The sequence below is a fragment of the Lissotriton vulgaris genome, chromosome 6 (genome assembly GCF_964263255.1).
Source record: "Lissotriton vulgaris chromosome 6, aLisVul1.2, whole genome shotgun sequence".
Lineage (NCBI taxonomy): Eukaryota > Metazoa > Chordata > Amphibia > Caudata > Salamandridae > Lissotriton > Lissotriton vulgaris.
This window is the reverse complement of record NC_141694.1, coordinates 1,059,149,949-1,060,303,381: the sequence shown is the minus strand read 5'-3', so window position 1 is coordinate 1,060,303,381 and position 1,153,433 is coordinate 1,059,149,949. Positions and strand designations below refer to the sequence as shown.

General features: G+C 45.8%; 2 protein-coding genes across 2 annotated transcripts in view; one reads left to right on the top strand and one right to left on the bottom strand.

Moving 5' to 3' along the window:
* Positions 1-303,346, top strand: part of GALNT2 (polypeptide N-acetylgalactosaminyltransferase 2) — an 810,495-nt gene extending 507,149 nt beyond the window's left edge. Inside the window, exons 10-16 of the mRNA XM_086927129.1 lie at positions 29,842-29,945; positions 66,842-66,968; positions 119,354-119,446; positions 149,630-149,713; positions 211,614-211,740; positions 300,938-301,057; positions 302,904-303,346. Coding sequence (XP_086783255.1) covers positions 29,842-29,945; positions 66,842-66,968; positions 119,354-119,446; positions 149,630-149,713; positions 211,614-211,740; positions 300,938-301,057; positions 302,904-303,059 — 811 coding nt within the window. The 3' untranslated portion in view covers positions 303,060-303,346. The remainder of the gene's footprint in view (positions 1-29,841; positions 29,946-66,841; positions 66,969-119,353; positions 119,447-149,629; positions 149,714-211,613; positions 211,741-300,937; positions 301,058-302,903) is intronic.
* A 285,578-nt stretch (positions 303,347-588,924) lies between these two features.
* PGBD5 (piggyBac transposable element derived 5) lies at positions 588,925-1,108,473 on the bottom strand. Its single transcript, XM_086927128.1, has 7 exons — positions 1,108,064-1,108,473; positions 932,730-933,157; positions 866,988-867,122; positions 717,963-718,143; positions 682,630-682,827; positions 600,525-600,630; positions 588,925-590,626 (listed from the first exon to the last, which is right to left on the bottom strand). Exons 1-7 carry the CDS (start codon positions 1,108,425-1,108,427, stop codon positions 590,431-590,433), a joined length of 1,608 nt encoding a protein of 535 aa, XP_086783254.1. The 5' UTR covers positions 1,108,428-1,108,473; the 3' UTR covers positions 588,925-590,430.
* Positions 1,108,474-1,153,433: the final 44,960 nt, after the last annotated feature.

Sequence of the window (1,153,433 nt, the reverse complement as noted above, 5' to 3'; positions counted from 1 at the left end):
TGCTCACTGCTGATTCCTCTTTTGTCTCTTGCACTATATCAGAGTGTGCAGAATATCTCTATGGATAAACTGACATCAGCCGTAGGAATGACGCTTATATGCAGGTCTGTATTGTCATATCTGGATGCTGGAAGGATACGTGAACCAAAAATGAGGATGCCTTCAGCTTGCTTACAGAGTGATTGTAGAGTTCCTGATCTAGTGTGGTGCCAGTGGAGATTGAATAAGTGAGGAATCAAGAGGTGAGGAATATGCAGTTAGTGAATGTCCATTTGAAAGAGCGTTACTGAAGGGAAGTAAGTAACTTTTTCTTCTCCTGGTCTCAAAGGGATCAAACAAAATGTTAGGCCCATTGCAATAAACATTCGATGAATAATTCTAAACACACATTCTCCTCCTCTATGAGCCAGACTGGATCTGGTGATTTTTTTTTTCTTCGCAGTTCCCCTGCACCCCTATAATTGAAGTTGTGCAATTCCACGTCTGGTCCATCCTTCCTGAAGTGACTTCAGTGGCACAATGTAACTGCCAACTCCATAGATCAGCATCAGTTACTTCCTTCCACGCTTTCTGACACTGGTCTGGAGATCTCTCCCTCACTTGTCATCTGACAGAAACATTTCCAAAATGTTTCTGCTGTACAAAGGGCGTCTTCCCCCAAAACAACATATTTTAAACATTGTAAGGATTGGCATAGACAGATGTCAGTGACGGGCACTGACCATGTCTGTCTCTGGTGTTTGTGCTCCTCGCATAACTCAGCATTGTGTTACAAATGCACTTAAATGAATCCGAAGGCCATCAAGGACCGAGAGGCCAATCTCTGGGTCACTGAGCACCACAGGAAGGGTCTGAAGACCAATTCCCAACCAAAGTCGAGGACCCAGATAAGTTCCTGATCCTGAGGCCATTCAAGAAAGAGGTTGTCGTCTCACTTTAAATCCTCCTGTAAGTCCAAATATGAGAAAAGAAATAAAAAGGCTAAACTTGACTTCCCTTCCTCCTTTAACTCTTGTCAAGAGAAGTCTCATGGATGTCAAGGTACCTCTCAGTATTAGTTCCTCTCGCCCACCTCTGAACTGATCCCCACTCTGGTCCTGGTTCTGCCAGAGTTTCTTGGCTCATCGGTGACCCCACAACAGATACAGACCTTCAAAGAAGCCATGTTGTGCATCTTCGGTACCCTTCTGGAGCATTCTGATGCACCTTCGGGCCCCAAGGATCTGAGGCGGCTACCAATTGGGTTCCATCCTTCATTCAGACTGTGCCGCTCCACCCCATCCTGGGAGCCAACTCAAACTCGGGTGGTGCCCGCTTTGATTTAGTCTCTGGCGCAGGGAGATCTGTGCTGGGCCACATGCTTTGACACCGGCAATGCCAGAGGACAAACCCATAGTCCCTATAGACACTAAAGCGAAGCAGCTGCAACCTAGTTAGAAGTCGCACCCACCTTGACCTCAACTACAGCCTCTTCCTATGCTGATAGACTTCCACTACCGCAAATGTTTTCAGACCCCTGAACACCACTGAAATGACAATGAGATTGGTATTACAGTGAGGAAAACATATTTTTGTATCTCCAGAATGCCAATATCCTGGACATATTCCTGGACACTGACCTTCATTTTCACTTGGTCCCCTCTACAGAGGAAGCTACATCCTTTGCCATGGTCTTAGGAGGGCTGTGGAAATCTTTGACGTTACGCTATCCTCCATACAATTGAAAACTACCATTCTCATTGAAGTCCTGCAGCCAGGATAGACTCCATCAGGGCCACTCCTTTCCATCATTACCATTTCCTTTCGATAGACAGGTAGCAAGACAGCATAGACCTACATTGAGGGATCCATCTTTCCTCTTCCAACACCCCACACTCAAATGTCTTTTGGTTCAGGCCTCTACATGCCTGCAAAACCCAAGTTATTTTCCAAGACCACCTCCAGATAGAGAATCGAAATGCACGGAGGCCTTCGGAAAACGTGTCAGCCTTACTTGTGCCCCTCTGATGTTCACGAAAGTGGTGGTGGTGATAGCTGCCCATCTTCGTAGGTTGGGAATAGTTTTCCCATATCTTGACGACTGGATTCTGAATGCAGGCTTGATTCAGTCAGTTGTCAACCATCTCCAAACGACAGCTGACCTGTTCACATCTCTGGGACTTTCTGTCAACGTGCCAAAGTCACACCTGCCTCCTTCAAAGGAGCTCCCTTTCTTTCTAGCCATTCTGGAGACGGTGCTGTTAAGAGTCTTCCTTCTACCTTTTATTTAGTACATTTGGACTGTGATCATGGTGTTTCAACCTTTGATTTGGGTTTCAGTGAGATCAGCTCTGAGGCTTCTTGGCTACTTGGCGTCCTGCATCTTTCTGGTGGACCATGCTAGGTGGCACATGCAGGCTGTGCACTGGGATCTGAATTCTCGGTGGCCTCAGCACCAAGGGAACCTCATAGATCCGCTGTGTTGGTTGCTGGACCGCAATTGGACTGGTGGCAGATTACTCTCACTACTCCACCCAAAGCTAATGGTGGCCATGAAGGCATCTCTAATGGGTTGAGGAGGGGATCTGGGAGAGTTAGAGATCAGAGGACTGGTCTCCGGCAGAGACCATCCTCCTCATCAACTTGTTGGAGTGACAAGCGGCTCGCTTGGTCCTGAAAACTTTCCTCTCGTCCATCAAGGGAGAACTGGTATAGGTTCTCACGAATAACACTACTGCCACATAGTACTTCGAGTCATCAGGGCATCTCCTTGGTTGTACACCACCTGGCAGGAACTTTAAACGCCAGGGCTGTCATTGCCTAGCAGATCACAAATGGCAGCAACACTTGAAGGTGACGCAGAGCATCTTACAGCAATGGGCAGAACCCTGGCTCAATCTTTTCGCCACTGCCAAGAACACGGTGTCCTAGCTTTTGCATGTTGGTAATCTGGATTGGGGCTTAGAACTCCTGTACGCCTTCCTGCCTCTACCTTTTCTGCCCAAACTTCTGCAGAAGATCAAGAACGACTGGGCCAAAGTCATCCTAGTGGTTCTACATTGCTTTAGCAGAGTGTGGTACCCAGACCTTCTGGCCTTGTGCATCTGTCCTCTAATTTGGCTGCCTCTGTGGAAGGACTGTCTGCCGTCAAAGCAAGATAAAGTTCTGTATCCGAATAAAAGCTACATCGATACACTGGCCCCCTCTCTGAAAGCACTGTATGAAAAAGCGGTCCAAACCAGGACGCTTCCGCCCACCATGTGGGAAGCATTATTGGTCTCCCTTCTGAAACCAGGAAAATCCCCAGACTCATATCGCCCCTGTGTCCCTAATTAATTGCGATGTTAAGATGCTGGCTAATAGGCTTGCGCGGTTGATGGACAACCTCATTAGGCCAGGCCATGCAGGCTTCATACCTGGACGACCAACCTCTTATAATTTGTGGACCCTTTTCGCTGTAATGCGAGGTATTGACCATGATGAACCTGCGGCCACCAAAGCTTTCGACTCCCTGGAATGGGGATACTTATTCGCAGTCTTAACACATATGGGGTTCCCACCTGGGTTTCTGCAATGTATTAAACTATTGTATCATCTCCCAAGCGCTTCGCTGCTCCTGAATGGAGAACGCTTCCCAGCATTCACTATTTCCAGGGGCACACGACAGGGGTGTCCTCTTTCACCCATACTGTTCGCTATAACAATGGAGCCGCTGGCGGCCGTGCTACGGCAACACCATAAACAGTATGCGCAAGACTACCCCACTCGGCCCATCTTGATTTTGCTGTATGCAGACAATGTCACACTGTATGTGCACCACCCGGCAGAAGGGTTGAATGCGATGTTTTGCGAACTAATACAATTTGGGGCATACTCTGGTATTACCATTACCGGAGGCAAATCTCAAGTCCTGCCGCTCTCTGCGGGTACCTCCCCTTTCCCAATGGACTATCCCTTGCAGTGGTGCGAGGACGAGGTCCGGTACCTGGGCATCCACATAACCAAAGACAAAGGTGCACTTCTGAAAGCCAATTATGGTGTGGTCCTTGATAAGGTGGAAGATCTGATTACCAGATGGCTAGCACTACTGCTTTCCCTTGCTGGCCGGGTGGCCTTAATGAAAATCGTCAAAATGCCCAAATTCCTCTACCTATTCACGAATATCCCCTTCTCTCCGGGTCGCCATTTTTTCCTTTGGCTAAAAAGCCAGCTCATACGTCTGTCATGGGGCGGGAACCGAGCTAGGATAAAGTGGAGCACCCTCACACTGCTGTTTACACAAGGGGGTTTCGAGGCACCCGTTCCTGAACTTCACTACCTCAGTTCTTAGGCGCACTACGCGGCATATTGGCTGGCTCCCCCCCTCCCTTCATGACACACTTTGAGGTGGGACAGGGGCATATGACGCCTGTACCCCTCACAGGGTTCCTTGGCATGGAGAACACGACTGCTGGAGGAAAATCAACCACTATTGCTTGCACTAATAATGCATGGCGTGCCATAGCTAGGCTATCACAAGCACCCATGCTATACTCCCCATTATTTCCCCTTAGGGACCAACATAACTTGCCAGTTACTAAAGAAGGCATTTGAAAGCACATGTTACAAAAACTGGGAATTAACACCTGGGGGACATGTAACAGCAAGGGTGAAATTCAAAAGCGCAGAAGAATTATTTGGTGCTATCTCCCCCATCGCTATGGACCTTTCCTATACGTTCACCTCCGACAGGGCGTTAGGGCCGCCACACCGGCATTCCCAGAGGAACCACCCACGCTGCTCCCACTACACCAAATGATACACGCTGGGGTATCACATGATGTATCTCGCATATAGAGAGCTACCGTTGGGACGGGGATGCACAGCGATCAAAAAGCAAAGCAGGGGTGGGAAGTGGAACTAGACCACCAAATTACTGACGAAACCTGGGCGTACTGTTGTCAACAAACTGAACGCATCACTGCCACCAGCAGATTTCAGATAATTAATTTCAAATTCCTCCATAGGGTGTACTATACTCCTGCGAAACTGCATAGACTCCAAATACGAGATAATGACCAATGTGATCACTGTGGGCGGGAGGGAGCGGGCTTCTTACACATTGCATGGGAATGCAAGCCCATAGCTCAATTCTGGCTTAAGGTGGGGGTTGCCTTGGGAGACATGGTTGGAGGACAACCTGACCTCACCCCTGAGATGGGACTCCTGGGCTACCTACCTGGGTACAAGGACAATACCAAACGCTTCCTGGCGATTGCATGCCAATGGGGGAGGGCCCCCAAATTTAAGGACTGGCTGGCGGATCTCATTTACTGCTAGGAGAAAAATAATATCTATGCTGAGTTACTCTCACCACGATCACGTCCCCGGGATATCTGGGACCCCTCACCAACTTCTTGCTGCCAGCTCCTACAGGCAACAATGAGGAGGGAGCTGACTGGCCCTAGACTAAACAACGACTGGGGACTGCTGGACTCCGAACTCTAAGATCACCCCTACATAACGAATACTGTGGCGCTATGTATGCTTCTCCCTCGCCTACATTAGAAGAAACACACTGTTTGCCAATTCCTATGCCTTTTCTACTCATGATGTATCTGTTTTTTCTTTTATTCTTGCCTGTGCACTGTTCTGAAGTATCCATATATTGCCATTGTACTGCCTGCCATGTACTGCAACTGTTATCTTAACGCACCAAAAAATGCCAATAAATAAAGTTTAAAAAAATATATATATGTTATGTATCCAAGTCTGCACATCTTACTCCTCCATGTGTGGAGATTGAATGGCTACAGTTGACAGCCTTTGATCTTTCCCTCGAAGTAATGTCATTATGGCAGCAAAGCATCCATTGATCAAAACGGTCTATGTGTGATGCTGAGAGTAGTTTGTTGTTTTCCCTGTTAGACCTGGGGGTGTCTAGTTGGCTGAGGTAGGTACCTTAGTCCAAATAGGGACCGTTGCTTCTAGTGAGGGTAAGGAGGGACACACTCTTAGATAACCCCTGCTCACACCCTGGTAGCATGGTACGAGCAGCCAGGCTTATCTCCAAAACAATGTGTAAAGTATTTGCAACCACACTCCTAGTAACACAGTGATAACACCACAAATGGACACCACACTGGTTTAATAAAAATAGTGGTATCTTTATAAAAAGGAATACGATGAGACCAAACGATAGAAATCCAACATATGCGTATTCTTAATATTTCACTTGGCCGGTTATTAGGCCAGCAATCACTTGTAGGTTCTTGTGGTGTTAATTAGCAATTCACGATTTCTAATGCAGTCCTAATGCAATGCTATGCAGTTCGTAATGTAGTAATAAGACAGTCCTTAAAGCAAGAATCAGGCAGTTCGTAATGCAAGAATAATGCGGTTCCAAATGCAAGAATCAGGCAGTTCGTAATGCACTAATAATGCGGTTCGCAATGCAAGAATCAGCAGTTTGTAATACAATAATAATGCGGTAAGCCAATCTGCGCTGTCAACTCGGGCACCACTAGGCCCCAACAGCAGAAACAACAGTTGTAAGCTTAAAGGGGCAGTCTCTGTACTGCTGGGCAGGTATGGGCCGCTGGGGGCTCAGCACGTCTAATGCAGTGCAGCAGGAGAGAGATCGGCGCTCTCCTGTACTCCTCCTGAGGCCACACACGCTTGCGGCTCCCGACCGGGGTCCAAGCCTTACCTGGTGGGGTGCGCTGCCTCGCTCTCTCTCTGCTTTTCGGACGTCCTGCTGGGCGAACCAGATCAAGTTGAGGCTCCGTTGCTAGGCGATGCTGTAGCCGGCGGGTTACGGCGCTGCCTTCTCCTTCGTTGTCGATCTTGGGCAGATTCCTTTTGACAAACAACAATGACGATCCCTTTCTCCTTGTAGCTTCCTTAGCTTCAAGAAATGCTTTAGCACGTTGCGGCTCGGGCCGGCAGCAGCGGCAATCTTTACTCACAGCCTCAGTTACGATGACTGCTCGGGCCACAAACAGCAATGCGGCAGCCTGGACAATGTTTCACGCTGCGAGGGCAATGTGGTCACGGTGCACCTCGTAAACAGCACCACGGACCACACAGCAGTCTCAGGCGTGCAAAAGGCACACGCACACAGCGTCACTGAGGCATGGTTCTTAGTTTCAACTAAGTCTTTAGCACGTTGCGGCTCAGGTCGGCGGCGACTATCTTTACTCACAGCCTCAGTTAAGATGCAGGCTCGGGCCACAAGCAGCAATGCAGCAGCATGGACGATTTTTCACGCTGCGGGGTCAATGCAGTCACGGGGCACCTCATAAACAGCACCACAGACCACACAGCAGTCTCAGGCGTGCAAAAATCACACACACACAGCGTCGCTGAGACACACTTGGAAACCTTTATGTTCCTGAGTTTCCACAACAGGGGACCAGCTCTCTTCTGGCCCTTGGGACAAGTTACTTCAGGACACAGCACACAGAAAAGTCCTCTCAAGCAGGGGGACACAGCACACAGCAAAGTCCCTTGTCCTCTCCTTAGTCAAATCTGCAAACTGCAGGCCAGCCCCAGAACACACAGCAAGGGCAGTTCTTCTCTTCAGTCTCTTCAGCTGTTCTTCTTTGGCAAAGGTTACTCTTGAACACAAAGAAGTTTCAACCTTTTTCAGTAAGGATTTCAGTCTTGAGTTCCGGGATTTCCACTCCTACATTTATACCCCTAAATGCCTTTGAAGTCTTTGTGTTCAAGGGGCTCTGACCCCAGTCCAAAGCAGACCTGGGTGTCTTCCCGCCAGTGCGCACCCTCCTATTTTGATAGTCGGGTCTGGGGCCCAGATGCTCAGCAGGAGGTGGAGCCATCTTTTGGTGGCCGCAACACAGCACTCTTCACATCCAGGAGGCTACTCCTCCCCCCACATCGAACGCAGGCCAGCCTGTTGCTGTCTCACCTACTCCTCCCTGGGGTCAGGACACTTCCCAGACCCTGTCCCATCCAAACCCAGGCAGGCAATATACAACCAGGCAGAGGCACACAGTATGGTTTAAGACAAGAAACCAGCACCTCCTAAAAGTGTGGTTTCTCAACACACAATTCAAAAAAAGTCTTCAAAATGTGATGTGTTATTAAATTCTGAGTTCAGGCACACTAAACTCCTTCTCTCTATCTTATGCCGATGTGAAAATATGCTGGGAAAATGGGCCATAGCATTCCCCATTCTGTCCTATGGGCAAGATGGTTGCAACAGTGAAAAACGAATTTGGCAGTATTTCACTGTCAGGACATGGTACACACCATAGTACATGTCCTACCTTTCACACATGTCTGATGTGCATAAAAAGGGAAGGTAAAGCCTGGCAAGTGAGTGCGTTTGCCAGGACAACAAGGCAGTTAACAAACTGTGCGCAGGCACTACAGTGGCATGCCTGAGGCCTCTTCTTAGGGCTACTTGTGTGGGTGGCACAATTAGTGCTGCAGGCCCACTAGTAGCATTTGCATTACCAGCCCTTGTACACAGAGTGCACTTTATAGGGACTTTACTAGTAAGGCAAACATACCAATTATGGACAACCAATTACCATAACACTTTATACTGGGAGCACTTGCACTTTGATACTGATCAGCAGTGGCAAAGTGCCCAAAGCATCTAAGTCGGCAACATAATGTCAGAAAAAGGTCTAGGAGGAAGGCAAAACGTTTAAGGAACTTTAGCCAAAAAGGGCCATGTCCAACATTCCGAATATATCCAAGCCTTTCAAGCCAGTTGTTTAATGTCCTATGTTTCTTATCACTAGCTAAGCAAGGCCATGCTTTGGGTAAAGTTAAAGGTTATTTGTCGCATTTAGTTACTATTTTGAAATTTCTTTTTTATTATTTTTTCACGATTTTCTGATCAGCCATCTTTGTGTTAATCACCTGTCATGGTACTTTGTTTTAACCCCTTCGCTGCGGCAGCAATTCCGCCGCAGCGCTAGGGGGGCCACGCGGCGCTCCCATGCTCGAGACGGAACCGCTCCGTCACGATCCTCGGGCGCGCTGTGTTTGTAACGGAGCGGTTCCGTCACGGCCCTACCCGCTCAATGGAACGTCCAGCACAGGTTCGAAATCTGCGCCGCGCGACGGCTCGCCGAGCGGGCCGTAACGGAACCACTCCGTCACCAGCACAGCATGACCGAGGCTGGTTACGGAGCGGTTCCGTCACTAGCATGGGAGGGGTTAAACGAGCTGACTCATAAGTTAACTTTAAAACTTTTCTAATGCCTCATAGGAACTCAGTCTGGTTCTCACATTGTTGATGCCTACCCGATTTGAGCCAATGCATAGTTGCCCTTTCATGTTGCTCACTTAGAAGACATTGTTCCTCATTGCGATCAGATCACCTTTTCTTATGAGTGAGCTGCAAACACTCTCTGGGCAACAGCCTTACACCACTTTCTTCCTAGACAGACTAGTGTTAAGGACTCAGGGTGCTTTCCTTCTGAAGGTTGGTGTCTATCCCCCTGCCAGCATTCTTTGCTCCACCACATCCATCCAAGGGATGAACGAGACTACATTACCTAGATTGTAAGATAGCTCTGACCTTTTACATCAGTCACACTTAAGAACATTGGGTGGGCAATCAGCTCCTTGTGGAGTTCTCAGGAACCAAGAAGGGAAAATATGTGCAGAACTAGACCATCTCTAGATGAATTGATGAATTGTCCTTTGTATGAAGATCTGCTAGGGACTGGCTACAAAACTGCCTCTGGAAGTTGTATAGGCTAATTCCACCAGGGCCAAAGCTGTTTCCACTGCATAGGCACATAGAGGGGCTGTACTGGACATCAGCCAGGCTGCAACATGGGTGTCAAGCCACACATTTGTGAAACACTGCAATTTGGATAGCCAGGTCCAGAGGGAGAGGCACTTTGCCTATTTGGTCCTCCTGGATTTCCTGCTCTGAACCATTCACAGACCCACCACCAGGAGGAGTGCTGTTCTGGTATCTATTCACAAGGTGATGAATCAGTAGTTAGAAGTATACATCAGAAGAACAAGCTACTTAGCTTTGGTAATGCTGTTTCTGGTGGATACATTATCTAACCGCAGCTTCAACACCCACCCGTCTACCAGTTCTGTGGATGGACTCTTTGTATGTATCAAAAAGCTTCCAAATTAAATATCTGCTCACTATCACAGTCTGATTACTAAGAGCACCCTGTCAAACAGCTCGTACAGATATTGGAACAAAAAATTAATATTGACATGTGGAGGTGGTGGATATGCCATGGCCCCTGCGTTACTGCCGGGGTAGATAGACACGATATAAAGCCACATGATGCCACCTACTGGCATGCCAGGGATTTGCTGAGAATGAATCCAAGTCCATTCTGCGGTCATGGTGAGGAATCTGCAGTTAGAGTACCCACCAGAAACCATGTTGCCAAAGGTAATAACGTTGTTCGGCCCTTCCATGAAGATGTGCCCAGTGTTCATATGTACCTGAGCCACAGATATACATTGATAAGGGAAGCCATAACATTACATTGATATTATCCAGCTTTGACCACATGATGGCTGTAGTCAGTTGGAAAAAGATATTGAAAGTTAAAATACAGAAATGCTTGTAGTTTGCATTTGCTATCTAGTGCAATAATTGTCACCTCTGAATAAAACACTGGAATGTTTTCTCTCGATTTTACAGAGAGACTGATCTTGACATTGGAACTACTGAATAGAAAAAGACAAACCCTGCCAGAGCAAATAGGTAGGTCCCTTAGCGGGATCCTTTCAATGAGGTTGCGAGCGACTGAGAACACCTGGCTGAGTGAACAATGAATAAACTAATAATTCAGCCGTTATTGAAAAATGTACAAAAGTTTTATTTACAGTACATAAAAAGAATTCATTCTGTGTAAATGCATAATCCAAAAAATATATCAAAGAAGGAAGGTAAACACATAAGTCATAATCACAGGTCCCACATATTCCCTCAGTCACTCAGAAACATTCATTCTCTTTCAGCGCTTCAAGCATTCAATTCATTCGTACTTGCTAACATGCACACATGATATTCAGTGAAGATACAGTTTTAAACTAAAGCTACAACGAACTGTGATGTAAAGCAATTGAGGAGGCAACAAGCAGTAAATGGTTTTTTGAGCTGATACTGCATGGGTGCCATCCAGGTGGAAATGCGCCGACGCGCGTTTCGATGCTTGGCCTAGTGGGGCTGCATCTTCATCAGGGCGAGGGAGACCAGAGGGAACATGGGCATAACATAGTAGGGCACACTGTGATTCGGCTGGGGCTGGAGAGAGTTACGTCAAATAAAGAATAAAAAATGGTGAAGACACTAGTCAATCATGCATAGTCCCAGGAGGATCTGATGTGTGTAGGGATTCACTCCACTACGCAATCTCAGGGAGAGGGGGGATGAACACAGTATGGTCCTGCAGGGTCCTTGGGTAGGACAAGGGGACGTCAACCGGCAAGGGGATTTCACTGTACTGTCCACTAGTTCAGGAGAATCCTGGAGGGTAGGGCAACAATCAGAGTCGCAATGCGTAGTGATATATGAATAAAAGGTGAAAGGATCGAGTTTCAGGAACTGGTTGAAATCGGGGACCTGTACAGGACTGGTTAATAGATTCCAGGTCTATCTGGTTTAAAGGGGTTGCTGTGCAGACAGATCCACGGGAGAGTTCTTAATATAAGTTAAGGTCAATTCATTGAAAAAGACCTGTCAAGAACTGGTTAGACAACTCCAGGTCCAGTTAATTAAAAGGGGTTGCTGAGTGGAGGGATCCAAGGGTAGGTTCCTAGTTAGACAACTCCAGGTCCAGTTGGTTGAAAGGGAATGTAGAGTGGAGGGATCCCAGGGTGGGTTCCTCAAATGGGAACGGGCATCGTGGACCGCAAGGCGGCGTCTTCAGGGATTCACGGAGGGACCCTCCGTGAATCCCTGAAGACGCCGCCTTGCGGTCCACGATGCCCGTTCCCATTTGAGGAACCCACCCTGGGATCCCTCCACTCTACATTCCCTTTCAACCAACTGGACCTGGAGTTGTCTAACTAGGAACCTACCCTTGGATCCCTCCACTCAGCAACCCCTTTTAATTAACTGGACCTGGAGTTGTCTAACCAGTTCTTGACAGGTCTTTTTCAATGAATTGACCTTAACTTATATTAAGAACTCTCCCGTGGATCTGTCTGCACAGCAACCCCTTTAAACCAGATAGACCTGGAATCTATTAACCAGTCCTGTACAGGTCCCCGCTTTCAACCAGTTCCTGAAACTCGATCCTTTCACCTTTTATTCATACATCACTACGCATTGCGACTCTGATTGTTGCCCTACCCTCCAGGATTCTCCTGAACTAGTGGACAGTACAGTGAAATCCCCTTGCCGGTTGACGTCCCCTTGTCCTACCCAAGGACCCTGCAGGACCATACTGTGTTCATCCCCCCTCTCCCTGAGATTGCGTAGTGGAGTGAATCCCTACACACATCAGATCCTCCTGGGACTATGCATGATTGACTAGTGTCTTCACCATTTTTTATTCTTTATTTGACGTAACTCTCTCCAGCCCCAGCCGAATCACAGTGTGCCCTACTATGTTATGCCCATGTTCCCTCTGGTCTCCCTCGCCCTGATGAAGATGCAGCCCCACTAGGCCAAGCATCGAAACGCGCGTCGGCGCATTTCCACCTGGATGGCACCCATGCAGTATCAGCTCAAAAAACCATTTACTGCTTGTTGCCTCCTCAATTGCTTTACATCACAGTTCGTTGTAGCTTTAGTTTAAAACTGTATCTTCACTGAATATCATGTGTGCATGTTAGCAAGTACGAATGAATTGAATGCTTGAAGCGCTGAAAGAGAATGAATGTTTCTGAGTGACTGAGGGAATATGTGGGACCTGTGATTATGACTTATGTGTTTACCTTCCTTCTTTGATATATTTTTTGGATTATGCATTTACACAGAATGAATTCTTTTTATGTACTGTAAATAGAACTTTTGTACATTTTTCAATAACGGCTGAATTATTAGTTTATTCATTGTTCACTCAGACAGGTGTTCTCAGTCGCTCGCAACCTCATTGAAAGGATCCCGCTAAGGGACCTACCTATTTGCTCTGGCAGGGTTTGTCTTTTTCTATTCAGTTGTTACTTCCCCTTATTTCCTGCCAGTATCATTAAGTCCCCCCGGGGAACCCCCTTCTATTTGAGTGATCTTGACATTGGAAACTGACTTTTTGATTCTGGTTTGCCAACCCAATCCCGAACACAAATGAAAGTTAATATATTCTCCATTAATGCTAAAACGATTGTGAATGATTTTTTTATTGAATGCCAGTGCAGTAAAAATCCATGATTCATAAAACCATGATTTAAAGGACAATGTAGATAAAATATACACGTCCTTTTCCATGTCTAGCACTCTATCCATTAGGGTAATTGTTTTAAAGTGGATGGAAGAGGTGTTGCGCTGGTTGCAAAAAAAAAATGATGAAAGTAGAATACCTAAATCTCGCCACTTCAGCATTTTTGAAGTTTTAACCCTAGCACTCCCTTGCTTAGGAAAGGATAGTCCCCATAAAACCTCATGTTCTGTTTATAGTCTGGTGCGGAGGAGTGGTCAGTTCTGAGACTAAAGTTTCAATGTGTGCCCTTTCGGAGTCACTTAAAATCTATGACTGAAACAGTGGATTAATACCAACTGCTAATGGCTAGGGCCACACATTTGATATGGCACTAACATCCTGTTTATTAGAGGTTTAAGAGAGAATACTTCTGCCAGTACTCTGGTCAGGCAATCTGTCATTAATGATCTAATTGAATGTGAGGCCGAAAACCCCAAAACCACTATAACTTGTCGAGTGTAATCAGCAAACATAACCTCAAAGTTTAAAAAAATATATAAATGTTGAGCCAGCACTTAAGAGCATATCAATTTTGACCTGTGGAACTCAGTGGAGAAGCAAATCTAACTAAGTTAAAACTGTTTGTTAAAGCCTGTAGCGCAAGAGCTTCAGAATCAAATTTTAGCTGCATTTCGCCATGGTGAGATGGCAGAAATCAAGTGTCAACCCAAAAAGGTGGCTGCCATCTTGTCAGTTGTAATTGCAGATGGGACCTGAAACCATAAAGAAGACCTGCTATTGTAGGCATTCACTTGAATAACGAATACCATCAAAAGCCTCAAATGTCAATACATTTAATTATGCTGGAGATGCACCCAATATCATACAAAATAAGTTTGGAACTCAAATAAGTACTTTGAGACATCCTATCAATATAGATAGACTCCTGCCTTGTTCATTGGCCGAATAGCTAGCTCACAGAGGTCCAGCAAACCGTAAACATGTCCATATAAATATTATTTCTGAATCCATCTACTCCAGCCGAAATAGTCTCATCATGAAGGAACGTAGGACTTGAACATGACAGAGTGAACTGAGGTGCCTGCTCTACATTGTAGGTCAAATACTGTGTAAACCTTTCATCACCAATATAAATTAGTCAGTGCAGCTGTTACTGATAACACGCTTCCAGATTGCTTGAGGCAGATGTGGCGTTACATTTAATTATTAAGTCTTGAAGTAGGGTCAAACCAATCATATCTTGATTAGTTTCTACATTCCACGCAATCACTGACCGCTGAAGAGATCCTTGCACTTACTCCTGGTTAGGAAAAGGTGCATTGTTAAGTTTTTGTTTTTCTTATAAGGCCCTGTATGGTGCTGGCCCATTGTACCTTAGTTCCAGAATTGTCTTTCACTACTCCACCGGGGCTTTGAAATCATCTGTCAAGTCAAGATACGCTTTATTCAATTTGAAAATCAGATCATAAAAGCACGCAACACGTCAATTAATACAAACAGAATATTACAAGCAGATAAATAAATCATAAAAACGTAAAACATGTAGCAACAAATACAGTTTATACACAGACAAAATCAATCGATTAAAAAGAAAAAAACACATTCTCAGTTCAATGCACCACCAAAACATGATTGATAACCATTCTCGTTTAGTCAAGGGTAGGGCCTTGCATCATTTTTCTAGTTTTGACTATCCCTTTCAGAAACTTAGCAATATGCTCACTAACAATTTCATCATCCAAGAATTGCAGTTTGATAAAAGCGGGTCGGCAAGATCTCAAGCCTAGTGTTTTCAGAAGAGACAGAATCCATATTTTCCTGAGAGGTGTAAAACTTACAGAAAGACATGATGTGGATTGTTGTCCTTATATCGTCACAAGGACAAGGGCATAGAGAACGTGACCAATCATTAATCTGGGAAAAAAGTAACCAGGGTGTGAAAGCTGCCTAAACGTAGGCGCGTCAGTAAAAACAGGTCATATTTATTAGAAGTACGTAATAAATATGGTTGTATCCCGGTCTGGATCAGGAGCAATTGATTGGCTCTCACTGAAGGTTTCATGATATTAGAAGACAGCCTAATCATCTCCAGGTGTTTTATACATATTGATTTTAATTCACTCCTCGTAATAAGGGTCAGGCTAACCGGATTAGCGAAAAACTCAGGGTGGCCTAAGTCGCACATAAAGTTTTTAATATAGGCGAGCCATAGGATACTTTTTACAAGTTCAGACAATCTAAAATAACATCCCGGTTAAAACCTGTGATCACGCCGGCCCAGACCTTATGCCACAACAAGATCGGCTGTATTTTAATAAGATTGGACAGGTACAGCAATCCCAATTCAGAATGACAAACATACGTAGCTGTGCTATCAGGAACGGCTAATAGGTACCTCAAAAACTGATTCTCACGTCGTTGAAGGGACTCCACGTTTACATATCCCCGGATGCCGACTCCATGCAGAGCAACAGAGATGCATTTGGCTTTGTAAATTGTCAATAGATCGTTGATAGGACGCTAGCCCAGTCTCCTAGCGAAATTAATCAAGGCGCCTACAGCTTTTGCGAAAAATAGTTTTCTATGGTTTACGGCTTTCACCCACATGCCCCGTTTATCAAAAATAATGCCCAGGTATGAAAAATTATCAACAAGTTCAAGTTTTCCTTTACTTATAAAAATCTCTCGTCACTTAACACTAGGCTTACTACATTTCCTAATAAAAGTTTTAGAAATATTGACATGAAGATTTAGGCTTGACATGTAGGAAGCAAAGCTTGTAACAATTTTTTGTAGGGCAATTGGGGTGCATGCTAACAAGACTGCGTCGTCGGCATATAACAATGCACCAAATTTCTTTTTACCAACACCGGGTATGTCGTAACATTCCTGTGATAAAGTATCACCAAGGCTATTTATGTAGAGGGTGAAGAGGAGTGCAGCTAGCAGACAATTCTTCCTCACCCCCTTTTTAACGGGAAAGATATGGCTGAGCTCACCATTTCTGCCATAACGAACCCTGGCCTCTAAGTAGAACTGTTTTAAGAAGTTGACTATTTGGGTTTCCACCCCCATGTCCTCTAAGATGCACCAAAGCTTCTGATGATTAACGCAGTCAAGCGCCGAGCTCCGGTCGGCAAAGCACATAAAAAGACTCCCGCTTTTCGCCTTGGTGTATTTTTCCATTATAAGGTTTAGGTTCAAGCCCTGTTCCACGGTGCCTATGCCTTTACGAAATCCATACTGGAGTTCCAAGATGATACCAGAGTCCTCAACCCATACCTGCAGTCTGTTTAGGACCACACGCCCGGCCACTTTCACTAGGGAATCCAAAAGAGAAATAGGTCTATAACAGGCCGGGTCATTACGGTCACCTTTCTTAAAGATGGGAACCAAAATAGATTCCGTCCAGGTCGAGGTAAAGCCTTGTGTACAACAAGCCCTCAGGACCCTGGTTAAAAGTGGGCCCCAAAGCAGAGGACAAGATTTGAAAAGGTCCACTGGTATGCTATCTGGGCCCGGGGCTTTACCTCCTACACAGGCATTGATGGCCAAAATCACTTCACCCACCTCAGTCGAGGCAGATAGGGAGGTAACTACAGGAGCCCACACTGGGGTCCTCATTCGTAACAGGGATGGCATTATTGCAGTAGAGGATAGAGAAGTGGGACACCCATTTATCCTCCTCGATCGTATTTGGGAAGGTTGGTTCATTTTTGGCGGCCAGGAACGGAGCATTTACAGCCTTCCAGAAATCATCTGATATTGCACTGGTTGCCCCATGTTGCATTCAAACTTCTTGAAGTGGAGGGCACTCCTTTCTCTATATTTCCCCATATTTCTTGAACAAGTTACCTGTTCATATTTGTTCATGTCATACTTTTGCAGCTTTTAAAAGCTTATTAAAACCTGGCTTTTTAATCTCGTCTCTCTTTGAGGTTTTGTTGTATCTCCCTCCTGTTTACATGGCCTTAGCGCAGGATATTCCGTAAAGAGTAAGTCATTTTTGCGGTATTTCAAGTGTCTATAACATAACACCTGGTATCACCTGTGCATTGAGAAGCTAAGTGAATGCTCTTGGCCTTCTGTTCGATCAGCAGTTAATCATGGAAGAATAGCGTAATCAGTTGGCAGTTTCTTTAGTAGGGTTCTCTTGCTGAACATTATTCATATGTGCAAGAACAGGATTTGGTAACTATTACAAGGGCGATTGTCCCTCATCAATTATTGACAATTATTAGTAGCATATTTATGAGGGGCACCAAAAGGATTCAAAGCCATGCAACAAGTGTGTCTACAAAGACCAGATTTGATCAAATTTCACCTAAGTTACAATGACTGCAGTGGCTTCCAGCTGAAAACGTAATGAAATCCAAAGAATTAGTGATTTTTTGGTCAGAACATTTGTGACTTAGTTCAGATAATTTGTGATCTATTTGGATCACCCTCAAAATGCCTGTAAAAAACATGTAATAGTTTATACCGAAAGGGGACTTTGAAGTCTGCTTACCTGAGGAAGGTAATTGCTCTGTGGTATCCTAGGAGCACACTGGAAGGCAAGGTACGGTTTTGCTGATGTCTAAAGCATTTGCGCAGCAGCAACATTTAAATCTGTATGTTCAGCAGCCCACATCAGTAACTTGTATCATAGCCTCTTATTACGCCTCACTGCATGGCAGGCTCATTAAAGGAGGCACAAAGGCATTCAGCATGTACACCCCTAGATAGTTGAAGGGCCAGTCATTGTGACGGCTCCAAAGTAAACAGTAGTGGAAGGACACAAGTAATGCATCCATGCTCCAGGAGTGGGACAAATGCACAAAGAGGATGAAAGCCTACAGAAGATGAGGAACATGAAAGAAGCAAATGAGAGTGACAATGCAGCCAATCAATAGACCTAGCTATATGAATTTCTTTACACCTACTGAGCTACCTTGTATCTCTAGGGTAGCCTTTACTTGTTATGGTATTTTAATCTGTCAGGAGAATCATGACAGTACAAATACTACAGTATCTCCTAGACCGTTTTAGATCACTCATTTTCACACTCGAGGTCACCCTAAACTCCTGAGATCCCCTCACACTTACATCCTTCAACATACGGTGTTGAACCATAAAAAGATCTCCACTAAAGTGACCCTTCGGGGGACCCTTAGGGGATTGTAGTGCTGGTCCGACGAGGAGCAAAACACCCAATGATAAAGCATGGCAACTCTAGAGGTGTTTGAGAGAAACTAAACTTAGGGGTTGCCTCTTGCTCTTTTGACCTCAAACTGTTTTTTTTGTCTCTACTTTGAGGAAATCTGGCATCCTCTTTTTTGTTAATTTTGAATATCTCTGAATAGACACCTTGTATTAAAAAGAAATAAAGCACTATGACGCAGCCAACGTTGACTGCGTCATAGCACTTTTTAAAGCCATTTTGCATTTTGCACAGCAGCCTGCACTGCCATGCAATATGTAAAAAAAATAAATGAAAACATTTGGTGGAAGCAACACGAGAGAAGTGTTGGTGAGGAAGTAGGGAGTACTCAACATGGGCTTCAACATAGTTAAGGGATGGGTGAGAAGAAAAAGAAGAAATCGTACCTCATTCACAAGCGAACAGCAGTCTGGTACTAATTAGAATAAATCAATCTGTGCTTGGTCCATGCTCCACACAAAGGACTGGAAGTGTCACTTGGCCTGCACTGGCCAATTAGAAGGCAGCAAGGAAGAGCTGCACTTAAGCCAACAAATGGTAGGCAATGGGTGGGCCTATCCCATTATTTTAAACAATAATGTCTTACAAGCAAGAGTGCGTTTAGTGCGCGGTTGTCACAGTCTCGACCTAAAAAGAAAAAGTATGTGTAGGAAAGTGCCCTTATTGTATGGTCATCTCTCACTCTCTCTCTCCTCTCTCTCCTCTCTCTCCTCTCTCTCTCTCTCTCTCCCCTCTCTTTCTCCTCTCTCTCTCTCCTCTCTCTCTCTCTCTCCCCCCTCTCTCTCTCCCCTCTTTCTCTCCCCTCTTTCTTTCTTCCCTCCCCCGACCCCCAGTGCCAGTGCCACTGCTCTCACCATAAAACTGTTATGTGTAAATAGGCATCCCCAATTGACAAGAACTTTCCCGCCTTTCCCCCTCTTTATAAGTCCCCAGTGTATGATACCAGGGGTACCCAGGGCATGGTTGGTAAAGAGGTCAGCACATTTCGTGGCACCCTGAGTGACCCGGGTAGACATACTGACAGCAAGCTTGTCATGTAGAATGCAGGAGCAGTGCAAACTGCTTGAACTCATCTCTGCCTCACCATGTGTGGCAGAGTCAATGCACTTCCTTTAATATATGCCAGTCACCTCTAAGGGAGGCCTCCTAAAGCCAGGTGGGCAGGGTACAATATATTATAGGTGTGGACACAAAAGCGTATATGTCCCTATAGTGTCCCTTACCATTAAAGGACACTGTAAATTATAGACTATCAATAGAATAACATGGGTGGGAACCCGAGCAAACTAGAGGTTGGTAGCTCCATTATGGTACCGCCTAGATATGTCATGTTTGGTATCAAACAATGTGCCTGCTCACCCCTGACACAAATCTTCTGTAGAGTGCAATGTGGCATGCACTCAGGTGACTACCTGAGAGATTACCTACCTAGTTCCTCTTGCTACTCTGTGCTCTGGCTGGTAGCCCATGCTTGATGCTGCCAAGACATTATTATGATCTCTTACCAGGCAGTGTGATCACTCCCAGGAGTCCGGAACAAAGATCTGGTCAGGAAGGAGTCCACACCTCCTCCTTCCCAGGAAGGCTAGTGAAGTTGAACATCAAAGCACTGAGCTTCAAATGCTGCACCGCCTCTGATTTGTATCAGGGCAGGATTCCATAGGAGGAAACAGCCCTTCTTCGGCCACAGGCACATTTGCACCCTGGCTGGTGGTAAATTTGATAGTGAAGGCGGTATGCACCCCAGAAGGCTAGCTACACCTCCAGGGTGTTACAGCAAACAAATGATGGACGGAATCAAAAGATCTGGGTTAAATCCATTGTTCTTTTGCTCACTACGCAAACCCAGTTTGGACCCGGCCATATGCAAATCATTCTTGACCCTGGGCCTCATGGGAACAGTCCAGACCGAACTGCCAGGCCAGGCCCTCCCTGTTCCGGAAAAAAGCATCCTGGGACCTGTTTCAGGGTATGTCCCCCTTCCTCAGTCAGGCTAGCTTGAATCCAGTGGCACAGTGAGCAGGGGACCCAGGTCTGGGTGCAGGGTCAAGACTGATTTGCATATGGCTGGGTCCAAACTGGAATGGCATAGTGAGCAAAAAAACGATGGATTTAGGCCCAAATCTCTGTACTGGGGTGAATGTATGACATTGTTCTGATTTCTGTCTATCAATTTTTATTTTTTCATTTAACACCTCCAGGGTGGGCATCCCGGTCTGCACACTGAAAGAAGGGCTCTGCCATTTTTAGAAGAGGCAGAATAGAGGGTTCGGGTAGAAAAGGTTACCTACACCCCCAGGTGTGGTCACCTCAAGGGTTGATTAGCAGCTGGGGCAAGCAGCCCATTGGCTACTTGCACCCACACCTCTAACACCTCTAAATCTAGGATGTAAGGGCTACCTTTAAAACTAGAACCTCAATTTTGAAAACCCTGCATCGAAGAGGACAAAAGAAGAGATGCATGCCTGTGACTGCAGGACTTACACAAAGCAAAATAGGGATATTCTGCACCTGTGGCACCGCTCCTGGAACTACCTGATTGAGACTAGTCCTAGGCTATCTCAGGTTTCCGAAGACCGAGAGACCCCTGTGGATGCCTGAAGCCTGAACTGGAGCCACTAGTCCCCTGCAAACTACAGGTAAAATAATGCTCCAGATCTGAAGAATCGCTCTCCATCGGACCTTCCAGGGATCGCCCAAATCCACATGGTCTAGTGCATCATGGGAATTGTAGTCCTGCTTCCCCCAAAGTCAGAGGCAATTATCACGTTCCCCAGCATCACCGGACGTCAAAGTAAGTTTCTGCTCCACTTACTGCTGCCAAAGCTTGTGGGCTGCCAGTCCAGCAATCGACCCCTACACTCTACGCTGTTCTTACAGTGAACTCCATCCGATGCTCAGAAGCAACCACGTTGTTGTGTTTGTGCATCTTTTTCCCTCACAGCACCATTTCAGCAATAAAAGCAGCTCTCATGTGGCTCTCGTTAAGCTCCAGGGACAGCCAGGACAATTCTGCACCTAGGCTTCACGGGAAAGGTAAAATTGAACTGACTGTTGTGGCTTGGTCATAGGGCCTGCAACACCTTTATCCTGCAAGTGTTCCACACAACTCGACCTGCAAGTGACCAGTTTTCACCAGTGGTTTTTCCCATTTAACGCAATAATAGTTTCGTTATTTTGCTCTGATTTTATATTTCTTGAAAAATCTATAACTTTGGTTATATGTATGCTATTCCGTTGGCTTTGGTGTCTAAGTTATGATCAAAATCTGCTTTATTTTTACAAATTGGTGTTGGATTTCTTTTGAATCGTGTCAATTACTTAACATCCATGGTTTTACTTTGAAATGCTTAACACATGTTCCTCTGGTAAAGCCTGACTGGTCTTTGCCACACTACTAGCGCTGAGCTAACGATTTATTAGTGTGAATACAAGGACCTTTTATGGGGTAATACCATTGCATGGTGAAGCCTAACCAGCATCAGTATATAATACTCCACCTTCCTACAGTTTGCAAACTGTAAAATGCGACGATGTGATTCATGGAAGCCCCATGAGGCCAAATAAAAAGGAAGAGCTTTGTCATCAGGAATAAGGTCATTCTTATGCCACCAAGTGGGCTATGATGGAGTGTTGGCACAACCCGGCATATCTTTTGCTTCTGTATTAAAGGAACAGTTACCTGAAAATTGCTAGTGATGTAATGAACTTTCCTCGTATACGATTCGTCCTGAAGGTTCAAAGCACTGACTACGAGTGTACTGTATTTTTTTACTGTATTGTATGACATACGTAAAGCAAAGAAATCTAAATCTATCTTTATACACCATCACCTTCCTCTCTCCGTTAATGTGTGACATCTTACATTCCGTACGAATGCTAATGTCTAATAAAAGCTCAGAATTTAAAATATGTACTCGCATCACCTTGTTCCACGTTTCCATTTGCTGAGACTTACAGAGGTGTCTGTCTTTCGATAGACGCGATCCCTCCCGTCCCTCCCTCGCCTTCCTTCAGCACAATTGAGGCCCCGCCTCCCACCCAGACCCACCCTCAGCATAAAAACTCTTCCCGCCCCCACCAGTTTTTTTTCTGTCTCCCTAGTGAGACTTACCTCTTCAGCTCCTCTCTGTGGCGGTGCCAGGGAGTCTTCGGTCTGGTTCTCTGCTACGACGGTGCCCTCTGCAGCGTTCTCCTGGCTATGCCTCCTCTCCTCGTCTCCCTCGTGGTATGGGGGCGGAGCGGTGGCTCAGGACTCCTCAGCGGTGTCCGGCGGTCCTCCTGTGGCTGGGGCTGCGTTTCCGGGTCGAGATGTGTGGCTGCCTCCTCCCGGTATGCTGTCTTCCCGGAGGCCAGGTAGGGCGGGTTTCGGCCCGTTTTTTCTATTTTATTCCTGCTTGGGCGGTTCTCTTGCCCTGCGGTGCGGCCCTTGGTGCTGTGGCTTGGCGGCTGTTCTCGTGCCTTTGGTGGCTCGGGCTCTCGCTGCCTGGGGTGCGAAAGCTCCGGCCTCTGCTCCATGTTTCCTTGGGTGGCGCTTGTCTGCCACTGGGTCGCTGGTGGTTGTTGGGGCCTGCTGCCTCTTCCCTACTGCTGGTTCTCCGGTCCCCCTGGGGTGCCCTGGCCGCATGGGCTCCGTGGGGGGTGTTCTGCCTCTCGTGTCTGCTTCTGTTGCTTGACTTGGGTGTGGCTGCTCTGTCCGGTGTTCTGGGGTTCAGCGGGTGGCTTCTGTGCCCTTCCATCTTCATCCTGCGGCTCCTGTTTGGGGCTGGTTCCTGGGATTTGGGGGGTCCTTCTGTTGCCTTTGGCGATGCGTAGGGCTCTGGGTTCTTGTCATGGATTTTTCGCTGGGCTCCTGCGCTGGTCGGGGGATGGGGGGGGCTTTGCTCTTTTCCTGCCAGGCTGGTACTGTGGGATTCTTTCTTTGCTGTTCCCGGCCCTTCTGGTTGGGCTTGCCCTTCGTGCCCGGTGTAGTGTGTGGTGCTGTGGGTGTGGCGTGCGTTGCCCGTGCGTGGTGTTTTTCCATGCTGTTCCCACTGTTGTGCGCCTTGTCCTTGCTGCTCTGTCCACGGTGGCCTGCCCGGCTGGCGGTTGCTTGTCGGTTGCCTGTGAGACGTGCCGTGGCGGTCTCTCCTCTGCCCTCCGTGTTCCTTCTGCTCTGTGTTGGTCCAGGAGGGTTTTCAGGTTTCTTTACACGCTCGGTTTTTGTCTGGGGTTTCGCTTCTGTGCTACTCATTCCTCTCTTCCACCTGTGGCTTTGCTTCTAGGTGGGGGTTGCCCCTTTCCTCCCGTTGTGCTGCTGGACTCTGTCCTGGCCGTGCTGCTTGGTGGGTCTGACGTTCTGCTTGGCTGCTGCTGTTGCGCTGGTTGGCCTGTTCTCTGCTTCTTCTGTGCCCTCCTTGTTGTGGGGTGTCATGGAGTTGGCGTCAGCGGTTCATGGTGGCTGGGTGTCGCCGCCTTGGGCCCTCTGTTTGCCTTGCCTGGGATGGGGCATCCTGCCTTTCCCGCGTGCCTTGCTCTGGGGCCTCTCTGTTCTCCCCGCTGTGGGTGTCCCCTCTGGCTTTCGGGTGTTCGTGGTTTTGGCCATTTGTTCAGCCTGGCTTACTGCCTCCTTTTCTGAGTGCCGTGCCCTGTTGGGTTCCTGTCACTGCTGTCTGGTCGGTTCCCTGTCGGTGGGTGGTCGTCTTTGGCATTTCCTCCTCTGTGACTGTGGGACGTTTCTGTTGGTGGGGTCCTGTGTGCGGTGGTTCATGGGTGCTGAGTCGGCTTGGTGCCGGTTCCTCCGGTTCTTTGAGGGTTCCTCTACCGGTGCCCGTCTCCGGTTCCTGCTGGGTGGCTCTCCTGGGCTGCGTGTCCTGTTTGCTTGCCTTTTGTTCCCTCTGCTGGGTTCCTGTCGGTGGGGCTCTGGTTTGGGATCCACACCGTTTTGTTGCTGGGGCTGGGGTGTCCGGCGGCTTTGTGTCTGTTCCGGTTCTCCTTGGGGTCTGCTCCTGGCTTCGGCCGGTTCCCTTCCGTGTGTTGGCCTTTCGGGCGGCTTTTCCACAGACTCTGCCTGATGGTTTTTTGGCGTGCCCTGGGTTTTTTGGGGAGGCGCTTCTCTCCGCTTCCCTGACGCTGCTTCTTTTCTGCGTTTCCTGTGGTTCTCTGTGTGGTACGCATGTTTTCTGGGTTGCGTCCTTCCCCTTCGTCCTCAGGTCTTCGCCCTGGGTCTTCCGGCATGTCCGGTTGCTCTCGTGGCTCATCTTCATACGGCGGGGTGTTCCCTCTTCCTTCTCTGGTCGGCCTCTTGCGGCATGCGGCAGGAGTGTCTTTTTGCTCGGTCTGTTCAGGAGGTCCTTTGTGGTTCTTCTGGTGATCGGATTTTTGGTGTCCCGGGGTGTGTCTTCACTGGTCCCCTCTATGGGCCTGGGATTTTCGGGGTGCCGTCTTTGGACTGCGCTCAGCCCCGTTCCCTTGTCCGGGTGCCTGGTCTCTCTTCCTTCGTGGGTTTGGGCCTTTTTGGCCCAGGGCTCCTCGGGCAGTACTGTGGCTGTGGGTGCTGGGGCACCTGGCTTCTGTGGTGTTTCTGGTTCCCTGGGCTCGCTTTCTTCTTCTCTGCCTGTCCGTCTGGCTCCTGTTGGGTTGGTCTCCGGGGTCTGTTGTCCCTGCTGTCCTTGTCGGTCCGTCCCCGGGGGTGCTCTCCTGGTGGCTCGGCCTCTGTTGCCTTCTGGATGGGTGTTCGCTGGCTCTTCCGGCTCCGCTTGTGGTGGCTTCGGTCGCCGGCCTGTTCTGGGGTCAGTTTGGGTTCCGGTTCTGGTTCCTGCTGCTCTCCCGGGGGTCCTCTTGCTGGCGTCTGTTGTGTCATTGGGGCTTGCCCTGGTGCCCTCTCGGGGGTCTCTGCGGTTCTGAGGGTGTTGGCTCCGTGGTCGTTCCAGTGGCTTGGTCCTCTGCCTCGATCGGATGGGTCCTGTTTCTGGTCCTTGTCCTTGGTTGCCTGGGTCCTGTTTCTGTGGGCTGGGGTCTGGGTGCTGGGTCTGTCAGCTCTCTGCCTTGGTGGGTGACCTGTGTGCTGGCTATTCGGCTTTGCTGGTTTCTTTCTTTGTCCTGGGTTTTCTCTCGACTTCCCCTTCCCGGCTTTTCCGCTGCTCTGGCCTTTCCTGTGCGGGCTCCCTGGGTCTGTGCTCGGGGGTTGCTGCTGCTCCCCGTTGGCCTTGGGCTCCTTGTTTTCCTCTCCTGTCCGGGCTGTGTTGCGCTCGGTGGAGGTTCCTTCCGGTGGCTCCGTGCCCTTTGGGGTTTCGGGCTCTTCCCCTGGGTTCTGTGCGGGGTTTGTGCCTGCTGCCTGGTGGTTGTGCGCCTGGCTTCAACTGTGTTGGGGGTTCCAGTCTGGTTGGTGGTGGCTTGCGGGCTTCCCGTCGGTCCTCCTCTTGGCTGCCCTGTGCTTGGTGTTTGTGGGCTTTTTGGGCCTGGTGTTCTGCTCTGGGTGTTGTTCCCGTGGTGCTGGCCTCCTTTTGGTGGGGAGGTTCCCTCCAGTTGGGGCTCTTTTGGGGTTGTCGGTGGCCCCTCTGCGAGTGCGGTGGGCGTCTTTCCGGCTTCTTGGTGCTCCTGACTTCCTTGCATGTTGCCTGGGGTCTGTTGCCTGGTTGTTTTTCCGGGTCTGCTGTGTTTGTTTCCCCACCTTGTCCGGTCCATCCCTTCAGGGTCTTTGCTGCTGGGGTTGGTTGTCCTTTCCGGTCCTCCCTCTGGGTCCCTTGCGGGTCTTGGGTTTCGGCTCTTGCCTTTTGGGTTTGCCCCCCGCGTGGGCCTGGTCGGGTGGCTGCCTGACCTGCTGCGCGCACTGTGGCGGCCTGTGGGTAAGGTAGCAAAGGTCCAAAAATTCCAAGGCTTGAACAACGCTTAAACAAGCTGTGTTTGTAGGTGAATGGAGACACACTTGAGGCTCTGGACCTCTTGGGCTTCATGTAGAAAAACAGGTTTGAGGAGTGGTAAGTGTGTGCTCCATAGGAAATCACAAGAGTTTTTCCAGGATTAATATCCGTTCTTTCAAATTGTAGTACAGAGGACAGAACTATTTTTGATTGCAGTAAGGTGTCTTTATTATTTTTCATAGAACATGGACAGCCGACACGTGTTTCGCCCCCTCTTGGCGATTTGCGCCGGGGCTTTCTCAAGGCTAATTTGACTTTTATGGCGTAAATTATTTTGGTTTCCAAATTATTTCAATGTCTGGGATTCAACCCGAGAACTACCATGACGATGGAGGACTAGGAGCAGGGACCGAAGAGGGCATTAGCCTAACAAAAGAATCTTTGCTCCTGAAGAATTGTACTTACTATATTTTGGACATTGAAATAATTTGGAAACCAAAATAATTTACGCCATAAAAGTAAAATTAGCCTTGAGAAAGCCCCGGCGCAAATCGCCAAGAGGGGGCAAAACACGTGTCGGCTGTCCATGTTCTATGAAAAATAATAAAGACACCTTACTGCAATCAAAAATAGTTCTGTCCTCTGTACTACAATTTGAAAGAACGGATATTAATCCTGGAAAAACTCTTGTGATTTCCTATGGAGCACACACTTACCACTCCTCAAAACTGTGGCGGCCTGTGTTCGGGTTCTTGGTCCTGGGTTCGTGTCCTCTTAGCCTTTCCTCCTTGGGGTGTCGGCGTGGTCGTCGCCCCTGCTTTGGCCTGTCGTCGCCCCTGCTTTTACCTGTTGTCACCCCTGTGGGGCGCTTGGGGGTCTTGTGGGCCCTGCCTGGGGCGTTTCCCTTCTGTCTGGGCTGTTCGGCTCTGTTGGTTTTGGGTCTGGTTTCGTCCTTTGTCCCTCCGGTGACTCGACGTTTTGGCTCGGTCACAGGTTGGTTTTGCCTGTGTTCGGTCCTGCTCCTTCCTTGGCTGTGGCTCCTTTGGTCGGGTTGTCTGTCCGGCCTCTTTTGCTGTGGTGCCTGCTGGTTGTGGTGTCCTTCCGGGTGGTGGACTCTGTTTGTTCGCTTTGGTCCGGCTCAGGTGTTTGCCTTCCCCCGCTCCGTGGGGTTGTTCGTTTCGGTCCCCTGTCGAGGTGGCTTTTCCTCTGGTGGGGGTTCAGGCTTCGGAGTCTTGTCCTCTTTGCGAGGCCGGGGATGTTGATCTGCTGTGTTTGGGGCACTGTTTTGTGTTCCTTGTCCCTCAGTTGTCCGTCTCTTTTTTCTTCTGCTTGCTATGTCCTCAATTGTGCTGAAGGAAGGCGAGGGAGGGACGGGAGGTAATGCATCCATTTCTAACGATAATGGCATTACTCCTAGTCCTACTCCCTCGCCTTCCTTCAAGGACCCTCCCTCCCGGTGCGGTACAACTGAGTGCTAGCTCGGCTTGTCTGTGTACAGGTGGAGGTGGGGGCGGGCAGAGTTTTTATGCTGGGGGTGGATCTGGGTGGGAGGCGGGGCCTCAATTGTGCTGAAGGAAGGCGAGGGAGTAGGACTAGGAGTAATGCCATTATCGTTAGAAATGGATGCATTACTATTTCTTTCGTCGGTTGGGCAGATTGCTTATGTTTGAATTGTGAGTGCCCCCTATTCAAACACCTGACACCAACATTTAGATACTACAGCCTAAAATTGGCAACTGGTATTGATACGTTGTTCACTTACCTAATAACAAGCATGCTTGTTTTTTACAAAGATTTTAAATGGGTTACCATGTTATTATTATGAAGCAACTCATTTAACGTCTCACCCCTCAGACTTTTTTCTGATCTAAATGTCCTTCTCATTTGCCCGACTGGATCTTGTTTTTACTGAAAGTGCTCTGCCTGAAATACTTCTATTTGATATGTTCGATAAGGGCAACCTCCAATCAGATGAAGCACGTAAATTAAAAGCAAGAGTGGTATGAAGCTGCCGTTTTAGCACAAGTAGAATCATATTGCAGCTGCTCTGCTTTCTCATGTTCACCTCTTATACCTCCAGCAAAAAAACACTTGCCACACACTGTTTTCTTGCGTACTGTTGCAGCTATTGTCGTTTTTATTATCTTGTTCATTATCTATTCTTTTGACGGTTTTCAGTACTGCACATTGACTGAAATTCCAATTGTAAAACTTTTCAAAGTATGATAGATTTTCTAATGGCCCTCTTTATGCTCCACCTGCATTTGGTTTCAAAAAGTGTGTTACTTGCCCCTTTTTACTGCACACGCCATTGCTCGGGGAGTAAGAATTCTGACCCTCTAGGTAAAGGCTTGGTATGCTGTATGGATTGTAGTGATCTCTTCCCCATGAGCCTTTTAGAGTTTGAAAGAGGCAACTGACCATAGCATTATGGTAAATCGGTCCCTTTCCTGTAAAAAGCCGATGTGTGTTGTCAGTTTGCAGTACCTGGACTCAGCAGTCAGGACACAGTAAGTCTGAGCACCTCGTATAGTGTGATCAGGCATAGGCTCCATGGTATACTTCACTGAGAGGCACAATTTGATAGAGTATATTCAATAGGGTTGGCCATACTTTGTCCCTGTCCAGTGAAGGGTTCACCTGTCATAAGGCCACAAAGCCATGCTGTTGGTAAGTGGCTGCACCAAGCCAAAGGACCTAATGACAACCTGATGGCACAAAGGCGATCGTTTCACGAATTATGTGGTAATGGTGTTTGAACCCTCAGTCGTGTGTGTCCCTGTAATGAATATAGCCTCACACTTATCCTGCTGTTCAATCCCACGTCGTTTCGGAGCCATATCTGATGATGTCCTGTGTTGCAGCTTGAAACTCTGCTGTTAGACATCCTATCACAAGTTTGATCGTGCCTGGTTGAGCCTTCCTCCGGCATGGTAGGGTTCAACTCAACATTACTGTTCATAAGTATAAATGCAGATGTATATAACATAGTTTGCCATCTACAAACAGATCCGTCAACACAGAAACTGCAAGTATCTATGGACTTACAGGGCAATTACATTGCAAATTAAAGTTGTTCACATTTGTAAAATTAGTTAATAGAAGGGAAAATACTTTTCAATGCATTTTGGTTGAGGTACACAAAGGGAACGACTTCCATTTAGAATGAATCTTGAACCAAATATTATGAAGTGCCAACTTGTTTAAATTCAGTGTTGTAATTTGGATGTACCTATATTATCATAACATATTTTAAAGGAGTTAGGCTATAACCTCCGAATAAATGGACACAAAATGTTGCTAATAATTGTGAAAAGTTTTGTTTCTGTGAATGTGGTGATGTAAGGTCCTCTGCATAGGCCTGAAAAGCTAGTTTGCCGTGTTATCTACTGGGGATAGTCAAGCAACAGTTAATTGTGACCGGTTTAATTATTTTGTTTTTCTTTTGTATTATTTCTGTTTGATCTATCAGCTGTTCTTGTCTTCCCAGAACACCAATGATAGCAGGCGGCCTGTTTGTGATGGACCAATCGTATTTTGAAGAACTGGGAAAATATGACATGATGATGGATGTATGGGGAGGTGAGAATTTAGGTAGGTATACTGTGCATCAAGTATAGTTACATTGCTTTTTAAACATTTGTAATAAGCACACTTGTCGGAATATGATGGATGCAGCTGAGTGCCTACTTACAGCTTAATATATTAACAAACGCCTCCTTTTTGGATGGAAGTTGACACTGTGTGCCGAGCACCAAAGGCAAATCTAGTATGAATAGGAAGAGTAAACAACATTGCAGTGTTTCCAGGTGCCGGATCCCCAGCTTTAAATAGTTCACGCAAATTTCTTTAAGACCCAGTCAAGGAAGATTTTGACATTTAACACAGACACTGGTGCGAACTCACCTCTTTCTCTGTCCCATCCATTACCAGTGATCTGCCTAGCATGAAATAACATAATATCATGGCATCTTACCTCTGTTATCAATGGGCGCGGTTTTCCAATCATAAGTTCAAGTTCAAGTTTGAAATTTGTATAGCGCACTACTCACCCAGAGGGTCTCAAGGTGCTTGAGGAAGGGGGGGTACTTTACTTATCGAATATCCAAGTTTTTAGTAGTTTTCTGAAGGAGAGGTGGTTCTGTGTAAGGCGGAGGTGGGGGGGGAGAGAATTCCAGGTCTTGGCAGCTAAGTAGGAGAAGTATCTTCCCCCCCTGTGTGGATCTTTGGATGCGTGGAACTGTGGCGAGGGCTTGATTGGACGATCGAAGTTGGCGGGTGGGGGTGTAAAAGGACAGGCGTGTGTTGAGGTATTCGGGTCCTAGGTCGTAGAGGGCTTTATGTGCGTGGGTGAGGAGACGGAACGTTATTCTCTTGTTGACGGGGAGCCAGTGGAGGTCTTTCAGGTGACCGGAAATGTGAGCTTGGCGGGGTACGTCTAGGATGAGTCTTGCTGAGGCGTTTTGGATGCGTTGGAGTTTTTTCTGTAGTTTGGCTGTGGTTCCGGCGTAAAGGGTGTTTCCGTAGTCCAGTCGGCTTGTGACCAGTGCATGGGTGACCATCTTTCTTGTTTCGGTGGGGATCCAACGGAAGATTTTTTTGAGCATACGTAGGATGTTGAAGCATGATGATGATACGGCGTTGACTTGTCTGGTCATAGAGAGGGAGGAGTCCAGGATGAAGCCCAGGTTACGTGTGTGATCCGTTGGTATGGGTGCGGTTCCCAGGGCCGTTGGCCACCATGAGTCGTCCCATGCGGAGGGGGATGATCCTAAGATGAGGACTTCCGTTTTGTCCGAGTTCAGTTTTAAACGGCTGTTCTTCATCCACTCGGCTACTTCTTTCATCCCTTCGTGTAGGTTGGTTTTGGCGGTGTTTTGGGTCTTTGGTGAGGGAGAGGATCAGCTGGGTGTCGTCTGCGTAGGAGATGATGTTGAGGTTGTCTTGGCGCGCGATGGATGCGAGGGGACTCATGTATACGTTGAAGAGGGTGGGACTGAGTGATGATCCTTGTGGTACGCCGCAGATGACTTCGGTGGCCTCTGATCTAAAAGGGGGGAGGCGGACTCTCTGGGTTCTTCCGGCTAGGAACGAGATGATCCAGTCCAGTGCTTTTCCTTGTATTCCGATGTTGCTGAGGCGTTGTATAAGGGTACTATGACAGACTGTGTCGAAAGCTGCGGAGAGGTCAAGAAGGATGAGGGCAGCTGTTTTTCCGTTGTCCAGTAGAGTTCGAATGTCGTCTGTTGCTGCGATGAGGGCGGTCTCAGTGCTGTGTTTAGCTCGGGAGCCGGACTGTGAAGGGTTGAGGGATTTGTTGGATTCGAGGAAGGCGGCGAGCTGACTGTTGACGGCTTTCTCAATTACTTTGGCAGGGAATGGGAGGAGCGAAATGGGGCGGTAGTTCTTAAGTTCAGTGGGGTCTGCTGTGGGTTTCCTCAGGAGGGCGCTGAGTTCGGCATTCAAGTTTCAAGTTTTCAAGTTTAATGTTTATTGCTTGATTATTTAAAATCATCACAACCCCCCCCCCCTACATAAAATAAATGAATTGCATCTACACGGGCAGCTAGGATTGTCATTATGCGAGTGATCGTATTATGTCCGTGCTCTGTCTGCCATACAATTCGAGTGTATAAAATGCTATTATTATAAAATCATACTATAACTGTATTAAGATCAAGTTACAGCAAAGAAATGAAATTTCATGAGCCTCCATGTGAGAGTGTGGAAAGGTGTTACATACATTTAAGTTTAGACATCGTCCGCTTGCGATAGGCAGCTGTTTACCAATTTCATGTACTTGACTCCTCGGCAAGCCAGAATGCATGACGAACCCTCCAGCCAGCTTATCACTGCTTGTCTGCTAGAGCGAATGTTCAGGTTGATTAAAATCGCCTTTAGGTACTGTCTCCTTTGGCTTAACATGGCTGGACAGGCACACAACAAATGGGTCAGGGTTTCCTTTTGGTATCCGCATAAGCGACAACCTTCTGACTCAAAACGTGTCACCCAAGAGGGGGATAAATCCTTAGAGACATGCACCCCCATCCTGTACTTTAAGAAGCACATCTTTAAGTGGGAACTAAAGTGGGCGGATAAGTAGGCTTGTGGCTTTGTAGTCCTATATGATTTTGTAACTGTCCATCCGTGCCGCCTCTTTGTGAGCACCGATTTATCTTCCAATAAAGATTTCTTTTTGCTCGCGACATTCACAGTTTTATTAAAAGACAATCGATCCATCTTTTTCTCCCATGCTGGTTGAAGTTCCAAAGTGGCCAGAGATGTACTCAGGAAACTCCCCCAAGAGTTTGGAATTTCTTGCTCGTACTGTGACCTAACTTCGTCCCAGCAAAGTCTGTTTAGAGTGTCTACTTCGGATTGCCGGAGAGTGTGGCAGAATTTAATGAAGTTACTCATTGCCCTGTATTTAAGATCCTGGAGCCCAAATTCCAGTCTTACCTGGGCAGGCGAGGCGCATTTTGGCAAATCAAAAACCGATTTGTAGATTTTTGACTGCAGTTCGTTCTGAAAATGTGAATCTTTTCCACACCAGGGGACGAGGCCGTAGGACACACTTGGCTGGATTTGGGCAGCCATAACTTTTAACAGATACGAATAGTTTGGGCAGTCCAGTTTTCTGCACAAGGATCTGTAAGCATAGATCAAGGACTGAGTCTTTGCTCTAAGGGCCAGTTTGTGCTCTTTGTGACTTGTGCCCTGCCCAATTATTACGCCCAGATATTTGTATGAGTTTTTTTCTTCCACGTGAGCCCCGTTAACCCTCCATTTAAACTTTAATTTCCTACTGTCCACCAAGCGGACGTCTTTTGTTTTATCTTTGTTTACCTCTAGCTGTTCCGAGTCCAAGTAGGATGCCAGGTTATTTATAGATCTTTGTAGCCCCACTGGGGTTTGGCTTAGCAAGACTATATCGTCTGCATATTGGAGGATTGGGACGGGCTCGTTTGCCAGTTTCGGGGGGTGGCAGTCTGGGTTTTCAAAGTGTCGGCCAATATCCGATAAATACAGATTAAAAAGGCTTGGGGCCAAGACACAGCCTTGCTTAAGACCACTTTGTGTAAGAATGCTTCCAGTGGTGCTCAACCCATTTCCCAACTTGACTCTTGTCCAGGCAAAGAGGCGAACTTTCCTTCTTTGCGCCTGTTCTGTCAGGAGGGCTAGGGTTGCAAGATTCGATTGAGTACCCATGCCTTGCCTGAATCCTGTTTGAAATTTGGGGATAATGTTTTTTTCCTCCATCCAGCCTTGCAGATGGTTCAATAGACATGAGGCATATAATTTTGCTTCCACGTCAATCAACGAGATTAGTCTATAGTTCCCTGGCTTGGCGTGGTCTCCCTTTTTGTGTATGGGGTGGATGACAGTCCCCCTCCAGGAAACTGGGATGTTAGAATATACATAAATCTCATTGAAGACTGGGGTTAGGATTTCAGACCACAACTCTGGGTTGCTCCTGAAAATTGCATTTGGTATGCCATTTGGCCCAGCCGCTCCCTCAGACTTTAGTTTCTTTATGAGGCTTTTCAATTCTTTCACATTTGTCAGAGGAGTTTGCTCTTTAAATGTAAAGTTTGAATGGGCTGAGTTGTCTGTTGATGTTACATGACTCGATACGTCTTGAGCCTCCTTCTGGTCATGGTGTTGCACCTGGGCTTGTTGTTCTAGGTCCATCGTGGGTTGGTTGAACAAGGTGTTTATGTGGTCTGTCCAGATTTCTGCATCGATTCCTGCCTGTTGCTGAAGTGTTGGACCAGCTGTTAAAGTATTAATGATCCCCCAGAAATCGCTGCTGTTGGATTGTTTGCTAGCTGTTAATAGTTGCTGCCAGATTGAATCTTTATATACTGATTTTGCTTTCCCCAACTTCTTTCTATAAGCGCTCCTTAGCGCCTGCAACTTTATTTTTTCTTGTGTTAAGCCCTTTTCTCCTTCTCGGGATAGGCGTCGCACTTCTCTTGCGATCTCTCTTTTGCACATTTTGAGATCTTGAGTGAACCAGGGCTCCTTCTGGCTGTTTTTGAAGACCTCTGTTGCTTGGAAACCGGGAAGGTATGGAGCAAGAACTCGACTATTTGCTCCCAATGGTTTACATGCGCCCGTTCTTGAACTGCACCTTGGGTTTCAATAAAGGCCTTTACTTTGTCCTCCATAACTTCTGAGGCTAGTCCTCGCCACTTTACTTTGCGCAAATTGAAAGTTTCTGGGTGCTGGATAATGGCGTTTCTCTGTTGAGCAATTTTTATTCTATTCTTCAGAATCAATGTTAGCGGGAGATGGTCACTTTCTCCTCGTGGGATTATTCTAAAACTGTTTATTTCTGAAGACAGTTTTGTGCTAGTAATGATAAAATCTATTGTCGAGGTGACATTTCCACTCAGATATGTTGCCGCTGGGGGTGAGTCCCACGGGGATTTACCATTCATGATTATTAGGTCAAGTGCTGCTAATTTGCAGACGAAGTCGGACGCACCGTTCGGGACTTTACAGTTTATTCCCCGTTTAGTCGCTAAGAGATTGGTGTTAAAGTCACCGGCGATCAGCATATGAGCATTTGTGTGGCTTTTCTGCAATGCTTTTAGTAGTTTTATGAGGGTTATGTATTTTCCATTTTGATTCTTTCTCTCCGGGTGGATGTAAACCTTTATTAGGAGGAGTTTTCTGGTTTTTTCCTTGCTGGTTACCTTGGTCACTTGGATCCAGTTTACCCCTGTGTCTACTTCTTCCGTTACCCAGCTCAAATTTTGGGTTATGAAGGTTGATAAGCCCCCTCTTGGATGGCCATAATTTTAGTATCATTCTGCCAGGCAATGATGTTCGATGAAACCCGGTATTGAGGTTACCCCCATGTTCCATGTTTCCTGAAGCAGGATAATTTGTTGTTGCATTAGAAAGGTTACTGTCTCTTGATCTTGGCCCATGTCCCTAAAACCATGCACATTCCATGAACAGAGCGAGATATTAATTAATTCATTGTTCCTCCTTACCGGTCCCGGTGATTGTGTTCCTTGGTTAGGAATGCTTATCATTCAGCGTTTTTGCAATCCAGGCCCAATCCTTGAGTTCCTGAGGGCTTCCCCCTGTGTTTCCCAAGCATTCGCTTTTGGGGTGCCTATTGCTTTGCAGGGACTTTGTTGGTGAGTTGGAACGTGCTCCACGTAAGCATGTGTGCTGGTGTGTTCGGGGGTTTTGCTCTTCATTTGAATTGTTTAGAAAGGGATACGGGTACCTTGGGCGTTGCACGGCCTGGAGCCTGATTCCCCATGTCTCGAATCTTCCGCTCATTGCTACAATGTTGTCCACCAGGCCCTTGGACGCCCACGTTGTCAGGGACTCCTCTACCCCCCTTCGGGGTGTTTCCCTGAATTCCACCGAGATTAGATCTCGTGAACAGATTCCTTTTAGTTCGGGGATTTCATGGAAAAGTCTCAAGAGGTTTCCCCTGTTGAGCGTGTCCTGGATGCCTTTTGATGAGTATTCCGGGATAAAAGACAGCTTCAATTCACACGAGTCAATTTCAACTTGCTTTTCGAATGACTGTGGTGTGCTTTCATTTGTTCTGCATGGTCCTTTAAGGATTAGCGGGGGTTCTTCACTACTTCCTTGTTCGTACTCTGCACGGTTTTTAATTCTTACCTCTTGCCTGGCATTAGTAGAGCCCGAGTTTTTTTGGGACGACGTCTTTATTTGTGGGTCCACTTGCTCCTGGCCTGAGAGCTTACAGTGGCGATCCTTTCCCCTTAGTATTACAGCAATTGTTTTCAGAGGGATTTGAGGGCTGGTTGGCACTGAGCCCTCCGACCTAGTTTCTGGGGGCTGCTGAAGTTCTGCTAATTTGGGCCCCTCATGTGTCTCTGCTTGTTGCCATGCACAGTGTTGACCTTTTTTCATTTTGCCACCCCTCGGGCTGCTGTGTCCCGGCAGTTGCTGATTTTCCGTGTGTACTGCTTCGTCCTGTTCATTTTCATGTGATTTGGTCTTCTTCAACTGCTGCATCGCCTGGGTTGTTTTACCGATTGCTTTGTCCTCACGCACTGGGCTTCTAACTCCTTGCTTGTTTTGAGGCACAAAAAAAGGTTTTGCCGTGTGCCTAGGACCTTGACTGTTCGCAAGGGATGACTGTGAGGATTGCGTTAGATTTCTTTCGGCGCTTCCAGCCTCGGTTAGGGAGCAATACGTTGGTTTTGTTTCCGTGGTTGATTTTACTGTGAAAAGTGGAAATAGTTTTGCCGGGGCAGGGCTTAGTTGTTTGTTATATTTTATCCTGGCCTTCCTAGCGCGCTTTCTTTCCCGTTTTGTGATTTTAGCTCCCGCCTTTGTTATTGGCTGTGGTGCCACTATTTGATCTACGCGTTGACTTTGGTTTATCTCAAGATCTGAAATTATTTGAGGGTCGTTTTTATTTTTGGCTTCCTCATTGTTGGCTTTGAATAGGTGGGAGTTTTGCTCTTGCGCGATCGATTTTTGAAATGTTCCTTGATAGGTAGTTTTTAAAGACTGTTTTGCTGCCCCTAGAACATCTTTTAAAAGTTCCGGTAGAGTTGCCAGTTTCTCTATGATCGGGCTACAGTGGCATATGGCTAGTTGGTTATTCAAGTCAGTTTGCCTGTCTGGAGTTTCTTTTTTTGTTAATAGCGCAGTTATTACATCCAGTTTTTTATTTACTCCAGCGATGTGGCTGGCCATCAGATTGATTAGGTCTATTTGGACATCCATTTTGTCAGATTGGAAATTTAGTACTTTTATAGATTGTTCCAAAGTGTGAATCAGAGTTTCAGCCCATTTCGTGTTCGGCATGTTTCCAGCTTTCCGGGAAGGTAGCGGAGTTGAGGGAGCAGTTGATGACTTCTCGGAGATGGGGTGCGATAATGGAGTTTGCTTTGTTGAAAATGTGGTGGGGACATGGGTCGGTTGGCGATCCTGAGTGGATGGTGTTCATCAGGCGGATGGTGTCTTCAGTGGTGATTGGGTTCCAGGCGTAAAGGTTGTTGGAGGGGGGTTTTAGTTCGGAGGTGGGTGGGGTGGACTTGTCTCCAAAGCTGTTATGTATGTCTGCGATTTTGTTGTGGAAGAACGAGGCTAGAGAGTCGCTGAGGGAGTGATGTCGTTGGTGCCGGCGGTAGGGTTGGTAAACTCTTTGACGATGTTGAATAGTTCCTTGCTGTTGTGGGCGTTGTTGTCGAGTCGATCCTTGAATGCTGATTTCTTGGTGGATCGGATCAGTTGGTGGTGTTTGCGGGTGGCGTTCTTGAAGGTGGCCAGGTTGTCAGTGGTTGGGTTTTTACGCCAGGCTTTTTCGAGGGTGCGACAGATCTTCTTGGATTTCTTAAGGTCATCATTGAACCAGGGGGCTTTTTTGCTGCCTTGCTTCATTTGATGGTTTTTCAAGGGTGCTAATTCGTCCGCGCTGTGGGTGATCCATTGTGTGAGGTTGGTGGCTGCTTGGTTTGGGTCCGATGATTTGGCAGGAGGATTTTGGTGGAGCGATGTGAAGAGCTGGTCGGTGGTAATTTTGTTCCAGTTTCTGCAGGGAATTGGTTGTGGGTGGTTGTGGGACGTAGTCTTTTTGTTGTTGAAGTGAACGCAGCTGTGGTCCGTCCAATGGAGAGCTGCGGTGTGATTGAAGGAGATGTGCTTGCTGGAGGTGAAGATTGGGTCGAGCGTGTGTCCAGCATAGTGGGTGGGGTTGTCAACAAGTTGTTTGAGTCTGAGATTGGCGAGGTTGTCCAGAAAGGTGGTGGTGTTGCTGTCGTTGTTCTTTTCCAGGTGGAAGTTGAGGTCTCCCAGTAGAATGTAGTCCTCGGAGGGGAGGGCGTGTGGGCTGATGAATTCAGTGATGTCTTCGCTGAATTGTGTGCGGGGTCCTGGTGGCCTGTAGATGAGGGTGCCTCTGAGTGTGGTCTTGGGGTCGATGTGGATCTGGAAGTGAAGGCGTTCGGCGGCTGCGAGGTTATCGTCGGAACTGGTTATGATGCGGATGGTGCTCTTATGGACGATGGCGATGCCTCCTCCTGTTTGGTTGATGCGGTCCTTTCGGATGATCTTGTAATCGTCCGGGATGGCTATGGCGATGTCGGGTGCTGATGAGGCGTTCATCCAGGTTTCTGTAAGAAAGGCGACACCCGGCGAAGTGGTGTCGAGTAGGTTCCAAAGTTCATACTAGTCGCTGACTTTTACTTTCACGGTCTAATTGATGACAGCTGACAAAATCACACCAATAAAAGGTGCTTTCCTCAACAAGATTGTTATCACTTCTTTTCCCCAAAACCATTCTATAACCCTTTTGTAACTTGAGAGTCAGTATCAGATCACTGGGCTTTCAAAAACGTGTACCTTAGTAGCTCATCATCTGTCAAATCTGCTTCATGTATTTTATGCCTGGGCGGAGTTCTGCTACGCAAAACTTCACAAAGTGCCCAAAAAATGCAGCCGCACTCCAAGAAGTTCTGCAAGCTGCGGAGTGAGGTAAGTCGTGCTGATTATTAGCACCGAATGTTTGTCCCACGCTGCAAAACCAGTGCTAACGGCACCATGCACAGCGCAAGACGGTGCAGCTTCTTTCTGCCACTCGCGTAAATGTTCTACTTGAGTGGCAGCTTCCTCAGTGTGAGCAACAGGTTTCTCAATGCAAGCAATAGTGACCTGCCACGACCACCCGTGTTTAGAAATCTCTCTGGGAGGTAGTCTAGCGTACGATGTTCCTCACTCACGCTTGCCAACTTAGTTAGCGAGCCGCAAGAGAGGAAAAATTCCGCTAGGTGGAGTTATTCGGAACTCCGTGCTGAGCATGGAGTGGGGAAAACTCCACGAGCAGAGCGAAATTTTATGCCCATACCTAATATATTTTGCATTCAAACATTTAAATTCACATTCATACTTTTGGCCATTAGTATAGCACTGAAATGCTTTAGGTGCTCCAGTTTCCATAAATTAGCCACCCATTCCAGATATATTGTTCATGTTCTGTTAACTCTGGTAAGTGTCAGTAGCCCTGGAATAAGTGAATTTCCAAAACACCTTTCCTTTGCTACACATGAAATAAATGGTTAAGCATGATAAATGCTCACAAAGTAGCAAGAGTCATTTGATGAATCATTTAGTTTATTGTAAGCATATGCCCTCCAAACCAGAAGCTCCCAACAGACACCCCTCTTCTGGGCGTGCCCCTTTCGTCATTGAATGGAAAAAAACAGGGCTTATAACAATTTGCAGAGGAATTCTATTTTTAGGTCTCGCCTATGCAGCGCGCCGACAAAAGGAAAATCGAGATGCCCTTTTGGGGTGTGGTCACCTCTACAGAGGTCACAGGCCACCAACGCAACTCTTCACTTAGAGAATAAGGAACAAAGATATGAGATGACGAAGACTCATGTTGAAGTGGCACTTTTATTATTAAATCACAAGTATTTCAGTAAATGCATATCATTTCATGTAACTAAGCAAAACCATTACAAAAATCTGACTTCACTCTGTCAGGTATAAATGCTAGATGACGAATGCTCAAACTTTTATAAGGCAAGCTGGAATAAGGATCTATTAAAATACATGTTTAAATCAATTAGAGATTCAAAAAGGCACAGAATACATTTTATAAAAATATAGCGCCTAGAAACAAGCTTTTCTGAAGAAAACTATCCATGCAGATATTTTAACGTTATAAATTATAAAGAGACCCAAGATGCAAGGTACTAAGATCTTTCAAAGGCACAGTTGAAATTAGTTAGAGAATACAGAACACATTCTATAACAATCCAGTGCCTGGAGACAACCTAACTAGGGAGACTAGCCATACAGGATCTAATGGTTTAAAGAGACCTTAAATGCAAGGAATTGGGTGTGGATGAAATATTCTGAGTATAGTTAGAGATTTCAAAAAGGCAAAAAGGTTTTATCTAGATTGAGAGTTACCACCTGAGAGTAGAGCCTTTGAGGTCCCAAATCAGATAAACGGCCGTCCGGAGAACCCACGCTCGTGCCAAGCTCTTGCAAGAGAGTTCTGGCTTCTAATTGCAGTGTTGGATCTAATATACCTGAAAAATGCAGAACTGACACTGTTCTGATGCACTTTCTGGTGCAGGTGGCTTGACCGCATGTCCTAGGACTCGGAAATGGTCAGGTGGCTCAATGGTTGGTTGGCCATGTTTGACCGTAAAGTATAAACAATAAACATCTTGTCACGTATATATCTCTAAAAATATATGTGAGAGTGGAACTTAAGTATACAGGTGAGGACACAGATGCACAGCCTGTACAATCCTAAGAGTGCGTTATAAAGTTGATAGTGATACTGTATCAGGTGCTCGAAGGGTGGCGTCTTCCGTCTCAGACGTCAAATATCAATGAAACGTGCTCCCAATAGGTCATCGGTTGCATCCCGTTTGGCACTCAAACAAAGGTTCCTTCACATAAGGACTCCACAGTTCAGCGAAGTTTTCAAAATAATGTTTTGTTTTTATTCTTCAATATTCATTCGTGAAATTTTTCAATCATTTCATGTTTATAGGGTGATTCATTACATGATAACCCAACATTTATGCCAGCTCCAATGCATTTTGGGCATTACATAGCCCTTCCTCAGGGAGCATCACTGCAAACATAAGATTTAACCATAATAGATAACAAATACTGAAATGTCATCATATCAAACATAATATCCCATAGATCCATGAATACTGAATAGTGAAATAACACTGCGTGGTACCAAAGTGACGTGTGTTTGTGAAAAGTGCACAAGTTACCGGCGCATATTTAGAGTTAGTGGGCACTTAAGTTGCATTAATAACAAAGAAGTCTCGGGTACCTAAGGATACGAAGGGATAAAAAACGAATCAAAAATTGTTCAACCGCTACTTGAGCTTAAGGTTAGATACCGATGTGCCGGGAAACCTCTTACCGGGTTTGTAAATCCACTCGGTTTCAAGTCTGTAATCAGGTACTACAAGACGCCGAGATGGCGTTCACGTATATAAAAGGCAGACGGATGCTCCATATTAAAGTCTTCCGCATCACGTGGTGTCAACAGCATCAGGTGGTACGGAGCTAGAACAAAAATCGACAACAGACTATGCGGGAGTTAAACGCAAATGGAGCTCCAGAGTGCAAGATTGTAATAAAGATAATAACAACTGAAATAAGAAGAATATAAAAATAAAAATATTTACACAAGCGTATGTGTGCTAGGAAAAAAACGAAAACGGAACCCGATGAGCGTGGGCAAAGAAACTGAAGTGTATGTGATGGCAGATCAGGGATATTATATGTGGATAGACAAAATAAATATGCAGAATTTAATATGCAGTCAATTGGTGATGCGCTCGACCCGCAGAGTCAAGCCGCTATTTAGGACTAGGTGCGTGGGCCCATGGGGCTAACATTACTTAATGAATGTGTACATCAACACATTAGTAAATCATAAATAACAGGCAAGTTCAATCCGGTCATTGAGACCGTGTGGTTTGGTAGAGTTCAATTTTTGTATCCAAAAAGAAAACTTTTGAAGTATAAGTTTGTTATTGTCTCTTCCCTCCAGTCTTTCAATATGTTCCAGTATGATGAACTAAAGTTGAGAGATGTTATGGTGTACTTCAGTGAAGTGTAACGCCACTGAAGATTTAATGTTATGAGTTCTGATGTTTGATTTGTGCTCCGTGATTCTGGTTTTTCTTTTTCTTTCAGTCTTGCCCACAAGACTTTACCGCAAGGACATTTTAGTGCGTAGATCACATTAGACGTGTCACATGTGGCTGTGGCTTTTAATTTTATGTTGAAGCCCTTCATAGGATGTGATATGACAGTACCACTAATGAAGTTATTGCAATTGCCACAATTGTGCCATGGTCTGGTACCTTGGTATTTTTTTATTTCCACGGTTTTTTGATTCAGGATTTCGCCCAAATGTTTCCCCCTTGTATGAGCGAACAGTGGCGGTGATGTAAAGATCCCTTTGAAATCTGGTTCTAAATTAAGAACTGTCCAGTGTTTCCTGATAGTCTTTTTGAAACATGTGCTCATGGTAGAAAATTTGGATACAGCTACAACTCTAATGATGCTGCTTTTTGTTGGCTTCTCAACAAATCAGTTCTCCTTTTATTGAGTGCTCGGTCCTTTGCTTCGTTCACAATTTTCTCAGGATACCTTCTATCCAGAAATCTGTGACCCATTTCTTTCAATCTTTGTTCTACTTTCGAGCAGTCAGATGTTATTTTTTTTACTCTAATCATCTGGAAAAATTTAAGGTGTTTCTTGAGAGACATTTGGTGAAAGCTAGAGTAGTGTAACATAGTGTTGCGATCCATGGGTTTGCGATATACGTCTGTTGACAAGCCTTTATCTGTGAGTGTGACTTCCACGTCCAAGAATGTTACTCTTTCGGCTGAGATTTCCCAAGTAAGTTGAATGCGATCTTCCTTCTCATTAAGAGCAATGAGTGCCATCTTTAATGAGTCTGCCAAATTTTTCCAAATAATGAAAATGTCATCAATATATCGGACAAAAAGTTTAATGTTGTCCTGCCACTCCTTTTGTGAAAAGATGTACCGTTCTTCATACTCATTCATGAAAATGTTGGTGTACGCCGGCGCTGCGCAATTGCCCATGGATGTACCCACAAGCTGTTGGTAACAATCTTCCTTGTGCTTGAAGTAACTTTGATACAGGGTAAATATCATAAGTTCCATGAGAAATGTTTGCATTGCTAGATCTTGGTTGGAGTTAACGAGTGCTTGCTCCACTGCTTCAATTCCAGAAGAATGCGGGATTGATGTGTATAATGATTTTATATAAACATGAAATAATTGAAAAAGTTCACGAATGAATATTGAAGAATAAAAACAAAACATTATTTTGAAAACATCATTGAACTGTGGAGTCCTTATGTGAAGGAACTTTCGTTTGAGTGCCAAAGGGAATGCAACCGATAACCTATTGGGAGCACATGTTTCATAGAGCGGAACTTAAGAAAGGTGCCACTATTGCAAAGCTACGGCTGCGGTTTCACTTGAGCAAGCTATCTTTCAAAATAATGTAGCAATGGTACCAACTTGTACCAGCTGGTCCTGTGTACGTGCGTGTATGGGTGTCTTGCAATTGTTCTGTGGAAAGCTACTGTACTTTTGTGTTCGCTCAAGCTACCTCGTCATGTCCAGCACAACAGAAATGCATGTTTGAATTAATCAGGGCCTAGTGGATTTTAATATCAAAACTGGTAACATGAGGTGGTGGCCTTTGGCTTAGGCCTATATGCAGGAGGCTCGAGGGATATATGTGGACTGTTACTTACTGACTGTGTAGGGTGAAAAAGTGGTCAATTTAGCATATTTTCAGATTTCCTCTCTAGCAGGGCCATATGAGACCTTCAGTCTATCAAGGTCGATCAAGATTGCATATTTTGGGGAAATCAGATCCTCCATCAGCGCATGCGCTGCTTAGGAGGCCTTTAGGCGTCGTACAGCTCTTTTTCCAAGCACATACTCGTGCTTGTGGCAGCATACAGCTTGCGGGAGTGCGCAGCGGCTTGCTACAAGCACGAGTATGTGCTTCAAAAAAGAGCTGTAGAACGGCATTATTTCCTTTTTGCGGGCGCGTGCACACAACTCCTGGGCTTGTTTTTGCTAGTTACGTGATGCTCCTTCCTTGTTTTATTTCCTTTTTGCGCGCGCACACAACTCCCGGGCTTGTTTATACAATGCTGTTTACAACTTCTGACTTGCAAGTTGCTGAAGTACTTTAAGGACATTTATTTAAAACTCAGAGCAGGGAAACACCACCAGAAGAAACCACCCTTTCTCTGCACGAGCCAGAATACACAGGTTTTGAGTGTTCACTTCAAGAAATCAGGAACGGGGGTGTGGTTACGAGCGACAGCTTGATGGCCGCTTTTTGAGGCAGCTCCATTCCCTCTGACCGAAAACCTCTCCATCCGCCATACAGATCCGAATCCTGAAGTGGGGAAAGGCTCCCCTGAGTGCCTGCGACCCAGCCGATCTGCTTCCCAACCCCATTGAACGTGGGTGGACGGGGAGCTGCCTGCAGCAGTATGAGGCCTCCCCGCGGATAGCAGCCGCCTACTGAGGTGGTTCCTGGTGCCGCTGTGATTGCACCGAGGGGCGGGCGCACGCCTAATTGACGTTGTGGCTTGCGGCCAGGTCCGCGAGTCCGCAGATTCCATGTGGTGCCTTTGGAGGTGATCTTGCCACGGACTGAGGAGCGGAGGTCCTCATCAGATGTGTGGTTAGTCAAGCAGCCCCGGGGGAAGGATTATTGTGGCCCCGAACCCTGCAGCCACATACTTAGGGGCACCCTGAGTACTGACAGTGTGGACAAGTAGTGAGAGTTGGTTCTAAAATACAAACCGCGCATAACAGCCAGCGGAGGTGTGACCGGTTCCTAGGGAGGCATGGGGGAGAGATCCTTCTTTCGACCTGTGGCTCCCATGGGCTCTCTTGGGAAGGAACAGCGTGCAGCTGGTGAGGGGCCTGGCTCTCACCTACTTGCAAATAACCCTCCAGATAACACTCCAGTGGCAGACTTGTTGGGGGCTCCACAGCTGGGCGACAAACTGCGCCCCTGAGATCCCCTGTAACGGACGCAATGGCGAGTGGTAAGGTTCTAAAGGCAACGCAATAAAGCAAGCTGGACAAATATACCTGCCCCAAGGACCCCGTCCCAGGGTGCCCAGCCTGGACTGAACCTACTGGCCGATTGGAGAGCGAAATCCCCGAACTATCCCTAAAAGATGCAATGGAGGCCATTGCGGGGATGCGCGCCTCCATGGAACCGCGCACTGATGCCATCACAGTGGAGGTGACTCTGATTAGGGCAGACATTGCCAAAACACACGAGAAAGTCAAGCAACTGGAAATCACTGCCCGGAGTCTTGTGGACGACGTCTTGCAACTCCAGACCGAAGTCCAGGCTCTCCACACTTTTAAAAAGATCTCTGAAGACAAGCTGGATTAATATGAGGGGCGCTCACAGAGGAGCAATGTCCGCATCATAGTTATTCCTGAAAAATCGTAAGGGCAAACGTCTGACCTGTTTGTTGAAGAGCTTGTACTCCATTATCTCAAGCCGAATGGCCTCTCGTAGTTCTTCGTAGTGGAAAGGGCACACCAGGTCCCGGGAGGAGGCCCAAAGCCGGGTGCTTCACCTCGGCACATTTTGGCGAGACTCCTGAACTTCAGAGACCGCAACGTGATACTGCAAAATGCCAGGAACTTGCCGCCTCTCAAGTATGAAAATTCAACTGTAACCTTCTTCCCGGATTTCACGCAGGCTGTGCAGAGGCAACGCAGGTCGTTCTTAGCTGTCAAAAAGACTTTGAGAGACAAAGGGGTGAAATACGTTATGCTCTTCCCTGCCAAACTAAGAATAGAGACGAATGGAAAGACTTGATTCTTCGACCATCTAGAGGCGGTGGCGGACTGGCTAGAGGGCTGGAGAGATGCCAGGGAGCACAACCCACGCTGAGCCTTGTGACGATTGCCACCTCTTGTTATGTCGGACCAAAGGTTGTCTAAACCTATTCTGGGGCCCCTGTGTGTTCGAGGCATGTGGGCTGCTGAATTCATATCTGTGCATAGATCGCCGCCTAGTGTTGGGTCCGGATGATTGCACATTGTTGTCCTGGAAGAGTCTTCGAAGTATCACGAGATAGGTGGCTCCTTCCCTGGACTACAGTGCGCATGGGCATCGCCTCCATCCCCAGATTGTTTTTTTCCGCCATTGGGTTCGGATGTGTTTCGGTTCCCTCTGTCGGAATCGATAGTTGTTTAACTTTCCTAACTTGAGACCAAAAGGTCTTTAGGCTTGGCGCCGGTATTGTTTTCGTTCTGGTTTGTCTGTTCTTCAGCTCCGAACTCTTGCTGCCCTTCCGCGTGCTGTCGGCGCGGACGGGCCTACACGACGCTCCAGACATGGAAAGAACTCCGTTTAAGAGGTGCCCGGTGTGCACCTCAAAGTATTCACACCTCGACGTGCACCCAGTGTGCAACAAATGTTTGTCGCCGGACCATGATGAGGCCAGGTGTATGGCCTGCTCAAAGTTCCGGTGTAAGAAGACGCTCAAGCTTCGTCGGGCCGCTAGACTCCAGGCCCAGTTATCGGCGCCCCCGCCAGACAACATCTTCGAAGAAGACGTTGGAGACGACAATGTCTTTCAAGTTTCGGACTCTAGCCCGGCGTCGGAGGAAGAAAACTACGACGCAGGAGACGAAGAGTTTGATGAAGTCGTCGGTGAGGTAGGGGACGACGATGGGGCCATTGCCACCGTGGAGGATAGCTCAGAGGAGGAGCATCCTCAAACTGACTCAGGGGTCAACCCCCACTATACGGCCCAGGTCGAGGGATCGCCTTCGGGCCTTACCCAAGACCTCATTAATCGTCCCACGGCCTCGCCTCCGGGCCCGGCCAAGGACATTTCAGATGCGCCACTCCCGTTGAAGAAAACGAAAGTGAAGCCATCGGGGTCCACACCAACGGTTACGAAACCGAAAGTGAAAGTCGCACTGGTGGGACAGAAAGCTCCAGAGGCCTCAACGTCTAAAAAATTCAAAATGGCCGACACCAAGAGCCACGCCAAGATGGCCGACCCGAAGACCCCGGTGTCGAAGCCGAAGACGACCGACGCGGCCACGTCGGCGCCGAAGGTGGTCGAGGTCGATGACCCGAAGAAGGCTCCGAAGCAGCGTCAGGACGACTCCAAAGCTCTGGCTGCGCCGACTCCGGCCGTCAAGGCCAAGGAGGGTGATGTGTCGGCTCCGAAGACCGTGCCTATCGCCGACCCGGCTCCGGACTCGGGGAAATCGCTCGAGCCGGTCCAGGCCTCCCCGGCCTTAACAAAAAAGGTCGTGGAGTCCCTGCAGCGGATTCGGAAGGACGCTGTGGCTCCCGAACCGAAGAATGTGGTGCCGAAGCCTACACCAAAGCCGGCAAAGGCGCAGACGCCTATCCACTTCACGCTGCCGCCGAAGACGACGCCGAAGGCTTTCGCTCCAAAGCATGGGGCCGGGGTGCCCTTGAAGGTGGTGTCAACGCCCAAGGCGTCATTGGTAGCGCCGAAGCCTCGGCTCCAGCCTCTCGCAGATGAGGAGCGTCGAGAGGTTCTCATCGACGCCAACACCGGGAAGCTCTCTCTCCTTAAGAGGAAGATCACCAAGGAGCCGGTGTTGGAACATTTTCGTATTCCACTCAAGAACAAGAAGGACTCTGCGGGTACTTCTGCCCCATTAGAGCCTGCATCTCCACATAATTTGGAACTTTCACCGACGCATTCTAACGCTGGGGAAGGTGACGGAGATGAGGAGGACGAGTACAATTATCCAGCGTACTCGGATCCAGAGGAGGTACATGAACCTTGGTCTGCCGGAGGCGACCCTGAGGACCCTCAGTCGGGTCATGAACCGCAGCTTTTTGCAGCGAAGACTTCTCCAACAGAGGACTCTGCAGCCTTCAACGCTCTGATTGAAAGGGCTGCAGCTAATCATGATGTCGACCTACATACAGATCCTGTGGATGTCGATTTTCTGTTTGACACTTTCTCAGTGGCTGAAAAGTCAGTCAAGACATTGCCTATGCTCAAGGGAGTGCTGAAGCACGCGCCAGAGGTTTTCAGGGAGCCCACTCGGGCGCGAGTCATCAATCCTCGTATTGACAAAAAATACAAGGCAGCGCCCTCGGATCCAACGTACATCAAGGGACACTTACCACTGGATTCTTTGGTTGTATCCAATGCACGTAAGCGGGCGAATTCGCAGACCACGGGTGACGCTCCTCCCCCAGACAAAGAGTCAAAAATATTTGAAGCCTCAGGGAAACGAATTGCTGCGCAGGCAGCTAATATTTGGCGCATTTCAAACACGCAGGCCCTACTTGCACGCTACGATAGGGCGCACTACGACACCCTAGAAACACTTCTGCAGCACCTACCTGATCAGTACAAGGAGGCAGGTGAAATGTTGATTCAGGAGGGGAAGCTGATCACCAACGCTTCCATCAAATGTGCGCTGGACGTGGCTGATACCGCCTCGAGGGCGATAAACACTAGCGTGTTGCTGCGGAGACATGCATGGCTTAGGATATCAGGCTTCAAACCAGATATACAGACAACCATCTTGAACCAAACAGTTAATCCAGACCACCTGTTTGGCCCCGAGGTGGATGCGACCCTTGAAAAAATGAAGAAAGACACGAACACTGCTAAGTCTATGGGGGCCCTCCAGTCTCAGCAGTTTCGGGGTGGTTCCTTTCGCCGCTCCAATAACAGAGGCACCTCAAGGGGTCAGGCATCACAATCCACGCAGTACTATAAGAGCAACACCCAAACCTCATACACCAACAAAGGTAGAGGTGGTTACAGAGGCAACAACGTCAAAGGCAGGGGACGTGGGAACAGCTCCAGGTCCTCCTCCACCAACAAACAGTGACTCCTTGTCACTGCCCCCCGACCACACAACACCGGTCGGGGGGAGACTCCAGCAGTTCCTGCCCGCGTGGAAATCCATCACCACGGACAGGTGGGTCAAATCTCTTATCCAGTACGGTTACTGTCTGGAACTTACTTCCACTCCACCAAACATACCTCCAAGAAACCGTCCTATGTCCGGCGAGCACTTGCACTTGTTGCAGCAGGAAGTTCAAGTCATGCTGCAAAAAGGGGCAATAGAGCTCGTTCCACTGCAAGAAAGGGGAACAGGAGTTTACTCTCTGTACTTTCTAATCCCCAAAAAGACAGGATCCCTCAGGCCCATCCTGGACCTCAGGCCCCTCAACTGGTACATTCTATCGGAGCACTTCCATATGCTCACGTTGCAGCAGGTCCTCCCTCTGCTTCAACAGGGGGACTTCCTGGCTACGCTGGATCTCAAGGATGCATACTTTCATATCCCCCTGCATCCTTCCCACAGGAAGTACCTCAGATTCACGATTCAAGACCAACACTACCAGTTCAGGGTTCTGCCGTTCGGGGTCACCACAGCGCCAAGAGTCTTTACAAAGTGCCTGGCGACTGTGGCGGCGCATCTGCGACGCCAGAGCGTCCACGTCTATCCCTATCTGGACGACTGGCTCATTCAGGCAAAGTCAGAACAGCAGTGCGCCGACCACGTGTCCCGCACCATTCCTCTCCTGCACGATCTGGGATTCTCGCTGAACTATCCAAAATCCCATCTCCAACCCGCCCATATACGGCAGTATCTGGGCGCGACAATAGACACTCTGGCAGCCACTGCGCAGCCAAATTCAGTGCGAATCGCCAGTATCCAGACGCTGATCCAACGATTCAGACCTCAGCACTCGCTTCCAGCGAAGGTGTTCATGCAGTTGATAGGCATGATGGCCTCCTGCATCTCCATCGTCCCGCACGCGAGACTACATATGCGTCCGCTTCAGGAGTGCCTAGCACGTCAGTGGACTCAGGCTCATGGGCAACTGACAGACCTAGTGTTGGTGAGCGGTCTGGCATACAACTCTCTGCATGGGTGGAATCCACAAAACCTTTGCAAGGGCCGACCGTTCCAAGAGCCTGTGCCACAGATTATCCTGACAACGGACGCTTCTCTCCAGGGATGGGGAGCGCATGTACTCCACTACACAGTGCAGGGACTATGGACACTACAGCAAAGGAAGATGCACATCAACGTTTTGGAACTGATGGCAATCTTCATGGCCTTGAAGGCATTCAAAGTACATCTGTGCAACAAGGTCGTGTTGATCCGGACGGACAACATGACGGCCATGTACTACATTCAGAAGCAGGGGGGCACACACTCTCCGCAGCTGTCTCATCTGGCTCAGAGCATGTGGAAGTGGGCCATTCAGAGGAACATCTTCCTCATGGCGGAGCATCTCCCGGGCAAGGACAACCAGATGGCGGACCTGCTCAGCAGGCACAGCCACCAAATGCACGAGTGGGAGATACATCCATCAGTACTCCAACCGTACTTCCAAAGGTGGGGTCATCCAGGCATAGACCTGTTCGCCACAAAGGAGAACGCAAAATGCCAAAGCTTCGCCGCCAGGTTCCCACACCCGCAATCGCAGGGCAATGCGATGTGGATGAACTGGTCAGGCAGATTTGCGTACGCTTTTCCCCCAGCACCTCTGATACCGCTGGTGGCACGCAAACTCAGGCAGCACTCGATGACTCTCATCCTGGTTGCTCCAACGTGGGCTCGCCAACCATGGTACACCACGTTTCTGGAACTCTCCGTGGTACCGCATCAAAGGCTTCATCTCACACCCAGCCTTCTGACGCAGAGCCATGGCGACATTCAGCACCCAGATCCGCAACAGCTCAACCTGGCGATCTGGCTCCTGAAGTCCTAGAGTTTGGCTACCTCAATCTTCCCCCCGATTGCATGGACATCATTCAGGAGGCAAGGAAGCCCACTACTAGAGCTTGTTATGCGGCTAAATGGAAGCGGTTTGTCATTTACTGTGTAAACCACGATATTGACCCGCTAGATGCTTCCATTCAGAACATCATTTGTTACCTGTTCCACCTGTACCAATGCAATTTGGTGTATTCTTCCATCCGCATTCACTTGTCTGCAATAGCAGCATACCTCCAGAATAGGCAACACCTATCACTTTTTAAGGTCCCTGCTATCAAGGCTTTTCTTGAAGGACTCAAAAGGGTCATTCCACCACGGACACCACCAGCTCCGGAATGGAACCTCAATGTGGTTCTTACAAGGCTGATGGGTCCTCCCTTTGAGCCACTGCACTCTTGTGAGCTTCAGTTTCTGACTTGGAAGGTGGCTTTCTTAGTAGCAATTACATCGCTACGGAGGGTTAGTGAGTTGCAGGCGCTCACCATCCAAGAACCTTTCTTCCAAGTACACGCTAACAGGGTGGTGCTACGCACTAACCCTAAATTCTTACCCAAGGTTGTATCTCAATTCCACATGAACCAGACAATTGAGTTGCCAGTGTTTTTTCAAAACCCAGAGTCGCAGGCGGAGCGGATGCTCCACACCCTTGACGTTAAGAGAGCCCTAATGTACTACATTGACAGGACAAAGGATTTTCGTAAGACCAAGCAACTTTTCGTTGCATTTGCCTCACACCACAAGGGAAACGCTATCTCCAAAGCTGGTATCGCTAGGTGGATCGTGAAATGCATTCAGATCTGTTACGCTAAGGCTAAACGCACTCTCACAATTCCACCAAGAGCCCACTCCACCAGAAAGTTGGGGGCCTCTATTTCTTTCCTAGGTAACATTCCCTTAGAAGATATTTGTAGAGCAGCCACATGGTCTACCACACATACTTTCACTAAACATTACTGTGTAGACGTGCACTCCAAACAGCAGGCAGCTGTTGGTCAGGCTGTTCTCAAAACACTTTTTCAGACTGCTGCAGCTGGCACGGGCGGCCGCCAATAATGGGAGGACTGCTATGTATTCTATGCACAGATATGAATTCAGCAGCCCACATGCCTCGAACTGCAAATGCTACTTACCAGTATGCATCTGTTCTTGGCATGTAGGGCTGCTGACATTCATATCGCCCACCCTCCTCCCCGGCGCCTGTAGCAGCTGCAGTATTCATATATATATATATGCTCATAGCATGGTCATCACTCACATACTTCACTCCATCTCTGCCAATGGCTAAAAACAATCTGGGGATGGAGGCGATGCCCATGCGCACTGTAGTCCAGGGGAGGAGCCACCTATCTCGTGATACTTCGAAGACTTTTCCAGGACAACAATGTGCAATCATCCGGACCCAACACTAGGCAGCGATCTATGCACAGATATGAATGTCAGCAGCCCTACATGCCAAGAACAGATGCATACTGGTAAGTAGCATTTGCAATCCTGACTATCCTGGTCCCGGGCCCTGCAGGTGATGCTTCAACGTGGAACTGTACATGCTGATTCTGATGACTTTATATCCTTGATTGTTGAACTTTGGCGGCCTCCTACTAAAGGACTAGTAAAATGTTTTCCTTTTTCCCTTTCTTTTTGGGGGGAGGGATGGAGTCGGGGGTGTGGGGGCCTTCATCCCAGCATTTAACTTGTTTGTATTTTTGGGGCGACAGGCACTCAGCGCAGTTAGTTTAGTGGTCTGGTTCTTGCCCGAGGTGCAGGGAGGCAGGGAGGGGGGCGTTGGACGCAGGTTGGGGGAATGGGATTGTTCTTTGTTGTTACATCGGCTCCAATGATGCACATGACTTTGGGTGTGGTATCACCTATTAATATGGCTTTGGGATACGATTCCACCTTTAGCACTCCACTATGGGATCGCACTGGGACACCTTAATTAGTTGGAACGTGAATGGCCTGGGGGACAACATAAAACACACTATTTTCCTGCAGTATATTAAACTGCATTCCCTGCAGGTGGTCCTCCTTCAGGAATCGCATCTGGTTGGAAATATGTGTAAAGCCCTAAATAGATGGGGATACAGACTCCTTGCACACTCGGGCTTCACCAGTGGGTCTAGGGGAGTGGGCATTATGACTAATAACTTCTTCCCCTTTTCTGTTCAGTCTCCGCACGCTGATGAACGTGGGAGGTATATCGCACTCACTGGGCAATGGGAGGGTAGAGCATTAACCCTGGTGTTGGTATATGTCCCGCCGGGACTGCAGACTCAAACGTTTACAGATCTGGGCACTCTGCTCCTCACCCTCCCGGAGGCCTACTGCTAGTGGGGAGTGATTTAATGCTGTGTCATCTGGTATATTGGACCGCCGGCCCCGTGTTACAGGACCCTCTAATAGTTGGCTCCCCGACTTCCTTGGGGCGTTTGGCCTGTCAGACGCCTGGAGGGCATTCCACCCCGGGGCCGTTGCAATACACCTTTTTCTCTGGTGCCCATCACAGCTCCTCCGGCATGGATTATTTACTCTTGCCGGCCTCTCACCTACTCCACTCCCACGAGGTCCGTCACCTAGCATGCAGCATATCCGACCACTCCACTTTGTGGACTATGTTGGTGCTGGGAGACCAACGGATTGGCATGGTGGCGCCAATTAACCCCTGGTACCTGCGAAACCCCTTGGTTCTCAAGGACCTGCAAAAGGCGATTGACTGCAACTCCAGGAGAATCTCGGCTCAGTGGACTCCCCTCAGACGCTCTGGGAGGCATTCAATTCTGTTGTTCGAGGGGCAGCCTTTTCTCTCATAGCGGGAGTTAGAACGGAGAACTCCAAAGAGATTGAGGCATTCGAAAGGAACGAACTATGACTAGAGGCAGACATTGGGAGGGGGGACACCCCAGAAGCAGCTTAATCCTTGCGATTGAAGACAGACAAGCATAAAGCCATTGCCAGTCATCGGTCCTCCTGGATAACCTCGGAGTCTGAGTCTGCATCAGGGCAGGCGCACTACAACTCTGACAATTCTGGACAAGCATTGTATGTCTTATCTATTACAACAAGTGATTGCTTGTAGCATACTGTACCAATGTGATAATGCATCCATGGCCGACGCGCCTCTGCCACTGAGCTTATACAATGCTGTTTGTAATGTGAAGTGCAACTTTCAACCGCAACTGCGTTATAACGAGACCAGTATTGCTTTTCACTGTCTCTGTACTGTATATGGAAAATGTTTCTAATAAAATCTTTTGAAATAAAAAAATAAATAAATAAAAATAAAAATTACTAATAAAAACAGATTTGACAAAAAAAAAATACAGTTATTGCCACTGATCGTGCCTAGTCCAGGGGGAGGGAGAGAGACGGTAGGGTTTATGAATGGGGGGACAAAGCTGGGAAACTCATTGCTTGGCTGGACAAGAAGGAAAGGGCCAACCACCGCCTTGTGCCTGAGCTCACGACGGACTCTGGTGCAAAGATCACAGACCCAGTTCACATTGCCAATGAGTTTGCCGTGCACAACAACACTGTATATCAGACACAGTCATCCCTACTTGAGGCGGACCTCCTCAGAGACATCAAACTCCCGGTCCTCTCTGAAGACGACCGGAGCTACTTGGATAGCGACATAACCAATGACGAGATCGCACAGGCGATCAGGACTCTCAAGCCGGGTAAAGCGATGGGGCCTAATGGATTGCCCATTGAGCTCTATATATTGCGTCCAGACAAACTGGCCCCACACCTGCGGGCCATGTTCGAGAAGAGTAGGAAAACGAGGGAGCTACCACCCGACCAGCGGCTGGCATCGATAGTGGTCATCCCCAAGGAAGGAAGACCGAGAGACAGATGTGCCTCTTATCTGCCCATCTCCCTGATTAATGCAGAACCAAAAATTCTCGCCAAACTTCTGGCCATCTGCCAATCGTGAGTGATTGGTGCCCTAGTACACCCAGATCAATCAGGCTTCATGCCCCATCACAACACTGCTCTAAATCTGAGACGAGTTCATGGGGTGATAGAGCGGACCAAAACGGTTCACGAAGATGCTGTAATCCTGTCTTTGGATGCCTCGATGGCATTTCATACTATTGAATGGTCCTCCCTCTTTGCAGTACTCTTCAAATTGGGATTTGGCCCACAGTTTATATCATGGGTCCGAGCCCTGTGCTCTCAGTCGAGGTACTAGGCATGGGGTGCCCGCTGTCACCCCTGCTCTTCACCCTGTCCTTGGCTGCCTGGATCCGGTGCGACCTGGCCGTACATGGTCGGCAGAATGAGAGGACCGCATCTCGCTCTACACAGATGACATTTTCCTCTACACAGCTGACATTTTCCTCTACTTGGCCTCCCCCAAGAAGTCCCTCAGATGTGTTTTGGACATCTTCACATCCTTCGCTTCGGTAGATACTTGGGCTACTCTAACAACCGACTCTTGCAACCCCCCCTCCCCCCCCCCCCCCCCCCCCCTCCCTGTGGGATTCAGATCAACTGGGTTGTCTCCACTCCTCCAAAGGGTTCGATAAGTGGGACCTCATTGGTGTCTCTCGGGTGAGCGACCTCTGGGTGAAGGGTAACATGCTCAGTTTTAGTCAGCTGAAACAACAGTACAAACTTGCAGACTCTAAATTCTTTCGCTACCTACAGATCCAACATGCACTAACCACCGCCATTAATAGGGACTCCCCCACCCCCACCCCCACCCCCCCACCCCCGTCTCATTAACCTACAAAAAACTTGTCACCAGCACACCTGATCCCCTGGTTAAATTATGTGAGGCGTGGAAGGCGGTTGGCCTCTTACTAGACGGCGAGGAATGGAGAGAAGTGGTGACCTCCCCCAGGGAGGTGGCAATCTCTGCACATCTCCATCTGATACAATTGAACATTCTCCACAGGATCACTGGACCACAGCTGGTCCGTATGGGGCCTGGGGAAAACATGGACTGTAGGCGTCAATGTGGACAGGTTGCCACCTTTATGCACATCCTTTGTGAATTTGAGCAAATTCAGAGATATTGGAGGGGGATACATATGGTCATGAGTGAGGTCCTTCATAAATCTGTCCACCCAGAGGCTAAGAGATGTTTACTCAATGTGTGGGAGCCCACTGACTTGGTAGGCGCGGAAAGGTTGTGGGTCACACTGGGTGCCGCCGTTGCTTAAAGAGACATAGCTCAATCATGGGGAGGGCTAACAGGCCCTACTGTTACAGCGTGGAAGCGAAATCTTGATTGGTGCATGTTTCGAGAAAAAACTCTATGTAGCAAGAGGATGCCCCCAAAAATGGTCCAGAGTATGTGCCAAGTGGAACGCATACAGGGGAGATATCTGTGTTACACCTACTGCCCTCCCTGACAATGAATCCTTCTCTTCCTGAGTAATCTTTCCGAAATAGGTGCTGTTTCCCGCAATCGCTTTGTATCCTAAATGAAATGTCGTATTCAATCATGCCTTATTTCCCATTACATGTGAATTGCCGATTGTGTGTTCCTGTTAATAAAATCACTAAAAAGATATTTAAGAAAAAAAGAAATCGGGAACGTTGCATAAGAGTGTGGTGCGATTGAAGATTTTAATCTTTTTCATAATTTTTGTTGTAGGGATTTAATCATGGTACGAAGTACCACTAGTGAGAAACTAGATACCAGTGCGTTTTTTATTAGAAAATCATTTGCAAAGTAATTCTTCTGAAAGCTGAAAAGTAAACTTTTAAAAGAAGAAAAATAACTGGCAGGTAGATTATTGTGCAAGTGATTCATAAAACCAAAACCCTGTGACAATGTTTAATTAACCACGTTTTCGAACCCTGTTAGTAACGCGCTTGTCGTGGTGGTACTTTTTTTTTTGCAATACTTAAAACATTTTGGGGGCCTGTCATTGCTTTTATTAGCCAAGAACCCATTGTCTATCGACAACTACATGAGCACCTTTATTCAGTGGCCGCTCCATAAAATTGTTTTCTCACTGCCAGGCACATTTCTGACTGGTGTCAGTAGCGACCATAGATGCACTTGTTATGTGCACTATTTCGTTTCGGAGTGGCGCTCTGGTTTTAAAAGGAATGCATGCAGTGTAGTGTTCTCCAACCTCTATGCTTTCATGCTCTGCTTGTTCTTGCAAGGACTCGTCTCCTTGGAGGGTGTGCTTTCTATCAACAAGCAACAAGGTAACCGTAAACCTTGGAGACGGTTGCTCATGACCTCAGCTTTGTGATGCAGACATACTTCTAAGTAATTAACGTGTCTTTGGTCTGTTCCATAAGAGGGGGTGTGCACCCTGCATCAAGACATACGATTACTGCACCGTCATTCTGTATTGTGTGCTAATGAATGGAGGCAGTGTTTAGACTATAGCATCAGTGGGGTAGAGAAAGCCCTACTGATGAGGTTTGTCTTTCCTGAATCATTGTGCTTTGTCTGCAGCTTTGTAAAATGTGCGTCATTGCCCTTCCAGAAGTCAGAGCATGTAGGAAAATGAAGGACAAAACGCTGCCAGCTTAACATTATTTCAAACGTACATACTCATTTGAAGCATTCATCATTTGGTTACTGATGATGATTATGAAATAATCTGAGTTGCCGACCACTCGGGAGCAATAAAAAAATGTCAGAGCCCTAAGATACATCCATTTATTCCTACAACCACATCACTACAACGATCTCTATCAGGATCACACTAATGTTACTTTACCATTAAGCAATAGAAACCAGTACAGAGCTAACACAGAACTAACTATACCCAACCGATCAATTGGATTTTCAGAACTGCGTGGAAAGAGTCCTATCAATAAAGTACTGGTTTGCCATACTGATGGCAGAAGGAATTATACAAATGCTCATGACAAAAGTTACTGCCACAGTGTCTTATTGCAAACTTGACGATTATGTATTTTTCTATATGTGCGTATTTATGTAGTTTTTTTTTAGTTTAATGATAACTTTATTCGGTTAAAATAGCCATCAAAGTATACACAACCAAATAACAAGCATTGGCATAGCCAATAGGCCTTTGGGACCTTATAAATATTTAGTTATGCAGCACAATATCCTTGGTGCAACAACATCAACTGTTGCACGGCTAAACACTTATAAGGTGACCTATTGGCTATGCCAATGCTTGTTCAGGAAGATGTTGACGTGAGATTTGTCTTTAAAACTACCCCTAATGTCGGGAGAAATAAACTAAGTGGCATAGTTATTTTTAACTTATTACACTGCCCAAGATGTTTGTAAGAACTTTTTGCCACTCAAATCAAGGTGAAACATGTACCTCCGTTTGTTAGTGGGTGTTCGAGGCATGTGGGCTGCTGAATTCATATCTGTGCATAGATCGCCGCCTAGTGTTGGGTCCGGATGATTGCACATTGTTGTCCTGGAAGAGTCTTCGAAGTATCACGAGATAGGTGGCTCCTCCCCTGGACTACAGTGCGCATGGGCATCCTCTCCATCCTCAGATTGTTTTTTTCCGCCATTGGGTTCGGATGTTCAAATCTTAGCTCAAGTTAGGAAACTTTTTCTCAAAGCCAAAAGGCTTTCGCAAGCGTCGGTATCGTTTCGATCGGTATCGATAACATTTTATCTACAGGACATCGACTATCGGACGGCTTCCTTCACCTCTCGCATCGAGTTTCATCGACGATGGAGAGTCGAGGCCTTTTCAAAAGGTGTCCGCTTTGTAACGCCAAATATGCACACAACAACGTCCACCCTGTGTGCAACAAATGCTTGTCACCGGACCACAATGAAGACCAATGTATGGCCTGTGCCCGGTTTAGATCAAAGAAGACTCTTCGGACTCGACGCGCGGCTCGATTGGAATCGAAGAGGCCAGCGCCGGAACCAGATAATATCTCCGGGACCGGAGACGAAGAAGTCGTCGAGATCCCGGACCAAGATGAACCATCAGAGCAGGGATCCGCGCATGGATCCGACTATGAGGCCGATGAGGAGGAATATCTGGAAGAAGAGGCGAATTATGAAGTCGTCGACGAGGTAGGACACAACGACGTTCAGGCCCTTGGGGCCGAGGAAGATAGCTCAGAGGAGCTAGGCCCAACCGTCGATATGGGGGTCAATGGACATAATATCAATACGGCTCAGGTCGAGGGATCGCCACGAGGCCTTACCCAAGATCTACCTTCAAGTTCAACAGCCCCGCAAAAAGGCCCGGCTTCGAACATTTTAATTGAGCCATCGGTTTCAAAACCAACTTTGGTTGATCTCAGCAAAACGAAACCGAAGCCAGCACAGTCGAAATCGAAACCGAAAGTGCAACTGGCTCTAGTCGGCGCCAAGGCCTCAAAGCCCTCGGGGCCGACGAAACAGATGAGGGACTTCGATGCGGGGAGCTTCCAGAAGGCCCTCAACTCGAGTAGCGGGGCGCCGAAGGCCAAGGTGAAGGTCGTCGAGTCGAAGACGTCGGCACCGAAGGGAGCCGCTACACAGCTCGAATCGAGACGGGGCACCAATCCTCCATCTATGACGGGAACGGAGACGAACGTCGGTTCCACGTCAGTTGCCGATGCGGCGCATAAGGCCCAAGTCATGGCCCTACACGTCGCAGAGTCGATTCACAGAATCCGAGACAAGGCTTCGACGGCTGGACCGAAGAAAGCCACGACTACCAAGTTGGTCACCGCGCTCGCAACGTCGGCGCCAATAAAATACGCTTTACCACCGGCAGTGCGGCCGAAGATGTTCGAGCCGAAACAGTGCATCGGCATCATAAAAAGACCTGCATTGACCCAAAGGCCTACAAATGAGACCGAGGAACGGGAACCGAGACAGTTCATAGACTCGGAAACGGGGAGACTGTCTATCTACAAAAGGAAAATAGTCCCTGAAAAGCCCATGGAGTCTTTCAGAATTCCTCTAAAGAAAAAGAGGGGATCACCTCCGTCACCAGCGATGGTCGAACACTTGCAGACATATGAGCAGGAGCCTCAATCCTTTTCCCCTACATACTCAGATGCAGGGGCAGGTAACAATGATAATCAAGGTGATGGCGATGTGATGGACACTGATCGTGATGATCTGAACCAGACCTGGGCAGACCCTGCTGACCCAGGAGACCCGCAACATGACCCTGATACTACGGTCTACAATGTCAAAACATCTCCGACTGAAGACACTACAGCTTTCAACGCTCTGATTGAAAGAGCTGCGTTAAATCATGACGTTGAACTTCATAGTGATACTGTGGAAGTGGACTTCCTTGTGTACACATTCTCAAATTCCGAAAAAAAGTGTAAAGACACTACCAATGCTCATGGGTGTTCTTACACACGCCAAGGACATTTTCAAAGAAAATACTAGAGCAAGGGTAGTTAACCCAAGGATAGAAAAGAAGTATAGGCCGGCACCCGTGGATCCTGCCTATATTAAAGGACAATTGCCTTTAGACTCTATGGTAGTTGCCAATGCAAGAAAGAGGGCAAACTCGCAAACAGGAGATAAGCCTCCGCCTGATAAGGAATCAAAAATACTGGAAACATCTGGCAAAAGAGTGGCAGCACAGGCTGCAAACATCTGGCGTATTGCTAATACTCAGGCGCTTCTGGCCAGATATGATAGGTCCCACTACGATACTCTAGAGACAGTATTGCAGCACCTCCCAGAACAATTCAAGGAAGGAGCAGAACTGTTGGTTCAGGAAGGGAAGCTGATCTCCAACGCTTCCATCAAGTGTGCACTAGACACAGCTGACACTGCAGCTAGGGCTATAAACACTAGCGTCATGCTAAGGCGACATGCTTGGTTGAGAATATCTGGTTTCAAACCAGAAATACAGACCACCATTCTTAATCAGCCAGTTAACACTGACTTCTTGTTTGGCCCAGAAGTTGATGCCACCCTAAAAAAGATAAAAAAGGACACGGAAATTGCAAAATCCATGGGGGCTCTGCAGTCGCAGCAGTTTCGGGGTGGTTCCTTTCGTCGATCCAATAACAGAGGACCGTCAAGGGGCCAAAACACCCAACAAACGCAGTATAACAAGGGAGGTACACAATCCACCTACAATAAAAATCCCAGAGGTGGATATAGAGGAAATAACATCAAGGGCAGAGGAAGAGGAAACAACAACTCCAGATCCTCTGCCAATACCAAACAGTGACGCCTTGTCACTGCCCCCGACCATCTAACACCTGTCGGGGGGGAGACTACAACAGTTCCTGTCTGTATGGAAAACCATCACCACAGACAGGTGGGTAAGAGATATTGTACAGTACGGGTATTGTCTAGAGCTTACAGCCACTCCACCCAACATACCTCCAAGACACCGTCCTATGTCCGCAGAGCACTTCCACTTATTGCAGCAAGAGGTCGTCAGTATGCTGCAAAAAGGAGTCATAGAGCTCGTGCCTCTAGCGGAACAAGGGTCAGGGGTGTACTCTCTGTACTTCTTAATTCCAAAAAATGACGGGTCTCTCAGGCCCATACTCGACCTAAGACCTCTGAACCAATACATTCTGTCGGAGCATTTTCACATGCTCACCTTACAGCAAGTCCTACCGCTTTTAAGTCAGGGAGATTTCCTCGCAACACTGGATCTCAAAGATGCGTACTTCCACATACCCATACACCCTTCACACAGAAAGTATCTCAGGTTCACCATTCAGGATCAACACTACCAGGTCAAAGTCCTCCCCTTCGGAGTGACGACGGCACCCAGAGTATTCACCAAGTGTCTGGCGACAGTGACGGCGCACCTCAGGAGACAGCACATACATGTCTACTCTTATCTGGACGACTGGCTTATTCAAGCAAAGTCAGCCCAGCTGTGTGCCAGCCACATGTCCCACACCATTGACCTCCTTCACGATCTGGGATTCTCACTGAATTACCCAAAGTCTCATCTTCAACCCGCCCACGTACGGCAGTACCTGGGTGCGACAATAGACACTCTGGCAGCCACAGCTCAGCCAAATTCAGTGAGGATAAACAGCATGCAATTGCTAATACAAAAATTCAGACCTCAACGCTCGCTTCAGGCGCGAGTGTTCATGCAGTTGATAGGCATGATGGCCTCCTGCATCTTCATAGTCCCGCACGCGAGACTACATATTCGCCCGCTTCAGGAGTGCTTGGCACGTCAGTGGAACCAGGCTCAAGGGCAGTTGAAAGACCTAGTGTTGGTGAGCGGTCGGGCATACAACTCTCTGCATTGGTGGAATCCACAAAACCTTTGCAAGGGCCGACCGTTCCAAGAGCCTGTACCACAGATAATACTGACAACGGACGCGTCTCTCCAGGGATGGGACTATGGACGACACAGCAGAAGAAGATGCACATCAACCTTCTAGAGCTGATGGCAATCTTCATGGCGATGAAAGCTTTCAAGGTACATCTGTGCAACAAAGTCGTGTTGATCCGGACGGACAACATGACTGCCATGTACTACATACAGAAGCAGGGAGGAACACACTCTCTACAGTTGTCTCACCTGGCTCAGAGCATGTGGAAGTGGGCCATTCAGAGGAACATGTTCCTCATGGCGGAACACCTCCCGGGCAAGGACAACCAGATGGCGGACCTGCTCAGCAGGCACAGCCACCAGATGCACGAGTGGGAGATACATCCATCAGTACTTCAACCGTACTTCCAGCAATGGGGTCATCCACAGATAGACCTGTTCGCCACAAGGGAAAACGCAAAATGCCAAAGCTTCGCAAGCAGGTTCCCACACCCACAGTCGCAAAGCAATGCGATATGGATGAACTGGTCAGGCAAATTTGCGTACGCTTTTCCCACAGCACCTTTGATACCGCTGGTGGCACGCAAACTACGGCAACACTCGATGACCCTCATCCTGGTTGCTCCAATGTGGGCACGCCAACCATGGTACACCACGTTTCTGGAACTATCTGTGGTACCGCATCAACGGCTACGCCTCACACCAAGGCTTTTGACGCAGAGACATGGAGACATTCAGCATCCAGATCCGCAACAGCTCAACCTGGCGATCTGGCTCCTGAAGTCCTAGAATTTGGCTACCTCAACTTGCCGCCGGAATGTATGAATATCATCAAGGAGGCAAGACGGCCCACAACCAGAGCATGCTATGCGGCTAAATGGAAAAGGTTTGTCATATATTGTACCAACAATGACATTAACCCACTGGATGCATCTATTCAAAACATCATCTGTTATTTGTTGCATTTATACAGATGTAATCTAGCGTACAGTTCCATTCGCATACATTTATCCGCCATATCAGCCTATCTTCAGAACAGGCAGCCCCTCTCCTTATTCAGAGTGCCTGCCATTAAAGCTTTTCTGGAGGGACTTAAAAGAGTGATCCCTCCCAGACACCCACGGTCACCAGTCTGGAACCTGAATGTAGTCCTCACCAGGCTAATGGGACCACCTTTTGAACCTCTACACTCTTGTGAGCTTCAATTTCTGACTTGGAAAGTTGCTTTTCTAGTGGCCATTACCTCACTGAGGAGAGTTAGTGAACTCCAGGCACTCACCATCCAAGAGCCATTCATCCAGGTCCACGCAAATAGGGTGGTATTACGCACCAACCCTACATTTATGCCTAAAGTGATTTCGCAGTTCCACATGAACCAGACCATAGAACTGCCAGTTTTCTTTCCCAATCCGGAAAATGTCGCAGAGAGATCCCTACACACGTTGGATGTCAAAAGGGCTCTAATGTACTATATAGACAGAACGAAGGATTTCAGAAAAACAAAACAGCTTTTCGTTGCCTTTTCTCCACAACACAAAGGCAACCCCATTTCCAAAGCAGGGATAGCCAGGTGGATCGTTAAATGTATACAGATTTGCTATGCCAAGGCTAAACGCACACTAACCATTCCACCACGAGCACACTCCACACGTAAGTTAGGAGCGTCCATGGATTTCCTGGGGAATATTCCTTTAGAAGAGATATGTAAGGCAGCCACTTGGTCCACCACACATACATTTACGAACCACTACTGCGTAGATGTGCATTCTAAACAGCAGGCAGCTGTAGGACAGGCTGTTCTCAAAACTCTTTTTCAGACTGCTGCAGCTGGCACGGGCAGCTGCCGCTAACAGGGGGGACTGCTATGTAATCTATGCACAGATATGAATTCAGCAGCCCACATGCCTCGAACCGAATATGCTACTTACCAGTATGCATCTGTTCTTGGCATGTGGGGCTGCTGACATTCATATCGCCCACCCTCCTCCCTGGCGCCTGTAGCAGCTGTAGCATTCAGAATTACTATCTAGCATGGACATTGCTCACTGTATTGCACTCCATCTCTGCCACAATGGCGAAAAACAATCTGAGGATGGAGAGGATGCCCATGCGCACTGTAGTCCAGGGGAGGAGCCACCTATCTCGTGATACTTCGAAGACTCTTCCAGGACAACAATGTGCAATCATCCGGACCCAACACTAGGCGGCAATCTATGCACAGATATGAATGTCGGCAGCCCCACATGCCAAGAACAGATGCATACTGGTAAGTAGCATATTCGCTCTTTGCCTCACAGTCTCGATCATCAAGCTTGTAGAGATTTTAAAAAAAAATGCTTTTGTTGGGGAAAGTTGTGTAAAATCTGTATCACAGTGACCCAGCTCTCATAGAGTTATTGTCATTGCTATTACAAAATATGGAAAAGTATCACTGTGTAGTGAATGTCTTGAATAGCAACACAATCAAGTTCTCCCAGCCACGATGGTCTGGGGCAGCTGAGTGTGTATTACTGCTACATGACCTCACTTCAGGGTCCTCACTTTTAAACGAAACTGTTCATTCGCTCTCTATGCACCCTTGGTGATTGACAGGAGGTAGGCGATAGTCCGTTTTTTAACCACAACATGAGGTTGGAGTCTATGCTTTGTTAGGCCAAAGTAACACCATGTGCTGTTTGCCTAATACTTCTAACAAAGCTCAATCAAGGTACCATCTGAAGTGATGTTTACTTTTCACACTTTAACTAGTGGTGTTTAAATATATGATATATTTGGTGGAACTTCTCTTGGGCGCACTCATCCTTGCAGTGCTGATAGCTTCCATTACTAATAACTACATGACTTGCTTTCTTGAGCAGTCTCTCTCTCTAATTGGATTTTTTTCCCCAGGTGGTTCTTCTCTACACAGTAGTCTTCACAGGTCAACATTAAGTGACACTCCATCTTTTTTCTCCCATTGCTCTGTACTCTTTAGTGATTACCACTTTTGTGTCATCAGTTTATTTTATGATGCTATTATTATGGTGCTTTGTATCATCATTTATGTACAATTCACAGCCTTGAAAAATGTGTCTTCTACGAAATACATATTGGCTGTTGTGATCAATGCACAAGAAGTGTTTAACTTTACATCTTCATGAATTTAAGCTTCTGACCAACTCAACAACGATGTTCTTACTGTTGGTTCTGATTATATTCTTACATCCTGTGTACATGAATTTACTAAGCCTGTGCACTAAGGTTACATATTATATATGCTTTCTAACTCAATATATTGATCATTTTGGTAAGTCATCCTAGGACTTCACTTGAAGGTGTGCTCCGAGTCCTTCATAAGTCTCAATTGAATGTGTGTTTTTACTCAGTCTCTGTGCATCTAGTCGGTACCACTCGTGCTTTCTTTGTAGCATCCTTTACCATACAAATTGAGCTACTGGGTAAAACTTGTACGGTTGTACTGAGCCTATATGTCTAGGATGTGCATTTAGTCTAACCACTGCTATCAAGTGTAAAGTTGTAAAATGCAGAGACGACCTTGGTTGCACTGTTTAGAGGTCAATGCTAAAAAAGTAAAACAGAGATGGCCAGAGGTGTTTGAAACATTGACAGTTGCAGCCGTCATTCAGGACTATTTTGGTCACTTCTGATGAGGACTAAGACTTGAACTCATTAGTGGGGGAATGTCGCCTCATATAAATGGGGAATAGGTCCTTAGATCGAGAAGTGAGTCAAGAGCTGACCATTGTAACACTAGTGTGCCGAAGGCTGTGTGTATTATTTGTGATGTGCCGTATTGTACTTTGCGTTTGTAGATAAATACTCCTTTTGATATAAAAGCAAGTATTTGACTGGACAATCATTTGTGGAGGGTTGCCGGGTGTGTTTTGAGTTATGAGCTTGTGTTCACCCCACACCTACATCCTCCTTCAGAAGTCTTGGACTGCATGACTCGCATTACCATTGAGAGTCAAGGTCCGAGCCCATAGTATGCCTAGTCTCAGGACATCAAGAGTAAAATGCCTCAACAACCACAGTTGGTCCTAGTAGCTCTTGCTTGCCCCGTAGTCCTCTGGAAAGAGCTGTTACAACCCAACTCACTGAAACGTAACATGCCACAATTAACCCTTCAGAGCAACGAAGACTAAGCCCTCACAATTGAAATGGCACTACCAATATCTCTGAAAAATACTAGAAGTTTCCTTCACCTGTCAGGGGCTTTGTTTTCCCCATATTTGGAGGATTTTATCCGAGTCCCAGGGATTTAGCTATTGGTTGCTAACCAATGAAGCCTTTTGACTGTCATTTTGTGTGAACAGCTTATTTTGTTTACATTTATTTTCATAAAATGATTAATTGCATAGCTTTTCCTCTGCAGTAATATGATATGCTTGAATGGCTACATGTTTTTTGTGTGTAATCTGATGTATGGTACACTTCTATTTCCTGAAGGCAGACTCCTACTCTAACAAATTGCTGCTAAAGGGATCACCAACTACTTGATTTCCACCTAGAAATAACCACAAGGCTGAAGTGTTAAAACCCTTGAAGCTCTTCTGTGATATGAGACACCTAACTTAATAAAAAAAAATCAACGTTTCCAACCAAAGGAAAATAGGTGTTTTTGTGTTTTCTTCCCTTGTGTTTTAGTTAATTGTGTGGGGTGATATATTTTGTTTTCCTATAGGAGGGCAGCAGGGATTGTAAAACTGTCTAGGACATATGATGTGCCTTGGACAGGCTAAGAATGGGAAAAAGAATATATACTTTGTGTGTGTTTTTTTATCACCCCACCTCCCTGTTATTCCCCCACTGAAAGACTCCTCACTATACTTTCACTCATCGGATTGGGAAATTTAGAGCTCATCTCATGAGCCAAAATTGAGCTGGCTACACCAAGTTTAGTTTAACGCAGTTCGCACACTCACCCATGCATGTGGTTTCCTTACAGAAATCTCATTCCGTGTATGGCAATGTGGCGGAAGCCTGGAAATCATCCCGTGCAGCAGGGTCGGCCACGTCTTCCGCAAGCAGCATCCTTACACATTCCCAGGAGGCAGCGGGACAGTATTTGCTAGGTAAGCCTCTCTTTTGGAAGTAATTCGCAGCTTAGAAAAAACAACATGGCAGAACTTCCTGTGAATGCATTTTTTACAACAGTGTAAATGTAGAATACTATTAATCTGCTTTTGCTAACAATCCCTTTGCGTTTATTAGTGGCCATTGGAGTACAGTGCGGTACTGTTAAAATGAATACATTTGTTAAGAGGAAGGCTTCCCTGATCTCCCTTGACCTGTGCATTTTGTATAGCAGACAGAGAACGTTTTGTTAAAAAGGGCATCATTATTGAATGTCTGCTTCAGACCAGTATGTGTGCGTGTTTTTGCTTCCTTTTCAGGATCCGTGGAAAGATTTGCGAAGGTTTGAGCTGTGCCATTTTGCTAGAAATGTGACATTTGCGACCGTTTGTCATATATGTCATTTAGCCCTAACATTCACCTAGCACTAACAGGTTTATTTTCCTGCGCACTGCCATTTGGCGTAGAAAAGCGCAGCAAAATGTAATCTTACATGGATTCAAATCTGCATACATGTTTCTGTTGGTCTGGGTTCGACTAGAGGTACAATGATCTCTCTATTTGTGAAAATGATGTCATGCAAAAAAAAATTTGATAAACTAGGAAACTTTCCACCATTTCAAAGAGCAAAAATCAGGAACTTAAAAAAAATGTAAACTTTAAAAATGTCAATGGCTAAAACTTTGCACATTGTTTTTATATACAGTCGAATAAGCGAAACAAGGTTGTGGTGCAATCTAGTGTGCCTGGACATTGTTACTAAAATCTTAGGCCTACACAAGAATAATTTTCGTTGCTCAGTCTGGCATCAACATTAAGGCCTTCCGAATGTTCCTTTGTTAGCTTCCCATTGGGGTTTGAGACCAGTTTTCACGTAATTCCCGTCTATGTTCACTTCTTGTGGCTCCTTATTGACTGAAGTAGATGCTCTGTGGTTTTATTTAATATTTTATTCCTCTTTAATCATGCTCTTCCTCCCTTCTTTCAAACACGTTAGGGACTCCTGCTATTCAGCAGTTACACCAAGCGCTGCTCATGAAGGATTTTGTAGTTATGCAAAGAGGAGCTCTTGGTATTGCACACTCTTCCAATCATGTGCCACGCATACATCCTTGAAAGTGGCTATGATGTCCCAGCCTAAACTTTCCATGCAAATACCTTTGTTAGATCAATGGCGTTTTTCACTTTGTCAGACTGATTTTAGTAACTAAATTATTGGGTCTTGAATGAAAACTAGTCTTCCATAGCTACAAGAGAACGTGTTGAGGGCTTTGAATCATGGTCAGTATGTAACAATAATACAGCGTGTGGAAGCAGCAACCCTAACTGGATAACGAAGACATGGGCAAAGTGGGCAATTGTCCAGAGACCCCACAGTCTGAAGAATTTGTTAACTAATTTTTCTATCTTTCTCTGTTTACCTTTAAAACGTTCTCTCTAGCTACCCCCAGCTCTCTAGCCTCTTCCTTTGTTTACCTTTTCACCTCCTCTCCTGACTCTCCCTCTGTACCTGACTACATTCCTCTTACCGCTATTTACTTTTTAGTCGACTGTCTTCTAATTAACTTGTCATCTCCGCTGCCTCTGTCTACCTTGCATTTCTTTCAAGTAAACGTTGCTACCTTTCTCTCCCGTCCCTACCTTTCTCTGTCACCCTGTTACTACTTCTGCATCTCTAACCCCTCTCTCTCTCTCTCTCTCTCACCTTTCTCTCTTCACTCAACCACTTGCTTTCGAACTCAAGTCCCTGACTCTGTTCAGTCATTTCATCTCTCTACCTCAGATCTCGATTTACCCATTCCCCTCTCCATCTCGCCTCCCTCTATCTGTGTTTCGCCCCTGTCTACCTCACCTTTGTTTTTTATTTCTCTACCTTATATCTTACTTGCTTCTCACTACATTACCTCTTTTTCACTACATAACTACTGTTTACCTTAGTTCATTTGCTCACCTCTCATTTTTTCTATCTCTGTCCCGCTTAATTCACCTCTTACTTCTTTACTCTTTTCTTGCTGTCTTTCTCAGCCTCATTTTCAGTCCATCATTACCTCCTCAATTTCTCGATTTACTTATTGCTTTCTCTCACTGTACCTCCATTACAACTTTACAATTTCTTTAACTCCCTCTCAACCACTCTTTACACATCTCTTTACCTCCTTCTTTTCCATCGCAACACTGTCTACCTTATTCTCTACTTGTGTATGACCCTCATCTCTTTCTCTACCTCATCCATCTCTCTAATTCACACCCTTTTTCTAAGCTTCACCCTTCTCACACAAACTTGTGTCACTACCTCACTACTCTCTCTACCTAAGTTCTCTCTGTAACCCATTTTTTGTTTCCCATCTGTTGCTTAGAAAGCAGAAGCAAAAACGATTTTGCTAGAGGGAGAGCGATCTGCATCATAGCTTTCCTAAGTTTCCTGCAACTCACATGGTCAGCAGTCTTTAGACGCCAAGGTTGGCTAAAGGCGACATGTTGTTCAGCAGTCCAAACAAAAATCTTAGACGTGCTCTATAATGATGACGCCTTGTTTGGCAAGCACATCAACGTCTTACAAACAATCAAGGCGGGCATGGACACCGCAAATTCATTGGGTACCTTACAGTACTAAAAAACACCTTTCAGAGGGGCTTGCGGAAAAGGTAAATATTCCTATTGTAGGTGATATCAGCGATACCAGCTGTACCAACCCTATCAGCTGCCCTTTCGCCTGCTTATCAACAGCACCAGCCATACCGTGCACCACCAGTAGCCACCTACTCCAAGCAACAGCTGTGGAGAAACGAAACTATACCAGGAAGAGACAATAGCAGGAAACAGTGACAACATCTTAGTGCTGGTTACACCCTCATAACTCCCCATTCTGTGGGAGCACAAATATCGCAGTATTACCATCAATGGTAGAAGATCAAAATGAACGTATAGGTACTCGATCTTATTACATATGGCCATACCCTGGAGTTTATGCAAATTCCACTCACCAACTCCACCAAAACAAGCACCAACATTCCATATTCTCAGGAAATAGACCCTAGCCCTGCTGAACACGATTGTCATAGAGAAAATCCCTCATTCTCAGAAAGGAATGGTTCTCTATTCTCACTTTTTTCTGATCAAGGAGAAATCGGGAGAATGGCATCCCATTCTAGATTTTCAGAAAGCTCAATGTGTACCTGAAAAAGAAATCCTTTCTGTTGGTCACTCTCCCAAGAGTTTCTGCAGCGACTCAATCAGGGATTTCATGGTGTGTCTGGATTTGCAGAATGCCTATTTACATACCATTCTCCATCCCAAGCATCGCAGGTTTCACAGATTCACAGTAGCTGGCACCCACTATCAATTTAAAGTGCTTCCCTTTGGTTTCAGGCCAGCCCCTCAAATATTCACAAAATGTCCCACCTTAGTGGCAGCCCATCTAAGACAGAACGGTCTTCAGGTAGTCCCATACCTCTACTACTTGCTCATAAAACCACCATCTGTCCAACAAGCGTCAAAAGCTACAACAGCGTGTTTACGGATGTTACAATCCCTGGGGCTCACAGTAGATTACCAAAAGTCTATCCTCTCTCCCTCAAAAACTTAAATTTCCTAAGAGCAACCTTAGATACATTACATTACAAAGCATTCTTGTCCACAGACAGAAAAATTAAACTCATAACACCGGCTTAAACCCTCACAAAAAGAAAGTTTGTTTCTTTTCGTCTTTTCAGATCTTTTCTCAGCATGATGTCATTGGTCATTCTCCTAGTACCTTGTGCTTGCCTAAGAATAAGACCTTTCCAGGAAGAACTGGACAAGCAATGGGTTCAGGTGGAAGGCTCATTCGCCTGTCATCCAAATCACACCGGCTATAAAAAATGTGCTTCCTTGGTGGCAAAACTCCAACAACTTCTCATCAGGGCTAATATTCCTAACTCCAGTTCCAGAGTACATAATGACAGATGCTTCTGTGGAGGGCTGGCGAGCCCATCTACAGGATTTCAAATAAGTAGCAAATACAATCTCTTTCAGTCCAAAATGCACATAAACTTCCTAGAACTCAGGGCGATTTCTCTTGCCCTTTAGCCTTTTTAACAAGAATGCAGGAATCATCAGTGTTGATAAATGAGGCTGGCAGGCACCATTGATACATATTGGGGGCACTGTTAACGGAGCCCCTAAACTGTCATATTACACTTTGCATTATTACTGCTAACGAACTATCCAACTGTCGTAGGACGCCTGACCTAATTTGTGCCTGACGAACTACATGCTTGGTGCACTACGCGCTGCACTTTTTTTCCCTTGCAGGAAGACCTGGCCTGGTAATAAGGGTTAGACTGTCTTGATTGGGATTTGCATATGGTTGGGTCCAAACCTAAATGGCGTGGCGAGCAAACAAACGATTGATTAAACCCAGATCTGTGACTAGGTGTGAATGTTTGATTTGTTCAGCATTCAGTCAATCATTTGTTCTTTTTGCTGTTGTCACCCTGAAGTGGGAAGGGTATGCCCAGATGTTGGTCCCGTGCTCACTGTGCCACTGGATTCAAGCTAGCCTGGCTGCTGATGATACTCCAAAACCAGTCCCAGGATGCTAATTTCCGGTCCAGGGTGGGCCTGGCAGTTCGGGCTGGACTATGCTCATTGGGAACAGGTTCAAGACTGATTTGCATATGGCTGGGTCCAAACTGGGGTGGCATGGTGAGCAAAAAACGATGGATTAAACCCAGATCTGTGACTGCGGGTGAATATTTGATTTGTTCAGCAGTCCGTCCATGTAGGACTTAGCCTTTTTGGCTAAAGTTCCCTAAACTTTTTGCTTCCCCCCTGGACCGTTTTCAAGACATAGAGTTGCCAATTTAGATACTTTGGGTACTATGCCACTGCTGATCAGTGTCAACGTACAAGTGTTCCCAATGTAAAATGTAATGGTAATTGGTTGGCCGTGATTGGTATGTTTGCCTTACTAGTAAAGTCCCTAGTGATGTGCACAGTGTGTGCCAGGGCTAGTAATGCAAAGGTGCGCTGAGAAGAGAACTCAGGCTTGCAGTGTAGGACCTGCGTGCAGTTTGCTAAGTTAGCATGTTGTCCTGACAATTGCAACCACTTGTCAGGCCTTACTTTCCCTTTTACATACACATTGGGCAACCCTGTGGTAGGTCCCGGGTAATCCCTGGGCAGAGTGCTGTGTAGGTAAAAGGCAAGACATATACTAAGGTGTGTGTTTTGTCCTGACAGTGAAAAACACTCCATTTCGTTGTTCTCTGCTGAAAGGCCATCCTGCCCATAGGACAGAACGGGGAGGCTGGGTGTTGTTTGTTAGCCTAGTCTCCTCTAGGTTTATAATGGAGAGGTGAAGTTTAGTATGTATGAACTCAGTGTCATAACACATCTTTCTGTGAAGGTGGTTTTGCCATTTTGTATTCAGAAACCACTCTATTAGAAAGTGGCTGCGTTTTGTGCTCTAGGCATTTCTGTGTGTCTCTGCTGAAATGTGGGTTGTTTGCCTGGATCTGAAAGGTGAGAGGAGCTGGGAGAGGTCTTGACCCAGGGAGGAGTTGAGATGGCACCAGGCTGCCCTGCATCTGGAGAGTAGGGGGAGGAGAAGCCCAGGAGGTGAAAAGGCCTGGGCTGTTGCTATAAACCAATTGACCCATCTCCTGCTGAGTGATTAAGGATCCAGACACCCAGTATCAAAGATAGAGAGTGACACTGGGAGGGAGACACCCAGAACTGATTTAGGGAGGGGTTCAGGGACTTCTGAGCACAAACGAACTTCAAAGACATTAAGGGGTACCCCTCTGTCCAGGGCCATCCTGTCCCCATCCTTCTGTATGCAGACGACGCTGCTATTATGTCTCAAACCAGGCTGGGTTTACAAAGGGCAGTTTCCAAATTTACACTTTTTATGAGCGAAAAGGGACTTAAGGTTAATATATCTAAAACCTTTTCCATGTCTTGCCGAAAAGGTATAAAGAAAATACCTTGCCCTATTTTTATTGAGGGTAGAAAGATAGAGACTATAGATCAATTTCCCTATCTTGGGATCTCTTTTCACAGGAAGTGTTCTTGGCACACAGCAATTAAAGCCAGAAAACGTGCTTTTTCTAGGGCAATCGGAGCCTTACAAAACTTTGCGGTTAAAATCGGGGGTAGACCTGTAAAGGAGTTGATCATAATATACAAGGCGAAATGTGTATCTACGGCCACCTATGGTTCTGGTATCTGGGGAATTGATACTTCAACCTCAATTCAGCAAATCGAAAACTGTTTTCTCAGATACCTCCTGGAGGTCCCCAAATCTACAGCTAGCTATTTAGTACACATAGAACTTGGCCTCCCTTACATCTCTGATATAATAATGACTGAGCCCATTTTGCTATGGCATAAGCTGTGGCTAACTCCAGAGACAGTCTTTAATCGTAATATAATATCTGATTGCCTAAACCTTGACGGTGTAAAACAAATCAAATGGTTATCTTTTGTGGAAAAAATGCTGACTGAGATTGGCCACCCTGAGTTTTTTAAGAATCCATCTAGTATGGAAACGATGCCAAGAAAAATGCTACGCAAATTGGCTATGGACCATCTAGCAAACAAAAGATGGTCCACGGAAAAACTTAAAAAATCAGTGTTGGCCTATCAACAAATTACAACGAACAAGGCTTACAAATGTATCTTGCTAGCGATATTAATTGCTATTCTAGAATGCGTCTTTAAAGATTTAGATTGGGATCCTTTTTTCGTTTAATTACCTTCCCATCTTGCAATGACTGGTCGAGAGAAATGCCGCCCTGTCCCCGCGCTGATCTCGCTCTTCAAACTAACTTGCACTGTATTTTATTCTGTAAATTTTATCAGGTCCCAAGAAAGATCCTACTTAAACCAATTCTTAAGGAGTGGGGCCTCCTGTCTTGTAGAAATGCTTTCATCAGACTACAACAGTTGGAAAATATGGAAGTGGTACACTCCTTAGTTAGATTTTTGAAATTGTTGGTAAAGTTTAGGAATTTGATGTACTATATAAAATGTACTTATCCATTTAAAACATTTTTTTTTTTTAATGTCCAAAATTTTAAAGATGGTTTTATTGTTAAATCTTGTTTGTATAAAACTGCACTAGTCACTTTTTTGATAAATACCCCTGTTTTTCTAAATCGCCTGATCCTTCTAAAAAGGAATCGCACTGGCACTTTGTGACTTATATCTGTTTTTAACAATGTATTTTTCTAAACAATGTATGCTTTTATGATATCGCTGTGAATATCGAAATAAAGCTTTCTGAATTGAATTGAATTGACATTAAGGGCTATAACTCCGCGTCCATTGCAGCTCCCATAACAGACCTTATGAACGCTTCTTTCGCTCAGGGTGTGGTGCCACCCACCTGGAAAATGGCCGTTGTTAAGGCTCTTTTAAAAAAGGCCAATTTGGACCCCAAAGATCTGGCGAATTTTAGACCGATCTCGCTCTTGCCGGGCCTCGGCAAAGTTGCGGAACGACTGGTCAACAGGCAGTTGTCAGCCTTTCTGGAGTCGAATGGACTCCTTCGACCATCACAAACTGGATTCCGCCCAGGGCAGGGCACAGACACGGCCCTCTTGGCAGTAGTCGAAGAGACAAGATGCATCCTTGACTCAGGAGGGTCAGTGGCGGTGATCCTCCTGGACCTAAGCGCGGCGTTCGACACTGTGAACCATCAGGTGTTGATCCGACGGCTGGCTGAGGTAGGGGTCTCCGGGGCAGCCTTGCAGTGGCTGAGATCTTTTCTTTCGAATCGTTCCTACCAGGTGTGGGATGGCCCCGAGAGATCCAAATCCATTCCCCTCCAGTGTGGAGTGCCACAGGGCTCGTCATTGAGCCCTACATTATTTAATGTATATATGGCCCCCCTGGAGGACGTAGTATCCCCATATGACATCAAAATCGTCAGCTACGCTGACGATACGCAGCTAGTGGTTTCCTTATCACATCTGGCCGACAATCCTGACATCTTGAACTCCTGCCTGGCAGATGTTCATACTTGGATGGGAGATTCCTCCCTTAAGTTAAACGGCTCAAAAACGGAAATACTGCTGATGGGGAGTAAAACTACCCTTCTCCCGCCGCTCAGCTGGCCGGGATGTATGGGCGATCCCCCGGCTCCCAAGGATGCGATCAAAAGCCTTGGAGTCTGGCTGGAACCAGACCTGTCTTTCCGCACTCAAGCCAAGAAAACAGCAGGAGTATGTTATGCCCTGCTCAAGTCGGCTCGGAAAATCTTCCCCCTACTTCCGGTAACATCGAGGAAGTTGTTGATTCAGGGCCTCATAACATCTAGACTCGATTATTGCAACGCCATCTTCTTAGGCGCCCCTGAATCAACCTTTAAGACTCTTCAACAGGTCCAAAATGCAGCGGCAAGGCTGCTCACGGACATTCCGAGGAAACAATCTGCGAAACCAGCACTGAAGGCACTGCATTGGCTCCCCGTGCGGGAGAGAGTGACTTTTAAAGCACTCTGTACCGCTCATAAAATTCTTGCAGGCAAAGGTCCCCTTATTCTAAAAAATCTAGTGACTCCCTACAAAGCTGGCAGAACGTTGCGGTCAGACACAAAACATCTCTTGATGGTGCCCAGAGTCAAAAAGGCCCGCACTGGTGGGAGAAGATTTTCATTTAACACGGCAAAGCTCTGGAACTCGCTTCCTCTAAAACTCCGAGCTGAGCCCTGCACACTGCGTTTCCGCAAGGGTCTTAAAACCTTCCTGTTCCCAGCATAACGCCTTGATGCTGTTTCCTTACCATCCGATGTTGTCTTAAAGCGCCGGGACGCCCGAGGGTAGCTGCGCGCTATATAAGATTTAAAATAATAAATAATAATAACTATGAGAGCTGAAACCCCTGAACGGGGCAATGAAACAGAAATGGATTGAGACTGAAAAGGCTTGGACCCATTCTGTAGTCAAGAGGAACCTCTGCTAAAGAAGGAGCAACTGAAGAGACTGCTGTGGAAAGACCAATCCCTGCTTCGTGATCTTGGGCTGGTGTGCAGTTTGCTGTTCTAACCAAGAGAGAGGCTGTAGGGACTGTGCTTGGAGGCGCTGGGTCCCCCTGCTTGAAGAAGACTGTGCTGTGTCTTGTAACCCCAAAGGCCCAAGGTGAACTGGCTCCCTGTTTGGAAACACAGGAAAATAAAAGTTTCCGGGAAAGTCCCAAGCAGCGCAGTGTGCGCGTGCTTTTGCAGTTCGAGACCCTCAGAAGTTGTGCCTTGTGATAGGGGCACATAGGAGTAAGCTGTGTCTCGGACGTGTAGGGTGCATGTCGTGGTGCAGGCTAGGGCATTGTTGAGGAGCACCTGGTTGTCGTGTGCACCGAAAGAAGTGAGACTCGGACATGCAGAGTGCGTGTCGTGGTGCAGCCAGGGGGTTGAGGAGGAGTGCCTGGACATCGTGTGCACCGGAAGAAGAGGAGAGACTCGGACGCACAGGGTGCGTGTCGTGGTGCAAGCAGAGGAGTTGGTGAAGATCACGGGTCATCGTGAGCACCAGAGAAGCGGCAAGTCTCAGACGAGCAGAGTGCATGTCGAGGTGCTGGTGAGGAGTGCCTGGGTTGTGTGTGCTCCGAATTCGAAGTAAGTCTCCACAGTGCTGAGGGCCGGTTTTGGTGTTCCCTGAGACCGGAGGAAGGAGGGCCAGGTCATTGGGGCCTCGGAGTATAACAAGCCCGCAGGGGCAGAGCTGCCGGCTCGAGTTCGCCGCACCCATTGATGGAGTTCTGGATTAAGACCCAAGTCACTGAAGGAGGAGAGTGGGGTCGCGCCCCCCACCCCCCCCAGGTAACGGGGATCACCACCTGGGGTGGGGAGTGGGCCCGGAGTGACACTCTCTCGGCCTCTTGCTTCAGTCAGCTGCGCGAGCCTGTTGCTTCAGCTCGGATCTCGGCCTGTGCTGGCCCAAGGAGGGGCAGTACTGGGGCCAGAGTTGGAAGCAGTACTTTTGTGTCATCATTGATCCATATTGGGGGCACTGTTAACGGAGCATCTAAACTGTCGTATTACACTTTGCATTATTGCTGCTAACGAACTATTGAACTGTCGTATGACGCCTGACCTCATTTGACCCTGATGAACTATATTCTTGGTGCGCTACGCACTGCGTTATTTTTTCCTTGCAGAGTCCATGATAGTAACGTGGCGCATTGCATTATTTCTTCATCGCACACTATCTGATTATAACGGGTGCAGCGCATTATTTATTTCTTGCACAGTACATGATTGGAGCATGACGCATTGGTTTGTTTCTTCCAGGTACAGGGCATGCTGGTTGTGATACGCATTGCGTTATTCCTTCTATTGCAAAGTACATGAATGTGGCGCTACATGTGGCATTGTTTCTCTGTTGCACAGTACAAAAGAGAATATCGTTACTCATTGCAGTATTTCTTTTCTTTTGCAACATGTGATCCTAGCAATATGACTTGCCTAACCTTTTGGAAACTGTTAAAAGTGAGCTTAACTTTTGGTTAGAAGCGGTGGTTGGGATTAGAACCTACCAACCCACCGCAGGGAATACTACCCATTCTTATATGTTGATTTTGTATCGTGTTGTCATATTGAATAACTTCTTATATAAAGATTATACTCATTTTAGAAAAACTCGTGTGGAGTCTATTAGTGGTGACATCATGGGGTTGCTGTGAGTGTGGTTGCACATATTGAACACTCGTGCCTTGGAGATAAGCCTGGCTGCTCGTGCCAAGCTACTAATGGGGTCAGCAGGGCTATCTCAGATGGTATACTTACTTACCTAACATTGAAACAAGGGGTCAGGGGACTCCCGCCTCCAGCATTTGGTGGCGGCGCTGAGGGATAAGGACCCCCACTTCCAACAGTCCATCATTCGTCCTTTCTACTTCTGGCACAGGCACCTTCTCGATAGCCCCATTGGACAAAAGGGCTTGCACTTCCTGCTGCCAAATTGAAAGATGGTCCTCTGTCAGTCGTTGCGGAGACGGTGTAAGCTGCTGCAATGCAGAAAAGAAGGGGAAGGCATAGCTCTCCCGAACAATTTGCAGGGGCCACATGTCTGATATTACGGCCTGCCAACCCCGCAAGAATAATCAGATTCTGCCTACATTAGGGGCATGCTAAAGGGGTGTTGAGGTGGGGCTAGAGAGAGCTTAGTGGACTGGGTGGCCTTTTACAGAGGCCACGTATGTGGTGGGCATCATGGCTGTGAAACTGTTGGGCACCATGCTGGAATTGTATTGACTGGCAGCATTGGGCACCTGTTCTGAAACTCTAAAAGGAGCAGCACAGTTGATGCGGCTGACGAGGTTGGGCAGGTAAGCCAAGGAGTATGCAATGGCAATGCTCTCTTTGAATCACTCAAGGCAAGTACCATCGAACTGGATGTCCATGAGGGATGACTGTACATTGCCAGATATCCCAGTGGGCTGCAGCTGGGCATGTGCCAAATGGCAACACTGCTGCTGATGGTCCGTCCACTGGAATCAGTCGAGGTCAGACGCAAAACATCTCAGAGTCAGACAGGACCATGGGAAGCTCCTCGTCCGGTGTTGATAGCTTCGGTACTGGCGTAGAAGTTCCAGGAACTGGCGTATGCTGTGGCACTAGAGGCGGGGTCCTGAATGGCACTATAAGTGTTATATCAGTCTCGGACTGTCACCAAGTGCAAACCCGTGGGTGGTACTCCAGATGGAGAGCCTCTCGGCTCCTGGGGCCCAAAGAAGCACAGTTTGAAACCATTTATTTTAAGTAGGGCTATCATTACCTAGCACACTTAAATTCTGTTTAGAAGTTGACGGAAGACCAACAAAATTGGGAGCAGAACTCCATACCCATGTCAGAAGGTGAGGAAAGAAAGAAACTGACATCAACACTCCAGGGTGGCGCATATTAGTCGCTCTGCTCCATCAACTCCACAGGATACAGAGCAGCACCATGCTCCACAACTCGCGGAAACAAGTGTTCGGCTTTGACTGGGAGGAGGCGCTCGTAAAATCGCGATCGAGCACACATATAAAATAACGTGCAGCATCCGCTGCTGAAGGTGATGGCTGCAGCAAACAAAACAGATATACTGCTGCCTTCCCTGATAGGACATAAGAAAACTGTGGAGACTGATACACTAGAGTTGAGTCACGCAAGAGGTTCATTGATCCTGAAGACTAAAGAGTCTGTTGGTCCTGAGGAGAACCCTATTAATTCAAGGGTTCGATATGCGTGGACCTGACCTGGTCCCAGGTCACCTAGACACATTTTATAAATAGGAGGGCAAATTTTTGATTTGGATCATGTTACAAAATACCCAAACTTAAAGAAATTGTTGTATTTGAAAATCTGTTTTACTCTCTTGTTTTGTTGACATTGGGACCTGTATGTAGGATGGATGTTGGATGTTGGATGTTTGATTGAAGATTGTATGTTTTGACCAATTTTGTGAAAAGGGAATAGTGTCTGAGTGTGTTGAGTGAGGGTAGTTTGGATTGAATTGTATATATATCTGTATATTATCTGTTTCAAGTGTTTTCTATGTTTTTTCATGCACAAAAATCAAGTTCTTTGCAAAAATAATGAAGGCAAAGAAAGTTGAATAAACCATTTGATGGTGCAATTTAAAAAGCAGACTATTATGTTTTATTCATAAAGTTGTGTAAAAAGTTTTCCAGGAGTTGAGCTCAGTATTGGCATTTGTGTTGTTCTACAGTGCCACTTAGTGGCATGAGGAAGCACATCTTAAGAAAAGCTTCAGGATCCAGTCTGGCACATGGGGAGTAGACTAAGGACAAGAAGCTGCAGTTAGAAGTAACCAAAGCATAATTTTTGCAGATATCTTTCTCCCGTCTCAGAGCCTGAGTCTTATAACCCTGAGGTTATGCAAATGGTAACAGTGTGTGAAGGGGTTTCGAGCTTACAGATCAGATATTGAATATCCCCATACTGCAGAAGCAAGCACAAGCTTTGGCACTATTTCAATGGGCACACTATTTTATTGCCTATTGGGGGCCAGTCAGGCAGACATTATTATTGATGAGGGCAGGGGTGGTATTGTGCGAATTGGCCCTCATTGAAGTCTCAAGCAGCGTCCTACTTACCCAGTGCTAGACTCAAATTATCTCATTGATCAGTGACTTTAATGTAAAAAAACATGAATGCATCTCCATTTTTGTACTATCTGATACAGTTTCTTTCAGTGCATATTCCAGTTGGTGAACTCAAACCTCTGCAACAGTGCCTTTTTAGGTTTAGATGGGTGAGTGGGGTGGCTAGAATTAACAAGGCTGTTGTTAAGGCTCGGAATGAATGTGGGCGAAGGAGGTCTATCCTAACCTAACCTCTTTGGATATCATCACACCACCCTCCTGTACGTAATAATGGAATAGTAAAGTCAGGGAAACAGAGAAGAGGTGATTCCTAATGGAGCAAATGCTAAAGGGAGGGGAGGGGTGCTCTCGGAATATTACATGGCTTTGATTAATGCCCCTACAACTTTTATCAGACATACATAAGACCACACTAGATCCCGCGCACCTCTTAGGAAGCTCTCAAGCCATTACCAACTCTGTATATGCATATTCACTGCAAAACTAATTGTACCATAGAAATGGTAAATTCCAGAAAGGGCGATAGCTAGGAATTGCCCGGGGGGGGTGTCATCCTCCACCATTAATCAGTTGTATGGCCGTAATTGTCCGTCTTGAAATAAGGATTCCATCTCAGTTAACGCATGATCTGTCCATACCTGTAGGGTCCGGGCTGTGTAGTATGTCTTCTTCCTAGGCAGTCCCATTAACGGGAGTAGTGGTGAGTAGAGGGGTCTCCCTACAGACATACGGTGTATCCTGTGCATACATGTTTGGGCTATTGTTACCTGTAGTGGGTATGTTCGTGTGGGTTTAGTGCCAGGCAACAAGAGGTGACTGATTGCTGGTAGCGGTACTTGCCCTGTCTCTGACATAGTTTCTCCTTGGTAACGCTCCGCTGTCCAGTATGAGAGCCACTGCAGCTGTGCTGCTAAATAATATGCCTCGAAGGATGGAGCCCCTAATCCTCTGCGATCAATGTGATAATGTCACCCTGCGACAAACCGTGCCTCAAATCAAAGAGATAAGTAATTATTCTAATTCCCTAAAGAATGAACGAGGGAGAATGACCGGAAGGTTTGTGAAGTGATATAATCTGGGTACCATGATAATTTTGATCAAGGCCACTCGTCCAATAGGGGCCAAGGGGAGTGTTTTCCAAGAACTCACCGCTGTGCGTGTCGAGGTGCAAAAACAGTCAGTGAGCCCGGCTCAGAATGTGATGTACTGTTCAGAATCCAGGTTCCACTCAAAAATCACTTTGTTGGAATACTGTGGACCTCTTGGTTGGTTGGGAGCATCACTCCTCAATCTTAACATCTATGGGTACTAATATTGTTTTGGACCCCAAAGTCTCATAGATTATGTTCTTGATGCAGTGGTATTAATTTGATTGAGATTGATTAAGCTTCACAACCAGTAATTCATGTTTCTCCAGTATTGTATGTTACATAGATTCACATGCTTGAATCTTCCCCGTCGTCATAGTGGGAGTCCCACCATGACGGGGAAGATTCAAGCATGTGAATCTATAAAGGATATCAATACTGGAGAACCACAGTGTACAGGAAAGAAACTTATTTTATATTTCTCCTGCAAATTTCTTTTTTTTAATTTTTTTTTATTTGTAATAGTCAAATAGCTCATATTGCACATATTCTTATACACAAAATTACAGTGTTATTGCATACGTCAATCATTATACACGAATATACATCACATTGCCACCTCAGGGACTGTGAATTGTAGGCCAAGCCGCTCACACATCTCATTAACAGCATCCCATCCGTGCCATCATGAAACAAATCATTAGGGAGCTTTGGACCCTCATTTTGTTCATACATGTGTATATGGTTCATGCCATCGCCCAACCATAGGGTTCGAAGGGTCATTCGGCCCTCACCTCACACCACAGTCACAGGCCAGTCCCCTACTATAAACCGTCTTCTGTTTGCATGGAGAGAAGATATTGCACCAGTGGATCCCAGAAATCTCACAGCCTTGAGGATTGAGGTATATCTTCCGGATACGTGTCTAATTGTGTTTTGCAATAAAACATGTCCCTGATCCAGTCCGATTGCTTCAGTATCAGTTTATTGCCCCATCTCATTGCTACTCTCCTCTTAGCCAGCAGGAGTGCCACCGCCAAGAACTTTCTTCTACGCGCCAGTTTGATCTTATAGATACCCAAGAAGCACACAAGGGGAGTATTCGGAAAACGCTCCCCCAGGATGTGTGTCAGTGTGTCAGTGATCTCTTGCCAAATGATTGGAGTTTTATGCATACCCAGGTCATGTGTAAGAAATCAGCGTTGGGGGTTTGGCATCTGTGGCATTAGTCGTCCGTCTTTAGCCCGTATGCATGCAATTGTTTGGGCGTATAGTATACCTGGTGTAGGAACTTGAAGTGTATGATTGTCTAATTGCAGTTGGATGTAAGCAGCTGTAGTTGCATACACCCGTAATCCCAGTCCTCTTTAGGAGGTTTGTGCCCAATGTTGCCTTCCATCTAGCTAGGGGTCTGTCCAGTATTCGGAACTGTTCAGTTTGTGACATGGTATATAGTTTAGTCACAAGGCATTGCCTCGTGGTGGATGTCAGGAGTGTCTGCAGCGCATTATGTGTTCATGGTTCAGCCGGGAAGGAGGGATATGAGGCTCTGACCGCCATAAGCAGATGCAGATATGTGAAAACCTTTAAAGGAGTGCGGTGCGCACTCAGGGCCACGTCATCCCGTGATATGTATTCCTTGTTTGGGACCATCCCCCATTGTGCAAAGTCCCATCTCGTGTAATTCCCGTGTCATTTTCTGTTCCTGCTTCACCGTAAGTTGCGGATGATGTCTGAGGGGTAGTGCTGATGCGTATGTCGGACGTTTGTGCGTCCGTTTCGCCAGTGTGTGCCAGGCCCTGGAGGTGCAGATCGCTGGGTGTATCTCTGAATTATAGGCATATTGTCTGGGGGAGGATATAAGTGAGAGAAGAGGGGTGGGGTGCATACTTTCATGTTCCACCGTAATGTGCAGTATGCAGCCATGTGGCTGTAGCCAATAGTGTGGGTGTTGTGCCTGTGCGCAATAATAGTAAATGTTTCTGAGTCCCGGTGTATCGAGATACCCAGATATTTAACCGGATCGGTCTGCCACTGTAATGGATAGTCGAGGGACGGTTTAGATGTCGCGGGAGTAAGTGTGATTACCACCAATTTATCCCAGTTAATACAGAGGCCCGACAAATATGCAACCCTAATATATTCTCGAATAAGCGTATTCAAATTAACATCCGGGTATCTCGTGTATTGGACCATGTCGTCTGCATAAAGCGTTATGCTGACTGGGCGGAGCTGGAACTGTAATGCCGTAGCGGCATGCCTCTGGCGTACCTTGCAGGCCAGCGGGTCCAGTGCCACCGTGAAAAGCAGAGCCGATAGAGGGGAGCCCTGTCTTGTCCCTCTTTAAATGCTAAAGGGGTCAGGTATAATGCCATTAATTCTCAGCCTAGCGGAGGGTGCTGTGTACAATAATGTGATCCATTTCAGAAAGGGTTCGGGGAAACCCATTCGCCGTACGACGTAGAACATATAAGGCCACTCCACAGAATCGAACCCTTTGCAGCGTCCAGTAGGGCCACTGCAGCCGGCAGTTTCTGATTGAGGTGATGGAATATGGTGAATATAGTTCTCAAGTTTTGTGTAGTGGAGCGGGTCGGGATAAATCCTGACTGATCTGGCAGGACCAGTTTCTGCATCAGTGGTTTTAATCTAAAGTCTATGACTTTGGCTAGTATCTTCGCATCCATTGTGATGAGCGATAAGGGGCGATAGGATTCACAGTGGGTTGGATCCTTATCAGGTTTAAGGAGAGTGATCAATAACGCCTCACGTACAGATGGGGGTAGCTTGGCATCTTCATCTAACTCCTCATACATGGCTGCTAAATGCGGTATCAGCAAATATTTGTATGTCTTATAAAACTCACCGGGCTGTCCATCTATGCCTGGAGCCTTATTATTTGGGAGGGAGTTGATGGCTTCACAAAGCTCATCTTCGGTTATGTGATGGCTGAAATATTCACAATGTGTGTCGGAGAGCCATGCCAGCACTATGTAATCAAATTGCTGATTCAATTCAGTGGGGTCGGACGTAGGCCCTGCCGTATACAACCGAGCATAATAGTCCAAGAAGCGCTGCAAAATTGAGGGGTTGTCATATCTAGGTGTAGCCTGAGGGTCCACGATCTCAGTAATGCATGACGCGGCGGGTGTAGGGCGTATCTTGCTAGAAAGCATCCGTCCGGGCCTGCCTCCCTCACGATAAACCTGCGCCGTGTATTTCTGTGATTTGTATTTAAGTTCGCTATCGGCGAATTCATGGTATGTGTCTATTTTCTCCCTAATGTCAGCCAGTCTCTTAGGGTCCAGTGTGGTAGCGTATCTGGACTCTAGTCGTGTGATGTCCGCCTCTACCATGGATAGCTGTCTACAGATCTCTTTAAGGATACCTGCATGTTTACCAATACAGAATCCGCGGATTGTCACCTTGAACGCCTCCCATACTACCATGGCGCTATCCACTGAGCCCACATTAGGTTCAAAGTATTCTGTGATGGTGTGTCTTAGGTCAGAATTAAATACCTGGTCTTGTAATGCACTGGGCCGTAGGCACCAGGCGCATTGTCATGGTGTATGGGAGGGTATTGTGAGTTCCAATCGGACTGGTGCATGATCAGAGAGGGTTTTAGGTAAGTGCGTTATATCTGTAGTCCAGGCGCTTGCATCAGCCGTGGCTATCCAAAAATCAATCCGAGACCATGTATTATGAGTGGAAGATCTGCACGTGCCTTTCCTGCGGTGTGGGTGTCTTGTTCTTCATATATCCAGCATGGCAAAATCCTCCATCCCTTCCCTGAGGGTCTTAGCAGAGTTCCTCCAATTTCTGTCATTTCCAGTGGACCTATCTGCCAATGGATCTAAGCAGGTGTTAAAATCGCCTCCCCAGATTTTTGAAGAGGGGGAAGCGTGCATAACCTGTTCATATGTCTGTAAAAAGGAGGCTGTAAGAATGGTCATGATTGTACACCCAAAGTCTCCCTGTACAAAAAGAAACTGTCCCAGAGCATCCGAGTGAGAGTGAAGCAGTTTGAACGGTATGCCGCGCTTGACTAGAAGCATCACTCCCCTAGCATAAGATGGGTAGGAAGATGCCAATCTGTATATGGCCCACCTGCCTCCTATTCGGCCCTCAGTGTCACGGGTGAGGTGAGTTTCTTGAAGGCAAGCCACATCTACAGTGTGTCTGTCTAAGTATACAAAAACTTTCCTGATCTTCAGAGGATTATTCAACCCTCGCACATTCCAGGTCAAGAGTGTTAACTTTCTCACGTCGTTTGCGCCATGAGCAATTTACAATACGTATGGTAATATTTGCATGGCAGCATATTATGCATGTGTGGGTTATATGGTGTGCAACATTTGGCTTATCTGAGCTGACTGTTCTACTGGATTTTCCCTTTGTACCACACCCTCCCACATCACCATCCTAAACATGGCAAAGACAGACCCCATTAACATAGAACAGTGTCCCCCACCCCCCTCTTCCCAATCCCAGAACTAAGTAAAAGAAAGTGTGGTATACACTCGGAGGCTAGAGCTGCCAGCTGGTACCTCGGGGGTCTAGCCACCCGAGTGACCATCTAGTCCATCCTGTCCAATGCATAAAAACAAAATAGCATGTCTGTCATGACCTTTAAGAACAATCTGGGCGTGAAGCCCAACAGTAGCATTTAAGTCCCAGCCTTGAATCAGAGGTCTTTGTTCCGTGACCATGCATCAATGTCTCTGGTGTTCACATTAGTGTCGGACCCCAGCTTACCGCTCACAATATTTATCTGAGTCCTGGAATACCATCTCTGAAGTCGTCAACCAGCGCTGTAATTTTGTGTAGCAAGTGTTGCAGATGTGAATCCCAGTTATTCAACATCTGAGGTGCCTCCCTGTTCATCCTGTGTACCTCTAGGAGATTTCCGGCGTGGAAGTTGAGTTGTTTTAGTTTGGAGAAACTTCAACACCTCTTTACGCTCGCTGAAAATCCTACTCTTTCCCCCATCTATTATTCGCAGCCGAGCCGGATAGAGCAGGTGTAGGGGATGTTATGCTCACGTAGTTTCTTTTTTACGTCCAGATATTTCTTCCGTGCCTCCTGCACTTGTGAGGTGAAGTCCAGATAGATGGAGATGTCCATCCCTTCGTGATTAAGGGGGGACTTCTTGGGCCTTACGAAGTGCCGCGTCTCAATCCCTATAGTTTAGGAGCTTCGCTATTATGGGGCGGGACCTTGCTCCTGGTGCAGGCTGTGGTGAAAGCGATCTGTGTGCTCTCTTCACTATGAACACTTCCGAGAAAGGGTCTCTGCCGAGGAGTGTGGCCAGCAGGTTCTCAATGTAGCTCTCCCTGTTGACCGTATTTGTGGATTCCGCCACCCCCAAAAAGCGTAGATTGTTACGACATGAGCGTGCTTCCAGGTCCTCAGTCTTAGTCGTCAGCGGCGCCATAGTCTTGTCCATTTTTCCCTGTATCGTTTCCATTTGGCGCTGGGCGTCCTCAGAGTCAGATATGTGGCGCTCTGCCATGTATATTCTCTCTGTGTGCCTGTCAAGCCGCTCAGACATATGATGAACCCAGTAGGTTAGGGAGTCAATTTTCCCATCGATGTTGGACAATGTCAATTGTATCGTTGCAAACTTGGTGTGAAAGAGTACAGGTGTTTCAACGTTCATCGTCGGAGTGTTCGCCTGATTGCCAGGCTGGCTCTCTGGGGTTTGTTCCGTGGTCTTTTCGACTGTTCGAAGTGTAATTTAGGTTGGTTACGGTCTGGTTTTCCCAATGTTAGGGCCGCAGGGAGGGTTCAAGAACGGTGCCCAGAGCTCACCGCCCGGGTCCCAATGAGCGCCCGCCCTGGGTCGTCCGTGGCAGTGAAGGAGTCGACAGAGCACGTGCGCACCAGTGTGTTTCAGAGCGAGATACATGCCAATGCCTTCTACCCGGGCTTCGCCAATAAGGAGCCTCCCCACCAATCTTTGGTAGATACTGAGTGTGAGTCCAGGTTAGCCTCAAACCCGGGGTCCCAATGATATCACCATCTTGGGGCGACCCACTCTGTCAAGGGGTCTTCCAGCACTTCCCTTAAAAGGTGCACATTCACATTGACTGGATATAGAGAGCTTCACAATGTCCAGGAGCAGGAGTACTCAGGATGTAGGCCCCATGCATAACTCAGTGACACCGCAGCTGCAAACCTGTGGTCCAGGGGCAGTGCAGTGCATCATTCAGGCTGCTAATGGGCAGATGACTTCACCAGATCGCCAATTATGCAGGGCCTCACGAGCATGTAAATTTGCAGCAAGGAGGAGACAGTCTCCCCGTCACACCGTGTAAGAGAAAGGATCGGCGGCTCTTCTTCCCGGCGAAATGGAGTGCCGCACATGCAGGAGACTCGGGGTAATAGGAAGGGGGCATCGGCAGTGCGACGCCTCCAGCCTCTCTCTCCTCGCCGGCTCAGTGCGGCCCGCCGACACCCCAACAGACAGGCACACAGCGTCTGTACCGCCCTCTGGCCCCACTCACCACGGTCGCCACAACCTCGTGGCCCGGGCGCTCCTCTGTGGAATGCTTTGTCTGCAGACCGGCAGCGGGTGGTTTTGGGAGTATATACTCTAGGCGCCGAGTGCATCCTGTGGCGGCCCCAGTTCAGCGTGGACAGGCCCAACGCACCATTATTGCGGCCTCGGCGCTTGTGTAGGCGTTACGCCGGAGCGCGTTCACCCTGCAGCTCGGCTCGGGATGCATCCCGATCTTTCTCTGCCCGTCTTGGATGTTGCCTGCCGTCAGCGGGTCCACAGTTCACCACCGTCGTCCGGAGTGGTTTACGGCTAAAGTTGGGAGAATTTATGCAGTCAGCAGACCAGGATATTTACAGGATAGGCCACAGCCGGAGGAGCTCGCTTCCAGCGCGGCCATCTCCTGGCGTGGCTAACTCCTCCCCATTTCTCCTGCAAATTACCTAAAACTTATTTGTCCTCTTTCTATGCAAGAATTTGTTCAGAATTAAAAACAAAATCGGTGGCGCTTTGATCCTGCTTCATGGTGGGAGGGCTACAGCCTAGGCATATTTTTCATTTTAATTCAAATCATTAGTAAATCCTGATGGCGTCTTCCAATCCTCCTCAAGGCACTCCGCCCCCTGTAAGAGTGAATGTTTAAATCCTAGGGCATACTTAATTGTGTGCTCTAGCCAAGTAGCTTCATATTTTATTGCTATCTCTTTGACTGCTCATGTGGTTTCAGTTAAGGTAACACACATTTGTTTGCCTTTTTTGAGGAAGGTTACTTTGGACCAGGCAGTGGCTTTCAGTTTTAGCCCCTTCTTCTTGCTCTTTACTCTGGTCAATTTGCTTGAAGTGTAGTCATAGAAAAGGTCAAGATCATTGCCTACATCTTAGTCAATTTGTTAGCAGCATTTGGCACTGTTTCTTTTAACTTGCTCGATGGCTGTATAAAGGAGTTAAGAATCCCTGCCTCTGTGCTGACCTAGTGGTTCTTCTGAGAAGCAGATATCTAACGGCGTTCCTGGTGCCCGTAACCTCATTTGAAACTAGTGATTCCATGTGCCCTGTTCCTTATTTTAACTATCATGGCAGTGTCTACATTACCTCTTGCAAAGTTAATCTGATCTTATTTATTCCATTTTACCTGTGATTTAGTAATGCAGTCAAGATCCTGAAAAGGGATGATGATGACCTTGTTTTTGTAGTAGCAACATTGCCAGCAGTCTAGTACTGGATGGGAATCAACTTGCTTAACATTAACTATTGAGTCATGGTGGGCAGAGGTGGCATGTTTCTAGTGTCTCAGCATTTATTCTAGTCAGCAGAGGTCTATTTCAGATTCTTGTGTCATTTCAGAATTTCTTCTCAACCACAGGAATTCTGGACTTTTTCCAGCCAGGGACTGGTGAATTATGTTGTGTGCAGTATGTACAGCCATTTTACATTGAACCCATGAATGAGTTTGGAAGCACACATGGTAGAGATGCAACTAGCAGAAAAGGTGTCACAGCCCCAATTGTCATTGTGTTGTATACTAAATATCCAAGTAATAATGCTGTGCACTGAACGCACTAAACAAAACAATGAGCTAACTCAACCGGAGTCCAGCATTACCTTTTCAGCGTGTGCCTTTCTGCTTTCCTGCTTTCCTTTTGCCGTCTCTTCCCCGTCTTTTTCGAGGCGGTTTTACTTTCCGCGGCGTGGACGTTGTCAGCTTGGCCGACCGTTGCATAGCCTGAGATGTGCAGAGGTGAGGCGGGTCGAAGCCGGCTTTTTTCGACCAGCTGAACAGAGGACCCAGCGGGAAAGTTGCAGTAGATTTTGGAGGACTCTGTAGTTACACCGCATTAGGTGCTGGGGCAGAGGCAGTGACTGGGGGTTCAGCTCATCAATTACCGCAGCATTTTCAGCAGCATTTGCAGGAGGTTTTGGCACCCGAGGGTCACACCCTACAGTCCCTTAAATCCACGCAGGAGGTTTCTCTTCCCATCAAGATAACATCACAATTAGCCTCAGCTGCTAGAAGGGGCCACAAGAAGCAGAGGAAAGGTGCTACGGCAAGCTGCGGATGGGCTAAGGCAACTACAAAAAAGAATTCCATCAGTACAGATATCTCCAGGAAGAATTCTGAAATGTCCCAAGATTGGAGTACTGACAAGGTCCCCCCGGGGGGCAAGAATCCCCTTCTGTCGTCGTCTCATCCGCTTCAGGCAGCAACTCTGCCTTCCAGATATACCAGGTCAAGGGAAGATCGATAAAACCCAAGAGGCAAAAAAGTAATTCCGCAAATATCTTAGTAAGAGTTACTCCATCGCTGCGTTCCTATTTTAGGGTCCAACCAGAGGTTCTAGACATCGCTGCACAAGCTGGCTCCCTCAGGCAGAGCTCAGCAAGCCTAAATACCTCCATAACATCAGCATCACCATTCACAACGGTATTTGGCAGCAACATGAGTCAGAATTAGATCTGGTCTCCCACCAGGGTGATTCAGGGGTACCTTTGGACCCCCAGGAGCCCATGAGCAGCATGATCATTGTCTCCCTAGCTTGCTTACAGACCATGACTCAGTTACAGCCACAGCAACCGCTACAGCCACTAGCAGTTTCTAACGGCGAATCTAGGGGGGAACAAGATAAGGGCTCTACATCTTTACCATCTTTATCATTATCTTCACCCTCAGGCTTAGTAACTCTTTTTACCACGTTATCTGAAGATATAAAAAAGGGCTTTGCAGTATCTGCAGTTAATCAAGGAGAATTCAGAAATGTCTGTGAATCCTTGGAAAAGAAAGAGGATCTATTAAACTCCAGGACTGTAACTCTCGAGAATAGTGTTGGAGAATTAAAAGAAGACCTTGGGCGAGCGAAGTCGGACATTCAGTTGCTAAAGACAGAACGTGTAGATCTTAGCGACAGATTGGAAAGGTTGGAGAACAACACACGTAGGAATAACTTACGCTTACTGAATGTTCCGGTAGGCAGTGAAGGATCCGACATTAGACCCTATATTGTTTCTTTACTTAAGGCCTCCCTACAGTTTGAGGATTCAGAAGAAGCACGAAGTTAGGATATACAGAGGGTGCACAGGGATCCCTTTTGAAGGAACCTCAAAAGATCGAAACCCAAGAAAATTCTTATTAATTTTCTCACCTTTGCTCTAAAAGAGAAAATCCTTAACGCAGCATTGAAATTGAAAACAGTTAGGGCAAAGGAGTTCTCGTTTGAGATCCGGTCCGACCTCTCGAGGTCCACCTTGGATAGGCAGTGGAAGCTGGGTAGGAGGTTGGAGGATTTTAAAAACTAGGCGTAGTAGCCCAACTAAAATTTCTGGCCTTCCTAAAAGTGATGCACAATAATAAAATGCACAACTTAAGAACAGTTCAGGAGGCGGAAGAGCTGCTAGACTGTATCAGCAAGGGGGATCATAAAGGAGAGTTTCAGCTGGGGGTAGTGTTTGGCTGGGATAGAAGCGGTATTAAGTGAGGGTTCAGCCTGCTCTTTCTCCTTGTGTGCTGAAGAGTTACTGTAACAAGTGATTATAGGTGGGAGGGGCCCATATTAAAAGTAAACAATTAAACAATAAGATTAAAATGAAGAGAAGAAATTGGGAATAAAAGTGTATACCTATTCGTTTTTCTTACCTTCTAAATTGATCCTGACTGCCTCGTAGGGTTGAGAAGGTCATTTCGTAAATTTGTTCCTGTTTTTGCTGTTTTTGCTGAATTTTTGTCTTTCTTTTTTTTATTCACTTTATTATAAGTGGTTGGGGGGGGTATCTCCAGGGTGCAATTGCTCTATTTGTCCAGATAATTGGGGTAAGGGTTTTCCAGGGGTGGGGGAGGGTTGAGGGGGGAAACAGGGGTAGGGGTAGGGGGCAGGTGCAGCAGGATATAAAAAAAATCCTCATACTTTAGTTTTTGATTGCACCGATCTCATTCTCAAAGTAATGGCTTCGGAACTGTGTTGCTTTAAGTGCTGGTATTGGTCGTTTCAAGTTCCTTTCTAATGTTCGGTTTCTGGGTTGATCTACCATGAGTATTATACAGATCTTGTCTAGGAACGTCAATGTCCTGCGCACTAGACCGAGAAGAGATAAGATCATACAGTATCTTCAGGATTCACCAGCTCAGGTTATCATTCTTCGGAAACGCACCTCCTCAAAAAATAGACAGTCTCTTTCTATGAAAATAAAAGTTGGGTGGGCTCGTACGTATGCACTAGTCAGTCAGTAAATATCAGAGGGGTTCTAATTCTATTTAAGAAGTCAGCTAAGGTGCATATTTTACTGCAGCTAGTTGACCCAGGTGGGTTATTGTTAAAGTTACAATAATGGGGGCTTTGTTTACCTTGGTTGGATATCATGGACCCAATCAAGATGACCCCTTTTGTTTTAAGACTATTTTCTCATTTGTTGGACTTTCCAGAACCGATAATCCTTGCTGGGGACTTTAATATCGTCTTGAACCCCGTTTTGGATATGACTCGATTGGGGAAGGGTTTCTTGTTAAAATTCGGGGACCCAAAGTTTTTTTAAAAGGTCAAGTTGAAGGTGCTTTATGGGCCTAGCTAAAACTTGGGCCAAATTGAGGGGCTCAGTGGCGCTTGGTTATTTTTCCAGCTTGGCTCCCCTCTGGGACTCCTCGGGGGCCCCAGAGTGTTTGAAGGACAAGCTGGCAATACCTTTGAGAGATGCTGGGTTGGAGGTCTGGGGGGACCTGTTCCCTGGCGGTACCTTTGCTTCATGGGAACAACTTGAGGACAAGCTTGGAGCAGATCTCTCCAGATTTAAGTCTCACCCACAACTAAATTGTAAGAATGCAGGTTGTGGTAGCTTCTTAGAATGCCAACTTGTGACCAAGCCCCCCCCAGGAAGAAGGAAGTTTCTTTCTGGTATCAGGCCATGCTTGAAGCTGTGGATGGCGAATTCAATCTTGGTGAAGAATTGTGGGGTGGCTCCTTACCTACACGGGACTGCGCTCAATTGTGACAGAATTCTTGTAAAACCTTAAATGAAGTAGTAAAACCGGCCTGGTTAAAAAGGAACCACCTTTTTACTATTCATAGGGCCAATTTTTCTCCTCACAAACTGTCAAAAATCACTAAAGGGCCACCTGTGAGTTGCAGGAAATGTGGGCAGGGCTCTGCCTCTGACATCCATATGTTCAAAGCATGCTCAGCCCTTGCCTCCTTTTGGTATAGTGTTGGAAACTTCTTGGCAAAAATCCTACCGGCCCTGCTGGAGCACTGCTGTTCTATGCTATCCTCCTAGCCAGGAGGCAAATCTGCAGAAGATGGACAGAATCAACCTCCCCCTCCTTCTTAGATTGTCAGTCTTCAGTTTTGGCGGTTTCTAAGCTAGATCTTGCCAGATCAGGCAGTAAGAAGAAGAGAGCATTTTGGAACCTCTTGCAACTCATATGGGGCTCAGAGGCGATTGACGGAGTTTTTTTTCCCTTTCTCTTTGAGTCCTATGAATATGCCGCCTTAACAGTCTTCGGTCTAAGTCGGTTACTTCCAGTTCTCCTGGCAGTTTTACGAGGAGAGCCATCTAGCTCTTGGAGCTGGGCGGAAGAGTTATCTCTGTTGGTTCTTCAAGGATCCCCAAGTAAGTCTGGTACCTGTAGGCGGGTCTCCACTTCCGATTGCCTACGTTCCTCAGTCAGGTGAGTGTGGGTACAGACATCTAGGTTGTGAATTGAAGTGAGGTTGGTGACGAATGAGGAAAAAAGAAAAAAATATATAATAATGCTGTGAATTTTTGATTGATAGGATAACTTCGCATTCCCTGAGGGCCAAGTCCTTATTCAGAGGACTGGAAAACAGTAAGAGAAGTCAAACTTAGATGATCCTGATAGTGAGATTAGGGAGATACGTTGCAAGGTGGCTTTTAAAAGACTGTTACCAAAAAAGCGTAGAGAGTGGCTGCTACCTTTTACTGAATTTATTTATTTAAAGTTTTATATAGCGCGACCAAGATCTTTGCAGATATCAGAGCGCTTTACAGAAAAGTAGCAAAATAGGGTAGGTACATGAAGGAGCATAGTCAATCAGATAAACCAATAGAACAAATAGACAATCAGATAAACAAATAGTTCAAATAGGTGCAGAGTCTCAGATAGATCCTAAGTAAAAATTCAGGTGAATTTAGCCATTCTTAAAAAATGCAGTGGAGAAGATAAGTCTGGTTTCTGGAGGGAGTGTATTCCAGATCCTGGGTGCCATTCCTGAAAAGGAGCGTTTATATGTTTTTTCCTTCTGGACTCTCCGAGGTTTCAGAAGAAGATTTTTTGTGCTTCTAGTGGTTCTTGAGCCACCAGATATTGTCAGCTTCTGAGTGAGGTAGCCGGGTGAGTTGTGGTGTACAGCCCTGTTTGTCATGCAGGCAATTTTCAGATGTATTCTGACTTCAAAAGGCAGCCAGTTCAGGGATTTTAAGTCAGGGCAAATATGCGAGTGTTTTTTTGATCCAGTAATGAGTCTCGCTGCAGCGTTCAGAGAGGCTCTTAGGGGTGCAGTTGTAGATAGGGGGAGTCCGCAGAGGGCGATGCTTCCGTAGTCTATGCGAGGAATGAGCTGAAACTTTTCAAGCTCACATGCGGTGGTCCTTCTTCTGTAACTTTGATCACATTAGTGCCAGTATTTAATTTACCCATGGTAATGTACTGGGCAGTAGCCTGTTGCTGGTGTGGTTAATCATTTCGAACTCTATTGGAGATATAGCTAGAAAAAAGCTATTTGCATTTGTTAAAATGTTTAGGTTTGAATTAGGTTAGTTGAGTGTGACAGAATGAAATAAGCTGTTCAAACTGCCTTGGGATATTGATTTGGTGTACCTCAAATGCAGCCCAATTTCAGGTGCTATTGCACTACCTGATCAGACAGAAAGAAATTTGTGTTTTCCCCAGCCAGGGTGATCAAAGATTATGTTAAAATAAGAGATGAAGGAAAAAAATACCAGTCTGCTTTTGTTGACGTTGCGTTCCTTTAGTCTAGGGGTTATGCAGGATAGTTAATTAATTTCCTGAAGGTATCACTGTTGGAGTGAATCCTGCTCCAGCGATATATCTTTGATTCTACCACCACACCAAAATCGCTGCTCCTCGACCTCATGAGAAAAGAGATTAGTTGTGAAGCAGGGGCTTAAGATGGAGTTGAGATTGATAATATTGCAAAAAAAACTACAAGAGTTGGATGAGCTTAAAAAAAAGGCCAGGCACAGGTATAGGAGCACACCCAAAAACAAATTAGTTAGAAAAACAAGTGAACTGCACTATGTATAATGGCCGCAGATAAAACCGTTCTTTTTCAGGTCGCACCCCACCTCCATTACTCTGCATCCAGCCTACATTTGCCCTGTTGCTCTACTATTTTTTTTAAAAAGGGTATGGGGAAGGGCAGAAAAGCAGTCAAATGCAGGCAGCACTGCCCCTAAATTGTAAAGGTGTGATCAACTTAAACAGAAACAATTGTCTAGTTTATCCTGTTTCATTTTAATGAAGTCTTGTATGCATTTGCGCTTTAACTTTATTGGGGCGGGTGGAGAGTTGAAGGCACTCTTACCCAGATCCGACACCTGGACCCACCGCCAATGATTTTGTACCTTGGATCTATTCTTATTTGTAGTATTGCTACATCTGCTTGTCCATTTTCTTCACTCAATTACCAGCACCTTCTACCATCTTGGCAAAGAGAACATATTGGTTCTTTTAGGCATCTTCCTGCATTGAGAACTGAGGGCTGGAGTGTTAAAGGGTGCGGCCAAGGCATCAGGGTGTGTAACACTATGGAATCTCATAGCGAACACAACTGAATACTGTTAAGATACTGCTTTTTTCCCCTTTAGGTGATGCAAGTTTCACAATGGGTGATATTGAAAAAATGGGAGTTCATGGTCAAAAGATTACCCAACAAATACTACACATAAGTATTGTTTAACTTTTGGAGACTTTAATTGGTTTTTTCAAGCCTTAGTTGACATGAGGCCACTGTATGTGTTAACCTAAAAGCCATTACTTTTCAAAAGCCATCCTGTTCTTGGGCAGACACCCACCTTGAAAAACAAAACTTTTAGTAAAGGATGCTCTGATGGCTACTGCTCACCCCCGTAGTGCTCCTATTTTAGAACCATACCTGAATTTTGACACCACCTAGAATAGATTAAGTCCCCATCACCAATTCAAATCAGACTACAGCTTGCTATTAGTGAAATCAAGATGTAACAACATTTTTATAGAAATTACATACAGCTATTACTACCCACCACACTAGTGGAAGTCTAGTGAAAAACAATATACAAATTGAAATAAAAGCGAAGTCTAGTGATCAGTTAAATTGTTTGTGTTCATGAAATACAGGCTCTAAAACAGTACTTTAAGATTCCAGTGTCTGCTTGGATGGGAAAGATATGGCATGTCCCCATGGTGTTTTTAACATTGAAGCATATACTACTAAGGGGCACCAGTGATTACCCTTGTTTGAAGGAAGTTGCTGTGGGGACTTTGGCAGAACGAAACCTGTCCTGCAGTTCATTTGTTTGGGGATAATTTTGGTATTACCGATGTTGGTTAGCTTAAACCTGTAGTACTTAAATCTTTGACTTTTCTATCTGACTCATCCTGCTATGAATCTAAATAAGCCTTTCACAGTAAGCATGCACTGATTCTCTCGGTTCTTGTGTGTCCTGCATTTTTTTCCCCAGTGTACTTCTTTTCTGACACTTTATTTTTCAAGTTCTCTATCGCTGCTTTGTATTTTACCATAACTACTTACGCAGGAGCATTGGTAGGTGGAACTCTAGCTGGTTCTTCAGTCAGCCAAGTAAAAAAAGCCTTACATTCTGGCCATAAATTTCTATGACCAACAACTTCAAATAAGATATCCAAATCAACCGAAAGCATCTTAGAATTTTTCACCACTCTTTGAACTTCCTTACACCTTATGGAAGGTTCCTCTCCCAGTTTGGAAAATTTGCCATAAAGGCATAAAGAGCACCCTTGTTCCGTGGCACGTGTACAGATTTCCCTCCATGTATTTCCTTAACGGAAATTCTGCCACTGCGTTGGGTCCTGAATCACTCATGACCACATTTGCTTTCTTCCCTGTCTTAATATTTTTCTTTTTAGTTCCAATTTTCTTCCTTCATCTTTCTCTATATTTACTCAAATCCATTCAGTCTTTTATGCTGTCATCCAAATCGTTGTTTGTGAGCTCACACAGGCACAAGGCTCATATCTGCTATACCTGCTTCACCTAAATCAACTCTGAAATTCCTCTATTTTTTTACCTTGATTATATTAAAACCATGTTCTTAAACAAAATCCTCAATGTTATTAAGTGCTTTAGTAGCACACCTTGCTGCTTCTCTGATTGTGATTCATGTAAACCACATTGTTACATGATTCTGTTTAAATCAATAGTTCCTTGCACAATTTCTCCAAATTCAATTTTGAGTGCAATATTAATCTCTATCTCTAGCAAGTGTAGTAGGCACAGCAGTAGAGACTGCAGTAGACATAGCAGCATCTCAACTAGTACTAGGTAGAGCTGTCAATGCACTCTCAGGCAAACACTTACAGTTGTGCTTTCACTTGCTATTGTAAGCACCGTCATTCCCTGTGCTCCTCTCACACCCATATCTGGTACCAGTGGTCTTTGTGTTTGAGCATGTTTCCGTAGGAAGAGTACAGTTCAAAAGATCTTCTAAGAAATTATCCTCCTCATCTGAATCCTTTTCTTTGTCCTGATTCTCCCTTTCATTTTCAGATTCATCAGCTTTCTTTTCATTTGTCTCATATTGGGGAGAAACTCGCACATATTCCCCTTTAACTTCTCTCTAAGACTTCTCATGAATACCCCACTTGGTTTCCAACCATTGGCTCAATTAACTTTCAAAATGTATCCTCATTTTCTTTCTGTCTTTCTCCATGGTAATTCGATCCCATTCATTCAGTGATTCAAATTGTGTGTCTAGGCTGTGGCTTCCTCTTATTCATTGTATGTCTCAGGAAATCTACCTTTCTAATATTAAAGGTACCCTTATAAAGGAAATTGCAGGTTCACCAGAAGTATACTCATGCCAGCCTCTTATCCATGCACGCTAGTAGAGCCCGACTGTCATCTTTCTGTACGCAGGCAATCCGTTTGGAGGAATCTTCACTCCCTCCATTGCAGGTACACTAGGAGCTTTACTCTTTGTCAACACAGCATGCATGATTCTTACCCAAAATAATTCTCACAGAAAAAATAAACGAACAACAACCAATTCCATTGCGACTATGTCAAAAGTCAAGTAGTCACAGTACTGCTGTGGCAAAACTCAACATATCACAACGCTGCTGTAGCCACAATCAACCAATATTAGTATGAACTCTTTGGTGACTTCTCACCAATCCAAGTATGACTCGTCAGTTTGTGAACCAATTGCAGCACAACGTGTCCAGGAATACAGAAATCAGTGCAAAAACTGTCAAGAAGGTTGTGCCACAATCACACAAGCAATAAAAAAATGCAATCTTGTCTTCTCAACCTAAACAAGAGAAAAAACGCAAGTTAGATAAATAAAAGTTCACAATCAATAGAAGGAAAACCAATACCTTCGGGCCACTTGTCAACACAAATTCACACTAAAGCAGACCTCTGTCCAGCGGCAATCCACCTACCATTAGTGTACTTGCTCCCTTGCACCATAGTGTATTTGATCCTGTGCACCATAGAGCAATTTAACACCAACCCAACCTAAACATCTAATATCTAGAAGAAAACTGGTAAATTCAGACAAAAATCCCTATTCGGTTAAATGCTCCGCCCTGCAGATCACGCTACCCCTTTACAGACAGATTCAACAATAATATCTCAAGAGCTTAGATTACGACAATTCTGATTACCTTAATCAACAAATAACAAAACCTTTTTTACACAAATATGACAAATACATCACAATTAAAGTAAACAATCCACAAATTGAACCAAAAATCAATAGCACAAAACCAAAAAACTCATATGCAGTATAACTAGTTATGGCTCAGTACAAACCCCACATTCATCTGCAAATTCCACTGTGCATTCCACTGTGCATCATTATCCCCCCAAGCACTCTGTCTCAAAATAATTCCGCCCTACTAATACTCATAATTCTTTAGCTCAGAAACAACACTACAGCCTCAGGAACTTTGTACATAATCCTAAAGTGGACTTAGGAATATAGACAGAAGGCCAGTCTAGGGACCGGGCAAAACGAAGTCTCTAAAACCATCTCTTATCTCAAAACCATCCTCTGCTACCAAACGTTTGTGGGCATGCTGTACCCCTAAAATCCCACTCCTCAAAAGCACGCCCACTTATTGGGTTTATCAGGGCTGGTATGCACCTCAATTTCAGTATCAATATACAGTTAAAGGAAAGACTACTCAATAAGTGAGTTCTAGAGCGGAATGTAAAAAAATACCATGAAGGTTTATTACAAAAATTTAAAAGGGTACAATACAGAAATAGTAAAGTGCAGGTGCAGCAATTCTCATTTAAATGAAGAATGTCTTCGCCGTGAAGTCCATTAGTAATAGAAAAGTGCAAAATAATAAGCTAAATCAAAAATAGGCTAAGTGTTAAATGTGCTGCAAAATCTGTTAAAAATCAGCAGCATTTCTAGTAGCATAGGATAGGTCTCTCTGGCTTACCCCCAACTTTATTATTTATTTATTTTTAAACTCTTTTTTATTAACAAGTGGTCAATCAACAGTACAGTACTATATTAGCAAATTATTATATAAAAAATTAATTTGACCACAAAAGTAGACTATTTACATAAAGAAATGTATTAACATAGTCTGTCATAGCACAACAGTCAATCGGCAATTCGCCCCCAAGAGACCTAACTGAATCGCTAGAAAGGTACACCTGTAGTTTACTTCACTCCTTTGCAGGTTATAGACCCTGATACTCCTGCCATCCCTCCCAAACCTTCTCCCATTTGTGAAGACATTCTCTGCTGAGATACACTGTGTGCTCTGCCCTCTGACACCAATCAAGGTCTTCTTCCCAATCATTCACACTGGAGGGTGGAAACAGCACCCCACCATCATGCAATATTGCGCATACCACCATTGATGCCAGAGAAAGCCATATTTTATGATGGCAAAGCCAGTCCACCTCTCCCGGGTTGTCAAGACGATGCCATTAGGCTCCAAAGGGACCGCCTCTCCCTTATCCTTGGCATTATTCATGTAATTTCTGCCCAGTTACTCTGTATCATAGGACAGTCCCACAGCAGATGAAAAAAGATTCCCTCCTGTCCCCATTCCTGTTGACAGAGAGAGGTGACCTTATGCGCCATTCAATGTGGCAATATTCTAGAGTAATATGTCATATGAAGGATCTTCAGTTGGACTAAAGGAAAACGAGATGTTATTGCCACATTTCTGGGGTCCTATATGGCCTCCACCCAGTCATCATCATCATCCAGCATGCCTGGATCTCTCTTCATGTTGCTCTCAATGTCACCAGGGGTCTGGTGAATTATTCACAAGTTTCCCCTAAATAGTTGAAATTGCTTTGTCTGCCAGGGGATCCGTTAACAGGCGATATTCAAGTGGGCAGCTTTGGGCAGTTGTTCCCCTTTCTGGATGGGACTACGCAAAGTGTCCATTCAGCAAATATTGGTACCATTCTGAATCACCTAATTCATACTCCTGTTGGAGAATCTCAAACACACAAATGCCTGCCCCTTCACACATCACCCTGCCGTTCCAACCCAATCAACCCCTATTTTTGTGAAGCCCTGCATTCCCCACACTTCAGATAAGAGATCACTGTCCCAAAGCGGAGTCTGTTCCGCCACCCTACCCTCTTAGCCTAAATACTTGTTGGTATCTCGCCATACCCTTCCCACCGACTGAATATGGACAGGTAGTTTACGCTCAAGCTTTCCTTGAACAAAATGGGGGTGTAGCCCAGTGATCCATGGCCTTTCTGTCTACCCATTAGGCTGTTTCCTCCTGGCCTGCAAACACCTGGACATTCACATATACTAACTGGGCAGCCCAATAATATTTGAGGATGTTTGGTACCGTTAAACACCCCTCATACACCCCCCTTTGCAACTTTTGAAAGAAATGTGATGGGATCCTAAAGGGCGTACTCTGCAGAATTTATAGGAGGCGAGGGAAGAGTCATCATTTCGAATAAAGCCGCCCTGCCCATCCGGGAAAGCAAGAGTGTTCGCCAGTGTAGGGTGTCCCTGCGGAACCAGTCTAGTTGTGTGAGAAGGTTCCTATCAAAGAAGATCAAAGCCTCTCTTGTAACATAAACACCCAGATATCCAAAGCCATGCAACTCCACTGGGACCTTGCATCTCGAGAACAGCCATGGAGTCCCTCCCACCAGTAGGAGTAGTAAAGACATCTCTCATTTGATCCGGTATCCAGAGTGATCCCCAAATATGTGAAAGATTTTTAGGATTCTACTGATAGAGAACGGCGGCCTTGTGATATATACAAATGTCGTCTGCATACAAGGAGATTCTTTCATCCTAATCCTGATTAACTGGAATACCCCATATAAGTGGGTCCTGAAGAACCCAGGATGCCAGAGGCTCGAGTGCCAGCGTGAAAAGCATAGGGTACAAAGGACAGCTCTGCCTTGTGCCCTTTTGGAGGGCAAAGACTTGGGACACCAAATTATTGACTCATGCCAAAAGACCCGCATATAGGAGCCTTACCCCTCCAGTAAATTGGGGATCAAAAACAAGCTGTTCTAGCATGGTAAATTGGTAAATAAATAGTTCCATTCCATGCTATCGAACGCCGTCTTAGCATCCAGGGACAGCAGCACCGCCAGCTCGGTAAAGGAGGTTGCAGTCACATGCAAAACTCTGTACAATCGTCATAAATTTAGACACGTCTCCCTGTGTGGCATGAACCAGCTTGATCCAGGTGTATGAAAGATGTAATTACCATTCACAGTCTAAGCTTTAAGGCCTTGACCAAGACCTTAGCCTCAAAACTGAGCAGCAAGATGGGTCTTTACAACCTATATTGAGTTGCCGGTTTGCCCTCCTTAGGAATAACCACTATGACCTCAGTGCTTTGGTCTTCTGGCAGAGAGCCAACATTATTTGTAGTTTAAAACCTATTCAAGAGAGGTTTCCTAATTTTTTCAGTCATGCATTTATATAATTCCACAGGGAGACCATTTGGCCTTGTCACCTTCCCTGACTGCAAAGTCTGTATTAGTGGGTTTAATTCTTCTTCTGTCAAATCCTCGTCTAACATGTTTTGATCCTCCTCTGAAAGCCTAGGAAGGGCCAAGTCTTTCAGAAAATTTGCACAGTAGTATAAATGGTTTCATAATAGATGGCAAAATCGATAGCACTTTACGCCGTTTGCAGTGTCCTATCGCTATCCAGGATCTCAAGGACCCAATTCCATCCCGGTCACGTCTCTCTAGCCATGCTAGTACTTTATTGGCCTTGTCCCCGATTTCATACAATTGATAATTGGTGACCAGTGCTTACGCTCGAACATAGTCTTCCTTCATCGCCCTCAGCCAATGCTGCTTCAGATGCAGCTAACGCTGTAGTGGAGTAGAAGCTGACTTTTTTTAACCAAAGGTGTCTCTAAGAGAACGCATTCACGCTCCAAAGCTGTACATTTCAGCTTTTTATTTATTTATTTTGAAGGTTTTATGTGGCGCTAGCTCCACCCGAGGGTATCGGAGCGCTTTACATTTGCATGGTTATAAACAAGAAAGCAACAGTTGTTATGAGCGAAACAAATTATACAAGGTGGTCTGACAGAGTAAAAAGAAAAATTTAGAGTACGTAGTGAGATGAGGGAGTAGAAAATAAATAAAAACCAATTAAAAGAACAAGAATGTCGTTATTGATAACAATTTTACAGTATGCCAAGGGGGGCTCAGCAGACATAGTAGGGTGTGGGGGAATATAGGAAGGCAAAGAGTGGAAGGATTGAGAAAAGAATAGGCTGGTAATGGAGGGGTGTTGGGAGGGGGTGTGTGAGTGCGAGAGGTAGCCGCTGTTGCCTAAGGAAGGAGGAAGGAAAGTAGTCAGAACAGAGTGCAAGGAATTAAATTCCCCAATATTTAGTGGGAAAGTGCATTTTAAGGTCTCTTTTGAAGCTGGCATAGGAGGGGTTACTTCAAAGGTCTTTCGCGAGGGCGTTCCAGATGATTGGGGCCTTGCAAGACAGCGGGATTGGGAGGTGTTTTTTTTTAGTAGTGGGGGATTAGAAGAGAGATGGTGCTTCTTAACGTTCGGGCGAAGCCAGCTTGGTTGAGAGGTAGATTGGAGTCTTTTGATAGAGGGCTTTGTGTGTAATACAGGCAATTTTATAGGCTGATCTGCACTCGATGGGGAGCCATTTGAGGTCCTTGAGGGCAGTTGAGATGTGAACAAAAACGTTTACAGTTTGGTGTTAGTCTGGCTGTAAGGTTGAGGACGGATTTGATGGATGGGGGCAAGGTGGATTTTAGGAGTACCAGAGAGAAGGGCATTTCCGTAGTCGATTTTTGATACGACAAGAGATAGGATAACTAATTTGAAGTTTTCAGCTGGGATAAAAGGTGATTCCGAGTGATTTGACAGATTCGGTGAGGGAGAGAGAGCAGTTAAGGGCATTAAGGTCAGCGATCCAAGTTTGAATGGGGAGAGGGTTGTTTTGGGGAGAGAAGAGGGTGATCTCAGTTTTGTTAGGGTTGAGTTTGAGATGGTTGTTGTGGACCCAGGTTTGGATCTTGGTTAGTTCAGTGTTAAGGTGCAGGATATCAGAATGGGATTTTATTTTATAGTACACTTGGGTGTCGTCAGCGTACATGTGATAGTTGATTCTGGCTTGTTTAAGTATGAGGGTAAGGGGTTCCATAAAGAGGTTGAAAAGAGCGGGTGAAATGAAATGAAATGAAAAATTATATTTATATAGCGCATACATACCCGGAGGCCTCGCAGCGCTTGAGCTGAATAATGTGGTGAGCAGGATAGCAGGGTATTTAGCACATTTTAGCGAACAGGTAAGTTTTTAATGTTTTCCTGAAGACCATCAGGTTGCTAATCTCCCGTATGTTCGGCGGGAGCGAGTTCCACATCTTTGCCGCCATGTGTGAGAAAGCCCGGCCTCTCCAACGAGCCTTATTGACTTTGGTTGTGGTGGCAAGATGCTGGAACGAAGGGTTCTCGATGGAATGTAGGGTACAACCAAAGAACGCAGGATAGCTGGACCTGTTAGGTGAAATGCTTTGTGCACAATGCACATAGCTTTGAAGTGTGTTCTGGCAGCAATTGGGAGCCAGTGGAGCTCTTTTAAGGCCTTCCTTGCTGATTGCCAGCGGGGGATACCGAACAAAAGTCGGGCAGCACAATTTTGTGTGACTTGGAGTCTGTTGGTCACTGCTGCCGGAGCTCCCAGATATAACGCATTTCCATAATCCAGGCGGGAGAGTATCAAGGCCTGAACCATGATTCTCCTCGCCTGGAAAGGAAGCAGTGGGAGGATCTTCCGGAGCATTCTCAACAGTCCAATACAGATAGAAGCAGTTTTGGTGGCCTGCACAGAAAAATCTAATGCTTTATCAAGCCAGACTCCAAGGCTCTTGATGTGGGGTTTCGGTGAGGGAGGAGAACCAAGACATGTGGGCCAGATGGAAACCAGAGTGGTCGGTGCAGGATTGCCCAATAACATGATCTCTGTCTTTTCCCCGTTAAGTCTAAGACATGAGGAATGCATCCACTTGGCTACTGCCTCTAGACAGGGCCCCAAGGTGTTGGATGAACCCTCTGTGTGATCCAAAGAGACCACCAGTTGGGTATCATCCGCGTAGGTGATGATACGCACACCGAAGGGCTGAACAATTCCTGCTAGAGGACTCATGTAGACATTAAAGAGCGTGGGGCTCAGGGCCGAGCCCTGAGGAACCCCACAGCTCAGTGGATCTTTCAAGGATACTGCCTCGCCCTCAAACACCTGGAAGAAGGGCTCATCCAGGAAGGAGGTCAGCCATTCCAGGGCCGCGCCCGACACGCCCATGCCACTCAAACGATGTAATAGTGTGGCATGGTTAACCGTGTCGAACGCGGCACTGAGATCTAACAGTATAATGGCCGCCTTCCCTCCCCGGTCCAGCACAGATCTTGTTTCTTCCGTTACCGCGAGTAAGGCGGTTTCGGTACCATGTTGAGGGCGGAATCCAGTCTGGGAGGCACACAGCAGACCATTGGACTCCAAATAGTCTATCAAGATGTTATTGATGTGTCTCTCCAGCAACTTACTCATCCAAGGGAGGAGGGAGATAGGGCGAAAATTTGCCAAGTTGTTCTGATCTAATGTGGGCTTTTTAAGAAGGGCCCTTACCATCGCACATTTCCACTGGGCAGGGACCAAGCTGGAGATGATAGACGAATTTAAGACATCTAGGATGACAGGACATATGGCCTCGCTGACTTTAAGGAGGGTCTGAGGAGGTGCGGGATCATTGGGAGATCCTGAGGTGACTTTGGAGAATATTTTCTTCAATGAGATGGAGTCAAGAAGAGGGAACTCATCAAGCGAACTGTGAGCTGGAGCGTCCATTTTAGAGCCAGCAGTAGTGTCCAGCTCCTCTACATCAGTGGGAAAGGAGGAGTAGATGGCCTGAATTTTCTGAGAGAAAAAGGTTGCCAGATTATTGCATCGAGCGAGCGCACCAACAGGGGATAGGCACTCAGGAGGGGGGTAGATTAATGACTTTGCTATTTTGAATATTTCTTTGAGCGAGTTTGCGGCTGAGTTAATTTTAGAGTCATAAAATTGGATTTGTGCATTTTTCAATTCACTCTTATATGATTTAATAGCAGCTCTATACTCGGTTTTCTTGGATTGCGAATATTTTCGCCTCCAAGCTCTCTCCAATTTACGACACGACTGTTTCATGGTTCTGAGGGCAGGGGAGTACCATGGGGCTACTTTAGATCGCTTTGTGGAGTGTAGAAATTCTTTTGGGAGGACCTGGTCCAAAGTATTAGTGATCCAATTATCATAGTTAGAAGTGGCTATACTGGGGTTCATTGATTTGGAAGGTGGATGGTCGTCGAGGGCCAACTTCCATTCAGAAAGGGGCAACGAAGCCCATTTCCTACCCCAGTGCTTGTTCTTATTTTGTGACATAGAGGGGATGTTAGTAGGCCACGTAAAAGGTACTAGATAGTGGTCGGTCCAAGGCAGAGGTATAGGGATTTTCACTGTTAGACTGTCAATATTACTAAAAATGTGGTCCAGGAGGTGGCCTTTAATGTGCGTTGGGTGAAAACCTTTTTGCAACAAATCAATGGCTTGGAGATTAAGTCGGAGACCAGTAACTGTTGCATCCTGGGAATCATCCAAATGCAGATTCAGGTCGCCCAGCAGCGTAAAATTTGCTGCCAGGAGCATCTGATTAGCGGCCACTCTCTGGTGAGAGAATAGATCCTTGGGGGACACCTAGGGAGACAGATGTTGGGCTAGAGAGGCAGTTTTGAATTTTTTTTTGTTGGGTTCTATGTTGGAAGTAGGAGGTGAACCAGTTTAGGACAGTGCCATTACGGCTGTAGCGATCCTTGAGTGCATTGAGTAAGGTTGGGTGGTTAACTGCGTCAAATGCAGCGGTGAGGTTAAGAAGGATGAGTAGGTAGGTCTCGCCCTGGTCCAGGGCAAGGTGGATGTCATCGACTATGTTGAGCAGTGCAGTTTCAGTGCTGCAACCTTTGCGGAAGCCAGATTGAAGGGAGTCTAGTAGGTTGAACATGTCAATGTGTTTGTCCAGTTGAAGTAGGGCACATTTTTCAAGGGCTTTGGAGAGGAGGGGGGGGGGGGTTGAAGATAGGGCGGAGGTTGTTAGGGTCATTAGGGTCAGCCTTGGGGTTTTTCGGAATAGGAGTGATTTGCCCCAGTTGAAGGGAGATGGGAACACTCCCTGTTGAGAGGGAGGTGTTAATGATGTTGGTCCAGTAGGGGACAATGACGTGTTTGAGATCTTGGACGAGTGCGGATGGGAGAGGGTCTTTAGTGTGAGAGGATGGTTTGAGTTTGGATAGGATGTTGAAGACTTCCAGTTCAGAAACAGAGTGGAAATTATGACATGAGGCATTGTTTTTAAGCAGTGGGATAGTGAGATAGGGTTCAGGAGGGGTATGCAATGGGTGGAGGAGTGAGGGGGTCAGGGGTGGTTTCAAGGGGAGGGGTGGTAAAGGTGTAGTATCCATGAGATATTGAGGGGTGAGCGCGGGTTGAGTTCCAAGGAAATCACTATCAATTTTGGCAATTTTTACAGTGAAAAAGTTCACAATTTCTTCACAGTTGTTAGTGGAGGCCACCGGGTTGAGGGGTGCAGGAGAGGTTTGATTTCTAATAATGTTGAATAGTTCTCTAGGTCTGTTTTTTGGCACGGAAGCGTTGTAGACGAAAGAAAGGAGCTTTTCCCGAAAAGATGTGTTTTTTGTATGAGGATCTTGCGATTCTAAAGAGAGCAAGATGGGAGGGGGAAGGGTTTTGTCTCCATGTTTTGTCAGCCAGTCTAAGTGAGCATCTGTATTTGTTAAGGTCTAAGGTAAACCATGATTTAGAGGGGACATATTTTAGAGTTTTAATTTTCGAAGGGGCAAGTTGATCTAAAACCTCAGACACAGTTGTGTTAAAGTGCTCAGTGAGTTCATTCGCATATGAAGAGGGGGGTGAGACAGATTTGGATTTGGAGTTTATGTTCCAGTGCGCCGCGGGGGATTTGCTTAAGATTTCTGTTCACAATCGTGGTTTTATTGTTTTTCCCAGAGGCGGGTGGGGCTGGAGGGGAGATCGTGTACAGAATGAGGGATGAAGTTGGAAAAGTATGTCAAATCAGGGATGGAGATGATGGTGTCTAGAATAGCTCTTTTGGCCTGAGTAGGGGAGTGGCAAAGTTGCTTGAGGTAGCTAATCTCAAGAAGATCATTGAGAAGGTTGATTGTAGGATCATCTGGTTCATTCCAGTGCAGGTTAAGATCTCCTAGGAAGAGAGTTTTGGAGTTGGAAAGTAATGATTTAGGTAAAAGGCATGATAGTTCTTCGGCAAAGGGAAGGGGTTCACCAGGAGGATGGTAGATGTTATGAAGTCGTATTGAGGGAGAGCTTTTCATTTTAAGTTTGGCTCCTAAGTATTCGAAGGTTGTATAGTTAGTGTTACTGATTGGGGAGAGTTGTAGTTCTTCTTTTTTTAAAATGATTGCTAGACCATCCCCTATTTTTTCAGGTCTGTCTTTACTGAGAATAGAATAGCCGGGGGGGGGGGGGCGGGGGGGGCAAGAAGGTCAAGGATGGGTGTCGAGTGGTCTTTGAGCTAGGTTTCGGTGAGAAAGGCGATGTCAGTATCTCCGTTAAGGATGGTTTCTGAAATTTCGGTTGCATGCCGGACAGCGAGTGGCAGTTGTTCCCGAGCATGCAGGTAAGGGGTTTAGGGTTGGAATTAGGGGCGGGGCATAGTTGAATGGCGGTGAGTTGAGGGGGGTCTAGGGGAGCTAGGAGAGCAGGGGATTCTGCTAGTCCTCATGATAACAGGGATGTTGGAGTGAGGGGACGAAAGATCTTTAAGTGGCGGTTTGTTAAGGTAGAAGTTGCAGAGGTCAGAGAGGTCGGGCGGAGTAGATACTCTGGGTTCAAAGGGGTCTGTGAGAACGGGTGAGGAGAAGTTGTTAACCAAAGCTTGGGTTGCAAGCATTTTCTAGGGCTAGCACATGGGGCAGCGGGCCAAGAGGGTCGGGTTCTGGGTTTGTAGGATTTGAACTGATTGAAATCAGTAGGGTAAGTTCAGTAACCAAGGTGGAAAAATTGTAGTCCAAGTTACGAAGTGTCTGGTTGAGGCTAGTGGTTGTGGCTGGGATGGAGGAGGAGTCAGAGACATAGTGGCTAGGGTGAGAAGATGTATAGCTTGTAAAGGGCGAGACGCCAGGAGGGGCAGACGTGGGTAGTTCTGGGATTGTAGGAGTGGGGGAGGACAGGGGAGATTAGGGAGGTGTGGGCTGGTGTTGGGAGGGAGGGATGGACGTGATTCAGGATGGCCTGGTGGTGGTTGAGGGAGAGAGGTGAGGGGAGAGGGTGAGGGGTAAGAGGTAAGAGGAGATGTGGTAACAACGTAATGGGTGAAAGTGTAGTTTGTGGAGGGAGGAGGAAGGACATGAGGGGTTATGATCATTGTGGAACAATTGATAGGGGGTGGAAGGGGGCTATCTAGGTGATAGGGTGTTGGAGGGGGACAGGTATTAGGGGACATGGTCTAATTGGGGGAGTGCATTAGAGGAGTTGGGGGTGGGTTCCAGAGAGGGTGGTACAATAGAAGGCAATGAGAGGGATGTGTTTTTAAGGGTAGGTGTGTCATGGGGGTGTGAAGTTTGTCTCTGGGAGGCTGGGGAGAGCTAGGAGGGGGACGGGGAGGGGGAAAGGATTGAGACAGGGGAGAGTTCAAGAGAGGGTGATGGAGTGGAGGTTGTTGTACGGGGAGTGTCATTTGGAGTCGAGCATTTGTGGGGAACCAGGAGGGGTTTTGGGATTATGTAGGTGTTGGGGGAGGAGTAGGTAGGGACAGCTCGTCGGATAGAGTGCTGAAAAGGAGTTCGAAAAATGTAAGATTCTGCTCTGAGGCTTGAATCAGGATGTTTCCAGTTTTGTGGATGGAAATGACTGTTTCACCAGGGAAAGATGAGGTTGAAGTAGTGGAAAGTTTGAAACCGTAGGGTATTTTGATTGCGCTAGATACTGGGAGGTGGTGTAAAAAGGTGCTCTTCCATTTGGAGAGCCTTTTCTCCTTCTTAATTCCCCCAATCAGGGCTTGTGTCTGGACTCAAATCAATGTCTTAAATGCCTCCTGCTTCACACACGCTGAGTTTACCGACCCCGTATTCTCCCTGAAATATGTCAGCTCAGTCTCTTGTATGCATTTTCAAAGTTTTATCTTTCAAATACCATGGATCAAGGCTGGGGGACAGGCCATAGTCTTTAAACTGACCATCTAGCCTCACTTCTACTGATCTAATATAACATGTGTTATGTGAGCGGCAGCCCTAAACTCACACAGATGATTAGTCTGGGTTATGAGATAATCAAGGCGTGCTAGGCTACCAAACGCTGCCAACAAGTATGTGAAGTGTCTAGTTTCGGTATGATGTTCAAGCCAGATATCAGCCAGTTCCATAGTCGACATAGAGTTTAGTAACAGGCAAGGGGTCCTTCCTGATGAGCCCCTCCCACCAGTGTCCAGTTCTGGGTCCACACATCATTCATGTCTCTCCCCAAAACCAATGTCCCGGATGGAACCTCTAGAAGTAGGGGACCCAAAAGAGTGAATGTAGGCACGTGCAATCTGGGGGGTATGTACACATCAGACATGTAAGGTGTGTCCCTCCCAGCTCCCACTCACTGCTATCTATCTGCCCAGAGGGTCAGTCCATTTCCTAACAGAGGTAAAGTATAGAGTTTTCCTGCATAAAATACTCACCCCTCTGGAGCCTTCATAGTAGCCCCTGTGCGCCACCAGTACATATCCAAACCTGTTCTAAGCTGAACAATGATTTCCCCTAAGGTGCGTCTCCTGTAAAAGAATCATACCTGGGGCATGTCTGCATATATATTGGAGTACCACTGTATGTTTTATCCTGCCGCAGAGGCCATTCACATTCCGTGTCCAGATTTTCGTGTTTTGCGTTGCGGTACTGCCATTTTTGTTGGGGAGGGAACCAGTGGGACTTCATGAGCCCCACACGTAGGAACCGGCCCATCAGCCCCCAGTCTCCCCTCTGGGGAATTATCATCTGTCAGCCAATACTGTAATTGAGCACACTGAACCAAAAGAAATGCAGAAACAATGCAACTGTATGTTCCCCAACTTTTAAACAAACCTCTCCACCATGCAACCCTGCTAGATAGGGACCTAATGACCTACCACCCCAACCTGCAGAGTGCATGTCGCCCAAAAAGTGCCACCTAAGAACAACCAGGAGGTAAGTTTGACCAACGGATCCTATATATAACGACTTTACCATACCCCTTTCCTCACAGTATTATATGTCCAAATCCTGAGGTATAGAAATAGAACTATTATCCTGATCTTATTGACTGTGGTAGACAGACCCCCCTCAGTCCACCTCCTGTTTTTATAACACGTTGGCCCCAAAAGCCTGATCATCTTACTACACTGAAAACCCATATAACCTTTTGCATTGTATTTCCATAAGTATGTGGGTATTGAGAAAACCCAATTGATCCCAGTTAGGATTCCTTTGAGGCTGGTTTGTCTCTCTTGAAGATAATCAGTCACCTAGTCCGAATTCATCCCCCCTCTCGATCTCGCCTGCCCTGCCCATTCTTCTAACCAGCTGTGCGCCAGCCCTCAAGACCTTCCCAAGTCCCCTCAGGCGACCCAAACTGCCATGTTTTACCCTCCGCAATCATCGATAGGCTGGAGGGCTAGAGTATTATGTACTTGAGTTCTCTCTCGCTAAGTTCCCTCTTCACCATCTCAAAACTGCTCCATTGTCACTGAACCTTTAGAGTGAAGTCTGGGAAGAAGCAAACAATGGCATTTTCATAGTGAAGGTTTTCACGTGCCCTCGCCACTTGAAGAATCACATCCAGATTTCGATTGTTAACGATCCAGGTGATGATTGTCCATAGGGAGGCAACTGGCTTGAGCGGGGCAGGGGGCACCCTGTAGGCCCTTTCAACTGAGAAGAACTTAGACAGACGCTCGGGTTTAGTGTATTTGCAATAAAATCTTCTAGAAAGAGATCCACACTAGGACCCACGGCCCCCTCCGGCACCCCCACCAACCTGATGTAATTCCTCTTTGGCCTATCTTCCTGATCCTCAAGCTTTGCCACAGTTGCAGAGATATGCTGCGTAAGAAACTGCACCTGGGTCTCTAATCTTTTTTTTATGGTGGACGGGAGCAAAGCAATAAGATTGACATCAATTGTCACAGAATCTTCAGCTCTAATGTGGCCTTTAAGTCCTGAATCACCCTCATTACGGCCCCCAGGGAGGACTCTCCAGTCACTGACTACTCCACACCTCCCTCAGCAGCCAATGTCTTTGGGACTGCATAGTTGTCCATTTTATTTGTTTGGGGTATCTCAGGCCCCTTAGGCTTCACCATTGGGACCTCCTGGGAGTGGGGGTCAGGGAGGTGGGGGCGCAAGCAGGCATCGGATCCAAGGCTGATTGTACCCAGTCTCCCAAGCATCACCCACTCCGACCTGAGGTGGCTCAATAGGGCAAACACTGTCCACCACCAGGCCCAGAGCCACATAGGTGCATTGACAAAGCCTGCAGTATGGTCAGGGGACCTAACTGTCCCAAAAAGTTCTCCTGTTCATGAGGGGACCCGCTCACCTCTGTGTCGATTGGTACAGCCTGCGGCCCTATGAGTCAGAGCAGGCCCCACCTCCACCGGCCCCATCAGGCTTCACAGCACAGGCCACAGCTGATGTAGATGGTGGCGAGGGGGCAAAGATGCAGTCAGCCCTCCACTCTGGCGCTGTAGTCTTGCTCTGTCAGTCTCTGCCCCCAGACGTGGTGCTACCCTGCAGCTGGTGTCCGCTGCAGACCTCAGCCACTTCGGCAACGATCCAGACCCTCCTCAGTACAAGACGTCTTCGCACTGCGCTCGCTGCACTCCTGAGCACTGCTGGAGGCAGACTCCCATCCACCCCAGGGGCCTAGTACATAGAAGTCCTATAAACGGCACCAGCCAATCTCTGGGCCTATGTCACCACCAGCTCCTCACCATGCGATCCTCCGGGGACCAAGACCTGATGTCGGGTCATCAAACAGCAAATTCAGGACCTCCAACTCCCTGATTCACCTTGCAGGCCACTGATTGCCTCAGGATTGTGGAGATTGGTCGGATATAGGGGTATTTCACCAGCTGGTGACGCAGAGCTTTGCTAGTGTGCGGCCATTTTGGCTGGTGCCAAGCCACGTCATCCTACCCCCAACTTTATAACAAATTTCCCATTGAAAAGTATGAAAATGCAAAATCACTGAGGTGTGAGCAAAGAAATATATTTTCAACAAATCAGAATATAGATTTTAAAAATAGTCCTACAGCCCTACCACCTAAGCACTAATCAACTATATCAATATTGATTCAAACAGGCTGAAATAATATCTTCCAGAGGTGTCAGAACAAACTAGTTACATAAACAAACATGAAACATTATGAATGAATGCAAGTCTGAGTGCAAGCGGATGATCCTTGATACATGTTACAATAGTGATCCCATGCTGAAGAGCCTTTCAAGAGCATTGTCATTTAGAAATCAAACAAGGCTTGCTTGATTGCGTGCATCAGAATAATAATAAACTAAACATAACCATGATGAAACATCCATTTTGAATTAGATGGTGTTTAGACGGAATTGCGGCCTAGTTAACGTAATCTAAAAGAAGGGTACTTTAACACGTCGTAGCAAAACCGTTTTTACAGCAATGGTATCGTATTACTACTTATAAGTGGAATCAAGTGCAAAATATATTCTGCACATTGTTAATAATGTAAGTTCTTTTTTTTATTTTTTTTTATTTATATCTTTTTAATAAACATCGTCAACAAAATTCACAATTGTAAATCACAAGCAAGGGCGTTACCAATTCCGCACAGTTACTCCGTCACCCAATTAATCAAATCGCATTCCACAGTACAAAACAATTTATGGGGTATCAAGAGTCTCCGATATATGCAGGGGAGTCGGGGAGCACAGATATCTCCTCTGTAGTGATTCCACGGCCCCCACACATTACTCCATTTCCCAGGGCACCCTCTTGCAAAATAGACCGCTTTCTCACGAAACATACACCAGCCTAGGTCCTCCTCCCACTTTCCCCTTGTGTGCGGCTGACGGGCCTCCCAGAGCTGTGCGATATTCTTTTTTGCAATCATTAAGGCTAATGTCGCCCACTGCTTGGTGTAAGCGGTGAGATCCGAAGGTTCCCAAACGTTCAGCAGGCACCTACGGGCCTCAGGCCGGACATCAATATTGAGTACCTCCCGTAAAGCGCAATATATTGTTTGCCAATAATTCTGTATGTGCTCACAAAACCACAGGATATGGATAAATGTGCAGAGCTCCCCGCATCCACGTCTGCACTCCCCATTGTCTGCCCTTCCCATCCGCACCAGGCCCGGCCCAGTGATATAGACCCTGTGTAGAATTTTGAGTTGTAGCAAGCGTAACCTTGCCTGAACTGCAACTACTCACGGGGAGGAGACCACCTCTCGTCAGTCTTCCTCATCCAGTTCTAAACCATCCCCAACCCACTTCTCCCTCAATGGCAGCAGTGAATCCTCCATGTTATTAATCTACTTTCTGTAGACCAGGGAGATGGCCCTCTCGGGGAGATGGCCATCTAGTAATCTGACCTCTAAGGGAGAGGTCTCCTGTAGTGTGGAGTTGCTGGAGACATTTGTGAGCAAGGCGTGCCGAATTTGTAGATACCGATAATATTCAGTGTCCGCCAGGCTGTTCTGCTGTTGTAGGAACCCCCCCGCAGGCAGCCACCTGTCCATGTAATATCCGGGGTCATCTGGTCTGCCATAGATTCCCTGATTAATAGCTGCCAGATGGGATGCCCAATAATATTTCCTGATGTCAGGGAGGCTGATTCCCCCATCGTACCAATTAAGGGTTAATTTGGTAAGAGCAATTTGGGGCTTGCCGTCCCATAGGAGTTCTCTCTGGAGGGTCTCTATATCTTTGAAATAAGATGAGGGAACTGGGTCCATTGAGTTCTGAAGGACGTTGAGGAAGTGGGGCAACGTCATCATCCCGAACAGGATCGCCCTACCCAACAACGAAAGGGGCAGAGACTTCAAACGCTTAACGTCGCTTTTCAGTCTCTGCAGTGGTGGTCTCAGGTTACAAAGGAAACGGCCCTCCGGGTTCAACGTGATGAAGATGCCACGGTACCGGAAGCCCTCTGATGCTATCTGTATCTGGCAGCCCCTTGGGAGAGTCGGTGGTTCTCCCTGCAGGACATAAATCACTGACTTTGACCAATTGATGGTAAACTCGGAATATCTCCCGAACACCACGAGAATGTCCAGGAGGCTGATCAAGGAGGCCCTCTAGGAGGTGAAGTACAACAGGATGTCATCCGCATAGAGCAAAACCGTATCTTCCCAGCCCGGGGTCCACTGCATCCCACGAATCACTTGATCCCCACGGATTCACGCCGCCAGTGGCTCCAGTGCCAACGCAAAGATGAGCGGGGATAAAGGGCGCCCCTGACGCCTACCTCGGCTCAGTTGGAAAGTTGGAGACTTATGGTTGTTTACAACTTGAGCCATTGGAGTGGAGTATAACAGGCGAATCCAGCTCTTAAAGCTTGGGCCAAGTCCTAACTTATCCAGCACGGCAAAGAGATATGGCCGCTCAACCATGTCGAATGCCATGGTGGCGTCCAGGGATACCAATATGGCGGGCTCTAGGATGGTAGATACTCTACCCAGAACCCCATGCAATCGGCATAAATTGAGGGCGGTGTTACGATGTGGCATAAAGCCTGACTGGTCGGGGTGCACTAGTGAGTCAATAACTTTAATAAAACACGTGGCTAATAATTTGGCACAGACCTCAGGTTCTGCATTCAGTAACAATATTGATCTATAGGACGCACAGCTGGTCTTGGGTTTCACTTCCTTATGTATGACTGCAATGTTTGCGACTCTTTGATCAAAGGGGAGTGTCCTCTTTCCCTTGCTTTCAATGAACATCGTGCGGAGATACGGGGCAATCCTGTCCGGTCTCAATTTGTACAGTTCATACCATTAGGGCCAAAGGCCTTTCCCGAATTCACCACCGAATTGCCTGTGCCACCTCATCGTTTGTGAGAGTGGACTCGAGATATTCACGATTTTCATCAGACAAGGTAGTGAGTCTTGATATCTCTAAGCAGCTTAATACTGTCATCCTCAGTATAGTCACCAGATGTGCAGTACACCGTTTGATAATAGTGAGCAAACCGGTCAGCAATGTCCTGTGGGTCAGTTATGGTGACCTCATCCTTACCACGAAGCTCGGGCACAAGACGGGACGTCCACTCCTTCTTATCTAACCACGTGATAAGCTTCCCTGCCCTGGCTCTATCTTCCACAATACTTTTGGAGTGGTCTTGTTTCAGCTTAAGGAGATGTAAGTTTTCGGGTGTCAACTCCTGAGCTAGCACCTCTTCTACTCTTTGTACATCTTCTTCTGCACGCACTAAAGCTATTTGTTTTTCTTTTTTCCTCCCAGCAATCGGGGACAGAGTTTTTCCACGAGTAACTGTCTTGTAGGCTTCCCATAATGTCCGCGCTGACTCAACCGTCCCCTCATTACATTGAAAATAGCTGTCTGTGGCTTGACCTACTTTCTTCTGAATTTCAGGGTCGCGTAGGTACCAGGCATTAATCGGGACTATTTTCCCGGCACTCTCTCGACCCAGAACTACCTTCATCCAGACCGTGGAATGGTCCGAGTTGCCTCTGCCCAGGTGACAAACCTCTCGAATACTTAAGGCCTGTGCTGCCGAGACTAGGATGTAGTCTATTCGAGATAGACTGTGATGGGCTCCCGAAAGGAACGTGTGTTGGATCCTGTCTGGGTTAAGTATCCTCCACCCATCTACCAACCACATAGTGTCAAGAAAATCCAGCAGCCACTTTTGTGCGGGTCGGAGTTCTTGCGGTGGATAGCGGTCAAGTGTCCCGGAAAGCACTACATTAAAATCTCCTCCTATCACAAAAATGCCTACAGGGAGTGAGTATAGTACCCAGGTCTTAGAGTGTGTCTTTCTGAAGTCCGGCGGGAACATAAATTGAGATAAACGTCGCCGTCCTACCATCCCACCTACCGGAGGTCCCTATGTACCTACCCCTTGCATCTGACCATGTGGATTGCACTGTGAAGGGGAACGAGTTCTTAATTAATATGCCCATCCCTCTCGACCCGGAGGTAAAGCCTGCATGTGCTGCCAACCTGTACCCTCCTTTGTTAAGAGCTTGGCAAGAGTTCCCAATGAGGTGTGTTTCCTGCAGGAGGATGACGTCTGGGGTCTGTCGCCTGAGGTAATGGTGGACCATGCCCCGCTTAACCTTGTCCCCCAGTCCATTTACATTCCAGCTGAGTACTCTAACCCCTATGTCCCTCTGTGTACCCATCTGTCTGACTGCTGAGTTGTCCCTGTGCTTGGTAACCTCTTTGGCGATATCGGAAAATGAAACACTACATGCCTTCCACACTGTGCACATACTACATTATGTTTATGTTGACAAATTAAAAACTAACCACAAACAATAATACTCAAAACAGATCAACGCTTCCCAACTGCCCCCCTCCCTACACCCCTGCCCTCTGGGCTCAAAACTGCCCAAGATCAAACTTGCAGAGTGCCTGTCGCCCATACACACTAACTAAAATTAGTTAAATGGGATACGTGGTGCTCCCCCTCCCCCCACCTACTAATGCCACAGCTACTGTCCCAACATTCGGACTCACGAACGGCCAGTATTACGTTGAATTCTGTTCACCAATTAAAGATGCATTATGACCATGGACAAGTCCCCAGCTCCCACCCGCTGCCCAACATTTTACGAGAAAAACCCTGGAGGCCATCACTTCGGCTGACTCGGATATACCCCTTGCCTCCATATATTACCCCCCAGTCATGTGGCCCTAGTCCATCAACGAGCCTCCAACCAATCCGCAGCCATCTCAGGTTGCTCGAAGAACCATGCTCTGCCGTCTGCTTCCACACAGAGACTGGCTGGGAACAGCATCGCGTATTTGTAGCTCTTCTCTCGTAGTGTCTTTTTGATCCCAAGGAAGGAACGCCTCTGTCTCGGAACCATCTGAGTGAAGTCTGGAAAAAAGGTGATTTCTGAGTTGTCATACGGAAACGGAGGCCCCGCTCTGGCATATTGGAGGATAACATCCCGATCTCTGAAGTTCAGTACCCTGGCGAGGATTGGCCGCAGAGGGGCTCCCGGCCTCGGGGGGGCCCCCGCATACTCTTTGAGCTCTCAATAACAAAGAACTTTCCGAGTTCCTCAGGCTGTAGATGTTTGAGAATGAGATTCTCCACAAAAAGGTCAGTCGCCTTTCCTTCTGATTTTTTGGGAACTCCTAGGATGCTAACGTTGTTGCGCCGCAGTCTTCCTTCATAGTCCACCATTTTTGCTTCTGCGTGTTTCCAAAAGGCTTGTAGTTCTTTGATATCCGCTTGCACTTGCAATGTATCTTCCACTAGGCTCGCAGTTGTGAGTTACAATTGCTTGATTTTCTCACCGTGTTCGTTCTGATCCACCCTCAGCAGGTTCATTTCTACTGAAAGTGCATCCATTTTTTGTTCCAGCGATGTCTTGATACCCGCAATTGCTGCCAGCACATCCTTACGGGTGGGCTCCAGGCCTGGTTCAGAATGTGTTCCGCCGCTCTTACCCAAGGGGGAAGGATCAGGCAGGAACGTCTTAGGGAGCGTGTAACGATCAAGTCTATTCTGCTGCATCGGTTTCTTCCCCTTGACGATGCCATGGCGTCACTTATGCCTATTTCACCGCCGCTAACCAGTCCGACCGGTCGGCCGTCAAGTCAACCAGGGACCCCCGAAGGCGACAAGCACCCGGTGCCAAGGACAGCACGGCTAACTCGATATCACCTGCCAGACTAGGTTGCATCAGGGGGGCTGGGATGCCCTCAGGGTGGAGTAGTCTGCGTTATGGCGCTAGGTGTTAAGGTCAGCTCTGAATCAAACTGCTGAATCTCTTCGTTAGGACCCCAACCTCGCTGCACCCCTTTATGATATGCAATCAGTAGATCCCTGGCAATGCGTGAAATGCAGCTGCCCCGCGCCCTCTCCGGCACGTGCGTTGCCCGTTGCGTTCAGCCTTACTTGTGAGGAGCCCACTTCACCCTGCCTCTGTGGTCCACTGAGTGCATCCGCTGTTTTGTTTGCTTTAGCTTGATATCAGGGTGCCACCAAGCCGTTACTCGAACCGCCGGCGTCCCCCACCCGTGACCACTGAATGCGAGGCGCCCGATCCACCACTCGCTCTCCCGGCCTCGCTATCCACTTCAGGCCTTGGCTTCACCACTCCAGGTCGGCCCAATATGGAGATGTCGCCTACTCCGAACCGGCGAAGCTCCAGCAGTCTCTGCCGACACCTAACCAGGTGCCTGGGATATTCCGCTGCACAGGACAATGCTCTGGTACACGGATGAGTGTCGCGGATAGACGGGGGTTGAGGAAGACACGGAGCTCTACGAGATCGCGACCTTGCGACTCGCAGCTTGGCCACGCCCCGTACGTTCTCGATTAATGCACAAACGGGCCCCTCAAATACGTTTAGTAGTTGGTTTGGATAAACCACAACACACAAAATGGAACAATGTTTGAACAGCTGCAGAGTGAAAACTTAGACTTGAAAGAAATATTCATTCAATAGGAAAAGCTGTTTTCATTGTTTATAAGTTTGCTGTTCGTAGCAGCAGAAGTTGTTCTGTGATGAGTGTATAATGAGATACGTACAGCAAAGTAAGAAGAAACGTTTTTTCCTATAGTTGCATACGAAACTGCTGTAGGTGAGAACATTTCTGTGTGATTGGTTACAGTGTAACACTAGTAAGGCACTCAAGAATGCACATGAAATAATATCTGTGTATGTTGATGTAAATGTCATGAATATATTTCTGTTTTCAGAAATACTCGCCGCGCAGCTGAAGTTTGGATGGATGAGTATAAGAACTTTTACTACGCTGCTGTGCCTTCAGCCAGGAATGTACCTTATGGCAAGTAAGTTAATAACCTTTTACCATTTCATTTTTTTGTAACACAATTCAAATTAATTGCTGTTACTTTGATATCTCGGAATGTCCTTTGCTGTTGACATGCTTGGTCACAAATCAGTTTTTTTCTGTTACTATTTTAGTGATGATGAGTACTGCACGAGTGCAGGGAGCCGCTGGTGTTTCAGTTTCCAGGGACGCCCTGTTTTATGATAGCCACTCTAGCACACATTTCTATTCTACAAACCACTAACAGCTCAGAGGAGCACAAAGCCTAATTTTTTCGATGTACTGACAAACCATTTACTGCATCCTGCTATGCAATACCCTGCTAACCGCTGATTGGGCATAAATTAATATAAATGTCAAATGCCAAAAGGAATATGCAGTATCAAAAAGAGTGTTGTATCTTTAGGGAATCGCCATTGCCAGACGCTATTTTACTTAAGACTGCCACTGAACAGCTGACCACTTATTTTCTAAGGGCAATATGCATAGCGCCCATTGAAACAAAGTTGCTCTAGCAAGTGGGTAAAATTGCTACCACTTTACTTCCCTGCTACTAATAGAAGTGCAGTATGCCCATCCCATTTATAAAGGTAGCTACCATGATTGGATATCTCAGAAAGAATTGCAAATCATTTAGAGAAAAACTAACACCATCATGCTGTCCAGATACCAAGATCTTTGGCTAACAAAATATGTAGCAATGCCCCCCACACAAGACTGTCATAACTTACATCACCCTATGAATTTATTTATTTAATTTAGCTACATTTTTGTTGAGCAGTACTAGCCACCCAATAGGAACTTTGGGGCGCCTTAGCAACATACAAGAGTGGAGAGTAAAAAGTATGGTCCAGATTGCTAGAGCTGGTGGTGGGGAAGCGGTCAGTGATCTGGCAGCTGGAGCTCACATGCCATCGAAGTTGACCCAAAAGTTCTTGACAGAGCAATCGTTCAGAGTCCTGGGTGCCTGCATTGAGAGGCTGACCCAGCCTTAGATGTCTGACTGTGGAGGACATAGTTACATGAGAGAGAAGTTGATGTGAAGATGCCAAAGTGAAGAAGTGAATCTTAAAAGATCTTCTGAATTTGAGGTAATCATTTCCAGTGTCCGAGAGGTAGTGAATTCTAAATGAACTAGCCCTGAACATGGAGAGATCAACCAATGAAGCTCTTTGACCAGAGCGGTTGGTTTGTCGGTTATCCTGAGGTTCTGTTTGATTCGTAAGAGACAAAACAAATTGTGGGAGGTAGTTTGGAAGGTGGCCATAGTGAACCTGGTTTATGCGGCAGAGTGTGTTAAAGTATGTTCTTTTAGTGGGAGCCAGTGGAGAGATTTGAGGGCTTGTGTGGTCCAGTAGTTTCAGGCCAAACAGTAGGTGGGCTGACTAGTTTTTCACTCAATGAATTTTTGAAAGGGTGATGGAGAGGCCAGCATTTAGGCTGTTTAAATAATATATGTGTGACATTACTACAGTAAGGATTAGGGTGCTATCATCAGAGTAGGGTGGCAGAGGCACAACCTGTTTAAGCAGGCGAAGATGGTGGAAGGCAGTTATTTGGTCAAGTTTATCTTGGGGGTGAAAAACAGTTCACCATCTAAGATCCCTCTAAAAATTGCAAGCGTTATATATTATAATTAAATTGCAAGCTATATATATATATATATATATATATATTGTATTTACATATATATATCAGTTAACTCAATGAGTCAAAAATTAAAGCTCCATACGTCTTAGGAAGATATTATAAACTTCATTTCTTTTTTTGTTCTAGCTTCACGAAATGCAGCCAATGCATTTCACTCATGCCACACTAGCTCCAGTAAGAAGGATTGGGAAGGTTCTCGAGATTATTTTCTGCCTTAAAGTGGAATCCTTCATCTGCATATTAGTGATATCCTATCTTGTGAGGCTAAGATGTCAGCGAGGGGGGAATCCTGCACCTACTTAATAATATTGGTAGTGGGACAGAGCCCTGGTTACTTCACAATTAATGTTGAGCATTCTGTTGAAGCAGGAGCCCTATCCTATTTGACTCTGTGTATGCAGAAAGGCAGTGAATCATGACAGCTCTTTACCTTTGATGCCAGTGGAACTGAACAGTTTTTCAGTAAGCACTTGGCATTCACTGCTGTCCAGTAGTATCGGTGTTGAAGGCTAGCCCTGGGAGTGGAGTTGTTCTTCCCTAACTAGTTCAAGTAGTCTGCATTCCTAAGGAATATGAAGCCTCACTGACAGTCACTTCAAAGACATTGAGCTCTAGGTGTCCCGGATTTGGCATCTGATGCGAGATCTGCCATGCTGGTGGCAGAGTTGGGAGACAGCTTCTCATTATTGTTTTGGAACTGTCCTTTTGTAGAGTTAAACGATTCAGGAGTGTCGGGTTGGATGTATTCTTTCTTAGTTCAGGCAGAGGCTGATTTATAACTTCTGGAGTGAGCACATCATGCTGTGCGACTAAAAGAAATTAGTTTTGTACAGACATCTTTTGAGCGTTTGGTCTTGATGCTTAATTTGATGTGGAGTATTGTTGTACCATTTATTAGTCGTCTTAGAAAACCTTTCCTAATAGGGTTAGGAATCAGAATATCCAGCCCTTGTTTATTTTGAGTTCCAGGTGTGCTGATAATACATTTTGGACCTGCAATGGTGGACACTAGAACAGGACTACTTTGGTGAGAAATGGATACTTTCACACCCTGCCAATCTGCTCGTCCATGAGCCTCCTCCTTCCACTAGACATAAGACCTTCTATCTTCCTTTGCCCTTCTGTTAATGGGAAACATATTGATGCATGAATAAAATAATGCATCATCCTCTATGGTACATGTGACTTTGAAAGGGATAAGTTTGCACTTCATAATGTTTGACTCCCTAGACCAGATGGCAATTATAGTAAAATACTTGCCTCAAGTATTAAGATCCCCCTGCTGCCCTTCTATCTATTTCCAGGACCCTGTAGTGTTATTTAAGCCCATGTTTAGTACAAACAGTGGTGGAGAAAGAACTGCAACATCATGGGGCTAGACCTTCAAAAACTTAACACCAGTAACTGCATGTTTTACTTTGTTCTTGGTATTGCCTGCTGCATATTGTAAAGTGCTCCATATTTAGGAGACCTACATAATAGCTTGAAGCTCCAGAACTGAGAGGCCTCCAGTCCCTATTTCTCTTGACGTATAAGATCTGCCGATGGATCATGACTCCTGCCCCTCAACTAATGCTACAAACAACCATCATGTAAAGGGTGCAACAGCACATGGCTTGTGAAGCAAGCTCCGAACCTCCAATGTACCGCCGGTGGTATGTCTTCTTCTAGCAATGATTGACGTGGTAGTAGCTAAGACTAAGTATTTAGCGTAATTGTTATAAAGCACGCTTACAACTGTCTTTTTCTCGTTCCTGGCCTTTTCCTCCGTTCGCTAACAGTTCACTGTTTATGCCATTACCACTTCTCTTCTGCCAGGGTTCGTTCCTTCCCTACTTATTCCCACTCGCTACTCTCCCCTCCTAGCACTCCTCCCTCTCCTCATTATTCACCCATCTGACCAGTCCTCTTACTTTTTTCTGCTACCATCCACGCCATTTCTTGTATTCTTTTGCCACCCCTTCATCATTTACAAAGGTTCAATCCATATTTAATGCTCAGTGTAGTCTTTAATGGACTAATGTAGGTTCATATTATACTAGTACTCTGTGGGTTTCATGATTAAATTAACCTTTGAGTGCCTTTGGGTTAACACCTTTTTTATCTTAGGAACAGTTAAGGTTTTGACCCCTATTCCGATGTGCAGTACTCTTTACAAACAGGCTCACGTGCTTTGGAGAGTTTGGCTCCACATTTTCAGCACCTTGGCCAATAATGAGCTGTATCCTGCAGCACAAGAAAAGCTTTCCAGTTAGTTTTCTAGTAGTCATTTCAAAGCATTTTATGGTTAAGCTTTCCACCTTCGTAGGCCTCATTTGTTGTTTGTTGTGCAACATCTTAGGTCTACTTTTCGGACAACTCAAGTATATTTTTTGACACATTTTCTGGCAACAGTTTGCTCAATATTCGGACTTTTTGGGGCTTTTTGAGCCATACTTGCAGCATTGGTCTAAATGATGGGCATAATGCACACATTACTGCCATGCCAGAATGCTGGGTCCAACAGCAGCCATATTTGGATAAAAAAAAGGATTCACTGGGGATGAATAGCTGTTTTTTTGTGGTGAAATATGGATCTGTATTCTGTGTAATCACATTTACTTGGGGTTAGAATTGTGAGACTTTGGGGATTACATTAGAGGCAGCATGCTTCTGCTGGAGCAGAAATCAGTTCACATATTTAAAACATCACAGTTTACCATAGAACAGGCTAATCCCCGCTCTGTTTATATCTCAGCCTCCTGGTTGATTGGGTCTTTGCTGTCGTTTTAGAGAAGAAGAAAGCAATGCATCATATAAATTATCAACACACTCATTAGTCAAATTTTGGTCAATAAAGAAAGTTGGATAGCGTTTTAAGGGTTTTAGTAATCAAACTCTCTAAATTACAAATCACAAGTTAAATTCAGATTACTCCTAATAATCAGTATAAGACCAGTATAAAATCAATATTGGTTTGCCATGTAGTTTCCATCTATCAGTAGGAACTGTGCGTTTGCGGATGACATAAACGTAGAATGGTGCCAGACTGATTCTATGCACCCCGTGGAATAAGGTGTCCCTTGGACCGGCTGGTTCGCAGTGCCACCGTTAGCCCCCCTAACCTAAAAAGGGAGCAAACCTTTCTAGCAACCACTGAACATGACAACTCTGTTCCCTCGGGAACCGTGATGACAAACTTTTCGCTCAGTCACTCGTGCTTTCTTTTGCTCAGAGTAATATACAAAGAACACACAGAAAGGAGTTTCTAATATTTATTGAACCAGAGTGATTCTTGAATAAAATATGTGGAATGCAAGGATTACAAAACGGAAGCAGATAAAAGTTACGAAAAGTGTCAACACAGAAAATAAACAAAGAGCTCTACCATTTTTATTGAGACAGGTTATATATGCATACATGTAAAAGATTGTAATAATCAAGCATACCCCTACAATGCTAACCCTAACTTATATGTCTAGGATGGGAATATATGGTTTGCCAAGAAAACCCCCGCCTGGATCATCTATCTTCTTTACCTGATGGGTAAGAGTGTATGACCCTGTATTAGTCATGAACTGGACACCCCTCGCAGAGATGTCAGTCAGTTGCAAGACAAAAGCTTTAGCATGTAGGGGCCCTTTGACGTCAGCAAACGTGTCTCCTCTTATTATGTTAGAAACCAAAAGGCTAGATATAGAAAATAGCATCTTTGTCTCAGGTCGAGATTGTAATCAGGTAGTCCTTGTTTGTGTTCTACAGATAGCTGTGCCACCAAATGGATGTAATAATAAAATACATTTGTATTACGCATGTGAGAGGCCTTGCACCAAAAGTCAAGGTAGTATGATAGGATTTTTATTACGTGTTCTGTGTCAGTCATGAATGCAAGCTCTGTGTCAAACATTAATGTGGCCAAGAGAAGGCACATTTTAGGAAGAAGGATTCATGTATGTGCAAGAATGATACTAATTGCTACTGGGACTAACTGGGTCACATGACAGGTTAAGCATTCATAAAGTAGAAGCATTAAAGCGCATTCCAGAAAGGAAAGAATCTGCATTCTAAAAATCGAGTGAAAATGGAGTTAATCAGAACCCATAAAGAGTTCTAGTCCAAGAGAGAGAGCAAAAAGCATAAATCTTCAGCATTTAAATCAGCTCAAATAAATCAAAAATATTTAAGCAAAGAACTTCCCATAAAGAGAGGGTCAAGAAACTCAGTAGAGTCTCAGAGTAAATGGCACAAGGTCTGGGTAACATGGACAAAATAAGTGGTATCCTACTCTAGGAACACGCACTATTATAGACTACACATTTCACAAAGCGTTGCAACTTGTTAAACTTCTTTTCTCCCACCAGTCAATCAGCCACCAATGCTTTCCTGGGAACATGATCACTCCTCATCATCTCACATGAATACAATAGTCTTCACATAGCAATTTGACATTTGCAGCTAAATTATAACAACTATGAGCTCATGTGCAGTTTGCCTCATTCAGGCTCACTTTCCCACATATACACTATATCTTTAAACTTCTAATATCTAGTTTCTAAATAGTACTCCTTGTAGAAGTGAAACATCAATACTAATGAAAAGGAAAACATTTTGCAGAATCGCCATTAATGGAGGAAAATGAACTAGGTTTGACAGTCAAGTTCACTTTTTAAACAGCATTTGAATGGATGAACTCTTCATTGACCATCCGAAATTAGTCATGTGTGAACAGTGGTCTTTGTGTAAGAAGAAAAATTCTGTGGAAATACTTGAAACTATGTAAGCAATTAATTAATTATCATAAAAACCTTGTTTATAGAGAGGTCAAGAATCAAATTTTTTATGTGTTTTCAGCATTTTCTATTGAAGCCTGTTTTTCAAGCAGTGTTGCTGTAGTCATTTGAGGCCTAGTATGGGTAAATAGGATAACCTACAGTTTTGTGCTTTCTAAACACATTTTTTCCATCAAAGCTTGAATGTTAATTCTGCATATTTAGTTATAAACAGCGTTTTTTCTTGTTAATTTAAAATGTCTTAATCACTTCTCAGCTTCTGAGTATTTTAGAGACGTTTTGAGTCCAAAAGGGCGAATGTTTGTTTTTTAAGAAGAATGCCCCTCCTCAATGCCACTATATTTCTATCCCTCCTCTGTTTATCCCTTCCTGCTTACAGCTGCCATGGAGTGTAATACTTGTATGGTGCTAAAGGGAAATGGCTTGGGTCGTCACGAAGCTTGCATACCAACATGCATAATATGATATCATGTAGGAAAGATTGCAAATTAATCATCCGTGGTGTACCAACTGCGTGAAATTGCCATTAGCAGTAGGAGTCCCTAAAAAATGCTGAATCTTTTTAGCCTTGGACAAAGAACCTCATTTAGTTTTTAATTTGCCTAAACCATGGATGCTTCCAGGCTAAGAAATGCCCTGAGCAGCTCTGACATTCTGTTAATTTCAAAACAAATCTCAGATCTTTCTTATGTATTTTTTTTAGACAAAGTCTCAATAGACTCAGTTAATACTTTATATGCCGCAGTTCTTGTTTTAGCCACTGTTGACAGATTTTAGTATTTTGATGTCAAACTGTCATTAGCATGTTTTGACAGCGACAACCAAATTACCTTGTTGTTTCCCTGCTCTCATCATCTCTCAGGTAGTTGATTTCCACAATTAATGGTTCTACAAATCCTGAAAAAATAATAGTGCTGCTCTGTGCTTTTGCTTTCTTTCACTGTATTTCTTTGGTAATCTTTATCTGCACAACCTCTTATAATAGTAGCTTAGGGTTAATTATTTTGACACCCATTATTACTATGCCTAGATATCAGTAGTTTACAAGTCTAGCAGCTTTTTATTGTTGTATAATCGTACTGTTATCCTATCCACTATAGCAGCACAGTTCTGAATATAAAATAGTATTTTTTAGGTTTCACATACATGGTGCTTGCGAAATCCCTTGTAATAAAAAAAATAATCTTAAAATGGGCTTAGAGCCCGCCTATAACCTACCATTGGAATATAAACTGCATATTATGTGGAAAATAACCATTTATCTTGTTTGTACGTGCATAGCTTAAAGTAAAAAAAGAAAAAAATACTATAACGCGGTCTGGTCGTGTCATATCGCTTTTGTTTTTACTTAAAGCTTTGCTGCTCAGCAGCACGCACCACTGTGCAACATTAAAAAAAAACATTGATAAAGCCAACAGATCTCGCATAGGCGAAACCCATTGGCTTTGCCAATACTTGTTTTGAATGCACAACTGTTCTAGTTAACTGGGATTTCAATTTCATGATCACTTAAGAGAGTTTTTAAACTTCAGTACATACTTTTTTACTCAGTTCCATTTAACATTGTTACACCATCCTTTTTATGCTTAAAATTGTTGCATGAAGACTATTTGTGTACTGCTTATATCTTTCTATTTTTGTTTGCGTATTACCTACATGGTAGATTGGTAGGTCCGCCTTAAGGTTTCCCCTTCACTTTTAGCGTGCCTACCTCAGCTTTCATGTTCTTGGACGAATGTTTTATTTCTGTTCTGCTGTTCAGCTTCTCCCACTTACTGCTGATCATTCTACAAGACGTGCAAAGAAGTGCTACATGTTGAAAAGTTCATATTCTTAAAATTTGGGGATATGCAAAGATCTTTTCCCTTGTCAATAATGCCTGTTTTCTTTCACTGTGCAGAGTTTTTTTCTCCATATAACACATTAATTTTACCGATTTATTTTTTATTTATTTATTTTTCTATGTCTTCATTCACCATCAGATGTAAATACCATAACCTTGCGCTATTTTCATCTGATTGCACTTCTGCTGGATGCAACCTATCAGGTCATTTCTTGCCATAGCTGTACCAGTCTATCTAGCTTAATCATCTTACCTTTCTCATTTGGGCGACTCGCTCTATCCAGCTTCCAGATTTTGTCCAACAAGGTTAGCCATTCATGGGCCATGGGAGGTGTACATGATAGCCACTTAACCACATGCGTGCAGGGGTTATTTTTGCGCTGTGCGGCTTTTTTCCAAAAGCCGCGTTAGATGACGAGCTCAGCTCGTCATCCGCACACAACCACCGTGGCTGATGACGAGCTGAGCTCGTCATCGGCAGCGAAGGGGTTAATACAGATCTGTCTTCTGGCCATAAGCATTAAATAAAACAGTTTTAAGTTGGCCGGTGTACGCTTATTTAATTGTCCGTCAGTGCCATACAGAACCAATAAAAGCTTACCTTCACTCTCCGCACCAAGTTGTGCAATATTACATCACTCACTGCCTTTCAGTAGTTTTGAAACACTGGGCAGATTACAAACATATGGATATCGTTAGCATTGACTTTCCCATACCTTCAACACCCTGAAACGTTCTCTCAGGCTATTCGCGACAGCTTGTCCAGTGTCCAGCTTTTTTCTTTAGAGCGGCAGATTGTATGCTTGTATGAAAAAGATTCAAGGATACTTGCCCTACGTTTCTTTGCTCCTGTGTTGATAATTATTCACCCCCATGCATGTTCCGCAATCAGTCTACTCAGACCATCTGCGTTCACCAGATCTCAATACCATAGTGCAACTTCTTTAAAATGCGTGGTGGGGTCCTGCGTTCTCTACTCATACTCCCACAAGTTTTCCCTGACCACTGTAGAATGTCCCACCATGTTTTTAGGTGATAGAACCACTACCAGTCTGTGCACTTATGGCTTTCCAAGAAACTAAGACCGGTCGGTCTCTCAACTGATCCCACTGTTTTATTCCAGCTGTCAGAATCAGCAAACTGAGTTTATCATCTAAAAGGTTGGTGGGGGAGGGTCACTGGTGACCTCCAAATGGGAGCAAACTCTGAATAGTAGTTGATGCCTACTAGGTTCCTTAGCTTACATTACACTTCTGGGAAGAACTTCAAACCTTTAAACCGCACTTTAAAAAAAAACTTGGTTTCCCAAACACATATAGAAAGCCCTCCCATCATAATTCACCAACCATACTCCTTTATAACTTCCTCCTCCAGGTGTTGTTACTCACAGCCAAAACAATCTGCTGTTTTTTAAAATGTAATGCATAACAATACATTTAAATATCTGGGAAAGCTAACCCGCCCTTCTCAAATTCCTTCCAAGCAATCTTGGCTCTTTTGAGGCCCAAATAAAGGATACTAATCGCCCTTGGATCTTATCTAGCAAGTCCTTTACAACCAATAATGGAATATTATCGATTAGACCAGAAAACTCTCCCTCGCGACCTCTTAATTTGCTTGTACCTATATTAATTAGATACCAAAGTGTGTGCACCAAAAAAGGTTCAAAAACTCATGTCATTGTCTCTGTAGCCACCGAATCGACCATAGCTTATTTAAGACTCTGCAATTTGCAGTTGTTGGACTTGGCCATTGAAACTACAATGTTATTCTGTAGCTGAGCGTACCAGATATATGTGATGTGTGTGAAGAGAGGTTTGGTTTGGAGAGAGTGTGGTGTGAATGGTTGTTTTTGAATTTGGTTTTATCTCTCTACCTGGGGATAATAGTAACAAAAACTTTTTTTCCAATATGTTTGGCACTTTGCCTCTTTTTCCCTTCTCTCCAAGCTTTTTAAACTGAAAGAAGGTAGAACATGTTTATTTTTCGTCTAAAAAAAAAAGGAAGATTTTTGCACTTAACCCTCATTTACTTTCCCTTTCTAGCGTAAGCATATCATGCGAATAGAGGGCATAGTAATGTTTACATCAAATCCAAAAAGAAAAGTGTCTTCAAGCAGCACGTTACAACAGTTGTACTTTAGCACTAATCTTACCAAGTGAGGGCCTTTGTTTCTTTTTTCCGTCTCAAACTATTTTACTGCTGTTATTATATTATAATGTACATCTGTGTAATGTTTATCTTATTGTGGTATGTCCCACCCTTTTATGATTTTAACAAATGAAATAAAAGTATTATATCCCTCCGCCTGTGCAGTAGCATGTTAATCTCACTAAGAACTCTGCTCATATTGACTTTTGGGATCTTCTCCAATCATGGGAACACCTTTATTCCCAAATTACTTAGAACGAAGCTGTAGTGCTTGCAGATTACCCTCTTGTATGTTCCATGTCATAATCCCAGTCTTGGATTTGTTTATTATGTAACCGAAGAGGGTTTCAAAAGTTTCTGTTAATTGCTCCACTTGCTGCAGTATTCTATTCCGATCGCTGGTATTCAAAGTAATATCATCAGAGTAGAGGGCTATTTTATTTACGAACCCACAACTCAAGAATGGGACAGTACATTTGTCCTCCCTAAAAGGCTGTGTGAGAGGCTCAATACACATGTCACACAAAAGAAGTGACAAAGGATAACCTTGTTGAGGTCCCCTAGAGTTAGTTATTTTTCAAGATAGACTGCCATTCACCAGAATCCAAGGCCTCATGGCTTTGTTTAGCTCTTTTATTCCCTCTATGGAAATTCAAGGAATGCCAACTACATCCATCACTTCCCATAGGACTCCAGCTAACTCTATCAAAAGCCTTGGCTGCATCGATCATAATTACAGCAAGAGGGTTCACTTTCGCTAGTGCCAAATCTATTGATGATATTAACAGGTGGGTTAAGGCAGGCAGTTCCCTATCTGGAATAAAGCTCTTTTGGTCCATGTGTATTACCTGTTTGATTACTTTAGCCAGTCTGGTTGCTAATGATCATGCATAAACTTTGTAATAACTATTGAAAAGGGAATAGTCCTATATGGCTGCACTGCCCTACAATCCTTGTTCAGCTTTAGAATTAGGGAGCTAGTGGCCTCATTCTATGACTTGGATGCTGCCCTCATGTTCATGAAGATCTTATTAAATAAATGCTTACCATAACAGCATAGTAACCAGGTAGAATTTCACATCCTGCTGCAGGTCCACAATGACATTTAGCTGTAACATAATCTCTTTTGATGTAATCTCCTCCCCCCAACCACCTTTATCAGTATCCACTAAACTTGGGAGTTTCTTGTCTGCCAACCACTTTATCTTTCCGGAATCCTTTAAAGTCTCCTATGTTTATAAGGATTGAAATAAGTTACAAACTTGAGTTTCTATCAACTCGATTTTGGGCCTTATTCCCCTTGTCATGAGTGACCTGCTCTACAATTTAATTCCTCTCCCTGTCTGTCTTACCTTTCCACGCCAACAATTTGCTGCATTACTCCCCCTATTCAAAATGTCTTAGACGACTTGTCAGCAACTTCTCCTTGCATTTCTTTTCTATTCTCTGCTTAATAGCCTTTTGCTTTTCCATCAATTTCTGTGTTCGCTTTTGTTTTCTATCCTGCATGGGTTCAATCAACTGCCTCATGGATAATCCACGTGCGCAGAATCCCCTTGTTTGCCCCAGTATTGGAACTTTCATAGATTCCCATAGCTTGTATCATTCCCCGTCGTCGGAATGGGAGGCTCGGTAAATAAAATAACATAGCAGTAGGTACAAAAGAGAAAGAAAAAGGCCTAGGCCTCATTCCCTTTTGTAGCATATCCACCTCTTTTTGTAAAAGAGACCAAAGTAAAGCAACAACCAATCAGATTAGCCTCACCCCATAGAACCCTCCTGAGAGAACCTCCGAGCCTCAGATTTTCTACCGCACGTTGTGCTAAGGGAGTCTCCTTTGAGCTCTGCTCACTTCAATTTCAGGATTTTTCCAGCATTTTTTCTTCAAGATTGTTAGGTGTTTCATCCAGAAATGTCTGACAAGAAGAAGAAAGCCCTCTTTAAGGCTTGTTCCACCTGTGGCAAGAAGAGGAGCCGAAGTCCTAGCAAATCTCCTCACCATGATATAAAGGAGAGGGAAGGACTATCTACAGCTACTGCAGAGGTGGAGTCTGCTAAGGTATTTAAGAGGCCCTCTTCTCTGTCATCTGAGAAGTCTGAGAAAGGCTCCAAATCGTCGTCGACGACGCAGCAGAAGATTCCGTTGACGAAAGCCTCAAAATCTCATGTGAAAAAAGTTATAACTTCAACGGGCTCGTCAACGGTGCAGTCAGCGTCGACGGGAGCGTCAACGACGGTTACAGCGACGTTGACGAAATTACCGACGAGGACAGCAAGGACGACAAAGGTGTCCTCGACGGCAGTGGTGACGACAGTGTCGTCGACAAGAGCTACTACAATGACGACTGACGACGACGGCAGGAGTGTCGACGGTGTTGACGACGCCCATCTCGTCGTCAACGATTCACCCTACGACCATGGATTTCCGTCGACGACTTCGACGAGTTTTCCTCTAGCAGCACCATCACCGACGGTACCATCGACGACGTCTATGTCAACGGAAAGAATTACCATTTCCTTAAAAGAATAACACCAGACATGACCTCTCCAAGGAGGGTTGCCCCCTTGCCTCCCGTGCTGTTGCTTGAGGAGGATGATGATTCTGATGGGGATGATCAGGATTCTTATAGCTACGCACATAGTCCTTCTCAGTTGTTGGTAAAGTGCCAAGAGGCGGATTCTGAGGGCGAGTATCTTCATGAATGCTCTTAGCAGCAGTCTTATCGACGTCAAGCGAGCGCAAACCAGGAGATGGTGTCAGTTCCTTCTTCCCTCTTGGCGAATCTTTATGGCATGTTACAGGATTACAGGGACAGGTGTTCTCAGGCTCCTCCTCCAGTTGCCTCTGTCCCGGCAATACAGGCTGTACCTGCACCCACGACTTCAACAGTGGTTTCTCCCGAATTAGCATCACAGGTGGTTTCTCAGCCACAGACACCTATTCCAAGTATACCTCCAGCGATCCAGGAGATTCACGATGATTCCTCGGATGAGGATCAGGATGATAACAGGCCTAATCAAGGCTTGGAATGGGATGATTACGTGATCCCGGACCCAACGTCACCTAGTCCGGATCTGGTGGACTCTCCCTCTGTGGAAATTGGGGGATTTCACAAGTTAATGGGGAGAGCCTCCGGTACATTCAAGCTACCTATGCCTTCTGTACAGAGTGCTTCCTCTATGACTTTAAAGAACCCTATAGGAAGGTGATCCGGTCAATACCCATTGTCAGCAATGTCTGGGGGGAGGGTTTAAAGGCGATGAAAAACCCCGCTACGGTAATTCCAGTTTTACCATGCCTGGAAAAGAAGTACAAGGCGCCTGAGGATGGTCTGGCATCTTTGACTGGGCAACCGAAACCGGATTCAGTAGTGGTACAGAGGAAGTCACGTAGTCCTTCGGCGCCAGTGACAACTCCCCCTGATAAAGAGGGCAGGCGCCTTGATAATGTGGGGAAGAGATTTTCCTCAATGGCAAGTCTTCTGGTGCAAGCGGCGAATGCATTGGCGATCCTTGGCAGATATGATCGCCAAATGTGGTGCGATCTGTCACCATATTTCGACCAACTTCCCCAGGAGTCCAAGGTGGAAGCCAAAAAGATATTGCAGGAAGGGGAAGCAACATCGGCAGAGGTGATAGACTGCGCCATGGATATTGCCACTACGGCTTTCCGTTCGCTGGCTGGCGCAGCGGTTCTTCGTCGCCAAGGATGGCTCAGGGCGACATGGTTCAGGCCGGAGGTCCAAAACAAAATCCTGGACCTCCCTTTTGATGGTGAGGCATTGTTCGGCAAGCACATTGATGATGCCCTCCAGGATATAAAAAAGGATACAGAGACGACTAGGTCTCTCGGTACTCTTCAGTATCGGAAGGCTTCTTTCCGGGGGGCCAGGGGGAAGAGTACTACTTCATACAGAGGATCATATCAACAACAACGATACTCTTCTTATGGATCAACGTCTCAATCGTATCGGCAACCTTACCAGCAAAGACAAGGCCAAACCTAGTCTTTCTCTAGATCCAATGCTAGAGGAAAGCAGAATCGCCAGGGACGTGATACTTCCAAGAGACAATAGCGACATTCTGGCTCTGACTGCTGTACCCACCTCTCCAACAACATTTGTGGGAGGCAGGGTGTCTCAATACCTCCACAACTGGAAACGGATAACATCAGACCGTTGAGTGCTCAACATCTTTCAAGAGGGCCATACATTGGAGTTTACTCAAATGCCACCTTCCAAGCCCCCTGCTGCCATGCCTTCGAAATATCTGCGTCTCTTGCAGCTCGAGGGGAAGGATTCTATTCCAGGTTTTTTCTGGTAAAGAAGACTCTGGAGAAGTGGTGCCCCATTTTAGATCTCAGGGAGGTAAACATCTATCTCATTTCTCAATCCTTTCGGATGGTTTTGCTCCAGGATATCTTAAGTCTCCTCAATCTGGGAGATTTCATTGCCACTCTATCTCGAAGATGCGTATTTTCAGATACCCATTCACCCGGCTCACAGGAGGTTTCTTCGAGTCACAGTAGACAAGAGCCACTTCCGGGTTTTACCCTTCGGACTGCGCTGTGCCCCGAGAATCTTTATCAAGGTGCTGGCACCGATGGCAGCTTTCCTAAGAAAACAGCATTTTCAAGTCTTCCCATACCTGGACGACTGGTTGCTGAAGGCCCCGTCCAGGGGTGCGAAGGAGGAAACAGTCAAGGCATGTATGAACCTTTTCAAGAACCTGGGTCTCACTCTCAACAGGGAGAAGTCGTCTCTCCTCCCTTCCAGGACCGCACATTTCCTGGGAGCTATTTTGGACATGACTCTCGGCAAGGCCTTTCCATCCCTCGAAAGGCAGGAAAAGCTGAAATCCATGGCTCATTTGTTGAGAAAAAGAAAGTGTCTTTCAGTACGCCGTTACAAATCCCTGCTAGGAATCATTTCTTTATGCCTTCCTCTGATACTTCACTGCAGATTGCGGTTGCGATCTCTTCAGGAACAATTAGACAAGTAATGGCGGCAAGTTCACGACTCATTCGATGACAAGGTGGTGATTACTGCGGCAATGAAATGGGCAGCCTTGTGGTGGACGAAGGAAGAAAACCTATCCCAAGGGCTATCCTTCGTAAGCAATCCAGCTCCTCAAGTGGTAACGACAGATGGCTCGCTGGAGGGCTGGGGTGCGGTGCTTCAGGATCTACATGTCAGCAGGCATTGGTTGCCCCAGCACCGTCATTTTCACATCAATTTCCTAGAACTCCGAGCAATCCAGCTGGCACTGCAAGCATTTCTTCCACAATTGCAAGGGTCAGCGGTTCTCGTCAGCACGGACAACACCACGGCCATGCACTACATAAACAAAGAAGGGGGTACCAAATCTCCTCCATTATCTCAGGAGGCCTAGGAAATTTGGGAGTGGGCGATCCTAAACAGAATATAGCGACAAGCAGAACACCTGCCAGGAGTGCTAAACAAAAAGGCGGACAGACTCAGCAGGCTGTCGTCTGTCAGCCACAAATGGGAACTGAACCAGACAGTCTTGGAGGAGATTTTTCATCGATTGGGCGAACCCTCAATAGATCTCTTTGCCACTCCGATGAACAGATAGCTTTCGATAGCTTGGTCAAGAGCATTTGTGTACGCCTTTCCCCCCATTCCAGTGATCCCAAGGCTACTCAAGAAGATAAAGACGGAACAGTGTAAGATGATCCTAATAGCTCCTGCTTGGCGAGGCAGTTTTGGCTCACGGAGCTGCACCTCCTTTCTCTGGCTCCTCCACTTCCTTTGCGGGGGATTCCGGATCTTGTCCCAAGGTCAGATTTGGCATCCGGATCCTCGTTCTTTACACCTGACAGCATGGCTCCTGAGCAGCGAGAGTTCCTAAACCTTCACCTCTCGGATGAGATAAGAGAGGTTCTGTCTCAAGCTAGAGCCCCTTCCACTAACAAAACTTACCATTTGAAATGGAAAATATTTTGCATTTGGTGCCAGAAGAAGGGTGTTGACCCTTTCTCTTCTCAGCCTCATCAGGTTCTTCCTTATCGCCTGTCCTTGGCTAAGGCGGGATTGGTAAGAACAAATTGAGAGAGAGGGTAAAGGGCACTCTTGGTCCCACTGGTCAATATTATTAAACAACTAAAGAGTGTCGTAAAGAATATGTGTATGAGCACTAGACACAGAGAAGGCAGGATTGGCTCATTCATCCATAAAAGTTCACTTGGCAGCAATTTCACTCTACAGTCGTATTGCATCTGGACCTTCTCTCTGGTCGTCCAGAATTGTCAAGCAGTTTCTCGAAGGCCTGTTTCGGGTCTTTCCTCCGGTGAGGCCTCCGCCTCCCACATGGCATTTGAATTTGGTTCTCACCCAGCTGATGAAGCATCCCTTTGAACCGATACATCGGGCAGACATGAAATTTCTTTCGTGGAAACTGGCACTTCTTCTTGCTCTCACATCGGCAAGACTCATTGGGGAATTGCAGGCTCTCACAATACAGGAACCTTTTCTCCAGTTCAAAAGAAATACTGTGATTCTAAGGACTAATCCGAGGTTCATACCTAAAGTATTTTCAGACTTTCATCTCAATGAACCGGTGATTCTCAAGTCTTTCTTTCCTCATCCTTCCACGCCAGCGGAAAGGTCACTCCATTCACTGGATATACAGCGGTGCTTGAAATTTTATCTGGATTGCACCAAAGGATTTCGTAAATCTTCCCAATTATTTATCGCATTTAGTGCTCCTCGCAAGGGCCTTCCCCTGTCAAAGCAGGGTATTGCTAGATGGATTTACAGTGCCATTCAGTACTGTCATTCTGCAGCGGGAAAGCCTCTGGAAGGCAGAATTAGAGCACACTCCACAAGATCCACGGCTTCCTCTACGGCTCTCTTTGTGGTAGTGCAAACCAAAGACATTTGCAGAGCTGCGACTTGGAGCAGCACGCACACCTTCACAAAGCATTACTGCCTGGAGTCCTTGGCACAGAAAGACACAGCTGTAGGCTTGGCAATCCTGAGGAACCTTTTCCATTGAGCGGTGAGCTTTCCCTACTATCCCTCCTCCCTGTAATTGCACATTTTGCATCTAATGATAATACTGATTACTGTTTCTATATGTATTTCTTTCTTTCTTATGCAAGTATGAATACTGAGGTATTTGTATATTTTTGTCACAAAATTTGCTTTATTGCTTACTGCTAGCTACTCTGATACAAGCTATGGGAATCAATGAAGTTCCAATACTGGGGCAAGAAAACAAGTTACTTACCTGTAACTTTGATTCCCCAGTATTGGAAACTTTCATAGATTCCCATGCGCCCACCCTCCTCCCCTGGGAAAGCTCAGTCTTCAGCAGATGTGGTTACTGTTACACAATGGTTACAAAAATCTGAGGCTCTGAGGTTCTCTCAGGAGGGTTCTATGGGGTGAGGCTAATCTGATTGGTTGTTACTTTACTTTGGTCTCTTTTACAAAACGAGGTGGATATGCTACGAAAGGGAATGAGGCCTAGGCCTTTTTCTTTCTTTTTTGCACCTACTGCTATGTTATTTTGTTTAACGAGACTCCCACACCGACGACGGGGAATGATACAAGCTATGGGAATCTATGAAAGTTACCAGTACTGGGGAACCAAAGTTAAAGGTAAGTAACTTGTTTTCATATGGCTTAGAAGCATCTCAGACTACACCTGCTCTTGTAGTTCTGTTGTTTAGCTTGAAGAACTCCTCAGACTCATCCCTCACCTCGTACAAAATTCCTTCATCTAATAATAACTATCGTAGACAGTTGATCTCTCATTCGATCGACTGTTGGGAAATTCCAAAACTAAAGAAATAGCAGCATGGCCGTGCAGTACTCTATGTGTCTGACTTCCATCACTTCATCTACCAGGGTACCATCCATCAGAAAAAAATAAATCATGGATTCATGCTTGTACTTCTTACTATTTAAGGTATTACAGCTCTTCGTACATGCCCATTTCCGTCAAATATTACATAGCCCGAAGTCCTGCCTTATACTCCTGAGTGCCCACCACACTCTACGATTATTTGTTGCTCGACCTTTGACAGATCTATCTAAATCCTAATTAAGCAGAACATTAAAGTCTCCCCCATCACTATTGGGGAAAGATAGTCAGAAAAGATTAGCTGACATTTCATATAATAATGAAACATAATTGCAGTTTCGGCCATAAAAACCTACATTTGTAAAAGGCTGCTGTGACCCCAAGAACTTCCCAACCATTCACCTACCGGAGGAGTCATTCTGTGCTGAAGAGCCCTATCACCCCACATTGTGCTTTACCACTACTTCCACCCACCCCCTTAAATTAATTCACTGATCTGAATATAATACTTGGTGTATTCAATCCTGTTTACAAAAGAGGGCTTTATACTCAGGTGCTGGAATGTGAGTCTCTTGCAGAATTATTACCTGGGCCAGACAATCCTGCAGATACTGACAAATCCATCTCTGCCTCCTAGCAATACAGAGACATTCCAAGTAAAAAAGTTTACTTTTACCATTTTCTTTTTTGGGTACAGGGTGGTGTCTTCGCTTACCCCACTAACCTGTCTTATGGGGTCACCATGACTACTAGAATGAGGATTTTTTTAAATACTTTAAATTTGTTTTTCTCCATTCCCTCTCCATCCAGTGCTTCTCCTGTGGGAACCCACCAACTTTGCCATATCGGTCTCTGTATATATGGGCTTTTGCCCCAAAAATATTACCTCTGTAATGCAAAAGACTTAAATTCCATTAACCAGACCTCACTAACACCCTTTTGTAATCACTTCCACAATACTCTGTTTCCTCTAAGCTACCCTATGCATAGTTTTGAGGAGCTCATCTACCTGCTCTAACTTCTTTAGATTATACATCCCTTTCCTCCATATTATTCTTAACACGGCAGGGAATTTTAACTGTACTGTGGCCCCAAAGTAATGCAATTTGTCCATCCTTTTCCCAAGCTCCCACTGCGTGGTGCTACCCCTTCCTTGCTACCGGAGGTCCGCCTCTGATATTGGGCTCCTCCGAGCCTCGCACTGGCCCCCTTAGCAGCAGGGCCCAGCTCATTGAAGTGTATGTATTCCTATTTTGCACTCCGAGAATCCTCCATTTACAGGCATCAACTTTAGCTACAGGCACAGATCCTCTGACGTCTAGGAAAAAGGCTGGGACACATACCTGTTGCTCGAGATTCGAACTTCTAAAACGAGTCTCCACTCGACCTGTACAAAGTCAAACTAAGGCCTGCCACATCCTGTAGACGGCTGTGCTAACCCCGCTAGGCTGGCTAGCCCCTGAAAAGCCTCAGGATTTCTCCAGGTCCTGCAGAAATTCGTATTGCGTGCTATCTCTGCCCGCTGCGACTCCAATGGTGAACTACGTAAGAACTCTTCTCCCTTGCCTGACCAAGGGGGCGGCATCCCTCCACAAGAAACACCAGACTTGGGGAGCAGGTAGGTGTATATGTGCCCCGCAACGCCTCACGTCGGGCAGAGACAATTTTAACTAATTTCCACCAGAATGGGCTTTGGGTTAAGTTTCAGGGGGGCTGGATAAAAAACCTTAAGTGCACCATTCTTCTGGGACAGCGGCCCCCGACGGTCTACTCTAAGGCGGCCGCCATGTTTCCACTGCATGCTAGACCACAGATTTATTTTAGCTCCAAACAAAATGAATGCTACATGATTTGTCACACAAGTCCAGATTTTCACACTGATTCGCCAAAGTGAAAGCGTCACAAATTGCACGTAGTTGCAAATTATACTCTAGACCTTTCTTAAGGTTAAAAAAAACTTCAAACATCACTAACTAAATTATGCAAGTAGCACTGGTTGCATTTGTCATCCTGTTCACTGATCCTTTCCGTCTCACAGAATGGACATGCGTCACTCTAAACGTCAAAAAACCTTATTGGAGAATGGAGTGTTCACTGACTATGTCTCAGTCACATGTGCCATGCAGAAAGTTGAAGCTGAAACATCCATTTGGGGTTAAAAAAAATACAAGCATTAATCCTGGCTACAACCATCCTGGTTCAGCCATATAAACATGTAATCTATTCCAAAATTAGCTGCACCCTTTAATTTTATTTTTGGAACACAATAGGATTTTCACCAGCATACATCAAATTACAGCGATTATCAGTATCTGCCTCAAGCTAGTGCCTGCGTACCATTCCATTCACCTGAGCAACTAAAAGCAAATCAATACTTCTTTACTAATTTCCCCAATTTCTTGGCTTTGTAGATCTCACCAGGGTCTTGTGATAGGGGAATTTTTACTAGTTGAGCTGTTTTGAAAAATGTTAATGTATTCTGAGGACTTTCGACAGATGGGTGCACTCCTATTTTGTAGTGGTGTCCACGTTGTTGAAAAAAGCATGTGGTGCAATAGGGTGAATCCTCCTGAGAATGAGGATAATGTTCAATTCAAGTTAGCGGTGACCTGGGACAGAGGCGCATCTCCCATGTGCACTCGAGGAAAAAAGGTACAATTTGAGTTCTTCTTAAATCATTTGAAATAACTTTATTAAACTTGACATTCGTTTTTATATTTTTGATTTTATCATCCGTTCTTTCTTGTTAATGGTTGTTATTCCTTCATAACAATGTATTGCAAGTAACAAGCGTTCATTTGTGCCCAATGCATTTCGGGCGGATAGCCCTTCTTCAGGGGCTGTAAAACTGAAATGTAGTACAAACTCAGGTTCAATGCAAGGGTGGCCAATGGGCCAGAATCATCCACAAGGGGCTGAAACAAGGTAAAACATGCTTGTGATTGCATTACCCAATTGAGGTGGGTGTGTAGTATTTTAAACATACATCGTAATCCCAATATGGTGAAGGTATGATGGAGGCCAGTGATGTTAAAAGTGAAACTGAGGATAAAGATTGTTAGGGCGATGCTCAGGACAGGACCCCGTTGACCGGGGATCATTTTGGTGCTAGGTAAGATCAATAACTAATGCGGTAATCGAAGAGGGTTTGTGCAAAGGAAACCGCGTCATCCAGATCTGTGACCGAATAAACCAGTGAAGTGTAAGCTGTGATGCGGTACGTGAATAGGTATACCGGTAGTGAGTGAAATCTCCCCTTGATACTTTTGAAAGAAAGCTTTTCTAAAAAAAAAGAGGATAACACTGGTGAAACAAGAAAAATGGTTGCAATAACGCAGTGAGCGGGTAGCGTGTGTAAAACTTACATGGAGAACTTCGATCAGTTTTCCATAGTAGAACGCTGTGATACTGAATAGAAAACACATGTATACAGTGAATTAATTGCGTGTAGTCAAAAGCTGTGAAAATAAAGAAAAACATTATCGATAGGTAAAGAAAGATGATAATCCCTGAACTTACCCGTGTTAAAATGATGTTGGGCATGTGTGGTCGTTCTTTCGGAGCATAAACGTGAGTGACTGGTTCAACAAGTGATATTAGTACGCGTTTGATACCGAAGTGTGGACATGTCCAAAACTACTTGGATAATAGAGGTGAACAACAGACTTGTAGTCTATTAGTGAAATCAAAACACATAGTGCAACAGTGGATATCATTTCAAGAGTAAACGCCAGCAAACTCTGGAATTTTTTTATTTTTTTATGCGATCTTATCATGGTGTAACATTCGAGTGTGAAATTCTAACATGATTAACAAATGTAAACGTGTCGAAGACTACTCGGATAATGAGAGTAAACAACAGAATCGTAGTTTGTTAGCACAATCAAAGCGCACAGTGCAACTGTGAATTACTTTCAAAAGTAAAAAACCCCAAATTCTAGACAATTGCTGTTTTAAAAAAAGAAAAACAAAATCAACATGATGTTTCATTCAAGCGTGAGATTCTAACGTAATATCCAAGTACAACTGTTGTTGAAAACATATATTGAGGAAATTGTTTGTTCTAAGATTTCATCTTGATCATATTATTAAACACACATATGTGCAGCACAGTTGCCTAAACCCTCTATGGTGTATTAAGTCCACATGAAAAAACTGTAAAAAATTAACCTAGACTCCTATTTACAACCATTGTACAAACAGCGAGCGTGATAAAAAAGAAATTCCTTCGTGATACTCTCCCTACCACTGGTATGTCATTGTTATTGATAGATAAATGCAGTTCAAAGAAAGCAATGAAAGTCAAACCGTTCATTTAACCCCTTGGGGTTAATAGTGTCCATAAAGCTGATCCAATGAATTTCTCTCTGTGATAGAAATTGTGTATTATTGCGTCCCTGTTGAATGGGAACTTAGTCTAGAATTAGAAAACCTGAATTTCCTCTACATTTCAGTTGTACATTCCCTGAAGAAGGGCAATCCGCCCGAAATGCATTGGGCACAAATGAACGCTTGATACTTGCAATCCATTGTTATGAAGGAATAACAACCATTATCAAGAAGGATCGGATGATAAAATCAAAAATATAAAAACAAACATCAAGTTTAATAAAGTTATTTCAAATGATTTCAGAAGAACTCAAATTGTAAACGTTTTCCTCGAGTACACATGGGAGACGCCCCTCTGTTGCAGAGGTTAGCGCTAGCTTGAAATGTATTCTTATGGCCATTCAAGTGCACTTTTGAAAAAAATAAAAGGCAAACATATGTTAAAAAAAAAACTGTTATTTTACCTATTTTTCTGTAGCCTGTTCAAAATTGCTGTAAGTGAAGTTGTTTTTAACGGGGGAAGATTTGTTTCTACCTGGATAATTTCTTCTCTTAGACAATTGTAAGGCGGGTCCTCACTTGATACCAGCAGTTAGGTTGGGTGGAAAGCTTGCAAAACGTGTTAAATTTTCCCTTTTTTCAATACCCCTAATGGGTGTATAAAAACGAGAAATGGGTGTATTTTGTGCAGTTTGCCGTTCATATGCTTTTCCCTTATCAACTGAATGTGGTTCAGATAGAACACCACAAGCCACAAACTGCTGGAGTTCACATATTTCATCTGCAGTTCATTGTCCGCCTCCCACTTTTTATTATTTTAATCCCTAGTAGGATGAAGTGGATCCAAGTCTTTCACAGATTTGCTCTTAGATTCGCTTCCCTCTCGATTGAAAACGTATTTTCCCCAAACCCTAAGAATGAGCTGTCATCTTCCATTTTGCTGCAGACGTAATCCAGTGGAAGATACTATAGTATGTGGCTTATGAATGGTGCTGTTCCATTGGGTTAGGGAGGTCCCATAACATAATGAGAACAAGCATTGGCATAGCCAATAGGTCTCGCCTTTGGGACCGTATAAGTGTTTAGCCATGCAACAGTTGATGTTGTTGCACCAAGGATATTATGCTGCATAACTAAATACTTATAAGGTCCCAAAGACGAGACCTATTGGCTATGTCAATGCTTGTTTCACTCGTCACATCTTCTGCTTTTTCCTGGTTCACAGCACAAACTTCCAACTCTCCTCTCGTCTAGTCACTGAAAACCAATGTGACCCCACTCGGTGGATATTTTCACTTTTACTAATAACATCATCCAAAAAAGGATCTCCCTTTTTCCACAATTCATTACAGATGGACATACTTGTAAAATGTACCATCATTTCATCCTGTGAACCCTCCTTGCCTAAACGTTTAAAATTACTAGTGGAGGCCTGACTTTTTCAAAGCACCCACAAACTCATCTACCCCAACCCATCATTTTCATCCGGAGCAGCTCTAAAAACTGATTAAAGCCTGAATATTTTTGCCCTTCAGATCTTCAAAAATGTATTAATAATGTTATGTTTCTGTGTGGTTTCATCTCCACAGCATCTGTCACCAACAAGTATTAAATGCATCCTCCCGTTTCATCAGTGGAAACTTAAACTTGGGTGACTTTCAGTTTGGTAGTTCCATCTTCTGCATGGGTGAAACATGCTTGATTTAAGTTTAAATGAAATTAAACAGATTCTCTGAAATGTCAGAAGCACCACATTGACAAATCTGATGAATTACGATAAAATGATGTCAACATGTCACATAATTGTCACAATGGCCTGTGCTCGAGTGCTGCACTAGTGTTTGTTGCCTTAATATGGGCATTACTGATTCTCCTCATGGTATTAATGTGACTAATCTGTGGGAATTAATTAACTGGAACTTAAGTGGATGCCTTACTTGATACTATTCAGATATTGAGAACCATAATTCATAAAATAAAAGATTTTCAAATAGAGCATAGATAAAGCAGGGTTTGACCTGCGAAACATATGTCGACTCCTCAATTATGGAATACATGACTATCGAATTCTAGTCTGAAAATTATCTGAAAGGTCTGAAATCTGAATGCATAGATTGATAATGTATGTGAAGAATATCTTTTTTAACAGTGTGGCACACAAATATTTTTGATATACTAAATGGATGTTCTGTAAATAGACTGGACTAATTAAGTGTGATATGTTGTCATAATAACTGTTTAATTACTCCGCTATTTCAATGCGGTACTTCTGAGATTTTAGAGAACTTGTTACATTTTGACACCAGTGGGTACTTGGTGTCATTAGTTGTGCACCCTTACATCGAGCCGGATCACCTTCCTCCCCAGTTTGTGATATCAAATTTAAGCAATGCTTTGTATACCAGTTGCTAGCAGACTTTACTGCAATGCTCAGAAATAGAGTTCATAAAGCAGTAGCTTCCAGCACTGGCATAGAATATCCTCAACTTAGACTTTTCTCAGTCCTGCCTAGTTCTATTGGTGTAGAACTTTGCTTCCTGCCTAGAGCAGGAACACAAACCTATGTCTATGTAAAGCCCTTGCAACATAACCACCAATGTCTTCCACACCAGAAATCAGAGGGTAGGTCAGTCCTGCTGCTGAACATGATAAACAATAAGCAAGTGGGTAACATGACATTCTGTGCACAGATTGGTTACTCCTAGTGTCTCGGTTGTTGTCAACGTAGGAAACCCAGAATTGAGGGAACAAAGTGTATTTACAAGAACAAGAGTTAGCCCCTGGGACACCACCTGACCGAGAGAGGAGATCAGAAACTGGCAAAGAGAACACCCCCACCCCCACCCTTCCCCCAACCCCCTGTTCTATGGTACATAGAACTCAACACAGCATTCCACAACAACACAGTAAAGAGCATGTGACAAGAGTGGCCCGGGGGAAGGGATGGAGCGGTATGGAAAGATAGAATCAGAGAATGAAAAAGAAGCAACCTTCTCAAATAATTGCAATGTTGTGAAGGTCGAAGAAAAAAAGCTATAATGTGCTGTTTTTGCATGCATCATTTTTAAACTGGGTCTCATCAACAGTCAGTGTATGCCATGTCTCTTGCATGCATGTGTACAATAAATGTGACAAATTAGACACTCAGCTGCAGCATACACACTTTGTACCATGTTGTCTTAGGACAAACCACTGAGTGCAATAAAGTCACTGCTAGAAGTAGGTACTGCAGACGGACACAGCAGCTGCTTTAAATGTAAAGTGTTAGTGATCTGACGCCTGCAACATCAGCCCTGTTCCTCCATGGTGAGCGATTTAAAAAAAAAAAAATAAGGGCTCATGACGTCCTCAGACGGACGTGACACTCATGGAGAAAAGTATTGATAAATTACAATAACGCACGGTATATTTGTCTAAAGTACTACGACAAACACCTAAGAAGTTAAACTTGGAAATGGGAAATGACGCAGATTTTTAAATAAATGAATACTTAAGATAAGTTTCTTACAATCATGCCCTCGGCAGAGCTCGGTGTAGGTTGAGTACTGAACATATATAATCCAACTGCTGATAAATACAGCCAGCCACGAGAAGAAGAGATACTTCACCTGCATGTACGACCAACGAGCCTGTGTGAGAGCAAAATAAAATGACTGAGTACCAGGGAGGTCGGGCAGCATGGCGTCTATTAAAATGTTAATATTACCACAACATCTCATTCACTAAAATAAAAAATTGCGGAAACAAAAAGACATCCAAAAATTAACCATCAGTCATCGCAGTGCGCAATACTCCTTTAACCCTGAAACTAAATGATGTGTCTACAACAGACATTACAAATCCATAGAGCCATCGTAGCAACGTCATTTTCAATGAGGTTTCTGTCAGCAGACTAACGACCACTAACAGTGTACGGCAATGAATCCTCTCCCCGGCACCTCCGTCACTGGTACATTGATTTTGCGGATTTAACTGAATATAAGTCGTAATGCAAGTTCAGTCATAAACTAGAAGCGCGAGAGCTGCCCCCGGGCCACAGCAGGCCTGGCCACAGAGTAGAAACAAAGCGTGCGCCATCAGGGGCCGCAATTAAGAACAACTGATGCAAAGCACACTTTTAAAGACCTGCTTGGCATTAACTCACACAGATGCTGCAGTTGGTAACCGGTTTAAAAATTGTGAAAAATAAGGTTTAATCTTTTAGGAATAAAATAGTTAACAGTTATGCCAGACGACCTTCTCGTGCATATTTAAAAAAAGTCTTGAGAAACCACTCTGCCAGGGCAAGAGGTGAGACCCGGATACAGAAAGACAGATAAGAAAGGCAGGTTGTGAGAGCTGTCCCCGGGCCACAGCAGACCTGGCCACAAAGTAGAAACAAAGCGTGCGCCCTCAGGGGCCGCTATTAAGAACAACTGATGCAAAGCACGTTTTTAAAGACAAGCTTGGCATTAACTCACACGGATGCCGCAGTTGGTAACCGGTTTAAAAATTGAGAAAAATAAGGTTTCATCTTTTAGGAATAAAGAAGTTAACAGTTATGTCAGACGACCTTCTCGTGCATATATTAGAAAACGTCTTGAGAAACCACTCTCTGCCAGGGCAAAAGGTGAGACCCAGATACAGGGAGAGAGATAAGAAAGGCAGGTGGAGGCTGTGCGCGTGCACGTGAGCGTGCATGCAAGCTTGAGGCCAGGAGGGTAGTACTTTGAAAACCCCCTTACTAAAAGTTGAGCAGCATGCAGCGCATCTGCTGCTTTAGGCTCGACCTAAAAAGGGCAGTAAACTCTATAATTTGTATGTGTGCTCAACTGGGGATGAATACACAATACATTTCAATGTGGGCTACCCTAAAACATCACCGCTCATACATTAAAAATATCCAAGTAACGTTTGTTCTTCAGTTTCGTAATGATGGTTAACTCAATGTCTTAACTCGTAGAATCTGTAGGATGCATGTAGATGTCAGTAGTCCATTCATTAGCAACGAACACAAACATTTCGAATTCATATAATTGCTAAATGGAGGCATGGTTTATGGCATAGAAGAAACCATATTCTCATCCCCTAGATGTACTATATAAAATCCGCTATTTTTATTATGCAACTCTTGTCACACTGTTGATAAGTTTCAGCCTAATAAAAATTCTTTGGCCTCTTCTGACAATTCTGCCCGAACCTTGTTTTAAGAATGCAAATATTCATATGGCTTAGACATAAATAGGTAAGAGGAGTACAAAAATACATCAGATTCATTCTCCTTGTATAACAAGACCAAGTTCTGCTTTATTCGAATAGGTGACTTTGCCTTGTGAGACCTTCTCCCTGCAGGGCCAATCGCCTTGCCAGCAGTAAGTGCTGCCTCTGTGGACAGAACCAAGACACTTTATCCCATCTGCTGTGTATCTGCCTTACACTCATAGACGACCGGGGATTTCTCCATCATCAACTGGTTAAACAAGATATTCGAACAATGCAGGCGGCAGCTGTGAACTTTATTCTGAATGACGCACACCCTCAAGCAATAGCTAAAGCAATACCATTTTTAGACAAAGTGGATAAAATGTTAACAAATTTAGATCAACTTCCATTCATTTCAGGACTATAGGGCGATGCACCAGGGTGCAAGATTCCTGCTTTTGTTAGTGAACGATAGCATAGGCTACTAGGTGAGCTCAGCCAGCAAGTCCGGTTCACAAACTGCACCCGCCCATCACTTCCTGTTGACCCTGAGCTGAATCTCACCTATCCTACATCTTTGACACCTCCCCTTACCCAGGCGGCCGATGTGAGATACGTCCCTTTTATCCCGCACCTTTGCTACACCAATCGCACTGCTTTTTTAAACCCTAGCGCAAGGCCTTTCCCCTTACTCCAGCATTTTAAGCCCAACCCCTGGTTTTTAACCACTCCTCTTTTACTCTTGTGTTATTTGTAAGAATTTTTACCAGTAACCGGCTGCAGACTAAGATCACGCTCACCCCGGCTATTAACAAATACCCCCTCAGGTAACTTATGCCACCTTACAAAATGGCCTTGCTCTGCCACCCGGAGAAAAACAATAACAAATCCCCACGCACCAACAGGTGTGACAACTTGTGTATGCCCCAACCAGGCTGGTTCTGCAGACTGTTGCACTCGCAGTGTCACAACAGCTGGATACTCTCTTAGACACTCTTTTGTACTGTTAAGTTACATCCCAATGTGTCCTTAGGTTTTATCCTAATCACAGCTTACATCCATATGTGAACAGTCTGTGTTAGTCATTAAATATTTTCTATCCCTTCTTTGCCTGCTGTCAAAACAGTTGAGAATTCTTTTATATATTTGTCTACAATTATCAATTTCATCCTCCACTTCAGGCATACATTTCATTTACATATTGTGCTACCTAATGAGTTTTTATTTCTTTTATTCATTATATTAATTTTAAACACTGTTGCACTTCACTGTTCCCACTTTGATGGACTTGATCGTCTAAATAAAGTATTATTAAACTCGAAAACCAAACATATTATGGCTTATACCTTTTAATATTCCTTCAGTATCCAACCCAGAAGCTTGCACAGTATTCACATTGAACACTGGTTTGTAGTCCCAATCAAAGGTAAAGCTCATTCTTAATGTTGAGTGCTCTAACAGTTTTCCAGTCTTCGAAGTCACTCCAGTCTAATTGAAGATAGGGATTTCAGCAAGCAATGAAGATGGGATTAAATAAATTGAGTATATAAATTATAGGCTGAAGCATGCTGTAGCAGTTTTCACTGTTGCTAGTTCAAAATTAGACTCATTACCAATGTGATGACCTTCAAGAAAAAGCGTTGCTTGACTTTGAGTGGGCCTCATATGTCCTTCCAGTCAATATTTGTATTATTTTTATTTACAGCAGACCATTCTGTTAAATATTCTTATAAAGAATTGTACGTGGGTTTGCATGATATCTCCATTCTGAGGAGTGCTTAATTTGAGCCTGTGGTACTTGTGACAGTCTGCCACAAAGTGGGCTTCCTGGCTAATTTAGAGATGACCACAATCACAGGAAACTAGGAATTCAATATGCATTAAAAATCACTATTAAATGCCGCTCAAGCCATTCTTACAGCTGTGGAGGCCTGATGGTCCGAATTGTCACACTTGTAGGAGTGTATTGATCTATAGTTGTGTTGTTACGATCATTGGCAGCATGGCAATGGTGCAATGTGTGGTGCAAGGCGCAGTGTCCTCCCGACGAGAACTCTGGCACTTAATGTTTTTACAAATGCAAGTGCTGGTCCTGAGGCTAACCACAATTATTGTTCGATTCTCCAGAAGTATTAGATTTTTTTCGTGAAAATAGGGCCTTAAATTGAATTGAAGGTAACTTCAAGGTTTATTGCCAAATACTAATGACTTTGCCTTAAAGGCCATTGACGAACCATAAGCAAGTAACTGCCCCAATTGTCAGCTGTTTGCATTTTGTGAACCTTGTGCTAATGCTACTGTTGTAGCAAGTGAGAAACACCTAAGTGCGGAGGAAGAAAAAGGGTACCACGGAAATACATTTTTGAAGTATTTGAACATGAAAGTGAATGTCCTCGTCTGGAATATAATTTTGTCCATCTTCATACAGTATACAGAGCCGTCTGGATCTGAAAAAGAAACTAAGTTGCAAGCCTTTCAAATGGTACCTGGAAAATGTCTATCCAGAGTTAAGGTAAGGAAGAAAATGCACCTTTTTTGACTAATCACATTGAGTTCATGTTGACAACTTCCAGTGCATAACGTAGAAGTGGCGTGTTGGTGCTTGATAGGGCACCAGTAAGGGATAGAGTTCATCAGTGCATTTTATAGTAGTTTGTTGCATATTTATGTGGCTTTTTCCATAACACGTCATGCACAGGTGAAAAATTTGCTTTGTATGGATGGATGTCGGTTCACTGTATTTTAAATGAATTCAAAAACAGCTCTCTATAATGCAACCAACAATTTGTATTGGAAAGTAAACCATTTTACGGTCTGGTACTATTTTTGTATGTAATTTAACATTACTCCCTGACTCGATTCTGTGGTAATGTGTTCTACATTCTGTCATGGAATTTGATGGTTTGATTTGACTGGCAGATAGTTCCTGGTGCTGCTCTGAGCTGGAAGTGCTCCATGCTATTATGGTGTGTAGACTTCCACAATTTGGCAACGACTTAACACCCGCCACACCAGCCTTTCTTTTAACAACCCACTTGTGCGATAACCTATTCAAGCAGGAATTCTGTCGTTGTTTTATTTCTTTATTGGCATCAACAACACGGCAAGGAGCATTTGATAAGTTAATGACCAGGATCGCGCAAGTCTTTATTGTGGCCCATGAGTCGGCGGTACTTTCTATTGAATTCTAACCATCCAAGAGTTGCATGGAGGTTACGCCATGTGCAACTCGCTGCATTCTACTCACTGCTCGTGGTTCCAACCTCTGCATCATTTTTCAGCTCAACTCCATTTCAACAGAGCCCTCGGGCTGTTTCTGAATGGCCATACTGTTAGGTGGGCGCTAGCACGGTTGCATCATCATGCAACATGTTTTTTGTCACTGCGGAGCCACAATTTTGGTTTGGGAAATCTACTTCAGCTGTCATTCATTTTTGACATCACTACGCCTGTTGAGTGACCTACACGCTTTTTGTACTTACAACAAATCAACATGCATACATGTCATTGGAATTTTGTTTGCGTGTATACACACTATCTGTTTGGGTTAGCAGATTGTCAGTGACAATAGCAACACGCACATTTACTTTGGTTGAGATCCTCTATGCATTTTCAGTGACAAGCACAATGTTTGCCACTACTGCGTGTAAAAAAAAGGGGTCTAACAACACAGGGTCTGGCTCTAATATGCAAGACTGAGCCTCTAATCAAAATCCAACATCAACATTGCCTGTACTGATCCTTATTCTGAGAAACAAATCATTAAGGGGACAACAACCAAATGTCAACCTCCTCGAAAATTATTTAAACAAATATTTTTTTTTAAATTCAAGAATCATTTTGTTTTTCAGGTGTATCATATATCATAGTTCCACAATTTTTAACATTATTCTTTCATAATCTTTTATTTGGTTACCACTTGTATTGCAACCATAAAAAGTACATAAAAATGACAATGAGTTAATAAAAAGAAAATTCAAAACAAAAAGTAAAATTTCCACAATACATAAAGAATCAAACGATATTACTGACGGAATCAGAATCAAAAAATAAATTAAGATTGATTAAATAAAATATACTACGAGAACAAATATAAAACTTGAAGATAACAGTTGCATACGTAAGAATAAAATATGTGAGCATGTAAAAAGATTAACCAAGAGCACGACGGTTCGTAATACAAGCTTTTAAAAAAGTAACTATGCACTTTGCAAAGCATTCTGAGTCCAGGAGCTGTAGAGACATAAATGCTGGGTGACACGACCTTAGTCCAATTAAACGGAGGAGTGGTAGAATCCAGGACTTTCGTGGTAACTTATAGAATTTGCAAAAGAAGATAGTGTGGATTGTTGACTGGGGGGGGATACACCGTCACAAGGGCAGTTCGTGATGGCATTCGACCAGCTCTGTGTTTGTGGAAAAGAAACCAAACGAAAGAAAGAGTTGAAGCGAAACCTTGTCAAAAGATATTTCTCGTGGTTGGACAGGTGAAACGATGGGTACGGTTGCATGCCTATATCAGTCTGGACTGCGCGGATTTGGGAATTGGAGGATTTTAAGATCTCAATTGAGCCACGAAGTTCTCTTAGGTGTCCCAAACACATCCTCTTTAGCGCCTTTCTCGAGATATCCTCCATACTAGGTGGGTCCTCGAAGAAGGAGCTGCGACCGAGGTCTCTAAAGAAGTTCCCCACATAAACTAGCCATGGAATTTTTTGCCAGTTTGTTAAGTCCATACAGTCCATGATCAAAGAGCGCGTTAGATGGCACTTGACTTTTGTCCATATACGGTGCCATAAAAGAATAGGTTGGCAACGAATAGTGTCAATAACATAGTCCATACCTAGCTCATTATGGGATGCATATGTTGGCGCCAACAAATACTTGACAAACCCGTTCTCTATCATCTGGATTGGATCTATTGGACCATATCCCCAAACTCCCGCGCCATAGGTGGCTACGCTGTGACACTTTGCGTAGTAAATCTTAAGCAGTTCCGTGGGAGCTGGTTTACCGAGTTTCCTGGAAAAGGAGACCAGGGCCGTTGTTGCTCGCTGGAAGAGAAGTTTTCTGCTGGCCATGGCCTGTCTCCAACTTAGAGTGTCGTCCACCAGTATACCTAGATACGGGTAGACGGATGTTTTTTCCAGCCTTGTTTTCTCAACAAAAATTGGTTTGGGATTCTTGACCTTGGGGCCAATGTGCATAACAAAAGTGTTTTTTATGTTGACTTTAAGGCCAAGAGAGCGCATAAAAGAACAATATTTATTAAGTTGTTTTTGCAGTTGGATCAATGTTATGGCAAAAATGACCGAGTCATCTGCGTATAGCAGTGTTGGAAATGGGCGGTGATTAATCTGAGGTAGATCCTGGCTCCCTTCTAGCATGGCCACCTCAAGGCCGTTGGTGTAAAGATTAAACAAGAAGGGAGCCAGTACGCAGCCCTCCCTGACCCCTTTTGTGATGGAAAAAGATGGGGACAGGTCGCCGTTAACCCCAAATCTGACACACGCCGTTGCATCGGAGTAGAGTTCTCGGAGGAAAACAATGAGGGCTGGGTCCACCCCAAGGTCCCTAAGGATTGCCCATAGTTTGGAAAGCAGGACGCAGTCGAAAGCTGCACTGAGGTCTACATACACGAGAAAGATGTTACTCCTTTTGGCTCCCACATACTTCCCAATCAGGAGGGCAAGGTTCAAGGCCTGCTCTACGGTCCCAAGACCCTCCTGGAATCCGTATTGCAGGTCGGTCATGATGTTATTGGTTTGGGCCCAGGCTTGAAGTCGTGCCAAAACCACCCGACCCGCAACTTTACCCATGGAGTCCAGGAGGGAGATAGGCCTGTAGCAGGCGGGATCGTTACGGTTGCCCTTCTTGAAAATAGGGAGCAAAATGGATGTCGATCATGATTCTATCAGCCCGGTTGTTGTTGCTGCCGCCAAGACCTGGGTAAGGAGTGGAGACCACAGGTCAAAGTTATGTAGAAAAAAGTCCAGCGGGACACCGTCAGGCCCAGGTGCCTTGCCGGATTTTGACGCTTTAAGGGCTTTGGCGACCTCTGCATGGTCGAAGTAGATGTTAATCGGGAAGCTACTACTCCCCGGCTTACTTCCTCCACGCCGGTCCTCCCCGAGAGGCTCAGGTTGACAGTCCCCAAAAATTTTTGAGAAGTGGGTGACCCATTCAGCTGCTGACACTGCGACATCTAAATGCTGCCCCGTCGATGAGTCAGCCAGAAAGGAAGATCTAATAACACGACAAAAAAGGACACTGTCTTTATTATGACAGCTGTCGTGTAGTTGTGACCAGAGGTTTTGCTTAATTTCCCTCCTGTGTTCCACGCTGGCTACGTTGTAACGTTTCCTTAGGTTGGAAATTTCCAAAGTGTCCCTCGTAGTTCGGCGGAGGGCTGCCTTTAGATTGGAGAGTGCCTTACGGCACTGCAGGTTAAACCATCTTTCAATTGTACACTTTGTATTTTTGTGTTTGCCTATGAGCTCCTCTCTGATTACCGCCAAGATCTTCTGGAAACTAGCCATGATTGTTTGGGGGGTAGAATCTGGTGCTAAGCAGTCAAGAACCCAGGGTCTGGCGTTTGCAAGAACCCTCCCGGTGATTACGGCTGGATCTATCTCTGCCCATTTAACGGAGTAGCCATTCACCTTATTCAAAGTTAATGAATTTTGTGTTAACAAACTGGTGATGTTAGATTGTAAGGAAACTTTTTTTGGCACAACTACGACGCTAATGGGGAAAATGGTCACTACTGACATCAGACCTGGTTCGAAAATTTGCCACTTGACCCTTCATACTCTGGGAGGACATGATGTAATCGATGGTACTTGACAGCCCCCTACCATTAAAAAAGTTGGTGAAAAGTCAATTGAAGGATCTACAAGATCATTGGCGAAATCAAGCTCTAATGAAAAGAGGCACTCATTTAGACTATTTCCGCAGATAGTGTATGCAAAGTGAGACAATGGACTGCCATGCTCATCCAGTAGGCCACAGTTTCCATTTTTATAATTAGTGCACAGTGGGAGATTAAAATCGCCACCCCAGACCACATATACTGGGGTTGTCGAAAGCTTATTGCGCTGAGTTATTAAAAAAGTGGTAATTTCATTGAGGATATTTATACAATCCATTGTTTCAAGATTATTATAAAAGTTAACCAAGAAGTAGGTACTATTATTATTAAAAGTTAATTGTAAAATTTGATAGCTCGGCACTTCTTTAGACCTACATATCGTTGTGGGAGACAGAGTATTAGCAACATAAACTACCAGTCCACCCTTTGGTCTACCCGAGACACCCTGACTAGCTGATATGTGGAATGTTTTGTAACCCACTAGATGATAGGGAGTAGTTAACCACGTTTCTTGAAGGCAGACTATCTGATGCTCATTTACCGTGTCTAACCACGGCTGCAGAGTCATTTTTGTACGTAAACCTGCAACATTCCAATACAAGATTGAAAAGCTCAGGTTAGTAGTAAGCAGAAGTTCATTTGGCTGAGGAGGTAAGGTTTCAACTGACGAGAGGTCGGGTGCACGCATGAGCGTACACACCGAAGAGACCACAGTCTCTATCCTGTGGTCAGAGTCCTTGATCTGGTGGAAGTTAAGGGCGTTTGTACAGATAGAGACCACCGGGGATCTATCCACCATTGTATTGGAATAGGCAGGAGAAGTATCTAACGCAGTTCTGACCTCGTTAGCATTTAGTGTAGTCTGGATTAATTGTAAAATAGTATGGCCTTCAGTCGGGTCTAATTGTGTTCCAGGACTGGATAGAACGCCAGAAACTCTAGGGACCTGGTTTATGCTATCTGGGTTTGCTAACGGTCAATCAACCATTTCCAGACAATCATAGCGATTTCTGGTTGGAAAACCCTGCCATCCCTCCTTAGGAAAGTGAACTCTGCTTGGATGCCAAGACTGAGCCTGCCACTCCCTGCTCCTGTTTCTATATCTATTACCCACATGATTCCAGGTCCCTTCTGGGGCTTGTTGCCAATTTGAAGTAGGGAAATATTGATAGCTATTCACTGGGGGGTAAAAGAAGGAGAGACGTTGAGCATCAATTCCCCCCTTTTTTTCCAGTGATGGCCAGGAACAAATATAGTCAACTGTAGTTGGATCGTCACAGTTTACTATAATACAGTCACCTTGTATTGTTTTACGTTTGTCCCCGATCCATGTTACTCTGCGGACTGTAGAGATTCTACTTGAGTAACGGGGCTGTAGGGGCCTGTTTAGGCAAAGCCACTGCAAAACCTTGTTTTGAAGAGACCAAGATGGTTCATCTGTACCATCGGATAGCTCTGGGACCCCAGTGAGAATAACCGTATAGGGGGACGCCTCCGGTGGAAGATGAATGGGGCGCCTAGGCCGCGCTCCCTTTTTTACCTCCCCCGAGGGATTTAATCCCGGCGTTTTAGGTGTAAAAGGTGTCTGATTTTTATTGGCTACTTGGGCAGGACCTTTCACCAGTCCTGAGGGGGCCTGGGACGGGACAGTGGCCGTACTAAGCAAAGCCAAGCCCACGCCAGGAATTGACTGGGAAGAAGCAGATGGTGTATTGGGCTTAGGCTGCGTGGTAGAAGCCTTAGCAGCTTTGGTCGGCATACCTCGGGGACCTGGTTGTGCCGATTGAGGAGCTATATTTGGAGGTTTAGGTTCCCCCCCGCCCCCCTGTTTTGTTTGAACTAGACTGGACTGACTGGGTGGCGTAGCAGAAAGTATCGCTATCTGTTTTTCGAGGTGCATTAAACTGCGTTCCAGAGGTTTTAAGTGGTGCATAAGAAGCTCCCTGATGCTGACTAATAGGTATGGGGTGGTGTTGCAAGTCCTACAAGAACCCCCCGCCTGGCCCATGATGGAAGGATTATCTGGCAAGTCAACTAAATTAATAACAGGACAGTTGATAACCTTTGGATCACTCAGGCTAGAATGGACAGGCTTCCCCCCCCCCCCCCCGGTCTCTGAAGGGGCACCAGATTTGGCTAGACTAGCGTTTTTCTTGCCTTTCCCCCGTTTTGGAACAGCGCCCTCCCTAGCCCCATGAGACTGGTTGACTGATGCTGTCTCTTGCGATTGGCATAACTGTAAGTCTGGGGTGATTTCAAGGTCCTCTGACACATGGGAATCTAACGAAGGCTGGGTGGCTGAGAGATCCACCGTACAAGGGACGGTATGGATTTCTACTTCAGTTTTAGATGGTATCAACAAAGGGATATTGGGACCTTGCTGGATAGGTGATACCGCTGAAGCCAGGAGGCCCATGGAAGAGCGTCTCGCGTTCGCAAGGTCTTGGGATACCCTTCGCTCCAGCAGAGAGATACTCTGATCGATTGCCTCGTTAGTTCGAGAGATGAATTGGTCGATCGGACCTGTAATCTGGGCGACGCTCATTGCAGTTTTACTCCTGCTCTCTCTGGTCATGGTGGCCTAGCCTAAGGTTTACACTATATTCCGTAGAGACCTAGGAGATAGTTCTTAATATAGGTCCAGCTGTGATTTATACAGTACTTGTTGGCTGGAGGGAGGATGTTCCTAGGATAAATAGAACAATTTACCTTGTGATGAACTAAAGGGAGGTTGCCCGGTCCGGTCTTACCGGTCACTAACGGGCAACAACGGGCCCGCCCTTGGCCCGGGCTTCGCCCGGCGTCCCGCGAGACGGGGCTAGTGACGCTTTTATGCGCCTCCTGGCGCTGGGTGATGCTGCTCGGGACCTCAAGGGCTGCCGGGAGTTGTAGGCAGCCCCTCGCCACACTCCACACGGCGGCCCGGCTCGAGATGGTAACAGAGCAGCTGGGCGGCGGGAGACAGGCGGGAGGACCGGAGGGTCTCTGGAGCAGGTCAGTTTTCAACAGCGTTTTCACAGGGTCAACTGGTTGGAGTGCCAAAAAGGGAAGCCCTTTTTAACATTATACCACAAGACCAAAAAACATTTGACCAAACAACACTACTTTCAGGCACATGCATCAATATTGCATTTTGAGATTCCTTAATTGCGAAAAATAAGGAATCGCAATTAAGGAATTGCAAACTGCAATGCATCAAGAAATCGCTATAAAAATAGCGATTTCTTAAAATTCCTTAATTGCGATTCTCTAATTCAGAATCGCAATTAAGGAATACTTTCCCATCCATTCCTATAGGCATAGAGGCCCATAGGAATGAATGGAAAGACATTCTTAATTTGCAATTCACCATTGAAAATTCGCAAATTAAGAATGCAATTTCAAGGGTGCAGGGGTGTCCAAAGGACACCCTGTTGCACCCCTGAAATCTGCTTAGGAGTACATTTTGCACACCCACATGCCCCAAGGGCATGTGTGTGTGTAAAATGGAACTTTGAAAAATGCACTTTAGTGCATTTTTCAAAGTTTTCGCAAATTACCATGAAGGTCAACTTCATGGTAATTTACTCTCCTTATTTGCGAATTCGCAAATTTTTAAAGTTTGATGCATTGCATTTAAGGAAGCTCAATTTGAGTTTCCTTAAATGCAATCGCAATTTAAGAAATAGCAATTTTGCGATTTCCTAAATTGTGTAAATTACTAAAATGAATTTTGCGATTTGCACCGTTTGCGAATGCAATTTCCTTTGATGCCTCGTGTCCGGACCAATTTCCTTTATTTTGGAACTGGTTTCTCCAAATCTCTTTAACACGTCCGGGCTTAGTCGTGGTCGAGATGCGTTCCCTGATCTTCTGCTTTGGTTATTTTTGAAATTCCGGAATTGGTCCAGCCACGAGGCCGTCCAGATCCTACATTGCAAAGAATTCAGCACAAAGATCAAAGGATGCTCCAGATCATGGAATAAAGATACTCCATACCCATCCCTTCCCCTGGACATGCGACCCACACCACAGCTCCCCCCATTGGACCACATGTCCATACTCCATGGAGAAGTTCAGAGTCTCTTAGACAAGGGATTAATGGAACGGGTCACAGCTTTGGAGATCAGGACTGGTTCCTACTCCTGTTATTTTCGGGTGGTGAAGAAGCATGGGGACCTTATCCCTATCCTAGAACTTTGCCTTCTAATCTTTTTCTGCCAGAAGGGCAAGTTCAACATGTTCACCCAGGCCAATGTTCTGTCTTGATCCAGCACACTGGATGGTAGCTCTGTACCGGTAGGACATGTACTTTTGCATCCCCATCCTGCAGTCCAGCAGGCATTACCTGCAGTTTCAGGTAGGCCAGGAGCATTTTCAGTTCTCTGTGCTCCCCTTTGGTCTTACCAGTTCAATCACGGGTGCTCACAAAGGGGATGATAGTGGTTGAGAATAGCATTCTACCCTTACCTCAACAGTTGGTTACTGAAGGCAGAGTCTCCTCAAACAGTTGTAAGCCTCCTCCATGTGATCATTTGACATCACTAGGATTTTCCATGAACATGCCAACGTCAGACCTGACTCCTTCACAATGAGCCCCCTTCAATTTGGCCCAGCCATTCCTTCACCCCAACGAGTTCAGGACGTTTGGGCCATGATCCCAATGTTTGCCCTGGGTCTTAGTGCAAAGGGCTCTGAGGCTTTTGGACTTCCTGTCCTCTTGCAAACCTCTTGTGGACCACACCTACTGACACATACAGACTGCAGTGATATTTGAAGTCTCAACGGGCTCAGCACATAGGGGCCTATCAGAGTTCATCCAGGTGTTGAAAGAGACTGCAAAAGATCTGCGTTGGTTGCTGCTCGTCCATGGTTGGATGGTGGCAGATCCCCCTCCCTGCCCCACCTAGAGCTAACAATCATAATTATGCATCCTTGCAGGGCTAGGGAGGTCACCTGGAGAGGTCGGGAACAGAGGACTCTCCTCCAACGGAGACTCGCCTCCAAATCAGCTTGTTGGAGTTGTGTCCAATTCACTTGGCACAAAAGTATTCCTTCCAACTATCAAGGTTTAACGGGTACAAGTATTTACTAACAATGCAACAACATGTGTTTTTTCTACCAAACTAAGCAACATGCAGTTGTGGGTTCTGTGCTAGGAGGATGTGCGTCTGTGGAAGTGACAGAAAGCTCAGGGCATCTCTGTGGTTGCCCAACACCTGGTGGGATCTTTAAGCACCAGGGCAGACAAACATAGCCACCATTGCCTAATGGATACTGAATGGCAGTTGCACCTGGAAGTGGCACAGGGCATATTTCACCAATGGGGAGAACCCTGGCTTGATATATTCACCACCCCAGGAAATGCTCTGTGTCCACACTTTTAGGTGTTGAGGTTTGCAGGGCAGTCTTTCCGCTGAAATGCCTTTTGCTAGGGTTGGGACTCCTGCATGCCTTTCTACCACTTCCACTTCTGCCCAGAGTGCTGGGAAGGATCAGGAAAGATTGGGCCCAACTCATCCAAGTGATCTTGGAGTGGGTAAATAGAGTTTGATACTGGGAACTTCTGGCCTGGAGCACATCCTCCATTTGGTTGCTACTTGTCGCAGCAGAAAGGTAAAGTCCTCCACCCGAGCCTGCACAGCCTACTCCTTCATTTGAGGAGATAACAAGGTGAAAGTTGACAACCTTTCTCCGAAGTGATTGGCGTCATCTTGGCAGCCAGCTGTCCATATACCAAGTATTTTATTTTGTTTGTGTTTATCCCAGCAAAGGCTTGTTTAGGCAACATCGTTGACCACCATTTGGTGGTATGCCCATCCCCTGTGTGATGTTAACGGCACCCTGGATGTTCATGTGCGCAGACGCCATTTTCAGATGTTTTTTTTCCACCATTGGGTCTGGAAGCAACAAAGGAGCTCCAAAAGGTTTTTTTTTAAATGTGAGTTTTTTGGGGGGAAGAATATAGAGTGATTTGAAGACTGCGAAAGAGACAACGACAAGAGAGATGGGGACTCATCTCTCTACCTTCCGATGGGAGACTTTACGGGTACCAGTCAAGTGGTTGAAGAATGAGGGCAGGTAGGGGACATGCAAAATACCTCCTTTAAATTCAGTCCCAGCTGCCACCCCAAATTTGCACAGAGACCCCCACGAGCTATGCAACCTCTGTCTCCCGAAGGAACATCCAGGTGAGGACTGCAAGCCCTGTGTTGCGTTTTTACCAAAGACCCTTAAGGTTTCTGAAGACAGAGGCTGGAACACTGCACCAACATGTCCAGCACTCGGAGAACGCAGGTTCTACCCAAAGGTATCGCCCTGTCTAACGACAACATTCAGAAAGCCGAGACAGCTCATGGTGAAGGATCAGACATCAAAACATGCGCAACTGATGCTGAGAAGAAACAGGGGTGAAGAAAGGGACGAAGGATGCCCAAAACAAAGAATACGAGGTAATAAAGCCTCCAAAAGGCCCTGAACCTGACCACTCGGACAGTAAGCCCCTCAAGCTAGCCTCGGAGCCCAAACAATAGTTGACGAAGTTTAGCAGAAAACAAAGGAGCCGCACGGATCCCAAGCGAGGGATACTGATGAATCAGTCAAAGCCCTCAATGATTTCTTCTACTTAAGAGGGAGGGCGAAAAAAGATCAATGCTTCGGAGACAATCGAACCAGACGAGGAGAAGCCCGAAAGAAAGAAAAGAAGGCTTGAGGATGAAATGGCAGCACTTCTGCAAAGAAAGAAAGAGTTCAATTCCTTAAAGGATTTTCAGATCCCACTCAAGCCGTCGACATCCTTTGACAAAGAGGACACTCAGTCTGCTTTGGAGGCTCCAGCAGCACCAGATCCCCATGAAGAAGAACCAGAGGAGTTCTACGAACTCGAGGAGGCCGAAGAGGCAACAGGGTTTGACGAAGAGTTGTGGCACGATCTTGATGCTGAATCCCCCAAAGGAGGAGTGGACAACTACCCTTCGAGGGCATCACCACCAGACAACCTCTCCATGTACAACAACCTCATCAAAGGGCTGTTGAAGCATATGGAGTCTAGCTGAAGGAAGAGAAGGGAAACTCATGTTTTCTCCCTGAGACCTTAGGGAATGAGGCATTTCAGGAATCTGCCACTGCAAAGCCGGTAACTCCTAGATTAGAAAAAAAGTACAATTCATCTACTCAAGACCCGAAATACATTCAGGGAAACGCTCCTGCTAACTCTATCATTGTAAACAAATGATGGATAGAAAGCAGAACAATGTCATATATTCACCCCAGAACAGAGATCTAGGCCCAAATCCATCGTTTTTTTGCTCGCCATGCCATTCCAGTTTGGACCAAGCCATATGCAAATCAGTCTTGACCCTGTGCCCAATAGGAACAGTCCAGCCCAAACTGCTAGGCCAGGTCCTCCCCAGGCTAGACAGTTCCCACACAGAACAGGGTCAAGACTGATTTGCATATGGCTGGGTCCAAACTGGGGTGGTGTGGTGACCAAAAGAATGATGAATTTAACTGGGGGTGAATGTTTGCATTGTCGGGCATTCCCTCCATCAATTGTTTCTTTTGCATAACTCTATCATTGTAACAACTGCAAGATAGCAGAACAATGCACACACCTCCACAGGCCCACCAGCTGAAAAGGAGAGCTGGAGGCGTGACATGGTGGGGATAAAGATGGAGAGGGAGGTTGCAACCCAGTGGCGGATTGCCAACTCCAATGTACTGTTAAACAGGTGCTGCCACCAACAACGGGACGAGGTGGAGTACAAAAAAGGGGCAATGCAGTTATGCAAGCAGAGCAAAACATAGCCAACAGATGCCTGAAATCAGCCTTGGACGCTGCAGACACTGCCAGCAGTCAGATGTACACAGGCACAATGCTAAGACGACATACTTGGCTCAGGGTGCCAGGGTTCAAGCTAGAGGTACAGGAGATGCCCTGTGCGGCCAGGCGGTTAGCGAGTCTAAAGACAACTAATAAAGGACAACGAAACTGCTAAAACAATGGGGGCTCTACAATACAGAAGCTCAATTAGAAGGAGAGAAAATAAAGCTTGAAAGCCCCCTGGCAGACTTTGCCTTTCACATCGGGGCAGCAACCATAGACTGCTCACACCAAGCCTCACAGCAGACCATGTACCAACAGTGGCAACATCATCTACACAGCTCTTTTATGCATGAGAAAGAGGAAGTGGAGAAACTCCCCGAGGGGGAGGAGCAACAGGCAATTGACTTGCCCAACATTCCCTGCCCCCACATAACACCAATGGGAGGCAAAATAGGAAATTACGCACAGGAGTGGAAAAAAGGACCTCAGAAACATGGATTTTGAACGTGATACATCACAGATACTCCATTACTATCAATTAACCTTCTCAAATTCCCCCAAAAAAATAAAATATTTCAAGGAGAAGAGATCACACAACTAAGGAAAGAGGTGAAAGAACTCTTACATCAGAAAGTCATTGATAAGGTACCAACAAGGGAAACAAACAAATGAAACTATTCTTATTTTCTAGTCCCAAAACAGGATCTAACTCCGAGACCAATCCTAGACCTCAGATTCTTAAAGAAGTTCATTTGTACCTAACACTTCAGTACGACAACACTCCCAGGAGTTATGCCACTTCTAAGGAAAGGTGATTATATGGCAACCTTAGATCTAAAGAATGCTTATCTACACATCCCAATGAATCAAAAACACAAAAAGTACCCCATATTTGTATTAGACAAGGGGCACTACCAGTTCACAGTGCTGCCATTCAGCATAAAATAAGCACCATTGACCTTCACATAGTGCCTCCTGCAGTTGCAGCATACTTAAGAAGAAGGGTTATCCATGCATACCCATACTTGGACAACTGGCTAGTAAAGGCGAAATCAAAACAGAAATGCCATAAGGACATTCAAGCAGTCCTCTCCACATTGGAACATCTGGGTTTCTCTATAAACTACAACAATTTGTCACCACAACTAGAACAGGAAAATGAGTTTCTGGGAGTGATCCTAAACTCAAGGGCAACCCAAGCATACCCTGTCCCAAGGATGGTAAAGGTGTTCACAGAGCAATTTCACCTATACCAGAAGGGGCCATCTATGACACGATAGTCATGAAACTAATGGGCATGATGAATACTGCTTATAACACATGTGAGACTGCACATTCTACCTTTTCAAAAATGATTCTGCAACCAACAAATGGTCACATGCCATCTGGAATGGGGAAGATCTAGTGTTTGTCACAACAAAAGTACAAAAGGAAGCACAATGGTGGAAATCCAAAATTTTGACAATCGGGAGACCATTTAAGATACCAACTCCAACGGGGACCATCAAAACAGAGGCATCCCACAAGGTTTGTTGAGCACACACAGGCAACCTGAAGGTAGGGGGACAATAGACCAACACAGATACTATTTGGAGATGAATACTTTTTTCCTAGCCCTGAAAGCTAGGAAAAACATACCAAACACACATCACAGGTCAAACTGTACTAATACAAACAGATAACACAACAACGATGTTGTATCTCAACAAACAGGGAGGAATAAAATAATTCACCTTGAGCAAGCTAGCCCAAAATATGTAGCAATGGGGAGTACCAAGGAGGATCACACTGCAAAAAGTCCACCTACCAGGAAAAGATAACACAGAGGTGGACATACTAAGTAGACAAGTTAGCAGCTCCCACAATTGGAAACTAAAACTACTAGAGAAAGACCTGTTCGCAACCGCAAAATGCCAACACTTCGCTTCCAGGATTTAACACCACCAAACGGATGAGAACGTCCTATCAATTAATTGGTCAGGGAAATTTGCTTACGCCTTTCCTCAAATTCCCCTAATACTAAAGGTACTGTAGAAAGCCAGATAACCAGAGATGCACCACTTTGGGCCACAAAAACCTGGTACTCTGACCTACTAGAGATGTCCAGGGGACAAATGATAACAACCAGAGCAGAACAGGATCTTTTAACAATGCAGGAGGGGAGAGTGTACCACCTGAAGTCAGCAATACTCTGCCTTGCTCCTGAATATTTAGAATTTGGACACCTCTAACTGCTTTCCGGAACAATGGAAATCCTCAAGGAAGCAAGAAAGGCTTCTACACGAAAATGCTATGCAGCAAAATGGAAAAGATACATTCACTGGTGCACAAATACCAGATATATGGAGACAAAGACAAAAAAGGAAACACTGTTAACGTAGCTCACTGATCTGCTAGATACTGGTTTAACCTTTTCATCCTTAAAGGTATACTTGACACCAATAGTAGCCTATACCAGGGGCACTACATGTAACAGTTTCTTCACATACCCAGTGGTTAAAAGATTCCTTGAAGGAACTAAAAGAATTGCTCCACCAAGATCAGTTCCTGCACCATTGTGTAACTGAAATACCGTGCCTAAGCAGTTAATGAAAAATCCCTTTGAACGTATGCACAAAACCGATCTGAAATCACTAATGCTCAAGACAGTGTTTCTAATCGCAGTTATATCGCTACACAGAGTAAGCGAACTACAGGCACTAACAGTACAGGAACCATACCTACAAATTCAGAGGGAGAAGATGGTTCTCAGAACCAACCCACAGTTTCTGCCAAAGGCGGTAGCCCACTTTCATGTTAACCAAAGGATACATCTACCGTCTTTCTTCGAAGACAGCAAGAGTTCTACACACTTCAAATGGAAGGAAGGTTTAGTGTACTATCTTGAAGAAACTAAAAGGTTTCATTAAGGAAACTAGCTGTTTATCTCCTTCGCCAAGGACACCAAGGGTTCCAGAGTGACCAAGGGGGCAATCTCGAGATTGATTGTAGAAACAATACAGAATTGCTATTCTAGGGCAGGGATGACACTGCCCGCATGCCCAGGAGCCCACTCAAAACTGAAAAAGGGCTCAACACGGTCGTTCCTAGCAAACTTAGCAATGGATGCAATCTGCGCAGCAGCAACATGGACATCACACACCTTCGCAAAACATTGTGTGGTCATCCAAATGAACAAGGACTCACAGTTTGGATAAAAAGTACTACAACACCTGTTTGCGAAAACTTCCTCATCTCATCCCAGCCAAACCATGGAAAGAGATGCTGCTAAATAATCGAATGAACAGCATGTGAACCCAGAAATGGGTTTATGCTGCAGAACTCAATGGTTACTTATCAGTTGGAGTAGTTTTGCAGCTTGAAGAGTTTTCTGGATTCACATGCGATCCATCCACCTCGGTGGAAATTGGAGATAATGCAAATAGGTGGGGCAAGGTAGAGGAACCAAGATGTAGCATACAAGAAAAAAAGGAAATAAAGAATCCTAAGATGGTGATTACGAACATCTAGGGCGCCGTCTGATGTTTCACATGGGACGGGCATACCACCAAATGGTGGTCAACGATTTCCAAAAAGAAAGAAAAAAAAAGTGGGCAATTTAGGACCCAGTCAATAGATGGCGGAATAATGCACAGCTCTGAATCCAGAAAACTCTTCAAGCTGCAAAGTGAATCCTAAAGGTTTGTAACCATTTTGTTATTCTATTTGCCTGCTTAGCATCTAGACAGCATTCCTCATTGCCATACTATCGTCCAAACGAGTGAGTTAACTCCAGATATTGTCCATAGTTCCACAATACAAGTCCTACTTCCTGGATATATTGGTTCTCAGGACAACACGACATTCCTGCCAATGGTAGTCATACCTTCCCACAGAGCGATCCATCATATTGCTGGCTTTCTATGCTAAGTATCATCCCTCTAAATTTGAAGATTGGCTTCATCGCCTCGACCTTGCGAGGGTAGGTAGCTTCTATGTGGACCGAACAAGAAACTACTGACAAGATTAACAACTTTTTTTTGTCGGTTACTGTGGGTTTAAGAAAGGCAAAGCAGTGCAAAAGAGGACATCTCCAGATGGATTGTTACATGTATTAAGATCTGTTCTGGGCTACCCACGAAGCAGCCCCCAGAAGGCTTGCATGTTCATTCCACCAGGGTGAAGGCTGCTACCACTACACTGGTGCTCGCATACCAGTTTTGGACATTTGCCAGGCAGTGACATGGCCATCTCTCTACATGTATTTTGTTATGGAAGATGCACAGCTTAATTTAATGTTAGGGTAATCTTGAGTTTGAATGTTATTGATATTTAGTGGTGCTCAGCCTGGAGACGTCGAGGGTCCGACGACGCCGGAGAAATGATGCAAAACCGTGTGGCTAGAGGATCTCTAGTTACATCCCATGGTTGGCACTCATCAATGTTTGTCATTCCCTATTGAAAGGAAACGACTTTCATACATCGTTATGAAGTTAGTTTCTTTATTTTGTAGTTTTGGTTCAAAGTTCGTAAATGTAGAAATTAAATTCGATACATCATTTTGGATTTCATTTGCAAATCATAGCATAAATTTTCTCATTCAGGCACTGTCTTTTTTATGGGTCCAATGCATTTCGGGCATTTGCTTATATGCCCTTCGTCAGGGAATTGACACTAGAAAATGATAATAATGGCATAAATTAATCTAGGATCAAAATGTGCATATGTTTTCAAACATTAAAAAAACTTACAACATATCAACAACGTTGGTAATTAACCTAAACTACAAAATAAAGAAACTAACTTCATAACGATGTATGAAAGTCGTTTCCTTTCAATAGGGAATGACAAACATTGATGAGTGCCAACCATGGGATGTAACTAGACATCTCTCTACATGTTCACAAAACATTACTGCCTGGATATCCAAGTCTGGCGGGACGAGCACTTCGCCCGGTCAGTCGTACTGGATTTCCTGGCGTGATGCATTCCACAGACCCACCACTGGTGAAGATGAACTGCCTTGGTATCTGGTCACAAGGTAAGGAATCTGTGGTTAGAAGTCTCTATCAGAAGAACAAGTTACTTACCTTTGGTAGCATATTTTCTTATAGAGACATCTGAAAGAAACACGTTAGTGATATATTCCTTACTTTAGGATTACCCCCAGACTGGATCCAGAAAGTTTTCGCCAGCAGTACCCCTGCGCGTCGGTAGGCATCGTTGTGTGGTTCCGCGTACGTCGTTGGCGTCGTAGTCACCGAGATGACGTCGTAGTCGCCGAGATGACGTCGTCGGAGCTACTCAGATGCGCCCACGTACGCTGACGTCAGTTATTTCTTTTTCTGCGCCAGCAACCGCAGATCGGAGAGAGCGGTACCCCCGGTCAATTTTTGACTGATTTATTTTTGGGACTTTTGTCTCTGCCTTTTGGGTCTTTGACTCCTGGTGTATAGGGATGCCCGGTTTTAAGTCTTGCGCGGCCTGTCCCCGCACGATGTCGGTGATGGACCAGCACCGTGAGTGTCTCTACTGCCTGGGGCGCGACTCCGATTCGTGCCCTAATTCGGGCTCCAAAAACTTTGCAGACGCTGTCCCGAAAGTTGCTGGAGGCCCGAGAGTTCGCTCCGCGCCGTTCAAGGTCCCGGTCCCGTGTGAGGTCGAGGGACCGGTCGCGGAGCCACCACCACCACCATTGTTCGAAGTCTTCACACTCAGTCAGGTAAGGTGAAGTTGTCGCTCTTCGCCTAACCTTTTGCGCGACATGGCTAAGGGTGCAGGTGGTGCCACCCCCGCGGCTCCGGAGGAGCCTGCGCAGTTGCCGACGGCCTACCCGGTTCCGTCGGCGACTCCGGCCCAGCTACAGGACTTCCGGTCAACCATGGCCCTCCTTTTTGGCCCATCGGGCCCCGCAGGTCCGACTAGGGGTCCTCGCTCCTCTTAGTCGCTGGCTCCAGCCCGGCGCCGTTGACGACTTCGGTCTCGATGCCACGACACCCCCGTGGATTACAGCCGATGTCAGTGGGCCACGTACGACCTTGACCAACATCCACGTCTACAGCACCGGCATCAGCCGGCCCCGTGGCCAACGCCATCCCTTCCACCCTGACGTGGAGACGGCGCCAGACCTGTGTCGATCGACGCCGATACCGACTGTCAATTTCTATCCCTTTCTCCATCCGCCTCCCTCTTTTCCACCTGCCCAGCAGGTTGGGGAGCAAGGGGAGGACTGGGAGGGTCTGAGGCCTCTCTTGCAGCCCAGTCTGAGTTAGACCCGGACTGGGAAGAGGATTTGGAGGATGCAGGTGACAGGGATTTTACTCCAGAACCTGGCTCACTGTCTCCTTCTACCGTGGAGGAAGGTGGTACATATTTTGTTGTGTTGTGTTGTGTAGAGCAGCCAATGCTCTCCACCTCGAGCTCCCTATGGTGGCTGTCAGGAATAACCTCCTGACAGAAGTGCTCTTGCCAGCGTCTTCCTCTACTGAGCTGCTGCTGCCCTTTAATGACGCACTTTCGGACGTTATGTTATGTTATGTTAATTTATTTCTTCTATAGCGCTCGGCTACTCCAAGGAGCATCCCGGCGCTTTGGCAAAGAGTATCAGCAAGTAAGACAACAACATAACAACTAAAATGCAGACAGAGGAGAGGGGAAAAAATTATTTGGTAAAAAGCCACGTTTTAAGATCTTTTCTAAAAGCTATTGTATTGGGCACCTGGTCCAGGCCCAACACAGGGGCTCCTGTGTATAAGAACGTGGCCCAACACCATCGCCGGGCCCTTGGCGACCCCATTTTCCTCTCCTAACACCCAACCCCTGAGAGCTGGGTCGTCCAAGCCTCTGCGTACCCAAGCGCATTCCCTTCCGCACCTCCTGACAGGGAATCCAAGAAACTGGAACAGTTTGGGAAGAAAACGTTTACTTCCGTCAGTTCAGGGCTGCTGTCTGTGAACACTGCTTGCCTCTTGGGCCTTTATTCCCATTCTGTGTGGGACACTGTTGCACAGGTGCTGCCTCAGTGTCTGGAGGAGGCCCGGACGGTGCTTTCCCAAGTTATTGTTGAGGTGAGAAAGTTCACAATTCGTTGTGGCCTTGACACCGCTGACTTGCTAGGCAGGGGGATTTCCATGACAGTGGAGCTACGCCGCCACGCCTGCCTGAAGACAACTGGCTTTTCCGTGGATGTCCAGAACACTCTTATGGGGTATTCCCTTTAAAGGCACTCGTCTTTTTGGCGACAAGGCAGACAGTGCGTTGGAGCTTTTTAAGGACTCACGGGCTACGGCCAAGTCCTTAGGCATTTCGGCCAAGTGCAGTCCTTCCGCTTCTGCTTTTCGCTCCTTTTGTGGCCGAGGAAGGGGCGCCCAAACACATTTGTTTCAGAGCCACAGGCCTGCGCAGTAACAGTCTCAGCGCAGCCGCAGACGTGGGACCCGAGGTGGGTCACGGGGCCAGCGGGTGGGTCAGTCCACCACCTCCCCTGCCCCCCCTTCCCCCAAACCTTCCTAGTCCGGTGTTTCAGGCCCACCAAACGCCAGTGGGCGGCAGGATTCGCCATCACCTCCCCCACAGGCGCACCATCACTTCGGACAGATGGGTTTTACAAATAGTCCAAAGGGGCTACTCCCTCCCCTTCGAGACTACCCCTCCCGCCATACCACCTCAGTACCACCCCATGTCGGGGATCACTTGGTACTTCTCCAACAGGAGGTTGCGGCCCTCTTGGCCAAGGGGACCATCGAGCGCGTTCCGACGACAGAAGTAGGTCGTGGTTGTTACTCCCACTACTTCCTGGTTCCAAAGAAGGACAAGGGCCTGCGTCCTATCTTAGACCTTCAGAACGTCAATCGCTTCCTCCGGAAGGAGAAGTTCAAGATGCTCACACTTGCTCAGGTCTTGTCTGCCCTAGACCCGCAAGACTGGATGGTAGCGTTGGACTTGCAGGACGCTTACTTTCATAACCCCTTCCTGCTGGCCCACTGGCATTACTTGCGGTTCACAGGAGGGGCCTCATGGCCTCTAGCATCCTGCTGCCCATTCATGCCAGATGGGTTATGCAGGCTCTGTAGTGGGACCTGAAGTTCCAGTGGGCACAGCATCAAGGGGATCTGTCCGAGCACCAGAGATCTCGGAGGGCATTGCACAGCAGTTGCAGTGGTGGCTCACGAACCAACATTGGGTCAGCATCAGATCGCTCTCCCTTCCCCAACCGGAGCGCACAGTCATGACGGATGCGTCCCTTCTGGGATGGGGAGGCCATATGGGATAGGCGGAGATCAGAGGCCTCTGGTCTCCGGCTCCATATCAACTTTCTGGAGCTCCGGGCGATCCTACTTGATCTGAAGGCATTCCTTCCCTTTTGTTCCTTCGATCTCTAGCACCAGCAGGGCTCTGCTCTGGGCACTATTAAGGGCTACCTTTCTGTGATTTCAGCCTTTCTCAGGCTCCCTGATCAGCCCTCTCTTTTCAAGTCCCCTGTTGTAAATAGATTTCTCAAAGGCAGTACACATCTTTACCCTCCTATTCCGTTTGTTATGCCGCAGTGGGATTTGAATCTAGTTCTTACTTATTTGATGTGCACTCCTTTTGAGCCACTAAACATTTATTGACTTCGTAGACTGCTTTCCTGGTTGCCATCACCTCCGCTAGGGGAGTGGGTAAGCTCCAGGCTCTATCCTGTAAGCCTCCCTTTCTGTTGGTTCATCCAGATAAGGTTGTGCTTCGCACTCGTCCTTCCATCTTGCCAAAGGTTGTCGCTGCCTTCCCCATCAGGCAAACTATCACCTTGCCCACCTTCTTTCTGCCTTCGCACCCTTCCAGAGAGGGAGAGGCTCCACCGTCTGGACCCAAAACGTGCGCTCTCATTCTACCTGGATCGCACACAACAGTTCAGGGTGGATGACCAGCTCTTTGTTGGCTACGTAGGCGCCAGGAAAGGCTGGGCTGTACACAAGAGGACTATCTCCCGCTGTCATCTTGTGTATCAAGGCTTGTTATTCTCTGGCTAAAAAGGGACCTCCAGTGGGGTTACTCGCCCATTCTACCAGGGCGACCGCAGCTACTACTGCATTGGGCCGTGGTGTCCCCCTGCAAGACATCTGTCATGCAGCCACATGGGCCTCACTGCACACTTTTACTAAGCATTATTGCCTTGGCAGTCAAGTCCGAAGGGACGGCTTCTTTGGCCGTTCTGTTCTCCCTGACTTTCTGGTGTGATCTTTTTTCCAGACCCACCAACGGGGTTGGTATTGCATGGGTGTCTATTCTAAGGTAAGGAATCTATCACTAACCTGTTTCTTTCAGATGAACAAGTTACTTACCTTTGGTAACGATATATCTAGAAGAAACATTAGTTAGTGATAGATTTCTTACCGCCCCACCCATCCTCCCCTCTGCTGCAAACTGATTTCTAGGGTTATGGTTATCCCTTTCAGGGCCCTAGTTTCAATGCAGCAGTGGTCAGTATATTGCGCGGAAAGTCGTGTCCAAAACTGATGTCCGCGCGCGTGGGCGTGCCTAAGTAGCTCCGACTAAGTTATCTCGGTGACTACGACGCCAACGACGTACACGGAGCCGCACAACAACGCCTACCGTCGCACAGCGGTACTGCTGACAAAAACTTGCCAGATCCAGTCTGACGCCTAGGGGTAATTCTAAGGTAAGGAATCTATCACTTACTAATGTTTCTTACAGATATATTATTACCGAAGGTAAGTAACTTGTTCGTTAACCAAAGTTTCCTCACCGACCCAACCACCTTCTCGTTCTGTAGAATGGACTCATATAGTCCATTAACAAGATCCCAGTATGAAAGTCTGCACACTGACCGATTCCGATTTCAGTTGCTCCAAGTCCATTGGCACAAACTGAGAGCCGAAGAAACTTATGACAGGTGGCACAACTATTTTGACCCGGACGCCCTATCCAGGGAGGGCAGGACCTGACTCAGGCATGCATGATTCCACCGGTCAACGCATGATGAAATTGCTACAAACGTTTTCAGACACAGTGTGGCGCAGGGGAAATTTACAGGCTTAGGAATCTATAGTTAGATATAGTTTCTACCGGAACTGACATAACCATAGGTAAGTAACTTGTTCATTAAGGATATGTCACTACACTATCATATATTGTAGAGGGCAATTGTTCCCCTTCTGAACTTCCAAAAAATGTGCAAACATACAAGCAACACTGAAAGAACATTACCCAGTTAAAAAGGACATCTTGTGGGAAGTTCCCCCAACCCAAATTCTGTGATACAAGTAAGTGAAGAGTGTTTCTGCACAGAGACAAACCATGGAAGCCAAAACCCTACTAGATATACAGGATCTCCAAATGACTCAAAAACATAGATCTATCTTTGTCATTTACATTGTGCTTGGTCATCCTGAAAATCGGTCCGTGCACCACCTTTTTTATACCAACGTTAAACACTCATACTTTATATTCAGAGGAGAGGGGTGAGGGTCAAAAAGAATATTTAACGGCATGTTCCTTAAATGCAAAATATTCTATTTCGATGAAGATGTGTACTGGGAGAATGGAAGCGCTTCTTGATTGGTCGGTTCTTCCTCTTTATGCAGCAGGCTACATGTTTGACACACAGGGTTGTCTTTCTTGTTCAACAATCCATATCCTTCCATAGCATGGATAATATTTCGGCTGAAGGTCATAGATGTCTTTCCAAGGCTGTCAATGCACAAATTTGCCAAATAAAAATCTAACAAATAAATTTGAACTCTGTCTTTATGCTTCTATGAGGTGCTGCATCACTGAGTCACTATGACTAGGCCATCAGAATACGGTCCTTAGAAGGTGTGTTATTTCAGTGTGGTATTCATTCTCCTTTAAAGATATATAGTTTTCTAGTATACTCCTATTCCAGAATCCCTTTCCCATGAGCATAATACGCTTACCTCCAGCAAAGAATTGCATTTGTTGTGACATCTACTTACCAGTACCTGATTCAATGTTTTGTCCATGTAGGTAGTTATAAATATATTGTAAATAAACCCTCAAATTCTAATATAGTTGTCATTTTTAACGGTTGCACAAGTGCTGCCACTGGTCCCTGAGGAGGCCCGGGTCATTCTCTCCCAAGCAAGACACATCAAATTTCGCCATCCGTTGTGGTCTCAACACAACCGACTCGCTGGGCCATCTGATTTCATCGATGGGGACTGTTCCATGCTAATCCTGGTTGAAGACTTCTGTCTTTCCGGGGGATGTCCAGGCCTGTCTCATGGGCATGCCCTTTGATGGCACCCGTCTTTTCGGAGACAAGGCAGACATGTCGCTGGAGCGCTTTTTAGGACTCTGGGTTATGACCACGTCCTTGGGCCTCTAAGTGGCCACTTTCCCCCAGTCTGCCTTTTGCGGCTACAGAAGGGGCTTTCAGCCGCACCAGCCCTATCCCAGCCACAAGACTGCGCAGGTTCAGCAACCTCAGTGCAGCTAAGGGGCGCAGCTCATCCAGTGGGTCAGGCGCCCTGAGGTCTGGTTAGTCCCTCAGCCTCCAAATCTTCCTACTCCGGCCCTTCCAGATTATAGGCAGCCAGTTGGTGGCAGGATCAGCCATCACCTCTGGCATAACAGCACTTCGGACAGGTGGGTTCTCTAGATAGTCGAAAGAGCTACTCAGTCTCAGGTCTTCTCTGCCCTGAACCCAGGATACTGGATGGCAGTGTTGAACTTGCAGGACGCCTATTTTCACATTCCCGTCCTGCTTACTCGTCGGCGTCGAAAGGGGTCGGGGACCCGAAGACGGTTCCGAAGAAGCGTCAGGGCGACGACGCGCATAGGCATGGGGCGTCGGCCCCGAAGAAGAAGCCTACCGGCGATCAGGCTCTCGAAGATGAGGGGTCGCTCGAGCCGGTTCAGCCCTCGGCAGCCTTTACGCAGAAAGTGGGGGAATCCTTACAGCGGATCCGAAAGTCCACTGTGGTTCCCGCTCAGGACACTGTAGTGCCTACGCTCACGCCTAAGCCTACTAAAGAGCAAACGCCCATTCGTTTCACCCTTCCACCCAAGTCGGCGCCGAAGGCCTTCGCGCCGAAACAGGGCGGACACTCAAAGGAGGTATTGACGCCGAAAGCTGCCTTGGTGGTCTCGAAGCTTCGGCTCCAGCCGCTTGCGGTGGAGGAACGTCGTGAGGTAATCATCGACGCCAACACCGGGAAACTGTCGCTCCTCAAACGAAAAATTACGTCGGAGCCGGCGTTGGAACCTTTTAAGATCCCGCTCAAAAACAAGAAGTACTCTGCGGACTCTTCGGCTCTGGTGGAACCTGTGTCCCCGCAGGCCTTGGAACACTCGCCGACGCATTCCCCCGAGGCTGATGTGGACGAGGAAGATGCCGAGTACAACTATCCTGCGTACTCGGATCCGGAGGAGGAGCATGTGCCTTGGGCCGCAGGAGGCGACACAGAAGACCCGCAGTCGGGTCAGGACACTCAACTTTTCGCCGCCAAGACGTCCCCGACAGAGGACTCGGCGGCCTTCAATGCTTTAATAGAGAGAGCTGCGGCGAACCATGACGTCAAGCTACACTCTGACCCCGTGGATGCGGACTTCTTATTCGACACCTTCTCGGTAGCCGAAAAGCAAGTCAAAACGCTACCGATGCTTAAAGGGGTGCTGAAACATGCACCGGAGGTTTTCAAAGAGCCCAGCCGGGCGCGGGTGGTCAACCCTCGCATCGACAGGAAATATAAGGCGGCGCCCACGGATCCCACTTATATCAAGGGACACTTGCCATTGGACTCCTTGGTTGTTTCCAACGCTCGGAAGAGGGCGAATTCTCAGTCTACTGGTGACGCTCCTCCCCCAGACAAAGAGTCCAAGATCTTTGAGGCCTCAGGCAAACGCATTGCTGCGCAGGCAGCTAACATCTGGAGAATATTGAACACCCAAGCCCTGCTTGCACGTTATGATAGGGCCCATTATGACACATTAGAGGCCATTCTGCAACACTTGCCTGACCAATACAAGGAGGCAGGAGAGATGCTCATTCAGGAGGGTAAACTCATTGCAAATGCATCCATCAAATGTGCCCTAGACGTGGCAGACACAGCCTCCAGAGCTATCAATACAAGTGTGTTACTTAGACGCCATGCCTGGCTTAGAATTTCGGGGTTCAAACCCGACATCCAAACCACGATATTGAGTCAAACAGTGAATCCTGACCATCTGTTTGGGCCTGAGGTGGATGCCTCCCTAGAAAAAATGAAAAAGGATAACGAAACTGCCAAGTCAATGGGGGCTTTACAAAGTCAGCAGTTTCGGGGTGGTTCCTTTCGCCGCTCAAATTCAAGAGGCACCTCACCGGGGCAGGCATCCCAGTCCACACAATATTACAAGGGTAACACCCAGCCCTCGTATAACAACAAGGGTAGAGGTGGTTACAGAGGCAATAATATCAAAGGCAGAGGACGTGGAAACAATGGCTCCAGGTCCACCACCACCAACAAGCAGTGACGTCTTGTCACTGCCCCCCGACCACACAACACCGGTCGGGGGGAGACTCCAGCAGTTCCTGCCAGTGTGGAAGTCCATCACCACGGACAGGTGGGTGAGGTCTCTTATCCAGTACGGGTACTGTCTAGAGCTTACGTCCATTCCACCGGACATACCGCCAAGAAGCCGTCCTATGTCCGGCGAGCACTTGACCTTGTTGCAGCAAGAAGTTCTAGTTATGCTGCAAAAAGGGGCGATAGAGCTCGTTCCATTGCAAGAGCGGGGAACAGGGGTTTACTCCCTGTATTTTTTGATCCCCAAAAAGGACGGATCACTCAGGCCGATCCTGGACCTCAGGCCTCTGAACTGGCATATCCTCTCGGAGCACTTCCATATGCTCACGTTGCAGCAGGTGCTTCCCCTGCTTCAACAGGGGGACTTTCTGGCTACGCTGGATCTGAAGGATGCTTATTTTCATATTCCCCTGCATCCTTCCCACAGGAAGTATCTCAGATTCACAATCTTAGACCAGCATTACCAGTTCAGAGTCCTGCCGTTCGGGGTCACCACAGCGCCAAGAGTCTTTACAAAGTGCCTGGCGACTGTGGTGGCGCATCTACGACGCCAAAACGTCCACGTCTATCCTTATCTGGACGACTGGCTCATTCAGGCAAAAACAGAACAGCAGTGCGCCGACCACGTGTCCCGCACCATTCATCTCCTGCACGATCTGGGATTCTCTCTGAACTACCCAAAATCCCATCTCCAGCCCGCCCATGTACGGCAGTATCTGGGCGCGACGATAAACACTCTGGCAGCCACTGCGCAGCCAAATTCAGTGAGATCGCCAGTATCCAAACGCTGATCCAACGATTCAGGCCTCAACACTCGCTTCCAGCGAAAGTGTTCATGCAGTTGATAGGCATGATGGCCTCCTGCATCTCCATTGTCCCGCACGCGAGACTACATATGCGTCCGCTTCAGGAGTGCCTAGCACGTCAGTGGACTCAGGCTCATGGGCAACTGACAGACCTAGTGTTGGTGAGCGGTCGGGCATACAACTCTCTGCATTGGTGGAATCCACAAAACCTTTGCAAGGGCCGACCATTCCAAGAGCCTGTGCCACAGATTATCCTGACAACGGACGCCTCTCTCCAAGGATGGGGAGCGCATGTACTCCAATACACAGTGCAGGGACTATGGACGCTACAGCAAAGGAAGATGCACATCAATGTGTTGGAACTGATGGCAATCTTCATGGCCTTAAAGGCGTTCAAAGTACATCTGTGCAACAAAGTCGTGTTGATCCGGACGGACAACATGACGGCCATGTACTACATTCAGAAGCAGGGAGGCACACACTCTCCACAGCTGTCTCACCTGGCTCAGAGCATGTGGAAGTGGGCCATTCAGAGGAACATCTTCCTCATGGCAGAGCATCTCCCGGGCAAGGACAATCAGATGGCGGATCTGCTCAGCAGACACAGCCATCAAATGCACAAGTGGGAGATACATCCATCAGTACTCCAACCGTACTTCCAAAAGTGGGGTCATCCAGAGATAGACCTGTTCGCCACAAAGGAGAACGCAAAATGCCAAAGCTTCGCCGCCAGGTTCCCACACCCCCAATCACAGGGCAATGCGATGTGGATGAACTGGTCAGGCAGATTTGCGTACGCTTTTCCCCCAGCACCTCTGATACCGCTGGTGGCACGCAAGCTCAGGCAGCACTCGATGACTCTCATCCTGGTTGCTCCAACGTGGGCTCGCCAACCATGGTACACCACGTTTCTAGAACTGTCCGTGGTACCGCATCAAAGGCTTCATCTCACTCCCAGCCTTCTGACGCAGAGCCATGGCGACATTCAGCACCCAGATCCGCAACAGCTCAACCTGGCGATCTGGCTCCTGAAGTCATAGAGTTCGGCTACCTTAATCTTCCTCCCGATTGCATGGACATCATTCGGGAGGCAAGGAAGCCCACTACTAGAGCTTGTTATGCGGCTAAATGGAAGAGGTTTGTCATCTACTGTGTGAACCACGACATTGACCCGCTAGATGCTTCCATTCAAAACATCATATGTTACCTTTTTCACCTGTATCGATGTAATCTAGCGTACTCTTCCATCCGCATTCACCTATCTGCTATGGCAGCATACCTCCAGAATAGGCAGCACCTGTCACTCTTTAAGGTCCCTGCTATCAAGGCCTTTCTGGAAGGACTCAAAAGGGTCATTCCACCAAGGACTCCACCAGCTCCGGAATGGAACCTCAATGTGGTTCTTACAAGGCTGATGGGTCCTCCCTTTGAGCCACTGCACTCTTGTGAGCTCCAGTTTTTAACTTGGAAGGTTGCGTTCTTAGTAGCAATTACATCGCTACGGAGGGTTAGCGAACTGCAGGCGCTCACCATCCAAGAACCTTTCTTCCAGGTACATGCTAACAGGGTGGTGCTCCGCACTAACCCTAAATTCTTACCCAAAGTGGTCTCACAATTCCACATAAACCAAACAATTGAGTTGCCGGTGTTTTTCCAGAACCCAGAGACGCTGGCGGAGCGCATGCTCCACACCCTTGATGTGAAAAGGGCCTTGATGTACTATGTGGACAGGACGAAAGATTTCCGCAAAACCAAACAGCTTTTTGTTGCTTTTGCCACACAACACAAGGGAAACGCTATCTCCAAAGCGGGGATTGCTAGATGGATAGTAAAGTGCATTCAGATCTGCTACGCTAAAGCTAAGCGCACTCTCACTATCCCACCGAGGGCCCACTCCACTAGGAAGTTAGGGGCCTCTATGGCTTTCCTAGGTAACATTCCCTTAGAAGATATCTGTAGAGCAGCCACATGGTCTACCACACATACTTTCACTAAGCACTACTGTGTAGGCGTGCATTCCAAACAGCAGGCAGCTGTTGGTCAGGCTGTTCTAAAAACGCTTTTTCAGACTGCTGCAGCTGGCACGGGCGGCCGCCGTTAATGGAGGGACTGCTATGTATTCTATGCACAGATATGAATTCAGCAGCCCACATGCCTCGAACTGCAAATGCTACTTACCAGTATGCATCTGTTCTTGGCATGTAGGGCTGCTGACATTCATATCGCCCGCCCTCCTCCCCGGCGCCTGTAGCAGCTGCAGTATTCATTCATACAAAACACATATGCTCATAGCATGGTCATCACTCACATTCTTCACTCCATCTCTGCCAATGGCTAAAAACAATCTGGGGATGGAGGCGATGCCCATGCGCACTGTAGTCCAGGGGAGGAGCCACCTATCTCGTGATACTTCGAAGACTCTTCCAGGACAACAATGTGCAATCATCCGGACCCAACACTAGGTGGCGGTCTATGCACAGATATGAATGTCAGCAGCCCTACATGCCAAGAACAGATGCATACTGGTAAGTAGCATTTGCATTCGTCACCGCTGAGAAGTGCAATGTCTGCGGTTTTGCGCATTGGAGACGCTTTTCTCAAGTGGAGCTCAGGCCTCCTATATGCCTTTCCGCCCACATCACTCCTATCCAGAGTGCTCAAGAAGATCAAGAGCTAGCGGGCCTAAGTCATGTTGTTGCTCCTAACTGGGCACGGAGAGTCTGGTATCCTGAGCTTCTCCAATTGAGCACCGATCCTCCAATTGGGCTGCCCCTTCGGGAGGATCTTCTGTCGCAGCAGCCTTCTTGCATGGATATTGAGTGGCAGCAGTTGATAGCATTCCACCTTCCTCCTGAAGTTTGCAATGTTATTTTGACAACCAGGCGGCCCTCCAAGACCATGTATGTCTGCTGGTGGAACAGATGTGTAAAATATTGTACAGAAGGGTCCATTGATCCCCTTTCTGCTTCCCTCTCTCAAGTTTTGCTTTTTATTTGGCACTTGCCTGGCAGGGCACTGCACTGGGAACTCTCAAAGGGTACCCCTCAGCCCTGTCTGCCTTCCTGGGGCTGCCAGTCCAACCCTCCTTATTTAAATCTCCTATTGTAAATAGATTCTTCAAAGTACTTGCACATATGTTCCCACCTTCCCCTTTCATTATGCCTCAGTGGGGCCGTAATTTGGTTCTTACCTTCCTGATGTGTGCTCCATTCGAACCTCTGTAGAACTGCCCCCTCCGGCTGCTTACTATCAAAACCGACTTTTTAGTGGCAATAATTTTTGCCAGGGGGGTGAGTGAATTGCAGGTTTTGTCATTCAATTCTTCTTACCTGATAATATTCCCTGATAAAATGGTGCTTTGCACTAGGGCCTCTTTCCTCTCCAAAGAGGTAACACTATTCCATGTGGGGCAATCTGTCACCTTGCCCACTTTCTATGCTCCTCTGCACCCCTCTAAAGGAAGTAAAAACAAATGTCCTACCTGAGGTCCTTAATTCAGCACAGACCATCCAAGAACCATTGCTACCTTTTTAGGAGGGCATTGCATGCTTTTGGCACCTACTTGAAACCAGCAGATTGCCCTCTAGTAAATAGGTTAGTAGCGAGACGGCATAGTCCTGCCCCGAGAGACCCTGACTTTCTGCTTCAGCACCCTACCACAGAAATCTTGGTGGTATCCCTCAGTCTTCTGAACCCCATTTGATTCTCCACTATTCCGACGGACAGGGAATCCAGACGAATGGAAACATTTGTACAATGAATTTTCTATAGTGCTAGTTATTGCCCTAAGATCTATAAACATCTCATGCCTCCTGGCTGAGGTCCACCAACTTTTCAGGGTATGTCTAGACCATCTGCAGAAGTTTGGAATAACAGTATTCTCATTCCTTGACAACTGGCTACTGACAGCTGGCTTGCCTCAAACAATCGTAAGCCACCTCCAGATTATGGCTGCTCTGTTGACATTGTTGAGCTACTCCATCAACATGCCAAAGCCACACCTGACTACTTCACAGCGGTTCCCTTTCATTGGAGCCATCTTGGATGTGGTGTTTTTCTGAGCCGTCTTGACAATTAAACTATTCCAGGACATTTAGAATAGGATTATGATGTTTCAACCTCTGACTAGGCTCTCAATGAGGGAGGCTCTGTGACTTTTGGGCCGCTTGCATTGTGCTTGTGTACCACGCCAGGTGACGCATGCTGGGTCTGCAGTGGGATCTGAAGACTCAGTGGGTTCAGCACTAGAGAGACTTTTTAGAGCCTATTTAGGTATTGAAGGAAATCTGCAGTGCATACTGCTCAACCGCAACTGGACCAATGGCAGCCCTCTCTCTCTACCCCACCCAGAGCTGATGATTGTGCCAGATGCATCATTACTTGGCTGTCGAGTTCATCTGGGAGAGGTGGAGATCACAGGAGGCGTGCCTCCACATCAGTCTACTGGAGTTGCAAGCAATTTGCTTGGCATTGAAAGTGTTATTCCCCACCATCAATGGGGAACAGGTGCAGATTCTCATGGACAACACAATCGCCATGTAGTACTGCAGTCAACAGGATGTAGTGGGGCCATGAGTTGTGTGCCTGAAGGCCTTGTGCCTCGGGACATGGCTGAACTCTCAGGGCTTCTCCCTCATTGTCCAGCACCTGGCACCTGGCAGGAATTTTAATAGAAGAATAACTCAACAATGTTGCCTAGCGGATCATAAATGGCAGTTGCACTTGTGGCTTCATGAGATGACCACAATTTTCTGACTGGAGCATAGCGATGTACTCTGATTTCCAAATATTGCTTCCAGATCAAAAAAGAGCTCTGAGTAAATAATAGAGATTTATAAAGAACCTGCATCTTTACCAGCAGCCAGTGAAGAGAGCTCTAGTAAGAAGATACCAATGTTCTAAAGGGAAATTTAAAAATAAGCTGAGCTGCCACATTTTGCACAATCATAAGCTTCTTAATCTGAAAGAAACACGTCAGTGTTAGATTCCTTACCTTAGAATATACCCAGGCGTCAGACTGGATCCGGAAAGTTTTAGTAAGCAGTACCCCTGCTCGTAGGTAGGCATCGTCCTCCGGCTCCGCGTCCGTCGTCGGCAACGTGATCGCCGTAATGAAGTCGCTGGAGTACTTTGAGGCCGCCCTCGCTCGCTGACGTCAGTCCTTCTTTTTTCCGCGTCAGCAAGCGCAGATCCGGGTTTTAAGCCGTGTGACGCCTGTCACTGACTGATGTTGGTTACGACCCCCAACGCCGGTCTACTGTTTGGCGGCCGACCGCGATCATAAGTCGTGCCCCGACTGCCGGGCCTTGACGTCGAAGGCTAGGTGGGAGCGCTCCCGTAAGCTCCTTGAGCTCCGGCAGTCGGCTCTGCGCCGCTCGCGGTCCCGGTCGAAGGGGAAGTAGAGGGGCCGGTCGCGAAGCCGCAGTCATCATCGATCGTCTTGATCCAAGTCCTCGCACTGAAGTAAGTCGAGGCATGGCAAAAAGAAGTCGAGAAGCATCATCTTTCTTCGATTTCCCCTCACCGGTCACGCAACTCGGCCACGGGTTCGGGTGGCGTTGCCCACGCGGGCTCTGCGGTACAAAAGGGGGTGGTAATGGACGGAGTATCTGAACCAATCAAACACTCACACCCAGTCAAAAGTGGCCTGGCGGGGTTCACGCAGTCACATCCAGCCCCACACCCTCCGGTCCCTGGACTGGATGCGACTCCGGAGCAGATTAGAGACTTCCTCGTGGCCCTGAGGACTCTCTTCCTGCAGTGGAGACCCACCGGCACGCCTTCGGGCCCCATGGGTCTGACTGGGGGTCCTAGCCCTGTGTTGACGGCGGCTTCGGCCTCTGTGCCGCTGGCGACTTCGGTCCCGGCGCCGCAGGACCCCATGGGATCCAGGCCTGGATCCCGGTCGACGCCAGTTGACCTTACGACTCCTCCGCTGGCGCTGACCCCCTCGGTGCCACCTCCCGTGCCGTCCTCGGACGACGCCGTCCGTGGGCTCAGCATCGGAGCGGCGCCGCTTGGCGCAGTCTCCTACGCCGACTGGTGAGCTTTTCACCTATGCCCCGGCTCAGTCATTTTTGCCTGTTTATCAGGACACAAATGAAGGGGGGGACTGGGAGAGGTCTGAGGACCCTCTGGCACAGCAGTCAGGACTGGGCAGATGAGCTAGGGAGGCCAGTAGTCTAGACACTTCGCCTGACACTGGTTTTCTCTCTCCTCCTTCCGTGGCTACGGAGGAGGGAGCAACTTATGCTGTGGTGCTGCGCAAGGCGGCCAAGGCCTTGAGCTCCCTGCAGCGGCCATGAGGACTAACCTCCACACCGAGGTGCTTCAACCGCCAGTAAACTCTTCGGAGCCTCTGCTGCAGTTTAATGAGGCCCTCACTGACTTTCTGCTGGGCACTTTGTCCAAGCCCACCACAGTCCCTCCTGTGGATCGGAATGTGGCCCGGTGCCACCGCCCAGCTCTGGGCGACCCCTGCTTTCTGTCCACCGACCCCACCCCTGAGAGTCTGGTTATCCAGGCCTCCACATCCCAAACCGCATTCCCTACCGCCCCCCGGACCAGGAATCCAAAAGGCTGGAACAGTTTGGCAAGAAACTGTTTTCCTCTGTCAGTCTAGGGTTGCGGTCCATTAATACTGCATGCCTTTTGGGCCGTTACACCCACTCTCTGTGGGATACGGTGGCGGACGTGCTGCCACAGTGTCCGGAGGCGGCCAAGACACGGCTCGCCCAGGCTCTTGCTGAGGGGCGGGATGCAGCAGGTACTCCATTCGATGTGGACTCGCTGGGCAGAGCGATTGCAACGACGGTGGTGATTCGTCGTCACGCCTGGCTGAGGTCCACCAACTTTTCAGTGTATGTCCAGAGCACTCTCATGGACATGCCTTTTGATGGTCATCTCCTCTTTGGCGACAAGGCAGATAGCGCGCTGGAGCGCTTTAAGGACTCATGGGCTACGGCCAAGTCCTTGGGCCTGTCGGCCCAGCGCCAGCAAATTTCTGCTTTACGCTCCTTTCATCGCCACGGAAGGGACACCCCCGCACGTTCGTCCAGCCGCAGGCCGCAGAACCAGCTTCAACGCGGTCGCAGACGTGCATTCCGCCGTGGCGGAGCAGGGGGTTAGAGAGCCGGTCAGTCCACATCTGCTCCCGCAGCATCTGCCTCAAAGCCTTCCTAGTCCGAGCTTTCATGCACATTCCACGCCAGTGGGAGGCAGAGTTCGCCATCACCTCCTCCACTGGCGTACCATCACTTCGGACTGGAGGGTGCTGCAAATCATCCGAAGGGGCTACTCCCTCCCCTTCGAAACGACCCCTCCAGCCATGCCACCGCAGTACCACCGCATGTCGGGGGATCACTTGCAACTTCTGCAGGAGGAAGTTACGGCCCTTTTGGCCAAGGGGACCATCAAGCGCGTTCCTGGCCCAGTAGTAGGATGTGGTTGTTACTCCCACTACTTTCTGGTTCCCAAGATGGGCAAAGGGGGCCAGTGCCCTATCTTGGACCTCAGGAGTCTCAACGTCTTCCTCCGGAAGGAGAAGTTCAAGATACTGACGTTAGCTCAGGTTCTGGCTGCCCTAGACCCTGGAGACTGGATGGTAGCGTTGGACTTGCAGCACGCTTATTTCCATATTCCCGTCCTGCCGGCCCATCGGTGTTACCTGCGGTTCACGGTAGGCCACAAGCACTTTACCGTGCCTTACCAGTGCCCCTCGGGTGTTCATGAAAGTGATGGCTTTGGTCGCAGCTCATCTGCGCAGATCAGGGGTTGCAGTCTTCCCCTATCTCGACGACTGGTTGTTGAAGGTGGGCTCGCCCCAAACAGTCGTCTCCCACCTCCAGACTACGGCCGACCTCCTACATTCGCTGGGGTTCTCCTACGTACCGAATTCGCACCTGAGCCCCTCCCAGAAGCTCCTCTTCATTGGAGCAGTTCTGGACTCTGCGCAGTTTCGGGTTTATCCTCCCTAGCAGCGGGTTCGGGATATTCAGGCTCTGATTCCGATCTTTCAGCCTTTATCCCGAGTTTGTCAAATGACCCTACGGCTTCTGGGACCGATGGCCTCCTGCATCCTGCTGGTACATCAAGCCAGGTGGCGGATGTGGGCTCTGCAGTGGGACCTGAAGTTCCAGTGGGCACAGCATCAGGGCAACCTGTCCGACCACGTCCTGATCTTGGAGGGCACTGCGAGACAGTTGCAGTGGTGGTTCACAAACCGCGATTGGATCAGTGGCAGATCCCTCTCCTTTCCCCAACCGGAGCACACAGTGGTGATGGATGCGTCCCTCCTGGGAGGGGGGGCCACATGGGAGAGGCGGAGATCAGAGGCCTCTGGTCTCCGGCGGAGTCCGGGCTCCATATCAACCTTCTGGAGCTGCGGGCGATCCGGCTTGCACTGAAGGCATTCCTTTCCTCTGTCCGGGGAAGTGTAGTGCAGGTGTTCACAGACAATACCACCGCCATGTGGTATTACAACAAACTGGGCGGGGTGGGGTCGTGGACCCTATGTCAGGAGGCTCTGCGACTCTGGACATGGCTGGAACATCAGGGCATCACCCTGGTGGTTCAACACCGGGCAGGTTCCCTGAACACCAGGGCGGACAAACTCAGCCGTCGGTGCATGATGGATCACGAGTGGCGTCTGAACTCAGACTTGACGCAAGGTCTCTTCCAGCAGTGGGGAGAGCCTTGGTTAGATCTATTCACCACCAAAGACAACATGCAATGTCATCAGTTCTGCGCGTTGGAATTTCCAAGGCGGCACTCACTCAGAGACTCTTTTCGTCGTGAGTGGAGTTGCGGCCTGTTGTACGTCTTTCCGCCTATACCACTTCTGCCCAGAGTGCTGAAGAAGATCAGGCGTGACCGGGCCCAAGTAATCCTTGTGGCTCCGGATTGGGCACGAAGATACTGGTATCCCGAGCTACTCAGTATGTCAATCGATCCCCCGATTCGACTGCCTCTTCAGGTGGACCTTCTGTCGCAGCAACAGGGGACGGTCCTCCACCCGAACCTGTCCAGCCTCCACCTACATGCGTGGAGATTGAGCGGCGACAGTTGATGCCATTTGACTTGCCTCCTGAAGTCTGTGATGTCATTCTGGCAGCCAGGCGTCCCTCCACGAAAACGGTATACGCCTGCAGGTGGAACAAATTTGTGGCATGGTGCACAGCAAAGGCTGTGGATCCACTCTCTGTCCCTCTTTCAGAGGTTCTCCTCTTTCTTCTTTCCCTGGCCCAGAAGGACTCTGCTCTGGGCACTATCAAGGGATATCTTTCGGCCATTTCAGCCTTCTTGAGGCTTCCTAATCAGCCTTCTCTTTTCAAGTCCCCTGTTGTAAATAGATTCTTGAAAGGCATTACTCACATGTTTCCTCCTGTTCCCTTTGTAATGCCCCAGTGCGACTTGAATCTGGTGTTAACCTATCTGATGTGTACTCCTTTTGAGCCGCTCCACAACTGTCCCTTACCTCCTCTGACTCTAAAGACTGCTTTGTTGCCATCACCTCTGCCAGGAGAGTGAGTGAGCTCCAGGCTCTTTCCTCTAAGCCTTTTTTCCTTTCTGTCCATCCGAAGAAATTTGTTCTGAGGAGTCGTCCTTCTTTTCTACCCAAGGGGGTTACTGCCTTTCACATCGGCCAGACCATTACCTTGCCCACCTTATTTCCGCCTCCACATCCTTCAAAAGAGGAAGAGAGGCTCCACCGTCTGGACCCAAAATGTGCGCTCTCTTTTTACCTGAACCGCACACAACAGTTCCGGGTGGACGACCAACTCTTTGTTGGTTACATGGGCGCTAAGAAGGGACGGGCGGTGCACAAGCGGACCATCTCTCGGTGGGTCGTTTTGTGCATCAAAATCTGTTATTCATTGGCTAAAAAGGAATCTCCTGTGGGACTGCGCGCCCATTCCACTCGGGCCACAGCGGCTTCTACTGCCTTGGGACAGGGAGTCCCTTTGCTGGACATTTGTCAGGCGGCTATGTGGGCCTTGCTGCACACGTTTGCCAAGCATTACTGCCTGAACAGCCAAGTCTGGAGAGACGGCTTCTTTGGCCGTTCAGTTCTCCAGGACTTTCTGGTGTGATTTTGGTTTGCAGACCCACCACCGGGGTTGGTATTGCTGGGGTATCTATTCTAAGGTAAGGAATCTAACACTAACGTGTTTCTTTCAGATGCACAAGTTACTTACCTTCGATAACAATATTTTTTTGGGTGTTTTTTTTAATGCCGAAACTAGTGCCCACCATAGTAGACACTTGTTGCCGAAAAGATATCTGATTGGCAAATTTGACCCCAAGATTTTTAACCACTGCCAGAAGAGAAGGCTCTTCATGGGCTCTTTCAGGTTAAAGTCAGACCTCCTGTCAGGAGGAAATGGCCTGAATAGCAAAATATTTGCCTTGTACATGTTGCACATCAGGTGATAGTGGCTCGTCCATTCAAAATCCACAGAGAGGCAATACTTCAGTACACCCGAATCCACATCCTTGTCCTTGTTGAAAGAGTATAGATGCTATGTGTCGTCCGCATAGGAAATAACCTAGGCTCCAAAAGAATCCACCCGCTTCACTAGATAAACATTGAAAAGGGTGGGGCTCGGCTTGTTGCCGAGCAAGATGGCCGCAGCCTAAACGAGCTCCGAGGGTTAGAATGACTCCCCTAACGATCCGCATAATAATCCGCACTTAACTTGTAACCAAAAGACACTCGCTTGCAGCGGAAAGTAAGTGGAACAGATTGATCAGACTCCGACATCTCTCCGACGTCTGGGACGCTGGGGTGAGCACAGACACAGGGGCGGCCTACTAAGACGGCTCGCGCCCGGGACTGAATTGAGGCACGAGCCTGTCTACCGGAAATAGCGATCAGCGCATCGCAGCCGCTGTTGGGGGCGGTTCGGTGGTTGTGCTGGCGGCAGCGCGGGGGTGCTTGTGCTGCCCTAAGGCACCCGCCACCTGCTCCTGCCCTGGGGACATCGGGGAAGTGCAGGCCCCCTGGAGATAGCGGATCGCGGTCTGCAGGCCGGAGTCAAGGCCGGACGCGCACCAATGGCGGCAGGCGCTGGACTGATCTGGCGCCGCAGCCGTAACTCACCTGGAGACATCTGAGGCTGCACACCGGGCCACATGTACTATCTCCGGTGCCTGCTGGACCCCTGCTAGGAACTGGGCCGGAGAGCCCCATTACAGCTGAGGTTCCTGTGGTGGGCCCGCCCGGGCATTGATCACTGGCAGCGAAGAGCATTGAATGCAACACAGGTACGCACACTGGAGAATGACGCAGAGATTTAGTTGATGACCGGAGGGGCAAGGGACGTCTACTACAGCACACTGGCTTCGTCACGATGTTGGGGTTGCGGGCTTGTGACTTTTTAAAGCCCACATATTGCACTGCGGGCGCTGAGACATCCAGGCCCCGGCTACTGCTGATACAGGCTGCAACAAGAAAGCCCCAACTAACCCACGGACTAATGCCCCAGTGAAAGGATTAGCAGGGATTGTGGGGCGCACAACTGCGTTGCATACCAGAGACATCCTTCCTGTTACTGCCTCGGAAATCAGAAGGCCCACCGAGATGGGTAGTGGTGCAGAGGGAGGACCGACAGACGGCGTGAGATTGGCGGCCTCACGGCAGGCGGCGACGATTCCTGACGGACGCAGCACTGACCAGTCGAAGATGGGAGGTAGGGGCCCACGCGCAACCTCTCAGGCTAAACTAGACAAATTTGCATATGGCAAAGACTTCCCCCCGCTACCAGAACACAAAGGTTTCTCTGACAAAGCCTCAGAGGAAACGGGAGCACCTAAAGTAACGTTGGAAGATATTATGTCAGCCCTCACTAATGTGCAGTTGACGGTGGTGTCTATTTCTGCAGATGTCACTTTCCTCAGGGCAGACTTTCAGAAGGGGACCACCAGAGTCACTGAAGTCGAACAAGTGACTAAATCCCTGACGAAGGACACGACCACTTTAATCAAAAAGGTGACGCAACTAGAGGCGGAAAACAAACGTATGGCGGCAAAACTGGACGACCAGGAAGGGCGTTCCCATCATACCAACATCAGAACCACAGGCATTCCGGAAAGGGAAGGGGGCCCTGCCATGGATCCAACGTGGAGGACCTTATAAAAACTAGATTACAACCCAGAGGAGTTTCCACTTTCTTCTCTGTAGAACGTGCACACAGGGTGCCAGGAGGAAAGCCCAAACCTGGGGCCCCCTGTTGACCAGTTCTTGCTCGCATTTTTAATTTCCGAGACAGGGATGGTACGCTACAGACGGCGCGGGTGGCGCCACCATTACGTATTCAAAACTCTGCAGTATCCTTCTTCCCGGACTACACAGTGGCCGTCTCGGCACGTCGCAGGAGCTTCCTGGAGGTTAAAAAAGAACTGAGAGCCCGTGAATTGCACTATTCGATGTTATTCCCAGCAAAGCTAGGTGTTGTGGTGGATGAACAAACGTGGTTTTTTGAGACACCAGAGGAGGCCCACGACTGGCTCGAGGGATGGCCACCATTGGAAGGTTCTAGGCGGTCTGACAAACGACGGCGCACATCCCAGGGCGGAAGAGGACCTTAGAGATCGAGAGCAGGAGGTAGAGGGGGACCACCAGCTGCAAGAGGAGGCCGGGGAGTGAGACACTGTATGGCAGTTTCAAACCATATTATGACAACATGGAGAGGCGCCCGAACGGACTCACCACCACTGAGAGATGGAACTGGACCTTTAAGTAAATATTGTCTTTGGGGAAGGGGACGAATACGGTCTTCTTCTGACTTCTCGCTCCCTACACGCAGGTAACGTTCTTGGGGTTAAGGACTAAGCACTTTGCTGAGTTGCGGTGGCGGACAGTTTTGAGTCCGTCTGGCAGGGAGGGGGGTGTGGGAGATAGGATTATTTGATTGTTCCAACGTTCTTGTCCAGTCCTATGTTTTAGTTTTAGGTACAGCACTTGGATATGCAGCACTTATGCACAGTACACAGCACATGCATTGCACTTACGAATCCGCAGTATGTCCTACACGCCTCACCAGATATGGCGTTGAATGACCCACCGTACCCTACACCGGGAGCGTGCCCCTTGACTCAGGTGGCACCTCTTTCCCTGCTCACATGGAACGTACGAGGCCTGGGAGACAAAATAAAGAGGGGCCTGGTTCTGCAGTGTATCAAACGGGGCTCTCCGGCGGTATTCCTGCTGCAAGAAACACACCTCACTGGCACCACAAGCAAAGCGATGGACAGATGGGGGTACAAGATGATAGCGCACTATGAATTCTCTTCAGGGTCCCGGAGGGTGGGCCTACTGGTTAAAAAACAGTCCCCACTGATAGTACACAAAACCAAATGGTCAAGGGCGTTTTGCAGCCATAATTGGTCCATGGGAGGGACGGGCTATTAATATAGTTTCAGTTTATATTCCCCCTGCACTACATGCGACGACACTCCCGGATCTTAGTGAGTTTCTGCTTGACCTCCCGGAAGGGGACCTACAAATTGGCAGGGGACTTCAACACCATTATGGACGGGACCATGGACCGATACACTGCGAGAGCGGGTGACTCGGGCGTGTCTCGCCTTGGGGGCTTTCAGGATGCACTTGGGCTCACTGATGTTTGGAGGCGGCACAACAATTCACATTCCTCTCTGGGGTACACAATAGCCTGTCAACAATAGATTACTTCCTGGTGTCGGCAGGTAGCCTTCAAAATATTGAAAGAATAGAGATTAGACCCAGAGGTATCTCCGATCATTCCCCATTGTTACTAAAATACACATACTACCACAAGACACAGCAACGTGTCTACCCGATATATCCGGGCTACTTACAAGTCCCCAAGATTAAGAAGGCCGTCATTAAGGCGACAGACCTCTATTTCCAAGAGAGCGCCACGTCGGTTAGCTCCCCGACCACCCTATGGGAGGCGTATAAAACTGTTCTTAGAGGGCAGGCCATTGCTTCAATTACGGCGCGCAAGCGGGAGAAGCAGCTAGAGCTGCAGAACCTAGAGCTAGAGTTACATGACGCGGAGACCCAACACACCAACGACCCTACACCTGATATGTCCCTACAACGGATACGTCACAGAACCTGCGTCTTAACCAGCGACAGCACAGTGAGTACCTTAGGTAACTGACCAAACAGCAGCTAACGGCCACACAACACAAGATACATGAAACCGGCGATAAAGCCAGAAAAGTCTTGGCGTGGCTAGACAAGAGGGACCGGGGTACTAGATGGATAGCGCAGATTTATACGGAGGAGGGACGGGTAACAACTGACCCACGGACAATAGTACACACACTCACGCGACATTTTCAAAGGGTGTATACTTCAGCCTCGGAGAGGACACTGGAAGAGGCACTGACTTCTATAAAAGAAATTGATATGCCCAGGCTCACCCCTGAGGTGGCACTTGAGCTCCAGGCGGATCTCTCGGTGGAGGAGTTACAGGTGGCAATCGGGTCACTGCAGTCTGGCAAAGCGGTAGGAACGAACGGGATACCTATTGAACTCTACAAAAAAACTGCAGGGGCCATCGCCCCACACTTGCAGCGCGTGTTCTCCGTCAGCTTAAAGAGAGGCGAACTCCCACTGGATCAGCACATGGCCACCATAGTAGCTATTCCGAAACCAGGAAAGCCTGCTGATGAGTGCGCCTGATATCGCTGATTAACGCAGAGGCCTAAAATCCTTGCTAAACTATTGGCGATTAGACGAACACCACACCTTGCTGCATTGATACATCAGACCAGTCGGGTTTCATGCCAGGCAGAAATACGGCCCTCAACCTGAGACACTTACATAGGGTGATGGCCTGTACTGCATATCTTCATGAACCGGCTGTTATACTATCACTAGATGTGCAAATGGCATTTGATATGGTCGAGTGGCCCTTCCTGTTTGCTGTACTACGTCACCTGGGCTTCGGAGCTAACCTTTGTGCATGGGTTCCTCTTCTCTATACTAAACCAATGGCTCATGTTACGGCTAATGGACGCATCCCTGACGACTTCCCCCTGGCACGGGGCACGCGCCAGGGTTGTCCCCTGTCACCGCTGCTTTTTGCCTTGGTGCTGGAGCCACTGGCGGCGTGGATAAGGTGGGAGCCAATGATACGGGGAATCAAATGGACAGAAGATTGGGAAGATCGCATCTCCCTATATGCAGACGATCTTCTGTTATACATGGGCTCCCCCAGGCGTTCCATATTGACTCTTCTTAATATCTTCACAATTTTCGTGAGGGCGTCTGGTTATACCATAAACTGGTCCAAATCTGTTCTGTATGTGCTGCACGCCCCCCCCCCCGCAACTCCCCACATACTGCCCGCTCGAGATTTCAGAAGACACATTTAAATATTTAAGTATATATATAACTGTCGACTCTGTGGATTTCCTTAAAAGAAATCTACAAACCCCACTAGATTGTCTTAAAAGAGATGCACAACACTGGGGACCTTGCCGTTAACACTGTTGGGAAAAGCAGCACTTTTTAAAATGATGGCCCTCCCTCGCTTCTTGTATGTGCTGGAAAATACGCCGTTCCCAGTGCAGCCGAGTTACTTCACGGCGATAGCAGCCCAGGTCTCCAGCTTATTGTGGGACAACAAACCGGCTCGCATTGTGCAGTTCAAGTTGGTCCGCAGATGGTATGACGGTGGAATAGCACTCCCAAACATTCAGTTATATTATTGGGCTGCGCAATTGAAGGTCATTAAACAATGGTTGCATGCCCCGCAGTCAGACCCAGCATTTAAAGCAGATAGATCAATACTGGGTACGAAAGGTATGCTGTCTTCCCTCTACAACCGGAAACTAACCCCAGCAGTAATAGGACCAGTGAGGCTCACTGTTACCATATGGCCACACACTGTTACCATATGGCATGCAGCTCAGGCTAAACTGGGATGGCAAGGGGTCATAACCCAACTAACTCCACTCTGGGACACAAAACGGCTGGTTAGGCTTTGAAACAGTAAGGGCTTTGATCAGTGGGACGCTGTAGGCATATCCACTGTGAATGACATGTGGCACAAAGGGGAAATTATCACATTTAAACGTCTTCAGCAACAATATGAACGGGCACCCTCAGAACTTTGTAGGTACACGCAAATAAAGCACGCACTAACAACAGCATTGCCACCTGGTACTGAAGTCCTGGAGCCATCACCTCTGGAAGACAGACTATTGACAGACTGCATGCATAAGAAGGTGACATCACTCACCTACCGCAAATTGGTAAACAACCTTCCAGATCCCACAGGGCCCCTAAGGAACAAATGGTCCATGACGTAGGTGACTTCGATGATTCGGAATGGCAGGAGGCATTAGCCTCTCCACGGCAGGTGAGTATACCCTCATGACTTAGGCTAGAACAGCTAAAAATTCTACACCGATCATACTACACCAGGCACACCCTAAATAGGATAGGTAACACATCACACCCTTATTGCCTGCGCAGCTGCAAGGATGAAGGTACCTTTTTCCACACCATATGGCAATGTCCCAAAAGTATGGAATACTGGACACAAGTGAGGACAATATCACAATTGGAGGGAGTGTCACTGGTACCGGAGCCCAGGAGGTGTTTGATAAATGTGTTGGAGCCCAATGACCTTACTCCTCAGGCTCAGAACTGGGCCACGCTAGGGATCATGGTCGCGAAGTGAAACATTGCACAAAAGTGGGGATCGGCGGAGATACCCTCTCTTGCCTCATGGTGCAGGGACATGGATGCGGCCATGATAGCCAAGAGAATGGTGTTCATCAATCGTGGGTGTCCCCGAAAGTGGAGTAAAATCTGGGGGGTTTGGACCAAATTTAGGGGAGCCATATGTGAGCCACCACAAGACCGGGACGATGAGGGCTCTGAAGTGGAATAATAGGAAAGGCTGTGTGGATACTAAGTGGGGTTTCGACAACGGATGTGTTGTACTGCAGATTAGCTGACAAAAAGTGCTGACTATGTTTGACTGTATATTGCAGATTTACAATGTAATGCTAGCTCATATTGAAGTTCTGTACTGTGCTATCAATGAAAACAATAACATTTCTTTTTAAAAAAAAGGTGGGGCTCAACGCAGAGCTGTCTGCACACCACCTGAAAGAGTCTTTGAGTTTGAAGAAAAAGAGGCCAACAATACCAATTTACCTCAGTTGTCAAGAAAAGGTTTGAGCCAATCCAACGCTAGTCCCTCCAGACCAAAAGACTGCTGGTGTTGAAAAAGCAAAGTGTTCGACACTGTATCAAATGCTGCAGAAAGATCCAATAAAATTAGCGCAACCTTTCCCCCCATGCCCAGTGAGCATTTTATATATTCCGACAACTACAGTAGAGCGGTTTCAGTGCTTATCTTAGGATGGAAAGCTAAGACACTGCAATCAGCAGATTTGTTCTTAGAAGAGGATGTAGTTTAGTCTGCTTCCAATTTAGGGGCACTGAGGCAGTGGATAGTGGGACATTTAACAATGTATTCACAATGGGAAACCAGACTTGTGTACGCCTTTCCACCCCTACCTTTCCTGCCCAGATTACTGAAAAAGACCAGGACCAAGTCTGCCTTTTCCTGTTTGTTGAGCTGAGTTAGAGCTGAGGATCTTGCAACTGGGGACTGGGATCGTTTTTGCACCACATGCCTTTTGCTTGCTGTGCATGCCATACTCGCCCAATCAGAAGCGAAGGGAATCGGGTGGAGGGAAACGGGGCGGCGATCTTGGGTTAGCGTGCTAGTTGTTTTTACCATACGTTAATAAATGGGCGCGTTGTCGCAACTGCATAGCACTGCCCTTTTCTGGTTGTTGAGCTGAGTTAGAGCTCGCCAGGGGTTTCTTCTATTTTAAAAAGCTGCTTTTTACCATTTTTACTGTTTTAATATTACTATAAGGATCTTGCACTGGGGACTGTGATCGTTTTTGCACCACGTACCTTTTGCTCGCTGTGCACGCCATATTCGCCCAATCAGAAGCGAAGGGAATCGGGTGGAGGGAAACGGGGCGGCCACCTTGGGTTAGCGTGCTAGTTGTTTTTACCATGCGCTAATAAATGGGCGCGTTGTCGCAACTGCATAGCACTGCCCTTTTCTGGTTGTTGAGGAGAGTTAGAGCTCGCCAGGGGTTTCTTCTATTTTAAAAAGCTGCTTTTTACCATTTTTACTGTTTTAATATTACTATAAGAATCTTGCACTGGAGACCGAGATAGTATTTGCACCACGTACCTTTTGCTTGCTGTGCATGCCATACTCGCCCAATCAGAAGGGAAGGGAAGGGAATCAGGTGGAGGGAAACGGGGCTGCCATCTTGGGTTAGCGTGCTAGTTGTTTTTCCCACACCCTAATAAATGGGTGCACTGACGCGACCGCGCAGCGGATGCGCTGCTGGCAAGCTCGTCTGCGCCCTTCCGAGCTCAGAACGGGTCAGGGCCAGTCCCCCTGGCTCTTTAAAGCCAGAAATACTGGTCTACTAAAATGATGACTTTCTGGCCATGGAAGAACTCAAACTGTCCTTGCCTAACACTCAAGCCAACCTCTAGTGAACAGGAAGTGCACTGCAACAATTGCCACCTAACTCTTCGCCACATTATGTATCGTTCCATCAGTTTATTTGAACGTAGAAAAAGCCTGATTAAAAAAAGAACGGAATCAGCCCCCTTGCGCTTTCTACTGCTGAACGCTAGATCACTGGTTAAACATAGCACGGAGTGTGTACTGTTCATTAAAGAACATAATATAAAATTGGCATTTATTACAGAATCATGGTCGGATAAAGCCTCAGGGTCGGACCTGGCCAAAGCCACACCTCTGGGGTTCTAGTGTTTCACTCAAGACAGATTGCTCAGGAGAGGGGGGGGGTCTGATGGTTATATATCATAATTCCCTTCAGCCCTCCATCCAAACAGCATCCAACACAGCCAGTGAAGCGCACTCGTTCAGCTTTCCCACTTTGCATCACAATGTCTTCAAGGGTATTCTTCTATATCGACCCCCTGGCCCTAGAGGTGGCTTTCTAGAGTCCGTCAGTTCTATGTTAGAGGATGGGCTCTGCTCCAACTCCTTCACGATTCTTGGGGACTTTAATTCCATTGTGATGCACTCACCAATCCCAAAACAATTAACTTGGGAGAGTTGATGAATAGCGGGGAACTAAGGCAACTCGTAGAAGGCCCGACTTGAGTAGCAGGGCACACCCTAGATGGGAACTTTACTAACAACACTAATCTTACTTGCACAGAGATGTTACCCTTGGCTTGGACAGACCATGCCGCCATTCAGTTTGAATTGAAATCTCCTAACCCCCATCTATACAAAGCAGAACCCAAAAAAGAGATACTTACAAGGGCATGGAATAATATCAAAGTCCCTGAGTTAGGAGACTTACTCAAGAAAACAGCCTGCTCGTTTCCATCAGAAATAAAGGAGGCCTCCACCGCTTATACAAAGTGGATAGATACAGCGTGCATCAAACTAGCCCCAGTGAAACTATGGACCCCCAAGCGCTCTAAGCCATCAGCCCGCTGGTTTTGAGAAGAAATGAGGAAGCAAAAACATGCCTGCAAACGCTTAGAGTGCGCTTGGAGAAGAGGCTACAGTAACACTGACAAAGTGGCCTATAGGCAGAGCCTTAACCTCTATAAAAAAAACTATTATCTAACACTAAAAGGACGTTTTTTTTCAGAGCAAATCACTCAGGCAAAATCTTCTTCCAAAGAATTAATTAAAACAGTAACCAAACTGACCACCCCTGATACACCTAAAAATCAGAGTAGTCCTGAACTATGTGAGAATATTGACACTTTCTTCCAGCAGAAGGTGGAAGTCATCTTTTCCTCATTTAAGCTCTCCCAGACAGGGAAGACACATGTTGCGGGTGTGCAGGCTCATAGTACAACCAAGACACAACCTACTTTAGACTGTTTTTCACCTTTGGAGGAGCGGGACTCTATCAGTATCCTGGCCTCAATTCGATCGGGATCACCATACGACCCATGCCCAGTGTCTGTGATCAAACTAGTCCTAGAACTTATTGGTGCAACACTTACCCCACTGTTTAACGCTATGCCTGAGTCTGGCCATTTTCTCAAAAAATGGAAAACTGCATCCATTCTTCCGCTGCTTAAAAAACTAAATCTTGATCCTAAGGATCCAAATAACTACAGACCAATCTCTTGTCTCCCCCTACCGGTGAAAATAGTCGAAAAAGTAATGAATACCCAACTCAGCAAGTTCCTCCAAACAAATAATATATTAGATCCAACGCAATATGGATTCAGAGCACAGCACAGAGGTGGTCTTGGTAAAATCCACAGAGGAAGTGAGAGAAGCCTTAGATCAGGGGGTTACGCAGCCATGATTATGTTGGATCTCTTGGTGGCCTTCAATATGGTCCATCATCACGTTTTGATGAACCGTTTATCAGAAGGCAGGGTACAAGGTAACGCCTGGAATCTCCTTAAATCTTTCCTCACAGAAAGAATCCAAACTGTGGACTTAGATAAAGTCCGCTCCAAACCCTTTTCCCTTCCGTGTGGAGTACCACAGGGCTCATCCCTTAGCCCCACACTTTTTAATGTCTAAGTGACACCTCTGGCAGCCTTGATAAGATCCTTTGGGGTCCAGCTGGCATAATACGCAGATGATACCCAGAAGGTGATGTCACTTCGGCCGGTGCAGGAGGCTGAGACAGGAAAAAGATTTTCCGATTGCATGAAAGCGGTCCGGTTGTGGATGAATACAAACTGTTTGAAGCTGAACTCAAGCAAAACTTTGGTAATTATTTTTATGAACAATGCCAATTTCTGGGCACCAGACTGGTGGCCTGAAGAATTAGGGACCCTTCCTGAACCAACTAAGAAAGCAAAGAATCTGCGGGTCATAGTTAACAACAAGCGTACCTTTGGGGATCAGATGAATGCGGTCATCTCAGCTAGCTTTCTTCTTCTCAGAATGATAAGGAAGATACTGTCATTCTTGCCAGCGAATAGCCACAGGACAGTGGTTACGTCTCTTATCCTGTCGAGGCTGGACTACTGCAATAGTCTATACGTCAATAGCCAAAGGAAGCATCTAAATAGGCTCCAACTCGTGCAAAATGCGACAGCAAGATTACTGACTGGGACACCCAAGTTTGTCTCAGTTAAAATAGAAATAAAACAGTTACACTGGCTCCCAGTTAAACAACAGATTCAATTCAAAGCCCTGTGCACGGTTTTTAAGGCCCTCCACGGAGCTGGTCCTGACCATCTGAAACAGCATGTTCAATGGTCCTTTCCATGAAGGGCCCTACGCTCAATTGGTGCAAAAAGAGTGATTATAACCCCAGCTAAAAATACTAGCTGGAGTGCCAGAAGCTTCATTACAGGGGCTGCAAGCCCTGGAACGAACTTCCATTTCATCTCAGGAACTCTACTGAGCTCAATAATTTTTCACCCATTAGGGCACTACACATCTCAACAATCGATAGGCAGTGACCAGCACCAGTACACCCCAGGGCAACCGCTGCGCTTAAGAAATTAAATTAACATAACATAACATTCTGGACTGGGCAAGGAGAGTGTGGTACCTGGAACGTTTGGCTATGAGCTCATGTCCTCTGACTGGTTATCCTTATGGGAGGACCTCCAGTTACAGCTGAGTCTTACACCCGAGGCTGCCCAACCAACTCCTCCATTTGTGGAGATTGAGCGGCAACTGTCGTTATCTTCGTAGCAGCCAGATGTCCAAACTGTTTTGTGCAGGACTCTTAAGTTTGTTGTTTCAAGTTCTTCCCCTAATCACCAACCCAATAACACTCAGTAATCCGATGTTCTTTTGTTTGACATTAGCCCAGCATGGTCTTGCTGTGGTAACAGTTAAGGGTTATCTTTCGGCTGCCTTACGTTTAGCAGATTAGCCTTCTCTCTTCACATCACCTGTTGTGATGTATTTTCTGAAGGGGCAAACACACATGATTCCTTCAGCACCTTTTGTGATGTCTCAGTGAGCTCTTAGCTTAGTTGTCACCTGCCTCAGGTGTTCTCTCTTTGAGCCTATGCACAGTTTCCTACACGCCATTAAGACTGCATTCCTCATTGCCATAACTTTGGCCAGGCAAGGGTGTGAACTTGAGGCTTTGTCTATGATGCCACCCTATGCATCATTGTTTCTGGACAAAGCAGTACTTTGGATGAAGGCAGCATTTCTGCCTAAGGAAGTCACATAGGGCAGGCCATCACTTTGCCAACTCTCTATGCACTGCTTCATCCCTCCAAAGAGAGAGAGAACAGCTCCACCGTGTCAACCCAAAGTAGGAGCTTAGCCTCTTCATAAACCAAACCAGCAATTACCAGCAGGATGACCAACTTTTTGTGTTTCTCTGAAGCTAAGAAAGACAAAGCGGTACAAAAGAGAACCATCTCTAAATGGATTGTATTATGCGTTGACTGCTGTGGGCGTCTGAAAAGCAAACCCTAGAAGGCATACACTCTCATTCTACCAAATCAAAGGCTACTACCACTGCATTGGCACATGGTGTGCTAATTCTGGACCGTTGCCAGGCTGCTGTGTCTGCTTCCCTTCATATGTTCATGAAGCATTACTGACCGGCTAGCCAGGTGCAGTGGGATGGGCACTTTGCCCTATCTGTCCTGCAGGATATCCTGGTCCAAGTCATTACACATACCCACTAACCTGGGGAGGTACTGCTTTGGTATCTATTGACAAGATGAGGAATCTCTGGTAAAGTCTCTTCTGATAGAGCTTGGACTTACAGTTCATTATAAGATGCCAATGAAACATCAAAGAGTCTGGAGTCTGGTCGGAACCTATGTTCACCCGGTTTCTCGGACATCCCTAATGGTAATTTGCGTCTTAAGACAAGAGAAGTACCCACCATCTCTCCCCGGGTAGGGCCAGCGACAATATCCTCAAGGAGAGTGATCATCTGCGTTCGTCGATAGTGTCTCTAAATAGGTGTCCCAGTTTCCTGATAGGTCCCCTCCTCCTCTTGAGTGCAATCGTCTGTGGACCGTCAGCTCGGCCAGCACCCATTTACGCATGTCTGCCTGCCATCATTTCAGTGGGGGTACCACGGTGGATTTCCAGGCCATGATGATGCAACGTTTAGCCAAAAACCAGCACCAAATTCTGGGATTGCAGCAACCCCTTAATTTGTTTGGTGATGTACCTCACATCGAGTAGGCATTGGACAAGGTCCAGCAGGAACAAACAAATCATAACCTCCGGCAGCATGCCTGACCAATACTCAAAAGGAGCGTATCACCACCCATGCCCACACCATATGGGGAAAATCCACTTCCACCGCAGACATGTATTAGGTGCACCTGGGAACATCCTACCAGTTCTCTGGGGGGTGAGATATGCATGATACAAATAATGAACCTGAATAAGATGAAGCCGCGCATTGTGCATCACCGCCTAACCAATTGGAGGCATCAGTCCCACTGCTTGTCTGGGATGTCAATTCTGAGTGCCAGTGTTTACCAGTCTTGTAGCTCTACAGTCTCTCTCCAACAGGCCATAAGGCGGAGTATAAGGTTGTGAGGGCCTTGGCGGAGTTCTCCCCCCCCCCCCCCCCCATCAGAACCACTGCTAATGCTACCCCTAGAGGGGGCCGTTCCCGAACAGACCTCCCACGCCCTCTGCATCACATCTCTAAGGGCAGAGGACAGAAGGGATTGTTCCTGTCCCAGTCCATAGTCAAGTGCCAGGGCCTCAGAAGTATGGAATCACTCCTCTGTCACTACATCCACTCAGGACTAGATCCCCATTTCCTACGAGTACCTTGTGCAGTACATATACTTTTGACCTGCACATTCAGGCGTTGCCCAGATCAGTAGACTGGGTACATAGGCTGTTGGCCATGAGCCTTCGATGGCATACCATCTTCAGACATTTAAGGGCGTTCGCAGTGTCAACTGCCTGAGTTTCCAGAGGGAGCATCTTCTAATAGCCTGTTCAAAAGGGAACGTCCCGCATGCTCATCCGGAATTCATGTACATTCAAGCGGTGGTGCGCCCACTAATCATCTCATTGGCCACTGCAGTTGGACCTTTGAATAGTAGAGTTCATAGTCAGGGGCACTGAGCCCTCCCTCCTCCAAGGGGGCAAATAGTTTACTAACTGCCACCTGCCATTGACCGGTATCCCATATCAAGCTCATTAAAACTCCCTGAAAGTCCATAAAGAACGCCTTCCGTTTAATTAGTGGGATGGTCGCAAAGAAATATAATCTGGGCAGTACCAATATTTTGGCTATAGCTGTTTTGCCGATAGGTGACAAGAGCAGCGCAGTCCAGAAGGAAAGTGAGCGGCAGACAAAGGACAATTCTTTCCCTAGATTTCCCTCCACAAGGGCATGTGTCTCATAGTATATTTGCGCCCCCAAATATTTGATGGAATCAAACTGCCAGGTCAACTCCGTGCAAGAGAGCGCCTCTCTCTGGTCATCGGGTGTTGGCGTCAAAGGGAACAGACAGGACTTATACCAGTTAATATGGTGCCCGGACTTCCTCCCAAAATTGTTCAACACTGCCATAGCTCCCGGTAACACAGTGTGGTTTGCCTTCAAATAAATCAATGCTGGTCTGCATATAGAGATATAATCTGAGTGTGTCCCAATATCACAAGGCCCCAATGTGGCATATGGTCTTGCATCATGAATGCTAAGGGTTCAGTAGCGAGTGCGAACAGTAATAGAGACAGGGGGCAGCCCTTGCTAGTGCTTCTAGCCACTGGGGGTGGATCTGAGATCACATCCCCTGTGCATACCCAGACAACTGTCCCAGTGTACAGCCTTGCCACCCATCTAAGGAAGGGCTGTCCGAACCCCATATCGGTCAAGACTGCCATAAGGTAAGGCCATCTAAAGGTGTCCAGCGCTTTGCCGTCCCTGTGCCGCTCACCCAGTCCATAATGTGGAACAGCCACTGCAGATTGATGAATGTGTTTTGCTCCCGCGTATAAAACCATTTTGATCTGAGTTTACTAAAAAGGAGACCCCGCCCGCCGTCATGCGATTGGCTAGAATTTTGCCAAGAACCTTTTCAGGGTTCAAGAGGTGCTGAGGGCAGTAGGACATACCATTCATAGGGTCTCGCCCAGGTTTAGGACTGACAATTACTGCTTCCCTCATGGAGTTCTGTAAGGTCTCATTGATTGCTGCTGCCTCATACACCCCCAGCAACCTGTGGGCCATCTGGGTGTTGTAATGTGCATAAAATTCAAACAGAAACCCGTCGGTGGCTGGCACCTTCCCGTGGGCTATATGTGGCAATGCCCCTTTTACTTCCTCCAAAGTACTTAGACTAACTAACTTGTGGCATTGCAGGGGTGTGAATGGATGCTAAGTATGCGGAGATCTCACCTGCTTCTACCTCTGTAGATCAATCATACAGACCCCTGTAGTATTCCTTTGTCACAATATTGATCTCCACCTGATTGTTCACCACCTGCCCCATCTGGAGTCGGAGTGCACCAATCAGGCTTCAGGGAGTTCTCGGAGTGCAACAACCATGCTAATAATTGTCCGGCTTCATCAACGTGTTCAGTTTTTCACTGGAAGTGAACCTTATAGTCAAAGTGGGATAACCTGTCTACTAACGCCCTGCACTCCTTTTATGTAGCCAGCAGGGTCGAATGCCTACTGTGATCAGTCGAACAAAAACAATGTTGTCCCCCAGAATAATTTTCTCTCACAACTTTTGAGAATACAAACAAGGGAAAGAAGCCTATTGTTTGTATGGGTTATTTTATTTAAACCCTTTTAACAGTTAATTGTTGAGTAATTTTGAAAGACATTTTAAGGTAGAGAAAAGACACTACTTATACACATTTACACTATTTACACTATCATACAGACAATTCTATACACAAGACAATATATACAAATGAATTCACAATTATAGGCAAGCTTCTTTTACAATAAGAAAAACAACAATTCTGTTCGCACAAGAAAATAATCTTTGTGACAAATTCAACTTATTAGAAAGCCCAACCAGGGTCAAAACAACAGGAAAAGGCAACAGAAAAATCACTTTTTACTCAGCAATCAGTCACCGTTAACAAATTACTGTTAGTTTTGTTTAGTCAAAAAATGCCTATTCGCCGTTATGCCGACGCGTTTCAAATCTGGAAGTGATCACAGATTCTCTTCAGGGCTCTGTCAGTGTGGAATTCTTTTCTTGAGGGTAACGCGATCCCGCGTTCCAATAATTCAAATAAAGAGGGGCCTTTTGTTATGCAGGGATTCTTAGAATGTAAAAACGGGGACACCACTATTTGTTATCTTCAGAAGTGGTTCATCCGCTGTATGCCTATTTGCACAGCCGCCTGAGTATCTTTGTTGAGGAAAGTGTAGGTTTTCTTCACAATTAAATCTGACTCTCGCAGGTGGGCCGGAGTGCCTCCGCGGTATCTCGCTGCGTGCTTCAATCTCGCTTGGATCTCTCTGTTCAACCACGTACCAGGAAATGCGAACTCATTTCCTGGTACGTGGTTGAACAGAGAGATCCAAGCGAGATTGAAGCACGCAGCGAGATACCGCGGAGGCACTCCGGCCCACCTGCGAGAGTCAGATTTAATTGTGAAGAAAACCTACACTTTCCTCAACAAAGATACTCAGGCGGCTGTGCAAATAGGCATACAGCGGATGAACCACTTCTGAAGATAACAAATAGTGGTGTCCCCGTTTTTACATTCTAAGAATCCCTGCATAACAAAAGGCCCCTCTTTATTTGAATTATTGGAACGCGGGATCGCGTTACCCTCAAGAAAAGAATTCCACACTGACAGAGCCCTGAAGAGAATCTGTGATCACTTCCAGATTTGAAACGCGTCGGCATAACGGCGAATAGGCATTTTTTGAATAAACAAAACTAACAGTAATTTGTTAACTGTGACTGATTGCTGAGTAAAAAGTGATTTTTCTGTTGCCTTTTCCTGTTGTTTTGACCCTGGTTGGGCTTTCTAATAAGTTGAATTTGTCACAAAGATTATTTTCTTGTGCGAACAGAATTGTTGTTTTTCTTATTGTAAAAGAAGCTTGCCTATAATTGTGAATTCATTTGTATATATTGTCTTGTGTATAGAATTGTCTGTATGATAGTGTAAATAGTGTAAATGTGTATAAGTAGTGTCTTTTCTCTACCTTAAAATGTCTTTCAAAATTACTCAACAATTAACTGTTAAAAGGGTTTAAATAAAATAACCCATACAAACAATAGGCTTCTTTCCCTTGTTTGTATTCTCAAAAGTTGTGAGAGAAAATTATTCTGGGGGACAACATTGTTTTTGTTCTACTATATTACGGTCCAGTTGAACCCCTGTCCCAGGACCAAACTCCGTTTTTTTGCAAATACTGTGATCAGTCGGCATTCCCTCTCAAGCCTTCCAATACGCTCCTGTACCACAAACCCCTCCGCATTCAAAACCATTTGCATGCCATAAACAGTCTTTAGACGTAACCGCCGCAAGACCACTTTGTATGGATCCTATTTAACCATGGCGTCCAAGGCCATCCATTCATTATCTTGGAAGTATTTGTCTATGGTTTCATTGATCTGGACACTAAATCCTGCGTCATCTAAAGCAGTTGTGGCCAAACACCAGGTAAAAATCTTCTACCTGGAAGAGACTGTAGTTATCGATTCCTTTCCTTTAGAATTGCCCCCAGGCGTTAGAATCCAGAGGTTTTTTCTTTAGCAGTACCCATGCGGGTCGGTAGGTGGCATCGGTCGACTCTGCGTCCGTCGTCGGCGCAGTGTTCACCGGGATGATGTTGCAGTGTCTATTTAGACGCCGCCCCTGCGCGCTGACGTCAGTTCCTTCTTTTTCCGCGCCAACCTAGCGCAGATCCACAGAGAGCCTGCCCCGTAGTCACTTTTTGACTTACTTTTTTTCTCAACTTTTGTCGACATATTTTTGAGGCTTCGGCTCCTGGTCCATGAGGGGTGTCACATCGCTGAACCGGATTCAAGCCGTGCGATGCCTCGAACCGCCTGATGTCAGTTACGGACCCCCACCTCATGTGTCTCTCTAAAGCGCGACCACGACCCGAAGTCATGCTCCAACTGCGGGGCCATGAAGCCGAAGTCTTTGTGGGAGCGGTCCCGAAAGCTCTTGGAGGCCTGGCAGGCAGTTCCACGTCATTAGAGGTCTCCGTCGAGAGGAAGGTCTCGGGACCGGTGATGAGCCACCATCACCATTCGTCATCAAAGTCTTTGCATTCCTCAGGTAAGTTGAAGCATAAGAGGAAGGTGAAGAAGCACCGCCGCTCTTCGCCTTCTCCCAACGCTAAGCGGGACCCTGAGTGTCGTCGCTCTCCAGCTCCGTCTGCGTAGACTGCTTCTGGAACGGCACCGGACTTCCATCGTTTTCCTGGAGCCAGAGCATCCCCTGCCCAGCTTTGAGCATTTTACAAAGCGCTTCATGGCATCTTTGGGCAGCCCGACTCCACAAGCGCTCATGCTGGCCCCGCGGACTCGGCTTGGGGCCATGCGCCTTTGATGCCGGTGGCTCCGGCCCTGGCACCAGAGAGCCCCTGAGAATCCAGGCCTGGATCTGGATCGATGCCGGTCGACCTCACGGTACCTTTCCCGGTGCCGATTCCAGTGAGGATGCCCCTGGCGCCGATTATACCCCCAAACGGTGTTGACCCCAGCCTCACCCCCAGACTTGTACACAGCGCCGAACAAACGTCAGTATCGGCGCCCAAAGGTACTTTTGTGCCTCAGTTCATTCCTGGTGTTCCCTTCGGGCCTGAATGGCAACCAGAGGAGGGTGAAGAGGACTGGGAGGGGACTTTGGACCCTTTGGCTGACCAGCTTGACGAGTTGGACTTGCAAGAGGAACTGGATGATACTAGTGGTTTGGATACCTCCCCAGGACTTGGCATATTCTCACCCCCCCTACCGTGGCTACAGAGGAGGGAGCTTCATAAGCTGTGGTGTTGCGTAGTGCAGCTGAGGCCTTGGGCCTGGAGCTTCCTACGGTAGTATTCAGGCCTGACTTCCTGACGGAGGTGCGTCAACTGGCAGTGACATCTTCAGAGTCCCTTCTGCCTTTTAATGCAGCCCTGACTGACGTCCTTCTGGGCACTTGGTCCAAGCCCAGCACAGGGGCTCTTGTGGACAGGATGATTGCCAGACGCCACCGCCCAACCCCAGGTGACCCAGTTTTCCTCTTCCAACACCAGACCCCCGAGAGCTTGGTGGCCCAAGCTGCGTCCTCTAAGGACACATTCCCTACTGCTCCCTCAGACAGGGAATCCAAGAAGCTTGACCACCTTGGGAAGAAAATGTTTTCTACCACCATCTTAGCGCTGTGGTAAGTGAACACCGCAAGCCTCTTGGGCCGTTATACCCATAAAGTGTGGGATACAGTTGGGCAAGTGCTTCCACAGTGCCCAGAGGGGGCCCGGGCTGTTATCACTTGCGTAGTGGCAAAGGGTCGAGATGCAGCTAAGTTCACAATAAGATGTGGGCTGGATACCGCCAACTCTCTGGGCAGACCGGTTTCCACGTCAGTAGGCTGGAGGCGCTACACCTGGTTGAGGACGTCTGGTATCTCTGGGGATGTCCAATCCACCCTTTGACAGCCGTCGCCTGTTCGGCGACAAGGCGGACTCCGCGTTTGAGTGCTTCAAGGATGCTACAGCCAGGGCCTTGGGCCTCATGGCAAGTACTCGCCCCACGCAGTCTGCCTTTGGCCCCTTTCATGGCTACGCTAGGGAAGGGGTGCCCCACCACGTTCAACCCAGTCTAACCACTGAGTCATGCAAGCTGCCCAGCCTTCGCGTGGCCGCGGACATGGGACCCAGCGACATATGTCTGGGGGCCAGCGGCTGGGCCAGTCCACCCATAACCCCCCTGAAGCAGCCTCCAAACCCTCCTAGTCCGACCTTTCAGGACCATCAGAAGCCAATGGACAGCAGGGTTCGCCATCACCTCCACCACTGGCAGAACATGAGACAGACAGGTGGATTTTGCAGGTAGCCGAAGGGGTTACTCCCTCTCCTTCGAGACTACCCCTCTCTCCATGCCACCATCCTTCCATTGCATGTCGGAGGATCACTTGGCCCTACTCCACCAGAAAGTTGAAGCTCTCTTCGCCAAGGGAGCTATTGAAAGGGTCCCTGAGCCAGAAGTAGGTTGTGGTTGCTACTCCCACTATTTTCTGGTACACATGAAGACAAAGGCCTGTGTCCTATCTTAGAACTCTGGGCCCTCAACTGCTTCCTTCCGAAGGAGAAGTTCAAAATGCTCACGTTGGCTCAGATCCTGTCTGCCCTCAACCCCCGGAGACTGGATGGTAGTGTTGGACTTACAGGACGTATATTTTCATATCCCCGCCCTGCCAGCCTACAAACGTTCGCTGTGGTTCATGGTAGGCCACAAGCATTTTCAGTTTACTATGCTCCCCTTTGGCCTTACCAGCACCCCTCGGGTGTTCCTGAAAGTTATTGCGGTGGTCGCAGCTCATCTGCACAGATCAGGGGTTCCAGTCTTCCCCTATCTCGACGACTGGCTGTTGAAGGCAGGCTTACCCCAGGCTGTTGTCTCCCACCTCCAGACTATGGCAAACCTCCTGCATTCGCTGGGGTTCACTATGAACGTGCCAAATTCACACCTGACTTACTCTCAGAAGCTCCTTTTCATCAGAGCAGTTCTGGATACAGCACAGTTTCAGGCTTATCCTCTCAAGCAGCAAGTCTGGGATACTCGGGCTATGATACCAATGTTTCAGCCTCTAACCCGGATTTCGGTGAGATTGACCCTGAGGCTGCTGGGCCTCATGGCCTGCTGCATCCTGCTGGTAGATCATGCCAAGTGCCATATGTGGGCTCTGCAGTGGGACCTGAAGTTCCAGTGGGCGCAGCATCAGGGGAATCTTCCACTGGAACTTTCCGGGGTTGGCATTGCTGGGGTATCCATTCTAAAGGTAAGGAATCTATAACTACAGTCTCTTTCAGATGAACAAGTTACTTACCTTTGGTAACATATGTAGTTGGTAACATATAGATTCCTTACTGCCCCACCCATCCTCCCCGTTCTGCGAATTGACTTCTAGAGATAGGGACTTCCTTCCAAGGCCATAGTTATGTGCACCAGTTGTCAGTGTTTTGCATGGCTCTGCGCTTCTGGCGTGGAAAGTAGGGTCACAACTGACGTCAGCGCGCAGGGTTGGCATCTAAATAGACACCGCAATGTCATCCCGGTGAACATGATGCCAACGACTGACGTGACCGACACCACCTACCGACATGCAACGGTACTGCTAAAGAAAAAATCTCCAGAATCAGTCTGACGCCTAGGGGTAATTCTAAAGGTAAGGAATCTATAACTACATATGTCTCTTACCGAAGGTAAGTAAATTGTATGTTTAAACCCGCCTAATCCAGACTAGATTAACAAAGGGTTGTGGTCCAATAGAGTGCGTCCCAGGTAGTCTGCACACAAGCTCTGTGTGACTGACGATGGGAGGCCAACAATCATGTCCAGTCTTGAGTGCGGCACATGCACCGCTAAGCAGTGGGAGTACTCCCTATCGACTGGGTGTAAAAGTCGCCAAAGCTCCCAACTTGCATGTCAAGGGCCCAGCTATTCAAATGTTGTCAAAGTGGTGCAGGATTCTGCCCCCAGTAGGTCTGCCATCAGATATAGTATCCCATTATAATCCCCACACCAGAATGTTGAGTCCTGGGTCTGCTAACAAGGCAGGTGTCAAGGTCATAAACAAAGCAGCCTGTCCTGTGGCCCTCCATGTCTATTTTCGTGTGAGTTACCGCAAAGGGCGCTCCCGGGCCACCCATACCAGCACTCCTCGCATAGCTCTAATATGTCATGCCGTACACCCCGCCCCTCTATCGTCTAGTCAGTCTGGCAACTTTTAGTTTAGTGAAGTGCATTTCCTGAAAGCACACTAAGTGTACTTGGCGCCTCCTTAAATAGCCATAGATTCTGTGTCGCTGTGCCCATGCCTCTCATATTCCACGTGAGTAGCCTATATTCCTGCAGTACCACAAATGAGTAAATCTGTATCCTTGGGCGACCCCAAGTGTAAAATTCATGGGGTTATCATCAACTCATGCCGCTATACACGATAAAACCCAAACACAAACAGTACTACAAACTCCCCTCCCTAGGCCGTCATGCAACAGTGCAATGTCCGCCCACAATATAGTAATACGTGGCAACCATAAGGTGTCTTAGAACCTACAGTGTCCCATGGCTCCTTGGTTGGTGTGAGACCTGCTCCACCCCACTGCTGTGGTGTATGAAAGGCACTACGTTGTAATCTGAGGCAATCACACCACCAACAATATCAATGTCCGTCGTCGTCCCCCCCCACACACACACACACAAAAACCAAAAAAAAGATATGTGAGGCACAACATTTTCATAGATCGGCCATCATTGGGGTAATATCCGCCCCCCACCCCCATGTCTCCAGGATCTTGGCCAGCTGGGAGCCACTCATGGAAAATTTCTTAAAGGTGTCCAAGGTACCAGTGCCAGAGCCGGGGGATCCCACTCGCACCAGTGCAGCCACCACTTGCGCCCTTTCCTGTGCTGCTTGTTTTCGTGAACAGATTGTGGGTCTCGCGGGTCGACCTATGTAAGTTTCTACCTTGTTCCCAACACTCCTTGTGTCTGGATGATCCGATGGGGGATGCTCCCCCTTAAATTCCAGCCAGTCCCATGTTTCTTGGACTGTTTGGAAAATTAGTGTCCTGTCCCCTTCCATTACTTTAAGTTTAGCTGGGAAAATCAGTGCATATTTTAGCCCCATCTGCCTGAGCTTTTGCTTTTTCGTGTATAACGCCCTTTATTTCTGCACATCTGTAGTGTTGTCTGGGAAGATTGTAAGTACTTGATTCCCTACCTGTCAAGGGCCTTTGGTGTGGGCGATCTGTGGGATATTATCCCTGTTCTGGTACTGAAACAGGTGCTCCACCACTGGGCATGGGGGGCACCAGGTGAGGGTGGGAGAGCTGGTACCTGATGCGCCCATTCCACTGGGAAGAAGTTGGAGGTTTTGCCTCTGAGGACTGTCTGCACCAGCCAGCGTTTCAAATATGAATCCATACTCGGGCCCCTAATCTTCTCGAGTAGCCCCACTACTCTAATGTTCAGCATGATCGCCCTTCTGCATTGTCAGACCTGCTTTTTAAGAGGTTTACTTCCCATTGTATGGCCACCATCTGGGCGTGCGGATATGACACATTAGGCTGCATCTTTGCTATGATTTGATTGTCTCATTGTTGGCCACTTTCAATTTGTTATTCTCCTCACGCATGTAGCCCATGTCGATTATCAGAGTGTCAAGTTTTGGTTCCAAAGTCCTCTTTAGGCCGTGCACGGCAGCTAGGAGCTCTGTAAATTTAGCATTCGTATTTTGCAGCACAAAGTCAGTGTTTAAGGTTGCCCGAGCTAAAGCAGTCTCTGTATCAGTTGGAGAGGGATTTTGAAGGATGTCTCCCGCACCAACATGCCTCCTACAGGGGCCACTATAAATTTTGTATAGGAAGTCCACAGGGCTCTATAGGTTATAGTCTATTGTGCCTTCCCCTTACCTCATGGTGGGGGGATGTTGGGTTTACTGGTCTGTGCTGGCCATCTCTGCAGTCAGGTTATTCACAAGGAGGCCTATCCACACTGCCGACGTGGACCTTCTATGGGTAAGGATTTTAAAGATCCGGCAAGCTCGATCGATCAAGGCTGGTGGGGGGGAGGGGGGCGCTGGGACGGTTGAAAAGAAGAAAAATCTAGAAGTGTCTCCTCACGGGAGCGGTCGGACCCCTGTCGGGCCAGTGGTTTAGGCCTGAAGCGCCCACAAGTCACTGCATAGGGGTCCCTGTGCCAGAGTCAGGTGGTCACTCTCCCCAACAGCAAGAGTATTTTCAAACTCCCAGATGGCAGTAGTGCATGTTTAGAGAAGGAGTCTCGCTACCTTCGTAAAGGGGGTTCGCCCGTGGCTGTCCGAGTACTACTTCAGAATGCACCCCCCCCCCCTAATATCAACAGAGCCCCACAGGTGGCAGTCAAAAATGGGAGCCTCTGGTCGCCACCTTTAGGTGTAGCCTCTACTAATGCGGCCCTCAGAGTTGCTTAATCAGTCCCGATTGTAAGCATTTTGATAGACACGGAGGGTCGGGGAAGCCAGACTCAGTCACAGCTCACAACTGTCTTTTAGCAGTACAGCGGTGCGGGCACCTTCCCCGACCGAGCGGGTCATTGTAATGAGCCATGCGAAAGGGCTCCAGTCCCCTGCTGCGGGTGTGAGGGCAGAAGGGCCAGGAAAAGAGTAGGCCACCGGGCAATGGGGAGAGGGGCGACTCTCACAGTGTTGTCCTGTGGCCTCCCGGGTAAGCTTGGGGCACAGGTCCTCCTATTGCAGATGCAAGGATTTCGTGCCTGGAGGGGATCCCCACTGTCGTTCGACCAAGACTGTGGGGCTCCATTGGTTGTGAAGGCAGACTCAGGCTGCACCCAGCCTCCAGGACTTCGGTGATCGCAGTGAGGGGGGAAGGGCCGACTCGTTGCTCTGGTCCATGTCCTCCTCCCGGCTGCTACTAAGTTCAAGTGCTTGCCCCCCTGCCTCGGCTCACGTATGCCTTCCAGGTCGGTCTGCCCTTGTCGATTGTGGTGAAGGACCTCTGGCTGGTTCGCAGGCTGCATGCTGGGCAGTGCTTGTCACGATATGTGGCGCAGCCTTGTTGAGCTCCTCACTGCTGTCATCCCGCTCACGCTGGACGCTAAAAGGAAGCAGTGGCTCTGGAGTTGCACCTTTTTGTATTAGCAGCGGAGACAAGGTTCTCAAATCCCACAAAAAAACACGATTATTGTGGCACCAGGACAGAGCTCGCTTCTATGCAACTGCTCCCTCCGCCATCTTGGCTAAGCCCCTATCTTGGCCACGCCTCCCCTTACTTCTATTTGATCTTATGAAGTTTAGTCTCTGGGAGATGTGGCGCCAGGATGCCATTCCAGGCAAAAGCACACTGTACAAATATATAAGTAAATAAAGAAATGCATAAATTACACATGTATGAGTTAGACATGTTTATGAATTAGTCCAACACTCATAATATATGTGCATAGAAGAAAACTATACATTTGACATTTTTTACTATTTGGGCCATTGTTTTTTTACTTTTTTTTTTTTTTTAAATAAAGCTGTTACGGTTCTGTCTGTAATCAAGCATATTCAGCTAGTCCTCCGCAATAATTAATTATGCTGCTAAGTAGTACAGGACTCTGGTCTGGAAACCTTATGGTAGGGAGTTTCTCGTGATCTTCTGTTCTATGTCTTATTCCAGTTGGGTCACACTTCGAAGAGCAAGAACAGCCATTGTTTTGTTTTCCTAAATAAAGATCTAAAACACTCAAAATAATGTCTTCTTTGTTTTTGTCCCAGGGTTCCTGATCATCAAGACATCGCCTTTGGGGCCTTGCAGCAAGGTGCTAACTGCCTGGATACACTGGGTCATTTTGCTGATGGAGTTATTGGCGTATATGAATGTCACAACGCTGGCGGAAACCAGGTATTGTAAAGTCGACATTCAATGTTGTTTTCTGCTATATTCAATATACATAAATCCTGAAATTTCATTTTAGCTACTAAAACATTGGACTGGATTTTATTGAATCTAACCAGTCCTCTCTTCTTTGTGGAGAATCCTGCCTTACTTTTTACTAAACGCCGACTGTCATTTAAGCTAACTTGATATGGAACTACCTTCCTTCAGCTTTCTCCTTCCAGAACCCTGCCTCTTTCCCCTTTTGATCTAGACTGTAAATCTTCTCCTCCTAGTAAAACCCATCCTGCTTTCATTAAGATTTTTTTGCCATGTTTTCTGTACAATAGTGTTTTCTGTCTGTATTTTGTCTTGTAATTGCTCCTTCCAGTAATTATGTTTCTCCTACATCCCTGCACTGTCAGCATGTTGTCAGTCCCTTCCAGTTGGGCCATTCTTTTTTTTTATTTTAGTCCTCATTTATCTTCATTATGCTTTAAGTTGAATGAAAGGTGTCTTCGACCATCACAAGTGGCCAAAATGGTTTTTGGGGGGTCCCTGTCGCTCCACAAAGAAGATGGATACCAAAGATCTCTGGAACCACCCCTTTGGCTTCACTGTTATGGGTCCAACCCCAATCTTGATTCTTTTATTGCAACGAAGGCAGCCCCACCAGTGGGGTCCGTCTATAGCATTATCTTAATCATTGGACCAAGAAAACAAAAAATAGACAATAGAAAAACTCCACAGGAAGACCAAAATATATATATAGAGAGACAGTAAATCTACAGATCGACAAAGTCGGGGACACTGATTTGTATATAATTCTAGACAGAAGGACTCCTCTCCACCCACTTATCCCACATTTCCCAGAATTTAGGGGGTCATTATGATGGCGGACGGACCTGCGTCCGTCCGCCACCCCAGAGGTGGAGGGACCGTCCGCAGGGGCGAATTAGGATGTGACCGCCACCCTGGCGGTCACATCCTGTATTTTTAACATTGCGGCGGGTGCTGCTTGAAGCAGCACGCGCCGCAATGCTAAAAATGCATGCAGTGCATTTGCATGCACAAAGCGGCAGCCACCGCGCGGTGCCTGCTGCTATGTGCAAGCAAATGCAGGGGGGTACCATAGGTACCCCCCATGTGCACCCCTGACACCCTGGGGGCCCGCAACGGGCCCCCAAACAGAAAAGACCACAGTGGAAAAGTTTGTTTCCCCATGCATCCTGATATGGCTGGCGGTGTCTGATAGACACCGCCACCATATTAGAGCTTTTCCGCCGCGGGACCGCGGCGGAAAAGCTGCGGACGGTCTTCCCGACCCCCCTGCCATCCTAATCTGGCGGGGGGTCTTTTCTATCACCGCAGCGGTGAATCTGCATCCTCCGGGCCGGCGGTGGCTTCCGCCGGCCCGGAGGATGCGGATTCACCGCAATCCTAATCGGCCCCTTAGTTTTTTTTATCTTTGTACCAGATTGGTCCAAATTTGATACCCTCTGAATGGAATGTATCCACTCTTCTTCTGTAGGAGGGAAGTTAAAATCCATTTAATACACAGCTCTCTTCGAGCCGGAAGTATCAGGGTGAAAAACAGTGCTGTGTTTTTTTTGTTAAAAAAACACCATCTAAGTCCTTCTGGAGTGTCCCAAAAATTATAGACACAGTTGTTAATTTTATTTCACGCCCCAAAATATCTGAAATTGTCTTACACACTTTTTGCCAATGAGGGTGTGTTACCGGGCAGCTCCAGAACATATGCACCTCATTTGCCTTATCTGCTCCACATTTTGGACACTTCTTAATCTCTTGACTTCACATTTTCGATAATTTCTGGGGTGTCCAATAGGCTTTATGTACTGTGAAGAGGTGGTTCTTTTTTAAAGGTTCAGCATTTACGTAAGACCATAAAAAAGACATAGATACTTGCCCAGTATTTTCGAGGTCTTCATCCAGCAGGTCCTTCTTCCAAATCTTGTTAAATGGGACCTGCGTATCTTCTCCATTCTGGACTAAAAGCCAGTACCACTCTGACACTTCTTTTGACTTTGTTTGGTGCGAGCATATCTTTAAAGCCAGTTCCAAGTTCCCTTTTAGCTCTTTACCTACAGATCTTGCCCAACTGTTCAGCTGATAATATCTAAACTTTGAAACTGAATTCTCGCATACAGCCGAGAAATGAGGCCAGGAAATCAATTCAGTTTCGACAATCAATTGTCCCCACGTAGTGATGCCACGAGCGCGAAGAGGAGCTACAAGGGCATCTTCAATGCACAGAGGTGTTCCTGGGGAATCCCAGACTGGTGCTACCTCGTTGTAATATGGTATTTTTTAGAAGGTGTCTAACCTGGGACCAAAGCTTCATAGCTGATAACAGCATCTTCAATTTAACCATCTTAAAATGTTTTGGGTGCCCGAATTTTAAAAGAAAACACCCCACGTTTTGGGTGAACTCTGTTGTAAGGGCTTTATAAAGTGGGGAAAAAACGCACTTTCCAATAATAATTGTCAAAAATGTTTTAAATGGAAAGCACAAAAATATAGGTAAAAATCAGGGGTTGCTATACCTCCATAAGCTTTTTTCTTTCTAAGTTTCTTTAAAGCAATTCTAGGGCTTTTGTTTCCCCAGATAAAACTTGAAAAAAGCTTTTAAACCAAATTTTTGGGAAATCTAGAGGGATAGTATTGAATAAAAGCGTGTATTTTGGCAGAATTTACATTTTCAGTAAGTTTGACTTACCTAATAATGATAGTGTAAACCCATGTTTGTAGTTGTGATCTATCGAAGATTTGAACTATTTGGATACCAAGGTATCTAATTTCCTTCTTTGTGTAGGTACTCCTAAAATTGGTATTCCATTTCATTAGTTTGGGTTTTTTGTCGGTTAAAAAGTACCCTGAAACCTTTCCAAAGCTCTCTAATTCGGACCATATATCTGGGAACGGACTTTCTAGATTACCAGTGTATATTACAAGGTCATCTGCTTATAAACCAATTTTTTTTTCTCCCATCCGTTGCAACTAAAAGGAATAATATTCTGGCAAGCTTTCAATTTACACGCTAAGGGTTCGATATAAATGTTAAAAAGTAAAGGGGACAGGGGACACTCCTGCCTAGTACCCCTTCCTATTTGTATTGACCTAGTTAATTTCCCATTAATGAGGATTTTTGCGGTGGGATTTTTATAAATAGCTTTGATTGCTGTCGAAAAAATTTCACCTAGCTTGAGATGTTGAATTACTTTAAATAAAAAAGACCAATTGACCCGATCGAAAGCTTTAGCAGCATCGAATGTCATCGCTGCCAAAGGAATCTTATAGGTCTGAGCCATATCTATCGCCCAATTAGGTCGTGTGTCAGTTCACTAAGCTGCCTCCCTTTCATGAACCCTTTCTGATCTGGGTGTATTATCTTATGATCACAATTCAAGAGTGAGATAGGTCTATGGGACTCACAAAGTCTAGGGTTTTTATTTGGTTTTAGTAAGATTGTTATCGTAGCTTCTTCCGACGACACGGGGGGCTATAGCCTTCTATAAAACATGAATTAAACAACTGAAGGAGAAAAGAGGCGAGTACTTCTTTTTGGATGATATAAATTTCATTAGGAATAGAAACAGGGCCAGCGGCTTTCCCCTTTTTTAGAGAGCTGATTGTTTGAATGATATCCTCCCTAGCTAGGGGACAATTTAGTTGTTCGTTTTTCGTTTCGCTGAAGTGAAGTGAGATCTAGATCTGAGAGACATTCGTCCATGCTGTCTTAGTCTAGTAATGTCTCATCAGTATATAAGTTCTGGAAAAATTGGACAAAGGCCTCCTCAATTTCGGAATCTTCAGAGATCATATTACCAGTGTTCAAACAACGGAGGTTCCTTATCCAATTTCTTGTCTGGTCGACTTTGGTTTTCAACACCAGAAGCTTGCTACACCCCTCTCCATATTCATGGTGAGCTAATCTGCTGGCATCCCACTTTTTTTTTTTTAAACTATGATTTCTAGAATGTCAGCGAGCTTATGTTTCGCAATGTTTAATCTTCTTAGAATATTAGGGTTCTCCTAATCTTGCTCTAAGTGTTCCTGAAGCTTATATGTATCTGCTTCCAGTTTTTAGGTCTCCTCTTGCACCCTCTTAGACTGGGAAATACAATTGGCTGTCAAAGAGCCTCTCAAGTAGGCCTTATATGTGTCCCATATTACTTGAGGTGAAGCTGAATTAAGATTAAAATCAAAGAATTCTTTAGTTTCCACCTTCAGTTTATCCATTACTTCATTTTCTAGTAATAATGCTCGATTAATAGTCCACCTCCGGGGAGGGGGCTCACTTCCATAGCTAGTTCTAAAGTAACTGCAGAGTGGTCAGACATGTTCCGGGACATGGCTAACTGAGATAACGTTCCTACTTGTGGCAATGTCAACTAGTAAGAAGTCAATTCTGGAGCTATGTCCACACTTTTTATTGTAAAAAGTGAATTTCCCACCGGATGTCTTAGATTTATGAACCATCTCTCTCCAAATATCCACAAGCCCAGTATCGGACATTAATTGTCTCAGGGCAATTCTGTGTGTTAACCACTACACTGGGTGAGGTAGAGTCTTGACTTGGGTCAAGGACCAAATTAAAATCACCCCCTAATATAATGCGATTGTTTGTTTTAGATAAGTGAAAGAGTAGAGTATACAGGGTGGCAGGATCGTCTAGGTTTGGCCCATAGTAACCTGCGAAAATTAGCCATATGCCATTAATCTTAACTCTAGCGATTGACCACCTGCCCAGAGGGTCAACCGTACAGTCCCCTAGCATAGCATGGGCAGATTTTTTAATTAAAATAGCAACCCCTTTTACTGTACAGGATTGAGTTTTACAAATACAGTGTTCAATCCACTTTTGATGTTTTAAAACCGCTTCCCACTCCTCTTTAAGTAAGTGTGATTCTTGAACAAAAAAAACATTGCAATCAGACAATCCTAAATACTCTAATATTCTCTTTCTTCTGGAGGGAACCCTTAACCCATTAACGTTCCATGACATAATTCTCATAATTTTCACTTTCTCATTTTTAGTTGTGTCTGGCCCGGAGCGCATTGGATTCCCTGCCATCATTTGTCCTTTAAGAAAGGATGCCAGAGATTACATACACCCCTTTGACTTAAATTAATAAATGAGGACATTTTTTTGCTCATCTCCCACGTGCTCCCCCACCCTGTGTGTAAAAAGTTTGGCCATTCTGCTAGGGTGTCTCAGAATAGTGTTTCTTCTCCTTTGATTAGAAACTGGTGCTCTTTCCAATTCTGGCGCTACAAGTCAACCCGTGCTTTCATTTGTTATGCATCAGCACAACTCCCCACATGGTTCTCTCTTTAAGTGTTTTATGAGAAAGTCTTGTGTACGTATCTATTGCTGCGAATCACAATAATATTGACAGCTATCAATCTGTTGACTGCTTCAAGGTAAAACCTTTAATAAACACAGACTCGTCACACTCTCCGACTATACTACTAAGAAAGAGAAGTTTGTTCTACTACTGAAATGTGGACTTTCTGGTGCTATGTAGCCGTTCTTCTTGTCACCACTTGCATCTTTAGTGCTATCATGTAAAATGTTTAACCTCAATGTGTATGATTCCCATAACAAGATAAAGCAAGCAAAAAAAGCATTTGTAAAAAAAACATAACTTCATAGCAAAGAAATGTAAAGTTTTGTGCACATTTGCTGCGGTGTTGGTTACTGGTAGCACGGCATCACGCACAGTTATTCAGTTGACATCATACCATTGTATACTTACGTCTTTCTTTTTTTCAACCAAGTTGTTCCATTCCTTGATACTGTCTGCACTCTTCGAACGCAACACAGAAGTTGCGTTCTCTAAACAGATTGTCTCTTAAAATCCTGATTGTGAACAACTTGTGACACATATTCAAAGGATGCTTTCCTTCCTTAAGTCCCTGTTGCTGCTACACCTTTACCTTGCCAAAACCAACACGTTCCTTGCCACAAAGAATCCTGACCGAAGTAAACAGTTTTGAGGAGGATTCAGGCCGGGCTTCCTTGAGGAAAGAATAGTTTATCCTGCAAGAGCTGATGTGGATTGGCACTACATTTGAAATTCAGTACCCTCTGATCAGTCTTTTTAGTGTGCATACAAACAACTAAGAGGAATGCAAACTCACACCCACAACAATAAAATAACCGCGGTGGGAGAGCAGCAACACAGTATTAGCAGGTACAAACTTGTCATGTAACAACAGTGGGTAGGCTAGGTTAATAATGAAGCAACACAGACATTAATTAGGCTTGGGTAGGCACTCACATTCTCATCATCAGCCAGGTGAAGGGCATCATTCTTTATCCAGTATCCCCAGATCCTATAGAACTTGCCCGGGCACCCTCTGCTCTTGTAAGTGACCTTTTCTGCGGCCATATATACTCTCCACTCCTGGAGAGTCGAGATCTCTGGGGCACCCCATTGCTTGGCGCCTTCCCCCCTCTGATCAGTCTTAATCATGCTCAACGTTCTTGAATACGAATGGGAATGTCTCTTTTTTTATTTAGAAACATATCGCACTCGGTTCACAATAAAAAATGTATACAGTTGGACTAGTTATTTTTTTTACGGGCAAAGTCTACCCCGATTTCCAATTCTCAAAGTACTGCTGCTTTTGATTGTTTGTAAATCATTGAAGTGCGTACTAGGAAGCAATTTATGAGGTAATTTCGCAATTGCATATTTTTAGCGCCTAGTTTTACCCTGAAATTTCTTCTCAGGAGCACAAACTAATTGATCTGTTTTGGAGCGCCACCTCAAAGCAGTAATGATGCCTAATTATAAAGTTAGCATATTTGAAAGAGGTCAAGGTCAGTTACCAGTTGCCTCCTCTTGCCTAATGATATAATGTGGATGATTCATACAAATATTTGATAAAAAAACTATAATAATGACAAAGGGACCGTTTTGTAGCAAGCACTGCATTAACGTGCCTGAGATGGGTGCTCTTCAGCAATCCACATAACAATAGCATCTTCCTCAGGCACACAGGTCGAAGTCATGAAATTACATTGCCTTCGAAGATCAGAAGTACTTGGTCTTGGTATGGTTCCATGTCCCCCTCTTCCCAGGTTTAGGAAAGCAGCAGCAAGAGAATAGGGTATTCAGGTAGAGACTTCTGGCTGCAGATTCTTCACTGTTTGAATATTCCCCAAGGGTCAGACTACATCTGGACACTTTTCTTGTAGTACCTCTGAGCTCCGGAAGGTTGCAACATGTGGCTCCGCACCGACACCGTTCTGGTCTGAAAATGACATGCAGGGCCCATAAAGGTGCTACTCCCTCGTGCTGACGTCAGTTCCTTTCTTTATGCACCAACACACGCAGATCTGGAGCTACTTCTCATCTCTGAGGCCTTTACAAAATGTCTTTAGTGTGCAAGGGATGTCACCCATAAGACAGATCCCCCACCATGTAAGCCTGTGGTTTCTTGGGTCGGCCAAGAAAAATGCCTTACAGCATATTGAGTGGCTCAATGATTAGAGCGGCAGACCCTGACGCAGAGGTCTAGCCCGGGACCGGGGTTCAATTCCCCGCCTCGGCGGGTCTTGGGCTCAAAAATTCCTCGGACCTGATAATTCTCGCCTCGGTGCCTATTCCAATCATGGAGTCCCACTCTGCAACTCTGGGCAATAGCTTGCTTAATCTCCACAACGGCCCCCACAACGCTAAGGATGCCTGGCCTCCACCTTGGGGGTGCCTAGGAGTGGACGCCTCACAGGGAAAGCCAGGATGGGTTCCACAGCGGTATTCGTACAAGCGCCTTGAGACCCTTGCGGGTGAGTAGTGCGCTATACAAGTATCAATTTACATTCAATTTTTTACATTTATTGTCACAAAATTAGAAAAAATATCATTAAAACAACTGTATTCAATTATAAATGCAATTCTCTCATAGGGGATTTCCATGTATAGTCATAAGCACTTGAATAGTTCCACCCACGTGTGGGGACCCAGTAGCACTTCTGTAGATATATCTTCTTAAGTGGATATTTTTCACCTTTTTTCAGGAAGGCCTGCAGAGACACTTACGAGCTAGAAAGACAATAATGCAGCCTAAATACATAGGCTACACTGGCCGCATCCTCATCAGGAATTAAAAAAAGTTAGCCAGTATACTAAATTTGTGTAGTTTTGGCAGTATTAAACACAGAATAATCTCCTTCACAAAATCCCTTTTTTCATGATCGAGTTGAAAGGAAAGGACAGAGTAGCCCCATAGGCTGCCGTTATATATGTCTTTTTAAATAGAAGCTGTGCCTTTAAGATCCCAGAGACCACCAGTATCCCATCATGCACAGCCAGTGGCAGTTACTTCAGTTCTTTTTTCCGGCTCCTGCTTTCAGGACCCTGGAGCATTGAGCTCTACCAATTTGGTGTTTATCTTCTAAATTCACTTCTGAATTTAGCAATTAACTGCTTCACTCAACATCTATGGTCTTCCTCTTCGTGTTTCTCTCTATTTTCTGACAGAAACTTTGCAGTTTTTCACTTTAAAATGCCATTTCTTTTTGATAATTGCCCAGACTGTGGTAAGAAGAAGGCCAAGACTGATCCTTGTGAGTGTGCACAATTTGTTTTCCTGCTTTCCATGTTCCTTCTGCAAAACCTTCTCTAAATGTACTTGGCGTGACAGAGAGAAAATCCGGCTTCAGGGAGCAGAAGAGAGAAAAAAAACAGCAGGCCAAGTCTTAAGTTGGGACTCCAGAGCGAGAAGAGGGTCATTCCTCTACCAGGGCTCTGTCTTCAGCATCTAGGGAGGGCTCCCCAGTAGAAGAAGGGCTGAAAAACTGCAGCGGTCCCAGTCGAGGACAATGACGTCAAGAGGAGGTACAGCGCTGATCTGTTCCCCGTCGACCAAGGGCTCTGGGTCCAAACGACAATGACGTTCACCGTCAAGAAAAGGATCATCGACGATGATTTCAAAGTAGACGACGATGCCACCTCGGTCGGCGTCTGAAACTCCGCCGGCGATGGTGACACCATGTAGGTCGCCAGTGAGAACCTTGTCTCACCGGCAAAGTCGCTCGATATTGAGACGGCCCCGGTGATCGACATCGAATCATCATCGTCGATCGATGTCGAGCCATCACTGTGGATCACCGGCACACTCCCACCGTCGGTTGATGCAGAGAGAGCGGCGCTCGACGTCGAAGCGAGATCCTCCGTCGAGGTGACGTCTAAGGTCACAGTCGACGAGTAGATCAACGTTGAGACGAAGTCAAAGAACCTCCTTAGGAACTTTGTCACCATCTTTAAAACTACAGGAGGCACCTAAGAAGAAAAGACGTATTTACCCATCAGATTCTGATTATTCACAAACCTATTCTCTGTCTTAACCTCTCTTCTTCCCCAGCATCTCATCATCAGTCTCCAAATGTGGAACTACAATCTCCGACTCCTCCACTGCCTCCTCCACCACCATTTTCACCACGAAGACCGAGGTCTAGATCCCACACAAGGCATCAGTCTCGTAGTCACAGATCCTCTACTCATTCATGTCCTCCTCATCGATGAAGGTCTCATTCTAAAAATACAAGACACTTCCTCGTCAAGCACTGGCTGATATTCACCTACACTGACTGATTCGCCTAACCCACGGATCTCTCCAGTTGATGATATCTTAACATTCCAAGAGGTTTTAGTGAGGGGTGCTTCCAAGTTGAACATTCCAGTCTCCACTCCTATACCTACTACTTCTGTCATATTTGATACTTTGCAACATAAACAGGTGTTGCGTCCTTTGCTTCCTCTTGTGCCAGGACTGTTAAAACCAGTGATGGAGCTTTTCTGGACACCCTCAACGATTAAGTCCGCTCCTTCCAGACTGCAGAAAAAATACCAGCCTCCGGAGCAGGATCCTGCTTTCCTTAGAATAGACCCAACTCAGACTCTGTAATTGTGGTGGCTTCCAAGAAGCAACATGCCACTGCTCCAACTTCAACACTACCACCAGATAAAGACAGCTGCAAAATGGATTCGGTGGGAGGAAAGTTTGCAACACAGCAGCGACTGTCATGAAAGCCGCAAGTGCCACAGCCTTGTTGGGGAGATATGACAGGGCACTGTGGAAATCGCGCCAACAGTTTGCAGACTACCTCCCTAGAGACAAGAGAGAGGATTTTAATGAGATACTTGCAGAGGGATTTATGGTTTCTAATCAAATTATAAGTGCAGCAGCAGACACATCCCTCCTTGCTGCACATGAGTATTGCCATGGCATAGCATTACGGCGGCGGTCATGGTTACGCCTTACATCACTTAAGCCTGAATCGCAACAATGCATTCTGAATCGCTCGTTTTCAGGTACAACTCTTTTCTGCACCCAATGCGACAAGGAGATGGCCAGAATGAAAGCTGAAATGGAGACGCTGAAAGCAGTAGCCCTGAAGAGTCCTAAGGAGCAGTGCAAATCTTTCTGTCCTTTTCAACAACGATACTCTACACCTAAGGTTCAAAACCCTTGAGGGTATCCGGACCGCCAGCCAGGTTCGCTATCCAAATACCAACATTTCTACCAGCCGTACCAGAGAAAACAAACAAGAGGAAGTTCAGGCCAGCAGCCTCTCAAGGAGGTAATGTAGTAGAGTAGGCTCTGCTTAATAATAATAATACAGACATTTCTAAAAGCGCGAACAGTTACCTCGCCAGGATGTGTCCCGGCGCTATGTGAGCAGCTCAGTGAGACAATAAGTAATGCCAGTGGATCAGATCTTTTGAGTGAAGAGCCAGGTTTTTAATTGCTTCCTAAACCCAGGTTCTGATGTTTCCGACTCAATGGCAGATGGTAGGGCATTCCACAGCTTCGCCGTGCCTGCCGAGAAAGTCCTGCCACCCAGACGCGCCTTTCTAACTCGCGGGACGTGTAGATGGAGTAGGGAATTTGAGCGCAAGAATCTCGCCTGTTCATACCTAGGAAGTCTGACTTTAAGATAGTTGGGGCAGGTGCCATGAAGAGCTCTAAAAGCCAGGGTTAGAGCCATGAATTTAATTATACTTGCTACCGGGAGCCAGTGCAGCTCGCGCAGATGCGGAGAGACATGCTGTTTAAAAGGGATATGTTTTATCAGCCTCGCAGCCGCATTCTGCACGGTCTGCAAACATTGAATTAAATATTTAGGTAGACCCAGATAGAGGCCGTTTGCATAGTCCAGCCTTGAGGTAACGGTCGCATGCACCACCATTTTCTGACAATCTTCCGGTAGAAGCAAGAGGAACTTTCTCAGATTCCTCAGTTTACTTAGGCACCCTGCTGTGACCTGTTGGATGTGGGCGGAAAAGAACAGGCTCTCATCCCACCTCACTCCCAAGTTTTTTGCCTTTGTACTGGGGAGGGGCTCAGGGCACATCTCAGATGGCCACCACAGATCCGGGGAGGGGCGAAAGCCTTTCCCAAAAAAGATCACCTCCGTCTTGCCAGCGTTTAGTTTTAGTTTGTTGGTATTCATCCAGCTGGCTACATCGCAGAGGCACCCCTTAAGTTTAACAAAAGCTGCCCCCGACACTTCTTGGTAAGGGAAGACGAGCTGGGTGTCATCTGCATATGAAATTGCCGTGACCCCCCATTTGGCAATCAGAGTGAAAAGTGGCGCCAAATAAATATTAAAGAGCAGCGGACTGAGTGCCGATCCCTGAGGGACCCCACACCCAAGCCGCTTTGGTTTAGAGGAGAAGGAGCCCCGCGCCACTTTCTGTGACCGATTGGTCAGATAGAAGTGAAGCCACCCAAGTGCTTTATCCCGAAGACCAATGTCCTCTAAGCGCTGCAGAAGTCTGCCGTGGTCGACCGTATCAAATGCGGCCGATAGATCCAGGAGCACCGGCATTGCGGATGCCCCTGAATCTAAAGACCACCTAACCGACTCAGCTACCTCAATCAGGGCAGTCTCAGTGCTAAAACCCGACCTGAAACCCGATTGAGTCTCGTGCAAGACCTTATTCTCTTCAATAAAACTATTCAGTTGGCGTTGTATCAATTTTTCCAACATTTTGCCTGGGGCAGCCAATAGGGAAATCGGTCGCAGATTGCTCAGATCCTCCGGATCCCCATTTGGTTTTTTTGTTCAAGGGGAGGAGTGTAGCGTGTTTCCAGCAATCCGGCGACACCCCAGATTTGATGGACGTATTCCAAATATGCAGGAGGGTGGTCACAATTGACTCAGCCATCATGTTCCATAGTTTCGGAGGGCAGGGATCATCCGGGGCCCCCGATTTACATCTCTTTATTTCCTGCAGAGCCTCCTTAAATGAAATGAGGTGAAATTGACTTAGGGACAGGGGGTGCCCTATTTTCAGCATGTCTGCCATTACAGTAGGACTAGGGAGGGAGAAAGTACCATACACTTTCTTAATTTTGTCATCGAAAAAATTCGAGATATCTTCACAGAGGATTGATCCGCTTGTCGGATAGAGGTGGCAATAAAAAGTTTTTTTGCTTTTTTTATTGATTTATGCAGCTTGTGGAGGGCTGATCTATAGCAGACTCTAGCTGCTTCACAATAGTTCGCCCGCCACACACGCTCCAGCCTCTTGCAGGCACACTTTTCTGCCCTCAACTCTGTTGAAAACCATGGGGCCGAAGGGGATTCCCTGCGAGATAAGGCGAGTTTAGCAGGGGCAATAGTCTCCACCACATCGCCTATCCATTGATTCATTGCGGCCGCATCTGTATTTGGATCTGTGGTAAGTGCTGGGGGATTAGCTGCCAGGGCCGGGCCCACGATGTCAGGTCGAAGGTTTTTCCATTGCCTATGCACAAAGGAGCGTCTGCCAGAAGCCTGACAGCAGAAAGGCAGTGTGATAGCAAAGGCGATCAAGAAGTGATCCGACCAAAACAGAGGCTGCGGCGTCTCTGCTTTCGTGTCCTGAATATTGGAAAAAATCAAGTCAAGCGTGTGACCTGCTCTGTGCGTAGGGCCGGTAACAACTTGTAATAAATTGACTGCTCTCAAGGTAGATAATAGCTGAGCCTCCAAGGGGCAGCTAGGACTATCTACATGTACATTAAAATCACCCACTACTATAAAGTAGGGGTGTGTAAGAGAGCTTTGGACAATAATGTCCATCAGATCACCTGAGCTAACCCCGATACAATCAGGGGGTCTATAGATAACTATCCCAGCCAATGAAAGTTGGGGGTTGACTTGCAGGCAAAAATGTAACCCCTCCATACCTATGATGGTAGTAGGTAGAGAGGATGTAAGCGTAAATTTATCTTTGAAAATGAGAGCCCCCCCCCACTTCTACTTCTTATAGTTACCCCCACTTTTTGCTGATGTTTCACTGTTTTCGACTTAGTGTGCCCCTAAAAGACCCCCAGCAGGGAAGGGGACTTCAATCCCCATCCAAGAGCGCGCCAGGGAGCGGGTTTGTAGAGTGGTGGATAAAGGGGGCGTGGCCTGCTACAAGTAATTACTATTGCTGCTGTGTGGGATTTACTGGAGGTAATAGGGTGGGTAGTTGCCACCAAGAATGTCCTTGGGGGCCAACTACCCCTCTTATCTGAAAGAGACACGTTAGTGATAGATTCCTTACCTTAGAATATCCCCAGGCGTCAGACTGGATCCGGAAATTTTTGCATAGCAATACCCCTGCGCGTCGGTAGGCGTCGTCCGCGTCTGTCGTCCGCGTCGTTAGTGTCGGAATGACGTCTGAGTACTTAGACGCCGCCCATGCGCGCTGACGTCAGTTCTTCTTTTTTCCGCGCCAGCTAGCGCAGATCCGGAGAAGCTCTACCCCTAGTCATTTTTTGACTAAACTTTTTGATCTTTTTGATCATTTCTTTACTCGAGTCTTCAACTCTATCGGTGCCGGTAGGGATGCCGGGGTTCAAACCCTGCTCGAAGTGCGACCGACTGATGTCGGTTACCGACCCCCATCGCCGGTGCCTGAAGTGTTTAGGCCTCGACCACGACGACCGCACCTGCTCCGACTGCCGGGCCCTGACGTCTAAAGCTAGGCGGGAGCGGTCCCGCAAGCGCCTCGAGCTCCGGCAGTCGGCCCGCGCCGTTCCAGGTCCCGGTCCCACGGGAGGTCGAGGGACCGGTCGCGGGGTCTGAGTCATCGCAGCTCCGGGAGTGGACACCGGTCGTCGGGATCCAAGTCCTCGGGTAAGAGGCATGAGAGGTCGGAGAGACGTCATTGTTCCTCCGACCCACCCGGACGCTCGCATGATGCGGCCGGGGGTTCGGGTGGCACCACCCATACGGCTCCGACGGAGTCGCAAGGGTTGCCGCCTGCCCCACACCTTCGGGTCCCTGCGAGACGCCGGAGGAGATCGAGCGGTACCTCATGGCCATGAGGTCCCTCCCTCCTCGGCAGGGTTCAGTGGCGCCTCCGGGCGCAACGGTCCCGGCTGGAGGCCCTAGCGGGTCGGGTGCTGCGGCCCCGACGCCGTTGGGTGCTTCAGCCCCGGTGACTTCGGTCCCGACGCCGCAGGGCCTCACCGGATCCGCTTCCCGATCCGGGTTGTCGCCGGTCGACCTCAAAACCTCACCGGCGTCGGCCCCGCGGGTGTCGCCCCCGGCGCCCGCTGTGGACGCCGTCCCCAATCTTCCCATTGGTCCGACTCTGGCGCCGGAACTGCGCCGCTGGGCGCCGCTTCTGACGTCCTTTGGAGATTTTTATTTCCATGAGGAGGCCCCGTCTGTTGCCCCTGTTTTACAGGAGACGGGTGACGAGGGTGACTGGGAGGGGTCTGAAGACCCTCTGGCATTGGAGTGCCAGTCTCAAGAGGACTGGACATATGTGCTTGGGGAGGCCAGTGGTATTGACACTTCGCCAAACACTGGATTTGTCTCCCCTCCCACCGTGGCTTTGGAGGAGGGGTCTACTTAGTGTAGTGTTGACGAGGGCGGCCAAGGCCTTAAACCTTGAGCTCCCCGTCGCGGCCGTGAGGACTAACCTCCTCATTGAGGTCCTCAAACCGCAGACAAGCTCCAGTGAGCCCCTGCTGCCATTCAATGAGGCCTTGTGTGACGTTCTTGTGGGCACTTGGTCCAAGCCCGCCACAGGTCCGCCTGTGGATAGGAACGGGGCCAGACGCTACCGCCCGGCTCCAGGCGACCCTTGCTTTTTGTCCACCCATCCCACACAGCGGGTTCGGGATATTCAGGCTCTGATTCCGATCTTTCAGCCTTTATCCCGAGTCTCGGTCAGGTTGACGCTGCGGCTTCTGGGGCTGATGGCCTCCTGCATCCTTCTGGTGCATCACGCCCGGTGGCGGATGCGGGCTCTGCAGTGGGACCTGAAGTTTCAGTGGGCCCAGCATCAGGGCAACTTGTCCGATCATGTCTTGATCTCGGAGGGCACTGCAAAACAGTTGCAGTGGTGGCTCACAGACCGCGATTGGGTCAGTGGCAGATCCCTCTCCCTACCCCACCCGGAGCACGTGGTTGTGACGGACGCGTCCCTCCAGGGCTGGGGAGGCCACATGGGAGAGGCGGAGATCAGAGGCCTCAGGTCTCCGGCGGAGTCCCGGCTCCATATCAACATTTTGGAGCTGCGGGCGATCCGACTAGCACTGAAGGCATTCCTCCCCTCTGTCCGGGGGAGTGTAGTGCAGGTGTTCACGGACAACACCACTGCCATGTGGTACTGCAACAAACAGGGCGGGGTGGGGTCGTGGACCCTATGCCAGGAGGCTCTGCGCCTCCGGCAGTGGCTGGAACATCAGGGCGTGACCCTGGTGGTTCAACACCTGGCAGGTTCTATGAATGCCAGGGCGGACTAACTCAGCTGTCGGTGCATGATGGATCACGAATGGCGTCTGAACTCGGACGTGGCGCAAGGCCTCTTTCAGCAATAGGGAGAGCCTTGGTTAGATCTATTCGCCACAGAAGAGAACGCGCAATGTCATCAGTTTTGCGCGTTGGAATTTCCAAGGCGGCACTCGCTCGGAGACGCTTTTCGTCGCGAGTGGAGTTGCGGTCTATTGTATGCCTTTCCGCCGATACCACTTCTGCCCAGAGTGCTGAAGAAGATCAGGCACGACCGGGCCCAGGTTATTCTTGTGGCTCCGGACTGGGCATGAAGATACTGGTATCCCGAGCTACTCAGCATGTCAGTCAATCCCACGATTCGTCTGCCTCTTCAGGAGGACCTTCTGTTGCAGCAGCAGGGGACAGTTCTGCACCCGAACCTGTCCAGTCTCCACCTACAAGCTTGGAGATTGAGCGGCGGCAGTTGAGGCCATTTGACTTGCCTCCCGAAGTCTGTGATGTCATTCTGGCAGCCAGGCGTCCCTCCACAAAGTCGGTATACGCCTGCAGGTGGAACAGATTTGTGGCATGGTGCACAGCAAAGGCTGTGGACCCACTCTCTGCACCCCTTTCTGAGGTTCTCCTCTTTCTTCTTTCTCTTGCCCAGCAGGGCTCTGCGCGCTCTCAAGGGGTACCTTTCTGCCCTTTCCGCCTTCTTACGGCTACCTGATCAGCCTTCCTTGTTCAAGTCCCCCATTGTAAATAGGTTTTTGAAGGGCATCACACACATGTTCCCTCCTGTTCCCTTCGTGATGCCCCAGTGGGACTTGACTCTTGTACTTACTTACCTAATGTGTGCTCCCTTTGAGCCGCTCCATAACTGTCCTCTCCGTCTTCTTACTTTGAAGACTGCGTTCCTGGTGGCCATCACCTCTGCCAGGAGAGGGAGTGAGCTCCAGGCTTTATTCTACACCTCTTTTCCTCTGTCCATCCGGACAAGGTTGTGTTGTGGACGAGACCCTCTTTCCTGCCCATGGTTGTCACGGCCTTCCACATCGGGCAGTCCATTACCTTGCCCACCTTCTTTCCGCATCCATCGAAAGAGGAAGAGAGGCTCCACCGTCTGGACCCAAAACGTGCGCTCTCTTATTATCTGGATCGCACACGCCAGTTCCGGGTGGATGACCAACTCTTTGTTGGTTACGTGGGCGCTAAGAAGGGAAAGGCGGTGCACAAGCGGACTATCTCGCGGTGGATCATCTTGTGTATCCAGGCATGTTACTCCTTGGCCAAAAAGGAGCCTCCTGTTGGATTGCGGGCTCATTCTACTTTGGCCACGGCGACTACAACTGCCCTGGGCCGAGGACTGCCCTTGCAGGACATTTGCCAGGCAGCTACGTGGGCCTCGCTGCACACGTTTGCAAGACACTACTGCCTGGACCGCCAAGTCCGGAGGGATGGCTTCTTTGGCTGTTCCGTCCTCCAGGACTTTCTGGTGTGATTATTGGTTCGCAGACCCACCCCTGGGGTTGGTATTGCTGGGGTATCTATTCTAAGGTAAGGAATCTATCAGTAACGTGTCTCTTTCAGATGCACAAGTTACTGCTTGTGTAACGATATATCTGTAAGAGACATTAGTTAGTGATAGATTCCTTACCGACCCACCCATCCTCCCCGTTCTGCGAACCGATATCTAGGGTTAAGGTCATCCCCTTTCAGGGCCCTAGTTTCATGGCACCAGTGTTGGTCCTATCATGGCTCTGCGTATCTTGCGCGGAAAAGCTGTGTATCAGAACTGACGTCACCGCGCATGGGCGGCGTCTAAGTACTTCGACGACGTCATTCCGGCGCCGACGATGGACGCGGAGCCACGGACGACGCCTACCGACGCGCAGGGGTATTGCTACGCAAAAATTTCCGGATCCTGTCTGACGCCTGGGGATATTGTACGGTAAGGAATCTATCACTAACTCATGTCTCTTACAGATATATTGTTACACAAGTAGTAACTTGTGCGTTACCTCCAGTAAATCCCACACAGTGGGATTGCTAAGACTTCTTTGGAGGCCATGCCCCCTCTTTCTCCACCACTCTGCAAACGCCCCTCCTGGCAGACTACTGGATGGGGGATGAAGTCCAATTTACTCCTGAGGGAGTTTGGGGCCCAAGAAGCCCTCCTGGTACCTCCTGTAAGTTCTACTCAGCGGAATTCCTGAGCGCCGGTCAGAGGCCCAGCACCCTTTCTCCACCACTGCAAACGTGACTACTACTTAAAGAAGCATCTTTCTGCCCCTCCGACTTAAGGGGTAGTTTTAATCCCCTTGCCCTATTATATACTAGGGCCTTACAGAGGAGGTCATATCAATCACAGGGGTACCCTAACCCATAGTGTACCCTAGTGTATGTAGGTGATTTCACTGTACTCTAAGTGTCTTTTAGCATAGCACTGGCTCCGGGCCTGGTTAGTCAGTCAGTTACCACCGGTACCAGTCAGCAAAAAGTTGGGGGCACTTTGTTTCTGCACTTCCTACCTCTGTAGGCATAGTTAGAAATTAGCATTTAAAAAACCTATGAAATTCACAGATTAAACCATAGGTGTCAGGGACGTTGTAGTTAGAAATCAGAATTTAAAAAACTTTAGAAATTCACTGAAAAAAAATCACAGGTTTCGGGGACGTTATAGTTAGTTGGACATTTCACTTGTACAAAACCAGAGAAATTTGGCCGTTCTAGTTAGGTCAGATAACTATAACTGGCGTGCCATGCACTGCTGATGACATCACATATTACATAATTCACAACATGGTCAGTGACATCACTCTCAAATGACATCACTGATGACATCATCCACGTGATAATCTGATGCAACTCCTCACACCCTAATATAACCTTTGATACACCCACTCTTAAATACAAACTACCATTTTCAAAACCATAGACACACCAATACCAGTTACTACATACCCACTCACTGTTTCCTAGGTCTAGACATTCATCCACTCATTCACCCATACAGTCACTCATCAATAAAACACTGTCATATGCACTCATACACTTATACAGACACTCACTCCCCGCCACTCATCTAGACTTACTCACACACCTAGTCAGTCAATCACACTTCCATTTACTCACCTATACAGTTATACAAACACCACCTCACTTATTCATACAGATACTAACAAACAGATACTAACTGATACAAGTACACACTCATCCATATACTCTCACAATCACTCACTCTAACGGATAGTCATTTATATACTCCAACTCTCACATACACTGCCTTTTACATATGTAGTTACTGGGACATTTACCACTCAGACATCCATTCACTCACCAGCACACCCATACACACACTCACTCACCCACACAGCTGTTTCCACATGCACTATTGAACCCATACACCCAGTGAATCAACCACTCACATATCTATGCATAGAGTCAAACACCTCCCACCCATCTACACAGACACTCAGGCACCCATACAGATACTCAGATAACCAATCAATAACCCATATACATACTCATGTAGCTACTCACCAACCAATGCAGCCCCTTACACACCAACTGACAGACTGATACCGACATTTAGGCACTAACCCATGCATTCAGTAAGACACGTTTAATCACTCACTTATACAGTTAGTCACGCACCTGGTAAATCATCTATTCAAGCACTTATACACCCACTCATTCTTCAATACACCTTTGTATATATATATATATATATATATATATATATATATATATATATATATATATATATATATATATATATAAAACATATTTAAACTTTACAGAAACACACAGTCACTGGATGATGTCATCAGTGATGTCATTTGAGATGTAATCAGTGATGTCACTGACCATGTCATGAATGATGTAATATGTGATGTCATCAGCAGTGCATTGCGGGGGCGCGGGTTATAGTTAGCTCAGCTAACTATAACGGCCGAATTTCTCTGGTTTTGTACGAATGAAATGTCCAACTAACTATAACGTCCCTGAAACCTGTGGTTTTTTCAGTGAATATATATATATATATATATATATATATATATATATATATATATATATATATATATATATATTCACTGAAAAAACCATGGGTTATAGACCATATATAGTTAGGAATTAGCATTTACAAAACCTTATTTTACTCACACAAAATCATTGAAATTTCATATATAGTTAGTTGCACTAACTATATATCGCGCACCCGCTATCCAGCTGAGTTGCGCCCGCACTTGCGGCTACAGTAGGTCGAAGGCAGCACAACGCGCCGAGATCCGGATGGCACCGAGGTGGTGTCCAGCAAGAGTAGCCAAGGGGCGCCCCACTGCAGCTGAGGTGCCTCCACCTGGGGAGGCGGGAGAGGCCCGTTCGCGCCGCCTCCCCCCCCATCCCGGGCACCCCACGCCGTCTTTCGGCGCAGCATTGTAGGATGGCCACACCAGTGCGGCGACTTGCTGGACACCACCTCGGTGCCATCCGGATCTCGGCGCGTTGTGCTGCCTTCGGCCTATTCGCACATCGGTCCGCTACGGACGCCGCCTCACAGGCCAACGGATTTTGTAGGCTTTTTATAGCCCAAAGCCGCATAACAGGTCATGTGACTTGTTTATAAAACTTTTCATTGGTTCATTTTACTTTTGGTTTCCTAATGATGGAAGGCTTGATCATATGACCTAAAAATAACACTTTTCATTGGATTGGAAAAAAAAAATGTCCCAAATGATGAAAGCCCCACCTTTTTTTTTCTCACTCGGCAGTCCAAAAAGGTTCCGTTAGATGACAACAGAGGGGACAGGCAACAAGAACCATCAGTCAAAAGAAGGGAGGGCAAGTTCTTCCCTACCGGGTCCTGTTGGGGCTCCACCGGAAGTCATCGAATTGGTAGTCTACAGTGCTTCTGGATGTTTCAGACTGAAGCTGGCGTCAGCATGAGAGCACCACCATCTCGTGGCTCCGTTGTGGCCATTCCGCAAGCAATCATGGCAGCCGCTCCCCACCGGAAGCCTGCGGGAGTCGGGGGCCCCGATGACTTTTGTTGAATCTTCAAGGCTGAGGGGACGCTTTCGGGAATGGGGCCCATGCCCTAGCAGGCAAATGTCCGAGTTCAAATGTGTCCCAGGGCCATTTTAGTGGACCAGGCCCAAATCCGAAGAGCCGGCCGCCATTTTGAGAGTCCTGTGGCAGCCGCCTATTGCTGCACCGCAAGAGTGGACGCAATTCAACTGGATGGTGGGCGAGACGCTGTAGCCGCAAGAGCGGGCGCAATTCAGCTGGATGCCGACTGAAACGCCAAGGGGCGCCCCACTGCAGCTGAGGAGCCTCCACCTGGGGAGGCGGGGGAGGCCCGTTCGCGCCGCCTCCCCCCCCTGGGGCGCCCCACGCCGTTTTTCGGCGCAGCATTGTAGGATGGCCAGACCAGTGCGGCAACTTGCTGGACACCACCTGGGTGCCGTCCGGATCTCGGCACGTTGTGCTGCCTTCGGCCTATTCGCACAACGGTCCGCTACTGACGCCACCTCACAGGCCGACGGATTTTGTAGGCTTTTTATAACCCAAAGCCGACTAAAAGACAGACCAAAGCAGCCCATTGTTGCTACTCCGGGGAAGGAGGGGCAAGGACAGTATCAAGCGGACGGTGAATGCTTTGAGATGGATGTTGCAGCAGGCTGCCATGTAAATAGTTGTTTAAAATGTTTTTTTTAACGTGTTTACTTTGTTGGAGCGTTGTATATATTTATAAGTTATTAAAGTGTTATAATCCTACTACTTTGTTGGAGTGCTATATATTTTTAATGTGACACATAATTGTGAAGACTTTGATGTACAAAAAGGCATCCCTGGAATCTTCCGCTTCAGGCTCGGTCCCACACACCCTTACAGTGAGAATCCCCTCCCCAATCACAATACAGGATCGTTATCAGATAGTAGGAACGCGTGTGGTGTGACGGATCTCATGGGGTGGGGGCCTTGATCTACTGTAACTCCTTTGAAGAGGGGTGATTCTTTACAGTTGGGGCCATAAACTACATCCGCAGGGCTAGGTGATAGCCTGGGACCGGCCTGGACAATCGGACACAGAGGAAGAGGAGTGTCAGAGGGTGCGGTAGTGAATAGGGTGAAAGGGAGGTGTCGGGCGGGCACAGGGTGTGATTCTCAGGGAAGAGCAGCGCAGATGGGGGGAGGTTTTTGGCCCATGCATGAGAGAGAGAGCGGGGGTGACCAGTGCGTGGGGGAAATGCTTGCGAGGGTGGGGAGCCATGCTGAGGATCGGCGGCATGCAGAGAGTTGGTCTGGTCAAGGCATCTAAAATGGCTGCCGTGCACGACAAAAGTGTGGCATTGGAAAAAAGGCAAGATGGCGCAGACAATGTTTATCAATACGGATTAATTTATAACAATTATTTTTAACAATATATTTACTCGCAGTGATAAAATGGCGGTCAACACTTCCTGATTTCCTTCGAATCGAACGTTAACAGACGTCACGCAGCAAAAAAAAAAAAATCCGCTCACGCGCAGCCGCTGGAAGACATGTATCAACATATATGAGCATCCTCAGCCACCCTCAGAAAACATAGGGGGTCAGGATACGTCTCCCGTACCCCCTTATACCCATTTCCCACATTGTTTTTCCTCCATCTTGTAATTTAATTAAAACGAAACACAAAATGACGAATTCCCGGTTCGCGAACCGGGAAGCACTTCTACCGCGAAAAATCAAATTTTTTTTATTTGCCCCACGGGACCCTTTAATAACCCCAACATCATTCCTAGGGGGTCAAGAGGGGTCTACCTTGCCCCCTTTCATTAAATTCCCCCTTCGTTTTTCTCCTCCTCTTGTCTCTCGATCCTACCGAGAGACAAGATGGCGGCCGTTCCGGACTGTTTAGAATGTTGACAGACACCGTAGAGCCAATCAGCTTCGCTTCGCAAAGTTCCGTTACGCGAAAAGTACGCGAACCGGAGCGCTACCCGGGACGCTGTCACAGATATATCTGATTTTTAAAACGTTAATTTCTCAAAATCCACTGGAGCACATATATTGAGACCTAGCAAAGGCACATCGGGCTAACAGTCCCTACAATTTTGCCAAGTTTCGTGCAAATCCATTCAGCCGTTCGAGCTAAAAGTGAGGCCAACCGCCCTATGGAAAAATGAATGGGAAAAACTCGTTTTGGGACCCCCCTTTTTTCTCGGCCCCCCCTTGACGAACCCCCCCCAAATTTTCAGGGGCTGCTCAGAGACAAAATGTGCCATTTTCCTGAAAATTTCAGCCGATTCCGTCCACAAACGCCAAAGTTATTAGACATTGAATTTTCAAAAGTCCCATAGAGAAAAAATCCTAACTATATACACCTACTGGCGACCGCCAGTAGGTAATATATATATATATATATATATATATATATATATATATATATATATATATATATATATATATATATATATATATATATATATATATATATATATACAGGAAAGTTGACACCTTGAGGAATTGGAAGGACGACAGCGGACCCAAATTTTGAAGGTGCAAATATTTTATTCGTGCAAGTAACCCCGCACCTTAGCCATGACGCGTTTCGGGCCCCCTTGGCCCTTGATCACATGACACGCTATGGAGTGATGTTCATGAATTTAAAGTGACCGTGCAAGTTGCAATCGACAATGTCATCATGGACATAGACAAAATATAATGTCAAGCAGCTCGTCATTTGCTTTAAAAACATCAATAAATAATGCTTTAAAAGTACAACAACCTATTTACACAAATCAATGGTAAAATCAAGAAAGGTAAGAGTCAACATAGTTACTGCTAAAATAGCAATTTAAAACCGTATTTGACACTAGCTCATGTGTAAATAACATGCCTTCTGTGGTTGTTTCTAGGAATAATATATATATATATATATTTTTTTTTTTTTTATTATTTCTTTTTTTTTTTTTCAAGCCCCCGTGTGTGGTCTGTTTTCCTTCTTCACCGGCGTATCGTAGCTGGAAGTGGTTTGGGAAGTGTTTTTTGGATATATATATATATATATATATATATATATATTTATATATATATATATAATATATATGTTTTTTTCTCACCAACAAGCGTAAAACGCCACAAAGTGCGCTCTCCCTCCACGGCATATTTCCAAGTCAGATTCAAGAGTGATTTATTTTCGGCTATGAAAATAAATCACTCTTGAATCTGAATATGATTTGGCTTGGAATATTGCAGTGGAGAGAGTTGGGGGGAACGCTTGTTGGTGAGATTATAAATATACAGGGTGTCCTTGTACCCAGGAGCGCACCATGGCAGCTGGATCCCAGCATTTATGAGGACTGGGCGCTTATATATATATATATATATATATCAGAAATAACACTCATTTGAGCAACGAGAAACTAAGTAGATATTGAAACTGCTGGAAAGCACCAGAAATGGTAGGGCACTAATGCCCTTGTGACCTGATCGTACTCTTAAACAAATGTTACATAGGTTGACCCACCTCCGTGCATCTGCTAGAAAGCTGTGATTTTATTATTAAGCGTGAAAAGCAGACACACTTTTGACTCCTGCTTTGTAATGTGCAGCTGCCAGGGTCCTACTGAGCTGAATGGGATTTAGCACGATTTATGCACTATTTGTGTATTGAAATGGCTGCATTGGAATTTAAGCTGTGTACTTTTGATTGTGTAGATGTCACCCTTGAGTACAGCGGCCGGGAATTTCTTGTGCTTGTGCTCCTTGGTGAACAGGATGTTTTCTTACGCTCTGTAAAAAAAAAAAAAATGTATCTCAAATTTCCTATGCACTAGATCTTTCTGCATGGTTTGTGAAGCTTGGCCTCTCGCATACTATCTACAGATTCATGCACACCTTAGCGGAAATAAATATGAAATCATCAATTAATGGTATGGGTTTAGACTCAGAAGTGCATTTAAATCCAGATCCGTGACCTGAGGGACATGCTGGTTGGAACCACAGAAAGTCTGTTATTGTAACCAAAATCCCAGCAAATAGCTTAGCTGGGCCAAGGCCAGTTTCCATAGCAACAGGTCACCTCTTAATGACCTGGCCCCAGCTCAAGGTTCAATATGAAAGCGCTCTCATGTGCCGAATGGGAAGCAAATTACTATCCACACAATAAAATGACAATACAATAAAATAGTCCGTAAAGCAGTTAAATATTTACCGACTTGCAAACCATTATTTTACTATCATGTAATCACTATTTGAGGAACCAAAAACTTGTATTTGAGCACTCACTTAACACTGTGCTCGAAACTTAACTCTGGTGCCAGGCAGCTCATGATGACTTGCCTTGAGAGTTTGGGGGCTTTGGCCCGACGGCGCCACCCAGAGACGAGAAAGAAACAGCTAGTGAAAACTTGATCCTGGGGCCTGGTGCAGCAGCCGGTGGGTCCCCAGAGTGCTCAGGAACTATTAAGTGGCAGCATCATGGGCATTGATATCCTTGTGTGCAGTGCCCCGTGCACAGAGACCTACTTAATCACCGTGGCTCGCACGGAGTGGCAGGGTGGGGGATAAAAGCCTTGACCAGCTGTGGCTTGAGCTTTCAAGTGTGACGTACACACCCTATTGCTTAGAAAGTAAAAGAAGGCAAGTGCGTGCTGAACCGAGTCCCATTAGATCCTTATGATGCTAACAGCAAGTGGTTCACAAAACAGTGAGCGGGCGGCTTTGGGTCCAAAACTTTATGAAAACTGCTGACGCCCGCCCAAACTGCAAGAGACAGCAGGGGCGGAAGGCCTTCTTATTGGTCTGTGCCATTGGGCACTTACTCCGACGATCCTGATGGGATTGGTATTGCCGCGCCGGTGTCGGGTGCCTAGTGTTACATTGTAGCACTGTGCAGGCTGAGCTCAGCCAGAGCCCCCAAGCCTGCCAGCAGCAGCACCCAGTGCGCGCTGCCACTGCAGCTTGTATAGTGCATTACTAATATCGCAGTGCTCCAGGTAATGCTCAGGAGGCGCTAATATAATATGTGACATTGCATTTCAGTGCGGTGAAGTCGATCACCTCTCTGAAATGCTTTAGTCTAACGCCTAATGTGTGGTACTTGGGAGGGCTGCACTATTTCTGCCTTCACTGAAGGGGAAATCAACGAAATGTGCACAGGTTGCAGTGCTGGCTGCATCACACCCTCTGGGATGCTACACCGTCACGTGTCCTGTTGTGCGGTACAGCAATACCCGTTTACCCGGCCTGTGTTTTTGTCCTACCCCTCGGGCTGAAATGCAAAGTTAATCGGTGCTGCTGGCACATCCTCGGGGAGAGGTAATGAATTACTAAAGTGCGCATGTTTTTCTTTACCACCGCTGCACAAATCTAAGAGGTGCCAAAGCTGCACACTGTAGCCCCTCCAAATTAGGTTGAGGTTGCGTAGAGTGGTCAAACAACAAACATATTATCATTCAGTAAAAAAGAGTTGCATATCATAAACTCTAAAACCTTATATCTGCACCACGGTTCAAACTCATAAACCTTCAAGTAATCAACAATGGAAAGGCACTTATCTTGCTGCTGAGCAGCAAAGAAAGAGCAGTAGTTTTCTTTTGATGACTGTTTTGAAGGTCATGGAGAAATGCTATTCACTGTGAGAAACTGGTGTGGGAGCACACTGCTTCACCTCCCATCAGAGTCGCCCCTGGGCATCATGGTAGATGCAGTTCAGATCGACAAGCGAGTACACTTGGAAAGTCTTGAGTGTTTCACCAGGTGGGTGCAGATTAGTGCTGGCCATCTCTGCCAGGTATAGTACCACTCCGGCGCGTAGGTATATTGGCAGCCATCGGCGACCCCAGAACACTGCCTATCCCTGCTGACGAGGGTTGAAAACCCGAAACACGTGTCCAGGGATGGCGAAGATAGCAAGATCGAAAGATGATGCATCGCGAACACTCTACTACAATGACCAGAGTCCTTAGGGGCAACTTCCGCCGGTGTGTGAGTAGTGTGCGACCCCAACCCCTTTTTGCTATTCACTGTGGTTTGGTTTTAAGTATGACTCATGTTAGTGTTTATCATGTCGGGATATAATGGTTGTGTTGAGCAGCTGAGCAATAAAGTTCAGAGAGAATATTCATCATCTGAGCCTTCAGTCCTGACATAGAATCATAGTTTTCATCATAATGTCTGAAGAACATAACACTTTCTTCATGACACTCAAAAATAGTTTTCTAAAATAGAGATCCCTATTGTCCCATATCAGAATAAGTGTTTATAATAAACAAAATAATTCAATTATTTCATTCAATCCCATAGGATGTAGTCTGTCTAATTAATGTAGCCAGGGAGCATCTGTTTGTAGGAGTGCCTTCCTGACATCCATATTTGGTTTGACTTTCTTAGTTTCCAATACAGGGTTCTTGTTTTAACTAACATCATGCTTGTGTTCATTGAAATGTGCAGCTAGAGTCTTTTTCAGGTTCTTTGCACATATATTGCTTTTATATTCATTAGCTTGCATATTTGTTTTGCGTTCTTTTTCCTCACTTACACTTGGCTGCACGTATATTTCAATATATTTACACAATTCTGGGTGTCACACGTTGTATGGGCCTTTACTTGAAAGGATTTTGTCACTACATGGATGTAACATTTAAATGTTCCCTTTTAATCAGATTCAAGCTCATGTTCTCCCTTTTTCCCCTTCCTCTGAATGTCTTTTATTGGATTTTTGCTAAGAAAACTAGGTCACTCATTTAATAAGCCTTTAAAATTAGTTTCTGCATGTAATATACTCATTTCTAAACAATTATTCATTTGATTTGCCCTATCTTCATTTAGATACAAACTCCATTCTCTTCGTATTTGGATATTTTTTCTTGGTTAATAGCCCTTAACGTGTCCTCGTTGTTGCTTTGTATTTGTTTTTTTTCCTAAAAAGTCATCATTCCAACCGGATTCTCTAAAACATTTAAACCCAATTTCTTCCTTCTCTTTGTGTCTTGAAATGTTTTCAGTCCCTCTTACCTTGAGTAATGGTGAGTATAGAATATTTATTTTAGGAGATGGTTAGTGAAAGCTGTTGTGATGAAGTTGATTGTTTCTCTCAGTTGGATTCCTGAAGATGTCTATTTGTATGCCCTTTTCGCTCATGCTGACCACCAGACCTTAAAATGTGAGCTTCTTGATTGTATGTCATGTAAAGTGAAGGCACTCATTATTCAGACTGAGCGTTTTCTTTTGGTTAAACCAAAACTATTTTCTTTTACTCCAGATAATAAAGGTGTCATCTATAAATCTGATATATATTACTAGAACGTGCATTATGCTGGAATATGTGGTCCTCTTCAAACTGAGCTGTCGGTAGAATTCAATTTCTCAGGAAAATAACTTAAAGAACTAGTAGAAGAAATGTGTTTGTTCCAGTTGCATTTTGTCAGTAGTACCCACTCCGTAACCTGTATTCCCTTTTTATATGGGAGTAACGTGTATGCTTGACAACAGACTGGGGCTATCATGGACTGCATATCCCATGCAGCGCTTGACCTATATTAAAGGAGAAGTGAACTCTTTAACCATGCTGCATAAAGCACATTCCTCTCCGGCAGTGCATGACCCTTGACAGCAGGCAGGGGCTACCACAAACTACATAGCCTGCACTGTAATTGGCCTTGATTGAAGGAGAATCATGGGCAGTCTTCACCTGCACTATATAGAGCGCGTTTGAGCCATGCTGGGCAGACGTGTATTACGCCCGGACAAGAGTGGGCCTGTCTGTGCCCATCAGCAGGGTGAAGAGGCGGCTTAGGCCTCCTCACTTCGTTCTTTAATACGGCAATGTTGGGTAGGCATAATTTGTAAAGTAATCAACCAAATTCAACAATAAAGGGTTCTCTTGAACGTGCGGTAGAAAATCGAGCAGGCAGAAAGGTGGCATTCACTCCCAACTGAGACACATGAGTGGACTTCTGCTTCATTAGTGCAAAGAATGATTGTTTTGGAAGCTCAAGTTCATTGAATGGCAATAATTTTAGTAGAGGGATGTGCAAAACTTTACATCTGAAAGAAACAGGTTAGTATTAGATTCCTTACCTTAGAATATCCCCAGGCGTCAGTCTGGATCAGGAAATGTTTGCGTAGCAGTACCCCTGCACGTCGGTAGGCATAGTCTGCGGCTCCACGTCCGGCGTCGTTGGTGTCGGGATGACTTCGCCTGAGTACTTAGACGCCGCCCTCGCGCGCTGGCGTCAGTTCTTTTTTCTGCACCAGCAAGCGCAGGTCCGGAGAAAGTGGTACCCTTTAGTAATTTTTTTACTAAACTTTTTCGATCCCTTTTGATCTGTTTTTCGAGTCGAACGACTCAATCGGTGCCGGTATTGTGTTTTTATCTAGGAACCTAAATCGATATTCCTATTTTATGCCTTTGTACGGTTATAATCAATAATATCCCTATAACGGCATGAGAATTATATCCATATCTAGTTGTAGCCCAGGCAGTCACATTAAGGAAGGCTACTTCCCCGGACTCCTAGAAAGAACAACAAGTTCTCTAAACACTCCAAACCTCCAGCAACCTGGGAAATCCCCATTTGCTTGTGTTTTGATTTGTCATAGAACTCCTGCGAGCACTGTAAGAACGGCCAGTTCTTAGTGACATCTTTATTGATTTCTTATGTCCAACCTTACGTCAAACCCGGCACCTTTCAGGTATAAATATACCAACGTTGCCTTAAGCAAACACACAGTGGTGGTTTTGGAGCATACTTGCCCGAGAGCCCAGCTGATGCGAGAGCCCACGGACGCTGCCCCTCCTCTTTGACGCCCTGAGAAAGACGCTGTCTTTTTCTCCAGCCGAGAAAATCCAGCTCCGGCGTTTCCAGCCTACCCTTGCGGGTTGCTGGAATATCGAGTCCTGAGGAAAGAGATACCAGACCTCCCACATTCTATTACCAAGGTACGGAGCTGACTAAACCCTTAAAGAGAATTCTTGAGTCAGATTCTTGGCACAACCAACTTAACTTAAACTGCTACTTACTTACTCCTTCTCACGTATTAGGCTTAGGTCAGGTACACCGGGGTAGGCGTATTTAGAAGCACCAGTTGAGTACGTTAGTCAATGTATATATGTATGTATATCTTTTATCCATTTTAAAGTATCTGATGGCTAAGAAACCATATCAATGCTTTTACAGTATTATTTCATAATAATCCTTTTACTGTACGCACTTTACTTTACATTAAGTATTGCAATTGTGGCAATTCATTTCTCTTGCATGAGAAGGAAGACTGCTCAATAAATTATACCTTTTATTGAAAACGCCTGTCTCTCTTTTCTCTGCATTCTGGTGAAACTAAGTACGCACAATTGACTGAGTGAAATAGCTGTCTATTGTTTTCACACGACTCTAGAGATACACTCTTATTCTGAGGGAGCAAATATGTCATGTTATATGGTTGTCAGAAGCTAATCCCTTGTCTATCCAGGGAGGCTAAACTCCTCCTCGTTTATTCGAGAAAGTTTCTAGTGACCTCTGAGCTAGCTGGCAAAACTTAAGTCTAATATAGTCAGTAGAGACCCAGTCGACCTCAGTCCTACGTCTACACTGCTTAATATATTATTCCAATACGCAAAGCCCATTGGGAATAAAGGAACTACACTACATGGTGACCAACGTTTGGTAAGGCGATAAAACTAACGCAAGACGTTAGAGTAACTCAGTCGTGCTTTTTCACACAGACCCTTTTTCCCGTAAATACTCCAATAGACGTCTGGAGTGGGTAAAAGGTTAAAATCCGCCGGAACTTAGTAGGAAGAGATTCCTATGTATAGTTTTTGGTTTATTCAACGTTGAAGGATACAGTGTTCCAAAATATAATAGCGCCTTGAGACCCTACGGGTATGTAGCGCGCTTTATAAGTGTCAATGATTGAATATTGTGCACCTAATCTTTGTTTCCTTGAAACTTGATCTGCAACAAAAAAACTTTCTGTCAGTAAAATGGTGGAAAGTGACAATGAAGCGGAGAGAGCTAGAATAGCAGCTCAACTCACAGCAGATGGCACAACTCTCCAACAGAATGACCCGAATGTTATACTCATTCCGGCAAATATGGGAAGAACTATAACTATAAAACTTATAGAAAACGGACTGACATCACAAGGTGGTACAGTCATATTCGTGGTAGAGGCCCATGAATATCGGCAGACAGAGGTGTTCTACTCATGGATAAACTTTCCAGCTGCAAACGCTGTAACACACGAGTTCCACTATTACAAAATAGAGGAACCTCCGGAGGAATACACTCCTTTCGAGGATGTTGAAATCCATTAAATTACCAAGAGCACCTGCTCTGGTTTAAAGGCGCCCTAAAACATAATAATCACATCACCAGGCTCGGTCCACTAGGTAGACCGGGAGCAACGTGGCCGGTTCTAGCCAGCTACACACCACATCCGGACATCGAAAAAATGTCAGACCGGGAACTTTTAGCCCAGCTAAAAGTACTAATTAAAATACATAGACAATTAGTCCTATATGTAATGCGGACTTCAACAGTCCAACCAGCTATTAACATTCCACAGCTGACCCCTCACCAGGGGAACACAAACAAAATTACACCACAGAACATGCAATCATGTCTTGGTAAAACACCAGCAAAACGGGAACAAATTCCATTCTGGCTAGCACAAAAAATAACTCAAATAGAGGCAGTGTTTCCGGATACTACTCCTACTGAGAAACACAGAATTCTGACTATCTGTCTCCCAATGGGGATCGCACCACATGTGGAAGACTGTGACACTTGGGGCACAGTCTTTGCTTCCATTTACACAAAAACACATGGTGTTCGTCCATGGCGGTAATACCAGATGTACTAAGACAGATTCAAAATGAATACGGTCCCGAAACTGCTTTAACTCTGGGTATGAAATTACTGAAAGACTTCAAGCAGGTCTCGGCTATATTATTAGCCAACATAAAAGGAGAAGCAGCAACTGTGGCAATCCGCCAGAAATTGAAAGATACAGATATAGCAGGCCAACCGATTGAACTTGCCAGAATCATAGAAAAATCCTATGAAGAACTAGGTAGAGATAGTTTGGGTGGGAAACCGGTAAAACCCCAACTAACTGAAAATCCTGAAAAGATATTTATTAAAAATAATCTAAACACTCCAAAAAAGAACTGGGATGGAAACAAACAATCCACTCCCAAAGAAAAAAGATTCCAGTCCAGAGGAAGGTCTCCTCGGCGGAGAGAAAGATCTCCGGATCAAGGACACAAGTCTCCCCAGAGGGAGCCCTCTGAGAAAAGATACAACCTTAGAAATAGGGATAATTTGAAAAACCTGATAGATATCAAGATATTGATACACGTCCTTCTCGATCTTTTCAGACTTCCTAGCAGAAATCGGAAAGAAGAGGATGGTCAGAACACAGGGAAGAGCACGTCAAGTCCAAAGACAAGGAATCTGCTCAAAGTAAAAAATTACAATTTCCAAAAAAGAAGGTAGCCAGTATTAAAATAATCAAACATGCCGAGGATACTGAGGACACAGCTGAAAAACGGAGAGTGGGCCCAGACAATGCTAGACAGCGCAGCAGAAGTGACAATAGCTCGCAAGATCCTGATGAATCATCTGGAGACAGTGGACATGAATGAATACATTCTAGTGGAAACTGCAGATACCAGAGTTAGCAAACCTCCTAAAATATACGAAATAACATTGCGTATAGAAGGGAATAAGACTAGGAAAGTAAGGGGTCTGTTTTGGGATAACCTTTCAAAAGGCTATGACATCCTACTAGCTGAGAAAGACTGGCCACCAGAGTTTGTCAGGGAGTGCCCACATGGCGAAGAAATGATTATGCCCGGCTTCTCAAATCAGATTCCAATTCATAGAAAATACACATATGCAAGAAAATGGGCAGTGGTCCAAGCTCCTGCATTATATAAAAATCATGTAGGATGGGATGAGGACTCTCCACCTCACAAAATCCAGTTAAAATGTCAACCCACTGCACAAAGGCAGTACCCGATTAAGCAAGAAGCTAAAAAACAAGTCAGGGAGATCTTAGATCAACTTGAATACCAAGGGGTGATTGAAACATGCACCTCTCAAATGAACAATCCTTTGTTTCCTGTCTCCAAACTAGACGATTCATATCGTCTAGTCTTGGACTACAGACAATTTAACTCATGTTGCAAGACATTTGCAGTACAAAACTCGCACAGTGCGACACTAATGAATAACATTGTTCGCAAAAAATACAAAACAACATTAGACATCTCTAATGGATTCTTTTGTCAAAACATTGCACCCGAAAGCAGGTATTTAACCGCTTTCTCAATAATGGGGTCACAGAAAAATTTCTGTCGACTCCCACAGGGATTCAAGAATAGCCCAGGATTATTCTCAGCTAGGGTAACAGAGTTACTACAAATATATGAGGATGAGGCATTATCTTATGTCGATGACATCTATCTCACAGACGATGACCTGGATACTCACTTGAAAAGAGTGAACACCATAATACTTGGGTTTGCAGCAGAGGGTTACCAATTCAACTTTAAAAAGTCACGAATTGCCCATCTAACTGTCCTGTTTTTAGGATATGAATTATCAAGTGAAGGCAAAAGCCTAACAGACAACTTCTTAGAGAAGTGCGCTGTACTCCAAGCACCAAAAACGCTGAAGAACTTACAATCAATACTAGGTTTTCTGAATTTCGGAAGAACTTACATTCTAAATTATGCAGAGAGGGTTAAACCTCTCTATGAATTAATAAAACCTGATTTTAAACCAATCAATTGGACTCAGAAACACACAGAAATTCTGAGGTCATTGCAAACAGACATGTTAGCTAAAACAAAATTAGAAACTCGCGACAATACACGCAACCTTGTAATCCGAGTCATCCCAGGAAGATGCGGATTCACGTACCTGACCTCTAATGAGGGAGAAACGGTACCAATAACATACAAATCACATTTGTACACACAAGCTGAAAAAACATTCAGTCTTACAGAAAATATTGTAAATGCGGTTCAAACTGCTGTAGCAAAAGAAAGAGCCGAAGCCCAAGGCAAAAGAATAACTGTTTATACAGCAGAATAAGCCTTTGAGGCGTTATTCAGCCCAGTTAATCTAAAAACTGTGGCATTAGATCCAAAATGGATACAGTGGAAAAATTCTCTTGCTGCAGAAGACGTGAAATACTATTTTGACCCGAACATGAAAAAACTAAAAGATCTTAAATATGAAGAAGAATATCCTCTGCCAATCGAAATTCTGCCTCTCCAACAGTACTCTTGTATGATCTATACGGACAGATTTATACAACATTACGATTTGGATAATAAATCCTACAATGCAGCGTGCGCGATTGTTAAAGGTCGCTGGCTCTGTGGTAAATTCAGACCAAAAATAACAAAAACTGAACCACTGAGAAACTGTTCGGCTCAGCGAGCTGAAATCAGATCTTTAAAGATGGCGCTTGAAAATGCCGATCGTGAATTCCCGACACTAATAGTGTGCGATTCGCATTTTTGCGTCAAATCTTACAATAATGACTTGCAGAACTGGGTTCAAAACGATTACAAAGATGACACAGGTGCCACAATAAAGCATAAGAAGCTTTGGGAACGGGTAGTTCTTTTGCAGAAAGAACTACGAAAGACTCACGTGATACATACACTGAGTCATCAACGTGATGGCGTTCACGTTGCAGGGAATTCATTGGCTAATACAGCCACAACGGAAGCAGCTCAACCGGCTTCCGTAGCCACAAAAAAGCGTTCAGGAAAATACATAGACGGGGAATCCATGCTGGTGGTAAAAACATCTTCAAAAGGCGACTGTGCAGCACTACCCGTGAACTATCCACTCAATTATACATACATAATTGATGCAAAATCCGTTCCTTTTGCTCGAATCCCTGGAGTGGGAGATAGAGTAATTCCAAACACGAACAGGAGAATCTTCTTAATAGCGGACGCACACATGGGATTGGGTCTAAGGCACCAAGAGATGAAGGAATCTCTGAAAGAATTACAATCAGAATACTGGTGGCCGGGGATGAGCGTGCAACATTACAAATTTGCAAAGAGCTGTCCAAACTGCAACAGAGATCGCAGTAGCGAACCGACCGGAGTATTGCCATGGCCCCTCTTGTAGTTTGCATAAGGCTATCTATACGTAAAATCCAGCGTCCCATTAAATTCTTTTTAAGACCAGATTCACTTAAAAATACAGACCCCAGCGCTCGGCTGACGCCAGAACTGGTATAAAAGATTTGCGAGTCTTTATCGGCACATACGCAATTGGCATGCTGCATTCTGACCAGGTTCCTGCTTTTAGCTCTCAAGCTTATAAGGAGGTCATGACCAGCATGGGCATTGCATTGCGGTACTCTTGTCCCTTCCATCCTGAGGGAAATGGGATTGTGGAAAGAAAAAACCGGGACATAAAGCAATCTATAACGGCTAGGGTATTAGGTTCGGGTGATGGGTGGGTCCAACATTTAATAAGTGTCCAGCGTAGTCTTAATAACCTGCCAAGAAATTCTCTAAAAGGTTTCAGCCGGTACGAGCTATTGTTCGGTACTAGAATGCATATTCAGGACTTAGATAGTCAAACTTCAGTGGTAAAAGAAAAATGCTTTGATATCAAAGACCGTTTGGCTGTTTTACAGGACTTAAATGAAACAAGAAGAGCCCTAAGCAACATAAAGTTAAAGCAACAGCCAGAAGCCACTGAAGATAAACCACCTGTCCCAGAAAGGCCTGTCTGGATTCCAAAGATTAGGGATCTAGTCAGAGAGAAGATCGAGGTGAAGAAGGAATTTGGGCCTTCTTACAGAAAAGCTGTACCTGTCTTAGCTATCAGCGGAACAAGATCAGTTGTACTACCGTCCCTTGCTGGTAAGAAGGAGGACCGAGTTGTATCCATCGACATGGTAAAACCACAAACATGTGGCCAATAATAAGTATTAGGCCCAGTGGACATCCAAGAAATAGTAGCTTACCAAAATTTGCTACAATCCAAGAGGTCCAAACTGAGAGACTAATCACATTTGATAAACCTGCAGTGAATAAAAAAGGACTATGCAACAATGCCATGGAACTTGTGCCTCTTGAAACCCAAATCACAACAGTTCGTCAAGAAACACCTATCTACAACGATGTAGCCTCAGACTATGCTAATGAAAGAAAAGATGATAAAGCAAATGAAAATTCGGAAGCAATTCCAACAATTGACAGAACTGCATCTGGCTACTTCATCAATTTTGATAACTTTTATGAAAATCCAAGCGAACCTGAAAAAACGCCAGCGACAAAAACTTTTAAAGACAAAATAACTGAACTCTTTCATCAACTCAAAGATACCTATCTGATTTCTCCATGGATTGAATTTTGGGTTGTGTTAGGCGTACTTTTCCTCCTGCTTTGGCTCATCATGGTTCTTTGTTTGGGAAAATTCATTGAGGGAAAATACAGTTCAATGGTCACAGCAAGCCAGAACATCAACTTGGTCCTAAAGCCACACAAGTCATCTCACATCGAGAAAAGAGAACTGTCATCAGTGAATGTCACAGCCATTCCAATATCCGGTGGGGTAGTTTGGGACAAAACGGATTACGAAATCTATGGCCCGGTTGAACTCTTGAAATATCCACATCAGTTCAAGGTTTCATTACGTGACTTTGTAAAACCAAGCACATTCTCTGATGATTGGGACTTTGAGAGTATAAATAATATGATGTCAGATTTAGTAATGTCAGCAAAATTTACAGAACATGATTACTTAGAGGGTTCGTCGAATTATGAACAAATGTATTGTTACAATCACTATGCAGATCAATATTTACATAAATCTGCTCAACCTAGAAATGTTTTTAGTTATAATCAATGGGAACATTGTGCAACTCCACCTAAAAGCAGCTCGAAGACATTTTATGAGAAATTCCCATACTTCTCAGGGTTTAACAAAAGTGATGCAGATAAAAACAATGTTGACAAATACTAAATTGATTTATTCTGAAACATTTTATGAAAAAATAATTACTTTTGGTTTTGAATTCTGGAAAAACATTGAAACGAAAACCATCTGGGGTTCAAAAGAATGGCAGGTCCAAGGTCTAGAAGCATTATTTAGAGCCTGCATGATCCCAGAACAAATTATATTCTTGAATGACACCATTCAACAGACCACTTGTCTAGGCCTAGCCAAGATTAAAGACTTAAACAATCCGTCTATTCCAAAGCCAATACCTGACAGTAATAGCACTACAGATGTTGAGATAGACGTATACCATATTTTACACCAAAACAGAACACATCCTGATTGGAAAAAATGGTTGATCTGGCCAATTGACACAAATAACTGTCAAGATAGATTCCTGAACAAAATACAGGGGTTCAAAATGACCAGACCAGACCCTAGATTCTCCCAGAGACAACATCCAGGGATAGTAACAACATTCAGTGTAGGGAAACTATGCCTTGAGTGGCTAGAGAAATCCACACTGGCTGAAATTAAGCAACACTTGACTTTACTTAAAGACGGTGCTGACTTGCGTGATTTCTTAATGGGACCACGCAAACAGCGTCAAAAACGTTTCATAGCGGCCGGTATATATGCTGCTTACAATGAAGCTTGGAAAGTAATGCAAATTGAAACGGCAGAAAAAATACGGGAAATTGATCGTATTAATTTGGAAAAATCACTTTCTGTTGTGGACAATGGGTTAATGACTCTGTCCTCCAGAATATACTCACTGGACAGTATTGTATCATCTGCTATCGATATAACAGATCGGGACTTACTAATGTTACAACACGGTCAGTCCCAATTACGTTCTATTGTACAGCTTGGCTGGACGTTGCAAAATCTGCGTTCAGGCTACGTGCCATGGCGTTTAATCAACACAACGTCATTATTCTCTATCTTTAACCTTACTGATGAACAAATCAGTTTGGCACAAAAAGGAGCAGACTATACGATTCTGAGCATTGAAAAACTTGAGAGATTGCCGTTGACAATGTCAGAAAGACCTGTCATTGAATGGATAATACACGGAATATTCACGATTCCGATAACAACTTTCCAATTTAAAAATTGCCAAGAGTATATACCAGCAGGCCAGTATGAAAGGTTGGGTAAAGGGTACATTAAGTCATCATGGAAATTACCCTACACACACACATGTTATAGTGACAAAAAACAGAATGTATTTCTTAGTGGTAACAATTGTAAACGATCACTAAGCGGTATACTTCTGTGCCAAGGTATTAATTTGCATGGGGCCTGTGAGGGGACTTCAAATAACCTTTCATGCCACCAGCACAGCACACCTGCAACACAAATAGAGCCATTCTTTAGACAACTTTCTAACAGTAGTTACGTTCTAATAACGGACCACAGCTGTTGTGGCATGGTGCCAGGGAAAGCCTATCTCGTAAGCGTCAGTTCCATGGTCACTTGCTGTATGCAAGTATTGTATCCAAACGGTTCTCCAGATATGGAGGCAATGATTTGGCCTTCTTTGAATATCTCTTCTATTCGAATTGATACTTTAAGCAGAATGAAGTCTGTTCTTTTACAGACAACCGTGCCTTTTACGTCATCAAAAGAAACGTATGATCTGCAAGTTGCAAGGACAACAGCAGAGATACATACTCTTTTATCAACAAATTGCCCCGTGCATTTCGTAGAAATGCTAAGCCAAATCCTAAATATGTCTGATACCAGTGGCATCGCACATGTATTTAAGACAATTTTTTCGGGACTGTTAACACCCTTCGAAACAGTTCTGGGCATCTTTCCCAATTTTGTCCATTCTGTCTTTGGCGGTCTACCACTACGTTTGGGACTCGTAGCAGGAATTTTATTTTTGATCCTCCTGCTCCGATATGGCAAGCCAAGTCGCAGACAAGACTCCAGCAACGATGGAAGAAACTATCCTAGCTATACGCTATCGGGACCGCATAACTAAAGTCCTTGGATTAGCCCGGCTAAGAGATCTGAATATGACCTGGTTTCTTTCATTCAGACCAATCTGGCAAAATTGCATCTTACCTGTGCTTCGATGTATGCTATGCGGAGAAGAATGCGTGTTGGACACCTGTCTTACACTACAATCAGCAGTACCAATGGATATCAATACTTTGCTAAGTCCTGTAACGGCTCATGCATCGTGTTGTCCCCAGCAGTTACCAATTCTGATGACGGCATTCGTTGAGACTTCACCACTACGATAAGTTGGCAGTGAAGTACGAGATGAGAGCAACATCACCCAGGTACGACCTTCTGTGAGCATTGCTGATCCTGACATCGATGATAGCAATCATTATCACGACTGCACTGTTGCGGCATTTTCAAACCTAGTCAAACTTTCACCTGAAGCTGTAGACTGCTTTTTTGCACATCTGTCTGAAATGATGTTCTCCCCTGAACAGAGAGAATAACTTTTTAAAGCAACAAGCACACAGCGTTCCACCGAACTCTGAATTCGGCCTTCAGCTTTGAAAAACAAAAGCTACTGAACACATTTGGAACTATTTTTTCCCCTGAAAGCGAAAGTATTTTTTTCCAACTTCCAAAATATTTACCTTTTTTCTGGCACATGTACTCTGCTTAAAGTAGAACTATTCTTAAAGAACAGATCTTCTATTTTTAGTAACCCTAGAGACAATATATTACCTCAGCCTCTAGCACATTTACAGCAACTGTATTTATATGTGATGGAATGGTCTCAACCTTCTTTTATGTATTAAGAGCCATTTCATGTGTAATTTTCGCAAATCGTTCAGCCAATATATATATATGCATCCTTTTTATCTGAATGATTACACTGCTTAATAAGCGTACAGTACCAATAATCATTTTTGTGTATTTCGCATACACCATTTCTAATGCAAAAAATGTATTTTGGGGTGGGTTGGAATACACATGCACCTTTACATGTTTACTATTGCTTAGTTTTAGTAATGATGGAAATTAGATCGTGGAGTGGGTATTGTGTTTTTATCTAGCAACCTAAATCGATATTCCTATTTTATGCCTTTGTACGGTTATAATCAATAATATCCCTATAACGGCATGAGAATTATATCCATATCTAGTTGTAGCCCAGGCAGTCCCATTAAGCAAGGCTACTTCCCCGGACTCCTAGAAAGCTCAACGAGTTCTCTAAACACACCAAACCTCCAGCAACCTGGGAAATCCCCATTTGCTTGTGTTTTGATTTGTCATAGAACTCCTGCGAGCACTGTAAGAACGGCCAGTTCTTAGTGACATCTTTATTGACGTCTTATGTCCAACCTTACGTCAAACCCGGCACCTTTCAGGTATAAATATACCAACATTGCCTTAAGCAAACACACAGTGGTGGTTTTGGAGCAGAGCAGCTATCTACTTGCCCGAGAGCCCAGCTGATGCGAGAGCCCACGGACGCTCTTTGACGTGCTGAGAAAGACGCTGTCTTTTTCTCCAGCCAAGAAAATCCAGCTCCGGCGTTTCCAGCCTACCCTTGCGGGTTGCTGGAATATCGAGTCCTGAGGAAAGAGATACCAGACCTCCCACATTCTATTACCAAGGTACGGAGCTGACTAAACCCTTAAAGAGAATTCTTGAGTCAGATTCTTGGCACAACCAACTTAACTTAAACTGCTACTTACTTACTCCTTCCCACATATTAGGCTTAGGTCAGGTACACCGGGGTAGGCATATTTAGAAGCGCCAGTTGAGTACGTTAGTCAATGTATATATGTATGTATATCTTTTATCCATTTTAAAGTATCTTATGGCTAAGAAACCATATCAATGCTTTTACAGTATTATTTCATAATACTCCTTTTACTGTACGAACTTTACTTTACATTAAGTATTGCAATTGTGGCAATTCATTTCTCTTGCATGAGAAGGAAGACTGCTCAGTAAATGATACCTTTTATTGAAAACGCCCGTCTCTCTTTTCTCTGCATTCTGGTGAAACTAAGTGCGCACAATTGACTGAGTGAAATAGCTGTCTATTGTTTTCACACAACTCTAGAGATACACTCTTATGGGAGCAAAGATGTCATGTTACATGGTTGTCAGAAGCTAATCCCTTCTTGTCTATCCAGGGAGGTTAAACTCCTCGTTTATTCGAAGTTTCTAGGGACCTCTGAGCTAGCTGGCAAACCTTAAGTCTAATATAGTCAGTAGAGACCTAGTCGACCTCAGTCCTACGTCTACACTGCTGAATATATTATTCCAATGCGCAGAGCCTATTGGGAATATAGGAACTACACTACACCGGTAGGGATGCCTGGGTTCAAGCCCTGTGCCGAGTGCAGCCGACCGATGTCGGTTACCGACCCCCGCGCCGCTCGAGGTCCCAGTCCGGGAGGAGGTCGAGGGACCGGTCGTGGGGCCTGTGTCATCACAGCTCGGCGAGTCGACACCACTCGTCTGGCTCCATGTCCTCAGGTAAGAGGCACAAGAAGTCGAAGAGGCAACATCGTTCTTCTGACTCCCCCCGACGCTCGTGCGACGCGGCCGGGGGTTCGGGCGACACCGCCCACGCAGCTCCGTCGGAGCCGCAGACGTCACGGCCTGCTCCATAGCCGCCGGTCCCTGGGCAGGACGCGACGCCGGAGGAGATCAATGCCTTCCTCATGACCATGAGGTCGCTCGCTCCTCTGTCTGGTTCCGAGCGCGCCTTCGGGCCCCGCGGTCCCGACTGGGAGCCCAAACGGGCTGGGTGCTTCGGCCCCGGAGCCGTCAGGTGCTTCGGCGACTTCGGTCACGGCGCCGCAGGGCCCCACTGGATCCGGATCCGGGACGCCGCTGGTCAACCTTACGACCGCGCCGGCATCCACCCCTAGGGTGTTGCACCCGGCGCCGTCCCCGCACGACGCCGTCCCTGGTCCCTTCCTCTATCCAGATCCGGCATCAGACCGGCGTCGATCGACGCACCATTCGACGCCGGCTGAAAAGCAATTCTTCTATGATCCGGCTCCATCCTTTACCCCTGCATTCCAGGAGATGGAGGACGAGGGAGACTGGGAGGGGTCTGAGGACCCTCTGGCACAGGAGTGTCAGTCATTTCAGGACTGGACAAAGGAGCTAGGGGAAGCCAGTGGCCTGTACACCTCCCGGGATACTGGTTTTGTCTCCCCTCTTACCGTGGCTACGGAGGAGGAGGCTGCTTATAGTGTGGTGCTGACGAGGACGGCCAAGGCCTTGGCTCTTGAGCTCCCCGTCGCAGCGGTGAGGTGGAACATCCTCACAGAGGTCCTTAAGCCGCAGGTAAGCTCTCCAGAGCCTCTACTGCCATTTAATGAGGCTCTCACGGACGTCCTGTTGGGCCCCACGCGCATGGAGGGAACTGGAAACGAAGAGGCGCATGCTTAAACACCTTGACCTCGACCGAGCGGAGTACGCCCTCTTGCGCTTACACCACAAGTTCTATCTCAGTGGGGACAAGGGGGGTAGAATGCTGGCACATCGACTGCGGGCTCGCACGCAACGGGCTGCTGTTCAAGCCATTCGCGATACGAACGCGGTGGAGCAGACAGCGGACGCCCGTATCGCGGACGCTTTCCAGCGGTTCTATCACATGCTGTATACCCAGGAACCGTCACACCGGACCGGGTGAAGGCATATCTGGAGCATGTGGAGTCACGCCCCTTGCACCAGTATTGGCAGCAGCTCTCGATGCGGAAATACGCATAGAGGAAGTCATTTCCGCGATCTCACGGTTGAAATTGGCCAAGTCCCCGGGACCGGGCGGCTTCTCAGCCATTTTTTATAAAAAATTCTGCAGGGAGTTGGCGCCCTTTCTAACCCGCCTCTTTAACTCCTTTCGGGAGACCGGGGCAGTGACACCTTCTATGTCGGAGGCGGTGATCACGGTCATCCCCAAGGAAGGAAAGGACCCCATGGAGTGTAGTTCATATCGGCCCATCTCACTCCTCAACATCGATATGAAACTGTTCGCTGGCGTCTTAGCTGCTCGACTCAGTCCATTTATGGATGGCATTATTGAGCCAGATTAGGTTGGGTTTATCCCAACGCGACAGGGGGTTGAAAACATGAAGAGGATTTTGCACCTCATGGACGATGTGCACCCATCTCGCAAGCAGGCCCTGTTCTTATCCATAGATGCCGAAAAGGCATTTGACCATGTCGACTGGTCATACTTGTTCGCGGTCCTGAAGACTTTCAGCCTAGGGGACACCTTCGTAAACTGGGTGCGCTGCCTCTACGCCTCCCCGCGTGCGGCGGTCCGGGTCAATGGTTGCAAATCTGCCCCCTTCCCCATCACACATGGGACACGACGGGGGGTGCCCTCTGTCGCCATTGCTCTTCGCGCTCTATATGGAGCCCTTTGCTCAGCGTATCCGGGATAACGCGGCCATCCACGGGATTCGTTTTGGCGCTGATGAGCATAAGGTGAGCCTATATGCTGACGACGTGATCCTCTCGCTTACTTGCCCCCACACCTCCTTGCGACACCTGTCGAACGAACTGCGTGACTTTGGTTCCGTTGCTGGCTTTAAAGTAAACTTTCTCAAGTCCCAGGTCCTTAACATCTCGTTGCCAGCGACGGACGCGCAAGACCTCCAGAGGAACTTTGACTTCCAGTGGGTTCATTCCGATATCCCATACTTGGGGATCCGCTTAGCTCCCACCATAGCGCAGACAATCTCCCTCAACTACTAGATCCTGGTTGAGCAAACAACCAAGTCGCTATCTGACTGGTCCCGTTTGCAACTCACCTGGTTTGGTCGCCTGGCAGCGGTGAAAATGACGATCCTTCCGCGCATTCTTTACCTCTTCCAAATGTTGCCCTTGAGTCCTCCACCGGGTACCCTAAAGAAACTTCAGGGGCTGCTTACTAAGTTTCTATGGAACTACAAGCGTCCGCGACTTGCATCCTCGTGGATCACGGTGCCTCGGGCCAACGGGGGACTAGGCTTCCCCTCCCTTGTTGCGTACTATCAGGCGGCATGTCTGCGCTTTATTCTTGAATGGAACAGACCGCTCTCCAGCAAACACTGGCTATTCATGGACCAGGCAGTGGCGGGCTGCAATATTGCTCAGCGTATCCGGGATAACGCGGCCATCCACAGGATTCGTTTTGGCGCTGATGAGCATAAGGTGAGCCTATATGCTGACAACGTGATCCTCTCGCTTACTTGCCCCCACACCTCCTTGCGACACCTGTCGAATGAACTGCGTGACTTTGGTTCCGTTGCTGGCTTTAAGGTAAACTTTCTCAAGTCCCAGGTCCTTAACATCTCGGTGCCAGCGACGGACGCGCAAGACCTCCAGAGGGACTTTGACTTCCAGTGGGTTCATTCCGATATCCCATACTTGGGGATCCGCTTAGCTCCCACCATAGCGCAGACAATCTCCCTCAACTACAAGATCCTGGTTGAGCAAACAACAAGTCGCTGTCTGACTGGTCCCGTTTGCAACTCGCCTGGTTTGGTTGCTTAGCAGCGGTGAAAATGACGATCCTTCCGCGCATTCTTTACCTCTTCCAAATGTTGCCCTTGAGTCCTCCACCGGGTACCCTAAAGAAACTACAGGGGCTGCTTACTAAGTTTCTATGGAACTACAAGTGTCTGCGACTTGCATCCTCGTGGATCACGGTGCCTCGGGCCAACGGGGGGCTGGGCTTCCCCTCCCTTGTTGCGCACTATCAGGCGGCATGTCTGCGCTTTATTCTTGAATGGAACAGACCGCTCTCCAGCAAACACTGGCTATTCATGGACCAGGCAGTGGCGGACTGCAATATTTGGCGTGAATTGTGGATCCCTCGTAAACACAGAGCGTGGGGCTTGTATTCGTCGCCGGTAACTTCTCCGACGATGAAAGCGTGGGACCAACTAGCACGACGTAAGGGCTGGACCACCTTTCTGTTGCCTATGACGCTCATTGTTGATAACCCGGATTTCCCCCCGGGCTGCACGTCGCCAGTCTTCTAGCGCTGGAGGGAGGTGGTCTGCAAGAGGGTGGGCCATCTCTTTGACCTAGATGGTCTGATCTCGTTCTCTTCATTGCGCCGGGACCATTTTGCTCTCCCAGAATCTGACGCCTTCCCCTACTCGCAGGTAGCAAACTGGGTTACACAAACTCCCAACATATCCGACATGTCCCGCCCCATGACGGCCTTGGAACGTTGGGTGATATGTAAAAAGGATGATCACAAACTAATATCTGAGCTATATGCTCTGATTGTCACGCGCCCTAAGGCGCCGCGTACAAAAGCACAGGTTAGGTGAGAGACGGAGTTGGGCCGCCCGCTGTCTAGTAAAGAGGTGGGGAAAGTGTTTTATCGCGCTCAACATACTGCGGCCTACAAAATAGTGTCCTACTGGTACCATACCCCGGCGAGGATTCACTCGTGGGGATCCTAAGTGCTCATGTCTTTGCTTGCGGGGCTGTGGTGCGCCAGGCACTTTGACCCATCTGCTCTGGCACTGTCCGAAACTAGAGCGGTACTGGAAGGCGGTCCTTGACGATGTAGATGAGGCCTTCCACATCACGTTCCCCAGAGCTCCAGAACACGTGTTGCTAGGGCTCCCGCACTCCAAAGCGTTCCCCTTGCGTTCTATACAGGGCAGGCAGATAGCTTTAGCTTTGCTCGCAGCGCGCCTGGTTATACTCACGCAATGGCGATCCCCTGCTTCCCCTGACTCGAGGGATTGGATCCGATTGGCCATGGAGAAGCTGTTGTAATGTGTGGATGGCAAGGGTGAGATGTATGTGGAGCTGTGGGAACCATTTCTACACCTTCTATCCCGCGATTTGCGCGAGGTCACATGCCCCAAGTATTTGCAAATCTTACAACTTATCCCACTGGTCCCCCAGGGTACAGTCAACTAGCATAGCATGGTCTGGAGTGTGCTGTCAGTAGGGTAGGATTTCGTGTGCATGGGGGCGTTTGTAGGGCTGATGCGGAGGAGGGAGGCGGGGGTGGGAGCGGTGGTGGGGGCGGGAAGGGGGGGCGGGAGGGGTTTATGTTTCTGTTTCACTGTTTGGTTTTTCTCTATAAAGTGCAGTGAATATTAAAACTCATGGCTGTTCCTCTTGGCTTTTCATGTGTCCTCGCCGGGTCGCCCCCCGGGGTGTAGGCCCTAAGGCTGTGTTCCAATATTGCTGGACTGTGCCAGAGCACAGTCCAGCAATATGGATGTAGGCAGCCAAGCTGTGATACGGGATAGTATGCTGCTCAATAAAAACGATTGATTCTAAATTATATTTGGAAAATTGGATAGATTATATTAATATTTTCAATATAGCTATCTTCCAGGAAACATGGGCCACAAATGAAGCTTATTGTGATGGCTTCATTTGTTTTAGAGAGCTCTCACTTCCCTCAACTTCAGATAGGGCTAGGGCTCCTCACAACATGGTCTAAAGTAACCCTTCAGTATTCTATGCTGCAGATCACTGTCAATAGTGGGATGTCAAAGGTGTCCACCTTAAATGATCTCATAATTTAAGTTTTCTTTTAATTACATTAATTTTTTATGAGATTTTTCAGCAAAAGCTCATCTAAATTTTCAAGTTTTCTTTAACTTCATAGATGAGCTGAATTCAGGTGGGGATCTTAGCCTACTGCTGGCAGGACACTTCAGTTAGAAAGTGGGGGGACACCAATGCTAATAGTAATATATACTTTTGTAGCAAATGCTACTATAGATGTGGCCCATACTCTCGACCCAAGGAGTAAAATTCAGTATACCTGCCTGTTGGCACATGATATATGTAATGTTTTAGAGTGGACATGACCTCCTTACTCTAATATAGCCTTGTTTACTGGAAGGGGTTGCAGAACCACAATTGATTATTTCTTTGTTTCAAGGAATTTGGCCAATTACATCACAGAGGAATCTATACAAGCTACTACATATAGAGATTATAACCCACTGGTCATTTCTTTAGCAACTCCATTAGGTAATCCATAAACTCTTGTTGGGGGCAGCATTAAGCTTTCCACTAAAGATAAAGGGATCAGGTTAGCATGGAAATCTGCAGTCTGGGGAGCATATTGCACTGCCTAATTGATTTTTCCTCGGATCTTGTACTTAGCTTCTTCTCATTGGACCTTAGACCGTCTGATATCACAAAGCCTTTGAAAAGTAGGAGAGTCTGACAGGGGCTCCATTTTTGAAGCCATTGAGCAAACTGGAAGGCGGCAACCATCCTACCTGATTTGATAGTCTGTAGAAGTGCTATTTATAGGTTTGGCGTGGGCCTGAAAGTATCTCCTAGAAACAGGAACAAAGTATTACCTGCTTAAGGCAATAAAAACTGGCTTTGAAAAAATGAATCTGATAGAGACATCTAGCCGCAGATTCTTTAACTTAAAATATCCCCAGGTGTCAGGCTGGATCAGGAAAACTTTCCGACAGCAGCACCGCACGGCTCCGCTCTGAAGTTGTACACTGACGTGACGTCAGCGGAGCCATATATGCCCCTCCAGGCCCGCTGATGTCCATTTTCTTCTTTCCCCCGTCCCAACACGGATCCTGGAAAACCAGTTCCTTACCCTATCTTTTGGGCCTTCTCGACGCCTTCGGCGTAACGGAACGGTGTGCGATGCCTTCGGGCTTTAAGGCGTCTGAGACCTGTGCGCGCCAGATGTCTGTCACGGACCCGCACGGTGCCTGTATGTGGTGACTGGGAGTGAACCACGACTCCAAAGAGTGCGACGCCTGTCAACAGAAGAAACCCAAGTCCTTGAAGGAGTGTCGTATGAAATTGCTGGCTGCACGGCTGTCCGCCTGGCACCTTCGCGCCGCCGTTCTCCCTCTCGGGATCGGGCCCATTCCCTAGGTCGTTCCCGCGGATGTCGTTCAGAGGCGGGTAAGCACAAGCGTAAGTCACGGAGGTCTTCTTCCCATACGTGTGACGCTGGGGCCCGTTCCTCTCGCTCCTTGCCAGGCTTAGACATCCAGCAGTCGTCTCCTCCATACCCTCCCCTCCTGCGAGTTGGAGCGACACGGGCCCAAATGGAGGCTTATTCAAGGCACTCCACTCTTTCTTTGGGTCACCCCCTCTCCCTGGTGCGCGCCGTAGGGTCCCACAGAGGTGGAAGGCACTCAAGTCGGGTCCTCGCCCACGGATTCGTCCTCTGCGCCGGCTGTGTGCGTCGACTCCCGTTCCGGAGTCCATACGATGCCAACGGGACACGGCCCAGATGGCCATCCCAGTCGCCCGTCCAGCCCACCTGTCCAGTCATCGCATAGCCCTGCGCGGCTTCCTGCGCTGACGTCTGAGGCGGCGCCAGGCTCAACGCCCTGTCGACTTCTTTCCTCCCCGCATATTGCGGTGGGATCGCAGTCGGACGGCGCCCAGGCCGGGTCGTCGACTTCGTTTCGACTCCGACTCGGCGTCGGTCGAACCCAGTGCCGGTGTCTACACCTCCTCTTTTGCTTGAGGTTAACGTTCCTCTGGACTCCTCGGACATCGATACGACTCCGACACGGCGTCGGTAGATGCCGGTGCCGGCGCCTACGCCTCCTCTTTTGCAAGAGGCTGGTGTTCCTCTGGACTCCCCGGGTCCGAGGTCGTTTCGGTGCCCCATGGTGCAGGTACCTAGTCTTGAGTGGCCTTCAGACCAGCCTCAGGCTCCTCCACTACTACTGTTTAGTGGAAGGGTTAGTCTTCATCCGTCTCCTACCGACAGTTTATTGTCGCCTCCCAGAATGGCGACTGAGTCTAGTGCTGCCTACGCACGGGCTATTCACAGGGATGCAGCTATTTCAGCCCCCTGTGGTATACCTGCCTTCTGATCCTTTACTGAATCTTCTCCACATGGAGCATATTGAGGTGGAGCCTTTGCTACCCCATGGGGATCTTTATTTGACATCCTGCTTGGCAAATGAGTGAGGCCCTCCTCTGGTGACCCTGTTGATTGGGCCATTGCTCGCCGACACTGTCCTGCCCCGGATGATCCACTCTGCCTGTCCCTTCACCCTAGAGCTCCTGGTCTGGTTTTTCAGGCGGCTTTTGACTTGCAGTCTTCCTCCGCTTTGCCATTGTTACCACCCAACCGGGAGTCTAGGTGTTTGGACACATGTGGTCACCAGCTTTTTGCCTCTGCCAGTGCGAGCATCCGCGCATTAACTACATCTTGCCTGTTCGCATGCGCTTCCTTTGCCCTTCGGGGCTTAGTCGAGATCCTTCTTCCTTCTCTTCCAGAAGGGCCACGGGCAGAATTACATCGCCTTCTTGTTGATGGCAGGGGAATGGCGCAGTCTTCCCTTGTTACAACTGACTCTGTGGGTAGGGCTGTTGCTGGGTCTGTGACTTTGCGCCACCATGCATGGTTGCGCGACAGTCGTTTCCCAGACAATGTTCAGGATGCTCTTAGAGATCTGCCATTCAAAGGCGTGGATCTTTTTGACAGCCACGCAGATTCAGCGGCCTCCCGCCTCATGTCTGAACTACCATAACTCTCGACTTTCTACCATATAGTATCTTTTTCCTCTGCATAGGCGATGTTGCCTTGTTCGTTTGGTTTTCAAATATGTCCCGGGTTCTTTGGATAGTACCCGAACAGTGTAGGCAGTTGTTCCGCTATCTCCGTACTTGTTCAGTACAGCCGGATGGCTGGTTCTGTCTTCCTTTCAGTCCTTTGAATGTGTGCTTTGACAAAGAGGACTCCCCTTGCAGGGGTTAAGACTTACTCTATGTGGGGTGTTTGTTGGCTATTGGGTAGTTGCCTTTGCCTTGGTACACTCTTCCTCACAGATATCCTTCTGTGGGTCAGGCTGTCTTCTTTTTCTGCTGTTCTCCGATCCTAACGTTAGCATTGCTCTATTGCACTTTCGTTTACAGTTTGTTCCAGTTGTCTGTAGTAATTCTAAGCCTCGGTATGGGTTTCTTCCCGTGCGGCCTCTGCCTCGCCTGGGTCTTTTTTCAGCGTCACAGTGATCCTCTTGTCCATGATGGCTGCTCTTCTTTTGCCGGCCACTGTCTCTTGGGGCCCTTGTTCTGTTCAGTTCAGGCGCAGTTCTTTCATGGCTGACGCCCTATCATTGTTTTGCACCAGGAAAAAGCCGCTGTGCGACACGCTTATTAGTGTTGGCGCAAACTTGGAGTACACCCTGGTATGTCTGCTATTATAGGGTGTTTGCGTTGTTGCTTCTATGGGCAGTCCTTACTGGGCTTGTCTTTGAAGGTAGCTGCTTTTTCATGTACGTCTCTGCTGTACATTGCCTTATGCCCTCTTTTTCTGGGCACTTTCCCAACTGGAGTTTTTCCACATTCCCTGCTGCTTCCGCACAGGTGTTTTCCACACTTCTGCTTTGGGTTCATACTGTAACATTCTCAAGGGGGAGTGTTCTCTTCAAGATACTCGCTTCTTGGGTCCCTGGACCATTAGGTTGGTCCAGACTGTTTCCACTATCATGTCTGGCTCCTTCTCCTCTTCTGTCTTGCAGGGGACCGTTGCTCTTCCCAGGCGAGGGGCTGATGTCGCTTATGGGCCTGGACATTGTCCTGTCCAGTTCTGCTTCCACATAACTGTTGTTACTTTTCGCGTGCCCTAGTCTTTTATTGTGTTACGCTTCATTTTTGAGCCGATTTCTTCTTACTATATGTCTACTCTGTGCTCTTACCCAGCAGTATCATGCAGGCAACGTTCCTTCATGCGGTGTCCGTGGTCCTTGACCCAGTAGGCCCATACTACGAGCTCTTATGTGGGTGTCCAGCTAGCCTGGTGCCCCTTTTTGCTGGTTACCTTCTTGCTATTGCGTCTCTCGCATCTAGGCTGCTCACGCTACCCTACAGGAGGGTCTTTCCTATACTTTGTGTGGTGCTAGCGTCCACACAGTATGCTTCTGTATCTTCCGGTCGTCCACTTGACTATTGTCTTACTGTAATCCTGTTTTGGGCGCTTCTGCTGGTTGCCGTCGGCCCTTTCACATGTCTTGTCACAGACCAACTGTGTACTGGAGTTTTTTTTATTTCTGGTACTACCGGCACTTTCTAGCCATGGATTGGCATCCTGCCAATGCTGTCCCACGTATTTTCGCTGGTGCAGGTTTCAATAGTGCTTCTTTCCACTGTTGTGCATACTGGACTGGTATGCGGTGACTTTGTCATACCAGTTGCCATCTCTCTGGGTTTTACTTGCTGTCGGCACGCCAGATCCTGCGGATCCATAAGACCCTAGGGTTCAGTTCCACTTCTTTTCGAAGTCGTGACCTGTTCTTTTCACACCAACATATCTAGTATATGTTTTATTTCTCTTACCCGGTATACATCCAGGGGGTTTTCATGCTGTTCTTGGACGGCTTGTGGTGCCTTTGCCTCCCAATGTTTTCTGCTCTTTTATGAGCTTCATGGTCTGGTGTGGCTGCGCTGGCTTGCCATCCCCACTGCGTTTTGTCACCTTGTTGACTGCTACGTCCCCTCGGGAACTTGATGGGGTTCATTTGCAGACCCGCCTCCTCTATGGGAATGGCTTTGGGATCTATTCTAAGTTAAGGAACCTGGGGCTAGATGTCTCTATCAGATGAACGAGTTACTAACCTTCGGTAACGATGTATCTGGTAGAGACACAGTCTAGCCGCAGATTTCTTAACGACCGCCCATCCTCCCCATTCTGCAAGGACCTTTTCAAGTTGGGTTTTCTATCATCTGCCTCCGTGTGGCTTCACCCTTCTGCAGGGTGACATTTTCACTTCACTCTGACACAGAATGTTCATTCGGTTTTCATTGCTCTACTCCGCCCATTCTTGTGATTTGGGGTTATGCTCATATGTCATGTGTCCTTTCCAACCCTGTTCCTGGATTGTATGGTGTGGGATCTATTCATGTTTTTTCCCACCCTCCGCTCTCCCCTTCTCCGTCGCATTGGGGTCTCTTACCACCCCTGCGACCCATTGGTTCAAGTCTATTGGCTCTGCCACATTCTATCGGTCTCTTATTAGGGTTACGACGTCTCTTTCTGGTAACGTCTTGGGGGATTTGTCCTTGCTCCTATGTTCCGAACTTTTTGTCCTACATGGTTATACATTCTAGTTGCAGACTTTGTGGTCTGCCATGCTGTCTCTTCACATCTTCATCTACCTCCACAGGTGGTTTGGCCTTCACTTTTGTGGGGTTACTTCTCAGAGCGGTGCTCTGCTCTTTCCTTTTACTAGTTTTCAAGATGCAGTGCCTGGCATCACCAAACACTGTGAGAATATGGGGAACAGTGTACGAAATAGAAGAAAAATAGAACCATACAGGACGCAGTTTTTTTTTCAGTTTATAAACTTTATTTCGATTAAAAAAATAATCACAAACGTTATCACAGTCCACAGATAAAAACCAGGTTAACCGTTACAAACTCATGGAGTAACAGACTTGGTTGTACGGGGACATAACACTATCAGATTAAAATAATACAGTAAAAACTAAATCTAAAAACCACCATGATACGGCCAGTACTTTACTTCATGATTTGACCAACTCTTATTTAATTTCATTAAAACGATATTCCAATTTCCTTAACAGTTCATCAAGAGGAAGATATGAGTCAACATACAATATAAAAGTAATAGAACAAACATATACAGGGAATACAATTACCTAAACCTTCCCCCTGACCACCGAGTCACCCACACTGGCCCAGGAACTTGGCCGTAGCTATCATAATTGGGCCCTCAAGTGCACTTATCAGTATTTTATACACTTCCCTATAGTCTCTAATTCCCAAAGCTAGACAGATTGGTTTCAGCCAGCGTCGCCTCGGTGCACTATATACGCCTGGCACGCGACGAAAATATGTGGTATTGATTCAACCTTGTTTGGACAATACGGGCACCTGCTGGTTAGTTCCTCAGGATGTGGCCTCCACCTTGAAATAAAGGCCTTAGTTGGTAAGGAGCCTACTCTGAACTGATGGAACAATTTCCTATCACGTGGAGAAGTGATTATGTCCCAATACAGTTCAAAATTGGGCTCTTGCTTATTCTCAAGAAAAGTGCTGGTCAAAGTCAAACCAGTAGAGGCTGAAGACCGTCTAAGGTTTACCATATGCCAGTAAGCTGCCTTTAGTTCCACTTTACTCGGAAAGGAACTTACAGAAGGTAAGGTCCACAAATGACTCCACCCCAGCTCACAAAAAATGTTCCTTACACAGTTGAACCATGGTAGTTTCTTGTTGACATCTAACTTCCTAACTTCATCCAGAGCCAATGCATAATTGACCAGCTCTGGTGTTACCCAAAGTCTCCTCCAGTATATTGCAAGCCTATATAACGCAACATCTTTGATGGAGCAGCATCCCAGATCTAAGTATAAGGGAACAAAGGGGGTAGATTGTGGTAGCCCAACCACAGATCTTAAAACATTTTTGGGCTCATCGCTAGGGGTTCAAGGTTCCCATAACCCCACAGCTCAACACCATACAACATGGATGCGCTAATTTTTGCTTTGTAGATCTGTAATACAGGAGCTACGGGCTTAGTGTATGAGCACTTTTGTTCCTCGAGTCAAACCCCGGTAAGTTGGGCATGCCTCACAGTCAAACTATCTATTTGCCGTTTCCAACTAAGTTTTTTATCAATCGTAACCCCCAAGTAGGAGAAAGTCTCTGCTTGTTCTAAGATACCCTCCTGCATTCTGACTTCACCAATGGATTTGCCACTGTTCTGTAGGACCATGAACTTGGTTTTGTCTACATTGACAGCCAGGTCGTGGTCCACACAGAACGCCTCGGATCTTGAAAGGGCGCGTTGGAGTCCCTGCCTAGTTTTTGATAAAACCAGGGTGTCGTCTGCGAACATCAGGAGGGGTATCCGTTTTCCTGCTAAACATGGCGCATCGGTGGAATAGTTATCAAAATAATCTAGAACTCCATTTATATAAATAGAGAATAAGGTGGGTGCTAGTACGCAACCCTGCCTAACTCCCTTCTCCACCAGAAACTTAGCTGTGGTATTGCCCTATTCCATCTTACTTGGGCATAATTGTCTGTATGTAGCTTGATTAAAAAGGCCAATATTTCCAAGGGCATGCCCAGTTTAGAAAGTGTCACCCATAACTTTGGACGGGGAACTAGGTCAAAAGCGGACCTGAGGTCCACAAAGGCAGCATATATAGAGCCTTTACCCAAAGTGACGGTTCGCCAATATATAAGAACAAACCTTAGAACAGAGGTCTTCAAACTTTTTGATGCCGAGACCCCCCTGTCAAAAACTTTTAGGCGTAAGGACCCCTTCCTGACAAAGATTTCTAGAACTTGGGCCTCCTCATCATTGCCAACTATCAACAACCATAAACTCCCCCAATTCCCACAGCAAATCATTTATACATTGGGAAAATAAATTCAACCGTGTTTAGCACACTAAAGGACAGTGGTTGGGGCGTGGTCCAAGGTGTGGCTACAAACAAAGGGCCTCATTTGTGAGGCACTGGTGTAGGGCAGCACCACAAGTCTTATTACTGCGCTGCCCTACGCCAATGTGAAAGGGCAGGAATGCACCTTATGTATGAAATGTGGTGCATTCTTGTCCTTTTCCCCCTATGTTGGCACACAAATTGCTGCCTAGCACCAACATAGGCAGGAAGGTTTTTGTGCAGGAAGGGGCACCTTCCTTCACAAAAACAATCCTGAGAGGAGTTTGGGGGTTTCCTCTTTCTATATCCGCTGCAGAATGCAGTGCACATGGAAAGAGGAAAAAACGAGGAGAAATGAAAACATTTCTCCTAGTTACACCTGGTGTTGGGAGGCGTAAGGTTTAGGCACTGCCCCAGGTTTACATGGTCTTGTAAATCTGGGGCCGCATCAAAATCCATGGGCGTTGTGTGGGAACACCCACCGCAACGCCTATGAGACGCCTACTTCACATAGAGTAAGGAAACGCAGCGACTTGCGCTTTTTTGTCTTACGCCGTATCTATGAGGCCATGCAAAGCCATGCAGGGTGACTTTGCCTCACCTCATAGATATGATTGAGATGCTTGTGCCGCCGAAGCTTCAAAAAAACTGACGCTCCAGCGGCTCCAGCCTCGCATAAATCAGCCCCAAAATATTTTGTTTGTTTTTTTGGTCTTTCACCGTCAGGTAACTACATATAAAATAATGGGTAGCTTAAATGAAAAATAAATGTAAAAAGGTAATACTATATAGTACATTATAAAACCTCTATTATTTAATGTACTGCATAGGTCTGTGTGTTACCAGAGAGCCACAGAATTAAATTTGGTTGATGCAGTAGAAAATAGTGACTTGTGTATTTTTAGTGCTATGAGGTCACAGCCTGTTACAGAAAGCACAGTGAATGTGTAAGTCATTATTTTATACTTGCATTACACACGTTATAAGACAGACTGCTACAAAATGTGCTAAGAGATTTAGGATATAATGGAGCTTCCAAAATGTAGCTTTGAGTAATATCAAACCATAAGTAATGCATTATTTTTTTACATAACTGTCCCTTCAACACCTCCTCAGGGGTACTAAGCGCTGTGTAAATAGTTATCATTAAAAGCACACACTTTACAGCCCAGTTGCTAACCACCACACAAAAAAACACATCTTTGCCATCACAATGCTTTCAGTAATTTGAGCAATTAAAGCCAGAACCCCTCCCAAGCATCCTTTACATTTGCACATATTTAAATTTCATTTAGGCAAGCAGGCACCCTGGCATGAAGGTTGATTTGAAGTATTGTTTTACCTGTCTGCCAGACCTCTTGGTTTTATAGCATATGACCCTCCATTAACTTCAGCTGGAGCATTTTAAGGACCGCGTTTGACCTCTGCCCAACAGGAAGAGCAGGTTTTGTATTCCTGGCAGACGTTAGGCCTGGAAATGCACGACCCCCTTCCCAGGACTCGGGGGCCCCCCTGGGGGTCGAGCTCCACAGATTGAAGACCTCTGCCTTAGAACCTGGTCCAGAGTGCTGATACCCTGCCGAAACCCGGCTTGTAAATCAGACAGAATATGAAAGGTCTCCAACCAGGCCTGCATTCTTCCTAAAATTACCCTGGCCACAACCTTCTGAATGCAATTGATCAGGCTTATAGGCCTGTAGTTTCCTGGTTTGGAACGGTCCCCCTTCTTAAAAATGGCAAGGATGACCGCGCCAGCCCAGGTTTTTGGGATTTCAGCACCTCTATTGATGGCATTCATTAGGATTTGTATATACGTAGCCCAGGAGTCCAGGTCTTGGAGAAATAAGTCGGCAGGGATACAGTCAGGTTCCGGAGCCCTACCCTTAGGGACCTGATCCAGTGCAAGTTCCACCTCCCTATTGGTAATACAGAGGGCGGGCGGGGAAGATGGCATTACAAAGATAACCTGGGGATTCAAGTCCCCTGCAAACTGACCACTGTAATGTTGGACCCACTGATCCGGTTCCGCATTATTAGTAGGCACCCTGGACACATTACCACTCCCCCAATTGACCATGTGCCAGAATTCGGACATGTCTCTCCCAGAATAGGCTCTGAGCAGATCTGCCCAATGGACTTAGTCCCAGTCTCTTTTGGCCCGATTTTGGGCAGCCTTGTATTCTTCCTTTTTTCCTTTATGGCAACACTATCTTGGCTCCTGATAGCCCCTGCCAAGGATCTATAGGCTGAACGGCAGAGTAAATTATACCAGACCGCTACCTTATGGGCGGGTGGTATGCGTTCTTTCTTATTTACAGTTGTTAAAAAACCTCTAAGTTGATTAACAAGCATTTGCAATGCAATAGGTTTGAGCTATTGGTCTTGTAAATGACAATTTTTTTATTGATGTGTTTGTTTTGAAAATAGCTAAATTAATAGCTTTGTCATTTACAATGCCAATAGTTAGAACTTTCGCAAATGTGACACCTATAGCATTTGTAATGCAACATGTTTTGTATTCACGTGACTTAGATGTATTGATATTACAAATTACAATGGCTTTTAATTTTTTTTAAATAATTAATACTTAAATAAAAGTGATTGTAATTTATAATGGCAATAGCTTAAACTTTTGTAAATAACTTTTGTGAAGATTATGTTCAGTGTATTTTATTGTGACGAAAATCCAAGAACAGAAGTGAAATATTAACATCTTTTTGTGACATTTGTAATAAAGCTTGAAACATTGAGAGAACATATTTCAACCAGTTGTTGTTGAATGGGGCAACACCCATTCTAGGGGCCACCAAATTTGCCTCGAGAAAAGTAAACTCAACATCCATCCCAATCTAACGTAGGCATGGAGAATACAGCAAGCAGAATCCACAGTTATTTGGCATGGCACAATGCACTTTACAGTCAATGTTAACACTTAAAGCTTCCATAGACATACACCAACCAAAGTTCCGCCACAATAAGCTGCCATTGAGACATACTGCCATGAAGACTCTCAGACATCATATCAAGTAACCTTCGTGGGATCATCTTCAAGCATCAAATAAGCCAAAACACTCTACGGGCCTAAATAAGGTCTCCCTGCTAACAAACTCTCACTGCCACCAAAACATTATTCATATGAATTAGAATTGAAATGGATCGTCCAGGCTTCATGAGAACGCTCCTTGGACACTTAAGAGGGCGAATGGTATGTAGGGGCCCTATTGACAAGCACTCAACTCAACAAGCAATCAGCTAAAAACATAGTTTACTCAGCGCGCAACCCTTATATAGGTTATGAACAAGTTGTACTCAACATGCAACTTAACTGCAACCGCTGTAGAGCATACCTTATCTAAAATGATAAATCGTGCCAATAGGTTAAGGGGATATAGCAGTTGACGTGCATCGGTCGTGAAAACAAAGCATATACTTTTATGCCCATACATGAAATGCACCCCTGAGAAATGAATCAACACTCTGTGGTTGGGAAACGTGCAGTCTGCTCTTGCCTGAAAGTAAGGCATGCGTTAATCAACTGAATGCCATTTCATCGGCTCGATGCCCCTGTGCCTCTCGTACCTGCTGCCACCTCTGCAGTTTTGCTGTCCTGTTGCCCAACCACAAACTCCTCCACCAGGCTGCAAACCCAGCTCTCCATCCCTGCCATGTTGCTGGATGGACAGGAAGCAACATGCGGCGCAGGCGCATCTGCACGTGCGTCAGACGGCTCGCAGAAGCTGCTCGTCATAGTCACGTGACAGGAAAGCATCTATTATGGTTTTCTTTTGCATCCATGGGCCATAAGGGTAAATTTTCAAGTGCTCCGTTAGAGATTACTTCCTGAAAAATGCAACGTCACATCTCTATGTATAACGGTGCTCTTGTGAACGCGAAGGCTAAATCGAAATGAAACGCTCATTTTATCAGACCTATGAAGGCTTAGACTAAATACCGGTGCATCGTTATTCCCCGCCCCCCCCCCCAAGAATATTATACAAACTTATAGATAACGTATTTATTAATGTTTTATAATCTTGCATGAAAGGCAAGAATGAGACTTATTTTCAATACCATTGGACAGTTTTTTCTGTTCGATTTTAGTCCAAAGTCTTTTTTTTTCAATTGTTACATGTTTGAAGAATATCCTTTGCAAGATGGCTGCTTTATTCTTATGTAGTCTGAGGCGGAAGTCCACTTTCTGTCTCTATTTCGGCTCAAACAGATCATCTTGAAACATGTTTTACATTATTAAACCAGCGCTCGGGTATACAAAACACACCTCGAACAGTCAGCACAGTGTGAACGAAATTGCAGTGGTACTGAGAATACCCTTTACAAACAAGTCCCGCGGCGACCCGGAAGCGGTCGCGGCCGACCGGAAGTCCCGCCTCCCGAGGTCCGCGAGCTGCCGGCGCATGGAGCGCCCTGCCGGTCCGAGGTATCCCGGGTCCCCAGGAGGGGGCCGTGGAGAAGGAGGAGTGTGGCGCCTGTTGCGGGGCTCCTCGGACCTGAGAAGAAGAGGAGACGAGACGCCGTGAGGAGCGGAGCGCGAGAGGAGCCCCGCCGGAAGAGCGCAGTCGGTGAGTGGGGCCCAGGGCTGATGTGAAGTGCGTGCGTGCGTGCCTGTGTGTATGCCTGGGGGGGGGGTGGGGGGGAGTGTGTGCGCGCGTGTGTGCGCGAGGGAATGTGTGTGCGCATGCGTGACTATGTGTGATTGAGAGAGAATGCGAGGTAGGGGATAGTGTGCCGGTATGTGTGCCTGTATGTGTGCCGTATGCCTGCGTGTGCATGCGCGCGCCTGTGTGTGCGTGCGTGCGTGCGTGCATGCAGAGGGGTGGGGGCTGCCTGTGTGTGAGCAAGGGCTTTGCGCATGCGCAGCTACCAGACGCTCGCTCCCGAGGTGAAATCTGACCTCGTCAAAGCGCGCGTCTGGTAGCTGTCCACATTCCTAAATACGGGCCACAAAAGGTCTGAAGCAGACACTCTCAATGCTCACGCATTGAGAGTAGGTCTGCTCGACCTAAAAAGGATCTCATGATTGTGGTCAACTCTATCTCCGTCCACCACGTCTGTCTGTAGTACCGCTAAGGTATTTGCTACTAAATTACTCATAGCTGGCAAGGCTTCCTGATTTTGCACTACCTTTGCCCAATTGAGGCATCTCATATCATTGGACAAGGGACCTTGGACAGAATCCACATGGGGGCACAACCCGTCTACAGGCTTAAACCCTGGAAGCCCTAAGCTAACTAAAAGTGGGTATGGTCGCTTTCGGGTCGAACTTCTACCACCATATCTAACAGGTGGGACCAGAACTCCTTATTTAAGATAAAATAGTCAATTCGACTTGAACGGAGCCCACTGTTGTAGGTTGACGACCCACGTCTATCTGATACCGTGCGACCATTTGCTGCCCTCAGCCCGTGTTCCAAACAGAGTACTTTCAGTTGGAGTGCTGCACTGGTCTACTTTTTTATAGGCTGCAATACCAACCGCGGGATTAGCCACTGCTCATCTTCCTCATTACTAAAATTCATGTCCTCACAATCAAGCGGTTCGTAAGTACAGTTAAAATCCCCGGCTATAACTACGTTTGTGTGACCTCTGTGTTTCAATAAAAAGCCATCTAGATTGGCAACTGTATCTGAGGCCTTCCCACCTGGAAGACCCCTAGAGTAAATATTAATAATCTGGATTTCCATGGAGTTTCCCAGTTTTAACTTAACAATGAGGATGTCCTGCGAATCTATGGCAATCTCCTCTATCCTAATAATCTGTGTTTGTTTAACCCACAATGTCAAGCCCCCCATCTGCCTGCCCTGTGCACCCTGAACTGCTGGTTTAGATATGTTAATGTATCCCTCACGAAAGAGCCTATCCACTGCCCATGTCTCTTGAAAACATATTAGATCATAATTCTCAATGAAAGCGGAACAATCAGTAGATACAACTTTATTAGCTAGTCCCGCAATATTCCATGAGATAAATTTTATTTCAGAACTGGGTACGGTAGATACTCAATTAACACTTGGGGTTCCTAGGGCTGGGTGCAACATGCTAGGTGCTGGGACCTTATCCTTAGTGTTTTGCATATGTAATTTGCCCTTGAGCCGTACCCCACCCACCTCCCGGGGGGCCAGACTGGAAGTCTGAGGATGACACGGGGGAACACTGGGAGGATCTTCACCTCTGCTATAGGTCCCACTTCTTAAGCGTCCCCACAGGATACCCCTAATACAGGTATAATGCTTACATCGGGGGTTATAGAATAGAGGACACTATATCATTTTATTTTTCTTCTGTTTCGCACACTGGTCCCATATTCTCACAGTTTTTGGTGATGGCTCCGAGTTGTGGCGCGGAAAAGTTTCTCAGTCAAAAACTGAGGTCAGCGCGCCGGGAGGGGCATATATGGCTCCGGTGACGTCACGTCTGTGGACGACGTCAGGGCGGAGCCGTGCGGTGGCGCGCAGCAGTGCTGCTGCGGAAAGTTTTGCGGATCCAGTCTGATGCATGGGGATATTCTAAGTTAAGGAATCTGCGGCTAGACTGTGTCTCTACCAGATACATTGTTACCGAAGGTAAGTAACTTGTTCTTTACAACTAGAAATATGGATTAAGCTGGTCTGCTCCTGCAAATCAAAAGACACTAAGTTGTTTTGAAAACAGTAAATTCAGTTTAGTAATTCAATAGGAAATTCAATTCAGTAAATATTTCGAAACCCCTAAAATGGATTTTGGCTTCAGGATTGTTCCCGATTAGTGGATAACTAACTTAAAAATTGATTTATTTCCCTTTGGCTAGTTAAATTGATGCTATGGGTTTGGAGTCACTAAACTTGCCTTTAAATATAGTTTTCTATTTAAGTGAGGTGGTGGCAGCAATAAATAAAAGTCCCTTTAATAAAACTCTGGGTCCAGATGGGGCCCAGTGGACCTACATTAAGATAATGTTGAGCTGTGTGGCCCATCTTACAAATGTCATACATTTGGTGTGTAAAACCAAACTTCCCCAGTGTTGGCACTCACCAATCATTGTTCTGGTTTTTGAAAAGGGGAACAGCCAGGACCCTCTGTCATATCGTAAAAATTATTGGCAGAATTTTCATCAAAAGGTCACTTGTCTGGACCTCTGAGACTAGTATCTTAGCTGAGGTTCAGTATGGGTTTAGGACGTTCCTTGGGACGTTGGATCAGTGGGTAAATATGTATTTTCTAATAAGTAAGTATACATTTGGCAAACGCAGCTCACTACATTTAGTTTTTATGGATCTTTTTTTGCGCCTTTGATAGTGTCAGTGGATCAAGGTTATGAGACCTTCTGTATTCTATTGGACTGGCCTGGGGGTTGGTGGATTTTCTGCATATCTGTCTGTCAGGGTTGTGTTTTAGTGCCAATCCTATTTTTGTTACGTACTAATGATTTGGCTTCTGATTTAATCAATAATGGGCAGGAAATGCCAGTCAAGTCTTTACATGTCCTTTGATATGCTTATGACCTAGTCTTTTTATCTCTTATATCTTAAAAGCCTCTGTGATGCCTTTGTATATTTTATGGAGCAATTGAATTTAGAAGCTAATTTCACTAAAACATTCAATGCTTGTCCAAACAACTTAAAGTCCCTCTGCTTCTCGATTAAAGGCAAATCCATTCGAAAGATTAGCCATTTCCTCTATTTGAGGGTAACTTTCGACTCCTTGAGCACATGGGCTCCATGTCTCACAACTAGGAACCAGCAATATGTACAGGCAATAGGGTTCATGTGGCCTCTAATATTGGAAGAAAATATATTTTCCTATTGGAAGTATACAAAAGGAAACATATTCCAACTGTGACCTATGATTCAGGCATCTTGAGTACAGAGGTGTTTACAGGTGGAGGAAAATTGTGTATTTAGGTGCATTATAGGAGTTCCCATGTGCAGTCCTTCATATGCCATACACCAGTAGTTGGGCCCAGAATATGTAGAGGATCAAATCGAATTATCACCCATGCAGCTGTAGTCCTTGATTTGGTGTAACGAATACGCCACTCTCAACAAAGACATCATAAATTATTTTCTTCATGTGTGCTAGGTTTTAATGCCCCTTGGCCTTGATATATTAGGCTTACGCCTCTCACTTGGGAGGCCAGCCAACTTTAATAAGCCGTTGGAGCTAAGAAAATTGGGAAATGTTGGCTTACAATTAATTCTATGGGTGCTAGATGCTTAGAAAGAAAAAAAGGGGCGAGGTTTTGAAACTTAATATAGAATATTTTTTGATTATAAAATCTCTGAACCCTATCTGGACTTTTTACCACAATCTTGGGAATGGATGTTTCTACCTAGGTTCAGATTGGTATCCCTGAGATGCCAACTTGGTTTCCTTTGGGTCAATACAATGCCGCAGCAATATGCATCTCCCTTTATGATAAACTCTCTCTCTATCCAGACCATGATTCCCTTTGTATTTTTTTGTAAGTTGTGTAGGATTGTATGCATAATTGTTTACTTTCGTTCTGTAGGAGATTAACATTTGAGGGATGCAGACCTGCATGAATCTTTTTGTAAATGCTTAAGTATCAGAAGTCTGTAATAGAGTAGGTTTGTTTTTTTAAGTGTGCTATTAGTCACCGAAATACGTTATTATTTTGATATTGTTTTTGTGACCTGGTTGACATTATCTGTATGAATGTTAGTTATAACATAATGTTCACCATTGTGGAGTTTTTATAGCATCCTTAATCCTTATGTGCATTCCTAAATCCGTTTCCAGTAGGTGTGGTTTCCAGTCTTAAACCTATTTGACTTCTGATTTCAGATCCAACATAGTTGGTGTACAGCAAGTAATAATTTTCTTAGCCACTGTGTGCTTCACAGTATATTCCACTTCTTCAGGGCCTCTGTATGTATTCTTCAGATTGTGGGATACTACCATTTTTTCAAACCTACCATGCAGTCATTGTAATACTTTCCCCATGCTACACCTCCTGTTTGCCTGTGAATAGTACTTTTTGATTTAGCTGCTACATTTCTGGAGCACACCTTTCCAACTTAAATAGCTGAGGGAGTTCCACATGAAGGGTCTGGTGGCTTAGCATACTATTGCTTCTAATTCAAAGATATGTGTTTGGCCTCATGGTTACAGGTTCAAATCCGATCAGGTCTTCTCGGCTTTTCATGTATTTGAGATAAAGAAAACAATGAGTACCATTGAGTGCCAAGATACCCAAAGAGGTGAACATGCCCTTTACATATGTACATTATGGTATAAAGGAAAACATCCATCATAGATAAACTTTCAATTGCCCCAGTTTATTCCACTAAGTAACATGTAATCTGGTCATGGGCATCATATTGTTCTGTATTTTGTCTTGTGGCAGAAGCCTTAGCATCCTTCAGTTACTTGTCTTAGAATACACAGAATCAGACATCACTTAAAACTTCGCTGCAGACCCCTACATATTCTGCCATTTGATTGCAGCTGATAACGATTGATTTCCTTATGTATGCCCGCAAGGCAATATGTGGGTCACTGGACGAATAACATGCCCATTAGAGTGAGCACCGACGACCATGGTGATACAATCCTCTTTCTTCCGCATATATACTCTCACCACTATTGTAGTAATTCTGAATGTCTTTGAGAAATGAATACTAATCGGGAGCTATGTTTCTAGCTCATTCATTGCAGGTTGCTTCTGACGCATCCGTTCAAATCATGACCTCTATCATCTCCTGGTGTATTTAGAGCAGATTTCAACTTAATCTGCTACTGCATCAACAGGATACATTTTTCTTCATTTTGTAGTGTTTGTTAATTGTTCCAATGGTACTTGTGCCTTAGAGAAAAGGTGTTCAGTATAAACTAAGTAGATGCTATGAAGGACTTTTAATATACGAGACTGCCATAAAGTATGATAGAATGGCTCTTCTGAAAAACATACTTTTCAACAAAGGTTGAATTGTCTATCGAGGACAAACGTGTCAGAAGATTATTCCACAGTTCAGTGTAGTTAAATTGAAGGTTGTGCTGTTGCTATCGTTTAGATTTGTATGAAAAAAATTCAAGCCACTTAAAAAGGACATAAGAGAAAAGCTGAAGTGGTGTAGAGAATTATTGCAGGCACTGTGCATTCTTCGTTCTTGTGAATGTACTGTAAAAGCAGATGTTTAGTAGTAACATAAATGATCTTCAACATCGTCTCTTCATTCATAGTCATTCACTCGAGTCTCCTTTATTTCAATCTTCACCTCCATGTTCTCTCTTTGATCCTATCCATTACAAAATTGTTCTTGTCTCCTCATTAAGTCTAAATTCACTCTTCTTTTAAGTTCTTCCCACATGAAACCTACAAGTGAAGAGTGCACTCTAAGGTAAAATCGCTTGCAAATTTATGCCTCTGAGAAATCACATGGCATACAAGCAAGGAGAAGAAGTTTATCACATAGGTTTTTTTGTCTGCGGGTTTGGAATTTTCACAGTAGCTCATCAACTCCATTACATACTAATTATTGCCCTTTTTGCCGTTTCAGTTTCACTGGATTTTCACATTTGGACAAAAGGTATGTGAGGAAACGTGTTGCTCTCCTTGTTGCCTTGTGGATCTGATACTTTTATGGAAAATCTATCCCATTTTTGTTTCCCGTTTGTGGTAGAAAGCCGAACAGTTTTTCTCATTGCCACAGCCGACAACTAAGTTCTAATTTGGACATGGTGATGGATCTTTCTTTCAATGGAGCCATTGCCAATCCTCAAGTTTGTACGCGTTTTGCACTCACCATTGGATGTCTGGGCATTACTTCCCCATAACTCATACATTTTTAGATTTTAGGTTTTAATAGAGCATTATTTGGCATAACACTTAAATACCCTTGATAAGCAATATTGTTTTATATTGATTCTAGGGCGTTTTTTACTGTTTTATCCCACACCCATCCTCATTTTGTGGTGTTGCACAGCTGCCATTTCCAAGAGGTAAAGAACAATCAGCTCAGAATGGTTTCAGCCTGTAATAGAGGGGTATAAAGCCCAGCTTTACAAAAATGTGCGATTTTGAGTGGAATTTTACCGTCTTGCAATCATGGTGATCCAAATTTTTCACCAAAGTTAAGAATTGGGAAAGTTATTCCAACAGATTTTTTTTGTTCCAAAAGAATGCAGAGTTAACAGCACAGCATCTCACAATCATCAGCTTTTATTCGATTGCCATTGACTAAGCCCCTTCTCAACAATCTGATTCCTGTTTTTTCTCCCAGCTTCATTATGTGGGCGAATGAGTCACTGTTTTTGGGTATCAGTTTTGGGCTTGGATCTTGCACATCATATTGAGCAATTTATAAAAGGTTGTTATTAGTTTAAACTTGCCAGACTGATTTAAAAAAAATGGCTTCAATGTGCACTTGTTTACTGCTTGCTTCTATTCCAGGCACACATTCTCAATCCTATCTTTCACTCTATTAACATTTTGGTTTTCATTGTAAATAGATACTACTTTAATATCTGAAATTGTATTCTTAAACTGTTTTATTTAGGTTTAAATGGTTGATAATTGTAACAGCAAAATCTCCTCTCAGCAAATCAATTTCTTCAACATACAAGTCACTTCAATCTGTTTCACTCGAGTCATACCTTTAAGTAGAATTCATATTACAGGCATTAGCAATTATTAGTAGTCTTACCAGCAGATGACGTAGCCTCCCAGCCAAATTCAGTTTAACGTAGGCAATGGAAGGAGACTCATGTCAGACTGTTGGAGTAAGGTAGGCTGTGGCATAACTGCCAGCCCTTGTCCCCCCTGCCCCCCCCCCCCCCCCACACACACTTTTGTGCTTTAATTCTACCGGCCGCTAAAAGCTTTCCATATCAATCTCTCTGTCGTAATGTAACAACGTACATCTTGTCTTTATCAGTGTTGCAAAGCAGAACTAACAACTGGTCATGTGAAAGCTGAATATACTCAATGTTTTTTATTGGATAGGGAGCTAATTTCCAGAAGGTTTCAAAGGATTTACAGAGCTATAGCATGGGATTCATTGTGAAATCACTATTCCCCTAGCAAAATGTCTGCGACTCCAGACATTGTATTTAGCCTCACCAGTTTAAGATACTGCCCGAGGCTGTTATAGTTGTTTCCCTTTTATTAGGACAATAAAGATGAGGTCACAGCTCTTAGAGAAACATTAGTCTTGGATTCACCTTTCATCTCCATTACCAATTCAGTAACCCGACCATCTGTGTATCTGTATTATGTGGGTGACATCTCCTTTAATGCCAATTTCAGTGTAATTAAGGTCTCAATTTTAATTACACCTTTTACTCCCCCCCCCCAGTCCCCCCACCCCTTTTCTTGAGTTGATTCCTTTCTTGTCCAATCCAGAAGTTGATTAAGGTGGAATGGAAGTCTTGAATAATTTGGTTAAGTATAATCTAATAAGGGCCAATGCATTGTAATGACAAATTGCTACCCGCCTTTATTGGGGACGCTATGAGCACAATCAATCAACATATTGTTTCATTCAATCCATTGATACTCCCTGACAATTTCAGAGTTGAAAAAAATTGAGCAAGCGACCACAATCTCTTGGTGTTAACGTTATTAATACAGACGTGCCAGCTAGTAGTCAAGTCAAGTCAAGTCAAAGAATTTGTATAGCGCACTACATACCCGGAGGGTTTCAAGGCGCTTAGGAAGGGGAGGAGGATTACTTGTCAAATATCCACGTTTTAAGTTGCTTTCTGAATGCTCGGTGGTTCTGGGTAAGGCGAAGGTGAGCGGGGAGTGAGTTCCATGTTTTAGCAGCCAGGTATGAAAAGGATCTGCCTCCCATGGTGGTCTTGTTGATGCGAGGTACGGTGGCGAGGGCTTGGCTGGAAGAACGTAGTTGGCGGGAGGGGGTGTAGAAGGACAGTCGTGAGTTGAGGCATTCTGGACCGATGTCGTAGAGTGATTTGTGTGCGTGGGTAAGCAGTCGGAAGGTGATCCTCTTATTGACGGGTAGCCAGTGGAGGTCTTTAAGGTGACCAGAGATGTGATCGTTGCGTGGGATGTCTAATATGAGTCTGGCTGAGGCGTTTTGGATTCGTTGGAGTTTCTTCTGGAGTTTTGCGGTAGTACCTGCGTAGAGGGTGTTTCCGTAGTCCAGTCGGCTCGTGACCAGAGCGTGGGTGACTGTTTTCCTTGTTTCGGAGGGGATCCAGCGAAATGTTTTTCTGAGCATGCGAAGAATGTTGAAGCAGGAAGAGGATACGGCGCTGACTTGTCTGTTCATTGAGAGTGAAGAATCCAGGATGACGCCTAGGTTCCGTGCGTGGTCTGTCGGGATGGGTGCTTTTCCGAGGGCTTCCGGCCACCAGGAGTCGTCCCATGCGGAGGGGGATGTACCTAAGATGAGGACTTCTGTTTTGTCTGAGTTCAGTTTCAGACGACTTTGTTTCATCCATTCGGCAACTTCTTTCATTCCTTCGTGTAGGTTGGTTTTGGCGGTGCTGGGGTCATTGGTGAGGGAAAGGATCAGTTGAGTGTCATCCGCGTATGAGATGATGTTGAGGTTGTGTTGGCGTGCGATGGCCGCGAGGGGGCTCATGTATACGTTGAAGAGGGTGGGACTGAGTGAGGATCCTTGTGGTACGCCGCAGATGACTTCAGAGGCCTCGGACTTGAAAGGTGGAAGGCGGACTCTCTGGGTTCTTCCGGTGAGGAACGAGGTGATCCATTTAAGTGCTTTTCCTTGGATTCCGATGTTGTTGAGGCGCTGTAAAAGGGTGTTGTGGCAAACTGTGTCGAATGCTGCAGAGAGGTCGAGGAGGATGAGGGCGACTGTGTCTCCGTTGTCCAGTAGATTTCGAATGTCGTCTGTTGCTGCGATGAGGGCGGTCTCAGTGCTGTGTTTTGCTCGGAAGCCAGATTGTGAGGGGTCGAGGGATTTGTTGGCTTCGAGGAAGGCGGCGAGCTGGTTGTTGACAGCTTTCTCGATGACTTTGGCCGGGAATGGAAGAAGCGAGATGGGGCGGTAATTTTTGAGCTCGGTGGGGTCCGCTGTGGGTTTTTTCAGAAGGGCGGTGAGTTCGGCGTGTTTCCAGTCTTCCGGGAAGGTGGCGGAGTTGAAGGAGCAGTTGATGACGTCTCGGAGGTGCGGTGCTATGACGGAGTCTGCTTTGTTGAAGATGTGGTGAGAACATGGGTCTGAGGGGGATCCTGAGTGGATGGAATTCATCAGGCGAATGGTGTCTTCAGTGGAGATTGGGTTCCAGTTGTTAAGGGTGTTCATGAGGGGAGACTGTTCAGCAAATGGTTGGGTGGGTTGGTCTCCGGGTTGGTTGTCGAAGCTGTTGTGGATGTCTGCAATCTTGTTGTGGAAGAATGAGGCTAGGTTGTCGCAGAGGGCTTGAGAGGGGGTGATGTCGTTGGAGTTGGCCGAGGGGTTGGAAAATTCCTTGACGATGTTGAAAAGTTCCTTGCTGTTGTGGGCGTTGTTGTCAAGTCGATCCTTGAATGCTGTTTTCTTGGCCTTTCGGATTAGTTGGTGGTGAGTGCGGGTGGCGTTTTTGAAGGCATCCTTGGTGCTGGTGGTTGGGTCTTTTTTCCAGGCCTTTTCAAGGGAGCGGCAGAGTTTCTTGGACTTTTTGAGATCATCGTTGAACCATGAGGCCTTCTTGCTGCCAGGTTTGTTTTGACGTTTTTTCAGTGGTGCTAAGGTGTCAGCGGTGTTGGATAGCCATATGGTGAGGTTGGCGGCGGCTTCGTTGGCGTTAGAAGAGAGGGCTGGGGTGTTTTGAAGGAGCGATGCGGAGATTTGGTCCGTGGTGATTTTGTTCCAATTCCTTTGCAGGGTAGGTTGGAGGTGGATGCAGGGTTTTGGTTTGTTGTAGGTGAAGTGAACGCAGCTGTGGTCAGTCCAGAGGAGGTCCGTAGTGTGGCTGAAGGAGACATGGTTGCTGGAGGTGAAGATGGGGTCGAGTGTGTGACCTGCGATGTGGGTGGGGGAAGTGACTAGTTGTTTAAGTCCGAGGTTGGCGAGGTTGTCCACGAGGGTGGCGGTGTTGCGGTCGTTGATCTTTTCGAGGTGAAAGTTGAGGTCTCCCAGAAGGATGTAGTCTTTGGAGGGGAGTGCGTGTGGAGTGATGAAGTCCGTGATGTCCTCACTAAATTTGGCGCGGGGTCCTGGTGGTCTGTAGAGGAGGGTGCCTCTGAGTGTGGTTTTGGGGTCGATGTGGATCTGGAAGTGAAGGTGTTCGGAGTTGGCGAGGTTGACGTCAGAGCTGGTTGATATGCGGATTGATTTCTTATGGACGATAGCGATTCCTCCTCCTGTGTGGCTGGTACGGTCTTTGCGAGTGATCTTATAGTCTTCAGAGATGGCGATGGTGATGTCTGGGGCGGAGGAAGCGTTCATCCATGTTTCCGTTAGGAAGGCGATGTCTGGAGAGACGGTGTCTAGTAGATTCCATAGGTCAATGGCGTGTCTGTGGACCGATCGGGTGTTGAGAAGGATGCATTGTAGGTGATTGGGGTCGGGAGTCTGTGGTGTGGTCGTAGCGGAGATGTAGTTGGTGCCGCTGAATTTGCAGGAGAAGCAGGAGAAAGGTCCATGGGTTTGACCAGGGGCGGCTTAGACACAATTGGGGGCGCGACCGGGGTTAAGGGCTAGGAGGGTGGCGACATCGTAGGTAATGCGGGAGGTATGGGCTGCGCGAGGGGCAGGGGGTCTGGCGCTGGGCGCGGTCCAGGCGCGGACGGGCGTAGACGGGCTTACCTTTGGCGCACCTTCGGCGCGGCTGTAGCGCGTGGACGCTGCGCATGGGTACATCAGACATAAATGGAGAGTGGAGGGGGGCGGAGGAAGGGAGGAGCAGCTGGGGAGGCGGGTGCGGGGCGGAGAGGAGGGGCTTGCTCCAAAGCACAAACAAACAAAATGGCTGGGGCAGAAAATACGATCTGGGCGAGCTTGGGGCCACAAAAGTATTAAACAAAGGGGAGAAGGCACAGATTAATCAACAGCAGTAAAAACGGTACCAGTTTAACAAAGCGAGCGCAGTGCGGGCTGAGATATGCAAATAATACAACTTCTGTGCGGGCGGTTACACGGAGCAAAAGCGCTGCGTTGCAGGTAATGAGTCAATAGCAGTGCTGTAAGTGCTCGAAGCGCTACGATACCAGCCAGCAGTAATCCGTCAGGGATGTGAGGATGGCGCTGAGGGAACTCGGCAGAGCGCGAGTGAGCGGCCGCCTCTTACAGCGTAAGGGAGGTCACAGCGCTTTGATCTACGGGGCAGTGGTGGTCAATCTTGGAAGGGAGGAGCAGCTGGGGAGGCGGGTGCGGGGCGGAGAGGAGGGGCTTGCTCCAAAGCACAAACAAACAAAATGGCTGGGGCAGAAAATACGATCTGGGCGAGCTTGGGGCCACAAAAGTATTAAACAAAGGGGAGAAGGCACAGATTAATCAACAGCAGTAAAAACGGTACCAGTTTAACAAAGCGAGCGCAGTGCAGGCTGAGATATGCAAATAATACAACTTCTGTGCGGGCGGTTACACGGAGCAAAAGCGCTGCGTTGCAGGTAATGAGTCAATAGCAGTGCTGTAAGTGCTCGAAGCGCTACGATACCAGCCAGCAGTAATCCGTCAGGGATGTGAGGATGGCGCTGAGGGAACTCGGCAGAGCGCGAGTGAGCGGCCGCCTCTTACAGCGTAAGAGCCATCTAGGATAACGCACATTGTAACAGAAAGACAGAATCGGGGGAGAATTAAATGGTCAGGAGTGTATCCATTCAGCTTTATTGTGTTTTTATTGTTGAACATATTCACAATTTTAAGACCTTTCAAGATATAGAAGCAGATTTTAATTGCATTATAAAGACTTGAAGATATTTCAAATTCAGTTAATTTATTACTAACAAGGAGAGTGAAGGGCTACAAGCAACCAATAAAGAGGTAGTTTGATAAAGCGTGCTCTAGTGCTTGGAAGCAGCTAATTAAAGCCCTCTACTCACACCCTAGGGACAAAATTCCTGTCCAGAATTCTGTATATAGGTATAATGAAGCCTTACTTGCCAGAAAAAGAGAGCTAGAGGAGGAGGCATTGACCGATTTGATACAGGCAGCTGAGAGTTTGGATATATCACTTTTCTGTAAGTATAATACTGCTGCAAGGATAGACTGCTCAGTTCCTGCTCACGAGTGGGTAGATCCCTTCACATCTATCTTTAACCCAATTAGAAACAGCGTGTCTGAATCTGATGACAAGCTGGTTCGTCATTTAACTCCCATCTTCTTTACTCTTGAGGAGGTTTCTGCAGCTCTAGAGAGAAGCCCAAAGAGAGAGGCTCAGGGTCCTGATGGTGTTCCTGTAGACGTACATAAAAATCTACCATCCCTTTGGGCTCCACTGTTTACAGTGTTCTTAAATGCTGCAGGAGCAGGTTACGTAGCGACTACTTAGTTGGAAACAATAATTTTCCCTATTTTTAAAAAGGGTAGCAAAAGCAATCAAAAATGTTACCATCCAATATCCCTTCTAGAGTAATTAGCAACATTCTTAGACAGAGTTATCCTGGAAATATTGGAACAATGGGCAGATGAAATCACAATTTTTACCAAGGGTCAGTATGAATTTAGAAAAGGCCGGACCATGGTGGAGCAATTCCTACATTTGAATCTTTTGGTGGGGAGTTACACAAGGGCAATGGACGGGTATATTCATCTGTGGTTTTTGGACCTGAGTAGTGAGTTAGTAATTCAAGGCAAATTATGGCATTGTATGAATTCACTAGGCTCACCGAAAATATAATCTCCTTGCTGGCACATAATTATAACAATTTCGTTGCCATGGTGCATTTTGGTCCATCTGCGTAATTAACAAAGTCCTTTAAAATAAGGAGAGGAGTCATACATGGTTACTTTTTGGCACCCTTTCTTTTCTTACTCTGTAATGATGGTGCAAATGAGAAGCTTCAAGCCTTGGGTATAGATGTTCCGAAGGTCGATTCACAACCTGTTCCTATCCTATTATATTCTAAGGGCACTGTATTTTTTATCACAAACTCCAATTGGTTTGCAGCAACTTATCAACACCTTTACAGAGTATATATGAAGGAGCGAGATTTGAATGTCCATTTAAAAACAAAAAAAGCATACACAATGAGTAATGGGAAGGGCAGGCTGAATAGGCTTATTACATTAAGGGCGGGCGTATAGCTAATGTCGAAAACTTCCCCTATTTGGGATTGCAATTCTCCTCACAAGATAACTGCTTTAGTCAAAAGAGAAGAAGTTCTTTAAATTTCATGAGAACCACCTATGGTGTGTTTAGATTTGCCACCAAATAAGGCTTTAAACCTATTAAGGAAATGCCGGTAATTTATACAAATAAATACATTTCAGCAATGCTGTAAGAAGCTGGCGTGTGAAGATTTGGCAGTCCTAACTCGTTACAAAGACAAAAAAATAAATGTTTAAGATGACTACTTGCAGTCCCCCAATCAATTCATATGTCAGTTTCTCATAAGAAGGTTGAATTACCCCATATTGAGGACTCCCTTCATATTAAACCAGTGTTTTTATGGTATACATTCTGGACTAGAACTGACACATTGTTTACCAAGGCTATCCTTAAAGATTGCCTTGGTCTGGTGTTTAAAATTCCCTGCCTCAAACATATCAAGGATGTCTTGAGGTAGATTAGTGACTCTGATTATGATTGCCTGGACTATCCTGAGCATGTTGCCAGTTTCTCTAAAAAAGAATTAAAAGATCATCACATGCATCACAGAACATAAGAGAGCTCTAAAAGACTCGTACAAAGTTATGTAAAGCGTTATTTGTGAATCTATTAGCAAGAGAAGATTCAACCATATGTGCACATGGTTACTAATACATATCATAGGTACATTTGATATTGTTTCCGTTAGGGGACTGTTCATAGTTTGGCTGCTTTCCCAAAAGTAGGCTTTTGGGGTACAAACTTAGTCGTCTGTCCAAAGGAAGGGAAGCCAACCCAGTCTGCATTGCCCTTTTCGTAAATTTTATATTCATCAAAAGAAACAATTTTTAAATCTGATACTTGTAAACATTAAATGTAATAACGACTGAGAAGCTTTTATGTGAATGTGTAAACAAAATAAAGTTTTAGCGTGGAATGAAGTTGCAACTTTGATCATTCAAGCCATTCGTGAAAGGAAACTAACCTATTTACAATCCTCTTACATGTTGTGATTTAATCAGATAGTTCTGAATTGTATTCCCTGTTCCTAATATAATTTTTAATTGTCTTTTTAAATTATGTATTATTATTGCGGTTCTTTTTCTATGATATATTATGTATATAAACTGAATAAGCATAAGATGATGATCAGATTATACTTCAAGTTATGTTTTTTTAACAATTCTCTTAGGTTCCTAAGGGTTCAATAATGTTTTGGGAGATCCAGGGTAGGTTAGTTAAGGGAACTGTTCCCGATCTAAGGCAAAAAAAGGTTTCCATTTGCCCATACAAACCCTTACCACTGCCTGTTTCAGTTGGACTGCCAAAATGTTTATCGTAATTAGGGAATCATAGACCCCCTCCAATATTAGATTGACCTGAAGAATACCAATTTCGCTAAAGAAATGTGTTAGATAAATGCTAGTATCTTGTACTGCATTGACTTAAGAAAGTCTGCAAGAAACGTGAACATCAGTGTTTGAGAAACACAAAGCAACCATTGTGAAAAAAATCAATTTACAGGCAATTCATCCTGCCCAACCAAAATCTATTTCCAGTCTCCTACTCTGATATGGATCTTGGTATAGTGTCTCTGTTAGATCAGGAATATTAAGCATGCTTATACCTTTGCTGTTTGCAAGAAGGTTAATCCCCGGACATCATGTTTTGTCCCAAGTCCAATAAGATACATTTGAGGTTACCTAGCTATCCGTTAGCCTATTCAATATGGCCATTCCTCTTTATTTTTGTACAACTAATCTTGAAATCTGATATCTACCAAAGCGTTACAACTCTCAGTTCAGCACTAACATTGGTTTAATCTGATCCTGTAGAAAGAATAGGAAGTTGTCTGTGAACAGAGCCAATTTATAATCCAGGCTGTATGTCTGCACCTCATGGATATCAGTAGTAACATCAATAGCAATCTTCTATACCAGCTGCTCTATCAAGATTGTAAAAAGTAGCAGTCAGCAGGGGAGATCTGCAGTAAGAGCATAGTGACTTAGCTGTGGGCTGAAATCATTTTTCAGCTGTGTCTTCTGGTGGAATCTCCAGTCAGCACAACATAATCTCTTCTCCACATCTACTGAGTGAAGAATCATTCCATTATTACTACATTGTGCCTGTTCAGGCACATTTATGACTAGTCTAATATCAGCAGCAGCTTGTCTGTTCTTTATAAAAACCTGAAGGACAGTAGAGTGTTTAGAAGTGTAACATCAGCCACATCTTTTGTAACTTTTATTGAAGTCTGAGATACTACAAAGTAGAAAATAGATTGTAATCGGTGGCCGAAATGACTTGTTGAAAGGAACTAAACACCTTTTGGAGTGGACCTAACAAAAGGGTCTCTAAAATGAGTCAGGACATTTTCACTGAATCTGCAGCAAAGCAGTGGGTAACTCATCTTCTAAAATGGGTGTCTTTAGAGAATCTGCTATCTTAGGTGCAGTTTAGGGAATTTTACATCTGGAAGATATTTCTCAGTCTTTTCTGTGGTATTACCTGGGCCTGATACATGTCAGTAATACTTCTGAAATATTCTAGTATCTCTGTTAAGGTTGTGTGTATCCTATCAGTGTCTAATTGTGAAAATGTTGATTCAGGCTCACACTACTATAATCACCCGACTATAATCTAGTAGGCAAATAGCCATTGCTTTAACATTCTGATGGACAATTTTTTCCATTGAGGCCATCTTAAGTATATTTTATCTTTTGAATGAAGCAGTTTGCTGTTGTTAAAATGTTAGTTTTTTATCTTCGTTTTTGTCGTAGTACATGTATTTTTAAACTAAATGATTTTCATTATTGCTTGTAAACGCCTGGACACTGCATCTTTGCCGCACTAAACGCTCTTGGGAGACTGCAACGTCCACCCTTACCTTCCTGCTGTTCCCGCTGCTTGCCAACTACCAACGCGGGCAGAGGGATTACAAGTCCTGGCATCCCCCTAGTGGCGACGGTCATTCATGCCACCAGTAAGCGTCAGGAGGCGCTTGAAAAGCGGAGTAGGGCGCGTGCCAGGCGAAGCCCGGCCCAAGGGCGGGCCCGTTTGAGGCCGTTAAAGGCGGGCCGGGCCCCCCTCTAAACTTCTACTACAAGGTTAGTCATATTGTTTAACTATGCTCTATATCTGGGTGTGGGGTGTGATATCCCAAGAAAGTCTCTAACGCACTCCCCAGATTACGATGACACCTCGCGGCGGAAATGGGAAGAAAGTGGTAAGGGGCGGGAGTGTAGCTGGGACACTTAATCAGTTTATTACCAGAGCCACCTCAGTGCTAGCCCATGAAATTGCCTTGACTGAGCGCCGACTATCGTTGGACCCCCTGCATTCAAAACTATCATCTCTGGGGGCCCTAATGTTGCCACGCTCACCGTACAGCACCTAGTTGTAGATTGTGGCTCCTATGAATTGGGTGGAAGCAATGGTATAATACAGGAACTCCCCTAACAGCCCAGTCTGGGGATCAAATACTGGTGGACTCTGCCTCTGCCACATCCCCACATGTTTCTACAAGGTCCGTGACTAAACATATATCCCAAGCTACGGACCTCGTACTGGGACAGGCGTCTAAGAGGAAACGAGGAGGGGGTCCACAAAGGGGAAAAAATAATAAGTCCGGCGGGGCTACGACTACAGTCTTGTCAACGACAGCAGAGCCCCAGAAAACTATTCCTCCACCAGATACTTTGAACTTGGACCCTGCCGGCTGCTTCTAACCCCCATTTTGGGCTAAAGTTGGGGCACTTATCTTATCATCTATGTTACCTCTACTCGAGAGGCTGTCATCAATTGAGGATAGACTAGCAAACTTTGAACAGTCAACTGTGTCTAACCTTGAATCTATAAAAAATAGTCTGGGGGGAAGCCCTGGGCTAATTGATGTGGCAACCAATGTAACTCGAGATGCTGTAACCCTTAATCCCGAACTGCCCACTCCAAGTATATGTAATCCAGTGGCTGTCCCATTTTCTGGGAATGGTGGGGCTGGCACTGACAGTGGTCCAGTGGTACAAGGAGGGATGGGCCGCTCATTGGGTGTGAGAGCAGAACCTTTAACCCGGGAAAAAAATAGGGTGGAAAAGATCCCTGGAAGAGACAAGGAAAGTGATTCTTATGTTTTGATACCAAACACTAGTGAGACTAAACCCACCCTCCCATGTATTGATCTACCCCCGAGTCTTCACCATACGTTGTTGCATTGGTTGAGGTACCTGACCTGGAAAAAGGTAGTGTGGAAACTTACACTGAATTAAAAAACAAGTCTATTCACTGGCTAAATAAAAATAGACCCTTCCCACCCCAGGTGCACAGTGAAATTTTAATTGCACGCTGAGTAAATTGGGTGGGTCAGAGGGTAAAAGATATTGCGGCTGACTGTGATTGGTTGTATCAACTTTAGAGATAGGCGGGTGGTCCAATATATATGTGATTGGTGCCAGCCGAGGGCGACAACTAGAATTCAAACCCTGGAGCTAAGTTATTTTTATCCTCCGCCCTTCCTGACAGAGAGACTTGGAAATTTAGCCAAGAATTGAGAAGTGAGAGCCCAGCTAGGTAGTGTTCACAATAGGGGAGGGAATGATGATATATTCCTAGTACCCAAAGTCCCTGTCGGCAACAGATTTAGCTTATTAGATGAGGTAGATTGACTGACCCCAACTGTCCATCACACACTAATCATGATTAAGCAGTTGGGTGAATGTACTTTGGGTGTGGGAGTTGAGGTAATAACCCAGCAGTCGTTGATTGGTAATGAGTTGGTGAATGAGGAGATTAGTAAAGATATTATCGATAGTGCCCAGGAGGCCGTACATAGTCTCCCCATTGGAGAGATGGGAAATCGGTCTCCAGTACCCCAGCCTGAAAAGTTGACAACTAGTGAGTTGCCATCAAAACACCAAATGTTAGGAAGTATTGACAATCATTTTGAGGCCCCTGAAGTGGACTATAGGAGAGAATTGGAGGAGATCTCGCCATTAGCATTGCAACATAGGGAGCCCTTTTTGGCGACTGAGACTGAAATGGTAGAAAGAAGACTGAGTTCTAGGATTCTGTCATGGGTTATAGCGGGTCTAACCGCTAGAATGGACCTCCCAGATTGGGGAGATTATATAGATTCTCATGAGATCTGCCTATTCCAAGAGACTTGGGTTCTAAATCTACTGTATAGAGTAGGCTTCGCAGCATATTGTGAAGCGGCTGTGAAAGGTCCAAGGGGTAGTCCTTCGGGGGGATTGTGTATTTGGGTTGGTACCCACTTGGGTTGTATGGTAAAAAGGTTAGAAACCCATTCCCCCGATATTTTATGTATTCTTCTTACCCTCAGGAATCTTCCTAAATTGGCTATCATCAATGTCTACTCTCGCCCAGTAAGGTATGGGCAGACGTCACCGGCGCTAGATTGTCTGGCTGCTCTCCTTTCCACGTTGTCTGGGAAAGCCCAGGTTCTAATTGGTGGGGATTTTAATTGCCACTTTGAACCCCTCATTGGTTTACCATCTTCTATTACCAGCGATGAGGATTCAACCTGGGCAATTCCTGTGTGCAATAGCTACCGGGTAAGGGTTGGTCTCCACTAGTACTGCAACTGATCTCGCTCACCCTCGGTTATTCTTTGAGGGCATGTAATGGTCGGTTCTCTGCTGACGACCCTGGGCATTTTAACTTTGATAGAAACGGCCACGCATCTACAATTGATTATATTCTGATAAATGTGGAAGCCTGGCACAAGGTTCTGAATTTTTCTGTCCATTGTCGTGGAGAGAGTGACCACAACCCGTTGGTTGTAATTTTAGATAGCCATTCGTTGGAAGTAGGGCAAGGTCCGGACAATCCACCACCTCACAATTTAATAGTGGTCGAAGGAGGGAGAAGGATACGCTGGGGCACAATAGCACAATCACCAGAAGAAATGTCTTCTATGTATAACTGTATTACACCACTTCTGGAAAAGTCAAGCCTTGCCTCCGGACATAGTGATAACGCAGAACCCCTAGAAGGCTTAGGAAAAATTCACCAGGATTTTGTTGCAACCCTGGCGGACTTTTTTATATAGTAGCAAGCCCAATAAAGGTAATCAACGTAGAGTAAAAAAAAACCTGGTACAACAGGGCATGTAGGGATGCAAAGAGTGCCCTGTTGTCAAACCTTAAGGAGGGGAATAGTAATCATATAAGGGAAGAAAGGGTGTCTTTAAAGAAAATTCTTTTAGCTGCCAAATCTGAATGGGAGATTGAAAGATGGCCGTCCATTAAGAGTGGCCTAGATAATAAAGATACAAGAGGTTTTTGGAATCTGATTAAAACCGGAAAAACCGAGGGCAGGTCTGCTATCGAGCAAACATTGGGGAGGAAGTTTGGCGAGCCCATTTTAAAGTTTTATACTCTAGCCTACATAATGGAGCCAGTGAGATAAGGATACCGGTTAGCACTCAAACTTTTGACTCTTCAGGAGATATACCCCCTTGCACATTGGCCGAGGTATAAGTGGCCATGGCCAAAGTATTACCAAATAAAGCTTCTGGTCTGGATAGGATCCCTGGTGATTTATATAGGAACGAACAGGTAGTATGGGCTCCATATCGGCAGACCCTTTTTTAATGCTATCCTTCATGGTATGGCAATACCCATAAGTTAGGCAGGGTCTGAGAATATTCCTATTCACAAAAAAAGGCTCACCCCCCCCCCCCCCCCCCCCTAGAACCAGCAAATTATAGGCCGATTAGCCTTATCGATGTAACTCAGAAGATTTTAGATCGAGTCCTACTAGGAAGACATCAGGATTGGATGGAAGACCTTAATATCTTAACTCCCCTACAAGCAGGCTTTAGACCAAAAACCTCGACCATAGAACAGTTATTTAGACTTTAAATGACCTATTGAAAAATATAGTACTGGAGGGTAGTAGCCTCTACCTTACATTCGTGGACCTCAAATCTGCGTTTGTTATGGTAGACCGCGAACAGCTGTGGGGCTTATTGTTTGACATGGGAGCCCCATCCTATCTCTGTCAGCAGGTCAAACGCCTCCACGAGGGAACCTTTGCCAGGGTAAGGTTCGGTTAGAATGGTGAGTTAACAGCTCCCTTCCCCGTAGAAAAGGGGGTGAGACAGGGCTGTGTGCTTGCGCCAACCCTTTTCTCGCTATTCCTTAACTGGTTGATTAAGGATCTTCTTGCCGTCAAGGATATTGACTCCCCAAGACTTGCTAACCGCAAAATACCTGCATTAATGTTTGCGGATGATACCCTGCTCCTTTCTAAAACACCTATGGGGATGCAGCGTGTCTTAGAGGAGTTTAGCTTGTTTTGTAAGAGTGCGTGTGTGAATGTGTACTGCTGCTGCCCCTGTTGTGCTTTTTGAACGTGTACTGCACTAAGGCTGCATGGGCTGTCGCAGTCCTGCGAGTAAGGGAAGGCATCTACTGCTGCTGCCAGCCTGGCACCTTCCCTGTGCACTGCAGATTAAGAACTATTCATTGCACGCCCGCCAGAGCGCCTGACTTTGTCAAGGAGGGTCTTCTTACAGCATTGTGGTGCCTTCTCGAAATTCGGCTTGTTGTTACAGTTGAAATATGTGCCAGAGCTGCGGCACACCCTGCTTCCCCTCCACGCATCATTTTTTTATAACACATTTATAACCTTGGTAGGAGATTGATGTTTGACTTTGCCATCAATGCAAATGTTTCCTTTTTCAGTAAATAACAGAGATAACCAACAATAGTCAGACATTATCCTACTTGGGCCCCCATACCCTCCCAGTTAATCTCATCCCATTCTGTTTTTCTTCTCCGTACCAAGGTAGAGCAGCAACCTCTCTGTCAGAGACACTAGCCCCCAACTTTTCTAATTTCGTCATTGAGCATCCCGGCTATGGTATTTATTGTTTCCAGGCATATTCCCCAATAGTCGGCCCATGCTCGCCAGATGTGGGTGTATTTCTGGGGACATCCTTCAGTCACATATACGGATTTCTCCATATTCATACAGCGGTCCAGGCCATTTTTCCATTCACTAACAGCTGGAGCGGGGTTGTATGACAGAGGCACGCGTGGGTAAACCATCGGAGTGTCTACAACGCTGCCCAAACAACTAATGTGTCTTAATCTGTTCCTTTACAACACATGCCTTTACCACGCAATTTTGTGGTAAAGACCACACCCCAGACCGCCCCCATGAGCCCTAAGAACAACTCTGACCCCACAGCCCTAAAATCAAATCAGTCCCCAGACCCCTAAATACACCATCCCCCGAGCCCTAAAAACAACCTGAGCCCTAAAATCAGTCCTATTTTCCCCTGAGCCCTAAAAACAACCTGATCCCCCTGAGCCCTAAAAGCTACCCCATCCCTATAAACTACCCCCCAAAACCGTGCCCCAGCCCCACTTACCAGACCACCTCCCATAGTTTCCTTTCCCAATCCTTCCCGTTCCTCTCCCTGCCCATCCACGCATCTAAACCGCGCACTGCCTTAACCCCTTCGCTGCTGGGGTTAATCCCCCGCTTTGCTGGGGGTGAGGGTGGCGCGCACAGTGCTCCCATGCTCATGACGAGCTCAGCTCGTCATGAGCTACGACGCTCCTGTGCTCATGACGAGCTCAGCTCGTCACAGGTGTATTGCCTCCCGTGGAACTCTCAGCACAGCAGGGGAATTCTCCCCGCACCTGAGCGTTCCACGGGCCATGACGAGCTGAGCTCGTCATGAGCACTGGAGCGCCGTGGCTCATAACGAGCTCAGCTCGTCATGAGCATCCAAGGATATGCATATGCATGGTTAAGGCAGGTGTGATTCGGTTTGCCACGAAACTGCATGCGAGGTTCAGCCCAGGCCATTTTATCTGGGGAGGTACTGTCTTTCCAATGGCAAGCAACCTCCCATTTGGCTCCTAATAATCCCAGATGAAAAGGGGACATTTCAAACCCTTACTGTCTAAATCTTCGGTCGTGTGACCTAAGCATTGCTAACTTTGAGACTGGCCATTATGTTAATAATGACACTATACATAACATAGTTCCAAATTTGTCAGGACGTTATAGTAAAAAATAAGCATTGATCGCTAATAAAATATGGTTGGGCTTGAAATAGGGTTGTTTAAAAGTGTTGTTCTTTAATCTTGCAAATTTTGCAAACGTTTTATTTTATTGTTTAAGAAAATAGCCAAAACAACAAAAGTAAGTTCTACAAGTGAAAACTACAGTAAAATCCTACCTTAGGTTGGAGTATTCCTCTTTAAAAATGGTTTGTGAGAAAGTATTGCTGACAAGGTAAATATATTTGTCAGAAAATGTCACCTACAGAGGAACTTGTTCAAAATTAAGCTAATTTTAAACTTCACAAAGGTGTGAACTTTGCATACCTTATGTGGTGAAATTTCAATAATGTGTGTATCTTTCGTTTGTAGCAATAAGGATTACCAAAGTGGTATAAAGAATGTTAGAAATGCCTTTGACCAATAACTAAGCAGTGTGAACATCTTTACTCAAACAGGACTGAGGTACTTGTAAAGCCCCAAGAAAATGGACCATGCTAGTAGATGTATTCTGATCAGGCTCAAGCACTATGTACCTGAACCCCTGCATGAAAATGTTGATCTGGACTTAACACGTATGATTCTGGTCTCTCCTTACCTTCCATCCTTTGCATAACGTCTCTGCTTGAGTACAGCCTATTCCAATTCATCTGCACGTTTGCCTTAAACCATACTTTTGTTTTTCTGTCACTTGCCCACATCTCATCTCAAAGATCACAACCTGTTTATCTTTGAAAGTCATACCCTGCAGCCTAGCAGTACCTTATCACCTCTAGCTCCTCTACTAATCCCACCTTCCATCTGCATGAACTCACAAACCCTACCAACTAACAGTCACACCTAACTCCTACTAATTGAATCTACCACAAGACACTAAATTCAGTTTATGGAATGATATCCTTGAGAGGCCAATAACCCACAATAGCAACTGAATTAACCGCCAACCTTGAGTTTCAGAACAGTATGCTGCCCAGCGTAAAGCGTTTCAAGGCCCTGTCGGGGTAGCAAGTACTAAAAAAACAAGCATTTGCAATGCAACAGTCTCCCCTTTAGGAAACTTTAAAGTATTTAGCCATGTAGCACATTATCCTGGGTGTTATATTAACTCTTCTCATTTAGCCTTACACAACTGCTATAACCGGATAAGTTTTGAAAAACAGATAACTAGTGTCTAGTACTACAGGCATAGAACAGCTTTAATATTTAATGCATCTTGACTGTGCTCAGTGTTGAATTGATCATACAGTGCCTAAGAATTAGATGAAATATGAAGGTGTGTATAATAGAGAAAGGTGATGAGCCAAATATGTAATTGCTATGTTGTTATTTGCACTGATTAACTCGTAGCCATCTAAAAGAGTTAAAAAATAATTCCAAATAAGGTCCATTCTACCTACAGTGGTCATGAGATTTAAGGAGCTCAAGCAATAGTCTGTGGGGGTGGGGTGGGTCAGGAATTCTATGTACTGGATGAAAGGAATAGTTAAATATATGGCTATGTCTCAAGTAAATCATTGATGCCGGGAATCGAATGCAGTTTGTGAATAAGAAAATAGATGAAAAGGTTCAAATAATTGATGCAACAAGTGGGCCATCTCTAAAAGAAAGTGGAAACGGAATTTACTTGTGGAATCAGTGATTATACCCACAAATGCGATTAAGCTGTAGTGTCAGATGATCGCCTAATAAAAAAAAAAAAATACTGGGATATTAAAAAAACAAAATGTTAATAATTTATATCCTAAAAGGGGATTCAATTACCTTGTCCGAGGTTCGCCTGCAGTCAGGCTAACAAAGCACATTGGTGAAGAGACAAATGTGTCTGGGAGCACTCTGGATCCTGATATGATTATGCGCCCAAGTCCCTCATGGGGACTCTAAAATAAATGGTGGCCAGAAGCATGGAAGCCGCACGGAGTTTTAAACAAAGAATGCCCCAGATCGGTGGAGCAGGCTGGCTCCTAGTGCAAGATAATACCTGCCTCATGGGGGCGGCCCGTTGAAAGACAGGGCCGCCCAATGTGAGAAAACTACATTGGGCCATGATGGAGCGCCCCTCTATCAGGCGGGCCGCTCATGGAATGGGCACCAGTAGGCAGCACGTTGGAGTCCCGCTCGGGGACTCGGAAATTAGACATACTGGCCCTTCCTAGCGAGCCACACTTACCGGGCTTTCTCACTCTGCCGGTCTCCTCTCCTCGCCGGTCTTCGCTGCTGGCTCCGGCGGGGCTCTCCCTCACTTACAGGAGCCCCGCTTCATATGTGCACCGTGCTTCACCCAGTCCCCTCTCTCCTGGGACTGGCACTTCGAGTGGGCGCCCTCGAGGCTCCAGACACGCCTTAGGCACTGGCCGCGCCTACCTCTTCTACTTCCGGTCGCTAGGCAGCGGCCCGGCAACAGCTTCCCTCGCTCGTGCTGCGGCGGTGAGACACGGTGTGGGCACCCGCTTGAATTTAAATAGAGATACGGGCAAAGTCGCGGGCTGGGCACCCACGCAGATAAATGATTAAATAAGCCGGGTAGGCACCCGCGCACGAAAATGCTGACAAAGTCACTGGATGGGCACCCGCGCACAAGATAAAAAGGCAAACGCAGGGTGGACTCCTGCCATGCCACTCTTCCTCACCAACGTGTCTGGAGTGCTTAGCTTCTATGAAATAGGAGCACTGCTATTGGAGTCGATGCTGAAGGACAGAGAGGAAACTCGTGTAGAGGGGCTTCCTTTGTGTCAAAAATGGCGACGTGCTGCTTTCTCTTTTAGAGCCCAACTTACTGCTGCAGTAAAAGCTTCCTTATCTTCTTTATGGGGCGAAACAGATGGCCCCATAAAGAAGATAAGAAAGCTTTTACCATAGCAGTAAGTCAAGGAAGCCAGTCTGAAAAGGACGGGGCTAAAAGAGAAAGAAGTACATCACAGGGACCTCTTTTCCAATGGCTGGCCACCATTTTGCATGAACTGTGGCACCAGCCAATGGAAAAGAGGGGTGGGGCTTAACCTCGCTACTGAAACTCACTCTAAGTCATTATGTCTCGCCAGAGAGACTGCGCATGTGCGCAGCCTACACAGGCCGAGCCATAAAAATTCAATGCAATGAATACAATAATACTATGCATCGCCACTTTCAATATTGTCATCACTAAAAAGTGGAACTATCTTGCCGAAAAATTCGCAATGAATTGAAACGTGTGCATTACCCAGACTTGGAAATCAAAAACTGCTAAAGAGAAGAACAGCAGCCGTGCCTTCTCCATCAATGTTAAATATTCTGAAGCCATTTCCCCTGGCTATTGCGCTTGCTGCCTGATTCCTGTAGTATAGATTTCTTTTTTTAACTCTGCCTTTCTCCCACTTAACATCAGACATGGGATCGCGGAGGCTCTGAAACTGCGAACTACTGGTCATCCGATATCAGTTCCCCTTGAAATCTCTTCTCATCCCCGATATATAGTCTCGCCTCCAAGGGCTGTAATGATCTCCTGTTAATCAGAAAGTAACATATCTTTCTCAAACAGGCCAAAATTCATAGCCGCTCCACTCTAGCTCCTGCGGGTTGCACTGCTCTGCATGAAACAAGTACACAGTATCCAGAATGTGCTGCCACCTAAAATCAGATCAGTGCGGTAAAATATTTAAATTAATATAATACAAAGTGCTCTTAGATTTCGAACAATAAACGGCAGCTGTCTACTAACGGGTTTTGATTAAGAAGATGACAATAAGTGTGACATTGATTGTTAATCAAGTTAACCCCAGTTTAACTTTGGAAAGAACAGCTCCACTGCATAACAGTAACTCTCACAGCTATTCATTGCTGTATGTACTTTTCTAAAGATGGCATTTAGGCTGCGTTAAAAACACTCCTGACCTTTCTGATTAAAATATCACTTCCTCAAGAGAGAAGAACCATCATATTGCATTCTCTGTATAATACTCTTTTCATTATGCTTTGGTCACTGCCCATTTCTTTGAAATGTTTTATTTAGCAACAATTACATAAGTCAACTCTCCGAAGAATGTTTTTTTCAAATCCCACGAAGTACCAAAATAATGACATCTCAATATGTCGATAAATCTCAGAGGTTTGCGGTTGTGAACTTTGAGTTGGCATTGAATGCAGCTGTTGGTGATGATTTACAGTTGCAAGTCACGTCCAATTAGTGTAAGTCCATGCCAGCTTCTCAGGTGCGAGTAACCCATGGCTCAGTCCATGCCAGCTTCTTAGGTGCAAGTCACCCATGGCTCAGTCCATGCCAGCTTCTCAGGTGCAAGTCACACATGGCTCAGTCCATGCCAGCTTCTCAGGTGCAAGTCACCCAAGCTCAGTCCATGCCAGCTTCTCAGGTACAAGTCACCATGGCTCAGTCCATGCCAGCTTCTCAGGTGTAAGTCACCCATGGCTCAGTCCATGCTAGCTTCTCAGGTGCAAGTCACCCATGGCTCAGACCATGCCAGCTTCTCAGGTGCAAGTTACCCATGGCTCAGTCCTCGACAGCTTCTCAGGTGCAAGTCACCCATGGCTCAGTCCATGCCAGCTTCTCAGGCGCAAGTCACCCAGGGCTCAGTCCATGCCAGCTTCTCAGGTGCAAGTCACCCATGACTGTCCATGCCAGCTTCTCAGGTGCAAGTCACCCAGGGCTCAGTCCATGCCAGCTTCTCAGGTGCAAGTCACCCATGGCTCAGTCCATGCCAGCTTCTCAAGTGCAAGTCACTCATGGCTCAGTGCATGCTAGCTTCTCAGGTGCAAGTTACCCATGGCTCAGTCCTCGACAGCTTCTCAGGTGCAAGTCACCCAGGGCTCAGTCCATGCCAGCTTCTCAAGTGCAAGTCACTCATGGCTCAGTGCATGCTAGCTTCTCAGATGCAAGTCACCCATGGTGCAGTCCATGCTAGCTTCTTAGGTGCAAGTCACCCATGGCTCAGTCCATGCCAGCTTCTCAGGTGCAAGTCACCCATGGCTCAGTCCATGCCAGCTTCTCAGGTGCAAGTTACCCATGGCTCAGTCCTCGACAGCTTCTCAGGTGCAAGTCACCCATGGCTCAGTCCATGCCAGCTTCTCAGGCGCAAGTCACCCAGGGCTCAGTCCATGCCAGCTTCTCAGGTGCAAGTCACCCATGACTGTCCATGCCAGCTTCTCAGGTGCAAGTCACCCAGGGCTCAGTCCATGCCAGCTTCTCAGGTGCAAGTCACCCATGGCTCAGTCCATGCCAGCTTCTCAAGTGCAAGTCACTCATGGCTCAGTGCATGCTAGCTTCTCAGATGCAAGTCACCCATGGTGCAGTCCATGCTAGCTTCTTAGGTGCAAGTCACCCATGGCTCAGTCCATGCCAGCTTCTCAGGTGCAAGTCACCCATGGCTCAGTCCATGCCAGCTTCTCAGGTGCAAGTTACCCATGGCTCAGTCCTCGACAGCTTCTCAGGTGCAAGTCACCCATGGCTCAGTCCATGCCAGCTTCTCAGGCGCAAGTCACCCAGGGCTCAGTCCATGCCAGCTTCTCAGGTGCAAGTCACCCATGACTGTCCATGCCAGCTTCTCAGGTGCAAGTCACCCAGGGTTCAGTCCATGCCAGCTTCTCAGGTGCAAGTCACCCATGGCTCAGTCCATACCAGCTTCTCAAGTGCAAGTCACTCATGGCTCAGTGCATGCTAGCTTCTTAGGTGCAAGTCACCCATGACTGTCCATGCCAGCTTCTCAGGTGCAAGTCACCCAGGGCTCAGTCCATGCCAGCTTCTCAGGTGCAAGTCACCCATGGCTCAGTCCATGCCAGCTTCTCAAGTGCAAGTCACCCATGGTGCAGTCCATGCTAGCTTCTTAGGTGCAAGTCACCCATGGCTCAGTCCATGCCAGCTTCTCAGGTGCAAGTCACCCATGGCTCAGTCCATGCCAGCTTCTCAGGTGCAAGTTACCCATGGCTCAGTCCTCGACAGCTTCTCAGGTGCAAGTCACCCATGGCTCAGTCCATGCCAGCTTCTCAGGCGCAAGTCACCCAGGGCTCAGTCCATGCCAGCTTCTCAGGTGCAAGTCACCCATGACTGTCCATGCCAGCTTCTCAGGTGCAAGTCACCCAGGGCTCAGTCCATGCCAGCTTCTCAGGTGCAAGTCACCCATGGCTCAGTCCATGCCAGCTTCGCAGATGCAAGTCACCCATGGCTCAGCCCATGCTAGCTTCGCAGGTGCAAGTCACCCATGGTTAAGTCCATGCCAGCTTCTCAGGTGCAAATCGCCCATGGCTCAGTCCATGCTAGCTTCAAGTCACTCATGGCTCAGTCCATGCTAACTTCTCAGGTGCAAGTCACCCATCGCTCAGTCCATGCCAGCTTCTGAGGTGTAATTCGCCCATGGCTCAGTCCATGCCAGCTTCTCAGGTGCAAGTCACCCATGGCTCAGTCCATGCTTGTTTCTCAGGTGCAAGTCACCCATGGCTCAGTCCATGCCAGCTTCTCAGGTGCAAGTCACCCATGGCTCAGTCCATGCCAGCTTCTCAGGTGCAAGTCACCCATGGCTCAGTCCATGCTAGTTTCTCAAGTTTGTCACCCTTCCATGCTAGCTTCTCAGGTGTACGTCACCCATGGCTCAGTCCAAGCTAGTTTATCAGCATATACACATTTACTTACAGTTAACGTACAGTTATTCTAAATAGACTCAGTTTTTTTTTTGTTATCTTGGAAATCTGGCGCAGATCCAGCCTGCACGACTTACATTGAACAGACCTCCTTTCCTGATGGCATTCAATGTCTTTTGGATTTCATCACTAAAAAATATTGTTTTAGATGTGTGTCAGTATGCGGAAATGTCAAATAATTTGATTTGTAAACAAAGTAAACCTTTTCCACTTACAGCTTTAAAAACAGACTTTTTGCTTGCTACCTACCATATGCGTGCGTTTTCTCCTCCACACAGCTTTTCATATCTAAAGGAGCCACAAATAAAAACTTTATATGATTTCCTGCCATGTGGTTGAATGAACCGTACAGACAGATAAGATGCATATGATTAATTGACCCAAAGATCTCGTTTTAAAAGTAAATGCTGTGAAGTGATTTTAAGTTCACTGACCATTGTCCATGCTAGAACATAGTGCCACAACTTTGGTTCTTTTATCAAATCAAATCAAAAAGACTTTATTCGAATTGAATTCACAATTCATAAAAGTATACAGATAAAAAGCACAATTAAAATTTCATTTTTCCATTCTAAGTTAAGCATTACTAAGATTTGATTTTTTACAGTTAAAAAGAAGTTTAAAAAGGATAAAATAGTACAATCAGTTAAAATACATAGTAATAAAAAGCACTTAATTAACTCTTGTTATCCCACGACGATGGTCCTTCTCACTCTTAAAATTGTATTCAGAAAGAGGCTCACTGTACTGATAGTAAGACAATCATCTAAGGACCTAAGTTTAATATAGGCATCTCTTGCTTTCCTTAGGCCCCAGGTTAACAAGAGAGGTTTTAAGATTTGTCGTCTGGGATGGCTATATAAAGTGCAGAAAAGAGTACAGTGTATATTTGATTGAAATGATTTGTCATCACAAGGACACTGCCTTTTTACTCTCGCCCAGTCATTGCAGATCGTGAATGATACGAGTCTATAAAAGGATTCCAGGCGAAAGTATGTCAGGAGCGCCTACGATGCTGTAGGGGATGATCTATTACAAGATACAACTGGGGGCCCATCTGAGATGTCACTTCATCATGGCTCATGACAGATTTTTTAGACCTTTCACCCTTCCACCTTTGCGATTCTTTTAAATGAATCCTGTTTGTTGGCAAACATCAGAAAGTTAGATGTTCACTTTGTGGTTTTAGTTGATTGTCGCAATTTGAGCTGATATTAACATTAAAGCAAAAATCAGCACAAAGTAACCTATGCAAGCTTTGATTCTTAATGCCAAAGGGTACTTGAAGCTAATGTTGTGTTTTTATTACTGTGTTTCAGGAATGGGCTTTAACCAAGGACAAGTCGGTAAAACACATGGATTTATGCCTCACTGTTGTGGACAGAGCTCCTGGAGCACTTATAAAACTGCAAGGTTGTAGGGAAAACGACAGCAGACAGGTGAGCATAGCCAGTGCTTAATTTGTAATAGTACCACTACTATTAATAAATACATAGAAAATAAACACATTTCACCTTGCCCAGTTGATCTACTTTAATTTTTCATCCATCTGCTGCTTTCTTTCACCACCTGACATTTTGTGTACTTTTCTCAATATTGCAAGTTCTTTTTCACTTTTTGCTTCTTCCTTTAGTTTCTGTTTCTTTCTACCCCACTATCTCCCTTTTCTGTTCGAACAGGGATGTTCCTATTGAAGCAAGGTCAAGATTAATTTACATAGGATGGGGCCATACTGAAGTGGCACAGTGGGCAAAAGAACGATGGGTACTAATGGTACCCCAAGTTATTGCCAGTGGTTAAACTTATTGCAAGCATTCCTTCCATCATCTTTTATGTGCTTGGTCACTTATAAGCAGGGTCCATTCTGTTGGGTAATTGTAGTTCTGCCAGTAACTTTATAGAGCACCTCAGCACACCTGAGCGATTGCTTGTCGTTGGACTTATTGCAAGTGTTCCCCCCATCACCTTTTGTGTATTTGATATACCGCCCTCAGTGTTAAGGGTATGCCCTGACCTGGGTACCATGCTTACCGTGCCCCTGGAACCAAGCTACACCCGACTGACGAGCCCCAATCAGGGCAAAACTGGCCTTGGGTTGCTTGTGTGCCGGTCATGGAGGACCGGGCCTGGCCTGGCTGTTCATGGGTGTACTGTTCCTATTTGAGCCGTGCCAAGACTGATTTGCATATGGGTGAGTCCAAATTGAGGTGGTATAGTGGGCAAAAGAACGATGGGTTGGAATGCTACCCGAGGATTTCCAGTCATTAGACTTATTGCAAGCATGCCTCCTATTACCTTCTGTATGTTTGATGTACCGCCTTGTGGAAAGGGTCTATGCAGACCTGAGGTCCTGTGCTCACCGTGCCACAGGAATCAAGATACCCCTTGATTGACGAGCCTCAATCAAGGCGTTCTAGGTCTTGGGTTGCTGGTGTTCCGGTTTAGGGAGGAGGACCTGGCAGTTCATACTGGACTGTTTCTGTCGGAGCAGAGCCATGATGAATTTGAATATAAATGGGTCCAAAATGAGGTGGCATTGTGGACAAAATAACAATGGGTTGTAATGCTACCCCAAGATATTGCTAGTGGTTAGACTTATTGCAGGAATTACTTCCATCATATTTTTGCGTTTGGTAACTGATAGGCAGGGCCCATTCTGTTGGGTAATAGTGCTTCTGCCAGTACAACACGTCAGCACACCAGGATGGCTAATATACAGTTTATAAGTAAAGCTGTATTTGAATATGCTTCCCTCTTATTGATTGTTGTCTTGTTTTCACTGTATGTAAGGGGCAGCCTTGGTTTTAATGTGTTTAGGTTTAATATCTATTTGAAAAAAGACTGAGCAGGGACAGATTTAACTCTCAAGCACTCAACTGATCACTGCCTTGGATACCCCCTCTTGGTTTCCTGGCCCCCCTGTTCACGGAAAATCAAACTTCTTTAGCCCACCACTTGATCTCACGTGTATTGACAATGTGTTAGTGATACCTGTCAGCATGGGTGTATAAGAAAGTCAAGCACCTTTGTATTGGCAGTGGACAGCTTACCTTATAAAATACACCCTTCCCCCTCTTATGTCTGCTGCAATCAGATTGAATTAAATTCGAAGCCTGCTCAATGTGACAATAGGATGATATCATTCAAAAGTCATTAGCTACAGTGAAAAACCAGGACGGGTTCCCGAAGCAAGCGCTTAGAGACCGTTGGTGATAATGCGCTATATAAATATAAATTACATTTACATTACGTGTATCATGGGTTAATATTTTTTTTCTTTTTCAGAAATGGGAACAAATTGAAAGCAACTCTAAACTGAGGCATGTGGGCAGTAACCTGTGTTTAGACAGTCGAAATGCCAAAAATGGAGGCCTTACTGTCGAGGTCTGCAGCCAGTCTTTGACACAGCAGTGGAAGTTCACATTAAATCTGCAGCAGTAGAAGGCTTCAACGAGGAGAATTGGAACATTCTCATTTCACAGACCTCGAAAAAAGTGTTGACTGATTGCATTACTGATAAATTTCTTAAACTTTCCACGGAACAATATACCTCAGTATTCCATCTTTGTGTTGGAAGCAGGAAAAGCCCAGCGCGTATGTTCAGCGGAAGTGGAACACTGTAGGATCATCTCGCGAGGCATCATGGCGGACAGTTCCTTTATTTATGAAGACATACCAATAAGCGCGCTGGCTCTCCCATTGCATGTCCGACGCGCCAAGGAAAAGAAGCGGAACGCCGAGACAACGGATGTAAGGCACAGAACAAACTGCTATGAGCGAAAGGAAAGAAGATTGGTTGGGCGGCGTAGAGGGAGAGAGTTGTGCAAGCAGACCATGTGAAGTTTCCATTCGCCTTTGTATCAAGTGTGGTTTTTCATAATTGGAAAAAACTCATGTAGAAGAGTTGTAGTCTTTTTCTCTCTCTCCAACCCTGAGTACGATTGTTATATTTGATTCTGAACTTTTCTACAATTAAAAGTAAATATATATATATATATATATATATATATATATATATATATATATATATATATACATATACATATACATACATACATTCATAGATATATCAACATTTATTGTCGAGTCCCGTCAATTTATATTTTCTTCAGCCTCTAATTGTCTGCAAATATGAAGAATCTTTTACACACAAAAAAAACTGCAATGCGAGATTTGAACAAACCTTTGGAAAGGAGTGTGCAGTCTGTGTCCATTGCTGTATTTGGGCATGTTGCATTGAACTGCATTAGAGATTTTCTCCACTCTCTTGCCCTATGAAGCAGCTGCCTGAGAAGAGGAGCAATTAGAGCACCCTGTAATACTTAAGATTGTTGTTAAAACAATTTCGTCTGCCGTTTTTGGATCCTGTGATATTGAGATGTGTCCTCGGTGTCTATTGAATCTGTATAGTATCATTTGTTTTAGACATGTTTTTTCTCCTCCTCCCCACTCCCTTTTATGTGTTTGTGTAAATATCCGAAAAGAACAGTGTGGCTCCCTTGGTTTCATTTGTTTGCCATGTGACTTAAATACGTGCATACCTCCACCTGTTGCGTCCAGCAGACCTGAGTTTGTTAAACAAGGCCTTTATATGTACTTTGCTGCATGGTGCTAGTTTAGCGGCTCTCCAGGGTACCACTCAACCCCATCGAAAAACAAGACAAAATAATACAATTTCTCCTTCTGTTTGTTGAATCTAGTGGGGGATTGCACTGCTATCTGCATTGTTTGGTGTTCAATTTGGCATTTTTTTGTATGTCTTTTGAATTCAACCAGTATAGGCCAATAGGTAAAGGTATAGGCAACACAACAATCTGACAGCTTAATTCCCCCAGACTCTAGCGTCATTCCCAGGATGTCCAGCCATGGGCATTGGCTAGTCATACCGAACTAGTGAAAATGCGGTCGCGTGGTGTGCTATAATGTAACATAAGCAGAAGTTATGTTGTCCTCCGTCACTTCCAATACTACTTTCTACTCTGTTAGACGCGGAGTCCCTTCAGTGTAAAAGACTTCTTCAGCAAAGCACAGATATGTGCCGGTATGTCGTCTAAACATTGAATTCGATGTAATCAAAAAGCCAGGATAACCGTATTGATGATATGATCCAAATTAATACAAAGCCAATTTTAGAGCATAACATACAGTTTCTAAATGAAATAGACCTTTAAAATGAAATGAATGAGGCACTGTAATTGCACACAGGCGGTGCCGGGACCTCTTCCGTTTCTCTATGTCCCAACTAATGAGATTAAAGAAGTGTGATATTTTTACATCATGTCATACAAACTGTCTCTGTGGGGGGGAAATGAACTGGTGAGTATTTAAGAGACTCTGCATTGTTTTAAAAAAAAATGTTTTTACATATTGTCTTGGGATTATGGATTGTATTATTTTTCACTTTCTGAAAGACTAGATTTTGCACCAAATGTATGTATATATTCAATAATCAGGTTTATGACATTGATATAAGATATTTTCCTTGAAGTAGTGGAAAAGAGTCCAGTTGTGACAAACATTTTTGTTTATTGCTTGTATTCATGAATCCAGCTATTTAGTTGGTGCATGGGAACAACCCGGCGGTGAATCATGAATGGAGGAACTAACCCGGTGTTTACCTTCTAATACCAGTTTGAACAGTCTGCTTTTATCAATGAGCTGAAACCGCTCGACATCCTATTAATCCCATTGACCATATGCACAGGCTTTGCCCGTCTTAAGTTATACACTGTACGATAATCTAATTGCATCACTAGAACAGTACTTGAGCAGAACTGGTAATAAATTAGTATTGCTTTTGATGTTTAGATATGTTTACATGATGCAGTGTGCCAAAGTTACTTGCTGTGAAGTGGTTATTTTTCTTTAAGTCTAGAGATTACCAGCTTGAATTTAAACAAAAATAAACATGTTTGTTTGCCCTTCCCACACCTACATATATTAATGAAGTCTTCTTTGCAATTATTTTTCTCTCTTCTGGGAACGGAGGACCGCTATGATTACATTTGTTTCATTTCTCAGAAAGTAAGAGATATGGGTTTTATTTTCCGTCTGGATTAAAATATTTGATGTACAGAAATTGTACTTGCTCATTTTATAGATGGAAACCATCCCTGAAAATTGTTTAACTTAAATAAAGAAATAAAATACTTTCCAGAAAAAGTTACTGCCTTTTTGATCTTCAATAATACTGAATAAGCACACCCATGACTATTTGTATTCAAACCCCACAGGTGCATTTTACTAAAGACCGTAGTTTCCGCTTCGTGGAAGAGGTGTTAAGTGATTCTTCTCCCCTGCTCAATCCCCACTACAAGGTTTGCTTCAGGACATATTACATTTTACAGTTGACTCAAATCAAAATGAAAAATTCCAGAAAAAGCAGGTTGAAAGAAATGATCTGTATCTTGTAATGCCAATTTCATTAAAAAAGGATTAGACTTTTGTTAAAAATATGCTTAGTGTGCTTAGCGTGTAGTTAATAATACATCTTAAAAATACGTAAATAAATTATCTAAGACCACTACACAGCTAAAAATGTCAGACAAAAGGACCAACAAAATCTTCTGAACAAACGCTCTACAGCATTGGTTCTTAACTTTTTAACTTCTGTGGATCTCCACTTAATCATGACTGGAATCCGAGCCTCCCTACTGAATCATTACTGGAATCCGTGAACTCCCACTGAGTCATTATTTGGCCCCAAGGACCCTGCCTAAGCCATTTCATTGATTTGAATCACAAAACAATAAACAAAATTATGGAAACTAGCATTGACCAAACAAAAACATAAATGGTGAAATATTGTATTTAATTTTCAAATGTAAAATAAAAAATGTTTTTTTTAATTTGTATCATTATAAGCATGCCAACGTAATTTCTAGCCTCCAATTTCAAATGCCTTCACATTTACAGAACATTTTAAAATGTTACATTTTATAGTTTGCTTCTTCATTTATGTACACTTTATTAATCTGTTAATATTATTTAATTTTCAGAGCAGTCGTCTAGGACCATCAATCCCCCCACCGCACAGAGTCCACTGTTAAGAACCACTGCTCTGCAGTACTATTGCACAATGTCGCAATGCATAACTTAATGAGTCCATATTTGAAGCAGCATGAATAGAAATTTGCCTAGCATCGTAACAGTAAGTTTCAATTGTATGAAGGGCACGGAGGAGAGGATTATGCTAAGTCTTTCTTCGCTTTATTATTTAACAATTTCCATAGCAGCCCAAAAGTCAAAACTTAAAGCAAAACCATCAACTCCCATGAGCCATAGGGAGTTCCGTAACATCATAGTCCTTTCACAGTGTCCATTATCCAGGCATATAGTCCCTTCACACTGTCATCTCCGCCTCATTCTTTGCGCGAGACACGCCAAGAGCATATTCACTGGTCCTGTTTCGAACCGTCGTTACCAAGAAAAACAACAGCAGCGTAAGGGACCGAACCAAAACCACTGAACACACGAATGTCAACATCTGCAATTTGAAACTGAAAAGTCATCAGAGTGGCAGTTGGAGCAGTTAGCAAGATTACATAACTCATGAACGGCTTACTTACCACCATACGGGGAGGGTCCGCCCTGAAGGCGTTTTGGGCAGTATAATCCTCGCCTGTGTGTCCTTAATAGAATTGAAACTTACCGTTATGATGCAAGGCAAAGTTCTAGTCTGTCAGGACCGGAGGCTCAGATTATGCTCGTTTACAGCTTACTTACCACTAACGGAGCAACCTCTACTACCGGTTTGAAGTAAAACCTCTTGAAGGTCGAGTCCGAGGACCAATCTGCTGCCCACATCATGTCTTCGAGACTGGCCCCCAACAAAAAATCTTTTGAGGTCATAGCGCCCCTTGTCGAATGGGCGCCAAATTGTTTCTTGTCAATGCCCGCTTCCTGCATGACCCAACGCACCCACCTGGCAATGGTGGGGGAAGAGACAGCCTTGTGGGGCTTCTTTAGGTCAATAAGTAACTGGCGTTCGCCCGGAGGGGGACATTTCTAGTCAGTTATTCATACGCCTTAAGGCAGCCCACAACACTGTTTTGGAACATCTGGAAATGCTGGATAAGAGACTGTGCAAGTGAGGGACTTGGTGTGATGTCTCACTGTGAAAACAAACCCCACCGGGAAAAACACCCTTGTGGAAACGTCCAAGGCTTTTACATTCGAAACTCTCCTCGAGGAGACCAAACATAGCAGCATTGCCAGCTTAGCCGAGAGCTCTTTTATTGAAAGATACTTATTTGGCTGCCAAGACAGATTCAAGACCAGATTGACGTCCCATAACGCAGAATAACACGGTTCTGGTGGCAAGGAGAGGGGAATACCACACAACAATCTGCAAATGAAGGGGTGTTCGCGCACCGGTGCCATGACCCGTGGAAATTGCTGATCTAATCACGTTGATTGAGCGATATGCCAAGCCATCTGTTGCCATATCAGCCCGGAAGTTCAATATCTGGACTACATCCGCCACCACGGGATCCAGGTTCCTTCGAAGACATCAACAAACCCATGTTGTCCAGGCTGACCGGTAACGTTTGGTAGTGCTGGCTGCCCACGCCTTTGACAGGAGGAGCTCAGCCGGTTGAGATAGGCTTGGGAGCGACCAGCGCTGTCTCAAAGTCGCCAGGGCATCAACTGCAGGGAACCCTGAGCCGTGAGGTGGGGTGGCACTCGATCCGGGTCGAGAAGAAGATGAGGAAACCAGGGGAGTTGATTTGGAGAATCCCAAGAAAGTTCGGGTAGAACCGGAAACCAGACTTGCAATCTCCAAAATGGAGTCACCATTTCCAGCTCCACCCCTGTTGACAGATCGGGGCCGCCGCTCTTGTGATCATCAAAAACTGGGGAAACACATAACCTTCCTCCTGACTCCAGTCCTGGAGGAAGGCATCCGCGGCCAACGGATCAGGCCTCTAACTGAAAAATTGCGGCACTTAATGATAGAGACGTGATGTAAAGAGGTTGGCTGAGAATGGCCCACACAGACCCAACAGCAATTGAAAAACCTGTGGGTCCAGCTTCCACAGGCTGGAGTCATGTAGATATCTTGAGTGCCAATCAGCAACCTGGTTGGCTTGCCCCAGAAGGTATTCGGCAATCACCGAGATGTTATGGGCTAGACAAAAGTCCCAGAAATCCTTTGCTAAGTTTGCCAGGGTCTGAGATCGGGGACCCCCTAGATGGTTGACATACCGGACTGCTGAAATAATGTCCATCCTGAGAAGGACACACAACTGCACCTTGTCCTTGGTCCAACAACGAACAGCAAAGGACCCCGCCATGAGTTCCAGGCAGTTGATATGAAGGGCTTGCTTGTCTAATGACCAGACTCCACCAGTGGAGAATTCCCTGCAGCGGGCACCCCTCACAGTCCTGCTGGCGTCAGATCTGATAGAGACATCTAGCCGCAGATTCCTTAACTTAGAATTTATCCCAGGTGTTACACTGGATCCGGAAAATCTATTTTCCCAGCAATACCACTGTACGCCGGGAGGTGGCGTCGCGCGGCTCCGTCCTGACATTGTCCACGGAAGTGACATCAATGGAGCCATATAAGCCCCTCCCAGCATGCTGACGTCAGTTTTCTTCTTTTCCGCATCCTAACGCGGATCCGGGAAAGTGATACCTCTGACCTGTTTTGTTATCTACATGCCTTTCTACACCTTTTTGGCATCGAGGAATAGTCTGTTGATGTCCTTTGCAGGCTTCAAGCTGTGCCGGTCCTGCTCCCGACAAATGTCAGTGACGGACCCACACCAAATCTGTATGTGGTGCTTGGGGGAGCACCATGACTCCGTGGAGTGCGACGCTTGCCGACAGCTGCGGCCAAAATCCCTGCGGAAACGCCGCATGAAATTACTGTCTGCCTGATGTCCCATATGGACCCCATGTGACGCCGGTCTCCTCCGCCAGAGCTGACCATGCAGCGCAAGTGCACGCAGGAGGTCATTCCTGTTCGGGGTGGGTCCCGGGACCGGCGCCATCATTCCCCTACCTCCGGTAAGCACAATTGGAAGTTGCGGAGGTTGTCGGCTTTGCGTCGACATTCTGTTGACTCCCGGTCTTTGCCAGACTCAGGCCCTTAGAAGTCAGACCATGCGTACCCCCCTCTTTCCGGGTGCTGGAGCGACTCAGCCTCAGATGAAGGACTACTGCAGGGCCCTTCAGTCTTTTCTGGCTTTGCCCCCTCCCTGGCGCGCTTTCGGGCCCCACAGGGGATGTAGGGCCTCAGGTCGGGTCTCCGCCGGCGGGTTTACCCTCTGCTCCAACCAAGTGCCTTGACTCCGACTCCGGAGTCGCCGCAACGTCGGGACACGGCCCGCAGGGCCATCCCACAACTTCTCGCCTTACCACAGCGCCGTAGCATAGCCTCCTGGGGCTCCCTGCGGTGGCGCTGGAGAGGGCTGCGGCACAGTGCGTGACACCGCTTCGGCGCACTCTCTCCGCAGGTTCCCACTTCGAAAGATGTTGAGTCACCACCGGTCTGACTTCGGACGGTCAAGGCCTTTTCGGAAGTCGTCGACGCCAGATCGACTCGGACAGTTGAGGTAGTAGACGCCGGCCCAACTCGGACAGTCGGGACCTTTTTGGAGGTCGTCGACGCCAGCTCGACTCGAACAGTCAAGGCCTGTTCAGAGGTCGCAGACTCTCCGCCGGTCGAGGCTCTTTCTGAGGTTGTCGACGCCAGCTCGACGTTGCCTCGGCGCCGTTCGACGCCGGTGCCATCTCCAGTCTTATTGGTGGAGGGAGGGTCCCCTTTGGATCCCTCACCCCCTCAGTCATTTCAACGCTCTCCGGAGCGGGCATAAGTGGGGCCTTCGGCCGCTCATTCTTTTAGAGTCTCTGTTAAGTCACCGGCTGAGCATGCATCCATCACCTACTGACTTGCTGTCATCGCCTCACGGGGCCAGTGAGGCAAGTGGCACGTTCATCAGGACTGTTTGTAAGGCTTCCAACCTTTTGATGATTCAGCCGCTCTCCGTGTCTAGACCTCCGGAACCTTTGCTGGATCTTCTCCACCAAGGTGCGGGGCACGTGGAGCCACTGTTGCCGTTTGCGGAGTCGTCGTTTGACATCCTTCTCAGGACATGTGCGAGGCCCTCTTTTGGGGACCCTGTGGAACGTGCTGTGGCACATCGCCATCGGCTAGCTCCCCATGACCCCATCTGCTTTACCCTCCATCCTGGGGCTTGAGGTCTTGTGCTTCAGGCAGTTCTCTCTACCCCTTCGGTTCCGATGCATCCTCTCACTCAGAAGTCTCGGTGGTTGGAGTCATGTGGGCGCGATGTGTTTGCATCCACAAGCTCTGCACTTTTGCCCTATGGGACGCTGTAGAGCTGCTCTTCCCCTCCATGGTGGAGAGCTCTTGTGCCGTTCTGGCCCGCATAATCCGTGATGGCCATGATATGGCACAATTTTCGATTAGGGCTGCCATGGACACCACTGACTCTGTGGGTAGGGCTATGGCCCAATCGGTGGTCATATTCCACCATGGGTGGTTGCGCGATGGCGTCTTCCCAGAGCATGTTCAAGAACAGCTTCTGGATCTACCTTTTGATGGGTCTCTCTTTTTGACGCCCATGCTGATTCGGCGGTCAAGCGCCTCTTGTCCATGTTTGGTTATCTTCCCAGGTCTTAATTCTCATGGAGGGTTCTTGGTCTTGTGACGGTCCTGTCACTTTCTTTTCCGTTACTCCTTGTGGGTTACAGATGTTCTGGGTTAAGTGGCTGTTCAGCCGTGTTATTTTCATGCTCTGCTACAGCTAGTTTAGCTGTGTTTACCTTTCTTTTTAGCCTCTGCCTACGAGCTTCCTCAAGAGGGACCCTTCTTTTGTAGGGTTGTGCCTTACCCTATGTGGGGTTTTTGTTGGCACTTATATTGCTACACTTCCTTACCAGGCAGTTTTGCAGCGATTTGTCTATTCCTACTATTGTAGGGTGTCTCCTCTGGTGAGATCCATAGGGTTGGTTTCTCTCAGGGTGTTCATTTGGTGGTCTGTTGTTCCTTCCTGCCTCCGTAGGGGCGTCCCCGCTTTTTCAAAAGGTGTTTGTTAGGCCTGTATTTTCCGGGCGTGTTCTTACGGCATTGCTGTGGCCGTCTTGCCTGTCTACCAAATGGACATGCCCCTTGGGGTAACAGGTCCCTCTGTATTCTGTGAATACTCGCCGTATTGGTGCACACGGGTTGTGCCTCATGTCTTTCCTTCAGGCTCAAGCCCTGTTCATATTCTTGCATCTTCACTGAGTGGCTCTAGTCTATAACTTTTTGCCACCGTATCTGTGCTCCAACCCCTATGTTTCCTGGGGTGTGGGTTCTTTTGCACATTTGTAGCACTAGTAATGGTTCCCACACCAGCTGCTCTCTAATAACAGGTCTCAACCTTTTCTGCCAGGGTTGCTTCTTTCAGTGGCATTCCTGTGAGTGCATTTTTTTATGGCATATTGTCGACCCGTTACTGCCAGTATCGTGGTCTCTGTCCTTCCCTGCATCACGGGAGGTCGTATTTCTCTCTCTGTGTAATGTTGTTGTTCTGTGTTCTGTGACTGTTATTCCGCTCACCGGTACAGTAAACTTATCGAGCGCTTCCTGTTTAGGGTTTTGTCACTTCACGTATATGTGACAACATTCCTGTCACCTCAGTGTATGGCGTAGGTTCCACACACCACAGGGGTTCTCCATACTGGGTTCCTTCTGCCCTAGTGTTGGGACTTCTTGCTCACTCTCTCCTTCGGATTAGAGTCTTCTGCACAGTGGTCCCTTTTGGAACAATTGGCCTACTGCGCTTTTGCTTGATGGTACCTCTTCTATCTTGGTTGCCCCTATACTCTGGGTTCGGCCCTGCCACTGTTGTCTCATGTCCATGGGGTGTTTTCTCATACCCACACGTGCCTTCTATTGCGGCTCCTGTTCTTGGCCGGACAGTCTTCCCACTGTCCCCTGTTTCCTTTGCCATCCACTGTGCTCTCTTTTTCGGCGGTAGGTTCTACCATTGTCACGTTGTTTGGCCCATTTGGGCCTTCCTCCTCATAGATCATAGAGACTTGTGCAAGGCTCCTTCTTGTGGGGGTCACTCCATTGTTTTTTACTGTGGCACTGACCTTTCGGCTGTGTCTGCACAACACAGGTCTTACCCAGTACATTGCGGGTTTGTGGTGTCTTTGCCGTCCCTTGTTCTTGTTCCTTACGGAGGTTTCTGGGTCTTGTGTCCGTTGCCCAGGCATTGCGGTTCCCACTGTGTTTCCTCAGTTTTTTGATGAATCAGTTCTCTTGGAACTCGGTGGTTGTCTTGCAGACCCTCCTATAGGGTATGGCTTTGGAATCTATTCTAAGTTAAGAAATCTGCGGCTAGATGTCTCTATCAGATGGAAGAGTTACTTACCTTTGGTAACAATATATCTGGTAGAGACACAGTCTAGCTGCAGATTCCTTAACGCCCACCCACCCTCCCTGCTCTGCGAAGACCTTTTCAGGTGGTGTTTTCTACCTGGCCCCTCACCCTTCCGGTGGCCTTGGTCTTCCGGGGGTGTCTTCTCATACCTCCCTCTAGGATAGGGTGTGTTGTTCTGCGTGTGGCCCTTGGTCCTCCCCTACGTCTTAGTGTTTGGTTGATGGCGTGTTCTTACACCTTCCTTGGCGGACAGAGTATTGTTCGGCTATCGGGTCCTTTGGCTCTCCACTCCGTCCACATTTTTTAAGCGGTTCACGTTATGTTCACATTCTGCTTTTCACTGCCTTCTCAGGTTGCTCCACCTGTGTTCCTCATCTCATGCGTGGAGTACTTATATTTTTCATTCCCACCCACGCCTGGGCCTACTTCCTCTATGGCAGGCGGTTTGGTTGGGTTCTCTTTGGAAATACAATCCCTCGATCCCTAAAGTGTGGGTGTAGTGTACTTTCTTCGAGTCGTTCACTTCTATTCACATGTCTTGCAACCTGTTGTTTCAATGTAGTGTTTCTTTCACCCTACCTACTGTGGTGACGGGCTGGGAGTGGCTTGTCATATATTTCGTGCCGCAGCCGTTACCCCTTCCAGATGGGGCATGGCATGGCACGTATGCTCTTGCTTGCAGCAAGTGCTATGTGGGCTCCCTTCAGTTCCTTCATGGTACTGGGTGTTTCCCAATTTACTATTATTGTTTATCATTCTACATGATTTGACTCTCATTTTTATGTTACTTATTGTTGTTACAACTATTTAGTTTTTATCTTTTGTCACACACTCTTCCTATGCTCTTGCAGTTTTTCTTATGGCTCCGTGTTGTGGTGCGGAAACGTTTCCTATAGAAAATCTGATGTCAGCACGCCGGTAGGGGCTTATATGGACCCATTGACGTCACTTCCGTGGACAACGTCCGGACGTAGCTGGGTGACGCCGCCTCCCGGCGTGCAGAAGTATTTTTGGGGGAAAAGATTTTCCGGATCCAGTCTGACGCATGGGGAGATGTTCTAAATCTGATTCCTTACCTTACAATATCCCCTGGCATCCGACTGGATCCAGAAAGTTTTCGTCAGCAGTACCCCTGAGCGTCGGTATGCGTCGTCCTGCGGCTCCGCGTCCGTTGTCGGCGTCGTGATTGCTGTAATTATGTTGCTGGAGTACTTGGATGCCGCCCTCGCTCGCTGACTTCAGTTCTTCTTTTTTTTTTCTGCGCCAGCAAGCGCAGATCCAGGAAGAGCGTACCCTTAGTCATTTTTTGACTAACTTTTTGGACATTTTTGTCTATCTTTTACGAGTTGACTCGACTCCTGGTGCCAGTAGGGATGCCCGGTTTTAAGCCGTGTGACGCCTGTCACCGACTGATGTCTGTTACCGATCCCCACCGCTGGTATCTCTACTGTTTGGGGGGCGACCACGATGACGAGTCGTGCCCCGACTACCGGGCCTTGACGTCGAAGGCTAGGCAGGAGCGTTCCTGTAAGCTCCTCGAGCTCCGGCGGTAGGCTCCGTGCCACTCGAGGTCCAGGTCGAGGAGAAAGTCGAGGGGCCTGTCGCAGAGCCGCAGTCCTCATCGATCGTCTGGATCCAAGTCCTCTCACTCGGGTAAGTTTAGGCTTGGTAAAAAGAAGTCGAAAAAGCATTGTCGTTCGTCAACTTCCCCTCGCCGATCGCCCCATGGTTCGGGGCCCACGCTGTCGCATCCAGCCCCACACCCTCCGGTCCCTGAACTCAATGCGATTCCGGAGCAGATTAGAGACTTCCTCGTGGCCATGAGGACTCTCTTCCCGCCTTCAAGACCCGCTGGTGCGCCTTTGGGCCCGGCAGGTCCGACTGGGGGTCCTAGCCTTGTGTTGCCGGAGGTTTTGGCCTCGGCGCCGCCGGCGACTTTGGTCCCGGCGCCGCAGGACTCCGTGGGATCCAGGCCTGGATCCCGGTCGACGCCAGTTGACCTTACGACTCCTCCGCTGGCGTCGACCCCCTCTGTGCCACCTCCGGTGCCATCCTCGGACGACGCCGTCCCCGGTTTCAGCCCCGGTCCGGGCTCGCCGTCAGAGCGGCGGCGCCGTCTCCGACTGTTGAGCTTTTCACCTATGCCCCTGCTATGTCATTTTTGCATTTTTATTAGGACATGGATGAAGGGGAGGACTGGGAGAGTCTGAGGACCCTATGGCAGAGCAGTGCCAGTTAAGTCAGGACTGGGCAGATGAGCTAGGGGAGGCCAGTGGTCTAGACACTTCGCCTGACACTGTTTTTTTCTCTCCTCTTTCCGTTGCTACGGAGGAGGGAGCAACTTATGCTGTGGTGCTACGCAAGGCGGTCAAGGTCTTGGGCCTTGAGCTCCCTGTAGCGGCCGTGAAGACTAACCTCCTCACCGAGGTGCTTCAACCCCTAGTAAGCTCTTCGCAGCCTCTGCTGTAGTTTAATGAGGCCCTCACTGACGTTCTGATGGGCACTTGGTCCAAGCCCACCGCAGTCCCTCCTGTGGATCAGAACGTGTCCCGGCGCCACCGCCCAGCTCCGGGCGGCCCCTGCTTTCTGTCCACTCACCCCACCCCTGAGAGTCTGGTTATCCAGGCCTCCACATCGCAAACCGCATTCCCTACCATACCCCCGGACCGGAAATCCAAAAGGCTGGAACAGTTTGGCAAGAAACTGTTTTCCCCTGTCAGTCTAGGGTTGCGGTCCATTAATACTGCATGCCTTTTGAGCTGTTACACCCACTCTCTGTGGGATACGGTGGCATACGTGCTGCCCCACTGTCCAGAGGAGGCCAAGACATTGCTCGCCCAGACTCTTGCTGAGGGGCAGGATGAAGCACGGTACTCCATTCGATGTGGACTTGACACCACGGACTTGCTGGGCAGGGCGATTGCAATGACGGTGGCGATTCGTCGTCACGCCTGACTGAGGTCCACCAACTTTTCTGGGGATGTCCAGAGCACTCTCATGAACATGCCTTTTGATGGCCGTCGCCTCTTTGGCGACAAGGCAGATAGCGCGCTAGAGTGTTTTAAGGACTCCAGGGCTACGGCCAAGTCATTGGGCCTATCGGCCCAGCGCCTGCAAACTTCTGCTTTTCTCTCCTTTCGTGGCCATGGAAGGGGCACCCCTGCACGTTCATCCAGCCACAGGCCACAGAACCAGCCTCAACGCGGACGTGCATTCCGCTGTGGCGGAGCAGGGGGTCAGAGAGCCGTTCAGTCCACATCTGCTCCCGCAGCATCTGCCTCAAACCCTTCCTAGTCCGAGCTTTCAGGCCCATTCCCCGCCAGTGGAAAGGAGAGTTCGCCATCACCTGCACCACTGGCGTACCATGACTTCAGACAGGTGGGTGCTGCAAATCGTCCGAAGGAGCTACTCCCTTCCCTTCGAGACGACCCCTCCAGCCATGCCACCGCATGTCGGTGAATCACTTGCAACTTCTGCAGGAGGAAGTCACAACGCTCTTGGCCAAGGGGGCCATTGAGCGCATTACTGGCCCAGAAGTAGGGCGTGGTTGTTACTCCCCCTACTTTCTGGTTCCCAAGAAGGGCAAAGGGGGCCTGCGCCCTATCTTGGACCTCTGGAGCTTCAACGTCTTCTTCCGGAAGGAGAAGTTCAAGATGCTGACGTTAGCTCAGGTTCTGGCTGCCCTAGACCCGGGAGACTGGATGGTAGCGTTGGACTTGCAGGACGCTTATTTCCATATTCCCGTCCTGCCGGCCCATCGGCGTTACCTGCGGTTCAAGGTAGGCCACGAGCACTTTCAGTTTACCATGCTCCCCTCCCGCCTCACCAGTGCCCTTCGGGGGTTCACGAAAGTGATGGCGGTGGTCGCAGCTCATCTGCGCAGATCAGGGGTTCCAGTCTTCCCCTATGTCAATGACTGGTTGTTGAAGGCGGGCTCGCCCCAAACAGTCATCTCCCACCTCCAGACTACGGCCAACCTTCTGCATTCGCTAGGGTTCTCCATCAACATGCCGAAGTCGCACCTGAGCCCCTCCCAGAAGCTCCTCTTCATCAGAGCGGTTCTGGACTCAGCGCAGTTTCGGGTTTATCCTCCAGAGCAGCAGGTTCGGGATATTCAGGCTCTGATTCCGATCTTTCAGCCTTTATCCCGAGTTTCGGTCAGGATGACCCTACGGCTTCTGGGACTGATGGCCTCCTGCATCCTGCTGGTACATCACGCCAGGTGGCGGATGCGGCTCTTCAGTTGGACCTGAGGTTCCAGTGGGCACAGCATCAGGGCAACCTATCCGACCAGGTCCTGATCTCGGAGGGCACTGCGAGACAGTTGCAGTGGTGGCTCACGGACCGCGATTGGGTCAGTAGCAGATCCCTTTCCCTTCCCCAACCGGAGCACACAGTGATGAAGGATGTGTCCCTCCTGAGATGAGGGGGGCCACATAAGAGAGGCAGAGATCAGAGGCCTCAGGTCTCCAGCGGAGTCCCGGCTCCATATCAACCTTCTGGAACGGCGGGCGATCCGGCTTGCACTGAAAGCATTCCTTCCCTCTGTACGGGGAAGTGTAGTGCAGGTGTTCACAGACAACACCACTGCCATGTGGTATTGCAACAAACAGGGCGGGTGGGGTCGTGGACCATATGTCAGGAGGCTCTGCGCCTCTGGACATGGCTGGAACACCAGGGCATCACCCTGGTGGTTCAACACCTGGCAGATTCCCCGAACACCAGAGTGGACTAACTCCGCCGTTGGTGCGTGATGGATCACGAGTGGCGTCTGAACTCAGACTTGGCACAAGGTCTCTTTCAGCAGTGGGGAGAGCCTTGGTTAGATCTATTTGCCACCGAAGAGAACACGCAATGTTATCAGTTCTGCGCGTTGGAATTTCCAAGGCGGCACTCACTCTGCGACGCTTTTCGTTGCGAGTGGAGTTGCGGTCTGTTGTACGCCTTTCCGCCTATACCACTTCTGCCCAGAGTGCTGAAGAAGATCAGGTGCGACCAGGCCCAAATCATCCTTGTGGCTCCGGATTGGGCACGAAGATACTGTTATCCCGAGCTACTCATTATGTCAATCGATCCCCCGATTCGACTGCCTCTTCAGGAGGACTTTCTCTCGTAGCAACAGGGGACGGTCCTCCACCCGAACCTATCAAGCCTCCATCTACATGCGTGGAGATTAAGCGGCAACAGTTGATGCCATTTGACTTGCCTCCTGAAGTCTGTGATGTTATTCTGGCAGCCAGATGTCCCTCCATGAAAACGGTATATGCCTGCAGGTGGAACAAATTTGTGGCATGGTGCACAGCAAAGGTTGTGGATCCCCTCTCTGCCCCGCTTTCAGAGGTTCTCCTCTTTCTTCTTTCCCTGGCCCAGCCGGGCTCTGCTCTGGGCCCTATCAAGGGATATCTTTCTGCCGTTTCAGCCTTCCTGAGGCTTCCTGATCAGCCTTCTCTAAGTCCCCTGTTCTAAATAGATTATTGAAAGGCATTACTCACATGTTTCCTCCTGTTCCCTTTGTAATGCCTCAGTGGGACTTGAATCTGGTGTTAACCTATCTGATGTGTGCTCCTTTTGAGCCGCTCCACAACTGTCCCTTACGTCTTCTGACTCTAAAGACTGCTTTCCTGGTTGCCATATTCTCTACCAGGAGGGTGAGTGAGCTCCAGGCTCTTTCCTCTAAGCCTCCTTTCCTTTCTGTCCATCCGGACAAAGTTATTATCGGGACTCGTCCTTCTTTTCTACCCAAGGTGGTTACTGCCTTTCACATCGGCCGGACCATTACCTTGCCCACCTTCTTTCCGCCTCCACATCCTTCAAAAGAGGAAGAGAGGCTCCACCGTCTGGACCCAAAACGTGCGCTCTCTTTTTACCGGAACCGCACACAACAGTTCCGGGTGGACGACCAACTCTTTTTTGGTTACGGGGGCACTAAGAAGGGAATGGCGGTGCACAAGGGGACCATCTCTCGGTGGGCTGTTTTGTGCATCAAAATCTGTTATTCCTTGGCTAAAAAGGAACCTCCTGTGGGGCTGCGCGCCCATTCCACTCGGGCCACGGCAGCTTCTACTGCCTTGGGACGGGGAGTCCCCTTTGCAGGACATTTGTCAGGCGGCTACGTGGGCCTCGCTGCACACGTTTGCCAAGCATTACTGCCTGGATAGCCAAGTCCGAAGCGACAGCTTCTTTGGCCGTTCAGTTCTCCAGGACTTTCTGATGTGATTTTGGTTTGCAGACCCACCATCGGGGTTGGTATTGCTGGGGTATCTATTTTAAGGTAAGGAATCGAACACTAACGTGTTTCTTTCAGATGCACAAGTTACTTACCTTTGGTAACGATATATCTGTAAGAAACATTAGTTAGTGTTAGCGCCCCACCCATCCTCCCCGTTCTGCGAACCAATATCAAGTGTTAAGGACTTTCCCTGTCAGGGCCCAGGTTTCATGGCACCAGTGTCTGTTTCTTGCATGGCTCTATATTCCTGGAGCGGAAAGCAATGTACAGAACTGACGTCAGGGCGCGAGGGCGGTGTCTAAGTACTCCAGCGGTGTCATTACGTCGATCACGACGCGGAGCCGCAGGACGAAGTTTAGTGACGCGCGGGGTTACTGCTGACGAAACTTTCCGGATCCAGTCTGATGTCTGGGGATATTCTAAGTTAAGGAATCAAACACTAACTAATGTTTCTTACAGCTATATCGTTACCGAAGGTAAGTAACTTGTGCGTTAAGGAATCTGCGGCTAGACTGTGTCTCTACCAGATATGTTGTTACTGAAGGTAAGTAACTCTTCCGTCTGGAACGGAGCCGAAAATCGCCCGGCCATTCCATGCCTCCATGTGAGCCAGCCACCACGCTATCTCTTCCCTTGCTTCTGAATTGAGCGGCACTTACTGGGCATGAGAGAGACCCTTCCGCAAATAATGCGCCTTCAGATGCTGGAGGGCCCGATAGTGCAGGGAACCTGGGAAAATTGCCTGGATGGAAGAGGACTGATGTCCCACCAGCCGGGCAATTTGCCTGAGCGACGTGCAGGGTTTGGCCATGGTCTGTTGTAACTCGTGACCGCTCTTGGCCATCTTCCGAGCTGGAAGGCTCAAGGAAGATTGGACCAAGTCCACAGCGAAATCAAGAAAGGTCACTTTCTGTGAAGGAATGAGCACTGACTTTAGCTCTTTGATAACGAACCTCAGCGCCTGTAGGAGGTTCACCGCTTGTTGGAGTTGAGACCCCAAGGTCTTGGGGCACTGCGCCATGAGTAGAATATCATCTAAATATACGATCATGCGTATACCCTGAGCTCTGAGAAACTCCACCTCTGGGCGGAGCACCTTGGTAAAACACCATGGTGCAGAGGAAAGACCGAACGGAAGGGAGGTTAACTTTTAGAACTGATCCCTCCAACCGAACTGCAGAAAACACTGGTTGGGGGAGAGGGGGATATCGGAACCGCCAGATAGGCATCTTTTAAATCCAATCCGATGAAAGTATTACATCCCACAGAAGATGGATCCCCTCCATCTTGAAGTGACGGTACACAATCCACTGTTGAATTCCTGGAGGTTGATAACCGGCCGGCGGCCACTGTCTGATTTGTCCACAAGAAAAATATTGCTCAAAAACCCGTCAAGATGCAGGACCGGTCGACAAATGGCCCCTTTGCGCAAGAGCGTGGAGACCTCTTTGTCGATCAGGTCCGCCTCGTGAGTCGTAAAGCAAATAGGTCAAGGAAGGCTTTCTTGTCTTGGGTGTTCGTAGAACTCTATATGGAAACCCTGTACGGTTTTCAGGACCCATGCATCTGAGGTGATAGACAGCCATGTGTCCAGAAAGCCCGCCAACTGACCCCCAATGCGGACCTAAGCGGAAGGTATAACACTTACCGGTCAAATTGCTACTTCTGGCATTATTCTTGAAGCCTCTGCGACCTCTGAACCACTGGCCCCTGGTGGGGTAGAAGTTGGTATAGTTGGCGCTGGTGTTGTACTGACTGCGACCGTCGCCCCGTTCCTTGGGTGAATGTTGTTGGAATCCATGGCCGACCAAGTGGCCACTGCCTCGGCCGGCCCAGTGAATAACCCGTTGGCTGAAAATTTGCTTGATATTCAACTTCGCCTTATCCTTGGAGGTAAAGGTCGCCCCAAATTTACCAAGCTCCTATACAAAGGGGTCCCCAAAAAGGCCACCCTGAGGCACTGCGCCCGCCTCCGAGGAGGCCAGGTCCCCGAGCTTGGTATCCAGCTTGATCAGCCATGAGCGACGTCTCTCTGTTGACAGAGCACTATTGACGTTACCCATGAAAATGTTGGCCCGCTGAGCCAAGTTGGGAAGTACTTTGGACAGTATAATGGAACCATAAACTTTGGCCTCTTCTACCCTCTCCAAAATCTTTGTCATGGGACTGATGGCATCCAGAAGCTTATCTTCGCATGAACCCCAAGACCTATTGATGCCCTTGCGCCGATCTTTCATGTATTTAGCCAAAAAGGTGGTCATTTTTAGTCCAGTTCCGGCATACTAGCAACCTTGCCCTCAAGGGTGGGTCTTAGACATTCCGCTTTAAGGTAGCCCCGGGCCTCCTTCTCAAGGGGTTTACGGAGAAGGCCAGCGACAGACTTTGCCACCTTGTACCCGGGCGTCCAGGCAGCAGACCGTGGGTAGACAATCTCGTCCAGGTCCAGCATGCCGTAATCGTCCCCTTGGGCCGAGGGAGAAATGATAACAGGGTGCCAGGGCTGTGAAGACCCCGCCTCGTCATCCAAATCCCCTGGGGAGTCCTCATCAGACTCAGGGAAAGCCAGACCAGGAGTCTCAGGGGTTCTGAAACAGCTTAAGGGGTTGGTGGGGTGGGTGTCCCTTGCACCAAAAAGACGCTCTTAAGGCGCGCAAACACGTCCTTGTCTACCCCCTCTGAACATTTCCTTTTTAGATGGGGGGGTTGATCTCCAGCGGGGGGGGGCAGGGAGCTCTGCACGGTCCTGTGCCAGTTTTGCTCATTCCTAGACAATCCTGTCCGACATGCGTTGCTCCATAGGCCCTACCACCTCATGGACCACCCTGTATATGGAGGAGTCAACCACATCGAAAAATTCACCGTCCCATTGCATATAACCCTGGGACTCTTCCTCCTCATAGGTACAATCCTGCACCTCCATTATCGCAAAAAAGGGCAGCCATATTTAAAAAAAATGTTTTAAGAAGTATTGGTTGAAGCGCAAGTACGCTTAACGTCAAAATATTTTAAATTCTCATAAGTGGCAGTTGAAGCACCAGTACGCTTAGCGTTTAGAGCAGCTGGGGGCCCCAGACAGTTACAGAAGTAGACCCAGGGTCCACGATAGGGCTTGCACCACCCTTGCACACAAAAATAGCCCTCAGGATTCCATGACCGGGCGCCACTGCCCAGCCGTGCGCGTTAACGAGGTTAAAACCTCCAACAAACAAACTGTGCAAATAACGCGTCATCCGGCATTGACGCGGTTCACCTGCAATACAGACCCCTGCCGGGGCGTACAATGACGAAACTGCAGGGAATACAGAAACGGACAACCGAGTGTTTCTGTGGCAGTGGGGGACAAGGCTCGGTCAACGCGTCTCCCACAGTGCGGTCTCTCCGATTTGAAAAGATGCGTTCAGCGGATGCAGCAAGATGAGGCAGTCCGCCTCGCGGGCTTGCAGAGCACCACCGCAAGCACAATGGCACCGGCCGCGTAAGGAACGCAACGGCGTTCCCGCGGCCTAGGGTTCTGAAAATCAAAACACGCACACTGCGGTAAAACAAAGGCAATCAAGTGCAGGGGCGCAACTAGGTCTTAATTTCGGGGGGGCTAACATGGCAGATGAAGGGGCGTGGCTAATGTAAATCAATGGGGCGGAGCTAAAATGGCAGATAATCAGGATCGGTTAATGCTCAGGTCAAGCTGAGAAAAAAATGTGGTGAATTCTGCATTTGAAACTGGACAACAATTAAAGCACACATTTTTGTTAGCTTGATGCATTGCCCCCCAAAACCCATACTCACCCTGAATCTTAAAATTACCCCTGGCACACCAAAACACATACCCACGCTGAACCCTAAAATTAACCCCCTCACACCCTAAAACCCATACCCGCCCTGAAATCTATAATTACCCCTGGCAACCCAAAACCCATACCCATCCTATCCCTAAAATTATCCCTCCCCGGTACCCCAACACCCATACCCACCCCACACCCTAAAATTACCCCCTGGCACCCCAAAACCCAATACCACCCTGAACCCTAAAATCACCCCCCTGGAGCCCCAAAACCCATACCCGCCCTGAACCTTAAATTACCCCTGGCACCCCAGAAACCATACCCATGCTGAACCATAAATTCCCCCTTGCCCCCCAAAACCCAAACCCACCCTGAACCTTAAAATTACCCCAGGCACCCCAAAACCCATAGCCATACCCATGCTGAACCATAAATTCAATTCCCATCTGGCACCCCATAACCCATACCCACCATGAACCCTAAAATAGCCCCCTGACATCCCAAACTCACACCTGCCCTAAACCCTAAAATTACCCCTGGCACTATAAAACACATACCCACGCTGAGCCCTAAAATTAATCCCATGGCACCCCAAAACCCACACCTACCCTGTACCTTAAAATTACCCCTGGCACCCCAAACCCCATACCCATGCTGAACCATAAATTCCCCCCCCGGCACCCCATAACCCATACCCACCCTGAACCATAAATTCCCCGCTGGCACCCCATAACCCATACCCACCCTGAACCCTAAAATTGCCCCTTGACACCCCAAAATCCACACCTGCCCTGAAACCTAAAATTACCCCTGGCACACCAAAACACATACCCATGCTGAACCCTAAAATGTCCCCTGGCACCCCTTACCCACCCTGAACCCTAAAATAGCCCCCTGACATCCGAAAACCCATACCTGCCCTAAACCCTAAAATTACCCCTGGCACCCCAAAACCCATACCCATGCTGAACCATAAATTCCCCCGGCACCCCATAACCCATACCCACCCTGAACCATAAATTCCCCCCTGGCACCCCATAACCCATACCCACCCTGAACCCTAAAATTGCCCCCTGACACCCCAAAACCCACACCTGCCCTGAACCCTAAAATTACCCCTGGCACACCAAAACGCATACCCACGCTGAACCCTAAAATGTCCCCTGGCACCCCAAAACCCATACCTACCTGAACCCTAAAATTGCCCCCTGGAATCCCAAAACCCATACCCGCTCAGAACCCTAAAATTACCCCCTGGCACCCCAATGCGTAACCCACCCTGAACCATAAAATTACTCACTGGCACCCTAAAACCCACACCCACCCTGAACTCTAAAATTACCCACTAGCACCCCAATAAAAAATAAACACTACAAACTTACACTACATTTGCATATTTGGAGGGGACTGTCCTCTTTGACGTTTCTATGTATGTAAGTCAAGAACAACATTCACAGTAACCTAGATATGCAGGCAGTAGGTAATGCTGTGCTGAAAAATGCATTAAAGTTACTGGAACTTACACAAAAAACTGCTGCCTGCTCTTCTGATACTATACTGTGGAGTCTGGCTGATCAGCAGCACTGTGTCCTGGCATCCAGCCCCTCCCGAAGGTCTCACTGTGTAGATCAATGTGGGTCAAATGCACAGACAGCAGGGGGAAAGGGATGGCCAGTGCAGGTGAAGCTTTTCCTTTGTAAATTAATTCCTGCTGGCGCCATAGCCCAGGGTTTGCTGTCTGTGCACTTGTATGGAATACACATCTATACAAGTGCACAGACAGCACACCCTGTGCTAAGATGCCAGCAGAAATTCCTTTACAAAGGAAAAGCATCACCTTAACTGGCCATGCCTTCCCCCTGCTGTGCACATCTTCACACCCCATGCTCACAACCCATCAAGTGCTTAGGTGAAATCCCTGCCTTCAGGCAAATATTTCACCTCTGCGCCACTCTAAAGGAAACACAAGAGGTCAGGGCAGGGGGGTCGGTTCACTCGCTGAAACTTTTCAGAGGCTCGCTGTCTGGCTCGGGCTGCTGGGCCTCTCAGAAATCATTAAAACAATCACATTGCGTGTCATCTTAGCCCGGGCAGAGGAGGCGACGGGGGGGGGGGCTGAAGCCCGGTGAGCCCAATGGGTGTTGCGCGCCTGATCAAGTGTATACTAAGCACTGATAGAATATTTAAATGCTCCCCGGGGGCTGCTTTGAACTCGCACCTCCACTGGGTTACAAAACAATAATTAGGTTAAGCAAAAAAAGAAGGCTCACTTAACTGCGAAGAAAGAGGAGGCGATGACAGTGTGAAGGGACTATATGCCTGGATAATGGACACTGTGAAAGGATTATGATTTTATGGAACTCCTTATGGTTCATGGAGTTGATGTTTGTGCTTTTAGTTTTGTCTTTTGGGCTGCTATGAAAATTGTTAAATAATAAAACGAAGAAAGACTTAGCATAATCTGAGCCTCTGGTCCTGACATAGAATTTCGAGAACCTTATTGCTGATTGAAACTCTAGATATTGCAGTTACTCAAGATCTAAATTATGCACACCTTGCCCTAAAGTACAACATTTATAGTGATATTATTCTGTAGAGTTCCATGGTATTTGTTGAACTCAACATATGAAAAGCAACAACCTAGGCAATTACAGCTAGCTTGTCATATAGAAAATCCGCAGAGAGGAAAGAAACGGGTATATTTCACATTCTATTGTTTATTAATATTTTCATTTAAAAAATAAAATACATATTATATACACAAGTATATTCTTCTGTAACAACATATCAATATACTTCAACAAAGAAATATCAGTCACAGAATTATACAAAAACAGTTAAATTGGAAAATGAATTAAAATTAAAAGTGGCACAATTCACGACGCGCGTTTCGGCTACCAGCGCCTTCTTCAGGAGTAGCCACGTACTACCTACAAATAAAAAATAATAGATATCATATAATCATTCGAACATTAAAATACAAATACATTCTTATTACATCATTCATTTTGCAGTTTATCAACATTTATAACAAACCATTCTAACCTCTCTTTATATGACAAGCCATCATAGAGTTATGATAAAACAAAACATGTTGACAATATTTTTATTTCATTGCTCATTTTCAATATGGACCACCATGAAAAGAAAAGTGCAAAAGGCAGAATTCTGTTCACCTAAAAAATGATATTTTATTATAAAGATCAGAAATTTATCAGGAGACCTAATATTATAGTGTCGCCCTACAGCAAATGCGTCCATACTTACAAACTTTCTGAGTGTTGTCAGCTCAACAGGATACGGAGCCAGTAATCTTTCTTTTAAGACAAATGACTAGAAAAGGGATAAATAAAGTACTCTGAGCATAAACATATTAAAATTATACTACAAATTTCGTGTAAGGTATAATTAAGAACTTACAATAAGTAACATCCACGAAAATTTCAGATGTGTTGAATTTTTTTTCCTAATTACACAGGTTTCTACTTTTAGTCCAGTAACTCCTATTCTTATAGTGGCGATGTTACAATGTCTGATGAAAAAAACAAGTTTATAAAACCTCGTTAATATTTAAATCAGCAAAGAAATGGATAGACCACGGGTCTTATTATCTGAATATGAGGGATACCTTTTAGAAAGAAATCTGGGAAGAGAGCGCGTGCTGTGTGCATGCACCCCGCGTGCCCTGAACCCGCTCCCCCTGTCCTCGTGCATTAAATCACCCTGCAGTACGTCCCCTCCCTCCCCAGCTGGGCACATATCCGTGGGCCGAGCCTGGTAAAAACATCCATCCTCTTGTAAATGGCGCCCAAATTGCTGGTCTTCCACTTTCCAACACCGCTTCTTGCCTACTCCGCGCAACCCCCCCCCCCCCCCCCCCCCCCCAACATAACATCCTGTTATGGCAGGGTGCGTGGTTGAGGGGTTATGTGTGGAGGGTTCTGAACTGTGCTTCCCCCCTCCCCAAGCATCGCCCAACCTCCCGACCGGAGCTCCTAAAACCTGGCCTCCAGCACCGAAGTCGGCAGTCCATCCGCCAAACCCATTGCGCCCCACCTGAACCACCCCTTGTGCCACTCCAAAGACCCTGCACCATCTGCCCAGGATCACCGGACGCTGATCCACAACGAATCCGAACGCTACTCCCCCAGCTCCAAAGTCGGCACTGCCGGCAGCCTCAAGTGCAAGCCCCCCGCCATCACAATCGCAACACTGCTGTCCACCACCACAACCCGGTGGTCCTGAGCCTCATTGACCAATGAGCAACTCCCAAACTGAGCAGCCAGCACAACCGTCCCCCTCCCCACAAGCCCCCCTGCACCCTAGTCATCCACACCCCCATGCTATATAAACCTCAAAACCACCCACCCATTCATCCAAACTGCACCCAACCGATCCCCCCCACCCCCCTCCCACCTGCTAACTGTGTGCATCGAACCCCATGTAACACTAATTCCCCACACACTGTGACCCGTCAGTGGGCGGAATGCGGCAAACCAACCATCGCCTCCGACGGCGCCCGCATCCCCGCTCTGACACATCCAAGCATCCACGCATACCTGCCCTGCATTGTCAACGTCACCCCACCACCACTGAAGGCCACCCGACCGTGCCCACCCTCTGCAATCCCCCCCCCTACCCATCACACATCTTATGATTTCAAAATATAACCCCAGGCCTACACATGCACATGGCTGAGAACCTTAACTAGGATCCTCAAGAGATGCCACTCGTCCACTACAAGGTCTTTCTTCCTTTAATATTTTTTCAAGTAGTCGTTAAATACCAAATAGTGCATGTCAGTATTGCTGTGGACACTAAGGCTCACGTGCCCGTCTCGGCGCTTATAAAATGAAGGGGAACTCTGCTACTCTGACCCACCGCAGTAGTAACTGGCGCTGCGATATGCCCCTTGGTTTGGGCCCCCCTCCCCAAAGGGATTCGCACTGTTTTCTCTAGCCCCCAAGCCAGCCCCAGAACCAACCCTTCACCCTCCCATCCTCACACATCCCATCCTCACACATCATTCACCTAATCTCCCGCACCTTGCTCCACTCCTGCTGCCTTATGAACTTCGAGGAGGGGAGGGAGGGGGGGGGCACCCATGGTGTGGTCAAAACACCCATTCCTTCCTCCCCAAGGCTCCCAATCATTCTGCCCTATTTCGTTTTCCCAGAACTACATTATCTTCCTTCATCCCAGTCATTCTGCCACATTTTCTCTTCCCAGTACTACTGCCCAATTCCTTCCTCCTAGAGCTACTTTCCATTTCCTCCTCTCACTCCTTATATCCCATCCCTTCCTCCCAGTCATTCTCTTCTATTCCCTCCTCCCGGTGCTAGTGCCCCATTCCTTCCTTCCAATCATTCTGCCCTATTTCCTCCGTGCTGCATTCAGTCTGTGCACTGCTCTCTGTTAGTTGAGTGGTGCACGCATATTCTGTGCACTGCTCTGTGTTAGTTCCCGCAGAGGTGATTTACACTTTTACCTCTTGTTCTCTTCCTGGAGATAGAGCAGTGGAACAGGTGAAACGTTAGCCCTAACTTGAGAAGACCCTTTCATTATCACAATATTAACATTTGCTGACTTTGATCTTGAGCTCTGCAGACCTGGACTCTAATCCCGGTTTCCGCATGCGATTGGGAGCCAATCACTCTTCCTCCCTGTGATGTAAAAGATGGCTTCATATACCACACATTTTAAACGCATTTTGTAAAGTGTAACTGCAGATTGTACTTTCTTGTAATGCCCCGCTAGCTTGTTGCTATCCTCCACCTCTTCATGGACTTCTGGTTTTTCCAACTAGTTTCTACTATTTGGGTGTCCCCAAATTTAGGAAGCCACGTTCTGTATCAAATGTGTCCTCTGCGCAGCCTTGTGCTCGCGGGGTCTAGGTTCACACTACGTTAAACATCTAACATGAAATCAACAGAAATAACTTGAAAGTTACTCTCTTTCCTGTTTTGCTCTCTCTTCTTTTTAGGTCTCGGCCTGGCGAAAAGCAGCGCATGTGCTGCTCTGCCATGCAGAGGACCTTTTGGAATCGATATGATTCCAGTGTGCACGCGGGAAGACAAACAAGACAAAAGATGTGCATGCAGGGATTGGATGCTTTACTGGCAGCGTGACACTCTGGGGACTCTTTTTTTGCCGCTAGTAAAGCCAGTCCCTGCATGCCCATCTTCTGTCCGCCCTGTAAAGAGCCCGCGCTTGTTTTACAAGGGTTGGCAAGGAGCAAAGACTTCCTATCTGGAAGTCGTAGTCCCTGTTCACCATGATTGAGTGAAAGTGCATCATTACACTGGTTTTTTCAACATAAACTGTACTTGAGTGGGATGTTTCTGATGACAAAAAACTGATTTAGATCTTTCTTTTTTAAATTTCCAAATCAACAAATGCTAATTGAGGAAAGTGAAAGGTCTTGTTTGCTGGTGCTATGTGTATTGTGCCCGGGCTCGCAACTACTGCTTTTCCAACACGCAAATTGTGCACATTGTGGAAAAATGTATCCGCTGTTTGTCATCTGCTCAAATATTTACATCCTGTCTTTGGCACCAAGCAGCTGAAAGAACTCTGTTCACACTGAAATCGAACAAAAGCAAAAGTTATGTATAAATAAATGCATGAAGGCCCATTCCTGCCACATCAATGCTCGCACCAAGCTTAAAATGCGACACAATTGAAATACATAAATAGATCACGTTTGTTTAGAAATAGGTATGCAGCTTTTTTTTATGATATGTGGATAACGTTTGCAAAATTACACTTATTTTGTGAAATACATTCCAGTGATCCTGCAAATATATCTGCAAGAGTATAACTTGCCAAGAAAAGTCACAGGAGCTACCGGGTTGACTAGAAAATGTCTCTCTGCATGACATGTTCTAATTAAACCAATCTCCTGCAGGTTATAAAACACGCAAACGTTTGGATTAAGCAAAATTATTAAAACTTGCACTTTTAATGGTAGTCCTTCGAAGTTTACTACTGACTCTCTACTACTCCCTACTCACTCTACTACTCTCTCTACTACTCTCTACTACTACTCACGCTCTACTACTCTCTACTACCCTCTACTCACTCTACTACTCACTCTACTACTCACTCTACTACACTCTACTACTCACTCTACTACTCTACTACTCACTCTATTACTCTACTACTCACTCTCTACTACTCATTCTACTACTCACTCTCTACTACTCACTCTCTACTACTCACTCTACTCTACTACAATCTACTACTCACTGCTACTCTCTACTACTCACTCTCTACTACGCTCTCTCTACTACTCTCTCTATACTACCCACTCTCTACTACCCTCTCTCTACTACCCTCTACTCACTCTACTACTCTCTACTACTCCCTCTCTACTACTCTTCACTACTCACTCTCTACTACTCACTCTGCTACTCTCAACTACACCCTCTACTACTCACTCTACTACTCTATCTACTACAATCTACTACTCCCTACTACTCTCTACTACTCACTCTTTTCTAGCTCTACTACTCACTCTACTACTCTCTCTACTACTCACTCTCTACTACTCTATTGCTCTCTACTACTCACTTTCTAATACTCACTCTACTACTTGCCACTCCTCACTCTCTACTACTCACTCTCTACTACTCTCTCTCTACTACTCACTCTGCTCTACTACTCTATTACTCTCTACTGCTCACTCTCTACTACTCTACTACTCACTCTCTACTACTCACTCTCTACTACTCACTCTACTACTCACTCTCTACTACTCACTATCTACTACTCTACTACTCCCTCTCTATCACTCCCTCTCTGCTACTCTACTTTCCACTACTCCACTCTCTACTACTCACTACTCTACTACCCTTTACTAATCTCTACTACTCACTCTACTACTCACCCTACTACTACTCACTCTCCACTTCACTCTCTACCTCTCTCTACGCTCACACATATGCATATATATGTATATATTTGCATATATATGCATTTATATATATGTGTGTATATATATATACACATACATATATAAACATATGCATATCTATATAAATACAAATATAAATGCATGCATACATATACATATATGCATACATATGCATGTTATGTACATGAAAGTTTGAAAAATAAATGCAAAGCTAAAAAGCCACCTAATTACAAACAGAATTGCTTTAACTTAAACAAGGGCAAGACCTTTTGCATTTTAAATGCTTGTTTCTCTTACTGTTTTGCAGCTGTTTGATTGGCCTTAAACCATGTGACCTTCTGCTCAAACACACAGTGCAACAGACACTCAACATCCTAAGCAATGCTGTTGAGACTGGAACCTGGGGCCTGCAGGCGTCCCTATTACTATGGCTGCAAGAATATTGAGTTATTCGTTGTGGTATTAGGTGCAGCTCGACATTTGTGCAGGAAGATAGTTATGTAAAATAGATATTTTGGTAACATATGTTTTGTTACCATTGTTTTTTAAAACGATGTGTGCTTGCACTCTGTTTTCACACTCTACTGGAGGGGTACCTGGGAATCGTCACTTTTCATATACAGGTGAAATATTCTGCCCACTCTTTGTTAGTAGCTCACTGACGTGGGTAAACTATCCTGACCAGTTTGTGCATTAATGGCACAGGCCGGCTCCATAGGCCCAGACCCTGTAATCATGAACTCTGCTGCCTATACAGTAGGCTTGTCCCAAGTTATTGCATGGCCTGGGTCTAGAGCAATGCGGGGCCCTCTCGACATTGCTTCTGTTTTTGCCAGGTGCCAAAGCAGCTGTTTCTAAGAATTATTGAGGAGAGCACATAGCATATGGCACCATATAGTGGCATGGTCATGTGAGCTGCTTCCTTGATAGAGAAGGCAGGCTTGCTTACAGCTAAAAATGTGTGTACACAATTTTTCTGAAGGGCCTCAGGGGCATAAAGTTCACTCTACACCATACCACCAGTACCACCACCAAAAGTACCAGTACCACCAACACCACCACAACCATCCCTAACAATATCACCACCAGTACTACTACCAATAGTAACACCACCAATACTCTAACCAGTACCACCACCAATTCCACCAGTACCAATAACACCACCCCCCCAGTAACACCAGTACCACCAACCAACAGTCCCACCACTAACATTACCACAAACAATAACACCAGCACCACTAACAATCACTACCACCACCACCAGTACAACAACCACCTATACCACCACCAATACCACCCCCACCAGTACCACCACCCCAACAGTACCACCAGCACCTCCACCCCCAACAGTACCTCCACCCCCAACAGTACCTCCACCCCCAACAATACCACCACCCCCAGCAGTACCATACCACCACCCCCAGCAGTACCATACCACCACCCCCACCAATACTGCCACCACCACCAATATCACTACCAATACCACCACCACCAGTCCGACCACCACTAACACAACAAATACCAACACCAATACAACCAATTCCACCACCACTACCAACACTGCCGGTACCACCACCACCAGTACCACTAATACCATCACCACTAAAACAATACTACCAGTATCATCACCACTAACACCACCAGTACTACCACCACCGCTACAACCACCACAAGTACCTTAACCACCACTATAATTATTACTATTACTACTCTTTGGTGATAGTAATAATAGTAGTGGTAGTTATGGTACTGGTGAAAAAATATTATAAATTGCAATACCTTTCAATTTTTCAAAAGTCATTGCCTTTTACAATACCAATAGCTCTAAAACTCGCAGTTTTTTTTTTTTTAATGTCTTCTTATATAGCGCTCGAATCACCGTGAGGCATCTCGGCGCTTGCATTGGGAACCCGTCCTGGCTTTTCCCTGTGGGATAACCCATACAGGGCATCCCCAAGGTGAAAGCCAGGCATCCCGCCGCGGGGGGGGGCCTTTGTGGAGATTAAGCAAGCTAATGCCCAGAGTTGCAGAGTGTGAACCCGTGATTCGAGTAGGCACCGAAGCGAGAATTATCGAGTCCGTGGACATTTGGGCTCAAGAACCTGCCGCGTCGGGAATTGAACCCTGGTCCCGGGTCTGACCTCTGCTTCAGGGTCTGCCTCCTCTAACCAGTGAGCCACACTTCTCCAGTTGCGAGACCCATTGCACTGTAAATGCTTGTTTTGCATAGTTCTGTGGGTTACTGTTTTTGTCTCACAGATGCTATTGCTACTGTGCAGTTTACAAGTTACAATAGTAATATAGCACAGTAATCTATGAAACCCCATCAAAGAACTACATGCAAACTACATGGTACAGGTTAGGAAGTAATGTTTTTTATTGTATTTCATTATCCTAAGGTTGGTAAAAAGGGTTTGTTTGGGTAGAAATAAATTCTTATTAGTAAATGTAACCCTAACCACTCAGTTTTTTAATCCTAAATTTGTACTTCTCCAGCCCAAGCAATCTTAAAGAATGGCTACATTTCGTAGTGGCCTTTGTCTTATGTAACATTTTCTTAACACTGACTTACACACATATTATTCATTTTCTCCATGTGTGTGTGATGTAAAGTGCTCTGACACCAAAATCTGGTATGAGAGGCACTGTAAAACAAATTAATGAGAGATGTGCTACGGATAGATGAGGGCAAAAAGAACAATTGATGGACAGAATGCAGAACAATGTCATACATTCACCCCAGTACAGACATCTGGGCCTAAATCCATCGTTTTTTGCTCACCATGCCATTCCAGTTTGGACCCAGCCATATGCAAATCAGTCTTGACCCTGCGCCCAATGGGAACAGTCCATCCCGAACTGCCAGGCCAGGTCCTCCCTGGACTATAAACAAGCATCCTAGGACCAGTTTCGGGCTTTCAGCCCTCATCAGCCAGGATAATGCAAAAAGAACAATTGATGGACAGAATGCAGAACAATGTCATACGTTCACCCCAGCACAGAGATCTGGGGCTAAATCCATCGGTTTTTTTCTCACCATGCCATTTCATTTTGGACCCAGCCATATGCAAATCAGTCTTGACCCTGCGCCCAATGGAAACAGTCCAGCCCAACTGCCAGCCAAGGTCCTCCCTCTGCAGTTCATTCTGGACTGTTCCCATGAGGTACAGGGTCAAGACTGATTTGTATATGGCTGGGTCTAAACTGGTGTGGCATGGTGAGCAGAAAAATGATGGCTTTAACCCAGATCTCTTGACTGGGGGTGAATGTATGATTTATTCAGTATTCCTTTCATCATTTGTTTGTGTACCACTGTTTACCCTAAGTGGGATGGGTATGCCCAGAAGTGGGTCCCTTGATCACTGTGCCACAGAATTCAAGCTAGCCTGGCTGATGAAGGGTAATACCCAGTAACCGGTCCCAGGATGCTTGGCTTGGCAGTTCGGTCTGGACTGTTCCCACAAGGCACAGGGTTAAGACTGATTTGCATATGGCTGGGTCTAAACTGGGGTGGCATGGTGAGCAAAAGAACGATGGATTTAACCCAGATCTCTTGACTGGGGTGAATGTATTATTTATTCAGCATTCCCTCCATCATTTGTTTGTGTAGCATGAATAGATGAGGGGCACTGTTGGAGGGTGATAGTGAGGGAATCGTTGAAGAGTCGCAACAAAGATTGCCGTATCCTGGTGCACTGTAAGCCCATCATTTACTATGCTTTAAAAGCAAATACAATTGAATATGTAATGAAAATTGTGTTGTAGAATGGTTTTTTCCCAATTTTTCCTCAAATTTTTTGGGGGAGAAACGCCCCTCCCCCGTTCTTGTAGCAGTCAGCCACACTTGCCCGCTAGGCAACAGTAGGGGACTAGTCTGACAAAATTCGCCAAGCTGCTTTGGGTTCCCAGTCCGGCCTAATTGCAGCTGTACAAACAAGTTATTAAAAAGTTATGTACTGTGTGAGTTAGCTAGGAAATGATTGAGTGGTCTGTAGTAGAACCAGATTTTGACTCAATATTATTTCTGGATGAGTAAAGAAAATAAAAACAACTAATACCCTAATTTCTTTAAATGTAATTATCTCTTAGAACCAACAGCTTATATTTGCATGATGTGTGCAGCACTGAGCTACTTAAGTTAGCAGGATCATTCACTGATCAGGTATTTAGCCATTACACCGGACTAGTTTTTGTAACAAATTTTTGACTAGTTTTGGAGTCTAAAGCGTTTCGATCCTCTTGAACGCCGTCGACTCCACAGCGCAATTTTAGGCGTACTCCTTCCAAATGGCTCACGAAAAAATGGAAAATAATGAATACAATTGATGTAAATTGTCATTCTTTGAGCCACCACTGTACATTATTTACACTATTGTTCACTTTGCGCCATCCACGCTGTTCACTTTGATCACTTGCGTCGTCACCAATATCCACTTGTATATATTGCTATGCACCAAGTGCTTTCGGGTTGTCACATGATTCTTCTTATACAGTGCTGCTTTAACTGTATACCCTGATGTAATTGTGCTTGATATATATGGTGAATAACAACCCAAACAAAATCCAATTGAGTCTCCTTTTTTCTTGTTTCTAATTAATCTGGCACACACAGGTGACCACTAACACAGTCTTGTGCCACAAAGCAGGCATTTTTTTCAGTAGAAATCAAAATACTCCACACCTTGATTATTTGAAGAATGGACATATGCAGAGTTAGCAGCCTATTAACACGTTAAATCTTTGAACCGTTTAATTAGTTTGCATCACAATTCTTTTATCTTTAATCACATTTGCATATTTGTTTGCTATACTAGAGGGTGTTTGTATTGTAGTGCTGTCAGACACAAGCAGCACAATTCTGTTCTGCTGCATAAGCATTTCTGTCTTATTTTACTCAGTGGTATTTGAATAATGTTGTGCTTCCGTCGTGAGGTGTCTTCCTATAGTTTTGATTTTGATTGATTTCTTTTGCTTCCCTGTGATGACTCATTATCGGTGATTTATTACGTTTTTCTCCGATGATGTCAGTGCAGAAAGTCACTGAGAAGTAGATGTTAGAGATTTGACAGCTTGTGTCCTTGTTGATTAATTATTAGAACACTGATTCCTGCATGGATCAGCTGAGACATGATCGTGAAGATGGGGATTGAAGTGGGCCTGGCTGCTACCCTATATTAACCTTGACAGGACTAACAATCATTTGTGAAGAAGGTTAATAAAGATGTAACTCTTAGTCGATCCTCACTTGGTAGGAAGATGAAACCGGGACCATTGTCTAACTTTGATTGGTTATCAGATTAAAGGCCTCCTGCTCATCAGAGGCCCCCTGGAGAGTTTTGATTCAATAAAGCAGACCAAGTAGAAGTCTTTATCTTATCTTATCTTGTTTTTACCGTTTGCCTCCATTTAGAGTGCAGTAGTAGTTCAGATCCTTTTGAGGACATTCCTGTACAACTAGTTCTTCTCTACCACTGTGGTAAATGCATTTACAGTTATGGTTAGTTTTTAAATAATTAGTTTACACCAAGTCAACAAGAATTTGATCCCAGAGCTTTTTTTCCTAATGTGAAAGGGCTATTGCATAACTTGTTGTGGTGTTTTAACAGTAGCGGCTGTTACCGGATGGGTGTGGTGCGACGGGGAGGAGGGGGATTGGCGGAAAAAGAACGTACCTGGAACGGCTGTTTGACCTATGCCTCCCCTCTGTACTCTTCCTTCTTCCTGTCTCCAGTCCCGGCAACAGGAAGCTCCAGGCACAAAGGCTCCCCTGAGACAATCACATGGTTTATCGCTCAGACGGGGACAGGGAGCCTGTGCATGTTCCTTACCAGGCTGTGTCGTGCAACCTGGTGGGGAACATGCAAAGGGTGCATGACTGTTTAGCCAGCCCAAGAGTGCCAGCCAGTCATGCCCATTTAGCGAGTGAAAACCACTCCTTCCCCCTGTTCTTCCAGCCCTGCCCACCACTGATTGCAATAGGAAAAATAAAATGATAATCACAACACGTTATTATCATTTTCAGCAGTGGGGCAAAGATTCGCCTTAGCGGAGGAGCCGCCACTGGTTTTTAAACTCTTCTTCTAAAGCGCACTTTAATCAAGGTTTGGGTTTAATATTGGATGTTTACGTATTTTTACATTTCTTAAAAAAATTAATAATTTGAAGTAACAGGTGTTGCCGCATATGAGATGAAACCAGTCTGGTTAATAGTCACAAATTGGAAGCATTTAGGCTATTATTATCCTCAGAGAAGGATGATGGATCTCATGGTGGTGTAGTATATTCTAAATGGGTCTTCTGTCTAGGGATGTGCTGGCTCCCTCTGGATCTTCATCCCCATGGCTGATCATACTGCTAAAGCTAAGTGATGAATCATCAGGCCAAGAGGAGATAGAAGGTGATCTGCTAGAACAAAGTCTTCCTCCTGTGACATCTTCTTCTTAAAGCCATCTACATCCCACATGATCATCCCACAGCACCAATCCTGTTCTTCAGTGTGAACCAGAATTTAACTTTACGTTTGTGTTAAGGGGTCACCTTTTCATGAGTGAACACTTTCTATTTATGACAGTGCTATGTATGCCTTTTATCCTTAGATTAGCTTCAAAATCCTTTGTTTTTTCACCAACTCATTCTCACTCGATTAAGCTTGGCTTTAGATCACTTGTGGTAGCTGACCCCCACAAATCCATAATCTCCTGTCTAAGAAATCGCCTTATACTAATATTTTTGTACCCATTTACCAGTTCAAGTGCCTCCGCATGTGCACACAATAGATGTGCTCTATACATGTGTAATTTACCTTCTTTGCAGGGTTTGAAACACTGACACAGGTAATAAAAAGCTGAAACATCTGACCCTGCCACTCTAGTCCCTCATCCGGGCACTTACGACGCAGCATCTGTGTTGCAAGTCCATACGTTATGCTCTCCTGCAGGAGATCGGTCTCACATATGAAAGGAAAGTAGCCTCAACTGAGGAGGGAAAGATGTCCCTCAAAAATATATCCAGTGGATCTTCAAAGGGATGGAAGGTACACATACATCATAGAAATGTCCTGGCCAGTTGCCTTGATATTTGTCTTTTTAAGACTTTTGTAAAGCCTCTATGAGAGAGCTCGTCCAAATCTCTTGAACGTTGGAAGAAATAAATGTGGTCAGGTGAAAATTGGAGCCTTATTATGAGTGGCCTGTAGATTCTGATGGGCCTGACAACCGGCCCCATGAGAGCTGAAATGGTTGCTTTCACCCAAAGTCTTCAGCTGCTGTAAGCAGTCTAATACTCTGGGTGAAAGTCCAGGCTAACATTGGCCATTACAGAGGAAGCTGACCTGGGAATATAGACCCTCAGTAGTTCCTCTATGACAGCGTGTTATCAGTAATAGGGGACACTGTTCCTTTTTGCGCCCTGCACACCTAGTTAAAGGTGCAAGGCGACACAAACAAGGACAACTGCTCCCTCATTATTATACAGCCCAGGTGAGTGAATGCAAGAATGGGGCTTCAAGTCCAAGATCACAGACCAAAGGAAAAGGAACAAGGCACCATGATCTGTACGGTATAACATAAATGTGCAGAGTTACACCCTGTAACCCCACAAGATGCAAAGATTTGGAGGAAGGAGGAAGTGAAAAACTCCTAGTAAAAAGACCTTTTATGGCAGATATAGTAAATAATAAAGATGCCAGCTGGGGTATATGATTACAAAAGCCTCTGATCTGATAGACTTATAGCTGCAGATTCCTTAGCTGTGAATTTCCCAGGCGTCAGGCTGGACCCGAAACTTTTGCTGAGCAAAACCCCTTGCGCGGGACGTCAGGTGGCTCCATTTAGCTCTGTGTGATGTCGTCAGCAGCGTTGGTTATGATGTTGCAGTGCCTACATAGGCGCCACCCAGGCATGTGGACATCAGTTATTCTTTTTCCGCACCAGTTAAGCACCGATCCGGGAAGAGCTACCTCTGCTGCTTTTTGGCAGGCTTTTTCTCGACTTTTGTGGAAAGTTTTGGAATCTGCTTCATGTGCAAGGGATGTCTTCAAGGAAGACCGGTTTCAAACCATGCAGGACTTGTTCCTGCATAATCTCGGTTACCGATCTTTGGTGTCTAAAGCGCGACCATGATACGAAGTTGTGTTTGGACTGTGGAGCGATGGCTCTGAAGACCTTTAGGGAGCGAGAGACCAAGTTACTCACGGCCCAGCATGTCGACACTGTTGAGCGAGACTTTGAGGAGGTCACGGTCCCGTTCGAAGAAGAGGAGTCAAGAGGGACCGCTCCAGGAGCCCTTAGTTCCCTTCCTCCCATTCAAGATCCTCAGGACACTCGGGGGGAAAAGGCACAAGAAGAAGTCATCGTCCAAGCGGACTTCGACTTTAACTTAACTGGTGTCCATCATCGAGGGAGGTAAGGAGCACTGACGCTCTAGGCACGGTTCTGGGAAGCCGGAGCCAGAGTCATCTTTCAGTCTCCCCACCCCATTTCCGGGAGCCACGGTAACTTCTCTCAAATAAAAGAATTTTACGAAGTCATGCGCCGCGTATTTGAGCGGAACAAACCCGCTGGAGAGCCTTCGGGCCCCGCCGGGTTGGAAGAGGCCCCATTGGGTTTAACGCAGTTGGTTCCGGCACCGACACCCGTGGGGCGTCAGGGATCCGAATCCAGTTTGACGCCGGTTGTGCCAATGCCACCTTCCCTGTTGTCGAACCCGAAGTCTGTGACTGCGATGTCGTCCTTTCCTGGTGTCAAACCCGTAGTCTGTGCCTGTGATATTGCAGATGCCTGTTGGTGGTGCAAGCCCCATCCTCATCCCCGACGACACTGATTCCGACTTCGACAGAACCAAGAGGTTCTATGTTGTTGCCTGAGCAGTTTGAAGACGTGCTAGGCTCAGTAGAGGAATGGGAGGGGTCTGGAGACCCTCTTGAGAACCAGGATATCTCTGAGGAGAATTTGGACTGCTATGGGGAACTTGGGGAGGTCAGTGGACTGGATACTTCCCCAGATACTGGCATGCTTTCTCCTTGTACGTTGGCTACGGAGGAGAGAGCGTCCTATGCCATGGTGGTAAAGAGAGCAGCTGAGGTCCTCGGACTGGAGCTGCCCTCCGTGCAAGTCAGGACTAACCTCCTGACTGAAGTGCTTCAACCTGGGCCTTCCACTTCCAAACCCTTGTTGCTCTTTAATGAGGCACTTACGGACCTCCTTCTAGGAACTTGGTCCAAACCTAGCACAGGGGCTCCTGTGAAGCGTCCTGTGAATAGTACGATTGCACGCCGCCAGCTCCGGTCGACCCAAAATTCCTCAGCCAACCACCCCAGAGAGTTTGGTGGTGCAAGCCTCTACATCCCAAGGTGCATTCCCTTCCGCCCAGCGGATTGTGAATTTTAACTTGTGAAGATGTTTTCTTCCACCAGCCTTGCATTGCGGTCAGTGAACACTGCATGCCTATTGGGCTGTTTCTCCCATTCTCTCTGGAAGATGGTAGCACAAGTGCTGCCACAAGTCCCGAAGGAGGCCCTGGCTCTGCTCGCCCAAGCTATCAAAGACGGGAGGGATGCAGCAAAATTTGCTGTACGCGGTGGGTTAGATATGACAAATACGCTGGGCAAATGGATTTCAACAACGGTGGCCCTAAGGTGCCACGCCTTGATTCGTACCACTGGCTTCTCGGGCGATGTCCAATGCCATTCAATACAAACCTGCCTTTTTGGGAAAAAGGCTGACTCGTCCCTGGTCAGGTTCAAGGACTCATGCTATCGCCAGATCCGTGGACCTTTCCTCCACTTCTCATGGCCAGTCCGCCTTTCTGCCCTTTTTTCTGACAACATAAGGGGTTTCCAGCTGCATCGGCCCTACCCCAGCCACTTCCCCACACAGACTGCCCAAGCGTGCGTGGACGCGGAGCATTCTGATCTCGGAATGGAGGCCATAAGTCATCTGCCACACTGCCCTCAGCAGCAGCAGCCTCCAAATACTCATAGGCTGATTCTGCGGGACCACACTACTCCGAGTTGGTGGGAGAATTCACAATCATCTCCCCCACTGGAGATCTATAACTTCGGACAGGTGGGTCTTGCAGATCGTACAGGATGGCTAGTCTCTACCTTTCCTTTCTTTTCCTCCTACTATTCTGCCAAATCAGGAACGGCTGACAGAGGATCATTTAAAGTTGCTCCAAGAGGAGGTTATGGCTCTTTGGCCAAGCAAGCTATAATAGGGTCCCAGTTTCAGGGAGCAGTGGCTGTTATTCCCGCTACTTTCTGATTCCAAAGAAGAACAAGGGGCTACGGCCCATCTTAGATCTTCGGACCGTCAATCTCTTCCTCAAAAAAGAGAAATTAAAAATGATCACTCTGGCTCAGGTGTTTTCTGCCCTAGACCAGAAGGACAGGATGGTAGTGTTGAACCTGCAGGATGCGTATTTTCACATTCCCATCCTGCCGGGCCGCTGGCGTTTCTTGCGGTTCAAGATAGGCAATGAGCACTTTAAGTTTACTGTGCTATCCTTTGGCCTTACCAGTGCCTCTCGAGTGTTCACCAAGGCGATGGCGGTGGTTGCAGCTCATCTGCGCAGATTAGGGGTGTCTGTCTTCCCCCTACCTCAACGACTGGCTGTTGAAGGCGTCCTAATCCCAGGCAGTCGTCTCCAACCATCAGATTATGGCGAACCTCCTGCGTTCGCTGGGGTTCTCTATAAACGTACCAAAATCACACCTGACTCCTTCTCATATGCTCCCTTTCATCTAAGTTGTTTTGGACATAGTGAAGTTTTGGGCTTATCCTCCCAAACATCGAGTCCAGGATATTCAGGCTATGAATCCGATATTGCAGCTTTTATCCTGGATTTTGGTAAGGCTGACATGTTGGGCCTCATGGATTCCTGCATCCTGTTGGTAAGACATGCAAGATGGTGCATGCGGGTTCTGCAGTGGGGCTTGAAGTTCCAATGGTCACAGCATCGGAGAAATCTCACAGACCGGGTTCAGATCTCAGAAGGAACTGCAAAAGATCTGCAGTGATGGTTGATGAACAGTGATTGGGTCAACGGCAGACCCCTCTCCCTTCCCCAACCAGATCTCACAGTCGTGACTGTTGCGTCACTTCTGGGATGGGGCGGCCATCTGGGAAAGGTGGAGCGCAGGGGACACTGGTCTCCGGTGGAGTTTGAGCTCCACATACATTTTTTGGAGCTTTGAGTGATTTGGTTGGCATTGAAAGCATTTCTTCCCTCTGGGAAGGGGAAGTTAGTGTAGGTGTTCACGGACAACGCCACCGCCATATGGTGCTGCAACAGCAAGGCGGGGTGGGATTGTAGACCCTTTGTTGAAGGCCCTGCATCTCTGGACATGGCTGGAAGAGCAGGGCGTAACCCTGGTGGTTCAACACCTGGCAGGTTCTCTGAACGCCAGGGTAGAGAAACTCAGCCGTCGATGCCTAGCGGATCACGAGTGGCGCCTCTGAAGAGTATGCGCAGTGTTGGCTGTAATGCGCGCTGGAGTTTCCAAGGTGGCTCTCGCTCAGCGACGCCTTTCGTCGCGAATGGAGCTCAGGCCTGTTGTACGCCTTTCTGCCCATACCACTCATACCCAGGGTTCTGAAGAAGATCAGGTGCGACTGGGCCCAAGTCATTCTTGTGTCTCCGGACTGAGCAAGGAGAGTCTGGTATCCAGAGCTATTGCAAATGAGTGTCTATCCTCTGATCGGGCTGCCGCTTCAGGAGGATCTTCTGTTGCAGCAGCAGGGGAGGGTTCTCCACCCAAACCAGTCAATTCTGCACCTCCATGCACGGAAATTGAGCAGCGACAGTTGAAAGCCTTTGCCTTCCTCACAAAGTCTGTAATGTTATTCTGGCAGCCAAGCGGCCCTCCACTAAGATGGTATACTCCTGCCGTTGGCAGAAATTTGTATTATCCTAAACGTAAAGGTCCATTGACCCTCTTTGTGCTTCTCTTTCTACTATCTTTTTTTTCATTCTAACCCTTGCCCAGCAGGGCTCTGCCTTGGGAACTCTCAAGGGTTACCTTTCTGCTCTGTCTGGTTTTTTGCGGCTTTCAGACTAGCCCTCTCTCTTCAAGTCTCCTATTGTAAATAGGTTTCTAAAAGGGATGGCTCACTTGTTTACACCCACGCCCTTTGTCATGCCGCAGTAGGACCTTCTTAGTTTGGTCCTCACTTACCTGAAGTGTGCTCCCTTTGGGCCTTTGCACAATTGTCCCCTCCGGCTGTTGACCACCAAAACTGCCTTCTTAGTGGCAATTATATCGGACCCAAGGGTGAGTGAGTTGCAGGCGTTATCCAGCTTGCCTCCTTATCTTATGTCCTTTCCAGACAAGGTGGTGCTTTGCTCCAGGGTATCTTTTCTGCCAAAGGTTGTGCCCCCATTCCATCTGGGTCAGTCCATCACTTTGTCCACCTTCTTTGCTCCTCCGCATCCCTCTAAGGAAGAGGAGCGTCTTCACCGACTAGAAATAAAATGAACAATGTCATTCTACCTTGACCGCACAAAAGAGTTCCGGGTGGGTGACCAACTCTTCTTGGGGTATGTGGGAGCAAAGAAAGGAAGGGCAGTGCAGAAAAGGACCATCTCTCGCTGGGTCATTCTTTGCATCAAGATTTGTTATGCCTTGCCAAAGAACAGCCCCCTTAGGGTTTAAGAGCCTAATCCACCAGGGGAAAGGCTGCGACTACGTCCTTGGCTTGGGGTGTCCCAGTCCAAGACATTTGTCAGGCATCGACATGGGCATCTTTGCAAACGTTCGCATAACATTACTGCCTTGATGGGCAAGTATGCAGGGACGGACATTTTGCCCGTTCAGTCCTGCAAGACTTTTTACTCTAGGATGTGGGTACGCAACCTACCGCTGGGATGGTATTGCTCGGTATCTGATTCAAAGGTAAGGAATCTGCAGCTAGAAGTCTCTGTCATGAACAAGTTACTTACCTTCGGTAACACATTATCTGGTAGAGACTCTATCTAGCTGCAGATCCCTTCCAGCCCCACCCATGCCTCCCCTCTTTGCGGACTGATATTGTAGGGCTAGGGTTGTTCCCTTTTCGGGGCCCTAGTTTTGCACACAATTACGTCACTTACTTTTTTGGGTCTGTGCTTTTGGCATGGAAAATAGGAAAAGTATTGACGTCCGCGCACCTGGGTTGTGCCTATGTAGGCACCGCAATGTCGTAACTGACGCCACTGACACCCACAATGTCACACAGAGCCGAATGGAGCAACCCGACGTCTCGTGCAAGGGGTATTGCTCAGCAAAAGTTGCCAGATCCAGCCTGATGCCTAGGAAATTCAAAGGTAAGGAATCTGCAGCTAAATAGAGTCTACCAGATAATGCGTACAGAAGGTAATTAACTTACTCAACTATGCTACCTATGGCACAAAAGAATCAACATTTTATATTGAAACAAGTCAGAAACGAAACATGAGCATGCAAATTAAGTTTTTCACCAGGAACCTCTGTTGAAAGAACTGCATGTAACAAGGAAAACAAGTTTCTGTTAAAACGTACCTTGCTAAAAGAGGAACATGCCAAAGCAGGGCTACTGCCAGATAACTGAGTGGTTCACCGAGGAAAACAGGATAGTAACTGTGTGTAAAATGAAAACCATGAAGTCACTTCGCCCCAATATGTTATCAAGAGTGTTTCCCCTAAATGAATCTTGATTGGTGTGCCCCAAGTCTCGAGGGTACCTTCCAAGAACCTGCAAGTAAACACATAATCCTTAATTCATTGAGAAACCTAGTTCTTCATTACGAAAAACGATCAATGAAATTATCAGGCAATTGGTTTCACTGCTGTGGTTGTAGAGTTCTGGTTAAAATTATCGTCTGTAGTTTGGTTGAATGTACAGGACTGAATGATCTTAAGAAGCCCACCCAGAGAGACTTTAGAGCTGGCCTATCAAAAATTGACTGTTTATTTGTATTCTATTGAGTCATCGCCACACACAACATTTAAGGCCTTTCTTGGGATTGTCAGTCTATGCAGGCAACAGTCATAATGGCCTGATCAACTACTATACTTAAAATATTCTCATATATGGTAAAAAAAAATATTGTAAACAAACCGGATTTGAGTCATCAAAGCCACATCACTGAGATCGTATGTAGACCATGCATATTAGAAGTGAAAATGTTGATCCTTTATGAACACCATCTTACCTGTGTATAATCCTTTAGAGATCCACTTGCTTCCAATGACTCCTGGATCCCCATTGACATTTTATAGCTTGAAAAGATGAGATGGTAGTAAAATGGATACTCTAGTTAGCCAGTATGCAGAGTGCAGAGATTTTACCCCACCTAACTAATATACCAAGCAAAAGTATATTTGACACTGTATGTCCCAGAGAGTTAGAGCATCCATGTGAAAATATAGATTGCAAAATAGACTACAGAATATAAATTGCCATACATAATATTACCTTACAGAAATATGATCCTACAAAAGAATGACTTATCTCTAAGTTCAGCCTCATTTAATTCCACTTTTCTTTTGCTATTCTATGTCCAGTCCTAACCTATTTGTGGCCAAGTGTCCAAAGTTGATTCAGGTGCAAATTGAAATATTTATATTGAGAGCTTTATAACTAGATTCGTTTGATAATTTAGCAGTCTCTGTTTAGGAACCTGTTTTAGAAAAAGGTGTTTTCACACAGTACCGTTGTGGGGTCTAACCGATCACATAGATGCACTAGATTTAACCCAAACACTTCTGGGCAAAATCTTCAGTATACTGTGCGAAGCTCCATTCATCCGTGAGAAGAACTGCGACTCCCAACCCATCTCTGTTCAAGCCAAAGAGATGACACATGCCTTAAAGAGAAGCAGATCCTGAGGCAGTAATCAGAAAGAATTACTGTTAACCACAGGTCCTTCCCTTTGGAGTTTCCCCAGGACTGGAATGTAGATTGGAAATGGAAGTTCCCGCACAAGTACATGCGTGCTGATAGGTGGCACTGTCAAACTCAGCTTTGACTCCTTCCTGCCACCAGGCACAATGAGACACCTCTGCAGAAAGGGGCCAGCACTACCCACTTATCTCAGTTCCTCTTTTTCCAGAAGCTCTCGTCCTACCGATTTTTGCCTTGTCAATCAATTTTTATGCCCTTAACTTTGTCCTTGTACAGGGATGGCAACCCCAAAGAAGAATGGCGTCATGCCGTGGCATGTGTATCGGAAGTAGAGGTTGATGACAGACCCACACCAGGTCTTCATGTGGTACCCCAGGACCAAGCATTACTCCAAGTGATGTGACAAGTGTTATTTGATGCACCAGAAGGCCATCCGTGCAAGATGTGAAATGGAAGAAACAAGCTTGGTTTCAGCCTAGTCAGGTAACCAGCAGCAAAATACAAAGCCAAGAACAAATCAAAGACAAAGCACAGTTAGCGCATACGAAGCTCCTCGGCACCCAGATGCTCAAGATGTGGGGGAAGATCAATTGTGGGACAAGATCACGCAATTAGTTGTCAAGATACCCAGCTCCATCTTCTGTGTCCATTTCAGACCAATGCGGTGCTTGGACTTGCTACACCCCCAAGTTCCCTGGGCCAGTGTTGACTCCACAGCAGATTGCAGCCTTCAACGAAACCATGCTGCAGATTTTGCGTTTAATCTGTCTCCCACTAGTCCAAAATTCAGCCCCATGACACCAGGTCAAACATCTGCTGGCAGGCCCTTCCCGAGAGCTTAGTGATCCACTGCAAAGTAAGCTAGTTTGGCCAATGCCACAGGCCCATTCCGGTAGCCTTATGCCAAGGCTGTGCCTCCTCATCCTCCTTTAATGCTGGCTCCCACCTCCTATATGGAACTACCATCTGCTAAAACTTGCCCAATGTAGAGGGACATGATTACCTAAGCACATATGGTGAGGGCCACCCTTCACCTTTCTGTCTTGAGACAGTACTTTTAGAGGATCAAGCACTGGTTTTGGGTTCACTTCAGATGCCATTGAAGGCCTCCAGCATGTCTTAGATGATGAGGATAATGAGGCAGATCATCGTCCACCTCATTATATGGATGCTGACCTTTATCTCAATTTGCAAAACTCCAGTGGCCTGGAAATCTGCCACCAGCAGCTGAGGACTTCAAAACCCAGGGTACACTGCAACATATTTTCGCGTGTTGAGTATATACATATATTTCTACCTTGATGATTGCCTTTTGAAGGCAGGCTCGCCACAGCTAGTCTCAGACTACTTACAAACAGCTGTGTAATTACTGTCCACCCTGGGGTCTTCTATCGACAAGCCTAAATCCCACTTACTGCCAGTGCAGAGGATTTCCTTTAGGGGGTCCGTTCTGGACAGAGTTGCCCGGAAGACCTTTCTGCCCCTGCAACAAATGTAGGAAATTCTAGCTATGATGCTGATGGTTAAGTACAAGTCATGATGGTTCTGAGGCTGCTTTGGATCTTGGCTTTGTGCATCCTTTGTATGCTTCATGTCCATTGGCATATGCAGGCTGTTGAAAGTTACAATATTTTCCATGGTACTCCTTCAGATGGTTACCTTGGCTGTTTTTGTTGACCCTAGAACTCTGTACATTATACCCTGCTAACCAGTGGTAAAGGGCTTGTGCGCCCCCTTTAAACATTATGAAATTGGTATACACCTGATTGACACATTTATCTGAAAGACACACGTTAGTGATAGATTCCTTACCTTAGAATATCCCCAGGCATCAGACTGGATCCGGAAAATTTTGCGTAGCAATACCCCCATCGTCCGCGGCTCCGCGTCCGTCATCGGCGTCGTTAGCGTCGGAATGACGTCGTCGGAGTACTTGGACACCGCCCATGCGCGCTGACGTCACTCTTCTTTTTTCCGCGCCAGCTAGCGCAGATCCGGAAAAGCTCTACCCCTTAGTCTTTTTTGACTAAACTTTTTGATCTTTTTGATCATTTCTCTACTCGAGTCTTCGACTCCAATGGTGCCGGTAGGGATGCCCGGGTTTAAACCTTGTTCCAAGTGCGACCGACTGATGTCGGTTACCGACCCCCATCGCCGGTGCCTCAAGTGTTTAGGCCTCGATCATGACAACCGCACCTGCTCCGACTGCCGGGCCCTGACGTCTAAAGCTAGGTGGGAGCGGTCCCGCAAGCGACTGGAACTCCAGCAGTCGGCCCCGCGCCGCTCCAGGTCCACGGGAGGTCGAGGGACCGGTCGCGTGGTCCGAGCCCTCGCAGCTCCAGGAGTGGACATCGGTCGTCAGGATCCAAGTCCTCAGGTAAGAGGCATGAGAGGTCAGAGAGACATCATCGTTCCTCCGACCCACCCCGACGCTCGCGCGATGCGGCCGGGGGTTCGGGTGACACCTCCCACGCGGCTCCGACTGAGTCGCAGTCGTCGCCGCCTGCCCCACACCTTCGGGTCCCTGGGCAAGACGCGACACCTGAGGAGATCGAGCGGTACCTCATGGCCTTGAAGTCCCTCCCTCCTCAGCCGGGTTCCGTGGCGCCTCTGGCCCAATGGCCCCGGCTGGAGGGCCTAGCGGGTCGGGTGCTTCAGCCCTGGCGCCGCAGGCCCTCTCTGGATCCGCTTCCGGATCCGGGTCGTCGCCGGTCGACCTCACGACCTCACGACCTCACCAGCGCCGGCCCTGCGGGTGTCGCCCCCCCCGGCTCCTGCTATGGGCGCCGTCCCTGATCCTACCCTCTGTCCGGTTCTGGCGCCGCTACCGACGGCATTTGGAGATTTCTATTTTCATGAACAGGACCCATCTGTTGAACCTGTACTACAGGAGATGGGTGACGAGGGTGATTGGGAGGGGTCTGAGGAACCTCTGGCACGGGTGTGCCAGTCACCACAGGACTGGACATATAAGCTTGGGGAGGCCAGTGGAATTGACACTTCGCCAGACACTGGATTTGTCTCCCCTCCCACCATGGCTACGGAGGCGGGGCTGCTTATAGTGTAGTGTTGATGAGGGCGGCCAAGGCCTTATACCTTGAGCTCCCTGTCGCGGCCGTGAGGACTAACCTCCTCACTGAGGTCCTTGAACCGCAGGCAAGCTCCAGTGAGCCTCTGCTGCCGTTTAATGAGGCCTTGTGTGACGTTCTTGTGGGCACTTGGTCCAAGCCCGCCACAGGTCCGCGGCCAGACTGTACCGCCCGGCCCCGGGCGACCCTTGCTTTTTGTCCACCCACCCCACCCCCGAGAGCCTGGTCATCCAGGCCTCCACTTCCCAGACCGTATTCCCGACGGCTCTGCCTGATCGGGAATCCAAGAGGTATGAACAGTTCGGGAAGAAGGTGTTCTCGTCCCTGAGTTTGGGACTGCGGTCAGTCAATACCGCATGCCTCTTGGGCCGCTACACCCACACCCTGTGGGACGCGGACGTGCTGCCACAATGTCCGGAGGAGGTTCAGGCAAAACTCACCCAAACCCTTGCGGAGGGTCGAGATGCAGTGCGGTATTCCATCCGGTGTGGGCTGGATACCACGGACTCACTGGGCAGGGCGATGGCAACGACGGTGGCGGTTCGACGCCACGCCTGGTTGAGGTCCGCCAACTTTTCAGGCGATGTCCAGGCCACTCTCCTGGACATGCCGTTTGATGGCCGTCGTATCTTTGGCGACAAGGCAGACCATGCGCTTGAGCGATTTAAGGACTCCAGGGCTACGGCCAAGTCCTTGGGCCTCTCGGCCCCACGCCAGCAAACGGGTGCCTTTTGCTCCTTTTGTGGCCAAGGAAGGGGCGCCCCCACACGTGCTGCCAGCCACGTGCCGCAGAATGTTCAACAGCGGGGTGGCGGCCGTGGAAACTGTGGCGGCGGTCGGGGACAACGACGCGGCCAGTCCACACCTTCCCCCACAGCACCTGCCTCAAAACCCTCCTAGTCTGTGCTTTCAGGCCCATGTGACGCCAGTGGGGGGCAGGGTTTGCCATCACCTCTTCCACTGGCGCACCGTCACGTCGGAGAGGTGGGTGCTGCAAATCGTCCGAAGGGGCTACTCCCTCCCCTTCGAGGCGACCCCTCCAGCCATGCCACCGCAATTCCACCGCGTGTTGTGGGATCACTTGCAACATCTGCAAGAGGAAGTCACAGCCCTCTTGGCCAAGGGGGTCATCGAGCGCGTTCCTGGGCCAGTAGTAGGGTGTGGTTGTTACTCCCACTACTTTCTGGTACCCAAGAAGGCCAAAGGGGGCCTACGCCCTATCTTGGATCTACGGAACGTCAACGGCTTCCTCCGGAAGGAGAAGTTCAAGATGCTGACTCTGGCTCAGGTCTTAGCTGCCCTGGACCCAGGAGACTGGATGGTAGCGTTAGACTTGCAGGACGCTTATTTTCACATCCCCGTCCTGACGGCCCACCGGCATTACCTCAGGTTCACGGTAGGCCACGAGCACTTTCAATTTACCGTGCTCCCCTTCGGCCTTACCAGCGCCCCACGGGTGTTCACCAAAGTGATGGCGGTGGTCGCAGCCCATCTGCGCAGGTTAGGGGTTTCAGTCTTCCCCTACCTCGACGACTGGTTGTTGAAGGCGGGCTCGCCCCAGACAGTCGTCATCCATCTCCAGACTACGGCCGATCTCCTGCATCTGCTGGGGTTCTCCATCAACGTGCCAAAGTCACACCTGTGTCCCTCTCAGAAGCTCCTCTTCATCGGAGCGGTTCTGGACTTGGCGCAGTTTCGGGTTTATCCACCCGAACAGCGGGTTCGGGATATTCAGGCTCTGATTCCGATCTTTCAGCCTTTATCCCGGGTCTCGGTCAGGTTGACGCTGCGGCTTCTGGGACTGATGGCCTCCTGCATCCTTCTGGTGCATCACGCCCGGTGGCGAATGTGGGCTCTGCAGTGGGACCTGAAGTTTCAGTGGGCCCAGCATCAGGGCAACTTGTCCGACCATGTCTTGATCTCGGAGGGCACTGCAAGACAGTTGCAGTGGTGGCTCACGGACCGCGATTGGGTCAGTGGCAGATCTCTCTCCCTACCCCACCCGGAGCATGTAGTTGTGACGGACGCGTCCCTCCTGGGTTGGGGGGGCCACATGGGAGAGGCGGAAATCAGAGGTCTCTGGTCTCCGGCGGAGTCCCAGCTCCACATCAACCTTCTGGAGCTGCGGGCGATCCGACTTGCACTGAAGGCATTCCTCCCCTCTGTCCGGAGGTGTGTAGGGCAGGTGTTCACGGACAACACCACCGCCATGTGGTACTGCAACAAACAGGGCGGGGTGGGGTCGTGGACCCTATGACAGGAGGCTCTGCGCCTCTGGCAATGGCTGGAACATCAGGGCGTGACCCTGGTGGTTCAACACCTGGCAGGTTCCGTGAACGCAAGGGCGGACGAACTCAGCCGTCGGTGCATGATGGATCACGAATGGCGTCTGAACTCGGACGTGGCGCAAGGCCTCTTTCAGCAGTGGGGAGAGCCTTGGTTAGATCTATTCGCCACAGAAGAGTACGCGCAATGTCATCAGTTCTGCGCGTTGGAGTTCCCAAGGCGGCACTCGCTCGGAGACGCTTTTTGTTGCGAGTGGAGTTGTGGTCTATTGTACGCCTTTCCGCCTATACCACTTCTGCCCAGAGTGCTGAAGAAGATCAGGCGCGACCGGGCCCAGGTTATCCTTGTGGGTCCGGACTGGGCATGAAGATACTGGTATCCCGAGCTACTCAGCATGTCAGTCGATCCCCCGATTCGTCTGCCTCTTCGGGAGGACCTTCTGTCACAGCAGCAGGGGACGGTCCTCCATCCGAACCTGTCCTGTCTCCACCTACAAGCTTGGAGATTGAGCGGCGACAGTTGAGGCCATTTGACTTGCCTCCCGAAGTCTGTTATGTCATTCTGGCAGCCAAGCGTCTCTCCACAAAGTCGGTATACGCCTGCAGGTGGAACAGATTTGTGGCATGGTGCACAGCAAAGGCTGTGGATCCACTCTCTGCACCCCTTTCTGAGGTTCTCCTCTTCCTTCTTTCTCTTGCCTAGCAGGGCTCTGCTCTGGGCACTATCAAGGGCTACCTTTCTGCCCTTTCCGCCTTCTTAAGGCTCCCTGATCAGCCTACCTTGTTCAAGTCCCCGATTGTAAATAGGTTTTTGAAGGGCATCATACACATGTTCCCTCCTGTTCCTTTCGTGATGCCCCAGTGGGACTTGAATCTTGTACTTACCTACCTAATGTGTGCTCCCTTTGACCGCTCCATAACTGTCCTCTCCGTCTTCTTACCTTGAAGACTGCTTTCCTGGTTGCCATCACCTCTGCCAGGAGAGTGAGTGAGCTCCAGGCCCTTTCTTCTACACCTCCTTTCCTCTCTGTTCATCCGGACAAGGTTGTGTTGCGGACGAGACCCTCTTTCCTGCCCAAGGTTGTCACGGCCTTCCACATTGGGCAGTCCATTACCTTGCCCACCTTCTTTCCGCCTCCCCAGCCCTCAAAAGAGGAAGAGAGGCTTCACCGCCTGGACCCAAAACGTGCGCTCTCTTACTATGTGGGCGCTAAGAAGGGAAAGGCGGTGCACAAGCGGACCATCTCGCGGTGGATCATCTTGTGTATCCAGGCGTGTTACTCCTTGGCGAAGAAGGAACCCTCTGTGGGACTACGGGCTCATTCTACCCGGGCCACGGTGACTACCACTGCCCTGGGCCGAGGAGTGCCCTTGCAGGATATTTGCCAGGCAGCTACGTGGGCCTCGCTGCACACGTGTGCAAGACATTATTGCCTGGACAGCCAAGTCCGGAGGGATGGCTTCTTTGGCCGTTCTGTCCTCCAGGACTTTCTGTTGTGATTATTGGTTCGCAGACCCACCACTGGGGTTGGTATTGCTGGGGTATCTATTCTAAGGTAAGGAATCTATCACTAACATGTCTCTTTCAGATGCACAAGTTACTACTTGTGTAAAAATATATCTGTAAGAGACATTAGTTAGTGATAGATTCCTTACCAACCCACCCATCCTCCCCGTTCTGCGAACCGATATCTAGGGTTAAGGTCATCCCCTTTCAGGGCCCTAGTTTCATGGCACCAATGTTGGTTCTATCATGGCTCTGCGTATATGGTGCGGAAAAGCTGTGTATCAGAACTGACGTCAGCGCGCATGGGCGGCGTCTTAGTACTCCGACGACGTCATTCCAGACGACTGACGCAGAGCCGCGGACGACGCCTGCCGGCGCGCAGGGTTATTGCTACGCAAAAATTTCCGGATCCCGTCTGACGCCTGGGGACATTCTAAGGTAAGGAATCTATCACTAACTAATGTCTCTTACAGATATATCGTTACACAAGTAGTAACTTTTGCAACTTGTCTAAGTCCCTAGTACATGGTACAAAGTTTAGTTAAATATCACCTGTGAGTTACAGCCAGGACCACTGGAATTATGCGGCAGCGGAGGACTAAATTATGCAGCAGCATTGACTAAATTATGCGTCAAGAAAAGGCGAATTGGGGGCACGGCTATGCAGCGTATCTCAATGGCCGCTGTTCTGTAGAGCTCCGTAGCCTCCGATCTACCCCACAAATCCGTGGCAATTATCCGACTACTCTGCGGCGAGAATCCGCAACCGGAATGTATACTGACCCCACGGCTGAAGAAATGGGACCTGCGGCTGCTTTCCGAGCCGAAATATCTCCACCGAAAGAACGAGGCCGGCAGGCCATAGAACGCCGGGACCTCACGTGAAGAAGAGCTGAGGTGTGCCTACTGACGTTGATGGCTGGGCTCTGGGCGAGGCTCCTGGTGCATCACTCCCCACCATCCACCCCCCCATGCAGATATCTGAACAACAGCGACGGGAGCCCATCAGTGTGAGGGTGAATCTCAGCGAGGAGCTGAACTTCAAATTTCAATATAATAGACGAGGCGGTGTGCAGGGAGGGAAGCGCCTTTCACAGACAATTTGGCTGGAGAACCATCCTGAGTGCAGCACAGTGAGTGGAACACCCCCCCCCCCCCCCTCCTCCAACCCCCTCCTCTCTCCTGCTGCCCCGGACGAGACAGTGAGGGCAGGTGAAGGAATGATTACTTCAAGAAGGGCACTTTGATTGTCTCACAGATACAGGAATAAACAAGGGGTTCCCCATGAGGCACGTGGGGGCCCGGACCTCAGTTTCAGTAATTGGAGCCTTGATCAGGGTTGATTAGGTGGGGAGCTGTGCGGAGTGGAGCCGACACTAGATCTGCAGTTACTGATTGACTGACATGTTTTGCAGGACCCCCACAACCATGGACCAGAGTGGGGAACACGTCGAACAGAACAGCAAGGCGCCACAGGCAACTAAAATGGCGACCAGACGAGGCCTCAAAACAGTACAGTCCAACAAACTAGAAAAATGCCCATTCTCGAAAGAAGGCGTCTCGACCTGCCACCTAAACCCAAAGCAGCAGGGGACAATGTGAGCACAGGCAAAGAACCCACCCTGAAAGACGTTCTGGCCGCTACTGCAGGTATAAAGACCTCACTCGAACATAAAATGGACACTATAACATTAGAGGTCAATCTCATTCATGCAGATCTCAACAAAAACAATGAGCAACTTAAACAAGTGGAACTAAAGACTACCAGCCTGGTAGAGGATGCCTCACAAACGCAGACTGATATTACCGAGCTACAGTCTTTCCGCAAATTTGCTGAAAATAAACTTGATGATTACGAAGGGCACCTCAGATGCAATAACGTGCGTATTTTAGGAGTTCCCAAAAAAGCGGAAGGAAAATCTGGATCTGTTCGTGGAGGATCTTATTATGCGGCACCTCAAACCTAAAGGCCTAAGCAACATCTTCATTATTGAAAGAGCTCATAGAGTCCCAGGGGTTCGGCCAAAACCCGGGGCCCCCCCACGCCCGATCCTTGCCAGGATCCTCAACTACTGAGACCGTAACGCAATATTCCAACACGCCAGATCAGGTCCCCGCTCAAACTTGAGAATGCTGAAATCACCTTTTTCCAGGACTTCACTCAGATGGTCCAGAAACAGCGGAGATCCTTTCTGGATATCAAGAGAATGCTCAGGGATAAAGGCCTCAAATACGCAATGTTGTTTCATGCCAAGCTCCTCGTGGAAGCAGACGGGAGAGCTTGGTTCTTTGACAACCCAGAGGTAGCTGTTGACTGGCTGGAGACCCGGAAAGCATGAGACCAGGATAATACCATTGGAAGGAGGAGGTCCAGTGATCGGTGGGAACAAGTAGAACCTCGGAAGATGTCGGAACCATAAGAACACCACACAGAACTAGACTGTAGCAGCCGATGGGCTGGAGAGAACATCATGAGACTGGTAGCGGGGATGTACTAGATTTAGTACCCAGAACACTCAAGGACACTCCTTTCTCACTCGCAGGGATATATAACTTGTTCATTTGGGGGCGGGTAGGGAGCGGCGGCGCACCACGCATCCCGCCTTTCTACTTTAAGTATTGAAGTGGGGCGACAGGAACTCTGCCAGTTTAGAATGGGCAGTTTTAAGTCCAGTGGGCAGGGAAGCAGGGAGGGGGGCCATTGGGAGGGGGTGTTGTATTTGTTTTTTGTTCCAATTGTTACATCGACAAGCACTGTAATTGGCATGACCGAGGCTGTTAATTTCTCCATTAGATTTGATGTCTATGCAGTCGGATAAGAGTGCCAGAATCCTGAGCTGGAATGTCAACTCTGCTGGATTGTTAAGGGATGTTGCTCTCCCCACCATTTCCGAGGTAGACCAGCAATTAATGGACAGCCCCTTGACAACAGACGAAATAGCGCAGGCTATCAGGTCACTAAATTCAGGGAATGCCCTTGGCCCTAACGGCATGCCGATCGAACTCTATAAACGTAACCCTGACATTGTCTCCTTATCTGAAGAACATGTTCGAGGAAGCAGAGAGATAGGTGAGCTGCCAATAGACCAACGCATAGCTAACGTAGTAACTATACATAAGGAAGGCAAACCCAAAACTGATTGTGCCTCATATAGGCTGCCTCCTTAATGCTGAGCCCAAGATCCTTGCCAAAGTCTTAGCTAACCGACTCATAAAGATAATCTCAGACCTGGTACACCCTGACCAATCCGGTTTTGTACCACATCGGAACACGTCGTTAAATTTGCGCAGAATACATGGGGTCCTAGGTAGGGTAAACACTATCCTTGAACCGGCTTTCCTTGTCTCCTTAGATGCCACCATGGCATTCAACACCATTGAGTGGCCCTACCTCATGGCTGTCCTTCGAAAGCTAGGTTTCGGCCCGAAATTCCTTCAGTGGGTCCACCTCCTGTATTTGAAGCAGCTAGCACAGGTCGTGGTGAATAATACAAAATCAGACACATTTGCCCTAAATCGGGGTACTCGTCAGGGGTGCCCGCTCTCCCCTTTGCTATTTGCTCTTGCTTTGGAACCCCTGGCGGCGTGGATCCGCCGAGACCCAGTCATTCGTGGTATGCGTTGGTCACCTACACGGGAGGACCACATCTCGCTATATGCAGATTATATTTTACTCTACTTAACTCACCCCAAAAAATCTCCAATTGCAGTTTTGGACATCTTGGCGGTGTTCGGCAGATTTTCTGGGTTTAAAATTAACTGGACTAAATCTCACCTGTACGTCCTTCAGGGAGGCTTGCCCAGTGACTAGTGACTAGTACCTAGTACCACGGGATTCAAATTCTTGGGAATATATCTCTCCTCAGACCCTGCACTTCGCTACCAAAACAACCTCCTTCCTCCGATGCTTCGCTTAAAACGAGATTTAGCCAGCTGGAAATCTCTCCCCCTCTCCCTTCTGAGCAAGGCAGCACTATTTAAAATGATGTGACTACCTCGTTTTCTCTATGCTCTACAAAACTCCCTTGACCCTGTTCCCCCGAAATACTTTAAAGAAATTGAACACCTCCAGAGAGACCTATTGTGGAATGGAGCGCTACGCATAGCCTTGAATAAACTCACACTCAAATGGTATGATGGTGGCATCAGTCTCCCAGATATGAAGAGATATTACTGGGCTGCACACCTTGCAGCTATCAATCATTGCACATACAGAGGCCTTAGCGACCCTGGCTACCAGATGGACAAGTGGCTCCTCCCAGGAGGGTATTATCTTAGATCACTTTATTCGAAGCCCGACTGGTCTAGACTGACAGGCCCCACCGGCCACTCAGTCACGGTATGGCACGCTGCAAATAGGTCCCTTGGATGGGAACGTAAACTGACACTCGCCACCCCCTATGGGATTGAGCACAACTGGGTAATCTGTGGACATCAACGGGATTTGATAAGTGGGACTTAATTGGCATCTCGCAAATTAAAGATATTTGGGACAGGGAGGGAGTGAAACCCTTTGCCACTCTCCAGAGCCTTCAAGGGAATTTGTTCAAACTGTATTTTGTTTGATTGAAATTATTTCCAAAAAGGATCAGTCACTTATCCTTAAAATGAATCCATCAACAATTTTATAATTCAACACGAGCAATGCATCAACATATAACATGTAAACATGAAAACAAAACCACAAGGTGTATACGAAAAATATAATTTTATCAAATAGCTCAATCAAAGAAATCAGCTACATATACAGATCAATAAGTAAATAAAATTAGGGCTGTAGGTACACATATAAGTAAATTACAGAGTGACACAACAGAACCTAAAAAGACACCTATCCCAAATCACATTGAACCAAACAAAAGAAAGGGATAAGGTGTGAAGTCGACGTTTCGGTTTCTCTGACGCTAGTTTGCTGAAACCATCCTCAGGACTGTTATTAAGTTATGGTCTGTATAGAGATTGTTATCTGTAAATCAAGAGATAATTCACAATTACAATATAAAACTAAATATTAACGCAACACCCTGGTGGAAAATTTACTTATATGTGTACCTACAGCCCTAATTTTATTTACTTATTGATCTGTATATGTAGCTGATTTCTTTGATTGAGCTATTTGATAAAATTATATTTTTCGTATACACCTTGTGGTTTTGTTTTCATGTTTACATGTTATATGTTGATGCATTGCTCGTGTTGAATTATAAAATTGTTGATGGATTCATTTTAAGGATAAGTGACTGATCCTTTTTGGAAATAATTTCAATCAAACAAAATACAGTTTGAACAAATTCCCTTGAAGGCAAATTTACCCTTTCAAATTCATTACCCAAGCCCTCAAGGGTATTTCGGGTTGCTCACTCCTTCTAAAACTCTCCAGAGCCAGCACGACCTAGCCGACACTGAGATATTCTGCTACAGACAGATTAGTCCTGCTATCACGAGCAGCGCGCGACGCGTATTATACGTGCTGACCGTCACAGATGAATATCGATCTTAGAGGCATCTAGTTTAAAGGGAAACACGTTTGGTTGGAATGTGGCCATGCTAGTATATCGGAAAACCACATTTTCTATCCCTCACATATTTATTAAGTATCAGCTTTGTTTGTTATAAGATATTGAATGTCTTCTCATAATTAAGTGGCCACCTATACAATATGCCGTAGTCGGATCAACGTACCTCGAGTATCTGATTTCTTTATAATTTTGACTAGACACAGGTGATGTATCCATCTACCTAAGATATCTATGGATGTTGTGCAACAAATACCCTGCTGTTTCAGTGCAATAGACGGTTACCTGATGAAGGCATGAATGCCGAAACACGCGTAGTCTACATCTGCTGCATTGCCTCGATCGACTTCTCGTCTATCGTATTTATATATGGGATTTATTCATCTATGTTGATTTTAGTCAAATGTATTATCAAGGAATTCATTTTCAAAAAATAGATAATATTCTATAAAACAAACATGAACATTTTTTAGAATGAATTTACAGAAAATAATAAGAAGAAATATATTTTTCTAGACTTACTAGTGTCTTTATATTTTTTACATTAAGTGGTTAAAGTGATGAGAGTAATGTAGAACTAGCATTGTTCAAAAAAATAATATAAAAGCTATAGATCTTTATTTAATGCAGATTAGTCCTGCACTAAATTCCACTATCCCCAAAAACACACCCCTTCCAGAGTCATCCCTGCTGAAGGATAGAATTCTAGATGGCCACATCCCAGATAAGACTCATTAATTTACAATAAATTGATAAACAACATGGAAAACCCCCTCACAGTACTGCGACAGAAGTGGGTGGCGGTTGGCATAGACATAGATGACGAGGAGTGGCAGGAGGCGATATCCTCCCCCCGGGTGGTGGCCATTCCAGCCCGACTACGACTAGTCAAGCTTAATATCCTACATCGGATATACATGACCGGCCCCTGGCTGATGCTAATGGGGAGAGCAGACTCCGGAGACTGCCGCTGAAGATACGGACAAATCGGTACATTTATGCACATTATATGGGAATGTATTCTCATTCAAGCGTACTGGAGGGAGGTACATACAGTGATGAGCGAGGTCCTTGCTGTTGACATTTTCCCTGAGGCACGCAGATGCTTTTTGAATGTATGGGAGAGGACTCATCTTAATACTTACCTTACACAGTGGGCTACTTTGGGATTAATGATTGCTAAAATAAATATAATGCAGATCTGGGGAGCAGGTAACCCCCCCCCCCACCCCCCACCCCCCCCTGGAGGTATGGGAAACAAGTATGGACTGGTGTATGTTTAGAGAAAAGACAGTGTACACAGCCCGAAGCTATGCCTAAAAGTGGTCCCGCATATGGTCACTGTGGAACTTGTATCATGGAGACATCTGTGCATCCCCCACACAGAGTTCTGAATTGGATGATTTGCTACCGCCCTGAATGATCCATACTGTGTATAATGTGAAGAGAAGCTGCCTCTATTTGTCATGCCTGTAATGATTCTAAGCTGATTTGCTGATTGCTTATATGTCGATATTTGTTAATAAAAATGTATTTAAAAAAATGATACCTTAGGTTATAGTATTACTTCATTATTTTGTCATTTTTAGGTCGAGCATTCGAGACTTTAGTAATTTCTCATGTTGGCTTAAAGCCATCCCCCTGCATCTCATTTGTTTGTTTCAGTGCCCTTTAAAATCCTTGCTTGCTAGTGGTCAGTCCTGCCTCTTTCTACCTCCTTTTTCTCTTCAGTTCCTCCCAGGCAGCAGGGACTAACTACTGTCTCATTCCGCTATTGGTCTTTATGTGTTCTGAGGGGGACTCTTTTAGTTCTTGTTTTCTGGTCTGTTACTGTCTGCCTGTGCCTTTCTGTCTCTTCGCTCCTCTGGATATCTCAGCACATTTGGCGAACTTTAACCCTTTCCCTCGGAGCATCATGCTGAAGACCCTTGATGATAATATCTGGGCCGCTCAACATGTTTACTTAAAGGCGAAAATGTGGCTCCATCGTTAAAGCTAAAAAAAAAAAAAACAAAGGTCAATGATGAGCAGGGTGAAGAGCATTGTGCCCTCCCCAGATTTCCATGGCACGAGATTTTATTTGGCTAATAGCCTTGTTCTGCTAAGAACTGCTCTTGTTTATATGAGAGTAATTCGTAGAGAGAATCTTTGTCTCTCTACACAGGAGGGCAAACTAACAAACAGGAGCGGCTTTCAATATAGCAGGCATGCATGCTGTCCGTTCTCGTTTCAAAGTGCATTGTAACTTGTTAATAATGTTTACTGGTAATGATAAACAAAACAATGTAATCATGCAACAAAAACGTGCCTGCTTGCTTTGCAATCAATTGTGTTTATTTTGGAAAAGCATACACACGATTCACTGAGCTTTTTAGATGTCTCGCCTAAAAATGCTCCCAAACACTGCAAGACTGAGACACTACCTTCTTCTCCCCTTCTTTGTTTCTTTAAACTTTCATGTTTATGGGTGCGTTTGTGCGCATTGAAAGAATATGTTCTCTCTTCTAATTGTTTTTTTGGAAATGTGCTTTACAGCGCATCTGAAAAGCATTACAGATGGGGGTGGGGTTGCACACCTCTCACACACCAGCGGGATCGCCCCTAAGGACTGTGGTCAGTGTAGTTCGTGTTCCGCGATGCATATTCTTTCGATTATCTGCTATCTTCGCCATTCCTGGACTCCTGTTTCGGGGTATTTACCCCTCATCAGCAGGCAGTGGCGGCTGGTGACATTTGAAATTGGTGAGGCGTAAAATTGGCGGTGGAGAAAAGTCCATATCTTATTGTCCTGTATTGGCACCCGCTCTCCACTCAAGGCTGACATAACAAAAGCTGTATAATGTCCCCGCGTTATGTGCGACACCTTCAACCAGTCTATTTCAGTCAACAGCACAGCATAAAGCTCTCAAGACACTTGCGGGTAACACATGTAAATCAACTATTTGCAATGGAGTGTGGCACTGGTAGTCACGTTTAAGTTATTATAAAATCAAGACTACGTGTAGCACAATGCAAAGCAAAATCCTTGCCCAGATCAGCTCCGCGCTTGGACCTGGGAAGCTTTGACTTTCTATAATAAGGAGTGGTCGAACTGCATTAAAAATACAGTATAAATATAACAAAAGCTGTATAATGTCCCCGCGTTATGTGCGACACCTTCAACCAGTCTATTTCAGTCAACAGCACAGCATGCTAGATTTTTTTATTTTATATTTTGTGTCTTAACAATAAATGACACCTGCGAAAAGGCGGAACCCTGCAGCCAGGGGCGACGCATACCACTGCTGTGGGCATGAGTTTTAATTCTGGATGCAGGCTGGCTGCGCCCAGCACAGGGTATTAGTCTACTCTAGAGGAATGTGTAATCTGGATAAACAGCCTTTTCGTGCTCCTCGCCGTTAAGGTGCCCGTGGTGATGGTGGTATGTCATCTTGCGGTTCATAAAGTGGTTTTTATTCAATGAATAATAATGTCTTTGAAAGGATGGGGCTCTATGTTCCGCTGCAACATTAAATCACGTTAAAGAGCTCGCAGTACACTTATTTGTTTACAGAATTAGCCGGTAGCGCTGCAGCGATACAGACGTCTGCCAAGTTACTTCCCCTCAGTTTCCCCCCCCCTCCCCCCGCCATGGAGCCGAATAGAGAGCGGTCCTGTAATGTTAGCCCGCACTGTTCAGACTTCTTTGTAATCAGGTGCACTGATCTGCATAGTTACTTTTCTCAGGGTACTTGTTAAGGAGTGGTCGAACTGCATTAAAGATACAGTATAAATATAAAAAACTTACCTTGGCTTCCCGCGCTGACTCCCGACTCGAGTCCCGAGACTGCAGACTCCGCCGTCCTGGATTTTGAATGCCGCCGCTGCGGCCGACGTGGTGTGGGCTCTCGTCACTGAAGGCTGCAGGCAGTATTAACAACAGTGGGCAAGCCACTCCCCCTGCCCTGAGGCTCGAGTATTGTAACCAGGAAGTTCTGCTGACTGCTTTCTCGCCGTGTGAGAAGGGCAGGCAGAAACAAATGGTAGTTATAAATAAATAACTACCATTTGTTTCTGCCTTCTTCTCGCACGGCGAGAAAGCAGGGGGGGCGGCACCTAAACGCCCCCATGGAAGAACCGCCACTGCTGTCACACCTGTGTTTGGAAAAAGGTACTTGGATGCTAACATCACTGAATACTGGAACATTTGTTCAAAGTTTTGCTTTTGTGTACTCTGTGTTATACACTAGAGGTGAAAGGCTGAAAGTGACATTTGTTCTTGCGCTTCTGCTCTTTAACATTAGTGCACTCCCAAGAGTGCACAACCATTAACTGTATTATGGAGTCACTTGCATACATATAGTCAAGGTGTTATATATAAAGACAAACTATAGAATCTGAACATACCAATAACAAGTGGTGCGTAAACACACACTTTGTACTTGTAGGCATTGCTTACTAGAAGCAAGGCTGGCAGTTACTGCACCTCTTTCACTCATAGCTTTCAGGTATTCAAAACACATAAATAAAAGGCATTGTCATTTACAATGCCAATAGCTCAAACTCTCACAAATGCGAGACCTATTGCATTGCAAATGCTTGTTACACTTGTTAGCACTATCCGAGCATAGGTTGTACCTCGTTAGTACCAGCTTAACACCCAAATATAGAAACAATAAAAAACTGACCGGTCAACCTTTGCAAAGGGCTTTCCACTTCTGTGGCAACACGTATTTCTGCATTTTTAGTAACTTTTGAACCGCTTGCAATAGAAACGATTTTTTTTGTTACAATCTGAAGATTATGCAGCAGATGATGGATTATGTGGCAAATGCAGCAAACTCATAACTATGCAAAAAACACAGCTGCCGCATAATCACAAAATTCCAGTGGCCCTGGTTTCAGCACACATCGTGCCACCTACTGTAGTGACACAATACACCCAACCACAGGCCTGGAATCACATTTTTTAAACTATCAATCGACTTATCAAAATAAACCCTTTTGACAGTTTTACAACCTTCATTTTAAATACTAATAAATCACCTCTAGTGTAGGCCTTTATGCCCCTAAAGCACGGTGCATGGTACTGAAAAGTTGGAAAAGTAAACGTTTAATGTTGCCCTTTGAGTGATTAACCCCATCAAAGCTATTTTCAGGGTTGACTGTTCCATAAAAAAAAATCTTGGATGCAATATTTAAATCCGGCGTCTCCAACAGGTTGATTGTGAGATATCAGTTGCTTGCTACTTGTCTTGGAGTAGCTCACTACCTCTCAGTTGAGGTTGGAAGAATATGCCTGCCCCCCCCTTGCTGGTGCTGCATTTTCAGGAATTGTGCCCTTGACAGGATAGCCTGTGGGCTGGATCCTGTTGTAAGGCTTGTACCTTCCTCTGTAAAACTGTGCATTTCCTGGACAACATAAATGTAGGGATTGTACCAGACTTATTCCGTGCACACCCTCAGGATAGGTTGGCCCATGCCCTTGCTAGCCACAGTGCACAATCTGTATCCCTAACCCTACAGGGCAACAAATGTATGTGCAACCTTAGAGCATGACAACCCTGATCCTCCAAGTAAATTGTGGTAACAGAGCTAGAACCTTTTGTATTGGACTCTGATGCATACTCAAAGAAGCTCACAAGAAATACTCAGCAAGGCTTTTCAATATTTATTGAAGCATTGTAATTCTTCCGTAAAACACATTCCCTTTAAGAATTAGTAGAATGCAACAGATTAGCATAATTGGCTTTACAAGAATATTGAAAAGGATAAGCATTTCCACGATTGTGCTAAGACAGTGAGTATATGCAGGCACATAAGTACTGTGTATAATTATACTCCTACTTAGCGCTTCCTAACCTAGTTTTGGCCAGGGTGGGTGATCTACCAAACCCCTGTCATTGTGGACTAACTCCCTGTTACCTGTGGGTAAATGTCATCAGTCTGGGTGTTGAGCTGGACATCCCTTGTGTTGGTACGCAGGAATCAGCTGAGCTGGAACTCCAACATATGTTAACCCCGCAGTGTCAGCTGAGTTCTCCTCTACCTAAACAAGGAAGTGGTTGTGTATTTATAACAATAGAACGCATGTGGCTATGTTGCAATCCCTGTCCCGTCATAATTATTTATTCACGTTGGATAGCACCGTTGCATTTCGGACAATAACATAAATAAAATGTGTGCAGTGTACCTTATCCCTTGTGTTGAAAGTTCAAGGTATCGTGATAGTTTGCCTAATAAGTGGAAATGTAAACAAATCAGATTCAGAGAATATTTTCCTGCATGGTCATGTATGTTAATGTATGTCAAAAGTCAGGGTGTGTGGAAGAGACGTCAACTTAGGAAATGTGAGACATATCGGCTTACCTGCAAGCAGCAGTGAGAGCCCAAGTACTTTGCCGCCATCGCCAGGAGTCACCGGACGACACAACTTGCGCCGCCGCCCCAGGACTACATTTCCCGGCAGGCTCAGCGGCGGCGCGCTCCACAGACGTACCAGCAGCGCCAGGAGGCATTTAAACAGCGCCCAGACCCGCATCGCGGGACGAGCCTGGCGAAGCCCGGGCCAAGGGCGGGCCCGTTGTAGCCCGTTAGAGCCCGTTTGAGGCCGGGACGGGACTACTCCCTTTCATCCTTCATATAAAAGGTCAGTGACAGTCTAATATTTACATGATATCATTTGTATCTTCACTACTATCCCTGGAGATTCAACGATAGGGTTTGCTCTTACCACAAAAATAAGTAAAAGTACTGTGATTCCGATAATGGCATCACCGTCAGGAAGGAGAGGCTGAAAATCATTAACGAGTGGTTCCATAGTGGGAACTCTTGACCAGTTCCTGAAAAGAGCTACCAATATTGTTGAAAATAAAATTGTTATGGCGGAAAAAAGACTATCTATTGAGATCCTATCGTAAAAACGCTCTTCCCTGGGTCTTTTGGCACAAGTACGATCGCCATTGCCTCCCCCTAGTGTGGAGCTTACCAAGGAAGCATTATAGTAGGTGAGGCAACAAACTGTATGATAGAGCACGATGGGTCTGATCGCTGCCTCCCCCAAGTCTGATGAAGCCAACCTCACCGACAGAGCAACATCGAAACAACGCGGTACCAGGCTTGAAGGAGAAGTGGTACAGTGTATTACGACTCGGTCCGCAACCCATGCCAAGCAGGGACATCCTAGTCAGCAAAGCGAGGGTAAGGGGAAGAATCAAAGCACCAAGAGAAAACGTGGGGTAGCGGCTGGCAAAGGGAAACATTCAACGTCCAGGAAAATTAACAAAGACTCTGATAATGTCACCCCTCCAGCGAACTTGCGACCAGATCCCGACTGTACTGCAAGTGATATAACAACCTTGCCCTGACTCCAATTGATGAGGCCCCAATGGAAATGGGAAGGGATTTGTGGACCAGCTTGGAAGCAATTGTTCATAAAACATGCCTTCCAATCCACAACAGGCTAGATACGATCGAGAACAGACTGGTTTGTTAAGAACTAGCATTTGCATCGTCCCAGGCTCGGACTACATCCAGGTCTAAATGCCCCGGCAATTGTCAACCGCAGGATAAGCCCACTAACAACTGTTGTGTAACATCCATGGACACTGCGAACGCTGTCGTTGTCCCGCAGGGGCCCTTACCATCGTCTCTGAGCGCAGGAACTGATGTTGATGTTAATGTTGTAGCAAGTAATCCAGAAAATGATGGTGGGGGCGGGAGGAGGACTGTTGTAAGTGAAGGTCCACTTACCTCGCAGCCAAGGGGAGAGGCATCTAGCATACAAACTATGAAAAGGTTGCCCCGCATTGATCTCCCCCCGGAATCCGTTCCCTATGTCATGATACTAGCAGGGGTCCCCCCCATTAAGACAGGATAAGAGGGAAGAGTATCTGGAATTGAAGAATAAGTGTATTCATTGTCTTAATGCCAATCGCCCCCTGCCTCCGTTTGTCTCATCAGAAATTCTGTTTGCTAGACATGTGGATTGGGTGGGTCCCCTACGCAAGTCCATAGAGGGTGATTGTATAATCATTAACTTTAGGGACAGGAAGGCAGTCGAACATATCTGTAACTGGCACGATGTAAGTCCGGGACATTTAATTCATTCTCTGTCCCTTACCTCCTTCTATCATCCTCCACCACAACACAGCTCAAGTAACTTACTTTCAAGAGGTTCAGGCAATTAGGTAGCCACCATGGGTGGGGTCAGTACCTATAATGGGTTTGACATACTTTCGGGGCTGGAAGACTGCGATTGACAGTCATCCTCGCCCGGACCAGAGTCTAACATCCAAGCCTATCCCCAGCTAGCAGAAACTAGGGGAAGTAAGTTATTGAAGGGGGGGGTAAAGGGAATGGGGATGAGGACATTGCATTGTTTAGCTATAATAAGATCCCATTGGTGACAGAACTTAGTGTACACCCACCACCTAGATCAGAGAGTGTAATACATACATCGAGGGAAATAGAGATCCAACCGCCCCCTGTTAGTCCCACCATTAAAGATGGTGGCCATGATTTCCTATATAGGGTGGACCAGGGGATGGTCAGTGATTTGGGTCCTGAAAATGATGTGGGTGGGTATGACCCCGCATCAGGGACGGACTGTGTAGGAGGTATAGTTAAGGATAAAGGAAGTATTTCGATAATCTCATGGAATTTGGCGGGGTTGGGTTCAAAGCTAGTCTTGCCTGAGTGGATAGATTTTATTGAAACATTTGACATATGCCTATTCCAGGAGACCTGGCTCCAAGAACCTGCTTAACAACATAGGTTAGGCAGGGCCTAAGGTGTCAAATTAAGCAAAGTACTGCACCAAATAAGGACATACTGCCAATTAGAGCTACTACCACTGAGGGGGAAAGTATAGAGATTATCAATGTCTATGTGCGAGGTACCCCAGGGGGCAAAAAATCCGAGGTCATTAATGATTTAGAAGAGTTACTAGGGGCATTGCCCCCAAATTCCCTTCCCCTGGTAGCAGGGGATTTTAACACCACCTTTGAGCCCCTGGGACATGATGACCCCCTGTTAACAGAAGAACACCTAAGATGGGGTATTCCTACAATTGAGGCAGCTCCAGTAAAAAGGTGGACTGAAGCAGCAATCCAGGTGAAAGGGTTGTGCATGGGCAGCCAGTTGAGGGCAACTAATGGGCGTAGCTTGTCAGATAAGTCCGGCAAAAATACTTTCGATAGCAGCATTAGGTCGAGCCGTATTGATTATCTCTTAGTTCATTTAAAGCTCTGGTCCCATTTAGTAGATATGGAGGTCATAGAACGAATAGAGAGTGATCACCAAGAGGGATGGTACAACCAAGCTTGTCGGAACTCTAGGGCCAATCTAGGCAGAGCACTCAAGCTTGGAGATGTATCATCGGTTAGGTCTGCCCGTGCCCAATATAAGAAAGCAATGATAGAGGCAAAGAAAATTTGGGACGAAGAAATGTGGAAGGAGCTTAAAGAAGCTAGTGCAGCGAGGAACCCCAAACTATTTTGGGATGTTGCTAAATGGGACAAGGGAGGTCGCCCTGATCGCCCTCAGAACAATGTGGCACGAAATGATTGGGTCGACTACTTTAAGCCACAGTACGCTAGAAGTGATGACGCAGTGGCCGCTGACATGCCCCCCAACATACACTATAGCATGGAGATCTTTACCCCAGGAGATGTAGATAGGGCATTAGACGCAGTGACTGAGGGTAGAGCGCCGGGTATGGATGGCATCCAGGCAGACGTCTTTAAAAATGACATCCAAACGTGGTGTCTTTACATTGCGCGCATCGCTAATGCAATTGCCCAAGGGGCGGATATTCCACCCTCTTGGAAGGGGGAAGAGATTGTCCCAGTTTTTAAAAAGGGCGAAAAGTCCCTAGCTGCTAATTATAGACCAATCAGTTTAATAGATTATAATCAGAAGGTGATAGGCAGACTGGTTTTAGAAAAGATTCAGACTTGGATTGAGCTCCATGATATTTTAAGTCCTGTACAAGCTGGGTTTCGGTCCCGAACCAGCACAATAGACCAAGTATTTTGTTTTATCAATCTGTATTAGAGGACGGTGGTTATAGGTAGAGGTGCCCTCTACGCGGTATTTGTCGACTTAAGAGCAGCTTTCGATTTAGTACCGCGAGGGAAACTATGGCAGGTCTTGAGGGAAATGGGAATGCTCTAGAACTACTATCCCTAATCATCCGTTTACAGGAGGGGAACTTTGCTCGGGTCCGGTGGGGGGGCATGGGCGAAGTGACAGAAGACTTCCCTGTTGGCAGGGGTGTGAGACAGGGTTGCGTTTTGGCGCCTACCCTGTTTTCGGTCTTTGTCAACTGGGTGGCCGACTTCCTCGCTCTGTCTCCCACGGATGCCCCGAGGCTGGCAGGAACACTCATCCCAATCCTCATGTTTGCGGATGATACCCTAATAATCTCCAAGACGCCTAGTGGCTTGCAAAGAGCCCTCCGGCTATTTGAAGAATTCTGTAAATTGTCTGGTTTGGAGGTGAACACCGCAAAAACGAAGTTCATGTCCTTTAACGTGCATAAGTCGTTCAAGGGCAATGTACTTATAGATAATATGCCCCTGGAACAGGTCACTTCCTTTACATACTTGGGGGTCACGTTACAGAACGATATGTGATGGAACTGCCAATTAGACCGGGCAGTTTTGTCGCATAAACAACACGCTGGAATTCTTTTAACTAAGTTCAAAACCTCGCTCACAAAACCCATCAGTCCAGTTCTGGATATTTATGGGATGAAAGTTTTGAGCTCTTGTCTCTATGGAGCGGAGCTGTGGGGGTTCGAGAATTTAAAGGGTTTGATCACATTGGAGAATGCGTTTTTACGCAAAATAACAAGCCTCCCCCAAACCACTCCCCTAAGACCACTATTACTTGACCTTGGTAAGAAGCCTGTGGAACATCTTGCAAAACTTTGCCCCCTACTTTATTGGCGGAGGCTTTGGTGTACAGAGGAACTTACTCACTACTCTAGTAGTCTTATGGACGTTATAAGAGCTGATTCGTCCCACAAGGAAAAATGGTTAAACGAAATCAGATCCCTCTTGAGGAACCTTGGTTTAACTGAACTTTGGACCAATCCATCTAATGCGACATTCCCCTCGAAGGACAAGTTGAAGGAACGCTATTGGGAAATGGTATTTACAGCAGAAACCTCTAGAGGCCTCTCAACCCATCTTACAGGCTGCTTTCTCGAGCTCAAGTCTCGCCCAATTTTCGAAAGATATTTGGATATGATCGAGAAAGTAAATGATCGGAAATTGTATTTTCAACTTCGAGTAGGGGCATTGCCAACCCGTGTATTCACTTGTAGATGGGGGGTGCAAGCAATGATAAATGTCACAAGTGTACTGACCAATCTGAAACAGTGGGGCACATATTCTTTTTCTGCCCGCTGTACACTGTGCCACGTAAAATCTGGTTAAAGCCTATTTGTAGAGTGATGGGAATCAGAAGGCACGCAATAGCTTTGAGAATATTGTGCTCTGATCCTGAACCTCCGATTTCCCTAGCTGTTGCAAAGTTCTTGGGGTGGGCTTGGCGAATCAGGTTGAGCACATTGCACCTAGGCTCTGATGAGTGAATACCACTTTTCTTTGTGTTTTCCTTCTTTTTTGTTTTAATCCCTCGGGGTACATGTCTGCACAATGTTCTGGTCATCTACCTGCCTTACTTGTCACTTTAGGTCTATAAATTGTGTAATATTTTACGGGCTGACGAATGAATTAATTGGGTAAATTTTTATACTCAGAGTTTTTAATACGTGTGTGATTATTTATTCGATGGTTAAAGAATGGTTTCATTGTATTTTAACATTTTTTAGCTAATTTATAAATTGTTGACTGTATTGTAATATGTGCTTTTATGACAACACTGTCGAATAAAGTGCCTCTGGCCACACGCCAGAGGTACGATCTATGTACTGCGCTGCTTTGTTCTAGACGCTGCTTGTTTTTAAAAAACATTTGTGTTAGTAATCTCACAGGGGGTATGAATTTGGATGCCCGCACTGTGTTGTGTTGAGTTTAAGAAACTGCACTGACCTTGGTAACTACGTGCGCCTGCCTTACACTCCCCGTTCCACCCCAAGCTTTTTTCGTGGTTGTGGAGGGAGTTCCTTACTATCACTTGTTCTGCCTGGGCTCATACTTCCGGCGGAAGGGGGGAGCGGTCTAGTTGCCATCTCGCTCCTTCCCTACATAACGCAGGACTTTACTCGCGCAGCGGTCCACACGCCAGAGGTACGATCTATGTACCGCACTGCTTTGTTCTAGACGCTGCTCGTTTTTAAAAGACATTTGTGTTAGTAATCTCACAGGGGGTATAATTTTGGATGCCCGCCCTGTGTTGTGTTGATTTTAAGAAACTGCACTGACCTTGGTAACTACGTGCGCCTACGTACGTTCGTTCCACCCCAAGCTTTTCTCGTGGTTGTGGAGGGAGTTCCTTACTATCACTTGTTCTGCCTGGGCTCATACTTCCGACAGAAGGGGGGAGCGGCCTAGTTGCCATCTCGCTCCTTCCCTTCATTACCGATGTGTTGGGCGACGCGCAGCGGGCGCGCCAAAGGCAAGCCTGTCTGCGCCCGTCCGCGCCTGTACATCGCCTCTCACCAGGATCTCTGGCCAGGCCCTCTATGCTATGGTAGATACGAATTTTTGAGTCTCAACACATGCCTTGCTCCTTGCACAGCCAATTTTCCGATTTTAGGGAACTCTTCGTGGAACTGCCCTGCTTGTGGGATCTTTAGCATCCTGACCCCCACCCTCCCTGCATGCGTTCGACGAACTCAGCCCCAGATTCAGCTGAAATTGCTACAGCTCAACCTCAGATCTCTGGCGAAACATCACACCGAAATACTCGATTTAATTTCGGAAGAACGCCCAGATATACTTTTTCTATCTGAAACCTGGCTTAAAGGCGACTTGGTAGCTACGGTGAATCTGGCCCTACCCCATGGATACTCCATAAGTACTCTAAATAGGGACTCCAGAGGAGGGGGCATAGCGGTCGTCTATAAATCTCATTACGACTGTCTATTTAACAAAGTTCAGGTGGTAGACTGTGAAGCGGCGCGCTTTCAGGTAGTGGTGAGCCCACAGTATTCTCTATCAGGTTTGATGATATATCGTCCTCCTGGCTCATCCACCAAGTTTAAGGTAGCACTCCCTGAGGTCGTTAGTGAGCTTGCCGCAGAATCTGCAAATTTTAGTATTTGTGGAGACCTCAATTTCCACCTGGACAATATCCAGGACAATGCCACCTTCATAGCAGACCTAGCTGCTCTCCAACTGGATCAATTAGTCCTTGGATCCACGCATTTAGCTGGACATCTGCTCGACCCCCTATTTTCCAATCTTCAGTCAGTAACCATGGATCGTCCCATACCCATGGGCTGGACCGACCACTTTCTGGTCAAATGGTTTGTCCCGCTTACTGAACCCCCTAACGACGGCACCCCTAGATCGGTCTTTAAACGCCCCTGGCACAAACTGAAGCTTGATGACTTTCACCAATACCTTAGGACTAATCCTCTCGATAATGGATTAGATTATGACCAGTTTTGCGACTGGATCTTGCGAGGTCTAGACGCCCTTATTCCGGCCAAATGGGTAAAAAGTCGGACCTCCACCACCAATCCTTGGTATAACAACTCTTTAACCATCTTACGTAAAGCCTGTAAACAGGCTGAACGCGAGTGGAGGAAAGACTACGCACCGGAGATAAAAGAGCACTATTTGGCGAAAATCAAACTCTATCACAGAGCAGTTTGTAAAACACGCGCAGCCTTTTATGCCATGGAAATCAGCTCCAGTCCCAACCCCACCAAATGTATCTTCAAAATCCTCAAAGATCTCAGGACCAGGAAAGTCAGTACCCCGGTTGTCCCATCCACATTTTTATGTGATGAATTGGCAACCTTTTTTGTTAACAAAGTACGTAACATCTACCTATCATTTCCTGATCCCTGCACCTTGCCGGCCTGTGATAGACCTAGGGCGGATTCTAGGGCCTCCTTACTATCTATCCCGTCCCTATCAGAAACCGAATTTACCCGGCTTAGTGGGAAAATTAGGTCGGGATCTCCTCTGGACCCCTTGCAGCCATCACAGTTTAAGGATTCCTTTTCCATCCTCAGAGAGCCCCTTTGTAACAAAATCAATTGCTCCCTTTCATCGGGGACCGTTCCGGCATCTTGGAAACAGGCCTGGGTGTCCCCCATTCTGAAAAAGCCCAACTCAGACCCCACTAAACCGGAGAATTTCCGCCCAATTTCCCTCTTGCCTTGGGTAGCAAAAATCGCCGAAGCCCACGTTAATAACGTACTAACCCGGTTTGTGAATGATAATAACATTTTGGATCCCTCCCAGAATGGGTTCCGACCGGGTCATAGTACGGAGACTGCTCTTCTGGCCACTACCGAGCAAATGCGATCTCTCATGGACAAAGGTCAAAGTGCGGCGCTGATCTTTCTTGTTCTTAGCGCCGCCTTTGATACGGTGTCCCATGAGATTCTACTCCGGAGGCTTGAGGAAGCAGGGATCGAGGGCTCAGCATTAGACTGGCTTCGCTCATTCCTGACAAATAGATCTTTTCGAGTGTCAGTACCCCCTTACTCCTCTCAGACTCACGCTATTGATCAGGGAGTGCCTCAGGGCTCGGCACTGAGCCCACTGCTCTTTAATTTATACGTCCAGCCTCTAGCTGCGGTCGCCAAGCTATGGGACCTTACGATAGTCTCTTACGCTGACGACACGCAGCTAGTAGTCACCTTGGCGGATGGTTCTTCCCCCTCGGCCTCCAGATTCAAAAGCGGCATGACGGCAGTGGCCGATTGGATGGCAGCCAACCGTCTACAGTTAAATGCCGGAAAAACTGAGGTTCTGTTGGTGGGTAAGAACGTCAACCTATGGACTGAGCAGTGGTGGCCATCAGCCCTAGGAGCAATTCCATCCTCAAAAAATGTAGTTAAAAACCTTGGGGTCATGATGGATTCTTCTTTTTCTTTTCAGGCTCACACTAAACAGTTAGCCGCCTCGTGCTTTGGCACTCTGCGTGGTCTGAGACCCATTTTAAAATACTTCGCTCCCTCTATTCGCCAAGTCATTGTACAAGCTACCATCCTCTCACGCCTCGATTACTCGAGCTCTCTTCTCCTAGGGGCGAACAAGGTGGAAATACTGAGAATGCAGCGCATTCAAAATGCTGCTGCCAGAGTATTGGTGGGCTTGCCGCGTTTCTGCTCAGTTTCTAGTACCACCCTTAAGCTATAATGGCTTCCCATTGATAACCGCATTCTTTTTAAAACACTTTGTCTCTCTTTTAAAATCCTGAAGTGCACGAGTCCCGCCCTGTTGGGCGACTTGATCTCCCTCTATGTTCCTTCCCGCCCTCTCCGTTCGGCAGAGTCTCATTTGGCGGTGGTGCCTAGAATTAGACTCTCCAGGAGGGGCGGCCGTGCTTTCCTGTACCGTGCCCCGAAACTATGGAATTCCCTTCCTGTGCATATCCGCGCCATTGACTCTCTGTCATCTTTCAGGAAGGCTATTAAAACCTTCCTGTTTCCACCACCTTAGGTTATTTTCTTGCTGTCTCTCTTGTTAGGCCAGTCCAAATCGTTGTTGTGTCCTCCCGTGGTCAGCGCCGGGACGCCCCTTTGCTGGGGCAGCTGCGCACTTTACAAAAAGGATAACATAACATAACAATTGAAATGTGAGCATGTAAAATGGCAGCATTTCTTACTGGTCCTATCATGACCATGTGACAGTCCAATGATTTGATTATCTTCAAAGGGGCCCACATTGTTATAAACAGATGTAGCTACTATCCAGACACGCAACCTTCTTTTGTCTAACAAGGCCTTAATCCCAGTGGGCCTCTTTTGACATTACAGTGTCACAGTCTGTTTGGCATGTCTGCTAGGTTTACATATAACATATAGGGTGCACATCAAAAGAGGCAAACAGAATACCAAAACAATTTGTGACTTTCCACTGTGTGGTTGCCAAAAGTTCAGCTTTGTTATATCAGACTTCTGTCTCTGAGGTTGTTGTGGGTACAGAGACTGCATCAAACTGGATTTAGGTGGTTAAATGTGGGAGGGCACTTGGAATACTATAGTAAACTCCTCACACTCTGCCCCAGTCCTCAGAGCACAAGGATACTATGCCCGAAGATGTTGGCCACCTTGAAAATGTAAATGCCCAGTGGAAAGGGTTAGCCTTAAGAAGCCTTACTTCATTGGTTAGGGTGCCCCCAGGGGTCATTTCTACCCACTAGCTTGTGCCAGGCATTAATGTGATATCTCCTGATGCTGGTGCATCAGGACTGAATCTGTGGAAGATCAGAAGAGGACTGAACCTGCTGTCTGTCGTAGATGCAAGTACACCATAGAAATCTGACCCTGCTCTCCCTCTTGTACGCAGCACAAACAAGTGAATTCAAAGAGCCATAAGGCTGAGCTCCTGTTAATGCTACATGGACACAATCTGCTACAAAAGGCCTTTCATTCAGCTTACCAGTGGAAACTGGTCCTCGACTGGACCCTCCTTTTGCCCTCAGCCTGTCAACCTGTGAGTCTTTAAGTGCCTCGCCTGTGGGACTTTAGAAGTGTTTTCCTGGTTGATTGGGACATAAAGGACTAAAGTCAGAAGGTAAAATATGTGACCAGGATGAACCTGGTCAGTGTATCCTACCCGTGATCCATTGCAGTCAGTATCAAATTGCATCTAGGTCCTGTTCTATCACCTATCATTGGCTCTTTGTGCTTTTTAGTGCTATTTCTTCTTAAAAATATAAAAATGAATATCGTTGGTTCCCCTTATTGGATTTTTGTCTAGTAGTTCATTCATTTTTGCTCAATTTTTCTAATTCATTTGGAGATTTCTTTTTTGTATTTTCACTTTATTACTGTTTTAATTCTGCATAAATACTTTACACATTGTCTTTAACCTTAGCCTATTTCTCTGTGCCATACCTACCAGGGAGTGTGCTCAGATTTATTTAGTGAATTTTGTGGTTCCCTCTGACAAGGACTGATTTGTACTTAAAGTGGGTACTTACCCCCCTCAACTAATAACCCAATTTCTTTCACAGGACCTTCAAGGGAGTCTGCAGTTTCAATGGGCCCTAGTACCAGGGATACCTTTTGGGCAGAACATCTATATCTGACGAAGCAGCTCAGGATTTTTGCAAGTGGATGACAGATGCCAACCTCGTTTGACAAGTAGTTTTCCCTGACCCTCCAGAGCTTGTAGTATTGGAAGATGCATCATCTCTGAATTGGAAAGGTCACCTGGATGAGTTGGAGATCAGAGGGTTCTAATGAAGTAACACCACCAAATAAATCCTGTGGAGCTTCAAGGCATCCGGCTAGCCCTAAAGGGCTTTCTACTTTCTATCAAGTGCAGGTAAATCCAGGTGCTGATGGACAACACAACCTCCATTTGGTACTACAGCAAGCAGGGCTGAGAGTCTTTGGGGATGGCTGATGCTTCTAGGTATATCCTTTAGCATTCTATTTCCCAGCTTTATTTCGATCATTGTATACCATAAAAGCAAAAGATAAAATACATACATCACTAAATTTTAAACATTACAAAATATAACCATCATAAATTGATTGTACAAATTTCATGACAGATTAAAAAAATATTCAAATTAAAACACGTTTAAAACAGTATATTCATGTTTTAATAAGATCAAAGCAATAGAAAATGGAAGGGGTATATTTAGCATGTGCTAGAGGAGTTTAAAAACTTGTGACGCCTGAGCCACATGGAATTAAGGAAACGGGACACAGTAGAAACAATTGGGGGTGTGTTGCAGTTGGCATAACTCTAAAGGCCTCCCGTATCTGTCTAAACCCCATGTTCCTGCATATTGGTAGGAGCCAGAGGCGCAACTAGAGCCAAATTTCGGGGGGGGGGGGCTGAAACTTTAAGCAATAGGCAGAGTGGAGCTGCAGGGGTCTTAGAAGGGGTGAAACAACAACAAAGTCTCATTAACATGCAAATGGTCTTTTAAAAGACCTGTAAAGTGCTCGGGTGCGGCTGTGTGTGTGCCCGGTAAGCTGTCTCATCCCGGGCACACACACATGACGGGGGGCCTAAGCCCTTTGAGACCAATGGGTGTTGCGCGCCTGGTAGGAGCCAGTACCTTCTGGGAACATTGTAACCTGGACAGAAGAAGAAAACATGTGTGAGGGTCTCTTCCTGACTCTCGCAGGCAGGACAGCCGGCTGGGGAGGCTTTTGTCCATTTTTTTTAAATAAATGCTTGGACTGGCAGGCAACCCCACCTAAACTGGGCATAGAGTTTCTGTTGTAAATAAAAGATCTTCTGTAGCCATGTGGTATATAAGTATATTGTAGATTTATTGATAAGATGACAGTTTCAGATAAGTTACTGAAAGATGTAAAGTCCAGGTGATGCCGCACCAGGAGCAACCTCTCTACTGCTCAGCCTGCACACTCCAACTGACACTCCCCAGCCTCACCAGGCACCCATGCATTCCACGACATCATCAATCATCCAACATTCCAGACATCTCCAAGCACACCAACACTCATTCTGGCTGAGCAGTGAGGAAGAGATACATAGGCAAGGGGAAAGGCAAACAGTAGAGCATAACACATCCCCCTTCCTAAGGAACCAAAGCACAATAAAAACAATTGAAAGTACATAAGGCAATCAAAATAGAGAATACATTAGATTGTAAAAGATGCATGAAAATACATTGAGCAGATGAATCAAGGACATATCAAATGAATGAAATGCATGACAATTCATTAAGCCAACGAATTCACACACCTAAAATCAAGATGAAAGAGTTTCAAAAAAAGCATCAGGCTTATACAATACTAGAATATTCAAGTCAAACATTTGAAAGGTAAAACCAGGGAAGCTTCGCAAGACTCATATAAAGGCGAACGCAGAGAAGCTACAAGTCAAACGTTTCAAAAGTTAAACCAGAGAAGCTTTGTAGGAAGGTGTCTTCTCTAACACAGTCCAAACAGAAAAAAACCTTACACCGCGCAGGTGACAACCTCACATCAAGATACACGCAGGGAAGCTTCATAAGAAGGTGTCTTCTCCTACGCAGTCCAAACAGGAAAAACCTTTCACCCACACAATCCAAACAGTGAGGGTACACACAGAGAAGCTTCGTAAGAAGGTGTCTTCTCCTATCGCAGTCCAAACAGGAAAAAACATTCACCACATAATGCAAACAGTGAGGGAAACCGACAAACTCATGTCATCCAATAACCACAATAAGTGGTAAATCAAAGGCTAAGAGAAACAATAAGGGTAAATACTATACCCTTAAACTCAGAGTACAAAACACAACAACGCACGCTGGATGACCAGAGTGATCAGGGACACAACACCACACACTCACCTCCTCTCATTCCATGCAGATTCAATATGCCGATGGATAGAACCTGCTCCAGCGCCCCTATAGAAATTCTGTCTCATCAACACTACCCAATACCACAATACTCACCATTAATCATGAACTCTCACATGGCCCATAAGAAACCGAGACAGATATTAGGCAACTGAATCATGTGACCTAATTAATAAGAACTATTCACACACTATTTACATATTATATACAACTGCAGTTTATCATGATCATAATCATAGAAAAATAACGGAACATTTAATTAAGTCACTTAGGTCGATAGATCAACTGATGGTAACTAGACTTAAAATAATCAAGACCAGCTTGTCATTTTAAAATCTAATTTATTATTCGAAGAAAGAGCATTTCATTAAGTAACTTTATTTATTGGCAAATAGCAGATTAGCAGCTTTTATTAAGTAAGGCACATTGAATTGACATTTCAAAATCATCACAGAATCATGAATTTTATTCGAACGATTTTCATTCCCTAAATCTATTTCCCTAACTGACTCACTTCACCTAGAAGGGAAAAATGTAAAGTCCATAAACCCTATTATCCTTACGTGAGCAAGAAGTCCATCAGCAAGTCACGTCTCACGGGAATCGGAAAGGAGTAGGACTCTCTTGTCATGGGGCCAGTTTTTAAACCTTTCTAACTAACTAATCTCAGCAAAAAGTAATTCATTTTCAGTCATCCAGTGTTTTGATTGGCTGACAGCCGTCAGTCCACATGAAGTCATAACATTAGCAATCCAAAATCGTGCCTTTCTAAAACGTCTTTGTCCTTTGTCCACAAGCGACATTAGCTTCCGAGGATTTTGCAATATCGTATTAAATAACAGTTCGTTGCTTCCTTAGCTTGGCTGATCTGCCGCTTCCTGTCCTTGGAGGTTAAAACAACGCAGAGCACATCTTGCACAGGTCCATTTATTTATATTTTTCTGATGAATATCCTTGTGGCAAAACTTTCCACTCGGTTAGCTGTGCTCGGCTCATCACAACAGGATTTCAAACACCCATTTTAAAAGCTAGGCCTCAGGCCTTTTCTTGATTGCTAATATTCAAAGAAACACAAAACATAAATTAATTTGAGTAATGATAATCATTCTGTTTCCTACCCTCCATTACTAATGTTAACCCATTAGTTTATGTTAGCTAGCTTTAAGCACACTTAAGCAGCTTTTTATCTACCATCTTTTTTTAGGCCAGCAGGATTCTCCACGAGCCTTGCCACACAAATAGACACGACATAGACAAAAGCACATATAAAATAAGCACATGCCATTAATTAAACAGCCGCATTTAATGTTGACAAAAACATTAGACAAGGTTAGTATATTATTTTTCAACGTACTTGCGGATGCAACATAGAGCAGATAATGTTAATCCCTTATGTTGTGTTTTGCTTTTTATTCTAGGTTGATTAATATAAATCATGCACAAACACATTAATACAATTAATAATTAAGAAAGTTTAACTTTGCGAGTCATAATGCAAATAATTTCTGAAACTCGCTCCATCAAACCAAAGAATGACCAGTAACATCACAACCCCTAGAGGAAACCAACACCATACTGTGTATACAAAAAGGGACATTACACACTCGCCTCCTCTCATTCCATGTAGATTCAATAAGCAGATATATAGAACCAAGAATGACCAATTTCACAAAACTGTAACATGCCCCCATAACAGTATTGTAAAAACACCTAGCTATATATAGTGGATATGCCTAATAGAGCAAGTTACAACATCTGTAACACAACAAATTAAAACAAAAAAACGTAGTCACCGTCATCCAATCGTTGGGGTGATTACTAATTTAAGATGATGACCTTCCCTTACGTGAGCGATTCCTCACCTGAAATCTCCTAGCCATGAAGTCCATATATGGCAAAGCATCCACCAGCAAAGTCCAGCGTTGTGGGTCAGCAATATCAGAAGTGTTACTCAGGTCTCAAAAAGTTTAAATGTACAGGAAGAACTAATCAGTTCCAGCACTCTGCAAACGTTGTTGACAGTAAGGACCTTGAGGAGGCTTTTTCTCGTTTACTCAACATTTTGCGAGGCAAAATCAAGCTCTTTGTCACCGAAGCATGCAAACAAGAAGAGAGGTGATATCACGCTAAGATGAGGAAATCGTCGTGATTATCACCATAGTCAAGGGAATCCTTCCCAAAGAGCTAAAATGGCCACTAGTGCGTTGTTTAGCGTAATTTCTAAAGGAGATAGGGCTTGAATCAAGTGTGACATCACCTTCGAATCACACAAGTCATCTCGTGCTAACAATGCACAGATGATCACGTGCTAGGTAATGAGCAGGAAAGCGACTTTCAAATACGGTAAACCTCGCGCACCTTAACGCAACCGTGTATTTTCAACTGCACAAGACTTCAGAAAGGCGCAGTAAAAAAAAAATACTCACAGTCAGTGACACATATATTGCCAGTTGTGTACTTCCCTCTGAAGTTGTCCCTTGACACAACACAGGCTGGAGCAGGCACCAAGACAACTTTTCACTCTTGTGATACTGCCAATTCAATTAGTTGTACATCCTGAAGTTTTACCAGCCTGTAACTGTTATCCTTTGATATAATGCCTCACAAAGGTGTTAGTTTTTACGTCGTTGTAGCAGTAAGATGGCAGCAGTAGCTGCACAAAAACCAGCAGTGAAAGGTCACAAAAATCAAACGCTTTTAAATGATTACGCTCTTGTTTGTGTTGCTCTGGGCACAATAACAATCACAGAGTTCTGCAGGCTGTCCTGTTGACAAAGGACACTGGTGGGGCTTACCAGAGCGTAATTCTTGTAATCCTTTTTCTTGGGAATTCTTTTCCTTGGGATTTCAGTTCATGAGTTCCTGTGGCTAGTCAAATCCTTAGTTCCAGGGTAATCCAGGGTAATCCTTCAGCAACACGCAGGTTCTTTTAAATTGTTGCCAGTGTTGTACATAAAAGATCTTCTTTAGCCAGGTGGTATATAAGTATATTTTAGATTTATTGATAAGATGACAGCTTCAGATAAGTTACTGGAAGATGTAAAGTCCAGGTGATGCCCAACCAGAAGCCTATCTCCTGCTCAGCCTGCACACTCCAATTGACACTCCCCAGCCTCACCAGGCACCCATGCATTCCACTACATCATCAATCATCCAACATTCCAGACATCTCCAAGCACACCAACACTCATTCTGGCTGAGCAATAAGGAAGAGATACATAGGCAAGGGGAAAGGCAAACAGTAGATCATAACAGTTTCCTTGCATGTGCGGATAGACGTCATCAAGGAAAACCTCAAATAAATACTGATCTATGCATCCCTGCTAATAGACGAGGCGTGGCAGGTATGGCTTGCGACACGCAGTAGGATATACCAGTGGGGGGATAAATCGGGAACAATGCTACACAGGTTATGCCAGGGCACGTTCCAAAGAGGATACCCTCATCGTCTTGTTAGAGTGGCCTACAAGAGGGCCCGCTTCTACGATCGAGATGCCCTTCTAAATTCTCAAAAGCAAAAATCTGACCCTAAATTGGTGTGTATAACCAAGCACTCAACCATGGACTCTACAGTCAGACAAATAATTAATTCTAACTGGCACCTGCTGAATGTACTCGATAACCAACAAAAATTACCAAAACCAATGTTCGCCCATAGGCGAAACAAAAACTTAAAGGATCAAATAGTACGTTCCCGGTATAGAGGTAATACAAGAAATAATCCTTTTATACAAAAATTCATTGAGGGAACCAATGCGATTAGAGGCACTTCACGCTGTGGATCTTGCCAGTCCTGTGACACCATTATAACTGGTGAAAATATGAAATTCAATAATGTAAATATTCAGGCAAAAGAGCTATGGACTTGCAATACCAAGAATGTAATCTACCTGATTACATGCCCTTGTAATCTAGGGTATGTGGGAGAGACGTCCCGCATGATAAAAACCAGGCTGACGGAACACAGGTCAGCTATTAAAACACAGAAGGTATCAGCACCACTTGTGAACCATTTTATGGAATACAAGCATGCACCAGAAGAGCTTAAATGGCGCATTCTGGAAAGAATCCATTTACAGAAAACACAGGGAGGAGATGAAATACGTAAAAAAAGAGAGGTCTTTTGGATTTTCACCCTCGGAACATTTAACCATGGTTTAAATCAGGACTTACCATGGGAGAATGCAATAATATAGGGATCAAACTAAATTAGTCCCAATACATTTATTTTCAAATTGTCTGTATCAGTGACTACATAATTATAATTTATGTAAGGTAAGACTTTGGGATAGCCTGCCAAAAACGATTACCAATTTGCTTAAATTAGAATAATTTTCTGGAAAATCTAATTAAGGACGTTGACCAGAAAAAACACTAGAAGAAGGATAGGGTTAAAAAGAAATACTTTTAAAAGTTATACCCCCAATAAGTAATTTGGAAAATATAGCAGCAACATTTGATAATTTAAAAAAAATCCCACGTGGTATATGGTTCCGCTATTAGATCACCATACCACTTTAAATAGAGGCGGGGCTTAATCTGTACGATTAGTTAACCACCGGATATAAATAGTAGTAGAAAAGGGACTTTGTGAAATCCTCCTTTTCTGCACGAACCACTGACGGGAGCACACGCGTTTGAATAACAAAGCAGTAAAACGGTAAGAGCTCGATAACATGTAGCAACGAGGCGTAACATCGTAAAGCGACATAGTGTCTATTTCGCGCCCAATTCTAAACGTAGTTTTGCTCTGTTCTTCCTAGAGCTAGCGGGTCTCGTATTTTAAACAATCAACTATCCCGCCGAGCGTAAAACATTTGAATTGTCGAGTAAGAGGAAAGAAGAAAAGAAAAAAAGTAAAGATTTGTAGACATCCCGTTTAAACCGCAAGCGGCGTCAAGGTAAAAAATAATCGAAAAGAGCTGAAATTTGAGGACAAATACGAATTATAAGAAAGTTACTGAAAATATGATCTATTCTTATGTTTCTCTCGATAAAAACAGGCCTGTCTACAAATTACGCTTGTTACGGTGGCAGGCTCCCTAACAACTTCATCTGTCTGCTACACTGTTGAAATCGACAATTCCACACAATAACAACTGCACAGGATCGATGTGAGAGACAACAAGGACCCCCTGATACCTTTAAGTTTCCTGGGTCAGGGCAGAATTTCAAGTGTGACTAAATTACCCAGGCAAATTTAAAAAACCAACTAACACATAAGAAAAAGTAATCCACTACAGTTTGTACATATTTTTGAATACAAATTTAGTACTTATTCCAGTTGCATACTGATTGATAAAATTGACATAATTATACTCATAAGATATAAAAAATATTTAGCATTATAACATATGCATGATTACAAAATATTAAACAATTCATAGACATAAAAAAACTCTTGGATGGTTTTACTGTATCCTGTCTACGCGTTTCGACACTTTAACGTGCCTTCTTCAGGACTGTACCATTGAGCTGTAAAAAAAAATATATATATTTATACAAGATTTTACAGTGTTGTATTTCCATGTACAAAACAGTCAGTCTTATTGCTATTTAATTCATGTGTTAGATTTTGGTTTTCAACAAAGACATTTGATAATACCGCTTGCGTATATCACTAGTTTCTCTTTTCTATTTTGGTTACTATATATTGTTTACCATGTGAGATGAAAAAACGGGCACTTGTAGTTCTTATTAAGCATTGATAGCAAATTTTAGGTATATAACTCAAAGAACATGAGAACATATAATTCAATTATACATTGGTATACATTGATAACAGATACAAATTATGTCTCATTTGTTTTATTACAGTGAGAGGTTGTATTGTGCCATTGGGTATCATACTAGTAACAAATTATTAGGAAAATAGAAGTAAGGAAGAATTTTAGACCTAAAGATTGCACACCTAATTAAATAGCAATAAGACTGACTGTTTTTACAGCTCGATGGTATGCAACTGGAATAAGTATTACATTTGTATTCAAAAATATGTACAAACTGTAGTGGATTACTTAAACTGCACAGGATCGTTCACTATTTACGTTGGGGAAATTACCGCTTCGTAAAGGTAAAAATAAAAGAGAGATAATCTAAAATAATTAGAAGAGAGGAACTTTTGTCTAAAAGGATTAAACACCATGTATTTTTGATAAAACAGGTGACTATTTATGTGAACAACTACGTGTTGCAGTGACGAAACGATGGGAAGTGTTTGAAGTCTCTTTTTCAAAGATCGTGAGATTTAAAGGAACCATAAGTAGGTGTGCTAAAATAAACATCAGTTTTGACGTTATTTTTATTAATAAACCTATTTAGCTAATGCCTGATCAAAACCCTATTTCAGAATTGTCTGCTAATTAAGAAAATCGTCATGGAAGATTATTGAAGGTAGAAGTGAGATGGGAGCAGTGAATTATGTCTGAACAGGTAAAAAAACATGGGATTATGCAAATGAGAACCACAAAGATTAGGAAATGAATATCGTGAGAACCCTCTTGCAAAGTAACAAAATGACATCTCTCTCCCCATACAGATTTCACATACCTACTCCAAAATTTAAAGGAAGGTGCCTCACTCCCTTCAACCAAGTTTTTTAAGTGTGTTTAGAACAAAAAGAATTTTAGGTAAGACTTGGTTCTGTGACTAAAAAGATAAATAAATAAACAAAGGTCACAATAATGAACATCGATAAGGTAAAAAAGATCACATGTGGTAAATCCTGATAAAAATAAGCTTTCAACCATTGATCCTCGAACTTAGTCTGGATATCAATCTTTGATGATAGATTTTGGTAAATGATGTCTATTGTAAATAAAACCCCCTTTTTTTAAGATAGATAAAATCTTGTTTCACTTAGGCCATCTAAAATGAATGATATCGATTAAGTAACTTGTTTAGAGTTTATATATAAAGAACACACTAAGTACAGGTTAACCTGAATAAATTACCTGAGCGATAAAAATTGAGTGCATGAGCGATATAGGAAAACCAGGCAGATACAGATAACTTGGCAATTAATGTGAAACATAACTAATGGAAAGTTAAATAGGGAATAAATTTAGAAAAACGTACGACAATACTAAAATGTAGCTACCGAAATAGGCACCTCTGAATGTTACATAGCAAATGTTACGCCGGTATCTAGATGACAGCATTTGATGTGTGTTTTACCGTTCAAATTGTTCTTATATGTTTTAGAATTATCATGAATTATCCAAAGAACCTTGTACTATAGACAAGATGAGAAATAAATGTTTCCAACTCTCTATCGTTAACAGCCCCCCCCCCAGAAAAACGGTACAAGTCTGGCTATAAAGATCTTTATTAAACAAATGATATTTGATTAGAATCACTTGATGTATAAAATTAACAAAGATGCAATGCACTGTAATTTTGATGTCAACTAAAACAATGTTTTATTTTGTTTAGAAGAGTGGCTGAATATTCATTTGTCCTGATGAAGACAAAAAATATTGTCGAAACGCGTTGACAGACACAGCCCAGTCCTCCAGAATCAGGGATAATTTTTATTGCTAATTGTTGATGAAATCTTGTGATTTTCTAAAGAAGGATTATATCAAAAACTACTAGCTTTTATTGTGTATATCATGTATACAGATCTATATGTATTTATTCATTTTTAATAACAGAATTAAAAATTATTTTTGATATCATTACAGTTCATTGCACTATTTTCATGATTTGTGTTTGTATAATGTGATTTAAAAAAAAGCCAGTTCTTGTTTTGTAAGTCTGCCTGGGCATATACCTTTGCACAAAAAAAAAAAAAAGGGCACGTTCCAAGCACAGACCTTACCAGGGATACTAGATGATGCGGGTGCCCTAGTTACGAACCCAAGAGAGCTAGCGGAAAGTTTTGCGACATACTATGCAGATCAATATGCCCCGAATGAATGCCTTCCAGCAGGAATGGTGGACAAATTTATCGCGGATTTATCACCACGTGCGGTATCAGATGAGGTGCGAGAGCGCCTTGAACTCCCACTGACAGAGGAAGAGCTGGGTTTGGTCCTGGGTGAACTTAATACAGGAAAGGCTTCAGGCCGTAACGGGTTCCCTAGCGAATTTTATAAGAAATACCACTTACAGCTGGGTGCGCATTATAGAGCAGCTTTGGAAGAGGCCAGGGAGCGGGGCAGTCTCCCCCTGATTGGAGGCACACTGAAGTGGTGGTATTCCACAAGCCTGGCCGGCCTCCAGAACAACACACATCTTACCGACCAATTTCCCTCCTGAATGTGGAGACCAAGATCTTGGACAAAGCGCTGGCTAATCGACTCTTGCCCTACATCGCGGAGTTTGTTCATCCGGACCAGGCGGGCTTCATGCTCCAGAGGGCGACTAGGCATAATATTCGGCGAGCACATGTAGCAGTAGCTGCAGTTCGGGGCAAGGGGGAGCAGGCGGCGCTTCTCTTAGCGGACATGGACAGAGCCTGCGACTCACTGAGTTGGGTTTACTTATACGCACTCCTGCCTTGGCTTAACTTAGGACCCCGCTTCCTGTCATATCTGCGACTATTGTATACGGATTTGACGGCCTCGGTTCGGGTCGCGGGGGCCATATCCTCCAAATTTTCGATTGGGCGTGGCACCCGGCAGGATTGCCCCCTTTCACCGTACCTATTTGCCCTGGCCATGGAGCCGCTGGCGGCGTGGGTGCGCATTGATGCGCAGCTGCGAGGATTCGAATGGGAGCGAGGACTATCTGATAGGATCGCACTATACGCAGACGATGTCCTGTTTTTGCTTACGAACCTTAATAGGTCGGGCCTTGCTTATTTCAGATCATGCAAATCTTTGGAGAAACCTCAGGGCTGTATATGAACCCTCGCAAGTCGACTCTATGGGTGCTGGGGGAGCGCTCGGGTGTAGGAGACTGGGCGTCAACACTTCAGGTAGAGGTGGGGTGCATTAAGTATCTGGGGGTGTTTTTGTCTGAGGTTCCCGAGGTCTCCTGGGAGCAGAACCTAGTGCCGGTTTGGGACCGAGTTCAGGCAGACATTAAGATGTGGTGCCGCATGCCACTGACTATCTATGGTAGGTCGGCCATTTTTATAATGGTGGCCCTCCCTAGGCTGCTATACCAACTACAGAACCACCCTTACCCTGTCTCGCCTCACTGGTTCCGACAAGTGGGCTCCGTGCTAGGACAATTCCTCAGGGCGGGAGGTGCTGTGCGGGTGGCACTGGGCTCTTGCTTCTAATCAACGTACTGTGGTGGATTGGCAACTTCCGATATTCTTTTGAAGAAGGCAGGGGCTGACCCTACTATCCCTTCTAATTTCCGTCCCATCTCCCTGCTCCCATTCCTGGGCAAGGTGTTAGAGAGATATGTTACTCATTGCCTGAGTTCTTTCATTGAGGACTCCAATTATCTGGATCCCTATCAGTCTGGTTTTCATCCTTCCCACTCCACAGAATCAGTTGTCCTCTCGCTCTTGGATGATTTGAGAGTGAGTGCTGATCAGGGATCCGCTCAGGCCCTGATACTTTTAGATCTATCGGCCGCCTTTGACACGATCGACCATCTTCTTTTGGTCGACCGTGTCAAATGTGCTGGCATTTCGGATGTGGCCCTGAGTTGGGTCTCCTCCTTCTTGGAGAACCGCCAACAGGCGGTTCAGCTCTCCTCCTTCTCTTCAACTCCCCGAGCGGTAACGTGTGGGGTCCCCCAAGTCTCCGCCCTCTTCCCCCTTCTTTTCAATCTTTATATCTTTCCTTTACTTTTTGCTTTGCATCACCCGGAGGTCACCGTGTTTAACTACGCTGATGACCTTTAACTTATATTCTCTCTTTCTTTTTCCCCTGACTCTGTTTCCCATTTTCAGAATACTATGATTTTTATCCAGGATTGGATGAGCATGAACCACCTGAAGTTAAATCCCGATAAGACAGAGTTAGTACTGATCGGAGGCTCACCCAACCACTGGTGCTCTAACTTCTGGCCTTCAACTCTTGGACCAGTCCCTTCTGCGGCTAAATCTGTGAAAAGTTTGGGCATTAAAATTAGCGACGACCTTTCGATGCACACCCAGATTAGCATGATTGTTTCTTCCCGTTTCCTATGTCTTCGTACCATCCGGAGGGTTTTTTACCATTGATGCTCTGAAATCTATCATTCTTGCCCTTGTTATCTCTCGGGTTGACTACGCCAATTCTCTATATATTGGCATCCCTGCTTACGAACTTCGCCGACTACAGCTTATTCAAATTCAGGTTGCCAGGCTGATCTATAGTCGGTCCAGATTCCATCAAGCCCTTCCGTTTTTGAGGCAACTGCATTGGTTGCCGGTTGCCCATAGATGCCAATTTAAACTCGGGTGTCTCATTTTTAAATCATTGGCGGGCTTAGCTCCCCATTATTTGGCATCCAGGCTCTTAACCTACACTCCTTCTAGAAATTTACGGTCTTCCTCCAAGAACCTTCCGGTTGTTCCACGTTTTGTCAGGAAAAAACATAGGGGATCGAGTTTTTCCTTTTTGGCTCCTAGGTTTTGGAATACCCTCCCTGACAACCTTCGATTTTCTCAATCATATTCTAAGTACCGTAAAGGTTTGAAGACCTGGTTATTCATCAGAGCGGTTGAGGTCTAACTGCTGCCTGTTCTGTGCCGAACCGTTCAGCGCCATTAAACCTTTCTGGTAAACGCGCACTCTATAAATCCCCCCAACTTCAACTTCATATTACCAAGCCTCCCATCTTCTAGTCTTAAATGAGTGGTGGTATGGAGACAGGGGGGACCCGGCATACGCCCTGGAGCGCTGCCTTATGGGGTCCAACACTCTGCACACCATTTTATACTCGGCGCAGGTGAGGAAGCTGCTACCACCGTCCACTCAGGTGATATTCCAGATTTGAAGACACGGTGGAACACGTTAACTAGGGAAACCCCCCTGTGGCGTAATGGATGTTTGCCTGGACTGGTGACACTGCAGGGCTTCCGGGGATGGGATAACATCGGAATCTCGACGCTAGGAAACATGCTGTCAGGAGTGACACTTAGGTCTTTTCAAGATCTGAGCCGGGAATATGGCATGCCTCGATCACAATTTTTTAGATACCTCCAGTTTCGTCATGCCCTTGCCCGAGTTTGGAGGGCCTCGACTCTCTCCTTGAGTTTAGCCCGCTTGAGGCGAAGGTGTTTATGGGAGACCTGGAGACCAAAAAAAATATCTTGCATATACCAGTCTTTAATTACACACTGTTCCTCATCGCTGCAGAAATTACGGGAGTCTTGGGAAAGGGACGTAGGAGAATTGGAGGAGGAAGATTGGAGGGAGGCGTTGGCAGCCCCCAGAAGCGCTGCCATAGCGATGCGCCTGCGGCTCATCCAATTCGAGTACCTGCATAGGGTGTACTTTACCAGGGAGAGGTTGTGGCAGGCGGGTCTGATTGCAACCCCAGACTGTCTCCGATGTGCCAAGGAAGTGGGGACATTTTTACACACGGTATGGAGTTGTAGCTCTCTGGATAGGTTCTGGAAGGGGGTGTGGGATTGTATGTCCGAGGTCCTGGGGTGGGAACTCCCCTGTACACCGCAGCTGGGTTTACTACATGTGATGGAAGGGGTGGGGGGTAATATCTATAAGAAACATTTATTGTTGCTGGGTCTTACACTGGCCAAGAGAGACGTGGCCAAAGCATGGAAGGATCCACGGGCCCCTCAGTGATTGCGTGGAAGAAAGGGCTAGATTTTTGTATGGGAATGGAGCAACCGATCTTTGTGGCCCGAGGATGCCCACGTAAGCACTATAGAATTTGGAAACGCTGGGCTGAATTTCAGGGCCTGTGGCTCGAGCCCCCAGCGGAACGGGAGAACTATCCTGAGGTGGCATGAAGGGGCCAGGATGGAGAGTGCATACATGTTGTCAGTTGAGCGTATAATGTATATGAGACAGGTGATGGAATCGTGCGACTGGGGTGGGTGGGTTCTTGGGAGGGGGGAGTTTGGGGTGAAGGAGGGTTAGGGGGGGCCTAGAATTGTTATGTTTGATGCTTTCATATAATCCAAAACAAAAGTAGATTGCCAACCAATTGATGTTGTATATTTGACCTGCAGTTTTCTCTGGTATGCAGAGCACTGCGAAATGTGTGCAATCTGTCAATAAAAAATGTGTTTAAAAAAAAAATACTGATCTTTAAAATTGAAAAAATCACGAGTTAAACAGCCAGATTTTATACTCCCTTGGAGTTCAGCCAGTCTAAAAGATCTGTAAGATTTAACTAACTCAAGACTTGAAATGGTTGGGTGCTTCCTCGGGGTTAACAGTTAGTAACAACGTGAGATCTCTTAACATCTTAGTAGTCAAACTCAATAGGTGTCACTATGCAAATCATGAGTGGCATTTTCACTCTGAGGATGCCTGAGGTATCTTCGCTCAGCGGCGCGTACCCTAGGTAGACCTTTTGTTATCTCAAAAAAATAATTTTGTGCTCTGCAGTTTCCTCCTCAAGGGTCTCCAGAAGATCTGTTCCCTATTCAGTGGAACTCAACCAACACTCCATGTTCCCGCCTATTCCGCTTATCTCACAGTCCCTGAACAAAGTTAGGTGGGTCCACTCAAATGATTCTGGAGGCCTTGGTTTGGGCCAGGAGGGTCGGGTACTCCGAGCTGCTTAACCTGCCAACTGCTCTCCTCTTGGCTTCCTTGATACACCTGAACATTCCACAAGCTACACCCTCATGCAAGGAAATGGAGGGGAAATAAAATGACTAAGCGCTTTTGTCTACCATCTGGGGAACTTTATTTCATTTTGTATGCTCACATCCCTTCCACCAAATTAATTAATTCCGGCTACTAGTCCAAATTTGTCACCGGGTGCGAAGAAAACCAGGTTGACCCTCTACAGGCTAGATGGTATCACATTTTTTCATGTTTAATTTGGCCTGGCAAGGGTTTGCTGTGGGCTCTCTTAAGAGTTACTTATCAACAATTTCGGCCTTCCTTAGTTTACCTGAACAGCTGTCACTATTCAAATCTACTGCTGTGATGTGTTTCCTAGCATGGCTTTAACTTATTCTCCTCTAACCTCTTCATTATGCTGCAGAGGGACCTCAATAAGGTTCAAACATTCTTGATATGTATTCCTTTTGAAATTCTTCCTTTATACTCTGAGGCTCATGACTGACTTCTCAATGCCGTCACTGCAGCATTTTACATTGGTTAGCTGTAGGCCTTTCAAACTGGTGCTTGGGACGGATGTATCCTTTTTCCTAAAAATTGTCACCTTTCCATGTGGAAAAGACCATTATTCTCCCTGTGTCCTTTCTGTCCATCACATCCATCGAAAGAGGAGAGTCTACTTTTGAAATCCACCTCAGTACTGCTTTTGTAGGCCTTTCCTCTTCTTAACAGTTCCTCCTATACAGAAAGCAAAGCAGCGATTCACTCTCACATGACATTTCAGCTGGGTTCAGGGTTCACAGAATATTCAGAAAGTATACGGAGCACTAAACAGCCCTGTGTACAGATCACAATGTGTACAGAATGCTTCATGGAGCAAGGCGGTGTTTGACAACATTGACCGAGCTAACCTGTGGCGGAAATTGGCTCTCTGGGGGATTCCTTCGCCCCTTCTGAATCTTCTGATACAATTAAACTCCAACACATGGCTACAGGATAAGCTAGGCAACGGCTCCCACCTTTCAAAGCGCATATTAACAACCAAAGGCCTTAAACAGGGTTGTGTGCTTGCACCAACTCTTTTTAACCTTTATACAGCAGATATGACTTCGGCACTAAGTGACTGCAATGAGCATGCCCCTAGATTAGGGGGAGTAGTCATCTCCAGAAAGCCATATGCGGATGACGTTGTTTTAGCAAGCCACACTCAAGTTGGAATGCAACAGCTACTTAACGCACTGCTTGACTATGCAGCTGCAAATTGTCTTTAAGTCAACATCAATAAAACAAACACCCTGACAATTAATGGGAAAAAACGGTCTCATGCTTGGTTCTTGGGCAAAACTCAGATTGTGAATACCAACAAGTACAAATATCTAGGTATTAAAATTGACACGGGTGGCCAATTTGTGAAACAGCTTGAGGCCATAAAAAGGAAAGGGAGGATGATCGTGACAGCGCTAAGACAGCTTAAAACAAAATTGACTGGACCAACTTTTTCACCGCTGCTACGTGTTGGGCAAGTAAAAATCCTGTCAATCACCTATAGCAGCGAAGTGCTGAGAGGAAGGGATGCCTCACTACTGGATACCACCTTGGTAAAGGCATACAGAGTTATGCTGAACCTTGCAGAGATCCGACTTGAGTTTGAACTAACGAAGCAACTCCTCAGAAGGTGAGGCTCATACATTAAGTGCTACATTAAGTGCTGGCATAAAATCGAGAACTCACCCAGGAACACACTGAACCACCGGCTCTGGCAGGAACTGAGCAATACATCCACCTTACCAGCCAAAGCCTATTTGGAGGAATCACTGGCCATTACAGGTTTAGCCAAACTATGAGAAGTTCCAACAACGCACTCGCCCTTTAAAGTTATTGTAAATGAGGTTTTCAAGAAACTTTCCTTTATAGAGGATAAGGCCACCGTATCACTTAGGACCCATGCATGGATGACTCTGAGCAGCTATAAACTATTTCGCCACAGGCATATTTCTATCTGGGATACGCCAGGAAGTCTAAAGAATCCTTTTTAAAATACAGGTTAGGAGTCCTTCCTGCTATTCCACACCTTCCACCATGGCTGAGAGAGAATTGCGGGAAATTTTGCGGGCTATGCGGAGATGGAAACGAAGATATCAAACATTTAATATGCTCCTACATTAATCTAAAAGAGGAAAGGGCAGACCTCCTAAAAAGACACTTTAATGAACAAGGCAAATAGACCCAGAGACAAGCAGTGCTTGCCTGCTTCAACCCAAATGACCCACAGCTAAATGGGAAGTTAGTCAAGTTCTGGAAACTAGTGGCATCTAAGCAAGGCCTGGTGTAATCCTGTGTGAAACCAAAAACAACAAAAACTTAAACCTTTCTGAAATGTAATCTGGGCCACACTGGGAGCTCTGCCATACTCGAACATATCTGCATTTTTATAATAGATAAGAATTTTATAAGAGCATTGACTGAAAAGGGTAATCAATCAAAAATGTTTTATCAGAGTCTATTTTTGTAATGTTTTTAATTAATCATAAACAATACATTTATTACTTACTTACTGCTTTATGAAGCAGGATGCAGATGTGTTCACAATGTATACAGAGAGATTCCTAGAGCTGTGTACAAAACCTTGAAGAGTGCTGTGGGCAGGAGCTTTCCAGGCAATGTGAAACTGTGGGAAGCTCAACGCTGCACTCACAGTTGTGTTCTACAGCTTTTGCACAGGATTGTGAAGAATACACTAAGTAGGCTTATGGTCAATGACTGGTGTCACCTTTAATTAAACCAATGCACACAGCCACCTTATACTCTACCCTCATTAAAGAAAGGTTTTTACATTTCCCCACACAGCACATTTGGACGGTGTCCCATAGCACTTCTAAACACCTCCGTGCCTTACACTTTCCTGCCCCTTTGGCAGCATTTTCCGCGTAGTTCTGCATATTATGCGTCAGCTGTCTGATAAAGATTTCTAGCTGCAGATTCCTTACCTCCGAATGTTCTCCAGGCGTCAGACTGGATCCGGATGTTTTTGATCAATACCCCTTCGCCCCAGTAGGTGCTATCGTTAAGCTCCAAATGTGCGACATCCACCCCAGAAATGATTTACGTGGTGCCTATATAGGCACCACACTTGGTGTGCCTGTGGTGCTTGGAGAGCGACCACAACTCCAAGATCTGCAAGGATTGCCGTGCCATGCACCCGGAGGCACTGAGGGAGTGTCTTCTTCAAGCTGCTTACCACGTCAGACAGTACACAATGCTCAAGATCCAGGTCGCTTGGAAGGTCCTGGGACCACTCGTGGAGAAACACCTGGAGGTCATCGTCTCATTTAAAGTCATCAGGGAAGTCCCTACGCACGAAAGAAATTCAAGAAGTCGAAGAGATATTAAATGTGCCGTGCCTGTCTAAGTCTTTGTAGATGGTGCAGGAGTGTCAGAACTCCTGGCCACGCACTTTGGTGGAGCCTGAGTTAAGGTACACTCTGATAGAATTGTATGAAGTCTTGCACTTCATATATGGGAGTCCTGGCCCCTTCAGAGTGCCTCTGGGCCCCATGGGCTTGGGTGGGGCCCCCAATGGAACCCTTGCTGGTGGGATCGCCCTTTACATCAGTCTGGCTCCATAGATCCTTGTGTTGAATCCAGTGTAAAGCGGCCTGTGAGACCGAGATCTTCCTCAGCACCTGCTTCAGTGTCACCACCCCCGGTGCCACAAAGGCCCACATCTGCACCATACCCATCATCATTCCCGACTCTGACGCAGAGCCGGATGGGAGTCTTCTGACGCTAATTCCGGCACAGACCGGAACCCCGCTATCTGGGTTGGAGACAGTGTTTTTTTTCATTTGACAAACCTGGAGAGGGAGACAAATGATAGGGGCCGCTATGGATACCAGCGTCCCTAGACGATACTGAGGACAATTGTTATAAGGAACTGACGGATGCCAGTGGGTTAGACACCTCACCGAACACTGGCTTAAACTCTGGCATGTTCCCTACCTCTTCACCAAATGGGGAATCCGAGAGGCTGGATACTTTTGGGAAGAAACCGTTCTCTTCTATCAGCCTTACACTGCGGTTGGTGAACATGACATACCTTTGGGACCAATACTCCCATACTATCTGGGATTGTGCAGGTGCTGCTTATGGTCTTGAAGGAGTCTCAAGCCATTCTCTCCCAAGCTATTGCGGATGTAAGAGATGCTTCAAAGTTCACTATATGATGTGGACTTGACACAAAAGGCTCGCTGGGTAGATTGATTTCAACGTCAATGGCCCCTTTGGTGCCACGACTGGCTGAGTACTACTGGTTTGTCAGGGGATGTCCAACCCTCGCTTAAGGACATGCCCTTTGATGGTTCTCGTCTTTCTGGAGAGAAGGCGGACTCAGCGCTGGAGCGCTTTAAGGATAGCAGAGCTGTGGCAAGGTCCTTGACTTTCTCCATGGCCTTTCGCCAACCCCAGTCTGCCTGGCTCCAACCACATCTAAACCCTCCCAGCCACCACAGCCAACAGGCTTCCTAGCCTTTTGTGGCCGAGGACACAAGTCCCATAGGCCACGTGAGATAGATGGCCAGAGGTCGGGCGAGTTCACCAACCCCTCCCGACACCTGCAGCCTCCAAATCCCTTTAGTTGCCCTTCTACAATCAAGGGCATCCAGTGGGGAACAGGATACTCCATGACCTGCACCACTGGGGGCGAGTAGCATTAGACTGTTGGGTTTTACAAATTGTACAAAGGAGCTACTCCCTCCCCTTTGTGACTCCCCTCCCCCCATGCCACCCACTTATGACCTGACCGGCTGACAGAGTACCACCTCCCCTTGCACCGTGAGGAAGTGGTGGCTCTCTTAGTCAATGGAGCCATCGAGAGGGTGCCAGCATAAGCAGTAGGTTGTGGTTGCTATTTCTGCTACTTTCTGGTGCCCAAAAAGAACATAGGCCTTTGTCCTATCTTAGACCTCCACCTTTTCAATCTCTTCCTGAAAAAGGAGAAATTCAAAATGCTCCTGCTCCCCCAAGTCCTGTCTGACCTGGACCCAGGAGACTGGATGGTAAAGTTGGACTTGCAGAATGCATTTTTCCATATCCCAGTCCTGCTTGCCCACAGACATTACCTGTGGTTCACGGTAGGCCAAGAGCACTTTCAGTTTGCTGTGCCTCACTTCGGTCTTACCAGTGCCCCTCGGGTGTTTAACAAGGTGATGACAGTGGTTGTAGCTTATCTACAGAGGTCAAGGGATCCAGTCTTTCCCTACCTCTACTACTGGCTGTTGTGTCATGAGGTTACATAGGTCCCTGGCACAAACACTTTCATTTTACATGCTCACGTTTAAAATTTACGTCTTTTTAGATGATGTCTTTTAACACACATTTGCTGGCACAAATTCATGAGATAATGTACTCAGAAATGGTTTGCTTACAGGAACATTTATTTATAGGCATATTTTCTGACCATAGAACATTTTCTACAAGGACTTAGTACACCTCAAAATGTTGTTGTTAGTTGTTGTCCTTTCATCGACAGCTCTAAGTGGATAGAATCAACGATCACAACTGGACCGGTACTTGGGCATGGAATAAATGGGTGCAGTTTAATATATAAACAACACTGTGCCTCTATTCAGACAGAGGAGCATCTCAATGGATTGTCGAAGGTCACCCCAAGCCTGTATTCTAGGCCAGCAAAATTTCATCACCATCCTGAAGAGGGTAACTGCTTGTTCTACACCAAGGTTGGCTGCCAGATGACACACGCCCGCAGGTAAATGGAGAGTTAGACCACTCTAAGGTATTCTGGCAAACCCACACACCCTATGCTTTATAGTATAGGCAGCGCTAGGTAGGAGTGCAATTATATGTATTCATATAATCTAATGCAAAGGCACGATGTTTGAATGAATAATTCTGTTCTCCATTCTTACATTGCTGGTAACCTTGCTTTGCTCCATTCTATTAATCATTGCAGCACAAGTATTTAACAAAAGAATACAATTGCTCGAATAAATGTTTGAAATACCAATTTGTGTACTTCTTGAGTCTCCCTTTGGGCATGACTAAATTACTAATGAAAGGGTAATGTCTGTTTCCACGATTTTGTTTAGGGAATTTGGGGTGTCATGTTTTGAGGTTGCAGACACGTTCCGGTGCCCTGTTAGTCTAGGGGCCCAGATGGAGCACTATGAGCTAGCCAGGAAATTAAGTCAACATATTCTGATTTTATGCGTGGACACAGTCTTGAAGCTTATGTTGCCAAAACGCACAGTCCTACTGTGAAAGTAGGAACCATACGACAGTTGAAGGCCGGCTTACCACAGGCAGTTGTCGCCCACCTCTAGTCTACAGCGAACCTCTTTCATTGCTGAGGTTCACTATCAATGTACCAAAGTCACCAATGACTTCCTCTCAAATGCTCCCTTTCATCATAGCTGTTCTGGTCATAGTGCAGTTTTGTGTCTTTCCTCCACAGCAGCAACTTCAATATATTCAGATACTGATGTTTCAGCCTTTATCCTGGAAGTGGGTGAGAATGACCCTGAGGCGGGTGACCCTCACAGCCTTTTGCATCCTGCTTGTAAAACATACATATTGGCATATGCGGGCTCTGCAGTGGGACCTGAAGTTCCAGTGGGCATAGCGTCATGGGAATCTCTTCGACATGGTCCGTATCCTGGAGGGGCTTGCAAAAGTTCTGCAGTGGGGGCAGGTGACCCACAATTTGGTCAGGGGCAGACCCCTTGGCCTTCCCCTACCAGAGCTAACTGTAGTGACAGATGTGTCACTCCTGGGATGGGGCAGCCATCTGGGAGCGGTGAAGATCAGATATCTCTGGCGGATTCCGGACTTTTCATCAACCTGCTGGAGCTTTGGGCAATCCACTTGTCATTGAAAGTCTTTCTTCCTTCATTCAAGGGTAGGCTTTTGCAGATGTTCACGGACAATAGCACTGCCATGTGGTACTGCAACAAACAGGGCAAGATAGGGTCATGGACCCTTTGTCAAGAGGTTCTGCGTCTCTGAACATGACTGGAAAGCCAGGGCAGATCAACTCAGCCAATGACGCCTAGCGGACCACAAATGGTGTCTCCATCTGAAGGTGGTGCAAGGTCTAATTCAAGAGTGGGAAGAGCCTTGGCTAGATCTATTTGCCACCGCCAAGAATGCACAATGCCCATAAATTTGCGTGCTAAAGTTTCCAAAGCGGCTATCACTCAGAGATAATTTTTGTTTCAAGCGGACCTCCACCTCCTGTACACCTTTTCGCCAATAGCACTCCTGCCCAGAACTCTTAATAAGATCAGGAACATTCTTGTGGCTCCAGATTGGGCATGGAGAGTCTGGTATCCTGAGCTTTTCAGCATGAGCATCGGTCCCCTGATCAGGCTGCCTCTTACATACAATATTTTGGTGCAGCAACATGGAAGGGTACACCAAACCTTCAAGAGATTAAGCGGCGGCCGATGACCGCTTTCAACCTTCCTCCCGAAGTCAGTGATGTTATTCTGGCAGAACAATCTCAAGGGGTAGAGGGGGAGGGGAATAGGTAAGGCAGCCCCCCACTCAAACAGTAGTCAAACAATTGGAGCCTCACCTAAATGCAACTGCATCCATATAAAGGACCAAAAAAGATGGGGACTGCTTATCAGTATTACTCCCCAGGATATGTCTAATAACATAAGTCCTTAGATCAAGATGCGTATTTCTTCAATATAAAATCACACAGGACCACATAAAATTCACCTGGAAAAGGTGTGAAAAATAGAGAGAGTACCTCACGGTAGAACAACCCGAGGGGGTTCCCGGTTAACAATTGCCACTTCTCATCATTGGCCACCCTCTCTATGTGAAAAGACAAACGTGCACTAGATAGAGTAGTAGTGCGGACGTGAGAATAGTGGTGAAAAACACAAATAGTGACAAACGTATCAACACTGACACCAAATTGTTGTGTGCAAAAACACATAAACAGTTCCCTAACCAACCACAAAAAATTATAATTGTGTAGCAGGGCTTTGCTTGCTTTACCGTTTTATTCTGACGCAGCAAACCCCACCAGTTTAAAAATGGTTACTTGTATACCATGGTGATTTATATCCTCAAGCCGACATGTTTCATCGCTCCAAGTTTCAGCGATTTCATCAGGGCAAAAGAGGGGTTATCTATTCTCTGTCTTTTCAGAAAGGCGTGGACCTGTGTGAGGAGATACAACAAAAAGACGCTCAGAGCGCTGTTCGTGCCCCTCCCATTGGGGGCACATCCGATGCAGCATGTATTGGCACACAGTGGAGGCATATTTACCTTGAGGGCGCTACGTCAGCACGTACCAGCACCACTCTTTAGGACACCGTGTCTAATTTTCACGTGTCCAAAATGTGACCGGAAAAAGTCGCAGCCACCTGTACATATATGAAAACAGACTGGGCGTAAGATGGAACATCACGAGCTACAAATGCTAATGAAAGGCTGGTAGGAAGTTGTTGGTGAAAACTATACTGTCCCCACTTCATAGCGTTGCGACACACTGTGCTCGTTATTGGGTAATTCAAAACCCTCCGTTAAGATAAATCCAGCATGCTTCTCCCAGGTGCAAAAAGCCCACTTAAAGCATATGCGACAGGGATTACATTGTTAACTAGGTCCCCCAATCCAAAACGCACAGCTTTTGCTCTTTCTGGAGGCATATACATAAAATGGTCACATGGCTCATGATCGTATCTTGACCCCTTTGTAAATTCGGACATGCAGTCACTCTCCCTCTGAATTATTAAGAGTTAAGGCCAACGTCCCTGAAACACACACACGTTCAACCTCCAACACACTCTTACTCTTGCCGAGTCCCTCCGGCGCTTCCGACAGTCCTCGCGCTGGATCTGGGCGCGGAACAGGAAATAGCCGCGGGGGACGTAACTCCGCCCACCAATTCGCGCGGCGCGGCCATCTTAGAATGGGCTGGAGCTAACTCGATGTATATGCCCTGATGGTTTAGATGACCAAATGTCCAACACACATCATCGGTATTAGAATCACACACTCTGGATGTAAGTGCCCTGTTGAGTTGCAGCACACACATTGGGTAGAGGCTGTCACTACACTAATAGTTCCGGGGACCCAATGCACGGCCCGCATTCTAGGTGATAGATTCGAGCAGAGTAGAGTTACAGCACGCTTGTTGGTTTAAGGCTGTAAATACCAGCATACAACCTAGTGTGTGTACAAGTTTCTTTCAGTATCAAAAAACTCTCAAATATGATTCTCAAAAATAAATAAACGAGGGGGATACAATTGTGCATGTCATTGGTGCAAGAGTACAAACCGAGGAGGTATGTGTGAGACTGGGACCCACAGAGAGATGCATATATTTATAGATAATATCAGGGAGGACGACACCCAGCCCTCAGTGTTTCTACAGTTTGGGGGCTGCTGTGCTCAGAACCTAACAGATATCAAAGTGGAAAAGGAGGTACATAACAGAGCCCTATTATCGCCTGCTCACTTTATTCCACTCAATATTTTCATTAAGTCCCTCCTGATCCGCCTTCTCCAAAAATATCAATTTTGCTTCCTTTCTTGCCAGGATGTTTTCCAGGTTGTGTGTTTCGCCCACCACTTTTTCTAGCACGGTCCATTTAAGATCCTTAGGATCATGTCCCGACGTGTTGAAATGTTGTACCAGGCGGGTGGTGAGTTTCTTTGCTCTAATAGTACTCAGATGTTCCTGCACCCGTATTTTTACTTTGCGGGTCGTGAGGCCGATGTAGTAAAGACCACAACTGCACATCAGTCTGTAGATAACATGTGTAGTGTTGCAATTGCTGAACCAGTTAAGAAACCAGGTTCTGCCCCCACGTAAAGACACACTTTTAGTGGCTGATGTGAGCCCACAGACCGAGCCGTTACCACATGGATAATGTCCCGCCGGTATGGTGCTTGCCTGGACAGTACTCCAATTTCGTGTATGGACCAGCTTATCTCGTAAATTAGGGGCTCTTTTGAAGGCAAAGCGTGGAGTTGGCATCTTGTTCCCCCCAGTATCAAGTATAGACCAATGTTTTTTTATGATCTGCCTTATTTTAGTTGACAGGGGGTCAAAGGTTGTCACTACTGGCAGGCAGGTTTGTTTTTCTTTTACATTGCGCTCCAACAGTGCTTCACGCGGCGTGTTAAGGGCCCTCTTCTGTGCATGCTTGATCACTTTAGCTGGATAGTCCCGTTGTTGAAGTTTGGTGACTAGCTCGGAAGACTGCTCAAGAAAGGTTTCAGTAGACGAGCAATTGCGCCGGTATCGCAAGAATTGTCCAACCGGAAGGTTGTCCCGGAGAGATCTTGGATGGAAAGAGTGGTAGTGAAGGAGGGAGTTCCTATCTGTAGCCTTGTGGTGCACACTAGTCACCAACTTATAATCCACCGCAGTGATGTCAACGTCAAGATATACCGCAGACGTGTTGCTGATGGTCCAAGTAAAGCGAAGGCTGGGGTCCACTTGGTTCAGCCATTGTAAGAATGTGTTGAGCTGGTCCTCTGTACCTGTCCAGATACAGAGGACATCGTCAATATAACGTCTCCACAGAGAGATGTTCTCTCTGTAAGGATTGGACTCATTGAGGACCACATTCTTCTCAGCCTGGCCCACATAGATGCAGGCCAGGCTGGGAGCAAATGTGGCCCCCATAGAAGTACCAGAGGTCTGCAGATACAGTTGTCCCAGATATTCAAAGAACTTTTTCGTGAGTGCCAACTCAATGCATTGCATGACGAACGTCTGGGGTGTGTCATAGAACCACTCCATCGACCCCAGGGCCCGCGCTGCTGCCACCAGCGTGGCGTCCTGGGGGATGCTGGTATACAATGACTCAATGTCAATCGTAACCAGTAGTTGGTTTCCTGGGTCAAAAGCTGTTTCTTTCAAGATGTTTAGAATATCGGTAGTATCTTGTACTCCTGATTGAGTGACCACTGCTTCCCTAAGAAAGAAGTTGGCGAACTGGGATAGAGGTTCAAGAATGGATTGGATCCCAGAGACGATGGGGCGCCCGGGAGGCGGACGTTAGGGCCTGTGAATTTTAGGCAAGATGTAGAATGCCGGCACCTTAGGGTTGATGTTAATAATAAAATCTGCCTCCTTGGAAGAAATCCATTTTTTCAAGACTGCCTCTGACACCATCCTCTTGATGGTGTCAGCAAGTTCAGGGGTGGGGTCGCGCATTAGAGGATGGTAGTTGGTGCGTACCCCCAGGAGTTTAAGGATTTCTGTCTCGTAGGCACTGGTGTTAAGTATGACTACGGGCCCGCCTTTATCGGCTGGCTTGATGGTAATAGCCGAGTTGTTTTGTAAGGTTCCGACCGCCTGCCATTCTTCCTTCGTCATATTGTGGCCCGGGTTGTGTCCTGAGTTCTGTTCAAGAGATTCTATTTCTTGGATGACACGTTGTTCAAATACCGCCACTTCTGGGCCTAGGAGCGAAGTTTGCGGGCAAAAATTAGAAGGCCTGCGCAGATTAGTGTCAAAGAGAGAGAGAGGCGTGCTTTCTTTGTCAGCAAAGAATTTGTGTAATTTTATCTTTCTCATCATCTCTGAGATTTCTGTCCTACATAGGAAAGGGTCGTGTCTCGGTGTTGGTACATATCCGAGGCCCTTATTTAAAACCCTCCGCTCGATTGATGTAAGTTCATAAGAGCATAGATTTACCACAATGTCATTGGTAATAGAGGATGATGAGTTGTTCACTACCACTAATTGCGGAAGGAGCTGGTCCTGCTCCGTGTAAAGCGGGGTGAGAATGTTTGCCATGTCTGTTGTGTTCTCCCTCTGCCTTGTCCCTGTGGTTGACCTCTGCCCCCCCGACCACCTCTCTGGGGCTGGCCTAAAAAAGACCTCAGTAGAGCTCCTAGATCTTCGTCCGATCTATTTTCAGGGGAAAAATTGACCCTGTTGTTTGCGGGTACTGTTTGTCGAGCTGGGCCCTCCTCGTCCTCACTGCTCGTATTGTCGAATCACCAATTATTAGGTGTGCGTCTATTTGCTCCCTGTCCCCTCTGGCCTCCTCTCTGATGGTATTGCCCACGTCTCTGATATGGTTGTGCCCTAACTTGCTCTGCTGGTCTATCGTAGTATTCGTCCTCAGTGTAGGGAAAGGCCCAAGCGTGGGTATGACGTTCAATATTCTTTTTAAGACCTTTAATCTTTTGGTTGACCATGTATGTTTTATATTCAGCCAAGTCTCCCTGTATGCGTGCTGGCTGGTCTTTAGCATCAGTAAGTGCCTGGTTGTTATTAAGACTCTCCTCCAAATCCAATATTTCTTTTAAGTAGTGCCTCACTGAAGCGTTTTGCCATATTGATTATTAGTATCAGCCAATCGCGGGTGCATTTGTTTGCAATGAAACTCCAATCCACCCGGAATTGCTTATCTTCCAAGAAGATTTTCGGCTCAAGTCGAACTATCAAACTTGGAGGAGAGGCACCTGCCCGGAGATATTCAGTCATGAGCGCTCCATGCAAAGCCACACGTATCTGGCGCTTCTTTAAGGTGCTTAATTTCTCCGACTCTTCCCTAGCTGTACCTTCTGTACTAAGGGGTGCATCAGGTAATAGTGGGGGACCAGCCAGAATGAGTGCAATTTTCTCATCAGAAAATGCAAGACAGTTCATCCCTAATTCACAGGGCAGGGAGAGGACCAGAGCAGCGAGGTATGCCAGCGGTGTACCGAAAAAAGAAAGGAAACTGTGTGCCAAGATTCTGCTGCAAAGGTGAACAAAAAATATTCTTTTTAAAAAAAAATTTTTTTAAAAATTGATTCTTAAAAGAGGAGAAGAAACCCTCACGGCTGAGCCGCCGTACTTAATCAGAACAATCTCAAGTGGTAGAGGGGGAGGGGAATAGGTAAGGAAGCCCCCCACTCAAACAGTATTCAAACAATTGGAGCCTCACCTAAATGCAACTGCATCCATATAAAGGACCAAAAAAGATGGGGACTGCTTATCAGTATTACTCCCCAGGATATGTCTAATAACATAAGTCCTTAGGGCAAGATGCGTATTTCTTCAATATAAAATCACACAGGACCACATAAAATTCACCCAGCAAAAGGTGTGAAAAATAGAGAGAGTACCTCACGGTAGAACAACCCGAGGGGGTTCCCGGTTAACAATTGCCGGTATACCCACTGCTCATCATTGGCCACTGTTATTCTGGCAGCCAGGCATCGCTTTGCCAAGTTGGTATATGCCTGCCACTGGGATTAATTTGTGGCATGGTGTGCATCTAGGAACATCAATGCTTTTTCTGCACCCATTTCTCAGGTTCATCTGTTTATTCTATACTTGGTCCATCAGGGCTCTGCTCTGGGCACAGTTAAAGGCTAATTATCGGCTATTTGAGCTTGTTTGCAGTTGCCTGGCCAACCTTTTGCTCAAGTCACCAGCAGTGTCTAGGTTCATCAAAGGAACATAGGTTTCCTCCTAGGCCATTTATCATGCCCCAATGGGAGTTGAACCTCTCCAGGACTACTTTTTTATTCCAAAAGTTTTATTGGTTTTTAGTGTAATGCATCTAGAGAACAGCTCTCCAATCAAATTACAGAATGTCATGTGTTGGTCAGTGTTCCTCGTAGGCCATTTATCATGCCCCAGTGGGAGTTAAACCTCTCAGCGCTATTTTTTTGGTTCCAGAAGTTTTATTGATTTTAGTGTAATACAACAAGAGAACAACTCTCCAATCAAATGACAGAATGTCAGTATATTGGTCAGTGTGTACGCACCCTTAGAGCCACTGCGCAACTGCCAATGCTGAGCCGAATAATGTAACCTACTGGAACTTAGCCCGAAACTGCTCGAAAACCTCCGGATCCATTCTGACGCCTGGGGAATATTCTAATGAAGCAATCTGCAGCTAGATAGCCTCTTCCAGATAAGGCATTACCAAAGGTTACACACAGAATAAGTCATAAATCACTACTACGGGAACACTTCTGAAGAGCAGTTGTTCATGGTGACAAAGGGATGGCTGTGGTAGCTTGAAAAAAGGTGCAGGAACTTCTTTGAGCTGAGCAAAGGTATGCGGGTCTAATTATAGGCAGACTTTTAGAACATAAATATCCCAGTATTGCATCCCAAAGCAGGGCATTCAGCTTTCAATTAACACTACAGAGGCTCTATTTGTGTATGTCTGTCCTTGGCTTATACACACTGCCTGTTACCTCACAGAACTGAAGTGCAGTAATAAGCCCTCTTTTATCTTATTGCAGTTAAATGTGGATTGCATTTTTATTTCTTCTTTTTCCCCTGGAGGTAAGACGGCAGAGGGTATGATACTGACAGCAACACATACTGGCTTTGAAAGTGTTTTGGAAGACAATATTGCACAGTCCCCTCCTGGGCAGGATGGGCATAAGAATAAGGAGGAAAGCCATCAAATCAAGAAAATATATTGACACCAAAGCCATTCACTCATGAGCAAGGCGTGGAATGACCTTCAACACCACCTCCTCTTCACTTCTTGAGTTCCACATGAAGTTGAAGCCTGGCTTTTCTAATATTCACACCAAGGTGGCAAATGACGATCCACCTGCAAAACACCTGAATACCCTCACTTTGTAGTGAAGGTAGAGCCCTGCGTGCACATATTGCTAAGTTAGTATAAGCTTATTAGATGTTCAAACACCATTTTGCCATTTTGCAGCTTTTGCACACAACACTTCATGTAACTGTTGTTGTAAGCTAGATTGCTGAATTTCTTCACATGAGAACGGCTTGTTTTGAACATCCCTAAACTTACATCGTGACCTCAGTCTGTACAGTGTGTGCAGAAGCCTCCAAGGTTATCATAACAATGTAAGCTGTTATTCGGGCTGGACGGCCCACGCTCTAGACACAGCATGCACACAGCATGCACACAGAGTATCCTAAGTCCAATGTTCTGGGTTGTCTATCATTGGTTACTTTGCTATAGGAGGGAGAGCTAATGAGACACTGATGCTAGTCGGTTAGGGGTTCTAGGTAGTGAGGTGAGTTTTTTGGTACACCACAATTCACTGAGGTCCTGGGCCTCTGTGCACAGTTCTGTGTATGAGCAGAATGTCCGCAATATGGCGCCCCTAACGATGTGGTCTTATATCTGAGATTCTCGAGTGGTGCTTATAACAGTCCACGACACCCTCATTACTGTTTCCGGTTGACAGTGGTGACGGTTTAACCTACCTTTATAGTTTAGGTATAGGTTTATTCAAGCTTGATATTTTAAAAAAAAGGTTTGTACTTCGAATTACATCCGTTTTTTGCTACATTAATATCGATTGTTTCTTCGTTCCTGAGTCCTGATGGGTGACATTGAAATACCCCAACATAGTCGGATGGCTGTCCGCAATCATTTGCAGATGTTTGCCGTCCCCTTATAAGGCATGGGGGTACTTTTTGTGGTGAGTGCTGAAGCGGCATACCCATTTGAGCTTTTCTACTCATGGGTTACCTTTCCTGCAGTCGATGCGGTTAGTGGTACGTTTCATATTTACACTCCTGTTGCCGTGCCTCTGAAGTATACTCCGTATAGGACACAGGCGATTCCGATTTCTGCTTGGCAGCATCATGTTTGGTTTAATGGCGCCCTTCCCCACTCGGTAACGGCGGTTGGGTTTGGTCCTTTGTCCATTCCTGGGGCCACTTGGCCTGTTTAGGCATGGTTTACTCCGCACCCATGTTCCATGACAGTTCCCATTGGGTAATTGAGAGCCCTGTATACCTCTTCTGTAGGGTTTATTAGGGCTTTAGTGCAATACATTTCCTGGTGGGGGCACCTGGTGCTGCGCCGCATCCAGTTGGACCCGCCGGGATGAAACTCAGTCCCGTCATGGTTAATGTGGTTATGGGCAAGCGCCCCAAGATAAGGATGATATGCCTTTTTGGCACGCCGAAAAATTTGACCAACTGGAAGCAGTATTTCCTAATACGTCTCCTGTTGAGAAACACAGGATTCTAACCATTAGTTTGCAGAAAGACTTCATGCCAGAGGTAACTGATTGTGATACCTGGGGTAAGATATTTGCGGGACACCATCCATGGCTGTCCTACTCTCTGTGATTAGGCGTGTACAGGATAACCACGGTCCGGAGGCGGCTGTTGAATTGGGAATGAGACCAGTCAGAGTGTTTGACGTAGTTTCCAATCTGGTCCTTGCAAATGTCAAGAGAGATGTGGTTAACTTTCCAGTGTCTAATGCTTTGCGAGAAGTCCCCGATGCCTATAAGTCCCGACAGTTACCAAAAATTATTACGGAGGCCTAGAAGACCATAGTTTGGGTGTTAAGCCTTTTGCTAAAGTGACAGCTCAGCCGCAGACTCCGACGGCTAAGTCCGATAAAGACAACCGTCCCAATTTTCCTAAAAATACCTGGAAATCTAAAAAACAGGGACAGCAACAGAAAAAAACAGGGGTCACGTCCTGCATCGTCAATACCTGTGTCTTCTGAGCGCACGTATGATTTGTGCGACCGTGCGAATATTAAGTCGCCTGATCCTTTTCAGGTTCCTGAACAACGTTCTCCTCGCTCTTTGCAGGAAACATCAGTCTTGCAGCCAGGTGGAGGAGACCACGGCAGAGGTCAGGGAGCCCCACAGGGTCGTGAGCAACCCCGCCAGACAGAAGGTAAAGGCAAGCATGGCGACTTTCAACGTCAATGAACCCAGTTTCAGAAAAAGAAAGTTGCTGCTTTAACAGCAAGGTATGCTGCGGATAGTGAGAACACTGCTTCGGAACTAGACATGGACCCTGACCCTGCTAGACAGCGTGGCCGAAATTACAGTAGTGCGGCAAGCACTGCGTCCGTATCTGAAGGTGACAGCAACTGACACGTTCATCACTGTAGAAACAGCTGACACTAGAGTGGCTCCCCCTGACTATATGAAATAGTTCTATTAATTGAAGGTGACATACAGAGTAAAATTAAAGGGATTTTTTGGGAAAATCTGACTTATGTTATGTTATGTTATGTTAGCAGTTTGTGTAAGCGCGACAGCTGCCCCAGCAAAGAGGCGTCCCGGCGCTGGTAGATCAATGAATGCAGTGTTGATAGAGGCAGGCCAAGCTGGAACAAGCAACCCTAAGGAGGAGGAAACAGAAAGGTTTTGACAGCTTTCCGAAAAGCAGATAGGTTCTCCATACCACGGATGCCCACCGGCAAGGAGTTCCAAAGCTTGGCTCCCAGCACCCGGAAAGAGAGACCACCAATGCGGCATAGCTTGGTACGAGGTACAGTCACTTGATGTTGTCCCAGTGAGCGCAGACTGCGCTGGGGCACATAAGGAGTAAGAAGCGGACACAGGAGATCTGGGCACCTGGATTTAAGAATCTTAAACGCCAGTTAGAGGGATTTGAACTGGATTCGGGAAACAACTGGAAGCCAGTGCAGCTTTCTGATCGTAGCTCTGGCAGAACATCTACGAGGGAGGCCTACCAAGGTCCTTGCTGCAGAGTTCTGAACTCTCTGCAGACATGCTATCTCGGCTTTATTAGCGCCCAAGAACAGCACACTGGCGTAATCCAGGCGTGAAAGGATGGTAGCTTGGAGAATGAGCTGCCGTACTTTAGAATACAAAAACTTCAGTATCGGATTAAGGCCCCTCAACAGACCCACACAAGTGGCTGCCACTCTCTTGGTGTGGGTCTGCAAGCTGAGCGAGGAGTCCATCCAGACTCCCAAGTTTTTGACTAATGACTTGGATTCTGGCATAGTGCCCAAAGAGGATGACCACCAATGTTCATTCTAGTGGGTGGTGTTCTTCCCTACAAGCAGCACCTCCGTTTTGCCTGCATTAAGCTGCAGGCAATTGTCAGTCATCCAATGGGCTACTGCAGCCAACCCTTCCCTAAATCTCGTGGCCGATGTAGATGGCCCTTCAGTAAGAGTGATGACCAGCTGAGTATCATCTGCATATGATACCAGCGTAAGGTCCCACTCTTTAGCTACTGCCGCGAGCGGCTGCACATAGAGATTAAAGAGGGAGGGGCTGAGTGCAGAGCCCTGAGGAACTCCCTGACCAATATGACATTTTGTTAGCGGAGGCAGGCTGGCCCACACCTTTTGTTTTGGCCGCTCTGAGTGGAGAGGAGGTAATCCTCCCTAGTTTTACTCACACTGTGCCCAAGGAGCAGGTGCAGAATTTTGCAGAAGAGTGGGCTCTGGTGCTTGCGCCGGCATTGTACCATACTCAGGTTGGGTGGGATAAACTTTCACCCTACCATGAGATACCATTGCGTTCGATGCCACAGCCACAACCTGAATATCCCATGCAGCATGAAGCGAAAGCGCCCGTCGCGGAAATCCTTGAACAATTGGAGTATCAAGGTGTTATTGAAACGTGTGTGTGTCCTATGAATAATCCTTTAATCACTGTGACCAAACTTGATGGGACGTACCTCTTGGTATTGGATTACTGACACTTGAACTCTCATTGTCGGACCTGCGCGGTACAGAATACTCACAGTTCTGGCCTTGTGGATAGTCTTGTGCGTAAACGGTTTAAAACCACACTTGACATATCCAATAGCTTTTTTAGCCATACTCTGTCCTCTATTAGTAGTCAATTGACAGCCTTTACTTTCTGCGGGAAACAAAGACAGAGGGTGAAGGTTGGCCATGGTCTACAAAAACAGCCCAGGAGTCTTTTCCGCCCAGATAGTCTCTCTCTTTGAGAGACTAGACCCTGATCCGTGCTTGTATGTGGACGATATTTATCTCACAGGCGACAAATTATGGGCGCATCTGAGTCACGTTGACCGCATAATTTGTATGTTTGCGGACTTTGGTTACAAGTTTAACTTTGCAAAATCACACATTGCCGAGTACACAGTGTTGTTCCTGGGCTATGAGCTCAACAATGAAGGTCGAGGTTTAGCACCTCACTTCTTGGAGAAATGCGCACAGTTGCGCGCTCTGACGACTCTGAAAAAACTACAATCTTTACTGAGCTTTTTTAATTTCAGGCGTACTTACATTCCCGAATATGCCCAGCATATCAAGCCGCTATATGCCTTGATACAATCTACTTTTACCAAATCTTGCAGGCTTCTAGAACACTCAGTTATACTGCAATATTTGCAGTCTGATTTTCTTGAATCTAAATACTTACGGACTCGTGACAACCACAAACACCTGGTGATAAGAATTCTGCCAGGCGCAGTTGGTTTCATGTACCTGACTTTTAATGAGGGGGACACAGTCCCTATTGCTTACAAGTCACACTTGTACACTTTGGGTGAAATGCGATTTTCCACGGTCTAAAAAGTTTTGACTGCAGTGAAGATGGCGTTTCTGAAAGAGAGAGTGCTGTCGCAGGGGAAACGCATGTTGGTTGTTACGCCATATACTGCCCTTGAGGCAGTGACGAAAGCCAGTGTACCTAATTCAAAAGCTTTGCATCCTCGTTGGATACAATGGGCTGCATCCTTTTTTTAAAAAATTTTATTTTTCAAAACCTTTATTGACAAGTTCAAAACAGTCAGTATACAGTTTGCATCAGAGCAGATCGACAAACACAGTGGATTCCGAGTCCAATATCATATATTAAAAGACATTCCCCAAACGCAAAAGACAAATTCTGTATGATTCTGTTGTGACAGCATAAATGAACAGGATTATCCCCTCCCAAGAGGAGGCGTGAGCACCACTGCAGTGATGGTGGCAAGTGCAGCGAACAGGGGAGGCAGAGGGTTAGAGGGAGGCAGTCACTGACCAGCACCGGCGGCAGCTGCGGGCAAGGGGCCGCCGGGGAGCGCGGGAGAGGCAACACGGCTTGAGGGAATTCGGGAATGGAGATTTGTCACTAAAGGCCCCCATATGTCTATTGGACGAGACCTCACCTGTAGTAAGTCCTAGAATTCTGATAGCAAGGTTTGGCATCTTGCGGCGTCTTCAAGCCAATGAGCGAATTTAGGCCCCAGTCTGCGGCCCCAGCACATGGCCACTCTATGCCTAGCCAACACAAGCAGCATTGCGATCAAGCGGTGTGAGACATCTGGGCAGAATTTTACAAAGCCTAGCAGACACAGCGGAGAGTCTGGTTGCAGTGTTGCAGAGGTAATCTCTGAGATAGTGGTGCATACCGCCTTCTAAAATTCCGACACCTTGGGGTATAGCCATGCTAGATGAGCAAAATCTGCAGCAGGGGCAGCGAAGCGCATGCAACCATCGCTTGGTATGAGTCCTAGTTTGTGAAGCTGGACAGGAGTGCAGTATAGCCTATGTAGATACTTGAAATGAATAAGACAAAGCCGGTAGTTGAGTGACAGTTTCTTTGTCTGATTGGAGCAGTAGAGCCAGTCGGCCTGGGCGATGTCCATGCCCAGGACAACGCCCCACGCCACGCACGCCCGGTCAGTGGAGATGGAAGTGGACGACAACGTGAAGGTGTATAATTTAGTGACTATTTTGTGTGGAGTAGGGGATGTGTATATGAACTCGAGGGCAGGCATCGGAGGTGAAGGCTGAGGGAACGTAGGATGTAATTCCTGGCATAAAGCTTGTAACTGATAAAACAAGATTGTGTCCAGTGGACCAGAGGAGGCGGGAAGAGAATAGAATGTCGACAGGCCCAGACAAGATGCATGTTTGGACATGCCGGAAGGCTGGAGAGGAGGAAAAGCAGGATGACCTACAATCAGCATGGCATTTGCCGACAGCATCGGGAGAGTGGAGATTCGGCGCAGACTGGTCCAGGTCCACTGCAATGTCTCAACAGTGTCCACCTCCGCCTGCGGCGGTGACTCACCGGGGTACATAGGGCTGTGGTCAACGGCCAGAGGGATGCAATATCAGTCTCCACAGCCACGTGTGGTTGATAAGGGGAGGGATGAATCCAACAATTCAGAAAGCTGGCCTGAGCGCATAAGGCGTAAAGCTTGAAATTAGGAGCACCCATGCCCCCTACCGACATAGGGAGAGTGAGAATGTCAAACGCGATTCTAGGTTGTTTACCGGCCCAAACTAGAGAGATGATCAAGGAACGTAGCTTGCATTGAGGAGAATAGGGATGTTAAAAAAAGTAAAGGAATTTCGGCAAGACCACCATCTTAGCAATGGCTAGCAATGGCTTAGCAATGGCTATGGCCAGAGACAATGGAAGCCGACTCCAATTCGGAATTTTGGATTCTAGCCAAACAATTGCGCCCGAAGTTGGATCTCCAGAGATCATCCAGGTCCCTACTCAGCCAGATACCCTGGTAGCGGGTGGGGCCAGAGGCCCATATAAAGGGAAAGTGCGGCGTAAATGGTCTGGTGGCATCCATAAGGGGGAATAACACAGACTTACTCCAATTCACCTGTATGCCAGACAGTCCACCAAAGCGTATTGTCTCACGTACAAGAGGGCTAAGATTGTCTTGGGAGTGGTGAACATACAATGTAATGTCATATACATGGAGACCAGGAGGGAGCGGGCCGAGAAACCTATACCCCTCTGAGTGTGATGCTGCCAGACTCTAGCCGCAAGGGGCTCAATCGCGATATCGAAGAGCATAGGTGACAGAGGACATCCCGGCCTAGTGCCGCGTTCAATACAGTTGGGCTCCGATATTTTCCCATTGATTCGGAGACGAGCCGAAGGGCGGGTGTATAGAAGAGAAATCTTACATATAAGCATAGTGCTACAGCCAATGTGAGGTAGGAGAAAAAATAAAAAGGGTAATTCTAGCGTCTCGAACGCCTTAGTGGCGTCTAGAAGAGCGGCTACTGCGGGGAGGCTTGGGTTGATCTGGTGAAGAACCGAAAAAATGGTCCAGAGGTTGTGCGAGGTGGCCTCGCCAGGAATAAAACCAGACTGGTCAGGGAGGGCAATGAGGGGCATGAGTAGGAGAAGGCGAGAGGCGATTAATTTAGCGAAGATTTTAATGTAAATGTTAATAAGAGAGAAGGGGCGATAGGAGTCGCGACAGTCGACTGGCTTATCGGGCTTGAGTAACAGCGTTATCATTGCCTCACGGAGGGACTGAGGAAAGAGGCCATAATCAAAAGAGTCATTGTACATAGCAGCCAAATGTGGTTCTAAAAGCGAAGCATAAGTTTTGTAAAAAGAGGCTGAAAGGCCATCCAGGTCGGGGGCCTTGTCACCAGGCAAGCTGCTGATGGCAGCGAGTATCTCTTCCCTAGTAAAGGGCTCATCTAGGAATTTCCAATGATAATCCTCCAGCCATACCAATGCAATAGTCTTGAAGTATTGTTTGAAGGCCTCGCGCGAAGGGGCGTGTGCCAGCAGTATAGAGCTGAGAATAAAAATCCATGAAACGTGTCTTAATTTCTTCAGGAGAGGTGGTCCTAGTGGGGCCCCCATCGCTGAGAGCCGTAATAAATGACGCAGCACGTGCAGGGTGTAGGAGGTTGGCTAAGGTCTTTCCAGGCCGATCGTCCGCACCGAAGTGACGAGCTTGGGCCTCTCTGCCCAAAAAGGAAAGTGCTCTCTCAGCCTTTTCAGAAAATTCAGTGTGCTTCCGTCTTAAAAGCGCGAGAGTCTCGTGACTAGGGAATGCAGCCTGGGCAGCATCCAGAGCACTGATCTCAGTTTCCAACTTTGCCAGAGTGGTACGGATAGTACGGAGGACACCAGTGAGGTACCGGGTTTTTATGGACCCGGCGGTGCCAGGGGGAACACCCGAAGACCTCGAGTCCTTCCTGTTTTGGGCCAACAGAAACACAGAGTCTTCTAGGTGAAGTCAAAGATCGTATTTATTGGCTGCAACCAGTAACAGGTATCCTAGAAGTACAACAGCATGAAGCGCATGTATGTTCTCAGGAGACTGCTCGTTTTTACAGAACCAGCCTTCTCTTTTTATACAATATATTGAGCTTCAGGCAAGAATTCCTTGTTTTACAGTTTGACCATATACATATTTTCACTACAAAGAAAAAGCAGAGTCACGATGACAAGCCCACATTTCAGTCTGTCCAGTTTGTGATAGATTACCCGGCAAGGCCCAGAACTTTCATCAGATATCGACAGACCCCTAATAAAATCGGGCACCTCCTCCTTGTAAATAAGGTCATAAAGAAGAAACAGGGACAGGTGTGTGTGTGATTAAACATAGCTTGTATGCGATGAACGGTTTATGACATGTTATGCCTTGATACTAATCTTGTTCGGCCATTGGGAAAGGAACTGCCCAAGCAGGTTTGGCTCGAGGCAGTGGAGTCAGCTTGCCCAGGTCACAGAGGAGTCAGCAAAGGTGTACGTGTCCTTTCAGATCGAATTCGGCCTTAGTCAATTGACTATGTAAGGGCAATCACAAAATGGATGCCGCTCACAAAATGGAACCCGAGGGTTCAAGACGAAAACTACGATTTCAGGGTGATTTCGTCACTCGATCATGACGCAAATGTTTATGTATAGTATCCCAATCATTACCGGTCTGCCAATACCAAAATCGTCCTGGTACGATGATATTTATGACACGAGTGCAGAGCTTCGGTACCACACAATAGCAGGGTCCAGAATTTTCAGTACCACAGACCCTCCTTTTGCCCTTGCATAGGCAATAACCTATACTCATGCTAATCTGAGTCCAGGTCTGTACTCATGAAGTCATTGAGATGTTGCTGTAACATCATCCTATTACTTAGTTCGTCCCTTGATACAGGTTTCCTTATACATGATGTAGCACAGAGGCCACATATTGCAGGAGGACACTGCACGCACAGGCAGAACATGAACAGAATGGCTAAGACCATCCCAATGACTATCAGAATCTTCCATCCCCAGGCAGAAATCAGTTCCCAGAACCACCCCATTAAGGACCAGTCTCCTTTGTCCACATGAATGGACTCGGAGATCTTATGCAATTTGGAGATGGCCTGGTATACTGTCGGAGCGTTATCTGGGATGAAGATGCAGCAACTGGATTGGATCACCTTACATACCCCACCACGATCTGCAAGTATGACATCTAGGGCAACCCTGTTCTGAAGAGTCATAAGGCGGTCCGACTGGAGCTCCGCAGTCAAATTACTAAGAGCACCAGCCGTTTCAATCACGGCGGATTCAACCCTCGTCAATTGGCGAATGTTCCTGCTGTTCACCATAGGCCCCCAAAACGGCAGAAAACCTTTTGCGAAATCCCCAAACTCCTGTTCCGCAGTGTCGTCTTTACTCACAACACCCCTAACTGTCCTTGTCCTATGGTAATCTGCCGCAGCCGTATAGGTGGGTGGCAACAGGAACGAGATAAAATATGTGCCCGAAAAGTCAGGGGGCAACCATGTATAAGCTCTATCATGGCAGACAAAGTAGGTACCCTTAGCTGCTAAGAATGAAGGGGAGGTCTGAGACGAGAAGACGTAAGTTTCGGCACAGACACTCTTCCCTAACTGAGCTCTGGAGTTTGTGCCATTTCCCTGCAGACATAGGTGACCCTGGTGAGGTACTATCCAGATTGGGGAGGACTTCTGTGCTCGCTGGCTCTCACTCAAGGAAATTCCATATTTTGTTATATTCCATCTACTGTAAGCCTGCAATTCGTCTCTGGGAATCGTTCTATATGTGTCGATATCTCTACTCATATTTCTGATTCCCGCCACTAGTGCCTTGTTGCTCGAGTTGCTTCCTGGGGAATATGGTTTGAGGGCAAATAGGAACATGGTTTGAAATGCCCACAAAGAACCATAGTAGCTGAATGGCAAGACGAAATATGGGATACCTTTATCTGTCTTGTGTGGCATAAGTCCACACACCCAACAATTTGTCATGTTCACTACAAACTGGTGTTGGTGTAAGAGCTGAACGAATGAGTTATTTATAAATTCTAATCTCCTAGAGGACTCATGTTCGGGCAGGGGGTGAAAAGAGTGCGAGGAAACAGTAGGAGGAGGTACGGGCTGTGTAGTGGGTGCAAATGAAACTCGAAAGGTGAATAAAGCATAGCCTACTAAAAACATCATTATACTACACAACATAAGAATGCTTATTATTAAAAATCGTGTTTTTGCCATCACAGTGCATATTCTGGTTTCAAAGTTCGTTGATCTGGCAGGTCTCTCCATCTTGGGGAACACCATCCTCTCTAATTTGCTGCCCGCGGTGGGAGGTTGTTTCTGCTAAGGAGTGCTTCTGTCAGTCCAGGGTAACTCCCTTGAACCAACCAGAACTGTCGACCTAAACGTCTCCAGCTGCACTCCAAAGACTGTGGCAACTGCGACCCTAGCAGCAGAACCGGATGGCGGTTCAAAAAACAAAAATGAGTAAGTTTCCTAGATGAGAGAGCTGCACAATCAAAAAGAAAAAGTATTTATTTGTCCATAGTCCTAGGTCTTGGCCTCAAATTATAACGATTTGTACCAGGTGCTGTTTGGTCTTGAAACAGGAGTTCAGGCTCTGTAGTGTCCAATCGCTTTGACGGTGGCACAGATCCTTGCAGAATGTCGTCACTTTCGCGTACAGAGTTTGTTCCTTTTATCTGTGCATCACTAAAGAGCAAGAAGCGAGGCAAAGTCTCGGTCTCAGAGTCAGCAATCCCTTCCTGGACCCGCTGGTCGTAAGGCAGAGGTAACGGGACCCTCTTGCAATGGGTCCCGTGGATCCAGTTTTTCTTTCCTTCCACTCGAACTGACGATCTCGTGGAGAGGAGAACTAGGTGGGGACCGGTCCAGCGGGGCTCATCATTCTTTGTCCGCTGGAAGTTTTTCACGAGGACATAGGTTCCAGGATCGATAGGGTGTCCTGGAGCTTCAGAGGCCTGAGGTAGACTGTCGTGGACCTGTTGGTGTAAAACACGCAATTTAGCCGTCAATTCATACAGATAGTCAAGCAGTACAGGATGCTCTATTTCACTGAACCTGGTGGGCCTTGGCACTCCCCATATGTTGGCCGGGCGGCCGAACACAATTTCATGTGGACTAAGTCCCACTCTAGAGTGAACAGTCATTCTTGTGGATAGGAGTGCCAAGGGCAGGGCGTCAGGCCATTTAAGACCTGTGCTTGCTTGAATCTTGGCCAGTTTCAGTTTTAACGTGCCATTATAGCACTCTACTAGTCCAGCTGATTGGGGGTGATTTGCAGCGTGGAACTTCTGTTGTATGCCTAGCCCCTCACACACTTTCTTCATCACTCGACCCACGAATTTACTCCCATTATCACTCCAAACCACTCTAGGCATTCCGAACCTCGGAAATAATTCCTTGACAAGGGCTTTAGCTGTGGATAAGGCAGTGTTGTCCTTAAGGGGATATGCTTCCACCCACCTGGAAAAGACACAAACAACGAGTACGTATTTCAGATTGTTGCACCTTTCCAAGTGGATGAAATCTAGCTGCAAAACCTTGAACCGATACGTTGGAGGCGCAAAATGACCAGCTAGAGTTGGGGTTCCCCTACCAGGGTTGTATTTCAGACACACCATACAATTCTTGACCACATTCTCTGAACACTTAGGGATCCCAACATTTTGCCATACTGGAGCCAACAACTTACAAATCCCTTTCACGCTGATATGAGCCATTCCATGAGCCATTGTCACCACTGCAAGCACATACGCATCGGGTAACAACCATCTCTGATGCTCTGACAATTCGACCCAACAACCATTCGCATCCAATTTACCCTTACATTCTCTCCATTCATTCAACTCTTTCTCTGTGGCTTCAGCTTGGATAGACTTCACACTCTCCACCGTATCTTCACACATACCAACATCACCAATCCATCTCGCAGGGCCTGCAACATACGTTCGACTCATTACATTCCTTGCAGTTTCTTTTGCAACTTCATCCGCAAACGCGTTTCCACGACCAACATCATCCGTCACCTTTTTGTGTGCACTGCATTTCACAATCGCAACTTGTAATGGCAAGGTCAGTGACTCAAGAAGCTCATTTACTAACTGACCATGCTGGATCTTAGTACCATGCGAAGTCAGAAACCCACGTTCACGCCACAATCGTCCAAAACTATGAGCCACGCCAAAGGCGTATTGGCTGTCCGTGTATACATTCACTCGTTTCCCTTTTGCCAAAACACATGCTCTTGTAAGTGCAATCAACTCTGCAGCTTGCGCGGAATTGTGGGGGATACGTGCAGCTTCAACATCGTATGCAATGTCGTCACAGCATATGCTGCAGTCGTATCACCATTCGGCAACTTGAAACATGAACCATCAACCCATAAGGTATCATCACATTCAGGAAGAGGAGTGTCCTGTAAATCTATTCTCCCTCTTGTCTCTTCTTCTGTCCTAAAACAGCAGTCATGTTCCTCAACTTCATCTGTCTCTACTGGAATAGGCAATAACGTGGCTGGGTTTAGTGTGTCGCACCTCTTTATATGCACATGACTTGCTAACAGTGTCAGCTCATAACTTGACAATCGAGCACTAGTTAAGTGCTGTGTCCTTGTTCTGTTTAACAAAATGTCTACTGCATGTGGGACCATGACAATTAGCATATTATTCATTACTAATCCAGCAGACTGTCGAATACAGACAGCTGCTGCCGCAGTGGCTCTCAAGCAACTTGGCAATGCCTTAGCTACCGGATCCAGAGTCACCGAAAAGTACGCACATGGACGCTGTTTGCCCCCAAAAGATTGTGTCAGAACTGATGATGCACAACCTTCTTTCTCATGGACATACAATGTAAAAGGCTTACTGTAGTCGGGGGTACCCAACACAGGAGCCGAACACAATGCATCACGCAATTCATAAAAACTTTTCTGACACTCTTCAGACCACGGAATGGGTTTCGGTGTATCTTTACGAGTTAATGCCACTAAAGGTTTGGCCAATAAGGAGAAACTCGGTATCCATTGCCTGCAATATGATGTAATGCCCAAGAAAGCACGCACTTCTCTCTGTGTCCTTGGGACACTCAATTTTGCAATTGCCTGAATTCTTTCTGGGGTCAGTTTCCTTCCCTCCTTCGATAAGAGGTGACCTAAGTAGGTCACTTCTTGTCGACTATATTGCAACTTTGAAAGAGAGACTTTGTGGTGCAACTCACACAAATGACGCAGCAATGACAAAGTAGCTTTCTTACAGATATCCTCAGTTTCTGCGGCTATTAGTAAATCATCGACGTACTGAATAAGGGTAGCGCCGTCAGGTAAAACAATTGTATCAAGCTGTGATTTCAGAGCCTGACTGAATATTGATGGACTTTCACAGTAGCCCTGAGGAGCGCGTTTGAAGCGGAAACTTCGGCCTCCTAAATTGAAGCCAAAAATATCTCTGCTCTCCTCGGCAATCGGGATGCTGAAGAAAGCATTCTTCAAGTCAATCACTGAGAACCAAGTGGCTGAAGCTGGAATCATAGTCAATAGGGCAGTGATATCAGGGACAACTGGAAATTGTGGCACAACAATCTTATTGACCTCTCTAAGATCAATCACAAATCTGTACACAGGTGGCTGGGAAGGATCAGTACGCTTCAGAACCGGCAGAACAGGACTATTACAAATGTTGCCTGTTGTCTCTTCAATGACATCTTTCTCAATCAGATCATAAATGATTGCTAACAACGCTTTTTCACCTTCACTAGAGATCTTGTATTGGGGAATACTTGGCATTCTAACATTGGCTTTCAATGTTATAACATATGGCGCTATTTCCAAAAGACCCACATCATTAGAGCCAGTAGCCCAAAGTATATCTGGAAGAGAAGACAATTCTGTTGGAAGCTTTTCCCTTGACAGGTACATTGGAGAAATCACTTTCTTACCCAGTGTAAGTTGTACTCCCGAAGGAGAACAGTACAAAGTCGCATATAATCTTTTCAACAGATCCAATCCTAACAAGTTTTCACCACAACCTGTTGTAAGAATGAGGGGTGCGTCTAATTCACATGGCCCAACAGAAAGGGACATAGGACTAGAGATCGGGTTCCTAACCGGGGCGCCAGAAAAACCTACTGAAACGTTCATTTCGCCAGACAAAGGTGCGCCAGGGAGTTTTGAGTGCATAATAGAACTCCTTGTAGCACCAGTATCCAACAGAAAAGGCTCTGACACACCTGATGTAATCACCTCAACATAAGGTCCATTCTGATCTACTTGAACTGAAACTACTCCCTCTCTTTGTCCATGGCTGTCCTAGCAATCATTACCTTCCATATTCTCGTTTTATGCATAGTAGTCATCAGCATAGTACTGAGCTGTCCTAGAAAACGCGTTATTCTGCTGGTCAAAGCTATTCATGGAATTCTGAGGCGGGAAGGAACGAGCGTTCTGGGGGAAATTTCCATGGCCCCTACCTCTAGGAGCTTGTTGAACGCCTCGACCTCTTGCACCAGATGCACCATTCATGCGCTGTAACTAAGTATGGGCGAATTTTGCGAATCTGGGGTTCGCGAATTTAGCGAATTTGCGAACTCGCAATCCGCAAAATCCGCGAATTCCCGCGAATTTGCGGATTTTTTTTTTTGTGTTTGCAAGGGTTTCTGCCAGTTCGCGAGGATTTGGTAGTAGTTCGCAATTGCGAACTTACTTGTCGGCTCGCAACGGTCGCGACTATGTTGTTTCTACGTCTGGTTCATCATCACAGCCTCCCAGCACCCTCTGTTTCACCCATGCCACCCTCTGTTACATCAATGCCATCCTCTGGTTCATCATCACTGTAGAAGAGTGTAATGGAGAAGTGTGGCTCAGGGGTTAGAGGCGGCAGACCCGGAAGCTGAGATCGGCCCTGGACCAGGGTTCAATTCCCCGCCTCGGCGGGTCTTGGGCTCAAAAATTCCACGGACTCGATAATTCTCGCTCTGGTGCCTTCTCGACTCAAGGGTTCACACTCTGCGACTCTGGGCAATAGCTTGCTTAATCTCCACAACGGCCCCTCGCGGCGGGATGCCTGGCTTTCACCTTGTGGATACCCTGCTGGGGTTATCTCACAGGGGAATACCAGGACGGGTTCCCTAAGCAAGCGCCGGGAAACCCTTTGTGGGTAGCTGTGCGCTATATAAGCTCAAATACATTTACAAGATGGGGGAAAAGCAAGCACACCTGCCCTGCTTCAACTGACATGAATTAATTTGGGGTTAGTTTATTAACAACACCTGCCCTGCCCCAACTGACAATAATGAATTAGGGGCTAATTAATGTGTCACTGAATTTGAAGTTCCAGCCTGGCACCTGCTTGTCTGCTCCCTTAGCTGTAAATCAGGACCTTTGTGGCATACAGTTAAGGTCATAGCAGGGTCACACAATTGTTGCAAGAAGGCAACCGAATTCTGGAGGGCCCCCTTAGGAAGCACAACAGGGAATCGTTACAAATAATGAGATTGACCTTTTGCACCTGCTCATTTGTTTTGCTTTTGCAAAAATCGTTTTTCGGTAATTTCGCGCTATTTGCGAGGCTCGGCGTCGTGCGAAACCGACCGCGTAAGCCGCCAATTCGTGCGAATGAGCTTTATATTTTTTTGCAGCGTGTTATTTCGCGAGTTTTTTTTGCAGTATTCGCGAGCCGCTTGAAGCGCAACACGCGAATTTACCCCAAGGTCGAGTACGGGCGCGGCCATTTTGTTTGCGTGACGTATTTCCGTTTCCGCCCGCTATGTATAATCTCGCGAGGTAAGCGCATTGCGAGTACAAGTTCGCACGAGATCGCGAGGAAAATTGCGTGCGAACTTACTTTCGCGCTCGTGAACGGGCGGCCATCTTGTTTTTCATTAATTTCCTGTGTCTGGGCATGGTGTTTATCCTCTTGCTATCTTTGCCATCCTCTGCTTGTTTTCAGTTTTTTTTCGAACGATTTTGCTTCTAATCTATCCCTCTCTTTTCCTAGCTGTATATTTTTGTCTTTTCTGCTATTTTTGTTTACTTTTAAACTACTTTTTAAACTCTTTTTTTTTGTTCTTCCCTATCCTATTCCTTCTTAATTTTCTACTTCCTACCTTACCTGCCCAGACCATGGTGAAGCCAGGCGCCGTGAAGCTGCCCAGGCACTTGAGGGAAGCAGCGGCGGCGGGGAGGAGGAGTCCTGGACCCCGTGCCAGGACAGCATGCGGGCGATTGAGGGGGGAGCAGGTGACACGACGGGAGATCTTCAGCCCGGAGGAAGTGGGCGCGCTGGTCTACTTCGTCCAGCGCCGCCTGCCCAGGACCATCGCGGGAGGCGGCAGGATCGCGGCCGGCTACAACATCCGGGAGCGCCGGAAGCGGTGGCAGAAGGTGTGCTGGGCCATGTCCCAACTCTCCGGGGTCCAGCGCACCTACAGCCAGGTCACCCACCGCTGGACGGACGTCCTGGACAAGGAGCGTGACCTGCTGGACCAGCTCGGCTTGGAGATCCCCGGGCTTGGTGAGTAGTAGTAGCTATTTCATCACTCACTACTATGTTTTCTCCTGCTCTGTGTTGTTGTATTGCAAATATTTGTTTTTTACATGGAGCAAGCCAATAATGTTGCTGACGATTACATTGTAGTTAAATTATATTTCAAAATCTTCTGTGCATTTCAGGTGCACTGCTCTCCTTCTCAGTGGCGTTGCTACTATGCCTATTTGTTTTCTATTTTGTGGTCTCATTGGCCTGAGTAACAATTATGTATGAGTGTACTTTACAGAACTGCATAATGCTAGACACTAGGGGGCAGATTACATTTACAAGCCCCTTGCGCCACGTTTACGTTGCCTTGCGTGACGCAACAGCGGCGTAAACGTGGCGCATCCCTGCGAGTCATTTACAGCGTGACGCATCTAGGGAGATGCGTCACGTTATAAAGCCATGGGCCTGCGCCACAATGGGTGCGTTCCTAGTACGCAGGGTGGGCGGTCCTGCGGCTGTGCGCCTCGTAAAAGTGCCTGCGTGAAATCTACAAGATTTAACGCAGGCACTTCTGCGACGCTGCTACGTCAATTCAATTCCTTATGCCTGCTTGAAGCAGGCGTAAGGACTGACACAGCATGTTAAGTATTGGGTGGCCCTGAGCATTACTGGAGTTGCATTGCGTTGGCGACGTGACTCCAGCGATGCGCCGCTCTTACGTGACGAGATGCGTCACGCAAGTGCCTACTCTTGCGCCAGGGCGCGCCGCATTGTAAATGAGGCGCATCTGCCGTGTCGCAAGGGTAGTTTTGCGTGACACATTTGATCTGGCGCATCTCTGGAGATGCGCCAGAACGCGTAAGTAAGTATGCCCCTAAGGGGCAGAATTGCAATTACCGTCGCATCCCTGCAAAGTAGCAGGGATGCGCCAGTAATTGTGCGGCCCGCTACCACCACCAAACATGGTGCGCCGTATTTGCAATGCGGCGCACCATGGGCCCAAAACGTCACCGAAGCTTTACTGCTGGAGTTGCGTCGCAACGATGGCGCAGCTCCAGCAATGCTCTGGGGTACCCTATCTCCCCAATGCTGGGTCAAGCTGTACGTCTGCTTCAAGCAGGTGCAGGGTTTGTGTGACGCATCATTGTCCTAAAGGTGACTGATTGGAATTTTGTAGATTTCCCTCAGCCACTTTTAGGATGTGTTCCAGCGCAGGAATGCCCTCCCTTGCGCCGGAACGCCCCCTGATGGCGCAGGGCTTTATAACGCGATGCATCTCCCAAATGCGTCACGTTGTTATAATATTATACGCCGCACCATGGCGCCTCTTTTGTTTAGCTGCTGCGTCACAAAAGTCACGCAAGAACGGAGCAAAAGAGCCGCAAGTGGCTTAAATCTGCCCCTTCCTTTGTACCCCTGACAATAAGGAAAATAGTGGTGGTGGATTGATAGTTTGACTATTTAAATGACTGGTTATGTAGCAGGCAACTGTTAGTGTTGTCACTGATCTGACTGAAATCACAATGGAGTTTGTCTGTCACTTTGCGTCTTGCCTGCGGACTGCTGCCTGCCAGTCCTAGGTGAACCTTTCAGTACTTTGTTTAGTGAGTTACGTGACTTTCGAAGTCGCAGGTCCGCAAATCAATGAAAACTAACCCTAATCAATATAATTTCGCGGAAATATTTTGTTATTGTTGTTTTGAAATGTTTGATTTGGTTGACATTGACAAGCAAAAATCATCCATGTTTTCTGTTCTTTCTTTCATGTTGTACGTCAGCTCCCCCCAGGGGCGAGGGGACACAGGAGCAGCAGGCGGCGGATGCTGTTGAACAGGGCCAGGATCGGGCAGGCGAGGGCTCCTTTGCTGGCCCCAGTAAGTTTTCATTTTAGACTAGTACCTATTTTTCCTAGCGTTCCTCATTTGATTTTTTCAAAATCGTCTTTGATCTTCTTGTAGACTGTATCTAAATTCTTATCCTGCCTCTACTATGACTCCCTGTGGACTCCCTCTGAAACTGAAAGTGTTATTTTTGCACTACACACCGTACCTTATATTTTTTTCTCCGTGGTGTTTTTTAATATCACTTCCTGTTTTTCCATCAACAATTACAGGCCGGCTTTTACCCTGTGTGATGGGAAAAAAGATTAACTCAGGCTTACCATTGGCGATCCGCAATACCGCATCAGCCAGGCAGGCAGTGGACAGTGTGTATGGTCATCACCAAGATTGATCGACGGAGCGTCAGATGGAATGGAGGAGTACCGCGAATAAGAGGAATGGCTGGATGCATGCAACTTCCCAAATTGAACAGGACAACTATAACATACAGTTACAGTATCCTCTTCACTTCTCCTTATCTTTTAAATAATGTTATTGTTGTGAACTTCTATGAGTGTGACTGTGCGTTTGTTTGCTCTCTGCTTCAAATTCATCCCTCCAGCTATTTGATAAGTTTCTTTGCTATTTTTAAAACTAATTTAATGTACTAATAAGTGTTTATTCTCTCTGAGGGCAGATATGCAAGTGAAATTGCGTAATTACTGCAGCCCTGTACTGTCAAATTGTTTCTTCATAGTTAGTAAGTTGTAGTAAGTACTACTTTTCAGTAACCTAACCATCCATTTAGCAACTTCATGCATGCAGTAGTGCACTTCCTTTATGTCCCTTAAAAGATTTATGGATATCTTCGTATCCAAAGATTTATTTTTCTTCATTTGTTGTTTGTCCATGCTGTGTTTTTTTTCCTCTCTCCACAAAACTTTCCCAAAAACCCCCATTCCCATCCATTTTTCAAACCCTAACCCTCTTCCCCCGGGCTGTGTGGTTTTCATTGAGGTGTGTGAGTAAATGACAGCAGTATTTCCACACGCTTGCTGGGGAGGATAAGGTCAAAGTACCAGAAAATCAATTTAAAGGTAGGTCAGTGAAGGAATCCGAGGATATATTCCTATTCTGCTTGACACACACCCATGAGTATTTGCATTTCGCAAATCATTTTAGAATTTCATGTCCGCCATTGAGTGGATTCATCAACAACAACCTCCTCCTACATGTGACGAAAGTTTACACTGCTGTGTCCTTCAGTACTAGTTCTTGTAGTAGCCATAATCCACGCAACTAGTAGTTAACTAAACTTTTGAATGAATACTTTAGCATTGCTTAGGCTACAATTTAATTTATGGCACTGTTCTTGTGTACTGTACTATGGTACTGTTCTAACGCTCCTCTCAGGCCAACTCAATGTCTCATTTCCTTTTTTTTCATATGCTGCTACTGCCAGTGTGTACTACTACTACTACCACCACAGCAATGCCATTTCATCTGTCCAGGATTCCATTGCCAACCTTAATCGCCATTTGCCATGCAGCCAGCCCTGTGCCTAGCCCTATTCTCAAACACTAATGACGGGTAAGATAAGCATTTTGTGGGAGGAAGAATAATGGTGTAGGAGGAGAGGAGAGACTGACGGTAGTACTAGTAAAGTAGTAGGACAATTGAATTCACTAACTCTGTCAGTGGCACTTTTGTAGAAATTTGGGCGATTACTTGGACAATTAGAATCAAGCAGCCAGTTAAGTTTCAGGAAAACAAACGTACAGTTGAGTTAACCCCACCCTGCCTCCCCCACAAAACATAAAACGCGTATGCTATGTTTCTGTAGAAAATAAATAATTATTTTGTCCCTAACAAAAAGAAACTATCCCGCAAGACCCAACCCACCCCCCTCCCTAACCCCAACCAATGTCCATGAAATCAAAGTCCCAAAAGTCCAAGAACCCCAACGCCCAATTCCCACTCCCCAAAAGTCTTTAAAAAAGGGGCAAGGAACAGTCTCTCTCCATCTACTTCGCCGGCGGTGTCCTGTGACCAGGTGGTTGCGGAGCTCTCGACGGAGGGCCTTGAGCTGGGATTTCTGCCTCAACAGTTGGGCCACCTGTTGCTCAAGGTAGGCTACTCTCAGGGACAAACAGTTCATCCTTGCCTTGCAGGCACTGTGGTGGGGGGCAGCTGTTGTTGTCGCTGCTCGGCTGTGGCGGGTGGCTGCCAGACCACGGTGCCATACTGCTGGAGAATTGCGCTGACCGGATGACCCAGGGGGAGCGGAGGAGGATGCAGCTGTTGTTGATGTCGACTGCGATTCTTCCTCCTCCTGGGCCACCAGCCGCCGATATTCGGCGCCAATTGCCTCCAGCTTCCGGCGCCTGGCCAGGATAGCCAACTCCTTCCGAGATAGTTTAGAAGAAGGAGTATCTAGATGAAGAAAAAGAAAAATACTGTAACCAAGTCCAATTGATTAACACAAAATAATTCAACAGAAAGTTGTGTCACAGTAGCACTAGCAACTTGCAAGCACAGTACATAACATTTGTGTGGCATGTATCTATCGAACCTCCAACTTCTTCGGCCTCTGCTCTAACATTAGTGGGAGTTTCAGGAATTCTACTAGCACTATATGGACTCACTACATTAGACTCAGACAGTACACCAGTCTTCTTGTTTAGCAAAATTGGTACGTAAACTTGTGGAAGCGGCATAATGCCAGCGCAGTCAACTTGCACCCGAAAAAAAACGAGGCAAGCCATGATGACACAGACTTGCGTTACTGTTACCAGTCCAGTACATGCAGGTGGTGAAGCTCTTACTTTTCTATTACCGGTGGCACTGGCCATAGTCTGTTACAAGAGCTACTGCTCAATTAATTTAACTTTCACCCTGCCTTGCCCCTGACTACTACAAATGGAAAATGAAGAAGATAATATGATCATCTATCCCTTCACAGGATATTTGCTTATATAAGGGATGACTTTACGTGCTTTGTTGTTATTGATTGAGTGAACACCGATAGGCCACATATGAATGACAGAGTTGAAAAAAATTATTAACAGAGGTAGTGAGTGGTCCTCGTAATCGCCGGAGGAAGGCACTTTTGACTTGACTTGATAATGTGAACTATACAATATAGATACACAATATATGCTGTGCTTGCAAACTACTGTTAGTCAAGGGAGTATTCTGAAAAATTACAACTTCTACTTTCCTCAGCTTTGCTACTCTGGCACGGACGTGCAGTGTTACATGCTCTTCAAAGTAACACTCTTAGTCTTCATCCAGTGACCCTCTACTCTGTCTACTCTACATACACCTATGCTATCTATGAGGAAGATACCATCCAGGCATCCATCCATTCAAAGTAAATGTCAATCATTCTTCTTAATGGCCAACCCTTACTTTTTCTCACCAAAAAACACCCTTTTTATTTGTTTTTTGAAAGCCGCCAGCCATGCATCCGTGCTTGACTTGCATATGAATTTGCACCAAAGGATATATTGCGCACGCATACATTTTCTGTTTCGCCCACCCAGGCAGTCCTCTTTTATTTCTCTTTCCACCCATCCTTGCTTCAGCCTTCAACCGGCCATACATCAGATTCAATTTCACAGCCAACTGTGCCTGCATTCAAAAACACGTATCATTCTTTGCCAGTCATTAATTTAACTCGCTTGTCCTTCCTTACACCCTTCTTTCTCTTTTCGTTCATCCCATCCATCAAGTTCATCTCTGATCTGACTTGGCTTCTCGATAAAACTTTCACAGCTGAGTTGAAGCCAAATTTAGAGTAGGCCATTGGTTACTCGTCAACTCCTGCCGCTAATGCTAATGCTATTGCTAATGCAAAGTCAAGGGTGACTGTCTTCAGTTCTTAGTTCTACCTGGTTGACAAAAACCTCTAAATTTGTAAGTCTTCTTAAGAGTAAAGTATACTTACTTGTACTGTACAACATATACACCCCTGCAGCGAGCCTACTCTGCAATCTCAATAAGGAAGGAATATAATAGCTTAAGCTTACCACTGCCTGCCACCACCGTGGCACCCCCCACAGCAGTTCCTGCTGGAACCGCATCCGCCCCTGGAGTGACCGCCTCTGCGCTCGCCCCGGCACTGGTGGTTGGCTGTGCCGATGGTGTTACGCCTAGAAAATACATGTGAAATTTTTAGATGCCATACACCACTCCCTATTTTGTCTAGGAATGAAAAAATATGCTACTAAACAAATTTAATTATTTGTGACTCTCTAGTCTAAACTAAAAATTCCCCTTTCGGAAGGGTAGGGTGTTTTTTTAATGCTTAGCCATGATAAGAAGCTACACTTTTTGGCACAACTGATGAATGCTTGCTTTTTAACACACACCATTTTTCTCATAACAGACAGAAGCTTCCCTTCTACAAGTACGAACAAGAGCAAGATGTTACTCAGAGTCAACTCGTCATTATCACCACCAAGACTTTAAGTTCCAACCAGGCGAGGGGTCTCCCACAATTAATGTGTAAAATAAATCAGCCACTGTTCAGTTTCAAAGACTTCACAGTTTAACTTATATGAATGAATTTGATTGTAATACATTATATAATGCACAATTGAAATGTAATGTACTGACTACTGAGTACACACAGAGGTAGTTGTTTTACTTTTAATAAAGCTTTAAAACTTACATAAACTCTGTGTTTTTTATGGTCATGAGTGAGTGAGCGAAAGGGTTTGCAATTTGAAAGCATGATTTCCGTGACTCAGAGAGGTAGGGAGTGGACTCTGACTCCGTAGTCTTATGTTCTGGGTTGTATAATCATTGGGGATCATTGCTGCATTCAGGAGCTAAATAAAGACTCTGACACACTAGCTAGTCTCAGTATAAGGAGATTGGGGGTTCAACTTCTGTTATGACTGAGGTATGTGGAAACTGGAAAGTCTAACTGCGCCTATTATCACCAAGCCCCTCTTTCTTGTCCATAGTTCTGTATGTGCAGAATAGTCCCTGCAACAGTAGTAGTATGTCCTCACATCAAATCAAAATGTAAACTAGTATCTTATTCTTGGTAGCCACTGGAATTTTATTTTTGGAAATTGTCAAAGCATAAACATTAAGAAGACTTCAATAGACATTATGGACAACCCAGAGGACTGCACTCAGTGCCTAGAGCTATTGCTGAATAGGAGTTTTGTTTAACACCTTTTGCCAGCTGTGCAAGCTTAGCTAGCTACACAGAAAGACTAATAATAATAATCTAGTAGTAGCACAGACAGCCATAGTAGAGGCAGGATAAGAATTTAGAAACAGTCTACAAGAAGATCAAAGACGATTTAGGAAAAAATAGAATTATGAGGAACGTTTGGAATAAATAGGTGCTGTAAAAGATAGGGAAGTATAATTAATAATATTAACAGGAAAACTTACTGGGACCAGCAGAGGAGCTCTCGGCGAACCTATCCTGGCCTTGCTGTTCCTGCTCCGCCGGTGCCGCTATCTCCTCCTCTGTCCTCTTGCCCCCGGGGGGAGCTGATGTACAACATGAAAGAAAGACACAAACATGGATGATTGTTGTCAGCCAAATCAAACATTTCAAAAAAACAATAACAAATTATTTCGGAGAAATAGACAACAATTGCACTAAATTTATTGACCTATCTGATGTGGATATTAGTATTGCTGGATTCGCGGACCGTCTACTTGGAAAGTTATGTAACTCACTAAACCAACTACAAAAAGGTTCTACTAGGACTGGCAGGCAGCACTCCGCAGCACGCAAAGTGACAGACACAGTCCGTCATGATTGCGGACCACTAAAAAGTTTCCTACTAAATAGTAAATAACCAGTCATAATATACTCAACCTAACAATCCACCACCACTATCTCTTCTTAGTGGTAGGACTTGAGTCTCTAGTGTCTAGCATTACGCAGTTCTGTAAAGTACACTCATACATAATCACTCAGGCCAAATGAGCACCAAATTGAAAACAAGTAAGCATAGTAGCACCGCCAGTGAGCAGGCGAGCACCTGCAATCACAGATGCTTTTGAAACATCATTTACTTGCAATGTAATCTCTAGTGTCTAGCATCATGCACTTCTGTAGAGTACACTCATACATAATCGCCCAGGCCAAATAAGCACAAAATTGAAAACAAGTAAGCATAGTAGCATCCCCAGTGAGCAGGCGAGCACCTGCAATCACAGAAGCTTTTGAAACATAATTTACCTGCAATGTAATCGGCAGCATTCTTGCTCTTCGGAAAAAACAAATATTTGCAATATCATAACACAGAGCAGGAGAAAACAAAGTAGTGATTAAATAGCTACTACTACTCACCAAGCCCAGGGATCTCCAAGCCAAGCAGGTCGAGCAGGTCGTGTTCCCGGTCCAGGATGTCGGACCACCGGTGCGTCGTCTGGTTGTAGATGCGCCGGACCCCAGACTTCCGATACATGGCCCGGCACACCTTCCCCCATAGCTGGTGACGCTCCCGGAGCCCGTACCCAGCACCGGGCCTGCCGCGACGGTCTTGGGGAGGTGGCGCTGGACGTAGAAAACCAGTGCGGCCACTTCCAACGCCCTAAAGATCTCCCGGGCAATTACATCCTCCCCCCTTACGTGCCCGCAAGGGAGACGGCTACGGGGTGAGGGACCCTTCCCCTTTGACTTGCCGGCTCCCTTTGCCATGGTCCTGGGTGGAAGAAGAAAAGAATAGGGAAAAAAGTAAGTAAATGAAAAGAGAGAGCTAAACAAAAAAAGTAGTTATTAAAGTAACAAAAAGTTGAAAAAAACACAAAATGTAGATGTAGAAAAAGAGAGGGATAGATGAGTAAAAAAGATAAAAAAAATTCAAACAAACAAAGGATTGCAAAGATGAAAGCGGGATAGAAAAAGCATGCCCAGAACCATATCAATGAATGAAAAACAAGATGGCCGCGCCCATTGTGACCACGTGGGTACGTTCGCGCAATATTTTCCCCGCGAGCACGCAAAAATGGACGCGATCACGTAATTGCGCCCCGCACGTAGGAAATGCCCAATGCGAGCATGCAACTAGCGCCCGAGAACGGAAATACACAACGCGAATACTGAAAACAAGATGGCCACGCCCATGTACGGCCGCATGGGTAACTTCGCAGTAGCTGCGTTGAAAAAAAACCCAGCAAACAGGCAAAAATAAAAAATCTGCAAATTCGCACAGATTCGCGAATTTTGCGGACCGCGAGTACGTATTCGCACGAATTCGCATACCGCGAATTCGCAAATTTCACCCATACTTAATAAAGACGCTATAGACCGCATGGTGATGGCATGGAATGGATCAATGCACCCACGTGGATTGCTGCTGATTCTACATAAGGGCTGGCTCGGCCAGGCAGATATTACTGTATGCATTGGCATGCCATCATGATTCCCAACGCGGCACTGCCATTGATTGGGGTGGCAACTTCAAAATATTCTCCTCTCGGTGCTGTGTGCACCATGGTAGTTTTGATGATGACAACATGTGCCAATAAGATACAACCACATGTCTCTTTGGGACTTTTTAGATCATGCCCTGCTAAATGTGGGTGCATCTCTCTCCACATTAACGAGCTCCAGCCTCCCCTGCTGAAGGAGGCACATGATCTCTCTTCATAATATTGAGATGCTCTGCTAAACAAGGCCCATATGTCTGTTCACATTATTAAAATGCACTGTGTTTATCTGTATGTATACTGGTCAATACTGAGTGCAGATATAGGTAGGTCCGTCTGGGTGAGAATTTCCATAGGAAGAGCAATTTTGTTTCTTTAGCAATTCTGGTGGTGCTTCCCGAATCTGCATGATGTTAATAAACACATAAGGTTATCACCAGGCAGTAAGTAAGTAGTTGCACGCTCAGCACACCTAATAATGAATGAGCCCAGCACAGTCTTAAAGACTCTTTAAGCGTGCAGCGTGCCATTGTTGGTGCTTGCAAATTTGTAATGTGTAATCGTGCTGTACCTTAATATGTATTAGAAAGATGATGATGTGCAAAAACAACTGACAGGAGTAGGTCCGCGTCAGCCTCGCAGTGTCCTCCATTAAATTAATTAGAACTTCAAAGCAATCTATAACGCGCGCAACCTGAGAATTTCATTAAACAGGCGGCCCAGTGGAGGAAGTAGGTGGAGCCAGAGAAAAGTAGGTGTGGCCTCCGACAAACATTTCAGCACCTGCACTTCATATTTTACAAATTAAACACTGAGTTAGATATGTATTTTATAATGTCACACATGAATCTTGAAGGAAAGCATTGAACGTTTATATAAATTGACCCCAGTGCATCAGGGAATTGGGTGAATGTGTTTGGGCCATTGTACTGTGATATAATCTAGTATTGATCCCAGATCAGATATTGGTTTTGTGCTGGATCAGTTTCTTGGTAGCAGAGGATGTTTTTTTTTTTTTTTTTTAACTCTTTTTATTTTTGAACAATGCTCATAGTACACAGTCACAATAATCAGTGAACAAAGATCATACCAATAGATAATACCGTGGTGTTCAGCCCTGTCAATACAATAGTACACCATCAGGATGACCAGTTGCTGGGTTACTCCTCCAGCCCAAACCCTCCTCCCTGTACTTTCGCCACGGTCCCCAGATATTTTTCCATTTCTTCGTGCAACCCCATCTCTTATAGATGGTTTCCTCAGCAAGCTGGCACCAGTCTAGGTCCCTCCTCCAGTGTTCCCATGACGGGGGTGTCTGAGACCCCCACCCGCTGGCGATGTTTCTCTTGGTCACCGCCGCTGCTAGTGAAAGCCATAGCTCCATGTGCCTTGACCAGTCTTCGTCACCCCTTATCATCAATAGCAACCATTGCGGCTCCCTTGGGACCAGTGTGCCCACTACCTGTGACATTGTGGCTGCCACCTTCGTCCAGAAGGGCACTATGACGGGGCACTCCCACAGTATGTGGTAAAAGGTACCTTCCACCTAGCAGCCCCACACGCAGAGAGCTGAGGGGCTCATGCCCCACTTGTACAGATGTGTGCGAGTGTAGTATGTGCAATGCAGTATTTTCAGTTGAAACCTGAAGCGGATTGCTATCTCCCGCGGGCTTTGTAAGGCGTCTTGCCAGTCGGCATCGTCAATGTCGCCAAAGTCTCGAGTCCACGTCTCTCTAAGTTTTCCCAGTGGGTCGGGCATATTGTTGATAAGCTTCTGGTAAATGGTGGATGTGGGCTTCTCCAAAATGTGGTCCAACAACAGCCTGTCCTCCATAGGGGAGTACTCTGGGATGGACGTGTCTCTGCTCATGTGGCAGCGAATGGCGTGTATTTGGCGTAGGTAATGGTAGTGCTGTGACTCGTGAAGCTCGTATTCCTTCTTTAAGTAGGCAAAAGAACGGGGTGCTGAACCCTTCCACACATCCCCCTGATAGTCTTTTCCGATTAGTTTCCACCCCCACAGCCCGTCAACCGTGTCACCTCCCCAACTGGTAACCCAGTCACAGGGGGTGTGACCAGTTAATTTGTCCGTCCAACCCAGGAATCTGTTTGCTTCCTTCCAACACTGTACCACTGCCCTAGTATGTGCGGGCCAGTCTTTCCCCACTCTTCGAGCATAGAACAGGTGCTCACAATTTCCCTTGGGCATGGCCAGTCTATCCACTCTATATGCCGGTTCAGAGTTTTTCTTGTAAACCCAATCGTTCACTACCTGCAGCTGTGAGGCCCAGTAGTACAGGCATACATCCAGGAGTGCCACCACCCCATCCTACACCCCCTTGGTCAGCTTGTTAAGCGCTAGTCGGGGAGTCTCACCATTCCAGAGCAGCACCCGCACTGCCTGAGAAATCGGCTTGAACACTCCCTGGGGGACTGTGTACAGTGTGTTTTGTAGTATATACAGCAATCTCGGCAAGGTGAGCATCTTAAGTGCTGCCTGACCCATGAGAGAAAGCGGGAGGGATCTCCAATGGCTGACATCGGCCCCCAGGCGCGCCAGCTGGGGTTCAAGGTTTCTATTGAAGAAATCCCTCACATCCCTAGTGATCTGGACCCCTAAATATTAAAACTATCCGTTACAATGGTGGCTGGGCAGCGAGAGGGGACCTGCGGGGGAGAGCCCGATAGGGGAAAGATCACGGACTTCCCCCAGTTAATAATGTACCCGGAGTAGGTGCCGAACAGTTCGATCGAGTGATAGGGCTGTGACATATATAGAAGGACGTCATCAGCGTATAACGATATACGCTCCTCCCAATCGTCTGTCAGGGCTAGGCCCCAGAAAGACCTGTCTTTCCTGATCCCATTGCCAATGGCTCCAATGCCAGGGCAAACAGGAGGGGAGACAGGGGGCAGCCCTGCCTGGTGCCCCTCTTGAGCGGGAACGGTCTGGACACAGTCCCATTCACTCTAAGCCTAGCCATCAGCTGCTCGTGTAAAAGACGCACCCATGCACAAAAGGTGGGGCCAAATTCGAATTTCTGAAGCACCATGAAGAGGTAGGGCCATTTGATGCTGTCAAAGGCCATCGATGCATCTAGAGACATCAATGCCTTCTGGGTGTCCCTGACATCCTCCGTCATATATAGCATGCCATAGAAGCACCGTAGATTATGGCCGGTGCTTCGATGGGGCATGAACCCTGACTGGTCCACATGTACCAAGTCAGGCGGAACAGACAGCAATCTGTCTGCCAGGGCCTTGGCCAGAACCTTGGCCTCCGCATTTATAACAGAGATGGGGCGGTACGAGGAGCAAAGGTCTGGCGACTTCCCAGCCTTGTGAATAACCACTATAGTGGCCTCCCATTGGCCTGGTGGGAGCATGCCCCTCTGTCTGGCTTCCGCGAACATCCGGACGAGGGGTTGGGTGATGACATTTTCCTGTCTCTTATAGATTTCTATCGGAAGCCCGTTGGGCCCAGGCACCTTTCCCGACTGTAGGGAGTTAAGGGCGTTACCAATTTCTTCTGCCATTAGGTTCGCGTCGAGGCGATCGCTCAGGATGGTTTAATTATTGATTAGTTTGGTAATGATTATTAATTATATGTTTTTAAAACTAAAAAGTTAGTGTCCTGTTCTATGTTGTCTACAAGTACATGTACAGAGATACCTGAGGAATCCCGGGAATTGAATTTAGCCTGAAGGAGGCAGAAGAAGAGTGTGGTAAAGAAATTACATTGCAGAAGTACTTTGTCTGTTGTAATAATACCGAAGCTATGGAGTGCTGTAGGTGTTTCTATTAGGTACATTTTTTATGTAAGTAGAGTGATTGAAATAGTGCAGGGTCCACTTCCAAAACTCTAGCCTTATCCCCAGGAGAGTAACAAGACCTCTTTTCACACCAAAAAGTCCTCTAGTGAAATTTTGGCCTTCTCCCTGGAGGAGTACTAGGTCCTCCCGGAGCTTGTTTGAAAGGTAAAATAACGCTGGTCGTTATTGTTGCCTGCAGTGTAAAGAATTTTATTCCAAGAATGTTATGTTATGTCATGTTATAAGGGTCTCTTCTATAGCGCACGGCTACTCCATGGAGTGTCCCGGTACTTTGGCAAAGAGAACTGAAGAAAAGTGCGCAACACAACACTGACAGCGGGCCGAAAGAGAATTACTGGGAGAAAAGCCAGGTCTTCAGTTCCTTTCTAAAGGAAAGCAAACTGTTGGCTTTCCTTAAGGAAATGGGAAGCTCATTCCAGCAACGAGGTGCCAAGTACCGGAAGGAGCGACCTCTGATGCGAGCGCGTCTGATGGTAGGGACAACGGCTTTGGCCAGCAAAGCGGACCTTAAAGTCCTCCTGGGGGCATAGAAAGCCTTATGCTTCTCGATGTATTTTGGGCCAATCGAATGGAGGGCCTTAAAAGCAAGGGTCAAGAACTTGAAAGTAATTCTCTTAGAGACTGGGAGCCAATGCAGTCTCTTGAGTAGCTCCGAGGCTCTTGCCCTTCTCTGTAATCCAAAGATGGCTCTGGCAGCCGAATTCTGCACGACCTGCAGGCGTGCCATCAGGTATTTGGGAAGGCCAAGGTAGAGAGCGTTCGCGTAATCAAGACGCGGGCCTATCAGAGCCTGGATGGAGGGTACATTATGCATTATTCCTTTAATGCAGTCCAATCAGCCACTTACATAACAATATTAAAAGGTTCCAGAATAGAATAATAGCAACACATGAAAGGCATGAGCCATCAACAATCTGCCTCTTTTAAATGTGGCTCCAAGCAGATAAGTTCATTTTCCTTCATTACATTATTCATTTTTATCTCTATTTTGAAGTTCCCTTGTGTGTGGCTTAACCCCACCCCCTTCCTACTGCCTCTATACCGATCTATCCCTACACCCCCTTCTTAAGTCCCATCCTTGCGTGACTGACCAGATTAACCTGCCTTTTCTTTCAGCGTATGTACTATTTCTAATGTTTGAATATATTTAAAGATTTTTAGATGTTTAATCAAACCTTAATATTTTGTTTTTTGTGTAAACGATTATTCTTCAATTTCATCCTTGTTCTACTTCCTCATGCCATAATGAGCTTACCTAATGTCTTCGTTTAACTCCTGTTTTTCACCTCTTTTCACTGATGCAGGTCGCACACTCTAAAGTGGCTCTGCATCGCTACCTTTTATTATTTCGGATTTCTTCCGCAAGTAGTTATTGTTTTACAAACTTATTCATAAAAAAAGGGTTTTTTGCAGGAAATCCTCATTTAACTGGCCTTTCCATCATTCTATACCAAAATTAATTATAATAAGAGAGGAATTATTCTCTTGACATTCCTTCATCTATAAACCTTGACACTAGTATTAAGGGAAATTCTCCCTAATTATCTTTCATTAAAGGGCTTTACCACTTTTTACAAGTTAAAATTTCCTATATACCATGTCTGACTCTGACTCAGACAACGCTTCTGCCACTACTCCTAACATAGACAACGAAGACCTCGTAACATCCTTAGAGCTGAATGCTCTAGACCTTAACAGAGGATAAAAGCTTCTATACCCCCAATTTGGACCCTGAACTCATTAAATTCCTATTCAAACTTGACCGTGATCCAAGAAAAGGGATGGTAAAATCCCTGAAAGTGTGCCAAGACCGTCTTCTCACTGTACTGGGACCATTAGCGAGAATCCTAGATTCCGCAGAAGACAGCCACATCAATGGCACCCATCGCAACATAGGGTGACCAGGCGTCCCCGTTTTGCCAGGATGGTCCCAGTTTTTCACCTGCTGTCTCAGCAGATTTCAAGAAATTTAGCTCATGTCCTGGTTTTTAGAGAGGGTCGAATGAAAACTGTGGGAGGTGTTTTTTAGGTTTTACAAAGCAGGGATGGTAAGCAGTTGTTTCAAGAAAGCAATTTAATTAACAGGCAAGCTACTGGGTTTAAAAATTTGATTTTATGTATGTTCTTACTGCCTGTTCTGTAATTCTTTGCTGAGGAGCGCTCTCATCGCTTGAAGTAAAATTGTAGTCCTTCTTCTATTTTGTGAAATGTCCCCGTTTTTGGCTTTAAAATTCTGGTCACCCTATCTCAACACCAATCTCATCAGGGGATGGAGTCAGAGAGCATTACGACGTTTTGACTAAAATAAATCCAAACCTAACGGACATGGCGGATAAAGAACCCTCGCAAAACCCAAAAGGTTTACTCTTTGGAGAAGACCTCATTAAATCCTTGGGGAAAAATGTCTTTCACCGCCCTGGACAAGGCACCTTTTTTGGGCGTGCCGCTTCAATTGAAGGCCATTTCCAAGATCCTGTGGTTTCAATTCTACCCCCAGAGAATTAGAGGCCAACGTATCAGAGGATTTAGATCCCGTGGAACCTTCATCTCAAACAACCCTGCAAGTGAGAACTCTCTCCCCTCTCCTTTCTCCTTCTTTCCCCCAAAAAGTGGGTGGCAGACTCAAATACTTACTTTTTTTTTATACTTTACTTATCATTTTTGCAAAACATACAGAGGTATCTTCTTGTGCGGTCCATCAAATACAACAAGACGTAGCAATTGGAGAGGAGCGAGGATAATACATCATACAGAGCATCAATATCAATAATCATGTACATTTACAGGGGGTCATATCCAACAAGGGTATATCACATCCAGCAGAGTTCCTAGTGCAGGTTGACCATGTACACTTCCTGGAAGGAAAAGGCAACATTACAAAACAATTATGAAGCAGTAATGTAAGAATTCTGACACAGGCGCTATCCATGAGAAAGATGTAATACTTCCCACAACCCACCATATAGCATCCTCACAGTACCATGATAGAAACCAAGAGGGCCAGGCCAAGACAGCACGGCCTCTTACACCCATCTTCAAACCCTGGGGCATTATCATGCAACTACCCCACCGAGTCCGTCTCTGCAGTGCTCATCAGGTAAGTTTTTAGTTGTCCCCATATGTCCCTAGGCCTACTAGCCAACGGTTGTGTTTCTGCGTAGAGGGCAGTTTGCTCCTGACAATAGATTACATCATTGAGCCAGTCCTTAAACTTTGGGGCTCTCCCCTGTCCCCACCGGCACGCCACTCGCCTTTTAGCCAATAGGGGGGTAGGATCAAGGAACTTTCTGTATTGCTTAGGTGTTTGCATAGTATATCTTAATAGCAGAATCAGTGGATCCATCTGCAGAGTGACCCCGACCATGGCCTCCAAGGCCTCATGCACCTGCGTCCAGTATACCCACACAGAAGGGCACTCCCCTGCCAGATGCAGAAAACCAGCTCTTGCCCCATTACAGCGTTCGCATTGATCGCTATCAGAGAGTTGAAATCTATATTTCTTAGCCGGCGTGTAATACAGTCTCTGCAGAAATTCTATAATTAATAATCTTGAGTCTACAACTAGCAGATATATTGGCCGTGATCCCGCAACAATAGCTCCATTGCGCATCAGTGACCTCCCTACCCAGATCTTTGCCCCAACGTGAACGAGCAGACCCCTCAAACCCCTGTTTCTGCGCCCACACACTGCCATAAAGCCCAGATACCAAATGGAGCCCGTCCGCTGAACCCAGCATAAAGTGTAGCGGGGATAAGCTCTCAGGCTCTCGCGGAAAGTCTGGCAAAAGGTCCCGCAGTCCTTGACGCAACCGTACATAATAAAAAACCTCGAGCGGAGTGGGACGAATTTCTCTAAAAAACAGATCCATGGTTCGAAATTGTCCTTCCAGGAACAAGTCTCCCCAGGTAGCTATTTTAAGGCGCCAACATAAAATCTGGAAACCCTTTTCCTGTAGCAGTACCAGTTTAGGATGATAGATCAGTGTCAGTCGCGCCGAATAGAGCAATGTGAATTGCAATATTTTCGCTATCCGTCTCCAAGCATCTATTGTACAGGTGACTGTCGTAGACGGAGTCTCCACAGCCGCAACTGGGCCATATATAAGACCACCCAAGGGGAGAGGATGCGCCACCCAGTCCTCCACTGCCAATTGAGGCATACAAGGTGTGGGCACCATCCCATTATAGGCATAGTGAGCCTGCGCACTCATATAGTAAACCTCAAAGTCTGGGATGTCAAAACCGCCTTTTTCATAAGGCTGCACCAGGACCGACCATTTAAGCCGCGGTTGTTTTCCACCCCAGAAGAAGCGAATCAATTCCGTTCGCAAGGTCTTAAAAAAGAAGGCACCCGGATAGTAGGGGACGTTTAAAAAGAGATATAAAAACCGTGGTAATATCACCATCTTGATGAGCTAGGCCCTACCCGCCAAAGATAAGGGAAGGGAGATCCAATGGTTAACTGTAGACGTCAATTTAGTGATGGCAGTGCCATAGTTAAGCCGAATCGTCTCGTCCTTATCCCTAGACACCTGTATGCCCAAGTAACGAAGGTCAGAATGGCATCATTCTAGGGGGAAATTTAGAGGAAATTCCAGAACTGCAGGCGTGAGGGGGAAGAATTGTGATTTACCCCAGTTGATTTGCACCCCGGACAATCTACCAAACACCACAAATTCGCGCAGGAGAGGGTTTAAATTTTGTTGCGGGTCTGTGACATAAAGTGTCAAATCGTTGGCATATAGGGAAATCGCAATTTGACGCTGAAAACATTTAAACGCACCAGCGGGATGAAGCTGGCGCAACCTACAAGCGAGGGATTCTATTGCAATAGCAAAAAGGAGAGGAGAAAGCGGGCACCCTTGCCTGGTGCCCCGCATGATAGTGACCGAAGGAGACAGATGACCATTGACTAGAACTCTAGCGGTGGGTTGTGTATATAATAGTTGCACCCAAGATATAAAAAGTTTGGGGAAACCCATGCTCTGGAAAAACAGTAAATAAATATTTCCATTCAACCGAATCAAATGCCTTTGAGGCATCCAAAAAAAACGCGGCAACCGGAAACTCAGGAGCCACTGTCTGGATCAGGGAGAACAAAGTCTGCAGATTATGCATAGTAGACCTGCCAGGGACGAATCCAGCCTGATCCGGGAGTATGATTTTTGTCATCAAGAGGGATAGGCGTGTGGCCAGCACTTTAGCTAACATCTTTGCGTCGCAGGTATTCAATGAGAGCGGGCGATATGAGTCGCAAGCCTTTGGATCTTTCCTGGGTTTTAAAAGGGAGGTAATCACTACTTCTCGCATCGAGCAAGGCAGGAGCCCCATCTCTAGCGACTCCTCGAACACCTCCCAGAGCACCCTGGGGCCATAATATCGATGTAGCATTTGTAGAATTCTGTGGGGATCCCGTCCAGCCCCAGAGCCTTTCCATTTTTGAGGGACATTATTGACTCCCTGATCTCGTCCAGTTCGAACGTAGCACTGAGAAACGTCCTATGTACATCACTCAGCCAACATAGGGCAACATCCCTAAGGAAGTCCTCAAACCTCGCCTCCCCCACACTCTGCGTGGTGTACAATTGGCTGTAATGTGATGCAAAGATATCCAGGATTCCGCAGTGTCCTGACACGTCCCCCCTTCCGGCGTGTTAATTTCTAAGATAGAGTTACTGAAACGTGGATACCTAGTGACCTCCGCTAACGCCTTCCCCGGTCTTTCACCTTCACAGTACCTATGTGCCTTCCAGTGGCGCCCCCGAAACTTAGCCTCTCTCGCCGCCTCCTCCTCCTCATACTCTGACAGCTTAGCCCTACAATCCAGGTGTGCCTGCCCCGGCTCCCCACGCACCATGAGGGCCTCCAATCCCTTTAGATCCCGGTCCAGGGCACGCAATCTCCTTGTATATCTCGTAAAACACCAAAGCTCTTTGAGATACAATAGCCTCAGACTGTAACTTTAAATGCCTCCCACACAACTTCGACACTGTCAACAGACCCCTTGTTGCGGGGAAAGAACCCCACAATCTCCTCCCCTAGCTCCATCTTGAACACCTCCTCCAACAATGCGTTAGGTTGCAGCCGCCACTGTGGCCGAGGCCTATCCCACCCAGGCAAACGCAACTGTACTAACACAGGACTTTGATCGGAATATGTTCTGGCTAGATGTTCAGCTCTCAGGAGACCCGTACTTAACCCCCGGGACAGCAGACAATATTCAAGGCGTGCCCAGGTACCTGTATAAGACGTGAAGTGTGTGCTCTCTTTACGAAGTGGATAGAGAAATTTCCAACTGTCAATCAACCCGCCTTCCTCCACAATACCCTGCAAAGCGTCTCTAGTCCGGCTTTTGTAGTGTGCAGCCCCATCCGCCCTGTCCTGTGCAGGTATCAGAGCGACATTAAAATCATCCCCCCCATATAATGTGCATAGAGCCAATGTTTACAATCCTAACCCACAATGTCGTAAAAAATTCAGGTGTATCAACATTAGGAGCATAACAATTCACAATAGTAACAGTGTCAGTCCCCAAGTGGCCCCACACAATGACGTAGCGCCCAGCAGGATCGAGGACCTTTCCCAGATCCACAAATTGTGTTGCTTTTTCAATCAATATGGCCGTACCTCTTGCATATGTAGAGTAGGAGGAGAACAATCGAATATCCGCCCACCTGCTAGCAAATGTATTGTGAGAGTGTGGAGACACGTGTGTCTCTTGAAACAGCACAATATGCACCTGGTGTCTTTCCAAATAAGTAATGATCTTCCTGCTTTTCCTAGCATCAGTGAGCCCTCGGATATTCCAGGACATAATCCTTAAAGAGGAGTCATTCCCTGCCCCCGCCATCATGCATCATGCGCTGCATAACTTTGCCCTGTAGTATAGTCAAGTACATTTCCGCCCCTCCACAGCAGTATTTGCACCTGGACCACACTCAACAACCGCCTCCTCTGCATAAAAAACCCCATCCCAACTCCACCACTCCCCACCCACTGGAGCATCCCAATCATGCCAGCAAGGTACCACCCCCCTCCTCCCCCAACATAATCAAACCATGGTGAAAAAAGGGTTCTCCCATTGGGTTGTCTCTCCAGGTGACACACGTATACCTTGCTCCAAGTCAGGGAACCTCCAGCTCTTAGTAGTCCCCAGTACTAGCAAGGGTGTCCAGTGAAAAACATATAAAAGACTACTGTCCCCAAACCTAGCTAAACAAATAAGTCAGCAATAACAGGCAATAGACATTTTAAGGCAACAAACTTTGCAGTACATTACAGTCTTGAAGTGTCAAGCAGTCCCTCCGCAGTCGCCACACCAAAGTGCGTATATCCACATGAATCAAGTTCCAACACTTCGATACTGCGGGTGTTCATTCTACATTCGACAGTGGCACCTCCTCCGGCTCATCTTGGTCGTTCGGGACATCCTTTCATCTTCTCAACGTCTTCAGAAATTTCTCCACCGATTGTGGCGTGGTGGGAATAGTTTGTGTCCCTTGGTGGGTGATACGTAGGCGCGCTGGGTACAATACGGCATAATCCACCTGCTCCTGGCTCAGCTTCTGCTTCACCCCGTTGAACTTTCGTCTCTCCTCTTGCACCTGAGCCGTAAAGTCCGGACAGATAGTAAAAGGGACCCCATCATAATGAAGCTGTTTCTTTTCTCTCGCCACCTTCAGAACCGCATCACGGTCTCTATAATTGAGAAGGCGCGCTATAATGGGGCGAGGGGTGGTCCCCGAAGGCGGCCGCGGGCCAAGCGATCTGTGTGCTCTCTCTACTATGAATTGGGCTGAGAGGGCCCCCTCAGTGGTGATTGCCGTCAGCAGTTTCTCGACATATTGCTCTAAGCGCCCCGTGTTGGTGCTTTCAGGGATGCCTAAAATTCGGACATTGTTACGGCGGCTGCGGGCTTTGATGTCCTCGTTCTTGGCATTTATGATGCGCATTGGCTTTTCCATTTGCGTCACTGCCTTTTCTAGTTGCTCCGTAACATCTTCGGAGTCAGAGATTCGCTGTTCAGCTTCCTTGAGCCGGGTGTCGTGAGTGTCCAGCTTGTGGGCGATATTATCCATGACGGTGGTAAGCGTATCAACTTTATCCGCTATCGTCGCAAAACCTTGCCTCATTTCAGTAAGTATGGTGTGCAGGTCGCTGTCTGAGCCAGAGGTCTTAGCACCCGACAACTCCGACGCCCTGTCTCGTCCTCCTCAGGCGTTTTCTTGGGAGTTCTTTAAGCCTCAAAAGTGAGGTGGGATTGCCTAGAGTCCTGGCAGCCCATGCTGCACCACCCAGGGGAGCCCCCCCCCAGGCCGAATCACTGTGTATGAGCTCCTTACAGGCGCAGCAGCGAGGCTGGGTGCCACAAAGCCGATTATAATGATGGAGTCCCCCAGCAAGAAGCAGGAAGTACGAGTGCTACCCAGGATGGTCCAGTCGCAACTGCACCGGCGCTGCTTGCCGACGGGCTTAGGAGCGGGAGAGCTTTGCTATCTGCACCCCCCTCAACAGTACTGTAAAGCAAATGTAGTTAGTGGGGCCAATTGCATCACTTGTACCCTCTCAGTTCCCACTCACGGGGCAGAACATCCTCGAATCTTCTTCCTGCAGCAATGAGAACGTGTCTATCCTAGCACTCCGGGGCAATATGAATGCAGTGGTACGCCAAGCCGTCTCCTCCGCCGACCTATACATGCGAAACAACCATGAAATACCACTGCACTGTCAGATCTGCGCGCTATGACCCCAATTGCAGATGCGACCGTCACAGTGAGCGCCAATCTCCCTGTACTCACGGAGCTGCCGGCGAAATGCTCAGTTTAATCAACCGCCAAGACAGCCGCCATTTTGTAAAGCTCCCAGGGACCTGAGGCCTGCATCTAACCTCCCATGAATTCAAGCGGAGTAGCACACTTCAACCCGCATTGACCGTCATTCAGAGCCGCCCCATCTCGAGCGGACAAGCACTCACAATCAGTTGTGATGCGCCCAATACCGGGGTCATATCTGCCAGGAAATGGCTCCTCGGCACTTCCAGCGCCGGATCAGTCAGCAGTGCACACCACTATCGCCACAGTGGCCGCCGCCATGTTAGTTCAGCAGACACTGCCCCAGAGCACCCCCAGTCCGCCACCTTACTTCTTGGCTAAAGGCAGCCACAACATGCGATGATATCATAGGGGGGGATCCTCTGGGGCCCTACAGTGCCGTCCCCGGCCGCAGCAGTTGTCCGCCGTACTTGTCTCGTGTCCGGGCGAGCCCTCTCCACCATGCGGCCTGTTCAGCACCGGAAGGCCACGGCACTTGTGTAACTGCTGCCGCCGCACTGAGCTCCACAACAGAGCTGGGGTCTCCCCGCAGGCCTTTTGCAGGCAGCAGGAACCATCCCAAGCGCCACACCACAACAGCCGGATGCAGTCCGTGGACACCACAACGGCTCAGACGGACCAACACCGTAGTCTGTGCCTGTAAATAGGAACGTAGATCAGGATAAATGCAGGATAAATAACCGGACAGCGGGAGCCTCAAAGAATCGCGGCCATTCCGCTCATGCGCCACCTAGCGCCCCAGACTCAAATACTTACTTCACAATTGGAGTTTGATCACTCAAGATCCTTGGTTCTTAAACACTTTCAATGAATTCATGATAGATTTGACTCACATACCTTTACAAACTTCTTTCCCGAGAGACATGCCTCTCTCTCTCCAGAGCAACAAAAAATAATAGAAGAGGAGATCTCCTCCATGCTTCAGAAAGGAACCATAATAGAGGTCCCATTAGAAACGTTAAGATTTATAAGCACACTCTTTCTTGTAAAAAAGAAAGACAAAGGCTGGAGACCTGTCATAAACTTAAGAGAACTAAACAAATATTTGGTTTACAGACACTTCAAGATGAAGGGCATCCATCTCCTGAAGGATTTACTTCTAGAGGGAGACTGGCTAGTCAAACTGGACCTAAAGGATGCTAACTTCACCATTCGTATGGCCGAATCCCACCAACCCTTTCTTCAATTTGTCTGGAAAAATCACCTTTACCAACTTCAAGCTCTCCCCTTCGGACTCTCCTCTGCCCCTTGGTGCTTCACCAAGGTCATTAGAGCTGTTGCCTCATCTTTAAGAATAAGGGGTATTTGTTTAATCGTTTACTTAGACGACATTCTTATAATGTCTCAAGATCCTTCACAACTAGCCAAAGACCTGACGACTGTGATGGATCTCCTAGAAAGTTTAGGATTCATTATAAACAAAGAAAAATCAATTCTGTCCCATTCCAGATCTCTGGAGTTCCTAGGTTTCACAGTAGACACATTGAAATGTCTCCTTTAATTACCTTCCAAAAAGATTACCAAAATCAGGAAGGAAATAAGACACATCCTAAAACAGCAAACTTATCTCTGAGACAGCTAGCCAGACTTCTGGGACTCCTCTCCTCCTATATCCAAGCTATCTTTCCCGGTTCCCTCAACTATCGGGCCCTCCAAAGGGTAAAGGTGAGAGCCCTAAGATCTGGCCTCTGGTACAGAGATCGGATCTGTCTGGATCAAGAAGCCGAATCGGGAATATCCTGGTGGCTCGAGAACCTAGACACGTGGAACGGAAAAGCAATTTTTGGTTCAAAACCTGAGTTTGTTTTAGAATCAGATACGAGCCTTCATGGCTGGGGAGCTTGCCTTCTTAATCAGAACACTGATGGTATCTGGTCACAAGAGGAATCATCTCACCACATAAATTATTTAGAACTAACAGCTGGGCTTTACGCCCTCATGAGCTTCAAACACTCTCTCCAGGGGAGGTCAGTCATTCTAAAGATGGACAACATGTCAGCGGTAGCCTATATAAATCGTCTGGAAGGACCAAACCTGCGGACCTCTCGAATCTAGCAAAGAAACTTTGGATGTTCTGTCTGGAACACAAGATCACACGTCAAAGCGGAATACCTTCCGGGGAAATTGAACATCTCTGCAGACTGGAACTCAAGATTCCTGTTAGATCACAGCAATTGGAAACTGAATGTTTCCGTGTTCAGTACCCTAAACAAGATCTGGGGCCCTCTAGAGATAGACTTATTTGCGAGCAGACTAACCTTTCAACTGGAGAACAACTTCAGCTGGATGCCCGACCCGGGTGCTCTAGCAGTCAATGCCTTACTACAATCTTGGAAAGGAGCAAAGGTGTACGCATTCCCTCCCTTTGCCATGATTCAGAGAGTTCTTTAGATAGTGAGGCAGGATAGGTGCTTCCTTGTCCTAATAACTCCCTTTTGGCCATCCCAAGCATGGTTCCCCATCCCCTCTAGAACTAGCTTGCAACCCCCCCTTATTAATTCCAACCCTAGAGAATCTTCTTGCAGATGTAGACGGAGGAGTTCACCCCCTAATTCAGAACAGGAGTTTAACCCTTCTTGCCTGGAGAGTGTCAGGAGATCCAATGAAATCTCAGGACTTTCAGCGACGGCTGCAACTCTCCTCAGAGAGTCTGGGGCCCCAGGCACTCACTACAGATATAACAACATATGGAGAATCTGGGTACGTTGGTGCCTGGAAAGGAACCTGGATTCCTTCGAAGCACCGATTGTTGACATAGTTAACTTCCTTGTTAAACAATTTGATAAAGGCCTCAGCTATAGAACTATCAATTGCTATAGATCCGCTATTTCTACTAGTCATGTCCTTGTCAATGGTAAAATGGTAGGTTAAAATGTCATTGTTTGTAGAGTGATAATAAGCATTCATTTAAGAAGAGCTCCAAAACCTAAATATGAAAGTCTTTGGGATGTCAAACTAATCCTTGATCTTTTCAATAACTGGCCTGTTAATACTCTCCTCAGTAGAAAAAACCCTTTCCATTAAGCTGGCTACTCTACTATGCCTAATCTCATGCAGAAGGGTCTCTGATGTCAAAGCCGTGGAGATTACAAATAGATCTTATAACATGTTCGGAGTAAAATTGAGATTTATAGAAGAACAAAGATTATGTCTGATTCAATATTTTACCCATGTTTTGATTTATGTCCAAAACTTTGCATTGTGGACTACAGGAGAGAGTATGATCTCAGAATGTTTGCTCTTCGCCCTCAGGATTTTATCCAATTACTTATATCCTTTGTTAAACCCCACAAAGGCATAACCTCAACCTCAATTGCTAGATGGGTTAAGTCTGTTATGAGTTTAGCAGGTATTGACTTAAAGACATTTTTCAAGCTCACTCCCTTAGAGGGGTGCTATGGCCAGTAAATCTCTCTAGTCTGGAGGTAAGTTGGACGACATTCTCAAAGCTGCTGACTGGTCAAATGCTAGCACCTTTGCACGTGATTATTGCAAGCCTATTAAACATATGTCTGATGTTGGTTTACAAAGCTACCAACATGCATAATGTAGCCTCCGTTCTTGTAATGAAATTGCGATTCTCATATTACCATGACTAGAGAATCTGGATTTCATTAAAGACACGGAGGCTGACATTATCCCTCTCATCCCACCCCTTGGTGGTCTTACAATGATTTAATGCTGTTTTTGTTACAGTTTATTACTGTACTTTTTATTAACAGTACTTGTTTAATCTCTTGTTTCTTTAAGCTTGATAAGCTTGACACTAATTTTTACTTTAAGAGATATTTACTTCTTTCTCTTGTCAGGTAACGCCCATTAACTGTGTGTCGTCTGGCCTTTGGTTTTACCTTCATTCTCCTTCATCCTGCTCATCAGAAGATCGTTTTGATGTTTCAAGTTTCATGAACTTATTTTCCTCCACATTTAAAAGAAGCAGATTGTTGATGGCTCATGCCTTTCATGTGTTGCTATTGTTCCATTCTGGAACCTTTTAATATTGTGAGTAAGCGGCTGCTTGGACTGCATTAAAGGAATAATGCATAATGTCAGCCTCCGTGTCTTTAATGAAATCCAGATTCTCTAGTCATGGTAATATGAGAATCACAATTATCTTCAAAAAAGTGAAAGAACAATCTCTTTATCTAGTGGAGCAGACAAGGTAGCATTGTTTTGTGTTGTTACTGACCAAAATTTTGATTAAGAAATCTTAGAAAAATATTACCGTAATATTTTGTGAAGAGAGGGTCAGTAGAAGGAGTAATACTGACGTCAGAAAAAGCTGCGCTGGCATTGGTCAGGCAGTGTGCATCTACTGAGCTCTGATTGGCTAGTTGGTATGAGCCACGCTAGTATTGATCAAGATAGCAGAAACGTAGAGAGCCGTGATTGGACGGTGGGTGTGAGTCACGCTGGTATAAGACGAGAGTTGACAAATATAATAAGTAGAATTACGGAAAGGTTTCTTGTCTGTTTATTGAGATACATTAGCGTAAGGAGTCAGAAAAATGAAGTTGCTTAAGAAGATAAAGAATTTCTTTAACAAAGATAAAATAATTGTGACTAGAGAGGGAATTCCGATTCCACCTCCAAGAGCGCCTGCTTCTTATATGATGTTAGAGGAGGATACCATAAGTGTATTTGGTTAGAGAATTGGGTGGAGTATACAAAATATGCTGGTGTTCTAGCTTTTCCACAGCATGGTTCATTTAATGTAAGAATATTGCATAATTTGAGAAATCAAATGAATTCATTAGAACCGAATCCCAGACTTACACAGTACGAAGCATTGGAAGAATGGGAAGTTGAGGCATTGACTGCGTAGTGCACTGTGCAAAATACTGTTAGCACTGATTGCACAGTACCAGATGCTTGTCCGCACTGTGCAATCAGTGCAAACTGCATCTTGCACCGTGCAAGCTGTCGTTTTCTGCCACTTGAGTAAATTTCTACTCGAGCTGCAGCTTTTTCAACGCAGGCTGGTAGTTTCTCATCACGAGCGGTCATGAGCATACGCGACCCCTCGCAATGAGAAACCTGACCTTCCCGCATTGAGAAGCTTGCCGGGAGGTTTATTTTCCATGCTTGTGATCGGCAACTTGATGTTACTGATCGCGAACGAGGAAAAAGTCTCGCCGGGATGTCATTTTGCTTGCTCGTGGTCGCAAACTTGACGTTGAGGACTGCGAGCAAGCAAAAAATGACCGCTTCACTAGGCTACACTCTGCGTGTTTGCACTGTGCTACGCGCAATTCACGTAGTGCAAAGTAGCGCAAACTTCACAAAGTACGCGAGCATAGCATAGTGCTTTGCCCAGGCTTAGTCTGAATGCAGAAGCATTGACGGTACCGGTAACAATTGGTCTCGTAGTCCCATTGTAAGGAGAAAAGCTGAATCTATCAAAAGTACATACGTTGGCAGTTCTGAAAGGTAATGTCACGGGTGAAATGGTGACAGTAACAAATGAGAATGGACAGGCTGATCTGAATATTACATTTTAGGATCTTCCGGGTAGTGAGTTAATAACAGAAACCCCTAAAAGAAGTATACAAATAGACCCAAGGAGAATAGGGCTGAGTGTCACTCCGATAGCAGGGAGTTCAGCAGGTCCTTCATCAGAGGAATTAAATAATTGGATAAAGTAAATGACAAAGCTGAAACCTCAACCACAGAGTATAAATGTGAGTCAATTAAAAGTAGATTTGGAAGAAATGATTATCGGTATGATAAGCCCAGACAGATTAGGGACTTACCGAGATGAAGAACTGCTGTTCTTGTGTAAAAGAATTACTTGGAGAGCAATGAACCTTCATGAGAAAATATCCGAAGCTGCTAGTGAGTATGGAATAGACGTAGAAAAGTCAAAGGTGTTAGAGAAGTCGTACAGATTGGCCTTTACTGACAAGGATTTAGAGAGTTTGAATGCGTGTGGAAAAAGACTACAGAACAAAGAGTTGATAAATATTTTGAAGAAATGGGGAGATGTAGATCAATGGAAAAATAGATGGACGAAAAAGAAGGAAGAAGCAGCTAGTAAAGGAGCGCCTATGTTTCCGCTGAAAGAGACAGAGCAAGTTGAAAGGGCGTGTCCGATGAGAGAGGTTCCAGGTGGTGGATATGTTCATGTACCTTGGACCAGACAGAATATATTGTCTTTCACTAATGATTTTCCCAGATTAAGAGAAAAACCTGTTGATTGGTACAAACAGGTAGAGAGGTTTGTGAAGGTTTCAAAGGTTTTGTTAAAAGATCTAGATGGATTGTTTGAGATTGTCGTTCCTGCTGATTTATGGACAGAATGTAAGATCACTCTCGATTGGCCAAAGGAGAATATCCTAGAGACCCTGAAACAGGTGCACAATCAGAATAAGTACTGAAAAAGTATAATCAGGTGATCACTTATTTGAAAGGAAACATTTCCCCATAGGAAACCAATAGGGTTAAGATTGACAGGACGACCCAAGAACCAAAGTAATCAGTACATGACTATTTTGAAAGGTTGTTGCAGGTATTCAATCATTTTGTGTACTGTTTTGTGTTTGGACTAAGACCAGAGATTAGCAATGTGATACAGCAGCATTTTATTTGTTGGCAGAGTAAAACAGTTGATGAAATCCTAATGTATGCAAAGTATTGTAGTGACGAGATTGATACCAAACATAAAAGGTTGAAAGAGAAAATGATGCGGGCGCAAGTGAAGGTAGCAGAGCAACAAAAAACAAACAATAACACTCAAATAGGTTACCAGATGAATAGCCAGAATCAGAATGGTCAGGTACCCAGTGGAGGTAGAGGTAAAATGAGCTGAGAAGAAGCTATGAAGAAATGTGCTTGTCATGTGTGCGGAAAGCATGGACATTAGAAGAACAAATGTAGATCGGCTAAAAAGAATAATGGGGAAAATCAAAATTTAATTCCACAGATGCAGAATGAGGTGGGTGTAAATCAACAGCAGCAGCAGCAGATAGTTACTCCATAGTTACATGTGCCACAAGCTCCCATGCCAAATAATGTGAATGCTGAAGTGCAGAGGTATACAGTGCAAACACTGGATTTCACGGATGTGATCAAATTGGCATGAATCATACTGTGCAAATGGTTCCGCAATATTGATTGCAGTGCAATGAGATTGATTCAGACTCATCTCAATGACGGTGACTGAGGGGGGAGGAAGAATGCGTACTTGGCGCATCCTTGGCAGTGGATCAGTCAGGTTCATTTGTTGACGGATAGGTGGAAGGTAATGATATTACATTCCTAGCGGACACTGGTGCTACCCATTGTACTGTGAGAGCAGCAGAAATTCCCAACCTACCCCTCTGGGGAGAAACTATCCAAGTTGTAGGAGTCTCAAATAAGCATAATAGAACACCATTCCCAAATCGAATAAAAGTTCAAATTGGAAACTTCAAAGACATGCATCGGTTTGTAGTATGTGACTCGAGTCCAGTATCTTATGCAAGTTGAACTGCACTATCTATTGTATGCCGGATGGTATTGTGTTTCAGACACCTGATGAGTATGTTGAATTTAAGATGCTGCTAGCGAAGCAAGGGACAGAATTGGATGAGTTGTTTTCACTTCTCACAGAAGATAATTTGCCTGAATAGTTAAACGAAGAAGTGTGGTGTACTGTTTGTATTTTGAAAAGAAGTGTGTTGAATAATCAGGATATATATTGTTTTAGCATTCAGCTTATGACTGTTAGCACCGAAGGAGTATGCAGTTCTTTTAGGGTGGGGAAAGAAGAGAAGGAGGCTTGGTTGGTCAACACCCTTACTCAGTAGTGGAGTGTGGCTGTCTTCCAATTTTGGAAGTGGGGCCCTCACACACCCATTTGGGTGTCATGCTTCATCATAGGGCTTGCTCCTCGTCGGGCACCGTATGAGGGGCTCTTTGTCGGAGATCTTTTTCCCAAGCTTATCACTGTTATCCTTGAAGTTGAACATACTGTACTGTTATGGCCTTGCAAACTGAATTAGTATCAATACTCATTTACAGGGATTTATCTGGTGACTTTTATAACAAATAGAGGCCAACAATTGGATTTTGTTAAGACAAACGATTGCTTATGAGGGTTGATAACAGGATAACAAATGTATGTTACATAGTATGAAAGAAGATGAGATAACCTATTTGCGGTAAATCAAATGCTTACTTTTACTTGTCTGAAACGTCTGATTAAGCGATGGGCCATCCTGTGAAAGACGTCACAATAGGGCTAGAAACCCAAGCAGACATCATCAAACAAAGGAATATTCTGGAATGACTATTGCTGGTGATTGTTAGTGATGAAGGACTAAGATAAAGAGAATTCTGTTGTTTCCTTAACTCTGGACTGCCCCTTGAATGTATTCCATTCGGACCAATGGGCAATGAATCACATGTATGCCCACCCTTTTTTTCCATCCATGTATGTGCAGTAATTTCCCAGTCTACCGGGCACTTTTGAGCAAAGGTATTTAACGCAAATTAAGGAGCCTATTTCACCAAATGTAGCAACAGTTTTTCTTTTTAGGTCTGATATCAGGCAAGACCTTTTGATTTTACTAACATTCTATGCATAATACACTTAAAGGAGCTTCAGCCTTCAACCATTGGCTTGTTGCTGTGTCACTCACAGTTCCCTCCCACCCACTACAGCAGACAGTATGGGAAGTGAGTCAGCCCGCTTCAGCCAATGGCTGACTTCACAGTGAGTGACTGTATCCTGCCTTTTCACAAGGAGCACATCTTCACACAAAGTAGTTCCACTGCCTATTTTGAGCTTGGTACCGGCACTTAATTCTCAACACTGGCACTTATTAGAGTCCACTTCATGGTTGAGCTGCTTGTATATTTTTTGAAGTGAGCTAACAATGTGCTTAATAATTCTATATTCATCAAAAATAAAATACATATCATCCAGCCCATCAGAAAAGCTCTGGGTTGCATGGAATAGTCTGAATTCTCACACTTGTGGGAGTGTGATGGTTAGTCGCTGTGTTGGTACTGGCACTGGCAGCGCAATGGGCGGTGCAGGCTGCAGCGGCCTCCTGAGAATGACTGCGACACTTATTTACAAGAAAGTACAGCGGCGCTACGCCACACTGCAGCACTTTCAAAACAATGGATATGTCATATTTAAAACAATATGACGCATCCCTGTGCATTCCCCTATGCCGGGCGCACTATCGGCTGCCATGTGCCACGCAGGCACCCTTGCGCCATGGTGCAAGGCTGCCTCCATTGCAAGGAGATTGTTTCTGTGCAGGAAGGGGTACAAATAAAAATGTAAAAAAAGAAGTGATTTCCTCTTCCTATGTGTGCTGCAGAATGCAGCACCTCAAGAAAGAGGAAAAACGAGGAGAAATGTAAACATTTCTCCTCGTTGCGCCTCGATACGCCACCCCTGGGGTGGCATAGCATTCTGACACATTTACAGGTTTACGAAATCTCGTATATCTGAAAATGCTGCTGAATACATGGGTATTGCGTGGGAACACCCACAGCAACACCTATGTCACGCCCTTTTTACTTAGAGTGTTGCGTGAGAAGGGGCCATATTTACAAGGACAGGAAAAGCCACGCAGGGTGGCTTTACGTGTCCTTGTAAATATGGGGCAGGAGGTTGTACCAGCGGTGCATCACAAAAAGTGACGCACCAATGTCTGCCTTCTGAGAACAAAAATATTTTTGTTTGTAGGCATTGTTTATTATATTGGTAAAGGTCAAACAGATCCACCAACAATAACGTTTTGCAAAAACCATTACAAAACAAGCATTTTCAAAGGCAAAGCCAAAGACTGATGTTTGCTTGTAGCTAATCTCAGAACTGTTCCTGTCTTAGCAAAGCCTGTCTAGTTTCCTTATTCCTTTTTCTGCAGCAGGACTTGCTTCATGCGTCTGCTGTCAAAAAAATTAACACAGCCTGTGGCATTAGTGTGGACCTTTTCATGGGGAACTAATTCTACATAAATAAATAAAGAACCCGAATGGAAGAGAAAACAACTGTCAGTGTTCGTATAAGGCAGTGAGCAATAATTAAATATTGAAAAAGGTTGACCTAGTGTGCCTCAAGAAAAATAAAACGCTGCAGCTTTCTGAACTATGGTTAACAACGGCAAGAGACAAAAGAAAAAAACATTGAGATTCATTAATAGAATTGGCCAAGACTCAGGGGCACAGTGTTTAGAAATAAGTTATGGGTTTGAAACCCCCCCACTGCAGAGTTCCTTGTATGTCTCACAGTCTACCTCTGGTGATTAATGCTCCTGAAATCGATGTTTCTCTCGTGGCAGTTTTTACTCATCATGCACAGAAGGTTAATATGCCTGCAGCAACGAAGGTGTACCGTGAAGATCACAGAATTGTATTTTCCGTGGACAAGCCGTGGCGGCTCCTCCTAAGGGCGGAGGAGCATCGCCCCACTGCTTTATGCAGTGGAAAAAAAGGAAAAATAAAATGATAATAACTATGGGGCATATTATCAAGGGGGTTTATCTCCGCTTTTTTGGCTTTAAAAGCCAAGAAAGCGGAGATAAAATTATCTCCCTATCACCTAGCTGTCGCTAACACCAGTTAGCGACAACTAGTAGGAGATAGCGACCATCTTGGGCCCCACTTTGCATGTCAGTGATATTTATCACTAATGACATGCAAAGTGGGCGTGCCAAGATGTTAGCGACTGAAAACAGTTGCTAACATCGCTATCTCCTATTACCAACTTTTGGAGATATTTGCGCTAAGCGCGAATATCTCCAAAAGCTAACACCTGCCCTGAGCAGTTCTTAGCCATGTTATCCAATGGGAGGTGCATAACATGGCTAAGAGCATTAGCTCGGTAATGCATGAAAATCGCTGACTTTTCAGCGATATTAGTGCATTGCGGCGATTTTTATCGCATTTGCCATAAACCTTGGTAATACCAAGGTTTATTTGCGATAAAAATCACCGCAGCTCAGCAGTAAATTTTTGTCTCTAACCAAGCAATAGCGATAATTATCGCTATTGCTTGGTAATATGCCCCTATGTTATTATCATTTTATTGTTCATGCTGCGGCGTGTCGGTGAGTGGGGCGGGGCGGGGCAGACCTGCTCTTCACCCAGAGCAAGGGGAGGAGTGGTGGGCACTATGTATGCATACATTTTTGACTGGCCCTCTGGGGCCGGCCAAACATTCATGGCCACTATGCAAGCTCCCCATGCAAACGTGCCCAGTCGCCCATTCCCTGGCTGAGCATTGTGGTTCGGCGCACAGACCAACCACAATGCTGCATCGCAGCTTTGTGATTGGTCAGGGAAGCCTAGGAGCCTGGTGCTTCCTGCTTCCTCTACACAATGAAGCCAAGAAGAGGAGGGAGGAGAGACCGGTCCGGCAGGTAAGTGTTTAAAAAAATTGTAAACCTCCTCTTCCTCACTCCCTGGCCCCACTGCTGCTTCCTAGGAGCAGCCGCTCCTGGTGGATAGCACAGTGGGTTACTGCTTTTGTCACATAGATCCTTTTGTTACTTGCAGTTCATAAGTTACAATCCCAGTATAGCATAGTGCCTATGAACTTTCATCGAAGAACTGCACGCAAACTGCAAGGCATAGGGTTGAAACCTTATGTTTTTCCCCAGTCTTTCATTATCCTAATGTTGATAAAAACTTTTAAGTTGGTAAAAATAGATTCTTATCAGTAAAGCCAACCCCAACCACTGTTGTACATTTTAAATCTGGGGTTAGTGCTTTTGAAGACCAAACACTGTTAAAAAATATACTGCCTATTGGTATGGATGACGCGCAACTCCTGCGCCTTGCAATCCTTATTGTTTTATGTAACATTTCCTATATACTGATTTACAACCGTATGATTCATTGGCTCTGTATAATGTGTGTGTGATGTAAAGTGCCCTGACGTCCTAAACTGGTGTTAGTAACGCTATAAAAGAAATGTAATGCATGTGAAGAAGGGGCTATGGAGAGATGTTGTGCACTGTTGGTCGGTTTTAGTTAGGGAATCCATGGAGAAGGAGATCACTGGGGCAGGGGTGCCAAAAAACAGATTGTCGCACTGGGTGCCACCAGCACTACAGCCGGCACTGCTAGTTTTCTAAGTGCTTGATTCACGTTGAACCTTTGGACCTGAAAACTTTGTTTTGTCTGTGTCCTTTATTATAGCAGTAAGAAAGGACTATATTATCGCCAATCAGGACTGGCTTTAGGGGAGAGACTGGTGCGGCCGCACTGGGCGCTGCCCTGTGGAGGAAGGGCTGTGTTTAGCAATGACTTATGATTGGGGAGTTGAGGGGCACCTTTGCCCAGTGGTAGTGAGAGAATCTGAGGAGGAGATCATGAGGTGTGGGGGCGCCAAAAATGATTGTCGCACCTGGCGCCATCAGTGCTAAAGGCGGCCCTGTCGCCAACCCTTTCATTAAGGAAAGCAAGTGTTAATTTAACCATGTGCTGTAGCGAGAATTGCACGTGAAAGGTTTATATACAGACATGTATTCACACACGCATGCAGATACTTACACCCAGGCACAAGCTCACCACATGCACCGCTAATGCAGCAGGAACACATTCAGGAATAAAGCAACCCTCTTCACTCTTACCTACTTCAGACACCAATTGTCTTAGACATATGTTTCTCAGCAAGACAATTTGTAGGCAGCTACAGATATTCTCTTTTATGGCTAGCATAATTCCTACAACAGATACTAAGGAGGAGTTTTACTAAGAGTTTCCGCCGTTTTTGTGTCAGAAAAGTGACGCAAATCGGCGCAAAATCTGTTTTTCCCGATTTACTTTCCAGTGATAAACTTGTTTAGTGCTGGAAATAATGGGAATGTAATTGTTGCTTTGCATTACTTAGCGCCAAGGGGGCATACCATGGGTAAAGCATGGGCATTCCCATGCAACCACCCAAGGTTTCTCACGCTAAACCCAATTTACTAAACTAAGTAAACAGTAAACAGGGTTTAGAATGAGAAAACTGAACCCTTTTAAAGTAGGTGCAAGGAAAGAGAAATAATATTCATTTCTCCTTCCTTTTCAGACTTTGCATGTGTTCTGCACTGTACAGCACACTTACAAAGTGGGAAAAGGCTTCAAGTTAGTCTAAGCATGGTATTTTGTACTGGAAGGGTTCCCTTCCACTACAAAACCTATGCTAGACTCATGGAGACACACTTACACCATGGTGCAAAGGTGTCTGTGTGGCGCACAGCAGCTGACTTCAGCGGCAGAGCAAGGGACAGGGGATTAGAGTGCCTTATTTGAGTAAATTGGGTGCTTTCCTCCTCTCTCCTTTTCACGCAGTGCAGAATTTGCGGTTGCTGCAGTGCTCTACGTGAAAAAATTGTAAATCTCCCCCTAAATATTCTAAAATTATTAAATATCCAGGGTTATTTCCCCTTAGTTATGGGCCCCAGATTTATTAAGGACTTTAGTCAGGATTTACAAAGCAGTGTAAAGATCTAAAGGTGCCGCCTTGCGTCACCTTGTAAAGAAATATACCATAATGCAGCAGCTTGCAATGTGTTGTGTTACATTTTGTTGAGGTAGGCATTCTGTGGGTGGAGCATGGGTGTTGCCATGCATCCACTCACGGAATTTGACGCAATTCCACATTTACTCAAGGTAGTAAATCCAGATTGTGCTAAAATGGTGCAACTACCGCTGAGTTGTGTAACAAGAATAAATATGTTTATTTCTCCTCATTACTTCTTTTTTCTATGGTTGATGCATTCTGCATCACACACAGGAAGAGGAAATAGCCTGTTGGAACTGATTTTGTTCAGGAAGATGCCCCTTGCTGCACAAAAATAATCCTGCCTGTAACGCTGAGACCTTTGCAGCATGGTGCAAGGGTGCCTTTGGTGGCTCTAGGCAGCCCCGAGTACACCAGTGCAGGTATAGATATATACTGCGCTTCGGCTCTCTACCTCTCTCACCTACTCATGCATTGCAGCACATCAACTTTGCTTGCTACCCTGCACTGCATGAGCTTTTAGTAAATATGCCCCAGGGTGTCTGAGCCACAGGCCATGGTAGCACCAGGGCTCATTTGACCACCACTGTCTCAGCTCTCTTGAAGATGCCATTCTCCCCCTTCATTTCTTTACACAGCCATGGTACAAGGGGGACATTGTGTCACCTGCAGCTCCAGCCACCACGGCACATCACGGTGGAGATGTCAAGCATACAGATTGTCCTTGCCTCATGGAAGGGGACCATCATGCTCACTCTCACCACTGCAGGAGTGTGGATGAGCCAGCTTAGACACCTGGGACTGCACCAATGTAGGGATGCGGGTGCTCTGCCAGATGTTTTTCCAGCAATATGGCCATCTATCATTACTACTGCCACTACAATACAGAGACATTTACAGCAACTCATGCAAAGAAAAGCCAGTCCTGCGAATAGTAAACGCAAATGTAATCACCAGTACTTATTCACAGGGTGAAACTCCAACAGAATACTTCAATAGAACTCTGCTAGAAATGCGGGGCCCCATCTCCCAACATCAGAGATAGAACTTGAGCTACATATGGTCACCCTAGTGCATGCTCATAGCTGTATTTTGTTTCCTGCGCACTAAGTGATATGTGGGAAAAAAAACATCAGATTTCTTGTGAACATGTGCTTTGGTGTCACTGATATTGGCGGTGTTACTGAGACATACCTGTGGTTCGTAAACATCCGAAAGCACAAAGTGGAGAGGGACTACGAACTCTCCTCTCAAGCAGCAGCGAAGAACGATGAACAAAAAAAGGCTAAAAGGATACTCGTCTGGGACCAGTATCTCTCTGCCTATGAGATAGAGTTCTGCTGCACAGTTTCAAAGGGAATGTGACTGTGATGGTGTTGCACCAGAACTATCTTCTACTCCCAGAAAAACTGAGCGGCATATGTACGAGAAAATGTCGGATCGCGAGCAGCGCCAAATTTAGTTTTGCAGCGCTCCGACATTTTCAAAACGCAGGGATGCACCATAATTACAAGAATACGGCGCTCCCATGTTTACCCTAGCGCTGCCACAAATTTAGCTGCCTAGCGCCATCAAAGGCACCCTTGCACCATAGCGTAAGGGTGTCTGCGTTACAGGGGTTTATTGTTTATGTGCAGGAAGGTGTCCCTTCCTGCACATAAACAATCACTAATGGTGATTTGTAACTTCTATTAGTGCTGCATGCAGTACACATAGAAGTAGCAAATTGTCATTATTTAATGATTGTTTATGTGCGGGAAGGGACACCTCCCTGCACATTAACAATCATAAATGGCATTTTACACTTTCTATGTGTGCTGCAGAATGCAGCACACATAGAAAAAGCAACAACGAAGAAATGTATCGCCATTCTAGTGCCTGCACTTGCATGGCATTAGTTTTTGGCGCTGCCTCAGATTTACACCTCCTTGTAAATTTGTGGCAGCGTTAAATGCAATGGGTGTTGTGGTAGAACGCCCACAGCAACACTCATTGCACACCCCTTTCACGCTAAGTGATGCGTTTAAATGGGCATTATTTACAAAGCAGCGTTAAGCCACAAAAAGTTGCTTAACGCCGCTTTGTATATATGGAGAAGGGCATCTCGTCACCAGAACATTGCTAAAAGTGACCTTCTTGTGGCGATATCCCCTTGTAAATATGCCCCAGTGTTTCACAAAGCCAAATTGAAGCAAAATGTCTAACAAACTGCTTCTTGCAGCAATACATGGACTTCTTAGGAGAAGAGTGAATCTGACTTTGCTTCTCACCCAAAAGCATTGAGTCCGACCCCCTATAGAGAAGATCGGACAGTATTTAAGGAAAATGTGCATACTAAATTTTATACGCCACATGCGATTTGCTCGAGAAGTTGAGTCAGGAAACTGTGGGGCCTATTTACAAGCCCCTATCGCCACAGGAGAGTCACTTTTTTCAACGTTCCTGTGGCGATACAGGCTGCACCCTATTTACAGGCCAGCGTTAGGCCACTTGACGTGACTTAATGCTGCCTTGTGAATAAGGCCCCCTTTCACGCTATGGTTAGCGCGAAAGGGGAGGGCAATGGGTGATGTGATGGGCATTCTGCCACAACCTGAAAGTAGCGTACCTTGATATGGTCCGTCCCCCTTGGCACTACAAAATCCCCATGATAAGGGGTCGATTAATAGTTCAATGTTGAACCAAAATGAAACGCAAAAATGTTTTTCAACAAATAGACAACGTTTAATCATTTTCTTTCTTATTGGAATCTATTTTTATTCATTGCTTGGTATCAGCAATAATATGCATCCATAACATTGTTTAGACACAATCCTCTTTCCTTTTTCTCCATTCCTCCCGATGCATTTCGGGCAACGAGTCCTTCATCAGGGGACAGTTCTAGAGGAATACATACAAATGAGGAAAACCAAAACATCAAACAATCCATGGTCATCAAGCGTACGTTTTTTTTTTTGTTTTTTTAAATTTTATTTATAAAATTATGTTGCAAAACAGAAAACATGAGACACAAAGAAAAAGTTAGTGCAAAGTCACAATACACAGCGTTAAGGTCCAGTCCAAGACAGGCATAGCGTTACAATGATGAGCTTTATGGCGGCAGGAGGAACCAGGAAAGATAAAATAGCAGCACCAGAAAAACCATGGGGTCACGTCCACCCCAGAGGGCGCGCAAAGAAGAACAATAACCAAGAGGGACAGAGGATCGCAGGAGTGTTGATGGGAAACACAGTTAGGGGCCCGGCACTGGCCAGCACCGGTGGCCGCCGTGGACCAAAGGCTGTCAGTGAGCGCCGGAGACGCAGCGTCACCGGGGAGGAAGCGGGAGAGAAGGGATGGGCGATAGAAGGCCAATAAGACAGCAAGGCGGGAGGGACATAATCTGGGCAATATGAACCAGGAGTCAACACCCCCCCCCCCCCAAGGAACACACATGGAAAGATTACAACGGAGAGGTGCAGGAGATAGCAGAGGCGCCGGGGGGAGAAGGTCAGGAGAATAGTCACTGACCAACATCAGTGACTGCCGCGGACGTGGGGCCGGCGGAGAGTGCGGGAGAGGCAGCGCCGCTGGAGTGAGCGGGAAAGGAGATAGGCAACCAAGGGGGCCCAGATGTCGAGAGGGCGAGATCTGGCGGGCATCAAATCCCAAAACTCAGATAAAAGCGCCTGACAGCGAGCGGCGTCCTCCAGCCAACTCGCAACCTCAGGAGCGGGCCGCCGACCCCAACACATGGCCACCCTACGCCTGGCCAGCACCAAAAGCATCACAATTAGATGGCGAGAGGCATCAGAGCAAAATTTAACAAAGCCGAGGAGACACAGGAGAGGATCAGGGCGCACCGCCTCGTCGGTGATGTCAGAGATAGTGGAGCAAACCGCCAGCCTGAACTCCTGAACCCTAGGACAAAGCCATGCCAAGTGAGCAAAGTAGGGGTGGCACACCGCCTACACGAGCCCACAGGGATAAGCCCAAGCCGATGGAGATGCACAGGAGTGCGGTAAAACCTGTGCAAGAACTTGAAATGAATCAAGCGGAGACGTTAATTCGGTGAGAGCTTTTTGGTTTGACTGCAACAATAAAGCCAGTCGGCCTCCGAAATATCAACACCAAGGTCTGCATCCCATGATTCACGCGCCCGAGTCGAGGAGGTGGGGGAGGAAGACAGGGCAAAAGCGTATAGTTTAGTGACCAACTTATGTGGCGACGTGGAAGTATATACGAAATCCAGGGCCGGGTAAGTAGGGGGGGAGTTGTGGGAAGGTGGGATGCAGTTTCTGGCAAGTAGCCCGCAACTGATAGAATAAGAGGGTGTCCTGCAACGATGGAGACTCTGGAAGCGAGTAGAACGAATTCTCCGGGTAGAGATCAGCTAAAGTCCTCAGGCCCAGCCGCGCCGCATGACGAGACATGCTAGAAGACTGGAGGGACGGGAAGTCCGGGTGGTCCATAATTGGCATAGCATTGGTGGAGAGAAAAGAAAGACCAGAAAGCCGGCGCAAGGAGGACCATGCCCAGCGCAACGTCTCGACCGTATCGACCTCCATCCGGGGGCGCACCGTAGGAGCGAACAGCGCAGTAGTTAGTGGCCAGGGGGAGGCGACGTCAGACTCCACCGCAACGTGGGGCTGATAGGGGGAGGGGTGGAGCCAAAAATGCAAGAAGTTCGCCTCAGCGCATAGAGCGTAGAGCCGAAGGTCAGGCGCACCCAGACGGCCAACCGACATGGGCAAAGTTAGGATATCATAAGCTACCCTGGGTTGCCGTCCCGCCCACACCAGCAAGATGACCAGAGAGCGCAGCCTACTGAAGACATGAGAAGTTAGGGGAATAGGTATATTTGAAAAGAGGTAAAGGAATTTAGGGAGGACCACCATCTTGGCAATAGAGATGCGGCCGGCCAGGGACAACGGCAGGCGGCTCCACAGAGGGATCTTGGATTCGAGCCAGTCCACCGCGCGCCCAAAGTTCAACCTCCAGAGGTCATCCAAGTCCCTACTCAGTCAGATGCCCAAGTAGCGTGTAGGCCCGGACGCCCACTCAAACGGGATGTCAGGCACGAAGGGGAGGGCAGCATCCGTTAGTGGGAAAAGAACGGACTTACTCCAGTTTACCTGGATGCCCGAGAGCCCGCCAAATCGAATAACCTCCCGCACCAAAGGACTGAGGTTTTCTTGGGGGTGGCGGACATATAGAGTGATATCGTCCGTGTACATGGATACTCGGAGGGAGCAGGATGAAAAGCCAAGGCCCCTATGAGTATGATGCTGCCCTAACCTAGCGACCAGGGGCTCCATCACGATGGCAAAAAGCATGGGCGATAACGGGCACCCCTGACGGGGTCTTCTGGTAATGTTGATGGGGTCGGACACCTGACCATTAATACGAAGACGGGCCGTGGTACTGGTATAAAGTAGTCTAATATTATGCAAACAGTGGGCACTGAATCCCATACACGGCAGAACTTAAAAAAGGAAGGACCACTCCAGCTTGTCAAACGCCTTTGTGGCGTCAAGCAGGTCAGCCACGGCTGGAAGCTTAGGATTAATTTAATGTAAGACGGAAAAAATAGTACGGAGGCTGTGGGAGGTAGCCCTACCAGGAATGAAACCAGATTGGTCAAGGAGGGCAATTGTGGGCATTAGTAAAAGGAGACGAAAAGCGATCAATTTGGCAAAGCTTTTATTGTTGATATTTATAAGGGAAAGGGGGCGTAGGAATCCCGGCGGTCGACAGGCTTGTCTGGTTTAAGGAGCAGAGTTATGAGAGACTCACGGAGAGACGGCGGAAAGATGCCTGTGTCAAAAGACTCATTGTACATAGCCGCCAAGTGCGGTTCCAAGATGGTGGCGAACGATTTATAAAACTAGGCAGGCAGGCCGTCGAGGCCTGGTGCCTTATCACTTGGTAGGCTACTGATGGCAGCTAAGATTTCCTCTCTAGAGAAAGGCTCGTCTAGGAATTTGTGATGATAGTCTTCGAATCAGACAAGGGCAATAGACTTGAAATACTGATCAAACTCCTCAGGGGGCAGAGGGGAGCCGGCAGAGTAGAGTTGGGAGTAAAAAGCAAGGAAACAGGACTTAATCTCTGCGAGGTGGTCCGGTCCGGACCGCCATCACTGAGGGCTGTGATATAGGAAACTGCACGCGGAGGGCGCAGAAGGTTGGCAAGGGTGCGCCCGGGCGATCCCCCTCACCAAAGCAACGGGCCCGACCCTCCCTGCCAAGGAAAGACAGCTCCTGGTCGGCCTCCTCCGAAAAGTCGGAGTGTTTTTTATGAAGTAGCACCAACGCCTCGGGGCTGGGGCACGCCGCCTGGGTGGCATCCAAGTCCGGATCTCCCCCTCCAGTCTAGCCAGGGTAGAGCGAATCGAGTGGATAAAGTTCGCCTGTTTGGAAATTCACTCTCCCCGGATGAAAGCCTCAAAACCCTCCCATAACAGCACCTCTCACAAGCAACTCTAAATAATTGGCGCATGCTTTCAACTTTGACTGCTGAGCTTCACAGGAGACAAATACATGACAGACGAATGTTCCCTTTTACGATGTGGTTCAGGTTAGGCTCCAATCCCTATATAATCTGCACAGTGGAGGAAACACCATTTGTATTGGGCTCTTTGAGAGATAACCTGGGTCCACCAGAGCAGCCTGGTGATAATTCACCAAAGGAATACAGAGAGAGCCCAGTTTCTGGTGAAAGGGAGGACTAAAACCGACTTTGGAAGTCAAAGAATTAATGGGATAATGCTGGAGTCAGGCGCAGCACAGCTCAGAAGCTAGAGAAACAAGGACATCAACCCTGCAAGATGCTATGGATCTACGGAGAGGACAGAGACGATTCTGATAGCACTCAATGAATATGGAAGATGCTCCCCCTAGACTCCTAGATTACAGAAGCATTTGATCCCACACTATATCTCTATTTGGTTAAAATTGCAGCGGCGAGAGATCCCAGCACAGACCTTTATGAGCGACTCGAAGGGAGTCAAATTGAACATGCCGGCCTGCTTGTAAAGCTGAAGGACCCAGCCAGGCTGTTGCATGCTTGGATGTGCCGAAGAGCTGGGGCGCTACGTCCCAAATCTCTGATTAGAGGTGGCGGGGAAGCCCTGGGAAAGGAGGGAGGCAGACTACAATGTGGCTCACCACCACGTTTGGGGAACGTGTTGGCTCCTCTTCCCATTGAGTTGGGGATATTTGGGGGAGGGAACAGAGGGCGAGCGGGAGTTGGGGAAGGGGCGTGAAGTGGATGGACTCCAAGGATGGCCTCTCAGTATGTTCTGATATGGGACATCAATTAACAACTAAAGAGTGATACATATATAAGCTATCTTCAAATGAAGCATGTCACCACTAGGTGGTGAGTGAGGGTTCTTTTACAGAACAACTTTTGTTTTTCCTTCACTCTGTCCTGTTCTTTTAACCTTTGGGTATTCTCTCAAAACCCATTTGAAGATAGCTTATATATTTATCACTCTTTAGTTGTTAATTGATACTCGATCTTAGGGGTAAAACAGTGATCGTTTACACCCTGACTCTCCTGTTGTTTGAAGAAGTACTGATATGGGACATAACATTACAGGTACGACCAGGTGTGACTCAACACTTATTTGCACTTGTTCTGAAGTATGTCTTCAGGCAAATGACGTTTCAACCCACTTTTCCACTTTGTGGTTAAGCCTTTCACGTGGAATGTTAAAGGGCTAAGCTCCCCAGTTAAAAAATGCTTAATTTGGAGAGAAATACGGGAGGCTCTCACGGATTTGATTTGTCGTCAAGAAACTCACTAGAGAACTGCTGAAACTCACTTCATGGGACACCGTCACTACCCTACACAGTACTATGCAGCCACGGCTTGCGAGAAAGAAGGGGTCATGATCGGGCTACACAAAGACTTCCCCTATGAAGTATTAAGGATCAAACGTGACACCACAGAAGGGTGCTATGGTTACTTGGAAGGTAAATATGTAGGTCATCCACTGGATATCCTCACTGCTTACAATGCAAATCAAGAAAAGTATATTCATAGTGTTGTAACTTAGATTAAGAAATGGGCCCAAGGGAATCTTTTATGGGTGGAAAATGTCAAAATTGCGCTTGACGCCCTATTGGATAGACACCCCAGTGACCCATACACCCTGGAATACTCTCACAGGAGACAAAGCAACTATTGATAGACATGGCTTTGGTCGACCTGCAGAGAGCGAAACACCCAGACGAAAAGGAATACACTTTCTTTTAACATGTTCAGAGGTCGTAATCAAGGTTTGATATAATATGGGGCACCTAATCACTGCTTGACAACACAATCCCTATTGAGCAGAGCACCACAGCAATCCCAGACCATGCAATGAATCCTAGGAAGTGGATAATCAACTGAAACAAAGAAGGGTGATTAAGTGGAAATTAAAACCCTTCTTAGGGATCTTCTTAGAAAACAGGCACTGAGGGAAACCATTCCAACTACTTTAAGGAGGACAATCTGGGAATTTCTTCCCCAATATGTTATAGGACACGTTCAGCCCAGTTGCTAGGGGCAAATATATTGCGGAAAGGGCTCAGCAACGAAAAGGAAGGCACTGCCGGCAAAGCATACTGGAAGCTGAGCTTAAAGTCTTAAAGTAGCAAGGGAATACCACAGGCAGACAGGTTCCCTAAATACTCAGCGGCAAATGATACTGCTGAAAGGACAGATCGACCTAATGGCTGCGGGAAAAGCACGGCTCCGACAAAGAGTTTATGAACTTGCAAGTTAGGCGGGCTCCTTATTGGCAAGGCAGGTCCGGCAACAGAAAGCAGCAGAAGCAACCCCGTCTCTTGTGGGTAAGGAGGTCAATCTCTTAGTGACAACACTGGAAAGAGTAATGTGTTTAGGGATTAGGGATATTAGGAAACCATTAAAGGTAAATGAGGCCAGTTTGGAGGAATTGATCAATGGAGAAGAGCTCCTAAATGCATTATTAGTTGTGCTCCCTGCTAAGGCCCCCAGGCAAGGCAGGCTCACCAACTGATTTTATAAACATTTTGTGCCCAATCTAATACCACGTCTAGTGACACTATTCAATTCCTTTTTTGATGTGAACGGCACACATCACCCTCATTCATAAGCCTGACAAAACTATAAATAAATGTGAGTCATATAGTCCAATAGCACTCTTGAACTTATGAAAGTGATGGCCAATAGTTTATTGCCCAATTTAACCTACCTTATTGACCCTGACCAGTCAGGCTTCAACCAGCAGATAGGCAGCAGATAATATCAGGCAAGTTCTATATCTGATTGAACAAGCTAGTATTAGTATAATACCCCCTAGCGATCCTCTCTCTAGATGCTGAAAAAGGATTTGACATGGTCACTTGGGTTTTCCTTTTTCAGGTGCTGAAGGTGATTGAATTCGGCACCAACATACATATGTGTAGGTATACTGCCAGCTGTTAGAACTTCTCACAGTCACGCTCTTGATGTAGGCCTAAAAGAAAATTATTAAATACATAGATATTTGTATAACCCCTAAACACTGCTTATTGCATGTGTCAAATTATCTACGCTTGGTGCATACTATTACTAATGATCTGCGCAAGCGAAATAGCCTCTTTCTTTCATGGATGGTGAGAGTGGCGGTAATCAAGCAGAACATACTGCTGAGATTGCTGTACCTCTTCCACGCGCTCCAAGTGGTTCTTCCTGATGTTGATAGAGGGGCTACACAAAAGGCGATTTATGCCTTTATTTGGGTAGGTAAAAAAAGTGAGGGTTTCAAGGAAAATATTGAATGCATACAAACAGAACGTCATTGGATACACATGGACGCAGCGGTAATAAAAAGCCCGCAAAGGGTTGTACCGTGATTGCCTAAACATGCAAGACCACAGGTCTGTTACTGCTTCAACTTTTAAACCCAGCCATTAACGTCTAGGCTTTGCTTACAAGGAAATAAACACTAACTTCCTTCCCATTCCCCTACACACTGGTGTTGGGTGATTTAGAGTTTACCTGGGACGTTCTCAAGGGGGATTTCAACTGCTGGACAGAGGGAAGATGTAGGATGCTACATGATTTATTCCACATGACAGACATAAAACTCTTCCCTCAATGTAAGCAAGACTATGAAACTCAAGGAAGCAGATCGCATCGACTACTGCTAGTTGTGAGAGTGGGTCCTTCTTCCTGACAATAGGGCTGCAGTGCTTAGACCATTAACTGCCTGGGGAAAGCTTTTCAGTACATACAAAGGACTGAAAGGTCTCATATCCAATATTTTGGCTATCCTGACATATGTGAGAGAAATATTAGAGTGGTCTTACATGAAACACTGGCAAAAAGTCTTGGGATTGACGATTGCTTAGACGAACTGGCAAAAACTAAGGGTGCACGTCTCCTCGCTTGGCAAGAGCATAAAGAATAGAAAAACACTATGGGGAATATTCTCAAGAACGTGTGATAACCATCGCAAATGTAGCTTAATACAAATTTGCTTATTGCAGTCTATCGTGAGAAAATAACACCGTCCTAAAGTCCAATTTCCAACCTGGCGGCACCATGCGATAGTAGCAGGATACCGTGCCAAATGACCACGTGAAAATCAATGCCACGCACAGAAAATGAAAAACACGAACGGCAAAAAAGTTGGATGCCCCAAATAACGATACAAAAATCAACGACAGGCCTGCAATTCCCACACGTCATGCAGGAAAATGCACTATAAAAGCAACAAAAAAAATACACCTAAACCGAAGCAAACTGCATAGCACCAAGGATGCACCCGCACCGAGTGCAGAGGACAACCCACACCCCACAAACCCCACGGAGGACCAGCCAGGAACCCCGTGTATGGGGACGGGCAAGGAAAAGAGGAAGAGGTAGACGGGGTTCAGTATGCAGGAAGACCGGATCTTCGTTACGGAGGTGACAGAACACTACCAACAACTGTTCGTCACCACCACTGTAGCACTGGCAACACAAACCGAAATATGGCAGACCATCGTCAACAACGTCAATGCAGTCGGAGTGTCGAGAAGGTCAATGGAGGAGGTGAAGAGGCGCTGGCATGATGTGCAAAGTAACACCAAACAGAAACGGCAAATGGAGGTGGGAGTCCTGCGCCACAGGAGTAGCTGGATGAGCTTGAAGAAATGGTGGCCACAGTCACCAGTGTGGAGACGGTGGCAGGAGTTGGGGGTCTGGACACAGCTCAATATAACCTGACACAACAGCAACAGAGTGAAAAACAACCAGGGACTGGGGGGACGTGGGGAGATGGGCACAATGGCACACATGCACAATCATGTATAGCACACTGCACACGCACAATGAAAGTGGAACATGTCCCGATACCCTTGGCACACTGCAGCTCACTTAGAAATACCAAGTAGGCCCCCGTCCACTATGTGCACATATGGGCCCCCCTCCATATCACCAATGACACAACCTACCCATGCACATGTGAAAAATCCAGAAAAGCAGCGGCTGTGTGAGCCACACTGACTATGCAGGTGACACTGCATGGCCGATAGCATGGCTTCTGTCAAAATACATGACACTGTGCACGATTCGACATTGAGGTGACCCAGTGTGGAGCACATCCGTAAAGGAGCAGGTCACACTCTTCAACATCCACGTGCACCCACAACCCATGACATCCATTACACATCAGCAGACAAAAAATGCACAAGACCACAAAATCTTTCCAATAGCACAAATGATCCAAGTCGCAAACATTCCAGCCCCGAAAAGGACACTATTCAAAAGCACAGTGCCTCAGAAGGGAAATGGGGCAGCGAAATCAGAGCTGCAGGGGCGACTCTCCCATAATGCAGCACACACACATAGCGATCACCACATATCAACATTGACAGCAATGTGGTACAATGTGCAACACCTACACTACAGGACAGAGGACACAACAGGTTCCGCTTGTGCGTAGTAATTGACCACTCACATGTGGCATTGCCTGACACTGTGTGATGATAATGTACGAGTACAACCACACATCCGTCATGTAGTTGAAATTCCCACTGTCAGCCATCAAATAGCCAGCTACACCAAAACAGTCACAATGTACATTGCCATGCAGTCTGTAAGTAAACATCTACAAAGCATCAACATACATGGGGCACTCTGTTAACCTGCATTTCCCCTTCACATTACAGAGGGGCAATCAACACCTACTGCAAAACAGACCACAGATCTCATCAGTGATGATGAAGAGGGTATCCTGCACATATGCTCAGACACCCTCCAACGGATAATGGACAGTCTCTGCACTCCACCCTCAGGAGCAGGGCAGCCCAGCTGCATCGAGGTGACCTCACCACCTGCACAGACCACACAGCAGGAAACACACACCACCACGGCTGACTCCCAGGACACCCCCGAACATAACATGCATGGAATTCCAACGCCGTGTGTTGGGTTGCCAGGTGGAGATGTCTGATCAGCTGCGGGTGGGTTTCGAGCTCGTGGCAGCCAAACTCGATGCTATATGTGGGTGTCTGTCCGCACCATGCTCCCCGGCAATCCTTGGCTGGCATTGCTGGGGCCATTACTCTGATAAAAGAACTGTTTAGTCAGGCAGGCACCAGCGGAGACAGCACAGAGCTGGCAAAGATGCGCAGGACAATGGAGACCATGGAGCAGATGCAGGCTGGAAGTATGGCTGCCATGGCTGAATACCAGCAAAATGTAGCTGGGATCTTACATGCCTTGCAGTTCCTCATCTTGCCATTGCTGCCACTGAGCCTGTGGAAATTTTAAATCCGATTCTCTCGTTTTTTAAAATTTTTTATTGAACCTTTATAAGTCTTGCAGTCAAGTACAGGTACGGGCCTACAACCTTCTCGGCCGGCCGCGAAACAAGGTAAAAGCATAGCAATCAATGCGGAGAATCCAAGCAGTTCAACAGCCGGAACGATATGTATGGTAGGAGACAACACGTAGGCATGCGGTCAGGCCCGAAGTCAGGATTACAGAGGTTCATTTTTAATATAGAGAACTGAAAAAGTGCCATACAATCACCCATGGTCCTACAACACAGCGCGCAAATCAGAATATTCACAGTTAATATAAATACAGACGAAGTAGTGGGGTTAAGGCTCACAAATCAGGAGAGACGTTGGCACAAATCCAATGGAGAACAAACCCCGACCCCACCCCTCAAAGCAATACACGTTACAGGAACCACGAATGAAGACGACACTATAGAAAAGACAAAAAGACTAAAGGGCCATGGAAACAAAGAACGGACAAATCCCACCCCTTACCCCCACCATGCACACCCGTGGAAGGCCAAGGCCTACCCCCCCAACCGCGTGCCTGTCTCCCTAATGGAACCAGAAATTTAGAAAAGGAAAAGAGAAAAGACAAGAAGCATAGATGGAGGAGGGCCCTCAAAGTCGCCGCCCGGCTCCGCCCATCACCCCTGCACGTGGGGAAAGTCCAAAAGCAAAATGGAGTACTACGGAGAATGTCAAATACCATGTACATCAATAATACAGTCCCAATGAAAACACACCCAAAGCACCGTCCGTTAACGTGAGGGCCACGAAACCTAAAATGCTTCACCCCTGGCCTCGTCTAGTAACGGAACCACCCAGTGATCCCTTGTCTATCAATATAGAAGACTTCTTGGAGGATCTGGAGGATCCGAGGAAATCAGGCCCGAGGAAGAACAGAAAAAGGTTCAGCAGCTCGAGTCCATCCAGACGTGTAGAGCTGAAGTCCAAGGGCGGCAGCACCAAGCCCGCGAGTGCCACAAAGTCCAGGCACAGCAATACCATCCATACAGAGGAATTCTATGTCAGGACAGGAGGCTCTGATTATGCTTAGTCTCATTTCTTTACTGACACATAGCAGCCAATCACATTACAGTAAAGAAAAAACAGAAATAGGGCAACCATAGAGTACACCCATAGTATATAAACAGTCTCAGAGGTAACCACTTCCTCTTTCTTTGCTGCTCCGCAGCCAGTTAAGTGCATTTTCTTTCTTACTCTACTCATTGCTTGGCATTATACTGTTTATGTGATATTGTGCCTTGTTGCTTACTGCCGCTTTGTGCTTTGCCATTGCGCAGTGTGTCGCGCGTCTGGGGCTTGGGCTCCGTTGTTGTTTCTTCGCGTTTTTTCGCCGCTTCAGCGTGCAGTTTGTCTTGTTACCGGAGCGTGTGTCTCACCTCCGTTTTGGTTGCCGAGCGCTTCCCAGCTGCTCGCGCGCTGCTTGTGGAGCGGGAGCAGGGGTTCCGTTTGTTTTGGGAGCGCGAGCGCTCTTCGGCGGTTCTCACTGGCAGGCGACAGTCGCGCATGCGCGCTGTCCCATTTCCGGTTGTTTTTCTCTTCAGCTGGTTTAGTGACGGCGTTTGTTGACGTCTTGCCCACGGCCTGTCAGTGCAGTTAACCCCGTCCGACGCCGAGGTCTTTTAGGACTTTGGTAGTGTATTTCTTGGCATAGGCTCTGCCTAGAGTGTTGTTTGGTGCAGGCTTTGGCTCCCTCCACGTTCTAATTGCTAACAAGTCAGGTTTTTTCCTGCTTTTAAGCCTGCTTTGGGGTTATACACTCCCCCTTGACTGGTGTTTCCAACACTCCATATTTCTAGTCGTCTTGTGGGCTTTTTACCTCTACCTTGGTGTAGAATGGCTGAATTTTTTGATGACGTTGAAGACGACTACTACTATGCTGATGAGGAGGAAGGCTCCTTGGAACAGGACTTAGTTGAACAATTAGACAAGGGTGTTCAACAGTCCGTTAACAAGGCACTAGTACGTGCTATTAACCCTTTGAAGCGTCATCTCAATCTCTATGCTCAACAGCAGGGCTGGTTGCCTGCTTCCAAGAAGACGGCGAAGTCGCCTGTTAACCCTCACAAGACTGACTTTCAGCGTTTGGCAAAAAGTTTAGCAGCTGCGCCATCCTCAACTGCTGGTCTTCACGAGGCTGATTCAGACAATGTGCTATCTTCAGCATCTTCAGACCATGTTTCTCCTCCACCTAAAAAACGGGTCTGTAAAGAACATTTTGTTGACGCTCCCGAGCGTCCTACGGTGCTCAACTTCGAGCCTGCAGACATAATCCATCCAAACTCTTCCTCATGGGTGCCCTCTCCAGCTGTAGCAGCCTACATTGAGGCACATATCCGCCAACCTTTTGAGGCTTCAGTTCGTGCCCGGTTGCGCTCAGAGTGCCCGAGGCCTGATTTGTCTGCCCACTTGGCTGAGACACCAGACGTTGACCCCATGATGGTCACGTATTTGAAAAAATATGCCAAGGACCCGAAGAAGGGCCTTGATAGATCTTGGCGATCTTGTCAAGATAAAATGTTGGACCTACTTGGGCCTCTCACTAAGATTTTGGACCTTGGTTTCAGAGCACAAGAAGCTTCTGCCCTGGTGAACCCTAAAGAGATGATCGAATGGGCGCAACGGGCGATTTGCCAATTGGGTAATGCAAATTGTGCAATGTCTGCGGAACGTCGCAGGTCCATCTTGTTAAAGCTTGACCCTAGACTCTCTGAATTGGCCACTTCTGAGTCGGGCCCTGAGGCGGACGGCCTCCTGTTTGGTCAGCCATTCCTTAAAGAACTTACGCGCTTTGTATCCACCTTCAGTGGCATCGACAAGGCGCAGGCCTCCTTGCGGCGAGCCATGCGTCCGGTTTTTGGAAAGGCCGGACGAGGTAGGGGACGCTCGTTCGGCCGTGGCTCTGCCAATCAGTCCCAGAGAGGCAATTCCTCTCAACACAGAGGCTCCTACGACGCAGGTTATTCATCGAGAGCCAACTTTTATCCTTCCAGAAAAGGAAAAGGCCAGTATGGCAAAGGACGTTCCGGTGGTCATCAGGGACAATACCAAGATTCCCACTCTACAGGTGAGCCTGATTCATGCAGGCGATGTGATGTTGGGGGGTCGCATTCAATTTTTCCTGCAGAATTGGCGCATGCTCTCCGGCGATGCTTGGGTGCTACAAACTGTTCAGGGGTTCAGAATAGAATTCTATCACCCGATGCATCAGACTTGTCCCCCTCCTTGTCTGCGTTTTTCTCTTCAGGATCAGGTTTGTCTCTCCGAGGAGATAGACTCTCTTCTCAAAAAGGGGGCGGTGATTCCAACCACCCGTCATCCGAAGGGGTTTGCCAGTTCTGTCTTTCTGGTCGAGAAAAAAGGGGGCGGTGCTCGTCTTGTTCTCAACCTGAAAGACTTCAACGGCGGAGTCGTCTATCGTCATTTCAAGATGGAGGGCATCCATCTGTTGAGGGATCTCCTTCGAGAAGGGGATTGGATGGTCAGACTGGACCTCAAAGATGCTTATCTCTCGGTTCCGATTTACAAACCTCATCGCCGTTTTCTCCAGTTTCTCTGGCAGGGAGTCTGGTACGAGTATCAGGTTCTCCCGTTCGGTCTTTCGTCAGCACCATGGTGCTTCACGAAGCTGTTGAGACCAGTTGTGGAACATCTTCGGTCGCTGGGTGTCAGGTTGATTATTTATCTGGACGATAGTCTCCTTATGGCAGATTGTCCTCTCAAACTTCTTCAACATCTGGAATTATCCATCACTCTTTTACAGTCTCTGGGGTTTCTAATCAATGTCCAGAAATCGGTTTTGGTTCCAGCCCAGCGTATCGATTTCCTGGGCTTTCAGATCGACTCGGTTACTTGTCAACTTCTCTTGCCCAACCAAAAGATGCGTTATATCAAGAGAGAGTTGACGTCTGTTATTTCCAGACCGACTGTGTCGTTGAGGTCGTTGGCGCGTGTAGTCGGTCTGCTGGCGTCATCCATTCAGGCGATTTTTCCGGGTCCCCTACATTACAGGGCAATGCAGCGCCTGAAAATTCTTCATCTCCGGAAAGGCCTCGGATATTCCGATCAGATTCCTCTTACGGAGGAGGTCCGGTGGGAGATGCAGTGGTGGTTGGACCACATGGAGGCCTGGAACGGCCGAGCCCTCTTCGGTGTGTCTCCGGATCTGGTGATCGAGTCCGATGCCAGTCGGTGGGGCTGGGGAGCCCGTTGCGGCTCGGTCTCGACCGGGGGTCGTTGGTCCCCTCAGGAATTGAAACTTCATATCAACTGTCTGGAACTCCTAGCGGGTTCCTTTGCGATCAAATGTTTTTCTCCCTTACAGACCAGTTGTTGTGTCCTTCTCCGGATGGACAATATCTCGGCAGTCCGCTATGTGAACAAACTGGGCGGGACCAGGTCCAGAATCCTGGGGGAGATCGCCAAAGATTTTTGGCACTTCTGTCTGCAGAAGAAGATCACTGTTATTGCGGAGTACCTTCCGGGATGCCACAATCAGATAGCGGACTGGCACTCCAGGCATCTCCGGGATTACAGCGATTGGAGGCTGCATCCCCGGGTCTTCCGTGCTCTCCATCGGCGTTGGGGTCCTTGCCAACTAGATCTCTTTGCCTCACGCCTCAATGCGCAACTTCCGCATTTTTACAGTTGGAGGCCGGACCCTCAGGCTCTGGCCACGGATGCCTTTCTCCAGCAGTGGCCATCGACCCTCTGCTATGCCTTCCCTCCATTTCTAATGATTCCCAGGGTATTGGCCTACTCCAAACGATTTCAGACGGATCTGATTCTGATTGCCCCTCTCTGGAGGGCTCAAGCGTGGTTTCCGGTCCTTCTAGAAATGTGTTCGGCCCCACCGTTTCTCCTTCCCCCATTGTGGAATCTCCTGTTGGACCCTCTCGGAGGTCCTCATCCCCTGATCCTCTCAGGCTCCCTCCCTCTTCTCGCGTGGAGGATCTCGGGGATCGCTGGTCGCTCCCAGGCCTTTCAAGCGACGCTTCCAAGCTCCTTAGTGAAGCATGGGCTCCCAATACTCACAAACGGTATAAGGGGTCTTGGAAGCGTTGGTGTGATTGGTGTTCACAACAACAAGTTGATCCCATTTCAGCAGATATCAGCATGATTGTTAATTTCTTGGCCTCCTTAGCCACCTCTGGTCTGGCTTATTCGACTATCAACGGTTTCCGGTCTGCTATCTCGGCGGGTCATGCCCACATAGATGGGAAACCCGCGGGTGAACATCCTTTTGTTTCCAGGTTGCTTAAAGGAGTTCGTTTTGCAAAACCTCCCACCCCTAAGTATGTTACCTTGTGGGATGTTTCAGTTGTCCTCAGATTTTTGGAGGCCTGGCCTTCCAATACTTCCTTATCTCGCAAGCAGCTTTCTGCAAAACTGACTATGTTGCTATGTTTGGTCTCATGTAAGCGCGTGTCGGATGTACACGCTTTGGATCTGGCGGGTCGCAGCTTCACTCCTGAAGGAGTTTCCTTTCGTCTCTCCAGATGTACCAAATCTAATACGCCTTCTATTTCTTATCCTTCTTTCCCTTCTCACCCCAACCTTTGTGTGGTTCAATGCCTGAAGGATTATGAGGTGAGTACTGCTTCTTTGCGCTCAGACATGCAGGGTCAACTGCTGATTGCATTACAAAAGCCTTTTCGCCCTGTTTCTCCAGCTACCTTGGCGCGCTGGGTGCGGGGGCTTATGTCTGAAGCTGGAATTGATGTTTCTGTGTTTGGCGCACACTCTGCACGTGGAGCGATGGCGTCCAAAGCTTATTCCATGGGTGTTACTCTGTTTGATATCATGAAGGCTGCAGATTGGTCATCTGCTTCTGTGTTTAAAACTTTTTACTTTAAGCCTATCGATAGTGTTGCTTCTGTGGTGGTGGATCAGCTTTAAAAAAGCATAATCAGAGCCTCCTGTCCTGACATAGAATTAAAAATTTGCAAACATTCGTGACAAGAATTTTCAATTCTATTAAGGACTAGGAGGCGAGGATTATCCCACCCGTTGTATATGCATGTATCTATTATATTGTTACTATGCAATGCTTCATGGATCTTTCCTAATGAAATGTGATGAATGCTTTGGTTTTTTCTTTACCCACCCTTTATTTGCTCATGATTACACAGGATGTGTATTACGGCTTTGTGTCTCTTTTCAGGCTCTGATCCCAAGTGAGGTTCCTCCGGCTCCGCCCTTGTGGACGTTCTGCTGCGAGTTTCTTCTCCTCGTTGGCCTGCTTCTGTTCCTGTGGCTTTTGGAAGTTCCTCCGCCTCCGCGTTCGGATTTTGGTCCTTTCGAATGATGTTCTCCTTGGTTTTCTGATGTTTAATTAGTTCTTCCTACTGGATTTTGGACAAAGAAAGAGGAAGTGGTTACCTCTGAGACTGTTTATATACTATGGGTGCACTCTATGGTTGCCCTATTTCTGTTTTTTCTTTACTGTAATGTGATTGGCTGCTATGTGTCAGTAAAGAAATGAGACTAAGCATAATCCTCGCCTCCTAGTCCTTAATAGAATTGAAAATTCTTGTCACGAATGTTTGCAAATTTTTAAATCTCACTGTCCGGCAAATGCCGCGGTGTTGTTGGGGCGGCCCGAAAAGAAGAGCTGCAAAAACAACAAGTGATGGACCGAATGTGGATCAATGTCACACACTCCCCCAGTCAAAAGATCTGGGCCCAAATCCATCGTTTTTTTGCACTCCACACCACCCTGGGTTAGACAATGGCGATATGCAAATCAGCTCTGACCCTGTTGCCCCATGGGAACATGAGTGTACTGGGGTAGCTCAGACGTGGGTCCCAGAGCCTCCACACCACTGGAGTCAAGCTAGCCGGGCTGATGAGAGGTGTTACCTCGAAACCGGTCCGGTCCTCAGATGCTTGATTCCGGTCTGGGAAAGATATGGCTGTTGTAGTTCGGACTGGACTGTTCCCATGGGGCACAGGGTCAGAGCTGATTTGCATAAAGCCATTATCTGACCCAGGGTGGTGTGGAGTGCAAAAAACGATGGATTTAGGCCCAGATCATTGTACTGGGGTGAATGTAAGACACTGATCTACATTCTGTCCATCAAATTGTTTTTTGTAATTTTCTCCCTGAGTGTACTGGGGTAGCTCAGACGTGGGTCCCAGAGCCTCCACACCACTGGAGTCAAGCTAGCCGGGCTGATGAGAGGTGTTACCTCGAAACCGGTCCGGTCCTCGGATGCTTGATTCCGGTCTGGGAAAGATATGGCTGTTGTAGTTCGGACTGGACTGTTCCCATGGGGCACAGGGTCAGAGCTGATTTGCATAAAGCCATTATCTGACCCAGGGTGGTGTGGAGTGCAAAAAACGATGGATTTAGGCCCAGATCATTGTACTGGGGTGAATGTAAGACACTGATCTACATTCTGTCCATCAAATTGTTTTTTGTAATTTTCTCCCTGAGTGTACTGGGGTAGCTCAGACGTGGGTCCCAGAGCCTCCACACCACTGGAGTCAAGCTAGCCGGGCTGATGAGAGGTGTTACCTCGAAACCGGTCCGGTCCTCGGATGCTTGATTCCGGTCTGGGAAAGATATGGCTGTTGTAGTTCGGACTGGACTGTTCCCATGGGGCACAGGGTCAGAGCTGATTTGCATAAAGCCATTATCTGACCCAGGGTGGTGTGGAGTGCAAAAAACGATGGATTTAGGCCCAGATCATTGTACTGGGGTGAATGTAAGACACTGATCTACATTCTGTCCATCAAATTGTTTTTTGTAATTTTCTCCCTGAGTGTACTGGGGTAGCTCAGACGTGGGTCCCAGAGCCTCCACACCACTGGAGTCAAGCTAGCCGGGCTGATGAGAGGTGTTACCTCGAAACCGGTCCGGTCCTCGGATGCTTGATTCCGGTCTGGGAAAGATATGGCTGTTGTAGTTCGGACTGGACTGTTCCCATGGGGCACAGGGTCAGAGCTGATTTGCGTAAAGCCATTATCTGACCCAGGGTGGTGTGGAGTGCAAAAAACGATGGATTTAGGCCCAGATCATTGTACTGGGGTGAATGTAAGACACTGATCTACATTCTGTCCATCAAATTGTTTTTTGTAATTTTCTCCCTGAGTGTACTGGGGTAGCTCAGACGTGGGTCCCAGAGCCTCCACACCACTGGAGTCAAGCTAGCCGGGCTGATGAGAGGTGTTACCTCGAAACCGGTCCGGTCCTCGGATGCTTGATTCCGGTCTGGGAAAGATATGGCTGTTGTAGTTCGGACTGGACTGTTCCCATGGGGCACAGGGTCAGAGCTGATTTGCATAAAGCCATTATCTGACCCAGGGTGGTGTGGAGTGCAAAAAACGATGGATTTAGGCCCAGATCATTGTACTGGGGTGAATGTAAGACACTGATCTACATTCTGTCCATCAAATTGTTTTTTGTAATTTTCCCCGAAAAGAAGAGCAGCAGCGCGTCCCTAAGCTCAAGTCAGGCATGTGTCCCAAAGAGGCACTCACGTGTACATCCACACTATCCAGGGAGGACGAAGCAACCGAGTCTCTCAGCAATTCCCAAAATCCAGGCTGGCCAGGAGTCCTCCCCAATGAAATAGACACAGGCACAGCGGCACCCCATTGAAATCGGGCTACGCCCTTACAGGGCGGTGAAACAGCAGTGGTGGCCATTCTTCGATCAAGGTCACCGGCATTGCAAATCAGGGACTCGCGTAGATCCGTTAAAGCGGCCAAGACATCTTTGGGTGTGGGCTCCATTGTGCGCCGCCAACATCCCAGCTCCGTGCCGACGACAGCCGTCCGAGCGGGACTTGGTACGTGATGGGGAGCGGCAGCCGCCATCTTTGTCAGTTCGGCCCCGTCCCTATGCACCGCACTGTCGGGACCGGCCCCAGCACAGGGCGCCACAAAATGTACGCCCGGAACACAAAGTTGTGGGGCGGGTTCCCCAGGGAGAGTCACCAAAAGGCTAAACAAAAGACCCTACCACTCCCTGGGGGCTGCCCGCCTGTCTCGGGGGCGACCCTTGGTTATGTCAGGGCGCGGAGTCCGAAGAGGGGGGCCAGAAGCCACACACCCCCCTCGACTCCAGTATAACTCTCGGCCCCCAGGGCTCTTCGACAGGGGACCGGGCTGATGCTGCCGTCAGCGGCACTCCAAGACAACAGCACCCTCCGACCGACTCCTCACCACCAGAGGCAGCCGCTGTTGTTGCAGTCGCGGCCGGCTGCCCGTTACAATCGACACCCCGGCTTCGTCACCGCACAGGCTGCTGAGCAATGGGTGGGTAATTCTCTGGATTCACGGCACGTAGGAGTCTCAGGAGCAGGCGGTAAGTGAACACTCTCCTTCTATTATCCAAAGACACGTTTGTAGTTCAGAACGAACAGCAGGATGGGCGTGCAGGGAGAGAGGGCTCACGGAGCCGAGCGGCTTTGCGGCCATTTTGGATGCTGGCTTGGCTCCTCCCCCGATTCTCTCGTTTTTTGATTGAGCTATGCATCATCCATTTTCACCCCTGCCCTACTTTCAGCCCTGACTCTATCTTTGACACCGCACTTGCATAAACATGGGTAAAGAATGTAGATTAGGGTATTGTAGGCTATGTATACATGCAGTGTCAGTGCACAAGAACAGCTGGCATCTGCTCGAGGTTTTTCAGACAATGGTAAAGTCTCAAGTAAAGTTTACCCAGATAGCATATCTTGTTCTGCAGCCTTAGGATGCGACGATTAACCAAGGCACCAAGGCTGTCAATTCTTACCGTTATCTCATTTGTGTGTTTTTCTCAAAGCTCTATTTACCTCTGGGTGTCACTTGTTTATGATCTTTTGCTATAAAACCCGTGTAACTATCATTCAGTGTGCTTCCTCCTTGAGTATCTGTTTGGTGCTTAGCAGATGAGGCCCCATTCATAAATGCTAATAAATGGTCGTTGGTTTGCACTTCACTCCAGTGTCGATTCCTCCTTACTTGTTAAAGAACCCATGGACGAAGGGTGACCCTGCACCAGTGGGTTTTAAATAATCTGCTTCCACAAATTGGCGCCCCATCGAAGGCTTGCAGTCGGACCGCGGAAGGAGATCGTGTCGGTAAGACGAACTTCACTGAGGAGCGCACCACCTGAAGAGACTAGTTCTCGTGTCCAATGTGATTTTTCAGCTCTCCGACTCTGATCTTCCCGGCGCTGCTAACCTCGACTGGGACCCTCAGACGGTCATTCTTTTTGATCACGGAGGATCGACAGGTGGGAGTTGAAGACTACGAATAAGGTAGATTTGTATTGAACCAGTTCTTTCGGTTACTTGGAATTTGTTTGGAACTTGTTTGGCATTTGTTTTGAATCTATTTGAAATTTGTTCAGAACCTTCTTTGGAACTTGCTATATGTATTGATTAAAAAAATTTCTTACAGGTAACGTGAGAACATTTTTTATTTCTCTCTGTTTATACGCTTTTTATATCTTATATAACATGCCAGTAATGAGTACACTTTGGAAGTTTTGTTGCTGCTGCTGTGATAAGCAGAGCATTTTGGAAACAAGTCAGCCGGCGCCACTAGAAGGAACGCCGAATTTTGAGATGTACATCAAATATGGCATTTGTCCCATTATGTATAATGCATTGTGGAACAAATATACAAAAGAGGATCCCCAGTTGCAATGGCCATTAGAGGGAACAATGGACCCTCATAAACTCGAGTATTTAGAAAAACGATTGTTCATAAAGAAAATTAGGCCAGCTATGTTTGACAGTTTGCGTATGTGGAGGAAAGAAGTGAAGGAGCGGCAGCTCAACGCAGAGACGGTACAAAGGAAACAAGAAAGGAAGACAGAGTATCAGAAGTATAGGGAATTGAAGGATAAAGAAGTTCAGGAGAAAAAATACTGTGTAGATCGAGAGCATAGATTTCTAGTATCTAAGGAATATATAGTCAGACTGACAGTAGTAGCTCAGTCTGACTATATATACAGTACAGTAGTAGCTCAGATTCACCAAGAAGATGTGGATTCAGATATTGACGGATTATTGATCAAACGACCCCCACCCCCATATGTACCTTTAACACCTCTTCTCCCTGGACCACCAAATGTCATCCCCCCTGTACCTCTGGTTCTACCTCCTTTACCTGCGGTTGTCCAACTCCCTATTTTTCAACCAATATAGGTGCATCCTTTACCCTCTCCATCCCAGGCCACTGCACCCGAAATGGTTGATGATTCCATACCTCCTGTACCTGTCCCTGTTGTATAGCGTTTTAGGACCGAGTGAAATTTTCCAGATTCATACCCTTATATAGGTACAATTGACATTGCCCTAATACAGGCATAGAATTCATAACCATATTTAGACATAGCCCATGCAGTCCAAATACAGGCATGGCTACTTCCACCCGTTTCAAAAAGCCACAATGATTTCTTGGGAAATCAGCTTAAGCAGTCAGGGACCCACCTTGCTTGAATATTGATTTGTCCAAGAACTCATGGAGTTTTCAAAGAACTATCATTCCCTTAGGGTTCTTTGATGACGTTATTATGCCCGACTTTACGTCAAACTAGGCACCTTCAAGGTATAAATATGCCTACACTTGCCCTAGCAAAGACACAGTGGTTCGGAGCAGCTCGACTATCCACTTGCCCGACGCAGCTCACTACAGCAAGTGCCGAAGGAAGCCGACCCTTCAGCTGACGCACTGATCGAGAAGCTGTCCTTTCTCTCACTGAGAATCCAGCTCCAGTGTTTCCAAGCTCCCCTTGTGGGGTGTTGGGAAATCTAGTCCCGAGACAAAGATACCAGACCTCCTTCATTCTAAATCCAAGGTACGGAGCTGATTAGACCCTAAGAGAAATATTGTATAGATTCTTGGCAAAGAAATTAAACCTATGCTACACCACACTTACTTCTTCCCGTGCACTAGACTCAGGTTAGGTACATTGGGGTAGGCGTATTTTAGAAGCACCAGTTGAGTACTTTTAGCCTTTGTTATTTATGTATGTATTTATTTATGGCTTAGAAACCATACAATGCTTTCACAGTATTATTTTATAATACTCTTCTCGCTGTATGCATTATACTTTGCAGCTTGTATTACGATTGTAGCAGTTCACTTTACTTGCATGAAAAAGAAGACTGTTCAATAAATCCCTTTTATTGAAAACACCCATCTCTCTATTTCCCTGCACCTCTGATGCAACGAAGCATGCACGATTGACTGAGTAAAATATCTATCTATTGTTTCCACGACTTTGAAGATACGTTTATTCTTGGGGAAACAAAGTTATCATGTTTATGCGGTTGTCAAAAACTAATCCCTACTTGTTTATTAGAGAAAGTTTCTAGTGGCCTCTGAGCTAGCTGGCACTCACAATTAAGTTTAATATATTCGATAGAGACCTAGTAGACTAAGTCCTACGTCAAATCTATAGGATATGTTATTCCAATGCGCAGAGCCAATTGGGAATATAGGAACTACACTACATGGCGTCCAATGTTTGGTAAGGCACCAATTTAACGCTAGATACTAGAGTAACTCAGTCATGCTTTTCACAGAGACCCCCTTTTCCCTTAAAATACTCCAATAGATGTCTGGAGTGGGTAAAAGAATAGAATATCCACCATAACTGAGTAGGACAAAAATCCTATGTAATAGTTTTTGGTTTGTTCAACGTTGAAGGATACAGTGTTCCAAAATATTGTGCACCTTATCTTTGTTTCCTTGAAACTTGCTCTGCAAACTTTCATTAAACAATGTTGAATAACGACGGCAATAACGCAACCGGTGGAGCTGCAGCAACTGCAACCTAACCGAGCTTAGACGTTACAGCACAGCTTTCCAAACTTTTCATGTTGGTGACACACCTTTTAGACAATGTTCATCTTGCGACACGGTAATGCAGGGGGATTCGGGGGGTTATCCCCCTGAGAAAATTTTGAAAAAATAGTGGGCAAATGGTGTATTTTCAAGCAAATTTGAGAAAGCAGGAAGGTTAATAAAGCAATTGTGAATCTATTCTAACAAAGACAGTGACTGGCAAAACTGGGTGTAAGCAAGGTTAGGTTTGTGCCTGAAACAAGAAAATAATCATGCACACATTGACACATGCCCCAGTGATTTACGGCACAAAAAAGGGAGTTGAATCCATCATCATTCTTTAGCTCACTTCGCCACCTCAGTTCAGACCCAGCTATATGACAATGAATTTACACTGGAAGAGTAAGCAGTAAACACAGAGCTGGAATCTCAACCAATTTTGAAAGTCAGAAATATAAACAAAGCATTTACTTAAACAGTTTCCTTGAAACGTGACTTTCAGAATGTACAAACCAGAGTGCAACACTATCTTGATGGCTAACTGAATAACTCTAGTTTACAGGCAGGCGTAGGTTCAGGACCTCTGCTGCTCACAGAATTACCACAGTAAAGGAAGAACTCTCTTTCACTAGGAGCCCAAGTGGGTACTTCAAACCTGTATCATGGGAAGGATCAAGCCCACTGGCCTCCTGCAAGTCCATGTAGAAGACTGTCATCATCACAATGGGAGGACAGAGGGTAAATCATCCACATCCCCACAATCATCTTCTCTTAGCGGAAGCAAGCTCTGGCCAGAGTCGGAGCAAAAATGACAATGGAGCCTCATATGTTTTCTGTACTCACAGCATGGTTGAAAATGTGTTGTTTTAGGATAAGACACTGTTCCTTTGCACACTGAATTTCATTTTAGAACTCAAAGACTGACAAAAGTGGGAGCGGAGCTCCAGAACCATATTCCAATGAGAAGAAAGAAAGGAACTGACATCGGCCTACAGTGGTGACGCTTATATGTGGCTCCACTCTGTCACGTCTGGGGTGGCACAACGTCTACTATAAGCCGCACCACGCAACATAGAGGTGCATGGGAGCCTTGTTATGAAAAGTTTCCAGATCCTGTCTGGCCCCTGAGGAATATTATCAAGCTAAGAAATATATGTTCAGAATTATCCATCAGAAAGAAGTGGCTTATAAATTAAAATCCCCCCCCCCTCGTCATTTTGAATAGCACAACAAACAAAAAAACAACTATATGAATCAGACAAATCCCCAAAGCTTTGCAACAATCTTTTTTAAAGGCATTTTCAAATGTTAAACAATGTATTTATGCACCAACATTCTGGATTTTCTGTCAGTTGTGTCACCATGACATATGTCTGTTCAAAAAAATGACGAGAAGATACACAACACCCTGGCGTCCCTGTGTCAGGTTTAGCATACCAAGGCTTATTAATCTCTACCCAAAGGTTGACAGGTCTCAGTTCGGCCCGTCATGGGTTTGGTAGAACGATAACCGAGCGCTGACTCTAGTTATAGTTGTCACATGGCTACAGTCTGAGCAGGACGGGAGGGCGCAGTGGCTTTGGGGACGGGTGTGGCGGAGCACGCAGGGTGCCATGCTGCAGCCACAGGGCGATTTTCTACCTCTGGAAAGCACCAACCAGCCCAATAATAAAAGGAAGCGTGACAACAAGGCCAGCACCTGTGGTCTGAACCCAGGCCGTGTACCAGCTGGTGGAACCCCAGGGAGGGGTAACAGGGAGTACGGCCAGGGGGTCATCGGGTGAGTGACACCATGGGAGAGTTGTGGGTCTCATATTGGGGAGGTGCCTTTGGAGGCATTATAGCCCAAAGCATATTTGGTGGACTGGTTACCAGATACATATGGTGAGTGGCGGCTGCTGTTCTCGGCTAACCCCTTACATTGATACTTCACGTGCATACTGATATGTGGTAGGACGAATTCACGGGCCCTAGGTCTGTAATGGTACATTGGAGTTACACTTAAAGCATGTATTATTAAGCGAGGTACGAGGGTTGAGCGCAGTCCGAAATCGCTGTACATTAGGTACGAGTTTGACAGAATTTAGTAAGCATCGAAGCACTGTAGCTCTATGTTCTCACAACAAAAAGAGAGATGACCCCACAAGTTCCAGGGAACAGGGTACTACAGACAAAAAGTCAAAGAGAATCCCTGGAAAAGGAAATTCACTCACTCACACTAGATTTTCTGAGCATCATTCATAATCACTGGTCACAAACTAATTTATACCATTCACAGACTTTTTATTAAAAAGAAATTTTCACATATAAATAAAACAGAATTCATTACATAATAAATTTTGAAATTCATGAGAAAAACAAATACTTAATACAATAAAAACGACGTTAAAAATGATTCATCAGTGTATACAGATATTAACAGAGAAGGAAACACACATTATTAATTGTCAACATGTCCTATCTAAGTTCATCACAGCTTAATCTAAAGTAAAGCACATAACATTTATAGTTGGAAACAAAACCCCAAGCAAGAAAACATCTATAAATGATGCTGATTTCAAGATTCAAAAGCCCTTGCAATATTTTTTGAGACAAATCCCCACTTCACAATAGACCTGATTACAGAGATTTCCTGGGCTTGAATTCTAAGGAACAAAAAGGCGTCGACGCGTTTCGGTGTCACTGCCTTTAGATAATGGCACACCTTCTTCAGGACAATTTTGAAGTAGTTGGGGTTAACCTCATGTATCCTTCCTGTGTGTTATAAAAGGATTGATTCAATGCATGGAAAGACGATTCCTATTTAAAGCACAAAACTTTTTCCTCTCTAATCAATGCACTATTCTGACATATATGTTTCTATAAATGCCATATAGGTACATCTATAACATACTATGGACACATTACCTCTAAGTTCTTAAAGGCAAATCATAAGTTTTCATTTAATCTTTCATTTCAACAGCCCTCCGTTATAACCTAGTTGATGACCAGTTGCTTCTATATCTGCTCACACATACCATTCACACATATTATACTGACCTTTAAAAATAAGGTTCTGTTTCTTATAGATGGAATCAGGACCTACTCCACGCTACCCTGTGTCTTTAAATTAGACCGTTGAAGTGTCCGCGGTCTGAAAAGGCACATTATTATGTGTGTATTAGTCCTTGATATATGTTAGAAGTTGTTTTTTTCAGTACCGCTATCTATACGTGGGTGTCAATCAGGGTATACCGAAAACATAGAATATTACCGTATTAGAAAGATCCCTTGCTCTTATGTCTTCCCAGGTTCATATGGATGCCCTGCCAATTAGATGAACAATCCTCCGAATATAGGAGTTGCACCTGTTCTGAGAATGGGACCCCTGCATAGGAAAATACCAGTATTTTCTATTTAACTTGGGGGAATTTGGAGTATATATCTCCCTGTGTTGAGACATTTTTTCAAAATATATACATACCTACTGATTTAGGGGGTTGCCTTTTAAAAGTATGAAGAACAATCCTCTGGATACGGAAGTTCTATGGATGGGACCCCTGTGCAAGGTAATACCAGTTACTTTTATTTCAGGAAATTTAGAGTATATATCTCTCTATGTTGAAACATTTCTTCAACCTGTATACATACCTGCTAGCATAGGGGGTAGCCTCCTCCCCGGGGTGTTCTTTCTTTCATACGTGCCCCATATACCTCTGGATAATGGTAGATGGCTTAGACGCGGATATGTCTGATCTATATGGAACGTAAAATGCAAATTGTTGCCCTCAATATCGATGTTATTGTTGGAAAGTTTAAATTTTAGCATGTTTGTTTAATACTAGGTGTTATATGTTACCCTGCATTAGCATTTCTACTTTGCTAAGTTGTCTAAATAAGTCTAGGAAAGGTGATACCCTGTAGGACTATATCCCTCTGTCCTTGTCCATATCGTTTAATACAGAGTCATTGAGATACATAGAAACCTATTTGTTGTCTATATATATGTTTTTTGTGAGACTTCCGAAAGAACATAAACGAGGGTCCTAATGTTTGTTATTTATTGTTTATGACCCCTCGAAGTCCACTAATCCTCGGGGCCCTGATCCTCCCACGTTTCCTAGTTGTATGGGGCATCTGGACTGCTACTGCACGTTATGGGACGGGGTCAGTTCCCGGTGCAAACTCGCCTGGAGCTGAACTGCGCTACATTGAACACTGCGCTCTTCCCTGGTTTTATTAATATAGCGTAGTTTGTAATGGTCGACTGCCCTTTGTATTTCTCCTCCCACGAGGCTACATTCGAGTACGGGTCCCTCCCGCTATCTAGATAGAGTCCCTCCCGCTTACCTTTGGGTTCGTTAGTTATCTTCCGACCACGGGTGCGTCAACTTCTGTTTTCTGCTTCGCTACCCGAGAGTCGTTTTACCTCTGATTTTATACGTGTTGTATTACTGACTGCTAATCTGTGTCAGCTGTTGAAACACTAGTGTGGGACACGCATGCGCAGACGTGCCCAGAATCCCGGATTACGCGGGCGCCATTATTTAGTGGTGTAGATAGTAGATAGGTAGTGGGATATTCCTGTATGGGATCTGGACTTACGACTATTCGACCTTAGGATCCTCTTACATTTTAACTGGAAAGTTAAAGGTTAAGGGATGTATTCATGAATATATTTTATATTAAAGTTGGCATGTCGAGCAGTCCCTAAATCTAAGCGTCTGTGCGCACGTATTGGAAAATATCCTCTTAAGCTTTGATATAACGGGGAGCAGTGAAAATCTCCCGATAAGGGGACTCAAAGCTGTGCTCGGGTAGTACTTTTAATGCCCAGCGGTGGTATATGCGGAATGTATATTTTGAGGAGGCATGAGTATCTGGTTTCTCAATGTCGTTTCTATCATGACTCTATTTTTATTTCTTTACTATTTTGTTGTAGAATTTATTATAACGGCTAAGCCCATCATAAATAGATGAGTTCCTATTCTAGAGGTTTCAGACACACTGTGACCTATAGGTATCACGCTGGGTATCGAAAGGCAAATTGTAGAAGGTATACTGTCTAGGGTACAGATCAAGACAGAGGACCCAACATCTTAATCACTGTGTTCCATCTAGATCAGGGTCTCCCAGTCTTCTCTGGTATTAAGACCCTTTCTTATAGTGTCAAATTTTAAGATGTACCACTGTTCTTGTTGTTTTCGTTTTTTAGTACTGTTTTCTTGTCTAGTTTGTTCTTTAATTTTTTCAAGTACTGCCCATTTGATTTCTGATTCATTGTGTCCTTTTTCTCTCCAGTGGTTGACAAGATGGGCGTTTTCTTTATTTAACCTAATGGCTGATTTGTGTTCTCCTATGCGTACTCTCAACTCTCTGCCAGTCTCTCCTATATATCCTTGGCCACAAGGGCATAGGATTAGGTATATTAGATTTTTGCTTCTACAGTTGTTTAAGGTGTTTATCTTATGGGTGACCCCATTAAGGCAAATTTCCTTTGTCACCAGGCAGGAGTCACATACGCTACATGAGCCACAATTGTGGTTTCCTATGGCCCTGGTGCCTGATAGAGTTTTTTGTCCGCCTGATATATCTTCTCTGTAAGTATGTACCAGAGTGGAACGCAGATTTTTGTTTTTTCTGAAGGCATATAAAGGTTTCGGAAGTTTATTTTCCGTTCCCTCGTTTAGAATCTTCCAGTTATGGTTAATTATATTTTTGATTTGATTTGCAATTGTCGAGAATTGACTAACGATGACTATTTTGTCCAAATTTTTATCTCTTTCTTTTTTGTCCAGAAGGCTATCTCTGTTATAGTATCTGGCTCGTTTTAGAGAGTGATTGACAAGTTTCTTAGGATATCCCCTATCCAGAAATTTTTGTTTGGTGGCTTCTGCGTGTTTATAGAAGTCATCTAAGGAGGTACAATTCCTCCTAAGTCGGAGAAATTCACCGAAGGGGATATTGTCCTTCTGACTTTTTGGGTGGTAGCTGTTATAGTGTAAGACCGTATTACGGTCTGTTTTCTTTTTGTACAGTTCTACCGCTAGTTGGTTATTGTCTGCTTTGATGCTAATATCTAAAAAATCTACTTTTCTGTTGCTGTATGATGCTGTGAACTTTAAATTTGCATCTCCTAGGTTGATCCAACTTAAAAATTCTTTTAAAACGTGTTCAGGTCCTGACCAAATGAAAAAGATATCGTCTATAAATCTTGCCCAGTTTTTTATATTCTCATAAAAGGGGCTAATTTCATTATAGATATGCTTTTCTTCAAAGATACTTACATAAATGCATGCCAAGCTCGGTGCACAGGTCGCGCCCATGCTGGTGCCTTTACGTTGGATGTAGAGATCTTTTTTGAAGAGAAAAATGTTGTTAAGTAATACCATTGATACACATTGGACTATGAAGTTCTTGTCTCCACCTACTATCTCATTTTCATCCAGAAGTGTTCGAATGACGTTTATTGTATCGTGTTGAGGTATATTTGAGTAGAGGGACTCTACATCTAACGTCACCATGTATTCTGTCTCTGCATTAAAGCTTAGTCCCTCTACCCTGGTTATCATGTCTTTTGTGTCCTTAATATACGATTTTTGGACCTGAACTAATGGCTTTAAAAATTTGTCTGCGTATATACTCAGAGGTTCTAGTAAGGAGTCAATAGAGGCCACTATCGGTCTTAGAGGTGGATCCTCTATACTTTTGTGGACTTTGGGAAGTCCATAAAATGCAGGTGTTTTAGGGTTCTCATTCTTCAGAAAATTAAATTCTTCCTCAGTGATAGTACCGTTGTCTTTGGCATTAGTTAAAAAAGAAAATACTTCTCGTTTTAGGGATTCTAGTCTGAGATGAGAGACCCTTGTATAATGCTCGGCATTCGAGAGGAGGGCTAGGGCACTGCGTTCATAATCGTTGGTATTAAAGACCACTACCCCCCCTCCCTTGTCTGCCGGCTTTATAGTTATCATAGTATCTTGAGCTAATGAGTTTAGGGCTTCTCTCTGTATCTTTGTGATATTATGTTGAATATGGTATTTTTTCTCTACAACCCTCCCTATTTCAATTTTGACCATGCTTTCAAAAAGATCTACGCTTTTATCAACCATACCTAAGCTTGGTGTGAAGGTGGACTTCGCTCTGAGACCCGAATCTATGTGCGGTTCCCTTTGCGGTCTTCCTTCAAAAAACTTACGTAGTCTAATTTTTCTAAAAAATGACCTTAAGTCCTTTTCTAATTGGAACTTGTTGATGCCTACCGTAGGAACAAAGCTGAAGCCCATCCTAAGGACTGCCTCTTCTGTATCTGTTAGAATTCTACTGGATAAGTTTATAATGGGGGTGGTCTCTACCTCCAGTACACCTTGTTCCTCGTCCTTTTGTATTCTTGAGGTGCTGGGTTGTTCTGGTATTCCTGCTCTGAATCTCGTGTCTGGGGTTTCCTTGTGTATCCTCCCCTCCCCCGGTTTGAGAAGCCCCTCGATGGTCTTTGTGGGCGATGGTCTAAAAAATCATCGAAATTTCTACTTTGATGATTATAAACCTCCTCGTCTCTACGGGGTATCTCATCCTCTCCCCCACTGCTTTCTGAGGAGCCGGAAAAGTTCATATGTCTTGGGCGCCTATTTTGGAATCTTACCCTTCCACCTCTGTCCCAATTTTGTTCAGGTTTTTCTGTGTAATATTCCTTTCTAAGGAATGGGTAGATTACTTCTTGGCTGAATTTGGTTATATTTTTTCTGAGTTTTGAAGTTTTTTTATTTGTTAGATATTTGCAATAGCCATTTATGTCTTGATTTATCTCCTCTATCTTTTTCTTGGCCTCTTCTAGTATATTAGTTTCAGATAGGGTTTTCTCTAGTTCTTCAATCTCCCTTTTTTCTATGAGTATGGTACTTTGGGCTGTTTCTATTATTAGGATCATCCAATCCCGACTACATCTGTTCGAGATGAATGTCCATGTTTCAAGAAATTTGGGATTATTGACAAATAGACCAGGTTCATTACGGACTTGGAGCCCTATAGGTATGGTCCCTGCTCTAACATACTGTGCCATAAATTCAGCATGTAATTCAGTGTGAATAATTTTCTTTTTTAGATTAACCAATTCGTTCCATTTTTCTCCCCCATTGGGGATTACCGTTATGGAGTTACCACTTCTATTGGCACCAAGAATCTTATTCAGCTGGTCCTCACTGAAGCCAAAGGTCTTCATGGAGTCCATTGTTTAAATTAAGGATGACCAGCTTATGGTTTATAGGGATAGATACTCCCAGAGAAATAAAGAATCTCTCCAGCACAAGGCTGTTCTTTACAGTCAACAAAAAGAGAGATGACCCCACAAGTTCCAGGGAACAGGGTACTACAGACAAAAAGTCAAAGAGAATCCCTGGAAAAGGAAATCCACTCACTCACACTAGATTTTCTGAGCATCATTCATAATCACTGGTCACAAACTAATTTATACCGTTCACTAATACGGGAATATTCTATGTTTTCGGTATACCCTGATTGACACCCACGTATAGATAGCGGTACTGAAAAAAACAACTTCTAACATATATCAAGGACTAATACACACATAATAATGTGCCTTTTCAGACCGCGGACACTTCAACGGTCTAATTTAAAGACCCAGGGTAGCGTGGAGTAGGTCCTGATTCCATCTATAAGAAACAGAACCTTATTTTTAAAGGTCAGTATAATATGTGTGAATGGTATGTGTGAGCAGATATAGAAACAACTGGTCATCAACTAGGTTATAACGGAGGGCTGTTGAAATGAAAGATTAAATGAAAACTTATGATTTGCCGTTAAGAACTTAGAGGTAATGTGTCCATAGTATGTTATAGATGTACCTATATGGCATTTATAGAAACATATATGTCAGAATAGTGCATTGATTAGAGAGGAAAAAGTTTTGTGCTTTAAATAGGAATCGTCTTTTCCATGTATTGAATCAATCCTTTTATAACACACAGGAAGGATACATGAGGTTAACCCCAACTACTTCAACATTTTCCTGAAGAAGGTGTGCCATTATCTAAAGCCAGTGACACCGAAACGCGTCGACGCTTTTTTGTTCCTTAGAATTCAAGCCCAGGAAATCTCTGTAATCAGGTCTATTGTGAAGTGGGGATTTGTCTCAAAAAATATAGCAAGGGCTTTTGAATCTTGAAATCAGCATCATTTATAGATGTTTTCTCGCTTGGGGTTTTGTTTCCAACTATAAATGTTATGTGCTTTACTTTAGATTAAGCTGTGATGAACTTAGATAGGACATGTTGACAATTAATAATGTGTGTTTCCTTCTCTGTTGATATCTGTATACACTGATGAATCATTTTTAACGTCGTTTTTATTGTATTAAGTATTTGTTTTTCTCATGAATTTCAAAATGTATTATGTAATGAATTCTGTTTTATTTATATGTGAAAATTTCTTTTTAATAAAAAGTCTGTGAACGGTATAAATTAGTTTGTGACCAGTGATTATGAATGATGCTCAGAAAATCTAGTGTGAGTGAGTGAATTTCCCTTTCCAGGGATTCTCTTTGACTTTTTGCTCTATGTTCTGAAACAGCTGTACTAAACCCAACTCCCTAGTGATATCCCAGCGCCTCGGTTTTCAGGAAGAATAATGATAAACGTTCTCTTAAGAGCACCCAAAAATGCACCCTTTTCGAGAGAAGGTTGAGGTTTGATAGCCTCTTCTTTATTTTTCTTCATGTAATAACGTTTAAGCTCCGCACACAGTCCGGCTGGTTTATTGGCAGGGGGTATTCATATTACTTTAGAAGAGATGTGCTTTATTGCCCAATTGGATGTGGTACAGAAGTCTCACGTTAAAACTTTGACAGGTTGAAAGTCACATAGGTTTGGCTGGGTTCCAGGTTCTTCTCCAGTCACCTTTGTACCAGCATCCCTATTAGTAAGCAACGTCATGCACAACTTTCCTTGTTCTTAAAGCCATGTTTGCCTTATCCACGTTTTTTAATGTCTGCATTTCTTGGCAAACGGCTCCGACTGTCACTCTTCATTACCAGTTCTGTCTGCATCATTTGGGAGGCTCGTTCACTTAGTATATATAGCCTTTCAACAATAATAAGAACCCAGAATTGTTAACCTTGCACTTAAAAGATTGCGATAAGGTGTTGTAGATTTATTTTTGCCAACTTGATGTAACCTATCTGTGCACAGTAAGTGCTAGTAAGTGCTGAAGAACTTGGGCTATTTTTAGGGAAGAGGGCCATGCAGAGTAACTTTATTATTGAATATTTGAATATGGAATTACAGCATGACTGGTTTTGGTCAGCAAATATTTTGAAGTAACTTTCAGCTGTAAGGGCCAGCGCTAGGTGTACTCAAACCCACAGTTATCCCTGGTGTAAAGTGAAAATGGAAAGAAAAAGTGAGGCACCATTAACGTAGTCCCCAAAAATTAAGTATATATGATAGTCTGATTTATTCTAAACTATTTGAATGGAATGGAGAAATCTTGCACACAATTAGTTTATAATATTTAATATGAAAATAATTCAACTGGTCAGGAGATCATAAAACACTCTTACTAAGTCTTTTAAAGTTTCCACCAAAGTATGTCTTCTTACAGCAATAATACTTTGCTATTAAGACGGATGTATGAAGCAATTGCTGGTATAATCACATGATTCAGCCATGTGGTTTCTCTGCTTGTTCAATAACAATTAGTGAATGACATGCGTAATTTGGTCAGTAGTTCTCATTCTCCAAACATGCTTGCTTTCATTGTTCTGTACCAAAGGACAAGCATTATCCATTAGGAAGGTATTGGAGCACTTTACATGACCTTTGCCGCCCTCGTGTGAACAGGATCACATCTGCCTCTGAGAGGAACCCTGGAGCCCTGCAGACATTCAACAGCAACAAACCTAGTGAACCTTTGCAGGAAACTGGAGCCCGGCTCTTAAACCACCACAATCTATCTGAAACGGGTTCTATTTCATCAAGGGGCCAAAACAGAGTTTTAACATTTACAAAAGTAACCTGTGGAGCAGAGGTCACCGTAGCAAAGGGAACAAGGCTGCGAGCTCGGCTTGTGCATCTGAAACAGGTTCTATTTCATCAAGGGGCTTAATCAGAGTATTGAAAATTTCGAACATTTACCTGGGGAGCAGAGGTCACCGTGGCAAGGGAACAAGGGCTTACGCTTGCGTCACTCAATGCAAGAGTATTCGCCCTAATCTGGCTGCAGAGGTCATCGTCCTGCGACACACCCACAGACGGGAGACGACACAGTACCGTGTCGCGCCACACACTTTGGAAAGCTCTGCGTTACAGGTTTTCAACAAGACGACCCGGATGCTATAATCATCCCGGAAAACTTAAGGAAAACATTCACTATAAAGCTTATAACAAATGGCCTATCACCAAGAGGTGGTAGGGTAATTTTTGTCATGGAGGTACATGAATATCGGCAGACAGAGGTCTTCTATTCGAGGATTTTCTTACCTGAAGAAAATCCAGTAACACATGTGTTTCACTTCTACAAAGAAGAGGAACCTCTAACGGAATACGCTTCTTTCGAGGATGTTGAAATTCCATTAACATACCAGAGCATGCGCTCAGGTTTAAAGGCGCCCTACCATATCACAATCACATTACCAGGCTCGGTCTACTAGGTAGACCAGGCGCAACATGGCCGGTATTAACCAGCCTTACACCACATCCTGACATTGAAGAAATGTCAGACAAGGAACTATTAGTTCAATTAAAACAACTAATCAAAATACATAGACAATTAGTTCAATATGTCATGCAGACTCTAACAGTCCAACCTCCTATAAGGATTCCACAACAAATCCCTTACCAGGGGAACACAAATAAAATCACACCACAGACTATACAATCAGTCATTGGTAAATTGCCCGCAAAAAGGGAACAAATTCCTTTCTGGATAGCTAAAAAAATTACTCAAATCGAGGCAGTATTTCCCGATACTACCCCTCATGAGAAACACAAGATTTTAACAATCTGTTTACCAATGGAGATCGCACCACACCTAGAGGACTGCAACACTTGGGGTACAGTCTTTGCTGCAATCTACACAAAAACACATGCTATGGCGGTAATACCAGACGTCTTGAAACAGATTCAAAATGAATACGGGGCAGAGCTTGCTTTGAATCTGGGTATGAAACTACTGAAAGATTTCAAACAGGTATCAGCTATAATATTAGCTAATATTAAAGGTGAAGCAGCGTCCGTGGCGATCTGCCTAAAAATAGAGAAATTGATGTAACTGAACAACCATATGAACTGGCCAGAATAATAGAAAAATCCTATGAAGAACTAGGTAGAGATAGTTCGGGTGGGGAACCAGTCAAACCCCAACTTACAGAAAGTCCTGAAAAGGTCTTTATTTAAAACACTCTCACTATCCTAAAAAGAAGTGGAAGAACACTAAACAAACTTCTAAAGAGAAACGTTCTCAATCCCGAGGAAGGTCACCTCAAAAGGAGCCCTATGAAAAGAGGTATAACCTCAGTAACAGGGATAATTTGAAATAATTTGAAAAAACCTAATAGATATCAAGATACTGATACACGTTCCTCTCGTACCTTTCAGACTTCCTCACAGAAATCAGAAAAAGGAGGACGGTCAGAACCCAAGGAAGAACGCGGGAAGTCCGGAGTCGATCAAAACGTTCCAAAAAATAAGAAAACCCAATTCACCAAAAAGAAGGTAGCGGGTCTAAATATCAGACATGCAGAGGATTTTGAGGACACAACACAAGAACGGGGAGTGGGCCCAGACAATGCTGGACAGCGCAGCAGACGTCACCATAGCTCGCAAGCTCTTGAAGGATCATCTGGAGACAGTGGACTTGAATGAGTACATCCAAGTTCAAACTGCTGATACCAATGTTAGTGTACCCCATAAGTTATATGAAATAACGCTCTGGGTGGAGGGGGACATAACTAAGAAAATAAGAGCACTCTTTTGGGAGAAGCTCTCTAAGGGTTATGGCATTCTTCTAGCTGAAAATGACTGGCCACCAACATTTGTCAGGGAGTGCGCACATGGCGCAGACATCATTATGCCAGTCTTCTCCAATCACATTCCAATTCACTTAAAATACACCTATGCCAGAATATGGGCTGTAGCCCAGGCTCCAGCATTATATAAAAATCATGTAGGATGGGATGAGGAATCTCCTCACCATAAAATCCAGTTAAAAACTCAAACAACTGCACAAAGGCAGTATTCAGTAAAGCAAGAAGCTAAAAAACAGGTCAGGGAGATATTAGATCAACTTGAATACCAAGGGGTGATTAAAACATGCACCGCGTCAATAAACAATCCTTTGTTTCCTGTCTCCAAACCAGACAATACATATCGTCTAGTTTTGGATTACAGACATTTAAACTCTTGTTGCAAAACTTTTGCAGTACAAAATGCACACAGTGCAGCACTAATGAATAACATTGTGCGTAAAAAATATAAAAGAACATTAGATATTTCTAATGGTTTCTTCTGTCAAAATATTGCACCTGAAAGTAGGTACTCGACCGCTTTCTCAATTATGGGGACACAGCGTCACTTCTGTCATCTCCCCCAGGGATTCAATAATAGTCCAGGGTTATTTTCAGCCAGAGTAACAGAGTTACTACAAATGTATGATGATGAGGCATTATCTTATGTCGATGACATCCTTCTAACAGACGATGACTTGGATAGGCACTTGAACAGAGTGAATACCATAATACTTGGATTTGCCTCTAAAGGGTACAAATTCAATTTTAAGAAATCACGAATTGCCCACCTCTTTTTCTGGGATATGAATTATCAAGTGAAGGCAAAAGCCTGGCAGCCAACTTTTTAGAAAAGTGTGCGCTGCTCCAACCTCCAAAACGCTGAGAAACCTACAGTCAATTCTAGGTTTCCTAAATTTTGGAAGAACATACATTCTAAACTACGCAGAAAGGGTTAAACCTCTCTACCAATTAATCAAACCTCATTTCAAAACAACTAATTGGACTCAAAAACACACAGAAATTTTGCGTTCATTGCAAACAGACATGTTAGCAACAACACATTTACAAACACGCGTAAACATACGCAAACTTGTAATCCGAATCATTCCAGGAAGATGCGGATTCACGTACTTAACCTTTAATGAAGGCGAAAAGGTACCAAGGGCCCAATGTAGGTCACCAAATACCGGTCGGTAACGGCCGAATTCGGCCGTTACCGGACGGTATTTGGTGATTGAGATGTAGGGGCCATTATTGTACAGAATCGGTAAATTTACAGAATCGGTAAATTTACCGATTCTGTCAAATACTGAATCGGTAATTTTACCGATTCGGTAAATCCCAGATGTAAGTAGCACTGTTTACAGTGCTACAGGCCTTCAGAATTCGGTATTTTATCACCCAATACAATTGGGTGGTAAAATACCGAATTCAGGTGTACATGCACATCTGTGCATGTACACCTGTGCCATGTGACACACAGACATGCCCTTAGGGCATGTATGTGTGCCACATGGCACACAAGCCTGGAATTGGGGTGCTACAGGGTGTCAAAGTAACACCCCGTTCACCCTTGCAGGATTCGGTATTTACCGATTCGGTAAATACCGAATCGGTATTTCCCATTGATTCCTATGGGCTTCAAGGCCCATAGGAATCAATAGGAAATACCGATTCGGTATTTACCGAATTGGTAAATACCGAATCTTACAGATTCGGTAATTCTAAAATAAGAATTACCTACATCTGCCCCCTTCCTATTTACCTACTCTTAAATACCGAATCGGTATGATTCGGTATTTAAGAGTAGGTAAATAGGAATTGCCTACATCGGGCCCCTAGTGCTTATAAATCGCACTTGTACACACAAGCTGAAATGAAATTCACTTCTACAGAAAAAATTCTGACAGCGGTTCAAACTGCAGTAGCAAAAGAGAGAGCCCTCACACAGGGAAAACGCATAATGGTCGTTACTCCTGTACCTGCCTTAGAGGCAGTGACAAAAGCGAGCATTCCAAATGCAAAGGCTTTACATCCGAGATGGATACAATGGGTTAACTCTCTTGCTGCAACAGACGTTGAATACGTTTTTGACCCCTACTTGAAAACACAAGAATTTCTACAATACGAACAAGAATGTCCTCTGCCCACTGAGATTCTGCCTCTAGAACAATACGAATGTATAATTTATACATACGGATCAGCACAGCCCGCAATCGGGGGTAAACTAGCTTATAGTGCTGCATGCGCGATTGTTAAAGGTCGCTGGTGCGGTGGTAAATTCCGACTTATGGTCACAAAAACACAATCTCTCAGAGACTGTACAGCTCAGCGAGCTTAACTACAAGCATTTAAGATGGCGCTTGAAAGTACAGATCGCACACTCATAGTGTGCGATTCCTATTACTGCGTTCAATCTTACAATGAATACTTGCAGAACTGGATTCAAAACAGTTTCAAAGACGCAAAAGGTTGCACAATCAAGCATAAGTTGCTTTGGGAACAGTAGTTCAATTACAGAAAGAACTACAAAAGACTCACGTGATCCATACACTGAGTCATCAACGTGATGGCGTTCACGTTGCAGGGAATTCATTGGCTGATGAAGCCGCGAAGGCAGATGTGCAAACGGCTTCCGTAGCTGCAATCACTCGTTCTAAAACAAAAATAGACAGCAAAATAATGCAGGCTGTCACTGCTTCCAATAGGGACAGCGGTAAAGCATTACCAAAAGGCTTTCCACTCAAATACTCATATATAACTGATGCAAATGATGTTCCTTTTGTTCAAATCCCTGGAGTGGTGGCTAGAGTAATTCCAAACATAGATCATAGATTAGGACTAATCTTAGCAGCACATTAAGGGCTCGCCTCTGCACATGCAGGTGTTTCCGCCACTGTGTCATTATTAAAACAAAGATACTGGTGGCCGCGCATGGGGAAACAGACCAAAAACTTTGTTTTGGAATGTGAAATCTGCCAAAAGATGTCAGTCTCTACTATGAAACGTCCTGCGCAGTCACCCCTGTTAATTTCATATAAACCATTAGCTTGCGTTTATCTGGACCACTGCGGTCCCTTACAGAGGAATGTAACTATAAATATATCATGGTCGCAGTGGATTCATGCTCAAGATTCATTTGGATGTGGCCTCAGCGCTCGGCTGATGCCCGAACTGTTATAAAAGATTTGCAAGTCTTTATCGGCACATACCCAGTCGGCACGCTACATTCTGACCAGGGTCCTGCGTTTAGCTCCAAAGCTTACATGGAGGCCATGGCCAATCTGGGCGTTGCACTGCGATATTCTAGTTCATTCCATCCGGAGGGAAATTCTGTAGTGGAGAGAATAAAACGGGACATAAAGCAATCTATAACAGCTAGGGTATTAGGTTTGGGTGACGGGTGGGTCAAACATCTAATAAGTGTCCAACGTAGTCTAAATAATCTGCCAAGAAATTCTCTGGGTGGAATCAATCCATATGAAATCCTATTTGGTACTAGAATGCTTGTCCAGAACCTTGATCGTCACACTTCAGAGGTAGAACAAAAACCCTTTGATATCAAAGACCGTTTGGCTGTTTTGCAGGACTTAAATGAAATAAGGAGAAGTCAAAGCAACACATTGCAGAAGCCAACGACCACTGAAGGGGACCCACCCGTCCCAGCCAGGCCTGCCTGGATTCCAAAGATTGGGGATCTAGTCAGAGAAAAGATCACGGACAAGAAGGAATTTGGACCTTATTACAGACAACCAGTACCTGTGCTAGCAATCCACGGATCAAGAACAGCGTTACTGTCGCACCTTGCTGGAAGAAAGGAGAACAGGTTCGTGTCCATCGACCTGGTAAAACCACACCATGTGGCCAATCATATAGTAGGCGCAGTGGACTCCAAAGATGTAGCAGAAGACCAAATCTGGCTACTATCCAAGAGGTTCAAACTGAGAGACTCATCACCTTTGAGGAATCTGAAGTGCGAAAAGAAGGACTATGGGCCTGATTCATGAAAGGGTTTTGCCCATTCTGTGTCTATGGGAAAATGTGTTCATGAATATGGCCCTATGCAACAAAGCCATGGAACTTGTACCTCTTGTATTTTGTATATAGCAAGTTCTCAATTACAAACAAAAAATTTAGACCATTAGACTACTGCATTCGTCATCCCAGTGTAAGAAAGAGCCTGTTAACACAATGTTCATATATTGTCACACATATCAGAATGAGAAATTAAGGCATATTCAGATAATACATATGGGGGCAGATGTATCAAGATACCATTTTGCACTTCTCAAATAGCGATTGTTAAGGAATCGCTATTTGAGAAGTGCAAAATGGTATGTATGTAGAATTTCGCTATTTATTAGCGATTCCTTAGAATTCCTTAATTGCGATTAGCAAATTGCTAATCGCAATTAAGGAATAATTTCCCATTCATTTCTATGGGCCAGGAGGCCCATAGGAATGAATGTAAAATTATACTCAATTTGCGATTAGCAATTAGCTAATCGCAAATTGAGAAGAATTTCAAGGGTGCAAGGGTGTCTTAAGGACACCCTGCTGCACCCCTGAATTTGATATGTGTACGCATATGGCGCACATACATGCCCTAAGGGCATGTATGAGGGTCATATGGCACCTTTAGAATTTAAAAAAAGTGCTTTTTGAAAAGAATTCGCAAGTTACCACCAACTACAAGTTGATGGTAATTTGCGAATTCTTAGTCAAAAATCGCAACACTGAAATGCTTGATACATTTCAAATATTAAATCACAATTTGCCTTTTCTTAAAAGCCTCGCAATGTTAAGGAATCGCTAAATTAGCGATTCCTTAATATTGTGAGGCTTTTTGAATGATACATTCCAAATCCCGTTTTTTTTGTCGCAAACGCTGCTATTTTCCGAATCGCAGCGTTTGCGACAAAAAAAACGGATGATACATCTGCCCCTTAGTCGTTAGAATGCACAGTTAGATAATCCGTTAAATACTTCCAACAGTCTTTTGGCCTTGATCTTGCAGGCAGGTCCTCCTCATAGGTGTGCAGTGTATCCGGCAATAGGACATATCATGGATCCACTGTGTGACACTAGGTGCAACTTTACTTTCCCAGCATAAGGAAACCCGTCTTCTAGCAATCAATAATGCCACCATACAATATTTACGTTTCAGAGCACGCACATTATCAAGCAATCCCAGCAAGCAGGTGCGAACATTGCAATTGACATCAATCCCTACCATCTCTGCCAGCAACGTGGTTACCTTCTCCCAATAGTCCCAGATTTTGGGGCAGTGCCAGGCCAAAAGAACAAAATCTGCTACTCCAAAGCTGCATCATTTACAGCTCGCCTCTGGACGCAACCCATACTTATAAAGTTTTGCAGGAGTATAGTATGCTTGATGCAAATATTTGAAATGTAAGAGCCTTAGGTTTCCATTAGGCGTGAGCATTTGGGTTAAAGAACATGTAATTTGCCATTCCACTTCAGTAAGAGGAACATCGAGCATCTCATTCCATCTGTTCATAGCTTTATGTGTATTGTAAGCTATTTCATTCTGTGCCATATTGTAGAGTCGCAACACTAAGGGGTCGATTCCGTTTCGGGAAAAAAAACGTCCGTACGATTTGTATCCGGAGCCCTCTCCGTACGAATCGTACCCGTCCGTCCGAGTCGCGTAGTACAATCCGTATTCCATGGATCCGTCTGAATCGTCGCGATCCGTACGTATTGCAAGACTGAAACCGTGAACCGTACGACTCGTACACATGCCGTACGACTCGTACACATGCCGTATGACCCGACGAGTACGATCCGGACCGGGGTATGAGGACGCGATTCGTACGGTCCACGTCAGGTAAGGTCGAGTCGTACAGAAAAGCACACAAACACATACACACCGCACTGTCCGTAACCCCCATGATTGCAGTGGTACGGTGTGTACCCCTGCGATCATGGGTTGTATGAACCGTACCCCATGTACGATGGGTGTATGCACCGTACCCCATGTACGATGGGTGTACGCACCGTACCCCATGTACGAAGGGTGTATGCACCGTACCCCATGTACGATGGGTGTACAGTGCGTACACCCATCGTACATGGGGTACGGTGCGTACAACCATCGTACATGGGGTACGGTGCGTACACCCATCGTACATGGGGTACGGTGCATACACCCATCGTACATGGGGTACGGTGCATACAACCCATGATCGCAGGGGTACGCACCGTACCGCTGCGATCATGGGGGGTACAGACTGTACCCGGGGGGGGGGCCGTTCCGTACCTGTTTCAGCGCGAATTCTGTTTTTACGGCTGTTTTCAGCTCCCGTAGAAAAAGGGTCGTACGGTGCGTACCCGACACGTATCGCACTTGCTGGGTCGTAAAAACCAGCCGCGAACCGTACAGATGTCACGTACAGCGGGTTCCGAGGGAGATTCGGACGGGGATTTGATTCGTACGGTCTCTGTACGACTCGTACGGAGAACGGCTCCTGGTACGAATCGTACTTCGTCGTACGTACGGGGGACGTTGCAGGGTACGATTCGTACGGGAAAAACGCTCCGAACGGCTATTCGGCGCGTTTTTTCCCGAATCGGAATCGGCCCCTAAATGTGTAGTGTTTGGTGAGGATACGATGAGTTGTACCGTGTCTAATTGCGGCGGTTCAGCAGGAAAACTTGGGTATAACCGCCTGATAGCCCCCTGAAGTCTGTGGTAAGTGAACTGAAAAAATAACGTCTGATTCGTGATATATGATAGGTCTTGGGCCTTTTTAAACACTCCATTATGATTAGGGCTCCAGGTTTTCCGTTTATACGGATTTTTACATATAAATACAGACGGAAAACATGTTTTCCTTTGTCTGTATTTATATGTAAAAACGGGAAAATACTAGCACATGTGGCGCGCTGCTGTGCTCCTGCAGAGTTGCCCCGCCACACCCTCTTGCTGATTCTAGGGCTGTGGGGTCTTTTTTGCGCTCCTGTTGGCCTTTTGTTAGCTGCCTTAGCCATGTCTGGGGCTCCGCTCCACCCCTCGAGTGAGCCTGGCCAGCCATTTCAAAAGAAAGGCAAGTACGTGCTAATCCTGTTAATTGTTTTAGCGCTCAGTAAGTGCCTGCACAATGGGGGTCGTGGCAGGAGGCACTGTGCCCTGAGCTCCCAGATGATCCAAGGCTGCCAGCGCCAGGAGGCCAGCATTGTTCTCAGCGCCCCACCTCGAGGTGACATGCGCATCTGTGTACTCCTGTGTATAAAATATGTGTAGACAGCAGAACAAACAACTGGTTTTCCAAATATACATTACACATATGTACCTCTTGAAACAAAGAACTATGAAGTGATTTGCACACGGCCACACAATAATTTTGATAAGCGCCGAAGCTGGGATTAAGGGGTGGGGTGTGTGTGTGTGTGGGGGGGGGGGGGGGGGGCGGGGTGGTACAGTCAATAATTTAGCCAGTTAGTTTTGTTTCCTCCTCCTAACGCCATACACGAAAAGCCACAAGCCCTAACAACCTGACAGCGTTTCCTACTATCCCCTACGCTTCTGAGCCTGAGCTCAGGCTGTTTCTAAATAAATTACCAGATTTATAGAACCATTTGCCCTACATCGGGGCACAAAATATTAAACCACAAAGTCCACATAATAATGATTATGTATTTATTGTAATGCCATTTGCACCACACTTTTGCTGCTACTAACCACTTTAAATAACAAATGTCTCTTACATAATGTAGTAGTGATTGATTCATCGACTTCCTAAGCATGAAGGCTGAATCAGTCTTGCTATGAAATTGCAAGCGTTTAATTCACTGAGACATCCTTTCAGACACAGAGATCTTTGTTGAATTTTTCTGTTGTTTTGTTATATCATATGCACCAAGCAGGGCACAAGTCCTAAAAAAATAACTAGGGGGACGCTCCAAGTTAGGTGGTGTCACCGGAAGTGACTTAATGACGGGAAGCTGGCAGGACTAATTGTGTTTCTGCTGGTCGCCCTGCGAAAGTGTCCGAGTCAACGGCAGTGCATGGCCCCTCCCGGCCCGACTGGAATTGTTACTGTCGCCTGGCAACATTAGCGCTTGGGAATTGAAAGTCCAGCTTTTGGGCAGGGGGGACGGCGTCCACCCGGTAAAAACCCAGTAAAATAAGTGGGGGGAAGCCGTCCACCTGCGTGGTACCCCGACTCGAGCCTTGGCACCAAGGAACTGCAATCAAAATGTGATCATGAAACTGGTACGTGCAAATGTCTGCTTAGCTCTAGGCTTTCACAGTGCAATTGTCAAACAGATCTAGTGATAATAAGATACATAAAGTGGGCTTTTTGTCAATTCCGTTCAACCATTTGATTTCTTTGACAAGCCTCTTTCATTCATTGACAGGAGATTTTGTCAATCATGTTTTGGCTCAGCCCATTGGAGTATTCATCTCTTAACTAATGCTATTGACTGTCGGGGTGTATCTTTCCACCACCATCCCAGTGCTTGCACTGAACTGCATGGGGGACTTCCTTACAACTTAATCCTCTCTGTCCACTCCAGGTGGCTCACTCTTGAGTGTCTCGGTCTAATGTACTATTGCTCAATGGTTTAGTCATGAAACCCAGACCTCCATGACCTGGACCCTCCATCTTGGGGCTGCAACTCCTCTGTAAAATGTAATCCTGAGCAAATCTACTATTTGTATATATAAATGTGGAAAAATACTAGCTGCAGCGTTGCCTTCTGCTTGTGGCAAAAATAAATGTGGATAAATACAGATAAAATGCCCAAAAAATAAATATGGATAAATACAGACGGAAATGGCAAAAAAATAAATACCATAAAACCGGGAGCCCTAATTATGATAGAGGTCCCCGAATGTGTCTATTCCCACCTGTCGTAGTTGGTGCATACCTACCTCCTCGCACTTGACAGAAATGGCAGGGTGATTGTGTAGCGGCAGAGCTGGTGCATAAAGAGGCAATTTATTCGCAAGTTTACCAAGTCTTTGCCAGGCTTTGTTAGTTGTGTCAATCGTGTTTATATCTTTAGCATGCAGCGGTGGCCTATGATGTGTGATAATGGCTGTTAAGGGCGTAGGTAGGGCATCTCCTTCTTTTACCGCAGTGTGCGTCAAATATGGGATTTCATGGTACCAATAGTTAGCGTACTGCACCTGAGCGCATAAATAATATAATAAGAAATCAGGTGCACAGAAGCCTTTTGGAATATGGTAAGGATAAAGTGTGCAGCTCCACGCGTGCCTGCTTACCTGCCCATATAAGTTTGATCACTACTGAATTTATACGTTTGAATACCTCACTAGGTGGGGGTATTGGGACGTTATTAAAAAGATAGAGGAGTTTAGGTAATATGACCATTTTCACAATGGCAATCCTGTCTGCCAGTGAGAGAGGCAACTGAACCCAGCGGGTGACTTTATTCTCTAATGTGGTTAATACTCTTCCGTAGTTGGTTCGGATGACAACCTCAGGGTCCCTGTGGTACCAAACTCCCAGATATTTAATGGGGTCAATTTGCCATTCTGTGGCATGTGGTAACGTGGAATCAGTCAGAGGGATAATAGATGACTTAAGTTAATTTGGAGCCCCGAATGCCTCACAAATTTTATATATTCCTGTAACAATGGGGGTAAGTTCTGTTCGGGGTCCCGCACGTAGAGTAGCATATAATCTGCGTACAAGGATATTTGCAAAAGCCTATTGGGAAACTGCACGGCGGATGCCCGATGCTCCTGTCTAACCTTACAAGCCAGTGGCTCGAGGGCTAGGGCAAATAGTAAGGGGGTCAAAGGGCACCCCTGTCTTGTCCCACGCTCTATATTTATCTGGTTAGATACCTACCCATTAACCCGGATTTTTGCCACAGGTTGCGTATATAATAATTTCACCCATTGCAAAAACATCGGCGGGAACCCCATCCTCTAAAGCACTGTTAGCAGATACGACCATTCAAGCGAGTCAAAGGCCTTGGCGGCATCTAACATAACCGCCACTGCTTTAGTGTCAGTTATCAGGTAATGTGAGAGAGCAAACAGCGTCCATGTATTATGTGTGGTCGCCCTGGTCGGTATAAAACCCGACTGGTCTGGTAGGACCAGATTGGTCATAAGCGGTTGCAGCCATATGGCTAGCAGTTTGGCTAGAATCTTGGAGTCAACATTAATTAATGATAAGGGCCAATATGAGTCACACAACTCAGGATCTTTTGCCGGTTTCAGAAGTGCAATAATCAGTGCTTCCCGCAATGTGGGAGGTAATATATTTTTCTCAAAGGCATCCCCGTACATTTCAACCAGGTGAGGCGCAAGCAGGTCCACATAAGTTTTGTAAAATTCACACGTGAACCCGTTTGGGCCTGGGGGTTTGCCATTAGGTAACGATTTAATGATCTCAGTTACTTCCTCCACCGTTATTGGCAACAAAAGATATGCCCTCTGTGCGTCTGCAAGCCATGCAATTGCCACATCCTCCAAGTATTTTAACACCTCTGCTGGCGATGCTGTGGGTTTCGACTTGTATAACGCGCTATACGTGCTTACAACCCCCTGAAGGATACCAGCGGTGCCCTCACAGATGGAGCCATCCCTGTTTCGTACCTGCAGCACTGTTGGGGGGCCGCGGCCTTCGCATATTTTAGTCGCTAACATCCTCCCCGGTCATCCCCCCTCTCCAAAAGCCCTAGCGGTGGGGCGCTTGTGGACATACTTAAGCTCATCATTAGCAAAAGATTCATAGTCAGTAATCACCTGTCTGATTTTCCCTAGCAACGATTGGTTTTGTGTTTGCTCATACTGAGTCTCCAGCGATCTCAATTTAGACTCGCAGCGTGCTAGTTGCTCTCTGATTTCACGTAATATCCCGACAGTGGTACTCAATGCAAACTCCTCTTAAGGTAGCTTTGAAAGCCTCCCACAAGAGGCTAGGATCCGTCGTGGAAGGTGCATTCAACTGAAAATAATCTTTAACAGCCGCAGCTATGGTGTCAGCATAGACCGAGTCAGTCAGAGCTTTAGCGTTGAATCTCCAGTTATAGGGTGGTGGCTGATAATGTGGTATCTTAAGGGACAGGAGAACGGTATTATGAACTGAAAGTGTTTTGGACAGATGTTTAACCTCCGTAGTCCATAGCAAGGTGTTAGCTGTGCCAAGCCAGTAGTCTATGCGGGACTGCCTTCCATGTGCTGCATTTATATGTGTAGCCTCTCTGACACCTAAGTTTCGGGCCCTCCAAGTATCTTGTAATTGCATTTCAGCCATGACGTCTAAAACTTTAGCTCGCTCTTTTTTATGCGTCTCTGCATTAGGTCCCGAGCGGTCTAGTTGGTCATTGAGAGCAAGGTTTAAGTCCCCACCCCAAATCAGTGTACAGTCTAATTCGTCATGCAACTGCTGCCATATCTCATGGTAAAAATCAGGTGCATCGATGTTTGGGCCATAAGTGTTTATGAGCGTTACCCGCTGCCCTCGCAATTTCCCCGCGAGTAGGATATATCTGCCTTGACTATCTCCTACCACATGTTCAACTTGGAAGTTTGTGCCCTTTTTCACAAAAATCGTGACCCTTCTGGAGTATGAAGAGTAAGTGGAGTTATGAATCGACTCCGCCCATTTACTGCCTACACTACCATGTGCGTCTGGTGCGATGTGGGTTTCCTGCAATAGTGCGATGTCTATCTGCCATCTAATAAAATATGCAAGCACTTGCCTAATCTTCTTTGGATTTGTGAACCCTCGGATATTCCATGTGACCAAATTGAGATACTGTCTGTTCTATGTTATAAGAGGTTTAGCTGTCATGGACATTTAACTGTTGGCCATTTTACAACACGCTGACCATGTCTTCCAGCCACACGAATATTATTGTGTGTCATTACAGGATTATCAATGCAACTAGCAGCCCGTCCCGACGTTATCCGGGTATGAATTGCTGCCGGCCAGTAATATATTGTTTTGTAGGATTTTGTTTTGATAGCATTTCTTATCTGTGACAGGCCTGTGAAACGCTCCGATTCACAGTGCACTGCTGATGCACTTAAGAGTGCGCGTTCAGTAGTGTGTGAACTCAAGTTACCCTACTTTATTTTTCCTTGCAATATTATATAGCGCGAACTCGACAACATGGCATGAGCACAATTTACATTACAGAAGAACACATTCATTTGTGGTAGGTACGGGGAGACAAAGCGATTTGCCTGGAATCACAGGATGTTGAGCTGATGCCGAGATTCGAAAGTAGCTCCCCAGCTCTAAAGTTCGCAATTCTAGAACTTGTGGTGGGAGGTGTGTCTAAAAGTGAATGTCGGTGCTGGCCATCAATGAGAGAGACCGGCGCATTTTTCAAATGGGTGGTGAAAAAATATGAGTATGTTGCAGGAGATGTGGGCCGCTGTGCCACCAAAGTACTTACCGGGGGAGGGTAAGCACCCATTATTCCGCAACTTTCTTTCCGCATACCATCACTCCGCATACTTTCATTACGAAAGTACCATGACTCTGCAATGCCATTATAACTCTACATTTTATATGCTTTTACCACGCATACATTTACAATGAAATTCGTTGTAAATGCATGAATGGTAAAAGCATGTTTTTTTTAATGTTTGGATAAGGTAAGTATGGGTATAGGGGTATATGTTTTGGGGTACTGAGGTATATGTTTTGGGGTATTTGGGTATTTTAAGGGTTCAGATATAGTTTTGGGTTATGGGGTACAGGGGTAGTTTTAGGGTTTAGGGTTTAGGGATAGGTATGGGTTTTGGGGTACAGGGGAATTTTTAGGGTTCGGGGTAGGTTTGGGTTTTGGGGTATAGGGGTATTTTTAGGGTTCAGGGGTAGGTTTGGGTTTTGGGGTACAGGGGTATTTTAAGGGTTCTGGGCTAGGTTTGGGGTTTGGGGTGCAGGGGTATTTTTAGGGTTCAGGTCTAGGTTTGGATTTTGGGGTACAGGGGTATTTTAGGGTTCAGGGGTAGGTTTGGGTTTTGGGGTACAGGGTTATTTTTAGGTTTCAGGGCTAGGTTTGGGTTTTGGGGTACAGGGGTATTGTTAGGGTTCAGGGGTAGGTTTGGGTTTTGGGTACAGGGGTATTTTAAGGGTTCAGGGCTAGGTTTGGGTTTTGGGGTATAGGGGTATTTTACGGTTCAGGGCTAGGTTTGGGGGTACAGGGCTATTTTTAGGGTTCAGGGCTAGGTTTGGGTTTTGAGGTACAGGGGTATTTATAGGGTTCAGGGCTAGGTTTGGGTTTTGGGGTACAGGGGTATTTTTAGGGTTAAGATGGGTTAGTGTTTAAGGGTGTTGGGGTATTTTAAGGAGTAAGGGTGGGTGATGATTATGTGGTGCAGGGGTATTTAAAGGGAGCAGGGTGGGATTAGCACACAATATGAGACATGGTATGAAGGGCGGAACTTACCACATGCCCCCAGCGTTTGTCACGCCCCCAGCAAACGCCCACAGCACAACGTAGACACGCCCACAAGGGACTACTTTGCTGGCAAGGTTCTTTTACCTTTTAAATGTATATGGTGGGCGTCTGCATAGCCTATGTCCTTCTGCTGCAACTGCCCTTTCCAACGCTGCATTGGGTGTTGTGATTGGTCCTGTGGTTCCTGAGATTACCCGCCTCAAAGGTTTGGGCTCTCTCTTTATTATATTAGTATGGATGAGTACATACAACTCGGATCTCAGCAATGCATCTTAAGTGTGTCGGTCCTGTGAACGGAACTAACTTCCCCATCTCCCACCCCTCTCCCACTTCAGCAACCCAATCTCGCCAAAGCCATACCCTGCATTCATCCCCTTTGTGAACCATAAACCTTGTGGGGAGCACCCATGTGGGGGGCCCGCCTAGGGTACACAACACCATCCAACCGAATGGATGTGGACAGACCTTAATTAATAACACAGACTAAGTCTACACAAACCTTTTGGGATTAATAGTAACAACAGTGCACGTAGTGCAATTAGCAACGCACCACCTTCCCTTGTGGTTGATAAATTTGAGGCATTAAATACACAACAAGTTACTCAATTCTACCCCTACTCTCCATAGGTGGCAAGCAATTGTCAGTCCCAGCCATCATTAAGCAGGGGAGCGCTGTCCCAACAGTCCAGTATACAGACACATACTTTACCAGCCGCCACATGACAGTTTGTGGTGGGGTGCAGGTATGGGCAACCTTACCTGCAGCTCTTTGAAGAGGAACTCTTGCAGCATACAACGATACGCAGTTCATTGAACATCCTAACTGTGCTCATATCGCAGATACTACTCATACAATATAGCATGCAGCAGCTTCTGACCATTCAGTAACTCCCCCCAGGGCTAGCATCATCACTCCCATTACATCCCCGATAAAGGACTACACAAGATCCGCCCAGGATAGGGAAATACCAGCAAGCCCAGCAGCAGTACAGTGGTTGAACCTTGAACACCTCCCATTCTCCAGTCAGCCCTGGTTAGTCCCCTGAAGCATTCAGCCATGTTTAGCGCACACTATTTGATATTTCATTACTTCAAAATATGGTACTTCTGGCACATCCTTATCATCCGGGGAGTGTTCAATTCTCCACTAGTGCAGTATACCATGAAGTGGTACAGTAAGAACACTTTAAGACAATAGCATCCTCAGCAGCGGTTGCGGATCAGATGATGTCATTTAGGTGCTCAGTCAGAGTCATGCTGTTGATCGGCACGCTTCTGCTCTTTGCGCTTACCAGTAATTTTTTTGACAAAGTCCTGAGCTGCTTTGGGAGTGGTGGGGATTGTCTGTTTACCCTCCCAGGTTACGTTTAGTCGTACCAGGTACAACATGGCGTATTCCACCTGCAGGCTTCTCAGCTTTAGTTTGACAGCAGTGTACTCCCTGTGGGCCTGTTGTACCGCTATAGTGTAACCTGGGTAGAATTTGAGATGATTACCTTGGTAGTTTATTTGCTGCTTCTCACGTGCTAGTCGCATGATGCTGTCGCGGTCTCGATAGTTGAGAATACGGGCCACTATAGGTCTCGGTGGAGCGCCAGGCAGTGGATGCGGCGCCAGCGACCTATGTGCCTGCTCGACCACAAAAAGCGGAGATAAGTGTTCCGTTCCAAAAATCTCTTGACACAAGTCCTCAACATACTTCTCCATGCGTCCCGTATTAGTTGACTCCGGGACACCTGCTATTCATACATTATTGCGGCACGATCTGGCCTCCAAATCTTCTGCCTTGGTTTTAATCACTTCCAGCACCTTTTCCATTCCACCACATTTGGTAGCTGTAGTGTGTGCCTCATCTTCCACTGCCGATATGCGCGTTTTGGCCGCATCTAAACGCTCTCCCTGTTTGTCCAATTTCGCCGCTGTTATCCACGTGGCAGGTAAGGTGGTCAAGTTTTCTGTTAATTTCCTGTAGATTGGATTGTATCACCTTAAGGATAGTTTCCATACTGTCCTCCGTGACAGTGTCCACATCCGTTTCTGTATCGGAGTTCGCCGCAGGTCCACGTGTCATCCGACGTGATTCAAAGGTAAGCTTTGGTTGCTGTTTATCCGGCTCCCCCATCTCGTCGAATGAAGGAGGCACCCCAGGCCACCGAGCTGTGTATATCGCTAAGCAGCAACTAGAACCGTGCAGCGGAGGGCGATGTCGGCGTCGCTAATTTCAGGAAGAACACGCTGTGGCGCCGCAGCCGTCTTGTAATGTAATCTGCTGACTTTTCTACCATACGCCACCTCCAGGGACAGTTGCAATGGAGGAGCACAGGGCTAGACAGGTGCACGTTGCATGCACTAGAGGAACATATAGACCACTCCAGGATATCACCACCAACAGCAGAGGATTATGTTAAAAAACAATGCACTATGTCAGAAGTGCACCATGGTAGAGCATCCGCAATTGTTGGAGTTGCTCCTCCTTCAGGACTGTAACCGGCCTTCTCTGCATCCCATATCCCGGTGCTGCACCACAGGATAGTAGTGGTGCCTGTACCCGCATCCAACTGCTGCTTCAACAAAATGGCCACTCTCTCGAACCTTCCAGCCCTTGGACTCCAAGCACACGTTTTAATCTACCCCCCAGGTGGCCGCTCAAGGCAGGTAATACACAACTTAATAAATGAAAATCAGCGTTGTCTACAGTTCAGTGCACCAGTCGGACATTGCTTGCGCACATCATCTCTCCTTGATCAGCCCCGCGCTCCCAGTATGTCTGTAGGCAACAGCAGAGACCCTTGACTTCTTTCTGGCAATATCCCATAGTGCCCACATGCGGGAGTCCACAAAATCAGGGTGTATCTATCAGATTTCCCACGGTGTCCCGGAATGCCAACCCCCTGGGCCACTGAATGTGGGTGCCGTCGCACAGCCCACCACTGATATCCTGCGGTCTTCTACGTGGAAAGCACCGGGGGGGTAACTCAATAATTTCCATGCAACATCCAATCAGTGCGTCGTGCGGGGAGGCAAATATCCCGAAGGTGCAGAAGGGGGTTCCTACCTGTCCCGGCAGCCCGCTCCGCTCCGTCCTACCTTTGCCGCCATGTTAGGTCAGTCTCAGTATTGCCGGTCAAGCCCCACGAGTCAATCCGCCGGCTATGCAGCAGTCCGCGATCTGCCTCTGCAGCATCAATTAAGTGAGACCTTTGATGTCACCGCCTCGATTCCTCTCTTGGTCTGCGTGCCCGCTCCACGGAAGTCCAATCGCCGTTCAGCACAGTAGGGCTCCCGCGGGCGCCATTTTGTGGATCAGCACGTTTCCGCGCACTGAGACTGGACACTGGCCAGATATCTGTCGTCCAGGCGCCAAAGCTCACCAGAACGCCTCCACGGCTGCAGGGCACATTGCGCTGTTCGTTGCTGTCACTTTACAGCGTTTTAGCGTCTGCCTTGAGGTTAAAAACAAGCAGGGCCGAGGTCTGCCCGGCGGAGCTGTCAATTCAGGCAGCCATTCTGCAGTGCGCCCTCTAGCGCACCCCCAGACCCAAATAACAGTTTGTCAAGAAACACCTGTCTACAATGATATAGCATCTGACTATAGTAATATGACAAAAGATCCGGTAGCTCCAGTGACTTCAAATAATCTTGACGCAATACCTAAAATTAACATTACTGCCTCTGGCTATTTCATTAACTTTGATACGTTTTCCGAGGATCCCAGTGAACCTGAAACAACGCCAGCAAATGAAACTTTTAAAGAACAAGCAACAGAACTTTTTCAACAACTGGAAAAGACTTATCTGGTTTCACCATGTGCTAGGCGTACTTTTTCTCCTACTTTGGCTAATTCTTGTATTAAGTTTGGGAATGCTAATAAATGGAAGATTTAGTAAAATGAACACAGAAAGTAAGAACATCAACTTACTCCTCAAGCCACACAAATCATCTCATCGTGAACAAAGAGACTTGTCATCAGTGAACATCACAGCCGTTCCTATACCTGGTGGTATAGCATGGGACAGAATTGATTATGACATCTTTGGCCCTGCAGAGCTGTTGAAGATTCCACATCAATTCAAGGTTTCCTTGAGTGCCTTTGTTTCACCCAGCACATTTTCTGATGATTGGGACTTTGAGACTGTTAATAATATGATGTCAGACTTAGAGATGTCTGCAAAATGTACAAAACATGAATACTTAGAAGGTTCATCGGATTATGAACAAATGTACTGTTATAATCACTATGGTCATCATTATTTGTACAAATCTGGAAACCTTAGAAATGTTTATACTTATGATCAATGGGAACATTGTCCAACACTACCGAATGGTAGCTCAAAAACATTCTATGAAACATTTCCATACTTCTGAGGTTTTAATACCTCAAATCCGGAAACGTTTTTCTTTAAAAATGTTAATAAGAAAGGAATGAAAAGTATGTTGCAAATTTATTCTGCGGCCTTTTATGCTCAGCTGTTTGACTTTTGGAAGGACAACATTGAAACAAACACTGTCTGGGGCACAAAAGACTGGCAGGTGCAGGGAATAGAAGCTTTATTTCGAGCCTGCATTATCCCTGAACAGATAATGTTTTTGAATGGCACTGTTCAACAGACATCCTGTCTTGGCTTAGCCAAGATAAAAGATTTAAATAAACCGTCCATACATACACCTACACCTGATAGCAAAAACACTACAGAAGGAGGGAACAACGTAAAATCTATTTTACTTAAAACAGAACTGATCCTGATTGGAAGAAATGGTTAATCTGGCCCACAGACACAAACAACTGTCAAGATAGATTCCTAAATAAGACATAAGGGTTTACATTAACTAGGCCAGATCCAAGATATGTCCAGAGACAACATCCAGGGATAGCAACAACATACAGTGTAGAAAAACTGTGCCTTGACTGACTACAAAATTCCACACTAACAGAGGTAAAACATCACTTATCTTTACTTAAAGATGGCGTTGATTTAAGGGACTTATTACAAGGTCCTGCGAAACGACGTCATAAACGTTTGATATACGCTGGTATATATGCCATTTATAATAAAGCTTGGAAAGCAACACAAGCAGAGACTGCAGAACGAATACGAGAAATTGAGCGTAAAAATGACTCTGTCATCCAGAATTTATTCTTTGGACAGCATAGTATCCTCTGCCATTGACATAATGGAACATGACTTGCTCATGCTACAGCATGGACAGTCACAATTACGTTCTATAATGCTTTTAGGCTGGATGTTACAAAATCTTCATTCTGGATATGTGCCATGGCGTCTAATCAACACCACGTCATTGTTTTCTGTATTTAACCTTACAGATAAATAAATCACACTGGCACAAAGAGGAGCAGACTATACGGTGCTGAGCATTGAAAAACTGGAAAGATTATCATTAACTGTTTCAGAAAAACCTGCAACAGAATGGCTAATACATGGAACAATCACTCTGCCTGTCACAATTTTCCATTTTCTATATTGTTTGAAACATATACCAGCTGGCGTATATGAAAGGTTGGGTAAAGAATACATCAAGTCAACCTGGGATTTATCATATACATACAGATGTTGGAGTGGGGGAAAAGAAGTATTTCTTAGTGGTACAAACAGCAAAAGCGCACTTTTATGTCAGGGTATTAACTTACACGGACCCTGTGATGGTTCTTCGACCAACTTATCCTGCCACCTGCAAGGTTCTCCAACTGCAGTGATAGATCCAATTTTTAGGTAGCTTTCTAACGGAAGCTATATTATGTTGAATGATCACAGCTGCTGTGGCATGTTGCCAGGACTAGGCTATCTCGTAACTGTGTCAGCCAGGGTCACTTGCTGTATGCAAGTATTGTTTCCAAAAACTAAGACAGACGGGGAGTCACCATTATGGCCTTCACTAAACATCTCTTCTATAAGAATTGATACTTTAAGCAGAATGAAAGCCATTCTTTTACAAAAAACTGTGCCACTGACCTCGTCTAAAGAGACGTATGAACTACAAGTTGCAAGATCTTCTGCAGACATACATGCCCTTTTATCCACAAACTGCCCTGTACATTACGTAGAAATGTTAGGTCATGTCTTACATATGTCTGATACCAGTGGTATTGTACATGTACTTAAGACAATCTTTTCGGGACTGTTAGCACCTTTGAAGCAGTCCTCTTCATTTTTCCAAACTTCGTGCACTCTGTGTTTGGCGGCCTGCCTCTCATTTTGGGACTCGTGCAGGAATACTATTCTTGTTCCTTCTGCTCCGATATGGCAAGTCCAGTCACCAGCGACACCCAAATGATTTTATTGCACAATTATTTAAAATCATTGCAATATGCAAAAGTACACAAGGACGGTAGTAAAAACACTTGAGGCTGTTAAAAACTCAAACAGTAAATGGGTGGGAAAGAAAAGTAAAAAGTCAAGGAAAGTCAAAAATCAGTTACTTGGAGGAAATTAAATTCAGGCTTGCACAGAGGGAAAAGTCATGGAATTAATTTCAGTTATGAATTTGACAAAGCGGGTCGCCATTTGAGGCGAATCCCCCCTCATACATTCCTCAAGTGCTTCTTGGCATGTCCTAATGCCTAGAAGGAGCCAGATTGGTTTCAGCCAGAATGTTCTTTGTGGGCGCAGTTGATGGCAAATACACACAATGTGAATTAGGTTTTCCTTTCCCCGTTTGCAAAACCGGCATTGGGAGGAGGCTCCTGTCTTATATCCTTGCCCAACCTTGTATGCTTTCAGCGGGATTAGGCCAAATCAAAATCTCATTAGCTGATGTTTAATATACGGTTGCATTGCTGATGCAAGGTAGGGTGGGAGGGTTTTCGGAGCATATAATTTGGCGGCCCAGGTACCGTGAGAAAGCTTACATACCAGTTGTGTGTCCGATTGGCTTGAAAGGATTTTTGCTTGCTTGATTAAGAGATTACCTTTCGTTTCGTTGGGCAGAGAAGAAAGCCATATATCCTCCGCTTCAAGCAATTTGAGGCAGAACATTAGGTATTTGTTCCATGATGTAGCAGGGTTGTTGAGGACCAGCCATATACAGCTCTGTTGCGTATGAGAATTTGCTTGTTTCGCTTTTAAGCAATATGTAACGAATCTTGCAGCCATAATCTAACGCATGGAGGATTGAAAGAATTCTTTCCGTATTTGGGCATGGGAAGTCGAATTTGGAAGTCGAAAGACCCGGCGATAACATGATGATTGCGCTCTATCGAGCCAGTTATTCAGTTTGTCCTTGAAGATGATTGCTCCAAAGGCAATTGTGGGCAGAAGTTTTGCATTTATCAATTTTATTAATGGAACAAAATCCTGGGAGTGTAGAGCGTTCTTTGTTCTCATAAAGACCCCCTCAAGACGGCGAGCCACTGTCAGCATCTCAGTTGTATGCACCGAGCATCTACCTTTGTGGTCAATCCAGACACCTAGATATTTATATGTAGGCACAGTCTCCAGTTGTTTCCCCGCTATGAACCACAGGGGCTTTTTTTTGTTCATAGGTGCGACTGCCATCGCCTTGGTTTTACCTACATTTATCTCGAGCATATTGTTTTTACAATACTGGGCGAGAGAGTTGAACAGCCGTTGGAGGCCCACCTGGGTTTGGTCTAATAGAATCGTATCGTCCGCATACTGCAGAATTTGGATTTTGCTTTGGCCGATTCCGGGGGGGAAGGCTCTTGATCCAGTTAACCATTCGGGTAGGTCAGCGAGGTACAAATTGAAAAGTAATGGTGCGAGTGTACACCCTTGTTTAAGGCCTCTATTTGTATAAATTTTGTTAGAGGTGGTCCATTTTGATGTTACTCTGACCTTAACCCATGTGTCCGTATGAAGGGCTATTAGCGCATTTAGTAGAGCCCGCGGAATTCCCCATTTTGACAGTTTTTCCCATAGTTTGGGACGGCTAACACTGTCGAATGCTTTGCGGAAATCAATAAATCCCATGTACAGGGATTTACCTTTTGCAGCTATGGTAGTCTCCATCAGGTGGACTATCGGAATCAGATTGTCTTCGATGTGGCAGCCTTTTCGGAAGCCAGTTTGGGTGAAGGGGATTAGATTTTTCGATTCCACCCATTTTGTAAGTTCTTTCAACAATATGCTTGCGTAGGCTTTCCCGTCCACATCGAGTAGAGCTATCATCCGATAGTTATCGAGATCGGAGCGCGAACCTTTTTTATGGAAAGGTACTAAGAGTGATCCTTGCCACGTATGTGGGATGGTGCATCCCAATATTGCATCTTCAAATAGCGGAGTCAGCAGCAAAGCCCATTTTTGTGCAGCTGCTTTAAAGACCTGAGTTGGAATTCCATTGGGGCCTGGAGCACCACCAGAGCGCATTTTCCTTATTACCGCAGCTATTTCTTCTGTGGCTATCTTGATAGGACAGGACGTGTCTTCCTCCTCGACTTGCTGATCTGGTGTTAGTTGAACGCCCCTACTGCCAATTGGGATGCCCGATGTTGTATACAGCTCTTTTACATACTTCTCCCAATCAGCGGGGGAGATATTAGTTACAGTCGGAGGTTTGGCAGCTTTGGATGCCTCATTCACCCAATTCCAAAATTTCCTTTGGTCCTTGGTTTTAATTATCTCGAATGCTGCCGCCCAGTGAAGCTCTTCTTCCTGTCTTAATACGGCGAATCTGGCCTTCCTGTAGGCTTTTCTAGCCGCTGATATATCGCTCTTCAGGGATTTGTATTGGCTTTCGCTGTACGTATGGGCTCGTTGCAACTTATTTAGTTTACTCTTTGAGAGAATTACAGCTTGTTTTTGCTCCAGCAATTTAGACGAGGCCGGCAGCACCTGCAGAGGGCTACTTGTTATTTTTAATGCCAACTGATCTCTGAATTTACTCAGTCTTGTTTCCCAGGAGAGACCTGCCGAATAGTCAGCCCCATCATGACAGTGTTCAAAAAGAAGATTATCAATCTCTGCTTCAAGGACTTCACAATTCTCCTCGGACCATCTCAGTTTTTTTACCTTCTGAAGGTTTGATTCCTGTCCAATCAGGGGAATTGTTGGGCGATGTTGAGGCCAGAGGGCGATGTTACATACTAGGATGGCATGGTCGCTGTCTATAGAAGGCATTACCCAGAAGTGGCGCACCAAATGGAAGGCGAGAAGAGATATCCAGATGTAATCTAGAGTAGCCATGCGGAAAGGGGATATATGAGTATAAGCTGCAGGATTATCGGTGGGAAACCTTCCATTAAGAGCACGCAGACCAGATTGGTTTAGTTTTGTTGCAAGCTTCATTCCGCTAACTTTCTTCCGTTGGTATTGAGACTTTATCTCCGGAATTGCCCACTCTTCATTTCCTGGAGCTATTTGGAAGGCTTGGGTTGGGTCCAGGTCCATTAGGTTGCAGTTGAAGTCTCCCATTATCAGCCGCAAATCATTTGGGAATAGAGCTTCCAGGTCCTCTATTATAGGAATCAAAGTATTTAAAGTTGCCTCCCGGCGGATTTTTACAGGATGAAGATAAACGCAACCGAGGATGATTTTTTGCCTTATTTTCCCCTTATCGTGGCTCTTGATCTCAATACTGAGAAAGATATAATCGCCCTTCCCGTTGTGGAGTGGCACTAATTTTGCGTCCAGTGTGTTCTTTACGGCGATCAACACGCCCCCGGATGCATGGCCACCTACTGCAGAGGGAATAGCAAAGGATTCGACTGTAGTGAAATCTTCCCAGATGGTATTTTCTAAGGCCCAAGTCTCTTGAATCGCAAAGATGTCGTTGAGCTCCTGGAGGTCCTTGATTGTGCGACACATTTTCTCTTTGGTTAGACCCCTGATGTTCCACGAACAAATGTTTAAGCATCGAACTGTTTCACATTTTGGTTTGCTTTCTGGCTGGCTTGCCTGTGTACTACCCTAAGGCCTTGGAAAGCCAGGACTAATCATAGGATCTGTTTAATTTAAATGTGCACTTACGTGGACCACCTGCAGCTGCAGCGGTTACTTGAAGTGGGGTGTCCATCCAGGGTGCAGCTTTTATTTCCTGTCTGGGGCCCCGTAACATCGACTGTTGCTGCTCTTTTCTCCCTTCCACATTTAAGTAAGAGCCCGTATTGTTAGACAACGGGGTTTCAGAAGTTTTTTTTAAAAAGGTCGGGTAGTTGACGGACGTGTAGGAACTGACTTGGATGCCCCATTCACTCAGTTGTTTTGAGTTTTTAGCTAATATTACCGCAGGCTCTGGGTTGGTAAAAGTTACCAGAGTTGACTCATTTTTTTGACCCCAGGCGGGGACAATAAAAGCCACTGTTTCAATGTCTGCTGAGTTGATGTTTTCTAAGCCTGGTAGATTCTGACAAAGTTTTAGAACATTTCCCCTGTTGAGGGTGTCCCATTGACCCTGCGATTCATATTCGGGATAGAGTAGTACTTTTTTATTCTGTCGTTGTAAAAGGCTTGGTTCCTGGATATTAGTGGTAGCTTTATGCAGTTGTGGTCGATTAGGGCTGCAAATAGGAGGATCTATTTGGGACTTTTCTTTGAGGCGATGTTCTGAATTTTTCTAGAGCAGTTTGCTTTGAAGACAAGGAGTGGGTACTTGTTAACTGGGCGCTTGCAGCGGATTCTTGAGAGGAAGGTGTTTTGTTATTAGGTCCGATCTCCTCTTGTGCGGCCCCTTTGCTGGTTTGACTTTCATCTTCCCTTAATGTTGGAGTTTCTGTGCTAGAGACTCTTTTTATTTGCCCCAGACCTTCAGCCGTGGGCATATTTATTCCGCTGGTAACGGCTGAAGAGTTTTTAATGGCATGCTTAATGGGCTTTTCACTTTGAGTCGGATGATTGCTACAAGGCATTTTCATATTGCTGTTATTTTTAAGTGCTTTTTCCTCCTTTAGGTCTGTTATTTTCTGTGTAGGATTTTGAATTGGTTTTGATTTTTCAACAACAACAACAATGTCATTGTGGAGGTCCGTTAATTCGCCTAGCTCCTCCACCCGGTTTAACGAGGGATTCCTCCCATTTGTTCCGAGCCATTGTACTAGTGCAGTGTTCTTTTTATTAGCTTTATTTAATTTCTTCAGTTTTTTCTTATTTTTTCTCGACATCGTTGTTCCTTCCTTCAGGACTTGCTTGGGCTCACTTGAGGGCATGGGAGAGTTTATTGTGGCAAGGGGCTGATCCGGGGGGAGACTTATTGCAGTATTTAATTGTTGCTGATCCTGGTTTGAGTTATTGTTATTATTGCTGGGGCTAACTAGGATGTTAGGGGTTGATGTAGATTGCAGTGGTGTTTCATGAATTTGGGGATTGAACACGTGGCTAGTTTTCTGTTGAATTGAAGTGCATGCTTTCTGCAATTTATTTTGTGCCCTTGTCCTTAAATCTTCAATCAACTCGGACATTATTTCAAGCACAGTCTCGAGTTTTTTTATCAGAGGCTCACAGATGCAGTTGGTATGCATATTGTTTGAATGTGGGGTGATGTTTGCTAGCAGTTCCAAATTTAAGTTTGCTGCGAAGGTGTAATTTTCACCCACGTTATTTTGAACCCTTCGGATCAGTGCGTTTAACTGTTCAAGTTTTTTGTCAATGCCCATTATAGAATCTGCTAGGATTTGGAGGATAGCTATCTGCATCTCGAGTTTATCGGCATGCATATGGGCAGCAGTAGCCATAGAGTTCAGGGCCTGATTGGTAGCTGCAAGTAGCATTTCAACTTTTGGCGTTCCTGGGCTTGCTTGAGGAGACCTTTGTATAGTATTTGCCGACTGGAAATTTTTCCCATTGGTGTACTTGTAGGAAGGCGACGAGTTAAGAAGTGAATTTGTGACATCTCTTTGAGGATTTTTATTAGGATCGTAATTAAAACACTTGTCTTTGTCTTTATTTAAAGTTTTACTGTTGGTGCGGTTTGCAGACGTAACTTTGGGCAGTGCCTCACATAAATCGATATTGCTAAAAGGCAGGAAATGGGGGGCTCCATTTGAAGTTGGGGTGGATGTGTGAGATAGGAAGAGAGGACTACATTTTTGAGTGTAGTCGTTTGGCACGCCCTCTGTCATGTTTATCGTTTTTTCATGTGGTAGCACTTCTTGCTGAGATAGTATTTTTGGTGATTGATTCAGGGGGCAAGATGATGAAATCCAGATTATTGAATCGTCTGGGGAGGGCGCCGTTCTTTTATCATTGACTTTCTCTTTTCCCCGGTGGACACATGTAGTTTCTTTCTCAGGGTCATTTGCGATGGCGAGGCTATTAGCTTGCGATGTAACAAAGACAACAGACGATGGCATGGGTGATAGCGCAAGTGGTAGCGCAGGTGGTGATTTAGTTATACTTGACTGCACCCAATGCTCGTCTGGAATAGGGAGGGGAATGGGTAATAATGGGGAAGAGAGGAGGGGGCTGCCCTGCACATTTGCTAGTTTGATGTCGGAGACTGAGGCAGTGGTTTGACGATGAACAATTATTTCTGGGTAGAGAGACGTTAGGTTAGAAGGATTAGACGAGTTTATAAATTGCTGCTGTCGTTTCATGGTCTTATTGCGCGCTAGTTGGAGTGTTGCGCTGTTTCCTTGGCCAATCTTGTAGAAATGACTTCGAATATCAGTCATTCCGCTAGTTTTCGCTTTTGGTGTGTGCGGAAGGCGGGCCGGTAGCGCTGTTTGCGCAAAGCCTCTGCTAGGGCTGTTTTTGACCTTTTTATCCTCGAGGATTCCCACTGGAGCGCTAGGAAGAATATCTGCAGCCTCTTCCATTTGTTCCGCTTGCTTTGGGCAGAATCGAGACGGAGATTGGCGACTGCTACCTGTCGCCTGAGGATACAGCAGTTTTGATTTCTGGCGCTTAGCCGACTTGTGGGGACGGTGTGTTGCTTGCAATAGTAGGCAGCTCCTAGTGCGCATTTTAGTCGGAGCGTGATTGAATTATATATATAGGCGTCAGTCAGTCCAGCAAGATGGCTTCCAGCAGGATGGGTTCAAATGCAAAATTTGTTGACAGCTTAAGAGATGCAGGTTTGAAAGCAGGACCCCTCAGGTTGGGAGGCGACACCCAGACTACCCTAGAGAACACTCTCCTGGCTATGAAGTGTCCTGAGCGCATGGTACAGATTTTGGGCTTGGCTCGTTTGAGAGATCTGAATACCACGTGGTTCCTATCATTCCGACCAATCTGGCAGAATTGCATCTTACCTGTTCTACGATGCCTGCTATGTGAAGAAGAATGCGTGTTGGGCATCTGTCTAACACTCCCATCAGCACTGACAACGGATGTTGATACTTTGCTTGGTTAGGTAACTGCCCATGCATTGTGTTGTCCCCAGCGGCTACCAATCCTGATGACGGCATTCGTTGAGGTCTCACAGACGCAAACTGCTGACGGTGAGATACGTGGATCGACAGGCACACAGGTACCATCTCCATCTCCTTCATACATTGCTAACGCGGATAACGCTGACGGCGATGATTCACATTTCTGTGCAATCGGTCTACTTAATGAAGTAGTCCAACTTTTACCTACTGTGGTAGACAAATTCTTTACCAGCTTAGAAGATTTGATGTTTTCTCCTACCAACGAGAATGACTTTTGAAATTTGCACACAGCGTTCCATGGACTCTCTATTCGATCTTCACTTTTCAAAACAAAACTTCTAACTTTAGAACTCTATTTTTCTACGATTTGATTTTTTTCCCCAAAATTGAACTTTTTTTTTTTGGCAGTGAGAAATCTGCTTAAAGTAGAACTATTCATAAAGAACAAGAATTCTTTGAATACTTCCAAGAGACAATATTTGACCTTGTCCACAACCTGAACATTTTATATGAATTCTTCCATGGAATGGTCTCGACTTTTTCTTCTGTATTTAAGAGCCATTTCATCAATGTAATTTCATGATTCATTCAGATAGCATTTCCAATGTCATACTATATGCTTTGAATGAAAACATTGCTTTCAAAATGCGTACAGCACAAATGCTCATTTTAGTGTACATCCATTTCGATGGCATTTTATGTATTTTGGGTGTTTTCTTTTACACATAATGCTTTAGTTATGTTTTAGATACTTAAAATGTATTAATGTCGAACATAATAAAGTGGAGTGGGTGTTGTATGGCGTTTTAGGACCCGAGTGAAATTTTCCCGATTCATGCCCTTATATAGGTACAATTCACATTGCCCTAATATAGGCATAGAATTCATAACCATATTTAGACATAGCCCATGCAGTCCAAATACAGGCATGACTACTTCCACCCATTCCAAAAAGCCACAACGATTTCTTGGAAAAATCTGCTTAAGCAGTCAGGGACATCCCCTTGCTTGAATCTTGATTTGTCCAAGAACTCATGAAGTTTTCAAAGAACTACCATTCCGTTCTTTGATGACGTTATTATGCCCGACTTTATGTCAAACTAGGCACCTTCAAGGTATAAATATTCCTACACAAAAATATAAATATAAATAAAAAAAATATAAATATATATATAAATATGCCCTAACAAAGACACAGTGGTTCGGAGCAGCTCGACTATCTACTTGCCCGACGCAGCTCGCTACAGCAAGTGCCGAAGGGAGCCGACCTTCCAGCTGATGCACTGATCGAGAAGCTGTCCTTTCTCTCGCTGAGAATCCGCTCCAGTGTTTCCAAGCTCCCCTTGCGGGGTGTTGGGAAATCGAGTCCCGAGACAGAGATACCAGACCTTCTTCATTCTAAAACCAAGGTACGGAGCTGATTAGACCCTAAGAGGAATTTTGTATGGATTCTTGGCAAAGAAACTAAACCTATGCTACACCACACTTACTTCTTCCCACGTACTAGACTCAGGTCTGATACATTGGGGTAGGCGTATTTTGGAAGCACCAGTTGAGTACTTTTAGCCTTTGTTATTTATGTATGTATTTATTTATGGCTTAGAAACCATACAATGGTTTTACAGTATTATTTTATAATACTCTTCTCGCTGTATACATTATACTTTGCAGCTTGTATTACGATTGTAGCAGTTCACTTTACTTGCATGAGAAAGAAGACTGTTCAATAAATCCCTTTTATTGAAAACTTCTGTCTCTCTATTTCTCTGCACCTCTGATGAAACAAAGCATGCACGATTGACTGAGTAAAATATCTATCTAATGTTTCCACGACTCTGAAGATACGTTTATTCTTGGGGAAACAAAGTTGTCATGTTTATGCGGTTGTCAGAAACTAATCCCTTCTTGTTTATTCGAGAAAGTTTCTAGTGACCCCTGAGCTAGCTGGCACTCACAATTAAGTTTAATATATTCAATAGAGACCTAGTAGACTAAGCCCTACGTCAAATCTATAGGATATGTTATTCCAATGCGCAGAGCCTATTGGGAATATAGGAACTACACTACATCCCGACCCCCCAAATTCTTCGTTCTACTGTACGTCCGTCATGACAGGAAGCAATAAGGATGATAGTATTAAATTCATTGAATAATAAAGAAATGGAAGTAGAAGAAATGATAGATCAGATTTGGGATTTTTCTGAGGGCGAGCATCTTTGTCTCGTGACTAAGCTTTCCCATCAACTCATAGTCCAATGGGAGATGACTACAGGACAGAATGGTCCAGATGATGTTAGAGCCATTAATTGACAGGGAATGCAGATAATGATGACCCAAATAGTCCAAATGCTAGAGCCCACTTTATGTACAATTGGATATATACGCCCTGGAAAATGACGGATGTACTCACTTTTAAAGCTTCCTTGCAGGACATACGGAAAACTTTAGAGGATTTTATGATGATGTACAGGCAGCTATTGATTCCTGCGTCATGACCTTAGCTGATATTGATATGTTTTTGGTATGATCCTACCACCGGATACGCGGCGACTCACTGGGAAACAGAATCATGCTGTTGACTTAGGAGGTGATTGGACTGCTATAATAGCAGCCGACAGGGATAGGAAGCCTGATCAGAAACCTAGCCAGCTCGTACTGGATCTCCCTGGTAACATACTTACTTATATAACGAGCATTTGCAATGCAATAGGTCTCGCATTAGGAAAGTTTGAGCTATGTAAATGATAATTTTTTAATTTATGTGTTGGTTTTGAAAATAGCTAAATTAATAGCTTTGTCATTTACAATGCTAATAGTTATAACTTTCGCCAATGTGACACCTATAGCATTTGTAATTAAATATGTATTGTATTTACGTGACTTAGATGTATTGATATTACAAATAACAAAGGCTTTTAATTTTTTTTATAATTAATACTTAAATAAAAGTTATTGTAATTTATAATGGCAATAGCTTAAACTTTTGTAAATACCTTTTGTGAAGATTATGTTCAGTGTATTTTATTGTGATGAAAATCCAAGAACATAAGTGAAACATTAACATCTTTTTGTGACATTTGTAATAAAGCTTGAAACATTGAGAGAACATATTTGAACCAGTTGTTGAATGGTTGCACAGATTGATGCTGTGGTGCCCCTGAGTGATGCTGTAATGGTGCTGAGTGATGCTGTGGTGATGTGATAGATAGAGTGAGTGCGCTAGATGGATAGAGTGAGGGCGATAGATGGAGGGAGGGCGATAGATAGATAGAGGGAGGGCGATAGATGGAGTGAGGGCGATAGATAGATAGAGTGAGGGTGATAGATAGAGTGAGGGCGATAGATAGATAGAGTGAGGGCGATAGATAGATAGACCGATAGATAGCGTGAGGGCGATCGATGGATAGATAGATAGATAGAGTGATGGCGATAGATAGATGGATAAAGGGTGATAGATAGATAAAGGGCGCTAGATAGATAGATAGATAGAGTGAGGGTGATAGATAGAGTGAGGGCGATAGATAGATAGAGTGAGGGCAATAGATAGAGTGAGGGTGATAGATAGATAGATAGATAGATAGATAGATAGATAGATAGATAGATATATAGATAGATAGATAGATAGATAGATAGATAGATAGATAGATAGCTAGATAGATAGATAGATAGATAGATAGATAGATAGATAGATAGATAGATAGATAGATAGAAAGATAGAGTGGGGGCGATAGATAGATTGATAGAGTGAGGGGCGATAGAGTGAGGGCAATAGATAGAGTGAGGGCGATAGATAGATTGATAGAGTGAGGGGCGATGGAGTGAGGGCGATAGATAGATATATATAGAGTGAGGGTGATAGAAAGATAGATAGATAGATAGTGTAATTATGTGGCGTGTAATTATGTGGCACTGAGTGGTATTTGGAGTGTATGTTGCATTGAGCGCAGTGTAATTATGGAGCATATAATTATGTGGCACTGAGTGGTATTTGGAGTGTATGTTGTATTCAATAAAGTATAATTGGGTGGTGTGTAATTATGTGGCACTGAGTGGTATTGTGTGGAGTGTGTGTTGCATTCAGTAGAGTGTAATTATGTGGTGTATAATTATGTGGCACTGAGTGGTGTTTGGAGTGTATGTTGAGTTGAGCGCAGTGTAATTATGTAGCATATAATTATGTGGCACTGAGTGGTACTGTTTGCAGTGTATGTTGCATTGAGTGCAGTGCAATTATGTAGCATATAATTGGGTGGCAATGAGTGGTATTGTGTGGAGTGTGTGTTGCATTCAGTACAGTGTAATTATGTGGCATGTAATTATGTGGCACTGAGTGGTATTTGGAGTGTATGTTGCCATGAGTGCAGTGTAATTATGGGGCATGTAACTATGTGGCACTGAGTGGTATTTGGAGTGTATGTTACATTGAGTGCAGTGTAATTATGTGGCATGTAATTATGTGGCACTGAGTGGTATTTGGAGTGTATGTTCCATTGAGTGCAGTGTAATTATGAGGCGTGTAATTATGTGGCACAGAGTGGTATTTGGAGTGTATGTTGCATTGAGTGCAGTGTAATTATGTGGCGTGTAATTATGTGGCACTGAGTGGTATTTGGAGTGTATGTTGCATTGAGTGCAGTGTAATTATGGGGCGTGTAACTATGCGGCACTGAGTGGTATTTGGAGTGGTATTGTCTGTAGTGTATGTTGTATTCAGTAGAGTGTAATTATGTGGCGTGTAATCAAGTGGCACTGAGTGGTATTGTTTGGAGTGTATGTTGCATTGAGTGCAGTGTAATTATGTAGCATATAATTATGTGGCACTGAGTGGTATTGTCTGGAGTGTATGTTGTATTCAGTAGAGTGTAATTATGTGTTGTGTAATCATGTGGCACTGAGTGGTATTGTTTGGAGTGTATGTTGCATTGAGTGCAGTGGAATTATGTAGCATATAATTATGTGGCACTGAGTGGTATTGTGTGGAGTGTGTGTTGCATTCAGTAGAGTGTAATTATTTGGCGTGTAATTATGTGAGTGCAGTGTAATTATGGGGCGTGTAACTATGCAGCACTGAGTGGTATTTGGAGTGTATGTTACATTGAGTGCAGTGTAATTATGTGGTGTGTAATGTGGCACTGAGTGGTATTGTTTGGAGTGTATGTTGCATTGAGTGCAGTGGAATTATGTAGCATATAATTATGTGGCACTGAGTGGTATTGTGTGGAGTGTGTGTTGCATTCAGTAGAGTGTAATTATTTGGTGTGTAATTATGTGAGTGCAGTGTAATTATGGGGCGTGTAACTATGCAGCACTGAGTGGTATTTGGAGTGTATGTTGCATTGAGTGCAGTGTAATTATGTGGCACTGAGTGGTATTTGGAGTGTATGTTGCATTGAGTGCAGTGTAATTATGTGGTGTGTAATTATGTGGCACTGAGCGGAATTTTGAGTGTATGTTGCATTGGGTGCAGTGAAATTATGTGGCATGTGATTATGTGGCACTGAGTGGTATTGTTTGGAGTGTATGTTGCATTGAGTGCAGTGTAATTATGTAGCATATAATTATGTGGCACTGAGTGGTATTGTCTGGAGTGTATGTTGTATTCAGTAGAGTGTAATTATGTGGCGTGTAATCATGTGGCACTGAGTGGTATTGTTTGGAGTGTATGTTGCATTGAGTGCAGTGTAATTATGTAGCATATAATTATATGGCACTGAGTGGTATTGCCTAGAGTGTGTGTTGCATTCAGTAGAGTGTAATTATTTGGCATGTAATTATGTGGCACTGAGTGGTATTTGGAGTGTATGTTGCATTGAGTGCAGTGCAATTATGTGGCGTGTAACTATGTGGCATTGAGTGGTATTTGGAGTGTATGTTGCATTGAGTGCAGTGTATTTATGTGGCATGTAATTATGTAGCACTGAGTGGTATTTGGAGTGTATGTTGCATTGAGTGCAGTGAAATTATGTGGCATGCAATTATGTGGCACTGAGTGGTATTTGGAGTGTATGTTGCATTGAGCGCAGTGTAATTATGCAGCATATAATTATGTGGCACTGAGTGGTATTGTCTCGAGTGTATGTTGTATTCAGTCGAGTGTAATTATGTTGCGTGTAATCATGGGGCACTGAGTGGTATTGTTTGGAGTGTATGTTGCATTGAGTGCAGTGTAATTATGTAGCATATAATTATGTGGCACTGAGTGGTATTGTGTGGAATGTGTGTTGCATTCAGTAGTGTAATTACGTGGCGTGTAATTATGTGGCACTGAGGGGTATTTGGAGTGTATGTTGCATTGAGTGCAGTGTAATTATGTGGTATGTAATTATGTGGCACTGAGTGGTATTTGGAGTGTATGTTACATTGAGTGCAGTGTAATTATGTGGCTTGTAATTATGTGGCACTGAGTGGTATTTGGAGTGTATGTTGCGTTGAGCGCAGTGTGACTATGTAGCATCTGTATGCTCTGGTTCAGAGGAGCATCATTCCTGGCCGATACTCAACATGTTTTTGGTGCTGCAACCTGGAAACTTAAATTTTATTCTGCTGTTCAGAAAGCACACCGCCCGCACACTGCTGCCTACTAAATCCGAGACCTGCCAGATATCAGGAACTGTCCTCAGGAAACAGATGTGCTTAAGAGACCTACAGCTCAGAAGACCATATGACCATTCATATTTCAGAGCTCGATAAAATCAATACAGTTAAATTAGGTAATATTGCCAGTGTTTTCGAGCAATAAGAAAGGTAAAACTGTGATAGCTAGCGCTGTTTGTATTATAGCGTGTGCATTTTGAAAGAGGTTTTGAACTCAGTGTACGAGACATATTGTATCCAAATTCATATCCTACTTACTGCTGTAAATAAAAAACATGCTTTCTACTAGTTGCGCAGTTTCAAAGCGCTATGAGTGCTTCTAAGTATTATTTATAGCCATGTTTATGCAGGGAATCCTGGCTCCGCTGCTTGGGCATGTTACTTCCCTTATCTGCCTGGAATGGGAGCGCCTGAAGTTTCCAAACTCTTCGGAGCGCTGGGAGGAGGAGGAATACTGCCCTGATGTCAGTCGAGAATGTTTTGCATTCCTCTTTTATGGCGTGCCGATTTGGGGGCTCCCGAAGCGGCTGCTTAATTACACAAGTAACATGGTGGGAGGGCTGAGGGATGGAGCACCAGGCAGAAGGAGGAGTGGGAGGGGTTGCAATGCCCCATGCTACATACGGAGCTGGACTCTGGAGCGGAAATGAAATGAAATGAAAATTAAACTTATAGAGCGCTGCAGTTGCCCTGAGGCATCCAGGTGCTGGAGCTAATTAGTTAGGACACATTAATTTGGCAGATATGGTGTTTTGCTACAAACTCAGTGTGTGTCACAACTGCTCACATAAAACAAGGCTGGTAAAGTGACTGAGGCTAGGTGGTATGTTCTTGGGGTGGGGCCCAGCGGCACAGAGAGCAGAGCCAAACACAGCAATCGGCCTGAGGGAGGAATTCCAAGCAACGAACAAGGCTGTAGTCAGCAGCCTGTGACGATCTCGAGAGGAGACAAGCACGGCTGCGAAAGCACGGTGGAGCAAAGCCAGAAACGGCGGGGGCGGGGAGCGGATTCCTTTGAAGTTTTACCATACAGAATGAAAAGGTACAATATTTTCCGGAAGTAAGCTATTTCTTTGGGGAGTGACGCACTCTGCCACCATGTTCAGCTTCAGCACAATCAGCCCGAAGTTTTTTTGTGGATTCCTTGTGTTTAAGAGCTTGCAGGAGGAGCGGCTCCTTTAACAAGCTTTCGGCATTGCGTGGCGGGGGAGCGGATTCCTTTGACGTCTGATGCCGAGGCTCACAAGCTGACAAATGGTGTGCTATGTGCACGCGCTCGCCCACATGCGCTGTAGGCAATCCGCCTAGAAAAGCCTTTGGATGCATTTTTTAAAGCCCCTACATAATACCTCGCCAACAAGCATTGTTAAAGCAAAGCCTTAGGCGAGACCTAAAAAGTGTACACTAATTTTTATATCCTTCCTTTTTAGCCCCTAACTTGTTGTGTACCCAAATAATATTTTTGTGGTTTTTAGACACACAAGTGTGTTGTACGTAAAATAAAATGGCAGAAATTAAAATTCTGTACTTTCAAGTAAACCCAGATCAAATTGAAATTCCTATTTGGGCCTTCCTAAAATTGTAAATCCTCATCTACACCCTAATAAGATTCCTACTCACAGATACAAACCCTGACCACTCTACGCTAAATAAGTTAAGCTTGCAATTTTAAGTACTTGCTGGCCCAGTTAAAACCACAATTACTAATTTATTTATCAGATGTCGGACATCTGTTTGGTTTTTGCTTGCCAAAATATTGTGCTGCAGAGCAACAACCATTGCACGGTCCTTAACCTTTTTCACCCGTCTGCCAGGCATCTTGTGTGGGATAATTCCATTTCCTTGGAATCCACATCTGTGCTGTCTGGGAAAACTGAGAATGAAATGAGAAAAACCTGAAGGAGAAATAAGATTTGGAAATGTCTGAAAATTACTAACCCTCTCAAAAACGTCCATGTGTTTAGATGCATTACCCCAATTGACATGAAAAATTGAAATATTGCATTATATGAACATGATTTGTAAGACAGTGCCAAGACTGTTATATTTCAATATTATCAAATGCACACTTTACAAGTTATACTGCAAACAAACGTACCACCACTCCCTTATTGTAAGTACACTGCAACGGAGTGAAGCGTATGTAATGGTGTGTGTCAAAGGAGACCGGACATGATATAGAATGACAAGCCATTTGGTGGGCCTTCTCACTCATATATGTGGAAAGTGCATTCACTTAGTATTAGAGCACTGATGATACACATGAATATGTGCTTATTATGGCAAGAATGAGAAATATGGATGTTTTACACGCTCCCTGGCTGGAAGGATGATAGAAGTTGGATTGCTTCATTCACTTGTGGGTACAGTGATTTCCCAGGCTCCATTTGAATGGCCTATAATGATAGTTGAGGCTCCGGGTGAGAAAAAAGTGGGAATTCAGTATAACTGGGCAAATTAAGTTGAATGGCCTCGGTATTGGCAATATACAGTATATCTATTTTTTACAAAGTTTACTGAAGGTGAGGTTTGAGGCAATGTACTGGGATATTCATGAACACGTACACTTCAAACTAAAAGACAGCTCCAAAGATATTCTTGTTGTCTGAACGTGTCATCCTGTCACAATTGACTCCTGTCCCCTCATTCTTAGTCACCTTTACCATGCAGATCTGTGCACACCTTTAATCTATTTAGAGGACTCCTTTATTTGTATCATACACCTGGCTTTGTCGCAGAGTACCTCCATGATGTAAGCTCAGTGTGGGGCCTGGTAAAATCGAAATGGCTCAACTGGTACATCCAAACAAGTCGCCATACAAAACAACTCAATGCAAGTTGGTTCAAAATAACTATTGCTTCACTGACCTAGATGAAAGTGAGCCTTCAATGACTTGCTGGCCAAAACCCAAAAAATTAACAATGATAGGTTGTGTGGTTAAGGGAAACCAGTGACTGAATGCTTAAACAGTTAGAATATATGTGCAACTTACTGGTCGGTGATTTAACTCTTGGCACGACTAACTCATGCTTTTATCTTTCCAGAATCAATAAAACGAGGGTCAAGCAGTTGTGCACTAGTTAGATTGAAAACAAGATTTTCAAAGGACAAGATGGAGAACTGCATACTATATCTGCACAACTATTTCTAACATTTTTCTATCACTAACATTAAGTACGGGTCACACTTATCTCTACGGATAAGATTTTTCACATGGTTTAAATTAGCCTTTATTTTAATTACTTTGGCTTTTGAAATGTTGGACATGAATTAGTCTATTCCTTGTCCAAAAAGTAGGAGACCCAACCAAACAATTTTATTACTGTGATTGGCGAGCAGCCCAAAATACGACCTTATAGAACTGGAGAAACAAGAACTGTGACTTTCCACATAACCGTCTTGAGAGGATTCTCTGCTTCACCATCCACAGCATCACTGTTTTGTGTTCAGCAATGATGGTCACTTGCAATAATTATAGATAATCGAGCTCACTCAAGACCAATTTTCCCAGAAAGAACGACCATGAATGTGGTTACGAAGAAGCACATATTGCAAGTTCCCTAACAACCTCGTTAAACACCTTCAAAATTAAGCATAAAGAAGTAGTCATGTATATGCATTAGAAGGGCTTTTAAAATTACCTGATCATGTAAATTTGCTGAAACACGAGTGCCTTGCATCAGAGCTATGTAAGCGCCGTCTTGCCGATGAGTGGATGATCAGGGTGGGTGATATCAACAAAGACTGCGTAGGGTGAGGGACATCTTTAATCAGCACTCCGGTCCCCTGGGCTCACAGCAGTACTGGGGAAAGGGATGTACACATTGTGCTAAATAGCTGTTTCTCCAGTGAAGACTTGTTTGAGGAAGAAGGTCGATTTCATAAATGTTACACCTATCATACACAACTCTTGCACAACCTTCGCTACCCAACCCTTGTATTAGGAGCTTGCAGTAGCAGACCTCGGCTGTTTCCTGACGGATCACTAATAGCCCTCGTCCTGATGAGGACAGTATTCATTCACGCGTCGACATTTTCAAGAAGACACCATTTAAATTGTCTATGTTGTGAAAGTGAACCAATAAGGAGTTTTCAAACTAGAAAGGTTGAAGTAATATAGACCGGTTAGGCTCCTTTTAATTTCTTTGGTAGATCTTGGTTTATAGGAATGCTTGTTTCTACTCCAATGTAAGCATCCTTCTTTCAAAAATTTGGGCTATAACATATAAAAAGACATAAAACGTCAGTGTGTCAATGTAAATATTGTTGTGATAAATGTGATGTACATATTTTTTTTCTGTATATATGTAGATTTTTGGAAAAACAAAAAATCTTTTTCTAACTAAGAAAATATAAAATAGTGACCATTAAATGAACAAATGAGTTACTAAAAAAGGTGGATTTGTGTTGTTTAGTTTGGTTTTGGAGGATTATGAATAAAATAACATAGAATTGAATTTCAGATGTGATTTGTTTCACGCAGGAAGGGATAATTCATTTTTTCTCGGCCTTCCAAGTCAGATTGTTGTTTATTAGTTCCTACGCATCATTATTTTTGTGTAGTATGTTCTTTATACAATATACACTTAGTGGAGGGTCTAAGGGGAAAATTTTTAAAGACCAGGGAACACTATACCCCCATTCACAATATAGCTAAACAACAACAAATGTCACTGACTTTGACACCATGATATCACCCCAATAAAAATGTATTCCCTATATCATGGTAGCCAATTTTATATTACACTTTTGATTATTCCTACACATTTTTTCAACACTGTAAATTCCATTCCACAGCACAGAAAAACACATATTCTATGGTATGATCCATCACTGGTGGTTCCTTTGGATTGGAGCAACACACAATACCATCAGGCGTGCGGCCCCAAATTCGGACCATCTCTTCAGTAATCCCAGATGATGAAGGTCTGCCATTGGGTGGGCTGATGGGATTCATTTCTTTTCTTTTGTGAACACATTCTGGGTAACCACTGAGCTTACTGTTTTCTTCGCCCATGCCGATTGATAGACCAGTGACATTTGTTGTTGTTTAGCTATAGTATGCTCTTTACCCAGATGTTATAGGGTTAATAGGGTATCCCCCCTTTATAGAGAAAATTATTTGAAGACCGAGGCATGTGCCACCATCTCCGACGAGCCTGACCTCGACAATTATAACCAGAGGCCTTCTGGACCACATGCCTGTGGAATTCTGCAAGGAAAGAGGAGAAGAAACCAACATCCTTTTTGATTTACACAGTCTGTTCACTCTCCTCAACGCTTGTATTATAGAAAAGCAGAGTCTTAAATCTCAAGCTTCTGTAAGCCTCGGTGATCCCTCTAAAACATGGGGTCATCATCACCCAACTATTTTCTTTAAATGGAGACACGTGCAGGTCATATAGGAGAAATGCTTCAACCTTTTTTCAAAAAGGTTTCCACAATCCCTCGAAAATAAAAGCTAGTTAAAGTGATAAATGCTAGCTACACCTGTGATGCAGGGTTAGGAATGCTCAGAGCGAGCTTACACTCTGAACCTAATTGTCAACACATTCTGTAGATGCTTTTACTAAGGTGTCCTCCTAAAAACACCATAGACTTTTTGGGGATAGGTCTTCTCAATGGCATTATATGCCAGTGAGCATGGCAAACCCCATACACTGTAAATTCAGGTGTGTGTACTCGCAAAACACTGTGGGACTCTAAGTAGAATCAATCCCAAAGAAAGGGCCGAGAGCAGAATCTTTCCCAGTTGAAGAAAATGCATGAAAAAAGTAAGTTCATTATCCTGTGAACCGCTCCTGCATCTGTTGAACTACGGCCAGCTTCTAAAAGCATGTGCAACCGACTCATGTCAGACATCCCCGTACGAGAGATCCCAGAATGCACTGCAGCACCTCGCGGCTCTAGGTGCAAAGTAATGTGCCCCGGAGAGACGTATTCCAAAGGCACAGATCATGAAGGAGTAGAAACCAGTTCTTCTCTTACCTGAAGCCGAGCTGATCTACATGTATGGTCATGTTTTGTTTTGAACATGCAAATTGCGACAGAAGCCAGCCCAGGCGGCAGAAGAGGAACGTGGAGCGGCCGACTCTTTTCCAGGTTTCCTTTTCCCAAAGACAGACTATAAAACAACCTTCAATGATCCTGGCAGGTTACAAACAATCAAGTTTTCACAAGTTTCTTCTCAGTGAGAGGGCCATGCAAAGGACAGAACGTTAAGTATGTATTAGAAGCGCCGCTCTGACCCACGCAGCACGTGCTCCCTCTGCTCGGCTACATCACCGCAGACCTTTCCGTCGTCACAGGCCATGGAGAGCCGCTTCCTGGAGCTGAGGAGAGCCCCGTTTGCTGCCACGGAGCCGCTTTGAAGCAGGGTTTAATGCGCTTCTTCAGGCAGCGTGTCTAAAGATAGGTTCATGCATATTTCAAACAGATCTTTTCCGAAACAGTGCTCGCACGTGAAGTTTGAAAAACAATGCAAAGCACATTTTGTTTCTTTCAAAAGCGCCTTTTCCCATAAGTGATAAAGGCGCTATCATCTTTGCACCAGTTATGAAAGACACTACAGCTCGATCAAAGTGTGACTGATTGCCTGTAGCCTGGGAAAACGGATGAGCCTTTGATCTTAAGAGATTAAGAGTCCCGGTGAGACCAATGCACCTACTGCCAATTCAGTACTAGACTACTTCCACTTTTACCTAAAACCGTTCACTCAGGAATAAAACAAGCCTGGCTAATAGTAAGTATTAAACAAGGACTGGGTGAGAAGGGAGGGGGGAATGCCAGCAGGAAGGGAGTGGGTGACAAATGGTGAGCATTTTGCGGCCGCTTTGATGTTCTCAGTGGCCGCGCGGCTCACTGAGAACATCAAAGCGGCCGCAAAATTGCTCCCAAAGCCTGCAGGCGGACAAATGGTGCGCGCGCCCCCGGGCCCATGCACTGTGTGCGATCTGCAGACTTTGGGAGCATTATTGAAAGCCCTACTACACTCTCGCTGAACAACGCATGCACTTTGGTTCAGCAAGACCTAAAAACGATAGTTCCAGCACCAGCAAGGAAAATAGATTGCGCACTTCTTACTGCTTGTGAACAGAAACAGGGAGAGGCCGTCCCGGATTTCTTTACCCGCTTTGAAGAAGTGCTCCATGACTTTAGTGGGCAAGATACATCTACACCCACGGGTGTACATTTATTTGTAGATCGATTTGTGGGAAACTTACTTCCCGAGGTATCTGAGGCTTAAAAAATTCTGAGAAATTCTGAGATTAGCTGGGCTTCGAGAGAGGCTGAGAGAAAATATTAAAAAATTAGACTTTTACTCAGCCTTATACAATTTTATTTTATCACCACGTACACCATTTGCACTGCTTTTTGAGTTGCCTAATTACATCTATCTAACATCTTTACTACCCATTTGTTAACACACTAGCCACTGGGTCTTCACAGCCTCTATTACACCATTAGACTGTGGACACTTTCTCTCCTGGGCAAGGAGAATGCAGATGATGTAAAAAGGGCGGTACACATCGGCAACTGATGGGAAAACTTTACATGCCCTTGAGTTTTTTTGCCCACGTGTATTTAGTCATGCATAATTGAGCTCTTGGGTTTCTTGAGTTTTTAGAAACTAATATTTGGTTATGTCGATGATATTGTGTGAGTTGAGTCTTTTTTTCTTACTTCCTTGACCCCTAGATACTTGTTGTTGTTGACGTTATTATTGGGGGCGTGTATCTAGTATTGGGTCATAAAACTTGCCCTTGGACCCTTGTTCTAAATATTGTGTTTTGTATACTATACATTGTTCCCCATCTGGAGTATGTGTCATTTTTGGGAAAAAGACATTGCCTAAACAATATAATTTTTCTTTATGTCCGGAGCTTGATTCTGTTTCCCCATGTGTTTGGGCTACTACTGACACAGATGTAGGAAGAATAGGCATTTCCCCAGTATAGGTTAGGGAGGATGCTTCCTTACCACGTGTCCCGCTTACCACGGGTCCTGAAACATAAAAAATCAAAAGAAGGTGAGGATGCGCTAATATCTATCATTGACGACATGATACGTACAGGAGTCATTGAGGAGGTTTCCTCTAAAGTATGCAACAGCCCTATTCTTCCTATCCTTAAAAGGAGCGATGGAACACGAGACAAGGTTTACCAATTTGTGATTGCCTTAAGAGAAATAAACAAAATAGTGGTTCCTCAATATCCTGTCGTCTCTGATATTACGACCGTGTTGACATTAATCCCACCTACAGCCACTGTATTTTTGGTTATCGATCTCAAGAATGCTTTTTTCTCTATTCCTATACATAAGAATAGTAGATATTTGTTTGGATTTTCATTACGGGCCGCTCATTTAGATTTTGTAGGGCTCCACAAGGCTATACGGAAAGTCCTAGTATTTACAGTCAGGCACTTAAACAACAGTTGGATGAACTTCTTTTGCTATCTGGAATTACACTTGTGCAATATATCGATGACATTTTGCTAGCAGCAGACACAGTTGAGCATTGTAAAGAGGCTATTCTCTCCCTATTACATCATCTTGCTGTAAAGGGACATAAGGTCTCAAAGAATAAGTTACAAGTCGCACTCTCACTAAGGTCAGGATTCAACCTATCCTAAATATTCCTATTCCAAGTACTCAAAAAGAAGTCAGGGCACTTATCGGTATTACTTCCTATTGCAGACAGTGGATCCCCAACTTTTCACTTATCATCAAACCTTTTTGTCCCTTGTTACTAAAGACACTCCCTTTCCTCTACCATGGTCATCTGAATGTCAAAATGCATATCAGCGGTTTTGCACATCTTTTTGTTCTGCTCCAGTGGTAGGCACTCCAGACTACACCAAGCCTTTCATATTATATGTACACGAGAAGGAAGGATGTGCATTATCGGTTTTGATACAGCCACATGGCAGTAAACATTGTCCATGTGCTTGTTTTTCAGCTGTATCCAGTGGATCCAGTGGCCAGAGGACTTCCGGGCTGTCTTAGGGCGGTTGCCGCCACAGCCATTTCTATACGACAATCTGAAGGGGTAGTGTTAAGTAACAAGCTTATGGTTATTGTACCACATTCCGTAGATGCACTCCTTAATCAGACCAAGACACAACACTTAACTAGCGTTAGACTCACAGGATACGAACTTACTCTCTTGGCACCCCATATCACACTCAAGAGATGTTTGACACTAAACCCAGCCACATTGTTACCCTTACTTGCTGAACAATCTCATGATTTACACAATTGTATTTTCTTGACAGAAGAACAAACCAAGGGAAGAATAGATCTTAAAGATACACCTTTGTTAGATCGAGAGGGAGGGCCTGTGAACTTAGTGAAGGGTTATCAGTAAACATTTATACAGATATCTATCATTGACGACATGATACGTACAGGAGTCATTGAGGAGGTTTCCTCTAAAGTATGCAACAGCCCTATTCTTCCTATCCTTAAAAGGAGCGATGGAACACGAGACAAGGTTTACCAATTTGTGATTGCCTTAAGAGAAATAAACAAAATAGTGGTTCCTCAATATCCTGTCGTCTCTGATATTACGACCGTGTTGACATTAATCCCACCTACAGCCACTGTATTTTTGGTTATCGATCTCAAGAATGCTTTTTTCTCTATTCCTATACATAAGAATAGTAGATATTTGTTTGGATTTTCATTACGGGCCGCTCATTTAGATTTTGTAGGGCTCCACAAGGCTATACGGAAAGTCCTAGTATTTACAGTCAGGCACTTAAACAACAGTTGGATGAACTTCTTTTGCTATCTGGAATTACACTTGTGCAATATATCGATGACATTTTGCTAGCAGCAGACACAGTTGAGCATTGTAAAGAGGCTATTCTCTCCCTATTACATCATCTTGCTGTAAAGGGACATAAGGTCTCAAAGAATAAGTTACAAGTCGCACTCTCACTAAGGTCAGGATTCAACCTATCCTAAATATTCCTATTCCAAGTACTCAAAAAGAAGTCAGGGCACTTATCGGTATTACTTCCTATTGCAGACAGTGGATCCCCAACTTTTCACTTATCATCAAACCTTTTTGTCCCTTGTTACTAAAGACACTCCCTTTCCTCTACCATGGTCATCTGAATGTCAAAATGCATATCAGCGGTTTTGCACATCTTTTTGTTCTGCTCCAGTGGTAGGCACTCCAGACTACACCAAGCCTTTCATATTATATGTACACGAGAAGGAAGGATGTGCATTATCGGTTTTGATACAGCCACATGGCAGTAAACATTGTCCATGTGCTTGTTTTTCAGCTGTATCCAGTGGATCCAGTGGCCAGAGGACTTCCGGGCTGTCTTAGGGCGGTTGCCGCCACAGCCATTTCTATACGACAATCTGAAGGGGTAGTGTTAAGTAACAAGCTTATGGTTATTGTACCACATTCCGTAGATGCACTCCTTAATCAGACCAAGACACAACACTTAACTAGCGTTAGACTCACAGGATACGAACTTACTCTCTTGGCACCCCATATCACACTCAAGAGATGTTTGACACTAAACCCAGCCACATTGTTACCCTTACTTGCTGAACAATCTCATGATTTACACAATTGTATTTTCTTGACAGAAGAACAAACCAAGGGAAGAATAGATCTTAAAGATACACCTTTGTTAGATCGAGAGGGAGGGCCTGTGAACTTAGTGAAGGGTTATCAGTAAACATTTACACAGATAGTCAGTATGCATTTGGTGTGACACACAATTTTGGCAAGTTTTGGAAGGACCGGGGATTCCTAACTTCCCATGGTTCTAAAATACAGCAAAGTGAATTGGTAAATAGTCTTCTCATTGCCTTGACATTGCCAAGAAGTGTAGCCATTATCAAATGTAGTGCCCATAAGAAAATTACAAAGTGGGACAAGGAAATGCCTTTGTGGATGAAGCTGCAAGAAATACTGCAAGTACGCACCCAAGTAGGATGTATGTACTACGATTCCAAGCTGAAAGATGGGAAAATATGTACACGGAGATCAAGGAACTGAACAAGAAAAGGCAGAATGGAAAAAGTAAGGAGAGTTAGATGATGAGGGATGTTGGAGGTCCAAAGATATGCTGAAATGGAAGTTGCCCTATGCCTATTTACTGCCTTTTGTAACAATGGCTCATGGACCTGCTCACGTTAGTGCCAAAAACACCATCTCCCAATTAGAACAGGTTTGGGATAATCAGCACATTCGGAAAACAGCTGAGCATTTGGTTAAACACTGCATGATATGTCTACAGCACAATCCCGGGAAGGGAGTCTCAACCCCTACTGATGGACTTTCTCCACCCCAGGCGCCCTTCGAAGCACTTCAAATGGATTATATTCAGTTAGAGCGCTGTAATAATTTGAAGTATGTATTATTAGTGGTTTGTTCCTTTAGAAAGTGGGTGAAGGCTTATCCAACCAAAGACAACACAGCTTTCACAACAGCAAAAATTCTGCTAAAAGAGTTCTTCCCCCGTTTTGAAATTTGTAGAGTCCTATGGAGTGACAATTGCCCCCATTTTACTGGCCAAAAAATAGAGTAGCTAATGAAGGGTTTAGGGGTAAGACAAAAGTTTCATGCTGCTAATTATCCCCAGGCAGCAGGTCTAGTAGAGAGGTACAATGCCACATTAAAGTTGAAACTTTCAAAGATACAAGCAACAGCGGGCCTTAATTGGCCAGACGCTCTGCCTCTAGCATTGTTATCTGTTCGTTCCATCCCACATAGTAGGATTGGATTTTCGCGCTACAAAATAGTTTTTGGCAGGCCTATGAATGTATGGGGACCCCCAATGCCAAATGTGATAAAAGAAATACAGTATCCTGTTTTGAGTGAATACCTGAAAACCTTGACTAAAAAATTGTCTCCGATTTACCAGCAGGTGCATGAAGGTATACCAGACAAATCAGAGGGTCCGGCTCATCGTCTCCAACCAGGAAAATTCATTTTAATAAAGAATTTTCAACGTTCTAAGAATCTAGAACCTCGTTGGAAGAACGCAGAGCAAGTTCTGCTGGCAATCTGGGCGGCAGTCCGTGTCACCAACAGACACACCTGGATTAATGTTGCACATTGTAAAGAGATCCTGGCGACTGTTCTCCAACCAGAAGGCAGAAACTATCTGAAAGACATCTTACAAACTCAGAGGAGTGTTGATTCTCTGAATGAAGACACTTTGTTTCCTAATCTAACTATGCCTTTGACAACCAGGTATGATTTACAACCAAGGAAGGGAAGGGGCAGATACAGATACCGGAGGACCAGTTTCAATTAATGGGACGGTTCAGCTGTGACCCGGTAGGGTCACAGAATCGGCTGAACTAGGTTCAGTTTGGGTTGTGATACGTGTTCAGTGGTGCTTGGGTCTCTCTACGACCTGTGGTTGTATTGATACAGAGAAGGAATAATGCAGAAATTGGGATCTAAGTTGCGAAGCAATGTCTATGGTGACTTTGATCATATTATTGATAATATTAACATCAGCTTTTTGGACAATGGAGGAAGTAATTCTGGCTTGAAACTTATTGCCTACTACTACTCCGCCCCCCACGGAACATTATTTCTTCACTCTTCCCTATTATGAAAAGAAGCATCAAATGTCATACCTCAATAACACTTTCATACAAATGTTATATCATACTCTTACATATACTACTAACTGCTGGGTATGTGGAATGTTGCCAGCCCATCAGAAGAAGGGAGGAACGCCTCTCATTCCCCTGCCATTTTCACATAATGGCTCTTTTGGAGCCTGGTTCACACTGTTGTGGGCCTCTGCTGTTGATAATATTGCTCCACCGGATGTAGGAAGACTTAATACACAGCAAAATCAGGTCTGTTACCCCGATGATGAAGGCCTCCCACATGTCAAAAGAACTGTATGGGAAATGGAGGAGTATCGCTGAGGAAATTCCTCCACAAGATACGTTTTCCTAACACTCAAACAGCCAAAGGTAATAGACCTCCTGTCATCGATGTTAATAGAGCCCGAGCAGATCTCTGTGTAAGCAGTATTGGCAGTATACCTGTGGGAAAAAATCCTGTACTGCGGTATTAAATATTACTGGAACGAACAATAGCAGTTTTCTATCTTCTCATAACACTTACTTCATTTGTGGATACAAAGGTTACTATCATCTACCAATTGGATGGTCTGGAATAGGCTATGTGTCCTTTTTGCTTCCTCCCGTTTTCTTAGCACCTGCACCTTATCACAAAGACCAAAAAATGTTTAATGATGTTTCCTTGAACCTATTCAAAAGAACTATAACTAATGATGAAGTAGATCAAACTGATACTGCATTACAGCAATATGTTGACTTTAATTTGGGATTCTTCTTCTTTGTTGGTGCAGCCCTAAATAGTAGGAAAATCTGACGCCTAACTCGAGTAGTAGAAGCAGTAACTAATCAAACAGCGATGGCTCTGGGAAATATTACAGAGGAGCTCCAATTTACGAGAATTGTTACTTTACAAAATAGGATGGTATCTTAGCCAATCGTGGTGGAGCATGACGCATTATTGGGAGTAGCTGCTGTGTGTTTATCCCTGACCACTCCCCATCTGTTGATGACGCTATTTCCAAATTGCATAAAATAGCTGCAGAAATACATCAAGACCAAGGAACATGGAGTTGGTCTGAGTGGTTATGGGAAATTGTTTCTACTTGGGGCTGGAAATTGTAATCATAGGAATCATCTTTTTCACTTGCTGTTGTTGCATTCAATCTGCCCCTACGATATGTACAGTTGTATAGCCACTTGCAATAGTGTTAAACTTCCCCCCATTAATGTTCATGAATTGAATCGAGAAATGATGATGCAAGTTCGAATTAACAAACTTATGAACATTCATATACAAGATTAATATATGGGCTTTTAAAATAGATTCAGTATAGGCTAAAAAGGAAGGACTGTTGAAATTTAAAATCTGATTCTCTCGTTTTTTGATTGAGCTATCCATCATCCATTTTCACCCCTGCCCTACTTTCAGCCCCTCTATCCTTGACACCGCACTTGCATAAAAATTGGTAAGGAATCTAGATTAGGGTATTGTAGGCTATGTATACATCCGGAGTCAGCGCAAAAGAACAGCTGGCATCTGCTCAGGGTTTTTCAGACAATGGTAAAGTCTCAAGTAAAGTTTACCCAGATAGCATATCTTGTTGTGAAGCCTTAGGATGCGACGATTGCACAAGTCACCAAGGCAGTCAATTCTTAACATTACCTAATTTGCGTGTTTTTCTATTTACCTCTGGGTGTCACTTGTTTATGATCTTTTTGCTATAAAAACTTCTGCAACCATGATTCAATGTGCTTCCTCCTTGAGTATCTCTATGGTGCTCACTGGATGAGGCCCCATTCATGAATGCTAATAAATGATCCTTGGTTTGTATTTCACTCCAGTGTCGATTCCTCCTTACTTGTTAAAGAACCTAAGGATGAAGGGTGACCCTGCACCAGTGGGTTTTAAATAATCTGCTTCCACAAATTGGAGCCCAACGTAGGGCCCCGTCCAAGGCTTGCAGTCGGACCAGGAAAGGAGATCGTGCCGGTAAGATAACTTCACTGAGGAGTGCACCACCTGAAGAGACTAGTTCTTGTGTCCAAGGTGATTTTTCAGCTCTCCGACTCTGATCTTCTCGGTGGCTGCTAACCTTGACTGGGGCCCTCGAAGAGTCATTCTTTTGGATCAGGGAGGCTCGCCAGGTGGGAGTTGAAGACTATGAATAAGGTTGATTTGTATTGAACTGGTTCTTTTGGTTATTTGAAATTTGTTTGGAACTTGTTTGGCATTTGTTTGGAATTTGAATTTGAAATTGGAACTTGCTATTTGTATTGATTAACATTTTTTCTTACAGGTAATGTGAGATTTTTTTTTATTTCTCTCAGTTTATACGTTTTTTATATCTTATATAACATGCCTGTAATGAGTACACTTTGGAAGTTTTGCTGCTGCGATAAGCAAAGCATTTTGGAAACAAGTCAGCCGGCGCAACCAGAAAGCATGCCAAATTTTGAGATGTACATCAAATATGGTATTTGTCCTATTATGTATAATGCATTGTGGAACAAATATACAAAAGGGAATCCCCATTTGCAATGGCCATGAGAGAGAATAATGGACCCTCATAAACTCGAGTATAAAGAAAAATGATTGTTCATAAAGAAAGTTAGGCCAGCTATGTTTGACAGAGGAAAGAAGTGAAGGAGCGGCAGCTCAAGGCAGAGAAGATACAAAGGAAACAGGAAAGGAAGACAGAGTATCAGAAGTATAGGGAATTGAAGGATAAAGAAGTTCAGGAGAAAAAGGAATGTGTAGATAGAGAGAAAAGATTGCTAGTATCTAAGGAATATATAGTCAGACCGACAGTATCAGCTCAGATTCACCAAGGAGATGTGGATTCAGATATTGATGGATTATTGATCGAACGACCCCCAACCCCATATGTACCTTTAACACCTCTTCTCCCTGGACCACCTCCTTTACCTGCGGTTGTCCAATTCCCTATTTTTCAACCAGTACAGGTACATCCTTTACCCTCTATCCCAGGCCACTGCACCCAAAATGGTTGATGATTCAGTACCTCCTGTACCTGTCCTGACCCCCCGAATTCTTCGTTCTACTGTACCTCAGTCATGTCAGAACGCAATAAGGATGAAAGTAATAAATTGGTTGAGTATTCAAGAAATGGAAGTCGAAGAAATGATTGTACTTAACTCCAGTGTCGATTCCTCCTTACTTGTTAATGAACCGGTGGACGAAGGGTGACCCTGCACCAGTGGGTTTTAAATAATCTGCTTCCAGAATCCTGTCCCTGATAACTGCTGCAGGAACTTCGACACACACATCTCCGACCCTTGATGTGTCAGTGGCACACAGTGATGCAGCCCTATCACCTTCGCACCCTGATGTGTCAGTGGCACACAGTGATGCAGCCAATACACCACCATACACACTGGACACAGAAGAAGTATCAGAGGAGTAAGATGTAGATGGTAATTACTGTGTGAGGAAGGAGGTAGTAGCATCCATCTCTGCCATATGACCTGTCCCTGCATAGTTCAGCCCTATGCATCATGCACTGGGACAACACCTTCCACTGACCCCCGGAACACTACGTGACATTTACCTGGACCCCAACATGGACTGCCATATCTTCACCGGTTGCTAAATACACAGCAATCCTGCAGCGGACTGCCCTCTCCCTCTTCCAATTCAGTTTTCCACCCCCAAAGGACTCTGGGTGGCCCACCACTGGGCAACTATGAAATGTGGGCTTGGCATGGCCATGTACAGATCCAGCTCCGGCATTCACCAGAATGTGATTAAAACGTTCAAAATCACACAGATATGTCATGTCTATGTTCACTCAAGTATGGATGGATGTAGGGACATTGATTGTACAAGAAGTGATGTCCTCCATCACATGTGACCTTTTGTCCCCTCCTTCTTTTAGAGTGTGACCAAAAGCCCCTCTACCCCTGACTTTGATCATGATGCAATAATATAGCATCTACAGAAGTATGTCACATGGATTATCTTTTCTAGGTTTTATGTTGTACTGTCACATGGTGTCTTGTTACACGAGTGCTATTTTATGAGTGGTGTCACTCATTACAGTGTGTGGCATATTCATAACACACTATTTGAGCACATAGGATAGACCATATGAGCACCCACAATATATAGGTGAGATATTTTGATAGTTGCATGCACAATCATGCTAATGCGACCTGCCAGCACGGCTGACAGGTCACTTTTTTAAATATAACTTTTTGCTTTCTAATTACAGACATGGATTAATCACTAGAACTGTATGTATACAGTGTGCATTAGGTATGCATGGTTCACTAGGGATGGTACACATGGGCTGGACCCCGTGGAGTCCTGATGAAGAGCTATAAGCGGAACAGCTTGAAATATATTGACAAGAACACATTACTGAGACAACCAGACTCATTAAGGTCAGGTTTCTTCTCAGTAAACAACCCCTGATTTTTAACCATACTAACTAGGGGCAGGAATAAAAGAGTGGCCAACTAGTTAGGTATTTTAAAATGCTCTTTGTCTTTCCACTCCACGTCACTGCACTACACATAGTCTACAATAAAAAGTGCTCCAATGTTATTGGCAAATCTCAGCACACCTCAACCCGTAGAGAATTGAGAGGAACCCCAATGATGAAGCATGCCACCCGGGGGCAACCCTGGTGGGTGAGGGGTCTCTAGAAAAAAAAGTATTTTTTCTAGACAAGGGATTACAACGAATTCTTGCTGTATCCTATCTAATTCGCTAAGGGCAGGTTTTCTTCGATATACTCGATTTTTGTCTAACTACGTAACTGTCAGGAGGATAAACCTAGCCTCTACCTCTGCCTCCCTCTCTACTTTGGTAACTTTCTTTTTTTTTTAAACCAATCAAACTTAGTTGCACAAATCTTAGTAAACTGCCCTATTGTTTTTAATTATTTAACAAGTACATGGTTGGTCCCCAAATTAGCTTTGCACTTTCACCAAGTAATCATGTGGACAGATTTTGCCTCCTGTTGCATATATTACCACAAAATGCCAGGAATGGCCTCCATATTGCCAAGAATGGCTATCATTATACCATGACTACAGGGATCCTTAATACCAAGGACAGCAATTGTTATGAAAGGCTTGAAACTATGTGTATTTAGACAGAAATATTGTAGACTAAAATAAGGTACTTTCTATAGGTAAGCAAAGCTTTACTATATGTAATTCCTCTTATAAGTACCTTGACAATATATATATATATATATATATATATATATATATATATATATATATATTATATATATATATATATATCTTCAAGGTACGTAGATGTGGAGTTAAAAATAGTAAATCTATACTTACCTATTTGCACTTAACTTCTCGATATTTGGGTACTCCATATTTTTTACATGATATTATGTCCACACAATATTTCTGTTTCTGATACCAAGATGGCCGCGTGAGACCTCGGCTCCGCTGCCACTATCCCCTGAACCCATAATCCTGCGGCTGATCCTGCCTGGAGAGCTCGGTAATCGGAAGAGGAGTAGGAGAGGATCGGCCGGTTGCGATCCCGGCCCTCCGACGACATTGTGGACAGGAGCTTTGGGCTCTGTCATTTGAGACCTATCGGGCCCCGGGGCCGGGGACTGGCGTGATTTGGTGGCCAGCCCTGAGTTCAACAACAGCGGAAGATTTGGGCCGGAAGTCGTCGGTCACACCGTAGTCACTGGGGAAGATCGCGGCCGAAGGCTGGAGCGGCGGCTGGCAGGTGAGCAGAACGAGCAGAGATCCTCACCGGAGGCCCCGCTCTCCCTGGTACCCGCTCCCCACTGAAACCAGGCGAAGACTGAGGCCTGGAGACGCAACAGCAGCGGTGCACACTGTGAGGCTCAGGCGGCGGCTTGCATCTGATATACCCGCACGGGACGGGGTGAGTGATTGCCAGATCCTTTCGCCCCCCCCCTCTCAATATTCGGAGGTGGGCAGACACTGATAAAACTGCGGTTGGCAGACATCGCGCCTGCAGAGCCGCTCTTGACTGACCTGCGCCTGCCATATCGTCCCACATGGGAGTGTGCACAGTCGGAGGGGCCTGAGGGTGGGGATTGACCCCACAGAGGCCGTTCCTTGGACGCGGAGGACCGGGGCAGCACTGAGCAGACCGGGAGGAGCCGGCGCTGGATGGAGTGACGGAGCACTGGAGTGAGAGAGCGCTGTTGAAGGGTTGTGGGACTGTCTGGGGAATACATCCCTTTCCCTGACCGGTGTCCTTCCAGAGCAATAAAGTCAGCATATTGAAGGCCAGTTTGGAGGCAACAGTGGCAACATATCCAGGCCAGTAACGGGCACGCTGGGCGGATTACTGGGCACACCTGCCCCGCACTAGGACTGACGCTTGAGTGGTGCCCCCTCGGGATTCCCAGACTCTATACCCCCAGTGGCCTGGTGGCCACGAGACGGCCCACAACGTGCTCGCAGATCTGTGCCCTCTGTGATAGGATCTCCGGGGGGGCACCACTTGATTGCGTGCTGAGCTGGTGCATAAATGGCGACCAAACTGGACTCTGATAAACACCCGCCTAGGGCAACTAAGGGATTGAGGCAAGACCAAACCAATAAAATGGACCGATACACTCTCCCAAAGGGATCGCCGACGGACTCCAGACACGCCACCATGGTGGGGGGGATTTCAAGAGCACCGCATCGGACCTGACCCTGCATGATGTCATGCAGCTATAGATGGGGTCAAATCAGCCCTAGAGCAAAAAATTGAGTCACTGGAACATAAGCTTGACACGGTCTCCATAGAAGTGAATCTTATACACGCGAATCTCACCAAAGTCAACGAAAAGGTCAAATCCCTAGACATAAAGATGGCCAGCCTGAATGAAGATGTAGCGCAGATTCAGCAGGAAGTGCGCGATCTTAAGACTTCCTACGAAATGGCTGAGCGTAAGCTGGATGATTATGAAGGAAGAGCTAGGCGCAATAATATCCACATATTGGGAGTGCCCAAAAAATCATAAGGTGCGGCCCCTGATCTGTTCGTGGAAGATTTGGTTCTAACACACCTTAAACCCAAGGGACTTAGTAAATTCTTCACCATCGAACATGCACATAGGGTGCCGGGCTGGCGGCCAAAGCCCGGTGCGCCCCCGATGATTGCAAGGATCCTGAATATTAGGGACAGAGATGCTATCCTGCAGGCAGCCTGTTCAGATACCCCCTTGCGCTACGAAAATGCCACCCTTTCTTTCTGTCCCGACTTCACGCAATTGGTGCAGAAACAACGGAGGAACTTCCTCGCGGGCAAGAAAAAAACTCATGGACAAACGAATAAGGTACGCTATGATGTTCCCGGCGCGTGTGCGAGTGGAAGTGGAGGGAAGAACGTGGTTCTTTGACAATCCTGAAGTGGCGTCTGACTGGCTCGACAGCCGCCCGCCGGGTGTTACAGACCACGGGACAGAGATGGAGAACAAGCGGTACAGGAACGAGATTGAGATCCGGCATCCATACCCACGGACTACCCGAACATTGTCAGGTACAGGGGCATTGGCCCCATGATAAGACATCAGACTCTCTCCTGGGTTACAATGACTTTGCGATGAGTAATGCGAGCTCCAAAGGACAAACTGTTTGAGATGGTACGGGTTCGGTGGGGGGGGATCTGGTCATGGCTTCCTCCTCTTTACTACCTTTAGTCAATGATTAGTTTTAGTGTGTAGGGCAACAGGCACTCTGCCAGTTTGGGATGTGCGAAAGCCAAGAGCAGGGGTGCAGAGTGGGGGGGGAGGAGTTGGATTGTTTTTAAATGTTGGAATTTTAAAGTTAATAATCTTGATTTCTGAGACACCATTACAGAGCAAAGCAGAGCTACCGAGAATTACACTGGGACGAAATGTCGAGTGATGGACAGAGATCGGGGATCAAAGTGCTTAGTTGGAATGTAAACGGGCTGGGGGACAAAATAAAGTGGTCAACCAATTTATCAGACGGCATGCCCCTGAAGTGATCCTATTACAGGAAACCCACCTGGTAGGGAACAAATGTATGGCTTTGCACAGGGGAGCGTATAAACTGGTGGCACATGCAGGATTTACCTTAGGGTCGCGGGGAGTAGGCATATTAATCAAGAATTCATTCCCTTTCATTATACATCCAGCGTGGACAGACAAAAGAGGCAGATATGTAGGGGTCTTGGGCCAATGGGAAGGGAAGACAGCCACATTAGTCTAAACATATGTCCCTCCCGGTCTACAGATAGAAAGGTTTAAAGACCTAGACACGATCTTCCTCACACTTCCTTTGGAAGTCCTGGTATTGGGGGGCAATTTCAATACCGTCATGTTTGGGGATCTAGATCGACATCCCACTTGTGTAATCAGACCCGCTCAGAGGAGAATCCGTGAGTTCGTAGACACAATGGGGCTAGTGGATGGATGGAGGGTGCACAACCCAGATAGGAAACAATTCACACACATATCGGGGGCACACCACAGTTTATCAAGAATAGATTATGTTTTTGTCCCGGCAGCACATCACAATACTATCCGTGAAATACGTCATCTGGGACGGGGCATTTCAGAGCACTCCCAGGTGTGGCTGAAACTGGAGTGGGAATATGTGAGCGCTGGTAGAGTATCCCCCATCAATCCATGGTACTTGAAAGATCCACACACCGAGAAAAAGTATAGTCAAAGCCACGGAGCACTACCTTCAGGAAAACAAGGACTGTGTAGACTCCGCACAGACTGTTTGGGAAGCGTATAAGACAGTTATCCGGGGGTAAACTCTCTCCCTGATAGCCGGGAAAAAGAAGAAGAGACAGGCTGACCTTGAAAGAGCGGAAGAGGATGTGGTAAAGTCAGAAGAGGAGCTGGCCTGGACGGGTTCCCCTGAAGGCCTTCACCTTTTCAGATTGAGACAAGATGAGTTTCATAGCATCACTAGTGATAGAGCCAGGGCGCAGGGTAGAGTGGTCCAAGGCAGAATTTATGAGCTCGGCCACAAAGCCGGAAAACTGGTAGCGTGGCTGGATAGACGTGAGTGGGTGTCAAGACTGGTGCCCGAGGTTTTAGGACAGGATTCCAGTCTTATAACGGACCTACAGGCCATAGCCGACACATTTGCCAACCGTTACCGTACAGTATAAGCATGACCGGTAGGTTCACGGAGGATGAAAATGCGGAAATGTTAAGAGACATAATACTTCCCACGCTCTCGGACAAGAATAGACTCTATCTGGACTCCCCTCTGACCAATGATGAAGTGGCGCAGACTATCCGTGGTGTGAACTCAGGCAAAGCGACAGGGCCTAATGGTATTTCCATTGAATTGTGTAAACTGAATTCCAATAAACTTGCTCCCCACCTCCGAGCTATGTTGACGGAGAGTATGGAAAAAGGACTGCTTCCTTACGACCAACGAGTGGCCAACATAGTGGTCATACACAAGGAAGGCAAACCCAGAAATAGTTGCACTTCCTATCGGCCAATATCACCTCTGAATGTGGAGCCTAAGGTCCTTGCCAAATTCCTGGCGACACGTCTGATTAAAGTAATCACCACTCTGGTTCACCCTGATCAGTCAGGTTTCATCGGAACACAGCCCTTAACTTTCGCCGCTTACATGGGCTATTGAGTAGAGCATCTACCATACTGGAGCCGGCAGTTATAGTTTCATTAGATGCCACTATGGCGTTTGATATGGTGGAGTGGCCCTATCTGTTTGCGGTTCTAGGCAAATTGGGTTTCGGACAGGAATACATAGGCTGGGTTCGCCTCCTATACTCCGACCGGATGGCTCGGGTAGTGGTAAATAATTGCAAGTCCTCAGACTTCCAGCTTAGCAGGGGCACAAGGCAGGGTTGCCCCCTGTCTCCGCTCCTTTTTGCGTTGGCGGTGGAGCCCTTGGCGGCTTTGGTCAAGCAAGACCGATCTATCCGCGGATTCAGGTGGTCTCGGGAATGGACAAGACAGTGTGGGGATTATATACCCTGCGTCTTCCTATAGCGCTAATATACGTCTACCCTCAGAACTGAGGATAGAATTTAAACATACCCGGTCAAGGCAAGAAGGAGCATATTGTGTTTAAAACCTTTTACCACACCGATTATTTTATGCAAAGTAATAACATATCACTAATTTGCGATTTATCTATATCTAGTCTCTCTAAAAGGGAGTTTTTTTTGAGGGGGCGTGGCTACAGGCCGTGGAAAATGGCCACCTAGTCCGAGAGCTCCGGAGTAACAGCAGTCCTTAAACATCCATCCGCATATTTATCCGCTAAATTGGAGCTTCCCGAGGGGCTCCTCCGCCGTCGGAACTCGAGCGGCACACATCGATGCCTCAGTGCTTCTAAACCGAAGCCCGCTTCTGAAGTTATCCAAGTCGGACTGTGCGAGGCCTGGTGGGGCCTGAGAGACCGGGGACTAAGTTAGCTGCAGCGGCCGACGGCAGACACACATACACTGATACGCGCTGCACGGAGCTCCTGCCGTCTCTGTTTCTTCCTGTGGTTGCGGGACCTTGCCGCGAGTGGCAGAAAACGTCCCCCCCACCCCCTGAAACCGTTACTATAATCAAAGAGGCCTCCCGCCCTGGGGCCGTCTCTGAGACGACGGAGGGGCCGGGCCTGGCCGTGGAGCAGTGATGGGCCTGAACTCCCCTGCTTTCCATTATACGGCTGGTGGTGACGGACCAGCTCCTCGCTAATGAAACCCCTTTGATGCTCTGGGCCACGTTGCTGCCTGATTCCAGGGATGTGTTTGCTTTCTGAATGACCAGCTGAACTTGAGGTGTTCCTGATGTGGCGAGCCCTGCAGTCCTGATACTGAACACGAGTGACCCTGAGGTACGTCCGGAGTGCCCTTCAAGATTTAGGGGTCCATCTTCCAACCGACGGGGTCCTGACTGGAACTACTCTGTTCTCCAGAGCCTAGAGACTGTTTGTAAACCCAGGGGGTGCCAGCCAATGCTACCCTTTGAACTCTCGGCCTTGCGGGAGGCATCTCCCTGACTTCACCCATCGCCTTTAAACTATCGACTCACCCTGCCACGAACCTTCTCCCCTCCACCCATCTGCAATATCTAGGGACTGGGATGCTGAGAGCGACGCAATTTTAGAGCGTGACATCGACTTGCCTAGTAGCTCCGCCGCGTTTACAGCTGCTGCACACCCTACAACCCAAGGTGAAATGGCGGGCAGAGGGCCCAGAAATCAGACTATCCAGGCGAAATTGGACAAATACGCATACGAGAAAGGACAGCATACGACGCCACCTCAAGGCAAAGCGCAGGAAGGCGATGGAGGGAAGAAGGTAACACTGGAGGACAGCATGAAGGCACTGGCCAATGCCCAGACGACGGTCGGAACGATCTCTACGGACGTATCCCTGCTGTGGGCAGACCTCCACAAAGTGGCGGACAGGGAGAAAGACGTGGAGATAGTGGCAAAATACCTGGTTCAGGACACGTCGGACCTTCAGGTTTCGGTGGCCCGCCTGGAAAAGGACAACAAACTGCTCACGGACAAACTGGACGACCAGGAAGGGCGCGCAAGACGGAATAACGTCAGATTTATAGGTATTCCGGAGACGGAAGGGATCCAGGCAATGGACCTATATGTTGAAGACTTGATAAAAACTAAGTTACAGCCTAAGGGACTTTCACACTTCTTTTCAGTCGAGCACGCTCATAGAGTGCCTGGTGGAAGACCGAAACCGGGGGCGCCTCCGAGACCGGTACTGGCACGTCTTTTCAACTTCAGGGATCGCGACGCCATTTTGCAAGCGGCGAGGATCTCCCCCCTGTCCGGATCTTAAACTCAACCCTCTCCTTCTTTCCGGATTACACTGCAGCCGTCTCACGGAGGCGTCGTAGCTTCTTTGAAGTTAATAAACTGCTGCAGGTGCAAGAGTTGCCATATTCCATGCTATTTCCTGCAAAGCTGAGGGTGGTGGCTGAAGGGAAAACATGGTTCTTCGACACGCCAGAGACGACCCTCGAATGGCTGGAGGGATGGCGTCCAGTGAACAAAAAGGACCGGAGACCGGGACCGCGCCGCCGCCGAGAGGGGGCAGATTCCCCAGAAGATATGGGCCCTGGGGACCAGGAGCCCCACCGTGACCTATATCCTGAAGAAGAATAGGGCTGACCAAGCTGCAGATAATCCTTTGGACTAGAAAGTGCGGCATTAAGAACATTGACACTTGAGCTGACTTGAAGTTCTGGACTGGGGGGAGCCTAAGGGACTCCAAAAGGCTGCTGCCTCAAAGGACTCTACCCCGACACGCAAGTATTGCAGTTCTGGGAGGGAAAATAAAGCACTCTGCAAAGTTGGGGTGGCGGGCAGTTCTAGGTTCCCCTGGCAGGGAGGCAGGGAGGGTGGGTGGGACGCGGGATGGGAAGGTAACTTGTGCAACAGCTTTTGTTATATATGCGACTGTTTCTTATTTGTTTGTTCGACTCAATCTGGTTCTGACAGCACTATGGGACGATACTTTGGCACTACGGGCCACATGCAACTCTAGATTCATGGCCCACTTCACTGTTCACAATAATTGGCGGGCTGCCTGTAATTTTGGATATCGGATACCCCTTACTATAGATAATGGCTGAAACTGCTTTGCATGGGCCACAGGCTCATCGGACGACTCTCACCCTTCTCACCTGGAATGTTAGAGGCTTAGGAGATAAAGTTAAGAGAGGCCTAGTACTACAATACCTGAAACGCTGTGGCCCTGCGGTGGTCTTTCTGCAAGAGACGCACCTGCTTGGGTCAGCGGTTTGAGCTATGGACAGATGGGGATACCAGATGTTAGCCCATGCAGACTTTTCCTCGGGCTCCAGAGAGTATTATTAGGAAAAACTTCCCATTGGCGGTGCAACAAACACGAATTGACGAACAGGGCCGCTTTGCGGCGCTGACCTGTCGGCGGGAAGGAAGGTTATTCAATTTGGTCTCGGTCTACATACCACCTGCGCTCCATACACAATCCCATTCAGCCCTTACGGCATTTCTATTGACACTCCCAGAGGCGACACTTCTAATGGGGGGCGAATTTAATGACGTAGTGGATGGCTCACTGGACAGATTTCCTACCAGGCTGGAAACTCATGGTGGGCGACGTCTTCGTGGTTTAATAGATGCCCTGGGGCTTACAGACAGCTGGCGATTCAAGCACCCGAATGAGACAAGGGACACCTTCTACTCAGCGGTACATAAATGTCTCACACGTACTGGTTATTTCCTGGTGTCCGCAGATGCCCTACAGGGTATAGAGGAGGTCACAATTCGTCCCAGAGGCATATCGGATCACTCCCCAATACTGTTTAAATACACCCATCACCAGACCTGCCGAAGACGCATGTTCCCGGTACATGCTAGCTTCCTCCAGATTACACCCATCCAGTCAACCCTCGCCCGTACCACTAAACAATTCTTTCAAGAAAACCAGGGTTCGGTGGATTCACCCAGTATGCTCTGGGAGGCGTATAAAGTGGTCCTCCGGGGACAAGCTATGGCATTCATCCTGGGTCACAAACGGGAGCGTCGGGCGGAATTAGACAGCCTCGAGGCTGAACTGACCGTAGCCATTAAAGAGCAGGAGGCCCACCCTTCTCCAGGAACCACCTGTGCAGTTCGCTTAAAACTGAAATGACTTCAGGTACCGTAGTTTAAGGTAGAAAGTAGGTTTATTCAGTGATACAACCCCAGAGGCATTCAAGGTCCTTCTTCCTTCAGGAACTGTACACCTCTGATCTGCTCCCTGGATTCCACACTCTAGAATCCAGTGAACATGACATAGCAATATAGAACATTAAGGAAGATACCAAGATACAACATATCTCCCTTTCTATAAAATAACTAAAATAAAAAAATGAACGAGAAACATATGAAAAAATAAGGTGTAGCACTAGACAAGATTCCCAAATTAAATGCACTCTAGCTTACGAGCATTTATAATCTTTCATCCATATTGGTTTAAACTTAGGTCGAATGGACTTCTCCTTTATATCCACATTTGATGCATTGACAAAAGATTTGAGAGGAACAGATACATCATCCCTATTCTCAACAGATGTTTTTGGAACCTTACTCATCAATTTCTGACTCAAAATATGTTTGCATTCTAAATCATTACATCTCGTTATGCTTCTCACATTCCACCGCTTACCATCATCCAATTTCACAATATTTCCTGCGGCATAAATGATTTGTTTTGGTCTAGACCATTTGGAAAACCCAGGTTTTTGATTCCCCATCTGATGTGTGCGTACCCACTCTCCAACTCTAAATAACCTTAGAGAACTCTTGACCTTAACATTATGATTACGAACATATTTATTCTGATACACCTGTACCTTACTCAAAACATCCCTAACATCAAATGTTTTTGTGCTTTATTTTTTTACATCCAGGTTGGTTTTACTTTAGACCCAGCCACTCGCCCCTTTAATAAAGAAAAAGGAGACACTCCTGTAGCTGTATGAGGAGTATTCGTATAGCACCATAACATTTCCTTCACAGCATCTTTACAATTATCATCATTGTTACTGGCTAGTTGTATGCATTCTTTTAACACCCGGTTAAATCTCTCCACTAAACCATTTTCTCTTGGATTGTAAACAGAAGTGGTAATGTGTTTCACATCCACCATATTAAGATATGCAGCAAATTCTTCCGCCACAAACTGTGGACCATTGTCTGGTAAGATGACACTCGGGTATCCCTCCCTGCGAAAAATTTCATCACAAAACTCAATCATGTTAGAAGCCTTGATATCCCTTACAAATGCAACCTCTGGCCATTTGGTGTGAAAATCCATCAAAACTATAGCATATTTATTCTCAATCCCTCTTACATGGAATGGACCACATATATCAATAGCGACTTTGTCCCAAGGTTTATCAGGAAAAGAAGTTGCAGATATGGTAGTTTCCTGAGACTTGTGTGATTTATCACTGCACATACACGCTAAACAATTCCGAACACATCTATCTATGTCTTTGTCCATACCAACCCACCAAAAGTCATTCCTAGCCCTCCTTTTCATGCTGGTCATACCGCTATGTCCTTCATGTAATAGACTCAACATCTTGTCCCGTAGTGTTAAAGGTACAACTAATCTGTCACCTCTTCTAAGGATACCATCAGAAAAGGATAACTCTGACCAAACCATTTTATAATCAGCAAGAATAGTCTTGTCCAAAGATGACAAATTCACACCTACATGCAAATTATTGACTATTTGTTGTAACACGCCATCATTGGCTACAGCTTGAATCCATTCTTGCTCACTTATTGCATTATTGCACGATTCTTCAATACTGGCAACTAACCATTCATCACCATATTCTAGTATATCACCCATATCACAAGGCAAAGGAAGACGAGACAAACAGTCTGCATTGATGTTTTTGTGACCTGGAACGTAGTTTATCTGAAAATTGTATTCTTGTAATCTGTACAACCATTTTGCTATTCTAGGTGTGGCCCTAGAAGCACCTTTTGTAGTGAAAATGTCGATAAGAGGTCTATGATCTGTCCTCAATTCAAATGCTGTTCCCCAAATAAATGTTTTAAAGTGGTCCACACCCCACCAACACGCTAAAGCCTCCTTTTCAATTACAGAATAAGAAGGTTCAGCACCTTTGAGCGTGCGAGAAGCAAAAGCTATGATCCGTTCAGCTCCATTGTGTCTTTGCATAAGAACAGCACCTAAACCATATGCGCTGGAATCCACAACAATTATAGAGGTATGACTGGGATCATAAGGCTTTAGAGCAACTGCTTTTACAATATCCAATTTAATATTTTCAAATGCCTGTTGACACAAAGTGGACCAAACAAAAGAAGTACCTTGTCAACAAAATTTGGGACAAATTTAGAATAATATTCTGCGAGTCCCAAAAACGATCGTAACTGATCTTAATTGATTGGATGAGGTGCCTTTTCAATTGCATCCAACAATTTCATTTTTGGTTTAACACCCTCATTGGAAATAGTATGCCCAAAATAATCAATTTGTTTTACACCAAATTTGCATTTCTCAGCACACACAGTCAATCCAGCATTTTGTAGTTTATAAAGAACTTGATGCAATACTTATCATGAGTAGATAAATCTTTACCCCAAATAAGAACATCATCTTGAAATACTCTCATGTTCACTTCATCTTTCAAAATACTGCACATCACTCTCTGAAAAACCGAAGATGCGGATGCTAATCCGAACAGCATTCTGAGATATTGAAAGGCACTCTCAGGTGTAATGAATGATGTTAAATGCCTAGATTCTGCATGTAATTTGACCTGATGATATGCATTGGATAAGTCAATTGATGAAAAGTACATGGCATCCTTGATACTGGATATCATTTCATTGATGTGTGGTAATGGATAGCGGTCAACCCATATATTCCGATTTAGATCTCTCAGGTCCACACACATCCTAATTTTGCCATTGGGTTTCCGAGCTAAACAATGGGACTAAGCCATTCAGAGGCTTCAATAGGTTCAATTACTTTGGCATCGCACAACCTGTTCAACTCCTCTTTTAATAAATCACGCAATGCAAATGGCACATTTCTTACTTTATGAACAGTCGGTATACTGTTTGCCTTAAGAATAATCTTGTGTTCGAACTTAACTAAACATCCAAGATCTTTGCTGAATAACTTGGGAAATACAGATTCCCACTTTGATGGAGAATTGTCATTGGTTAACAATACTTGATCTGGATAATCATTGGATAACAACACTTGAGCAGGATGATTGGGATTTAATATTAACCCCATTTTCTTTTGGTCCTTCCATCCTAACAAGGCTCGTCCTTGTTCAACAACATAAACTTTGCTCACATAAGATCTGCTTTTAAAGGTTAACTGAGCATCAAAATAACCCAACATGGGTAATTTTATACCACAATACCCTTTGGGTCATACATCAGAAGATATCAACGTTGTTTTGCTCCAATTTTCCCACATACTTTTATCAATGATAGTATATGGTGAGCATGAGTCTGCCCAAAGTGCCATGCTGTCACGATTTATTAGCACATTACATTTAGGAGGTTGATAATCTTCAGAAATATCATTCACAGTATCATCACACACAACCATCACTTCAATATCAATCTCATTGTTTTCATTTTCATCATCCTCACTATCAAATTGAGGTTCAACAACATTGACAGAACGTTTCCAATTGCCATTATCACCAGTTCTGCACCATTTAGCAAAATGACCTATCTTTTTGCATTTCATACATGTAACTTTAGAAGCAGGACATTTGTTGAAATCTGCGGTATGTTTTTGACTTCCACATCTGAAACATATTCGTTTATTCATATTGCTTTTGCTCTTACTAACATTAAATTTCGCATCTTTGTTGTCATTTCTAAATTCTGTTTTTTTATTACTATTATTTATCACATTAACACTACTAGACTCATCTTTATCTTTCTGTTGCACAGAACTCAATTCTTTAACGTAATGGGACGTGTTTTCCATTTTCCTAGCTGTGTCAAGAGTTTTTTGCAGAGAAGTATTTTTAAGTTCAAGCAAACGTTCTTGAATTTTGATATTCTTAATTCTATTAATAAATTGATCCCTAATTATTTCCTCATGCAAATCTTTGAATTTACAAGTAATAGCCAAGGTTCTTAGAAAACGGGCGATTTAAAGATCAACACTGCGCGTGTTAGCGAACTCCAGACTGCATATTGAAGATAAACAAGGTAACGATCGTTCAAAAACAATTGAAGAAGTGAAAATTTTCAGGCAAAAATGTTGCTTTAAACTGTAGATCACGGATACGATCACAAGAGAAAGTTGTCTTCAATGAAATTGACAGTTAACGAGGTGTAATGCAGGAAAAAAATTCATTACATTTAATACCCCTCAAACTGACCTGACAGTTTGTCAGAACATGAAACCCAAAAAAATTCACGGGGTTTAGACGATAAAGTTTGTAAAATGTTCATCAAATACCTTGCAAGTCCAACGTTTCAAATGAGAATGTGGTTGTTTGCATTAGGGGTTGTAAATAGATCTCCATCAAGTCAAATTCTTCATCAAATCGATCCCATCAATTTCTTCATCAAATCGATCCCATCCTCGCGGCCACTGAAATGACTTAAGGTACAGTGGTTTAAGGTAGAAAGTAGGTTTATTCAGTAATACAACCCCAGAGGCTTTCAAGGTCCTTCTTCCTTCAGGAACTGTACACCTCTGATCTGCTCCCTGGATTCCACACTCTAGAATCCAGTGAACACGGCAATATAGAACATTAAGAAAGATACCAAGATACAACAAAAACAAACAGAACTTTTGGCCCACCAGAGAGAAATAGCGCTAAACAAGATACAAGGCACTAGACACAGGGTGTACGAGCTGGGAGATAAGGCAGGGAAAATGTTAGCGTGGCTGGATAGGAAAGAAAGAGCACATAAAGTCATTCCACAACTAACTTCTCCTACAGGCTCCCCGATTTCCGATCCTGATGATATAGTCAATCTCCTAGCTGACCACTATGAACAAATCTATGCTCCCCGGGCAGCATACTCGATTGCAGAGGCATATGAATATATTAAGGATCTGTCAATACCCAAGCTCTACCCGGAGGCAGCGCTCCTATTAGAGGCCGACATTACCACCGATGAAGTGCAGACAGCTACCTATGCATTAGCGTCTGGCAAGGCACTGGGGCCCAACGGGCTCCCAGTTGAAATGCATAAGAGACTGATACAACCGACAGCCCCCTTCTTCCTAAGCATGATCTCCGACAGTCTTGAATTGGGAGAGTTGCCGCGAGATCAGCGGCTAGCCACGATTGTTGCGATCCACAAGCCTGGTAGGCCTAAGACAGACTGTGCCTCATACCATCCAATCTCACTCATTAACGCGGAGCCTAAGATCCTCGCCAAATTGCTAGCGTTGCGACTTACTCCTCACCTGGCGACATTAGTGCATCCAGACCAATCTGGCTTCATGCCACATCGGAGCACGGCCCTCAAACTCCGACGGCTTCTTTTTAAAAATAATTTTTTTTAAAGTTTTTATTGTAAACAAGCTGACAGGAGAATAATACATATATCCAGGACATTAAAAACATGAGAAAAAGAATTACATTATACAGCAGATAAATAAATAAGGAAAACACAAAGAGTATCATCAAAGACAGCAAAAGATCGTATACATCCAAGTTTATGGAGCATCGAGAAAAAAAGAAAAAAAAAAAGGGGGAAAAAAATATATATGAATTTCATAATGAGTCAGAGAAAATAGAGTTTGACAAAATCATATCATGTTGAAAAGCAAGTTCCCCAGTTTCTTTCGAATTTAGTCAATGAACGACCTCCCCTTAGGTTTGCTAGAGCAAGTTCCATGGCGTGTATTTCCATTACTAAAGCCCACCAATCCCAAACGGTAGGTGGATCTGTGGCAATCCAGGCTCTTGCAACAGTTAATTTAGCACAGGAAATAAGTATGGTTGCCAAGGAAGACTGTGAGATTGGGGTAGAATGGCAATCTAGCAAGATTAAGGGGGCAGTAAAAATGGGCAGCACAATCTTCTTAATTCTGCAAATATCTTGTACCTCGTCCCAGAAGGTCTTAAGCTTGGGGCAGGAAAATAACATATGAACTAGATTAGCAGCTACCAGAGAGCATTTAGGACATTTTGTGCGATCTGCAAAATCAGGATTAGGGGACCACCTAGAAATTCTTTCAGGAGTATAATAGAGCATACAGGTTGTTCTAAACTGCTGTAGCCTAAGACTAGAAGATCTTACTAGCTTGTTGATATTAGAGAAAGAGTTCTCTATTTCTTTCAGAGTAACATTGAAGCCAAGTTGGGCCCCCCATTTCTCCGTTAATTTAGGCAAGTTGTTTGTTTTATATTTTGATAATAGTTTATAGGCCCCACTAATAACTGATTTAGTTTTTTTAGAATATAAACATGTCCAAATGTCACAATCTATGATACTTCGAATCTTTTTTTTATTAATTAGAAAATCATGGATCTGTAGATATTTATATCTAGCAGTTTCCGGTAAATCATATGTAAGTTTAAGCAAATTAAAGTCAGCAAATCCCTGTGAGCCATATAAATCGGCCCAAGTATTGACTCCCTTCTCAGCCCATGTGTTATTAATATTGTCAGAGAATACTCTTGGGAGACCTGGGTTGCCCCATAGTGGTAGCTTCGGGTGAAAAAATGAGGTCCTGCAATATGTCAGTACATTCTTCCATATCTTTATTATGTCCCTGGCCGTCTTAAACCTTACCCTCTTGAAGTAATTGGGATCGTTTGCTCTAAACAAAAACATGTTTGATTCTTGCTTCAACATGAGGTGATGAAAAAATATGGTTCCTTCCTTATGAAGTAAAGAGCGTAATCGTAAAAAAAACGAAGACCAAAAATACAACTTAAAATCTGGGAAGTTAAGCCCTCCCTCGCTCGTAGTATTTTTCAAAGATTTCAACGATCTTCTTGCTTTTTTGTAGCCCCAAATAAAGCTATTTAAAACACCATCCAATTGTTGAAAAAAACGGTTGTTCAGTGCCAGTGGGATAGATCGGAATAAATATAGGAACTTAGGTAATACCTTCATCTTAATGAGATTAATTCTGCCGATGATATTCAGAGGTAGCCTATGCCATTTCTTTAAGAGTAGAGCAGTAGATTTGATTAGCTCATTATAGTTAATGTGGTTTATTTCTTTTATCTTAGCCGTAATTTTGACACCAAGATAGGTAGCTACCTTGCAGATCTCCGGAATGGCCGTAGAAGGGGAATAATTGGCAACAACTTGCGTCTTCTGTATATTAAGCCTGTAACCAGACACTTTCCCAAATTTAATAGCCTCTAGTATAATTCCTTTTAGGGCCTCATTTATATTATGTGTGTAAACGGCAATGTCATCCGCATATGCGGTCAGTTTAAGCTCTTGAGAGCCAGAGTTAAAGGGCACAATCAAATGTTGGGAATTAAGAGCCATTAGAAAAGGTTCCAAAGAAAGAGCAAATAAAAGGGGTGAGAGAGGGCAGCCCTGGCGCGTGCCACGCAAAATTGGAAAATCCGAGGAGGTTAGACCATTATAGCTGGTGCAGGCGATGGGATTATCGTATAGAGCCTGTATGCCCCTCAAAAACTTTCCACTAAACCCTATTTTGGACAGCGTGCTCCAGAGATAGTTCCACCCCACTCGATCAAATGCTTTTTCTGCATCTAACAAAATCATGCCTAGTGGGGTGGATTCTATCTCTGCAACATCAAAGGCCGTAATAGCCGTGTTTACATGTGAGGTAGTGTCTCTCCCAGAGATAAAACTGTGTTGCTGTGTATTAACAAGTTGAGGCATAATAGGTACCAGTCTAGTTGCAAGAATGTTGGCAAATATTTTTGCGTCTGTGTTTATCAGTGAAATTGGTCGGTATGACCCTCTCTCTTCCTTTGGTTTATCTTTTTTTAGAAAAAATATTCTTTTCGCCCTATTCCATGATTTAGGTGCTTTTCCATTCGTCCCTACTGACTGCATAACTTCTAAAAGTAACAGGTCTAGTTCGGGTAAGCAGGCCTTATATAGCTTCAGCGGAATGGTATCTTCCCCTGCTGCTTTACCCGCGGGCAAGAAGTTAATAGCCTGATGTAGCTCTATCATAGTTAAATCATCAGATAGAGAGCTCAGGTCTAAACTATCAGCTGTGCACGGTGCATATTCCTCGATATAATCCCGTATAAGGTCAGGATCTGGCTGATTCTCTGGGGTATATAGGGTTTTAAAAAAACCAGCAAATTGCTCTAGCACTTCCTGTGGTTTGTTATATATGTTGTTGTCTGACCCCCGGATGTTAGAAATTAAGGAGCCTGCTCTGGATTCAGCCACTTTATAGGCCAAAATGCGGCCAATCTTGTCCCCCCCCTCGTATTGCGCTATTTTATATTTGTGGATGTTTGCACTGTGTTTCTGGTAAAAACTTTTCTTTGCGTCGTTTTTTAATGCACTAAGTTTAAGATTAATATCCGTAATAGTTGGCAAGTTATGTCGAAGTGCCAAGACCAGTTGCTCTTCTTGATTAGTTATTTGTGATATTACCAAAGCTCAGCATTGCTTAAGTTCGGCATTTTGTCTAAACACATAAGCCTGTGTAAAGCCCCTTATGCTCGCCTTGCAAGCATCCCACACTACATGACACGAGGCCGAGTTCTTATTAATACTAATAAACTCGGCAAGATGAGCTTTCAGCTGCGAGATATAAGATAAATCTGAGATAAGATATCTGGGAAAGGAAAACATTCTAGAAGGGGCCGTGCTGTGTGGTGTAAAAAATGATATAATTATAGCATTATGGTTGGAGGAGATGTGAGGGCAAAGGGTCATGGAGCAGGTCTTTAATAAATTGTCGCTGACTAGAGCCATATCTAATCTGGAGCATAATTTGTGAGGTGCCGAATAATATGTATACCCAGATCGACTTGGGTGTAAATGTCGCCAGGCATCTTTAATATTAGTCTTAATATTAGTCTTATGCATCCGTTGATGACTATTGGGTCTAGTTGTGTCCAAATTATAATCCATAATACAGTTGAAATCGCCCATAATTATAATTTCTCCCACCCAGTCCAGGAGTTTAATGTTCAATTGATCAAAAAGCATTGGTTCATCAGTGTTTGATCCATACACTGCACATAATACAAATATATTGTTTTCATACTTAAGCTGAGCTATTGCCCATCTGCCATCCTTGTCGTAAGCGGTCTGCATCACTTCAGCCCTAACTCGCCTGTCCTTAAGTATAGCAACCCCTCTTATAGGTGTCCCAGCAGACGAGCAGACCATAATTTCGTATCCTATTTGATTAAGTAGTTTCCTATCTTTCCAAATGAGATGTGTTTCTGATAGCAAACAAAAATGCGGTTTATATAATTTTAGCTCTTCAGAAACCAAGGATCTCTTACCTTTGCTATTCAAACCCGCTATATTCCAAGCTAAACATTTTATTTCATGCATTTATAAAATAGCGAAAGCATCAATCCCAGCTCCCAATTAACAATTGACCATTGATAATTATATATAAAGAAAAGCAAACAAAGGGGACAAGAACATCGTAGATTCTCGATTTCTCAAGCAATTAATACCACATCTAATGTACTTCACATTCAGTACCATACTGTCCATGTCCTGTCCATCTTCAATCAAATCCCTGTCAGCCTGTAAACTTGTTTTAGCTGTTTTCCCCTCAACCACCCCCCACCCACCAAGACCTACGGAGAAGGTTCCCCCCCCCCCCTTACCCCCCCTGGTACCTACCCCAGCCGGGGAAGAACCACCCTTCAGCTTCAGCTGCCGTTGGAGAGGCAGCTCGTGTAGAGGATCGCCCCTACGGGCCCTGAGCCCCCCCCCTTCCTTGTCGTGAACCAGAATAGACCTACACAAAAACAGCAACGGAAAAAAGTAGCCTGAACATCGACAAATTAGAATTGACCCTCCAGACAGCTGCTCTTTAACTTCCCAGCCGCCTCAGCAATTTATCAACCCCCTTGAAAAAAAAAAAAAAAAAACAGGAAAAAGCAGAAGGAGCAGAAAAAGAAAAAGAGGGGAAAGAGTCCCTACATAACTCTTATGTAAATCTGTCTCTAATTTTTATCTGAGTTAATATTGGCTAAAAAGGCTTCAGCCTCCTTAGTATCGTTGAGAAAGTATGTTCGCCCATTTTTGATAACTTTGAGGCGCGCAGGTTCTTGCAGAAATACCTGGGCGCCACAAGCTTTGATGGGATCTATCAGTTTGCGGAGATGCCACCGTCTGTCCATGGTATCCTTACTTAAGTCTCAGCGAGTGAAAAGCGACATCTCCCCGACCAAGATTGGGGAGTTAGGACGTGCTCTCTGCCAGACTGCCGGGCGCAAAAGAAAATTACCAAAATAGATTAAAAACGGACGGGAGAACTGTACATCTTTGTTTCTCTGAAATAATGGCAGACGATGGGCCTGTTGAATCTGTGAGTCCCAATCCCAGTCGGCCAGGTCGGGGAAATCCTTCTTGAGTACTAACAATATAAGCCCTTGGGTCTGAACCCTCTGATTTTTCCGGGATCCCAAATAATCTCAGGTTAGAGCGTCTTTGTCTGTTCTCCAAATCTTCAACTTTCCTTTGAAGTCCAGAAATCTGATCGTCGTGTTTCTCGGTTGCCGCGGCCACCTTAGTGGTGGTCTCTTCCACCTCCACCAGCCGCTGCTGTAGCTCAGTTGTTTCTTGCGAGATCCCACCGATTTTGACCGTGAGTTCAAAAAGAGGTCTGCATCTTATTGTTATCTTCCCTCAATTGGAGGTAATATTCTTGCGCCTCGGCCCGTTGATTACTTAATATTTGTAGTATTTCATCCAAAGGTGACTGGTTGGCCACTGCGAGCCCCGAGACAGATCTTGGCGGCACTTCTGAATAGGTGCCCTCGGGAGCCGTTTTAGATGATGATACAGTAATGGGTTCGGTGGGTGGCATCTGATGCTTACTGACAGAGGCCGATGTGTCTACATTGACCGAGTCCACTGCCGGTACTAGTGGTAACTCAAATGATCTGGAAGTAGTAAGGCCCCCTGGTCCCTTTACAGTTGGTTCCACCGGCTGTTCCACCGGCTGTGGACTAATAGTGTTGAGCGTAATGTTCGTAGGGGTTGTTTTGTCTGGGGAGGATCCTATGGACAAAGGGTCCGGAGGACTCGCCCCGGAGAGTCTTAACGCCATGGTTTTGACTAAGCCCTTTGCTTCTATCCATTTTCTCAGTGGGCTCTTAACCTGTTGGGGTTTTCTTTGCGTTTACCTGTTGTTACTTCTAAGTCTTGTTGACGTTCCGCAAACCTTACTCCCCTTTTTGTTTTTTTGCTTATTTTTAGCCTTGCAGATCCCCCCCCCCCACCGGGAGGTTAGATCTACTATCATTAAGGTCCTCGTCAGATTCCGCCTCGTAATCTTCATAAGAGTCCAATTCAATATCCGTATCGATATCAGCCATTCCATCTATTTTCCCCATATGCACTTCAGTCTCTGGTTGTTCTTCAGGGGGGATAACCTCCTTGATTTTGACCAAGATGGCCTCATCCGTCTCATTCAAAGGTAGGGGGACAGTTCTTATAACTACGTCCTGTGCTGTGGGTGAATTAATGCCCCTCACATTCCCCTTACATGGGGCTCGGCCTGAGTTATCTGACATCAACACCGAGGCCAGCAGCCCGGCTGTTGGCGGGTTGATTCGTACTTCCACTTGTACTGCAGTCTTTAGATGTAGGGAGGAACCCTTCCTGACTAGAGCTTGGGGGTGAAGTTGCTAGGGTAGATTCATGGAGGTCACTCGTAGAGGTCGTAGAGGTCGTTGCTAAAGGGCACAAACCGCCTTCACTTGCTTCTATCAAAACCCCCGTTTTAGCTGCCTGCTTAGCCCCAGCCTTAATTGATTTAGGATGCAAGTTTTTAGCGTCTTTACCCAATATTGGGGGTTTCAGTACCTGCTTGCCTTTGCCCTGCGCCTGGTCTCCTGCTTGATTCTGTTTTTTGGAGGTCGATACTGATTGTGCCGATAACCGCTCCGTATCTCTTGCACTGTCGCTTTCTCTGCCGTTATTATCGCCATGAGCAGCGGCATCACCCACCTCCTCAGCATCGTGGTTTTCTGTGACCGGCTCCTCAGTAATTGATGACGGTAAGCTTACTGCAGGAGCTACCATGGAGAGAGTCGAAGTAACTTGTTTGTTGCTCCTGGTTGTTCGAGGGGGGTTCGGGCCCTTCGGCGACATCTTGCTCCTCCGCCGCCAACCACCGAAGGTAGCAGCACGGAGGCTCAGGCCGATCCAATTGAGGCCCGAACCACCGATCCAAACACGGAGCACACGCCGAAGGAGACTTGCCGGGTCTGGAAAGCTAAGCATCGGCGTCCTGTCACGTAGCTCCGCCGCTGCACTTCTAAAACCCTGCTGCCCCCAGTTTCTTGAAAACGGAGCCTCCTAAAGTTGGTAAGAAAGATATCGATGCCTTTGTAAAAGCAGGAACGTGCCGATATATGCCGCTACCGCCACAGTAAATAGATAAATGTTGAAATTTTCCTTAGCGCTTCAGCGGCGTTCATTGTTTTCTCAGCATGCGATAAATTCACTGCATTTCCAATCGCAAGGCCACTGTTCTCGGAAAAAAAGGAAAGGAGAGGGTCAGAGCCTCTCGGACGAGCCGCTAGCGCGGATCCTCACTCCGCCATCTTGGATCCGCCGGCTTCATGCGGTCTTGGCACGTGCCCCCTATCTCAAAGACCCTGCTGTCATCCTCTCCCTTGACCCCACTATGGCGTTCGATACAGTCGAATGGCCTTACTTATCTGCAGTACTCCAACATATGGGATTTGGTCCCAAATTCTGCGCTTGTTTGCTGTACACTAAGCCACTAGCGCATGTCGTCGCAAACGGACACATCTCACGTGACTTCCCACTTGGCCGAGGCACGAGGCAGGGATGCCCACTGTCTCTGTTGCTATTCGCGTTGATCCTGGAACCACTTGCGATCTGGATCAGATGGGAACCCTCCATCAAGGGGCTCCGGTGGACTGACAAGTGGGAGGATCGTATATCCCTATATGCAGACGATATTCTCCTCTATCTCTCCTCCCCCAGAAAATCTATCCTCAAATTACTGAATGTGTGTGAAAAGTTCGGTAGAGTATCAGGCTACAAGATTAATTGGACTAAGTCCATCCTGTTTGTCCTTTCTGGTCCGCCGCCTGTTCTGCCATTGACCTGCCCCCTAAGGGCTACTACAGCTGCATTCAAATACTTGGGTATCTTTATAACGCCAGACCCGGACGAATTCTAGTCTAAATCTCTGCCCCCTTTTGGAACGTTTCAAGAGTGACGTGAAGGTGTGGCAGACTCTCCCTCTCACGCTTCTAGGAAAGGCAGCACTGTATAAAATGATGGCTCTCCCCCGCTTCCTCTACGTTCTTGAAAATACCCCCTCACTAGTCCCTGCACGGCGTCTACAGTATCCCACCTGCTGTGGGGAGGAGGGCCACCCGAATCGCACAAGATAAATTAACTAGAGGTTGGTACGATGGGGGAATTGCACTTCCAAATATAGAACTTTATTACTGGGCGGCACAACTAAAGCAGATTAATTTTTGGTTGCATGCCTCGCAAACTGAACCTGCATACCTTGCTGATAGACACTCTTTGGTAGGCAGGGGACTGCTGGGTAATTTATACAGCCCCCGTACACCCTCAGACTTGATAGGCCCAACACAGCACTCCGTGCAGCTCTGGTACCGGGCCAACAGGCGACTCAAATGCTTGAGAACCATCACCCAAATGACACCATTGTGGGACTCAAGCAGGCTGGGCCTCCTCCGAAATAGTAAGGGATTCCAGGCCTGGGATAACATCGGTATTTCAGTGGTAGGAGATTTATGGAAAAAGGATAGGGTGGTAGACTTCGCCCATCTACAAACACAATATGAGATGTCACAGACAGAGATGTTTAGATACCTACAAGTTAAACATGCGCTACAATCGGCTATACCAGCGGGCACCATCCTTAAGGAATCCACTCCTCTCGAAGATAGGCTCTTGACCGAACACATGCAGGAAAGGGCCACTTCCCTCACATACAGGAAGCTCGTTAATAACCTCCCGGACGTGACAGCCACACCGACGACTCTGACTGGCAGGAGGCCCTTGCCTCGCCCAGTGAAGCGGCGATTCCCTCTAGATTAAAACTGGTCCAACTCAAAATATTGCACCGTACGTACTACACCAGACCACTCCTACACAAGGCAGGAAGAGCTATGCATAAATTCTGCCTACGTGGCTGCGGGGAAGAGGGGACATTTTTTCACACCATATGGGAATGTAGGTCCATATTGACGTACTGGACAGCAGTGATGCGCACGATTTCTCAAACAATAGGCATCTCCCTGCTGCCGGAGCCTCGGCGATGCTTACTAAATGTGCGGGAACCAAATGACCTAAACCACCGGCAGCAGGACTGGGTGATGTTGGGTATGTTAATGGCAAAACGTAATATTGCCAGGCTGTGGGGTTCTGCAGTGTCATCGACACTGAATAATTGGTGTAAAGATATGGATGTGGCGATGGTGGCGGAGAAGGCTGTATATATCCATTGTGGCTGCCCAAGCAAATGGGGTAAGATATGGGGTGAGTGGAACACGTTTAGGGGTAACATCTGCGAATCACCAAGCACCGCTGGGGACGATGAGGAACCAGACTAATGGTATCTGATTGGGTGTATAGTTGATGTAGTGATGTGTTCACAGTGTCATGTTCTATACCTATGATTTCAAATTGAATGTAATTGCGAAAGGCCCGCCATTGTGTTTATATATCTGATATAACACTATTTCAAAAGGGAGGTTTTTAACCATTATAAATCTTTTTTGTCCTGAGGAAGGTGGGGCCATAGTGCAGAGCCCACCGAAACGCGTCAACTCTGTGCTTATTACTAAATCCAACTACGAGAAAGGTGGTTGCAAAAACAATGATAGACAGCAACAAAGATATGAGTTCTACGCAACAAGTTGGATCATGCTTTGTAACAGTATCCCTCTACACTGTGCAATAGGGTCTCCCTGCTAGTTTTTTACAATTATTTCACTGAAAAGTATTTTCTTGATTCATTATTGCATATTTTTGTTTCAAATGTTTGATTTTAATTGACAAATTTGTTATATTTGAATGTATGTGTGTCACAATATAAGGATTAAGTAGGTCTCAAATGTATTTTGGGCATATTGTGTACAATATGAAATGTTTTTAATGTGTATTTTGAGGAGGAAGTTGTAGGACTCTTTGTTCTCGCAGATGTAGATGCCCCCTTCATATGAATCCTGCTACTCGGTTTTGCTTGCTTCGTGGGTCAGTGTGGGAAATACTGGATTTTCTAAGTAGGATAAAGTCATAGACAAAATAAGTGATAGATCCATCAAAAATGTTTAAAGTGATGCTGCAAGAATGGCCAAGGATGTGCATCAAACGAGCCCAGGAAATTATTCAAGGTCGAACATCATTCCAAGGCACGTGCCATTTGGTATATAATCAAGGTAAAGCAGATTAGGTGATGGCGTCACCAGATAAACAGTAGTCTTAAACCTAATCTAAATGAGAGAGTGTTTTGGAAAAAAAAAAATCCACAATGTTCTAACCTTTTACATGGGAGGGTCTTTGAACTAGTTGTGAAAAATCAGTTTCTGTAATATCAAAATGACTGATGATTCACCTACCAAAAATCCATGCGTGGACCATTCAAATGTTGGAAGTTCTGTAGCACTTGCATGGTACCACCAGAAGCTGGCGGCACACCGACCAAGCAGAGGATATTTCACTTATCAGTGCGGATGTATGACTGAACCACTACTACCTAAACCACAAATTTCCTAACCACGAAGGCTAAACAACGATTCAACCCAAACAACTACATTTCTTACACCGAGTTCCTTAACCACGAAAATTACCATATTGCTCTTTACACATTTATACTAGTATGTTCTTTTCAATCAGCTTTTTTATAACACTTCCCACAGGTCTTACTTTACTTTAGAGGTACCCACCATGCTATTAATCTTCATCATACGTTTTTTAATCTTACCTGTCTTCCATTGCTGCCTCTTCTCTTCTCCACCGGAAAGCACTACGGTCCGGAAAACAGAGGGAAACGATTTTGCGCATACATCAGCAGATTCGAATGAAATGGTATGCATGCTTTCCCAAAGTATCAATTTAAAGTTTTCAGCCATTTTAGGAACATCACAACTTGATTATTCTGACCTGACAGGGCTCTTTGCAACATAATGTTTAGACATTAGGAAAGATGCATTTACTGCGTAAAGAGTTTTATGAGCAAACATATATGGAGGCAAAAGTATGGACATACATATGGAAGTGCTCATTTGGAGTGAAAAACAAAATTAAACAGAAGTATACTCTGTTTTATGAAAAAAGAATACATTGTGTTAAAGAATGAATTTCATTTGCGGGAGAAGTAATGGCACGCTAGTTTCTGAAGACATTTTTGAGTAAGATGAAATGTTCAAGGAAGCACAAGTCTCATTTCTGTGAAAGGGGCTTTTTAATAGATATGACACCAGTTTTAAATCTCGGGAATAGTATAGGTTATTCTTCCTTAGGTCGATATATAAATATACACCACGATCAGTATGGTCTTTTTTTGTAATTAATCTGCAGCGGCTTCTTATCTAATAGTTATACCTCCCTAGAGGCGGAGAAGTCTGAGTTTAGCTATGTTGTGGTTCAGGAATTCATTGATATGAAGAGTTGTGGTTAAGGACTTCGTTGTTCAGACTTCGTTGTTTAGGTACGTCGTAATTTAGACTTAGTTGGTTAGGATGTTTCCCATCAGTGCTACAGACAATACAGTAGATACATCCATGGCACGTGAAATAGGCATGTAAATGAGTAACCCTTGGACTTTGTATAGATCACAGTCACCCTGTTACCCGTTCCCTGTGATTGGCCTAGGAGGAGATGGTAACCCGTGATCTGATTTGGGCCAGGGATCTTACATGCAGAAATCGACAAATTTCCCAAACTGCAAGTTTGTGACAGTGTTTAATAATCAATCTCGCGCTTAGTAAGCAACATTTCAATGAGTGACACGATTTTCAGGGAAATCGTCAAGCAGATGAATGATATTTTAGTGAAATGATGTAGATAAGGTCTAAAACTCATCAAAAGCATAGATACGCAAAAATAACCTCTAGTAAGCGCAGTCGGAAACCTGTAGCAAACACAACCCAACGGCTGATTATCTGTAGCTGTTGTCCATTACAACTTATTAGAGAAAGTGGTCCCTTTCAAGCGAGATACATAAACATAAATAAACAAAGCGCAGAGAGGCACAAAGCAAGTAGCATATAATATGCCAGAAACAGTAAATCTTCATAGTCTTCGATGTAGAAACTTCTTCTTTTAATGTTTTTCAAAAACGGTGGAGGATATACACAGCCAATATACCCAGCCAATGAGTTTCACCCAAAAGGGATTCCTCAGGGCTGCCAAAATGACAAGAAATTCAATTAAATACCAAATATACTCAATACAAACAACATATAACAATGGACAATCATTAAAAACTAAAACGTGATTATTTCAGTCAATAATCATCAAATAACTAAAGCACAATCCAATAACAGGTCCTTCATAGTATACACAATTCTTTATGTCTATACAGATGACCGAACAGGACTGTGATTTTACAGACACATTCCTGAAATTCTTTATAGATCCAACACCGAAGAACCAAAAACCGTGCACAAGAAGAGCAAGAAAGAATTGTAAACACCTGGCTGTCTCATCATATCGAGCAATGGTTCCTTGACAGTACATCTCTCTGAGTTTGTGGACACATTTCTTAAACCGCTTGTGGTCAACCTTCCGTCCTATATTAAGGATACCAAGGACATATTGAACAAGTTCGAAGATCTACAGTGGGATCTACAGTGGGATGATCCCATGTGGCTGGTTACTATGGATGTAGAGTCTCTCTACACCTGTATAAAAAAAGAATACGGCCACGTTGCCATGGATCACTTCCTATCTCCCAGAAAAGTGACCTTTCTCAAGCATAATCCAATGATTCCGGAGATGAATGATTTGATTTTGAGCAATAACTTCTTGTTTAATCTGGATTGGTACCAGCAACAACAAGGTATGGATATGGGATCAAAATTCGCCATCCTATGCTAATTTGTTTATGGGATTGTTCTAAAAAATCTATGCATCGTCCCTTAATGCAGAAAAATTGACGAATTACATCTATTTTTGGGGATGCTACATCGATTTTAATCTGGACAGGTACAGAAATTGATTTACATGACTATTTTGGGTATTTGAATGAAAATCCCTTTAATGTAAGTTTCACATTGAACATGTCCAAGACAAGGATTCAATTTCTATACTTGGATTTGTACATTGTGGACCAGAAACTGCAAAGCACTATTTTCAGAAAAGAAACAGCCCTTAATAGTACCTTACGTATCAATAGTGCTCATTCTTTGAGCACTAAACGTGCTATACCCTTTGGTGAACTGATTAGGGTTTGAAGAAACTGCAGTGATGATATACTCTTTGAGGAGCACGCTATCGGCTCCCTGCAATGTTTAAAAAAACGGGGGTTATAAGAGTAGTGATCTTAATCAGGCACTTAAAGTATTCGACAAGTCAGGAGAGTAGACACACTTAAGATCAGAGACAAAAAGATCTCAAAAGACCGTTTGGCCTTTATCATGACACATTCAGATTTAAACCAGGACCTATTCAAGATACTGCATAGATGTTGGAAATTCTTACAAGGAGTGCCAGGTGTTGGCCCACTGTTACATGACAAACCTTCAGCTACCTATAAAAGATCTAAACACTGAGGGAAGTATTGTGTCCTAGTTATATTGCTGTCAAATTACAGGGAGTAGGCACATGGCTCAAACGTCCAAATTGCTCCCTCTTTTGCGGCAACTGTAATATTTGCCACTTAGGTCTTAATAAAACAGTTAGGTTTTCATATAACAACAAAAATGTGCATTATATCAAACATTTTATGAATTGTCAATCAGCACATGTCATCTACGTTATCATCTGTAACTGTTCAAAACTCTATGTCTGCAGCACGGTTAGGCAACTACGAGTTCGTATCCAGGAGCATCGCTGTGCCTGTCTGAATAATGACCAGACAAAAGCGATGGGATTGCATGTGTGTGATTCGGATGTTTCAAACACCAACTTTTGGTTTCACGTCATTGACTGTGTACTCCAATATAGAAGGGGTGGTGACAGGGAATTACGTTTGAGACAGCAGGAGGCCCTTTGGATATGCAAACTTAGAGTAGTGTCCGCAGGGCTAAATTCTGACAATGAGATGCATTTCCTGCTGTAAAAACTGAAACCCTGTTAATAAAACACATTTCCCCTGTATATAAACAACCACAAAATCAGAAAACTATAAATGGTGATTGTTAGTTTTGATTATGAAATATATTTCCTGTTGCAAATATAAATATAATGCAAAGATACTGAGTGTTGGCAAGCTGTATCTTGTATATACTTGAATTATGTATATTCGGGTTGGGTTTTTATAACATTATGTTCGCTGTTTTCTCCTTTTTGATAATTCGCACATGCACTTTGATCTTGGATCTCTTCTTGGTTATAGAAAAAACTGTCAATTATAAATGAACGTAAGACTTTTTTGGAATAAGTATAGGGATTTTAACAACTGTAGCCTGGTGTGGGTTTTCATCGTATTTTTGCTTTGATTATTCTCACATTTACTATTCGAAAGTCTTGGATATGGCATTGCGAATGTTGGATGCTCTTCATGATGTACTGAATTTTGTAATGGGGTCAAGTCTACTCCATTTGTTTGGACAATAAGTAGGGATCTCAGCAAATTGTCTGAGACTGTGTAAGAGGTTACTCAAACTTTTTGACGTTCATGAACATATATAAATTTAATTTTGTGTATAATTATTATGAATATTTGAATTGTCTGAGTGTTATAATGAAGCGTTCAGTTTTTCACACAGGTATATTCGAGTGGGTATTAATTTTGGTGTGCTCACCCTTTGGCACTTGCATGATCTAGAATACATCTTTATATATCTGCTTTTTCACCACCTGCTTTTTGAATACCACTTTATATACATGTTTTCCTTTACAAACACTGTGTCACCCTACCAAATATTTGTATTGTGTTTAGTTTAGGCTGAGCTTTGGGTTCGTCCTGACAATATGATACAGGTTTTAAAAATGCTGATGGCTCAGCCTCGGTTTAAATTCTATGTCAGGACCGAAGGCTCCGATTATGCTTCTCATTTTCTTTACTGAAACTTTCTCAGCAGCCAATCAGATAAAGTAAAAACAAATAAATACTACAATTCCCATAAACACTCCTGGGTATCACAGGACAACCATAGAGTAGACTCCTATATAAGGAGTACTAGAGAATACCACATCCTCTTTCTTTGCTGCTCCGCAGCCAGTTAAGTGCTTTCCTGTGACTTTGACATTGCTTACTGTTAGTTGTTACGTAATGTTACTTTACTGTTACTTTATGGTCGTAATTTGATGTTTACTGTTGCCTGTGTGCTTTGTTGTTCTACCTCCGGGTTCGCGTCTGTTTCCGACGCTTCCCTTTGGTGACAGCATATTTCATTTTATTTCGGACTTACTTCTTACTTGAGCCTCTCTGCGTGTGTTCGCGCCTTGCCCTTTAAACAGACTGTGCGCTTGCCGAGCTCTAGATCGCTCGGCTTTTCCCCATTGTGCTTGTTACTTTGTTTCTTTGCTCACGCATTACCTTTTCTTTCCCCACGTCCTTATCGGCTTCTTTGTTGCACCGTTACGCAGCTGGAGCGCGTCTTGCCTCCTTGGTCTGGACGCTTGGTGCCCGCTGCTTCAGTGTGGAGCGGGAGCCTCGGGGGAGAGGTCGTGTGTCACAGTACCGCGCAGTCCTCTTTCTGGCTTGACCGGCAGGTCGTTCCGCGCATGCGTAGCGACCACTTTACCCGTTTTTGGACTTTCCTTGGGTTTGAGTGAGCGGGGGAGCAGTGCGATAAATTGCTCGAGCCCCACTTGCCTGTGCCAGCTCCCAGCGACGCCCATTTCTAGCAGTGTGAGCATTTGGGCTGTATTATCTGCATAGGCATTGCCTAGAGTGTTTTTTTTTTAGGCAAGCCCTCCCTCCACTTTCAGATTAATTATACACACATGGTCTTTTTTAGTACTTGTGGTGTATTGGCTTGTCTGGGGTTTTTCCACTCCTTCTTGGATACTCTGTCAGCATTTTTTGTTTTCTGTGTTATTTACACTCTAACAGCGTCTTAGCTCCTCAGTCTCCTCTTGTGAGGTTCATTGACACTGTCCAGTGTCACCATGGCTGATTACTTTTATGATGAAGAATACTATGAAGAAGGACCCTCTGGGTCACTGGAGCACGAGCTAGTTGAGGCTCTGGATGTAGGAGTTCAGCACTCCCTTAATAAGGCCATGTTCAGAGATATTGAGCCCTTGAGGCACCATTTGTGCAATTACGCATTGCAAAAAGGCTGGCTTTCGGGGGCTGCGCCCCATTCTGCTTCTGGTTCAAAGGGTTCCAATAATCCCCATTCTTCTGATTTTGCACATTTGGCCAAGACTTTGTCTGACCATACTTATGGGTCTGCACCCAAAAAGGTCCGTTCTAGATCACTCCAGGGTGATGATGATACTTCTTCCACTTCTACTTCGGATTCTTATTCGGAGGTCGATCCTCCGCCTGCAAAGAAGCAGTGTAAGGAACGTTATGTTGATGCTCCGTCCCAACCTGCATTGCTCACATTTGATCCCACACAGATTGTCCATCCCAATTCCTCAGCTTGGCTTCCCTCTCCTGAGGTTGCCGATTATGTACACTCACATGTTCGCCAGGCTTTTGAGAAAGATGTGAGGGCGCGTCTGCGCTCCGAATGCCCTAGACCTGATCTGCCTGACAAGGTTGCAGAAACACCAGAGGTGGACCCCTCCATGCTGACATATCTTAAGAAATACACTAAGGACCCTAAGAAAGGCCTTGATCGCACTTAGAGGTCCTGTCAGGACAAGTTACTTGATTTAATGGGCCCACTTACAAACATTCTGGACTTAGGCTTTAGGGCTAAGTCCACAGGCCACGCCATTGACCCTGAAGATTTGATTGGCTGGGCTCAACAGGCCATTTGTCAGTTAGGCAATGCAAACTGTGCTATGTCCTGTGAGCGCCGTCGCTCTATTCTGCTGAAACTTGACCTTAAGTTGGCAGAACTCTCTACGTCTGAATCTGGTCCTTTGGCACAAGGTCTGCTTTTTGGGCAGCCTTTTCTGAAAGAACTGACGAAGTTTGTGGCTACCTTAGTGGGCTCGATAAGGCGCAAGGCTCCCTCAAAAGGGCTTTTCGTCCGGTTTTTGATCGGGCGGGACGAAATCGTGGGCAGTCGTTCGGCTGAGGTTTTCAACAAGGCACCCAACGTGGGTCCAATTCCCAACGTGGAAAATATCAGGATTCCAACTCCTCCGTTTCCTTCTACCCCACTCGTGGATCACAGAATAAATTCAAGAAAGGTCACTTTGGAGGTAACCAGGTCGGACAACATGATGCCAAGTCTTCAGGTGAGCCTGATTTCCTTTTCGGAAGTACAATTGGGGGGCAGGATTCAGTCTTTTCTTCACAATTGGCAAAAAATCTCGCAAGATGCATGGATCCTGGACACAGTACAAGGGTACAAGATAGAGTTTTTCCATTCCCCCTCTCAAATTCATTCCCCACGTCCCATGGTTTTTTCCCTTCAGGATCAGGCCTTCATTTCCAACAAGATAGAGTCTCTACTTCAAAAAGGGGCCATTGTGCGGACGACTCGTCATCCTCAGGGTTTTATCAGCAACATCTTTCTAGTACAGAAGAAGGGGGGTGGATCCAGGCTAGTTTTAAATCTCAAGGAGTTCAATGGATGGGTTGTATATCTACACTTCAAGATGGAGGGAATCCATCTTCTTCGCGATCTTCTTCAGGAAGGGGACTAGCTGGTCTGCCTAGATGTGAAAGATGCGTATCTGTCCGTGCCGATTTACAAACCTCATCTCCGCTTTCTTTAGTTCCAATGGCAGGACATATGGTACTATTACAAAGTCCTCCCCTTCGGCCTCTCGTCGGCACCATGGTGCTTCACAAAGATTATGAGGCCTGTGGTGGAATTTGTTCGAGCCCGGGGAGTTTGTCTCATTATCTACTTGGACAACATTCTCATCTTGAGTCATTGTCCTCGTCTGGTGATGCTTTATCTTTCTTGGACAATAGATATCTTACAGAATCTGGGTTTCCTTGTCAACCTCAGAAGTCCATCTCAATCTGTCGAGTTTCTGGGTTTTCTGGTCAACTCTCTCACTTGCCAACTCCTCTTGCCCAATCAGAAGATCAGATCTATCAAGAGAGAGTTGAGGTTGATTTTGCACAAGCAGATTGTGTCCTTGAGGTCTGTAGCCCAGGTCGTCGGCTTGTTAGCTTCATCCATCCAAGCGATCTTCCCGGGTCCCCTTCATTACCGTGCGCTCCAACTGCTCAAGATCCGTCATCTCCAGAAAGGCCTGAGATACTCAGATCACATTCCTCTCACGGAGGAAGCGAGGTGGGCGATGTTATGGTGGCTGGAACATATCGAGTCCTAGAACGGTCGAGCCCTGTTCGGCACCACTCTGGAGGTGGTGATGGAATCCGATGCCAGCCGGTGGGGCTGGGGAGCCCGTTGCGGTCAAGTGTCGACGGGCAGCCGTTGGTCTCAGGAAGAACTCAATCTCCACATCAATTGCCTGGAAATTCTAGCGGCTTCCTTTGCAATTCGCTGCCTCTCGCCCGTCGGACGAATTGTTTCATTCTTCTCCGCATGGACAATGTGTAAGCTGTTCGTTATGTGAACAAATTGGGCTGGACAAGATCCTGACTTCTAGCAGAGATTGCCAAGGACTTTTGGCACTTTTGCCTTCAGAACAAATTGTTTGTGGTGGCGGAATATCTCCTGGGATGCAACAACCAGATTGCAGACTGGCATTCTCGACATCTACGGGATTTCAGTGATTGGAGGCTTCACCCTCGAGTGTTCCGGTCGTTGAACCAGATATGGGGTCCTTGTCAGATCGACTTGTTTGCATATCGTCTCAACAAACAGGTTCCAGTCTTTTCAGCTGGCGCCCGGATCCGGAGGTTCTGACCACGGATGCCTTCCTTCAAGTATGGCCTCCGTCTCTATGTTATGCGTTTCCTCCGTTTTTGATGTTCCAAAAGGTCCTGGCCCGGAACAAATGTTATCAGTCGGAGTTGATTCTGATCACTCCTTTTTGGAGGGCTCAAGCATGGTTCCCAGTACTTCTGGGCATGCTCTGTGCAGTGCCAATCCTCCTTCCTCAGTGGTGGAATCTATTATTGAATCCTCTCAAATCTCCGTATCCGTTGATAACGTCAGAACAACTCAGACTGGTCGCTTGGCAAATTTCGGGGATAGATGGAAAATCCGTGGCCTTTCGCGAGACGCTGCCAGATTTATAAATGAGCAAAACACACAAGATGATGGACAGAATGTTGTACAATGGCAAAGCATTCACCCCCAGTTACACATCTGGGTTTAATCCATTGTTATTTTGCTCACCAAGCCACCCCGTTCAGACATGGCCATATGCAAATCAGTCTTGACCCTGTGCCTCATGGGAACAGTCCAGCCCGAACTGCCAAGCCATGTCTTTCCTGGACTGGAATCAAGCATCCTAGGACCGGTTTCTGGCTATCAGTCGTCTTCAGCCAGGATAGCTTTACTCCAGTGGCTTAGTGAGCAAGGGACCCACTTCTGGGCATACCCTTCCCACATAGGGTGAACAGCAAAACACACAAGAAGATGGACGGAATGTTGCACAATGGCAAAGCATTCACCCCCAGTCACAGATCTGGGTTTAATCCATCGTTATTTTGCTCACCAAGCCACCCCAGTTCAGACTTGGCCATATGCAAATCAGTCTTGACCCTGTGCCTCATGGGAACAGTCCAGCCCGAACTGCCAAGCCATGTCTTTCCTGGACCGGAATCAAGCATCCTAGGACCGATTTCTGGCTATCAGCCGTCTTCAGCCAGGATAGCTTGACTCCAGTGGCTTAGTGAGCAAGGGACACATGTCTGGGCATACCCTTCCCACATAGGGTGAACAGCAAAACAAACAAGATGATGGACGGAATGTTGCACAATGGTAAAGAATTCACCCCCAGTCACAGATCTGGGTTTAATCCATCGTTATTTTCGTCACCAAGCCACCCCAGTTCAGACATGGGCATATGCAAATCAGTCTTGACCCTGTGCCTCATAGGAACAGTCCAGCCCGAACTGCCAAGCCATGTCTTTCCTGGACCGGAATCAAGCATCCTAGGACCGGTTACTGGCTATCAGCCGTCTTCAGCCAGGATAGCTTGACTCCAGTGGCTTAGTGAGCAAGGGACCCACGTCTGGGCATGCCCTTCCCACATAGGGTGTCTGAACTGGGGTGGTGTGGAGTGCAAAAAAACGATGGATTTGGGCCCAGATCTCTTTACTGGGGTAAATGTATGACATTGTTCTGCATTCTGTCCATCAATTGTTGTTTTAGATTTATCAATGAAGCTTGGTCGCCCAACACAAACAAGTGTTGTGCTACAGCTTGGAAACAATGGTATGATTGGTGCTCTCAACGGGAGGTGGATCCCGTGACAGCAGATGTCTCCTTGGTAGTGAATTTTCTGGCGTCCATTGCTTCTTCAGGTCTTGTCAATAATTTCCGGTCCGCCATCTCGGCGGGACATGTAGAGGTCGATGGCAAACCGGTTGGTGAACATTCCTTAATCTGTAAACTGCTCAGAGGTATCCGATTAGTTAAGCCTCCTTATTCTAAGTATTCTGAGCTATGGGACTTCTCCACTGTCTTACGTTTCTTGGAAGCCTGGCCTTCTAATACATTTCTGTTCTGTAAGCAGCTTTCTGCTAAGCTTGCTATGCTGCTTTGTCTAGTGTCCTGCAAAAGGGTTTCAGATATACGCGCGCTAGATCTAGCGGGTCGTAGATTTTCTCCAGAGGGTGTTACTTTTATGGTTACCAAACACACTAAATCTAACACCGCTTCTATTACTTATCCTGCGTTTCCTGATAATCCTAAACTGTGTGTGATACAATGTATCCGGGATTATGAGGTAAGTACTGCTGAATTTCGACAGGATATGGGAGGTCAATTGTTTATTGCTCTGCAGAAACCTTTTCGCCCTGTGACCCATTCTACCTTAGCAAGATGGGTGCGTTGGCTCATGGGCGAAGCAGGAATTGATGTTTCAAGATTTGGTGCTCATTCTGCTCGTGGAGCTATGGCATCTAAAACTTTTTCTGTTGGAGTCAGTTTGTTGGACATTATGAATGCCGCTGACTGGTCTTCTGATTCTACATTTAAATCGTATTATTATAAGCCTATTGTGAATATTGCATCTGTTGTGGTGGCACAGCTTTAAACAAGCATAATCGGAGCCTCTGGTCCTGACATAGAATTCAAAAATTGCGAACATACGTGACAAGAATTTTCAATTCTATTAAGGACACGGAGGCGAGGATTATCCCACCCATGTTTCTGTATGATGATTTATACTTTACAATGTATATATATGACTTTGATTATATCTCTGTTGTTTTACCCTTCCCTTTTTACGATCACTTACTCTTAGCGAGAGTATGGCATTACGACTGTCTTTACTTTTCAGGTCCAGATCTCAAATAGAGTTTGCTGGTTTTTCACTGCACAAGATGTCTTCATGGTCTCTGCATGATGGAAATGCTCCGTGGAAGCTGCCTTCCAGTTTTTTGTCTGCTGCCCGTTGGTCTGCTGAAGTTGTGCTGCAGTCTGGAATTCTTCTTTCAAGTTCATTCTCTGATGTCGGACTTGGTTTCTGGGACTTAACTGTTTATTTTCACAAAGAAAGAGGATGTGGTATTCTCTAGTACTCCTTATATAGGGGTCTACACTATGGTTGTCATGTGATACCCAGGAGTGTTTATGGGTCTTGTAGTAATTATTTGTTTTTATTTTATCTGATTGGCTGCTTAGAAATTTTTAGTAAAGAAAATGAGAAGCACAATCATCGCCTCCGCGTCCTTAATAGAATTGAAAATTCTTGTCACGTACGTTCGCCAATTTTGAATTATTGACCCTGAAGGGGTTGAGTATAGTGTGGGGTGTGTTCTGCATTTCTAGAGATGTTTAGAATTTCACACTCGTTATTGCATATTCCCTCCCGGACGTTTTGTGAACTTTGCCGCTAGTAAGGTGTCAAGATTGATTTGGCAGCATGGTTGTTGTTGTACTTACGTAATGTAAGAGGGTGGTAGGGATTTTGAGCATGCACCTGCATTTTGATAAAGTTGTGGAGGATTTTCTTATGTGCAGAGGTATATGTGGTGCAAGGTGAGATTAATAAAGTTGTTCTTGCACTAGGAGACGTATTCAGTACGTTGATACAAAGCTAACTAAGCCTGATATTAATGACGTTTCAAAAGTTGATAGGCTGCAGTCATCACATTGGTGCACGGCAAACCACGCCCATCACTGATGACGCTTCAAATGATAATAGGTTAAATGCCTTTGAACTTTTACCAGCTTCAGTACTCAATTTTGCAATGAACTGATTACTCTTCGGTTCGGTGTCTCTCTACCCTATGACGATAGTACTAGCTCGGGTAAGTTAGCAGATTTTGAGATGAGTTTTGTTAGCCTTTGGCTCTATGTCCGCCCAACCGCGCAAAGGGTAGGGCTAGAGGGATGAGATCATTATTTGTAAATCTTTGGTGAGGGTGGACTGTTACAACAGCTACTTGAATGCCATTTACCTGCATTCGTGATCTAAAGAAATGTTCTAGTAGAGTGTTGCCAAATAGATTAGGGAATACACTTCCCCCCCTTTTTTGTGACAATACTTTGTCTACGTTTAGCATACCTGTTGCAATACAGTTTCTGTTTAAAAATAATATCTTGCTTTTATATTAGTAGGTAGGCTATTTTTAGATACTATAAGAACAGGAGAGTGCATCTCAGGCGGATTTGCCTGTGTGACACTTTTTTCGCATGACTTAGTATGACAATGAGGCTTACACTGATGATAGTGTTTTAATTATGCGCTCATTTTTAATGAACTATAATAAAATAAGCTCTAGCATATGACATATGAGGTATACATTTGTGACCAAAGTTTTTTGTTTCAAATTCTGTTGCAGTTTTTACTATTGTGCTTACCTGAGTCTACTGAACACGTGTCTTCTTATTGATGAGATGATTTAATTGCCTAACATTTGGATATACATCTTCGGAGAAAAGGTATTAAGCTTTGGCCCAATGAGGATGACTCGAATATTGGGCAACTCACTTTTAACAGGCTATTTACATTTGTGTTTGATTTAAGTGCATTGGTATCTGTTTTTGTTTTTTTAAAACATCTTTTTATTGACAAAAAAACTACAAATGCTTTCTTCAATGAGACAAGTTACTCAGCAGCGGGTCAGCAAATACAGTTACAAAGCATTATTCATAATGTGCATTTCCTTTAGTTCTCTAACATCCCCAAGGCGATCCCCATTTTCCCAACAGCCCTCCGCAATCGGTCAATAAATCCCACTGGTATGCCATCCAGGTCCCCCAGATCTTTCCCACTTCCGCAGGCACCCTCTACTCTGGTCTGTTTTGTTTATTTTTTTTTGTTCTGAGTGGAGGATAGAAGAATGGAAACCAGTCTGTGATCTGTCATGTTATTTGTGTTATAGGTAAGAGTGGCTATTCTCTAAAACACTGACACGCCATGAATATTGGTGGAATGATATTGTGGGTTTTGTAATTCTTGCCTTTTGTCTTTTTTTCTTTTTACACATCTTGGAGTAGTACGTAGCACTGACACGTATACTTCTTTCTTTTCTTCAGTTTACAATCCTTTCTTGCTCTTTTCATGCACGGTTTTTGGTTCTTCGGTGTTGGATCTTTATAGAATTTCAGGCATGTGTCTGTAAAATCACAGTCCTGTTTGGTCATCTGTATAGACATAAAGAATTGTGTATATTATGAAGGACCTGTTATTGGATTGCGCTTTAGTTATTTGATGATTATTGACTATGAAATCAAGTTTTGGCTTTTAATGATTGTCCATTGTTATATGTTGTTTGTATTGAGTATAGTTGGTATATAATGGAATATCTTGTCATGTTGGCATCCCTGAGGAAGCAATTTCGGGTGAAACGCGTTGGCTGCGGCTGTGTATACCCCCCACCTTTTTTTAAAAACATTAAAAGAAGAAGTTTCTACATCGAAGACTGTGAAGATTTACTGTTTCTGGTATATTATATGCAACTTGCTTGGTGTTCTCTGTGCTTTATTTATTTATGCTCATTTATCAGGTCTTGTGGCAGCAAACCTCAGAGGTCGGAACCGACACTATAAAAGATTTGCTTAGGTAACATTTAGTGAATAACGGGTTGGTGCGGCTTTAATTATCCTTGCTGCCACTTTCTTTTGTTAAGATACATAAACATAACCACAAAACTTCAACCCGGATTGGGTCTATTAATATCCAATTAAACAGTATTGCAATTTATTTAGAAAACAGAATAAAACATGGAAACAATACATTAACATAAAGTGAGCAGGAAGTGCTGGGGTTTCTGGAAATCAACAGATTTCCTTACCTCAGTCATGTAACTTAAAAGTGACTTTAGGTGAGATAAGAAAAAACAATAGTCACAATAGAAAGAACATCTTGTACTCTGCAAAAATCATAAATAACGGTTAAAGTTAAGATGTGGTTGTCGACGACTTTTCGATCCCCAACAACGGTTATGGGATCATCATCAGAACTAGTGAATCAAAATGCCTGAGAAGTTGCCTGGATAAGGTAGGTCAAGCGAGAGAAGAGGGAAGGGGAAGGAATGTAAGGGGGTAAAAGAATAAAGCAAGAGGTGAGGCAACTGTATGGAATCAAAAGGTTACAACAATGTGAACAATTTAATGGTTGGTGGCACACCACATGCTAGGGACACAATATAGTAAGTTTGAGGGAGCTCGGTCTAAACTATTATGCACGGAAGTATAGGTGAGATAAATTGTGCGTACAAGACTGTATTGTGTCGAAGACAGAAAGTAGCTCAATCTCAAATAATTATGCACGGTTAAGTGAAAGTATGAAAAAGAGACAGACCAGATGGTGACGCCTATATTGTGCAATGAGGTGATAGAGAGATATAGCAGGTAGCTCAATCTCAGTTATTATGCACGATTAAGTGAAGGTATAAAAAGAAGATAAACCATATGGTGATGCCTATATTGTGCAATGAGGTGATTTAGAATCGGTCTTACTATAGGTATAGGTTGTGGCACAAGATTTTTAAGGGAGAGGAACAGTGTCCCATCCAAGGCTACGAGCGCGGACTACAATATCCAGGAAAAATGCTATAGGGAATCAAGAGAGTAATTAGGGGGAGGCTAAAGCCACCTAAACACGCAGAACCAAGAGTGCACTGAAAACTTAAGACCGCTTACCGGAATGAGGTCGTGGAAAAGAACAAGGTCTCGACCTCAACCGTAATAGTAAGGCCTCGCCCTGGAGGTGCGTGATAGCTGGAAAACAGATTAGGCAGTAAGTGAGGGCTGGCGAAGCTAATAGTACTCAAAGTATAGAAGTATACTTACCACACTCAGGGAGATAAAGAACTTGCACCCGCTGCGTTGCAAAATAAGAGTTAATCTGGCGATTGAGAGGCTAGGGGGAGACAAGGATCTCAACCCCACTGCGCTGCAAGGTAGGGATAAGTCCGGTGGATAGAAAGCCTAAAAGGGGCGAGAGAACGCTTAGGTGAGGAGTGAGGTCCTCACTGCAATCCCAGTAACTAGAAAGGGTAGCAACAGGATAGTGTGAGCTAACCTAGACAGTGGCTGCGATGGTCTCTGTCGGTTGGTGCCTGGACGGCAAGAATGCGCGTCGCGAGTGGACTACTTAACAAAAACGTGACAGTGCGCATGTGTGTTGCCTACAATAGCTAGAGCGGCATTTAACTAAGTTTTAGCCAGTGGTGGGCGCCATGTTGGGTGATGTGCACTACGTGTAGGGAAGACAGAGAGGACAGGATAAGGCAGGCACCTTGTGACTCCTATAAGGTAGAATTTACAGTACATTCTGCTGCATGTAAGTAATTATTTACAATGATCTTATACACATTAAGAGTAGCGATGTTGCATAGAAACAGTAAAAGTTCTAGCGATTGAAACAACGCTATGGCATATAATTACAGTCACATTCAGCGCACTTGGAGGTATTAAGCATGGTGTATTATTAATAATGTTGTACACGTTCCGAAAGGTAGCGATGTTGCATAGAAACACTCAAAAGTGTAGCAATGTTGTATCTCGGTGCCTTTCCCTGTACTGGCGCACAAACTGCTGCCATGCACCGGCACCCTTGCACCATGGTGCAAGGATGCCTGCATCGTGGGGAGATTCAATGTGTGCTGTAGAATGCAGCACGCTTGAAAGAGGAAAAAACAAGGAGATATGAAAATATTTCTCCTCGTTGCGCCTCGCTACGCCACTCCTGGGGGTGGCGTAGCATTCTGACGCATTTCCAGATTTACGATTTCTTGTGAATCTGAAAATTAATCAGTGGACATGGGTGTTGCATAGGAACACCCACAGCAACACCCATGTCACGCCCCTAACACGCAATGTGTTGCATGAAATGGGGCGATATTTACGAGCACATGTATAGCCACGCAGGGTGGCAGGGTGCTCATAAATTTCAAGAAGCGGGTTGCGCCACCAGTTTGTCACGCAACATGATGCACCAACGGCGCAAGGGGCTCATAAATAAGCCCATCATAGTTTAACCGGATGGTTATGTCCCAGGAAATCATGGTCAATGTAGCTTGGTGGTCACCATTAGCCATGGTAACATTTGCAGTGCTGAGGCTGTGTTCCAGCCTGGGACCAAAAACTGTAGCTAAGCCCTTCCAATGCCGACAGAGAAGGACCCTGAAGAGTGAGTCTTTTCAGAGGTCAGTGCTGTTATAAATAGATAACATGAGATTGTGATAATGCACTGGACGTCCGGGGTATCCAAATCTGCCCGCAGGAAATCATCAGCAGTTTTATCTGATTGCCACAAGGACCCAGGAGTGTATTTTCAAACATTTTGCGCTGGGTTACCGTTACAAAACTGACGCTAACCAGCACAACAATTTTGGGAGAACTTACTTTCCAGTGCAAAACTTGTTTTGCGCTGGAAAGTACCCTAAAAGTAGAGCAAAACAGCGCAAAGTACTGCTTTGCATTACTTAGCACCAAGGGGGCGTTACATGGGCGTTCCCATGCAACCACCCATGCCTTTTGTCGCAAAAACCTATCTACAACGAATTGTAGACTGGTTGTGCGTCAAAAATTAACATCACCTCAAAGGAGGCACAAACAGGAGAAATGTTTTTAATTCTCCTTTCTTTTCCGACTTATACACATATAAAATGGGAAAAGCTTTAAAACTTGTCTAGGCATGGTATTTTATGCAGGAAGTGTACCCTTCCTGTACAAAACCTATGCTAGACTCACGCACACACCCTAGCGCTATGGCGCTTAGGTGTGTGCCTAGTGCTCTGCTGCTGAAATCGGCACCGGCGCTACGGAGAAGAGTGTAGAGAGCCATATCGCTGAAGATGTGACACTCTCCTGCTCCCTCCCTGTTATGCAACGCGGTACAGCCTCTTTAGGTGGTGCGCTGTGTGTATTTTTTGAAAATCGTCCCCCCAGTGTGTTATTTGCAGTTGTAGAGCTTTGTTCTAGTCCAGGATCAAGGACTGCAGTATGACTCCTTTCAATGCCAGAACACATTGTCATAGGGACACCACACCTGGAGCCACAGAGAATGTGGGCACGCAGAGTCTGGGCTGGACGCTGGGGTGTCTGTATATGATCACGACAAGGAAAGAGGGACTGGGGCTTTTCAAGCCCCAGCACACGGGCCCCTACAGAAATGAGAACAAAAAGTGTACTGTTCCTACGTGGGGATCCAGGTGAAGAGGGCGGTTAACGGAGGGGAGTGCTCCTATTAGGAGTAAGGGCCCTCACACACCCCTAGAGCATGTCAAGCTTCATCATGGGCAGCTCCTTGTTGGGCCGGTGCTGCAATGCCCAACAGGCCCCTCGGGGCTCTTTGTCGGAGATCTTCTCTTTTTTGCCGTTGTGTGTTGCATGAGTGGGTGGTAGATTGTGAATAGAATGGGTGACGGTAAAGTGTATTAAATTGACTAAAGGGATCCAAAAAAGAAATACATACTAGGGTCTCTTTGTCACGGATAAAAGCATGGTTGGAGCATAAAATAGATATAACGGTCTATTTAGCGGCAATGAACGTGAATCAAAAGGTCAACATACCGTCCCTAGCGGATCTTGGCATTTCGTCAGGACCAAGAATACCTAATTCTACTCCTCACAGGGATGGGTTAATCGAAAGATATGCACCATGCTTTGTGTGCTTAACATAGACATTCAGAATGTACCCAGTATTCTTTACATTGACATTCAGAAACAACTCCTGCGGGTAGACCCCGGAAATCGGGAAGGAACGGTCCCAAACGGACCAAACAACGCGTGCGCTAATAAGCATGCAAACAATGCATATTGGAGCGCAAAGGGGCTGCCGACCTACCCTGGGCCCCTGCGTTAACCACCTTCCTGACCAAGACCCCACCTAGGAACAGTACATTTTGTTCTTGTGTTTGAATATGAGCCAGGATATTATGTACCATATAGTCTGGTGGCCACAGGGATTTGCAGAGATGCTGGCAGTCGTAGCGGTGCTTGCTAATCTGGGAATGAAAATGGTAGCCTGTTGGAGGGATCACCTTGGGATGGGAGGTAGGTGTAGCCCCTGGCGCAAGAAAATAATATAATAAAAAACATGCAAAGTGTGCATCACTGGGGTGGTTCCCTATGCCACAGAGAATGTAAACATGTGACTGCGATGCTGACAGTAGTACAATCATTGCATGAAGCTAAAACCATTGAACACCAGACAAGAGAGAGGTGAAGCTGCCTTTTAATAACATTATAGAGATTATCAGGTACTGAAATCAAAAGTGTGACAATAAGTGAAGAATAAGAAGGACTGATCCCTCCTATTACACAGTTGCCCTCCACCCCAACAGTGCACCCCTTCTCATGTCGAGGTCTCTTGCCTATCCAGTAGAAAAAAGGCTTACTTGTCATCGGGATCCAGTAAGGTAAACCGCTACCAGAAATTACATTTAAGTGGCTTAGGTTCTATGTCCTTTTCAAACTCTTTGCATAAAGGGATTTGTGAATTTGTACCACAATAGGAGGGGTGACTGAGGATTTCCAGACTTCTAATGGAACAATCAGATTCATTTAAAAAACACATTCCATGAGCAGGGCTCTATAAAAATCCTCTTTATCTGTAGGTTCAGGTGGACGATCAATCCAAGATGTTGATATACCACCTCTATTCAGGCCTATCAGGAAAGGGGAAAGGGTCAGATAGGGTATTATTCTCCAGGCCTCTCACTTTTTCAGGGCCCTTCACGCCTGCGGCAAAATCTATCTATGGATTTTGAAGCAAGCCTATCCTGTTTATTCATGGCAGCTAACATTGTTTAAACCTCTATATGGCACCAGAACCATAGGCCTAACAGGATTATTTTTGTCCCAGGCCTAGCAAAAGCCTCTGACATCCCTGCTTCTAGCAGTCTTAGGACTCTGAGAATATGATGCAATCCTTCAGCAACTTTGTACAATTCTGCATAATCAAATTGTGTATACAGTATTGAGTACATTAATGCGTCCCCCAAATCTGAAAAATGTGGCAGCAATATCCTTCTCACCAGAATACATAGTACTTTGCCCATCAACATTGTTCATTGCACAAAAATAACTTTGACACGTGTATATATTGTTTTATAATTCTCAACTATGACTGCTACGCTTCCTCATACATCCCAGTCTGTCCTAGAGATCACTGGTGTGCAATTCTGTAGTCTCTAACTCTATGTTTCTCTTCTCTAGTGCGATTCATTGTATCACCACGTGTAATAGATTTATTTTCTAAAAATTATAAAATAGAAAACAGTAAATGAAAAGTGCAAGATGAAAGCATGACCAGGACGAGCCTGAAAACGAAAATGCCGCAATAATATGGTCTTCAGCCTGTGGTGGACATTATGAATAACAGATATGCCTCGTGACGTTCCTTCAATCAAGCAAAACCTTCCGAATTCTGCATATATTACATTTTTGCTTCAGTCTTTCTTTAACTTTTAAACTACTTTTCTGAAAGCTTTCTTTGTGATTTCCTCCTTGTGTAAAATAAATTGCTCAATCCTCTTTACCTCTTCCTTCCTTTCCTGTGTGCCCAAAAGCATCCCCTCCCTCCACCCATTATGGATTCCGAGGCCAGTTCTCCACAGGGCATCACAGGTAGGGCTGAAGTCGCTGGCGGCTGGTTCACAACTGCTGTGGTGGATCCTCTTCCAGATCTCTTCCTACGTGCCCAAGCTGGAAGGAGCCGTGCATCAATGGCATGGCGATGTGTCTTCCAGGCCCAGCAGCTCTTTTACTAGTCTGTCTCCAAACTGGGACCTGCTGTACTTCTTCGCACTATATGCATCGGACATTTTGTAGAGAATATACGCATTGTTTATGGCAATGCTGATGGAAAACCAAAACACTTGCTGCCAGGTCTTGTTTGGCTTATGCGTGATGAAATACCTGCAAAGAAAGACAAGAAAAGACCCAGTCACCTGCTGATACATTCAGTTACATGGATGTGGGATAAGAGATTGGGGAAAGAATCCACAAACACTGAAAGATAGATCTTTCTCTGTTTCTGTATTCAAACACTGAATGACAGTCTCCCTCTTTCCCTGGGTGTGATGTGAGAGGATTACTTAAGCTCTTGTCTGTACTCGTAGCTGGTTGTAAGTAACAATACCAAACAGAGGTTTCGATGAAAACCAAAGATTGGGAATTCTTTTAGGTTTCTTTAGTGTTTATTTTTGTACCTTTTCTGTAAACCTGGGGCAACACCTGAATCCATCCTTCAGTTCACATTCATTCTCCTTTTTGGTTTTGGTTTTCTTTTTCCCCCTATATATTGCCCTCCCTAAAATGTTCTACTTTTTTCGTGCTGGTAGCGATATGCTCCCCACTGCCTTTCTACCATTATTTATACCCTGACCAATTACAGCATCAGTTACATAAGAATTTGGGCTGAATGCATCGTTATGCTGGTTTCAACTTGCAACCAGACTTTTGTGTCCAAATTGAAATTTTGCAAACCAAACTTCCTAATTATTATTCATTGGGTCGATCAAAAATCGTGACTCATTACTAGTGAATATAATGACAGATGGTGTCTTGCAAGGATCCAATGGAGTAGCATAATTTAGACTTCACCCTTCCACGTCACAGAAATGCCCTTATGTACCTACCTAATACAGTATATTTACTGTGTGCCATAACTTTTTTAATGTGTGTGAACATTTAAACGCATTAATGAAATGCGCTCACTGTAGAAACTAGAGGTTTAGAAAAGTGAGCGCTAATGTTCAGTTTAACACGAAGACATGTAATCTGTATTTGTGTCTGTATTTATACTTTGTCACATTCACATATATTTTTAAAGTCATATTTGAACGTATAATCATGTATGCTTTGACTCACGATTGCATTTGCTCTTGAGTGGCACGTGCACTGTATAACCATCTATTTGAAGTGCATGTTTAAATGTTTAGGTAAAGTCAGCCTGACTAAAGACCTTAATTTGTAAGTGAATTTTGTGGTCACAGTGTTGTTTCTTTTGCAGATGCATTCTCATGATTTCATTAGCTATAGGTAGGAATATTGTATGTTTTAGTTTATTGATTGTAAGGTCTGCAAAGATAAATCTTGGCAAGAATAGTGAAGACTTCATGAGCAAATGAAGCCTCTTATTCATGGTGTATCAGGAATGGAGAATGTTCAAGATTGCAGACTGTCCGAGTTCTGTGGATTGGGAAATTCAAGTGATGTTGCAAATGCATACCAAGCCTGTGAAACGGGGGATAGTTGCTTTTTTTGGAGTGTTGTAAATAGGTCTTGTTTTTCTGAGGGCCATGGCTCGCTTTTATGTCATCATATCCCGAGGCAACAGCGGGTGGCTCATTTTGAGGATATTTATAACCGCGTTCGATACCGTCCCTTATGAGCTCCTCCAAGGCCGGCTGTCTGCCATTGGTATTGGGGGGTTGTTCTAGACTGGCTGTCCTCTTTTCTGTCTGACAGGACACAGCAGGTCTGGATGCCTCCCCACGCCTCTGAGCCTAAACCATTACTTACAGGGGTCCCGCAGGGGTCCACCCATAGCCCCTTACTGTTCAATGTTTACATCACCCCCCTGGTTTATCTAGCGGAACAGTTTGGGGCTAAGATTATAGGGTACGCAGATGACACCCAACTGCTGTTCACCTGGCCAGACGATAATCTGGATACGTCGGCAGTCCATCTGTGTTTGTCCTCTGTATTTCGCTGGCTAACGCAGGCCCAGCTGAAGTGCAACGAGGACAAATCTGAAGTGCTTTTTTATGGTTCCTTCCCCACCTCGTTCAAGAACACACTGTGGCCTCCCAACATTCCCAGCCCGAAAGAGATGGGGAGACCTGCCAAAAATCTTGGCATCTGGTTCACAGATGATCTCAGATTCGAGGACCATATTAAAAAGCTCACAGGCACCTGCTTTGCCACTCTGAGAATGCTCCGCAAATTTTTCCCCTTGCTCCCTAGGGATGCTAAGGAGACGGTTGCTCGGGCGCTCATACTGGCAAGGTTGGATTATGCGAATGCACTGTTCAGTGGCATTCCGGCCTATTTGGTGAAGCGCCTGCAAATCATCCAGAATGCGGCTGTCCGTCTATTACTTAACATCCCTAGATGGAAGAGCGTCCGCGCTGAAATGCGCACGCTCCACTGGCTTCCGGTTGCACAGCGCATCCTGTTTAAATCTCTGGTGCTTGCGTTTCGTGCAACTCACAATCAAGGCCCCCTGTATTTGAGGAAGAGATTTACCAGTTATGCCCCTGCACGCACCCTCAGATCTTCCACTCTGTTCAAATTGTCCCTTCCCCGTTTCAGACGAGCTAGACTCGGTGGCCAATCGATCTCCGTGATCGTGGCTCGGGCCTGGAACGCTCTCCCTCTCCATCTGCGCTCTCCGTCAACAGTGGCTGCATTCAAAAAACACCTGAAAACACATTTGTTCAAGAGTGCAATCTAAGATGACTTCTCGCTGTTTTGCTGTCTACCTCTCCCCGTACCCGCGCCAGGATACTCTCAAGTAACGGAGCGCGCTATAAAATGGTTTATACATATACATACATTGGGGTGGAGTGGGTGGTAAAACCCCCGGGCATCTGTTAAAACTGGCAAGCGAGTGGTCTTCACATTGGATGAAATCCAAAAAGGATTTCTTACCTTGTCCAGAAACAAGGCCCCAGGCCCAGATAGTACACCACCAGATTTGTTTAAAGCTAATATTGAGGTTTGGGCCTCTTTATTAACTCAAGTCTTGAATGCAGCAGCACAGGAGAGGTTGCTACCCTCTTGGTCTACTGGCATGATCGTCCCCATATTTAAGAAGGATGACAGAGAATCCACAATGCTAAATGCCTATCTCACTGTTGGACACAATGGTCAAGGTTCTGGGGAGGGCAATTTTAAATAAGCTATCTGACTGGGCAGAAGTGAATAATATTTTGAGTGACGTCCAATATGTTCAAGTTTCAAGTTTACTTTATTTGCATAGTTAATTAAAACCATTGCAATACAAAAAATATACTCATTTAAAAACTGTCATTTACATAATTAAAACTCTTGTTTCTAAAAAGCCATGTTGTCTGGATTCCTGAATCATATACTCAGATTGTTTGCAGTCCCCTTGCTTTTATCCAAGTGCTATTTCTGGTTCGGTTCCTATTGTCAGAATTTCTGGCATTTTGCTGCCGCACAGTCTCAGATATTTTACTGTTCTACAGTTCAATTGTGGGTCGCTCGGTTCAAAACATGCTAGCAAAGCTTGCCTCCTGGTGCGGATCCCTCGATTAAAAAGTTGTTTCAGAAATTTAACTCGGTCCTTTGTAAGTTCTTTACAGAAGCATAGTAGGTGCAGCATGTCTTCCTGAGCCGATCCACACAGGCGGCACGCAGAGCCAGCTTGGATCCGAAGCCAGGGAGGGAGATGCTCGGCGCAAGGGAGCAGTCCAAGCCTATATCTCATAAAAGCAATTTTTATGTTTTTATCATAACCCAAGTTGAAGTAGGTTTGTATGCCCGGCTTCGTGTATGTGTTCAGGGTCATCCAGCCATGGGATCTCTTTGATAGTGCATCCTTGTCCTCCAGCTATGAAAGGAGTTTCACAGTTTTCCACACTAATTTTTTTAAAGTAGGGGTGGTTGTCGGTGTCTCCCAGAGCTGGTTTAGTCTCAAATTATGAAGGCTGCTGTGTAGATATTTTGCGGCTGGTAATGCGGGGTGCGATTGTATCTCCTTCCACAACTGTTCATTTAACGTGCCACGTTCTGCTCTTCGCACTTTGTCACAAGTGATGATAAAGGCCCCTTGTCTAGCAAGTGATTGTTTCAAAACTCCAAATTCAAGTCTGATTTGGGCGGGTGAGGTGTATTTCGGCAGCCCAAAGATGACCCTATATGCCGTTGTTACTGTGGCATCCAGTATTTTTGCATCCTTCCCTTTCTGTACCTCACTGCCATAGGTGATTGTTGGCAGGAGTTTTGCCCGAGCAACCTCAACGAGTGGTAGGATCGATGGGCCTGTTAATTTAGAGTTTATTGTTTTTAGGGTAATTGCCAGTGCTAGACCTTTGTGCCTTATGGTGTTCTTCTGTGCCACAAACTGGCCGCCTGTATCCAACTTCACTCCTAGATATTTGTCCAATATGGATTTAGGGTGGGGAGGTTGACTGCAAACCAATGCCTCAACCTTTATTTAATTATCAACAAATATGCAGTGGCTCGGTCTGAATCTCTACATCTTGCATTTATGGATCTGGCATCCGCTTTTGACAGGGTGAACCGTACAAAATTGTGGGTTTTGCTCAGTGAGTTGGGGGTCGATCCTAGCATTGTAGCATTATTATCTGATCTGCATTAATTGACCTCAGCCTCTGTGCTTTTTTCCCAATGAGAAGCATGTACTCGATCATTTTCAACAAGCTGTGGGGTTCGTCAGGTGTGCATACTAGCACCTTTTTTGTTCACTTTGTATGTGAACTGGTTAGAGTCTACGCTCCTATTGGTCTCGGCTGACTGCCCTAAGATTAGGAACAGATTTCTATCCATTTTGCTATATGCGGACAATGCAGTCCTGATGGCTCAGACCACACAGGGCTGGGACTTGCTGCTGGCCAAGTATGTGTATTTTATGGAACTCCTGGACCTCTCAGTTAATTTCTCAAAGTCCTATGTAATGGTAGTGGGCCCCATACGCACTAGCAGCAAGACCTTTGAGGTATCCAATTTTACTTTTGCCAAAGTCCAGACCTTTCCTTATCTTGGAGTTTTATTAGACATTAAAAATTGTTGGAAACCCCTGGTAGAGGCCAAAAGATCAGAGTCTGTAAAAACTATGGGGTTCATTAGGATTGCGGTTAATCCGCATCCTCCGGGCCGTCGGAAGCCACCGCCGGCCCGGAGGATGCGGATTAACCGCTGCGGACAGGAAAAAGACCCCCCGCCAGATTAGGATGGCTGGGGGATCTTTTTTTCGTCTGCCGTTTTTCTGCCGCGGGCGCCTTCCGACCGTGGCGGAAAAGCTCTAACATGGCTGGGGTGTCTATCAGACACCGCCAGCCATATTAGGATGGCGGCGGTCCTATGCCTTTCCAGGGCGGCATTTCCGCCATGGAAAGGCATACTGACTTTTCTTTATGGGCCCGTTGTGGGCCCCCAGGGGTGAAGGGGGGGGGGGGGTGGGGGAGGGGTGCACATGGGGGGTACCTATGGTACCCCCCTGCCTTTGTGTGGATGAAGCGGCAGGCACCACGCGGTGCCTGCAGCTTCGTGCACGCAAAGGAAAACATGGTTTATTTAACATTGCGGCATGTGCTGCTTCAAGCAGCACCCGCCGCAATGTTAAATATACAGGATGTGACCGCCAGGGTGGCATCACATCCTAATCTGCACGGAGGGACCGCCGCTGCCCCTGCGGACGGTCCCTCCTACTTTGGGGTGGCGGACGGATGCAGGTCCGTCCGCCATCCTAATGAGCCCGTATGTTGGCCGTTTTTAGTTTTGCACATAGGCTTGGGTCCAGGGCACCAAGGGACCTTTTAAAAATGTATCAAGCAAAGTGTATTGCACTGTTGCGCTATGGCAGCAAGGTTTGGAGGTACAATAAGGAGGATAGGATTCAGACTATGGATAACAACTTTCTGCTCTAATAGACCCTGGTCCCCCAGTCCACCCGGGGTTTTCTGTGCACACGAAATTGGGGCTGGATTATGATATTGACCTAGTCATCCTAAACTTGCTCCTGTGTGGGATTAAGAAGGAGCTGAAGTAAATTAGTTGGTTTTTGAGGACTGTCTTTCTCTGGACTAGGTAATTAGTTTACCATTAATTGCTCATGTTCAGGCATCCTTTTTTCTCGAGGTCGGTCGGATATTTTTATGAATCCAACTGATCTCTCCACCCACGTGTTGGGGCGTGTTAAAAGACTTTTCCAGGAATGCTCCCGTTTGGAGAGAGGAAGCTTAGAACTTCAAAAGCAAATAGTTAGAGGTCACATGCTTCTAAAAACTGTACAGGAGTTGGAGCCATACCTGGGCTTGGTTCGCTCCCAGCATGACAGGTTTTTACTGGGAAGGTTTCGGTTTAATCAATTGCCTCCTCTTTTTGGCATCTCCGCGTGGGTGGATTCGGCCTGGGGGAAGGGCACCCTGCGGCTGCGACAATGTGTCTCCGCAGGATTTGATCCATTTTATAATGTTCTATTCCTACTTAATTTGGCAGAGGAAGCGTTTTTTAATCCCTTTGTTGAAAACATTGAATTTTAAACAAGTTAGGCTTGCCTTGATGTATTTACAGATGCTACCCACAGTGCAGGTGACTTTTACTGTTCTATCCTTTTTATGGGCTGTCTGGACATCGAGGGGAAAGAGACCTGATTAATTGTTTTACGTGCTTCATGTTTTTATACGTAATTGTACTGTCTGATCTTAGTGTTATCTATGTAAGTGATTTTATTATTATGGATTTGAATTCTTTTATGGTGATTTTATCTACCAAATAAAGATTTATTGATGGTTTATGCATACCACTAGAAGTGAAATGATTGGTTCCAGGTGTGGTGGGAAGAGATATGAATGTTGCTAAAGTTTCTGTTTGTTTTAGTTAGTGTGCACACCGTTAGAGTGAGAGTAGATTCCCTTAAACTTTGAGGGGTACAGGCCTCTCTGTTTCCTTTATTCTTGCAAGTGTGAAGCTTCATGCTAAACGCTTATTCCAATTCTGGAAGACTTCTACTGGATTCTTTACTTTGCTGACACCTTCTCGCACTTCCGAATTTTCTTGTGTCCGTAATGTGCAAACCGTTGTTATTCTAAACTTAGAGCCTTGATTAGATGATTATGTTTAGGAGAGGAAATCAGAGTTTCTTTAAGGAACACCTGTTCCTATTTCTCCGTTTTTGTATTTCTGTGATTATTTCACATTTTATTCTACTGAGACTGAACCTATTGCGATATTTCAGTTTGCCAGTGTAATTCGGTATCTTTTTATTATTTTCTTGATATGCATATATACTGGTCTGCTTATTAATACAGTGTGTGCATAGACAAAGTGCTGTATCTTCTCTAACTGTGTCACTTTTAATTCCCATGGAAACAGTTTAACAGAGGAAGAATATGGAATTAATGGTAATACTAAGAAAAGTCATTTTATGTAAATAAATGTAAGATAATTAGTATGGAAGGTGAAACAGTAAAACTCAAACTGAAACTTCCATGATGAGTCTTTGCATATGTCATATGGAGGTTATATGCTGAAAGGCTGATGTAGTAGTTGACAGTAGGTAACATGGCAATTAATATTTAATGGTACAAATAGCACTACATATAAGATATGCCCTGGATGAAGAATTACTTAGAAGAAATAATAGAAGCTACATGCGGTTATTAAAAAAGGTAAGTCACGGACTGATGGGCAACTTGGTGACTTCAATCAACTTGTTAAAAAGAGGCTGTGCTGTTGTTATTGGGTGTATTTAATGCAGATTACCCGTCACATTTCTTCCACCAACTTTAAGGCAGCCGAAAGGTATATTGGTTCCAAATAATGGTATGACTGTTTGACAATGTATTCTAATTTGCTACGGTAGTTGGACATTTTATTATCCCGTATTTAGTTCCAAATAATTAATAATTCATTGTAAGCGTTGTAACATAAAGTCTAGTATCTGCCGAAGATTGCAGAATATGTATGAATGCAATCAAATGGATATTGGATATTAGAGGGGGCTCGGTCTATTACAGGTTTCAGTCTGGCTGAAGGTAACCTGGGCAAGCAGACCTGCATTTTCTAACCGCGTTTAAGGCAGATCTGTCCCCTGGGTTTTCCACTATAGTGAAGACAAATCAGTTTCTGTGTTGCCAGATTGTTGACACCTGATCGGCAAATAGTGACTTCACTACTCTCTCCCTCTCTATAAGCCACAGAGAAGGTAGAGTACAAGGTAGGGACAGACAGGGTCATGTGAGACCCCAAGTAGAAAGTAACACAACACACTAAACGTGTAACTGGACCAGGGCTGCAGAATGAACATGCAGGAAAAAGTATCAGCTCCTGTGGGGGGATTCAAATTAAGCAGGGCACTGCATTTCAATGGCAGATAGTATCTGGACTACTCTGAACGGAGTGCCTTGAGGCAGAAAATACAGTCCAAATATAGTGAAGCCTACACAAAGTATTTTATGGTTGCACGGCGGCACGTAGTCACGTGTGCGCGTGCAACCAACAAGAAGCCATATTTTTTTCCCTTTCTTCTGGGAGACCTTTTTTAGCGGGCAAAATAGCAAATATCGCGGCAATCGCGCTAATCACCCGATTTCGCGAAATGCTGGAGGGTCTGATTAGGTGACGTGCAAAGCACCAGAAACAACTGGCTCAAATCAAGCCCTGCCACTACCCTCCAACAGTGCCCCTCATATCCCCATAGGCCCTCTCTGACATACATTTCATTTTTATAACACTACTCATAGTCCACTCACACTCAGTTCTGCCATCTCCACTGTACACGTTCTTTGCAGCAGGCAATGCACCTCCACCAACTACCATCCTGTGCCCTAGGGTGCCTGATGAAGAGGTTCATGCCTTATGGGTACAGGAGGCAGCGGTGCCCTGGCAGGGGGTGCGTACACGGGTGCTAAAACATTCCAGGGAAAAACAGGGCCCCCTCTCACGAGGTTAGGATTAGAGCTATGCTTCTGCATTGCTGCAGGCACCTTAAACATGCCTATTTCAAAGTGGAGTACTCTGCTACAATCGCTTTCATTGATTTAAGGAAGAAAAAGAATGATTGCGAGTAAAATAAAGTGCAGCAATAATGCACCTACATTTCAATTTTTGTGCCGCTAAATTTCCAAATCTATGCCGCTATAATCTAGGGGGGGGGGTCTGATTAATTGGCAACAAAACTACTATCTTCAATTACTGATTCCAAACTGTAATTTGGTAACCATTCAGAATCCGATTTTAGAAGCATGTAAAAAAATGTCAGCTGCTAACATGAGATCCATACATAGGAAAAACTTACTTCGCAATCACAAATGCTCCTTTTTAGTGAATTGGAGTGTTTGTGTCCACAAAATAGGTTAGAACAAGTGGCCTCTAGTTTTCAAAATGTAATTTTGTTTTGTTTTGATTGATTCTAACCTTTTTTCCAGGCTTATTGCTCAACATGACTGTTGAGACATTCTGACAGTATTTCCTTATAACATAATGCAAAGGCAGGCCCAATGAGGACCAGCATTTGTAAAATACTCCAAGCACATATGGACAATCCATCAGTGTCAATGAGCCCATAAATACAAAAAGCAATTTAAAGATGGCAGAATGAGATACATTTCCAGTGCCAAACCTTCTATTAATAGTACAGGGTCTTTGAAAGAGTCCTGGCGTTTGCCAAACTGCCTTTTCTACTGCAGTTTGGCAACTCAATATTGTGTAGACACTATTTGGGTCCCATTTATTGTCATCCTCGTGCCATATTAGATGTAGACATATTGCCGGGCACATAACGCTAGCGCAAAAGCTGACTTTTGTGACTTTTCTGCTCGATTCGAACAAAATGCGAACATGCCATGAGAATATCTTGTTTGGCCCAAAAAAACTGGCTATTCTGAATTTTTGATTTTATGGATTTTTTAAACTCCTAAACTATTGATTTCGAACTTTAACATGCCCCTTCTTTTCTTCATTCCTGCTTCCCGTTCCTTCTTCCCAGCCCTCCGCCCTTCCTTCTGACTTTTCAGAGATGCTTGAATGACAACCACAGTTACCCTCTAGTGATGCTGAATTGTCACCAGTGCCCAGCAATGAGGTAGCCTCTTTCACTTACTTGCTGTACTTATCATCATATCTACAGATGTAGCTGAGATGAGCAGCGAAAGCCTCTACTGCCAGAGGGCAGGGGATCTCTCCACTCTTCCTCTTGATGATGACTCCTGCAATGGAAAGCAAGCTTATGAGCACTTGTGAGCCTATTGTGCTTTTAGCACCACACACATTGTGTACATTACAGATGAAGGCTACATTTCTCAGGAACAAGCAAAATAATACAATTCAATGGGACAGTTTGAGATCAACAAATCGAGATCAGGAGGGCTGAAATATGATGGTAGCTGGAATTTATGTTACCAGCCGTGAGCTAGGTGCATAATTCCTCCTTTTGTACATTAAACCACATGAAAAGAGAAATAGATGTGGGAACCAAGGTTTGTAAGGTGGGATTTCAAAATTCCATTCGGTTTAAAGCACACATGTACCACCTGTTCTAAGTAGCTACTCAATGTATGAGAGAAGGCACGGCCGGACTGAGAACCTAAAGCAGTCCTAGCTATTTGGCACACCAGCCTCCAGGGGGTGTGGGGGTGCGCAAGTGTGCACTGCTGCTTTTGTTACTGGGGGCTGATATTGCAGTGCCGCTGCAAAATCGCACCCCAGTCACAAAACCAGACCCGCAGCTGAAAAACCGCCCCCCACCCTTCCAGCCTCCCGGGAAAACGCCAGATGCCCGCTTGGGCCAGTCCGGCCCTGAGAGGAGGCATGCAAGACAAGCGGGTGGCATGCGAATGAGCCGGAGGGGAAAGCAAGGGAAGGATGTTGTCTGTTGGGCGGAGCATTTATTGCTTTCCACGCCTTAGCAAAGGGTCAGGTGGGTGTGTTGGGGGGGGGGGTGTTCCCGTTTTAAGTTGCAATGCTGCCCTTCCCCAATGCGATTTTATCAGCCATACTTTCCGGATGCAGGAAAACTGGCACACTTATCAATGTGCAGTGCAGATTTACACACTGGAATTTCAAAACACGTACCAAGGGCAAATGCGCCTAATTTCATTTGATATGAAGTACTGATAGATGCTTGCAATACTTTTTAGACTTCATAGCCTCTGATATAGTTTTAAAAAGTAGGAAACTGAGGGGCATATTATCAAGGACCGGTGTTAAATTATCGCAGTTTTATCGTCAGGAAACTGCCGATAAAACGGCAATAATGGGCTTGATAATACGCCCCTGTTAATTCCCATAGAAGCCCATGTTAACATCAGAACAAGGGCTTCTATGGGAATTAACAAGGGCGTATTATCAAGCCCATTATCGCCGTTTTATCGGCAGTTTCCTGCAGATAAAACAGCGATACTTTTAACACCGGTCCTTGATAATATGCCCCTGACTTTTGTGTTGCTTAATTTGTGCCCGAGGTTGCAGGTGGTGGGTACCAACGCTCATTTTCAGGGACTGGAACGAATTGCTCAGTATCAGACTTTGACCCAGAAAGTAGTAAGAAAAGAAAGGTAATGAAACCTTGACAGGGGCGAGAGCAACAATCAAGATAAGTTTGAGATACAGAGAGAGGGAATGTAGAGTGGAGAAAGAAAAAGGCACTAGGTAGAATCAAGACGCAGCCTCGGTATTCGGTAACCATGGCATTCAGTGGCATCGGCTTCGTGTTCCTAACTTGGTGCCGCTGCTTTTAATGATTTCTTTTACAAATTAAGCACTGAGCTATCAGCAGAGAATTGGCTGGATTTAATATACTTTCGTATTAAAATGTATTGACAGTACTAGTTAGTTAAAAGGATAACAGTATGTCTTTGAACAGGGTGATTGGCTCTCAAGGAAGTTATGATAAATTCAATAGAAATGATTATCATTCTTGCTTTCCTAGTTACCTAGTTTCACTGAGTTAAAAATAGAGGTTTAAAAAAACTGGAAAGATGCCTCTAAACTTTCGTACTTGGCCTGGTGGTACTCTGTCTGCCATAACCACAGACTCAACACAACTTTCGTTTTTCCCATGTCCTTGAAGCAAAAGCGTTTACTTTTATGGTCCCCTGTTACGCTGTTTCTAGACAACAGTGCTAAAAGCTTCTTTGCTCCAGTACCATCTATTCAGGAAGTTACTCAACCCCATTGATTTGTTTAATTGTAACCTCAATCCATCCAAATGTAATCTTGTTTTATTTACATGCACACTTATTTTTTAATATTGAACCCGTCCTTTGTATTCACCCTCCTAGATGTCATTAATGTACAAGTTTAATATTATGTCTTTTTTGATGCTATATCACTTGTCACTTGATGCAATTTTCTTATTGTATTCCCAATAAACTTTCTTCTGAAACTTAAAAAAATAGAGGGTTGAAACCCATTTTCATTAAAATTAGCAAACTTTGGAGATTCGTTGGAGATTCGGTTAATGGAAAAATGTATCTTTAATGCAGCAGTCATTGAATTGCATATACTGGAGCGCTTGAAAAATATATTCTTTTAGCACCGTTAATAAATTTGTCTCCACCACCGAGCAATCATACCCGATCAGAATGCACTTACTACTTTTGGTATTCACAGAATGCACTTACTACTTTTGGTATTCACAGAATGGATTTACGACTACTAACTTTACGTCCGCAAATCACCACCGGCTGGAATCCCCACCTTGGGGCCGGAAGCTCCGCCTCCGGGCCGAAATCTCCAGCCAGAGTGCAGAGGTAAAGTTAGTAGTCGTAAATCCATTCTGTGAATACCAAAATGAATGCATTCTGTGAATACCAAAAGTAGTACGTTTAGCATTTTGTCTTAAGTTAGTTCTGTGAATCAGGCACTTCATTTATAATTTTCCAACAATGAAACAAATTAACTTGAGCAGTCATTTACAGAATCCTTCGAGACCGTACTCATCAACACATTCTTTAGTTCACGCATGAGAGTCCCAGGCGCCCATTACAGGTCATTGTACTTTTACACTTACCGTGGCATAGAAGCATTCTGTGACATAATACAAACAACGTCGGATTCCACTGATGATAACAATTCTCTACTCAAATCTCTCCAACTTGCTATATCCTCATCTAGCTTTTCATCCCTTCGACATGCAACTCCTCAGCCAAAGTCCACTCGGCTACATCCCTTAGCCAGTTCGCAAAAGAGGGCGCTCTCTCACCCATCCAACAGATGGCTACCCTCCATTTAGCCAACACCAGTGCCAGTTGTACCAGCTTATTTGCCATTTTTCCTTTTTTGCATTGCAGAAATAACCCCAGGAGGCAGTGCCTAGACGTTGCCTCCAGCGCAATTCCCACCCATCCGCACTACTACATCAATCCAGTACTGGTGAACTTCTGGGCAATCCCACGCCAGATGAATAAAACCCGCATGAAACCATGATATTTAGGATACTCATGCGATCGGGCGGCATCTATGCGAGGGAGCGCCAGAGTCATCTATACCCGGTGCAAAAAATTATAGTGCAGCAATTTCAACTGAGCGTTGGAGGACACCTTACGTATTAGCGCACACACACTTCCCAACTCCTTTTCCTGTATCGGCTACTGCAAATCTATATTCCACGCGTCCCACACCTTGAGGAGGTAGCCCTCAAAGCCTTATGCAACAAGGACACCAACCTGCGCCCACCTCCACAAGTTAGCAATACATCTAGGGGTTTCTGTGGTCTGGGACATGGCTGGGTACACTGGCCACGTCATCTTGGCCACTTCCATCAGATCAGTATATTGTAGATATTGCCCCGGACTCAAGCCAAATCCCTTACACGCCTGCTCAAACGCGATATAGGTGTCATTTATATACAAGTCTGCCAACACCGTACAGCCGCCCTCTCGCCATGCCTGAAAAGACATGCTGTCCACCATTCTGCGCACCGGAACTAACTACCAGATAGACAGTTCTGGGTGAATCGGGCCCCGCCCCAGTACTCGTTCAACAACTTTCTATTACATCCAGGCTGTTTGCTTAACCACATACGGCAGCTCTGCACTTGCCCCAGAACCTTCCATCAGGATCACGGGTAGATCCTCCGCCAACACTCGTCCAGCAAGCAGGCGCTTTTCCCAGCAATCTCCTTCATCTAGCCACTGAACAGCATGCTGCGGATGTGCTCCATAAAAATACAGATCAAATCTAGGGCCCCCAAGTCCAACTTCCGCATACAGCTTTTGGAGCACATGCAGCACAACCCTACAATGCTTTCCTGCCCAAAGCAGAGTTACCAGGAAAAAATTAAATCGCCGAAATACCTTCACAGGAATCGGGCACATCTCATTCTGCAAAGAATAAAGGCATCTTGGCAACATCACCATCTTTGCCACCGCTATTCTGTCCATTAATGACAGCTGCAGTGTACTCCAGAATTCCACGGAGCGCTTCAATGACTCAACCACCCTATTTATATTCAGCTGATGCAGCCCAGTATCCCCGTGAGCCACCTGTACCCCTAGGTATCTGAAATGGTCCATCTCCCATCTCAGTTCCAGTCCAGACAGTTCTACAGCCTCTCTCTCTTATCCCCGCTAACGAAAACGCCAGAGATTTGAGCCTGTTAATGTGCAGCCCTGAATAAGTTGCAACTGATACATAAACCTCAACAGTTGCGGTATGGCTTCGCATAGAGATGTAACATCAAACAACACATCATCAGCATAGAGCAAAATGAGATGCGAACTGAGACCAATTTTTATGCCCCAGCGGCCCAAATCCTGCCTTGCCCGGACTGCCAGAGGCTCTATAGCCAGGGCAAACATTAGCGGCGACAAGGGACAACACTGAAGCGTTTCCCACCGCAGTGACCATTGCGCCGACCTAGTATGACCCATTTGTACACACACCACGGGATCGGTGTATTGTATTTTGACCCATTTGCAAAAACACGGTCCTAACCCCAGCTGGCCAAGGATTTCCAATAAATATACACAGTCCACTGTATCAAATGCCTTTTCTAGGTCATTGGACACCAGAGCCATCTCTTCAGGGGTCCCCTGTGTCTCATGCAGTACGTGCGCCAGCCACCGCACGTTCATGAACGTACTACGGCCCGGGATAAAACCGCACTGATCCTTGTGGACTAGGTGGGCCATATGAGGCCCAAGGCGGTAAGCCAGTACTTTACATAATATTTTTATATGTGAATTGATCATCGTCCGCGGTCGGTATGCCACTGGGTCCTGTGCATCGCTGCCCAGCTTTGGAAACAACAGATTTCACCCTCACGCACTGTAGGGGGTTAATATTCCTCTATTGAATGACTTGTTTAGTCCGTAACAAAGGTCTCACCAATACCGCAAGTATGCTTGATAATACTCAATGGGTAACCCAACCCCACCAGGTGCCTTGGCCCAAGGTATGTCACCCATAAGTTTCCCTCAATTCCTCTTCATTAATGTGCTCATCAAGTTCTGTTCTAATGTCCTTAGACACCTGCCATAATTGAAGGCCCTCCAAAAATGGGACATATAGGTCCATGTTAACCCGTGGGTCTACCTTATAGACAGACTGCAAGTGGTGCCGGAAAACTTCCAACATTGCTGCACAGTAATAGACCAGCTCGCCCAAGTAGACTCTAAGACAAGCAACCTGAAGGGGGGGGGGGGGGGGGGGGGGGGGCTGCTCTCTGCGAAATAACCAGGCAAATAGACAATCTGCTTTGTCTCCTTCTGCATGTAGCAGCTGATGATATTTCGTAAGAGTGTACTTATCCAGTCTTTCCCAAGTGTTGGCAACCTGCTCACATATTCGTCGCTCTTGGTCCTGGATGTTATCTTGACCCTGTGGCCCTGACTGTAGATTGGCCAACTCTTTCTCCCTATCCTGTAGTTCAGACGGCAGTTTTCTCCTAACACCATTTGTTAGTCCCATTGCCGCCCCCCTGACCACCGCCTCCATCACATCCTATTCAAGGGCTCTAGTACTTGCAGTGCCCCAGTCAAGGGTCAAATATTCTGTCAAAGCATTTGATATTGCCTCTTTCCCTACCGGGTCCTCCAAGATATCAGCAGGGTGCCGCCACCCGCGGGGGCCTTGCTAGCTTGCTATCCACTGTACTGTGCAGCACACAGGTGTGTGATCAGACAAAAAATTTGCCAAATGTGTGATCTAAGCCGCCATAAATACTGGGTGCTCGGTCGCTAATACCCTCTTAAGGTGACTATGTGTATTGTGAGTAGGCGTAAAACAGGTAAACATCCTCAGTGTCGGGTGATGCTCCCTCCAAACATCCCAGAGACCCAGGTCACCCATTAATTTCTGCAGTGGCTAGGTCATACGTGGTTTAGTGCCACTTCTAGGAGGGTATCTATCCCGATCCAGGTCAATTACACAATTAAAATCTCCTAATCAGATCAAAGGGGCATCCAGATCTGCAGTAATTGGATCCAGCATTGCCGCAAAAAAGTAGGCATAAGTATTCAGTATACTAATATATTTACCATCTAGTTTGCCCCGCAACAACACATAGCGACACTCAAGATCCGCTACGGCATACTGCAGTGTGAATGGAACCCCAGGTGCCACTCAAACCAATGCCCCCCTACCATAGGTAGAATACGACGATTGAAATACCTGTCCCCTCCACTTTTTAGCCAGTCGCCCGCTCCTGCATCATTCAAATGCGTCTCTTGCAAGCATACCACCATTATCTTATGCCGCTTAAGGAATGATATGACTCTGTGACGCTTAGCGCAAGTGCCTAAACCCCTAACGTTCCAGCTAATAAACGTTACTATTGTTGCCATAGCCATACATCTGTGCCATCTGTACCCTCTTGCGCCTGGGCTCAACACTCTTCTGCAGCGACATGCTCTTTTGTACAACACAACATAATGCCACACAATAAAAACTGAACCAGCAACACCCCCTCCCCCGGACAATGCTCGACTATCATCAGACGATTTTGCCCACCCCTCGCTCGTATCAGGACGTGCACAGCAACCCACCAAGCCCAACAGGGGCAACAAAAAGAAAAAGGAAAAGTATTGCATCCCCAGTCCACCCACCCTACAGGAAACAACAACAAAAGATACGTGGGTCCCACTGACATACTATGATCCTCCAGCGCCATATGCGATGAAACCAACTATCCTCACCTCCTGGGTCCCGCTCAGTCTACCAGTAACGCAATTCCGCCCTCCACAACCACCCCCAGCCCGCATCAGCAAGCCATCCCATGCAGCATCCCCACAGTCCAGTAAAACTGTTCTGAGCAGCAAGCAACATCAGCAACATCAGAGTCCAGCAGACCACAGTTAATCATTCTCACTGTCACCTTGAGGGAGATCCTCCAACAAAGTCTCAGGCACAACGTCCATTGTTGGTGGCAACATTTGGTCCGGTGCATTCTGTCGAGCGTCCCTGGCTCCCAGCAGTTCAGGTTCCAGAGCACTCTCCACAAGGGGTCAGACTGCAGCATCCGATCGTTGCCCACCGTTATCCTTCTCTGTGATGTCTCCGGGGCATTTTGGGGTTCCACTCGTTTCTATTAGCGCCAGTGATCTCCGTCCGGCCGAGTTCCCCATCGTCTCTTCTGGCCCTGTACTACACCAGGTGGCAGGCAATCGCCACATATCTCCAGCCATTCTCAGACATTGTCCGGGGAGTCAAAGAATTGCACCTTGCCCCCCAAGATCACCTTCAGTTTGGCAGGATACAATAGCATATATTGCAACTTTAAGTCGCGCATCTTACGCTTCACCCCCAAGAAGGATTTGCGAAGGTCCTGGACTTGCTTCGTTTAATCAGGGTAAATAGACACTTTGTTGTTATCATATTGAAGATCTATATGCTCCCTAGCCGCCTTCAAGATGCAGTCTCTATCCCTGTAGTTTAGAATTTTGGCTATGATAGCTCCAGGCTGTGCCCCTGGTGGGGGGAGTGAGAGCCCTGTGCGCCCTCTCAACCACGAACACATCCGACTGTCCCTCAGGGCACAGGTAAGTACAAATCCAGCATTCCAGGAACTGCTCGGGCACCGCTAGTTCTGTTCTTTCCAGAATGCCAATCACCCGAATGTTGCGGCGTCTCGCCCTCCACTCCGCCTCCTCAGCACGACTCTCCAGGACCCTAGTAACCACAGACATCTGTGCCACCTGCTGCTTGAGAGTGACCACCTCACCTTTCAGGTCAGCTATATCCCCCTCGGTACTCGTAACTTTATCTGCTACTTTACGGAGGTCTGCGTGTAGTAGGTTCACATCCTCAAAGACAGTGTCTATTCTGTCCTCCAGCGCTTTTCTGGAACCCTGTATGGCTGTCATGAGTTCCACCCTGGTGGGCTCCGGGGTCTCTCTCCCTCCCTACCCCCAAACCCCACAGAGTCCCAGTTCGCCCCTCCGGTCTGTCTTGTCAGGCGCTGGGGGTTGCCTGTGCGTGGTATACTGCTTATTTGTATTGGGGGCAGCTGAGCTGTCTTCTGGGGCTCGTATTTGCCCATGTGTTCCACTGGCTCTTACACCTGCCACACTCACCAATGCGCTATTTATGCAGCCGAAGACTCTAGGCAAGGATACACTGGGCGACTGATGTGCCAGGCGACATTTCACTCATTCACTCATTGTAGGTAAAAACATGTTTATAAGTTGATTTTGAAGGGCGTCTTCTGTGCTGCAGCTCCTCCTCCACTCCATTTATAATGTAAAGCAATGCAGACACCTCAGAGGCACCACTGCATGCTGCTAGGGCAGGGCTGCAAGAGGGACATATCACTGGGATGATTGAAGAACCTGCTGTGTCATCGAGGCTCTGCAGACTTTTCCAAAAATGTATTCAAGGCCTGGGGTTAAAACTGAATGTGTGGCCGCCTTCTGTTTTTCCAGGTGTCACAAGTACATCTTTCTAAGTATTTAAAAATGTACTCCAGGGAAAGAGGAAACATGGCGTAGTGCATGCACCATCAAGCAGTCTTGCCACGTAAGCTGCAGGCTTACTTGCAATTACATATTAATAACAAGCATTTGCAATGCAATAGGTCACGTATTTACGTGAGTTTTAGCTATCGTCATTGTAAATGACAATTACTTGTATTTATGTTTTGGTCATTTATAATGCCAATAGCTTAAACTTGGTAAATGCGAGACCTATTGCATTGAAAATGCTTGTTCTTCAAGGCCAGGCCCCGGCTACAGCAAAGGGTTCAGCACAGGCCTGATCGGCCCTAGGCACCCTCTCTTTGCGGCACGATCACCATCCGCAGCCTTCCCAGGTTCGAGCACCCAGACCCAGTGGGGGTCAGAAGTCGTTTCCCGCTCCGATAGTCCGCTTTTCACGAGAAATTCAGGATTTGTAGGCAGGCGGATGGGGAGCTGAGAAGGCTCACGTCCTGTTTGCCTTGCTGCTTGGCCTGCCTCCATCATACCCGATCTCTAAATAAATTGTACAAAATTCTGATTTTGGTTGTGCTACATGTGGTACAAAATGGTCAAAGGGGGAAGCGACAAACCTACTTGGAGGATCCTAAACAAAATGTTTTTTTTACATTTAACTTGGGAGTTCCCCTAGGAAATTTCCTGTTTTAAAAAAAAACATAAGAAGAAATACACCACATCTCACTGGCATATTGGGCTAGCAACCATTTGGGTTTGGTGCCTTTGTAGGTTTAACATTTTTACAAAAATGTAAGATGTAAATGACATTTAAATTTGCACACACCAGAAGAAATTTAAAAAGTCTAGGCGAGAAAGCTATTGACTGAAGGATCACGATATTTGTGAACAGAGAATTATATTAAGTCTTGATATAAAATTACAATGGAGCCTTACGTGAGCAAAACCTACGCACTGTATAGTGGCCTGGTAGAAAGGCCAACTAGGCCTCTCTGGGCCACTGAATGATTGGTGACATGTACACTGATAGGATATACATGAGGATATGTAAAGATCTGGTAGCATATATAGAAGCGTAACATTATATACCTGTTAAACATGCTTAAGTATTCATAATTATAAAGTTTAGAATGTCAAGGAGGTTTAAAAACTTCTTACTCCATGAGAATACACATAAAGGAACGTTTTGCATGAAGGGCAATAAACTTTGTGACAGGGGACCATAGCTGCAGGTGTTTCGTAGCAAGAGAAATAGTATACAGCTAAGCTGTATACACATAAGCTAGTCTATGGTTATGGCAAACTGTATACCACCAAGCTTGAAAGGATAGTTTAGACAAGTCTTTCCAATGTTTAGTAATTTGTTGAAATGCTACTGCTACAAGCAGATCCAAAATTCATACATTTGCGGAACCACTGTCCCAGTCATCTGATAAAGCACCTAGAAAAATACTAGCAATAGAAAAAGGAACTGTAAAGTCAAATATTAAGTTAATCTGATGCCAAACACGTTTCCAAAACTAATGAACAAAAGGACAAGTAAAAAGTAAATGTTTTCAATCAGCAGGAGCAAGACCAGCAAGTATCAGATATATCAGCATTCATCCTATGCAAAACTATGGGAGGAAGAAGGAGCCTATTATATATATAAAAAAAGAGAGTCTGTGTTGTGTTTGGCGCTCTAGAAGTTCTCCTAATTTTTTCCAGATTTTATTTCATATACGAATGGACCATTCCTTATCTAAATATTGTTCCCAGGCTAACTCTGTATTAGTTTTGACCCTAGTGACACTGGACATTCACAAGTAAGAGTATATGGTACAAGCTTTAGGATATGCGCTGAGGAAATTACGAATTTGATTACAAATTGTAGGAGAGGGGAGAGGAGTTGAACTAAATTGGGCAAAAACAAGACATTAAGCGCTTTGTAATAATTGGTATTTGTTCTGAAAGAAAAAGGGGAAGCCAAATAAAGAACAAGCATGAGAAAATGATATAACATTGTTGTTAACGTATAATTGATTCACCCAAATTAGGCCTTTTTGCCTCCAAGCTTTCTCAAAAAAGACTTTTAAATATATATATTTTTTTACTCTGCAGCAGAACCACCCTTCACTGTATTTGATTTAAGGTCAAAGGGACTCGTTATAGTTCTTTCACTGTCTCATAATTTCACAATTGAAGCATTTTCAATATTACATAGAAGGAAGCCATAGTTGTTACTTATTTACTATATGCAGCTAACAACAATTAAAAAAGTCAATAGTCCTGGTTTATTGAAGGCATCATTTTATTTGTTGTATTATATATCTGGGTGCTCTGACAGAAGCAGCAAAATACCAGTCATGCGGCACACATTGCCAAGCACAGATTTTTAGCTTACGCATTTTTAAGCCACACCATTCATTACATTGGCTATGCACCTTAACCCCTTGCGTGCTCGTGACGGAACTGTTCCGTCACAAGCCTTGGTGGGCTGTGCTGGTGATGGAACGGTTCCGTCACGGCCTGCTCGCCGCGCCTGGCGGAGCGAATTCCGCGCCTGCGCTGAGCGTTCTATTGGGCTGGCGAGGCCGTGACGGAACCGTTCCATCACAAGCACAGCCCACCCGAGGCTCGTAACGGAGCGGTTCCGTCACGAGCACGGGAGCACCGCGCGGCCCCCCTCCCCCTTAGCACTGCGGTGGAATAGCCGCCGCAGCTAAGGGGTTAAAGAGACCCCTCAGTTTTTTATCCCACCTAAAGCCCTTACCACCATTGACAAAATGCTATATTTACAATGCAAAACTTAAAATCCACTCACATTGTCAGTTACAGTAAGCAGCGAAAACTATCTCACAGCCCACACATGGGCTGCTCCTGTCTTTACAAATGACGTAACTGTTGAAATGCATGATGACTTTTACCGACAACATCACTAGTGACACTGTTGATGACAGCAACATTGAGAGCATATGACATTAATCTTGACCACAGTTTGGGATGCATGAGGGATGGGCATAGAGTGTGCCCAAGGGACAAAACGTAGTTTTTTTGTTTTGCAGTTTTATACAGCACGAACTCGACCCGAAGGTATTGGAGCGCTTCACATGAGCATCAGTTACATTACAAAAGGACACATTCATTTTTGGTAGGCACGGGGAAATTAAATGATTAGTCCAGAATCACAGGATTTTGAGCCGACGCCAAGACTCAAACCTGGTTCCCCAGCTCCAAAATCAACAGCTCTGACCGTTACGCCACACCCTGTTCTGTGTCGTCTTGATTTTGGGGGGTTAATGTGAAAGAAATGGGATAGTTGCACCAGGCTTGTCACAAGCAAGTGCAAGGCCTGTGGCAAAAACTTAACACAGGGACATCTGGACGCCTCTCATATTTTTAGGTCTCGCTGAGACAGCGCATGCACTGTCTCTTCGAAACATTTAGTAAGTGGCTTTTAAAAGTGCCACCAGAGGCTTTTGCTGGCCTACAGCTTGCGTTCACGAGCTTGTGCACGTGCACAGCTGCCATCTGTGTTTTATTGCTGTAATCAGGCTCCTCTGCTTGCACCACCCCCCTCCCTTTTCACCCTCCCTCCTGGTCAGCTTCATTTGTGTCTTCTAGCTGTGAATTATGCTCTTCTGCTCGCACTCCCCCTCCCCTCCTCTTCGTCAGTTTCATTTGTGTCTTTTTTCACTGTGAATGCTCCTGCTTCCACCAGGCACACACCCCATCAGTCGTTAGTGCACGCTTTCACCAGGCACACACACCACCAGCCGTCAGTGCACGATTTCCCCAGGCACACACACCAACAGCCGTCAGTGCACGCTTCCACCAGGCACACACACCACCAGCCGTCAGTGCACGTTTCCACCGGGCACACACACCACCAGCCGTCAGTGCATGCTGTCACCAGGCACACACACCACCAGCCGTTAGTGCACACTTCCACCAAGCACACACCCTACCAGCCGTCACACACTACCAACGGTTGGTGCATGCTACCACCAGACATCAGTGCACGCTTTCACCTGGCACACACACCACCAGCTGTCAGTGCAGGTTTCCACCTGGCACACACACCACCAGCGGTCAGTGCACGCTTCCACCAGGCACACACACCACCAGCCATCAGTGCATGCTTTCACCAGGCACACACACCACCAGCCGTCAGTGCACGATTCCACCAGGCACACACACCACCAGCCATCAGTGCACGCTTTCACCAGGGACACACACCATCAGCCGTCAGTGCAACAGGCAGGCTCTTCTCAGAGTTTCTTGGTAAATATGTGTTCGATGCCTGGGAGGGAGTGGGTCGAGTTTCCTTAAACCACGCTGAGTATGCAGGTGCAGTGCATGAACTCCTGTGTGAGTGAGTCATGCTGCCTGGGGCACACTCACTCCACACTTGTAGATTGCTCCTGCACCAGGCTTTTTCTCATTTGCAAAATTCGGCGCATGCGCACAGCTAGTCAATCCCCACACCCCCGGGAATGACTGCTTCCTACAAGAACATTCAGGGCAATGAAAACAAGTTCATTTGATGCAAAGAACTGTTAACAAAAACCATGTCCAGCTATTGTAGATCTGGCAACTTAAACAAAACAGCAACAAAAAACAAACTAGCATTGGCATAGCCAATAGGTCTCGCTTTTTGGACCCTATACGTATTTAGTTATGCAGCAGAATATCCTTGGTGCAACAACACCAACTGTTGCATGGCTAAACACTTATAAGGTCCCGAATGCGAGACCTATTGGCTATGCCAATGCTTGTTGTCAGGTGCAATAGGTAGCACAGGAACTTGGCGGAGAGGGAAAGCATGGTGAATGGCACTAGTGATGAGACACACAAGCTGCTCCATTATCGACAACAATGGCAGGCTTACTTGCAATTAAAAATCTATAAACGGTGCGAAGGAGAGCGAAGCCCTGGAAAGTGGTCAGTGCTTAATTTACGTCGCTATTTAGTGGCGCTCGGCACCAACAGTTAACTCTCAATAACCGCACTCCACAGTTCACCACATGGTGACACTATTTGTCTAATTTTGAGGAGAGAACAACAACAGTGTTTAGAAATGCAATATACATTAAACACTGAAGAATACCTTGGCACCCAGACCATTCTTATAGCTGTGGGCGGCCTGGAATAGTTAGAATTGTCACACTTATAGGAGTGTAATGGTTAGTAATTGTGGTGGGACTGGCATTGGCAGAGGTATCATGGGCAATGTATAGTGTAAGCACTGGACAGCCAACGGAATAATGTCCCAGCCCTCCTTCATATAATGACTATGAATTGCACAATGTCAAAGGCCATGTGCAAGGGGTTTTAACCCCACGGTGGCTGTGCACAGAGCCTAATCACAGGTAAGGTATTGTGCCCAATGACACGCTGTGCACAGAGCCTAATCACAGGTAAGGTATTGTGCCCAATGACACAGTGGTGCGAGTAGGGCATTATTGCAGGTCAGCCCCACGGCTCAATCCACTGCTGCACACGGATCAGCGTCAGAGTTATCAATGGTGCAGCAGGTGCAGTGGTAACAGGGGTCTGAGTAGCCCGACCCCCCCTCCCACCCCCTCCCAATTATAGCAGTTTTACTTCCAAATTGGGGCCTAGAGGGTTTATTTTCCTTGCTTGTATTAAAATCAATGGCACCTTTGCTAGAGTCTTGATACAACTGCACACCATGATCACCTGATTGTATCGACACAGCGGCTAGCATATTAAGCCCTTGCTCTACATGGCTGCCTCAACATCCTCAGGGATGCCATCAATTATCTCATTTGCAAATACCAGAGTAGTGTCAGGTGCGGGCATCCATTGCTTACCATAACTGGGGTATTTAATGTTTTTGATTTGCACTATGCTCAAACACCACTTTGACCGAAAAAAACGGAATTCTTTACAGTAGTAGCATTGGCATGAAAAAACAACACGCTTTTTGTGGTTTAGTGTAAATCCCTCCAGTCGTTTTTTTTTTTTTTTTAAATACCTGCGTTTAATAAAGGAGTCAGAGAGGCTTTCAAGGGTTACAATTAAGAGATATCATGTTAGCGCGTGATTTGCGACAATGACATTTGAATATTTTCAGGAAACGTGATTGGCTGATGAAGAGCTTGAACCATTTTTTGAAGAGAGAAGTGCAGCAGTGACTAGTTCTAGGCAACAGAGGGAGATCAAAGTCGTGGAAAAATTATACATAACGAGAGAAAACTTAACTTACAAGTATGGACATTAAAAACAAATTAGAGCACACAACTGCTACTCTGTATCCGGAAATGGACACTAATACAAGACACCATTACAAGAAAATTTTAAGTACAAAGACAGTGAAGGTGCATGATAAATTGTAAAGAGCAATTACTGGTGTAAAACTGAAAATCATATGAAAAGAGAACAAACTCATGAATAGATAAATATTCGCACGCTTCCAAGCAAGAGTTTCAGAAAATTAAAAATTAAAAATAAAATAAAAAATTAGGGATGTGTGTGTGTGGGGGGGGGGGTTAAGTCGTGAGGTTAGTATTTGGTTGCTGGGTCGGGTAAATGCAAAGGCAGTTAGGCAAAGCGTCTGCCCACATATCAGGCCATGTATCCATTCAATGGAAAGAACAACCACTGCTGCACACAATTGAAGACCATGTGCAGCGGGTGGTGGCCATGCGCTGAACTGCTAGTGTTCATTTAAAAACATTAAATACATTAAAAAAATAGAAGGAAAGGGTACAGTTAAAAGAAAGTCACGGTTCAAGTAAACCAACACTTTATCTTTCACATGGGGAAAATACTATAACCTTATAGCCCGCCGTAGAGGGCTATACCGGCTATTAAAGGCCCTCTCCAGCGTTAAAGGCCCCGAGCCGAAGGCGAGGGGCTTTAACAAGGGAGAGGGATTTTAATAGAGGTATAGCCCATCTACGAAGGGCTATAAGGCTATTAGAACATTCTGTCACTAGAGGACAGAATGTCTAACAAAAAAACAAAGCCTTTTGGGAGCGTGAGGGGATTGAAATCCCCTCAGGCTCCCTGAACCCTTTGTTCACAGCCGGAGCTGTGAACAAAGAAACATTGGAATGTTGGAGCTCCAGGCTTATACCAGCCATTATAAGCCCAGAGCACTCCATTGTCTTCAATGGAGCTCCCAACATTCCAATGTTCTAATAAGAAATGTTCTGAAAAAACACAGTTCCAAAATGCACTAGTTATAGTTCACTACAAGAACCATAACTCAATCCAGCCGCATATTCTGGCATGATTTTGAGTAGTAAGTGTTGCCTAAGGGTCTTTTTTGAAAAAAATACACAGAGTGTAGCCCAAAAGTGGATGAATATTCGGAAAATGTACAAACCTGGATTCGATATAGCACTGATTTATCACATGGAGTGGGTGTGAAGAAACACTGGTTAAATACATCGATATATTGAATCAGAAGCAGTACTGTTTCCAATTCTACATAACTCTTTCCAGGGAAAGTACTTACTTTATTTATATATGTATTAAAGTGCTAAAAATAGTCTAACAACAAACTTTTTTGACAGGGTTTTTAATTTGAGCCTGTGAGCTGACAGTTACCACGCAACTTAATAATATCAAGGCAATCCGTTACAGGAAATGCATACAGATGACGCACAACTGTACTGAGTCTGATGGATATATGAAAGAAGCGGATGGAATGGCCTTTAGGATTGAACCCGTCTCTATTCTGACAAATTGTTAAAACAAGCTATCAATGAGCTTATCTGGAAAACCGAGGCTATTGGCCCCTTTACTCAAACATTATTTTATGCCTTATGTTCCCCCTTGCACCCTCCTGCAGTTCGTCAATTCTCACCCCCATCCACTCCCGTTCTTGCTTTTTTAAATGCTCACACTCTCATTTGTAATGCAATAAGTCTTGCATAAATGTGAGTCATATTGCATTGTGTTGGAACCTAATGTTGTCAGGTCACCTAGGGTAGCCTGGCCTAGGGCAAGACATTCAACAATTAGAGGCACATGTGTGAAGGTTGCAAATTACCCAGCAGTAACTCAATGCACTTCCACGCTAAAAACGACACTACACCAAAAGATTGGAAAAATATGGATTGCTTTATAAAAATAGATTGACTTTCCTCTTTCTTTTTCACACCATAATTTCTCCTGTTATTTCTTTTCACTCTTAAAGTTAGACATCATATTTCACAGTTAAATTACATTTCCTTTGTCAATCACATATGGTTTCAGTCTTAAACTCTCTCTTACAGATTTCTATCAGAAGTACTCAACAGGGCTAGAACAAATAGAACTTTAAGCAATTTATCCCTTTTTAGTTCCCCCAATTGGTCATCAGCATTTCAACAACCAGAATGTAGGTGACAAATCAAAATTCCACTGAAGACCCTGTTGTTTGGGTACCCACGCAGTACACTGAGAAACTGTAAACAGGCAGGCCCTGTCAAACCTACTCCAAGGAACCACCTACTCCGTCTACCTATAAGGGATTTCCTGCTAACATCCACTCTTAGGCTGGCTCTATGGCTTGGTCAGGGACAGTGTCTACTTCCCAGTGGCTCCGGACTTCCTATATAACTCACGCCCATCAGCTTGTGAGCAACGTTAGATAAAACCAATATATTGGCCTCTTGGGCTACACCCCAGCTCAGGAGTCAGGAAGTCTGAATGTCACCTTGTGCCTGAGATCTGTTCCAGGGACTCCGTCTCACCACTTCCCCTGAACCCTGCCGCCTGATAGGAAATATTCATCCTTCTCTGGGACTTCACCCAGACAGGACGCTTACTTCTTTAATCTTCCCCGCTCCTCTTGTAGGGCACAGGAGAGCTTCGGCGCTCCTCACCAGGCCCGTCTCCCTCACGCTGCTGGGCCGCCCGCCAGTCTTTCCAGCTCCGCTCCTCACCAGCTTAGACGGACACCCAGCGCGCCTCTGGGCCTGCGCAGCTCACGGAACGCCTCCGCTCCTCACCAGTTTAGACGGACACCCAGCGCGCCTCTGGGCCTGCGCAGCTCACGGAACGCCTCCGCTCCTCACCAGCCGCTCACCAGCACTAGGCATGCGCGGCCCTGAGACGGCGCTTCGCCTCACGGAAGTCACTTCGCACCTCACTAGGCCTGCGCAGTACACAGGACGCCTTCACTCCTCTGGAGCCGCCCGCCTTCACACGCTGGATACCGCTTCGCGCTTCTCAGCATGCGCAGAGACCAGCGACTCTGATCTCCTTCTCCAGCCCAGCAGCTCCGCCAAAATCCCTTGCCTCCGCCTCACAGAGTCTCCGACCGGTGCAGGGAGATTCACTGCCACTTCTCGGGGAGACCGGTAAGGCAAATCAAAGGGAGAGGATTTCACTCTGTCCACAGTGAGACTTACGGCTAGCAGGGGCCCGAGGATCTCAACAAGGGGGGGGGGACAACTGAAATCTCTGAGCTGCCTCACTCAGATAACAAAGTCCCACCAGAGGGTTTAGTTAGAGGCAAAGGGGGGAACGTCTACCAGAAGAGGCTGTCAAACTTTCTGTGCAACTAACTTCCCTCTGTGCGTCCACCTCCCCTCACCACCACCTTACTCCTCTCACTCTCTAAACTACACAAAATGGCTTCCTGACCTCTACCCTTATATAGCCTGTCCACACAGGGTCCAGTAGGGTCCAGAAGGTTCTGGAAGGCCCCAATGTTAGTCTATGAGGGCATTCCAGGGAATGGCAGTTGTGGCAGTTGGCAGCCACCATTTTGTGACTCTAAGTGAATTCCTGTCAGGAAAGGCATCTAGGCCTGGGGTGAAAAACTATGAGGGCAAAAGAGCACCTATCCCCCAGACCAACACCATAAAAACCTAGTGGCACAAAAAGATACAACGATGTGAGGGGCAAAAAGGGGACAAAATAAATAATACATTGGAGGGACTACGCAAAGGCCAGACAGGTCTAACACGCGTCCCCCCCAGCTGAAAGTGGGGAGAGCTACCCAACCCCTTGGGAGTCCTCATCACTAAGGCGGAAATACCTAGAGAGACCGTCTGCATTGGCGTGGTCTACTCCAGGCCGATGTTCCACCCGGAAGTCCATTCCCTGTAGGGAGATGGACCATCTCAGCAACTTGGGATTCTCCCCCTTCATCTGCATCAGCCAACGAAGGGGGCGGTGGTCAGTCTGAACCAGGAAGTGCGAGCCAAACAGGTATGGCCGCAGCTTCTTCAGAGCCCACACCACCGCGAAAGCTTCCCTCTCAATTGCACTCCACTTCTGTTCCCGGGGAAGCAGTCTCCTGGATAGGAAAACTACAGGCTGATCCAGGCCCTCCTCATTCAGTTGCGATAACACTTCCCCAATGCCATGTTCTGATGCATCTGTCTGGACAATGAATTCCTTGGAGAAGTCTGGGGCCCTCAGGACCGGTGCTGCACACATTGCCTGCTTCAAGTTTACAAAGGCTTGGTGACAAGCCTCTGTCCAAACTACCCGTCGAGGTTGTTTCTTTGAGGTAAGCTCTGTGAGGGGCGCTACAATAGTGCCATACCCCTTCACAAAGCGACGGTAGTAGCCTGTGAGGCCCTGGAAAGCTCGGACCTCAGTCTGTGTCTTGGGGGGTTCCCAGGCCATGATTGCCTCAATCTTTGCCTGCAGGGGCTGCACTGTCCCCCTACCCACCAAGTGTCCAAGGTACACAACCGACCCCTGCCCAATCTGACATTTGCTGGCCTTGATTGACAATCCAGCTTGTTTCAGGGCCTGGAGAACTGCTTGCAAATGTTGCAAATGGTCCTCCCAACTGCTACTGAAGACAGCAATGTCATCCAGATAAGCAGCAGAGAAACCCTCCATTCCGGAGAGGACCTGATTCACCAGCCGCTGAAAAGTGGCAGGGGCATTCTTGAGCCCAAAGGGCATCACGCAAAATTGGAAGTGTCCCTCAGGCGTGGAGAAGGCTGACCTTTCCTTTGCTCCATCTGTCAAGGAGATCTGCCAGTACCCTGAAGTGAGGTCAAAGGTACTGAGATATTGGGCAGCTCCTAGCCGGTCAATTAATTCATCCGCCCTAGGGATCGGATGAGCATCAGTTTTTGTAACTGAGTTCAGTCCCCGGTAATCCACACAGAACCTCAGTTCTGGAGTGGTGCCTGGTGGAGCGGCTTTTGGCACTAGAACCACCGGACTGGACCAGGGGCTGTTGGAAGGTTCTATAACTCCTAGCTCTAGCATCTTGGCAACCTCTCCATGGATGCTAGCCTTCACCTTGTCGGACAGCCGGTAGGTCTTTGACTTCACTGGTGGGCTGTCCCCTGTGTCCACATCATGGGTACACAGGTGAGTCTTTCCCGGGACAAGGGAGAATAACGTAGAGTACTGCTCCAGTATCTGGCGGCAGTCCTCTCGCTGTTCAGGAGTTAGGGATGGAGAGAGAATCACTCCCTCCACTGACCCATCCTTTTCTTGAGACGAGAACAAGTCCGGGAGAGGTTCGCTTTCCACTTCCTCTTCCCCATCAGTCACCATCATTAAGATGACCTCGGGCCTCTCATGGTGGGGTTTGAGTCGGTTCGCATGAAGCACCCGCAGGGGCTGTCGTGGGGTCTTAAGGTCCACCAAGTATGTAGCCTTACCCTTCTTTTCCAACACCTTAAGGGGCCTGTCCAGCGATCCTGGAGGGCACTTAGCTCTCCAGGCTCCATCACCCACACTTTCTGGCCAGGCTCCAATTCCACCTGGTGAGCGTTGTGGTCGTACCACTCCTTCATGACTGCCTGGCTGGCCTCCAAGTTGTCAGAAGCTTGCTTCCACAACTTCGCCATTTGGCTCCTGAAGGCCAGCATGTAGCTCACCACATCCTGGGGGGGTTTCCTGGGAGACTTTTCCCATCCATTCTTCACCAGGCTGAGAGGACCGCGCACAGGGTGCCCATACAGAAGCTCGAAGGGGCTGAAGCCCACTCCCTTCTGTGGCACTTCCCTGTAGGTAAATAGCAAACAGGGTAGGAGGACGTCCCATTTCCTCCGCAGGCTTTCAGGCAGACTTCTGATCATGCCCTTCAAGGTCTTGTTAAACCTTTCAACCAGTCCATTTGACTGGGGGTGATAGGGAGTGGTGAACCGGTAGGTCACTCCACACTCCTTCCACATTGCCCGCATTTACGCTGACATAAAGTTGGTCCCCCTGTCAGACACACTTCCTTGGGGAAACCCACTCGGGTAAAGATCCCCATTAGGGCCCTAGCCACCACAGGTGCAGTGACAGTCCTCAGAGGAATTGCCTCTGGGTACCGTGTGGCATGATCCACCAGAACCAGGATAAACCTGTGACCAGCTGTTGTTGGTGGATCCAATGGCCCTACAATGTCGATGCCCACCCTTTCAAAGGGGGTGCTAACGACTGGAAGTGATTCCAGGGGAGCTTTCAGCTTCACCCCTGTTTTCCCACTAGCCTGGCAGGATACACATGTCCGACAGTAGGTGTTGGACGCCACTTTCATCTGAGGCCAGTAAAAGTGGGGGACAAGCCGAGCAAAGGTCTTGTCCTGACCTAAGTGTCCTGCCAAGGGTATTGCATGAGCCAATTCCAGCAGAAAGGCTCGGGACTACCAAGGCCCTTGATGAACCAGGTAAGGGTACCTTGGGTTCACTGTAGAGGAGTCCATCCTCCCAGTAAATATGGTAGTGTCCCGCAACGTCCCCTGCTGCCTGGGCTTCAGCCTGTCGCCTCAGTCCCTCAAGGGTAGGGCACTCCTACTGGCCCTTACAGAACCCCTCTCTGGTAGGCCCTCCCTCCACATGCCACTCAGCAGGGATGGGTAGGTCCTCCAGAGAGACTACTTCCCCCTCCACGGACTCCTGGTCCACCACCACAGGTGGCCGATCTGTCACATGGGGTGTGGAAGCCGAAGCAGGCTCTTCCTGACTTCGGGTCTGTCCCTTTTTGGCAGCGGGTTGGGCCATTGTTCCAGGCTCCAACCCAGGCGAACTCTCTCTCCGGGCAGTCGCAGACCTTGTGCTTACACAGGCCCAGTCAGGTGTACCCAGCATCGCAGAATGCGTCCGGTATTCCACCTCTCTCCAAGCATTGTGCTCCATATCATTCCCCAGCAGACAATCAACTGGCACGGCAGGGCTTACGGCAACTCGAAGTGAACCTGCAACCCCTTCCCACTCAAAGGGAACCTCAGCCACGGGATAGTGGCCCATTCTGCCGTCAGCCATCGCGGCGGGGTGGAGTACATTGGGAACCACCCGCTCTGGAGACACCAGTTGACTTCTCACCATAGTCATACTGGCTCCTGTATCTCTCAGAGCCTCCCCTCTCTGGCCATTGATGGTGATCCATTGCCCATACTTAGCAGTATTTGAGGGCACCTGGATCTTAGGAACCATCTCTTGTTCTCCCAGGGACACTAAGGTGACACCCGCCCACTCACCCCCCTTATCCAAGGGCAACTTCTCCCCGAGCGCTACACTAGCTACTCCCGGGGTTTTTCCTCCGGTGGGAGGGGGTGGTCTCTTTTGGCATCTGACATCTCCCTTAAAATGTCCAACACCACCACACTCAAAACAGTGGACAACCCTTGGCTGCTGGCTTTGGCCAGGATGAGGGTTTCTGGGCGGGTTAGCCTTAGGGGTGAAACCTGTTCCCTTTCCCTGAAAATTGTTTTGGGGACCTTTAGAGAACTCCCGCTTTTTATCTCCCCCCTCCTTCTTCTGAGGGGCGCCCTGTTCGGCCTTTTGGGAATCCCCTCCAGTCCCCTTTGAGGACACCCGGGTACTTGCCTAGATGTCCGCCTCCTCTGCAAGCTTCCGGGGGCTGGTCCGCTTGCTGTCCACCAGGTGTTGGCGCAGCTCGGGAAAGCATTTCTCGAGTAGATGCTCTTTCAAAAATAGATCATACAACCCCTCATAATCCTTCACCTCACTGCCCTTTACCCAGCCCTCCAATGCCTTCCTCGCATAATCCAGGAAGTCCACCCAGTTCTGGGTGCTCAACTTGTGGCTCCCCCTGAACTTCTGGCGATACTTTTCGGGGGTTAACCCAAACTTCCTGATCAATGCTAGCTTCATGGTGGGGTAGTTGGTCTGCTCCTCCGGTTCTAAGGCTAGCAAGGTGTCCCGACCGGTAGGAGGCATATACTTGTACAACCCACCCCCCCCAGTGCTTCTCCTGGATCCTATGGGCTCTCAAGGAGACCTCATAGGCCGCCAGCCATTTGGCTAGATCATCCCCCTGACTATAGCTGGCAATGATGTCCTTGGGCAAGTAGGGTCTGGACTCCCTGACTGGTTCTCTAAATTCGCTGCCACCATTCGGAGTAGGAGAGGGTACCTGTTGCAGGGCCTGGAGTTCTAACTCCTTCAGTTTGAATTCATGAGCCATCCTCCGCTCTTCCCTCTCCTGTTCTAGCCTGACCAGCTCCCATTTTAATTGCCTCATTTCCCTCCTGTCAGTGAGTTCTGCTAAGGTCAAGCTTACCCCAGAGACACTACTGCCCCTCCTAGAGTAGGACACTGGTCCTGGGAGTAGGTTTTCCACCTCTGAGTGGAATAATCCCTCTACCTCTATGACCGTGTCCCGGTCTGTCCCTTCATCCTCCTCCTTCCCTTCTCTGTGTGCTTCCACCCAAGCCCTTAAACTGGTCTGGAGTTCCCCCTTCTTGGCACCACGCTTAAAAAACACCCCCATTTGTTGGCAGAAATCTTTTAGCTGGGCCACAGAGTAAGTGTCCAGTTCTTCCAGCTCAAATTCCATTTTGCAAAAGGCAATTCAAGGTTACACACACAAGAAGAATAGAGTTACAAGAGCAACCTGAAGCTACCTCCACCCCACCACCAGGAACAAATTTGGAAAAAGCAAAAGTAAAAATTAGGAGGGCCGCTAGGAGAAAACTCCAGGTGTAGGTTAGTGGATTACACTCAGTTACTGCAGAGTAGTCGCAACCACAGTCAACATCCCACCACTAGACACCAATTTGTTGGAACCTAATGTTGTCAGGTCACCTAGGGTAGCCTGGCCTAGGGCAAGACATTCAACAATTAGAGGCACATGTGTGAAGGTTGCAAATTACCGAGCAGTAACTCAATGCACTTCCACGCTAAAAACGACACTACACCAAAAGATTGGAAAAATATGGATTGCTTTATAAAAATAGATTGACTTTCCTCTTTCTTTTTCACACCATAATTTCTCCTGTTATTTCTTTTCACTATTAAAGTAGACATCACTTTTCACAGTTAAATTACATTTCCTTTGTCAATCACATATGGTTTCAGTCTTAAACTCTCTCTTACAGCTTTCTATCAGAAGTACTCAACAGGGCTAGAGCAAATAGAACTTTAAGCAATTTATCCCTTTTTAGTTCCCCCAATTGGTCATCAGCATTTCAACAACCAGAATGTAGGTGACAAATCAAAATTTCACTGAAGACCCTGTTGTTTGGGTACCCACGCAGTACACTGAGAAACTGTAAACAGGCAGGCCCTGTCAAACCTACTCCAAGGAACCACCTACTCCGTCTACCAATAAGGGATTTCCTGCTAACATCCACTCTTAGGCTGGCTCTATGGCTTGGTCAGGGACAGTGTCTACTTCCCAGTGGCTCCGGACTTCCTATATAACTCACGCCCATCAGCTTGTGAGCAACGTTAGATAAAACCGATATATTGGCCTCTTGGGCTACACCCCAGCTCAGGAGTCAGGAAGTCTGAATGTCACCTTGTGCCTGAGATCTGCTCCAGGGACTCCGTCTCACCACTTCCCCTGAACCCTGCCGCCTGATAGGAAATATTCGTCCTTCTCTGGGACTTCACCCAGACAGGACGCTTACTTCTTTAATCTTCCCCGCTCCTCTTGTAGGGCACAGGAGAGCTTCCGCGCTCCTCACCAGGCCCGTCTCCCTCACGCTGCTGGGCCGCCCGCCAGTCTTTCCAGCTCTGCTCCTCACCAGCTTAGGCGGACACCCAGCGCGCCTCTGGGCCTGCGCAGCTCACGGAACGCCTCTGCTCCTCACCAGTTTAGACGGACACCCAGCGCGCCTCTGGGCCTGCGCAGCTCACGGAACGCCTCCGCTCCTCACCAGCCGCTCACCAGCACTAGGCATGCGCGGCCCTGAGACGGCGCTTCGCCTCACGGAAGTCACCTCGCACCTCACTAGGCCTGCGCAGTACACAGGACGCCTTCACTCCTCTGGAGCCGCCCGCCTTCACACGCTGGATACCGCTTCGCGCTTCTCAGCATGCGCAGAGACCAGCGACTCTGATCTCCTTCTCCAGCCCAGCAGCTCCGCCAAAATCCCTTGCCTCCGCCTCACAGAGTCTCCGACCGGTGCAGGGAGATTCACTGCCACTTCTCGGGGAGACCGGTAAGGCAAATCAAAGGGAGAGGATTTCACTCAGTCCACAGTGAGACTTACGGCTAGCAGGGGCCCGAGGATCGCAACAAGGGGGGGGGGGGGGACAACTGAAATCTCTGAGCTGCCTCACTCAGATAACAAAGTCCCACCAGAGGGTTTAGTTAGAGGCAAAGGGGGAAACGTCTACCAGAAGAGGCTGTCAAACTTTCTGTGCAACTAACTTCCCTCTGTGCGTCCACCTCCCCTCACCACCACCTTACTCCTCTCACTCTCTAAACTACACAAAATGGCTTCCTGACCTCTACCCTTATATAGCCTGTCCACACAGGGTCCAGTAGGGTCCAGAAGGTTCTGGAAGGCCCCAATGTTAGTCTATGAGGGCATTCCAGGGAATGGCAGTTGTGGCAGTTGGCAGCCACCATTTTGTGACTCTAAGTGAATTCCTGTCAGGAAAGGCATCTAGGCCTGGGGTGAAAAACTATGAGGGCAAAAGAGCACCTATCCCCCAGACCAACACCATACAAACCTAGTGGCACAAAAAGATACAACGGTGTGAGGGGCAAAAAGGGGACAAAATAAATATTAAATTGGAGGAACTACGCAAAGGCCAGACAGGTCTAACACATTGCAAATGCTTGTTTTAAATTAGTGCCTTACGATGCCGTAGTGTACCGGAAATGAACCCTCGGTTGCTCCGGAAGTCTTGTTTCAGGTGGAGTCTGAGCCAGCACGCTAACGCTACTCTGCTGCTGTTTTTCGTTTGGGGCAGAGGGAGGCCCGGAAACAGGGTCGAGAGCCCCAACATGGTGGAAGGAGAACTAAACGTGGACAGTCTCATCACCAGGCTGCTGAAGGGCGAGTCACAGATGTTAGTGCACTGGGGCTTTACGGAGTGGGACGGTGGTGAGCAAGGGTGTAGGCCGGGTGGTGAGCAGTTGCAGCATTTCTCATTTTGGTTCTGCAGTTACTTGTTTATTACGTTGTCTATATCCCACTGTACAAACGTGGCCCTACGCCGACCTTGCTTCTATCTCTCTTCTTCATGCTGTTTTGCAGCTCCACTCTGTCTCCTTTCCAGAGGCATTCACCAGCTTTGCAGATAGTGTAGAAATTAAACAATTAGAAATAATTGGCTCTATGTACGTCTTTCGTACTCTCTGCGCAGACACACACTCGTCCACTTATGTCATATGTTGGTGGACACTAAAGAAAGTCTCCGCAGGGTGACGTGAGTGACCCTCCTCACGCATGGAGACACTGTGAGACTGCGCCCCTTCTGAACCCAGTCTGCAACTCAGTAAGTGGTGCTTATGTCAATGCAGGTCGCACTGGTAGATGCCATCACTGTCCCGCCTACACCAGGTCATTCCTTCTCACTTTATTAGGTCGCACCTATGTGATTGATTGCCTTATTCAGGTAATTAATAGATAAGCATCTCCTTCCCTGCACAGTCCTCCGTCATATAGCTTTAATTCATCTACAAAGAATTTGTACTTGCTGGCTAATGTCTAAAGGTAAAGTGGACTTCTGTTTGTATATGCGGTTTAACTCACACCCATTTTGAGAGTGTTTTATAAGATCTTGCTAGTTTGTGGGCATTTCCACATTCAAGCCGAATGCAGCCCCCATTTCCAGTGGAGAATTGGGTATACATTGCAGACTCCAACTATTGATTTTGCACTTCGAGATTTGGGTAAATATTGTAGATTTCAACTCAACTGAAATATGGTGTAAATTAATCTCTTATTTTGGAATCACTGGGTCCTTGATAATTATTTTTAGGTTTCGACTATTCAATCCTGCAGGGATAAATAGACGAGAGTATAGTAGGCAAAACAAGCTCTGAAACCATTGCGGATTTAGTACAGTTCATGTGGTGAATTCGTGTGAAACGCGCGTCCACATCAAACCCATCAGCCTCACTCCCACAGGCATCTGATGCTTCCCCAGCGTGCGCTCGGCCTCAGGCATTCACCCCAGCGCGCGCTCGGCCTCACTTCTCCTCCCCCTAATTCACCCTGCTGTTTCACTTTCACAGCCGCGAGGCCGTGCTCTAGCTCATTATGCCGAGAGCTTCACTTCAAAGGGATCCGCTCCCCCGCCCCCTGCTTCACACTTCAAAGGGATGCGCCCCGCCCCCTCAATGCCGAGAGCATTTCCTGGCCGCTTTTAATTTCATTTCGCGGCCGCTTTTCGTTTAATTTCGCGGCCGCGGTTTTATCGTTTTTTTTTTCATTTTGTTTCTTATTTTCTCCAATTCCTCAGTTTGGCCCATTTCCTCAAGTTAATAATATTTATCGCTGTCCTGGGAGCCCATTCCCCAGTCAATACAATGTATCACTGTGCTATGTAGTTCTTGCACATTTTTATTCTCGCTGTACACATTATTGATGGCAGGCAGTGGACACCCACGCTAGTTTATTGATACTGGTGAGCTGATTTTGGTTCGTGCAATAGGTGTCATTACAATGGCACGTCACGCCCTTTCACTGTGCTTCATAGCGCTTTCACCCGTTGTATCGGGATCCACAGTGACCTGCGCTGTCACGCGCATCTTCCTTGATAAGATTAATGACAGTTCCTGTATTTCCAAAATCAGACTAGCACACGGGGGGAAGAGCAAACCCTACCCAGCCCATTCACATATCTGCCTCACTCACAGGTACAGGATGTGTTCACGGGGCGCAGCATGTCAAACCCCGAAGTAAACTTCAGCCTTGAACACCACGCGACACCGATCCTTCAAGCGGCTGGAGAGAACTCTCCGTGGGGTGTGCGCTATAAAAGCTGATATTCATTATTTTGTAACACTTTTTATGTTTTTTTTATTTACTTTTCCACGCAGGGAATGCTAAATAAAAGCAAACAACAAAATGGATGCATATGGGTGCATGTGACGTTGCAGCAGTTGTAGTGTCATGATGTAAGTGGGCATGTATCTGATTAGGCAAGGAAGCACTTTCACAGGATTTTGCTTTTTTCCGATGCTAATTAACACTGGCAAAAAAGCACTGGCAAAACCAAGAGGTGAGAGAAGAGACCTATAGGATTTTCCAATGGTGGTTTTAAATTGGGGCCTACATCATCTGTAAGTGTCATTGCAGTTTGACTTTTATCAACTTCACGCAATTATGAATAATTATTTCCATTATTGTGTGATTTGAATACTTCTGTCCATTTTTGGAGACGTGTATCTCATCGTCTAACATAGCCGCCGCCTGTTCCCTTTCTAGCACGTCGGCTGCCATTTTCAATTTGTGAGCTGTGTGTAAATTGTGCAATTTAGTCAACTGGGGAATTCGCGTTACTAACCAGTGCCCACTAATTCCTCTTCGTTGACAGCAGTACCACCACAGCATCACTCAGCACCACACCAGTACCACCACAGCATCACTCAGCGCCACCCCAGCATCACTCAGCACCACCACAGCATCACTCAGCACCACCACATTATCACTCAGCACCACCACATTATCACTCAGCACCACCACAGCATCACTCAGCACCACCACATTATCACTCAGCACCACTACAGCACCACTCAGCACCACCACAGCAACACTCAGCACCACCACAGCACCACTCAGCATCACCACATCATCACTCAGCGCTCCCCAGCATCACTCAGCACCACCACATTATCACTCAGCACCACCACATTATCACTCAGCACCACCACAGCATCACCAGCACCACCACAGCATCACTCGGCACCACCACAGCACCACTCAGCACCAGCATCACTCAGCGCCACCCCAGCATCACTCAGCACCACCACAGCACCACTCAGCACTACCACAGCACCACTCAGCACCACTACAGCATCACTAAGCACCACCCCAGCATCACTCAGCACCACCACAGCACCACTCACCATCACCACATCATCACTCAGCGCTACCCCAGCATCACTCAGCACCACCACATTATCACTCAGCACCACCACATTATCACTCAGCACCACCACAGCACCACTCAGCACCACCACAGCACCACTCAGCACCACCACATTATCACTCAGCACCACATTATCACCACCACAGCACCACTCAGCACCACCACAGCATCACTCAGCACCACCACAGCACCACTCAGCACTACCACAGCATCACTCAGCACCACCACAGCATCACTCAGCACCACCACAGCACCACTCAGCACCACCACAGCACCACTCAGCACCACCACAGCACCACTCAGCACCACCACAGCACCACCACAGCATCACTCAGCACCACCACAGCACCACTCAGCACCACCACAGCATCACTCACGGCCTCCACAGCATCACTCAGGGCCACCACGGCGTCACTCAGGGGCACCACAACATCACTATGTGCTACCACAGCATCACTGAACGCCACAGCATCACTCGTCGCCACCACATCACTCCACGCCATCACAGCATCAATCTGTGCAACAATTTAACAACAACTGGGTCAAATATGTTCTCTCAATGTTTCAAGCTTTATTACAAATGTCAAAAAAAGATGTTAATATTTCCTTTCTGTTCTTGGATTTTCGTCACAATAAAATACACTAAACATAATCTTCACAAAAGTTATTTACAAAAGTTTAAGCTATTGCCATTTTAAATTACAATCACTTATTTAAGTATTAATTATTTAAAAAAATTAAAAGCCATTGTTATTTGTAATATCAATACATCTAAGTCACGTAAATACAAAACATGTTGCATTACAAATGCTATAGGTGTCACATTTGCGAAAGTTATAACTATTGGCATTGTAAATGACAAAGCTATTAATTTCGCAATTTTCAAAACCAACACATAAATAAAAATATTGTCATTTACAAGAACAATAGCTCAAACTTTCCTAATACGAGACCTATTGCATTGCAAATGCTTGTTTAAATATGGCGTCCTGAGTTCACGATGCAGGTTCCATCTGCCATACTTTCTGATCTTGGATAAAGTGCCGACTTCGGATCTTGTCTGTCCCTTCCTATGTGCTGCATAGCCCCCTTCTCTCTCTCTCCACACACACACACGCGCGCGCACACACACACTATCTCTATTTCTCTTTCGCTATTGCTTTCTCTCTCTGTCACACACACTCTCACACTATCTCTATTTCTCTTTTGTTATTGCTTTCTCTCTCTGTCACACATTTTCTCACTCACACACAAACATGCACCCTTCTTTTTCCTTCCTGCTCTGTCTCTCCATTCTCTCGGTTTTCACTTACACACACACATTCACAGAGCTTATTTCTCTCCATATATTCCCATACCAGATGTGTCATGCAGTTTCGTGCTTACTTTCCCTCCATATTAAACAATAGTAAATGTTTCTGCACCCAGGCTAATATGCTGCATTGCAAAATACATATAAGGTCCCAAAGGCGAGTCCGATGCATTGCAAATGCTTGTTTCACTTTATTTGCAATCCAGCAGACATTACTTGTCACACAACAACAACTCATCTTTCCCATAAACCCTAGGGAAAATAAAACACAATGGGCTGTATTTACAAGAACTGCCGCTAAGCAGTTTTGACGTTGCTTAGCTGCAATTTTTTTATTGCAACCAATTGCAAAATCCTAACGCCATATTTGTGACGTATTTACAAGACGTTGCTTCATGGCGCTAGGATCAGCTAGTGGCTGTGACATTGTTACTAACACTAGCGCCAAGGCAATTGAAAAATACATGTCAGGGTTAAAAAAGTGACGGCCAGCCAATTAGCGGGCAAAAAAATTCACATTAGTCAACCCAACCTCACTTTTCAGCATCTAGAGACAAAAAGAGCTCACACAAATGCACCTCTAAGGAAAAAAAACTGGAATGCCGAATGGAGTAGCCAGTACCACGTTCAGCACCCCCCCAAACCCCGAGCAGCCAGGATGACCAGTGGAAGAGGAAATGCAGAATCAGGGCCTCATTTAAGACAAGTGGAGCCTCGCAGGGGAAAAACAGTGATGCAGCACTTGTCATTGCGCCATTCTTGCAACGCCATGGATGCGCCATATTTACAATACAGTGCTCCATGTCGCAAGGACTCAACAGATATATCTGGAATCCTGATGTATCTGGTGCCGCAATAATGACACATTACTGGAGTGTGTCGGATAACTGATGCAATTCCAGCAAAGTGTCTATAAGCATGGGCAATGTAGCTTGTGAAAAGCCCTGCCTCACTCCTTACGCCTAAATGCTCCCTCAGCGACGATGGCTCCACTGCAATGTGACCTCCCAGTGCGGAGTTCGGGCGGCCCCTGGATATGACTCCTCAGGCCACGGACGACCTAATTTAAGGTGTTGACTACCAAATGGAACAAGTGGTGTGGCGATATCTGGCGCATTCGGCATGGGCCTCTGGTGTGCCGGCTGGTACGGTGCCATTGACGGAGAAATGTAAGGTAGCAGGGGAAGCTCGATGGCTGCCCTCACAGCTGGATTGAAGACTGATACAAATGACACTGAGTGCTCTTTCCTGTGGACATGTGGGGCACTGGTGTGCTAGACACTCAATCCTCTAAGCTTTATGCTCTGTTCAGCTGGCGATACTTGCCGGCAGTTACCAAAAGGCACTACTGCAAGTTTGGGCGGATACATATTGCCCCTTTGCTCTTTAGCTGTTCGATGTTACAATGCTCCCGTTCTCCCCCTCACCTTATTGTTTAACATGCGCATATTACAGGCAATGTTGTCCTGCAGGTGCTGCCCAAATCTGCAGGATTTTGACAGGATACTCTACTCCCCCCTCCTGCTGCGTTCGAAGTATACCTATACATACCTGCGCCATTCCACGTGTGCTGGTTACTAACACAATCACCTGGAAAGTGAGGGGCATGCACACACCATTTCTCAGCTAAGCTGTGTATCCTACCTTAAACGCAGGTCAGCCCCTTTTGCGTTTGCTTTTTTTACAGAGTTTTATGTAGCGAGAACTTGACCCGAAGTTATCGGGTATCAGAGCGCTTTACATAACACCAGTTGGGTTACATGAGGACACATTCATTTTTGTTAGGCACAGGGAGATTAAGTGATTTGCCCAGAATCACAGGATGTTCAGCGTCATTGCTGAGACTCGAACCCGGTTCCCCAGATTCGAGGTCGGCAGACCTAGACGTTAGGCCAACTCCTCTACCCAGGAAACAAATATAACATGTGCCTGAAGCCCCAAGCTCCGGCGCCGATGGTATTGGAAACGGATTACTCCGCGTATGCATGGGGGGTGCTTATCTGGGTGCGGCCAGGCGTCCCCCTTGCCATGGAGGAGACAGAGGTGGACGGGGTGGGCGCTACATATTCAGGGAGGTTGGATGGGAGGTGTTTATTAATTATAAACGTGTACACACCTAACACGGACAAGACAGCCTCTTTACGCACAATCCCTAGTACACTAGCCCGCTGGAGCGCCATCCCCTGGCTCACAGGGGGTATTTCAATGCTGTCACCGATCTGGCATTAGACAGGTCTTTTCCACCGCTTTCACGTACAGTCACCATGTCTAACCCCAGGCACTAGGAGAGTGAGTGCATCACTGGTGCTTAGCTGACGTCTGGAGAGCCTTGAACTCGGATGTGTGTGTCTATTCTTTTTATTTCTCGCCGCATGACCTCCACTTCTGCATTGATCGCATTGTGGGCTCGTCTGAGCTGCTCCCGGTATGTCAGTGTATAGACTACCTGGGGCGCACACATTCGGATCATAACCCCCAGCTTCTCCAGTTTGACAGGGAAGTCGTCAAACAGGTAGTGCAGTTCTGATTTTTGCAATCTGTGGAGATGGAGGGTACTGCCACTGCAGACTTCTTTGAAACAAACGCCGGCTCTGCTGCCACCAGAGGCGTGGAATGGGAAGCATTCAAAGTCACGATCAGGGGGCACTGCATGGGACTCAGCTGGGGTGCTCGCAAACAAATGGAGGGTGATCTCATGTGTATTGAGCGCTCCTCCTGAAGCTGGATTCTGCCTCAATACCATTCTTGAGCAGTACTTGGCGTCTGGTAGATGCGCCGCATGAGCATGCAAACCTACTGGAGCGGTTGCGATGCCTGAACTATTCTGCGCATTCCGCCCGCACTCATGCAGCTGCGGACCGAGTGGGGCGGTTACTCGCATGGCTGATCCGTCAAGAGCAGGTACAGTATCCTATCCTTTTGCTGCGTTTCCTTTTGGGACAGCAGTTGTACACTCAGCGAGAGATCCATGGGGAGCTCACCAGACACTACACAGCTCTGTACGTGTCAGCTGCCAGCGTTCGTCCTGCTGATCGAGCGGGCTTCTTTGCATCCACTCGCTTGCCCACCATTACACCAGAAACACAGAACTAGAGGAGCTGATCACACTATTTGAAGTCAGGGAGGCCGTCAAAGCTCTGGCCATGGTTAAGAAGCCCAGGCCGGATGGGCTGCCAGCGGAATATTATAAGGCATATGCTCCTATGTTGTCCCTTCACCTGCTCGCCATGAAAGAGGATTTGCTTGAAGCCTCCATCCTCCCAGGCTCTCTCTGTGAAGCTCTGCTAGTTTCTTTGCCTGAGCCGGATAGAGACTCAATGGTCTTGGGCTCCTACAGGCCACAGGCGCTTTTAAACACTAACTGTAAACTCCTGGCCCAAATACAGGTAGATCGGTTGGCCCCCCTGGTGCCTAATCTGATGCACGCTGATAGAACAGATTTGTGCCTTCCAAGAAAACGTTGATTATTTTTTTTTGGGTGGCCAGCTATTCAGCCTCAAGTTGGCCTCACTCCAGGTGTCTGGTGTTTGACTAGGAGAAGTCATTTGATACCCTGAAAAGGGGGTTTCTATTCTCCGCCTTGTCCCGCTACGGACTCGGGCTCATTTTCTCCACCTAATACAGCTGTTATACATCTCTCCTTCAGCTAGAGTCAAAACGGGCACCCTCGTGATGGACCCTGAGCCCATGAGGCATGGTACTAGGCAAGGGTGCCCGCTGCCATCTTTGGTCTTCTCATTGGCTATAGAACTGATCGTGGAAGCCATTTGTGGAAGTGGGGCAGAATGGGGTCTCCTCTTGGGTAACGGGAAGCATGAAATATCCTTGTACCTAGACGACCTGCTCCTGTTTATCCAGGACATAAGGGGAACGCCTGTTGACTTGGCGTGGATCCTCATTAAATTTGCGTCGATCTCTGGTCTCAGAGTGAATTGGGCGAAAACTTACTTGTACCCATTCAACCAGGCTTGCCTCGACCTCAAACTGGTCATTAACAATTCCCATGTTAAGTGGCAGCCCACTGTCTATCGGTACCTTGGAGTATGTGTATATCATCAGTCAGTGAACCTACTAGAGGGGAACATCTCAAGGGCAATGGCAGCCGTCAAGTCTCAAATGCTCTTCTGGCCAAGTCTATCCCTGACCATCATGTGCTGCATAGCACTCCTTGAAATGGTGTTGCTGCATCCGTTAATGTAATTCTTCATTAACTTGCCAGTGTATATTCGGCCCCCTGTCTTCAGCTCCTTCGAATGCGTCATGTGTGCGTTCATATGGAACAGATCGCAGTGCAGGGTTGCACTGTCCAAGCTATACTTACCAGTTGGTCAGGGAGGCCTTGCAGTACCTAATATGGAGCGCGACTACCTGGCGGCGCAATTGCAGTGGGCGGCCAGATGGGCCAGTGGACAAACTTTTGAGGACACGGCTGCACTCTCACCAGCATGGATGCGCTTGTCAGTCCTGGCGATCTTTCATCTCAGGAAAGAGGTGGGGTTCCGTACAGATAATGCTGGAGGTGGCATATAAATAAATGCTTTTGCCGTTGCTTGCATCTCACATGCTCTGCCATCCCATGTGTGCAGGTATTACTGCTGCAAGGAATGCCGAGGGGTGGGCGCGACACAACTAGGGTAGAACTTTCAGCCTGGCAGGCGGCTGACCTATAGACTCTGGGCGACCTATACCAAGATGGGTTGCTGGCGCCCTTCCATGACTTAGTAGAGGATGCAGGATTGCCGCTAGGTCAGTTTTTACTTTGTACCTCGTTACTTACAGCAATGCGGACCCTATGGGGAGATGTGTGCCAGAAGTCTGACACAATCTCACAATTCAATACATATTGGTGAAGGCCACAGGGAGACATCTCACAAAGTGGTTTGCTAGCTCATTACACACGCACACAGCACACCCGTTAACGTCTCTTCGGCATCACTGAGACAGAGACCTGACTCGCCCATGTGCGGACCACAAATGGGTGGCTATACTTGAGGGACCTACCCATATTCCTAGAAATGCCAGATTCCGTCTCATTCAATACTATGCATTGCACAGAGCCTATTTGACCCCAGCTTAGATCTACAGGTACTTCCTGCTTACGAATGCTTGTTGTCCCCGAAGTAAGTTGATTGACGCGGATGTCATTCATATGCTATGGGGCTGCCCGGCGCTCGATGAGTACTGGCGTAGCGTCTCAGCACACTGAGCTGGCTGTACTGGGCAGACGGTGGTGTGTACCTGGGATGTATGTCTCTTCCATAGATCGGCTAGGCACAGGGTGGAGTCAAGGTTTATAGATCTGGTACTACTTGCTGCTAAGAGCTTAATCACCAAGAGATGGAATTGTTCAAAGTACACCCCCCCCCCCTTCCCCCACTAAGGCTCACTAACAGTCTGGGCGCAAGCTGAAAGTATCACCTGGCGCCGCAAAGACACACTGAGGTTATGTAAAGTTCTGATGGCAGCCGACTGGGATGCTATATTGCACGCCTTTCAATGCAGCTGGCAGTCAGAGGGTGTTGGCTCTAGGCAACTAATTTTAGCACCAGTGCTAGGGAAAACACAAGGGTTCGCAGTATTGTTGTAAATACTGTGTGTCCCTGCGTTTTAGAAATGTCAGAGCCGGCGCTGCCAATAATGGTGCAGCCTCACGTTTTGACATTTCTTTGTACTTATGCCCCACAGCTTTTTGTGAGGCTGGATTAGATGATGCTACAACCAGTGCTTGATTTGTAAAAGAATGAGTGCCAGTGTCTAATGTTTTGCTCAGAAGCCCGTGGCTGATGCAATTGTGTCAGTGTGCTCAATTCCAACACTGCACAGTCTTGATTCCACCTCTCTTTTAATCCATACTGGACACTCCCTATCTGTTTATATCACTCATGCAGGTTTCTGCTTTCTCCCTTTGTCACAGTTTTCCTTACCTTCCTTCCTTATTTTCTTTCCCTTTTGTGTGCTTTCCTCTCTCATGCTCTGGGACAAAGTGTGTCACGGAAAAGAAGTGCTGATCCCAAAAATGTGTTCCGGTGGACACCGCTTTCAATCATCGACTCAAAGTAAGCACTGTACAGTACTTAGGACACTTCATTGTGAGGGCTATAGTCAGCTCTACTTTCTGGTCAGGGTGGAGACTTGGGAGGATTTTAAGAAGGAAAGAGAGCTGCCTGTTTGCAAGCTTTGTCACAACATTGACTTAAGGAATGAAAGAGGGGTTGCCATTGAAGTGATTCCCCACGTTTCTTACTTTTGGAAAGGTTGAGGGTGGATTCCTATGCTTTAGGGCCAGCCAAAGGATAATGAATCAAATTAGTGTCAACAGTTATTGGTGTCTGTGTGCTGGTGGCATCCACATAAAAAAATTTCAATTCATCTTTGGAAGATGTAGTCCACACAAAACTGGAGCCAAGGTGAGGCACTACAGAGGCATCAACCTTGAAAAGTTTGATGATATTTAAAATTATAAGATCCGATTCAACAGACCTGACGGACTCTGAGGCTATGCTATACATCATACCAACCAAAATGAGAAACCCTAAGCAAGCTAGCAAGTCAATCAACAAATGGTTCAATGGAAAGCTAGGTGAACTCAACTGGGCCAGCTTCAACCATGGAATAAAGCATTGACTACACATGAGAAATCCTACTGTTCAACCAAATAACACTCACAAACCTAATGAGTTCTTCTAGGTGAAAATCATTAGCATACGTAACACCATCACCAACAGTCTAGCAGTCCCTCTTCATGTGCCTGTCCTCCCTGTCTCCAGTTCAATTCATTTTCTAGAACTTCAAACCAATTGAAATTGAATACACTGATATTGGCCAGCAAATGAAAGCATCAAGCCTATTTGAGGAACTGTGCTCATGTGCGTTCCTCTAACACCTCCTTCTGACACTTATTAGGGTCTTCACCAACATCATAAATAGCTCCCTTCTAAAAAGACTACTTCTCAACTCTCTAAAACCCTCCATAATTATCACATTTTCTGAAAAAAGCATCTGCAGACTTGAATACCTTGGCCTGAAACTGTTCAGACTTTAAACTACCGTACCTCAGTAAAATCATGGCAAGGACGTTTACTAGATAATTCCAAGACTATGATGAACAGAATCACTTCCTCCAAGACCACTTATCACACCCCCTTGACAAACATTAGGAAAGTACTCCTCCTCTCTTTTCTTCAGGCATAAAATCAATCTAAATTCTCCTCAAAGCTCTCTGCAGCTTACAACACGGTGTATCAGGAAATCCTCCTTAAAAGGCGAAAAACTGAGCAGTAATATCTGGACCTGCACTGGACTGTACTGAGCAGTAATATCTGGACCTGCACTGGACTGGATCCAATCTCTTATCCCCAACTGCAGCCAGAAATAAATGATTGGAGCAATGGAATAATCTTAAGCATGACGTGACTTGCCACAGGCCTCACACCTTTCTTGCTTGTTATTCAAAATCCATATATGTTTCTTGGCCCTGCTTCGATAAAACCACGGGGTTAGCTGCCAACTGTCTGCCAATGATAACAAAATCCACTTTTGACTGAAGAACAGCTATCAAACCTAGTGGAAGAGGCCTACAGAATGGCTATTCATTTGATGTGCACTGCACTAAATGTGCTATTTTAGAACCCCCTCTAGTGGGGTTTGCAACACTGGTTGGATACCCTAGGGCCTCCCCCTATGATGGTTTCTCAGGTTAAGAACCTCAGTGTCTGGCTGGATGATGAATTATCCATGAAATTCCAGATCTCTAAGGTAGTCTCCACTTGTCTCGAGGTCTTAAAATGGCTAAAGGAAATCATTTGGTTGCTCCCCTTTTTGGCTCAAAGGACAATTATCCAGGCCTTGATTTTATCGTGGTTAGACTACTGGAACATTCTCTAGCTGGGGCCTGGCAAGTTCTCAATCAAACGCCTACAAGAGATTCAGAATTCTGCAGCCAGGCTTCCACTTTATCTTCCCTGGGGCTCATAAGTGTCTAGCCTGTTTTGCAATCTTCACATGCCTCGGGAGGGCAAACACACACAATTTAAAGCCCTATGCTATATGCATATAGCTAGGTCTAATGCTAGCCCACTTTATCTGCGACAGCTAGTGTAACCCGACTGCCCCAATTGCTCACTTTGGTTGAGAAACCGCTACCTCTGCAAGGGTCTCCAGAGTTAAAAATAAAGTTTGCATGGGTGGTTTCCTACCTAGGACCTAAGCTCTGGAACACGATGTCCGCTTCACTGAGAAGCTGCCAATCTCTGACCATCTTTCACAAAAATCTTAAAACCTGGTTGTTCTGACTTTTTTTCTTCTTCCTTTGGGTAATTACCCACCATTGTCTAGCACTTCTAGCACTGGGAAACCTATTTTGGGTAGCTTTGCAATATATTAGACTTGATGAAATAATATAATAATTTATCAATAAAATCGCAGAATTACAATTTTTTATTTCTTGCAGCAGAGTGATAAGAGGGAATTCTAGAGTCTAGCTAGATGTTGTCACTCAGCAGTGTGTAAATAGTACATTTGCCCTGTGTGACTCTGTTGTAGAGTGATACATTTGTGAGATGCAGAAAAGTCGCAATACAAAAAACTAGCAGAGTGAATGCAGTTATTGTGAAATACTTATTCACTGTTATACTTCTTTATTTAAACATACACACTGTACTTCCATTTGATCATACAAATGAAGGTTCTATGGTAATAGAGGCCCATTAGTGGATTTCATTTAGAGATCATCATGTGGAGAATCACTGCTGTACGTTGCATTTTTATTTATTTATTTATTTGAGGTTTTATAGAGCGCGAACGTGACCTGTCAGGGTATCAGAGCACTTTAAATGGATAACACGTTACGTACAGGTTAGACACAGGCAAAACATAAGGCTGGAGAATAGGGACTTGACTACATTAGGACAAAGCCAGAGTTATATACAATAGTCAGTACAGTACCATAATGAGCAGAGCGACAAGTCCGTGATAAAAAGAGAAAACCAGGAGTTGTATAAGAGGGGAGATATGATAGCAAAAAGGCAGAGAGTACCAGCAGAACATTTTAAGGAGTGAGAATTGGTACACGGAAAGGCCCAACCCGTACGGGAAATTATGCACAGAAACAAAAGCCATGACAAAAGGCGGTATGCGTGAGAGTTATAGGAGGAATTTGCTCATTAGGAAGGTTTTTGCTTCCTTTTTGAAGATTGACAGAGAAGGTATTCTTCTGATGGAGGATGGTAGCAAGTTTCAGGTTCTTTGTGCAGCCCCAGAGAACGCTCGGTTATGTTTTTTCCTTGCGGAAGCAGGGTGGCTGGAGCACACGGTCTTTGGCGGACTGGGAGTTTCTGAGTCCCCCAGATACCACGATTTTCTGGCCGAGATATGCCAGGGAGTTTGTGTACAGAGCTTTGTGTGTGATACAGGCCAGCTTGAGCTGGATTCTGGCTTCAAGAGGAAGCCAGTCCAAGGCCTTCAGATGTGGTGAAATGTGCTCAAATGTTTTTGAGCCAGATAAGAGTCTAGCTGCTGCGTTGAGGAAAGCTTTTAGAGGGGCCGTGGAAGTCTTTGGTAGGCCAGATATGGTAGAGTAGCCGTATTCAATTCTGGAGATAATTAACGCCTGGACTGTGTTTCTTAGATCTGCAGTTTCAAGGAAGGGTTTTAGGGCCAGATGTAGGTCGGTCTGTAACGGCCGAAAATCGGTATTTTCGGCCGTTACCGATCGGTAAATGGGTGACAGGTATGTAGGGGGCATTATTTTACCGAATCGGTAATTTTACTGATTCGGTAAAATAAAAATTCTGTAAATTTACCGATTCTGAGGCTCCCAGATGTAGGCGGGACTCTTCTGAGTCCCAGAGGCCTTACCCAATCGGTATTTTACCATCAAATCCAATTTGATGGTAAAATACAGATTCCGGTGTGCATGCACATGTGTGCATGCACACCTATGCCATGTGACAGGCAGACCTGCCCTTAGGGCATGTATGCCTGCCACATGGCACCCAAGACTGTTTTGGGGGTGCCAGAGGGTGTCAAAGTGACACCCCCTGCACCCTTGTGAAAATCAGTATTTACCGATTCGGTAAATACCGATTCGGTAATGCCCATTCATTCCTATGGGCTTCAAAGCCCATAGGAATGAATGGGCATTACCGAATCGGTATTTACCGAATCGGTACATACCGAATTCTTCCGAATCGTTATTCCAGCACATCTGGAATTCCTACATATCCACCCCTCAGATTTACCGATTTTTAATTACCGAATCAGTAAAATTCGGTAATTAAAAATCGGTAAATCTATTTTACCTACATCTGGCCCCTAGTTTTTTCAAGTAGCTCAAGTGGAACCTGGCAGTTTTGGCCATCGAGTTGATGTGTTCAGGCATATTCAGGTTGCTGTCCAAGGTTATACAGAGAGATTTAGCAGAATCCACTATGGTCGGTGTGAGTTAAGTCCTGTGATCTAGTTGATCCATTCCAGGATGTCATTGGAGTTTTTAGGGGAGGGCGATGAGAAGGAACTCTGTTTTTTGGTCTTTTAAGTTTGAGCTGGTTGTTAGCGAGCCATTAAACAGTCAGTTTCAGGGCGTCATTAAGACAGGTAATCTCCTCTAGGGAAGAGGTTTTGATGTAGATCTGAGTGTCGTCGGCGTACACGTGGAAGGAGATGTTGACTGTGCGAAGAATTTCAGCTAATGGTTCAAGGTAGAGATTGAAGAGGGTTGGGAACAGAGTAGAGCCTTGAGGGACACTGATTGATTTTGGGGAGGGCGCTGATAGTTGCTGTTGATTAAGAATCTCTGGGTGCGGTTCTGGAGGAAGGAACCAAACCATTTGATGACGGATGCGTCTAGACCCATCCTGTGTTTGAGGCGTTCAAGAAGTTTCTTGTGGTTGACTGTGCAGAATGCCGAGGAAAGATCCAGAAGGATCAAGAGACAGGTTTTGCCTTGGTCAAGGGCTTGGAGAGCATCATCTACGAATTGAAGAATAATAGTTTCAGGGATATGCCCAGGCCTAAACTCCGATTCGAATTTATCAAGCAAGTTGAAATTAGCGATATGTTGGCTTAGTTATAGCTGCACACATTTCTCCAACACTTTCGCAAGAAGAGGAATATTGGAAATTGGTCTGATGCTGTCTGGAATTGCCGAATTGTGAGTGGTTTTTTTAAGGATGGGGATGCATTGCCCGGTTTTCAGGGAGTCAGGTATGGACCCTTGAAGAAGGGAAGCGTTGATAATTGTCATCTAAATGGAAACGATGAGTAGGGAGGTCGCTGCCAAGCAGTTGGCGAGGAGAGTGTAGTAGAAGTTGGGTATTCGGTTTAAAGGAGGATAGAATTTTTGACATGGAATGGTCATCATATAGATCGAAATTGGACCAGTGAGCTTTGTTTTGGGGAGTTCCCTCGGGGGGAGGAGAGGAGAGATGGGTCCCGGTAGGAGGAGGAGGGACGTTTGAGGTGGCATTTAGTTTGCTACCTAGAGAGAGTACATTTTGGTTGTGAAGAAGAACAACTCATCACAGGTTATTAGGGATTTTTTTTTTTGATGATTTAGCTAGTTTGTTTGATTGAAATTTGACTACATCCTCCTCGGGGACCTGAACTTCCACGACAACTGGGACAACCTCGGACTCAAACAGCTCGTGACAACAGCAACCCACACCGCCGGCCACACACTGGACCCCATCTTCACCGCTAGCCCCCACCTCTCCTTCAACCACACCAACGAACCCCAGTGGACCGACCACCACTGCATCCACTTCCCCTTCAGGAAGCCTACCACGCACCAACGCACCCAACAGATGCCTCGACGCTGCTGGCGCCTGGTCACAGAAGACCAGCTAACCACCACCCTTGCCCAGAGCCCACCCACTGACCCCTGCGACCCCAAGACCGCCGCCCACAACCTCAAACAATGGATCAACGACTGCGCCAACACCCTCGCCCCGCTCAAGACCCCCTCCAACAACCACACCCACAAGCAAGCCACCTGGTTCACCAAAGACCTCCAGGCCTCCAAACGAACATGCCGAAAACTGGAGAAGAAATGGCTCCGCGAACGGACTCTGAACTGCTACACTGCCCACAAGAACGCCACCCGCAAACACCATCCACTCATCAGAACCGCCAAAAGGGCCTCATTCAAAGACTGCTTGCAAAACAACGCACACAACAGCAAAGAGCTCTTCAACATCGTGAAGGAACTCTCCAACCCTAGCTCCAACACCAACGACATTCCACCTTTGCAAGACCTGTGCAGCGCGCTGGCCACCTTCTTCCACTGAAAGATCGCCGATAACAGCTTAAACGCCGCATGCTGCGCTTGGGACCTGCATTTTAACTTGAAACGTGATAATTGCACTGTGACTCTCTCGGTGGGCTGCGCTTGGGATCTGGCATTTTAACCTGCTGCGCGATAATTGCACTGTGACTGCTGTGACGATAAGTATTGAAGTCTGCCTCATTCCTTCAGCTTACAAATAACTGCTACGCATTTACTTTCATTGTGCCTTCGTTCACTCATCTCTGGCGCTTTGCTGATAGTGCTTGACCATCCGCCGCCATTTCGTTGTTGTTGTTTTCACTGCAAGCCCGTCCTTTAGAGCACGCCCCGCCTCCCAGCTGAGCCTCCCTCCCACTGACTACATACAGCGCTCCCGTCCCCGGAAGCGCTGTGACTATCTCATCGCTGCTGTGAGCAGTCGCTCCCCTGGCTCCCTGCTTGTATTGGTATCGTTGTGCTGCGCTTGGGACCTGCATTTTAACTTGAAACGTGATAATTGCACTGTGACTCTCTCGGTGGGCTGCGCTTGGGATCTGGCATTTTAACCTGCTGCGCGATAATTGCACTGTGACTGCTGTGACGATAAGTATTGAAGTCTCCGTCATTCCTTCAGCTTACAAATAACTGCTGCGCATTTACTTTCATTGTGCCTTCGTTCACTCATCTCTGGCGCTTTGCTGATAGTGCTTGACCATCCGCCGCCATTTTGTTGTTGTTGTTTTCACTGCAAGCCCGTCCTTTAGAGCACGCCCCGCCTCCCAGCTGAGCCTCCCTCGCCCCTCCTCCTCCACCCATTTATGTCAGATGCTCTTGCGCGCAGCGTTCACGCGCAGCGGTCGCGCCCCATGCGCGCCGAAGGTGCGCCAAAGGTGAGCCCGTCTACGCCTGGCCCGCGCCCAGTGCCAGAGCCCCTGGCCCCCGCACCACCCACCCCACCCGCATTACGTACGACGCCTCCACCCTCCTAGCCCTAAACCCCGGCCGACTCCCCAACTGCGCCCAAGCCGCTCCTGGACACACCCATGGACCCTTCACTTGCAACTCCTGCAAATATGACGGCACCAAGACCACCTCCTCATCCACGAACACCAAACAGAGCTCCGACACTATCCACCTTAAATGCATCCTGCTCAACACCCGCTCGGTCCACAAACACGCCATCGAGCTTTGGAATCTACTAGACACCATCTCTCCGGACGTCGCCTTCCTAACAGAAACATGGATGAACGCATCCTCAGCCCCAGACATCACCATTGCCATCCCGGAAGGCTATAAGATCATCCGTAAAGACCGCACCAAGCAAACAGGAGGAGGCATCGCCATCGTCCATAAGAATTCCATCCGCATCTCAACCAGCTCAGACGCCAACCTCGCTAGCGCCGAACACCTTCACTTCCAGATCCACACCGACCCCAAGACCACACTCCGAGGCACCCTCCTCTACAGGCCACCAGGACCTCGTGCACAATTCAGTGAAGACATCACTGACTTTATCACCCCACACGCCCTCCCTTCCGAGGACTACATTCTATTAGGAGACCTCAATTTTCACCTGGAAAAGAGCAACGACAGCAACGCCACCACCCTTCTGGACAATCTCGCCAACCTCGGACTCAAACAACTTGTTAATACCCCCACTCACTACGCAGGTCACACACTCGACCCCATCTTCACCTCCAGCAAACATATCTCCTTCAGTCACACCACAGTTCTCCATTGGACGGACCACAGCTGCGTTCACTTTTCCTACAATAAGACCACAACCCACAACCATCCTCAACCTACTCTGCGAAGAAACTGGAACAAAATCACCATTGACCAGATCTCCTCATCGCTTCTTCAATACCCCCCTGCCCACTCTTCGAACCCCAACCAAGCAGCCATTAACCTCACTCAATGGCTAACTAACAGCGCCGACAACCTAGCACCTTTGAAAAAACGTCAAATCAAACTAGGCAGCAAAAACGCTCCCTGGTTCAACGATGACCTTAAGAAATCCAAGAAACTCTGTCGCTCCCTTGAGAAGGCCTGGAAAAAAGACCCAAACACCATCACCAGGGACGCCTTCAAAAACGCCACCCGCATACACCACCAACTCATCCGAACTGCCAAGAAAACCGCATTCAAAGACCGACTAGACAACAACGCCCACAACAGCAAGGAACTATTCAACATCGTCAAAGAATTTACCAACCCCTCAGCCAACTCCAACGACAATACTCCCTCTCAAACCCTTTGCGACTCCCTAGCTTCGTTCTTCCACAACAAAATCGCAGACATCCACAACAGCTTCAACAACCAACCCGGAGACCAACCCACCCAACCTTCTGCCACACCTCCACCCCCCTTGAACATCCTTTATGACTGGAACCCAATCTCCACTGAGGACACCATTCGCCTGATGAACTCCGTCCACTCAGGATCCCCCACAGACCCATGCCCTCACCACATCTTCAACAAAGCAGACTCCATCATTGCACCACCCCTCCGAGACGTCATCAACTGCTCCCTCAACTCCGCCACCTTCCCGGAAATCTGGAAACACGCCGAACTCAGCGCCCTTCTGAAAAAACCCACAGCTGACCCCACCGAACTCAAAAACTACCGCCCCATCTCGCTCCTTCCTTTCCTGGCCAAAGTCATCGAGAAAGCTGTCAACAACCAGCTCGCCGCCTTTCTCGAAACCAACAAATCCCTCGACTCCTCACAGTCCGGATTCCGAGCAAAACACAGCACTGAGACCGCACTCATCGCAGCTACAGACGACATTCGTACTCTACTGGACAATGGAGACACAGTCGCCCTCATCCTCCTTGACCTTTCCGCAGCCTTTGACACAGTCTGTCATAGCACCCTGCTACAACGCCTCAGAAACATCGGAATCCAAGGAAAAGCACTGGAATGGATCACCTCGTTCCTTACCAGAAGAACTCAGAGAGTCCGCCTTCCACCATTCAAAGCAGAAGCCACTGAAGTCATTTGCGGCGTACCACAAGGATCTTCACTCAGCCCCACCCTCTTCAACGTATACATGAGCCCCCTCGCGACCATCGCACGCCAACACAACCTCAACATCATCTCCTACGCTGATGACACTCAACTGATCCTCTCACTCACCAAAGACCCGAACACCGCCAAAACCAACTTACATGAAGGAATGAAAGAAGTAGCCGAGTGGATGAAGCACAGCCGTCTGAAACTGAACTCAGACAAAACAGAAGTCCTTATCTTAGGTACCTCCCCATCCGCCTGGGATGACTCTTGGTGGCCAGAGGCCCTCGGAAAAGCGCCCATCCCGACGGACCACGCACGGAACCTGGGCGTCATCCTGGACTCCTCACTCTCGATGAACAAACAAGTCAATGCCGTCTCATCATCTTGCTTCAACATTCTTCGCATGCTCAAAAAAATATTTCGCTGGATTCCCACCGAAACCAGAAAAACGGTCACCCACGCACTGGTCACGAGCCGCCTGGACTACGGAAACACCCTTTACGCCGGTACCACCGCAAAAATCCAGAAAAAACTCCAACGCATCCAGAACGCATCAGCCAGACTCATACTAGACATCCCGCGTAAAGACCACATTTCTAGTCACCTGAAAAACCTTCACTGGCTCCCCGTTAATAAGAGGATAACATTCCGCCTCCTAACTCACGCTCACAAAGCACTTTACGAACTTGGACCCGAATGCCTCAACACACGTCTTTCCTTCTACACCCCCTGCCGCCAGCTACGCTCCTCCAACCAAGCCCTTGCTGTTGTACCTCGCATCAACAAAACCACCATGGGAGGAAGATCCTTCTCCTACCTGGCAGCTAAAACCTGGAACTCACTTCCCACTCACCTTCGCCTCACTCAAAACCACCCAGCATTCAGAAAGCAACTTAAAACCTGGATATTCAACCAATAATCCCCCACCCTTCTTCAAGCGCCTTGAGACCCTCTGGGTATGTAGCGCGCTATATAAATTATCTGACTTGACTTGACTTGACATCCACTCTGGATCTCCGCTAGACCCTTGCCCTCACCACATCTTCAACAAAGCCAGCACAGCCATCGCACCCCATCTCCGGAAATCGATCAACAGCTCCTTCGAGACAGCAACCTTGCCGGAAAGCTGGAAGCACGCCGAGATCAAAGCCTTACTCAAGAAACCCAAGGCGGACCCCAAGGACCTCAAGAACTTCCGGCCCATTTCCCTGCATCCGTTACCGGCGAAGGTCACCGAGAAAATCGTCACCAAGCAGCTGACCCGCTTCCTCGAGGAGAACAGCATCCTGGACCCATCCCAGTCTGGGTTCCGCAGCAACCACAGCACAAAACCGCCCTCCTCGCTGCCACTGATGACATCAGGACCCTGCTTGACAACGGAGAAACAGCTGCCCTCATCCTCCTGGACCTGTCAGCAACCCTCGACACAGTCTGCCACCACACACTACGAACACGCCTACACGACGCCGGGATCCAAGAGAAGGACCTGGAATGGACCACATCCTTTCTCTCCGACAGAACTCAGAGCGTCCGCCTCCCCCCTTCCGCTCCACTGCCACCGAAATCATCTGCGGCGTACCCCAGGGCTCCTCCCTCAGCCCGACGCTGTTCAACATCTACATGGCACAGCTTGCCCACGTCGCCCGACAGCACAACCTCAACATCATCTCCTACGCCGACAACACCCAGCTGATCATCTCCCTCACCAAAGACCCTCACACCGCCAAAACAAATTTCCACGAAGAAATGAAGGCCATCGCCGAATTGATGAGGAATAGCCAGCTGAAGCTGAACTCAGACAAAACGGAGGTCCTCATCCTCGGCTCCACCCCCTCAACCTGGGACGACTCCTGGTGGCCGTCAACCCTAGGAACAGCCCCGACACCCACCGACCACGCACACAACCTGGGGATCATCCTCGACTCCACCCTCTCCATGACTAAACAGGTCAACGCCGTCTCCTCATCCTGCTTCAACACCCTCCGAAGGCTCCGCAGGATCTTCAAGTGGATCCCCACCAAGGCGAGAAGAACAGTCACCCAGGCCCTCGTCACCAGTAGGCTGGACTACAGAAACGCCCTCTACGCAGCAACATCGGCCAAGCTACTGAGACGATTGCAACGCATCCAGAATGCCTCAGCACATCTGATCCTCAACATCCCCCATCACAGCCACATCACACCCCACCTGAGAGACCTGCACTGGCTTCCGGTCAACAAGAGGATAACCTTCAAACTCCTCATCCACACACACAAAGCTCTCCACAAGACCGGCCCAGCATACCTCAACAGACGACTCAACTTCTACTTCCCCACCCGCCAGCTCCGCTCCAACAGCCTTGCCCACGCCACTCTTCCCTGCATCCGAAGAATGACTGCCGGCGGCAGATCTTTCTCCGACCTCGCCGACAAGACCTGGAACATCCTCCCCACCAACCTGCGGCAGACCCAAGACCTACCGGCCTTCAGAAGACTCCTCAAGACCTGGCTCTTCGATCACTAGCAGCACCCCCCCCCCCCCCACCCAGCACCTTGAGACCCTCGCGGGTATTTAGTGCGCTTTATAAATGGCATGATTGGTTTATTGATTGATTGCAAAGAGTTTTCAGGGTCTGTTATTGCCGTTTTCCAGCTCTGATCTGAAGAACTCTTTTTTGGATATGAGGATGTTCCTGTTGTAAGTATTTCTGGCCTGACGGAGACATTTAAGTTGGGAGGCTGAGTGGTGCTGTCTGCAATTTCTTTCTGTAAGTCTGAGAGCTCTCCTTTCGCTATTGAGGGGTCCGCTGAACCAGGGGTTTTAATTTTTGATTTGGGACCTTTTGAGCTTTAACAGAGCCAGATCATCCAATATGTTGGACATAGTTGAGTTGCAGTGCTCCGTGAGGTCGTTGATCCTTCGATAGATTTGGGGGGAGGGGGGTTTGTAGGAAATTCTTGCAGTGCTGAGCCAGTTTTTCGAGGTCAAGGTTCTTAGTGTCTCTGAGCCAGCGTTTCGGTTTAACAGGTTGTCCAGGTATCACGAGTCAGGTATTAGGAAGGTGATGGCATGGTGGTCTAACCAGTCGCATAGATCTATTGAATTCAGCCAGACTCCGATGCATTAGGGCTGGAAGGGTGCAGGCCTGGATGAGTGATTGGTCAGAGAGGAACTCTTTGACATCGTTGACCTGGGAATCACTGGGGTCATTCCAGTGCACATTAAAGTCACTGAGGAAAATGTCATTGGAGTGGGGGGGAGAACTTAGCGGTGACGATTTCGATGAGTAGATCCATGAAGGGCGTTGTTCTTGCCTGGGGGGTGATAGAAGATGTGCAATTTGCATAACTGAGTAGTATTGTTACAAATGGAGAGAGCAAGATATTCGCAGGTGTCCGTGGGGTCTGCATGGAGTTCTGTGACAAGGAGGTCTGAGCAGTAGATGCATGCAATGCCGCCCCCTTTTTTTAATTGTCTATCCAGTCTACAGATGTTGTAATTTCAGTAAATCAAGGTAAGGGGATGAGGATTCATTGAGCCAAGACTCGGTTCGTATAGCTATATCAGTTTTATGGCTTAGGATGAGGGCGGCGATGTCAGAGGCGTGTCTCGCAGCTGAACGGCAGTTAAGAAGAACGCCAGGGACAAATGTTGTGAGAAGGAGAGGACAGGGGTACTTGTGTTAAGTTGTTGCTGTTTACTCCTCTATTGCGGAGATGATGATCTATTGGTGTTGATTGAGACAGTGGGAATCAGGTAATCGACTTTCTTGTCGGGAGGGTGGAGGGTGCCGGGGGAGGTCATGTAGGATAAGAGGAGGGCTAGGCTTTCCTCCTCCGAGAGGTAGTTGGGATGTTTACGAAGGCGAAGGTGTCTGCTGGCCAGCTGCATGGGTTGGAGGGTGGGTCTGGTGAGCAGGGGGAGGACTAAGTTAAAGAAGGGCTTGATGGTGGCGCTAGAGTGTTCAGTGAGGATTAGGATGTTCTTCAAATCTAATAAGGATTTCTTGTTTCTCTGAACTATGATGGATGCGCTGGTGTTCAGGATTTCAAAGTCTAAAGGTGTAGGTAGTACTTGCGCACAAGGGACCAGAGGGTCAGGACAGGGTCTGGCTGCATGAGCGGGAGGCCAGGCGGGGGAGCTCGACCCCCCCCCCCCAAAGGCTTGGTTACTGGGAGGAGGGGAGAGAAGAGGGTGAGGCAAGCACAGTGGGGTGGTTCCGGCTCTGTTGAGGGGAAGGTTTGGTGAGCAGAGGGTGAGGTGATTGTTAGTTGCTAAGCGAAAAGGCGAGGAACAAGGATAGGAAGTGGGGGGCGGTGGCAATGCCTGATTGACGAATGCTAGAGGTAGGGGGAGTGGAGGGAAGATCTCTAACAGCACTAAGGGAGATATTGTCTTTGGATTTGATCTGATTGGGGAACACATTGGGAAGCTCATTGGGAAGATTAGAGCCAACCCGACTTATGGGAGGGAAAGAAGGGGTGAACGGGGAGTGGCAGCGGCATTAGTAGGTCTAGATGGAAGGCCCTTACCCTTGGGTTTACAGAAGAGTGAACAGTCGCTGCAACGGGGGACGGCGGGTGACGGCACACACAGGGGGTGCATGGAGGAATGAAGTACTTATTTCTTGAGGATGGAGAAGAAGTCAGTAAATTTATTGAGATCCATGCCTGGGTGCTTGGATCATGACGATGCCGTTTTTGCAAAAGGTAATGGTAAGGTCGGCTTTAAGGTTTTGGGAAGGCACAATTGTGAGTTTGGCATCATAAGGAATGTTCCTGGAATTGAGTATGCTAAGTAGGTTAAATATGGTAGTGCGCCATAGTGCTGTTTTCCTGGTATAGAAAATAAGGTAATTGGTGATGATGCCCCTGTCGGAGTTGAAGTACAGGTCCGAGATCAAAGTCTTGGGGTGTCTTCTCAGGAGGCAATGTTTAAAGGATTTAGATGCAGACTACGAAAGATTGGTAGGGTAAGGGATGGTGAAAGAGTTGCATCCTGTTGCAATCAGGTCAGACCGAGCCATCATGAGAGGATGGGCTGGTAAGCGGTCAGGGAGGGCCAAACGATTGCCGAAGCAATGGGCAACACCTATTCGGGGAGCGGGCAGTACCGGGAGAGGATCTGAGAGCATATAATGCCAAGAGGCTGCAACCCAGGAGGGGGTTAACTAGTTAGGTTTGCCAGGGAAGGGCTAGTAGGGGTTCCTGGAATAGAGCAGAGGGATGTTGGATGGGGCCCCCAGACAACTCGGGAGGGAGGGGAGGGAACTCATAGACACATCCCGAGGCTCGGTGGCATGCGGTAGGGAGCAGGTCACAATACAGGTAGGGGCATCAGGAGTATGTAGGGTACCAAAACCTATTTACCTAAGATCAACCGGACAGAGCGACATCCCTCGGGTGCTGCCTTGGTGTGTAGGAGGCAGAGATCTGGCCCTGTTAAGGGCTGAAGGAGGGGGCTGCGGCTAGAAAAGAGCCAGCAAAACCCTGAGCTCAACATAGAAAGCTTCCACTGAGGTGTTGCCATAGCTTGTGCGATGCGGAGATCTGGCCATGCTCAGGGCTGAGGGAGGTAGATCAGGCACACCAGAGGTCAGCTGATGCGAGGCAACAGGGATCTTTACAATACAGTAGTGGAGAGAGGTTCAAAATTTAAGTTAGTTGACGTGATGTAAAGGTGCAGGCACAGCGTATGTACAGGTTCATCGGGCAAGGATTAGGGTAGTCAACAGAGGGCAGCGGGAGACAGGGAGCAAACAGCCTAAGCAGACGGCCGCGTTCCGTGGAATGTAGCAGGAGATAGCATCCCTTTGAGGCAGACTGCAGGGCCACAAAAGAGACCAAGCGGAGGCAGGCGCCCCCGGTGTATCAGTGGCCACACTCTTCTTGTGGGTCGCACCCAGGGGGGTTGAAGAAGTTAAGCGAAGGACTCTGTCATGAGTTGAGGCTGCAAGGCATATAGGGCGAAGGAGAGAGAAAGCGCCCGCAGGAAGGCCAAATCTGAAATACTTCCCTTCTTCTATCCTTTTCCTCTTCTTTCTTTTCGTTTTCCTTTCTCTTTCCCTTCTCCTTTCTTTCTTTTCCAATGTATAGGTTTGAATGTTGAAGGGAGTAAGAGTTTTATGATTAACTACAAGAAGGAAAAGAAGAGAAATGCCACATATTGCTCTCTAACAAGGTATAAATAAACCTTGCCAAAAGCAGTCTTGTTCAGAGTTCATGTGGAGGAAATCCAAAGATCAGCTATCACATAAATATTCCGATGTCTGTCGTGCATGGAGCCAGTTAACTGATATTAAATATTTCACTTTTCCATAACTAGAGTTAATGAATTCAAAGTCATGCAGCACAGGGCTCCAGAGAACCAGGAAGAATAACTATTATTGTATATAGCATAAAGTTTTTATGTATCTTAATAATATTCAGATTTCTATAAATGTTGGCCTTTAAGGAGAACAAAAGTCCTAGAGAGTTCCAGCACATTTGGATTTAAAGTTATCAAATAGTCCGATCATATAGGGGTCAGAGGGTTAGAGTTAGATAGCTATGGAAATCTAGAAATGAAGTTGCCAACAATGACATTTTAAATTATTATGAATATAGCAAACCTTCGAAAAGACTCTAAATATTTGAGAGAGTTACTATGACAGACAAGAAATACTCTGTTAAAGTTGCCCTCTCCTGGGAAGAAACCATAATCGATTGGTATGCTTGGTCTAGGTAGTAGTTTGACGCATTAACTAGGGTTATTATTCGTTTTAAAATGGTTTCAGCACCCAATATGAAATAAACACATATTTTTTGGGGTGGAGTTACTCTTGCAATTGTCTGATCAATTTCAGGATCAAATTTCCAGGTGGCACTTACCATAAAGGGAGGTGTAGCAGGTAAACTCTCCAAACAGAGCATAAACACCACATTTAATTAGAAATATTCGACTAACAAGTATGGTTGGAGAATTTATTTTTAAGACTTTGCGATCTTTGGATTCAAGTAGCTTATCATATTTAAATTTAAAATTTTTAAAAATTCAACATTAAGCTTACATTTTATTGTGCCACATTTTGTAACTACCTTTTCTCTTTCAATATGTTTAACTGTCAAATCATTTTGCTGGAAATCTGTAACATTTTCGATTAGATGGGCTTCCATCTGACAGCACCAACTGTTTCCTGGGAGGTGTAACCTAGATATTACCTTGGATTCCCTGTGACTATTACCAAAAGGGACTGTAAGAGGGAGCCAGAGATTTCCAGCTCAGACGAAAACTTGGCAGGTAAGACAGAGCATAACAAAGATACTTAAGGAAATAACCAGCTTCTTTTAACCCTTTCACTGCTGGCCCGATTCCCCCGCAATGCAGGGGGGAGGGGAGCGCGCACAGCGCCCCGGTGCTCATGACGAGCTGAGCTCGTCATGAGCCACAGTTCTCGTGTGCTCATGACGAGCTGAGCTCGTCACAGCCACACCCGCTTCCGTGGAACGCTTAGCACAGCAGGGGAATTATTCCCGCGTGCGAGTGTTCCAACGGTCATGACGAGCTCAGCTCGTCATGAGGAAACGAGAATTGTGGCTCATGATGAGCTGAGCTCTTCATGAGCGTGGGAGAGGTTAAGCAATCACTAATCAATGTTTTGAATTTTACTTTTGACAGCAAAATTAGATTGCAGCAACAGCTAATTGCTTAAGTACGAATATTGCACACACATTCAATAGGACTCCATTTGGGACAAAAAAAAAAAATTCTCTGTAAAATTAATTGTATTGGCTTTCCTGTTTATGACCCCTAAAGTTTATTTAAGTAGTGTTTTATAAGCACTGACATTATTTAAATATTCCCAATTGTCAGCACTCTTCATTCTAACCATAGAACAGCTTTATGACATGTATGCAAATGTAAGTGGTTTCTTAATGCCAACATTGTATAATACACATTAAATCTACTTACAAATGTGTTTGTACACATCTGTGAAATCTAAATATTATATGATAATTGTCTTACTGTGTTCTTCACTGTGTTCTTTTTGATTTGTTACCACTACACAATTAATTTCCAAAATCAGTTGTATTGGCTTAAACAATTCTCATCTCTTTTTAAGCCTCAAGTCAGAATGGGTTGGTATTCCAAAGTCCAGTAAAAGTCTGAATCAGTTAAATGCAGTGTAATTGTTGCAAATTGATAGAAAACATAAACTTGAACTCAAGAAGAATATTTTGATTTATTGAATCCCAAATCGTTAAACACATATGTTATTTCACTGTAACCTTTTTTAAAGTCGTTCTCTGTCTATATTTGTTTTAGAGTTTCTGGTGTGTCATCATCATCATCGTCATAATAAACTTTATTTGGTTTTATATTAAAAACCATAAAAGTTGAAATTATCATTTTCAGGCACATTTGAATTACACGAAATGTGTCATATTAATCAAACATTTGCCCGAATTCATAAAAACAATACAAGCATATATCAAACAAGCTTTTGCAATGCAATTAGTCTCGATCTTTGGGAACTTATAAGTATTTGGAAATGCAGCACATTATTCTGGGTGCTGCAACATCTACTGTTCTTTAACATGGAAGCTTTCACACTAATAGGTACATTATCACACTGCTTTTATTTAGGCTGATAAAACTCTTTCAGACATCTGGCCCTACATTTTAATAGATTAATGGTTTGTTTGTGGTTTAATATATATTATTCATCCTCTCGACCTAAAAACAAACAAAGGCATACAAAACAGTGAAAGATGGGTCAGGGCTTCTCGCCCGAGAGCGGGATGGGAAAAAAAACAGTTTGCTTTATTTTACTTCTGTTCCTTAATATCAAACTGTCCCCACTAATTCTAAATACATTAGGAGGTGAGGGAAACACAGTGTTCTTTCGGTATAAAGGCGACAGGCAGCAAATAAAGTTTCCAATGAGTGGGGCGGGGGCAACGGGACTAAATCCAACTTTATACAAACACATTTACCCTTTACAAAGATGGAAGGCTACAAATGGAAAGTGATGATCACCATTTATCTACATACCAGCCTTATTGCAAAAATCATTCCTAATTCTTCCCAAGTTTAGGCGTTGCATAAAGCAACACATTTAAGGAGAAAATTAAAAAGGTATTATTTTCTTCAATAAGCAGTGGAAGTAGCAGCGCAACATGGATACTTCGGAGGAGGGGTGGGAGGAATAAGGGATTGGGTTTGTGTTAGACTGCTACAAAAAATAATAACGTCAACATTTTCCTTTGGAGACAACTGTCTACACAAGAGGGGATTTTTAGGGATTTAGAACATTTCAGATAACTAAAACAATATTCAAAATATTATTGTCAACACCGACTGCAAAAATATGAGAACAAATCTAACAACCAATGGAGACCTTGTGAATCTCTCTTTTGAAGGAGGTACATAATAAAAAATAAAAAGACATAATTTAAGTTAAAAAATCCCACAGACTGCATGGTTGGGGGTTTACGAGAGTATTTTGTTGCAATGCGTGATCCATTTAATTTGAGGACAGATCATGCAAGCTTTACAGGCCATACATCGCTGATGCTTAAATTTGTTTATTTAAAGTTCTCCCAACTCTCTTAACCACAGGTGGGACTGTGTGAATGGCTGTCATTTACTACAAAGAGTTGTCTTAAAATACAGGACTCCCTGGATCACCCCTCAAAAGACCGCGTGACCCGAGTGATGTTGTTTAAGTTACACCCGCTGCAGGGCTCGCAGTGGGGGATCCCAGTACTTACTCCCAAATCCTAGTTGGCTGCATTCTCCTTTCAGTGGTTTATCCATAGCAAGATTATGGGGCTCAAAACCTTGTCCAAACTTACCACCAAAACATGCTTGGCCAATGCTAAATCAGCCTGTTGTAGTTTTTTATTCTCGGGACGCAGGCAGAAATCCAGCAACATGGTCTCCGGGAATCACTGCAGGAGCAGCAACAGCACAAGGAATGTGATGGGAGGCATGGCACATTCCTGGAGGAGCCAGGCCCTGTTGAGCAACTAAACTCACCTCCTGCCGAAAGGACCCCTAACCAAGCCCAACCTGCAGCGCGAGGCTGCCAGAGTAAACAAGGAAATGTTTACACCATGATTATAGAAGGCAGTCCAGCTTGATCATGCGTCGCACGCTGCAGAGTAACTATGTTAAAATGACACCTTTTGAGGAAAACTCCCTAATTTCATTACAAGACCGGAGGCTACCATTATGCAAATACTTTTATTTGCTGCCCAACATGCAGCCCTTTAAAGAATGTTAATACATCACAGTAAAATGGAACTTTAACAACAACATAATAGGACAGTGCACACTCCCATCTTCCTCTTTTATTCGCTGCTCCTGACACAGCTAAGTACTCCTTTTATATTGACAGATTGATTTACTTGGTGTATAGCCTTATTGATAGTCTATTGTTAATACTTCGTTTTTTATAAAACGCTGTATATTGCCTTTTATTGATTTCTTGTCATTTCCTATGCTGATTGCCTTTGTTAATTAACTAACTGACCCTTTCTTTCAGCTGCCATCTCCCATGTCAATTTATGTCGGGGAATGGCTCATATACCTTTATCTTTCGATCGCTTTCCGATCGAGTTAATTGTCTAGTGAGCATTTTGTTTTGTCTCTTTATTTAGCAGAATTAGCGTTCTAAGTAACCCGGTTAAGTACCTTCTACAATGTGACGGTACCTCTAACCCTCTGGGAGACGCTCCGTTCATTCCAAAACAGGAAGTGGAGATTTCGGAACCTTTTTGGCAAATCTATACACCCTTTGCCTCTCTCTCGCGTCTCCTAGCAACCGGACAACAGCCGGATCACGAGACATGAGAGCGAGACTTTGTCAAGAGATGCACGTCTGTCTCAACGCGTCTTTCCATTAGTGGGAGGCAAATGACGAGGGGTGCGTGCTCTTAGCAACACGTCTTTTGTTTCCGTCTCAGCAGGTTACTATAGTTACGTGTCAAACCCCGTAACGGTGCCTGCAGAGCCGGAGCCTCTCTCGTCCCCTTTCTAAACGATTCGGACCATTTTAGGTAACGCGCAAGAGCCTATTTATGCTTAAACAGCCTTAACCCCTTCGATGCTCATGACGGAACGGTTCCGTCATGAGCGTCGGTTGGCCTGTGCTCATGACGGAACCGTTCCGTCATGAGTCCATAGGTTCTTTAGAACCTTCAGCACCGCAGCGGAATTCGCGCAGCACTGAAGGGGTTAAAACCGCCTTAAGCAACACTCGAGGAGATTTACCTCTCCAAGTTTACGTGAGTAATCCTTAGTTAAAGGACATTATATGAGTTTAATTATATATATATAGAGAGATATATATACATAGAGATTGCATATTTATACTCTCCCTACTAAATTTCCCTTATTTAAACAGATGGAGAGTAATACTTCAACACCACAACAGCCCCACGAGGAACTTTTGTGTGAATCTTTAAAAAAATGTATTGGACAGGAACTTAAGTCTTCCGTTCAGGAAGCTGTCAGTGCCGCACTAATTAAGAGGAAGCGGACTTCTCCTGTGGAGGAGATTTATTTCTCACTCTCAGATGGAGATTCGCCCTCTACCTCTGGCCATAAAAAAGTTTCACAAAAGAAAAAGCATATGAAGGAGGCATTAACTCATGCAACTGAGTGTGGTAGCCCTCGCGCTACAATATATCCTGGTGTTCTCTGCAACACAAAAGAGAGAGCCAACTTCCTTGGGGCAAAGAGGAGAGTTGTCCTTAGCGCCATGAAAGATTTGAGTAACCTTTACGGTACAAATGATTTTGACAATCCTTCATTTACTCACGGTGATTATGAAGATTTTGAAAGTTCGGAGTTCGATGAGTTTGTTTTCGACCCTCAGGATACCCTAGAGGATCTTGATGAGGATCTGAACCATCCATCTACTTCGACCTCTATTGTGAAAGATCCCCTTGGGGGGAAATGTTTAACCCATCTAATATCCGCCATCCTCAGAGTAGTGAATGGTGGCCCATGGAGCACGTGGGGAAATATTTATCTCAAAGGGTTAAGAAACCCCTAGATAGGGAAACACGCAATTTGTTGCGTAATGAATGTCCTCGTCCCTCTTCGGAGGATAAAGTTTGCAACACCCCTAATCTGGACCCAGAACTGATTACCTTCCTGTTTAAGTCTGGCAGAGACCCTAGAAAAGGAATTGCAAGGTGTCTTAAGCAATGCCAAGACAAGCTACTGGATGTACTTGGTCCTTTGTCAAAAATTCTGGACATGACTGAGGAAGCTAGGAGTAATGATACTCCGGACAACATCGATCTACTTAGGGGTTGGTCCCAGAGAGCAATCTGCTTTATAGGCAATGCAAATGCTAACCTAATCGCTGAGCGTAAGAAAGCGGTTCTTCTGAAGATGAATCCCAAACTTGCAGATCTATCTACCAAGGAGGATTTGAGTGACACCAAGGGTCTTCTCTTTGGAGACAACTTTGTAAAGTCCTTGGGAAACTACGTTTCGATCTTTAATGCCTTTAGTAGAGCTCAATCGAGTATGCGCAGGGTCTTTGGGGGCCGCCCACTTTTTGGGAGGGCCGACAGAGGGGGACAGTCTGCCGGCCGTGGCGCATATCGGTCCCAATTCTACCCCAAGAGAGAGGCTCTTTCCGTTCAAGAGGCTACCGCTCAAATTCAAACTTCTATCCCCAGCGAACAAGGGGTGCGAGATCTCGTGGCAGAGGCAGAGCTCAAGACCAAACCTTCCAAGGTAAGTTCGGAGTCTTCTTTCCCACTAAAAGTGGCGGGAAGACTGAAACTTTTTGCACACAATTGGTTGAGAGTTACTCAAGACCCCTGGGTCTTAGAAACTATTGTTGGTTTCAAGATAGATTTCTGGAAAAAAACATTAAAAAAGAGAGTCCCAAGATAATTAACTCTAGATTCAGAGAATACAAAACTGATAGAGTTGGAAATTTCACAAATGTAAGAGAAAGGCGCCATTCTGAAGATTCCTTTTTCGAATATCGCAGAAGGTTTTTTAAGCACTATATTCTTGGTCAAGAAGAAGGAGAAGGTTTGGAGACCCGTAATAAATCTGAAATCCCTGAACAGCTTTTTAACCTACAGACATTTCAAGACGGAAGGTATCCATCTTTTGAGGAATATTTTACAAGCCAAGGACTGGCTGGTAAAGCTGGACCTAAAGGACGCTTATTTTACTATCCCCATGGACGTAAATTGTCAAAAATACCTTCGTTTCACTTGGAAGGGGACTATTTATCAGTTCCAATGTCTTCAATTCGGCCTGTCCTCGGCACTGTGGTGTTTTACCAAGGTGCTCAGACCAGTGGTCAGCTATCTCAGGGAAAGAGGGGTTTGTCTAATTATTTACTTAGACGATATTCTCATTATGTCTCAAGACAAGGTGGAATCTAGGATTTATCGTGAATACGGAAAAATCTATTATGGTTCCCACTCAGGAACTGGAATTTCTTGGTTTCCAGGTAAATACAATCCTCTCCAACCTAATCCTTCCTCACAAAAAAGTGACAAAGATAAAGAAATTTGTTTCCCTTGTCTTATCAAAAGATATGGTTCGTCTGAAGGACCTAGCCAGGGTTTTAGGTCTGCTATCCTCTTCTATCCAGGCTATTTCCCCCGGTCCTCTCCACTACAGGGGCCTTCAGAGATTGAAGGCTCACGGTCTGAGGAAAGGCCTTTGGTACGAGGACTTAATTCCCCTGTCGGAGGACGCCCGAGAGGATCTTCTCTGGTGGCTGAGGAACCTCCAGGCCTGGAACGGGAAAGCTATTTTCGGGAACATTCCAGATTTTACCCTGGAATCGGATGCGAGCAACCGAGGTTGGGGTGCTCGCCTAAACAATTTGGAGACAGGCGGGAGATGGGCCTTAGATGAGCAATCCCTCCATATAAATTCTCTAGAAATGTTGGCGGCTCTGAATGCTCTCATGAGCTTCAAAGATTTATTGAAGGACTCAAATATCCTAATCCGTCTAGACAACTTTTCTGCAGTCTCATATATAAATCACTTAGGGGGTGCGAGGTCGAAGATGCTTTCGGATATTGCCAAACAGATTTGGTATTTTTGCTGGAATCAAAAGATTACTCTCAGGGCACAATTTATTCCGGGATTCCAGAATCTGAGGGCAGATTGGACTTCTGGGTTTCTACACGATTCCAGCGACTGAAAATTGAATCCAACAATTTTCGCTCTAATATAGGAATTATGGGGTCCAATTCGGATAGATCTATTTGCCAGCAGGTTGACCCACCAGGTCCAGAGATATTTCAGTTGGAGACCGGACCCGCTTGCATCGGGAGTAGATGCTTTTCTCCAGTCCTGGGAGGGGATCAGAAGTTATGCATTTCCCCCATTCTCAATGATTCAGAGACTGCTGTGGAAAGTGAGGCTGGAGTCTTACTCCATCATCCTAGTCACCCCATTCTGGAAGTCTCAAGCTTGGTTCCCAGGATTCATGGAGTTGGCGATGGATTTTCCTCGCCTAATTCCTTCTTCTCTAGGACTCCTTCTAGGTCCGGACGGAGAAGAACATCCTTTGATTCTAGAGGGCAAGATGAACCTTCTTGCTTGGAAGATTTCAGGGGTTCAGACAGATATTCTGGCCTTTCAGGAGAGGCTAAAAGCCTTCTGGAGGATTCATGGGCACCCGGAACCAGGAAAAGATACAAAGGTGTTTGGAGAAAATGGTCTTGTTGGTGCATGGAAAGGAGTCTGGATCCCGTACATTGTTCTATGCTACAAGTAGCAAATTATCTTGCTCACCTCTGTGAATTAGGCCTCTCTTATAGACCCATCAACTGCTAAAGGTCAGCAATTTCTTCGGGACATGCCTTGTTTAATAATCTTGCCATTGATAGCAACCCCTTAATCAAAAGGGTTATGAAGGGTATGAGATTGAGAAGACCTCCCAAAGCCAGGTACGAATCTCTTTGGGACGTTAACTTAATTTTCAGTCTTTTCCTTTCCTGGCCAGTTAATGACTTGCTCTCTCTCAAGAAAATATCTATGAAATTAACTACTCTCTTGTGCTTGATCTCTTTTAGGAGCATTTCGGATATTAAGGCTTTAGAGGTTTCTAATAGATTTTATTCATCCAATGGGGTTCATTTTGATATTTGGAAAAGAACTAAGACAATGTCTGAATCGATCTTCTACCCCCTTTTTCATGAATGTGAGAAGCTTTGTGTCGTGAATTGTATGAAATGTTACGATAAAAAAAATGAAAGTTTTAGACCTACTGGTGCTGATCAACTGATCCTCTCTTATGGGAGTCCTTTTAGACCTGTTTCTTCAGCCACCCTAGCCAGATGGGTTAGGCTGATTATGTCTGAAGCAGGTATCGATCTTTCTAGATTTGGTGCTCACTCTTCTAGAGGAGCGATGACTAGTAAAGTATTTTGGGCAGGGGGATCCCTCCCTGAAATACTTAAAGCAGCAGATTGGTCTAATGCGGGTACCTTCTCTAAGTTTTACCTGAGACCAATTGAGCATGTTAGCAGTGTAGCTCTACATGGCTTTAAACATGCATAATGGTAGCCTCCGGTCTTGTAATGAAATGACGATTCTCCAATTTTCATGCAGAGAATCTTGATTTCATTAAAGACATACGGAGGCTAACATTATCCCACCCACCTCTCCCTGAGAGGTTGTTTGGTTTGGGATTCATTATTGTTAACTTTGTTTACTGAATATTAATTTATTCAAAAAGATCTTTTCGTGTTCACTATGCATTTTCTCTTGTTTTTTTCTCAGATAACACTGTTTAAGAAAAACTGGAACTATTCGTTTTATTCCTGTGTCATCGCAGCCTGAGAGGAAGATGGGAGTGTGCACTGTCCTATTATGTTGTTGTTAAAGTTCTATTTTACTGTGATGTATTAACATTCTTTAAAGGGCTGCATGTTGGGCAGCAAATAAAAGTATTTGCATAATGTTAGCTTCCGTATGTCTTTAATGAAATCAAGATTCTCTCTGCATGAAAATTGGAGAATCGTCATTCTCTTACCTGAACATCCTAAGAAGAAGCTGTGAGGTTGTTCATTCGCTGTAAGGGGTCAGGAGGAGGATAAGGAGGGGCGGGAGGGAAGACGCAATAAAATACGGCGCCGAAGCGGAAAACAAGCCGGAAAATAAATAAAAAGAAGCGCGTGGGCAACATTAAAGAATGCTGTGTCTTTAAACACGGCAAATGAATCTGTACACGTAGACATGCGCGAAGATCTCGGTCTCGAGAATCCCTCTGCACCACAAAGGCAAATGGATGCGGATGCCTGCGTTGACCCCGGGGGCACCAGAGAGAGCACAAAGAGCACGGGGGCCTGCAAGGAGGTCCCTGCTTGTGCCCTGGAGGAACGGTGGAGTGTGTGCTCAATCGGAGCATGAAACTGACCCAGGCACACCCGGTATGAGCAGCGGTTGAGTCCTTTGGTAATCAGGTTGCACCGAAGAGGCAAAACGAGTAGTTTGGAAGTAGTTGACAAGTGGAACTTGCAGATCTTTGTGGAGAAGAGGTCTTTTGAGCAGGAAAAAAAACTCTCCCAATGGCGTAAGGATACTGTACTAGGTCAAAGCCCCAGGTTGGAGGAAATGAAGGACAAAAAGGAGAGACAAGAGGAAGGATTGACCACTAGCAAGCAAGAATTTTTAAAGGACACTGAAACAGACAAATGAAAGCAGTGTGCAGGCTGTAAGCCCACAAATAAGTCTATATATAAGTATATACTAAAGTATATACAAACCGTTTTGAAAACTTGACCGAAAAACATCAAATAAAAATTAACTAGCAAACTTACATTAAAAATCCATTATATAAGGGACACCCAAGTGGATGAGCATTAGCCGCCCGGGTCCACTAGTAAATGTCTGAACATTGGGTAGACTCATTATTTAAAAACTGTATCCACAATTATTAATCCTTTGGAAAGAAGCGGTTATATATTGGTTTATGAAACTTTACTCCTTGATCCAGTTGTTGTAACATATTTTTCCGTATTGTGCCAATTTAGAAGTGATGATTTAAAATTGTTTAATGCTTTTCCTGAAGAAGGCTACGAATAGTTGATCTTTCACCGAAACGCCGCGTCAAAAGTTTTTCTATAGTTTCGATCAATTTTTAAGCTGTTCCTAATCAAATGCTCTTTTTTTTATTTTTTACAAAACAGTGTCCTATTGTTGATTACAGTGCTTATGTATATTTGAATGTGTTCATTAGATCTGCTATTTTAGAGGTTTATTTTGTCTGCACCAGCACTTTAAATGATGTCTTTTTAAATATACTTTATGGGCTAGATGTAGGTAAATCTAATTTACCGATTCATAAATACCGAATTTTACCGATTCGGTATTTATGAATCGGTAAATTAGAAGGAGGCAGATGTAGGTAATTTTTAAAACACAATTACCGAATCTGTAAGATTCGGTATTTACCGATTCGGTAAATACCGAATCGGTATTGCCCATTGATTCCTATGGGCCTTGAAGCTCATAGGAATCAATGGGAAATACCGATTCGGTATTTACCGAATCGGTAAATACCGAATCCTGCAAGGGTGCAGGGGGTGTCACTTTGACACCCTCTAGCACCCCAAGTACAGGCTTGTGTGACATGTGGCACACATACATGCCCTAATGGTATGTCTGTGTGTCACACGACACAGGTGTGCATGCACAGATGTGCATGCACACCTGAATTCGGTATTTTACCACCCAATAGGATTGGGTGGTAAATACCGACTCCTAAAGGGCCTGTGGGACTCTGTGAAGTGCCACCTACATATTGATTTACAGAATCTGTAAATTTACAGATTCGGTATTTTACCGATTCTGTATATTTACCGAATCGGTAAATTTACCGATTCTGTAAATCAGTTGCCCCTTACATCTCAAAAGCCAAATACTGGTCGGAAACAGCCGAAATCGGCCGTTTCCGACCGGTATTAGGGCTCCTACATCTGGCCCTATGTTTGAAAGTTTTTTAAAATTATGCTTTTAATAAATATTAAAACATTTAGATGTATATAATTTTTAATTGCATGTTTTTACTGGCTTATGTTTGAGAATATCACACAATTCTGCAACATTTGATGTTTGTTGGTTTTAATTCTTTATATACTGTTGCTCAGCTTTGTAATCCCATCTCTTAATAACCAAATGTTGACCTACGTTTTTGCTGGTTTGTAAAACAAATTATCTAGATTGATTTAATTCTTAGGTGAAAAGGGATCTCTTTTGTTTATGTTATCTTTATATATACCCTGCCCTTTTCCTTGTATTATGGTAAATCCTCTGTGAGTTTTTCAATAACAGCTATGGTCAGCACAGTTTCCCTTTTTTAAAATTGGAATAATTAAAGATTTACACCAGGTGGCCAATGTATCTCTTTCAGAGTTCAAAACATTAGTGAGGAGTGGGAGTGGTCCCCATGAATCAATTTGTGCCTTAAAAAGATGAGCAGGAATATCATCGGTCCAAGATGCTTTGCCATTTATTCTTTTTTTTTACTGATGGAAATTACCTCATTAACAGAGAACTGGAGGGGACCGGAGTCTCTAGACTAAGGGAGAGCACTGATGTTAACCGCTGACATGGAAGAGCCTTGTACAATCCTTCCTGGGGCACCATATAGTGGAGCATCTAACTCTCTAAAGTTAGTAAGGTGATAATCTGCAAAAAGTCTACATTGCCCTTTCATTACTGGCAGCCATTAATGACTCCCATGTGTCCCGCTTCGAAGAGGAGGGTCTGCTGAGGCTGCCTGTGTGTCTAGAGGGGCACTGACGACGAGAGCGGACCGGGGATCACCACATTTCTGTTTCCGTCACTGAGGGCAGGAGGAGCACGCCAGCACAGGACTCCAACTCCCAGGAGCCTGTGCTGCAACACACCTGTGCCGGAGTCACGCCCACCGGCCCTACATCTCTGATTGCTGTATCCGCAGCGCGGAACGCGCGCCCGGGCGAAGCCCGGGACATGGGCGGGACCATCTGTGGCCATCAGGGGCCAGAAGAGGCCAGGCCGGGCTACCCCCCTGAATCCAAGAATGAGTAAGAGAAAGCAGTTATGTCGAGGGGAGGATGAGGGGAAAAAAGCAAAGTACCCAAGGAAGTCTGACTCGATAATTTCGTACCTAACATCAGCAGTGGGGGTCCTGACAAAAGAAATAGCGATTGTGGAGAAAGAGTTGGGATTGGGCGATGGTGAAATTGATCCGGCATTAACTGTAGACCAAAGTCGGGTCATACCCCTAGAACAAAAGATTGTGATTACTAAACCAACAATCGTAGCTGAAGCACAACAAACTGTTATATTATCCCAATCGGAATCCCCAATTCACCGTAAGGACATTACACATTGTCGTTCTCTACAGAAGGTGCCCAGAAATAGAAAGAGCAAGTCACTTAACCTTTTAAGTGCTGCGTCGGGGCGTTGGCCGACGGCAGCACTACCTCCCCAGTGCTGCGCACGTCCATTGGACGTCCATTCAGCACTAGTTCCAATGGACAGCGCAGCACTGGGGAGGGATATTTGCGCCGCATCTAAGGTGTTAAAAACTCGGCAAAGAGGAAAATAGTCAGCGTTGAGGCCCCTCTTTTGGACCAAGGCCTCAGGGAACAAATAGGGAAAATTGTAGAAGATTTGTTTACCTCACGAGTGGAACCTGTGCTTGTGAATATGGCTAAAGACATTGTGGACACTTTTAATTCCTGTGTAGCCGGGTTACTGTCTAAATGTGAGAAAATTGACATGCTCCTTAAACAACACACAGGGGATAAGGGGTGTTCCACCCAACCCCAAGCCCAGACTATAATTAGACCCATGGCGGAAAATGTGATTTTGGGTCAGAAATCCAGAATGCTCGCAAATGTGACTAGAGAAGAGGGCAAAGGCCGGCAGGGTCCTAAGGGGGGTGGGTCTGTAAGTCTTACCCCCGGAGTAAATACTTTGTGTAACCAGGCACAAGCAAGTACTAGGCAGAGTCCACAACGTGGCAGATTTTTAGAGCTGCCCCCGGAGGCCGCCCCTTTGGTGGCTGTTTTCACTGGGGTCACCCCGTTAAAAGGGAGCACTATGGAGACAACTCATCATCTCATGGAGCTAGCTAGGCAGTGGTGCCTACAGTTTAGTACTGGAGGACATGATATTATACACTCTGTCATTATGGCAAGAAGCGTTAGCTGGGTAGGGCGTTGCCCGACAAACATCCCAGGGGACTGTGTGGTGGTGAATTTTAACAATCGGGCCAGTGCCGAGAGAGTGCTATGGGATGCCTCAGACTTGGTCAATCGGGGCATTAGACCACTACCCCTCGGGATTTTCTATCCCCCAGTTAGGCCACATAGTTACCAACAGAGAGCTAAAGGGGAACAATTTTACCCTACTAACAAGTACACGTTTCCACATCGGAACATGGAAAACCAACAGTCAAGATCTGTACAAGGGTTGCTTGGGAGGGTGGAAAATCCATTTACAACTATAACTCCTGTTCCCCCGTTTGGCCCCCAACCTAGGGGGGAGATAAACTTATCTAACCGATTTTCCCCGCTGTCCCAGATAGAGTCCAATGAATGACTACCTGTGGCCCCTTTAAAAACAGGGATGGTGGTAGGAGTTACTAGCGAGAGAACTTCTTGTAAACTCTTGAGCTGGAATGTGGCAGGCATTAGATCAAAAGCCATAGACCCCCTTTGGGTGAAGTTTGTAAGGCAGTTTGATATTCTTGCTTTTCAGGAAACTTGGGAGGTAGCGCCAAGCTTCATTCTGGATGGTTACCTTAGTTTCTCTATCCCAGCTGTATCAGGAACGGCAGGGAGATCAAAGGGGGGTTTGCTTTTTCTTATTTCGCTAAATTTAGCTGGCATTTTAAAAAAACTTGATGCGGTCTCTTCTAATTTTCTTATAATCGAATGGATTGCCCCTGATCAACAGAAATACTTGTTAATCAACCTATATAATTCCAAGGAAGGCTCCCACCAGACGGAGCACGTTAACTCCTTGGATCAATTTTTGTCCGTTTTTAAGTTAGATCAGACTTGTGCACCAGAAGTCTTACTTCTTGGAGATTTTAATATACATCCATGCCCTTGGGACTGTTATGGAGAGGATCAGGAGTGGTCAATGAATGGGGGGGCTCCTCATTTTGAGCTTAGTAAACAGGGGGAAGCTCTTGAGGAAGCCCTTTCCAACATGAATCTATTGGAACCTGGCAGGGGGGAGGGTCTGGAAAGGGCCCCCACTTTTATAGGTCGTGGAGCTAACTCAGTGATTGACTATATCTTTGTATCTCCGATAGTTCTGGCTAAGACTTTGGGTTATAGAGTGGTGACGTCAACTTTTAGTGACCATAACCCAGTCCTATTGGAAATTGAGGCAGGGGGGTTGTTTGTCACTAATGTAGGGAGCCAGACGTCAACGGGTTTAACCACAAAAGATCAAGGCAGACGCATTAAATGGGCATTTGTGGTGCCAGAAGCTTTCTTTGAAGATCTTGCTTCCAAAACCGAGGCAAACCTTGATATCTGCCTGGATGGAGCTGCTTTACCCACTGAAACCATAATAGCTTATGAAGTAGTCTGTAAACAGATTGCAGAGAAACTACAGGTAGATAGTAGAGCACGCACAAGGAAGACCCATAAATGGTTTAATAAGTGTTGTTCTAAGGCCCATGGGGCTCTTTTTAAAGCTCTTAAGCAAACACCAAGGGATAGGGGCCTAGTCGCCTCCCTCCGTAAGGAGTACAAAGCGGCCATTAGTAAGCGCAAACGCAAAATCAAAGAGGAGGCGTGGGATAGCCTTAAATTTATTGACATATTAAGGGATAGCAGGAAGTTCTGGGTCACAATAAATCAGCCGTTTTTTTCTGATAATGATAATTTAGATATGGACTGTGCAATGCCCGATGATACTTGGCTCCAACATTTTAAGAACATCTATGATGACAAGGAGCATTTGGAGTTACTGTCCCGGAACACTGTTACCACTAGCCCCACTGATCCAGTTGTATTTGTAGTAGCCGATGTAGAAAGGGCAATCAGAGATACATCCAAACACAAGGCGCCAGGCCCGGATGGGGTACCTGTGGACCTCTATATTATGTACCCTAATTTTTGGGCAAAAATCCTGACAAATGTTTTTAACGCGTCATCTGTAGTAGGCTTTCCACCCTCGTGGTCAACCCCGGTCATAGTTCCCATTTTTAAAAAGGGGAATAGTCGGGACCCCGCCTGCTATAGGCCAATCTCCCTGTTAGATTCTGCTGTAAAAATCATGGGTAGAGTGATTTTGCAGAAACTGGGAGATTGGCTTTCGGGCAGGGGGTGCTCTCTAACCTCCAATATGGTTTTAGAGAACATAGAAGTACCATGGACCAATGTCTAAATTTGAACCTCTTTATAGGTAAATAAACAATAGCAAAGGATGGTCTTTTATACTTGGGTTTCATGGACTTATCATCAGCATTCGATCTGGTCAATCGATCAAAACTGTGGCAACTACTGCGGGAAATAGGGATAGAGGCCCCTTCGATTAATTTCCTTAGTGACCTTCATCAGGATCTTTCTGCCTCTGTGAGGGTCACGCAGAAAGGCCGGTGCACAGGAAATTTAGCTCCAGGATTGTATACTGGCCCCTCTCCTTTTTACAATTTACATTAATGCCCTTGAAGATTCCCTTGCCAAGGTCACAACAGACACTCCGCGTATAGGGGGATCGGGAATCCCAGTCCTCCTGTACGCGAAGGACGCTGTTTTACTTGCACGTACAGGAACGGGTCTGCAGAGGCTATTGGATCATTTTGGCAGCTTCATGCAGTCCCTTGATCTCAAAGTTAACAGCAAAAAATCTCATGTCATGGTGGCGGGGGCAAGAAGGAAGATTAGTAAGGTTAAAAGTTTTACTTGCATGGGTGCGGAAGTTACGAGGGTCCCGGTTTTTCCTTATTTGGGAGTCCTCTTTGATGAGAAAGGCAACTGGGGTCCCCAGCTAAGACAGAAGTGCAATGTTGTTACTAGATCCACATCAGCCCTATTTAGTTTTTCCAAAAGGTTGGGAGCTAGGCCCACGGAGGCCATGCTTAAGATATACAAATCCAAGTGCTTAGCGATTGCCCGTTATGGGGCCGCTATATGGGGATATGTCCCTGTGAGTAATTTACAAGTGGTAGAAAACAGGTTTCTTAGATCCTTACTGTCGGTTCCCCAGTCATCTCCGACATTCTCCTTACATGCTGAACTAGGCCTAAGCTATATTTCAGATCATCTAAAATTGACCCCGCTGATCTGTTGGGTGAAGACATGGCTTAATGAGGGGATCACTCTTCATCATCAAATCCTAAAAGACTGTCTAGCCCTCGACAAGGTACATAAGATCCCATGGCTGGCATACGTTAGAGTGGCGTGTGCCAGATTGGGGCGACCCGAATTGTATACTGCCCCGGAGGCAATACAGAAAAAGGATTTACGATGGGTTAAAATGAGCTTTCTGAATTTGTTGGAGCAAGAAAGGGAGGAGCAGGAACTTAGAAAACCAGGAGTGAGAAGAATCTATGTATTACAGATTTGTCTTACCACTGAACCTTATTTGAAGATTGTCACTAATCAGTTCCATCATTTTCTGCTGGTTAGATTTAGGTTCAATTTAATACATCTTACTCTGGGCGTATTTCCCCAATGGGGGAAATTGGAGGATAATGCACCATGCTCATGTGACAGGTTCTCGATACAAGACACCCTCCATCTTGTAATGTTCTGTGAGAAATTTTCAAAAGCACGTCAAAAATTCCTTTGAAGCTGATTTCGTGCAAGTGAGGCCTGCCCTTTTACATTTACAACTGTTGAGTAGTGTGCGTGTTATCTTTAGTGTCGCGGGTTTCCTGGTGGCTGCGGCTCGGGTAAATAATAATAAAAGACTCGCTCTTATGTAATTGCATATTAGGATCTAAAAAGGGGTTGTGGTCTTTTGATTAAAAGAAAGTTACTGATGCACTTTAAACGTAAGACACCCTGTGATGCACTTTATACTGTAAATACTGTACATAACAAAGGTAGATTACATGTTTTGATCATTGTGTTTTTAAGTAGTGTATATATATATATATATATATATATGAATTTTATTCAACCGAATGCCTTTTATTTACAGTTTTTTAACCATTTTATGCACAAAGGATGTATGCACTGTTTTTTTCTTTTGTGATTTTAATCTAAATAAAGATTGTTTGACTAACTGACTGACTGACTCCCATGTGTCTGCCTTCATGGTTTTCTGCCTATTTTGGAGAGCACATTTATACTTCCTTCGTTATTCTCCAATAAATACCATGGATCTAATTGACTAATTATGGGCCACCTTTAGGATAGCATGAACATTTGAACAGGTATGGTTTTGCCAACTCTTGGACTTAGTGTCTCTTCCATTCAATTGTTTCATACGTTCTCCCTAAATATAGAACTTTCATTTAGACAAGTATCAAAATGGGATTTATGTGTCTCCATTATCTAGTTTAAAAATCCCTCTGGGAGGAGGAGCTTAGCGGGCATCCAAGATGGTCGCGTGAGCACAGAGCTCCCCGGACCGTCGACCTCTCCTCACAATTTATCCTGAGGGTATCCTGATTTCTTGGACAGCTTTTGAAGATGTACCTCAGCTGAGTCCATAACTCTTCTCGGAATTGAAATCGGACATCGGCGACCGAAGTTATGGCACTTTGAACTTTTCTGGCCCACCTGGAGGCTGTGCCGGGGTCTTGGCTACTTGCGGATCCGGGACGGAGTTGAACAACAACGGCAGTGGGGCCTCCCTGGTGGCCGCATCTCTACTTTCGGTTTCGTTCCCGGATCCCCGCATGGTCTGATTGAGAGACCGTTTCACCCGGCTGGGGACCAGTCCAGCCCCCACCTAGTGTCTGAACTGTCTCCTCCTTTCATCCTTTTTGAATTACATCGTGCCTTTTCTTGGTCCTACGAGCCAGCTCTTGTGGTCTTGTTGGCGCCCGGACTGTCGGCGGCCATTTTCACCAGGTCGTGTGGGTCCCTCCGGGGAGCAGTTTCCAGAATGGCGGGCAGGGGTGATGCTGAGAGGCGGAAGACCAAAACGTCTCTTCTTGGCGGACCGGTCTAGACAAATGTTATGGATCGGTATACCCAAGCCAAAGGCTCCCCTGGGCTTCCCACTCGTACTCCGGAGAACGCCCGAGATGACCCTTCCGTTCCTGCCGAGTTGTCCCTGCAGGACATTATGGGCGCCATCACCGGCATGAGGGAAACCATCGGCCAGCAATACGAGGCCCTGGCTAGCAAAATTGACACGTTTGCCGTGGATGTCACTCTGATCAGGGCCGACCTGTCTAAAACGAACGAAAAGGTCAAATCACTCGATCTGAAGACCTCCAGCCTTACGCCCGATGTGGTGGAACTTCAAACTGAACTCGGGAATTTGAAATCGGTGAATGACCAAATGTCCCATCGGCTGGAGGATTATGAGAACAGGGCAAGACGCAATAACATCCGCGTCATTGGGGTCCCAGAAAACCCAGAGACTCACTCGTGGATCTCCTGGTTGAGGATCTGATCCTCACCCATCTTGCCCCCTCTGGCTTGAGTAAATTCTTTGCGGTCGAGCGCACACACAGAGTCCCGGGCTGACAACCCAAGCCGGGCGCCCCTCTGAGGCCTATCATTGCGAGACTTTTTCATTTTAGAGACCGTGATGCGATTTTGCAGGCATCGAGAGTGCATGGCCCGGTGAAATTTGAAAACTCCTCGATTAACTTTTTCCCGGACTTCACGCAACTTGTGCAAAGACAAAGGATGGGCTTTCTTGGAGTGAAGCGACATCTCCGGGACCTGGGCCTCAAGTACGCCATGCTTTTCCCTACTAGGCTTTGTGTAGAATATGAGGAACGGACCTTCTTTTTTGATCGACCGGACAGTGTGAGTGACTGGTTGGATTCCCTGCCGGGCCGAGGCGATCGTACAGAGCACCCTGGCGGTGCCGAGGGTGGTAAGCCTCCGCATAAGTGACTCTTCGGTCCCTGGTTTATGAACATTGGACTTTGCTCAGCTGGGTACTATCTTTCTGTTTCTGTTGCCCTGTAGTAGTCCACCTTTGGGTGGTGGGTGGGAACGGGCCTCTTTCCTCCTCCGGGGTCTTTTTGTAGAATGGGGTTGTTAGGGCGACAGGCACACTGCATTTTGGGGTGGCTTTTTAGTCTTCTGCAGGGGTGCAGGGAGGAGGGAGTTGAAACGGGTTCCAGTTGGGGGGAGGTGGGGGGGGGTGTTTGTGTTTGTGTTTTTTTCTCTCAAGGCAGCGTATTGGTTCTTTCTCTGATCCTGATGTGCTGCACTTCATGGGGAACCCCATGCAACATGTTTGGGAATGGGGGGTAGTGGGCTGAAACTTATATCTTGGAATGTCAACGGTTTGGGTGATCGTATAAAACGGGTTGTTGTTCTGCAATATTTACGATGTTTGTCCCCTGATGTGGTACTCCTGCAGGAGACGCACCTAGTTGGCAATGTGTGTTACGCGATGAATAGATGGGGTTACCGATTGGTCGCACATTCCGGATTCACCACTGGTTCTAGGGGCGTGGATATTCTGATCCGGTCTTCCCTCCCTCTTGAAATTGATAACGTCACTCTTGACGACAGAGGGCGCTACGCCGCTCTCACTGGTAGGTGGGAGGGCAAGACTCTCTCTTTGGTTTCTGTTTATGTACCCCCAGGCCTCCAGACCTCTACTTTCTCAGACGTTGGTCGGCTGATGCAGGGGCTCCCTGATGGCCTTCTCCTTGTGGGCGGGGACTTCAATTCGGTACTTTCCGGCGATTTGGATCGTCACCCCCCCAGGGACCTTCCCGCGTCTCAATCATGGCTCGGTGGGTTCCTGGACACCTTTGGTATGGTGGACTCCTGGAGGCTAATGCACCCGACGCTAGGTCACTACACCTTTCACTCCGGCGCTCATGGGAGTCTCTCCAGGCTAGACTACTTCCTTATGCCTGCTGTGCAGTCCTCCTACATTGGGGAAATTAGCCACCTGGCCCGGGGTATCTCGGATCACTCTCCTGTTTTGCTTCTTTTTGATATGGGTCTACATAGTGCGGGACGGGTCGCCCCTATCAACCCCTGGCATTTACGCAAACCCAAGACCCGCGCCAGCCTTACGAAGTCACTTGACCACTACTTCCTGGAGAATGAGGGGTCTGTCTTGTCCTCTGTGTCCCTGTGGGAAGCCTTTAAGGCTGTTAATCGCGGACACGCCCTATCCTTAATAGCAGAGACTAAGAAAGCGAGGGATGGGGAGGTCGAGAGTCTGGAGGCTGAAATATTGGATTTAGAAGACGACCTGGACACGGGTGTCACCCGGGACAAACTCCACGCCCTTAGCTTGAAACAGTTTGATTATAAATCCCTTGTGACAGAGGCCGCCAAAACGATGTACAGAGAACAGCAAGGTAGATTGTATGACGTTGGTGACAAGGCGGGTAAGCTGATTGCCTGGCTCGATAAGAAGGAGAGAGCGAATCGTGTTGTCCCTGTGATTCAGAATCCTGATGGTGTGGAGATGACTGACCCTGGTGAGATTGTGGAATGTTTTGCTGACTATTTTCATGTGGTCTACTCCCCGGTGTCCGACAGGGACGAGGATGACTCTCGTTTTTTGTTGAGAAACATCGCGCTGCCCTGCCTGTCTGAAGAGGATCGGGAGAGTATGGAGGCATCGTTGTCGGTCGATGAGATAGCGACTGCCATTCGTTCCCTCCGTTCCGGCAAAGCCATGGGGCCAAATGGCCTGCCCATTGAATTATACAAACTCCGCCCGGACAAGGTCGCACCATACCTCCGTGATATGTTTACGGAGTCGCGTGATCTTGGCTTTCTTCCTATTGATCAGCGCCTGGCCACTATAGTGGTAATTCCTAAGGAGAGCAAACCTTGTGACCGTTGTGCCTCATACAGGCCTATCTCCCTACTAAACGCTGAGCCTAAGATTCTCGCTAAGGTTCTTGCCAACCGCCTCCTCACTGTTATTTGTGGCCTGATCCATCCGGATCAATCTGGCTTTATCCCGCACCGGAACACTGCTCTAAACCTGCGTCGCCTTCATGGCGTTCTTGCGAGGGCGGAGCTTCTGTCCGAACCGGCCATCTTAGCTTCATTAGACGCCACGATGGCCTTTGATACGATAGAGTGGCCGTATCTCTGGGCCACTCTTGAAAAGTTTGGCTTCGGTGCGGGATTCATTAGTTGGGTGAGGCTATTATATGCGGATCCGCTGGCTCAGGTGGCTGTTGACGGTAGAGTCTCCCAGTCCTTCGCTCTTGCCCTGGAACCGCTCGCTGCCTGGCTCCGATGGGAACCCTCGATAAAGGGCATTCGTTGGACCCCTGACTTTGAAGACCGGGTGTCGTTGTACGCAGACGACATTCTTCTGTATCTTACCTCCCCTCGCAAGTCCCTCAACGTCCTCTTTGACGTCCTAACTTCCTTTGGCAGAAACTCTGGGTTGATTATCAACTGGTCTAAGTCGTGTGTATATGTCATCTCTGGTGGTCTTCCTCCCTTGCCTACTAGGTTCCCCATCCAAATGTCTCACTCTGGCTTCAAATATTTAGGGGTTCACGTATTGTTAGACTTGGCTGCCTGTTACGAGCATAATCTCCTTCCTCCTCTCCGGCGCTTGAAGCTTGACGTGGACCGTTGGCGTAGACTGCCGCTGTCCCCACTTGGTCGAGCGGCGCTGTTTAAAATGATGTCCCTACCCCGATTTCTCTAAGCACTCAAGAACTCCTTTGATGTTATTCCAGCGCGCTACTTTCGGGAGGTGGAGGGACTACAGAGGAGACTTGTTTGGGACGGTCGAGCGCGCATTGCTCTCTCAAAACTGACCCTCCCCTAGTATGACGTGGGTATTGCACTCCCGGACATCAGGAGGTATTATTGGGCCTCTCAGTTGTCCGCCATTAACCATGCTACATACGCCCCGGGGCTGAATCCAGCGTATGCTATGGATAAATACCTGTTGCCCGGTGGCGACTTTAACAGAGCTCTCTACTCTCGGACGGCGGGGAGAAACCTCATGGGACCCACTAAAATTGCAGTGCGTGTATGGAAGGATGCTAATGTGGCTATGGGGTGGAATGATCGACTGACGCAGGCGACCCCTTTGTTTGCTTCGGAACGATTGGGATGCCTCTGGACGACGTAAGGTTTTGAGAATTGGGACACGATTGGACTTAGTAGAGTGGGTGATCTTTGGGTGAAAGGTGCGGTGAAATCATTTGCGGAGCTTCAGAGTGAATATGAGTTGAGTGAGCAGGAGTTCTTCAGATATGCACAGGTGCGTCATGCTTTACTGTCGGTCTTCACGGCCGGTACCGTGGTCCCCGAATCTTCCCCGCTTGAGGATCGTATACTTGATGGTCATCTGTACGATTTCCTTGATCTATAAAAAGTTGATCAACAATCGGGCAGATCTCCTTGTGCGCCTCAGGTAGACCTGGGCTGGAGACGGGTTGGAATTGGACGACGAAGACTGGCAGTCTGCACTATCCTCCCCTAAAGAGGTTGCAATACCGGCCCGTCTCCGTCTTGTCCAACTTAAAATTCTTCACCGCATGGATGTCACTGGTCCTCGTTTGGTTGCCATGGGTTTTTCGTCGGATGGGTTGTGTAGGCGCGGTTGTGGAATGAGTGCCACTTTTCTTCACATCCTCTGGGAGTGCCATGAGGTTGCCACGTATTGGCGCCGTGTGCATGCTGTGATGGAGTGCGTCACTGGGGTCGCGCTGTTGCCTGAGGCTCGAAGATGTTTGTTGAATGTGTGGGAGCCTAATGACTACAACGTCGCCCAGACCCGGTGGGCGGCACTTGGAAACATGATTGCCAAAAGGGACATCGCACAGCTCTGGGGTTCCAAACGGCCTCCCACCGTGTCGACATGGAAGGAGAACATGGATTGGTGCATGTTCAGGGAGAAGACGGTATATTTGGCTAGGGGCAAGCCTAGGGCGTGGAGTACAATTTGGGGCCAATGGAATGCGTACCGAGGAAACATCTGTACACCCCCCCCCCCTTTGGTAGATCTCCCAGACGCTTCTCTGTCCCCCTGACCTCTGGGGTTCCTTGATTACCATATTCCTTATCCGATTGTCCTGACTTCCCCACTGCCCCCCCCACCGCATTGGTTCTCTCCAAAGTCCTCCTGATTCCCAATCCGTTATGGTAGGTCCCCAGTGTCTGAGCTCGACTTCTTTTATCATGTTCTCGCCTTGAGCTGTTTGTTCTCTTGTTTCTCTTTGTTCCTTTATAAAAATTAAAAATCGTGTATCCTGCATACATCCTGTGTTGCCGAAAGTGTATCCTGTATTTCTGCTGGACCTACCGGGGTCAGCTGCTGCCTTACTGACTGCGTATTTACTTGACAAATACTAGCGGCCGGCCCCTGGAGTTGTAGGCCCATACTTGTAATTCTTCTGTTTTGCACAATAAAGTTTTTATTTAAAAAAAATAAAAATAAAAATCCCTCTGGATCAATTCTGCTAAACTTAATTCTCAGGCCATTAGGTCTGATTTCTTTTAAATCACTCACTAGCTCAAAAGGTATTATTAGATTTTCCCATTTGGGAATTTTGAGTTCAGAACTCCGGAGCTTATGATCGCAAAAGAGTTTAGAATGAACATAAAAATTATATACATATAAGCAATCAAACTGCCAGTCCCTAAATAAAATCTCCCATCTCCTCTGTCAGTATATGTGTGGGCAAATGGGGCCGATGGAACACTCACCTCATTGGTGAAACTAAGGTTGTATTTGACAGATAAATTAATGATCGAATCTCCGTAAATATCATGTATAAAGTAGACTGGCCATTATCATCAGGATCAATGATCCCACAGACTTCCCGGGTTGGAAGTGCACAGAGATGAGCATGAAATCCTCTTTCAAATCAAAACAAATCTTCGCTACAATTTATTCTATTATCATTTAGATCTTTATCTATTGTTTAAGTGACTTCACTTTTATGTGAATTGAAGATGTTATTGGAGTAGTTAACAAAAACCACATGAACACCCTTCTGGAAATCAAGACTAATGATTTGGTTAACAAATAAGGGCGCCTACAAGATATTTTACAATCAGACATGATGGAGGGGCAAGTAGCGACATCAAGAGCAGACTGAACAAGGCGAGGAAGGCCTGCAGGATGCTGAACAAGGTGTGGATGTCCTTACAGTATAGGACCAATACCAAGCTCAGGCTTTACCAGAGCTACGTTCTGTCCACCCTCTTGAATGGATCAGAATGTTTGTGTATGACACAAATCAACATCACAAAACTCTAAGCTTTCCATTCCTGTAGCCTGAGAAGAATCGTGTTCATTTTCTGGCTGTGAACTATCTCCATCCAGGAACTGCTCACCAGATGCAAGCAAGAGAGCATGGACACCGTCATTATGAGGAAAAGATGGAGATAGATACGACACACCATCAGAAGAGAACAAGACTTGAATCACAAGTACAGCTCTCACCTAGACAACTACTAAAGAAAGAACAGTAGTATAATGCTTAGGTATATTGGCGCCACTCAGGAGAATAACACATTTATTTGTACGTACAACCACTTATTTGGAAGACGGTGCTGTAAGGTGAGGAGAACCACGAACCACTCCAAAATAGCGGCTAAAGCAAACAAAATATACAACGAAATCCTAAGCACACGTCATAGATGTATCAACAATTTGTTAAGTGCACGATGTAAGCACAAATTATACACGTTATTTCAATTCTTATTTTATTTCTTTCTTCTTTTGGTCTTGCTTTAGACAGCCAACACGTGTTTCGTCGCTTATATAGGGAAATCGTCCCGCGACTTTCTCAAGGCTGCATTAACACCAACAAAACACAGGCCAATGTAACACTAAGTTTTCAGGTGTCAATAACATTATTCTGAACTCTTCCCGAGTCAGAAGTGGAAAACAACTCCAAGTAGACATGTATTAGCATGCATATGGTGAGCAATGCAGGGCATGAGCCAAAAGAAATGCCCAATACCATGAACAACAAATAATATTGTAAGATCAAAAGATCCCAAATACCTAATGCTGTAATGGAGGAAAATAAGATTGACAAGCAAGTGACACTTGAACCTAAGTATCATTCCAAGACCGCTGCTTTACCTTCATGTGAAAAGCCATTATCAAAATATAGTGAGTCACATAAAGCCTATCCTGTGACCATGACTAGTGAAAGTCAGGCAAACGTCTATAAGGTGCATCCAAGTGGTGACGGAAGAGTGACTACAGTATCCAAGTATGTAACTCCAAACCGTGAATTTGTGGAAACTCAATAAATACCTGTCTTTTTTGATAAAGACCTCTCTAAAGTAAGAACAACCACTAGTTATCAGACCATAAAAACAGGCTGCCCACTCTCTAGTACTCAACTCCCACACACAATATGGACACCTACTTCTTTTGTGGTGATATTTCCAACTCACAAAGGGATTCAGTATCTTGCGCGACATCAATAAGGCAGTCTATGTATCGGAGGGATCCTATTTTGTCCCCAAATCTTGAGCTCTAAAAATAGTAATAACGGGGATGTCTCAATGTGTAAAATCCTTAAAAAAACAATGTAACCAGTTCTATATGAGTAAAAGTATATGCTCATTCCAAATGCACAATTTCAACCAATGTGACATCTATCCTCGTGTTTGCCAAGCCTGTTCCGTAAGCCAACATGTCAGCCCTCCCTAGAATCATCTGGCAGACCATTCAATACAAACCGTAATACATATCACGTTACGTTCGTTATCAAAATTCGAAACCCAGAATATCTCTTATGTCCCTCTACTACATAAAACATCACCACTTGAAAGCACCTTATAGACGTTTGCCTGACTTTCACTAGTCATGCTCACGGGATAGACTTTATGTGACTCACTATATTTTGATAATGGCTTTTCACATGGAGGTAAAAGCAGCGGTCTTGGAATGATACTTAGGTTCAATGTCACTTGCTTATCACTCTTATTTTCCTCCATTACTGCATTAGGTATTTAGGATCTTTTGATCATGATATTATTTGTTGTTCATGGTATTGGGCATTTCCTTTGGCTCCTGTCCTGCATTGCCCACCCTGTGCATGCCAATACACATCTACTTGGAGTTATTTTCCACTTTGACACAGGGAGATTTCAGAATAATATTATTGACTCCTGAAAACTTTGCAAGGTGTTGGCCTGTGTTTTGTTTGGGTTTAGGCTGCCTTGAGAAAGCCGCGGGACGATTTCCCTTTGTAAGCGACGAAACACGTGTTGACTGTCTGAAGCAAAACCAAAAGAATAAAGAAAGAAAATATTTGAAATAACTTGTGTATAATTTGTGCTTACATTGTGCACTTAACAAATTGTTGATACAGCTCTCCACTAGACCCCAGAGGGTAAGCGGAAGAGAGGCAGGCCAAAGAACACATGGAGGCGAACTGTGGAAACAGAATTTAAGACTGAACCACAGGTGGGGAACTGTACAGAAATGTGCCCATGACAGACAGACAGAAGTGAAGATCCTTTGTTGTTGCTCTACATGTCAGTCAACATAACGGACAGTAAGAAAGTATTAGATATTTAGTCACCATCATAGGCACTGTGGTGGGGATATGTACTGATAGGTCCCCCTTAGCTTTGCTGAAAGGCAGGCAGATGATAGGTGGTATAACTGAATATGTGGAGGCTGTCTTTGGCCCACATTTCCTGGAAACAGAGGATAGGATACCCTCTTGCAGCCAGCCTTTGGTGTTTTTTTTTTTGCTTTTAAGGCCAGCCACATTCCAGTAAATGAAGGACAAATTAAAAGCAGGGTGTTCTCATATACTGGATCCCTTGTTAGGGGCCAAATACCACTGACCTCCATACATTTATTCATTCTATTTGAAGTCTAACAATAGGCCCCTCGGGGAGCCTGAAAGCGCTCAGTGTGCATGGGGTGAATGTACTGGAACATATATTGATTGGGCCTGTCCCGACACTATGACAACCTCAGAGGATAAGGCTCAATTACTCACATCCAACTACTCCACACTACATCCCAACTAGATACCTATTCAATGCCCCCACGACTCATAACTAAACATACTTTCAAAAGGCTGACATGCTGCTAGATCCCACAGGGTCCAAGGCCCTAAACTCTGGGACATTTTTAACCCTCACCTTAGAGCTGGTCTAAAATACATGTACTTCTGGAATTGTGCTAGCAATCAATATAGCCCCTCTCAACCTTGTACATGGCAGATAATCAACTAGAGACTAAGAGCTTCATTCATGAGGAATTAACGTAGGGCAGTGCCGCAATGCTTCTGGCTGCGCTGAACTACGCCAATGTGAAAGCGCAGGAAGGCACTGTATTTATGAAATGAGGTGCACTCCTGTCCCTTCCCCCTGTGCTGGCGCACAATTTGCTGCCTAGCGCCAAAGTAAACACCCTTGCACCATGGTGCAAGTGTGCCTCCGTTGCAGGCAGGGAAAGCTTCCTGCACAAAAACAATCCAGAGAGGTGTTTTCTTCTTTCTATGCGCGCTGCAGAATGCAGCACACATGGAAAGATGACAAAATTAGGAGAAATAAAAATATTTCTCCCCGCTATGCCTGCTCTGTGGAGGCGTAAGATTTTGGAGCTGCCCCGGTTTACGAGAGTAAATAAATCTGGGGCAGCGTCAAAATTTATGGGTATTGCGTGGGAAAACCTACTGCAACGCCTCCTTGATGCAGAGTAAGGCAAGGCAGCGACTTGCGCAGTTTTGTCTTACTCCATATCTATGATGCCGTGCAAAGCCATGCAGAGTGGCTTTGCGGCGCGTCATAGATATGATTGAGAGGCTTGCTATGCAGGAGCAACAAAAAAAGGGTGATGCTCCGGCGGCGAAAGCCTCTCATGAATAATCCCCAAAATGTTTTATTTTTTCAACCAGTACAAAAACATTTCTCCATTGTGTAAACTCTTCCCTCTCACTTTTCCTTTCACACCATGCAGCAGCACTTCATCCAGCCTTTTTTCAGAAGGAAATATAAATGCACTTCTAAGTTGGGAAACAAACTGCCAAGTGTTTGTGTTATACATACCAATTACCCTTGAACTCCCACTTTCCCAACCCTGCTCATACTAACTGTAGATGTAAATAATCCGCAGTCTTTTTATTTGTAAGGCTCATCTGCAAGAGAATTCCCCCCCCCCGATCATTTTTTTCAAATTAAGTTTTACTCCCTCTCATGATTCATTTTTGGTCACAATCATTTTTTTGTATGATTAAAAGCATTTACAATGCACGAAAATGAAAAAATAATTATATGTGTGTTGTTTCACTTTATTTTTTAAAGAACTGATCTGGGATTCTGCTGAAGAGGTTGTTTCAGATACGCGGCCAGGCAATGGATAGTGCTCCCAATGTACAGGTTTAGCCTCAAATCTTGTACCAGTAGTCTAACTTCTGGGGGGGGAAACAACACTTACAACGCAACTTTTACAACGCACTACCTTTACAACGAAACTTTTACAACGCAACATCCATTACAACGCAACATCCATTACAACGCATGCCATTACAACGCAACCATTACAACGCATGTTACTACAACGCATACATTTACAACGCAGTCATTACAACGAATACCATTACAACGCATACTTACACTATCCAACACTTACCCTACTGTTGCACCCCCTGGTGTTAGAATAGTAATTTTTAACTTTTACACTATCCAATACTTACCCTACTGTTGCACCCCATGGAGTTAGAATAGTAATTTTAACCCCTACACTATCCAACACTTACCCTACTGTTGCACCCCCTGGAGTTAGAATAGTAATTTGTACCCCTACACTATCCAACACTTACCCTACTGTTGCATCCCCTGGAGTTAGAATAGTAATTTTTACCCCTACACTATCCAATACTTACCATACATGCAATGTAATGGTATGCGTTGTAATGGTATGCGTTGTAAATGTAGTATGCTTTGTAGTGGAGTGCGTTGTAAAGGTACTTTCAAAGATTTCGTTGTAATGGCATGCGTTGTAATGGATGTTGCGGTGTAAAAAATGTGTTGTAAAGGTATGCGTTGTAAAAGTATACGTTGTAACGACATACATCCTTCTGGGGATCTTAATCTGCAGCTCGGTTGATATTTGTTATATTGATATTTTACCTCTGTGTCATCGTCGTCTCAGTTCTTACCATACGAGGAGGCGCATCCCCACCCCTAACAGCCCTTTTTAAGCTTTACTTCACAAGAAAGTCCAAACATTTCATTATTAGCCTTTCTACCATCTTAATAAAGCAGGCACCAGAACTTTCCTACAGCCTTCCTCATCCTCCCTTCAGTGGACCTGGTTTGTTCTGTTTCGTTTGAAAACGGCACCTGTATGGTGAGAATATTAATCAAGTACGCGTTTTTCGAATTAATATCCTTACTTGTAAGTGTGTTGCACTGCTTAAGCTACAAAACGTACATAAGGTTAATATGTTGTCAGGAAGTGTAAATTACTTCTTTCAGCCCACCTACCTTTCTTAGTTGGTGAGAAGGCATTAGTCAAAAAGCGGAAATGACCCTTATTGTACCAGCAGATTAGAGACATATCTCCTTTCATCTTAATTGCGTATTGCCCACGTGACTGGGGGACATCCGGGTTATTCAGCATGGACAGAGGTAGGCCAGTGCAGTCACTCTTCCTGGAGCTCAGCAATCCGCAGCAGTAAATCTCTGTGATGAGGAAGACACATTTCAGAGTATTACAGAGAAGGTCATTGGCGCATAAGCAACAATAAGAACCACATCCTGCTTTTACATAAAGCGTCACATTGCTTTATAGCTTTTATGGGTGCATTTTGTTCTTATAACCGATTTAATGGTCCTCAATGTATCTTTCTAGTTCAAGTATATTTTATTGTTTGATTAATAAAAATCGTTACAATCTTCCAACAGGTTAAAAATAAAAAAAATTAGAACAATATAAAAGAATAAATATTCTGTCTCAAGTAAAAAGACAACACTGATCATATTCCATCCAGTACAGTGTATTGTTAAGTTCATTAGCAAGGTTTTTAGTTGTGTCCTTTCTGCCACAGCGGACTTCCTGCCTTGATCCACTCTTTGTGCTAAACCTTAGGAGCCATTTGTCAGTTGAATTTCTTGTAGCAGTTTTGTTTCCCCGACATGCCAAGATGGAGGAAGTGCCCCCTAGCCAGCTTATCACTGCTTTTATCTTTCTAGATCTGAAGGGTGCCCAGGTATCACTGACGGTGCAGGACGCTGACCCATCTCGCTGACAAGTACCACCCTGGGAGGCAGGCAGAAAGGTTCATTTGTGGGAAATACCTACAGATATAGTTAGGATGATAGCTTTACCTTACCTGTGGTGTACTGGTGTGCAGTGGCGGCTCCTCTGCTAAGGCGGAGGAGCGTCGCCCCACTGCCTTCCAGCAGGAAAAGAAAGGAGAAAATATCACTTTATTTTGTCCAGCTGCGGCAGCTTGTGTGAGGGGCCGGGCAGGGCTGAAGAGCAGGGAAGGAGGGTACAACCCTTCTAAATGCGCAATGACTGTTTGGTCATCCCTCTCAGGCCGCCCAAAACAGTCAGGCTCACTTTCTCTGTTCTCCATGCAGACTGCACCACCCGCGAGTCGTGTCGGCCGCCACTGCTGGTGTGAGCATTTCTGGTTCTCTGATGGTACTTGTGAGCTAGGACCCCATCCCCACAGCGATTTTTTTTAAAAAAAAGCTTAGTTGCATATGGTTTAACTTTCTGCTCTCAGCAAAGTGAAGGATAGAGCCAGCACATAGTGGAAACAGAAAGCTGCCTTCCTGTTACACAGTGCCCGTTTTCTCTCCTGGTGGACAGATGACTTTGGGACCTATTAACTCTGCCAATGCATTTTGGAGATGATGTGCAGCATCAAAAAAAGTAGTTCCCTAAAGGTGAACAATGAGGATACAAGCCAGCCCATTAAAAGGGTGGCTAGGAAGCTATGGGCACGCTTGACTTTTCATATGCTAGGCGCAGCTAAACAGGTCATTGCATTGCAACTCCTCCGTCCTCGGTATGGTTCACCCGTCTCTGGCATGTAATGGAGCTTGTCTCCAGCCGTCTAGCACACACTAACACTAAATGCACGCGGGTCTGGCACCTCTCTAAACTGGAGCATGCGCGATTCGTCCCCCCCCTCTTTGAGGACTCTCCAGCTACTTGAGGATGCTATACTCCCGCGTGGAGAGACTTATTAGGATTTGGTGGGACAGCCCGGAGACCCTCCATTCCCCTCACCCCCTTCCAGAGGCCATCAGGGGACGGGCATTACAGGGACGCACACACCAAATGCATCATGTGCGAGCACCCCTGGAGGACACACCTGATGCTCTGATCTCTCGCCCTCCGTCTGTTTGAACTCTGCAGGTCCACTTGAGTGCGAGTGAGATAGCTCAGCGGTTTATGCCCCTGGTGCTAAGATCGCTTTGTAACAGCAGACACATTACGGTACACCATAGCTTAAACACATCATTCTCACCCAAGTTCTCAAAACCGGAAGCATCAGCCCTCGAGAAGCGGGTCACTCCATCCCTGCAGCTCAGTATATCTTGGGCCTGGGAGGCTGCCTCGGTGGGTAGTCACAGACTTCAGCACTAGTGAGACAGCTCAGCGGCTCAAAGCGTGTGGCAGAGATCGGAGTATGCTGCCTCGGTGGATGTAGTGCCTGTTACAGATCTTGTGTAAGAGGCGCTTGGTCACAGGCTCCACCAGTATTGAGACAGCTCAGCGGCTCAAAGTGCCAGTGGCAGAGATCAGAGTGTACCTTGGAGTAAGAGAGCTGCTTGGGCACAGCAGCCTGCTGGGAGATGGGTGTAACCAGCAGGGAAGTGTATCCTACGGGCCACATGTCAGATCGGAATAAGACAGATCACTCGGTTACTGCACCTGTAGCAGAGACCTGTGTTTGCACAGTTTCTGTAAAGCTGACTCGGTTGGTTAATGCCCCTACGGCAGAGGGGGCTCATTGGGTAACACGCATGCGCTATAGCGTGTAGAAGTCCCTGTAAGTAACCTAGCTTAGTCGGTTCATGCGCCTCCTGCAGAGAGCTCCATACCACATGCGCCAGTACTAGAGACTGTTCTCAGTGTTAACACACCTGCTGCTCTGATCTCTCGCTCTTCGTCTGTTTGAACTCTGCAGGTCCACTTGAGTGCGAGTGAGATAGCTCAGCGGTTCATGCCCCTGGTGCTGAGATCTTAGTGCCCACACCGCCAGCGCTCGCCCCGCAATGCCAATTCCACTTAAATACCCAAAGAAAACTCATGAGACATATTTGTGAGAAAGAAGTGCTGCAGGTTTATTTCGTACAACACAGGTATGGCGTTAAGGTGGGTCCTCTTACAGGCGATCCAATGCGGCAGCCCCTCGCTGACCCGCATGCCTAAGGAGCCATCTTGCACGGCGAGACGATGCTCTGACGGTGCAGTATATTACCATTTCGTTATACTCCCGCCCCCCGTCAGGGCGGAGCGATGAGGCACACCCCCGGTCGGTTCAGGCCCCCCGACCGCCCGAAGGACTAACGGGGCGCCAACGCTGTTTCCCGGAACCTCCTTCAGCTCCAGGATCTTGGCTCAGGCACCCTTACTGTGCCAGGCAGAGGTATCTTGACTGTATCCTTCTGCCGCAGAGGTACCCTTACTGTCCATCTGCTTCCAGATCGCCCTGTGACTCCGCTTGCAACACAAAACATGACCATTAAAAAATTTGCAACTTATACAACGCCGCTCTGCAGCTGGGTCAGGGTTCAGGGTGGGATCAGCGCAGAGCCGAAGGAGATGTCTGGCGGGAAAGAGAGGCCGAGCACAGTCGCTGCGGCGCTAAATACCGGAAGGGACGCCCCCCTCTCCCAGGTGAGCCCTCCCCATTGGCTGCTCGAGTAGGGAGGTCGGCTCAGGGGGAGGGGTGCCGCGCTAAGGGCTCTGCTCGCCCGTCGTGTGGGACTAGGGCGCTGTCCTGCCCATGCTCCCCTGCGTGTCGCGCGGTCAGCGTCATAGTTTCCACACCGCCAGCGCTCGCCCCGCAATGCCAATTCCACTTAAATACCCAAAGAAAACTCATGAGACATATTTGTGAGAAAGAAGTGCTGCAGGTTTATTTTGTACAACACAGGTATGGCGTTAAGGTGGGTCCTCTTACAGGCGATCCAATGCGGCAGCCCCTCGCTGACCCGCATGCCTAAGGAGCCATCTTGCACGGCGAGACGATGCTCTGACGGTGCAGTATATTACCATTTCGTTATACTCCCGCCGCCCCCTGTCAGGGCGGAGCGATGAGGCACACCCCCGGTCGGTTCAGGCCCCCCGACCGCCCGAAGGACTAACGGGGCGCCAACGCTGTTTCCCAGAACCTCCTTCGGCTCCAGGTGCTTGGCTCAGGCAACCTTACTGTGCCAGGCAGAGGTATCTTGACTGTATCATTCTGCCGCAGAGGTACCCTTACTGTCCATCTGCTTCCAGATCGCCCTGTGACTCCGCTTGCAACACAAAACATGACCATTAAAAAATTCACAACTTATACAACGCCGCTCTGCAGCTGGGTCAGGGTTCAGGGTGGGATCAGCGCAGAGCCGAAGGAGATGTCTGGCGGGAAAGAGAGGCCGAGCACAGTCGCTGCAGCGCTAAATACCGGAAGGGACGCCCCCCTCTCCCAGGTGAGCCCTCCCCATTGGCTGCTCGAGTAGGGAGGTCGGCTCAGGGGGAGGGGTGCCGCGCTAAGGGCTCTGCTCGCCCGTCGTGTGGGACTAGGGCGCTGTCCTGCCCATGCTCCCCTGCGTGTCGCGCGGTCAGCGGCATAGTGCCCACAGCGCCAGCGCTTGCCCCGCAATGCCAATTCCACTTAAATACCCAAAGAAAACTCATGAAACATATTTGTGAGAAAGAAGTGCTGCAGGTTTATTTCGTACAACACAGGTATGGCGTTAAGGTGGGTCCTCTTACAGGCGATCCAATGCGGCAGCCCCTCGCTGACCCGCATGCCTAAGGAGCCATCTTGCACGGCGAGACGATGCTCTGACGGTGCAGTATATTACCATTTCGTTATACTCCCGCCCCCCCTGTCAGGGCGGAGCGATGAGGCACACCCCCGGTCGGTTCAGGCCCCCCGACCGCCCGAAGGACTAACGGGGCGCCAACGCTGTTTCCCAGAACCTCCTTCGGCTCCAGGTGATTGGCTCAGGCACCCTTACTGTGCCAGGCAGAGGTATCTTGACTGTATCCTTCTGCCGCAGAGGTACCCTTACTGTCCATCTGCTTCCAGATCGCCCTGTACTCCGCCACAGCTCTGGAGGAGGCCCTCGTTGATGACAGAGCCCCCAACCCACCTAGCTACTTTCGGTCGCTGTTTAGTGCACCTTTATCATAGTACCCTTCCGTTTTCTCTTCGTATTGGTACCTGCCCAATGAAACACAGGCCTCTCTTTCCATGAACTTCTGCCATAAGGAAGTTTTCCAAAGTCTCGTATTTGTTCACATTCCTATGCTTAATATGCACTCCGTTAGCTGTTTTCATTTGGAAACAGTATACACGGGACCGGCAAGCGACTCTTCGCTTTATTGTAACTGTTGCAATGGACAACCAGTGATATTTGTCCAAGAAAGTAAAGTGGTGTGCTTTGAAATTCACCACCGTAGCTGTAATAATTATTACAGTGAATGTCCCAGCAAATCCCTGCCAGGCCAATACTTGGAATAGTTAAAGCACAGCCTAACAGATATGTTTTACAGTCAAATTGTTATTCCTGACCCTGTCTCCGTGATCCGTACCGCAGCAAGTAGCTACTCCATGCATGCTCCTACTGCATGTGACCCCTAAACTGCATCGCTCCCGGGAGCAAGTGTCCCGAATGAACGCAGTCACCTAGTATTTGCTTCCGCTTTTCGTCTGCCACGGGGCAAGCCGCTAAAGGGTCCACATTCCGATGTGTGGTGAGTTTGGACTCATTTCCGGAATATTGGTGTAAACTTCCTACTCCCAGCCTTAGCTTGTGCCCCTGCAGCAAGCCTCATGCACTCCCCATTCTCTTCTCAGCAAACATGAAGCTTTAAACTGTTGACCTGAAGCTCTTAGGTTATACCCGTATTCGTTAGAGAATGTGTGCTAAAGCCATCCCATTTTATGTATAATGTTCTGTAATGGCTTAGGCTGTACAGTGATTTAGGGATAATGTTTGCGTGCTTAGCGTGTTCGGGCTTGAACATGATCTTATTTGCTAATGGAAAACCAGTGATATTAGTCCCAGGATCAAAAGTGATGGGAGAGTTACCCTGTCGTCAGACTCGTTATCTTGCTGTGCGAGCACAGCATAGTAGTAATTATGACTGTCATATTAGTACACCTTTCTTAATTTCTGCTTAATGAGCAAGCGTATGCTGCTTTCGGCCAGTGACTATTCGCATTACTGTATCTGATGCTGGAAAACCCGTGATATGCGATCAAGCAAAGCGAAGGCATTATGGAAGTTACCCTGTGGTCAGGATTAATTACTCGATGCGTGAACACAGTAGCCGTAACAACTATGACAGTGCATGTCCTGGCAAATCACTGCAAGGTCATTACCTGGAATGGTTATAGCATGGCCTGGCAGATACACCCCACAAGTCGTGGTACCACTATCCCTTGTAACCCTCGCCGTCTCATGTAACCCATCATGTATACTGCTGTAATTACCCACTTACGCAATGTATGTCAATGTATCGTGTGCATGTTACCTCCAAGCGCTCCGCCACCCTGCCTTGGAAAGAGTAGTGCTGTGGAAAATAAAATAGGGCTAATCAAATCGTTATATGGGTAAGTACAGGGACAGACAAAGACATCTGGCAATCTTACAGTGCCTGCACTATATCTAGAGTGAACAAAGTCACAGGCATGCCTCTTACCAGTCCCTGTGGAGTATTTGCCCTATATTGCAGTATTATCATTGCACCTGTGTGTGGTACTCTTTGTAACTTGCCCACGTCACTTTCCACTTGTAACACACTGTTTGCTACTTCTCAAATGTTGTTTGCCTTTGCTACTTGCACAAGTGCCTATTTTGATTGTTCACAATTATCACTTTTACCTCATGAACTTAACGTCTGCTTTTATCCGTTTTTCACCTGTCATTTACTGTTCCTATTGTGAAGCGCTCTCACGCCTTCGGGTAAAGTCTGCGCTATATAAAAACGCCTAAATAAAGAAATGAATCAAAGCTGACCTCAAGCAATTGAAAGAATGCCCCACTCAGGATGACGTGTTTGCCGACCATGCACGCAAGTGGCTGTGACTCCTGCTAGAGCCCTTGGTGTTCAAGATCTAAACTAACTATCATAGTTGAAACATATGTGCGCTAAAACAATTCCTTCTCTGTAAGAGGCTGTCCTGCGCCTGCCAGGTTCATCTGGACAATGATGAAACCTGCAGTGAACACTCTCATTTAACGTGATCCCTGGGGTGAGCTTCCTTGGTAAAACACCAGTCATATGTGGTGCTGTTTCAGTAGTTTAAAACACCGCTTGGTGCTTCTTTCCATGAATTATTTGACCATTCGCTTCTGACACTCGATCAGTTTCAGACTATGTAACTTGCACATATGCACATCCCTCCTGTAATGAACCCATTGCTACCACTTGTATAGTTTGCTTACGGCTATCACTTGCTCCACCTGAAAAGTGTTCACTACCCGCATGTTAATTGCTCCAACCCAACGTGAAGCGCAGTCCCAAAATTTTGCCATACTGTCAAATAGGTGCCGAAGCACCCTCCTTAGTTGGTTTGACTTATGTTAAAGGCCCTTCACTCTTGCTATGAGGCGAGCAAGCACCCTTCATCAATTGTCTGTCAGCGCTATAACAGAAAGCTTAAGTGCACCTATTCGCTTCTCCATATTGGCTTTGGTGGCAGTATGCAACTTGAACTGCCCGCCTTACATTCTGTCTACATCGTTGTTGCAAATTCAGTACTCATCATTATCGTTTTAGCACTTTGACTTAGGATCAGGTGGCTATATTGTTCGATTCTTCGTGGTCCCTCCAAACTCACTTTAGGTATGGGATGGGAGGGAATATTATGGGCCTTGGTGTCACGCTCATGCTGCACTATCCCCTAGCGATTATTCCTCTGCGCATTAGTTAATTATCGTATGGGATGGGAGGGAATATTATGGGCCTTGGTGTCACGCTCATGCTGCACTATCCCTAGCGATTATTCCTCTGTGCATCAGTTAATTATCCTGCTTGGCACTCTAATACAGCTGATGTACTGTAGTATCGCTGCATCCACAGGCGATGCCCTTCAAAAGCTAACTGGCACACCTGCCACTTCAAAAGCTAACTGGCACACATGCCACTTCAAAAGCTAACTGGCACACCAACCACATTCATTCCGGTGGTTGGGTAGAAGGAGGTAGTGGGTATGAAATGAGGTCTCCAAGCACTGGTCTCGACCCAGTCAACAGTTGCTCATTTGATACCGACGCGGTATTCCAAATTACAAAATGTGTCCGCATCAGACACCTTTGGGTAACGACCGTGCTATACGAACGCATCAATAAATAAATAACATGGCCACACAAGCACTAACAATGTGTCGCGCATGAACTTCTGCTAGGCTACGCACGTGCAAGCCGACATTGTGCATCACATGCAAGGAGGGGCGGACGCACAAAACACTCACCCACGTTGTGCCACCGTGCACAGCTGACAGGAGGAACGGAACGCCACAAATGGATAGCACTCCTGTCCTCGCGAACATGTAAATGACAGTTGTACCTCGCATTACGGTAACTGAGAGGCAGCCTTGACATTCTAGGCCGAGGTATGACCCATTTCCCAATACTGGCAAACAGTTTTTTACTATTGTGGGAACATGTGAAGCCCCCAATCGTAACCCGGTCAACTAATTCATTCCCAATACCGAAAAACAGTTTTTTGGGTTTTTTGGCTATCGTGGGACACAATCATAAACCGGTCAACTAAGTCATGTAGACCAACACTTCAACGTATATCATTGTAAGCGTGTAGCTCAAAAGATTGCTCAGTCTCGATGCCTCCGCACTGTACACAGCAGACCCGGTGGGATAGACTCAACCTTCGACGCAGAACAGTCCTCACACAGCTCTGCACGAAGACTTGAACGTGATCGCGTAGCCGCCAACCAATACAACGCAACGGGCCTCGAAATACTATGACCTAATGATACCATTCACCTTGTAAATACGGACACCTGCGCAAAGATGCGCACGTAATAGGCTCACACATCGCGCTGAAATAAGCAGACCCGTAATGGCCAACACAAAGAACTGCATACTAACGCAAATGCAGCTGTGTATTCGGAGTGCACATTAATTGCTCTGCAATTCACCGAGACAGCACTGGGGCACGTCGTCTATGCAGTTTTTTACAGCTATTATATCCCGGGCCTTTCCTCCCGCGAGCCTCAAAGCCTTGAATGATTGTCCTAGTCTACTCTGGTACATGCACAAGTGCCACCATTGTGTCGTGTAACGAAACGTTCTTGTGCTAGAGTAACTGCCATGAAATGCAGTGTTATACCTCTATTTGTACTTTGTACGCTCGTTTAACCTGCGCACGTCACTTTCTTCCTCCTGCACCGTATCGACTGCTACCTCTTGACATTTGGTTGCTCTCGATACATGGACAGTCGTCACTATTGCTTCATGTAATGTACCGTTTGCTTTAGTAACATGCTCATTTGGGATCTTCTCCTCAGGACCATTCCTGTTCCTATTGTGAAGCGCTCTGACCCCTACGGGTAAAGTCTGCGCTATATAACAAGCGTAAATAAATAAATAAATAAAACAGGAGATGGTGCAAACTCCATCGATGGGGCGTTGTTTTATCGCATCGTTGCCCGTTACGAACCCAGTTTCACTGACTTTGATGTAGACGGGGCTAACTACTTTTCCCCAAAACTAGAGCCGCAGGGTATTTGCAATGCTATTAAACATCTCCACGAAACTGTTTTAATGGTGCCAGGCCAAACTTTGGAAACCTTCCCAGTAGACAATGACGTTAAATGTGCCCTAGAATAATGCTCATTGTTCACTAGCAGGATCAGAAAACAAGGTGTTAAATATACACAGCGCGATAAATCTCTTCAAAAGCATTAACTGGCTCATTGAATATATGTTCCAATAGTTGTCAGTCTGTTATTCAATTATTGCACGAGTTCTTTGAGGAGTTAGCAAAGATGTGTTAACTTGCAAAACTGAACTATGATAATAATATACCTTGTAAGAGACGTGTGGGAGAACAGCTGCTAGTTCTTAGAGACCTGTTTCGCTAAGTGGCATATGTCGCTGCGGCGCTAAATACCGGAAGGGACGCCCCCTCTCCCAGGTGAGCCCTCCCCATTGGCTGCTCGAGTAGGGAGGTTGGCTCAGGGGGAGGGGTGCCGCGCTAAGGGCTCTGCTCGCCCGTCGTGTGGGACTAGGGCGCTGTCCCGCCCATGCTCCCCTGCGTGTTGCGCGGTCAGCGGCATTGTAACAGCAGACACACTACGCTACACCATAGCTTAAAGACACTGGCAAAGGCAATAGCTCTCGCTAAACACTTATACGGTCCCAAAGGTGAGACCTATTGGCCATGCCGGCTTCAGGCACCTGAGAGAAACTTTGGGTACTGGTACTTATTATGTTTCCAATTGACCTCTGTTTTTACCCCTAGTCTAAATGTTTCCCTTTGATCAAATCATGCTTATCATGTAAGCACATTGGACACTGTCACTGTTACTGTCACCTGAATGCCTAATCTGAGTATGGCATTGAACCTTCATAACACACTTTCAGGTTTGTAACACTTCTTTAATTTTTAGACAAAATCACTGCAAATGTGATGCTTTGAAGGTCTATCTTGTTTCCTCCTTGATTGCCCACCGCAAGGGAAACTCTCACACTAGCGAAGATGTCTCACTGCACTTAGTACTAATTTGAAAGGTGTTGGGTGTCTCCTGAAGATGGTCACAATCAGGAAGAAAAAGCAACAAAAGAAAGAAACAAGCATTGGCATAGCCAACAGTTCTCGCCTTTGGGACCTTATAAATGTTTAGCCATGCAACAGTTGATGTTGTTGCACCAAGGATATTGTGCTGCATAACTAAATACTTATAAGGTCCCAAAGGCGAGACCTATTGGCTATGCCAATGCTTGTTTTGTCTGTCCTCAGACAAACAAGATCTGGGATGGCACATTGGCTGGTCCTTAAAGTACATATAATGTTTCAGATCCCTGAATATCTAATAGCAACAACAAACATGACCAAGAATACTGAAGAAATGAAATGATATAGCCAGTGTCACAACAGAAAGATCACAGGCACTGCAAAGGAGGGAAGGCATTTGGAGAGTTTACCAAACTCCATGGACACACTACACAAAAGCAACAACAGTAGTTGAGAAATATGTACACAAACCGGGAAACTCAAAAGTAAAAGAGCGGGGTCTGGCAGCCCGCTTTTGCCTCAAGCGTGAAACTTGTTTCTCAGGCTTTAAGAATGAATGAGTACATCCAAGAACACCTTTTCGAATGCAGCCCATGATGGAAGTCATTTCTGTGAAAAGAACATTAGCAAGGACATTTCCAGAACGTCCCTGAGGGTCTCCTTTGACGAGGTATCTGATTCGGCGGCTGTACATTGCCCCAGTTTTTCAGTCTTACTTTGAAAAAGAAAGCCCCACACAGGTCTAATGAGAATATGCTGTGACCTGAATGTGTCAGTTGTGCTCATACACCTGTGCTGGAATTTGCTATTCATGGAGGGCAGATGTTAGATTCCTCAGAGGAGAAGGAATGGCAGCTCGCCATTTCAGACGAAAATTGTCCTTCTATAAAAAGTCTATCTGAAGAAGAATGTAGTCAATTGATCTACCTGGCAAAGAAAAGACCATGTTTAACTCCAGCAAAACCCCAAAATGTCTCTGTTCTTGAGGCCAAATGTTTCTGAGCTTTGCTCGAGCAGTGCAAGGGAATGAAATACTTTTCAGCCCATCTCTAATAAACAAGAAGTGGATCTTCCTTTGTGTGTCCCACAGAGAAAGTGTTCTTGGGCCTTGGTGAACAACAACTAGGTCGACACGAAAATGAACTCTGCCTCAACTGGTCACTCTTCGACCATAAGGCAAGGCGAGAAAAGTGATAGGTTTAGATGTGAGACCCTGAACAAAAGAGCCTTTCTGGCGAGAGACCCTTGTCTTTGGAATAGTTTGTCCCAGAAAATGACAACACGCATTAACAAAGCCAACAGGTCTCGCCTATATAATGTGAGTGCCAAGCTATTGGCTTCTTTGCCCCTTGCTTGTTTGTAAACCATTGTTTGAAAAAAGTTAAATAAACAAAAATTGTAAAAATAAAGAAAATAAACATACCTTAAAGTGTCTCAAAACCTAACACTAAATTCAATGTTTCAATCTTTATAAAAGGTTTGCTTTTTTTCATGTTACTGGCAACTAATCAGATCGCTGAATCCTGCAGGAGCATGTCTCCTGTGGAAGCGAATTAGTCCAAGAGAAAAAGGCTCCTTGGGCAAATCATATTTAAAAAATTTTTTAAATAGGGTTTGGGTTATAAAGGCAGAATAATGGTCAGAAACGAGCAGAAACAGGAAAAATAGAGGTCAGAAGCGAGCAGCAAGATGCAAAATAGAGATCAGCAACTAGCAGAAAGAGGCAAAATAAAGGTCAGAAACTAGCAGAGAGGGGAAAAATAAAGGCCAGCAACCCACAGAAAGAGGAAAATAGAGGTCAGAAACTAGCAGAAAGAGGCAAAATAGAGGTCAGCAAAGAGCAGAAAGAGGCAATATAAAGATCAGAAACTAGCAGAAAGAGGCAAAATAAAGGTCAGAAGTGAGCAGACAAAAGGCAGAAGATGAGCAGAGAATGAGTAGGACCCACTCCGGCACACATTCACTTACTCACAGAACAATTCAGGCACCCTCACAGACCCATTCAGACACTCATGCACCCACTCACAGGCACACTGAGACAAGTACACCCACTAACAGACCTAGTCAGACACTCATACACCCACTTACAGAATCACTCATACTCTCTCACCCACTCACAGACCTACTCAGAAAATCATGCACCGGCTCACACACCCACTCAGACTCACACACCCACTCACAAACACAGTTACAGTCTAAAGCACCCACTCACATACCTACTCAGACACTCATGTACTCACTCATAGACTGACACCCATGAAGGCACTCACAAACCCACTCAGACACTCTCACATCCACTCACAGACCCACTCACACACATACTCAGACACTCATGCACCCACTCAGACACTAACACACCCTCTCATACAGCCACTGAGACACTTGTGCCCTTACTTACACACTCACTCTCAAAGGTTACAGGTTACAGTTAAGAAATAACATTACAAAACAATTGAAATTCACTGAAAAAACAAAGGATACAGGTAAGTTATAGTTAGGAAATAGAATTAGAAAAACTTTAGAAATTCACTGAAAAAAACAAAGGTTACAGTGACGTTATAGTTAGAAAATAGAATTTTAAAAAATTAGAAATTATATATATAGTCTTCGACTGTAACTGTTTCCAGAAGCCATTAATCTGATTACAACCTGTAAAAGTGTAAAAGCAGGTAGCATGATTGATAAGTGACACACAGCTTCAACTTTGAGAATGACAGCAACGAGAATTGAGGATAGCAAAATGTGGTCCAGGGGACTACTGCATGAATACTCAATGTCCCCTGCAGCATGCCAATGTAATTTTTCGACTATCTATGCTGAAGTCTGCTATACCTTGCAGTCCCCATGCCTGTGTTCACAGGCCCCTCATTAATAATATGAGGAAGGATTCTATGAATATTAATGTATTAACATTTTGCACTACAATGGATTTTTACACCTGTTGCAATGCAAAATGGAGGTCTGTGTACAAGCACTCACCATTTTAAATAATATTAATGAGCTTTTTAGGTTATTCAATGCTGTGTAACACAGTAATACAATGAGCCAAGCTTTTATCCACTGTATACATTAGGAGAAAATAATTAAATAGAGTGACAATAAAATTCATATATTATACACTGTGAATTTATATCAATGCCTCCATTATCTTGGAGTTTTAAGTCTGAAGTAGTTGGCCACATCTGTTATGGTACTGTATCAGCAAGGTTGTGCAATGAAAATAAATATCTTGGTCCTCCATCATGGAACAAGAGGAGATTTATAAAGATTCAACTTAGAGGGGGGAACAAAGAGGAATGTAGGAGAGGATAGCATGGATAGGTGGACGAAAGGACGGGAGGGATGTACTGATCAGGGGTGCTCCGGTACATTCCGAGTATTTGATAGAGAGTAGTGTGAGCCGGATACCCCATCAATTGAAAAAGGGAAAGGAAGGCATTTGAGATTTTATAGGGGATGTTTAGACTTTCCTGTTTTCAGTTTCTATTTTTGGTAAATCCTGGTGTTTTTTCCCAGTGTTTTCAATACCTTAGAAAACAGTGGTTATCAGTGGTTACACATTTTCGCACCATTAAAAACAACAGAAACCGTGTTTTTTCCATTGTTTATAGAATATTTCGATTTTATTATTGCTTGTTTTCTGCACTGATAGTGCATGTATATAGACAGTGTGCGTGCAGGGTATATGAGGTCCAAATACATTATTACAAATCAAACCTATTGTAGAACACCATACAAAACTTCTTTAGTGAGTCTTTAGTCATGTGAGGTCACTCTTTCCTTCCGATGGAAACGTTTACCTGTGAAAAGGCCTTCTCAACATTGGCACTTGAGATGGGCAACCCAAAACAGCCAGTATACAAGTTGCTAACTTAGGCCACTGAAATAGCTTTCCATGCCAATACTGGTGCACCTGAAGATTGCGATTCTCTGGGACAGGTTTTGCAACATAGGCGTTGAACCTGGGCTAATACGCCCTCAGGTATTGAAGCAGTAAAATATGAAGCAGAAATTTTCAATGTCCAGAGAAAATTCATCTTTATGGAAAGGACCTAGAACTTGTGCGAAGTATCTCAGTGAGGCTTCATTGACTTCAAATGCCATGGTTGGTGAAGGGACATTTCGACGCATCATTGCAAGCCATTTCTTATGCACTGTAAAATAACATTTCCTGAATTGCTCCTCAACATTTCTTTGCTTACCAAGTGCCAAGAATTCTAACATGGAACATGTTGCAGTGCCAGAGTCACTAAAAGTGTTGGCCAGCCTACTCTCAAGGATGTTTCACATCTACACCAATTATGCGGGACAAGGGTGTTGTCACTATATTAGTCATGTTTTCCTGTAAAAATCAAATAATGCAGTAGAGTATACTTTTTTCACATCACTATCAATACGCAACCAAAGATCCTCACATTTTTGCTCTTGGCATCGTCACTTAGCAATAATTCTGTAAACGGTCGCCACATGGATAACATAGCTTTCACGGCCTCTAGGACTGAGAACTACCGGCTGAATGACACAGTTTGGATGACTCTTTCTATGATGCCACACAAAGCACAAAATGACAAATATTTGCATTTTAGTTTACGCGCATAACGAAACAGTGCACCAGAATGGACTACAAAGTCAATAGCATTCTTCATTAACTCTGAAGTTTGTAAAGATGCTTTCAGCATACCATCGAACAAATGGCAAGGATCTCTTACAGGGAAGCACTTGAGCTCATGTATTGATTTCGACAGGTTGTCACACAACTTTTTTCTATACGTAGCTGAATTACTGCAAAAACAAACAATATCGCTCCAATCTTTGTTGAAATTGGTATGAACTTTTTGTAGCAGCATTACATGTGACACTGCGTTCCATGTTTACCAAACATCTGTTGTCATGGTTTCACCACTATCCCAGATGCTTGGTGACAGCACTCTTTTCACTTATGCCTGTTACTACACCTTGCAATGAACGTTTAATGCCTGGGCTATTTGGCAATTAACCTATTATCAATACTGACACACTAGAAAAGGGGGCTGAAGTATCAAAGGGTTTCACCCATTCTCTGTCTGTGGATAAATGTGATGATACATATTGGGAAAGATTCCTATAAAATCTGCCATTTTACCGATCAGTGAAAGAGCCAAAAGTAGCCAATATATCAAATATGATTTTGATATTTCCAGATTCTCTACAGTTTATAAAATAATTAAATAGGACCTAAAACATGCTTCTATACCTTGCATCTTTAGCCCAAAGGCCCCAAAACTAAAATAGCAAAAGGAAGAAGAAACAATACTTTAGTGACATCACATAACAACAAAACTCAAGCAAAATACTGTTAGCCCAGTCTTTCTTGCTGCTGCCTTGTATAACAAAGTTACATTGTATCGGCCCCTTTAGGTAAAAATACAAATGACTCTTTCACTCACCTTTTCTTTTCTCTGAAGTGTATTTAGTTTGTGGTTGAAAAGGTGTTTTTTCAGTGTTTATATGTTTACACTGATGAGGGCTATTTTCCTTTTGGCGGGGTTTTATCCGTTATTATATGTTTAAACCTAAAACAGGATAGCCCTAGGGTTGTTCATCCGCTGGCTGGAACACGGAAAAGCACCTCTAGGATGCATTGACAGGCTCTGAGTCTGGAGGCTGAGGAGGGGTAGGGAAATGCAGAGGGGTAGAGGGATTCTCAACCGTGAGTTCTTTAAGTTGTGCTAGCATGGTGTCCCAGGCTGCTGCTATGGGGTGTCTCCGGATTCTACAGGCTTCTGCCCAGTGTAATGCAAAACTCTCTGTGCCACCCCAATGGAGTAAAGCTCAACACCACTGGGGGAAGGACGGGGGCTGTTGTATATGCCAACGCATTGTCAGTGTGCTTTTGGTCAAAAGAAGTTTGCCCAATGCTGTAGCTTACCATAAGTTGAGTGTTTTGAGCTCCGTAACGGAGGCTAATAGAGTGTGTATGGAATGCCAAAAGCCGGTCATACCTGAGCATGACCAACGCATGTGTTGAAAGTCAGCTGATTGGGCTTGGCATCTGCGGCAGGTATGACTGGCCATTGGGAACATGCAGTTTAATTGGGATGGTGTGAGGTTAACCCTATGAAGTATCATATATTGAATGTTCTTAAATCATGCATTTCTGGAGATAACATGAGGAGATTCAAGTGCCCGCGTCCATTCATCGTCATGTAGGGTGCGCCCCAGATTATCCTCCCATTCCTGCCGGAGTTGGGTTAGTGGCACCCCTGTATGCTCCCTAATGGCTTTGTAAAACCAAGTGATTAGGTGCCATCCTTCTCCCATGGTGTGCAGCACATGCATCACTGCATGGTTTGGAGGCTCTGCATCAATCACACCTCACAGTAACCTAAGGGCGCCTAATAAAAGCTTGTGTAAAAGAAATGTAATTGGGGGAATGCTTTATTCCTGGCACAACTGGTCAAAAGTGAGCAAATGGACGTCCTGAAACAACCCCCCCACCTTGTCAATGGAATGCTAATACTAGGTTGCTAACTGGTCTGCAGTAAAATGCCGCAAGTGTGCAGGTAGACCCTGGAACGGTGTGACTAGTGATTAGGGGAGTATGTGCTTTGTGAAGTGGAAAACTCTTGCCAAGCACTTCGGAGCTATCCACACATGGATGGTCCAGGAACGGTGCAGTTTAACAATGGGATGAAGAAGTTGTATTACATGCAAAGGGAGGGGATCATCCCCTGCAATGGTTTCATAAAGATTGTTTCCAGATAGCCATCTGGCCACCCATTGCATCTGTGCTGCGAGATAATGAGCCTCGAAATATGGTGCTCCCTACCTCCGCTTACGACAGGCAACTGAAGCTTGTTTAGAGCGACACTACGCCCCCTGTTATTCCTGAGTATATCTCCCAGCACCGGTTCATGTCAAGGAAAAAACGCCGCTCAGCAAATACAGGGACATTGACAAAGTCATATAATAATCGGGGAAGGGCAATCATCTTTGAGAGAGCGACTCTACCGTCCAGGGCCAGCGATAACCGCTGCCAAAACCGCAGTTGACATTTGAGGGCTGTAAATGGCCTCTGTAGGTCGCAATTGAATAGGGCTTGCTGACAGTGATAAAGGTGTGCCCCGAAATACCAGAACACTGCTGTCACCTAGGTCAACGGCTCTCCACCCAGTTGGATTACCTGTGGTGGGGCATCGTGGTTTAGCAGAAAATGCATGATTTTCCCCAGTTCACCCCATAGCCCTGATACCTGTTAAAAGTCTCAAAAAGCCGACGTAATGGGGGCCACGTCAGTCGGTGCGTCCTGCAGATATAGTAGCAAATCGTATCCACATAGCGATACCACATGCCCAACGCTGTCCAGCCGGATGCCCCACCTTCGCCCCCTCTGCCCACCTAAACACAGTCTTTGAGCCCGGGGCTCTGTGGCAAGGGTAAATAGGATAGGTGAGAGAGGACACCCCTGCCGCGTTCCGCGGCCTATAGAAAAGGAGTCTGAAATTAGCCTTCCTATGCATGCTCGAGAAGTAGGGTTCGTGCAAAGCAGCTTTGCATAAGCTAAGATACACCATTCCAGTCTATTTGCCCTCAGTACACTGAACAGTTAGTCCCAGGATAAGGAAGCAAAGGGCTTTTCTAGGTCTAGTACGATACATGCCTGATCTATGACGTGGAAAATCATCTGATGTTATTAGATGTGTTACGGCCCAGCACAAATCCATTCTAATCCAGCTAGATCAGCATTGGTAGCAGCTGCACATACCGCTCTGCTAGCACCTTTCCAAGAATGTTATGGTCTGGCCCTAATATAGCTATAGGCCTATATAAGGAGAGCTGCGTAGGGTCTCTGTCAGGTTTGAGCAAGGGAACTAGAAGAGACTCTTGAAGGGAAGTTGTGAGCAAACCTGTGGTAAGGGCCTCATTATAAATTTCAACCACTTTGGTGGACGGAATTGATCTATGTGTGCTTTGATTCTGCCCATGGTTGTAGGATGCTTGCGGTAGTCATTTTGGCGTGCCTACCTCAAATTCAATAGTGTCATGCCTAACGGTGCTCTCATGTATTAATCTGCGATCATGTGCACTGGCGCCTCCTCACAACTGTATCAACTGTGTCTGAAGAGCATTGTGCGTTCTAGTTACGCCCATTCCTGAACCACGAGCAAGTCTGCGCTCTCATATGAGCTTCTCTTAAATGAGCCGCCACCTCATTCTCTTATTCAACCCATATTTTAGTTGCGCTTTGCCTCTTGCAGTGCCAGCGCTAAACTTACTCCCTTAGTCCTTGGCATGCAAGAGCTCTGCATCAAAGGAGAGTGTATAAGTGTTTGCTGGACTTTTATTTTCCTTGCGGGGCAATGTGGTGGTATGGTCTCTCCTAGTGTTTCCTCCTGGCCAACTCTTTAAATAGCAGCGGGTGCTCCACCTAGGTTGTCAGTTTCAGGCAGGCAGGAAAGGTTTCACCAGAGTCTGTCTAGTGTTTCAAGCAGTCTGGGCATACGTGAGGCCCGTCTACCTGCCTCAACACAAAATGGCCGGGATCCGTTAGGTTAGTCTTCTGGCCTCCTCATGAGAGTGCTGCAGGCGGATATATGTCGTTACAACGCGCGCGTTACAACGACCTACCATTACAACGCGGTTGTAACAACGCAAGTCGTTACAACGACTTGCATTGGGGGGGCGCAAATTTAAAACATTTAAATTACTATTCCAACACCAGTCCCCGTGGCTAGCAGGGAAGGTGTTGGGATAGTAAATTAAATGATTTACTATCCTCGAGCGCCCCCCAGCGCAATGCGTTGTAACAACTCTCGTTGTTACAACCGCGTGGTAATAGTAGGTCGCGGTAACGCGCGCGTTGTAAACGTTGCGCACCGCTGCAGGCAGTTATGGATGGAGCTTTCGTTAGGCCCGCCTTCCTGCATCCCATTGAAACAGTGGAAGGCACAACGCCCAAGACCAAGCTCTTCAGGATCAACAGAGATCCCCAGCCCTCGTTCAACACTACAGTGACAAGCAAAGTAGTATGGTAATATCCACACCTCAGCAAGTTATCCCCAAGCACGTGAAAAAACACTCACTGTTTTGAGGCCAGGTATTTAGTACATCAGACTCTTGAGTGTGAGGTAAAACATTTGAGTCTAGATTTACAAAGGGTTCGAGTCGGGTTTGTGTTTCTTTTTTAACGCAGATCTGACGCAAAGTATCCTGCTGGGATTTGCAAACCAAGACAAATCATGATTTGTCTTGGTTTGTATAAAAAAGTAACACAAGGCAGCTCAATGCACTGCCCGGCATTACTTTGCATCAGGGAGGTGTTCCATGGGTAGTGCATGGGATTCCAGCACATCTACCCAAGGATTTGTATGCAAATCCATACCTTCAAAGAATTGTAGAAATGGATTCATGCCAAAATCCTGCATGCACCTAGCTGAGGCTGGTGTAACAAAGAGGAATAACTGTCTCTCCTCAGCCATTTTGTTCCTGTGTGCATGTGTGCTGCATTGTATAGCGCATATACATGAAGGAAAAAGTACCTTTCAGCTCAAAAACTGTGCTGAAAGGAACCTTCCTTCATGCATGTATGCTGCACAATGCAGCACACATGCAAACAGTAGTTGTATCCTTGGCATGACCTAATAAAAGTGTATCTTAGGCCTTCTTTCCCTCTAACTAATCATACACATGTATTGAAAATTTGCAATTTTAGGGGTACAAGCCGATTTACTTGTAAATAATCCTTTTGTGATGTGGTCCCATAGAGGAACCGTTGTTTAATACTAGGCAATGGAGTTCTTTGTGAGGGCATGCATCTTTAGGCATCTAAAAGATGCTGCCTCCCTGTTTGCCATATAGATTTATATAGGACACAGAAGTCCCCTGTGTGAGCCTAGCCAGAGTGTGTTTAAAATCAAGAGACAAAAGGATACATCATATGGTAATGACATGCATATGGTAATTTGTAGCTTCTAAATGGAGCTTGTGCTAGTTACCCTGAAATACAAGCTCCCTCTGGGAATTGAAAGAACATGGAAAGTTATGATTGGTTGCCCAACTTTTTATTTTTTTTAATTAAATTCCAAAAAAAGACAGAGAAATACATGTAGACATCCTGTCGGCTTCACAATGTAACAATACACAATCATTGAAATAGAAAGCATAGTATACACAGAAATCACAGAGTTTGAGGCTATCATAAATCAGTTTGACTACAGAACATGCCCGCAGGTGACGTGTAGGATATAATCTGTACACTTTTACATTCCAACACTCTACAATCCTATCTACTCCCTCTTCATCGCATTGCTGGGAAAGCAGCCTCTAAATCTGCAGTCTTTTCCCCTGAATCTGCCTCCACAGCAGACTGCTCCCACAGATATGCTCGCAGAGGTTCCCAAATGTCTCGTGGACGAGACGCAGGTGGCATCAGCTCGGAGTACACTGTCAGCTGCTCCTGGCAAAAGACAAGGTCACGCAGCCAGTCCATAAACTTTGGCGCTCTCCCTCTCCCCCATTTACAAGCCACCCACGTTTAGCCAAGAGCAGCCCCAGGGATATGTACCTCCTGATTGGTGCCTCGAGGTCTTTTGTAAGCCCCAACAGTGTGATAAGTGGGGTGTTAGGTATGCGTGTCCCTGTCATCTGGCTGAGGGTCTCGGTTACTGTGGTCCAGTATGACTGGATAGGGGCGCATTCCCATGCTAGGTGTAAGAAATCAGATCACTCCCTTCCGCATCTGTCACAGTTATCAATCGCTTTGAGCCCGAAGCGGCATAGTCGTGCCGGGGTATAATAGAGGCGGTGAAGGAATTTGAAATAAATTATTCGCAGTCTACTGCTTGCCAAGATTCTTCCCGTTTGTGGGCAGCAAAATTCCCACTGGTCGTTGGTGATGGGGGATTCCAGGTTAGTCTCCCATCTTGATCTTGTTCCATGGAGGCTTGAGGACTGTCTGCTTGGAAGGCTCGGTACAGCATGGATACTACGTGTGTTGGGGGAGAATCCTGTAGTAGCGCATGTAGCAGGGCCAATGTGAGGGGTTCAGCAGGAAAATCAGGGGTGGCGAAGCCGTATATACATAATTAGTTCCATGGTGGTGGGCTGGCAGTTTTTAAAGAAGTGCTCTGTGATCGGAAAGTTCCAGTGTCATATAGTGCACCTCAGGTGTGAATATCAAATTTGCGAAGCATTTGTCAGCACCTTCCCTCACTCTTAACTGGGATGTCTAGCCTGCCTGGTAGCGGTAGTAGCGGAGAATATAACATGTCTATATTCATGTGCTTAGCTATTGCCCTCCAAGCTCTATTTGTGCATGCCACTGTGGTTGGGTCGGCATCTTTAGGGTTGGTAGAAGCGCTTATGTAAGCAGAGTACGGGATCGGCACCATAGGCCAATGCTCTACCGCAAGATGTGGCATGTACGGTGGTGAATATATCCAAAAAACCGCGAAGTGTGCCTGGGTGCACCAATATTATAACTCCATGTCAGGCACTTCGAAATCGCCTTCATCGAAGGGTAGGGTTAGTGCCTCCCACTTCAGCCGGGGTTGTTTGGCCCCCACGTCAGCTGAACGAGTTGCGTTTTGAGGGCTTTGAAGAAGGATTTATTTGGCGCATAAGGGATATTAGTGAAATAGAGCAGCTTAAAGAGGATAATCATTTTTATCAGAGCTATCCGGCCTGCCATCGATAGAGGCATTGCTATCCACCTTGTGATGGACTCCGTTAGTGTGTCCAGAGCTGTGCCATAGTTGCCCCTCGTGAGGTGTTCCCTGTCTCTAGTGATTAATATTCCTAGGTATTTTATCTCGCCCTTGCACCAAATGAAGGGGAAGTCTTGGGTGTATCTCTTTACTTCATCTGTGAGGGGAAAGATTTGTGATTTTCTCCAACTAATATTGATCCCGAGAACCTGCTGAACTGCAAAAACGCCCGTAATAAAGGGTTCAGACTTTCCTCAGGATCTCGTAGATATGAAGTAAGGTCGTCCGCATACAAGGATATGGGGATTTGCCTTTCAGGGTATATGGGGCATGTTCACGGTGGAGTTGCCGGAGCTTAGCTGCCAATGGCTCCATGGCTAGGGTGAATAAAAGTGGCGAGAGAGGGCATCCCTGCCTCGTCCTTCTCGTGATGTGGAGCCTGGGTGAGCACATTCCATTGATGAGTATTTTGGCCTGTGGTTTATTGTACAATAGCTGGATCCACGCTAAGAAGGGGGGGGGGGAGAAAATTTGTGTCAGTACAAACGCCAAATAATCCCATTCGAAGGAGTCAAAGGCTTTGGAGGCGTCCAAGAAGACAGCCACCGCTGCCTAGTCTGGGTCGATGTCTTGTACCAGCGCTGTCATCAAAGGACTTATTCGGTTGGCGAGCAATTTCGCCAGGATTTTGGCGTCACAGTTGATCAGGGAGAGTGGTCTATAGGAGTTGCACCTGTCTCCTGGTTTCCCTGGCTTCAGTAAAGATACAATAAGTGCATCTTGCATTGTTTGCGGGAGCCTGCTCGGTTCCCGCGCCTCTTCGTACACGTGCCTTAAAATGGGGATGAGGGCCTTGCTATATGTTTTGTAGAATTCCGCAGGTAGGCCGTCCGGGCCGGGGGCCCGGCCAGACTGCAGCTGCTTGATTGCGGAGAGTATTTCCTCATATTCAAAGTCTGCCAGAAGAAATTCCCTCTGGGTGTCTCCCAACCATCTCAGTGCTACGTCTGCAAAATATGGCTCGAAGTCGATCGGTTGCGACCGATGTGTTTTGTAAAGAGTGTTGTAAAAGTCGTGGAATATGTCCAATATGTCTGGGGTGTGCCTGTGCACTCTACCCGCTTGGTCAATAATTTCCAATATAGTGCCAGAAAAACGTGGTTTACGGGTTAGCTCTGCCAGAGCTCTCCCTGGTCACTCCCCTTCCCCATATTGTCTGGTGCTGTGGTACTGCCCTCTAAATTTGCCTTCCCGTTCAGCAGTTTCTTGGTAATCTGTCATCTTATCTCTGATCTGTCCCTGTAAGGTAGCACTAGAAGTAGAACTCATTTGCTCCTCTAGCTTTTTGAGGTCGGTTTCTAATGTACGAAGTGTGTTCCGTATGTCTTTCAATATACCTCCCCCTTTTGCGTTGCAAATTCCCCTAATGGTAATTTTAAACGCCTCCCAGACAGTAGAAATCTGAGGCACAGTGTCCATGTTGCGTGGGAAGAAGTCTATGACCTCTTGTTCTAATTCTGAGCTGAGTAGGGGATCGAGCAGAGCACACCCAGGTAACCTCCAAGATTGGTAAAGCCATGTTGAGCAGGGTGGAGTAAGGGATAGCAGCAGGGGTGAGTGATCAGAGTAAGTTCATGTGAGGTGTTTCACTGCCGTAAGCCATGATTTTAGTCCTCTGGTCAATAACCAGCCGTCTATGCGTGACCATGTGGAGTATGTTGAAAAGTGACAAGTGCCCTCTCTAACAGTGGGGTGTAAGCTTCACCATGAGTCTATCAGCCCATGTGCAGTAACTATCTCTGAAAGCTGGCGTTGGGCCCCTGTGTAGCGATATGGTAGCGGTCAAGAGTGTCATTGAAGACCCCTCCCCAGGCCATGTGGGTGGAGCCTGTATCTAAGATTTTACCCCAAAGGACATTAAAAAACTCAGGATCATCATGATTAGGTCCGTAGCAGCATCTAATAGTTATAGACTGAGATGCAATCCGTCCCCATGTAAGGCAGTAATGCCCTTGGGGGTCATCGAATTCCCCCATAGGTACATATGGGCCGTATTTTAAAATTACGATTACTGTCCCACGGGCATAGGTGGAATATGTTGAAAAGCATCTATATGAAGCCCACCGGGCAGCGAAGGTGATCGGGGCATTGGGGCCAATGTGAGTCTCCTGGAGCATGGCGCGGTGTATGTTGTGCCTATCCGGGTAGGCTAGGACATGTTGCCGTTTCTTGGGGTTCCTAAGACCCCTCACATTACAAGTGAGGAAGTTGTAGCTAGGCGGACGTGGTGGACGTAGTTGAGTTATTTATAGAGTAAGGGAAATGTACTGCATATCGAATTAACTCAAAGAGCTATGTGCGGGCAGAACGGGAGCCTATGATTGTGTCTGTGCATAACGTGCTGTTGAACGTTTCCAACATTCCCTCCCTCCCTCCCACGTCCCGATTGGCAGCCCAATCCTGCCTCCCTCCCACATCAGCAGCCCAATGTTGCCAGGATGTACATGCCCTCCCTTTCCACCCCGCTTGAAAGAAAAGAAAAAATCAGCCCTTGCAAAGAAAGGGAAGGTAACTAGAAAATGAAGAAAACTGTAAACGTTTAATATTCTGGGGATGACCCTTTGGAAATAAACGCTTGAGGGTACAACAATCTCCCCTCGTGGGCACGAGCGTGCCCAGGCTCTAATTCAGTGCCTTTGATGTCCTGATTATATGCCCATATCATGTGCAGAGAACGCAGCCATAAAGTCCATTGGCATCTATAGCAGGCAAAGTCTTCGAGCAGTCGTGTTCACGATGCCAGTGTTCAATTACCAGTTGAGTCTCATGAGGCTCTGCAGTCCGCTTCGTTAAACATTCATCTGTGTCAGGGGTTGAGTTGAAAGAGTTTACTCTTGGGGAAATCATCTTAATCCTGGCAGTGTTACTCAATGTCAGATAGGACTGTACTCGAGTGGATAGGGCTCACAGATCGCTCGTTCCGTGGGGATCTCCGGGGAGTGGTTTTCAGAAAATCTGCGACATGTTGCGGATTGGTGAAATAATGCTGCTTGCCCTGATGTGTTACCCTGAGTTTTGCAGGGAATAGCATGGCATAGGTGAAGGTGGCCTGCAGTAATTTCTTCTTGACTGGCAGAACTTTTTCCGGGCTTCTTGGATCGCCAGTGGGAAATCCGGAAAGATGGCTATTTCAGAGCCCTCAAAGGAAATTGTTTTGCGTTCTCTTGCTACTCTCAGGGCTGTGTCATGATCCTGATAATTAAGCATTCGAGCGATGATCGGTTTTGGGGGAGCTCGGTGGGCGAGCGGCTAGGGAGGGGTGAGCGCTTTCTACTACAAACATCTCGGAGAAGGCGCTTCTTTCAAATATAGTTGGAAGTAAGCGTTCCACAAATTCCTCCATCTGACCTGTGTTGGTGGATTCTGGGATGCCAAGAATTCTTATGTTATTGCGGCGCGATCTTGACTCCAAATCTTAATTTTTCGCTACTAAAATTTTCAGCAAGCGCTCCATGTTGAGTAGTTGTCCGTCTCTTTAATGCGCTCGTCATGTTGGTTAAGCTTGTGAGTGACATTGTCTATGCGTGTGTTCATTGCGTCCAATTGATGTGAGGCTGTGTCTCATTGTAAGGAGTAGTTCCTTGAGATCATCAGTAGCAGTCTGGGAGCCGGAGCCAGGGCCGTCTGCCATTGCGTGTTCGGGATCGCTAGAAATTCTGGTGGATTTGCGTGCCTCAAAAGGTAATTTAGATTGCATACCGTCCGTTTTGCCCATAGCTTACTCCCGGCTCGGTATGCCCCCTCGCTGCGCCAGCCAGAGGAGCAGGCTTTTGTGTTCTGTAATAGTCGGTTCACTATATGTCAGACTCAGGCCTTGCCAAATAGTCCTTCAAGCACGGATACACCAGTGCCAGCTAATAATGCACCCTCAAAAGTGTACAGTTTCTGTAAGTGCATTTCTGGCCCGCGCACAGGGACAGACGTCCCCAGGCCTTCACAGGGTCGGAGCACGCAGTGCGGTCCACCCTGCTAATGGATTGCGGTGTCGCTCCTCTCCCTGCTGCAGGTTATCCCACTCCTGGATCTCCGCAAACGGGCACACTCTGTGACTCCTTTAAATGGGGCCCAGGCCAAGTAGTTGCAATCCGTAGCCTCGCTCACTCTCAGTTATCTGGAGCAGGATAGATTCCAAGTACCTCACAAGGTGCTGCTATATGCTCTGATTCCCTGCCTCGCCTCTTGCAGCGCTCCGGTCTTCACTTCTCTGAGCCTCCGCAGCATAGGGTATGCAAAAATGCGCCCGGACTGTGGACCGCTATACGTCATTCTCGCTGCCCCCAGTAGCTCACGTAGTCTTGGAGGGCTGTTGTCTTTTAGAGGATTGGCAGCAGTATTTTGGTCCGTGCAGATTCCTAACCCAGCAGCCCCTCCCCGAAGTCACTAAGCAGACCTTGCAGGGGAGTCGTGCCGAAACCGTGCCAATGCAGTTGCTCCGTCCCCTCATGCGCCGCAACAGCATTCTACTCATGGCTTTAGGTGGGTGCGGGGCCTCGCGGTCCTCTTGTCAATCGGCACCGTTGTAGGTGATGCCTCTCTCAGCTGTGGCATGTGTCCTCAGCGCTGTGTCTTGTGTCTGCCACTTGGGGACTTGCCTCGCAGTCGTGCTGCGAGGAGTCTCCTGGAGAGCGTCTGGCAGCCAGTCCCCGCCCGGAGTCACCAGTTCCTCTGCCACCGGGAGCTGTTCTGCTACGTTCGCCGATTGGCCGCCATTTTCCGCGCCGTGGCTGGAGCCGGCCGTCCACTCGGCATATTCAGCGGTTGTGCTGCCCCTCAAAGCAGTCTTTTGGGCTATAGAGCTTCGGCTGGGATTCCGGTTACTGTTCCCTCACTGTTTTATTCTGGGAACGGGCATTAGGGCAGGATTGAAATGGATCTTGGGTCTAGGCAGCAAGGAGACTCACGCTTTGTTCGCCCTAAGGGTATGCCCAGACGTGGGTCCCTTGCATTTTGCCACTGGATTCAAGCTAGCCTGGCTGATGAGGGATGTTACCCCGAAACCAGTCCCAGGATGCTTGCTTCCGGTCCAGGGAAGACATGGCTTGGCAGTTCGGGCTGGACTGTTCCCATGAGGCACAGGGTCAAGACTGATTTGCATATGGCTGTGTCTGAACTGGGGCGGCAAAGTGAACTAAAGAACCATGATCGATTCAACCCAGATCTGTGACTGGTGGTGAGTGTCTGAACAGGGTTTTCTTGGGTGGAGTTAGCTGAGGGGATGGTGAGTCATGAGCAGGCCTATCTACCTCTCAGGGACGGGGTGGACACAGATAAGGGCCTGGGGGGGACAACCTTAAGGACTTTGACAGCATATCAAGCTTGAGAGATGGAAGAATGTTGTGGAATGCTTGGGTGAGGTGGCTCTAGCAAGAATGGGAGTGAGATGTTAAACAGAGAAGGAAAGGGGTATGTGTGAGAGCTCTTGACGATTAATTTGTGATACTGGGAGGGAACTTTAAGAGAGTGGTGTTGTTAGGTTGTTTACTATGTATTAGAGAGGCTTGGGAAATTATTATTTACCATAAGTTAATGAAGCTGATTTTACTGCATCCCTGTCCTAATAAACTGGCCCTTTTCACAGCTTATTGTGGTCTGTGGTGGATGTGTAATCTTGCCCGATGAGGGAAGGGGGAGCCTAGGCCAGTTGTCTGGTCCCTTACTACCTCACCCCTTCACCCCACACTAAGCGAGATTAGTTAGATAGTATAGATTAAGTGAGTGGTCAAGGGATATGGAGAGAGCACTCACCCTCAAAGAATGGGAGAAAGTGCTTGTCTACCCCAGACAGTTGTCACAAAACACAAAACTCCATTATATTCAACATAATATCCTCCACAGGGCATACCTTACCCCAGAAACACTTTACCAACCATTAGTTCCTCCTCTTCTTGTTCTAGATGTCAGTGAACAGGAGCTGACATGGTGCATATGTTTTGGAGCTGCCCAGAGACTTCGACACTGTGGGTATAGGTCTTCGCAGTACTGGCAGAGATGACAGGATGTTCAGGGGTGTGCACATTGGAAGGCTCTCTGCTGGGGCTGTTTCAGCACCCGAAGACTGCAAAAGCCACAAATGGATTCACAGATTTGGGGTTGTTAGTTGCTCATAGACTCATAGCTATGTATTGGAAAGCTCCGTACTGCACATTGGTGTAGGGCGAAACTTAAGTGGGTGCAAGCAGAGGCTGTGGCACTTAGGTGAGAAGAGGCTCGTGGACCACGCAAATACCCTATAGCTGCAGAATGGGAGATATTGTTAACTGACTTACAGACATACAGTGAGAACTCTATTATATGATCAACACTAAGGTTCATGCTCACAGCCTTCTGCGCTCTCCTACAGGTCTCAAAAGCAGCGGCCTCTTAAATTCATTCCTTATTGCCTGTCTGTGCACACTGACTCCAGTTTTTCTGTCCTTTTGCACTCATACTGTTCCCTGCCTCTCTCTGTTTATATATCAATACCTTACAGTACAAATATTGTTGCTCATGTGTGATATCACAAACCTGCCTGCTGTTACTTACTTTGCACTTTTAGGCTCTGGCGTGGACAGCGTGGATCCGAGGTGGGAAGGAATCACACCAGTGATAGTGAAAACTACTACTACTACTAGGACTACTGATTGAACTAATGCCACCGCATGGCCAGCTATGTTCTAGCTTTCTGTTTCATGTTTCAGGTATGAACCAAGACTCCTATTGATACTTCTACAATGTAATGTCAATTCTTGTTCTGTGATAAGACCTACGTTATTGTGCAATGTATCATGACAATGATGTGTCACATATGCATATGATGTTAACAACTGCTAATATAAATTGGTTAAAAAAAAGAGGGGTCAAGGGCCAGTCAATTTGGCTGATACTTGATCCAGACTGTTAGGAGTAGGTGACTGGAGAGGATTCCTCAGAAAATTCAAAATTAATCCACTCACTTGCTCCTGTCCAATCAAAAGTTGTTGGGGTAGGTAGGGTAGGAAGTTATTTGCCCCTTTTCTTGTATGCTGGGGCCTTGGTGTTGGATATTGGGGTAGTTGACACAATGAGCCAGGAGCAGTTTGATCTATCAAGTGTCACACCCCAAGGGCTACAGCTTGTCAATCAGGTATGACTTTGAATCGACCCTTGCTAAGTGTGTTACAGTTATTCCTAAATTGCACTACTTTTCCCTCTTATTAATTGGTAGTCTGATTTCTGTATCTCTTCTAGGCCCTGCCATTTGGCCCCCATTTCAAACATTTATAGGTGAAATGTCCCTTTTACATTTTTTACTTGGAGCATAGGTGGCACCATGAGGCCTATATTATTTGCAGCTTTCTCTGTTAAGAGGTGGATCGGCCGTTCTGTGAATTACTGCTATAGTTTCAACCTGCAAACAAAACAGCTTGATTCCGGTCTGGGAAAGATATGGCTGTTGTAGTTCGGACTGGACTGTTCCCATGGGGCACAGGGTCAGAGCTGATTTGCATAAAGCCATTATCTGACCCAGGGTGGTGTGGAGTGCAAAAAACGATGGATTTAGGCCCAGATCCTTGTACTGGGGTGAATGTAAGACATTGATCTACATTCTGTCCATCAAATTGTTTTTTGTAATTTTATCCCGGAGTGTACTGGGGTAGCTCAGACGTGGGTCCCAGAGCCTCCACACCACTGGAGTCAAGCTAGCCGGGCTGATGAGAGGTGTTACCTCGAAACCGGTCCGGTCCTCGGATGCTTGATTCCGGTCTGGGAAAGATATGGCTGTTGTAGTTCGGACTGGACTGTTCCCATGGGGCACAGGGTCAGAGCTGATTTGCATAAAGCCATTATCTGACCCAGGGTGGTGTGGAGTGCAAAAAAAGATGGATTTAGGCCCAGATCCTTGTACTGGGGTGAATGTAAGACATTGATCTACATTCTGTCCATCAAATTGTTTTTTGTAATTTTCTCCCATAGTTTCAACCTGCGACTGGCAAACAATTACTACTTGCAGGGTTTTGGGAATTTTTGTTTGAAAGCTTTCTCAACCCTAATGGTTGTGATAGCCTGTTTAAGTCTGGCAACCCCCGATTCTCTAAGAAATTGCAATTAAAATCCTTTCTTAGTTTCTTTAACATCTGGTTTGAGATTTTGAACTAGCTTTCTCTACTTTTCTCAATTGCATTTGTCCAATAAACAGCTGAATTTGCTATTCTTTGTGAGCTTTAAATTAATTGCTCAAAGAAAACGTTTTTTTCCTTAAATTACACATTACCCAAGATCCTTTCTAATGTTCCCTTCTTTATTAAACTGATTTGGGGCCCTGGTATCATAAGACAATAATTGTATTCATTATTTTGCAGATTCAGATGGAAATCTCAAGCTCTGGGCTGAGACATGGACCTGCTGGTTTGACCTTTCCATCTCCCATGATATTCTCAGTTGTGATTTAAGCTACCTTTATTCATTATTTATGGCATACAAACTTAACAGGCCTTCAACAATTTCACAAATTGAACAACTGTGAAGTGGAAGACCATCCTAAATATACTACTCCAGATGCTTAGAAACTTAATATATTTGTCAACTCTGGAAATTTAAGAAGGTTTTGAGAAGCTAATTTGAATGTCTTAATATTATACTGGGGAGAAAACTGCAATTCGGCTGCTAAAATATTCTTTTTGAGGTCACCAATACATCTACTGAGGCTCTAATTATTTAGGCAAACTGACAATGGCCCTGAAATTGAGGAAAAAGAGTTCCCATTATACTTCAACGAGCTGAATGAGAAATTGGAGTATTCTCTTTTAGGAGAGGTTGGTTGCCCTTTCTGATTGAGCAGTACAGTCCAAGTAAGGTGGATAAATCACAGCATACTATTGCATGCAAGAACAATGCAAACTGGAAAAAGAGAGGGAACTGGAATCCAAGCTCCTGGAGCTGGACGAAAGGTGGATTGTGGGGACAACTCTCTAACTTGTGACACAGTTAGAGATCCTTAAACACAGCTATCAGAACGAGACGCAAGATGGAGCAAGTCTGCAACACTTGGCCCTGCAGTGTAAATTATACAATGCAGGATATTAAGCAGGCCACCTCCTAGCATGGGTTAACAAGACAAAAGGAGGATATCGGATGGGTACACGAGTTAACAGATAATATGGGAGTAACTATGGAAACAGATAAGGAGATAGCATACACATGCTTCTGGGAGGTGTAAAATGTAACTCGGTACAAGGACATTGAGCACATTCTCATCAGTCTTGACCTATCAACTCTGGGCAATGAAGAGAGAGACAAGCTGACATGTGATATCAACTTATACGAGATGGAGGACGCTATTAAGCATATGAAGGGTGAGGAAAACCCTGGGACCCAATTAGATACCAGTGGAGCTATATAAAAAAACTCTCCGGTTAGCCGGGTCCCCACTTACAACAAGAATACAAAAAAGCATGAGACAAAGGAACTTTGTCCCCTGACCTCAGGCATGAGGTTATTACAATATCCACAAAGAGGGGAAAACTAAAGACAAATATGCCTCTAACTGACCAATATCATTATCAAATGTAGAAACAAAGACATTGTTGAGAATCTTGGCAATCAGGCTGTTAAGGACTCACATCTACCTCATAACCAGGGGCAAGCCGAGATTCATGCTGAGGTGGTCTGCCAGACTTAATCCCAGACACTGGATAACTTGTTTGAAGTGATATAGTAAAAAAGAGAGCCCCTGGAGATAATCTTAAAATCTTAATGAATGCCAAAAAGGCATTTGATTCTATCCTGTTTTATGTATTGCCGAGGCGTGGATGTGACCAGAACTTCCACAAATCGGTGGCTCTCTTTTATCAAGACCCGATGAAAGTAGTCAAGAGAAATAGGGTGACATATCACCACTGCCACTTGAATCAGGGGCCTGAGACAAGAATGCCTGCTCTCTCTGCTTCTAATTGCACTATACGGCGATCAAGAACTTCTGCACTGAAACTAGACCCCAAGAGGAAAATATTTTATTATAAGTCAATATACTACTAAATGTTGCCCAATTTCAGGTAACCCTACCACAGATTTTCCACATGTTTGGGTAATAAGGCAAACATTCAGATGATATAAAGTCCATCATACATAAAACCAGACTCTGGAGTTTTGTAGGAAACCTCCCGCCAGGAATAAAAGTCTCTGAAGATACATTTAAATACCTTGAGATAAATTTAACAGACTCCCTTCGTAGACTCATCACGAGGATTTACAATAATATGCAGAATTCCGCCCCCTTGTTGACGCCCAGGGCCTAAACAGTGGGCCTTTTGTTGTAATCAACTCACAGCTCTGTCCCCCAATTACAAGCTACACTTGATTCATTTTAAATATCTCCACAGATTTTATAGGATCCCCTCTCAGCAACACCACATGGGGATTAATGCAGACAACGGATGCTGGAGATGTGACTTTGCCCCAGCTACGTTTTTGCACATGGCATGGAGTTGTCCAAGGTTCGCCACATTCTGGTCTGAAATCTTTACCACAATACATGAGATCATTGGTACCGCGGACGATCAACCATTGCTGGGACTATTGGGTTATGTCAGAGACACACCAGTTGAGACTCGAAAACGACATGCTATGTTATTGCTTTTTGCTAAGCGGAGGGTAGCTATGCACTTGGGGAGGAGGGATACTCCTTCCATGAAAGAGTGGATCCAGGATGTAACATTTAGCCACACACAACTAACCACTTTTTGGGAGCTGATGCCATCGGCATCCAGACCAAGGGACATTTGGGGACCATTTTTAGAGTGGGCGCGCACACGCCAACAGGATGTGGCAGGCCCTTCAGGGGAGCCAGAAGGTTCATAGACCTGCCTTTGTAAGCCTTAGGGTGGGGAATACGCAGATTTAGATGGTGTACCGCTAAAACAATACATATTAGTATTGGTACCCATAAATGGGCCCTGCCTTTGTGGAAAAACACCAGGTGCAATGACGCCTAATCTGTAAAGCTAATGCCTCCTGTTACATGTATGTTCAATGTACAATATTTGTGTTTTTTTTGTTCTGGAGATTTGTGGACTCTGCCTTAAACACTATACCTTGCTGTATTACACAAATAGCTGGAATGTGTTAAGACTGGAAGTAACTGGCTATTCTGTTGGTGTTGTCTGTTTTATGTTCAAAATGCCAATAAAGACAATTTAAAAAGTATATATACCTTTAGATAAATGTAACAGCAAAGGCAGAATTATTTCTAGGAAAAGAACATAGAGCAGATAGTTGGAGATGTACGTAGATGGAGATCTCTTGCGCTTACAATACTAGGGCGAGCAGAAATTTTAAAAATGGTCTCTCTGCCAAAGGTATTTTATGTAAAGCAAAATAATCCCTTCCTGATACTGGAGATGATCTTCCTTGGACACGACAGCAATGCGTGGCCTTTGCTATGGGATGGAGGCAGCCTGAGAATAGTGTTAAAAGCACTCACCAAGTCTGTGTGTGTATATGTAATGGAGGGACTGCCCTGCCAGATATAATAGCTTACTACTGGACAGCCCAGATCTCTCAAATACATGACTGGATTTATGAAGGGAGCGGTGACTCTTCAGTTAAGCTAGAAAGACAATAATGGAAGTACCTGGGGATATAGCTCAGTGGCAGAGCATTTGACTGCAATAATGGAAGTACCCACTTACATGCACTACATATACAGTGGCAAGGGGAGGACAAACCAGCCACCAGCCACACATTTGACACTGGTGGACTGGGAGCAAGCAACACGGTGTTTGGAATGGAAAGACAAGGTTACATAAGCAACACCACTGTTGAATGAAAATATGCTGGAGGAAGTTTCTATCCTAAAAGGATTCAAACCATGAGATAACACTGGAACAATAAATTAGGCGACCTCTAGAGGGAAGCAATATAAAACCATTCTCATTCCCTGAGAAATGACTAGAACTTGAGCAATGTTTAGATATATAGCTACACTATGGATGCATGCTTTGTAGACTGAGGGACTGGACTGGTGTGAGATCCCTGAATATGCCCGATGGAAAAACAGAGTACTTCTCGGAGAAGTATGTAGAGGGGCTATTCCCTCTTCCCACAGAAACCTAAGAAATAATAAGCCAGGTGGGCTGTAGAAATTGAGGGCCTGGTTGGAGGCAGACCTAAGGAGAATGGAAAATACGGATTAAGAGGCCACGTTGATGTGTCCTAGAGAAGTGGCGATAAAGGCGAGACTGGGCTTGGTTCAGCCTTAAATCGTTCACAGAGCCTTCTCCAGTAGAAGTCAGCTCAATGAAACGGGGCGAGCCCTTTCATTCAATTGCCTGAAATAAGAAAGGGAGGAAGCTACCTTCATACATAGGGTATATAGCTAGAGGAGCGTACAGGAGTACTGACAGACTAAACAACTCAAATTGGGTCAAATATTAGAATGTGAAATCCCCGCCCCCGCACTTTAGTTTTTTGTAAGCGTGGGGATTCTGAACCATGTTGACTTACCAAGAAGCAAGCTCACATTTTATGTGCTCGGGCTGATCGGAGCAAAAAGGGACAACGCAAAAACAATGAGGCTCACAGACCACACCCTCTAAGCAGGAGTGGCAAAATTATATGTTTTTGAGTATGGGATTGCCTCTAAAAGTTTCAAAAACTTTGGGGGTGGTGATGGGGATTTAGGGGATTGGAGAGGGTGCAGATGACCCAGATAGCTGTGGAAGAGGGAGAGCTAATACAGGGGATGATGAAGCAGAAGAGGACACAAATCCTTGTACAGTGTTGCTGCAGAGAGGACCAACAAAATCCAAGAGGTTGGAGCAATGCTATATCCTATCATAATTGTTGGATGGTTCCAAGTCCACACTAGTCTAAAAACGGGAGAGCTAAATTATGTTTGTATGGGTTGCTCTGCGTTAGAAGTAATAAAGAACAATACTGTACTTGAACAAGATTCCGACAAGAACAAAAAAGTTTAAAAAAAATAATTGAGCTTCAACATATATTTCTTCAGAGGCTTGGAATGTGGTAATTAAAGTTTTGCAATCAATGTCAAATTTAATGTATTTATTCTAGATTTACAGCAATATTTAATCTATATTTATACTGAATTGGTTACCAAACAAATATAAATTAAAAAAAATTAGAACAAAAATATGAAGTTGAATTTCTCAAACCTTGCTTCTGAAACTCTTCGAATAGGTTCAAGCTTGTGATGCTTGGACCAGTGAAGATGATGTAGTTTTTCCCTGAAGAATTCTGACAGAGGCTTTTGGCCACCATGCTGTGAAGTTGTGGCTTGTTCTTCAAGGTATCCAGGCCATCAGGACCACTTCCTTCCTTTAAATGTACATAAATCTGAAAAATGTCAGAAACAGAACAATTAGTTGTGTCATTACATGCGTTGTAATCAAAAAAACAGTTTTCCCAAATGCTCTTATATATTTCACCCTAACTCCTAAACAACATCTCTCTGTTTCACACACTCTTTATTGTCTCTATGAGCTCATCCTCTGTTTCCTAATAATCACATCTAGGATTAGTGCCCCAAGGCCTTCCTTCTAAGCTGGGGATGGAGGTAAGCAAGTTTTTTGATCCCCACCCCTGGGGAGACCCTGGTAGATGGCTTAGCACTTTGGTAGGTGTTCCTGTTCTGCTGAGGATGGGCACAAGAGAACCTTGTGTTTGCAAGTGAATTTCTGGGCAATTTGTGTTGTAATAAGACGTGGTTGAGAATGTGTTCAATTTCTGATGAAAGTCCTCTGACAAAGTTACCTAAATGCTTATTAGATAACGTATAGCAGGTGAAACAATGAGGCTATCAGCAAATTCCACACCTTGGTATTTCAAATTCCTATGTTGCTAAGCTAGGTCTTTGGATATTAACGGTTTTAATAACTTGACTTAAGATTCGTGTCTATTGTGTGTGTATGGACACAGCAGAATATGTATCAATTGTGATTAAGGCTTTGATGAAAGTGGAAACTTTCTCAGTAACTATGAAAACATCATTGGCATAAACTGCGATCTTCATTAAATCTTATACTCAACATGTTATTGCTATTCCTAATGCCATCAATTTGGGGTTCTAATGCAGGGAGGAACAGGGCTGGCGACAATGGACAACTTTGCTTTGTGGCTTGTCAGAGATTGAAGGTATTAGAGAAAATTCCACCTGCTCTAACTCTGACTTTGGGTGCAACGTATAGGAATATTAAAATGTTAATACATTTGACTCAAAGTTTGAATTTATGAAGAACCACGTTCAGGAAGGTCCATCAAACCTTGTCAAACAACTTCTGTGCATTGAGTGTAATTGCCAAGGGTGGTGAGAAAGAGCATTTGGCTTTAATGATTACAAGGCTGAGGAGGCTTGTATTATCACTGGACAGATGATCCTTTAAAACACCAAACTGGGATTGTTTTTATTAACTGTGGGGGAATAGGTTCTACTCTTTCGCTAGGATTTTTGCATACATTTTAGAATCAATATTTATCAGAGAAATTGATCTATCATTTTTGGGATAGGGAAGATCTTTGCAGTCTTTGGGAAGTGCTGCGATTGTTCCTTGCTGGTGGAGCTCCACTGATGACACTGGCAAGCAGGTGAAACATTTGATTATGAGGGTTAACAAGTGTGCTAAATGATTTGTAGAATTCTTTCGGGAACCTGTTTGGACCAAGAGCTTTCCCTAACTTCAATTTTTTGATTGCCTCTGTGAATTCTTCTAAGGTAACTGGTGAGTTTAAAGCAAGTCTATCATCCTCCATTATCGTTGGAATCACAGATATTTATGTAGTTTTTAGTCCTTGGAAGTGGTGGTTACATTCTTAAAAAATATGAATCTATACTACTATTATAAAGAGAGAACACAAACCTTTGAGCCAGGTAAACTCGGGAACCACAGCGCCAATCCACACACCCGATACATCGTTGAAAATGTCAGGGTGTGCAGATGGACATAGGCTATATAAAATAAAAATTAAATGTAAATTTAAAAATTTAACTTAAAAAAAAGTAGTCCCCTGGAAGTAGCGCCGGCCGCGACGTAGCGCTGGCTGCGACGTAGCGCTGGCCGCGACGTGCCTGATGACGAGGAGGAGCGGCGGACATGAGCGCGGGGAGGAGCGGCGGACAGGCGGGGAGGAGCAGTGACGAGCGGCGAGGAGCGGCGGTGAAGTCAGGAGCGCGGGGAGGAGCGGCGGCTCAGGTAAGGCAAAGGGACACGTAAAATGTCGGGGCGGAAGGTGGCTCCGGGAAACGGACAATGTCGGAGCGGGCGGGGGCCGGGGCGGGCAGGGGCCTAGGCGGGCGGTTGACCCTGAAGCCTCATTGCCCCCAGACAACGTCGGGGCGGGCTCCTAGTTCCTTAATATTGTCAGTGATTACCTGAGGGTTTGTGAGCGGAGTATGCTTGCTATCCCTAAAATATGATATAGGTTTTGATGGAGCGAGGGTGAAAACAAATATTTTTGTATACCCCTCTTGAAGTCTCTTTCCCACAACAGTAATATGTACTAATCATGTGATTTTGAAGTTAATCAACGTATAATAGAATGCACACACACATACATGTACGCGAATGTCATAATCTAACGAAAATCTATGTGTATGCTTTTTGTAAGTCTTATTGTGGCAGAAATGATGGACAATGGTAAGAAAACTACGCCTAATTGTCGCAAAACCGCTAGGTAATAATTAACCGGGTTACCTTAGAATGGGGGAAGGTAAACAGAAGGGCGATACACTATGAAATCTAACGTTTAATTGTGTTTGTTTCTATAATAGTTCCCATTATGGCCCATGAGGCCTGTTCCCAAATAGAAGTTTGAGAGACTCCGAAATTGTGGTGATCTACGCATGCGCGACTGTGCTCGAGAGAAGTGCAAGCAGCCTGTGCCTATACAGCGTAGATCAAAGTCAGTATGGCCTGGAGAGTAGACCAGTGCCAAAAATGTGTATGTCCGCATCGTGAGCATGGGAAACAAGCCTAGAGTGACAATTTAAAGGACACAAGTGAGAAAAACTGTTAAAGAACAATCAAGACCTTATTTTTTTATTATAACGATGACTTGGCAGAAATATGGACAGAAGTGATGCTCATCCACCCCTTACAAGAATCAATGAGAGTGAACAAGGACCCTAAAAGTTTCCAATTTTAGATAGATAAGTTAGGGAAAAAGGGTATAAAAGAGGACGTTTGGAAGTAAGAAAAAAGCATGCTTTTAATTTTATTTTCGCACCACGACATGCTGTCGGACTGACAAACATTTCCTATGGTGCAAAGACTTTGAAATTTTTCTTGACTTTAACTTTTGATGGGTGCGGAGTCCGGATGGGAGGTAAACATCAAGAAGGAATTGAGAGATGGTTTTTTGGAACTATGCTGTCCTAACTTTGATGTCCGTTTCCCGAAATCTTGGTAACATTATTTCGACTTATATTTTTGAATTATTCTGCTAACAAATGTAAACTGTTTGAACTTAACTTTCTTTCCAGGTTATTAAATGTTTTCATGATTATTGAAGTAAGCTAAATAAAATAAGGTCATGCTAGGAGAACTAGTCTCTAAATAAAAATTTAATAAATGGAAAATTAAGCTGGTCTTGTTGTCCATTAGTTAACTTTTACTAGCTGGTCCGCTGACTAAATGGTGGGGTGTTTTGATGTTTTTTTATAAATAAAACCATGGTAATATTGATAAACTGCAGATGTATATAGTGTATAAAAGTTTAGAATGAGATAAGACACTCCGCTAAAATCCAGCAGCTCTTCCTCCAGTTTTCACTGATCCTGGGAGCAGGGTGATTTGTGTGAATGAGTGACTCGCAGTGTTATGGGCCCCACTGACGAGTAGTGTGTGGTAGCTCCTAGGGAATATAGTGATGGTTTGGAGGTTTGGTTTGGAGCCGCGCTGGATCAGTTTCTTGTTTTGTTTGATTTTCAAGTACAATATCAACTCCTTACCAGTTTTGTTAACTTCACATAGTTTGACACTCTTTTGTTTATTGATCCAAATTCCTGATTGAGCTGAGGATTTTATTATATTCATACTTCTTATTTGTGAGTGTATTTAATACAGAGCCTCTCCTAAGAATATTGCGTTGGGTTTCTAGATTTTTTATTTCTTTTCTTAATTTCCTAATTTTGAAATAGTGTTATTCGTGTTTTTGTTCATCTTGGCTCTGATATTTACTAGTTCTCCTTCAATGGTGGGTTTTAACCCCCCCCCCTCTAAGACATGGTGATAAGTAAGAGTTAGAATTGTATTTTAAATAGTTTGCGATCAATGTTCTTATCTCCTCTCAGTTTATGGAGGTACTCAGTCATCAGCCAGATTTATAAAGCGCAGCTAGTCACCCATGAGGGTATCCAGGCGCTTGGTTCTTGCTGGGATCAGTCGAAGAGCTAGTTCCTTTCTGAATTCCGGAAGGGAGAAGGATGTTTGGAGCTGAAGGGGAAGGTTATTCCAGGACTTGGTGGCGAGGTAGGAGATGAACGTCTTCCGCAATAATTCTGGTGGATGCGGGGAGCATGCGCGAAAGCAAGGGTGTCTGGAGGATTGGTGGAAGTTCAGTCTGTGGTTGATGTGTTCTGGTCCTAGGTCATGCAGGGCCTTGTAGGTGTGGATCAGCATCTTGAATTGGCATATTTTCTGGATGGGGAACCAGTGGAGGTTCCTGAGGTGGGGGTCGATATGGATCCGAGTAGGGAGGTGGAAGTAGAGTCTGGCAGCTGAGTTCTGAACCTTCTAGAGGCTCTTCAGGAGTTGGGTGGCGATTCCTGTACACAGTGCGTTGCCATCGTCCAACTGGCTGATGATAAGGGCTTGAGTGACAGTTTTTCTGCTGGTGACGGGGAGCCATATGAAGATATTTATGAGCATGCAGAGGATGCGAAAGTAGGCAGAGGAGACTGTGTTGATCTGGCATTTAATAGAGAGTTTGCTGTCCAGGATGATGCCAAACGGTCCGGGTGTGGTCTGTCGAAGTGGGTGTGGATATGAGACCGAAGGGTCACCAGGTGTTAATCCACCGGGAGGTGCTCCCAAAAAACTAAAGTGTTGTCAGAGTTGAGCTTCAGGCAGTTGGGCTTCATCCATTTGGCAAAACTTGTCATGCAGATGTGGAATTTGTACCAGGTGGTGGAGGTGTTTTCTGAGAGTGAGAGGATGAGCTTGGTGTCATCTGCGTAAAAAATGATGTAGAGGCCATGGGTTCTGACAATGTTAGCCAGGAGCGTCATGTAAGTGTTGAACAGGGTGCGACTGGGGATGAACCTAGAGGGATGTCGCAGAAGGTGTTCTTGGGTTCTGAAGGGAAGGGTGGTGGGTGGATTCTCTGGGGTCATCCTGTGAGGAAGGATGCGATCCATTTGAGAGCACCTTCCTGGATCCCGATGTGGTGGAGTCTCTTGATGAGTGTGTTGTTGGATATAGTGTTGAATGCTGCTGAGAGGTCGCGGAGGATCAGGGCCACTGTTTCTCCATGGTCAAGGAGGGTTCTGATGTCGTTGTTTACAGTGATCAGGGCTGTCTCTCTGCTGTGGTTGGTGCTGCAATCCCATATCGAGGTGCCCAGCAGGTTGTTTAGCTCCAGGTGTGCAGTGAGTTGCCAGTTGGTGACTTTCTCAAGGACTTTGGCAGGGAAGGGGAGCAGAGAGATGGGGCTGTAGTTCTTGAGTCCGCTGGGGTCTGGGGAGGTTTCTTGAGAATGAATCTGACCTCTGCATGTTTCCAGTCGTCTAGGACAGTGGCCCTGGTGATGGATGACTTAAGAATGGAGGTGAGTCCGCAGATGACTTCCTTGCTCATGACGTTGAAGAAGTGGTGTGGGCAGGGGTCCGTTGGTGCTCCAGTGTGGATGAAGTTCATGATGGCTGTGGTGCTCTGAATGATGTCTGTTCCCATGGGGCGAGAGGGTGGTTTTGGGTGGCGTCAGTCGGTTGGTGTGATGAGGTTGTAGAGGTCAGTGCGTTGGGGTTCGAAGTTACTATAGATGGAGGATATCTTGTTGTGGAAGTAGTCCGACAGGTTGTTGAAGAGTTCCAGGGAAAAAGAGATCATGTTCTCGGTGGCCTATGAGCTTAAGAACTCTCTGACGATACTGAAGAGTTCCTCACTGTGATTGTTACTTACTTTGATGCAGTTTGCCAAACCGCCTCTTTTCGTGTCTTTCAGGTAGTGGAAGTATTGTTGAGGGCTGACTTTGAAGGTGGCTTGGTCTGTTGTGTCTCTGCTGGTATGTCATCTACTTTCTAGCCAGATGCAGTTGCATTTCACAGTACTGAGTTCTGATATATACCTACTGGCTTGTTTGGTGGATCTGCTAGTTTTGGCTGGCTCGATGGGGGTGACTGTTGGTTGCGGGGTCAGGCTTGGTGGTGTTAAGGGCATCCATCCATTGAGTTTCTTTCACTTTGTCCACTTTGGTGGGAGGAGCTGAGGGGCCTGGTGGTGGTACATGATGATCCAGCGCTTTTGATGCGGATGATGGCGTTGTCGGTGCTAGTGAGTTCGGTGACTGTACTTGACTCTGTCACTGGCACTGAAGATAGGGCCAAGCGTGTGTCCTGCACTGTGTGTGGGGTTGGTGACCAGTTCGGTGAGGTCGATGTTGCTCATGCTTTCCAGGAGGTTGGTGGAGTTTGAATCTTTGGGGGTCATCGAAGTGGAAGTTGAGATCTCCGAGAAAGATGTAGTGCTTGGAGTAAACGGCGAGAGAGGCGATTAATTTGTGGATAGCCTTTTAGAAGCTGGGACGTGGCCCGCGGGAGTCTGTTGGTGAGGGTGCCTTTAATGGTAGTTTTGCCGCAGGTTGGAGTTGGAAGCTGAGGTGTTCCAAGATAGGTGTGGTGTGTTCTTCAGTGGTGGTTCCTCTTCCGTGCTTGTTGATTCTGTGCTGATGTATCCTCTTGTAGCAATTGGGTGTCGCAGTGGCGATGTCGGGGGTGGCGGAGGGGTTGAGCCAGGTCTCTGTGATTAAGAAGACGTTGGGGTGAGGGTAGTGGTGTCCCAGATTTCGGTGGCATGTTTACTGAGGCTTCCTTCACACTATGGCATTGAAGCTGCGATCCCAGCTGAGGAGGTGGGTGTCCAGTTTCCTCCATTCAGGTCAGCAGTCATCCCTTGTCATCTATCCCCTAGGTTTGTGGCCTGGATGATTTACTTCAATTTCTTGTTCTCCTCACCACTCATCACTCCCTGGTAGCGTATGGAAGTGATTATTAAACAATGGTTTCGAGTAACTACCTCTGCCCCTCTCTTCACAGCCACCATAGTGCCTCGAATCTAGGCGACCTGCTTGGGCTGCCTCTCAAATGGGAGCCGAAACTTGCTTTCGGGGTGCCGGTCATTTACTTATATCCAGTCCCCCACCTGCAGGATTAGGTTCTTGGCTTCCTCTTTTAGGACAACTGCTGTTTTTGGTTCAAACATCTATGAGGCGATTGGTCAGTTGGTGGGGCTGTTTAAGTGATGGCACGTGATGAGGAAGGGCATCTTTGACCATCCTGCCAAAACATTAAATGCTGGGAGCCACTCCGGCCATGGTGTGGGGTTGGTTAATTGGTAGTCGTTCAGCATAGCATAGATAGATGGCCTTCTCAACACACTGTTGTTCAGCTTGGGCAATGCAGATGGTCTTGGCTAGTGTTTGTATGAACCCCTCAACTTCACTGTTGGCTTGGGGCCCCTAAGGAGTGATTTTGTTTTGTTTGGATGTAAAATAGTTTGCTAGATTTTACCCTCTGAATGGAGGCCTATTGTCTGTTCCCAGCTCATTGATCAGGCCGGGGATGGCATTTTTTTCAAACTTGTGTATAATCTCCCCTGTTACGATTTCCACCTTTGGTTATCAGGAGAAGTTGTTGGTGACTACTAGCAGATGTCTCCTATCAGGAAGACTCAGGAAATCTGCACTGGAGCGGTGCCACAGCACTACATGGATGTGTTCCTTGATGATGGAGGTCTAGGAGAGGAGGGGTCTGGTGTCCCAGTGGCTTGTCAGAGTACAACATGTCTCACAGGATAGTCCAACGAGGTCATCCAGCCTGGGTACCAGACCTTATTGAGGAGTCATTTTCTTGTCAGGCTCGTTAGTATGACTAGCCGAGGCCACCTCAGAAGGCAACCTGCTGTAGTGACGGTCAGTTTGTCCCACACATAATTTTGTGATGCTAGGGTCTCCTCCATTGGGTCTTGCCATTTCTATTCTTTGTGACAGTCTGTTGGTGATGGTATCCCAGCTTCCGGATTGTACTGCCATAACAGCCAGTTGCAGCCAGTCTTCTGCTTTGGTGGCCTCCACAATTTCGGCCAGGAACACTGGAAGAGGTTGCAACCACTCTACGACCATCTTGACGTATTTCTCTGTATCAGCCTCTTTTGTATGTTCTTGGAGCATGGCCAGCCGGTCATGCCAATGATAGTCAGCGGGATTGTGTGCTCTGGGCTTGTATCCAACTAAGAACTGGAACTCCTGCAGCTGGAGGATCCACTTTTCGTTTCTCGGGGAGTACAGGAGCTTGCTGAGGATCCTTTGAAGAGGGGGATTAGAGGCTTGTGGTCACTATTGACAGTGAAGGGTTGGCTGCACAGGTATAGGTGGAAGTGCCTGCAGCCCCTGTGAATAGCGATTGCCTCCTTTTCAATGTGGAATTAGCACTGCTCTATAGGGGTCAGAGCCCCCTGGTGTAGGCAATGGGAACCGACTGTAGTGTAGTTCCTATATTCCCAATAGGCCCTGCGCATTGCAATAATATATCTTATAGATTTGACGTAGGACTTAGGTCAGTAGGTCTCTATCGAATACAATAAACTTAATTGTGAGTGCCAGCTAGCTCAGAGGTCACTAGAAACTTTCTCAAATACACAAGAAGGGATTAGTTTCTGACAACGCATAAACATGACAACTTTGTTTCCCTAGGACTGGAAAATATCTTCAGAGTCGTAGAAACAATAGATAACTATTTCACTCAGTCAATCGTGCATGCTTCGTTTCTACAGAGTTGCAGAGAAATAGTGAGACGGGCGTTTTCAATAAAAGATTTATTGAACAGCCTTCTTTCTCATGCAAGAAAGGTGAACTGCTACAATCGTTAGACAGAATGCAAAGTATAATGCATACAGCGAGAATAGTATTATAAAATAATACTGTAATTGCATTGTATGATTTCTAAGTCATATAAAAATACATACATAAATAACACAGGCTAAAATACTCAACTGGTGCTTCTAAAATACGCCTACCCCAATGTACCTAACCTAGGTCTAGTACGAGGGAGGAAGTAAGTATTGTTTAGCATAAGTTTTAGTTCTGCCAAGAATTGCCAAAGGTTTCTCTAGGTTCTAATCAGCTCCATACCTTAGAATGAAGGAGGTTGGTATCTCAGACTCGATTTCCCAACACCCTGCAAGGGGAGTCAGAAACACTTGAGCTGTATTTTTGGCAGAGGAGGACAGCTTCTTGTCAGTGCGTCACCTGGAGAGTCAGCTTCCTTCGGCACTTGCTGTAGCGAGCTGGTCGGGCAAGTAGGTTGTCGAACTGCACCGAACCACACTGTGCTTTGCTATAGCAAGTGAAGGAATATTTATATCTTGAAGGTGCTTAGGAATTCCAGCTTTGACGTGAAGTCAGGCATATGAACGTCAAGGATTAACCCCTAAGGAATAGTTGTTCATGCATAATAATGAGTTTCTTGGAGAAATCAATTTCCAGGCTAGGGAAGTCCCTTCTGCTTAAAAGTCTGGTTTTCCAAGAAATCGTTGTGACGTTGATGAACGGATGGAAGTAGCCATGCCTGTATTTGGGTAGCATGGGCTATGCCTAAATAAGAGCTTGATTTCTATGCCTATATAAGGCCAACGTGGATTGTACCTATATAAGGGCATGAATAGGGGAAAATTCATTTGGAATCTAAAACGCCATACAACACCCACTCCACTTTCTTATGTACGACATTACTAAGTTCTAAACACGTTAAACATATCTAAACATGATGTGTTAAAACCCACCCAAAACACATAAAAATGCAATGGTACTGGTTGCACACAAAAGCGCATTGGTGCTGTACGCATTTAAAGCAATGTTTCATTCTAAGCACATATGTAGACATTTGTAAGTGCTATCTGTATGAATCATGAAAATATACATTTATGAAATGGCTCGTAAATACAGAAAAAAAGGCTGAAACAATTTCATGTTACAATACATAAAACTGTTTGTTATGTGGACAAGGTCGAATATTTTCTTTGGAAGTTTTCAAAGAATTCTTGTTCTCTGTGAATAGTTCTACTTTAAGCAGATTACTTTGTGCCAAAAAACTGTAAAAATACAAATTTGGAAAAGAAAAAAGTTCATCATAGAAAAAAGAGTCCCAAAGTTAGAACTTTGTTTTGAAAAATAAAGGTCAAATTCAAAGTCTCTCAGAAGAGTGTGCCAAATCAAAAGTCAGTGTTATTGTTTGGAGAAAACATCAAATCTTCTAAGTCTGTAAAAAAGTTGTCTACCATTGTAGGTGAAAGTTGGATTACCTTGTTTAGAAGATTAGCCGCACATAGAAGTGAAGCATTGGCCGCAGCAGCAATGTTAGAAGTGGATGATACCTGTGTGTCTGTTTCCTCTCGTACCTCACAGTCAGCATTTTGCATCTGTGAGATCTCAATGAATGTCGTCATCAGAATTGGTACCCACTGGGGACAACACAGTGCATGGGCCATTACTGGTTCAAGCAAAGTATCAACATCCGTTGGCATGACTGAGGGGAGTGTGAGACATTAGTCTAACACGTATTCTTCTCCACATAGCAGGCAACGTAGAACAGGTAAGATGCATTCTTGCCAAATTGGTCTGAATGACAGAAACCATGTGGTATTTAATTCTCTTAAACGAGTGAATACCAAAATTTGGACGATGCGCTCACGACACTTCATCGCCAGTAGAGTTGTCTCCATGGAGAACTGGAGGTCGCTGGTTAATTGGCTTGCCATATCTCAGCAGGAGGAGCAAAAATAGTATCCCTGCAGCGAGTCCCAAAATGAGAGGCAGTTGCCAAACACTGAGTGCACGAAGTTTGGAAATATTCCTAGGACTGCTCTAAAAGGTGCTAAGAGTCCAGAAAATACAGCCTTAAATACATGTACAATACCGCTCGTATCAGACATGTTTAAGATACAACTTAACATTTTTGAGAAATGTACAGGGGAGTTTGTAGTTAAGAGGGCATATATCTCGGCAGAAGTCCTTGCGACTTGCAGATCATAGGTGTCTTTGGCCAAGGTCAGTGGCACAGTTTTTTGCAAAAGAATGGCTTTCATTCTGCTTAAAGTATCAATTTGTATAGAAGAGATGTTCAGTGAAGGCCATAAAGGCGACTCCCTGTCTGACTTGGCCTTTGGAAAGAATACTTGCATACAGCAAGTGACCCTGGCTGACACAGTTACTAGATAGCGTAAACCTGGCAACATGCCACAGCAGCTGTGACCATTCACCATGACGTAACTTCCATTGGAAAGTTGTCCAAAAATTGGTCCAATCACCGCAGCTGGTGAACCTTGCAGGTGGCAGGATAAGTTGATAGAGGAACCATCTCAACCCCGTGTAAATTAATACCCTGACAAAGGAGAGAACCGCTTAGTGCGTTGTCACAATTTTTACTACTAAGAAACACTTCTCTTCCCCCACTTCAACATCTGTTTGTGTACGGTAATTCCCAGGATGTCTTGATGTATTCTTTACCCAACCTTTCAAATGTGCCTGCTGGTATATGTTTTAGGAAATACTGAAAATGGAAAATTGTAACAGGCAGAGTGAGATTGTTCCATATATAATCCATTCAGCGGCTGGCTTTTCAGCGACTGTGAATGGCAATCTTTCCAGTTTTTCAATGCTCAGCACCATATAGTCTGCTCCACTCTGTGCCAGTTTGATCTGTTTATCAGTGAGATTGAATTCTGAAAACAGTGACGTAGTATTGATTAAACGCCAAGGCATATAGCCTGAACGTAGTAGGTTTTGTAATGTCCAGTCTAATAGCATGATAGAACGTAATTGCGACTGACCATGTTGCAACATGACCAAGCCCTGTTAATTGATGTCTATGCCAGAAGACACTATGCAGTCCAATGAATATATCCTGGACGACAGTCGTTAACCCATTGTCAACCACAAAGAGAGTTTTCTCTAAATTAATACGATCAATTTCTCGTATTCTTTCTGAGTCTCTGCTTGCATAATCTTCAATGCTTCAATGTAAGCAGCATAGATACCGGCATATATAAAATGTTTGTGACTCTGTATTCTTGGTCCTAGCAAGAATTCCCTAAGATCAGCGCCATCTTTAAGTAAAGATAAGTGTTGCTTTACATCCTTAAGTATAGATCTATGTAACCATTCAAGGCACAGTTTCCCTACACTGTATGGTGTTACTATTCCTGGATGCTGTCTATGAACATATCTTGGGTCTGGCCTAGAGAATGTGAAACCCTATGTTTTGTTCAGGAATCTATCTTGACAGTTGTTTGTGTCTGTGGGCCAGATCAACCATTTTTTCCAATCTGGATCTCTTCTGTTGTGATGCAAAATATTAGCATGTACGTCAACCTCCCCCTCTGAAGTGTTACTGCTATCAGGTGTAGGTGTAGGTATGGACGGATTGTTCAGGTCTTTTATCTTGGCTAACCCAAGACAAGACGTCTGTTGGACAGTGTCATTCAAAAACATAATTTGCTCAGGGATGATACAGGCTCTTAACATAGATTCTATCCCCTGTACCTGCCTATCTTTTGTGCCCCAGACAGTTTTCGTGTCAATGTTGTCTTTCCAAAAGTCGAAACCTAGTTTAGACAATTGAGCATAAAAGGGTGCAGAATAAAATGTTTGGTATTTGTTAACATACTTTTCATGCCTGTTTTGTTTACATTTCTAAAGTAAAATGATTCAGCATTGGATACATTGAACCCTGAAAAATATGGACATTTTCTTGCAAATGTTTTTGAGCTACCCTTTGGTGGTGTATAACAATGTTCCCATTGGTTATACATTAGTAAATTACTAGGATTTGCAGATTTGTGCAAGAAATGATGACCATAGTGATTATAACAATACATTTGTTCATAGTCTGATGAACCCTCTAAATATTCATGATTAGTGAATACTGCAGTTATTTCTAGGTCTGACATCATATTATTAACAGTCTCGAAGTCCTAATCATCAGAAAAAGTACAAGATGAAACAAAGTCACTTAATGAGAACTTAAATTGGTGTGGAATCTTCAACAGCTCCGACGGGCCAAAAATGTCAGTCAGTTCTGTCCCAAGGTATACCACCAGGTATAGGAACGGCTGTGATGTTCACTGTTGACAAGTCTTTGTTCACGATGGGATAATTTGTGTGGCTTGAGTAGTAAGTTAATGTTCTTACTTGCTGTGTCCATTTTGACATATCTTCCATTTATCAGCATACCCAAAGTTATAACCAGAGTCAACCAAAGTAGAAAAAAAGCACACCCATCACAATCCAAAATTCAATCCATGGTGAAACCAGATAAGACTTTTCCAGGTGATGAAAAAGGTCTGTTGCTTGTTCTATGAAAGTTCTTTTAGCTGGCGTTGTTTCAGGTTCGCTTGGATCCTCAGAAAACGTATCAAAGTTAATGAAATAGCCAGAGGCAGTTCTGTCAATGGTGGGGATTGCATCCAGATTTTTTCAAATCACTGGAACCACAGGATCACTTGTTACTTCATTATAGACAGGTGTTTCTTGAACTGTTATTTGGGTTTCAAGTGGTACAAGTTCCATAGCTTTATTGCATAGTCCTTTTCGCACTGCAGATTCTTCAAAGGTGATGAGTCTCTCAGTTTGAACCTCTTGGATAGTAGCCAGATTAGGGCGTCCGCTACTTGTTCGGAGTCCACTTGGCCTACTGCTTATGATCGGCCACATGATGTGGTCTGACCAGGTCCATTGACACGAACCTGTTCTCCTTTTTACCAGCAAGGGGTGGCAGTAATACTGTTCTTGATCTGTGGATTGCTAGGACAGGTACTGGTTGTCTGTAAGAAGGCCAAAATTCCTTCTTTTCTGCGATCTTCTGTCTGACTAGATCTCCAAGCTTAGGAATCCAGACAGGCCTTGCTGGGGCGGCCGGTTTCTCTTCAGTGGTGGTTGGCTTCAGGAACATGTTACTTTGTTTCGTTCTTATTTCATTTAAGTCCTGTAAAACAGCCAAATGGTCTTTGATATCAAAGGGTTTTTGGTCTACCACTGAAGTCTGACAATTGAGGTCCGATGCTAACATTCTGGTCCCAAAAAGGACTTCATATGGAGTGATACCCCCTAGAGAACTTCATGGCAGATTGTTAAGACTATGTTGGACACTTATTAGATGTTTGACCCACCAGTAACCCGAGCCTAAAACCCTAGCTGTTATAGATTGCTTTATGTCCTGGTTTTTTCTCTCCACTACCTAATTTCCCTCAGGATGGAATGGACTAGAGTACCGCAATGCAATGCCCAATTTGGCCATGGCCTCCTTGTAAGCTCGAGAGCTGAACACAGGACCCTGGTCAGAATATAGCGTGCCGACTGCGTATGTGCTGATAAAGACTCGCAAATCTTTTATACCAGTTGGAGCGTCAGCCGAACGCTGAGGCCACATCTAAATGAACCTTGAACACAAATTTATTGCAACCATGATATATTTATAGTTACCATCCCTCTGTAAGGGGCCACAGTGGTCCAGGTAAACGCAAGCTAATGGTTTATCTGAAATTAACAGGAGCGTCTGCGCAGGTCGTTTCACAGTAGAGACTTTCATCTTTTGGCATACTTCACACTCCAAAACATAATTTCTTGTTTGTTTCCTCATGCTCGGCCATCAGTATCTCTGTTTTAATAATGACACTGTGGCGGAAACACCTGCATGTGCAGAGGCGAGCCCTTCATGTGCTGCTAAGATTAGTCTTAATCTATGTTCCATGTTTGGTAATTACCCTATCCCCCACTCCAGGGATTCGAGCAAACGGAACATTGTTAGCATCAGTTATATACGAGTATTTGAGTGGAAAGCCTTTCGGTAATGTTTTACCACTGTATTTGCTTGAAGCATTGACAGCTAGCATTATTTTGCTGTCTATTTTCATTTTTGAACGAGTGATTGCAGCTACGGAAGCCGTTTGCACAGCTGCCTTTGCGGCTTCATCAGCCAATGAATTCCCAGCAACGTGAACGCCATCACGTTGATGACTCCGTGTATGTATCATGTGAGTGTTTTGTAGTCCTTGTCGTAACTAAACTACTTGATCCCAAAGCAATTTATGCTTGATTGTGCCACCTTTTGCATCTTTGTAACCGTTTTGAATCCAGTTTTGCAAGTATTCATTGTAAGATTGAACACAATAATATGATTCGCACACTATGAATAAGAATTCACGATCTGTATTTTCAAGTGCCATCTTGAATGCTTGTAGTTAAGCTAGCTGTGGTGTACAATCTCCTAGAGATTGAGTTTTAGTGACCATTGGTCGGAATTTGCCATCGCCCCAGCGACCTTTAACGATCGCGCACGCCGCACTATAGGCTTGTCTACCCACCGTAGCTGGTTGAGCTGATACGTCAGTATAAATTATACATTCTTACTGCTCTAGAGGCAGAATTTCAGTAGGCAGAGGAAATTCTTGTTCGTATTGTAGAAATGCTTGTCTTCAAATATGGGTCAAAAACATATTCAACGTCTGTTGCAGCAAGAGAATTAACCCATTGTATCCATCTCGGATGTAAAGCTTTTGCGTTTGGAATGCTCGCTTTTGTTACTGCTTCTAGGGCAGGTACAGGTGTAACGACCATAATTCGTTTACCCTGTGCGAGGGCTCTCTTTTGCTACTGCAGTTTGAACCGCTGTCAGAATTTTTTCTGTTGAAGTGAATTTCATTTCTGCTTGTGTGTACATGTGTGATTTGTAAGTGTAGGAAGGTGGATACCTGACTATGGTTACCCCAGATTTTTTGCTTGTGTTTAGCTGGTTTTCGACTTAGTTGGCCTGGTTCCCTGCTAATCAGGGCCCCAGGCTATCTGCTCTCTCTTTAAAATGGGTTCCATGCACCCTAGGTGCATAACCAATCTGGTACTGGACACCTTATCAGCCCCTGTACAGTGCACTATAGGTGCCCAGGGCATAGGTGCATCCAAGGCCTACCAGGGGCAGCAGCCTATCTTTTGCCACCCCTGGCTGGACCTTAAATTGACACAACTGGCTGATCACTCAGCTGGGGTAAGGTGGTGTAATCACCCCTTGCTTAGATATAGTATCCCTATATCTAAACCTATATCTGGACACATATATACCTATAACTCACTCCTATGGCAAGCCTTAACAATCCTGGAGGCAGAGTGCTTGGTTTTATGTGAGATGGTGCTCTAGCATGAGCTAAGCCTGTCTGCAGCTGTCGGGACCAACTCCCTTAGCTGTTCCGGGATAATGCCATACCATATACTCTTAAGTGCATTATAATCCATCGCGGTTATGTGCTAACTTTGGTTTGGCTTTATCAAAACATGTCGTGTAAGGTGTCATACGATTTGGAATACTACCCCCTCGCCAGTCCTGGCGACGGGGGTAGCATTCCACCCTTCTAGAGGGAGAAGACATGTTACTTTGCTAAAACGCGGTTAATTCTAACCAGAGCCTAAGCATCACAAAATGGATGCTGCTGCCACCGACACAAGTCTGACCTCCTGCTGCTGACCGAAACTTGGCAGAGGAGGCCTGGACAAAGGGTTTCCTGTCGCAGGGAGGTGCTACACCTCCCCAGACAGGAGATAGTGTATTGGGGCAGGGTGGGTTGAATGAAACCAGACACTGCCTGGGGAGCACAAGGCTTCCCCTTGCATAATCCGGTCAAACCGGTTCTGGGGCTCGCCAGCCCCAGTCCCAGCGCGACCCTGGACAAAGGGAAAGGGGTGTAACCACCCCCTTCCTGGGTCCCACCCATAGGAGGGACCTAGCAGGTAATCCAGCCCACTAGATTGGTATAAGAGTGGGAGCAGTGCTAGTGCACACAGATTATCCTGACTGAAACTTATGAAACGAAACTCTGGACCCTTCGACATCCTACTCGACGTAGAAGACTGAAGAATCTCCCTTGTGGTCAAGGAGTGACCACCCTGTGCAAACAGGCACCATCCAGCACCTCACTGTTTGCTTTGTTGCAGTTCCCGCCGGAACTCGAGCGACAGAGATCGACAAGACCCAGCGTTCCTGCCTTCTTACAGCCTGATCCACAGTCCCAGCGAATCTGAGCCCCGTGGAGGCGACCTGAAGAGTGGGGCCGGCCATCTTGGAAAAACCATGAGGCGCTGACCGTGCAGCTCCCGAGGCTACCTCGACGCTGTGCATTGGGGTCTGAGAAGCCCCAGCCCTGAGCAGCTTTTGCACCAAAGCTACCCCCTCCACACTCTCTGAGTACTGCGTGGAGCCCTTCTGCATTTTGCTGATCAACATGTTGGTCCGGTCGCTTGCCTGTTGGCTAGCGGCCCCAGTACTGACAAACCTTTACATTTGCTCTGCCAGTCCGGTTGCTCTGGACTGGCCTTCGCTCCCCTGAAAAGGAGCACCCGCTCTGACCTTCCTGGTCCGAGTAAGAAGCGATCGTCGAATCCTGCGTGGGTTGCGCTTGCCAAGGTTTGTTTGCTCCAATCCGGAAGCCGACACCGCCTACAGCGAGAGCCTTCGTGGGACAGCTCGTGATCCACTCCTGGACATCCTCGGTGCCCCAGAGTCCACGTGGCAGCGGAGACAAGCTTCTCGACAACCACCTGGTTGCGCCCGACATTGCCTGGTTACTTCCTGGTTCCACCCTGGTCACTGCTGAGTGACCCAGACTCTGTCCCCTCTGCTTTCAGGTTTCCTTCAGCTTCGATCCACCCTTGGATCGCACCGGACACTTCTATTCTGGCCGCCTGCAGCATCATCATCTCCAGGCTCCATAGATCCACACAACGAAAGCCGACACGACTTTGCACCTGTGCACCCGCTTCCTGTGGGTGAGGTAACTCTTGAACGCCGGTGCTCCTGTATTGATATACACCTCTAGTGTCTAGGTCTAAAGTTTTGTCCTTCTAGGTCAGTCGGAAGACTCTTAAAACAGTAACTCGATAACTTTTACGCACCATTGACTTTGCATTGGTGCATGTGTGTGCTTTCAGCGCTGCACCCGAATCCCGCGGGCTTTTCCCGACTTCAGCATTGCTAGTCCCGATTGCTCCCAGCGATTCCCCAGGCCCTAGGCCTGACCACTGTTCGATTAGTGATACTTATACCACTTTTTTAATATATGGTTTGAGTGGCCCCTAGGCCTCGTCCATAATTGTGCAACTTTTATATGTTTAACTGTGCTTTTGTTTAAACGCTTGTGCCTCTGCACTCATAAAGAGTACAGAGGATTATTCTAGTAATAAATATATATATTTTTATAATATATAGCTTGTGTGGTGTCCTTTCATTTGATATTACAGGATTGTGATTGGTAAAACAGCTTGCTTTACATGCCCTCTTGAGTTAAGCCTTTAAGGCTGCTTAGTCCATGCTACCCTTAGGATAGCTTGTCTATAAGGTTGACTTACAACCATCACCGTAAGGGATTGTTTGGACTGATACAAGGTGCCCCCAAAATTGGAGACATCATATATCAGGCCAACTTCTCACATTGGTGCACAGCGGTGCGGATTTGAGCTTGCTGTTGTTTTACCATTGCAATCTTTTTATCAAATTGAAAGATCACATCAAGTACCTTAGGTACATATAAACAAAGCTTAGCATATTTAAGTTCTACTGAACTTAGTAGTTGTAGATCAAAGGGCTTAGCACACCCTGCCTACAACTCACCAGCAAGGTACAGTAGGAAAACACTTAGTGTAGGTAAGTGCACCACTTACACCTCACTAGCAGTCATGTCTGGAACAGGTGAAGCTTCCAGCTCTCTACCTGTGAGGGTTGACCTTACCAAGGCACCCTCCAGCTATGACAACCTCAGCCACAGAGACTTGAGTGCCTTGTGCACTTCAAGGGGGCTGAAAAAGGGTCACAACCCTACCATTCCCATCCTGATAGCCATCCTGGAGAAGGATGCTCTTGAGAAAGCTAGTGTAGCTCCCTTAGAGTCAGGAGATGGAGTGAACCCCCCAGATACTGAAAATGAGAACACCCCAGAAGATGAGGTGGACCCAGAATCAGAAGGTAATGAGTCAGATCAGGATCAGAGGGGTATCCAGGTACAAGTGGGGAGGCTTAGCCAAGCCAACTTGGAAATGGAGAGGGCCAGCACCTCACCAGAGTACATACTAGAATTGTTCCAGGCAATAGAAGATTGAGATCTCCCTCAAGGGATTCTCACATTTCTGGTGCCTCAAGAGAATCTCAAAGGGGAATGGCTTCCCCCCCCCAGAGAAGAGAGCATAAGGCCAGAATGAGGGCTGTCCAACTCCAGATAGAGAGGGAAGAGGTAGCCTTGGCCCAAGCTAAACTTGCTTTAGCAAGGGAACAAAAATTGAGTGGATTAGATTCCACTGGTGGCAGCAACATAACTCCTAGAGAGAAAGACAGGTCCTATGATACTAGAAACCTGACAAAGATTGTGCCCCCCTACAAGGAAGGGGATGACATCCACAAATGGATGACTGCTCTGGAGAGAGCCTGCGTGGTACAGCAGGTTCCTGAAGAACAGTGGCCAGCAATCTTATGGTACTCCTTTTCTGAGAAAGGGAGAGATAAGCTCCTCACAGTTAGACCTGAGGATGCTAAAAATTACACTGTCCTGAAGAGTGCTCTAATAGATGGGTTTGGCCTAACCACTGAACAATACAGGTTAAAGTTCAGAGATACCCAGAAGACACAGACACAGGACTGGACTGATTTTGTAGATTGTGCTACTGAGGCTCTGGAAGGTTGGCTACATGGCAGCAAAGTACATGACTATACAGGATTGTATAATTTGATTATGAGGGAGCAGATCCTAAGTAATTGTCAGAACCAGCTTTTACATCAGTACCTGGTGGACTCAGATCTGACCTCTCCACAAGAATTGGGTAAGAGGGCAGACAAATGGGTCAGAACCAGGATTAGGCCTAAGAATCAGGGCAATGACCAGAAGAAGGAGTCTACCAAACCTCAAGAAAAGGGTGGGGATAAATCAAAAGAGAAGACTTCCCCAGGGCCCCAAAACTCCAAGGATGGGGTGGGTCCCAAGACACTTCCACTACTCAGAAAGAGCCTTATTGCCATGCCTGTAAACAGGTTGGCCATTGGAAAACAGACAGCTGTTGTCCAAAGAATAGTAAAAAGGAAAATATACCTCCAGGTAAAGCTCCAACACCTCCTGTCACTGTTAGCAGTGGTCCCCCAGGTGGTGGGAGCACCCCCAAGAATTTGGCTGGGTTTACTTTTGGAACACAGGTGGATTCTGGCCTAACCAGGTCCCCTAACTTAGCTACTCTTGTTTGTGATAATGGCATAGGTTTTGCCAACTTCACTGCTTGCCCAAACACTTTGAGCAAGTACAGATAGGAGCACCTCATCAATGGTCTAAAAGTTGAGGCCTTTAGAGACACAGGGGCTAGCATCACCATGGTGGCTGAATGTCTAGTCCCCTCAAGGCAACTCATACCTGGTGCCATATACCAGGTGACCAATATTGATGGAATAGAAACCAATCATCCCATGGCAGTAGTAAGTCTCAGCTGGGGAGGTGTCATTGGTCCAAAGAGAGTGGCAGTGTCACCAAACTTGCCTGTGGACTGTCTACTAGGAAATGATTTGGAAATCTCAGCCTGGGCTGAGGTTGAACAAGAAATCCATTCTAGAATGGTAAATGTCCATGGAAAGGTTAGTGGGGCTGTGTTGGCCACAGCCCCAATCCAAGATGTCATTCCTGAAAAGGATGGTAGGCCTGTGCAAGTCTCAGCCCCATCTTTAGCAGAAGCCCTTCCTGAACAAGTTAGCAGAGCTGTTATGATAACAGCCCATACCCAAACTGAGTCTCCTCCTGAATAGGTTGGTGGGGCTGTGATGGCCACAGCCCAAACTCAAACTGATTAATGTGTTGTGAAGCCTGAAATGATGGATCACTCCACACAAACAGAGAGCATTGAGGAGGAAGAGAAATCTCCCTCCCACCAGACATTAGGACAGGATCAGCCTCCTCAGTGAACTGATCTTACCCCTGATGAAGGAACTGTCCCAGAGGTTGTTAGGCCTTGCCTGACAGAGCCCCTGATGGCAGTGGACCCTTCTCAGGTGGGATCCAGTCTGGAGCAGGTAACCTGCCCCTCTCTACCTTGCTGTACTCAGCCCAGGGCTGCAGGGGACAAGAAGGACAGTGAGCCCCAGGGGCCCCCTGTCAAATAAAGCACCCCCATCAGCAGATTAGGGGCACCGAAGCTAGAAGCCCTAGCCAGTTGAAAACTTTAAAAACTCCTGAGGGATCCCCCTTAAAATTAGTTAGGGACCTCACACAGATGGATTCTGTTGGGCACAGCCAAACCTGGGACCCAAAGGGCCCAAACCTGAACTGTCCCTCCAGTAAGCCAACAAAAGGGACCCAGCCTCCAGCTTTAGGTAGCCAGAGGTTGACCCTGAGAGCACAGTGCAACTCAGTTGATGAAAGAAAGGCACACATGGTGGAAGATAATTGGAGGAAGCTGAGCCCTAAATTAGTGGAGCCTCACTTCAGTACTCCATATCAACACCAGCCTTTTACTTTGCAAAAACACACCCAAGGTAGTGATTCCCTATGGTGGAGACCCTCTAATACCCCACGGGTGAGGGATTGCTTAGTGGACCATAATACAGGGGGTAACCATGCTAGTGCAGGTACTTCCTTATATGGCCACTCAGGCAATATAGGCTTACCTGGTCAAGGATAGCCTTATCTCCTTTCGTTTGGGGGGGGGGGGGTTGTGTAGGAAGGTGGATACCTGACTATGGTTACCCCAGATTTTTTGCCTTGTGTTTAGCTGGTTTTCGACTTAGTTGGCCTGGTTCCCTGCTAATCAGGGCCCCAGGCTATCTGCTCTCTCTTTAAAATGGATTCCATGCACCCTAGGTGCATAACTAATCTGGTACTGGACACCTTATCAGCCCCTTTACAGTGCACTATAGGTGCCGAGGGCATAGGTGCATCCAAGGCCTACCAGGGGCAGCAGCCTATCTTTTGCCACCCATGGCTGGACCTTAAATTGACACAACTGGCTGATCACTCAGCTGGGGTAAGGTGGTGTAATCACCCCTTGCTTAGATATAGTATCCCTATATCTAAACCTATATCTGGACACATATATACCTATAACTCACTCCTATGGCAGGCCTTAACAATCCTGGAGGCAGAGTGCTTGGTTTTATGTGAGATGCTGCTCTAGCATGAGCTAAGCCTGTCTGCAGCTGTCGGGACCAACTCCCTTAGCTGTTCCGGGATAATGCCATACCATATACTCTTAAGTGCATTATAATCCATCGCGGTTATGTGCTAACTTTGGTTTGGCTTTATCAAAACATGTCGTGTAAGGTGTCATACGATTTGGAATACTACCCCCTCGCCAGTCCTGGCGACGGGGGTAGCATTCCACCCTTCTAGAGGGAGAAGACATGTTACTTTGCTAAAACGCGGTTAATTCTAACCAGAGCCTAAGCATCACAAAATGGATGCTGCTGCCACCGACACAAGTCTGACCTCCTGCTGCTGACCGAAACTTGGCAGAGGAGGCCTGGACAAAGGGTTTCCTGTCGCAGGGAGGTGCTACACCTCCCCAGACAGGAGATAGTGTATTGGGGCAGGGTGGGTTGAATGAAACCAGACACTGCCTGGGGAGCACAAGGCTTCCCCTTGCATAATCCGGTCAAACCGGTTCTGGGGCTCGCCAGCCCCAGTCCCAGCGCGACCCTGGACAAAGGGAAAGGGGTGTAACCACCCCCTTCCTGGGTCCCACCCATAGGAGGGACCTAGCAGGTAATCCAGCCCACTAGATTGGTATAAGAGTGGGAGCAGTGCTAGTGCACACAGATTATCCTGACTGAAACTTATGAAACGAAACTCTGGACCCTTCGACATCCTACTCGACGTAGAAGACTGAAGAATCTCCCTTGTGGTCAAGGAGTGACCACCCTGTGCAAACAGGCACCGTCCAGCACCTCACTGTTTGCTTTGTTGCAGTTCCCGCTGGAACTCGAGCGACAGAGATCGACAAGACCCAGCGTTCCTGCCTTCTTACAGCCCGATCCACAGTCCCAGCGAATCTGAGCCCCGTGGAGGCGACCTGAAGAGTGGGGCCGGCCATCTTGGAAAAACCATGAGGCGCTGACCGTGCAGCTCCCGAGGCTACCTCGACGCTGTGCATTGGGGTCTGAGAAGCCCCAGCCCTGAGCGGCTTTTGCACCAAAGCTACCCCCTCCACACTCTCGGAGTACTGCGTGGAGCCCTTCTGCATTTTGCTGATCAACATGTTGGTCCGGTCGCTTGCCTGTTGGCTAGCGGCCCCAGTACTGACAAACCTTTACATTTGCTCTGCCAGTCCAGTTGCTCTGGACTGGCCTTCGCTCCCCTGAAAAGGAGCACCCGCTCTGACCTTCCTGGTCCGAGTAAGAAGCGATCTTCGAATCCTGCGTGGGTTGCGCTTGCCAAGGTTTGTTTGCTCCAATCCGGAAGCCGACACCGCCTACAGCGAGAGCCTTCGTGGGACAGCTCGTGATCCACTCCTGGACATCCTCGGTGCCCCAGAGTCCACGTGGCAGCGGAGACAAGCTTCTCGACAACCACCTGGTTGCGCCCGACATTGCCTGGTTACTTCCTGGTTCCACCCTGGTCACTGCTGAGTGACCCAGACTCTGTCCCCTCTGCTTTCAGGTTTCCTTCAGCTTCGATCCACCCTTGGATCGCACCGGACACTTCTATTCTGGCCGCCTGCAGCATCATCATCTCCAGGCTCCATAGAACCACACAACGAAAGCCGACACGACTTTGCACCTGTGCACCCGCTTCCTGTGGGTGAGGTAACTCTTGAATGCCGGTGCTCCTGTATTGATATACACCTCTAGTGTCTAGGTCTAAAGTTTTGTCCTTCTAGGTCAGTCGGAAGACTCTTAAAACAGTAACTCGATAACTTTTACGTACCATTGACTTTGCATTGGTGCATGTGTGTGCTTTCAGCGCTGCACCCGAATCCCGCGGGCTTTTCCCGACTTCAGCATTGCTAGTCCCGATTGCTCCCAGTGATTCCCCAGGCCCTAGGCCTGACCACTGTTCGATTAGTGATACTTATACCACTTTTTTAATATATGGTTTGAGTGGCCCCTAGGCCTCGTCCATAATTGTGCAACTTTTATATGTTTAACTGTGCTTTTGTTTAAACGCTTGTGCCTCTGCACTCATAAAGAGTACAGAGGATTATTCTAGTAATAAATATATATATTTTTATAATATATAGCTTGTGTGGTGTCCTTTCATTTGATATTACAGGATTGTGATTGGTAAAACAGCTTGCTTTACATGCCCTCTTGAGTTAAGCCTTTAAGGCTGCTTAGTCCATGCTACCCTTAGGATAGCTTGTCTATAAGGTTGACTTACAACCATCACCGTAAGGGATTGTTTGGACTGATACAAGGTGCCCCCAAAATTGGAGACATCATATATCAGACCAACTTCTCACATTGGTGCACAGCGGTGCGGATTTGAGCTTGCTGTTGTTTTACCATTGCAATCTTTTTATCAAATTGAAAGATCACATCAAGTACCTTAGGTACATATAAACAAAGCTTAGCATATTTAAGTTCTACTGAACTTAGTAGTTGTAGATCAAAGGGCTTAGCACACCCTGCCTACAACTCACCAGCAAGGTACAGTAGGAAAACACTTAGTGTAGGTAAGTGCACCACTTACACCTCACTAGCAGTCATGTCTGGAACAGATGAAGCTTCCAGCTCTCTACCTGTGAGGGTTGACCTTACCAAGGCACCCTCCAGCTATGACAACCTCAGCCACATAGACTTGAGTGCCTTGTGCACTTCAAGGGGACTGAAAAAGGGTCACAACCCTACCATTCCCATCCTGATAGCCATCCTGGAGAAGGATGCTCTTGAGAAAGCTAGTGTAGCTCCCTTAGAGTCAGGAGATGGAGTGAACCCCCCAGATACTGAAAATGAGAACACCCCAGAAGATGAGGTGGACCCAGAATCAGAAGGTAATGAGTCAGATCAGGATCAGAGGGGTATCCAGGTACAAGTGGGGAGGCTTAGCCAAGCCAACTTGGAAATGGAGAGGGCCAGCACCTCACCAGAGTACATACTAGAATTGTTCCAGGCAATAGAAGATTGAGATCTCCCTCAAGGGATTCTCACATTTCTAGTGCCTCAAGAGAATCTCAAAGGGGAATGGCTTCCCCCCAGAGAAGAGAGCATAAGGCCAGAATGAGGGCTGTCCAACTCCAGATAGAGAGGGAAGAGGTAGCCTTGGCCCAAGCTAAACTTGCTTTAGCAAGGGAACAAAAATTGAGTGGATTAGATTCCACTGGTGGCAGCAACATAACTCCTAGAGAGAAAGACAGGTCCTATGATACTAGAAACCTGACAAAGATTGTGCCCCCCTACAAGGAAGGGGATGACATCCACAAATGGATGACTGCTCTGGAGAGAGCCTGCATGGTACAGCAGGTTCCTGAAGAACAGTGGGCAGCAATCTTATGGTACTCCTTTTCTGAGAAAGGGAGAGATAAGCTCCTCACAGTTAGACCTGAGGATGCTAAAAATTACACTGTCCTGAAGAGTGCTCTAATAGATGGGTTTGGCCTAACCACTGAACAATACAGGGTAAAGTTCAGAGATACCCAGAAGACACAGACACAGGACTGGACTGATTTTGTAGATTGTGCTACTAAGGCTCTGGAAGGTTGGCTACATGGCAGCAAAGTACATGACTATACAGGATTGTATAATTTGATTATGAGGGAGCAGATCCTAAGTAATTGTCAGAACCAGCTTTTACATCAGTACCTGGTGGACTCAGATCTGACCTCTCCACAAGAATTGGGTAAGAGGGCAGACAAATGGGTCAGAACCAGGATTAGGCCTAAGAATCAGGGTAATGACCAGAAGAAGGAGTCTACCAAACCTCAAGAAAAGGGTGGGGATAAATCAAAAGAGAAGACTTCCCCAGGGCCCCAAAACTCCAAGGATGGGGTGGGTCCCAAGACACTTCCACTACTCAGAAAAAGCCTTATTGCCATGCCTGTAAACAGGTTGGCCATTGGAAAACAGACAGCTGTTGTCCAAAGAATAGTAAAAAGGAAAATATACCTCCAGGTAAAGCTCCAACACCTCCTGTCACTGTTAGCAGTGGTCCCCCAGGTGGTGGGAGCACCCCCAAGAATTTGGCTGGGTTTACTTTTGGAACACAGGTGGATTCTGGCCTAACCAGGTCCCCTAACTTAGCTACTCTTGTTTGTGATAATGGCATAGGTTTTGCCAACTTCACTGCTTGCCCAAACACTTTGAGCAAGTACAGATAGGAGCCCCTCATCAATGATCTAAAAGTTGAGGCCTTTAGAGACACAGGGGCTAGCATCACCATGGTGGCTGAATGTCTAGTCCCCTCAAGGCAACTCATACCTGGTGCCATATACCAGGTGACCAATATTGATGGAATAGAAACCAATCATCCCATGGCAGTAGTAAGTCTCAGCTGGGGAGGTGTCATTGGTCCAAAGAGAGTGGCAGTGTCACCAAACTTGCCTGTGGACTGTCTACTGGGAAATGATTTGGAAATCTCAGCCTGGGCTGAGGTTGAACAAGAAATCCATTCTAGAATGGTAAATGTCCATGGAAAGGTTAGTGGGGCTGTGTTGGCCACAGCCCCAATCCAAGATGTCATTCCTGAAAAGGATGGTAGGCCTGTGCAAGTCTCAGCCCCATCTTTAGCAGAAGCCCTTCCTGAACAAGTTAGCAGAGCTGTTATGATAACAGCCCATACCCAAACTGAGTCTCCTCCTGAATAGGTTGGTGGGGCTGTGATGGCCACAGCCCAAACTCAAACTGATTAATGTGTTGTGAAGCCTGAAATGATGGATCACTCCACACAAACAGAGAGCATTGAGGAGGAAGAGACATCTCCCTCCCACCAGACATTAGGACAGGATCAGCCTCCTCAGTGAACTGATCTTACCCCTGATGAAGGAACTGTCCCAGAGGTTGTTAGGCCTTGCCTGACAGAGCCCCTGATGGCAGTGGACCCTTCTCAGGTGGGATCCAGTCTGGAGCAGGTAACCTGCCCATCTCTACCTTGCTTTACTCAGCCCAGGGCTGCAGGGGACAAGAAGGACAGTGAGCCCCAGGGGCCCCCTGTCAAATAAAGCACCCCCATCAGCAGATTAGGGGCACCGAAGCTAGAAGCCCGAGCCAGGTGAAAACTTTAAAAACTCCTGAGGGATCCCCCTTAAAATTAGTTAGGGACCTCACACAGATGGATTCTGTTGGGCACAGCCAAACCTGGAACCCAAAGGGCCCAAACCTGAACTGTCCCTCCAGTAAGCCAACAAAAGGGACCCAGCCTCCAGCTTTAGGTAGCCAGAGGTTGACCCTGAGAGCACAGTGCAACTTAGTTGATGAAAGAAAGGCACACATGGTGGAAGATAATTGGAGGAAGCTGAGCCCTAAATTAGTGGAGCCTCACTTCAGTACTCCATATCAACACCAGCCTTTTACTTTGCAAAAACACACCCAAGGTAGTGATTCCCTATGGTGGAGACCCTCTAATACCCCACGGGTGAGGGATTGCTTAGTGGACCATGAGACAGGGGGTAACCATGCTAGTGCAGGTACTTCCTTATATGGCCACTCAGGCAATATAGGCTTACCTGGTCAAGGATAGCCTTATCTCCTTTCGTTTGGGGGGGGGTTGTGTAGGAAGGTGGATACCTGACTATGGTTACCCCAGATTTTTTGCCTTGTGTTTAGCTGGTTTTCGACTTAGTTGGCCTGGTTCCCTGCTAATCAGGGCCCCAGGCTATCTGCTCTCTCTTTAAAATGGATTCCATGCACCCTAGGTGCATAACCAATCTGGTACTGGACACCTTATCAGCCCCTGTACAGTGCACTATAGGAGCCCAGGGCATCGGTGCATCCAAGGCCTACCAGGGGCAGCAGCATATCTTTTGCCACCCCTGGCTGGACCTTAAATTGACACAACTGGCTGATCACTCAGCTGGGGTAAGGTGGTGTAATCACCCCTTGCTTAGATATAGTATCCCTATATCTAAACCTATATCTGGACACATATATACCTATAAGTCACTCCTATGGCAGGCCTTAACAATCCTGGAGGCAGAGTGCTTGGTTTTATGTGAGATGGTGCTCTAGCATGAGCTAAGCCTGTCTGCAGTTGTCGGGACCAACTCCCTTAGCTGTTCCGGGATAATGCCATACCATATACTCTTAAGTGCATTATGATCCATCGCGGTTATGTGCTAACTTTGGTTTGGCTTTATCAAAACATGTCGTGTAAGGTGTCATACGATTTGGAATTCTACCCCCTCGCCAGTCCTGGCGACAGGGGTAGCATTCCACCCTTCTAGAGGGAGAAGACATGTTACTTTGCTAAAACGCGGTTAATTCTAACCAGAGCCTCAGCATCACAAAATGCATGCTGCTGCCGACACAAGTCTGACCTCCTGCTGCTGACCAAAACTTGGCAGAGAAGGCCTGGACAAAGGGTGTCCTGTCGCAGGGAGGTGCTACACCTCCCCAGACAGGAGATAGTGTATTGGGGCAGGGTGGGTTGAATGAAACCAGACACTGCCTGGGGAGCACAAGGCTTCCCCTTGCATAATCCGGTCAAACCGGTTCTGGGACTCGCCAGCCCCAGTCCCAGCACGACCCTGGACAAAGGGAAAGGGGTGTAACCACCCCCTTCCTGGGTCCCACCCATAGGAGAGACCTAGCAGGTAATCCAGCCCACTAGATTGGTATAAGAGTGGGAGCAGTGCTAGTGCACACAGATTTTCCTGACTGAAACTTATGAAATGAAACTCTGGACCCTTCGACATCCTACTCGACGTAGAAGACTGAAGAATCTCCCTTGTGCTCAAGGAGTGACCACCCTGTGCAAACAGGCACCATCCAGCACCTCACCGTTTGCTTTGTTGCAGTTCCCGCCGGAACTCGAGCGACAGAGATCGACAAGACCCAGCGTTCCTGCCTTCTTACAGCCTGATCCACAGTCCCAGCGAATCTGAGACCCGTGGAGGCGACCTGAAGCGTGGGGCCGGCCATCTTGGAAAAACCACGAGGCGCTGACCGTGCAGCTCCCGAGGCTCCCTCGACGCTGTGCATTGGGGTCTGAGAAGCCCCAGCCCTGAACAGCTTTTGCACCAAAGCTACCCCCTCTACACTCTCCGAGTGCTGCGCGGGGCCCTTCTGCATTTTGCTGCTCAACGCGTTGGTCCGGTCGCTTGCCCGTTGGCTAGCGGCCCCAGTACCGACGAACCTTTGAATTTGCTCTGCCAGTCCGGTTGCTCTGGACTGGCCCTCGCTCCCCTGAAAAGGAGCACCCGCTCTGACCTTCCTGGTCCGAGTAAGAAGCGATCTTCGAATCCTGCGTGGGTTGCGCATGCCAAGGTTTGTTTGCTCCAATCCGGAAGCCGACACCGCGACAGCGAGAGCCTTCGTGGGACAGCTCGCGATCCACTCCTGGACATCCTCGGTGCCCCAGAGTCCACGTGGCAGCGGAGACAAGCTTCTCGACAACCACCTGATTGCGCCCGACATTGCCTGGTTCCTTCCTGGTTCCACCCTGGTCACTGCTGAGTGACCCAGACTCTGTCCCCTCTGCTTTCAGGTTCCCTTCAGCTTCGATCCACCCTTGGATCGCACCGGACACTTCTCTTCTGGCCGCCTGCAGCATCATCATCTCCAGGCTCCATAGATCCACACGACGAAAGCCGACACGACTTTGCACCTGTGCACCCGCTTCCTGTGGTTGAGGTAACTCATGACCGCCGGTGCTCCTGTATTGATTTACACCTCTAATGTCTAGGTCTAAAGTTTTGTCCTTCTAGGTCAGTCGGAAGACTCTTAAAACAGTAACTCGATAACATTTACGCACCATTGACTTTGCATTGGTGCATGTGTGTGCTTTCAGCGCTGCATCCGAATCCCGCGGGCTTTTCCCGACTTCAGCATTGCTAGTCCCGATTGCTCCCAGCGATTCCCCAGGCCCTAGGCCTGACCACTGTTCGATTAGTGATACTTATACCACTTTTTTAATATATGGTTTGAGTGGCCCCTTGCCTCATCCATAATTGTGCAACTTTTATATGTTTAACTGTGCTTTTGTTTAAACACGTGTGCCTCTGCACTCATAATGAGTACAGAGGAATATTCTAGTAATAAATACATATATTTTTATAATATAAAACTTGTGTGGTGTCCTTTCATTTGATATTACAGGATTGTGATTGGTAAAACAGCTTGCTTTACATGCCCTCTTGAGTTAAGCCTTTAAGGCTGCTTAGTCCATGCTACCCTTTGGATAGCTTGTCTATAAGGTTGACTTACAACCATCACCATAAGGGATTGTTTGGACTGATACAAGGTGCCCCCAGAATTGGAGACATCATATATCAGGCCAACTTCTCACAGTAAGCTACTGGTACTTTTTCACCTTCGTTAAAAGTTAAGTATGTTAATCCGCATCGTCCTGGAATGATTCGGATCAATAGGTTGCGTACGTTTATGCATGTTTGCAAATGTGTAGTTGCTAACATGTCTGTTTGTAATGAACGCAACATTTCTGTGTGTTTTTGTGTCCAATTGTTTTAAAATAAGGTTTGATTAATTTGTAGAGAGGTTTAACCCTTTCTACGTAATTTAGAATGTAAGTTCTTCCGGAATTTAGGAAACCTAGAATCTACTGTAAGTTTTTCAGTGTTTTTGGAGGTTGGAGCAGCACACATTTCTCTAGAAAGTTGGGTGCCAGGCTTTTGCCTTCACTTGATTATTCAGATCCTAGAAAGAAGATGGATAAATGGGCAATGCTAGATTTTTTTAAATTGAATTTGTACCCTTCAGAGGCGAATCCCAATATAATTGTGTTCACCCTATTCAAGTGCCTATCCAAGTTATCGTCTGTTAGATAGATGTCATCGACATATGATAATGCCTCATCATCATAGGTTTGTAGTAACTCTGTTACCCTTCCTGAAAATAACCCAGGATTATTCTTGAATCCCTGTGGGAGACAACAGAAGTGACGCTGTATCCCCATAATTGAGAAAGCGGTCACATTCCTACTTTCCAGTGCAATATGTTGACAGAAGAAACCGTTAAAAATATCTAATGCGGTTTTATATTTTTTACATACAATGTTATTCATTAATGCTGCACTGTGTACATTTTGTACTGCAAATGTTTTGCAACAAGAGTTTAAATGTCTGTAATCCAAAACTAGAGGATATGTATTGTCTGGTTTGGAGACAGGAAACAAAGGATTGTTCATTGACGAGGTGCTTGTTTCAATCACCCCCTGGTATTTAAGTTGATCTAAGATCTCCCTGACCTGTTTTTTAACTTCTTGCTTAACTGGGTACTGTTTTTGTGCAGTTGGTTGATTTTTTAACTAGATTTTATGGTGAGGAGAATCCTCATCCCATCCTACATGATTTTTGTATAATGCAGGAGCCTGGGCTACTGCCCATTTCCTGGCATAGGTATATTTTAAATGAATTGGAATGTAGTTGGAGAAGGCTGGCATAATGATGTCTTTGCCATGTGGGCACTCCCTGACAAATTGTGTTTGCCAGTCTTGTTCAGCTAGAAGAATGTCATAACCCTTAAGAGAGTCGCTCCCAAAAGAGTGCTCTTATCTTTCTTGGTATGTCTCCCTCCATCCGGAGTGTTATTTCAGATAACTTATGTGGAAAACTAACCCTGGTATCTGCAGTTTCAACTTGAATGTACTCATTCGGATCACTGACATAATATCGACTACAAAAATATAGGCATTTAAAATATCGACTCCAAAATATCGACTACAAAAATATCGAAGTCCTATCTACAAACAGGTAAGTACACAAATATCGAATCAAAAATATTGTTTAAAAATATGTACTTTATAAAAATATCGAATTTATTAAAATTAATGTAAAAGTAAATAAATATTAAAAATAAATAACTAAAATATACTTAAAAATACTTAAATAACCTTAAAATTATTAAATAATTAATTTAAGTTATAAAAAAAAGAATACAATTTGATTTGTTAAAACAGATATATAAACATATTATTAAAAAATATACAATATTATTACCGTAGTATAGCAAGAGTGTTAAAATTACTATTCCCACTCCAATGAGTGCAAGAGTAGGGAAAGTGTTGGATAGCGTAGCGGTAAAAATTACTATTCCCACTACAAAGAGTGCAACAGTAGGGAAAGCATTGGATAGCGTAGGGCTAAAAATTACTATTCCCACTCCAAAGAGTGCAACAGTAGGGAAAGCGTTGGATAGCGTAGGGGTAAAAATTACTATTCCCACTCCAATGAGTGCATCAGTAGGGAAAGCGTTGATTAGCGAGAGGGTCAAACTTACTATTCCCACTCCAGTGAGTGCAACAGTAGGGAAAGCGTTGGATAGCGTAGGGGTAAAAATTACTATTCCCACTCCAGTGGGTGCAACAGTAGGGAAAGCGTTGGATAGCATAGGGGTAAAAATTACTATTCCCACTCCAAAGAGTGCAACAGTAGGGAAAGCGTTTGATAGCGTAGGGGTAAAAAGTACTATTCCCACTCCAGTGGGTGCAACAGTAGGGAAAGCGTTGGATAGAGTAGAGGTAAAAATTACTATTCCCACTCCAGTGGGTGCAACAGTAGGGAAAGCGTTGGATAGCGTAGGGGTTAAAATTACTATTCCCACTCCAAAGAGTGCAACAGTAGGGAAAGCGTTGGATAGCGTAGGGGTTAAAATTACTATTCCCGAGGGAGGAGCCACGCCAGCAACCAAGATGGCCGCCTAGGCTCCCGGCTCCGCCGACCTCTGCCTCCCGCCGGAATATCCTGTCATTTATCCTGTCTTTGTGCCCAGCCGCAATGTGTATGAACCTGCCGTGAGATTCATGGTGCTATCCCGAGATCTCTACTTGCTCGGCTGACGAAGATATGTCGAGTGGAAGTTTGCGGCCTAGATCTGCCCGGAAGCCGGGGTCTCGAGTGCTGGCCCATCCGGGTTTCAGTTGAACAACATTGGCTGTGGTGGTGTGATTGGGTCCGGTCTACCGGAGTGGAAAAAGGAAATTTGTCTTTTGCTCTTTCGGATGCATGCGGATGACGGTTGGCTGCCTTGGTGAGGGTCGGAGGAGGGGTGACAGCCCAACGCTAGCAGCTGTGGACGGGAGCCCTGCCCGGTGACCCGGTAACGGGCCTGCTGGTGTTTGCTGGGTTCGGTTCTCCGACTGCGGTGGCCGCCCCAGGATATCATCGAAACAATATATGTCTCCCTCTGCAGTCGACCGTTTCCTATTTGCCCGTTCCCCTCTGAGAGATCGAACCGCTGGGGAAGCGATCATGATCGTTACCGATCCAAGAGTGGTTGAACAGACTGTGAGTGAACCGTCGCTGCGAACTGTGTTGGCGGCCATTGGGTCACTTCATGTGTACATTGAAGACCGCATTCAGATGACGATTGAGCGCTTGGTTGAGATGTTAAGAATCGGACTGGTCCCTACTCCATTACAAGAAACAGCGACAACAGAGACACCCAATATGGCCACTCTGATGAAGGAAGTAGACCCCCCCATTGTGTGAGGTATCGGAGCCTTTGACCAGTGTTTTGAAAGATGAACACAAGTTCAATGCCACCAATGGATTGTTAGGCATACGATCGTTGCCGACTATGGAAGGACTAATTGATGTTCCCGCCCCAGAAACTTTTGATGAGAACTGTTATTGGAGTGACACTGCTTCACTTCCCTATGCATCTTAGCTGCTAAGATGGCGGACTAATCAACGCTGGGAGTTCACAACGGGGAAGGGAGTCTCTGGACCTGATGACGTTCATGGCACTGCATTGTGTTCTATTATATTTTCCTCGTACTCGAACTGTCTTGCGGAAGAGGTGGCTTATCAGGAGGGGACTCATGTGTCTGATCAGAAGGGGCAAGGATGAGATCGGAAGACTGGGTTTGACTCAAGTATCGATGGGCACGGGATTTGCTAAACTTATGCTAAAATAAGGCTGGGCGGTGTTTGAAGATCCCCTTGTCAAGACTCATATTTGCAGTCCGATTGACATTTTGACTTCAATTTGGGGGTCCTTGGTTCTGGCGGGGGGGAGGGGGGCGACCGGGAGCCTGTACGAATATGCCCTCCTCCACTTCTCTTCTCTACTTAGGTAGATTTCTTCTTTTAGAACATAGTTAGTTGGGGCGACAGGCACGCTGCTACTGGGGGTTAGGCGATAGCCGTTTGCAGGGTTGCAGGGTGGGGGGATGGGTTTATTGTTTTCTTTCTGTTATCGCCCATATGGTTTTTTTCTCTTTTTCAATTTTTTCTCAGCCTTTCCTTTACTCGTAATATTGGCGAAATATCCTGACGTTGATCCTTAACCTCTAGTATCTGGTTTCCATGATTCTCCTGCAGTTTTGATTTTATGGGTGGGAAGGTTTTGAGGGTCCGCAACTAAACGTTAACCGGTTATACTGACGCTATTTTATTTTGTGCTTAATAGTGCGAGCCTCTCGAATTTCTTTGCTGTTCCACGAATATCCTGTTTTCATGTACCAATTCATCCTGTCATTATTGGATGTATGTACGGCACCAGATATGTCTGTTTATTTTTTGCTTTAAACAATAAAAAGATTTATAAAAAAAAATAAAAAATTACTATTCCCACTCCAAAGAGTGCAACAGTAGGGAAAGCGTTGGATAGCGTGGGGGTAAAAATTACTATTCCCACTCCAGAGAGTGCAACAGTAGGGAAAGTAAATACTTCATATGTTATTTAAAAAAAATGTAAATTAATATCTATAAAAAATGTATAAAAAGTAATTACTAATTTAATATAATATAATAATTAATCAATTAAAAATACAAATTAAATTTAATTATTACAATTAGTTACCTATTAATACAAATTAATTACAAATTAACAATTAATTAATTAACAATTAAAAATCAATTAACAATTATTCAAATTAAATACAATTAAATAAATTGAATTATTTAATTAATTGTAAATTAATTACTTCCCACCCTATTTCCCTATAAACCCACAACTCACTACAGAAAATAAATTAGTAAAATTAACATAATTAGCAATTAATCAATTAAATAAAATTATTTGGCAATTGAAATGTAATTAATTACCCATAAAAAATGTATTAACAATTAATTCTAAATAAATACCAATAAATAATTTTACATATTTAATTAATTATAAATAAATTACTTCCCACCCAATTCCCCTATAAACCCACGACCCGCTACAGAAAATAAATTAGTAAAATTAACATAATTAGCAATTAATCAATTAATTAAAATGAATTGCCAATTAAAATTTAATGAATTACCAAATATAAATTAATTAACAAATAATTAAAAATGAATACCAATAAATAAATGTACATATTAATTTAATTATAATTAAATTACTTCCCACCCTATTCCCCTATAAACCCACAACCCGCTACAGAATTAAATTACGCAAAAATTCAAAAAACAAAATTCATTAATTAAAATAAATTATAACATAAATACACAGTTTTCACACATATAATAACATAAAAAACACTATAAAAAATTCGATATTATTAAAAATTCGATAATTTTAATAACCTATATTATATACTTCGATATTTTAACTTTCTATATTTTTAACATTCGATATTACATTACTTACCTCAAAAACGATATTTTTGATGTCTATATTCTATCCATTTGATATTTTGTCCATTCTATATTTTAAACTCGATATTATGTCTATTCGATATTTTTTACTCGATATTTTGACCGTTTACCACTCATTCAAGTACACTGTCTCCAGATGATCCTTCAAGTTCTTGCAAGCTATGGTTACTTCTGCTGCACTGTCCAACATTGTCTGAGCCCATTCCCCGTTCTTGAGTTGTGTCCTCAAGATCCTCGGCATGTCTGATTTTTAGACCTGCTACTTTCTTTTTGGTGAAGTGAGGTTTCTTGTTTTTCTGAACCTGCTGATCGTCTTTGGACTTCACGATTTCTTCCTTGTGTTCTGACCGTCCTCTTCTTTGGGATTTCTGTGACGAAGTCTGAAAGGTACGAGAGGAACGTGTAACAGTATCTTGATATCTATCAGGTTTTCCCAAATTATCCCTATTCCTGAGGTTATACCTCATTTCAGAGGTCTCCTTTTGTGGAGACCTACCTCGGGATTGAGAACGCTTCTCTTTAGAAGTTTGCTTGCTATTTTCCCACTTCTTTTTAGAAGAAGTAGGAGTGTTTTTATTAAAGACCTTTTCAGGACTTTCAGACAGTTGGGGTGTCACTGGTTTCCCACCCAGACTGTCTGCCTAATTCTTCATAGGATTTTTCAATTATTCTGGCCAGGTCTTGTGGTTGCTCAATTACATCAAATTCCCTTAATTTTTGGCGGATCGCCACTGATGCTGCTTCACCTTTAATATTAGCTAATATTATTGCTGAGACCTGTTTGAAATCTTTCAGTAATTTCATACCTAGATTTAAAGCAGGCTCTGCCCCGTATTCATTTTGAATCTGTTTCAGGACATCCGGTATTACCGCCATAGACGGAACACCGTGTGTTTTAGTGTAGATCGCAGCAAAGACTGTACCCCAAGTGTTGCAGTTCTCCAGATGTGGTGCGATCCCTATTGGTAAACAGATTGTTAAAATTCTGTGTTTCTCATGAGGGGTAGTATTTGGAAATACTGCTTCGATTTGAGTAATTCTTTGAGCTATCCAGAATGGAATGTGTTCCCTGTTTGCAGGTAACTAACCAATGACTGAGTGTAAAGTCTGTGGTGTAATTTTATTTGTATTCCCCTGGTGAGGGAAATGGTGTGGAATCACTATTGCAGGTTGGACTGTGAGAGTCCGCATGACATATTGAACCAATTGTCTATAGATTTTGATTAACTCTTTAAGTTGAGTTAGTAACTCCGCATCTGACATTTCTTCAATGGCAGGATGTGTTGTATAGCTGGCTAAGACCGGCCATGTTGCTCCTGGTCTACCTGGTGGACCGAGCCTGGTAATGTGATTTATATGTTTTAGGGCGCCTTTAAACCAGAGTGCATGCTCTTGGTAAGTTAGTGGAATTTCTATATCCTCGAAAGGAATATATTCCTACGGTTGTTCATCTTCTTTGTAGAAGTGAAACATCTGTGTTACTGGATTTGCTTCAGGAAAGACTATCCATGAATAGAATACCTCTGTTGGTGATATTCTTTGGGCCTCTATCACAAAAACTACCCTATCACCTCTCGGTGTTAGGCCATTTCTTATACGTTTTGTAGTGATGGCTTTCCTTTAACTTATAGGAATGCATAAAGCATCCTCGTCGGTTTCATTAAAACCTGTTATGTTAAAAGCTGCATCGGCTGGATCAGCCGCAGCTCCACCGGTTTCGGTGTTGTTGCCGTTATTCGACATTGTTTAATGAAAATTGCAGAGCAAGTTTCAAGGAAACAAAGATAATGTGCACAATATTTTGGAACACTGTATCCTTCAACATTGAACAAACCAAAAAGCTAATACATAGGATTTTCGTCCTACTCAGCTATGGTGGATATTATCCCTGTACCCACTCCGGGCGTCTATTGGAGTTTTTACGGAAAAGGGGTCTCTGAGAAAAGCACGACTGAGTTACTTTAGTATCTAGCGTTAAATTAGTGCCTTTCCAAATGTTGGGCGGCATGTAGTGTAGTTCCTATATTCCCAATAGGCTCTGCACATTGGAATAATATATATCCTATAGATTTGACGTAGGACTTAGGTCAGTGGGTCTCTATCGAATATACTAAACTTAATTGTGAGTGCCAGCTAGCTCAGAGGTCACTAGAAACTTTCTTGAATACTCAAGAAGGGATTAGTTTCTGACAACCGCATAAACATGACAACTTTGTTTCCCTAGGACTGGAAAATATCTTCAGAGTCATGGAAACAATAGATAACTATTCCACTCAGTCAATCGTGCATGCTTCGTTCTACAGAGTTGCAGAGAAATAGTAAGACAGGCGTTTTCAATAAAAGGTTAATTGAACAGTCTTCTTTCTCATGTAAGAGGTGAACTGCTACAATCATTAGACAATGCAAAGTATAATGCGTTCAGCGAGAATAGTATTATAAAATGATACTGTAATAGCACTGTATGGTTTCTAAGTCATATAAAAATACATACATAAAAGCCCCGATATTGCCGGCGACCTGCCCTCTCACAGTGACCACCTCTTCTTTCAAATATCTAGGTATTTATGTGACGAGAGAGGCAAAACGGTTTTACGTCGAAAATTTGCAACCGCCTCTGCAGAGGCTGCGTACAGATGTCCAGTATTGGGCTACACTGCCGCTGACCCTCTTAGGGCGAGCAGCTCTCTATAAAATGATGGCTCTTCCGAGGTTTCTGTATGTATTGGAGAACTCTCCACATGTGGTTAGCCCGCAATATTTCCGGCGAGTGGCAGCGCTGGTCTCCAGCCTGCTGTGGGATAACAGGCCGGCACGTATAGCGCAGACGAAACTAGTGAAGAGTTGGTACGAGGGAGGTATTGCACTGCCGGATCTCCAACTATATTATTGGGCAGCGCAGCTGAAAATAATTAATCAATGGATTCATGCATCCAGAAATGATCCCGCATACAAAGCAGACTGGGTGCAACTAGGGACAACTGGCATGTTAGCTGTACTGTACGACCGCCAGAGGGTGAAGACCCTGCTGGGCCCAACACTCCACACAGCGACACTCTGGCACACGGCGCAGTCACGCCTGGGGTGGACAGGGAAAATCACTAAGATGACACCCCTTTGGGACACCAAGGCACTGGGCGCACTTAGGGCCTGTAAAGGCTTTGAGAGATGGGATGACATAGGCATCTCAGTGGTCGGAGACCTCTGGGACAAGGGCACGGTTGTTCCCCTCCAGCACCTCCAGCAGCAATACAGCCTCGGGCCCACTGAAACATTTCGCTATGTTCAGATTAGACATGCACTATTGCGCGCTATCCCACCAGACACGACACTCCCAGAGTCCTCACCCCTTGAGGATAGGCTGCTCACCGAATACATGGAACAAAAGGCGACCTCACTCACATACAAGAAATTAATTAACAACACACCTGATCCCACACTCAAGCTTAAGGAGAAATGGGTAGCTGAGCTAGATGACATGGACGAAACGGAATGGAATGAAGCGTTAGCCTCCCCGAGGGAGGTGGGTATATCAGCTAGGTTCCGCCTGATACAGCTCAAGGTGCTCCACCGCACCTACTACACTCGCACACTGCTGCACAGGATACATAGGGCGCAGCACCCATACTGCCTGCGGGGTTGCGGGGAGGAGGGAACTCTCCTTCACACGCTATGGGAATGTCCACGCATAAGGGAACTCTGGCGCCAAATTATGCGCACCGTCTCTCAAGCCATGAAAGTGTCTGTCCTGCCGGAACCTCGCAGGTGCCTACTGAACATTTGGGAGCCTACGGACCTGAACAGATACGAACAAGTGTGGGTCACCCTTGCGATGACAGTGGCCAAACGAGACATTGCACAAAGGTGGGGGGCTCCGGAGTTACCTACGGTGGCGGGGTGGGTGAGAAATATGGACCTTCTCATGATCAAGGAAAGGGCAGTGTATGTGATAAGAGCCTGCCCACGTAAGTGGAACCGGGTATGGCTGAAGTGGAACGCTTATAGAGGTGACCCATGTGAGGCTTTGCCAGAGGGTGAAGACTCCGATTCGGAGGAGGAAGAAGACTAGTGGCGAGCGAGAAATACTGTGAACGAGGGAGGGACCAGGGGGAATGTTGCACGCACTAACGCTATACGCGAATTGCTGATTGTTAACCTGTGAGATGGTAAAGCAGAACGTACGCAGACTCTGATATGGTGATGACGACTGTTTTGGTTTTAGGAATAGAGTTCGTTATTCTTGTATGTACCCACTCATGCACTGTAAGAGAAATAATAACCTTCTGCCGTGGAACTGTATAGGTGGGAAGGGAATTAGAAGAAGGGGAGAAACTGGGCGTGAGGTGACTTATATCTATCTGTTAAACCTTTGTCCATCCAGCCCTGCGTGAAATCGGCAACTGTTATTGTAATCTATGTTGCATGCTATCCCCACCCGGGGGAGCTACCTGCAGTTAAGTTACGACACTTGCAAATGATGTACTGCTATTTCTTCTAATTTCCTGACAATAAAGAATTTAAAAAAAAAAAAAAAAAATACATACATAAATAACGCTGGCTAAAATACTCAACTGGTGCTTCTAAAATACGCCTATCCCAATGTACCTAACCTAGGTCTAGTATGAGGGAGGAAGTAAGTATTGTTTAGCATATGTTTGAGTTCTGCCAAGAATTGCCAAAGGTTTCTCTAGGTTCTAATCAGCTCCATATCTTAGAATGAAGGAGGTTGTATCTCTGTCTCGGACTTGATTTCCCAACACCCCGCAAGGGGAGTCAGAAACACTTGAGCTGGATTCTCGGCAGAGGAGGACAGCTTCTTGTCAGTGCGTCAGCTGGAGAGTCTGCTTCCTTCGGCACTTGCTGTAGCGAGCTGCGTTGGGCAAGTAGGTCGTCGAACTGCACCGAACCACACCATGATTTGCTACAGCAAGTGAAGGTATATTTATACCTTGAAGGTGTTTAGGAATGCCAGCTTTGACGTAAAGTCAGGCATATGAACGTCATGGATGAACCCCTAAGGAATAGTTGTTCATGCATAATAATGAGTTTCTTGGAGAAATCAATATCCAGGCTAGGAGAAGTCCCTTCTGCTTAAGAGTCTGGTTTTCCAAGAAATCGTTGTGACGTTTGAAGAACGGATGAAAGTAGCCATGCCTGTATTTGGGCAGCATGGGGTATGCCTAAATAAGGGCTTGATTTCTATGCCTATAACTAAGGGCAGCGTGGATTGTACCTATATAAGGGCATGAATCGGGGAAAATCCATTCGGAATCTAAAACGCCATACAACACCACTCTCCGCACAACTGTCTCTGTGAGTGCACAGCCCCTAGGCCAGTGGGGCTAGCATCTACTGACTACAGTATTCTTCCTTGGGTCGAAGTTGGCAAAGGTAGTCTGTTCGGGTAGCACACGTTAGGGGGCTTGGAACTCTAGCTCCTGCTCACCACCCCAACGCCATGGCATGGATGCTTTAGTGAACTCACAGAGGAGTTGGTGAGGTTCTGCATGAACCAGTCGCAGTATATAACCAAACCTAGGAAGCTCTTAACGCCTGTCAAGGTGGTTAGGGCCATTGCTGACTGGATGTCATGCTCCTTAGCTGGGTTGGGGGTTACTTCTTTTGCAGAGAAACAGTATCCGCAAAAGCACACCTCCTCCTTCAGGAATTCGCACTTCTCCTTGAGTAGAGAGAGTCTGCTGTTTTCGAGTCAGATGAACACAGCTCTCAGGTTGCTCAGATGTTCTTCTAGGGTGGGTGTGTGCACCAGGATATCGTCACTGAGGTTTAATATACCTGGGAGTCTGGCCAGTACCCCTCAGATGAAACACCTCTGTAGCGTTGGAGATGCCGAAGTTGAGGTGTTTGTATCGCCTCAACCCGAGGTAAGTGGAAAACGTTGTAACATGGAGTGACTCTGGTGACAGGAAAATCTGGTGTTATTCTAATGTTAAGTCCATCTTGGAGAACAAGTGGAAGCCTGTAAGCTCTCCTCTGATGTCATTAGCCATTGGGGTCAGCTGCATCTCCCTTTTTATGGCCATATTTGGGATCGTGTATATAGATGCATATCTGCTCCTCCCCAGGTTGCTTTGGCTTCCAAGCCACACCAATGGGTAAGACCCACAGGGTCGACCCTTCGACCTTCTCGATGATGTCTCCAGCTTCGAGTTTCTGGAGCTCTGACTCTACTTTGGGCCTGCGGTTAAAAGCCACCCATCTGTGGCGCAGGGCAACAGGTTGTAGAGACTAGTCGTTGTGTGGATGGACCACTTGGGCTTTCCGGCAGCCATTCTCTTTGAATAGATGTTTGAATTTGCCTAGAAAAGAGTCAATCGCACTGGTGTGGACTCCGAACAAGAACTGAAGTAGCTAGAGGTGTTTGGCATCCTAAGAGCATGCCCGCTCCACCGGGGAGACATTGACCTTCATCCTCGATGAGTGTTCTCGGTCTTATTTGCCACCAGATGAGACTTGGATTATGGGTTCTATTTTTATGAACTATTGCAGAGTCGCCTCTATATGGGAAGCCCTGGACTTGGACAGCTCTTTTAACCTTCCAAAAGTGAGTGTGTTTGTAATAGTCATCCCAGTGTTTGCTCCGGTAGCATTGTGGAGGAAGAACCCTAAATAAACCGTTCCCTGATCTAATCTTGCTCAATAGAGCTTGAGCATTTGCTCGCCGACTCCCAGAGCTGTGCCTAGAACTCATTGACAGATTCTTTGGGCGTTTGCCGGCCTGGTGGAAGTGGAACTGTTTGTAATCTGTGTTAGTGAGCAACTCAAATTTTGTTGTTAATGCCTAGTGAAGTAGTGTGGCTCACTGGTTAGAGGCGGCAGACCCGAGAGCAGAGGACGGCCCGGGACCAGGGTTCGATTCCCAGCGCGGCAGGTTTCTGGACCAGGGTCAGCGGACTCGATAATTCTCTCGCCTCGGTGCCCACTCTGATCAGCGATCACACTCGGCAACTCTGGGCATTAGCTTGCCTCATCTTCACTAACGGCCCCACCAGACCGCCGGGGATGCCTGGTCTCACCCTGGAGATACCCATTAAGGGACCATCTCTCAGGGAAGCCAGGAAGGGTTTCGCAGCGGTCGAAGTGCCTTGGGACCCTCCGGGTAAGTAGTGCGCTATATAAATGCCTATACATACATACTTCAGGGTGGCGTGGGCGTAAGGTGAGCCTGCATGGTGAGTTTGTAAATGACTTCACCTGCCAGGTGCAGAAGCATTGGTCAGCATCTGTTGTTCTCACTCCTACAGCAGCGAAGTACATTTCAGTCTCCCAACCCACGCCCTCCATCTTGCATCCTGGGAGGAAAGGGTGCTGGTCACCACAAAAGGTTCTATGACTACGAGCTCTACTACTTGGCGGCGCAGCTGCAATGGCTGACACAGTGGGTAGCGCGGGCCAGGAGGGGGGCGGACGGATCGGGAGAGCCGGCGGGTCCGGTCCAGGTGTTGTCCCGGATTGTCCTGGGACTTCCGATGGGGGATTTCCACCTCACTCAGGAGTTTGCGACGGCCCGAAAATGCTGGAACAGGTATCGCCGGAGATGCGGTATCACGATTCCGTACGCACCTGAGATCCCGCTTAGACTCTGCGGGGCACTTCCGCACGGGGGCTCGTGGCGCGGACTGGACGATTGGGATCAGCAGGGGCTGTCATCCATGGGTGATCTGTACGAAAACGGGGCGATGTTGCCATTCGGCATCCTGCAGGACCGCTTTGAGCTGGCGGGTGGGGACTTCCTCCTTCACGCGGCTTTAACGGCGGCGATCCGCAAACACTGGGGGGCGGGCATGTCGGAACCGCCATTGTCCCTGGGCTGCCAGTACGTCGTGATGATGGCGGGGACGGTCAAGGCTGTCACGTGCCTATCTCGACGCATGGTCTCGGAATCCGTCGCTCCACTGCTGGCCTTGAAGGCGAAATGGGAAGCTGATTTGGCGACTGAGATCCCCGAGGAGGCATGGAATGGCATACTGGAGGGGGCCCGGAATGGCACGCGCAACGCGAGGTTCCAGCTGGTGCACTTTTATGTCCTACATAGGGCCTACCTGACCCCTGACAAATTGCATAAGTACTTCCCGGCCCACCCGGCGTCCTGCCCGCGTTGCCCGGCAGATCCCGACGATTTCCAGCACATGTTCTGGTCCTGTCCTGAGCTGGGGCCCTTTTGGAAGGAAGTAGTGGAGGTTCTGAGGGAGGTGACGGAGAGGGATCTGCAACTCACCATGCCGCATTGCATACTACACTGGTTCCCGCACACATCAAAAAACAAAGTCACTAGCAAGTTTCTGGACTTGGGGCTCCTCCTGGCGAAGCGGGCCATTACGTCCCAATGGAAGGCGTCCAGGGGCCCCGTGGTAGAGCGCTGGAAGACTGAGCTGCATAAATGGGCTAGATGTGAGGGTGAGCTTCGCCTGCAGGCCGCGCTCAGGATAGACAATGACATGGCACTGGAGAGAGCCAGGGCGTGGGAGGGGCTGGTCCTAGATCTCACGCTCCTGGACATGGAAGAGGAGGACTCCCCGGTGCATAGCCCGGCTCCGGCGGGGCGCCCGCCTGACGGGGGGACGGCTTAGGCCCACTTTGCTGCTTCCCTACCTTTGCGTTCCAATGTGAGGACTTACGGATGGTTGCTGATGAATCCTGGTGCTATGCTTCGGATCTGGTCTTGTTGGAAGGGTTGAGAACTCGGTTGGGTGATACTCTGGCACGCCTGGGGGGGTGGGGGGACTGGGCGGGGGCGGGAGGGCGGTTAGGGGTGGTTCTGTACGAGGGTGGAGGGGTAGGTGGGGATGAGGGTGTTGCGGGGGAGGGGAGGGGGTTTGTTCAAGGAGGGTGAAAAGTGACTCTTGGTTCAACTGGACTTGGGGCATGGAAGAGGGAGCGCTAGGACCGAAAAGCAGCTCTGCCATTCCCCACCAACCTGGTGACTATAGACCTATACAGAATGCTCCAGCGCAGTTTCTTTTTCCCCCATGATATTGCCGCTCAACCTCCGGGGTGTGAGCTGAATGGCTGTGTGATACAGGGGTGAGGGAGCGGCGCTTCAATTGAGTGCCAAGGGGAATGGATGGAATATACTGTATGCCTCTCTGAGTTTGCTGCAATAAAAAGATATTTACAAAAAAAATGGACGCCATGGTGTGGGGTCTCTTTCATTGGAGCAGTGCTTAATTTGAGCCTGTGGTTTCTGGTGCTCAGCACTGTCACTTATTGGTTTCCGGTGCTCGGCACTGGCACTTAATTGTCAACACAGCACTTAGGACAGTCTCCCACATGGTGGCTCTACTCATCTAATTTAGAGATGAGCAGAACAACAGTTATTTATGAGTACAATATACATGAAAAATACTATTATCTTCCCTCCAACCAGTACTTTAGCTTTGGGGATCAGGAATATTCTGAACTGTGGCGCTTGCAGACGAGAGAGATGGTGAGTAGTTGTTTTGGCAGCGAAGACGGGCAAGCTACAGTGGCCTCCAGGCCAGGGCCCTGGCACTTTTTATTCTACAAATTAAGCACTGCATTGGAGGGTTGGGAAACAAGGGTGGTAGAATGCGGGTGTTGGGCATCTTCCCGGTTACACCTCTTGTGTGTACGGGGCAGCGCGTGTCCTCAGAACTAGGAGGGGTGTGTTCACTGGTTCAGGGGTAGCTAGGTTACTGGTGGCGTCAGTAGAAGGCCACTCACCCTTGGCTGTCCTGGCTCGGCTAGCTGTATCTTTCCCTCCTGCCTCTTGGCTTGCAGAGGTACAGTGCAGAATAAATGGCCCTCACAAAGGTGTTTGTCAGACAGGGAACTGCCCGTCGTGGGCTCCGCCATGTTATTTCATTAACCCACTCATCTGTCCTCGGACGCAACCATTCTTTATGCAAGTGTTGTCTTCTGTACTTCGCATTAAACATTACGCCACCAAACATTATTTAAACTTGTCACTTGTCCGTCAAAACAACAACTATTACAATTGTGGGGACAAAAAGACGTCCGAAATAATTGGTGATATTTAAAAAGGGAGCAGCAGTGATATTTATTCTGACCGGGTCTGCGGCACGTGTTTTCGAAAACTACTTTACATCCCAACTTTCGCTGATGCATTCAATAAACCCCTATCTTTTAGTTTAAGGCGTCTTAAAACAACAATGGTAAAGTATCTGTTGCTTGGACAATTTTATTCCACGACTCATGGATACATTGTGACGCCAGACTGCTACAGTCAATAAAAATCAGACTTGAGTTTTTGAACAGCAACCTGCAAGTAATGGAAAATGTACGAAATTCCGGATACATGACAGGATACGTTAACCTCTCTACTTCTGTGGAGACTGTGTGATTTCAAACTTGCCATGTTTTTTTCCTACATCCACCCTTGTATAAAATGCATAAATTAAATATGAAATGCACGAATCACGGCATTGCACTTTTTCTTATTCAACCCATTGTTTTGCAAATGAAGCTACGGGTTCTCTGGTGGGCGAAGACTACGGTAAAAATTAAGTAGGAAAAAGACAGCCCAGGAAGAGTGGGATGTTCTCGCATAAATGTTGATTAAAAATGCAGAACATGGACGTGCATGTGCAATTAAAATGAAAGGGCCTATTAGTGGCGCTTTAATTTAATTTGCTAGTAAGCTTCCGTACAGTTGGACTTTGAATTAGCTTTTAGTCTGGAGAGACTGTGCAAAAAAATGGTTTTAATTGTATTTTTAGCCCAGAATCTAATAAGCATTTGGCTTGCAACGTCCTGGCACAAAGATGCATCATCTTTCTTCTCCAGGGGCACAGCACTGTTCCTTCTGCATTACTGTGTGAATATTAAGTAGAAATAAACCGGCTCCACCATAGATCCTCTCCTGATCAGAAGAAAATGAAAATGTCTGCGACATTCCCCCCGACACTGTGCCCCAGGCCGTTATGTGCCTCTGGTAGTGGTGAGGCATAGCTACCATACGTCATACAAGTAAATAAAATGGGTCCCCATCCACTCATTTGGTAGTAAAACTTAGCTATATTTGGGGATGCAGTGAGCCAATAAAACCCCTTATCCCAGTGCCACTGCACCTGCTGCTATATTGATAGCTACTCCCTGGGCACAGGTAACTTGGCATAGCCCCTAACGTAGGGCGTGAAACACTAAATTTAGTTTGTTTCGTGTTATGATGATTTCCAGTTTCTACCTGTCTTCCTCCCCACATACAGCATTTTAATGCATAATTTACCGGTGTATTGTACAACATGAAAAACCTTGCCATCATGCTCATACTAAGGTGAACAGTTCCTGCATGAACGGCACAGAAGAGAGTACTCCATATTTATTTATAGATTTATAAAGCGCCAAGCTACCCAACAGGGTCTCTTGGTGCTGGACAAGTGTGGGCAGGGCCATGCAGGTGTTAGGCAACCGGCCGGAATAGGAGTCAGGCCAGGTCGCTAAAAAGCAGAGCCTTTAAGCGCTTACGGAAAGCTAACAGTGAGTGACAAATCCTCGGATCAATTGGGAGAGCATTCCAGAGCTTAGGGCTCAGGTAAGAAAAGGAGTGACCCCTCATATTAACAAGATAAAATCTGGGGACTGAAAACAGTCAGAGGCTGGAGGATCTCAACTGTCGAGCCGGCACATAAGATGTTACCAATCTTTGAATATAGGAGGGAACAAGGCCACATTTGACCCGAAACATGTAACATAGGGCCTTAAACTGGATGCGTTTATTGATTGTAAGCCAATGGAGTTGGTGGAGCAGAGGAGACATCTAGGCGGATGGAAAAAAAGGACGCACAGCTGCATTCTGAATGACCTGCAACCGGTGGATGAGTCTTTATCTGTACCCAGATACGGCACAATGCCGTAGCCCAACCTGGATATTACCAGAGCCTGCAAAACCGTTCTCTGAGCTGCCGGTGGAATTAGCCAGAGGATTTTTTTTAATCCATCTAAGAGCAACAAAGCAAGATGCCGTAACTTTGGACACCTGAGGTTTAAGGGAAAGATTTGTATCAATAATGAAACCCAGGTTTTAACCTTTAGAGACAGAGGCAGGCAAAGGGCCCAAAGTGTCAGGCCATTGTTTGCTATTCCAAAGTTCAGGGTTAGTACCCAGAACAAGCACCTCAGTTTTAGTGCCGTTTAGCTTCAGGGCATTAGTGGTCATCCACGAGGAGACATCACTCCTTTCCCCGCATCTCCACTGCACCTTTCTTCTCCAACCCTCTCCTATCCTACGCCCCTCTTCACTGTCCATGATATTTTCCACAGCCCCCACTTCCCTGCATGACCCAACAGCTTATGGCGCCCTCCATGCCTTCCCTTCACTCCCTCTCCATGTCAATAGTGATTGTGATGTTACCAGTAATGTCATCATTGATTTAAGGTGACACCGCATTTGTGACATTTTGACTTGAGTTTAGCTCTGGATTTTGAGCTGCTTTCAATTTTAGCCTTGTGGCAGGATGGGTATATTTGGTGATAAAAGGAAGGCAGTACTTCCTTGTCTCCTCCTTTTAATGGACAGCTGTGGGCTCTTTAGTCCTTATAATATATGGTACCACTGCCTCCCATGCCGCCACAAATGTGCTGCCTTAAGCTCCACTAGTTTAATTGTTCCAGTAGTTGTTAGGCGGCCATGCATCATGCTTCACTCTAAGGATGTGTACAATCTTGAGAATCATACAAATGATGTGGCATTGAATGGTTTTGCAAATTGAATCACTACACAACTCATTGTTCATCTTACTTTATCTGTTTCCACTATGTATGCATTGTGCACTATAAGAGCACTGCACCATCTGCACTAGATGATTTCTTTTGATGTAAAGTCCTTTATGATTAATACACTTTGAGTTGTTTATAACACAACAGTAGATCCCTTTGTGTGTGTTTTTTATGTTTACCAAACGGTTGGTTATTTCAGATTTGGTAGGAAGCATAAGTGTTATTGTTTTGTACACCTCCTTGGAATGAAACCTATGGGGCCGCTGTGCTTTATGTTTCTGTAGATGACCTTGATTCCATTTTGGCATAAGGGGTTGTTCTATATCTAATATCCTTGCATCAAGTTTGGCACTTTAATCCAGACCTAGCTTTTAAACCAAGAGCATTTCTAACACTATTTTTTTTAAAACTCCTATTACCTTTGTTGAAATCTAGAATACAAGTCCCAGAATGCAACGTGTTGCTGGTTGAAAAAGCCATGCACGGCTTTCAATCATATTTTTTATTTATTTATTTTTAGACTATTTATAATTAATTGTGAGCATCTAACATCTTGGCGCTGAGCACATCAAAGTTAATCTTCTTTAGTTAGAAGACCATCACAGACACGGATGTAAAGCATAAAGCTGGAAATAGCCAGGTTTTTAACTGCATTGTGAAACAGAGGTTCTTTCCTCGGTTCAAGCGGGAGACTGTTCCATAGCTTTACTGCAACTACAGAAAAGGCTCTGCCGGGTAGAGCGTCTCGGCGGAAGGTTGGGGTAGTCAATTGAAAGGCCTCCTTTAATCTTAAAGAGCATCTAGGGGCAACAAATGAAGAAGTTTGGATAAAGGAACAGATCTCTTGTAGAGTGTTCTGTGCACTAGACAGAGATTTGAATTTCATCCTCTGGTTGGCCACCAGCCAATGCAATTTCTCCAAAGCCCAAGAAATACATTCAAATTTATTTATATTTAAAAACATTCTGGCTGTGGCCTTTGAAATCATATGCAATTCATTCAATGATTTTGTTGGCAGAGCTAAATAGCAGATTTTAAAGAATCCAACCTCACGGTTACAAAAGCATTCATAATTTGTATTCTTTGTTGTAGATTAAATAGGTAAATAATCCTTCTTAATACCCTCAGCTGAAAGAGGAAAATCTTTGCTACGGATTGTATCTAGTTTTCCATGATAGATAGATAGATAGATTTTATTGCTTCTAGTTATTAAAAACCATCACAATATAACAAACAAGGTAGAATAGTAAGACATTAAAAAAAAACACAAATAAAAAGTAGTCTTCCATAGTAAAGCCTGAAACTACATCCACTCCTGGATTCTTTCCACTTTGCATGGGAGAGGGTTCTTGCCCCTGTGATAGGGGTCAAAAAGAATAGTTTCATACGGACCGACGTCTGTCAGCAGGGAAAGGAAATTGCTGTTTTTTCTCAATTTAACTTTAGTTGGTTTTGAGCGAACCAGGACTGTACCTTTGACACAGGGTCGGATTGGGATCACAATTTGGCCCGGGCACTGACGAAAAAAGTGGCCCACATTTAAGGGGCATGGCCCACAATTAAGGGGCGTGGCCCACATTCAAGGGGCGTGCCCTTTCATGAAACACCATTTGGTTACACACGTCAATGTCCTTGAATATTAGATGTAAATACATTAGGAATGTGGACAAGTGTGGTAGTGCACTATCCAGTGACCAGCTGAAAGAGGGCCTCAAAGATCAGAAATTGGATTATAAATTCAAATCTATTACGAACAGGGGCCCAAAAATATGTTTGGCCAAGGGTCCCGAAAATCCTTAAGATGTTTGGCACAGAAATTAATTGAAGTGAGAGGATACTGTTCTTGCACAGGAGACACGGGGGAAAGGGGACAATGGCGCCATGCTGAGCAACTAAAAAAACAGCAAGGCTCCTTTCTGTCACAAAATTATTCGAGCCCTTCAGGGAAGGAGCACCTAATAAGCCGCGAAGCCCCTGCTATTACTAACCTTCTCAGCCCTCCCCAGACCTTCAGCTCAGAAGCACATGAACAGCAGTGAGGCCCCTGCAATTAGTAAATTAATCAGCCCTCCAGGCCTCAGGGCAATGTCCTGGCAGGGGAGCACAAAACACAGCTGCTGGGTCATCCATGGTAGCCAGGGGGAGGCTGAGGTGAAGATGGTGCAAGTTGCAAAGATCACCTGGCCCCCACAGCGAGACCCATTCTTCCTCGCCCACTATTCCCTCAGCCGTTTTTCTCTGGATCCCGACCGGCCATCTTGTCCATTCCCTCGTCTTGTACCCTTCTCCCTCGTTTCCCCCTTGACGATCCTCAAATGTTTCTTCCCTTTTCTGCCTTTTCTCCATACCCTTGTATCCCTTCCACCCTCCCTTGGTGCTGTGACTGCATCCCCTCCAACCCCACTTAATGAAACTCTGCCTGAGAAAATGTACTATGTGTTTATATATATGTATATAGAGAACTCTAATCACTAGTATATGAAGTAGACCTTTGTACTATCTACCATTCCTATGTGACTCTTAGAGTATATCCATTCGTATTCCTTCCATTGGTATTTAGAGATAACTCTAATCACTAGTATATGCAGTAGACCTTTGCACTATCTACCATTCCTATGTGACTCTTAGAGTATATCCATTCGTATCCCTTCCTTATTTAGATATTTAGAGATAACTCTAATCACTAGTATATGCAGTAGACCTTTGTACTCTCTACCATTCCTATGTGACTCTTAGAGTATATCCATTTGTTTCTCTTTCTTAAGTGACTTTACTACTTGTACATTTGCAATTTTTCTTTCTGTGTGTATCTCTTCCTTGTGTGACTTTACATCTTGTACATTTGCAATTTTTTTCTGTTTGTATCTTTTATGTAACGCATGTAATCCTAAGTTTTTATGTTTCGCAACTGATTCTTATGTAAAGCGCTCTGACACCTTCTGGTAAAGTTCGCGCTATATAAAACCGCATTAAATTAAAAACAAACAACAAAAAAAAAAAACTAACACTGTTTATGTGCTGCGTGGGCCCCAGGGGGGGCCGAGGTGAAAATGGCTCAAAGGCCTGAGCAACACCTGGCCCCCAGGGAGGCCGATTTTTGCAAACAATCACCCCCTCCCCAGCCACCCTCAGCCTGATTGCTTTGCTGGGCAAGGGGTGAAGGAGAGGCCACAGCGGATAATCACTGCACAGTGAAACTGCATTCATTTCTCTGTCTCTGTCTCGGTGCCCTCTGTGGGCTGTTTTTTATTCTCCCCTTTCCTAGTCCACAGAGATCACGGAGACAGAGACAGAGACATTAATGCAGCTTCACTGTTTGGCTGGGAAAGGGGAGAAAAAAAAACGGCCCACAGAGGGCACGGAGATACCGGCCCTTCGGCCGATGTCCGAATGCCCGCATTGCCAATCCGCCCCTGCTTTGACATGACGTCCTGCAAAGTCTCGGTACCCTGACGAGGGGCACGTCAATCGCATATAAGATTTGCACGTCAATGGCAAACATTAAGGTAGTCATACTTCACATTAAATCAACAGAGCCAATGGTGCCACATATAAATTAAACAAAAGGGTTGACAACACAGATTCCTGCTGGACCCCATAGTTTAGAGGTCGAGTCAGCCCTGCCAAGTACCACGCGTCAGGAAATAGACTAAGGCATTTCAGTGTAGTGGTACGAATCACCGCACTGAAATGAATTGTCACGCATTACAGTGCCTCTCAGCGGCCAAGCCGGAGAGCCCATAATGCACCAATACTGGAAGCTGCGGTGGCAGTGCAGTGCACGCTGCTCCCCAGGCTTGGGGGCTGGTTCATCATGTGCTCACTAGCTACTAGCCTTCGCTACAGTGTGACACCATGAGCCGGAATAACTCTAAGGTCATGGGAGATGTCACTGTCAGCACCCAATGGCTATGGTCAGACACTGTATGAGTCTCTCACTGAGTTGTCAGACTCACTTTAATTGAGTGGCGCAAGTAGTCGGCATTTCAAGTTTGGTAAATGGTTAGGTTGCTCAGCTGCAGTGTGTGTGTGTGATTAGCAGTACAGCTGAGCACGCCACTTGCACAACGGTCACAGTGGCGGAATAATATATCCCGGGGGCGGGTTGAACCCTCTGAGGCTCACCAGACCTCCAGTGCTGCTGATGCCAGCCCGAAAGACATAGCTCAGACCGAAGCCACATGCTCTCCACCCTAACTGGTAGGGGAAGCTTCCCCGCAAGCAGGCACTATCCCCTCCCTCTCTCTTTTTTCCGTGGATCAAACCACAGAGGGAGTTTCTCAGTAAAGGAATACCAGGCCCCACTACAATGAGTACATTCCAGGAAACACATCGCATAGAACCTCATTTGCAGCCACTAGAGCCAATCTTCTGACTTGAGCATGCAGGGAGAGGCTTATTTTTAAATAACTAGTGCAACTGAACCGTCAGAAGTCACAGTAGTAGCGGGCAACACACCGGACCCCGGGCCGCTCACCTAGTTGGTAGGTCGAGCATCAGTGTGCATGTGCTGTCCACAAGACCTGCTGTCATCAATAATCCGATTTTTTCTCCACCTGCTATTAACCATTGGCTCAGGCTACAATCGGTCTTCTTTGCTGCCTCCTCACTCGTTTGCTTTGGCCACATGTCATTTCCCTTCTAGGCTAAGGTGCCCCTGTATAGTACTGTTTCCTTCCACTTCCACTGTTGATAAGTTGCTAGGAGAAATCTTTTTCACATTTCCGGCTCCACAACTTCAGGTGCAGCCGTCGCTGTAGTCAGGCGCCATCTTGCTTCAGTGTAACTTCATGTGATCCATCTGCTGTACGGAGCCAATTCCAGCAAGTGAATGCTGTTGAGCAGTGTTGTTGAATTTATAAGAGGTGTTTTTTTAGCTTATGCTTCAGTGCCAGACAACTTGAAATACTAGCGTGTTACCATTGCCGTATTCAGTAGATAACGCGCGCGTGCAACTGATAAGCAGCTGCTTTGCATGCATGTGCTAAGACGGGGACATTATAGGAGTGCTTGATTACCAAACACTCTGAAAGTTCAAAGTACCAGCCTTGCATGTGCGCAATTCACTCCATTATATTAAACAGGGGGAGCATTTAGGCCTTTTTTTACAGGTAGATCGCCATGTCACTGGGCATTATTGTTATCCTGTGATCTCACATAATACTCACGCTCTCCCAGCATGTCAACCGATCCAGGAAGCAGTAGTCCAATAACTAGTCTTTATCTGTTTTTGTAAGTATCTTTTAGAATGCTCCAGCCAAAAGTAGGATGAGTCAGGGGAAGGGTTGCCTGTCATATTGGCATGTTTATGGCTCGTTTCCAACCTGTACTAGTTTATCCCACAGCTTATTTGAAGCTGCCATGCTGCACTGCGTTCCCACGATTTGTTCATACTTGAATCAGTGCAGTAAGCCCCATCTACCGGTAAAATAATACAAATTGGAAATCATGGAGCTCTTGTGTTCATGACACGTTTTTTGTTCCACCAGCTCCTCTGCATTTTTATGTACTGCCTGAGTTGCATCCATTGAAAAATGACCCCTTTTGGAAACATATTTTAACAAGCATTTGCAATGCAAAAGATCTTGCATTTACGCGAGTTTAAGCTATTGGCATTGTAAATGACAATGCCTTTTATTTATGATTTAAAAACCAAAACATAAATAATAGGCATTGTCATTTACAATGCCTATTGCTCAAACTTACGTAAATGTGAGACCTATTGCATTGCAAATGCTTGTTTTTATACTGGTAACCATTATAACATAATGGGGAAACCCAAATAGCGTCCACGGACCTGGGTATCAAGTTGTACAGAAAACAGTTGGTCCTAGACTTATTTGTCATGTAGCAGAGTCCCAAAAATATTTGCGATTCAAGATCCAATTTCAAGCATGCAATTAGTCAGGTAATGGTATCAAATACAAACAACTTCTTTAAATGTGCACCGGGCATAAAGAAAAACAAAAACATTGGCACCTATTGACTTTATAAGAGAATATCTGTTTTTATTCACAGACATATATCACATTGGCAGACTCGTTACCATGTTACGTAATAGTGGTAGTCAGGAGGTTGCTCCAAAGCTGGAGCGTGTCACAGAAATTGGTGCTCATGTGTGAAATAGATGAGTGAAGGGGGAGGGAGAATCCGAGTGAGAATACTTCAAAACATAGAATTACTATAATCATTGCAAACAGAAACTGGTTCTAAGCTGCAACAAAACAAGTTTAACAAAGCCTGGCCACCATTAGTCATTTTTTGTAGTCATTCATAATAGTATCCAAAAACAGAGAGACATCATCTGTGGGTTGGGCGGTATAGTGGTGGCATGTGGAACAGGCCCACTTGGGGACTATTATCGACATTTCGACCCAACTTAAAAGCATAGAGGGTAACTATATCCTCAGCTGGTGGGTCTTCCTCAGGACAGGGAAGATAGGGAACAACCAATTAGAAGGTGCCTGTAGATGAGTAGTTCTGTTCAGAGCTCCCGGGTTTAGGGATGTCCGCACTCCTGTTGCAGTGCAATCGAAATTAATCCAAATTGAGGGCTATTAAGGACCTGAACATCAGGTCAGGTTAAATTAACGACGGGAAGAGTATCTCCATCATTTGGTGAATAAATCACCATCTTAAGGTTAGGGAGAAGTCGACACCTCGCTTGTCAGGGCAAGACTGACTTGAGAGATCCGTGTCGGTAATGAAGACACGGAGACCCGTGCGTGCGCCTCCTATACTGGTGTCACTTTTTCGGAACTATTCAGCCTGCCTGGCTGTGACCGCAATGAGAGCCTCCAGCCTCTCCTGCAAATGAGGTGTTTGCAGTCGCTAGAGCCAATCTTCCGATCTGAGCACGCAGGGAAAGACTTAATTTTTTTAATAACGACTGGTGCAACTGAACTGTCTGAACTTTCAGTAGTAGCGGGCAGCACAACGGACGCCGGACGCTCACTTACTTATTTTTATATTGGTGTGAATTTTTCAGAATTACACAGCCTGCCTGACTGACCGCTATGGGTTCCTCACAGCCTCTCCTGAGGCTTGTCCAATCATGCCGTCACATGCTGACTGTGAGCTTGGAGTCCACGAGTCAGATGACTCTATAATTAATTTATGATATAGGCTGACTGTTGTATCTCAACCTTCTTCAGTGTTTATTATTAATAAGAATGTAGAATGATGTATGTGTCGAATGATTTATGTGTTCTGGATTTGGGTCAGCAGTACTGTTACAGCTGCTGGACAAGACAGACCTGTTTCCTGTATCCAATAAAGAAGTTAGCCGACTATTAGCATCTTGTGGAATATATACAACAAATTATTGGCGACGAGTTGGCGGACGAACTGGAAAGAAACCTAGAATGGGAACATGATTTTTTCCTTATTTTTACTCGTTTTGAAGAGCTGCATTGCTGCATAAATTACAAGGAAATTGCCGCAATCAGATAATTTATTTGCGGATTTTGTGCGCAGTAAGTGTGTTGTTTCTCTACTAAATTGAACTTTGGACACAGTGTAGGACATCGGTCCGCTGTGTTTAAGAAAGCGATAACCTTTGGGGAACTCACTGTCGGCATTTTTCAAACGGAGAGGCACAGCGCATGAAGCATCCTCGCATCCTGTGTTTCTTCACTCTAATACAGCGACGTAGAAGCGTTCGTGCAGAGTTCAGTGAGTGTTCAAATTACGTAGGCAAGTACGCCTCCAACGTGTGTGTGCAATTATGCTCGGGTCACGCAACATGACCTCTGGGGGCAGACGTTTTTTTTTTATCAATCCTCACAAACCACAGTGAATAAATAACGATGCCGCTGTTGTTTTAAGTGCTGTCTTATTCCGATTACAGCCGCTTGAAGGAATAACAGGAAACAGATAGGAATTTAATATTGTTAAGACTTTATGCATTTTAAGTGAATTATTAAATAAAAGGTGCATAGTCAATTTTAAAGAAACGCAGTGCTAAACAACCTTAAATCAAATTTACCTCTGGTTAATTAAGCTAATATGGCTCAACAAAATTTTACAATTAATAAACCCCATAATGTTTGGGTATCTAGTCGAGAACCTACCATGAAATGGTCTGAATGGAAAGAGTGTTTTGATAATTATATTGCGGCAAGTGATGAAAATAAGAAAATGTCTGCTGAACAAAAGAAAATTATTCTTCAGTTATCGTTAGGTCCTATAGGGTTGAAAACCTACAACAGAATGCCTAAAAGTACTGCTACTGGTGATGCAAATGTATTTTTAGTTGCCTTACAAGACCTCGATAAATTCTTTACTCCAAAAGTTTGTATTGGAATTACAAGGTATAAGTTCTTCCAAAGAATACAGCTTATAGGAAAATATTTATCTCCTTCTGATATAAACCCAGAAAGTTTCACAGGAGAGAAAATATAAATAATTGGTTATAGATGGTTGTTCTTCGCTTTCAAGGGAAGACGAGCATGTGGAAAACTTTATGTGGCGAAAAATGGCCCGTCTGTCTTCAAGATCAAGGAAACCAACATATTATTTTGCATCCGAATAGTGCTGAAAACGTTTTAGTGATAGATGAAGGTAAATTGAAAAGAAATTTCCAAAAGCATTCAAGGGACAATTAGGTATACTTAATAGGTTTGAACATGAGATTATTCTCAAACAAAACGCAGTTTAGAAAATACACAAAATGAGAATGATACCTATGATGATATATGAATTAGCAAAGGAACTAGAAAAACTAAAAGAATTGGATGTTATTGAATTTGTAGAATCCTTGGACTGGATTTCTGGTTGTAGTTGCTCGACGCAACAATGGTAAAATTTGTCTATCAGTAGACTTACGCCACGTTAACAACAAAATAACTCATTGACGGATGTATGACGTTACAACACATGCTTTTACCACACATGCTGTTACAACGCAAGTATTACAACGAAAACCTTTACAACGCATTACACTTGGGGGTGCTGGATAGTGAATAGTTTAATTTACTATTCCAACTCCAGTCCCCGTGGACACTAGGGAAGGTGTTGGATAGTAAATTAAAACTATTTCTTATCCTAGAGCGCCCCCCAGTGTAATGCGTTGTAAGGTTTTCGTTGTAATACATGCGTTGTAATAGCACTGCATAGTAAAAGTTGCGTTGTAAAGGTTGCATACCCTCATTGACCGTTTCCTTTGCTGAAAATTACAGAAATGGTATCTTCACTTAAGGGGGCTTCTTAGTTCTCTAAAATTGATCTTTCAAGTGCGTACCATCAGATTTTGTTATCAGAAAAATCTAGGAGAATTACAGCCTTTGACACACCTTTTGGCTGCTTCCTTCTTTTCGTGTTTATTATTAATAAGAATGTAGAATGATCTATGTGTAGAATAATCCATGTGTTCTGCGTTCTGGATTTGGGTCAGCAGTACTGTTACAGCTGCTGGACAAGACAGACCTGTTTCCTGTATCCAATAAAGAAGTTAACCGACTATTAGCATCTTGTGGAATATATACTGACGCAGGTGAAATCCGTGTTGGGCCTCTCACATACAGACTGGGCCTGGTTCCCACGTGGCACAGAGAGAGCGTCCTATAGTTCATTGATGCTCCCCTGCCGACATTACAATTTGAATAATTGGCAGGGAGGAGCCAGTGGCCCAGTGAGTGGCGTACTACTAGGCTGGTAAAGCTGGCAGAATTAACAGTTTTTTCTGCAAACACGCCCTGCAACAGGTGTCCCATATACAATTTCCTTCTGCCACAGCCGGAACCCCCCAGGAATTCTTGCTGTCACCTGGCAACACTAGAACTATGTTCAACAGTGTCTGACTTCACATGCTCTGAGTACAGAGGACAGAGCCAGTTGAGAAGGACGTGGGTTATCATCTTTAAAAGCCAGGTAAGGCTGCACGCCTCTCTCCAAACATCTGCTCTGTGCAGTGCCACATGTGAACTGAGAGCTCCTCTCACCAGCGTGCGCTGTGACTCGAAACAGAATACTTTTGTATTCAACTGATCGTGTCTGCATATGTGCACAAAACTTTAATAAAGTTCTGCCTGTGAAAGACTTCTTTAATAATCAATTTCATGTTTACACATTTGTTTAATAGGACGATCAGACTGAAGGACACTAGGTTAGTGTGAGCGGGACGGGAGAAAGAAGAAGCAAGGAGGCCAAATTTGTGGATCAATGGTGTCAGGCTTTTATTTACATAGAACAAGTCTGATTTCTGACTGCCTCTGAATGTCCTGAAAATTAGTGCACTGGTTGACAACACCTAGGTTTTCTTCCTTGTAGGGTCCTTGTGATGTTCTCAGGGGCGGTTGCCTCTTAACCGGTGATTTCGATGTGGTCACGCACCCCGGCAGCCTCAGGAAAAAAAATTACAAAGAGAAGTGGCGGGAAATCAACAGGTCTCAGTCTCAAGAGAACCCTTCACCAAATCAGAATGCACCCTTTGAGGGTTTCTATCGGTTGGTTGGTGGTCTAACTGAGTCAGACCCTGAAGGGTGGTATAAAAGGGGAAAGGTTTAAACCAACAGAGATTCAAAGGGAGGAGATACCAAATAACGGAGGAATACGTAATCTGTGAGGGATTGCTATGCGGGACACAAGTGCTCACGAGTGTGGGGAGGTTCACAGTGTGACACGTGAAAAGAAAACCGGTTGTGATGGCAATATATACAGTGCGTGAAAAACGGTTGTGCTGGCAATATGTACAGGGCCCCGTTTTTTTAAATACCCTCAACCCCCTCCCTTACTCGTCCCTCCCTCCCGAGTCACGTACTGTGTCAGTCGCAATCCTTTCATACCCCCCGGGTCCCACCTTTCTGCTCTCCCATTGGTTTCCGCATTCCGCCTTCCTGTTCTCCCATTGGCTCCCGCCTCCGTCCGACGGGACTCCTTCCTGTGTGGAAGAGGCAGTGGTAGAGAATAACTCCTTCTCTCCCTGTCTGTGAAAAACAGGACTGTCCAGTTTCAGGTGCAATGGGCATGACGGGAGCAGGGGGAAATTCTATGTCAGGACGGAGGCTCCGAATATGCTTTCTCTATTTATTTACTGAAAGACACAGCAGCCAATCAGCACACAGTAAAGAAAACGAAAAACTACGTTACCCATAAACCCTGGGTAACCATAGAGTACATGAACAGTATAAATAGAGTCATAGAGGTCACAACTTCCTCTTTCTTTGCTGCTGCCGCAGCCAGTTAAGTGCACTTTTCATATTTGCTTACTTGTGCTGTATTTCCTCTCATTGTGCATTGTTTGCGCTTATTGCCGCTTTTCAGCTTATTGTGTTGCGCTTCTGCCGCTTACTTCGTGCGCTAATGTTTCGCCGGCTTCCGGCGGTCCGCTTGCCTTTCTGCGCGTTCTGTTTGTGGGGAGCGTGGGATCACCTCCCGGTTGCTGGCGCGTGCTCGCGGAGCCGCTTAGAAGTGGAGCGGGAGAACAGGAGGCAGAGGGACCGCACGCATCGTCGCGCGCCCCTCCTCTGTACAGGCTGCTGTCAGCGCGCATATTAGTTCTTCAAAAAATGGACTGTCAATGTAGAGAAGCAATGTTCCATCACTAGGATGGTATGCACACAGCCTGAGTGTTTATGTATAGTATGTAAATAGCTAATTGATGTTGTCAGATATTTTTTTGTTGATACATCAATTAATTGTATATAATTGTTTTTGTATATAGGGGGTTTTACTTGATGAAACACTAGTCCTGATGATGGTCTTATAGATGTCAACAGACCAGACCGAAACGTCGACCTAAGTCATCAACTCCTCTGCTTTCATGCACTGAAGGACACCTTTATTCATCTTTGATTTTGGTTTTCTTCATCCAACTTTTTTAGGAGCTGATGAAATGTTATGAATTGATCAGTGAATGTACTTATACAGCTTTTCATGACTTTTATTCAAAGTTTTGTTCTATTCTTTGTCCCCATGATTTGTTTTTTGTGATTTATTCTAATACAATTTACTTCAAACATAACCTTTTTTGGCTGTGTGCTTCTTCCCTTCTTGCTCCAATTTTTCTATATTGAATAGATTTATTTAAAAAACTGTTTACTAATGTTCAAGTAATCCTGTGGATACATGAGGCTTAATTATCTAAGGAGCCTACGATTGAAATACTCTGAAATCACTGTGAACAAGTTTACAAACGAAATCCCTTGTAGTCACCCTCTACATAAACTAACCATTGCCCAAGCCTACAAGGGTTTATTGGGTTTCCCCACGTTCTGAAGATTGGCACGCGCTCGTGGCGCCGCTTAGAAGTGGAGCGGGAAAACAGGAGGCAGAGGGACCGCGCGCTTCGTCGCGCGCCCCTCCTCTGTACAGGCTGCTGTCAGCGCGCATGCGCGACAGCGTTTATTTACTACTGGCTTCATTTTCACGAAGCGTTTCTTCTGAACAGCTGCGCTTTCACTCAGCCTTGCCCACAACCTGTCAGTAGTTTTGCCTTCGTCTACGCCTCATTTAACTAGATAAGTGGGGTAGTTATAAAGTGCATAGGCTCTGCCTAGAGTGGTTATATCTCTGTGCAAGCCCTCCCTCCACTATAATTATTTATTTTGCCTCAGGTTTTGCCCTGTTGCAATTAAGGGCTTGCTTTTGGGGTTCCACTCCCCCTGAATTGGCCTTGGCTGTATAAAAACATTGGTTCTTCTTCCTGTGGGCATTAATTGGCAGACTTTTGTCGCCATGGGAGATTTTTATGAAGAAGAAGGTTACTATTATGACGAGAACGAGGCCTCTGGTTCAGTAAATGAATATATGGGGCGAGCTCTATTTCAAGCAATTGCCCCTTTGAAAAGACATTTGTCAGACTATGCCGCCCAACAGGGTTGGTTGCCGCCTCCTTCTAAAAGGTCTAAGAAATCTCCCAAGAACCCTCACCATTCGGACTTTGCTAAATTAGCCAAGACTTTGTCTTCCGCACGTCCTTCTAAAAAACCAGCTGCATCTGGCCTTTCTTCCCCAACTACTGATTCTGACGATGGTTCCTCCTCATCCTCTTCATCCTCTGAGCCTACCAAGCCGCCACCTTCCAAGAAGTCTTGTAAGGAGCATTTTGTGGATTCCTCCTCAACGCCCCAAGGGCTTACATTTGATCCAACCGATATTATTCACCCAAATTCTTCCTCCTGGTCGCCCGCTCCTGAGGTGGCGGATTATATCCAGAATAATATACGCCGTCCTTTTGAGAAGGATGTGCGTGCGTGTTTGCGCTCAGAGTGTCCGCGCCCGGACCTCGCTGATAAGCTTGATGACACTCCTGAGGTGGACCCGACCATGGTCACGTATATGAGGAAATATTCCACGGACCCTAAGAAAGGTATAGACCGATCGTGGAGGTCCTGCCAGGACAAGTTGTTGGATCTGCTGGGTCCCCTTACGAAAATTCTTGATTTAAGCTTTCGAGCCAAAGAGTCAGGTGCTCTGCTTGATCCACACGAATTGGTACAATGGTCGCAGCGGGCGATTTGCATCATGGGGAATGCGAACTGCGCTTTGTCATTTGAGCATCGCCGTTCGATTCTGATGAAATTAGAACCAAAACTCACAGACTTGGCTTCTTCCGAGTCAGGGCCTCAAGCCCAGGGTTTGTTGTTCGGTTCCCCGTTTCTTAAGGAGCTCACTAAGTTTGTGGCCACTTTCAGTGGTTTGGATAAGGCCCAAACCAACTTGCGTCTGGCTTTTCGCCCCGTTTTTGGCAGGGCCGGACGAAGGGGACGCTTGTTCGGCCATGGCTCCGATCAAACCTCTCAGAGAGGTTTCAAGTCCCAGGGAGGTGGCCAGGATTACTCCTCCGGAAAATCCAACTTCTATCCCTCCAGGAAAGGCAGAAGTCAATTTAAGAAAGGAGGTTACAACGGTAACCAGGGAGGACGACAGGATTCCTCAGCCGCAGGTGAGTTTGATTCTGGCTTCAGATGTGGTTTTGGGGGGCAGACTGCAATTTTTTCTCCCAAATTGGCAGCTAATCTCGAGCGATGCCTGGGTGTTGGAGACGGTGCAGGGTTTCAAAATAGAATTTTACACGCACCCTCACCAACATCAATGGCCACAGCCTCTTGTTTTTCCCAACAAGATCGGAACTTCATCTCCGCAGAGATCGTTTCTCTTCTGGCCAAAGGGGCGATCGTCCCCACGTCACCTCACCCGCAGGTTTCGTCAGCAATGTTTTTCTCGTGGAGAAAAAGGGAGGAGGATTGCGTTTGGTCCTCAATTTAAAAGAGTTCAACGGCGGGGTGGTGTACCGTCATTTCAAAATGGAAGGTATCCATCTTCTACGGGACCTCCTTCAGGAGGGCGATTGGATGGTTCGCCTGGATTTGAAGGATGCTTATATATCGGTCCCGATTTATGCGCCTCATCATCGTTACCTGCAGTTTCAGTGGCTCGGGACCTGGTACGAGTACAAAGTCCTTCCTTTCGGCCTTTCATCCGCTCCGTGGTGCTTCACGGAGCTTCTTCGCCCAGTGATGGAGTCCTTGCGGGCGCGCGGGGTTCGCTTAATTGTTTACCTGGACGATATTCTCATATTTGCGCAGTGCCCAATTATTCTTCAGTCTCACTTGCGGTGGTCCATAGATCTATTACAATCTCTAGGTTTTCTAGTGAATCCACAGAAATCCGACTTCGTTCCATCTCAATCGATTGATTTCCAGGCCTTCTGTCCTCTTCGATTCAAGCGATTTTTCCGGGTCCGTTGCACTACCGCGCTTTGCAACGTCTCAAGATCAAACATCTGCAGAAGGGTCTTCGGTATTCGGATCACGTTCCTCTTTCGGAGGATGCCAGAGCAGAGATGTTGTGGTGGTTGGACCACATGGATTCTTGGAACGGCCGGGCGTTGTTCGGGAAGACCCCAGATGTAGTGATCGAATCCGATGCCAGCCTTTGGGGTTGGGGAGCCCGGTGCGGTCCGGTTGCGACGGGTGGTCAATGGTCCCAGGAGGAGCTGTCCCTTCACATCAATTGCCTAGAGCTTCAAGCGGGCTCTTTCGCGATTCAGTGTCTGTCTCCTCACCAGACAAATTGTTGCATTCTTCTCAGGATGGACAATATCTCGGCGGTGCGTTATGTCAACAAACTGGGTGGTACCAAGTCCAAACTTCTGGCGGAGATTGCGAAAGACTTCTGGCATCTTCGTCTGCAACGTCAGATCACAGTTATTGCAGAATACTTGCCGGGCCGCGACAATCGGATTGCGGACTGGAACTCTCGTCATCTGAGAGATTACAGCGATTGGAGGCTTCATCCTTGCATCTTTCGCCTGTTGTCCAAGATTTGGGGACATTGTCATCTCGACCTGTTTGCCTCTCGCCTCAACGCTCAAGTCCCCCGATTCTACAGTTGGCGTCCGGATCCGGAGGCCTTGGCCACGGATGGGTTTCTCCAGTCTTGGCCTCCTCTCCTCTGCTATGCTTTTCCACCGTTCGTGATGATTCCGCGGGTTATGGCCCGTGCGAGACTATTCCAATCGGAGCTCATTCTCATCTCTCCTCCTTGGCGGGCTCAAGCGTGGTTTCCAGTTCTTCTGGAGATGAGCTGCTCGTTGCCGCTCCTTTTCCCTCCCAAATGGAACCTGTTGCTGGACCCTCTTCATGCACCGCATCCTTTGGTTCGGTCGGGTTAACTCCAACTGGTGGTGTGGAGGATCTCGGGAGACGCTGGCAAATCCCAGGTTCATCTGGAGACACTTCCCGATTTATCAGTGAAGCTTGGGCCCCCAACACACGCAAGCATTATACATCAAGTTGGAAACGCTGGTGTGATTGGTGCGCACAACGGTCGGTGGATCCCGTTACAACAGATCCTTCTTTGATCATCAATTTTTTGGCCTCTATGGCTTCATCTGGGTTGGCTTACAGAACGGTTAACAATTTTTGTTCTGCGATTTCTGCGGGTCATGTTTTTATCGATGGCAAGCCCGCTGGGGAACATCCCTTGATATCTAAATTACTTAGAGGCATCCGGATGGTAAAACCTCCTTGCCCTAAATATGTTGCCTTATGGGATGTCTCTGTTGTTTTACGTTTCTTGGAGTCTTGGCCTTCTAATTCCTTGTTGACCCGTAAGCAACTTTCAGCTAAGTTGACTATGTTGTTGTGTTTGCTCTCATGCAAGCGGGTTTCTGATGTTCGAGCTGGCAGGTCGTACTTTTTCCTCAGAAGGTGTTACTTTTACTCTATCGAGACGAACTAAATGTAATACGCCTTCAGTTACATATCCTTCTTTTCCTCACAATCCTCAGCTGTGTGTGGTCCAATGTATCAAAGATTACGAGGTAAGCACTGCACCTTTTCGTTCTGATTTACGAGGTCAATTACTGATTGCTTTGCAGAAACCTTTTAGACCTGTTACTCCTGCTACGTTGGCACGTTGGTTAAGATGGCTTATGCTGGAAGCAGGCATTGATGTTTCCCTCTTTGGTGCACACTCGGCACGGGGAGCTATGGCTTCCAAAGCTTTTTCCATGGGTGTCAGTCTTCATGACATCATGAAGGCCGCTGATTGGTCTTCTGACTCTGTGTTTAAAACGCTCTATTTTTAAGCCTATTGTAGGTGTTGCTTCAGTAGTGGTGGATGAGCTTTGAACAAGCATAATCGGAGCCTCCGTCCTGACATAGAATAAAAAATTTGCTAACATTCGTGCCAAGAATTTTCAATTCTATTAAGGACAGGAGGCGAGGATTATCCCACCCTTATCTTCATTCTTTATATTAGTGTATTGATTTTATGCATTTCTGCTGTGCCATTATGTTGATTGTTCTATGAAATGTTTCCCGCCCTGTTATGGATTCTGTGTTTAATCCTTTTTGGAAAGGATTTTACGGCTTTGTTTTACTTCTTCCAGGCTCCGACCTTAAATGAAGTGTGCTTCGAATTTCTCCTGTTGATTGGCCTTTTGTTGTTCCTGTGGATCTGGGAGGTTCCTTCGTCTCTTCATCCTGATGATGACCTCTCCGCGGGACGTCCTTAATGGATTATTGGAGTTGCCGTTTTGAACTTTTTCCTTGATGGTTATGGACAAAGAAAGAGGAAGTTGTGACCTCTATGACTCTATTTATACTGTTCATGTACTCTATGGTTACCCAGGGTTTATGGGTAACGTAGTTTTTCGTTTTTACTGTGTGCTGATTGGCTGCTGTGTTTTTCAGTAAAGAAATAGAGAAAGCATAATCCTCGCCTCCTGTCTTTAATAGAATTGAAAATTCTTGGCACGAATGTTAGCACATTTTTAATTGTCCACGGATGCCGCCTCCTCACATTTAGTGCCCTTCCTTTTCTGGTACTTTGTAGCAGTTTTAACATCCTCTTAGGGTTTCTTGTTGCTCAAATGGTTGTAACTTCTGATATTCATATTTTTCCCATGTCTTCATTGCTTGAATTTTGCTTGTGAGAAAGTGTCACTCATAGACGTTTAAATGTCACTCATAATTACACAGAAATTATGAAAATGTCACACATGCCAATCTAAAACCTTGGCAGCTATGCAAGTAACTGATAAACGTGGTGCTATCTAAAAGGACAGATCTGATAAAATGCTATGGCACCAGTTTAAATCAGTATTTTTAACATTGAAGTCACATTGGAGCTCCAGCATTGTATTTTACATGTAGATCAAGCAAAACAAAGTCTGTCTAGGCTAGAAATGTACGTTAATTCATGGTTTAATAAAAGTAAATGGCTTTAGTAAACAACGTACTGCAAAGTACCAGAAAGCATTTGAGATATCATTCTAGCTTTTTGTAGTCCCTCAATGCTGCTCTTTGTAATTTTTTGAGCAAACACCGGTGGGCAGTGTGAGCATTTTAACTCCTTCCGAGCTACATTCTGCTTGGCTCTCGTTGTTAGGTCTCGTAGACAGACCTTTTGCCGTCCATCCACAAAGCTGACTTTTACGATGAGGATTTTCAACAGTTCACGTGAATCCCAATCACGTGACCTGCTCTCATGCACAAGCCTTCCCCCTGCCAGCAGCCTTTCTCCCTTCACAGCCATCTGTTCCTCTCTCCCCGCCGTCACTTATTCATGGCCGCAGGCCATCCTAATTGCTTTTTTTTTCAGCCTGGCTACTTCAAAGGGTTCGGCTGCCCCGCCCCCTGCAATGCCGAGAGCTTCTTTTGCATTTCTGAGTGCTCTCTCTCCCTGCTTTGGTCTGGGCCAGTAGATAATCACTTGTGCACGGATCTAGCTCTCTGACTCCCCCCCCCCACTCTTTCCCTCTTTCCCTGGCTCCCTCACCCCTCCTCAACTCCCCGGACCTCCCCCCTCCCCCCCTCTCTTCTTGCCGGCAGTGCCTGGCATCTCTCTGTTCCTTTGCGCTTGCGCTCTCACCGTCTCCTTTCCTAACCCTCCGTGCTGCCCACCCCCGGTCAAGCCTCTTCCTCCATCCGCCTGTCCTGTCTGCACTTCAGCCTCCCGCCTCGCTGCTGCTCCGGCTCTCCTGCTGCCTGTGCCGCTGCCTCGGACCCCTGCCTCCTGCCTGTGCCTCTCGCAGGCCCGGCCTCCTCTCCCGCCGCCGCTCTGCTGCTTCTTGCAGCCTCCGTGAGGCGCATCGATTTTCGGACCTCACACCCCCCTCTCCTCTTCACACGTCACCAGCCTAAAATCTGACAGATGTGCAGTCAGAGCCGACCTGGAGTAACCCTTTCACTGCCGGATGCTGGGCGGGGTGTGTGTGGGAGTGAAGCTGGTGGTGGGGCAAGGATCGAACATACAGTAGTGGGTGGCTAGCATGTTTCTCAATATATATGTGTGTGTGTGCATGTATACATGTGTTCGTATGTGTATGTGTGACATTGTGCATGCATGTGATTTGTATGTGGATGTATATTAATTACATAGGCCCGAGCCTGTGATTGCCATCGGCGTTAATACGGCGCTGTGTTTCAGGTTGCTCTGATTTGCGCGTTTTTATGTGTGCTCTTCATGCAGCGCACACACCCTGAAATAATGTATTTAATTTGGTACATTTATAGTAGATTTATGGCATTTACTAACAAACATAAAACGGAGGCGAACATTAAACCTAGTTTGTGTAATACCTTCTGTTTATTCAATTCTCTTAATTCAATTTTGCATGATTATATTTTTCCACGTATTATAGTAATTCACAGTGATCATATAACAGAGAATTCTGGCGTTAATGTGATCTATTTATACCTGTGACGTTGCGCTGTTCTGTTTCTTTCCCTATTGTATTACTGTGTCAACGGCGAACCCTTCTTTTAATGCTGTCTTGGAAAGCGCTCTGATACCCCCGGATCTAGTCAGTGCTACATCAAACTCTCACATACATACATAAATAAATAAATATATAAATAAATACATATTAAATAAATAACTATGTGAAGTACAAGAGGAACTAAGCGTGAAAAGCGAAGGTGCACAAGCGACTGTGTGTGCCATGGGTTATCCCGCACAAGAGGCAGTGTGTGATGTTTGTTGCACCAGGGGCGTTATGCGGTGTCAGGCATTATGCGGTGTTGACTATTGACTACAGGTGCGGTTGTGCGGCGTTTGGTGTCCGGTCGTTGTGACGCCAGCGTTGGCACATCTGGGGCGCGCACCCCTGCCTTGGACAGCGGGGCCAGAGACAGAAGGGTCGGGGTGACCCCTGCCCCCTGTTAATTACATCTAGCGCTAATGGACCGGCCGTGGATGGGGGAGGGGAGAGGCCGCGGCAGTGCACGTCTGACAGGGGCCGGAACACAAGCCTACAAATGTGCACTTCTTGGGAGCTCGCGCGCCACGCACGCCCGTGCATGCAGTTAACCATTGTCAACAAGTTTGCAAATTAGCATTCGATTTTTTTTTTATTTGAGTCTAAGATTGAGTTTGAAGTGGCCCGTGCTATGGGAGGAGGGTGCAATATTAATGGGACCGGAAGAAACCTTCACTACCGCCTTCCATGCGAGCATCAGTGCAGGCTGGAGGCGGCCTCCTCCCTCTGGACAGGGGTGAAAGGACAGTGCCAGGCAGAGCTGGAAGTGTGAGTGCTTCGCCCAGGAGAGAAGAGGCCGCAGCTCTCTGGGGCATATGTACAAGCCCCTAGCCATTGGTCCCGTTGCTTTAAAGTTCCTCCCCGTTTCATGCTCCGTCTGCTCCGAAGTATAGCGCCGCGAGGGGAAGCAGTGTGCTCTATTTCAGTGTAAACAGTACACTCACTCTTTCCCTCTTTCCCAGGCTCCCTCACCCGTCCTCAACTCCCCGGACCCCCCCCCTCCCGCTCTGCTGTAATTACTGCTCTGATGAGCTCCGTGCCCCTCCAGAACACACAGCGAGAGCCGCCTCCGGCTCTCGTTAACACCCCTCGGTGACACAGACAGGAGCCGAGGCTGCAGCACAGACTCAAGGGCAGGGACAGGGGAGAGTGCACGCAGCTGGAGTCAGACGAGCTGCACCACCCCACAGCGGGGGGCTCCTGTATCAGCATCCACAGACCACCCAGCCATCAGCATCCACAGACCGCCCAGCCATCACCATCCACAGACCCTCCCAGCTATCACCATCCACAGACCCTCCCAGCTATCACCATCCACAGACCCTCCCAGCTATCACCATCCACAGACCCTCCCAGCTATCACCATCCACAGACCGCCCAGCCATCACCATCCACAGACCCTCCCAGCTATCACCATCCACAGACCCTCCCAGCTATCACCATCCACAGACCCTCCCAGCTATCACCATCCACAGACCCTCCCAGCTATCACCATCCACAGACCGCCCAGCCATCACCATCCACAGACCTCCCAGCAATCACCATCCACAGACCGCCCCAGCCATCACCATCCACAGACCCTCCCAGCCATCACCATCCACAGACCTCCCAGCAATCACCATCCACAGACCTCCCAGCCATCACCATCCACAGACCTCCCAGCAATCACCATCCACAGACCTCCCAGCAATCACCATCCACAGACCTCCCAGCAATCACCATCCACAGACCGCCCTAGTCATCACCATCCACAGACCCTCCCAGTCATCACCATCCACAGACCTCCCAGCAATCACCATCCACAGACCTCCCAGCAATCACCATCCACAGACCGCCCTAGTCATCACCATCCACAGACCCTCCCAGTCATCACCATCCACAGACCTCCCAGCAATCACCATCCACAGACCTCCCAGCCATCACCATCCACAGACCTCCCAGCAATCACCATCCACAGACCCTCCCAGCCATCACCATCCACAGACCTCCCAGCAATCACCATCCACAGACCTCCCAGCAATCACCATCCACAGACCTCCCAGCAATCACCATCCACAGACCTCCCAGCAATCACCATCCACAGACCGCCCAGCCATCACCATCCACAGACCGCCCAGCCATCACCATCCACTGACCCTCCCAGCTATCAGCATCCACAGACCGCCCAGCCATCACCATCCACAGACCTCCCAGCAATCACCATCCACAGACCTCCCAGCAATCACCATCCACAGACCGCCCAGCCATCACCATCCACAGACCTCCCAGCAATCACCATCCACTGACCCTCCCAGCTATCAGCATCCACAGACCGCCCAGCCATCACCATCCACAGACCTCCCATCAATCACCATCCACAGACCCTCCCAGCTATCACCATCCACAGACCACCCAGCCATCACCATCCACAGACCTCCCAGCAATCACCATCCACAGACCTCCCAGCAATCACCATCCACGGACCCTCCCAGCCAGGTCTTCTGTACCGCCATCCACAGACCTCTAGACCACCAGCCCCTACAATACCATCCACAGACCCACTCACAGCCAGGAAGACTGGACCACCATCCACATGCCCCCCCTTTATTTTTAGTAGTGGCCCTGGGGAACGGGACCCCACGGCCTAAGAAGTCTCAGGAGGTGGGCCACCAGCCCCACTCCCTTTAATTAGGAAAACGACCCTGTGGGATTGGATCCACAGGGGATAATAAGGCTTGGGGGGAGGGCCACATGGCCCCCGTCCCCTCTAAAAACATAGGGCCCATTCTAGCTACAGGAAGCTTCATCGGGCCTACTGGCCTCTACATTTTTGTTAGGTCTCGCAGAGAGACCTATTGCCGCCCATCCACAAAGCTGACTTTTACGATCCGGATTTGTAGAAGTGCACGTGCTCGTGACCGCGCTTCTATCCCCCTGCCTTGCTCTTCAAAGGCTCCTCTTACCGTGACTCGCATTTCTGCCCAGCCATCTGTTCCACAGCCTTACTCGGATTTCTCCTCCCCCTCCCCAGCCAGCTTCCCCCAGGCCGTGTTCCCTCCCACTTTTCCTCCGCAGTCAAACACGCAAACACGTCCATCTGTTCCACAGCCTCACTCGGATTTCTCCTCCTCCTCCCTAGCCAGCTTCCCCCAGGCCGTGTTCCCTCCCACTTTTCCTCCGCAGTCAAACACGTCTCGGCAGGGACACTCACCATCCTGTGATTCTTGGCAAATCACGCAATCTCTGCCTTTCACTCGCGGAAACACGCACACCAAACTCAAACAGCCCACAGACTCTCTCTCCCACCCCGACACTCCCAGTCTCTCTTCCATTCACGCACGGCAACACGCACACCATAGCTTCTCTCTCATTCATCTGCACGTTCTCCCCCCCCCTCCCAGACTCTCTCCCATTCACGCACGGCAACACGCCCACCATATCTTCTCTCTCATTCATCAGCCCAAACACGCAAACACGTCTCGGCAGGGACACTCACCATCCTGTGATTCTTGGCAAATCACGCAATCTCCCTGTGCCTAGAAATGAATGTGTCCCTCTGTAATACAACTGCCTGGTGCTTATGAAAAGTGCTCTGATATATTCGGGTCGAGCTCTTCCTGCCTTTCACTCGCGGAAACACGCACACCAAACTCAAACAGCCCACAGACTCTCTCTCCCACCCCCCCACACTCCCAGTCTCTCTTCCATTCACGCACGGCAACACGCACACCATAGCTTCTCTCTCATTCATCTGCACGTTCTCCCCCCTCCCAGACTCTCAACGCCACAGCACCACTCAACGCCACACCACCAATCAACGCCACACAACCCTTAAACCCAATAGCTCCACTCAACGCCACAGCAACACTCAACACCACAGCACCACTCAACACCACCGCATCACTCAACGCCACCGCATCACTCAATGCCAGTCAACGCCACAGCAACACTCAACGCCACAGCACCACTCAACAAAACAGCAACACTTAATGCCACAGCATCACTCCGCAACACTGAAGGCCACATCATCACTCAGCACCACTGAAGGCCACAGCATCACTCAGCACCACTAAAGGCCACAGCATCACCCAACACCACTAAAAACCACAGCATCACTCAGCAACACAGAAGGCCACAGCATCACTGAACGCCACAGCATCAGTCTTTGCAACCAATCAACAACAACTGGTTCTAAGATATTCTCTCAATGTTTTAAGCTTTATTAGAAATGTTACAAAATAATGGTAATATTTCACTTATGTTCTTGGATTTTCCTCACAGTTAAATACACTGAACATAATCTGCCCATAAGTTATTTACAAAACTTTAAGCTATTGCCACTATACATTACAATAACTTTTATTTAAGTATTAATTATTAATAACAATAAAAGCGATTGTTATTTATAATATTGATACTTCAAAGTCATGTAAATACAAAACATATTGCATTAGAATGCTATAGGTGTCACGTTTGCTAAAGTTAAAAATATTGGCATTGTAAATAACAAAGCTAATAATTTCGCTACTTTCAATACAGACACATGAATAAAATATTTGTCATTTGCAATACCAATACATCAAACTTTCCTAATGCGAGACCTATTGCATTGCAAATGCTTGTTTTTTATTGCCTCTTATTTGCAGACTTGTGACGTTCCTCTCTGTGAGTGTGTATTTAGCCCATGCACCACCCTCCATTCAGAATTTTAATGGTGAAGGTTCGCCGATTTCACAGATTATCAGCCAAACAGTTTTTCTGTGGCAGAAAAAGTAAAGGTTTCGAATTTTTGCCTGCTTTTGGTGCAAAGTGTCCTTTTCCAGGGGACAGCGCACCTTCTTCTCTCACAGCTGCTGAGGCAAGGAGGCTGCCCGCTCTGTGGTGCGTGAAATGAAGGGCACTGTGACGTCGCTGCCCACTTGAATTAAGTCATTGCAAGCACGTTGTGAAACAGTTTCTTATTACAGGAAAATAAGATCTCAGAATGTGTCTCAAATAAGAAAATAAATGAAGGGTGATTATTTATGGGATGAAGTACTCCCTGCCAAAACTTATAAGGATATTGCAACTCCATGAATATCTCCTTTCTGCTTGTTGCTATAGTGAGAAAAATAGAGCAGAAAAAAGGAAGGTTCCTCTATTCTCCTTAAAAAGCTGCTTAAATTGTGCTCCATGACCTGACCTGACTTGCCGTTCCCCTCGGCTGCTGGCTCTGGCAGCAGGCATTATGAAGTCAGAACTCAACTGTACTATCTTATCATTTATGTTACAGTTGAGTTCTGGCGTCGTTTCTTTATAATAGGCTTAATGCACACAAAGGATTACCTAAGCCAGTCTTCTCCAATGAGCAGCTCGTGAGCTACTGATAGCTCTCCATCTACTTGTAAGTAGCTCTCCTGTGTGCAGCCTAATCAACAAAATTAGAAGCATTTCCTTAGTTGAGCTATATATATGCATACCAACATTATAAAACATGTAGTTGAGATGAAAATGTGTGTATTTTCGGAACTCATAAGCTGATGTTTTGAGAAAAATTGTTGAAATTCCGAATTATATTTAAAGTTGATAATTGAGTGTTAAAAATCAAAAGGTGTTGGGTAGACTTATTCCCAATAATATGTACTTGGTGCTAGGGTCATTGCAGCAATCACTGTCATGTATTATCCATGCAAAGGCATTCCACATTGACCAACCATGTTTACATCACCACTGGCAACAATGCTTGATGCACTGGAGTACCCACTGCTGGTAAATCTTTGCATCCATGCCCACTAATGTAATCTTGTCTGATGAGATCATTATTACATTGCTTATATTTGTAACTCAGCAGGATTTTCGTTAAACATAAATAGCTTTTGTTGCAGAAAAGGTTGAAGACCCCTGGCCTAAGCACACATAGATAGTCCATACAGTAGTGCTGATCCGTAGCACAACATACAGTATAATGCCAAGTTGTAGCACAAGATACACATATAGTCAAAGACGTCTTTTTTTCTCAAAAAGCGTAACATTTATTATACAGTCCTGTTATATAAGTCAAGCAGATGGGCAGCTGACACGTGCTTTGTCCTACGGACTTTTTCAAGGCTATACACTTCTTTCCAAACAGTAACGAGTGGCTAAGCCCAGCAAAGTCTGACCTTATATGAGAATACTTATGCATGTCTGGGGCGAGTTCTGGCACAATAGCCAAAACGTATACGAAGACTATCAATCTCCACTCCCGATCTTGTTGAGGAAAGACGCATAAAAGGTAGACGGCAAGTCGCCGACACAATTTAGGGCTCAAATCCACCCCAGGGTTGGTGATGAACCAAAAAAGGCCTTGATAAGCCTTATGTAATTTTGAACACAGCACGTCCATGGCTAAAGTGGAGAAGTCTCATCTTTGTGTGCATTAAGTTTATTCTTAGAGTTTATTTTTCTCTAGGGTTTTACCCTCCGAGTGGCTGGCAGGTTTAGTATGTTAAAAGCACCAAAACTATTATTTGTTTGTGTAATACATATCCGGATACTCACCCTATACGCTAGCAAAAAGAATAACACAAGTGAATTTTGGAAATTGATCAATACCTTGAGTAGCATTAGTAGGACAACAACATTCTCTATAGTAACTGAATCTGGTTGGGTTAAATGTTTACAATTTAATTTGAATTACAAGCCAGGTGTGGAGTTTAATCCAGGTCCAGATAATACGATCAACGGATAATAAGGAAAATGAATTGCATACAACTGAAGACCAAGTATGTAAGCCTATTAATTAACAGAGACTTGATGGAGGCCCTGGTCCCAATGGGATCCCAGCTGCCCTCTACAAAGAGAATGCTCCAGTCTGGGCAGGTTACCTAACAAGAGTGTTTAATCAAGCATTGCAAACATCAATTCTACCGGAGTCTTGGATAGTATCACCTATCTATAAAAGCGGAGAGTGGGCACAACCAAAAAACTATCGATTAATTAGTTGCAAGACACAGAAGCTAAACTCTTTGCAGGAATCCTCCTCTCAGAACTATCAGAATGGGGAACAAAAATGCAGATATTTCCGTCAAATCAATCGGGTTTCATGCAAGGACAAGGTACGGCAACCAATATTTTAACACTTGCAATCTTAATTGAAAAATATAAACTGAGGAAACAACCGCTATACTTTTGACTGTGTAAATTGGCAAATTCTATGGGGAAAATAAGAGAAACAAGATATCATTCCTGGCCTCTTAAAAGCAATTGAATTACTTTCGACTTGGCAAAGGCACACAGCTATCAAGAAAAATTGAAACATCCCAGGGTTTAAAACAAGGGTGTGTTCTTGCACCCTACCTATTTCATTTATATTAATCTTATCTAACAGGTGCTTTAGACAACAAGATAACCCATCCCCCTAAATTAGCAGATAGACATATTTCAAATCTATTATATGCAGATGACGTTATTTTGTTAAGTCAAACAAAAATAGGACTACAACATCTTATAAATAGAATATCAAAATACTCAATGGAGAACAGGGTGGTAATAAATGAAGCTAAGACAAAAGTAATGGAAGTTAATAACAAGGCATTGAAACACAGTAAATATGAATGATATTTGCAAAATCGACAATTAAAACAAGTGAAAATCTGTAAATACCTGGGTGTTTTGTTTGGTGATAAGGGCTTTTTTTGTCAACATAAAACAGAGCTGATTAAGAGAAGTAACTCCCTACTAATGGCATTTCCTGCATTGCAGAATTCCTTGGGAAGGGCTAGTTATCTCCCACTGCTAAAGGTAATAAATGCGAAATGTATGCCCAGCCTCACCTACGGTAGTGAAGCACTTTGCGGCAAGGACTATGTACTCATAAATAATGCTATTACCAAAGTTTTTAGGTTTTTGTTTTGGCTCCCCACTAATTCATCACCTGCACAAATTAGATTGGAATTTGGTAAATCCAATCAGCAAATTGCAAGCATGGGTCAATATATAAAGTTATGGAAACAAATAAAAACTAATACCTCTAAATCAATGTTTTCCCTACTCTGCCAAAATATACAACTGAATCAAAGTTCACAATTTTGGAAAAATTTACAAAAAGCACTGAAGGAGTTATCGGCACATGAGGTTTGGGAAATGGCTATAACATCAACATCCTTCAAAAAAGACAATTAACGAAATAACAAAACGATTGCCACTGCTGAAAGATAAACAGCTGTTTACTAATTGATGATTTTACACTGTATGATTTTAATTAATCAAGCAATAAAGATTTGAATTGAATTAAATTGATACTCACCCATTAGATGTGCACTTGCTTTTGGCAGAGCCACCTTTGTCTGTAAGTTCTTTATAATAGGTGACTGGGTGCATCACAAGTCACCTATTATAAAGGAATTAGAGACAGATATTTAGACAGGGATTACAGAATCCCATGTATTATAATATAACAGTTAAAGAACACCCAGATGTACATTATTAGGATATTGCAAGTCACAAAGTAGTTCTGTGACTATATGGTGGAATGAGGACAAAGGCTGAGTTCCTTTACAAGGGCATGGAACTCCAAGGCGACTTGCTATATTCTTATAAAAAACAGCAGGACATACTTAATTCTCCCTAAAACATGCCCACACCATCGCCCTTCCCACAAAACTTGTTCCCTTTTCATGTAAAGGAGAGAGGTGGTTTGTAAATATGAAGCATGAAACTGGAATCACTACTGCAAAAGTAAAGACACCAAAAAAGCAGTTAGATATGTATTGCAAAACTGTATTAGAATCCATGTAATACGTCAGATTGAAAAATGCTCTTTTAGAATATGTAGAAATACACACAGAGATTCTAACGTTCCTATATTTACTTGAAGTGTAAAAAATAAACAAGTTGACATAAATGTCTACTTTCCGCTTAACACTGTTCATCTAGAAAAACAAAGCAGAAGATAAAGACGTTTCATTTTCGTTTTTGAAACTGCAGCCTCTGTGATCTGCCTTTTCCCTTGGCTGCTTTCTCTGGCAGCACGCATTGTGATGCAAGTACTCAACTGCAAGAACGCAAATGTAATAAGTTGTTACAATTGAGCGACGTCATTTATTTCAGGCGACTAGGTACATAACAAGTCACTTGTAATAAGAAATTAGAGATGGGTTTTCGTACAGGGATTGCAGGGACAGATTCCCAGCACATTAATTGGCCATATAATTAAATAACCACAACTTCCTATTAGTAAAGTGTTTATCAGAGAACGCTTTTGTTATGAAATGCTTTATCTTTTGGGCAAGTTTCCTCTGGAATGGTCTCTGATCACAGCCAGATGTGGGAGCGCTAAGTGCAGGTTGTCCATACCTGAAGCCCTACCACCGCTGGTGTGACCACTGCACATGGTCTAGCTGAGCATTGTGCCCAGTATTTCTAGAGCAGCAGCTGCTATGAAGAGCCTTCATCCATGGGCAGTGAGCTCTGGGAAAAGGGGACGGCCCGCATTACAAACTGTGGTTAGGTTCCCAGCCTGCGGAACCTTATCTATATTGGATCAAGCCCTTTCGTCCTGTCAAATTTGGTATCATGCAATAGTTGTAGTTGTGTGTGTAAACTAAAGCTCTAAAGTGATTTTTAATGATTAACAGCTTTTAATATATTCACAGCCTATAACATTTGCTCCCGTTACCAATCAGCAACACATTTGGAGAAGTGTGGCTCAATGGTTAGAGCAGCAGACCCTGAAGCAGAGGTCTGGCCCAGGACCAGGGTTCAATTCCTGCCTCGGCGGGTCTTGGGCTCAATATCCTCGGACCTGATAATTCTCGCCTCGGTGCCTATTCTAATCATGGGTCCCACTCTGCAACTCTGGGCAATAGCTTGCTTAATCTCCACAACGGCCCCAACAGCGCTGGGATGCCTGGCTTCACCTTGGGGAGCCCAGGAGTGGACATTTCACAGGGAAAAGCCAGGAAGGGTTCCACAGCGGTATGCGTTACAGCGCCAGGACACCCCAGTTGGGGTATTAGTGCGCTTTACAAGTACAAATTACAATTACATTTGGCTAAACAAATTAATAAAGGTGAACGGGAACTGGGCTTTGTCAACTTTTTTTTATTTTTATTTTTTTTATTTTTTATCCTCATTTGCGTGCATAGCTCCAATCTATCAAAACCAAAAGACCGCCACAGAGCAAAAAGGCAAATGGTCGTGTTCTGTGCTGTCTCAGCATATAGCTGGTGGGAGAATTCATTCGGGAGGGAGGAAGACCAATTCCCATCAGCACCATTCACACAGGCCAGACATGATCTTGCTTAGGGCTGTGCCTTAGTAGATAGTGCCCGAGTTATCGAGACCCCCATAACACCAAGACTGTTAGTCATGGTAGCAAGGATAAGCAATGCGCGCATTAATCATAGGACCTGGGGAAAAGAAAAAAAAAAAACAGGTTTGTCACTGCTATCGAAGCATAGCCCAAAAAGCTCTCCTATTGGGATTTCCTGCTCTGGCGAGATCGAGTTTGGAAATTTGAAGAAGTGATGCTCGCCATTCATGCACTGTAGGTGGTTGAGCATCTTTCCAATGTCTGCATATCTCCCTACGTGCCGCTAGAATGGCATAAAATAGCAGATTGGTTGCGGCATTGCGGGCTTTACTTTTAAGACCAAAGATAACAAGAGCGAGGTCTATAGAGATGTGTTCACCCAAAGAATGTGATAGCTTATTACTAATGGCTTCCCAATAAGCTGATAGATTTGGACATTCATAGAACATATGGATGTCTGATGCTGCGATTAACCCGCATCTTGGGCATAAGACTGGGCCTGTTAGAGAAAACTTAGTCAACCTATGCGGGGAATAGTATGCCCTATGTATAGTAAAAAGGTGGTTCCTACGAAGCCACGCAGGTTTAACTAGGTCCCAGAGCGTTGAGCAAGAAGCTATCCAGAGCTCCTCCACATCTAAACCTGGCATTAATTCAGCCCATAGTGATGTCGGTAGATGAAAGTTGGCATCTATTTCATCGATTATTTTATTATACCAACGTGAAATTTCTTTCTTTGCCGCTGGGCTGTCTAAAAGGCAGGTTACCAAATCACTGTAACCACCTATAGGTAGCTTACTGATCCGTGCTGGTTGCTCTTTATATGACTGTGACCAGCTGAAGATCTGAATATATTTAAATCTCAACAGACTTGTTAAATAGTCCCATGGAAGTAGTGATCCATCCATAAACAAATCATCCCAACTATTGATACCAGCTTCTATTAGCGGGTTAGTAAGGGCATCTATTGTCCATGAGGGGGGAGCAGGTAAGTTCCATATAGGAGCCTTCCCAGAATAGTAGCCAACATTTGTTGCTTGCCTCACTTTATACCAAGTAGATGCAATCCCTTGTAAAACTTTCAATTTAATTTTCTTAAAGAATTTGGGGTCGCCAAATTTGAACAAAAAACCAGATTGGTCTACTCTTTCACATTCCAGTAATGTAGAAAAAAAAAGGCCCATCCCTGTTGATGTAGGAGTTTTAAGCAACATACGTGTGTGCGAGAGCTGGAACGCCCATGCATAGATTTGAAGGTCTGGACCAGCCAGCCCTCCCTTCTCCCTACGACGTCTGATTTTTTTCCACGAGATTCTAGGGCTCTTACTATTCCAAATAAAGCTGGTAATCGCGCTCTGTAGCTTTGAGATTAACTTTGAATCAAAAAAAAGTGGAATTGAGTTAAACAAGAAAGAAATTTTCGGTAAGATACTCATCTTCACCAGGTTAACCTTACCCAAAACAGTGAGCGGAAGATGTGACCAGTCTCTCATAAGTTTCCGGCACTCTGCAGCTACTTTGGTGAAGTTTAGAGAAGCAATCGAGTTGATGTCTTTAATTATGTTTATCCCCAGATAGCGAATTTGGGTTTTGGATGTCCCGTTATTGTCAGTTATATTAATATTCCAGGACATTGACTCTGTCTTTAGGGCGTTAATCTCATACCCTGAGACTTTACCAAATTTGAGAGCCTGATCGATTATCTCTGGGTATGCTTCATCATAACTCGTAGTAAAAATCATATCATCCGCATAAAGTGCCACCTTTTTATCCCAGCCACCAAAAATAAAAGGTTTAATGAGTATATTGTCTCTTAAGGTTTGAGCAAAGGGTTTGATATATACATCAAAAAGGAGGGGGGACAGGGGACAACCCTGTCTAGTTCCTCTCGTAACCCTGAATGGCTCCGTCAAACCACCGTTTATCAAGAGTGATGGGCACCAATATAACAAATTTATCGTTCTGCGAAATCTATCCCCTACGTTGAACTTCCTCAAGGCCTCCGACAGGTACAACCAATTCACCCTGTCGAAGGCCTTGGTAGCATCCAACGTGAGGACAGCCAAGGGGATAGCCTCTTTTATAGCAATATCTATAGAGCCTAGTAATTCATAAGTGAGCTCACAAAGCTGTCTCCCCTTTATAAACCCTTTTTGGTTCGGAGCTATAATATCAGGCGCTACCCGGCCCAACCGATTGGCCAGTATAGTGGCAAAGATTTTGTAGTCAGCGTTTAATATAGAAATAGGCCGATATGAGCCACAATCTGAAGAGGGTTTGCCAGGCTTCAAGATGAGGGTTATGGAGGCATTATCCCATGATTCAGGTGGCAATTCGCCGTCTCTTAGAATTTGATTAAAAAGGGTAACTAGGACTGGAGAGACCTCTGTGATAAGTTTTTTATATATTTCACATGGCAAACCATCAGTGCCTGCAGCCTTTCCACCCTTTGCTCTCTTTATAGCCTCTTCTACCTCTATAATGGTTATTTCCTCATCCAAGGAGCGGCTCTGTTCTGGTGTTAAAGATGGTAGAGAGATACCTTCCAACCAACTCATGATGTCATTCTGAGTAACATTAAGATCGTCCTGATATATGGATTGAAAGAAATTCCTAAAAGCTACTCTGATTTCATCGTCCCTGGAAAAGGTGCCCCTCGCAGATGTAACAGAGGAAATATTATTACGGACCCGGTCAGATTTTGTTTTCCAGGCAAGTAATTTCCCTGCCCCCTCCCCGTATTGGAAATGCGAAAGCTTACTTGCCTCCCATCTCTGCAAGACACGTTTCTCTAGAATTGCCGATAATGCGTGCTTTAGCCTATCCAACTCTACGTGTTTTTCGGCAAGGTTGTGATTGTCTATTAAACCTGTATTGTCGATATCAGACTGAACTGCCAAAATATTATTTTCTATAGAAGTTACTTCCTCTATATACTGCCTTCTTCTATAGGCTACTTTATTTTTAATGAGGCCTCTTAATGTACACTTAAATGCATCCCATATAGTTCCTGTTGAGGCTGTACCATTATTAGTGTTAAAGAAGTAACGTGTTTCTAACTGTAAAAATTCAATATCCTCTATTGATGAGAGTAAAGACCTGTCAAAGGACCACATTCTTGTAGGAGGTGCCATAGCCAATTTTAATTCTAACTCGATTGCAGAATGGTCGGAGAGATGTATTGGAGTGTAGTGTATTGAGGTAATGTCATCAGCCAAAGCTCTACTAGTAAGAATAAAATCAATTCTAGATTTGTGTCTATACTTCGAATTCCTGAATGAGAAGTCTTGCCTTTGACCCTCTCTAAACTGCCAGATGTCAATATAACCATACTGGTTCATTAAACCTAAAAGACAGTTTCTGGATTTAGAGATAATTTTTTGTCTACTGTTAGGGGATTTGTCCAGAAGTGGGTTCAGAGTGATATTGAAATCCCCGGCTATAATCACCGGGTCTGGGAAACTTAACAAGTGGTTGAATAGGGTTTTCAGTGCTGAGGGATCGTCAATATTTGGACCATAATAGCCCACTAGTGTTAACTTCATTTCTCCTAACTCTACTGCTACAATGGCCCATCTCCCTCCAGAATCCACTTTCTGTTGTATTATCTTAAACCTTACGGATTTCTTGAAAAGAATCGAGACCCCCCGTGTATTAGATGCTTGTGTTGTTGAAATCGAGGATTCTATCCATCTATTCCTTCGGACCAACTCCAGTATCTCGCTATCAATTAAGTGTGTCTCCTGGTGGATAATGATCCCCGCATCGGTATCTCGTAGATATTGCATGATTTTATTAGCACGAGGCTTGGTGCGGAGACCATTAACATTCCAGGATAATAATTTGAGTTTACTCATTGTGTTGTGAGTTTGGGTTATTTGGTGAGACTGACAGTAAGACTAGTAGATTATGTGACAATTTGTATGAATTCATGTTGTTTTGCTTGAGATGAGTAAAAAACCTTATATTCAAAAACTTATTTACATAAAAAGATTGGAGCTCATTCTTTGAAATGTAGTTGTGCCCCGCCACCCCCCGTGCCCTCCCCACCCCCCCTCCTACCCTGGGAAAACCCTGTACTCACCAACCGGAAGTTTTCCGGAAGTAAGTGCCCCTAGCTCTTCCCCATCTCGACCCTGTGTGCCTCTTATATTTATAGTGTGACTCGCCTTTGGATATACTACTTGTTTTATGGGCAAGTATTATTTTTTTTTCCTACCTTTTCCCCAACCTATTTTTTTTTTCCCCTTTTCCCTTTACCCTTTTTCTCTCCCTTTTTTTTTTTTTTTTTTTTAATTTACCCAAGGTGATTTCACGCCTTTATTTTCTCATGCTATATTTTATCCACCCTACTTGATTAATGAAGATTTGATAGTTTAAGGCATTAAGGCATTAACAGTTGATGGCGCTCTTATTAGCTGTGTTTCAACACATCTCAGTACTACTCCCTCTGTTTCCTGCTGCCAAAAGATAGTAGGAGATCATCTGCAGCCTGCACTGATCTAATGTTGTACATTTTGTTGTCTAGCATTATCTTGAGAGATGCGGGGAAACCCATCTGTACTGTAGCACCAAATTTACGAAAAGCGTCCATCCTCTGGCCCAGCCCCCACTGTTTGTCTAAAGTGAACCGGGACAGATCCGAGCGAATCTGAAAATTAAAGCCTTTAAATGTTTGTGACTTTAGCTTAAGTGCTTGATTTAGGATATGCTCCTTCAAGGAGTAGGTATGAAAATTTACAAGAATTTTCCTGGGTTTAGTCCGCTGTGGGTTACGTCTAAAAGGATCCCTATGTATGCGTTGAATGTCCGTTGCTAGCTCCTCAATAGAATGGGAAAGATTTAAAGTTTCTTTTAGTAGAGTGATTATGTAGCTCTTGATATCCGTGCCTTCGCTTCCTTCAGGAACATTCAAGATGCGTATATTGCTACGCCTTGCGTTGTTTTCTAAGAGCTCCATTCTCTCCGAAAGGGCTTGATCTTCTTTTTTTAATCTTGTAATGTCTTCCTCGGAGGCCTCAGCCCTCATCGATATTTGACCCACAGTTTCCTCCAGTGCTTGGGTTCTCACCGTCAAAGTGCCTATTCTCTCATCAAGAGACTCACAGAAACTCCTTATCTCCCTCTGATTGGAGGCTGACTCAGCAAAACCTTGCTTAATCTCCGCAGATAATGCTGCAAACATTAGTTGTATTGAAGCTACAGTCAACTTTTGATCTAAATAATTGTATTTGCTTTAAATAACTAAAAAACAAACAACAATAAAAATTCAAGCATGGCAGCGAAAGCACTGAATAAATAGATGAGGGGGGAGTGTGGTGAAAGTATAAAGGTATCATTAGCTGAGATACAAGTCTATGAGTGAGGTGAGGTGGTGAAATGCAGGTATTACAATACTCAGTAGGTGACAGAAGGGGGAAGACAAAGGGAGTTGATATAAATTCAGTCTTTTTAATACATACCTTTTTTTGTTTGCACCTTAACTCTAGCCTTTCTAGAATAAGTAGAAATATTAAGACAGTAACACCCAACTGGTCCTATACAGAATCGTTCTAGTTTCATGATTTATAAATTGCGCATATTTTATTCTTTCTATGTAGTTGAATCAAAGAAACCTAAAATTCCAAGGTAGAATGTAAATTTCGTAGGCATGGAGGTACAGTTTACTGTTGATTTGTTACAGACATTTACATTGCTACTATAATAAACAATTTACAAATTGTTTGGCACTAGTAAGGCCATTCTATAAGCAGCCAATTTTTTTCCCAGTGATCTCTGTTTGTTCACCTTTACTCATAATAAACTATATCTGCATTGACATGGCACACCAAGACAAGACAATCAAAACAGAAGAGGTACAAACAACTGAGAAAGGTACCAGCATTTTAGCATGAGAACAACCAAATGGGCTGTTCCCTTTGACAAGTTGGCTTGCTTGGCTCAGCCATCTTCAGCCAATGATTTGAGGTTTTGTAAATCACACCTTTGCTCAGCCCAGAAGGGCCAGTGCAATTTTTAAAAAATATACACCGCTGGGTTTAGTAAAGTGCAGTAGAGTTCTTCAAATTACTTTCATGTAATTCAGCCCCTAGGTTTGCACTTGAAACTACTCTTCCGTACTCAGGCGCTTAATACTCGGTGAGATAGAACGGTCTTAAGAAACATCCTTACTCTAGGTCACTCACACAAACTCCGGATCGATTGGACAGCCATGAAGGAAGACGCTCTGGCTCGCAATTCAGTAGAGGAAGAAATTGCAATACCAAAACCAATTAAAAGAGAAACAGCAGACATCATATGCCATGGGCTCGAGAGCACCACACTGCAAAGATTGACAACCACAATGAAAACATACCACATACGGTTACTGTGGAATACACAACCAGGCTGTCGAACTCTCAGCACTGGGAAAACAACCCAAACAACCAAAGTGCAGACCAGGAGTCCATGGTCAAATCCCTTTGTGGGTCCCACGTTATTACTCATCTTCCCACTGGCCATTGAGTTAACTGCAGCACCTTGTCTGCAACTGTTGTTGAATTTGTCACTACACAGACTCCTGGACCTCACTTTGAGCCAATTTCCTGCCCTCTAAGTTTGTCATTCAAATTTCTACCCTGGTTTACCTCCACCTGATTCATTAATTCCCCCCCAAAGTCAGAGGTACTTGTGAATTTGATTGTCAGTTGCTTCGATTCATAGTGCTCAGTTATATCCAATTCTTGTCCTGATGATGACCCTTTAATGTGGCAAGGGTTGAAACACGGTGGACAGCTATCCGGCTGAACAAGACTTCCATTAGTTGACCTTTCGTTTAGGAATCCTCCCCTCATCCTAGAAACTGTGATCCCTTTAGGAAAACGAAATCTGCACATGCTGTTTTAGATAACGCCCTTTGTTCAATCCTCCAGCTTTCCATTTTCATTGTGATCACGTTATTGCATCAAATGCACAATTTATTAAGCACAGTGTGTTCACACTACACTGAGCATTAACTACTCACACATGTATTTTGATCCAGTCTGTATACTGCCTATATATGTATATATGGATAAATAATTATTTTTGTACAAACTGAATTATTGTTCATATCTTTTCTTGTTGATCATACGCGCCAAACAAAACATTAATTATTGTTTATTATCTATATGCACTATTAATATTAATAAGTATTAATATGAATACTTATTAATTATTTGTATTTGTTAGGTATTGTACAAATAATTACTGGGTGAATGAGACATAACGTAGATTCAGCTACAGTAAAACACTAGATCATTTTACAACACTGAAATTCTTCCAGGCTGAGGAATATGTGGCCTACAAGAGCTAAATGCTTTCTATTTTTAGGTTCAAAAACTAATGTTAATGAAACATATATTGTCCTCCCGATTTCTTCACCTTTTGTGTACCTGTTCATAAAACAAAGGGATCATTCAACATGAATCAGGATTCAGAGTTTTGCAATCATTACTGCACCCAGAGCTTTTTCCTCAAACAATCCCCGCCATTGTGAGTTTTATGCACCTCGGAACAGGATAAATCACGTGGTGCTAACGTGTCACCCCAGCCCCAGACTGGATTTATGAGTTGTAAAAACAGCTTGTGCATAAAGCAGAGTGCCTGAAGTCAGGGCACAAGTCCTAAAAAAAGAAGTGGAGGGACTAGCCTGGTTAGGCAGTATGCAAGTGACATCACGGCGCGCAACATCATGGTGCGCAACATCACGCACGCAACATCACAGCGCATGACATCACACATGGCATCACAGGAATTGACATCATAGAAAGTGGCATCCCAAGCCACGACTTTACAGGAAGTGGCCTCACAAGAAGTGACATCAGATCGAAAGTCCTTACATACATGTTTAGCAGGTCCCTCGTGTGCACGTTTTAGCGCATTGCGAGGATAATAGCACAGTAAGATAAGGAAGATGATATGTGACTTCTACACCTTGCAGTCCCACAGTTTTATGTAACATATCCTGTACATTCATGTACAAACATATAATTTATTGTACATGTAATATGCCCGTGTTGATGTAAAGCACTCTGACACCCTGCATTGGAATGAGTAAGGCTATACAAGAAAAAAAATAGTGGTACTCAAATTATTTCAATGCCTTCTCAGGGAAAGTAAGCTCTATATAAATTAAATTTGCTTTGTGAAAATACTAGGAAAGACCAACACATCTGATATACTTACAGTGCATGCGAATCTGCTAAACAGGGGCTGAACAAAGTGGAAAGCTGCCTTTCTTAAGTATGTGTGAAGTGCTAACAAGGTGTGAGCCTTTGTTTGCCCACTGCTTCATGTGCATCAGATGTGAGGCTCCTGACTGCTCCTAGCCAAGAAACTCGAACAAAAGGAGGCCTGATGACCCCTCATATTCGGCCTGTGTTATGGGCCCAGTAGGAGTCTTAGATAAGAAGCCCATCCCCGTCTACACGTTCTTGCTTGTTGCAGATGGAAAGCAGACAACGTGCAGGCGCTGCTGAAAGTATCCCAGTGTTTGGAAATTACACCGGGGCACGTTCAGCACCGTATTCAGTGATGCCCAAATTCTTGGCAGGGTGGACCATATTCACCTTGTGAAAAAAGTGGGTGGACACCGTCCACCCGCGTGTACCCCCAACTCGTGCCCTGCCTGAAGTGTATTCTTCATTTCATTGGCAGTACAGCAGCTAACATCTGGAATGGTCGACAACTCAAAGCTGGGGAACCGGGTTTGAGTGTCGGCTCAACATCCTGTGATTCTGGGCAAATCCCTTAATCTTACCGCGCCTAACAAAAACATGCATTGGCATAGCCAATAGGTCTCGCATTTGGGACCTTATAAGTGTTTAGCCATGCAACACTTGGTGTTGCTAAACCAAGGATATTCTGCTGCATAACTAAATACTTATAGGGTCCAAAAAAGCGAGACCTATTGGCTATGCCAATGCTTGGTGGTCTAGAAACGTGCACACAGGACAATTGTACATGCAGCGAAAATCAACACATCTCTAGCTACTCCATCTAACAAGAAACATTAGGCAGAATAGTTCTAATGCTCTAACATAGAGTCAATCAATCAATCAGGAGTTTGTTAAAGCGCGACTACTTACCCGTGAGGGTCTCAAGGCGCTAGGGGGGGGGGGGGGGGGGGGGGGTAGGGGAGGGGGGGCAGGTTCCATTCCATCAAGGAGGGGGTCTGTCGAAGAGCCAGGTTTTGAGGTTTCTTGCGAAGATGGGGAGCGATGTTGTCTGTCTGAGGTGGAGCGGAAGGGCGTTCCATGCTTTGGCCGCGAGGAAGGAGAAGGAACGGCCTCCCGATCTGGTCTTTCTGGTGCGAGGGACCACGGCGTAGGAAAGCTGGGCTGATCGTAGGGTCCTTTGGGGTGCGTGGAATTTGAGTCGGCTGTTCAGGTATGCTGGTCTGGTGCCGTGGAGGGCCTTGTGTGCGTGGGTGAGCATCTTAAAGGTGATTCTCGCCTCGACGGGGAGCCAGTGGAGTGTGTGCAGGTGCTGGGAGATGTGGCAGTGTTTTGGCAGGTTGAGGACCAGTCTTGCGGCGGCGTTCTGGATGTTCTGTAGCTTGCGGATGAGGTTTTTGTTTATTCCGGTGTAGAATGCGTTGCCGTAGTCGAGTCTGCTGGTGACCAGGGTGTGAGTGACTGTCTTTCGGTGTTCGAGGGGGATCCATTTGAAGGTCTTACGAAGGAGACGGAGGGTGTGGAAGCAGGAAGATGAGACAGAGTTGATCTGGCGGTCCATTTTGAGCTCGGAGTCCAGGATGATTCTCAGGTTGCGTGCGTGGTCTGTGGGGGTTGGCGGGTTTCCGAAGGCGGTGGGCCACCAGGTGTCGCTCCACGAGTCGGGTTTGGGCCCATGATGAGTACTTCTGTTTTGTTGGTGTTTAGTTGTAGGCAGCTGTTTTTCATCCATTTGGCGACGGCTTCCATGCCTTCTCGAAAGTTGCGTCTGGCGGTGTTGGGCTCGTTGGATAGGGAGAGGATGAGCTGGGTGTCATCTGCGTATGACACGATGTTGAGTCCGTAGGTTCTGACAATGGGGGCAAGTGGAGCCATGTAGACGTTGAAGAGCGTCGGGCTGAGGGAGGAGCCCTGGGGGACTCCGCAGGTGGTAGGTGTGGGGTCCGAGAGGAAAGGGGGGAGTCTGACCCGCTGCGTCCTGCCGGAGAGGAAGGAGCAGATCCAGTCGAGGGCCTTGTCCTGGATTCCTGCATCGTAGAGTCTGCGTATTAGGGTGCGGTGGGAGACTGTGTCGAACGCCGCTGATAGGTCGAGGAGGATGAGGGCTACTGTTTCTCCTTTGTCCAGTAAGGTGCGGATGTCGTCTGTTGCGGCGAGGAGGGCGGTTTCCGTACTGTGGTTTTTTCTGAAGCCGGATTAGGAGGAGTCGAGGATGTTGTGTTCTTCAATGAATGTGGCGAGTTGGCTGTTGATGGCTTTCTCGATGACTTTCGCTGGGAACGGGAGCAGGGAGATGGGTCTGTAGTTTTTGAGGTCGGTGGGGTCAGCTGAGCGTTTCTTCAGGAGGGGGTTGACCTCGGCGTGTTTCCAGTCGTCGGGGAACGAGGCGGTCGCCAGGGAACGGTTGATGGTGTGGCAGAGCATGGGTGCGATGGTGTTGGCGGCTCTGTTGAAGATGTGGTGGGGGCAGGGGTAAGTGGGGGCCTCTGAGTGGATTGACTTCATTGTCTTCAGTGTGTCTTCGGTGGTGAGGGCTGTCCAGTCATCAATCGCTGGTTTCCGGGTGTCGGGGGTGGTTGGTGAGGGTTCAGTGTGTTGGTTGTCTTCGTCGAGGTTGTCGTAGATGCTCTTGATTTTGTGGTGGAAAAAGATTCTGAGTTTGTCGCAGAGGTCTTGTGAGGGAGGGATGTCGGTAGACTCGCTGGTGGGTTGGGCGAACTCCTTGATGATGCTGAAGAGTTCCTTGCTGTTGTGTGCGTGGGTGGAGATTCTGTCTTCAATCGCTTTTTTCCTCGTTTCTCTGATGAGTTGATGGTGGGCATTGGTGGCGGCTCTGAAGTTGTTGTGGGCTTCTGTGGATTTGGTGTTTCTCCAGGTCTTTTCGAGGCGGCGGCATGTGCGCCTGGACTCTCGATGTTCGGTGGTAAACCATCTGGCTTTCTTGGCACGGGTATTGTTGTTTTTCTTGAGGGGGGCTATGGTGCTGGTGCTGTCCGAGATCCATCTATGCAGGGTTCGGGCTGCGGTGTTGGGGCCGTCGTTTTCCGCGATGGTTGGGGTGGAGTTGTTGAGTGAGGAGGTGAGCTGGTCATCGGTGATTTTGGTCCAGTTTCTTTGTGGAAGCAGGTGCTGGTGTCTGTGGATGGTGGGTGTTCTGAAGGTGAAGTGGACGCAACGATGGTTGGTCCATGGGAGTTCGGTGGTGTGGCTGAAGGTGATGGAGTTTCCTGTAGTGAAGAGGGGGTCGAGGGTGTGTCCTGCTGAGTGCGTGGGCTCGGTCACGATCTGGCGGAGTCCAATGTTGTGGAGGTTGTCCAGGAGGCATGTGGTGTTGGGGTCCAGTTGATTGTCGAGGTGAAAGTTGAGGTCTCCCAGCAGGGTGTAGTTGGTGGATGCGATGGCCTGCAGGGAGTTAATGTCCGTGATGGAGTTGGCGAAGGGTCCGCGGGGTCCAGGGGGTCGGTAGAGCACCAACAAAACATCCCCTTTAAGCAACCCCACCATAAATATTCAACACAACACTTAACCAGCACTCTGAACTGCCAACTAAGACAGCACAGATATTCCACTTGGGCTTGGATTATGCTGCACCAATGTTTTTTTTTAGCAATAGTATGCAGCATAGCCGATGCTGTGCAGCATGACAAAAGGGAAACAAGCAGAATTTGGATTGTAAATGCGCTCATTTAGTACAAAGGCTTGGGTGAGGTTAAATGGTGGATTAGCAAAGCAGAGGGCATGAAAGGATTCGAGGCAGGCATTCCTGCCCTGAATGTGCTCATTGTTTGCTGCAGAAACAGTCATTACTTGCAGTATCCGTGGAACTGTGGGTAAGTAGCACGTTACCCGTGGATTTGGTCTAACACGCTAGTTTACTTGCGTTTTCGCTGCACGTATCGAATATCTGGTGGTAGTCATAAGAGTTAATTCCCTTTAAGATTGCAACTGCATTGACAAATCCCATCTGAATACGGAAAAGGAGCATCTGACATGCCAATAAGGTCCTGGGTCCCCTTACAGGTGAGACCAACCGTAGGACCGTGTGTCCAGGAGCGTGGCTGTGTGTGTATTTAAAAAGAGCGAGATAAAAGTAAGGAGGAAAGAGTTGAGGGCAGGCACTGAAAGAAGTGAGCTGGGGTCGTAATGCCCCAGCGTCAGGAGCAGCGCTGGGAGCACGCCGAGTGCTGCCTTGTGCATCTGAAGCAGGCCGTGCTCGACAAGGAGCCGTTGTCTATTGGGGAACGGGCCTGTTACTCACCCACTGGGCGGGTCCATGCAAATCCACAGTTGCATTTCCTATCCGCCTTAAGTAGTCTTCGCCTCGTTTAATGATAAAGGGCACCTGATATTTAGGACACCCCTAAAATTTGGGAGCGGGGACCCTCTGGTGGGGGAGGTGGGCTCCTATTTCATTGTGGGTGAAGAGCGGAGGCAGGTCTGCTGTTCTGCCCAAAGCAAGGCACTCCCTCCAAATATAAAGCGAATTGGGCGAATGCAGCATGTCACATTAAACATATACGCCAACTGAGACACATATACTCGTTGCGGAGCAGACTCATTGTTAGGTATGCACACAGCAGCCGGGATCCTGGAAGATGCGCTGAATTACTTTTGGCTGCAGATGAAATGGTATTGAAATGGCATTTGGCATTTGGAAATGGCATTTGGCAGAAGCAGGGGCGTGAACAGAGGACTGGTGAGGATAGGCAACTAGACTCTTTTAGCATGGCGCTATAAGGCCACGGCTGCTGAGGTACCCTGACAAGGAAACAGCAGTGTTTCTCTAGAATAGGTTTAGCCAGGGATTTAAGATTCCTTGCACAGGACCTAGGAGGGGTAGGAGATCGGGTAATTTTAAATTTTGTAAGGAGAAAATACAAGTGTTTACGGAAAAGCTGCAATAGGATGTGAAAACAGTTGGAAGAATGAAAGGCCCAATTCAGGAGCCAACAATGGTGGAATTAATTTTGCTGCTGCCAGGTGTAGTGTAGAAAATAGTGGGTGAGTCCTGCCTCACAGACCACCATTCATGGCCAGAGTGAATATCCATAAATGATTTCATTGCACAGAGTGAGTGATCCTTACATCATTATAGCATTGTTCAGGCAATAAAGCTGGTACAACAGTGTGGTACAGTAGCTGATATAGGACAGGCCGATATAAAATCAGAATACTGGTTTGCCTTGATAGATTTCAATTCCAAGGTATACACTATCAAGGGCACTTGTTGTAGATACATCTCTGGACACTTCTAGTTAGTTACATGTAGATTTATTGTAGGGCCCAGCTGAACGCACACCTCGCTAGGTGACCAGACCATCAACTGACCTGAGTGGAACACTCCGGTACAAGTTAGAACACACATAGGTATTCTGTGAGGCTAAGGAGGTAAGAACACAAAGGAAGGGCTAACGACCACTGTCAGCCATGTTACATGAAGAACTAATTTACAACACATCTTCCTCCTTTTCAGAAAAAATGAAATAAATAAACAAATCACAATAATGAATCTTAATGTATGGGAGACAACAACACTAATAATTAAGACAGATAGGAAGTCTGCGACTTTTTGAATTATTTTAGTTCATGAAGGCAAATGAGCGTAAGGGGCAAATAGTGTTAAGCGTGAAGTGTGAGGTGAGGCTCATCACCCAAAACAACTAATAGGTATCACCACCACCTACTCCTCTTAGACTGACAAAAACAGGAAAAGACAGTCTACGTTCTCCAATCTGTCCATGTCCAGCAAAAACAGGAAGAGACAGTCCACTTTCTTCAAACTGTTTCTGTTAACAACCGCTTTCCACTCCAAGTTGAAGATGAACAGTTCAACAGATGCCTCCATGCTATAGATTACCAATATCTGGATTTAATGTTCCTGAAGAACTTATTGAATCCAGTTATTTCTCTGTCCTTGTGCTGTCCCAGTTCTGATTCTCTTTCTCTGGTTCTGGACTTCTTTCTCCAGTTACAGGCCTCTTACACTGGTATCGGCCCCTTTTTTTTCGAGTCTGGACTTTCTATCCTAGTTTTTTTAACTATCTGTCTGGTTCTGGGACCTTTGTCGCCATTGTGGGCTCTCTGTCTTGGCTCCCCATTGTGGTTCTGGGACCTTTGCCCCTTCTTGGTTCTGGTTGAGACCTTTGTTCCCTCTTGATAGTGGGTGGAAACTTTGTCCCCGTTGTGGACTCTCTGTCTCGGATCTCTATTGTGGTACTGGTACCTTTGTCCCTTCTCTTTTATTTCTGGGACCTTTGTCCCCTCCTTTTTTCTGGTTTTGGGACTTTGTCCCCATTGTAGACTCTCTGTCCATCTTCCAGACCAGACCATCAACTGACCTGAGTGGGATAGAACACACATAAGTATTCTGTGAGGCTAATTAGGTAAGAACACAAAGGAAGGGCTAACGACCACTGTCAGCCATGTTACATGAAGAACTAATTTACAACAGCAGTACTTTGGCGAAAAGGCTATGCCAATGGATGTTTGGTAGCCTGTGCTGTATTAAAAAAAAAATCAGCAAATCTGTGGAATAGGTGGTGAAGAAAGTTGCAGAGTGTGGGCAAGTGATACACTAGTTGGACAGTTTCTTGATGGTAGGCACAGTGGGTGTACTGTCAAATGTGGGGGACTGAAGATATCACTGTTGTGGGTGGCTGACTAGTTTGGCATACCATTGGCTCTGAAGAAGACTGAAGAGCCGTGTATTAGTTTGATGTTTGGGTTTTTTTTGTAGTTTGAATTGGACCCAGTTTCAATGGTGTCACAAATACTGACGACAAGCTAAAGGTCTTGATCACGCTGTAACATGAGGTGATTGGGGAAAGAGAAGAACGAGCTATGGCAAGATCAACTGGTGCTAGGTCACCTGAATTTTGTGGGGAGGGTTTTTGACACTGGGTGGACTTCCTGCAGGCAGTTGGTCTTTGCTGTGAGAGGTGTCACAAAACCGCACCACAGGGTTAGAGTGACAGGAACAATGTGGCGAGATTTACAGATTTGATTAATGTTTTGGAAAAATATAATGGAGTGGCGTTGTGGCTCCAGACTAACCTGATGAGATGATCATTTTCTCATGCTTCTGGTGCAGGCGGGTTTGGCATGTATTGAAGGGGGGCAGCGGTGAGCAGAGAAATGGCCACTGACTTGGACAAACAAGAGGCACAGAACTTTTCTTGGAGATTTTCTAGTGGTGCAACAGTGGGGTGAAGAACTGATAGATCAAAATGTAACGTTCACGACTGATAATGCTTCAGTAGTGTACATGATCAACAGGATGACAACAAAAGATGAGCATGATTTGTGCCTGCTGAGAGAGTTGGTGTTGTTGTGACTGAAGTATACATTGTTCAGAGCTAGGCATATCGCTGGGATGGATAGGAGAATAGCTGATGTGTGTTATCAGGATCTTCCGTATTAACAATTGTTCTGTTCCAGTTTTAATATACGCAGATGATGCAGTTTTAATGGCACAAACTTTATTAGGGCTACAAAGAATTGTAACTACTTTGTCACTTTTATGTAATCTAAGGGTTTGAGTGTGAACCACTAAAACCAATATTATGAAGTATGGTAAGAAGAGTGACAAATGTCGTGACATTTTTACCAATAATAGTAAAATTGACAGTACTAACAAGTTTTCGTATCTGGGGATTTTCTCTTTGACAATAAGGGGACGTGGTCTCCTGCAATTCAGGCTAGGAACCTGATGTTTTTAAGAGCCACAGGTGCTGTGATTAATTTTGCAAGAAAATTAGGCCGCAGACCAGTCCCTGAATTGTTACAAATAAAAGTGCCTCTCGACAGCTGTGTATGGATCGGGAATTTGGGGCCTTACGGATGTGCAGCAATTACAAGTGATTGAAAATGCTTTTTTACGATATTTGCTAGCTGCCCCGCGTTCCCCTTCTAATTTTTTTTGTCACTCAGAGCTTGGTATCTCATTTGTCTCAGATTTAATTAAAATCAAACCTATTTTGCTATGGCATAAGGTCTGGGTGTCAAATTAGACACGTTTTAATCGTGATATTATTACAGATTGTTTAAGGCTCGACAAGGCCTCTCGTATCCCTTGGTTCAGATATATCAGGCAACTAATGAGTGAGATGGATCACCCTGAATACTATGAGAGACCTGATAGTATGGGATGTATTTCGAGAAAGATACTGAAAGCAGATTGTCTCGCTCATTTACAGTCTAAGAGATGGCATGCTGAGAGTGCTAAATCAACTGTTATGGATAATCAGCTGATTTTATCGTGCACTGGCATTCAAACATATATGGTTCAAGTAATGGGAAATTAAGATTGAATGCTACTGACACGCTTTCACCTGGAGATTTTCCATAGACATATAAGCTTCCCAGTTTTAAATGATTGGTCTAGGAATTTGGATCCCTGCCCAAATGATGACGTATCAAGGCAATCTACGCTGCATATTCTTTTATTTTGTAAATTTTACTCTAACCCTAGAAAAAGGTTTTTACTGCCCATTTTAAAAACGTTGTATTTAAAAAAATGTTGCGCAGCTCTACTGATGTTACAAACTCTGGATAATGAATTGATTATAAAGCCTTTTGCTCTTTTTTAAAACAGTGTCATTAAGTTTAGGAAATCTATGTGGAACTGGAACTCTTGACTTTTAATTATGCAGATTTTATGTTTTTATTTAAGGATATGTGCAATTGACTAATATGATTTTATTGTAAACTGCATTAGATTTGTGCTTTTATGATTTATTTTTAAATTGAATAAAGCTACTCTTGATTTTGATGTGTGTTATCTTGTTTACAGTAGGCGAGTTTCCGTGATTTGGTCCCCAAATCGCAAGAGTTGTGCCTGTGCCCCAGAATATGTTGTTCACACTACGAGACCTGTGCAACTAACTGAGAGGTCTACAGCTTAGTCAACGAGGAATTCTTACAGGATGTGTGGGATGGATTTTCTGGGGTCATTAGCAGGGTATAGAGTCAATTTTGGACAGGTAAGGGAATTGAGGAAGAAGGACACGGTCAGTTTTTTGATGCAACAGATCAAGAAGAGGCTGGAGCCGGGGAGAATTGGGGGGAATATGGCAGAGATTGCATTCAATGGGAAATGTTTCTGGGGTGTATGATCAATGGAGGGAATGGGTAGAAGGATACTGGAAGGCTGAAAAGGGAAACAGAAGGAGAGAGTTGAGGAGGCAGGTCAGGGTTACCATTTTGAGCGCTTAGGTTACTTAGGAGAGATCTGCCTGTGCATCTGCTTGGGAAGGGTTATTGTTAGGGACCATATTCTTGGTGTTGTGTTTAGGTACATTTCAAATATCATAGCTGGTGGATATGAAGAGTGACTAAGGTCACCTACAGATTGTTTGATCATTTCCCCTACTGATCTACGCTTCGCGAGATGATCGGATAACAATCTTTTAAATTTTAGTTTATCCGAAGGGTAAGATAGAGTTAGGGTTGATGAACAGATCCTTCCGGTCAATACCCTCCAGGGTGGTCTTAACATAATTCAAAGCGAAACAAAAGGGGATTATGGACGGAGCGTTTGAGCAAATCAAACACTCACCCCCAGTCAACTGATCTGGGTTTAATCCATCACCATTCTTTAGCTCACTCAGCCACCCCAATTCAGACATGGCCATATGCAAATCAGTCTGACCCTGTGCCTCATGGGAACAGTCCAGCCCGAATTGCCACGCCATGTCTTCCCTGGACCGGAAACAAGCATCCTGGGACCGGTTTCGGATTCATAATCCTCATCAGCCAGGCTATCTTGAATCCAGTGGCCAAGTGAGCAAGGGACTCACGTCTGAGCATACCCTGCCAACTTAGGGCGAACAAAGCGAAACAAAAGGGGATGATGGACGGAGCGTTTGAGCAAATCAAACACTCACCCCCAATCAACTGATCTGGGTTTAATCCATCACCATTCTTTAGCTCACTCAGCCACCCCAGTTCAGACATGGCCATATGCAAATCAGTCTGACCCTGTGCCTCATGGGAACAGTCCAGCCTGAACTGCCAAGCCATGTCTTCCCTGGACCGGCAACAAGCATCCTGGGACCACGGGATATGTAGCCATTTGTCCCTGTGCAAGCAGTCTTCCAGGATTTGTCTACTTAGGACTGCCTCGGGATTTGACCAGATTTTCAACCATGCCATGATGGGTCTTAGCTTAATCTGATCCTCGATGAATGGGCTCTGTAGGTGCCCTTAGTCTTATAGGGCATAGAGCCATACCTGTACTTGGTATACAATGCACAGGATAGATTCCTAATGACTTGCCTTAGGTTTAACCTATTACCACATTTATTGGCGGATCCTGTAGGTTTCACATTAACAATTGCGCAGAAGGGTGCCTGCGGCTGCGACAATAGGTCTCCGCAGGACACCCTTCATTTTGTACTTTTGTGCCTGTTTTTAAGCACCCCCGGCGTAAATATTTGGTGGAAATTTAAAAAAAAGAAAAGTTTAGGCATGCCAAAACGGCTTTACACTACCTGCAAAGAGCTAATGACCCATGGACACTCTGTTGTATTATGAACTTTTTGAGGCTTGCTGTGAGGTTAAGAAATACAAGAGGAGTCAGCTAATCATGTGGTTTTTAAGTACGTATTTTTATCTGTTTGTATTTGTAATTCGAGATGATCCCCAGATGTACATTAATTCTATATTTTAACCTTGTAAATATATTTGTACTTTTATGATGTTTTCTAATCATCGAATAAAGAATTACTGGATGTGAAGAGTGTGTCTAGTTTGAGAGCGAAAGACATGGTGAGGCCAATCATTTGTTTGGAATTTTGGCTGCTGCATAGCAAAACGGACCAGAAAACATGGTGTGGCTGCATACATGTGGGAAAGAAGGTATTTGCCCAGTGTGGATAATGGATCATTTTTTGGGAGTGACTGGAAGGGTGCCGGCCCCTTTGTTTTTGCATGCTGATTGCTCAAAGGTTTCTGACAAGCAAGTATTGGGGGTGTTGTGGAAGTGTTAGAGAGGTGGGAGATAGAATGAGGACTTTGGAACCCATTAATTTAGGAAAAAAGCAGCAACTGTGGGTTTCGAGTTGGTTTGAATGTGAGTCGGCTGAAGGGTTTGGGGAGATGGAGAAGTAATTACTTGAGAGGATAGTTGGGGTCAGGGAAGTTAGAGGAGGGAGGTAGGTCTTAATACCCTCTACTTTCATATTGAAGGTACAGACGACTAGAAGGGTAAAAAGAGGATGTTTGTATATGAGGGCACTCCATAGTGAAATGGGCTTGGGACCAGCCGGAAAGCAGTTCAATGGAACACAGGCAGGAAAGGATTTTGTAAAAGTGATTTTTGCTGTTATGACATCAGTAGTCCGAGATGGGGTCAACTGATGTAGGCAATGTGGGAATTGAGAGCAAAAGGCCTGCGGCCGCATGTGGTTGCACCAAGGAAATAAAGATTTGGTTCAGACTACAGGGTTGGAGGTAATCAAAATGATAAAGAAGGATCTGAATGTTCTGAAGGAGAGGTAGTTTAGTAAAGTTTTGTTGGACACAGATGTTGCCTCGTAGCGTGTGGAGAGCGGCCAAGAAACCAGCAGCCACAGACAGAGTGAGCAAAGGAGATTAATAGAAATGTGAGCATTTTGCCAGGCAAAGGGGATGAGTTATTAAACACAGTGAGATTGTTTATGATTCACATGTTTTATTCAGTCACGACTGAGTGCATTTTCACTGCTAGGCAACAAATTATACCTCGTGAAATTGATGGAGAGGACAGGAGAATAGGTGGAGAGAAAGGAGACGGGGATGAGAACAGAAAGAAAATCTCTGGGAAGCTTTTTCTGGCAGTTCAAAGAACATAAAGAAGGAACATAAAGAAAAAGTGTTACATGGGAAGGAGGGGAAGAAAAGAAGAAGGGAGATTTAAGAGGAGAACACTCTCCAGGAGCAGACAGGCTAGACATGTGTAGAATTTCCGTACAGTGGGAAGGACAACACAAGATAAAAGTAAATAAAAAAGATTGGTTAAGGTCAAAAGTGTTGAGTAGAACGTGGGGTGGGTATGTTTTGGTGGAAAACCTTTGCGGTAGTGGCAACCGTTGGTGTAGGGGCAAGTGTTAGAAGTACATTTAGGGTGCAATAGCATTTGCAACTCACCCGCAGAATATTTGGGTTCGCCCAGCTTTATCCGAATAAAGTGGCCTTTTGCTCAACTGGAGTGGAGTGTCATAGTGATTCCTTTCCCCAAGACTGGTCCCAGAGGAGGGGCGGAAAGCACCCTTGAAGCCCGGGAGGTTTGGGGGGAGAGAAAGGATAAGCAGAATGTTGCAAGCAGCCGTGAGGCTGCCATATTGCATCATTGCACTTTAGGAACCTGCAGGTTCTTTTTCCTGCAGCGCCTGAGAAAATGAAGGCCCACCTTCCACCCTAGTGCAAGAAGGGGTTTGGGAGCATGCTGGACAATGTGTTTGGGGAAGTCTATCATTTGGGAGCATAGGGTGAGTGCTCAAAGAATGGACAGATGAATATGCGAGAAAAGGGGGCAAATGAAGGAGGGGAAGAAAAAGGAAGAACAGAGAATCTAGAGGATGGTGTGGACAGGGAACACAGCCTCGACCGAAATCTCTGTAGAATACTGACAGACTTCCACTGAGATGAGGAATGGTGGAGGACTTTAACACTAACATTGCTAGGGTGTGCGGCCGTGTTCAAGATGATAACCCTGCCAAAACTCCCATAAGTCCTTCAGAGCACGTATCACAAAGTCCCAGAAGAGATCTTCACCAGAATAGAAGGAAAGATCCGGAAACAATTATGGAACAAGGGGTATCCAAGAGTGGGACTGCAGACACTGCAGCACAACCAGGACAAACATAGCCCTCCCAGACATACAGGCATACTACTGGGTGGCGCACTTGATAGTGGTTAACGACTGGGGCTACACACCCGGAGATCACTCCACTTACGCAAAGGAGAGAAGCCAGTTACATCCTAGATCCTATCTACACGACCTATAAGGAGGGAAGGGTGTAGGAAAGCTGCTGCCTGCAACCCAGATGACGATAGAAGCCAGGTGGGGAAGTGCATGGGGTGGGCCACAAAGGTCACCCGAGAGACCCCCTTAAAGGTGGGAAAGCGGCTAAAAGAAATTGAGAAACAATAAGGGTTCGGTGCATGGGACATGATTAGTATTTCCAAGATGGGAAATCTTTTGGAGGAAGGGGACCTGGTCTCATTCAGCTCCCTCCAGTGAGACTACCAGCTTAATAGAAACACAATATTTTAAATACATATAACTCACACACGCCTGGAATGCGGAGGGGCTAGATATAGCTTACATCCTGGAATATGCACTCCTAGAGGAGAGACTGCTTCAGGGGGAACTGGAGGATAAAAAGGTTTCCTGGTTGTATAAGACGATTAATAACTACCTGACAGACTCATTAAAGAAACTGAGAGAAATATGGGAGAGAGAGGTTCGAGAACTGGATAACATGGACTGGGTGGCGGCCTTGATGCACCTGATAGAGGAGGCGATCAAATCCAGGCTAAGACTTTGTCGATTTAAGATACTACCCAGGGTTTATTACGATAGGGTCCACCTACACCAATTTCGAAAAGTGGTTTCCTCCAACTGTCTAAAATGTGGGGCAGAAAGGGGAATCATTCCTGCATACACTTTGGGATTGTTCCAACATACAATCATATTTGACTAAAATATTGAGAGTTAGCTCCGGTACTGGGGGAATCAATCCCTGCAGACCCAAAATACGTTCTCCTCTATATACCCACAGATGTTGATGTCCCACGAGCCGAGCTCCTTTTAAGCAACCTAGGTCTAGTACTGGCAAAAAGAGATGTGGCCAAATATTGAGGGGCTCCATAGCCACCATGTCTCCGGGAATGGTTCATTGAGATGGAGTTATACATGGCAGCTAAAAAAGGTCCTATACAAGGCTAGAGGATGCCTGAAGAAGTTTCATAAGGTGTGGGGTCCCTGGAGGAAATACTACGGCATAGATGTGGGAGACAGTGAGGAAACGTCTCAATCAACACAGTCCCAATGACTCATGGTAGACGTCCGTCTGGAAAGTTATAATACCTGATAATTGCTTGAATGTCATTAACAAATTTAAAGTACACTTTACCATTGCAAAATTGGAAGAATGCATTTCTACTCCAATGAAGTTACTTTTGTAGGTGCGTTGTTAAGCACTGTGTACTACTGATGGATGGAAAATCAAATAAAAATGAAAAAACTACTATGAAAAAGGTGGATTACTCCTGACCACATACTCTTAAATAAACTAATCCTAAATCGAGGAATTTACTGGTGATCTTGTTACGGGCAGTGTGGGGAAACTAATGCAACAGGCAAACACCTGGAGTCAGCTGCAGCTCCCTGTCTGTCACCTCCTTTAGTCTGGTCAGGACCTCCCCCCAAAACCAGTGTAATAGTGGACAGTCCCAGAGCATGTGCACACACGCAGCATTTTCCATCTTGCACCGCGGGCAGGCTGTGTGGGAACCGAAAAACTCATTAATTTTGAGAGGAGTAAGGTACGCCTGATGGAACACATAAAATTGTATTCGCTGGAATCTCGCATTCCGGGAGCATTTCCATGCCCGCTCCATCAACATCTCCCACGGCTTTTCCTCTATAGGGGTCCTCAGATCCGCCTCCCACTTAATGTGCCAAAACCACAGGTGATGGATAGAATGCAGAACAATGTCATACATTCAACCCAGTACAGAGATCTGGGCCTAAATCCATCGTTTTTTAGCACTTTACACCACCCCAGTTCAGACATGGCCATATGCAAATCAGTCTGACCCTGTGCCTCATGAGAACAGTTCAGCCCGAACTGCCAAGCCATGCCTTCCCTGGACCAGAAACAAGCTTCCGAGAACCGGTTTCTGGCATTCCAGCCTTCTTCAGCCCGGCTTGCTTGAATCCAGTGGTGTGGAGTGCATGAGACTCACGTCTGAGCATACCCATCCCACTCGGGGTGACAAATGCAAAAACCACAGGTGATGGACAGAATGCAGAACAATGTAAGACATTCACCCCAGTACAGCGATCTGGGCAATGCTCCGGTCCAGGGTCAGCAGCATTGGTGAGGAACATCAACAAATCGTCTGCATATAGAGCAATGTAGTGCACCTGACCCATCCCCTCCAAGCCCCTGTCGTGCCTCCCTGACTGTGCATGGACCGCTAAGGGTTCTATTGCCAAAGCGAATAGGAGGGGAGACAGTGGGCAGCCCTGCCTCGTCCCCCTACCCACACTGCAGGCTTCAGAAATTGCTCCCCCCATTCTATCCCTGGCCGTCGAGCGATTATACAGAATCCTCGTCCAGTCCACAAATCCCTCGCACAGGCCGAACGCCCTCAAGACCCTGAACAGATATGGCCACTCCAGCCTTTTCAATGTCAATCGATAGGACGCATGCCTCCCCCCCTCATCCCCCATCCTGTGTACTAATTGACATAGCCTTCGTATGTTCATGGCCGTATTATGGGAAGGAGTGAAACCAGCCTGGTCCCCATGCACCAGAATTGTCAGATGTACCATCAGTTGGCTGGCCAAAACACTGCTCAAAAGCTTATAATCAAGATTAAGCATTGCAAGAGGGCGATAGGCTGTACGGTCCCACACCGGTTTGTCTGGCTTAAGGGGGGGTATCATTACTGCTTTCTTCGTTGAGCTAGGGAGATAGCCATCTTACTTCTATCGATTATATAGGGTTACCAGTTGGGGGGCCAGCAGGTCCACATACGTGGCATAAATCTCAGACGGCAGCCCATCTGTGCCTGGTATTTTGTTCTTAGTCATACGTTTTATGTCTCCCCGGATCTCACCCAGCTCCACTGGCCGACCCAAGGTCTCGGCGTCCTCCGCCTAAATCTGCAGCAGGTCTATGTCCAGAAAATACCCCTCCTCCAGAACCCTGGGATCTAGCCGACTATGGTATAGAGTAGTGTAGTATTCCAGAAACTGGGTGTCAATAGCCTGCTGCCCATAGTATACTGCACCCCCCTCATCCCCTAGCTCTAAGATCGGTGTCCCTCTGCGAGCTGGATTTGCCAACCAAGCCAAGAGTGCCCCAGACTTATGTCTTTCAGCGTGCGCCCTAGCCGCATATGCCCTGTAATCAAAACACCTCAGCCTCTCCACTTGCGTCGCCACCTCTACTTCTTCCCTCAACAACTCCTCTTGTTCATCCTCCCGTCCAGGCCTTTCCCTTTCTTTCTCCCTAAGCCGCTGGTCCGCCTGCTGTACCTCACTCAATAAGGTTTTTCGAACTCCCACAGCCCCCCAATACAACGACCTTGTATCACTACTTTAAATGCATCCCACTCAGTGTGTATGTTAGTGGATGTGTTGGTGTTGTGTTGAAAGTATTCTTCAATAGCATTACCTATGGTGGTGCGGAAGACCTGCTCTTCCTGTGTTTCCGTTCGTAGACACCAAATAGGGATCGCCGTTCTAAGGCGAAACCAATTCAAAAACACCAGTAGCGGGTTGTGATCAGAAGTCGTCCTAGCTAAGTACTTACTCAACGTGACCGTCATATGCACATCAGAGGAGCAAAGTATAGCATCCAACTGGACGTGCAGCTCATGCATAGCTGAGAAATAAGAGTAGTCCCGTTCCCCAGGGTGATGAGCCCTCCAAGTGTCTGTCAGTCCCCAGTGCTGTTGCCAGTCCCGTCTGGCTTCTGCGATCCTATGAGTGGGGGCATCAGGAAGAGGAGGATGGGAGCGGACCAGGTCTATGTCAGTAATGCAATTGAAATCTCCCCCCGGAGTATAGGGCCCGTCAACTCCCCCGCCAGTTTCTGCGATAGCTGTGCGAAGAAGGCAGGGTGCTCAACATTAGGGGCATATATGCTTCCTAACGTAATTTCCCGACCATCAAGCCGCCCTGTTACTACCGTGAATCGGCCTTCTGTATCTACCATCTGCCTAACACATGAATGATACTCCCGCTCGCACCCATATTAAGGTTCCTCTAGCATAGGCTGAATATGTGGTACGAAATAACTGCCCTCTCCATCGACGCTGCAGCGCCGCCCCTTCTGACTTCGTCAAGTGGGTTTCTTGCAGGAGTGTAGTTTGCACCCCTCGCCGCACTAGGTAGGCGTGTATTTTGTGTCACCGACCCATGGTGTGCATCCCCCATACATTCTCCTATCTTCCCTCCCCCAAGGACTGACTGTGATCAGGGGCGACTTCAATGCGGTCCTCAAACCCTGCTGCGATGTATCTGGGACACCCTCTCTCCCACAGGAGACTGGGCGCAAAACACCTTATAGACTGCTCATCCAGACTGGGACAATGCGACGTGTGGCGAATAAGGAATCCCAGAACACTTCAATACACCCACACCTCCGCAACGCACCACACTCACTTCCTCATTGACTTAATATTTATGCCCGCCCAACTGTCACATAGTCACGGATCTTCAAATCCTGCCCCGTGGTATATATGACCATTCTCTGCTCCTCCTTTGTATAGGAGGCCCTATGAGCGCTTTGTGCCCCATTTCGAGACTTAACACCTGGTTTCTCCAGGACAGAGACTATAAGCAGGCCGTGGGGGAAGAGCTCAAGCATTATTTCAAGCACAACAAGGGGACGGTAGCTACCCAGACTACACTGTAGGTGGCTGGTAAAGCCACGATCAGGAGCTATGCCAAGGCCTACCTTAAGCGCAAATGACTGAAACAAGAACAGCACCTCTCTCAGTTTGAAGTTCAAGCCCTTCGCCTGGAGGAAAATGCTGCTCTGGCGAACAGCAAAGGTGACCGCCGTTGTCTCGAACAACACCTATCCCCTGAGTCGGCCAAACAGATGCGGAGGTCCTCAGTGGCACAGGTCTATGGGTGGGGCGATAAAAATGGTAAGCTGCTTCACTCTGGTTGGTCTCCTGTCCTCTCGCTGATAGGATAGTTCCAGAGATTCTGGACAGGGAAGGGAACACACACTGCAGCCTTGCAGCTATCGCACAAACCTTCACATGCTACTACACACCCCTCTATTCATTAGAACAACGACCAGACCCAGTCACCCACCAGTTTTCACAAGATGTGGCCCTTCCATGACTGACTGATCCAGAGACACAAAGATTAGACCAGCCCATCACACAAGAAGAGGTCGAAGAGGCAGTCTTGTCTATAGTGCCCGGGAAGGAGCCAGATGGCTTCCCAGCGGGATACTACACTGCATTTGGGGAAACCTTAGTGCCACACCTAAATGCCCTCTACGAGGAGGTGGTAGGGATAGGCCCCTACCCACCCGAAACTGACATGGCCACGGTAATGATCATCCATAACACACCCCCAGATCCGCATCATGTTCAGACTACCGCCCTATCTCTCTTATCAACACCGAAGTCAAAATATACGCTACTATCCTAGCCACACTCCTTAAACCAGTACTCGCCAGCCTAATACACCCCGATCAATGTGGCTTCATGCCATGCCGCAGCACGAGGAATTGCTTGAAAGGCCTACACATAGCTTTGGCCCATCACCATCTCCCCTCCCTGTACCTGGCTTTGTTGTTGATCGACTTCGAAAAAGCCTTCGATACAGTTGACTGGGGGTACCTGGGGAGTGTACTAGAAACTGTGGTATTTAGTCCACGCTTCCAAAAACTGGTGTGCGTACTTTACACTAACGCCTCGGCTCGGGTCCTGATAAATTGTGCGCTCTCCGACATCTTCCCAATTCGTCGGGGAACGAGGGCAGTCCATTAACTCCCCTCTTTGGCCTGGCAATAGAACCGCTCCCCCGGCTTATCCAATGAGACGCACAAATGCAGGGATAGCAATGGCAGGGATCATACGAGGACCACATAGCCCAATATGCAGACGACATCCTAATTTTCATGGCGGACCCGGCAACATCAGGCCCCCAATGCCTCTGTATCCTCCAGTTATTCAGAGCTGCATCAGGCATGTGCCTAAATCCAGCCAAATCAACTCTGGTATCCCTCCACGTGTCACAAGAGTGTATGGACTGGCAAACAGACAGCCCCATACGACGCATTACCTTTAAGTACCTAGGAATGACCACAGCTTTTATTTGGGGAAACTCCAGATCACGTATGGCCCTTACCCACTACCAACGAGCCCAATACGACGGGTGATGACAAATCTCTTCTTGTACTACATAACCACCAGCCTCCTGGTGATATTTGACTGGGGAACATCCTTTACAACGCAACTTTTACCACGCAGTGCCTTTACGACGCAACTTTTACAACGCAAACCATTACAACGCATTGTGCTGGGGGCGCTCTAGGATAGGGAATAGGTTTAATGTACTATCCAACCCCTTCCCTACTATCCACGGGGACTGGAGTTGGAATAGTAAATTAAACTATTCACTATCCAGCGCCCCAAAGCACTATGCGTTGTAAAGGCATGCGTTGTAAAAACCGCGTTGTAAAGGCATGCATGGTAAAAGCATCCGTTGTAACGTCATACATCCATTTGAATGGTTCTCTGGCAGATGGACCGAACCAGCATATCAATTGGAGCTTGCGGGTTGGGGTTCTCCCAGATCCAGGCGATGCTTAACGGCAAACCCGGTCACTCAGGCTTTTCCAGCAGTGACTCGAGCAGCTCAGCTTGTGTGGCGCTCGGCATTACGATTTAATCAATCAGGGATTTGTGAAGCGCGCCACTCACCTGTCAGGGTCTCAAGGCACTGGAGGAGGTAAGGGTGGGTTTGTGAAGCTCTGTCTCATACAAAGAGCTAGGTCTTGAGGTTCTTCCTGAATGCTTGCAGAGTGGGGGATTGTCTGATGCTGAGAGGAAGTTTATTACAGGTCTTGGCAGCGATTTAGGAGTAGGCTCTTCCTCTCGTCTGTCTCTGCGGATGAGTGGGGTTTTGGCCAGGGTAAGGTCGGCGGAGCGGAGGCTTCTCATGGGTGCATAGAAGGAGACTCTTTCGTTGAGGTATTGGGGTCCAGTGTTGTGGAGGGATTTGTAGGCACACAATGGGACGCAAAGCTTACACTGCAGACACCCCTATGGCATGGCACCTGGCTGGAGGAGGTGGAGATACTGGAAGGGCTTCAAAGATGGGACCTGATCGGAATCACGCACCTAGGGGATGTCTGGTTGGGGAGACACCTACGCTCACTTCAAGACTTGCAACGCATTTACTCTCTTCACTCTACTCAATTCTACAAATACCTGCAACTCCAACACTGCCTCTACCTCTATGTCCCCGCAGGTACCACGCCTCCAGAGTTTAGTCCAATGGAATCCAAAGTCGTCATTGGAAATCGAGGGAAGGTAGGGATATCTCAAATGTATTGCTCACCGGTGAACACCTCTCCCACCTGGTATGGGGTGCCAGAGGGAACGGTGCTAACAATGGCTGGGTCCCCTGGATGAGAAGGACTGGAGAGATGCCCTCATGGCAGTTCGAGTGATAACTATCTAGGCCAAGCTCCGTGTATTACCTGCACTGTGCTTACCTCACCCCTATTCGATTATACCGTGCAGGCCTTCTTCCAGCCTCCAAGTGCCCAAGATGTGCTACAGAACCCGCAGACTTTTTTCATATGGTTCAGTCCTGTACTGCAGTCACTCATTGCTGGACTGCAGTGGCGAGTGAGGTAAGTGCTACACTGGGGTGGGAAGTCCCCTTCAGCCCCCTGGCCCTTATCCCGGGTGTCATGGAGGGTTCGGGTGGCTCACGTGTGGACAGAGCATTCCTAGAGACTGCCACCATGATGGCCAAAAGTAACATAGCTGCTGCCTGGAAAGACCCCATCCCCACTACGGTCTCTCGCTGGTGCAGGGGGCTTGACTGTTGTGCCATGCAAGAGAAGCCAGTGTATGATGTAAGAGGTTGTCCGGTCAAATACAAGCGTGTCTGGGGCAAATGGCTGGGCCTTGCAAACCAAAGATGCCTCTACGGGGCAAATATGACTCTTAGGATCTAACTCATGGTCAAGTTAACGGTAGAAAGACTGGGAAGCTATCATTGTTTTTTTGTGTGCAAATAAAGTTTTGATTTGGAACAAGATAGGTTGCTTTGTCTATATTTGGTGTTTGGACCATAAACATAATTAACAGACTATGACTGCTTACACCCACCATGGGCATTGAGAAGATCATGCCATCTAGTTAGTTTCATGGAAAGACTAACTGCGTGCTTAATTCCTTGGTTTATATCTCCCCCACTTGGAACCAAATGCCCCCTAGGGTAGGGTGGGGAGAGAGGCTATCAGGGGACACTTTCCTACACTTGTAGTGAAAAATCAAAGAGGCAGCAAGCTCTTCTTTGTGCATCCAGAATAAGTGGCCTGGTATATACTGATTGACCAGTGACATCAGACACCTACAAACATGAGCAAAATGTCCCCAGGTCTTTCTGACTGATGTTGAAGGTGCAGTTTGATGGTGACTAAATGACAGGATAATTATGCCTTGGTGAACTACTTTACTTAATTGCTTACATTCGGAATTCTTGCTCTTCCATGGTTTGTGGTGAGCACTAAAAGGCTGAATACAATTTTCTGGAACAAAAACTTACATTATTTATTTCTATAACAATATCATGAAATTCTGTGTGTCTGCAACTCTAAGCATGCAGAATGTCTGCAGAGAACTGAGCCATTAGTTAGCCATCCTATGCAATTCAATTCAATTCAATTCAAAATTCCTTTATTCGACTGTATACAATGCAGTCATAAAAGTACAATAAAAAGCATATACATGCAAAACAGTGTTAAAAAGACATTTTATCAAGAACGAGAAGTCACAAGAAAACATACAAATTCTAAAAAATATAAATATGCTGTTTATCTAAACGACATATTACCGGGGGAGGAATAATTCGAATAACAATTAACCTTCCATGCTTTTTCTAAATTTCAGGGCTGTTTTTAGAAAATTACATAAAAACAAGGTACTTTCACAATGTAGCATTTGAAGATAAAGTAATGCAGGCCTTATTTGTACAAAGTTCAATTGTTTAAAAAGGGGTTTTAAAAACAGTTTTCGTGGTATCGTGTAATAGGAGCATATAAATAAAAAGTGAGCCAGATCTTGCGGAGACTTACTGTCGCAGCCGCAAGCTGGCAACACTTGTCCCCTGTGGGCCCCACTAGGCACAGCTAGCAACAAATGATACAAGTCAAAGCGAAATCTAGACAACAGAAAACGTTCGTATCTGGAAATGGGCCAGGATAGATAGGGTTCAATTTGCACGCAAGATTTTGTTAAAACATGCTTCCTCACGCTACCTTTTTTAAGCTCCAACTCTTCCCTAGCTAGCTGCCGATTCAACATAAAGGTATCCTTCACATAGTTTACATCTTGCTTGCATACTTGCTGTGGTACTAGGAAAAGTTCCAGCCGGCCCAATTCATGAAGACAGTTTCTGATATATTTTAACCAAGGTATCTTGTATTTCCCTTCCCAATTGAGTGCTTCGAGAAGGATGTTTTGGGTAAATGGTATATCATCATTCGTCCAGCAGTTTAACCAACACAGCAAAGGGTTAACAGCTATTTTATCTCCCAGGTAGGGCATACCTAATTCTTCGTGAATGGAGAAATTAGCTGTGCCTTTAGGTAGACTTAGCACTTGTTTTAGGAAATTGTTTTCAGATGTTACAAGGTCACCCACAGGAACAAAGCCCCAAATTTCACTCCCGTAACAGGCCACAGCGGTGCTTTTGGCTTGATACAGTTTCATCAGAGCAACCGCTGGCGTATTTCCCATTTTACGTGCGAAGTCTGTTATTGCAGCATTAGTCCTTGCAGTTTCTCCCTTTTTTTTCCTTACCGCAGGACCCCAAGTGAGTTTATGGTCAAACAATACGCCAAGGTATGAGGAAGTCTTTGTTATCGGTATTTTTTCCCCATTAACGAAAAAGGGATAAGACTTTTTTAAACCAGAACCTATCTTCATGACAAATGATTTTGTGTTGTTGATGCTCAGGCCCCGAGATTTCATAAATGAAAAAAAAGAATCAAGTAATATTTGAAGGCCCAGTGCAGTTCTGGAGATAAGGACGTCGTCGTCTGCGTAAAGCAGAACAGGTACGCCCTTTCTCCCTATGTGTGGATAGTCAGTATTTGTTTTTAAAAGATGCTCCTCAAGACCATTAATATATAGATTAAAAAGAAATGGCGCTAAAATACAGCCCTGCCTAACCCCCCGATTTATCTTAAAATCTCTGGTAACTTTCAAGTCTTTTGTATAGCGGACATTTGCTCGAGTGTCGCTATGGAGGTCGGCTAAAAAATTAATCAAATTCTTCTCAACCCCCATTTTGAGTAGGACGTCCCAGAGCCTGCCTCTATCGACACAATCAAAGGCCGATGATAAGTCCATAAAGGCCATATACACAGTTCCTTTTCTGGCCATGGTATACTTGCCACTGATTAAGTATAGGTTCAGGCATTGAGTTATTGTTGAGTGCCCTGGTCTGAACCCATTTTGAACGGGGGACATTACATTGTTGATTTTAGCCCACATGGTCAGCCTATTTAAAATTATTCCTCCCACTACCTTTGCAACTGAATTTATCAGGGAGATGGGCCTATAACATGCTGCATTGTTTCTGTCACCCTTCTTGTAGACGGGTACTATGGTTGAGGCCCCCCAGGACTTTGGGCTCCCGGTTGCGACTCCAGCATTAACAACCGCAGCAAGAATTGGGGCCCAAAGTGAGATATTTGATTTAAATAAATCTGGCGGAAGGCCATCTGGACCCGGGGCCCTATTACTGGATAGGCCACGAATCCCCTTCTCAACTTCTTCAACTGTGAAGTGCAAAGGAGCTTCTTCTGTAGTTTTATTTTCATGTATCACCTGTGGTTCATCGCTCTTGAAAATTAAACTAAAATGAGAGACCCACTCATCCTCGGGTATATTGGTTCCAAGACTGGACGCATTAGGATCATCAAACATTGGCTTATTAATTATGCTCCAGAACTTAGAGCTATTACCCAGGGTTGATGGATCAAGCAAAGACTCCCAGATGTGTACTTTTATGTCCTTTTTTCGGGATGCCAGGGTTGATTTATATTCAGATCGCAAGATTTTAATATGTGCGGAATCCCTTGGTTTTTTCTTGAGGGCCATTTTCAGGTTCCGGCTGGCTGCCGAACAAGCGTGGTCAAACCATCTTGGCTGATAAGCAGTTGGGCCTTTTACTGGTACAGATAGCAGTTGGCCAATCCTTTGAACCACAACAGCAAAAGCAGATAAGATGGTTTCAGGTGGTGTGGACTCAGAGACACAAAGATTAAGTTCCTGATTGCAACTCGTTTTAACAGACTTATACAAAGTGTCACTATTTATCATGGACCATTTCAAACGACGATTTCCATTGATCAACTTTAGAGCACCCATGTCTTTATGATTTTTCCGTAATTCAAGAAGACCCGCTCCCAGTTCAATTGAGATTGGATTGTGGTCACTAAAGATGCTTTCATGTATTTTGAAGTTTAAGGCTAAGTTTGCCAGATCAACAGAAAGAAGAATGTGGTCTATGAAAGAGCCATGCTCAGAACCTTTATAAGTTGGTACTTCAAAAATAAAGGAGTCATCTTTCAGGGACATAGCGACACTCAGGTTCAAATCATCTATTAGATTATTGACATGGGTACCTCGCAGACAGTGAGCAAAATGAAGTCCTGATCTGTTTTCGCACCCCAAGGAGCCCATGGTTGTCACGGCCGGGTTTCCACAAATATGCGCGTTGAAATCACCGGTGATTATTTTATTCCGTGGCAATTTTACCAAATCACCTTGCAGATAGTTGTGGAGCTTGACGATGTTACACTCTCCTAGTGATGTTACTGAATTATAAAAATTAACCAAGGTTAGTGCCTTTCTGCCCTTCCTAAGCTCCATGACCTGAATGTTCCTGTTTTCCAGTTGTTTAGTTTTGACCTGGCAGATGAGGGAGAGGCTGATGAATGTTGCCAAGCCCCCCTTTGATCTGCCACTGGGCAATGGAATTGCTGGCACGAAGAAACTCTGGAAACCCTCAATGAAAACATTATTATCTACGAGCCATGTTTCCTGAAAACACAGTATAGCAAAATTCCTTATAAATTCCACCCACGTCTGGTCCTTTACTTTTGCAGCCAGTCCTGCTATATTCCACGACAAAATTTTTATAGTATTAAGTACGTCATGATCAATCAATGACTCTTGGGTCGTACTAGAGAGCGGATGCAAGTTTTGATTAAGTCGGCTTGTTACAACTGCTAATTGATTTCTAGTGCTAGATAGCAGGTTAGGAGCTATAGTGGGAGGAAAGCTACCTAATTCATGAGTGGAGAGAATAGGTGCCACTTGTAGGGAAAGATTCTCAGGAGAAACTGTTACGGGCTCTATTGTACTGATAACCGGTACCACTCTTAAGAGGGCTAAAGTACTTGCTGGATTATCAGTACTTATTATGTTGGTTTGTTCCACCCAGTTCGAAAGGTCAGGTGAAGTGCTAAGGGGCAGGGCAAGTGTCAGTCAATCCACCTCATCCAAATAATCATGGGCATACAGAGCATCATATCTGTTTGAGGTCGGGACCCCAAATTGATTTTGGTACAGATAGGAATATGCGTGATCTTGTTTATGTGTATATGGTGCGAGTTCCAATCTCTCGTACATTGTTGGGGGATGGTTGTAAGGTCTGCCTTCCCAAGATTGTGCATGTCTTTGTTGTTCAAAGTCTAAGGGCATCACCTGGCTAGGGGCAGGAGGAGGTGCCCATGATTGAAAATGGGCTTGAGGCTCCAGCGACCCCTCATGGCCATGATAAGAGTGAGGATTTTTATTTTGCGCATTTATATTTGAGGGGTAAAAATAGCTTAAGCCCATCGTGCGAATCAGGCTATTTGTCGAGGAGCTCCTCCAGCTAATGATGAAATTCGCCACTCGTCTGTCTTTAAAATGGACTACAATGCAGTCTCCCTCTGTTGATTTGAATCTTGAGCCCACCCAATCTACTCTTTTCACATGAGAAATGTGCCCACTTATGTGAGAGGGAAGGGGTCTATGTGTGGTTAACCATTGCATTACCTTATTTTTTAGTTCCGTGTAAGTCTCCCCCCTGTTATCGGCCAGCTTGGGAACCCCAATCATGACAATAGTGTATGCATTAGATTCAGGTGGAAGGTTTATATGGATAGGTCTTTTTACTATCCTGGATTTAAACTGATTTGCCCCTACTGTCTTAATAGGAATATTCGGTGTTAATGATGTAGGGTGCCGCAACGACTCTGCATTTGCTGTAACTGATTCTGGAGGATGACCCTCAGCAGCCCATTCGCTATCATCAAATTCATCATCTACCTGTATAATTTGTGTATTATTCACAGGCGTGGCTACTATCTGCGGTAAGTTGAAAGCTACTTGTGTAGTAGTTACTAGGTTTGGGGTAGCTGGAAGTCCCTGCCGCTGAAGCGAAGGCTGTTTGATGGCACTATTTGTTGTGTCTCTAGTGGTTTTCGCGGTTTTAGTGTTAATAGCATTGAGGGTTTTGCTTGCTGGAACAAAAATGAAAGTAGGATTGGGCGTTTTTAGCATTTTAAGAATGCTAGAGGAAACTTCATTTTGTGCTCTCTCAAATTTTCCTAGGGCCTTCTCTATATTGATGACTCGTTTACTGATGGGCTGTAAAAGAGACTTGACCATAGATTCTATTTCACTCAGGAGGGATATTTTCAATGTAGATAACTGATCTATTTGACTTGTCTGATCTTTAACCGAATTACTCTCTGTAATATTCTTCTCATTTGGGAGTGTGTCTAGGTCTTGGGTGGGTGTCAAGGGAATCCCAGTTGTGGTTTTTGCGGTAAGTTTCGCCTGTCTGAGTTTTAACCACATATCTTTAATTGAGTATTTCGGTTTGACTATTGGGCAGTAAGTTTTCCTCAACGGGTGTTTTGTCTTTCGGTTTTTTTTAAGATGCTGAGTTACACTTGTCGGGTCATGAGTTATCCCAGTAGTAAGTTGAGTAGCGGGTATTAAATCCTCCACTAATTGAACCTCAGGGTCTAAAGACAATGTGTGCAGGCAGCTTATATTGTTGCCATGGCTAGTCAACACCAGAGGACTACTCTCCATGGTGTTCCCTACAGGACATGTAAACAGAGGTCTCGGTGTGTTGTCCTTAATATGTGACCCTGGCAAATCTGTGAACGACTGCATTAACAAGGATTCCTGAGAGTTAATTGTGGCGTCCATGATGTGTGTGTTATCAGTAGTATGCAGAGGCAGGTCTGGAAAACACAAGTCTGGGGTCAATGAAAGACGTCTCTCTGTATCCTGTATGGCGTCCGCCACTACGCCAATGGTTTTTTGCAGCATAAGGTCTATGGCGGTTATGGTAGGTAGTGGCGTGCTAACAGAATTTAATCTTGTTGTGGATCTCGTCGCCACCGGGGTTTTCCTTGCTTTAGACATCCTTGTGATGTAGACGTATAACTATGTGCCGTGTATCTAGCACACGGGTTACCTTGTGACCAGGGTGTCTGATGAGGAGATGTTAAGGGGGTGGCCCGTCCCGGCCTCTTCAGGCCCCTGAGGCGAGGCGGGGCTGATGCTGCTTTTCAGCGCCTCCTGGCGCTCCCCAGTGACGCTGGACTCCGCAAGGGCTTGTGGATCCTGTAGTTGCCCCTCGCCGGTCTCCGCTCGGCGGCTCCCGCTCGTGGTGGAATTACAAGCGGCTGGGCAGCGGGAGACTGGGGGGCGGGTCCAGGCGGGAAACGCGAGATCAGGAACAAAGTGTTGGCCAAAGTTTAAAGCACACAGCAAGTAAGGCAACGCTGTAAGGAGAGAGGAGTGCCATCCTATGCAAGATAAAGTGGAGTTCAAGACAGCGTTCCATCCTGCCCCACTGTTGTGGCCTTTTTCAAGTGCCAGAGCAGCCCTTCAGTCCTGTCTCAGCGCTATATGCTGGGGGGCATGGTGGAGCTGGTGATGCGCTACAGGGTGGCTGCTGGTGCCTTAACCTTTCGCCCCAGAGTATCCATCGAATTGTTCTCCTTGTCTAGTGGGACTCTCAGCGTAGATTCTGGGCACTTTCTTGCTGTGGCTTCAAAGACCCCGGGAGTGGGACCGCCATCCCATCTTGTTGGCAGAGGCAAGGACTCCATCCACCCAGTGCAGGACCACCTGTCAATCCGCCCCAACTTGAGACGGATTGTCTGGTAAAAGTGCTTCAGGCAATGTGGCAGAAACACAAGCTGAGAGTTTAGGACTAGAGTAAGAATAAGGGACGAAGACGTAAAGCACTGGGTGAAGGATAGGTTTACTTTGAATGTGTCAGACTTGAGATGGTGCAATGAAAGAGTATGGTAACGTGTTATGGCTAAGATAAGAGCTAATACATGTTTATGTAGAAGTCACAAAAGTAGAAGTAAAATACATTTTGGGATTTGTAAATGTATACATTTTGGGATTGTCATAGACTTACTTCTTAGAAGCGACTTTTTTAACCTCCACATTTTACCTCTACCCTTTTGAAATATACTTTTTTATAAATTACTTTTTAAATACAATTCTCTTGAAATCGAGTACGTATAGGTATTAGAAAATGAATACAGCAAAGTCCCAAACCCTCAATGGAAACCACAGGTGTGACATGTAACCATAAAAAATGCACTTTTTTTTTTTATACATCCCTTTACAATGCCATAGAGGCCAAAAAAAAAAATATCAAAAAGTTTACATTATTACTGTTGCACATTGTCACAAGCTTCGTGGGTGACATAAAAGTGCTTCTGCTGCTACTCTGTAGGAAGAAATGGCTGCTGAGTCGGGAACACAATGCCTCATCGGGGACTTCAGCTCCACACAAGTGGTCCTATTAGCTAAAGCTCCAGTGCTCTGCCTCATTGTTAAGAAAGAAAGGACTGTATCCGTAACATTGTTAAACACGTGCACTTTAATGTGGGTCTCTGTGCAATAAATCTGCTCTTGGCGTCCTTAAAGAAATAAAGAAAAACCTTGCAAGCTCCTACTAAAGAAGGTCCTTTTTAAACTCAGCAGGAAAGCCCGGCTGCTGGGCGCTGGTCTATGGATGCCCATGATGCCGCCTTTTCTAGCTGGAAACATTAACCTACTTTCCTGATGTGTGCGATGGAAACTGAAATATCTGCAGCATGGTTTGAAAATGAGGGACTCGTGTTTCATTACTTCTGTTCAGAGATGGGTCAAGGAGGCCGAGGAGTAGAGAATAAGACGAGGTAAAGGAGGGGAGGTGGGAGAGGACACTGGGGTGGGGTAGCAGTTAGTAAATTGGAGAACAGCAGAGAAGAGGAGAGGTGGATGGCATGGAAGGGATGGAAAGGAACAGGCTGCGGGGAGAGATTTGGGGGTAGGCATGGCGCGAATGCATGGTTGGCAGGACAGATAAAGCAGTGTGCCCGGAGTCTGACTTCAGACTCAATGGCTTTGTGAGTTTCTGTGTAGCGCAAAGGCGATCCAAAGGTGTCAGAGCGCTTTACAGGAGCACCATTTGCATTACAGACGGACATATTTATTTTGTGAGGGGAGATTACGTGATTTGCCCAGTATCACAGTGTGAGAAGTTGGCCTGGTATAAGCTGTCCACTAATTAAAGTGGGCATCCTGTACCCGTCCAAACAACGCTTATGGTGATTTAAGAGGTCAAAGATAATCTAGAAAGCTATCCAAGTGGTAGCTGTGGAGAGCAGCCTTCAGGCTTAATCTTGAAGGAATGTTAAGCAGCTTGTTTTACCAGGATGTCACCTTATTGTATTGGTTAAATGAAAGGCGAACCACACAGTAGTTATAAAAATATGTATGTATTATTATAACACACTCTAAATACCTCACAGTATCTGCTACATGCAGATAAACACAAAGTACACAATACTGTAGCACAGAAACAATCGTAAATAGCACTAATACACAGTGGGCTCCAGGGGGAGACCAACCATGTACTAAAATAGTGGTATAAAACCACAATTCGAGTCAAGACACTGTATAGAGGTTGTAGAATTGCTAGGACCCCAAGGAACCATCCAAGGTGAGTAAGTAGATCCCACGGAGGACAGGTGCAGTGTGAGAACACAACGGTAAAGTAACTTCACCCCGCATCTGTGACCCTGCATGCTGCCACAACGCTGTTGTTATAACGACCGCGTTGTGACAACGCATACCATTACTCCGCAAGTCGTTATAACGACTTGCGGAGGCTGGGGGAGAAGGTGTTGGATTTAAAATCCAACACCTTCCCTAAAGTCCGCACAGACTGGAGTTGGAATAGTAAATTTTACTATTCCAACATCCAGCACTCCCCCCCTCCGCAAGTCGTTGTAACGACTTGCGGAGTAATGGTATGCGTTGTCACAACGCGGTCGTTGTTACGACCGCGTTGTCTCGTTGTTACGACCGCGTTGTGACAGCATGCGTGATAATGGGGTGCAGCGTAAAGAGGCATATTCAAACACAACACGTGCTACGTACAATTCAATGGGAGAGTCGCGGTTGCAATTTTAAAGTTTAAGGACCCTTCCCAGTGGATTACGAAGAAGCTCTTTGGATCAGAGGAGGTTGAAGAGCTACCCCACCCGTGGATACGATAGTACCAGAGTTACCTATCCCAGGGAAGCCAGGTGCATAGGGCTGAAGTGGTGTCGGAAACCGCTTTCAATCTCAATGGAGGACTTCGGGGAAATGCCACTGCGGGAAAGAAGAAAAGTGTCAGATGGAATCCAAAGGTGGATTCTTGATGAAGAGTACCTGAAAGCAGAGGGGACAGAGTCTGGGTCACTCAGGAATGACCAGGGCCTGGTAGACGAATGCCTACCGATGTTGTGTGCTTCAGGTGCGTTGAGGGGGTTCTTGCCTATGCAGCCACCAGGACCAGGAGACGTCGAGTGTGACACGGAGCCGAATAAGAGCTGTCCCATGAAGGATGTCGAGTGCTGAGGGGTTGATGTCCGGCGGGAGCACCAACAAGCCTTGGCAGCGGCAATCCACAAAGATGGTCAAGAATGGTTCCGGTTCGGGCCAGCAAGGTCCAGGAGATTCACCAAACACAGGGGAGTCAGGGCAAGCCTTGAGCAACCGGGGGAGCTCAAGAAAAGCAAAGATGACCCTCAAGGGGACCCACAGGCCGGAGGCACATGAGTTGAGAGGGGACCTCGAGCAGAATTCCAAAGCAACAACCCACTGAGCACTCAGGGCGAGGAGGCTGAAGTTCTTTGGTGGAAATCGAGCTAGAGGTTGGGGCTACTTGGAGCCCAATACACTTGTTTTGGGAACACCAACAAGCATATGCACTTGCCAAAGTAAGCTGTATTGCAGCCCCCACGACGGAATCTGACCTCAAACTTATTGAGAGGGCAGCTCGGATCTCGAGAGACTTGGAAACCCACCGCCTATGTTGCTGGAGCCTTAGGAGTCCGCAGGAGCTCAGGATCAGTGGACATGTCAGTTGTGTTATGTTGCCTTCGGTTGCAGGCGAGTGACTACTTCACTCCAAGGGAGATGTCGTCCTTGATGCTCTACAGGCCCTGCACGGGGTCTGTATCGTGCACGGGCACAGACAATGCTTTGGACGGAGTGGGAGACGAAGTCAGGCCAAAACGGTGTCCAGCGAAGTCCAGAGTGTCCAGACGGTCGAAGTTCAAAGATTTTTTGTTCAGAATCTTGTCCACGTCGAATCTAAGGTCCTACAGCCAGGTAAGCCCTTTTGTACACACGGGAGAGAGTTGGACAGATTCAGGGGACAGTCCCAGCGGAGGGTCTGGACAGTGGGGAGGTTACTCACATGTCCTTTGTCCAGTTTTGCCCCTGAGCATAAGCCAACAGCTCACAGGACTGGTTTAAACTGGACTATGCACAGGGACACCAAATGTGCCCCTCATGCAGACTTTCGGTCGCTGGCAAGCGCACCCACCCAGGCCTAATACACTAAATCCTGTCTGGGAGGTGGTCACACCTCCCGGTGACAGGATGCCTATTGTTCTGCCTTCCCCTGCTCGAGCTTGGCTCAGCAGCAGGAGGGCAGAAATGTGTTTCTGGTCGGCACAACCATTTTGGGTTGCCCGGGACTAGAAGGCTGGTACTGTGAACACCAGGCACCTCACAAAGCTCGTTTCTTAGGGGTGGAATCATACCTCCCACACCGGTGTGGGGGTATGATTCCACAATGTTTGACACCAAACACAAAAGGGTTACTTTCAGCCGTTTTAGAGTTGGTCATCACGTGGTTGCGCAATGCCACTCTTTATGTCGTAAATGGCTGTAGCACTAACAACTTAGGCAACTTAGGAGAATGGACTCCGTAGGCTACAGGGATGTCCTGCTTATGGAGTGGCACCTCTCACTTAGAACCAAGCACCTTGCCTTCAGGATTGTCAAGGCCTGCTATAGGGGTGACTTATAGGTTTTAAGTGCAGTGACCCTTAGATATGGTAAAGCTATATCTTAAGTAAGTGGTGAATGCACAAACGTACACAGGCGGCAATGGCAGGCCTGTAGATCCATTTTACATGGCCTCTCATGGGTGGCATAATACATGCTTCATCCCATGGGTGGCCTCTGGGGTACCTATGCCCTGGGTACATGTGTACCATATACTAGAGACTGACAAGGGTACCCCAGTATCCAATCTGGAGTGTACCTAAAACATGATATAACATTTTAAGGAGAAAGCAGATAGACTGGGGTCCTGATTAACAGGATCCCAGTCAGAGTAGTCAAAAACAGTGTAACATTAAGCAAACAGTGGACCATAAGAAGTCGATCCTACTTTCCTACACACAGGATGTTGAGCGTCCCTGCAGAGACTCGAACATGGTTCACCCGCTTCAAGAACGACCACTCTAGCAAGTGCATGGGTCAGTCTTGTGAGTCTACAAGGTGCTCGCCTCTTGTGAGGCCAGTGTTTTCACCCCCCCGCAATGGCATTTCCTCTTTGGGCATCCTGTGAGAGCCGCAAGGTGGGATCAGGACAGTGTGAGAGTGGTATAGGTGGGCATTAGATTGCTCAAGAGCTGGTAGTGCGTGGTGACCTCGGCTTGCCTAGTCTCTCCCTCTGCTCCAATGAATGGTATTACAGAGGTGGCTTGTTTCCAGGCAGCAGCACAGTTAACCCGTGGTGTGGTGGTGCCACTCGTGCAGTCCTGTGTGTTCTTCTAGGTGAGTGAAGTTCCATTTGAGCCCGCAGTTGACCAGGACAGGGTACAGACAGTTGAAGACAACAGACTTACTCATTAGGTAGTCACATGACTGTGAGTTGTGAGATGGGGTTCCCTTCAAAGTAGGCCTGCTACCCCTCAGCCCCTCTTCCCTTTCAAAACAGGAGAGAAGGACCGCCATTAAAGATGCTGAGACTAAGGGAAGGAAAGTTGAGTAGGAACTCAGTATTATTTAGTATAACAATAAACAGGGCTAGAGAACGACTGATATCCAGGAGATCTATTATGTGAGTTATTCTGGAGGACCTGGGTGGGAGTCATCCTCTGAAAGGGATTCCCTCCATTTGCTACTTTATAGGGGCTATCAAATAAAAATGCCTACAAGGGATTTCATTTAGATGAAACAACTTTCCTTACTTCATCGAATCCACAGATTCAAAATGACTAAAATCTGTAACTATACATAAATTAATCATGCATATAAGCATAAAATGCATAGAGATCTTAATAAGAGATAACAAACGTTTTAGTTAATAATAACAAACACGGGTATATCTTTCGAAAAAATATCTTTTCTTTGTGGTTTTGAAAATTCATAGGGTACATTCAACATTCATGTTGATTATAAATGCATACATATGAAAAAAGGTACAGCTTCTTGCCACCTATCTTCCATACGTAGAAATCCTCTCCTGCTACAATATAAAGGTGACGGATATTTGCCCTGAATAATACAGTCACTCAATATCAATACATAAGGAGTTGGTTGTTCAAGTCGACGTTTCGGTCTATAATCGTATCAATCTTTTAGACCATCTTCAGGACAATATAAACAGCATTTTCGCAATGACCCCTGATTTTATTGGTTTTCAGAAGAATGGAGTCTAATCTCTCACGTAGTGTCTGCTCAACGGCAAGTCTGTCTGATGTTCAATCAATTTCTTTAAATTAACTGGAACGTAACCGGTAGCGATTCTCTCAGTGAAAGCTTTATAGGCGCGGCTTGCACTATATTGTTTCAGATGCTTGGTAAATGGACAAGTTTAAAAACCTTAATAGGTTTATTTTTTCCATTTAATTGTCACATTATAAATTATATTAAGGCAAATACGATTTTCATAACAATATCTGCCATGCTACACCCAGAGTCGAGTTTTCACATTAGAAACTTACAAGTGGCCCCTTTGAAATTAGTTTATGAGAAGGACTTCAGTCCCTGAATGTTAACCAAGTTTAGTGAAACCAACTCTCAAGTTAATGTGGTGCTCTGGGGGTGAAAAGTAATCAATAAGATTACATAGGACCACCTTTAAATGACATTAATGGCATGTATGAACCTCAAGACTTCGACAGAAAAGCAAAGAGATATTATGTGGTTAAATGTATATAAATATGACGTTTCTTGTAATTCTCCCTCTCCATTTATTTGCAAGGGATTTTTTTAAAATAAAGTTCTCTATTTAGTTTAGCAATTGACATCATAAAAACATAACACCACAGGTACAACCCGGTACAGAATTGGACAACCATTCCAAATATTCTGCAAAAATGTATTCTTTATTACCGCACAGATCTAAAGAAGAGAATGAAATGTCTTCCACGTACGTGTGTGTTGCGACCCTTCAAGAGTGGCGGCTTTTAAATATTTAGTTGAGCTCGGGTCAAGTGTTCATCGTGTCAGTGCAGTGTTCTTGGGTGATAGGGTTTTTTTGTCTCAGACTTAACATTCCAGTTCAGAGCTATGTAGCTTGATTTGGTTCCAAATACTGGAGGATAACTATTGGTTCTCTACTGCTGAATGGAAAATTTTGTAAAGGTCCACACAGACTGAAAAAGCAAATACATATTGTGAAAAGAGGTTACTGAAAAACTTGATACATAAATTATAAGATCACTTTAGTTCAAAGGAGAGTAGTCGCGATTTGTATCTGGTACCATCATTCCAGACCGAAACCGGGGTGTTATTCTAATTATTCTTCAAGAACACAATATTAGAGTGAATGCTTGAACTAATCTCTGCAGCTGGCAATAAGTCGTCCTGCATCCCAGTCTATGGTTTTTTGCCCACTAAGCCACTCTAGACAGAGGCCAGTCACACGCAAGTTAGTCTTGGTCCTGCAACAATAGGAATAGTCCAGCCGGAACTGTAAGACCAAGACCCCTCCAGATGGGAATACAAGCAAATCCAAACTTGTTTCGACCTACTTATGTGTCGTCAGTAAGATATTGCTTAAATATAGTGGCACAGTCAGAACAGGATCCACGTCTGGGCATACGCACGTAGGGTATCTACTACAACAAAAACAACGTTAATTAATTTCAGCCCCCAGCCAATAGCTTGGGTGGTATCTAAGTGCATCATTTTTTAACTCTTCTGTGGCATTTTAGACACAAACCGGTCATACGCAACTCAGTCTTGGTCCTGTAAAAACTTGGTTTGACCTACGTATGTGTCTTCGGTGAGGTATAGCTTGCATCTTGTGGCACAGTGAGAACAGGATCCCTTGCTCGCTGTGCCACAGGACCCAAACTATACCTACTGCAGTTGCCTAATAAGACCAAACCTGGTCTGGGCTTGCTTGTGTTGCCTTCTACAGGGGCCTTGCCTGGTGATTCGGGATGAACTTTCTCATGACGAGCAGAGTCAGTACTGAATTAGAAAAGACGGGCCTCCTTCTAGAGTGACACAGTGGTTGAAAAATTAAGGGTAGGAATGCTACCCAGGGTGACTGCCAGTGGTTTATACTATTTGCAAGCATTCATCCCTTTATCTTTCTGTATATTTGCTTCAGTTATCATCCAAATTCTTATTTGAGGGAAAGAGTAGAGACACCTGCCATGAGCTACAACTGTTACTTGAATAAACTGGCCACGCCTACAGGTGATAAAAAGTTAATTTAGTAATCAAATAGATTCTATCCCTGCAAAGTCCTTAACATCCATATCAGCTGATCAACAACTTACTCATGATCTAAAGTGACCTTGAAAAATAAAATATAGATTGTCCTGCCAGGATGACTACATACGTCGTTAAGGACACTCACTGATCACTGCAGTATTGGCTCAAACATCTGAACTCCCTAATCCATCCTCCTATTAACCAGAACATAAATAAGGTGTCCGAGTGGGGTCAAAATACTAGATGTTGTGCAGTGCTTCTTATGGTAAACTCCGTTGTCAAAAGGATCTTGCTATCTAACTTAAGTATTCTATCTTATTTTTCACTGAATATTTATAATTTAGTTTTTTCATTGATCTTTGCCCGTTTCCACTCTTGCTTACAATATTATGGCCTCCATTTTGTCAGACCCTCTTTAATAACCACACTTATGTCAGTTCACTGAATTTTCTGTGAGTTGAAGTGCACAAAATAGTACACAAAGTACGGAGATCCTTAATGACAGAACCAAGGTGTCAGAGGTTTTTTCAATAATAGTAGTAGTAGATGTGGAGAAGGACGACCTGAGGGGACGAGTGGGCAGTCAAAATCCTTGAAAAAATGCACTGAAGAATGTCACAAACATTTTGCATTGTCTGTACCACTGTAGAAAAGAATGTAAACCTACTCCTGAAAAAGTCAGGATGACATGTTTTTCCAGATCTGGGAAATTAATTCTACATAATTAATAGTATTTGCCCTCTAGAGGAAAAATAAAACACACTGGCCCTGATTCAGAGTTTGTCAGAGGAGTAGGGGCTATTTAATACACCGATAGGTTCCGTTACCACAGGCTACGGAATTTAATCAAAGCATTATACCTCCGTATTGAGGGATGTTATTAACACGTTTCACCCATCATGACTTTTATTAAGGGGCATCTTAATCAAGAGCAATATTGGATATGAACATTAAGAACATTACAGTGACAGACTTAAAAAATGCGATATTATCAAATGAAATGAGTTAATATATTATAAAGAAGAATATTATGTTTCCTGACTATGGTACTCAATAAAATGCCCTAAATGAGGAAGATCCTGGGGTTTCCAGCTGTGGCAGGATCAGTATGAGCCCTGAAATCAGCCTCCAGGCTCCGCCCTCTCCTCCCCCACTGATGCACAAACTCATCACTCACTCCACGTGGCTCTCGAAGGCAGAGAAGTGACAGGGCACAGATGAGCTTACCATCGTGGAGCCAACCAAGCCCCATACAGATTTGTTTTTATTTAGCACTTAAAGCAAATAGGATGCTGGAGCTACCAATATCAGCTGTACAGCATCAGTAGCATTAAAATATGGGCCGGCCCTAACTGGGATTCAAACGTTGCCCGTTGTTCGCATTGGCGAACAACTCACCGCTTCTAGAGCGGGCCCCGGATCACCTAGGACGCCATATTAGTTGAGGAAGCGCCGTTTTCCGGCGCCATCTTCTTCAGTAGCGCTCTAGCGCTCACGCGCTTGGGAGGAGAGCCTACATAAACGGGTCATGAGGACGCGCAGCGGTAACGCGCAGCGGGAGCGCCCGATCGTGCGCGGAGGAGCACCAGAGGAAAGCCCGTTTGCGCCCGTTCGCGCACGATCGGGCCTCGGGCTCAGACACTCTGCTCAGGTAAGAGTCTACACTTGCGGTGACCTTCTAGCTTGCAAGGGAACAATCATTTCCCGGTGCTTACATACGCTAGACCTGACGAAAGGCCATCAAGCATGTAATCACTGCCCTTTTCAAGTAACGGAACAGGCTTTTGACGAAGCTAAACAGACTACAACCCTGAAGATGGCCTTACTTAACTGTCGATCCCTGCCTGGACATAAGGAGGAAATTTCACTCTTAATCACCCACGGAGATCTCGACGCCCTGTTTCTTGTGGAGACTTGGCTGGGGGCACATTCTGGCCCAGATCTGGTCGAGGCACTACCCCCAGGATATATAGCACAGCATAAAGACCGTCCAGGGAGGGTAGGAGGAGGGATTGCAATTATCCATAGGGAGAGTATAAGCTGCCGACTACAGGATACTAGGATTCAGGGATGTGAAAGTACACATTTCACCCTCCACCCCTCATGTGAGAGCTCGATAGCAGGGATGTTGATCTATTGACCACCAGGCCCCCTTGGCACATTTCACAAAAGCTTGCTGGAGGCGCTGATAGGAGGGGTATGTCCGGTCACGAACTTCCTGCTATTAGGAGATTTCAACCTCCATTTTAACAAGCCAGGAGATAGGGCAGCTAAAGACTTAGAAAATGACCTAGAGAGCTATAACCTTAACCTTAAGGTTCGGCACCCCACGCACAAGTTAGGAAATACCCTTGACCCCATTTTTACTAACATTGCGACTATAACAGTCCTGGAGCCTTACCCTGTCCCCTGGTCGGATCACTCGGTGATTCCTTTTCACTGGAGAATTTCCAGGACGAGTACTACTACTTCCTCAGACAGAGGACTAATAAGACCTTGGACAAAACTTGACTTGGACGAATGGAAGGGACTGTTAGAAAGCAGTAAGCCACCGGATAATCCTAATGTGGAAGGGGCTGTCAATAATTTTAATCAGTGGATCACCCAATCCCTAGATACACTTATACTGAAAAAACCCTCAACAATTAGGAAGGGAGAGCTTAAACATCCATGGTTTACCTCAGACTTAAGGATACTGAAACAAGAATGTAAAAGGGCAGAACGACACTGGCGGAAGGATTTTAGCGTGGAAAGGAAGACCAGTTACAAAGCCACATTGAAGAAATACAAAACCACTCTTATTACCATTAAAACTGCATTCTTTGCGAACAAAATCGAATCCGCCGCCAATGCCCCCAGGGAAATGTTCAAGATTGTAAAGCTCTTGACAAAAATCCCAGATCCCCCCGTAAAAGCAGACGAGCAGGACACAAGATGTGATGACATGGCGAACTACTTCCAGACCAAAATACATAAAATTCTTGAGACGATCCCGGTATCGGACCCGGCCTCACATCATAGTGTACCTCCCCCGGAGGAAAGAAGTGAATGTCCAACACTCTCCGAGTTTGCCCCCCTCACGGAAGAGCTTCTCCCCTCTCTGTTGAGGAGTATAAAAAGTGGATCACCACGAGACCCAGTCCCCATGAAAATACTTAACCAGGCACTTCCAACCATCAGCGAACCCGTAATTAAGATGGTTAACACCTCCCTGGAATCGGCTACGGTCCCAAAGGCATGGAAAGTGGCCATGGTCAGATCCCTGATTAAAAAGCCGAACCTCGACCCAGGAGATCCGGCTAACTACCGACCGGTATCCTTGTTACCTGGGATGGGGAAATTGACCGAAAAATTGGTAAACATCCAATTGGCGGCATTCCTGGAGAAGTACAATCTTCTCCATCCATCCCAGACGGGGTTCAGGAAGGGACAAGGCACCGAGACAACACTGTTGAGGGTGGTAGAAGAGGCCAGAAGGATTTTGGATGCAGGTGGCAGCGCGGCCATTATCCTTCTGGACCTCAGCGCCGCCTTCGACACGGTAAGTCATCATCTGCTGCTGTCTCGACTCCGGAACATCGGGGTAACCGGGAAAGCCATGGAGTGGTTGAGATCTTTTCTCGAGGAAAGATATTTTCAGGTGTTTGAGGGCAACAACTGCTCTCGCCTGTTAGCGTTACAGTGTGGGGTACCACAGGGGTCGTCCCTTAGCCCCACACTGTTTAATGTCTACATGGCCCCGTTGGTGGAACTAGTTGCTCCGTTTGGCATCCAGTTAATAAGCTACGCGGATGACACCCAGCTGGTTTTTTCCTTGCAACAAACAGATGCTCCCCCGAACAATCCGGCTAATTGTTTGGAGGTGGTAGTAAACTGGATGTATTTGTCTCAGCTCAGACTTAACGGAGGAAAAACCGAGCTGATGCTCTTAGGAAAGCAGGATATCCCCGACTGTCTAGCTTGGCCCACTTGTATGGGTGCCATACCACCACCCAAACCAGAAATAAAAAGTTTAGGCTTCTGGCTCGACAACGCTTTGTCCTTCGAAACACAAGCCAGAAAGACCTCTGCAGTTTGTCATGGGATACTCAAATCCCTGCGCAAAATCCTGCCCCAACTCCCTGAAAAAGCAAAGAAGACCGTAGTCCTATCCTTGGTTTTATCACAAATTGACTACGGGAATGCTCTATACCTTGGGGCACCGGCATCCACTTTTAAAACCTTACAAGTGGCTCAGAACTATGCCGCCAGAATTTTTGACTGCAACTAGTCGATATATGTCGGCGTAGCCAGCTCTAAGATCACTCCATTGACTCCCTGTGAAGGAACGGGTGCGATTTAAATCCCTATGCATCACATACAAGATCATGCATGGAGAAGGCCCTTCCATTTTGGAAAATATGATAAGTCCTTACAAGCCCCAACTTAATCTCCGCTCGAGTGACCACAACCTGGCACTCATTCCCAGGATAAAGCGAGCCCGCTCGGGCGCCGGCTCTTTTCTCTGCAAGCAGCAAGAGAATGGAATGCCCTCCCATATAACTTGAGGCAGGAACAGACCTTCCTTCAGTTTAGGAAGAAACTCAAAACCTTCCTATTCCCCAGAAATTAGCTTGCAGTAGGAATGTAGATCGGACTAGCCCAGGGTCACCGTTGCCAAGAGCGCTGGGATGCCTACGGGTAGCCATGCGCTATATAAGTGATTTTACAATTACAATTACAATTACAATCACTGACTGCAAAAGGAAAAATAAAATGATCACACCACAATGTTAATAACGTTACGTTATCATTTTATTTTTAGTACGAACCAGGTTAGGGCGGGGCAGTACCACTCAAACCTCTGAACTCCCTTATCCATCCTCCTATGAACCAGAACATAAATGAGGTGTCCGAGTGGGGTGAAAATACTAGATGTTGTGCGGTGCTTCTTATGGTAAACTCCGTTGTCAAAAGGATCTTGCTATCTAACTTAAGTATTCTAGCTTATTTTCACTGAATATTGTTAATTTAGTTTTTTCATTGATGTTTGCCCGTTTCCACTCTTGCTTACAATATTATGGCCTCCATTTTGTCAGACACTCTTTATTAATCACACTTATTTCGGTTCACTGAATTTTCTGTGAGTTTAAGTGCACAAAATAGTTAGCTGTAGGAGTAAGTACTGGTGGTGGAGCAAAGTAAGGTCTGCATAGTGGAGGGCAAATTATTTGGCTGAGCTGCCCTTCTACTAGGCGTAAATTGGGAAGGAATGGGTAGCGCCCTAGACATATTGAGTATAGTGCCCGGGTAAGATAACTAAATGAGTTAATCACTCACGGCTGAGAACTCAGAGTATCCTGCAAGTAAAGATTCGTACATCCTGGCCAGGCAGATTCAGCCTTTCCATCTTGCAAAGTTGCTATAAATTGACTGTAATGGAAGACAGTAACATTTGTTTTCATTCAGCTACGAAAAAAAGAGTGTGATAGCGAGAAAAACATTAAAAATATAAAAGTGGGTTTTTGTTGGGTGGTCAAAAATCTTGAACGTTTTTTAAATTCTGACTTTTTCTTCATAAACATGTAAACATATATTACCATCTCCAAACGAACATACAGCTATGTAGGCACAGTTATTATTAATCGCAGGAACAGAGCTATTCATTAGATTCAAAGACATTTTTCAAAAGCCACTGCCTTCAGCAATATGCAATTAATAGAATTAAAATAGCACTAATAATAAGTCAAACTTGGGAAAGATAGATTAAAAAGCTGCAAAAAGAACATGGTAAAGAAAAAATAAAAAGCAGATCCAAGAAATCGAATGTCTCAGTGCAAGAAAATCTATTCATCGTGAAGAAAACTTGAATTTCGGAAATTGATGTTTCTTTTTTGTTTTCTCAACATTGTATTAATAGACTAATGGGTACGGAGTGGGTAATGTTTCACAAACACGTAGCACTTTTGTTTTAAAACTAAAATAATGTAGTTACCAGTTAAAATTGTACATGAGCGAAGTGGTCAAGCGGTTGAGGGCTGTCTCTTATTTGCACTTTAACATAATAAGTGACTCAGCTTGCCTTGGTCTGGGCTATTATGCATCCCTGCTGGACACATGGAACATCTTCCAATTATTAATGAAATGACAGCAAGAAAATGACTATATCTTTAATTACCCTCTGCTGCCAGAACAAGGAAGAAGTTTCACAAAGCTGCTGCTGCTTTTCCCAAGAGGAGAATAATTATAGATGGACTGAGACACTTTACACTCTCAACAGCTTATCACATTTTGTGTCCTTTTTTCGCTTTGTTTGTCTAAGGTGACCAACAGCAAAGCTCATCATAGCTTGTCAAAGGCCTTGAAAAACACTGCATCCATTTTTTTTTTAACAATCTCCGCTTTTGGAATACGCTGGTAAATGCTCTGTTGCACTGCAGTGCCTCTACCACCTCATTTAGGAGGTAGATTTGAAGCCGCCAGCAGGTAGAGTCTATGGGTGATATACTCCTGATCTGCGGAGTTATTACAGATATCGTAGTCCCGATTTGGGTGGTAAATGTAAATGTAAATGTGTGTGTCTTGTAAAGCGCACTGCTACCCGGAGGCGTCCTGGAGCTATAGACCGCTGGGGAACCCGTCCTGGCTTTCCCTGTGAGATGTTCCCTCCTGGGTATCTCCAAGGTGAAACCAGGCATCCCCGGCGTTTGTGGGGGGCTGTTGTGGAGACGAGGCAAGCTAATGCCCAGAGTTGCCAAGTGTGATCCCTGGTTAAAGTAGGCACCGAGGCGAGAATTATCGAGTCCACTGACACTGGTTCACGACCCTGCCGCATCAGGAATTGAACCCTGGTCCCGGGCCATCCTCTGCTTCCGGGTCTGCCGCCTCTAACCAATAAGCCACACCACTCCACTCTCATTACCGCCAGGAGCGGCTCCTCTGATATGTTATTATCATTTTCTTTTTCTGGCTTGGCTAATTAGGGGCGGGTTAGACATCATAGGTACAGGGGAGGAGTGGCAGCACTCTTAACTGCGCATGACAGTTTGGCCGGTCGTCTAGGGCAGGCAAAACTGTCATGCGCAGTTTGCATGTTCTCCACCGTCTGTAATACACAGCCTGGGTGGAGAACATGCCCAGCCTCCCAGTCCATGCCCGAGCGCCAAACTACAGCGGTCAGACCAATCACAAAGGTGCTGTAACTCAGCTTTTTGATTGGCTAGGGGATTCTGGGAGCTTCCTGCTTCCTTCCTGCTCCTGGACTTCACAGAAGAGCCGAAGAGGGCGGAGAGGAAGCGGTTGGCGTGCAGGTAAGTGGGATGTTCCTCTTTTTTCATTTATACCCCCACAATGTTGCGGCTGCCACTGATTACGGCACTTAGGAGATACTGGAAACTTCATTGTGTGGAACTCCTTCCCAGAGCAGGTCATCATGGATGCTGCCACTCAAATGCCCATTACTGCCAGAACCACAATCTTCACCTTCTCAGCAATTTGCATTTAATCCTGGATCCACAACATATTTCCTCCATCCCCCTCTTCAAATTCAGATCATCTGGATATCATGTGGTTACACATAACAGGGTAAGCTCAGAAAATGGGTGAGGTTTGTAAGAGGCAAAAATAGACACTAAAAAGGCCCAGGGAAAAAGAAGACCCTGGAGAGTCCAACATTCAGTGGCCAAAAATTCAATGTAAAGAGGTCATGAGAACAGCCTGGCAATGACATGAAGGAAAAACTGTATCCATATGTAAATAAAGCCCCCTAGTTCAATATCTGGGTGGCCCTTGATAGCTCATGATCGACGTGTCAGATTAATTCAACAGGCCCGCAAGACTAATGCACAGACACTGTCACACTCAACTGCCAGCTGAAGAGTGTATCAAGATTGCAATATTATGTGGTATAGTTGGGGGCCTTACCATGTAATATTAACACAATACCCAAGTGGACCTCAGATTCACACTTCTCTCAGTGCTGGTAGAGTGGCAAACAGCAGGCAGGCCTACTTAGAGGAACAGGTATAAATCATTTTATAGTACCAACATTGACGATAAGTAATTGACACAACTCGAAAGAAATCCAACAACACTTTATAAAAAGAGAGCTAATCTCTATATAATTTTAGACACCAGAATGAGGTATGCACAGCTTGTATAACCGGGGTTATACAATTTACAGTGATAATAAAATCAATACTTTGCAGAGCTGTCAAACTTTCTTATTGCGGTCGGAGGGAGAAACATAAGGTGGCACTTGGTCACTTGCGTGAAGAGTTCCTCAGAACCCACTCAGAGTTAAGGTCTTGCTGGTATACAGAACAAGCTTCGACAGTCAGAACACTTTTACCTTGCTCAGGAAGTCCCGGTGCAGAGGTGACTTGCTGAATGGGAGCCACATGTGCTAAAAAAGCAGTACTTAGCAAAATGATACTTGAAGGTCGAGTTCCCAGAAGTTCCTTGGGGGGGAAGCTTGGAGTGGCCCCATGACCAGAAATCACCAGGCAGAACAGCTCTACCTAGCTTGGGGGGGTCTCGGTGCAGAGGTGTTACTGGCTACCCGTGGTGCTGAACAGGACTGCAGGTGATGACTTTACCAGGCATGCCAATGCAGACAGGTTTGGGATGCAAATACTCTGCAACTGCGCCACAGAAGTAGAAGGTTGAAGGGAGCAAGGGATTCCCTCTTCTTGGAGTGGCCAGTAAAGCAGTCAGTAGTCAGCAAGCCCACCAACAAACCTTGGCCACAGCAAATGCAGCAATGAAGCAAATCTTCTTCCACAGGTCTTGGGAACACTCTAGAGGGCTGAGACTCGCTGAAGTTCAGGACTATGCTTCCCAGAAAGCACTTGACCGGTTACTTTAAGGCTGGTCCTCGACTGCGCCCAGCGGACAGTCCTTCTTTCAATCTTGGAAGTGCGGTTTGTGCCTGCCTACTGCAGGTGTCTAGTGACTCTAGTCCTGGGGAGTCCTGGCAAAGTCTTTGGGTCGCAAAGGGGTTCACCTTGCTTTTGGAACGGGTCTCTGGTCTGGGATGGGTCATAGTCCAGCGGCTGCAGGGAGCTGCCATGGGTGCAGTATTTTGCGTCTCTTGGCAATGGAGTCCTGCCTTGTACTGACACAGGCCCTTTTCTTCTTCAGAGTAGATCTGGTGTCAGGGTGGCCCTGTAAATCCTGGATTTAGGGGGTGTTTAGGGGTGTGAGGGCTAGTAGCCAATGGTCTACTAGTCCTGCATCTAATCCATACCTGAAGTACAACATCTGGTGGGTGTAGGTCACTTTTCTACCCAGAACCCACAACTTTTGGGACTTTTTAAGCTGTACAGTCCAGGTAGCCTATCCTACAGTTGTCACTAGCCATTTGGGAGTGTACGCCTCCTGAGTAGCTAATTTTCCTGCCTGCCTGCACACAAGAGTGCCTGGGGGCGGTCGGGGAGGGGGTCTTTGTCCTCAGCTGGGGAACAAGTCTTGTGCATATTAGAGGCAGTGTGAGCGTTTAAAGATCACCGCTCTGATGCGGCATTCACTAGCCTTCCTGGGAGGGCGGAGGTGTGACCTCCTTCCTGACCAGGCCTTTTTCATCATCATCAAAATCTTTATTTCGGTTTTGCAATACCATAAAAGAGACAAGCACAAGAATCTCGAATGATGATGTTCAGAATAAAAAGAGAAAAACTATAAAATGCTCCCCGTACGTGCTTTTGGAACTAAAATGGAAAAAAATAAGAATTAACACATCCTTAACACGATGAGCATGCACAAAAGGAGAACAAAGGTACATAATTTCCAATGTTGGATAACTTTTTCCTATCAGTACAGGGCTAAAGTGCAAGTGTGTTACTAGGGATTGTTAATGTCTCATTTTGCTGGGAGGTGCGACCTGTTCACACAACATCAAACATTTTAAAACCCGTGCCCCAAGCGACCAATAAAAAAAGAGGATAAAAAACGTAAAACTTAAAATAGTAACATAAAAAACTATTTTTACAAGCCGACACACCCGTCTGGACTGATCTATATGATATCAATTTGATTTCTTGGTGCCAGTCGGGGAGGTAGGTACAACCCTCCTTCTAATGGCCCAAAACTGGCCCAGGAATTTTGTAGTTGCACAAGCATAGAATGGTCTTGCATCTGTCTTTAAAATACGTAGGGTGTCTTTGTGGCTATATGTCCCAAGTTGTCTACATACCGGTGTTAGCCATTTCCTTCTGGGTCTAGCATAGGCAGGCACAAGCAAAAAAGACATGGCCTATAGATTCGTAAGGGCATGGACAAGAGGGACAACCCTTAGGCTGTGATGAGTTTGTCAGCCAAGAATTTGTAAAAACATGAATGGGTAAGCAGCCATGTCTGAACTGTATGTACAGTTTCCCATTAGCGGGTACTTTGATAAAATCAAGATAACTTTCTAGCCGGCTGATGGATTTAATATCAACGAAAACATCAGTTTAACAGCCATGACGAATTTTCAAAAAGTTCTTCTGTTCTACCCATGCCCAATACTGAGATTTAAGTTGATCCCTGGAAAATGTAGGCGGGAGACCTTCTTGCTCCTTCGGCACACCTATGCCTGCCCGGATGGTATCAATATATTTAATCCATCCAATTTTATGATATTTATCCAAAGCAGAAACTTCTGTAAAAGCGGTGGCATAAGGGGCCAGATCTGGGGTTGTAACTAATCTATGCCAAAAGAGCAATGGGCGTAGGCTCACTTGGTCGTTTATAGACTTGATAACCAAGTCAAGTTTCAAGGGAAAAAGGGGGGTGCTTTGGGGGAGTGATACTAAGCTCCTAAGGAACTTGTTTTCCACTGTTGAAAGGGTATTCACATTGGTAAAGCCCCACAGTTCAGTCCCGTTAAGCACGCTACTCACTACCTTGCAACTATACAACTTGAGTATGGGGGCTATAGGCGTGGTGTATGAGAGACAATGCTCCCGCCGCAAAGCCCCAGTTAGCTGGGAAAATTTCAGGGACGCCTTTCCTAGGTGTTTCCTCCAGGCCATTAAATCAGACAACTGGATTCCCAAGTAATCAAATGAACCGACTCGCTTGAGCGGAACATTCTCTAGGACCAAATTACCTTTAAAGGATTTGTGGGGGTTTAGCATCATCAACTTAGTTTTAATAGTGTTGATGACCAAACCCCTCGCATCACAAAAGGCCTTAAAATGATTTTAAAGTTTTTGCAGGCCCATGGGAGTTTTTGACACCAAAAGGGCGTCGTCTGCGAACAATAAGGTGGCTATTTTGTGATTTGCCAACGAGGGAGCATCAGCCGAGATGGAACACAGAAGATCGGCCACCTGGTTTACATACAGGTAAAAGAGAGTGGGGGCCAGGACACACCAATAACGTACCCCGCCGGATCTTAAATGGCTCGGTGGTTTGGCCCTGGTTTCCCCACCTCACACAGGCAAAGTTATCCTCATGCAGCCTGACAAGCGGTTCTAAGATTTTCAGAGGCACACCCATGTCCTGAAGGACTTGCCACAGCGAATCCCTAGGGACTAGGTCGAAAGCTGTTTTAAGGTCTATTAAGGCAAGATATAAACTCCCTTTGCCCAGCACAACTACCTTCCAATATAGCAAGACCAGGCGAAAAGGCTGATTGATGGTGCCAGTCTTCCGCCTGAAGCCCCCCTGGAGTGGAGAGAGGACGTCATTCTCATCCATCCAGGTCTGAATTTTAGCAAGAAGCGAGCGGCAGAAGAACTTCTGGGCACAATCTATCAGGCTAATTGGGCGGTAGTTGGCGGGCTTCGACCTGTCCCCTTTCTTAAAAATGGGTATTACCTCTGCACCCTTCCAGGTGTCCGGAATACTCCCCCCGCCATCAATATCATTGGCCAATTTCGTGAAGTATGTTTCTCAATTGTCCCTATCGGCTCGGAAGAGGTCACCAGAGATGCCATCTAGACCTGATGCTTTTGCAGGGAAAATAGCTTCTAGAGAGTGCATTATCTCCTCCCTGGTGAATGTAAGGGTACATGTTGGAACACCTAGATCGTGGAACATATGGGGACTGTAATTGATGAAACCATTGGCGTATAACTCACTAAAATGATTATGCCATTCTGTAGACGAGATGTTGTTAACCAAAGGAGGTGAGCGTTCAAAATTGCTTTTAGACACAAGGGATCAAAACTTCCGGCTGTCAGGAGCCCAATCGCCTCTCCTAGCTCTTCCCATCTCGTCTAATCCCATTCTTTTTTGGCTTTACCCTGCGCCTGTTTATACTCCTTTCTGGCATTACGAATGCTATACGGCTCTCTATTCTTGATTGCAAAAGTCAGTCTCCCTCTCAAGAACCTGCACTCCTTGTTGTACCATCAGTGCCTTTCCTTTTTTTTTTTTTGAAAATTGTTTTTATTGACATGTTAGTTAGGAAGACATAACTGTGTACATATAATAAGAAAACAATTATTTACAAAATAAATGTAGCTTGTTCCCTAACAAAGATAGGTTTCATTTTCCACTTGGACCACATTTGCAATGTAATTCCATTATTCATACTGAAAGCAAAAACAGTAAAAGCATAATTATCTGGAGCAACAAAATATATATCCAACACAAAAAAAGGTTAAGTAACCAAAAAGTCTTCAGATAGAAAACTACCCCAGATTTTCTCGAATTTTTTTAATGAGCGAGCTCCTCTAAGTTTTGCCAGCCCTAACTCCATAGAGTGAATTTCATTGATTAGTGACCACCATTCCCAGATGTTAGGGGGTTTGGGACAGATCCAGGCTCTAGCCAGTGTGAGTTTAGCACAGGAAATAAGGATAGTTATCAAGGCAGAGTGAGGAAGGGAAACAGGATGGATATCGAGTAAGACTATTGGTATTGTGAGAGAGGGTAAGAAGATTTTCTTGATTTCCAAAACTTTGAGTATTTCCCCCCAAAAATATTTTAAAGTTTGGCAGGAGAACAGCATGTGTCCTAGGTCTGCTGCATAAGCGAAGCATTTAGGACATTTGGTACGCTCGCCTTGAATGTTATTAAGGGACCACTTAGAGATCTTTTCCGGTGTATAGTGTAGCATACATGTTGTTCGAAACTGCTGTAGCCTTAAACTGGACGATCGTACAGAGTTATTAATATTAGATAAGGAGCATGATATTTGTTTGGGAGTTATGTTTAAGTCGGTTTTACTACTCCATTTTTCAGCAAATTTTTGACAATCGTCAGTTTTGATGGCACAAAGGTGTTTGTAGGCCTCGCTTATCAAAGATTTGTTTTTGGTAGAATATAAACAGTTCCAGATATCACAATCTAGAATGTTGTGAATTTGGTTCTTCCTTATTAGAAAATCATGTATTTGTAAATATTTAAATCTCATTGTTTCCGTCACATTATACAGAGTTTGAAGTGTATGATAGTCTAAAAACCCTTGTGCTCCATATAAGTCTCCCAAAACCTTAATTCCCTGAGCAGACTATCTAAGGGCCATGCCATCGTTGAAAATCCCCGGGAGACCCGGGTTGCCCCATAACTGTAGTTTCGGATGATAAAAAGATGTATTGCAGTAGGATAGAATATTAACCTATATCCTAAAGATATCTTTGGCGGTCTTAAATTTCACCCTCTTGTAGTAGTTAGGGTCGTTCGCTCGGAGTAAAAACATTTTTGAGTCAGATTTTAACATAAAAGAATGGAGAAAAAAAGTGTCCTCAGTATGTAGCAGAGACCGGAGGCACCTAAAAAATGAAGACCAAAGATACAATTTAACATCGGGGAAGTTTAGGCCTCCCTTATCTATACTGTTTTTTAAGAGCTTCAACGATCTTCTAGCTTTTTTGTACCCCCAGATAAAGCTGCTAAATATTCTGTCTAGTTGCCTAAAAAAGAGTTGTTTAGTGCTAATGGAATAGAGCGAAAGAGGTATAAAAATGTTGGTAGTACCTTCATTTTGATATGGTTAATTCTGCCAATTAGGTTCAAAGGCAATCTGTGCCATTTTTTTAGCAATACGGTAGTAGATTTGATTAGTTCGTTGTAGTTAAGATTGTTTATTTCTCGTATATTAGATGTAATTCTGACTCCTAGGTAAGTGGCAGTTTTACAAATCTCGGGGACTTTTACCGCTGGTGTGTAATTGGCTATGATTTGCGTTTTATTTGTGTTTAGCTTATAGCCAGATACTTTGCCAAATGTACAAGCCTCGAGGTTAATCCCTTGTAGTGCCTTAATAATATCAGACAGAACAGTGGTCCCTAGCAAGGAGACACAATAATAACCAACATAAATATAGACCCAGTCAGTTCTATATTGTAGAAGACATGCCCAGCCGGACAGAGGTCTTCAAGTTTTATATTTCAATAAACGTTTTGCGAAACAATAATACACCTTCAACAATTCACTTTCGTGGGGCACAAGCCTGTACCAACCCACGACAGTACATAGACACAGACAACATACACAGAAGGGCTTACAAGGCAAGGTCAAAAAAGTCTCTGTAAAGTTTCAAAATTAAACAGAGAGATTCCAGTGGGTACCATTACATACTTTCGTGTAGTAAATCATTGTACTGGTATATGGTACACAAGGTCGACGACGTTTCGGACCCCCTTATTAAATGCTGGGGTCCATCATCAGGACAGAACAGTAGTTGCCTTATTAAAATTTGAGCCTCTTTAGCCTAAAGGGAGGAAGGGGAACACAAATTACAATAAGTTGGAGTTTAACCACACACATAGGGTTGGTGACATTGTGTGGTGGTTAATAAACATATTTACCAGGTCAAGTGATATTTACATTCTAGTGTAAGCAAGCACGTGACTGAATGTTATAAAACTACGTTCACAGTGACTAGGAGAGTGGCAATTACCCATTTGTGAAGGGTGAAGGATTCTCAATTTTTTGGATCAGGGGGTGGCTATGCAGTCAGATTAAAAACGGCGCATTGGTGCCTCAGGGTTGTGAGGTGAAGTTTTATAAACGGCGCAGTGCAACAATTCAATTGCAGGTAAGGTGAAAGGTGAAGTTCTCAGAAACGAGCGGCGCAGTGAGATAGTTCAGCTGAAAGTTAAGGTACATAGAGCTTACCAAAGGGCATAAGGTTAAAGAGCTCACAGGCGAGCTTGAGTTAAAAACAATGGGCCAGGACCGGTAATGAAGTTAGTCATCGGTATGACTTGGTGAATCTGAAAATTGGCAGCTGTTATAAAAGGAAAGGCCAACCTCGGTGCCGGTATTCATTGCAGGGTTTAGAGGCTTACCGGGATTACAAAGATAGTGTGTCAAGGTCCGGGGGCGGCGCGGGCAATTCACCGCAATACCGCTTGCACCTGTGAAATATTCAATAATTCAGAACAGGGGAGCGAAAGCAGGAATTTAAACAACGCATGTCCGGTAACGCCGGGTGGCGGCTTACCTTGCGGTCCGGAAGATTATACCAATCGTAACCTCAACCAAAACCAATTTACACCTAGGCCTTGGGGTCGCTTTAACAGAAGGAACACGGTTGTTGGTTTCACTGACTCATCCGCAGACTCCTCAGACAACTCCGACGCTGGGGAAGGCACGAGTGGTGGACCTCAACGGCACCAAAATAATTTTTTAGCCAGAGGCCAGCAAGAACCCCCCAAAAGAGGCCGCGTGAAGCAGCCAACACGATGGCAGAACCCCCCGGGAGAACGACAAACCCGGAACAGATTTTACCAATGGTAACAGAGGCTTCGAATACAGATCTTACGATCCCTCTGTTTAATCTGTCTGAACATATACTTTCTTCTAATGAAATTTCTGTCCTCAGTAAAGGTTTATCTTTTGTCCCCACTATCTACCCTGATTTCCTTGGTCTACAGTCTGAACTCATGACTTTTTTTCGCAAAATTCGGCTACGTGCCTACTTTGAACTTAATCCAAGTGATCCCAAACCTGTTATCACTCCATTCAGACCACCCTCCAAATTTTCCCCTATGGCGGGCATGATTCCTAAGGAAATCTTAACATTTGAGAAGGTGGTCCTTAAAGAAACCACTGATCTGGCGAAATCACACATCTTCATACCTTATAATATTTCCCTAGAAGAAAAGTCTGCAATCTCCGCACTTAAAAACAACCCCACCCTTATTATCAAGCCAGCAGACAAGGGTGGTGGAATTGTACTACAAAATATCGATAACTATAAAAGTGAGCTCTTACGCCAAGTATCAAACACTGATCACTACTGTAGACTCCCCACTAATCCCACGAAAGAAATCCAAGCCCTAATCAGATCCATCACTACTGAGGCTTTGGACAATGGATACCTGACAAAACATGAGTATGACTTTCTCAACACTCTCACCCCTAGGACGCCAGTTATCTACACTTTGCCCAAAATACATAAGAGTCTGGAACAACCTCCAGGCCGCCTGATCGTCTCGGGTTGTGGCTCTGTCTTGGAACCATTGGGCCACTATGTTAATTTTTTCTTTAAAGACTTTGTCCCAGCGACTAGGTGCTACATAAAAGATAGCACTCACATGATAAATCTTGTTGAGAACTATCCTTTTAATCATAACACTCAGACCCTGTGCACTCTCGATGTCGAATCGTTATATACAAACATTCCCCAGAGAGAGGCATTGCTTGTAATGGAAAGCATCCTTGATCAAAGAACCCGTCCACACAGAGTCCCCACTTTGTTCATAATTCAGCTTCTTGAAATCTGCCTTACTCAAAACTTTTTTACATATGACAATGAGTATTACCAACAGGTCCGTGGCACGTCCATGGGAGCTATTTTTGCTCCAACCCTGGCGATCCTGTACATGGATTGGCTGGAATGTAACACAATCCTTGTTGACAGCAATCCTTTCCACCAAGGCATTCTTACATGGAGACGTTATATAGACGATGTCTTCATGATATGGGGTAATAACACTGACACCTTTCCAGCCCTAGTACATTGGCTTAATAACAACTGCAGTGGCTTGACATTCACTCTTATTCATAGCAAAACATCCATCGCCTTCTTGGATCTAAACATCCAACACCAGGATGGACTATTATATACCTCGCTATACCGTAAGCCAACAGAGAGAAACACGCTTCTGAGCTACAATAGCTGCCACCCTAGGGCTCTGAAAGATAGCTTACCATACTCGCAGTTCCTCCGCCTGAGAAGGAATAACTTTTACAAAAAAGATTACTTTTCTGAAGCGAGCATTCTAGCCACTAAGTTACAACAAAGAGGCTACCCCCGCCGCCTCATAAAAAACTCTATGAAACGTGCTTGGTACTGCCCACGAGAGACCCTTCTGGTACAAAAACCCAAACCCGCCACAAACAAGTTGGTTTGTGTCACGACCTTCTCCAATATCTCCAATAAAATCACGAAAACAATCAAAAAAAACTGGCATATTCTTAACTCGGGGCAACTAAACTGGGAACGTCCCCTTTTTGCTTTCAAAAAAAGCAAAAACATCAAAGACCATCTTGTGAGGGCAGCCCTGCCATCCACCACCCCACCAAAAAGAACGCTAGATGACCATTGGGCCACAACACCTCTTAAGGGTCATGCCAAATGTGGAACGTGTGTGGTATGTGATCTTACTATTGAAGGCAAAGAATTTGTGTACAAGGAAACTAAAAATGTGTTAAGAACATTTACAAACTGCAACAGCTGTAATATTGTATATGCAATTTTCTGCCCCTGTGACCTCATCTATGTGGGACAAACAAAACAAAAAATCAAGTTACGTATCGCCCAACACCGGAGCAGGATACGCTGCAGGACTCCCAATGCCCCATTGGTGGAGCACTTCATTGACAAACAGCACTCTGAAAATGACATCCGCTGGACGGTGATTAATCAAGTAACATTGCCCCCGAGAGGCGGAGACCTCAATCTTCTGCTCAACAAGGAGGAGCTTAAATGGATCATAAGGACAGACAGTTTGAACTCTGGCCTTAACCAGCAAGAGGATTGGACTACTTTAATCTGATCCTACACTGATGGCCCTCTCTTTAAAGAACTGAAGTGAATGAACTTTATATTCCCTCTGTAAGGAGTCTTTTGAAGTGCCCTGGTTGAACTAATGTACTCTATGTAAATAATGTTTTTGCACAATTATTTTTTGCACAATTATTACTTGCTCACAACAGTCACATTTTTTCACTTCCCTTCTACTCCTTATTTACTCTTCTGTCTATGGCCTCACTTAAGATGGCCGCCCGCGGTTTGTCCGTCATTCATTTTCATGCCCCCCACCCAACCAATGGCCAACCTCTTTAAATTAACTCCGGTCACATGACACCTCCGACCAGGAAACCCGGTGCAGCCGACTAACCCGGTAAGACCAGTCGCGCAACTTCTCGCTCTGATGCCTTTTAATGTTCCCTGCCCAACTTGCCTAACCAGGCCATCACCCCTCCCTTCCCCGCAGGCCACCCCCTGGATCCAGGACCCAAGCGCGACTCGGCGCTCCCACTTTCTTCCGGACCGCAAGGTAAGCCGCCACCCGGCGTTACCGGACATGCGTTGTTTAAATTCCTGCTTTCGCTCCCCTGTTCTGAATTATTGAATATTTCACAGGTGCAAGCGGTATTGCGGTGAATTGCCCGCGCCGCCCCCGGACCTTGACACACTATCTTTGTAATCCCGGTAAGCCTCTAAACCCTGCAATGAATACCGGCACCGAGGTTGGCCTTTCCTTTTATAACAGCTGCCATTTTTCCCCCCCCAATTTTCAGATTCACCAAGTCATACCGATGACTAACTTCATTACCGGTCCTGGCCCATTGTTTTTAACTCAAGCTCGCCTGTGAGCTCTTTAACCTTATGCCCTTTGGTAAGCTCTATGTACCTTAACTTTCAGCTGAACTATCTCACTGCGCCGCTCGTTTCTGAGAACTTCACCTTTCACCTTACCTGCAATTGAATTGTTGCACTGCGCCGTTTATAAAACTTCACCTCACAACCCTGAGGCACCAATGCGCCGTTTTTAATCTGACTGCATAGCCACCCCCTGATCCAAAAAATTGAGAATCCTTCACCCTTCACAAATGGGTAATTGCCACTCTCCTAGTCACTGTGAACGTAGTTTTATAACATTCAGTCACGTGCTTGCTTACACTAGAATGTAAATATCACTTGACCTGGTAAATATGTTTATTAACCACCACACAATGTCACCAACCCTATGTGTGTGGTTAAACTCCAACTTATTGTAATTTGTGTTCCCCTTCCTCCCTTTAGGCTAAAGAGGCTCAAATTTTAATAAGGCAACTACTGTTCTGTCCTGATGATGGACCCCAGCATTTAATAAGGGGGTCCGAAACGTCGTCGACCTTGTGTACCATATACCAGTACAATGATTTACTACACGAAAGTATGTAATGGTACCCACTGGAATCTCTCTGTTTAATTTTGAAACTTTACAGAGACTTTTTTGACCTTGCCTTGTAAGCCCTTCTGTGTATGTTGTCTGTGTCTATGTACTGTCGTGGGTTGGTACAGGCTTGTGCCCCACGAAAGTGAATTGTTGAAGGTGTATTATTGTTTCACAAAACGTTTATTGAAATATAAAACTTGAAGACCTCTGTCCGGCTGGGCATGTCTTCTACAATATAGAACTGACTGGGTCTATATTTATGTTGGTTATTATTGTGTCTCCTTGCTAGGGACCACTGTTGTGTCTGTACGATAAGCTCCCCGAGGTCCCTCGCTGATACTCATTGGGGTCCCCTTGTTGTTTTAAATAGTTAATAATATCAGAGGAATAAATGGCAATATCGTCGGCATATGCCGTAATTTTCAGTGTCTGTTCGTTAGACTTGAAGGGGGCGATTCTAAGTTGTGCTTGAAGAGAATATAGAAATGGTTCAAGTGAGAGGGCAAATAATAAAGGTGATAGGGGGCAGCCTTGATGAGTGCCCCGAGAAGTCTTAAAATCTGTGGAAGTCTGTCCCCCGTAGCTAACATGGGCCAAGGGATTATCATATAATGCCTTTCTCCACTTTAAAAAGTGTCCACTAAACCCCATTTTGGTCATAACCTGCCAGAGATAATCCCACCCCACTCGATCAAAGGCCTTTTCGGCATCCAGCAGAATCATGCCAAGTGGGGTGGAATCAGTCTCAGCCACGTCAAACGCTGTTATGGCCATGTTAACATGGGTGGTAGTATCTCTCCCAGTGACAAATCCGTGTTGCTGCGGATTAACTATTTTGGGCATGTGAGGAGCTAACCTAGTAGCTAAAATTTTCGCTAATATTTTTGCGTCGGTGTTAATCAAAGAGATGGGTCTGTATGACCACCTCTCTTCCTTTGGTTTGCCCTTTTTGAGGAAAAAGATTATTTTAGCTCTATTCCATGACTTGGGGGCCCTCCCAGTCATCCCAATGGATTGTATGACCTGTAGTAATAAGGGTAATAGTTCCTCTAGACAGATTTTGTATATCTCTAGAGGGATGGTATCTTCCCCTGCGGCTTTTCCTATCGGTAAAGCGGCAATAGCTTGGCGTATATCTTGCCCTGTAATATTTTCAGACAGTGAATCTATTTCCGAGGAATTAAGTAAGGTTGTTAAGGTCTCATCTAAGTAATTCTGTATGGTAGTTTCGTTTGGGATAGATTCGGGGGTGTATAAAGTCCTATAAAAATCCACAAATTGTTCCAGTATATCATGTGGTTGATCATATATCTTATTATCAGAGCCTCGGATGTTTGTAATTATGGTACTAGCTCTGTCTTCAGCCACTTTGTACGCCAGGATTTTGCCAATTTTGTCCCCACCCTCATATTGCGCAATCTTAAATTTGTGTATATTAGCGATTTTTTTTTAATAAACTTTATTTTAGTTTCAGATTTTAATTGGCTTAGTTTAAGGCCTATCTCTACTACCGCTGGCGAGTTTAACCGTAGTGCTGTGGCTAGCTGTGCTTCCTGGGCAGCAATGCTGGAAATCAAGGATTCACTAAGTTTGCGACGCTCAGAGTTTTGTCTGAGCACGTATCCCTGCGTGAATCCTCGAATGCTTGCCTTACAGGTGTCCCAGACCATATTACATGTGGCAGAGTTCCAATTAATTTCAATAAATTCAATAAGATGATTTTTTAATTGTGAGATGTAAACAGAGTCTGATATTAGGTATCTAGGAAAAGAAAATGGTCTATGACGTGTGCGAGTATGTGGAGTATCAAAAGTCAACATTATAGGGTTGTGATCTGAAGAGATTCGAGGGCATACCTCCATTAGGCTAGTGTTCAATAATTTAACATTAGCTAGAGCCATGTCCAACCGAGAACAAAGTTTATGAGGTGCGGAGTAATATGTGTAGCCAGGAATGTGTGGATGTAAATATCGCCAAGCATCTTTAATGTTATGTGTGTGGCATAAGTCTAAAATTGATGCTCTAGTTTTACGCATCCGCTGAGAGCTCCTAGGCCTGGTAGTATCTAGTTGGTAGTCCATGATGCAGTTAAAGTCCCCCATTATGATGAGCTCCCCATCCCAATCTAAAAGTTTTATATTTAAATCATCAAAAACTCGGGGTTCATCTTGATTTGAACCATACACCACGCAAACAAAATCTTTATGATTTTCAATGTTCAGTTGGGTGATGACCCATCTACCGTCTTTATCATGAGCAGTTTGTAAGGTTTCTGCCCTGAACCGTTTATCTTTAAGAATTGCCACCCCTCTAATTGAAGCTCCAAAAGTGGAGCAGCAGACAATATCATAGCCTAATTGACAAAATAATTTTTTATCCTTGCCGGCTACGTGAGTTTCAGATAGCAGCATAAGGTGAGGATTATAGAGTCTCAACTCTTCCGACACAAGACGTCTTTTGTTTTTACTGTTAAGCCCCGCGACGTTCCAGGCAAGACACTTTATTTTATGCATTTAAAGAGAAAAAAAAACCCAGCATAATGGAACACCAAGTGGAAATTTGTCTTGAGACACACAAAAATATACATTAACTTTTATCTTCAGTAGCATGTCTCCCCCTCAAATTGTAAACACCTTTTTCTAGTTTTTTACCCCCCCACCCTGCGGAGAACAGAGAGCACACTCCCCCCACCCCCCTGTCACCCACCCACAACGGGAAGGGACCACCCTTCAGCTTCTGCTGCCGTTGAAGGGGCAGCATCTGCAGCAGACTGCCTGAGAGATCCCACCATCCCCAACTCTGAAGTGTTTTTTTTTCCTTTTTCCCCCCTTTTAAGTTTTTCTCCCCCCCCCCTCATTTTAGATAATGTCATTTAAGAATAGCTTTTCCTAAGGACCGGAAGAAAAAAAAAAAGAAAGCCCCTCACCAGCTGAGACTTATTTTCAATAACTATGGTGTCGACAAAAGTAAAAAGTCTAACAATATATATAATAGTTAAAGTCTAGCTTTTACTTAAGCCAGATAAAAATTGCTCAGCTTCTCTAGTATCATTAAAGAAGTGTGTGTGCCCGCCTTTGATGATTTTTAGACATGCAGGCTCCTGGAGAAAAACGCCCCCCCCATAGATTTAATTGGGTCGATCAGTTTGCGTAGTTCCCAGCGTCTGTCCATAGTGGGTTTACTAAGATCTGATCGAACAAACAATGTCAAATTCTCTATAGTTATAGGGGCATTAGGTCGTGCTTTCTGCCAAACAGCCTGTCTCAATAGAAAATTACCAAAATAAATAAGAAAGGGACGTGGAAATTTACTCTCTTTGTTCTTTTGAATTAAGGGTAAGCAGTGTGCCCGCTGGATTTGAGATTCCCAGTCCAGTCTGCTAAGTCTGGAAAGGCTTTCTGAAGTAGACTGACAAGAAAGGCCCTAGGATCTGAGCCTTCTGATCCTTCCGGTACCCCAAAAAGTCTCAGGTTAGATCTTCTCTGTCGATTTTCCAAATCTTCAACTTTCAATTGAAGGGTCGTTATCTGAGTGTCGTGTTGGCTTACTGCTATATTCATATGAGACGCCACTTCCTCTACACCTACTACTCGGTGCTGCAGTTCTTCGATGCCCTGCGATACCCCGCTAAAGTTAGAGGTCAGTTCTAATAAGGAGGTCTGCAGTTTGTTGTTATCCTCCCGTAGTTGTAAGTAGTGTTCTTGTGCTTCTTTACGTTGATTGGTTAATATTTGAAGTATAGTATCCAATTGGGAGGAGTTTGGCTCTTGTTTACCATCCTCTTCTTCTGGATCTCGAGGTGGAGCACTTTTGTCAGTCGTTCCATCTATGGCTAGTGTCTTTGAATTATTAGGTCCCGGCGAACCACATATTGGTGGAGTTACTGATTTGGGTTGTAGCAGAGACAAAGGTGTTGTGTCTTGCTCGGGTACTGCGTTTGATGTTGCATTAAAGGATTCACATGAAGCATTGTTCTCCGGGGAAGCGGGGCAGTTTAGGAGGCCCGAGATAGGGTCAGGATCCGTAGGGCTTGTCCCGGATAATCTTAATGTCATACTCTTTACGAGCCCCTTTGCCTCTATCCATTTCCTAAGAGGGCTTTTATCAATAAGGATTTTCTTGGTGGCCGAGGTATTGTTTGTAATCAATCGATTTAGAGTGGTGTTAGCTTTGCCCCCTCTTTTAATCTCGGACTTGATTTTCGGTTTGCGCTTTCTAGTCGCCAGGGATCTCGTTGAAGTTTCAGACGGATCAACCGTCTCTTCTTCCGTCTCTGCTTCATATTCATCCTGGGAGTCCAGGTCTCCATTAACCTCTTCCAGCTCCTCAGAAGCATGACAGGCCTCTTTATTTGATAGCCCAGTGCCGTTAGTTACTGTGCCCTCAATTGGAGCCGTATTGCTTGTTTCTTTGTTTGCCATTGGCGTTTCTGTTGTGTGCCCCGATACACTGACGATTATCAACTCGTTTGAGTCTCCGCTAGTAACTGAATTTAAGTCGCCATCATTCATTAAACTCTCTTCTGTTATAATTGCTACTTCTGTAGCTGGTTCTATAAATAGTGATAGGTTAGAGTTTAAGTTTGAATTTGTATGAGGCTGTGTCTGAATTGGGTTTGAAACTTTGTTATCGGCTTGGGGTTTTGCTACAGTTCCTGTGGCTTCAGCTATGCCTGCTGAAGATACAGTAGCTAAGCTTGCTGGGAGAGTTAGACAGTCAGTTTCATCACCTCCCTCATCTCCCTCGCCTCCAGCTAGAGTTCCAGTTAAACCACAGGGTTTTACTTTTAGTTTAGCAGTATTTTTAGCAGTTTTCTTGGATGAAGTACTAGAAACAGTCAGCGTTGGGGGGCGTAATAGTGGCTTACCGATGGTTGCTGCAGTTCCAGTGTCCTTATGCGCACCTTTCGCTCCAAGCGCTGCTGCTGCAGATGGGCTGTTCCTGGCACCATCCACCGCCCCTGAGGTCTCCGAAGCTGAAGCTGAAGAGATCGCAGTGTCAGGAAGCAGCGCTTCTGTATCCCTTGCACCTGACGAGGAGGGGGGGGGGGGGGGGGGGGGGTGCTGAAGCTGTCACCACCGCCGTAGTCATTGCGCCCGTCGAGGAAAGGGAGGCAGCAACAACGGTAGTCTTCGTATTTCGGGTGGTGCGAGGTGGATTCTTAGGAGACATTTTGAGTATCCATCGTGCACGGGCCGTGGCCTGAAGACCAAACCAGCCAAGCTCCGAGTTAGTGAGCAGGCTACGGAACGCTTGCCCAATTGATTACCTAGCAGTCCGTGAGAAGTCCAAAAGCCAGAGCATCTGTGAGCGTCGATAAGCGCCGATGTACTTGATTTAAATGTTTGAGTGTCTCCTTATTCTTCCTTATTCTTGTGGTTCGGGGGTTACGGGGGAAACACCAGCATCAATGCATTTATCCCCGATTTCACTTCAGAGGGGATGAGGAGCTCCCGGTCAGCCGCTGCTCGTCCGCGTCCTCACTCTGCCATCTTGGACCGCCTCTTGAATCCTTGCATACCATCAGTGTCTTTCCATAGCCCTTCCCTGTGATGACCTGGTCTTATTTATCGTGGCATGGAAGAAACAGGCCAGACGATCAAAGAATTCCCAATGGAGGGTACTGCATATGTTCTGTATAGACAAATCCGTGGTCGCAAGGGTTACCATCGCTAGATGCTTGTGCTATCCTACCTGACCTTATTGCTGATTACAGTCGCTACTGCTACTGCATGACTATTTTTACTTTTTGTAAACCTCTCTTTATGGGAAGTTGAGCAAATATTGATTGATTGAATTTGAGCTTCACGCTCTAACTCTCACTCTTGTCTCGAATTTGAACTCTTTATGGGTTCCTGATAACTCCCTTTTCGCCTCATTCTTTAGAAAAGGGATTCTTTCCTTTATGCAACGCACATTATTGCATTATTTGATATGACTTGTTCTAACCATATTTTTTACTGTCAATTCTATAATCTGATTGATACATTTTGAACTAACTGAATAAAAGAGAAGAAATTACTAAACTTTTTTTAATGATAATAAAACCCTTAATACTAATCAAATTCTCATTATTGACTTAACTTAGAAATTTAGTGTAGTGATTAAATGTTGTCCTGATTTATAGCTTCTGGTCTCTTCATATACAGCGGCAAAGTTCTGTAGCAGGCGAGTGAAGCCCACCTAGAGAGAGGGAACACAGGGAACAACCCTATTGGTGTAAGACAGAAACGTTAAACCGTTTTTATTTCATTTGAATCCTGTGCTAGCAAGCTCACAGGACCAGACTGTCGACACAGAAAAGTTGAAACATTTCCTAACATATTGGCTGGATACTGTTTGTTGTTAACCTCATTGAGAGACCTTTAATACCTTCTTCCAGCTCATACTCTTCCAATGCAAAAACAATTGATGAACGTGGTTTGTTTGTGTACACTGAGGATGTGGCCTGGCTGATTCAACTGTAATGTCCTTTTGTTGTATTGTCTGGACCGCTTTGCTTATGGCAGGACCCATTCTCTAGTGGCACATTAAGCAACGCAAAGATGGGCGAGAACGTATCCTAATGTAATTAACACTAGCTGAGAGTAATTGGAAGAATGTAATCCACCATTTTTTGCTTTTCTCAGTGAATGTCCCACGCGAGACAGGAAGATAAAATTTGGGTCCATGCGTGGCTAGGCCTTAGGCATCACTCTGAAACATACTAATGACACTCAACAAGCCCAAAACATGTCTAGGTTTGTTTGTGTTCCATATACACAGGATGTGGCCTAGAAGGTCAGGAATCGCGATCCCTTTTGTGGCAGAATCAAGAGTATTTCCTTAGGGATGGTCCCAGTGCTTAATCTGTGCTGGTGTTGGCCGGTCCTTGATACAGCACTTACTTCGTTACACAATCTCATATTATTGACAGTCTACTACAAGATGACGCTGTCAGTCTATTTTTTAAAAGAGCACACATGTGCAAAGTATTATACAATTCGATATGTAATTAAGTATAATAATAATAATATCAACTTACCCAGACCATTATTGTAACTTTGGGCAACCTGCTACAGTCCAAATTATCACATTTACAGGAGTGTAATAGTTAGTAGGTTGTGTTCATACTGGTATTTGGCAGCACTGACAGGACTCTAGGTGGTGCAAGCTGCAAGGGATCCCTGAGAAATATCTCAGACCCTGGAACTTTTTTTATATAATTAAGCACTGGCTATTCCCAATCTGTAAGGGCGCTGAACGCAGAAGAGTAGTGAACTAAAATGTGGTCAGAGTAATTACAACCAGCAGGTAACATGCCCCATGCCCATTCTCAGAAGATTTTCGGACATGTTCAATCACATTTTGTGGCTAAAGTTAGTGATTCGTGGTGATTCACACCGAGGAGCAAAGTCGCACGCAGCAAAATAGAACCCCAGAACAGACAACTTTTATAGCAGGACTGACAGCACACATGCAGTTGGGCAGTTCCACCACGAGAGGCCGCACTCTCAAGGGCTCATTACTGTATCTTGCAGGAGGCGCCAGTCTTTTTGCATCACATCACTGCTACATACCTGGCATATGAACCCGGTGGAAGAGCACTGCCTGACCCACAGACTGAATTTCCGCTTTTTCCTTTTGCGTAATTCCCGTTCTGTGCAGGTAGCAATGAAGACGGGGTCTTCGTCGATCAGGGGTTCGTGTAGCACCTGCAATGCAGAGAAACCCAGGGGAAAATATTAGCATTCAATCTAACTCTGATGCGAGGGGAAAGATAAAAGGCAGAGATTATTATACAGATGCACGCATTTTATTTTGTATAGACGACAATTGTGAAAGGAAACAGGTGGGGACAGACTAGCAGATGCTTGTGCGATAAAAGGCATGAATAGAGATCACAGAAATAGATCAAATAGAAAGAGCGAGTGGCGGGTTCTATACAGCGTGAGTGACAACTATCGACTAGTTTAACCGTCCAATCAATACACACCGCGAGGAGGCGCGAGAACAGCCACCTCTCTCAAAGGCTCGTTTCCAAGGACCTCCCGGAAGTGGCCTTGTGCCTAGTCAGTCTTGCATGAAATGGAAGACGTCTCCGAATCACAACCCAGTTATTTATTTATGCGAGTTTTTATAGCGCGAACTTTACCCGAAGGAGTCAGAGCACTTCACAATAGGAACAACAGTAATGATACATGAGGAGAAAATTACAAGTGAAAAAATTACAAAAGCAAACGTTAAGTTAATTGAATCAAAAGTGACAATAATGAGCAACCAAAATACATGAGGTAGCAATCGGTACATTACAGGAGGAAAAAGTTATGTGTGCAGGTTACAAAAGCGTACAAAGTACAAGTGGAGGTATAATTCTGCAATAAATGGCAGACACTCCAGCACAAGAACAAATGTTACTTAGGCAATGGTGGGACTTGTGCAAGTATCTAAAGCAAACAAACCGCCTCCAGGAGAGAAGCAGGCTGTGCAGTGAACAATGCTTACCTATCACGAAGATTTGGGCCCTCATTTAGAATTTTCCGTGATTTTTAGAAAATCATTTTAGATGTGCAGTAAGTGAGGGTTCCCAGCATAAAACATGCTATTAACGACAGGAAAAAAAGCTACTACATCATCAAGAGGCATGGTAATACTTCACTGCATGGGAAATCCATGCCGGTTAACATAAGCAAAAAGCTGTTGTTAACTTGACTTCCTAACAAACAGAACAAGCCTTAGCAATGCCAATAGGTCTCGCCTCTGGGATCTACTGGCTTTGCCAATGTGTTTTATCCATGCAACAGCATCCCCGATGCTGTACAACATGGCAAAATAAGAAATAATAATGCTGAGACGTGGTCGCTTTCTTTTCTTTTTGTTTGCTGATCCAAGTTGGATTGACAAATAAAAAGAAAAATGTGCACTCAAGCATTTTTTAAATCGCGATGGGGAGAGCAAAACTGTGGGCGTGGTTGGAGGTGAATAACATGGAGGGCATGGATGGGACATGTAACGTGGCGGGGGACGGAAACAACACAATGGGTAAGGATGAGGAGGAGAAGCAACGGGCAAGAGAAGAGGGTGCAGGTGGGGTAAGCCACATGGAGTGTGTGGGTGAGGCGCAGTGGCTGAAGTGGGGAAAAAAGTAGGTGAACTGTGGGGGGAGATTCAGAGGACGGGAATAACCCGAGGATCGGGTCAGTGGGCGGAGTCAGAGGTGAGGCTAGAAAGAGCAAAACATCCCAATTTTTTGTATTTGTTTGGAATGTTACTGACCAGATATAGCTTATTACGTTAATCAATTTAACCAATGAATACACGTTTATTTAAGGTGTAATATGAGTTCTTGACATTAAAATACATTCACAAAGTGGGATACGTTTCCAATCACAGAATGTCCCAAATAGGCTCAAAATTTAGAACTGCTAAAATATTTGTATTGACCTCGCCTGCTTGCCGGTATCTTTAAGTGCGCTGCATTGTCTGGTATCTTTAAGTGCGCTGCATTGTCTGTTTGTGCCATATTTCGACCTGTGCATTTTTTAGAACAGCTAATTAAGTATATTAACTGCACCTCGCTTGCTTGCACCATTGTTGTTTTGACAGACTTTACTGCGCGATACCCCCCGGCGCCCTGCTCGACTCCCCCCTCCATTTTGGACCTGTTGTTGTTGTGCTCCGTGTTGACCTGAGCCCGCCCCGCCTCCCAGCTGAGCCGCCCTCGCCCCTCCCCCTTCCCACCATCCATATATGACAGCAGCCCAAGCGCGCAGCGTCCACGCGCAGCGACCGCGCCCCAGCCGCGCCAAAGGTGCGCCAAAGGTAAGCCCGTCTACTCCCGTCCGCGCCAAGCCCGCGCCCAGCGCCAGACCCCCTGCCCCTCGCGCTGCCCAGCCCTCCCGCATTACCTACGATGCCGCCACCCTCCTAGCCCTTAACCCCGGTCGCGCCCCCAACTGCGTCCAAGCCGCTCCTGGACACACCCATGGACCTTTCTCTTGCTACTCCTGCAAATTCATCGGCACCGACAACATCTCCGCTACAACCACACCACAGATTCCCGACCCCAACCACCTACAATGCATCCTTCTCAACACTCGATCGGTCCACAGACACGCCATTGACCTATGGAATCTACTAGACACCATCTCTCCAGACGTCGCCTTCCTAACAGAAACATGGATGAACGCTTCCTCCGCCCCAGACATCACCATTGCCATCCCTGAAGACTATAAGATCACACGCAAGGACCGTACCGGCCACACAGGAGGAGGAATCGCTATCGTCCATAAAAAATCAATCCACATCTCAACCAGCTCTGACGTCAACCTCGCCAACTCTGAACACCTTCACTTCCAGATCCACATTGACCCCAAGACCACACTCAGAGGCACCCTCCTTTACAGGCCACCAGGACCCCGCGCAAAATTCAGTGAAGACATCACGGACTTCATCACTCCACACGCGCTCCCCTCCAAAGATTACATCCTTCTGGGAGACCTCAACTTTCACCTTGAAAAGAACAACGACCGCAACACCACCACCCTCTTGGACAACCTCGCCAACCTCGGACTTAAACAACTGGTCACTTCCCCCACCCACATCACAGGTCACACTCTCGACCCCATCTTCACCTCCAGCAATCATGTCTCCTTCAGCCACACTACGGATCTCCTCTGGACTGACCACAGCTGCGTTCACTTCACCTACAACAAGCCGAAACCCACCAACCACCTCCAACCAACTCTGCAAAGAAACTGGAACAAAATCACCATCGACCAGATCTCCTCATCGCTCCTCCTAAACACCCCAGCCCACTCTTCTAACCCAGACCAAGCCGCCGCCAACTTCACCCTATGGTTATCCAACACCGCCGACATCCTAGCACCACTGAAAAAACGTCAACGCAAACCTAGCAGCAAGAAGGCCTCATGGTTCAACGATGATCTTAAGAAGTCCAAGAAACTCTGCCGCTCCCTTGAAAAGGCCTGGAAAAAAGACCCATCCACTAGCACCAAGGATGCCTTCAAAAACGCCACCCGCACACACCACCAACTAATCCGAAAGGCCAAGAAAACAGCTTTCAAGGATCGACTAGACAACAACGCCCACAACAGCAAGGAACTTTTCAACATCGTCAAGGAATTCACCAACCCCTCGGCCAACTCCAACGACATCACCCCTTCTCAAGCCCTCTGCGACTCCCTGGCTTTATTCTTCCACAACAAAATTGCAGACATCCACAACAGCTTCGACAACCAACCCGGAGACCAACCCACCCAACCATTTGCTGAACATTCTCCCCCCTTGAACGCTCTTAACGACTGGAACCCAATCTCCACTGAGGACACCATCCGCCTGATGAACTCTATCCACTCAGGATCCCCCACAGACCCATGTCCTCACCACATCTTCAACAAAGCAGACTCCGTCATAGCACCGCATCTCCGAGACGTCATCAACTGCTCCTTCAACTCCGCCACCTTCCCAGAAAGCTGGAAACACGCTGAACTCACCGCCCTTCTGAAAAAACCCACAGCGGACCCCACCGAACTCAAAAATTACCGCCCCATATCGCTTCTTCCATTCCCAGCCAAAGTCATCGAGAAAGCTGTCAACAACCAACTCGCCGCCTTCCTCGAAGCCAACAAATCCCTCGACTCCTCACAATCTGGATTCCGAGCAAAACACAGCACTGAGACCGCCCTCATCGCAGCAACAGACGACATTCGAACTCTACTGGACAATGGAGACACAGTCGCCCTCATCCTCCTCGACCTCTCTGCAGCCTTTGACACAGTCTGTCATAGCACCCTTCTACAGCGCCTCAGAAACATCGGAATACAAGGAAAAGCACTCGAATGGATCACCTCGTTCCTCACCGGAAGAACCCAGAGAGTCCGCCTTCCACCATTCAAATTCGAAGCCACTGAAGTCATCTGTGGCGTACCACAAGGATCCTCACTCAGTCCCACCCTCTTCAACGTATACATGAGCCCCCTTGCGGCCATCGCTCGCCAACACAACCTCAACATCATCTCCTACGCAGATGACACTCAACTGATCCTTTCTCTCACCAATGACCCCAGCACTGCCAAAACAAACCTACACGAAGGAATGAAAGAAGTTGCCGAATGGATGAAACAAAGCCGTCTGAAACTGAACTCAGATAAAACAGAAGTCCTCATCTTAGGTACATCCCCCTCTGCATGGGACGACTCTTGGTGGCCGGAAGCCCTTGGAAAAGCACCCATCCCGACAGACCACGCACGGAACCTAGGCGTTATCCTGGACTCTTCACTCTCAATGAACAGACAAGTCAACGCCGTATCCTCATCCTGCTTCAACATTCTTCGCATGCTCAAAAAAACATTTCGCTGGATCCCCACCGAAACCAGAAAAACAGTCACCCATGCTCTGGTCACGAGCCGACTGGACTACGGAAACACCCTCTACGCAGGTACTACCGCTAAACTCCAGAAGAAACTCCAACGAATCCAAAACGCCTCAGCCAGGATCATATTAGACATCCCACGTAACGAACACATCTCTGGCCACCTGAAAGACCTCCACTGGCTACCCATCAATAAGAGGATCACTTTCCGACTGCTAACCCACGCACACAAATCACTCTACGACATCGGCCCAGAATGCCTCAACTCACGACTGTCCTTCTACTGAGGTTCCGTGACAATTGAAAGTGGTGTTTTCGACTCACACGAATATGGTCGAGTCTAGTATCTATGAACCGCAAATGACGAGTTTAGCAAGTGTGCGCAGTTTCGCTGTGCTAACTTAAACCGTTCGTTTGTTATGTGGGTTTGTCATCTGTACCCACGGGTTCCATCTTAGATACGGCATCCATTTTGTCTCTTGCCCTCAAGTAGCCAGCGAACGGACGCTGTCCGCTTCGCGACCCTGGGACTCCCAAGATATTTGCGGAAGACACATGTTCTTTGAAAGTGTCTTTATGACGAGGAGGATGCTATTGTAAGGCAGATGGCGCCGCTCGAGGCTCATCTTGCCGCACGGGCTTATTGTCTCAGCCGTGCATCTCATTAGGCACGTCCCTTTGATGCCTGTATCTCGTGCTTCTCGACACTCCCCTTTTACACCCTTTCCGATCTCCCCACTGTCTCCGTCTTCCTCTGCACCTGTCTTCGTTCCTGTTTCGATCTACTTTACTGCTGATTGGAATTTGCTAATGGTGGGAAGATGGGTTTTTACAGTTGGGAACCGCCAAATGTTTTCGCACTTATGTTCCGGATCTTGTGTGTTTCAAAGTGATCTAAGCGACCCCTCTGAGAGCGACTTGTGGGAACCAGGTTGTAAACTATTGTGTATCATGTTATCCTATGGGTAGAAACTGTATAAAAGGAGCGATCCACAAATACAATTTGAAGCAGTCTCCCCGAACTACACTCGATGTACTTCCTGTGACTTCTGTGTTCCCTGCAGTAAATAAACCTTGACTCTTTGACGCCGAAGGAAGTGTCCCGTGTCTCTGTGATTTGTACGCCGGAGCAGGTTACCCACGAAGGTTTCAGGTGTTGTGCCCTGGCACCGCTGGGTCCAAAGAACCCAGTCCTTCAGTTGGCGCCCAACGTGGGGCTGCATCAGTGGTACCGGTCCAAGCCTGACGATCGTGAGGAACTTCGTGTGAAATCTCCGAGGGAAGGTGCACCCCGCTTCATCGATCCTGTTGTCGAAATAAGTGGCCCGAAGACTTTTCCCGCGAAGATTCCCGCCTCCTAACGGCTGCGACGGACTGCTACCCTGACTGTAGACCTGTTTTGGCGCCTGGCGTAGACCTTGGTATAGCGAGACGATTGACGGGCCTTCCTGAGGACGCCATTGATCTTTGAGTTAAGTATTTGTGGGTCGCTCCCAGAGTTCTTTGTTGTAAACACTTTAGCGAGTGTTTTTGTTGTAGACACTTTAGCGGGTGTCTTTGTTGTACACGCTGTGTGAGTGTTTTTGTCGGTGACACTTTGCTAGCGTACTTTGTTGTTGTTGTATTTGTTTGACGACTGCAGCCGCCAAAGACCGAGGGTTTAGTTCTTTGCTGGGACTTGGTAAATCCCGAAATCCCGTAACCCTTGAAGTTTGTGAAACTCGGCTAGTGTGCAAGATGCCTGGTCGCAGTACTTTGTTCAGTTGCTTTAGACCTTGTGGTGCGGATTCCCTGCTGGAGGACTCGTGTCCGATACCTCCGGTTGGAACTCCTACATATGACTTATATAGCAAACATGGGCTAGGCCCGATTGCTTTTAACGATTATTGGATCAAATATACAAAGAAAGACGGCGATCTTCGTTGGCCACCTCACGGTAGCTTCGAAGCGTCGATCTTAGATAATTTGGAAATAAAGTTGTTCGAACGTAAATCTAGGCCGGCCATGTTTGATGCCTTTCGGTTCTGGCGCAAAGAAGCCCGACAGAAAGAGATCAGACAAAATAAACGTAGTCAGCGAGATACTGTTGCTACTATAGTAAAGAAAGCTGAGCAGTTTCAGCGTGATAAGGAGGATAAGGATAAGGAAGTGTTTGAGAGATTACAGCGTATGTCCATAGACAAATGCTATCCTGTTTTGTCTACGGAGTCGGATAAGAAGGAAGAGGCAGTTGAGGATTCTTTAATGTCCTATCTTATGAAGTCGCCACCTCCGTACGTACAGGGTACCGCAGCTCCTGTGGTCCCTGCCGTACCTGTTCCACCAGTTCCTCAACCTGCACCCGCTCTTCCGACTGTTCCTGCTCCTGTGCCTGTTTCTATTCCTACTGCTCCTCCGCTTCCACATACTCCTGTTCCCGCTACTGCTCACGCTACTGCTCCTGTGTTGTTAACCCCTGTTGCTGCTAACGTTTCTACTCCTTCTCTTGTTAGTCCTGTGTCTTACTCCTGTCCCTCTACTCGTAATCGTGATTCTCCCCTTGCGACAAACTTCTTTCAGTCGCTCGGACCTGTTTTTGGGTCTGCAGGTTCTGATGGTCCACAGAGACGTAGCCAGCTTCCTGGTAATAGAGAACGTGTTGCGCTATACAATATGGCGATGGGTTGGATGATAAACCCTGTTAGAAATCCACCTCGTGTTGTCCTCGAAACGTTTGATCAATTCAACATACCTACTCAGAGATATGTGTTTGATGAAATGTGCAAGTTCTTACATGATCAGATAGCGGCTGTTGCGCCTGACGAGGTGCTGACCGCCCTGTCTAATCTTCGGCTTCAGTTCGCAACTGGACTGATAGTCGATACTAATGTCCGACGTGCTATTGAACGGTTGCTATCTCTTCGTCCTGCTCCTATTCCTCATGCATTGTTCGTTGAGGACATTGAACAACGAGATGGGTCTGGCCAATATCCTATGCGAGAAGTTCCGCCAGTTTGGGTACCTGCTGATAATACTAATGCTAATGCTCCAATACCAGCACATTTCCAGAGAGTGTGGATACACCTCCCTTGGAAACGATCGGAAGTGCTTCAGGTGAAACAAACTTTGCCTGATCTTCGCAAAAATCCTGCGGGGTATTACAAAGAATTATCGCAGCTCGTAGACGCTACGATAATGAATCTGGCCGATATCGACATGTTGTTTGGCAATGTCGTACCGCAACCGGTATGGGCCAAGATTCGTCACCAAGATCACGCGAATGAATTAGGTGGTGATTGGGCTGCCATTACAGCGGCAGACGCTGGACAAGTGGCTGCTACTAAACCCGATCAGTTGATTGAACTTCTTCCCCAGCGAATCATTACGTTAATGAAAACGCTTATGCCAGCTATGAGGGTAAATTGGGACAAGTTGTCAGCCTGTAAGCAGAAGAAAGATGAGAGTGTTTCAGACTTCTTTACGAGGTTCGAGGAAACATTCGTCGATCATAGTGGGCAGGATATGGGTACTGAGGGTGGACAGAGGTTGTTTGTGGATAAATTTGTATCGAACTTATTGCCCGACTTGTGCAATAAATTGAAGAATTCAGAAAGTGCGTGGGCCGTTTCTACCTCAGCTCAGATTCTGGCTACGGCACAATATTACGAAAATAGAGAAAAAGAGGAAAATGACCGTGCCGATAAAAAGACGAAAGAGCTGAAAACTAAAGTGTTGTTACAACAAGCATATCCGCCGCGTTCTAATCAGAATGCGCCTCAGCAGAATAGATCGCAGTCGCAATCAAATCGATCGCAGCCGCGTAATGATTCATCTTTTCAGAGATCTTCGTTGGGGTACAACCAATGTGCTTATTGTAGACAGGAGGGACACATTAAATTCAATTGTCCTGCTTTAAATGACCGTAGTGGTGGTAATTCGTCTAGAGGAGGTCGTGGTGGTTCACAGAACGCATCACGTGGTAGAGGTCGTGGTGCTCAGAACGACTGTTCTGATAACTCGTCAAATTCTAATAATTGTTTCGACCAACGTGGATCATCGCAAGGACGATCTGCGCAGTACAATGTAGACGATTATTACGTCGATCAGGGAACTGACGATAGTAATTACTAGGACAGCCAAAGACAAGGAGAGGGAGTGGTATCAGTTCCGGTTGATCAGAGAGGGCCTTACGTCGCAGTTGCTACATCGGGCGTCGTTGAGCCTTTTCTGTTGGACACTGGTGCAGCGAAAAGTTCTATCATGCATTCGAAACTCCCTGGCGCACCTTTGTCTGGCTTAACAAATGTATCTGTTGGATTCTCTGGCGCCCCCGTTAGCAATCCAGTTTCGCGCCCTTTGCCCCTTAAAATTGGGCCACGTGAGCTCGAAGCTCCGTTGATTTTAACCACTGGTTGCGGTGAAAATCTTTTGGGTCTGGATTTGCTTAAACGTTTGTATGCGACTTTGTATTGTTCTCCTGCGGGTGTAAAGCTTACGTTCGGAGAGAAAGTAGTCTCTCCCATGTATTTGTCCCTCGATAAGCTTCCACCGGAATTGAGTTCTCTTCCTGCATCTTTGTGGGCGACGGGTCCAAACGACGTGGGCCTACTTGATATCTCCCCTTATGTTGTTCAGTTGAAATCGAATGTGCGATTGCCACGTATTCCCCAATATCGTATCTCCTTGGATGGTGAACGAGCTTTGTTAGCGATCATCTATGATTTGATCGAGAAAGATGTCATTGAAGAAACTCGGGGAAACGTGTGCAATAGTCCTGTACTGCCCATTCTTAAACGTACTGATCCTACCAAACCGCCTGTTTATCGTTTTGTTATTGATTTACGGGAGGTGAATAAAATTGTGGTTCCTCAATTCCCTGTTGTGCCTGACATTACGGCGCTACTGACTCTGATTCCAGCTACGGCTTCATGGTTTTCGGTGATTGATTTGAAAAATGCGTTTTTCAGCATCCCGATTGCCGAAGAGAGCAGGGACCTTTTCGGTTTCTCTCTTGGTGGACGTAGCTTCCGGTTCAAACGCGCTCCTCAGGGCTACTGTGAAAGTCCATCGATTTACAGTCAAGCTTTGAAGGGTCAACTAGATGCGTTTAGGTTGCCGGTTGGTGCGGCTTTAATCCAATACGTCGACGACTTATTGGTGGCTGCTGATACTCAGGACATTTGCAAAATTGCTACAGTGTCGTTGCTGCAACATCTCTGTGAGTTAAATCACAAGGTGTCACCTTCTAAACTCCAATATTGTTGTCAAGAAGTAACCTATCTAGGTCACTTATTGTCAAAGGAGGGAAGGAGATTGACCCCAGAGAGAATTGCAGCGATTGCGCGCATGGCTGTGCCACAAACCCAAAGAGATGTGCGTGCCTTTCTAGGTATCACATCGTACTGCAGGCAGTGGATTCCTAATTTTTCATTGCTAGCGAAACCATTGGTGGCTCTTACGTGCAAGGATGTTTCGACTCCTTTACCATGGACGGAAGAATGTCAGAAACGTTTTTCTGAATTACGTGATTCATTGTGTTCGGCCCCTGTGTTAGGTACCCCTGATTACAGCAAGCCGTTCACGTTATATGTTCACGAGAGGGAAGGTTGTGCTTTAAGCGTCTTAACGCAACCTTTTGGTGGTAAGCAACGTCCATGTGCATATTTTTCCTCGACCTTAGACCCAGTAGCTAGAGCATTGCCGAGTTGTTTGAGAGCAACTGCGGCAGCTGCGGTCTCCATCCGACAATCATCAGGATTGGTCATGGATAATATGCTTACGGTGATGGTTCCGCATGCAGTCGATACTCTTTTGAACCGTACGAAAACTCAGCACTTGACGAGTGCGAGGTTATCTGGGTACGAATTGACGCTCTTGGCAAGCCACATTCAGATAAAACGTTGTAATGTCCTAAATCCGGCAACTTTGTTACCAATTAGTGCAGAGTCAGATGCAGTAACAGAACATGACTGTTACTTGCGTACAGAGGAGGAAACAAAAGGTCGTGTGGACCTTAAAAACACCCCATTGGAAGACCCGGATGGCACCCTGTATGTGGATGGGTCATGTTTTAAATTGCCGAATGGTGATGTGACTACTGCTTATGCTGTGGTGACATTGAATACTGTTGTTGAGACTGCGAGATTGAATCAGAATTCTGCCCAAGCTGCAGAGCTGATCGCTCTTACTAGAGCATGTGTATTAGCAAAAGGTAAACGCGTGAATGTGTACACCGATAGTCAGTATGCTTTCGGTGTAGCGCATAGTTTCGGACGATTGTGGCGAGAACGTGGTTTCTTGACGTCACATGGCACGAAAATACAGCATGGCCAGCTTGTGAACGATCTTTTGGATGCATTGACTTTGCCTGCTCAAGTTGCAATTGTTAAATGTAGTGCGCATCGTAAGGTGACGGATGATGTTGGTCGTGGTAATGCGTTTGCAGATGAGATTGCTAAGGAGACTGCCCGGAACCTTAGCACTCGAATGTATGTGACGAATTCGGTTAGGTGGCCTACAGAATCAAGTATGTGTGAGAATACTATAGAGAGTGTGAAAGCAATTCAGAATGAGGCCACCGACACTGAAAAGATGAAGTGGAAAGAAAGTACGGGAAGGTTGGATGTGAATGGTTGCTGGATTGATTTGTCAGATCAGAGAAGATGGATGTTGCCTGATGCGTATGTACTGGCCGTTGTGCAAATGGCACATGGGTTAGCACATATTAGCGCGAAAGGTATTTGCAAGTTGTTGGCTGATGTGTGGAAGAATGATGGAATTACTAAGTGTGCTGAACGTTTGGTGAAGAATTGTATGGTGTGTATAATGTACAATCCTGGCAAAGGAACCCCAACTCCCCCTGGCAGTTTTGCTCCTCCTTCGTATCCCTTTGAGGTGATCCAATTGGACTTCATCCATATGGAGCGATGCAATAACCTGAAATACGTTTTGGTTGTGGTTTGCGCATTCTCCCGATGGATCGAGGCCTATCCCCTCAAAGATAATACTGCTTTGTCTACTGCGAAAATCCTACTGAAGGAATATTTTCCTCGGTATGGAATGCCTAGAGTCGTGTGGTCAGATAACGGAAGTGAGTTTGTTGGAAGTGTGATGAGGAGTGTGTGTAAGGGCCTTGGAATTAATCAGAAATTCCATAGCGCCAATCATCCCCAGTCAGCTGGATTGGTTGAAGGGTACAATGGCACCCTTAAACTAAAATTAGCGAAGATCCAGGCTACGACTGGACTTTCGTGGCCTGACGCTTTGCCTCTAGCATTACTGTCAACTAGGGCGACTGTACACTCCCGAATAGGGCTTAGTCCCTATGAAATAGTGTTCGGCCGTCCTGCGAATGTGTGGGGGGTTCCTAGGCCAGGTATATTCGTTGATCTTGAGTACCCGATGTTGATTGACTACTTACATGACTTGACTGCTAAACTGAGGTTAATTCATCAACAGGTTTACGACGCCTTGCCGACGCAGACGGAGGGTCCAGGCCACCAGCTCCAGCCTGGTGATTGGGTTGTCACCCGAAATTTTTCGCGCAAGAAGAATCTGGACCCCCGCTTTGTTGGACCTCACCAGGTGCTTTTGGCCACGAGGACTGCCGTTCGTCTTGAGGGACGGAAGAACTGGGTACATGCTACCCATTGTAAGCGAGTCCCTATTCCTTTGCCGGCAGACCCGTGGGTGAGGAAAGGCATTGCGTCAACAGAAGCAGCGACATTGCCGGCGTTTGTACCTTTCAGTGACGCACAACTTGTTGGTGAACACTCAGCGCAGCAGAAAGCCATTGTTGGAACATTGTCAGCAAGAGACTCAAGACCAGACCAACGAACTGATCAGCAGGACGCTGTCTCTTCGACAGATCCTTTGTTTGACGAGCAGACACGTCCTGGGAAACATCGATATTCTTTGCGTTCTCATACTAAGGACAAATAAATTTTTTTCTTGCTTTGCTGAAACTGATAACTGTAATATCTTCGTTTCCCCTGATCAACTTTGAACATTCGTATCATTGAAAATTGTTTTGTACATATATCAAGATTTTTTTTCTTGTATCTTTTTCCTTCCACAGCTGAATTATTTGTGCTAAATAAAATACATATTGTGTATTGAGGGCCGTAGGGCCGCGCGCGTACTTCCTTCTGGACAGTAGGTCTTGACGCTAGGTTAAAGGCCGTCGGTTCCTAGGAACTCCTGGGAATTGACTATTGCTGCACAGAACGAAGTGCGTCAAGAAACGTTGCGGACGGTCGTAGGGAAATGGCATTTTTGAAGCTGAATGATTTGGAAGGAGCTCAGGCGTATAGAGTCAAACTGCAGAAACTTAGTCGTACTAAATGTTTTGTATTCCAATTGTTTGTATTGTTTTTAACTGCTTCTGCATTTTTGGCGGGTGGGGTGTATTACACTATGTCTTACTTCTTACTTCCTACCCCTACTCCTACTCCTTACCCTAACATTACTTCTACTGCTTCTCCTCATTCCTTTCATATGTTACCAGAACACGAACAGGCTAGACGTGTAGAATTCCGCAACAATTCCTTTATCCAGCTCCTCCATCAGCATCAGTTAGTGGTTAACACTACTAATTGTTGGGTGTGTGGGTTGATGCCACATACTACGGGTAAGGGAATTCCATATCTGGTGTTACCGTATAGTTCCCAAGGGTCAGCTCGAGCATACCAAACAATGCTTCGAAGCGCACTAGGTTTCCACCCTTCTCCAGAACGTTCCCCCAAACCGGGTCCTACCTCATGGCAGTGGGTGGTATCGATGATAATACAGGATTTGGAAGACGAGATCCATGATGCTTATCTTATCCCTAAGGCAGAGGTACAAGCCTATAGGGCACCGAATAGAGGGGAATATAGTACGTTCACTAATGAAAAGCAGCTTAAAAGCTCGTCTCCAATATGGGTCGTACCCCACACTGGTAATCTTTGTCTTGTGGGTCGTGGCTCGCAAGCCTCACTTGGAGTAAGTGCTTGCACTGAAAGTTACGTTCTGTCAATGTCCCCGATCCCTGTGTTTCTGGCTGCCAAGGGTACGTACTTCATCTGTCATGATCGTGCATACACATGGTTGCCCGCAGACTTCATGGGCTCATGTTTTGTTGCAAATCTGTTGCCTCCGACGTTTACTGTAGATGCCGATTACCACAAGACTAGAGTTGTACGAGGCGTAATTAGTGAAGAGGATACTGCCGGTCAAGAGGCAGGAGACTTTTTCAAGGGTTTCCTCCCGTTTTGGGGACCTATGGTTAATAGTAGGAACCTGAGACATTTGACTCGAGTGGTAGAATCGACAGCTAACATTACTGCCAGTGCCCTTGGTAATATCACCACAGAACTTCAGGCGGAGAGACTTATGACATTACAAAACCGTATGGTTTTAGATGTTGTCTTAGCAGATCGCGGTGGGGTATGTAAAGTGATCCATTCGAGCTGTTGCATTTTCATTCCAGATAATGCTCCTACTGTCTATCAAGCCATCTCGAAGTTGCACAAGATCTCCGAATCCATACACGTGGATGTAGGGGATTGGACGCTACTTGGTTGGTTTTGGGGCCTGGTGTCGACTTGGGGTTGGAAGATTCTGACGATCATCGGGGTTGTGGTAGTGTTCCTGTTCACGTGTTGCCTTTGTGTGCAGTGTGGTCCTGCCTTATGTGGCCTCTGTGCTACAACGTGTATGAGACAACCATCTGTTACCAAGGGGACTCGGTTGGACAGAGCTATGCTACAACGACATCTTGATGGTCTGATGAATATCGAGTATGATTCCGACTAGTGCTTGCCTACATGAGGGCAAAAGGAGCGTCTGAGGTTCCGTGACAATTGAAAGTGGTGTTTTCGACTCACACGAATATGGTCGAGTCTAGTATCTATGAACCGCAAATGACGAGTTTAGCAAGTGTGCGCAGTTTCGCTGTGCTAACTTAAACCGTTCGTTTGTTATGTGGGTTTGTCATCTGTACCCACGGGTTCCATCTTAGATACGGCATCCATTTTGTCTCTTGCCCTCAAGTAGCCAGCGAACGGACGCTGTCCGCTTCGCGACCCTGGGACTCCCAAGATATTTGCGGAAGACACATGTTCTTTGAAAGTGTCTTTATGACGAGGAGGATGCTATTGTAAGGCAGATGGCGCCGCTCGAGGCTCATCTTGCCGCACGGGCTTATTGTCTCAGCCGTGCATCTCATTAGGCACGTCCCTTTGATGCCTGTATCTCGTGCTTCTCGACACTCCCCTTTTACACCCTTTCCGATCTCCCCACTGTCTCCGTCTTCCTCTGCACCTGTCTTCGTTCCTGTTTCGATCTACTTTACTGCTGATTGGAATTTGCTAATGGTGGGAAGATGGGTTTTTACAGTTGGGAACCGCCAAATGTTTTCGCACTTATGTTCCGGATCTTGTGTGTTTCAAAGTGATCTAAGCGACCCCTCTGAGAGCGACTTGTGGGAACCAGGTTGTAAACTATTGTGTATCATGTTATCCTATGGGTAGAAACTGTATAAAAGGAGCGATCCACAAATACAATTTGAAGCAGTCTCCCCGAACTACACTCGATGTACTTCCTGTGACTTCTGTGTTCCCTGCAGTAAATAAACCTTGACTCTTTGACGCCGAAGGAAGTGTCCCGTGTCTCTGTGATTTGTACGCCGGAGCAGGTTACCCACGAAGGTTTCAGGTGTTGTGCCCTGGCACCGCTGGGTCCAAAGAACCCAGTCCTTCACTACACCCCCTCCCGCCAACTACGTTCTTCCAGCCAAGCCCTCGCCACTGTTCCCCGCATCAACAAGACCACCATGGGAGGCAGATCCTTCTCATACCTGGCAGCTAAAACATGGAACTCACTCCCCACCTACCTTCGCCTTACCCAAAACCACCTAGCTTTTAGAAAGCAACTTAAAACTTGGATATTTGACAAGTAAGCGTCCTCCCCTCCCTAAGCGCCTTGAGACCCTCTGGGTATGTAGTGCGCTATATAAATTCTCTGACTTGACTTGACTTGACAAGGATCCTCACTCAGTCCCACCCTCTTCAACGTATACATGAGCCCCCTCGCGGCCATCGCCCGCCAACACAACCTCAACATCATCTCTTACGCGGATGACACTCAACTGATCCTATCACTCACCAATGACCCTAGCACCGCCAAAACTAACCTACACGAAGGAATGAAAGAATTTGCCGAATGGATGAATCACAGCCGTCTGAAACTGAACTCAGATAAAACAGAAATCCTCATCCTAGGTACATCCCCCTCTGCATGGGACGACTCCTGGTGGCCGGAAGCCCTTGGAAAAGCACCCATCCCGACAGACCACGCACGGAACCTAGGCGTTATCCTGGATTCTTCACTTTCAATGAACAGACAAGTCAGCGCCGTCTCCTCATCCTGCTTCAACATTCTTCGCATGCTCAAAAAAACATTTCGCTGGATCCCCACCGAAACCAGAAAAACAGTCACCCATGCTCTGGTCACGAGTCGACTGGACTACGGAAACACCCTCTACGCAGGTACTACCGCTAAACTCCAGAAAAAACTCCAACGAATCCAAAACACCTCAGCCAGGATCATATTAGACATCCCGCGCAACGAACACATCTCTGGTCACCTGAAAGACCTCCACTGGCTACCCGTCAATAAGAGGATCACTTTCCGACTGCTAACCCACGCACACAAATCACTCTATGACATCGGACCAGAATGCCTCAACTCACGACTGTCCTTCTACACCCCCTCCCGCCAACTACGTTCTTCCAGCCAAGCCCTCGCCACTGTACCTCGCTTCAACAAGACCACCATGGGAGGCAGATCCTTCTCATACCTGGCTGCTAAAACATGGAACTCACTCCCCACTCACCTTCGCCTTACCCAGAACCACCTAGCATTCAGAAAGCAACTTAAAACGTGGATATTTGACAAGTAATCCTCCTCCCCTCCCTAAGCGCCTTGAGACCCTCTGGGTATGTAGTGCGCTATATAAATTCTTTGACTTGACTTGACTTGACTATTCTTCTCCCTTTTCCCACAAGAGCAGTTCACACCTGAATGGCAAAATATCCTAGTTTGCAAATGTTTTCCACATAATTATGACTCTGCCATATTTGCCACATAATACATCATCTGCTGCATAATCTGACGATTTTAACAAAAAAATTGTTTGTAGCTCAAACATAACAAAAGTTACTAAACAATTTGACTTGTTTTGCTGCAAAGTGGAGGGCCCTTTGCAAAGGTTGACTGGTGACCTTTCTCACTGCTGCATTTGTATGTTACACTTGTACTAATGAGGTAAAGTCTTTGCGACTGTTAGAACGTGTAAAAATGTCAAAATAATAAAGTATCAGAAAACGTACCGCATTGCGCTGCAGCCTTTATGTTGCTGCATAATTTAGTCAACACTGTGGCATAATTTTGTTCTCTATTCCAATGGCCCCAAAACAGGCAGCACATGTTAAATGGGCTTGTGTGTGAAGCAGAGAAACCGTAAAGCTTGCAAACTTAGTTTGGTGTGCGTGCGAATCCTGAATTGCCGATCCCTGGCGAGTTGTACTGCTACTGTTGAAACAAGGCAAATGGAGGTACCAATGGGTGCGGCGGACTGGCCTCAAGGGTACTGTGACCTCAGTGACAGAGTCCTGTTGGTCTAGGGCAGTGGTCTTCAGACCTTTTAATGCCGCCACCCCCCCCAGTGGGAAAGAAAATCATGGCCACCCTCAGAATTCTTCACAATTATTTTATTAAATTGGCAATGTCTAAATATGTCTTGACATATTTAGATATTGCAGTTACGTTCTCTTACTGTTTTAAAAATGCAATCAAATACATGATTGCCAAACATACTATTCTGTTAAGGTAGGCCTTACTAAGGAGTACAAGTATTCACACTATAACTGTTTGAAGTGGGGATGGGAGTAGAAGAATATACAGAGTTCCTTCCCTATTGACACCTTCTCCCATCTAGTACATAAATAGCAAAATATGCGTGTGAGAGAGCACCTTGGTGCCACTCATTTTTTTCCGTTTAAAACAAAGTACTGTTATCAGCACAATACTTCTTTTGGCCAGAGCCTGGCGCCCCCCCCTGGGATCACTTGAGGTAACCCTAGGGGGGGCTCCCCAGAGTTTGAAGACCCCTGCTCTATGGTGTGCTGCTTCGTAGGCCTGCCCGCAAGACTGGAGGTGAACTTCAGAATGGATTGTGGTGGACAGGCCTTCAAGGATAACCCACACTTGCCACTGCTATGGTCCACCTGTTGGAGCTAAGACACCAGGGCTTCTAAGGTCTAGCGGGGCCTTCTAAGGTCTAGCATAGGAATGTGCTACTTCAGGAGAGTGTATGGTGGACTGGTCATGAAGCTGAACCTGATTTCCCTGTTCCAGATTTGGCAGCTCTGACCATAGTGCCACATCCTCCCTCCCACTGAACTCTATACTGCTCCACTGAGAGAAACTTGCACTGCCCCAACTACTCCCCAATTGTGCTCCGTTATAAATACCTGGATGTGACTCAATTCAATTACGCACTATATAAGAGCAATATGTTGCCTAAAAAAAAACGTAACAACATCCTGGAAAAAGCAAAAACTCAAGATCAAGTAAAGCATGTGAAATGTAAGCAGGAACAACATGGTTACTCTAACGCTTTTACACTCACTATTCAGAAATCAGTGAGTGCGTTTGCTTGAAAAGTTAAGGTCATGACTACAGGGCCCGGAAGGAACCAGTTTCAATGTCCATTGCTTATATCCTTACAAAACGTAAGCAGTATGGTTTAAAAAGACCACATCCTTGAACACAGACACGCGGGACACATTTTATAAAATAAAACAAGGAAATCAGCTGATTGGGATCACATTAAATGATTTCCACTCCACACATCAACCAGGTATTGCAGTACCTCCAAGAATGGTGCCCTTCTCCACCCAGTGTAAACAATGCTGGTCAAAGAAAGGCGAGAAAACTAAAGTAGCGCTTCATCGGCAAACTCTGTAAAGTGGCACTAATGGGTTTAGGTGTGAATAAAACCAATCTGACCACTTTGTGACCACTCTGTCGTGCTTTAATTAGTTTTTATGTGTGTTTTTAACCTTTTTTTATTTCAGTCCTGGGGCTGCAATTTGGAATAGAAAATGTCAGAAAAAGACACATTTACCAGCAAGAGCTCTTTCTTGAAGTCACGGTTTTCAGCAAGTGAGGGGGAAGAAGCGGAACAAAGAAATTGTGGGGGGGGGGGGGGGGGGCAGCAGAGCAGGAGGAGTGGAAACTGTCCTTGTCTTCTCTGGGCAAGAAGGAAAAGAAATAGTCAATTTTTTTCTCTGCCAACCCCGTCTCTTCTCGAATGGCCACGAACAGGCGAGACTTATCTATAGGCCGTGGCTATTTCTGTCGTCTTGGGGAGCATTTTTAAAATAAAAAGTAGGGGAACGTATTCTATTAAAGTAAAAAGGTAGGGGCACACCATGCCCTGCAGCAGGGCATAACACAAAGCCCCTCAGCCCCCTCAGTGCGGGGGGGCAAGCTCCAGGGGGCCCATCGGCACTGCAGTCTGGCCGGAGAGCTCTTGATTGAGCCCGGAGGGGGTCCCTCTACGTACTGTGCAGGGAGGCCCCCTCAGTTTTCGTTACGCCAGTGCCCTGCAGATCCCACCCATTAAGACAGCTGGTGGGAAGGAGAAGAAACAGAGAGAGCTACCTGGAGTGGCATAGAGTGGGGATGAGCAATGGGGACACAGAGCAACAAGGAGTGCAACGGGACAGAAGTACATGAGTTAATTAAGTGGAACACACATACAGTCTCATGGAGTGCTTAACCCCTTCGACGCTCATGACGAGCTCAGCTCGTCATGAGGTACACCTCTCGTACACTCATGACGAGCTGAGCTCGTCATGAACTCATAGATTTCCGTTTGCGGTCAGCGCACAGCGGAAATCTGCACCGCACCGATGGTGTTAACTCAAATGACAAAAGTAGTGCTTGAAAAGCAAGCAGCGTAAGAAGAGAAGTCAACCAACCAAAAGAGATGGCAAAGATGGGTGTGACAAACAGAAGATTGACAAGCTGAGACACAAATAAGAAGTGGGCACATGAGAGTGGCAGAAAAGCTAATCAGTGGAAAGCAAGGAGTGGTCTCCAAGCCCCTGTATATTCTTGGTAAGCCCACAAAATGTCTCACAACAGACAGCCCATCTGCTGTTTAGTTGCCTCGACTTAAAAAAAAAGTAGAAACTCCACCTTGTCATGTATTTATACCTAAATTTATGGTCATATAACAATTAGCTGTTGTAATAACAGACCCAGAATCATGGTATTACTGCTATTGTGTAAATCTTCTTAAAATGAGGGTGTAAGGGCTTATAGCCTAGTTTGAACAAATTGAATAGGGTCTCACTGCTTTTTAACCAGCTTGAATAATGCACTCGCGTGAGATGTGCTGAAACGCAGTGGTACATTCTCTACACTACCCAACCTGAACACAGGAAGCAGGAGTAGCCTTCCATTCCCAACCCACATCTAGAAAATATCTTATTTCTGGAATAGTTGCTGACTTGAATCCGGTAAACGTTTCAAACTGGGTGTTGCAAATCAAAGGGAGAGTTCTATTTCTACAAGGTTCCTATTTTCAGCAAAAATTAAACCTACTTCCCATACACTGAATGGGACGGAAGACTGAAGATTTCTCTGCACTCATGGAGGAGAAATCCACAGTGATTAATATATTTATGCACAAAAGAAACCCCTTTGGGGATTCCTAGCAGGCTTAAATGAGGTATTGGCCAAAAATACCTTTGTGATTGGGCCTAGGGCATCCTGGTGATATTAGGAATCAGCCACTACCATAGCTTCACCTTAGTGAGTATGAGGAACAGAGACACTTTCCCAATCACTACACTGGTCAAATGAAGCAGAAGAAATTGTTCAGACAAAGCAGCATAAGCAAACAAGCATTTGCAATGCAATAGGTCTCGCATTAGGAAAGTTTGAGCTATTGGTACTGTAAATGACAATTTTTTTTTTTTATGTGTTGGTTTTGAAAATAGCGAAATTAATAGCTTTGTCATTTACAATGCCAATAGTTTTAACTTTCGCATATGTGACACCTATAGCATTTGTAATGCAATATGTGTTGTATTTACGTGACCTAGATGTATTGATATTACAAATAAAAATGGCTTTTAATTTTTTTAAGAATACTGAAATAAAAGTTATTGTAATTTATAATGGCAATAGCTTTTGTAAATATTTAAAGATTATGTTCATTGTATTTTATTGTGACGGAAATCCAAGAACAGAAGTGAAATATTAACATCTTTTTGTGACATTTGTAATAAAGCTTGAAACATTGAGAGAACATTTTTGAACCAGTTGTTGTTGAATGGTTGCACATATTGATGCTGTGGTGGCGCTGAGTGATGTTGTGGTGGTGACGAGTGATGCTGTGGCGTTCAGTGATGCTGTGGTAGCGCATAGTGATGTTGTGGTGCCCCTGAGTGATGCTGTGGTGGTGCTGAGTGATGCTGCAGTGATGCGATAGCTAGATAGAGTGAGTGCGATAGATAGAGTAAGTGCGATAGATAGATAGAGGGAGGGCGATAGATAGAGGGAGGGCGATAGATAGATAGAGGGAGGGCGATAGATAGAGGGAGGGCAATAGATAGATAGAGTGAGTGCGATAGATAGACAGATAGATAGAGTGAGGGCGATAGATAGATAGACAGATAGATAAAGTGTATTTATGTTGCATTGAGTAGAGTGTAAGTATGAGGTGTGCAATTATGTTGCATATAATTATGTGGCACTGAGTGGTATTTGGAGTGTATGTTCCATTGCAGAGTGTGTGAGGGTGCAGAGTGTGTGAGGGTGCAGAGTGTGTGAGGGTGCAGAGGGTGCAGTGTGTGTGCGGGTGCAGTGTGTGTGCGGGTGCAGTGTGTGTGCAGGTGCAGTGTGTGTGCAGGGGCAGTGTGTGTGAGGGTGCGGTGTGTGAGGGTGCGGTGTGTGAGGGTGCGGTGTGTTAGGGTGCGGTGTGTGAGGGTGCGGTGTGAGGGTGCGGCGTGTGAGGGTGCGGCGTGTGAGGGTGCGGCGTGTGAGGGTGCAGCGTGTGAGGGTACAGCGTGTGAGGGTGCAGTGTGTGTGTGTGAGGGTGCAGTGTGTGTGTGTGAGGGTGCAGTGTGTGTGCGGGTGCAGTGTATGTGCGGGTGCAGTGTGTGTGCAGGTGCAGTGTGTGTGTGCGGGTGCAGTGTGTGTGTGCGGGTGCAGTGTGTGTGTGCGGGTGCAGTGTGTGTGTGCGGGTGCGGTGTGTGAGGGTGCGGGGTGTGAGGGTGCGGGGTGTGAGGGGGTGGGGTGTGAGGGGGTGGGGTGTGAGGGGGTAGTGTGTGTGAGGGTGCAGTGTGTGTGAGGGTGCAGTGTGTGTGTATGGGTGCGGTGTGTGAGGGTGCGGTGTGTGTGTGGGTGCGGTGTGTGTGTGTGGGTGCGGTGTGTGTGGGTGCGGTGTGTGTGCGTGTGGTGTGTGTGAGGGTGCGGTGTGTGTGGGGGGTGGTGTGTGAGGGTGCGGTGTGTGAGGGTGCGGTGTGTGAGGGTGCAATGTGTGAGGGTGCGGTGTGTGAGGGTGCGGTGTGTGAGGGTGCGGTGTGTGAGGGTGCAGTGTGTATGAGGGTGCGGTGTGTGAGGGTGTGGTGTGAGGGTGCAGTGTGTGTGAGGGTGCAGTGTGTGTGTGAGGGTGCAGTGTGGCTACAGACATGATCTATCAGCCATAAACAGGACCAGACAGCTGTGCTCAGATCTTAAAGGGAGCAAACTTTCCAATGAATGAAGAAAATAACAAATAAGCTGTGTGTGAGGGTGCAAAGTGTGTGAGGGTGCAGTGTGTGTGAGGGTGCAGTGTGTGTGAGAGTGCAGTGTGTGTGAGGGTGCAGTGTGTGTGAAGGTGCAGAGTGTGTGAAGGTGCAGAGTGTGTGAGGGTGCAGAGTGTGTGTGTGTGTGTGCGGTGTGTGTGGGTGTGTGTGTGTGCGGTGTGTGTGTGTGCGTGTGTGTGTGGTGTGTGTGTGTGGGTGCGGTGTGTTGTGTGTGAGTGTGCAGTGTGTGAGGGTTCAGTGTGTATGAGGGTGCGGTGTGTGAGGGTGCGGTATGTGAGGCTGCGGTGTGTGAGGGTGCAGTGTGTGCGTGAGGGAACAGTGTGTGCGAGGGTGCGGTGTGTGAGGGTGCAGTGTCTGAGGGTGCAGTGTGTGTAAGGTTACGGTATGTGAGGTTGCGGTGTGTGAGGGTGCGGTGTGTGTGAGGGTGCAGTGTGGCTACAGACATGCCATCCCTAGAAACAATTTTGGGAGCACAAGTTTCATTTTAACGTAATTCGAGGAAAATGCGAAACCCACTTCTGAATAATCACACGGAAACTGGTGAGTGCTACTTAAGAAAGGGTTTCTCAATATCATGCCCACTGCAGCTGCTCTTTCTGCGCGCCGGACCACGAGCACTATCAAATAATGATAAAGAATCGGACCTGCTCTGAATATATGACGTGCTGCGCTAGGCACACTCGCTACCAGCAAGAGTGAAACAGTGAGAGGTATACACACATCTGCAAAACAAAGAGTCTGTCCAAGACCTGCGAAAGGCAACGTAGACAATTAACGAGGTAAAATAATGCAGCCATGAGCAGAGGGGAGGGAGGCCCCCCAGCAGCTCCCCTCGCTGGCTGCTGAATCCGCGGCTTTTGGGTATCAAGCACCGATCCCATAATTCAATCAGAGGCCTCTACGTGCAGGCAGCCTTAATGTGCACAGACACCACACCTGTGTCAGAGGCAGGCTCGCGCCTTTCATCACAGCCTCCCAGTTAGCCTCTGCTGCCTGCGGGCGCTGCCTGCTGCTGCACACCAGTCCGGGTGCCTGGCGCGGGACCCCGGTCATGTGAGCACTAGACCTTTCCGCGCTAACTTTGTTACAGGCAGGTTCATATGCATGCGCGTCTGCAGAGAAACACAGGGAAACGCCTGGCATGAGAGCAGGCTGCCGCAAAGTCTGAAGGGATCTCATGAGTGCCAGTGTCAGGCCCGCGTTGCATCCTCAAATTAAAGGTCCGCAATGAGAAAACAAGCAAACTCACCGCCACAGCCCGGCTTTAACAGGAAGCCAGGCAACCTTTGTTGGGACGGGGGCGGGGCCAGACAAAAACAGGAAGCAGGCGCTCCTGTGCCCGCCGGAGGATTTCCGTGTTAGCTAGTGGGGCTCCCGTGCTCGTGGAGAGCCCCGCTGCCCCCGCCTGTTAACCGGAATGACCCGCTGGCTGCCGAGGGACATGCAAGAAGAACCTGGTGAGTGGGGTGTGAGGGGGATGTGTGCGCGCGCGCGCGTGTGTCTCTGGTGAGGTGGGGGGGGAAGCGTGTATGTATGCAGTGTGTGCGTGCGCGCGTGTGTGTATGCGCGGGGGGGATTGTCTGTGCGTGTACTCTCGTGTGTGGGGGGCGGCGGCGGGGGGCGGGGGGGGGGCTGGGGAGGTGTAGTGTGTGTCTGTATGTGTGCGCTCGTGTATGCCTGCGTGTGCATGTGTTGTGAACAGCCTGCTCTCTGTGTGTGTGTGTAGGTGCAGCGGCGGCGGCGACGGGGGGGGCTGGGGAGGTGTAGTGTGTGTCTGTATGTGTGCGCTCGTGTCTGCCTGCGTGTGCATGTGTTGTGAACAGCCTGCTCTGTGTGTGTGTGTGTGTAGGTGCGGCAGCGGCGGGGGGGGGGGGGAAGGAGGGAGGAGGTGTGGCTGTGATCTATTTATTTCGTGTTCGTGAGAATGCCCATTGTTAAACGGTCAGTGAAAACAAACACGCTCTGCTCTAAGACAGGAAACGAAAGTCAAGGCAGAAAGAAACATGATATTCTATTTATTTCATTAAAACATCAAGCACAGTAGTGGCACCTTCGATGCCTCTGCAATCACCCGTGCATTGCACACTTTTAAATGCCGCATTTCTATTTATTTCGTGTTCAAAGAATGCCCATAGTAAAAGCGAACAGTGGAAACAAACACGCTCTGGTCTAAGACAGGAAACGAAAGTGAAGGCAAGCTCACACAAAGAAAGAAACATTGTGAAAGAAACTGAAGGAAAAAGCGCGTGCACGCAGCTGAATCCAGCCGAGAAAAAGCTTGTGACAGTTTCTTGTCCTTCATTCCCCTGAGTCAGGCAACTAAAGAGCTCCAGCTGGACGCATCCTTCGGATGCAGTACCAGCGAGCCCTAAAAAGTGAGTAGCAAAAGGTAATTTACATTAATGATAGTAAAACATCATAACTAAAGACAAGCTTGATTCATTACTTTACCATTAACCCGGTTGGTTAGACCTATGAGTTTTCGCTAAAATGTGAGCAACTTGCGTTTGCATCTGTTTTATTTAACTCCGACAAGTTGGTGAGAGGCAATTGCGCTCTCTCTCACTTTGTACCTGGTGGTTAACTGCAAGTGCTAACAAAAGTGGAAGTAGTAGTAGCATGAACAAACAGGTGCAAACTCTGTGCAAAACATTCCTAATTTATTTTTCACTGTATAGAGGATGCAAATTGCAACTACAGCAAGACGTCAATGTGATTTGCATCAGGGTGTACGCGTGCCAGCTATATGCAAACTTCTCTAAACAGGCAGATATAAGCCCTTACAGAAGTAGGTAATTAGAGAAAATTATTCCATGCTGTAGGCAGAAGCATGTATATTTTTAGTGACTGCCTCCCTCTGAGCCATTTGCATCTCTCTCTACTCAGTCACGTCTCAAAAAATTGAAGCATTTGTAGCAACATCTTGAATTACAATATGTTTTTGGCGTAAGAAGTCATTTTCTGCATCAGAGGGAGAAGTGCAAAATAGGGTTTCAAGAGAGGAGGAAGGTAGGAGAAATAAATGTGGTAAAAGCACAAACAAAACAAGAATAATAAGGTGGGTGTCATAAAAGACTCAGGGTCCAATTACGAGTTTGGCAGTCCATAGGACCACCAAACCCGTGGTGGCGGTCCATGGAACGCCAGACTGGCAGTCCACCCGCCGCATTACAAGTACAGCGGTTGTGACCATGTATGAAAGTGCCCTTTTTTTGCATGGTTACTCCCTAACTTTTTGCCAGATACCAGATGCCAACTTGACTGAGTGTGAGCTGGGACCCTGCTAACCAGGCCCCAGCACCTGTGTTCTTTCCCAAAACAGTACTTTTGTTTCCGCAATTGGCACGCCTCAGGGCCACATGTAAATCCCTTGTAATAGGTACCCCTGGTATCACAGGCCATCTGACCAGAGAGGGCCTCTGAGGTCTGCAGCATGGTTCGACCACTGTGTCTGCTGTTCTTCTAGAAACCCTGCCAGGCATCCAAGAAACCCCGAAGACCCCACAACCTTCGCCGAAGGGCCAAGAATCTCCCTCCGGGCTAGAGGCTCTAGTCCCCGGTGTCAGCCGGTACAAGAACTACCAGAACTGCTACAGGGAGGACCACCACCTGTGTTGACGCGACTCCCTGCTACAAGAGAACTCCAAGAACCACTGCAGTTAAGGACCAACATTCATGTCTATGCAACTCACTGCTACCCAAAACCTCCAAAGGCTGCAGTGGTAGAGGACCGGCATTTGTGCCGACGCGACTCTGTCCTGCCAGAAGAAAGCACTGTTGCCGTACGGCCTCCATGGCCACGCGGGATCCTCCCAGCCCAACCCTAGCTGTTCACAGTCCCATGCCCTAGAGCCAGAACCCTGCTGCAAGTGGCCCTGTCTCCCTCCTCCTGCATTGCCTGCCCGACCACAACTAACCCAGGACCGTCTAACGATGGCAGAAACCCATCCGATATCCAACAACTGACCGCCAGCAAACGAACTGGACTTTTGTTGGCCGCCTGCTGAACCCTATCCCGATCATTGCCCACCGCAAGGGTATATATAATTGCCGGTATCGACCACCTCAGTGCTGATACTGAATTCCGCACCTTTAGAGTGATCACAGTCCCCCATGACCGACACAGCGCTCAGTGTTGGCCTGAATACAACATATCTTCTTCTAGAATAAAATGTGTTTCGTGTGTGTGAAAAGTATTGGTTGAGGCTACACAAACCTTTTGCAAGAATATTGAAAATATTGCATAATTAGAAAGTCTACTTACCTGTAACTGAGTTATACATGGTTCCTAAAATAAAATTTATTAAAGTAAAAATGTTCCAACCATTGGCCTGGAGTTAAGTCATTGAGTGTGTGTTTCTGCCTTGTATGAGTATGTACAACAAATGCATTCATACTGCCCTCGGATAAGCCTAACTGCTCAGCCCAGCTACCACTAAATTGAGAGTAAGGTATTATTTACTTTAACCTCTGCCAATCCTTTGGGGACTCACTGGACATTGTGCACACTATACCTATTATAGTATGTGCAAAGTCAGCCTTCTGCAGACCGCTACTGGACCGCTGCTACCGCCAGGATCCTTGATCCCATGGCGGTTGCACAGCGGACCGAGGAAGTAATATGCTGTTGGTGCTGCAGCGGCACTGCAGAGGATATTACGAGTTTCCTCACTGCCCACTTTTTCATGGCGGTGAGCCTGCCATGAATAGGTGGTGGTGAGGAAACTAAAGGGGCCTACAGGCCCTCCTGCACAGACGGAAATGCACATGTTGTGTCACCCATTATTTTTGCACCCCCTCTCGTTCCTGCACGGACAGAAATGCACAACATTGTGCATTTCTGTCCGTGCAGGAATGGGCTGCGGCGCTCCTACAGCAATGCCTTTCTAAGGCTCTTTTATAAGCCTTGGAGAGGCACCGCTATGTGACCGCAGCCACAGGACCCCCTGCCAGGATTACAACTCGTAATGCGGCAGGCGGACTGACTACGTATTTAGTGGTCATGGAGCAGAGCAGGGCACTGGCGTGGTGGCCCACTACAGGACCACCAAACTCGTAATTAGGCCCTCAATATATCTTTATGGAAAAAGGTGCGAAAAAGGATCGTGTTTAAAGCACTATGCCCAGTATTTAAGGCCTTACAGGGCCTGAGGCCATCATTCTTCCGGCAGTACTTTTGTTGGTATTGCCCGACTAGACACCTTAGATCAGCCAATTTGGGGTTGATCGCAGTGCCTTGCATTAGGAGAGCGCGCTGGGGAGGAAGAAGCTTTGTACTAGGCGCAACCAAGGCCTGGAACGTCCTGCCCCTTGCTCTCAGGAAGATGACTGATCTCATGGCCTTCAGAAGAGGATTGAAGATCTGGCTGTTCACTAACTAATCCCGGACCCGACTTTTCCTCAGGAGTGACACTTAGAGGAGAGGGACACCCACGGGTAACAGAGCGCTGTACAAATGTCAAAAATAAATAAAAATAAAGAATATATCTTTATGGAAAACTGAAAAACAAGATGCAGAAGTAGAGTAGGAGTGGTACAAGCAGATATTTGCAATATCTTGGATAAAAAAAGTCTGTCATAGAAGTGAAGGGATCCCTGTTTTGTGACTGATAGGCAGATATGTACTACTTTTGTTATTGAACATTTACAGATTTCATAGCTGCGAACAAGAGTCAGAAATTAAGAGGATGGAGCAATATATAAATGACACATTCACTTGCAATATTGATTAAGATTTAAGAAAAAATTGAAACTATTATACCCTTTGTGCAAAGGAACAATTGTCAAGTATTTGTTCATGCTGACTTATGATTTCTATTTAAGCCGAAGTCTACCAGGCACAGTGCTTATTTTTGGGACAAGGGTTTAATTCATCAAACTTTGACCCAAAGAGAGATTGAGGGGCGAGAAAGAGAGAAAGTGTACGACTGTGGAAGAAGAGGGATGTGGTGGGATCAAGACTAGGCATATTTAGGTATTGAACAACCTCAGCATTTGGCAGCACCAATAGTGAGATCCCAAGAAAACCTTTGGTCCCCCAAGGAAATAAATGTTAGTTTAGTTTTCCAAGGGTAATGGTGAGAGAATCTGGATTTTAATAAAGACACATATGCTAACATTATGCAAAAAGACCCTTTATTGCGTCTTTATACCAGCCTTTTTTTAACCCCTTGCGTGCGGCGGGAATTCCCCGCCCATGCTGACTCCGCCTTGCGCGGGCGGAGTCATGACGGAACAGTTCCGTCATCAGCACAGCTCACCCGTAGCTGATGACGGAACCGCTCCGTCATCAGCATGCAAGGGGTTAAAGCATACAACAAAATTCCAAAATAAAACATCCCATAAACTCCAGATTAAAAACTCACTTCCTCTTTTAATCTGGTCTGTGACTAATAACATAAAATGCTGAATGTGAATAAATCCAAATCTTGACTCAGTCAATTAATCAATAAAACTTTATTCAGATGCATTCTAACATCCATAAAGTATACACAATAAAACGGCAGAAAAGCACTGTAACATATCAAAATACAATGCATGTTTTAACTCAGTTTGACAAACTCTACTGCTATGCTCTGTCAGAAATAGAAAAACAAATTACGGTATTAACATAAAAGATATACATTATATCCAACAATTTTTAAAAACATTGCAAATAATTTAAAATGTAAAAGTATATATTCATTTATAAATTCTCCCAGCAGGTGGGAGGGCGGGATAATGTTAGCCACTATTTAAATAAAATCCAGATTCTCTCATCATTATGCTTGGTGAATCTACATTTTATGTCAAGAACGGGTGCAACTTTATGCATGTTCAAAGCTTCACAATGCTACAAGGCACTTGCTCAGCTGCTTTCAAATAAAGGCACCAGACCAATCGGCCGTTGTCAAAATGTTCTCCAAATGACTACCTCACCAAACTGTTTTTGAAGCCATTGCTCCTTCAAATCAAGAACCCTGAAAATGTTACATATCCACGCCTGACTCACACATAGAAACTCCTCTAGCAATAGTAGCAGTCGATACGGCCTATAAGAGTTTCACCAACTATAATACTTTTCACCACCATTCATATGGAACTCACTCATCCTACTCTCATATTGTCTTAAACAATGCACTACACACAGTTTGGGAGGCATATAAAAAAAAAGGATAAAAGACCGAAGAAGACATTTTTTATTCTACTTAGATTTTTAAACCAAACGCTATGTGGTACATAAGGCTTAATATTGACCTCTAAAGCATGAACATCCATCTACTTCTAAAAGACACCAAACAAAGTAAAGTCACAATTTTCAAACTTAATTGCTTCAAACTCAAATATTTATTTGCAGGCCAATCCTAAAAAAAACCTTAACTCCATGTTCGCAGTCCAAAGACAAGCAAGCTTCACCTTCGGTGGGTCCTTCAATCTGATACCTTTCAAGACCCTGCATACTCTCAAATTATTTCCAATGAATTTACACTCCAATAATTGCTAAGTCCACTGTAGGTGCTCCCAAGGGATCCAAACTCCTTTCCATACACCAAAAAACCCAAACCTTCCATGCAGCACTGTAACTTTTCTACTTCCCAGTGCCCACACCTCGTTGAGTAGATCCCGAGCTTCCTTCAACGATCTGCAATCTTTGTAGAGCTTCTGACATCTTCCATATTAATGTTCAAAACCCCTGGAACTATCAGAGGACATTCTCGCCCCTCTATGCCTACCAGTATATCTGGTAACGGTGGAACCAAAATGCTTTTTATACAGCTATCAGTAGACAAGGAAACAAAGACTATCCTACCAAAAGGGGGTCTGCTTACTGACTCATAAAAACCCTCTGAATCACTGGAAAAGGTTAGGATGCATAACCTTTCAGAAAACTCTAATCCTGCAGGAAAGCCTCCACTCTCAGATCTGGTCTCCAACTGACATTGCATGAAAGTTGGGTGGCCAAACTTGATGCAAAGGGATCTACCCTCAAAGTGCCCCACAACCTCTTGAATGATCTTGGATGTTATAGGGTTCAATGTCCAATGACTGCAATCCCTGAATTCCCAAGAATTCCATTTGGGTCTTACAGTCTCATGACCTGGCAAATACTCTGCCGCCACTGAGATTTTGTGCTCCAAACAATAATTCCAGAACTCTACTGTCAGTTTTGATAGCCTCTTTAACCTGCAAATCCCAATTTATATAATGAACCGCTGAAACATTGTTCTTCTTCAAAAGAACTGCGCATCTCTTCACATTTTCTGAAAAACTCTGGAGAGCAAACAGAGCTGATTTTAATTCCACACCATATATATATTGCAATCTCTCTTCTTTTTACCATTTTCTAAATTGTTTAACCTTGTACCACCACCACACTGGCTCACATCCGATTCCAAAATATAATCTGTGGTCAACCAAAAATAGCGTGTCCATTTCATGCTACCAAGTTGTCCAACCACTTATATCAATTCCTCTCTGATATCCCCTGTCAAATAGATTATATCTCTATACCAGCCTACCTTCCGGAGATGTTCTGCTTTTATTCTTTTAAGACTGTGATAATGTAGGGTCCTTGGAAAAAACGTCTGAATAAAGACAAAATATCCACAATCCGAGCTAGCACACTCAGAGAAAACTGACCTCGATTGAATACACTATGGATTTCTGACTTTATTATCATCACCTTTTTGAAAGGGAGACACAACATAGTGTTTACTGTACGAATTTGAAAATCCCAAAAAATCCCTGCTTGTGTTCATGATTGATTTTCCTGATTTATTAGAAAAGACAAATCCTCCAACAGACCTATAGTCATTCTCAAATGATTCTCCAATTCTTTTGTATCCTGTGACATTATTAGAAAGTCACCCAAATAAATAATCAGTCAACCACCTCTCTTTCTCACAACCATGCTGCTACTCTTACCAACACCTTTGAGAATCACCAAGTTGGTGATGGCAGGCCAAATGGTAAACCTAGAAACAGGTAGCCGATGACAGGGCCAAAAGGTAAACATAGAAACTGTTATGAATAACCATTCGACAAACTTCATTCCGGTCAATGTAGACCATAAAAGTGAAGAATACAAATACAAACAAGACTTACATTTTGACAATGGTAACATTTCGTCAAAAACAGGATTGATCTAAAAATAGAAAACTTCTTCTTAGCCTTAAACGGCTACCATAGCAATTATCCTGGTTATGGACACAATCATCAAGAAAAGAAAGAGGTGGCTACATTCCATTTTAAGTTAATCAAGTATCATTACATCAATAGTTTTAGTATTTTTGAATATTAAAAAGATTTTTAAAAAGTGAGTTAAAAATGGGTTAAAAAACGTTTAAAAGATGACATAGTGTACAAAAAGAGATAATTATATTTGCAGTGGTGAGTTTATCAGCGCCCTGTGACTATGCCACATGGAATTCAGAAATCGGGACACAGCGAAGACTATGGGTGGGTGAGGGTCGGTTCTCAATACTCAGTATGCCTCCAAACACTGCCTACACCCCAAATTTCTGTAGAGTGGTACAAGCAAGTGCTGTCTGGTTGTTTTATAGCCAGGGCAAAAGAAATAAATACTCACCCCATCTGAATTGGCGATAACTCTGACTCACGCATTCCGAACCAACTGTAAAATATGCATTCTTCAGATTTACCTTTACTAGCCAATCTCCTTCTTGAAGGATATCTCACATTTGATGGATCATCTTGAAATGATAGGATTCTACAAACCTGTTGAGATTTCTCAAATATATTACCATACGCCGTCCTTTGTTCTTCTTTTCCACCAGGAAAAGATAATTTACAAAGTTTCTTGACTTTTCTGGCATCTAATTTATGCCTCCCTTTTCAACATTTGAGTCACTTCTAAATCCACCAAAGTTCGTTGATCTTGAGAGAACTCTATTATATTTGGTTCTTTTTCCTTCAATGGAACTTGCATGAGCTGAATCATATCACCTTTTACAGTTTGTCACCTCAATGGATTGCCTGTTGTTATTCTCAAATTGTCTAAAAACAGGCTTAAAAATAGACCCACCTTTCACTGGGAAGAATCAGTGATACTCTTGAAACTTACCATGTGATGTAGAAGCTTGCATCGCTCTTCCTCTTTCTGATCCACCTCTATTTTTATTTTTTTCTATAGTGTGAACTGGACACAAAGGTATCAGAGTGCTTTACATGAGCACCAGTTGCGTTTCTGATGGATGTATTAATTTTGTTAGGCACAAGAAGATTAAGTGATTTGCCCAGCATCACAGGATGTTGAGCTAAATCTGGCTCTCCCCGTTATCCATGCTCCCCTAAAACAATGGCTCTTCTGGCCACTTGTTGTGCCTTCTTGATTCTAAACATATTCAATTGCTCTATACAAACGGGAACTATCCCCACAGCATGGAAGGAAGCATGTGTACGGCCAATATTAAAAAAAGCCATGTTGGATCCTCAAGTACCTAGCAACTATCGTCCAATTTCCCTACTACCCCTGCTGGGTAAGCAATTGGAAAGCCTAATAAACAGGCAGTTAGGATCATATCTTGAAACCAATAATATTCTGGATCCTTCTCATTCGGGGTTTCGACCAGGTTTCAGCACAGTGACTACACTCCTGGCCGTGACCGACTCACTTAGACAGGTGATTGATGCAAGAGGCTCAGTTGTACTGATACTATTGGATCTGTCCGCGGCCTTCGACACCATTTCACACCCAAGGCTCATGAATAGATTGCAGGCTTGTGGTATCCAGGGAAAAGCACTAAAAGGGCGACAGCATTTTCTGTCAGACAGACAGCAGACGATCATCGTAGGTCCATATTCCTCAGACAAAACACAGCTGGACAAGGGCTTACCCCAGGGATCATGCCTAAGCCCGACACTGTTCAATATATATATGGATCCGCTAGCAAAGATCGTTGAGCAATTTGGTTTTGTGATCATTTCATACGCTGACGACACCCAGCTTATGTTTACTGTGGGTCCCAATTTAAAATCAGAGGAAATGCGTTTCTCGGCCGACATGCTTGCAATATCCAACTGGATGACGGAGAATTGTCTACAGTTGAATCCAGAAAAAACAGAGATCATGTTACTGGGGCAAGCCCCAACCATCTGGTCGGACGAGTAGTGGCCCCACTAACTGGGGGCCACCCCGTGCCCAAAAACAATGTAAAACACTTAGGGCTCAAAATTGATCAAATCCTAACAATAAAAGACCATATTGCTGCCACTACTAGTTCCTGTTACTATAATATGCATCTTTTGCGCAGAATTTTCCCCTTTCTTCCCACTAATGCCCGCAGAACCCTGGCCCAGGCTATGGTGATTAGCAGACTGGACTATGGAAATTCTCTGCTGGCTGAAGTGGGTGATACCCTGCTTGCTAAGTTACAGGTGGTCCAAAATACCGCTTCAAGACTAATCTTGAACTGACTTGCAGGCACCCCTTCCAAGCAACTGCACTGGCTGCCTGTGAGGAAACAATCCTTTTTTAAAATCTGTGGCCTCTCTTATAACACCTTGAGAGGCAAAGTCCCACGCTATCTTCAAAGAAAACTCACAACTTACGTACCTGTCCGAAATCTTAGATCAAGCCCTTCTGTGTGTGCCTCGAATACGTCAAACTCGCACTGGGGGCAAGGCCTTTTTTTTCTTGCCCCAGAGTACTGGAATCAGTTACCCTTAGCACTCTGTGAGATCCTAATATATAGTAAATTCAGGAAACAACTAAAAACCTATCTGTATTAATCTCATATGGTAGCCTCCCAGTCAAAGGTCTGCAACAGCGCGAAATGCCCCCGGGTGATACGTGCGCTATAGCAAATGGCATTAGCATAACATAACATAACAGCGTCCCTGCCGAGACTCACCCGGTTCCTCAGCTTTGAGGTCGACCACTGTAGCTGTTAGGCCATGTCCTCTCCCCAATATGATCTCCCTATATATATGTGGGAAGAATCCTGTATTTTAATGGAATCCATGGAAAACACCTCTTCTTCCAGAATTATACTAGGATATTTTGAAACGTCACCAGGATAAACCCTGCATCCAGCCCTTCCAAATTAATTCTGAGCCTTGGCCAGAGCAGTGAACATGGAGACATATTTACCAGCTCTCTTCACTAAACCATCACCAAAAGGAAGACCCTTGGAATCTTCTATAAATTCTCTCTTAACTAATTTGCTTAATTTTGAACTAATCTGCCTTAGAATGGCTTTACGCATTTTGGAAATCAAAACTGCATTTGCTGCTCCTAACAAATAGCTTGTTGGCTCTATCCATGCAGAGAATTAATACTAATCTCCACTTTTTACAAAGCATTTCTTCAGCCATTTCCATTATTCTGCCACAAGTTCCTCACACATCCAGAATGCTCTTTCAATATCTTTTCTAGGTTCTCTACTCAGTTTAAACAAAAAATGTATAAAGTTTAAATCCAAGTGTTGAGTCAAAAAGACTTTATTTCCTACTACCGGTCTAAAACACTATGGGCCCCAATAGTATAGCGGGCAGACTTTGTCTGCCCACCATACCCTAGGGAACCGGGACCGCCCGCTGAGGGTGCAGCGGTCCCGCACTCCCGATTTGTATGCGTCCGCCACACGGGCGGGTGCATGGAGCATATGCAACATTGCGGCGGGCGGTGTGGAGAGCCCCGCCCGCCGCAATGCCACAGAGGCAGGTTGTGCGTTTCAATGCACAACGTGACAGGCACCGCGCCATGTGTACCTCCCTCCCCCCAAGGTCCCTGCGGGCCCGCAACGGGCCCCCGCAAGCAGACTCCGCATGCCTTTCCATGGCGGCAATGCCTCCACGGAAAGGCATGGTTACGGCCACATTCTAATATGGCTGGCGGTGTCTTTCAAACCCCGCCACCATACTGAACCCTTTCCCGCCCGGTCGACTTTTCGACCGGGTGGAAAAGCGGCGGACAGTCTTTCCGTCTGCCGCGGACCCCCCAACCATTGTAATATGGCGGGAGGTCTTTTCTGCTAGGATGGAGGGTGGATCGCCACCGCAGGGCCGGCGGTGACTACCGGCCCGGAGGGGGCGATCCGCCCGCCATCCTAATGGGGCCCTTTGTCTTCACTTTATAAGATTTCTAACACCTCTTTCCATAGATCTTCTCATTCGGTAAACTAAAAATTTACTTACATAAACCAAAGGCCACCAGACTGCATATCGTGTATGATGAAATAACAGCAGGATTAAACATCAATTCACGTAAAGAATTTCTTACATCTTGCTTACTTTCTTGACTAACTTTAGGTATAGTCAAATCTCCATCCAGACTATCATTACATTGCTCCATTGCTGAAAAGTTCAAAACATACTCAAGAACCTTATCAAACTAATGTTTAAAGAACCTTATCACAATATCCCTTAATCTCACTGTAACAAATGTCCTCTAGTGAATTATCAGGATTACCCCGATTCTTGTTTGTGCTGATTGGGAAGACCATCTACAGTGCTGCTAGGAACACTAGATCTTTCAAAGGTGCTAAGAACATCCATACCATAAAAAAAAAAAATCCATTCCAACTTTTTTTCCATATGCTTCTCTTTCTACAATTCCCCCCTCTTTGCACTGTTCATATTCTCCATCTGTTAAAAAACAGTTCTCCGCATCTGGGGGAACATCAGCTCTACTTTTACTAATGGCAGTACGAAAAGCTCCCTTCACAGACTGCTCAAGCTGCAGCTGGACTAATTTCATAATTATCACCCCCTATACCTTATCTACTGAAGTTCTGTCACGGCCTTCTTTATTTTCAGCCATATTCTCTTTCCTAAAAATTCTCCATATGTCTTAAAAATAGATGCTGATCATAAATCCTGACAGTCACTGACCAGCTGCCATCAGCTAGTACTGCAATCATAATCACTTATAAGCGCCAACTTCCATTCAAAGGAGTTTAGACCATTTCAAAACGTTAGATTAAAAAACTCTTGCTCACGTCTAACAATATAAGAATTTCAGTGGCCCAATCCAAAACTGCCGGCAACTCTCACGTATGCTCCTGAACTCTCAACGGCATTAGCAGAGTTCAGGAGATGTATGCTGCAAAGAAAAAAGTCTTTCTTTCACTGTTATTTTCTGTGGAATGTCGGTGCTCCAACAAGGCGTGGCTCGTGATCACAGAAAAACTGCTTCCGCCTCAAAAGATCGTTTATGCACGTTTATTTAAAAAAAATAAACAGGTATTAAACGAATCTCACTTACAATGGGTAATGATAAAATAGTTAACCTTGTGCAAAATATATCGTAAACAAACACCGTGGATTTTAATCTCTGTTTCATAAAATGCAACTAAAAAACTGCAAATCGTTAATCTTAAAAATAAAATAATTACCACTTAATTATGTTTTATCCTCAGTTACATACATTAGAGCTGAACAATTAAATAGTAACATTCCATCTCACTCAACAAAGCAATAACCATTCATAAAACGACATAATAAAGAGAGAAGGAGAGACTGCTTATCATGGAGCAGCAACAAAAAGAAGGATGGCTTTCGTCTGGAGCTTATAAATCATGGAATGTTCTATTTTTGGATTTTGTTTCTGGTTATTGTATGCTTTCAAAAGGCCAAAAGGCTGCTTTGGAGTGGTAATCAAGAGTATTTATGCCTAATGGCAACCTCCAGTTTTGACACAAAATTGATGGCCTTTATGAAATTCAAACTTGTATATATTTGTATAGATTGTTTATATTGAAACTCATTATTATTGTACATATTGCTTCTGTCACATGATCACTATTCACTATTGTCACTTTTTGCACTTTTATCAATATATTGACAGTCATTTTTGAATTGTTTTGAATGAATTTTGAGAAATATAAAGATACAACAAGCTTTATACAGGCTTTCTTTCCATTCATTGTAAGAACCTGTTGTGAGTTTTTGTCAGAGGGAGGTTTCTTTGTTGCATGTAATAGCATTTGCAAATTATTTGTGTTGTCACCCGACAGAACCACTTTATATTTAATCATTAACTACCCAGGTTCTGAGGGACACAGGGTCAACCCCGTGTTTTCATAAAAATATCTGTCATGGAGCAGCAACAAAAAGAAGGATGGCTTTTGTCTGGAGCTTATAAATAATGGAATGTTCTATTTTAGGATTTTGTTTCTGGTTATTGTATGCTTTCAAAAGGCCAAAAGGCTGCTTTGGAGTGGTAATCAAGAGTCTTTATGCCTAATGGCAACCTCCAATTTTGACACAAAATTGAGTGCTGATCCTAGAACATGCAAGTGGACTTAAGTATGCTGCTGTCACTGACTGACTCTATTTGAGGTATAGTCAGGGCCACTGGAATTATGCGATTGCGCAGCTGCAGCATCTTTCACATAATTATGTATTTGCCGCATTTGGCAGATAATACATCATCTGTTGCATCATCTACAGATTTGAACAAAAAAAATAGTTTCTTGATCAAACGGTTTAACATTTTCTAATAACGCAATGACTTCTGCCTACGGCACAGTGGAAGATTCTTCACAAAGGTCAACTGGTCACCTTTCTGTTGCTTATTGCTATATTTGGGAGTTAAACCGGTACTATGATTTGCAACCTATACCCTGACAGTGTTAACATATGTGAAAAAATGACAACATAAAAAAGTCCTACTGTCACAAAATGTGCAGCATTATGTTGCATTATTTGCCTTTTCTTGCCGCATAATTTAGTCAACCATGCAACATAACTTGGCCCTCCCCTGCTGCATAATTCCAGTGTTGGGTGCTGTCAAATTACTGTAGGTCAATTTGGACACTAGCCATAAGGACTTGCATTTAGTTTTGTCATAGACTGATAATCAATGAGGAGTTACCTCTACAGAGATGTAGGCACCAAGAACCTATTTTTACAGGCAAACCAGAGAACGATAAAAGGCTGGAAAGGGGCAGAGAGACAGATGGGAAGGCACAAGAAACGTAGGAGGGAAACCCCGATATGGGAAGGCACCCGGATGCCCGAGATGGGGAAACTGAAGGGCTTTGGACAATGGGATGCAATTGGAATCTCTGAGCTTGGTGACCTCCTAGAGGAAGGGTCCTTGATTGCTTACAACTCCCTGCAAAGGGAATACCAGCTTGCCATCAACCAATGATATAAAAACTCACAAGTACAACATGCATGGAGGGCAGAGAAGGTGGACATAGCTACAATACATGAATCTGCTCTGCTTGAGGGAATACGAGTGTCCCCCAGCCTTCAACTACGAAAGGAGACTACAGACTTAAGAGCGGAGTAGTTGGAATATTCATCTGAGGACTAACAACGCCTGTCTATCGGAGGGAGCTTTGAAATAAAACAGAGCTAGCACATTGCATATTATATAGTTGTGCCTGTTTAAGATCAATATTGACTTGCTCCAGGTCCCACGTCACCGTCAAAATATACACGGCTGACATACACGATTTATTGCCTTACTACGGAATTCAGGGGTCAACAGCTTTAATACATTTCAGTCCTGAAGATGGTCTCATCGACAAAAGCCTAGAGACCGAAACATCGACTTGTACACTTCTTTCCCAGATATTTTTTGATTATGATTGTGAAAAAGTATATACAATTGCAACAGTGAAGGTTGACATATTAGATTGGTACCTTTTTAGGTTTCGCCTATTATCATTTGCTTGCGAATGTAATAGGCGAAAATTCAAGGGCTCAATCGACTAGTGAAACCACTGCAGTTTTCTCCCAGTGCATGTGAGTCACGTGACCACAAAAGCGGGTCACATGACCACACAAGCATGAGCATCTCCCTAATCCGCCTAAAACACTTCTCCTCCCCTCGCTCGCATTCCCGCCCCCCCACCAGGCTCTCCCGCCCCCATCCGGCTTCCCTCCACGCATCTCCTGCCACACTTCTCCTCCCTCGCATTCCCGCCCCCCCACCAGGCTCTCCCGCCCCCATCCGCTTCGATTTTTTCTGGTAAAGATAAGCTAAAATAACTAACACCCTACAACGCAGCTTGAGATAAACACATCTCCGCCTGGGACATTAAACAAAAGCAATCATAAGGGTTAACCATATGCCCTCAACCCTCTAACCCTTCTACCTTTGACCACATTTTTCTAACCCCGCTGAATCTCAGAAACTAGAAGGACACTCACGCTGTAAATCTAGGCTGTGAACGCAGAAACCCGGAGAAAAATACTGGCCTAATTTCCTCGATGTAGGCAGGAGAAATGTCTATGTTTTTTTTACCGGGGACCCTTTCTTGAGTTCTTGTTTAATGAAGTCCGAACAGCCTTCCGTAAAAGATCAAATCAGAAGCCATGTTTGCATCATTTCAGCTGCGTCACATTTAAATAACAAACTCCTGATTGCACTTCAGTTTCTCTGGTTATAAACGAGCGACAATTTGGAGTTGCCTGGTTTATTCCATTGCTTATTTAGTAAAATGGAAAATCATTAAATAATAATGGATTCCGCTGTTTTAATTAATTAACGGTGGGATTGAAAAATTATCTTTCTTTTCCTGTTCCAAACCAAAAACGTATCTTCACAAACATATGGGGGCATCAACATTGTGTCTTTGTGTAATATCTGTTAGCTTTCTGTTTGAGGCTTGAGAAAAATACATAATTTAGAAAGATGCATTCAGGGGCACTTGCAGAATGTGAAGTCACAGCCCCCCTCGAGCGCCTGGGATCCCATCCCCCCATCACACTTTGTGATTCATTCACCCACAGACAGGCACGAGACAGGAGACAGAGCCATATGGGGTCCTCGTCTCACAGGGGGCGGGGCAGGGAGGCCCCATGAGGCCGTGCGGCACTAGGCCTCAACATGTGAAGCTACAGGCAAACACACCCCCAGGAGCAAATGCAAATCTCACGTGCATCCCGCGGGGAGAAATAACAACTGTGATAGTGCAATGATGATATTTACAACAAGGCCTAAACAATCATGATCCTAATGAACTTAACAACACGCTAAACGATTCTATAGATGTCGATGTGGTGCCTCTTAACAGGAATCAGGGGACGAAGATATATATTTGTGCTATGAGGATCCTCAAACAGTCAAGCTGAGCCACGCTGAGCGGGCTGGCACGATGTGTTGAGGGCTGGCACGATGTGTTGAACGCTCGCCTTTGAAACGTGCGGTGGATTCCAGGTCTCGAGTTTTACTCCAATACGCCTCAGTGTCTGTCGTGTGTCTCTTTTGGGGGTTCGGGGGGGTTGTGTTAGTCAGCCTGCGACCCTGATGGTGGTGTGGTGAAATTGGTATTCTATTTTAATTCGCATCAGCAGTTTTAATTCAGGATGCTGAATGGCAACATTTTCAGTTTTTCTTTTTCTGGGGACGGTGAAAGAAAATAAATGGAAGTGATTTCGTTGTATGCAGGGCAACTAGAATTATGTGGCAGAAGAGAATCAAATTATGAGGCAGGGTGGACTAATTTATGTAGCAAGAAATGGCAAATTATGCTTCATAATGCAGCACATTTTGTGGTAGTATTACTTTATTTTGTTGTAATTTTTACTCATGGTAACATTATATGGGCAAATATTTCCCCTTATTAGCACTAGCTTAAAACCGAAATATAGCAGTAAGCATTGAAAGATGACCAGTTAACCTTACAAAAGGACTTTCCACTGCATGGGAACACCTATCGCCCAAGGTTTAGTGCATTTTGATCCGTTTGACTAGAAACTATTTTAGGGGTTTTCAATCTGCAGATCACGCAGAATAGGGTGAATTATGTGGCAAAGACAGCAAATTCATATTTATGCAAAAAAATGCATCGGCCACAGTATTTCATGATTCCAGCGGCCATGTATATATGCAAGTATGGTTAAAGGAGAGAGGAATTAAGCATAGATCTTGCACGTCGAGGTAAAGAAGGGGGTGACATGATTTCTGTGTATTTTATAGAATGGCGATCTCCTAGCGTTGACAAGAGAAATGCTCCAGGACCTTCGGGTCGAGTTCGCAATGAATATATTTTTGCAAAAAAAAACAATGGGCATGGCTCATTGACTGGAGTCCACATGGACGTAGAAGTCACTTGTCACTTATATTAACTTTTTTTTCTGCAGTTTTATACCGCGCGAACTCGATTCAAGGGCTTTAGAAGAGCACCAATTGCATTACACATGGACACATACATGTTTTGGTAAGCATGGGGAGGTTGAGTGATTTGCCCAGAATCACAGTATGTTGACCGGACGCCGAGGCTGGAACCTGGTTCCCCAGCTCCAAAGTGCGCAGCTCTGGCCATTAGGCTACATCCGCCCCCTCTCATAAGTATGCTTCTGGAAGGACGCCATTCTGTGCCCCATCATATTTTTTTTAATCAATTCTCTGGGCGGATGGACAGCTCCTCCGTTTCAAACACCCCATCCCTGGTACTGGCAGGCTCCAAGATGGGTAACCGTCCTTACCTGAGAACATTGAGCAGTCACCTGCTGCAGGCATGCACGAAGTACCGCATAATGAACTGACTTGCCTCAGCAGATAAACTATATGAACAGCCGGTGGGCAACCGGAATAAACAGCGCCCTCCTTTTATTGTGCACAAAATAGGTTAGGTGGTAAGAACTGAGGGCTTGTCAATCAAATCCTTCCAAGCTGGGAGAGTTCTTTGCAAAGACTGGATATGGGTGAGAAATACTTGTGTGAGATCTAGTTTTAATCTGTCGGGAGGATGCACACATTTTCTTTTAATGTTGCGAACTTGATACATTTCTTCTCGAAGGTCACTGTGGGGGCTATGGCCAGGTGACAATTTGTGATGTGCACCCCAGATGCCCTCCTTCTGCTTGATGGGGAAAGGAATGTTTTGATTAAACTCGGTCCTGCTCTTCTCATGACCATGTTGCCGGAGGTTTTTCAGCCAGGACAGCATGTAATGTGGGCAGAAAGCATTATGGTGGAGACCCATTTAACAAGCACTGGCGTTGCCAATAGGTTTCGCATTTGGAAAGTTGGACCTATTGGTTTTGTAAATGACATTTTATATTTATATATCGTTATTGGCATTGTCAATAACAATATATAAATATAAAACGTCATTTACAAAACCAATAGCTCCAACTTTCCAAATGTGAAACCTATTGGCAACGCCAGTGCTTGTTGTTTCATTGTATGTGTTATTTATAAGTACCCTCAATTAAATCACAAGATAAAAATGTATTATTTTTATACACACCTGTGTTCCTTGCTGTATTTTATTCTATGTGATATATATTCTCCTTGAGATATATATTTTTCTGTGATTCTTTTCCAAGTACAAAGAAATTGTGTTGTGAGAGAATACGTTGATAAAATAAATCAATTGACAAGCAAATAATAAACCCTGCATCCAACGTTGATAGTGAATAACATATCTGAGTACTTTAATAAATACCTGGAAGGCACACTTACCCGTTCACTTACTTTGTCCGACACTCAAGGGTAGATTGGGTTGCCCATTACACTTACCCGCTGGAGGGAAGGCTCCTCATGGGAGAAATACCGGAGAAAGCAATCTCTCATAAATAACATCCCTGATAACTGAAAAAGGTTGTAGAACTAAATGGTAAAACACCTTGGGAGAACTGGAGGTGGTGGACTGGGAGGCCGCCCTCATGCACCCAAGTGAGGTGGCAATTAAACTAAGACTACGATTAATACAATCAAAATGCTACATAGGGTCAACTTCGATAGGTCCCGCCTCCACAAAATTGGAAAGGCAGCAATCCCGGATTCCTACTCTGCGGCCACAGCACTAGGAACATATATATATATATACACCATGGGAATTTCCGCACATACTGAGGGAAAATAGTAGAGGAGCTTTGCTAGATAGTGGGGACAACACACCCAAGAGATGCCAAATACGCCCTGTTGGGCATACCCTCAGAGGTTGACGTCCCCAGACCGACTCTCATGCTCTGTAATCTTGGATTGGTAGTAGCTAAAAGAGATGGACCTAAATACTGGAGTGCCCCAACCTCCCCAACAGTGACGGAAGGGAGAGTTGGGATGGACCGGTACATGGGGCAGAAAAGGTGACATACAATGCGAGTGGCTATCCAAATAAGTTTTCTAAATCTGGGGCCCATGGTTCAGATACTATGGATTAGAGATGGGAGAGTAAGCCAATGACACTCAACTACTGCTTATGGAACAGGAACAGGAACAAAAAGGGGAGGGAAGATCCTACACTCACTCTGATTCTATAGTGGTGACTTATACTATACCAGTAAGCTACTGGATGTGGATAATGTCAACAGCAACTTATGAATGAATTGTTTATGATTTGTCTACGTGTACTGATTGCCTCATAATGCCTATGGTTCGCAATGCAAAATTGTGTATTGTTATAAACAAATCAAATAAAAATATTTCTGAAAAGAAAGGAAAAAAAGAAAATCACTGAGTAGAGAATGAACCCTTACAAGACTCCAGAGGCGATGCAAGTTGGAGTGAGATAAAAATTCTTCTGCTCTTTCAGACATTTACAAGTGATTGTGATGTGTCCTCTAATGTGCATTCCTTGGTGAACATGGACATTTGTTTTAATTATGTTACATTATTCAGACAGTTCCAGATATGAACAGCTGTACCTGATCTATTGCTCACGTTTTCTATAGTTAAGATACTTTCTCAGAGTATGCTACTGGCATTCAGGTTTGCTCATTACTAGTAATGCACGGTGAACATGTTGCAGAAATGCAGCACCAGATGAGGTGAGCAGCCTTTATCCAATCATATGTGAAGGTAGGAGGTTTCTTAAATGTGGATCAAAAATGTTTTGTGATTTACCACAGTGAAAAATCTATTTAAATATTAATTTCCACTTTCAAAACACAAACAGATATTTTCATATTGTGTGCAGTTCCTGCAATCAACATCCCCTTTTAGGTCTCAGCTAGATAGTGCATGCGCTGTCGCGAAGAGACATGCTTTATCATTATTCAGTGGCTTCAGCCTGCCCATAGGCTTACCATTTGGTCATTTCCAATATAGCTTTCATATCCTTTGTCCCCATTTGTCCATGGCATGCATCTGTCATGCCTCGTCCTGAATTTGGTCCACCCCGTAGAGCATGGGTTAAGTATTTGTGTCTATCCACTGCTCCAGTTTTAGGAGCTACTTTCTCCTTCGTTTTGAGCACTCCACATAAGCTCATTCTGTCTTCTCTGACCGCCTCATCCCAGTGGCATCTTTCCCATCACAGACCGTGTTTCTTTATGCTCCCCCAGCATTAGGGGACCAGCTTATAATGGAGCAACAACTCATTAACTGATCGGCCAGCAAGTAAAGAATACAATTAAATCACTGTGACTGCAGTAAACCGCTTTACGACTCCACAGCAAACATACACACATTGACTCTAAATCGAATGTGTGCTTGATTTTCTGATTGTTGGCGTTAAATAATAAACATGATATAAATATTCAAAGTAACCCATGTTTTTAAACTTTAAGACTTTCAGTGGTTACTGTTTTTATCTACTTTGTCCTGCTCTGAATACATACCCCGCACATATGAATGCCCGCTGTAAATACATCCTGGAAAAACCCACTCCCAGTTCTATCAACGTTCAATAGTAGGCCTGGTTTCTCTCGGGTTGCTTTGTAATGGTAGTTGGGCTTATTTTATTGTCAATGCCTGTGCAAAAAACAGCTAGAAAAGTTAAGCTTGCCAAGCATTGCAAGATCCCCATGTAAATGCAAATGTTCTCATAGGCCTGGTTGTCAGTCTTGGATCACTACTTTAATTTTCATACCCATCTTTGCAAGCAAAGACAGTAGGTTGTGTCACTCCATAACACATTGCTAGAAGGCAATAACATTGACAAGGCCAATAGCTCTCGGATTGCCGGGAAACCTATTGGCTTTGGCAACACTTATTGTGTATCGTGTCTGCTGAGCAGTGTTGTAGGATGGAAAGTCATTAGTCCACACCAAATCAATAGCTCATGGCAACAGGCGTGCACCATTCGATGCTTAGAATTCACAAAAACACAAAGAAAGCACTGAAACACAAATGTTCTTTCTAACTTGATTAAAATAGCCCCTGATGATGCCTGCAGCGGGGTTGGTTTATTCTTTTCCCACAATCCACCCAATCCAATAAATGCATTTGTCATGATAATACGTGGTCAATACCTTGTTCAGGATGCCTTTGACCATGCAGAACCTAAAGGTAAGTCTCTGAATGAATGGCTGTTCGTACAGATAAGGCTCTGGCCACTGAATTGTTAATGCATGAGCCTCATTTGCTCTCTTTCTGCTGGACCTCAATGAAGTGGGTAGAGCAATTAGTACTAATCGCGTACGGTCCCTCATCATTACATTGTTTGGACGAATCAGCCCTCTAGTTAGAACCATTGTACGAAGAAATGCTAGACATTAATTCGTGTTTTGAGATTCTGCAAGAGCCAGCTGCTCGCACTTGAAAGGCGCCAATTTCCCTGTATTCATATTCACTGTGGACATTTAGATATCTGCATCTCCTAAGTATTCTTGGATTTTGTTTACCTATAGTCTTGCTAAATGGTGCAGGTGGTGAGCACTGCACTGATCTGGGCCAGGAATTTTTTTCATCATCAGATTTTGACCAACATCAAGAGAATAAGAGAAAGGGAAAGCGAGTAAAAACTGTGACAAATGGATAAAGCATGGAAGAAATGAACCTGCAAGAGTGCGATAAAACACAAAAGTGGAGGATGGTGGGAGGAAGAGGCATAAGGTGGAATCAAGAAGGCAGCCAAGGGATGCATCAACTCGGACACTTTGGGCTAATGCAATTTTTTTTGCAAATTAGACACTGAAAAATTGGCAAAACAGAATTTGGCTGCTCTTCCAATATCTAGGGAGATTTGCATAAAAAGAACAGGCAGGTTGGTGTGAGAAGTTGGCCTGGTTTATGATGATCACTAATTCTAGTGAGCACCTTGCACCAGTCCAAACGACCCTTATGGTGATTGGTTGCAAGTCAACCTTATAGACCAGCTATCCTAATGGTAGCATGGACAAAAGCAGTCTTAGGCTAAACTCAAGAGGGCATGTGAAGCCAGCTGTTTTACCATATGCAATCCTTTAAATACCAAATGAAAGGACACCACACAAGTTATATATTACAAAATATATGTATTTATTTCTAGAATAATCCCCTATACTCTTTATGAGCACAGAAGCACAAGCATTAAACAAAGAACTTAATATAACATACAATAAGCTGCACAATTATGAATAGGCCGGTTGCCACTCAAACCATATATTAAAAAAAGTGGTATAAGTACCACGTCACGAACAATGGTAAGGCCTAGGGCCTTGGGAATCGCTGGGCCTACACTGGACTAACGAAGGTTAGGACATAGGAGACCCACAGGATGCGGGTGCAGTGTCTATAGGCAACTGCGTTTACCATACAAGTCAATGGTGCGTAAAAATCAGTAAGTTATAAGTTTAGGAGACTTCCGACTGGACTAGAACTTAGCCACTTGAAACTAGGACACTAGGGATGTAAATCACTACAGGGGCACCGGAGTACCCTCGTTACCTCACCCACAGGAAGCGGGTGCATAGGTGCCAAAGTGCGTCAGGTTTCTTTGTGAAGTTCTATGGAGACTGGAGGAAAAGATGCTGCAGGCGGCCAGGAGAGAAGAGTCCGGTTGGATCCAAGGGTGGAACGAAGATGTAGAGTACCTGAAAGCAGAGGGGACAGAGTCTAGGTCACTAGCCAGTGACCAGGATGGAACCAGGACGGAACCAGGCAATGTCGGGTTGCAATCAGGTGCTGTCGAGTAGTTTGTCTCCGCTGCCACGTGGACCAGGAAGGATCGAGGATAACCAGCTGGTGGACACGAGCTGTCCCACGGAGGCTCTTGCTGTCGGCGGTGTCGGTTCTCGAATCGGAGTCACCAAGCCTTGGCAAATGCAACCCACGCAGGACTCGAAGATGTCTTGTGGATCGGACCGGGAAGGTCAGATCGGTGGCTCCTTTTCAGGGAAGCTAGGGCCAGTCTAGAGCAACCAGACCAGCAACTCAAAATCAAAGGTTCGTGGTCTCAGAGGCCACTAGCCAACGGACAAGTGACCGGACAACGCGTTGAGCATTTTTGCTGGGGCTGCTTTTGGTTCCCCCATCAGGTCCTAGGCTTATTCGGGCTTTGATTAACTGTACCCACACAACCTTTTAGAACACCTATGCACCTACAGTTGTTTACTGTAGTATAATGGCATAGACATGTTACAAAATATGACATCAATTAAACGAGGTGCTGGTGTAGCATTACTGCATTTAGTCAACAGAAAGATAAATAAACTAATTGATAGACTAAACACATCATGTAGGTCTAATCACCTGCTGCACAGCGAATCCCAATAGTGTGTTCATAACAAGATACAATCTTGTATTTCAGGACAGCTTCTTCGAAGACTGCAGGCAAGAAACTCTGGTGACGGTGGACTTCTACCTCTAGCCTGAGAAACCAAATTTAAAATCAGAGTTCAACTCTCTTTAACATGCATAAGTCACTTTCATCAGATAGTGAGTGGCCTAACGCTTTGATTAGTCCTCACACTGATGACACAGCAATATATAGTGTTATACAACCGTAGACTTAACAGACAACACTGAAAAACTACTTTTGCTGAACTCCTTGAGGCAATCTCCAAAGGAATACTCTCCAGATACTACCTGCAGTTGGAAAATATCTATAAAATATTCCCAATTCTGGATAAGAGGGGCCAACAGTACTAGAAATAAAAGGCTTTGCATCCAATCCATTAAACAAGTGGGAGAAAGAGGAGCCGAACAACCTGACACAAACTAGATGTAAAGTGAAATAGGTGGCGCTTTTCCCTGCACAAAGAGGACAAGATCAATTGGAGGGGACACAGAAAGGCCACCATAAAACAGTCAAGAGCATCAAAAGGCCTGCCTTGCAAAATATGTTAATTTTGCACACATCCAGTCAAACTATAAAAATGGTGCTTAAAAACAATCAGTACGCTACCAACGAACACTTTGACCATCCTCTGAAGTTCTACAAAACAAAAATATTCAACACCTGTGACTACATCTCAAAAAGCCCAGGGCCTTATTTATGAAGGACTTGCGCCGCCGTTGCGTCACTTTTAACATGGGAAAAAGTGACGCACCGGTGGCGCAAGCCTTTCATAAATGAGGCCCCCAGTTTCCTCGCTACGCTTACCCACCGCTCTGCCTCTAGTCCAATGTGTTTTAAACATTCAAATACCTAGTGAAGGAAGAAGTGACAATATTGGTTCTCAAATTAAAAACATTCAGCTAGCATGAGACTCTCTGCCCGGTTTCAGGCATAAGACAAATTCTCGCCTTTCTCAACAGCAACATAACAACCATAATAAATGCTTGCTACAACACTGAATCATCCCAAAACCTCTCAAATGCACTATAATCACGTCCTTCTTGACAAAACACTTGGCAGACCTGAAGATCCTAGCCAGATATCTGTCATTTAGACCTAAGGTTTCTCTGTTGTTCATACTGTTTGAGTTTCTACTTTAGGATGATAGGTTCAATCCCACAGAAAATCCTGGGTGTATGCAGAGCTCTTTGAAGAGATTCTTCATGCTATGGTAACCAGTGTGGGCTTTGAGGGCCCATGTCTCCCGCCTTTTCAAACTGCTCAAATTTAAAACTTGTCTAACAAACACATTCTAAATGTATTGTATCTTCCTTAGGAGGTCTTTTCAAAGTCTGATGTAGAGGCCATTCAGATAGTCTGAACCTGACAAAGCTAGGGCTATTGATTCTTGAATCCAAAGCGATAGGCTTAATCAAAGAAAGATATGATGTAGAGTTCTCATCATAAAGAAAGCATCCCTAGACATTTGGTTTACTTGAGCTTGGAGTGGGAAACTAAGAGTCCATGATCAAATGAAGCTTCTTCGCTGTCTCTGATGTGGTTTGTAGCTGTCCTAGCTGAGAGGGGAATGAGAATAAGGGATTATAATTGTGTCAAGTTCTGCAAATTTTGACGAGTTATGTTTAAAATGGCTCTTTAGCATACATTGGTCTATTTCCAAAAAGGCAGTCATTGATTCCGTGAGGCTTGAAGTCCTTAGCTTTTTGGAATTTTAAGATGGTCTGGGTGACCTCTATATAGCTGTAGCAAGTTAGTCTGAAGGAGTTGAAAAAGGATAGGATAAAGAGGAGATGGGAGATGTTTGTACCTGGGAGTTCACCTACACAAGAGGAGAATGACAATGAGTAAGACGAGGTAAATGTGACATATTGGGATTGGTTAATGAGATATGGATATATCCAAATGAGAATCATGCCCTGAATTCCTGTATCTTTCAACCTTTATACTAGTAGTTGGTGGTCTACAGTGTCAAATGCTGATGACTGTGCAGGAGGACTTTTGTCAATCACTCTCATAGACATTGCTCAAATTGGACAACAGAACGCAACCCTGGAAATCTTTTATTAAGAAATTCAGTTTTGCCCCATACCAACAATACTACTAGACTTTGCAGTGACTCCAACAGAGACAATAGGCGGAATAAGATGGGTAAGAGTGACATAACACCAAAAGAAAACATAGTCACAACATATACAATCTACTAAGCCCCTAACCACTTGTCTCTAACAAAGTCTTCTGAGACGTGCATCCATTTCCCCTCTTCTGGGGTACCCATCCCTTCTAAAGGGGATACATTGGTTCTCATAACTCTTCGCTTTCTGTAAACACCTCAAGAAATACCTTAGCTGCAACCACCTGGGAGAAAACAAATCTTTGACCTAGGAACACTACTTTAAGTTTGACAGGATGCCCCAGTAGAGCTTCAATTCCCTTGACATTACGGTCTTTTTAACACAAAAGGTTTCTCTCAAACTCACCAGAGAGTCTGGCGATAGATCAGGGATTAGTAGCAAATGATTCCCCTCGTATATCACTGCTTTCTTGTGCATAGCTGCTTCACCAGGCACGAGAGCGTCTCTCAAGGTTGGGCAGGGAGGCGGGGACGCCCTTAGTACGCGTAGGACAACACTGCGCCGAATCACACGGCTAACCCCCTCCCAACTTCCTCACAGCCCCTACCCGTGACCCGCCACCTCACTTCCTCACAAACCGGCAGTATAAAGAAAAGAGCACGGGTCTTGTAGGAATCCTCACCCCGGCCCCTTAGAGTTAAGATACCCAGACAGCAACACTAAAGCCTTCCTTTTTAGGTCGAGCTGACGTTAGCATTCATGCGAAGCATGAATGCGGTCAGCTCGACAACTAATGCTATCCGTATTTGGGAAAGTGGACACCAAAGTGTCACGAGCTTTCCCAGCGTCGGATTTCACCGCGGGAGCGAGCGCGCTTGCGCGGACCGCAGGGCTTGCATGCAAACACGGCGCGCACACAGGCAGGCCCCATCCCCTGCACGCACAGGCACACGCGCACACACACACACACACGCGCACACGCAGGCACACACATGCAGGCACACAGCCCCCCCACCCGCCCCCTCCCCTCTTACCTCACCGGAGTCGGGCTCGCACCATCTGCCAAGGGAGCCCCGCAGAGCACTCGAGCTCCTCTCCCACTCTAGCAAGAAGCGGAGCTCTCCCCATAGGCATGGGGGCCTTGCAGTCTCCCCGCTGGTCTTCACCCGTGCCCCCTCCTGGGACCCGGGACTTCATGCGGCACTTCTCGTCTCCGGGCTCGCGCTCGCCAAAACGAAACTGGAGTGGCGCGCATGCGCAGGCAGCCCCCGCCCTCCCACTCATCATCGGCTGCAGGGTGGCGCTCGGCTGATTCTGGTTTTCCTTTACAGCCTGCAATGAAGCTTGATCTGCCACGCTTTAACAATGATAGCAGGAGAAAGAAAACGCGCTGTGCTGTGTGTATCATTTCCATTCTGGCAGACGTGACAGGTCAGATGTAATGGCTGCTTCTATTGCAGCAACAAATAAATGGTTATTGACAACATACGCCAGTGTGGTGCTGAGTGGCGAGCGGCGACGCACGCGGGGCGGCTCTGAGGTGGAGGCAGCGCGCGCAGGGGAGGGTAGCGCTTCGGTACGGTGTGAAGTGCGACATACGGGCAGTGCTGACTGACTGGGGCTGTAAACCGATGGAGGGGGCTGCTGAAAGAAGGACGGGACAGCAATCCGAAGCAGGGAAGGAAAAAACACAACAGGAGACTGGTAGACAGGCGGCGCCCGGCTTCCGGCTGTGGTAAGTCAACGCATGTACTGTTTAAAGTCGGCATGCATAGCATTAAAGCGATCGAGGAGTCGGTGTGGCTTTTATCGGTCTGAAGTGTCTAAGGAGATAGAACTGTATCCGGCAGCCGAGCGGTTGTCGTGTTAAAGGAGTCTAGTATTAACACAATTTCACAGGTTAGTTCCTTAAACTTCCTATTAATGCACACATGACATTTTTACATCCAGTTTCACTTTGATATACGAAACGCTCCTCATAAATACAATAAATGCTTCTGCCCGTCAAAACATGCAAATAAAGTATACGGTAGGTAAGAAATCCCCCGGTCCACTGCAGTCTAAAAACGGCCTTTTCTCACTCCTTCTGGCACTTTGTATATTATGTCATTAATAAAGAGAATATTTTCCCCTTTGTATTGTGACATAGTTTTTGAGTTGCCCTGCTTATACAATTTGTGCAACTATTCAACAACACCTGGTTCAAATATGTTCTCTCAAGGTTTCAAGCTTTATTACAATGGTAACAAGAAGATGTTCATATTTCACTTCTGTTCTTGGATTTTCGTCACAATAGAATACACTGAACATAATCTTCACAAAAGTTATTAACACAACTTTATGCTATTGCCATTATAAATTACAATAACTTTTATTTAAGTATTAATTATTGAAAAAAATGTAAAGCCTTTGTTATTTGTAATATCAATACATGTAAGTCACGTAAATACAACACATATTACATTACAAATGCTATAGGTGTCACATTTGCAAAAGTTATAACTATTGGCATTGTAAATGACAAAGCTATTAATTTTGCTATTTTAAAAACCAAAACATAAATAAAAAATTTGTCATTTACAATACCAATAGCTCAAACTTTCCTAATGCGAGACCTATTGCATTGCAAATGCTTGTCTTTCCTTGTTGGCGCAACTCGGGAGCTGACAGTGCCCTCAGGGAAAAGCCCCAGAAGAGGCTGCCCGGACCAGAGTAACCATCAAGAGGTTCCCAGTGCTACCCGCCATCACGGACCCAGTACAGTTTGCCGCTGAAAGACTCACCAGCAGGCACAAACGTGTACTAAAGAAAATAAAGCCTTATTTACCTCGAGACAGCCTACGTCCTTTTCCTTCCACGCCCCACAACACCTTTATAGCAAGTTTAAATGAATTAACTTTTTGAAACATTAGAGTCATATTTTACATTTGTATTGGTATTATTCCCTTTATTAGAACCATAGATGTTAATCAAATTAACTTGAATGCAACCCTTATGCCCACCTAACACTTCACATTAAATGAAAATTATTAATTATGCTTAACCTATCCATAACACTAGCCCTAGCACTTCATTGCTATAAATTCAGTTTCATTACATAAATTATTGTTAAATTAACCCTAACAGTAATCCTAACTCTTAATAAATGTAAGTTAAACTGAAATACATTAAGTAGTTATCCTTAAACTAACCTTGAAACTAACCCTAACCCTTAAATAAAGTAAAATACATTCAAAGTAACTGAGTGACTGTCTTTAACCAACTGTGATATCCATAGCTCTAAGCATTAATTAATGTACATTCAATTCATTTAAATATTAACATCAACCAGAAAGCAACACCAGCCAAGCAGACATGCACTGTTTGTACTCTTTTCCCCCGTGACTCCAATCCCGAAAGCGACAAAAAAAAAAGTAATCTGTTACGAAGATGAAACACAGAGGTTATGGTAAGTAGTTTATTTGACAAAGTACATACCACTCGTACCTCGCCTAGGCACATCTGGAATGGGAATATTCAAAACAGGATTCTAAACTCTTAATTCTACCATTCTAAGACTTTCCTGGACAACATCAGTGCCCGTTTTTGTACCATGAACACCCATCTGCTCTGCATTGTGTAAGTGATGGTTGAAATGTTCGACATTTCCATTACACTGTGGGTCAAACAACACAGTTATGATATGCATGGTAAAATTGACCTACTACTGACTGGTACATTTAATTTACATGCATGTCTCTAGTATATGGTACTATATATACACTCAGGGCCGGTAAATAAAAAGTTATTAGTGGTCAACAGCACATAGTGTGCTACCCACTAACGTAGATCTTAAAACATGCCTCAGGCCTGCCACAGCAGCCTTGTTTGCAGTTTTAAGCTGCCATTTCAACCTAGCAGAATAAACCTTTTACCATGCCTAAACCTTCCTTTTAAATACTTATAAGTCACCTCCAAGGTAGGCCCTGGCCACCCCTAGAGCAGGGTGCATTGTATTTAGGACATGTCCTAACAGCGATGAGCTCCTAAAGAGGCATTTCTCTTTCTGTAGACTAATACTGGGCTACCTTATTACACTCAATGAGTGCTAACTTCAAATCGGAAGTGGAACGATATCTACTGTTTACACTCAAATTAATGGTAATTTAAAATCCTCTTTAATATTAAAGTCAGATTTTAAGTTACTTTTCTGAAAATGCCACTTTTAGAAAGTTGGTATTTGCTGGCCCAAACCAACTATTCCATTCTGCCAGTTTCCTGGGTCACATTACTGTGAATGGCTCTTTTGTGGTGGATTGTGATTGCTTCCAGGCAGTTGGACCAAAGCAGCATAGGTGTGAGCGGAGCAAGTCTTCCTGATAGATTGGTTGGGGAGGAGCTGTACCATGCCATATTTACACATCAAAAGGCCCTGCCTGCAGCCCTCACAAAGAAACTTGACACCAGGACCATCTTTATCTTTGTCACCTTAGACAGTTTGGAGCCAAGACCAGGGAAAGGCCACAAAGGCTGGCACCAGATATAAAAATAGAACCTTCAGAACCGAACTGCCCTTCTGTCTGAGGAAGATGGAATGCCCTGCAGACTATGGGAGGAAGAATGGACTGCTTGCCTTGACTCCAAGCTACCCAAAGTGTCTCCAAAGGTTATTTAGTTGGCTAACCTCCTGTCTGGGCTACAGTGGCTTAACAAGCTTCCAGAGGCAACATTTTTCCAAGGAGGAAATACTGGCTGCCATCAGTAGCTTACCAGCGGACAAGGCCCCGGCCTAGATGGCTTACCAGGCTCTTTTTTACAAAATGTTTGCCGATCTCTTAGAACCACATTTGGCGGCTATGTACAATGAATCCTTTGATACAGGCCTCCTTCCGCTGTCATTACGTGAGGCGATGATAACTTTGCTTCTTAAACCCGACAAACCTGCCGACGGTCGCAACTCCTACCGCCCCCTCTCCCTGATCAACATTGATAACACATTTTTGCCAAATTGATCGCCTGGCGCCCTCTTTTACTCATGCCCCTCATTGCTCTTCCCGACCAATCAGGCTTTATTCCTGGTAGGGGAACTTCGCATAACCTTTGCACGATCTTCTCAGTTTTGCATCAACCGAATCCCAACCTCCCAGCAGTGGTTGCCATGTTGGATGCAACAAAGGCGTTCGACACGCTGGAGTGGCCCTTTTTATTTTACATCTTGCCCCGTATGGGCTTCAGCTATATTTTTATGCGCAAGGTTAAACTCCTTTACACCAATCCCTCTGCACGTCTCCGTATTAATGGTCAGGTCTCCGACCCTATTAGTATCGCTCGTGGCAAACGTCATGGGTGCCCGCTATCGCCCATGCTCTTTGCCATTGCAATGGAGCCCCTGGCCGCCAGGCTTCGGCAGCACCACACTCACAGAGGAATAGGCTTCTTGTCCCGCTCCCTGCTCGTTTCAATGTACGCGGACGATGTCACCCTATACGGCCATCATCCTCAGGAGAACCTCAGCCCCCTGGTCCGGGAAATTATACGCTTTGGAGGGTTCTCATGCATTCAAGTAAACTGGAGTAAGTCTATTCTATTCCGCTTGACGGATGCCACTGTTCCATTCCCACCGGACTTTCCGTTTGTGTGAACCTCTGGCCCCACGCACTATTTGGGCATCTCGCTGAGTCAGGATCTGGACAAACTGTGGAGATCTAACTTTGGTCATGCGGTCGATTGGCTGGAGTCTAGGATTCCATCATGGAGCCGACTTCCGCTTTCTCTGGCGGGCCAAATCGCAATCGCCAAAATGGTGGTCCTGCCTAAATTTTCTGTTTTTAAACATCCCGATTCCTCTCGCTACTCATTTCTTTCGCAAATTACGCTTCCTAATCATTTCGCTCATTTGGGCGGGTAAACAGCCAAGAGTTGCTTATGACATCCTTACTCTCCCCATGTCTGCCGGTGGTATGGGCGCGCCTGATTTTCGGATCTATGCCTTATGTGCCCAGGCCAGTTTCCTGCATTTTTGGATTCACCCTACCCCTTATCAGCCTCACGTTGCCGTTTAAACGGATGTAGCTTCTCCCTGGCCTCTGTCCATGGCTTTGTGCGCGCCCGCTGTGCGTCCTCGGGTGGAGGTCGGGGCGCTGCGCTGGGCCTGGTCCGGCCTGCGATGTCTTTCCGGCCTTCCCCGTGACAATAGTGAACCACCCAGATTTTCCTCCATTTCAGCCTTCTGGCATGTCTAGGCATGCGACATGGTTGGGTTTGAGGACGTGACGGATCTCTACCCAGACAACACCTTCTACTTTCTTCCTGACTCCTCCGGGCCGCAGGACACTCTTTTATTCTATCAGCTGCAAGCCATCTGCAGGAAACTGTACCCCACATTCCCTCAGCCCCCACCTATCATGCCGGCCAAGGATTTCATATATATTTCCCCATCCCCGCACAAATTAGTCACCAAATTATACGCATTCACCCTAGTGTCCGCTCCTGTTTCCTCAGATCGGGCGCGGCAGGCGTGGGGCACGGATCTTGGTATGGACATTTCGCAGGCCGACTGGCTATACTGCTGTAACCAGACAAAAAAGCTGTCACCCGACTACCGGTTCCGTCTGTTCCATTTCAAGTATTTGCATAGGTTGTACCGCACCCCGGTTCGCTCCACAGGCTTGGGCTCATTCCAGGGGACAATTGTGTGCAGTGCGCTGCCCCTGACGCAGACTTCGCCTATTTAGCATGGCTATGCCCTAGGGTCTCTGAGTTCTGGCGGGTGGTGTGTTCCACCATTTCTGACATTACAAGCGTCACAGTGCATCCCAACCCTCCCTTGTGCCTCCTTGGCTTCGTTAAATTCTGCCCTGATGCTTCCTGACGTCTGATTTTGATGCTGCTTGTCCTGGCTGGGTGCATGGTGGCCATGTGTTGGGGCCGTCGGCCTGCTCCGAAACCTGAGAGCCGGCTGGAGGACGCCTCTCGGTGTCAGACTCTCCAATTGAAGTTCTGGGACTTACTGCCTGCCAGGTCCCGACCTGTTAACATTTGGGGCCCTCTGGTTACCTATCTCCTTACTCGTTCCCATTCCAGTGGCGCTGCCTCTCCCGTGCTCCCTGCCGGCCCTATGCCCGCGGTGGACGCCGGCGCTGGTCAGTGACTGCCTCCTCCCTTTTCTATAGGCGGTCCCCGCCTGTTGAGCCTCCCCACTGCTATTGTTCTTTTGTGTGTGTTCCCCTTGGAGGGAGGGGACCTCTGTAGTGGAGCTATGTTCTTAACCTCCATGTTCTTCTATTTGCTGTAAGATGTTGTCTACTTGTTACTAAATGCTTGACTTTATCTGTATTTTGTCGATCTGAGCTGCAGTGTTGCACAGTGTATTGTGTCTGACACGATTCTCCTTAATAAAGGTTTTTGAAAAAGAAAAAAAAAACAAGCTTCCAAAGGTGTCCATACAACTGCCCAGCCCCAAATGGACCTGGGTACGTCCTGCTGCTGGTCTATGCTGGAGAGAGTCCTGGTCCCCAAGAGGTGCCCCCAGGTCCTAGGCCATTGGCAGGAATCAGTGTATACTTAATTTGAAAAATAGTGAAGATACAGAGATTTGAAGTCTTTCCGACTGCAAAGTGACATTTTTGTGGAGAGAATCAACCGCCCGTAAAGACCACCAACTCAAAGCTCCTACACGACCACCTCTTTACGCCGACAGCAACCATCCGCGACGAAAGGCAACAAGAACGAGTACTTTGCGCAGACAGTGACCATCCGAGATGATCAACCAATGAAAAGCTCCAGCAATTACCATTCCTTGTGTTACAGCAGCGGATACCCGCAACGCTCAACCTGCTCCTCGTGCCAACAACCTCCTCCTCACAGCCTTTGCCAACGCTAATGCCACCCTTTGTGCCAGACTTAAGAAGGTAACTCTTCCGCAAGAATAAATTGGTCCCCAGAGCCAACCAACGCTCCATCAGGGTAAGTGCGACCAGATAATCCCAAGTGGCGCCTTGTGCTTCTTAGAGCTATTTTCACCCAAAACTTTAAAGACTCATATCTCTCGTTCTACTGATTGGATTGTTGTCCTTGTGGTGTCATTTTATGTATTAAACTTTAACCTATTTACTTATATTGGTTTGAGATTTTTCTCGTGTTGTCACTTTATATTGTGTGAGTGCTGCTTAAATACTGTACACACTGACTCTGAGTCGAAACGGACTGCTTTGTGGCAAGCTACCAGAGGGTTAAGCACAGGTTCATTTAGTGACTTTGTGGTTCACTGTGATTTATTATTTGAGTGAGGCATTCACACCTCTCAGCTAATGATCAAAATTCTTACAATATGAATTATCATCTCATATTCACCACCAACATAGTAAAATGTATTAAAAATGGAGTAAAATATCCAAATGTAATGCACTGCATATAAAGGACTGTGACGCATTCGGCTGTAAAGCAACTACTATATGCAATGTACTACTTAACACATTAAATGATGCCCTTCCTCTATTGAAAGTCTTGTTAACATATTAACTAGTATCATTCAATGCCTAAAGTAACTAAATAGTAGCTGTCATAGCTAAGCAGTGTGAGGTTTGTGCTGTTTGCATTGTTCTCCAAGACATCTTAGCTACAGACAGAACACATTAGACAGCACATATTACAAAAACAGCACAACCAAGCCTTATAGTCGCTGTCATATATCTCCCAACATTAACTGCCAAGAAACACCACACACATATAACCAAAGGATTTTCTGAGAAAAGATTTTATTCATTCGACATAATGCTGATACACAATGTAGGCAACTATCAAAAATGTTAGCTGCCAAAAAAAACACATACAAACAGACACAGCAAGTTAGACTATAGAATATAGTGGAGGACAGTGTACTGTTTGAGAGTGGAACAGAGTAGAGTAAAGTGGAGTAGAGTAGTGTACAGTGGAGTAAAGTGTTATGAAGTGGATTGGCATAGTAAATGTAATGTAAATTGATACTTGTATAGCGCACTACTCACCCGCAAGGGTCTCAAGGCGCTTGTACGAATACCGCTGTGGAACCCATCCTGGCTTTCCCTGTGAGGCGTCCACTCCTGGGCACCCGCAAGGTGGAGGCCAGGCATCTGTTGCGTTGTGGAGATTAAGCAAGCTATTGCCCAGAGTTGCAGAGTGGGACTCCATGATTGGAATAGGCACAGAGGCGAGAATTATCAGGTCTGTGGAATTTTGAGCCCAAGACCCGCCGAGGTGAGGAATTGAACCCTGGTCCCGGGCTAGATCTCTGCATCAGGGTCTGCCGCTCTAATCATTGAGCCACACTTCTCCACTTAGTGTGTTGTATATTGGACTGGAGTATCATAGAGTGGAATGATGTGTTGTACAGTGAAGTTGCATGTCATACAGTACATTGGAGTGTTTTCGATTGGAGTGTCATGGAGCTGAGTGTTGTGGAGTGTCATCAAACATAGTTTTATATAGTGTCATAGCTTGGAGTAGAGTGTTGTACGGTTTAGGGGCACAGAGTGCAGTACAGTGGAGTACAGTGCCGTACAGTTCAGAGTTGTTGAGTGGAGTGCTGTACAGTAAAGTGGCGGCGAGTCTCGAACAGTGGAGTGTCGTAGAGTGGCTTTTTGACAGTAGACTGTGGTAGAGTGTCGTACAATGGAGGAGAGTGCTGTAGAGCGTAGTGCTGTGTCCTCCAGTGGAGTGGCGTGTAGTAGAGAGGAGTGGAGTGGCTTGTCCTGGAGTATCATACACTGTAGTAGAGTGGCATAGAGTGGATAGGCATTTAGTGAAGTAGAGTGTTGTGTAGTGGCATACACTGTAGTGGTGTGTAGGGGTATAGTTTGAAGTAATGTGTTAGAGAGTGTCATACAGTGTAGTAGAGCCTTGTGGAGTAGAGCTGCATCGGTACAGTGGAGCTGCATAGAGTAGATTGTTGTACAGTGGTGTAGAGTAAGGTAAAGGTTCGTACAGTGTAGTAGAGTCGAGAGGAGTGGCATAACATAGTGTGGAGTAAATTATAATAGAGTGCATTGGCGTGCCGTACAGTGAGTGGCGTGGAGTGGAGTAGAGTGGCGTAGTGTAGCGTAGAGTTGAGTAAATGGTCATAAACTGGAGTGTTGTCTCGTACAGTAGAATGGAAAGTTGTGTTTTAGAGTGTTGGCAAGTTTTGTTGAGTGCAGTTATGAACAAAGTTTAACAAAGGAGTGTATGTGAATACAGTTGGACAGAGTGTCTTGGAGTGAAGTAGAGTATTGTTGAGTGGAGTTATAGAGTGGAGGAGAGTTTAGTACAGGGGAGCGGCATGGATTGAATTGGCGTAGAGTGGTGTATTATACAGTGATGGTGCACACAGTCAAATATAGTAGAGTGGAGTGGCATACAGGGGAAGACAGTGGAGTGGGATACAGTGGAGTGGCATAGAATGGAGTGGCATACAGATGAGTGGTGTAGACTGGAGTGGAGTAGAGTGGAGTGGCGTAGAGTGGAGTGGAGTGGCATACAGTGGAATAGCGCAGAGTGTAGTGGCATAGAGTGAAATAGCACAGAGTGGAGTAGTGTACAGAGAAGTGGAGAAGAGTGGAGTGGGGTAAAGTAGAATAGCATACTTTGGAGTGCTTGCAATTGAACAACGTGGAATGGAGTGCCATAAAGTGAAGTGGAGTACAGTGGAATAGCGTACAGTGGGGTGGCATGCAGTGGAACAGCATACAGTTGAGTGTTGTAGAGTGAAGTGGAATAGCCTAGAGTCAATAGTGGAGTGGGGTAGAGTGAAATAGTATAGAGTGTAGGCCAAAGAAATAGCATAAAATGGAGTAGCGTGGAGTGGAGAGGAGTAACCTGGAGTGGCCTAGAATGGAGTAGCGTACAGTGGAGTCAAATACACTGGAATAGAGTACAGTGGAGTGTCACAGAGTGGAGTGGCATACAGTGGAATAGCATACAGTGGAATAGCGTACAGTGGAGTGGCATACAATGAAGTGGTGTACAGTGGAGGGGGTACGGTGGAATAGCGTATACTGGAGTAGTGTACAGTTGATTTGCAAACAGTGGAGTGACGCAGAATAGAGTCGTGGACAGTCGAATGGGGTAAGGCGGAATGCCATTCAGTGGAGTGGCATAGATTGGGGTTGAGTACAGTGTAATGGCATAGAGTGGAGTGGCATACAGTGGAATAGCATAAAGTGGAGTACAGTCGAACGGTGTAGAGTGGAATAGTGTTCAGTGGAGTGGCATACAGTGGAGTTGGGTACAGTGGAGTGTTGTAGAGTTGAGCGGCGTAGAGTGGAATAACATACAGTGGCGTGGGGTACAGTGTAACCATACAGGGAGTCACGTAGTGTGAAGTGGTGGCCAATAAAGTAGCGTAGCATTAAATGAAGTGGTGTAGAGTAGAGTGGCATACAGTGGGTCAGTGTATTGTTGAATGGCATATAGTGGACTGGAGTACAGTGGAGTAGCACAGAGTGGAATAGAGTATTGTGGAGTAGCATACAGTGCAGTGGTGCACAGTGGAGTGCCATAGACTGAAGTGGCGCACAGTGGAGTGGGTAGAGTGAAATATCATACAGTTGGATGGCATCCAATGGAATAGTGTAGAATGAAGTGGCGTAGAGTGGAATGCCATACAGTGGAGTGGCATACAGTGGAGTGGCGTACAGTGGAGTGGCATACAGTAGAGTAGGGTACAGTGTATCAGCATTCAGTGGAGTGACGTAGAGTGGAGTCCAATGCAGCAGTGTTGAATGCAGTGGCGTAGAGTGGAGTGGCGCACAGTGGAGTGGCGAAGAGTGGAATAGCCTATAGTGAAGTGAGGTACAGTGGAGTGGCACAGCGTGGAATAACATACAGTGGAGTAGCATACAACAGAGAGGTGTATGGTGGAGTGGCGTACAGTGGATGGGGTAGAGTGGAATACGATACAGTGATGTGGCATCCAATGGATGACGCAGTAGAAAGGAGCGCCGTAGAGTGGAGTGGTGTGGTGTGCAATAGAACAGTGTAGAATGGAGAGCCGTTGAGTGGAGTGGCATACACTGAAATGGTGTAGAGTGGAGCAGCGTACAGTGGAGGGGCATATAGGGGGAATAGCGTACAGTGGAGTGTAGTAGAGTGTAGTGACATAAAATGGAATAGCGTAGAGTAGTTAGTGGAGTGGGGTTGAGTGGAATAATATAGAGGGGAGTGGCGTAGAGTGGAGTGCTGTCCCATGGCATACCATAAAATGAAGTGGCGTAGAGTAGAATAGCATACAGTGGAGTGGCTACAGTAGAATAGGGTACAGTGGATTGCCGTAGAGTAGAGTGGTATACAGTGGAATAGTGCACAGTGGAATGGCATACCGTGGAGTGGCGTACAGTAGAACAGCGCATATTGGAGTAGCATACAGTGGATTTGTATACAGTGGAGCTGCGCAGATTGGAGTGGTGGACAGCGGAGTTGGATAGAGAGGAATACCATACAGTGGAGCGGCGCAGACTGGAGTTGCGTACAGTGTAATAGCGTAGAGTGGAGTGACACACAGCGGAATACTTGAAAGTGGAGAACAGTTGAGTGGCGGAGAGAGAAATAGCGTACAGTGGAGTAGTGCACAGTAGAATGGGGTACAGTGTAATAGCATATAGTGGACTGACGACAAAATTAAAAAGCAGCCATATTTGGCTGTGTTCTGGGTTAGGACCTCAGATATAGGTAAGTAGTAGATTTATTGTTGTAACCTGCCTATTAACACTTTATTTAAGAGGTAATAGGTAGGGAAAGTTATTCATATTTTTTTTTACATATCTTCAAATAAGTTTACAGAGTACTGCGCTAATACCTAGCAAGTACTATATTTTTATCAAATGTACCTTTTTTAAAATAGTTTTTAAGCTGCACTGTATTTTTTAGGTATTTCCGCGGTACTCCATATTCGTTTTTTTTAACAGAATTAAATGTGTAAAAAAATTGTAAATGCACAAGTAGAATAGATTTCTGAAATACAGTGTATTGCTGTGTTCTTTACATACTTTTACATATTCATTTTTTATTACATTTTTTTAAGTAACGCAGTACTGGCTAGGTAGTACCGTCGTTTTCCCTAAAAAAAATATTAACTATATAGAAACTCATTAATTTCTTTCCCTAAAAGATACTCATCTGTAGTACCAAAAAAGGGCCATCTACACAATATAATCTATAAGCCTGCCAAATTTCATTCAATTCTGTTCAGCCATTTTTGCTCTACATGCAACACAAAAGTCTATGGGAAAAGCATTGGTGGAAAAACCTGTTTTGCCCCCCCCTTTTTTTTTTTTTTTTGTTCAAATCTGTTTTTATTGTGAACACAGCGATAAGCCTACAACCCCTTTCTGGAGCCGGCCGCGCATAGAAAAGCCAGTGGGTAGAACTGGACAGGGGAGGTGGAGTCATTAACACAGCGCCCTGCCTACAACCCCCGGAGGGGGGGCCGGCCGCGTGGCTTAGGGGAGAGTAGAGCAAGAGGTGGCCATAAGCTGGCAATGCGTCGTTGTGTGAGGTAGGCGCGTATGTGGGGAAAAGCAATGGTGTCACATTTTCAAAAGGCCCAACAGGGACCAAACTACCCCAAAGAGGGGTGGAAGCCAGAGTGGCAAGCAGGAAGGAAGAAAAGTCGGGAAAGGAGCGAGCAGTGTCAAGGTGAAGAGGAGTCAGAGGGGTGTACCCGTGGCCACAAACAGGAAATGTGAACACAAAGCGGCACTGGAGGAAGCGGTTAAAGGCCTAGTCTACTTGGGTCAGCAGGAATGAGGGCATCCTCGAACAATTGCAGAGCGCGAAGCCTGGGAGGCATGTGGCGGGCATAGCTGATGGAGCACAGGTGACGTACTAGGGGTTCCCACACTGCCTTGAAGCGCACCCCCCTGGACTGTATCCGTGCCGTGAGTAGTTCCATAGTCAGGACCTGCCAGAGGCGCACGAACCAGGATGCTATCGGCGGCGCCTCTGCTCGCTTCCAGTATAGGGCAATGAGCTGTTTGGCGGCACCTAACATGTGAAGGGTGAGGATCCAGTCGCTGCGCGTGAGGGCTCTAAGTGTGGGGGGTCGAACGCCCAGCAGGAGTGTGCAAACCTCTTCAGGGAGGGGGAAACCCAACACCTTCTTAATGTGACTGAGGACCTCCTTCCAAAAGACAGCTAGGGTAGGGCAGGACCACCAGATGTGTACGAAGTCACCAGTCGCAGTGCCACACCTCCAGCACAGCGGCGAGGAAGTGGGGAACATTTTGCTGAGTCGCAGGGGGGTGTAGTACCATTGCGTCAGCATCTTGTACGCGTTTTCCCTTTGCGGGATGCTGCGGTAGGTTTTGGGGATGTCGTTCCAGAGCCGAGTCCATTGAGAGGGTGTGATGTCAGTGCCTGTCGCCGACTGCCACTGCTTCTGATAGGGGTGCACAGGTGGGGCGGTGGGGTGTTGCAAGATGTTGTAGATCTGGAAGATGAGCCGCTTCAGACCCCCGAGGGATCGTGCCAACTTCTCAAATGGGGTATATGCCCTAGTAGCAGCCTGGTACATGTCGTCTCCCGAGGTCCAGTGGCGCAGCTGCGCATACTGTAAGTGGGCGGTGGGAGGGAGCCTGAATTCCTCTTTGCAATCCAGCCATGATTTAGGCGACCCGCCAAGAAAAAGGTCTCCTGCAACTCTGCAGTCGCCTTGCGTCCAGTTCTCAAAAGCCCGGGTCCGGGCAGCTGGGGGGAAGTGCGGGTTGCCTGCAATGGGAGTGTGTGGAGAGGGAAATGTGGTGAGACCCTTGGCCACTGCCACCCTGTCCCACACTTCAAGAACCGTCCTCGTGGGGACCGCAAGATATGCACTTCTGGAACGTGCCACCCGCGGTAACCAAGGCAGGTCCCATATGGTGCGCCCCGTGACCGATCGGTCCATGTGGAACCAGTGTTTGTCGCTTTCGCGTGCACCCCATTCGATCACGAACCGGAGGTGTGCCGCCCAATAGTAGTGGAGGAGATTCGGGCAGGTAAGGCCGCCCCTGTCTCTCGGTTCCATAAGGACTTTCTGCGAGAACCGGGGTCTTTTGCCCCCCCATATGAAGGCCGTGAGGTCGCGCCCCCCCTTTTTTCTTTGTGCTCCCTTACTGATTTACCGTGAAACTTTCCATCCTTCGTTAATGTAGAAAAGCAACAGGTCTGCAAAGTTTCATGCGCTTTAAAGGCATCTGCGTTGCAAAGGCATGTGTTGTAAAGGCTACGTTGTAAAGGCATGAGTGATAAGGGTGCATGCATGGTAATGTCATACATTGACGTTGTATATGCAATCAATAAAACCCGCCAGCCGCACCTCCCCATACCATAGTCACACAATCAACAATAGGCGAACGAACGCAGCACTTAAAAAAAAAGTCACAATAAGATGAATCAGGACCCACTCTACGGTGGAGACCTGCTTGGAGACATGTGGAAAGTCACCCTGACTCACCAAAAGTGCCACAAAGTCCTACCAAAGGTATTCAGTGTGCCACACAAATGACAATATCATAACATAATGTTAATTATACAGTTAAGCAACCTGTAAGCAAAGAGGAACTGTTCAAGAGGAAGAGGTGAAGACAATGGATTGCCCTTGCAGGTGCCAGGACATTCTTGAAATAATCTATGGTTTTGTGGACCTTATTGGATATCTGGCATGAATGTACTGATTAACTAGTTGTACTCGTACCTGTGTTTGGGAAGGCCTGAAAGCAGAGTCGAACCCATTCTGCAAGATCTCCAGAAAGGGCTGGATCTTGTAGAGGCTGTGGGTGGTTTGACTCGAGCGAAAGGCCACGATGTGGAAGTACTTCAGGATCTTCTCGAACCTGGACTGGGTCATGACCAGGGCGATGCTCTTGTTGCTATAGAAGCCACTGCTCCAGATACTGAGGACGGACTCGGAGTGATAAGTGCTGGTTGAGATCATGTAGCCCAGGAAGCATTTCATCTCCGGGACAGTGACATCCATCCAGGCCTCGTCGCTTCCAAACCGCTCCTGGAATTTCTTGGCATACATGTTCGTCTGTGTGACCATGTTCTTTATTGCATTATCTGGGACAAAGAGCTGGAAGAAGTCCATTGCGCTGGCATTCGGGTGCATTGTACGGGTTGGACCTAAAAAAACACAAAATTCTGGTTCACAAACAGAATTCTCTTCAATCACAAAACCTTATTAACATTAGTCATACACTGAAGAATTCTGTTTCAAGAAAAAAACGAATTCCTCTTTACAAGGGCATACATTATTCAGTACTGTTGTGCTCCTATGTAAAACATATTCTATTTTAAACCAAATAAGAAACAGGAAGGACATGAATGATTTATTGTGCTGAGCCTCGGTTCTCGACCACACAATCTGCCCTGCTGTCTCGCCCAATCTTAAACAAGGTGCGTCTCCTTCTGGTGGGAATGCACCCCTTCCCCCCACCATCTGAAAGGAGGACACTGCTCCAAGTGAGGGTGGTCTCCAACAGCAAGTAGCGTGGCGGCTTGTGGTTGAAGCAAGGTGAAAACGGCATCTAAAAACACCATGGGCCTTATTTATGAGGCCCTACCAGCACTTCACTTTTTTTACGTTCTTGTGATGCACTGCCACGTGTATAAGGCCACATAAACCATGTTACGTGGCTTTTCATGGCCTTATAAATATGTGCCCCTTTCATACAGAAAACTGTGTGAAAAAGGCATTCCATGAGAGTTGCTGAGGGTGTTCCCAGCAACATCCAGGGGGCTTATTTACAAGCCTCTTGCGCCACTGGTGCATCTCTTTTAATCTGGGAAAAAGCTTGTAAATAAGCCCCAGGGCTTTTCGACACTGCCCCAGATTTATGAGAATTCGTAAGTCTGAGGCAAGGGCAAAAACTGGGGAGGCATAAGGGAGGCACAACGAGCAGAAATATCTTTATTTCTCCTCGTTTTTCGTTTTTCCAAATGTGCTGCATTCTGCAGCACACATAGAAAGAGGAAAATACTCTTTTGATTGTTTCTGCGCAGGAAGGTTTTCCTTCCTGCAGCAAAACAATCATCACCGCAACGCAGGCACCCTTGCCCCATGGTGCGAAGGTACCTGTGTTGGCGTTCCGCAGCCCATTGTGCGCCAGCGCAGGGGTAAAGGACAGGAATGCGCCGTACCTAACAGACTCCTGCCCTTTTCTTTTGATGTGGGGCACCGCAGCAGCAAGGCCTGCTGCGCTGCTCTACGACAAAAAAAACATAAATGAGGCCGCATGCGTATTAGTTTGATAATACTGCCCTCACAATTAACATCAAATGTACTATTTCTCCTAACGTCCGGTTCACTGTCCACCTTCATACATCTATATAGCAAAATATGTCTTTCTTTAACCCCTTGACCGCAGCAGTAATTCCGCCGCAGCGCTGGGGGGGGAGGGGGGGCCGCGCGGCGCCACCATGCTCATGACGGATCCACTTCGTCACGAGCCACGGGCGCGCTGTGCTTGTGACGGAGTGGTTCCGTCACGGCCCCACCCGCTCAATAGAACGCCTGCGCAGGGGCGGAATTCCTGCAGCGTGGGCGGGGCGGCCGCGCCGTGATGGAACCACTCCGTCACCAGCACAGCGCGTCCGTGGCTCGTGACGGAGTGGTTCCGTCACCAGCACGCAAGGGGTTAAAATGATGCGTTTTACAACACTGGTGCAGTGGATTACTTACAATTTGTTCTAACCTACAAATGCCTCAGCCCCGACTTCATGGATTTGCTGAGTGATGATCAATGTGTTATAAGGCCTCTGAGCAGAAAGAGCTCGCTGTAGCACACCCCCATGCCTCTCCCAAGCCTAGGCTACAATGAGCCTCTAACAAGCTGGCGCCCATTCAGCCGCATCTCACGGTCCTTTGGCGCATGCGCCTTCATCTGTGGTACGCAGGTGCACAGGCAGATATGTGTCATTCACCCAAGAAAATAAGGGAATGCCCCTTTGCATAGCAGGGGAACTATTTTGTGCACGAGCAATATGCGGCACAGAGCCTAGACGAGCGTTCATTAAAATTTCTGTGACATCAAAGGTGCAGAGAAAGCACAGAAAGGCCATAAATGTTTTCTGTGCAAATGTATATAATGACAGCCTCTGCTTGTTCTTTGATTCTGGAGTGAAAGTGCCTTGACATGGGCTTAAGTGGGCTGGGTATTACCCCAGGTAATCTGCATTTTCTTCTGCGTATTTCCATACACCTGGGCTGGAAGTCGGAGGCTTCGCATGGCCTGTGAGTCTGTACACACACTCAAATGTATAGGTTTAGGTGTAGTCACCAACCCTCCCCAATCACTTCCTGCACCGGAAAAGGTTGAAAATGCATTCCTAATATTGGCAAAAACTGTTTCCACAGTAGGACAAAAGGAGTCAAAGGGCAAGTGAATTTTCAATCAATCACCTGATTTCACATGAACAAATATACAGGTGTATATTTGCTCATTTGAAAATGCAATTCACAACAGTTTGCTACTTATAGGGTTTTCAGGCCTACTTCTGTAAACTCTTGTGCATTGAAAGTAAATACATCTACACCAATGAAACTGCATACATATGTGCACTGTAACTTCATTTCAGAATTTGGCCCCTAATATGTTTTTTAATGTTGCCTCTTCTGGTTTTGCACAGATTATTCATTATTAATAAAACAAATGCAACTATCGGGATGCATAAAACACGCTTTACTAAATGATAACACAGTGAAATGGTATCTGAAGTTCGAAATAGTTTATCAAAACTTTTTTTTTCAAGTTGCATTTTTTAAAATACATTTTATTTTTAAAGCAAACAATCCCAAATCTTGCTTTCAGGATTCTTGATATATTTGATTAAAATCAGCGTGCATTCGGGAGGATTATAACTAGCTTTAATTTATTTTTAATTTTGCTAATATTTTATAGGTTTTTATACAGGGACCAATGTGAGTAATACAAGGGGAGCCCACTGCATTTCCCGTGTGCCAACCCTAATAGTAAAGAAACTTCCACTGCAGCTTTACTGCAACTGTTTTACCTGTTGCGTGTGTGACGGAAACTTGCACTGCTCATGCAAATTAAGAAACATATTCACGGTGTTTGTGAGAGATAGAGAAGCTTGTATTGCTGCTGTCTGTGTGTAGTAATGAGGTCCATGCAGGAAGGATGAAATAAAAGGAAACTGTTGAAGACAGTTTCATGTAGGTAAATTCAGTACAACAGGTAGTTATGTTCTGTAGAGCAGGTAGTAAAGCTCTGTGAAGCAGCCCCACCAGGAGCAGCCTGCATGCTGCTCAGCCCATTCTCAACTGTCACTTCCAACATCTCAGGCATCCAACATTCCAATCGCATCATCACTCCAACATTCCGTGCAGCACACACACGAACACACTGGCTGAGCAGAAGATGTAAAAGGCATAACAAGAACATGAGTAGGATACTACACTGTGGGACTTGTTCTGTCTGTGACAGAACTTGGACCTGCTGCTGCATATTAAGTGCGGTACCAAATGCGTCTGCGTGTCCGACCCTTGTACTGGTACTTTCTGTTTTACTTGGTCTATGTATGATGGAAAATTGCTTGGGATTCATGTTTTGTGTGTTATTGTGAAATTTGCGAAAATCTTTTCAGTATACAACTTTAACAATGCAGAAGGATAGCTTTGGCAATGATTATTTAACTTACCATAACCCTAAAATTGTTTTTTTATCAATCCATAACTTCACTGTTCTCACTGACAAGGCTTGAAAAGGAGCCAGAGATGAGCCAATTGCGTCTGTGATTGTTGCTTCTCTGTCAAGAAATGACAAACTTGTGGTACTATCTTTGACTGGACAATAAAATATGAGTACTCTACAGTTAACTTTGACATACCGACAGGCACCCTTGAGTGATTTGTGGCCTTGATAAATAGTTAAAATGTATAAAAGTGATGGGAGCTTATACTCGGCGCTCTAGGCTTCTGTGAAACAAAAAGTGATACAGCTAGCACATGGAGAAGCCCTAGCCCCCCCCCCCCAAAAAAAAAAAGCCAGTGGGAGATTGACATGACGCACTGCATTGAGGCAGAAAGGGTAGTATAAGAGGCCTGGGGTGGTCCGAAGAAATTTTAGAAAGTTTATGGTTACTGGCGGGCCTATCACAATCTGGACTGGGAGACCACAGCCTTTTGGACTACTGGGAGGGAGAGAGTGAGGTACTAATCTGCTCTCCAGACTCTGCCTTCTCTACTGTAATACTAATGCCCTGATGACAATTGTATAAGACTACTTACTAGACCTAGTAAACTCTATCTGTGGCATGGTGGTATGCTTTGCTTTGTTTTGCTGCTTTTTTGTAAAACACACATTAACAAAATTGAAATATTTGTTAACATAGCCAAATATGCACACAGACGTTTGAAAACACCATGCAAACAATATGAAATAAATAAAATGACCTCACCTTTCTAACTACAAATCTTATTTTGTGATATCTGCCTTGCAATACTCTTTATTTAGGCAGATATATTCAGAAACCTGATCAAAAGGCATGAGAAAATGTACATTAGCAACAAATAAGAATCTCCTGTGTGCTGTGACAGAAAAGTTTAGTCGCCCCCACAAGAACAAATAAAAGAACTTCACTTTTTTCCCTGGCAGGCCCTGGCAGTGAAGAATCTTTCATGAGGAGAGAACAGAGAGAAGAACATGCGAGAAAGAGTCCAAATGAGTTATGAAACTAGGCTCTAAATGACCTGGTGGCTTAAATACTTAAAAGGGACTACCTATGTCTGTCCCATTAAAATTCAACTTAGTTTTATTTTTCCGCAAAACTTTATTTATTGGCAAGATTCAAGGAGACATCTGCATATATATATTGCTGTCTTGCTTTTTTAAGACCATAGAATAAAAAAAATCAACTAATACCAAGTTATCTTTAACTTCTCTCTGTTCAAACATACAGCTACAGTTGCTGACTGATGAGAGTAAATGAATGGAAAATGAAAACTGAGAAACCACATTGGAGGAAACTAAATGATGGAAAACAAATTTTGAGGAAAGACAGTTTTACAGAAACACAAAAAATAGAAAAGGAAAGTAAACATTTTAAAGGAAAGATAATTTTAAGAAAAAATCTAAAAATAAATTAAACTTAGGAGGACTTTAGGACTACTGCAGGATTTTTGGGTTTAGGGATGGATAATGTTTAGGGGTTTTTAGGGGGTCAGGAATAATTTGAGATCATGTATATAAAGAGGTTTTTAGGGTACAGAGACAGGCGGAGTGTAGGGGCGGTGAGAGGTTTTAAGGGTTCACAGATGAGTGGTGTTTAGGTATGTGAGTGGTTTTGGGGATGGGTGGAGGTTAAGGGTGTCGAGAGGTTTTAGAGTTCACAGATGGGGGAGTATAGGGCTGGTGAGGATTTTAAGGTTCAATTATGGGTAGCAGCTGATTGGTAAAGAGTTTTTAGGGTTCAGGGTGGGGTGGAGTTTAGGGTGGTGAGGGGTTTTAAGGATTCGGGGATGGGGTAGTTTAGATGCACTAAGAGTTTTGTAGGGTACAGGATGAGTAGTTTAAGGTGATGGGGAGTTCTTGTGAGTCGTGGATGGTTGGTCTTTAAGGACGGTGAGGATTTTTAGGGTTCATGGATGGGTGGATTTGGGTGTGCCAATATGTTTTAGGGGTATGGGAGGGCTGGAGTTTAGACATAGAAAGGGATTTTCAGGGCTCAGCAATGGGTGTGGCTAGGGGTAGTGGGTGATTTTATGGTTCAAAGATGGTGGATTTTTGGGGTGAAAGGGCTTTTAGGCTTCAGGGATGAGTGTAGTTTAGGTGTGCAGAGGGGTTTTAGGGGGCATGGACTAATGGTGTTTAGGGGTTGTGAAGGGTCAGCGATAGATGGTGTTTTCAGGTGGGTGATGCACCAGCGAATTCAAAGCATCCAAAGTAATTGTTTGACAATGTAAAAGATATAAATTTGAAATATTGTCCTCTGAAGTAAAGCACTGAAATAATTGTCTCTTTTTTTTCCTACTTTTTTATTTCATGAGAAGAGGTCAGCGTAGCAATAAGATTTAAAGAAGCACAACAATAACAAAAAAAAGAGCGTAATCATCATACAGATTGAAAGAGAATAACATAGGAAGCTTACAAACTCTTAAGTCAAGCTAAATTAATTATTACATATTATAAGAGCAAAGTAAAGGAAAAGGAAAACATTCCCATAATAAATGTAGCTTTATCTAGATGGCCGTGCCCCCATTTATATATAAATACCTATACAAATTCTCCCCAATATTTTCCAAATTTGCATAGTGCCCTTTCACCCCGAATTTTTGCTAATGAATATTCCATGTTATATGTGTCCTTAACTATAGCCCACCAATCTGCAATCACTGGAGGATATTGTGCGATCCATACTCGAGCTATAGTTAGCCTGGCATATGCCACTAAAATGTAGATAAGTTCTCTAAAACTCTGATCGCATGATTGAGGACCCAGTAAGATATCTATGAACGTAAATGAAATAGGTCTTTTTAGTTTTTGAGACATAATCCTTTCCAGTTATGCCCAAAATAATGATAACGATGGACATATATAAAACATATGCATTAGATCAGCTGCGTATAAATCACATTTCGGGCATCTAGTCCTGACACTACTTAAACTATTCGAGTTATTTATTGCCCATTTCGAGATGCGTGAGGGGTATAATAAAGAAAGCAAATAGTTCTATATGATTGCAATCTTAGATTGGAGGAGTATACTGATTTGCGAATAGTATCCAATGCGAGAGATATTGAGTTAGCCATGATAGTAGTCCCCAATTTCTGACTCCACCGTGTGGCTAGTTTCCCACAGTCGCCTTCCTTTTGAGAGTTCATTCTTTTTATATGCAAAACTAATCAGTGATCTATCCTTTGCTAAGTAAATACATTCCCAAACATTAGAGTCAGTCAGTTCATTAAGTTTAAGGTTGTGTAAAAAATAATCTCTGATTTGATAGTATTTAAAGCGCATATTCTCTGTAACATTATACAGTAGTTGGAGTCTGACAAACATTGAGAATCCAGTATTATCATATAAGTCCCCCAGATCTTTGATACCCAGATGTGCCCATTGCCTCCCTCCCCCATCATGAAATATATTCCCGGGAGGGCTGGATTGTCTCATAGAGGTAGTTTAGGGTGATACATCGATATTTGAAATTTATTAGTAATAGCCTTCCAGATGTATACTATGTCCCGTGCGATCTTAAATTTAACCCGCTTAAAGTAATTCGGATCGTTGATTTAGTGTAAAAACATTTTAGACTCAGCACCCAACATAAATACATAATAGAAAAAAGGTTCCTTATCCGGATGAATCAGGCTGCGGATAAGCCCTAAGAATGCTGACCAAAAGTATGCCTTGAAATCAGGGAAGTCCATGCCGCCTTTTGCATACGTTAATTTAAGTACTTCAATTGCACGCCATGCTTTTTTATAGCCCCAGATGAAGCTGCTAAGTATGCCGTCTAGGCGTTTAAAAAAATGATTATTAATACGCAGTGGGATAGATCGAAATAAATAAATGAACTTGGGGAGAATCTTCATTTTAATTAAATTAATTTTACCAATTAAACTAAGTGGAACCTTGTGCCATTTTTTTAGATTATTAGTTGTATCTTTTAACAGTATTTCATAATTAAGCATAGCTATATCTTCTGAGCTAGCTGATATTTTAACTCCCAGATAGGTGGCAGTTGCGCATACTCCCTGAATTGGGTCCTTTGATTTATAATTCATTATTATTTGTGTTTTATTAGTATTCAGCCTATATCCAGAGACTATACTAAATATCCTAGCCTCCTCTATAATCCCTATCATTGCCTCAGCTATATTCGAGGAGTATATCGCAATATCGTCTGCATACACCGTCATCTTAAGGGTATTATGCATGAGTTATTTTGTAGTGCCACTAAAAAAGGTTCGATCGAGAGAGCAAATAATAAAGGTGATAGTGGGCATCCTTGACGGGTGCATCGCAGAATAGAGAATATACCCGACTGTACCCCTGCATAACAAACTTTAGCTCGAGAGTTAGCATACAAAGCCTGTACTCATTGCACATTTGAACCCTTTATGCCAGATCTATTCAACACAGCCCATAGATAGTCCCACCCCACTGGGTCGAATGCTTTCTCAGCGTCTAATAATATCATACCGAGTGGGGTGAATCTAACCTTAGCAATATCAAAGGCTACAAAAGCCGTATTTATATGTGTTGTGGTATCCCTGCCGGGTACAAATCCGTGTTGTTGTGGAGATACCAGAGCAGAGATAATTGGAGCAAGTCAGTTTGCCAATATTTTAGCAAAAATCTTTGCATCCGTATTGATTAGCGAAATTGGTCGATATGACCCACACTCATCTGATGTTTTACCCTTCTTTAAAAAAAATATAATTTGTGTGATGGTCCATGACTCAGGGGCTTTTCCCCTTAGTCCAATAAGTCTAATCACTTGAATAAGTATAGGGGCTAACTCCTCAATACAATGTTTGTACAGTTCTAGCGGGATTGAGTCTTTCCCTGATGCTTTACCAGAGGGCAAGGCAGAGACTGCCAATCTAATCTCAGCCAGGGTAGTTTCTCTATTCAGCATATCCGTTTGATCCTCGCCAATGCGTTTCACTGCATTAGTTTGTAAATACATAGTGATATCAGCAGACCCTGGGCAATTTTCAGGGGTATATAGATCCTTGTAATAGCTAGCAAACTGTTCCAATATTTGAGGGGGGTTATTATATATCACATTGTCTGGGCCTTTAATAGTCCTCACTAATGTTTTAGCTTTACTTTCTGCTACTTTGTAAGCTAGCACTTTTCCAATTGTTTCCCCACCCTCGTATTGTGAGAGACGATATTTGTGCGATTTAATTAAGCTTTTTTTCTCTCAGCGTCTGTTTTAAAGCAGACTTGAGGTCAATTAAGGTATAGCCTAACTCTTCTACTAAGTTGGAGCCTTGTAAGAGCGCATCCGTTAGTTGTTTTTCTGCATGTAGTTTTTTTGAGATGATATCATCTGTATTTTATTTGCTTACTAGGTTCTGTCTGAAAATATATTGCTGAGTGAAGCCCCTAATGCTGGCCTTACAAGAGTCCCAGACCACTTTATACAAAGCTGAGCCAATATTAAATTCCAGGAATTCTTTAATGTGCATTTTAAGTTTAATTATAAAATCTGTATTAAGAAATAAATGTCTTGGAAATGAAAAAGAACAGTGGTTTATTTTCTTTGTTAATATCTTAAATGAAAGAATAATGGGGTTATGATCTGATGTGACCCGCAGGCAGATCTCCATGTTGCTTGTATCCAGAATTTTATCTGAAGCCCAGGCCATATCTATGCGGGAGCATGACTTATGCGCCGCTGAATAGTATGTATAACCGGCAACGTCAGGGTGTAATACCCTCCAAGCATCTTTTATGTTGTGAATTTGCCCTAGTTCTCTAATAGCAGCACGAGTTTTGCGCATCCTCCTAAATGCTCCCCTTCTGGTAGTATTAATATTATAATTCATAATGCAATTAAAATCACCAAATATAAAACATTCCCCCTCCCATTCAAGAAGTTCCAAATTAATTTTATCCATAACAGTGGGATCATCTGTATTTGAGCCATAAACCACACAGAATGTATATTTATTGTTTTCTATAATAAATTGAGCGATGGCCCATCTACCGCTTTTATCTGTAAAAGTTTTAATGGCCTCGGCTTTAAAAAATGTATTTTGTAAAATAGCGACCCCTCTAATTGAGACATTTAAGTCAGAACTTATGATAAATTTATATCCCAGTTCTTTGAGTACTTTCCGTTCCTTGTGGCAAATATGTGTCTCTGACAGCAAAGCTATATGCGGGTTATACATCCTAAGCTCCTCAAAACTAAACGCCATTTATTCTTATTATTTAATCCTGCCACATTCCATGCTAAACATTTTACTCTATCCATAACAATATTTTTTCCTTCTCCCCTTGCTTCCTACGTATCAAATAAGAACGTAAAGAAAATAAAGAATAAAAAAAGGAGCTTTACCGCTTATTTTTCTAGAAACTTGCCTCATGTCATTTTTACTATTTTTACCCCACCCCAAAAACCCCCTTACCCCTAGACCCCACTCCTTGCAATCCCCAGCTACCCCAACCACCCCCCACTTTCCATAGAGGAGAATTCCTCTCTTAAACAGCTGCCGTTGGTTTAGGCAGCCAAAAAGAGTAGCAGCAGTGACCCTCCCCCCCATTCTCCCCCAACCATATCAGTAGCTCCAATACCACCAAATGTGGCGCAGAAAAATAAAGAATACATTAATTCAGCATTGCATCCTTAATCATATAATAGGATTTTTCAACATTTAGTAAGATAGATAAATAGAGAGGTAGAAAAATAAGCAGAGTGAAAAGAAAAAAAGGATAAGGGAATAAGAGATAACACAATAATCAGGAACAATTCCCACTTAAAATAATATTTTCATTTTTTTTTTCCTTTTCTTTTCCCCCTCTCTCCCACCTTCTTAGTCAGATGTCAAATGTCAGAGAGAAAAAGCCCTTTGGGATTCTTAAGCCATTCTTAAATCGTTCTCTGTATTATTGTACGATTCTACAGTTTATCAGACGATTCTCCCCGCCATTTTCCCATCATTTTCTCCACATCTTGATCATCAAAAAAAAGGAATGTATGACCGTTCTTAAATACTTTTAAGCGCGCTGGCTCCTGTAGAAAAGCTTGACCACCCAGTGCCTTGATCGGGTCTATATATTGTTTTAACTTCTAGCGCTTCTCCATGGTTATTTTGCTTAAATCTGAACTTACAAAGAAGGTCATTGATTCTGTGGTAACAGGCTTATTAGGTCGAGCCTTTACAGAGATTGCTTGTCTCAGCAGAAAGTTACCCATGTAAATCAAAAAAGGCCTGGGATACTGATTATCCTTGTTTCGTTGGGTTAAGGGTAATCTATGAACCCTTCCCAGTCCGACAAATCCAGGAAGGACTTCTGAAAGAGTTGAACCATGAATGCCCGTGGGTCTCCACCTTCAGCCCCTTCTGGTATGCCAAAAATACGGAGATTCTGTCGTCTTTGTCGGTTCTCCATATCCTCGATTTTCGTTTGCAGATTTGCAATCTGTTTCATGATTATTGACACGTACTTCTGTGCGAGTAGAAAGTTCCTCTGTATCAACAACAACCCTTTGTTGTAGGTCTGTTATCTCTGACGTAAGACAACCAAGTTTATTTTCTAGGGCAATTAAAGACCGTTGCATTTTATCGTTATCTTCCCGCATTTGCGTGTAGTGTAGCTGGGACTCATGATTCTGTTTGTTAAGAAGTTGGACAATCAGGCTAAGTGATGCATCCTCTTTGTTAGCCTTATTTCTCCGCCACATTCTCCAAGCTGTTTGCTAGCTGCAATTGGGCAGTTACTTGATTCAAGCCTGTATTCTGATCTCCCATATTATGAGTTACATCAGGAATATCGTCGGCACTGGGGAGGCTGGGGAGGCTTTGTTCAGGTATAGTTAATGTACAGTCATCAGATGCATTCACATTTTTTGTCTGATTCTGATTTTCTGTGGAAGCTCCCTCCCCTGGGCTATTCCCTGACTGCCGAAGTACCATCATTTTAACCCCCCCTTTGGCTTGCACCCATTTTCTTAAAGGGCTATTATCAGCAATTGCTTTGGTTTTCGGCCCACTTTGACCAGACAAAATTTTCTTAGCTTTATTTTTTAATTTTCCTCTAGTTTTTCTTGCAGCAGAGCCCTTATTTATACCATGAATTTTCCTTAATATATCCTCCTCCATTTCTTCAAACTCATCATCATTAAATTCAGAATCAATTTGAGTCATCGCCAGCTATGGTATTATCTGTAGCTGCTCCCATCTCTGACGCAAAGTTTATACCGTAGTTGTCAGTGGGAGGATGTGCCTGATTATCAGAGTTAGATGGTATAGGAGAGTCCGAGCAGTTAAGTAAAGAGCCCTTGCGTAGTATATCACCACCTGCACCAGCGTCTACTACAATACTGGCCCCCAATACATTAATTACTTCCTCGCTTGTTATATCTCTAGCAGAATTTTGTGTTAGAGATTAAGCCAGTACCCCATTATAAGGGGGGTCTTTAGGTATTTTAGATGTTCCATTATTAACATATCGTTCTGTTGGGCTAGCAGCGCATCAGCTACCATTGAGTGCACGCAGATCAGCAGCCAGTCCATTTCCTCCTCCATTTTTCCTGTCTAGGGACATAGCTGCTGCTACTGCTGCTACTGCTTTAGGAGGCTGTAGTATCGGGGGCTTAATTAAAGGTAGACCTAGTTATTCATATACGGGCCCTTCACTCCCGAGGTTGTTAGCCTCTTCAATTACTGCCGTCTTTCCAGCACGTGTAGCTCTCGCCTGGTTTTTAGGTGCCAACTCCCAGCCTTGAGAGTATTGTCTCTTTATCTGTACGTTACTCTCCACAGAGGTCCAGATCCAGGCTGGGTTAGTAATAGTAGAAGTTTAAATATAAGGCCCCAGTTGGCCTGTCGTAGGTGGGTATTTTACCCGTATTACCATCCAGACTTGAGTCCCACTTAATCGTAGCATCCGCTGCTTAGTGTTTCAAAATCCTTTTTCTTTTTTTTCCCAGGTATTTAAAGTATTTAAAGTTTTTAAATCAGTCAGCCCCCAGAGAATCGTTTTTATCCCACCCTAGGTGCTGGTTGCTAATTCCACTCACAGCTCTCCGCACTGCCTCAAGACCAGCCTCCAAAAACAACAAGTGATGGACTGAATGTGGATCAATGTCACACACTCCCCCAGTCAAAAGATCTGGGCCCAAATCCATCGTTTTTTTGCACTCCACACCACCCTGGGTTAGACAATGGCGATATGCAAATCAGCTCTGACCCTGTTGCCCCATGGGAACAGTCCAGTCCGAACTACAAAAGCCATGTCCTTCCCAGAACGGAATCAAGCATCCGAGGACCGGACCGGTTTCGAGGTAACACCTCTCATCAGCCCGGCTAGCTTGACTCCAAGTGGTGTGGAGTGCCTGGGACCCACGTCTGGGCATCCCCAGCGCACTTAGGGCGGCAATTGCAAAAACAACAAGTGATGGACTGAATGTGGATCAATGTCACACACTCCCCCAGTCAAAAGATCTGGGCCCAAATCCATCGTTTTTTTGCACTCCACACCACCCTGGGTTAGACAATGGCGATATGCAAATCAGCTCTGACCCTGTTGCCCCATGGGAACAGTCCAGTCCGAACTACAAAAGCCATGTCCTTCCCAGAACGGAATCAAGCATCCGAGGACCGGACCGGTTTCGAGGTAACACCTCTCATCAGCCCGGCTAGCTTGACTCCAAGTGGTGTGGAGTGCCTGGGACCCACGTCTGGGCATCCCCAGCGCACTTAGGGCGGCAATTGCAAAAACAACAAGTGATGGACTGAATGTGGATCAATGTCACACACTCCCCCAGTCAAAAGATCTGGGCCCAAATCCATCGTTTTTTTGCACTCCACACCACCCTGGGTTAGACAATGGCGATATGCAAATCAGCTCTGACCCTGTTGCCCCATGGGAACAGTCCAGTCCGAACTACAAAAGCCATGTCCTTCCCAGAACGGAATCAAGCATCCGAGGACCGGACCGGTTTCGAGGTAACACCTCTCATCAGCCCGGCTAGCTTGACTCCAAGTGGTGTGGAGTGCCTGGGACCCACGTCTGGGCATCCCCAGCGCACTTAGGGCGGCAATTGCAAAAACAACAAGTGATGGACTGAATGTGGATCAATGTCACACACTCCCCCAGTCAAAAGATCTGGGCCCAAATCCATCGTTTTTTTGCACTCCACACCACCCTGGGTTAGACAATGGCGATATGCAAATCAGCTCTGACCCTGTTGCCCCATGGGAACAGTCCAGTCCGAACTACAAAAGCCATGTCCTTCCCAGAACGGAATCAAGCATCCGAGGACCGGACCGGTTTCGAGGTAACACCTCTCATCAGCCCGGCTAGCTTGACTCCAAGTGGTGTGGAGTGCCTGGGACCCACGTCTGGGCATCCCCAGCGCACTTAGGGCGGCAATTGCAAAAACAACAAGTGATGGACTGAATGTGGATCAATGTCACACACTCCCCCAGTCAAAAGATCTGGGCCCAAATCCATCGTTTTTTTGCACTCCACACCACCCTGGGTTAGACAATGGCGATATGCAAATCAGCTCTGACCCTGTTGCCCCATGGGAACAGTCCAGTCCGAACTACAAAAGCCATGTCCTTCCCAGAACGGAATCAAGCATCCGAGGACCGGACCGGTTTCGAGGTAACACCTCTCATCAGCCCGGCTAGCTTGACTCCAAGTGGTGTGGAGTGCCTGGGACCCACGTCTGGGCATCCCCAGCGCACTTAGGGCGGCAATTGCAAAAACAACAAGTGATGGACTGAATGTGGATCAATGTCACACACTCCCCCAGTCAAAAGATCTGGGCCCAAATCCATCGTTTTTTTGCACTCCACACCACCCTGGGTTAGACAATGGCGATATGCAAATCAGCTCTGACCCTGTTGCCCCATGGGAACAGTCCAGTCCGAACTACAAAAGCCATGTCCTTCCCAGAACGGAATCAAGCATCCGAGGACCGGACCGGTTTCGAGGTAACACCTCTCATCAGCCCGGCTAGCTTGACTCCAAGTGGTGTGGAGTGCCTGGGACCCACGTCTGGGCATCCCCAGCGCACTTAGGGCGGCAATTGCAAAAACAACAAGTGATGGACTGAATGTGGATCAATGTCACACACTCCCCCAGTCAAAAGATCTGGGCCCAAATCCATCGTTTTTTTGCACTCCACACCACCCTGGGTTAGACAATGGCGATATGCAAATCAGCTCTGACCCTGTTGCCCCATGGGAACAGTCCAGTCCGAACTACAAAAGCCATGTCCTTCCCAGAACGGAATCAAGCATCCGAGGACCGGACCGGTTTCGAGGTAACACCTCTCATCAGCCCGGCTAGCTTGACTCCAAGTGGTGTGGAGTGCCTGGGACCCACGTCTGGGCATCCCCAGCGCACTTAGGGCGGCAATTGCAAAAACAACAAGTGATGGACTGAATGTGGATCAATGTCACACACTCCCCCAGTCAAAAGATCTGGGCCCAAATCCATCGTTTTTTTGCACTCCACACCACCCTGGGTTAGACAATGGCGATATGCAAATCAGCTCTGACCCTGTTGCCCCATGGGAACAGTCCAGTCCGAACTACAAAAGCCATGTCCTTCCCAGAACGGAATCAAGCATCCGAGGACCGGACCGGTTTCGAGGTAACACCTCTCATCAGCCCGGCTAGCTTGACTCCAAGTGGTGTGGAGTGCCTGGGACCCACGTCTGGGCATCCCCAGCGCACTTAGGGCGGCAATTGCAAAAACAACAAGTGATGGACTGAATGTGGATCAATGTCACACACTCCCCCAGTCAAAAGATCTGGGCCCAAATCCATCGTTTTTTTGCACTCCACACCACCCTGGGTTAGACAATGGCGATATGCAAATCAGCTCTGACCCTGTTGCCCCATGGGAACAGTCCAGTCCGAACTACAAAAGCCATGTCCTTCCCAGAACGGAATCAAGCATCCGAGGACCGGACCGGTTTCGAGGTAACACCTCTCATCAGCCCGGCTAGCTTGACTCCAAGTGGTGTGGAGTGCCTGGGACCCACGTCTGGGCATCCCCAGCGCACTTAGGGCGGCAATTGCAAAAACAACAAGTGATGGACTGAATGTGGATCAATGTCACACACTCCCCCAGTCAAAAGATCTGGGCCCAAATCCATCGTTTTTTTGCACTCCACACCACCCTGGGTTAGACAATGGCGATATGCAAATCAGCTCTGACCCTGTTGCCCCATGGGAACAGTCCAGTCCGAACTACAAAAGCCATGTCCTTCCCAGAACGGAATCAAGCATCCGAGGACCGGACCGGTTTCGAGGTAACACCTCTCATCAGCCCGGCTAGCTTGACTCCAAGTGGTGTGGAGTGCCTGGGACCCACGTCTGGGCATCCCCAGCGCACTTAGGGCGGCAATTGCAAAAACAACAAGTGATGGACTGAATGTGGATCAATGTCACACACTCCCCCAGTCAAAAGATCTGGGCCCAAATCCATCGTTTTTTTGCACTCCACACCACCCTGGGTTAGACAATGGCGATATGCAAATCAGCTCTGACCCTGTTGCCCCATGGGAACAGTCCAGTCCGAACTACAAAAGCCATGTCCTTCCCAGAACGGAATCAAGCATCCGAGGACCACAGAGGTCCAGATCCAGGCTGGGTTAGTAATAGTAGAAGTTTAAATATAAGGCCCCAGTTGGCCTGTCGTAGGTGGGTATTTTACCCGTATTACCATCCAGACTTGAGTCCCACTTAATCGTAGCATCCGCTGCTTAGTGTTTCAAAATCCTTTTTCTTTTTTTTTCCAGGTATTTAAAGTATTTAAAGTTTTTAAATCAGTCAGCCCCCAGAGAATCGTTTTTATCCCACCCTAGGTGCTGGTTGCTAATTCCACTCACAGCTCTCCGCACTGCCTCAAGACCAGCCTCCAGCAAGCAGCCACAAGCAGCAGAGAGGTGTTTTCCTCGGTTGTCTATCTGGCTATCTGCCGGCAAAAAAAAAAAAAGCTCACCCTATGCGAGGGACGCAGTATCCGCCATCAGCACTCATTGAGGCACAGAGACGCTGTGGTTGGTGAACGCAGTAGCAGGTTAGCAGAGCCAGTCACCCTCGCTCGCCCTGGCAGACAAACGTGTGCAGCCCAGCAGCGCTTCGCTCAGCCTCGCTCGCTCTCTCCTCGCGTACAGCCGCTGACGCCTGGAGGCCGACGCCCTCTCCTGCCCTCCAGTTCCAGCACCGGGGGACCGCTTCTGCTCCGCGCCGCGTTGCTGCCTCGGGTCGGCTCCGGATTCAGCCCCCGCACCTGCAGATGAGCTCCGCTTCCATGAAACCTCTGACCCCCAGAGATCATTAGGGGAGAGCGCTGGTAAGATTCAGGTTGCCTTTGCTGGTCTACTAGTCGTGCATCACACATCAGGCGGACGTCGGAGGAGAGGATCCGCTGCTGCTACCCTCCCATGGCGGCTTCAGTCCGCCATCTTTACTCCTCCATCCCCCTCTCTGGCAAAAATGTTTCTGAAAGTAAGACCTGCAACCATTGCATTTACACTTGCAAAATAATCGTTCAAAAGTCAATTTTGACCAAAAAGACATTCTATGAATTGATTTCTATGAAAAGGTAATGCCATTCATTCTGAAAATTTCCATTAAACAGTTTAGATTAAATTATTTCTCAGTAATGGCATTCCATTACATGGTGTTTCTATAAAATCACATACAACCGCTGCAGACATCATTGGTCTCAAATTCCAACACTGGCAACAGCAATCTCTTCACAACATTCCTGAAAAGAGGTCCACATGTCTCAAAGTCTGGACTGTTGTGTAATAGTTGCAATAAGTGTCTCCTCTAGCTTGCTACATTTGGTTAGGTGATGTCGTTTCTTACCACAGGTATCACGGGATTACGCCAGTTTAATGCAATCGGACCTTTAGTTAATAGTAAAGCAAACCCAACTAATCGTCTATAAGCATGTTAACGTTTTCTTTAATAACCTGATAAGACATAAGATAAAGTGCCTTCGCAGGATCAGAGGAGGTGGTGGCCTTAAGAATAGATGAGGTAATATGCACGTAACATAATCGAAAATCATTAATGAACAGGCAGGATATTCAGTTAAATAAGCTTCCTTGAGACAAAATATATATTTGAAACTATGAAGGTTTATTAATGAATAAAATGATTACAGATAGCAAACAGTTAGTTAATCAGTCAACAGGGGGAATTAGCATAAGCCTTAGTCAAACACAGCAGTAACTCTAACATGAGCATGAAACAGAATGAAGTGGCTCTGCTCTCAAAAAAGCAGGCAAAGATTCTTTTAGCCCTGGCTTCCTTGGCGTAGTTTCCCCCTAACTGTTTGCCTTCAGACCACCTGTTTTTGCTGTACTTAGGACTCTGCACACTTTACCATTCCAACCAGTGAAAAGTGCTTGTGCCCTCTCCTTAAAACATATTAGGTTGACTTATACTCAAATGGCATATTTAATGTACTTATAAGTCCCCAGTGAAGTTGAACTACATGTACCAAGGCCTGTACATTAAATGATGCCTAATGGGTCTGCAGCACCACAATTTAAAATCCTAACTTATAGTGAAGTCGAATTTTAAATTACAATTTTAAAAATGGCACTTTTAGAAAGTTGGCAATGTCTTGCTTAGACGTTTGGTGCCTGCAGCCTATCTCTAGGTCATGTGACTGGGTATAGCTGACAGCTGAGCTTTGTTTATTCCTCTTAGATAGCCACACAAAACGGGGAGCTTAGGTGTGATTGGATGGGACATCACTGGAAGGATGGGAGGGAGGAGCTGGGCCCAGTCCCACTTACACATGAGTGTCCTGTCTTCACACAAAGGGCTGCATATCCCCTGTAGTTAGTCTGGAGTCAGAGTCTGGAATGCAGGGCACATGTGTACTTAAAGGACATGCCTCTAGAAGCTTCTCCCCACTTCAAAGACACAACTGAATTTAAATATTGGACCTCAGACACCAACTCTTCAGTGCGCTTTTGGACCTGTGGCTACTCTGACAGGAAGAAGGACTGCTGTCCTGCTGAAAGGACTGTCATTATACTGGACTGCTGCTCTGAAGGAACTGCTGTCCTGCTGTGCTGACCTGCTGCATGATGCCCATTTGCCTGGGTGAGAATAAAACTGGACCTCCAACTTCACCCTTGAACGCAGGATAGCAGAGTGACTCCAAGGGCTAGTCTGCTGACCTCTGAATCTGAGTCTCGGGGACATCAACGATTACCCAACATCCTGCACCATCCCCTGGACCCAGCTACAGTGAGTTCCTGCCTCCCAAATGGTGCCCCTCAAGTCCTGGACCCTTGGTTGGTAATTTGATTTTGCTTGTGCCTTAACCTCTTCTGTGCTCATGACGAGCTCAGCTCGTCATGAGTCACGGTGCCGCTGTGCTCATGACGAGCTGAGCTCGTCATGACAAGCACAGCGCTCACACCCGGGGATAATTCCCCCGCTTTGCTGAGCGTTCTATTATATCGGGCGTGGTCATGAGCTCCACCGTGCTGCGTGACGAGCTCAGCTTGTCACGAGCAGCACGGCGCTGCGCGCGGCCCCCCTCCCCCCAGCACAGCGGGGGAATTAGCCCTGCAGGGAAGGAGTTAATCTGACAAGGATTGCGGTTGCTGCTTGACCAGGGCTCACACCTCAGTCAACCAGTGATCAAAATCCTCATGGATTCCACTCTCACTTTCAGATTGAGCCTTTTATAATAAAATACATAGTGAAAGTCGTGCTGTCAGCATAGGGTGATGGAATTGTTGTACAGGTGTAACAAATCAGACTAAAGAATGCAATCCAGAGTAATCTAACATCATACCTCAAATTAATATTACCACAATCCATTTTGACCTAGTGTATGCAGATGTGACTAAAATTCTAGTTACACTTAAAACAGTATAGACGTGTGTAATGAATAGACTTGCTGTAACATATAAAGGCCTTAAACAGTTACATTTTTAAGAAATAAGCCTTCTGAATTCACCAAGAACAACACAACAACAAAGTATTTAATTTCTACACATTCTGCTGAGAGTGAAGCTAGAGAGAGTGAACAACACGAATGCACAAAAATTCTAGATGGAGTTGAGCCTAGTTTAGACCTTGGCTGGCCAGTGTTAAGAAAACGCGACTATGTCAAGTGCAGCATTCTAGTATTGGATGCAAAACATTCATGTTACTAAGTAAATATCATTTATCAAAAATGTATTTAACAAGTCCGATCTATAATTCTGGACAACCCCGCAACCAATACAAGTGGAGCTCTAGACACCTCAATCCCCTTCGGTTTTTTTTCAGCAGCTCACAGTAATCCATCCAAATCTAATATTCCGGTGGACATCCAGCTGACCAAAGTCAGCTTCTATCTGCTACGGCTCCCCATAGTCTCTGGTTAAAAATGTCACAGCTTTTCGAAGTGTAATACACATGGTGAATACATTTAAAACAAGCATTTGCAATGCAATAGGTCTCGCATTTGCGAGAGTTTGAGCTATTGGCATTGTAAATGACAACGTCTTTTATTTATGTGTTTGGAAACTTGCAAACTGTGTGTAAATACGCACTTTGTACTATAGAAGCAAGGCTGGCAGTAAAAGAGGTGCAGTTACTGCCAGCCTTGCTTCTCGTAAGCAAGGACTATTAACTCCACTTGCACGTTTTCAAAACACCTAAATAAAAAGCATTGTCATTTACAATGCCAATAGCTCAAACTCTCACAAATGCGAGACCTATTGCATTGCAAATGCTTTTTATTTTACTCTGCACGTCCCCCCTTCCTCATTAACAATCAACACATAGAAGCAGTTTAGTGGTAAATGGGGTTCAAAGTGGGGAGATTTGCATATCAAAATAAAGTCGAAACTTGTGTGAAACCAAACAATGCAATGGACTTAAGAGGATACAAAGCGAGGCAGGATAGCCCTCGGTGTCAACGCGCCTGTTGCTGCTGTGTGCAACATTCAGCTTAGACGGACATTCTTACTGGGCCGGCTTAGTTTCATCCTTCCGAGTTTGAACTGGGCACTGTGAATTCCACAGATGCCCTGGTGCTGTATGGCCGTCCCCTGAGAATGAGTTACAATGTGAACAATGCCGTGACGCTCGCCTAAATCCATCTAGACTGCACTCTGCATTCAAGCCAACATCCATCAATAGGGGCATTTTAATTTAAAAATGAACGCAAAGTTTACTGCACCACTGTCCCTTACGGGTACAATTAAAACATACAAAAAATATACATAAAAACCAATAACTTTTTACGTTTTACAAAGTCATGCAATTGATAACTTATTAAATAAAAACATCGATTGATGTTTTTTTACTTGCGTACTTTCAGTCCAGGAGTCTACCTACCCGGTGCCTTTCGATGGCATGTCACTTTACACCTTTCACAACCAATGGCAGGTCGGCACACTGCTGTGGACACGCGGGGAAAGCAAGCGTTAGGGTAAGCATTGTTCATTCTTTGCTTGGCCTCTGTGCTGGAAGCCTGCACACTGGGTGTGTTTAAGTGCTCGCTTGGAATGGGTAGAGAGTCGGTGCTGTCTGAGGGGCGGGCAGAGGATTCACACTGAGTTAATGTTTATTTTCTTTTATATGGCACGCGTGTAGTACGAGCTGACGTCAGAGCGCTTTATTAAAAGGCACAGTAGACACTGTCAACTATGTGCATTTAGAGTCGAAAGAATCGAATCAGGACGCCTCATCAGGGGTAATAAGCTCTATATAAATAAATAAATGGCCTTACACTTGTGTCTTCGTCACAGAAGTGCTCCCCACACACTCACTCAACACCGATACGCGGTGCCACAAATATAGGGCAAGTTTGTATGGAGCACACATGCACACAACACTGTAATGCGGTGCCACTGATATATGATAGGTCAGTTGATAATACAAATACAGACCCCGTGGCCCAAGCCCTACTCCACCTTTCAGCTGACCCTGACTACCCTACGTCCACGTTTGGAGATAAACAACCCTCTCCCTGAGACTAGGCCGATTGTGGCCGGAGTCACACTAAGTCAGGATCCCAGGGAAGAAGGTGGGGATAGGCAGCAAGGCAAATTAGGAGGCAGTCGACAAATGGAGATTTGGCCCCCAATCGGGAAGCTCATCCACTAAATGCTGAGCAGAATGGGCTGAGGGTGATAGTCTTCAATCAAAGGATTCCACAATTGTCACTTCCAGCATGTGCCCAGTTCTGCTAAGCACAAGGAGGGTCACGCAGTCTCTTGACCCGATTCTGATCGCTCTCTGAAGTGCTCCTCAGCTCAGTCAATTACTCTTACCACCCAGGCCTGATCTGGGCAATACTACCAGGCAAGAAGAAGTCATCGGGCCGGGTGAGAAGAGGGTAGTTGATCCACCACACTGAGGGCACAAAGGAAACAACTGATGAATGGTTGATGAAGCAGGGGACACACATCAATCAAAATAGCATCCAGGCAATTTGAGCACAAAAGAACACAACCCCACTCCTCCACACTTTCTTGGAAACGAGGCAAAGGTCTGGTGTGCGTTTATATGAGTCGCACCAGACAGTTCCGGTCACACGCAATGAAAAGTCACAAACTCAGCACCTCACTGGAAATGAGGCACAACGTCTGGTGCACATTGATCCGAATCGCAGGAGACAGTTCCAGTCACACACAACGAAGAGTTGTAAATTCCATTCCTCCCTGGAAATGAGGCACTATGTTTGGTGAGCATTGCTACGGGTCACACCAGACCCTACTGGTCATACACAATGAAGAGTTTCAATTTCTGTACCTCCTTGGAAATGAGGCACCAAGTCTGGTGCAAGTTGAGATGGGTCGCACCACACATTATTGGTCACACACAACAAAGAGCTGCAAATTACCACCCTCCCTCCGTCCCTGGAAATGAGGTACAACGCCTGGTGTGTGCTCATACAGGTCGCACCAGACAATTCCTGTCACACACACAGGCGCAACTTTTTGCGGCACGAGGTAGAATGAGGCATTAGGATAGGATAGGACAAAGTTTATAAAGCGCCCAAATGCTGAGGCGTCTTGGCGCTGGGAGGTGAGAGAATAGAGGGACTGCATACAGCCAGCCCGTTTTAGATCCCATTATGGGTCGCCTTCGCGCCAAGTGTCGCAACCTGTGAATCGGACACTGCATGCAATGAGCATGCACGAGAGAGATGTGGCACGATCGACGAATCAGGCCACCCTGGAAATCACAGCCGGTGAATCCGCTCTCCACCAATAAGATCCTTATGTGTATTGAGACCCCACATGGTGCAGGGGCCCCACTCCTTAGATACAAGCAATACTTTTGGGGCTCAACACAAGGCAATCCGGTCTCCGGACACAATGCTTTGTTCCAATCTTAAGATGTGCTACCAGTTGGGATCCAGACGATGTGGTCCCTAAAGAGGGTACTGCTCTTCAGGTGTCACAAACAGACGGTGTGGGTCCCTCGTGGGAGGTCTTTGATATCCCTGAGACCACTACAAGAAAACAGGAGGCAAGCCGACAAGCCTAGGAGAGCACACTTCAGGATGTCACACAGCAGCAGGTAGCCAGCCCAGGCCAGTCCACTATTCAGGAAGGGTGCACGGTCCTTTCCACTGGCAGTAAACCTCCTTGTGTACAACAGATTCCTCTGGCAGTGTGTACCACGTAGTTCCAGGATGTCCAGTCTCACTTCCCCACATGAGTATCTCTACCCTGCTAAAGTATGGCACCAATAGTTATACTGTAGTGTGCCTTTGAGGTTGGGGTGGTTCAGAGGGTTTCCCTTTGCGCCACAGATGTCTCCCCTAAATGTCAGTCCTGTTTGCCATGAGCCCCTGGAATGCAGATCTTAATCTTTAGTGGAGCCATTATCTGGCTTCCCAGAAGCAAAGTATCAAAACCTCTCCCTCCAATCTATCCAGCCAAGCCCTCAAATGGCAGAGGTCTGTTGTTCCAGTTGCATGCCCAATGTTTTTAGCTGTCACTGGGGAATGCCCAGATGTGCTCCCGCAGCATCCATTGTGGACTGGAGTCAAACTAAAAAGCACAAAAACAGTTTTGGAGCACAGAAATGCCACATTTCTAGATGTGGCATTTCTAAGCTATTAATGGCAAATCCACCTTTACCACAGGAGAGGGTTTGTCATTCTGAATCATACAATGATAGGAAACATTATGAGGCTGCTCAACTGCAAACCACTATTGCACCCTAAAGTAACTTCAACCATTCCTCATGTTAACCTCTGGGAAGAGCAAATCTCATAAGTAGTGAAAACACCAATGGGTATTCTTTGCTTCACATATCTGGGCAGGGAACACACGTGTACCTGCCCTGCCATTCACCTACCGTGTGATCCACCCCTTAAGAATTACCCTAGGTCAGTCAATGAGGGAAGGCAGCACCCCAACCCTATTGAGACCTCCGAAGCTTCTCGGAAAGCTGTTTTTGAGGTAAAATGTATGTGCTTTTTTTAGGTTTGGGGTGTATGAGTGTGCGCATGTATGAATGAATATGTATTTATCAATGAGTGTTGTGAATGGGCGTGTGCATATGTGAATGAAGGGGTGTGAGTGAGTTGTATGTGTGCATGTGTGCCCCCCCAGTAAAATTACCGGCTGCCACTGGAGATATGGAGTGATCAATGCAACCGCACATATCAGGATTAGTTACACCAGTGTCATTCTTTACACAGTTAATAGCCGACAGAGGCCAAAAGTAGAATTTTAAACCTTTGAGTGGGATTGCTCGTTTTTTTCTCACATTCTATTTTGACTTTCGTGTGTCACTGTCTTGTAGCCCTTTCCTGCTACCCTGCAAAATTGAGAGAGCAAGCAGTTTCTACATATTGACTCGTTTATTAATATGAAGAACACCACCACGCCGAAATTTGAGTCTTTGTTATTAATCAAATGAGTCATAATCTCCATTTCATAAACTAGGGATAATATATTGTGCCCCTCATTGTAGACACATGCACGGATTTACAAGTGGGTCCTGAACAGAGCTTTAAGTGGGCCAGGCACGCCGGGTCTCAGACCCAATAATAAACGGACATTAAAACGGGTCAATGCCCGTGATTTTGTTTTTCCCTTGATTGACTAGTACTTTGTCATAATTGCTTGATTTATTGTAATTTGTTCTGAATTTGTATTATTCAAATACTTAGACCTTTATTGCAAATTTCTATGTTTTTGTTTTGTCTATCTATGTTACTTTTTCGAAAATTCAATAAAATTATTCTGAACTAAAACGGGTCCCTATTGGGCCCTATGTTCCTGTCCTTAACTGGTAAACACTGATTAATTACTGAAAAATGATTGGGAAAATATGATACGGTAATCCATGTCAGCCATTTAGTTTATATTTCACATGTTTGACACTCAGGGAATGCAAAATTAAGTAAGCCTTGTCCAGGATCCTGTTTTCTTTATTTGTATCATGCAGCATATTACTGTTGTAGAGCATACTTTGAAATGAGCCGCCTCCAGGTGTTTATAACAGAGCACGATTGAAAGCTCTGGAATTGAGACTGCAGATAGTGCAAACTTCTCATAGTGCCTGTCAGTTGGTCAAAAGGGTGTTCAGAATACATGGTCATCCAATCCTTGGCCTCTCTGCAGAGCGCGCAAGACAATGGTCACAAATTCCAGTTGCAATTGTGATTCTGTGCAAATGGAGTCAAAATACTCACACGGTGAACGTAAAAGAAAATGCAGTGTTTACAGGTGAGTGTGGGCGTTGTGTGTTTAGAGGGTAGTGAACTGAAGGAAATGCAAGGATGTCGATAGGAGAGAGCAATAAGAGCGTTCGGAAGAGGACAGAGGTGAGGTGTAGGGTATTCAGATGTGGAGAGAAAAAGGGTGTCCAAGACTAACAGAGTGATCCAAGACACTGGTGGTACACAGGTGTCAATACAGTTTGATTCACAGTCTCCATTTCAGAATAGAAACATTTTAATTTTATTCACAACCAAGTCATTGTTGTTACTCATTTATCTTAAACAGCTAGCAACCACTGACAAGGCCAATAGTCCTGTCAGGTGTTAGATGTAGGACAGTTGTGTTAAGTATCTGGATGCACTAACAAAAAGCTCAGCAGCAAAACACTGGTCAAATGACACACTATGGAAATCAAAGAAATTTAGTTTAGATGTCTAAACCTGCCTTTAATTGCATAGGCTACGCCCCCTTTAGATACCCCCACAAATACTTTTTTCATCCCACTTAAAGCTCTGGTGATAAACATATTTATGATGCATACAGAATGCTATGAAAAGCGTACTGAATATTTCAAACCATTGTTTATTTAGGTCAGACTAGTATATGAAGCGAGTGGTTCTCAGGGGCTATTAAATTCACTTATACTGTTCACTGCTTCCATAGGGGCAGACAACGTCACAGAACTACCAGAGATGAAGTTGAATTCCCACCAACAACAGCGGAATACATTTTCCATACCACCTTTCCCGGGAAAGGTACCAATATTGAAAGAGCTTAAATGTGGTTTCTGTAAACTGTACTAACATTGGGTTTTAATATAGCCTTATAGCCCGCCGTAGAGGGCTATACCAGCTATTAAAGGCCCTCTCCAGCGTTAAAGGCCCCGAGCCAAAGGCGAGGGCCTTTAACAAGGGAGAGGGACTTTAATAGCGGTATAGCCCATCTACGAAGGGCTATAAGGCTATTAGAACATTCTGCCACTAGAGGACAGAATGTTCTAACAAAAAGAACAAAGCCTTTTGGGAGCGTGAGGGGATTGGAATCCCCTCAGGTTCCCTGAAGCCTTTGTTGACAGCCAGAGCTGTGAACAAAGATCCATTGGAATGGTGGGGCTGACAAGCCCGGTTACGCACCTGCGTGCCACGAGTGGTACCGAACCTGAGGATATTTTCTGGCAGCCTATGCAGCACCCCTACATCTATACCTACTCCCTGCTGACGAGAGGCAACAACCTCGAAACACGTGTCCATGGATGGTCAACGCGACTTTGATTTTTTTGCTCAAGACCCTGGCAGAAGCGTACCCGCTGATGCTAACTACATGGACCACAGTGCTTTGGGGCAACACGCTGATAGGACAAGCAGTGTGCGACCAATTGGACTTTCATTTATATTCAAGCTCTCTCGAGCTGGTGGGGCTGACGAGCCGGGTTACGCACCTGCGTGCCACGAGTGGTACCGAACCTGAGGATATTTTCTGGCAGCCTATGCAGCACCCCTACATCTATACCTACTCCCTGCTGACGAGAGGCAACAACCTCGAAACACGTGTCCAGGGATGGTCAACGCGACTTTGATTTTTTTGCTCAAGACCCTGGCAGAAGCGTACCCGCTGATGCTAACTACATGGACCACAGTGCTTTGGGGCAACACGCTGATAGGACAAGCAGGGTGCGACCAATTGGACTTTCATTTATATTCAAGCTCTCTCGAGCTGGTGGGGCTGACGAGCCGGGTTACGCACCTGCGTGCCACGAGTGGTACCGAACCTGAGGATATTTTCTGGCAGCCTATGCAGCACCCCTACATCTATACCTACTCCCTGCTGACGAGAGGCAACAACCTCGAAACACGTGTCCAGGGATGGTCAACGCGACTTTGATTTTTTTGCTCAAGACCCTGGCAGAAGCGTACCCGCTGATGCTAACTACATGGACCACAGTGCTTTGGGGCAACATGCTGATGGGACAAGCAGTGTGCGACCAATTGGACTTTCATTTATATTCAAGCTCTCTCGAGCTGGTGGGGCTGACGAGCCGGGTTACGCACCTGCGTGCCACGAGTGGTACCGAACCTGAGGATATTTTCTGGCAGCCTATGCAGCACCCCATCATCTATACCTACTCCCTGCTGACGAGAGGCAACAACCTCGAAACACGTGTCCAGGGATGGTCAACGCGACTTTGATTTTTTTGCTCAAGACCCTGGCAGAAGCGTACCCGCTGATGCTAACTACCTGGACCACAGTGCTTTGGGGCAACACGCTGATAGGACAAGCAGTGTGCGACCAATTGGACTTTCATTTATATTCAAGCTCTCTCGAGCTGGTGGGGCTGACGAGCCGGGTTACGCACCTGCGTGCCACGAGTGGTACCGAACCTGAGGATATTTTCTGGCAGCCTATGCAGCACCCCTACATCTATACCTACTCCCTGCTGACGAGAGGCAACAACCTCGAAACACGTGTCCAGGGATGGTCAACGCGACTTTGATTTTTTTGCTCAAGACCCTGGCAGAAGCGTACCCGCTGATGCTAACTACATGGACCACAGTGCTTTGGGGCAACACGCTGATAGGACAAGCAGTGTGCGACCAATTGGACTTTCATTTATATTCAAGCTCTCTCTAGCTGGTGGGGCTGACGAGCCGGGTTACGCACCTGCGTGCCACGAGTGGTACCGAACCTGAGGATATTTTCTGGCAGCCTATGCAGCACCCCTACATCTATACCTACTCCCTGCTGACGAGAGGCAACAACCTCGAAACACGTGTCCAGGGATGGTCAACGCGACTTTGATTTTTTTGCTCAAGACCCTGGCAGAAGCGTACCCGCTGATGCTAACTACATGGACCACAGTGCTTTGGGGCAACACGCTGATAGAACAAGCAGTGTGCGACCAATTGGACTTTCATTTATATTCAAGCTCTCTCTAGCTGGTGGGGCTGACGAGCCGGGTTACGCACCTGCGTGCCACGAGTGGTACCGAACCTGAGGATATTTTCTGGCAGCCTATGCAGCACCCCTACATCTATACCTACTCCCTGCTGACGAGAGGCAACAACCTCGAAACACGTGTCCAGGGATGGTCAACGCGACTTTGATTTTTTTGCTCAAGACCCTGGCAGAAGCGTACCCGCTGATGCTAACTACATGGACCACAGTGCTTTGGGGCAACACGCTGATAGGACAAGCAGTGTGCGACCAATTGGACTTTCATTTATATTCAAGCTCTCTCGAGCTGGTGGGGCTGACGAGCCGGGTTACGCACCTGCGTGCCACGAGTGGTACCGAACCTGAGGATATTTTCTGGCAGCCTATGCAGCACCCCTACATCTATACCTACTCCCTGCTGACGAGAGGCAACAACCTCGAAACACGTGTCCAGGGATGGTCAACGCGACTTTGATTTTTTTGCTCAAGACCCTGGCAGAAGCGTACCCGCTGATGCTAACTACATGGACCACAGTGCTTTGGGGCAACACGCTGATAGGACAAGCAGTGTGCGACCAATTGGACTTTCATTTATATTCAAGCTCTCTCGAGCTGGTGGGGCTGACGAGCCGGGTTACGCACCTGCGTGCCACGAGTGGTACCGAACCTGAGGATATTTTCTGGCAGCCTATGCAGCACCCCTACATCTATACCTACTCCCTGCTGACGAGAGGCAACAACCTCGAAACACGTGTCCAGGGATGGTCAACGCGACTTTGATTTTTTTGCTCAAGACCCTGGCAGAAGCGTACCCGCTGATGCTAACTACATGGACCACAGTGCTTTGGGGCAACACGCTGATAGGACAAGCAGTGTGCGACCAATTGGACTTTCATTTATATTCAAGCTCTCTCGAGCTGGTGGGGCTGACGAGCCGGGTTACGCACCTGCGTGCCACGAGTGGTACCGAACCTGAGGATATTTTCTGGCAGCCTATGCAGCACCCCTACATCTATACCTACTCCCTGCTGACGAGAGGCAACAACCTCGAAACACGTGTCCAGGGATGGTCAACGCGACTTTGATTTTTTTGCTCAAGACCCTGGCAGAAGCGTACCCGCTGATGCTAACTACATGGACCACAGTGCTTTGGGGCAACACGCTGATAGGACAAGCAGTGTGCGACCAATTGGACTTTCATTTATATTCAAGCTCTCTCTAGCTGGTGGGGCTGACGAGCCGGGTTACGCACCTGCGTGCCACGAGTGGTACCGAACCTGAGGATATTTTCTGGCAGCCTATGCAGCACCCCTACATCTATACCTACTCCCTGCTGACGAGAGGCAACAACCTCGAAACACGTGTCCAGGGATGGTCAACGCGACTTTGATTTTTTTGCTCAAGACCCTGGCAGAAGCGTACCCGCTGATGCTAACTACATGGACCACAGTGCTTTGGGGCAACACGCTGATAGGACAAGCAGTGTGCGACCAATTGGACTTTCATTTATATTCAAGCTCTCTCGAGCTGGTGGGGCTGACGAGCCGGGTTACGCACCTGCGTGCCACGAGTGGTTCCGAACCTGAGGATATTTTCTGGCAGCCTATGCAGCACCCCTACATCTATACCTACTCCCTGCTGATGAGAGGCAACAACCTCGAAACACGTGTCCAGGGATGGTCAACGCGACTTTGATTTTTTTGCTCAAGACCCTGGCAGAAGCGTACCCGCTGATGCTAACTACATGGACCACAGTGCTTTGGGGCAACACGCTGATAGGACAAGCAGTGTGCGACCAATTGGACTTTCATTTATATTCAAGCTCTCTCGAGCTGGTGGGGCTGACGAGCCGGGTTACGCACCTGCGTGCCACGAGTGGTACCGAACCTGAGGATATTTTCTGGCAGCCTATGCAGCACCCCTACATCTATACCTACTCCCTGCTGACGAGAGGCAACAACCTCGAAACACGTGTCCAGGGATGGTCAACGCGACTTTTATTTTTTTGCTCAAGACCCTGGCAGAAGCGTACCCGCTGATGCTAACTACATGGACCACAGTGCTTTGGGGCAACACGCTGATAGGACAAGCAGTGTGCGACCAATTGGACTTTCATTTATATTCAAGCTCTCTCGAGCTGGTGGGGCTGACGAGCCGGGTTACGCACCTGCGTGCCACGAGTGGTACCGAACCTGAGGATATTTTCTGGCAGCCTATGCAGCACCCCTACATCTATACCTACTCCCTGCTGACGAGAGGCAACAACCTCGAAACACGTGTCCAGGGATGGTCAACGCGACTTTGATTTTTTTGCTCAAGACCCTGGCAGAAGCGTACCCGCTGATGCTAACTACATGGACCACAGTGCTTTGGGGCAACACGCTGATAGGACAAGCAGTGTGCGACCAATTGGACTTTCATTTATATTCAAGCTCTCTCGAGCTGGTGGGGTTGACGAGCCGGGTTACCCACCTGCGTGCCACGAGTGGTACCGAACCTGAGGATATTTTCTGGCAGCCTATGCAGCACCCCTACATCTATACCTACTCCCTGCTGACGAGAGGCAACAACCTCGAAACACGTGTCCAGGGATGGTCAACGCGACTTTGATTTTTTTGCTCAAGACCCTGGCAGAAGCGTACCCGCTGATGCTAACTACATGGACCACAGTGCTTTGGGGCAACACGCTGATAGGACAAGCAGTGTGCGACCAATTGGACTTTCATTTATATTCAAGCTCTCTCGAGCTGGTGGGGCTGACGAGCCGGGTTACGCACCTGCGTGCCACGAGTGGTACCGAACCTGAGGATATTTTCTGGCAGCCTATGCAGCACCCCTACATCTATACCTACTCCCTGCTGACGAGAGGCAACAACCTCGAAACACGTGTCCAGGGATGGTCAACGCGACTTTGATTTTTTTGCTCAAGACCCTGGCAGAAGCGTACCCGCTGATGCTAACTACATGGACCACAGTGCTTTGGGGCAACACGCTGATAGGACAAGCAGTGTGCGACCAATTGGACTTTCATTTATATTCAAGCTCTCTCGAGCTGGTGGGGCTGATGAGCCGGGTTACGCACCTGCGTGCCACGAGTGGTACCGAACCTGAGGATATTTTCTGGCAGCCTATGCAGCACCCCTACATCTATACCTACTGCCTGCTGACGAGAGGCAACAACCTCGAAACACGTGTCCAGGGATGGTCAACGCGACTTTGATTTTTTTGCTCAAGACCCTGGCAGAAGCGTACCCGCTGATGCTAACTACATGGACCACAGTGCTTTGGGGCAACACGCTGATAGGACAAGCAGTGTGCGACCAATTGGACTTTCATTTATATTCAAGCTCTCTCGAGCTGGTGGGGCTGACGAGCCGGGTTACGCACCTGCGTGCCACGAGTGGTACCGAACCTGAGGATATTTTCTGGCAGCCTATGCAGCACCCCTACATCTATACCTACTCCCTGCTGACGAGAGGCAACAACCTCGAAACACGTGTCCAGGGATGGTCAACGCGACTTTGATTTTTTTGCTCAAGACCCTGGCAGAAGCGTACCCGCTGATGCTAACTACATGGACCACAGTGCTTTGGGGCAACACGCTGATAGGACAAGCAGTGTGCGACCAATTGGACTTTCATTTATATTCAAGCTCTCTCGAGCTGGTGGGGCTGATGAGCCGGGTTACGCACCTGCGTGCCACGAGTGGTACCGAACCTGAGGATATTTTCTGGCAGCCTATGCAGCACCCCTACATCTATACCTACTGCCTGCTGACGAGAGGCAACAACCTCGAAACACGTGTCCAGGGATGGTCAACGCGACTTTGATTTTTTTGCTCAAGACCCTGGCAGAAGCGTACCCGCTGATGCTAACTACATGGACCACAGTGCTTTGGGGCAACACGCTGATAGGACAAGCAGTGTGCGACCAATTGGACTTTTAAAGATCCATTGGAATGTTGGAGCTCCAGGCTTATACCAGCCATTATAAGCCCGGAGCACTCCATTGTTTTCAATGGAGCTCCCAACATTGTTAGAACATTCTGTCCTCTAGTGGCAGAATGTTCTAATAGCCTTATAGCCCTTCGTAGATGGGCTATACCGCTATTAAAGTCCCTCTCCCTTGTTAAAGGCCCTCGCCTTCGGCTCGGGCCTTTAACGCTGGAGAGGGCCTTTAATAGCTGGTATAGCCCTCTACGGCGGGCTTTAAGGCTATAGTAATAATGCTATGCGTCACATCTACAGTCTGTATACAAATTGCCCACAGTCCTTTTTTGAGGACTTAAATAATTATTTAAGTGGAATGCTTTAGGCTGAGAAAAATACAGTCTATGAAAATGTCACTAAATTACAATTCAATCTGTTATGTTATGTGGATTTGTATTGCTCAACGTAACAGTCGTGAGGGTATCTAGGTGCTGGATGTCTACGGATATCAGTATTGCAGTTGCCAAATTCAACATTATGCAAGACACTTTTCCTACAAACATTGCAGAAGCTTCCCTCTGGAATGCCGGGAATGCCGAGATTTAGGGTGGTATTATCGTTTTCTGTAACTGTCAACACAAAAGGGAGTAAATGTAAAGTATTCAAGCTTAGGAGAACACAGTCAATGACCACAAAGATATCACGTTTGTAAAACTGTATACTATGCTTGGCTATTTTGTGTAGACCTGGCACTCATATTTAACAAACCGTGACTTACTACCATGATATGCAATAAACAGACCTTCTATCTGGAGTATGCACTAGAAATCTAAATGTCACTGGCGTCATTCATGCTGTCCGACTAGACATAATAGTTTCTGGTAAAGTTACAGAAATTCTGGTGCTCATTCTGCAAACAGTACTGTGTGGACCTCAAGATGTCTAACAAGCATTTGGAACAAATGCCACAGGATATCTTTTGCACGGTGAAGAACACTCCCAGTTGTATCTTAATCACCCAACACAATCCCAAATGACTGTAAATATGTCAACAAGGAATACCAGTACGAACATATCAGACAGAAATTTTTAGCGGAATAAATACCATCTCAGTTTGTTGTGGATACGCACCCCGTCTTCAGGTTAAATCGTCTAATCAATTTACGAAATCCTGACCACTGAGATGACTCAACTAAACCACCATATTCCAGTTGATAAATTAGGGCCTACTCTTCCTAAAATGTTGAGCGTCTTCAACTGCAGATAATTCCTTTGTTTTCTCTGCTTTTGACACATTCTATGTTAAGTACTCATGCATCTGAGACTCCCACAATTCTTCAGCCTACACACACCCATGCAAGAGAGCAATAAGATAGTCATTGGTCTTCCTCACTGCGTAGGTGAAGTTGTAGCAACACCGAAGGTATGGCTTTACCACTACGCTTCATTTTCAACTCATAAACTACTCTGCAGCTTTCTCTAATCATTTGCTATGGCAACCACACTGGTCAGATGGATGCAAAGGATACCACTGTTGCCTCTTGAATTATGTAATGGGCATCTTATCAATGTCTCTAAATTGTAGGTCCCTCAGTTCCGGGAAACACTGAACTAACCTCAAAGTCACAGTCTAATGAGAAATAATTTGTGAGCATCATTATTTTGTATGTGAAATATCCAACAGCCCAGAAACTAAGGCTATTTTATTACCCACATATAGGGAGCCCATATTTTTGCCTTTAACATGGCGGCTACTTTATTAACCTGATCAGTTTTTTACATTTCACCTCAGTTGTGTATTTAGCCCTTACTGCAGAGATCCATGGTGCTTACATTTGCTTTGGTCTAGGTTAATGGGAAATTTACTGTGGCCCTCATGCATCATCTGGCACAGGGCATTATCCCAGAATACCTTGCTGTAGGGGCATGGCATGAGGTTCAGTGTGTCAGGTAAGGTGGATAAAGGCCAGTACGATTTAGACTGACTTGTTACATGAGGCACAGAAAATAAAGTGATGAATTTTATTTTGAGTTTCTTCCAGCTACTTTGTTAAGTGCCAAATATTTTAACAATGTCACCATTATTTTTTGGAATGGAGTGAGTGAAAATGGGAAGAAGGATACCTTATGTCTCCTCCTTTAACCACTGATACTAGCCAGCGTGGTGTAGGGCCCGTGCTAAATCTTGCCTTGCTGCTCACTTTAATTACATTTAACGCTTATCACATAGCAAAGCTCTTGAAAAGCTGGCAATCAAGGTTATCTGCAGGAAAGCATCGCCTGTCTGCCAGCCGTTCCAAAGAGGAGCACGTAGCTCTTATTATGCTAATGCCGAGCACTAAAGCACAGCTGTCTTTTAAGAGCATATCTTTTGGCGCCAGCCGCAGAGTCCAGCAGATCACAGCCTCTCTTTGGATTGGCCCCTAGCAGCGTTTCTCTGAGCTTGCTTCTCAGCACCTTCCAGATTCCAGCTGGACGCCTCTGCTGCAAGACGATAGACATAGAAAAAACACGCATAAATCCGTAGTGTGTCTTAAAAGGGAAGCGGGAGGGGAACTGGGAAATATGGAACAAAAGTGTATGTTGTAACAATTCTAAAAATGGAAAGTTGAAGTCTATTGGTCTCGCAGAAGTACTGCAGTAAAAATAGGAGGCGGAAAAAACTAAATGAAAGCAGCCACTCGACGGCCCCTCAGAAGAGAATACTCAAGAAAAAAGCCCTCACCTCAAATGATTTTGTTAACCATAATTACTGGATTGGTGTTTAACAGAGAGTTTGGAGTACAAACAATCCGAAGCCATCATGGCCTCAGACAGACCTGGAGACCAGCAAACAGCAAGTGCATCATCCACCACACCTTTGCCAGGTTCACTATCGAAGATGTTGACGTCACTGTGCTCCCAAGCACTTCTGCAGCACTACAAGAACCAAGGACACTAAAGAAATTACTGGTGGGGCAATTTTTTGACCTACCAGCTGGTGAGATATTATTAGTGTACAGAAGGTGCTTGATGTGCATTCTGTGCCAGAAGGTGATCCACAGAGGTAGGAACCACTCAGAAACCTGTGGGCTATGCACCAAAATACCAATGCTGTTCCAGAAGTACAAAATAAAAAAATCAAGCAGTCAAAAGACAACCAAATGCTCTGGAGGGAGTGCTACATGAAGAAGATGAAAACAATGACAACATGCAGCATTTCGGGATTTGCTGCAGACACTGTGATAGAGTTGTAGCATGTGTTGAAGTAAACAGAAGAATATATTCAAGGGCCACGGAACAGCATGTGAAAGAGACGACAAAGACTTGTGTAAAAAAATAAAAGGAGTGTTAAAAAAGTTTTTTTTAAAGTTGAAAAGAATATCAAGCAAAGTTTTTTTTTAAAAAAAACGTTAAATACCGGTAAAACAAACAGAAAAACAAAAAAATGACAATGGTAAAAACGCAGAAGCTGAAAACTTTTTTAAAAAAAACAAAAGACAAAAAAGTTAGAAAAAAACACGAAAAAATATCCATTCTGTTATCCAAATTAAGTTGGGCACTCAAGGAGGACCTGGCGAAGGCCACACCCAGTGCTCAATCTCCTGCTGTGCATGGCCTAATGCTATGCTAAAAGGGGGTTTCCCTGCTCGGGGCAGGGGATGTGGGGAGTTGGAGGGGGAGGCTGGGCAAAGATGCCTGGCAACAGAAAGAACCTTGTAGCTATCCAAAAGCTGTTCATGTCCAAAGGCCACGTGCGGCAGATGGTTATCCACCCATATTTGGGTTGGATGCAGAACCTAGCGGCAGGGCAGGTGATATTGCCAAAACGTGGCACGTTCGCCCATAGGCTATGCTCAGTAGGTGAGAGGGAGGCATATATTCAAAAAACCTCAGAAATTCACTGAAAAAACACAAAGGTTAAAATAACATCATAGTTAGGTATGGTAATAAGAGCGTAATTTATGTTACAAAAGCCTTAGAAATTCACTGAAAAAATCAAAGGTAAAAGTGACCTTTTAATTAGAAGAGGTAAAAAGATTTTGGCTTGCCTTAAAAAACTCTAGAAATTCACTGAAAAAAACAAAGGTTAAAGCGATGTTATAGTTAGATATTGGAATAGTGATATTTCTTAAGTATATTTATTAAAACATGTACAACATGTCAGTTTGGCTGCAGCTTTCTTCATCTAGCTCTACAGCTACACCGAAAAGGTTTGCAAGGGCAGAATGGATGCATTAGTCTTCATGACAAAGGTTCAGGAAATTATGCTTCTCCAAAAACACAGTACAAGGAGAAGCTGCCCTGTATAATGAGATCCTGAAGGTTTTGAGGCCAATGCATAGATTTACATGTCGAATACACATGGGCAAGGCAAGAATAGAATACCCTTTATCTCACTCTATCTGTGACTCTCCAAGAGGAAATCCCAGAGGAGGCCTGCAAATAGATTGGAAAATTCCCACTAAAATCACACTGAAAGGAACTCTCTCGCATTTACAGTTTTCTGTGATACAAGAAACTATGAAGCCAATGCAGATTTCACATCTAGAAATCTGCAGTGGTGTAGTGGTTTTTTGTTACTTTTTGTGTGTCTCAGATGCAATGCGCACTAAACCATCTGAACCGTACTACACATAAGCCACAAGTGAAAGTAAAAAACAGAGGCAAAACGCATCATGTATAAAAAACATTTTACAAACAAACACTAGCCTAAAGAAGTCTTGGGCCATTTTTACACTAAACATCTGCTGCCCTGCAATTTTAAACAGACACTGCTAGCAGCAGAACCACATTTTATCTCAGAAAGGCTAAACAACGTTCCTTCTCAGATCATAATAATGTACTGACGATCTTTCTTGGAACTAAGGATAACATCAAAATACATTACATCCAGTGATAAATTCTCAGTTTACATCATCCTGAAGAGGATTAACAAATTCTCAGCTTACATCATCCTGAAGAGGATTAACATCAGAGAAAGTAAAATAATTTTTGCAATCCTAATTGACAATTGAACAAAATACGCCCCCGTTCACAGCAGCTGTACTGCCGGAGTGCCTGAGAACCACGAGTCAAGGTGGCAGTTTTCTCATGTGGCTTTACGGCTTGACGAGGATGTCACCCTTATTTGGAAAGGTCCTGCTTCACTTCACACATATATGCCTGCCAGAAGATGCTTGACTATCTTGAAATTAAACTGACTTGACCTGGACCACAGGTTGTGGTGCAAGCTGGTGACTATAATCTGAACCTCAAAACAATGGACAAAATGCAGAAATACATCAAACAAACAAATTATGCAACATTTGCAACATTTTATTTAATTCATAAAAAAATCAAACTATATTCTAATTTTAATAGGAAGGTTGGATGTTTCAAAATGTTGTTTTATTTCCAAAAAGGAAAAGCTGAATGCTACATTCTAGCATATAACTTTGTCTGTTTTTAAACTTTATAAATAAAATAAATAAATAAATGCATGCTTTTTTTTTTGTTGGTACATCCAAGCGCTTAAATGGAGGCCAACAATCGTCCATTACAGATTCTGGTTAATGTACTTTGGCTGCTCCCACAAGCAAGCTAGGTATACAAACTACGGGGCATATTAGCAAGAACCTCGTTAAAATGATCGCCGTTTTAGTGGCAGGAAACTGCAGCTAAAACAGCGATAATGGGCTTGCTAATATGCGTTATAGAATTCCAATAGAAGCCCAGGTTAGATGTGCAGGACATCTAAAACTGCGAAAATTTTAACGAGGTTCTTGCTAATATGCCCCTTCATTTTTAACCTCCAATTTCAAATTCCTTTACAATTACAGAGTGGCATACATTTTTTTAAAGTATTTTTTTGAGTATGCATACTTTATTAATCTACTAATATTATTTATCTTTCTTAAGCAATTGCGGGCCCCTTGAGCAGGTGTCACAGACTGCTTGTTAAGAACCACTGATTTTGCAGATGTTGCTGTTATTAGCCTCAATAAGGCCCACAGGAGTGATGTTTTCAAAAACATTTTGCATAGCTTTCAACTGGTGCCAGATGAGAGTCTTGTGTTTTAGCTGAATACTATATGAATAAATAAATGAACACATGAATAAAGCTTTGATTGGCTGCCGGAATCAGCACGCATTGTGGCAAGGTCTGGTAGTCTCTCGACTCGACTATGGGAATTCCCTATATCTTGGGAGTCCCTAGTCAGTCATTAAAAGAATGCAGGCCATACAAATAAAGCGGCCCGTATACTGCCAAAAAAGCCCTAAACATCAGTCGGCAACTGCAGCACTGGTAACCTTGCACTGGCTCCCAGTACTAAAAATACTTCACTTCAAGGCACTCTGCCTTTCTCACAAAGCAGTGTATAAAACAGGATCCAAGTTGATCCAGAGACTAATACACTCACATTCCTTCTAGATTTCTGCGCTCTTCAAACTAGCAGCTTCTAACAGTCATACAGAAAGCAAGAGCTGGGGTCGTCCTTTGCTTTTATTGTTCCCAAGCTTTGGAATGCTCTCCCACTGCAAATTAGGAAAACTGAGTCAGAAACAAAATTTCGAAAATTGCTCAAAACTATTCATTTTGAATAGCTGTCAGCTAGATTAGAGGACCTGGTTGCTATCTTAGTGCTGGGAGGCCGTTCTTGGTAGCCATCCGCTTTATACATCCAGGAGAATAGAATTACATTGATTTGCATGCCCAAATAATGTTGGAAAATCAGAACTACACATCCCAGAGTCCCTCAGGCAACTAGCTAAAAAAACAACATAGGTTAAAAGTCTCACACTCCCACATATCATGGGCCACTTGGCAGCTGATAGATAGCAATCTAGAACACTTTGCACAGCTTTGGTTGGGTGAAAATCGTGTAGTAGTCATAGAAGATAGAAGAGGCAATCAACCCCCACCCTCCCAATTTTGCCATAATTCAAGATAAGACATTCTTTCATAAATTAGATCTTCACAGTCCCCTACAGGAAAATTATCTTATTTTTGCGCTACTAAACGCCAAATGTATCATTCCAAATTGCGATTGCAAACGCTGAAATTTGCAGAATTTCGGCGTTTGGGATCAAAATTGGGCTTAATGGTATGAATAGAAGGGTATGTTTAAAAATTGCCCTATGGTAAAGAAACGGAAAGAACATATTAAATCTATGAAATGGAGCATTCAGTTCAGGATAAGAACATGGATATCAAGGATAGATACCTTAGGAATGATGGGTAAATTAAATATCAAACTAAGAGATAGAAAGATGAAACTATATTCTTGTTTTCAGTATACAATATGTAACAACATGATCCAATTCCCAAACAGTGATAATTGATGAATCACCAGATGGGCTTGTGATAGAAAAGGTTTCACCACGGTTGATGAAAAGGAAACCCTCTATGAAGATAAGGTATATAAACTAATTGAGAAGAATAAAAATATGAGTTCCAACAATAGCATGTAAACTATGTCTGACCAGTTTGTTTCACTCTTTAGAAACGGTACATAAACTGCAAGAGCTCGAAATCGCCCATTGACTAAAGCGACTAGCCAGCAGCATAACTAGGTATGTTCTGCGGTAATTGAAGTAAGGTTGAGTCAGAAATTACTGACTAATATAAAGGGACAATAAAGATCATGGGTAACACAACGAGGTTGCAGATTAACAAATAATGTGTAGATCTGTATTATGATATGGTTAGCAAAAATTGAAGTGTCACAAAATGTGGATAACTATGATGCACATTGCTCCAAGAGGTTATGTTTAAGTGATGGATAATGTTTTCTGTCATAAGTTAAAAAGTAAGAGTGAGATGTGGAGATGAGATTTTTTGTCTTACCCTCGAAATGAATATCTCTGTAAAACATCAACTCAATAGAGAAACGTGTTTAATAAGTATTTTACTTTTCTGTTTTAATTTAGACTGTTCTTTTTAAATGAAAAAATTGTCCTGAAGAAGGTGACGACCTATATCACCGAAACGCTGCGTCAACATATTTTTTCTCCTTTTTTGTAAAATTGTTTTAATAATGAAATGTGTTTTTACGAATAAATATGATGTTTTTAACTCACAATACATGTAAGAATAGAAAATAAATATCAGAGATAAGCCTCATATTTCTGTCTCCTCACTCTCATTGTTCAGCTTGATGCCCGATGTAAACAACTGAAAACATCATCATTGCAAAATTGTAAATTTGTTAATCCAGCTACAACCTTTAAATAAATCCAGTGTCTGCCCATTGTCTTTTACCAACATCACTCAGAGACTCCAGTCTCTCTATTTAAGATCAGATGAAAAGGGAACTTTTGTAATTTTTGCGCATAATTCAAGATAAGACATTCATTCATAAATTAGATCTTCACAGTCCCCCACAGGAAAATTATCTTATTTTTGCGCTACTAAACGCCAAATGTATAATTCCAAATTGCGATTGCAAACGCTGAAATTTGCAGAATTTCGGCGTTTGGGATCGAAATTGGGCTTAATGGTATGTATTAAAGACAAACTGCCTCGCAAAATAAGGAATTTGTGATTCCTTATTTTGCGATTGCATTTAAGGAATCGCAAATTGCGATTTCTTAAATGCCAAATTGCCTTAAATTCTTAAATGCAAATTACCACCAACTTCAAGTTGGTGGTAATTTGCGATTTCTTTAAAAAAATCACTTTTTTGCATTTTTCAAAGTGCCATGTAGGGCATGTATGTGCGCCACATGTGCACACATGCTCATTTCAGGGGTGCAACAGGGTGTCCTTTTGACACATTGGCACCCTTGAAATTGCATTCTCAAGTTGCGATTCTCTAAATGAGAATCACAAATTGAGAATGTCTTCCCATTCATTCCTATGGGCCTCGAGGCCCATAGGAATGAATAAGGAGGTATTCCTTAATTGCAAGTCGCAATTTGCGATTCGCAAAAAAGGAAAATGTAGGATTCGCAAAATTATTTGCAAATCCTACATACATAGCAAAAAATCGCTATTTGAGAATCGCAAAAGAACATTGTGATACATTTGGCCCATAGAATCATGCATGCCAATTAGGGCCCAAACTAGGCCAGGACACTGCAAAAGCTTTGACTGGGGCCTGGAATAAACTTTACATTTGTTTTGAATGATTTTCTTTTATTAAGTTTTAAAAATGTAGCGCAAGCCACACACTTCACAAATATGCAGATAAAACAACATACAACAACAGACCAAAGGACCCTAAAGTATACATTTAGAAAGTATTTTTATTATGAGTTTTCTTAAAACATGAGGATGCGAGACAGCTAAAGACTAAATGCCAGACCTAAAAAAAAAAAGAAAATCCACCTGATCAGTGTAAGGAACGTAGAGTTCTGCGATATGTCGCTGACCTACCTAAGAAAAATGATTCTGCCATTTTAGTTTAAGGCGAATAAAAAAAAAGTATTTTTTTGTTTTATCCACTTTGCATGTACACGTTGTTTTAGAGATGTAGTGACAGTAAGAGATGTTCTGCATTCTCGTATTCCTCTGAATGCAATATTATCACGCATTGGCGCAGTATGTAGGTCACGGGGTAGATGTGTACAGATGTGGAAACACACTTAGTGCAGATTTTGTCACAGGCATTGGCACATGGCCGCTGCAGTTTACCACCGACGAGATCCCTCCACAGAGGAAGGCCTAAAGCATCAGCAGCACACTTGGCTGAAAAGAATTCCCGCTGACAAACCTTGGAAAAAATCATTTGTGGAGTTCACGTATCAGTTCAAGGTATGTTTCTATATGGTTAATTAAAACCTTGACAATATAAAACATTAAAAGACATATTATACAAAAGACAATAAAAAAGAAAAAGTAGACGGGTCATTGTAGTACCATCTGACATAGGCAGACGTATGATATCTGAGATAAAACACATAATCTGAATCTGCTATTGTTAACTTAAAGGCAATATGATGATTGTTTGAAATCAGTTTCAGGTAAGCCAAAGTGAGAAATGCATAGACATAAGTAGATCATTGTGGGGCCATCTGAGATAAGCAGGCTTTTGTTATCCGAAGATAAGACATGTGATGTAAAATCTACTATAGTTAACCTAGCGGGGTTACAATTGTTAAAACTCGTTTGCAAGACAGCTGGACTTTAAAGTGCATAATGTCGATAGTGCAAAAAGGTTGTCAGCCGGCAATCATCTCTGAGATTTGTTGTATTTTTTTAAGAAGGTCCTTTAAAGTATTTGCCTCTTCTTGCCAATTCGGAAGAGATCATGGTACTAAAAATCCGGCTTATGGCATTGTTGCATGTCCTTATGCCGTGGGTTAAAAAAAATGGCTTTAGTAATAACCGCCTGAAGTTGAGCAGCGTCGGGCAGCAACATAATAGGCGTGCAAAAGTGTCAGATTTGTAGCCGCACAGCCTGCACTTAAGACTATTGGGGAGGAGCGGCTAGTTTGGATTGAAGCCTTTATTCGTAATGCCATCATCCTCACAGCCAAAATTTGTAATAGGCAAGCTTTAGCGATTGTGCAGTTAAGATATGGTTGTGGCTGCAGGCCAACATGGCAGTTGTTATGGTATGAAGCTGCCAGGGCACTTAGTGGAGGAGTGGACTTGATGTTTTCCATGTCCGCAGTCTTTGAGAGGAGTTTTATCAGTTGTTTTTCACTGCTGTGTGCATAAGTGATGAAGCGTTTAGTGCGGTCAGTCTATTTGGAGGGTGGCTGCTGCCGCCTTTAAATAGGCGGACCAAGGCCTATTTTTAGTTTTGAATATGCTCTGAAAGACAAATTTAAAGGAGCAGGACATGGCCAAACTGCATCTATGATAGGATTTTAGAAAGGCCCCAATGCTAGCCCACTTAAGGCCCTCCAGACCAAATTCAAGTCTCACCAGAGATCCCCTGATGTAATGAGGCAACCTGAACACTTTTATAGACTTTTAGATGTAGTTTTCCGGGTAAACAACCTTTACAACGAAACTTTTACAACGCACTACCATTACGATGCAACTTTTACAACGCAAACCATTACAATGCATTGCGCTGGGGGGCGCTCTAGGATAGGGAATAGGTTTATTGTACTATCCAACACCTTCCCTACTATCCACGGGGACTGGAGTTGGAATAGTAAATTAAACTATTCAATATCCAGCGCCCCAAAGCACTATGCGTTGTAAAGGCATGCGTTGTAAAAAGCGCGTTGTAAAGGCATGCGTGGTAAAAGCATGCATTGTAACGTCATACATCCAGTTTTCCCATGGTTTCCCAGGCCTCACTGCTGTAGCTGATTGCAAATGGTAATACAGCCCTGAGCACTTTTCAGATTGGGACTGAAGTGGGGCTTTCAAGGGCGGTGTGCAGCTTGCAAAGTCTTGTGGAATTAGGGCAACCTTATCCTTTGGGTGGCTCATATGTGTTTTGGGGCCACCGTTTGCAGAGAGTCATGTGCCCAGATAGTTGTAAGATTTTGCTCCTGTTATTTTAAAGGGGCCAAGAGACCAGTGACGATCTGCTTGCTTAATCATCCTTCCAAATGATATCATCTTTGTTTTCGAGGCATTTTCTACCATCTTGTTTGCCCTATTGTATGTGTGAAGGGTGTTGAGGGCTTTCTGGAGTTCTATTTTTGAGTTGTCAAGCAGAACAATGTCATCCACGTACTGCAGTATTGTGAGCTTGGTTGTTCCTATTTTGGGGGGAATTAAATTGACATGGTTTAATGCCAAAGACATATCTTCTGTATATAGGTTAAACAGCATTAGAGCTAGGACGTATCTTTGCTCTAGCCCTTGGTTAGTGTTGATCTTCCTGGTTAGCGCGGTGTCTAACAGCTTGACCATCATCCAAGTTGATGAATACAATATGATAGCGTTAAGCAGGTTGCTTGGAGCGCCCCACACCTGGAGTTTGCTCCATAAAATGCCCCTATCCACCAGTTCGAACACCGATGAATAGTTCACAAAGACCTCTGGCTGTTCGCCTGGCAGATGAAGTAGGAAAGAGTAACTTTGTTATCCAGTGTGGAGGAGTTGGACCTTAATTCTGGTGGGAAAAATGGGATGATTGTGTTTGTTGTTTTCCATGATTCAAGGTCTTTTAAAATGGCAGAGGCGTAGATCTTGGCCGCAATGTGCAGTAGGGCAATCAGGAAGTAGTTGATGGGGTTCTGTCTGCAGCCCATTAAAAAAAATAGGTGCTGTCTCGAACCTCTCCAACTGTTAGGAACTTGGTAGGACTTAAAAAATAGGCAGAACAGTGGAGAAAGTAGTGCAGGCCACAATGCTGGGTCTTCTTTAAATAGTTGGGCTGGGAGCCCATATAGGCCTGGTGCACCTGAAGTTTGTGTTTTGCGTACAACTTTTTGGATGTTATTGATAGTGTACTTAGATACACAACCGTTTAGGTCATCTGCGTGGTCAAATATTTCAGGAGAGAAAACTCTTGGTTGTTAGAGAATGTATAGTTTTTTTACGTGCAGGACCCACATTGCTTCACCAATGGCATTACACCTGGTTGCAAGCTTGTGCGTTTTGTTTTTGAATTGTCTCTATAAGTCGGCCTGGTTATGCTTGCTCATGAGCGAGAATACGTAGTGCCACTCCTTGTACCTCTGCTGCATGCCATACCAATTGCTTATGTTGCTTTCTTGCACCTTGCAATTCCAGTTGCAAAGCAGCTTTAGTTCTTTAATTCTGGATTTTGCAGTTTGCCTTCGTCAGCTTACAGATGTACCATGAGCTAGTCAGAATAGATTAATTTTTGTTAGATGCTTTTGACAGAAACTGCCCATGACCTGTAAAGGAGTCCAGTGATTTATGGATGCCCCTGATTATAGATGCCCAGTGGGTAAATAGATATTAGCCACTTTGGGCCTGCAGGGACTGTCCAGTAATGGCTTTCCATGCTGTTAATTTCTGCAGACTGACCGGGCCCCATTTTATTCTCCGGGTTAAGATTCGTCATGGAGAGAGTTGCCCTGTACCTTATGGCCTTCACGGTTAGATGAGCTAAGATTAAAAGTTGCACAGAATGGACGGTGGTTGCTCTGAATTGAGGAAAGTACTTCAAAGGTGTCAAGGTGTTCCACAAGTTTTTCTGAGGCAAAAACATAGTCAATACTACTTATGCCCCTGAAGGTTTTCAAAAACTGAAGTGATGGCTCAGAGTTTTCAGCTATGGTCTGAATGGACTCCAGTCTGTGTTTACTTAAGGTTTTATACAGCTGTTTGCTTAAGGAGTTTGTGGGTGGGCAGCCGGCAGAGACTGATCCTAGCTGTGACAATTTGAAATCCTCACAAAGTAGTATTTAATAAATCACATGATCACAAAGAGTGTGACTCAAATTGTTGCTTAGCTGGCTCAGACTACTGAACCGAAGCTGTTAAAATGGGTATTAATCAAAAGAATCCTAATTCGGGAGGCTGTTGCCTTAAATCTCCCCACTGCCTGCACTTTAAACATCTTACCTTGAGTTGGAATTTTTGTTGCTGTTGGTTTCAGGCTGAGAATATGATACATTGACAAGCCCCTCCTCAATGTCCTCCCATCGAGGGGCTTGTTTTTCATTGCTGCTTGATGGACCCCTTGGAAGCCAGTAATTGTTAGTGGGGTTAATGGCCACGTTTCTTGTAGCCAGAGTACATCAGATGCCATTAGCAGTGATTTTGCGGTTTCTGAATTTAACAGTCTTGATAACCCAACCACATTCCATGTCAGGAGCATTATGGGTTGTTGTGTTTAAGGTGAGTGTGTCTTAATGCTAGGAACAATTTGTTACCTCTCTGGACAGGATGAGTGAAACCCAACTCCAGTCAGGTGTATGTTTTCCCCCAATTTGTCCTGTTGTGACTTTGCAGATGGGGCCTCTTGTTGGTGGGTGGCAGCGGGCAATGTAGATGTTGCCTGACGGTTAGTGGTAAAACAAGTGCCCGGCCCCCCTAAGGATGCTATAGGGGTGAGCTTTTAAATTGGGCAGGTTGATGAGCTTTTTTAATGGTGCTGGATATTTGGGCGCTGAGATTATAGAAATTCCTATGCACCATTCCTTAAGGATAGGCTTGCATTCCAGAACAGCTTCTACCAGTGGATTTGTTTTTAGTGTTAAGACTGTAGCTTCCCCCCCGTTGCTGCACTCCAGAGTAGATTTAAACTCTACACTCTGGATGTCCTCAGACATAATTGTCAACTGGGTTAGTAAATTGGAACGATTCAGGAAAACGTGACTCCCCTCCAAGGGGTAATGTGGGATGAGGACCAGCTTGGTCGGCCGATCCTCACCTGGACATTTTCCGGTTTGGCCTTCATTGCAGTTTTGGGCAATGGAAACAAGTTGGTGCAAGGTTGGTCTAGTCCTAGGAGGCACAATCAGTGTCCCTTGTGGATAATATATATATTTTTTTACAGGAGTTAACTTCCTGCAGAGCCCTTATCAGTGCCCAACCAGATGATTGCTGCACCCACTGTGTGTAGGTCTTAGACACTGAAGGTGGAAATAAATGTCTTTGGGCTATGGTTGAACTTGTGTTTTGCTTGAGTGGAGAGATGCTAATTTCACGGCACCTTGGAATAGGGGTGCAGTCAATTGCACTGATTCTGGCTCTTTCTTCCCCTTTCCTCTGTTTCTGGGCATAGGTTCCATCTGATCTTGCGTAGGTGATTGCTACACCCCCTGTGGATGGGTTCCTGGCGCAGTGGATAGTATTACTGAGCCTTGTGCCACGGTAACATTTGTTTTAAACTTAGGTAGAGTGAGTGCTAAAGCCAGAATTGCATGGAATGGATCTGGATCGCCTATTCACTTATTCTGTTTTTTCGCCCATAGTATCGCTTTCGCTGCAGCACGTTTTATGGAAACACACATTTTTATTACATTTACACCAAACCTATCAAAATTTAATGTGAACGGTTGCTGTGACATTACCGCCCGCCTGCCAACGGCCACGGGGAAGACGCGAAGAACACCATATTGGGAGGCCAGAAGTACAAAAGTGTGATACATTAAATCATTAATTGCTCAAACTACTTAAACAGCATGACTGCGTGTTTTCTCCTAGCTTAGAGCTTAACATAGCAAAATTATACAACACAATGTATACGTTCGTTTCTATACAGCATGCATTAAAGGAGTTCTAGTTAAGGGTCACTTTCACTGGGCGCATGTTTGACTACCTATTAAGCCTTAAGAGGTTTAGGCAGCCACACGACAGATTTACTTCTGCTAACCAAGTCACGTGTCCCCATACGTCTCAAGATAAAACAGTGGTCCACGTATGATTTACGTAATTTAATGACATTTTTGTAGGGCAGAACAGACTACATATGAACTACAGTTTGACTAAAGGAATTTTATTTAAATTCAAGAAAAGCCATGTTTGCAATTTCTCATACGAGAAAAATCCCAAAATACTCAATTCTCAAAACAGCACACCATTTGCTTTGTAAGTGTCTATGAGGCCTCTGTTTTTTTTTTATGCTCATGCTGCAGGTATTCGACAAACGGCACTGCCAATCTCAATTTTGGAGCTGGTGAACCAGGTTCGAGTTTCAGCGTCGGCTCAACATCCTGTGATTCTGGACAAATCACTTAATCTCCTCGTGCCTATCAAAATATGAACGTGTCCTTGAGTAATGTAACTGGTGCTCATGTAAAGCTCTCCGATACCTTTGGGTCGAGTTTGCGCTATAAAAAACTGGAAAAATAAATATACCCTTTTCCCTACGATCGTCTGACTCCAATAACCAACACGAAACACCCTTTCAAATTTTATTGGGTCTTATGGTAGAATTGAATGTATAAATGTATAGTTTTTGCTATGTGTTAAGTGATTTAAGGATGACTTTGAGTCTAATTTAGAGTTTGGTTCATTAAAATTGCTGCAGGATATAATGCACTTGTAAAAAGGTGGACAAAATGTTTGTCATGTTTGTTACAGAGTAGCTTATCTTATAAAATTCTAAACAATTGTATGTCCACCTCGTGCATCTGTCATTCACACTTCACAGTATATGCATGTATCTAATGGGACATATAAAGCGCCAACCTACCTGACAAGGAACATAGTGCTGTATATAGTATGTAGAAGGAGGATTGTTTATGAATGTGAGGGGATAAGAGGAATTGCCTCCTCGTCCGTCTTCCCAGTACAGTCCTTACAGGATGAGTGATTTCCCAATCAGGGTTTACCTAGCCGACCTAAACGAATTCCAGAATGGTGCCTAATACCCAGAGATACTTACAAGAGGAACCTCCTATGACTACTTCCTGGTTTTTTCTCCTGTACAGGAATAGGATTTACCTTCCCGACCTGAAGCTAATATGTTTTATATTAATGTTTTATTGACAATACTCTAAACATTTGATAACCTTTTTTTCTTGTTGAGGCCAACTCTATTGTTGAGGCCAACTCTATCTTCTTTATATTGATATAATCTGTTTGGCATCGTCTTGCTCACATGATTGGACTGGGAGCTCTTTCTCATGATTCGCTGATAGGTCACTGAGGCGCGTGCATGCTAACTTATTGGTGGTCTAAAATCTTTTTTTTGGACCCTTTGAAGTTCTTGAGGCCTGATTGAGGCTTACTATATAAGCAGATTAGCATGTACTTCCTCAGCTTTTGCCTGGTTGCAATACGGCAGGTCAAGCGAAACTTCGCAGGCCGCAAACTTTCATTGTTTAGTAGATAGAGGCTACTTTCGAAGCAGTCTTTAAAAGCAAGAGAAGTGTTTTGCTCAGCTAGAGCACCTAGAACTGATGCTAATGAAGATCTAGTGGACCCTGATGAAGGAGGAACTAGGAGTCTCTCTCCAGGGATCAGACTTATCCAGCACTTCAATTTCATGCTTAAATTAATTGCTTCAGAAATATCGGTCTTTTTTTTTCTTTAACAAAAAAAGTAAAACCGAAATAGAGGAGTTATGAAATTTAGGGTGGATTTAGGGATCTGCTATCGGGTTACTCAGCCACAAATGTGACAGATATCCAGTCCGCTGCATTAAAAGTGCCCTTATTTTTTTTTTTATATATATATACTACATATAGTGGAGGACATTTTTCACCTCCCTCTAGTGAAAAAAATCGCCAGTACCACTGCACTTCCAGAACAGAGTAGCTTGATGTGCATCTTTGTCTAGGATATAGTTAATGCAACCCATGGGCCATGGGGTCTAGCTACAAGTGCACATGATGCTCTAAGACTGAAACATGCAACTTTTGCGAATTGCACTGTGCCACTTCCAAAGTGGTTGCAATAGAGTCGTACAAGGTGGCACCCCCATAATGTTTGCGGTGAAGCAGAGTGTAGGGATAATTCAGGGATGGCTGGGAGAGTTCTCATTAATAAGTATGCTAATCACTATTTATTCACCTATCACTTATTTGGTTTGAATAAGGCCTGTGCCAAATGTCCTTCCTGCCCAAAACAATCTTGCGTAATTGAGCAATTTCACACAACATTGTGATAAATGTGCAAATTTGCCAAGAGTGACATTTTGAGTAATTTTCCCTGCAAGATACTTATTTGAGGATAATGTGTTGGCAAGAGACATTCCTCCTCAATCAAGCTATTTTCTACTCAAACCAGCAGCACTTGGGTGTCTTGTGTCGCCTCTGTAGAGGAGGCATGCCAACAGTATTTTACGTAGTACACGATATTTTGTGTAATTTTTGTTCAACATTATCTCTGTTATACTTTGTTATACAAACTACATTTTGTCGATTTCACCCACCCCATATCATCGTCTGGACATCACAGCAGTGGACGCAATTAATTTGTGAGGAAATCGGTGGAGAAAGCAAAAGGGTCTTATTTTAAGCGAAAAATGTTGAATTTGAGGCCCAACTTTCAGGTACCAACATTGTGGCAAGAGTGTGAGAACTACATGCAGAATAAATGATCAAGTTGTATGGTCTTTCTGGTCACAAGGTCACATTCATTGCTAGCACCTTTGGTATTGATAAAATGATTGAGGGCCGATTGTATATCTGCCAGTGGCGGCTAACATGGATCTGGGGTGGTGGGCGAGGGGGTAAGGTGGTACAATTGTAAAAAAAAAAAGAATTTAGTTACCTCCCTACCACTCTGTCCCACATTGTCTCTCCTCCGACGAACAGGAAGCAGTCAGGCTCCCCTGAGCCAATCACAGTGCTGCAGTGTAGTATTGTTATTGGCTTCCATCAACCAATCATAATGCAGCATTGTGATTGGTGTGAACGCCATGGTTTGGCACTAAGACGGGAATTGGGCATATTCTCCCTGCAGGCTGTAATGTAGCCTGCATGGAGAACAAGCTAAAGTGTGCATAACTGTTTGGCTGGCCCGAGAGGGCCGGTCAAAGCATCATGAGCACTTTAGTGTGCCCACCACTCCTCCCCTGCTCTGTTAGCAGAGAAACCCTGCCCGCCCTCATGCTGCCGCAGCGTGGAAGTATAAAATGATAAAAAACATTGTGCTATTATAATTTTATTTTTCCTTTCTTTACTGCTGCACAGCAGCAGAGGGGCGACGCTCCTCCGCCTTAGAAAAGGAGCCGCCACTGAATTATCTACCATAAACTGCAAAGCGACATTCCTCCTTGAATTCATTTACGCTGACCTGTAGTTTACCATCCAAATCGACATGCTCCTACTGGCTCTTCAGTGAGCTCTCTGACGAAGCAGAAGAAAGCAGCCCGCGTGAGGTTGAGAACCTTCAATGGTGTGGAGTTAGTCATTCTGGGCACTGATATCCGTGCACCCTCTGTCTCAAGTGAATAATGCTGCACTGTGATGCCTGGATTGTGAGCCAAACCTTTCTGGCACGTGCATGAACATGGGAACAATTCGCTCATTTTCTGATCTCGCTGGATGTCGGCCAAAGCGATGCCCCGTACAGAACGTTCTGCTATGTTATAACGTGAATTCCATTAGCTTCAGGGTCAACGCGAGCAGGAATATTGAATGGAGACACTTTGTCAGCAAGCTTTGAAGCAGAAGGAAAAGCAAGAAAGGGAGAAATAAAGAGGCAGAGAAAGATAGGAAAGCAGTGACAAACGAGGGGGAGAATATAAAGAAGCATTGACAAAGCCAATAGGTCTCACCTAAGAGAGGTCTATTGGCGTTGTCAATGTTCATAATAGCCATGTTGTACAGCAGAACAGCTGCTATGCAGCATGGCTAAAAGTTTTTGAAAAGTGTGATACATGGCCACGCTGGCTGCTTTATAGTGTTTCTTTTACTTTTAACCATGCTGCACAGCAGCCACGCAGCTGTACAACATGGCAAAGAAAACAATGACAAAGCCAAATGGCTCTACAAAGTTGTACAGCTGCGTGGCACTGTGAGACATGGTTGAAAGCAAAAAAAAAAAGCGCTACAAGGTAGCCAATATTGACCACATATGAAAATGAAATGAAAAGAAGTTTCATAAAGGGCTCGAATGTTCTAGGGCGTTTTAGTGCTGGCAGCGCAACAGAAGGGTGAGTATGACACCTAGTTATGGAGCTGTGAGTTAAAAAGTCAGGTCTTAAGATTCTTTCTAAAAACTGACAGGGAAGAACTAGTCTTTAAGTTGAAGGGTAAGGCATTCCACTATTTGGTTGGGTTGTACCAAACACAAAGTTTCTACCCCCTCCCTTCCCCCGCTCCCCAACATGTTCTTCTAAACTTGGGCACTTTGAGGTTGGCTGCTGAGGAAGATCGAAGTGGCGTTCTAATTGATTATCAGTAAAAGATTTAAACCACTCCAAACTTTGCCTTGAATTCAAATGCATTATTGTAGAATATGAATGAGGAGTTTGTGATCGTCAATGTCAAACGCTGCCAAGAGATCCAATAGCATCATAAGGTAGGAACCCCATTGTCGAGGATACGGAGTACATCATTCATAATTTGCAGAATGGCGGTCTAAGTGCTGTAGTCAGCTCTAATACTAGACCAGAAGTCACTGAAAAAATTACTGTTGTGAATGAACTGTTTTGAATTGACTGTTAAATCCCGCTCTTCAAGATTTTTGACAGGAAAAGTGGACCTGAGATAGGATGCAAATTATTAAGGTCACCCTGATCAACACTGGGTTTTTAGAACAACTTGGCACAACTTTGAAACAGTTTAGTAACACTCTTTGAGTTGCTGATGAATTGATGAGCGTGAACCTAGAAGTGGCAAGATCATACATAATTCCTTCGGCTATTTTGGCAGGAGTAAGGTTTGCTAAGTAATAGGATCGAATGAATTGAGTTTGCAGATATTGCTGAGTATTTCCACCCGGCTATTTCTCTGAAAGTTGGCCAGATAAATATAGATTTTCTGCAAATGGGATGAAGGAAATTAGCCAGGAGTGAGAAAGGATGCTTCTTTCAATTTGATTTTAGTACAGAGGAAATAGGCGAATTCCTCACATTTCTTGCCAGGTTAACTATGTTTGAAATGGGTGAGGAGCTGCAGTAGTTTTAACTACCTCACAAAGCTCCATGGGTCCATTTTTGACCAGACCAATCTGGACAGCCTCGGGTATCACTTTAAAAATATGCTTTTTTATATGCTTTTCTGGCACAGCAGAGGTAGTCCACATTGGCCCTGGTTGGGTGCTGTCTTAATGCACTTTAAATTAATCTGAGCCATTTGTTTTCTTCATGAAGATCATGGCTATAGGAGGGAGACAATGTTTTCCTCTTGGTCCTTTTCTCCGTGATAGGGGCAAAACTGTCAAGGATACCTAAGTTTGTTTTATTTAAAACATTGTTAGCTTAATTCACACCTTAATCTTTCATAGGATGCGCAAGATAAGAAGCGTATCTAGTGGCTAGGTCACTGTGGTTGAGATTCTAAGTATCTCCAATCAGAGTTTAGGACCTCTTCTGTTCATCACAAGTTGCTATTTTGGTGAAAGACATCTGAAATATGATTTACTAGTGGTTGAACAAACAACCTGGGAGCGGGTCTTCAACTCGATGAAAGTTATTTGTTTGCAATGATGAAACCCAGGGTAGCCGCTTTGATATGAGTGGGCTATAGGGAGTGTTGTATCAAGCCATTCTTTAGTAGAAACACGGAGAACCATTGGAAAGAGTCATTAGGGTTACCCTAGTGGAGATTGAACCATCCTACAAACGTGTGGCTGGTATGGGACAAAATGAGCTGAGAAGTAATGTGTTCCATAGAATGTTCAACAAAACCATGAATGTCATGCAAAGAATGATTGGTCATGTTCAATCTCATCGATTTAGAGGTAAACAATTTGATTTCCACCCACTATGAGATATTAAGAAGGGACTCGATTATCACTTGACAAAAAAAATAAAGTTCCTGTAGCTAACAGCTACCCCACCTGCTGTTCTTCCTTCTCTATCAAGATATATGATGATATAGGGGAAATGAGTAATTGCATGCAGTACTGGGTAGCTCATTAAACTCTGTTTCTGTTAGCACCATATTATCAAGGTCCATATCGACAATTGTGTCTGAAGTCTGTATCCGGTGTTGGACTGCCAACTTGCCAGTGTATATAAAATATACATTCGCTATTCTAAATTCCATATCTACTTATCTATACTTATTTTGCAAAGTAATAAGTAGTTTGAAACAGTGGATGCAATATTTCTTTTATGTAAAATATTGCGTGGCATATAGTGGAAGTATACCATTCCAGGCCTTTGCATACAGAGCTTCTTATGGTGGGCCCGATTCACAAAGGTAAAGTTAGACCATAAGTCTAACTTTACTACTTTTCAATATTCACAAAGGTAAGTTACTACTACTAGTAGTAAAGTTACTAGTAGTAACTTACATTTGTGAATACCGAAAAGAAGTAAAGTTAGACTTTTGGTCTAAGTTAAACTTTTGATCTAACTTTATCTCTGTGAATCGGGCACAAAGTGTTCCATAATTCACTTGAAGACATGAACAGGCAATGAGAGAATATAATATGAATTTGTATGTTTAAGAAACTGCAGATAGATGAAAGAGTAGATCTCAGATTCTGGGAACTTTTCCCTCTTTTGACGTCTGCTAAATAAAGAGTTAAGAGGAAAGAACAAGCTAGTCTAGGCGTGTGTCTATTTACTGAGTTCCTTTGCCTTTCCCTTTAATGTAATTGAAAGTGTGTAAACATTGACAAAAGAACCTCACCTTGAAAACAAGCATTATAGCACTGTTTGTAGAGGGATGTAATTGCAGCAGTCACAACAGTCATGTGTCATGGGTTACACAACTTTCTAATCGCCAAGAAGCCAAAAAGGGCAACTCGGAGTGCATCAAAATGCTATGTAACAATCGATGACTGCTAGATTACATTCTACAATGCTTTAAAACTTCTTAAAGTTCTGCAAGTATAATTTTATGCAAAAAACTTGACAAACCAACGTTTCTCTGGGGGTAGTTTGGGGGCAAAATGTGCATTCAATAGCAGTAGTAGGAGGATAGAGATGCGTTATCAGAACGGTGTCGGAAAGTTAGTAGAGAAAACAGCGACTCAAAGAGAGTCAATCAACTGCAAAACAATCACATAACAATTCACAGAGCTGAATAAATATAATTTATATTGCGAGATTAGGGAAAACGGAAATCAGAAGACAGGATGACGATGGCCACCACTGTTTATACTGAAGCCGTTTCACCGTTCATTTGGACGGATAGTGAATGCAATCAACAACTGTACTATAAACATGAGTGTTTTAAGAATGGACAAATTGAACCTCGATGATTGGGTGGAGTACATCAAATAGGGATAATCATCCAGTGGGGTAAATTGTGCCTTATCACTGATATACACCTATCATCGGAATGTCTCTAAAATGACTTCCCCAGGCTGAAGAAGCCATCGTCTATAAATGCAGAAGCAGAAATGAGGCTGTCAATTACACAGGTTGTAATTTAATGGAATGCTTTTCTATCTATACAATCTGAGGGTGCATTCAATCTAAGAAGGAATCAGAACCATCCACATAAACGTCTTGGTGGCCAATCTCTGCACAACAATTACAAGATTTTGCAACCAGCCCTGAAGCCAGGCAATTTTTTGCACTAATGCCATGCATTTTTGAACAACAAACAGCATTGTCATTTTGTATCAATATATGTAGGAGCTGGTGCAAAAACAAAATTTTTCACAGAATGAACAGTGAGGAAATACAATTTTTGCACAAATAAGCAATTGCAAAAGTTGATGGGAAATTACCCAGCACTGATGCAATGTAAGCAGTCTATCTCTGCCAGATCAGTTGGACCCATAACAACTTTGCAACATCCTGCTCAAAGCATTAGTGTAATCCCTTGATCAATAAAGGTATTAGCCCTGATAATAAAGTTATCCAAGGTGCCCGTTGATAGAGTCCCTTCTGCAGCTGTTTTACTTCTGGTCTCTCAGGTAGACATTGTTTAAGGGGAGAAGCAGCAGTAGCGACTAGAGATATCCTACATATATCATTTGCAGGGCATACTAAGGGGAGTAGGATACACCTATTCAATATCTATTCTAGATGGAGTACGGAGGATACAAACCCATGTACCCTGTCGGTTTTAGAACAGGTATTAGCAAATGCCCCTCAAACTCTAAAATCATAGTGGGAGGGGACTTTAATTGCACATTTGAACGCCTATCTAGGGAGGATCCCCTGTGTATAGAGGAGGAGGACTCCAGATGGTCTATACCAGCCCTCTCATTAGCGCCAATTAGAAAATGGTCAGCAAGGGCAATACAGATCAATGCCCTGACCATGGAATTTAATTTAAGAGCATTAAATGGCAGGACAATCTCCGATCGCTCTGGAGCAATGACCTTTAACAGGCTTAGTGGCCAGTCCAGGATATATTATATCTTACTGGACGTCACATTGTGGCGCGACTTAATAGATATGGAGGTCGTACCTTCGCAGGATAGTGACCATAACCCCTTATGTACAAAGTTAAGGTGGGGTAAATTAAATGGAAATGAGCATAATGTCCATTTGAGGACAACCAATGACGTTATCCCTTATAATGGTAACCGTAGGTTGAAATGGGAGAAGGCTCAGCTCCAGGAAGGAAACCTGGAGAGGATTAGGGACCATGTAACTGAATTGACATTAGAGTTGGAGAATCTTTTTTTTTTCCAAATTCTTTTTATTGTTGCGTCAGAAGGATCACACATGCAAAGGATCAGCACTCGGTAGAGCGTCAACATTCCGCTCTAGCCGACAGCCCGCAACTTTTCTGGTGTCGTTAGACATATCACCCCTTATAAGAACTCTTGCTTTTGAAACAGCCACTGAAAAAAGGAACAATGAACTAGAAACATCCCATAAAACAGCAGGTCTCTACCCTCTCCCTCCCATCGCCCCCTACCCGGTCCCCTCTCCCCCCCACTCAAGCGTTCCTGTCCGTCCCTAGCACGGGAACTGGGCAGTATGGTATACAGTTAACAAGCATGCAATCCCGGCGTCTAGACAATTCAGGCCAGGGTTCCACAGGCTTCAGGATTGCAGTTCACAATGTCTCATTCTAGTCCGTGGTAGTGCCTCCATTTGGCCCAAACCCTCCGGAACTTTTTGGGGCAACCCCTTGCTTTGTAGGTCACTCTCTCCGCAGCCATGTATAGATCCAATCCACGCCTCCATTCCTCTAAGCCTGGTTTTTCAGGGGCCCCCCAGCGCCGTGCAATGTCCCGTTTCGCCACCACTAGTGCTAATACCAGAAAGATGATCAAGGGGCGGGGTAGGTCTACTTCTATAGTCGAGCCCAACAGTGCCAATTTGGGATCCCGTGGAAGGTCCACTCCCAGCACCTCCCCCAGTTCCAGGAACACACTCTCCCAGTAGTCCTGGATGACTTCACAGCCCCAGATTATGTGGAAGAAATCCGCACTCTGCTGGCGGCACCTAAGGCATGTCGTGTCAGGTGCTCTGCCCATTCTAAAGAGCCTCACCCTGTCAAAGTATGATCTGTGCAGCACCTTAAATTGAATAAGGCGGAGCCTCGATTTGATGGCCACCTCCCGGGGATGCATGAGGGCGAGCTCCCAGTCTAGATCCTCCATGTCTCCCACCTCCGCCTCCCATTTAGCCCGTAGCACCTGCAGATCCCCTAGCATGTTGTTGGTCAAGGTTTTATATGTGAGGGATACCGCCCCCCTCCCTATCTGTTCCTGCAGCAGCCTACCCTCTAATGGAGCATATTCAGGAAGGTCCGAAAGCGCAATGTTTTGTGCCCTCCATGCGTGTTTCAGTTGAGCGTATTTGTAGTATTGGGTGTTGCGCAGGCCAAATTCGTCTTTAAGTGCTTGGAATGTTTTCAGGTCTCCCCTTGCTATCACGTCCCCCACTGTGGAGATGCCAATGTCGTCCCACTGTCTGAAGCCTTTCAGTTTACGGAGCTCTCCCAACCATGTACAGCACCAGAGGGGTGTCTGTCTAGTGGGCCGTTTTTCCCAACCCATTCTTTTGGATGCCCTATTCCAGGCTGTTAACGTAATCTTGGTGGCAGGGAGAAACTGCTTTCCCACCGCTTCCCCATACAGATAGTGCAGTATAGTTTTACTTGACCATTTAGACCTTTCCAGGGCGTAGGTGGGGTGGTCGGCTGCAGCGTGTAGCCATTCGTTGATTGGGGCGAGATGTTCCGCCCAGTAGTAGGCCTCTAGGTTGGGGAGCGAAATCCCCCCACTGTATTGGTGTCGCTGCAGGGTGGAGAGCGCCACTCTCGGCTGTTTCCCCAGCCACAGGAAGGCTCGCAAGTCAGCGTGGATTGTGTCCAGGGTCTTATTTGGCAATGGATAGTACTCATTCTGGAGCGCGTAGAGGAACTTAGGGAGGATGATCATTTTATATAGTGCAGCACGCCCCAGTAAGGTGAGCGGGAGCTGTCTCCACCTGTCCATCTCAGCCGTGGCCTCCAGCATAATGCGGGATAAATTGGCAGTGAAGGAGCGCGTCCTATCTAGTGTTATAAAGACTCCCAGGTATCGGAAGCCGTCGTTAGTATGTATCAGTGACCCTGGCAGGCAGGCCCCCCTCTCCATGCCTTGTGGATCGTAGAGGATCGATTTGTGCCAGTTTATTTTGTGGCCTGCTCGCGCCCCAAAGTCGTCAAGCTCTCCGAATAGTGCCGGGATAGTCGTGTCTGGGTCTGTCACGAACAGTAGTACGTCGTCGGCATACAGGGATATTTTTTCCTGTGTGGCAACTGAGCCCCCCCATGTAAACCCTTTGATTGACTGGTTTTGCCTGATTCGTATCGCAAGGATCTCGATGGTGAGGGTGAACAGGAGGGGGGACAGTGGACAGCCCTGTCGTGTGCCCCGCCCGATAGGGAACTCGCGAGACAGCTTCCCATTGACTCGTACTCTCGCCCTCGGGCCCGAGTAGAGGAGCTGTACCCATTTTAAGTACTTGGGCCCAAACCCAAACCTTCGGAGGGTCTCCAACAGGAAAGGCCAGTGGACTGCGTCGAATGCCTTCTCCGCATCCAAGGAGAGGAACCAATGGGGCTCACTTCTTTTGGAGACCTCCTGTAACCAATTGTGGGTGCGACGGAGGTTTAGTTTAGTGGCCCTATCCGGAAGAAAGCCGGACTGGTCCATATGCACTAACTCAGTGATGACCTGTCGCATGCGACGAGCCAGGACTGTGGCCAGAATTTTTGTCTCTATATTTAGCAATGAGATTGGGCGGTAGGATGAGCAGTCATCTCTGGGTTTCCCTTCTTTGTAGATTGGCACAATGGTAGCCAGGTCCAGGTCCGGAGGGAGGTTCCCCGCCCGGTATGATTCGGTAAAGAGGGCCTTCATGTGCCGCTGCAATAAGTCCGCATTCCGTTTAAAGAACTCCGCCGGGAAACCATTCGGCCCCGGGGCCTTCCCCGGCTTCATTGCCGCTATGGCCTTCGATAACTCCTCAAGGGTTAAGTCCGCCTCTAAGGTGGCACTAGCTTCTGTGGACAGGGTAGGCACCTCCATGTCGCCCATGTATCGTTGGGCGTCCTCACTGTCCCCCAGGTCCCTGGCCCTGTAGAAATCCTCATAATAGGATGCAAAGGCTTCCGCTATACCCTCATCAGTGGTGACCCTCCTGTCCCCAGTCAACTTGACCTGATCCACCCAGCGCGACATACGCTCCTTTCTGCTCAGCCAGGCCAAAAGTTTGCCCGACTTGTCGCCCACATCGTAGAGCCTGTGGAGAGTCGCCAGAGCCTGGGTGCGAGCTTCGTCCGTGGCCAGCTCCCTATAGTGCCTCTGCGCGTCAAGCAGCCGTCGAAGGCTCACCTCTTCATTCTGCTGGAGGTACTCCGTTTCCAAGGCCAGGACATTCGCCTCCTCACTCGCTATCTTGCCCTGTTGTGCACGCCTGGCCTCTCCCAGCCTACTCTGGATGCGGTCACGGAGCACTGGTTTCATCGCCTCCCAGAGGGTAGCGCCGGATTCCACAGAACCCTCGTTCTCGGCCATGTAAACCCTAATGTCCGCCCGTACACCCCCGAGTATTTCCGGTGTTTGAATGTCCCACGCCGTTAACCTCCATTGTGGCCTCCTGACTCCCTTCCCCCGTCCCAGGTGGACGTACAGCGGGGAGTGATCGGAGATCCCTCTCGCCTTGTATTCCGCTAGGTCACCCGCCGCAATCTCCTGCCGGGATACAAAGACATAGTCTAACCTGGAGAAGACCTTGTGCGCCCCAGAGTAAAATGAATAAGTGTCTTGTGTAGGGTGTAGCCATCTCCACACATCAGTGAGGCCTATGGTGGTCATGAGCCGCGCTAATGCTGTTGTGTGTCCCCCTGTGCGTGGTGGCCCCGATCTATCTTGCATGGTGCACATCACATCATTAAAGTCCCCTCCCACTACTTGCATGGTGTCAGCCGTGTCCAGCAGGATGGCGGAGACTGCCTTTAGTGTGCGTGGCTGTAACTTGGGTGGGGCATATACTGACAATATCGTGTATCTACGTCTTTTCCACATCCCCTGAACCCCTACATACGTGCCCTGCGGGTCTAGCCAGGTGCGTGTAATCGTAAATGGGACTGCTTTATTTATGAGAATCGCAACCCCCCTGGAGTCCGTTGTGTAGCCTGCATGTGCCAGGACCGTGTATCGCCCCCTCGCTATGAATGCGCAGTGATTCCCCTTTAGGTGGGTTTCCTGGAGGAGGATAAGATCAGGTGCCAGTCTCTTGAGGTAGGCTGTAACCAGACCTCTCTTAATTTTGGACCCTAAGCCGTTCACATTCCATGTTAGCACCTTGACCCCTGGGTCAGTGCTGTGTGGAGTATCTAGTGTACTTGCCATCGTGTATCGCAGCGTCCCCCCCGAGCGGGGCCTTCGAGTAGGATAGACTCCAGGTATGGGCTGGCACAGCCCTGCTGTTTTCTGCTGAACTCCCCCCTCCCCCCCGTTCCTCTCAACGACCCCAACATGAGGTAAAAGGTAAACCCGCTTGCCCCCCCTCCCCCCTCCCCACCTCCCTCCCCTTCCAGTCGCAGCCCCATTCGGGATTGAACTATCCACGGGAGAAGGCCTGTCGCCCTCCCACACATCCCACCCGTATTAACCAATAACCAGCACTAAAAACACAAAGGACAGTAGGGGGGGGTGTGTCAACTTGCTTGCTCTGCATCGCCGAGCCGCCATCTCTTCCCAATCTCGGTGCACCATTGTTCATGAAAATGAGTCTTGTGTGTCTACATGAGTCCCTTGACCTGCAGAGTCTCGCTCCAGCTGCTGTATTTCTTTGGCCAGCGGGTGCAACGAATCGCTTCTGCTGTCTTCCTCCTCTGCGCCGGACGCGCGGCCCTCCGATTCCTCCATGTCCTCTTCTTCCGAGCGGATGCCATTTCTCAGGCCACTGGACCTCGAGCCCGCCACCGAGACGCCGCCCGGGGACGTCGATCTGCCCCTGCCTCCGTCATGCATGCCCCGTGGCCTATGGGGTGTTGCCGGTGTCTTTTGCTGAGTCTTTTGCGTTCTCCGTCGCTGAGGCTTCGGTCTCTCCCATCTCGGTCGTTCTCGCAGCAACCTGTCCTGTGCCTCACGGCCCGCTGCTTCTCTGCTATTTAGGATGGGTCGCTCCTCGAGCCACTGCCATGCATCGTCCGGGTGTGCAAAGAAAATGGATTTGTCCTGATAGATGACCTTGAGTTTGGCCGGGAATAGGAGCATGTATGGAATCTTTAGAGACCTCAGTTTTGCCTTCACGGCGTCGAAGGAGCGGCGCTGTTTCGAGACCTCCTGGCTGTAGTCCGGGAAGATCATTATGGTGGTATTTTCAAAGCGGATCTCTCCCATCTTCCTGGCTTCGCGCAGGATCAGATCACGATCTGCGAAGTTTAGGAACCGCGCTATCACTGGTCTCGGTCTGGCACCCTCCGGAGGTCTGGCCAGGAGTGCCCTATGCGCCCTCTCTATTATGAAGCACGGAGAGAACCGTGCCGTCGGAAAGGTGGTTTTCAGCCAGTCGTGGAGGAAGACAGTCATACTCTTTTCCTCAATTCCTTCCCTAAAGCCCACAAAGCGTAGGTTGTTCCGCCTTGACCTATTTTCGGCGTCGTCAACCTTCCAGAGTAGTTGACGGTGAGAGGCCTGCAGCTCCGCCATGTCTTTCTTGAGAGACGTGATCGATTCCTCATTGTCGGTCAGTTTCGCCTCGGCTGTCGTGACCCTTTCTGCCAGGTTCCTGAAGTCCTGCCGCAGTAGCGTTACCTCGGACCCCACCTCTCCAATTTTGGTCTCCAAAGCTGCTCGTGTTGCTTGGATGTCCGTTCTGGACGCCTGTATGGCCTCCAGCACCATGGCCGTGTCATTGCGGGCGCCCGGTTGTATGGACTGTTGTTCCACCGTAGGGCGCGGGGCCGCAAAGTTGTCCATCGGGCCCTGCTTCGTGGTCTTGGGCACCACGTCTCTCTTTCCCATGGTTGCGCAGCCCCGGGGAAGGGTCTCCTTGTACTGCCCTCTTCCTTTGTGTAGCGGCGGGGTCGGTCTTGCGTCTGGGACAGTTGCACTGTGCGAAGGGCCTCCTTCTGTCTTTGTCGGGCGGTTTATGTGAGTGTCCCCACTGCCACTCTTGCAGGGTCCGTTCACTTCCCAGCCCGGGGGGGGGGGGGGGGGAGGGGGGGTTCTCCCGACGCCGGTGACCTCAGGCAGCGTCACGCGTGGCGGGCAGCAGGGCACCACTCAGCCCACTCCGCCCCCCCGCAGACTCAGGGGCTTCCAGCACCACGAGGCCGGGCAGGCTTCAGCGCTCCGCTGCGGCCTCCAATGCGCCGCTGTCCCCCCGGGTGCTCCTACCTCGCGGCCGCCATATTTGTTAAGGCGGCCGCCGTGCCAGGCAGTGTGGCCCGCTCCTGACGCTGCACCGGTCCCGGTCTCGTCTCCCACACTTCGGCCCGTCCGCCGCGCCGCCTCCGCTGCAGGGCCCAGTCTCACCCCGTCTCGGGTAGGGGCCGCGGGGGGCACCTCGTCTTCACCGGCCTCCGCACATTATGCCGGTCGCCATCTTGGGGTCAGGCGGCCGGCGGGCACCGCGGGCAGAGTCCTGCTTCCCGGGGGGGGAACTATACGGGCCGATCAGACGGCCAGGTAGGTCGTGGGGTCACTGTCCGCCAGGATCACCTGCACCGGGGGCCGCCGGGCGTGAAGGCGCGCATTCCACCGCCGAGCGCCGCGGCCGCCATCACGGACGCTGGCAGATCTCAGGAGCTGTCGTCCTCACCGGCTCCCCGGCGATTTCCGCGTCGGATCACCGCTGCTGCAGCCCGGAGCAGGTACTCGGGTGTCTGGACATCCGTGTGGTGCTGTTTCCAAGATTTGGGGGATATGTATCGTCGGATTAGTGTTTGGCTCGGCCGGAGCTCCTCTCAGGCACGTCTAATCGGCCATGCTGCTGGCCACGCCCCCCCTAGAGTTGGAGAATCTTGAACTAGGAAGTGCTAGTGCCCCAGGGTTGGCCTTTTACTCGGCTTATAAGAACACGATAGAGGATGTAGGACAATACTTTGTAGTTCAGGGTAAAAGGGGTAGAGTGAATAATACACCAGCTACAACCAGTAACCCGTGGTATTCAGATGAGTGCAAGGCGAAACGGAAGGAGCTAACAGCCGCCCTGCTTCAAAAGGATCCATCACTAGTTAGAGCGGCTAGGAAGGATTATGCGAGGGTGTTAGTGTTGGCTAAATGAGAGTGGGAGGAACAATACTGGCAGGATCTTAAATCTGCGGCCAATAAGAAAAATGCCACGCTGTTCTGGGATTTGATTAATAAGGCTAGTCAGCAAAGTACACCACCTATTGCTAACCATATAACGGAACACCAATGGCACTCCCACTTCTCTGCACTGTACGGTGGGAGAGAAGTGATAGGTTCATCTCCCCCGATCCAGAAGCTAGGATTCAATCTCAACTGGAGTTTGAAGAACCATTTCTGCCCTCCGAAGTAATTCTGGCAATTAAACATCTGACCCCCAGGAAGGCAGCTGGCCAGGATGGGATACCAGGAGATCTTCTCCTGAACGATCCTGATGCCTGGGCCAGACTTATTGCCGTAATAATGAATATGATCGCCAAGGGGTACCCGGTGCCAGATTCATGGAAGGGAGCAGAGGTGGTAACAGTCTACAAAAAGCGCCCTAGAGATGACCCTGCCAATTACAGACCGATCAGTCTGATTGACGTGATCCAGAAGGTGGTTGGCAGGGTCATCATTTCAAGGGTGGGTGTCTGGATGTAAGAGGAGCACGTTCTCTCCCACTTCCAAGCAGGGTTTCGCCAGAAGGTGGGCACAATGGACCAGGTCTTCCGTTTTTTTGCGATCTATTGGAAGGCCGTGACCATCAACAATGGTAGCCTTTATTTGGCATTCATAGATCTCAAAACGGCGTTCGACCTGGTTCCACGGGCAAGGTTGTGGGAATCCTGGAGAAGATGGGTTTCCCAAAGGCTCCTTTGGGTTTTATAGTAAAGCTACATGAAGGGAACTATGCGAGGATCAGATGGGGCACCCAGGGGCAACTGACAGAGAGGGTGCCCGTGAGGAGTGGAGTCCGCCAGGGATGTGTTATGGCACCGACCCTTTTCTCCCTCTTTGTGAAAGGTGTGGTGGATCACTTGAGGGAGGAAGCGGCAGATGCACCATCCCTGGCGGGGGAAAAAATACCTACTCTACGCTTCGCGGATGATACCATCTTGATCTCCAAATCCCCCATAGGTCTCCAAAAACTCCTGGACCGCTTTAGTGAGTTTTGTATTGATAGAGGCCTCACCATCAACACCTCTAAAACAAAGCTTATGGCCATTTCACCCTCCAAGAGATTCAGGAATAACATTTTGCTTAACGGTGTCCCTTTGGAGCTGGTTGATTCTTTTGATTATCTGGGAGTCAGGGTAAATAGCCGGATGAGATGGAAAGATCACTTGGCCAAAATGTTATTAAACCACAAAAGAGTCTCAGAGGTGGTATTAAGGGAACAGCGGGAGTCGATGAGTAAACCTGTGGCTCCGACTCTAGCAATATATGATGGCCAAGTATTACCGGCAGCTCTATACGGTTCTGAGTTATGGGGGTTTGAGAACATAACGGAGCTAGCCACATCGGAAAATAAATTCATGCGAGATCTGGTGGCCCTCCCAGTCTTTACCCCGCTAATCCCGCTGCGGCTAGACCTGGGTAGGCGCACCCTTAAAGATAAAGTATGTTTGCGCTCACTACTTTTTTGGGTGCGACTAAGAAGGACCCAGGAGCTACATATTTATGCTGCAGCTCTAGATGAACTTATCTTGCTCAACACAGGTAACAAAATCAAGTGGCTGTGCAACCTGAGACAGCTGGTTGTGCAACTGGGCCTAAGCGAATCATGGTTGAGCCAAACTCCGCCCCCTAAGGCAGAGATTAAGAAACTTTATTGGGACTGGGTACAGGAGACGATCATACGCAGGAGTGAAGGGGGGCCCCTCTCCCAGCGATTTCTGGAGATCAAATGGATAAGAAAATTGGAACCCTTCCTTGACTTTATAGAGAAACCCCTGGACAGAGCACTTTACCTCAAATTCAGGCACAGGACTTTGCCGGTGAATGACTTTTCTTCTGGGTGGAAAAGTAAAGGTGTTCTCCCCAAATCATGCCCCGGCTGTGCAGCCCCTAATGAGTCAGTAGCACACTTTTTGTTTGCCTGCCCGGCTTATAGGGTCGCTAGGAAAACATGGTTAAAACCTCTATGCATGGGCCTGGGATCTTAGATGTCACAAAATGGCCCTTAGGGTCCTCCGTACGGACACATATTCTACTGCTGTGGTGTGTGGGGTAGCCAAATTTCTGGGTAGTGCATGGCAGACCCGCACTAGGAGGGCCAAGCGTTCCGCTCATCTAACCTAACCGACTGACAGCATTATGGCATGAAGTGTTTTTTACGGTTTTTATGTAACTAGCTTTGAGCTTGATTTTAGATAATTTAAACTGAGTAGTATATGAGGATGTTTGTATATATACGAGTGTTGTGCCCCATCTCTTTTATTTTTTTTAATGTACTGTATAAACTGTGTACTTTTATGATGAATTTTCCATCGAATAAAGTAAATACAACAACTAATAAATATCATAACTCTTTTTTTACCTGCACAAAGTGTTTCTTGGTTTTCTAATCTGCAGTCCCACTTGGCACACTCCTGGACTTTACTAAAGAGAAATGTTGTTGCCTTTCCCTCTACCAGCCACTCTTACTATGGATCTTTAAAAAAAGCAAAGTTTTCTTCGCCAATTATCAGCACCACTAAAAATGCTATATTAAGTCTGTATGCATCTCAGGCATTTGCATTAGTAATATGTTTTTATCTTTTTCAGATCTACAATCTAAATATAAATATCCTGCTTCAAATTTCATAGATACGCTACATTGTGTAACCCAATTCTCAATTCCTACACTAGTTCTGTACCTGGTTTATAGTTTTCAGATATTGAGGCTTTTTTTGGTATACATAGTCTCACCGGTCATGTTGCTTTGTAGATATACAAAAAATGAACATATACAAACTCTCTCAATTTGTTAAGATAAGTGAATTCTGAAATCCTGTCTTAAGTAATAAGTATTCTCTACAACAGTGGGAAAAAAATGGTTATGTAACATTTCACATTGGTTTCCATCTTTCATATGCCAGACCAACTTTTTTTATCAAACAATTGCAACTGGACTCCTGTTAAATTATATATGGTTCACTTAATTGATAATACTACTTAATGGAATTGAAAAACTGAACAAGGGTCATTGAAATATATATTATTTTAATGATCAGTGATATCCAATTTCTGGTTTAAAGTCTGTTGTAAAATCTCTCAAATGTTTACTATTGATCATTCCATTACATATGAAATCATAATAGGTAAATTGTCACTCATTTCGTTCACACTTTCATTATAGATGCTAAATTGTTTGATTTGCTCTTTTTTCTGCTATCAAATCTTTTATTATGATTTGGGAATCTGAGATTACTATACCTTCAACTGCCTAGTGAGATTGGATATTATATTTGAGAAATTGGATAGAATTTTCATTCAATAAGAATAAGAAAGCGCTTTTTCTCACATCATCAGTTTGGAGGACTTTGGATGTTAAATGCTTAAAGTAAACTGGTTTGCGTTAGATAGTATTATGTATGTAGCTCTTCACTTATTCTTTTATGGATTTTACATGCTTATATTGAGCAACACTTTCTTTAGTATTACTTTAAATTTACATTATGAAGTATGATTTTTTGTTTGCTGTTATTTTTAGCATGTCTTCCTTTCATTTTAGTACAAAACTCAATCAAACATTTTGAACGCAAGGCCGAGTCAAGCTCAGCTGCCTGGTGCACAGGTCTATTAGTCAGACACACCTCGCTCCTTACCTTACTACGCAGCATACTTTCACATGTACCATAACGCCTTGATTGAAATGTTCAGCATGCAGCACTGCCACAGTATTAAAAACAATGGCCAAGTGATGTTCTACAATGTACCAAATACGGATCCACAGGGAAAGAGCAGACATTTTAAACCGAAATCATAGCATAGCCGTCTGAAACTGAATTCAGACAAAACAGAAGTCCTTATCTTAGGTACCTCCCCCTCCGCCTGGGACGACACTTGGTGGCCAGAGGCCCTTGGAATAGCACCCATCCCGACGGATCACGCACGGAATCTAGGCGTCATCCAGAAACGAATAGGACCACTTTTCGTTTGTACAGGAATTATAGTTTTTCAAGAAAGAAATTAGTTTCCTTTCTACAGGATAGGGAAGGAGAGGTAAATATTATATCCAGCCACCTGCTTCTGTAAGTGGGCTTCATAAATGCGATAACCAGCTGCGTTCAGCTGAAAGTGGGGAGATACATACTGTATACAGCCAACTTCGGTAGGATGTGGCTATGTGCCAGGTGACGCTGTGTAAGTAAATATACTAACGAGCTTTCTGCCTCTGGGAATGGGCTACATAAATACACTATCCAGGCGTGTGCAGCTTGAAGTAGGGGGATACACACAGTATATAGCCACCTGCTGCAAGACTTGAGGGAGATAAATACACTATCTAATCATTGGTGCTGGAAGTGGGGGTAGATGCACGTTCTATCTAGTTTTCAGTTCTTTTGAAAAACAATTCCCAAAGTTCTGCTAAAAGTTGCTATTGATAAGAAGCGCAGGCACAATAAACCATGATCCAGTGGTTTGTAAATGTTTTATATTGCCCTCATAATCCTACAATTGAATTAAAGGAACGCAGTTAAAGGTTAAAACGCTTTTCTACCGTCATTCCTTTGTATTTCTTTATACATAACCAAATAAAGAAAATATCTTTATGCACCCTTCACAGTAACTTTCTGTTTCTAGACTAAAACAAGGGAGAGAGCCTTGAGCCACTGCCAAACAACAGCTGGTCAAATCTGCTGCAATCACTCCTACACCAAGGGCACACACTGCCCCCTCTAGCGTCAGCACTGTGACAGTCCCATCATCATGTGAAGCTGCCACAGATCAATATATCAATATTACCTCTCGGGACGGCTGGTTTCTGATCTGTAGTTGACAGTTACTAAGGAATATTCAGAGCGTATACTATCATTTAGAAGTATTAAAATCTAATAGTTAAGGTTACCACCATTTGTTTTCACTCATTATTAAATGCTCCGTTATTTTGAGGGGGTACTCATTAGAACCTGAAACACATTACACCCTGTCACTATACACCCTTCTGAAAATTAGTGGTTATGGTTTTCTAGGTAACTACTAAGAAATTAAGGGTTGCTTAGTTATGAGGCACACGTTTCCATGTAATACCCTTAACATAGGTTTACTGAATATGAACATTAGGGAAACAAATGCTTTATTGGTCACATTTTCTCTCCAAAAGTGTTCGACTGAGTGGAATGGAAGCTAAGAGGAGGCAGCAGACTTAAGGCAAAATGTCTGAAAGTGATCAGGTAATGTAGAAATTTAAGGCATGGTCAACGCTATAGTTTGAGAGGATTTTGTAACGTGGTAGAGCTATAGCAATGGTATGTTTTCCACGTTTGGCAGTGTTCAATGTTTATATTTCACTTGCCCTTTCGGCTGGAATCCAGTGCATTTGTGAAAACATGCAAAGGGACTACAAAACACAGGAGAACACATTAACAAACACAACAAAAACATGACACGATTCAACAGATCAGCCATCAAAACCGAGTGTAGCACTACGACATAACAGCACAATCAGTGATGATGAATTATCACTTATGCCTTAGGCTATACCGGTTGTTAACGCCCCTCTTCCTTTTTATAGGCTCGAGCCTCAGGAGATAAATTTACCAGTTTGCACAGACCTCAACAGGGGGCTACAATGCTATGCTAATCCTACTGAACTTCTGTGGCAGCAAGTGCTGCATCAATCTAAAGGTAATTGCATATGGCCATTCCAATATCTACTAAAGATATTAAACACTTCAGTACTGAACTGTTAGTTCTCGTTTTATTTGTAGTTTATCAATGCTGATAAAGAGAATACAAACAGGTACTGCGTCTTATGATCATAAAACAGCATTGAAGAGAAGCACCGACACAATAAACCAGGAGTATGAAGGTCCAATGGTTTGCAGATGTTTTGTATTGCCATCATATTCCTAAAATTGAATTTAAAGAACACAATTAACGGTTAAAACTATCTTCTACTGATCTGCTTGTTGTGTTTCTGTATACATAACCATATTCATGGAAAGACATTGAGTTGAGGGTATGTTAAAGCTGTTTTGTAATCACTCTTCAAAGGTTCCTTGAAAGTAACATTAAAGTACTTTGAGAAACCTCAAAAGCTGATAAGTTACAATGAAAAACCTCAAAGTCCCCAAATTGGCCAAATAAGTAAGCAACAGTCACTCCTCCTGTGCATTGTTCTTTGCCTCTCACGGGCCATCACCTATGACATTACTGACTGTAGCAAATATGAGATCACCAAGGACATCATCTCTGTATTCCATCTTAAGCAAAGTGAAAGAAATACAAACCCATTCTGGACCCTGCAGGTTGTTGAGATTCATTCTGTGGGAGTCTAGCAAGGGATGTCTACGGCACCTGCTTTCTGGTGTCCTTAACACAGTGGGCAACAAGCAGGCCAAGAGACAATTATCAGTTAGATATTAAAACAACAGTGTAACAAACGTACTACTAAATTCCAGTTGCAAGTCAGAAGTACTCCTGGTTTACTCTACGAATTCAGGGGTACGTGGGGCATACCAAAAAACTTAAGTCAGAAGTAATACAGGCGTAAGAAAGAGAAAAATCTCTGAAATAGGTTCGCTGTTAGGAGAAAAGATGGGGCGATAAAGCTCACCATTTACATCAAATTCAAAAACGAGGACAGATGAAGGCTGATAGAGGCTTGAGCTCATTCGCCAGCTTTATCTACAGGAAATGACTGACCATTGCTGGAAAGGTTCACATACGTGAAGAAACCCGAGCAAGGGCCTCAACATGACATGCACGTCTCAGTAGCACAGAAAGGCCTGGACAGTGGACATTTGTCAGGTGTAATTCACAAGATTCTACTTGAAAGCCCACCTCGATCACATTGTTATTGGCAGTGGGTTGTATATTCTGTTCAGTGGGCATCAGATTTGACGCATGGCGTCATCACCCGATCACGGGAGTACACTTCAAGTAAGACCTCACAGTCATGGACACGGCGTTTCTTTTAATTTTTCATGACCTTAGTTTAATTTTTGCAATCAAAAACATCTGACACATTGAAGCACATTGTAGTACATGGGCTACCACAATGCATTTCAAAAAACCAATGATAATGTCTGTTATGCATGGTTCTTACAGAGAGACAATAGCCTGAATGTCGGACTGCTGTGACGTAGCAAAAGAGGAAAAAGAAAATCTGATTTTCTGCTGCTGTTACTTTGATTCGCTTTTCCAGTGTTTCCCTGCCTCGCCTGGTTCTCCAGAGAACCATGAAAAGAGGTATAATATGGATTGACTTTGTCATCCATCTTGAATTGCCTCTACAGATGCCAATAAAGGCAGGAGAGTGCGTGAAACGCACTGGCTCCCCACTGTTGCCTCCCCTCTACTAGTCTCCATCACGACTGTCAGTCGCACATGTTCAGCGACCTGTAGGTGACAGGGTACTTCAGGGCCGCACAGACATACCTTCACCATGGCCGGTTCTAGGGATTTTGAGACCCCGGGCAAAGGGGAATGTGCGAGGCCCCTCTAATTTACATAAGTGACACCTTCAGGGCTCCGGAAGCTGCTTTGTGGAGACTTCTCCCGGCCACAGCTCCTCCTCCCAGCCTTCTTCAAGCACCTCTTTACAGCTCATATCGGGCTGAAGGTGTGAGAATACCTCGGGGCTGAGAGCTAAAATAGTGCAGATTGTAAAGTGCTGTCTATTGGTGTCCAGAAGAGTCTCTCAATGGGCAGCCAGACAGGAGGCCTAATTGCAGGACAAAATGTGTCTCCTTGCAACTGGCACAAGATGAAGTGTTCCTCTTCCCTAGGCCTCCCCACATGATCTCTGAGATGCCCAGGGAGGTGGCCCCCTCCTGTAAGCCCAATTGCAAACAGACACCTTTCTTCTATGGGATCGGCAGGGGCACAAGAGGTTTGGTGGTGTGTTGCACTGGTGCGGGCCCCATGCTGGTGGGCTTAGTGTGAGGCCTTGGGCAGATGCCCACACTGCCCATGCCTAGTGCCGGTCCTGCCTTCCACGGACAGTGAGCTGCATCAGTGCGGCTGCAGGAGGGTGAGGGGACTGGAGGCCTATGGGGTGGCGGAGGTGGGTGGCAGGACCTAAAGTACTTCATAAAATGATGGTGGGGAGGGACAGGCAATCTTTCTAGTGGTGGGGGGGGGGGGTGGAAAGACACCAGTTCAATTCAAATATTTGTTGGTGGAGTAGTGCAGGAGGTGGGTAACAGGACACCAAGTAACTCACATTTGAATATTTAGGAAGGTGGAGATGATGAGAATGGTCAGGAAAGTTGGGTATGTTTTTTAATTTGTTGGGGGAGGAGACTAGTTTTCAGGTGTTGTTTGTGACAGGTACAATTTTATGTACCTGGTCCTCGGGCCATGTTGTAAATGGCTCCCTCTAGCCCTGGGATTCCATGTGCTTCTGATCTCTGCAGGGGAAAATAATTTTCATAAACAACATAAAATTGTAGATAAGATTACATCAAATTATAGCTGTGAATAAAAGGGATGTTTTCATCGAAGTGTTTTGAGTGACATCATATATAGCTCGAGTTTCATGCTTGTTGTCTGTTTGATGTCACTGAAAATACCCCATTACCAAGTTACCCATCTCTAACTCTAACTATTAAAGACCAGTATTCACATCAGAAGTCTGATACAAGGAAATAACATTTCAAAAGTAATTCCACCAGTAAACAAGCATTAGCAATGCAATAGGTATCACATTTGCGAGAGTTTGAGATATTGGCATTGTAAATGAGAATGCTGTTTATTTGTCTGTTTTGCTAACTAACACATAAATAAAAGGTATTGTCATTTATAATGCCAATAGCTCAAACTCTTGTAATTGTGAGACCTATTCAAAGAAGCAGCCAGTATTGTCCTGGGCTGCTCGGACAGTGAAAGCATGCATGGTACTGAATGTTGCAGGAAATCATGCCGTGCCTGCAGTAAGAGTAGCTCATTAAAGAAAATAGTGCTTACAGACTAAAAATGACATGCCGTGTAACAACTGAAGTAAAAGGGCCAGTCCTTGTGGAAGGATAAATGAAGATAAGTGACAGTGAGAGTTACTAGCCATCGGAGTCCATGTACACCAAGATTGGTCAACATCATTTACCATGAAACAAAGGAGACTGCATGCCATTACAACGTGGTCGTTACAACGACTGCGTTGTTACAACACATGCCATTACTCGGCAAGTCGGTACAACAACTTGCTCTAGGGGTCAGAAGGTGTTGGATTTTACATCCAACACTTCCCTACTGTTGGACAGAATGGATTTGGAATCGTAAATTATACTATTCCAACATCCAGCGCCCCCCCATAGCAAGTCGTTGTTCCGACTTGCGGACTAATGGCATGCGTTGTTACAACGCAGTCGTTGTGATGACTGCGTTGTAATGGCATGCGGTAAAAAAACAAGCGGGGCAATGTGCCATATTCACCAAGATTGCAAAAGGTCAATCTAAGGTGATTGTACACAAATTCTCTTCTGGGCCCTATTATACATTGTGTGCACATTCTCGAACAGTGCCAGGTTGAGGCACAGACCGGGACTGTGTGCCCCATTAAATTTAAAAATGCATTGCTTCCAATGAATCTGTGAATTCGTGCCTACACTCTAGAAACAGTGAATCAGTCAATAGAGAGCCGGCTGGTTGAAACTGTCGGTCTGCCTTTTCATTGCAGACGGCGTATGTGCCCTCAGTTTCAAGAAGGGGCTGGAATCCTGAAAGCAGGGGGAGTGCAAAAGTACATCTGCTGATGGGGGGGGAGTCTTGTTATCTCTGGGACCTGTATACTTCAGCACCCAAGGAACATCATTACCAAATACTGAATGGGCAGAGCCTTGTATGTGGCCACAATCAGTGGGCCCTCTAATGCTTTTTTGCCCCTGCAACTACATCCATACTATGACACAAAGGCAAAGGATAAACATCATTGGCATTGGACCACAACCCCATGCTAATGTGGGAATGCTTCGATGGGATTGCGGCAGCGCACACTTTGCATTGACACGATGCAGGGTACAGAAGAGACTACTTAAGCGTAGGTGGCCCATTCTATAATACCACAGTAACACACGAGCACACTAAGCAGATGGAAACATCCAATCTAACCAAGGGGCATCATGTGTAATACTGTCCTTGGAAGGGGGTTAAGACTCCCATGATGTGTGCGTGCATGCTGTAGGTCACAGGTTTTCACCCCAATAAGTTGGCTCAGTTAATTAGACTACCTACTTCAGAGATCTGATGAGTAACCAGCAGGGCAACAGAGGTTTCTCACAATGGTAGAATTTACCCTGTTAGAAAACATCAGAGGGGTGAATTTACTTGTGAGCGCTGGACAGATGGAAGAAAATATTTTCACCGGCTGGCGGAGCTGGGACTAAAATCAGAGCCTCCCTCCTCCCCTTTTTGCAGGCTTAGTCCAGGGATCATGTTGGACTACACTGACGCTAATGCTTCTGGCCCTAGGGAGTGGCAGGGGTGTGTGCCGCCACGAAGCCTGGCTCTGGTCCACGTCCTGGGCCACGTGCTTACCTCCCTGCCTGCAGGCCTGCTTGCCAGCCGGGCCCCCTGCACAAACGAGTGTTAGCCCTGTAGTTAGAGCTGGGGTCTGTTCATATCGGATCGTGACCCAGCCAGTAAGTTATAGCGGAATCCGGCTTGGGTGCTGTGTGGGGTCATGTGAAGGGTTGCAGGCTGCAAGCATAAAAAGAGAGCGGAGATGGCAGTGGTAACTGGGAGGGCTCTGTCATCTTGCAGCCCTAGCACAGTCCAGGGTGGGGGCCTTTAGAGAGAGGTGTAGGCTCCCCTGTTCTTCCTTTCTTCAAGGAGGACCACATCACACTATATGTGGGATTAACTTTCTGCTCTAATTAGCGAGTGATTAGCAACAATTAACTGTGCCTTGGGTTCATAAGGTCTAAAGCGCTAGATTGACTATTTCCAGAAGGCGGAATGCACTGTAAAAAGCGAGAAGGGATAAAAAAAAAAAATGTATAATAAACCAACTAAGCATTATGGTCTACACAAGAGCATGGATTGCAAGAAACAAAAACGAACACATGGGGGACTGTAAAAGTTCAATGGATACGACAAAGCAGCCCTCAAACTATCTCAGCCAAAGCCCTAGCTCCAGCTGGATTAGGGAGAAGGCACCAATGTAAACATCTCCAATGCCTTTATCCCAAATCAAAGACTCGGACCACAGCACACCTCAGCAAAGGAAAGGCTTGGCGAATGATCAGAAGTAGGAAACATGACTGTTCAAGCCTGGAAAGAATGATAACGAGACTCAGAGCTGATATAATCTAACAATAAATAATACTGAGGAGTGTCCATTTTCACAGGGCAATAAAGACGCGCTTCTGGCTCGAGAAGTTTGAACTCACTTGCTTAACACTCTGGATGCAACATCAAGAGAAGTCGAGGTTCAACCAAACAAATTCAAAATCCAGATATCATTACTAGAGACTTGACCTAGTATGTAGTACCTATAAAGTCATGTTTTGATCGCTTATACATGGCATTCAAGGAATTGATGACTGGAGCAAATTAGGAGCAGTCATTGCCCAAACAGGAATGCACGTGTGAGACAATTCTCGGGAAGGTAACTACTCTCCCTACAATACTAACTGCACTAATTGAGGAAATTAAACATACAAAATGTCACATTGACGTCCAAAGTAAAAGAACAGAGCCAAATATGCTTGATCAGGGAACTAGGGTAGATCCCCAGTTAGAAATCCCTATAATTGAATCTTTAGGCGAACCTCTTCCTGCTACAGCTTGCAAAATTAAGCACAAGGTGGAAATTCACATGAAACGGGAGTCTTGTTGGCACGCTAAGTATGATGAGACCCCTGTTGACCTCATCCTTCAGCTCCTGGATAGTAATGGGAAAATGGTATGCTCACAAAATGCGATTTCCCGAGGCCTTGATGACGTGTATGGGCGTAGATCTTCTCCTCGGCAGCATGTAGTTCAAGCTTTCTTAGATTCAATTGAACTTCCCAAAATGGACCCAGTGGCAGCTGATGCCCTGGATGCCCCGATAACGAAAGAAGAGCTGACGCTGCCTATTCAAAAAATGAAATCTGCTAAGAGTCCGGGTAACGATGGACTACCATAAGAATTTTACTAGAAATGTGCCCCTCTTTTGGTTAACTGGCTATTGGAGGTTTACAATAAGGAAATCCAGAGAGGCGCCCTGCCTCCATATATGCGGGAGGCGCTAGTTAAGATGATATTAAAACCTGACAGAGATCCCTCACTTCCTAACTCATATAGACCGATTTCGCTACTCAACCTGGATTTCAAAATACTCAGCAGAATACTGGTGGCATGCCTTCTTCCCAGCATGTCTCGTCTTATTCCACATACCAATCAGGGTTCGTACCAGGGCGCAGTAATGCCCATAACCTGAGACGTATGGTGCATGTATGGCAGCCCCAGGCCTGGCGGAGGATGGTTGCGCACTGGCACTGTTGGACATTGAACAGGCCTTTGATTCTGTAGACTGGCAATATATGTGGTGGGTTCTTCGGAAGGTCAAGGTGTGAGTTGAATTTCTTAATTAGGTTCAGCTGCTCTACACAATCCCTACAGCGAGAATCAAAATCGGTAAAATGGTATCCAAACCGCTTGCCCTGTGTCAAGGCACCCGCCAGCTATTCCCGCTGTTATTTACAGTGGCTATGGAGCCTTTGGTGGCCGCCCTCCAGGAAAACAATGGGACCCTGGAGAATACGATACATTGATCTATCTCCGAAGCCCAGCACATTCGGTTCCGGTCCTCCTCGATGAGATGCGCAGTTCGAGTAGTCTCTAGTCTCCAGATAAACCCGGGAAAATGTAAACTGATCCCCATTGGAAGACTGGCCAAGTTGACACACACGGATTTGCCACAGGTAGAGCTGTTATGTGTAGGAGAGGAAGCATGTTACTTGAGGATAAGACTGGCAAATATGGCTGCCGCTTACCTATATCTAAATATTGGGAGAGTGAGCGAAGGAATAAGAGGTTCCTTACGATTTTGTCGTGAACTACCGTTATCTTTAATTGGTCGGATTGCACTGGTAAAAATGATCACCCTACCCCGTTGTCGATACGCACTACTACACTCGATTTATATGATACCACGACATTACTTCAAAACATTGGATACCATTATGACAAACATTCTATGGGGTAATAAATGTAGAAACGTGAAACTGGCAACACTGCAAAGAACATGAGCTGGAGGGGGGTGTAAGTGCCCTGCTTAGAATACTAATATATGGCTTCTCCGCTGCAACATGCAATCCATTGGCTGAACAATGACAATAATTGGGAACGATGCCTGTTGATGGGGACACATATGAACCGCCCACTGCCGGAGCTATTAATGCTTGGGCGGGGCGTTTCCAATATATCATGCGACATGTGACCACGACATAGGATACTGTGGTGTGGTGAGTGGTGGGGCGGGCTCCTTTTGCACTAGATATGCCCATAAGACATTGCGTCCCTTCGTCTGCATAGCTGACTCTATGTCAGTGAAACGGTGGAAAGAAGGGGGGTGTCAAATGCTGGGAGACTTGTATGTAGAGGGAAGATTTATCACGTGCGCAGAAGCAGAGGTTGCCTTTAACTTAGGAGCAGGTCAATTCCTACAATACGAAAAGATCTCGAGTATGGCGAGAGAGATCTGGCCAACATTCCCTGACGTACCCCCCAGCACTAATACGCTGAAAGTGATGCTGTATATGGCGCAGGGTAGACGACTGATATCATACCTTAAGGGAAGATCTGCTGGAAGGTGCACTTCCGGTTCAAACAAACTGGGACAGTTTGTTAGAGGAGCCTCGGACAGACAGGGAATGGGAGAAAATACATGAGAGGGTGCGAACAGTGAGCTCCAATGCATGCGTCAAACTCCTTTAGTATACTATGGTTCACCAGGCATATCTCAGCCCTTGTACCTTACATATAATATATCCCGCTCGCAATGATGAATGCCCGAGATGCAAAGAGAGCGCAGCGGATTTCCTGCATTTGGTCTGGGCCTGTCTGATGCTTCGTGCCTATTGGGATGAGGTGCTTGCATGTCTTTAAAAATCTACGGGATGGACAATACCTAGGGAGGTCCAACAAGTACTGCTAGGTTTACTACCCTCGCCTAAGTGCAAGAAGCTGAGTATACAGTTTGTTATGCTGGGACTCGTGTTAGCATAAAGACAAATTGCTATAACATGGCTCTGTCCTAGACCCCCAGCGGTAAGGGTTCGAATGAAGCTTGTGAGGAAGAATGAAAGACCGAGGATGATCTACAGGCATGGTCCCATATGATAGCAGAGATAAAGGAGGAACGGACGTCAGACATGTTGAGTACCCCAGGTGACAGAGTGGCCGGTTCCGAGCCGCCTAGCCTCCATTCAGAACACTAGAAGAGTAACAGATGGGAAATACTACGTGATCTCGAATGATCTAATGAACTAGCATAGTGCCCTCTTATTTTTGGTTTTGGAATACGACACGGAAAGGAGGGGGGAGGAGGGAGAGGAGGTAGTTAATAGTTTGTTATGGCATAATCATTGTTGGCAGTCTGTAGCGGTAGGCTTTGATGACCCAAATGCTATTAATATGAGCAATGAGTGTAACTTGGTTCTTGTGAACATGTCATGATATACGTGAAGTCTTAAAATGCCAATAAAATTGTTTTGTTTTTTTTAACATGGAAATTTACGCTCAATCTGTCTTAAGAATAGCAATCATAAAAAAGGGGAAATAGTTCCACAGAGCAAAATCAAAGCATCAATTCTTTAAACCTAGCAGAGACCACACAATCGTCCACCAGTATATCTATGACAAGCCTACTTTACCAAAAGGGAAACAGAAACGGCTAAGAAAACAAAACAAAAATAAGTAAAAGGGATAAAAGAGACGACTGCAAATTTTTACCCGTTTTTAAACCAGCAATAAAGGCAGTGGATCGGTCTGAAAATCAACAAAATGCATCCTAGTATCTGGCTGAATTGCCAGAGGCAATGCCGAGACAAATCGACCATGGATTACAAAAGGTGGCGGAATTACATCCTATGGGCTTTTGTTAATCCCTTTGGGGTGCGTGCTTACCTCCACCAAACTGCTGTCGGGACCCCTTCTGGATGCCCTGTTGCCGCGAAACCTGTTGGCTGCCCTGTTCTCCCTCCCGCCGCCGCAGCACACCATCTAGCCGCCGCCGGGTGGAGGGAGAAGTCTACACTGCCCGGGATCCTTTGCGGCCGCTGCCGCTAATCCTGCGCCCGAAGGCGCATAAAAAAACCGTGAGCCCCTGCATCACGGGACCGCGCGCGGGCTAAGCCCGGGCAAAAGGCGGGCCCTCAGAGGCCTGAGGAGGACGGGACAGACCACCCCCCTTGGCTTTCCCACATGAGGAGGTAAAGAGACTTGGACTCTATACTTTATGGTGCACCCAATATTTGACTGTATTAATGGACTTTAACTTTCGTACTTTAACTTCCCGACTCTGTCATTGCTTGGTATTACCCATATACATTTCATCGATAACCAAGCCACATTATGACTCGCAAGGGGGATAACAGAAAAGCCACCCCTCAGAGGGGTCCGCGCCATGGGACACAAGTCCACCACCCAAATGGGATAACACTGCCCATTCCTAGTGAAACAGATGAAAACAATTCTCGCCAGCGCGTAGATAGCATACTCAGCCTAGATTCCCCTTCACTAACAGCCGGTATTGCGCAAAGCCTTTCACTGGAAGAGGAATTAAATATTCTGTGTAAAACTAGGTATGTTCCAGTGGATTCGAGATTCGAACAACATAGTGCCCGACCCTGTCCTGTAAATAGTATCGGTACATTACCCCCTAACGACTGCCCGCTGGAACCGCCCCTATTACCTCAAAAAGTTAATACTCAAAGCATATCACTCCCCCAGGTCACATCTGTTAAAAGGAAGCACGACGGGGATAAATATAATGGGAATCACCCAAAGTTACAAAAACTGTCCGTAGGCCCCTCACTGGCTACCACTAATTCCTCCTTAACCCCAGAGGCTGCAGAAGAATTAGACCACGTAGTACCTCCCTCCCAGCTGGCTTTCTTGTCCCAGATTGAACTATTGATCAAATCTATCACATCGCCGTTGGTGGAAAAATTAAAGACTCTAGGGGACAGGCTGACGGGCCTAGAAGAAATGATCAAGGCCAACTTGCCACCTACTAAAAACTTTGTAACATCTAACCGTTCCCAGTCACCTGCTGCCTCCGAAGTACCTATGCCATCTACACAAAGCATTAATGCCCAAATTTAGCCACTAGCCCTTAATACATCAGCCCCATATGCTCCTAAGATCCCTTCTAAACCCATATTAGCACAGTGTACTGCTCTTAGAGCAGAGCTTAATAAAGCACCTTATATACAACTACCACCGGAGGCTGCCCCATTTGTGTATGACCTTTCGGGAGTACCAGCACTCTCTTATGGAAAAGTCGAAAGACAAGAAGATCTACTAAATAAGGTTATCTTTTGGTTAACAAAAAATAGACCCCTGCCAACCGACCTTAATGGAAGAATAGTGAGTGTCAGAAGGGTGGGCTGGCTAGGTTCTCTACCAAAAGACATTCCCGGTGACCTAGTGCTAGTTAAATTTAGGAACAGACATATTGTCCCATACCTGCATACCCTGCAGCCCCAAGAAGGAGACGGCCCTATATCCACCTGGGATTTACATGACTTTTACCCCAGTGCGTCATACCCCCCTCTTCCAAGACCAAAGACAGGATACAATCATTTGATGGGTAGAAACGCCTGTGTATTGAATGGTAGTAGCTTTTCCGTTTTTAATCGTTTCGAACCAATGTACCACAGCTACAAGCATGGGAAGTTCTATTAATTTGCTTGTAGTAAATAACAATCTGATGTAATGGTAGATCTGTGAATGCTAAGCCTATGAAAAGCATGTAAACAATAATGAAATTATCCCCACAGGCTGGTACTAAGTTTTTTAACTTGTACATACTTTATGCTACTGTATGTTTTGTTTTATGACTGTTTTTTAACTGTAAGCTTTTATGATTTTAAACCAAAGTCGAATAAAGCAAAACTGAACTGAACATCCTATGGTACATTTAGGGCTTGACTCTCCATCAAAGGCAACACCTTCATCAACCATACACTTGGGCTGCAACTCAGGTAGCAGCGGATAATGGCCCAACGCCTGCCTCTTTCCACCCACCTGTCGCACTAGCATCAAGGACAGGACAGAGGGTGAGCACCTGCACACTCGCTGCCTCAGCTATTAGCTACAAGAGATACAATTCTGCCGGCCTCAACTTCTGACAACAGGTACTGGAATCACTTAAAGTACCCCGCAAATCAGTTGAGCTCTCAGATCGATTGAAGTAATATGGATTGCTTTCAGAACCCAACAGAATTCAGGCACCCCCGGTCAGAACAACATCTACCATGAGAGCTTGGCGGCAAATCAGGAAACAGGACTGCCTTCTATGCAGAGTATAAGACCAGCGGTCGCTTTGACATTTTGAAACGGGAAAACCTCTTAAGGCCCCTGGCGACAAATGACGACCTGAAACACTTCGGGTGACTTTGAAGACACTGAATTCAGCCATCAAATGGGGCGGCTGAATAAAACTACAATTGCCACAAGGGTATCTGAACCTACAGCAAGCCTTACACAAGGCAATACATATTTGCAAATGGGGCATACTCATTTACAGAGTAATGAACGTTAGATAACCAAACGTTCAATGTGAAGGGAATTCAGATGTTAACACATGGCCAGAGAAGACAGTTAAGCCGGACACAGAGTCATTGTTAAAGGAAGCAGGGGGCTCAGATTTAACAAATAAGGCCCTTTCTTTAGAGAATGTAATGTTTTTGGAATTCAAGGAGTGGACGCCAGTGTAACATAACCCATCAATCATGCTGTAGACTGAGCTGGATTGCAATGGGCCTGAGTGAGAATAAAATTGAATGACCAGATCTTCAAAACCATTCCTGCATACTGCTTGAATATACTGCTGAGAAGATCCTCTCCGTGATTTCCTGTAAGGTAGTGGGTTTAAAAAAGGTTTGTTTGGATTCCGCAATGGAGGGATCTTTACCATTACACGACCTGCTGTGTTAAGAGGAAACATTGAAAGCAGATGAATCGAATAAGAGGGGTTAAAGGCATCTTCAAGCTGGTTAGTAAAGCAAAGAGGTAACGTCAATTGAAGGGTCAAGTGTCAGTTTACGCCTCTATTAACAGTGCCTTTCAAGTAAGTTGAATGGCCCAACATGTTCGCAATGAATATGGAAAATTGGGAGTTCAGTGACAAATTTGTGCCAATGATTATAATAAATAATTATATTAAAACAAAATTGACCTTGAAGAAGAGAATTATTTATAAGCTTGAACATAACTTACTGGATCCCTCCACTATATATGAGATGATCCCTTAGATAGTAACATGCGATCTTAAATTAAACCTTACTTCCCACCTGAGGAGGCTCCTGTTGCAGACTCGATGTTACTAGAGGAATTCCACTTAAAATATCAAAGTATAGCAGCCAGGACAATACTTTTCTTACAGTACTAGAGGCCCTGATATTGAAGGGACTTAATGGCTGCTTCTCGCCAGACATTCCTATGCTTTGTACCCAGATAGCAAATAAGAGCCAGTCAGTGCTGTACTATGCCTTTACGTCCATAAGCCCGCTGGACAAAGTCAAAAATGTTGCCATAGTGCTAAGGTACAAAAGGGACCATTACCCTCAGGTCATGACTATGGCCAAAGTTAACACCATGGCAAAACCTACATAAGCTATAGCGATGCTAGCAGGCGTTCATCAATGGACGTGAATATCATGGAACACCTGTTTGTTAATGTATTATAAAGAATTGAGTAAAGCAGCAAGCTCTGCCAAATGGGGAAATCAAATATCATATCTTTGCCTGGGGAGCATTACAAATGGAGCAAAAAGGTTGCACAGAGCGGCCCTACAACTATCATAGAAGCATGCACTGAAATAAATGGTACTCGAAGGACCTAAGTGCCCAGAAGAAAATCCTGGGTAAAGAGGTTAAGAAATTAAGAAATCAGAAAGCTCCTATAGAACATTCTATGAAGGGCATTCCATGAAAAATCAACAAAAAGTCATTGTAGGAGGGCAAATAGAGTGTGGAAGAGCAGAAATGGCTGGAACTCTGAAGCCTGTAAGAGTAGGAATCAGAAGGCTTTCTGGTGCTTCATAAACCATCTGGAAAAGGGTGAGAGCCAGCCAATACGTAATAATGTCCATCAAACAACATGAATATCTTACACAGAGCAGTTTTACCAGGCAAAGGATCTAAATAACAAGAGAAGTCCCTGGCCCTACCATAATGCCCTTTTGTACTTTATCTCAAGGAAATCAATCAACCGATCAGAAAAGGGAGGTGAGGCAAGGCAAATTGCCTGCCTACTACCATCTTCAAAGAGGACTCAGAGCTCTTTTACAGGATATTCAATTATTTTTTGGCAATCAAAATCAAATCAGACTCATGGTAAGAGTCATTATTGCATGCTATATAGTGAAATGGAGCTTACTCAAGCCCAGGAATCTATTGCTTGTGAGCATTGCAAGACATAGAAGCTTAGCACTTTGCAAGTCTCCTGTTGTCAGACTTGGAAGACTGGGCATGCAAGGAAAATCACATCTCATGTAATCAAACAGGCTTCAAAGCAAACTCAAACCCAACTAACAATTTAGTCAGTCTAACAATGATTATTAAGAAGTAACTTAAAAAGAAACAATTACTTTTAAAATGCTTTATTGATTTTACTAAAGCATTTGATCAGGTTAACAGGAATCTATGATGGGGAAAGCTGGCATCTTCGAATATACCATCTGACCTCCTGTGTGCGATTCAACTTTTTACACTATACAAGGGTACAAACAAAGTTGTGCGCAAACCATGCGGTTTTCACCAAGAATACTGATGCAAAGAGGTCTCAAGCAAGGTTGTGTGCTTGCTCCCACACTCTTTAATTTTATCTCATCCTTAACCTCTTCAGCGCGGCGCAAATTCCTGCGCTATGCTGAACGTTCTATTGGGCTTATGGACTCATGACGGAACGGTTCCGTCATGAGCACAGGCCAACCGACGCTCATGGCGGAACCATTCCGTCATGAGCATTGAAGGGGTTAAGCACCGTTTTGGACTGAGCCGCATCACACCTCAGAACACTTGGTGGCCCTGGAGTAATATCCCTTCAATATGCTGATGATGTAGTGTTGATAAACAAACGGGAGTAGGCCTCCAGAGACTTTTAAATGTACTGGACATATATTACAAAGAAAAAAAATGACAGTTAATCTTGGAAATACAAACATCTTGATTTTTGGTAAAAAGTAGTAAAGAAGGGTGTCTGGTACTTGGGGGAGCTGGCGGTTATAAGAACAGTAAATATAAATACCTTGGCGTATGGCTGCAATATTGTGGTTCACATCTTTTTCACATTAATGGTTTGAAACCCAAGTTAGCATCTATAATTGTTGCTTTCAAGAGCTCCAACGCAAGTGTTCTATCCGTCACTGATCCAAGTACTGTGCTCAATAAAAGCAAAGCTCATGTCAATGATGTCTTTTGAGGCAGTTGCTTACCCAGATAAATGTTGGTCCTTTTTAATATAGCACAGACTAAACCGCAATGCTTGCTTTCACAGCCCCCTAACAACGCTTTTCAAGAACCGGTCAGGCTGAAGTTTGACCCAATTGACCAGCCATTTTCCCAAAAAGCTTAATTATTTTCATACTTGTACTGTTTGAAGCAAGCAAGCAAAAGTAACTATGCTAAAGGCCTTCATCTGGAAGGAGATACTGCTGGGTGCCAAATACGAAGATATGCTATGACTACAGCTCCCCAACACCTGCAAGCGGAGCACCTTTGGGTACAAAACCAGAGGCTTCAAAATATTGTTAAATAAACAAGTTAAACGGATCTCCTTTTTTAAAGAAAAAGGATCATTCAGAAAAGGAAGCCACGCTTGGATGTCAATTAACACATATAAATACTACCAACTCCAGAACTACTTCGCTGAAAGCTTCAAAAGCTACTTCAAGATAAGATTACAACTACGTTTAGGGCTCAGGGCCGGACTAGGAACAGCAACCAGCCCTAGCAGTCTGCGGCTCGAGCGGCCCTGGTAACCAGCATGTGGGGGGCAGGGTGACCAACCGTCCGTAAATTTCACGGACAGTCCGTAATTTCGGCCGTCTGTCCGTTGTCCGTGAAGGATTGTTTAACGGACGCCATTTGTCCGTAATTTTAACTGGTCGCACAACCGGCACAGCTGCCCCCCACCTCCCTTCTTGACTGCGATGCGGAGGTCGGGTGTAACAGACTCGGAGGCAGTACAAAGCTCAGATACCCATCAGAATTGGCGAGGCACAGCGGGATGGCAACTCTCACACATTCAGCCCTTGATGAGCTCTTAAGAGGTGCTTGAAGGTGACAGAGGGAGGGGCGGCAGCTTCGGAGCAGGGGCATCTATTCAGATGCAAACAGCACTGAATGCATCTTGTATTTTCAATTGGTGTGAGACATTCCCCTTCTGCCCAGGGTTCCAAATATCCTAGAACCGGCCCTGATTACACTGAGGCAGCACTTGGCTCACTTCACAGAGCTTAATTACTGTCACTAAATTGTAAACAAACCTTGATTCTTCAAACATGCAGTCTATATTGTAATAAAATAGAGAAATGGCACAATCACACTCACACTGATTAACAAAGTATGGAGGACAATCAGTTAAATCAGTTCTCTTGGAGTATCTTCTTTCAGTACTGTACATCAGTGTGGGGGGAGGGGGGCAAAACGAACATTTTGGAAACAGAGCCTGTCTTCTCGTTGTCTTATCCAGGAGGGGGTAAGGAGCCATCCCCCACCCTGGAAGAGACCCAGATGATACTAGAATACTGCATACCCACCCCTGTGTCCACCCTGGTGGATCCTGTTCCCCCTCCAGTGATGGCTCTTGTCCCCCCATGTGGTGGCTCCTGCCCCCCCCCCTGCCTGTGATGGCTCCTGTCCCCTCCTGTAGTGGACCCTGTCTCTGCCCTGGGTGGCTTCTGTCCCAGTCCTGGAATGTCTCCTGCAGCGAGGGTGAAGTTCTTGATGGGCCTCTTCTCAAAAAGGCTCAGCTCAAAATTAATATGAAAAGGTGGGCGAGTGAGTAAGTGAAGGGATGGCTGGATGAATTAGTGAAAGGGTGAATGGATGAATGAAAGATTGAATAGATGGATAATGGGAGGGGGTGGATGGATTGATGAGTGAGTGGAAGGATGGAAGAGAGAAGATGGAAATAGCTGGATGTATGGGTGGAAGGGTAGCTGGATGGGTAAAAGGGTGGATGGATGAGTGAAAGGATGGATGGATTGATGAATTGATAAGTGCAAGGGCGAATGGATGGACGGATGAGTGAAAGGGTGGATGTAAGGATGGATGAGTGAGTGAAAGGGAAGGTAGATGGACAAAATGATGAATAAACCAGTGAAGGAGTGAAAGGATAAATGGATGAGAGAAAGGATGAATGAGTGATAAGGTCAATGGATGGATTCATGAGCGGATGAGTAGATGGATGGATGGGTGGGTGGGTGGGTGGGTGGATGGATGGATGGAAGGAAGGGTGGGTGGATGGATGGAAGGAAGGGTTGCTAAGTGAAAGAGTCGATGGAGAGAGAAAGGGAGGATGATGGATGACTGAAAGGGTGGATGGGTGGAAGGATCAGTGACTGGGTGGGTGGATGGATGAGTAGGTGAAAGGATGGCTGGAAAGGTGAAAGGGTAAATCGCTGGATGGATGAGTGAATGGATGGATGGGTAGAAGAGTGAATGGCTGAGTGTACAGATGGATAGGGTGAAAGGGTGAATGGATGGATAATGGATGGATGAGTGAAAGGATGGATGAAGGGATGGATGAGTGAAATGAAAGATGGAAGGATAGGTTTGCAAATGGCTGAATATGTCTAGATATGGCTGGGCTTACTTATATACAATTGCGCGACCTCTGATGTGTCTGTAAAACTTATCCAATTGTCCTGAAGTTTTGTCCTGAATTTTGACCTCCTGTCCTGAATTTGTGTCCTGAATTTTGACCCTTTGTCCTGAATTTTTACACTCACCGTCCTGAATTTGCACCAATGCCAGTTGGTCACCCTAGTGGGGGGGGGGGGGGGGCTAGTAAGAAGCACCGCTCCCGCTTTTGTTACATGGGGCCGATATTGCACTGCTGCAAAAGCACCCCCCAGTAACAAAACTGGTCACCACAGCCACAAAAATGCCCCCCCCTCCCCTCCGGCCCACCGGGGAAACTCCTGGTGCCCGCTACGGCCCTTCTGGCCCTTCTACGTTCTACGAGCTACTGAGACAACGGGAGGCTAACTCCTCCACAAATCTCTGCAGACAGAACTTGCTACAAAAGAAATCACTAAAACACCTACTTTGTATCTGTCCTACTGTTCTAAAAGAACGTTGATATTGGCTTTGAACGCTGTTTATACAATTTGGTATTCGAACATGCCGCCAAGCAATAACTGTCTGTATGAAGGGAGTCTCTGCTCAGGCAACAGTCAGATTTATTTAAATTCATGGACAGATCAGGGAGGTTGCTGACGCATTCACTCCGTAAATCTGACTGGTCAAGCGTGGTATGAAAGTCTTCAGGAATGCGAAGTAAGGCGATTTGTACAGACAGGTGAATTTTGTGACAATGGAAACCTTCGTCTATCTTTTTTGTGGACTATGAATTGCTGCCCGCGTGAGTTATTAGATATCACTGGTTTTAATGGTTTTGCATGAAACACAGTACTACTACGGGGCGATTGTGTGCGATTCCAAAGGAGGTTTGATTAGCTTTAAGATCATTAATCAAGGAATTTTAAAGAGTGGCATATTTTAAATTATTTGTAGAATGTTAAATGGTTTTAATTAACTAATAAATTTTTGCTTACTATACTTTTAAGTTATTCCAAGTCATGCTGCACCTATATAATAAATATATCAAATGGAAAAACAAACAGCTTTACACAAAAATATTTTTTCATAATTCAGCAACTGCGGAGGACATAAAAATGTCTCACACATTTTCTCAAATATCTTTTGCACAAGGCTTCTTGTTTATATTTCTAGAAAGAAACACACATTTTATATTTCTGGAAAGCACAGTGTGCTTCCCCAGCCCCGCTCGAATAATAAGCAATGCACCTATTTCGAAGTGGTTACATTGATTTTTCTGTGTAAACCTGACAAATCCACGCGGCAAACACACATCAAACGAGCCAGAAAATTGACCGTTTGGCTCCTATTTGAATAAACCTATACATGTGCAGGAAATTATTTGCATTTCACAAACACAATCGGAGATGTGAAGAAGGCAGAGCGAAAAACAATGGCGTTATCTGTGACACGAAAATGACTTTCTGTGAATTATTGTACTTCTTTTTTTCAGGATTAAGATAGCGTAATCCCTTCCCGTATCTCCATTTTGTAATCCTCTTTGATGGTATCTGCAGCTAAATAGTACTGAAAGCTATTCTAACGTGGCAATGGAGCATCACTGAGGCCAGGAGGCAGCAAGCAGGACTCCCGATACAATTGTAGCTCAGCAGGCCTCTGTGGTGCAGGGGCGTAACACAGGCCCCTGCAGCCCCCGCGGTGCGGGGGGGGGGGGGGGGGGGGCTTACCCTCCAGGGGGCCCTGTCAGCACCGCACCTCTGCTGGGGAACTCTAGATTGAGTCCGGAGGGTGCCCCTTCACTTACCCTGCAGGGGGGCCCCTCAAGTTTCGTTACGCCACTGCTGTGGTGGGAGCTCGCGCCGCCTCAGCAGCCGTCAGGAATCTCCCAACTGCGTGCAGCGTGAAGAACCCCACCGAGTATACGTCAGAGTCGGTGGCCTAAGACAAAATGATGGGGCACGCCTGCAGAAAGTGGCGAGGGTCTTCTGAAATTCCCATGTGTCACAGATACCCATACGTTTTAAACAGAATTCCCCCCCCCCCCCCCACACCAATACCTCCCCCGTCCGAAGGGTGGGGTTATCACTACACTCAGTAGCTGCAGGGGGCTAGGTTACCTGCCGGGTCAGAACTAGAAGCACGCCTGAAAACTATGTTTTGTAATAGAATTAATTCTATGTGCACCTCAATACTGTTTCATGAAACATTTCTAAAAGCTGCAGAGCTAAGTCAATCGTAGGTGCAGTTCTACTATGCATGGATTTTAGCATTTAACTAAAAATCAGGCTTTGATGTGTTCCTATAAGTTGATGTGCGGGAGGAATTTTTCTAGTTTACCAGGTTTTGTGTCAGGAACCGCACTCCTTCATTAAATAAACACATATTAAAACGAGTTAGAAAGGCCACCCGATAGGTAGTAAATGCAATATTATGATATTGAGATTTCTGTATTATAACAAACACATACAAATGTACTGAGCAGTTCTTGAACTTCTCTACTGCCTAAATAAACTTGTTTCTATGGCCCCAAAAGACAAACAGAATTCCCATATAGGAAACACGAACGGGCAGATTCACTGATGTTTCACAATGCTATGTGGAAAACAGCTGTGTTGGGTGGCACAAAGTCACTCATTTAAAGCAGGGCTTAATTTACCATGCATCGCGATAATGACTACGTCACCCATGCACACACCAAGCACACTGAACGCTGCTATTCGCCTGCACCCGATACATAGCGCAGTGCAACACTGGTAGGTGGAATGAAAAACAAAAATACGAAAGTGCTAGACTATGCCTAGAGAGCTGGACAAAACCCAGAGAAGAGACCAGGAGGTAGCACCCTACACAACTATTACACACATAGCTTATGTCACAGCATTTGTTTTAATGTATATTTGTTTTATTAAATGCGCATTTATTAGTTCAATTGCTTTAAATAACATATTATTGGGCTACATTTATTTTGACTTGCATGGCATATATATCTATACTACTATAATAAAGGAAGAACTTTCAGTCTTTGAGGAGGGTAAACTCGGGAACCACAGCGCCAATCCACACACCCGATACACCGTTGGAATCGTCAGGGTGTGTAGATGGTTATAGGCTATACAAATAAAAATAAAAACGTTATTTAAAAAATTTACAGTAAAAAAAAAAGTAGTCCCTCCGAAGTAGCGCCAGCCGCTACGTGCGTGCTCACGTCAGGAGCGCGGGGAGGAGCGGCGTCCAGGAGCGCAACGAGGAGCGGTGGACATGGCGCGGGGGAGGAGCGGTGACGTGAGGAGCAGTGGACAGGCCAGGGGCGGTGCGAGCAGCGGAAAGGCTGGAGGAGCGGCAGCTGAGGTAAGGGAGCGGCGGACATGGCGCGGGGGAGGAGCGGTGACGTGAGGAGCAGCGGACAGGCCAGCGGCGGTGCGAGCAGCGGACAGGCGGGAGGAGCAGCGGCTGAGGTAAGGGGACCCATGTCGGGGCAGGCGGGGGTCGGGCTGGGTGGGGGCCCGGGCTGCAGGAGAAAAGAGAATGATCCCGTGTTTTTATGGTGAAACAGCAATCATTAACACACCTCTAGGCCAAAAAGATTAGCTATGATGTAAGCTTTCCCAGCCAATGTACACGCTGTAGAACGGATTGGTCAGCTGTACACCTCTGCAAAGAAGAACAGACATATTTAAAGCAGTATATCAGCAGCGGACATGCGGGAGGAGCGGCGGCTGAGGTAAGGGGACCCATGTCGGGGCAGGCGGGGGTCGGGGCAGGCGGGGGACGGGCCGGGCGGGGAAGCCTGTTGCTCCCGGACAAGGTCGGGATGGGCTGCTAGTGTATATATGTATATATATATATATATATATATATATATATATATATATATATATATATATATATATATATATATATATATATATATATGTATATATTACTTCTATACCACTAACCTAGACAATTGACCGGGGAGAGTTGTGCAGGGTCAACCTTAGCTTCTTTAGAACTGGGCCCTCAATGTAATGATTTGGGTTTCAATTGTCCCGCATTGACACTGGGATCTGTTGCGCCGGGAAACCCTTTGTTGGGTAGCTGTGCGCCATACAAATGCAAACAAATAAATAAAAAATAAATAAATAAATAAAAATGTCTGACTCAATAGGAAGCAACATACGGCCTACACACCCCCATGCTCACTGTTGTGAACCTCAAATGTATCTCAGATATAACTGCAGTGAACGGTCCGACCCAAACACAGGGACATTCTAACCTAAACATCTCCATTCATTATATGTTACAACTAGTTCAATACACGTAGATTCTATTGGATGAACTCCGTGTGTTCAGCTTGTGATGAAGTCGAGGAAGGGTTTGATTTAAAAGCTGTTTCTGCTCTACAGGCATGTTCGGAGGTTCCTGTTGTAAGCTGGGCCGCACCTCTTGCCTTATGTGCACAACATGGCCTGCTTTGTGCTGATCTAAACCTGCAGAACCAGTTCTGGGAACCAAATCATGCTGCAACCCGGGCATTAGGTAATGTGCTCAAAAATAGAAAGAACAGGTATTTTAAATACGATTACCATAAATAAACACGTAGAGGTCTGTGTGGCAAAGCAGCTGGATCACCGCAAGGGGAGGCAAATGGATGTCATCTCAGACATTCGGTGAAGGGACCATACATGTCTGAACCCCGGCCAACACCAGGGCACGGCCACCAAGAGAAATCTGCACGTGTCGTGAGGTCATAACAAAACAGTACTGAAAGGGTAACACCAATTCGTACCTGCGGCAAGAACCTCTCAAGAATTTAACATGCCATGCTCAGATCCTAAAACAGTCAGTCAGAAATAACTTTATTTCGCCAACACAATGATGGCATAAAAAGTATTCTACAAATAAATCAGTTTCCATCATTATTTTTAATTAAAATTATATGTATTACAACAAGATAACTAAAAGAATAAGATCACGTTAAAACATTATTCATATTATAAAAATGACGATAATTCATAATTAAACACACAGTTATTGCACAGTTTAATTGCTAAATTTACAAGTTGAATGTCAGATTGGCAGTGTGGACTTCTTCTTATCAGGGAAGATAAGAAGAATGAGGCCAAAGAAAAACATGTAAAAGGATCAGACAATAACTGTAGGTAATACAACTGACCTCTCTGCGTCTGCGCCAAACCGGTTATTAATGGAATTCTGAGTTACCCACAAACATTTTCCAGGGAAGTAAGGGAACAATATCCAGCCCAAGACATTGCCTCTTGAAAACCTACACAGAGGGCCAGCATCTTACTGCACTCCATGGGTAAATATGCCAGCGATGGCGTGTTGTCTGCTAGTCTATTGAGTCTTGGAGGGCCTAAAAATAAGTTGCAGGAATATTGCACTCTTCATGGCCATCAGTAGGCATGAGTTAGAACAGTCACGGTGGAGAGTTGGAGACAGAGTTGCACCGATCGGAAGCACTGAGCTGATCTGGGGTCAGCTAAATAAAGGCTGTTCTGACTTCTTTTTTGAACATGAGAATGACCTGACTCAACTCTCATCTGGGCCATATTGTATTTGCCATTGTCCTTGCATGTGGGAGAAAAGGCCACTTTTACAGGGAGTGGGGCTTCCTGTCACCGTGTCCCTTTGTCCATGTTTGCCGTTTTGAGCTAGTGTTGACCTCAGACAGGCCTGGTCCCTACCATGATTGTATGACGTTACATCGCATGCTTTTACCCAGCATGCCTTTATAACGCAAATATTTACCCCGACTTGGTGTCGGGGGTGCGCTGGATGTTGGAATAGTATAATTTATTATTACAACTCATGTGTGCAACAGTAGGGACGGTGTTTGAGTTAACTCCAACACCTTATCCTGCATCGAGCCGCTTGCGTTGGAACAGCATATGGGGTAAAAGCATGCACTGTAACGCATCCATTGTAATGGCTGTTTCCCCCCTACCTAGCCTTTTAGACTTCAGGGCACTGTCCCTGGACCTTCCCTGCTCGGCATTACTTTCCTCCATGGACATTATCTGTCTTCACTCATGGTGCACAGTCGGTTTATACCATGAAAGCCATCTCTATGCATAGTCATTTTGAGATTCATCAGAGACTTACATAGCAGGGTCCAAAGGTCAGCTATCCAGGCTATGGTATTGCAAAGGCATAACCTTTCTCCTTCAGAGATCAGCAATGGGAGATCTTCTCCTCGGGTTCACAGGGCAGGTGTCAATGCCTCTTGCATAGAAAAGCACGGCAGGCCCGGCAGGTTGGGATGTTTCGGTGCAGTGAGAATAGTATGGTGTTAGATGTGCAATCCATATCACCTTTCCTTGTTTTACTTCCGCAGTAAAACTGTTTTTGTGGGATCTCACATAAAGGAAATATGACTGTGACAATATTTTGCTGTGTGGTGTTGTGCCTCCATTTATTTATAACTGAGCAGTCAAGTGTTGAGGTGCACTGTGATGAGCGGTAGTGTTGTGTAGTGGTACGCGATACAGTGTGCTGCATGCAGTGTTGTGTAATGTGTTGCCTTGCAGTCAACTAAGATGTGACCATAATGTTTTATCCTACATGCGATTGTATAGTACATATCTTTTGTACAGCAGTGTTGGCTCATTGCCTGGGCTCTTGGTGCTTTCAGTGGACAGACTTCAGACTGTGCTTTACGGAGATAGAGTCTTCCTGGAGGGAAGCCAGTTGTCCATCCCTGGCTGAGTGTAAATTGAACCATATGGGCGAGGGAGGATTTTCCCGTTATAAAGACTCAAAAGGGGTGGGTCCAGTAACAATGCTGGCTGGACCAATGCAGGTGTGGGACATATCAAAAGTTGATTATGTGCACCGCTCAATTTGTAAAAGAGTAAGTGCTGGTGCCCAAAGTTTTGCTCAAAAGCCAATGGCCGGTGCTACTGACTGTCAGGGATGCCAAGTACCAAGGCTTCACAGTTGTGATTCTACCTCATGCCTCTTTCACCCACCACTAAATACTCTCTACCCCTTTATCTTACTCTATTGTTTTTTTACATCATTTCAACATTTGTCACTGCTATTCTATCCAAAGCTCATACTTTCCCACTTTTGGGGTTCTCACTCTCCTGCTCTGTGTCAAAAAATAAGTGCCAGTCAGCCCAAAAAAAGTGTTGGAGGGCTTCATCTGCAACCACAAGCTCAAATTAAGCATGGATTCTGTAAGGTGTTTTACAACGGGTGAAGGGGTCTTGTAGCCAAGGCAGTGATTTATGTGGATTTTTGGACACTGGGTGGCAGCCACACTGTGAATTGCTAACATTGTATAAAATGACAGTACTGTCAGAGTTAAGTCTACACTCAGTGGAAAAAGGTATAGCATATTAGAGAAAATCAGACGCATTGAGGTTACGGCAATTGTATATACACATCTGATAATGAAGCAGGTGTGGGGTGAAGTTAATCGATGAGTAGGTCCTTAGTGGCCAATTGAAATAAAACATGTCTACAGAGTTGTTGTTTCTTTTACAGTGGTTTCTCTTAGAGCCCTATTGCAATTCGGGTTATCTTTACTAATTTTGGGATACAAATGATGGTGTGGTGAGTTGTATTGAAGAGGAGTGGTATGCTGTGAGCTGATGAAGTGGGTGGTAGTGCATGGAATACAATACAGTGGTGACTAAAATGCTGCTTTCTCTACTGTGGTAAAATGTTGAAGAGAGTAAAGAGACAGTGTGATCTGTCAACAATGATTACAACATAGTTGTTTATGATGTTGGGTGGTATGTTATAAGCCTAATGGGAACAATATAAACGTAGGTTATGTTGGGTTGAGATAAGGAGTTGTTCTGTGTGACAGTGGTTGTGGTGGTTGAAGCAGATGTCAGAGTGAGCTCCCTGAAGTGATCTAATGATCGTTTGAGAATTCATCTCAAGTGAGGAGGTCAAATGATGGGTTTGTATTAAAACGTGGTTTTCTGTGATAGCTTGTGTATTGAGACATCAACAGCTTTGGTAAAGAGGAGATGGAGCACAGTGATGTGGTGTCTGTTGTATGAGGTTGAATTTTGGATTGGGTTAGTTGTGTTTAGTGGTGAGATGCTTGGTGTGAAATTAGGCGATCTGGTGTTTAGGAGGTGAGTTGTGTAGTCCGCAGCAACTGGATTCAATTTGGTGACCTCTGCTATGATTTTTTGCAATGTTGGAACTGTGACCTGAGCCTTCTTCAGCGTCATCCATGGTCCTGTATTTGAGTGTGTTTGTGTGCTGGTGGATGAGTTTGTGTATTTATGTTGTATGCTTATTCCTTGTGTTCCTTAGTACTCGTTGGCTCACCGGCAACCTGTGTAAAGTTAATAAGGCAGATGTGATGTCAACTGTGGTAACTGGTCTTTTGTGAGAGAGTGGTTATATAATTCTGACTTGTACATGTGAAGTAGTTTACTAAGCCTAGAAGTAAAGTGTTTGCATATTGAAAACACCAGTTTTTTAGCAATAACATCTTGCTGTTTCTGAGGGTAGGCCAATAGTGTGTGAAAATAGAAGGGTAACATTTGAACCACATAGTTAGTGTGCTAAACTAGGGTGCGGTCCACGGACAAGGTTGGCAGTGTGGTAAGGTTTATGTGCTGTGGAGTTGTGTAATATGTTATCCAGTAAGCCTTTTTTGGTTATTTGGGGTAGTTCATACTTAGGCACCCATAACGTTTTGTCCACATAAGGTATCCATGCCAAATTTGTGTCCTTTTTTTCAACATTCATGGGATTCTAAAGGTATCCAGGGTTTGTGGATTTCCCTGGAGGCTATATATTTTCAAAATGGGAACAAGATATAGGATTTAGAAGCAGTAGTTATTTTCACATCTCTGAATTTGTGGCTACCCATATTAGCATGTGAATTAGAGGGCATTTTTCAAAATGACTTCTTTTTTGCACATTGTCTTACATTTGGAAGCTACACATGCAGAGAAAGAAAGAAGATAATAACACTTGTTCTACTATTCTGTATTCCCCTAAGTCTCCCAATAAAAATGGTGCCTCACTTCTATGGGTATTTACAACAAGGGGTGGTGAGGGACAGAGTCTCTGAATTAAGCAGAAAGCTCTCACCCAGTCAAGAGATCAGGGCTAGATCCAACACCGTTTTTTAGCTCACTGCACCATCCCAGTTTCAGAACCTGGCTGTATGCAAATTAGTCTGTTCCTGTCCCAGTGCATGATGGGAACAGGTCAAACCAAACTACAAAAGCCAATTCTTACACTGGGAAGGAAACAAGCTCCCGGGGACCGGTTTCTGGCATTACAGCCGTCTTCGGCCCGGTTTGCTTGAATCCTGATGGTGCAATGAGCAAGGGTCTCACATCTGAGAATACCCTTCCACGCTTAGGGTGGACAAAAATATTTACAACAAGGGGTGGTGAGGGACAGAGTCTCTGAATTAAGCAGAAAGCTCTCACCCAGTCAAGAGATCAGGGCTAGATCCAACACCGTTTTTTAGCTCACTGCACCATCCCAGTTTCAGAACCTGGCTGTATGCAAATTAGTCTGTTCCTGTCCCAGTGCATGATGGGAACAGGTCAAACCAAACTACAAAAGCCAATTCTTACACTGGGAAGGAAACAAGCTCCCGGGGACCGGTTTCTGGCATTACAGCCGTCTTCGGCCCGGTTTGCTTGAATCCTGATGGTGCAATGAGCAAGGGTCTCACATCTGAGAATACCCTTCCACGCTTAGGGTGGACAAAAATATTTACAACAAGGGGTGGTGAGGGACAGAGGCTCTGAATTAAGCAGAAAGCTCTCACCCAGTCAAGAGATCAGGGCTAGATCCAACACCGTTTTTTAGCTCACTGCACCATCCCAGTTTCAGAACCTGGCTGTATGCAAATTAGTCTGTTCCTGTCCCAGTGCATGATGGGAACAGGTCAAACCAAACTACAAAAGCCAATTCTTACACTGGGAAGGAAACAAGCTCCCGGGGACCGGTTTCTGGCATTACAGCCGTCTTCGGCCCGGTTTGCTTGAATCCTGATGGTGCAATGAGCAAGGGTCTCACATCTGAGAATACCCTTCCACGCTTAGGGTGGACAAAAATATTTACAACAAGGGGTGGTGAGGGACAGAGTCTCTGAATTAAGCAGAAAGCTCTCACCCAGTCAAGAGATCAGGGCTAGATCCAACACCGTTTTTTAGCTCACTGCACCATCCCAGTTTCAGAACCTGGCTGTATGCAAATTAGTCTGTTCCTGTCCCAGTGCATGATGGGAACAGGTCAAACCAAACTACAAAAGCCAATTCTTACACTGGGAAGGAAACAAGCTCCCGGGGACCGGTTTCTGGCATTACAGCCGTCTTCGGCCCGGTTAGCTTGAATCCTGATGGTGCAATGAGCAAGGGTCTCACATCTGAGAATACCCTTCCACGCTTAGGGTGGACAAAAATATTTACAACAAGGGGTGGTGAGGGACAGAGTCTCTGAATTAAGCAGAAAGCTCTCACCCAGTCAAGAGATCAGGGCTAGATCCAACACCGTTTTTTAGCTCACTGCACCATCCCAGTTTCAGAACCTGGCTGTATGCAAATTAGTCTGTTCCTGTCCCAGTGCATGATGGGAACAGGTCAAACCAAACTACAAAAGCCAATTCTTACACTGGGAAGGAAACAAGCTCCCGGGGGCCGGTTTCTGGCATTACAGCCGTCTTCGGCCCGGTTTGCTTGAATCCTGATGGTGCAATGAGCAAGGGTCTCACATCTGAGAATACCCTTCCACGCTTAGGGTGGACAAAAATATTTACAACAAGGGATGGTGAGGGACAGAGTCTCTGAATTAAGCAGAAAGCTCTCACCCAGTCAAGAGATCAGGGCTAGATCCAACACCGTTTTTTAGCTCACTGCACCATCCCAGTTTCAGAACCTGGCTGTATGCAAATTAGTCTGTTCCTGTCCCAGTGCATGATGGGAACAGGTCAAACCAAACTACAAAAGCCAATTCTTACACTGGGAAGGAAACAAGCTCCCGGGGACCGGTTTCTGGCATTACAGCCGTCTTCGGCCCGGTTTGCTTGAATCCTGATGGTGCAATGAGCAAGGGTCTCACATCTGAGAATACCCTTCCACGCTTAGGGTGGACAAAAATATTTACAACAAGGGGTGGTGAGGGACAGAGTCTCTGAATTAAGCAGAAAGCTCTCACCCAGTCAAGAGATCAGGGCTAGATCCAACACCGTTTTTTAGCTCACTGCACCATCCCAGTTTCAGAACCTGGCTGTATGCAAATTAGTCTGTTCCTGTCCCAGTGCATGATGGGAACAGGTCAAACCAAACTACAAAAGCCAATTCTTACACTGGGAAGGAAACAAGCTCCCGGGGACCGGTTTCTGGCATTACAGCCGTCTTCGGCCCGGTTTGCTTGAATCCTGATGGTGCAATGAGCAAGGGTCTCACATCTGAGAATACCCTTCCACGCTTAGGGTGGACAAAAATATTTACAACAAGGGGTGGTGAGGGACAGAGTCTCTGAATTAAGCAGAAAGCTCTCACCCAGTCAAGAGATCAGGGCTAGATCCAACACTGTTTTTTAGCTCACTGCACCATCCCAGTTTCAGAACCTGGCTGTATGCAAATTAGTCTGTTCCTGTCCCAGTGCATGATGGGAACAGGTCAAACCAAACTACAAAAGCCAATTCTTACACTGGGAAGGAAACAAGCTCCCGGGGACCGGTTTCTGGCATTACAGCCGTCTTCGGCCCGGTTTGCTTGAATCCTGATGGTGCAATGAGCAAGGGTCTCACATCTGAGAATACCCTTCCACGCTTAGGGTGGACAAAAATATTTACAACAAGGGGTGGTGAGGGACAGAGTCTCTGAATTAAGCAGAAAGCTCTCACCCAGTCAAGAGATCAGGGCTAGATCCAACACCGTTTTTTAGCTCACTGCACCATCCCAGTTTCAGAACCTGGCTGTATGCAAATTAGTCTGTTCCTGTCCCAGTGCATGATGGGAACAGGTCAAACCAAACTACAAAAGCCAATTCTTACACTGGGAAGGAAACAAGCTCCCGGGGACCGGTTTCTGGCATTACAGCTGTCTTCGGCCCGGTTTGCTTGAATCCTGATGGTGCAATGAGCAAGGGTCTCACATCTGAGAATACCCTTCCACGCTTAGGGTGGACAAAAATATTTACAACAAGGGGTGGTGAGGGACAGAGTCTCTGAATTAAGCAGAAAGCTCTCACCCAGTCAAGAGATCAGGGCTAGATCCTACACCGCTTTATACTCAGACATGAGTCCCTTTCTCACTGCTCCATCAGGATTCAAGCAAGCCGGGCCGAAGAAGGCTGAAATGCCAGAAACCGGTCCCCGGTAGCTTGTCTCCTTTCTGGTGAAGAATTGGCTTGGTAGTTTAGTCTGCCCTGTTCCCATGATGCACTGGGCCAGGGACAGACTGATTTGCATATAGCCAGGTTCTGAGCTGGGATGGGGCAGTGAGATAAATAACGGTGATGGATCAAGCCCTGATCTTTGGACTGGGTAAGAGTGGTCTGTTTAACTCAGACACTCTGTTCATCACCACCCCCTTTTGTAAATCGTTTTTGGCCACTATAGGTGTGGCAGGGTATACTCAGACATGAGTCCCTTTCTCACTGCTCCATCAGGATTCAAGCAAGCCGGGCCGAAGAAGGCTGAAATGCCAGAAACCGGTCCCCGGTAGCTTGTCTCCTTTCTGGTGAAGAATTGGCTTGGTAGTTTAGTCTGCCCTGTTCCCATGATGCACTGGGCCAGGGACAGACTGATTTGCATATAGCCAGGTTCTGAGCTGGGATGGGGCAGTGAGATAAATAACGGTGATGGATCAAGCCCTGATCTTTGGACTGGGTAAGAGTGGTCTGTTTAACTCAGACACTCTGTTCATCACCACCCCCTTTTGTAAATCGTTTTTGGCCACTATAGGTGTGGCAGGGTATACTCAGACATGAGTCCCTTACTCACTGCTCCATCAGGATTCAAGCAAGCCGGGCCGAAGAAGGCTGAAATGCCAGAAACCGGTCCCCGGTAGCTTGTCTCCTTTCTGGTGAAGAATTGGCTTGGTAGTTTAGTCTGCCCTGTTCCCATGATGCACTGGGCCAGGGACAGACTGATTTGCATATAGCCAGGTTCTGAGCTGGGATGGGGCAGTGAGATAAATAACGGTGATGGATCAAGCCCTGATCTTTGGACTGGGTAAGAGTGGTCTGTTTAACTCAGACACTCTGTTCATCACCACCCCCTTTTGTAAATCGTTTTTGGCCACTATAGGTGTGGCAGGGTATACTCAGACATGAGTCCCTTTCTCACTGCTCCATCAGGATTCAAGCAAGCCGGGCCGAAGAAGGCTGAAATGCCAGAAACCGGTCCCCGGTAGCTTGTCTCCTTTCTGGTGAAGAATTGGCTTGGTAGTTTAGTCTGCCCTGTTCCCATGATGCACTGGGCCAGGGACAGACTGATTTGCATATAGCCAGGTTCTGAGCTGGGATGGGGCAGTGAGATAAATAACGGTGATGGATCAAGCCCTGATCTTTGGACTGGGTAAGAGTGGTCTGTTTAACTCAGACACTCTGTTCATCACCACCCCCTTTTGTAAATCACTTCTATGGGTAGGCCATGGCCTGAAACAGGAAGGAAACGCCTAAAATGCAACATGGAAACACCACATTTTTCCACTGAAAACGGACCCTTTTTTTTGCAATGTGCCTAGTTGTGGATTCTGGGCCCTAGCTCAGCCAGCATCTAGGGAAACCTAGCAAACCTGTAAATTTTTTGAAAAAGCTAGACATCTAGGGGAATCCAGGGTGGACTGTCTTCTGTGAGTCTTACCAGATTCTGCTACCCAGATTGCCTTGCAAACCTCAAAATATGTCTTAAAGAACAAATTTCCTCACATTTCTGTAATGGAAAGTTCTGGAATCTGTGGGGAGCCAACAACTACCACACACCCAGCATTCCCCCAAGTTTCCAATAAAAATGGTATCTCACTTGTGTGGGTAGGCCTAGTGCCCACAACAGGAAACGGCCAAAACGTATTGTGAAGACATCAAAATTATCGATCACAAAATGGCCTGGTTTTGCAAAGGGGCAACCTGCATTTTGGTCCTGGGCTCGGCGGCCATCTAGGGAAACTTACCAACCCCAGATATTTCTGAAAACAAGATACCCGGGGTCTCCAAGGAGGTGTGGGTGGTGTTGATCCGCCAACATTTTCTTACTCAAAATCCCCAACATAGACCAAATTTAGCTAAAAGAAATCTACTTTTTCTCACATTTCTGAGAGGGAAAGTTATGAGATGACCGGGCTGGCACAAATTTCCTACCACCCAGCATTCCGCCAAGTCTCCCAATAAAAATACAACCTCACTTGTGTGGCTGGGCCAAGCGCTCGCGACAGGGAAGGGCACAAAACGTATTGTGAAGGCATCAAAATTAACAATGACAAAACGAACTGGTTTTGCAATAGGGGTCACCTGCGTTTTTGGTGTCGGACTTGGCGACCATCAAAGGAAACCTACCAAATCCAGACATTTCTGAAAACTAGAAACCCAGGGGAGTCCAGAGATGTGATATAATAAGGATTGACCCTTGCTCAAGGTGCTGCTCCCGACATACAAGTAAAGAAAACGGCCAATATATTGCTCCTATGATGGGGAGCGATATTTGCCGAAAGCGCCGCTCCCTAACACATAAATTCATTGAATTTCTGGTGTGTTGTGGCATTCTGCCCCCTTTGAGGGCAGATGGGCCTAAAAATAAGGCAAATCTCCCCCCAGGGAGGCAGAAAACAGCCAAAATATTTCTCCCATGATGGGGAGAGACCCTTGCCCAAGGGGCCCCTCCACAACATATAACTTCTTTGAATCCCAGGTGCCTAGTGGCATTATGCCCCCTTTGGGGGTAGATGGGCCTAAAAATAAGGCAGATGTGCCTCCAGAGGGGGGTATATAATCGGAATACAATACCAAAGTTATTGAGACTGACCCTTGTCCACGAGGCTGCTTCATTGCACCAAACATTGCCCCAAAATATTCCTGGTGACTAGTGGGTGCATTCCTGCTGCGCGATCACGATCCCACCCAAGATCGCGCAGCAGGAATGCAGTTCAAAGGGGGAAAGGAAAAATACTTTCTTCCCCTGGTGCCTCATTGCCCTCCCCAACCCTCCCTGGATTAGAAACGTATTTGGTTCTTTCCAATGCGCTAAAAACAAATTGCTCCCAGCGCGTCCCGGAATATTTTTGATGACGATGGCACGCACACAATCTCTGATGTCATCAGAGGCCGCAAGGGGTTCAGGGTGGCAGCGGAAGTACTTCTGCTTCCTTCTACAGGGGTTGCGAGTAGATGGCCGGCCCACGGGTGAGCACGAGCGCTTCCCCTGTGTGAGGGTGCCAGGAGAGAACAGTTCCGTCCTCAGCACACGAGCACCACGACCTGGGACGGGAGGGTTCCGTCCTCGGCACTGAAGTGATAAAATGCGTTCCTGAGCCTGGCCACTCCTCTGTCCCCATCCTGTGCTACACTAGCTAAAACCACACAGCAATCTAAAGCGAATGCCAGAACTGCTGGAGCGCTTTGCAGGAATACTCTCTTGTGCACCAACAGCGGGGATGTTCAGACTTCAGTGTAAATAAAACATCTTATCCATGGTGCAACTTGCCACCAAACGATAATGAGCATCGGCACATAGTCTATGGTATGAAGAGATATGCAATTATAATTGCACTCTGAGGCCCTCGCGGGATGCACCTCCAATGCGTGCTGCACCATTTCAAGGCTGGGTGACAGGCAGGCGATAGCATATTGTTTTTCCTGTGTTTTTAAGTGACTGCTGCTCACATTGTTCTGGGAAACAATGCATGTCATTGTCTCTCTCCAAGGAGTGTCTTAGTCCATTAGCAGTGAGAGGGAAACAGTCTTTAACAACACAGTCTTCCCCACAAAATTTCTTTACAACGCAGCTTTTATCATGCATGTAAGTACCACACAGGTAAGTATTTGCGCCCTTACCACGCAGGTATCTTTTAAAGTAACATAATTAACTGCGATGGAAAGACTATGTGTCATGCGTGGTAACGGCAGGCTAATGTCATGCATTTACAGCGGGATGTTGCTATTTGCATTCGAAATGGTAACTCTGTCATTTCAACCCCATGGGATGTTTAATCTTCAAGAAAAAGGCAAAAAGTAAGGAATAACATTTTATTTCGCATTTCACAAAGCTGTGAGGTGCATTATAACATACCAGCCATTCATTGCTTTTCATCCAAGAGGAATATTACATTGTGGGGTTTGTAGGTTTGCCCATACCATTTTCATTATGGGTTCCAAACTCCAGAATGCAAAGTACTGTTGGCTAAAATGCAAAAATTGGCAGAAGGTGTTGTACTTGACATGGAGCCACTTGTCAGGCATGTTTTAAAATATTGAAAAAGTCATCTATTCCATTTCAAATACTCAGTGCGCTCCACACCTAGCACTTTAAACATCACAAGTACTATTGTTTACTGGTTGTTCAGTCTCCTACTAATGAGTTCCCTCGTTTTGGTAAGGTTAGGTCCCATATGTTTACATTTATATTCTCCCTATGGTAAATTCTCAGACCTATATCAAAATGTAGTGTGGGAGAGCTAAAATATTTGTACCAGCTGCTCCCTACCCAAGATTAAAAATACAGAGGGTAGAACAATGCTTCTCTTGTCAGTCAACATGTTTTGGAGCTCAAATATTGGCTTTATGGGGCCAAGACTGTTCTCAGGCCTACAGGCATTTCACATCAAATTATGTGGGAAAAGTCCCTTTTTATAGGAGATGCTATGCATTCTATTAATTCTATATATAAGAAGTGGAATCCCCTTCACTCAGCAGTGGAAACACCTCTTCTGCATAAAACAGGTACACCTTGTTCAGAAATAGTGCACATTTTCCTCCGTCAGCGGACAGATATAGAGAGCTAGGGCAGCAGTATCGCAAGCTTTCCTCATCAATAGAGAGCTAGGGCAGCAGTATCGCAAGCTTTCCTCATCAAAGAATAGGTACAAATTAAGCTGCAACAATGCAAGCTTTGCTTTTTCACTGACCAGATACAGAATGGCAGTAGAAAGCACGTTTCTCCCGCTCAGAGAAGGCAGAAAGTGCAATCTTCCATTTCCGGCAGAGTGGGCTGAGCTGGGCAGAGGGGTGCCATCTTTCATCGCTCACAGAACATATCCAGTCAAGGCACGCGTCATGCCATGCAGATCAGAGGCCGATCTCTGGAGCGGGTATGCACTCACTGAGGAGAATGTACAGGTGGATGAGTGAGTAAGCGAGTACTGACACCATTCTCACTGAGGTGATATTCCACGTCAGCATTCTGAAAGTCCTGCATAGTAGCCGTTACCCCGTAGGTCGCTGTAGTTTGGAGTAGGTCTGCCACAACTTAAGTACCCCTGCTCGAAACAGGCACAGACGTGGAAACCTCTGTGATAAGGTTCTGAATGTGTGTTCATCGGGTGCTGTGCAAACTTAGCCTGGGTGCTGCGCCGGTTCAAAATGCTGAGGAGGGCAAAATAAATTTCTATACAACTTTCAAAAATCGGAAACGCACAGTGGCCCAGAAAGAATCAGACCAAAATATGTATTCACAGAGGAGGCAGATGGAATGTGCTCAGTTTAGCTCACTGAGTACACTGATCTGACGCAAGTGAAAGTGCCTTTGCGCCGGATGTCAGAAGAGAGTGCTGACGGGAGAGATGGTATTTGCTAAATAAAGATCATGATTATACTAAACCCAAAATCCTTTCTGATCAGCTTAAAACATTTTCGTGCTGCCGCTCCACTGTGCCAGCCGCACAGCTGTGCAGGAGAATTCGAGGCAGAGCACGAGACAAACCACTGAATGCAGTTGTCGCCTCGCTGCTCTCAGCTCGCCTTGAAAGGCAGGTGCTCACAGGAAGTCTGTCAGAACGAAGGTAGATTATGAAGAAGCAGCAGTCTCTCCGCAAACAGGCACTCTACGGCCCCCAGGAATAGGGTGACCAGACATTGAGAAGCAAAAACCGGGACAGGTTAGACATAAAAGTAGGACTAACGTCTTTCATGTTCCTTTTATGTCGGGCCTGTCCCGGGTTTGCATACCCATGTAAATGCGTGCGTGTGCGTGTGTGTGTGTGTGTGTGCGCGCGTGTATAAATAAATAAATATAAATATACAAGCAGGGCACAAGTCCTATAGACAGAAGTGGGTGAACTGACCAAGTTAGAAACTATGCAAGTGACATCATGATGCATACCATCACTGCATATGACACGATCTAGCGCTATAAAAGAAATAAATAGTGCTATTTAAATTATTTGTGTAAATACTGGACAGACCACCCCATCTGCACTAATTTACAGGGAAGGAACAAAGACAAAAGCATGCCTCTCTTAAGTACCTGTGAAGAGATAGCAAGCTGAGTGCCTTTGTTTCCCTCTGCTGTATTTACACATGTGTGAGGTTTCAGGCCGCCTCCAGTCAAGATTTGCAAACAAAAGGAGACCTGATGGACCCATAACTTCGGCCCGGCTGGAGGTAAAAAAAAATAAACACCCCTCGCTGCCTGCACGTTGCTGCTGGAAATGGAAAGCAGACAACATGCAGGCGCTGCTGAACGTGTCCCAGTGTCTTACACCAGGACAAGTTCAGCATATTTCTGTGGAGCCCAACTTCATGGCAGGGGGGACGGCGTCCACCCTGTGAAAATAGTGGGTGGACGCCCTGTACCTGCGTGTACTTCCGACTCGTGCGCTGTATTCACGCATTTACATGGTTACATTATATAAAAGCTGCAGCAGGAACTCCACCCTGAGACCCCCACCCCCTTCCCTACTCCGTCTTTCCTCTACTGCGAGCAGGCAGCTGCCCTGCTATGTTGTCTGAAAGAGGCAAATAATACATTAAATCTCTTTAGATGCATCTCTGGAAAGGAAAGGAAAGAAAAGGAAAGGAAAGGAAAAGTTTCACTTCTGCTTTGCAAGAGAACTTTATCTTATTCCTAAAAACCGTGACGTTTCTTGAAAATTTGGAAAACATCCGGGAAGTCTCAATACCCTACCCGGGAAGGCTTGAGCAAAAGGCTCCACCTTGGCAAATGCAGTAAAAGATCTCTTGCCATGGTGATTCAAATGTGTCTGTCAGACACAAACCATGTGCATCAGTGGGCTGCCACTTGGGTAGGACTGGCTTAAGCTGGCACATGTCATACGCTGTAAAATAGATCAGCACATCTCTGACACTTGAGATTGACCAAGGCATACAGCATCACGTTATGGCTTAGCTGAGGGTACAAAACGTGTGTTCTGCAATTATTTTCAGCACGTCCCAATGCTTACAATTTGTCTTGTGGCGTCTGCTGGCGTAAAGGTTTCCGCTGCGTGATCTTCTGCTGTGATTCTAACCAGTTGACTAGTGACTTTAAATGATGCTAGAACAAGAGCTGCTGTCCTCAGCTGTCAAGTCCTAGGCACCATTTCAGTCCTCATCCTCAGCACCTAAATATAATCTGGTTTCAAGCTGTCAGGACTATCGCACACAGGGGACGAGGTACTCTGTGGAGGTGCCAGAGATCAAGATCTCGCGGACGTTTCTTTGCCTGATGACGTTTTTACAGTTTAAATATTATTTTGCGGGAGGCCAGGCGCGCAACTCCCATAAGGCTCAAAGGGCTTCCACAGTGTGAGAATGCATTTCCTGAAAAGTAACCCAAGGCTTTGTTTTTTTGCTGTTTTTTTCTTACAGCTCGAACTCCACTCGATAGTATCAAGGCACTTTTGGATGAGCACCAGTTACATTATACAAGGACAAGGACACATTGCTGGAAGTATTAGCCCCCCTACCGCCCCCCCCCCCCCCGGAATTTGGCTCTAGTTGCAGCCCTGCTGGTCGCTATTTCAAAAGTCTTCGTGTGCAGATGTTGCCACTTTATTGAACAGGTTCTATAGGTTTGGGTGAACTATGGACCTACACGAAGGAAATGTCCATCCCCAAAAGATGCCATTACCATTTTCAGGGTACCGTGCTTTTGGCCTGGCGGGCATCACTGCGCCACACCCAGTGGACACAAACTAACCCAATATAGGCCTCTCTGGCACGGTACTCGGCTCTGTGAGGTAAGTGGGCTGAAGGGATTTCGATCTTGGGACCTTATAGGGATATCCTGTCTCAGGGATGTGCAGGCTAGCAGCGACATACGGTCCTTCCAAGACCTACAGGCCAGGTATTCCCGACACCCGTCACAATTTTACAAGTACCTGCAGTTGCGTCACGCTCTCCAGTCGCACATACCTGACGGCACAGTGGTTCCACAATACAACCCTCCCGAGGCGCATATAATGATGGGCAATTTGGGGAAGGTGGGGCATCTCCCGCATCTACAGTACACTAATCAACAACACCCCAACTACATTAGACCGGCTCAGAAGCCAGTGGGAAGAATGATGAATGAGGAGGACTAGAAGGATGCACTCCTGGCGCCTAAGATGGTCACTGCATCGGCTAGACTCCACCTGATTCAACTGTACTACTTGCATGACACCTACTTAGCTCCTGCTCACCTTCACAGGGCTGGCCTATACTCAACTGCCTCCGGTACACGTTGCGGCCAGGATTTAGCAGATTTCTTCCATATGGTCTGGGCATGTACTCAACTGGCACGATTCTGGGGGGGCATTGAGGAGGAACTCATGGAAGTCCTAGGGTGGGAAGTTCCCCATGGCACATGCTCCTGGGGAACACGGACGGGCTGGATGGGTCCAGAAACGAGAAGCTGTTTTTTAACACAGCTATGGTTGTAGCAAAGCAAGACATAGCAGCCTACTGGAAACGGCCCACTCCACCTAGCCTCAAGAAATGGCGGGAGGGGGTAACTGGTGTGTTACACAGGAAAAACCAATGTATGAAGCGCGGGGATGCCTGAAGAAATACCACAGGGTGTGGGGCAAATGGCTGGGTATGTTGGCTTAAATTTGGGTAACCTGCTAACAGTCTGTATCATGTAAGATTTCGTTGGGTCTCGCGGTACAAGATTAATCATCCAACTGATTGGGAATTGTCATTCCTACTGTAATGTGCAAAACTGCTGGATTTTGTTCTCATGTCCAAAATCAATACATTTTTTTATTAAAAAAATCATTTTCAGAAATATTTTGCTGGCACGCAAGAACGAAATTCTTATAAACGTTGTCATCAAACACAAGCTCGACCATGATCCACACCAAGAACATAGCGGGTCTGGTCGGGTCTGGTGGCTCAGTAGTCGGGTCTGGTGGCTCAGTGGACTAATGCTTCCACTGCAGGGGCCTGTGTTCGACCTCATGGTCACAGGCCAAATCGCAGCGTATCCACTCGGCCTTTCATCCATCTGAGGTAGATCAAATGAGTACCATTGAGTTGGGTAACAATAAACATCTGTTATTCAGCGCCAAGAGACCTATGGGTAAATGTGCGCTTTACAAATACACGTTATGTTATAGCGGAATCTGGTTCCCTGTCACAGGAAGCATAATAAAATTAATTTCTTAAGCTTTTACCTCAATGTTCGTGCCTCCCACTCACCATGATGTCTAGCCCCTATGCTGCTATTTATTTTGATTTGACACCTTATTGTCCCTTTTCTGTGTTGCCTTCTTTTTTTATGTATATTTTCCAGTTTGTAGTAAAGCCCACACATAGCCACTGATCCAATGCTCTATACACAGATGTTAAATTAACAACATAAAAACTCTACAACGACGCGAGGGGGTGAAGTGTAGGAAGGTACAAGAAGAAACATGTCTGTGAGAAAAATCAGGACAAGTCGCGGACATCTTGTACAGACTCTGCAACATGAAAGGAGTCCACGCCAGCAAGAGAGCAACTTGTCAAAATATTACCAAGATCTGTCTGCCCAAAAAATGTATCCGCTCTTACTGACGCGCCTGACATCTCGCTGAGTATGCTGAGAGTGGGGCAGGATGGATAGAGGTGCAGTCTTAAGGCTAGGGGCCTTAAACGTTGTTGATGTTCTGGTTTTTCATATAATGCAATCGTTTCTACTCCATGCAAAGGCATGAACTGCTGATCGCTTGTGGCGCCAGGGCCGGCTTTAGGGCAGTGCGACCAGTGCAGCCGCACTGGGTGCTGACCTGTGGAGGGGGCGCTGACCTCAGGGGGGGGCACTGTGTTTAGCAATAACTTATGCTTGGAGAGATGAGGGGCACTTTTGCCTGATGGTAGTGAGAGAATCCGAGGAGGCGGTCAAGGGGTTTAGGGGCGCCAACAATGATTGTCGCACCGGGTCCCACATGCGCTAGAGCCGTCCCTGTGTGGCGCATGCAGACCGGTTGATGCCATGAACTTGTAATCACTCTATGGCTCCCCAGGCAGCAAATATCACATGCAGAATTACTGAACACTTCTCCCATTCATCATCTGTACTAGCCCCAAATTGGGCATTCGAATGTTGTAATGTCACTTACAGGCTTTCGTTGAGCTGTGCATGAGAATAAAGTCCTGTTTTTCTTTGTCGAACATGCCGTGTACAAAATGCATAAAACTTCAATGAAAAGATTTTTTTTTAAAGATCTAGTTGCCGAATTAATCAGCATACAAAACACCAGGGCCACCTCGATGAGCGGCAGTGAGCTCGCATGCAGACATTTCTTTTAATCAAGAAAGGCAAGGATTTGCATAGACGAGGATCAATGCGCCATGCTCTCATAAAGCGCACTGTGATTTGATGCCTTTTAATGGAAGCATTTTTTTGGAGAACAAGAAAGCTTGCTGTAGCTTCGTACCGGAGGCCCCACTCTGTACCAAAGCATTAGCTTCCAAATAAGTGCCAAAAAGCTAAACAACGATGTATATCACAGAGCCAATAGGCCTGGGTTCTCTGACTGAATTTTGATATTTTTAATAATCCGTTTTTTTTATAACCAATTTTATTGATTTTTTGACATTAAAACAAATACCAGCGAATCTGCACAGTGCATTATACAGGACAATTCCCAATCAGTTGGATGAGCAGTCATATAGCGCAGGACCCCACCTGATTTAGCAGGGTAAAAACATTTAGAATACATTCCAGTCCTACGATATTTCTTCAGGCACCCCCTTGCCTCGTACATGGGTTTTTCCTGTGTCGCGCACCAGTCCCCCCCTTCCCGCCACCTCCCGAGGCTAGGCGGAGCTGGACATTTCCAGGCAGTGGCTATGTCCCGCTTTGCTACTACCATGGCCGTGTTAAAGAACAGCCTGTCATTCCTGGATCCATCCAGTCCATCTGTGATCCTCAGGAGCGAGTGTCGTGGGTCATGGGGAACCTCCCACCCCAGAACCACTGTGAGTTTTTCCTCAATGCCCCCCAGAACCGTGTCAGTTGGGGAAACGCCCACACCATATGACAAAAATCCGCCGGGTCTTGTCCGCACAGTGTTTAGGAGGCTGTTGGGTACAAACCTGCCTTGTGGAGGCGCACCAGGGTTAAATAGGCAGGGTGCAAATAGTATAGTTGAGTGAGGCGGAATTTAGCTGATGCAGTGACCATCTTGGGCGCCATGAAGGCTTACCTCCAGTCCTCTTCCTCCGATGGGCCCACCTAATCTTCCCATTGGCTTCTGAGCCAGTCCAGTGAGATTGGGGTATTGTTGATTAGTGTATGATAAACGTGGGTGTGGCCCCCCCTTCCCTAGATCGCCCAACATAATTTGTGCCTCGGGAGGGCTGTGCTCCGAGACCGCTGTGTCTTCCAATATGCGCGCATGAAGAGCATGCCGTAATTGCAAATACTTATAAAATTGTGACAGGTGTAGGGAGTACCTGGCTTGAAGGTCCTGAAAGGAACGCATGTGCCCGCGAGCCAACACATCCCTGAGTTGAGCGATCCCTATAAGGTCCCAGGATCGAAAACCCTTCAGTCCACTAACTTCCTCGAGCCAAGTACCATGCCAGAGAGGTGCTTATTGTGTTAGCTTGTGTGTCCAGTTGGTGTGGTGCAGCGACGCCCGCCAGTCCAGGAGCGCGGTACGTGTCACATCTGGCAAAGCGGAAGGTATGGAACCCACGTACATCAGAGACTGAATTTTGGATAGACCCAGCTCACTCAGTTCAAGATTGTTTGCCGGATCATACCACCCCGTGTAACCAGTCGTGTATTGTGAGGAGGCGGGCCGCCGGATAATATAGATATAAATGTGTCATCCCTATTCCACCATCAAAGGGCGGAACCAGGCATAGGGACAGAGTCAAACAAGACCTCCCACCCCCCAAAAGGAATATGGTGGCTGTGCTATCTAGTACCCGGAACCAAGCTCGCGGAAAGCAGAAGACAGTGTTTTGGAGGATATAGAGGAACTTGGGGAGAATCATCATTTTGTTCAGGGCAACCCTCCCCAGGGGGTTAAGAGGGAGCGCCTGCCACTTGTGGAGATCTTCCTTTGCTTTTTTCACCAGGGTGGTGACGTTGAGGGACCAAAGTTGGCCTACCGGCTAGGACGGTCGACCTCGAATCTGGGGAACCGAGTTTGAGTCTCGGCAATGACGCTGAACATCCTGTGATTCTGGGCAAAACACATAATCTCTCCGTGCCTAACAATTATTATTATTTTTTTTTTTATGAATGTATCCTCATGTAACACAACTGGTGCCATGTAAAGGCCTCTAATACCCGATTCAGGTCAAGTTTGCGCTATATAAAACTCTGTAAAATAAATAAAATAAAGCCGAGGTTGGGGAGGAAGGCGACCCAGATCCCTAAATACTTCAAGGATTGTCTCCTATGGGGTATTGTGATTGCCAGTCCTAGCAGTCAAGGGCTAAGTGTAGGGGAACAAGACTAACTTACTGGGGTGAGACGTAGGCCGGAGGCCTGCCCGAAGGAGTGTAAGAGCCGGAGGCATTGGGGGCCTGATTGAGCGGGTTCTGCCAGAAAGATTAAAACATTGTCTGCGTAAAGGGCAATCTTGTCCACCTCCGTGTTGGGCCATTCCCATCCTCAAACACAGTCCTCTGATCGGATCAGGGCCACTAGGGGCTCCATCACCAAGGCGAATAGGAGGGGGAGAGGGGGCATTCCTGTATTGCACTAGTTGTTGTCCAATGGGGTGATCTTTGCTAGAGTGGTCATGTAGTGAGAGGGGTTCTTGTCTTCGTTTCTGGGAGGGGGGTCTCCACTGGATGACTGGCTGCGATCAAGGGAGAGCTTGAGCTTTGTGATTTTATCATTGAAGACAGTGGCAAATTTGCCACATTGTTTTTTAGATATCTGAGTGTTTTTTTAAGACTTGCTTAAAGGTTTGTTGATTGAGGATTTTGAATAGCTCTTCTGGATGGTTTTTGGCCTTGTCTTGAGCATTGCGGAAGAAGGAGGCTTTTTCATTTATGATGTGTTTTTTATATTTCCTGAATTCCCTCCTGAGCTGGTCCAGGTGGGCTGTGGATGGATTTTTTCACCAGAGTCTTTAGGCTGCTCTGAGCTTTCAGTGTTAAAGTCATTATTGAACCAGGATCTTAAAGGAGTGCTCCTCACCTTTTACAGTTTCAGAGGGGCTACTTCATCAAGGATGGAAGACATCATTGATTTGTAGTGGGTGGTGAGTTCAGTTGTTGAGAGGTTCTCTGGTGAGGGGAGTAGTAGTAATGCCATTCTTTCTTCAAGGTCCTGTAGAGGGGGCTTTTAGAGTACAAGTTGGGTGAGGATACACATTGTTGATGTGAAGCAAATGATGTGGTGGTCCCACCAGTCAAAAGGGCGGACGCTGTCAATGTTTAGTGTTTCTTCATGATGGTGCTGATGTATTCAAATGTATAGTAGGAGAAGGTGTCTGTTTCACCCACATTGTTGTTGTTCTTGTGGATAATGGGGATGCCTCCACCATGGTGGTCCTTCCTGTCTTTCTTTATGATTGAAAATCCTGATGGGACTAGCGTGTCCATGGTCGGGTATGAGGATTTATTTAGCCATGTTTCCGTAATAAATGCAGTGTCAATATCGTGATCCAGAATTGTTTCTGCTAGTTCTGTTTAATGCTTGGTTGCAGATCTGCAGGTAATGAGCATGCATATGGTCTTACTGCAGTTCATAGGATCTTGCGGGGAGGAAGTCAGGGATATATTGATGAGTTGAGCTGGTAGGCTGGTCGTTCTCACTGGTGTGGGGATTTTCCCTAGTCTTGTGATAACCTAGATTATAGAGGAGGGTCTAGATCTATTAGATGCAACGTTGTAAGACTTGGTTAGCTCCGCCATCTCGCTCAGAGACATAGTGGCAGTGGTTCTTTTAGGCCTCTGAGCTTTGTTGTTGAAAGGTGTTGTGGTCCAGCTGCATGGCTGTGTTTTTGCTTGTCTTAGGAGTTGTGTGCTGTTGCATGTAGTAGAGGGTGAGGTTGATGGGTAGGATGAGGACATATGTTTAGGTTCTTTGTGATATTGTTGTGACCCTTTAGTAGTTTATCTAGCTGGTTTGATATGCACGTTAGTCACTCATTTACCTTGGACATGGATATTTGCTTTCATGAGGTGGGTAGTGCTGGTGTCACTAGGTTCTTTATTAGACTGGTGGATGATTCCAGTCTGTCCCTTTGAAATGGGATCTTCAGCATTTTGGTGCGCACATAAGTTACGCCGTCGGAGTTGGGGGCATGAGCAACTCGTTCGATGTCTCTGCAGGTGTGAGAGGGAGGGGAAGGGAGTATGGTTTGTGAGGCGGTATAGGATGAAGGAGTTGACAGGTTGGTGGGTGGGATGAATGGTGGTGATCTAACCTAAGCTGAGTTAGGTTTGTAAGTGAGTTGGTGGTCACGGTACTGAAAGCGCCGCATTATGTTTTCCAGGGGGGACGGCTGCCTAGGTTACCGGAAAGTACCGCATTATTCCAAGGGTGCGCCTGCCACAATACCAGAGAGCACCGCTTTAGGCTCCGCCTGCCAGGCACCGGCAAGCACCGCATTATTCCAGGAATGTGCCCTTTCACCGTAGAGCATTGCATTAATGCAGGGGTGTCTCTGCCACGGTCCCAGAAAGCACCGGATTATTCCAGGGGTACCTCTGCCACGGTACCATGGCGCAGTGTGCCCCCCGGAGGAGCACGTGTGTGTGTGTGCTGGGCTGGCACACCCATCCCACTCTGCTCTCTGGCGGGAAGTGACCTGCCTTTGACTTCTGGACTCTATGCTGGTTGTTTCCGACTTGGAGTGAAAGCCGGACCCTTCGCGCACAACTGACAGGGTTACTCGCTATAGTTGGTTCATTTTTTACTGCTCCTTCATAGTGCTCTATGGCTCAAATATTCTTATACTGAACTCTGAAATAGTGCCGCGGAGAAACGAGCACATTATTAGTGTTTCCGCTGAAGGACTTGGTTTAAAAAAGTATAAACAAAACAAGTCTTCATCAGAGATACGGACCGTCGCTTCACTGTCGTGGATTCCGTGGTCTGTCTCTTGCGGAAGAAGCCTTAGCGCCCCAGGCAGGCTCATGTACCAACACCGGGGAAGGAACTGTCGGCTGGAGGAGGCAAAGGGAGGAGGGACAGCTGGAAGACAAAGAACCGAGCGCTAGACGAACGGCAACAGACACGAAACATGGCAGTGGGGAACATAAAGTGGGCAAAACTAAAGAACAAAATCTAGCGAGAAAAACAAAGCAAAATCTGAAGGAAGGAAACGAAGAGCAGGCTCCTCCAGTCGAGCGGGCCAATCCAGACACGGCAGAACGGGCGAGCCTCCAAAGCACCCGGGAGTCAGCCTATGGCAGTGCAGCTCACAGGTCAAGCCTGCGATGACGCTCCTCGCCCTAGCCAATCACCACACGGCAACAGTGGTGACGCTGCGCCGCACGGGCCAATCCCGTCGCGGCGTTTGGTGAGGGGGCTCGGCTCTCCCGTCCAATCGGAGAGCAGCGGGCTCGTTTTCGGTCGCGTTGGTACCAGCAAGGTACGGGGCCCTTCGTCGGGGGTTTACTGATCCCGGGTCGCGGTGGTGAAGCTGCACACAGGTTATTTTAGTGCGCTCTGCTCGGGGAAGAGGGAGGCGGGAAACGTGGGGACGGCGGGAGGAGGGACACAAGGCAGGACAGCAGCAAGCACGGCCCGGCCGGACCAGATTCGGGGGCGTTCCCGGCGTCGCGTGACGTCGGCAAAAGCCAAAGAATCTCGGGAACGCCCCCGTGTCTGGTCCGGCATTGACGGACAGGCCCCTAGTCCAATGGCTAGGCTCCATTTATGGAGCTAGCCAATGAAACAGAGGGAGGGACTAAGAGTACACACTAAGAAACATAAGATTTCTCTGGAGGCGGAGCCTAACGGCTCCGTTCCCCAGCGAAACCTAAAAAGGACAGAGTGGCAGATTGTCCTCTGCACTGGGTTCAGCAGAGGGTGGAGCGCCCCAAGTGGCCCTGCAGCCAAACTCACCAGGCTGTCGGTCACCTAGATTCCTAACGGGGGCCGGGTCTGCTCTCACCTTGAGCTCAGCTTGCCTCAGGGTCGGGACGGGATATCGTGAAAGAGACTCATCGTAGAGAAGAGCAGTCCGGGAGTGAGGAAGCAAGCACAGTTCGAGCCTCCAGTCTCTCAGAAGGTTGTGGCAAGGTAAGTGGAGGTTTCCGCACTGCAGTAGAACATCAGGGCACGGTCTCTAGAGGGATTTGCACCAAAAAGTGATCCCCAGCACAGGAGCCTCTAAGAGGCTCGACCTTCCGGCTGCAAATCTTGCCAATGAGTCTAGCCAAGAAGTAGATGGACTGTAACTTGGACCAGCAGGGAGATTCAGCACTTGTAAATGGTGGGATCAAAACTGTATGCATTCCAGAACCTTCTTCAATTGCTCATTGCAAGCCATCCTAAAATTTTGCATTTTATTTTCAATCAACTGCAATCAATGAAAATGGTGCTAGCCAAAATGAAGAGATAATGATAGTTTGGAATGTACCAGGAGCCTTATTATGGTAAATGCGCATTTTCATTGTTTGAGCCGCGCGCACCTTTAAAAAGGTGTGCCGGGCGCAAACAGTGAAAATGGCCACTATTACCATGAATGTGCTGGCCCCAGGCGAGCCACAAACTCATGCTGCCGTGGGGGTAGCGCATTCCTGTGAAAACGGAGCGGCTGATTTACAGCCTCTTCGTGTTTTACAGTGCAGGCGGCAACCCGCTGCACTTTGAAGAGGGAATAGAGATCCCCTTGCAGGCAGTTGCGTGAGTGACCAAGGGACCCCCTTTCCTCCTTCCAGAGGGCTGCCATCAAGGAGCACACTGACAGTGCGGCACCTTTTAGATGGCCCACTCTCAGTGCGCCTCCTGAGGGCATCTTTGGGTCTGCAGCCGCGTCTGTAATACGGCATGGGCACAGAAGCAAAGGGATTTCCTCATTTGCATGGGGAATACCACCTTGCAAATGGGGGAGTGCCCTCTGCAGATAGCGCTGGCGCTTTATGTGCACCAGCGCTATCGGTATTACAGAAGGAGCTGCACACGCGTCTGTGGCCCCTTCTGTAATATCAAAGTGCCCGGGCGCGCAAAGCAGGCGCAAACGCCCATTGCGCATACAGGGCACTTTATGTAATATGGCCCCAAGTGTGATAAATAACACTGATGATACATTTTGCCTTAAAAAAAAGCATATAACATGGAGGTTTTGGTGCTTATCGCCCCAATGGCCAAATTTCACTGTAACTGCCAGGTTCCCCCCCTCGTTAAACTCAAGCATGTGTAACCTGTCGAGATTTAACAAGGGAATGCAGACTTTACCACACTCGGTAATGAGCAGGTGTGATAAAGTGGGCACAACTCATAATTCAGACCCCTACACAAACTAGATTTTGGATTTTCCAGCCAACTTGTAATCATGGCCTAAGACTTTCTGGATACGGTCAAACTATGAAATACTGGCCCAATTACTAATGTCCTCTTTGTTGCTCTATTTATCCTTCCTTTACTGTGCAAGGCCTGGAGCGTTGTACATATTTATCCACGAATATACATCGACACGGGGCTTATTTCACATTTCTCTCATGTAAATGAAAAACCTCTCAGGCCCTTTCCATTGCCATGTTTTAATGGATGCTGCATCCATTCAATTAGTCTCTGTGGTGATCTGCATCCGCCTTTCCAGAACATTCATTTATGAAGAATGAGACACCTCTTTAAACAATGAAACGCAGTAATAATATGCTGGCTCACTGCTCCAGCCATGGCAGGCAAAGGCACCTTCAGGGCAGGCCCAGTACAGCAGTGCATGGCAGCAAACAAGACCTGAAGCAAAGCAAAGGCGAGAACTATCAACTATGAAGCCCCGGACCTTCGTTCTATAAAACAGGATCAGAATGCCTGGGAGAGGAAAAGCTAACATCTATGGGGTAAAAGCAATCTCTCAGACACATTGCTCAAAAATAGCGAAAACGTTCAATTAGGGTCTCATTTCAAGTCCGGTCTATTTTATGGCAATTTTTTGGGCGGGGTGCTGGATCTGTAGGGTAACAAGCTAGGAAGTATTTTAAATATTTGTTTTTGATTTGATTATGCATTTTTTAATAAATTTTTTTATCATTAATTATGTAATATTACATTTAAAGTATTTGAAGTTGATATTGGTGTTCTCGTTATTTTTGGTCAATATTTTGTCGCTGATATTTTTCTCAGCAAGATTTGATCAGACAGCTAATGAGGTTATTTATGTTAATTGTATGTACATTAATGTATGTTCTAAGTCTTTTTGCTGGGATAAAAATATTTGATACATTTTTAATTGATTTTAATAATGTTAAATGTTACTGTATATGTATGTATTAATGAGAAGGAGTAGTAACTGTTAATTTATATTTTTACAACTTTGGATTACAATTAATGGATGACACATGTAATAATGTATTTTTTGATAATCATGTCTTTTAATGATGAAGAATCACAATAAAGACTTATGAAATGGTTAATTGTCTGTACATTTTACGTGGATATCCTTATATTCTTCCGTCGCAGTGTCCTTTCTGGACCAACGATGGAAATCTGTGCAAATGACATCATTGGGGAAGAGTCCAGTCATGATAGCTCTTTGATTTCGGTGGATCAGTACTGGTTAGATAAAAGCCACAGCTTCCTTTGCAGTCTTCATACCTAATGGCAGTTGAAAGGTCTCACTGCCACTATGAATCACTGTAGAAAGCAGGAGATTGGCTCTGTGCGGATGCAGAGCTGAACTCAGAAATCGAGTATGGCAGCCAGTGCACTGGAGAAACTGTAGACCGGAAATTTGAGTGTCAATGTTTAACTTTTGTATTGTAAATTATGCATGTATGAACAGTAACCAACGAATGATTATTTTTTTTAACTATTTTATCAATTGGTGTATGTATGTACTGTTTCTTCTTTTATGATTTTAATTAATCGAAATAAAGATCTGTGACTGACTGACTGAGTGTCAAAAGCAAATTTTCAATTGCACCCACTGTCTTGAACATACGAGATTAGGTACAGGAACCCACTATCACCCCTACTTAAGACTGGATGGAAAACATTTCAAAGTCAAATTCAAACTTGTACCAAATAGACAATCACTCACAAAATATAATCCTATTATAACTGTACATACAGTGTGCACAATGTGTTGCATTAACTGGTTCTATGTAATCAGTTGCTCCCTCACCAGTCCGTACTAGAGGTTTTGCAAGGAGGAACGCCACGTTGTAAATGTTAGAGTAACTATAAGTTGTATAAAGCAATATATGGATATACAGTGCAGAAATATAAAGTTAAACGAGAAATTAAATTTCCTTCTTGCCCAGCCAACGACAAAGGCAGTCAACAGAGGGATACAGGAGGCATTTAAAGCAGCTGTACTGCTGACCAAACATGGTAATTAAAGGCTCTATCAAAACCTAAGCTTTATTTACTGCCTAGAAAACGGAGGAAGAGCATTACTATACAAAGCAAGTCTACACCTTTCCCATCAGGTGATTTACATGCTGATTTGCTTCCAGCAACCACCTTGAAGAGCTTACATGTTATTTATTTATGTGCATACCGCTTCATGCTAAGTGGTGGTTGCCTCAGAAGACAGTGATCACAAAACTGAGCATCAGTGAGAGATGGGTTAAAGAGTAAGAGGTGAGAGTGAATGCTAAGAGGAGGGAGCAAGAAGTGGAAAGAGTCCAGATGTTGACAAGAGGAGCTTTGTGCAGAGTTGAACATTCAACCAAAGGCTCGCTATGGTGGGTCTGGACAAAGAAGAAGCAGACTGGGGTTGGGGAGAGGCACAGTAATGTCTGGCAAAGAAATTGGGGTACCTGCAGAACTATGGGAGTGGGGAAACTCTGCACGGTAGCAATTATAGCATTTTCTGAACACAATGGCCTTGAGATTTAACACCTTATGCAGCCTTCTTAATGTTGGGGTGGATCCTGGAAATAATTTCCCTGATTGCAATTTTCTCAATGGTGGTTACTGAAGGGTCCTGCTTTGGGTACACACTGATTCAATTTTCTAGTTTTGCTTCCTTTAGACCACCAGAGCCAGGCTCTCTAAAAGGTAATTGTTACAATTAGCTCTGTTGGTACATTCCATCCACCCCTTTTCCCTGCCCCCTGTTGGACTCTTCCATCCTGGAGCTCACTATGGAATGTTGGTGTGTAATCTAGTGCGGAGAGTGGATGGTCATTAAATGGTTATCTTCTTTGAATCTGGATGTAATTCGATCTGGTGGTACGCCATGGATAGATCTATTACGCTGAAATACTTTGCAGGGCCCATGGTGCTTAGCATTTCATTTATTACTGGCAAGGGATGTCTCTCTACCCAAATACAGTCATTTAAACTGCGCAAGTCCACACAGAGGCGGATGCCCTCTCCATTGGGTTTGGCCGCAAGAACTATTGGAGCCAACCACTCAGAACAGTCTATGGGTTGAATTATATCCAAGTCACATAACTTCCGCAGATCATTTTCTAAAGGTTCTCTCAATTTATAAGGCACAGTTCGCAGGCCGTGTACCACAGGTTTAGCATTTTGTTTTAATGTAATCCTATGCTGAAAATTGTGTAAGCATCCCAGTTCCTCTTTAAACAGTTGTTTATAATCATCACAAATCTTTTCCCCCCCGGAAACTTCTCTGTAAGTAACACTTGTTCCGCACTGTTGGGGTCCAGTATGATTCCTAACTCTTTTTGATGAACCCATCCTAAAAGGTTAGAACCCGACTTCACTACATATACAGTCCCATAGGTTTTCCTATCCTTGAATTGTAGCTGTACATCTTTCATGCCCAAAAGGGGAATATTACCTTTGTTGTACCCTGAGGGGGAAATATCTGGGGTTTTAAGCTCACTAATCTTATTCTTGCCTGTGGACATATAATCATCCTTATTTATCAAAGTGAACAGTGAACAGGAATCTGCAAACATTTCAACTAGATCATCATTAATTAGTACATCACACTTTGGATAAATAGAATTAACTGTGTCACTGACATCTTTCACTTGCAAAATAATTTTTTCCACTTTCTGTTCAATGCATTTCACTTCTCTACTCGTGGCCCTATCTGTATTCTTTTCATGATCTCTGGTGTGCAACTCTCCATCACGACACACCCTAGCGAAATGCCCCCTCCTATTGCATTTCTTACAAGTGACATACTTGGCAGGGCATTGGAAATAGGAGGCAAAATGGTTGTTTCTACCACAACGGTAACACTTGGGACCCTTCTCTTTGTAATCTACCTTGGTGTTAGCATTTTCCTTAAACTTCATCTTATACACGTCGTTCCTGTCTTCTACATTATCAATGGTAGCTACTGTCTCCCCATCAGGCTTCATTTCTTTCACACACTTAGCTGTGTGTTCCACTGACTTGGCAATTTCTATTGCTTCTCTGAGTCCTAGATTTTTTGCCAACAGTTTCTCCTGGATGCGCAGATTATTAGTGCATCTTACCAGTTGGTCTCTTATTAAAGAGTCTGTGAGATCACCAAATTCACATAACTGTGTAAGTCCCCACAACACCGCAATATAATTTTGTACTGACTCCTGTTTCCCTTGACACCTTTTAAAATATTTGAGGCACTCTAAAACCACATTTATTCTATCCCCAAAATGTTTTTCCAATTTCTCCATGGTTTGCACATACACGTCTACCTCTCCAACAGCATTACCCTCCTGCTCAGGCACAGGTAGATTTTCATACACCTTACGCCCTTGTACACCCAAATTGTACAGCAAAATATGTTGTTTTCTTACTGTATTGAACCTCTGACCACCTATGGCTATCAGATAAGACTCAAAAAGTTTCACCCATTCCTTCCAGCTAATCTCAGGTTCCCCTATATCATTCAGGAAGGGCGGAGGTTGATTCATGCTTGCTGCTGCCATTATAGTGACACTGGATTAATAACCAAAAGGGTGTAGGACAAACGTAATACAATACTGCACAGCTTAAAAGTGAGGAATATAAAGCACAGACATTTTTTTCTTTAACAGTCCCTGGTTACTATGGTGATGCTGAACAAGCACAAAACACTGCAGTTTTAGATAATGTGGTAGATATGGGTTCCCTAAATTCGTGTAGCACCAGTAGTCTGACAACTAAGATAACTGTAAATACAGTACTGCACAGCTTTCATTTAAAGGATACATAGAACAGGAAAATTTCAACAGTATTCTGGATTACAATGGTGTGATCCAATTCCTAAAAGAGGTGTTCAGTGAGGAAGGTATCCCTTCCACACTAATAACTGACAATGGGGTACAATTCACCTCTGAGGAAATGCAGGATTTTCTGAAAGTATCAGGCATAAGGCATGAAACCACAGCTCTCTATTGTCCGAAAGCAAATGGACTAGTGGAGAGAGCCAATAGAGTCATTAAGGAAAATATCCAACTAGCTGCCATTAATGGACATGAGGTTGAAAACTCTTTGAGGGAATGTCTGTGGGCCTATCACACATCTCCTAACAGAGTAACTGGGGTCTCTCCATTTGTATCCTTACGTGGGAGGGAACCATGCACCAAGCTCAATCCATGTTGGTTAAATGGTGGTGAAGTCAGGGAAGTAGATTGGGAGGAGGCAGGAGAGAAGGTCAGAGAACATCAAACCAAGTACAAACAATGGTATGATCAAAAACATGGAGTGAAGTTCCAAAAGTGGGAGGTGGGAGACATGGCGCAAGCCAGAAGAAACATCAAGTCAGGAACTGCCCCCAGCAAATTTCACTCTACCTGTAAAATTGTAAAAGTGTTGAAAAATGTAGTACAGTTTGAAAATGGTCAATGGTGGAGTTTTGACAATATTGTAAGAGTACATTCATAAAGTGTTCTGCTAGGTATTTTGTGTTCCTCGCTGGTGCGACCAGCCTACCTTAACCCACTCTCTTTTCCCTTACAAATGTCCTACATTAAGGAAGGGAGATGTGTTACAATTAGCTCTGTTGGTACATTCCATCCACCCCTTTTCCCTGCCCCCTGTTGGACTCTTCCATCCTGGAGCTCACTGTGGAATGTTGGTGTGTAATCTAGTGCGGAGAGTGGATGGTCATTAAATGGTTATATTCTTTGAATCTTCCTGCGTCCTGTCATTCTTCAGGAATTCTAACAGTAATGATGTGCACTACTTGTTCGACTGGTCTATAACACATGCGGCATGAATTTGTGTGAGTTGCAGGTAACATACTTTTTTGATAAAATACCGTCAAGGGAATTATAATAGCCATACCTTGACCTAGTGCTAGTGGTCACAGAGTCTTTCATCTTCGCTCAAATGGAAGGTGCCTGTTATAGCTATGTTTCTTTAGCTATGTGCGTGCGCTGTTGCTTCCACTTCTAGAACATGGTGGCGTTCTGGAGGATGAAGCAGCAGTGACTGTTGGGGACTCTGCTGGCCGGGGGGCGTCTCCATTTATCTGAATAAATATCTTGTTAAAGAAGATTACTTAGTCCAGGCTTCTTTGTAAGTCTGATGAGGATGGGATACAGAGTGAGATGATCAACAGAACTTGCCATAACAAGAAACAAGAATAACTTTTAAGTCTCAAAGACCCTACTCTGGAAAACACTTAGGAATTAGCCAAACGCATTGAGAATACGTCCTTGTATGTTAAGGAATTAAGTGGTATAACCACCAAAAGTGATAATAGTGCAGATAAGTCATGTGATATTTGTGTTTTTAAAAAAACCTGTTCACAAAAATAATACTGATACTAGTGTAAAACCTAAACCCGTAACACATTTTAAATCCAAGCAATGTTATAGATGTGGTAGTACAAGACACAGTGCTCAGTTCACTAATTGTCCAGCGTTGAATAGCACATGTTCTGAATGCAAAAAAATTGGCCACTTCTCCAGAGCTTGCACACAAGGTCAAAATTCAGATTCAGGAATTCTGTAAACATGGTGAACAAAGACACTTTTATGTCTTATGATGAGAATAGCGATGATGATGACAGTATTGAGATGATGGTGCTAGATAATGACAAAAATGATCAACATACATGTTCTTATGTCACCATCAATGGTTTAGAGATATTAATGTGGGCGAATACTTGTTCTCCCTTTACATTAATTGACAAGAATACACGGGAGAAGGTAGGTTCTAAAAACGTATCTGTCTCAGATGTTGAACTTGAAGGATATGGTGGTGAGAAATTACCTGTTTTAGTTTTTTTTAAACTGAATTAGTGTATCAAGATAGGAAAACTGTTTGCAAAGTGTATGTTGTTAAAAGAGAGAGATCTCTGCTAGGTTGGAGAGAACAAAAGGCATTAGGAATGATACTAGACCCTAATCATCCCAAAGTTTTAGTAACTGCATCCCAGTGTGATAACAAATGGATTAAATTGTTCCCCAGCTTATTCAAGAAGGAATTGGGATATCTCTCCAAATTTAAACACTGCATAATATTAAAACAAGGTGCATTACCAAAAATACATAAGGGTAAGAATGTTTCACTTGCATTGAGGGGCTTGTTGAAAGAGGAATTACAAAGGCTGTCTAATGAAAAAGTAATTGAACCTATAGAGGCCTCCGATTGGTTAAGTCCCATTGTTATAGCCAAGAAACCTAATGGCAAAATCTGGATGTGTGTTGACCTTAGAGCCTTAAATAACTACATTTGGATCGATTGTTACCCTTTACCTAGGATCAACGAAATGCTAGCCAGTGAGAGAGGGGGAAAATGCTTCACAACACTAGACTTATCGAATGCATACCATCAAATTTTGTTGGAAGAAGAGTCCAGGCACTTAACCTCATTTATTACACCTGAGGGTGCTAATCGATTAATTTGTAGGCGTTTTGGTCTGGCATCTGCATCTGCAGTTTTCCAGAGAGTCATGCATGGAATTCTGAAAGACATGCCAAATGTTTTGGTGTTCCAAGACGATGTGTTGATCTGAGGAAAAAGTGTAAATCAACACGATGATATACTCAAGATGGTGTTGCATAAACTGGAAAAAGCGGGCATAAACTGGAAAAAGCGGGACTAACCATTGGTCTAGAAAAATGCAAGTTTTGCACAAAAGAAGTTGAGTATTTGGTGCGCGCCCTCACAGCTGATGGTGTTAAACCCAAACTTAAATTGGTAGAGGCTATTAAGAAAGCTCCTGCTGCTAAAGACAAAGACCAGTTAAGATCCTTTCTTGGGATGGCAGAGTACTATGCCAAATTTGTACATCATTTCACTGACAGAGTAAGTACCTTAAGGGAACTCATCAAAAAAGGGGTCAAATTTGGTTGGTCTGACGAGTATCAAAAAGCTTTCAATATTGTAAAACAATCCATGGTAAAGGCCGTCACGCTCAAACCTTTTAATCCAGAGGACAAAACCATTGTAGTGACTGATGCTAGCAATAGTGTCTTGGGGCAGTACTCATGCAAGTTTATGATGGCCAAGAAAGAGTGGTTGCGTTCGCTTCACGCACTTTGAATGGGGCGGAATGTACATATTCAACTATTGAAAAGGATGCACTGGCTTGTCGGTGGGGCATTCAACATTTTCGGATTTTTGTTTGGGGAATTGAGTTTTAATTGCAGATGGACCACAAACCCTTAGTGGACTTATTTACTACAACTGGTGCGAGCAAGGCTACTCCTCGCATAGCAAAATGGTTATACCGTCTTCAAGAATATGTTTTCACCATTAAATATGTGAGGCTGTATTAGAAGACCCTGCTTTAATGAAGCTCATTGATGCTCTTCCCAAACACAAGGGCTGGAATAAGCAAGAAGAGTTATCGCCATTCAAGTGTGTGTGGGATGAATTGTCTGCCAATAATGGAATATTTAAAAGGAATGAGAGATTGGTTGTACCGAGGGGTTTGAGAGAAAAAAATCATGGTTTTGCTCCATGAGGGACATGGCGGCATGACAGGTATGAAGAAAAGAGCTTGCATGGACTTTTGATGGCCTGGGATGGACATACAGATAGAAAGGTGTGTATGTGATTGCATTCCTTGTGCCTGCAGTGATAAGTCCCACAAAACTCAAGAGACTTCGATATGTCCTGCTCCATTCCCTAAACAACCTTGGGAAAGGTTGGCAATTTGACATTTGTGGCCCTTTCGAAGGTTTAGGAGCTGATGAAAAATATGCAATTGTTTTAATGGATTTCTTTTCTAAATGGCCTTAGGTAGGATTTCTAAAGGTGGTGAAATCAAAGAATATTATTGTGAATACGTCTTTTGGCATGAGGGGTGTCCTGCAGAAATCTTAACGGACAAGGGTTCCCAATTTTTATCGGAATAGTTTAGTACAATTCTTTGCAAATGGGGCATCAGACATTGCAGAAGTCCTGTTTACCATCCAAGGGGGAATGGAATTATTGAACATTTTAACAGTGTTCTTGGTGAGAGTATTCAGTTGACTAGGCAAAGTAATTGGTCTTGGAAGGATCAAGTGAAAAACATGTTGTGGGACTATTGTGTTACACCCCATTCTGCAAACGGGGTTACACCATTTCGTTTGTTGAAAAGTGGGGTGCCATGCAAAGTTGCTGCATCGATGGCAAGAGCTGGTTCTTTTCATGTAAATTACCAGTATTACGTAAGCATGTGGACAAATATCAAACTAGATATAGACTAATTCACAACGATAATGTGAAGAAAGAATGCTAAGTATTTGATAAAGGCATGTTGGTCGAGTGCATTACGACCACCTTCAAAGGAAAGGCTGTTCAAAGTTATCTACTCCAAAAAGGATTGTGGATGTAAGGGGGAATGTTGTCAAGTTGGATGATGGTAAATGGTGGAACACTAGAAATGTGACCAAGTGCAATTAAGTGGAATGTAGAGAGTAGTTGAGGAAGTATAGCGGTGATGTTAGCAAACCTTTAGAAATGTCTAGAGTTCCTAGTTTGCTAGATAAATTCAGTCCCAAATATTTGGAATCTTATGTTTGCAGTTAGATCACCTTCGTGTTCTACCGTTGTTATGCTATGTAAGAAATGTATGTGTTATTCCTGATTAGACATTTTCTTATGGTTTCCTTCTTTATTATTTGCATTGTTTACTCATGTATCTCAGGTAATGCTGTTTTGTTTTGTTGTGAGGGAAGATTGGTTATAGCTATGTTTCTATGTTTCTTTAGCTATGTGCTTGCGCTGTTCTAGAACGTGATGGCGTTCTGGAGGATGGAGCAGCAATGACTGTTTGGGAGGCTGCTGGTCGGGGGCCGTCTCCAATTATCTGAATAAATATCTTGTTAAAGAAGATTCATTGGTCCACGCCTCTTTGTAAGACTGCCAAATGATAGTGTGCTTTTTAAACATTGTTTCCACTTGGGGGATGAATGAAAAGTGTGCCATAAATGACAATGATGGTCTAACCTTTGGAATATGAGGATGCATTTGGATATTTAATTGGGCACACAGGCATTGATTGTATGGTGATAGGTAAAATGTCAGTTATTTTAACTGAAAGCAACTCTGTTAGCTGTCATCTGTGATTGGTCATACTTGAGTCAGTAAGAGATTTTGGAAGCATTGCCACCGAAACAAATGCGTTTATTCCTGTCTCTCCTTGAGTTGTTCGAACCTAAACAGTCTTTCTGAATTAAACAAAAGTGAACCTGTGAGGAAATCTTCCTCTTGCAATCTCTTCTGTAAGTCTCCGTTTTTTTCTTTTTTTGGGTGTTGGCTAGATTTGTCAACCTTAGTTTTTTCATTATTTGTTCCTGAACTGTCACATTTTTTTTACAAGCTCACTTACCTGAAAACAAGGGTAAAGGAGAGACACTTATTACGTGTGATGTAACGTAGAAGCACAGCAAAAGTGGCAATTCACACGGCCATAAACAACGCAAATAGGAGAGAATAAAAAACACTACATGAGGAAAGGTCAATGGATCTGGTGTGGGCGGTGGATGTGTTTTTAGCACATCAAGCTCTGTCAGGCTTCAACGATAGAGTAGGCTATGTCCCACCACTTGGGCTAACCAAGGTTTCTACAACTGAGCAGCAGCTGCACATTTCTGCCTAGGATGGGACCACCAGTTTGCAGAAGCCACTTCAGCACATGACAAAATGTATTAGCCGTGCAAGGGTACAAATCCAATTCACTTTCAGACTAATACACAAAACATTAGCCTTCCAGAAATTCCTTTTGGAAAAATTCATACTAAAGTGTAACTTGGGTATGCACAAATTATCAATGATTTCAAATATTTTCTTATGATAAGTCAAACACACAATATGAGCCTGGGCACAATGCTCTCACACTGCTTGTAAGTTACTCTGAGTGTGCAACTATTAGAACTAAAAAACTCCTCATTGATATATGCAAAATGGGAATGCTGAATATGTCCAAGCAAAGTCAAACCCAACAGTGTATATTGGTCGATGCAGCAGTCGGAGAGAATATACGTTTGAGCATCAGTGTCAGGTGGCTTCTCTGTTGTAACGGTGATACGCACACCTGTGAGTATTGAAGTGTGTTCTCATACGATGATGCGCACACCTGTTCTGAGGTTTGAGAAATTAATGAAGGATTGCGCAGCGATGATGCACACACCTTCATGACATTTGAAGTATGTTGGTACTGAAAAAAGCATTGGTTGGGTTAAATTTGTGGTGCAACAGTGATGCCCACACCTGGCATGGCAAGTGTGAAGGATATTGGAAAGTAATTGTAACAACAAGAGAGGAAGGGAATACAGGCACTCCTGTCCACCTCAAGGAATTCAGTGAAATCAACAAAGGAGCGTCAACAAGCTTATGAAAAAGAAGCGAGCATGCAGCAAACTTCACAGTCCCAAATTGGCTGTGAAAAGAAACCTCTTATGGTTATTTAGAAAAGCCCTCACTCACCAACCTGGTTTATGACATGCTTCATTATTGCATGTCATTAGTAGTGTGATTGTTATTTATGAAATGTTCACTTAGTTTTGTTGTAATGCTTCTACATCGAATGTTACTACAGTGCTCACAAATACGTAGTTTTACTTTGCGTGAAGTCATACCAACGTAACCTAGTTCACAAGGGCAAGGTATTTAATAGACTACGCTTGTAGAGTTGATCATTCTTGTTTTTTTTTTTTTGGTTTTTTTTGTAACACCTTTATTAGAATTGTACACATCATACACAGCATCCCGCCTACAACCCATCTGGGCCGGCGACGCGACAAAGTTGGAAACAGTCGAGCATTTGGTAAGACAATGTACACAGCTTGATGCCGTCAACCCTGGGGTACGGCAGCGTGAAATCACAGTGCAGCCATTAAGCTAAACGTGAGTCAGTCGCTGGGGCCGTCCTCGCCCACTTGCCAATGTACCCCAGAAACGTAAGGGGGGGGTAGGTCACGCAGGCCGGGTGCTGCTCAGCCAGAAATGCAGGTGTATTTTTTATATTTTGAAAACTCTCCAAACTCCCCGAAAGAACTTCCAGTCCCTCCCCCCCACCCCCGCCTGTCCTATCTGTCCACATCCCCACTCGATGTCTGCAACGGTTCGTCTAGGCCACGTTCATGCCTCCTCTCCACTTCCAGGTTACAATGCCCTTAGGGCGTGTCAGGAGAAGTCTCACTCCCATCTGTACCTCTTAAATCAGAGCCTCCCACTCGTCCCCTGTCTCGTGACAGCCGGGTATCAACACTCCACCCGGCCGTCTCACCTGCCCTTCAGTCGTCCTATTCTCCCTAGTGAAGTAGTGAAGGCTATTCTTGTGCATCCACTCCCTCGGCACCCTGCGTGTCCGCTACCTCCTCCCTGGTATAGCTAAAGGTGTTATACAAACCCCAGAAGTTTTTCGGTCTGCTGGTGGGGGGAAGTAGCTCACTGTAGTGCTCCGCCTGCGTGCAACAGTACACCATGTCTCTGGCCCATCGTTTTTTTTCGGGGTCGGACCTCTCATTCAACACTGTGCCACAGTGCGTTTCGCCAGTAATAATCCCATATCCGCCAATTGCCTACATGCCAGCGGCAGAGGTTTCGAGTAGCCCAGCAACGCCAGAGCTGGATCAACCCGCAGTTCGTGCTCTAGTATTTCACTTTTCGAGAAGACCGCGGTCCAGAACTCTTGTATCTTGCGGCAAGTCCATGCCATATGTAGGAAGTCTGCCACCGGTGCGTGACAGCGCTCACATTCTGGAGATTGACGGAGGCCATAACGGTGTAGTCGTTCTGGAGTGTAATACACTCTCTGCAAAAATTTAAAGTGGATTAGTCTGTGTCTTCCATTCAGAGATACTTTTTTGGTATTGCTGCAGCAGTACATCCACATTGCGTCATCTATATCTATGTCCAAGTCTCTCTGCCAGGCTAACCGGGCTTTGGAGGGTTCCTGCGCTCTGTGTGAAGTAATGCACTTGTACAGATGCGTCATCAAGTGCCGCTGGGAGGGGTGGGCTATGACGTAAGCTAGTTCCGGAATGTCCGGCGGTTCCATCATCTCTGATCCCAGGACTTCCCTCAAGGCTCCTCGAAGTCTATGAAATTGGAACCGCTGCAGCAGGGTCGGGTGCTCCACCCCTAGGGCAACCTGGTCCCATGTTTTGGCCTGGCCGTTCGCAAACAAAGCGCCCGCCGTGTTAATCCCGAGGTCATAAAGTGCACGAATAACATTCCTGTCTCCGATGGGAGCCAGCCACTGCATCCACTCCACTGCCATCGCGGGGGAGATCATTCTTGTTTTTAAGTGTGTCTGTCTGTCTACGTCTTTGTTAAACCGAATAAACTTGGTTCTACTCTAATACATTGGGAATCTTGAGACAGTGTTGTTATATTTTCTTTTTACACTGACACCCCAGGATAGGCTGGGCCTTAGCGCGCCCACACCACCGGGGTTTATTAGTAATTATTTTCACTGGTCCTGATGAACGCCCGATATATTATTATCTTTGTGGCAGAAACATGTTGACCAACCGACAGAGGGTAAATCTGGACTTTTAATTTTGGTCCTTTACCCTTCACTTTTGTTTTTAACCATGTACAATTGGCAAAACTATTAAAATTGTTTTTTTGACACAATTGGTACATTTTTAAATCACTTAAAATCACTCTTCACTCACAAAAAAAACAGCTCCGCAGTAACCTGGCGTCGAAGCACACTAGGGTGGCATTCGGCCACTCATGGTGGGGCCCAATGGTGAAGCATATCACCAACCAGGTTGGTGAGTGAGGGCTTTTCTAAATAACCATAACAGGTTTCTTTTCACAGCCAATTTGGGACTGTGAAGTTTGCTGCATGCTTGTTTCTTTTTCATAAGCTTGTTGACGCTCCTTTGTTGATTTCACTGGATATTGGAAAGTGACTGTAATTTTCTTTAACACATTTTTTTTTACATTCTCTTTCTATTTATGAAGGACAATTGGTTGTGGGAGATGTAAATATATTTTTTGTTCTCTTGCGTTCTAAAATTAAAAAGAGTATATATAAGTATGAAGTTCTAGAAGTTATCGCGAGATGCAGTAGAGGTTTTATTGTTCTTTTTTTGTAAACATGTGTGCAACTCAGACCTTTAACTTGGTACCTCCAGTCCCATTTTTGCCAGGTCTAGGGGAGCCACGCATGAATTGGCAAGAATGGAAAGATGACTTTATATATTATATGATTACAATTAACAATGAAAGTTTAACACCGGACATATAAAAAAGGTACTTTGTTGCATTCATTGGGTCTAGAAGGTATTAGGCAATAAAATCAAATTGAGAAAAAAGTGCGGGTGAGGATGAAACAGATGAGGATGCCAATGTATTGAATGATTTAGAAAAATACTATACACCTCCTGTTTGTATTGCAATAGACAGATATAAGTTTTTCTGCAGGTAACAAGAACAGAGTGAAACAATTGATGATTATTTGTCGGTATTTAAAAAGTGGCTGTTCCCTCCATTATCAGCAGCTTCGACATGCCTTATACCATCATCTGCACCACGGGGAACAACTACCTGACTATGCCCCCCTGGAAGATAGATTATTGCTTGATCCCATGATAGATAAGGCCATTTCCCTCACGTATAAAAAGCTAATCAATAATATAACTGATCCCCTGGGGCCTCTGCGTGAAAAATGGGAGTCCAAGGTTGGGTTGTTGGAGGAAGACGATTGGAGGGGGGCCCTACAGAGTCCCCGGGAAGTTGCAATCCGAGCCCGCTTTAGGCTTGTCCAGCTGTGCATCTTACACCGCTCCTATACCACGCGTACGACACAATACAGCATAGGATATACTGACTCTGAGTTCTGTTTGAGGGGCTGTGGAGAGGTGGGAACCTTCTTCCATAACTTGTGGGACTACGCTGGGATCCGAGCATACTGGTCCAAACTGGCGAGCATAATGTCAGAAGTGGTTGGCTCTGAGGTCCCACTGGAGGCCTGATGGCACATCCTAGGTGTTACGACTGACATCACATGGCCTAAGTGGGAGAAGATCTGGCTGGCATTAGCGAGCATGGTGGCCAAGAGAAATATAGCGAGACTATGGGGTAGAAATGTGGTACCAACAGTGGAAGACTGGGAAAAGGACCTAGATTGGGGCCAGAGGGCTGAAAAAGTGGTCTATACAACCTGAGGGTGTCCCAAGAAGTGGGAAAAAATATGGGCAGCATGGAGAATGTATAGGGGGGAGTTACTGGACACCCAGTCTGTCTCCGAAACCTGCTAATGATGTGTATGTTTCTTTGTCTTGGTATGCAGATCAAAACGTTCAATATTGTATTATGTATGACCTTGCCTTCTGCACGTCCGCATACTATCTGATGCTTTACAGCACGCTACAGTTTTTGGAGCCCGTTATTTTAATAAAAAGATTTTATCCAACAAAAAATGGCTGTTCCCATGTATGTTTGGAGCAATACAAGAGGAGTTAATCAGGAATCAAATTATTATGCTGAAAAATCATAAGAGGGTCTAAGAAAGATTGTGGGCCATGGGTGATGGTACGCTAAACAAAGTATTGGAGGTAGTAAGAAAAGCGGAAGTGTCATTGAGGTGTGCAAAGGCTGCTTTGGAAGACAGTAAAGAACGAGAAGTATGTGTGATTAATGAAAAGAAAAACAGCAAACCACTTTAAAAAATTATGAGTAGTGTTAGACGACGGTAATTAAAGATTAAAGGAAACTATCTTTTCGAGCTAAAGCATTTTAGGCGGGAGGGTTAGGGAAGTTTATGTTGTTACAGGTGTGATAGTCAGGAACACTTAGCTAACAGTAGTAAATGCAGAGCTAGGGACCAGTAGTGTTCCACGTGTGGATAAATTGGACACTATGCACGTTCTTGTAAGAGAAGGGATAAAAGAGAGAGAGAGTACAGTGTGTGTCGGAATATCAGAGAGGAACTACCTCAGATGAGGAATGGTCTGGAGAGGATGAGTATGTTTTAATGGTGAAAGATGTGAAGATGTGGTATTGGATATTGAAAATCAAGGGAGAAATAAATCTAGGTGTGAAGTGGTGGTCGCACGTGTTCCTGTGGTATTGGTGGCAGATTCTGGATTACCATTCACAATTACAAATTTAGATATGTGGAGAGAGAAATTTGAAAGAGTGATCAGTGAGGAACTGAGGATGTGTGATATTAAAGCAAAAAGTTTCACTGGTGATGGGATATCCATGGTTAGATACAGGGATTTGTATTTCATGTTTAACTCCTTGCATGCTTCGGACGGCCCCCAGCCATCATGCCTCACGGTGGGCGTGTGCGTAGGACGGCCAGGGGCCGTCCGAATCCCCCCAGGAGCCGTCCGAATCCAGCCAACTATTTAAATCTCCCGCACAGCGCGAAAATGTGCGCAGCACGCAAGTTGTTAAAGGTCAGAGAGCTGAGGGTAGAATGTATGTGGCAGAATTCAGACCATGTGTTTTGGGTTGGAGAGATCAGTGAAGTCTAAATATAATTCTCAACCCTAACAGTAAAGAACAAGTGTTGGTGTTGAATGAAGAGGAAAGTGTGGGAAAAAACTACGAGAAGAGTACAAGGAGGTGTTTTCAATCAATATTGGATTGTTGAAAGGATTTACTCATAAGATTATACTAAAGAAAAATGCTGTTCCAATAAACTTTAAAGTGAGGAATGTTCCTATTGTTGCGAGAAATGCAATGGAGAAAGAATTGTTAAGGTTGAAGGAGGCGGGATTGATAGAACAGATAGAGTCATCTGATTGGATGTCTCCAGTGGTTGTGGCCAGGAAGTCCAACGGAAAAATTAGGTTAAGTGTGGACTTAAGAGGTGCGAATGGACAAATTAGTGAGCTATTGGCAAAAGCTAAGGGAAAGAAGTGGTTTTCCACTGCGAACTTGTCGTCGGCATATCACCAAGTCCAGCTACATGATCAAAGCAGGAAGATAACTGCATTTGTCGCACAACTTGGGTGTTTCAGTATGTGAGGATGCAGTTTGGACAGGCGTCTGCAGCCTCGGTTTTCCAGTGACTGATGAGTGAAGTCCTTAAAGTCATCATAGGTGTTCTGTACTTCCAGGACGATGTTCCGATCATGGGTGGAACCGAAGGGAACATGATTAAAGATTGAAGGAGGTCATGGAAGTGTTAAAAATGAAGGGTTTAACAGCCGAGTTCCAAAATGTCGCTTTGCACCAAACAATGTGACTTATTTGGGTCATGTGATTGGAAAGGAAGGAATCTCACCTATGAGAGAGTTACTTGAAGCACTAAAGGAGGTCTTGAACCTGGAAACAAGGAGGAGTTACGCTCCTTCCTGGGACTCCCTGAGTTCTATTCACAATTTGTTAAACATTTTGCTGAAAACTTCTATGATTTAAGACATTTGTTGAAATGACGTAGCAAGTTTGAGTGAGGGGATAAATGTGTGGAAGCCTTTAGAATGATAAAAACTGACTTATACAATGCTGCGCCAATTCAAGGTTTTGATCCAGATTTACGTAGCATACCTACAGTGGATGTTAGTAGTAAAGGACTGGGTGTGGTGCTTACACAATTAGAGATGGGTCAAGAGAAGTAGTGATTGGATTTGCATCAAGAAGTCTCACACCTGATGAAGAAACTTATTCAGTCATTGAGAGGAAGACTCTGGAATGTACGTGGGGTTTGGAGCACTTCCGAGCATTTGTTTAGGGTACCGAATTTGATGTCTGCACTGATCACAAGCCTTTGGCGAATTTGCTTACTATTGGAGGGTTGGTGAAGGCTTCTGCAAGAATAGCTAGGCTTTCGATGAGGATGCATGACAATAATTACAGAATCAAGTACCTGCCTGGTGTGCAAAACAAGGTTGCAGAGTGATGTAGCTGTTTGCCTTTGCCTGTCAAGGAATTGCCAAAAAGCGAGTAGGATGATTACCAGGTCGCTATGGTGGTGAAGATGGTTTGAATTCTATTGAGAAGGAGTGGACAGAGGAATATGAACAAGATTAATTGCTTGAAAAAGTGAAAGCTGGTATATTGGATGGTTGGGACACAAAGAAGCCTGATCAAGCAGATGTGAAGAGTTTCTGGGAAGTTCGTAATGAGCTGGGAGTGGAGTCTTGTTTTGTGACGAGGGGTGGCAAAATTGTTCCTCACCAAGGTCCCAAGGAGAAAGTTTTGGATCTTTGTCACGAAGGACATTTTGGTGTTGTGAGGACAAAAAGGAGAGTGAAATCTTTGTTTTGGTGGCCAGGAGTTGATTTAGAGGTTGAGAGAAGAGTGTGAGATTGTGAGCATTGTGTTAATTCTGATGAAGGTCAATGTACTTTGAGGCCGTCTTTGATGCCCATTGAGTGTTTAAATATGGTTTGGGATATGTTGGCAGAGGATTTTGTGGGTCCGGTGCAGACTGTGTCAGAGGGGAACAAGTACAATGTTGTGTTGGTGGACTATTTTAGTAAATGGGTAGAATTGGAAATAGTGCAGATCACTGATGCGGATACCGTTGTGACATTTTTTGGAAGCAGTATTTTTGAGGGAAAGGGTTGCCAAAAAGACTTCCAAGTGATAATGAGTCACATTTTTCAGCTTCAAAGGTGCAGCAATTGTTGAAAAGGAATTGAGTGCAGCATGTCAAAACTTCTGTCTATCATCCTACAGGAAATGGTGCAGTGGAGCGATTTAATAGAGTGATCAACGGTACCATACAGATAGCGTGTGAGAATAAGAGGAGGTGGGAGGTGGAATTAAAGAAAATGTTTTGGGGTTAAAGATTGACTCCATCTCCTTCTGGCTATAGCCCCTTTGTTTTGTTGCGAGGCAGGGAGCCATTTACGCAGGATAGTATTGGCTCGAATGACAGTACTAGACATGTGGAGTGGTCTCAAGAGGTAGTCGAATGAAATATTGTGACACCACAAAGGGTGAACAAAAGAAATTATGATCTTAAGTATGCGACCAGATAGGAGATGCTCAAGGTGGGAGAATGGGTGAAGGTTAAGAAAATGGGTAAAGTGGAAAAATCGCAGAGTGTATTTTCTGAACCGTTGAGGGTTGTGGAGTGTTTAAGAAATTCTGCAAGACTAAGTGATGATCGGGTGTGGCATATAAGTTAGTTGGCTAAATGTGGTAGTGTTTCAAAAGAAAGAAAAGGAGATGATGGGGAATTGTTGGAGTTGGGTGCTTGGTTGTGGAAGGATGAGATGGATGAGCATGTGCTCGTTCAAGCTGGAACGGAAGTGGAGGATAGAATGGTGGAAAGTCATGAATGTGTGGATGTTGGTTAAAGAAGACTGGGTAGGGTGGGAAGAGTTATTCAAACTCCTACCAAGCTGAAGGATTTCGTGCTTGGTTAGCATATGCATTGATATATTGCATATATTATTCTGTTACATACTTTTAAGAAAGTGGGTATTGTACATAGTTATTTTTTTTTTTTTTCATTATACTATGTATCTTATGACATGTTCGTTCCCATTGTATATAGTAGGGGGATGTGTGGTGTTGCTGCATTCCATGTTGGAATGCGTTCTTCACCTTTATGAGGGATGATGGAATGTTGTGTCTGTGGGGTTCTGGGGGGCGGCAGTTAGATTTGAAGCGGGGACTAGAAGCGGCTGTTATGCAGAGTTGAGTTGAGAAATAACACAGGTATCTACTAAGAAGTGTGATCTTTACTTTACAATTGTTAAATTTCTTATACTATTATGACTGAAGGCATACATCAAACTTATTTCTTAAGGCAGTTCGATGGGAGCAACTTCTCTGTTCTGGGCATCTGTGAATCTGGCACATTGCATCTCACTATTATGTGATTCACAACACATCCACGCGCCATTTTTTCCATGAACATTTTATGACCTGCGCTCGTGGGAATGCTCTTAAACAAAGGCTCAATGTTCAACAAATTGAACGGCTAAATGTCACCTGTCAAAATGAACACATGACGAATCTTTTCTTTGAGAATCGGTCCACGCACCTCTAGCATATATTGAAAGGACGCGGTTCAACATTTTATGGGATGAAAGGAAAGGCAATACTGCAAAACAAGAAAGCATGAGAACATATCGGTTTTTCATTGGTACCTCAAAACCTTAAAGGCTAAAGAAATCAAAATGAGCGCACTTACAATGCCTGACTCGAAGAAAACGCTGTGTACTGATTCAAAGCCACCTTTTCTTTGAAATATCCTACAAGTTATAAAAATTTAGATTTCAAGAAACTAAAATGAGGTGAGAAGTTGTGATTTAGTACATGCACGTACACCAGAGGAGGGTACTGAGTCAACAATTTAGGAAGTCGTCCTTAGTGCTGAATATTGCTATAGCCATAGTTTACAAATCAACAAATGAGTTCTCAAGATTCTTTCATTCCTCTTATTTTGAGCAAGATAACAGCACGAGGAAGGAAAATGTGTGATTTCATTTAATAAAAAGCAAATTTATTCACCACGGTGTTTTTTTATAAAAAAAATTGGAGTTTTACGAACATCAGTGTTAACTACGTAGATTCTAATGTGTAAAAATAAGTGTTGAGCAAAATGCCAAACCCCAGCTTTTTGGCCAAAGTACAGTCAAATGCCTGGTAGCAGCCACTCTCCCCTGCCTTATCCAGAGCATGTTTTCTGAGAATGCCAACATAAATAGGATGTAGTCTTAGGAGCTTCTTATGTGATTGTTTTTGTCCTACTTTTATGTTGTACATTGTTACATTCTTTGCCTTGCACCATGATTACATGTGGTATGGTCACTGTTCTGCATTCCTTCTCTATGGTTTTCGACTACAACTGAGTTAGTTTTCGTTAGGAATTCATGGGAGAAGGACATGGGCTCCTTTTCACCAATCAGTCAAAAATAGCTTTATTCGCTCAAGATGTAAATCATAAAAGCACAATACATTGTATTACAATCAGCAAGACGTAGAAGGTAAAATATAATTAAAAAATAATTCAAAATCATGTAATAAGGGCCAAATTCAATTCCGCGATGTTTTCCTAAAATTAATCATACATCTTAAGTACATAACGACAGAGCCAGTAAATATTTCATTTTGTCAAAGTTGTAACGCCAGAAAGGCTGGGAGACATTGTCTCATGCACAGCATCTTTAAAATAGGAACAATCCATCTTTTTCTATTTTCCAGGGACTGAATACATTTTACAAAATAAAAGAATGTGCATTGTAGACAGATCATCGCATGGGCATAGGCCAGGGTTTTGGACCACTCGTTCATGTCAGGAAAGCTTTTAAGTCTGTGGAAAATCCCCAGACGAAAGCGGGTCAGCAACATCATGTCATAGCCCCGGGATACATATACAAGGAATCGCTGAGTGCCATAACATGACAATAGCAACTGGTTTTCCAGAACCTTGGGCTTGACGATCTCTTGCGTAGGCCTAATTGTTTCGAGATGCGTTAAACAATCAGCTTTCAGGGACTTTCTTGAAAGTGATGTAATGCTGTCCGGAATGACAAAATATTCTGGGTGGCCAATATCTGACATTCATTTTTTAGTATAGTTTAGCCAGGGAATGCAGAAAGCCCTATGAAGCTTTAAACAGTCTTTAATAATGTCCCGGTTGAAGGTGGTCTGAGTTGTTGCCCAAACTTTTGTGCCATAGGAAAATCGGTTGGATCTTAATTAAGTCAGATATGTATGGGATCCCAAGCTCAGCATGACATATGTAAGTAGCAGTGCTTTTGGGAACCACCAATAGATATCTGACAACGGCGTTCTCAATTAATTGCAGGGGCTGAGGGTCGACATGCCCCAAATGCCCACTCCGTATATTGCAATGGTCACACATTTGGCTTTGTATATTTGCAATAATTCAACAACCGGCCTCCTGCCCAACTTTCTAGCAAAATTGGTTAGGGCGGCTGTGGCTTTACAAAATAGCATTTTCCTGGCTCCATGTGACCAGGTCGCTCTTTGGTCGAAGTGGATGCCCAAGTATGGAAATCTGTTTATGGACTCCACCTTAGTATTGTTAATATAAATATTGCGGAATTTAGCACTATTCGCTCTGCATTTCATTATAAATGTTTTTGATGTGTTCACTTGGAGACTCAAATTTTGATTTAATGCCGCAAAACTTGTCACTAATCTTTGTAGGCCTATTTGAGTATGCGACCTTAGGACAGCGTTGTCTACATAAAGCAATGCAGGAATGGGACGCTTATTGATAAGTGGGAGGTCCTGGCATTGATTGACTAAAACTTGGCTGAGGCCATTAATATATAAGGTAAAAAGGAAAGGGCCGAGAACACATCCTTGTCTCACCCCCTTTCTAATTGGAAATTTAGCAGAGCATTTAACCCTGATTCCGTAGCGCACTCTTGCGCATGGGTCTCGGTATAGCTGCATCATCAATAAATCTAGCTCTTTGGATAAGCTACTTGCCTTCCTGCCTCTAATTCATCACTTCGCATAGGACCAATGACTTCACTGGAAATGTATTCTCTCTGGTGAAGTCTATCAACTATCATTGAGGTCATGATTATGATCTGTTACCCTTTGAGTCTCACATTTTGTGGGAAACTGGGGGCAATAGAGATACACTGTGTGGTAGGAACCAGTTTACTTTTAACCACGACTGACGTAGCCGCCACATAACAATCCTATCATCGGATCACAATTTATCTGGATAATCTACCCTGCTCTTATTTGTCCCTAGAGGGCAATTTCTACGCCTCCTGCCTGGTAGAAAATGCACTACAGCAGATGTTTCCAGATCCAACATATGCTTTTTGTTTTTTCAATACAAGGGGCATCAGTCGTTATTGCAGGAAAAATTGGTTTCTGAACAAGAACGGCTGAACATTTCCCTGGAGTGAGGAACATTCCTCTATAATCGTTGGCGTGTTAGGGAAGGATGTTTCCCTCCACGATATTGATGGCGCACCACATAATATTGCAACCCACTAGCCCGTTGAGAATGTAAGGACAAGAGCAAGCTTATAACACCGTCCTTGCGACATAATAAATCACACTTTCAACACTTTTGTGGTAAATTATGGTGCACGTTTATTGATTACACAGGTTTGGTTAGCTTATGGATGATCCAGGTGTCAGCTGTAAATTCACCGAAAAGCGTACACTCATCCTGAGAAACCAAGAGCTGCCCTATTGGTTTCAAAACCAATGCCCTTAAGTTCTTTACAGCACTATCAAACATAAAGCGGGTTGAACAGCTGAGCTCTCGCAACCACAAACAGAGTTCCACAATTCAGTAAATTGGTAAGTAGAGAAACACAGAATAACATAGGAGCAGATCCTTTGGTGTGAGTCTTGTCCCAGCAGGGTGGAGTTTTATTGGGTCCAGACTTGAGGAATAACAGTAAGCCGACACGTGTTTCGTCGTGTGCCGTTGAGTCAACACAACTCTTCAGGGCTTAGACTCAACCCCTAAAATTGGGTTGAGTGAGGTCTGGGCCTTATCGCGGTGTTCCACGTAGGTGGACTAGAGAGATGCACAGGGATTACTGGAATTCTATTAACTTTGGTTGCAAAGAGATGGAATATCCTGTGGACCTGAGCATAAAACCACGTATTGTTGGACTAGTAGCGTCTATTCCTTAGAGGTGCCAGAGACTTCCTGGTCAAGAGCCTCTGAATCAAGTATTGTGAAAAGTGTTGACCGGGAGGGGATCCATAGAGTAGAAAACCACGGAAAACGGGTATGTTTCCTGGTTGGCAGTAAGCTAATGTTCGGTATCCCTCCTCCGTGAGTTCCCGGTGGCCGTCTGTCATGAGCGGACCAAAGCGGGTTGTCACACTTTCCTTTTTCAGCGTCATGCATCCTGACAGCGAGTGTGTGGGAGGGACCGGCTTTGGCGATGCGCCACACGTCTCTTGCTCACATTCCAAACTATGCTGTTGAGGGCTGGCCCTTAAAGGAGGAACATAAACACTATACACCTGTGAGGAAGATTTCTCTTTTTGTTATTTACTTAACATTAAAGTAAGTGCTTGGGTATGTTTGTTTACCAGGTGTGTTCTTGTTGAACTTTGTGCTGTGCAACTTTACTCCCAGTGCAACCGGAAATCCCTTTGATTTCTCCCATAGTCTGTCTCTAAGGACTGTGAATGTGTGCAGTCAAGGACTGTGAATGTGTGCAGTCAAGGAAGTTACTTATCGAGAGCATTTCAAAATCTTTTGAACTGCTAATGAAGAAGTGGAATCTGCCATATGTATGCTGCTAAAATAAACAAGCATTTGCAATGCAATAGGTTTCGCATTAGGAAAGTTTGAGCTATTGGTATTTTAAATGACACATTTTTTATTTATGTGTTGGTTTTGAAAATAGCGAATTTAATAGCTTTGTCATTTACAATGCCAATAGTTTTAACTTTTGTAAATGTGACACCTATAGCATTTGTAACGCAATACGTGTTTTATTTAGGTGACTTAGATGTATTGATATTACAAATAGCAATAGTTTTACAAACAATTTAATAATTAATACTTAAATAAAAGTTATTGTCATTTATAATGACAGTAGCTTAAACTTTTGTAAATAACTTTTGTGAAGATTCTGTTCATTGTATTTTATTGTGACAAAAATCCAGGAACAGAAGTGAAATATTAACATCTTTTTGTGACATTTGTAATCAAGCTTGAAACATTGAGAGAACATTTGAACCAGTTGTTGAATGGTTGCGCAGATTGATGCTGTGGTGGCGCAGAGTGATGTTTTGGTGGCGACGAGTGATGCTGTGGTGGTGCTGAGTGATACTGTGGTGGTGCGATAGAGTGAGTGCGATAGATAGAGGGAGGGAGGGTGGGAGGGCGATAGTGAGGGTGATAGATAGACAGATAGAGTGTATTTATGTTGCATTGAGTAGAGTGTAAGTATGAGGTGTGTAATTATATGGCACGGAGTTGTATTATGTGGAGTGTATTTACGTTGCATTGAGAAGAGTGTAAGTATGTGGCGTGTAATTATGTGGCACTGAGTGGTAATATGGGGAGTGTATGTTGTATTCCGTAGAGCGTAATTATGTGGCGTGTAATTATCTGGCACTGAGTGGTATTTGAAGTGTATGTTGCATTGAGTGCAGTTTAATTATTTAGCGTGTAATTATGTGGAACTGAGTGGTATTTGGAGTGTATGTTGCATTGAGTGCAGTGTAATTATGTAGAATATAATTATGTGGCACTGAGTGGTATTGTGTGGAGTGTATGTTGTATTCAGTAGAGTGTAATTGTGTGGCGTGTAATTATGTGGCACTGAGTGGTATTAGGAGTGTAAGTTGCATTGAGTGCAGTGTAATTATTTAGCGTGTAATTATGTGGCACTGAGTGGTATTTGGAGTGTATGTTGCATTGAGTGCAGTGTAATTATGTAGAATATAATTATGTGGCACTGAGTGGTATTGTGTGGAGTGTATGTTGTATTTAGTAGAGTAATTGTGTGGTGTGTAATTATCTGGCACTGAGTGGTATTAGGAGTGTATGTTGCATTGAGTGCAGTGTAATTATTTAGCATGTAATTATGTGGCACTGAGTGGTATTTGGAGTGTATGTTGCATTGAGTGCAGTGTAACTATGTAGAATATAATTATGTGGCACTGAGTGGTATTATGTGGAGTGTATGTTGTATTCAGTAGAGTGTAATTGTGTGGTGTGTAATTATCTGGCACTGAGTGGTATTAGGAGTGCAATTTGCATTGAGTGCAGTGTAATTATTTAGCGTGTAATTATGTGGCACTGAGTGGTATTAGGAGTGTATGTTTCCTTGAGTGCAGTGTAATTATGTGGAGTGTAATTATGTGGCACTGAGTGGTATTAGGAGTGTATGTTTCCTTGAGTGCAGTGTAATTATGTGTAGTGTAATTATGTGGCACTGAGTGGTATTTGGAGAGTATTTTTGCTTGAGTGCAGTGTAAGTGTGTGGGTGGGGGGTAGTATTTGTGTGTGTGGGTGTGAGGGGGGTGTGTGAGGGGGTGTGTGAAGGGGGGGGGGAGTGTGAGGGGGGGGAGTGTGAGTGGGGGGGAGTGTGAGTGGGGGAGGGGAGTGAGTGGGGGAGGGGAGTGAGTGGGGGAGGGGAGTGAGTGTGGGGGGAGGGGAGTGAGTGTGGGGGAGGGGAGTGTGTGTGGGGGGAGGGGAGTGTGTGTGGGGGGAGGGGAGGGGAGGGGAGTGTGTGTGGGGGGAGGGGAGTATGTGGGGGGGAGGGGAGTGTGTGTGTGGGGGAGGGGAGTGAGTGTGTGGGGGGGAGGGACAGTGTGTGTGTGGGGGAGGGGAGTGTGTGTGGGGGGAGGGGAGTGTGTGTGGGGGAGGGGAAGTGTGTGTGTGGGGGGGAGGGACAGTGTGTGTGTGGAGGAGGGGAGTGTGTGTGGGGGGAGGGGAGTGTGTGTGGGCGGAGGGGAGTGTGTGTGAGGGGGGAGGGGAGTGTGTGTGTGTGTGGGGGGGGGAGTGTGGGTGTGGGTGTGGGGGAGGGGAGTGTGTGTGTGGGGGGTGGGGAGTGTGTGTGTGGGGGAGTGTGTGTGTGGGGGAGGGGAGTGTGTGTGGTGGGAGGGGAGTGTGTGTGGTGGGAAGGGAGTCTGTGTGGGGGTAGGGGAGTCTGTGTGGGGGGAGGGGAGTCTGTGTGTGGGGAGGGGAGTCTGTGGGGGGGACGGGAGTCTGTGTGGGGGGGAGGGGAGTCTGTGTGGGGGGGAGGGGAGTCTGTGTGGGGGGGAGGGGAGTCTATGTGGGGGGAGGGGAGTCTGTGTGGGGGGGGAGTCTGTGTGGGGGGGGAAAGTCAGCAAAGCGGCGGCCTGATGGCCAGGGCTGCCCTGAAATGTCCTGGTGTTGAAGTTAGTGGGCACAGTCAAGCTCGGCTGGCGGCATTTCCTGGGGGCCCAAGTCTGTTGGCATGCGCTGACTCCAGACCCTGCAGAGTAGCGAGATAGTCTGCCCACATGAACACTTAGACGGCAGGAAAAAAATATGCATCCTCGGGTAGAAGGCCTCAGACACACACTTTCCCACACTTCAATGCATGTGGCAAATCACTGCACCTTCTCACCCCCCGGGGATACGTCGCCGCTGCGGCACCGTGTGTTCACATCACAGCAGCCCCCCTCCCTCCTCCCTCGCCCCCCCTCCCTCCCTCCCAGGGCAATTCAGGCCCGGGCGGGCAGCCAGACAGCACAGTCAGACCCAGAGCCGTTGCACCACCAGCCGGTGGTGCGGCTCTTACGTAGGCTTGATTGCGGTGCTCGTAATTTGCACATTTTATAATTAAAACTTTTTTGAAGTAATTTGCCACGATCTCCCAGGCGCGCAGCTGCACACAGGCACTGACGCCAGATCCCTGGGGCCCCACTACGGCATGTCCCTCTTAGCCTCACTCACCTCACTGGCTAGGCAGCGGCACTGCCTCCGCACCCACTCCGGATCTCCCACCGCAGAGCAGGATGCCTCACCAGGGTCTGCCACCTGCTTTCATCTCGCTGGCCCCATCATCGCAATGAACAAACAGCTAGGCCTCACGGCCTCGGCAACTCGATCAGTGGCTGCAGAGAGGCAACACCGTCGTCTCAGCCGCACACAGCCAGCCAATCCACTATTTCCCGCCTGAAAAGCATTACGTGGGGGACGCAGCGGACTGCGCCCATCTCGCGTTTTTTGCGCAAGTCATAGCCGCAAGTGTGTGTGGGGGTGCACTGTACATCGCTCACTGTAGGGGCACTAATGACCCATGACGGCGGCCTATATAATTTATTTGGGGACACTGACAGTCTGTCAGTGTCCCCAAATAAATTATAAAGGCCGCCATCATGGGTCATTTGTGCTACGTGGCCGCCGCCCCGAAAATAGTGCCGCCTGGGGCGGACCGCCCCCCCCCCTAGCTACGCGGGTGGTTCTGTTGTTTTCCTGTATTTGGCGCACGTCGGCCTGGAGCGCAGAAGAGACGCGAGAGGGCAGGAGCGTGACGCCGTGAGCGTGCACGTTGGCGTTCCCTGCGGCTCGTGACAGTGGCGGCGCCTGCAGTCTTCGCCCGCTGTACTTGAGGAGGGATGTATGATGTTAGCACGCACACTTTTACCACGCATACCATTACCACGCATTTTTTACAACGCGATACCTTTACAACGCATAGTGCTTTGGGTGCAATATAGTGAATAGTTTAATTTACTATTCCAACACCAGTCCCCGTGGACACGGGGAAGGTTATTGGATAGTAAATTAACCTATTCACTAGCCATTCCCTAAGTCAGATCGCCTCAAAGCGCTATGCATTGTAATGGTATGCGTTGTTACAGATGCGTGGTAATGGTAGTGCGTGCTAAAAGATGCGTGCTAAAGGTTGTATACCCTTGAGGAGTGCTGTGAGGCTGTGGGACGGGGAAGAGTATAGCAGACCCGGTGAGGGGGGGCTTCGGGGCACATTGACGGTGCCCGCCCCCCCCCCCCCCCCCCCAGTGATGGAAGCCCTGCGTGTGCCCGGTGAGCGGGGTTGGGAGTGTGTGTGTGCGCGTTTGTGTGTATGTAGGCGGGGGGAGGCGGCGGCGGCGGCCGGGGGGGGGCGGGTGCGCTTGTATGTGCCTGCGTGTGTGTGTGCCTGCCTGTGTGTACGTGTGCCTGTGTGCAGGGGTGTGGGGGCTGGTTGTGTGCGCACGGGAATGTAAGGCACGAGAGCGGCACGGCGACGTGCGCGCTCACGAGGTCAAATCTGAGCAAATCTGCGCTTGTGCACCCTTTCGTGTCCACATTCCCAAATACGAGTAACATTAGGTCTGAAGCAGACACCATCAATGCTCACGCATTGAGGGTAGGTCTGCTCGACCTAATAAACTACTGTCATGCAAGATAAAAGGAGTGTCATCATTATGGACAGCCTCTATTTTGCAGCATATGTAAAACGCATTTTGTTGCTGATGCAGTCAGAGCACCTGTACCAGGCTTATTTGAAAAATGTTTGCAGAATGAGTTGATTCTCTTGTGGGCCTCTGTTGGTTCTCCTCTGGAGGCTTTCTAGAGAACCCACAGAAGGACCATTGCTATGAATACACAAATTAGAACATTCATCTCAGCAGATCCAGTTACATTCTGCGAAGGGGAGCACCCTAACTAAAACCTCTGAAGGAGATCCATACCAAAACCTATGCAGTAGATCCCCATTGAAGAAGGAAACTACAAAGATCCAGCTAGACATTCTCAACACTTACTGTAAGCTTCAGCCAGGAATGACGCCTTATGCAAGATTAGTGTTCTGTGGACGTGGTATTACAGGTAAAGAGGGGAATGTGGACTCAAGAGTAGGGTCACGTTGCCAGATGCAGAGCAAGCAGTTCCAGGCTTGATATAAGTGGAGGTAGGACAAGTAATCCTTGACTCGCAATGTCCAAGCGTTGTGGGGTTTGCCACTGGTCAGTCGTTTAGCAGGCGCTACTTGCCCTACCCGCAAATGTTTTTTTTGGTATTCACTTCTGTTTCCCTGGTGAGTGCTTTGCTAGTCTAGTGCAGGACTGCATTGTATTTTTTAACCTCACATTTCTTTATTAGTTTGACCGTGAAAAGTAATCAACAGGTTATAAGTATCACAATGATTGGAACAGCACATCATAAGTAATTATATAGGATGCCAAATAATAAAACATTGAGCAGTAGACATGGAGAAGGGAACGGGTAATGGGTGCCGCCATAAAAGACAAGGTAAAGAGTTTCCCTGCCAGGCTTTAACAACATTAAACTCCCCTGTAGCAGTCTTAAGGCTAAGTCTCAAGGGATTGCATGCAGATTCATGCATTTACGGTTGTTGCTGCTCATAAAGTTCAATCACGGTGAAGACCGTTCATAAGTTACAGTAAGTATACAGGAAACACCCACAAAAAAAACAGGAAGCGGACCATCACAAAGTGGATTTAATATTATCCACAAGACCCCACCAAATATTCAACAGGGATGTTGAACTCCTATAGCTTGACGCCCATAAGTGCAACAAGTTGTGATGTGTATTTTGTCCTTGGAACAAGTAGGCCCAACCCCCTGCAGCACAAACCCTTTGGCTGCCAGTTTGCAGCACCACATTATGGACCAGGGAAGGGCACTGTCTGCAGTTAAGGTAATATTTTTGACCATGTGCTAATGCTGTTCAAACTTGTGTTTATGATTCATTAATTGAATGCCTTTATTATTTGGGTGAGCGCTCTTAGTAAATGTTGTAAGCTCTGACTGCACTACTGACAGTGGTTCTAGTGTAAAAATTAGCACACATGTTTTCAAAGTTTAGCAATATGATGCTATGTATAATGCTTCCAGAACGCTCTCCGATTTGATGCAAATATTTGCAGAAGCTTCAAAGCAAGATTGATGAGTCTTTGCTTTCAAAATAAAATGTTCATAAAAAATGAAAGCAGGAAAAAAATTTTTTTGCTAAACTACTGTAAAATTTCAGGTACCATTCCTGTGCAGCACCATTTAGTAACATGTGTTGATGCATGCAAGTATTTCCCAAAAATATTCATAATGGGAAATCAGTGTAACCAGTTTCAATAAGATTATGGGCAACAAAAATAAACGAGCGTTGGCAAAGCCAGTAGGTCTGACATTTTTTAGTTTTGTCAATGTGTGAATTGTTTTAACACGTTTTTTTGTAAAACCTTATTGGTGCGGGAGCTGCCAGGCCCTCAGCCTTATGCAAAACATTGGCAAAAGAAAAGATTGTTTTTTGATCTCAAAAAGCACACACTGCTACAGTAGTCACTGGCACTGAACAAAACTACTTTGTCTGCTGATATGCTTCTTGTGAAAGAGCAGAATGCTGTCACTCACAGTGAAGCCAGCCGATACAGAGGGAGAGAGAGAGACAGAATTTTAATAAACACAAAAGGTCACAGCCAACACCAAACCAAATTTGGGGCCTAATTAAAAGTACACCCATGGTATATGTCTTTGCATTACGCTATACGGCTTTCGTGAATTCCCAAGAATTTACAGAAGTAGGACAAGAAACAATACGCCTAGAAAATATTTGTGAACTGCATTTCAGCATGAGCAAATTTGCATGTGTAGATGTGCTCATCCAAAAATCTGAGTGTTGGCAAGTCCACTTTCCATCCAACCACTTTTTTCCCCAACTCTGGAAGAAGGTTTATGTCTGCCATTGTCAGGAGTAAATTTCCAACATTTCTCAGTATGGGAAAAGGTTAGAGAAGAGTTGTTGAAAACCCTTAAAACATGCAAGTTAGTAGGTTTGCAAACAAAAAAGGGCATTCTAACTATGGAACAATTGCTTACCATTACCTTCAGCCCCAGTTTGTAGATCTGCGGAAACCTGGCAACATAAGGGAATTGCAAGTATTGAAACACTACTATGGTATGAGCCCTGGAATAATCAGAGAGGCTATATCAGAGCTCCTGTATAATGAGATTGCTGCCATAATGTGTTGTTGCACTACATGGCACGAAGAGGGCAAGTGTATTTTGTTACAGGACGAGTGGATTATTGAAGCAACCTGCCCCATGGACAAGTAGATATGTTATTAAATTCTATGTCAGGACCGGAGGCTTCAGATTATGCTATATCTTCCTTCGCTTTATTAACATAAAGAAACCACAGCAGCTCAGGAAAAGATATAATAAGAACACAAGATGCTTTAAACATAAAGCATTGACGTAATGTTCAACAAAAAATCAACAACAACTCCCAAGAGTCTCTTTGCTTATAATCATAGTCCACAGTCCTTTGTCTCTGTCCATCGTCCCTATATAACCGGACTTCCCATCATCTTCCCCCTCTTTCTTCGCTGCTCCCGCAGCCAGATAAGTGCTTTTCTATTTTGTCTTCTTTTATTGTGATTGACTGTCTTGCGGTCTTTGGGGACTCCTTGCATGGTTTATTCCCTTTCAGAGTCCCTGGTTGCGGGAACGTTCTGTCGTTCCTACGCGACTTTATTCCCACTTGTGTGCGGTGTGTACATAGACCGCAAGGGGGCGGCCTGTCGCCTCGCCGACCCTCCGGCGCGCCTCCGCAGTACGAGGAGCCGCGCCGTGGGGTCTGCTTGCGCAGGGGCCGACCCTCGCGTACCCCTCTGACACCTGGTGATCCGGGTCTGTACTTTCGCAATTTTGACGCCCTCTGGGGTCTGTATAGCGGTTTTGACCGCGTGAATCGCCTTCGGGCGAGATCTGTGCACCTCTTTAACAGTGTGTGGCCTAGCGCGCTTGAGGGGTACGTAGACCCGGTCCCGGCGAGGAGGGTCTGCGCGCTTGGGGGTTGGTGCAGCCCACCTGCCACGTCAGCTGGCCCAAAACGTGATCGCAGCCGCTGGGCCTGCCCACATTCGAGAACTTTCTCGGTTGCCGCCCTCTTGGGTGCCCCGCATTTGCCCCTTGGTTCCGAGATGGAAGGGGAGTACGAGGAGGAGGCCTGCCCCTATCTGCAGGATGATGAGTTTTACCAAGCGGTGGACAACTCCATCTATCGTTGTGTGACGGAGGTGGTAGGGCCCATGGAGGACCGCCTTTCGGCCCGCATCGTGGAGGAGTGTGCGAAGCTGGCAGCGGCGCAGGTGCCGCCGTCCCCCGAACTCCCGGGGACGTCCGGCGGGCTGCCGCCCGCTCCGAAGAGACCCCGAGGTGAAGGGCCTTCATCGGAGGCCCAAGGCGTGGATAAGGGCGCTTTCGAGCGTCTTCGTGACGCCTTCCTGGCCAAGGCGACGGCGGTGCCTCCGACGCCCTTGGTGGAACCTGGCACTTCGGGCGGCCTGTCGACGGCGCCCGCCTCCCCGATCTACGACTCTCCGGACACGGATGACGACGGGGAGTCGACCCGTTCTTGGCTCCCGGTGCCTTCAGGGAAGGAGATGCCCCGAGATGAGTCGGGCATGCTGGACCCGGACGAGATCGTCCACCCCCGATCCGCGGCCTGGGCCCCGGGGGAGACGGTGGCGAAGTTTGTCGCGGGCAGGTTGCGCAAGCCCCTGGAGAAGGAGGCGAGGGGTTGCCTGCGCGGGGAATGCCCTCGGCCTACTTGGAGGGGAAAGTGGCCATGACACCAGAATTGGACCCCAAGATGGCCACCTTCCTGGCGAAATTCATGAAGGACCCCAGGAAGGGGATCGACCGGTCCTGGCGGGCCTGCCAGGACAAGCTGTTGGATGCGGTCGGGCCCGCCACGAAGATCCTCGATATGGCGGAGGAGGCTCGAGCGAATGGCACCGCCATTTCACCGGAGGTGCTCTCCAACTGGGCCCAGAGGGTGATCGTATTCTTGGGCAACGCCAACTGTGCTCTGTCCACGGAGCGGCGGCGGTCGCTCCTTATCAAGCTGGACCCGAAGCTGGGGGACCTGGCATCGTCGGAGGCAGGTGCCGTGGCCCAGGGTGGCCTCTTCGGTGAGCCTTTTATCCGCGAGCTTGGAAAGTTCGTGAACACGTTCACGTCGCTGGACAAGGCCCAGTCCAGCATCAAGAGGGTGTTCCACCAGCGTTTTTCTGGAGGGGCCGGTCGCGGCAGGGGCCGCGCGATCGGCCGTGGTCAGCAGACCAACAACCGTGGACAAGGCTCCGGAAGAGGTCAGTACCAGACCTCGGCCAACTACACCAATTTCTACCCCACGAGGGGACAGCGCTATGGTGGCAGAGGATTCAAGAAGAACTCCGGACAAGGAAATGCCCCCGGTGAGTGTACTTTGCTTGGATCAAGTTCCGATTGGGGGGCGGCTGGCAAGCTTTTACGGGGAGTGGGAATTGCTCACTGCCGATGCTTGGGTTTTGCAAACTGTGAGAGGTCTCCATATAGAGTTTCACGACCAACCAACTCAGGTGCGGGCCCCGCGCCCGATGGTTTTCTCAGAATCCGACGCGCGATTGATAGACGGGGAGGTCTCGGACTTGCTGCGCAAGGGAGCCATCCGTCTATCAACGCGCCACCCACATGGCTTCCTCAGCAACGTCTTCCTGGTAGACAAGACGGATGGGGGCAAGAGGCCTGTGATCAATCTCAAGGAATTCAATGGGTGGTTGGTCTACCGTCACTTCAAGATGGAGGGGATCCACCTCCTTCGGGACGTGCTCCTCCCTCGGGATTGGATGGTGCGACTGGATCTCAAAGATGCCTACTTGGTCGTTCCCATCCACCCCCCTCATCGTCGTTTCCTACAATTCCTGTGGGACGGCAAGGTGTTCGAATTCACCGCCCTGCCGTTCGGTCTTTCTTCGGCCCCGTGGTGCTTCACGAAGGTCCTTCACCCGGTGGTGGAGTTTCTCAGAAGCCAGGGGGTCCGTATGATAGTATACCTAGACGACATCCTCCTCATGGGACAGTGCCCAGAGGTGCTGGCAGGACAGCTGCGTCAAGCTGTCGGCCTGCTTCAGAGACTGGGGTTCGTTGTCAACGGCTCCAAGTCGGTCTTGGTTCCCACTCAGCAGATCACCTTTTTAGGTTTCGTGGTGGACTCGGTACAGGCGGTCTTGAGCCTACCGGGTCGGAAGGTCGCAAAGATACGACACCTGCTTCGGCAGACGATCGCGAGGGATCGTACGTCACTGCGCCATGTCGCCAAGGTGGTGGGTCTTCTATCGTCCTCCATCCAGGCGATTTTCCCAGGCCCGCTGCACTACAGGGCTCTTCAGCGCCTGAAGGCGCAGCATTTGCGCCGTGGGATGTGTTACGACCAGTGGGTTCCCCTCACGGACGAAGTGAAGGAGGAGATGTCATGGTGGCTGTCTCACATGGAGGCATGGAATGGGCGAGCGATCTTCGGGTCGGCTCCGGACTTGATCATAGAGTCCGACGCAAGCAGGTCGGGCTGGGGCGCCCGGTGCGGGGATTTTTCCACCGGCGGCGCCTGGTCGTCAGCAGAACAACAATTGCATATCAATTGTTTGGAGCTCCTTGCGGGCTCCTTCGCGGTTCGCTGTTGGACCAAGGATTCGGTCAAGGCTTGTGTCCTGCTACGGATGGACAATATTTCGGCGGTCCGATATGTGAACCACCTGGGAGGTCCTCGGTCCCGCGCTTTGGCGGATCTAGCGAAGGACTTCTGGGATTATTGCCTGTCTCGTCACATTGCGGTGACGGCAGAGTATCTGCCAGGCCAGTCCAATCAAGTAGCGGATTGGCACTCTCGACATCTCAGGGATGCCAGCCAGTGGAAACTGGATCCGGGAGTCTTCCGGTGGCTACTTTCCCTTTGGGGCCCTTTCTCGGTGGACCTCTTCGCGTCCCGTCTCGACCACCAGCTGCCGCGGTTCTACAGCTGGAGGCCGGACCCTCTGGCGGAGGCCACGGACGCGTTCTTACAGGATTGGAGTCGGGAACAACCGTTTGCGTTTCCCCCGTTCTCCATGATCATGCGAACGGCGGCTCAAATACGCCGCCAGGGTGCGGACCTGGTGTTGGTTACACCGCTGTGGAGGTCTCAAGTATGGTTTCCGGTTCTTCTGGAACTTTCCTGGGATTTTCCAATCCTACTCCCCCTGTTTCCTCTGCTCCTGACGAGCCCGGATCAGGAACCTCACCCTCTCGTCGTGCAGAACACTCTCCGCCTCGTGGCGTGGAGGCTCTCAGGAGACGCTGGACGCTCCCGGGCCTTTCGGGGTCAGCTGAGCACTTGCTCGCCAAAGCATGGGCCGATAGTACGACGAAGCGTTACAGATCCGCTTGGCTTAAGTGGATGCGTTGGTGTTTACGAAGGGATCTGGATCCCGTGGTCGCAGGCCTCGTTCCCGTGCTGAATTTTCTAGCGCATTTGGCCGACAAGGGTCTAGCGTATAGGACGATCAATGCTATTCGATCGGCGATTTCTGCTGGCCATGATAACATCGATGGCCATCCGGTAGGGGAACATCCTTTTGTGTGCCGGCTTCTGCGCGCTGTTCGCCTCGCGCTGCCGCCAGAGCCCAGGTACTCCGTCCTTTGGGACGTCAATTTGGTTCTGAATTTGTTCCTGTCGTGGCCGGCCAATTCCTATCTGTCCTATGTGTTCGCTCACTTCACTGGCTCCCCCTTCACAAAAGGATTCTCTTCAAGATCCTGATTATAGCCTTTCGTGCCTACAACAAAACTGGCCCTAAATACCTCACCAAACGCTTCCCCCACTACCTGCCCAGCCGTCACCTTCGCTCAATCAACGACAACCTCATTCTTCTCCCCAAATACAATCTGAAAACGAAGGGTGAGAAGACCCTCAGCTTCCTTGCAACCAAAGCCTGGAACAAACTACCCAAATTCCTCAGACAACAAACCCAGGAAAAACCGTTTCGAAAACTGCTAAAGACCTGGATCTTTAATCTCCCGGACGATCACTCCAAAGCTTCCATCTAATCCTCTTGCACTGGCCCACTTAGGTTCCCTAGCGCCAAGATGCTCCCTCCGGAGCGAACGTCGCGCTCTATAAATACCCCACAAATATACAAAATATCTGTCTCTTAAAGAGCTGTCGGCGAAGTTAGCCATGTTGTTATGTCTGGTCTCTTGTAGGCGCGTCTCGGACGTGCGCGCGCTGGATGTTTCTGCACGCATTTTTTCCCCGGATGGGGTTACCTTTACGGTGGGCCGACGCACTAAGACGTCGTCGCGTTCCATTTCTTATCCAGCCTTTACTGACACTCCTAAGTTGTGTGTCGGGCAATGCCTCAAAGCTTATGAGGACCTGACCTTGGATCTGCGCCCTCCGGGCGAGCGTCAGTTGTTGATTGCCCTGCGGAAGCCACACAAAGCTGTCTCTTCCCCCACTATTGCTCGGTGGGTGCGTTGGGTCATGCAGGAAGCGGGCATCAATACTTCTCTCTTTGGAGCACACTCCGCCAGGGGAGCCATGGCCTCTAAGGCATTCTCGGTGGGTGCTCGTCTGGAGGACCTTATGCGAGCTGCGGACTGGTCCTCGGATTCCACCTTCAAGAGGTTTTATTTTAAGCCGGTGGTGGATTTGGCTCAGTTGGTGGTAAGTAAGCTTTAAACTAGCATAATCTGAAGCCTCCGGTCCTGACATAGAATCGAAATTTGCCTAGCTTACGTAACGGTAAGTTTCAATTCTATTAAGGACACGGAGGCGAGGATTATCCCACCCGGACTACGGTGGTGTCTCTACCCACCCGTATGGCAGTAAGTAAAGCGTTTTCCTTTACGTTGTCAGTGCTGTGTTGTTCTCTGCATGCTCCTCGCCTTGTTGTCGCATTTCCTGGGCCACCTCGCTGATGCTGTTCCTTTTTTGGCAGGCAACGACGGTGCTAAACAGGACCAATGAGGCTTAAGCGTGATCTGCGCGAAGAAAGAGGAGGAAGATGATGGGAAGTCCGGTTATATAGGGACGATGGACAGAGACAAAGGACTGTGGACTATGATTATAAGCAAAGAGACTCTTGGGAGTTGTTGTTGATTTTTTGTTGAACATTACGTCAATGCTTTATGTTTAAAGCATCTTGTGTTCTTATTATATCTTTTCCTGAGCTGCTGTGGTTTCTTTATGTTAATAAAGCGAAGGAAGATATAGCATAATCCTCGCCTCCGTGTCCTTAATAGAATTGAAACTTACCGTTACGTAAGCTAGGCAAATTTCGATTCCACACCTCTGAATCAACAAATAACTATTATCAGTATTTTCCAACGTAAGTAGGGGAACACCTTAGGGACGCCCACTTAAAAGTCACGGAGATGTGCAAAGCTTTTGACATCCCATACTGTTCAGGGGAAGGTGTAGCGATGGTGAAAGCCTATACAAATCCCTCCTAGTGAATTGTGTCGCAGAACCTACCCCAGATCTCCTCAATTTGTGGAAGCCTATCATAAATGTTATATAGTCCTTTTTCGAAAGATGCTATTTCAAACATATCTTCCAACCATGCTTGGTAGGAAGGGACTCTATCGGCTTTCCATTGTTTTAAATTCTCATTTTGGCAATCCCTAGAGTGGTAGCCACCCATCATGTGAAGTGGGAGGGCAGGTCTGCGAGGTAATTCGTCATGAAGAAGGGCTAACTTTCAAAGATAAGGAAGGAGGTATTTGCACAGCTGTGGGTAATCTGTGATTCCAACAAGTAACGATGTGTGGCGTGCAGTCAGGGATGAACGCTGTCTGCGCCTGTCAGCGTATATTCAAAGACTAATACAAGGCTACCCCCGATGAGAGGTAGACTCCCCAGTGCACAGCTTGAAAATGACACAAGGTCTAAAGTTTTGAAGCACACTTCATATAAAGTTCAATCCACAAGATTCAATGATTCTTCGTTTTTTAATGAGTATCCATTATGCTCCATGTATAACTCATCATGTTCCAGATATTGGTAATATATATCATCCACAAAATTATATCTCGATATTCAATGATCCCAATGCATTTCGGGCTGAAACGTAGCCCTTCCTCAGGGGATAGCTCTACAAACAAAGGAAATACCATCATCAGGTCTAATTCTAGTGTAAGGTAAACAATACTGCTAGTGTGAAAATACTGAATTATCCAACTGTATTAAGAACAAGAATAAATAAAACAAGGGATGAAATAGCGTGAAAGAACCCAACTTGCCAAGATGCATGTGCCACATAAAACAGAAAGAAAAACATTAAACATGCGAATGTTGCTGCATGAATCATAATCTTGTAACTCAGTAAGAAGCCGCCGAAAGCCCAAACTTCCTGTACACAGTAAAACCCAAAGCGTGTGCAGAGCGTGTAAGTAAATGCGTGATAACGAAATTGAAACGGAGCTCGAGTACACCCCGGTGTGATTTAGCGCGCAGTTTGTAAACAAGATTCATACAATTATCGCCCGCATAATAAAGAACAGTCCCCGCCAGGAGGTACTTACAGGGAACGCTGTCAGCGCAAGACCACATTCAACATCGGGTTGCTAGATACAAACGCGCGAGTGTACAATAGTTTAAAACAACGTTGCTAGACATGGAAGATGGACAATGAGGCGTCCAAAATGGGCGCCATCTTGGAATGGTAAACAACCTCTGAGGCGAATGTTCACCATATACCTCCACATTAAACACAAATGGGAAACAGAAATGTGAAACAGAGTAAGACAAGGGAATCAAGGTTAAAACAAATCAACAAAAAACATCAAAAAAACATATCAACAAAACAACATACAGATAGGAAGATAACACAGGGATAATTCACAGATAACACAGAAACTCCATACGATCATTGAGCCCGTGCGGCTGCATGGTCGCCATGTACCGGATCCAAAAGTTCTCCCTTTTCAATAAAGTTTTTTTGTTGTCATGGGTCAATGGTACTTGTTCAAGAATTTGATATTTCAACTGGGCAACTGTATGATTATGGTCCAAAAAATGTGCTGCAACAGTGGATTTCACATTGCCAGTCCTGATGTTGCTCTTGTGTTCCAACAAGCGTGTCCTGATTTTCCGTTCTGTGTGTCCAATATAGCATTTGCCACAAGGACACTCATCAGATGTGACGATGCGTTTCACGCGCATCAATTGGGAAAGAGGTAAGTTCTGTTTTAGCCCAAAATCGATGAAAGCTTTGGTAATGCAACATAGAGTTGCGGTCGGTAGGTTTTCGGAAAATGGTGGTGGTCACTGTGCCTGCATGTCTCTCAACCTTGACATCCAGGAAGTGAATGCTTGATCTGTCAAAACTCCAAGTAAACTGTATGCGGTCATTGACTTGATTCCATGTCTTCAGAAAATCCAAGAGAGCTTGTTCAGGGCCAGACCATAACATGAAAATGTTGTCAATAAATCTTAAGTATTCGTCACATCTGATGAGACCTGCCAACTTGAAATGAACAACATGGTCGAGAGGTTTAAGGCTCGTGGCTACCCATCACAAACTCTTCAAAAGGCAGTCACCCGGTGTGGGAACATGACTCGTGATGAACTATTACAGACTCGCACCAAAACTGAAAATACTAGGATGGTTGTAGTATCCAAGTACACAGTGTTGAGCAAACTGTTTAAGAATATCATCTCTAAACATTGGACACTATTAAGCTTGGAACCTGATTTTCAGGGAGCCTTCTCACAACAACCTTTGTTTGCATACACTAGGGGAAGAAACTTGAAGGAGATATTATGCAAACCCAAATCGGAATGTTCACCAGTGAATTACAAGGGCTTACGTCCTTGTTATAACTGCAGCAATTGTCATAATTGTATTCCAGGGAATATTGTGAATCACCCTATGAAGGGTCACCCCATTAAACTGCGTGTCAATGCCACGTGCAACTCTGCAAACGTCATTTATCTACTCAAGTGTCCTTGTGGCAAATGCTATATTGGACACACAGAACGGAAAATCAGGACACGCTTGTTGGAACACAAGAGCAACATCAGGACTGGCAATGTGAAATCCACTGTCGCAGCACATTTTTTGGACCATAATCATACAGTTGCCCAGTTGAAATATCAAATTCTTGAACAAGTACCATTGACCCATGACAACAAAAAAACTTTATTGAAAAGGGAGAACTTTTGGATCCGGTACATGGCGACCATGCAGCCGCACGGGCTCAATGATCGTATGGAGTTTCTGTGTTATCTGTGAATTATCCCTGTGTTATCTTCCTATCTGTATGTTGTTTTGTTGATATGTTTTTTTGATGTTTTTTGTTGATTTGTTTTAACCTTGATTCCCTTGTCTTACTCTGTTTCACATTTCTGTTTCCCATTTGTGTTTAATGTGGAGGTATATGGTGAACATTCGCCTCAGAGGTTGTTTACCATTCCAAGATGGCGCCCATTTTGGACGCCTCATTGTCCATCTTCCATGTCTAGCAACGTTGTTTTAAACTATTGTACACTCGCGCGTTTGTATCTAGCAACCCGATGTTGAATGTGGTCTTGCGCTGACAGCGTTCCCTGTAAGTACCTCCTGGCGGGGACTGTTCTTTATTATGCGGGCGATAATTGTATGAATCTTGTTTACAAACTGCGCGCTAAATCACACCGGGGTGTACTCGAGCTCCGTTTCAATTTCGTTATCACGCATTTACTTACACGCTCTGCACACGCTTTGGGTTTTACTGTGTACAGGAAGTTTGGGCTTTCGGCGGCTTCTTACTGAGTTACAAGATTATGATTCATGCAGCAACCTTCGCATGTTTAATGTTTTTCTTTCTGTTTTATGTGGCACATGCATCTTGGCAAGTTGGGTTCTTTCACGCTATTTCATCCCTTGTTTTATTTATTCTTGTTCTTAATAAAGTTGGATAATTCAGTATTTTCACACTAGCAGTATTGTTTACCTTACACTAGAATTAGACCTGATGATGGTATTTCCTTTGTTTGTAGAGCTATCCCCTGAGGAAGGGCTACGTTTCAGCCCGAAATGCATTGGGATCATTGAATATCGAGATATAATTTTGTGGATGATATATATTACCAATATCTGGAACATGATGAGTTATACATGGAGCATAATGGATACTCATTAAAAAACGAAGAATCATTGAATCTTGTGGATTGAACTTTATATGAAGTGTGCTTCAAAACTTTAGACCTTGTGTCATTTTCAAGCTGTGCACTGGGGAGTCTACCTCTCATCGGGGGTAGCCTTGTATTAGTCTTTGAAGGGCTAACTTTGCCATCAGGCCTCCATGGACCAACAGTTCCATTTTCTTACAGCCCATATTAGATTTAAGTAAGTAGGCACCTGTGGACGAGTCCATAAAGTATGTTCTATGTCACAATCCAGAGTATTATATCTCCAGAAGTTGGAGTCAGGACTTAAGTTGGCTCTATGAAGTCTAGCAGGTGACCAATGCTTTTTATGCATCAGCGTATAATGGCTGTGCTTCAGGCAGGATTTGCTTAGGCTTTTGTTGTAATCTTCGCCTCTGAAATGCAAATGTAAGTGCTCTTCCCACCCCAATGTAAATAGTTAGATGTGGAGGATTGACCATCAACGAGTATGAAGGAGAGACCGGGGTGCTGTTTAAGTTTTCCACCTCTGTAAGTAATTGGCTAGGAGCAATTGAGGTAGTAGAGTGGTATTCTATCTGAGGGGACCATAAAGGGCATGGGACAAATGTATATATCTCTAGTGTTGTGAGAAATGTAGTACGTATTCCTGCTGCAGTCCGGGAATGTTTTCAGTAAGCAAATTGTCAAGGGGGATTTTTTGCTCACCTCCATAGTGCCCAGCTAACCTCGTCTTTGTCTATAACAATCACCGCATTACCCCAGATAAGAGTATTAGAATGAAGTATGTTGTAACTTTCAGAATCATGCGCACTCTCTTCCATACATAGCTGGAGCATCAGGTCACTGGATTTGAGTGTGCTAAGTCTTCTGGGCACATTGTGTAATACGCCGCTTGATCCCCCATGATTAGTAAGGCATGGTTTTCAATCGTTATCCAATCCGGGGCTTCCTGATAAGTCCTAATTGTGTAAATTGATTGTGATAATGAATGGGCCAACTAGTAATTTTCCATGCCTACAAAGCCCCCCCCTTTGGGAAAGGTAGCATATAGTTCAGAGCTCCGTAACCTTGGTTTCGTGACGCCCCAGCTAAAGCTAGAATTCAATTTATTGAGTGCTTTCAGCAATGTGCAATGGATCATTAGTGGGAGCATCCCGAAAATGTAATTGAAGAGGGGAGCTGAATTCATTTTAACTACCTGCACTTTTCCCCATAATGAAACGTTCCAAGCAGGCCATTTCTGAAAATCTGCCTTCATTTTGTCTATCAAAGGGAGAATGCTGTCTTGGACCATCCCCCGTAGCCCCTACTGAGGAGAAAGCCAAGGTATTTCAGGTTTTCAGTTTTCCAACGAAAAGGTAGGGAACTTATTTAAGCTTGCAGTGCAGAAGTGGTGACCAGTATGGCTTCACATTCTGACCAGTTTATTTGATCAATCAAGGCCATCAAAGCAGGTGCTGATTCAAGAGGCTGCGCCAAAGTGAGCAAGATGTTGTCTGCATAGTAAACGCCTCAAGTTCCCCCACCGATGCCTATACCCTGTTGATACTGTCGGCCTGGCATATAGCAATGGACAGAGTTTCCAAGACTAATATGAAGAGCACTGGGGAAAAAGGGCAGCCTTGCCTCTTACTACAACGAACTGGAAAGTAGAGGGAGGTAAGTCTCTAGCTATTATACGAGACAATGGGAGTGCGGAAAACGTTTTTGAACAACATGTGGAAATTGGGACCTATGCCCATCTTTTCCAGCGTTCTAAACATATATCCTGATTCTTTTCTGGCAAAGGTTTTTTAAGACAGACGGCCTTTGACAGAGAGAAAGAAGGACCATTTCGTCAAGTTCATCTCGCACTTGCCACAGAACATGCGAAAGAGTATGGAGATGATTAGCAGTTGAGAAACCTGGTATAAACCCTACCTGAGTAGAGTGGACTAAATCGGGGATGACCGTTTTAAGGTTCTTAGCCAGGACTTTCACCATGATCTTAATATCGTGTTAATGAGCGAAACAGGCCTATAATAAGAACAGTCTGCGGTGTCCTTTCTGGCTTGAGAATCAGCAATATCTTGGCTGTGGTAAAGTCGTCTCCTGGGTAAACTTCCTCCAGTGCCTCATGAAACATGGAAGACAGTAGCGGAATCGTCTGCTGTTTAGTGAATCTATAAAATGATGTGTGGAATCTGTCATCCCACAGGGCTTTATTAGCAGGACTGCATCCAGTTGTTTTAGATTGTCTTTTGCCTAGCCTCGATCCTTGCTAATCCTCATGCAAGTCCCCAGAGGCTTTGGCGTTTTATGGCTGCTGCAAGGAGGCTTCCAGGTAAATGAAATTTTGATTTATTCCCTAATCCGATGTCATTCTAGAGTTCAAGATTCAGTTTCTGATAAATTATTTACTTTATTAAATGACATCAGAAAACTCCAAATATGTATTGCAGCGTCTCTGGCAGACGAGAGCAGTGATTTGTTTCTTCCTTACCCCTATTCTCCCTTGGGGGCTTATCCCTATCTGATTTTCTGTTCCGAAGCAGTTTGCTAGAGCCTGATAGTGAAGATTAGAGGGATCTCATCTGATTCGTCATTTTCAAATCAGTGCTAGTCTAGAGAAAAGCCAAGAGGCTAAAAAAGGAGAACCAGAATGGAAATCAATGAAATCAACACATTATGCCGACCAATGGAGATGAAACTTAGATGATCTACCGATGGATAGTGAACTATGGAGGTCCAGTTGGCAAGATCAACCCAAGAACGGTCACTTAGAATTATCTTCCAATGAAGCTAGCCACGCTGGGCTCTTTCACATGGTAGAAGAGTTATATAATAACTATATATTCAAAAGATAGAAAAAAGACTGCTTCCAGAATTACTGTTTCAACGAGCATCTACCAAATAATTTGATGATTATAATTCTGGGAGTCTCTGGGATGGCATTACTAAAATGTGCGAATTAGGGTAGAGTTGAGAGAAAATATATAATTACATTTCTGAATCGGCCACGTTGGAATGTGGCTGCATTGTCAAAATACGAAAAGGCTCATCTAATACATGTGGTTGAATTCAATTGAAGTTGCTCATTAAATAATAAGCTATGCCTTTCTCTCACACCATTAATGACAGGTTGTTCTTCAACAACTGCAGTAAAAGCCTCTGGCAATCTTTTTCAATTACTAGAAGCTGCTTCTACAGCTAAGCAAATTCACTCCCACCTCTAATCTATTAACTATCAAAAATGTGCTCTTATACTTTTACAATTCACACACATGCACTTTTAGAAACATTAACACTGTCTTAATTGGAAAAGGAGAGAAGAAGGAACTAACACACAAAGAAAGCAGAGGGCTGGTGATAAATTGAGGGGGGAAGAAGCCTTTACAACGAAGCTGGAACCCCGCATGCCTTTACCACCCAGGCTTTACAATGCATGCAACACTACCACGCATGCCACTACAATGCATGTCTTTACAATGAATATGCCTTTACCACACATGCCATTACAACGAATTTTGTTGTAAAGGCATGAATGGTAAAGGCATACGAGTGGCATAAGTTTTAAAGGTAAGTACAGGTAAGTACTAAGGGACTGATTATCAATCAATCAGGGGTTGGTGAAGAGCAGCTACTCACCCGCAAGGGAATCAAAGTGCTGGGGAGGGGGGGGGGGGCGCGGCTCTGTTGAGTGCTGGGGTCATCCGAAGAGCAAGGGCTTGAGGTCCTTCCTGAACTGGACCAGTGTAGGTGTTTGACGGAGGTGGAGGGGAGGTGGTTCCAGGCCTTGGCTATGAGGTAGGAGAAAGACTTTCCTCCCGTTCTGGTCACGTAGATGCGTGGGACTGTGGCCAGAGAGAGGTCAGCTGATTGGAGGTGTCTCTTGGGTGAGTGGAAGGAGAGGCGGTTGTTTAGATATGCTGGTCCAATGTTGTGGAGGGCCTTGTATGTGTGAGTGAGGAGCTTGAAAGTTATTATTCTTTCGAGTGGGAGTCAATAGAGAACTTGTAGGTGTTGGGTGATGCAGTTGCTGTGGGGAATGTCTAGGATCAGTCGGGTTGCAGCGTTCTGGGCGGTCTGGAGTTTGAGAAGCAGTTACTTGTTGGTTCCGGAGTAGAGAGCGTTGACGTAGTCCAGTCTGCCTCTGATGAGGGCGTGCACGACCGTTTTGCGGGATTCGGTAAAGATCCATCCGCACATTTGTCAGAGAAGGCGGAGGGTGTTGAAGCAGGCTGAGGATACAGCGTTGATCTGGGGTTCATTGTGAGCGTTGAGTCAAGTATTATGCCAAGGTTTTGTGCGTGGTCCATCGGGGTGCAGGGTTTTCCGAGGGCGGGGGGCCACCAGGTGTCATCCCATGCGAAGGAGGTGAAACCAAGGATGAGGACTTCAGTTTTTTTCGAAGTTGAGTTTCAGGTCGCTCTTCTATATCCAGGTGGCAATGGCTTTCATCCCTTCTGGAAGTTGTGCCTGGTGATGTCGGCTTCTTTGGTGAGAGAGAGGATGAGCTGGGTGTCGTCAGCGTAGAAGACAATGTTGAGTCCGAGGTTTCTGACGATGGTTGCGAGCGGGACCATGTAGATGTTGGAAAGAGTGGGGCTGGAAGAGGATGCCTGGGGCACTCCACATCTGGTCTCCGTTAGTTCCCAGTGGTTGAGAGGGAGTCTGACTCGCTGTGTACCTGCAAAAAATGTGCATATCCAGCCCAGGGCCTTGCCACGGATGCCAGCGTCGGGGAGTCTGGTGGCTAGTGTGCGATGGGAGACAGTGTTGAATGCAGCCAAGAAGTCCAGGAGGATGAGGGCTGCCGTTTGGCCCTGGTCAAGGAGGGAGCAGATGTTGTCGATGGCAGCAAGTAGGGCGGTCTCGGTGCTGTGGTTGCTGAGGAATCCAGATTGGGAGATGTACATGACGTTGTTGGCTTCGATGAAGTTTGAAAGCTGAGTGTTGATGGACTTTTCAATGGCTTTGTTGGCGAATGGAAGCCGGGAGCTGGGTCTGAAGTTCTTGAGGTCCATCGGGTCTGCAGTGGGTTTGTTCAGGAGGGGGTTGACTTCAGTGTGTTTTCAGTCGTCATGTAATGTGGCGGTTTCAAGGGAGCAGTTGATCGTCTGGTGTAGTTCGGGTGCGATGGCCCTGGCGGCGCTATGTAAGATATGGCGTGGGCAGGGGCCTGAGGGTGCTCCGGAGTAGATGCTGTTCCTGGCCTTTATGGTGTCCTTTGTCATGAACGAGATCCAGCTGAGCAGGGTCAGTTAGGTGACATCGCTGGAGGTGGGAGCTGGGTTGGTGCAAAGGTCTTGGTTGTCGAAGTTGTCATAGATCCTCTTAATCTTGAGGTGATAGAAGGTGCTGAGTCTGTTGCAGAGGTCTTGGGAGGGTGGTACGGCTGTTGTTTCACTGAAGGGTTTGGTAAATTCCTTGATCATGGAGAAGAGTTCTTTGGAGTTGTGGGCGTTGTGGATATGATGAGTTGGTAGTGTGCTGTGGTGGCTGTTCTGTAGGCGGTGCATGTTTTGGGGGTTTTGTTGTTCCTCCATATCTTTTCAAGCCGCCAGCAGGAATGCTTGGATTCTTGAAGTGCAGGAGAGAACCAGCTTGCTTTCTTGATATGTCGTCCCAGGGTTTTCTTGAAGGGCGCAGTTTGTGATACTTGGTGGAGGTTGCATGACGCGGTGTTAGTGTCTGACGTCCTTGGTGGTGGGGTGCTGGTGAGGTTGGTGGTGAGCTGGTCTTTGGTGGCATTGCTCCAGCTTCTGCGGGGGCGGTACGCATGCTTGTGTGTGGTGGATTTTCTGAAGGAGAAATGGACGCAGTGGTGGTCTGTCCAGAGGAGTTCTGTGGTGTGGCTGAAGGAGACACTGTTTCCTTCTGCGAAGACGGAGTCGAGTGTGTGTCCAGCTGTGTGCTTGGGGACAGTGACAAGTTGCTTCAGTCCCATGTTGGCGAGGTTCTCTAGGAGGGTGGTGGTGTTGAGGTCGTGGTGGTTTTCCATGTGGAAATGTAGGTCTCCAAGAAGAATGTAGTCTGCGGAGGCGAGGACGTGTGGTGCAATGAGGTCCGCAATGGTGTCTGTAACAGGAGCGAGGGGGCCGGAAAGCCTGTCAATGAGGGTTCAGCGGAAAGTCGTTTTAGGATAGGTCTGGATCTGGAAGTGGAGATGCTCCATGCGGAGCGTAGTTTCATCAGAGCCAGTGATTGTCATGTTGAGGGTGCTTTTGTGGATGATGGCGATGTCTCCTCCTGGGCATGTAGGGCAGTCTTTCCGCAGGATCTTGTATCCGTTGAGAATGGCGGTGGCGATGTTGGGCACGGAGTTGACGGTGGTCAAGGTTTCTGTGAGAAAGGCGACAAATGGCACATGGTTGTTAAGGAAGTCCCAGATTTCTATGGCGTGCTTTTGTAGGGAGGATGCAGTTGAGTGGTTTGTGAGTGGTTGTGTCTGGTAGGATGGAGTCTGCTGCTGAGGTCCGGAGGTGGATGAAGGTGAATAGGCAGTGTCAACAGGAGATAGGGTCTTGGGTGTTGCTCGGCTTCAACAGCTGGCAGTTGTTACTGCGTCAGGGGTTGAGCACGTGGAGGGTGCTGGAGTTATAGTGGAGGAGGGTCGGAGGACAAGGGTCCCTGGCGCTGGTCTCAGTCGATCGGTGACGTACGCAGATGGGCTTGCCTTCAGCAGGGAGGCGGGAAGGACAACACTGGAGGAGGAGGGGCTCAAGTGGAGGGGTAGCACGAGGGAAGAGAGAAAGAATACAGAAAAAAGAGTTAAACAGGCAAAAAGAGGGAAAAGAGAGCAGATAGAAAACAGGGCACAGGAAAAGCAGAGAAAAAAACAGGGCAGCGAAAAAGCCAAGAGACACGGCACAGCAGACGAGCAGAGTGCTCTCCCACTAAACCACCAGGGATAGCGAAAGAAAGAGAAGGAAAGAAAGAAAGGGAAAAGAAGAAAGAGAGAGAAAGAGAGAGAGAGAGAGAGAGAGAGAGAGAGAGAGAGAGAGAGGGGGGGAGGGAGGGAGAGAGAGAGAGAGAGAGAAAGAAAGAAAGAAAGAAAGAAAGAAAGAAAGAAAGAAAGAAAGAAAGAAAGAAAGAAAGAAAGAAAGAAAGAAAGAAAGAAAGAAAAAGGAAGGAAGGAAGAAAGAAAGAAAGAAAGAAAAAAGAGAAAGGAAAAAAGGCAAAAAAGAGAAAGAAAGAATGAAAGGAAGAGAAAGGAAGAAAGAGAAAGAAAGAAAGAAAGAAAGAAGATGGAAGGTAAGAAGGAAAGAAGATGGGAGGTAAGAAGAGAGGATAGATGGGAGGATGGAGGGGAGGGATGGGAAGAAGAAAGGAAGGAATGCAGGATAAAGATAGGGTGGGAAAAAGAGGTAGAGAAGGAAGGGAGGAATAGGGAGAGTAAAAAAGGAACAACAGTAAAAGAGAACGTAGGGTTAAAAAGGAAGTGAGTTAGGACAAAAGGCTATATAGACGCCAAATGATTATGATTTATTAATGTATTTACATAGCTTTGTAAAGCACAGGCCTCGAGGGCATCAAAGCCCTGTACAACAGTAGATGAAGATAGATTCAATATATGCCGGCATCTAAACACATGGTTCTATAGTGCACATGGATTTGATATATACGAGTTAAATTTTACATACCAAGAGAGGAAATAGACATCTATAAGCGCCCTTTTATCATAGCACCTCAAGCATCAATGGTACATACGTAGTGCAGTGTACAGACCAGACCACGAGTTTTGTTTGCTGTCTGAGTCATAAATAAATAGTAAGCATTGCTTTTTACAGTTATTAATAGGTTGTTCCTATGAGGATTCCCCTTGCAAATGTCAATATTTAACAGCTACTAGCAAGTGGCATTGGGGGACTGTGGCGGTACCTTTCAAATGTCTAAGGGAAAAAGGTGGTTTAGTGGCATTCAAGGGAAAACTATATGAGAGTAATCTAGAAAATCTAGTCTTTTATTTGCGAGCCTTCCTCTAACCCGAATGTATTGAGTCCAGTCCTAAAATGAAGTGAAGAGTGAGAAAAATGAAGGACAGGAAGATAGTGGATGAATGTATCTCTGGGTGTGCTTGGCTAAATGGGTGTGTATTCTTTTAATATAATGATGCCTATTTTGTAGATTGTCATATGGAGGCACGCTTTGGTGTAATATGTAAATAGGTACTTTATAGAACCGCATGTTATAGATTTGTGAATGGATGGGCATGGTGTGGAGTAATAAATGCAAGGATGTGGAATACCGATCACCCAAAACCTAGACATATTGTTTGAGGTCAAAGACAACATGTATATTTTGCCCACTGGAGAAATAGGCCCAATCCCTTCAAGCACAAGCCCTTAGGTTGCCAGTTTACAGTTTGGATGTATAAATCTGCCAAGGATGCATGCTTTCCACTAAGGAAAGGATTGAATCCATAGGTGCAAGTTGTTCAAATTTGTATGTTCAATCCATTATTGTAAACCCTTTACTATTAATTAATGATGTCTGGGGAAATGGAGAGAGCTATGAGCTCAGCTTCCACAACTAACAGTGGTTACACTATGAAAAAGTTTACACATTCTTTCAAAATGTCAACATCTGAGCCTACTTATAATGCTTCCAAAATGCTGATTATATGCAAACACAAGCATGAGTATGAAAGCATGATTTGTGATTGTGTGCTTTTGAAATAAAATGTACAAAAACAATTACAACTTGAAAAAAAAGTTGAACTAGTGTGCAACTTTAAATACTATTTCTGATGCATCATTTGGTAAAATGATAGATGCATGCAAATAGTAACACAAAAGAATAGTAGAGTACCTGTGAAAATCAGTATAGGCAACATTAAACTTAATTAGTGACTCAATTCTTAAAGTCCCAAATGTGCATCCACAGATAATATCATTGCACTGATTCAGATTTACAAATTTGCAGAAGTAGGCCTGGTAACCGTACATATAGTAAACTTTTGTGAATTCCATTTTCGCAAAAGCAAATATACACACATATATATGGTCGTGTGAAAATCTGCTGAGCATCTGCAAATTCTTTTTCCCTACAGCCCGTTTCTCTCCTGAAAAAAATTTATTATTCTGCCCATGTCAGGAGTACATTTTCTTTCAACCTTTTCTAGTGTGAGAAGAGGCTTGAGGGGAGCTGCTGAATACCCGTAAACGTGTTAGCTTGTTGATGTGCACAGACTCACTAGGCATCCAGTCCTGAAAATACCTCTTCCTGACTACTTCTAGGCCCTGTTGGGAGATCTGAGGAAAGGTGCCAATAAGAGCCTTGCTAGAGGAAACAGGAGGGGGTAGGTTGCAAGGATGCGGAATTGCTATAGCCTGACACACAGGACATATTGTTTGGGGTCAAGTTTTGTCTTTGGGACAAGTAAGCCCAACCACTTACAGCACAAACCCTTTGGCTGCCAGTTTACAGTAACACATTAATGATAAGGGAAGGGCATTGTATGCAGTTAAGGCAATATTTGTGTCCATGTGTTAAAGCTGTTCAAACTTGTATTTATGGTTCATGAATGCAAAGCCTTTATTATTAGGGGGAGCGCTTTAAGTAAACGTTGTAAGCTGCACTACTGACAGTGGTTCCAGTATAAAAATGTGTGCACACTTCTTCAAAGTTTAGCAATACGGGGCTAAGTATAATGCTTCCAGAATGCTCTCTGGTTTGATGCAAATATTTGCAGAAGCTTGAAAGCAAGTTTGATGAGTCCTTGCTTTCAAAATAAAATGTTCACAAAAAATGCAAGTAGGAAAAAAAACATTCAGCTGAACTTACCCCTTCCGTGCTCCTCCCTCCCTGGTGCTCCGAACGACCGTTGGCCGTCGCAGCCCCGCCCACCTTTTAGAACGCCCGTACCACGGCGGAAATGCCTCAGCGGTTAAGGGGTTAATGTAAATATTAGGTACCATTACGTTGCAGTATCTTTTAGTAAAATATGATGATGTATGCTAGTATTTCCCAAAGATATTCATTACTGGAAAATCAGTGTAACCAATTTCAATAAGATTATGCGGAACATTAAAAGAAACAAGCAGTGGCAAAGCCAGCAGGTCGGAAATTGGTGTCCAGCCTTTTTGATTGGTCAATGTGTGATTTTTTTTGGCATGGTTTTTGTAAAACTTTATTGATGTGAGCCCTCACCATAACAAACACTGGAAAAAGCAAAAATTGTTTTTGGTCTCACAAGTAAACATTGCCACAGTAGTTCCTGGCACTGAACAAAAAGTACTTTGTGTGCCGATATGCTCCTTGTAAAAGAACAGAATGCTGTCGCTCACAGTAAAGCCAGCCAATAGACGGAGAGAGAGAGAGAGAATTTTAATAAACACAAAAGGTCATGGTTAATGCCTGACCTAATTAAGGGCCCAATTATTAAAGAAAGTCTCAAAAAATATTTGCGAACTGCATTTTAGCATGAGCAAATATGCATTTGTAGATTTGCTCATGCAAAAATCTGAGAGTTTGCAAGTTCACTTTCCCTCCAACCACTTTTTTCTCAACCCTGGAAGAAGTTTCACATCTACCATCGTCAGGACTAAAGTTCCAACCTTTCTCTGTATCGGAAAAGATTAGAGGAGAGTTGGTAAAAACTCTTTAAAAAATGCAAATTCATAGGTTTGCACAGATTCAAAAGAGCATTCCAACCCTGGAACTATTGCTTACCACTACCTTCAGCCCCAGTATGTAGATCTGCAGAAATGTGGCAACATATCGCAATGGCTAGTATTCAAACTCTACTATGATAAGAACCCTGGCATAATCAGAAAGGTTATATCAGAGTTCTTATATAATGAGATGGCTGCCATCATTTGTCACTGCATTACATGGCACAAAAGGGACAAGTGGATTTTTTTACAGGACAAGTAATTTATTAAGCAACCTGCCCCATGGACAAGCAGATATGTTATTAAATTCCACACCCCTGAAGCATCAATGTTAATTAGAGGCAGTCAGCAAAAGTGGTTTGGCATCTACTTGCAAAGTTCACCCAACAGGATGTAGAGAAGACCTGGTCCGAGGGCTGTAGACGGTCACACCAAAGGGGCCACCAATGGCCTTCCGGCAGGAGCTCAGTTCTGCAAAGCACAGAGAGGGTCACACAGTCACATGACCCACTTCCGATTTTTCTTGGAAGCATTCCTCCAGCCCAATCAGTCACTCTCACCACTCTGGCCTGAGCCAGGCAACACTACCTGGCAATACGGTGTTGTTGGGGAAGATAGGTTGAGGAGAGGACAGATGGTCTGCTTCACTGAGGGCCAAGTAAGGGAGCAGTAGACGAACGGAGAATAAAGCGGGTGCCTTGGAAGGATGAGGCACCCCGTCAGGTACAAATTGATCAGAGTTGCACCCAGGCAATCCAGGCACAACGCCAGGAGTTGCAAAATCCGTCCCTCTTTGGAAATTAGGCACTACGTCCAGTGCAAGTCGATTTTGGCCGCACCAGGCAGCTCCAGTCACATACACAACGAAGAGTTACAAATTCCGTGCCTTCCTGGAAATGAGGCACAACGTCCGGTGCGGGTCGATTTTGGCTGCACAAGACAGCTCCAGTCACATATACAATGAAGAGCTAGAAATTCCGTGCCTTCCTGGAAATTAAGAATGACGTCCGGTGCACATCGATATTGGTCGCTGGGTTGCGCAACTGAGGAGCACCATTGGTGCAGAGCACACACACACAATAGACTTGCACTGGATGTTGTGCCTCATTTCCAAAGAGGTACGGATTTTGCAACTCTTCGTTGTGTGTGGCCGGAACGGTCTGGTGTAAACCCTATCATTGCACACCTGGCGTTGTGCCTGGATTGCCTGGGTGCCACTCTGATCAATTTGTACCTGACGGGGTGTCTCAGCCTTCCAAGGCACCCGCTTTATTCTCCGTTCGTCGACTGCTCCCTTACTTGGCCCTCAGTGAAGCAGACCACCTGTCCTCTCCTCACCCTATGTACATGTATTTAGGGGAACCACTGGTGCAAGTGCGCACACCAGCCTGCAAAGGCAGGAAGGAGCCATGCTCAACACACCCTCAGCGCCGAGCGCATACCAGCCTGCACTGGCAGTCTGGACATGCATTCAAAGACACCATGGGTGCCAGTGCATACACCAGTCTGCACTTCCAGGTTGGATCCAGGTCTTAAAACATAATAGGTGAGTGTGTGCACCCACCCAGGTATGTGGCATACCTTTTTACAGGGCACTCACAGGTACAACACCTAAGCCAATCAAGTAAGCACCCTATCCTGACATTTGCAGAAAAGGCGCAAGCACTTTCCTGCAGCAGTACAGTGGGAAAGTGTCCAGAGTCCTATGGTCACAAAAAGGGAGCTGGCAAAAACCAGGACAAAATCCTCCTAAGAAGGGCCACGTCCAACAGTCACCCTGAAAGGAAGTTGTCACTGATGAGTTGTAAGTCTGGCCCTCTTGTTTTTTACAATGCTAACACTCCCATCATAAAAGGTGCTTGAAAAGGTGCAATTCGGATCCCTATTATGCAAAAAGGTCCACGAAACCATCCTATCAGTTACAGACTTTTGCAAATGCTGTGCTCCACTGGAGACGTATTAGCAGAATACAAAGGATGGAGGGCCTGACCGAAATAGCGCAGTTGTTTGTCGCTCACTGTCTTGGCTTCTGGCCCAACCAGGAAATTGTAGCATTTGTCTCATGATCTCTGTGGCTTTGGGATACCTCGAAAGTGCTTGGAGTCCCCCTCCACTGTGAGGGGCCATTGGCGGGGGATCTCCCTGCTCCACTGCCTTTGCAGCAGGAGTGCGCAAAGGCCTGGACCTAACAGAGAAGCCAGGCATGCCATGTGTAGGCCTCCACCCATGCGGTGCTGAGTGCAGGTCTTGTAGGGCGCCTCGCCCCGTTCTTCCGTGCAGAACAGACGAAAGGCAGAGAAGGCCTTGAAGGAGACCGAAGTGGGGCTCCAGGTACAGTGCTGCAGCAACCCTGCACGGTCGCTGGACTGTTGATTGAGACTGAAGCCTAACTCGACCCACTAACCCCATGGGCCTGGCAGTGTCTTTCAGGTAAACAGACACTGAATTCCAACCCGGCTAAAGATCCCAAAATGAGTCTTTTAAGGTGACAGAAGGGCGCTGACCATTATGATGCCAGCCTGATACTAAGCCAGAAAATAGTGTCAAACAAGTACGGGACACTGATGTTCATAGAGGGGCGCTACAAGAGAGGCACCGATGCACTAGAATATGATGCAGGCCCCTGGGGTTGAGGCTCTTTTTTGTAGTTGGTTTCCCTAGAGGTGCACTGTTACCCCACACCGTAAAGTACATGGGAGGTGAGTAGAGATCCAAGTGAGAGATATAAGTTGCATTGTGAGGGGTACTGAGAGCCTAGCTGACTGAGCCGTTATTCAGAGACTGCGCCCTTTTGCAGCAACTGAAGCCCAAAAGGAACCACATAATGTGATCTCACTAAACTACACAGAGAGACTGTTTTTCCTGGGTCCCTAAGTGAAAGAGGAGTCGAGCGGGAGGGAGGATCCCCCAAGAAGAAAGCAACAAGGGGCAGCCTCCTCACATAGCTGGATAAATCCAGGCTGCACATTGGAAACGAGGGTGCCCCCAGGGCGTAGGCGGCACAGGCAAATTCAGTCACCGTGGCATTAACTAACAAAAAGATTGGATGGTGAGCCTCTACACATTCAAGGTGGAGCTGCATGATGAACTCTGTCAGGGTTTCGAGAAAAGCTTTGGTATCATGAAAACAGATATCAGGTTCAAGATACAGGACTTGCACACTTCCATAAACTCAGCAGGGCACAGAATTCTGGATGCTAAATCAAACTGGAAACCTTGGATAAGAAACAAAAAAATATGTCCTCCATCACCTCCACTTTGGATCACCAGCTGCAGGCAGCTTTGGGCGAGCTAGAAAACCTTGAGAACTGATTCCAGAGGGAAAATTTGAGAATCTGTAGCATGAAGGAGGGGATCCCGGATGCCAATTTGGACATGTTTGTGACAGCCATGATCTCTGGAGTGCTGGAACAGGAAAATTGCAAGGTAAAGGGAAAGGAAGCAACTGCTCGGAAAAAGGACCAAGAGCTTGGAAATATCTCCTTCCAAGAACAAACATGCTCCCTTTACGAAGACTTCACACAGGCCACCATTCGGTGGAGTGAATAATTTACCCAGAAATTATGGCAGGATTGAGTCAAGTACCCATGTACATAATCCTTTGGCATCACAATTAAACTGGAAGGCAAAAGCCATCAGTTGTCAGAGAAGCTCCTGTGTATCAGGCTTTTAGGCCTCCGTATATCTGATGATGCCCGGAATCTACACGACTTGGAGGTGAGGCAGGCTTGTCATCTAAGAAACCAGACACAACTAGTTGGAGCCACCAAAGTGGCCGCACAGCCACCTGGTGACACTCAAGAGATCAAGAATGGCTCTAACCCAAAGCTCTTTCCAGCCTATACTGCTTGTTGGCAGAAATACGTCTCTTATGTTGCACTTGACATCTCTTTGTGCGCCCTCATTTCTCATATACATGGCTCTTTACACTTTCTTTGAAAAAATGATGTCACGTACAAAAATTTCTCATGATGTCACGGCGAAAGCATGTGTTGCCAAACACTGACATGCAAGACATAGATAGCACATACATATTTGGTACCCCTGGTTGGGCTGAGAGTGGGGGGGATCCAACTAGCCTTCCATGGATCCAACGACTGGTCCAAAGGATGATCTACGCTATGCGAGGGCTTGTTCAGATGGAGGGGAAGGGGTTCATTGCTCCCCAACTTACGGCAGTAGGGGTATTAGTTATCCCCATTCCGTAACTACATGGGAAGATTGAGCATGCCTTCCTAGTTGTTTCTTTTTAGTTACTTATTAGTTTGTTTTGTTTAACCTGAGAAATGGGGACCTAACATTGTTGCCTACTTTGCCTATAAACAACCTGCATTAAACCAACCTTTTCTTTAGTTCAGTTTAAATGGCGATTAGTGGTACCTTAAATGTTAAGGGAAATGCCCCAAGCAAGAGAGGAGTGATTTGGAAACGTCTTAGGGAATGGAAACCATTACATGCCGATAAGCCCGGTTCCGGCGGGAGACTCCTGATTTTTTTTGCTGTGTCCTGCCTGAAATTGCCTCTCTTTTAATAGAAGTCAATGGGAAAAATACATTCTCCCGAATATACTTTTTAAATCTCCCCCTTTTCTCTTCTAAAATGTTGGCATGTATGCTAAACAGCTGGAATACCAATACCAAATTACAATTTCCCTTCCTAGCATGAGAAAATAAGGTGGACAAGTAGGGCTAATACTTAATCCTGATTGTGACTTTGCAGGGCCACCACAGCCTGCTGGCTACAGTGTAAGCTCCTAACACCTTCCAGGACACTTTTGGCGAGAGTAAAAAATAGAGGGATTATTCTCACCAGGGACATCAACAAGGTATGGGACCACCAGAAGAACAGGGAGGCGGGCGTTTGGGACATACCTGTGCTTTCTACAAAAGATTAAAAAGCACTCGTTCCGAGTTAGGCCTCTGGTGAGAAATACACCATGCACAGACAGATTACACATACTACTCGCACATTCATTGGACCACTCTTGATTCAACTGCGTGTCAGTTAGCACAGTGGTCCTAACTGGGGGTTACGCTGCAGATATTGGGGCTCTCGCAGTTTCAGACCATGTCCCAGTGACTATAGACTTGGAATTGGGGGGCCGAGATCTTACTGGGGCGGACGTCTTCAACGTTCTCTGAGAGATTGAGTAAAATATGACACATTGGCCAGCATACTGAAGAACATTTTAGTTTGAATGAAGGTGGGAAGTCCCTATGGGGGAGTCTGGGAACCCTTTCAGGCAATAATTAGAGGCCACCTTCTATGGGTTGCAGTTCATCGACTGTGCCTCATAAATTAGAGGTTCTGGAACTCTAACAGGCGGTTTGGTTATTGTAACAGGAGAAGACTAAGAACTCCACACAGCAAAATGCATGTAAAGTGATTGCAGCCAGAGGGCAGTTACTTATGTAGGGCACAAATGAAGCAGAAATTGCTCTGTTACACTTGAAGAGAGCCTACATCACATGAGATATGGTGGACATGCAACTTGACAGGAAGCTGCAAGGAGAACAAGTCAGGGAGTATATAAAGGGGGTACACATTGTCTCAGGCCGAAAACTGGGTGAAGATCTTAAAAGACACCTAAAACTAGGAAAATGACGTAATTTGTAATCATGGAGACGTCAAAATAGAAAATAAGTAAAGGGGAGGTAAACAGGGGTTACAGAGATAATCCTAAGGGATCAGGGCCATCAACGAAACAGCAGCTATTTACTGTCTTATGTAATGTACAAATGTTATGTAGCCATTTGATTCCTGCATTTGAAACAGGTGAACACCATCAATGTATACAGCATATCAAACAATGCCAACAAAATCAGGAATGCAACCCTCACTCCATACCAAAATAATCCCACCAATTTTCTTGGGCTCACCTGGTGTGTGGAGAGCTCAAAATCAATGGCATTCACCACCTGTTGGGTTGGAAATTACATAAACACCACCATTACGATGATTTTCCAAATGACTAAATGTTTTCTGGGACAGAAGAGACATGTGATGGTTGCTGTGAAAGCAGAGAAAATATATTGTTGGCCAGGGGCATATTTTCTCGGGGGAGCCATTGACTAAAGGACATACTGTATTACAGCAGTAAATCTAATGCATATTCCATTTACATGGAAACTGAACATCTAACTGATCCTCAAAAAAAGTTTAAATCATGAAAATAAGTCAAAAGCTCCTAAACCTGCAGTGATGTGCATTTCAGAAAGCCAACTGGTTTGCTGTTTCTTGGTTGGATGGAAGGAATAGGCGGACTGTGAGTGAAAGTGTTAGGTTTGTGGATTGTGAGTGGGCTAATGGCATATGTGGCTGTGGGCGGGCTACGGAGATGAATGGATAGCAGATGTACAGATGGATAGACCAGATTTAGGTGGGAGTGAGTGAAAACTGACATGCTGATGGAAGAGTGAGATAAATGCAGTATGTGAGCTGCTGGTGGGTGAATAAAACAGTTGGGGTGCGGTTTGCAATTGGGATAGGTGAGTTAGTGCTGCGTGCATGGAAAAGGTAAGCTGGGGGTGGGTTAGTAGCACGGGCTGATGCGAATAAATGCCACATGTGTGTGGATAACGAGAAGCTCAGTTGTGCACAAATAGGTTTTCTGTGAGTGGATGAATGAATAGATGTGTTGCAGTTGGCCATAATAGCTGGGTTGTGGGTGAAAAGATTAGGTGAGATGTAGATGGATAATAATATGTTGATGGAATAAATTGTTGGTTGTAAGTGGATTGGTGGAGGGTACGTTTTTGATGTATTGGGTTGCCGGTGGAATAAAATAGATATAGATGGATACGTGTGTTTTAGGTGAGTGCATTCAATAGGAAGGTTTCATGTGAATGGATGGAATGCACAGGTTTCAGGTGGGTGTGCCAGCCATGTTATGAAGTAGGCGAGTTGCAGGTGGGTGACTAGAAGGGAACAGTGGGTTGCAGGTGGGTCTCAGCACTGGCAGGCTGACAGCCTGCTGGAGTGGAGCTGCGCCCCCGGGGTCACTCACCGCTGGTCTCCTTGAAGCCCGGGGACAGGACATCCCTCAGCGCGTCGCTCCATCCCGCCTCGTCCTCCTCCAGCGCGTCCCTGCCCAGGCCCCGCTCCTCCCGCTGCTGTCCGGGCGCCGGCGGTCCGGCCCCGCCGCCCTGCTCCGGGGGCGCCCCGGGCTCTGGCTCCGCAGCCGAGCCGGCGGCCGAGGAGTCCTGCGAGGTGCTGTAGAAGGGGTTGCCGCCGCTGCTGTCCTCCTCGGCCGAGTCCCCGAAGAGGTCGTCGGAGATCTGCAGGCTCTCGTAGCGGGAGCGGGCGGCCTCCAGCAGGGTCAGCGCCTTCCGGCGCCGCGCCCCGCCGCCGCCGCCGGGGGAGTCCGCCATGCCCGGGCCCGGGGCTCGCTGCCTGCCTGTGCCGCCGCCGCGCAGGGTGTGAAAGGCGGAGGCAGAGAGGAGCGAGGGAGGGAGGGAGGCAGCGCCAGACACCAGTGGCAGCGAGAGGGAGGGAGGGAGGGACCGCGCCCCTTCCGCCTCCAGGGGCCGCGCGGGAGGGACAGCACCGCCCACGGGGGCTCACACACCCGGGCATGCCCGACAGCCACCCGCCACTCTCTGCCCATAGGGGAGACTGCTCATTTACAAAGAAGTCATTTATTTTTTAGGTCAAATCTTGGATGTTTCTGCGCGTGCCTGTCTTTCCCAGTTGTAGTCCACTCCTTCAACATCGCAGTATAAAGAAAAGGCATATGCGAATATAAATAACTTCTCTCTCCAGTGTTACTGATGATGGGGCTTTTTACCAAATACACGACTTCTCTTTTCTTCTGTTTGGGGTGAGTCATGAGTGAGTGTGTTTTCTTTACCGAATGTGTCATCAAACATGAGACCACACTAATGGGACCTCAATACATTCATTTTCGTGTGTGTTTAGTCACAGACTCCTTGCTTTTTCCTTTGTGTTTTGGTACTTGCAGATTTGTGTTTCCTATTCTAAAAGTAATACCATCCAAAAGCTGTGCTTATTTTGAGCTGGTCGGTCAGTGCCCATTTTTAGGGACCTGCACTTGTTTTACTTTGAGCAAGAGAGGGCAAAAACACAAGGGAAAAGGAGGAAAAGACAGACGTAAAATAACGTGACAAATGGAGAAGGAAGGAACTTGCAAGAGGGAGATAAAGCGGGTGGTGGATTCAAAATGAATACGGTGGAATCAAGACTATTCAGCTTTGGTATTTGGCACCCCGACATTCAATAACGCCGGCTGCCGAGCAGGATTTAGGACCCGAGCACTTATCCATTTACAAATTAAGCGCTGCAAAAGTAGCAGAAACCAAAATAAAGTTTGATAGCTTGAACTAATCACAGATGATCGGACATCATGTCTGCTAAGGCACACCTGTCGGGCTACTGTTACGTGAGGTAACATATTCGTAAAAGTCATTAAGTCAAGAGTATCATCCCCGATCAGGCTCGTGCCCTGAAATCCGGCCAAAGAAGGCCTTGTGCGGCAAAGATGAAGGCTAGCTCCACGGAAGCCTTGAGGTGTGTGGCAAACCTGAGATTGTGCGTTTACAAAAGGCAGGCATCTCCCACACCTTCTGATACCACTCACGGGTAATCTATGCCGGTTTTCGCAGGGACAGAGCACACTCGGCACAAGAGTGTAGACTGATGCCACTCGGCACTGAACGTACTCTCTCTGGGGCCGTCTGACCCTGAAGCAATACCGCAAGAGGCCGCGGGAGAGGTGCTGTGGGTGATCCGCGCACAGAGGCTGCGGGCTGGGAGCTGCTCCTCGCTGCCGCCGGCCTCCCTCCAGGAGCTGTCCGGCGCGCCGCTGGTGCTGACAGGGCGGGACCATGCACGCAACCTCTCCTCCAGGACCGCACTGGCGCCCCTTGCGGTTGGCTCGTTGTGACATTCACGCGCTCCGCTCCCTTCACCCCCCAAAAACCACCTGCCCAAATGGAAGCCCCCGCCCACAGACAGAGAAGGCGCGGGCTGAGGAAGGAGCTGCCCATCACCTGACGATGATCCATCCCTCCCGCGCCGCGCAGGGCGTCTGCCGCGCGGCTCGCGGGGTGTGCGGGAGGCCTGGCTGCAGACCGCGCTGCACGTACAGTTGCTGCCGGCCCGCGCCGTTGCCGATTCCTCGCTTTTCTCTGCTACCCTTGCAGCCCCGACACACTCCTTGTACCATCACTCAGAATAGCCATAGGTGAGCGAGACCCGCACTCAGTGTCCCCTGAGAGCAAAAAGTGTGTCGATTCCTGACCAAAGCAGTTTTTATGAGCTACATTGCAATCTCCCCAACCCCATCTGCATAACTGTTCTAAAACATTCTTTAAATGTATTTATGTGAACCCACCCGAAGTCATCTCGAAGTATTTGGTGGGACTGGGACAATTAAATATATATGACACCTTCGTGGAAATTAGTATGATTCGCTAATTTGCTATGAGAATGCGAAATTGCTTCAGATTTCCCTCGTACATTATGCTAATGGAGAACCAGATATTGAGTTCTTCGCGGAACAAATGGGCGTTTACCCCCTACAGTGACGTCATAACGCCGGGTATGTAAATCCCACGGATCCTTTGAAATACACAGATGCGCCTTGGCGTCTCGGCAGGGGTATGAAGCACTACTGCAATGCACGTACAATACAACACATGGAACATGCGCCTCAACGAGCATCTTGGCGCGTGCTGTGGTCACTGGTGTGACACCAAGCATGATGACATTGGGGCATCCTTTGTTCTCCGAGCACGACAGACCGGAGCCCACCATGATGACAGAACTGAACACCAGGCATAGCAGTTGCTTCTTCACGCAGAAACCAGGACAGCGACCCAGAGCACCAAGAGTGGAAAGGCTTCTCTGCAGAAAACTGTAGAAGAAGACGCGCCACCAGGGATCAACGAAAACGGACAATTATCAGCACCACGGAAACCATGACGTGCATTGTGTGCTCATGAGCTGAGTGGGGTGAAAGACACCGAAAATATAATACAAAAAGATATGGCAAGAGTATTTATTTTTAAGGTTCGCCTGCGCACCAAAATTGTGTTAAAATACCCCCAAATGTGCTCACAAGCGACGTTGTTAAACTGGATTTTTCTTTCCCGAGCCACCCAGAGGCGCAACTTGCGCCAAATTGGGGGGGGGGGGGGGGGGGGGTAATTCTGCCAGCAACAGGTGGAGTGGAGGTGCAGGGGCTCTAAGAAAGGGTGAGAAAACAACAAAGCCTCGTTACCAAGTGAATGGCCTTTTAAAGACCTGTGAAGTACTCGAGTGCGGCTGGGTGTGCCCAGTAAGCTGTCTCAGCCCGGGCTGCCACACACGAGGGGGTGTTGGGGGGGAGGTGGGTTGCTTAAGCCCTTTGGGTCCAATGGGGCATTTGCAAAATAACCAGCTCCTCGTTGCCAGTATTTCTCATTGTAGTTGGGTGTGCACTTTTCAAATTCCCCAATTTGCGCTACGATTCGCGTCCGCCAGTGGCATAACGCAAAATGATGTCTCTCCCCTGCAGACTGTGAGTGAGGGGAGGGGAGGGCAGCCTCTCATATCTCACAGGTATGCAATGTCCTTGGGCTGAATCCCCGCACAAAGGCTGGGGGACCCCGCAACTCCGTACACGGGCCTGTGATCGCCCCTAGCACCGGCCTACGTCAAACTGTAGAAAACCCGGTTATTTACCGGCGCAGCGAGCGCGCCGGCAGCGCGCCGAAGGCGCGCCAAAGCAAGCCCGTCTGCACCCGTCCGCGACCGTACGGGGCTAGGAGCCACAACCCCTGCTCCCCGTACAGGGCTGTCTATACACTATAGCCCCAATAATCTGCGCAGGATTGGAACACAAGCCTTTGAACCTTGTCTTCATCCCTATCATCCTTTGGACACACCTACTAAGTGCTTGCAGTGTAATATCCAAATTAAATCTTCACTCCCTATTAAGAGCCAGCATGCTTTTAAGAGGTACCTTCTTCATTGTAGGTCCCTACCTAGACATTATACTGAAATATCGCTATTGCTTGACGAACTGAACCCTGACGTAGTATTTCTCACCGAAAAGTGGCTTACCCCGTACTCAGACCCTGAGGTGATTCAAGCCCTGTCGCGGGGCTACCAAATAACTAGGCTAGATCGCCCCCATGGAAAGGGTGGCGGTCTGGCTATTATATTCAAAGATCATTACACCTGCCGCTGCTCTCCTAATCCTTTCCCAGACTGCGAAAGTATGTCTTTCTGCCTAGAATTCTCGCCAAACATCAGCTTCTCTGGTGCACTGATATATCGCCCCCCAGGACCTCTAAAACAATTTCACACATCTCTGCCATCAGCTGTTGCGATTTTAGCTACCTCCCCCTCCAACTTTACGCTGTTAGGTGATCTGAACATCCATATTGAGGACACCACAGATCACATCGCTCAAGAGCTAATTACGGATCTATCGGCATTACAGATGGATCAGCTTGTCTTATCACCCACTCATGTCAAAGGCCATCTTCTAGACCCAGTGTTTAGCAACTGTCTCAATCTGAAGGCTGATTCCCCGATTGCGCTCCCCTGGACGGACCATTGGTTAGTTCCCCTTATCTGGAACACGTACACACCCCCTGCACTGACACTAGGATTACGGGGAGCATGGAACTGGTCAAAACTCCCACTGGATAAGTGGGTTAACGAGTTGGAAACTACAAAACCTTTAATCAACGATGACCCTTTGGTAGCTAATGGCAAGTTCAACACCTGGATAACTAAATCACTGAACATAATATTGCCTATAAAAAGAACTACCCAAAAAAGATCCAGAACCTCTGCTCCCTGGTACTCGGCTGAGCTCCGGGAGAAAAAACGCCAGTGCAAAAGGCTAGAAAGAAAATGGCGCCTGGAGTACGCCAAGCTAGATAAAACTATCTATAGAGAAGCTATCAGAGAATATAAAAAGAAGATAAAGAGGGTACAATCAATGTATTATACACACAAAATTTCAGAAGCAAGGTCCAACTCTAAAGAGATCTACCAGATCGTCAAAAACCTTACTAAACTTCCCCAGCCCCCTTTGAATTATGATAATTCACAAGCTCGCTGCGACGATCTTGCGGATTTCTTTTTCCAAAAAATTGATCTCATCTACTCCTCATTTCCAAATCCTGAATTAAACATCCATGCGGACAGCATGTCAACTTCTAAGCAGGATGTCATGGCCACTCTATCACCCTCGCTCGAGGAGTTTCCTCTGTTAAAACCAGATTCACTGGCTCTTTTGATGACACAAGTGAAATCAGGATCCCCTAGGGATCCTGCGCCTCCAGACACCATGGTCGCTGTCATTCGAACCATCCTTCCCACTATGCTGGAGGTACTCAATGCCTCAATATCCACCAGCATAGTTCCTCCAGAGTGGAAACAGGCTATGGTGCGAGCACTGGTGAAAAAACCTAATTTGGACATCAACAATTTCAATAACTATCGTCCTATCTCCTTGCTTCCCTGGGCTAGTAAAATTCTAGAGAAATATTTAAATGGTCTCCTTACAAGTTTTCTGGAGAGCAATCAGCTGCTTGACCCCTCGCAGACGGGTTTCCATCCCAAACACGGAACGGAATCCGCTCTGTTGGCAGTCACAGAGGAAATATGGGCAATCTTGGATCGGGGAGGATCGGTGGCAGCCATCCTCCTCGATCTTAGCGCTGCTTTTGATACGGTTAACCATAAAATCCTAGTGCAGCGTCTCCGGGACATCGGAATAATGGGTAGAGCGCTGGAATGGCTCAAATCCTTCCTGAGCGATAGAATTTTCCAGGTCTTTGAGGGAAACACCATATCCTCTAGAAAACCCCTGGGCTGTGGAGTGCCACAGGGCTCCTCCCTGAGCCCGACGTTATTTAACGTCTATATGAGACCGCTGGCTGAGATCGTCCGTCCATATGGTATTAAGATCGTTACCTATGCTGACGATACTCAGCTGGTGGTCTCTCTGGCACAGGAAGATGGTCCCGCACTCAGGGTGGACCTTGCGGGTTGCTTGGAGAAGGTAAAAGGCTGGATGACACAATCTTGTCTCAAACTTAATAGGGATAGGACGGAGCTCATGCTGCTGGGCCGATCGGCTCCAGCTTCAATTGACTCAATCTGGCCTCCCTGTCTGGGCTCGCCTCCAGTGCCCAAGGATACCATCAAAAGCCTGGGTATTTGGCTTGACAGATCCCTGAAATTTGATTATCAGGCAACCAAGCTATCGGCCACCTGCTTCAGCCTTCTCAGAATTATCAGGAATATCCTCCCTTTGCTACCATTCAAAGCCAGGCAAATGGTGATACAGGGCCTGATCCAATCTCGTTTGGACTTTGGTAACGCTCTGTATTTGGGAGCCCCCGACTCAACCCTGCGAAAGTTACAAGTTATTCAAAACTGCGCGGCCCACACCTTATTGCAATTTCCACGCAGACATTCTGCTAAACCCGGACTAATAAGCCTACATTGGCTTCCTGTCAAGGACAGAATTAGTTTTAAGTCCCTATGCATTGCACACCAGGCATTTTGGAAAACTGGCCCGGCAATCAATGCCCCCCTAATTACTCAGTACCATCCTAGCAGACAACTGCGCTTGGCCAATGCCTTTCTGGCCGTGGTGCCCAAGTTCAGAAGAACAAGAATAGGAGGCCGTTCCTTTTCCCTTAACGTGGCTAAGCTATGGAACTCCCTCCCTTTCCTCATGAGGTCCAATACGCAATTGACCTCCTTTCGAAAACCATTGAAAACGTTCTTGTTTAATAAATAGACCCCTCCCCGACCCACTGTCTAAAGGAACGGATATCATCCCCCCCCCCCCGGCTCTATGCCCTGCTATACAACCACTTTAGTCACAGCGTTTGGACGCCTACGGGCAGCTATGTGCGCTCTATAAAACCCATTTTCATTTAATTTAATTTCATTTCATTTCATTTCAATCTTCAGCCCTATTCACAGCCCGTCTCCGGAGAGCACTGATCGCAGCCAAATGAGCCGCATTCCGAACCCGGGATCTAAAACGATTTTATGCCAGGTTTTCGATTCACCGGATTTCTTTTCCAGATTGGAATATGGAATAGATTAGCCACAATGAGGGTTTGCATAATCCCAGGCAATTATTGCCCTGTTTGGGAGATTCACAATTGGCCTACTGCATCCGAGCAGCCTCACCGTCGAGGCAGAGCGCCTTCCGTCTTCCCTTTATTGCGAGTCTCCATGGCGCACCCTCGGCTCCCCTGTCAAAGCAGCAAGATTGCCTTGGTGTGGGAATGGGTACAAATCTTGGGGGCACAGAAGTATATCATGCCTTTCCTTTTGACCCTATGTAAGCAAACTGATACAGATAGCACTCCCACAGCCTTCCTTTCCTCTCTCTGAAACAATGAACTATTAAAATGGTCCCCAATGAATTAGATCGGATCGAATTTTCATGTAGCACTTTTATGGAGGACTAATTGAGCCGAAGCGCTGGACTTCCAAGGCTGCACTGGACGTATAGAACACAAGGAGAACTCTTTTCTGGGATGGATGGACGAGTGGGCCTTCAATTATTAAGCCTGGCAAACAGCCTTGAGGAAACACACACAATTTAAAAGTAAACGCATATATAATTTGCCACTCTAACCCCCAAAGTTTTGCCAGAGCTGTTTAGACTTTCAGGGGAGCCCTGTCAATTGAAACTGACCTTCTGTTGTTGCTTGCCGGTTGTTGCTGGGAGTGCCTGGGTCCCTCTGCCTTTGCCCACACTGCGGACCATCGCCTGCATTGCTGACTGACCGCCGCCAGTGCCGCTGCTGCCAGGGCTCGGACTACACTGCCCGGCAGCACTTGCGGCACGTCTATCACCAGCGCGGGCGGGCGGAAAGCGCCAGGAGGCGCTAAGAGGCGTGCAGGACTCCGGTGGAGCGGGAGCCCTCCCAATTGAAACTGACCTTCTGTTGTTGCTTGCCGGTTGTTGCTGGGAGTGCCTGAGTCCCTCTGCCAGTGCCGCTGCTGCCAGGGCTCGTACTACTCTGCCCGGCAGCACTTGCGGCACGTCTATCACCAGCGCGGGCGGGCGGAAAGCACCAGGAGGTGCTTAAGAGGTGTGCAGGACTCCGGTGGAGTGGGAGCCCTCCCAATTTAAACTGACCTTCTGTTGTTGCTTGCCGGTTGTTGTTGGGAGTGCCTAGGTCCCTCTGCCTTTGCCCACACCGCGGATCATCGCCTGCATCGCTGCCTGACCGCCGCCAGTGCTGCTGCTGCCAGGGCTCGGACTACACTGCCCGGCAGCACTTGCGGCACGTCTATCACCAGCGAGGGCGGGAGGAGAGCGCCAGGAGGCGCTTAAGAGGCGTGCAGGGCTCCCGCTTCGCGGGACGCGCGCGGGGAGCCCGGGGAGAAGCCCGGGACAAGGGCGGGACCGTCTGTGGCCGTCAGGGGCCAAAGGAGGCCGGGCTAGGCCACCCCACTAACCTCTCCTGCAACCGAATGCGTGGGACTACCTCCTATTGATGTGGTATTTTAACTAACTTACTCAGTCAAGGCTTTGCCATACAGCGTTTTGTTTCTAGTATTTTGTTTCTAGAAATCTGTTGTTGGGCCTTATTATCTTCTATAGATGTTTTATACTCTTTATAAATTTAAATTTGAACTTTTATTTTGAGTCCCTGGAAAACACTATTTACTAAGAATCTTTGGTGACCAGTATGGGCAAACCCAACCCTTCAACTTCTCGCCCTTTAACTAGGCAAAAGGCGGCAATGACTCAACCACTGCTGAGTTTAACAGCTATTGATAAAATGCTCCAAAAAACAATAGGGTTGGTGGCATCGGCTATAGAAAACACTGAAAGACGACTCTCAATTACTCCTGCCATGCCGCCCCCCACTGTCTACTGGGGACTTTTCCTTAGCTATAGTTAATTTCCCAGAATTAACGTCAACATTGATGCCCTCCTTCGTTGAGTTACCATGCACACAGCTCGCCCCGGACAATAGTATCTCCATTGACCTTGCTCTGTCCGCAGCCCCCCAGACAGGTACAAAGGCACCTAAACCCAGCCCTAGAACCAAGAAGGTGAAACCTGCAAAAAAGTCGCAAAGAGAATTGAACCCATACCCGATCCTCCTCAGCCTGTCCCAGGTCCTTCCTTTTCTGATCTGGCACCTCCGTCTGGGCTACACACCTACTAATTGACCTCTATGCCCAAATTGAACAGCTTATCAATTCTCATTTTAAATCTTTATCCTGTAGGATTGATAGACTAGTTACCTTGATAAATAATAAATGTCCAAGTGGTGTTCAGCCAGTGACTACAATTGGGAATAACGCAGCGAAAGCGGCATTGGGTACAACTAAGCCGGCCAATGAAAGCCACAATCCAAGCGAAGGTGTTCGCTTGGATAACCCTGTACATGATCTGGTTTCCCTAAAGAGGCAGAAAAGTAACACTGCTACGTTAGTGTCTGGCCCAGCAACTTCATCTAAGGGGTTTCCAGATAAAACCAGTCTGATCCCCTGTGATTCTTTTCCTATTCGAAAAGTTACTGAAAAAAAGCGGCCAGAATTGGGTACAGTTCAAGACTATCCCGCCTTGAACTACTTTGAGAAGGGATCCTATAAAAAACCTCCGTGCCCCCAGCTAACACCAGAAGCATCTCCGTTTGTATTGATTTTGACCGGAGTGCCCCCGCTGGTAGGCGAGCGAGGTGAAACATTTCTTGAGCGGAAGAATACAATTATCTTCTGGCTGAACAATCATAGACCCTTTGGGGGGCAGGCCAGGGGGAAATTCTATTCACCCGAAGAGTTAGTTGGTTAGGGATCAGACCTAAGGATATTACTGGGGACTGTGTAATCGTCAACTTTAGGGATCCAGGTGTGGTTAACCACATCCTGGCCCATGGTGGCCCATCTAACCCGGATCCAATCAATACTCTACATTTGGGGTATTTTTACTCACAAGCTCAAGCACTGGGTGGGCCTGTTCTATCTTATTTTTTCCAGGGAGGACAGGACCTAGAATACAATATTCCCGTAGCTAATAGTTACAGTGTCTTGAATAACGTGGATTGACTATCACCTTTTTTGGGCCCCAATGTTTTGGGATTTAACCTAGCAGGGAGTAAGGTGGAGGTGGGTGTGGGTGACAAGGCGGGGTCATCTGAGTAGGGTATTGGGACTCAGGCGGATGGTATGCTTTCATGCCAACCATCCCTAAGTACCAGCCCCTCTGGAGCCGGTAGGGAGTTGGACATTCACTCTCATATAGAATCTCCCTCTCCCTTTGTCCCGAACCGACAACAGTCTTATCGGTTCAAGCAGAAACTCGCAGATCGCTAATTGGGGCGTGGAATGTAGCAGGGATAGGGTCCAAGTTGGATAATTCAGATTGGGGAGATTTGGTGGATAGGCATGACTTGTGTCTGTTCCAAGAGACCTGGTCATTGGCGGCCCCTGCCAGAGTGGGTTATGCAACATTTTACACACTGGCAGTGCAGGGTCCCAGGGGAAGACCCTCGGGGAGGCTTTGTATCTGGGTTGCCTCCCACTTGGGGTGTTCGGCTAATTTAATAGACTCCCACTCCCCGGACATCCTTTGTATTCTACTTACATTTCTGGACGGTATGACGTTGGTAGTGATCAATATATATTTACGTCACACTCCACTCCAGCTGGGCTTATCCCAATTGGAGGCGCTTGAGGAACTTCTCCTTATGTTTCCTCCACCGCCCCACAAAATCATCGGGGTGACTTTAATTCCCATTTTGAGCCGTTCACTGGGATCCCCTCTGTAACGGCGGATGAGGACTCCAATTGGCATATTCCGGAGTGTACTATGTATCCGGTCAAGCGTATATCGCCTTTGGCCCTTGAGATTAATAAGCTGTCAGTGACCCACTCCCTCAGGGCCTGCAATGGTAGAATACCTCCTGATGTACCTGGTACAAATACATATAATAGACCAGGGAAAAGTACAACCATTGACTATATCTTGGTCAATGTGGATTTTTGGGCCCAACTGAGAGCTTTTACTGTCATCCCAAGGGTAGACAGCGACCATAACCTCCTATCACTAGAATTGATCTATACACTGGGACACCAAATTGATCTGCGGGTACCGGAGACTTTTAACGATCTGAATTTTGTTACAGCGGCGGGTGGCAGACGCATTAGGTGGGCAAAAGTGGTGCTAGCCCCAGATAAACTAGCTGAGATATATCATCTTGTTGCTTGTTCCTTAGCAGAGGCAGATGACCTCGTGGGTGCCAACCATGATTTGCCCTATTTCCAGGATCTTCAACACATTCACAATAAGCTCCTTTCCACCTTAGCGGGTTACTTCTTCAATACTGATAATAAGAGGCCATGGGCAAAAGACCAGGCGCACTGGTTTAACAAAAACTGTAGGGTGGCTAAAAATACCCTTATAAAGGAAATAAAATCAGGGTCTCTGTCGAGTATTAGATCAGCTAGGCAGAACTACAAAAGAATGACTACGGACGCTAGGTGGGAGGCTTCAAGGTGGAAAAGCATAAAAGTAACCTTGGATGGAAGAGATTACAGGGCCTTTTGGAACCTAGTTAGATCAGGTTCAGTAAAGGGGTCGACAGCCATAACTCCTAACCTTACTGAAGAGGTTTGGCTTACTCACTTTAGGCCCCTCTACTCTTTCTCTGAACGCACAGCGGTAGAAGATCTAGTCCCACTAAAGAACACTCCGGACTCACCCCAGCCGGTCGCATTGTGCCCTGCACCCTGCTTGAAATCCAGGCAGCCCTAAAAAGTTTGACTACTGGGAAAGCTCCGGGTCTAGACAGGATCCCTGCAGACCTATATCTAAACAAACAGAAGGTATGGGCTCCCTACCTTTGGTTATACTTTAATGCCATTCTACAGGGTATGGAGATCCCCCAAACCTGGTTAGGTGCAGAAATTATACCCATCCACAAAAAGGTGACCCTCTCGACCCGGCCAACTACCGCCCCATTAGTCATATTGATGTCCTCCAGAAACTATTTGCCCGCCTCCTACTAACAAGGTTGCAGAGTTGGATGGAGGAGCATCACATTCTAACCTCCCTGCAAGCGGGCATTCAAGCGAAGGTCTCCACCATCGACCAACTGTTCAGATTACAGCTGGTATACTGGAAGACGGTATTCCTGGGGGCGAGTAGTTTGTACTTGATCTTTGTGGATCTTTGTTCCGCATTCGACCTGGTCCAGCGGGACAAGCTCTGGGTAATATTACAAGAGATGGGTGTTCCGGCCTATTTGTGTCACCTATTTAAACGCTATATCATATACGAATTGCCTCTGACATCATAAATATCACACATCATTTGTGTACAATGTCCTATTTATTGACATTGTCTGCATTTATAATTGTGCATTTTCTTCAAAGCTATTCAATGGTACACAATTGGGTGTTAGCACATTATTTGTAATCATCTCCTTTGGTAAAACACATTCAACATATATCAAAGAAAATTACTTCCTTAAATAAACATTTATCTATAAAAAACTTCACAATACTATACAAAAGTGCAAAACAATAAAGAAACTAGTTGTTTAGCTCCTATACAAACATCTCCTTCAAAGTTGCAACTCTTTCAAGTTTGCAAGAGAAGAGAAGGGTCCTACTTGGAATCAAAGGGAATTTTATAAATAACTTCGGGGTGTAAATACTTTTCCCTCAAAGAGTCATTGATTAAAGTCCTGTATGAGGTCGGAGAGTTCCTTTTTAAAGTTTTTGCCGTAGTGTGAGCTCCGTCTCTCACTCTATGTCCTGTTGCTTCACTAGGTCATAAGGCATACAATTCTCCTGGCCTGGATGGTGAGCCTACGCGTTTCGACCTTCTGTGTAATGACAGGAAAGGATTTAAGGAAAGGTCTTCATCAGGGCTCGCTGTTGTTGCTGTAGGACATCATGTTACACCTATAGGGGTGTAAGGGGCATATTTTAGTTCTGTATTAGGAGTTTCATGAGCAATAACTAAGCTTGTTCTTAGTGCTGTTAAGATCAAAATAATTTGTTTTAGGGTCACTTACTCATGAGTAGAAATAGAGGTTCTTCTTATCTTATCTTCAAATTGATCACAGGGCTCAGCGTTGTGGCGTTTGTTTGGTTTGTCTGGCGCGATGGAGTCTTATCATCAATCAGTCCAGGGTACACTGTGGGGAAGGAGACGGGAAAAGTGAGGGGGATGTTCAATTATCTTTATCCTTCTAATGCACCATATTTTGTCTAATGTCTGACAAGTGGCGTAGTGGGTAAATAGTGCACTGTACTCGGGTTACACGAGTTGCGCCTTATCGTGTTCAGTGCTGGGGTTTTACATCGTAATGGTTTGTTTAGACAAAGTCCCCCGTGTGGAGGCCTCCTTAGCTGGTACAGGCCGGCCGTGGTAATGTCCTACCTGTAAGTTTGCTGGGAGCCGTTTTGCCGCTTTTCCTTGCTCACTCGGAACGGCGTCTCCTCGCTGGACTGTGTCTCCTCGGTGCCGAGCTCAGCTGTAACACAGTCAAAGCAACAGTCGTCCGTCATTGGTTCTTTCACGGCGCATGTGTATATGAGAGGCATCCTTATTGGTTAAACGCCTTCTCGATGTAGAAGCTGACTCCTGATTGGTCGGTGGGTCGGGATGCCGGCACATGTGGTCGTGTGCTAGGATATGTGACGCTTTCCTCAATCTTAGTTTGTTATGGCTGTGGTGTTCCATATCGGACCTTCGGGATGTCATTTGATGTTACGATATGGTGCCCTGCACGGTGCTGGCTCGAGGTTGCATTTTGTTAAAAACTCAAGGTGGCATATGGGATGGCTCGTTCAGGGTTGCAGTTACGTGGTTAGGGTACTCATTGGCCTGCCCTTCGAGGTTAGGAGGTTATGGGAGGCATACCTGCAGGGTGGTTGCTCCAAATGATTTCAATTGCAATATCGGGCATGTCTGGATGATGCAGGTTTGATGTTTTGACTAGTGTTTCGCGATGCATCAGGTGTAGCTTTATATTTCCGCGAGTTCATTTAGTACATTATCAACTGTACCTAAATACATAATAGTTTTTGCTTCCTGCTTTGATAGATTAATGGACACATTTTTGCCTTTGATATAATACGTAACTGCAACCCTGAACGAGCCATCCCATATGCCACCTTGAGTTTTTAACAAAATGCAACCTCGAGCCAGCACCGTGCAGGGCACCATATCGTAACATCAAATGACATCCCGAAGGTCCGATATGGAACACCACAGCCATAACAAACTAAGATCGAGGAAAGTGTCACATATCCTAGCAACGCGACCACATGTGCCGGCATCCCGACCCACCGACCAATCAGGAGTCAGCTTCTACATCGAGAAGGCGTTTAACCAATAAGGACTACTCTCATATACACACGCGCCGTGAAAGAACCAATGACGGACGACCGTTGCTTTGACCGTGTTACAGCTGAGCTCGGCACCGAGGAGACACAGTCCAGCGAGGAGACGCCGTTCCGAGTGAGCAAGGAAAAGCGACAAAACGGCTCCCAGCAAACTTACAGGTAGGACATTACCACGGCCGGCCTGTACCAGCTAAGGATGCCTTCACACAGGGGACTTTGTCTAAACAAACCATTACGATGTAAAACCCCAGCACTGAACACGATAAGGCGCAACTCGTGTAACCCGAGTACAGTGCACTATTTACCCACCACGCCACTTGTAAGACATTAGACAAAATATGGCGCATTAGAAGGATAAAGATAATTGAACATCCCCCTCACTTTTCCCGTCTCCTTCCCCACAGTGTATCCTGGACTGATTGATGATAAGACTCCATCGCGCCAGACAAACCAAACAAACGCCACAACGCTGAGCCCTGTGATCAATTTGAAGATAAGATAAGAAGAACCTCTATTTCTACTCATGGGTACGTGACCCTAACACAAATTATTTTGATCTTAACAGCACTAAGAACAAGCTTAGTTATTGCTCATGAAACTCCTAATACAGAACTAAAATATGCCCCTTACACCCCTATAGGTGTAGCATGATGTCCTACAGCAACAACAGCGAGCCCTGATGAAGACCTTTCCTTAAATCCTTTCCTGTCATTACACAGAAGGTCGAAACGCGTAGGCTCACCATCCAGGCCAGGAGAATTGTATGCCTTATGACCCAGTGAAGCAACAGGACATAGAGTGAGAGACAGAGCTCACACTACGGCAAAAAATTTAAAAAGGAACTCTCCGACCTCATACAGGACTTTAATCAATGACTCTTTGAGGGAAAAGTATTTACACCCCGAAGTTATTTATAAAATTCCCTTTGATTCTAAGTAGGACCCCTCTCTTCTCTTGCGAACTTGAAAGAGTAGTAACTTTGAAGGAGATGTTTGCATAGGAGCTAAACAACTAGTTTCTTTATTGTTTTGCACTTTTGTATAGTATTGTGAAGTTTTGTGTAGATAAATGTTTATGTAAGGAAGTAATTTTCTTTGATATATGTTGAATGTGTTTTACCAAAGGAGATGATTACAAATAATGTGCTAACACCCAATTGTGTACCATTGAATAGCTTTGAAGAAAATGCACAATTATAAATGCAGACAATGTCAATAAATAGGACATTGTACACAAATGATGTGTGATATTTATGGTGTCAGAGGCAATTCGTATTTGATATAAGTTACCTTGATTCCAGCTTCTGATTACCTTAACTGAATCAATCCCCTGTGATTGCTTGCTTACCTATTTAAACGCTTGCACCAAGGTACCTACGCTAGGGTGAGGTTTGGGAGGAACAGGGAGCTCTCGGCTCTGTTCCCAGTGGAAAGGGGAGTGAGGCAGGGGTGCATGCTGGCCCCCACGCTCTTCTCCATCTACCTCAATGGGCTGATTGAACATCTATTGGGAGCAAGGCACCTTGACTCACCTACTCTAGCAGGCGTACGTTACCAGTGCTGATGTTCGCTGATGATACCCTTTTACTATCAAAATCTTCCATGGGTATTCAGCGAACACTGGAGGCGTTTTGTTCCTTTTGTAGAACGAGGAATTTGGAGATTAATCTCTCCAAAACTAAGTTTATGGTCTATAACACCAGATCATCCAACTGTACCCATCCCCATTTGGATGGTCGGGGGTTGGAACAAGTGTCCGCCTTTGATTACCTGGGGGTAACTTTAAACAATAGAATGGAGTGGGGGTCTCATATGGCGAAGGCGAACCTGAAGCTGGCCCAATCCTCTGGCGGTATACTAAAGGTTTATAACGAGAGTTGTTTTAAGCCGTTGGGACCGCCCTTGGAAATATACAAAGCCCAACCGAGAGGAGGTGCACTATATGGTGCAGATCTGTGGGGTCATCTTTGCGCCACAGTTTTAACCCATACCTAGAACAGCTTTATTAGGCGCCTTCTGAAACTGCCCAAGAGTTCCCCTCTGACCCCTCTACGGCTACATCTAGGTCTGCTCCCCATCCAGGAAATTGTTTCAAATCGCCCCCTGCTGTACTGGAGGCGACTGTGGTCCACCACTGAGATCTCAAGCTACAGGGAGGACCTAAGGGACCTTCTGTCCAGAGTGGGCGTGGGAAGAATCCCCTGGCTGATGCATATCAAACAGCTCTGTCACACACTTGGCAAGGGCGACCTTTGGTCTTCCCCTGAGGAAACCTGCGTCCTGATCTCCAAGAGTTCAATGAGTTTGTTACTCAAGCGATATCGAACGGAAATTATGCTAGCAAATTCCGCTTTGGGTAGGCTGACCAATACCTTTTTAGATATTAAGGTTATCCCCTACTTTGAGAAATTCTTAGACGATATCCAGCCCCTACTGGCTAAGAAATTATATGTCCAGTTTAGACATGGAACTCTGCCTCTAAGGGCTGTAACACATAAGTGGTCCAATGCTCCTCAGACTCCGAGTTCTTGCCCAGGGTGTGAGGGTAGTGAAGAGATGGATCCTTGTGTTCTGCTCTTCTGCCCTTCCTACTCTAGGGCTAGAGCCAAATGGATCATCCAAGTCTGTAAGTCTAGGGGTCTCAGGGATTACAGGGAGGTACTCAGAATTCTAAAATATGACACCACCCCGCTGATTGTGTTAGCAAAGGCTAGATTCCTCCTGTCTATGTGATGCTTAAGAGGTGCTAAATTTAAAATGAAAAATTCTTAAATTGCTGCTTCTGTGTGTCCACTAAACATTGTATTTTAGCACCTGCTTTTTATTAAAAGAAAAAAAAAGCCCAGGGACTGCGCATGATTACCTCTTTTTTAACTTGTGCAGTTTCTTACTATGTTTGTAACATTGTGCTCTTTTTTAATACCATATGAATTCGGGTTGTTTTATGATTGTTATATATTTTGTCTAAATTATTTTTTATCTAATTGTGTACATATGTGCTTTTATGGTTCTCAACTGATAATAAAGCTTTTTGACTGACTGACTGACTTTCTTGCCATGCTCACTCAGTATTCTACTAAGTAACATACTTTCCAAGGGTGCTTTTCCACACTCAGCCACTCTGGATTTCAGATGAAGAGAATCAGAGGGCGGGGGAAGGTTATTAAGCAGTTTCCAAAACTTGGCTAAGCTGTCTTTCTGGGGAGTGCCAAAAATGACCACTGCAAAAATTCAGGGGCATAAACCAAGCACGTGTCTGTCGTCTATGAGGAGAGAGAACGTTTTCTTAAGCCTGTGCAGCTGAAACAAATAGATTTTTGAGTCTAGTACCCTTGTACGAGTTGAAACAGAGACATTTAATCAGCCTGATGCTCACAATTGTAATGTTGTTTTTCAAAAAGATAACAATCCTGCTTTAGCAGTGGGGGCCGGAAATCCCCTGAATTTGTGGAAGAAGTAATACATCCACCACTAGAGAATTCTGCTCCCGTGGAGGATCTGCATATGGAATTATCACTACCATAGAAAGAGCAGAGCGGATCGCATTCTGTGTACAGATTCACCGCCAGTGGAGGATTGAGCACTTCCCTCGTAAAATGGAGGATATTCTATTAACCCTAGGTCTAACTTGGGCCCCCCTTTTCTCCAGTTACGAAGGCAGATTTAGTTGATGAATTTGGACTAGCTTACAATTGGGGTCAATAAAATAAGCTCTGTTAGAAATGGGGGTCTCTTTTTGACAATGGTTTGCATCCTGTCAGAGTAGGGACCCTTATTCCAGGCATGGTAAGGGGATTGCACAGCTAAAATACCCTTTGCTCACCCCCTTGTTAGCTTGGCACCAGCAGACAGGCTTATCTCAGGGGAAATGTGTAAAGCATTTGTACAAAACACACACAGTAACACAGTGAAAATTGTACAAACAGACACCACACCCGTTTAGAAAAATAACCAATCTGTGTCTGAATAAAACAAGACCAAACAACAAAAATCCAACACAACAAAGCAAAGTTATCACTTTTAAAAGGTTTTAAAAAATTTAGTCCATAGGAAACTACCAATGAGTCACTTTTATGGCAAAGTACCTAGGAAAACAAAGCGACGTGTTGATTCCTTACTTGCAGGGAAGGTGATAAATCAATTCCATACTGCCAGAGGAGGTGATGCGTCGATTCCTTGCTTTAGTGCCGAATAAGTGGTGCCTCAATTCCTTGCTGTCAGGGGAGATGATGCTTTGATTCCTTACTCGAGGGGAGGTAATGCGTTGAACTCCGGATATACAGGCTCGGTTCCTTGTTGCTGGGAAATGTCAATGAAGGACTTGGCGCACAGGTGCAATGCGTTGAAAATCCTGCCTCGCTGGGTCGATGCGGCGAAGCATGCACCGAAGCGATTTTCCAGCTGTGTGGCAGGTGATGCGTCGATTTCTTCAGCCGCATAGCAGGGCGTGCAACGTAGTCAGAGTGGGTGCCTCGGACGTTGGAGACACAGTGCTCAGGACTCAGACTGCAGTGATTTTTCAGTGACCCGGGTGGAGCTTAATTGATTCTTCAGCTGCACCATGGCGATCTGTTGGTACATAACGGTGCTGCTTTAGGAAAAACAGGCAGTGATGGGCAATGCATGGATTGTTTTCCCTTCTTTACCGGCCGCCTCCAAGGGCCCAGAACTGGAATTGGCACCACTTGGCAGGTCAAAACTTTCAGCAGAGGAATTCTAGGGTTGCAGGTGAATTATTTGATGGCCCTGAGACTTCCCAACAGGAGACAAGCACACACAAGCCCTTGGAGAGCCTTGGCAAGCAGGATACAAAAAGCAAACTCCAGTCCATTCACTGTCCAAGGTCGAAGCAGCAGGCCAGCACAACACAGCAATAAGCAGAGTGGCAGTTCCCCCCCTACAGCTTTGCCAGCTCTTTTTCTTGTCAGAATCTCCTCTTGGTCCGGAAATGTTCTGAAGTTATGATGTCACAGCTCCAGTACTTATACCAGTTTCTGCTTTGATGTAAGCAAACTTCAAAGGAAAGTCTTTGTAGTGCACACAACCCTGCCTTTTCCTGTCCTGGTTCCAGGCACACTACAGGGGGTGGAGACAGCTTTGTGTGAGGACAGGCACAGCCCTATTCAGGTGTCAGTGACACCCCTCTAGCCTAGGAAGGCCCATCAGCCTGGTGATGGGCCATCAACATATGCAAACACAACAGGTGATGGACCGAATGTGGATCAATGTCACACACTCAACCCAGTCCAAAGATCTGGGCCCAAATCCATCGTTATTTTGCACTCCACACCACCCTGGGTTAGACAATGGCGATATGCAAATCAGCTCTGACCCTGTGCCCCATGGGAACAGTCCAGTCCGAACTACAAAAGCCATGTCCTTCCCAGAACGGAATCAAGCATCCGAGGACCGGACCGGTTTCGAGGTAACACCTCTCATCAGCCCGGCTAGCTTGACTCCAGTGGTGTGGAGTGCCTGGGACCCACGTCTGGGCATCCCCAGCGCACTTAGGGCGGAATATGCAAACACAACAGGTGATGGACCGAATGTGGATCAATGTCACACACTCAACCCAGTCCAAAGATCTGGGCCCAAATCCATCGTTATTTTGCACTCCACACCACCCTGGGTTAGACAATGGCGATATGCAAATCAGCTCTGACCCTGTGCCCCATGGGAACAGTCCAGTCCGAACTACAAAAGCCATGTCCTTCCCAGAACGGAATCAAGCATCCGAGGACCGGACCGGTTTCGAGGTAACACCTCTCATCAACCCGGCTAGCTTGACTCCAGTGGTGTGGAGTGCCTGGGACCCACGTCTGGGCATCCCCAGCGCACTTGGGGCGGAATATGCAAACACAACAGGTGATGGAGCGAATGTGGATCAATGTCACACACTCAACCCAGTCCAAAGATCTGGGCCCAAATCCATCGTTATTTTGCACTCCACACCACCCTGGGTTAGACAATGGCGATATGCAAATCAGCTCTGACCCTGTGCCCCATGGGAACAGTCCAGTCCGAACTACATAAGCCATGTCCTTCCCAGAATGGAATCAAGCATCTGAGGACCGGACCGGTTTCGAGGTAACATAGGCATAGTTCACCTCAGCTCCCTTTGTATGACTGTCTTGAGTTAATGCACAAACAGCCCAACTGTAAGAATAAACCCAATGTGGATTCCACAAACAGGCAGGCACAGCATGGTAAAGGAAAAAAATGCCCACTTCCTAAAAGTGGCATTTTCAAACACACAATTTAAATACCAACTTCACTAAAATATGTATTTTTACATTGTTAGTGTTCAGGGACATCAAACTCCAAATCTCCATCTCTTCCCAATTGGAAGTTACTTTTGGAAGAGGTTACAAGGCAGCTCCAATGATATCCTATGGGATGCACAGACCTTACAATAGTGAAAAATGAAATTATCAGTATTTCACTATCAGGATATGTAAAACACACCAGCATATGTCCTACCTTTTAAGTACACTGCACAGTAGCAGCTGCTACCAGATTCGGGTAGTGGGGCGGGTGGGAGGGGGAAGACAGGTAACAAGAATGAAGGAAAAATAAAAAGTAAACCACTTACTTGGAGCGTCCGGCAGCCGCCTCTCCTCCTTTATCCGTTCTCTTCCTTCTTCTTGTCCTGGCCAGCAGCAGGACACACCTGGCTCTTAGATTCCCCTGAGCCAAATCACAATGCTTCAATGCAGCGTTGTGATAAGTCTAAGCACTGTGGATCGGTGTTCAGATGGGGAGTGAGAGGCTTTGCATGTTCCTCATCAGGCTGCTTATTGCAGCCTGGTGGGTTTGATGCAAAATGTGCATGACTGTTTGGCCGGCCCGGGAAGACTGGTCAAGCAGTCATGCCAACTTAAGGAGTGCAAATCATTCCTTTCCCCTGCTGTGCCCAGCTTGGCTCTGCCCGAGAGCCACTGATTGCAAAGGAAAAAAAAAATGATAATAACAATAGTTATTATCATTTTAGTTTTCCTTCTGTTCAGTTTGGCAACGCTCCTCCACCATAGCGGAGGAGCTGCTACTAAACTGAACCCTGCCCGTGGGGCTACCTTAGGGGCCTAAGAGAATGTTTGGGCCTGGCAAGTAGGTGCACTTGCAAGGTCAACATGGCGGTTCAAAACTGCACACACAGGCATTATAGTGGTAGGTCTGAGACATGTTTGCAGGGCTACTTGGGGGGTGGCACAATCAGTGCTGCAGTCCACTAGTAAAACCAAGTATGGCCAAGTCTAAACCTGGGTGGCATAGTGAGCAAACAAATGATGGATTTAACCCAGATCTCTTGACTGGGGGTGAATGTTTTGATTTGTTCTGCATTCCATCCATCAATTGTGTGTTTTATTGCAGTCCCACTAGTAGCATTTGATTTACAAGCCCTGGGCACACCTGGTGCACTTTACTTGGAACTTACTAGTGAATCAACTATGCCAATCACCTTCAATGTAGTGTGGATATTGAGCCCTGGTCGCTCGATAAAGTAAAAAAAGCGATAAATAAGATTAGATGCAATGGAGCGCCAGGTCCAAACGGTATTCCGAATGCCATATTTAAAGCTAAATTAAGTAATTGGCCGTAGTTATTAAATCTCTTGTTTAATGATGTACTTAAATCAGGCCTTATCCCGTTATCATGGCATGGAAGTATCATACAACCAATATACCAATGTGGCCCCCAGGATAATCCGGTTAATTATCTCTTAATCACACTTACAGACGTAGATGCAAACATTTTTGCCAGTTGCCTGTTGGGTGAGTTAGAGGTTTGGGCCACAAAAGAGAAGCTGATCCCTAACTTTCAAACTGGCTTTAGAAAGGGAGAATCAACTCATACTAATTTGATTTTTATTAACATTACTAGCAGCCCGCCCCAGCGTTGCCTGGGGCAGAAGGGGGCTGGGGGCAGCATTTCAGGCTTGGGTGCACTCCCGCCCCGGCCCCCGCCCGCCCCGATATTGCCCAGACCGCCTCCCGCCTCCCAACCGCCTCCCGCCTGCCTCTCGCCTCCCGGCTCGCCTTTGCCTTTGCGTTACCCCGCCCGCCCCGACATTGCCCAGACTGCCTCCCGCCTCCCGCCTGCCTCCCGCCTCCCGCCTCCCGCCTTCCGCCTCCCGCCTCGCCTTTGCCTTTGCCTTTGCCTTACCTGAGCCGCCTCTCTTCCGCGTGCTCCGGACTTCACCGACACTCCTCGCTGCTCATCACCGCTCCTCCCCGCCTGGCGTCATCACGCACGTTGCGGACATCGCTAGGTCGCGGCCAGCGCTACGTCGCGGCTGGCACTACTTTTAGAGGACTACTTTGTTTTTAAAGTTTAATTTTTTAATTTACGTATTTTTTTTATTTTATGCAGCCTATGTCCATCTACACACCCTGAGGATTACAACAATGTATTGGGTGTGTGGATTGGCGCTGTGGTTCCCGAGTTTACCTTGCCAAAAGGTTTCTGTTCTCTCTTTATAATAGTAGTATAGATTAGGTGAGAGAGTCAAAACTAGGAAACAAAGATTTTATGGGTGTTTTATTGATTTAAAAGCCGCTATTGATTCTGTGCCGCAAAATATTCTTTGGTGGAAGTTAAGGAATTGGGGCATATCGGAAACTCTACTACATGATTATACTTTTATACTCCGACACCTGGGTGCAGATCAAAACTGGTGATGGTAAACATATTACCTGTCGTTTGGCTACTAATGTCGGATTGAAACAAGGTTGTGTTTTGGCTCCTTGCCTTTTTAATCTTTTTATGGCCGATCTCCCAGCTCATTTTAAAAATAATAATTCGCGTTCGCCTTCGATCTATGGTAAAGAGATTAAATATCTGCAATATGCAGACGATACCAGTTTAATGAGCCAAACAGTTATAGGGTTAAAAAGGTTAATCAATTCTTTTAACTCTTATGTCATACAAAATGGACTAACAATTAATATAAAAAGACAAAAATAATGACTGGGAAAAGGGAAACTGAGAATAAAAGAATGGAATATCAACGGCCTGGTAATTGAAAATGTTAAATCATATAAATATCTAGGGATTACTTTTGATGACGGACTAATATTTAGGCAGCATTTTAACAATCTTAAAGCCAGGGGTTCATCTCTCGCATTTGCCTTTAGAAAATTGAGAGACAAATTATCATGCCCTAATTATGAACACATCTAATGAGGGTGATGAGAGCAAAGTTAATTCCATCTTTGGACTATTGCTCCATCAACTTTAGGGGCAAAGACGCGAAACTGCTCAACGATATAGAAATTAGGACATATAAAACCGTTTTTTAAAAATAAATCTTTTTATTAAATACAAACAAAAATAATACACTTACAATAAATGCACTGAGCGCAAACTGCATTACAAATCTGTTCACATCTTCTCGTTCCAAAAGGATCAACAATAATAGTCCTATTCGGGATCAGGGATCTGCCAGCACCTCCGGGTCTTCCAACACCATCGGGGGAGTGCATATTTCACCCCTATAAGCATTCCAGGGCCCCCAAATCTTCCCCCATTTCTGGGGCCTACCCCGTGCCACATACACAGCCCGTTCTCTGAACATGCACCAATCCAAGTCATCCATCCATTTCCCGACTGTCGGTGGCAGAGCCGCTCCCCACAGCTGATTAATATTACGCTTCGCAATACTACAAGCCAGTGTGGCCCACGTCTTTCCATAGGATGTAAAATCATTCGGGTCCCAAACATTCAAGATGCACTGCCTCACTTCTAATTCAAACCCCACTCCCCACACCTCCAGCACCTTTGCATGAATAGCTGACCAATGCCCCGAATGAGATCACAATCCCACAATACATGAAAAAACGTTCCTGACTCACCACACCCTCGCCTGCAGTCGCCACTCACAGCCAAGCCCATTCTTACCAACCGGGGCCGGTCACGTAACAACGATGGAGAATATTCAATTGGACCAGTCGAAGCCTCATCTGAATGGCAACGACCCTCGGAGAGGCCACTGCCTCCCTCCAGTCCTCATCGTCCAGGAGCAACCCATCCGCCGTCCACAGGTCTCTCAGGGCCACCAGGGGGTCTTCCGCGTGATTAATTTGTTTTTTGTAAATCAAAGAAATCGTTTTCGTCGGAAGATGACCATCTAATACACAATCCTCCAGCGGGGATGCCTCGGGAGGCGTCACAACACGGGGGATATTAGCTAGCAGCGAGTGCCTAATCTGAAGATAACAAAACTTCTCTCTCCCGTGCATCTGGTATCGTTCCTGCAGGGTCTCGAATGGGAGGATACCATCCTTCCCCCATAGATCCCCAACTCAGGAGATCCCAATTAGGTCCCATTTATCGAAACCCTTTGATTTCCATAGGCTGCCCAAGCGCTCCGAGTTCCAGAGGGGTGTTGCCAACGTGATCTTCCCCTCCCACCCAAGGAAGCGGTTAGCCTCGTGCCAGACCCCAACAGCCACAGCCGTTGGTCCCACTGTCTGAAAACGTCCCCGCCGAGCATACAGCGCCCTGGTGAAGTCCCCTCCAGGAACCTGGCCACGGTCCACAATGAAGCCGGGGTCTAGAGGCGGACCATAAATAGCCTGATTAACCGCCGCCAGCTGTGACGCCCAATAATACTTCTTAATATTAGGCAGGCCAATCCCGCCGTCATACCACGGCAGCGTCAATTTCGCATAAGCGATTCGGGGCCTCCTCTCCCAGAGAAATTGTCTCTGGAGAGATTCGACCTCCTTAAAGTACGACGGCAGAACCGGGTCCATGGAATTCTGGAGTGCATAGAGAAAACGAGGAAGAGCCATAATTTTAAACAAAACAGCCCGGCCAAGAAGAGAAAGAGGAAGTGACCTCCAGCGTTCCACATCACGCCTGAGCCGAACCAATGGAGGCAACAGGTTGTTAGAGTACCTGCTACGGGGGTCCAAGGATAAAAAAATGCCTAGATATTTAAAACCCGCCACCTCCAACTTAAGCGGACAGCGCGAGGGGACCTCCGGGGGATCCCCGCTCAATACGAACAGGACCGACTTCGTCCAATTAATAGCAAAACCTGAATACCTACTGAACACCTCGAAGACATCCAGAAATACCAGAAGCGAAGTTCGGGGAGAGGTCAGATACAAAAGAATATCATCTGCATAGAGAGATATCTTGTCCTCCCAGTCTGGCGTCCTTCTGAGCCCCCTAATCGACCTATCCCAACGGACCCAAGCCGCAAGCGGCTCAAGCACCAGTGCAAAGAGCAGCGGGGAGAGGGGACAGCACTGCCTGGTGCCTCTCCCCAGCACGAAATCTGACGATTTGTTATTATTGATGACTACTCGGGCCAGTGGATCAGAATAAAGGAGGCAAACCCAAGAGATGAACTCCGGGCCTACCCCCATCTTACCAAGTGCAGCAAATAGATAAGGCCATTCCACCCTGTCGAAGTCCATAGTGGCATCCAAAGAGAGCAATATGGACGGTTCGTGTATCTGCGATGCCCCACCAATTACACCCTGCAACCTGCGCAAGTTGAGAGCTGTGTTACGGCGGGGCATAAAGCCCGATTGGTCGGGGTGCACCAGTGTAGTAATAACCTTAACCAGGCTGTTCGCCAATAGCTTCGCCAAAATTTTAGGTTCGGCATTCAACAAAGAGATCGGCCTGTAGGATGAACACTCGGTCCTCGGCTTGCCCTCCTTATGGAGGACAATAATATTCGCCACACGCTGATCATATGGAAGCCGACCTCTCTCCCTACTCTCCACAAACATACCCCTGACAAAGGGAGCCAGCTTATTCGCATTGACTTTGTAGAGCTCAATAGGAAGCCCGTTCGGGCCTGATGCTTTACCTGAACGAACCCCTCTGATCACCTGCGCCACCTCATCATTGGTGAGGGGAGAATCGAGGAATCCCCTGTCTTCGTCTGAAAGCATAGGCATCGTCATATCCCTAATCATGTCTGCATTCTTGGCCTCTGAATAGGGACACTCGGCCGTGTAGACCTTCTCATAATATCCGGCAAAGACATCCACAATTTCTTGCGGGTCGGTGACCCTGTCAGCCCCGGGGGATCGCAACACCGGAACTAGCCGCGACGCCCATTCCCCCCTCTCCAGCCAAGCAATCAGATTCCCCGCTTTATCACCATGCTCATATATTCTGCTCTGGGTATCGGCCAATTGTGTTTTGGCATTATCACGGGCCAAGGACCTGTATTCGTCCTTAAGGAGAGATAAGCGATGCAACTCCTCCGGCGTGGAAGCCGACACCACCTCTCGCTCCAACGCAAGCGGATCTGATTCCACCCTGTCAATCTCGGCGCGCCCCTCCTTTTTCATGCCTGAAATATACGAGAGCAACTCCCTCCTAAGGACAGTTTTATAAGCTTCCCATAGGGAGCATGCGGAGGTCACCAAGTCAACCTGGAAATACCTGTCCGCCACCCGCACAATCTCCCTCTTAGCCCAAGGGTCCCGGAACCGCCAAGCACTTATCGGTACAACCCGGGCCGCATCACGCCCGCCAAGATCCAAACTTAGCCAAACAGGTGAGTGGTCCGAGACCCCTCTGGCCAAATGCTGCACCTCCCGGACCCACGCGGCCTGAGCCGCCTGCACCAAAACATAATCTATCCTAGAAAGGGATTTATGCGCCGCCGAGACGTGCGTATAGTGTGTCTCATCGGGGTGTTTGAGTCTCCAAGAATCCACCAGGCCTGTATTGCCCACAAAATCAGCCAACCACCTCTGGGAGGACAACAACTCACGAGTCGGGCACCGATCAACATTCCCATCCATCACAGCATTGAAATCTCCACCAACAACTAACAAACCAATAGGCAAGGAGAGAACATTTTTACAAAGGTCATGAAATGTGTCCGTCTGGAGGGCAGGAGGAACATAAACAGACAAAAAAGTCACACTTTTCCCCTCCCACAAACCAGAGACACCAATATACCTCCCCCTGTTGTCGATCCATGTAGCCTGTTTGGAGAGAGGGAAGGCGTTCCTGACCAAGATCCCGACCCCTCGTGACCCAGTCATAAAGTCAGCATGTGCAACCAACTTATAGCCTCCTCTGTGGAGTGCCATGCAACGCCTACCCATAAGGTGAGTTTAGTGCAACAACACAACGTCCGGGGAATGCCTGCGGATTAATTGACTCACCATACCCCTCTTAATCTTGTCCCCAAACCATTTACATTCCAGCTCAGCGTAGAGATCCCTACTAAGCATGGGTGAATTTTGCAAATTTGCGGTTCGCGAATGTGCGTATTCACGAATTCGCAATCCGCAAAATCCGCGAACTCTCGCGAATTTGCGGATTTGTTCTTTTTTTTGTGTTCGCAAGGGTTTCTGCCAGTTCGCAAGGGTTTTGTACCAGTTCGCAAACGCGAACTTACTTGTCGGGTCGCAACGGTCGCGACTATGTTGTTTCTACGTCTGGTTCATCACAGCACCCTCTGTTTCACCACTGCCACCCTCTGGTTCACCCATGCCATCCTCTGGTACATTACTGCCAACCTCTGGTACATCACTGCCACCCTCTGGTTCATCACTGTAGATTATGGGGGGAAAAGGCAGCACACCTGCCCTGCTTCAACTGACATGAATTAACTTGGGGTTGATTAATGTGTCACTGAGTCTGGCACCTGCTTCCTTATCTGTAATTGCTTTCTGTTGCAGTGCAATGTTTTTTCACAGGACCTTTGTGGTCTACTTGTAGCTATTCTCTGAGCCTGCTGTGAGGGTCAGAGCAGGGTCATAGAATAGTTGCAAGTAGGCAACTGAACTCTTGAGGGGGCCCTCAGGAAGCACTACAGGGAATGGTTACTAATGATGAGGTTGAACCTTTGCACCTGCTGAGTGCTTTCAGTTTTTCAAAAATCATTTTTCTGCAATTTCGAGGGATTCGCGGGGCGCGAATTTGCGCGAGCTCGAATTTGGAAGCCGCGAATTCGTGTGAATATGCATTTTGTTATTTTGCGGCATGTTAGTTCGCAAGGTTTTGTGCGTTTTAGCGAGCCGCTTGTAGCGCAACGACGCAAAGTTACCCTCACTGTCGTTCACGGGCGCGGCCATTTTGTTTGCGTGACGTATTTCCGTTTCCGGGCGCTATGTGTAATCTCGCAAAGTGTGCGGCTCGCTAGTACAAGTTCACGTGGGATCGCGAGGAAACTCTCGCGCGAACTTACCCACGCGGTTGTGAACGGGCACGGACATCAGGTTTTTCATTCATTGCTATGGTTCTGGGGGTGCTTTCTGTATCCTCTGTCAATCTCTGCCATCCTTTGCTTGTTTGAAGTTTTTTTAAATCTATTTTACTTATTATCTATCCCTCTATTTTTCTAGCTTCATATTTTTGTGTTTTCTGCTACTTTTGGTTAATTTTAAACTACTTTTTTAAACTCTTTTCTTTTCTTCTTCCCTATTCTATTTCTTCTTTATTATTTACCTTCCTTTCTGCCCAGACCATGGTAAAGGGAGCCGGGAAGCAGCCTGAGAAGGGGAAGGGTCCCGCACCCCGTGCCTGGCTCCCGTGCGGGCGTTTGAGGGGGGAGACCGTCACAGCCCGGGAGATATTTAGCGCGTAGGAGGTGGCCGCACTAGTCTTTTATGACCAGCGCCGCCTCCCCAGGACCATCATGGCAGGTGGCAAGATCGCTAGCGGCTACGGGATCCAGGAGCGCCGGAAGCGGTGGGAGAAGGTGTGCCGGGCAATGTACCAACACTCTCGGGTCCGGCGCACCTACAACCACGCCACCCACCGTTGGACGGATCTCCTGGACCGGGAACGCGACTTGATCGACCTGCTCGGCCTCGAGATCCCCGGGCTTGGTGAGTAGTAGTAGCTATTTCTTCACTACTCTGTTTTCTCCTGCAATAATGCTGTTGATTACATTGTAGGTAAATTATATTTCAAAATCTTCTGTGCATTTCAGGTGCACTGCTCTCCTTCTCAGTAGCGTTGCTACTATGCTTATTTGGTTTCGATTTTGTGTTCATTTCATTGGCCTGAGAAATTATGTATGAGTGTAGTTTAAAGAACTGCGTAATGCTAGACACTAAGGGTCAGATTTTTAATTACCGGCGCATCCCTGCAAAGTAGCAGGGATGCGCCAGTAATTGTACGCCATGCCACCACCACCCATGGTGCGCCGTATTTACAATGTGGTGCACCAGGGGCCCAAAACGTCACCGAAGCGTTACGCATCTGTGCTGTAAAGGCGGCGCATTGATGGAGTTGCGTCGCAACGATGGCGCAGCTCCAGCAATCCTCTGGGGTGCCCTATCTCCCCAATGCTGCATCAAGCCGTACGTCTGCTTCAAGCAGGTGCAGGGTTTGAGTCACGCATCATTGTCCTAAAAGTGACTGATTGAAATCTTGTAGATTTCCCTCTGCAACTTTTAGGATGCGTTCCTGCGTAGGAACTCCCTCCCTTGCGCCGGAACGTCCCCTGATGGCGCAGGGCTTTACAACGTGATGCATCTCCCATATGCGTCACGTTGTTAATATACGCCGCACCATGGCGCCTCTTTTGTTCTGCCGCTGCATCACAAAAGTCATGCAACAACGGAGCAAAAGAGCCACAAGGGGCTTGTAAATCTGCCCCTACAGACTCAAGTCCAGTCCTTCCTTTGTACACCTGGCAATAAGAAGAAATAGTGGTGGTGGATTGATAGTTTGAGTATTTTAATGACTGGTTAATGTAGTAGGAAACTTTTTAGCGTTGTCGCTGATCTGCATTCACAATGGAGTTTGTCTGTCACTTCGCGTGCTGCGGACTGCTGCCTGCCAGTCCTAGGCAAACCTTTTTAGTAGTTTGTTTAGTGAGTTACATAACTTTCCAAGTCGACGGTCCGCAAATCAAGCAATACTAATATCGTAGTAGACCACATGAGATAGATCAATATATCCTATGGAATAGTTGTCTATTTGCTATTTCGCCAAAATATTTTGTTATTGTTCTTTTGTAATGTTTGATTTGGTTGACAACAATCATCCATGTTTTTGGGTCTTTCTTTCTTTCATGTTGTACATCAGCTCCCCCCAGGGGCAAGAGGACATTGAAGGAGGCTGCTGCTGCTGAACAAGGTCAGGATCGGTCAGGCAAGGGCTCCTTTGCTGGCCCCGGTAAGTTTTAATTTTATTATAGAGTACCTATTTTTCCCTAGCGTTCCTCATTTGATTTTTTCTAAATCGTCTTTGATCTTCTTGTAGACTGTATCTAAATTCTTATCCTGCCTCGACTATGACTCCCTGTGGTATTACTAGATTATTCTTATTAGTCTGTCTGTGTAGCTAACTAAGATTGCACATTTGGCAAAAGGTGTTAAACGAAACTCCCATTCTAGTCAGCAAAAGCTCTCTATGGGGAACATCCTTTACGACCCGGATTTTACTCCGCAGTACCCTTACAACGCGTCTTTTACAACGCAAGTCGTAATCACGACTTGCGCTGGAGGGCGCTACAGGACAAGGAATAATTTAATTTACTATCCAACACCTTCCCTACTGTATGTAGGCTGGTGTTGGAATAGTAAATTAAAAAATTCCTAAATCCGCACCCCTCCAACGCAAGTCGTGGTAACGACTTGCGTTGTAAAAAATGTGTTGTAAAGGTACGCGTGGTAAAACCATGCGTCGTAACGTCGTACATCCCTCTCTATGCACTGAGTGCAGTCCTCTGGGATTGTCCATAATGTCTTTTCAAGTCTTCGAAATGTTTATGCTTTGACAATCACCAAGAATAAAAAGGTGAATGACCACCAAGAAAGAATAAGATACTACTTTACTTTTGGTTTGGATAGGAGGACAATCCATACTACTACTTTTGCAGGGACAAATCTGCACAAACAGAACTATGGACACTAAATAGTGCATTGTTTATCAATTATAATAGGCGCAGGTAGACTTTCCACATACCTCAGTGATATCAGTCTTTGAAGAACCCCCAATCTCCTTACTGACTAGATAGTGTGGCAGAGTCATTTAGCTCCCGAATTCATCGATGATTGATCCCCAATGATGATTATCCAACGCAGGACAAGAGTACGGAGTCAGAGTCCAGAAGTGTCAGAGGCACGGACTCATGCTTGCAAATTGCAAAACCTTTTGCTCATTCACTCTTGACCAAAAACCACAGAGTCTATTTAAGTTTTAAAGCTTTATTAAAAGTATAAATATTTATTAAAATCAAGCTTGTCATAAAACATAAACGGTTGATTAAAAATGAAAAAGTGCTTATAGTGATTTATTTCACACATTTATTGTGGGCGAGCTGAGCCCTTACCTGGTTTGAACTTTAATTTTTCTTTTTGGTGCTGAATCGTTGGTCCCACTGTCCTAGTGGTGATGATGATGATTTGTTCTTAGAAGTGAAGCTTCTGTCTGGTATGAGAAAAATGGTGCGTGTTAAAAAGCAAGCATTCATCAGTTGTGCCAAAAAGTGCAGCAAGACAACACCCTTCCCTAGAAAAAGGGACATTTTTACTTTAGAGTAGACAGTCACAAATTATTAGATTGGTTTCTGTATTCACATTTCTTCATTCCTAGACAAAATACTAGTGAGTGGTGTATGTCTATGACATCTAACATTCTTAAATGTACTTTGTAGGTGGAACATCTGGTGCTGGGCCCAGCGCGGAGGTGGAGGAGGAAAGCTCTGGGGAGGAGGCGGTGCAAGTGCCGGACCAAACTGCTGTGCGGGTTGCCACGGTAGTGGCGGGCAGTGGTAAGCTCTTATATTCCTTACTTGTTGAGATTGCAGACTGCATAGTGTGCTCCCTGTGAGAAAACGTAAGATTTGTCCAGATGAGAAACATGAAGAAGAATGATTGACATATAGTTTGAATGGATGGATGCCTGGATCATGGTACGATCTGACTCTTAGATAGCATATGTGTATCTAGAGAGAGCAGACGGTCACTGGATGAACTAAGTGTAACTTTGAAGAGCATGTAACACCGCACCCTCACGTCCGTCCCAGTGTAGGAAAAGCAAGGAAAAGAAGTTGTAATTTTGTCAGAATACTACCATGAATAGTAGCAGTAGTTTGTATTGCAAGCACAGCATATATCTGGCTATTACGATGGCCACTCACTCACTACCTCTGTTAATAAGTTTAGTAGAACTCGGTCATTCATGTGTGGATGTATCACTGTTCACTCAATAAAAAGGAAAGCAAATAACGTCATCCCATATGTAAGCAAATACATACCATGTGCAGTGATAGATAATCAGATTATTTATCTTCTTCATTTTCCTTTTCTAGTATTCATTGGCACTGTAGGGTGAAAGTTAAATTAATTAAGCAGTAGCCCTTGTGACAGAGTATTCTCAGTGCCACCCATAATAGAAAAGTAAGAGCATCACCACCTGCATGTACTCGACTGGTACAGTAACGCAAGTCTGTCTCACTCATCATGGCGGGCGTCTGTTTTTCTCGGGTGCAAGTTAACGTACCAATTTTGCTAAACAAGAGAGAAGAATAAGAATAAGACTGGTGTACTGTCATAGTCGACTCTAATGGAGTGAGTCCATAGTGCTCGTAGAATTGATTCCTTAAACTCCCACTAATGTTAGAGCAAGCATGAAGAAGTGGGAGGTTAGATAGATACTGGCCAGAATAGTTATGTACTGCGCTTGCAAGTTGCTAGTTCTACTGTGACACAACTTTCTGCTGAATCATTTTGTGTTAATCTTAAAGAGCATTGGTTACAGACTATGTCTTTCTTTCTTCATATAGATGCTCCTTGCAAACCAACACGGAAGGAGCTGGCTAAAAGGGCCCGGCAATGGAGGCTGGAGGCCACTGTCGCCGAATATCGGCGGCTGGTGGCCCAGGAGGAGGAGGACACGCAGACTAGTTCGTCAACAACATCCACGGCGACACCTGCATCCTCCTCCGCGCTCCCTGGGTCAGCCAGTCAGCGCAGCAGGTCTCCAGCGGTACGGAGCCGGGGTACCGCAGCCACCCGCCACCGCCGAGCAGCAAAGAAATTAGCTGCCCCCCACAGCAGTTACAAAAAAAGGATGCACCGCCTTTCCCTGAGGGTTTCCTACCTCGAGCAGGAGCTCCTCAACACCAAAACCCTGCTCGAGACCCTTCGCAAGGAGCATGCTGACCTGGCCCGAAAAGTCAACAGCAGCCAGCAGTAGGAGGAGACTGTCCCTTGCCCCTTTTTTAAAGACTTCTGGGGGGTCGGAATTGGGAGTTGGTTTTTCTACTTTTTCGGACTTAGTTTTCAGGGACATTCGTTGGGGTTCGGGAGGGGGGTGGGTTGGGTCTTGCGGGAGATTATTTATGTTAGGGATATATAAATATACTTAAACTTTATCTTAGCATACATGTTTTTTACTGCTTTTGAGGCTGGTGAGTGGGGGTTTAACAGTCCAGAAACTTAAGTGGCATCTTGATTCAAGTTGTGTAAGTACTAATGGCCCAAATGTTTTCAAAACTAAGTGCCTCTCACAGAGTAAGTGAATTCTATAGTCCTAGGACCGTCAGTCTCTCGTCTATCCGAGTTCTAATACTCCATTATACTACCTCCCCCCAAACGCTTATCTTATCTGTAATTTGTGTTTGAAATAGGGATAGGCACAGGGCTGGCTGCACGCGAAATGGCGATTAAGGTTGGCAATCCTGGGTGGATGAAATGTCATCATTGCGGTGGTACTTGTGGTGTTACACAGTGGCAGTTGCAGCATCTGAAAAAAAAGAAAATGAAACCTTGTTTGTCCTTACCGTAGCATTAGAACTGTACGATAGAGAATATAGCAGGTGACAGTACACTAGAACAGTGCCACAATGTAGCCTAACAAATGGTAAAGTATTGAAAGTATAACTAGTACTTGCGTTGAATTTCTTTGACATTGGCTACTACTACAAGAAATAGTACCGAAGGTGAAGGACACAGTAGCGTAATAATTTGCCACGTCTAGGAGGGGGATGTTCTTGATGACCAATCAAGTTGATGGCGCACATGAAAATCTGCTTTCATTTGCCAATAGTGACTGAGTGTCAAGCTGAGTAAGAATAGAATATATCCTCAGATTCCTTCACCAGCCTGTTGCTATGACCTTATCCTCCCCAGCAAGTGTGTGGAATTATGGCTGTCATTTAGTCACACATCAATCAAAACCACACAGCCCGGGGGAAGAGGGTTAGGTTTGGAAAATGGATGGGAATGGGGGATTTTGGGAAAGTTTTGTTGAGAGAAGAAAAAAAAAGCACAGCATGGACAAACAATAATTGAAGATAAAGAAATCTTTGGGTACAAAGCTAACCATAAATCTTTTAAGTGACATAAAGGAAGTGCATGCACTACTGCATGCATGGTGACTGAAAAGTAAGTAGTACTTTCGACAACCATGAATGAAAGAATGCGACAGTACAGGGCTGCAGTAATAATTATGCGTTTTCACTTGCCTATCTCTGCGCTCAGAGAAACACTTCTTACATTAAATTCGGTTTAAAAAATAGCAGAAGTAAAACCTATAGAATGGCTGTAGGGATGAATTTAGAAGCAGAGATCAAAGAAATGCAGAGTCACACTCATAGAAGTTCACAGCAATAACATTACTTAAAAGATAATTCGAAAAGAACGGATACTGTATCTGTATGTTGTTGTAGTTGTCCTGTTGAATTTGGTAAGTTGCATGCATCAAACCATTCCTCTTTTTAGCGGGACTCCTCCATTCCAGCTGACACTCCGTCCATCAATGTTGGTGACCAGAAGACACCCTGTCCACTGCCTGCCTGGCGGATGCTGAATTGCGGCTCGCTAATGTGAAGCCTGACTTCATCCTTTTTTTCCCATTGCACAGACTGAAACCCGGCCTGTAATTATTGATGGAAAAACAGGAAGTGATATTAGAACACCACTGACAAATAAATATAAGGTATGTACGCTGTGTAGTGCAAAAAGTCACACTTTGAGTTTCCTAATAGGCAGTACAATATTTTTGAAAGTGCGTACTCTGTCTGAGTCTCCTTTTGAAGGATAAATAAGTATGGGCGCATTAATTTAGCGGATCTTTCCCCTCAAGCTAGGTGTACTGTAAACTGTGTTTTAGAACAAAATTAGACCTTCCCAGCAGTGCTCCCAGACCCTTACTAACCCAGTCGCAAAAATGTAGAAGACCCCCAATCAGATCTCAAAAAACGAGGCCTAGTAGAAAAATGGTGACAAAACGTACTTTGAAAGTAAAGTAGGCCCAAATCCCCCCTTACCCACCATGGATTGTATTCAAACCACTTGCAAGCAAGCAAAAGTATCCATACCCAGCATCCCTCCAAGACTCGCAAACCCCCCCACAAACAGCCCCCCGCCCAAACACATGCAATACAATCCTGCTAACCCTAACGAGCCCTAAGTTAAGAATAGTGGCAAACGCTTTCTTTATCTAGGCCAAATCCCCCCTTTCCCACCATGGATTTTCTTCAAATAACTTGCAACCAAAATTACACATTCCCACGAGTGCTCTAAGACCCCAGAACTCAGTTGCAAAAATCTAGAACACCCCGAAACACATGCAATCCTGCTGCTAGTGCTAACCCTAACGGGCCCTAAGTTAATGTGCCAAAACGCTTTTCAGCATGGATTTTCTCCAAACCACTTTTATCCGGTATTAGACCTTCCCAGCAATGCCCCAAGACCTGCACACCCACCCACAAAAAAGCAGAACACCCCAATACAGGCAAAAAGAATAAAATAGAAAATCTCATACTTTGAATATTTTCGGCCTTCTTTCAATTCTGTCCAAACGCGCTGTGCAGCTAGGCCCTAACTCCCCTTTTCCACCATGGATTTCCTGAAAAACAAATGCAATCCCCATTAGACTGTGCCAGCAGTGCTCCCAGACCCCAAAACCCACCCACAACAACCTAAAAGCCCGCCACACAGCACCCCAAAGACAGGCAAGTGATCAAAAGCGCAAAATCTTTTTCTGCTCCGATTTTTTCCAAACCACTTTTATCCGGTATTAGACCTTCCCAGCAATGGCCCCAGAGCCGTCAGCCCAGTCGAAAACTAGTAGAAGACCCCCAAACAGCCAAAAAGCAAAACTTCAAAAATGGGCACTTAGAAATTTTCAGGCAAATTTCCAATATCACTCCACGCGCGCTCTGCAGCTAGGCCCTAACTCCCCTTTGCCACCATGGATTTGCTTCAAACCACTTGCAATCAAAAGTATTCATACCCAGCATTGCTCCAAGACCCCGAAACCCACCCACAAACACCAGGAAGCCCCCCAAACAGGCCCCCGAAAACATGATAGTGAGCAAAAAGGCAAAAAATGTCAACTCTGATTTTCGCCAAACCACTTTTATCCGGTATTAGACCTTCCCAGCAATGCCCCAAGACCCGCCAACCCACCCGCAAAAAAGCACAACACCCCCAAATAGGCAAAAAGCAAAAATGGAAAATCTCATACTTACAATATTTTTCGGCCTTCTGTCCAAACGCGCTGTGCAGCTAGGTCATAACTCCACTTTTCCACCATGGATGTCCTGGAAAACAAATGCAATCAACATTAGACTGTGCCAGCAGTGCTTCCAGACCCCAAAACCCACCCCCAAACACCAGGGACCCACCCAAACAGGCCCCCGAAAACATGATAGTGAGCAAAAAGGCAAAAACTTTTTCAACTCAGATTTTCTCCAAAACACTTTTATCCGGTATTAGACCTTCCCAGCAATGGCCCCAGAGCCGTCAACTCACCCGCAAAGAAGTAGAACACCCCCACAAGTGCAGAGTCTTTCTTCATTGGGCGTAATCCAGCCATCTGCTTTGAGGGAAATAGGAGTCTGGAGGAGGAGGATAGAGGAGCATGTTCTTGTGAACTTGTGAACCTGAGGAATGCAGACTGCGGCACCTTCAAATCAATAAGCAAATAAGTGAAGACAGTTCTGCTGATGGGCTTGTTTTTGTGATTAGGTGATTACATTTTTTTTTATATAGACTTTGCAAAACAAAGAAAGACAGACACACAGGAATAAAAGTGAATAAGGAGGGAAAAGAAAGTTATTGATTCATTGGCTCATTTTCAGGGCTCGGTGTCAGGGAAGAAGAGTTCGTCCTCATACTCTGCGAATTCAGGCAGGAGTAGGTCACCTAACAGAGAAGAACTTCCCTCATCTAAGTTGGTGTCCTCCTCATCTTCTTAATGCGTGTATTCTCGTATTTTGTAATCTGGTGGTATGAGGTGCTGATTCATCTTGATCATTATTAACCTCTCCACTTTTTTGGGCGAGAGGCGGGTCCTTTTGCAAGTTACAATGCCACCAGCAGCACTGAAAACACATTCAGAAGACACGCTTGCGAGTGGGCAAGACAAGTAATTTATAGCCAGGTTGGAGATCTCTGGCCACAATTCTTTTTTACCATGCCAATACGCCAATGGGTCATCATGAACATAGACCTCTGTTGAGTCATTCAGATAGTCCTGCACCATCGACTCAAGGTTCCCCACGGTTCCTCCACTTTGCTTACTTTTTGCTGGGACCTTTTGAGAAGCAAACCCAAGCTGAGTTAGCCAATCCTCTTCTTCACACAATTTTACTGTTGTGTCTGGTGCAGATGATCCGGTTGCTGGTGTCTTTAACGGCTGAGAGGGAAAATCACTCACTTCTGCCACAGCCACAGGTGCAGAAGTGGATTCTTTTGACTCCGGATGGCCTGCTGATGCTGATGTACTGCCTTTTCCTTCAATTCCCTGCCGTTCTCTTTCAAACCTCATGGCTGACATAGCTAGCCAACGTTTGTACTTTGAAACTTCTGCGTCACCAAAAGGAAAGAATACTCTGCCTGCCAGTGCCTTTTTGTAGCGTGGATCCAGAATAGTAGCACAAATGTAATGCTGTTCTGTGTGGATCTTTTGAAGACGTTCATCCCAAAGTAGGCGCTCTAATAATTTTTTCGCCAAATCAAATGCTTCTTGCTTTTCTTCATCTTTTTGAAACGTAGAAGACACCGCCTTCAGTTGGTGCTCTAGCATGCGCAACAATGGGATAGCTTTTCCCAAATTACAGTCCTCCCTGCTGACTGCATGCGTGAAGACCTCAAAAGGACGAAGCATGTCTGTCAGGCTTTGAACTAGCTTCCATTGCTCCGCATGTATCCTCAGGTCCTTCATAGCTGTACCCTGTGTAAAGAAATACTGATCGACGACTGCACACTGCTCATACAGACGCTCAAGCATGTAGAAGGTTGAGTTCCAACGTGTTGCCACCTCCTGGATGAGTGCTTTCACTGGCAGTTTACGTTGATGTAGCAGGCCCCTCAGATGCTTCCGGGCCTTAAAAGAATGGCTGAAATGTGTGCACATTCTTCGGCAGGTGGTCAGTAACTCGCACACTAGACTTTCTTCACTCAAGAATTTTTTAACAACCAGGTTTATACAGTGCGCCAAACACGGCACTCTGAAATAGTTACCCATATCAATGGCCTTAACTACATTGGCGCCATTATCTGTGGAAACATAACCAATCTTGCGTTTTCTTGGGGGCAGCCATTGAAAGACCTTTGTGTTAAACTCCTGCAAAATGTTTTCTTCTGTATGACTTGTCTCCATGCCAAACATGGCTAGTGTTGCATGTTTCCCAGCAGCTTTAAAAATGTTGTCCGGGTCAACACCTGCCCTTAGCTTTGCTGTAACTCCTGAGAAAGAGACCCAGTGTGCAGTGATGCACATGTAATCATTGGCTACGCAAGTGGTCCACATGTCTGTTGTCAGATGTATAGTGTGAACAGCACTCTTCTGCAAAGCTGCCCCAATCACCTCCAGCACATCTTCATGTAGTGCTGGAACCGCAATTCTGGCAAAATAGAACCGGCTAGGAACCTTCCATTTAGGGCAGAGCATTGCCACTAATTCAAGGAAACCAACCCCTTCCACAAAAGAAAAAGGGAGAAGGTCCAGCACTAGCATTTTAGCCAACTTAGTGTTATACAGATGCGCCGTTGGGTGTTTGCGTTCAAATGGCGCATCTGAAAACAACATGCTTCTAATGGTGGGCTGGACCATGATTTTACGGGATGATGATGACTTCTTCGACCCAGTTACACTCGGTGATGATGAACTTTTTCGCATTGGTGTCTCACTCTCTCCCACACTCTTAGTGTGGCTCACAGGGGGTGTGCTGCTGACAGGGGTACTGGGTTTAAGTGAAGTGTTTGACGCTTCTTCCTCCTCGTCATCATCAGATGAAACATCAACGGATACAGTTTGTTGACTTGCAATTCGGGCTTCCTTGATCTCCTTTAGGTGCGCATGCCATTTGACAGTGTACTGTCTCTCAAGATGACCTCTCTGGCCTCCGGTACCATAGTTGGTACCAAGCTTACCACGACTAACTGCAAGCTTACAAATGGTACAAATGGCTATGTTTTCCCTTGTTGTGCAAACACTAAAGAAGTCCCAAACTGCGGACTTCAAATGTCTGTGGGGGGCGGAGGAGGTGATACTGGTCATGCTGCTAATGCCAGATGAAGTAGAGGATGTGTGTTGCCGAACTTTACTACGTTGTGCACTTGCAGCACCACTAATTGAGGAAATGGAGGTCGAGGTGGATGGAGGTCCCTTCTGGTGAGAAAATATGGAAGCCGTAGGTGGTGGTGTATTAGTTAGCTGCAATGGTGGTGGTCCCATTGCCTCCTCGTCGACAACATCACGCTCAGCAGCTTTTCGGTCTAGGGTAAAAATGTCTGTTTGCTGCATGCCCGCTGAGCCTGTAGTGACGTTTATGATGACTGCGTCGTCGTCGTGAGAGTCTTCATCAGCAGGAGTAGTATACGCCACTTCTTCTTCAGCGTCATCATCACACCCCATAAGTACGAGAGTTTCAGGGACCTTCCTTTTACTCTTAGCTACCTTTGTCAGATCATGGTGTGTCTCACTCTCAGACGGCTGTGGTGGTTCCCAATTTAGATCCATATCATCAGAAGGAAGGGGGCTTGAAGAAGATATAGACACCATTGATCTTTTACTTGCTAGGGATCTGGAAGACAATGAATGATCAGGAGGAGTGCCTTCCTCAAATGATACCTCGGCTTGAATGTCGATTTCCTGATGTGCCCCTACTTCGGGAGGAACAACTATTGTGGGCACTTGTGCCGCTCCATGCACCTCTGCTTGCGCATCTCCTTGCGCTGCCTCTCCTTCCACATGTACTTGGGTTTGTACTTGCACATGTGGTTGTTGTTGCGGCTGTGGTTGTTGAACACTCGTCAGATGAGTTACAACAACCTGTGTTGATTGAGGGATGCTGCTACTTTCTTGCGATGAGCCAACATCACTGGTCGATGGTGATTGAACAACTAGACTGGCTGCCTCTAAAGCACTCAAGGGCTTGGACTTAAGTTGGCGTGGTGGTGGTGGCACTGAGCCCAATGGAGCGGGGTTGCTGCTCCCAGCTTGGTCCCCAGCAGATCCCGCTGCTGCTGCAGGCGTACTTTTTTTTTAATCCCCAAAAATGTGGCGGGCGGCACACCAGTTTCCTTGGTAAGTGGCGCCACTTGCTTCTTCCGCTCCTTACTGGCAACTTTCTTGCTAGAGGAGCTACGGGGAACTTTTTTTGGGGCCATCTTCTTCAGATGTCAGAACAGCAGGCCGCAGTTGCACGAGTTGCAGAGTTGTTTTGTCTGTGGCCACACGTGACGTCGCGTGACGTTATGCTGCACACACCGCTGCAGGACTTCTGGCACTGGTGGTTCTCTTGTGCAACTAAAAGCATTGGAAGACAGAGGAACATCAGTTACACACCCCAAAAAGTCGAAAAACACACAAAAATCAGCACAATCCCATGCCATCCATGCCCTCAGTGATGTTTAAATTCAAGACACCCCACAGAATGAATAAGCCCATGCACCACTCACTACCCCTGGGCATAAAGGATGAAAGCTAGGCAAAATGGGTGCAGGCCTGAGAACACTGCCTGCCTTCAAAATGGCCCCTTGCCCCCCAGCACATGGCCAGGGCCTGCCTGTCCCAGCACTCAAAATGGCCTCCACCCACATGGCCAGTCCCCATCAACACCCCAAAAAATCGAAAAACACACAAAAATCAGCACAATTCCATGCCATCCATGCCCTCCATGATGTTTACATGAAAGACAGAGACCCCACAGAAAGACTCAGTCCATGCAACACTCACTACCCCTGGGCAAAAGGCCCCAACACCACCCCAAAAAGTCGAAAAACACACAAAAATCACAACAATCCAATGCCATCCATGCCCTCAATCATATTCAAATTCAAGACACCCCACAGAAAGACTAGGCCCATGCACCACTGAGTACCCCTGAGCATAATGGATGAACGCATGGCAAACTGGGTGCAGGCCTATGGCACAACAAAGCACACTGCCTGGCTTCAAAATGGCCCCTAGACCCCCACCACATGGCCAGGCCCTGCCTGTACCAGTCCTCAAAATGGCCCCCACCCACATGGCCAGTCCCCATCAACACCCCAAAAAATCGAAAAACACACAACAATCAGCACAATCCCATGCCATCCATGATGTTTACATGAAAGACAGAGACCCCACAGAAAGACTCAGTCCATGCACCACTCACTACCCCTGGGCAAAAGGCCCCAACACCACCCCAAAAAGTCGAAAAACACACAAAAATCACCACAATCCAATGCCATCCATGCCCTCAATCATGTTCAAATTCAAGACACCCCACAGAAAGACTAGGCCCATGCACCACTGAGTACCCCTGGGCATAATGGATGAAAGCATGGCAGACTGGGTGCAGGCCTATGGCACAACAAAGCACACTGCCTGGCTTCAAAATGGCCCCTAGACCCCCACCACATGGCCAGGCCCTGCCTGTACCAGTCCTCAAAATGGCCCCCACCCACATGGACAGGCCCCATCACCACCCCAAAAAGTCGAAAAACACACAAAAATCACCACAATCCAATGCCATCCATGCCCTCAATCATGTTCAAATTCAAGACACCCCACAGAAAGACTAGGCCCATGCACCACTAAGTACCCCTGGGCATAATGCATGAAAGCATGGCAGACTGGGTGCAGGCCTATGGCACAACAAAGCACACTGCCTGGCTTCAAAATGGCCCCTAGACCCCCACCACATGGCCAGGCCCTGCCTGTACCAGTCCTCAAAATGGCCCCCACCCACATGGACAGTCCCCATCACCACCCCAAAAAGTCGAAAAACACACAAAAATCACCACAATCCAATGCCATCCATGCCCTCCATGATGTTTACATTAAAGAGACCCAACAGAAAGACTCTGTCCATGCACCACTGAGTACCCCTGGGCAAAAGGACCCAACAACAGCCCAAAAATCGAAAAACACACAAAAATCACCACAATCCAATGCCATCCATGCCCTCAATCATGTTCAAATTCAAGACACCCCACAGAAAGACTAGGCCCATGCACCACTGAGTACCCCTGGGCATAATGGATGAAAGCATGGCAGACTGGGTGCTGGCCTATGGCACAACAAAACACATTGCCTGGCTTCAAAATGGCCCCTAGACCCCCACCACATGGCCGGGCCCTGCCTGTACCAGTCCTCAAAATGGCCCCCAACCACATGGACAGGCCCAATCACCACCCCAAAATGTCGAAAAACACGCAAAAATCACCACAATCCAATGCCATCCATGCCCTCCATGATGTTTACATTAAAGAGACCCCACAGAAAGACTCTGTCCATGCACCACTGAGTACCCCTGGGCAAAAGGCCCCAACAACAGCCCAAAAATCGAAAAACACACAAAAATCACCACAATCCAATGCCATCCATGCCCTCCATGATGTTTACATTAAAGAGACCCCACAGAAAGACTCAGTCCATCCACCACTGAGTACCCCTGGGCAAAAGGCCCCAAAAACAGCCCAAAAATCGGAAAACACACAAAAATCACCACAATCCAATGCCATCCATGCCCTCCACGATGTTTACATTAAAGAGACCCCACAGAAATACTCAGTCCATGCACCACTGAGTACCCCTGGGCAAAAGGCCCCAACAACAGCCCAAAAATCGAAAATTCCAAAATTGTAGTTGCAGCAACTATAATGCCCCAAACAAACTTACTTGTGAAATTTCTAATCCAAAAGTGATCCAAAGAAAGTCAAAAAGGCCTCAAATCCAAATATCCAGCAGCATCCACAAAAAGTAATCCTTCCAGGTCAAGATCCAAATGAAAGTGACCAGCACATGAAGAAAGCACTGGGAGGAGCCTGCTGGACAGGAACAGGAAGTTGGAGACTGTGGAGCACTTCCTTCCTCCCACCCCCCCTCAAAAATGGACTCCTTGCAAAAAAAAGTGCAGGCAAATGTCAACCTGAGGAGTTATTCTAATAAAAATCATCATTTTCAGAAGGTTTATGCTGCTTGCTGGTGGATTTCTTGTGCAGAATTGCAAATTTTGCAATTTTGCGAGTGCGAGATTGTTCGCAATTGCGAACCCTCGCGATGCGTGCTGTGCAAGGTGGCAAGCCGCGATGACGTAATCGCGGTCGCCAAGTCCGGGCGCTGAAGGGTGTCCAGCCAGTCCGCCACCACCTCAGGATTGTCGAAAAACCAGGCCTTCCCATCGAGCTCCACACGAAGGCGTGCCGGAAACATCATTGCATACCGCATGGCCCTGTCTCTCAATTTCTTTTTAATCGCGATGAACCTCTGTCTTTGCTTCTGAACCGCCTGGGTGAAGTCCGGAAAGAACAAGATCGTCGCATTTTCGAACTTCAGGGGATCCTGAAGGATAGCGTCACGGTCCCGGAAATTCAACACTCGGGCAATGATCGGCCGAGGAGGCGCCCTAACCCGGGACCTGCCACCAGGCACTCGGTGGGCTTGTTCCACGGTGAAGAACTTGCTAAGCCCCTTCGGCTTAAGCTAGTCAAGGATAAGGTTCTCCACAAAGAGGTCTGTGGTCTGCCCCTCTGACTTCTCTGGAACGCCAAGGATGCGAACATTGTTGCGTCTGGTCCGCCCTTCGTATTCGTCCAGCCGCCGATCCATGGTCTCCCTCGAGGATCTAAGATTACCCACCTCGCACTGGAGCTGGCTCACATCATCGACGAGGCTAGATGTTTTAAGCTCCAGCGACTTGACCTTTTCGTTGACTTTCGACAGATCGGCCCTAATCAGCCCCATCTCGATCGACACAGAGTCAAGCTTGGCATCCAGAGTCTCCATCTGCTGCCCCAAAGACGTACGAACCCCAGTGATGGCCGCCATCAAGTCCATCAGTGTGGGCTCCTCCGCTGCAGAACCGTCGCCGGCGCCACCACTCAGGCCCCTCTTAAGTTCAACCGGCGACCCCTTAGGCAGGGTGTATCTGTCGAGTTTATTCGACTGGACTTGCCGGCCCCCATGGTGATCTTGGGGCCCTGCCGCTCAGAGTCCACCTTCGTCGCCATTGCCAGCAGCACAGGCCACCACAGCAGCAGGATGCAACAATCACAGCAGAGGCAGAACACACCTCCCCAACGGCCTCAGACCAAGAGCCACGCACCTCACCTCGACCGTCTCCAAAACCAGGGCCACACTCCAGCCAAAATTGCTGTGGAGCTCGATACAAAGGCGGGTAGTCGGCCAGTCAAATCCGCTCCCTCACCAGCCGCCGAAATGCGGAGCTCTGACCGGTCCGGGCCCCCCAGCCGGGAAGCGCCACGGGCAGGGCCCCACTCCCCTCACACCGGGGCCCACGCCACCACCAGGATACGAAGGGGTGCCAGGCAAAGCACCACTGCGGCCAAGCGCATAATCCACGCCAATCCTCGGCCAATAGGATCTTCAGGCGGGGCCCACTCTCCTTACACGGGGGCCCACGCCAGCTCAAGGGTACCAGGGGGTGCCAGGCAAAGCTCCACCTATGTCGGGCGCTGGTCCCGCGCCAATCCTCCAACGGGGGGGGGGTCGTCTGCCCTACACCCCCACCAAGCACAGTATCAGCAAGTCTGCGCCACCGGGGGAGCCCACTCCAAGCCTCAGGGCCCCTCCCCAATGGCGGCGCTATAAGGGCTAAGGCTCCGG

Coding starts and splice junctions, on each gene's coding strand:
- PGBD5 (XM_086927128.1), bottom strand. CDS start 1,108,427: ATGGCGGACTCCCCCGGCGGCGGCGGCGGGGCGCGGCGCCGGAAGGCG. Junction 682,828..717,962: donor CGAAGAGTTTCAGAAGCAAG/GTTTGAGAAATT, acceptor TCCTCATCACAG/AGATTTACTGCTGCGGATTG. Junction 590,627..600,524: donor TATGATGATAAGTACAGCAA/GTAAGTGAAAGA, acceptor CTTTCTTTGCAG/GTATTTCATCACGCATAAGC.